Source organism: Colletes latitarsis, chromosome 4 (genome assembly GCF_051014445.1).
Source record: "Colletes latitarsis isolate SP2378_abdomen chromosome 4, iyColLati1, whole genome shotgun sequence".
NCBI classification, from domain to species: Eukaryota; Metazoa; Arthropoda; class Insecta; order Hymenoptera; family Colletidae; genus Colletes; species Colletes latitarsis.
This window is the reverse complement of record NC_135137.1, coordinates 30,950,826-31,964,808: the sequence shown is the minus strand read 5'-3', so window position 1 is coordinate 31,964,808 and position 1,013,983 is coordinate 30,950,826. Positions and strand designations below refer to the sequence as shown.

Genomic DNA, 1,013,983 nt, shown 5'->3' with positions numbered 1-1,013,983 from the left:
AGAATTTTTTTCTCGAAAGTGCGTAGGATTTCGAGGGTATATGTAATAACAAAAAATGATTGCAATCGACCCCCACAACTGAAAATAATTTTTCCAGAATGATTAGAAACTTTTCAATTTTGCCGAAAAATTTAGGCACCTAACCCCTGGCGATTTTTCTTAAAAATTCGTTTTTAATTTTTAATAAATACAACAAAATAGAAAACAAATTCGATTTGTTAGGCTTCCCAAATCAGTATCTTCCCTTGACCGAGCGCACGATACGAAGGTGCAGCGTGGGCGGCGCGCACGCTACGGCATTCCGAAGTGGGGCACGAAATCGCGTAATATGGGAATGCGTGGAGGCTTGATTTTAAGTGGAGAGAACAAATATCCCTCCTTATGCGCCAGGCTAGACCTCAATTAGCATGGAATCCCGACGGTGGGCGCCGAATAAATTCGAGGTTAGAACCCGGAGATCTGCCAGAAATTCGCCGATCGGACACTGGGAAAAAGAATCCTTCGTAGATATGGATGTGGAAAGGAGATTCCACGAGAGACGCGCCGATCGCGATCCATGGATCAAACTTGAATAGCTCAATTGAAACGATAGACACTACGAATCTCAATTTATGAGAAATTCGTTGTTCTTTCACTTTCTTTACTATCGTCAGATTGTCATAATGTCTAAATTATTACAATTTTATTATCACTGCCATTGTTTAACACGTTCATGCCGGCAATTAGAGTTTCCCGCCATCAGGCAGCTACAATAAATTTTCCATATTCTAATTTTCAAATATATACCAATTTTTTTCTTAGACTTTAACATAAAGTTAAACTTCAAGTAGGAATTTAACGAGTTACAAATATGTCCTCACTATTCAATGTTCAATATGACTGTACAAATCTTTTCTTCCACATTATGCAATTTGCAAATTATAATAATGTTTGAAGGTTAATTCCACCCATACCTTCGAGTGAATTTCTACACAAAAAAATTGCGTAATGCATATACCTACATATGCAGGGTGTTCGGCCACCCCTGGGAAAAATTGTAATGCGAGATTCTAGAGGCCAAAATAAGACGAAAATCAAGAATACCAATTTGTTGATGGTGGCTTCGTTAAGAAGTTATTAACGTTTAAAGTTCCGCCAATACTGAACTTTTTTCTCGAAAGTGGGTAAGATTTCGGGAGTATGTCTATTCACCAAAAATGATTATAATTGACCCCCGCAACCGAAAATAATTTCTCCAGAACGATTTGAAACTTTTCAATTTCGCCGAAAAATTTAGGCACCTACCCCCTGTCGATTTTTCTTAAATATTAGTTTTTCATTTTTGATAATTCTATTTGACGCTCTACAGAAAAGTTGTTTCATACTTTTTTGTAGGTACCCATGAGCTCTAATTCAGAAAAAAGTTTCATTGAAATATATTCACAATTGTAGGAGTTATGGCTGTTTGAAAATTGGACCATTTTTATGGGGTTTTTCTCATTTTGCGGGGTCAAGGAACAACCTTTCGAATATTTTTATAATTTCTACATATTCTACACTAAAATACGCGGCGTTTGGCTTTTTGAACATTAAAATCGTCCAATCCATTCAGAAGTTATAGTGTTTTAAAGATTTGCATGAAATTTACGGGAAGCATTTTTGGCCTGAAATTATATTTTCGGTAAGGAATTTTTTTCTCAAAAATGGTTAGGATTTCGAGGGTATGTCTATTGACCAAAAATTATTATAATTAGTCCCTGCATTCAAAAATAAATTTTTTAGAACGATTTGAAATTTTTTAATTTTGTCGAAAAATTTTACACATTCTCGAATTTTTTCCTCGAAACTGGATAGGATTTCTGAGGTATATCTATTTATCAAAAATTATTATAATCGACCCTTGCAATCGGAAATAATTTTTGCAGAACGATTTGAAATTTTTTAATTTAATTGTTAATAACTTTTTAACGAAGCCTCCATCAACAAATTGGTACTCTTGATTTTCGTCTTATTTTGGCCTCTAGAATCCCCCATTAAAATTTTTCCCAGATGTGGCCGAACACCCTGTATATCCCGCGTATCCCCAAAAGAATCTTTGAATTTCATCCCCTGTAAATAATAATAAGGTTAATAAATTTTAATTTCTAGTTTGCAGAAAAATCTGCAAGAAGAATGAAAGGGGTCCACGGAGTACGAGCGATCGAAACAAGCGTTCGAATCGCGATCGAGCGGCAAACAACGGCATTACGGCGGCTCGTGACTACTTAAGAAAGGAAATCGTCCCCCGTTCGTCGAACACGATTCACCGCGATTCTATCGCGAAGGGATTCCCCCGTTGCTGAGACGAGAAGAATGCTCTCGTCATTACGCGGCTACGTGACGATCAAAAGGAGGCCTGCGGTATTTACAACGAACGGGCACGATCGCGGCCGCCCCGATCGATCGTTCCGCTCTGTCGCAGGGACCCCAACAGCGCCGAGCAATTCTCGTTCTTCAAACAACGCCAATATGTTGGTTCGTGGGTCACTGCTTTGGCACGAAACTCGTACACACATGGTTGCGGCGGTGAGGGAAGAAACGGAGGGAAAACGGAATGGGCGCGGGACGTCGAGGGGCGAGGGGTTGGCCGTCGTCTGCCGGGTATAGGGTGAAATTTAGTGCGGAATATAAGGGACCCTCCCGAGCTTGGCCTAAGGCGGGGTTTACAGCCCTCCTTGTGAATCTGGCCGTGTGCGCATACATTTTCAAAACTCACTTCGATCCACCAGGTTGGAAGGGATCGCATTGTCGGAGACAATTCTCTATCTTTTCCCTTTCCAGCCCCTCCCCTCCCCGTCTGCCCTCGTCGTTTCGTAGCTGCTTCTTCCTTTTCACACAGGGCCACGCGTCCGACCGACGGATACGCGAACGAGCCATGCTTTCTCGAGAGAACTTGCCCCCTTTTCCGTTGGACCGTCCGCGAAGAAAGGGATGCACCAACTCCTCCCAATTTTCTGCCCTTTGCGACTCGGCGACCCGGCCCAATTAAACTTTTACCGCGCACTTAACGCCCTGCTCACCGTCTATACGCTCCTGCTTGCCCGCCGTGGTGTTAACAAGTTGAAAAATTCAAGTTGAAACTATCGGTTACTGTAGGAGGAAATACAACTGTTCGTCGATCGTGTAAAACGTGTATTTAATTTTTGAAAGCATAGAAACGTTACTTAACGATCGAGAAAATATTTAAAGAGATTGTACAGAGGGTTTGTGGCTTAATAGTTGCGTGAGCGTTTCTAGAAAACTCAAAAACTACGTTAATATTGCTTGTATATGACATATTTTTGTCCTAGTATTCTACGTTTGATTGTGGAATATTTATTTGTATCAGAGAAATTAAAACGATAGATAAAGAAATATATAATGCAATGGAAATAAATGTGTATTCACTCTCTTATAGAAAATTACGGTAAATTTTCCAAAAATCAGTCGAAGAAATTTTGTATAAATTTTATTAAAAATTACGAACGCGTCATTTTGACTGTTTTGATAGTTTTAGTTTTAAATAAAACTTCGATATTTTCCAGAATGGTTTGCGTATATGCATACACAAATATTCAAATAGTGAAATATTATTTGAATGAAAAAGTAAATTTTCCGTACGAATTTCCTCTACATTTGCAAATACGTCTGAATCAACATGTACTGCAGATATTTTTATAAAGGATATCATTTTTATAGCTGGATATTTATTATTTCATTTCATAACACGAATTGAGTATTTTTAATGACATTTAACCACACATATATTTTAAACATGTATATTATATGGAGAAATATATCCTCTTCCTCTCGTATTACGTTTAATTTCTCCTTGTTTTTCTTCCCCATTGCTCTCTTACTGCATTCGAAGCCTTACGAACGGCATTTAACCGCGATATCTAAATATTAATGCATATAAAGTCATATATCGCTTTTCATTTTGTCGGCATTATATTAATTGCTTGAATTCGCGCGCATATTTAACTTGTAGAATCGAATAGTCCATTAGTTATGAAAAAAAAAAAAATTAAGTGATTACTTTTGTACAATAAACGGCGGTATAACTAACGAACGATTTTCAACGCTACGCGGAACCGCGAAACTGTTAAATAAAAAAAAAAAAAAGAAATTGAAGCCAACGCCACCAAATGTTATTTAACACGCTAATTGCTTGGTCGCGTTATTTTATAGAGGAATCGTGGAAAATATAGATTCAGTAGTTAACGTATTGAATTTTCGTCGGCATCGAGTGAATAAATGAAAATTCATGAGCAATCGTCGCCGCGGGGCATATATTTTTGATTACTGCCAGCAAGCCGAACTTCAGTTTAAAATTACAGTCTTAAATCTTTATGCGATTGTTGAAACGTTGTATTATGCGAGCAACGATTGTTTCACTTTTTTTGTATATTTATGCGTGTTTATTGTTAAATCAATATGCAACACAAAACAAACGATGAGGTTTTAATGCACGAGCTTGCCAAAAATTATAGGAGAGATTGATTATAATGTCACGTAATTTTTCAAAATAAAGTGACGAGAATTCTTCCATTTTTGAGGGGTCTGAATTATTACATTATAATTTCAATAACGTCAAATACGTTTTCAACGATTCGATCACATTTATATAGCTCGCTCTAGAAATAATAAATAAAATAGTACAAAAAAATTTTCTCTGACAATGCTTCGTTATCGAAAGAATAGAATTTCACTTCGTCTGTTCATTACTCGCTGTTTCTACTTACACCGCTGACCAACTCGAATTCTATGACACGCGATTTTTGTTTAAAACTGAGCTCTGTAATCGCAACTTGACGAACGTAATCAGGTTAAATTTGCCCAATTCTGAAGAACAGCAAAGAAACGAGAGACTCCGTGCGCAATTTGGTAAATCGTTGGACTTAGAACTAAAGCAGATGCAAGCGGACCACGTCGCGACGTGCGTGCAAGATTCCGGTATCGACGCGTCTCCAGCGGTACTCGACGTGACGTCGTTCCGGCCAGGTCGCACGAAAGGAAAAGTTACGAGCCGAAAGAAAAATTACGGTAGGTACGTAGCACACCCAGCGCGATCACGCGCGCACGTGGACGTATACGCACGAGTTAAATTCTCTTGACTTCTCCTCCTCGCTGCCTCCGTCGCGTCCTCTTTCTTCTAGTCGATCTTCAGCTTCCTTTTCCACCTTCCCCGAAAGCATATTTCACCCTCCTCTTCCCGTCCGTGGAACGCGTGTTACCTGTGCGTTCTGTGGGCTGTTCTCTCTCTTTCTCTCGCTACGTGTTTGTACGCGAGGATATAGATATATATATTTTAGCGACGCTCGACCGCCCCGCGGGCGGTACCCGAAAGTTTGCCGATTTAAGGATCAGGGGGAACATAAATTGAAAGTAATGGCTCGGTGTGTACGTGTCAGGTCGGATGTCGACGTGCATCGTGGCCGGTTGACCGGCCGCCTCTCGCAGCGGCGGTTCTGACCCGACGGTGCAAACGTTGTCCTATCACGAAAGCCAGGGCCTTTTTCTTCGTCAGAAGAGGAGCCGCGGTATGTCGTTCGACCAGAACACCGTGTACACACGATTACAGAAATTCGTGCCAAGTTAGGGGATTAAAGGCAGTAGCGTAGCTAAGGGGGGCGGAAGGAGCCGTACGCCCCCAGCGACGCTTTTGCTCTGCTACGATAAATGAAAGCTATTTGGTTTCAGTGGAAATGTTTTCTTCGTTAAACGGATTGGTTCGAAAGATAGCTGATAAATGTGCCTTCTTTAGTAATAGTACTTAATAGAAGTAGCAGTGTTAGCAAACGTTGTTGAAACTGATGTCCGTCGACTTGACAGATTTTCAAACGAAGTCTCACCTGCAATTAATTTATTCTGCACTTTCGGCTTTTCACATAGTGTGATAAAAGTGTCGTACAGTTCGTAAAAATGAGCTCTTGTTCTTAAAAACTGCAAGCATGCCTCAGAAATATACCTGTGTACATACGACTAAGGCAGTATGCACGTTCAGCATTGCCTGTATTTCTGAATAGTACTTACCACTGGTCACCATTGACCGGCACTGATCAGCAGTGATCAACAATGATCAACAGTGGTCTATAGTGATCTACAGTGGTTAGTAGTTAGTCAACCATGGTCAACAGTGGCTTACAGTGGTTAGTAGTGGTCAACCATGCCCAACAGTGGCCAACAATGGCCAATGGTGGTCTGTAGTGGTCAACCATGGTCAACAGTGGTCTGCAGTGGTCGAAATCAACAACGATACTGACATATTTCACCATTAGCAGCTGTATTTAAAATCCTTTGTAGGATAATAGGTGAGACATTAAGGAGTTGCCAGTTAATTTGACTCTTTGATTTACAGAAAGACAATTTTGGTTGATTCTACCTCTTGGCTATTCCTGGATTTTCACTGGATCATTGACACCTTCATGTCAACCCCGTTGGTGATCATTATTGACCACTAAATTGAACCATTGAATCAACCGTCAATTACGAAGTCAAAGATGAAAGTAATACAATTTTGTGCATGATTTTCTTCAACATTTTGTTCCACTTTGAAGGAGGGTATTTTATGTTACAAGACATGCATGGAAAATGAATTCTTTTCGCTTCTTACACTACGAAACATTGTTTAAATCGTATAAGAATGATTGACTTGATAATAAATTTGAATAATTACAACGCATTGGTCAACCGTGTATTTCACCATGATAGCTCGTAAATCACTATTAAATACAAATGTTACACGACTCGAACAAGCAAATAAAAAATATGGCGGCTGTGACAATTGAATTAACTATATTTTGATATCAATTCGATGATGCTCAGGCGTAGTATTGTTAAATGAACCTCCAGCTTCTGAGACCGATAAGTGGACAGAGACAGGGAACAGATAGCATCGAAGTAGGCATGTTTCCCTGATTGGTACGAATTTTTGCAATCGTGTGTACTATTTAATCCGACTGCGCGTGCTGCGATTGCCACGCACAGCAGCTTGTAAAACAACATCGTACTTCGGCATCGAACGAGACTACGAACAAGGACGACGCGCGGAGGGGAGGGAAACGATGCAAAAGACGAAAAAGGAGACCATCCCCGTGCACGGTGACTAGAAAGGGATAAAGAAAGAAGAGAGCAGCGTCCGTAGCCGTGGGCGCGATAAGGTGTCTCGAGCCCCGGGTGATGGCCAACCACCTACTGGGAGTTAAGAACTCTAAATTACGCGTGGACATGGGTTTATGTCTTCATCGGTTACAACCAACGACCGGTCTCCGAGGAACTGACGTTCCGGTTATTCCCGGAGCTTTATTATTATATATTTCTCGCTTTTACCCCCTCGTCGCCCTCGAATAAATTGTCGGGGCGCGTAAAAAAATAGGCTGCTCATAGTTACCCGTCGGACACGAGCGGAACGGGTCGGGGCTGAAACGTTCAACGAGGAATAAACCGTTGCCTCTTCTGTACGCGGCTTTTTATCCCGTTGCTAATTAACAGGCATCGCGCGGCACGGGTTAATTAATTACTTTCGAGTTCAACCTGGCATGCGTGGTGTTCCCTGTTTTTGCTTTCGTTCCGCGCGATGCGTAATCGATGAATCACGTTCGATGAAAATCGTGACGAACCTTTCGTTTCTTTTTTTTTTTAAACCTCTCGAGTCGGCGATTGGAGGATGTGAATCATGTAAAACGTATGCTTAATTAATAGGAGTGATTAATGATATTTACTGAATTGATTATAATTATTTGTAACGTACTGCGTCCTCCGGAATTAAAAATTTATTCCTCGACCGACTATAAATATTATAAAATATTATTATACGAAGTATAATTAGGGAGAGTTGCTTTAATTGGATCGTTACCCACGATCAGTATTGTAATTTGTAATTTAAGACAAATTCGCTTTGTTTTATCGACGGTAAATGCTGATAAAACTGGTAAATATGCAGATGATAAAGTACTGGATTCGTTTTGATAATCAATATTCGCAGTTGTCAAAAATTCATTTATTCATCTGAATGATACTGTTATGGGTTTAAGGAAATATTAAGGGAAGCATTGTTAAAGTACCCAGCCATTTATGACCTACTTTAAAAATTACATCTTTGGACTATCAACTATCATTTTTCTAGGTTTAGTATACAATGTTTTGAGTAGAATATATTTAAAAAACAATGAGTGAATCATTGCGACTATAAATGATATCTTAGTAATAAAAGATATTTTATTATATAGTAAAAACAATAGTTTGACAGCAGACGTAGTTTCTTGGTAACATTTTCAATAATACGAGGACTCTTCTTTTAGCAACGAATGTTATCGAGTGTTGTGAAGCTTAAACGACGACGTTGCAGAAAGTGAAACAATACAGGAGCATCGGTGGCAGGTCGACGAAAACTACCCAACTTTCTTACGGGGAAACGCCTTTAACATAACGTAATATCCTAACGCGGTTCAGTCATTTCCTGGTGGCCATATAGCCGTCCCTAAAGCGACTCCCTGGGGAGAATTTTGTCAAAGGATCTTTATTCTACGTGGACGTATAATACACTATTGCGCCTCGAGCAAAAGGGAAACGTGATACGGTGAGTGTCACACCGCAAAAATTTCGATTACGCACGAACGCGTTGAGGAAGATCGTCACCAGGCCACTTTTCCCGACATTATTTGTGACACCAAGGCCTGCAACGATAAATTCAAGGGGGCTGCGTTTGCCACGCGGCATCTCCCATTTTCTCGATCTTCATCGACGTCGTGATCTTCGAAAGAAATTTCACGAAGCTCACAAATATTCCAAAAGTCCATCTCAATTTAGCAGCCATTTCAAGATCGATTTCACTTTCATTTTAACTGCACTTTTCCACAAGAGATTTGATATTTTAAAAGTTCCAACTATGCCAGTGACAAGATGACGTACAATAAAAAGAAAATAACTAAAGTGGACAAGCGGGCCGCAAAGTCTAATGGATCGGGCCTCGCGTGGCCCGCAGCCCGCGTGTTTGACACGCTTGATCTAAAGTCTCCACACATAAGAGGCGGTTACCACATAATAGGCCCCTCTAAAGCCAGATTTGACAAAATAACTCACCGAGAAGCTGGTCCGACACGAAACGCAATAATTGTTGCTCTGAAGTGCCATCGAAAGTTCTGTAATTTACTTTCCCAAACATTCAGAAATGCTTTGATTTAATTCCATCGTTAAACAAATAAATGTGGTACCGTTTGAACCATACACGACTTGAAATCTTTTTTGGTATTTTCAAACACCGTTCTGATAATTGTAAACTATTATATTTAAATCTCTATAAATTCTTGTACTTACATATGTTGTAATCTTTCACTGAAAACACTTTTCGTTAGAGAAGTAGAAAGTTCTGTTGCTCGATTACTCTCGCGAATTTCGGCTTAATATTTTAGCAGTACATTTTCGAATCCCCCTTAATCAAACCCAGTTTTTCGAGGTTTTCAATTTTATGGATGAGACAACGCCACTCCGACGAACGCCATCGCGTATATGTGATTAGTTGATCGCGCATGCGAGACCGAGCGCAGTTGAATTCCAGTTTTAAATATTGAAAACGTCAGGGCTTTGAAGCGCCCGGCGAGCTGACTGCCGCGGACAGAAGCCTCACATTTTGTTTGACGTTCAGCCGTATTTTCAGAAATTTCAACATCGTACATCGCACCGAAAATCCATTCCGTGCGCGCGATCGATGGGAATCACAGCCAGAAACACAGAATCGGGCGACACCGTATCGCCAGAGCGCGCAATGACTTCAAAACGATCCTATGCCATTTTAGTAACAGCTCCCGTAAAAAGTCCGATGTCTGTGTCACCGTTGTATCGATAATACGTCCGCTGCAGTCGTCGCGAGGCAACAATACGTGTAAAAGCCGTACGAAACGATCGCGTATTTTACCGAATCGCAAACTCGATGTTAACGTTTGCATTATTCATAAAATAGGTATTCTATCGACCCTTAAAAAACTCTCTTGCAAACTACAGTGGCCGGCTAAAGAAAGCTTAAAATGTTAAAAATTTGTTATAAATATGTATGTTATAGGGGATAATAAAAATAGGAAAATTTTTTGGTACGTTATTTACTAAGTTTCCTAATATTTTTAGTGGAATATTCGCGATTCGAAGGTTGTGGCTCGTTTGCATTATTCATAAAATAGGTATTCTATCGACCCTTAAAATACTCTCTTGCAAACTACAATGGCAGGCTAAAGGAAGCTTAAAAGGTTAAAAATTTGTTATAAATATGTATATTATAGGGAATAATAAAAATAGGAAAATTTTTTAGTACGTTATTTACTAAGTTTCCTAATATTTTTAGTGGAACATTCGCGATTCGAAGGTGTGGCTCGCGTACTTGAGCTTCCATGCACGATCCTTTCTGGTCTCCTTTTCTAATAATCACAAGAAAAACAATGGGCTCAATCACGCTGCGGAACAATGACGAAATACAACAATTGCGTGTAGGACCCCCCATGAAGATACGCGCCCAGCTGGTAATTGGACGTTGGCTTGCAGGGAGCCCTACGTGCCAAGTGCTCAAACCCCTTCGCCGCTAGATACTTGCATTGTTTATGCCTCTCGTTCGTTCTACGTGCATCTTGTATAGTTATACCGGGGGTACTGGCGCGATACGCAGTTAAGAACAAGCGATTCCGGCAGCGCTTACTCATTCTCGTTATGGAAAACAATCCCAAGCTACTCGCGACACGAGCTGTCTCGGTAAATCGAGATTAGGTCGTTTCTGAGAGTTCGAAATTTTCGGAATACGCTTGGAACAGCTGTGTTTACACAAAAGTATCAAACAAGGTTATAGAAGCTGAGAGACTTAAATTATTTTGAAGCAAATAAAGCTCTTAGGTTTTTACTCAAAAATATCATAGCACAACGTCGAATAACTCAGGTTACATATAGCGAAAGCATTTATTTATATATTGAAAGTGTACACCAAATTTTGAACATATTTTTTAAAGATTCTTTGAGAAAAGGTCGTCGTTTCAAACTTAAATTTCATATTTGTGTAACCATAGCTTCAAACATCGGATATCCGATAACTTTCGTATCTCTTCTCACTCCTTATTCGATTTTCGCCTAAAACCATGAATTTAGTTTTCTATACAGCCCGAGGCTGCGCGCGGAATAATGCCGATACAGCGCCCATAGTCAATTGCAATTGAAATGAACGGTTTGGCTCGCCACATGTGCCATCATTCGGGATCACGTCAATTTTCGTCGTGATTCGAACCGAATCACAAACTCTTCCGCGACCCCTAAAATTTGGCCATACTTCGTAAACGCGAGGCCTCCTTTAAGTTAGTGTGCGAGAACTCATTGAATTCGAGCATTGGCGGAAGAACGAAGAAACGAACGTCTATCGTTAATAAGAAATAGAAATATTCCGATTAATAATAGGCTTGAATTGACGTTGGCAAATCAAACGCTATTTCTAAAAAAATAAATTCCAAAACTATTAAACGTTACAATATAAAAACATTCTTCTGTCGAGAATCGATTCGAATTGTCTTTGAGAACGATTTTTCTATCTAAAAGGGGAGTAAATTAAATATTCGTATTTGATATTCCGCGGAAAATAAAATTCTAAACGTATAGAATATTCTCGTAGGAAAGAAATAATTTTACGTTCGATGTTGGATTTATTCGTTCGTCTTGAAAAGGTACGATATTAATAAAATTTAATTTCTCGTAAGATATGTGTATACTGCGACGAAAAAGATATTTCTCGTAACGATAGTTTACTAACAGGCGCGAACAAAAATTTAAATATCTGAATCGCGATAAAATGAATCGTAATGACGCCATTAAAGGCGATTGCAATAAATAATTTAATCTTTTAGTCGCAATATGGAGGACGCGTTGAAAGGAAGGCGTACCTCGCTGTGTCGCGCATCGATTATCGAGTTCTTCGAAACTTTTAATTTCGTGTCCCGCTTCGCGAAGGCGGGACTCGATTTATAAATTCTGTCCTGCAAATTGCACGCTATAAGGTTCAATTCTCGCAATTAGAGTATAAAAACATTATTCCACGTCGTTTGAATCGCGAAACGCTTCTTTGAAAGCTTGGATAACCAGCGGTATCTTTCTCGGGCGGTCCGTGGCCTTTTTATTTCTTCGCGAGAGCTCGGGAAGAACGTAAGGGGCTTGAAAAGAAGTTTTAAACTGCGGGAGCGTAAGGAAAAATGCTTTTCTTTTAATTTCAGATAAATACGCCCGGGAAGAGCGGAGCCGAGTGCCGTCTTTTGTACCCAGTGGGGTGGATCTGTAAAACTTTCACGGTAATTGACGACCCTTTTTTCTGGATTAATTCAACGAAAATTTGTGGACGGATCGCGGCCACGGGGAGAAAACTGATAACGTTATCGGCGTCGCGTTTCAATTCTTTTACATCGTCGAGCATTTCCGTACTTCGTCGCCTTTGTGTTTGTTTAACACTAAACCTACCGACGCTTCGTGTATATAAATTTAAATTCATAAATTCAATTTATAAATTTATTTATAATACAGTTTTATCGCGCATAACAATCGCATAATCGATAAAAATTGCTGAAACTTCTTTGGGTATATTGCGTCAAAGTAAATGTGAAAATAAACATAGAAGACGGCATAAATAATAATAACAATTTTATTCGTAACATCATAACAGTACTCCAATGATTATTTACAAAAAAATGCTGGCTAGTAATTATATAAACATCCTGTCTACAAATTTAAATTCTTTTTCAATTAAATAAACAATTAATGATCCAGTTTCATCGCACACCAGTCGTATGATCAATAGGAAGTGCTGAAACTACTTTGGATATGTAGCGTCAAAGTAAATATGAAAATAAACATAGAAGAGAGCAAAAATTATAGTAGCAGGTATAGTCATTGGATAGAGGATGAAAAGCCCTTTAAAATGAGCGTTTGTACGAGTCGATAGCTCAATTAGTTCCGGAGATATAGCAATTTTAGTTTCAAGTCGATGCGGTGGCTGGTTGCGGAGATATAAGGGTTCGAAGAGTTTATTGACGTCTCGTTGTTACGCTCGCGCGAGTTCATTCATCTCGCGCGTGAAAATAGTAAACAGTGCGTAGTAAATTCTTGGAAATACTACGACTTCCTAGTCACGACTGTCTCGACTCACGTGCGACAAGGAGGTACGACGCGACGCGTCAGACGGAGACACAGATAGTCAAATTAAGAAAAATACCCTTTTACATAAATTACGATATCTCGAAAACGGAAAGCCGGATCGTCAAAAACCAAAAACCATTTTAAAGAGGAAGCTTTGCCGCCGCTAACAATGGTTCAATAATGGAGAAAACACTAGTAGTTTCGGAACTGCATGTAATTAAAGTTTTACTATTTTTAATGCGCGTTAGTAGGCTATTATACGCAAGCCGGACAGTGAGACAGTCGAATTAAGAAAAATTACCTTTTACATAAATTGCGATATCTCGAAAACGGATAGTCGGATCGTCAAAAACCAAAAACCATTTCAAAGAGGAAGCTTTGCCGCCGCTAACAACGCCTTAATAATTAATAAAACACTAATAGTTTCGGAACTGCACGCGTCTAAAGTTTTAGTATTTTTAATACGCTTTAATAGGCTTTCGTAAGGCGGAGAGTGGAATTTAAAAAATTACGCCTTTATATAAATTACGATATCTCCGAAATGGAAAGTCGGATCGACAAAAACGAAAAGCCATTTTAAAGGGGAAGGTTTACCGCTTCCAACAATAACTCAATAATGAAGAAAGCATTAATAGCTTTGGAACTGTACGCGTCTAAAGTTTGACTATTTTTAATACGCATTATTAGACTGTGGAAACTGATTCTGTCCTTTGACTGCTATACATTTCTTGATATCAAAAAGTATATTAAGATTCTATGTCAGAACATCACGATTTCTCTGAAGAATTCAGAAAACAATGGGTCGGGCGAGCCAAACTTCAAAGATATTCAATATTTTGAGATCTTTCGCAATAATAGCTAGAATGACGTTAGTGGCAATCGTAGTTTTTGAAACGTGAAATTACGTTAACGGCTGCGAACGCGTTGACAAGAGGAAGCACACGGAGAGAGCGAGGCACGGTAGACAAAACGTCGTCGGAAATGTTTCGAAAATTTCGAGCTCGGTAGGAACGTCTCAGAGCAAAAAAGCAAGCCGAAGCACTCAGAGCGCAACTTTTCCATCGGCAGTACGCCCGGGGGGCGTAAAATCGTGAGGTCTGGCTCTCCCTTTAGTATCCGCGTACTCACGGCCCGAGGTCTGAGATTCCGGCCATCTGTCGAAAATCCTGATTTTACATTTTCCTTCTCCTCGTTGTAAGTAAATCGCAAATCACTCCGCCGCGCGGGAGTGCTTTCTTTCGTGATTCCGGAAGCGATAACCCGACGACGCGTAAAAGTCAGGAAGTTGTCGGGACTCGTTAAATTAAATCTGTAACGCTTCGATCGCTCGTATACTTTAATAACCTGTCGGTTTTTTTCGTCTATTTCCTAGCCGTGAAATCCAATTGAGAACACCTTTGCTCTAACAACGGATACGTCGGTTTAAAAAGAGATTCAGGTCAATCATCAATAAAGTGTTTCTTCCCAATTGTTTGTATATTTGATGGAAATCTTTAAATGGTATTCTCAAGTTTCCTAGCAGCAATGATGAGAGTATTTGTGAATCTTGGTGTCTGGAATTTAAACAAAAATCGTGAACAGCAACAGAAACTGACTTGGCGTCTGAAGCGAATGGTGCCCACGAAACGTCTGAAACACTATAGCCTCCGAACTTCGGTAATCATACAGTCCGCTGCACCGCAAAGCAGATCTACGCACCGTAATCTCCTCCTCATGGAAAACCATTATTTGATAATTTGAAACACCGAATTAAAAGCTTATCAAAGCAGACCTTGCGACGCGCTCGAGGCCAGCCAGCGTCCGTCGTTAAAACATTGAAAGGATCTTCTAAACTCGTGTATCATGAAACGTGCCTCTTCGAAACTACTTTTTAAGGGCTCAATTATAGAAAGCTTTCGATTTTTTTAGCTGGATATCAAGTAGGAATTAAGAACTTTTCAAAAGAACAATTGACGTACCTTTTCTATCGAGTATTTCAATATTATTAATCGATAATACGTTTAATTACTGATCAAATATCGAGTGTGTCGTTAACGTTGACAACTCTACTAATTGGCGATAAAATTAATTCGATATACGCCGCGTTTGCAGAAAGTAAACAAATTTTAATCTCGAATTCCAGTAACGCTTTAAGATACGTCAATCTTTTTCTTACATCTAGTGTAAATATTCTCTGCGTTGGCGTGCAATAATTTGACAATACTTGTGTCAGAAACAGAAAATATTATCAGCTCGATACGTTAACTATGATTCGCTGATGCACTAAAGGCAGCGTTCCGTAAGTTACGTCGAAAATGTCGACTTTGAAAACCGGCTGATGTCAATGCAGTACGTGAAATAAATCTGTTCTTCTTAAACAAATGTAGATGAAAAGCGGCGAGGATTTCCGGAAGATGTCAAGATCGCCGCAACCACAATCACTCAGAATGTCTTCCTCGGTTACAGCGTTCATACGTCCCATGAGAAACCCCTTTTTCTCTCACCACCGTGGGTAGATTATTGGTATGACGATAGAACGTAATTGATTAATACTCGGGCTTTCGAACGCACGTATAGAATAGCGGAAACCATGAAAGACAACTTATATACATACTCTTTGTTTGCACGCCTTAACAAATTTTCTTGATGCTTATCGCTCTCTGAATTTTATTTAATATTCTAAATTCTCTTCCTAAACTTAATACCTTAACGGTATACCGAAATCCAGCGAGAATAACAAATGATTCCTTAATGAGTTCTAAACTGTTTTATTTATTTTTCATTTAAACGATTTCATTTGCTGTAATCAAGGGAAAATGTATAAATTCAAGTACGACAAAACATTATATATTTATAATAGTCATTGAATGAAAAATAAATAAAAGTTTAAAGTTTAGATTTTTAAAATCGATTCATATTAGTAATGTTTCCCTTTCAATTGTATTTCATCGAGTATTTTAAAATTATAGTTCGTTCTTTTCATGACAGAATGGACGATAGATTATTTGGACTGTAAGTTCTGACACGTATTTATTTGTGTCTTTCCTTGGAATTACTATATTATTAAAATCTATATTTATCGCTGTGTACTTCACAGAGTTGGCCTCCTATGAATAAATAAACCAAATACTATTATCAGATCACTACTAGACCGTTGAATTCCCAGTTTTTACCTAAAAATCCATAATATAGTGATCATCGAATGGCTCGTGCATTCGATCATCACAACTATACATATAAACATCAATGAATTCTTGTCCTAAACTAATGCAACATATTCGCGTACAGCGTACCATTACGCGTGAAATATCTCTTCATCGGTTATTCCTGCGCATAGACGGTTAATATCAGCGCAACATTTAACGAGAAACGAACATTAAATACGTCAAAATATCATGACTCCAGCTGGCACGGAGTTCGGATGGTTTAGCTAGCTTTGATCTTTGTACGTAACGGTGCTCAAAGTCTGTTACAACAGTGAATAATACCCTCCAACTCCTGTCGCTGAACAACAAAGCGACCTGTTTCGTTTGGTATACGTTTCCTCTCTGGTTTCTCTTTCCCATTCTGGCGTCCTGCGAGTTTCTATCGTCCCTTTACGTTCTTCCGGAAAAAGGTGAAAAACGAGTTAATGTCTAGCGGCAGGAGCTAAAGCGTTCTCGTGCTTTATGTCATTTACCGCGAAAGAGAGGAGGGGGGCCACGAAGTGGATAATGGCGACACGATCGCTTAACGCGTTTGAAGGGCTTATCCGAATGTTTCACTTTGAATTTAGGAATCAAAGATCATTAAAGTAACTAAAACCGATCGAACTTTCAACCCCCCAAACACTATTCCAGTTACTTTTTCGTTCCTTCTTCTTTTCGTTAGACTCGAACGTGTCTGCACTTTAATCCCATGAATTTTTTACCTCTTAATAGGTTGTCCTAGAAAATTTTAAATATTATTAAAATTCGAGCATTACAAAGAAGTGAGAAAAGAATAAAACGAAAACAATAATCTGAAATTGTTCACTTCACAATTGAAAAAGTTTTATTCGCCACTCGAAATTTGCATCAAGATAAAAGTTTTGCCCACTGTTTCGACGCGTTGAAGTCTGAACATAAAAGGTTTTTAGCGTTAGATTTCGCGTCCATCTTGCACGAAAACGTTCGCAGGATAGCCAGTAAGGACGAAAGGCGGTGAAAATCGCGATGGTTCGCAAAACACTTCAACGAAATTCTAGAACGGCCGCCATAGGTCCACCCTCGCTTCTAACCACACATAAACGGTAAGGATAACCTAGCATTTTATACGCAAGATCTATAGAGCCTAGGCAATAACGTTTAGCGATAATTCTAGGGTGCCCCGGCCGCGAGCCCTCGGGCCTTACGGATGACTTATGCTCGCTGAAGTTATTTGAACTCCTCGGTGCATCGGGTGGCACCGTGAATCGTCCTCGACGTCTTTGTCGATGTGCTGTGTAAATGTTAGCACACAAGACGTATGCGAACTTCGTCCTGTTGTCTCGGGGTAGAACGGGAGATCTCACCAGGCGAAATTGAATGCGAAACAGCGCGACTCCAACGCGAAAGGGAAACGCTTAACTTATTATTCTTCGCTGTGTCGTCGACTAGTCGACCCAGAGACGCTGTCAGTCTTCTTCTCCGTCTTTGTCTTACCAATTCGATCATTATTTATCATCCGTTAAAGCTTAATCCTATCCGTAATGTCATCCGATACTTCAGTTTCTTGAACAAAATTTTAATCAAGTACTTTAAGCGACTCGAAATTAAACCGTAAGACTTCGATCGATAGAAAACAAAAACATAGTAACTATTCGTTTGACAGGGCTCTATCGCGATCGCGAATGACTGACTGACGAGCATGGAAATCTTGCCTGTTCCTAAAAAAATACGTAAGGTTGTAAATTTACGTGGTTGAAAAATTCAGGCATTCAGAAATTACTGGCAAGTCTGAAATATGAATAGCTGCAGCCGTTGGAATTATGACGCCGTAACAACCCCCTTCGACCGTAGTTTATTCGTCAGCCGTTAGTCGCAGTACAGCTTTCTAATCGCTGTACTCTTATTTCCTATTGGTTGTAACTCGATTTTTTTCTCCACGGAACGTGCTCTCGATCTCTGTCAATTTCGAACTTGAGCAAAGTGTGAATACATGCCTGTGATCGCGAGTAAGTGCTCAGCGAGCTGCTAGGGGACATCGGTTTCGCAATAAAGATAATTGTAGTTTAATCCGTGTACCGTCGAGAGAGACGTATGCAACGCGAACGAGGAAAGACAATCTCTGGCGTGCAGGGGACTCGATCGAACCGAGTCTACGGGCAGCGAGAAAAATAGAAGGAAGGAGAGGGAAACAACGAACCAAAATCGTAGCAGGGTAGAAACAAAGAGGCACGAAGAATGACGATGATAATAGAAATAACTGAGAAACGGAAGGAAAAGTTTCGAGCGGTACAGAGTTTGTTTGCAAAAGAGCGAGACGTGAGAAACGAGAAGAGAGGAGAGAGAAGAGAGAAGAGCGTGGGCAGGGAAAGAGAGAATCCGTTGGGAACCCCAGCCTCCTGGCGTAATTCTGCTGGATGACAAGACGGGGGTTAGAGGACAGGTGCTACTGACGCCTTTGATCTCTTCCGCATTACACGCTGCGGAGTATCGCGTACAAAAAAGGGAATTATCAAAATATCCTGGCTGGTTGCGTCCGCTCCTGCGAAAGAACGGCGATCGATACCCGCTTAGGGTCATATCATCCCGTGACGTTCTCTTTGTTGTCTTTCTGTTCATCGTTTCGAATCGTTTCTCGGTATTCTTTTTAAATATTCCACCTGTGTTACCGGTCTACCCGCTGACGCGCCATGGACAACGCAACCGCCATGGGACTAGCAGATTTGATCGTTTGCAGCTTTGCTTTCAAAAACTGTACGTTTCGTACTTTTGCGTGTTTCCATGGGCGAACTATTAACACGAAAATACAGTGTCACCAGAAACACAAGACATACATCAATAATATTTTCATTCATTATATTCATCACTATTTTATTTTTATTGAGAGAGTTCTTTAGTCTGGAGCGCTAAAAATTGACGTATCTTTATGAATTTTTTTCTTTTAGAAATTATAAATAGAAATAAAGAATTAAGAAATAATTCAAACTCGGATAATAAATTTTGTTAGTCGCTGAAGATGGCTCAAGCCCCTATTGTAGACTATACTAAAATATAATACAAATACCATGTTTAGAGACACAATTAACATACAACAGAATGACTCCACCTTCCAGTACCTCCGGATGGCGCCATTTTCTAAGCGTCGCGAGTAATCGAAGGCATCGAGAACAAGAAAAGAGGAATGGAAGAGTTTACAACCCCTAGAGCGTAATCGGTACTATTTATTGAATATCGTTTATCATCGATGAGATGTATTTCTCAACATCGCGTACGAGTCCCAAAGGTGGCGCATCCGTGGGATCAAACGGCCGAAAATACCGGCTATTAAGCGTAACGTTGCGGCTATCAATACGCAAACGTGCCAATTATGACGGAATACGAAACACGGTAACCGCTGTAAGAAACGAATTATCGATACTTAAAGGAAAGGGTTCGAGGCGATGGACCGCCGCAGGTCCAAAACGTCTACCGATGATAATCAGCACATGTCGTTCCCGCGGCTGCTTGGACAAAAACCAAGAGAGAGTCCCAATGGACTCCAAAAGCTGTTGACGACAAATCGAGGGTTAAAATACTATCGGTAAATAGTGACTGGGAACGAGGGGGACGGACGCGTATCAGATGGCAAGGGGGGATTATAACCCTAATTTGGGCTATCCGCGTGACACTCTAAATGAAGTAGCCTCGACGCTCCCATGGCTGGCAATAATCAATCCCTGGTTTCGGAGACGCGTACGCGCGACGCGACGCCCGGTTATTGGATTGACATTGAATTCCTTTGATTGCCCGATCGCGATTTTGAAATCCTTGAGTCTAGACGATACGGTCATCGATACCGATTTTGAGACAAATATCTCGAAAAAGAACGGAGCCACTTAATTATAAAAGGAGATCTTTACTAAATATAGAAAATGTTGATAATATTATAAATAGCAGCACCCTTAGTTTAACCTTAGAACTAGTGAGAATTATAGTGTATTTATTTGTATCAAAGAAATTAAAACGATAAAACGAAATGTTTAGTCATTATCTTATATTGCGGTACATTTTCAAAACTCCAATCGAGTAAATATTTTACAATTTTTATTAGAAATTACGAATGTGTCATTCGTTTTAGTGTTAATGCACAACAACGTTCGAATCGAGTTACTTTTTTAAAAAAATTACCTTAAAAGTGTCAGTATACCTTTACTAATTCGACTAGCGAATGTGTACTTTAATAATTTCGTTTCATCTACCCTAATTGCACCCTGGTTTAAGCAAAAAAATTGGCACAGTTCTAAATTGTAAATAATAATAGTAACAATTATTTTCCTATTTTATAACGCACTGGTATTTATATAATATATATTGCTATTTTATCGAGAACCACGTCACGATCGAAGCGTATGGTCAAAACGTCGAACACAGTAACGATTTGGAATTAAATTCTTTAATAAACCACCCAATCTCAATGGCTCCGGCAATATTAAATTTAGCCCGATCGATAAGCGCGAAAATAATTGCAATGATTTATTGGCCACGCTTAGATTATCTCGGGTGATCATAATGCTTCCGGAGTTTCGTTTTATCGCGATTCGTTTTCGAACGTTCGATTGTCTACTTTAGATAACGATTATTACGTAAAAATACGCGTACATCTACTCGACGTCGAGCAAATTTCTTTTCTGGCACGTTCTCGTTACATCTCGATAATTCACGTTGTTTGCCTTAATCCGTGGTAATAACACGTCGCTGATTAGATAAAATCACCGTGACTGTGATCGCGGCGAGGCTGCGGTTAGAGTTATTTCCAACCTCGTCCGAAAGTCCTCCATAAATCACGTCTCGTAGACGTCCGCAATTCTTCTGCAATCTTGTAAAGCGTTTTCAGAGGAACCACCAGGGCCGCCTAGTTGCAACCCTTCCCCCGAGCTGGTGCATTCCTCCAAGATGATCCCTTAACCCTCCACTATGGATGAAAAACGTGGCTTCTATTAGACCCGTCGAATTTAGTCTGTAACCAGCCTCCTACAACTACGTTATATATAATATTTGCAATATCTGTCTAAATTCTTCGTTTATTAATCGTACCATACATCTAAGTTTGCTCTGCACACGATTAGCAGATAAGAAGTTCCGAAGGCGAATAATATTCTATTTGCTTGCCAACAGATATAATTTTATTGATCGACAAATATCAGGGATCTAAGGTAGATTCAAGGGTGTCGTTGCAAAGAGGAGGCTTTGGTCTTGTTTCAGTTGTGTCAAATTGGATAATTTTATTCTTCGTTCGAAAGTAATTGCGTAAACATTACGAGTAAGTATAAAGAATGATATAAAAGAATAATCTTTTCGTTTATCCTGAATCTACCTTGATCAAAACTTCTGGAAGCCAGAAATTATTGCTTATCCCTCGCTAAGTGGCGTATCGTGCCTACGTGTAATCCGGTGAAAAAAAGAAACGTACGATTTCTCGCTTTCTCCACACCGTTCGTGGATCCTTCTTCTTTTCGTTAGACTCGAACGTGATCCTTCCGTGACCAAAAGCCGACGACAGACACGGTTGATCGTGGGAGAGAAAAATGGACGATGCGTCGGCGTCTGCGTATTTTCTTTTTTTTTTTTGTTTTCTGGTGTACCTACTCGCTGCATACCGCATAGCCCAGAAAGATAATTATAGTTTCTCGATCGACGTAAAAATTTCCGAGATTTCTGTGCCGGAGCTAGCCGCTTTCTGCGCCGCACAAAAGTATCGTTATGGGGGCCACGAGTGTGGGTGAGAAGGCTGCCCCCGCGGGGAGGAGGGAACGGAGGGGATGCTGGGGGCCAAAGTGAAGGGTTCGCCGAAGAAAGATTAGCGGACTGCCCGAGACTTTCGTGTTTCTCGGATCCACGAACCCGTAGATCATGATAATTGTGAGAACAATTCATCAGGTAAATTTCACGCTAACAATAAGCGGTCGCCCGATTCGTCGGCGCGTACCGACGATCTACCGGGCAGTCCATTAATCACGATCTCCGATTGTCGGCCCCTGGATCCGTCGGGGCCGGTCGACGTGTGCGAACTGTAACCCTTTAATCGACGAGATCGGTCCTGGTGCGCGTCGTTGCGTAATAAGATTTCGTATTTCGACCTACGCGAACCGTTTTACGTACCCTTTTCACGTCGAAGCCTCGATGTATGACACTGATTGCTCGTTGGGGAGGACACAGGGGACTGCGTCGAAGAATGCATCGACGAGACGAGAATTGCGTGTGCCCCCAAAATTGTGGCGAAATTGCGCGAGCCATGCTGAAAGAATCGATCGAAGGTATAGACACTTCAAGTGGAAAATTCCATAGAAGGCAGTGTTGAATGTTTATTTGGAAGACAGAGTTACTTGTTGAGATTGTTGCACGCTGAGACGATTGAACTTTGAACTAAATATTCTTTTTTATATTTTTGACATCGATCTACGATATTTTATTTAATCGTATAGTGCTTTTACTTTCTCGTTACTTCACGAATGTTTGTCGCTCTGGCCTTGTTGTGCAATCGATAGAAGCTGATTTCTAATCAAACGTCTTATCTAATAATTTCGCGTCGATGTAGTTTGTTATCTTCTACAGATTGGCGTTGGATAAAAATTTAGAAGAACAGTAAACTATCAAAGGAATGTATCTCGTTAATTTACAGGCAAAGAGTGTATTTTGATCCTTAAAAAAGCTTTCACATGATTTCCTCTAAGGACACGATTTACACCCAGAAGCCTCAACCAAGCAGCTTCCTTTTTGCTTGCTCAGCCATTGCATACTTCTTTTAATTATAAGAAGCCAAAGATTCGTCTACCATTTATTAAATTCAACGATTTCGATCTTCTACGAATCATACCATTGAACTCTATGATTAAAGTTGAATATCGTTTTTAGAAATTCGAAAACACTTGTTCAGGAACGACCAACAAATATCCCCGATAATTTGTAATTCACGATCTGGCAGCAAAAGTATAAACGTAAATGAATTGGCGGTTGTTAGCCGAATGGCCTGTAAGCAAACTAATATCCTCCAAAGTGATCTTTGTATTCTTGTAACGCGAGAGGCTGTTCGCGCGTTGACGTCTTCTTTGCGTTCAAGTGCTCAATTTGCCGGCACTTTCTACGGGTGGCCGTGGTTGAAATCACTTACCAGCCATAAACGGAGAACAACCGGACGGTAATACGTGTTTGCACTAATAATAGGTCCTTCGTAAACACAGGGTAGCTTCTACGCTAGTAATTATTATCGTATTCCACGTAACTATACTCGCGTACGCCGTTACCCGTGCGCTCGTCGATGAAGTTGCATCATACCGATCTGAAAATCTGAACAACGATACTAATCGCAGACTTTTTCTAACTTCCACTATCTCGTTCGGATTTTCCAGTCGACGTTTCAGAGATAAATCGAGTAAACGCGATTTAAAAAACTGCATTTCGAGCACTTCCGATAACTTCGTTCGACACTAATTGGAACGGTTTCTGCCGTCTCGAGCGTTAGAATGTAAATGAATTTTTAATTCTAACTTCTGTCGATTATTGACTTTTTAAGTATTTATTGCAAATATCGCAAGAAATATAGAACATGTATATTAATTGTCAATGACTAGTGAAGTATGATTTATTAGCGATAAATCTGACGACATATTTATCAATTGTATCTCGAGAAACAGGTAACAAAAAGAATATTTAATTCTCTCGTTATCACGGAAAGCCAACATTAAACGGCTTCGAAGGTACGTAATATCAATATTTATTTCCGCGTATGCTTCCAGATAAAAATATTTACAGTAATCAATACCCAAGTGCGAGTAACAAACGAAACCCGAAATTCGCAATGAAAACATAATGAAGTTAACGACCCTATTCGCCAAAGAGTACATTGTTGAATGCATCGGAACGTACAAAATGGATTCGTCCCTCCAGGATATCCCTTCGTATTTCGAATATTATTCACGACAAAGAGCCAACAGTCTCGACAGGCGCAAAAAAAAGGGACTTTCGAACTCCCACGGAAAAAAGCGAGCGCCTCGTCGCTGGAAGAACAATATCTAAGAACGACGGCAATTTCTCGCGCTGTTTTCTCACTGCGAGAACGTCGTTTCGCGCAGGTATCGTGGGAGAAACACGTGCGAAAACGCGCGTCGATCCGACCCGTTCTAAATGTAACCCTTAAAAGTCCGAAAGCACCGGGCAGAAAAATGTATAATTACGAGGCATAAAAATAACCATCGCCCACTCGAAGAGCACTTCGTTTTGTGCCCCGTGTGTAACGACGTTCCCCGAGTTTCGGGTTCGTCGCACCCACGACTCAAAGCGGATTCCCATCGATCTCTCGACGGAACCGACCAGGACCCGGACCAAGGCGATGTTCGGCAATTTTTCGAGAGTGATTACCAGCAGCCAAGCTCGCCTGACCCGTCTCGCACTGTAAAATTGTTCCTTGTAAGTATAAGGCAAGAAAAAGAACGGTTTCGACCGGTGGACAACGAAGAAGAAGTCGAAGAAACTCCCGCGTTCGGTTTCTTTTCGCGGAATTTCAACGCGAGTCGGGGGTGGAGGAGGAATCGACCGCTTTCGAGCCGGCAATCTTCGAGTTCTTCTGCGTGGACGCTCGCGGGCGTCCTTTGCACCTTTTTTACCCGATAAACGGGAATACATTTTCCAATGGGTGGTAATTCCGTTCCGCGAAACACGGAAACGCTCGCGTGTTTCCGTTCGAACGATTACGCAGGGAACTCGAGCTCGAACGTTGATATTGTTACTCTGCTCGACATTTTTATGAAGCTCTATGAAAATGTGGGTGACGCTTGGACGACAATTTTGTGGCAATTTGAAATAATATAATTTTGTTTGCGAATTATGGAAATGACAGTGAAGGAAAGTCTTTAAAGCTTAATGGAACATTTAAATATGTGAAACGTAAGAGATTCATAAAGCTCTACAAATAATTGAATGACACTTGTAAGACAATTCTGTGGCAATTTGAAATAATATAATTCTATTTACAAATTATGGAAATGACAGTGAAGGAAACTCTTTATAACTTGATAGAACATTTGGATACATGTCACATAAGGAAATGCTTGTTTGGTAGAATAAGCTCGACATTTTTATGAAGCTCTATGAATGACTGGGTGGCATTTCTAAAACAATTTTATGGCAATTGCAAATAATATAATTCTGTTTACGAATTATGGAAAGCAGTTAACTCTTTCAAGATTGGTGGTCACGTGAGAAAATAGTTGCTTAGTAGAATTAACTGTGATGAAAACACTGGATGATACTTCAGAATAATCTATATCACGCCACAAAGTCCTAGTAGCTTATGGCATTACGAAAAAAAAAATGGCGATAACAATAATACGTCTTTACTGCAATAAAATAAAAGATAAGTATGCCCATTCGAATTATACAAGATATTAATTAGTTGCAGGAAAGATATGCATTATAGAATTTTATTTCTAGATTTTCATTTTCACTAAAATGATATATTTATGATAGAACATCAATTTTACTCTTTACTCAGTATCATTGTAAGTGTAATTTCTGAACTTCTCAGAGCTCTGCAAACTATGTTTATCAGACTTGATAAAATACATTTGTTAAACTGTAACAATGTTTTGTTTTCGTGCTTTTCATAACATAACTTTAAAACATTGTACTCTGAAAAGCGTGTCAAATGTAGCTTATTGTGTCCTAGAAAATCCAGCAATCGAGGCGTTTAGAGCAAAAAGGTCTTGTATCTCATTTTACTCTAACGCATTACTAATTATTTTTATTTTTCTTGTGTTCACTCTTATGGAAAATGTTTAAAACACGTTTTTCGCTAGACGTGCCTTTGTTGGGTTCACCCTTACTCCCTCAAACACCTCGAATTATGTTTGCCCAGAAAAATAAATATTTTCTAGCTGAATATACGAAGCGAGTAGATCTAAAATTCTCTAAAATGCACTCTAATTGCGGCTACACGAAGACCGGAAACGCATCGATGGAACGGTAATAGAGAGCCCCGAAAATCGTTCGGATCACCATCTGTCATAGCGGATTGTTAACTCGGTTATAGCGCACGCATATCAAATCGTCCACGACGTACCTTAGCACGAAATAGGCAGCGCAGTAATGCGATTTGGATATATGGAGAGTCCTGTGGGATATTACCAGCACAGAGCTTTCTCCCCTGTGATACGACAAATGATATGCATATGTAAATACGGTGACCGAGCATTACGAATCGGCCTAATGCCGGGAAATCTGATTTGCAAACCGTTCTACGAATACTCTCTTGCCTACAGTAGTCTATATAATCGTAATAATACTTTTTTCGAAGTCCTCTATAACTATTTCCTGTTTCAATTATTTTGGAACACGGATTTTTTACGATAAACAACAATTATATGTAATAACATATTTACTTGTTTTGATTTTATTGCACGAGACTTTAAATGAACGTTAAATATAAGCATATTTTATTATTGAACATTTCAGAAATTTATAATCTGCGTTCTTTTCAGTTTGATCTCCAAGAATATACAACCCAGTCAACATTTTATCTGAACGTGACTGTTTAAAGTATACTGCAATTTTAGGGGAAAATTCTGTATATTGACAGCGTTTATAAATCAAAGATAATGTGTATGGAAATCGACATAGTCTTTGCTATGCTGCCTATAGAAGAGTATTAAGGAAGATGGACCATTTTTTGAAACTAGAAGGATGAATACAGTTTAGATTGATCCAGCGACGAACAACAACGAAAGAGAAGTTCAAGGGAGTTTAGTTTTATCTCACGGTGTTTGATTCTATCGGTGGTGCTCGGATGATCCCGTTAACAGGATCAAGACTCGTGGCAGACGAAGGGTTCTTGTTATTCGCAATCGCCTTCTCCTCTGATCCTTAGGGACACGAAATCCCCCTGGATGCTCTGAGAATTACCAGGAACCGGCTGGATATATTCATTTGCAGAATACACAATGAACGAAATTACTTGCCACCGCTATACTTATTAGTCCTTTCTCGATGTGGCTGACTGTTGACGTTAGATATTACGTCTCCTTCGAAGCCTCCACTCTCTGGATTTTGTTCTCGCGCACAAAGTCGTCTTCGCGATACCGTGCATTGTGTTTCATCGAATGTCAACTGATTGCAAATAATTCTCACGCGAATTGGCTGTTTCTATATTTGGATTAACGAAATATTAAAGTATGATTAAACTTGGTACTCCACTTATCTCGAATTTTTGCATATCATGCCTATCTACAGACATTGTTTCTTGATACAATGTATCATTCGACAGATAATCAGTTACAGATTGCGAAAATCGTGGATAATCCTTGGCTCCTTGTGCAAAGAGTAGAGGATTATAGTTGTCTTTGCGGGGGTTTAAGGCTTGGATATTTATGTTTCTTATACTATAATTTGCAAACGATTTTTACAACAGCTTTGATAACTATCAAACATACTGATGCAATTGAAGAGTGTATAAATGATAAAGATTCTTTACACGTTAAGTAAATAGTTACATATTTATTGTATATGAGAGTAGTGTCCAAAAATATGTCTGATATAATTGAGTGGAGTAATAAATGAAATATTAATACCACTATCATTCAATTGTATTTATATTTAAAAATTCGTATATTAACTCTAATCATAAACGAAATTTCTGATAATTTTATCTTGAGTTATCTTTGAATCAGTGACACAGCATATAGGAAAGTCAAATATTATTTGTACACAAAATAGAAACTACTATCAATGTCACGTTTTAATAAGAAATACTTCGATTAAATATGTCCTTTATACTATAATCGAATATCACTTACGATCTTGATTAAACAATTGATAAATGATTTGTATGATTAACTAAAATTTGATCAACCGATGTCTGCTATCAATTAAAACTATACCAAACGTATCTATTTCACATTTAACTATTAATTATACAACACCCATACTTATCGATGACACCATTCTATAATAATTGTTTATTCAAATATGATAATACTTACAATGACGGTTAGCTTTCCATAATTCTGAAAATGCATATGACATGCACTATATATATTTTATTTTATATGATTTAAAATTCACGAATCAAGAAGATCGATAATTTGAGCCACCAACAAAAAAATTAATGGGTTTATGTGCGTTAAAATATTATAGTGAATGAAAACAATTGAAACCATGAGATTTAAAACAATACAAGTCCACAATTTAACACTATATAAATTATTTGTACAATTTTTTTCAGCTGATTCATACTTCTATCTTATACATATACAGGGTGTCCCATGGCAATCAATGCAGATTCAAAGCAACGCTTATCTCGCCCCGTGCTGGCATCTACCTGGTAAATGTAGAATTATTCGATGTATGCTTTCTCATTAAAACAAGTTGGAAATTATAATAAACTAAAATAGAAACTATGTATACAAAAAGACACTTTAGACAAAGCTTAAACTCCGTTTCGTGTTTCCTTTATTTTTGATAATGTAGAGTTTTGAAACAACTTGTTTCCAAACTGAGAAGCTGCATATGATAATTCAGTTTCCTAACTATACTTTCCCATTAGATATAAATTAATAATTTTAAGGGGAGATACTTATAAAATGTTTTAACATACGATATAGATTAAAAAATTGTAACAAATATATAAAATCTGCAATCATTTTGAGACTGATTGCTTCCTTAATCCGCAAAAAATCTGATACAGGCGATATAGATTTTAGGCCTTGTCTTTACCAATCAAAGCTACTGGATTTTTAAGTATCATGATCGTTGTTATTTGCAGCTTTGTTTATCCTCGGTGTCGATAAAAATCGAATATTTCGTACATTCTTATCGATACAAAAATTATTCGCGGCGCTTATATAAATGGGTACACCTCGCTGAAAGTTACAGTATTGGGATTTCAGGTACCATGTACGCTCTCAACATTCTTCTTGTACTTTGTCTGGCAGTCACGGCGTATGGTGAGTAAAATCAAATACAGAAGAACACGTTTAAATGACAAATTTATCATTCTACATAATTTGAATGTGATCAAACACTCATGTGTAGAAATAATTAAAGCCACAAGAGTTAAAAGGAAGACTTAATTATCTTAACAATACCCTGACCTGCTCAAACTGACCCTGACTATTGTTTGCTAACACTGTTTTTTAGTCTTGAGCACGAAACGCTCAAAATAACTGAATAAAATAAGGGGAGAAACAATATGCAATCCAGGCAATAGTAGTTAGATAAAAGATAAGATTATATAGAAAAGACTAGTAATTAACTTTGTTAATTTAGGGTTCCCTGAATCCCAAATCGTCGGTGGCAAGGATGCAAATGCTGGACAATTCCCGTACCAAGTTTCTCTTAGAAAAAATGGAAATCATTTCTGTGGTGGATCCATACTCAATAATCGCTACATCCTCACAGCAGCTCATTGCGTCAAAGGGTATGTTATTTAATTATGCTATTCAATCCATCGATTAAATTACCATATTGAAATAGCAAAACTCGTATTTTTACATATTAGATTGTACTCTTAACATTTGATCGACGTCAGTTGCACGAGACAACATTTTTTCTCAGGTGTTACAAGTAATTTTTTAAATTTATACCATTTAATTTTGCTTCGATTTGTTCATACATGCAATGCTCACAAATCAGAACAGGTTTGTTTTACTGAAACCTCGCGAATATAAAACTGTGTTGATTTTAATACATGACATAATACAAAGTATATTTCGTGAATGACATTCAATTGTCCAAAGAGTTTCAAAGATTACAGTCAAATTGAAATATTGTATCACAAATTCAAAACTGTGTTGATTTTAATACATGACATAATACAAAGTATATTGCGTGAATGGCATTCAATTGTCCAAAGAGTTTCAAAGATTACAGTCAAATTGAAATATTGTATCACAAATTCAAAACTGTGTTGATTTTAATACATGACATAATACAAAGTATATTGCGTGAATGGCATTCAATTGTCCAAATAGTTTCAAAGATTTCAATCAAGTTGAAATATTGTATCACGAATTCAAACTCAACTACTAGATTTTTATTTTCATTCCGTTTTCATCTTAACGACACATCTGCATCTTGCACGATTATGTATACTAATCGTTACAATTTTGTTTTCACAGACAATCGCCTAGCAGTATCACCGTCCACGCCGGTACAAACCGTTTGAGCGAAGCTGGAACTGTTTATAGAGCGGAAAAAATTTCGGCCCATAAACAATTCAGCACCCTGTTGCTGATTAACGACGTGGCTGTGATTCGCGTCGATAGAGCAATTTCTTTCACTGCAAACGTTAAACCGATTACATTGGCCACGAGGGATGCAGCTGACGGAGCACCCTGTGTTTTATCAGGATGGGGAACGCTCAGAGTCAGTAACATATTTTTAATACTTTAACTTAATAGCTACATTATAACCAGTGAAAAATAAACTCCTGTGTATATTATAATTTAAATGCATTATAAACAAAGAAGTTACCAATGAAACATTTATTTAATGGAATGCACATTACAAGTAAAATCACAAAAATAGTCGAGTGTAAAGTATGACCTACCAAACAGTGTATTTCTAAAGAATTTCATCAACAGAAAAAGTGTGTGATATAAGTTTAACTTTTACCTGTTTATTCAAATCAAATATGTGTTTAATATTAAATACTGTTCTTGTTTTCAGGCTGGAGGAAATCTGCCCAACAATCTGCAATACATTAACCTGCGTGTTGAGGGTCAGGCAAAGTGCAGACAAACCCACTGGAATCTGCGTAATTCTCATATCTGCACATTCACCAAATACGGAGAAGGAGCATGCAACGTAAGTTTAATTGTGTCCTTTTTTCTCAAATTCATTTATCAGAAAAATAGTGAATATTTGGAACCCTCGCAGAATTTGGGAAAAAGTATATTCTGAATATCTCAGTATATAAAATATTAAATGTCTCTTCATTATGTTACAGGGTGACTCTGGTGGCCCCCTTGTTGCAAATGGTGTACAAATCGGTATCGTATCCTTTGGACGACCATGCGGTATTGGAAGCCCTGACGTATACACGAGAGTAACGTCATTCTTGTCCTGGATCAGGCAACAGCAAACTCTTCTTCAAGATGATGACATGGAAGTGCCTGAGATTGCTGTAGAGCCCATTGATGTCTAACTTGTTTGATTATACTAATGGTTTCCGTTGGACTATAATAAATATCCGCATTTGTCTGGAGTAAAACATGTTTTATATACTAACCATGTTTCCTTATATTGATAAATGTACAAATATTTATTTTCATCGATAACTGAAGAAAAGTTTAACGATGGGATTCAATGAAATACGCATCGCAGTATGTGATAGCGTCTGCCGGAAGAATGGAGAAATATCGTTGCATTCTTTTCCTCTGTCCACATAAGAAATTAATTTAAAGAATTAAACCACGCGTGAAAAAACTATTTTATCCAACAATGAGGATCCAGATTCATTTGGTGATATTTCAATGAAAGTATAAAAAATTTTTTAAATTTTGGAAAGAGTTCCCCGGAGACTCGTTTATTAACATAAGATTAGCGTGTATTCTTTTGTTAAATACAATGTATTAAAATAACTTCAAATGAAAACGTCTCTCTAGTTGAAAGACAATTGAAAAATTCTAAAGGTTTGGGTTACTGTAAAAATTTATTTATTTTACAATAAATAACGAAAATAGTAAGATGTGCAAGATAAAAAAGAGCACCTTGTATGCTATGGCTAATTAGAAAACCTATATAATTAATGGATTGGATCTTGATACCGCTTGATTGCTTTCTTAGGGGCCATCTAAAAAATGGGATTTATCTCGAACCACCAACGACACTTGAAGATATAAACTGCTTCAAATTGTACTGTTAATAGTTAAAATAATAAAAAACTTTATTTATCTTATCAAACTACAATTATTCTACTCTACGTCTCATTTGACACTATGCATCTTTTATTTCAAACATTTGTCGTGTAATAAAGAATTTAGGTGACTCACTCTATATATTTGCAATAAATATCGTTAAAAATGTATCATTTGAGAAGTAATTAAGCACAAGATGAACAATTAACAAGGTCAATTGTTCGCAATACATCAGTTAAAATCATGAGCATCAAATCATATGCACGGATTTCGTTTTGTGAAAGAAAGAAAGCAATTAAAATCCTAAACTCCAGATTTTTCAACCGAAAAATTCATCCGTTAAGCTCTATAGACAACTATATGATATACTGTGTTCGCTCTGAATAGAATTCACTGTTTTCATTCCCCAGTAATTTGGAAAAGGTACATGCTTCTGAATGTTGTTTTATTATTTGTGTTGACAAATTGTCAAAAAGGAAAATTACGCTGTACGAGAAATATTTGTTAAAAATGTACTCTACTTGTATTTCGTTAAGATTTATAAAACCAAATAAAATTCATAGTTAACATTTACTTCTATCTCTATTTATTTTAGATTTATTTAACTTAACAGTTTTCCAACCCCCAATTTGTAAGAGTAATTTCACTCCTAAATTATCATCGAAGTCTAACATCAAATTCTTCGTAAATCAATTGTTATCATCTTCATAATTACGGTCACATGACTTGCTGAATCAAAATCTAAAAAACACACATTTAATTTTTGATCTTCAGATACACGTTTAAAGAAAGACAATTCTTTTTATTCAGTTGTTTGAATATTATTTAGTTAAACTAGAACTACGGATATGAAGACTTTATTTTCTAAATTGAATCGTGTTCATTTGTTACAAGGAAACAATACAAACCCATCACTACTAATATCTTCGAATAAAAATCATTTGGTTACTCGAAATTTGTGTCGAACATTTCTATATAGTCTGATATTTTGAATAATTTGAATCAAGTAAAATTATATAAGTGTACAAATTGTTTCTGTTACATAAATATGTAAATAGGAATTTTTTGAAGTTACTCTTAGCACACGTTCCGATCGAATTCTTATGAGCTACTGAAAGAAATCCCTGATAAACGATGGACATTATGTTTCTGTGAAAAATCATTTCCGAGATACTATAAACTGCGTCTTTGATTTCAAATTGATTATTGATACGCATGACGCATAAAGCGATTACATATCTCAGACGAATCAATTTTAAGACCACTTCTTAAAACCGTAATAACGTCTCGAGCCGTCAATCAAGACCTCTAATCTTGATTTTATCGAAATCTCTAGTCTTATAATATTAGCACTGTTGTAACTACTGACTGGTATCCTATTCGATACATTTTTTACTTTGTTACACGCGTACAAGATATTACAAGAATCTTTAACCCTCACTTTAATTAAGTATTGAACAACAGATTCGAAAATGTCGATTCGCGGCTCGCTTTGTTCTTCAGAAAGTTTCTCCAGGATGTGTTGTGAACGAATAAGACATCTTTAACAAAGTAAAAAGCAAATATCGTAATTTTCTTCCGAACGACTACAAAAGATACACTAGATAGTTTTGAGGTAAGTATTTTAGAAACCAATGACGTATAACGTACAAAGAACTGAAGTATTATCTTTATATGAAAACAAAAACTAAGTCATATATCTTTTTTCTAACAAAGGAATGTTGCAACAAAAGCATCAAATTCTCGAACGGTGGACTCGGGGTCCATTTTGACCCGAATCTAAGTTTCATTATATCGCATTTCTACGTAAGGTTTTACATTGAATTTTTTCATTAATATATTTCTGAATTCTTTGTTTATTACCACCATTTACTTTTACAAGTACTATTGTTGTCTAGTAAGAATTGAAACTACCGTTTGGCGAGATTTAATCAAAAGGAAATCTAATACGCGGCAATATGGATTTCACCTTGTGGCTGTCGAAGTAACCGTATTTTTAAATATTGTTATTGTGGTCATTTGTAGCTGTATTTAATCTCATCGGAGGTAAACATTTAATATTTCTTTTATCGTTATCGATGCAACATCTGTCTGCGGATGGTATATAAATTGATGTATGCAGTTGTCAATTGCAGTATTGGGATATTCACAATCATGTACGCTCTCAACATTCTTCTCGTACTTTGTCTCGCAGTCACGGCGTACGGTAAGTATAAAAAAAAAATACAGAGATAATGTTTCGAATTTCCTTACGAAAGAATTTACCATTGTGAAAACTTTGAAATTCTTTTATGATTAAACGCACTCTGATTTATCAATTTAAGTTCGCTTGGCTTGATGTGTAATGCTGAAAAGAAATGAGTAAAAGTAAATCTGCAGTTTGAGCTGTAGTATTTAGATAAAAGATAAGATTATATAGGACAACACTAAGAATAGTGTGATTTTTCTAATTTAGGGCTCCCTGGAACTCAGATCGTCGGTGGCAAAGATGCACCAGTTGGAGGGTTTCCGTACCAAGTTTCTCTCAGACAAAATAATAACCATTTCTGTGGTGGATCCATATTGAATAGTCGCTACATCCTCACTGCAGCTCATTGCGTCGTAGGGTATGTTTCACTAATTGTCCTGTTCAGAAGACAATAATGTTCTATCTAACAATAAAATTTTCGTTAGATATCTATCACAGTTTAATATTGGTTTCAATGTAACGTATATTGTAATAATTAAACTCAATGATCTATAAAATTGCAAAGGTTAAATTCAAGTTTCTATCCTAGTAAATACCACCAATTGAAAGTTAATTTTTACATTTTTGGACAATTACTGGCAAAAGTGTACGAGTAACAAATAATAATCTTCACATTATTTTGTTTCTTTTGTTATATACAGTTCCATTAATATTATGAACATCTACTTACAGGCAATCGCCTAATAAGGTAACCGTCCACGCCGGCACAAACCGTTTGAGCGAAGCTGGAACTGTTTATAAAGCGCAAAAAATTTTGTCCCATTCGGGATTCAACTCGATGTTATTGATTAACGACGTGGCTGTAATTCTTGTCGATAGAGCAATTTCTTTCAATGAAAAAGTTAAACCAATTCAACTGGCCTCGAAGGATGTGCCTGAGGGATCATCCTGCATTTTATCAGGATGGGGAAGGCTTCAGGTGCAGTAATAGATTTTAACCTACTTAATTTAATAAAATGTAATATATATCTAATATATATCCTGTCTGACCAACAGAAAAGAAAACAATTATGACAATATTAACGATGAGAGAAATGTGGTACCCATTTAACTTTCGCCTATTTATTTAGATCAAGTATATATTTAATATGATTCTATACAAGCAATTTTATTCAAAACTGATTATATTTTCAGGCTGGAGGAAATTTGCCCAATAATTTGCAATACATAGACTTGCGCGTTGAGGCTCAAACAAAATGCAAGCAGAATCACTGGAATCTCCGTGAATCTCACATCTGCACATTCACCAAATACGGAGAAGGAGCATGCAACGTAAGTTTAATTGTTTTTATTTCGCGAATTCATTTATCAGAAAAAATAGTGAATATTTGGAACCCTCGCAGAATTTGAGAAAAAATATATTCTGAATATCTCAATATATAAAATATTAAATGTCCTTTTGTTATGTTACAGGGTGACTCTGGTAGCCCCCTTGTTGCAAATGGTGTGCAAATCGGTATCGTATCCTTTGGACGACCATGCGGTATTGGAAGCCCTGATGTATACACGAGAGTAACATCATTCTTGTCCTGGATCAAGCAACAGCAATCTTTGACTCTGGACTTACACGAGGAACAGACTAATGATGATACAGTCTAACTTGTCTGATTGTACTTCTTAAATGCTATTGGTCTTTAAAAAATACCAAATTCTAGTGAAAACTTGTTATCGTCGATGATATTCTTACATTTAGTAAATAAGTCAACTTTGCCACTGACAAATGTTGAAATTGGCTTGAGTAAAATATATTAGTGATACTGTATACAGAAATATTTGTCTGAAATAAAACTTATATTTTTATATTAGTAATGAACATATTAATTGTATTCCTATAATCATTAAAATATATACAGGACATCTGTTCTGCCATCCCTGGGAAAAATTTTAATGGGAAATTCTGGAGGCCAAAATAAAATGAAAATCAAGAATGTCAATTTGTTAATTGGGGCTTCGTTAAAAAGTTATTAAAAAATTAACTTAAAAAGTTTCAAATCATTCACAAAAAAATTATTTTCGGTTGCGGGGGTCAATTACAATCATTTTTGGTGAATAGACATACCCTCGAAATCCTACGCACTTTCGAGCAAAGAATTCGAGTAGTTGGACAAGTTTGTCGACCAATTGATAAAAATCTATCGAAAATAAAAAAAAGGGTCTTGTTCAGTTAAGACAATGCTCGATCATATGTAAGATTTATAACTCAAATGATATTTAGGGGTCTTAAATTTTAGCACTGTTTAAATAAATCACTTTTTGTAAAAATAATAATTTATTTAAAATAGAAACGCACGAACTTTCACTTCAACTGATTTTCTCTACGATACTTACAAAAGACTCCAGAAACAGTTACAGTTTAAAGACGTTTGGAAGCCGATAGCATATGACGTTAACAAGAAATCAAAATATTTTTCATACACAGAAACAAAAACTATGACAAACGTATTTATTTTATCGCAGAAAAATTAATTAAACCTATCAATTACGCTTTAATCGTACACATATATATCTTAATTAAACTGTTGGTAGAAGATATTCTACAAGAGCCTATAATTGAAAGATAATATTGATTGAAATTCTCACAAAATATTTCTATTGAAGAACTTCAATAAACGCGATGAATTATACTTCTTATCAGAGTTATTACTTCCTGATTTTAAAAAAATCTTATACTTGATCGTCTAGATCCCATCTTGTCTTTACAATCAAAACTCTGGAATTTTTAAGTTTCATAAACCTCATACCCTATAATTGTACTGATTCGTATCATTGAAAAAATGTATTTTCTTTATCTTTATCTCTAGAATATACGCTTTTGGGGGTATATAAATTGATCCGCGTTGTTGCTGGATCTAGCATTGCGAATCTTGTCAACATGCACGCGATAAGCCTAGCTATAACTCTCTGCCTTGCGGTTTCCGCTTACGGTAAGTGAAAACAATTAATTGGAAAATTTTTAAAAGCTTCAACGTTCTATTAGATTTAAAAATTTCTTATTGCAATAAAATCCATTTAAACACCTATACATATAATACATCTCCCATTAAAATTTTTCCCAGAGGTGGCCGAACACCCTGTATATAATATAAAATTCCACGATCTAGCATACAAACATTTTAAATTTTGTTATAAATTGTAGTTTCTATTTTATTTGATGTCGAACTGTTTTGCACATACGTACACATGCCTTACGTGCTCTTATTTTTCGACTATCTACTCACAAAGCTCATTAACAGCCCTGTAAAGTGCTAAGGTTCGTCACTATATTAGTTCCAGTTTATATGCCTATAAAATTTAAGCTAATGGTCAGCGTGAATTACATAAAATGTGCACAAAAATGTAGTGTTTGGATAGAAATACGGAGCACTAATTAAAAATGCCTGTATCGAAATGCAGAACTATAGTGTGATTCTGTGAATTTAGGATTCCCTGGAAGCCAGATCGTCGGAGGCTTCGATGCACCTGACGGCAAGTTCCCCTACCAAGTTTCTCTTCGATACAACGGAAACCACTTCTGCGGCGGATCTATCATCAGCCCTCGATACATCCTTACTGCAGCTCACTGCGTCAAGGGGTAAGTATCACGAAACTTACTAATCAACGACAATAACGATTAATCTATCAATATCATATTATATCGAAACAGCGAAGATTATATTTTTACGTATTAAATTGTACTTTTCAAATCGAATCAACATCAACAACAAGAACAGAAGACTGATTAGTCTTTTTTAGAATAGATTTGTCTAACAAGTCTTTTGTTCGTGTTTGTTCTTTTTCGATTGTTAATTGTAATTACCATTTGCATTGTGAACGTCCGTCTGTTTACAGAGTACCCGACATCCGTAAAGCTACTGTCCACGCCGGAACAAACCTTTTGAGCGAACGAGGAGATGCTTATGCAGTGGAGAGTGGTGTGGCCCATCCCAACTACAACTCGCGTACGATTGCCAATGACGTTGCCATAATTCGTGTCGACAGAGCTATTTCCTTTAACGCGAAGGTTAGAGCAATCCCACTGGCTTCGAGCAACGTTGCTGAAGGATCGTCGTGCGTTCTGTCTGGATGGGGAACGCAAAGGGTCAGTTATAGATTCTAAATTACAACCTTGATAAATTCTTGATTGCATCGCAACCGGAAGTGAATTTTCTAATCGCGACCTGAACAATATTTTAGAGATAAAGAAAACGAAAATCGAGTCTTGACTGCCCGTTAGAATAACACAAAATAAAGATAATTACTTTTATCGCAAATATAATTGTGTATACGCTAATATTATCAAAGAATCTAACGCGATAATAATTTTACTTCTATCTATTCATACAAAATGGAAATGAATTTAATAAGGTGCACGAGACAGCTTATTCAATGTGGATTTTGTTTTCAGGCTGGCGGAAATGTACCCAACAAACTGCAGTACGCTGATTTACGCGTCGAGCCTCAGAAAAGCTGCAAACGAACATGGAGCAATGTACAAGGCACTCAGATCTGCACGTTCACCAAAGTAGGACAGGGAGCATGCAACGTAAGTTTCAGAGATTATTTTTAAGACACTACGTTCTAATAAATAAGAGTTTAGGTTCCTGAAACATTTTTCATTCATAACAGTGAAAGTTATTCGCTTGAAATTCTAGGTGGAAATTATTAATAAATTATTAAAGATCCTTTGAACGTTCCATGTGGAATTTATAAACAATTACTGTTTCCTTCTATCACAGGGTGACTCTGGTGGCCCCCTTGTTGCAAACGGTAAACAAATTGGTATCGTATCCTTCGGACGACCATGCGGTGTCGGAAGTCCTGACGTCTACACACGAGTATCGTCCTACTTGTCCTGGATCAATGGACAACAGTCTTTCATTCAAGATGATGACGAGCCACAATCTGAAGAAATTGATATGGAATACGTTGAGCCAGAGCTTGACTATATGTTTGGACAATAACCTGAATCTATCCTCTACTAATTTGTTTCGCATAATCTTGCCAATGTTTCTTTAATAAATTATATATTTTCTTCGCAAATTATCATCTTCTTTTCGTTTCCTTATAATTCAACAAATATTGAAATCGACGTAAACGAAACGCATTATCGGTGCTTTCGTTTATATAATCATTTTTTATAAACATCGATATAACATCTATAATGTATCCACAATTGTTTCCACGACTTCTATGATTAGTTTTGTTGTAAATTTTATAAGATTTCACGCGTCTGTTTTCAACAACGGTTGGAACAAGAATATAAAAATATTCAAATAATGATAATTTAATATTTCACAAACAAGACACTGGAATTTGCCTAAGTTACCGACTTCGGTGATTGGATGGATCGTGATTTTGAAAGTCAACGTTTTTGAGCACAGAGTGTGCTGCAAAACCATTAATACCTAATGATAACTCGCATTAAAACTCCGATTTATCGGATACTTCATCGATACTACCAGTATTAGCAAATATTCTAAGGCTGTACCTAGATGTTTCAACGCCCGGGGCCTTTATAACATGCACCTTTTGCTTCCCTTAAAAATAGAGGTATACCGTGACCTTAAGACTAGCTTAGACTAAACTAGAATCTAAACACCTTAAAACTAGAGATTCCATAGCTAACATCTTCTGCTAAAAACTTGAAAACCTTATATTTAAATTTGAGACTTCTAATTAAGAAATTCTAATTTGGGATCTCCAGGGCTTATCCTACTGCTAATAGTCTAACCGTTTTATCCACTAACACATACTATGCTGAACTTCTAGAAACATTTCTCTATATTGGATATATTATTCAACTCAGGAGTGGAAACATGTATTATCTGATTAGTTTAGATTCTTAGATTACTCTTGTAGCTTCTTTGGTTTGTTTGATAAGAACGTATAAACGTTTAAAAATATGTTTCAAATAAATCTAAGAGAAAATTAAATGTTACGTGAAGAGAAAAAGAATTATCAATAGTAGTCGAATACTTTTAATATTTTTAGGAAAAAACTGATTACTGTAACCGAGTGATAAGCGTCAATTTTATCATTCCGTCCATTTTAATCGTGCCAATCAATGAATTCAAGATATACAGTGTAAATAGATTAGCAAAATATGGCAGTCTTTCTGTCTCTATGACCATGAATGCGTTAGCTGTTCTTTTAGTCCTTGGCTCGGTTATCGTTGCCAATAGTAAGTTCTTTATTTATTATTTCTGCTCTTTATTTATTAATTCTGCTCTTTTACTCTTTCAGGCAAGCTGGATCCACGTATCGTTGGCGGTCAAGTTGCTACGCGGGGTAAATATCCTTACCAAGTATCAATAAGACAATCGTTTAGACACATATGTGGAGGATCCATTATTAACGAATACTTTATCCTCACCGCTGCTCACTGCATTTATTAGTAAGTTTTGTTTAACCAGCGTATTATACGTATATAAGGAAAATTTAAGATTATAGAGACCATAAAAAACCAAGAAGAAATTCTCACACCCTGCCTGTAATCGACCTAACAACTTTCCAAAACGTAAACAGTACTTATATTGTAAAGTACAGTAAACAGTACTTTACAATAACTGTTAATCATTTTATTAACGTTACGATCAAATTTTACAGTACAATTGCCGATCAAATCAAAGTCGTCGTTGGAAGTAATTATTTAAACGAATTTGGAGTATATTATCAAGCTGCAGAATTATTTTACCCTCTTACCTACAACAACGATTTAATTATTGACGATATCGGATTAATACGCGTAAATAGATACATTGAATTCAACGAACTAGTTCAACCTATCCTTCTCGCGCCTGTATATGATATTAATCCAGGCGAAACTGCCGTTGTCACTGGTTGGGGAAGATTGTCTGTAAGTAACATTATTAGTTATTTATCGTAATAAATGTCTCTTTGTTGTACCAAGATTACATAAGAAACGTAGGATCGAGTTAAGAAAGGCGAAAATGGAGAAAAAGAATAAAATTTCTTTTTCTAGACTGATGGTGTAATACCTAACTCGTTACAAGAGATTTACTTGACTGTAATATCACAAGACAAATGCAAGGGTATGTACTGGATATTGACAAAAAATAATATCTGTACGTTGACCAAGATGAACGAGGGTGTTTGCAATGTACGTATTGCGCTTCATATTTTAAGCAACCAAATTTATCTGTTAATAACAACGTTTTCTCCAGACTTGCTTAATTAAAGAAACAAATATATTTACGCGACGAAGGTGTTACGCTACATGAAAACGTTGCACGTGTAATTTTTTTCGTCGTTTATCATTTTATTTGCGGTGGATACAAAATGAGCAATTATAAGTCATTCCTAAAATAAAGTAAAACTCACTGATACTGGTCAGCAAATACTATCGCACGAATTTTATCTTAGATAACGAAATTATACCACTACGATTATTTTTGCACTGGCGGAACATTTACTAGAATTTCCTAATAAATTTTGGCTGATTAATTCGAATTATTTAATTAGCTTTATTTATTACAGGGTGACTCCGGTGGTCCTATGGTCGTGAGTGGCTCACAAGTCGGAATCGTTTCGTACGGTTTTCCATGTGCAATGGGATGGCCTGACGTGTACACCAGAGTATATCCTTACATAGATTGGATAAATAACATATCACGAAACTATACTACAGGGAATGCAGTCAACGTACGCTCAAACAAGTGGTCCACACTGTTACTCGCAATATCAACACTCCTGGGATACTTACATTTAACCTTATAAATATTTTCGTATAATCTCAAATTCAGGTCCAAACAACGTATGTTGACGAACAACATCACAAAAATTTTAACTAGCATTAACAATGACACATATGATACGATAAATCAATTTTTAACCTAACGTACGTACATTTGACCTATACAAATTTTCGTATAATCTGAAATTGTAGTTCAAACAACGTATGATGACGAACAACATCACAAAAAATTTAATTAACATATATATGATAGGATAAATCAATTTTTATCGTAACGTACTTACATTTGGTCTTATAAAAATTTTCGTATAATCTTAAATTCAGGTCCAAATAGTGTATGTTGACGAACAATATCACAAAAATTTTAAGTAGCATTGACAATGATACGTTAAATCAATTTTTATCCTGACATACATACATTTGACCTTATAAAAATCACTTTTCGTTTAATCTTAGATTCAGATACAGACAACGTATGTTAACGAACAACATTACAACAATGTTAAGTACCATTGACAATGATGCATCTGATACGATAAATGTTTAAAACGTTGTGAGAAGAATTGTGCACTATTAAAAAACGAGATGTTGGCGCACTACCCACAAGCTAAACGACGCAAGGGGGAAAGAGAATCATCCGTACGCTCCAATGTTTAGGTTCTTGGTTTGTTTAGGGACTTTATCGTGATCAACTTACCCCATAATAACCAGAAACCTAAAAAGTAGAGGAGATGATGATTCCCTTTGCCTCTCGCGCCGTTCAGTTCGTAGGTAGTTTGCCATCATCTCGTATCTCAATAGTACACGCGATATCTAATAAAGATAGTAATGAAGATTCGAACCGGAAGTGAACGAACGATAGAGTAATTTAAAAAAAATATAATAATTAGACATCAACAAATAAACCGAATCTCTTTCGTTTCGATATAAAAGTAAATTGGAATTCAACTTGAGCCAAGGAAGTGCACTTAAAAAATTGTTTAAATAGAAAAGAATAATGGTGGGCTAGGGGAAGATTTAGGAAGTTTGACAGAAGACAATAAAAGAGAATGAAGTGTTTGTGGGAATGTGGTAAGAAGTCGCAAGTAAAGTGGGTGTACTATTTACTTGAAAAACGAAATAAAGTCAAAATAAACTTTATTCAATATAAAAACCTAACTGGGACGAAAAGATGAGTGTATTTATAAAATCTTACAAGTATGACTCGTCGTACGGTGTATGGCTTTCAGTTAAGTAATACGTGCCATAACGATCGACTGTATAATGTCGACTGTAATCTATGTAAATGAAATTTCAATAACGATAAATCGATGATGTGATGAACGCAGTTACCAAAAACATTTTGTATGCGAAAAACGTTCGTTTCTCATTGAGCGTAATTTAATTTTGTTGAATAATTTAAATTATTTTTAAACCGGTTGATGAACCGTTTGTTTGAAATTGCCACATTTTGGGAAATTCGTCGGCACTGGCGGCAGATCGCTTTGTTCTCCGACGTGTATAATTAGTTCCATACCGGCCATTTGATGGTAAACGAAGTGACAGTGGTAGAACCAATATCCTGCAAACGGAAAATAGTGATTAATCGTACGTAAAAGTAACGAATAGACAACTAATGTAAATAACACTATTTCGTGAAAGTCGTGAATTAACATTGACAATGACGATAATTGCAATAAAATAATATTATCGCGTCTATTATTAGTGTCTACGTTGACTCAAACTCAATAAGTCTGTTGGCGATTAGTGTACATATAAATATCGTCGTAGAAAATGTAATGTAACATTTGTAAAATGTATGATGTCTTGAAACTGTCGCCTTTGAATAAAATTTTATATTTTATATTAAATATAATTAAATTATAATTACATGAATAAACCTGAATTTTAAAACATATGGTGAATTTTCTCCTTGGACGTTTCAAGATAACTTACATGTGAAAAATTAAAGATATCCCGTGAATCTAAAATACACTATTAGTACTTATACAAAATTTTCAAATAAACAATACACAATTAGTAATTAGATTAAACCGAACTAATTCGAAACAAAAATGGATTAGAAAACATATTACGTACCCGGATTTGTCGCGTGGAACCTGAGTATGACGTATCCGTTATTTGGTACTGCAATGGTATCTTTGGCAGGTGGATCGATCAAATTCCTTTGTATCTGATTATTTGCATCAAGTCTCTTCACGTAATCCACAGTCAATAAATTGGCACCATTGGTACCGTTAATAATGGGACCAAGAGGCTGACCCATTGCAACAACATTGAACGCATATCCGTGCAAATGGAAGGGATGCTCCAAATTTGACACATTAACTGTAATCATAACACAATACGAGATTTTACTATTTCATCGCAAATGAAACGTACGTTCGAGAAGTTTCAGAAAGTTCGATTCCAAATGCAAATTTAACCGTTTCGTGAAACAAATTGAATTTTGAATTGAAAAAAAGAAGAGGGAGAGCATATCTATTTATTTGGAATTGATAATAAAAAATTCTTTCCTCCTAAATCTTATTCGAAACGTTCTGCTTGTTTTATAGTTGAACGACGCAGAGTATTACTTACAACTGTCGACCATGACGATTTCTACGACGGAGTTCAATGGGACACGTAGCATATGCGTGCACGCGCACGTATTATTTCTTCTGCACCTGGATGGCAAATTATGAGAATCACAGAATTGATCAGGTGGCAGGTCCTGCATTTGTGAAATCGGCGGAGAAGGCGCTGGCATATAAGATATTCCATCTACCAATGCAGCACTAGGCACATAAGGTACAGGTACTGTTTAACAAGTCAGAATAAAAAAGTATTAATCGACAGTTTCGTTTTGTGACTGGGGAAACAATTTAGAAAAGTTGTCCAACAAAATTCACCTTGGAAATTATTGTACGTATTAGGCCTGAATATGTCTTGCGGCGAATATCTAAGTAATCCTATTGGTAAATAAAATTGTAGATCCGGTTTTCTTTTGATAGCCCCATGGACTGGTTTGGCATTTTGCAAGGCGTTGATGCAAAGTTGAGTGGGATTCAAAAGATTGCAACTGCTCTGTACTGCATTCAAAGTCTATCGACAAAAGAAATTCCCTCGTATTAAAAATAAAACGATAGTCTTCGAAGAAATACATTTTTCAGTATTTAAATCAATAATGTGTAATAAATGAGCTGCGGATCTTTATGCAAATTCATATTTTTTAATTGAATTAATGAAATGGGAACTTTGCAGAGAGTTGTCTCAACTCCTAAATATAATAATTCGTATCTTGAAAGTATTTCTTATATTTTTGCATATTAATCTGTAGTTTTTTGAAAATTAAAATTTCCCATAAATGCATAAACATCTACAATCTAGTAATAAATTACTTACGACTCCGGTGAAAATTCTATTGTAAGATGGCGGTGCTGAGAGTGGTTTCACAGAAATACCAGTGTATTTCAATATAGCTAGCGATTGAATACTCGAATTTGTGCAATCGCCTAACGCACGAAGTTGTATCCAATAAGAACCGGGGGGTAGATTGCTGTGTAACACAAAATCGTATCGTTCTCCTGCAAAAAAATAAAATGCACATTCTGAAAAGGAACTTACTTCTTCGAAAACTACATTTACACGGTGATCCGCCACTTCTGAAAAAATTTTAATGGAAGATTCTAGAGGCCAAAATAAGACGAAAATCAAGAGTACCAATTTGTTGATTGAGGCCTCATTAAAAAGTTATAGACACATTTCCGGCCACCCAGTATATTTTTGGTAAAGAATTTTTTTCTTGAAAGTACGTAGGATTTCGGGTATATGTCCATTCACCAAAAGTAATTGTAATTGTCCTCCTCAGCCGAAAATAATTTTTCCAGAATGATTTGAAACTTTTTGAAATTTCAGGGGAATCGGAATGTCAGGGTCAGACATTGTAGTTTCGGTAAAGAATTTTTTTCTCGAAAGTGCGTAGGATTTCGAGGGTATATGTATTAACCAAAAATGATTGTAATTGAGCCCCGCAACCGAAAATAATTTTTTTAGAACGATTTGAAATTTTTTAATTTTGTCGAAAAATTTCACACCTTCTCGAATTTTTTTCTAGAAATTATTTTGTCTTCTAGAATCTCCTATTAAAATAATGTGAACTAAATTCTCCCATTTAACACCCTGCATGTGAAATCAAAAGAAATTTTTGATAAGAACTAAGAAAACTCAAAAGGTTGCAATGTTAAGTTCATAAAATAACCCATATGGGAATAGAATTAATACGATTTAATGAATAACGTTGTTCAAACTATTTATTCGAGATATACCTGGCAACGAAATGATGGAATTCACTACTTTGGGTTTGAAAGACTCGCCATCTGTCGCGATGGCAGTAAGAGTATGTCCTTCGATAGAAAATTCACCTGGGCAGGTACTACAGAAAGAGTTAACTAAACGGAACCGATAACGTTTACCAGGATCCACCGTGATAACAGACACATTATTGGATGTCATGCTGCCGTTAGCGTACTGCAAAATAAATTATAATCGAAATTAATTGGAATTAATATCGTATTTAGTAACTGTTTACAGAATAATGTAAATAATCAGATTCTAAAACATTGGAAGACAATCTTATTTGTACGAAAAAAAATCAATTCAAGAAACACACAAATTAGACTAATCGCCTGGTTAAAAGAAAAATATATTTACCTGAGATTGCCCCTTTCCATTGATTATTACCGCATCAGGAAGCTGACGAGTAGCGCCAGTATTACGACCAGGTGATCGCTCCGTTGCTTCTTCGTTCATCCAATCGTTAATAACAATCACGTGATTTGCTAAATCGAAATCGTAAAGCCACGAGTTGGGGTCATATTCTTCCGGTTGCCGGAATATTAACGATCCGAAAACACCGTCCATCTTGTGCAACCCCGTATGTGCGTGCCAGAAATGAGTACCAGGATTATTTGCATAATAATTATACCTGCGAGAAACATTACTCTTTACTTCAACGTTCTATCTGAATATTAATATTTCCACGAAAGTTACTTATATTTATTCCTTGCAAGTATGAACATTCTACTACGAATAAACTAGTAATTAGTGGATTTACAACACAAATTCATTAGGTCCATCAATCACTAATTTATTTGTAGTAAAATGTTCATATTCGTAAGGAGAACCGATCAAAATTTTCGTAATGTCTAATAAAAATAGTCTTTTTTCTAATTTTCTATAAGAGACTGAATAAACATTTATTCCCATTGGGTTATATATCTATCACTTTAATTTCTTTGGTACAAATAAATACACTATGATCGTCGATAGTTCTACTGTTGAAGTATTATAATGTATCAGAATCTCTGAGGAACGTTTGTTGTTTCCACTGTTCGCTTAATATTCCTAATTTATTTTACGAATAATACGATAAAGCACATTAATTATCTGGAGTATAATATTCGTTACCTGAATGTAGTTCCAGGTTGGATTGGACACTGGCTCACGGAAGGCACACCGTCGTTGTATTGAGTGCCCCGTTGAAAAACTCCGTGCCAATGGATCGTTATTGCAGCAGATTGTATATTATTCGAAACATCGATTACGATTTGATCTCTGAGGCACGCTTGTATGCTTGGCCCTGGGATCATTCTGTTCACGGACAAACCCATTCGCTCCACTCCATTAGCGATTATACACTGACAATCGGCACACATTGTATTGGTAAAGTTTGGATTACAGTATTGGCAAGCTCTGAAAAAGATTGAGTCATCCTTCTTAATTATCGCGCGTACGTTGAAATAATAAACTAAATAAAACTGAATCTTTTTGCTTCTTTACTCTGAATAGTCATTGAGACGCTTGCATTCGTCATAAAGAATAACTTCGTAAACGACAGATGAGACTTTAAAAAATTAAAGGTTACGTTTCTTCGATGAAAATTTATTAAAACTAGAATTTATCGAGAATACTTACTCGCCACTGACAGGATAACGTTCGATCACGAAATGGTAATAACAAGTTTTTGGGGGGTCTCCTTTGCGACATGTGCGAGCGCATTCAAGAGCATCCGATAGAGATCGATCCTTGAGAATCTCATAATTTAAACAATTTGTCTTGTTAATTCTTGGAATACCGCTGATTCCGGGTACATAGCCAGCTACTATATTTAATCCCAATATCACTTCAACATCTTCTGTAAGAAATTAAATACTAGACAATTCAAATTTATTATAATTTACTATATTCATTTTACTGTTTACGACTTATAAGAAAAACACTAAATTATTTTTATTAATTTTAACTTGTATTTTTCGACAAGAAAACTTGAAACGTTTTCTAAACTAGATAAGAAGCAATTAAAAATAAATTGTTCATACCAGAAAGGATAAGCGTAGAACAGAGAACAATCGACAGTATGAAACCCATCATGATAATACAACTAAGAATCCACGTCATATCTAAAAATTTCTTCTTATATATTAAAGGCAAATAATAATAATTATTTGAATAGCTTCGACGCACGCGCGATACTCTAACCTAATAGAATGTCTTTCTTTTAATCATAATATATGGCATTACAAGTAAACAGATATATCTCATTTAGAATTAATATTATTCATGTCAGAAACATAAAACAAATGGAACTCAATGAAATAAATGGACACATTGCAGTTACATTAATACTAGAAAATAAAGGAAAACAGTTCTTATTGACACGGTACAACGACCACATTCGTTAAATAAAATTAACCTTCGAATATTCTTTTTGTCTACTAAATGTAACATTTGTTCATTTAACTGCATTAAAAATTACATATTAACGCAGAAAATGCTATTACTGCTAGTGCGAGGATTAGAATGAAAAGCATTAATTTTATTTGAATAATATAAATGTTTATTTGAAATATTTCGTTTGTATACAAAGTGCAAAACAAATAAGGGAAACGGTGTTTGAAAATATTTTTTTCGAATTTGCCAAATTGTGAAAGCAGTCTAGTCGTTAATTTAAAAAAGAAAAGTAATATTTGAATATTTTGCGATACCGTCGAGTCATTTGGATAACGCGAGTTTCGCAATCAATGCAATGTAAGTAAAGAAGCGCCTCTCTCATTAGCGTAGCAGTATCATCGTGCTTAATAAAAGTGTCATCACTTGCGCCAGACTGAAATTTATGTTCTATTTTTCTTGTCAACTTTTCCTTCTACAAATGTACACTAACACTCATTAAAGTTAACGGGAGGCCAGGGGAAAATGAATTAAACGGTGGCACGTGTCCCGTAACCTCGCAATACACATTTATGTAAAACAAACAACCCACTGTTCTACTAAGAACCATAATTGGGCATTATTTAACTTCGCCTAAATCTTGATCTAGATAATTATCCAGGTAAAATTGTTTCATTCTGCGCTAAATCGATCACTTTCATCCTGATGTGGATTTTATTAAAATTAAAATATATTGTCCATATAATAACAGTAGAGTTTAAATCATCATTTTGTAATTTTCAAAATTATTTCAAAAATACAGACCCACATGGATAGCAGATTCAAATGATTATTTTTTTAAGAAGATTCTACTGTATTCTATTGTAAAACCGAGTACTTTTAGGTCTCTTTTGATCATTTTTTAGGTATTCGTAACACGAATTTATTAATATTTCTAAAATCTATAGAAATTTTGTTTGTATCCCTTTAAAAAGAGCACTAATAATCTGTGAAAGCTGTTACCCACGGGAATCTGTAGTTTAATCTGTCTGTTTAATAATAAAACGATGACAAACTCCACTATTGTCACGTGGACCATAACATCTTTTAATTTGTACAAAATCCACAACATCGGAATAAAATAATTTTAGCTCTTAACTATCTAGATGCATATTTATACGAAGCTATACTAAAATCTATAGAAATTTTGTTTGTATCCCTTTAAAAAGAGCACTAATAATCTGTGAAAGCTGCTACCCACGGGAATCTGTAGTTTAATCTGTCTGTTTAATAATAAAACGATGACAAACTCCACTATTGTCACGTGGACCATAACATCTTTTAATTTGTACAAAATCCACAACATCGGAATAAAATAATTTTAGCTCTTAACTATCTAGATGCATATTTATACGAAGCTATACTAAAATCTATAGAAATTTTGTTTGTATCCCTTTAAAAAGAGCACTGATAATCTGTGAAAGCTGTTACCCACGGGAATCTGTAGTTTAATCTGTCTGTTTAATAATAAAACGATGACAAACTCCACTATTGTCACGTGGACCATAACATCTTTTAATTTGTACAAAATCCACAACATCGGAATAAAATAATTTTAGCTCTTAACTATCTAGATGCATATTTATACGAAGCTATACTAAAATCTATAGAAATTTTGTTTGTATCCCTTTAAAAAGAGCACTAATAATCTGTGAAAGCTGCTACCCACGGGAATCTGTAGTTTAATCTGTCTGTTTAATAATAAAACGATGACAAACTCCACTATTGTCACGTGGACCATAACATCTTTTAATTTGTACAAAATCCACAACATCGGAATAAAATAATTTTAGCTCTTAACTATCTAGATGCATATTTATACGAAGCTATACTAAAATCTATAGAAATTTTGTTTGTATCCCTTTAAAAAGAGCACTGATAATCTGTGAAAGCTGTTACCCACGGGAATCTGTAGTTTAATCTGTCTGTTTAATAATAAAACGATGACAAACTCCACTATTGTCACGTGGACCATAACATCTTTTAATTTGTACAAAATCCACAACATCGGAATAAAATAATTTTAGCTCTTAACTATCTAGATGCATATTTATACGAAGCTATTAAATAATTCCCAACTATGGCTCTTGCAAGTTGTGGTGAACACCTATATCCATCGCGAGGTCACGAAACACGCGCCGCCATTTTACATCTATCGCGTGACCTCGCGACATCTTCAAAGATCGCCACTGTATAGATGTTTATTGCGATACTTTTTAATACAAAATAATACAAAATGATAAAGGACTTATTTATTTCTCATCTCAAGGACTACAACACAACGGCGTAACTAGAATCAATGCAACTCGTAGCGATATTTAAGTCCCTCTAGATACACAATACACACAAAGCGTTTTTAAACAAAAAAACAGTATAGAAAAATTTTATATACTGTGTTAATTTCTTAAGGAAAAAATTTAACTACAATTTTCACAAAGTGGTCTTGGTTTTTATCAATGAACCAATCTCACGAATTGATCTAAAATGGGGATCTATAATTTATCGGGTTTACGCTTCCTCGCTTTGGATGACGAAATATTTTTAATCCTTTGCATTCCACCGCGAAATACATAATATAATGCAATAAGCAACTAATTACCTTGTTTGTAACGACATTATCCGCAACAGACTCAGTACAAGGATAATTTGTTAAGCTCAGACACGAAGATGTGAACTTTGAGGATGCCTAGTAGTGCATCGCCTTTAAATTCTACAATGTGCTGAAAGAACTAGTGAAAGAAAATGTTTTAAAAAACTCACGTAAATTTAGCCCAAGAGTTAAATCTTGATGATCTACCTAATAGCGTTTGAAATTGTCTATTTGAAATGGAGACGACAGCAAAAGTTCAATAAGCAGTTCCTCATCGCAAGATTTACTCCAACTAGATACCAAAGTTTTACCTCATCCGTCATATGGTCTCCACTCCACCCCCACCTATTTTTTTTTTTCCTTTGTCTCTTCTTTGAAAAAAATTATACTTCCAACAACAGAAGTACACTGAATCCGCTCTTCAGGAGTTTATTGATTCTCGAAATCAAGACATTCGCACGCGTGAAACAAATAAACACGTGCGTATTCAACCGAGTTAGGTTCTTTCATGGACGGTTCAAACCCATCAGAAATTATCAGAATGACCAAACATTTTCATGGATGATTCTCAGAACCAAATGTTTTTATGAAATTAGTAGGACTTTTCAAATAATTCACGAAAGTGTTTTGATAGTAAAAAACTTATAACTAATTTATACATAAAAAAATTATATAATATTACATCAATCTTTTATGATATCTTTGAAAATAATGTAAGCAAAGCTGGGAGCATTTCTAAACAGACAGAACAATTTTTTACACTTTTTCTAGCTGTTTCATAGTATTGAATCTCCCTACCTTTGTTTATATGTAGAAATGTGTTGATACATTTATGATAATATCCAGTCTGTATTTGATTCAGAAATATTGTCGAGATCATTTAAACTTATAATAAATGGTCCTTTTGAACTTATACAGAGTGCCTCGGTAATCGTGGTACAAGAAAAAAAAGAGCGATTCTAAATGAAAAAATTAATCGAAAATATAAAACAAACTTTTTTCACCTGATAATTGAATTTGAAAATTTTTCAGATGCACGTGAGATTGAATACGATTTGTCTGACACGTTTGTCCATTACTCACTGTTTCTACTTATACTGATATCGAGATCGTATTCTATTACACGTGGTAACCATGCGTTTTCAAAGTCAATTTTCTCGAAAACAATACCTTGAGAAATCTAGAGCCATTGTGCCACAATTCTGTCGCTTGATATTTTTATTACCAGTCTATCAGACTTAATCTAATCTAAAAGTCTTCCGCATTGAATTTCCTGCCATTTTACTGTAACAGTTTATTATAAATATTTGTCATCGGAAAAAATATTAAAGTTACGCGCATTATTAACTTCTTAAACGTAACAATGAAACTCTTGTTCTTTTATTAAACACACATATATCAAGATACAAAGTTAAAGTTATTTTTCCAACCCACGGTTATCTGATTTGCGAGATGTGCTCTTGTAAATGTTAAATATTTTAAAAATTATCTCTCTTTTCCTCTTTCTCTACAGGGGGTGTAAAAAAAAAAAGAAGATTCGAAATTTCCAGAGTAGATAAGACTCGCCAAATGGAGAAATAAATTTTTAATAAACACGAAATTCCGATTTAAATATTAAGTCAAGTAACTCGCGCGCTTTGACCGAAATAGAAAATTATATTATAATTCCGGGAATATTAATTTTTCAACTCATTTTCTTCCACGTAATAAGTACTATCTGTTCTGAAAATCCTGAACCCTCCTTTTTACCACCCTTATAGGCCTGCTAACCATTGATTTCCATTATTCATTTATGACTTAATAAGCGGAACCCGGAAATATCGAATTGTACCTTCATAAAAGACATAGGTGGTAATACAATGGAAAAAATGATGCGCTATAATTAATAAACTACAGCGAAGGTGGTACTATTTTCACAATGAAATTTAAAGGTGTAAGAGGGTAAATATAATATCACATAAATTGGTTTTTTTTTTTTTTATTTATTTATTGAATGGTAGAATACGAACATATTTGAGATTTTTCTTGTATTATTTGCTCCGCGTGATACACTTTTGAACAAATGAGATAATCTCGAATTATTTTAAATAAAGTATAATAATTAATTAGAAGAAGTAATGTTATTGATAATACTTGATACCAATCAGTAGTACGTAGTAAAATGAACAACTGAACGCCCACGAGAAGTAGCTGTAAGCCCAGTAACGAACAAAGCAGCATGGTGGGATTACTGAATAAAGCCTGGAAAAAATATAGAAAAAAATATATGCATACTAAAGTGCAATCATATAATTCATAATAAAATAAGTTAATATTGTTTGATTATACATAAAATCTGTAGTGATTTGAATTTCCTGGTTCTGCCACTGTACATAAACCTTCCGAACGGTAAATTTCCTTATTGTGTCTCACTATCGAGCCATGAGGCCACAAAACTGAATCATTCCATGTTTGAGCATAGGTATGATTATTGCGATTTTCAATCTTAACCCAACGGCCTAGATGTAATGCTGCTCTATGTAAGACATCACAGTACCTAAATAAGTAGGGTATTCATCAGATGTCTGGAAATGAATTTTTGAATACAACATTCACATTTCAAAACAACAAAATAATAATATAATTTAATAAATATAACAGATATACGTGAACTAGTACATATATCATGTACCTAACTGGATAAGCCTGAGAAAAGTGTGCACTTATCCTTCCAAGCCAAAACATAATGACATGTTGTACAACCCATGAAACATTAAAATGTAAATGTTGTGGCACAAATATAATCGGTGCGATACCACATACATAAGCACTACTAGAAGATGCAAATAAAGCTCGTTTCAGACGACGATTGAAGTCGGATCTCAAGGTAGAAACTTCCGCTCTGATTGCCGATGCATTTAATGAGCAATTATGTAGTGGCTTATCTATACAAAAAGTAAATAACACAACTTAAAGACATGATAATAAATATTGCTACTAAAAATATAACTTGCATACCCAAAAGAAATTTTGTTTTCTTTACATCTTTATTACATAAAGGTACTGTTGATATATCGAAGAAAGGTGCTGCACTCACACCAAACATTACAAAATACACGGATAAACTTCTGAAACAAAGTACATAGAATTAACAACATTGCTACGATTACTTCACATACATTGCATTAAAATCTGATAATAAACTGATAATAAATCTGATAAAAAATATACAAACGGATAGCATAAATAGAAAATCTTCATAGAATTATGTCTTTCAGCCATATGGTAGAGACACCAGCACAATACACTCATCACAACAATTAACAGAATTATCCTGAAAAATAGTAAATGATAGATTTAAAATTACATGTACATAGTTTACAATACACAAACCTCATAATTTACAAATATATAGACCTCATAATTTTTTGAGCGGCAGACAACCAACGTACTGGAGATGAAATATCAATTAACCGACATAGTAAAGAATAAATAAATTGCCGTGCAACCATAGTTACAATGAATACAAGCAAGTATGGATCTACTAAGTAAAAATTCTGAAAGTAGAAAGATTATAATACAAAATACAATCATATAATATTTATTAGCTAAATATAAATTAATTCGAACAACATACCATACTATAATTGTTATAAGAATGAGGTAACCACCACACAGTTCTATATAAATTAAGCATTTGAAGAGAAGCTGCAATAATCGATGCAACCAAAGATAAAGCTTCAAATGTTAGATGACCATCTATAGGTACAACTGGTATAGGTACATGTTTTGGTACCAACGTTTTTGGTTCACAGAATTCCTCTGACTTTTTATCATCCACAGCTACTCTTTCTCCGCTATTGCTTCTTGTAGCAACATTTGTTGTTGCAGAAAAGCTAGTCTGTGACTTTGTCTGACCATTACGACTGGCAGCATTACGTCGTCCACCAGGCATAGTGTATAAGCTTACATTTCAGTTATTCCTCTCCAAATAATTAAGTTTTACTATTGCTCTTATATATTCTTAATTCAGTAAATTACTTTTTCAAATGAACAACAAACGAGTTTAACGAAAATACGATATTAACGAATTTCCACCAAAGCTTTGACTTTTATTAAACTTCTAATACTTAAAAATCGTAATAATTGGAAGAAAATAATTGTCTCTTTAAAGTGCATATACTTTAAAATGCTTGCATTTAACACCACTTTCAAGCATTTATAAAATGCATAAAGAATTCTAATATAAAAAAATTATGTCAAAATTGACATAACCAATTCTTTCCTGTTGTACGAAAACATTAAATTTATTGTCAACAAGTACATTGCTTCATATACCAATTAAATACATAGATAGATCTGCCTATGAAAATTTAAAATTGAGTACTCACGCAAATACCAACACTTTTCGAATTGCACCAATAGAGGGCTACAAATAACAATCTGTTGTTTTTAAGAGTTATGGATTCAATTATGATTTATTTATGTATAAAGTAATTTAAATATTTATTGTTTTCATGCAATAGTATATATCAATTTTAACATTTTCGGATACTTCAGAAAAACATGAGCTTAAAAGACAGTATAGAAGTTAAAATTATAGACAAAGGTTGTGAAACCTCAAATGCAGGGGAAAATAAGTTGCGGAATATACTTCAGTACAGCCTATTCTAGTATTAGCCATACTGAACCTACATTTAGCAACAGTGAACAAATTCTTAAATATATAAATCTCTATACGTTTACAAAAAAATCCGGTTCCAATGTAAACATAACACACATGTGGATCAGGAGACGTATAAATAGGGAGTATGCTGACCAAAATATGAATTGGGGGACTGTAAGCGCGTTAATGCTAATGCGTTTTAATTAAAATGATCATTGAAAATATCCAACCCATTGTCTTCATTTGTCGTAAATAAATGACATTTACTTATCATCGTATAACAGTTTAACAAGATGATGAATTATTAAAGGGAACATATAGAAGAAAAACGTGCAAAAGGGACATGAAACAAATAATATGTATTTTTTAATGTTTTTCGCTTATAATCTGATTTTGCAATATATTTTATTAAAATTATTAATGCAAAAATATGGTTTGTTGGAACAATCCTCACAGAATGTTGTTAACTATTTTGGCATAGCTCTTGCAAACCCAATCCCCCAAAAAAATTTTGGCGATAGCAAAATGTGCAATGTGGAATATCCCAAACATATTTTTTTTAAAAAACACACATTACCGCAAAATCTCATGAAAAATTTGTTCTATCGTAACATATGTTTCTTAATATAGTATAACTTTATTTTAAAAAATTTTGTCATGTGATTATAAATAACGAGGATATTTAGGCGATCTCATTTAAATACCCCAACTTGTATAGTAAATCTTAGTCCAGAAAACCGGAATATCCAAAAATTCGTGTGACCTCCGATCCCAATCCAGATAAATGTTCCGATACTGTATACCTTTGCAATACCTTCTGTACATTACACACGTACATACTAATCGAATCATTTTTGACTCGCTATAATATCATAAATGAATTGTTTATAGTAATACTTTTATAAAATGTGGAATGTTAACGTTATTAATTAGAAAATTTTGGTCTTGTCCAAAAAATTTCATCAAAATAGTTTTTTTTTTATATTAATAATTTTTAGAATATAAATTATGTTTTAAACATGTACAATTGTACGACATATTCTCTTGTAGAACTGTGCCAAATAGTAATAAACATTTGATTCTAGAATGGGAATCAACCATTGTTAGTCTTCATAGATGGCATTGTTGACTATATAAAAAATTTATGTCGTTTACGGAACAAAGAGATCGAATGTCCTGATACACAGAAGCAACCCTCCCGTTACCTAATGTATCCGATAATATTTTAAGAAATGTAAATAATCATTAATACACACATAAGCATAATGAATAATCGTAGTGAAGTGATAATGTGTGTCTGTCATGTTGTTTATTTCAACATTTGATTAAATTATGAAGAATTGCAAATTAGTTGCATAGTGATTGGTAGCTCTAGAATATATTAATAAAAATGTAGGTGTTTTTGCATAGACTTTGTCTATCCAGTATTTTAATTCTCGAACAAATGTTTCATAATTTCAACCGTTTATGTTTCCTAATAAAAATTGTCCTTTTTCTTTGAAATGCAATTTTGACAATTTTACTTCCGTAAATGAATCAATTATAACTTAATTAGTCCTGTTATAATTAATATAGAATTGTATAAAAATTATTGACTAATTGCTATTGTTTCCTTAATGTATATTTGTAGATGTTTAGTCCTATACAGATAAAACATGAATGTATGGGAGTAGAAGATGTTAACTGTGGTAATAGAATTAATACTTCTGATAATACTAAGTATCCAATATTCATTAATGAAGATGTTGACTATAAATATAATCAATTACCACAATTTTGGGGTCATACACAGTTATCAAATGAGATACGACCAAAGAATGAAGTTCACAATCAACAGTGTTTATTCCAAATGGAAGTGGGTTTTATAATTTAAATAAATATAATTTATATGCAATTTTACTTAAAAATTTTTAATATTTTATTAGTTATTTCTGATACTTTATTAATCAAATTATCATAGCACAATGTTTGTTAAAAAGCTAATTACATGTATAAATATTTTAGGAAAATGGTTCTTTAGCATACATGAAAGGTTGTATACAAAATGGTATGTTATTCCAAGTTAATCAGGAGGGAGGTACAGATCACAGCCAACTAAATCAACAATGTCATATAAACACTACCCAAAAAACTGAACAGTCACAACTTTCTCAAGACATACAGCAATCAAAACTTGTAAATCAAATACTGACAGCTTCAGAGCCAACATCTTCAATAAAGTCAAACCGTCCTGGAAGACCACCTAAAAGTTCTTCCAAAACAAATGTAGGGAAAAAATTTAAATGCCAATGTGAGATATGCTTCAAAGAATTTGGACATAAAAGTAATTTATTTATACATATGAGGACTCATAATGGAGAACGGCCTTACAAATGTAATCAATGCGAAAAGTGTTTTACGCATAGTGGAAATTTAGCTATTCATATGAGAACACATTCAGGTGAACGACCTTATGGGTGCCAAATATGTGGAAAAATGTTTAGTCACAGTGGAAATTTATCAACACATTTGCGGACTCATTCAGGCATAAAACCTTATAAATGTAGTATATGTGGTAAGGAATTCAGGCACAGTGGAAATTTATCGATACATAAAAGGATACATTCCGGAATTAAACCGTTTCAATGTAAAGTTTGTGGAAAAGATTTTTATCATAGTGGAAATTTAACAACTCACATGAAAAAACATAATGTAAATATTAACACTAGTGTTAATCTATGTGAAAATAATGAAAGGCATGCAATGTGTGCTGCAGTGAATCTTAATGATACTGCATCTTTAAATTCATTTAATAATTTACCATTGAGTCCAACTAATGATATGAAAGTGATGCCTAATACAAACAATATTGTTCCTATAAAAAATGAAAGAAATAATGAAGGATTAACAAGTGCAGTTGGAATATTGACATCAACATAAATGTATATATATAATTTAATATTTCAATAGTGATTCTGCTTATAAAATTTACTTCAAATTTCATCAACAATCAAATAAAGGACTATAAATGTATAAACATATATTTTTGGAATTATGTATAAGTTTTACATTGGATAACAATAAAATCTTCATACATGATATGTATGCAAAACACAGTCTGTAATATGTGCAATTTCATGTAAATTAAACTATTGTAAATTTATTGTTATACTACAAGGTAACATTATTGATAAATAGAAATAATTTTCTATTTAAAATTCTTGCTCTGCTTACTATTTGTAATGCTCATCTTAATAAAGTGTTTTACTAATATTTTTTATTTTGTTGTAAGTAATTTAACGTGATAAATAAATAAATTTCATGTATAAAATATTTTAAGACAAGTTTTTTTAATGTATAATATTGTTAAAGGTTTGTTTCTAAGATACTTTCAAAATATAAATTAATTTATATAAATAAAATTTGATGATGTGATACATGTGAATAAATCAATTTGAAAACTATTAAATATTACTGCAAGTATAGGAAACTATCTATTTGAATTTAATATCTAATAATCAATAAGATTTCTAAAATTTGAAGCAGTAATTTTAAGTAATTTTAAGTTTCTTTTTAAACAAAGTTTTAGCTTAATTAAAATTATTTTTTTGATATAATAATTATTAATATTATATATATAATTCATAAAATACTTCGATATGATCACATGTATACATGATTAAAGTAATTTTCCATTAAACATGAGTGTAAATAGAGGACAAATTAAAAGTATATTTAAAGATTTATCAAAATATTCGTGTAATTTTGTTATATTTTCGAATGTTGATGCATTATAAATGCATCTTACCAAATATTTACTATTAACATTATTTACTCCTGAACTGTGGATAAAATAAACTATGATAAAACACTGATTTAGTAAAATATTTATTTACCATAAAATATATAACAATTACATTATATATATATATATTTTTTTTTTTAAGTTACACTAATATTCTTTGCCTTAATTTCACACTTATTTAATAAATATTCTATTTACTACAAAGAATTGCTTGATATAACTTTAAAAGTTATTTTAGACTTTGTATTATAATCAGTTACTCAGAACAAATGAAAGGAGCTTTGCTTACTTTAAGTAAGCAATAACCTTTATTAATTTTAGTAGTAAATATCTCTTAAAGGAAGCAATTGCGAGCATGCTTCCAAAGGAAAAATTTGTGTTACAGTCTTAAATTCATGTGTAAAGTTTTTCGGTTCAACCCTGAAACACTTTATATAATATGTGTATCTCAATTTTTCAAATTTGATTAATGATTACTTTCTATATGCCATATATACTCGTGTATATAAATATTTATACTTAATGAATTTCCAGATACATTACATATATTTGTTTTATATATTATCTATATGGAATGTAAATAATAATAATAATAATGTTTGTTTATAATACTTTATAGTGATATAAAAATAAATAAATATCAATGTTCGATTTTGCCTAAAACCTGTTTATTAAAATTTAATGATATAAAACATTGTTTATCTATAATTTTTAAAATTGAAGCAAAGATCTCTAAAATTTTTTGGTAACAATTCGAAATACTTTCAAGCTTCTTTTCTAACAATACGGAAATACATATAGTTTGCTTAAATCTAATATTAATTCGTTTATATTATATATTTTTTATAAAACATGATAATATATACTCACATTTGTTAAAAAAATCATTGGTTTAGACTAGGATAAATGTAAATTCATAATCATGAAAATCTGTGTAAATTGTCATTGTTGAGTATTAATATTGATTAGATATATCTGGGTTATGCAAATCAAATTTAATATGGATTTGTAGTAATATATGCAATAATTTATATATATGAATATTATGGAAATAACCTCTGAAACTTTAAGGTGCTACTGTCTTGTACTTCAGCTTATAGTATCTTGATTCTAATAAACAATTTTCAATTTTGGATGTAAAGAAAAATTAGCACTTAATCGACCATATATTTTGAGCAAAAATTTATATGTAAAATTTGAAATGCTTATGATGTGCAATTAATGTACGTATATTAAATTACCGTATGACGCTTAAAGGCACGGTCATGTTTCGCGGCAGACGATAAGTTATACTTTCGGCTATATTTTCAGGTAATTCATACCAAATGTATTTTCCAATAGTAGGTACATCTTCTACAGGCAGCTTGAATGATATTAATAATGTTACACAAAGTCCATCTCCTCCTTCACCCCCACTGAATTCTATAGACAATATGCCATGTGGTCTATGCTGTGGAACTCCACTACCAAATAGTTCCTAAAATAAGTAATATTACACACAATTATATCGTAATAACATCGAAAATTTTTGTAATAATATAACTTTGTATACAAAATAATAACTCACCTCCATAAAGTTATGTAGGGTAGAGAGAAGACTACGATTTGGATTAATTTCACAAATTGGCAAATGAAATGGTGTTGTATCTGATATCACAACATGTAATTGATTCCTGTCAATAAAGTATACCATAAAATTTCTGATATACATTAATTGTGTGAGTATTTTGTATAAAATTGTTAACACAAAGATAAATTGTTAGCACTTTTTATTATGAAATTTTGAACATAACATTTAGAGAACTATGCATATTACATGATCAAATTTTAGATAGAATGCTAACAAGCACATAGTTTAAAAAGTATATTATAAGTTATATTAATGTAGCACAAAATATTATTGCAGTATAAAATAACGTAATATAAAAATATAAATAAAAATTAATATTTAAAAAAAGATTTGTAAATGTTAGTACTAAAAGTTTTGAAGAAAAGGAAAATATATAAGTAAATAAAACCTTTGTTATAAATGTATATGTACAAGTGCATATGTGTGCATGTGTACCTAGTATACTCCTAGTAACCTAAGCCTTCATCCATAATCACAGTCATGATTAGATTGTCATTGTTCTGTTATGAAAACTACCACCAGTGACCTGATGCTGAAAGCGCAAGTACTAAAGGAAAATCAAGCATAGGCAGCAATACATTTATAAAAATAAACTTAAAATTTGAATATAATATAAAATTTTAATAAGAATTACTTGAAATATATTCAACTTACGTTGCTCTTTTCTTTGAAGTAATTGTAAGCCGCAACATAAGTTTGCACAATGATTTATTAACTGGAATTAAATGTGGATGGTGCAAAATATCCTTGTTTGTAACATAATATTTACCTCTTTCTATTAAAGAAATAATATCATTCGATCTAAGTGTAAGATCATTTACATTATGCACCCAGCATGCTTGCAATGATTCTTCATTTGCTTCTTCTAATGTTTTTAATTTACCACCAGTTATTTTGCCCGTAAAAACAAATCGAAACCATGAACCAGTTGCACATTCAACTACTATCAATGTTTCCGGTGCCAATATAAGACCTGTTTCCTCTAAAACTTCTCTTTTAACAGCATCTATTAAATTTTCATTGGGTTCTACTCTACCAGCTGGTAAATACCACTTTCCATTACAAGAAGCTTTTGCTTCTTGCATCATTAATACTTTGTCCTGATCATTTATGACAACAGCAGCAACAATATATGTTACAGTTTTTTTACAAATTGGTACATAATTAGATAATGGTTGGACTCCTTTTGTACCTATAATATATGTATACATTTTTTTACAAACCAACGATAATAAAATTTTATTATAAAAAAAACGAAATAGGAAGAATGAACATAACTGTATTATAACAAATGTATGAATAATTAATAACTACATACAGTATGATTTCTAACATATTTTTTAAATTTACTTGCAGTTTTGACAATACTGTACAATATAGACTTTTATTAAAGTTTAAATATTTCAAAATATATACAAAAGAATAATTTTTCTTAATCAAGAATATGAATACATATAGAAAATACATATATTTTTACCTAGTATGTCATTCGATGCAGCGTGGCTAGCTTCGTGCGTGTCATCAATTTCTAAAGGATTTCCAGCTAATAATAATTCAATTTGTTTTTCAATAGTTAACGACATGTTGCTGCAAATATACTACTAATTTCGATATCTACACACAACAAATACGTAAATTCTATGTTACATATAATGTATCATTCCCACTAATTTAACAGCAGATAAGGTTATAAACAATGTAAAAGTGACAATGATCACACATGATAAAATTAGACGTTGCATCTAGGTGCGGTTGTAACCACCGGGAGCCAGGAGCGAAGTTACTGTGACGTCATAGGAATAAGCAAATACAAGAACGCCATCAGCCAAAAAATTATTCAAAGTTCAAACGCCGTTTATGCTCAAAGTAAATGCTAGTAGATGCACTACTATAATTATTTTAAATAAGTTAACTGTAGCTAAGTCCTTTGGTGTTATTGCACGTAGCGTTTTCTTTAAACTCCTTTTCTTTTCTCTGCTGCCAGAAAACGTAGTGTTTTTCAGAGCAGTAACTATTACTGCAAACTAAAAATTATATTATAAATTGTCGCTGCATTCTATATGAAAATATTAACAGCGGACTCGTAAGATTTTGATGATTATCAATAAAAATAAATTTAAACGAGACCGTATTCGGATTAATTTTAATTATGCGTAGCTAACCAGATTTCTGTTTGCACGAATGCTAGCCGCTTCAACTAAAAAAACATAAATAGTATTAAGGATGATTTAGAAATAAAATCTGTATAGTTATCCGAGCATTATTTATGTGTTAATTAAGTTAAATAATGCTTTCGAACACCATCTGCATATTTTATATGAACGACACTCTTCGATGTGTCGTTATAGGAAAGGGACTATTATTATACTACGAGTTAAATAAACTGTTTAATTTGGAATAAAATATTTTTATATTATAAAAAGATACGAATTTTGAGTTTAATCAATATCGTTACAATAAAAATAAACTACATTTTCAGTTTATACAGAAAAGCTATTTTTGAGAAGGGACATATAAATGAAATATGGGAAAAAAATATGTTTCTTACATTTCATGTATTATTATAAACACACACCTTACACTCGAATACTTTTTTGTAAAGCGATTTAATATTTATAAATAAAATTTGAAATAACAATTTTATTTCTTTATTCTTTACGTTTCATCCTATGCTATTAAAATTCTATTTGTGCGTATGAATCTATACAAAGTACGGTAATAAGTTACGAAATTAAGTCGTTAACATATTCTACATAGAATATAAAGTATGCAGTACACCATATCCAAAAGAAGTATATCAGAAAATTAATATTTATACATTAAATGTATATTTTGTTTACCAATTAATACATTCATCATACTCACACATAAATAAAAAGTTTGTAGATAGCTACACACAACAGTAACATTGCATACTTATAAGAATGGAAAATTATATAAACCAATGTTTATATTATTCGACCTAAGTATGTTTAACTTACTACAATCTTAAATAATATAATTTATGAGCAGAGGCAAGCGATATACATTCTTTTATTACTAAATTGTGATATGTTAAATACTTCTTAGGCATGTATCAATTTGCACTTTTCATATTTAATTATTTTAATTTTTAGTATCCAAATTGAAGTAACGAACAAGAATGCAGTAAATGAATACTATCACACTAAAACTTTTTTGCATAACAAGTCCACTGCTACAATGATCTCCTAATTATACATTTATATGATATACATATCATATGTACATATTTCAATGTGAATGTAGGATAGTATTCTAATTATTTACTGTACATATATCTCAAGCAAGCCTAGTCACAAATACAGTAACATACTATCAGCCTTGTAAAGTGATGTGTTGTAAAATAATAACAATTCAATACAAAAGACATACATTAAGGATAACATAATATCAGTAGTTACATTGAGTAATATCGGCACACTCAATATGATTGAATGTATAAAATTACATATGAACAATGTAAAACATTCAAATACTTTTAAGAGGTACATATAATGACTATGGTATGGTGTCCAATAATGGAAATGAGCAAATTAATACCTAATCATAATAGGCATACGTCAGAGTATTAGTATAATAAAACAAAAGGAACAAATTTATCAAATGTTTCAAAAAAAATATTTGTTAATGTTTTTCCTTATAACAGGAAAATATGTTATGATCATCATAGTCTATTACGGTAAATAACATACATTTTGTTAAACATGTAGTTGAAAATTTTGAGAATGTAAATTTGTGTAAACAAATGTTTAAAATTTTATTTGTTTATCACAACTGCGAGCTTTTCGTATATTTTAAAACTAACGGACGTTCCTTAAGTACTTGAAATATTTCCTTAACAATTGTAAAATTATTAATTATTACAAATAATATTAAACATAACCAAATTTAAAAATTGTACAAAATTTTAATTACAAAATAACTTCAGCTTCAAATACGTAAAATAAAATAGAAAAAACCTTAATAAGATGTCATGGAAGAAACTTTCAATCTTTGTACTGTATCTAAAAATACAGATGTCACATGTCTAATGTGCAGGATTTATAAATGCATAATTATATTCACAAACAGAACATTATATAAATACATTACAGGAATGTACATTTTCCCCTATTTAGAATATTTCGCTTTGACATTTTTCCCCTACATTTGTAAAAATTCTTTTCATAATGGAATTAAATAAATAAAAAAAATATTTTGTGACAAATGTCTACAAATATTAAACGCATAATAAGTATTGTGTTAATGTTTATAGTTTCAATGCACTTTTAGAACACTATTGTTTCGACTATAATTTTATGTATTTGCTTAATGTTTATAACAGTGTTGTAGCTTTGTCCGTTTTTAATTAAAACAAAAGTATTCTATTCAAGAATAATGAAATATCCTTCAATTATTATACATCTACTAAAAACTAACATATTAGTTTTGATTTCTTTTAGGCAAAATTTATATAAAATATCAAAAACTTATTTTGATTCTCTATGAATGATATGCAAAATAATGAAATAAATAAATATATATGCGTTTATGATATGAAAAATTGAACGTTTTATCTGAAATTACAAATGTAAAAATTATATTGTCTTTTATTCTCCAATTATTTATAGCAACAAAAAAGCTATAAATAATTTCATTAATGTGAACATTTTTATGATAGCGCATAGAAAACTATTTTGCTATTTGCAAAATTACTATTCATCTGAAAATATACTCTAAAAAAATTTTGTCATTGTTGTATGCAATATATACTATATGCTTTAATGTATTTGCTTGCTATAATTATATTCAATTCACAATACTTACAAATTTATTATTGTGGAGTTCTTTTAATTATATACAGTAAAAAACTACTCGTTTTTAATGAGTTTTACATTCATTAAAACTATAAATACCTAATCGCAAATTATCTTGAAAATTTATAATTATTTTAAAGCGTTACTAGACCGATGTTTCAGAATTTAATCTTAATAGGAATTTATTAGATTTCGGATGTGCAAGTTGTTCTGTAAGATGGAAATGTGGTAAATGGTATGCTGTACATAAAAGGGCTACTTCACCTTGTCTTAATTGAAATTCGCAACCGTTAGCAAGAGATCGTGAAGGTAATTCTCCCTCACAGACTAAGGCCCAATGATGCGAATGTTTTTGTCTCTCCTTTTCATTTGAAAGAACAGGGCTAGTTACAAAAAAGGGTTCCAAAAATGCACGTGGCGCTGCGTCTTGTGCCAAACACCGTGCTAGTCGATTTAAAATGGATTCAACAGAATGACGCGGTTGTTGTCGTGTCACTCTCAGATACTTTTGTAGTGCTCTTGCCATAGATGGAAATACTGCTTGTGCAGCTTCCATAGGATCCATGGGACCAGGATTTGGAGTTGATTCCACTTCTGAATGTAAACGTTTAATGTGTGCAAATGCTTCTTCGGCAGCAGTGATTAATCTCGCTCTGCGCTTTCTTACTCTACGTTCGTAATCATGTTCTTCATAAAAACGTTCATTATGGCTAGAATCCCTACGACGAGTTTGCGTAGTTATAACTGCTCTATCACCGCTACCTCCTCGTGATTGAACGCCACTTGTTACTCCTCCATCAACTTCGTAAAATTTGAAGCTCGATTGTTTTCTACCAGACTTTGATACAGGCAGTCTTTCCAAGTATGGATTATAGATAGGAAATTCTGTATAATACCTCTCTAAAACCCATACTGCTGCCCGTTGTATCGACAATTGTCCAATTGCGTAAGATCGCGATTCACCATCCGGTGATCTTACAACCTTAAATATTAACATGTCATTATTATAATAATTAGGGAAAATATAAAATACAATACAAAACTTAAATATACATACTTTCAGATAAAACACAGGTTGTTGATGACGAATTTCAATGAGTAATATAGCAATATAGTGTATGAACAATAGAGTATCTGCAAGAGTACCAGCATAATTTACTAAATTTTTGTACTCTGTTATTTCACCATTAGCAGCAGTCTTAGCACTCTCAGTGACCTAAAATTTATGATAATGTTCCATATATATCGAGATTAATGAACAGTGTCAGAATACTTAATAAAATCATATACCTGAACGACATAAAATAGCCAATAAGTACTAATGCACAATGTAGTAAGAAGTAACACTCCAGTTCTGAATAAAAATATACGAGGCATAGTAGCATTTCGTGAACGTAAAAACACAGCCCAACTCCCAATACCTAGTAGCACCAGTTTAAAGGCTAAACCTAGCAATTGGCCTTTACATTCTGCATTACATGACAACAACTGTAGTTTTTGTTGCATTGTTAAAACTGTTGTAGAGTCAGGAAAAAATCCTAATTTAGGCAGTATGACCATAGCTATAGGGCTAAGAAAGGCGCTTAGTCCGATTATCATTGCTATAACAGGACCCACAAACCGATTACAGGAACTAAATGATCCATCATTTTCATTTGGCCAATGGCTCACATCTTCAGTTGACTCCGATCTATCGGAAGTATTTCCAGTAACAGCTGTGGTATTTTCACCCCAATTTTCATCCTGAGGCAAGATCTGTACTTCAATAACTTCTTGACCCAAATTATCAACACTATCGCCTCTTACATTAACAGTTGTTTGAAAGGGAGCCATTTCGCTAGTATCCAAATTATGCCTCTCTTTCCTCTGACTACGACTGGTCCTTTTAAAAAGATATTCATATTAAGAGGACAAAAAATTCATCCACGAATATTACAATTGTACAAATGACACTGTATTGAACGTGCTTTAAGTAATGCAATTTTAAATAGATTAAAATACCGGGTACTACGATGCGAATGTTGTCTGTGATGAGATTTCGAACTATGAGTCCGATGGTGTTTTTGAGAAGTCCTGCTATGATGGCTATGGCTATGCTCGCTAGCCCCCGATTTTACGCTCTCCGTCTCCATTCCCCGGCAAAGGCTACCGCCTTCCTACTACCCCATAAGAACATACCCTCTTCCACTCGTAACCGAACGCCAGCCACATATACGTAGTACTATATCACAATTGTAAAATTGAAACTGTCGAATTATAAAATAGTACGCTATGGATAGAGAATCTTAAGAGCATTCTCTGTGCATACAATTTTTTGCACCTCCGACATCTTAAAATACGCAGTGAGTTTCTTGAAAAATCGAATTTGTACCATCCACAAAATAAATATTATGACAAGGTTGTCTTTTTTAATGCAATTTTCTATTAACGTATTAAAAAACAGACGCCGACACGCCTAACGTTTATTATTCCCCACCCCCTCTGTCTTGTAACCACATTCCAGAATAATTGTTAGGGAAAGACAGTAACATACGCATGATTTCCTAGGGATGTTTACGTCACAACAGAAATGTTGATATTTTTGTAAAAATGTTAATATACTCGGTATAAAAGGAGTAAATAAATTTAATCATCATACACTTCTTTTTAATTATAAATTACTATATAGAAATTATTTAACAACTCGATGTAGCATTGAAAACAGATCAAAGTTTTGGCGCCGGATTAACCGGATACAATACATTCAATGCTGATAGCACAGCCAACTCTAGTAAATACGAGCTATGTTGCAAGAGTCCGATTTTGCACCAGATAGACAGAGACACACAAATGCTGTATACTCTTTCTATTAAATACAAAATCAGACTCTTACAGTTTTACTGTTTTTCGTTCAGCATGGCTAGTACTGGAGTCGGCTGTGCTGATAATTATTAGTAGTTATCTTTAAAACATACCTTTAAGATTTTTATTGTTATTTTAGCGAAGCCGACGCAATAATTGACTAAAATATTTAAACGATTGGTCGTTTATTCTTTGAGGTGAGTTTATATCCCTTACATAAGTACACTTTAACAAAAAATAGTGTATTATAGATTACCAATCACAAAAGCAATGCTTTATGCTGCATTTATGCCAATAATTAATAAACGTATGACAGATGTAAAGTGATAAGCAACCGGCAACACAGATAGGTAAACAATACAACATGTAAACAATAATAGTGGTGATAAACAATGCAATATTTTGAATTATTCGATGTGTGGTTATAAATTTGTTCATTTTATAACTTTTATAAAAAAAACTTATTTAAGCATTTTCAATGTTTCTTGTTTAATTTACTATAATTTTTATATTTTTGACAATAATTAAAAAAATATAGAAAAATAATCATTGAAAATTATTACAATGTAATAATATGACAATGGTTTTTAGTCAGGAGGAAAATTATATTTTAATCGTTTATGAAATTAATCTTTTGTTTGCCTAACTTTGATTTTTTCAAATGTTTCGTTTCTTATATGCCAATTTTTAAATATTTGCATTATGTGTGAATTGTATATGTTTGTTTAGATACCATAAATATGGCTTTGCGCACATATGGTGATAAACCTATAAGTTTTCAAGTAGAAGAAAATGGAGAGTACTATTGTATTGGATCTGAAGTGGGCAATTATTTACGCCTATTTCGAGGATCATTATACAAACGTTATCCTGGAATGTTTAGGAGATCCATTACAAATGATGAGCGTAAAAAGCTAGTAGAACTTGGATTAAGCCAACATGTACTTGCATCTAGTGTATCACTTTTAAGAGCTAGTGAAGTAGAAGATATTATTGAAGGCAATGATGATAAATATAAAGCTGTATCAGTACATTCAACAGAACCTCCAGCCCCCAGAGAAGGAAAATCAAAAAAATCAATGCCTTGGGTGCCTAGTTTACCAAATAGTTCACACCTAGATGCTGTGCCTCAAGCCACACCTATTAATCGTAATAGAGTACATAATAAGAAAGTCAGAACATTTCCCTTGTGGTAAGTGTTACATTCTACAGATTGTTAAATTAATATTTATATTTTTTATATTTTATATTTTAATGTTTTATATTTTATATGAAAAATGATATTCAAATATGATTTTTGACTCAATAAAAACTTGCATTGTACATATGAAAGATATGTGTAATTAAGTCTTTATCTTAGATAATAATAAATGTAAAATTAATGTAGTCTTATGTTGCATTGTATGTAATTGTATATGTGAATACAAAACATTTGCCTAGTTTCGACGATACAGATCCATCAGCAAATTTAGAAAATGCAGCTCAACAGGAGATGTTGGTTCCAATTCGTTTAGATATGGAGATTGAGGGACAAAAGTTGAGAGATACTTTTACATGGAATAAAAATGGTATGTTTACTTATGCAATGTAATTTATATATTAAAAAATAACTATAGTAGTGTGTTACGTACATCAATAAAATAATTTTACTTACAGAAAGCCTTATAACACCAGAACAATTTGCTGAAGTTTTATGTGATGATTTAGATTTAAATCCATTAACCTTTGTGCCAGCTATTGCACAAGCTATAAGACAACAAATAGAAGCCTTCCCACAAGAAACCATTCTAGAAGATCAATGCGATCAGAGAGTTATTATTAAGTTAAATATACATGTGGGTAATACATCTTTAGTAGATCAAGTAGAATGGGATATGTCTGAGAAAGAAAATAATCCTGAAAAATTTGCAATGAAACTGTGTGCTGAGTTGGGACTTGGTGGAGAATTTGTTACTGCAATTGCTTATAGGTAAGTGTGAATAATTTACATTTATATATTTTTATATAGATTACTTGTAAGTGATTTAATATAAATCAAAATGGTTTTTAGTGTTCGCGGACAACTATCATGGCATCAAAGAACATATGCATTTTCTGAAGCCCCTTTGCCTACAGTGGAAGTACCCTTTAGGCCACCCTCAGAAGCTGATCAATGGGCACCGTTTTTAGAAACATTAACAGATGCAGAGATGGAGAAGAAAATACGCGACCAAGATCGAAATACGCGGTAATGATTACTATATTACACAATTGTATACAAAAAGTGAACAGTTAATTGCAATGTTTGTGTTTTATTTCAGGCGTATGAGACGTTTAGCAAATACTACTCCAGGATGGTAAAACATGTAAATTGCAATGATAAATTAAAATGGTAACAATAACAGAATATGGCATCCTATACGTCAGGGGTGAGGAACTGGCGGCCCGCGAGCCAGTATTAGCCCTTACTCCTACTTTATAGAAAAGCAAACCCCTCTACAATTGTTTGACTCCTATCATACCATTACGCTCTTCAAATTTTAAAAGAAAGTAAATGCAACAAGTGGTAGCTAACATGCTGATAGTGAGAGATCTGACTAACTCAGAATGAAATTCATGCGGTCCACGGCGAATAAAAAATTCGTCAGCCCTGCTATATGTAATTGAATAGAATTGCTCAGGGAACGTTCACTTTGTCCATTTTTTAATTTTCTTAAACCATAAATGTAACAACACTTTTATGCTAAATTTTAGACAGGAAATAAAATGCATTCAGATATGCAAGTATTTGCATATTTACCAGAAGTACGATACAACAAATTAATGTAAAAATATATCTATGATCTATAGTCTGCCATTCAAACATTTGTTATCTCATTATAGACAATCTCTGTTTTCATGTTCTTGATTACACATGGCTGTATTCATTATTACTGTTACATAATACAAAAAATAAAAACGTTCCTGATAGTATGCCATACTTCAACTGTTCATGAAATGTAAGTCATATCATAATTATTATAAAGAAATATTTACAATGGCGAAGAGAAATTAAAAATATTCTACCAATTTTGAACTGTTAAATTAAAAACAAATTGACCTAGAAAGTTCTGATCAATTTTTATAAATTTTAATACAATATTTACTATGTGAGTAAATAGATTATATATAAATTTTAATTTTACATCCACTTTATTTTTACCTAATCATTGAACCTTAATTAGTTCTACCATAAAATATAATATTAAATAATATTTCACAGATTAATAATCGTATATTAAACAAAATTATACGATTTAAAGTTTTATTTCTTGAATAAAAATGTTTATTATACACTTAAATCTGATTCGTGTTAATTGCTTTAAAATTCATAGTATTTTATATATGTAAGTTGAATAAAATGAATAATAAAAATAAGGATCATAAGTAACATTAGTAAGTAGAAAAGACGTTTTATTTAAAGTATTTAACAGAGAAGATTGTTATAATTAAGTAAAAAGAAGTAATATAAAACAATTATACATGTATATATATATATGTATATGAGGCACACAATCATTAAAGAAGTAGAATTTTGTGATAAGTATATAAAATTCATAAAACAGACGAACCATTGATTATATCATCTAAAAAGATGTCAGAGACCTCATTTACCCCACCCGTTATCAGCCCTTTGATTCTTTCAATTCTTTGATATTAAACATAATTTGCGAGATAACGAATAAAGCGCGAGTAAAAGAAGTTCTTTAAGGAAGGGGAACATTGCTACGCGCATCGAAACGTACAATTATTAATCGACTCAGTCCAGGTTTGACGTTTAACGGGATAAGGCTACGGACAAACGGAAACGAATCTGGAAAATGGATTTCAGTTGGTTAATCTATAAATCGTTACAAGAGCCAAGAACAATTTCATTGTTCCATAATCCTTTTCCCAGTAGACCTTGGTTGACGGACACTGGAGCTGCAGCAGCGGTTACTGGCGGTGGCTTAAAGGGAATTATAGCTGGTAGGCTTTTTTTTTTATATATACATATGATATTTCTTGAACAGTCTTCTGCCTCTTAATGATGTGTGCCCAGTGCCCTTTGCCACTTGTCGAAATAGACCAATAAAATGTAAACATGTTAAGTGAGAGTGTGAGAAACATGCGAACGAATAGAGGCAAAGGAGAGAAAGAGAAAGATAAACTTTGAGCCAGCGCATTCAAACGCGTGATAGTTTCAAAGGTTGAAAAATATTTAACCTTGACAATATGTAGTAAAACTATTTTTAATTTCATGGCACGTGTATCGTCATTCATGAGTGAAATGGTTTTACATATTTTTCGTTTAAATACATAGAAAAATGTTAGTTTTCCATGAAACTTATTTACTTGCAATTATTTAAAACATTTTTTACTATCAATAGAGTAAAATATTAACCACATTATGAATTTACTTCTTAGGAGGTATAACTGGTGGTATAGAAATATGTATTACATATCCAACTGAATATGTAAAAACACAATTACAACTTGATGGGAAATCTGGTGCTAGCAAACAATATACTGGAGTATGGAATTGTTTGACAAAAACTGTAAAAAATCGTGGATTTTTTGGCCTATACAAAGGCCTTTCAGTATTAGTTTATGGTTCAATACCTAAATCAGCAGTACGTTTTGGTTCTTTTGAAACAATAAAAGGAGTATTGGTAGATGAAAATGGCAAACTTAATACTAGAACTAGCTTATTAGCAGGAATGTGTGCCGGTGTATCTGAAGCTATTCTTGCAGTTACTCCTATGGAGGCCATTAAAGTAAAATTCATTAATGACCAACGTTCTGCTAATCCAAAATATAGAGGATTCTTACATGGAGTAAGAATGATTATTAAGGAATATGGTAAATAACTTTTTGTTTAATATCTTTAATAATAATTTTATTAAAACTTCAATACAATAATATCAAAGAAAACTAAAAAAATTTAGTCATTTTCTTTTAGTCTAAATACAAATGTAATGAACTTGTCTTGAATTGTATGCATAACCAACCTAATCATCTTTGTAAAGAGGTCAAGTTATATTGCTTAGTTCTCAGGTTACACACGTGACCATATAGTACATTAGTGCCTACAATATCTAGTCATATTATGTTGTATATTTGTGACTGTATTTAACCAAATATTTAAAACAGAGTACCTGGATAATCCATTTTGCTTTTAAAGATAGAAAAATATGTTTGGAATGGAAGTTATTTGATTTCATAGGGGATATACTGTGGTGACATCTTTTCTATTGCAAATATAAGCATCAGATATTTCAAGTAATTTTTTTTCTTTAATGAAACTATATATTTTATTTATCTTCTAATAAAAGCTTGTAAAATAAATATAATCACTTCAAAGATATAAATACTTAAACTATTAAATTTGTTTCCTGAACAGAATATTGATATGTAGGTCATTGTATTTATCTAACGAACCTTTGTTAGAAGGTAAATAAAAAACTATGTTGTTCTATTAAAAAAGAAAAGTGATCTTCAAATATTCCACTTCTAAAAGACTACCACCATTCTATATCCGCCAAAATATCAAAGAACTTCTATCTGAAACATTCTTTTCTATTTTTAAAAATAAACAAGTTATCAAGGTGGCTTGTAAACTTAAACACAAATATTGTTTACACATACAATTTTCTTTATTTAGGATTTAGAGGTATATATCAAGGATTAACGCCTACAATTTTAAAACAAGGATCAAATCAAGCAATTAGGTTTTGTGTTATGAACACATTACAAAACTGGTATAGAGGTGGAGACAAAGATGTAGCTATACCAAAATTATTTGTTGGTGCATTTGGTGCATGTGCTGGTGCATTATCAGTTTTTGGAAACACTCCTATTGATGTAGTAAAAACTAGAATGCAGGTATGAATTTCAGAACTTTCATAAAATTATAATTTTTTTACAAGTATGGATTATTAATTTGAATATGTTTTTAGGGTTTAGAGGCCTCGAAATACAAAAATAGTATAGACTGCGTGGTTCAGATATGGAAGAATGAAGGCCCAAGCGCATTTTATAAAGGAACTGTTCCAAGACTAAGTAGAGTATGTTTAGACGTTGCCATCACATTTATGATCTATGATTCCTTTATGGAACTTTTCAATCGAATCTGGCCTTGAAAATGGTTAAATTTGTATAATCATATATTCCATAACAATAGTGCAAATGTAGCTTTCATAATTAAATACATTTTGTAATTGTAAAATATATTTATAGCAATATTTTTTTAGAAATGTTTTTACTTCAAATGCGATTCATAAGTATGTTATTATGATACATAATTTAATCAACGAAAATTAAAGTAAAACATAAGTTTTTTCAAAGACTACCGTTTTTGGTAGTAATTAATCACAACACTGAAAGCTACAGTTGCATTATGTGCAAATTCTGTTATATATACACACACATACATACATATATATGTATACATATGTATACATCTTTTTTTATTTAATGTACAATTTATTTGTTAGAGGGAAATTCTAAAGTGTATTTAATTTATAGTGATTTCAATTCTATCTGAGGATATTGCTTTTTTCAATGGTGTTCCATCAGTTCTCTAATGTAGTTTAAAATATTATTAAATACTTAACATTCCTATACATGTACATGATATGCATAAGTTTTGTATATCATTTATTTCAAGAAATAATGGTGTACAGTTTAGTACAAAATAAAATGTTTATTGACCTGTTCGAAGGGAAATAGATTGATATTTTTATGAACTTTTTTTCAATGATTATCATATACATATTAACAAAGTTCAAATGAAATAAATATAGGTAGTGAAATCGGAGGTTTAAAAACTTATTGGTTATTAAAAACTTATTGACAGTCATCCAGGCATGTCCATCGGCAGAGTCCTTCACGCGACTCGTTCCCTTTCCATATACCGTTGTTATGTTACCATATGTTCCTATTTTTACTGAAATTTCACTTATAATGCAAAAGACGATACGCTAATGTTCATATTGAACGTGTATCATATAACGCGATATCAGTCGGCCTGTGGTATCATGTTAATGGAACAGAGCGTGAAGGAAGGCGCCTAAGGTCTAAACTTTCGTTTGGACATGCCTGATCTACATAATAAAAATGCCATTAACTAAAACAGTTTACAGATACATATACACTGCTTTAAATATGATAATCTTCACTCAAATATTATAATTTATTCCAAAATTAATCGAACGTTAACATTTTATTGTAGCGGCTGTGACATTCAAATAGATTTATAAAAGTTCCTTCAAAATAGAAACCTCATAATCACATAACAAATGTAGAATGTCTATTTTATTACTTCAATTAAAGAAAACTATTCCTGCCCATAACATTTTATATTATTTACATATTATTTCTTTTTACAGTAATGTTTTTAAGCATTTTATATATAAAGAGAATAGTATTTCTAGAAACATAATAATTTTTTAATACTACAATTGAAACACTGTACATGGAAAGCAATTTATATTTTTGTACATATCTGTGAATAAAATAAGTGATTTTGTTATCTTTTATGAATGTAAATAATTGTGACATATGGAACAATAAAGTATATTTTTAATGTATATGAAGGATATGATTACTAGTTCTAATTTTTTAAGTTAATTTATTATGTTACATAATATAGATTGACTCAAGTATTATAGTAAGTAAAGATCTATTGAAAATTATATAGGTATACAAGTATTGAATTATTATAAAAAAATAATGTATTTTACTTTGTAAAACACTGTGCATGAAACAATTATAATTAAAGTAAAAAATAATTCAAAAAATTGAACTAAGAAACAAAAAATCAACAAAATTCTGGATGTCTGATTTGCAAACAGTCTCATTTCTGTGCATGCATATTTTTACACAGAACATAAACTTACCATGTGTGTAGGTACATATATGAAACCCAATATGAGAAGGGTACAGAAGTAGACAGTGCCGGCCCCACTCTGGGCCTTAAGGGGGGACCCGGGGTCACATTCCAAGATGGCTGTACCTGAGGAATGCAGTGGGTGCCCCCCTACGACGCTTTCCTCCCTCCCTTTTTATTAATCGAACCAATTCACTTATCCTAGCAAATACTCCGATTACTAGGACGAAGTAGTTAATGTCAACGTCTATCCGGTGAGTGTCGTAAAAATTTGAAAGTAGCACTTTGCGGAGAATAAATGTGAGTGAGAAAAAAGAAGGTATTGCGGGAAGTCCTAGAAAGGACCTATACTCTAAAATGCGTGGCCTTATCTAATGGTGCTTCCTCGCCGCAGATAATGCTCATGCAGGAGGATGCTACCTGCTCGTCTTAAGCAATGTCTCATAGGGATATCTCTGAGGTAACAACACGATCCTTTACAGTATATGTCTCGACGAGTACTATCCATTTTGTGTTTTATAATAAAAATTATTTGATTTTATAGACTTTTGTACATTTTATTTTGTCATTTGTTATGAAACTTGACTTAATATTTTCAAGCTTAATAATAAATTGTGTTTTTATAATTATACTTAATATATATTGCAATGTGTATTATGTTCATTTTTAATTTTTAGTTAATTAAAATAGTAAATGACAAAGATCTTATATTTTTAATTTAGATCATGTGTATCATTTGATGTAATTTAATTATTTTACAATAAATAATATTATAAATCTGACTAACAGTATAATAAATGAAATTATAAATGATAATTTAAAGTAGTACTTTGTTATAAATGTTTAAGGTGGAACCCGAAGGTACGTCGGCCTTGGCTGCTGGATCAAGATCTCTATTCTTAGAAACAGTACGCCGTAGCAATGCAGCATGCCAAAATGGTGATTATGCGCTTGCAGCAAGCTTGTACACAGAAGCTCTTGCTTTGGACCCACTCAGCCATGTGCTGTATTCAAATAGGTCAGCTGCTCGGCTCAAAATGGGTTTATTCGCAGTTGCTCTTCAAGATGCTGTTAGAGCTACTGAACTCAGTCCTCAATGGCCAAAGGTAGAATTATGCATTTTGTTTATTATTCTTTAAATAATTAATAAAACTTTTTTTGATAGGCATATTATCGTCAAGGAGTAGCATTACAATGTTTAGGGAGACATGGGGAGGCCCTTGTGGCCTTCAGTACAGGTCTAGCACATGATCCTTCTAATTGTCAATTATTATCTGGTTTGGTAGAAGCATCTTTAAAATCTCCACTGCGTTCAACATTAGAACCAACATTTCAACAATTACGTGCAATGAAACTTGATGAATCTCCTTTTGTTGTTATTTCTGTTGTTGGTCAAGAACTTCTTGGAGCAGGGCAGTATAAAGCAGCAGCTGGTGTATTAGAAGCTGCACTTAATATTGGTTCTTGTAGTTTAAAATTAAGGGGTTCTGTATTTTCTGCTTTATCTAGTGCATATTGGGCATTAAATTCTTTGGACAAAGCTATCAATTATATGCAACAGGATTTAGGTAAGTATTAGTTTGAAAATGAATAAAGTAATAAACTTTTTTTTAATTAGTCTTTTTAAATTTTGAGTAAAAATATTTTTAGGTGTGGCACGATCTTTAGGAGATACACAGGGTGAATGTCGAGCTCATGGAAATCTGGGCTCTGCATATTTTAGCAAAGGCAGTTTTAAGGAAGCTTTAACAGCACACAGGTATCAATTGGTTTTAGCTATGAAGTGCAAAGACACTCAGGCTGCAGCTTCTGCTTTAACTAGCCTGGGTCACGTTTATACAGCTATTGGTGATTTACCAAATGCACTTGCTTCCCATAAGCAATGCGTACAGTTAGTAAAACAAATGGGAGATCGACTTCAGGAAGCACGAGAAATAGGTAACGTGGGAGCAGTTTATTTAGCAATGGGAGAATTTGAAAGTGCTGTTGATTGTCATACCCAGCACTTGAGAATAGCAAGACGATTAGGGGATCGTGTAGAGGAAGCAAGAGCTTTTAGTAACTTGGGATCATCTCATCACTATCGAAGAAATTTCGGTCAAGCAATGGCTTATCACGAAAATGTTCTAAGAATAGCTCAAGAACTCGGCGATAGAGCAATAGAAATGAGAGCTTATGCTGGATTGGGTCATGCTGCAAGATGTGCAGGTGAAAAACTTTTCGGAACGAAAAATAATGAGGAAACCAATGAAGAAATGAATTTTATTATAAAATTTCTTTCAAATATATCCTTATTTAGGCGATCTTGCACAAGCCAAGCTGTGGCACCAGAGACAACTTGACGTTGCATTAGCTACAAAAGATAAAGTAGCAGAAGGACGAGCATGCAGCAACTTAGGAATAGTTTATCAATTACTTGGTGAACATGAAGCTGCACTTAAGTTGCATCAAGCTCACTTAGGAATTGCTAGATCGTTAGGAGATAAAGCTGGTATGGGCAGAGCATATGGAAACATCGGAAATGCTTATAATGCATTAGGATATTACGAACAAGCTATTAAATATCATAAACAAGAATTAACAATAAGTAAAGAGGTAAATTATTTAAAGTATTTAATAACAAGCAATGTTAGTGCTATATTTAAACTACATAAAGATATTTTATCTATACTGTAAAATCAATTTTTCAATATAGGTCAATGATCGTAGTTCAGAAGCTAGTACTCATGGGAATTTAGCAGTAGCATATCAAGCTGTACAGGGACATGAAGCAGCATTAAGGCATTATAGAGCTCATTTAGCTATAGCACGCGAATTAAAAGATACAGCTGGGGAAGCATGTGCTTTACTTAATCTCGCCAATTGTTTATCATCACGTGGCAGATTTGAAGAAGCAGTTCCATATTATGAAAATTACCTTATGTTATCCCAGGAGTTACACGATGTAGAAGGAGAAGCAAAAGCGTGTCATTTCTTAGGGTATGCTCATTATTGTTTAGGTAATCATCGTGAAGCTGTCAGATATTACGATCAAGATTTGGCATTAGCTAAGGACTTACAGGATAAGTCCGGAATGGGAAGAGCTTATTGTAATTTGGGATTAGCACATTTAGCTCTTGAAAATTTAGACACAGCATTAGAATGCCAAAAATATTACTTGGGTAAGAAATTATTATATTTGTATCTTAATTGCAACAAAAAAATTTGGAAATATATATTATTTTTATATATCTAGCTATTGCGCATATGACTAAGCATTTAGCTGGAAAATTTCGAGCTTTGGGGAATATTGGTGATTGTCTCTTACGTCTTGGCGAAGCTGAGGAAGCAATAAAAATGCATCAACGACAATTAAATTTAGCGCGCCAGGCAGGTGATCGGAGTTTAGAAGCTGCTGCTTACGGAGCTTTGGGTATCGCGCATCGGACAATAAAAAATCTTGATAAGGCACTAGGATTTCATACTCAAGAATTAACTTTAAGGCAAGAAGCTGGAGATTTGCGTGGCGAGTGTAGAGCTCACGGAAACTTAGGTGCAGTACATATGGCATTGGGTCAATACACTCATGCAGTAAAATGTTATCAGGAGCAACTTGAGAGAGCGAAAGAATTAGCGGATTCAGGAGTCGAAGCACAAGCTCTAGGTAAAATTTACTTATAGTCTACAAAAATTTTAATTTACAATTACAGTTTTAACGACTTTTCCTTCTAAACAGGAAATTTAGGGATAGCTAGACTTAATATGGCACATTATGAAGATGCAATTGGATATTTTGAACAACAGTTGGCAACTTTAGAGCCATTAACTACAGGAACAGCTTTATTAGACAAAGCTAGAGCGCTTGGAAATCTAGGTGACTGTTACGAAGCCTTAGGAGATCCAGAGGAAGCTATTAAATGTCATGAACAGCAATTAGCAGCTGCTACAAAATTGAAAAGTATAAGAGAACAAGAAAGGGCATATCGAGGATTGGGCAGAGCTCGAGAAGCAACTGGAAATTTACAAGAAGCTCTGGTTTGCTTTGAAAAGAGGTTAGTGGCTGCACACGAAGTCGATAGCCCCGAGTCAAGAGGCGCAGCATATGGAGATTTAGGTAAACTTCATATACAAACTCTAAATACATTACTTTTTGCGCATGTTATGAATTTGCTGACATTAATTTTACAGGCAGGGTACATGCTGCATTAGGTAATCACGAACAAGCTGTTAGCTGTTTATCGCATCAACTTGCTCTTGCCAGAGGACTTGGAGATAAAGCTGCTGAAGCAGAAGCAGCCAGTGGATTAGGAGCTGTTCACTTATTAATGGATGATCCAAATTCTGCATTGCGCCACCATCAATTGGAACTTTCAATTGCTGAAGCCTTAGATGCAGCTGGTTTACAAGCTAGAGCTTGCGCAAATTTGGGTGTAACCCAAGAAGCATTAGGACAATTTGAAGAAGCTATAAGATTACAAGAACAATCGCTGAGCCTCGCAGCGGCAGCTGGAGATCAACCAGCGAGAGCAGCTGCATTTTCTAGTTTAGGACGACTTCATCATTTATGTGGTGATTTATCACGAGCCTTGAGTTACTTGCAATCTGGGTTATCATTGTCTGAAGGATTAGGAAGAAGAGAAGAAGCAGCTAGATTGAGACACAGACTTGGTCTTGTTCATTGGGAAGCTGGTGAAGCAGTAATTGCCGTAGAACATTTAGAAAAGGCGGCTAATTTATTAGAATCATTAGACGGAACCTCTTCGGTTCTTACTTGTGGGCAACCAAATAAGTCTGAATTGCTATCAGAAACGTATAGAATGTTACAAAAAGTGTTGATCAGTCTAAACAGAGCTGAAGAAGCTCTAAATTGGGCAGAAAGATCAAGACGGTGTAAAAGTAACTGTTTGGATGATGCTGCGCATTATTCAGAAATCATTGACAGGCAACGCGGTGTTATTTTATATTATAGGTAAGTTAAAATTATCAACAGACAGTATGTACAATGAACTTCAATTCTATAAAACTGTTAATAAATATGAAATACTATTTTAGTGAAGTTGGATGTGAATTACACTCTTGGTGTTTAGCTCCGGGTCGGGGACTGTTACGATTTCATTCTACTACTTTGGATGATGGTATGGGATTAGAAAAACGAGTTTTGCAAGCACGAGAAGCTCTTTTGGATGAAACAAATGAACTTGTTGAAGAAACGAAAATACCATCAAGAGGACATCATCTTAATGCTAGTTCTTATAGTTTGAGTAGCTTATTTAGCGTGGGCTCGGTTAGTTCACGAGCAGGAAGTGCACGATGGGGTCGGGGAACGAAAGGACCTACATGGCAACCACCGTTGCCGATCCAAGTACTTTACGATCTACTTTTAGCCCCGTTCGAAGATCTTTTACCGCCTGCAAGGAAGGAATTAATCATGGTAGTGGAAAAGTCGCTGTATTTGGCACCACTTCCAGCTTTACAATCAAATCCTGGAGAAGATTATTTATGCGAAAGATTTTCTTTATTAGTTGTACCATCTCTTGCAGCTTTAAGAAAACGATCAAAAACTCCTATGCCAGAAGGTGGTGCAACAGTAGCTGCATTAGTTGCAGGAAATCCTGTACTTCCTGAAGAAATTAAAGAAGAATATGGCTGGTCCGAAAGTGTCGCTTCTACTGAAACGGAATCTGAGATTGTTGCTGAACTACTAGAAGCTCGTGCATTAACTGGTAAATATAAATTTACTAGCGAACATTAATAAGATATTTAATAATAAAATGTTTTTTATATCTTTATTAATAGGAGCGGAAGCAACTAGGTCAGCTGTTTTAAGATCTCTACCTGACGCAGAATGTGTGCACTTGACAGTACCAGTGTTTTGGAATTCTAGCAGTTTAGTATTAACTGCTGATCAATGCGAAGAGCCCTCTGAAAGACCAGAGTATTTACTAAGTTATTCAGACATCTCAAAATTAAGGATAGCTGCTCGTTTAGTCGTAATATCGTGTGGTCACTGTTGGAGTAGTACAGAAAATACAACTGCTACATCAGATGGTGTGCAAAATTTAGCTAAGGCTTTATTAAACGCGGGAGCACAATGTGTACTTATAGGAATGTGGGCAGTTCCGCCTACAGCTGGCAGTATTTTATTACGAGCATTTTATAGTGCTATGTTGCAAGGAGCTAGAGCATCAAGAGCATTGGCAGAAGCCATGCAAACAGTCCAGCATACGAGACACTTCGCACATCCTGCAAATTGGGCTGGTTGGCTGCTTGTTGGAGGAGATGCAAGATTATCAAACAAGGTAAGCTATCCAAATTCAACGCAATAGAGATATTTATGTACACGTAATAATTCACTAATTATTTATTTAGGTCGCTTTAATGGGACAAGCGCTTGCCGAATTACTACGCGGTGGTCCTGAACAAAGTCGTGACGCTCTACGCGTAACGCTTCATTTAGTAGAAAAATCATTACAACGAATACACCGTGGGCAAAAAAATGCTATGTATACAACTCAGCGTAGTATTGAAAATAAAGTTGGAGCAGCTACGGGTTGGCGAGAACTATTAATGTCGGTAGGCTTTAGATTTGAACCAGCCGGAAACGGAATACCATCTTCTGTATTTTTCCCACAAAGTGATCCCGAAGAAAGATTAACAAGATGTAGTGCAAGTTTACAAGCATTGCTAGGATTGGGATCATCATCACTACATGCGCTTGCTCGATTGTTACAAGTAATAAACAGCACTTGACTCATTGCAGTATGAGAATGTATATATTATGTATTAGGTTGAAGATAATCCCTCTACATTTTATAGGCACCAGAAGCTGCAGAAGATGTCATTTCTGCAATGAGAAGAGCTAGTTGTGCAACAGAAGGTCAAGAAGTTACATTACCAGTACAGGTATGGAGAGCATCAGGATCTCATGAATTGTTTGCAAGTTTAGGTTTTGACCTTATGGAAGTTGGTCAATCAGAAGTTATATTAAGAACTGGAAAACAAGCATCACGAAGAGCTGTTCAATTTGCTTTACAAGCTCTTCTTGCTTTATTCGGTAAATAAATTATGCAAACTGATTATGCAAACAAAAGTACCGGTAAGATATACTAATATATGAATATGTTATTAGACACGCAAGAAGCACCTAAAAGTTTGAGTTTAGACTCTAGTAGCTCGATGGAAAGCTTAGCTTCTGTTGCTCATACTGAAAAGAATGTCATAGAACGGCCTCGACTGGGAGGTGCATTTGCAAACTATGTTCGTCATCGAGGTGAACCAGATGGAAAAACTATGGAACCACCAAATATTCCAATCCCTACATCACGACAACCATGTCAAAATGGAGGAGGTACATACAAAATCTATCTAAGTTTACTTAAATATTAGGCATAAAATTAAAAATGTATATTTGTGTTTTATAGGTGAATCAGACGTTGCCTTTACTCCTAGCCCTCCTGTAGCACTTAACTTAAATCACCAAACACATATTAGAAATCTTTATCCTGATCAAAGCATAAGACCTGGATCTAGTTCAAGTAGTTCGGTAACAGATTGGGATAACGGTCATGCAACAGTTTTAAGACGACAACCACTGCCACCTTTACCAGCAACTATCCTAGAAAGATTAAGCGTCAGAACAGAAATTGGATCTAATTCTCCGAGGAAACCTCGACATCCTACAGCAACTGAGGATATTTGTTCTCAATCAGACTCGACGCAGCCTGCAGAAACACATAATCAAAATTTAAGAAATGTAGCCACATCTCTCACAAGTCTCACGCGCGAATTAACACCTACAATATCAGAGGTATATCATGAGCGAAATTTAGGATTAGGATTAGCGCCATCTTTATCAAAGCTACTGGAAGAAGTAGGCTCTGTTCCCGAAAACGAAGAAACTCAATCAACACGAGTAAATCATAATCAAACTCAAAATTGGATACAAAGTGAATCTGAATTATGTCGAAGAGATGAGGCTGATGGTAGATCTATTGCTGAATCACAATGCAGTGCTACTAGCTCTAACAAGATACATCGAAAAGCACCTCCTCCACCAGTATAGATTATTTATATAATATTTATAAGCATTAAATAATATTTTAAATGTGGATAATAGTACTGGGTACCAAAGAATGGAAGATATTTTATTGGAAACAAATTTTCAATGTTTTGTGATTAGACGGGGAACAATTAATTCATGATAATTGCTTACTTCATAGCAGTATGATTCTACTTGATATTATTTCTAGATCTATACTAGATCTATTTTACAACATGATATCAGTAAATGCCATTTCTACTTACACTGACGATTAATAAAATTTAATATAAAAGATATACTGTTTACAATAACACCCAATGCTATACCTATATTTGTTAATGCAAAAATGTATTATATTATTATTAAGATGAATGTGTAAGATAATATTGCATTGAAATTTATTAAATGAAAACATTGCTATGTGTAAAACATTACTACTTAATTAAAGGTATGCATTGCAGACTGAAGATGAATTTAAGATTGTAATATGTATTTCACTAACTTGTACTTATTCTATTTTTCATAAATATATTGTCACATTTTTTATGTGTTGTTTTTTTTTTACAAAAGCTACATAGTTATATTTCTAATTATAATATTTGAAGTATATATTGATAATTCTGTACTTAATACATAATAACTTTTCTAATGTAAATGAAATTTCTGGATTAAAATACTGGGCTTAAAAAATTAAAATATTGATTTAAAACTTAAATAAGAAGAAGTACCTTTATTCAGTAAATTATTAAAACAATTTTAAATGTCCAGTTACTTGATCAATTAGTGATGCTGGACCTGGACCAACTGCACATACTGTTCTGCTTCCTGGTGCTACCTGTGTATGTCCAGCATCTTGTATCATATTTGCTAAAAGTCCTACAGCTCTGGCTTGCTTTGCCACCTCTTTTAAAGCATCTTCACTATCCACCTAGGCATTTATTCAGTCATAATTATATTATTTAAAGCAAATAATTATCATACAAATCTTAGTTCATTTCATTAAATGTATAAAAGTGTACATACTTTAACAGTAATCTTGGCTTGACCACATTCTTCCCAAGCTTGTAAAATTTTAGGATTTTTAATAGCTGCCTTATATGCTGCAACAGCAGCATGAGCACATTGTGCTGCAACTTTTCCTTTCCCCATTTTTAAATCAGTTCTAATGACTAAAATAAGCTTGTAATTATCACATTCATCTGTATATACCTATTTTATAACAAAAAACAAAATTATTTATTATCTTAATTCCACATATTGTAAAATAATGACATTGTAGACATTAAAATATGTCTTACTATACTGTTTGAAGATTCATTAGAGTCCTCAAAAGTTTCTAATTTTCTCCTATTTGTTATTGTCATTATTCTATATAAACAATATCCCATTATTGTTGCAACAGTAAATACTACTTTTGCATCTGCAGCACTTTCAAGAAATATTTCAGTGATACTCATGTTATCAAAACTCATTAGGATACTATAATATTTGAAAACTTTTGTTTACGTTTATAAATCTTTTAATAGTTTTTAACACATTTAATAACTAAAAAATGAATTATGGTGGTCTACTGTAACAGTAGTACCTAAAAATATTATTTTCTTTTGATTTGAATAAACTCCGAGTTATTCCACGTGACACAACCAATAAGGTTAGGTATATACTGTTTAAAACAGGTTACACACGCTGTAACATCCTATATTTGTTCATGGATTTGCATGAGATTCATAGGATGAGATCATGAGTCTAATAAGTATACTGTTTCTTGATACATCCAAATTTTACAATATTTCAAACGAACTGCGTACTTAATCATAAAATAGATAATATTGAATAGTATCGTGATTACAAACTTGTCATTTGCCAAAACAGCAAATTATTGTACCAAAAGAAATGTTCTATTATTAAAGGACTTCGGCACTTTGAAGAAAGAAAGAAGGCGAATCCGAGCCTTTCCTTCTTGATCTTGAACAGTTAAAGTCCGTCCTCGCATCAATAGCATATAATTTCAAAACTCGGCTTCGCAGGCATTTTTACGTTTTGACTTATAATTTGAAAATTTGTCGGCAAAATTACAAAATTTCAAATCGTTCTAAAAAAATTATTTTTGGTTGCAGGGGTCAATTACAATAATTTTTGGTGAATACACATACTCCCGAAATCCTACGCACTTTCGAGAAAAAAATTCTTTACGAAATCGATAGGTGGACAAATTTTAAAATTTTTAAATAAAAAGAATTTTAACTCTGAAATTCGTGATGAAGTTTATGTCTAATCGATTTAGAATTAAGAATTCCTCGGCGGATGCGATATCTTCCTTTGATGTTCTTACGATTAATCTATATAAAAAATGAAATAAAAAATAATAGTTATATTGAAACATATAAAAGGAAATGCATCAAACACCATGCACTAGGTGAGAATCTGTAAGATAGATAAAAGGAAATACCTAACGAAATATACAAAGTAAAAATACTATTTAATCGCAAATACAAATAAAAGATATAAATAAAAATCATGACACATGAAAGAAAACGATATTTCATTATTATTTTCATGCAATGTTACAAATATCAACACAATTGAACTGATTAGAGAAATAATGCTGAAATATTGATACATATACTAATAATATGAACGAATGGACAAAACGAAAGACCTAAAGAAATGTACAAAATAAGAATATTAATTAATCTCAGAAATAACAAAATCCAACGAAGTATTACATACTATACATATACATAAATGTGCCTATAATCGAAACGTAAAAATGCCTGGACAGTCTCCCGTTTACGTTCTTTATCGAATTCCCGAAGTTGCATGAAGTGCCGACCTGGCGTAACATGTGGCTCGTGCGGTAGGATATGCTGTTTTCCCCATCACTTCGTTAAACGTTAAGGAAATTCATCGTTACTAGTGTTGCCGTCGAATCTGGTCACACTGTATGGCAACACACTAGAATGATTCCTCTAGAGATCCTCTAGGAAGGGATTCAGCATTACGTTCAACTATTTCATTGGCCCCCGACATTTTGATCTAAACCGAAAGCAAGACGAAACAAGAAGCGTTTGTGTGTTGGCCTACCCAATGCAAAATCGGACTCTCGTAGTTTTACTGGCTCTTTTCAGAGGTGCCAGAAGTGCACCGAAGGTGCTCTCTCACACTATGCCAGATCACGCGTACGTGAGCTCGTAGAGTTTCGGAAAGTCGACAAAGGCAAACTGACACATGCCCTCTTTCTCGATCCTCTGAAGCTGTCCGAAGTAATTTCGGACCGCCCCGTGGGAGTTGAGAGAGAAAGGCTAACATTTGCCTTCTCGCTTTTGAACAACTGAAATCCGAACTCACGTCAACGGCATACGATTTGGAATCTCGACTGCCCAGGCATTTTTACTTTGCGACTTATGTAGGTTACCATAAGCAAAGTTTCCCCCCCCCCCCCATCATATTTTAACTATTGAAAAAAAAGAAACTTTTGTTATTATTCCTATGTATGATCGTACATATGTATATTATTAATACGATTTTTCAAAATCAAAATACTTTAAGTACTTTTGAATTCTCCTACAGGCCTCTGCTGATCATTACTGACCACTGCTGACCTTCGTTGACAACTACTGACATGATATTGTATATGATTAAAGCTTTATATAATGTAAATCTATGGCAATAAATGATATAATTTCAAAGAATTCCATTTCTAACCACTGCTGACTTTCGTTAACAACTACTGACATGATATATATGTATTAAAGCTTTGTATAATGTAAATTTATGGCAATAAATAATATAATTTCAAAGAATTCTATGTGTTCTCATCATTTTTACCTTTCTTTTCCTCTCTCTATTATTCCCTTAGCTATAAGATACATGCCACTTCTTCGCAAGACCGCCAGCATTTTGGAAATGTTCTGGGCACTTTGGAAATCCGGATGGCAAAACGCCCAAGTTTGTCGTGGAATAGTTCGTTACCATCAACGTTAGATGGCGCTTATTTTTCGACCTCAAACCCTCTGGTGCTAAAACGCCCAAGTTTGTCGTGGAATAATTCGTTACCATCAACGCTAGATGGCGCTTATTTGTCGACCTCAGGCCCTCTGGTGCTAAAACGCCCAAGCTTGTCGAGAAGTCCATCTAGCGTTGATGGTAACGAACTATTCCACGACAAAATTGGGCGTTTTAGCACCAGAGGGTTTGAGGTCGAAAAATGAGCGCCATCTATCGTTGAAAATAACGAACTATTCCACGCCAAACTTGGGTGTGTTGGGAATGAGAGCATGTGTCAGTTTGCCTTTGTCGACTTTCCGAAACTTCACGAGCTCACGTACGCGTAATCTGGCATAGTGAGTAGTGCACCGGGTGCTGAATCTGGCATCTCTGGCTCTTTCTCCCACTATAGCTCGTACTAGAGACTAGCACTAGAGCCGCTTCAGTCGTTTGTGAGGTACGCATCAGCATCAAGAAGAACGTATGAATCCATCGTGAGTGTTTATAGCCCATGGTTAGAAGGGCGTTTTGCGTAAGGACCTGTCAATGTACTGTCAACTAACGATTTTTTTACATTTCTTGATCGTTTAAAACAGTTGAGGTACATAAAAAATAAGTATTATTAAATAACATGTTTAAAAAATCATTCGATTTGTTTTGTAATTTCGTGGTAGGAATTTGTAAAAAATTTGCATATAATGATATTTTTCACTATGTATTATTATAATATTATATTTCAAACGTTGTAATGCTTTTGAATTCTAAAGTCATAAAGGATATTCTTATTTGCAATTCAATTGAAGTATATTTTGTTAACATTTTACATTCTGGTTAGAGTTAGTAGAATGACACTATATACTTTGAACATTGATCCAATCGTGGTTTACTATATTGAAACCTTATTTAATTTTGCCACCCTACTGCACCCACAATGTATAGTTGTTTCTTTTTCAGAATACATATTTGATACTTGCATTATCATTTCTCAAAGTATTTCAAAAATTTAAGATGACAGATTCCAAGTATTTTACCACTACAAAAAAAGGAGAAATATTTGAACTTAAATCAGAATTAAATAATGACAAGAAAGAAAAGAAGAAAGAAGCTGTGAAGAAGGTGAGCCAATGTATTAATAAATTCTTTTAATTACTTATTACTTTATGTAATATAAATTTAAAAATCAATTGTGTAATATATCAAATTGACATTGATTTTAATCTCTTTTCACTGATTGTATTCATATTTTGTAAAGAATTAGTAAATAGTTCTATGCAGCTAAAATGTAATTTTAAAAGATAATGTAGTTTTTTTTAAGATAATTGTATAAATTCTTCATTTATATTGTACATTTCATTTTCTTTATTTCTTGAAATTTAAACTTCGATTTGCAATATCATTCTTATACATAAGAATTTATTATTTCATAAATATCAAGTCAACAAATCTGTTTCATGCTGCATAAAAAAAAGGATGATTAAAGGAATATAATAAAATTTCTTCAAATTGGGAAATCATAATGATATTAATGTTTATTTATTATATGTATACTTCTCTATTGAGTCCCACAAAACATTATTTAATTAAAGTCAATGTAAATTATGTTCATGTTTTTATACTTTTTTAAAGTAATACAAATATTACTATTTTCACTTTTGCAATTATATTTTATTAAGTAGTTGTTTAAATGTAGTCAATTATGTTTAGGTGATTGCTTCCATGACTGTGGGTAAAGATGTATCAGCCCTCTTCCCAGATGTGGTCAATTGTATGCAGACAGACAATTTGGAACTCAAAAAGCTGGTGTATTTGTATCTGATGAATTATGCCAAAAGTCAACCAGACATGGCCATCATGGCTGTCAACACATTTGTCAAGGTAATGTAGCCTAGAAGCTCAATACATATTTATCATGTTTTATTAATGCACTTTTACCCTTTATATATTTTAATGACACTTGGATGATGTTGAGAGTCTCTGTCTGCAAAGAGGCAAGCTGGAAAAAGTTTTATGTAGAAGTTTTTTAAGTTACATATATTATTGTCAAATAAATTGAACATTAATTTTACAGCCTGCCTCACATCATGTACAGACCGTGCTTTGCAAATTACATCAGTTTGCACAGAGCTGTCTGCGTTATGGGACGGAATGTATCTTTTGTTCTCTCTTAATGAATTGCTTATTTTTCAAAGGGCACGAGACTGGAATTTGGCTAAATAAAATATAATTCGTATTATCCTATATTTTAAATTAGATCGTAATACTATTGTTAATAATTTCCATCAATCTGTCATGATTCTATTGTTTCATTGTCACCAAATTCCAGTATCTTTTTTTCAGTTCAGTTTAGCATCAAAAACAGGAATGGAATTATGACAGTTGTAACATTTAGTACAATAATTAAGAAAATTGTCCAAAGAACTGAATAATATATGTGTTAGTTCTTTAATATTAATGCACTAGTATAATTTGTGCTATTTCTCAAAACAGAGCATGGAACTTTTTCAAATCATAAAAATAGTATATACAATTAAATAGCTTGTAGAAACTTGTATAATAAAAGCACAGCTATATTTGTAATAAAAATATAATTGGTCTTTTAAAAATTGTATTTGAAACAGCCTCAGTGGTAGAAACAAAAATTTGTTCCTTAGTCATAATGTCTAATGTGTAAACAGCATGAATAAAACAGTTCCTTAAATGTTCATTTTATATGTATGACTGCATTATAAATTGCTACTTGTACGCAGTGCATATTTATATTATCTGCACGCAAAGTGTTTTATTCTTTTCAGAACTTTAGTGTTAATTAATAAGTGTAATCAATGTTCAAATTAATATTTCATAATGCGATTATTATAAACATGTGGATGTACATTTTGTTAATGTTTGAATAGATATCATGTAACATAATCTTATGTGCATGACACCAATTAATGTGGAAGTTATAATTTAATTTTAATTTGTAAATTATTATAAAAAAAAAAGAACTATAAATAGAGAAATTATGAAGAATATCTCGTGCTCTTTAAAAAATGATCAGTTCTGCATCACATTACATTAAATGGTTGATAAGTATAATATTTAACAATTAATCAAAATGGTGACGGTGACCAATTTGACCTTTTTCGTTCTGACACGCAAAAGGAGCTAGCGACATCTCCGATGACAAAGGTACCATACCACTTTCTACTTCGTTAAAATTCATGGGTTGAGATAGATAGCCACTGCTGTGACTAGACTTGAATCCCTGGCTTGCCCGATTTTTGCGCAGGATTGCGAGGACCCAAATCCGCTGATTCGAGCATTAGCAGTTCGCACAATGGGTTGTATACGCGTGGACAAGATTACTGAGTACCTCTGTGAGCCACTGCGGAAATGCCTGAAGGATGAAGACCCATATGTTCGTAAGACTGCAGCTGTTTGCGTGGCCAAGCTTTATGATATTAATGCAGCTTTAGTAGAGGATCAAGGATTTTTGGATCAGTTGAAAGATCTTTTATCAGACAGTAATCCTATGGTAAATGTTTCAAATTTACGTATCATATAAATATTGAAATACATACTTACCTTTACACATAATTTATACGTTTAGGTTGTTGCAAACGCGGTAGCTGCTCTATCTGAAATTAATGAAGGAAGTCCAAGTGGGCAACCTTTGGTTGAAATGAATGCACAAACCATTAACAAATTATTAACAGCCCTCAATGAATGTACAGAATGGGGTCAAGTTTTCATTTTGGATTCACTTGCAAATTATTCACCTAAAGACGATCGCGAAGCACAAAGTGTATGTGAACGAATTACTCCACGTTTAGCTCATGCTAACGCCGCAGTTGTCTTGTCTGCTGTTAAGGTAGCATATCAAATAAAAGTTAATGTTTGCAATTAAAAATATTGTATAATTATTTTAATTTGTTAAAATAATTTTCTTCATTTATAGGTATTAATGAAATTAATGGAAATGTTACAATCAGAATCTGACTTTGTTGGCACTTTAACAAAAAAATTAGCTCCACCTCTTGTAACTTTACTTAGTTCTGAGCCTGAAGTTCAATATGTAGCATTAAGAAATATAAATCTTATTGTTCAGAAACGCCCAGATATTTTAAAACATGAAATGAAAGTTTTCTTTGTCAAATATAATGATCCAATATACGTGAAACTTGAAAAGCTAGACATTATGATTCGTTTAGCATCTCAAGCTAACATAGCTCAGGTTTTATCTGAATTGAAAGAATATGCTACAGAAGTTGATGTAGACTTCGTACGAAAAGCAGTCAGAGCTATTGGTCGTTGTGCCATCAAAGTTGAACCTTCTGCTGAACGGTGCGTTTCAACACTCTTGGATCTGATACAAACAAAGGTCAATTACGTTGTTCAAGAAGCTATTGTAGTTATAAAAGACATTTTCCGAAAATATCCAAACAAATATGAAAGTATTATCTCAACTCTTTGTGAAAATTTGGATACGCTTGACGAACCTGAAGCACGTGCTTCCATGATATGGATTATTGGTGAATACGCTGAACGTATTGATAATGCAGATGAACTCCTTGAAAGTTTCTTAGAGGGATTTCACGATGAAAATACCCAAGTACAGTTGCAATTACTTACGGCAATTGTTAAACTATTTCTTAAAAGACCTACAGATACCCAAGAATTGGTTCAGCAAGTTCTTAGTTTAGCAACACAAGATTCTGATAATCCTGATTTAAGAGATCGAGGTTTCATCTACTGGCGATTACTTAGCACTGATCCAGCAGCTGCCAAAGAGGTTGTACTTGCTGAGAAACCTCTTATTTCAGAAGAAACGGATTTGTTAGAACCAACATTATTAGATGAATTAATATGTCATATTTCAAGTTTGGCATCTGTATATCACAAACCACCGACTGCCTTCGTTGAAGGTAGAGCAGCGGGGGCCAGAAAATCATTGCCTGCTAGAAGTAATTCAAATGAAGATTCAGGACAACATACAACAACACAACTTCATGCTCAAGTCATTCCTGCTCAAGATTCTCTAATAGGTGATCTTCTTAGTATGGATATTGGTAAGTATTTATTGTGATTTGAAGCGTGCAAACTTACCTTTCTTAAAAAAAGACATCAATTTTTATTGAAACTTTTTTTTCTATCCCTAATCGTGTTCGAGTTAGCACTTTGGAAGATGCATAAACTTGTTACTATAACTAAACAAAAATACGTATCTACTATTTTACAAACCTGCAAAGTTTCGTTGAAATCGGAACCGGACCGTTCGCGACATTTCCTTATGAGTACTTCGCGTTAAGATACATGGTTATGTTTCGCTGCTCGTGTGTAAACTTGACGTGAAACATGACCGTGTCTTTTATTATATTTATTCTTATAGGCGGTCCAAGTATGGTTACTCCAGCTTCAGCTCCTCAAGCAGGATTAGGATTAGACCTGTTAGGTGGTGGTTTGGATGGAATTTTGGGTGGCACTGATACTGGAACTAGTGCACCTGTAGTGTCTCAAAGCACTACTGGTCTTCTTGGTGACATATTTGGTTTTAATCAAGGACCTTCTTCTTATATACCACCTAAAGTTAATTGGTTACCTGCCGAAAAGGGTAAAGGACTTGATATATGGGGAACTTTCTCGCGGAAGTAAGTAATATGATTGAAATGTATTAAATATTGAACAAATATGAATTTGAATATAATTGAAATTAATTATTTGATGTAATTTTATCATAGGAATGGACAAATTAGCATGGATATGACATTTACAAATAAAGCCATGCAACCTATGGGAGGTTTTGCAATACAATTAAATATAAATAGTTTTGGTCTAACACCAGCTGCTCCATTACAAGTACCAAGTCCTTTGAATCCTGGTGCTAGTGTAGATACCAATGTAATCTTATCTACAGCTGGTGCAGTACAACGCATGGAACCCTTGAATAATCTTCAAGTTGCAATAAAAAATAATATCGATGTATTCTATTTTGCTTGTATTGTTCCCATGAGTACCTTTTTTTTAGAGGATGGACAATTAGAGAAAAGAGTATTTCTTAGTACATGGAAAGATATACCTGCTCAAAATGAGGTATTTGTTAGTTTTTTTTCTTACGTAACTGAATTTATTATAAAATAATACAAGTATTAATAAATATATGTTATTGTTGCAGGTACAATATACTCTGAAAGGAGTAATGTTGACTGTCGATCAAGTTGTCCAGAAAATGCAACAAAATAATGTATTTACAATTGCAAAAAGAAATGTAGAAGGACAAGACATGTTGTATCAATCCCTTAAATTAACAAACCATGTTTGGGTATTAAACGAGTTGAAAATTCGACCAGGAAATCCTGATGTCACTGTAAGTTCAACTTTAGATCCATATGATTATTGGTAATAAAATGTGTATTTAATTAATGACCAATGTATTTTGATTACAGTTATCTTTGAAGTCTCGATCTGTGGAAGTTGCTGCAGGCATATTTCAATCATACAATGCAATTTTGCATTCTTAAATAGCGAATTAAGTCATTTGACATTAAATTTATGCAAATATCATATTTCACAACCATAGTCCAACAATTTGTTTAATACAAATCACTTATATATATAATTTATCCAATTGAAAACGATTAAAAATGTTTGTTTATATTTTATTGTAAACTTAAACAAATTTAATACACTGTTAAATTTATCATAAAGTAATCGTATGTAAGTCAAAATAAAGATAAATTATGTTAATGATTTGTTTGTATATTCATTGCAATTGTAACATATATAAACAAACAGGTATATAAGAGTTAAGTGTGTATTTTAATTTATGTCAATTCCCAAAGAGTTAAAAAAGTTTTTTAAGGATTGCAATAAAAGTGAAAATAGGACAGAATAAACAAAGGAAGTTAAATATATAGTAATTATGTTTATTTCTTGTATATAAAGAGAAATGTATACATTATGTTGTCTTAACGATTGTTGCACTAGCATTGGACCTTTTTCCTAAAAGAGCAACCTTCTGTTAATCGAGCTTTACCACCTGTGGATGTACAAAGTATTGTGCGACAGCCATCACATTCAACTGATCTTTGTGCATGTGAAAAGATAGTTTTGATAGCATAACATCCAGGACACTTAACATCCATGAAATAGCTGTTTGGTTTCTGTACAAGTCTCTTTAACTTGTGCTTCCTTTTTTCTTCAGCTGGACTTGGATGGAGAAAATCTTTTGCAAGAGGCATTCTATTAAAAAAAAAAAAAAAGAAAATACTTTATATACATGTAATACATTACTGTTGGTACAACACATTGGTTTATTATGAATTGCATAGAATAGATTATTATGATCAGAAAGATTTACTTATAATTTTAATATAATACAGATTATTGTGAAATTTCTTTACAATATTAACATAATTTCTGTTATTTGAAAAAGTTTGTCATATAAATATTAGTCTTTTCAAGTTTGAACATTGCACAACATAATGAAATTAAATACATAGTAGATTCTTTATCACATTAAATTACAAACATTATTTCATCAATTTTGAGAATGATTAATGACAGTTAAAAATGAAAATAAGACTTAAAACTTAATTAATACATAGTATTATATTAAATTATATACAATTAAATTATATTGAGTTTAAACTTACTTCTTGCAAAGTTTAGCAGAAGTAGACTCACCATGTAATTAATTGATAATGATTGACACAGTACAACATTTTATACTGTTCTAAAATGCATATACCATACGACACAAAATATTTGGGTTACTTTTACTGCATAATGTGTAATATTGTATATGTTTATCAAGCAAAAAGGTTGAAATAAGTAATGTCACAATAATTTATTTATTATTTCATATTGTGAAAATCTTTTAAGGTGTAATACTAATGTGTGACTTGAAGCCATATGAACATGCATCGATATACAAGATTTTAGTAGAAATAAATAATTTTTTCCATTATGTATATATAGCTTATATCGTAATATTTAATTTGATGTATTTACTTACGTGATTATGCTTGTATTTCGCTTTAAATTCAATAATCACAGTTTTAACCACGTGCTCGTGTAACAACGTTATGAACTAAAAGGAGAGGTTCCGACAAATTGTATACCCAGTATACCGATAAAATCCCTAATAGTAACTCATTGTTGCCAACTAATTAAATTTATATTACTCTTATGTATGTATAAAAAAGTGAACAAATATTTATTTTATTTTGATAAGCGTTTCAACTTGAAAGGTTTAATCTTATATTTTATTCGTTAATATTCCGTTATACGCATAACTCTATATACTATTCGAAAGTTGAAATTGTTTAATTTTTAATATAAAATTCAATTTATGTACGACTCTTTTAATAATCTTAAGTCTTGTTTGTTTCTTAAATTTTAATTTAATATAAAAATAGTATTATGTTAATATAGATTAACTTGATAATTTTCTAAATTTAAGAAAGAATCAATACATTTCAATGAATATGATAACATAACTTCTACTGTTTCAAATTCTATTATATTCACGAGTAAGAATTATTCAATTCTCACGATATAGAGAATACATTTTCAAATACCTTCGAATATATTAATTATTTAACTATACAAATTAAAATATATTTATTTAAAAAATTTTTATATTTGATTAAATTAATATACTCTACAGTTTGTAACTTTCAGAAATATTTTCTTTAATGCTCACAAATTAGGCGCTGCAATCAAAAACAGACATCAAAAGTTTTGATTCAAAACGAAAGCGTATCTAATATACATATGGTTTCGGTCTCTAAACTTTATAAGCCATTTTGTGCATTGTTCAAGCAGCTGTGCAAAAATATTACTTATCATTTCGTTTCGAGATGTCAAAACTTGGTTGATTGCCATTATTAAACATATGCGTCTCTGACGCGAGTGTGTGATCATCATACGACGACATAATTCTGAATTATTATCATATACGTAATCGTGAAAGTCACCTACAGATTCTGCGAAACAAAGAACTTTTCAATATCTTTTATTAACCTTGGGCTGGTCGTCATAACAGTAAGTATCGTCTTCCGAAGAAGTTAAAAATAGTTTGGTTTAGTGAAAAGTTTGTCATACTTATGAAATAGTTTTTCAAACAGAAATGTTGTTCGCTCTATATAACATATAAAGTTTCGTAATGTTACATTTAGTTTTTATCTCCTACGAAATTCTCGAACATGCTTCCTGTTTCTCGAAACGTCATTTTAATACTCTATTATAAATGTTCGCGATAATACGCAGTTACTAACATTTTCTAATTGTAGTAGAAAAGTAGTATAATGTTGTGTACATACATTCTTTTCTATAAATCCTTGGTAACCTATCACTTTCAGATTATGACTGAGTAAAAATGAGAACATTATGTGTGAAATAGAAGCCATTGAATAAAACCACAATTTATATGAACTAAAGTGTTTCGTGTAATAAAATTCTACCAACGGATTTTGTATATCTTACAATAATATGTTGGATCAAATAACAATGTAAAAAGTATAGTGAGATGCATTTGCCTTCCATTGGTATATTATATTGAGAACTGTGTTGATCCTGTGTTTTACTGTGGTTAGTATAGCAATATTTATCAAGTATTTACGGTTTTCAAATATAATTTACATAATCGTATATGTATTATTAAATACTGTTAATATTTAAATACAAAGATGTAAATAAATGTAAAAGGATATAAAAAATGTTATATTAATTGATATTGTAGAAATTTTTTAATTTAAAAGTAATCATAATAATGTAGCTTTATAAATTATTGTATTGTATGAATTTTGTAAAAATAATTATTGAATGTTTTTAAGATAAAAATTATAACATATTTAAAAATTATGCTAAACTTTAACTTATAATATTTATTATTTCAGTACACATTGTTTTGACAATTAAATCTCATCACAATGGGTAACGAAAATGTACAAAGTGAACCACAACAAAGCATTGAAGATACAGAGTCACCATCAACTTTACCCACATTCTCAAAGTTTAGTCAATCATGTGTGAATACATGGATGGAAAAAATGAGTAAAAGACTATTATCCTGTATTCATTTTAAGCAACACTGGCGAATTTGGGTTCCAGATTTATATAGTCCAGACTTATTTGGCAATTGCCTAGATTGGAATTTTGAGGAAGAAAAAGCACAAAAAATACTTTATAATACATTAGAGGAGTTTATTTGTAATGGAGATCCGCAAGTTGTATTAAAACAGCTAAGTCAAATGGATAATACAGCATGTAGCAAAGTATTCAAGATGGGCGATCCTACATATAGCTGCAGAGAGTGTAGTGCAGATTCGACATGTGTCTTGTGCGTGGATTGTTTTAAGCAATCAACTCATCGTAACCATAAGTATAAAATGGGCACTTCTACTGGTGGAGGATTTTGTGATTGCGGAGACACAGAAGCTTGGAAAAGTGAACCATTCTGTAACATACATTTAGCTGGAACTCAAGCTAAAGAATCTCGCGGAAATAAATTGCCTGGAGATATAGCAGAAAGAGCAGTAGTAACTTTTGAAGCAGTACTAAGGTATTGCTATGAAATGTTAACTTTAGAACACTCATCTAGTTTACCTGCTGATTTAAAAAGAGACACTGAAGGTGATCCTATGACACAACATATCTATTGTACAGTCCTTTATAATGACGAAGCTCATACATTTGAACAAGTAATTACGACGCTCGTACGTATTATGAAATGCTCGCAAAGAGATGCAGTTGAATTTGTAACAAATGTTGATACAGAAGGTAGAGCTGTTTTGAAGTGTTCTATGTTTGAACATTGTAAAGATTTGAAGTTGGATATTGAACAGTTTAGTCCGAGGTACAGCAGTCAAGCATTGAAGGTCCATGTAGTGCATGCTCATGTAATTGCTCATCAGATATTTGCTATGAAACTTTTAAATTGGTTACAACAATTTATAAGTCTCTGTGAAGGTTTTAGAGTACTTTTCAGTAATGTTGCGCTCAATACAAAATTTCCAGACTTTTCCATTGTAGAAGGTATACTTATGAGAGATTCACAGTTATGGAAATCTGCTAGAACAGCATGGCACAGATTATTCATGTCTGGAATGCTTAAAGAATATGAAAGCAAAAAAGCTTTAGCAATTGCTTTTACTTACAATTACGGTTCTGTTATGAAAGATTTCATAAGGGATGATCATGATCATTCGTTTTCTATTGTTTCACTTTCGGTGCAATTATTTACAGCTCCAACATTGGCGCATTATCTTATTGCACATCATGATGTGTTGTTTATCTTGCTAAACACATTTATTTCTGAAAGTTCACGAAGATGCAATGCTGCGGGAAAATTAGAATTTGAAAGAGATAACCCTCATACTACTTTTAGAAGAGCTCAATACATAATTCAAGACCTACGATATTTACTTAGTGCCAAACCAGAAGTTTGGACTGATAATCTGAGAAAAGGGTTCTTACAAGGATTTTCACTTTTACTCACATTATTTTGTAGTATGCAATGCATGGATGCTGTACTAAGACAAGTTGGTCAACATATGGAATATGAAGCTGAATGGGAAACAGCGTTCAATTTACAGGCTAAATTATCTACAGTTACTAACCGTGCACTAGAATGGTGTGGTTCAGATCGAACTGTTTTAATAAAAGCCTTTAGATTGGTCTTAAAACGTTTATATGAACAGTCAGGACATGAGAATGGCCGATATCAAGTGAGAGAATTAACAAATCATGGTGCAACATGTATTCAATATGACGTTTCAGTCGAACCAGTATCTATACACCTTCCTCTCTCCAGATTGTTAGCTGGTCTGTTTTTGTATCTTGAAAAACACAATCTGCATTTTCAATCTCCAGAATTTATCAATCAAAAAAACCCAACGCCAGAACAAATAATAGAACCTGTATTAGCAGCTCAAGTAATGATTTCACAAGTACATGCTGGTATGTGGAAAAGAAATGGATATTCTTTGCTGAGTCAGTTGTATTTTTATCATAATGTTAAGTGCCGTTCAGAAATGTTAGACAGAGATATTATATTACTTCAAGTTGGAGCATCATTAATAGAAAGCAATGAATTTTTAATTCACGTTTTGAATAAATTTAACCTTTTGCACTGGGCGACCCCAGATTTTGAAACCAATGTTTTCAAAAATCTTCAAGAAGAGAGTAGTAAACAAACCATTAACTTGGTCGAAGAATTTCTTGGATTACTGATAACAATAATTGGGGAAAGATATGTACCTGGAGTTGGACAAGTAAATGAGGATGACTATTTGAAGAAAGAAATAATCCAACAATTGTGTATTAAACCACTTTCTCATTCAGAGCTTAATAAAACATTACCAGATGATGGAAATATGAGAAACGGTATGGAAAGGGTAATTGATGATGTTGCAGATTTCAAAAAACCTTCACTAGCATTAGGAGGAAAAGGAGTGTATCAATTGAAACCTCATTTGTATTCAGAATATAATGTCTTCTTTTACCATTATACAAAAGAAGAACTAAGCAAATCTGAAGAAGTACAACGGAAACGAAGACAAGCTTTGGGAGAACTAGAATGTTGTCCACCTCCTAAACTTCCTATATTGACGGAAGTATTTAGTTTGGTAACTAATTTGCTACAGTGTGATGTTATGTTACATATTATGCAAACTGTGTTAAAAAGAGCAGTTGATACTTCAGCTCGCAGTTTCTCAGAGCTACAAGTGCATAAGATTTTACACTTAATTGGATATGCTCTTCAAGAACAAGAATCAGGCTACTATCCTTTCCTTGCTTTTCCTGCAAGAGCTGCAAAATGGAAAATTTATAAATTGTTAGAATTATTATCTAGCAGTCCACGTATAGGAGCTCATAAAGATTTATTAACTTGGGTTTTAACAAAGTATAGAGAAGTTGCTGGTAATACTGTAATGGAAATTAGTAACTCACCTGCTGCGATTCGTACAGAACCTACAAATGATACCGAAAACAGTAAAAGTGATAAAGAATGGAGAACAAAGATGGCAGCGAAAAAACGTGCTAAAATAATGGCACAAATGGCCGCTATGCAGAAACATTTTATGAAAAAGAATGCTGAGTTGTTTGAACAAGCTGCTTTAGATGCGAACAAATCCAATGATCGGGGTTCTACTATGGATTTGAGTGAATGTTTTCAGAAAACACTTGTCGCTGTTGGTCCTAGACAAACGACAAGAATGTCCGAGGAGAAAGCTTACACTTGTATTTTATGTCAGGAAAATCAAACTGTAACAGCGACTGGTCCAGCAATGGTATTAGCTGCGTTTGTTCAACAATCCACAGTACTATGTCAACATAGAGCTGACACTAATGAACCTGAACCATTGTATCTTTCTGCAAAATTGGGTGCGTCGCCACATACAAGTACTTGTGGTCATGTGATGCATGTAAATTGTTGGAAAGAGTATTTCGATAACGTTCTTGCTAAAGAGAATAGGAGACCATTCCGTTTACGACAACCAGCAAGTTTTGATGTGGAGAAACATGAATATCTCTGTCCACTTTGTGAGTGTCTTAGTAATACTGTTTTACCTCTCCTACCAGCCTTAGGAACATTGCAACCAACTCTTAAAAATCAACCTGAACTCGATTTTAGTACATGGTTGGAGGCTTTGAGAGTCACAGAATCTAAATTAGAAGGATTATATAATCATGATCTCAAATGCAGGTATTGCGTAAATGCTAAATCTCAAGATACTCATACCATGGAAGAAGAAAATCCTTTAGACCATGGATCACATGGCCCAATAAAAATTATTCATCATGAACTTGGAAATTTGGCAGGAGAAGCTTTTAAGGCAATTTATGATGAACCTGGTCCAATCATTTCTGAAAATTTAATATCTATGATACATGTTTTCGCACAGGCGACATATACAAACGGATGTGGCGCAGAACCTCATGATGGCGACTCTAGGGTACCATTATTAGCATGGAAATCAACAGCATATACTGTTCATGCTATAGAATTTCTACTACGTGACATGGATAAACCTTTATTAGGCGCTTTATCATCTAGACAAAGAGATAGCTTAGAAAGTCTTGCTAGAATTTCAGCTATTTTGGAGGCCACATGCGCGACTGACGCTACTGCAGATTTGACATGGGCAGATAGAGATGTTATTGGAAATCATGCACTTTCCCTTTTAACAATGTTATTAAAAAATCCACCCGATGGAGCAAGTATTTTAGAGTGGGATCCATTCGGAGTGCTTGTTCCTTTAATTAATTCGCTCCCATGTCTCTTTAGCACAAAATTTTATACAATATCATCGATCATAACAGGTGGAATAAGTGAATTTTATGCTTTGCAATTTATATTTTTGTCTCTTATAGTAAAAATATTATTAACATCAGATTTCAATGAAGGCATGGACATAGAAGGTCAAGAAACAACTGAAGATACATCTTCAGAATCCATTTTAACATTGATTCAAGCTCTAGACATTAATATTGGTACTCAAACAGTTGCTGAATTATGGAGACGAGTCAAGGAAGCTTGCTTGCCTTTTCTTAGATGTTGTGCTCTCTATTTTCATTATGTATCTGATGTTCCAGCTCCAGAGGAACTAACTAAAATAAATGGAGCTACATATGAAAATATCTGTGGATATTTGGGACTACCTACAACATGTGATGAATTAGTCAAACCAAATTTAGATATAATTATGAGATTGATAAATATTTGGAAAAATCATCCCACTGTGCAACTGCATTTGTCTGGTGCTAGTACAGTCACAATAATAAGGGAACCTTTGAAAGTTAATAAATTGGTCGAGCTTCCAGAAGATTATAGTGAATTGATAAATATGATATCATCTTTCACATGTCCCAATAGTGAGCGAGAAGATTCTAAAAATCCGACAATGTGTCTGGTTTGTGGAGAAATGTTATGTTCTCAAAGTTATTGTTGCCGAACTGAAATAAATAAGATGGCAGTTGGTGCGTGTACATATCACGCGAGTAAGTGTGGCACCGGAGTAGGAATGTTCTTACGCGTACGGGAATGTGAAATTCTTTTCTTAAGAAGTCCAAATCGAGGATCGTCTGTTTGTCCCCCTTATCTTGACGAATATGGAGAAACGGATCAAGGTTTACGAAGAGGAAATCCACTACAATTGTGGCATGATAAATATAGACAACTGAATCAAATGTGGCTGGGGCATGGACTACACGAATCCATATCAAGAGCTATTGAATCTTCAAGTAGTCTTATGTCAACACGATGGCAGCATCTATAACCATCTTAGGATTTCTTATGCAAAACTAGCCTGGACATTTAGTTAAAAGTACTAAATCTATAATTAGCATGAGCGATCATAGCAGCTAATATTATGACTGTTAATTAATTGTTTGATCATTGCAAGAAACTGATGAAATTATTTATTTTGAGAATACAGTGCAGATGGCTTTGTATATTTAAAACGATTGGATGTTATTCCCGTTGCGATGTCGTTTTAGATTATTTCAGAGTTTACGGAATTTTCTATTATTATTGTGTAAATTAAATATAAATTTCTTTATAATTATTGACAAAATGTTGTATGAACTTTGTTGCTTGTAGAAATTAGTTTTTAATGTCATTCAACTGATTGTCACATTGTTTAAGAAATTTAAAAATCACACAAATAATTCAAGTTATATAAACAAAAAACTTTTCTGGTCTCAAATATTTCAAAATGCTCCCGTTAATAAATATGACATTTTTTGTCATTTTATATAAATATTATAGACTACATTCAACTGTTACAATTTTAGAAGATATAAATTTGTAAGTTTCAAATTTAGATACATTTACAATAGCTAAACATTTGTTTTGGTTTTAGAACTCCGTAAACAGTAATATCTTATAGTATGTGAATGAAAGATGAAAAACATAAATATTTAAATAATTCATTTTTAAAAGTTAAAATAAATAATGTGACATAATGTTTGTTTAATCATTGCTAGTCTTTTAGTTCAATGTACTCAATACAAGATAGATATATTGAGGGATACGTTCTTTTTCTTAATATAAACATTTTTATATCAATTAGATTAGTTTTCTGCTTCTAATACAGCATTGTATTAACTTGTATGCTGTACAGTTATTTAACGTAGGATTATTTACGTATAGATTTACAGCATTAGAAAGATAAAATGTAAATAATAATATATCTTGATTAATTTAAGAAGTTTAAAATCCTTACCTAACAGTACAGACACAAATATTTTCAACCTGGTTTATGTGTGATACATTTTGATAAATAATAACATTGATTATTTATAAAGGAATACTTATATGTAAAATATTTAAAAAGAATGATTTCTGAGGAGATTACTAATTAATAATATAATGCAATGGAGTTGTCAAATTTACGCGTTTAATATCTTTTAATTATCTCTAGTATCATGTAATAAAATACTGTGTAGTTCATTTTGTCCCATCGCTATCCTTTTTTTTTCATTAATTATTTATTGTGACTTAAGTATTTTAAATGTAAAGTGTGGTTAAAAAATGTAGACATTTTATTTGTAAAAAGAGTTATTAAATTTATTACATCATATCATTTAAGTAGTTTTAACATGTACTTTTTTTGTGACTACTACATTAATTTTTTCAAAATCAATTTATGATGTGATGATAAAGATTGTAATTTTGATATGTATATATACTGATTAATTGTAAAAAAGGGAAGAGATTTATTTTGAAAATAATTAAGTACCATTCTTAATAGTAAATTGATAAATGAAAAAAGTTAATTTTATTGATAAAGATATAACTTATAATAATTACAATTCATAATTTTATTTAAATTTTTAGATACTGTCATAGACTGTATGTATTACGCATTTGGCACGTATACCAAGCATAGTAATTACTAATTAGATTGGTTATCTTTTCAAGTCTTCAAGTTCGATTCGAATTTATAATTTCGGATACCCAATACTCCTGTTCGTCGTGTTAAGCAATGGGTGGCGCTGTACTGTAAGGATTACTCGAATTTTTGAATTTATCAAAACAAAGCGTTCAAGTTCTCAAGGTTTCAATTATTTCAAGAATAAAATAAATTGTTTAGTTAATTTTCATAGAATGGACGCAAATAGTACTAGTCATATTGACAGAGAAACAGTAAAACCATGGAAGTCTGATTTTGCTATTGATAGAAAGAGTCCGCAGCATTCATATGTTATACACTTTGATTCACATAGGTCAATTTGATTTTAAAAATAGTGCAACGTGTAATGAAAATTAAATGTTGCTATTCATAGGAAGATACAAAGCGTCAGCATCGTTAAACACAGTGTTAAGTTGTGCCATAGTTGGAAAGCACCCAGTCGTTCTCTGTAAAATCACTAGATATATACATGTATCTAGTGATTTAGGTCACTGTATTACACAGTGTCATCTATATACGTTGTTGGAAATCACCCATCGATTTCACTATGAACGCGTTCTAAAGTTTGATCGAAGTAACATCTATAATAATATGTATGTTTTCAGATTTAGGATACTCTCAGTGACCCAAGCAGAAGACAAAAAAAGTAAAATTAAATGCGAATTATAGCGCGTTCGTCTCTTCGTTTGTATATCCGTGGCGCGTTTTGGTTCATATGCGGTTCAACGAACACTCAATGTGGCGCTTGAGTTTGGAAGGTTATGGATTAAAGCTTTGGGGTGTGGCATCATATTGTGGTTTATAAAATAAATAGAATATCGCGCGTCTGTGATGACGAGCAAACTTGTTTCCTAAGCGTGACGAGTGTGAAGAATCTTTTTCTAACGGTGCGTGTGGTGTCTTTGAAATTTCAACCACCTACTGATAATCTCTCTTCAAAGGAAACGCAATTTTTTAAATGCATTTATGACGATACTACGTTTTTGACGCTTTACTCCGGAATTTGTGTAGTGTTTAAATGAAAGAACAAGGGTTGCAAAATGTTTTTAATGTTCTGCGATTAATTTGCATATTAATGCGTGTTTATGTGAAACGTTGACACAAGGTAGTTGATCGTTGCTTGGTAGGATACGGTCCATGAAATCACGTGTATTAAAGTCTACGTGGGATGTTGGGCGCTATCACCCCCACGCAGTCCCACGAGTACACAGAAATGTTCCGGTTAGCCGACTACTTTGTTGTGGTCGGCTACGACCACGAAAAAGAGAGTGAGTAATGAAGATTCTTACACAGTTACATTTTAAGTACACATCAATGTTCTCAATACACATTATTAATAAACTTTTAAATTATGGCAGAAATTGATTATTGTTCGAATTTTGCAATTATCATATCAATAATTGTTGTTATTGTATTGCTAGTCATGTCTTTCTGTTTAGTATTCCTTTCTTAAAAAGTAATCAAGTATTAGAAAATTAAAATACTCTTATTATATAGGAATATTTCATCTGTGTATACTATTAAGATATTATATGTTACATAATTTTATTTATTATTTTTATTATAGGGGGGGGTATAAGTAATGGAATCATTTTACAAAGGTTTCCGGAGAAGGATTGGCCTGATACACCTTTCATTGAAGGAATAGAATGGGTAAGACCCTTTTTTGTTAAATTTATATTTCTTGTATGTAATTTTATGTTTTATAGTTTTGTCAGCCTCAAGGATGGGCTTTATCTACAGAGAGACAAGAACCGCGATTTTTTGTATCCATATTGACAGACATTGATGCAAATCGTCATTACTGTGCTTGTATGTGTTTCAATGAAACGGTATCAATCATGCCAAGTAAGCCTGTAGACGAAGAAGAAGATCCAGTAGATGGTGATAGTCGTTCTTTGGTTAGAACAATACCAACAATTGCACATCATAGCATCATGTATGCACCCAAATGTCTGGTGCTGGTTTCCAGACTTGATTACATCGAAACTTTTAGAGTATGTAAAATTTTGTCCACATAAAAAGTATTGTCATATTTCTATATAGAATAACAATATTTTTATACTGTTAATTTAGAATTGCCTCGGTATTATATACACTGTGTATGTAGAAAATTTTGGTATACCATTAGAAACTCTGGTAGGAAACATATTAGGTTGTATACAAGTACCACCTGCTGGTGGGCCTCAAGTACGATTTAGCATTGGTGCAGGTGATCGTCAAGCACTTCAACCTCCAATTAGTCCATCTCTTCCGATAACCCACAGTAGTGTAAATCTTTTATTTCAACAATTAGGTAAGAATGAAACAATTATCATTGCAAATATATTTTTTTTATTAGTTTTTCATTGATAAAAAATGTTATTTATATTTTACAGGTATTCGTAATGTTTTAGTATTATTCTGTGCTGTTATGACAGAACATAAAATACTTTTCCATTCTGCAAGTTATTCACGACTGACTGAAGGATGTCGTTCTCTTACTGCACTAATGTATCCATTTAGATACACGCATGTCTACATTCCTCTTCTACCAGCAGCTTTAGTTGAAATACTCAGCACACCTACTCCATTCATTATGGGTGTGCACAGTTCATTAAAACATGAAGTTGCAGAACTTGTAAGATGTATTTAATGTGCAATATTATCTCTTATATTATGATTATTTTTTTATAATCTTTACATCTTTTTATAGATGGATGTAATAGTTGCTGATTTAGATGGAGGTTCTATTATGGTTCCGGATGGAGTTTCACTCCCACTATTGCCAGAACCACTTCTTTCACAGACACAGGATGCATTATCTTTGGTACTGCAACCAGAATTATCCTGTGCAGATTATGCGTTTCCACCACTTGCAACAAGAGCTCCTCATTCCCCTATGTTAGATAAGGAATTAAGAGCAGTTTTTATGAGAAGTTTTGCTCAGTTATTGCAAGGCTATAGAAGCTGTCTGACATTGATAAGAATTCATCCAAAACCTGTTATAACATTTCATAAGGTTTGTACTCATTCCTTATTTTATATATTTAACGATATATAAAAACAAGAACTAATACAAATTTTACTTTTTATTTCTAGGCAGCTTTTTTAGGTGAACGAGGCTTAACTGATTGTGATTTTACAACTAGAGTTTTGGATTGCATGTTTTTTACTTCCTTCATTGTGGAAAGAGGACCACCATGGAGGCCTTGCGATGTATGGGATGAATTATATAGCAATTTGAGTGACCAATTGAAACAAGAAGCACAAGACCACAGTAAGTAATAGTATAATAATATACAATTAACAATATTGATGTATGTATAAAATACATATCGTTATGTATATAGGCTTTAACTAAATATATAATAGATTTTTTAAATATTTGGTATTATTAGGACTTATCTTAAAGCATATTCAAGAATTAGCACAACAATTATACACAAATGAAAATCCAAATCCTCAACCATACGTACAAAAAATTTTGAAACCACCCGAGGGAGCATTTGCTAGGATACATCAACCACTTTTACCGCGCATTAATCCAGAACAAGTTCAAGCAATTATAGATGAAGGTCTTGCTAAAAATAATGTCAAAGTTAGGTTCGTGTTATGGATAGATTTACATGAAGTTTTATACATGTATAGTACTAGTGTATGGAATTTCATATTAATTTCGAGTTTTGTATACAGATTATCATCATTAAGACCGTCACAACCTCGTATTGTACCTATGGGTCCACATATTTCATTTGTTCATGACACTAGACACTTGGTTAGCAATTCTGCACGTAGACTTGAAGTTCTACGTAACTGTATAAATTGTATATTTGAAAATAAAATATCGGATGCTCGTAAAACCTTCCCAGCCGTACTGAGAGCTTTGAAGAGTAAAGCTGCTCGTTTAGCACTTTGCATGGAATTATCACAGCACGTTGTTGGAAATAAAGCCATGTTAGAACATCAACAATTTGATCTTGTAGTTCGATTAATGAATTGTGCGTTACAAGATGATTCGTCCATGGATGAACACGGAGTTGCTGCTGCACTTCTTCCTCTTGCAACAGCATTTTGTAGAAAACTTTGCACAGGAGTGATTCAGTTCGCTTATACGTGTATCCAAGAACATCCTGTATGGCAGAATCAACAATTTTGGGAAGATGCTTTTTATTTGGATGTTCAAAAAGATATTAAACGATTATATCTTCCTGGAGAGAATTCTCCGCCTCGACTTATGAACGATGGAATTTTAAGTCCCATTAGCCCACGTGATGGCAAAGAATTTTCTTTTCGTGATCGATACTCAATTTATCAAATTCAAGAACCATCAGCTCTTGAAATAGCCGCTGAACAAATGCGAATTTGGCCAACAATTGATCCAGAAAAACAAAAAGAACTTACTGCAAGTGAAGAAAGTACTATGTATAGTCAAGCGATTCATTATGCAAATAGAATGGTTTATTTATTGGTTCCATTAGATATAGGAGCAAAGACTCATCGTCAAGATAATATATATGACGATGAAAGAGCAAGTAATAGTATTACAAATAGTGTAGCAAGTGATAGTGGTGATGCAGAGTCGGGATTTGAAGAAACTGATCCCGGAGAAACCGGTAGCGCTGTTATTCGAATGGTTTCACGATTTGTAGATCGTGTTTGTACGGAAGGAGGCGTAAGTACTGAACATGTGAGATGCCTACATCAAATGGTTCCTGGTGTTGTTCATATGCACATTGAAACTCTTGAAGCTGTACATAGAGAAAGCAAGAGATTACCTCCAATACAGAAACCTAAAATATTAACACCTAACATGTTACCTGGTGAAGAAATTATCATGGATGGTTTACGTGTTTATCTTTTACCAGATGGAAGAGAAGAAAGTCCTGCAGGATTGCCAAAGATACCACCACTCTTGCCAGCAGAAGGAGCAATATTCCTTACTAATTATAGAATTGTATTTAAAGGAATACCTTGTGATCCATTTGCTTGCGAACAATTAGTAGTTCGAGCATTTCCTGTAACATCTTTGACTAAAGAAAAACGAGTTGCTGTACAGCATTTAGCACACTTAGATCAGTGTCTACAAGAAGGCCTTCAGTTACGTTCTTGTACCTTCCAATTAATAAAATTAGCTTTTGATGAAGAAGTTACACCCGAAAATATTGAAACTTTACGAAAATTAGTTCACAAAGCACGATATCCACCACATATCTTCCATCATTTCGCTTTTAATGGTCAAGTATTAGTCACTCAAACTGCACATCACAAAGGAAAAGAAAAAAATGCTACTCTTAAGTAAGCCTCTTTTTATTTAAACATGCTTCTGATTATTAGTTGCTGCAATAAAACTACTACCCTTTTTCAGAGGATTTGCTAAAAAGACGCTTTTAAAAACTGCTCGTAAGGCCGGGTTTAAACCGAAACAGTCGTCTAAAAGACAAAAATATGTCTTGCCAAATATGAATATTATTACTAACAATAAATACATGATATCACCTGGTCGAATGAGTTTGCCAGTAACAGATAATAATGATTTAAGCCACGACGATGATCTTAGTGGTAAGTTAAAAATGAACATTATATTAGAAAGTACGCATATTCTTAATGTTTAACACTTTATATGTATTGGAAAGATAATTTTTATATTCCAAAATCTATTTGCGCATATTATTGTTGCAGTAGATGATTTTGAAATTCCTGGTATTGTAACTCAACCACCAACTGATGCAAAAACTTTGGAACGACTATCCGAACGTAGTTATGTCAGAGATTGGTACCGCTTGGGATTATATTCCAATGGTCCACACAGCAATCGTAGGAATGAACTATTTCGACTATCTTCAGTAAATTGTGCATATATGATTTGTAGGAGTTATCCTGCACTTCTCATAGTTCCCTCGTCGGTGTCTGATGAAAGTATCCGAAGATTTTGTCGACTTTATAGGCATAACAGACTACCCGTAGTTACTTGGAGGCATCCAAGAACAAAAGCACTTCTCATTAGAGGAGCAGGTTATCATGGGAAAGGTGTGATGGGAATGTTAAAAGCTCATCCAACATCTGCTGGTAATTTAAAAGGTATAAATTATAATACTGTTGTGTAATTTTATATCTTTTTATGTAATACTTGGCTACGATTTTTTTTTATTATTATTATTCTTAATAGCAACATCTTCAGAAACAACATCATCTCTAGAACAGGAAAAATATATTATGGCTCTTGTATCTGCGACTCCATTATCTGCATTGAGACAAGGTTCTGCATGGGGAATGTCTGACAGCTCTCTCAGTATTGATTCTTTATTACTAGCTACTGAAGATCGTAATGCTACGCCTGAGCAATCGCGACGAAATCCATTTAACAAAGCGATTGGAACATTAAGGTATATATTCTTTTTGTATTTTGTATTTAAAATACTATACAATATATGAAAGAAAGAAATTAGTGTATTATACATTTCTTATAGTTCATCGGGTGGCAAGGGTCCTAAAAATTTTGGACGTTGGGGTTCATTGAAAGATAAAAGACAAAATTCTCAAGCCTCTTTAACTTCTGTTCACCAACGTGGAACTGTGAGACATTCTGCAGATTCAGATAGTGGCACAGAATGTGTTCATACTTTCCAACGTGCTGCATTATACATTCTTGGTGAAAAAGCGCACATGAAAGTAAGTTTATTTGCTTTGAAATTATTTTACATGTATACAACATAATTTAATTGTAATTTATCTGTTATACATCCAAGGGCGTTAAAGCAGAATCGGCACCAAAAACAGACTTCATTCCAGTGGAATACTATGATGTAAGACATACTAAAGCTGCATTTAAAAAACTTATGCGAGCCTGTATTCCTAGTTCTCCAAACATAGAGCCAGATCAAAGTTTTTACAAGTATGTACAACTTATTCAAAGAAATGTAATTATATTAGATATGAAACTTGTTAACAAATAATATTCATAATTTTAGATTAATTGAAAGTTCAGAATGGTTACAGCAACTTCAAAATTTAATGCAATTATCTGGAGCCGTTATAGATTTAATGGATGTGCAAGGTTCATCAGTAGCTGTTTGTTTAGAAGAGGGTTGGGACACTACTGCAACAGTTTGTTCTGTTGCACAAGTATGTCTTGATCCACACTATAGAACCATTGATGGTTTCCGAACCTTAATTGAGAAAGAATGGCTCGGATTTGGCCATAGGTTTGGACATAGAAGCAATCTTGCCGCGAATTCTCAAACTACAAACTTTACTCCTACTTTCCTGCAATTTCTCGACATAGTGCATCAAATTCAAAACCAATTTCCATTAGCGTTTGAATTTAATGAATATTACTTAAAATTCTTGGCATACCATTCAGTTTCTTGTCGATTTCGTACATTTTTGTTAGATTGTGAATTCGATAGAATGGAGTGTGGTATTACTGCCGTTGAAGACAAAAGAGGATCATTGACAAGTCATCACAAAGGTGTAGATACAGGTAGTGATGATGAAACAATTTATCCCGGAGGTAGATTAGCTGGGACAAATACAGGATGTAACCTCGGTCAGAGTATTTTTGATTATATTGAAAAACAACATGCAAGGTGCCCCTTGTTTTATAATTTCATGTATACTCCTAATACGGAATATACGGTGTTAAGACCTGTTTCACACTTGCCGAGTCTTGATATTTGGCAGTATTATTTAGAAGAAGAATTGGCTCATGGGCCTGCATATGATTTAGAAATATTGCAACAGGATTCACAACAAGAAGAAGAAGCAGAAGCTGCCGATGCTGTGGTTAAAAGTAACCGTAAAGTGGTTACACAAGGGTAAGATTAAATTTATTTACCTTATTTTGTCATCTTATAAACATCACCATGTATTTTAGGTATGACGGTGTAAGCACAATGATTCCTGATCAATTTTCTCACCTTTTAGAAGAAATTCATAAACTAGAAACCGAATTGGGTCATTTACCACAAAAATGGAAAGTTCTTTGGGACAAGCTTGAACTGCCAAATACAGATTCACTTGCTGTTAGTAATGAATATGAAATGGTTAAAGTAATAATTTATATTTGAAGTAAAACATTATTTATTTTTTATAGAGACATGCATCATTTAGTACCGCATTGGTCAGATATCATGGCCGATTGATTCACAAACGCTCTACATTAGAATTACTTTTAAGAGGTAAACTCGCTGGTGGAAATGCATCTGGGAATGATGGGTCTGTTTACGCACATCCTCACAGGTAATTCACACAGTACGAAATCACACGTTTCGTTGATAAGGGCAATAAAATCCATATTGCGTATTCAGAAATTAAATTCTTGTAGATTTGAGAGATTAGATTCAGCCACACCAACTCACTGTGATGCTTGTTCTGGTGTATTATGGGGTCCTGTAAAAGCTGGTTTGCGATGTGTTGATTGTGGTCATGTGTGCCACGATAAGTGCGCTGATGCAGTGCCAAAAAATTGCACAAAATACAAAGCGATGTCTGACAATTTACAAACACACACACTCACACGAAGCGGTGGTGATAATGGAAGCGTAAACTCAAGTATAAATGTTACATTACTTTATCATTCAATATCAGTTTTCTTAAACTACAATTATTTATATTATATTTACAGGTGTTGCTACAATACAAACATCTTCACAACAATATTACGAGCAATTCTCTAGTAATGTTGCAGAAAATAGAACACATGAAGGTTATCTCTATAAGCGAGGTGCTTTGCTAAAAGGTTGGAAACAGAGGTGGTTCGTATTAGATTCTATAAAGCATCAGTTGAGGTATTATGATGCAATGGAGGATTCTCATTGTAAAGGATACATAGGCACGTAAAACATATGAAGGACAGATAGTGTAATGTAGATCTATAAACATAAAATTTATTTTATTTAAATTTACAGATCTAGCTGAAGTAGTGTCTGTAACTCCAGCTACACCAATGCCAGGTCCACCAAAGAAAACAGACGATAAATCATTCTTTGATGTAATTATAAAATGATTGATGTATTGTTTACTATTTTATTTTTGAAAAGCATAATTCATATTACATAGATATTTACATTTGCAGCTTCGTACAAACAGACGTACATATAATTTTTGTGCTGGCGATGCAGCAATTGCGCAAGAGTGGATCGAAAAAGTTCAAGCGTGCTTACAATAGCTTGATTATACCTCTAATTTAAAATGTGCAAGTGACTGATATATTAAAACAGATTTTAATTTTGTTACATACTATTGTATAGTCTAATAGTGCGTATTATAGACTGCAATAATTTTGCTTTAAATATGTTAAAACCGACGGTTGTTGGACTGAGAACAGTATCATAAATTGAATGTGATGTACTCATATCCTTGACATAGCATTATTACATAAATGTATATTGTAATTATATAATTATGTTAAATCTCAATTATTTCAGCTGGAAGATGAAAGATTGCTACATACTCAACTAAACGTTAAATTTTTTTTATTTTGTTTATTATGTTTTTTAATACGAATACAAATCGAGCGTTAAATGTTTTAAAATATTGAATGGACTACCTATTCTACGAGTTATTGTCGTCTTAGTATAATTACAGTTGTAATCGGATAAGTCGCAATCGCGCTTGTTGCAAACATAAAGCGTAAACAAAAACAAAAAGGCATGTTTTTTTGTCAAATTTTCATGTAATATTTGTTCGGTAATTCTGCTACGCTTATCAGTAAAACTGAAATTAAACGAAATTTTGTGTATATTGTTAATTATTAGTTAACTACTTTTATATATGTAGCATTTAATACTTTTTTGAAGTATGTTATTTATTTCTTAAATTTGTTACGTACGTATATTATGTATAGATTTATTGATGAACAAAATTTTTTAATTTTAAATTAATTATGAATGCGTAACAATTGTTTTAGACAAATGTGATACCATAATTTATTTGATATTTTAATATCATTACAAAAACTAAGTGATACTCAAAAATAAAATATGAAGTTTTTTAATAATGATCATCAACACATTCAACGAGATCATGACGTACCGTTGAGGCACTAGATGATATTTCGTAATCAACAGTGGGTTATTGTTTTTTATTTTTATTTACCTGTGTGTCGATCGAACTTTTTTACGATTTCTCTTAAATAAAAATGTGATGTTCTATTTTACAGTATCAAAATAGTTCGTACAATAATTTAAAAAAATATATTAATGAAAAAAATTGCTGGAATTGCTAATGAATGGTACCTGTTCAAGGGGTCATTTTACCTTGTAGTTAAGAAAAAAAGGATATTAAAAAGCAATTAATTGAAGACTTTGTACATATACATATTGTATATTTAACTATATAGCAACATTCGACTAGATTAAGAACATCTTTGGTTTTTGTGTTATTTTATTAACCAATTCTAAGTACCCGCTTTGCGACTTGTTAATTTGTTGATTATATATCATTAGGTTAGACAGAAAGAAGAAATAAGAAAAGTAATTTTTTTTCTTTGTCTTACTTCCGGTTTAGATCAAAATGTTGAGAGCCAATGGAAAACTTGAACGCGGTATTCGATCCTTTCCTAGATGAACCATGAACTCCAGACTCCAGACTCCAGACCCCAGTTCTCAAAGATGGTAGCTCATGGTAACTTCTCATCGTTACAGAGAATAGATTTCAGTCTTTTAAACATAAGAGTAATTTGCTTATGTTTTTAAATACATGTTATGCTATATCATTACTTGTCTATACAAACATAATCATTTTTCATGATTTCTATTAATTCATAATTTTTTTAGAAATATTTTAAAATATAATACATATATGTAACTTGTTTTTTAAATACTTCTGTTACAGAAGTTACATCAACTATTTTGTATTACAATTATTATTAAAAATATTCAAAAATAAAGCATAACAAATACATCCTTTGCATATACTATATATTACCAGAGTTATTAAATCACACGATATTATCTTTCCTAATATACGGAATTGAATAGGAGATAATATTTTCTGTGTAGTTAATTTTGGAATACAAATACTAACTTTGAAAAATAATTATACGTGTGTAAAAAATTACTAGAAAATTTGTAGAATTTATTATAAGAATTTTGTATAAAGAAAATATAATCAATTTAGCAAAGAAAAACCTGAAACTTCTGGAAAATACTACATATTTTGTGCTTTTAACATACGTAAGAATACGCGCAGTCGCAGAAGAAGACAGGGTTATCACTCAGCAGCAGTGTTACTAAAGAGCAGACCGTTGCCCAGAAGAAACAGCCCCTCTACTTACGTGCCAATGCACAGCCATGTGTATGTGAACTCCAGTGCTTCGGACAGCTTCGGGAATTCGAGAAAGAAGGCGAATGTGAGCCTTTCTTTCTCTCTCTTTCGAAACAGCTGAAATCCGATTTGCGTCAACCTGCATACGATTTCAAATTTCGACTAGTATTACCAGATGACAGTCCGGTGCACCGTGCAGTGCTGTAAGGAAACTGTCCCTCCACTTACGTACGACCTGGTAAAAAAAACCAGTGGTCAATGAACTACTGAAATCGGCAAAGTTAGCAAATGTAAAAAGACTTTCTTCCCTTAGATGATATACAGAATCGTCATTATTAATAATTTTATTTGACATTTAAAGAAACTATTTTAAATTTACTCCCATTAATTATGTAACACCGATTACCAGGTCTCACCACGAGGAGGTTGCTGCAAGTGGAGACTCGAAAGGAAATAGTGGAATCTAAATTCACTGGTCCAAACTCGAAATCATATGCTGGTTGACGCAAAGTGAATTTCAGTTGTTTAGCGAGCGAGAAGGAAAGGTTCACATATGCCTTCTTTCTCGAATCCCCGAAACTATGCGAAACGCCGGAGCTCACGTACACGTAGCTGTGCATTGGTGTTCGTAAGTGGAGGGGCAGTTTCCTCTGGGCACCGATTTGCTGTTTGGTAACACTGTCACTCAACCACTAAGAGGAGAATGGGTCTCAGTGTTGCGTAGTAGGAAGAAAGGTTGTTTCATTGGAGGCAGGGTTTGTTTTTTAATCTTATGAAAGGAAACGGTACGATGACAAATGACATCGGTTCACGTTGGTACGTGCACTATGCGGGCACGTCTGTGGAAAATGTCAGGACTAAGTGTACGAGCTGTGATAATGAGTTGTGATCCTAGTAGTTGCCCTCGTTTGATAAAAGAGTCCTTGTTGGGCACTTGTCCTTTTCCTGGTCGTTTACGTTGGTATTCGATAACACTGGTCACACGACACGGTCAATCGTGGAATGGCAGCAGCCTTAAAAAAGAATCATTCACGCAGAAGGTTGGCCGCCCTAACGTTTCTTTCGAACATCTCTCTTGATGGCAGCCACCGCGATACCAAGTTAGCTGTTCTCTCGCGAAACGGTGCTGCTCATGCTCGTACCCTCAGCGACAGTCAAACTCATCAGGCTGATGTTCGTCAAACTGATCTGGACGTTTCCAGTGAGGAAGTTCTTGATGACTGCACCGAAGAGCATTTAATACATCCATCTGCGAAGCAGACATCTTCTCCACAATTGGTGCCAAAGAGTGCAGAACATAATTCATTTAGTTCAAATTCTGATGGGTTGTTGACTCCTGCAAAGGCAGCAGTGGCTGCTTTTCTCGAACAAGAAAGAAATTATCCACAACTCTCTACTGGATTTCATAGTTCATTCAGAGAACGGTAAACAGACGTTTGAAATCCTTTAAATATCAGAGTGATACATGTTCTGCTTTGCAAAGTTGTTATTATAGACTTGAAGCTATAATTTCATTATTTATCTGTTTAAAGAAATTGCATCATCAATTGTTTACATAGAAAAGATTTATTTTAATTGCTCTGTTGTCTTTGACAAATTGGAAAGTGGAACAAGTATAATTTATAATTACTCATAAACATAATATGAATTTTATAATGTACTTGCACTTTAAAAATTACATTGTTAATTCTATTACTCATTTTTGCCATTGAGTTGAATAAACTATTTTATCTGAACAAAATATTTAATTGGTATGGTATCTTATCCATAGTCCCAGTAAAAAGTAATTGTAAGTTTTAAACATTGTTTATGTATATTTAGATAATAATATTAATAAAAGTTCATTTATTATAATATTAGTATTGATGAACTGACACTCAATACTTGTTTAAACAAATTAATGATGTATTAAAACTATATAGTAATAACATATTTTAACAACTTTTGATTCAGTACAAAATTATGATCACATTTACATTCATATGCTAAAGTAATACAATAATTTAAATGAGATGCAAATAATTTATTTAACAAATGCATTGTAAAATAAAAAATCATCGCTTATATAATATTCTTATAATTATTTGTATGTACATTTTATAAAATATTGAAAATGTTAAATATAAGTATACATCTCATTATACTAATTCAATTAGAGAGAAGTAGTAATGGTATTGTATAATGCATTAAGTATATTATGTATTGGATGAGGCAACTTTGATATTATAGCACATCATAATAGTAAACAACAAATATTCCCAATGATTATTACTTCTAATAACAGATTGTAAATATTAAAGAATATAATTTGTAATAATTATTAATTTTATTCTTGAAAGATATATTTTTTATTTTATTTTGATTAATCTTTTTAATCTTGTATTTTATTGTTTAACACAGTAAGCATTTATATGACATTATGTTGATATGAACATATGGAATAAAAATTAATTTTCTATAAATGTTATAGATAAATATATATAATTAATCAAATAAGTGTCATATATGTAATATTCTTAGTTACAAATGAATTATAAAATTAGTTTATATATACATATGTGTGTTTGTGTGTGTATGTGTTTTGTTTTTTAGTACTGGCACTACTGGCAGTGAATATTCTTTACCTGAAAGACGAGTGGGCTCTTTACAATATAAAAAGCGTATAACTCATCAAACGTCTACGCTTTCAGAGGATATAAAACATCAGTATAACAGTTCCAATGAAAGCATTGGTTCATTACGTTCTAAACCACAATCCATTAAATCAAAAACAAAGACATCAAACAATGTGCAATCTGGTTGTACAAACAGTGGCATAATATCTGAAGTTACAAGAGAGTTGCGTTTAATGCAATATCCTGTAAATGGCCACAAATTTGGAGACGATAGACTAGTTTTGGTTTCCAACAAGCATGTGCCATTCCTAGTATTTTCTGCTCTTCCATATAATAAAGGACAAAGGTCTAGTTGGTAAGATGAAACATACTTTATGCATTGTATTATGAAACTTTTTCGAATATGTTTATGAATGACTCTTGTTGGCTTTTTCCATTTACAGGTCTGAATTACGTAAGGATACCGGGCGGCGAAAAAACATTGCTTCACAGCGACCACTGTCTGCAATAAATGATAATATTGATCCTTTTGGTTTGCTGGGTATTGAGCGTGCTAAGGACGGCCAGGTAAGTTACTTAAAAAAATGTGATCTAAATTTATGCTTTTCAGATTCATAAATAATCTTAGGGATTTTTTTTAGGAAATATCTTACGGGCAATTGCTTGTTCCATCTAGGCAATTTCAGAAGGACAAAAAATTACATTTTAGCGATAACGAGGCAATAGAACTTACACATGTTATACCTAACAAGCATCCTATGGTTTCAAGGTATTCATTATGAAAATTAATATTTCGCTTTTATTGTTGAATATTTCAATTCAGTCTGTAACTTACAAGAGTGTTGTAAAACTAATTTATTATTTAAAATTCTCATATGTTTCAGTATTATACATTTTTACTTTTAACATCTTCATTCATGTTTCATGTATTTCATTAAAGTATCTTCGCAGAAACTACATTTCACCATTTGTTTGTTTTATAACAAGATATTTCAACCATGTTTTTGCAGGACAAAAACTATTACATGGAATGTGGATCACTCTAAATGGTAAAAACTGTAACAGTATTGTATTACAAATAAAATTCAAATAGATATGTATAGTTCAAATATAAATTATATTACAATTAAATTTGTGATAGTAAATTTATAATAATATAGTTAGGTATAAATGCTTTTTCTATATACATTATAAAGTGGGTGTAGTATAAAGTATGTGTATAAAGTTTTTATTTTTATAGATTTAGTATAAATAATTATGTTTACTTAAAAAATAAATTTTTGTATGAGTAATTAGTAATCATTTTTGTTATAATTGTTTTTAGTACAATTTTCTAGTGGGCCTTCATTACTTATCTAAAAATAATATTACTCTTGGAGGGAGCATATAATTTTTGTATAAATATAAACTATTTATTTTTGCAATAATATATAAATAAAGTATTCAAATATTATCGCTCGCATAACATGCATTGTCACTTACATTTTCATTTGTACACATTCATGTATATTTACTCATAACTTATGTAACAAAATAGTTTACTAATCACTATTAGGTATTTAGTTATTAATGTTAAAAGAGATTAAAAATTATAAGTTGTAAATATGTTTATTGCATGCAATTTTTCATTAATGATGCTATTTACTTTGACTCAGTGCACAGAATTTGTTGCAGGTGTTTGTCTTATGATACAGCTACGCATCGTGCTCAACATGTAACGCCTGAATCTCCACCGTTATCTTTTAGTGCTGATTCAAAAGGTATATTTATGTATTATACGAATCATTTGTATTTAATTTAAGTCAACTAAAAAAAATAAATTGGAGACATAATGATAATGTTAGTAAATGAGATGTAAATATACTGTTTTTTATGCTATAGTTTATGATTGGGATGAACAATCACTGCAATATAATCCCAATTTACTGGATGATCCAGAACTCATAGCTGGAAAGCATAGAACATTACTCACTTTTACATCATATATGGTACATATTTTTATACATTTGTGATATTATAGTAATAATGGTGTACTTGATAATCAAACACTTTATATTTTTTATAGGCATCAGTTATTGATTATGTACGGCCATCTGATTTGAAAAAGGAACTGAATGATAAATTTAAAGAAAAGTTCCCGCATATCCAACTCACTTTGAGTAAATTAAGAAGGTTAGTATTAAAACACAATAAATTTTATGAGTGTGCAATTGTTCCTACTGTGAAATTGAATGATATAGCAACAATATTATATTTAGTTTAAAACGAGAGATGCGAAAAATAGCAAAAACGGAATATGGTATTGATCTCCTAACTGTAGCAATGGCTTATGTATATTTTGAAAAACTCATTCTTCGTAATGTTGTCACGAAACAAACACGAAAACTATGCGCTGGTGCATGTTTACTACTTGCAGCGAAACTAAATGATGTTAAGGGTGATGTTCTTAAATCATTAATAGAGGTATTTATTATATACATATATATAAACATAAATAAAAATTATATAACAATTTATATTGCTTTATTATGCATATAAATTTCATATATGGAATGGTTTTTGATTAAATACTTTTTAAACAATTTCCAGAGAATTGAAAATATATTTCGTTTAAATCGCAAGGATTTGATTACATCTGAATTTGCTGTTTTGGTGGCCTTAGAGTTTGGTTTACATCTTCCGACATGGGAAATATTTCCGCATTATCAAAGATTGATATACGAGTCTTGATCTTCTTTTATATCATTTCTTTTACGTAGATCGAGAACATTTTCAACATAAAATCGAAATTTTTTAAACAATTACGAAAAGTACAATGTGCAGAAATTTTGTATACAAAAGCATATAAAAATATAAAGAACAAAATAAGAATTTAAAAATAAATAAGGAATAATATATCAATAACGGTTAATGATATTTTGATAAATAAGAGTTATATGGATAAATTCGAATACTTTTTCTTACATAATTATTCAGAAGTAATCGGCTTTGTTATTATTAATCATTGTAATTGATGAATACTTGAATCATTCATATTTAATTTGGTTTTCTATACAATTTATAATTGATACATACACGCATGATCAGGCATCTTCATAATAAATAGTAGTGTTAGGAGAATGATGAGTTGACGATATTTGAGCATAAGAGGCTGTAATAATTATAACCTGCAGTATGTACTTTTCGCGTTTGAAAAAGTTGAATATGTTTAAATGTGTTCTCTTTTAAGTACTTACTAAATTGTTTATTTTTTTCTCTTTTTTTTAATAGTATGGGATTATTATGAATAGTACTTAATATAATTAATAATTTTTTTTTAGAAGTATAGTAACTTATACAAAAATATGGCGTTAATTACTTATATAAAGTGAATTAGGTAGTTTCAAAAAGTTAAATAGAAAATATGATGAATACAGATGTTATAGTCAGCATGGGTTCTCCAAATTTTAAGAAAATGAATGTATATATTTTATGATATTATTGATCTACTTACAAATTCTTTGATATCTGATGTCAATTCCTTTTATTTTAAGATATTTTGATTTTTAAAGACTATATTTAGTATATAATATACATTTAATGGTGATAGAATCATTATTTATTGAAGAACGGTACATAGCTTTCATTGCATAGGTATCAGGCAGCTGATTAAACAGATATTGAGAAAAAGATTAAATAAATTATTTTCAAACGTTATTCATGTTGGAAACGTTGAAATTCTATAGTATATAATAATTTATAAAATTAAGTTACATTATAATTATTATTATTTTATTCTTATAATTGTTTACATAAATAAATTTATAAATTGTTTAAATGGAAAATTTCATATTATATTTTAGCTATTTTTTAAATTTCATTTCTGTAGTTAAGAATAGGAAAAACGGAAGAAACGGTAATGTAATACTTGTACATTTATTCGAAATTTTTTGAAACTAAGGTTATATGAATATTATAGGTAAAACAATTTTTTCTATTAAATGAAAGTACATTTATTTTTTTGTCCTGTTTTCCTTGCAACCAGTCAGTGTAAAAGTGTACTTCGTTCTTATTTGTCGATTTTTTCTAAATGTTGGAATTAAACACTGGCACAGGAAATAATTTATGTGTTAATCTGTTCAGTATAAAACAATAACAGTGAATCGTTGCCTGATACGTATATCTGAAGTTTGACGGTGATCCTTATCTGTATAGACAGTAAAAACAGCAGGTAAAGTGTAAAAGTTGTCACTTTTCTGAACTATTTACATTGTACAATTTTTCTTACAGCACTTGAAATATATGATTGTATCTATGTAGTGTTAAATGGACTGACGTATTAAGAAATATATACATTAATGAATGAAATAACATACGATATTGAAACAAAAATACGATAATTAAAAATGATTGTGACATTATTTCTTACTGAAACAGATTGGTATGATTCTAGTGTAAAATATTTAAAAGTTGTATAATATATCTTAATATTATTAAGTATTGTTGGAAACCCAAAGTAAAACACCAGCGTGGTGCTATAGTGTACATTTTTATTTCTTGACATTTACCATAATCGTATTTACTTGATAGATAATATAAAAGAATTTGCAAAAGAATGTTTTAAGTTGTTGAATAGTTATTTTTATATTGTTTTTTTTCTCCCAGTTTTCGTTTATGTTACTTGACTACATAAGAAAGAAATTTAAGTTTTCGATATATTAAATATTGTTCACCAAAAAGAATTTTATTATAGTAATATCCGTAAAATTTTACTTGGAATTTTAAGTTCTAAAATGTTTATTATTTTTAATTGTCATAGAAAAGTACTTACGTGTTTTGTAAAGTACATGTACAGAAATAGATAGCAGTGTTTATAATGTTTGTATGTTATGTTTTTCTTCGAAGTTCTATATTAATATGTTATATCTTCAAATTAATTCTACTAGAGATACATATTTGTTTCATTACTGTGTATATACATGATAATAAGAGTAGTAATGTGAAATTAAAAGTATCAAAATTTCTACTTTAATATTTTAGAAGTCTTATAAATTGAAATATTTATATTAAGTTACATTAATGTCATTTTTGTTGTTATATACTTATTGTGATATAAAAAAATAACGGCGAAGAAAAATATCTTAAAATTTATTTTTTTCTTCTATATTTGAAATATCTAAGAACTTTATCATAAGAGATTTTAATTGTAAAATTAAACATTTCAAATCTTGCTTTGTATACCACAAGAAATTATAGATTTTTGCATACATTATTTATGAATTAAACTAATAGAGAATATACTTCGCCTAAATTGTCAGTATATCTATCTCTCTTCTTTTTTTTTAACTGGATGAAATGAGTTAACTTTTTACATTACTTTATGTAAATATCTTATTAATGTTTTCTGCTCAAGTAAGTTTATTTATCTAAAATGGGTTTATTTTTACTGCACTATTATTGAATTATTACGTTACGTTGTATATTTAACAAAAATGCTGTATATGATTGTGTTCTTGTTACAGTACTGCGACTAAGTTTGAGTTATTGTTACGCGATAAATGCTATATTCTTAACATTACACTAGCGATTTGCGTTTGTGATTCAGGTTTTTTTTTATTATTTTCTATAGATTTTCCTAAATCAATTTTCCGTATAACATTCAGTTATATAGTAAGGTATTATTGGCAAGGACATAGATCTGCAATTTTGTCAATCAATCTGTAAATTTGAGAAATCCATAATATTATTCATAACTAATGTCACTGATCTTATTCATCTTTCATATTAAACATAAATCTATTTTCTTGCTTTTAATACAATAAGATAGTAAATGTGATTTATATTGCGAACCAATATGTCTTGTAATTTTAGTAATTAGAATGTGTGTGTATATAAATACACCATGTATGTACAAGTATTTTACAGTCATGGTAGACTAACTCTACATTTTTTAAATATTATATTATACATTATAGTTTTCTGAGACTTGTTAGTAGTTTCCAACTGGAACTTCCAATTTGGTGCCATAATAAATTCAGTATATATAGTTCATATTTCTTTTTTTGAGATAATGATACAGTTATAATTTTGTTTATACTTATTTTTGGTTTTAAGTTTTGTTTAAAGTATATTCCTATCTTGCTTTAAAGAACTATAGTTGATGTAGAGAATGTAATTGGTGTTGTATACATATATTTCTTAGCATTAGAAATAAGTATTTAACGTTATCGAAAGCGTTTTTCGCATATGAAAAGATTTCAAAATATTAGTATCGTGTTTGGTTTAACAATAAAGCTGTGTATGATAAAATAGGGTGTCCAGGGTAATCCGACGTAGAATCGTGAAAGGTTGAATGGCTGATTTCACTACCCAATACTTTGAGTTTGTTTTTTCATAAATTATTTAAGATAGATGTAGTTTGATATAATTGCGAACCGTGAACTTATACACATCAAATGTGTACTTATGTGTATGTACCTATATACGCTATATGTCTACATGTGTATATGTATACGTATATCCAAATTTTCTTTTTATACGGTAGATACGTTGCAAAGAACACCGTGAAAAAAAAACTGTGTAAAATAGATATATTGTCTATGATAAAAGAGGGTTGTTTCACACATTGGATAAAAAGTAAAAAGAAATGTCGTATTTATTAATGGAATGGTTTTAATGAATCATGCTAAAATAGATTATATGAAAAGTAAAATGTATGAGTTGTTAACGTATGTATGCGTTTAACTGTGTTAAATAATATAAAATTCACATTTTTAATCAGTCCTAAATTGACTGTGTAGTCGATGTAACACACACTGACTTTCAAAGAAACATGGAAACTAGTAATTTGGTAAAACTATCAATAAAAATCGGTTTATTGATACATTACCAACATTTTTTAAGGTATTGAAAATATGAAAATAAATATTGTAGAATAAAACTATTCTGAACATGAAAATATCGACGGAAAAAATATTTACGCGTTCATTTGCCTATTGCTTAAGATTTAATTATTGTCATTATCAATGTTCTAATCAATGTTCTAAGTAAAAGTATTTAATATATGCATAAATAAACGATTGTTGATGATCATAGTAAGGCAAAAGATTCACGTAGAATTAGCTTTCTTTCTGAATCGTATTAAATCGAAACCGTGTAAAAAGAGAATTGAGTGTATATATCTGTACAGACAGCTTTAAGACTGAAAACTTAAGTATACCGGTTTTCAGTTTTCTCCTTCGATTATACTTATTGATGTTAACACTTAACATTAGCTGATACAATTAGAAGTCAGAATGGAAATAGAAAAAGAGGACGTACTTTGATACGATATATTTATAGCAAAGATTTGATAGAAGACGAATTAAGATTCGACGAACGGGTCGATGATTAAAATATCTGCTCATGAAAGATTTATAAGTAGCTACGTAAAGTAGACTTCAACGTTATGTGATACCATTTTTATTCGTATAACACTATAAGCTATTCATACTAAACATTTAAACTGTGTGGTATAGTGACTATTTTCGACGTGCTTTGTAAGATTACGAAACTCTGTTATGATTTACAGAAATCGACGAATCTTAATCGTCCGCAATTAAAAATGGTTCTTGTGTTAATTTTATATTGTGATTATCCTTGTTTTTCGTGAACTCGTTTAATGGTTACTTGGTGTAAATCGTTAAAACTGTAATGTTTTAATTATTGATGCATGTTGATTGCCACGACATCGATATATGGTTGACAGAGGTTAAGTTACTAAGAAGCTAACTTAATTCTCAATTATAATGGCGAAGAAAAAACCTAGATAGGACTTATAAATTTCGGAATTGCATTTCTATCGTGAAGCTCGAGTTAGACGAGTGCCTTTTATGTTGCGAAAATATATGTATACATAATGCAATCGTTTAACCGCGTAAAAAACGCTCATCTAATTCCGGCTGAAAGCGTGAAATATAGGAACTGAGAGTATAACAGAGCGTTGATACTCAAACCGTTAAGAAATTCAAGTATTTATTGAGAATATACAATCTACATGTTCGTTGTACGAAGAATAGAAAAATGAAGTTAATCGCAAGGTATCCGATATTCTTTCGAGTTATGTACCTATATAAAATTTCGAACAAATATTCGATGCACCACTGAAAGAGTTTATAGAAATAACAATTATAATTATATGCACCTACGTATAGTAGTTTGTCAATTACGAAAGAGTTCGTCGCGTTACAGCGTGTTACAAACAGCGATCGATACTGCGTGGTATGGATCGTTTTCATATCGAATGTTTCGTTTCGTTATTTTAATCTGTATGATAAAATAAAGAGAGAATGTATTAATAAAAATAAAGTACGAAAGAAAACCTTTGAAATTTGTGTTAAAAATCAGATTTCAATTCCAAGCAGGACTTGAAAACTGTTGTAATATAGATTTAGGTTCCTCGTAACAATTTCCATCAAAACTTTTATTTAACGGTTCGAAATAATTATTTTCGATTGTCGATTATACTTCTTGATATTAAATACTGAGTTATTGTAGACAAAAAAATTACATTCTGGTATAAATATCGAATTTCTATTTTCTAGCAATTTTAATAAATAATATCATTTGTTTCATTGCAAAGCCATGTCTGCCACTAACAAAAATATACGTGTATATTAAGTTCACGATTGTATTCATTGATTTCAAAATTATCTCAATCTTTTAAACAAGTGTTTCCGTCAATATAAAATGTAAAAGCATTTTAAAATTTAATTTTAATTTTAATTTCAATTTTTGTGTACTTATCTTATGTGTATATGAAATTATTCCCTACTTCCTATGGCGTGTCAAAAACATTTGTTTCCATGGCTGCTAGGATTGAGGTCGTCCTAGTCATACTAGACTAGTGGTTATTAACTACTTTGTCGCGGATTATTACCGTTCTGCGAAGACAGTTGCAGACTATGTCGCGAATATTTGGTAATAGCACAGACGAAGTATGCAAGTAGACCTTTCGCCTAATGGACTTTCGTGGCCCAATCTGACTGCCATACCGACCTGAAAATTCGGTGGTGATTTTAGCGTCCTCTTATCGTGGATGGCGGTCAATTGACAAACTATTCACTGAATTAGTATTGATGGGCTGACAACTGTAATGTGTGCATAAATACATGTGAGTTGACTATGGAAGAGATTAAAATACATTTCTGAATCTGTTGGTAACGTTGCGAATGACACGAAAATGGTAATGGGGTTTCGAGACCCCATAAAAATGGGCCGAAAAAGACATTGGGTGAAAGACCTACTCGCATACCTCGTCTCTGACAATACTCTAGAATCTTTGATGAATCAATGAGAATCCAAACTAACCTAGCGAAGAAGCTCTATATTTATGATGACCTATGCAAAGCGGATCGCAGCCAATTTGCTAATATTATTTAGTTTTTAATTAATAATTGCATTACCCAGCTAAGAGTGATACGATTATTAATTAAACGTTAAATAATATTACCCAGGTCTCACCACGAGGAGGTTGCTGCGAGTGGAGACCCGAAGGGAGATAGATGGAATCCAAGTTCCATCGATCTCCCTTTTACATCCTTAGAAACTAGATTAGTCATGCCAAGTAATTATTTTGTTTAAAAAGGGATGAAGCTAAATTGTTGGAGGCGCGACGCGACGCGATGCTGAACCGTGCAGCAAATCTTCGGATCGAATCAACACTACCCTTGGTAGATTGATTTCTATTTCTAGAAATCGATCTATCATTGGCAGGCGACTAGATCTTTCGGACAAACTGGACGGCCGATCACATGTTTCGTTCGACGAAACAGTGGTGACCGAAGCGAGAAACGAGATAACGAGTCGGGAGAAGCTACTTGTTAAATAATTACTTGGCAATATTGGGAGACGCATACAATAGGTACTTAAAATTAACGTCGAAGCTCAAGTCTAGTCAAGTTGAAGCTAAAATTCGGACGATAGAAGGAAACAAAGTTCCTTGATTTAGTTGTACCAAGCAATTATGTGGTTAAAAAGAGGGATGAAGCTAAATCGTGGGATACGCGACGCGACGCGACACGACGCGATGCTGAACCGTGCAGCGGATCCGAGGATCGAACCTACTGCCCTTGCTAACTCGATCTCAACAAGAAAACAGATAACTGCAACCCCGAGTCGAGGTCTCCATTTCTCCAACGCAACCCGCCGGGAGCCCGAAGGACCCGACTTAGGCTGTCTGACAAAGAGAGAGTACCTGAAACAGGGTCGACTTCCGCTGGAAGGTATGCGTTTCCGCAGAATACGGAAACTCCACACCTTCCAGCGAAGTGCCGTTTTCCCTCAATCAAGCTTACCAAGGGCAGGCGATTAGATCTTTCGGACCAGATACACGGCCGATCACATGTTTCAATCGATGAAACAGTGGTGACCGAAGCTAGGAACGAGGGAACGAGAAAACGAGAAGTTACTTATTGAATAATTGCTTGGTAGGACGCGGAAATATGTACAATAAAGAAATCTTCGACGTTAATTTTAATGATCGCGACGAAGCTTAAATCTAACCGACTTAGAATTAAATGCCCCTCGGCGGATGTGGCGTACACCCTCGATGTCCCTGCGAATAATCTGAAACTAAAATTGATACACATATTAGTGACATACGAAAGGAAATTTAATAACCACCATGCAAACTAGACGAAGCGATGGAATAATTTGTCGTGCTGATGTACCTAAAAGTGAGAATCTGTAAGATTCTCGATGCTAGACCTACCTAAGGAAATGTACAAAATTTACACATGTTACGAACAAAGTATTCTATCTATACTTGCGTAACGAAAGTATAAAGTCGAAGTAAAATAGCGAATGATTACGAAAATTGTCCGAAGAACCGTACAAACTTCAAAGACGAACAGAAACAAAGATTGAAAATCCAACGCAGTATTGAAAATCCAACGATGAAATCAAAGAATGAAAATACCCAAGAATCAAACAAAATATCTTAGCGAAATAGAATAACAATAAAAATCTTATTCTAATTAGTGACATCGAAATTCATGAAATAATATACAAAGAAAATACATAAAATAATATGGAAACAAAAATGGTACATGATCCAACACAATTATGTCAATTCAAAAAATGAGTCAGAAGTAGAAATAGAGGAGGAAAACATAATAACCAGATAAAACCGGACAGTAATACAACACCGAATTATGACCAAACAAATAAATTAAACCGGTCAATTTTGTGATAATAATACAAACAAGTAAAGTGAACTTACTACTTGTTGAGCATTAGTTACCATTACCGAGGAAGCAGCACCAGAGGTCCAGCTGTAACATAAGAAACGATTCGTAATTTAGCAAAAGCGTTAGACAGTTCCATAACGTTGAATTGGTATCAAACGACAAAATAGAAGTGGGGAGAGCAATTTTAAATAGTTCTTACCAGTGGTCATCACGGTCCGGCACTGGTCAGTAGTGGTCAGTAGTGGTCAGTAGTCGGATCTGCACTGGTCAGCACTGGTCAGTAGTGGTCAGTTCTGGTCAGTTCTGATCAGTTCTGGTCAGTCCTGGTCACTCCTGGTCACTCCTGGTCCCTCCAGTGGTCAGCGCTCCACGAATGGCCTAACTTAGGCCCGCGAGACCCGATCCCCCTGGATGCTCCAGGGGTACTGAAGAATTTGTCCAGCGGTAGTCTTCGAGTGGGGAAGTCGAAGAGTGGGGAGACAGTGTCAACGTGAAGAGTTAAGAACCGCTTGGTCTAGAAAACAACATTATTTCGATTGTTCCCACCTCTTGACCATTTCTGGATCTTCACTGGACCGCTGACCTTAATGTCAACCTCACTGTTGTTGACCACTAGTGACCATAAGTTAGTCATTGTTGATCATCGACCCATTAAAACCATTACGAAGATTAAAGCCTTCTTACGAGGATCCCCTTACAATTTGATGCATGATCTTTTTAACATTTTGTTCCACTTTGGAAGAGTGTATCTTATGTTATAAGACACTCGTGGTACAGCGATAGCGTTCATCCCACTAACGATAGGTCTATTCTTTACCTCGGATTTCAGCTGTTTCGAAAGCAAGAAAGAAAGACTCACATTCGCCTTCTTTCTTGACTTCCCGAAGCTGTCCATGCGTAAATACATGTGAGTTGCGGTGTACGTATCAATAAGATACATCCTTAGGTATTTTAATAATCTTGAAATTTTTAAATAATCTTAATCGATTAATTTTTTCCAATGAAATTAATCGATTAATGTCCAATTATGAACCGTACAGCTTTCATTCCGTTAAAAAGTAATAAAATTTCTGTAATTTAATTTTCTGTCTCACTTCCTCTTGTGTTCACTCCTAAATCTGTTGGTAACGTTGCGAGTGACATGGAGATGGTAATGGGGTTCTAGAGCCCCAGAGAAACGGGCCGAAAAAATACATTAGGTGAAAGGTCTACTCGTATACCTTGTCCGTGCTTTCACCACAGACGACATATACGAGTGGACTTTTCACCTTATGGACTTTCGTGGCCCAATCTGACTGCCATGCCGACCTGAAAATTTGAAGGTGATTTTAGCGTTCTCTTCTCATGGATGGCGGTCAGTTGAAAAACTATTCACTGAATTAGTATTGATAGGCAAACAGCTGTAGTGTTTGCGTAAATACATGTGAGTTGACTATGGAAGGGATTAAAATTCATTTTTGAATCTGTTGGTAACGTTGCGAATGACACGAAAATGGTAATGGGGTTTCGAGACCCCATAAAAATGGGCCGAAAAAATACATTGGGTGAAAGCACAGACGAGGTATACGAGTAGACCAATCACCTTATGGACTTTCGCGGCCGAATCTGACTGCCATACCGACCTGAAAATTCGGAGGTGATTTTAGCGGCCTCTTCTCATGGATGGCGGTCAGTTGAGAAACTATTCACTGAATTAGTATTGATGGACAGAAAGCTGTAGCGTGTGCGTAAATACATGTGAGTTGGCAGTGCAGTATTATCAGACGGCAAGCCTGTGGCCAAAGGAAACTGCCCCTCCACTTACAGACACAATGCACAGCCACCTTTTATATGAGTTCTGGCGTTTCGTATAGCTTCGGGGATTCGAGAAAGGCGGCGAATGTGAGTCTACCCTTCTTGCTCTGAACACAACTGAAATTCGACCTAGCATCACTGGCATGCGATATCGAATCTCGACTGCCCAGGCATTTTTTACTTTCCGACCTATGTATGCGCATATAAGCAAAATACCATAATGTAAAAAACATTTCAAAATTTCAAAATTTCAAAATTTTTTTTTACGGAAATACACGTTTCAAGACTCCCTAATCATATTTTAACTATGAAAAAAAAGACATTTTTTTACTATGCTTATGGACGTGCGTTCATATATTTATACTATTTATGCAATTGAATCTAAACAACCGAATGAATTTCAATGTAATTTTAAATTTTTAAATCTGAAAAAATTTGGAAATACTTTCCTATTTGTCCTCTTTGTTTAGCAATTTAAAAAAACGCTGATTCGTTAAAATCAATCATATTAAAATAAAAGACTGGAAAATTTTTCTTCTTTCAATGAAGGAAACTCTTTTACTTAATCTTTTTCGAAGGCGAAGGTGAAAAAGTCGATTTCGCCACGGCAACAATGGTTGGACGGCGACGCATGGACGTTCCCCCGAAATAGGAGATCGGTTTTTGTTTTCCAGAAACGCGAGCGAGGCGATCGAAAACGCGAAACGCGTTAGTTGGATAACGGAGAGAGTTGTAAGGTTCTGTATGAAATAAAAAGACACGACCCCTAGCAACAGCATGCGTGTTTTGTTTGCCCCACGTAGTCACCCAAAGGCTAAAGCTTGAAATTAAAATCAAAATAAAAATTAAATATACAATATAAAATTTTTCTATATTGCAGAAGATAGGGATAAATTGTAGTTAACTGTTTTATGTACAATTTATTTCAAACACTTGAAAAATCATCTTCAGTCTTCTCCATTCATCATCAAGCCTTTCTTCTTTGAATGTAGATTAACTTGTTTTATTTCCAATTAATTTATATTTACAGGCATGTTTCTATAAATTTCAAATCCATTAATCAATTTGAATTTGTGATATTATGTCAGCCAGTTTCAAAAAAATGGTTTCAAGAAAAACGCATTTAAAATTTCTGATATGATTATTAACCGCTGGGTACTCTTCCCTTTAAATGACTATGACTTTGTTACTTCTACGAATTTTAATGAGTCTACGTTTATAATAATTGCTAAATAAAGAGGACGAGTTGCAAGCCAAAGATCAATTGCAGGGTTTTTAAAAAAGACAGATTGGCATTTTTCTTCTCATTGTTTGCAGCGTGTTTGCGAGGGATGTGTCCGATATATACATATGGATATAATCAATTCATTTTCCTTCAATAATTCTCCATTGCAAAAATTCTACAGTATTCTTACATTTTTTTATATTTTAAAATTTTCCCATATGATTAAAAAGTAGGTATACGGCGAAAGCTATACAACTTTATATGTATACAGGGTGTTCGGCCACCCCTGTGAAAAATTTTAATGGTGGATTCTAGAGGCCAAAATAAGACGAAAATCAAGAATATCAATTTATTGATGAAGGCTTCGTTAAACAGTTATTAACATTTAAAGTTCCGACAGTACTGAATTGTTTTCTCAAAAATGCGCAAGATTTCGGGGGTATGTGTATTCACTAAAAATGATTGCAATTGACCCCCGGAACCGACAATAATTTTTTCAGAACGATTTGAAATTTTTTTTTTTCGTCGAAAAATTTAGGCACCTACCCCCTATCGATTTTTCTTAAAAATTCCTTTTTCATTTTTAGTATTTTTGTTTGACGCCCTACAGAAAAGTTGTCTAATACTTTTTTGTAGGTATCCATGAGCTCTATTTCAGAAAAAAGTTTCATTGAAATATATTCACAATTGTAGGAGTTATGGCTGTTTGAAAATTGGACCATTTTTATGGGGTTTTTCTCATTTTGCGGGGTCAAGAACCAACTTTTCGAATATTTTTGCGATTTGTACATATTCTCCATCAAAATACCCGTAGTTTGCTTTTTTAAACATTAAAATCGTCCAATCCGTTCAGAAGTTATGACGTTTTAAAGATTCGCATGAAAATTCGGGCAGACATTTCTAGTCAGAAATTAGATTTTCGTTAAGGAATTTTTTTCTCGAAACTGAGTAGGATTTCGGGGGTATGTCTGTTGACCAAAAATGCTTGCAATTGACCCCTGCAACTAAAAATAATTTTTCCAAGACAATTCAAAAGTCTTTCTTTCGCCGAAAAATTTCAGCACCTATCCGATTTTTTTTCTCGAAAGTGGATAGGATATCGAAGACATGTGTATTCACCAAAAATGATTGTAATTGACCCCCACAGCCGAAAATAATTTTTCCAGAACGATTTGAAATTTTTGAATTTAATTGTTAATAACTTTTTAACGAAGCCTCCATTAACAAATTGGTATTCTTGATTTTCGTCTTATTTTGGCCTCTAGAAACCTCTATTAAAATTTTTCCCAGGAGTGGCCAAACACCCTGTATATAGTGCATGATCGCTTCGCATGGAAAGTCAATAAATCTTCAAAAAGCGTTCAGGTCCGATTTCGAGAAATGTAAGGTCTGTCAGTCACGATGGCTTTTGCCGTTTACTGACGATTCGAACGTGTGGCGATTGGCAATGCTAGGCCTGCTTTCGAGAAATGTAAGCGACGTCAACGATGCAAGAGCGAGAAGGAAAGTGAGTATCAGTCTGTTCTTCTCGTCTCTTCCGAAACTTTACTAGCTCACGTATACGCAATTGGGCATAGTGTGCAAAAGTGGAATGAGGAGTTCCTGGGGCCCCCGATACGCGGTTTGATAATACTGATTTCGAGTCGCAAATACGTTTTTGCCGAGTTATTTTTTAAATAAATGATGTATTACAATTTAAAATAAAAAATAGAAGATTTGCGGTGTACGTATCAATGAGATATATTCTTAGATATTTTAATAATCTTGAAATTTTTAAATAACCTTAATCGATTGATTATTCCAATGAAATTAATCGATTAATGCCCAATTATGGTCCGAACAGCTTTCATTTCGTTAAAAAATAATACAATTTCTGAAATTTTATTTTCTGTCTCACTTCCTCTTTTGTTCATTTCGAAATCTGTTGGTAACGTTGCGAGTGACACGGAAATGGTAATGGGGCTCTAGAGCCCCAGAGAATCGGGCCGAAAAAATACATTAGGTGATAGGTCTACTCGTATACCTCGTCGGTGGTGAAAGGTTTACTCGTATACCTCGTCTGTGATGGAAGTTCCCACTTTGCTCGTGTATCGATAACTATAAAATATAATAGAATATGAAGATATCTACATTATTATCAACCAATAATGTTGTGATCTTCAATAACGACCGCTTTATTTCGATTACTGTTATTATTTAAATTAGTTCGTAACTAATTGGCTATAGTGGTTTAAAATATAATTACAAATGTATAATGTTCGTAGAAAATTAATTATTTTCAAATTAAACTGCAAAACTATTTAATCTAAATACTGTGCCCTTTATGCTTTTTTTGACTCGTCTGCATTTATCAAAACGATTGTAGGTTTTCGATTCTCAGCTACCAAAAATATGAGGAACATATTACGTACACATTACAATAATACATATGTATCATTCACTTTTTTAATTCAATTATAACAAAGTTTAAAGTAATATAATATTTTCATGAACGGAACATCGTTAATAGAGTCTCGAACGTAATAGATACATTGTTCAAATTGAGGGAAGCTTCGTTAATTTAATCAACTTTGAAGAACGTCTCAATTAGATGAAATAATATAGATAATTAAAGTTGGGCTCGTTGTTATAAATGCATCACGCGGAGGAATGCGTTTCTTGTTTCACAATTTTATCGTTTACTAAAGACTCACACGCATAACGTATCGATGTACTAGGTCAGAGTTTTTCAATTTCGATATGCATGCTGAATCAAGCACTTTTTATTGCGAGTTTTATCGGATTTTTCTCTCGATTTAACGCGCACCGTGGCACAAGCTGGCCGAAAACCAAGAGGAAACGGAAATATCGTAGTCTTTGTTTCGAACGCAGGTGCTCGTATATACATTTTGTATATCGTATATATATTTTGAAGCTTTGAAACGCTTAATAGGAATGTCAATCAAGAAAAGTTTAGTAGAATGGTTTTGGCAAGTCACGTGAACGAAACACGTGCATCGTAATATCGACCAAAGTTTTAAAAAAGTTTCGTCGGAAGAAACTTTCGAAGCATCGTTTATGTCTGCTTATATTATTTCATGAATTTTAATTTTAAATGTAATTTCGCTTTTCGCCACTTTCTAGTCTTCTGAAAATAAATACGAACAAACCGGGCACGCGTATTCATTTCTAAGTTTTGTAATAATATCTTCATAACTCTGCATTGATCAACAAATTTAAGTAATTGTCAGATAGAAATATGTAATAAATAACGAAGTGAAATACTGATAGTGTTATCTAACGAGATTGTTTCGGAAAAATTCAACGAAAAATCAAACTAGAACTCTAAGCAGTGTTTGAATAGTAATTTGATCAAATATCGAACAAACAATCTTTGAACAGGAGAACATCCCCTGTCGATTGAAAAATTCTAGTTTTGTTTAGTTGCAATTCATGCTTTTATTACCTGTCGGAGCAGAATATGCTTGTCCAAATACATGTAAGATTTCTTTCGTTAATAATTTTCTATCTGAGATTTGAATGTGTTTGTGCAATACGAGATAGTTAAGTAAGTAAACCGATGTTATTTAATTCTCGTTTCAGTTTGAGGATTGTTTAGTATCTTTTTCGAAATTGTTCACATTATCTATCGCGATGTACAAAATTTCAAGAAGAAGAAAATTTCGACGCGAAAAATTCATTAATCCTTAACGCCTGGGGAAAAATCAGACGAGTATCTTATTTTATTCCGAGAACATGATGGCAGAAGAAAACGATAACAAAGATACATGGTAACAAATAAACATGTTACAAACACGAAAACCCATCACGAGCTTTTCTGATGGATCGCCATGAAAGATTGATGTATTTTATGTAGGAAAGGTTCGCTAAAATACACGAAAGATAACTCACAAAATTTAAGTAAAAGTTTCTACAAAGTGAAAGATATTCATTCTTTTATATACAAAATTATTTTATTTCAGGATCTTTCTTTGATCTTTAGCTAGGCTATATGGTAATTTTCTAGGTGTTCGTTGCGAGTATTAAAAACTGATAATTATTATTTCACTTTCAAAAGTATCCAAAACGTTTTAAGTAAAACAAGTAAAATATTTTATTATATTAGAAAGTCTTGTTACATCCATATTTTTCATCCTATGTTACATGTGCTTTACATGTATCAAGTAATTTGATTGCATTACAAGGGTATAGCAATATTAACGATTGTTAATAATTGTGTAAGTAAACCATCTGTTCCTTTAATTCACTTTGTGGTTATAAAATAAATATATACAACGAAATATTGAGCAAGCAATTTTTAATGTAACAAAGTAATTTATCTATTTCGTCTTAGGGTACTTAGTGTGTTCTAGACAGTGCAATAATGATTATATCTTTAATTGACCAACGAAGAATTGATTATTTTATTGTAATTATTTACCAAAAAATTATATTTTGTTGGGATATGTTTTTTATATTTCAAATAATCACAAGCAAAATGTCATGTAATTTTCTTCAATATTCTATGAATTGTATTTCAAAATTTCTGCCTCATAGGCAACAGATTAGCTCTTTTTAGTAATCTCAATTAATCGATCCAAGTTTTTGTTTAATTTATATAAACGTGGCTATCAGTTGAACTAAAATAATATAAGATGAAGTGTAATAAAATGGCGATTTTCTAAAAATAAAATTCTAGATCGACCGATTTTCTAGATCCATTAAACTGCAATAACATATGTAGACAACTGTATTTTATATTATAATATTTTAATGAATTAAATTTCCAATGATATAACATCTTTATAAAATTGACAGCTGTCGTAGTTTCCTATCAAATTCGATTTGTTTTCGTTTGAAGCAAGATTTTTTTTTTATATACAGTGGCAAGTTTATCGAGATGATTTTTATTGTTCGATCGGTGGATTTGACGATCGCAGTGATAAAGTGTAAGCTTTCGTCGCGTCGTTCTTTGACGGATCGTCTAGCACGATTGGCGATCGAGTCGATCAGATGAAGAGCGAAAAAGGCCGCCAAGGCTAAGTTTAAGGGGTGGTTGAGGAAAGATAGAAAGGGAGGGTGTTTGAAACGAACGTCTGTCTCCGGGGGGGTTACAGGTGGTTGCTCCTGGAAGAAAGAGACGAGAGAAAGGAACACGTCGAAGGAGGCGAATGAATGAAACAGGGAGACGAAAAATAAAAAGAGCCACACATGAACCATGCGCAATTTGATTATCGGTCGAACTTTACCGCGCATATGTGAGTTGAATAATAAAGTATGAAGCGAATGTGTGAACCAAATGAAATCTTCCCTTCGTCGTATATACCGAAAGCACCTTAATTTTATCGCTCATGGCTACACAATTGAATTTACGCGTCTAAAGAAAAATTACCTACAAACACAGATAAACCCATGGTTTAACAATTGAGACAGAAAAAAAATTTATAATGGCAATAAATCATTTTTCGTACGAATGTTAGATTAAGCAAATGTTCAGTTGAAAGAAAGTTGTGCCAAAATTATATCAACTAAGTTGTGTAATAAAATGGATAAACACACAAACTCGAGCAAAACTGATCCATTCGGGAAATATCGAAAGTAATATAATTTTATTATCGTTATTAATCAGTGTATCGCGTGTATTGAGTAAAACGAAAAATTTTTGTTCGAAAATACAACAAATAGAAAGTATAGAATACACGATATAGACATGAAGTGGACTGCTTTTTCTACGGATAGAAAATTTATCGAGCGATTTAGCTTCTTTTAAAAAGGAAAACTGAAATAAGTCGACGATTCTTTGGCACTTTAAAGAAATTTTTATTTCAAAAATTTATCAAACGTTAAATATTAAACAGAAGATAAAAGGAAAATGATATACACTGTGTTTTTTCGGAGGATTAAAGGATTGAGTGGGCACACTTTTTGTAGGTTAAAAAAAACAAGATTTTTTTCATAAACTTCTTCTGCACTGTCAAGCATTAAAAACGTATTTTTCAAAGGAAATTCTGAAATTTCACCAGTGATGCAGCCAGTTCGATGTATCGATATACAAATAAAAAATAAAATCGACATGACTACCCACGTATTTTCGACTACATTCAAGAAATAAAAGAATCATAATATTCATTTCTACTTTTTACAGTTAAAAATTTTTCCAGGAATTTTTGTTTACACAGTGTGTCAAAAAAATCGTTTGATATTTATAGAATAGATAGTAGATACTATATCGAGCAAATAAACCTTATAGGTCGAAAGTTCAATCGTTTCTGAAATATAAATCATTTTGTATGTTAACATGATTCGCTTGCTGGCTTTTACAGAAGGTGTTCCACATGTCCTACTTCCATTTCTATACATGCTTGGCATCTTCTTCTTACAAAGTCGTGAACTATCTCGAAAATTTCACGACCCTGTCGAATTATTTGACGGGCATGCTGGATTCAGTCACATAATTCTTTTAAGTAATTTACCCCCACAAAAAAAGTTTAAAGGATTAAAATTAGGGGGACGAAGGAGCTGTATGTATGTGGGAATTAAATAAAAATATTCAAAATAAACACTGTGTTAACATATCAAAATGTTCATACCTCAGAAACGGTTCAACTACCGACATTATGTTTTCTATGGTTTTTTTTTATTTAGGTAGTATATAGTTTTTTTTAACTCCCAGAAAGTCGAATTGAAATTATCTTAATCTTAATTCTGTTAAAAGTAAAATAACAAATTATCGTTCTAAAATATAATAAACGTAAAGTATTACATAGAATGCACAATATAAGAAGAATTGATAACGTAAAATTCAGATTTTTCATCGAAAGTCAAACTGAAACAACACATTGTTTGAATCCCTTAAAAGTTAATTAACGCACTATTGTTCGAAAATGTAACAAACGTAAATAAAATAAAAAAGAGACAAAGGAACGGTATTTTTTTTCAAGAGTTGTAAAATGAAAGTTAAAAAGAGTTAGAAACGTAAAAAGAGTCGTAAATCGAAGCTATTCGTAAAACGCAAAACATATGTAAACCACCCCCAGTCTGACCCATCGAATATTAAATAACAAACTATGGCTTTAAAATATGATAAACATAATGTAAGCAGAGTTGGTTTAATAAAAAGCATTCGAGTAAGAAATTGTTTGGATAAAAAATTGTTCAGATAAAAGTTTATCTATAAATTTATTCAAATACAACTTTATTTATAGTTCTGTTTGCCAAAGTGAGAATGTGTTAAAATTACACATTTCGGTTATATTGCATGTAATGAATGAAGAAGGTTTGGAGATAGTTTCTAGTTTAGTCATATATGTATATTATTGGGAAGTCGACAATTACGGAAATTGTAAATTGTAAATCGAAACTACTAGAATTTAAAAACAGAATTAGTGGTTTAAGCAAGAACTATCCTCAAAAGAATGTAAAATTAACGAATGCTCAATTAGGTCGAACAATGCATTAAGGAGAACAAAAATTGAAAATAAAAATAGATACTTCTCAAATCCATATTTTACAAGAATTACAAATTTAACTAAATCCAAGAATTATTTACCTTTTATATTACGTTTACTGTTATGTTGTTATGTGTTCTTTTATACAGTAAACATACATCTCTCAAAATTATTTTATTTTCTGATGCAATTTTAATTTTCTTAGACCGATTATTGCAACTTTCTCTATTAATTCGGATAATTGACGTTCTACAGTGCTTAAGTTGTATTTACTCCCGCTACTATAACGATACGGACCGACTAACTGCGTATATCTAAACAAACTAATGATATGGAGAGACATACAGATGTAGTCCAAAAGTAAACACACAGTGCCTATATTGGGTTAGTATATTTCCATAGAGACAAATACGAAAACACGTTAATACTACTAAGTTAGCGAAAATAAATAATTATTCGTATTATTATTTCAATAATTAATGAAAATCCTCCAACCAGGTTAATAACAATCTGCCATTGAAAGCCTTTTTACACGATTCAAAAAAGAGAATGATAGAAAATTGGGTTAGTGAATAGAAATTCATCCTCCTCACGACTGTCTACGATAAAAGATAATTTTTTCAAAAAATAGCATAACCCACTCCTTCCACAAGACATGACCAAGTCGTGATCTCATGGATTATACTGGGTCACACAAAGCTTATCCACCGATATCTCATATGCCATTAAGAGTGGAATATATCATCATACATTAAAAAAAATAAAAACAGAACATACTAATACAACATAAAAGTCCCTTTAGAAGATACCCTGAAAGGCAGCGTAGCAATTTAGAACCCATTGCAATACCTAAAACGGAATAGACTGTACAACAAACTGTAAACCTGAATCTGAATCGCTAATAAAGGTGGTTGAAAAATTATTCGAATAAGTCATCATTATTTATCAGAGAAGATACAAGATGTTAGTCTCTCTTAGAGTCGCCAAATTTATATGGACATCGGAGATCTTTTTATATTTATATTTCTAAATATGTAAATTCCAGTCTAAATTCACCGAGTCGATTCAGAAAAAAACTCGTTAGCCTTATTATAAATCATGCTATTTATAATTCTTATTGATTTATTTTTCTCTACTGTATTATACGTATACTCAAGTGGGGTTATCCGCACAATACATTATCGTTATCATTTATTCGAATAAACAGAAACTAAATCAGTCATCAGTCATGGAACACATAAATATGTATTTATCCCGCGAATGAAATATCCCGCTAGATATTTATTCAAAACGATTCGAATAACACCGTTCCCCGGAGTATGATAAACAGAAAACACGGCGGAAATGTCGAGTCCAGGGTGGTTTCTCGAAGAATCGTAACGTTAAAAGTCGATCGAGTTTTTCGCAAAACGCGAAACCGAAACCGAAACCGAAACCTGCCTGATTGTTTTGAAAATTAATTAACGAACGGTTCGGGGGGAACACGACGGGAAAAAGTGTGCCTCCCCTCTCGGTCGGCGTTGAAATGAAGATTCCACGAACGCGTGCCCCGGCCGCGAGCAAAATTAAAACCGCCAGCCCCGACCAGCAACCGAATCCAACCGTGGCTGGACGAGATCCCGAAATGCCAGAGCTTAACCGCGCGCGCCACCCCGTAGATAAGAGCAGCGTTCGATGGTGGGGGTAGAGAACGCTCGGAGGGGCGAGCTTTTGCAAGCTCGTGGCGCCACTTAGGGGTGAAGTCCCCCGTTGCGGGAGGGATGTGCAAGCAAGCCTCGATTCTAGGCTTCAGTCAGTCGTGCGAGGAGCGAGACTCGCGAGGGTCGAAGGATCGTCGCGACCCGGTGTTGGTCATCCTTCATCCCGGCGGACGGTTCTCTCGGGACAGGCTCCACCTGTTTATATATCAATCCGTCGCGAAAACGAAGCGGAAGAAAATGTTGTCAGCGCTGCTCACGAAGGGGAACGCAGGATCGAACGACGACGGACTGTGCACGAGATAATCGGCGTGAAAGGGGTGAAAACGCGTGCCGGTACCCTGGCCCAGTGATTTCGCCGTGATTACCAGCTTAATTGATCAGCTGCGGTATGGTATTATCCCTGTACTTAACCGCGTTACTCGGATACGCTTGGACGATCACTGTGCGACCACAACGACAGGTCCTTTTACCTCCGTTCTCTATCTAGTTCAGTTTCCTGCCCCTTCTTCCATCGATGGCCTCTTTTTCTGTGTCTTTTTACGTCATTTCGTCTCTTTCTCCGGCGGTTAGCCCTCTTTCTCTCTACATCGGGTTTCTTCCCTCCTTCTCCTGGCCTTCCCCCCGTTCTTCCGGCCTCTCGGCTGATTAACCGTGAAATGGGGTGATTACAGACGCGACGCGACACGCGCACGTACGTAAATGCGCATACATTGTAACAGCCACGGATGGAAAAGGGAGTGCAACGTGACCTCGTGGTGAATATTCTTCTATTCGTGCGCGAGTCGGTCGGTAAGAGCGCCCGACGAGGGTTGCCAGGCTGGGTTTTATCAGAGAACTGGAGGATGCCTTCGGATGCATCTTCGCGGCTCTCTGGATCCGCGACTTTTTTCCCCCGTTCACAATCGGGAACTTCGGGGTCACATGGACGCGCGTACGCGTTCATTGTGTATTTGCAGACTTCCAAGGGTGACTCTCTGACTCGTGAAATTTTCATGAAATCTTTAACGTTTACTTTGAGCGATAAGCGAAGCACTCTGCAGAGGAAGCAGAGATTTCTGGTTGAATTTTTTAAACGATCCACGCGCGGAAAGCGTTTCCCTGCATATCTTTTTCCGCGAAAGTATCGAGGTTAAACGTATTTGCGATATCTTGGAAAATCTAAACGTCGCTCGGGACGGTCCCGGCGCTTTGTAAATTGTTCTCTGCGTCGTGATAATTAAAACTGACCGTTTCCCGGAAGCACAAAGACCGTTATGAGTTGCAATAATTCCTAAGAGTGAAGTTCGAAGTAAAACATTAATAGAACTAACGTACATATCGATTTTAGATGGAAAATGACAATGGGATGATAGTTTTTGTAGAAATTTCACGTACTCTTAAACGATCGGTACTTTTACATCAAAAATTATTATAGCAAGATGGTACATTGTTGCTTCTAAAAATAACAACGAATAGACTATTTTTTCCGTAAAACAAATCTAACAATTCGGAACTAGTGAAACGACAAATGGAAATATTCCACTCGCTTATTTGCCTTAGAACTAAACGAAAAAATTTTCAGTGAGGGAATTCGGGGTAATATGGCCACTGTGGGGGAGGAGGGGTATGGGTACTATTGTTCAAATGCTTTGAATATTACGAATAGAGAATTTCTTTGTCCCCGTTTTTGTTCTTTATAACTGTTAACAATTCTATAATAGCGAATAATCGCCACATTGTATATTTTGTTATATTTTTTTATTAGAATTTATTAATTTAGCTATTCCTAAGTTGGAATTAATTATTTTTGCTCGGATAATTCTTGCACACAATGAATATAGTATTTTCAAAATAATGAATTCCATTATCAACACCAATAATTCATATCGAAAATACATGAGTACATATTGTATTTCTGTGTTGATCACTTGACGTTATTACTTTTTTTTATCAATGAACGCGTAACGGCTGCACGAAGGTTAAATTCGTTTTTCATATATTTACGTATACATTAATCGATCCAACTCGTCGCTGCCAATAAGAAAGTGTTAAACTAATTACGCCAAAAGCCATCGCTTTGAAAAATATTTTTATTTCAATTATATGAAGTGGTCCAACAGAAATAACTCCGCAAGTAATAACTTTAGCGAAGTTTTTGTTCGTGTCTTTTTTGTACGTTTGTAAACATTCGAGAACAATACTTAAGAAGATTATATACATTCGCTGAACGATAGTCTTCTGTTTATTATTATTCTGCAAATTATTAAAACCTTCAAATAAAAATAATTAATCTTGGAATTTCGAGAAGTAGAAACGGTGAGAACGAATTGAATAATGTACCGTGTGGCATTCTTTGAACCGTACTAAATCAGTTTTCGTTAAAATTATTATTTAATGCGTGGTGTATAGAGTGATCCTGGTGTTGATAGACGTTCATTTTAGTGACATTTTTGTGGTATGTGTGGTGCATATGGTATTTTGCGGTATGCATGGCATGTGTTATATTTTTGCAATGCGTGTAATTTTTGGTTAGCGAGTGTAATTTGTGTTATGCCACGCGGAGCATGTACATAGTCTTTTTATAATGTGGGTGACAACTGAGTTAGACGTGTTACAGTATTTGGGCTCCATAGTGTCTGGGTTGAATACGATGATCCTCTTTATATTTGTTTCAATTGTGATAGTAAAATATGTATAGCAAGCAAATGTATGGATAGAGAGTAAAGAAATAATTTCGGTATAGTTTATTTCATATTATGTTTCCGAGGAAATACAATTAGATCCATACTGCCCATATTCTCCACGCAGATGTCCATATTACCTCAATACATGCGTGGAAAATGTGACCACACGTACAACCTACTTTTTCAAATTAGCAGTATGTGAGTGCGGATAGAAATGTTTGAAAACATGGAACTTTTATTCGTAACAGTTGTTTTAGTACTCCTATTAATTTATTTCTGTTTAAAATAAATCTGACTATGTCCACACGTAGAACAGAATTAATTCGAAAAGAAGCGATAAGTGACAAACTGTTATTAAACATACTATTAAATATTTCGAATCTCGTAACAAATATTAATCGAAGCTCATTCTAAGAGACAATTTTACCGACAGGTAGAATATTCGATAAATAATATTGTTTTTGAACGACACAATGCTTCGATTCGTGTTACTCTGCCTAAAGTATTAAACCATCGACGCTAATTAATACATACGTGCAGTTTACGCGACGCTAAACATATACGTAAAAAGAGATTAACGTTTGAAACATTTAACAACGGTACAACGAGGGTGAACGACAAAATAATAAATATTTCTCAGAAGTTAATATCAAACCGATGTTTATTTGTCGTATGATTAAAACGTAGTTCGTTAATTCCGCGTTACTTTCGCGTGTAAAGTGATTAGAGGGAAGTTTGTCGCGACGGATGATCGCGTCTCGATCTTTTCCCTTCGCCGCGTTTCTGATCCAAACCTTTTCCAGATTACTTCCATCTCGTAGTACCATTTCCATCTTGGCACCGTTCAAAATCTCCTCTATCTCGATCAATGAACTTGGAAACCGAGAGCCGAAAAGTAAGCACACGTCTCGCGGAATAGCGGAGTTTACGGCCCAGCGAGAAGATAGGATCGATACTTAAGAGTAAAAAAAAAGGAGTCTACACGTAAAATTTCTGACCTTAAAGCGACCGTGCCGCGCGACGTATGATATTATACGTTCCCTTCTCTAATTGCGATGCGGCGTGAGATATAACCGTACTTAATTTTTCAAATTAATTGCCTTCGTCTACCCCGCAAAGCACAGCTACCGTGCCTCCTACTTAACATACTACCGTCCTCTTCGCGAATTTGACGTTACTTAAAGAAGCGCAATTGGGGTCTGGATAACGTTATATCCGTAATAATTAATACTGCAATCCACGGAAGCTTCTAAAATATTTAAGCATACGGTACACGCGAGTTCCGTTTATTATCAAAGTGAAAATACATGGCATAAAAGTTTGCAAATATTCTTGTCAGCTCTGTTTAAACTTTTCTTACCACCTGAAAAATTCACCTACTTTTAGAGAAATCATTTTAGTGATTATTCTATTATTTAAAATATCTTTTTGATCAGATTAAGCAATAAGTTTGTTCATGTTTCTTTTAAAGAACGTAAAAATTTTTGTTCTAGAATCTTTTACGATATGTCAGGTCGTTTATTTATCCTGTCACTGTAAAACTTTTCCTTTCTATTTTTACGATGTTCGAGCACGTTTATTCTTAGGTTCTCTGTGATTTCAAATGATTTTTCGTATAAACAACGTGGTAAAACCGGTTCCTTTAAGCGATATAATAAGATTATATCATCGCTAAAGATTAATGTTCTTCAAATTAGATCTAGACTTACCTCGATCGTACAAGCGTTATATTTTTCTCAAAGACGTCACTGAATATTTTTCCCGACATGCTATTTTAAAATACACAGACGAGGAAATGAAGAATTAAAGAAACTGTATTCCTACAATATTCCTTCACCCTTAAAATTAGAAAGACGCGGAAATAAAGTTCGATCGATCTCTTCGGGAACGATCTTCCATGTCATTGAGAAAACTAATACGAGCAGTGTTTCTCGTCGGTTTAATTTCTCGCGTACGGAGTTCACCAACGAATCGTTACGGTTCGAAGTTTTTGATTTCCCGTGAAAAATATTTCGCAGCCGAACGGCGCGCATAACGCGAGTTACACGGAATGTAATAACGTTCTTTGAATTAAGGTTCGATTTAAATGCAAAACAACAGCCGCGTGCGGATCTGGTATTTCTCGTGCGCTGATTAAATTTCAAACTCGATCGGGTGTGGCATAAAGCCGATTCGTGATTTGAAAACCACTTTTTGTTTCGCCTGTCTGCCTCGTGTACACTCGTCGGGGTAGATCGACGAACGTTTGAGCTCAAGGGTCGTTTGAACTCGATATCTCGTCAGCATGAGTACATCGCTGTCGAGCCGCGACCTAAATGATTTTAAAAGAAGAAAATCCGTCTCATCCCGAGAGAACGCCGCGTGACGTCTCGCCCGGCTCGTTCGCGTGCAGCAACGATTCACAAAAGATGAGAGATGCGAGGCCATTCGTCGTGACGCTCGGAAAATTACGAAATATTTACGAAAAATCCTGGCCTTGATCCCGCGCGAAGACAATTGCTTTTCACGATTTTCTTTCGCTCGATTCTCCTCGCGAATTTCTCCGTGTACACGAAATTTCTCCATAAAGTGTTTATAAAACTGAAATATAATTATTTAGTATACAAACGATTTGATTGATATACAGGGTGTTTGGCCATCCCTGTGAAAAATTTTAATGGGACATTCTAGAGGCCAAAATAAGACGAAAATCAAGGATACTAATTTGTTGATTGAGGCTTCGTTAAAAAGTTATAGAAACATTTCCGGCCACACAGTATATTTTCAGTAAAGAATTTTTTTCTCGACAATACGTAGGATTTCGAGGGTGTGTCTATTAACCAAAAATAATTGTAATTGACCCCTGCAACCGAAAATATTTTTTTTAGAACGGTTTGAAATTTGTTTTTTTCGACGAAAAGTGTCAGTAGAATGTTCCTGGTCAAACATTATATTTTCGGTAATGGATTTTTTTCTCGAAAGTGCGTAGGATTTCGGGGATGTGTCTATTAACCAAAAATGATTGTAATTGATTTGAAATTTTTTAATAACTTTTTAACGAAGCCTCAATCAACAAATTTGACATTCTTGATTTTCGTCTTGTTTTGGCCTCTAGAATCTCCCATTAAAATTTTTCCCAGGGATGGCCGAACACCCTGTATAATAATATATGATCGATTACGAAATTCCGAATAAAGGGTGCAAAAATGAAATTAGTAAGATTTCATTTATTGCGATAGTTGCGTTCGTTTGTTCAAATTTAATTAAACTTAAATAGATCCACTTGCCCGTGCAACGACCCGAAACGGTGAATTCTATTTCGGGGGAAGAAATTGGATTTTAAGAATAAAGGTCTGTATTACGACTTAAACGTCTCAGCACGTTTATTCGATCACTCCTGAAACCATAATTCAAGCGAAAGCAGTTAGTATGTCCGTTTTGCCCCACTTTCCCCTCCACTAATGTCTAGACTGCGGATGTTCGTGCAAATGGAGATTTTTATGGAATGCAGATAGACAGGTGAAACATGGTTTGAAATTTTGTACGTCATTAGAGGCGTTTAAAAATGTATTTTTTATTTTGCATAATGCATACGTTTTACATATTTCGTTTAAACGTCACGTTTATTTTGTAAAATTCGTTCAAAGTTCACAGGAAGTATTTCATTATGAGGTCACAAGCACCATTTGCAAACATTGTTAGTCACATTTTAAAAAATTTAGTAACCATTGATCTGACCTTTCACTAATTCGACAGGATAATTTATGGCGTGTGTTCCACTTAAAGGTGCTCTTATTCTATCGTGTAATGTAGCACGTTTCTTTCAAGCGAACAAATTAATATTAATAGATCAATTTCAATAATTGACAAACAATTCTCCACAATTGTACATTCTTCATAATAACAATGGTGTAACTTATTTGGATACATTTAGCATTCGTGAGATATAATTAATACGATGCTTCGGGGAAGCTTTTCTTAACGAGTGATTGAAATATAAAAATTTTCTATGAAACAGTATCGCTTTGATGATCTTTATTGTGCATGTACTTCGTAAACCATACGTTGGAACAATCGTCGCGACGTAAATGATTATTGCAATCGGTCCCAGAATTAATATGACGAAGCACCGTCAAATAGAATTGTAAATTGTGCGTAACGAAGGTTAACATTTAAACCGAACGTCAGGGGAGGAAAAAAATATTCGTTATGTCCGTTGCGCGACGCGATGGAACGCTTGTTGGTGTTTGTTCAGCTTGATTCGAAATCAGTCAAAACGAATTACCATCGAAACGTGTTAGGTATCTAAATACGGGAAATTATTGTGCAATGGAATTTACTGTTTCGAGCAGCGAGCATTTTCATCGAGTATTTCACGTTCGTCGTGGAAAATTTAGCGGGAGATAGACTCTTTTCCAAAATAAAGATCGAAAGAAGATGGACGTCGAGGAGCAAAATAATGGTGAATATCGAGTGGGGAGGGGGGGGGGGGGGGGGTAAGAAAATGCAGAATTATGGTTCTGACGAAAATGTGTCTGTTCGCTGTGACGGACGTCGTGCTCTAGCGCAAAGCAGCGCAAACGATATTATCCGTACACTCTTTGTTGAACCAGCTGCGCCCATTTCGTATATATGTATATACACATCTTTGTATATATGAGTACAGCTGGTACAAGGTTGCATACCTAAAACGTGCTGCGCGTCATAAGCTCCCCAGCCTACTGCACCGCGTTTTAACTGCGCACACCCTGCACATCGGAATATACGTGGACATCGGGGTTAAGTAGCGTGCTGGAAGAATTTTTCATGCCAAACTTTCTTGCCACTTAGCAATCCAGATCTATTCGCGGGTTTACACACGGTCGATGAAGTAGACCGAAGTTACGTTAGGGTCACTGCTATGTCGACTCGTCAATATATTGCACTTTGTAACCGATATTCCACTAGTACGTCAGCGTAACAACTGCCCGATGCAGTTTTCCCTTACGGTAACTTCGCGAAAATGTTTTGTAATCACTAGACTGCGGATGTTTATGCATTTATGGGGAATTTTAACTCTCAAAAAACTACGGAATGCACTTAATAAACAAGAATATAAGAAACATTTAAAGCAAGGTACGAATTATTATATTTGGAGGTTGAGACAACCCCACTACAAAGGGCTTAATCTAAACAAGCACTCTTTTTAGTAACTAACAATTGCACAACTTTTTCTTCCGTCTTTTCAATAATCTTAAGTTAATATTATAAATTTTCTTGATACAACTATCTCTTAATTTAAAATTATTTTAGATTAGAAAACGAGATCGAGAACGTTTATTGTACAGAGGCCAACGAATCGATTAAAATATTGTTAAATTTATGCACATGTTAGAAACGGGGTTTGATATTAATTTTTTCTAATGTTTTTCTTTCCATGTTTGAGGTAATCTGAAAAATTGGTCGAGGAATTTAGGATTAAGTAATGGCTGCAAAAATAGGGGAAAACCGTTTAGGTAGCATGTAGGTATATGCAAGTGAACTCTGTCGAAGTAATTTGCAATTTTCCGTTCTAGTCACGCAAGTGATTTATGTACTTCCGTGTATCAGAAAAATTTTCTACAAAGGCAAGTAAGTCTGTTGTACGTCAAACTTTTTTATTCCCGTAGCTATCGATAACCTTCATCGACGTGCAACATTTGTCGCATGTTATACAGTCAGGGTTAGGGTTTCCAGACCTATGGTAACATTTATGTTAACTACTTATTCCTATAACTACTATTCTATTTATCGTTTTTAAATCACTGCTGTTGTAAATATCGTCTATGCAGTTGCATTTCGCCAGTTTATTTCAATAGAAAAAACAGAAAACTTTGGTAACCCAAATCTAAATAACTTAATTTATGATTTGTTACGATTACTATTTTAATTTAGAACTATTTAACTGAGAATTATTCTTAGTCTATTTTGGTTAACAATCGCGATCTCAAACATAAAAGTCCAACATGTATCATTATTGATACGAGGGTGCATAAGTTATGAATAACAAATTAGGAAGCGCTTTGTCGAACCATCGATCTTCTGTCCAAACAGGCCAAAACGTAACAGCGAACTTTAGACTGGTATTTTTCATCGTGGTCCTCGACAAAGATAATCTTTAGTCCAATACCATAAAGCTGTCTTATAATAGTCGTTTCATCGTATCCGAACGAATTAAACGATATTCTGCCATTTTGTAATTGAAGTTCCATGAGTTTAATGTAAAATAGAACTCTGAAAGTAGAATCATGGTGATCAAATTCGACGTCGCTCGAACCTTAAGAGACTCGTAATTAGTTTGAAACGTTGGAAGCCGTGAAAGCGAAGGCCACTGTAATATTAAAGTTCTCCCTTTATAATCTAATTAAATATAAACTACGGGACGCGAATTCGAATTCTGTCTCGAAGAACTTTCATTTTTTGGATTCTCCCAAAGAGGAGAAAGCAATCCAACGAGCGATTCTTATTGATTCGGACCGGATTTCGCTCTTTAAAGGCGAGGCTTTCGAATGCAAAAGTTCAGAACTTTAAAATAAAGAGGGAAGAACCCTCGGCGTCGATATATTCACGGGGTGACGAAAAATTCTAATAACGCAGGCGCAAATTCGCGTTAATACCTGCGCTCCGTTATAGATGAACAAGTAAATAAAGCCATCGATAGTTCCCGGGATATATACGGAGAATTTAATTTCTGCTAAATAAATTTAACCGTAGCGAACTGCGTATTTTTTGTTTTTCTTTCTTTCTGGAGGAGTAACGTGGTAGGCGGGGTGGAGAGAGGAGGGGGGACAACTGGAACTACTGTTAATCAATATAATCCATGGCAGTGGTTGCACGTGTAGAAAAATTCATGCATATTTACACGCCACTATTTACACGGGTACTATTTACACGGTGATCGTATTTTCCACACGAACATCAAAGATGCATTTTAACAACGACACATTCTACGGTGTCGACTATTAATAACGCAGTTGCACACATTTTATTTCATCCTGTTCTCTGACGCTTCGAACAGGGGGGGAAAAAAAGAAGGAAAAATCGATTTCAAAGCAGAATACAGAAGAACTTCCAATGCATCAAAGTAACATCTATCGTGAAAACAGAAACTGCAAATAACAAGGGTCGCGAAAAAGCATTCTGTGTCCCTGCGTACCCAGCATTTCCATACGAACGATACAAACTAAACGCTATACAAGCGCTCGTCCGGCAAAAATTGAAAATCGTGCTTGCGCGTTATTTTTATTTTCGGTTGGCGGTGTTCTCTGTACACGTGTCTCATTGTTTAGTTACATACACTTGTAATACAGATATACATTGTTCACTGTCCCTGTCTATCGATCAAAACGATGCACAATGAATTAAGAAACGAATAGTGAAAACTTAGTAATTTATATTGTCGATCGGAATACATTAACAAATTTTCAAGACCATCTTGACTTTCTTAATAAACTGACCGTAAAAAAGAATGTAAGAAACTGTGACAATTATACATATTGTGGTGTAAAGGGAAGGATATCGAAAATAATTTCTTCAAACAGACGTTCACGATAGATTCGAGATATTCGCTTTAAACGCCCACTGCACGTTAGTATATCGCTTGATATCGGGGGAGTTTATAAGGTCGTATATTTTTCATATGAATATTCACGTTTGAGGTCGCTTAAAAAAAATACTATGTTCCATTTAAAAAGTTCAAGGTGATTTTACAATTTTAATCAAATTAATTCCAACTGTTTGATGTAGATCATTGTACGAAACGTGTATTGCATGAAGTATATTTTTGTCACAGTTAAACTAAGTTCTCTGATCATTTAGGTTGACGCTCGTATGATACTGAAAGGTAAATTTTAACACACACAAATGAGACATTGTAAAATAGTTCTCGTGTATTGATTATTTGAAAACTAATACTATTGCTTTAGAATCTCGATTGACATATATTGATAATAAGATTAAATCAAATTTAAAAAATATTGGTAATTATTATGTGACTTCAGAGGCATCCTAGGTAATGATTACAACTAGTATTTTATGTTATGCCACATTATAACATTAAATAAATTAGCTAAACTAATCGTAAATAGTTTTATTGGAATTTTCAATATGGGAAACTAGTCTTTTTACGATATTTCTTTAAATATTGAAATTCGCGTATATTTAACTGTTTAATTTCGTTTCTTTATCAAGGGAAAACTTGTTCTAGGTATAAAAGTAAAAGATAAGCTCGTCCGGAAGAAAAAATTGTAAATTACCGACTTTCTCGTAAAAAGTTACGCGCACCCGCCCATTGGAAGGTTAAAATTAAAAATAACAAGAAAGAAATATTATCATGAGCTACAAACTCAACACGTTATTCCCACCCAAAGAGTAAAATATAAATATGCAGATCTAACCTAGAGATTCCTAGATCACTAACTAGAAAACAATTTTTCAACTCAATTTTCAACAGATGGATTTTGCGTATCACAATTTTCCAGGCGAATCGATTCCAGTAGTTTCGATTCAAACTCGATTCGGACATCAATTTCTTTCGCAAGTAATCGAACGTCGAAAATTCAATTTTTCAGGACGCTTTTGGTCTTTTATTTTGCATGAAAGAATGTAATTTCGTTTAATCGATAAAAAGAAATAAGATAATCCCTGGATTACGGGCTCATTGTATTAATTTCCAGAAACTCGATCAGTGTATCGCGTAAACTGAATCAGCTTATCGGTGAAAACGAGGGAAGTTGAAGCAATCGAAACAAGTTATCGTATCGGGCTATGATTTTTAATTCACCGAGAGCTATTTCCGCGTGCACGCACCGCTCGCGTTCGATGATACAGTGCACACATCATAGTCGTGTATGCATCTCATATGCACACGGAACATACGTGATACATACACGCCGCGTTAATGGCCGTCGATGCCATTCGTTTACGAAGGTAGAATGAGGAAACGTCCGATATCGTTGCCGGCCACGAGATCCAGCGTATCTTAATGCCAGATACGTGGCCTCAATCAGCGCTAGTCCAGAAACGTCTACATTCAATTCTCTTTTTGCACAGTTTCGATTTAACACGACCCGGGAAAAGAGAACCGACTCCATTCTTTTTTTTTGCTTTAACACGATTCCGAAATTAGATTATTTCGAAAATGACCATTTCACATCAGCGAAGCACACGGAGATCTAGAAACGATGGAGGGTACTAAATATTAATTAATTACGAACTCATCGATACACTTTTCGACACTTTACAGTATTTTTTTGGAAAAAGTAGAGAAATGATATGTTAAAGATTAATTTAGTTTCTTATACCAAGTACCTTTATTTTTTGATTTCAATATTAAATTCGGGGTTAAGTTGTAAAATGATTTAACACTTCTACGCTGTTTGATATGATGCAGTTTTTGTATGTACATTTTTGCTGAAAATAAAATAAAATATAAAATTACCAATAGACTCAAATAGTATTCAAAACACAGTATTCAGTTATACTTGTTATTTCTCCATTGGACTTTCCACATTTGCTATTTGTCATCGTTTAATGAACGAATACAATAAAAACACGTACGAAAAAGTTCCTTTGCAACGTAAAATTTATTTATCTTTACTTCGACATTTTTAACTAAACTTGGAGAAGTATTTTCCGGTCCAGCTAATTATAACCTCTGCTGATGAATCTCGGTCCCAAATTCGTTTATGATGCTTAAGTAAATCCGTAAACGTTAAATCGTATTCACGAATGAAAATTTCAATAATAGCAAGCCTATTGTTTCACACAATATGCTCTACTTTGCAATGCATCGTTGTGTCAAAAGACAGTCTCTCTAGTGACGTCTCCTGTTAGAGTCTGTATGCGCCTACTCATCTTTTGTTTACCAGAGAACAGTTGCTCGTTATTTACAAGCAATTGCGCTTGCAAAATGGAAATATGTACATTTACAGAGGTGGGCATATTTTCTCGACGCACGAAGAACGATTAGAAGCTTATTATTAATTTAATTATTCGCGATATATTGTTGTAATTTTGAAGTATGTCGTTGCTTTGAGAAAAATGCAAAAAGAGTTTCCTTCTATGCTTCTTAATATAGCATTGGGAGTCGTGTGTTTCCTTGGAAGACTGAATACAGAGATTCATTTATGACTTGATTTATTCATGACGTTTATTCCACCGAAGAATTAAATTTTTATTCGTTCGTCGTGAGATATGGTCATTCTATAATTCAAATCCTAAGTTTCATCCTACGAGTAACGAATAAAAGTTGTTCACTTTTTATTCATTATTCAAAATTTGTATCCGGACAAAAATTTTTCCCATCTTTGCTTGAATATAAATCAGCTACGCGTTTGGTTCACGAATACTTTAAAACGTGACGTTTATAGTATTTAGTACAGTTAAATGCATATACGTAAACATATACAGGGTGTTCGGGCACCCCTGGGAAAAATTTTAATGGGAGATTCTAGAGGTCAAAATAAAACGAAAATCAAGAATACTAATTTATTGATGGAGGCTTCGTTAAAAAGTTATTCACGTTTAAAGTTCCGCCCGTACTGAATTTTTTTCTAGAGAGTGAGTAGGATTTCGGGGGTAGGTCTATTCATCAAAAATTATTGTAATTGACCCCCGCAATCGAAAATAATTTTTCCAGAACAATTTGAAATTTTTTAATTTTGTCGAAAAATTTCACACATTCTCGAATTTTTTTCTCGAAAGTGGATAGGATTTCGAGGATATGTCTAATGACAAAAAATGATTGTAATTGATTGCTGCAACCAAATATTATTTTTTTAGGACGATTTGAAATTTTTTTTTTCCGTCGAAAAATTTAGGCACCTACGCCCTGTCGATTTTTCTTGAAAATTCGTTTTTGATTTTTAGTAATTTTGTTTGATGCCCTATAGAAAAGTTGTCTAATACTTTTTTGTAGGTACCCATGAATTCTACTTCAGAAAAAAGTTTCATTGAAATATATCCACTATTGTAGCAATTATGGCTGTTTGAAAATTGGACCATTTTTATGGGGTTTTCCTCATTTTTCGGGGTCAAGGATCAACTTTTCGAATATTTTTTGAATTTCTACATATTCTCTAGCAAAATACGCGTCGTTTGCTTTTTTAAACATTAAAATCCGTCAATCCGTTCAGAAGTTATGACGTTTTAAAGATACGCACGAAAATTCAGGCAGACATTTCTGGTCAGAAATTATATTTTCGCTAAACAATTTTTTTCTCGAAACTGAGTAGGATTTCGAAGGTGTGTCTATTAACCAAAAATGATTGTAATTGACCCCCGCAACCGAAAATAGTTTTTTTAGAACGGTTTGAAATTTGTTTTTTTCGACGAAAAGTGTCAGTAGAACGTTCCTGGTCAGACATTATATTTTCGGTAATGAATTTTTTTCTCGAAAGTGCATAGGATTTCGGGGATATGTGTAATGACCAAAAATGATTGTAATTAATCCTCGTAACCGAAAATAATTTTTCCAGAACGATTTGAAATTTTCGAATTTAATTGTTAATATCTTTTTAACGTAGTCTCCATCAACAAATTGGTGTTCTTGATTTTCGTCTTATTTTGGCGTCTAGAATCCTCCATTAAAATTTTTCCCAGGGGTGGCCGAACACCTTATATATTTGGCTTTTAATAGAAATGTTTTCTGTGCGATTTATTAGAATCTTTTCCTCCTAAATAGTTCCTTTTTACTTTTTGTACGGTTTTCGAAAGTTACGGAGCAAATTCTTTATTTTTCCATAAGTAGTACGTTTTTTTTTAATACAGTGTTGTCTTTGATAGAATGTATTTACCGTATAAAAAGAGAATTGAGTGCACCGTCGATGTAAAACCACGTCTCGGGGACTATAAGTGATATCGAGCCAGCTTTACCTTTGCGATAAACTTGGCCCAGTAATATAGTAACTCGCGTGCCGTTTCTCTTTTCATAGAGTCGCCAACCGTTGACGGCTTGGAAAATCAAGGCTGTTTAAACAGGCGCGTTTGAACCGCGAGTGTTCCAATCCCATTCGTGATATTTACCTTTCAGATCACGGATATCATTTCACAGATTTGACATTTATTTTCAATCTTGTTGCAACGTTACATTTAATGCAATTCATCTCGTCGAAGTTTTGTTTGGAGTATCCGATTATCTGTGAATTTTAATTTATAAAACCATTAAATACAACAGTGAAAGTACGTTTTAAAACGATAAAGAAACGAATTACAACAATTCTTTGTACATTTTTGTATTTTAAAATTATTCACACGATGTTATGAAAAATATTTCGAGCGTTTTTGAGCGATCAACAATTTTTGCAAGCCACTACAATTATTATAAGTGATGAGATGAGTTGCGGGATGAGAAATGAATGATAAACGAAAAAGTGGACGTTTTTTGAATGTATATAGAATTCAAATTCTTCTTGGTCGGTTTTGACTGTCGTATATTTGTGGAGAGTCGTTAACAATTGAAAACGTACCAAATAATTGAATAAATCAAAGTCGAAGAAACTCGAACGTTTCATGTATCTGCAACATAGTGGAGTACGAATTCGCGATCGTAGAGAAAATCGGTGAAGATCCAGGCAAGTTTTATTGCACTCTACTTTGTTTCCCGGGTGTCATAAGGGAAGAACGCGAACAACCAGCTTGCACGAAACTGCCGAGGGCACCGCTTTCGTGAACTTTCGTGAACTTAACAGTATGCGGAGCATTGTTCATCCTGTTTCATAACCCCACCGGGTATTAACCCATTAACATCCCCGGCCTACATTAACTTCGGTTGCCAAGTATAATTGGCATTATATATTCTAGTCTGTTTCATCCGGCCGCTGCATTGGGCAAGCAGAAATTTAGTACGCCAATTAACGACCAATTAGCACGCTGATAATCTTACTCTGACGGCAAAATGGGGGAAACTCGTTACGGTTCATCAAACGTACCTCATTCAATGGATATCGACTGATCAAGTAGTGCACTCTCGAAGTTCCATGGTATTACATATAATCACCGATGAAAACCATTATTTAACATTATTTTCGAGATAAAACACCCTTGAAAACGAGTTTTGTTTCGAAGCGATACCGTAGTTAATTCCAGTGAAAACAATTATTTACGAGAAAATGCTGGCTAGTAATTACGTAAATATCCTGTATAAAAATTTAAATTCATTTTCTATTAAATAAACAATTTACAATTCAGTTGTATCGTACACCAGTAATCAATAGGAATTTGTGAAACTTCTTTGGGCGTATAGAGTCAAAGCAGATTTCAAAGTAAACAAAGAAGGCAGTATAAATAGTAATAGTTGATATATTCATCAGATAGAGAATGAAGAGCCCTTTAAAATGCATTAACGATTTTTCTTTCAAGTCGATCGCGTGGTTAGTTCCGAAGATATAAGTGTTCGAAGCGTTTATTTACGTTTCATTGTTGACATCGGTGTGAGGTCATTGACCGTGCGTGTAAATAGTAAACAGTGCGTAGTAAATTCTTAGAAATACTACGACTTCCTGATCACGACTTTCACTCCTCACGTGTGAGAGAGAGGTCCTTCCAAGGCATTAAACAGAGACGGAGTTAGTCAAAATTAAAACATTACACTTTATAATAAGAGTAGAAGAGAATATTGAAAAATTCATTGTACACGTACAAAAAGAAAAGTCGTGAAGTTAAATGGCACTACAATAACATTGTATGTTAAAAACTCTAAACGATATTTTAAAAAACGGTCCTTTGACCGGTCATGGTAGGTTTAGTGTTAAAAGCGATTTTACACCTGTAAACTCTTCGTGTAAGAATAAATATATCGAAACATTCAAACATACGCAAACTTTTTAATGTACTTAATACGTTGAAAGTTTCATGTATTCTTAGATTTCACAATAATTTACAGAGTGCAATTTTCTCTTATATCTTAAGAAACAATTCTAAATTCGCAGCCGATTTGCTCGGTGTTACCACGAGGAGGTTGCTGCAAGCGGAGACCCCCGAAGAGAGATAGGGGGAAGGAATCCCAAGTTCCTTCGTTCTCCCTTTTAGAATAGAACTTAGTGAACTAAGGATATAGAAGGTATCCAAGTTCCTTCGATCTCGTTTCGCTCTACACGCATTATACTTACAATAGAAATTACTAAACTAAGGAGAGAGGAGGAATTTAAATTCCTTCGATCTCCTCGTTTATTCCTGTTACGCAATTGTTTCGTCAAAGAAAACGGGGATGATCGGTCACGTTACTCTTAGTAACTCAGCATCCCACTGGGAACCAATGGACCCGACTTAGAACGTCTAAACAAAGCGAGGGATCCCGAGTCAGAGAGAATTGCTGTGCACATCGACGGAAAACCCATCTGATTCATTGAATCGTACCATCAGAGGAACGCGATTGACCGTTAGGACCTGCTACACGGCTACTTGCTTGTTTCAAGCAAGCAGCGGTGATCGGAGTAAAGAACGAGAAAACGAGTATAAAAGAGGAAGCTCGGGGGAATGTAAATTCTTTCTACCTCTTTAGTTTGGTCATTTCTATAGTAAGCATAATGCGTGTAAGGCGAAATGAGATCGAACTTATTCCTTCTATCCTTGTTAGTTCATTAAGTTCTGTTGTAAAAGGGAGATCGAAGGAACTTTGATTCCTTCTATCTCTCTTTGGGTCTCCGGTCGCAGCAACCTCCTCGCGGTGAGACCTGGTAATCGGTGTTACCCGCGACCGAAAAATCCTGCGTCGCGGATAACACCGAGCTAATGGCTGCGAAATTAGAATCATTTCTTAAGATATGAGAGTAAACTGTTATGAGAACTTTGAATGTATTAAGTACGTCAAAAACTGCGTATATTTGAATGTTTCAATTTTATTCTTACAAGGAGTTAAAGTTAAAGTTTTATTATAAATATAGGCAATGTTGAACGTAGACCCATTATTAATCGTGTATGCGTAAGTATACTTCTGAGGCATGTTTACATTTTTCAAGAATAAAAGCTTATTTTGAGATACATTATTTTTATTATTCTTCGAAATTTTAGAGTCACGTAATTGAAACATTGAGTATGAAATGTTTTATTAAGAACCGTTTCTTTGTTTCAAAGATAGATCATCAGTTTTTGTGATTCAATTTTATCCATTATGAACACTTGCCTTTGAGTGAAAAGTGTGTGGTATAATCGGCGCTACCATAATCGAACCGTATTTTATCGACAGATCATTAACAGGCAACAAATGTTGTATTTACCACGTTTGTTAGAAAATGTACTTTATCAAACCCGGTTAACGATATGGTAATACACGATGACTGTCCTGAATATTATGCACAACAAGCACGGAAATTTCATACTCGATGGATTGGACGTGGAGACACAATTTCATAGCTACCTCGTTCTCCGGACTTGACGACGCTTGATTACTTTCTTTGAGAGCATCTGAAAAACAAAGTTTATCACGAGCTACCAACGACAGTTGGAAACATGAAAGACTGTCGTTAGGGCATGTAATTCTGTCACACCAGAAATTCTGCGTGTTATTCGAGTATTTGCGTTGGCAGTAATGAATAATATTTTCAGCATTACTTACGTAAAAAGTCATTTAAAAGGAACTGCTGTATTCACTGATCGTTGAACCCATATACCTTGACAATTTTTCACTCAACATTCCATAGTTTTTAAAATTGCGCGATCACATGGCACATATCTTGGGAAAACCGCATTGATACTATACTATTATACATATTTTTGTTTCAAATATTTTCTTATACAGGGTGTTCGGCCAACCCTGGGAAAAATTTTAATGGGAGATTCTAGAGGCCAAAATAAGACGAAAATCAAGAATATCAATTTGTTGATTGAGGCTTCGTTAAAAAGTTATTAAAAAATTAAATTCAAAAATTTCAAATCATTCACGGAAAAATTATTTTTAGTTGCGGGGGTCAATTACAATCATTTTTGGTGAATAGACATACCCCCGAAATCCTACGCATTTTCGAGAAAAAATTCATTACCGAAAATTTCATGTCTGACCATTTGTTTAGATGTTCTACTGAAATTTCATGCGTATCTTTAAAACATCATAACTTCTGAATGGATTGAAGGATTTTAAAGTTTCAAAATGCAAACTACATGTATCTTAATGGAGAATTTGTAGAAATTCTAAGAATATTGGAAAAGTTGTTCCTTAACACCGTAAAATGAGAAAAACCCCATAAAAGTGGTCCAATTTTCAAACGACCATAATTCCTACAATAGTCAATGGATCCCATTGAAATTTAGTCGAGAAGTAGAGCTCATGGATACCTACAAAAAGTATTGGACAACATTTCTGTACAGCATCAAACAAAGTTATTAAAAATGAAAAACGAATTTTTAAGAAAAATCGAAAAAGATAAATTTTTCGGCGAAAAAGAAAAATTTCAAATCGTTAAAAAAAATTATTTCTGGTTGCAGGGGTCAATTACAATCATTTTTAGTGAATAGACATATCCTCGAAATCCTAACCAGTTTCGAGAAAAAAATTCGGGTAGGTGCTGAAATTTTTCGACAAAATTAACATATTTCAAATCGTTCTGGAAAAATTATTTTTGGTTGTGGGAGTCAATTACAATTATTTTTGGTCAATACACATGCCCGAACACCCTGTATATTTGAAAATAAAATTAAGTTTGTAAACGTTTGATTTTTTTTCACTTGTATAAAGAAAACAGTTGAGTTTTTCACTATATCGGAAGCTTTATATGGAATTTCGTTCCATAGAGGATAAGTCTTCATATAAATGTATAACTCCGAGCGGAGTCTTCGACAAATTGAATCGAAATTTTTCCAAATCAACATTGCCGCCGGCGAAACTAATCTTATATTCAAATCATGGCCACGGGGCGGGAATTCTTCGAACTCGATTCCAGAGATCAAATCAAATGGTAAACGTGAAAGCCTTCGGTAATGTACGCACTCGCGAATAAGAAGTATGCGTATGAATTTTTGAAACATTGCAACGCGTTATCGCCGACGGTACCCATAAAATAACGTAGTCGTGGAAAGATGAAAAATTGTTTTTCACTCTTTGCAGAAATACGTCGCTTGTATTGTTGGCCGAACAGAAGACTGTTTCGCGGTATTCGAGCGATGGATCGAAGCATGGCTCGAGCAAGAGCAAGAAATGCTTGAACTAGATTCAGAAACATTAGTCGTAAATCCATTATGTTAACAATTACATTAAAATGCAATTTTCTTTTAATTAGAATACGAATGTATCATTACATCAATCAAATTCAATATAAATTACCAACAAATAATATTTAGAAGTACCGTAACGTCAAGTTGGAAATCTTAAACGCCCCAAATTGACGCGTTGCGTAGACCTAGTGTTTTAATGGAAACTTTTCTCGGCTTTGGATTTCTTATTTTTAAACACAGAGGGTCAATGCAAAATGTCAGACTTGAAACCGGAACGCAACCCACGCTCTTTCCTACGTTGAAGCGAAAGTTATATATCACTATATTGCTCAGAGCATCAGCTGCGACGACTACGGTAATGATTCTTAAAATGAACACCAAACGTGATTCGTAAATTGAACATTTCTATCCCTCCCAACTAGGGGGAGGGAAAACTTTTTTATCACACAATTTTTTGTGATCTTTGATACGAGAGAATGATATTTGAAAATAATTCAGTGCGATGTTTTTCATATGTTCTAATATTTCATGAATGATTTCGTTATACTTCAGCCTGAGATACTTTTTTTGGCGTTATTTTAATCGGTAAATATCTTCTTATGTATTTGCTGGTGTCGAATTTCACCTTCGCTGTACGAAAAGTGGACACGTCAACCCCGAAGCGATGTTCATTTTAAGAATCATTACTGTACCTATGACCGCGACCACGAGAAATGTAATGACGTTATCGCCGTGCTGCCGCCAATCTCAAAGTCTGTCTATGATTGTGATTCGCATCCTTCGATTCGAATTCTACCCGCGAGCGCAGTTTCGCATGCAAAGCAAAACACAACAAATCGCGTTTGATGTTGATACTAGATACCCTATACATATATCCGACTTGCATACGTCACCAAGCGATTTCGCGTCGCGCGTCATTTTATGCGACCCGAGCCATTTCTGCGAAGTGCTTGAAGGACGACGAATTGTTCAGAATGAAACGTAGAGGCTGAATAAGTTGCTTCTATAAATACAAAAATTTATATTTTACAGTCTTTCATTTTAATCGGATATTCTTAATACTCGATCGTAGGACGTGGCCAAAAGCAATAGATCTTTAATAGTATCCAATGACGTTTATTGATTTTAATACGTAAACAGAATAGATACTCCAAAGATAACTCTCTTCAGGAATATCAATGAAAATTAAGGTTATAGATCTATCTTCTTACGATCTCATTTTTTTTCTAAATACAAAGATGTTTTGAACACTTTGTTTTAAATGGAGTTGCACATTTTTTTACGAAATATATCAAGTTTTAAGAACGTAAAGAAATTATATAGGAGCAAAACGTTGAAAGACCTTCTCGTTTCACGAAACGTTACGAAATGTAATTTCACAGAATATTAGGGAAACTTGATCTCATGTTATCTCCACGAATAAATTTCCAATTAAATGTTTAATCCTAATTTAAGCATTTAGCCCCGAAAGTTACAGCTCCCAAGCGTAATGTTTATTAAAATTCAACGAAGATTAATCGTAGTAGCGCAACGAAAGGGAAAATTGTGTATCATGGCTAGCCATCCGAGCAATTTTATGCATCCAGTGCGTTGAAAAAGACTTGTAGTACTGCACCGTATACGTTCCATTATTCTTTGTTTCTCGGCGTACACGTTAGAGCCAATCGAATCAACCATTGTTTATCCGTAATTGCGTCAGTCACGGTGGAGTTGTTTTTTAACACTCCTTTATCCGTTTCATTTGCCATTCTTGGCAATCCATTTGTTCCGCGCAACGATGCGTTACCTCGGGAAATTATTATACGTATATTGTACCTGCAACTGTGATTCCGTGAACGTTAGGTACAATAACGTTATCTCTGCGCTGCAGCCAATCTGGAAGCCCCTGCAGTGACACGAGTACTTTCGGTGCTCGATGCAGGTGCATTGTTCCCAGGTAGTTTTGTCTAACGGACTAAACGTAAACTGTTCGCAGTTACTCTATTTTGCGCTTCTAATTCGTGGAAGAGATAGTATTATATACCTGGATGTCACATAACGAGGATTTTGTCATCTTACATTCTTTAAATAAAGGCACAATGCACACCCGCGAGTCAAGATATATGTATATAGAGCTACAGAGACTATAACTTCATTCCTATCGAAGATAAAACAAAATTGTCAAGGAAAATTTTGCATCGTTTAACATGGTCTACCACCGTGTAGTTGTAAAGAGCAATTACATTTATTTTTTAAATGGAACTCGGTGACATTTTTCTCAATAGTTTAGAAGATATTTCATTTTATTCATAGTATTACGACGCTTCTTGAGTGTTTCTTTGACTTTCAAAATTTACTTTCAACTACATATTCTTTCCACATTACAAAATTATTAATTTTAATTGACTGAAAATATGGGAAATCAAAATTCAAAAAATTAATTTCTTTTAGTTTTACATTCTTGAATATTGTAAGATATACTAGGCATCTTTGGTCTACCCCAATGAAAAAAAGGACTCTTGAATATGAATTGAATTTTAAAGATTTAGTCTATTTTCAACTTCCAAAATAAGTGGCAGAAAATAAATATTGTATTCATATATCAAGAAAAGAAATTAATTTATAATAGACCTATTTTCTCAAGAAAATATTGTTTTAGATAGAATATGTACACGCATAAATATGATGTGAATTTGTTATAGATATGTTTTATATAATTTCTAAATGTATTCTGTCAAGGTGTGTTGAATTCAATCTTGAGATTGACCTTAAAAAGGGTATTTTAGATAGCGATGGTGAATGAAGTAGCGAGTAATTGGTATGTTTGTATTCGTTACAACGACACGATGAAGCAATGCATATCGAAGAAGACAGAAAGTATCTGACTTTTTCGTAAGAGTATACTTCTTCTTGTGATTCTTAGAAATCAATTTGCTGCAGAACGAACGAATCATGCTCGAATTCGCGAAAGCGCACGAAGCGCGCAGTTGCAGTATTGAGAATCCCAGTTAATGATGTTCCTGGCTCTAAGACGCTTTACAAAGTGCGAGAGTCTTCATGGCACTCGTCTATTTGCTTTGCACAGTAACACAGTTCTCCAACAATTTATAGTCTCTCCTTTACTATATAAAAAGCACTTAAAATATACTATTTTATGTAGAAGTAGGACTGGCATAATTTCCCTGAAAATGAACAAATAACAAAGACATTCATGTCACGAGTTTCCAAATAAACGACGTCATTTATTAAATTAAATTTGATTAAATAAAAAGGATTACTACCTTACAAAATTATAGTTGTTTAATGCGACGTTACGGAAGAAGTAAACTACCTTTAAACAAAAATAATCTCGTATATGCTATAAAATAATCTTTCAGCATGCATTGAATAACACACTGAAAAATTAGTAACATACCAAAGTGAACTTTAGACAAATATAGTTATAAAAATCAGTAAAGTTATTGAACAGATTAGTTTGTAATATATCGAAACACATATATAGTTTATATAAATACAAATTTTATTTATTTAGTGCAAAAGATATTCGGATAGTCAACAAGTTAGATCAATTTTATACATATATTTTTAACAGTATTATTATATACAGCTTTATAACTTTGTGTAAATATTTTGGTATATTAGATACAATTTCTTTAATATTTCTGTATTATACTTTCCATTCATCTAATAATTGCTCTTTTAATTCTGCTATTGTTCTGATAGGTATTTTTTAAATAATACTGAGCTGTTCATCACAAAGTCTATAATAAAGACATCTTTGCTTGGACAATGAATAAATAACAGCTTGGAGGACCTAAAATATTTACAAGGACACAGTAAAAAAATTCAAATAGCACATCTAAAAATCAACGAATACTTCCAGAAAAGTTCATGATTGTATTTCTTAAATTTCTCATTTTTAAGAACGTCAGTGAATCAGTCTACCTCCTGGCAGAATTGGGCAAATTTTATTTTCGAATAATAATGCTAGATTCTCCTAAGACTCAACCGAACACTCGTCGATTTAAAATTTGTATTCGTTATTCGTAAATAAAATTTTCCCAGAATTTCTCCTTAAATTTGTACTCCTATTGGATATAATTTATCGCAGCAATCCAACGATCCGTCGATAAGACCACGGAGCAATTTAATAATGCATTCTAACGCGGCGAAAGCACGTACTCGATGGCTCGATTAGGTTTATCGCTGACCAATCGACGCAAGGTGCACCGCATAACTTCGCCAACTACGATGGAACGTTAATTACCAAGACAGCGTTTAATTTACCCAACGGGAGCGACGCCGGGACTGCATTATAGAATCGGTTCGCGGGGCATCGTGACGATAACAATTGCGATAATAATAGAAACGGTTATTACGTTATGTATTTAACGCCGTCAGACTCGCACCTATCTTCGCCTCGTTCCTCTTTCCTGTGTCCATTTTCGTCTACCCACACCCTTTAAAGTACAACCGCAATCGTGGTTGCATTGTCGACGCCTAGCTTTGCGTGACGCGATACAGGCAATTTCGAAAGATTTCGATTGACGACCGAGGCTTCGCGCGATCGAGCTTCTCGTGATTACCATCAAGCCACGTTCGTTGTCCAATTTCACCTGTCGCTTGATACTGAGAGTACACTAAACGTGTGCTCATATATATACATATACGTATACATACGTACGTACGCTGGTAAATGCATATGCACATACGTACGCGTACATACGCGTACACGTACATGCGCTCGACGTGTCCTTTTCGGGATTTCTCATACGATACGAACGCGTACATACATATGCCCGGAGTACGTAAGCGCCGTATTACTCCGTTGTCCCCTGATAAACCCTCAGAAACTGCTTTTCAAGGGAAAACGTCTGTGCGCCGGGGGATCAGTCGTGTGGGTCGAACACGCGTCGGAAGAATACGGGTCAGTAAATAAATATCATCACGTACCGACGCTGTCCTCGAGGATTTATTACGTCCCGTTATTATTGAATTAATTGTTCTTGTTACTTTTTCCTATTAACCAGCACAGTGTGCTATTACCGGTCATTGACCAGGAAACCACAATTTGGCAAGGGCTTTAAACCACCGATCGCCGACAGCGCCAGGAATTTACAAACGATTAACTACCCGATCAATTAAATACTAAATTATTACCTCCTCCGCTATTAATTTTTCCTTGCTGCACGTTACACCGAATAACACTTTATCGAACAATATAAATAAGTTTTTCACGAACAAAAAGTTTTTTCTTAAATTGCGTGTTTTATAAACAGTATTAGTAAGCTTCTATGATATTTTTTATTAACTAAAATTTGAGAGAGTTTTTAACTAGATTTAATAGAAATAAATTCTTCGCAATATTTTAAAGGAAACAATATTATCACAATATTAATTAAAATATTTATGGTGTATTAATGTGGTGCAAGCAATGAATAAGATTTCATTTATTTATTAGAGAATATAGGCAAAATCTTTACTCAATCATTTGTGTAAAAATTAATTCTTTCTACGATTTATTTGAAACATTTTTTAAAATGCTTATAAATAATTGAGACGAGAATGAGATACTTAAATGTGAAGTCTCTGAAATCTGTTCATTGCACAAGTATATTAAAGAAAAAGAAATTTCTTTAGTCAAAATATCAGAAATCTTGAACCGTGTTTTTCCATAAAAAGAATGTTTTCACAGTTTTTTCGTTCATAAATTTTTCGTGAATATTTTTTGATTCCCAGTATATTCCAAGAAAAGTTAACAAAAATTACAGTGCACTCTCAACTGTTTAACTTGAAAATCATGTGATATTCGATGAAATTTTAACAACAATAAAAAAATAACTTTCTGAATGGCCTTTACACAGGGTTACCAGGTATCTATTGGATTAAGTATTGACCATGTTTAATGCTGCCCACCTTCGATGAACAAACATAGATCAACGCGTGTCAATGTATTTGTTGAATAAACAGACAATATTGTAATATGCTCATTTCCAATAAACACATATCTAGAGGAGGTTACTCGAAACCAAATCACTATATACTATTATAATTATGGCACGTAACCGCAATCGTGGTCAATACAAGGAATTAACGCGGAATAGTACGGAATATAAAAAGGAAGTCGTACAATGCGAGAGTCAATATTTTCTATTAAAATTGTTACTTTCTGAAATAATATTGTACAGAGAAAAACCTTGAACCGGTATATTTTGTTTGCAGAACGATTGTTTTTCCATTTGAGCTATGTAGGTCATTGATAATATTTTTGAACAACTGCAGCTCGTTCAAGCTAATAAACGTGATCGCCTCGAGCCATGCACAAAAATCAACTTAAGGGGATAAAATGAGTATTTGTGTTGCTTCGTTAATTGCCAAATCGACAGGTATAACAGGGAAATTATGAATATTAAACAAACATAATCCATACCCTCATAATTAATCGGTTACGTTAATCTCTTTAATACACGAATGTATAAAATTTGTTTGAGTTGAAAATCGTGCCACGACTGAACATATACCTATGAAAAGTACAACTATTTTGAATGTTTTTTAACTTAAATGTAGGAAATTAATTATAATTAAATTTACACGTATAGATGTCAAAAGAATAAAAATAAAGAAATTACACTAGTGAAACTTAAAGCATATTATAACAAAGCCTTCAACGCCTTAATAATGTACACCATTCTATATAGTTTGGTAGGATTTTGTAGCATTCTGAACACTAAAAGCACGCAAATTTAAAAATTGAATGTCGTCACTGAAATAAAAAAGTAATTCTCATAAAAAAGCACTTTTCTTCAACTTTGACCCACTTTCTCACGATCTAAAAAAGAAAATTTAATGAAACGTTTTATGATGAATCCTCAAAAGTAACTGATCGTACTGAATGAAGAAAATTGAAAAATAATACCTAAGTTTGGAGAAAAGAAATGTAAAATGATCGTCCTCTTAAAATGTTTGACTTACTTTTGAGTGTATTCTACTAATTCCAGCAATGAACAAACATAGATGTAAACGCAGATTTGCAAATGCATCCATTAAACTGAATTATATTCGCCTCGAGAACCTGGCAAAATCGATGAAAGGTCGGATACATAAAATAACAAGTGTCGTTTAACAACGATAACATTTTATGGTTTCGCGATATGTACTTGAAAGTCAGTTTTCCATTGCGGTGGAAAATATCTTCCTACGCTGTGGATGCTTTTGATCGGTTTTATCATATTTATCAGATGGAACAATCTCTACAAAACTATTTTTTTTCATTAATTATGCGTTTATGGGAGGAACCATACCTGTTCAATGAAAAACACTAGTATTTAATAGGATTTTACTAGCCAATTTAATAATAATGTTTTTGTCTTTAAGACGTGTGTCTAACTTTTTTATTTTTATTTAAAATACTATGCTCTTTCGACCACGACGAAACATAATAAAGGCAACTTAATAATTAGAGCGTGTGCACAAAAAGTAATCTCATTCTTATTTATTAACAACTAGAAATATTATTAAATTCTATCTGTAACAATATTTTTCCGTTTTTAGATATTAATTTACCTATTTTCTAGAAAAGATTTTTAAAAAAATCGAGAACATTAACATTAAATATGATTGTAAGAAACTATTAAATACTCCTAGTGTTAGAAGAAAAATTTTTAAATATCATTATTTTTGGAGATGAATTAGCCTAACGAGTTTTATTTTTAAATTATTTTAATCCTTTAATCCAAAACATAGATTACCTGGCATTCCTACCAAATGTACCTTTACGTTCAACGCATAAATTATTCGTGTCGGCGGAATAGAAGCCATTATATTATTCTAATCGCTACATTTATTAAACAATTAACATCAACTTTCTTCTAGTCGTTAAACTACAATTAATCTCTGAGAAATAGCCACTTCATTTAGTCGAGCTTGTAGGGAAAAAGTTCAGCGCGCACAAGAACTCCCGCCGAGCGAAATGCTGTGCTGAAAGCCGCGAGCATAATTAATGCGTACGCGGAAAACAGCGAGAATAAAGAGAATATCAGCAAGAACTAACTTTAAATTTTTATCCGCAGAAATTTTCTAGCCACGCGGAAAAAAAAGAGCGATAACGGTATTTCTTTCCCGAACATCGAGAAAGGATTATTCGCTATGTGTTAACTCTCCATTGCGCGAACTTTATTTTATCTTCCGTAACAGAAATTGTTGCTCGATTATTTACGCGTCCGTGTATCAATTAATGGATCAACCGAGCAACGAGAAATTGACTGGAAGGAACAAATCGTTCGTTGATATATTTTAACAACTCAATTTCATACACATGAAAATAGATATTTACCCAAACATGAGTATATTTAGAAGATATAATAATAAAAATTAATACACTCACACATTGAATTGCTGGAGTATACACTATTCTTTTGTTTTTGTCTGAACACTAGGAAAAAACTAAGAGGCCAACTCACATTCAACAAGTAATTAAACTTGCAGAGGTTTTACAATGTGCAAGGTCCTGTGCAAGGTTGCAATACAGGCTTGAATTAAATAAAAATCACGTATCGTTTTCTGGTAAATATCGGTGAAATTACGAAGCTGCCAGTTGAAATTTTTCGCTAGATTGTTGTTTTTCTTCTCTCCTTTTGTTTACCTATTGTTATTCCGTTTCATTAGAATTTAATAAAAGGTCGATTATATCGTGTTCCTATCCAGCGATTTAATTAAATCGACATCGGTGGAACAATTATCAGATAATTACAAGCGAGTTTTCAATAAATTCAGTTAAGTTTAATTTAACGTACCTTCGCCGTGTCCTTCTTTCCTTTTTCGCTTACCGCTCGCCCTCCGACTTTGAACAAAGATTTTCAGAGTCGCTTTGTTTCCATTATCGATCTCGTAAGTTTTCGTAGATAATCGCATTAACCGTGAACTTTATAATCAACAACAAATTCGTTTCAAAGCAATTCTGATTTTAAATACAAAATCACGTGCATCGTTTGTAAGTCCAAATTTGAATGTTTCGAAGTTTAACATCGAGTGTCATTCCAAGGTCCTTAAATACGAGGGAACAATAGTCGAGTCGAAATAGAACGAAAATTGTGTCTAGAACTATATGGATACCAAAGTTGAGGTACTTGTTGCTACTTTTAAGCTGATAAAAGGACAAATAATTCTGCTGCTGACATAGTATATGTGTATATGATCTATGACAGCGGTTCTCAATCTTTTCCCCCCACTTTAAAAGTAGTGTATATTTGTACATATGAAAATATATTTGACTAGAAAATACTCCATGTAAAATACAAAAATGTTACCTGTTTCCTTTTCTTTCCACTATCCATTCTAAATCTTTTTCCTTCTTACTATAAACTTTAGAGTACAAGTAAAAAAATAAAGATAAATAAGTGAGATTGAAATTTATTTCATTTAATTTATTAAAAATAGAAGTTATAACAAAAATTAAATTGCAAAGTATAAAAAGAAGATTGAATCTCCATTTAAGAAACCAACATTTACATATTTTTTGCGTGCTTATTAAATACATAATTTTTAAATTTGATATAACATTTGGCCCAATTTTAGTACCACCTACCCGTATCATACGTTGAGAACCGCTGATCTAAGATAATGTTCAAGTTAATGAAGCTCCTAAACGACACGCAGCTTCTGAATAGGGAATCAGGTGACTGCAGATAGAAAATTTGTCTTTGAATACTGCAATCAATAGACACGTACACTCGTCGTGGAAAGTACGTTAAGGAGCCTTTCTACTTTGTGAGATTTAAAAAATCGAATTTTTTTTATGTTTTCTTTTAGTATGTAGTCTCGAAAGTATATGTACCAAATATTAAATTGAAATTCGGAAAACTAACGAAGTTATAGCTTGCTGAAATATACCACGCGCAGGTATAACAACTGGGCATGAAACTTTAAAGGTGTTTTTCTCGAAACTACATTTTTCGGCACTGCGTAGACGATAACATGGAAACTATTCAAGATATCAACACCAAATTGATCTAGAGTATCTTTAGAACTGGTTTCTCTGTAGCATGAACTAGGATAATTGCAATATATGCAATACTTTTTCTTTTATTAACAAACAAGCAACCGAATATATGAAAATATTCAGTATTTTTTCGTAAAATAACTACCATTATGCCATTGTTCATTTTTTTTTAAATATCTTAGTTCATAATATAACCAAACTTATCTATATTAAGAATATCTTTGGTTTTTGAATTTCGAATAACTTGTTCACAAAGCATTACCTACGCAGTCGGACGCTGTACGTAAAAACTGTTGTTCGTTGAACAACAAAAACAACGTAATAAATAGATATTATACGTTGCAAAAATTCGTAAATATAGTTGAATATATAATAAATATATCCACAAAACCCGGCATTAATCGCTCTTTAATAGTTTGCAAAAAAAATCATAAAGAAACATGTATTTTTCTTGTCTACAAAGTAGAATGGCCCCTTAACCTCTTCCCGTACTTTAACGAGTCTGACTCGTGACGAAGATTTTTGCCCAAACACGAATGTCATGAGCCAGACTCGCGAACAGGAAATCGTCCGAAACGTAAACATCGTGAGCTCCCGGACAGCAAATCACGATCGTCATTGAGTTTTAGTTCTTATCGGTATGCCACAAGAGTCAGTCACGATTCTTATAATCTCTGTTACAAAGCAGTTTAGCATCAGTCTAGTCTGTTTACCGCGCGTTGACGCCTATCGTTTGGGCCTGGATTTTGTCCAGCTAAATGGCACGGTAAGGAGTTAATATAGCATAAAACTGCTTTTATTGTCTTTTAATTCATTATGCATTATATTCAAATTTTCGTACAATATATTTATTAATTAAGAATTTCCAATATTAGTTTGCATCTAAATTGGAACTAAATAATTAATATAAGATAAAATATTTAAATTCTTTCGATATGTAAAAATCACAGGAAACAATACTATATTTATAGGTCATGTAGATTAATATTAAAAGAGTCGCTAAAAGTAGTTCAACGGAAAACAACTCTTACAAGATTTCTTCAAGATCGCGTACCCCGGTGCATTCAACCGGGACATTCACTTAGAAACAAGGAAGCTTGGTTTTCAAATGAGAAACACAGCCAGTGGATTCGCTAAGTGGCGAAATCGTTCGTTAATTAAATTTTCCTCGAGTCGGTAGCCTCGCAGCTTTAACGCGCGCTCTGCCTTCCGCAACTATTTTAACTTTACGCGCATTTTAGCACCACGCTCAAACGCTCTCGCGTCGATAAAAAGCATACTATTAATCCTTTGCTGAAATCACAGCCCTTAAGTAGTGATAATTCGATTCGAAATCTTGAAATGTCTCTGTAAAATACGTATAAAATTCGTGGTAGCAACCGAATAAATTATACTGCAAGTGGTATGGAACAAACGAAAGCCGACAAAGAAGCAATTGTGGTTCCGTATTTCTACAATGCGCGTTTTCATTCGAATCTACGTTATGAAGTTTCGTCGAATTAAATTGTACAAGAGAAGCAACGAACGGCGCAAGGAAGTCTTAGCGAAGCTTGAATTGCTTTCGAAGAGGTACTTCAATTTCGTTCAGACTTCTCCGTGTAAACATTTGTTTTTGCATTACTGTGCTGCTATTTGTCGCATAGTTTATGGTGCCCTGCTCGGTACGAAATTGTTTCCAAGAAATGAGAATCGAATAAACCTAATACAGGATTCAAAGAGGATTCTGCAAATGAAACGGGATTTTACGCAATTGCTTCAATCTTAGTAGATTTTATACTCGTTTTGTTATTACGATACTGAAGAAAGATTATGCAACGTCAGATTGTTTTGTCGCAGTAAGCAAAAAAAAAAAAAAATTAAATAGGAATACAGTCCAGATTGGTTTCACCGAAACATGATTACAAATATCAACGTTAAAGAATAATTCATGAATGGAAACCACGCAATTGATATTGTAATAATAAAATTTGGTATGGTATTTTAAGGACACTTTATATATCCAGGCTGTTCGGTCTAAGCAAATGCTCGCAGATAACGATATTAAAATGTTCTGAAAGGTCATGGGTCTTGAAGGTGAAAGGAAAGTTTCTCAAGGAGCTTCAATATCGCAGAACATTTCCATAAATCTCATCGATGTGTAAGTGTCAATTAATTTCGCCAAGGTAACCGTAATAAGGTGTTACTTAAGTGAAAGGACCATTCGTCCGTGAAAGAAAAATAACGACAGTATTAATACTTCGCCATCGGAAAGTCCAACAGTGAAACGCGACTCGATCGACTTCGCATTGCGAATCGAAGTACAATTAGTTCGGAATTTATTCGCCATTCACAAAAGGTGCTCGGAGTTCTCGTTGTATGTACACTGGCCGTGACGGTCTTTTCATCGTACTCGTTAGAAACTCTAACAACAGTAATAATTAACCGTTTAATTTAATACGGACGGGGAAAAGGTCAGGAATATTTCTAGGAGACCTTCGCGAGTTGAAACGATCGTAGTCCCCTTTGATTGTTTCTCGAATATCAACTTCGCGTTTGGAGAAGCTAGAAAATTGCATTGTCTCGAAAACGTTCGAGCAACAAAAGCGGAAAAGAACAGTCGCGACGATGCGTCTGCTTTTCAATCAACAGGAAACCGGTTGTCCACGGTATTTGGTAAAACTGATAGAGCATTTACGCGGATAGATTTGTTGCGCGGAACGTCGGAAGAAACTCACGCCGGAGTTTCGAAGCGCACATTGAAATTGGACTTATATTCAGGTTCCTCGGAAAGTTTCGAAGCTTAATCGACTCAGCATAACCGACTTATTTCGAACAAACGCGCAATGATCTCGTTCCGCCCTTAGATGAAATTACTTTCGAGCGTCTGCAAAGAAAACGTGTATCCTGAGACATCTGGTTAGCAGACTTGAACCCACTTTGCAGAGGATAGGTTTACGAACTGAGGATTCCGCTGGGGTACCGGAGGTCAATATTTTGACACCCTATTGTTTTTTTTATCGGAGCGATAACAGACACTCGATCGAAGAGAAATTTTGTGCAAACGAAACAGTAGTGACGTTTCAATCTAGTAATTTTAACAGAATACTTTACATAATATGCGAGTTGTTCGGTCACCGCTGGGGAAAATTGTAGTGGGAGATTCTAGAGGCCAAAATGAGACGAAAATTAAGAATATCAATTTGTTGATTGAGGCTTTGTTAAAAAGTTATTAATGTCTCAAGTTTCGCCTGTAGAACAGCTGTTAGTGGTTCTCACTTACAAAACTATAAGATTGTTGATACGTCAGTAAATAGAGTTTTTCATGCTGAATGGGAACCACTACTACAGGCGGAACTTTAAAGGTTAATAACTTTTTAACGAAGCCCCAATCAACGAATTGGTATTATCGATTTTCGTCTTATTTTGGCCTCCAAAATCTCTCATTAAAATTTTATATTTCGATAATTGGACTATATCTACATATGAAGTGATTAACATGAGGAATACAATCGCAAATCTTTGGCCACACATTACATTTTCAGTAAAGAATTTTTTTCTTAAAAATGCGTAGGATTTCAGGGGTATGTGTATTCACCAAAAATATTTGTAATTGATCCCTGCAACTAAAAATAATTTTTGTAGAACGATTTGAAATTTTTTTTTTGTCGAAAAATTTTGACACCTACCCCCTGTCAATTTTTCTTAAAAATTCGTTTTTGGTTTTTAATAAATTTGTTTGACATTGCACGGAAAAGTTGTTTAGTACTTTTTATAGTTAACTATGAGCTCTACTTCTAGACTAAATTTCAATGAAATCCATTGACAATTGTAGGAGTTATTGACGTTTGAAAGTTAGACCAGTTTTATGGGGTTTTTCTTAGTTTACGGGGGTAAGAAACAACTTTTCGAAGAGTCTTAGAATGTCTACATATTCTTAACAAAAATACGCGTTGTTTGTATTTTGAAACATTAAAATCCTTCAATCCGTTCAAAAGTTATGACGTTATAAACATACGCATGAAATTTCAGTAGAACATCTAAACAAATGGTCAGACATAAAATTTTCGGTAAAGAATTTTTTTCTCGAAACTGCGTAAGAATTCGAGGGTATATCTATTGACCAAAAATGATTGTAATTGGCCCCTGCAACTAAAACTAATTTTTCTAGAACGATTTTCAAAAATTTTTTTTCGCCGAAAAATTTTAAAAGTATCTATTTATTGACTTTGAATTATATTTCGTAAATAAATATTTCAACCAAGTGTTAATCATTTTTAAGAAAATATGCATTGTATTCTTTCTTTCGAAGAAAGGGAACAAAATTCATTTTGATAAATTCCAACAGACTCGACTTCACAAGTAACTTTCTTATTTTATTCAGGATAGTGGTGTCTAAATAAGTCGTTCCAAATATAGTGACGGAATACAATTTGAGCCCCTTCGTTCCATCCCCTATCCATCTTAATATTCTTCGTCGCCCTTTGTTGGTCGTCGGTGGCGTAACGAATACACACGAGAGTAGAGATTATGCATGTTACTTTGCCGGAGGAGTTTCGTACGATTAATATAGATGTTTTGGTGATGTCGACAATGCGATCAAACATCGTGTCTTTCGCGCGATAACCCAGTTTTTAGAACGACGCACACACGGACGTTTGTCGCATCGCTAGCAGACCACATCTTACGAAATTAGTTTTGTTCCGTTCAATTTTCGCCGAGTTTCACGCTCGCAAAGCAAGATAACAGTGGCATAAAAATAAAGGACACGGAGTCCAGGGACCGTGAAGCTTTCGCCGGCAGGCCAGGAGTTTTTCTAAATTTAATCAGCTCAAAGCCACCTGAAATACCTCTCATGAAAGATTCAATGACTTCTTTGAGAACTGTGTCAAGAACCAATGTCGTTCGCGGCGAGGAAAATATTTTTTCACCGCGACGGAAGCTAAGCTGGCCGGTTACCAGAGACGGCGGTTGTCTTATGCCAACGTGGCAAATAATTTATTTGCGAAATTCAGAAACTTCCCGCAGCATTGCTCTTTATTGCCAACGATGAACCATGTTTACACTAAGAACAAAAGAAAATAAATTATATTTATCGACAGTTTGAGTGACTTATAACAAGTTTTCCATCTCTGGGATTAGAATCGTGACAAAACAGTTATGAAAGTGGCGACAGAAGCCTTAGGATTAAAACAAATTAAATTAATTCACGTTCGTGGAAATGGTTTCATTTAGTTCAATTTTTTTTTCAAATATTCCGGGTCATAGTCTTCTTACGATAACAATATAAAACATCTGTTTACGATACAACGAAAATTAATTTTTATTTACTTTGTATACAAATATTTGTTGCCATGAAAATGGCAAAATTACATACATTATTAATTCCTTATTTATGTATCAAGCATATATATTTACAATAATCAAATAAAAGAAAAATTTGTTTTTAGTAGTTAAAACTTGATTAGGGATTTTGAAACGTGTTATTTGGTCTTTGTCAAAAGTTTTAATTTCCCTCATATAATAATGCAGACTTCAAAACTGTTTTGTCATTCTGCTGAAAAATCGCTATGAACATGAATAAAAGTTATTAATATTGATATCAAAGGGTTGATATCACCACTTTGTAAATGTATTTCCTTTTTGAGTGGTGCAATAAGGACATAATTATTATTACCATTTTTATTACCAGTTGAATAATACACTCATCGTCCGTTAATCGTACGATCGATGGTAAACCAGCAATGTGCGGATAAAAGTCCACCGGATTCGTGCGGTCCGTAGTAATTTATTATACATATTTCAAAACGGTAAAATTAATTTTCGCGAAACGAATATCGTACGTACAGTCGCAAACACGATCAGTGTCGGCGGTGGATCGTTTCGTTAAATAATACTCGACTAAGAATCGCGATGAGATTGAAAAGCTAAAGAAGTTGGAAAGTTGACGGCCGCGGGAACTCTTAAGATTTAATTAACGCAAAATTCATTACAGTAAAACTCTCGTTCGGGTTATCATTATCAATGCCGCGTCGATCGTTACGATTTACATCTGAGAATCAGAAAAATTGCAATTCCGATTACCGCGATTAATAAATAATTTTTGATAATAATAATGACGGGGGATATCGTGACCACTCTTCGAATATTCTGTTTAATCGCTGACAGACAATTTGTTTCATTGGACGTCAAAAGACCTAATCCAATGGAATGATGAATCGCGAGGACAATGTGACAGTACGAGCGACAACCATGAATCGAAACAATCAAATGATAATGAATGCCAAGCAAATTATTGCGCGCATTCTCGTTTATCATTAAAGTTTGTTCTTTCTATTTTTCCTGAATTTATTCAATTGTTATTTAAATTATTCATTTTTTAACTGGATACCTTAATTTTTATTATTACTCTCTGTTTGATTTATCCTCTTGCATTGCACCACGAAAATGTTTGCTCACTCGATAGGCTCTTTGTTTCAGTTTACACTGAAGAGTATAAATAACGCGTGTTTCTCGTTGTTGCTCGATATAACAAAATCAATACCCAAGTATCGATCACACATATTTCGAATAATTACAAGAGCAAAGAAACTCAATTTTGTAATATGATTTTTAGACCAAACTTGAAATATTCATGTATGTAACATGAAAATGCTTTTAAAGAAATCGATTTGTCGAACGAGAGAATCATTCGTGCATTGTTACGAGCGATGACGTATTCCTTCGCGAACTCGTAAATAATTTTTGATCGAACTTTTGCGAAAATTCGTTCAGAATTAGCATTGTTCGCGGAGGAGAAATAAAACTGGCTAGCACAGCGGGAGAAATTGAAAAAGCAATTGGAAAACCCAGAAAAGTGTAAATCGTGAATGTAACATTTTGCCGTATCTTTGCGGATGCGTTCAGAGCCATTCATCTTGCCTACGAATGGCATGGAACTGAAACAGCAATCCAGATTACTGCAGCTAATAAATTCCCTGCTAGCTGCTACACGCTGCAGAATTCCGCCGCTAGAATTCGACCGATGAAAATACAAAGAAAGAAAAACAGCAACGGTACACTTATTGTAATACCACCGATACGCTATCGGAAAGTTTCTAGTTTTCGCAACCTTATCGCCGTAACATTACACTCGAGAAGCAATTCTGTGCATAATTTCGAATTTAAAACAGCCAGGTACTTCTGAGAAGTTAATTTGCCGTTTGCGGAATGTTTACACTATGCTTTTTGCCAGAAAACGATACTCAACGATAATACTTTCACAGTTTCGGAAAGAATAATTTGGGCGCTTTTTGTTTGATCATGATATATAGTTCATGAAATAATTGATTATTTATGGAGTAAATAATTTGTAGTTAGAAAAGCAATACTTTTCTTAAATTCTTCTAACGAGAAACTGAATAATATCTAATTGCATGGAAAACATTTTCGATGATAAAATAACAGAAAATTGCTTTGTAATGTTAATTAAATGTCTCGACAATACCTAAGTATGAAAATAACTTGTAATATTGGCATCGAAGCAAACATTAACTCTTAGCAAATATTGCAATTTGCTTCATCGAGATTGGAAAATATTCTAGAAGTTTGGAATATCGTCATAAATTGCAAGTAAGTCTTCGAGTAACGTTTTATAAGTTTCGAATTTACAAAAATTGCCTCGAAGCAAGAAAAAGTAAGGGTTGTTCGTCGTATAAGCAGAATTTAGTAACTTTATTTTTATCTGCCATTTAGAAATGTAAAATAAAACCTAACGTTTAACGTGTATAGAAATGATTAATAATAAAGAAGAACGAAACACATGAAACATACAAATTAATTGATCGACAAAGCAAAGTAAAAATTTTTTTGAAAGTTAACAATTTTTTCGCCTACATCAGAAATTCGACTAATGAAAAATATTCAACGCCCACCTCAACGTGGTACCATAAACTTTTGAAAACTCGGTACGAATCGAATGGAAAATAGAACTAAATCAAACCCAGTAGAATAATAAAAAAGAAAAACGGTATGTACATTGTTAAGACACCCACGCTGCTACGTTCGTATATCAAATACTTCACAGACATAACACAGATTTATCGGCGCACAAAGATCCAATTACAATAGAAATTCCATTATTCGAATCTTTGTTACCCGATTGTTAATTCAAGCATTCTATTGTTCGAAGTTACCTTCTATTACACCTTCTCTTATTAAAATTTATCCACAGTGGTAAAAATCATTTATTAGGAGAATTCAGTAGGAATAATAATAACATCCAAGTAATATACTAGTAATTAATACATTCAAAAATAAAAATGATATGCTTTCAGGGTCAAATATCATGAATAATACTTACCGTGTACTTAAAATGTTTAAACGTTGACACCTTTAAGTTGTATTCTTTGTTTGAAAAATTTGTTGCACACATTACGTTTATTATTTTAAATAACAAACATTTTTCTGTTGCTAATTCTTTTGATAAAAATGTTTAAGATAACTGTCATTTTTAATTTCTGGATAAATATAAATATTGGTATTAATAGTAGTAATATATCTTGTAACCAAATATAATAAATATTAATAGTACGTTCACTAAATATTATAGACAATATAAAAACTCACAGAAACTCTTGCGTGGAAAAGTACATATTTTTTAATAAAGGAAAAAATTTCCTGATTAAAAGTTTTGTTTTCTGTTTGAGGGCTTTAAATATAAAAGTAAAATGTACGAGTAGTAAATTAAAGCTGAATCGTTTAATGCACTGATTTTCCATATTATCCCAAAGTTGCTGATATATTAAATAATATATTTTTTCGTTAGCTGATAATACAACATATAAAATATTATAAAACACTATATGAAGTAATATTAACAATTTCCAAAGGAATTGCGTTTCAGTCGATGTACCGGTCAGTATAAGAGCGGAAATTCGTACTTTAAAAATTGCATTACGTGCTTGTTACCTATACAGACTTGCGTCTCTGAAAAATGTTTTCTGTTCTGCGTACACGACCAATTTGCCGCATATTTTTAAACGAAACGTACATACACACGACCAGGCGGAAAACGAAGAGGAAATTGCTATGCGGGGGCGGACCTTGCACGCCCTGTAAACACTTTGGAAATTCACCGCGTTGTTTCAGATCAAAACTGACTTTCTTTGAGGAGTAAAAGCTCGGATAATTCAACGATCCTGTAATGCACGTGTACGTAACAAGGTACACATCATGCTTGTTCTCGTATTCCCTTTTTCCCCCCGCGTGAATATTTCATTCGTTCGAAACGGAAGGGAAGAAAAAAATATATCGACGAGACACGGTACACGCGAAGCGCAAACAACCGCGAATTTGCGAGTTAAACGCTTCTTTCTGCTGTGTAAAACGAACGAGTGATACTATTCACCGCGGAAAATAGGAAGAAGGGGCTAATGAAGATTATATGATCGATTAAATAAATCGCGTCTCGTAAAAATAGTCGAATTTATTTATTAGAAATTAAAGCAGTATTTCAAAGATGAAATTTTATGAAAAATAGTAAACCCCTTCTCGTTTGGTAGCTCCCTCTTCTTCCTTTGACAAATTTTACAAAACTTCTTTGATCTATTAGTAAAATGTAGTTCAATGCTGTTCTTTAAAATATTGACATTCTCAAATTGTTTACAACAGTTCTTGTCTCCATTTATTCAGTGATTTAGGGAAGGTTTTTTACTAATAGAATTAATGAAATGGGAGCTTCGTAGAGGGTTGTCTCAACCCCTAAATATAATAACTCGTATCTTACTTTAAGTAGTATATTTTTGCATATTAAGTGCATTTTGTAGTTTTTTAAGAATCAAAATTTTGAAGCGTGTACCCCGTACTTTGAGCTTTGACACATCTGTCGGGGAACTTTGTAGAGGGTTGTCTGAACCCCGAAATATAATAATTCGTATCTTATTTTAAGTATTTCTTATATTTTTGCACATTAAGTGTATTCTGTAGTTTTTTAAGAATCAAAATTTTGAAGCGTGGACCCTAACTTCGAGTTTTGACACATCTGTTCGTTTCGAATTTCTATAAATCGTTAACATTATGTTTAAAATTCCAGAAATTCCCTGAACTGACAAAATTTATCCTCGTCGATTCGAGAGTGTCGAACGACGCCCAATAAAACGTTGCGTCTGGACGTTAAATTTTCCTTAATTTAATCTCTTTGCGTACGTTTGCGACCGCCCGACACGAATGTCCAGGATGCTACATAAATCCTGAGGGTAACCGACGAGAACGGCACGAAACTATAGTGGACGGCCATCGTCTGGCGAAAGACCGCCACCTTTTCACGAACCCAATTTTCATTTAACGACCATCACTTCGGCGGAATCTCTCGGCCCCGGTTTCCTCTGTTCCCGGTCCTTTCCCGACTGGGGCGAAACGAGGCGGAAATCAATGGCGGAGGCAAACCTCCGAAGTACCGAATTCGATTTTGCGAGACGGTCGTCGTCCAGCAAGCCCCGGTTATCCGTGTCGATAGAAATACACGCGTAGGCCTGTCGTGCGTGCACCTACATGCGTCCATTTTGCGATATCGGTGCAAGTTGTCGGACGAGCGTAAGTGAACGTGCACGACCAGAACTAGCGGGTAAGGTAATCAAATTTGCGAGAGAGTGATGGGCTTGGCGCTCCATCAGCGTTTACAACATTTCTGTCTCCTTCCTTCACTCCTTTCTCTATTACTATTTTCTATCTCACTCTCTCTCTCTCTCTACATATATATATGTTCCTCCCCCACATCGAAACACCTACTTCCGCGTGTGCACACACAGCAAGGACGTCAGTAGCGGCCACCTTCGCACTCCCGACACATTTTACACTACACCCACTCCTGCTGCCCATTTAATTACCCTGAAAGCCGAACGCTACGCCGACCACCGTCTGTCGTCGGCTGCATCCGGAGAGGCCGGTCTCGTACTCGTCGAACGTTAATAATGCACTTGGATGCATCGTCGTCTTCGACGATGCCGGAGATACGTGGCCGTTGAGCGTCTTTCGGCTGGTAATTTTGTTTCCTGCTTCTTTGACGAGAAGCAACGGTAAAGGGACATTTGACCCCTCTGAGGCGTCTCTTTTACGGAAGCGGTCAAAACGACCCATTCTTAATTGGTATATAAAAATTGCAAACAATTTGCTTGATGGATTTTTGAAAATTTACCGTAGCTTTGTATAAGGGAACGAACGAACATTTGTTTCCATTGCATTAAACATTTCTTAATTTCTAATAAAAATTATAAAAAATTTACTTGACTGAATTTTTGAAGATTTACCGTAGTTTTGTATAAGGGAATGAATGAACATTTATTTTCATTGCATTATACATTTGTTCGAGTATCTATCGATTTAATTTTATTGATAGAAATAAATATATCATAATTGTCGGTAGTTCTACTGTTAAACTCGCTGCATCGATTCTCATGCAAGAATAATACCGATAATAATAATGGCATCGACTTTATTATAGACGAAGGGGTAACAATGTGAGATACTTCTTTTCAACCTAGAGGATTCCAGAATATCTTTAAATACAAGTTTCGAACAAAAAACTACAAAATGCACTTAATATGCAAAAATATAATAGGTAAAGTAAGATACGAATTATTATATTTTGGGAGTTGAGATAACCCTCTACAAAGCTCCCATTTCATTAATTCTATTAATAAAAATATGAATTTGCATAAAGATTAATAATCTATTTATAAATATAGAAAACTTTTTAGTTTTTTTAAATTGTTTCAAAATAGTATGTAGCAGTATTACCTTTTAAAAGAATAAGTTTTAACCACAATTGTTATGGGCTCATAATTGACGAGACAAGCATAGAACCCACACTTCATTGTTAGTTGTCAGTCAATTTCAAATCTCTAATTATGCACATTGATTTTTCCATGTTCGTAATTGTACGTAAATAAAATTATCCAAAAAATAACACCTAAAGGAAACAGATAAATATACGTGCCATTTTGAGATTGTGTTTCTAAAAATTATATTTAATAATTGAAGAATAAATTGATTCGAAACTAATTTTATATACAGATTGAAGTACCTAAAAGAGACCACCTGAATAATTTGCTTGCTTGTAATTATAGAAAAGAAAGTGTCAGGCAAAAATTGTTCGATTTGAAGGGGCACATAAAGGGGTACCAATATTTTTTTTATAGGTACAGGTATAGACAGGTATGGCCCTGTACATCGATGCATTTTCTCACTCTGTATAAATGCATAAAGTACTCGATATATTGACCGTACTACTGCAATTTAACGTTTTGCGTTAATACACTTTCTTTTTCAATTATCCAATCAAGCGCGCAAACGCAACTGTACGAGTAACTGGACAGGCATCCAATCATTGCGCAATGAGGGTTGGTTTCATGCTCCAATAAATTGATACAATAATTTTGATATTACCTACGCTATATGCTTTAAAATTAAAAAATAAAATTTGCTTCAATTCTACTTTCCTTAGCGAGTTTAAAAAATCTTTATTTCTTAACAAAGTAGAAAATGAAGTTTGAGTACGTGGTAAAGAAAGAAATGTGCTAGGATTATTGTTCAGTTTTTTAAATACTATAAATATCATACGAATCTTAATACTAATTGAAATTTATTTCACTGAAACATTTATTTTATAAGGAAATTTAAGATAAAAATGTTTTCATTCCCTAGTTTATATTTTTACAGTAGAGACATATTCTAGGAGTAGTTTAGTGACTCCATAGGTTCATTATTGATTATTAGAGACACAAATGTAAATAGTATATTTATTCAATGTATTAAGTTATTAAATAGACTCTAGTGAAAATAGAACAAATCGCTAATAATTATTCGAAGCTAGTATGAACATACAAACTAAACTAGATACGAGTATAAACATATGTGCATATCTGATAAATAATATAATAATATTTAATGAAAGGAAACATCCAAAGAACAAGATACTGTAATAATAGTAATTTTAGGAACTGTAGAATGTACAATTGGAACGATCTGACAAAATTTCTAACGGGAAAGACGTTAAGAAAAGGTGAAAACAGCTGCTGATTATGGAAACAAACTCTTCGCGTTAAAGTGGAACGACAAACGTGACATTTTTATGCTCAGTGGCATTCACGATGCTATGATAAAGACTGTAAAAAGTAAACATGACGCTTTGAATAGAAAAGCCACATACATGTACTGGTTACAACGAAACAATGGGTGGATTTCTCGGATGAATATACGGGGTGACTCAATAATGGTGACACTACATTTATATTACGCACAATGCAGAATAAAAAACCGTTTAATTGTTATAAGTTTCCAACCTTTTGTTCCTGGAGCACAGATATTTGAACTCAATTTTTATCTGGATGCAGAAAATATTAGAACGAATAGAAATCGTGTCAACAAGTTTGTTTCATTTTAATATATAAAGATAATACAATTAGAAGTCAATCAGAAGTATTGATTATTATGAAAAAGGGTGACAACTTGTAACATCTATATCTCAGAAACAAAAAGTTCATGGACCAGTATTCGTTAGAACATTTTTCTTAATTTTAAAGAATAACTTATAATATCACTTGTTGAAAGATACAAAAATATTTTAGTATTTATACATAATTTATAAAACATAAATATTCATCGTGGTATTTAGTTTCGAATGAAAATTATCGACAGATCAATAAATACATTGTGCAACAAACTAACAATTGAAATTTTAATTGGCAAAGATATTTTGGTTAAACTTTGAGCTCGACCGATCACTTGTTATAGTGTACAATCAAAGTACAAAAGCACCTAAACGATTCAGTGTGCTCGCTTAATTGACACGGTTAAATAAGGATTTAACGAGGGAGAATTTAACCGAGCATCTTCGTCGCTTTGCTTCGTGCCATAAAATTATCTGGGAAAGGGAAATTTGTTTGACACAATGAATTTATTAAATAACCGCTCGATACGATGAAAACTGGAGCAATAATTTTTAAAATGAAAACTCGATTCTCCTCGTTGACTGAAAATCCTCTGGAAAGGCGTTTCACAGTTCTTGTTTTGCACCGAACGAAATCAACTAAACCCCTTTTGGGTCATTCGTATTCGAAGTTTATCCAATTTTTTAATACTTCGTACAAATTAACCTAGATTTTCCGAGCAATAAAACAGTCGGAAACGAAACGTTTAAAATATTTGCAATTAGTCGAGCCAGTATTTTGCTTAGACACGAAAACCTATACTTCTCTTTGTCGTGTCAAATATGTAAATGATTAACTCCTGTGAAGTTTAAGCACGCGAAAATTCTATATTCACGCGCAACTTCAAATAATTAATATTCAGTTGGTTCATTAATTTGTTCAGGTATATGTGTGCAGTGCGCGTATCTATTTAGGTCAAGCAATTTTACACCCTGATAACGCGATTAAATTTATAACCTGTCGCAGTTTATGCAATTTTACTTATATACGTAACAGGGAATCTCGGTTCAAGATTCCCTTTGATGTTACCAAAAGTAAGATGCTCCCTTTCAGTCAATTCGATGAATGTCGACGCTCGAATTTCTCGCGTTTATTTTGAGCTATCACTTCAATAGGAATTGCTCGTAAACTGTTCGCAGATTTTCTCTCGCTGCTCGATTTAAATTCTGTATCAACGAAAACGTGCAAATTCTAGACACATTCGTGAAAGAGTCTCAATTAAACATCGCATCGCTTCGTACGTTTCAACAGTCAGTTAATATCGTTTAATGGACGATTTTCGCGTCTCCGATATTCTCTTTTTTCGTCGCGGAATATTGACTGAGATAACAGAGAAAATTCCTACGATTACTACATAACCGATTCGTGTAATTAATTTTTTTCGTCTGTTAGCTCGCAATTATTCGTGAAATAAATTTAAAGTTTCGTTTTCATGCGTACCTCATTCCGAAAGTAAATACGAGTATTTCCTTCTGCAAACTTACTTAATTTAAACGACGTTTATTTAAAAATGTTATTAATGTCAGTTACGATCCTTTAAAAACGCGAAACAGAAATCTTGGATGAAGTTGAAATTGCAACGCAATTTTGTGTTGTATTATGGTTGGCGAAAAAGTGTAGTACGCAACGGGAAAATAATTGAGAGAGAAATACAAACCCATCAAAATAGGAGGTGTCTCTTTTTTTTGCAATACATCATATTGATTTATCGAGCCACAGGCTCTCTAGTTACAATGTGCAAAGTCAGAAACCAGATGGAAAACAAAATGTATCTGCCTGTTAAAAGCTGCATTTGACTTCACACGTTTAAACGCAATTCAAACGCAACCGGCAAGTGATTCAAATTAATTACGAATCATTGATCGTCCTCGTAATTTATGTCAACAACAGTTAACAGTATTGATTCGGCTAACAATGCAACACTGTTATTTACGTCGATGGTGTTTGTATATCACTTTCGATTAGTTCTAAATACTCAAAGACAAAATGGTTAATATATTCCGTCTCAATATTTTCAATTTTACCAGTTTTCCTGTATTTTATTCAACAACGTTATCAACTTCGAGATTTTGTTTTTCACAAATTTGAATTTGAAAATTAATGTATTTAACCTCTTTCCAAACATTGAACTGCTTTAATATTTCATTTGCAATACAAGTTGTACAATTAAATAGTAAAAGGATATTAAGTTTAAATATTTCAAAAAAGGAGTAACATTGCAAATGAGCAACATTTTCTCAATATTAAAAGCAAGTACTGTAAAATTCCGATTATCCGGCATACTCGGGACTGGAGCAATGCCGGATAATTGGACTATACCTACATATGAAGTGATAAAAACGAGGAAATGAACCATCTTTATGGGGGTTTTCTCACTTTACGGGGTTAAGCAACAACTTTTCAAAAATTCTTAGAGTCTTTACGTATTCTTCGCCAAAATACGCGTTGTTCGCCTTTTGAAACAATAAAATCCTCCAATCCGTTCAGAAGTTATGACGTTATAAACATACGCATGAAATTTCAGTGAAACATATCAATGGTATGGTCAGACATTATATTTTTGGTAATAAATTTTTTTCTCGAAACTGCGTAGAAATTCGAGGGTATGTCTATTGACCAAAAATAATTGTGCTTGACTCCTGCAACTAAAAATAATTTTTCCAGAACGATTTTCAAAAATTTTTTTTCGCTGAAAAATTTCAGTATTCTCAAATTTTTTTCTCGAAAGTACGTAGGATTTCGGGGGTATGCCTATTCACTAAAAATGATTGTAATTGACCCCTGCAACCTAAAATAATTTTTCCAGAATGATTTGCAATTTTTTAATTTTGTCGAATTTCAACACCTACCCCCTGTCGATTTTTCTTAAAAATTCCTTTTTTTGATTTTTAATAAACATAACCATGGATGATGTAGTAATACAATTTATTAATACAAAATAAAATATATAAAATTCCTGCGCTTTATTCGTCAACTGTTTAGTATCGACGTCACTGCTGAATGCATGCGGCTGTGACTCTTTGTTTGTATAAAATATAATCCGTAACATTTACCGAACAATAGTCAGGGTAAATATGCCAGTAATTTGGACATTCCGGATAACCGGGTGCATCATAATTGAAACTCTACTGTATAAATAACTTTTCAAAATTTAATTTAGTTACCCAACTTTAGTACCGTAAGTAAGTTTTAAAACAACTGTATTTGGAGTAACTAAAGTTTGAGTAACAAAACTTGCATGAGAACAAGGAGGATGTGCGATGATATATGAATCACTTTTTCACTACCTCAATCTTTTTCAGAGATATTAAGGTTATCTTCGATTTTTTAAACGGAAATTCAATAATCATGAATTTCCTAACTTAGAATATCTTGAAGTGTATTCACCATTAAAGTATTATTCATTAGTGTCTTAATAAATGGAATTTCTGAACTCTGAAAAGAATTTCTTAATAAATGGTTAATTTAGTCCACATGTATTCGAATGAATTTTTTACTCAGAATTCGATGAAATAAATATTTGGGTATTCCATTTAAAAAATCGAAGATGGCCTTAATATCTCTGTAAAAGCGCAAGCTAGTGAAAAAACGATACTCGCATCATACGTCTCGCTTGATACAATTTTATATACAACAGTCAATTCAAAAACAATTTAAAGTATCGTATATAGGTTTACCCTGTGTATTAAAAAAAAAATTCTTTACCAAAGCTGCGAAAGACTAATACAGAATTCCCATTGTACGATAAAATAAGAAAACCTTATACGTTTTGTCTAGCTAATGTAATATGATGAACTAATTTTTGTAAAACACACCGTAAACACAGCGCAACTTATTAATTTCAACTAACCAACTTAATGTCTCGTTAGTTTTGATAAGACGCGGCGCACGAACGCGAATTGAATAACCCAGTTTCGAGACTCCATTCTTTTCAGACCTCATTTACCTTTTTGCTAAAATTATATGAATTCTGCTAACAATTATCCTCGCGTTCGCGTAATTATTTGAAATTTTTATAATTTCAATAATAGAGGACTTAAACTCTTTAGTGACTGAAAAACAAGCGTGAAAACATAATATTCTGTCCTCGGATATTTTCACCGTCGTATTATTTCACGTGACGAATTCGTTTTTCGTTGTTATAACTATAAATTAAACGAGTTAGGAGCGTTTTGTCCGGCGTCGGTAATTAAGGATCAATCGACTTCCGCGATGAAAGTTTCCCTTCGACTAAAGAATTATTTCCGAACAGAAGGCGGTACAAAAGCTTTCGTTTCACCGCAGAGAATACAAATAGGATTCTGAAGTGTTTCTTCGGCCACCGTTCTCATACATGAGCCGTTTCTTCTCCGAGAGTGGTGCGAAAAGGCACTACACGACACGTCGAACCACAAAACGCGGCCGCTGGCCAATTTCAACCACAGCCACGAACTAGCACGATGCTATGGTCCAAGGGTTTCCAAGTGCCTCGAATACACACACATACACCTACGTAAAAGCGTTTCTTCTTGGAAGAGTGGACGTTTGCGTTTGCTGTACAAATTCGTTCTCACATCGAAACGGTTTGCGCGAAGAAAAGCTCGAAATACCGACGAAGCTACATACTTCCGACATCGATTTTCTCTTTTTCGCTCGTCAGAGATATTCTCCTTACACTTTTCTCGACGATCTCAGTGACAAGTGTAAATCAGTAAAACGATTCCAGCGCCAATGGCTGAATATCGAATGTAAATTTCTAGAATTTACTTATAAGTTCGTGAGATTCAGAGTCGTTAAATATTTAAGATTTCATAATAGATATTTAAATGCAGTGCACTCTCAATTACTTTACTTTTGAGATCAGACAAATTCTTATCTAAGTAGAAATTAATAATATTTTATAATCTATTATTCGAATTTTTGTTCAACTCTGTCCGAGTCATATTCATGCTTTCCCTGAGTATTCAACAAATGTTCATCAGATTTGTTATCTAAATTCTAGGAATTAGAAAGGAATTATATTCCAGATTAAGTTAGATAATCGAGGAACCACGGTGTTAAACAAAATTTTCCCTCAAATATTTCTGACAAACAAATCGGAATATATATTATGATTTATGAAAATTACGAAACGTAAAATGCAGGAGAACTTTCGAACTCAAAAGTTAAACAAGTTAAAGTAATACTAGAATAAAGGAACGTATCAAACTATGTAATTATTATTACTGTCTTTATATTGTTACTAACTTGTATTCATACTGTTTTCACATTGAGGTTATGCATTTGAACAATGTTGACATTTTCAAATTAAAAGTTTATGAGACGGAATAACCTAAATTAAATCAATCTGTAATAGCATACTTTAAGAGCACAATACATTTGAATATGCTTGTTTACTCTGCCATCGACTGTGAAACGAAGAAAAAGAGGTCACGAGAAAATTAAAGTTGATATTATTCAAGTCAATATTAGATCTTTAAAATCATACGATAATTAAGTAAATTTTAATATCAGTAAAATAATATTTTTGTAATTATCTTGTAAGTGGGTCATTAGTATTTAATGAATTAAATATCCTTTTACGTGTAACCTTGATCCACCAATTACTTTCGTGACTACTAAATCTGTTCCATCAAAGGTTTGATACTTCTTGGTAGATTGTTTTGGATAGAATTCTATTATTCTCACTATTGCGGCTCAATATATTAGTCACATTATATCCTGGACATTAGCCACTGTCAAACGCAAGTACATCGCATGTAAATCTGCTGGAAGTGGAACTTTCCAACCACGGAACTAAACCTTCTCGTTCTCTTCATGAAATTTTAAACAGTCCCATCGTGAAGTTCGTGATGCACGCCACGATATATTTGCAATACAAACTGATTTATGAAAGCGACAACCTCGGTTTATCCGGAAAATTAATTCTTCTTTCGTGCCAGAAAAGTTTTGCACAAACGTCCAAAATTTATCTAACAAATTAATAACATGCACAAGTTTCTTTGTGTAACGTAAAGTAACTTTGTGAATAGAAACTTTAACGGACGCGAGTATAGTTACTCTTAATTAAATAATGCCAAGCACAGGAAAAACAGTGTATAAACATTTCTTGTTTTGTCTAAAGAATATTTACAATATTTATAATTTTTATCTTTTATTATATCAAGGCAATGTACTTTGAATAAAGTATAAGTATAAAAACTCTTTGAACAACATTGTGTCTATAATACAAAATATTAAATACAAATAAATACACGAGAAAGGTAACGTAGTTTCAGGCAAACAAACAGCAAAAAGGAACACGTAATTTGGTAATAAAATTTTATAGGTTAGTATATTATTTTTCTAACATTATTTATAATTGCTTCAATGGAAGTTTCCATTCGATGAGCATGGAAAACATTAAGCGAACGATAATAGCCTGACAGCCGATACCGAACTAAACTTTTACAGTTAATCGACTGTTATCTTTTATTCTGGACATTGAAATTTCAAAGAATTACCGTACCCTTGTTCGAAGTTTTTAATCTAAAGGAGAGTTAGAAAAGGAACAAAATCGTGCGGAGCTTTTAGTTAAATTGCACGTTTAAGTCGAACCAGCATACCGTTTAATTTCGCCACAAATTCGTAACTTTTTAAAAACGCGACGAGAGGTCGTCTTCTAAAACTGCGCGATAAAAGGAAATATATTAGCTTCCGACAATGACTCTTCTCGGTCGTACCGAAGATAAAGGAAATTAAACGTCTTTACAACGCGTAGGATCTCGTTCAATGTCATCAGTGGCACGGAGTTCCTTTCAACAGGGTGCTATAGTAAATTCAATCCCCGAGGAGCATGTTTATACGTGGAAGTAAAGTTTCACGGAACCATCATATGTGCTTAGCTTCGCGTAGCTCGATCTTAACTGTATCTACAAATCAACCGGATGTACAAAGTGCAGAATAATTTATGATACGACCGAAGATTGCGTGATTTCTTGCAGAGAAAGAGGTCAAAATCGTGGAATAAACTTTGTCCGAGCGAGACTTAGTTTCTGAGTTATATACGATCGAATGCCAAAGTTTTCTCATTTGGCGAATCGAAAAAATAATTTTCTTTTAATGGCATTCAGGAGTTTTCAAAGATTTCGGAAGACAGCTTTGAAAAAGAAAAAGAAAGTTTAGTTTTAAATCCCAATGATAATATTTTTAATCATTTAACGCTTTAACTATCGCATATATGGATGACAGGACTTTTCACTATGGAATCAAAACAATTAATTTTTCAATTTAAATGTTAAATGTCAAGTTACGAAAATAAGTACCAAGAGAAATTGCAAGTTATATAGTTTACAATTGTCTAAAATCAAAGTTTTGGTCTCGTAAAACATCTTGCATAGCTGTTAATCAAAATTCGATATTTATTTGATGTTTTTCGAAAAGAAAAATTAAATCTAATACGAAACAATTTATTCCACACTTTCCAACTGTTTCTAAATCGTGGAATTATAACTATTTCGGTTTGTATCGTGAATTACGCTACTTCCCGTACATGTTCTGTAATAAATTACTAACATGCTAGAAAGTAAATCAGAAACTAGACAAGACTTCGTAAAGTTCCCCGAGGGGTAGAGAGGGGGGGACAAAATACTGTAACTTTGGAACAAAGATGCAGTCCCAAGCGGTTCACAGAATGCCGCAAGTAATTAACGAAAACGCTGTAGAAATTGCGATTCATTGCATGTAGAACAACGTTCGGGAGATCCAGCGAGCTATTTGCCTCGCATCTGTTCGATAAACTTTTACCAACTCCGTTTCAGTGATGCATCCACAGTTAGTTCCACCATCTTGCTACTAATCCTCTTTGAGCGTGCAGCGCGCCACAAATCCTTTACCATACACGTATTCTTTTAAACGTATTGTGTCGAAGCGTGATTCGACACGAGTTTGAAACACGGTCGAACTATTCGAATAATCTCCTAATCAAATATTTGACAAACGTTCAACTGCTTCAAATAAAATTCGAATAAAAAAATATTAGTATATTTGATTACACGTATGTATATAGTAATTGCGATTATCTTCTAAGTGGCATGTTAAAATTATTTTTAAATATAAATTGAAAACTAGGGGGTGCTTCGTAACAGAGGTTCAATATAAGAAATATCGAAGATATTTTAATCGAAGTAAGGGGATAAACAGTTTAGTCGTCAATATTTTGTCAAAGTCTAGAAATTGTTGGACCATTTAATTTAAAGGCAACAAAAATATTTCGAAACCTTTCACGCTGATAATTGAGACGTTCATTATGAAAACGATATACGGTGGATGAATTGCATAAAATTATCAAAACACACAGAACGAATCGCGTAACTTTGTCCACCTTGAATAATTACAAAAATGTTTTATATGAACATTGTTTTGATTTTTCAAAATAATCTATCCGATTATAAGACGTTAAAGTGTTAGTAATATTTTGTAATTTTAAAACACGAATGCTTGTAGTAAATTTTGTATTGGTGTGTTCGATCGGAAACTTTTTGCCAGGGGTCGTATAAGCGAAACGTTTCGTTTCTAAAAGGGCAATGGTCAGAAATACGCGCAACCAAAAAAACCACCACGTTGTGGTCGCTTTACGATATGTCCAAACAACTTCCAGCGCCACCACGATCGCCAGACATTAACCCGATAGAAAATCCATGGCACCTGTTAGATTTAGGAATACGGGAAAGGAAAATAAGTAATAAAACTGATTTAAAGTCGAACACGTGATCGAGTAAACGCACAGCATAGAGATAATATTGACTCGAACGATATTTGCTTGATTTTGGATTTCAAATTTTACGCTACATTGATTCGATGCAATATCATTTCATACTGTTTCAACACTTTATTCCTTCCTTTTATTATTACATCGATACAAACGTGTCAATAATTAAGTTCAATAAATCTAACAACATTTTGTGGATATTGTGGGTTTAGTAACATATAAACTCGCACATTGAAAGCGTTATTTTAACGTTTTTATTACAGGAACATCAGTTCTGATTCATGCTTATGGATTTACACCGCTTTCATAATAAACGGCTCATTTGTTACGTCGAAACACAGGGTCTTTGCAAACCTATAGACCTATAGAATCGAAATTGTGTAAACGGCTCTGCGATACGTGAACGAAATGCAACGTCACAATGATGCAAACAGTGGTTCTGCGACACAGACGTTTTACAATTGCGAAAGAGTAATTATCTCGTTGAAATGCAGCGCCGATTTTAATATTGCATCGCGAATGGCCACGTTTCGGAGCGAATGTCGCGTCGAATATTGATTAACCTTAATAAACGGATTCTTTACTTTCTCAATAATGTCCAGATCGTATTCGAAATTTTACGACTAGTATTCAAGACACCCAACATCAATGTTTTCCAAAGTAAGGACTCGTTGCAATCGAAAAAGACCATCTTTTATACAGAAAAATATGGATAACGTAACATGTTGACTACCTCGACAAATTAATTTTTAAAATTAATTTTCAAAATGTGATTTTTATTTTTATCGACAGATGTAAGTATAATAAATAATCAGGATATTTTAGACATACATAAAGTTGATCTAAATTATGTAAGTATTGAAATACTTCTTCTATATCACCGTGAATTTCTTGTGTTTATTTTTCATTGAATCCGCCTTTATTCGAACATGTACGTACATTATGGTAACATAAAATACGACGCGATTCGAGTGAGCACGCTCGTGTTAAGTCGAGTGTACTCTTTCGAAGCTTGAAAAAATAAATCTGAATAGGAGTCGATGAATTTCGATGTGTTTTTGCCAAATTGTTCCAATTTCAAGTCGGAAACATTGTTAGTTTTGAGATGACACTCCCGGTAGCATGAAAAGTGTGATTTTGAAAAATAATTGCCATTAATAATATCCATAATAAACCGCCTTCTTTAAACTTTCGTAACTACAAAATTTCTTAAAATTTTTCACACTATGGAAATACTCAAATATCAATTATTTGATCGCATAAAACATGAAACCTCTCTTAAAGACCTTAATTAATATTATACATTCATCATCGAAATTTACCAACACAGAATGGACTGGGAAAGCGTAATTATTTTATATAACGAATTAACTTATATAAACAGTTAATTTCTGAAGCAATTTACGTGAGACACCACGACTAATTAGCTTTGTCAAATTCGGCGAGTAATCACGTTGCTCGAGATTATGTCATCTCCGGTTTGGAAACTCAGGATTACGTTTCCGTTTGTGCTGTTTTCGTTGCTAAAATTGCCTGTAGTTGTCGACCAACAATCACAACATTCAATGAAACGATCTTCGAAATAAAAAAGTCTTACCTTTTACCTACTTGTTAATATTAAGAGATAATTTGTCGACAAACAATGTGTACAGTTCAAATACTCTATAATTCTGGTAGTGTAATTAAATATTACGTCGTAGACAAGGAATTTGATTTAAAAAAATATTACTCCCACTCGTATTCGTGCATTATAATAGTGATTCGCTTCAATAAATGAAAAAAAAAGAGTTTGTATTTGAATAAATTAAAAAGAAAACTTGCCAACGATCATGACATGTTGGAAACACTGGTTCTCGTCTTGTTTTAATACCGTATATTGCAAACACTCTATTGTGATGTTAATTATTATATGAATAGTATAATATAGCATTATTAGGAGTAAGGAAGGCAAATAAGTAGATTAAGCTTTATACAGGGTGTTCGGCCACCCTGGGAAAAATTTTAATGGAGAATTCTAGAGGCCAAAATAAGACGAAAATCAAGAATACCAATTTGTTGATGAAGGCTTCGTTAAACAGTTATTAACGTTTAAAGTTCCGATCGTACTGAATTTTTTTCTCGAAAATGCGCAAGATTTCGGGGGTATGTCTATTCACCAAAAATGATTGTAATTGACCCCCGCAACCGAAAATAATTTTTTCAGAATTAATTAAAAATTTTTTTTTTCGTCGAAAAATTTAGGCACCTACTCCTTGTCGATTTTTCTTAAAAATTCCTTTTTCATTTTTAGTAATTTTGTTTGACGCCCTACAGAAAAGTTGTCTAATACTTTTTTGTAGGTTCCCATGGGCTCTACTTCAGAAAAAAGTTTCATTTAAATATATTCACAATTGTAGGAGTTATGGCTGTTTGAAAATTGGACCATTTTTATAGGGTTTTTCTCATTTTGCGAGGTCAGGGACCAACTTTTCGAATATTTTTGCGATTTGTACATATTCTCCATCAAAATACGCGTAGTTTGCTTTTTTAAACATTAAAATCGTCCAATCCGTTCAGAAGTTATGATGTTTTAAAGATACGCATGAAATTTCAGTGAAACATATCAACGCTATGGTCAGACATGAAATTTTCGGTAATGAATTTTTTTCTCGAAACTGAGTAGGATTTCGGGGGTATATCTATTCACCAAAAATGCTTGTAATTGACCCCTGTAACTAAATAAAATTTTTTTTAGTACTATTTGAAATTTTTTAATTTCGTCTAAAAATTTCACATCTTCTCGAATTTTTTTCTCGAAGGTGGGTAGGATTTCGGAAGTATGTGTATTCACCAAAAATGATTGTAATTGACCTCCGCGACCGAAAATAATTTTTCCAGAACGATTTAAAATTTATGAATTTAATTGTTAATAACTTTTTAACGAAGCCTCCATCAACAAATTGGTATTCTTGATTTTCGTCTTATTTTGGCCCCTAGAATCCTCTATTAAAATTTTTCCCAGGGGTGGCCGAACACCCTGTATAGTTATATATATTTTGTAGTAACTGTCATTTTTGTAAATAAACAATCTTAAAAGTGAGGTTCTCGTCCAATCATCAAAGTTAAGCAACGTTGGACGCGGTTAAGTATTGTTGGCAATTATTATTGTATTATATTGTTCTTATTGTTTATATTATACCTTTCTATCGGTTTTATAATTGGGCATTACTTTTCTATTAACATTAAAGAAAAGAAACGAAAAAAAACTACTCCCTGTAAAAATAAATGGAAAAGATTCATGAAAAACAAATTTCTTTCCATTTATAGCGAATCACCATTACGGTATATGAATACAAGTAGGAGTAACTGTATATGAATATATTTCTTATCCTAACGATATAGTTAGCTAGGTGTGAATAACTATATTGTTAATAACAATGATGGTATTGACATTGAACGATCGATATTTAATATTATATCTTTCGATATAGTCATCCAACACTTGCAATGTAAAAAACAAGTAACAGAAATATCACCACAATAACAAAATAAAAAGATACAATATAACAAAATTATCAAGGTGATCTTTGGTATACTTTCAGATGTAACTAAATTACTTGGAGCGTGGAAAACATTAAATTAGAATTTTTCTGAAAATGATGATCCACCGATGAAATCTATACACTGTAATTTGCATTTACTAGCAATCTTAAAGCGGCTTCCGCATCTTAGCTGTCTTCTCATTAGTCTCCCGTAGCTAATTAAATTCATGGGTATCGCTTGGAATCGTCTCTCAAAAATAACGCGTACCAGGCGAACCACGTCATACGTAAATCCAGGCTTCGAAAGTCCTTAACGGAGAGTTAATTTTAGAACAATTTAGTATCGAAGCCAAATAGACCGAACGTATTCTTTAGGAGTTCGGCTCGAAATGCGGCAATAACTATAGGATCGTATCGAGCGACTCGGCACGGACCAAATAAATTTATTTCAAAGATTCCTGCGGCAAATGACGAGCCAACGGCCGATCATGCTGTACCGCTACGATATACCGGTGTGACCTGCCATCGTGTGTAGGCATATAGCCCGAAGCATGCCAGCTATTGGCATCTGAGTGGGAGACAAAGAGCTTTGGTTCTATCCGGGTATTGGACTATTGGATTCTCTTCTCCTCTCCCTTCCACGTGCTCTATCCTCGTCTACTAGTGCCTACTGTCCTGCCATTACTTTCGTCTTCCATCCCCCTTCTTCACACCCCGTTTTTCTCTTACCATCGGCAACGTCATGGATGCGAAACTTATTAAACCAACCGTACCACCTGTCCGTCCGTGTCGGTGGGAATTTCAAAAGCAAGAAAACTGAGGTAATGGCGACGCGTACAGGTGCCTCTGTAGAAACGCCATTGCGCGATATCCCCGGTTGCGATCGGTGAAAAACGAGGTACCATTCGATGGTGTAATGAATACTCTTGTCTGACTAGAGATTGATCGAAGTTACTTGTATCTTTTGGCTCGCGGAGGGACAGGTTCGTTTTATTTTGGACGCGTGATGTATTTTCGAGGGAAACACCAGCCATTTTTCTTTTTGTCAACGTTTACGGGGAATTGATTTTATTTATATTTATCGTTTATTTAGCGCTTGCTGACGTCGTCGGCACGGCAGGTACGTTCGCGAGTCGCGAACTTTTATGATCGATAACTGAAAAAAATCTCTGGTCAGTTCCACCGGACCGATACGACCGAAACATTAATCCGACTTTTGTCGATGAACGCCCGTGTAATTATTTTTCTAGAAGTTAACTGCTTTCTGTTCGTTGTAATTATTGTTTTGCTAAATTTTTGTTCACTTCTTAAAAATGTATTAAATTTTTTGAAATGATATTGGCAATATTTAATAAAAAAAGAAACATTTGAAATTGTAATAATATATATTTGTGTTTGAAGTTAGATATGAATGTTTCAAAATATCACCAAATTATCAATATAATAACAAAAATTTTATTTCTATTTAAAAAACACAGTGCGTCTAATGTCATGTCCGTCAGTTTCTCTTTTTTTTTAAATGTATGAAATTTTGCATTTTTATTTTCTTATTTTCTATACTTGTGCAGAAAATTGTTAAAATTGAAAAATGTCCATAGTTTCAACAACAAAATAATTGCGATTTCATGTGGAGTAGTTTATTATAAACTAAACAAATCTTATTACTGTGATAAAACTAAATTTTGCCATTTGCAAGTTTAAACTAACAGTTATTTAATACATGTCAATGTAATTAATTGAAAATTTATGTAAGCCGTCATTAGTTCATTACTTTCTAAAGGAAAGTTGTTTTCCATTTACTAATTTGGTAAAAGTCAACATTAGATAAAATAATTCAGTTGAGATTGAGAGTCCACTTAAGGGTTAAAGACACATTTATAATTAATAATTTCTTCTCGAAAGGAATTTAATTAATACACGCATGAAATTACTTCCCTTACTGTTACTTTATGAAGCTGCAATTAATGCAATATACAATAGAACCTGAGAACCAGGCCGTAACATGACACCTGCAAAAATGAAAATTGAAGGAAAAAGAATTATAACGTATTATCTGCGCTCCATCTATTGACGTTGTCTGACGTATGGTTGGCTCGTACCACTTCCCACTCAGCACATCCTGCTTCTATACCATTGAATTCCGCATTATACATGGTGGATAAGTAGTACATACGTTTATATACGTATCCTATAATCTGCTAGCACTACGAATTTCATGTTAGTCTGTTTTCGACAACGTTAATTACGTCGATGGGGTGTACTTCCGGTAAGCGGTAACTCAATAAACGTAGGCACAAATTAGAATGTTGATGCGAATAAGAGCAATTTACCAACAAGGGAATAATGACGTGTCGCGCAAGCTTCATATCGGCTGTCCAATAAACTTAATTTATGAAGTTTACTGCGCATTAATAGAATTTGAAAGTGATATACCATATAAAGGTATATATTCACCTATCAGACCTCATTAGTGTAAAACTTCTCCGCGCGTATGCGTTCGTGTAAACAGCAGCAATAGGGGAATAAATTTATACAAAGCTATTGCAATAACTAAATCGAGTAAAAGTAGAAAATCTATCTAAATGTTTTCCAACAAACAGTGAAACAAAATATTGATTTCGTTCCTTTAAAACACTGCTAATATACTATAAATTACTGTTAACTGTCGCAAATAATATTACATATTTGTAAGCCTACTATTTATTTTATCGTTTATTTTAGACGAGTTATTATTACCATCGCTACTACCATACACTATATGTCAACTCTCGCAATTAACATAATAGCTTCATTTATTAAATGAAATAAAATTACAAAAATCAGTGTAAATATAAACGTGGTTTATAGACGCAACATCTATTTCTTCGACAAGTATTAAAAATACCATCGTATTTTGAATCGATGTGCTTAAAAATAAAATTACGCGACGCTTCCTAGACTAGTAACCCGTTGAAATAATGAAAATCTATGACAACGGAAGTCTTTTAAAATCGATCAAAGTCACCGCGGTAAAAATTGCACGATGGCGTGCATCCTTTTTTACGTCTGTGGCGGTGTCTTGCGAGCCTGGATCGCATTCTTCCCGTTTGTGGACGCTGTACGAAGTCTCGCGAATCCGTTTCGCGCGCTAGGATAACGCGTAATTTGAAAAGTCAAATCATACGAGCGTTAATGGACGAACGGTGTCGCCAGAATATCCGATCGTTTACAGTATCGATTGTCTTTGTCCATTCTTTTCTCTCCTCCCTTTTCCCTCTTTTTTCTCCGTGCAGCCGAACGGAAGCAGTAAGTAACGTGCACCAATGAGAGACGGAAATAATGGGCAGAAGGCAGCTGTTGGCCACGACCCAGTTCACCTATTTTCCCTGGGATCTTTCCCCTACCATTTCTTTCGTTCATTCTCCGTCGTTCCCTCCTTTATTTTCTTTTCTTCGTTCCCCCTGCCTCCTTTTTTCTGACGTGACCGTCGAGAAGAAAAGATAACGGGTAAGAATGTAAGGACGTCCGGGGCTTCTTCTTTCAGTACAGCCGGATCTTAAGAAAAATAAACTTGAAACTAGATTAGTCGATTTTCGATTTCTGCGCAATCGTTTCTGCGACAGGTAAAGTAATTGCGGAAAAATAAAGACACGATGTATAAAGCTGTCGAGCGGCCGGAGGAATTCGATACGGTCGACCGTCGTATTATTCTGGGAAAAATATTGTCGCCGCGCTGATTAAAGGGGTGGACTGCTAATTTCAATTGCGATCAGTTTTTTCAAGTAAAAATCAAAGTCACTGAAACTCTGAAATTTCTATCTTTAGCCATTATCAAAGTATACGCATCATTTAGAATTTTTTGTCGTGTTTCAAATTAAGAAATAACACATTGTTTCGAAAAAATGATGTTTTATTTGAAACTCTATAAAATATATGTTAATTAATGTTTATTATGATATCTGTACTATTTTTTTAGTACCACAACTGGTACATATTGATAATAGGATTAAATTAAAAATTTCATACAACGGAACTAGACCATCTATATAAATTTTCAAAAGCATACAAAGAGAAGAGATTACGAATATAAATGGCATTTCTTTCAGGTTTTAGTTATGCACTTGGTAAGTGTGGCACAGGAAGGCTCTTTATTTGCTCATTAAAAGAAATATTAGTCTCTGATGTTGGATTATTCTTACCGAATAATGAATGTTCAGACTGCTCAAGTTTTTTGATCCCGTAATACATCTACTGAACGTAACGTAAAAAATTGTACAGTACAGTCATATTTAAATAGAAAGCAGGTATGTTCTTTTTACATTATATGACAATTTACTCGTGAAACGAACATCCAATAAACTGACTATGAGCCATGATTTTCCGATTAAGGGAGAGAACGCAACGAAAAGTCTTCCTCTTTTTGTCGAGAAATTTTCTTGCAAAGGAAACTTTTAGCTAGTCGCTAACGCGATAAAGATGTGAAAGGAGCAGGTAAGCGTAGCCGTGACGAAAATAGAGTTACCATGCATTGTCTGGTCTAACGTGCTTCGCCAAATATCTCGATAAATGTGCTGCTTCAACTTATGATCTCAGATCTGTGATAATAGCGTTGCATTGTGAGACACGGAAGCGGGCAAGGATATAACGTAAATGAAAACACTGAAATGTGGCCGAAGTAAATTCTGACACCGTTTCACTTTTCATTCGCTGGTAATAAACGTCTTCGTGAAAATAATAACAGCAATACATCTTTATTGCACCAGGATACAATTAAAAATAAATTATACTTTACGGTAAAAACGCGGCGTGCAGCTATGTTGTGATATTAATCTTCTTGGTTAATTTGAAGCTATACAAATTTATGAGTTTAAATTTGTTCTGGAGAAAGTCATTGTTTACGAAAAAATGCTAGCTAGTAATTACGTAGACGTCCTAAATTCATTTTGAATTAAATAAACAATTTATAATCCAGTTTTATCGCACACCAGTTGCATGATTACGTGGAATTGCTGAAAGTTCTTTGGGTGCATAGAGTCAAATCAAATTTCAAAATAAACATAAAAGGCAGCATAAATAATAATAGTTGGTATATTCATTGGATAGAGGATGAAGAGCCCTTTAAATTGAAATTGTTTCAAGTGGATAGCATAATTAGTTCCGGACATATAAGGGTTCAAAGCGTTTGTTTACTTTTCACTGTTGACATCAGCGCGGGGTCATTGACCGCACGTGCTCGTAATTTAAATTACGATATAACCAAAACGGAAAGTCGGATTGACATAAACCAAAAACCACTTTAAAGAAAAAGCTTTATTATTTCTAATGATGGTTCAATAATGGAGAAGACATTAATAGTTTCGGAACTGCACGAGTTTAAAGTTTAATTATTTTTAATACGCGTTGTTAGGCTGTTCTACACAAAGACAGTGAAAACAGAAGATTCTCTCCTTTCAAAAAAATTATTGAATCTTTGAAAAATACCTTTGATATAAAGCAAATATTCCTCTAGATATGACTAAAAAACAACAATAATTTTATACTTTGCGAAAAAGGAAATAAAAACAATGTCTGTTACACGCAATACTCAATAATAAAGAGCTTTCTATAAGACTACATTCAAAATCAGAAATAATTGCACATTATAATCGTACTAAAGGTACCGCAATACAAGTAGGACTAATTGAAACATACATTTGCTATCATCGAACGAATCGTAATGACATTGTTTTATGATATGCTCTGTGTATCTGCTCTCCATCCATATATTATATGGACGGAAATAAATCTCGGTTGGAATAATGCAAAATTATACAAACGTCGATTATTCCTAAATGAATTAGGACAAGGTTTATTCATATCATACATGTGTAGCAGGATCTTTTTAAAGGAATCATATATGAAATTAATTCTACCTAATTTAGATTTTCAATTATTTTAGATTTTATAAATTTAATATTTATAAGAGTACCAAAAAAACAGCGTTGTTTTGAAAGATAAATACAGTTTGCTGTACATATAAAATACGTTCTTCATTGTTTGTAAAAAATATCTAAATGAAAGTTTCTATACATAAATTATAAGTCAGCCATAATATTCATAATTTCCAGCACGAAGTAAAATTAATAAAACCATAATATAACAAAATTGTTTCATGAGCTTAGTATGCAAATTTGATGTAGTTACTTGAATTATATTTATAGTAAATCCCTTATTATACGTGAAGATTTATTTAAGTATTATAATAATATTTCGATTCGAGTTGATGTAATTCGAACACGTTCCACATAGCGATTATATGAAGTGCGAGGGTTAACCCTGAATTAAAATAAACATACTAGGATATAAATATGAAATAATATTAAACTAACCGCATTGCGTCAGACATAGATTAAACTAGGGGGACAGGATTCTGATATTACTAATCGACTGGTGGCAGTGCTGCACATGAGGCCAATCGAGTTAGAATGTTCCAAAGAAGTTCTGTAAACTTGTATTTATTAGTCCATGGGGGGGAAAACAACTTTACAATGTTTCTTCGAAGATAAATCGAGTTCGTGCAAATTTAAAGCCCTTCCGAGTGGTGAGCAGAATTTATGATGTAACATCCCTTTGGACGAGCTTAAATAAAATATGTAATTTCACTGTCGGATAAGCTGTTTCAGCTGTATTTCGAAGGAGAAATTTAATACGTTAAATTCGCCGAGTCGTTGCCTCGATCAAACTGTATTCCGGGACATCTTGTACTCGTGGGAATCGGAATCCTCACTGCGATAGGAGTCTGGCAAACTTTTAGGTAGACAGTAATGCGATAAAGATGCGAGAGAAATGTAGATAAGCACTCATGGGACGAAAAGGCTGGCTGGCATATAGATAAAATTGAATCGGGATACAGATAGAATATGTCTCCAAGGGAATATAGATTATTAATGTAAATCTCGCGATCTGTTTACTGTTGTACGATACATATCTTTGGGAATTTGTGGTTCAAACTGAATGTATCAGGTAATTTTATAGCAGTAAATTGTATTCGAAGAAAGTATACTATCGTAACAAATATTAAGAGAGTATTCCCACTTGAAAACGTCAATCTTAGGCGACTTTTAAAATAAAGAATCATTATGTAATTATAGATCAAAGGTTTAAAAATGTCTCGCACGTGTTTAGCTATTTCTCAAAATAACGCAACGTAATCTTTATCGTTGCATTTATCTGAAATAGATAAAATGTATACATAGACAAAATTCTCATTATAGATAGAAGAATACACTTCGATCTCTACTTGTTTGTTTTAAATTAGAGTTTGAATCAATTTATATTTCACATTGAATAAATAAAAGCTTATCTGAATAACTGTTTAATAGGAAAAAAGGTTGCAAATAAATAGGGAATTTTTATTCATAAAAGCCTATCTCTGGCTTGCAGATGTAATTATCTGGATAACAAATTTTAATCGAAACGAATAAAAAAAAATCTCCAATCATGAAGCGACGTTCATAATATTTTGTTAAAATATGGTGGTCTTTTAGGGTATTTTCTGGAACCATAAATTCTTTGAAATAGCAATATTTTACCTTGATTCATCGTATAGGTATTATTTATAATCTAACCTAGTAGTTTATGTAGCTGCTATTTTTTTTTTTAGTTTATATTTTCTACCGTCGTATATTACTTTTTCCAGACCTGTCGAAAAGGTACTGCTCGCGATGTACTCGAGTTCTTTCAAGTTTTATTCCAGTTTTGAGTACCATAACCTTTCAACGAATCGAGAGCTTCTCGCTCATTTTGTCTCGCAAGGAGCAAGGAGGATTTTGAATTCCGGCGATTCGTCGCTAATAATTACCGTCACGAAGAAAAATAAATTCCAATATCTGGCAGCAATTGGATCACACCGATTCTCTTCGACTCGTTCCACGAGGATGCATTGTAATCCGGAAAATAATAGTGTACCTCTTTCTCATAAAAGAATTTCTCGTTAGGATCTCCTTGAGAATTGACAAATTGAAATTCTGCGCACGTACAGTTCCAATCGGACGCGAATAAATGCGATCACAGGCAAGCACTTTCATTCCTTATGAATTTACATAAAAATTACCAGGACATATTGCAAACGTTAGGCACAAATTAAATCAATTTTAACAAATTATTTTTCTAATATATCCATTTCTGTCTTGTCTGGTCTGTGTTAATTTTACACTATTTCGAGAATTGTTATTACTTCGATCACTCGTCTTTATTTCAAATCCTAACAGTTTCAATTCATCTTTTTTAATTTCAACGATCGTGGACTTTCCAATATGTTTCATGACTAAACTAGAAACTTCCACAATTTATATTTTCTAATTCCAGTGTCATTTTGTTTTTTTCATTATTGATAACGATTTTGAAGATATCAATTTAAAAAGATTTCAGAGACTTCAATTAATCAATGCTCTAACATAAAGGCTTGTAAAATTATTTTCTCCTCCCTCAAAGAATGTAAATTACAAATTTCAGTACTTCGTTGTAATTTATTATTTTTTCTCACCATTGTAAATTACATAAACCTTCATATTATGATTTCAAATGCTTAATAAAGAAAAAATTATTATTCGTGTCTAATATTTACGAGACAAATATAGATACCGGAGTATAAAGAAATTAGAGCCTTTATGTTCCATTTATTCTATCGTATATCGAAAAATAAATTTTCGTTCTCCGATAACAACTAAAATTTGATGTTCCTCTTTTTGCTGGGGGCCGTTCGTTCGCAATTAAATTTTCTGTGGGCTCGTATCGCGTCGAATCTCGCACGATAAACGAACGGAGGGGGACGTTCGAGACGACAGATCGTGATTTTCGATGTTCCCGCAATTCTGCCTGCGATAGTGAAACAATTCGGTTTCGAACCTGTAATTGCTCGCGAAAGGTTTACTCGCGTGGCCGTCTGCCAGCTTCTCCGAGGGTTATTGTCACAAAGAGAGAGAGAAGAGTAGCGTGTAGTAAATATGCCGATTCAGCGAGGCGTTCCCGCTCGATGCATTCTCGACTTACGCCCATTATCGTACGTCATTGCCACGAAAATGTCTTGTGCTCTCTGTTCCGCCCATTTCGCACACACGAATCAATAAGTTGATTACCGGGTAAGTAGGTTGAGCGCGTTGCAATTTTACTCGCGGACTTACTCGCGATTAGGCTTACAGGAAATTAAACTTTGCTTTAACGATGCACTTATCTGCATGTACGTTCGCGTTAGGTCTAACGATCGTGCACGAGGACTCCGTCTCGAGAGGTACCGAAATTTTTTAACGTATTTCTTAACTCGTTGCTTGGCAAAATAATTTTCTATCGTTTCGAAACCTCTTTCATTTTGAGATTCTGTACTTAAACTAATACGTACGACCAATAAAGGTGAAATGAAAGTGTTGAGAATGATTCGCTTATCATAGATTGAGGAAATAAATATTTATAAGATGATTGGTAAAGTAATTTCATGTTTAGAAATATTGGAAAATGTATTATTTCGAAATACGAAAGAAAAGGAATTTTTCCACTTCTAGAGTGTAGCCACGTGTCCAAATATAGAAGTTATTTTTAAAAAGTCAGAGGTTAATCTTGATTGATTAGGATATTACAATAAAGGGATTAATCGTAGAACGTTGTAGGCTAAAGTTTCTTTTTCTCTTTAAAATTTGAATACAATGAATACATATTTTCCTAATTTCCATAAATATTCTGTATTTTTGTCTATTTTATCAATCACAGGACAGAGGAGAAAGAAAATTTACATAAGTCTGAAGTTTACGTAAACGTTGGACTTACGTAAATCGTACGACTGCATAAATTTCATTTTTGAGGGAAATTATTCGTTCCGTGAATCACGATATACCTTCGTAGCGGTACGCGAACTTGTCAGGTTTATTTAGAAAGTTCTAAAGTTTTGCAAGCCCCCGTAATAGAGAACGAATTCTTGACGACAATTATTGGACACGTGCGCGTTTAAATAACATGTAACAGTGTGTATCTTTGTCTTTTTAAATAAAGTGGAAGCGATCGAAGGGAATGAATAGAATAAATTGTATCGAGTGGGCAGACAGGCCGAATGTCGATTCTTTTCCCCTCTGGCTCATTTTCTCTATAAATCCCGTGGATGGTACAAGGGGAATATAATGGAGCTTCGAGTGGTCGCTTTTGTGCGAGCTTATTGTCTTATTGGCTCGCTTCGAAATCCATTTAGGAGGGCAAACGGCGTTAGACAATGGGTCGCATTCAACAAGTAATGAAGCTCGCCGATTGGCAGTCTATTCTCGGTTACTGCTCGAAACTACTCGAACTAGCGGATCCTGATTCCGTATGCTTAGAAGTCGGATTTTCCGTGGGTGGCTGAGACGGATCAATCTGTCTAGACGGGCGTGTGCGTCTCAATCATGGTGTTGTTACCAGCGACCGGTTCACAGGGTATCTAGTCAAAGATTTAATCCCGCCGCGAACATTTACTCTCAATCTCCGCTATCCACGATATTCTTGGAAAGATCAACCTCTTCTTTTCATAGGACAATGATGGATCGACCTGCTACCTCGTACATAAACTGTTACATTTACTGTGTGAGACGAAAAGATTTCTACTCTACATTTTATTTGTTTTATGTTATTCGACCCTAGAGTTCCTTGGCCAAAATTACGAAAGTAAAATATTTTGGAAGATTAATTAAAACGATCGCTTTTATCTTCGATCTTTTTAAAATCATTTGTACAACATTTAGTTTCTACGTTAAAATAAAAGGAAATAATATCCTATATTAAAGAATTATTTTATTTATTTTAGCTTATGGAATGAATATATCTGAAATATAAACAATATTGAACATCGTATAACCTGATACCATTCGTTCATTTTAATCTTTTAGAAAATCGACATTTATGTCATCGGTGCTAAAAATGGTTGGAAACAGAGTTTAAACAACGAATTAATAGTATTATATTATCCTACAAAATTTATAGATATTATCAAATGCAACCTGTTTTCTTAATATTAAAAATAGAAGAATATCAAGTGTCCGATTACTGATCTATCTCAACTAGGAATAAGATTGGTTAAAATAGTATTGAAACAAATAAAAGGCAGTTGAAAAGGAAATGACATAATAACTAAGATTGACCATCAATGTAATTGTCCTCATTGCTTATAACGTGTTCCTTTCAACTCATCAATTTCTCAATATCTCTTTTAGACAAATCCTTTATTTTTTATGGAACGAATTCAATCAATATTTCTTAATTTCTTCTCGGGTGAAATAGTTTTTCAAACTTCTGAATAAGTAACAATCCAATAAAGACACGTTGGAATAATAAAGAGAGTGAATTATTCATTTTCGTCAAAATTCATCAATTTTTCCTAGCTCCGTTATTTTGATGCAAATAGGCACGTTTCATGTTAACTAAATAAAGTCGATTTTTCCAATTTTGACTACTAATCGTTTCAGTTGACGTCAATAAACTTTTATACGGTAGACCGAACAAAAATATGCTGTATCAAAAAGTAAACTACAAATCGAACTTTCCGTATTTCTGTTTCAATCAATTACACGATAAACAATACGCATATCACCAAACGATAGAACGATGAAAAACAAAAGCGAAAAATAATATGATTCGAGCACGCTTTTTAATATTTTTTTTAGTTGGCAAAGTAGCAGTCGAAAATGGGGGAAAAAACATTTGCCATTCCTCGAAGGGGACACAGTCACATTCCTGTGAAACAGGTGACGGGCCAAAAAAAGATTGTCAGACATTTCGTATGGAAAGTTCCCTTGTTAGTAGCGATTTTTTTCCGCGCTGTGTGGCAAAGGAAATGTCTCGACGGGCAGCGCAACGAAACAGCGAAAAGCGTTCTCTAATTAATCTCGCTGTGACGTGACTCTTTTATTTTTTTATTCCCCATTATTAAACAAAACGATACGAATATGGGAACGAATCGGGCGCCGTGTAGCTGGTCTCAATGGCCGCGTGTCTTTCCGCTCGTCCCGCAATGTAAAAAGAAAAAAACGAAAATAATCCGGGTATATAGAAAATGCAACGACAGTTTCAGTAATAACCGTTGAATCCCACCGGTGGCGGCTTACGAGAAAAAAATATCGAGATCGCTCGCTGCACTCGCATGCACTCTGCCTTTTTATCGGCTTTTCTTCGAAAGCGAGGTGTACTTTTCGAACATTCTCAAATTCGTGAAAACCGTGGTGCAACGACACAGAAACCGCCACGACGTTTCCGTGCGACCGTATGTATAGTTCGACGCACGACAAAAGAAGACGCAAAGCGAAGGGAAGTCGATCGAAAGTGGAATAACAAAGAAATTCTCCGTAAAAACTTTCGCGGGGAACTGCACCAGTGGTTTCCTTCCGCTGGACGAAACAATCAACGTAAACCATTCTACCTGCGTAACTCCGCGACGGGCGAATGTCTATTTTCTCCGGTGATCCAGGATGCGTCTCAAAACGGAACTTCCGCTAGGACAAATCTCGCTTTGGTAACAAAATTCTTCCGAAGAAAGCAACTCGAGATAGGAATTAAAATACTTGTATTATTTTTTTTAAGTAAAATCTTCCCCCAAGGGCAGTGTTCATTTGCAATTGAATAATATTGTTCTCGTAAATTAAATTTAATTCTGCGTTTATATAATTTGAAAGTTTATCAACTTTATGTGAAGATTCATTAACGTGTTGGTGGGAATTTATCAAAATAAAAGAAAAAGGACATATTGTTATACGTGATGGAATAAAAAAATACTTTTTGTAATATTTTATTTTTATTCATTAATATTAGTGCTTCTTACTAATAACTTTTCAAAATTTGTGCACTTATCTACAAGCTCCAAGAATATATTTTTATTGTTTAAAAAAATATTAATTTAAAGGGGCTTGAAAATAACATAGTTTTGTGGCATCCTTGATTTTTGAAGTTCTGTAACTTTTTTCAAATAAAAATGTCTTTTCTACTATTTCCATGGCTTCCAAAAACAGTAATTAATTTATACAAAATTTATAATATAATGTTTTGAATATTTGTTATGCCACAACTATAATATTACGATTACCCAATGCAATATTAATGAAAATAGTGAATGTCACGTTATATTATGATTAACCTTTAAAATCCGGGAAATTGTTCTACCTCGCCTCCTACGTACAAGCGCTATTACAGAAATAACTATACGATGAACTTGTAGGTTATTCCACGTCAAATAAACAGGCAATATTAAATTGTAAGGTAGCGTACAAAGAAACGAGACATCTTCGTTATTCGAGAATAATTACGGGGTATAATACATAGATCCTTTGCACCGAGTCATTCCTATAGAATAATTTTGAAAATTTTTTCCCCTTGTAATGAATTTACTAGAACATCAAAATTTTTTTTAGAACCTCATTTCCATGGCTGTTGGCTCATATATGTTCTTATTAAATTAATTCACCTTTGATCGTTGCACAACACGTGGGAGGCGTCCATACATGTGCAGATAATAACAATACCAGCAACATCGACAGATGACTTATTTTTCATCACGTCTCGTTATACATATAAACTTCGGACTGCTTTTGTTAGCACTGTATTATACTTTCACATTTACGTGTCACCTCCGACCTTCCAACAACACGAATTTAATTAATTAAAACAGAATCTCTGGTTCTTTCTCTTCATACTTTATCCAACCACCATTAAATATTTCATCTTCTATGCAATGTTAATAAGGTGCTCTTCGATATCTGCAATAATTATTCGAGACAAACATTGAAAATGCTAAAGTTTGATACAACGAATTTTTAAAAAATTATTAATTCTTCATGAACATATAATACATCTTAATTTTCTGTGTCAAGTAGTGCGAACGATTAATTTAATATGCTTTCAAAGCTGCGTGAAATAATGTAAAAGAAAAATAATCTTTTTCTAATCATTTATATATGAAGAGACTCGATTTGCAGGTACTAATTGAAAGTTCTCGTCATTCCTAGTATCATTATGATTGGTTTGTGCCATTTGAGTTTGTAAATGTGATTTATGCTGCAGTACCTTTGAAGCATTTCACTTTGAAGTGAATTCTGATGGTTTGATAAGCACGAATGCCAATAGTTACTGAATACTAAAGGATACATTTATTGATATAGTAATTAATGGTAAGCTTGTGATCAATCTTCGATAAACTAGTATTGTTTATTATGCATATATGTCTTGACACATTGTTAATATGGATAATAGAAACATGAAACCAATAAGCTTAACTCTTCCAAAATTTCTCTTTGATATATTACCTTAATGTAATATGTGATAATATGGTAATATTCGAATGGTCTATAAATTCTGTTATTAGTTACAGTAGGTATTATATTCGTACAAACATTTAACTGGTCCCTAATATTTTACATTACTTTTAATTAATTACTTCTGTGTTGTACGAAGAAAAGTTTACGAAAAAAAACAAATATAGAAAAGTCAGGAATTAAAATGATTCTAGTGCGAAAAGCAGGACTTTCAATCAACAAAACATGAAAATATAGAAAATAGAAAGCGATTAAATATGAATAAATATAAAAGAAATACAAATAAGAAAAATATATAAAATCTTCAACCTTTATTTGTTGTCACGTTTATATTTGAATTTTCTATCGAAAGAAAAACAAGAAACTTATAGGCCACTACAGCCGAAATTTAGGATTTTTCAAAAGCTGTAGTTGAGCCTTTTGGCTCGTGACACGTTCATAGGTGTAAATTTTGTTCCGTTGTTGTGGACGCGTCGTTTATCGAGCAATGCTTTGATGTTGTAAAAGTTTTCCTGGAGGATTTTCGTCGAATGGAAAATTGATACAAGCGTTTCCTCATGTTCGCTCGAAAGCTTCGATAAGAACGTGTTAAAGACAGGTTTTGTGCGACGGCAACGTTCGCTATCGATCGTTGAACATCCTCCTTTCGTGGAAACTAGCCGCTTCAGAGGCCGGAACTGAGTTTGATTAACCCGGAAATCAATACATGCATCGAACATTCGTTACCACTTTCCGTTGATGCGCCCTTGAAGCTCGTTCCACAAATGAAGCCACCACCATGGGAGGTCAGGGTCGCATTATCCTTGACTTGGTTCCTGACGTACATATCTTGATTATTAACGCTTGATCAACGAGAAGATCCAATTACCCGTTCGGATGCCATTATTGTCCGATGATAAATTAATCAATTCTTCTGTTCCTATGAATTCATAATTGCAGATACGCGATAAACACAAACGAAACAATATTCATTTACGAACGAACAAAGCGAAAAATGAATTGATTGTACGTGGAATGTCTCGATCTTTCAGATAAAATTTTGTAAGCGACAACGAGCAATTACAAATATATTACAAAATAAATTACAAATATGGATGACATTAGTTATTAACTAATAACACAGAGTTAAATCATTGACTCGTATCGCCAGAAACGTCATTGTTCGACAGATTGTACAGACTAAAATGAAAAAAGTATAGTCATGTTAAAATTTACGTTCAGCTGGAGCTTTGTTCAAATTGAACCTGAATCTCGTTCCTTTCCCAATTTATCTTTCGTTGTGCAAATTAATGGTGTTAATGTCAAATGTTTATGCAACTGATATATTTTACTCGTAAAAGATTCTTTTTATTCTAAAAGCCTATTTCAAAAGTTAACATTGAATATAAATATTTTTAAGTTTAATCATTTTCATGGTATTTACGACGAAGAACAGATTTTCATTCCACTACAATAGTTGTTTGCAGATATTATAAGCGTCTTTATTCCGTAACATTTGACTTTAGAAATTTTATACGGACCCCGTGCTTTAACAATCGAAGCGATTATAAGAATACGGGTACGTGACAGTATTTATCCCAAGCTTTTGTTAATCGCAAGCTACAAGGTTGAAACGCAGTTTAAAATGTTTCGATGCGAGCTTATTCCTCTCGAAAGAAAATCTTCGTCCCTGTAGAAAGCTATTTGCATGAAGCACCGCTTGTCGTACAAATAAATATGTCCTCTGTAAATAATTTGGTGTGCAGAGAAATACAAAAATATCGTAATATTTTTATTTACGAGCGGTTAGCTTTTGTTTCGTATTATTAGCGTTTATGGCTCATTGATACAATTAGTATTTGTGGATTATAAATAAAAATATGTCCAAGACTGGCTGAAACTTCAAAACAAAAAATTCTTTCCTGTTGGTTAAAAAAAGTAATAAAGCAACAGATCAAGTGTATAATTGTAGACATTCATTAATCGATAATATTAAAATTACAATAATTCGTTTCTTCGTTATTGAATGAGCTATACGTACTAATATTATGTATACAGAGTGTTCGGCCACCCCTGGGAAAAATTTTAATGGGGGATTCTAGAGGCCAAAATGAGACGAAAATCAAGAATACTAATTTGTTGATGAAGGCTTCGTTAAACAGTTATTAACGTTTAATGTTCCGACCGTACTAAATTTTTTTCTCGAAAATGCGCAAGATTTCGGGGATATGTCTATTCACCAAAAATGATTGTAATTGACCCCCGCAATCGAAAATAATTTTTTCAGAATTAACTAAAAATTTTTTTTTTCGTCGAAAAATTTAGGCACCTACTTCTTGTCGATTTTTCTTAAAAATTCCTTTCTCATTTTTAGTAATTTTGTTTGATGCTCTACAGAAAAGTTGTCTAATACTTTTTTGTAGGTACCTATGAGCTCTACTTCAGAAAAAAGTTTCATTGAAATATATTTACAATTGTAGGAGTTATGGCTGTTTGAAAATTGGACCATTTTTATGGGATTTTTCTCATTTTGCGAGGTCAAGGACCAACATTTCGAATATTTTTGCGATTTGTACATATTCTCCACCAAAATACGCGTAGTTTGCTTTTTTAAACATTAAAATCGTCCAATCCGTTCAGAAGTTATGATGTTTTAAAGATACGCATGAAATTTCAGTGAAACATATCAACGCTATGGTCAGACATGAAATTTTCGGTAATGAATTTTTTTCTCGAATCTGAATAGGATTTCGGGGGTATGTCTGTTGACCAAAAATGCTTGCAATTGACCCTGGCAACTAAAAATAATTTTTCCAAGACGATTCGAAAGTCTTTTTTTTCACCCAAAACTTTCAGCACTTAATCGAATTTTTTTCTCGAAAGTGGATAGGATTTCGGAAGTATGTGTATTCACCAAAAATGATTGTAATTGATCCCCGCAACCGAAAATAATTTTTCCAGAACGATTTGAAATTTTTGAATTTAATTGTTAATAACTTTTTGCGAAGCCTCCATCAACATATTGGTATTCTTGATTTTCGTCTTATTTTGACCTCTAGAATCCTCTATTAAAATTTTTCCCCCGGGTGGCCGGACACCCTGTATATTATATAGGAGAAAGTTGAAATTCTTAATGCTTTGGACTAAGAAATTTTGTTTCCTCCATATTTAGAACAATCTTTTCAAGTCAGAACGCCTAATTTTATAAACCCAAAGAAAATCATTTAATATTCCATCTAGGAAAATCGATTATCCAGTGATGAAAAATGCCTTTAAAATTTAATTTTTCGGAAAACATAGCATTTTCATGTCGTTGAACAAGAACGATAATTTCGTGCGATGCAACCCAATGATATCCCTCAACGCTGTTTTCGCATTAATCGAACAGAAGTCTTTCGTTCGCGAATTTATTACTCGGCTTGACGTCGTAATTCTGAGCTTCGAACAATGCAATACGATGATACGAATATTCATCGTAACATTGATGTTAGATTAAGCACGTGTATGTACATAGTAGCGTCACTAATTACCAAGTTACAGCGAATCCCTGAACACCGAAGTGGACCAATATAATTGCTTCATGACAAAGGTATATCGAATCTTGGCGGCCCACCGGCAGGATATTAACTCGCAGCCACGTTCCATAAACTTGCCACTATTGGCAAATATATAGAACAGCGCGATTCATTATGCCAAAACGAAGACCCCCATGCATGGATGACCCGTGATAAATCTTGTTGGAAGGGAACGTGTAATGTCTCTCCTCGGATTTATTTGCTTCGAGTCTCGCGTCTTTGTGTCCCTTTCGTATATTCGATCGCGTTGGGCCGACGAGGCCCTTTAAAATAATTTCTATTCAATCGTGCAGAATCCACTCATCGAACAGGATTTAATTTTTTCTTCTCGTTAGATATTCGAACGTACAATGACAAGGTACCTAGCCAGTTTCGTTCCCCGAAAGAAGTCTCTACATTATTTATGAAGTTGTGGATGAAATTCCCTGGAGCCGTCGGCTCACTTTCTCGGCCTCTCAGCCGCTATCACCTTATCCACGTCTCCGCCTTTATCCCCGTAAACACCATTTGCGATCCTCTTTACTCTTGCATGATATTGTTTCTTGCATAGCATGGTCCAGTCGTCCAAGAATGTCACTATCGTAACGATTCGGGCCTCTGTGGGGTATAGGACTTTAAACACTAAGATGTACTTGACATTTTTAATATAGTACAAACAAGTAAGCATTACTACGTCATAGACCCTTAAATATTAGACCATAAAAACTTACTAAAGATGTACATTCGTAGTTAATGAAAAATAGGAAATCAAATTTAGTTGATATAAAATACATCACAAGAAAACAAATTTCTCTTATAAATAATTTCAAGGTACGCAGTTGACCTGTATTATAATGTATAATGTATTTGCTTGTCAGTTCTTCCGCCAATTAAACGATTGAAAAGATATTGACCATATTTTCTAGTCTAAAGCAGTTCGAAGGAAAAAATAAATAAACATAACCATTTTTTCACCCATTAAACGCCATCATAAATTTCCACGTTTATACTAGAAAGGGTGAATAATTTAAAAAAAAATTATCTGAAACCCGTCAGTATTAAATAATAAGACCAACGTTGTATACCCTTACTCATTAAATAATCCAGCATCGCGCATGTTTTATCTTCATTAGCCAGTAATAGTCCCTTTAACAGCTCGCGCTGTAATACACTGCGAGCATATTGGTCCATGGGGGAAAAAAAGAAAAAAATCAGACCGCGGACAAGAACACGTGCCGATACAATCCAATTTCTCCCCGACGTCTGAGAAACAGAGCTTGTTGTTGTTAGTTCGCAACGTCGCGACCGGCATTCCTCGAGTTCTTTTCTTCCACCCCAGCGTATCGACAGCCCCGAGACTCCCACTCATTTTTCCGCGATCTTGACGAAAAGGATTCCTACCGCGTAGCTAATGAAAATTCCGATACGAATTTTCGCGCGAGCCCAAAACCAATTTCGAATGCATCGTTCGTTCGGTGGGTTCGATCAATTTCTATTCTATTAAAATCTCGACGACGACGATCCGGATCGCTGTTGTTCCTAGCGACGCTGCGGCCGGGAAACCAGTCCGTTCTTTTGCGCCAGTTACGGGAGCTGCGGTTGATGCTCTTGAGAAATCTCTTTTACCCTCTTCTTCCTACGCGTGCACACGCGCGCGCGAAGCTTGCACACCTTCCAGGCGCACACCGGTTCACAAACACGCAGAATAGAAGATGAAGCAACGGTAAGGAAAGAGAGAAGGTCTACGCGTCTCGCTTCCTCTGGCCGTCTGTTTCTTCGTATCAGTCTAGTCCTTTTCTTCTTTGTATTTCTCTCGCACAATTTCCTTCCTCTTTCCCGGGGCCAACGGGCTCTACCTTCGCTTGGAGGGGAAGGAAAAGGACGGACGAAGGAAACTCGCGGGTGGGCGGGTCGAGAATGCAGCAGGCTTGGCATTCCACGCATCTCCTAAGCCATATTAAATCCACCTAACGGGTGACCTGTTACCAACCGCAACGCGCCACCGAGACTTCGACCACCCACGAAACGTGTTTTTCAACTTACTTGTGGCGTACCCTTTCGATCGATTAGTATTCTCAATTTTATATCTATCGTGAGATAATCAAGCTTCAGATTTGGGCTCTTAAATATAAGAGATCAGACATCAACTACAATAATAACTTTTAATTTATGTTGTTTTATTTTATATAAATATTCTCCTATGCATACTGATTTTTAAAAAGCTCTATCAGAACACATATAAAAACTTATATCAAACAAAGTTGACCTCTATATCTCCGCTATATCTCCACTTACAAGAATACCATTTATTCCATTTTATTACATTTACTCTTATTGTTCAAAATAATTAAAATATTTAAGTGGACCGTTTCAAATACTACAATATTCTAAAGTAACTCCGTGTTGCTGCATTTGGTCGAAAACCTTTCGCCAGGGATTGATCAACATGAATTTACTATATGACGACACTTCCCACACTCACCGCCAGAGGGCTACGGTCAACCTTTTTCTCTCACAAGTACTCGATCGACCATTGAGTGTCCCACAAAATGCTCCCCTCTCCTTTATTTCTCACTTCTCCTGCTACTTCATTTACTTCTTCCTTCAAAAGCCATATTTCGATCATCCGTTCTTGGGCGACGCCTTGCAAAAGCAGTCAACGTTTCGATCAACGAAACGCGATCGCTCTTCGCGCACTTTCCGGTGTTTGTGTAGCTCGTAAAACAGGCTTCCCGTTGAAGATCGTGCGCGTAAATTACTTGGCGTTTGAAATCGAACCTCGAGTCCTCGGCTCTCACGATTCAAAAGAGTTTTTATACATTTCGTAAGTCGAATTTCGAGCCCGATAACGCGCACGGGTGTCAGATGTTCGCGCACTTTCATCCGCCTTTCAGACGATACTCCCCTGCAACGCCCGTAATTCAAACAAAAACGGCCCCCGGAACTGCGTTCGTAACATTTATGTCTTCCGCGAGTTCGTGGATAGTTTGTTCGAGTTAATCCGTCGAGAAATACTTTCGAGAGAAATAACAAGTAGAGAGTGAAGGGGGGAAGAGGTAAAAGGATAGCGATTTATCTCGAGAGACCTATTAAAGCGAATCGCTCGATTGAGAGAAGTTTCCGAGAGATGAGTCTCAAGATCAGGATCACCGATAGAGACTGTCAGGACGCACATTATTTCTCGTTCGCCTTGTAGATTGCTGTGGGAATTCATAGCTATTTCCAGTGGAGAGTGACGTATAGTGTCAGCCGCACAAACTACGTGACCCAGACTGCCGAGTGAGACGGCTATCGCGTAAATGGGGAGAAAAAAGATGGGCGTCGATTTGTCGTAGGAATTTCGAAAAGTTTTTAAGACAGTTGCTATGATTTGATTTTATGAAAAATAACGCTGATGGAAGGAATATGTAAAAGACATGACGAGATCACGAGGGTAAACCGTGTTGATCTATTTTTGGGGCCATGTTCGACTCGAAATCGATTTTGCACGTATCGACAGGAATATTTAACTGTTTATACAATAGATTACAATTTACAATAGAGTTAGGAAACAATAACAGGATTTGCTATTTAGATGTACAGCTAATTGGATGCAACTACCAAATAATCACTGATTATATATATGATTCAAATTATCGGTTGAACAATGTTTTGTTGCTCAATACAAAATTTTGCTAATTAATGATTACCCAAACTACATAATAGAACTATATTTCAAAATTAAAGTTTCACTTATGATTAACCAATAACAATAAAAGTAAGATATTTGTAGTAGCTTCATATACATATAATTGTTTTCTAATAAACTTACAAATTTAGTTTTATATTTTCGTTCTATTATTTTGATATATATACGTGTCAATAATCTTCATTATCAACTATACTAGTTGTATATAAATGTAAGAATATACATTTTGTATACATAATTACAATTATTTATACTTACTAATAATAATTATTTCAATACGTAAAATATTAATTTAATCTTAACAATATTCATAAACAAAGATCTAAACGTAAAATCTTTAATCTGCATTATTGAATTATGAGCTCTGGAAAGTATAAATAAATGCAATTTGAACAACCAATCTCTTTCCAAATTTTCTGTAAATAAATACAATGTATTCGTGTACATGATAAAATCAACATACTGGACAAAAAAGAGCAGAATGCAGCATTCAGTTAAAACAAACATATAGACTGAAATAACGACAATACTTTAATAATTTTACATCAAAGAGTAACCATTTTAAATATTACTCTATTTTTTATTGTATGCTGAGGAACTGAAATTGGGTTTTGAAACGTTCTCAACAGTATTTCGCGTTTTATACATGAATGTATTTTAGATATGTTTCGTTTTTATACTCATGGGGTTATCAAAAAGTTTCCTGTACTGGCTCTATAAAATGTGACATCCTAACCTGAGATTTTAGTGGTCAAACATTTACCTCAAAGTAGTCCCCTTGGGAGTTGGCGGAATGGTCCCAGCGATTCCGCCACCATTGGAACGTTTCCTGAAAGTCCTTTTCTTCGTACTGCTCGATGCAACCATTGTCTCTTCCTGGATCTCTTCAACTGTGACAGAGCTCCGCTTTTTAAGCTTCGTCTTCAATCTAGGAAAGATAAAAAGAGTCACACATGATCAAATCCAGAGAATAGGGAGTGTCATCCTTCCTAGATTGAAAACGAAGTTCAAAGGATGGACGTTTGACACAGTTGAGAGGATTCGAAAAAAAACGAAGATTATGCTAAACATCACGAAGAACGATGATTTTCGGACGATGTTCCAAAAGTGACAGAATCGCTGGGTCCGTTGTGTCTATTCCCAAAAAGATTATTTTGAAAGGGTTGGTGACGAACAAACAAAGTTATGTACAACTATTTTGTTTTCTCTTCTAAACGCTCACCGTTTCTAGCAATTACACAAAACCAACTTCCAATTAACTGAATTTTAACACACAAATTAATCACCCTAAAAACCAGCATAAGCGAAGTAGCAAGTAATCTGTTACAAATTCATTTATTTTACGTATGCATAATAAAATCGTCTAATAATAACAAGGACACGGTAGCAAAAATTTACTATTTACAAATAAAACTACCTATCTAATAAAACAAAGGCAAAAAGAAATCAAAAAATAGACAACACTGGCAATACGAATAAAAGACTTCCGAAAACAGCACCGAAATTGTATTTATGATTTTAAAACCATGAATAAATACAAAAAACAACGATATCGACAACATGTAACGTAGTTTGCAAATGTTTTAACTCGCCAGTTTAACATAGAGAATATAACAAAATACGGTGCTTGGATTCAAAACAATAATAATGATATTTCATTTTAATAATCTATCGTTCTTTCGTATAGAGATACACAGTCATTGAAATTTCGTGGACGGGGATGAATAGTCTAGTTCGAAGACAATGCGAGAATAATGAAGCGCAGAGTTATTTGTAATTGAAATTAGCTGTCGAGCTATAATTGCGACGGTAATGTCAACGCTTCCTCCTGAATGGTTTAGGCATAATAGCGTATAAGCATTGATAGAGAATGTTGGTTGTACATATACGCCATCAAGATCGAAGTGTATGTATTCGCATGCGGAGAACATGCTAATTCCTGGTCTCACCACCCCTTCTGCCTATCTGTCTGACTGAACACTCGTTCGAACTTTCGGACGAGGAACGCGTAATTCCTCTAATCCGTTAATAACATTAAATTCGACACGTCGTTTCGTTCCTCTGAAAATCAATAGGGAGCAAAGAATGGATAACGAACACGTGGATCAGCTTTGTACATCGCGGTCGTTGCATCGCCAGGTATGGTTGGCGGAACAAATATAGCGATAGACTTAAGGTGTCTGGCTAGTTTGAAACCTTACAAATTCAGCGATGTTTGTAACTTTGTTTCCCTGAGAAATCTATCGAATATATTTATTCGTGTTTTGTTAAACTGTATAGGAAATTTTTAGATATATTAATTTTTTTCTTGAAGTAGTAAATGATTGCACATATGCTTAGGTATGTCACTTGGCAAGAGAACTCATTCTGGCTAAATAAAGAATCAAACAAATTTGAGTATGAACGTCTTTTTGAGATGATTGAATTTGAAAATTTGTCGGATACGTAATTGAAAACAATTTGGCCGGCGCGTCTGACCATTAATCTATTTTTCTACTTGCACTAAAGACTTCAATCGTACTCTATTGCACGCATGCTCCATAAATCTTTAACAGCAATTATCTCGAAAACAAAAATATTTTGAATACTACGTATCGTGCTTCTAAGTTTGATAATTACAATTCATTTGGAATCTTATCGATCGTTATTATTAGAAATTGAGGAGATTTCTGAAATTCCGATTCTGATGTGCTCGCCTTGATCCGATTCTGGGCCACGATTAAATCCTAGCTCTAACCAACTCATGCTATCTCCGTCTATGCATTCTCTGTTGTGTACAGACCGACAATTTTCGGCAAGTGGATAATATTCTAGCCTAGATTTAACTTACATCTTAAAAAAATAGTATTTAATTCTTATAGTGACGGTTATAGATTAAAGTTATTCAGAATGTTGACCAGGATAACATATTTCAAGATTGTTTAAATCGATGAGGTGTACTCCTAATATAGTTCCATATCCAAAATAAATTACGAATGAATTGATTTTTTTAAAATGATAAGTGTCTGTCGGTTACAGCATCGTAGTTATAGCTCGCTGACCATAACGTATACTCGTTTCGAGATGCTCAGACTCTCCTAAAGTTCTAGGGTCCAATAAAGAATCGTTGGTACACTGCAGTTAAGGTTGATAGCATCTCGACACCCTGCAGTTTTTGCACACGAGACGCAGAAGTTTGGAAACCCCGTCTCGTTCACCCTCGAATACACGATACGTATCGTCGAGGTTTTTTTAGAGACCCGCGTTCCACTTAATTTGGGGTCGATTAACGCGCTCCTACTCCAAATGCAAAAATCCCTGTAATTACGAGTATTGATTCTTCCTTCAGGCGTAACCTTGCACCTCTCTGTCCGCAAATACGATCAGCTGGTCGTCCCGATGCCGATTATCCGGACGGATTTCGGCTTAGGTCGCGGGCCTGGGTGTCGTTAATCGGAGTTCGGCGTCGAAATTTAGGGCTTCGAGCGGGCGCTACCGCTGGTGCCCTGGATTTTGGGAAACCCTAAAAGCCCGCGCGCGCCCGTCTGGCTCGCGGAGATACAGCAAACAAGAGAAAGAGACAGAGAGCAGCGATAAACGGTCGAGAGAGAAAGGGAAAGAGAGGTAGAATGGGGGGGAGGGGGTTAGAATTTCGATGTTTGGCAGCAAACGTTAGAAACTCGAGGGGCGAGCTTCTGGAGCGCAATGCGCCATCTGGCAGCTACCCAGAATTTCCACCCCTCTTCGACTCCTACTATCTCTCTTCCCCCTCCCCTAACACCGATGTACCCCACCTTTGCTATTCTCCCTCTTCGTTTCTCGTTCCTTCTCGCTCTGGCAACGGTACACGTGGAAAGGGTAGAAGATGGAAGAGGAAAGACAAAGAAAACCCAAGAGGGTGTTCGGGGGGTATTCTCTTTTAGACAAAGAGAAGAGAATGAAACAGGTACGCGCGTACACACGTACACGTTTCTTCCCTTTCTCCGTCCAGTCTCTGCTTCATTTTCTACGTTTTTTTCCACGTCGAGATAGCAGCACTCCTATATCCCTTTTGTTCTCCCTTTCGTCTTGTTGCTTCCTTCCGCTTCCTTATGCCGTGCACCGACATTCTTAGCCACCCCTACCGGAGACCGAGAACGACAGCGCTCCATCCTTGTCCCAGGTCTCCTTCTTCCGAGCCCTCGGATGCTTTAGTATGTTTTGTTTGCGTTCTAATCGACCCCCGGGCTATGCTCCTCGCGAGCATTTTGGCCAGCTCCGTCATCAACCCCCGTTTCATTCTGGTTCGTGGTTCTGGCCGTACCCCAATACGCGCAATCAACTCGAATATACGTAGGAGCGGACCTAAACCGCGCGATTTTCCTCATTTTCAGCTCATCGCCATCCCGTTTCTTCGGTCTCTTCCCGCTTGTATCGCATTGTTCTCGCGCATGGTATTTTGTTGACTACACGGACGGTGTGAAACAGAGATTCGATTATCGCCACGGGGGTCACCGACCCTCCCAAACGAACGAAAAACCCAGAACAGTATTGAGAACTTTTATGAACCCTCTTCCTGGTCTCCTACATCTCCCTCCCTTATGTACAGTGCTTAGGTTCTCTCTTACGCACAACTTACTTTACAATATTGTTTGCGACGTGAATGCTCGTAATTCTTCTTCTCGAGTTTCATGAAGCTCGCCGAGTCTCGCGAACGCCCTCCAACGACAAAAAGAATTTCCAAGCGTGGATATAACTTTGTGTCGCGAAACCACCCCTTGGAACCGTCTTCCTCAAACGGCTTATATTGAAGCATTAAAAGTGGCGCTTAAACTTAGCACAATGCGAACAATATTCTCTAAGACGAACGGCGAAACGAAGGTTAATGCATTCGGGAGGGAGCTGAAATGCATCTAACGAGTAAACAATAGGTTAATTTATCCAAGAAGACGATCTTTTGCATAATTGAATCTTCTGAAACTGAATTTAACGTGGTATAAATTTTAAGCGAAAAATAATTTTATTAGACTCTTCAGAGCGTATACAATAGTTATAAATATTTAAACACTTCTGTGTTTCAATCATAGTTTTATATCAATATTTTCCAGAAGTTTCTTCGTTTTGTTTAATATTATTCTTGCACGATTTCTTTTCACTGATTAAATTTATTTTATTTCTATGAACGATAAAAGACGAGTCAAACGTCTTAAAACACGAAAAATAAGAGTAATAATAAACATAAAAGGCCTTATAATGCATATATTATTTCGAAATATAACAATCCTTATAGTCTTTATTTTTCATTCTTATTTTTATGTGTCAATTTTTAAAAGAACGAAAAAACTTATGAACTATTCTAGAAATATATTAATGATAGAAATTTAAAAAAACGCCAATGTCCAATGTAATCACGCATAAATTTGAAGGTTTTGGGAGGTTTAAACGAATTAGCGTTGGAAAATGCACCGAAAGGATTGCATTCGTACAGGAAGTTCTGTCGTTTTATAATTTGAAATCTCCGCTGTTTTTTCCCGATTTTATTGTCGTCGTTTTATCAGGAGCAATACGTTTGGTTATTATTGCTCCATAGTGATCGAAACAGTTAAGAACTAAATTCAATTATCGCGGCGGCGACTTGATGGTGCGAACGAGAGATCCGATGGTGCAGTGGCATGCAGTTTTACGAATGCGGCCGAAAGTGCAACGAACCTGCCGCACTCCTGCAGCCGCGTATACCGACCAACGGGACCGACGACCCGATCGATCGAGACCACTCGATTACCGGTGCAGACGAACTTCTTCTGGGTATGCTAATCATTATTTAGAAGGGTTTCTCTATTAAAAAATGTCGCTGCGCGTGGGACAAAATCACACGTTGGAAGATAGAAAAAAAACAGTAGGGAAAAGCATTTAGACGTGTTTAAATACTGCAGCAAACATAATCAAACTTGGATGGACAGATTATGACTGAAACGAGCAGAAAGCAAGAGTAATTTTAATTTACGAGTATTCCCATACCATTTGACATTTTCCCAGCGTAATACGCGGATATAGCGAACATTGAAAAATATAGGAAATATTGTGAAATTTGAAAAAAAAATATAAACCTTTAGATTCACGAATGAAAAGATTAACTGAAATCGTGTTCTTTTAGTAAAAAATTGTAATTATTGGTTTTGTGTGTGTAATTATATCACCATTGTTTTTCAATATTAACGAATGAGAACTTACGACGAGATAACATATTATTACACAGATAAAAGCCATTTTTTTACCAATTTTAATGAAGGTATTATAAATCTGTCCAAGGAGCATTGCATTTATATTTTTTGAAAACTGCTTGTATTTTTGATTCCGTTAAATAAACCAATAGTCTAGGTTTTCTGTTATATAATAATTATTACGTTTCCTGTGGTAAAGTATTCTTGAACGTCGAGTTTATAGGGTACGAGGTTATTTTTGCTGTATATTTTAGAGTACATTACATTTAATATTATCTATGTTAGTTTTAAATTGCAAACAATTAAATTATGTTTAATATTAAGTACATTATTATTCATACGTGCATATTAGTACAAATAATATATAGATATATAAATATATTATTTTTCCTCTAATAATATTTTATTATTTTAATTATTTTATCGTGTTATTGAAAATTAAACAATATCAAAGAATTATCTCATCACCGATACAATGAAAAAATTTTATCGAGTCTCTGTTGTTTGTTATAACCAAATTCCAGTACATATTCTTATGAAAAACAATAGAGACAAAGTATCTAAATGATTTTTCAACTTTGTTTTTAAAAATTCTCGATTACGAGGTTTCCTATCAACTGAACTTTTCCGAAATGAAAGTTCACGTGCATTTCTCATGAAAGTAAATACACAGAGGTTTCTACGGAAGTACATGGATCCAGATATAAGTAAGGTTGCAGACATTGCAGTCCAAGGAAGCTTAAAGGTAGCCTTATTTCTATACAACACGATACTTCAATCTTTCTTCCTTAATATAGCAGAAAGGGTAGTCTTCGCAAGCAAAGTAATAATATGAATTCCACATTTCTACCCTAGGTTTTTGATTCCCATCAAAGCATTGAATTTATCAATCATATAAATGCATGCAAGAATTTAAAACAATGAAATGATCAAGTTTTTCACTTGTAGTTCATAACAGAAGTGAAAATGGCATTCAATTTTCTTGGTTATATGAACAAACCTTTACTGATAACAGTAATAACAATTTTCTCGGTTTCTCGGGCGAAAAAAGTTTTGCGAGAAAGACGAAAGAATTCTTTTGTACAGTAATAAGATTGCCCGTGGGAAGTTGTCAAAGATTACAATAAAATGGTCGGTAGAAGTTAAAGTTTTGCAAAGACAATTCCAGTCTCTGTAAGATATCTGTATAAGTATCGTTGTTAGAGAACTGTTGTAACGGATGGTAACGACGCAATAAAGGGAACGTTTCTAGACTCTGAAAAAGAACATACTTTAAGCGTGGGAGTGTCAAGTACAATGAATGTAGCGATAAATTTGGAAAGACACAAGAATATCGTCACAGGAAGCTTTAGCTTTTTAGCTTTTTTCTACTTTCAAGTTGATCGCGAATTTTTCTTCTACTTTTAGAAAAATCATTCGTTACGTTAATCCGTTGCAACGTGAGAATAATTTCAGTCAGAACGTGTGGAAGAAGGAAACTAATAATTCGAGGGACGTCTAAATTAACAATTGTTCGTACGAATTCGTATATGGAATAATTTATGTTTTAAAAATTCAGTGAATTACAGACTAACATCTTTCTTTTATCCCGTGTTCCAACCTTGAAATGCTGAGAGATTGAAACAGTACTTGAAAAAATGTTTCCCAAAAAGATTCCTCCGAGTTTCTAAATGTTTATCGAGGTTTTTCCGTTTCTTTCAATGCGTTCTACCGGCCGCGAAAATTTTTGCTCGTATATTTATATTTGTTTTCACGAACGTCAGTCTCAGACTACAATAGCAACAACTTCAATGCCGAGTAATTCACGGTGTATGGGATTTTAAATTAAAACTTTCCGTCAATGCGGGTTAACATGCGAGGCGCCGCGCGTGGCAATCTCGATCGGCGGTCGGAGAAGGTTAAATCGCGTACAAGCATCGAAGAAATGTTTGAACGGTATCATAACGAGTTATCGCAGAGTTTTCGAGCATGCTTCTAGTGGCTTTTCCGAACGAGAGACGCAATTATACAGCGACAGAATAGAATAACGTCTGCGGAACCGCTACGCGAGAAATTAAAAATTTAAATGTTCGCATAGCCGACCGACATACAGCTCACTGCGCAAATCTGCCTTTGTCGGTTACACGGTGTTCCAGGTGGTAGAAAATTCTGCGTTACGTTTCGCGATATCGCGTTTTACATAACGTCTCCCAAGCACTACGCTATCGCTGAATAATTCAGTGATTCGATACTCTAATTGCAGTGCATATTATTTTAATTGTATGTAGGAGGGGGAACGTAGAGAAATTTAGAACTATTAATATACCAACCCATAAGGACCACTGTTCTATTTAGGGGGCATTTAAAAGAATAGTAAAATTTATTTTAATTACGTGCGATTTCATTCTATTTCAATTTGACTTCGACCTGACTAATTTCATAAAATTTCACGCCATTTCGAGTGATTTAAAGGAAAATTTGTGATTTCCAAAAGTGAATAATCCCTTCATTTCAACCCTTATTCATCCCCATGAGGGAACATTTTCGTTTATTTTATTTGTAAATAATTGTGGAACTATAACACGAGGTATACATTATATGACATTATCAATTTATGTTATACGTTTATGAAATAAAATAATATATCTTGCAACAATCGTGTGACACTTTGACCTACGTTTGTTGACCCTAAATGTTTATATGAGAAATCGATAGTTTTGTGTAATATTTTCTGGGTATCTTCTAACCCAAACCTAACCCCGTTCTAATGAATTATTACATCCCAAGAGAGAACCGATATTTAATATATCCTTTCATGAATGTAACACCTGGCGTAGAAGGGAGAAACAGTGAAAATACACAGTAAATATTTAATCTATGCGGTCGTCCCTCGCGGATACTTTCTACTGCACTTTACACAACTTCCTACATAAACAGAACCACCTGACGATACATTCCGTCGTTTCTCTTTCGCGTTTTGCCATCAGGTTTCTCGGATTTTATATTTTCTCGACGCAACATTTTCTAAATCGTTGGACAATAAAATTCCTTCGAGACCAGTGACTCCAAAATTTATTTTCACGTTTCGTGATAATAAACGTTCGTAAAAGATACTCCCATATTTTGATATCTTTCGACTATGAAAAATAAAAGTTTATAACTATCGAACGAACAGAATAAAATTTTAACGAAACACTGCAATTGCTACAGTTAAACTCCATAAAACACTTTCGAGATATATTTTTTATTTTTATTAAAGGTAAAGGTTCACTTCTACACATTTTAATCTAATTATTTTTTAATAGAAATCCTGAAAAAGAATATGTCAAATGTTAAATATGTGCTTTGTATGTATTACTCTACCAATGCGAACTTTATTTGTTATCTAAACGAGAACTAGATTGGGAATGAAACTTTATTTTAGTAAGTTCTTACGTAGCTCTTGCAATATCAGTTCTAAAAATAAGTTTATACTATCTTCTAGTCTTATTCGAATGTAACGTTAAAGTATTTCTGACTTCTTTTCCTTTCTTTGCGTTGTTATATTTTCGTTTTCCATAATTTAATTAATTTTAGAGACGTCGAAAGTCATAGGTAGCTTAAAATATCAACTAAAATTGACAACTTCCTAGGCTTATTCAGTTACCAAGTAATTATTATTTGCTTTGTAAAAATATACATATCAATATTTTACGACTATGACCGTCTCGCTAGCGTGTGTAACATCAAGTCTTATTATTCACGACCATAATTCGTTGCAAGGCAGTTGGTATAGGCTTTGATAAACACCTTGATACAGGTACTCATGAATACAGATAACAAAAACATTTGTTTAACTACATTTTAAGAATTTTTAGTCAAAAATATATAACACGCGACAAAATTTTATATTTAAACAACAGTGGAGGAAATTTATATGGATATAATCCGACCGAATAATTTTATTATACGTGTCAATATCACACACAAAATATATATATGTATATTTGATAATAAAACAAGCAAAAAGCAGAATTTGGATTTTAACGTCCTATAGAAACAGTATGAAATAATTGTACCCTCAAAGAAAGTTGTTAGAATAATTTTTTAAAAATTATCTCGTTCGTTGGGCACGTTTTATCGACGGGTGGTCTGAAAATGTAAAAATCGGCGATACCTCTGGCACGACTTTACACTATTCGCGAAATAAAATGATTCGAAGCGTACAGACTACCAACAACGGGCGAGTTTCACACGTGAATTATTCATGACGTGTGAAGAATTCCGATCTCGTAACTTTCTGAATTAACGATAGACGAACTCGTGTTAAATTTTGTACAACAAGTAATGCGCCCTATTGCCAGAAATAACGATTATTCAATTCTACGAATGCTGATCTGAAAATTCATCGTGGCGTCGCCAACAAAATGTCATGGTCAAGTAACTGGGCAATTTGAAAATTAAAAATAGCTTGGATCCATAACTTGGCTGCGATATCAGATATTCGTAGAGTAAGAAAAACATCGTAGAAACTGAAGAAATACATATATTCTCTACTATTTTAATTTTAATAAAATACATAATAGAAAAATATACGTGAAGAACGAAATTTACTAATTATTCTGGAACAAGAAACGTGTATCAAGAAATAGCTTACCTGGTAAAATACATACAGTAATATAAAATAAAATTAAAAGGAAAAATTAACATATTAATATCAGTGGAAAATAATATGTAAAATTAGATGAGTGTTAGAAATATAATTTAAAGTTTAAATCTGATGTTACGTTAAATAAATTGTTATCATTTATTTATCGTAACTCGTTCAATACTTAATATTGTTTATCTTCTTTTTCGAGTCGTATCGACGGGCTTACTTCGTAATTTCACGATCGAATAGAAATTCGCAACGACAGAAGGAATTGACGAATTTCTTTTGTTCCTAATCAACTGCTCTTGATATGTATATACCTAACATCGGTTACCTTGACATACTGGCACAAATGTAAGAGCAGGCACACCGCTCTGGGCTGACCCAGTTTTGATATCCTCTACTTACTGGTCCTTATTTCGTCGTTCCGCGTATGTACGTTGCCCTTCCACCCTTGATTCTCAAAAAACACAATGCATTCTCACGCATTTGTAACAATGGGCATTCAAGGTTGTCTATACCACGATGATTCTTCTTGAATAATAATGACAAAGGTTCGTAAGATTCTTAAAATTAAAATAAAAGGTTTACATCGAGTTACACTGCGTGAGCAATTTAACGAACCAAAGTGAAACATTTGATTAAAAAACATTTATTCGCGGATAAAGAAAGGAAATATTGCTATTCTGTTTCTTTAATCCTTGTTTCGCTTTAAGGCGTATCCAGAACGCTTGCTGTGCCGCGATTTCAGAGGCTATAAAGTAATGAAAACCTGAAGGAACTTCAAAACGTAAACAGAGAATACCACATAGGCATTGCTTCTGTATTATAGAACTCGACAACCTCTAACACCTGAAAATATTCTATTTCTCGCTTATATTCCATAGTTGGATTCGTCGATTTAAATTATATAAAGTGTATTAACCTTTATAAATTCAATTACTTAATCTTTGTCCACTACTTTATATTTTTGTCAGAAGTTTTTCTTTTATTTAATTTAGGTCGTTTATTTTAGGATACGGTTACATCGATCCTATTTCGATATATTTGCAATCGTTGCAATAGTTTCTTCTGGACAGTGGCACCTTAATTTGTTTATTTTGTAATTTTATGTAGCTCACAGCAATGAATATACATTTATATTTCTGACTCTTAAAAATCGACAAGGGGTAGCTGTCTAAATTTTTCGGCGAAATTGAAAAGTTTCAGATCACTCTGGAAAAATTATTTTCGAGTGCAGGGGTCAATTACAATCATTTTTGGTGAATAGACATACCCCCGAAATCCTACGCATTTTCGAGAAAAAAATTCATTACCGAAAATTTCATGTCTGACCATTTCTTTAGACGTTCTACTGAAAATTCATACGTACCTTTAAAACGTCATAACTTCTGAACGGATTGAACGATTTTAATGTTTAAAAAAGCAAACTACGCGTATTTTGGTGGAGAATATGTACAAATCGCAAAAATATTCGAAAAGTTGGTCCTTGACCCCGCAAAATGAGAAAAACCCCATAAAAATGGTCCAATTTTCAAACAGCCATAACTCCTACAATTGTGAATATATTTCAATGAAATTTTTTTCTAAAGTAGAATTCATGGGCACCTACAGAAAAGTATTAGACAACTTTTCTATAGGGCGTCAAACAAAATTACTAAAAATCAATAACGAATTCTTAAGAAAAATTGACAGGGGTTAGGTGTCTAAATTTTTCAGAAAAAAAAAAAATTTTAAATCGTTCTAAAAAAATTATTTCTATCTAGGGGGGTTAATTACAATCATTTTTGGTGAATACACATACCCCCGAAATCCTACGTACTTTCGAGAAAAAAATTCTTTACCGAAAATATACTCTGTGGCCAAACACCCTGTATATTTAAGTATACTTACCATTTAATAACATTCCTGAAGAAGACTCTGTGGATCGAAATAATTGGTAAATTATTGGAGAATTCTCGAGCAAAAGAGTGTTATTATAAAATTAAATTCAATAAATTGTTGGAAATAAGGATGCTTTTCACTGTTTAAATAAGAGAGAAAATGACCTTTTATCGAAAATAAAAACCCTCTGTCAGACTTCCTTTAGCTAACCATTTCTCTAAAACGTAGAACAATAAATACATCATAGTCTCAGACCGTAATAAATTTATGTCAACCCTTCCAAACGATTCTACAAAATCTCGCGATCATGTAATTATCTTGGGACGCGAGCGTCTTTATTCAGGGCCCGGTTCTTAATATCTGTTGCTTCTGACAGGACCGTGACAGGCGTAGCATTTGATGGGCTGAAAGTGGATCGATATATCTTTGAAAGCTCAATTGAATGTTCCTAAAGTAACTTCGTGACCCGTTTTTTCTCCCTTCGCTTCGTCAAGAGAGCGAAAAAGAGACTAGCCCCTGAATGAATATACTCGAGAATCAGGGAATCTCTTTCTCTTTCTCTGCAGCCGCGGGCTAAAATCTTACACACCACTAATTGCTACCATTGTCTCTGATGGAAAAAAGCGAAGCACCGCCACCAACCTGCAACCACTCTCTTCTTCCGCGCTAAATCTTATCCTACTCGTCCGTCTCCTCTCTCTGCCAAAAATCTCGGTTACTTGCTCGACGATGTACCGTGTAGGCAACCATTCGCCAACCAATCCTAAACGTGATTCGAAACACTACTTTTTCCCATTAAATCAGTTTCACTTCATATTCTTTACAGTTCGATTCCATTTTGAAATTAAAAGTTTCAAAATTGGTCCGATAAAACAATTTTGAAATAATAATTTAGTATATTGACTTATATTATAATCATTGATGTAGAATGATGACTGAATTTTTTAGGCCATTCTACATTATTGCGTTTGACGAAATTATTTTCATTTTTCAAATTTATCAATAAACTATATATCCTTTACATTAGATATAATTCTCCTGTACTGCTTATACAGGGTGTTCGGCCACCCCTGGGAAAAATTTTAATGGGGGATTCTAGAGGCTAAAATAAGACGAAAATCAAGAATATCAATTTGTTGATGAAGGCTTCGTTAAACAGTTATTAACGTTTAAAGTTCCGACCGTAGTGAATTTTTTTCTTGAAAATGCACAAGATTTCGGGGGTATGTCTATTCACCAAAAATGATTGTAATTGACCCCCGCAACCGAAAATAATTTTTCCAAAACGATTTGAAATTTTTTTTTTTCGTCAAAAAATTTAGGCACCTCATGGTAATACATATCCTAAAAAAGCTGTTGCTATTGAAAGTAATAAAATTACAATTCCAATAAATCATACATTAATTGATTTAAATGAATGATAATAAATATTTCGTCCAATCCCCTGTCGATTTTTCTTAAAAATTCCTTTTTCATTTTTAGTAATTTTGTTTGACGCCCTACAGAAAAGTTGTCTAATATTTTTTTGTAGGTACCCATGGGCTCGACTTCAGAAAAAAATTTCATTGAAATATATTCACAATTGTAGGAGTTATGGCTGTTTGAAAATTGGACCATTTTTATAGGGTTTTTCTCATTTTGCGAGGTCAGGGACCAACTTTTCGAATATTTTTGCGATTTGTACATATTCTCCATCAAAATACGCGTAGTTTGCTTTTTTAAACATTAAAATCGTCCAATCCGTTCAGAAGTTATGACGTTTTAAAGATTCGCATGAAAATTCGGGCAAACATTTCTGGCCAGAAATTATATTTTCGGTAAGGAATTTTTTTCTCGAAACTGAGTAGGATTTCAGGGGTATTTCTGTTGACCAAAAATGCTTGCAATTAACCCCTGTAACTAAAAATAATTTTTCCAAGACGATTCGAAAATCTTTTTTTTCACCCAAAACTTTCACCACTTACTCGATATTTTTTCTCGAAAATGGATAGGATTTCGGAGGTATGTCTATTCACCAAAAATGATTTTAATTGACCCCCGCAACCGAAAATAATTTTTCCAGAACGATTCGAAATTTTTTAATTTAATTGTTGATAACTTTTTAACGAAGCCTCCATCAATAAATTGGTATTCTTGATTTTCGTTTGATTTTGTCCTCTAGAACCTCCCATTATAATTTTTCCCAGGGGTGGCCGAACACCCTGTACAGTTTGTTCCAACAGTCAGGTATCATTTGATACCATTATTAAATAGTGTAAAGTAATAAGGAACGTAATGAGGCCTTCATTATTTTTTATGTAGAATTTGATAGAATAATAGCAACGTTAGCATAATTTGCTTTTACTATTTATCAATCAGATTATTCCTTCTTATCGGAAATCTAAAAAATATTTCAAGCATATTAAGTGAGTTTAACATAAAGTTTTTAAAATAACAGTGAAAGATAAGTACACTTAATTAATGTCACTACTTTTATTATTTAAAAACTGTCTGCAAACGAAAAATATATTTTCGTATTAATTTCAGCTTAGATTCGCATTTCTCTTGATTTTTGCAATAGCTCTTATACGCGCACGTTTTTCCAAAAAAGGTAGCACGTTCCAAAACATCAATTTAAAGCCCATGCTCGATGATCCTTTGCATCCTGCAGCTGACATCGCTCGACGATTGTTCGCAGACTCGTTTTCCACAAAATTAAACCGCGACGCACGTCTGCGTTCCATCTTTTAAATGGAATAATAATACTCGAAATGGTTTGCATGAATGAAACGTCTCTGTACTATCTGCAAGAACAATGAGGAACGCTGAAGAAACTTTTTCCTTTCGCTATTACCACTCATTCTTCCGTGCTTCTTTTTCAACATAATACGACTGTTGTTCCCTTCCCTTTCGTTTCTCGTTCCTTTTAACTAAGACTTCATGGACGGATCTTTTATTTAACCGTGTATTCTCATTTTAACGTCATCCAATATGCACTTCTACAATTCTCTCTTTTTGATATCCTTCATATTTCTTTCTTATTGCTACTTTATTAAGAATTTATACAATCTTTCCTTTCGCGTAATTTTTTAATTAACGCTCCCGTTATTCGCAAGATGTCGAACAGAATAATATATCATCGTTTAACTCCTATAAAATTAATTCGATATTGACAAGTTAAATCCTCGATACCGCATTTACAATCTACTTAACATAACTTAGAGACTATACTCTGACATAAAATTTACTCGAACAATTTTTTACTTTACATTCTATTAACAGAGCATAAATACACTTTATTGCAGATAAATCGGGAATATTATACTGCAATATAGGATTCCAGAGTCGATGAATCGACAAATCAAGAACATAATTGCCTTAAATAATAGAAATTCGGCGTCTAAACATCTTTAAGCTATAGAGGAACACTGAAGGGTTGAAAAGATCCTAAAAACCTTTTTCGAGGAATTGTATTTATAATTACCGTTTGTGCGGGTGTCTGTGCGCGGTTTGCGAGCTAAATCATATATACGTGTATGTATCTGTTCCACTTCAAAAGCGGATCGCTTCTTCGAAGGGAAAACCATCCGGATTGCTGCCTGTTCGTTGAATGCCCGTCGAAGCATCTGAGCAAAGTTCACCGACTCCGCTGGCTTGGCCTATTTTTTCAGACACACGCTGGGGTGCACTTTCTTCCATCCGCCCCCCACCTGCCACCCTTTTTTTTTGAAAGGAGCTGAGTGCATGACTATGCTAAGCCACATGTACTTTGTGTCAAAACGTCTGAGATAAGAGGGGAGCATTACCACGCGTCGCAGCAACTGGACGACTGTGCTCACCTTTTTCGGACATAAGTATACAATTTTTTATATATGCGACAACGAGGAAGTAATTCATCGATCGACGCCCACCCCTAAAATACTTCAAATCGTTTCGAAACCACGAAAACCTTGAGTAAATATACAAAGCGTTTCGTAACTATACGTAATGTGCAGAGATAAGATCTTGGCTACCATGTCCGATTTGTTATAGTATTTTCTACTGTAGAAAGTTGAATCTATAAAAAGGAAATTATACTGTAACGGGTCACTGGAACATTTTCTCATCTTTGGTATAATTCTGACCACCTCTACGTGTTACCCTCAGTATGAGAAGAAATAATATTTATTATATTGTTTTGAGAGCTTATGGTGTGCTCTAAATTAATATTGAGAAAGTTCTGCAACAACATTGCCAGCTTTTTAACTTACAATGTATTTTTCTCAAAGGTTTCATTCACATTTGTGATAATAATGATGTCGGAAGTAATGCAATATATACTATTGTAAAATGACTGATACCTCCTAAAACAAAAGTAATGTTAACTAATACAATGATTACACAATAATTATAAAACAGCTATGAAAACATTATATGATTAATTATTAACACATCCACGGTAAAAATATTGCATCAAATATTACACCTTTTCAATGAACGAGATATTTTCACAAATCCTTAACAATACATAGAACATTCTGTTTGGGAATTGAAACTTAAGTAACTCCATCCGTTTGCATTCTTCGCTGATTAAGCTTTGCAAAGTCTTCGGAGCAGAAACAGGGGTGACTGGACAGGACAAGTTTTAAGGGATTGTGTCTCTGCTGATTTACGTTTGGATGTGTCACGAGTTACGGAGAAAGTTGTATGAAATACTTGTTTCGAAGGAAAATAGTCTAAAAATCTAGCGTTGCGATTAACTACGAATAAGTTTATCGAAACATTTTTACGTGAGATAGTGCATGTCGAAAAGTGATCGAATTGCTAGTCCCTAAATATTCCTAGTGAATCGCGTTCGAAGCACGTATTCTGGTTCGTGGTAGACTACCTATGCGGCGTTAAGGGCAGTCGTCTGAGGGTTATCCAGTCTTCTTTAGTCTACGAACTATGTACTTATTCATCCATGCATATGCATGCCTCTACATAACGCATATATTCGTAACGCGGTATATTCAGCCAAACACGTGCACGTATACGCACATCGAGACTCGTTGAAGACGCGGATACACGCGTGTGCGCGATGCAGCCAGGTTGAAAGACGAGATTATGGACCCTTCGCGACGTAACCAAAGACGAAACCGCCGCGAATGGAAGCTCGAATTTTGCCACGGAGTTTCTTACGAATCTTGAATATCCTTTCATCTCCCGGGGCGGCAATGGCGTCAATCGTCAAAAAACTTTTCGGGAAGATTTTATCGCTCGTGGCACTGCCCCCTTAACTTCTATCGACATTTCTGGCCACCGACCACTTCCGACAAATTTTACGAAGCATTTAACGCTACGTCGTCGAAAAAGTTCTCGCGATAATGGCGTTGATAACTCGAGAACACTTCGCGAAGATGAAACTATAAAAGCCATCGATCTATTATTTCGAAGAGAAAAAGAATAGAGTGAAATTAAGGGTGAATATACACGAAGGCTAACCATAATATTTGATTCAGTATATCGGTGATATCGTTAAGATGCCAATAAGGAGAATTTAACTTAAATATTCAATATGAGATCCGCTTAAAGTGTCGTACGAGCGAAGGGAACGAAAAAAGGAACTCTGCCATGTTAAAAATATCCGACAGTAAGCCTCGCGGCCATATTGCTTCGTCTTGACATTATGAAATATTTCTTCGCTATTTTGTTGATTTTATTGGAAAATTGAAGTAAATAGAGTATAAGTTATTGTTTAATAAAGCATCAAGTTTTTTTATTTATCTTTTTTTGCAATGACTAGATAAAAAGACAGTTCATTCTTTTCTGGATTAATGTTATCAGCAATATCGAACGCTGGGTCACGTGAACCTAAATGGGACATCGATTACTCGATGATTATACTTTTCTAAATAGCATCTCATTCTCCATTTATTTTTTAAACAGCCTTATTATTATTACTGGAAAATGCCTGTCGATACTCGATTTACAAGTTACTATATTTTAAAAATTTCTTGATTGCAATTGTAAATGATGAGTTTAATAAATTCAGATTTTAATTGTTTAAAAATGAACGCAGAGAAAGAGAAGATCGAACGCAAGAGGAAACGAGAAAGTAATAGTTACGAATGCTTGTGTTGCGCCGTCTGCGATGAAAAATGGCAAGACGCTATGATACAGTGTGTTCGATGCGACACGTGGTATCACGAACTGTACTGCGGCAATGTTACCCCACATACAGTTACTTACATTTGCCCTAAATGTCAAACTTCGGTAAAAAAAAAACTAGTACAAAGTTTGAAAGTTTCTGTATTCGTTGTTCACATATATTGCTATGTATAAATATTCTTAACGTTATACGATTTATTCTAGAATCTATACTGGACACACTTTATGTACCAGTTGTGAAATATTTCGTTTTACTTGTATTTATTATCAAATGCTTTTCATCAGCAATCACGTGCAATTATCCATTTACATTATACGTTTTGTATAATGGTATTTAAATTTTGCAGTTTTTTAAATCGATCGATATTATTGATACATTATTTTTCTCTTCTCCAGACAAATTAGAATTATACTATATTGTATATACAGATTTTATATTATATTACTTAGTAGTTACTACTTTTGGGGTAGTTGGTAAATCGTAATTTACAGTTTAAATTCCATTTCTTTTATTATATCGAGTAAAAGTTACGAAAAAAATCATGGATATTCTACCTGAAGGTGTACACGTTTCTGAATTTTTTCACAATTTTTGAAAAGGTATATAACAATCAAAAAAGTTAAAGGTTTCTGACCCCAACCTAATTTCGCGTTTTCACTAACTTGTCGATTACTGTTACGTTCACCCTAACAAAGTGTGTTACCCTACCGGGGTGTGCAACAAACTATTTCGTTTCTGTCCAGGATGGGTGTAAAATTATACCCTCGAAGACGTGTATCGATGTGCATACGTACGTAGGTTGAGACCTGAACCTACTCGTCATATCGAATGTACGCACACTATGGGCACCCGTAAGGATCGTTAATCCACGGGTAATCTTGGTTCTGTAACTGTAATCGGATCATGCTTTCCATGGATTTACTTCGTGTGTTTCAGGCTCGGCGGTTTCATCGGATTTGTGGTTGGGCCTGGATTTGGTATTAAGAAGGATGGGTTGGACACTCACCGGTCTTGGAGTGGCGTTAATCATCGTCGTCATTGCTGGCGCCGCCCTGGCGCTGTGCAGAAGGTGATTGCACCACGATTTTAACCATTCCGTACGTCAGTGTACTGAACAACCACTGAACACTATCGTATTCCTCGATAACACTATAAAGTCATCGTATGTCTTCCCGTTTATTCGAAACGTGTTTAAAAATGCGATCTACATACGATATTTTTATTTTCAGCAATTGTTAATAAAATTTTTCAACGTTTCAATGCCTGTAACGCTTTGAAATTTCGATAGTTTTAACGAGTAATATAACTTAAAGCATTTGCGAGTAGACAAAATTGAGAGATACGTATTTTATTCGTTGGCAGAGGCTCGAGTTTTTGGTTAAAACAGTTATCCTTATTTTCGATGAAAACTTGTCGCGATTAGTAACAAACGCGCTAAACAAAATTCGTTCTTCTCGTTTCTGTTAAAAAAATTACAAATATACACTGTCAAGAGTTGTGAGCAATCTTCGATGTTTATTTTTTCACACATATACCTACTTATTTCATTTAAGATTTACTCTTTCATAACAAAAGATCACTACTTACGCATACTATAAGATAGTAATTACACTCTTTAGAAAAACCCGAAAAATGTAATACTTCTTTCTATTTGAGGAAACACGAAATATCTCTCTTCTAGAGATCAATTATCTAGCTGTTTCAATTTCGACACTCTTCTGTAAACTCGTAAACAATCTATATCAATTAATTTGTATTTCTTTCAAGAGATTCCTAATAATTCGTAGCGATAAAATATTTTAATCCAAACAGTAATTATATTTTTCAATGATACATTTATATACGTACTTTTAAACAACTATTTATTTATTTTTACGATCGAAGGTTGCTTCAAACTGTTAAGACTACGTATAATCGAAGAGCCGAAAGAAAATTTTATTATAAACGAAATCATATTTCTGTTGTTCTTACTACCATCTGTTTATTATCATTGGCTTAGACTTGCTATACGATTAATTTATCACACAAATGTTTGATATTCGAGTAAAAGTTTCCTGGCATGAAAGAAGAAATAATTTTCTGGATGAACTGATAGTATCGATCTCATAAATCTGACACTACACCTTTGTCGAGTTAAAGCTCGTATCAGTGTAACGATGACACTGTACCAAGAGAATTGATAAGAACGAAGATGTCGTGACACGCAATTGCACAAATATCTAAATCGTGGGAAGTCGATAGTGACAATTCCTAAGCGAGGTCGACGACCCAGAAATCGTTAAACCCTATCGCGTTGACCTCGAGAGTTTGGAACACCGATTATGGCGGTTCAATATGAACGCGAACTCTGAGTTGCTCGCGAGGAACGCTGCCATTTTTTTGCCTTTTAAACTCAAGTCTTTTCCGTAAAAATAGAATCTTTCTTTTTTTTATTTTTACCTAGTGTTCTGGGGAAATAAAATTAACAGAAATCGTTCGTGCGAAGAATTATCGCTAAAATCAGTTTACGTCAAGTTATCGCGATGACAAAGTATAGCAATGGAGAGTATACTGGTATGTTGCTTGCATTAGGAACTCGCGATGGTAATATCTACATTACAAGTACCTAACTAACTATCTACTAATCTATCTTGATAGTTAGAACACCGTCAATTTTTCCAAGAGGAGGTAGAGATTTTTCAAATATTTAATATTTATGTTGGAACTGTCGTGAAGGTAGAAAGTTCCTGGAAGGGTTTCACAAATATTGAAAAAGAAAATCCCAAGATAAAACATCCGTACAATCAAATATACCGATTTGGTATCAAGAGGAGATCTTTAGTATCTGATCTTCTATCATTCGAAAAAGTTGAGAAAGCCGGATGTTCTGTGTCCTTTACTTCCTTTAATACGGTAGAGTCAGGGCGTAGAAAAAATGTTCGTGATCCTCGGATCAGGAGATTATAGACTCTCAGCCTCGATACTTTAAGCGCTGCTACGCAGAACTACAATCGCTGTCATGGCGGTAAAATACTTTGGCTTCTGGGATTACAAAATATCATAGCCCCTAATTTCTGCTCGGAGCATCGTAACAAAGTAAATGCTGAAAATTCTTTTTGTCTATAAAAGAAAATTATTCGAAAATTTAAGAAATTAAAAATCGAATATATATAGTATTCGTGTGTTCATGATTCGCAGCATAGAACTATACAGTGTGTTCGGCCACTTCTGAAAAAAATAATAATGAAAAATGAAGAATATCAATTTATTGATTGAGGCTTCGTTAAAAATTCATTAAAAAATTTCAAATCATTTACGGAAAAATTATTTTCGATTGCAGGGGTCAATTACAATCATTTTTGGTGAATAGACATACCGTCGAAATCCTACGCATTTTCGAGAAAAAAATTTATTACCGAAAACTTCATGTCTGACCATTTCTTTAGACGTTCTACTGAAATTTCATACATATCTTTAAAACGTCATAACTTTTGAACGGATTGAAGGATTTTAATGTTTCAAAAGACAAATTACACGTATTTTCACGAAGAATATGTAAAAATTCTTAGAATAATGGAAAAGTTGTTCCTTAACTCCATAAAGTTAGAAAACCCCCATAAAAGTAATCTAATTTTCAAACGGCCATAACTCCTACAATAGTCAATGAATCTCATTGAAATTTAGTCTGGAAATAGAGCTCATGTGTACAAATAGTGGTAACAAATTTTCAAAATCGAAAACGAGACCTTGTACAAAAAATTCTATTCTGTATTTTCAGTTTCCTTTTGTACGATGACTCGCTTCCTTTTCAGTTATACTAAGAATACTGCTGCAGCCTGTATTTAAACAATTTTTGAATATTGTGTAGAAAAATTGAAATCATTGTTAAATATTATTACAATCGTAACAGTACAATTTTCGATAAAGCAGTGCAGTGGATTTTTATTTTAAGATCATTTAATTTTCGATCCCCTTCTTGTTTATAATTAAAATAAGTGATCATAATAATTTGTTCACCCACTGTATTTTAACTCAAATTGAAAATTTATTACGATTAATCGGTTTTAAAATCACAAGGACCACGAACTGACAAACAAACCATTGACTTTGCGGTCACTCTGAACATATTATAAAAGTATTTACACGATGCTCATGATTCGTATGGCTGCAAAATTAAACACGACGATTGGTACAAAACGCCTCTGGTCGTGGGCGTTTAGTCGAGCTTCTGTATCCCGGTATTTTCTCGCATTACATAACAGTATACTCCTGAAGACTGGTAAACGCTACACATGCAACAGGTTAAAGGGTCATTCAGCCACCAATTGTATCAAAGACGTCTTATCTACCCTTTTCTGTACGCGAGTTTATTCTTCTTCGAGTAAAGCGAGACGCGAGACATTTCTCCGAGCAATTCCGACCCACGCGGAGAAATATTAAAATATACCTGGAAGCGATAGTCGTTGTCAGATTCGTTAAACCTTCGCGGAAACGACGCTTGGATCTAAAAAACCGTAACAATCGTAATACCGAGTCGATATTCCCGATATCACAACGCCGAGCTTGACCTTTCAAAGAGAAACACGAACCACCGTAACATCGACAGAATGTGAAATTGCAAACTGAAATCTGCCTCAAGTTTTTATTTATGATATTCATGCAGCGTCGGAATTAATGTTGTATTATCGTCGACCGGAGTTACTGCAACCGGTTTCTTACGTCTTCTATAAATAACATTTTTCTAAATATTATAATAAAAATTAAACGTATCTGGAAACCTCTTTGCCTATTGTATCTTTTTAATAGTAAGTGTTCTAGTAAAGAGTGAAGAAGAAAATACAATTATATTGTCACAATATAATATCCTCTTTAAGACTATTTTAAGTTAGAAAATGATTCAGAAGTAGATGGTGTTACTAAAGTCTTGAAGAATAACAATATTTCACACACATTTTGAATTAATCAATTAAAGAAATTACTTTCTACTAACCTAATAAAAATCAGCTTTAAATAAGTCATTGTTATTTATATCTGAAATATTTCACTCGCGTTCACAATGACGACATAAAAGTCCCATAAGTTTTCATCAAAGGTGAGACTACCACTTCATCTTCTTCAGCCAATAGTGTTTTCTTTATCGCGTGTTCAATATAGAGCACTTTGGTTTTTCCTTTACAAAACTCAAACAAAACAAGCTCCTCCTTTTATTTCATCCCTCAGTCTATCATCATCCTCCGCCATCTTTCTTTTTTGTAGCTCGTCCAAGGCTGCTATGTCATTACATTAAAATGGAGTTCAACTTACTCTCAGAATTAAATGAGTTGTTTCTAATACGTCTGTTCTGCTTCTTTGTGGTTTGTTCACAGTATTTCTCTTTATGTTTATTTTTTAAATTTTATTTCTATCACCAGTACTGAAGTACTAAGCAATAAAAACAATTTTCCACAAAAAGCTATAATAAAATAAAATGTGTTCTTAAAGTTTGAGAAAATTGTTAAATTTGATGCTTATTAAAATTGATATACTTTTATAAGTAATCACGATTTACGATATTGTCGCCGTTTCATTTTGCCATAGTTCAGCATTTTTTTTTTTAACGACTATTCGATTTACGACGACGGTTAACCGGAGGTCCACGCAGGGCACTACGTAGAACGTCGAATCGACGTTGCATTAAAGGGTATATAACGTGAATTAGAATTTATAACCGGTCTTTATCGAGCGTTTCCACGTAATACAGGGCTATAAAATAAATATCGCTCGACGATGGGACACAAAAGTTGAGGCAGAAAGCGTTACGTGCCTCCTTCTCGCGGGATCTGTTAAAATGACTGTTAGTCGGGAATGGAGCGAAATTTTATTTTACCTTTAATACAGCGCTTACTAAAATTGATTTTCCCTGTGACCTCTTTGACGAGCGCACGTCTCTATTCACTTAATAATAGCATACTCCCGCGTGCTTGCGAGTACGCTATTAGTCTCCCATTGGTCGAGCGATCCATGTGACCAAACACTTTTCCGCCGTCGTGTTGGGATATAGAAAAAGAAAAAAGGAAAACGAAAATAATTTCCGATCGTTGACGATTTTTATCGTGCCAAAAATTTTACGTAACGGCAATCCTACTCGTATTAAATATCAATATTTTCAGTGTTCGAGCAGAGTGACCCAGTAATCTAATTCCCAGGCTGTTGTCCCGAAAGTTTCTCTATGAAAACATGATTATCGACCGCAGCATCTAACATAACAGCTTGCAGCATCTGAAAGCCTGCGAGCGTTTAACGGAAAAGCGTAACGTAATAATACTTTGTATGCAATGTCGCCTCAGGTATTGCATTGGTTGGCAATGGAGCACTAGAAACGTTTGGAACGTCTGCGAGGAGTGGCGACAGAGGCTGTCCTGGTTGTGGGCACCGCGAGAAGAGAAGGTATACATAATCTTGCAAAAAAAAAAAAAACACGCGTAATCGCATTGCAATCGTTTTGTTGCGTCTGTTTGCAGGTTGGTTTGGTGAAAGCACAATATCCAACGGCGCAAACGATCCCTGGATTGTATCGACAACCTGGAAACGCGTCCCAATTGCTCCATAGCGACAGCGATCTCAGACTCAACGAGCAAGGCGCTTTTACCAGGTAAAACGAACTCTAACGATACAGGGTGTATGATACAATTGAGTCGAATACTTAGTGGAATGTACTCGAAGCAAACTCGTAAAGAGAATTGTATAGCTCGGTTTGAGGGTAATCCTTGTCATCCTTCCATAGTCTTACGTGTTTTAAATGGTATTGGACGACACTCGTTAGCTAGACTATGGACCTAGGTGATAGTCTAATCGCCTGATCTCATCACTGCCACTTACTTATTCACCCTTGAGCCTCGAGGTTCTTATTAAACTTGTTGAGCTGTACCCCCGAAGGATACAAAACGCCAAATGTGTTTTTCACCGCCTTTGGTGTGTCAAGGATGAGATGGAACCAACACGATTACTGAGAATGCATGGTTAATCAATTATAGTTGGAATTCATAAAGTGGTAATAATCTTGACAGCATCTGAAATCAATAATTTGTAAGAAAGAATATTTTATGGCGTGCAAAAGATTTCTGTACAAAGTGGTTGAAAGTGTTTCGACGGAATGTCGTCATTAATTACGAAACGATTGAAGTGTTATATATTAACTTTGTATCGATAAAGGGCAGCGTCAAAGTATTGTCCCGATATTGGCAATTTTATGTCTAGCGCCGACGCCTGATGGCGCGATAATAAAATTTTTCACTGCGAGCACTCAGAATAATTGTATGAAACCATTAACAGCTCTACTCGAATGGTGCTTATTATTATTAAATAACCGTAACGTTGTTACGAGCGATATGTTATAATGATCGCTTACACATTAAAATCGAATTTGCGCGTGAAATATTTTTCGCTCGAGCGTTTCTATATATGGAACTCGGGGAATCGTAATTAATGCTCGCCGAATTAAGACCGAATTTATGATTCAAGCGAAACTATATTATCAGTGAAACATGTATAATCACTATATATTTCAAACATTAAATGCCACTTGTTACAGAATAATCAAGGAAAATTACATCCAGAAACACGAATAAAATTGTTACGAAGATAAAATGCTATTTAATCTTTCCGAGTGGAACAAAATATTTAATATATTTCGTATAACGTTTTTGATTGAAGTCTCAATCCTCTTGAATGCAAATAAATACAAAATAAATACTATAAAGTAAGTGGATGTGAAACGAAACAATGAACAACGAAAAATAAAAATAAATTGTAGAATATTTAAAAGTGTTACAATTTGATACATAATCCAAACTATACACATTAATAGTGAAAACCCCAATTCCATAATTATTTATTCAGTATTGGAATCGATTTTTTAGTTAAATCACACTTAATAACTCTATTTATTTTATTACATTTATTTCTTTGTTTTCGAAATATTAACAAAGAATAACATTAATGGAAAAATATAGTAAAACATTTTAAGCATCTATCGCAAAGAAAAATTAACTTCTATACCTTTTAAGGGGGTATTTTAGTGCGAAGTGCATTTTTGTAGGCTTTCTTGAAGAATTTTCTGTGCAAAAACTATAATATCTTTTGCAGTCAAATTTACAAGGTATATTTCTACATATTTCAGTGATATTTTTAAATTTTTTGAGCGACAAAAAGGTAAAATTGATGACACTGCATACTCTCAAACATAATCACTTTTGAAGAAGGTCGTCTCACGGTGTCCATAACTCCGGCCATTCTGTTTGTTTGAAATAAGAAAATCTGAAAGATTCTTAATTAGTATGAGTTTGGTTATAGCTGGTACTAGAACAAGAGAAAAAAGTCGATAATTAAAAAAATGGCAATACTTTGAAATTTGATTATCTTTAAACAGCCATAACTTCGTTAATTTTAGGAGTTTAGGCATAAGGTTCTACAGATATATTTTTCAAATTATATTCTTTAAAACAATGCAAAAAAAAAAGAAATTGTTTTTCCAATGGTTCGCACTAAAACGCCCTTTCAAATAACTAAATTATTCCTGAAAATTACAAAGAATAATACGTGGTTAAAGGAATTCAATTGGAAACGTCATACGAATTATATAAACATTTCTTCGCTTTGCAAAGACTAAATAATCTACAAGAAAGATTTATCAGTAATTTTGTTACAAATAAAGTTAATAGACAATATATTCGAAGCAACGATCTTATGATTACCGAGAAGAGGAAAAGCCAAGAGCGATAAAATCCTTCTACAGCGCAAATCCTTGAATATTTGCAGATTCGAGCCAGTGGACAGAGATCTACATCCGCCTCTGGGCGCTACCGGAAGTACGATCCCTCCACAACCGTTGAGGCCAGCGCCTCAACCGAATCCAATACCTCAACCAAATCCAGCGCCTCCGCCAAAATCAACGGCTCGTCCAAGGCCTCCGCCCCTTCAGACCACGAACACCGTAAACTACCTGAGAATGCAGGAGACTGGTCCAGGTCCATTAACTCCGCCGCCGTCGTTACAAGGGTCGATTCCCTCGAGGTCGACCGGGCCCTCGTTTTTTCATTTCCAAGCGAAACCAAAGAACTACGGGCTGTACAAAACATCGAACGACCACGTTTCACCGTTTGGATTCGAGGACGATACCACGAAATCCGTGACAGAGAGCATTCAGATGACTCCGTACGGCGCGCAGAATCACGTGGACTCGAGGCTGAGATACGACCTCGAGGAGGAGCGAAGGAAAGACGCCAGGTGCAATCCTTACAGACAATTCGATGCCAACATAGAGTCGACTAGGATCAGATACGGAGTGGACGGTGCTCCTATAGCTACCTTGGACGGTAAAGGGGACGAGGAGAGTAACACGAGTTACGGTAGCTACGACATCGTGCAAAGGAGTCACATGATACGTCAGCATGTTAGGAATGATTCGAGAGTCACGCAGAGCAGTTTCGGAATGACGAATTCTTCGAACGCCGCCAGCCAGACCATCATGGAATCGATATACGGGCCCGAGACGCTATCCAAGATGCTCCAGAGCACTCAGAGTCTCGGCAACGACCTCGATCACAAGAGCAACGAGTTGCAGAGCATCGAGATGACGCCCTTCAGGAGTTCCAACGTCCTTCAGGACGACATCGGCTCGTCCTACTTGTTTCGCGAGTCACAGGGCTTGCAGAAGGTCTCCCAATACATTCAGAGTCTGCCCGATCTTCCTATTTACGACTCGATGAATGAGCTCGCGCGACAGCAAGATCAAGAGCACGTGTTGTACGACGACACGATTCCAGAGTCGATCGATGGGCTGAAATTCAACAACGAATCGGCCTCCAGCCCGGTACCGCCGCCACCCGCGCCGCCCGATCCGCCGAAAGACGTGCCAAAAAAGAACGGTCCGACCACCGGAGAGAAAATATTTAACGCGTTCAGATTGGTCACATCTCAAAGTTACATCGACGCGTCGAAATTTTACAAGTAGGTTACTTCGATTCTCCGTAACGACGGAACACGGTGAAAATGATTTAACGGTTGTCTGTTGCTTATGATAATCGTAGCTCAGTCCTCTCCGCGCCGGAGCAAGTCCAATGTTTCACGTTTCCGTCGAGATCACCGTCGCTGGTGGAGGACAGCATCAGCAATCAGTTGCAGGACGAAGTCCAGGATATTTATGCGGAACATGACGCAGACGTAATAGGTCCCGACGGTTCCAGGCGTAGCTTGGATCTATACAGTCCCGAGCTTAATTTGGAGGCACACCGAACAGCTCAAGAAGTACGGACACATACGTTTAATTTAAATGATCGCTAGGGTATTGTTCGAACGCGTTACCTTATCGTGCTACGTCGTTTCAACAGGTGTACAATAGTTTACAAAATCCCCCCTCTTCGCCGTTGCTGCTTAAGGATCACGATCAAGAGATATGCAGCTACGAGTCCGATCCTAGTTTCACGAGAACCTCAGAGGTACGGGGACTCTATGATTAAATAGATTACGCGCGTTAATTACGATCTAACGAGAACCGTTTCCAGGATATTCTGAATAGTATCGAGCAGAGAAGGAAAAGTATGGAAAGGCAGAACGGTATTCTCAGCGAACTCAATGAGTTGGATGAAGCTGACTCGTTAAGTTTCCAGTATGCATCGATTCTGTTGATCTTGTCCGTTAAGAAAAACACTAATACATTAATCGATCAACTCGTTTTACAGAAAACAAAATAGCCAAGAATTTTACACCGCGCAGGAAGAGCTGTTGTTGCGAAAATCGTCTCAGGTGCGGTGCTATTCTTTATTCCGTCTTTGTAGCCGCAATAACGGTAACGAATCCGTAGATTACGTTGTAAGAAATAATCGTTGAACGCAATGGTGATTTTTAGAACTGGGAGGACGCTTTCAAGGTGAATTACACATTGAACGATCTCAATGAAATCAGTCGCGGTAGTCGTCGTGGGCCCCAGGGTCCGGAACCAGAGCCTCCACCGGACGAATCGGACATGAAAAGGGCCATAAGCTGCGAGAGCGTGTGCTCGGAAACTAGCGTAGTTCTTAACGACCTCGAAGAGAGACCTATCGCCGGATACGTCTGTGTCACGGTTGAGTACGATAGATTGAGTGGCCGAGGACTCGACAACGAGGGCGATCTCGTGGTCAGTGTCCGCGAAGCCAAGGATCTCGTGACGCCAGACGGTCAACCTGCAAGAGACACTTTCGCCAGGTTTGATACCCTTATCTAATCGAAACGGAATCTTGAACGTAAATGAATGAGGAACTATTACTCTTTTAGGGTATGTCTGTTACCCGACAGACAATCCTCCTTGAAAACTAGGTCTTACAGAGGAACTTCGTCGCCCTGTTATCAGGAGAAATTCTTGTTCGGCCTTCACGGTGGTCCCACGGGTAGAACGCTTCTTATCGAAGTAGGTCTTGACGAAACCGTCTAATAAAATAAATCCAATTCTCGATGATCGATTGTAACAATGTGTACATCGAATCCCAAAGGTTTTCTCCGATGAGACCAGTATAGGTGGCGACGAGACTCTTATTGGAGAATCTACGTTACCGCTCGAACCTCCGCCAAGGGGTACTGGCACAACAACAACCTGGTTGCAACTCGCGGGATCGTATATGCCGTCGCCACGATTAGGGGAGTTGATGTTCTCTCTGAGCTACTCGCCAACAGCGGAAAGGCTCACTTTAGTCGTTGTAAAAGCTAAGAATTTACGCGGAGCTAGTAGCGTGCCCGGGGACTTTTTTGTTAAGGTACGTCCTTGAAATATCAACATGCAAATTTGCACGTTGCTTCGTAAAAGAGAAAAAGAAAGGCTGGTCATTTGTTACCGGTCTTGATAAGAATAGATATACATGAAGTATCAGTAGGTTTAGTATTAATTGTACCATTTTCGACAATTTTTTAAATTGTAATTTAATTTATTTTGTAATTTCTTCACCAACAGATGTTTCATACTTATGTCATTTTCATAAATAAAATGCAGTGACTTTATTTGCGATCGACCATTTAAAAACACAAAAGACACGTGTAAAAATAAATTGAAAAATGTTTAAAATAAGTTGAAATTAAAAACAGTTCCTAAATCGAACCAGTTCAAATTGAACACCCGAGTACGGGCTAATTTTGCAAACTCGACCACTACAGAATTTTCGCCACGTACCACGTAATCTCATTATTTAATCCATATATATTTTCATTAACATGTTATAAAATTATCATATTATGTTATAAATGTATAAAATAGTAAAATATATTACCTTCTGGGTAGTAAATGTGCTAACTGCTCGTGGTCTTAATACGACATCAAACGCCTCAAAATTAAATTTTACTGTGTTGCACATCCGAACATGAAAATCAACCAAATATCATAATATCGTAATAACGTTGAAAATGCATACGATAAACGACATTGTATTAATTTCACTTAATTATTGACGCTATCTAATTTAAAAAAACGATACAAATAAGACAACCTTATTCTGTCGTAGACTGTTGTAAATATATTAAATGCTTATTATGTTACAAAGGTGTACTTACTTCAGCAAGGAGAAAAAGTGCATAAGAAGAGGACATCTATAAAGAAAGGAGAGAATAATCCGATTTTCAACGAGTTCATTATTTTCAATGTGCCCACTCACATTCTGGAGGTTCGAATTATTTTTCTCTGTCGCTTGAACGTTACACGATCTACGTAAAACGAAACATTATATCACGAATCATGTTTCAATATGCTTTCCTGTTTTCAGAGTATACAACTGAGATTGAAAGTAGCAGAAATTAATAGCGAACAAGGCATGAAACCGATCTCCGTCGGATACATCGTCGTCGGACCCACGTCGACCGGGAGAGCACTCCACCATTGGAAGCAAATGTTAGCTGCTTTCAGGCATCCTGTCGCCATGTGGCATCCGCTCAGGAAGTGAAGCAAACACGAAGGATGCAACACACGATCGAAAATCTGTAACGATTCCAAGTACACTCTGCGACGAAACTATAAGGCACCTAGTAAAATTATGGAATATTCTGTTTCAGGGATCTTTTCTACTCGTCCATAATGGTGTTACTCGTTTCCAGTAAGAAAACTCTTCATTTCTAGTAATGAAATCTAAAAATCTTAGAAAAAAGTTTCAAATTTACAAGAAACAAAGATACTATCATGGTCTCCTGATATTAGGGCTACATAAACCTATTAGAAAATGTTATCGTTCAAAGTTCACGCTGAGAGTAAAAAACTTGTGTCGAAAAAAAATGGAAATTCTTGAACCAGAGAACTATTAAAAATTTATACAAATCATCATCAAAAAGCATGACTGAAATCATTAGATATTGCTGCGCATCATTGATAAAACAAATTTAATTTTCTCGCTAATTACTTTCGCATCATTTTTCCAAGAATATATTTTCATCTTACGAAATTCTAAATCAGAAAATCTTTTTTATCTCGAAGTTCCTAACGTTGGTACGATTGAAATATACGTGTTTGTAATCTTATTTTTAGAAATCTTAGTTTTATCGATCGGCTTTTAAGGAAAAGCTTTGAATAATTTATGATATGTAAAATCATAAGTGTCGTATAATTTCGTCGTAGAGATGGAGAACGGTAATGTCTGATCTTACGATCCATTTCCGTGATACAATGAAAGAAAGCATAAAGCTATAGTCGTTGCGTTCGATAACTATTATGAAAGAAACAATCGTATTTGTTTCGTTAAAACACATTGCAAACTCATAAATTACAGGGTGCTGACACGTTTAAGGCCTCAAGCGAACTCGAAAGATTTTTCTATTAACGTTACAATTACCCTCGTGGCTATTCCTCCATGACTTCGACATTAAACCGTTCTCCTCTATACTGTAACAGAGGAAGTACTTGAACGCGCGGTACATAAATATCGCACGTTGAAGGTAGAACAAGATAATCCAACAGTCTACGATCCGCCGTTTCCGACTAGGTGGTATAAATTTCAATGTCGATCTCGTATCCTGTTGTACACGTACTAAATGGAAATGCATGATATGTTGTGTCACCTAATGTAAGATTCAAAACGACGGCTCCGTGATCGAACTTGGTACATTTGCTTTAACAAATTACGAGAACCGATTACAACTTCGCGTTCGGTGCAATGGGAATATGGAAATAACAAGCTAAACGAGCGGATGATAAACGCGCGTGAAACACGGAGCACGTATCAATCATTTCAGACTGATGTATCGATATCAAAAATCATCGTCAGGCACAAATCGTTATAGGCTCTAAATGGATCTGCATTGTCGTTCGCATCGTGCGTCCCTCCACGGGGAAGGTTCGAACGAACTTTGCGACGACTATAAGATTCCCTGTACGAGGCTCAAATATGTATATTAATATTTTATATACGGTCGACAAACGTCAAGGCCAAGAAAGATAGTATTCTGTCCCCCATTCGTTTCGTTCGTTGTTGGCGAATCAGATGACTTGAGCGCGAAACAAAAAGAAGAAACAAAAAATGATAAATCGAAGAGAATCAAGCGCACCGATATAAATTAGCAAGATCGAACGACGATTTCGTTTAGGCTTGTTCTCGTTCGCCGGAAACGTGCACGAATTTTGAAACGCAAATCTTAATCGAACCTTCCTTGCGTGTATAGAAATTTCATTGAAGCATTTTATGTGTATCGCGTTAATCTAACAATAAGCTAAACCGCATAAGACGTATCAATTAAGTGGTTATTCCTTTTACAAAGAGATGAACTTATTTAACGATTCAACCATCATTGTTTCGCGATTAATCGTCAAGTATCTCGCGATTCGCTTGTCTTACGATTTTCGTTCTCCGATCGCTGGCGTATAAAATTGAATCTCGCTCGTTGTTTCGCGAACTATGAGCCCCACGTCGCGGAAGAAGAAAGGAGAAAACTAAAAAACGTTTCGACGATTCGTCGCTATTAATGGACACGTTGCGATGTCGAAGAATTTATGAACGATAGTAGCTCTGATTCAGGGTTTTATCGAAATGTAAACGTTGTTGTTCCCAATGGACTGTTAATGTTTGTACAGAGTTTATTAACGACGTACTCGACGCGCAGAGCATTCTCTTCGAAACGTGGAAGATCGATCCTCGATCCTCGATTGCGTTCTTCTCTCTCCTAACGGCTGACGATCATTCTTTCGCTTTCAAAACGTTTCTTCTTCTTCCTCGTCGCCACGACTTTTGCCCTCCCTTTTTCTATCGTTTCGTCCCCCTTTTCAAAACCGACTTCGTTGGTTTCTTCTTCCTCCTCCTTCCCCCCATTCTGACAGTACTTGACGCTCGGCCGAATTATACAATCTTTAAACAATGCAGGATCGATGCAAAACGACTGTCGATTGTTTGTATTGAGAGGTAGAATTTAACACTGAAATTCATGCGTCGACTTGATCCTAAAATTTGCTCCGTCACGATTCCATTGGACGTTCGAGGCTACGATGCTGTTACTGGGAATAATAATATTATTGGCAATTAAATATACGACGGAACTACTTTAGAATTATATGGAAAATTTAAAGGAAAATCAAGAACAACGAACGATAATAATTATTCGCTCGATAAGATGCTGACAAAATTTTGCAAGAATGCGAATCCTTAGTTTCTGTGTCATCTGTGTTCTTTTTGAACACAAAACAGTAGGAAATCGTAATATTGATAAGTTCGTAGCCCCGTCAGAAAGCGAAAAATCTCGTGTTATTTACGACCAACGGGATCGTCAGGTGCAAATCGAACGAATTAGATAGCCTTTCGGACCTCATAGCCTATTCTATACCTGTAAATTTTGTACCTCTTCGTACACGATAAAACTTAACAAATTAATCCTTCGTATACACGCAGACATGTACACGAACGCGCACACACTTGCATTCACACACGTACACGTGTATATATGCATACATATACATCTATACATTATAGATACGATTATGAGAAAATTTTACACTCTATACTATACATTTTTTGTCATAAATGCCGACTATTTCAATCCATACTTATGAACTTATTCAGGTTTTTTCTATCGCCAACTTACTATGGGACTAATATCGCTGAATTCTCATTAACTCCATAAATATATTTGTAAATTATCGATCGTGGACGATATGTATCTCTGCATCGTTTCGTACAAAGTGATCCGTGAGAACGATCGTGATTAATCGTTTTTCGTACGATGGATCAGAACCGCGAACGATTTTGTAAATTACGATAGTGTCAACGTCGATCTTTCATCGAGGAAAATGGTGTGTAAATGCTAATGTAACTTTATCCTTGTTACGACGAACACGAGTTTGTTCGTAACAAGAGGTAGATTTTATAGATTGACCGACGATCGTTTTTCGAATGTTAAAACTTAAGAAGAAGGAATCCACCGACGACCCAAATAGATCCAATTGGTAGAAATCTTTCTTTCTGTTATCGACAGGGGTAAAAAGAAATCAACAGACCGCTCAATACTGCTGAAACTTCATCCCCACCCACGCCGTTTGACTATTCTACCACAGTATGTCTCGTGCCTTCGCGCGAAATGTTCCCTATTTTGCAAACAAGGAGACTGAAACAGCGTAAAATGTTGATGTTTAGGTCGGAAAAAGTGGTATCCAGCATCCACTTGTTTTTGTTGTGATTACACTGTGATCATTTAGCCAGGAATCTGCAGTTTTAAATGGGTTACGAATAAAATTGAGTGATTTTTATTTCCGAATAACGAATAAAAATGTTAGATTCGTTCGTAAACTAGCTTTTAACCACGACTTCCCTTGTCTGAACGTCGATTTAAAAGCACACGTTAACGGATTGTAATTTATGAATGAATTTACAAACGAAACTAAAATTTGTATTTCTAATTAGGTAATAAAATTAGCTTGACTCTAGTTGTGAACCACCGACGACAAGAAAACAAATTCCAACATTTAGAACGCTCAATCGGTTGAATCTTTTCCCCCTGTAGTATATTGTCGTCGATCAACGCTTATTTAAGTACAATAAGTCCTCGACTCACGTTATTAATTCATTTCAAAGTTTTTCGCGTGAGTCGTGTCGTCTAGAATTTATTTATTTGAATAATAGATGATGAATAAAAATTTTGTATAGCAGTTAATTTGCATAATTCAAATTGTAATTCACGTTGGAAAAATAACGAATCAAAAGTTGTTCATCTTTTATTCGTTATTAAAAGTCTTGTGTCTAGATGAGTTCTTGCCTATCCTTGATAAATATGATGTATTGCAGGGAGAAAGAAAAATCAATTCAAGATAAAGAATATCGTATACAGTGTCGAGTAATTTTTATTCGTAAGGACCATCAATCAATTGGCAATCTTCGATTTTTATTAAACTCGTATTCTTGTTTATTTTTAAATATTTGTGTTCGAGGAGTGAAAATTGCCCTTGAAATACTTGTTTAATTAAATTGTTTGAAAACTAACGGAGATACTGAATATTAATCAATGAATAAATTTGATATATTTCATAAATGACCAGATTATCAAATGGGTGATGTTCCCTGTTGCAATGTCTGACCCAATACGACTAGCAACTCCTGTCAGAGTAGATCTTTCTTTCCCCCTACAATATGTTTGGTACGCAATTTTTGTTACAAACATTAAAGTTAAATAAATCCATACGTACTTCTTTATGAAAAGAAAAATTGCAGAAAAGGAAATTTACAAGGGTATAAATGTAAATTGCTATTTTTCGTGCGCCTAAGCTCAAGCGACGAAACGCGATTGATCAAGGCATTTTCGCGTTCCACTTTGTACTCACGAAACCGTACGTAGTACGTATGTATAATCTGTATACATGTAAGTCGAATTATCATTTAACACTGTTGTACATCAGCACAAAACTAATCTTTTATTCTTAATACCTACGTGGTCCGCACGCGTGCACACATTCGCGCACACGCACGTCTATATGTCGCGTATGTGTGCGTGTGCGTACGTTTGTGCCTGTGTACGAACATGTTACGATACATACTAAGTTTAACTGTTAAACTGGAATATATTACATATGGCGCAGAACGAAGACAGGGAGAGAACAATATTGATGACGTTCAATAGCTTGCTTCTCGTTTACCAGAATTTAGTTTTGTCAAAGGCTAGCTATATATAGGGGAGAGAAAGGAGCGAGAAGGAGAGAATGAGAGAATGTGTGTGGGGGAGTGTGCGCGTGTATGTATGTGTACGTGCGCGCGTTTGTGTGCGAGCAAGAAAGAGAAAATGGGTCAGAGAGACAGGATCGAAATGGCAGACAGAATGAGAGAGATGGATAGCGCGAATGATAGTAAGAAAGAGAATAAAGGAGAACAAAAAAAAAGGGGAAAAAGAATGATGATGACAATAATAATGCTAAGCGATTCGTACCACAAACAACAGATATGATAACTCCTGATAGTACCTAATAATACGCGGGTGTTTGTTCTCAATTCGTACGCTTTATCGATCACATTGCTTAATTATGATATTTACTGGTTAATTGCTACAAGTAATACTCTAAAATGGCATTGTACATTCTACGTTAATACATAATTGCACGTGTCTGCAAAACTAAAGGCTTAGGAGAATGTCGAGGATCTCATGGACAAAAAAATTCGGTGGATGAAGATATTTCTTTTAAATCGAATATCATTCTACAACTTGTTACATAAAGTAAATATGTAAATAATTTAGATTTTTTATCGCCAAGTTGCAGATGAAAAATAGAAGCATTTATTGAATTGCTGCGAGGAATAACGATTAATTTCAAAATCGTATAATTGTGTTTGTGATTTAGAATAACAAGCAGTAGAGCGTTAGGCTAGTGTAAAAACAGTTATTGTTCCAAAAAGTGGAGAACATAAAGGTTTATTATAAGCAAAATTTTCCGAGAGAAAGCCTTGAGCTTCTATCTACCAATTTTATTTTATGAGACCTCCTTAAACATTAATCGTAATTTCCAAAGATTATCTATAAATTAATTAAAACGAATTATAGTGTAGGTTTTTATTTATTTTATTGTACTGTTATAACTTTTTGCTGTAACATAATAGTCGTAGCTATAATAATTTATTAGTTATTAATTACAAAATTCGATTCGTAGAATTATTACACCTTATAATTTGTAATTGCGTCGAACATTGTGGGACGAATCGCAGCGCGTAGCCATTGCATGAGTGTACGATTCATACAAAAGTACTATAAAGTTTAAATTGTTTTATATTTTTGTTACGCCTCTCTGTGATATAATAAGGGCACATTCACCTCACCCTGTATATGCATTAATCTTTGTATCTTATTGATTAAGGTGAAACTTTTTGAAGAACAATCCTTGCCAAGCCCTTTCTAATTACATTTCGAATTATGCTCGTGCGTACCATCAAGTAGTAAGAGGAATCAAATCGAGGAGATTCAAACGATCGCAAAGTACTCACAAGTTGCAAACACTACTGTATGTACTTAGCGGACTTAAGGGAATTGTTAAAGCGATTATAGATTACAATACCATACAGACTGAATCGTTTAAAACAACTATGTTGAAATATTAGTAAGAGTTTATCTAACAGCTAACAAACACCTTAAAATATAAAATATTCCAAACTTAACTAATAATTTTATTGTAACAAAAAAAAATGATAAAAAAATTATTGAAAACGTTAAACGAATTTATATATCGAATGTAATATATAGATACGAGAAAATTGATTTTTCGACGATATTCTAAAAACTTTGCAATTTTATTTTCGTTTGGTAATAAAACAATAAAATTTGTAGCATTTGCCAGAAAAAGGAAGACGAAATGCTGTTTCTAATAGCAGTTTTAATTGATTCAGTCTAATAACTTTTTTCTAAAAAAACTGTAAGAGTGAATTATCTATATACCATTAAATAGTTCGATTCACCGTGTGTGTACTTTTATTCCTCAGTTTTATGATCTCGATGTTACATGTCTATTTAAAAGTATAGATTTATTGAATGGAAGAACTATGTGGGAAGTTTGTCTAGATTTAAATATTGATTTTAGCAATAGTAACATATCCCTTAAGATAAGGTACGTTCGAGCTTATGCTTGTGAAAGGTATAAGGTGTATCGTTACACATTACATTGTATTGTACTAATTATAAACTAAACCAAAAAAAACAACCTTATATTAATACTGTGAAAAAAAAAATATATTACAAATGAGGACGTTATTCACTATACAAACGTGTAATAAATACACAGAGAATCACGTACTATTAACTATACATTATCATTGTTACTCATGGTTGCGGTTCTATTTACACAATTCGTTTACTGAATAAATTCGAAACAAATATATTTGAAGTAAGAACCAATGTATTCCACTTCGTAATTGAAATACCCCTAAACCCTACGATTGGAAAATGTTTAAAAAATCAATCGGTGGATATTATTTAAATTCAAATACCTGCATAACTAACATGCAATGATACTTTTTATATTTTTAAAAACATGCTAATAACAAAAATTCCATAGTATTAACACGATTTTATAAAAATATTTATTTGATTCACTTTTAAGCCAAATTTTCGTGTTTCATAATTGCGATATAATACAAATTACAGTTAAAGAAATAAAAAAAAATACAATAAGTGACTTATGTATTACATACATTTACTTACAAAATTGAGCATACACCTAAGTTCGCAATGATGATTGGCGAGAAAATAAACAAAAACGGACATTTTTAGAAATAAAAACACATTACATATATTTTTTGGATATTTTAACAGTTAATTATTTAATATCCAAATAAAGTACATATTATACTTTTACTTTTGATAATGTCTATGTTTATTTATTTTCCCGCCAATCATTATTGCCAACATGGGCGTATGCTCAATTTTGTGAGTACATAACTGTATATCGTACCGCAAAATGGTACTTCGAGCTCTTTTGGTTAGTTCGTACTGTTAAAAAACGGAATTTAAGCAAAGGTAAAACGTATTATGCATAAATATTGAAGCAGGGATAAATTGTACAGAAATTGAAGGACGTCTCATAGTTAAGACACGTTAGAATTGATGGTAGACTCACTCAAAATTTGCGAAAATTATTTTGCAAGTGTTGCTACAAGAACCATACCAGTTTTTGCCATAACCTTCAAGAACGATGAATAGATTCGAATACATTGGATCTCGACTTTTTCCAAATGAATCTTATATAAGACGCGATATTGGCGTACATTTATATGATGGCGACAATAAGGTATAGGTAATTAATTATACTATTTAAAGAGAACATAAAATAACCTCTAACTTGTTGACAGACAAACTTTGAAGGTGGTGAATTAATTCTTACAAGCCATAGAATCCTTTGGGGAAGACCTGGTGATATATCTCGTGGTAATACATGTCTTTCATTATCCCTTCATCATGTTATCTTTTTTGAAGAAGAAGCTTCTGGTCCATTTTCCTTTGGACGTAGCAAAAAAGTTATTATGCATCTCTCTGAAGCTATATCTGGTACTTTTTGGATATACAAAGCAAATATTTAAAAATGGAAATAGCAAGATTCATCATTTTTATGCAATATTTTATCCTTGCAGATAAAATGCCTGGTCCGTTAGATAATAGCATATACAACTATGTCAAATTATCATTTAAAGAAGGTTTAGATCCAAATTTTATCATACACTTATCTGATACTATTATGAGACGGACTTGGGAATTAACACCTATTATGTCTGTAAATCAGTTTGATTCTAATGTGCAAATTAGCAGTGGCAATGTTAAACCACCTCCACGAATAAAAACAAGAACTGGTATTATAGGCATAGAAAGAAGTCTCCAGGAACAACAGAAAGCAACAGATGAAAGTATATCAAAGGCATTTCAAGATCTCAAAAAGCTTATGGAAATGGCCAAAGACATGGTTTCCATTTCAAAAACCATCTCAGCAAAAATACGGGTGACTCTTAACAGTTAGTTTGTAAAATTGACATTCATAATCAAAGACCATTGCAGGAGAGGCAAGGAAACATCTCGGAGGATGAAACAGTCACATTTAAGTCTTACTTACTGAGCCTCGGCATTGACGACCCTGTAACACGAGATGCATACAAGACTAGTAATGAATATTTCAAGCAATTGGCAAAGCAACTTGCAGATATTTTAGATGAACCTATTAAAGTTAATATACTTAATAATTAATAGCCAATTAAAATTATATACGATTCTTAGCAAACTTCATTTTGTAGGATGTTGGGGGAATGATGACGTTAACGGATGTTTATTGTCGTGTAAATAGAGCTAGAGGTATGGAACTTCTGTCACCGGAAGACTTGTTGAACGCAAGTAGGCAATTAGCGCCTTTAAATTTACCTATAGTATTGAGAATTTTTGACAGTGGGGTTATGGTTCTCCAAATTCGATCTCATGATGATACTGCCATTGTTGATCTTATAGCTGAACTGGTAAGCATTTTAATCTAAAAATTTTCGTGTAGAATTTTCTTTATTCTCTGTATTACAGATAAATGAAAAAGGATCTCTAACGGCAGAAGAACTTGCACAATCAGAAGGTATATCTGTTCTACTAGCACGTGAAAGATTACTAGTTACAGAAAAGAATGGAAAAGCGTGTAGGGATGATACAATTGAAGCCTTAAGATTCTACCCCAATTTATTTTTGGAACGAGATGATTAACGCCAATATTCTGACTGCCATTTAAGTATAAAAACGTACTAAATCTTAAACAGGCATAGTTTGCCTGTAATATAAAACTCGTTACTAAAACTTTGTATATTTTTTGTGCCTTTACATATTACACGCATAAAACGAATCAAAGTTAAACATTAAATACCTAAGAAAATGGAGACAGCACATAGATTCGAAGATAAAAGGTGTATTATTTTTATTTTGAAATTAATATCTATTCTAATCATTGATATTTGTAATAAAATATGAAAGGAAAAACAAATACCTTTATGCATCATACATGCAAATAAAAATTGCTTTTCACTGATAGCTAAATTAAGGTAAGATTACCAAATTGTAATTGTTAAATATTCTATATAAATATCTGTATATGAATAAATAATTATATAATATGTAAGCATTTGTAAATAAATATTTTACACGTTATATATGCTAATGTTTCATTTGTATAATAAATATTGAAGTTTATTTCACCACCAATGTGTTCAGCAAACGACTAAAAAGATCTTACTGTATCCCGACGCACTAGAAATGTAGTAACTTATACTTATTGATTGTAGAGGTTGGCAATAACGTGCATCACAATAAAGTGATAATGCCGGAGTGAATTGTACAAGTTATTAAAAATGCTATTAGTTTAAAAATATTGTAGCTCATTTAACCAAAAAGTAAAGTAGAGTTACAGTGAATATAAAAATATAGTTCTAAATTATAACTAGAATGGAGATGATATCTTTTACAGTGAAATCTTAAGTGCTTGAAGAAGCATCGCCCGTACGGCCATATGCAAAGTAGCGGTATTTAGAGTTAGTCGGTTCTTCAAATCGATTATATTCATTCTCTTTTAGTCACAAACGATATTATTTTTGAATAATATCGAATAATAATTATATAGTACTAATTTTGTTCGTTCCAAATCTAAGAAGATAAAACTTTTTCGCTCTCGCATACAAAATGGCTTTACCTCCAAACTACAAGCAAGTAGCAATTGCTACATCAAACATTGTTGCATCTAATCGTACGCATTGCCTATTTTCATTGCTTCTGATTTTACTTAAAAGATATTTTTAAACAATAATAATTGTATTTCAGAACGTCTCAGAGCTTCTGGTGGTAGTAGTAATAGTTCAACTAATAGCGTAAGTAGATTCTTAATGAAAAAAAGTATGTTTATTTTTAAATTACAAAATTAATTCTTATAATAATCTATAGAAAGATGCACAAAGTCCATTTATACAAACACCGCATAGTCATCCTGGGTTTACACCACAAAAAGTGGGGAAAAATACAAATGTATGTATTTTATCTTTCAAGCTATAAATATATTTTATTAGTATTAAATCATCGATATTAAAGTTGGAATAATAATTAAATGAATCTCTAAATTTTTATATCAATCTATTAGGCTGATTCTCGTATGCCTAAACCACCCAAACCACCAGAAAAACCACTTATGCCTTATATGAGATATAGTAGAAAAGTATGGGATCAAGTAAAAGCTCAAAACCCAGAATTAAAGCTATGGGAAATAGGAAAAATTATTGGTCAAATGTGGAGAGATTTACCAGAAGAAGACAAGACAGAATTTATTGAAGAGTACGAGGCAGAAAAGGTATATAACATACCCATATTATTTTTATATAATATTATACAAATACATAAATACTAATTCTGTTCATATATCAAACAGATTGAATATGAAAAAAGTTTAAAAACTTATCATAATTCTCCCGCATACCTAGCTTACATTGCAGCTAAAAATAGAGGAAAATCTGGTAAGTATTATACATTGATAAAGTAGACATACATATATGAATATATGCATTTATATTATGAATTCAACGATGCTTAATTTTTGTTAATACAGCATTGTGTGCAGCACAACAAAGTAGTGACGATCGAGAGAGTCATGAACGTTCATCAAGCAGTACTAAAGGACAAGCAGCTCAAGATAGAAGGATAGATATTTTACCTGCAGAAGATGATGATGGTATGCACATAGAATTTGAGTAAATAGTAATAAATAATATATGAATTTTTTATTTTACAGATCAAGACGATGGGTATTCTGTAAAACATGTGGCGTATTCTCGATATACTCGAAATCATCGTCTTATTAATGAAATCTTTAGTGATACTGTAGTTCCTGATGTTCGGTCTGTTGTTACTACACAAAGAATGCAAGTATTACGTCGCCAAGTACAGTCTTTAACAATGCATCAGGTAATGCAACATGTTAGAATAAATATTAGTTTTAATTAAACAGTGTAATGCGATTGATTGTTGTTATGTGACGTTTTTAAATGTTTACAGAAAAAACTTGAAGCTGAACTCCAACAAATAGAAGAAAAATTTGAAGCGAAAAAACGTAAATTTATTGAAACAAGCGAAATATTTCAAGAAGAATTGAAAAAAGTAAATTTTTATTTTTTTTACTAAACTGAATGTTGAACTATATAAAAAAGAAATTCTTTTAGCACTGTAAACCTGCAGTAGATGAAGAGACATTTAATAAAATGGTGGAACGACAATATGAAGCGCTTAGACGAGATAGATTAAAAGGAACGGAAGAAAGTCGTTCGGACGGACCTGCATCAAGCGAATCAACACCAAATTCTACACCTACTCCAACTCCTGCTTCTGTTAATGACGAAACTCCATCGGATGTAGGTATTGTTTATATCATTTTAATTGTAACAATTATTCGTTACCATTTTTTATAGGTTCCTGATAATGACGTGGTAGACAAGAAACAAAATGGATCTGAGAAACCTAATATTGAAATAAAGAAAGAAACTTCTTCTCCACCATACACTGAAAATAAACCTGAACCTCCATCGGTTCAAGGAAATTCTAATCAACATACATCCAATTCTGGAATTTATTGCGGGACTGTTAGTCCGATACAGCAGCAGCAGCAACAGCAACAGCAGCAGCAGCAGCAGCAACAACAACAGCAGCAGCAGCAACAACAACAACAACAACAACAACAACAACCACCTCCGCCGCCACCACAACAACCACAACCACAACAGCAGTCACCGCCAACTCAACATCAACCGCCGACATCTCAATCACATCAACAGCATCCGCAACAGCCAACTCAACAATCCCCTTCTTTACAACCACCGCAACCTATCACTACAACAGCAGCTGCTGCTGTGAATATAAATACGAGCGCAACTGTAAATGCACCAACTATGCCTCCTGTTACTTCGCCAGCTCCTCCTATACAACATACTCATCAGCAAGGAATGTTAGCTAATCATTCAATGCCATCTCATCAAGGAACACAAGGAACTCAGGGAACTCAGGTGCTTCCATCTCAAGGACCAGTTTCTAATCCACATACTCCCCAGATGATTCCACCAAATCAAGGCTATAGTCAACAATATCAACCAGGGCCAACTCAACAAGCTCAAAATGTTCCATTAGCTCCAAGACCTCCGCATCCATCTTATACTTATTCTCAGCAGCAACCATATCATCAACCGTATCCTCAATATGCACATCCTTATTACCATCAACCATATTCACAGTATTCGCCGCATACCATGGGCCGTCCTCATGCTCACGGCCCGCACAGTCCACACAGTCCTCATTATCATCCACAATCTCCTCATGCCATTGGAGAAAATAATTCTACTAATAACAGTGTACCTGGTTCAAACACTGTTTCTGTACCAACATCTGATGCTAATAATCCATCTTATTCTCCGACATCAGGACATTGCGAAAACGAACGTTCTGTTTCTTCGGAAAATCAAGAAGGACAAGTAGATATAAAATCAGGATCTGGTTAATTATTTTTTATAATTACATCTATTTATAGTACTCCTTTGATTTTATGTAAACTGTAAAACTACATTTGAATAATATGGATGCATTTAAACAGTTATAATAAAATTGATACATTCATTCAGTTTGTACAATAAAAATGCATTATTAATATTTTATTTTGAGTAACAATACTATGACTGGAACCATCATTTCACAACATGACATGTAGTTTTAAATGTCAGAGAATGCATTTGTACAACAAACAAGATATTCGTACATGATTAAATCTTCATCAATGTACATCAGTCTTTTACTTCACAGGTTTCATTTGCCAAAGTCCATCGTTTAAGTAATGACAATTTTCTATGCCCACTCCTTTATTCACTTTGGCTCTATAAATTAGATTATTATAATTCACTTAGCACTATTTGATACTTTATATGTATTTAATTTCATATTACTTACATATCTTCTGTAGACAATGTTGTAGTACCAACTGCTAAAGCATGTTGCTTACCCTCTGCCATAACAGCCTATATTGTAAGTTATGAATACTATAGTTTCAAATGTTTAAATTGATGAATATATGCAACTCAAATTATTTTAACAAAGGATACAACAACTGTTCCCTTTTGTACAGGTGTCATTTTTGCACCTTTTGAAGTTAAACCTGGACACATAATGTTTGCTCCGCTAAGAACAAACCGGATAGCACCTTTATCAACTTGTTGCATTGGTAAAAAAAATGGATCTGAAATTTTTAAATTTATCAACACGTAATGTATAACATATTTTCTATCAAAGTTTTATAATAAAACGCGTCACTTACATTTATGTAACAATCTTAAGGTAGGCATCCAAGGTCCTTCACGTTGACGGAAAAATAAAAGATCTCCGGCAGCGTTTACTATGATTTCTATGTGATCGTGACTGGCACGTAAAATTAAATACAAAATAAATTCATTTATTGACGAATTTTAAATACGTTCATTTTAAAAAGTCTCACCACTTTACAATTCGAAAAGAATCCTTTTTCGGGATTATAGCATCCACGTGACTTTCCAAATGAGGATAAAGTTCTAGGAGCTTTGAACGAATTCCTTTTTGTACCGATGATTTCAATTGTTGTACACCAGACACACTGTCCTTCTCGTCGAATCTAATCAAATATTAAATAATGAAACTTAAATTTATTATAAAATAAAGGTTATGTTCATGTATAGACATATTGACGCACGTACTTTTTAAACATTTTCTTCTATTTTTATAAATCACTGCTACAAGATAAAAAACTATTGACATATAAACGATACATTCAATTAGGCAATTCTTAATGTAGATGATCTGTAAAAAGTTTGATGCCAGCCGGTGTACACTTCATATAGTTATAATGCTATAGTTTCGTATAATATGTATATATACATGTGTAGAATAGTAGTCACACACATTCATGCTGTTTCTTAACATCAAAGTACCAATGCAATTGGGTGTACACATACGCACACATATATTTTAAATGAACAACGAATAATGACAAATTCCATTAAATAAAAAATTTCAATATTAATAATTTTATATTTTCAAAATAGTGAAAGATATTGTAACTTTGTAATTTATTTGCCATACGATTTAGAATATATAGTTAGAGAAATTCAAAAATAAGGAATTAAAAGTATAATAATATAGAATACTATGTAGACATTAATGTATGCATGCGTACGTATCCATGTATCAATGTAGGTTCAAGGGTTAGGTTAGGTACTGTGGTCCGCTGACTTGAAGTCCCGCGGGACTGCACAGCAGGGTGCCAGAAGTGCACCGAAGGTGCTCTTTCACATTATGTCAGATCACGCGTACGTGAGCTCATAGAGTTTCAGAAGGTCGACAAAGGCAAACTGACGCAAGCCCTCTTTCTCGATTCTTCGAAGCTGCCCGAAGTAATTTCAGACCGCCCCGTAGGAGTCGAGAGAGAAAGACTAACATTTGCCTTCTCGCTTTTGAACAACTGAAATCCGAACTCACGTCAATGGCATATGATTTGGAATCTCGACTGCCCAGACATTTTTACTTAGCGACCTATGTAGATTAACATAAGCAAAGTACTGCCCCCCCTCCATCACATTTTAACTATTGAAAAAAAAGAAATTTTTTTTTATTATTCCTATGTATGAGCGTACATATGTATATTATTAATACGATTTTTTAAAATCAAAATACTTTAAGTACTTTTGAATTTTCCTACAGGCCTCTGCTGACTATTGCTGACCACTGTTAGTATTTCTGACAACGTATAATGATTACTACTGACTTCTGCCAGCCTCCGTTGGCCTCTGCTGGTCTCTGCTGGCTCCTGCTGGCCAATGTTGACCTTCGTTGACACTACTGACAAAATATATATGTATTAAAGCTTTGTATAATGTAAATCTATGGCAATAAATGATATGATTTAAAGAATTCTATGTGTTCTCATCATTTTTACCTTTCTTTCCCATTCCCTATTATTCCCTTAGCTATAAGATAAATGCCACCTCTTCGCAAGGCCGCCAGCATTTTGGAAATATTCCGGACACTTTGGAAATCCGGATGACAAACCGCCCAAGTTTGCGTGGAATAGTTCGTCATTTTCAACGATAGATGGCGCTTATTTTCAACCTCAAACCCCCTGGTGCTAAAACGCCCAAGTTTGTCGTGGAATAGTTTGCTATTTTCAACGATAGATGGCGCTTATTTTTCAACCTCAAACCCCCTGGTGCTAAAACGCCCAAGTTTGTCGTGGAATAGTTCGTAATTTTCAGCCATAGATGGCACTTGTTAGCGATCTCAAATCCTGTGGTACTAAACGACCAAGTTTCTTATAGAATAGTTCGTCTCGTCCACGCTAGATGGATTTCTCAACAAGCTTGGGCGTTTTAGCACCAGGGGGTTTGAGGTCGGGAAATAAGCGCCATCTATCGTTGAAGGTAACAAACTATTCCACGACAAACTTGGGCGTTTTAGCACCAGGGGGTTTGAGGTCGAAAAATAAACGCCATCTATCGTTGAAAATAACGAACTATTCCACGCAAAGGCGGGCGGTTCTCTCGACTCCTACGAGGCGAGCATGTGTCAGTTTGCAACAGGATTGGGGATGTAAACTCGCTGTAGCTTTTTTTCGCGGAAGAATGATACATACATTAGTTATACACAGTAACGTGAAGTTGTGCCAGAAGAAAATTTAGGAATGAAAACACCGAGCTATATAAATTAAAATTGTCATTCTCTATGTGCAAGATGAAAGTGAACGTTTGTCTATATTTTAATCCGACGATGAACCTTCTTCAGTGTCTGTTCAGTAAACGATTATATGCGATAGTGTGATTCATTTCTGGATTGTATGTTTTGAATGTAATGTTTCCAAAGAAAAAATATGGCGAAGATTCTCACTAAATTTAGAATACCCAGATATGATTATTCAGCTTCCCTCTTGGTGTGTTTATATTACTTTATTCATATTTATGTAATATTTCCTTTATGATATTATATTCCACAATAGTCTAGTACTCTATAAAATTTTCAATATGTTTTTATTATTTCAATAAGAACAATGTAGATTTAATTTTTTCAAATTATGTTTAAGTTTAAAGCATAGAAAAAACTTTGTTTTTCTGATAATGATATTGACAATTAATACAGGTCATAGGAACGACAGATTTATGTGAGAAAGTTTCCGAAGCATTACATCAATGTGCAAAAGGAAAAAACTGGAAGATTACGGTGCATAAATGTGAATCTATTAGTGAAATTACAAGGTTTAAAATCAATCTTAGCATAGATTATATTATACTTGTCAATGATTGGACAACGCAGTCCTTATCTGAAGTAAGCATATAATTCAGTTTGAATAATTATAACTGCAACAATTAATTATTTATATAAAATTAAATTAATATTTAAGGTGGAGACAAACATATGTCTAATAGATGAACATTACATACATTTTGGTGCTATATGTTTGATAAACTGCCAGGGGATTTCAAAAACAGTGGGATTGAACTCCCATAAATCATCAAAAATTTGTGACAAATATAATATTCGATTTTTATCTACTAACATTTCTGTAAGTTTATACAATGCTTTTTCCAATAGTAGTTTATAATTATTATATTATTTGAACTTTTAATATATATACATATAATTAATAGCAGAATAGGTGTGGTATTCAAGTAAAGAACTGCGATTGAATCAAAATTTAAATTAGAAACCTTTACACGGATGTCACGCATCTGAATTGCTGTTAATTATACTATATAATTATTCCTTCTACGTGTAATTACCCCTTTTTATTTACTCAGTTACTTTAACTTTAATATTCTTTTTAGAAGCCGCAAAATTGTATTCAATTAGGTAACAGAATATTGAACTTAGTAGAAGCTGTATTAGGTATAACAAGTGGAATTCCTATTGTTGGGTTTCCACTGTAATGTTTTTAAAACATTTAAATGTTATACATTCCATATGGAAATGAAAGTCAAACGTGTGTCTGCAGTCGAAAGGATAGCAAAAATAACATAACCAAGACTGAATGTATTATTGACAATAAGTTGACAGCCGGTACTGAATGCAGCAGTACATCTAAATACAATGCTTATTGGAAAAGATTGATGTAAATGTAAAATATAAAAATAAAATGCTCTGTAAATACCTGTTACAGACAATGGCAGGTTTATCTGGTGTTTTAAATGTTATTAATCTTACAACTATAACTTGGATTATGTACTATATCAAATGTAGTCATGCATCGAGTGAATAAATATTTATTAATTTTTATAAAAACTGAATGAAATATACATATAAATATCATTACAATATAAAAGGCCTTTAAAATTTCGTTGCTTATAAAATATCGAAGTCTCGCTATTCCGTGCTTATATTCATGCCATACAATATACATATCGTTGCTAGACTTGCAACAGCATAGATGATTTTAATTTTTGCCACATCAGGGGAAAATCACCAATGCCGGAAACTTATGACTTTCACAACTCCCGGCACTGGTGATTTTCTCCTCACACGGCAATAATAATGCTCTGCCGGTTGTATGTTTCTACATCGGACATCGGTGCTTAAAAGCGCAGATAATGTTTAAGTTGCGTGACATTTAGAAATAGTAAAAGGAATAATTGATGTATAATGTAATATGAAAAGTGTTTACATAGAATATCAAAATAAAGTCCCGGAAAATGGATGCTTTAAGTATACTAATTGCAATAGGTCTCATTCATTGTTCGTTGTTCTTCTTTGATACAATTTTCAAGGTATAATTCGTTAAAAACAGATGTGGTTTTAGACATAAATTTACAATCATAAATGTTATCTGAAATAAAAATTTAATTGTCTTAAAAAGAAAAAATATAATTTAAGAAAATACATTTATATTTCAGACATGTTCGCATTATCCGTATCTTTATTTTTTAAAAAATACTGGTTTAGAAGTTCAAGTATTAAGAATAAAATGGTTTACAACAGCATTTAATCGCAAAATAATAAAATGGGGAATGGATCGTTCCAAATTTTGGACCGTTTGGTTCAATGCTGGTGTTATTGTTTGCATTATTCTTCTGCCTATCGCAACAATTGCAGTTTTAAAAATGACATTCAATATATGGACTAACGGATCATTCATTGATAACAGTAATTCTGAACCTTTGTTAGAACCTATGGTAAATTTGTTTCAGTATAATTTTTAAGTGCTTATTTTTATAGAATGATAATTAAATTTGTATAGAAATTTATTTATTACAAGTATATGTTAAAATATTTTAATAGTATAAATATCTATGTGACTAAGCAGCCTTAAAAATTATAAATTGCATGTTCAGTATATATTTAATGTTAATGATTCAATAAATTTTCAATGGATTTAATAATGATATGCGGTTTTACATTTTACAGTTACCTGGAATAGATGTGCCCTTTAATGAAATTGGGTATTATGTAATTACATTAGCAATTTGTAGTATTACGCACGAGGTGGGACATGCATTGGCTGCGGCAAGAGAAGATGTCCAGTTATTTGGTTTAGGAATACTGATTGCTTTCACAATACCTATAGCTTATGTACACATAAGCAGCGAACAACTTGGTTCATTACCATTAAAAAATCAATTACGAGTGACTTGTGCAGGAATTTGGCACAATATAGTACTTGCAACATTGGCTGCAACTGTTCTTATGCTTTCTACATGGTTATGGGCACCCTTTTATTCGCTTGGTAATGGTATTTACGTGAAAACTATTTTGCCAGTAAGTGAAAGATGCATTAATTTTTTCTATGTTCTATCATTGTAGTTTTTAAATTTATATCAATAACAAAATTGACTTCAAATGTTGACATTTGTATTACAAAAATTTATATTTATAGAATTCGCCTATATTAGGTTCAGGAGGCCTTCTTGAACAGGATATAATATATGAAATAAATGACTGTCCTATAAAACATAGCGAGGATTGGTATGATTGCATCTTAAATACAGTAAATCAGCCTGCTCTTGGATATTGCGTTAAACAATCATTTATTCAGGTAACATAATTTTGTTTCTTTTAATCAGTATCATTAATTTTTTTAGAAAAAATTAAAATAAAATTATTGTTTTTATTTCCGACATTTACATATCAGTGTCTATTTGCAATATTTATATATGAATTTAGGAATATGACGAGTCAGTTCCAGCCAGGCAAAAGACTAATGGCGTTATAAACTGTTGTACTTTGGATAGCGAAATTAGCGGTAGTTTGTGCTTCGAATATATTGAGGGACCACAAGCTGCACCTCTTCATTTACCTCCACACTCTTGCCTTCCAGCTAGGATTATGATTAATCAATCACAAAACTTTTGTTATGCAAGTCATGAATGTTTATTTCACGATACTCATTGCTTGAAGCCTTCTCTTGATAATGTCACTAAGGTATTTAAAGCACAATAATATATTTACTTATTTTTCAGATAAAAGTTAATAATATTTAGACTATTTTAAAAATTTACTTTTATTATAGATTGTTCAAATAAAAAGAAGGGAAGGGAAGGATGTTCTATTTTTTGGACATCCGGCAGACATTTATCGAACGGTCGATGTATCTGATTGGATACCGAAATATTCATTTTTAAACCCTAAATTACCAGAATCTATGGTGCTTTTTTGCAAATACATTACGATATTTTCTGCAGGATCAGCAGTTATGAATATTGTTCCCTGTTTCTTTTTAGACGGGCAATACATTATAAATATACTTGTACTTTATTTATTAAATTTTACACCACACAATAAAAATATCAGACAAACCATCATATTAACGATAACAAGTATAGGTACATTACTTCTTACCATGAACTTATTTTATTTACTTATGAATAAATTATTATAAGTAATAAGAAATTGTTGTTAATATTCAAGATTTATATTCATAGTACAAAGTACATTGTAATGAACTATGTTCATGTATATCCTTAATGCCACTTAGTATCACTTATTCAGATATCTTAATAAACCTTGCAGTCTCGTTCGTAAAATTATTTACATCTTTGGAACAACACGTTGGACCACAGGAAGATTATATCATACAACATATTTTTGTATTTCCCGAAGATAAGTTGTAGTAGACATAATATGATGTATAAAGTCTGTTCATTTTCCAAATACAATATAAAAATAAATCTAATGCTAGCTTCTGGTATGATAAAAAAGCAAGTAATCTTTATACTCCTACTTTCAACATAGTGTCATAATTATAGTTACTTTATGATAAGATTTAACTGTTATAGGTAAGCAAATGAAAATTGTATACCTATATTAAACGTACAATGTATTTTACTTGTATTACTGTCTATTGTGAAATTTTTATGTGGCTAGTATTTCCTTATCTGTGATGTAATATAGGTACATTTGCTTGGACAAAATAGTGATGTTATCGCCTTGTTGTTGCATCAGCATCCAATGCTGCAACAATACAAAAATTATAAATCGTTTTTAAAAATTAAACATTGCTTTTGACCAATTGATTCAAATGTTGTGAATAATTTTATAAAATAGCAGTATACTTACTTTTTCCATCGCATGCAACAATTTTAACTTTATCTACTACAGCAACTTCTTGGACTTCTCGAAACTCCACATCATTTAGCATAAATGTCCATACATTGTCACAAAATCTATATGTGTTTAATTTACCAGCCTAAAAAGTTAATATAAAAGATAATCACAATACTGATAAAACTTAAATAATCATTAAACACATATATTTAGAGACATGTACCTTAAATGAAAGTCTTGATTTAACTCTGGTTGCAAGCGCTTGATTTATTGCCTTATCAAATTGTAATAGTACTTTAATTGCTAATTGTGGCGTAATTTGTCCATACTATAACATTGTATTATTATATAATTTAAGATTAAACTTATACATTGTGCATTTAATTTGTGGTTAAACTATTGCTTAAATTTGTGTCACGATTAACATATTTTTTATTTCGTACATTTCGATGTCATTGAAGAAAATCAACTATGTACAAATGTTTTGATGTATTTACAGTTACAAGTATGCACGATAATAATGGTAACTATTAATACAGTTAATGTTTATCATATATAGAAAAAATTAAATAAATTTTAAAGCAGCATTATTATATTAAGTAAATAATAACTGTATTTAGTATTCATCGAAGGTTCTAACCTCGGTAATGGATAAGTTTATATAAGCATACCTGGATCAGTTCATCAAGACTTTCTTGTAACGTATTACCTAATGTCGTGTTTCGATATAATTGATAAGACATTGTCCTTAAAGTACAATAGGCGAAATATTAAAATAAATCAATGTTGGTTAATGCAAAAGTAAACTTCATGCGTAACGAAAATGGTCAATGATATTTGTTGATTAACTGATGACTAGGCGGAGGTGCTGCAACACCTGGTCATAGAAATGAACCAAGATAGCAAAAAGTGACATTGAAAGCAGCGGTAAATTTAAATATAAGTTTAATTTTATTGTGTCACTCTAAATATACAATTTATCCATGCTAACACTACATTAGAAATTTATCTATACAGAATACATAACATATTTAGCATTATAATAGAGAATGAATATGATATAAGATATTAAATTTCAGTTTTACTTTAGTTTTTATTTATTAATTACATTTTGTTTTCGTATTTTCAGAATTATCACTGCAATTTGACTGCCCAATTTCCGGAACGACTGTACAGTGTGCTAACAACAGCAGTTTAATGAGTACATATTTGAAATGGCACTGCGCGTTAATTGGAACTACAAACAATATATTTTGCAAGTCAAGCAGAATTATTTACATGAGAAGGTAATAAAGCTCATCCTCTTTCGTATAAAGTTAGAATGCTTTTTGGTACTTGTAATTGATTCGCTAATTTATATAACCAAAACGTATATATGTATGGCAACATATATTTTGAGCAGCTCTTTTTTAGCGATCGTTGCACAGTGACTTCGAAAAGAAAAAAATAACATTCCTAATAAAAGAAACGAAGCAAGTGTTTTGCGTAGGTAGCAAATCTATACAAGGAAGAGTGCTAGTCCTCCAGTCGCATATGTAACACGTATACCTTGTGAATGTTTGATAACGCTATCTGCGGATGGTCAATGCGGCAGGTAACTGTAACACCAACGTGGCCTGCCACCCCTTATCCCGCGAACTTTCCAAACAGACACGTGGTGCAACACTGCGAGACGTCCATTACCGCTCCCCACCACTTTCTGCGCAGACAAATCAAAATTTAGAGTGCAATTTCAAAACTTCAGTGAAACAGAGGTTATAACGGACGCGGTTAGCGCAGTAGTGATATATCAATTAATATAACGCATCTATTTTTATACGAAAACGCGACAGAAAAGTAATCGTACGCCTCGAGGTTAGTCGGCGTTAGATACGAAGAATATGTACAAATACTTTTATTGAAATTTCGAGACTACCAAAACTTCGATTGTACGATCGCGAGTGCAACGTTGTGTGTTTACTGAATCAGTACGTTCAACGTGGCGTCCACAGGTGATTATTGAACAATCCAAGTTGAAAAAAAGTTCGTCGACTCGTACATGGTATCGTTGGTAAAGTTAATTTGTGGTGGGGATTCACGTTTGAAACATAAAGAGTAGTGGCTATAAAGGTGCTTGAACGATATACATTGATTCGCGAGCTAACGTGCTTTTCATGTGTGATTTTAGGCGCCATATGAAGTGACTGCGTTATGAATTTGCGACTAGAAAGCCAGAATAGATATTTTCATCACAGATGAGGCCTCGATTTGGTGAGTGTTTTATCCCTTACATTTTAATACGTAATTAAATTTTTACTTTTTGTAAGCATTTTATCATTCACTCGGTGAGTCAAATTAAATACTTATAGAAATTTAAAATTTTTATAAGATAAAATAAATATTTATTTATACCTAACCTATTTGAATGTAAGAAACATTTAACATATCTTTTACAAGTATTCTTTTTACGTGATGCATGTATCTTTTTATGTACTATTCGAGTGTTTTTTCTTCTTCCATAGAAATCTTCCATTTTACAATTTATTTATTTACTGTTATTTTTCAATTAAATTCTGTTAATTTTATTAATATTTTAAATTGTTTGCTTCCTTAAAGTACTCAATAATCAAATTATTAACAGCTTACAGAAAGTAGCCTTTCTAGTTTATTCGTATTACACGATTTTCTATTGTTGAAAACATGGCTGCCGCCAGACTACTAGCGCCATGATACGATTTTCAATTTAGACACCTCTTTTAATAAAAATTATACGAATTAAAAATAAATAAAACAAAGTTTTTAACAAACAAAAAATTTTATATTTTAACGTGTATATGTAGATGTATTTTGGTGGTATGTTTGTTAACGTGATTAAACTTTATATTTTTAATTTTATTATACGTAATCTTATTCATATCGATTTAAAAGTTTTTCTGTAAAATTGACTTCAGTATCTTGTTATTTCTGGATTAAAAATTCTTTTCAAATCGTTGTTAATCGTGATTGTGGGTTTTCGATTTCTAATGTCTAATTCATACCAAATGTGTTTTTGGCAATTAGGTTGGGTGATTTGGGAGATTATTAATCACTTTTGGACATTTGTATAGTAAGCACATTTTGGTTATATGAGACGTATGCTCTGGATTATTGTTGTAATAACATTCTAGGCAGTCTAAAATTTCCAATTTTTCAGTACTGCTTTTTAAATCTGTTTTCCACATATTTAAATACCCATATCTGTTTACGTTATCTTTGGTAAACTCTAAATTACTCACTCTGGTAGCAGATAAACAATTACCAATCCACCTTCAATTTTAATGATAGGGTTTAAATTTTTTATTTAAAATTCTTCGTTTGGTCGACATCAAACTGTAATTTTTTTAAACGACAAACTTTTGTCGACAAAAATAATTTGTTTCCAAAAATTAAAATCATTATGTAAACGTTTTCTGGTAAAGTATACTCTTTGTGATCCACCATTGATTTATGGAACGAATCATTTTGTCAATTTTCTGACAGAAAAATACCATCGAAACTGATTATTTATTTTGCTGATATATCATGGTCTGAAAAAACACTTTCAAAAAAGTGTTTCCCATATTTATCTCGATCACAGTACTTCCCTTCTTTCTAGTTAGAAAAATACAAACTACTGTCGTTCGACGAAAGCGAAGTTTAAACGGTGCAAAGCATCACGCGAAACACTTTGGATCGATAGCAATTACGCAAATACTCGTCGTCAGTTAATTGCAAGTTTCGCAGCGTGGAATACCTGTAACGTGCATTATTCGCAAAAGATTAAGTTGTGTGATGTGTAAATTATTGCAATCTACGCAACAGTAATATTGTTATGTACGAGATGTTGCAATTATGGAGTCGGATTAATGCCAACATATTCCAAACAGACATTAATATTGAATAAGTAGTGCTGATAATGAAATAAGAGATTGCAAATACAGTTTCGTTCCAAATTAGACTCCATAATTATATTAAATATAATCTTTTTTTAATTCGATTCACTTAACATTGAGTAGCAGTAAACGATGATCGTCGATTTTTTATTTTACTATGATTTAGACTCTTTGAGATAGACTTTCGAAAAGTCTAAGTTTAATTAACTAAGAATATTTTTGTCAAGAAAATAATTGTTATATTCGATTCACTTAACATTGAACAGCAGTAAATTATTGCAATCTACGTAACAGTAATATTGTTATATACAAGATGTTGCAATTATGGAGTCGGATTAATGCCAACCGTTGCCTTAAGCATCCAACAAGACATTAATATTGAATAAGTAATGCTGATTATGAAATAAGAGATTACAAATTCAGTTTCGTTCCAAATTAGACTCCATAATTATATTAAATATAATTTTTTTTTAATTCGATTCACTTAACATTTAATTGTTTGATTGTGGATTTGTGGATGATCGTCAATTTTTCATTTTACTATGATTTAGACTTTCGAAAAGTTTAAGTTTAATTATCTGAAAACATTTTCAACAAGAAAATAATTATCCTTCATTATTTTGATTATAACGTTTAGAGTCTTTGGATGCTTATTGTCCTTGCAGTCGTAGATTTCAGACTGACCCGAACGTTGATTGTATATTCACCATTTCCTTGGCTCCACTTCATAGTATTTATACTTCCTTTCCAGTCGCGTTACTCCTTTTCTCATGTTGTTATGCGATTTTTAGTAAGACAATCAGAAACTCCACCAGCGTGCAGCAATTGTTTAGTGCTCGCTTCCTCCCCTTAACGATTGGTTGAGTTTTTAAGAATTGATAAATTATGAGCGTAATGGCTGGACTGGTTCCAGATCGCAAGCTAGCAATTGAGTTCTTTTAAACCCGTTTTTGATTACTTATTTCCCGTACGAGTGGCCACGTTCAGCGCCGTTTAATCATCTCTTTTACATTCTTGTCGGATCGCGGTATATCTTTTAATCGTACCAGATGTTTTATCGTATTTCTTTCTCTCTCTCGTGCATATTTATACACACGATACTGGCACTAATTTTCAAGCCCCGATGTTTATATAATTTTCAAAAGCTTATCTACATCCGTGGAATAATTTCTTGAGCGAACGAACTTTGTTCAAACTTCAAAGTCGAAACGCACGTTCAGACGTAGATTCAGATTTCAGATTTCAAAAACTTTTTATTTTAATTTCGCGTATAGCGTTTCGATGAAATAACGAGTAACGTATTTTTTGTGAAATAATAAGACAAAAATATTCAAATTCTTCTTTCTCCTTTTTTTACATTTTAATTTGAAAGATATTTTCCCTCCTACAACCAATATTGTTTTTAATATTATTCTCTTCGAGACACTTAAAATATAATTAGCCTTGTTTTTTGTATTAACAAAGGGAAACAAATTTTTTTCTATTTTCTATTTTTTTATCGTATCATTTTATAAAGAAACAAGCAAAAAAATTTACTAATAATATTAAATTTTGCCCGTGGTTTCGCTCGCGTGAATGTCGGTCCATTAAAATTAAGTGTACTTACTCTTCGTTAAAGAGTGAATAAATTTTTGTGTGCACAGTGTTAATTGAATGATAGAAACATTTATAATTTACAGTAATACTTTCTGTTACTTCACAGTACAAACAAATTAATTTTGGCAACATATTTTCTAAATTACAAATGTATCATTACATATTTATTTCTTTATTTAGACGAGTAGTAATCCTCTCATTACTAATATTATAATAATCTATACTAATAACCATATACATATCGTTATAGTTATCTACATTGAAAATTAAAAATAGTAATGTTGGTAACCTATTCTTTAAATTACCATTACATATTTATTTTTTTATTTAGACGAGTAGTAATCCTCTCATTACCAATATTATAATAATCTGGAATAATAACCATATCATTATAGTAATCTATATTGAAAATTGAAAATAGTAATGTTAAGAAAAATAACCACGAATAAAATAAATAACGGAATAATTGCATAGCTAAACAATGTCAGGAAGAAATTAACAAAATTAGAAAGATTATTAGTTATACGATCTATTTAATAGGTCGTTTTTATATAATGTTCCTCTCATATCGACGCAAAGTTATCGGTGAGACTCAATTTAATCGGAAAAATGAACGATTGCGTTCAATTTCCTCGTCGCCGTTCGATCGCCGGCATAATATCAAAAGTTTTGTTTTAATAAGTCAGAGCAACTTCACCCCCCGCGCTAATTCAAGCAAGCAGGTGGGACGTATAAGAGGAAGTCTTCTTACTATCCGCCAAGTTTAGATGCCCAAGTAATTACGAGTGAAAACTTCAGCGCGCATGCAAAACTTTTCTCGGTAAACCGACAGAGGTACAAAAGTCTTACGAGACGGAAATGAATAGGCCAGTTTTCATGAATTTAGCTCGCGAAAATTACACCGGCTTCTTTATGAGTTGTACGCGTTCCTTCGGATTTATTATCCAGCCGTTTGAAATACGTGGCGTTCGAATAGACAGTACGAGAAGCGAGAAACCTTCGTCCCTTTGGATATTGGTGGATATTTTCGATTCAATCGAAGGTGCGAAATCCGTCGAGGGCCTTGCAATTCTCTTTAAATGTTACGATCAAAGGTGTTAAAGGAGCACTCGAATCGTTAACGATATTTTATTAATAGCGGGTTATTTAAATGTGTCTTGCGAGCACTTGTACCACTGAGGAATACATTCGCTTCGCGTCGATTAAGTTTCTTAGCGATTCAAATCGACCACCGTCGATGTTCGGATAAGGAACGCACACATTTCAGCTGGTGCTTCAGTGAACGCACACAGACCCCTGCGATACGAACGAGTTTTCACGGGATTGAAGCGAAGCAAAGGTCAATTAAGCCAATGCGAACCGTAACGAGCGCCACAATGGACTAGAGAAGCGAAGAAACAGAACCGAGGAGATTGAAGCGTACGGTACCAGGGATTCAGAGGCACGAGAAACGAAATGCTCGCGAGTTTTTCCGCGATATCGGGGATAGAAGAAACCGATCAATTTTACGCCATTTTTAAATTCGTAGCCGATCGCCGGTGTCCATAATTTTACAATTTTATATTTTATATCAATCACGAGCACATTCGTAATGTTTTCCATGCTTGTTTTGGCTACATACGTATGTGTAGAAATGAAGAAGAGGATGCAAACGATGAATCTATTCGAAAATATAAAAGTTTGGGATAAAATACACACATATGGCAGCGTGGAAATAACATTTATTACAAAAATAAGTGCAAGGAAGTAACAGAATTTAAAAGAAGAGGGTGCACACAAATCTAGTTGAAAATGTAAGTTTGTGATAAAATATAGTATATACAAAGTGTTTAGCTACCCCTGTGTCTAATACTTTTTTGTAAGTATCCATGAGCTCTACTTCCAGATTAAATTTCAATCAGATTTATTGACTATTGTAGGAGTTATGGCCGTTTGAAAATTAGACCATTTTTATGGGGGTTTTCTAATTTTACGGGGTTAAGGAACAACTTTTCCACTATTTTTAGAATTTTTACATATTCTTGACCAAAATACGCGACGTTTGCATTTTGAAACATTAAAATCCTCCAATTCACTCAGAAGTTATGATGTTTTAAAGATACGTATGAAATTTCAGTAGAACAGCTAAACGATGGTCAGACATGAAATTTTCGCTAATGAATTTTTTTCTCGAAAATGCGTAGGATTTCGGGGGTATGTGTATTCATAAAAAATGATTGTAATTGACCCCCGCAACCAAAAATAATTTTTTCAGAATGATTTGAAATTTTTGAATTTAATTTTGTAATAAATTTTTAACGAAGCCTCAATCAACAAATTGATATTCTTGATTTTCGTCTCATTTTGGCCTCTAGAATCTCCCATTAAAATTTTTCCCAGGGGTGGTCGAACACCTTGTATATGGCAGTATAGAAATAACATTTATTATAAAAATAAGTGCAAGGAAGTAACCGTCCCACTAGCCAACTTCTCTTGAACGCGTAGTACTAGTCGTTGATACGAAAGTGTCGTAGTATTTTGTAAGTAGAATTCGTACAAACATTTTTACGACCAGTTATTAAATTAGACACTTTCTCGTTAAACAAAGCGTACAATCTATGTTCCCTGAGCAATCGTTGCCCATCTTCGCTTAGAATAAAACCGTAGTCTATTTATTACAATCTCTCTGTATACGAATAACACCAACAACTTTCGAATCATCGATTTTGGCAGCTCCGTTCGATCCAGGGGCCCTAGGCAGATGACTTTTTTGCCCGCAGGATAACGCGCCACTGGCTGGGGTAGCTAAAGTTCCCGCTTTGAAGTAACGGTACGGGAAGGGTGGGAAAGGGAAACGCGGAGCGAGGACGAGGTTTCACGGAATCGCGAAGAAAGAGAGAAAGAGAGGGGGATAAGGTCGCGAAGTACACAATGGAAAATGCGTATAGTCGGATTCGAGGTCCGGTTTGTTGGAGGACATTGAACGAAGCGGGTTCCTTCGCGCCAGAACGGGACAGCGTCATCGATCGGATTCCTCTGTGTGGGAGTGCAATGAAAAGCATCTTTAAGAGTAGCATAGCGACGTCTCGCAGAGAGGGGTTGAGGTTGGTTCGGGGCGAAGGTGGGTTGTAGGAAACGCACGGATCGACGGAGGGTGGAATGGGGACGGGGAATCCACGAGACTATTCATATAGCTTGCTATCCAGAAACTTTGCAAGAACAATTTATTACGGATATACGTACCATTTAGAGACGCCGAAGTTATTATGACAGAGAACTTTATCTGCGATAAAGGGAGCGGGAGGCTTCGTTATTCAATCGATGGAAGTGGAGAGTGCTGGGTATAATAGGGGAGCCGCAGCGTCTTTCCAGAAAGATTTTTATTCTCCTACGACACGACCGTGCAGGGTCTCTCGAATATAGATTTAGGATACTCGGTCACGGTAGTCGCGAACCTTTTGAAAAATTGTACACGTTATGCTTGATTCCTCGTAATGTCTTCGTAGATATTGTAGTAACCGAGAGATCTCTTTGGTTGCACGAACGTTTGGTATACTATAAAGCGCGAGTTATGTGTTTTTCTGAGTCTCGTTTTTTCGTCGATAAAACACCGAACACGGTTGGGGTTTTCGGGGCTAGGCAGACTTGGGAAACTCCTCTTTTCCTTTCGGTCACGCGTCACTTACCAAGCATCGTAGGGGTCCGCCATGAAATACTCGAGCTCTTTGTAAGTCATAGTTTAGTAGATTTTATTCGCGTCGTTTAATAACGAAAACGATTATCGTTTTATCCTTATTCTGTGGACAATTTTTTGGAGCCGCTCGTCCGATAGTAATTTGCACGGCTTAAACGCGTCGCTCGCGAATAATTTCTTCGCAAGTATCACGTCGACAAGCATAAAGATACTGAATTTGAATGATATTCCTTTAGAAATAACTCATGACATTGTCAGCGAATTTATCAAAGGGAGGAAATATGTACTTTCTTTTAAGAGCATGAAAAATGAGAGCATTTTTCTGTTTCTTTTGTGTACCGGAGAGAGAAATAGGTTCTTATTTCACGTTTCTTACGAACGAAGCTACGACGCAGTTTACCTCTTAACAACGCGATTACATTCTTTAACGCGCCTCGAGCGTAATAAATTAATTATCGAACGAAAATTTTACGGAATTAACGAGCACGATTTCTAGCCATTCTTCTCATTTATGAATGAAAAGAAGAAGAATGTTACAAATTAAGGGGGCAGTTTGGTAATTTTAGATAAATGAAACTATTATTGTTTTGGATTTTTTCAAATTATGTAATTTCGAAAATGTATTTTAAAAACGTTTGGTTTGAAAAAAAGGAAAAGTAGTTCAGATAATTCGTGTTTGTACAATTTAGTGTGATTTTTTGTTTGGTTTGGTTGGTTCAAGTTTGAATTATTGTGTATACACAATAATATTTGAACGTGTTATTAAATTATAAAATACATCAAATGTTATTGATAGATAAATTTACACACCCTACAGTTACCCAAACTTGGTATATGTATAATTCAAAGTCGCATCTCGATAAGGTTAGGGTTAAATAATATACGATATGGTCATAGGCGTTTAAAGTATATTGTATTTAAACGTTTTCAAGCAGGTTTATTGGTTTTCAGCAAGGAAATTATAATTCAAAAATCTCCAATGGTAGAACTGTACAAAAAGTTCACGGAATTAATTAAAAGTTGTGTTATGAATAGTGTAAAAGCGTTATTGTTAACTGTAATGTCAGTACGACGGCCATAAGACAACTTTTAATTAATTAAGAAAACTTTTTGTACAGTTGTTCCTGCCACTGCGGCACATATTTGTTTATAATTCAGACTTTTAAATCGTAATTTCCTTTCTAAAGGGGGCAAATAAACTTCGAAACCATTTAAATACAACGCCTTTGACACGACTGTACGTCATATTATTTAAACTATACATGCACGAAATATTTCCAAGACTTCATACATCAGGAAAATGTAAATAAGTAATGATCAATTTTTTATTTAAAAATTACTATTTTATTTTAGTTGTCTTCTTAATTTTATTATTTGTTTCTTTTCGTTAACCAACCATATGTGGAACAATTTTGAAAATCGCAACGATATTAATATATTAATAATTTTATTCATTTTCATCGATTTATTCCAAAGTAATTTTTTATTTAAAATATTTTTATTTAGGAAGAACAAATTACACAAATTTTAGAAATTGATGAAAAATAAATTATTAATACAAATTCCATATTATTTAAGTGATACAGATAATTATATTATAGCAAATCCAATAATTATACCAGAACATATAAATAAAATAATGAATGGAAAAATAAAATGAAAAGAATAAAATCGATTTAATGAAACTATGCACACAATGGAGGCAAAGTCTCATCGTGTTTCGAATTAAGAAGACTAGTAAGAAGAAATTGTTTCCGGAAAAATAGTACACATTTCATTCAGGAATTTTCTGATCCAGTTATTCTATCGGGGATAATTACAAAAACCGCTGAATTTTCGGCTCAAAATGGCGGATTGTCCTCTTAAGTTTGAAGAGAATCAATGAAAACGGCAAGAGATATCCAAAGAAGAGAAATGATCGTATAGGAAATGACAATATCCACTTGTTACGTCGTGGAACGTAAACCTCGATGGTTTGTTCTCGTGATGCGAGGATAAGGAGGAGCGAGAAGAGGGTGAACGCGAGATGGGATGGAAAGAGAGAGAAATCACGAGGAGCGGAAAATGGGAATATCCGTATGTCGAAAGAGATAAGTGAAACGACGATTGAGCTTAGCGGGAAAGAGAAAAAGGCACGACGGTAAGCGTTGCCGTTGCCAGGGCAATGAATCGCAGATTGACGCAGGCGTCACGACGTCCGGCCACGCGCATACCCGTTCTCTGCTGTCTTCCACCCACGTCGAAGCGTGCCGCTGCTTAAGGCATGCACTACAATAGACGTTTTCTCGTTCGACGCAGTTGGTTGAGCTTACGAGGTTTGCCGCATTATGATTTCCACGTAAAAGTCTTTTGCCGCGGAAGGTGTCAGTGTTCCTCGCAATCTTCCGAGCAGTTAACTATACGTAAAAGCACCCAATATCATCTAACAAACTATCCAAATGCTATGAAAATTTCTAGTAAATATATTTTCCTCGTTCACGAATGTTTCTTATTTTTTCTAGTGTCGAACCACGTTAACCCCTTAACGTCTAATTACAAGTATATTTTGAAACGTATACTATCTCATTTTGTTTTACTTTGTAGATTTGTTTTTCATGGGGTTAAAGACTGTTGTGTAACACAGAAATTAATTTATAATTTCCAAAAATCTTCTCCGCCGTATTTAAAACGTTAAAATATAAATGTACGAAAAGAAATTTGATTCTCTTTTATGAAAATTTTCGTTTAACATTTGTGGTGCTTTTCCCTCGCAGTACGAAATTAACTCAAAACTCATTTAAGGATTTGACGTCGAACTCTTTCGCATCGTGCAAGGCCGCGGATCGAGTTTCGTTTTTCCGACTTGGAATAGTCAGTATATTTACTATCCAATGTACGTAATATGATTCTGTTATATAGAGCGTATCGTATTCCAGCAAACCGTGTTAACGTCAATAACGAGCACTCTCTGTTAATCCAGGCTTGAGCGCATTTAATTCGTAACATGTGCGCAAAATTCACGCTCATCAAACACCTTACCGCTGAACTTGTGTCTGATAAATCACTGTCATAGCTCCGCTAGCATCTGATTTGACGCGTCTCGACCTACTGCCTGAAAGTAAAATCTATATTTCACGCTTTACGAGTGCCAGACGCGCAGCAGCGTCACGGACGAGGCAAAGTTACATCGACCGTGGTGTCCTTGCGATGTTTCCTGAGGGTTCTCGATTTAAGAAATTACGATAAGGTCCCTGAAACATCGCGGCGGAAGTACAAAGAAAAATTAGACCGGATTGCCTGTGAAATCTCGAATCGATGCTCGACACGGCCGTTTCGTCAGTTCCCGAACTTTGGCCCATTTATGCTTCGATTGGAGCGGGGTTGGCTAAATTTTATTCTTAATAAAGAATAATGAATAATGAATAATATCTCTGGAACCATTCACGAAAATGGAAAGACGATTTTATTGAACGAAAATTTATTCCTTATTCGTTAATAAATCTGTAGCGTTCTTGGAACCGGATTTATTGAATCAGATTGGGCTATCGTTTTATTTCTTTTTTGAAATGTAAATAAATGTGATTGATAAGCGCTGTTGTTGACAAACGGTGTTCATTTATGGATAGTTCATTACAATTTTGCAACAATTTGCACTCGATAATCGGGACAATTTCAATAACTTGTTAATTAATATTTTAGCAGATTAAATATTCAAATTGTTAAAATCGATGTTGTTGCTTTTAATAATTGTTAGTCTCTAGTAAAATAAACTTCGATTGAAGCTATCAATTACTATAAAATCGTTAAAATACCTTTTATGAAGAATTCCAAATTTATTATTAATCATAAAGAACGTTTATTCGAATAAACATTTATTGAAATAAGTTTATTCTATAAATTAAATCCCTGTTTGTTATTCATGTTTAATATTTAGCTTATCTTTTACTTTGACGAATTTATTTAAATAAAATTTTGTTTCAATAAGAATTTATTTAAATAATAGCCAGATTTTTGCCAAAGTAAACGTTGCATAGTAAACTAGATTTTATTCGTAGCACAACTAAAATAATCGACTGATTTCAATGAAAATTGCTCGTAGAAATGTTCAGTAAGTACTTTTTTTAATATTTCTATCTAATACCTACCTGTAAAAACTGCATGATAGGGTTTTTCCTTCGTTCTTAGATAAGATAATGTGTTGAATGTAATTTAAGAAAGCCAAAGTGTCCAATTAACGCAGGTGCAGTCTTGCCTCTTTACTTTCATTCACGTTTTAAACTTTCTTTTAATATGTAATCTTCTTTACTGCAGTTTAGTTTAAAAATAGATCTGACTTTTAAACGTGCGGACCTTTTCTTTTTGTATCTTACATTAATACTTATTTTAAGAAGAAAATTGAAAGTTTCGTTTCTCTTTATTTTTCTTTTATACTTTTCTATATTACTTAATAAAATATTTATTTTTGTACAATTACTACAGTTTTAATTGTTGGTTTTTAAGATCTTGAGTGTCTGATACTAAAAAGTATAAACACCGTGGAAAGAATAAATGTTTTTGTTGGATTGTCTTTACTATCAGCTAAACTTAATTTTTTTATTTATATTCGATATCTATATACCGTCATACTAATATATTAATCAATATATTTATTTCACTTATGGTAATCTGTTCCTATAATTATAGGTTTTATAATTATATTATTCCACACGTTGTTTTCCCTTGTTCGTAATTTGCATTAAAAAACTTCGTACACGTTTTTCTCGGATTCGTATTTTTCAAATTTGTTATGCAATATAACTCAAAAACTAATGGATCGATCAACTTTGCACAAAGCCCATTCAACGCTTTATAAATTTTGTTCAGACAATACAGAATCAATTTTTGCATTGAAAAAAAATTCATTTTTTCAAACAGAAGGAATTGTTCGATACTTTATATTTTTTTTAATACGTGTAATTTCAGGGTAAATTATTTAGTTATGAACAAACATTCTATTTTTCGCTTTTGCGACAAACACGACTACACACTACTCAATAAACAGTAAACAAAATTTGAAAAATATTTTCTTTGTATTTTAAGAATTTTATTTTATATTCTAGAAAAGTATATTTGGATATGATCGATGGTCTTTTCAATAAAAATATAAAACTTTCACATAAGTTATATATTTATGAATTTTTTAGAGGAAATTTATACCATCAGTTAGAATGATTTTTGTATTATGTAGAAAGTATTCGTCAATTTTTATAAATGTCTATATTTATTTCTAATGGAAAAAATGGGGGTATTTTAATCATGCGACTTTCATTTGAGATATTCATGCCATGTCAAGTTTTTTTTAGTTACATTTTTCTTAGTGGGCAATATTTCAAGAATTTGAGATAATACTGCTAACCACTTTTATGTGTTCATCTCTGAATAAATTTGACCAAATAAAAACGCGGATATTTATATTATAAACAGTCTGTTAAAATTTGAAGTCGACGGGTCGTATTCTTCAGGAAACATTCACTGTGTTAGGTTAAAAAAAGCATGGTTTCGAAAAAAATGCGTTTAAAGTCTCACTGTTAGTCACTTACCAACAGGATATGCTCCGCGAAACCAGTTATCGCTTCGTGAATTCCAGTTCGAATCGAGTAAAATTTTAGGAAAACATTTTCAAAACTCCAATCTTTCAGAACGAGTATGAAACTTTTTCAAAGCTTAACACGTTGACCGCCGCGTCACTCACGTATTGCTACTCACTTATTATTAAAGATTTATGAATTAAAAAAATACTATGACTTTTAGGTCAAGTAGCTTCCAATCGTCACGGATTTGGCGAGCAATCAACGTGTCAAGTAAAAGAAAAACAGACGTAAACGGTTTAGGTATTACAGAGAAACGACTTGTTTAACATTTTCGAACGCGCAGCCCTCACTGAAATCAGTCGATTAACGTCACGCTACGAATGAATTCCTGGTTCACTGTTCGTCGTAGCGTCAGCGAATGCTCGCGCGATAGCGATTTAGCCTTTAACGCGCATTCCCCGGACGGGGAAAGAGCTCGCGAGCTGGCGGGCAAGTTGGTAAGCGAAAGGGAATAAAGATGGAAAATATCGGAGCGCGCGGGTTATAGCGTATGTCGTCGTCGGCGGGAGCGTCGACGTTGTCCGTAGCTCTGGTGGGAGGGAGGGTTGGAAAAGTTGGGCGAAACTTGAAGGAGAAGGAAACGTAGGATACGCGAAGGAAAGAGAGCCACCGGTGGTGGCCAACGGTTAGAGGAGGGGGGAGAATTGGAATGAAAGGAGGGATAGATTTGGTGGCGGAGAAACCGTCGCGGATGTGTAGGGAATCTCGTTGGCAGTGTTGGTAAACGTAGAAAAGACGAAGGTAACGGCGCGACGGATGACGGTGTGGTGGTGGTGGGACGATGGTGTTGGGGTACCGGTACCATCGGTGGTGGTGGTGGTGGCAGCGTGTCCCGACGCCGGGAAAGTTTCGTTGAGAAGAGCGCGGAGTGTGAGAACGCGGCGCGAGCGAGATGGGTCGAACGCAGAAAGAGAACAGAACGGTCTGCGGAAGGGGTAGCAAAGGGGATAGAGAATGAGAGTGAGTTTGGAGCGAGTCCGGAGGACGGCAACGCGGTGCGGGCAAGGTTTTCGTCTCCAGTTCCCGCTAAGCGGCCGACAGAATTGGAACGAGCTGGCTGCGTTACGCCGTTACGGTTGCACACGCGAGGTAACGTGTTTGTCCAGGTAGCGTGCGCGGTGTGTGACGACGGTGGTTGTTTGCAGCGCGAAAGAATGAACACACGAGGCACGCGCTACCGACAGAACGACCGGCCCGTTGGCGGCGTGTGTGACCGACCGAGCGCGCGGCCGGTAATAACGACCGTAATAGACGCAGTAGTGGGGGATTATTCTTGCACGAGTACGCGTGCTACCGCGGTACTCGAGTTCACGCGTGGCACTACGGTCCGCGGAGGACCGCAAGCGTGCGAGGTCGACGAGCGCAGACTGCTGTCTTTCTCTCCCACGTTTTCTCCTTCCCGATTCCTGCCCTCCTACGTCCACCACCTCCTACGTCTTCTCTGCCTTCTCTTTCTCCTGCTTTTCCTTCGTCGACTCGTACCCTCGCTAGGTTCGTCGTCTCTCTCTTTCTCGTATTCTCTACCCCTAGTGAGATATTGATTTCCCTTAGCTGACTCCCACGAGGCCAGGCGGCAGGCAACCAGGTACGGCTACCTCCGCAAGTAGACAGCTTCCGACGATGAGAAGGAAATCATCGCACGCGTCCTAGTATGCACTTTCCAAGTTTCAGCTACCCGAGGTTACCCGAGTTCCCGAAAACGCTACCGTGCGTCGATCGGTTGCCCGCAATCCCTCTGTACCCCGGATACTCGAGCGATGCCGCGCTTTTCTCTATCCTCTCGCCACGTGTTACTCACGTTCGCGTAACTTCCACGTACGGAAAGTTTTTCCGAGTACTTGTGCCGCGGAGCGTACGTGCAGCCACGGGCCTAATGGCAAAGTTGCGCGTACAATCGCAAGTAGGATTTTTTAGCGACTGCATCTTGACCCGCGGCGAGGCGTCCAACTTGCGAGCGCAACAATCGGGTAACTTTCGCATCGAAGACACGCGTTAGGAAATATTCTATCCGTTTACTAGTTCCGATGCTCCTCTGTACGATCGAACTCGATCTAAAAACTATCGACAATTATCATTCTATTCGTTTTGTTGCGTGTTCGAGCCGGCAATCTCGACATCGATTCTTCTTTGTTGCGCGTCCAACTTCTTCCGTAAGTAAATAGTTTTCTTCCGGCGTTGGCCACCGTTCGGGAATTCGTAGGTGTTCCAAGAAAGTTTTCCGAAGTAATCCGCCATCTTGGTTCCTGCGCATTGCTGGCCGGCGGATTCGCGAGTGACTTGAAACTTTTTTATTTACCGCGTTCATGCTTACACACAGAGACAAAGAAGGTCGGGAGAGGGGAACTGTTTCCCCTACTCAAACTCTGGATGGGGTGTACGTATCTGTCAACCCCCACCCGGCTCGTGCCGCCTGCCGCTTTCCAGTAAAGTTTTCCCGAGATCCTGGAGACTGCGAGCGTTGCGGGTTGAGGAGGGAGGGCGGTCCGCACGAGGGAGGGGAAAAGCGAGACCGCTTTCTGGTAGCGTGCGCTCACCGGGATCCCTTTTCAGCGAATTCTAACCTAGTAACGAGTTTGCTCTGTCGGTAACGCCGGACGCGTGCCAGCGATAAACGTGTCGCGTGTTACGGTGACAGTGGGATGAGCAAAGTGATAGAGGAACCGCCGCGACACGATGGCCACGCGATAACTCATTGACGATTTCTTTTTTTTTTCTCTCTTTTCAACCACGACCACGCGTACCATTTAAACAACGCGTGCAACGGGACAGGGGAAACGAGCGCGCGACGAGGACGATCAAATTTACGCAACGATGACGTTTCAAACTAGTTGTTTACGTCGGTGCTCGTGATTCCGTTTTATCCGCGGTGTGCGACGCCAGCCGACACGATGTACGAGAAGTGTTTTAGACTGGACAGGATTACTGGATGATCGTGACAAACATATATTACAACATATAAATCAAGTACGTATGTATATTTGAACCAAAGGTGGTGGTTTGAAAAATGTTTCTTCTCTCTTAAAAAAAACATTACCCGATCGACGAATTATTAACGAAACCATTTCAAACTGATCGCCGGTAGAAGCGAAACGCGGTTTTTCTAGTCGTTGGTTAAACGATTTAACGATCGTTTATCGGCTCGTCCCCGTGATCTATAACTGGAGATTGGATTCGAAACGGTAGTTAGGAACAGCGATGTTATTCTTCAATCTGCGTCATTCGACGCGAGTGTCCCAGCGATGCTCGTGTTTTTCCACGTCTCTGGGGACGGAATAGGTCAGCTGATCATTTACCAGACACTATATAACGTTGCTTGTTGTGAGAGTATCAACGCTTTTGATTATCGGGATTCCGAGCGCGCAGACTCAATGTGAGATTAATCCTCTGTGAGCTCACCCCTTCTACTATGAACTTACCAATACACGCCTGGTCGGACGTTCGAAAGTTTCATGAGCGTCGAAAAGTTTTGCGCTCCTGTAGTTGCGGGGATTTGATCGAGAACTGAGAAACTTCGTGCTTGCACGCGGAGCAATTGTTTCTTGGCTGTTGTATCGTACGTGAATGTAAGATGCGAGGTATGCGCGTTTGTATTTGTACGGGGGGAGGGGGACTTTCGTGTTTCGTTGGTCGTGGTGTTTCTTAACGCGTGAAAACGAAATAACGTTGTATCTATCGTAAACGTTTGCGCCATGATTTTAGTCAGGAACGATGATGGGATTCGACGTCAATGCGGTATAATTAATTTTGCAACTTATATTGAATTATATTTGGAATTGTAGATTCGGCGCGGATTAATATTATGATGCTTTGATAATAATGCTGAATCGTCGATGCGCGTACAATATTCGGTTTGCATTTTCCATTCGGTTACTATCTTGTTGCGGTTTATAATTCGCCCGTTTTAATTTCTATATAGATCGATTAACGTATACCTGGATTAATCTTCTGTCGAGCCAGCGCTAGGGTGCAACGGGCGCCGGGTTGTTGTACCAACAATTTCGACAAAAAAAATCGAGACCAAGCACGAAATCTCTGCCGTATGAAACTTGACGTCGTGTTCTCGGAACTACGTGAAATATCGTACCGGCCCGGGTAATTGTTAAAATCTATGTCATACCGGAAGAATACAAAGCATTCCTCGTACACGAGACCCAAAGTGATTTTGGAGAGAAAAACTGGCGCAAATTACGCTCAGCAGTTTTTCTGAAAAAAGCGCCCATATACCAGCTGCCGCGCATAAAACGCCGTGTTTTTGAATTGAACGTAATTGGAGAAGCCATACCCGCGTATTCGCTGTCCTTTCTTTTTATACTATAAATCCACGCAAAACATTCGGTAGAAAAAAAAATAAATATCATCTCAAACGTTTGACGCTAAGGTTCCTCGTGGCCCACGGCCGCGATGAAAGGAGACTTTCGGATAAGAAGTTCTTTCAATCTTTTCGCGCGCTTTATGCGCATTAAAGAATAATTTATTAACATCGTGACACTTTCGCGTCCGACCTGACGCGCGATTATACGAACACCCGTATTATTTTCACGAGGGCACGGATCGCGTCGCACAATGGGCGACAGAATTTTCTCCAACATTAATACGTTGTATGATAATCCTGTCCCCGTTTAGTAGCACCTGGAGTGCAAGTCCGATGCATGAAAAAGTAGAGAGGCACTAATTAAGCAGCTATCATTACGGTTCCGCGGTGTAATTCCGCGTTGTTGGCATTGTGCTTCGAATTCCGCCAAGTGGCTGTTGGCCGGGGGCTTTTGGAATCCCCCGAAGCGTGGCCCAAGGCCTTTCAACTCAAATTCCACGCGCGTGCGTCTCATCGTCGAGGTTGACGTCGTCGTCAACGACGTCGTCGTAATCCTGGACGCGTCCTGTTGTTTTCCCGCTGCGCCTCGCAAGAACGCAGCTAGAAGTTAATCCGGTGTTTCGTGGCTGTTGCTTCTTCACCCTGTATGCGCGAGTATTGCTCAAGGAGCAGCCGTTGCTTTTGTATTCTTCTTTTTTTCTTTTCTTTTTACACGCGGTGCACACACCCTTTATCCGATATTCGAAAAGGGTAAACGTGCCATGCGCTCGCGACTGATAATAGACCGTGTCGCAGAAAAGGTACTCATTAAGTGAGTCTAAATCTGCTAAGGCACATCTATCATCGCCTCTCGAGAAACTGGCTGAATAGCACTCCTATCGCGCGCGAACAATGCTCTTCCTAAATCTTTTTTTTTCGCACGGGACGCGTGAAGTTTGCTCTTAACGTGAATAATCGTGTAACATGTTTTACATGTTCACGGAGAAATTTCAGGGAACAAAATACGAGCTTCTTTCAATGGCTTTTCGCGGCGACACACTGTGGTTTGGAACGTTTTATTTAACGATAATTATTTCTTAATTTTGTATAGCCCTGGAATCGTGGAATATTTTGACAACGTGGCAATTATATTTTTGTATTTATAATTAATATTGCACTCCATTGTTTTGTGTAACTGTATGTGATAATAATAGAGGGGTTAGGAATATATTATGTTTCTTTTTAGTGTCACAGTGTAGTTTCATTGTATGAATATTTATTTTTTATTCGATGTTTCGACCTTCAGGATAACAATATTAAAAACTAGGTAACGAATATACAAATAGTGTAAATTGAGTATGGATAGGTATAAAATGATTTGGTTTCTATAAATTATAAATTTAATAATTATTATAGGTTGTGACATAAATCGTATCAAAACATCACTATACAGGGTGTTCGGCCACCCCTGGGAAGAATTTTAATGAGGGATTCTAGAGGCCAAAATAAGACGAAAATCGAGAATACCAATTTGTTGATGGAGGCTTCATTAAAAAATTATTAACAATTAAATTCAAAAATTCCAAATCGTTCTAAAAAAATTATTTTTTATTGCAGGGACCAATTATAATCATTTTTGGTCAATAGACATACCCTCGAAATCCTAACCATTTTCGAGAAAAAAATTCCTTACCGAAATTCTAATTTCTGGCCAGAAATGTCTGCCCGAATTTTCATGCGAATCTTTAAAACGTCATAACTTCTGAACGGATTGGACGATGTTAATGTTCAAAAAGCCAAACGTCGCGTATTTTGGTGTAGAATATGTAGAAATTATAAAAATATTCGAAAAGTTGGTCCTTGACCTCGCAAAATGAGAAAAACCCCATAAAAATGGTCCAATTTTCAAATGACTATAACTCCTACAATTGAGAATATATTTCAATGAAACTTTTTTCTGAAGTAGAGCCCATGGGTACCTACAAAAAAGTATTACACAACTTTTCTGTAGAGCGACAAACAAAATTACTAAAAATGAAAAAGGAATTTTTAAGAAAAATCGACAGGGGGTAGGTGCCTAAATTTTTTGGCGAAATTGAAAAGTTTCAAATCGTTCTGGAAAAATTATTTTCGGTTGCGGGGGTCAATTATAATCAATTTTGGTGAATAGACATACTCCCGAAATCTTACCCACTTTCGAGAAAAAAATTCCTTATCGAAAATGTAATGTCTGACCATACATTAACATGTTTCCCTGAAATTTTTCGACGAAAAAAAAAATTTTAAAACGTTCTGAAAAAATTATTTTTGGTTGCAGGGGTCAATTACAATCATGTTTGGTCATTAGGCATACCCTCGAAATTCTACCTATTTTCGAGGAAAAAATTCGAGAATGTGTGAAATTTTTCGACAAAATTAAAAATTTTCAAATCGTTCTAGAAAAATTATTTTTGGTTTCGGGGGTCAATTACAATTATTTTTGGTGAATAGACATACCCCCGAAATCTTGCGCATTTTCGAGAAAAAAATTCATTACGGGCGGAACTTTAAACGTTAATAACTTTTTAACGATGCCTCCATCAACAATTTGATATTCTTTCATTAAAATTTTTCTCAGGGGTGGCCGAACACCCTGTATATCAATATGAAGTAACAGATTTTCTGTCGAATATTATATGATTGTAACATAATTATATAACAAAGTCACTATTTTTTATTTTTTAATAGTATATTTTGAAAAATGTGGACATCTTTTCTTTCTATATTAATACATTTATCATCAAAGTTTAACTACTGTAGGAATATATCCTTCTTCTATCATTTTAATATTTCATTTATCCCTTTTAGTAAATACTTCCATTTCAAAATCTTTCTTGAAAAATATTTCATAAATATATTTTTCTTCTTCTTTTTCTCTTGTTTTTGATTAATTTATTTAAAGTCGCATCAGCTTAAAAACCATTAGTGACCTCTGAGAGTTACGTTTCTAATATTGAACATAAATCTTTTATAAATTTAATAGACAAGTAATCCCAATAATATTTGGATTTTACATTTTTTACATCGATTGTTATTATTGACTAATGTGCTAATGTTTCCTTCGAACTATAATTCTTGATAATACAATTTTTCTTGTTCAAAGATACTTTTAGTATTAGTATTTTATTACAATTTTTACAATGGTCTTTTGTTATTAGGTGAAGACGAATCAATCTAGTACGTCTTATTCTTAATTGAGTAATTAAGATTTGTTCCCTTCAGAATAACAATTTTTGTTAGTTTCCAATCATTATTTTTAATAAAAAGTCTAATAAATATCGTGTATGGTATTTATCTATACGATAATTTCGCAAAAATTTAATTTGTTAAAGAACTCTCTTTAAATAATTATTTTTGTGTAATTTGAATCTCAAAATTAAAGTAAAATTGATAAATATAACTTAATTTTAAGCGAAATACAATGAATATAGTATAATTTGTTTCTTGTTTATTTTGTGAATAGAAATTCTCATTTTGGGGGGATGCTTTTCAGAAATGTTGAAAACCATTGGTTTAACGTTTTCGATTAACTGCTTATGGTCATATTCAAATCTATCGAAATAGGATAATCTGAATTTAAGAAAAAAAATTATAAAAATTACGCAATGTATAACTATTGAACATTAAGTTTTAGAGGAACACGTGGGCCCCATCGAGTTGGATTTAATAGCAACATATTGTGAATTTCACAATTTACGTTACAGATACACACTGTCCGTTGTTTAAACAGAATAGAATAATGTAAATAATACCTTGTATCTGTATGTAGTAATCAATACGTATTATTATTGTTATTACTATTATTTGGGATATCCATTATTTCATTATTTCGTTGATATCTCATTAACTTCATTGATTTAATACTTGCATTTATTGCTTAGTTTAATCTCTCTATTAACCGTCTCTAATTTTATGCTGTGGTTACATGTTTTTATGTTATCTTAAATGGACAAAAATTAAATAATTGAGAATAGTCTAATAAACGTTGCATAATATCTTACAATTTTATTTATTAACTTAAATTACCCTATTTTGATACCACGAATGCGTGGTCGGAAACATTAAACAAAAATAATAAGTGGCGTGTTACGACTACATCCAGTGTTACTTATTTTAGTATAATAACATTTATTGTTTTACTGTTTTCTCTTTTTTTTTTTTTAAATTAAAAGGATTGCATTATATTCAGCAGAGACTACTCTGAACACAATATCTGTCTGGTGTTAGATACTCTTTCTTTCTCTTCTGAATAGACTACAACATACGGTTTGTAATGTTGTAATTTCCTTGCCTCCGCTGTTTACCCTTTGTTATTTAGCAACAAGCAAAGCGCACCTTAAATTTCTGTATACATATTTCTACAACAAACATCGCATGCAACATACCACGCAGCACTTGAAACGCGATTCATTATTATTTCCTTTTTAAACGTTTAATACAAATTAAGTTTACAAATTAAAAAATAAATTAAAGCATCGAAGCAATCGATGCATCTATCGCGTTTCGTACACTTTTTAAACGTATCGCGTAAAATTGTATCTCCGATGAAAATGCTGAAATTTATTAATATCACAATCGAACACTATTTTTGTCAAGTATTCGAATCACAACGAAAACTCGAAACAACGTCGAAATTGAATTGCGCCTAAACAAAATTCGCATTTAAAATAAACGTTACCTACGTAGTTATAAAAATGTAAATCTCTTAGGGAGAACGAAGTGGAAGTTTCTCAAACGTAATTTTATACCATTTGTAACTTCGTAGCGAATAACTTTACCGTAACTTCGATACTAAATAAAAATTGGATAAGAAATTGCTGACCTGTGTCAAACTTTATACATAGAATGTATTTGAACCCTTGAGTTCCTCCAAACTCTTCTATCGGGGGGCACGGTTGCCAAAGACTCGGCGAATGAATAATAGTGATGAAAGTTGAAATCATATCGTTCACTCGATGTATTCTCAAGTGAAACTAACCGCAAGTTTTAGCCGACTTTTAAACTTCTCTCGGTCGTGCAAATTTTATTCTTACCGTGTAACGCGTTCTCCTGTAAGTTGTAATCCCTGTATCATTTACTTTGCATGAGAATAACTCGAACGATGCGTACAAGATGATAGTAGAAAAATACTCACGTTCGTTCGTTCGATTTTTAGCATGTTTTCGCGAACGTGGCGATGAGAAACGTAGGTGTGCACTCAGTCATTAAAAGCTTTGTTTACCGGAAGGTCTGACATTTTAGAATGAGCGATGGATACGATATTTCAAGCAGCGGCATCCGTTCGATGGTTTTCGTGCTGACTCCTGGGGAAAAGGCACGAAATCGTTGAGAAGTTGCGGATGCTGGGACAGATGAATGGGAAGTAACAGATAGCCAATCGTGCGAGTATAATAGACACGCAAAAGTGGACAAAAATATTTGCACTCTGCCGATCGATTCTTTTCTAATCGAATAGGAAGAAATATCGTAACTTGCGATTTATTGTAATCGGGAGCATATTAATTTTGGTTTTTATTTCAAAGACAAACGATGTCCAGCTTTTATTTACATATTAATTCGTACGTTTCAATTTAATTGAACTTAAAAATGACTGGATAATCCATTTTGGGTAATGATTTAACAAGCCAAAATAAAATGAAAATCAAGAGTGATGAAGTTTTGCTATAGAGAGAAACATTTTTTAAGTGTTTACAAATTACTATCTATAGACTTTGGCAATAAATATCATTTTAATTAGCAAAATTCTCTTATGTGTATTGTAATTTCCTAAACTAAATTGCATTTATTGAACTGTGAATAACTTAAGGTATGCAAAGAGTATTCTTTATACTCAAAGGAATAAATTTAAGTTCGAGTAGATTAAAAGAAAGGATCACCTAAAGTAACAAGTATTAATTCGATTTAGTTAATAAAATAATATGAATGGGTGGATCTCGTGCAGTTATTTAAGGATTGAAAAATTTCTGTGTGTGTTTTTACCTTTAGAATGTCGTTTTTGAACAAACAGAGGGAAGTTTGTAACAACTGATACTAATGCAATTAATGTATTGGCTGCAGTTACTGCAAATATAGAGGTCAGTCGTCAAATAGCCAGAGATTGCGGAATCAGTCGCAATTCAGTCCATCGAATATTACAATTAAGTCAATTACTATCTATAGAAAATATCGTTACATCAACAAGAGACAGGAAACGATTTTCAACAAACACCAAATGAATCAAGACGATACCTTTTAATCTGTGATTTTGTTTCCCAACTAGATAACATTTACCAACACTGATCGTGTTAATTGCATAATCGATATTGTGTGTAAATATTTGTTATAGCATCATCGATAATTATCGAATCATATTATTCCAAAGGTTTGTTAACGACTACAACTTATTAAAATTTGATTAGAAATGTTTTAGATAGATTGGCTTTTGTACCATGTATATGTACAAAAATAGCAAATAAATATTAACAAAATGAAATATAAAAATTAAAATAAGAAAGCTTTCGTATAAATTCAAATTATTTTTCAATTTTTGATTGCGTACGACAGCAAATCAATGCAATATACTTTAATTTAATTTAAATATTTTGCTCATTTTTTGACCCTTATATTAATCCAAATATGTATGATTTTGTTTTTCATCATCGTCACTGCCATTGTAATTTCACAATGGTTCATTGTGCAGCAAATCGATCATTCTTTTGGCTTGGTGTCAGAGATTATAATGAAATTGGAATACGATGTAGTAAATGTAAAATTGGGAAGGGGGTTATCATTTCCTTCGCTTCGGATTTATTAAAAAAATACAGGATATTGAATTTTGTGATGTTTGCTTATTTGAGTGGAAATCTGCTGTAAAAATAAATGTTCGGCTTCGAAATTATTAACCGTATTGAATTACAATTCTTCTGCAATTTTCAAGTTGAATTTACCGTTTGTAGAAATCTGAAAAGTATGCATTAATTCCTTGGAACGTCTTTCGTAAAATAAGATTATTTACAGGGCGGATGTTTTTATAATTGGCATCATAATTACTATGATAAATACTGTGCGTTTTAGGTCATCGCTTTCGCGCTGTATTATTTGAATAAAGTCTATAAACAAAATCAACAGTTCGTTTTCTGTCGTTCATACATTTGAAAGAGTTTTACTGGCCACCTTACATTAATTTAAGCAACGGGAATATTCGACATTTTAGCGCGAATAGATTCTGTTTTCATTATAAATTTTTAGAAAGTATAAAATTACAGTAACGAGTTCTTTAGTTTGATAGTTTTCAAGTGATTAGAAACCAAATCATTCTACTGTACTGAAGGGAATTCATTCATTCTACTGTACTGGTTTATATTAATAAATAAACAAGCAGTACTCATTAGAGAAGACAAAGTCATTAGTAGAAAATTTGTACCGTAATGATAAAATAAGCAGAGTAACATCTGGGAAAGAAGATGTTATCTTAGTATATGAAGGCTACATTCAGAGTACATATTCAGCAATGATTGGTCTCGAGTGACGTGAAAGAGATTTATATATGTTTCGAAGAAGCATATCCAATAGATAAAATCGACTTTAACGTATTTACCAATTCGCATGAATGAGCACAATGTAATAAAGGCAAAGGAAAATAATATCGGTGATGTTTACCGAGGAAAAAGTTTATTTTAATCAAATGATGCAGTCTGTCTATTTTGCAACACTAAATTTTCTGAAGACACTAAGGGTAGGTTGTGGATTCAATGATTGTTCTGTGAATTCAATTACAATTATGCAGGTCCAGAAATATATATAAGGGATCATTGTAAAATTGCATAAACTATAATTGTATTGACATATTTTAGACTTGTATGTTATTAAAACTTTTTTATAAACCCTTTAACGTAGTTTCAGAACTCATTTCTTACAAAAAGTAATGCTGCTTGATATTATCACTCCATTTTCTAGATTGTAGAATTTAGAAAAATGCGAAAGGTTCTTAGGTTTTGTAAGGTTTACAATATTTACACTCACGTAGCTTATTACACAAGAATTTTCTAAATTTCTACAATTCTCGTTTATCCATCAAAAGTATTTTAATTTTTACCATTCTGAGAGTTTCTGGGTTAAGAAATAAAAAGGGTATATTACATTCCTACCGCTTTTACGCATTTAAAAGAAGGGAGAAATTCATAGATTTCGCAAGGTCCACAATATTTATACTCGCGTACCTTATTTCACACGAATTCTCTAAATTTCTAAAATGCTCGAAATTTATGCATCAAGATTTTTTAATTTTGGCCATTCTGAGAGCCTGTAGGTTAAGAAATAAAAAGGGTATCTCACATTCCGACCACTTAAACGCATTTAAAAAAAGGGAAAAATTCATAGATTTCGCAAGGTCCACAATATTTACACTCATGTAGCTTATTTCACACAAAACTCTAAATTTATTCATGAAAATTTTTTAATTTTGACTATTCTGAGAGTCTGTAGGTTAAGAAATAAAAAGGGTATCTTGTATTCTTACCACATTTACGGATTTAGAAAAAGGGAGAAATTCATAGATTTTGCAAAGTCCACAATATTTACACTCATGTATCTTATTCCACACGAAATTCTCTTCATAAAAATGTTTAAATTTTGACTATTCTTCTCTAGGTTAAGAAATAAAAAGGGTATCTCACGTTCCTACCACTTTGTAGAAGCAATCGTTGTAACCGTAATCAGATTACATTTTTCGTAACACTGTAGCAATCAACTTCGGGCCCGTAGAAGTTTAGATCCGCCACTGGTAGTTGCTGGTAGCTGCCGTTCGCTGTAGAATTTCTTCCTGGTGGTCGATCCAATTGTTTTCGCGCACAAATCTCCGCTATCATCGTCCACCCTTCCGGTTTTATCCGCCTCGGTCATCTTCGTTTTTCTCGATCTCCGAAATCGAAGTATCGGCATCAGCGCGGCCCCCCGACATCGCCAGCTAGGAAGTTTACGTCGTAAACTTCGGGTCTTAAGGGTGGAATTATAGTTGAGTAGAGCTTGCGCTAAGCCACGCAGTTGTTACCACGGTGAGCGCTTTAAAAGTTGGTTCTTGGGTGTTCGTGTTCGTTGGGGGTGGTCGGGGGAGGGGGTGGAGTGGCGACGAAGAAGCCAGAAGAAGCGGGAACGCGCGATTGGGTGGGAAGGGACGCGGGGACGTGGTTAAGTTGCCAGGAAACTTTGGTAAAACTGAAAAGTTAATTTCGTCGTGTTAAATTACTCGAGCGCTCGGGCATTAAACTTGCAAAAGTTGGCCGGATGACTGAAATACGTATCCGCCGCCCTCCCTTATCCTCCTTCGTACCGCGTTAAGATTTCTTCTTCTTCTTTTGTTGCCGCTACCGAGTCATCTAACGCGTGATATCGCCGCAATGATTTAATTACCTTCCTCCGCGTGCATTTCACTGTTAGAAAAGTAACAGGAATTCGATAACACCGTTTGTATTTACAAATCTGCGTTATTGAGCCACGAATAACCGCATGGAACAATAATTAGGCTATTACCATGAATTATTGCGGTTTATTTGACGTTGAGGAAATATTCGGGGTGCGGCAGCAACGGTGATACGAACGCAAAGGAGATGATTCCCCATGTAAAAGCAAATCTAAAATTTGTAATAATATTTTTTTTCATAAGATCTTTTTGGAGAAAATCAGCTACCATATTTGTTCTTTTTTTATATCTGCGAATATTCGATTTAAAAAGATGAAACCCACCTTCAAAGATTTAACATGTCTCGCATCATACTTTCAAATTTGAAATTCGAAAACATCCAGTAGTTGAATATTGTTTGTTAATTTGTTATTACACGTACGTACAATTCAAGTAAAATACTTTAATGTTGCAAAATATACTCACAGAATGCTGTAATAAAATTTTATACTAGCATATCTCGAAAACTAGAAGAAAGGGGAATCCTCCATTGCGTAAAAATTATTATTTAGCGAATTTTTGTTAATTATTCCCAATTAAATTTTCTACGAAAACCCTATGGATTCACCCCTTTGAATCGAATATTCGCAGATATAAAAAAACACGTTATTAGTTTTTTGAATAATATATGAAATCATACCTGTTTGGTGTTTCTTGTCAATTCTCCTTGTGTTAGTGTTTGAAACATTGCCCATTGATCTTAAGATCTTCTAACTCTAAACTTGTTTCAAATTACCGCAAATGAAAAGGTATAGCCACCAGGAGTATAGTGATACGTTGTTTGCATTAGAAGGTTGTGACGTTAATGTTCCTGCTGCAATTATGCGAGGGGATTATGAGCAACTTTTAAGAATAAGTAATTTATAGAAAATTTATGTTATTTGAACTATATTGAACTATCCTAATAACTTAAAACAAATTAATAATTAAAAAGTCTTGAAATATTCAAATTTCATAACGCAAAATCCTATAAAATTAAATGCTTTTTACATGCATGAAAATTCGTTAAAAAACATAATACTCTCATGTTGTTTCACTTGTTTCAAGGGAAAATAATTAAATCACCTTGTGTCACTGTACGCAAAAATTGCAAAATTTGTTGCCCGCATATTGTAGCACTTGTCAAGCTTTGAACAATTTTTACCATTTGGCGACTTCCTATTCAAAAAAAAAATTTTAACCCTCGTTGAATGAAACTGATTTAAATCAACCAAAAGCTTTAAGTTACTATTGAAGCGATGCAATCAATTTTTTCATGCAGCGTGTATTGTATGGATCACAATTAATCTCGATTCGTGTAGTGCAAAATTATATCAATTTTTCGATTATTTTCAAATACAATTTGTTCAACATAGAAGCAAAGTAGGCAAAATTGTAATACAACAGAATCTTCTTTATATAAGCATAATATCTATACTTTATGTAATTATTCTATTTTCGTAATAGGCCACTTATTATTAATGATGGTCAGATTGATTGAAATATAATATTTTTTCAATTCGAATCGATCTCACTTCGATAGTTCCAATGTAATAATTATTGAAAGTGCACGTGCGGTTAAGAAAATGTAAGAAATCAATAAATATGTTTGCTCGAATGGGAAGTCTTGTTCAAATGAAATTGAAGTATACTTTTTATCAGTATCGTTTCATCAGAATACGCGAAACAGCCATAAAACGAAATTCAAATTAACAGTACACGGATAATCGATTCACTGATATTACGTTTACGAAGAATGAGCGGGGGATCACATTTAGTCCTCGCTAGAGATGCAAGTAAATTCAAATCGAATCACTAGCGCAGCAGCCAATATTGTGAAATATCCCCCATTCGTGTAATTTGAAAGCAATTATAGAGCTTTCCAGTTACTACCTGCAGCATCATTTGTTTCCTATGACCCAAATTTTTTTATTGCCTCCGGCGGGAAGTAATGGAAGGTCAGAAACATTGTTAAAATATTTACCTTTGTTTGACGTTGTAAATTTTACAGGTATCTTGTTAAAGCGCATCGGCCAAAAAAGGAAGCAACGAATATCAATTTTCAAATATTATTCAATGGGTGTTACATGTTATAAACTCATTGTGAAGGGTAAAGGAAAAGTAGAATAAATTTTAGTTGGAAGCTGTCCAATCATATAATTAGGCAACGGTGGCTTAATTACGATGGTATTACAGTTGCGTTATGCTAAAAAAGTAGCTCGAAATGAAATTTTAATGTCATATTAATTTTGTACCTGAAATACGCGCAACTTAAATGTGTTCGTTGAAATTACTAATTTTTTATTCGATCCTGGAATTTTAAATTAAACAAAGTTCCAAGAAAGGTAGAGGTAACATTTTATGTATATATTTGGCTAGCAACACACATTGGAAGGAAATGCAGTAGAAGCTAAAAAGTATTTCATTTGCGATATTTTATATTGTGCAAGTAGTAGGGACGTATGTATTGCTATATTTGGTTAGCTGTGACATTTACTTACAACTCGCGTAATAAAAGGATTTTAGTTTAATATCGTAATCTATACGAAGACAGTTAATTTTTCTTCTTACTCTAATAGATATTTATATCGTGAAACGTACTCCAATTTTGCTACGCGAGATTATCAATTACTTATTTAAAGCACGTACTATTTTGCACACTTTTTTTCTACAAGAAAGTACTAGCATTTTCGTATAAAAGAAGCTCAGAGTATTCTAGTTTCGAAATATCTCTATTGAAATTACAAAAATCAATACCCATTTCATCTGTTCCGCGCACAAAGCGTATAAATGTACATTTCGGCGCGTATGTTTGTACGCGGCATACCAGTTTTTAAGTAATTGAATTAAAATGTGTACAGGAATAAAATTTATACCAGTTTTGAAAGTAATCGTTGTAATAGGATTTAGTTGCGGTGATTTCATGTTCAATCTTGTTTATTTCCGCGCTGCTTGGAAATAGCTACCACTTTCTAAGTGTAAAATTGATGGCTGTATACCCGCGAAAGAAAATTAGATTTTCAGCGGGGTTTATTTTCTTGACGTTTATTTCTGGCGAGTTGACACTTTGTACTACTTATACGTCTGACTAAACGTATCTGCACCTACTGCAGTAGAACGTATCGAATCGACCGCTACGAAGACGAAGACAAGCAGACTGCGCGAGAGATATTGGTCGATATTAAATATAGTTTATAAACAAAGATAGGGTAATTCGAAGCTCTAAAATAAAGTACAAATATTGTACCGTTACGGGTATAAATTACTTAAGGATTTGGACACATTAGAGTACATTTGGTACTTAAATTAAAACGTACAGGAAAGTATACTATGTTCGCAATTAAATTTTTAAATAAAACGCCTAATTTTTGTGTTAAGAGAAGGTGTATAAAATCGAGTCTGAACACTCGGTTCATTCTTCATAAATGTCTTCATAAAAATCCACCATGCTTGGATATTCATATTGAATCGAAAGTAAACATTCACTAGTCGAGTATAGGAGACGAGGTTTAGGTCATAATTCATTTGGTCCAGCTTTTTTAATTCGCTACTGGTGCCATGTATGTAGTTTAATAAGTCCAATATCTTAGTCCATTCTTTTAAAAATGTTTTAATAATATTCAGAAATTCTTTAAATTATATACTTCGTGTGGTATTTAGTAGAAGTATTAATTGCAAGAATGGAGAACATTTCTGGCAAATGATTATAACAGATTCTATGTCACTGTGAAAGGGCACTGTTTATGTTTCAAATAATTTATAGAATAACAAGTAATCTTTCTCAAAAAGTATGTCTTCCAATTCTTTAAGTATCCTCTAATCGTGAGATTGTTCCTTGAATCCAGTTTCTCGACATTGTTATTTTCTATGTCCTCGAATCCAAGTTAATTAAATAAAATAGTTTCAAATTATTACAGTCAGAGCCAAAATATCTCGCGGACCACGCATTGATTGAGTTTTTCTTTGCATTTACCCGATCGTCTTACCTGACGTTGTTTCCTAATTGGCGGTGTTTGAACTCGCGTTAATCGAGACCTCTTCCTCTAGTTTTTCTATTCGAATTCGGTCGGTAAGGTCACGGTCATAATGTTCACCGACATCGTGCACGTAAGTGCACTTGGTCGAGCGTGTGTGGACGATTTGGCGCGTGCGTAAACACGCAAGAGAACAAACTTTCGCGGAGGCCACAGGGGGTGAGTTACCCCACCGTCTCCCCCGGTGGCCGACAAGCGCGCTGAGCGATCCGCCACCAGCACGAGCAGCCGACTTTAAACACACATAAATGCACACCATCACGTCCTGAGCCATTGAAGAGCATTACTTTTTGCTCATGCTGAAGCATTCGTAGCGAGAAGCACTATGTCCTTTCGTTTGAGTCTTTGTACCCTGGAAATCGTTCACGATAGTGACAGAAGTGAATCGTTTACAAAAGCGCTTGAATGATATCGTTGTGTCAGTCCAATATGTAACAATTCAGAAAAAAACCAGGTTCGAGGGAAAACGCGATTAAAGTTTTTGCTTAACAATCATTGGATAATTTACTTCTTTATTATTCGTAGCGAGTGGCAATTAATTTTTTATATTCAGTAACGTTTTCATATTCTTTTAAAATAGAAATATTTATGGTGCATGCTCGCGTATCGAATAATCAATAAATAATTTACAATTTAGCTACGCAAGTATAGCTTAATTTTCTTGATGGCAATTATGTTGGTCCCATGTTTGGACCATTTTCGGTAATAATGATCTGAATAATCGTGGAATGAGTAGAACTAATTACGACGAATGTAATAAATATCAGAAAAACAAAACGGTACTTAGAAAAATTCTATACCGCGATTTGGACGTATTCTAAAATTTTTATTAAACCTATATTTGTGTCCGTACTATTTAATTGTAATTTCCTTTAGATCCACTATGTAAAAGTGTTATACAGGGTGTTCGGCCACCCCTGGGAAAAATTTTAATGCTAGATTCTAGAGGCCAAAATTTTGATGGTGGCTTCGTTAAGAAGTTATTAACGTTTAAAGTTCCGCCACTACTGAATTTTTTTTTCGGAAGTGCGTAGGATTTCGGGGGTATGAGTATTCACCAAAAATGATTATAATTGATCTCCACACTTAAAAATTTTTTTAGAACGATATGAAATTTTTTTTTTTCACCGAAAAATTTAGGCACCTACCCCCTTGTCGATTTTGCTTAAGAATTCCTTTTTCATTTTTAGTAATTTTGTTTGACACCCTACAGAAAAGTTGTCTAATACTTTTTTGTAGGTACCCATGAGCTCTACTTCAGAAAAAAGTTTCATTGAAATATGTTCACTATTGTAGGAGTTATGGCTCTTTGAATATTGGACCACTTTTATGGGATTTTTCTCATTTTGCGGGATCAAGGATCAACTTTTCGAATATTTTTGCAATTTGTACATATTCTCCATCAAAATACGCGTAGTTTGCTTTTTTAAACATTAAAATCGTCCAATCCGTTCAGAAGTTATGACGTTTTACAGATTCGCATGAAATTTACGGGAAGCATTTTTGGCCTGAAATTATATTTTCGGTAAGGAATTTTTTTCTCGAAAACGGTTAGGATTTCGAGGATATGCCTATTGGCCAAAAATGATTATAATTGGTCCCTGCAATCAAAAATAATTTTTTTAGAACGATTTGAAATTTTTTAATTTTGTCGAAAAAATTCACACCTTTTCGAATTTTTTTCTCGAAACTGGGTAGGATTTCGGGGATATGTGTATTCATCAAAAATGATTATAATCGACCCCCGCAACCGAAAATAATTTTTACAGAACGATGTGAAATTTTTGAATTTAATTGTTAATAACTTTTTAACGAAGCATCCATCAACAAATTGGTATTCTTGATTTTCGTCTTATTTTGGCCTCTAGAATCCCCCATTAAAATTTTTCCCAGGGGTGGCCGAACACCCTGTATATGGATTTTGTACATTTGTCAGTTCTTGCATTTTTAATGAAAAAAACCAAACGATAGTAGTGTGTGTAAATAATAGAAAAAATTCAGCGTCTAGGACAATATTGATTGAAAATTCAGTAAAAATAAAAATGTTTTGAGTTCTTACATTATTGTATTCCTACTATTTATTAAATTGTGACACTAATCAAATGGAATTGAAAAGGATTATTTATTTTATATTTGAGTTTACAAAAGTTAAATATTATATTATAATTAAAACCAGTTAATCCTTTGCAAGCTAAATAATAGCTTGTTTACAAATGGTTTTCGTTTATTTTAATACTTTGATGTTTCAAATAGCATACGAAAATTTAATATATGTAATAGAAACCCAATACGATTATTTATTTAGTTATTCAACGCAAATTTAACTGTGTCTATTACTAAAACAGTAATTTTAACTTTAGCTATAACTGACTAACGATGATGCTTTATTAGGCTTACAGTTACACAGAAAGTGCATTGTGATTGACTCGACGGTTTTTGAAAAAATAGTTTTCATTTTGCAGAGCAGCTTCTAAATTCATTCGTACGTATTAGGGAACCAGGAAATTTAGAAAATTTTGAAACACTCCATGCGAGTGATTCATCAGCAACGCAGAATCATTTTTCGTTGGTGCCATAATATAGTTTCACTTGAAACAAACGCAGATTTTTCATTTTCGCAGAATAGCCAAAATACTGTGAGAAACATCGAAAAACAGTTGAAATAAAAGTGGCATATTGTTTTAAACCTGGGAAACTACATACAAATTATTAAAAAAACCACGATTTTCAAGTTACCCCTTATTATAAACATTTACATCCAACTTTCTGTGCTTCGCGAATTTATGCAACAACCGTCCCTCTTTGTACGTTGAATATTTGTTTAGGCAGAGTACGGATGGATTTTTCGATAATTACTGCTGTGCAATTTTCTAGCTTTAAAAAAAGATGCAACTTTTGTTTAAACTTTCTCCGATCAACTTCGCTGTTCCGCAGCTAATCCGCGTAAAAGAAAAATCTGCATTTTTTTCGAGGGGTGATTTCATCCCCTCAAACGATATTACGGCACCAACGAAAAGCGGTTTTGAGTTACGGACGAACTACGCTGTGTGCACGCGGTTTTAACATTTTTTAAATTTTCAAGTTCCCTGGTTAATTATAGATTTTCAAGTATACAGAGTGTTCGGCCACCCTTAGGAAAGATATTAATGAGAGATTCTAGAGGCCAAAATAAGACGAGAATCAGGAATATCAATTTCTTGACTGAGGCTCCATTAAATAGTTATTAAAAAATTAAATTAAAAAAATTCAAATCATTCTGGGAAAATTATTTTCTGTTGCGGGGCTCAATTACAATCATTTTTGGTCAATAGACATACCACCGAAATCCTACGCAGTTTCGAGATAAAAATTCGAGTAGGTGTGAAATTTTTAGACGAAATTAAACAATTTCAAATCATATTAAAAAAATTATATTTAGTTGCAGGAGTCAATTACAAGCATTTTTGGTGAATAGACATACCCCCGAATTCCTAACCATTTTCGAGAAAAAAATTCTTTACTGAAAATACAATGTCTGACCATACATTGATATGTTTCCCTGAAATATCATGCGTATCTTTAAAACATCATAACTTCTGAACGGATTGGATGATTTTAAGGTTCAAAAAGCCAAACATCGCGTATTTTAGTGTAGAATATGTAGAAATTATAAAAATATTCGAAAGGTTGTTCTTTGACCCCGTAATATTAGAAAAACCCCATAAAAATGGTTCAATTTTCAAACAGCCATAATTCCTACAGTAGTGAATATATTTCAATGAAACTTTTTTCTGAAGTAGAGCTTATGGGTACCTATAAAAAAGTATTAGACAACTTTTCCGTAGGGCGTCAAACAAAATTATTAAAAATGAAAAATGAAAATTTAAGAAAAATCGATAGGGGTAGGTGCTGAAATTTTTCGGCGAAAAAAAAAAATTTCATATCGTTCTAAAAAAATTATTTTTAGGTGTGACGATCAATTATAATCATTTTTGGTGAGTACACATTACCCCGAAATCCTACGCACTTCCAAGAAAAAAATTCTTTACTGAAAATATACTGTGTGGCCAAAAATATTCCCCCCGAAATTTCATGCGTATGTTTAAAAAATCACAACTTCTGGACGAATTGAAGGATTTGAATGATTCAAAATTCAAACAATGCGTATTAATGGAGCTTTAAAACCTCAGAAAAATGTGCCCAAAAAATATACATTGGATGTAAGGTCGATTCTTACTTTAACGTTTATAACTTGTTAACGAAGCCTCAATCAACAAATTAGTATTCTTGATTTTCGTCTTATTTTGGCCTCCAGAATCCCCCATTAAAATTTTTCCCAGGTATGGCGGAACACTCTGTAAACATTACCGTGTAATATATTTACTGTGAAAAATTATAATTCACATCGAACCTCTCTACACTCAGAGACGGACAAAATTTTTGTTTTTACCTCGAAACTTCGAACAACGAACGAAATATTTTACGAAGAATAAATAAAAATTTAACAATTCGCTTGATTGGTTATCTATAATTCGAGTGAAATGTTTTCCGTGTTTATTTATGGTTCCAAGCGCGCGAGAAGTGCGCTTCGAATAATGCGAAGTGTATTTTAGGACGACGATCTGTTTGATTAATTATTTATCGAACGTCGAGTAGATAAATATACGTGGATGGAGCGCGATCGTGGGTTCAAAACGTTAGCAGAGAGATGGTGGTGTAGACTAGGTTTATATCGTGGTCACCGTCGCGGCGCGCGTCATCTCCCATCTCTTTCTGCTCCCGTTCGTTCCTCTTTGTCTCGGAAAAGTTTCCGGTGATGAGCTTTGTTGGCCGTTTCCCCTGCAGGACGGAAAAGTTAAATGCGAAAGTTTTATCCGATATCCAGTTCCACGACGCTGCTGGAAAAAGGGATCTGCCCGCGCTGTTACACCGAAATTCGGATACTCCTGATAATTATAATGTTTACAATTTATATTCCGCCCCTCCCCCGGCCCCCAAGGGGATCGAATATTACGATTACATCGCTCACAGAATAGTTCTTCGTTTTATTTCTTACCTCGACTCGAAGTGAATTTACTAAATAGATTCTCAGAAGAAAATATTTCAGTCGCGCTGCGACCGTAAATGATAAAATAGAGACCCGTAATTGATCAAATTTACAGCGATCCTAATGAAACCATTTACACCGTATTTACTATTCAGAGTTTGCGGTCCGCCATATATTTCGTTATGCAACAATCAGTATCGTGATTACGTTATTAGTGACTGTTGCACTATTCATAAATGCAATAAATGATTACCAGATCATATTACATTAAAGAGTGGTTTGGGAAATACAGTCGGACGGAGAGCAATTTTACCGTGTAAATGTCAGTCGAAAATATAGAATAACGTTTTTCCGCATGGGGCGGTTCGTTTTCGGGAAAATCGATTTTGAGAATCTGTCTGTTTCACTGAAAGATTTCAATTTAAGTAGTATGTTCGTGCGTCCATGATTACTGTATTGTGCTGTAACAATTGCTTCATTAATTCTGATTGTTTATATTTCAACCTTTCATTCCCACTGTAGCTGTATGGCTATGTACATATTTAGAATTATTACATACAGTACTGCCGTCATCTAGATTTTCAAATCAGTGGAAATAAGTTTGGAATAAAGGGTTGATGCGTGAGATAACATAAACGATAAATCAATGGTTGGAATATAAAATCGAGGTATGCTAAGAGTTAGTCGAAATATTTATTATTTTTACACGAGCTTATTATCATCGTTTGTTGGAACCTCATAATTTCAATTTAGGTTATAAAAGGTTAATAAAAAAGTTATTATTCTTAGTAAAGAATAAGGAATACACAGTGAATCCTAATATTTATTTACAAATAAAGAATAATGATTTTATTGAAATATTATTCCTTATTCGCTAATAAAAATATTTTTCAAACCACATTTATCGAAATAATACTTCACTTTTTGTTCGAACCAGGACGGTAATACCAATTGTTTTTTAAATACAACAGATTAAATATTATTAAATGCTATTTTATCCAATAACAATTTAAAAATCAGAATGAAAGGAAATCTGTTGAAAATTTAAAAAAAAATATTCGTTCGAACATTTTCAAGTCATGCATTTTATAAGTTTATAAGAAATGCATGAAAATGTATACGTCTGTAACGAAAAGATAAAAATGTAAAAATTCCCGCAAAATATTTGCCCGATTGAAAATTCGTTTTTTTATACAAAAATATCGACATTCTTCTGAACGAAAGTTATTGGAATAAGTTTTTATTCGAATTCATTTTTATTGAGAATGAACTCTGTTATTTATGCATGCCGCCCAATTTCTTCTTTATCTTGAGAAGCGTCGTGGAATGAAATTTTATGCCAATAAGTCTAGAAATGTCTATTCCAACAAGAATTTATTCCAATGATGTTCGACTTTGGTTGCAGTATGTTACTATGTGTATTTTCCTTCTTTCTCCTCTGTTCCGTAACGGTGCAATAAAGACGTTAAATAAATAAATAAATATAGACAACGACTGTTTATTTTGTTCTCTGTTTAGCATGGCATCGAAGAAGACGAGGCAAAACCATTCTATACAGCATTTGCTCGAACTGCCAAGCAACAGAGAGACAAAATTGCCACTATATTCTGCGAAGGAGCCGATCCAAACGCCACTCGTTCCAACCCCTCGACAGGTTCCGATAACCGTTCTACATCCCTCACCAAAAAAGGTAAGTGATGCACGAATGAGTTACTAAAAATCTCAACTTATTGTTCAATTTACAAAAATATGCAATTATTTTTCTTACTTTCTCTTCTTCTCTTCTACGATCCTTTAAATGACGACGAGATGCTATAGTGCTCTGTTAAAAATTCATTTATTATCACGTTTCGCGATGGATCGCAATGTAGTTCGTTCTAAAACTCAAGAAGACTTAACATGGCGATCTTTATGAAGCTGTGAAGCTTCAAAACATTCAACTAAAAATACTTTTCTAAATCAAATCTTAGTATTCACGTTTGGAATATTGTAAATGTGTACATTCATCGATTAATAATACTAAAACGTTCATAAAAATGCGTGTTTATGTATTTTAAATAGATTCGTGTTTGAAATCAATATTATACGCAGTGGAAGATTTTCTCTTCTTCTCTTCTACTTACGATCCATTAAATCATGACGAGATTCTGTAGTGCTCTGTTAAAAATTCATTTATTATCACGTTTCGCGATGGATCGCAATGTAGATCGTTTGAAAACTCAAGAAGACCTAGACTCTTTTCCGATAATCTTTAGACGCTGAGAGTGTGCTTAACATGGCGATCTTTATGAAGCTGTAAAGCTTCAAAACATTCAACTAAAAATACTTTTCTAAATCAAATCTTAGTATTCACCTTTGGAATATTGTAAATGTGTACATTCATCGATTAATAATACTAAAACGTTCATAAAAATGCGTGTTTATGTATTTTAAATAGATTCGTGTTTGAAATCATTATTATACGCAGTGGAAGCAATAAAGTGAAATATACAGAGCGTTCTGCTATTAATGCATCAAATGTTAAAGGTTCATTCTACATCCTAAAATGCTTTACGCAAAATTTAATTCACTTTTGATTTTAATTCACAATTTATTTAAAATATTTGTTTGCGATCTTTACAAATAACGAACGTGTGCCAGAAAATCCAAATAATTACAAGAGGCAACGCTCACAAATAAAATTCGTAATTTTTTTTGCTTACAATTACAATACTTTTCGTATCAGTCGGAAAATATAATAATTACAGACGCAATTTCGTCGTTCTTGATTTTTATCTTTGATTAAATATCGAAATAAGATTTCTTAAAATTTCTTACTCTAGTAGCTGGGATATCTTATACGGTGAAAGCGTCTAAATTGGACGATGGCGGGTTATTACTGACAATTATTCGAAAATATTTCGAAAATGTTGTGCTATGACTGTTTTACCTTTGGGCGAAACGTTAGATTATAATAACTCGTAATTTCCGCGTAAAATGGATGAAATGAGCAGCGAGCAAACGACCTTTTAAACGTAAAAAAAATGGGATTGGCGTGAAACGTAAAGTGGAACCATTGTAACCGCATAAATTGCTGACGTTTTACTTTACCCCGGTGGTTTTTTTATCGATCATTCGGCACGTGGAACATTGTTATTACTCGTATAAATGTCGACGTAAGCTGGAATTCACGCGCGTCGGCGGCGTAGATAATTTTTAACTTTATTTCCACCATTTCTGTCGTGCTGTAATTAGAAGTGTTCTTACTTAAACATTCGTTTCACAGCAATATGTACAAGCTTGTCATTTAAAAATATTTGACAGCGATAATATCGTTGTACCGTGCAAGTTATTAAATTCGTTGAAACGCTTTCGTTTCTTCATAAATGTACTCGCAATTTAAAACGAGATAATAATAATATCTCATCGTACATCATTTCACGAAGCTACATATTTCAACAGCACTGTTCATTCACGCATAACGAAACGTGATTTGTTTTACACAACTTTAAACACGCGCGGGGATATCTATTTTGGCTGATTGAAAAACTTTTTCTTGTTGCTGTATGGCTGCTCTTTTGTTTCCTTTTCGTTCCATTTTATCCGACAGAGAGTCATGAAGAGGGATCCACGTAACTCAGTGGGGGAAGCTTCGGCTTCTCTGTAAAATAACGATTTTTAAAGTTTCTCGAGGAGTTTCAAACCTGTTCCCACCGAGATTCGCCGACGAAGTTTGCAAAGTTTGAGCCGCGTAATTGGAGAGGGAAGGAATTTCCTCTAACTATGTAAAATGGTTAGTACGTTTAATGTTTAAAATTGACAGTGTCCTGGCTTGATTGGTTATAAAATAATTGTAATATGTCACAAAAGTTTTGTCTATTAGTCGAGTTTATTCCCTATAGGAGAATAATAATGTCTATACAGATAGGCATATCACAGAAACATTTAAGTATTTTATACAATCACGTTTTTTGTATTATATGAATGTTTTTCTTTTGATAGTGTTCGTTGAAATGTATGTTTTTGATGGTTATTGTTCTCTGTATACCTTATGAGATATGTAAAATTGGACCATTCGTGTTACCAATCAATAGTAAATTCCCCCGCGTCTGTATCATCTGTTGATAATAAAATATATTTTTGTAAAGAGTGTATTATAAGTATTTCAGTTATTTGCAATTTTTAAATACGCGATAGCAATAGTCAGCAATAATTTTGTTAAATGAAATGCTACGAAAATATTTATTGATGCATTACCGACGGTGGTATTGTTACATCCTTACCAACAATGGTTTAACTAGAGATTCTTCGAAAGTTACCGATCGGTTCAAGGTCAACTTCATCGGTAAGGTAGATTACCGACGGAAGGGAATCTCCATTATCGACGAATACGGAGATACGTAAACCACAGACGAGATGTAGGAGAGACGACTGGATATTTGATGAGAGTTTCTGCCTTACAACTCAGGGGGCTCCAGAGTACCCTTACCATTTTCGTGTCACATTCCACGTTATCGATTCAGAATTGGATAACATTCTAGCGCTTTTTACAATAATAAGTCAATCTTAGCCTGTCAAAATAAATGGAATTCGAAACTTCGTATATATTACCAAGATGCTAGAGTACATGGAACTAATACAGAATGTTTTCATAGTTACAGTAGTTTACTAAAATTTTCCAATTTATACTCGTACGTTATTCTGTAATATTTTATATTTTAATGTAGAAATGTTCAAATATCTTTCAGGTTCGGAATTTACTTTGTTCTCGAATTTAATTGAAATGTAGTGTTTTTTGGATGGTTATATGGAATGTGGTTCTTGGTGTTACCGTCTTGAAGCATAGAATGCGCTGCAAAGCCACTGATTTTTCACGAGGTCGGTACTTCAGTTCGTGAGATAGAAACTTTCGTTGAATGTTCGGTAAATTATTCAGAATATCGACTAAATTGCGAATTACAAGATTTTAAATTCTTAACATTACAGTATTTTTATACAATAGAAACATAAATTAATGCAATTCGATATTTTTCTTTACTTCAATCCATGTAAAGTTTCCAGTTAATTTATATTTTCAATAATTCCTATCTATAATTCACGTGAATTTTAATTTGTTTCAATTTTAGAGTGTGAATAGATTATAAAATGAGTTGCATATTATTTAAATTGTAATAATTTTCTTTTTACTATGATCGTAATTTAAGCCTCCCAATTTTCGAACGAAACAATCTAACAAAATGAAGGAACGTGTCCTTCTATTCTCAGTTGGAAAAATAATTATTTTTATATGAATATTCAAACAGTTTCGTTGATAGTGAAACACAGGTGGACAATACGTTTATTTAAATTTTGATCTTTCGTTAGGGTGAATGCACGTGCTTTACGGGAAAATAATTTGCTATTGAAATCCTGTGAATGGAACTACGGTCGGAGGCGTCTTAAGCATACGCAAGGTGGTGGGCGGAACTGAATTTATGATAATTGCATAAATCAGAGCTTTCCTCCACAATAATCATAATCTATTGGGATAGTTGTGCGAAGTTAGCTATTTAGCCAACGGCGCGCATAACGGAAGGAGGCCAAGGGGTTCCATGAGACCGTGAATAAGATAAAGTCGATGTTGTAAGGTCGAATCTGAGAAGAAAAATATTTTTCGCTTCCGATTTGAAGACAGTTGCTCTATAAATTTATAAAACACAACAAGAAATTAATTTTTCATGATTTTAAATTCCTTTCATTCATTCTACTTCATTAAATGTGTATTAAATTTTGCAACTAATAATGTTCATTATACTAATATTTTAAATTAACAGCATTTATTTGTCATGTAAGAAAACGCAAGAGAAGTTTCTTATCACAAATATCCGATGAGAATTGTACTGTCAGAGCGATATGTTTTACATCTAACGAACAACTTTCCTTCATATTAATTTTAAAATTTGCTGATAATCGTAGAAAAGAAGGAAGCGTACAGTTTTGAAAATCAATAAAGAATGTGCGCCACCACGAGAGTGAAGAAAACGACCAGAGATGGTACCACTAGTACCAGATGCTGCTCGTAGATTAATTCTACTGATTGCAAATATTTTATTGGACAAATTCAATTATGAAACGTTAAGAAGATTTGCATTAAACGAGATCACGTTACTTTTAAAATTTATATTTTCTGGATAGATACACATTGATAGATACAGCACATATAGTTTTGTGGAAAATAGATTTAAATATTTAATGATGCCTTTACATATTTTATATAATATTAAGGTATTCAATTAATGATATAAGTTAGATTTTCTAAATTTTTCTTAATAATTCGATAATATATACTTAGAATATGGTCGTGGTAATGCTTAGTCAAGTATAAAAGTGGCTATAATATACCGAATAATTATTAAAGTTATTTTGTATCTTTGTACTGAATAATTTTTTACAACATAAAGTAAAATAATACTTGAAAATATTCTGAATTTAAACAATATTATATTGATTAAAATTATAATTAAGTAGCAATTATTTTATTTCAATGTGCTGCAAGTTTGATAAAAGAAAATTCACGAAGAGTAATGCAATCTAGTAATACAATGCGATAATAATAAACTTAACCATTTTTATAATTTTATAAATGAAAGGTAGTATAATTTGCAAATTATAAGAGCATTGAATTAATAATATATTACTATAAATCTAATTTCCCTTTGCAATAGACATTGAAAATCTTTTATAATATTCCCCATTTAACAGAGATGTAAATGTAATACTATAGACATATTACATGGATGAACATCCTAAATTTATGCGGACGGAAGTTTGCTATATGAATATTGTATATCCTTTGGCACGGACGCACAACATTCGCGCAGACAGAATATTGAATCTGGAGATATGCATTAAACAAAAATATTCGTTATACTAAATTTATACTTTATATGCTCGTTTGTTCGAGGTAATCTTACAAACTATTGGACTGATGTGAAAAACTCGTTGACTGTTTAAAAGCTTACTTCTGAGTATCATAGACTGTACATTATTATATTGCAACAATAAACCCATGTGCAAAAGAAATGGAAGAATGAGAAAAATAATTGCATTTGTATTGTAACATTTTACTCGAAAAATCAAGTAAAACATATTATTTTTAATATATACTTTACCAAATGTGTATTTTTAAAATCCGTTTGTACAGGTGTATTATTTATTGAAAAATGTGTAATTTTATGTTTATTTTACACTTTTTTCCTAAGCTCAATAGGTTTTTCCTGATTTTAGGTTTGTATTCTTTTAACATAGAAACAGGCCTACAAAGTTATTCAAAATCAGTTATTGTCACTTTGGATAGTTCCTTTGGTAAATGTATTTGTTTCAATTTATGGGAAATGGACTGAAATGGTAGTGATAAAATTTAGAATGTACCTTTAGAGGAAACTAACTTAAAATATTAGCTATATAATACTACAAAATTCTTGTTGGGAGAAGGGTAGTTGGGGAACGCTAAGTATAAAATAATTAATCGAAAATTAAATTTAACAACTTTTTTGTTACAAACAAATTTTCAAATATATATTCACGTAAAATATTTAAAGAATCTCTCGGTAAAAGCGACTTCAATGCAAAGTTGGACAATAGTACAACATTTAAAAAACAGTTAAAAACGTAAGTTTAATAAAAACTTTAAATCATTGACATTTTCCTATACATAGCTTGAGTCAACATTATTCTAACTGTATTTTCTTATTTATACGAATCACCTTTTTCGTAAAAGTGCTAAAATACAAAGTGGCATTTTTAAGCGTTCAAGAACTTGTTTTATTTAAGTAAAATAACTCTATTACAGAGCACCGTCGCGAGACCTTAAGGGTTGTATTATTTTATGCTTTCATAAAACCGTTCCACGTTTCGAAGCCCACCTAAACTGGCCTTCATCTTCAACGATCATCGTAAATATTAAAACGCTATTCCCATGTTTCCCTATTTTCCGCCGGACTGTGGGAAACGCAACGGGTGACTGACATTTCGAAATCGCTGGCGATTTCTTTATTAACGTCGCTGAATGCGAACCTCCGAGCGATTCGTTGCTCGCTGCTGGAATATTAATGTTAAAATCTGAGGAGGCTGAACCGACGGGACCGTTACAGTTACGATTACGATTATGAGCAGTCATCCTTCTTAAAGGAGAACCCTTATAGCCCGGGGATAATACTCCGTTTTTAACGGGAGAAACGTACAGTGGCGATTAAACGAGAAATCAAAGGAATTTAGTTTTCCAATTTGAAGAAGAACTTTTAATTATCATTTGTTAAGGTACATAGCTCTATATCTGAATAGCTTGATACAGGTGTTTATGTTGTCATACTTAAAACATATATTATTACAAATATAGGACAAGCAAAGTTCATTTAACATAACCGTTTTTCGTAGGAACAAACTATTACACCTCTGAGTTTTATTTACAATGAGTATCACCGTGTAATAAAATTACGTGATTCATAAGTAAATAGTGGATGGTAGCTTCATTTTCATATTCATTTAATTACATTTTATTTTTCTTATATAATTTATTTGCTAACATATGAATATAAATGTACCGAAGAGGACCATAATTATGAGTCGAACACATTTATATTAAATAAAATATGCTTGTTCAGACTGCGTTTGTTAAAATATTTCCTTTCAATAGAGACAATTTTTTATTTTTTATTTATTTAACTGAATGCCAATTTATAATAATCTTCTGCGTGGTTTCGGAATGATTGTTTCATCAAATCGAAAAATTGCAATTAAAAACAGATTTTTCATAACTTTTCCATTACTTTTCGAATAAATTAGTAATTTCCAATTTTTTAGAATGTGTAGAATCGTCTTCTATAATTCGCCTATTTTTAACACTAACCTTTGTACAGAAAGTAAGAATTTGTTTCTTATCTCTGGCCTTTCGAAATATTTGTCGAGTCAAAGGGACCTACTTTTGATTTATTTCGGTTTCATGAACCCTTGTGAAACCGAGGCAAACAAAAGTCGATAGATTTTGAAAGAAATCGAAAGAACGTTCTGTTTACATCGAAGTTTTTGTTTTACAATTCTCCGTACACGGAAGGAATTTCGTTCCCCCAAGATATGATATTAGCGACCACTTCCTCTAGAGGAAAGCTGAAAAGACGAAGCGCAGTACCCTTTAACTTTGTCGAGCTGTCATAGTGATCGGGGTTGGAACGAACCCTCCAATTCTCTCAGTGGGAGTAGCCACGCGGTTGAGTGAATTTTTATGAATGAATGCGCGAGGATACCTAGATCCCTGGCTTTGGAATGCGCACCCTGTTTTCACCCCTGTACCTATATTTACGTCAGTGACTCTCAATTTGAAGTTCTCGTAACGGTTACCTCATAAAACTGATAGGGAGCGATCGTTAAAACCGTAACCCTTTGTACCAAGTAACTCTAAAATTCATTTTATCTCCCCTATCATTTTTACCCATTATTTTACGCGTGATATTTAATTAAACATTTTTCCCATCGGGTTAGAGCATAGTGCAATAGTGCAATTTATTTTCTTTCACTCGTATATACTTTGAATTTTTACATGTTAATGTAAATTAAAGAAAGTTTGCAAAATTTGCAATATTTATTACGTACACTTCGAATTTTCGCCTAGAGTTCATAGAGTATTAATGTTTCGTACATAATTCACCTTCCTTTAGAGTTATTGAAAATTAAAGAACGTTGGTACCATTTTATTCCTCTTCGAATTCACAAATTAATGGCACACATTTCTAATTTTCGTATATTAATATTTCACACGTATTTCATCTTCTCTACATTTCATCCCCTCGATTTGAATTTCACGCATTAATTGTATAGGCTTGAGAAAATGTTTGAAACATTACGTCCCCTGAATTCGTGCACATTTTGTTCGAGTATACAACAGTATTATCCGAAAGGTGAAACACACGTAGGCTACCCATAGGCTATCCCGGGGTAAGTCGAAATAATGCCACGTGTCGTGGACGTATCATCGTTGCGGGTCGTCGCGGCAGAAAGCTCCTTTCTCCGGGTCTGAACATTTTTGCGTGGGATGTAAAATCATAATTGTGCACCAACATCGTCGCACTCTTTGCCTACAAAGGGACTCTTTTACAGAAGGGTCTGTAGGCTGAAAGTGTTAGCGTCAGTACAAAAGAAGGCTTAACCCTCCGTAACCAGAGGGGAGTTTATAAAAATCGTGTCAATTAGGCCTCGAGAAAGAAAGGCAGGTCGGGTAAGGTGTTCCATGGACGAGGGTTTTTAAAGCTCGTATTATAAAGAGATCGTCGACAAGCAATTTGCCTTTTCGAGCGCCTCTTAATAATGCACCTTTCCGCTGTCGCGCGAGAGATCCTGTATTAAACTCTTTCGTTGGAAGAAAATCTCCGGACCGGAAACACCTTCTATCGAGTGGTTATTAATTTCCAGCGTCATAAATGCATTAAATTCGTTCGACACGGTTCTCTTTGTCTCGGGATCGACGGTGAAAAAGAAGTTAAGGGGCCCCCGTTTCGCTGGAATTTCCGTGTTCTTGCGTCGAGATTGCGATGTTTAGGGCAAGGAGAAGGGTCGATCGAACCTAGGCGCAGCCCGTGGCGAGGATTAGCCCATGGGGTATTGTAATGTCGTAAATACATTCGCTTTTTACCCCTCGAGCTTCCAAGTTGCATCCCTTGGTTCTGTCGTCTGTCGGTCGGTAACTCTGCCCGCCATTGTCGCCGACACCGGATTCAATAGCCGAGAGTAAAATAATCGCCATTACAGTGTACCTGCGGGGCTCGTGACGATCGAACATCCTTAACCTTGCGCGCAAATTAGGAAATGAAAAATACAATTTTTAAAGAATTATTAAATACCACTGAAACCATCATGAGTTTCAGGAATAAAAAATGTATTATTATAGAATATGCCTGTTATATTCGTTTATTATAAAACATTTATTTATTGTGTTAGGTTTGAATTAGGTCTGAGTTAGCGACATTTACTTTCCATTTCATCAGAAAACATGGCGGACCAACTCTGTATCTAATTTACTTTTTCCACGCGTTGAAATCACAAAGATCAATTACGTATTGATCACTTCAATTTCATGTCTTTATCTTTCACACTTTCTGAATCGAAAACTAATGTATAATTGTAAGTTTCTGGACTGAAATCATCGTAAGTTTGAGATTATAGAACATATCTGTTATACCCATTTATTATAAAACATTTATTTCCTGGGTCTGATTAAAATACATGTTCAACCCTCGAATCACGTTTGTCTTGTAACACAGATTGCTCGATCGAATAAATTAATTAGAAGCATCGTTTTTTCTCACTATTGATATTTGTAAAATAAGTCGTTTGTTTAAAGTGGAATATACAATTGTAAGGATAAATTCGTGAATGAACTTTTAAGGGGGTCCTTGTTTAGTCTTCAAATTCTGGATGTCTTTGGTTATTTTTGCTTACCTAAATGGATCTTCGAATAATACAATTCAATAAACAATAAAAGTTTCAGCCTTCAAAGTGGCTCCAGAAATATTATCGTAAAGAAATATTTTCTTCGTGGGGTACCAAAAATGGTGGTTCCGGAGCATCCTCGTCTCAAATTAGCACCTAGGAGGACCCGTCTGAGATTATAGACCACTTATCGATCTCGGAGGACCTCCGTTTCCCTCACGTTCATCGGCTTAGCAGCCATCTTTATTATCAAACGCGATCACGGGTTATAATTCCGTCGGTTCGCTCCCGGGGACCGGTGTAGTTTTTCGACAGGATGGGGAAAAGATTAGGGAAAGCATTCCGGGCGAGGCACTTTAGCCAATGTCGTCGTTTCGATACTTACACCCCCCACCTCCCCCTCTGTGTTCCTATTCGTAACGGTAGCACCCTCCGGTTTTCTATCTGGTTTGGTGCGGAAGGAGACCCCCATTCCGCGGAACGATATCTCGGAGCGAAATCCCGGTCGGTCTCGCGCTTATAGTAGTCGAAATGGAAAGGGTTGCACGCGAAGGGCTCCGGAAGGACTGCGGGGTTATAATGAAATATAGCCTCGTTCCGCTTCGTATAAGACTGCATTAAGATTATACGTTGGCGCGCTCCTTGGCGACCGAAGAAGGTCGAAATAAACCGTAGGTGGGTGGTTGGGAGGGAGGAAGGGTGGTATAGGGCCGTAGCTGGTGGCTACGAACTAAAGGGGTAAGGGATTCCTCCTACGGTGTTTTAATCAAGCCGGATTTGCTGCGGCAAGCCGTGGTTCCAACTTTCATTTTAGCCAACCCCGACCTCACAAGCCGCGCACGAACGTTTTCGTCTGGCCTCTCTTTCTCTGCTCTTCCCGCGAAACTTTTCTGCCTCTCCGTCCCTTTCTCACTTTCTTTTTGCCCCCCCCCCTACCCGATACGCGTCCGTTACCAACCTCGGTCTTTCGTCAGGGAATATTCCCGTACATGTGTTTGCCCTTGCATTAAAACGCTGTCTTTGTTTTGCCGTGGGACGCGTGATCTCGGCCCGGTTGCTCTCCTTAAGAAACTCCGCTCGAAACGGGTCTCGTCGCGATTAAGTTATTAACTCTATCAGAAACGGAGCGACGAGAAAGATGTACTTTTCATACGCTGTAACGCTCAAGCTATTACGAAAGGATAATAAAGTCCTGATCGAGACGGGGAATTAATATGGAAGCTACAACGTCGCGTGAACTTGTTTGTGTTTTGTGGAAAAAAGGACTAGATGTTACTTTTTAGGTAGTCTTTTACCTCGAGTACCATTTTCCATAAATCGATACACAATTTTTAACGTGCTTGTTGAAATATCGCAGAGTCTCTCTGGATCCCTGTTCTTTGGATAATTTATCTCAGGTTGATTTGTGTTTTGAAAATAAAAATATACATTTTCCCAGTATACCTAACACAGACCATAAAATTTTTGAATAAAATTGTGTATTTGCTTTTGATATTTTGGAGGGTTGAACAGAGAGTGATGGTTTATTTCTAATTTGTTGAATCAATGGAGATCTGTTAAAAAAAGTGACTTTAAAATTGGCCTTGGCTTGAAAAATATAATTTTTTCGAGCTTCTAATATGATTGTGTTACTGGAAAGTGTGGTGTCTATAGAGTTCTACTTCCTAATTGTATAGTTCTCTCTTCGTAGTCTTCAGATGCATAGCTGTTTCGAGTTTGCTTAGAGGAATGCTTTGTCGATCTCTTCTCTCCACTCCATCTCTCTCTTCTCGTGTTGGTTGTTCAATAGCTTCGTTTATCTAAGCAATCAATCCAATTACACGAACATACCCGTCAGATTAGTAGCTACGATACACAGTCGTGGATCACGCATTCTTGAACGACTGACTATGAAATTCAGTAACACTTCCATTAAATTACGATGATATACCAATTATTTTTTCAATTTTAATGTCGACATAGTACCGACATTCTACTATTTTTGTTTAATTAACAATACATTGGGTGATCGCAGTCGTGTGTTTTTAAATGTTAAGTTAAATAGATATGGTTTGTTCACCCTTATCGATGGATTAAACTTTTTACCAGTGCTTGGAATTTTCTTTTCATCGATTTCGTTATTGATAGACATTTCCACTGTCTGGGGATCGAAGTATCTAAGATTTCAGTTAGCGTTTCCAATATAAATTGCAAGATCTTCGAGAGACAGAGCGCGTTCTTTACTCTTCGTTTGGTACAAGAAAACCATTAAGCCTCGAGGATGTGCGGAGGCTTTATATTTCAGTGCCCTCGTTTATCGCCCCAGTGTTTGGCTTCTCATAACAGACGAAGTAAATGATATTTTCTATCGAAGGACTAATAAAATTCGGTTAGCAACATTTTCCAGAATGTTTATTTCATTTCCATGTAGATAACTTAATTTGGAGAGAGAGATAATTCAGAGTAGAAAAAAATTTGTAATACTAGCAGAAATTAATTTGCTCTAATTGCATAAAAATTTCAATATTTTATGATTCATATTCCTTTAATACCAATGTTTACATTTAAATCAAAATGAAAATTCATTTATGCAATTATCAAATATTTTAAAAACTTAACATTATATCTACAATTTTAACTGCTTTATTTATTACCCTATTAATTTTATTGTATATTAACTTTTACATATTTCTTCTTACCGTATCATAGTAAATTGTTATTAAATACTTTCTTAATTTTAGAAGTATTTTTGCAATCTAATATTGACGAGTATTTTATGTTTTCAAAATTATATGCAATTTTTACTATTCATACAGAACGATTGAAACACTTCGATCGAGTAAATGATATACGAAACAATTATTTCGCGGGCGCAGCTGATGAAATGAAAACGTAATTGTCGACGGAAATAATTTGTCAGGTACAAAGGCGACAAAATTGCCGATGTACGATACAAATTTTACAATTAACACCGACTGCACGTTGCAACGCTCTTGTTTCGTTTCGCGAGAAGAACAGTCATTAATATCGTTCGTTGATATTAATTTCTGTCAAACTCGATAATTATCCGACAGGCGGTACGACCTTTTAATTAATTATTATGCGCTTCCACTCGAGCGTTAACAACTCATTTTCCACGTTTTAAAAAACAACTCGACGCCTTTCGTTGTTAATTTTCCAAGCTGTTCGTGCCTGGCGCGACTTAGACGGATGAAAAGTTGTATAATATTTATACTCGTTGAAATTTACGCTTTACACACGATATTGTTTTATTCGTAAAATATCGTCACTTTGTGTTCTTTATACTGGGTTTTATATTTATTAACAAATTGGTATATTATTCTGTTGTTGACAAATAGATTATAATATCCGTCCTAATTTGAATGTATGAACACACTTGCAAAATGCAATTTCACTTTCTTTTTAGGTGGAATTATCTATTATTATTTTCATTTATCAATTCTTTACATTATTCGTCGTAATAAATTAAATTAATTAATGGAATGAAATAAGGTAATCGAAAATTCAATACTTTAGGAAATTTAAACGAGTACTCGAACGTTTTCAGAAACATTTATAAAGTGTTTGGCGAAGTGCCCATTAATGTTAAGATGTGTCAGACATAGATATACATTTTTTTGTTCGACGAAGAATTTGATCATTCTCAAATATGCATTATCGTAATTTTTTATAGTCGTGGAATGTATACATTTTACTCTTTGCTCATAAGCAATTGATTACAATTCTCTATTACTCATTGAGATTACGGTAAAATTAGTTGAATGACAAAACATTCCAAGCTTTCCACGAATATATTGTTTAAAAGTCAATGAATTAGTTAAATCTACAATTAAAAAGCTTCTGGTAGCCAGTAATATCTAACAAAGGAGATTTTATAGTAAATAAAGTGAATCATTTTCAGAAAACTAGATCTCGTGGCAGGATTTACTATTATGGAACTAGAAAAATTAATTCTCAAGTTGAGGGAAATAAATTTGGGTAGGATTTGCGAATTTTAGCAAGGTAACAAAAACAAGTACCGAAACAAATTTTAATTTAGTCTAAAATCAAAGTTTTAGTTTTGCGGAAAATTGTAAAACCTTGACCTGGCAATGAACACGCTAATGAACTATAACATGAGAACCGTCGGGCCTGATAGTATAGTTGAGAGTCTCGAATCAAATCTAAGGGATCGAAACGGCCTACACGTAAGGACTAATCTCTTCGATCGCATTGTTCTCATCGACAAAGATATTCGTAGGTGGAATTCGTTTCATCTTGGCTCGAGGTTGCGGAAGGGAAGGTAGGAAGGCAGGAAGGAATGAACATAGAGCAAACAATATGGCGTCAGCCACGAGAAACCCAAACCGTTGCGGACCGGTCAGTATGCAATATGCTAAGGTTCTGCTTTTCCCCTCCCTTCTTCCACCCCCTGTCTACTACCGCCCCAAAATTCTCTTTCTGTCTCTGTTCCTCCCTCCTTCTCTATTCCTCCTTCTGGTCCTCTATAACCTCCGAATCCTTGGGTTTGGGAATTTAATTACAGTATAGTGCCTACATTGTAGCCCCAGCCGGCCCGGAAATAAACTCCCCATTGTCGCGGCACAAAGCTTCTATTTGTCACGAGACCTGGGCGTTCGACACCCTTGCGACGCACCACTTCTCCTCCCCGCGCGTTACTTGCCCTCTGTGCCTTTCGATATCGACTTTTCCGACAGCGCCCACGACTTACGTCGTTCTACGCGACGGAACACGGACTTAGTTAATAAGCGGAACGACGGGATACAGCCAGTGGTTTTTACGCGGCTTGATCGATGGTCAAATACCGTTGGAAGCATTCGCGTCTACGTCCTCGGTAACGAAAATCGCGAGGGGTTCGGAAGATTCGAGTCGATTAAAACGTAAGTCGCTGGATTCGAAACCTTCCCTTGCTTGGAGAACGTGTTTGCATCCAAACGATAGTTTAATCGGGTCTGGGGAGTTATATTATTCTTACTTCGATACTTGAAGAAATTGATCTATAAAAATATATTCCAAATTTTATTAATCTTAATACTTTTAATATTTTATTAATCTTGAAATTTTTTAATTATGACATTGTTGAAATGTTTTCTTTCAAATTGTTATATTTTATAGGATTATTATTTCAGTTTATTATTTGTTAGAATTAATGCTTTATTTGAAAAACTTATTAAATTAATAGATAATATTAAGGGTCGTTGTCCTCGACTAAATGGATAGAATGATTTGATATTTGTAAAGACAAACTTGCTTGCTTGTATGGTTTCTAAGTTATTTTAATTACTGTGACTTGGCAACTAAATTTGTGAGTGAGTGTTCGTAATTATTTTTTTTTTAGTTTTTCGATAGACGTTTATGGATTTGGATTTGTATTTTTTTCAAAACAATTCGTTTCTGAGTATGTTATGAATATTGATCTATCTTTTCAGTTTCACTTTTTTTTAGTATGTCAGACATATAATACATGTATAATGATTCAAAGATATAATTACTTAACATTTGCAATTGTATTCAAAGCACGAATAAATTTTTAAAATTTTTTACACCATTTACATTCTTCATTTTGTGACCTATAACATGAGATTATTTAATATTAGAATCACCTGATTACCTGATATGAAAATGATGGTACAATGTATCGTGATTTGCACACCAAAAAGGACCAAAGTTAAGGGTCGTAACGTTTATGTTATATAAACTGTCTGTGATTTTGTGAAAAACAGTAAAAATAAGGCGGGATCAACCATTTATATTGCTATTGAGACTTCGTTAAGGTTTCTTAAAAACTTTTACCACCCTGGTTGATTTTTCGAGGTGAACAGTTACTCGAGGATTTTTGTTTTATTCAAGGGATGCGTCTTTATTGGAAAAGGTGGTCCGTAGTTTGCTCGGCGCCGTTTCATTCGCCGTCATACATTATGAAGAAGATTATCCGAGTAACCAAAGCCTAACAATCTCCCTATTCCGCTTCTTCGCGAACTTCGATGTAATAAGTAACAACGCCATTTAATTATAAATGCTCGCACCCGAGGAACGAACTTATCTAGCCCCCACTTTCCATTTAATCCTAACCATGGGATGGGTTACAGAGAATCGTATGTTAAAATTTAAACTGTTTCCACGCTGAAAGGGTGGCTGTCTTCGATTAAAGCGTCTTCGGGCATCATTGAGTTAATTAAACGATCCATTAGTATTTAAAGAATTTAGAAACCGTGGCCCTTAATAAGACTAGAGATAGAGTTGGCTAGAAACTTTCAAGTACAGTCGTCTAGTCGGAAATCAGTATCAAAGACGAATGTTATTCTTTGTATTTTAATAATTTCTATTAATAATATTAGTATCAATATCAATGAACGCGTGACAATTAACCGAAAACACGGATTAAAGTTTTTGTCGAGTATGATTCGTCAACTTACTTTATGAAAAATTATTTTCAGTTGCAGGGGTCAATTACAATCATTTTTGGTCAACAGACATAATCCCGAAATCCTACCCAGTTTCGAGAAAAAAATTCTTTACTGAAAATATAATGTCTGACCATACATTGATATGTTTCCCTGAAATTTCATGCGTATCTTTAAAACATCATAACTTCTGAACGGATTGGACGATTTTAATGTTCAAAAAGCCAAACGCCGCGTATTTTAGTGTAGAATATGTAGAAATTATAAAAATATTCGAAAGGTTGTTCTTTGACCCCGTAATATTAGAAAAACCCCATAAAAATGGTTCAATTTTCAAACAGCCATAATTCCTACAGTAGTGAATATATTTCAATGAAACTTTTTTCTGAAGTAGAGTTTATGGGTACCTATAAAAAAGTATTAGGCAACTTTTCCGTAGGGCGTCAAACAAAATTATTAAAGATGAAAAATGAATTTCTAAGAAAAATCGACAGAGGGTAGATGTCTAAATTTTTCAGCGAAAAAAAAAAATTTCAAATCATACTAAAAAAATTATTTTTAGCAAAGGAGATTAATTACAATAATTTTCGGTGGATAGACATACCCCCGAAATCCTACTTAGTTTCGAGTAAAAAATTCGAATAGGCGGACAAATTTTTCGGCAAAATTAAAAAATTTAAAATCGTCCTGAAAAAATTATTTGCAGTTGCAGGGGCCAAATACAATCATTTTTGGTGAATAGACATACTCCCGAATTCCTACGCATTTTCGAGAAAAAAATTCGTGTATACGGACAAATTTTATTAATAATTTTCAACAATAACTTTGTCATTAACTTTCTAACGAAGCCTCGATCAACAAATTGGTATTCTTGATTTTCGTTTTATTTTGGCCTCTAGAATCTCTCATTAAAAATTTTCCCAGGGGTGGCTGAACACCCTATATAGTGGTGTATAGTTTTCTTTATTATCGAAGCAGTTCGACGATGACACGAACAACGATAAAATCGTCGGGCATGCCGTAGAACCGTGTCACTTTTAGGGTGAACCACCCCTCGCTAGGAGCGGCGTGGTGAATCGAGGGATGTTACATTGAACATTAACGATCGCAACGTTCTTCGATGGTTATTATTGCCCCGTGGCACGCGTCTTCTCGCGTGGTGCCAGCAAACCATCGCTCGGTTTCACGGCCACGAAATAGTTTTGCTTCCCGGAGTGGCAATCAAGCGTTGCATGAATTTGCAGGCTAACTGTCCTCCAGAGAGGATGTTCTTTCTCTTTACGACGGGTCGCGACTACGATCACGTTGTAGATTTTTACAAGGTGCAATCGTCGCTCCCAAGACGCGTTGATAGTAGTCGCGAGACACGGGCTCGATTAGGAACAGTTCCGCCGTCCGTTCCAGGACCGAAATTGCTGTCATTGTCGGCTCATAAATATAACTACGAGGATAGTAGCGCTTCTCCGTTCGCCAAACCTCTTCTGCATCGGACCGTAAAGCCCCATAATTATTCACTCGTCGTTAAATCGGCCGCCTACGCGGCAGTTATGGCTTCCCGTCGGCTAAGTGTACCGTGTATACTGACTACGTGTTACTAGGATGCTTGCATATGCGATGGCGGATTAGTGTTTCTCGGTGAACGGTTTCGGTTTCGCTGGTTACGTTACGGGATCCTCGACTCGTTCTACCCCCACGGTTATCAGGTATCTTTCTTTGATGAGAAATCTAATAAATATTTAGACTTACGAGGAACTCCGATTTTCAGTGATTTACTTTATAGGTAAAACTATATATGCCATGGGGGAACCATTTTCCTTAAAATTTTTCTTGCATCTTTTCATTCGGTGAACAACGATTAAATATACAGCACTTTTTAATTTGGGGATCAAATGTAACCTAACGCAGACTATTTTCACATAAAATTGCAACTATCGAGACACTTCAAATATTTATAAGAATTGTTTATATATTGTCGAGACAATTAAAAGTAAGACAACGTCGTACGATACACTGGAAAATACCAAATTTTTTATTCGCATGTTTTTATGAAGCGCTACTAAAAAATCAAGTTAAAAAAAGTGGTGTTTCGAAACGAAGTTAACCCTGTTTATACTAATCCTTTATACAGTGCACCTAACAATCGACATATAGTTAATTTTTCATTTTCGAACACGTAGTTCCCAAACTTAAACGAAAATTTCTCACCATACATGATAATAATTTTTTCTTTTTACACGAATTCAAATAAAAAATAAAACTAAAATACAGTACCTGAAATTATATTTTCTCGTGCTCAACGATTCGCTGTAAATGGCAATAATATAAATTAGAAAAATTGAACGAGGGGTGGATAGTACGTGGAATTACGAGTCTCAGCGACACTATATAAAATTATTGAGACAGTTAATGACGCGAAATGATCGATTGAAAAGTTTATACGTGAAATTACGAGGCTCGGGCGATACCATATGGAATCATCGGGACAGAAAGGGTTAATCGACGACGCGTAATCGTAGCCCTCTCGATTATCGGCACGCATGCACCTGCGTTCGTTCGCAGAGCGCGTTGTCGGGAACGCGACGTCGAAAGGAGGGAACGAAAGCGAGTCTGAGAGATGCAGATAAGAGTGCCGGAAGGGTGGAAGAGAGACGGTGGAAAAAAAAAGAAACGAGCGTGCAAAAGTTTCCGATGAAATCGCGAGTACCCTCGAAACTTGTAGCTTGAAACGGTCGGGAGGGGGGGGGGGGGGCTCGCGGATGCACGAGATTCGACGGCGAGCGGAAACGGTTTCATTTTACGTGGATGGCGACGGCGGTGGCTCTCTTTCGGCGATAGAGGGAGGAGGGGAGGTGGGTAGGGGCGTTGGGGAGGGCCTTAATTGCCCGCGAGTTAATTAAACTGTAATTCAATCGCGCGGATTCGCCGATGTTTTATCGTGGCGCGACGCGCCGTTAAGTTTGTACTTTGCGATGCGCTCGTTACGGAAAGTATATCGGGCAGGCGTGTTTTGCGTGTACGTGCAAGAATTATGGGGATTTACCCTCGCCGAAATCGAGCGAACGTTTCGCGGAACACACACAGGAGGGAGGGTTTTAGGACGCGTCTGTCTATATAAGATGTAACGCGATAGAAATTTTAGGTCCAATCGTTGGATTAAATATTTCAGCCCGTCTCGCGAACTAAATTATAGCTGCGTCCGGTTAACTGAACTCTACCCGAGCTTCTATTATTCGAACTACTGCGCGTTATTTCAGTTATCGGATAAATAATATTTTTGTAAACGATTTTCAAACTAAAGTTCGTGTACAATTTTATTTTAGAATACACTTTTTGTTGTTAATTAGGGTATAGATTAAAAATTTTATTCGACTTGTAAGTTGTACTATTTTTTCAAAGAATACCATAAATAGATCGATAAATTGCTTGTTGGGACCAGATGTTGGCACGAGGTCTGAATAATTGCTTTACAAATTTTTCAACCCTCACAAGACGTCGACAATTGTATTTTTTGATTATATTGATACATTTTTTGAAGAGTTAGGAAGTGAAGTAGTTACAGACGATATAAATACACGACGATGCTATGAAAAGAAAAGGAAGAAAAATCGTACAAATGCAGTGTATGTATGTAGAAGCCAATAATAAACATAATACCAGATAGTTGTAAAGGATTCGAATACGTAAATATATTACAGTATTTCTATTGTCAAGTAACACGGTAGCTAAAAAGATTAGATATCCAACGGAACGAGTCTAGTAAGATATTCGTTGTGGGTCATAATGGACCCAGACGTCAGGGATTTAAAATCTGACTTTATTTTCGATTAGATTGGACGAGAAGTCCGGTGCCCTGGCAGGTTACCGTTTCCGTTGGCGCAGAAATTTATGGCAAATTACGCTAGTCGATTTCTTAGATCAATGATGAGGTAAGGGCAGCGAGGGTTGCTTATTGTAATTATCCCTTCGGAGTACGTGGAACCTACCCCTGGCCAACCTTCCATCGCACACGCTCCCGGGCTCGATTGTTCTTGCTTGCATAGCCCCATGCGCCACGTCTATGAAATTAAGCGTACCACCCTTCTTGCCGAAATACGGCTGTTCTGTCAAGACTTCGCTCCTGCCCTCCCCGTTCCTCGCTGCTTCGCGCATCTTCCGTTCGCCCTTAATTTCTCGAAGATAATTGCCGCCTCATCTTCGTAAGCGTCGCTGGATCGTGTCGCTTATGGTGGCGATTGATGACGATCCGACGCGGCAGGGAAATGCAAAAGGAAATTACATTCTTTCCGAAGTACCGCGTCATCCACCGTACATTTGCGCGTTATCAACCACTTTCTGAAATTATCAGTACCGTGTAATCGCAAGGATAATTAACGTTTAAACGTGATCGGTGAAAACGTGTTAATAGTTAAATATGTTTTATGTAAGTTTGGTTTGCAGAGTCTGTTAAAATTATTCTAGCGACACAGTTTGCATACCAGGACGATGGAATATAAAATCTAAATATATTTTACGTAAACAAATCAAAACACTTTTTAGAAATTTCTCACCTTAGTTGAGAATATTTTTAATTTTTAATATCTATAATAGTTAAGTTCTGACATGGACATACTTGTATAAAAATTCACAAAATAACTTAGAATTTAAAATCTATCTTTCAATTCTGGTTTTGCAAACTTTCTATTTAAAAATTCATATATCATCAATGTTTCGATTATCGTATTAAATATTGTCTATATAATTCATTTCTTTAATTACGGTAGCGTCAGGGTGTCGGAATATTTTTAATTTCACGTAGACGCATAATTAGCGACTCATCATCGCGATCATAGCAAATAATCGTCCGTCGTCCGTCTTTCGCTGGTGATGTAAAACAGAATTGCATTCCTTCGAAAGTCCCGTCTCATCCTTAGCAATTACTGTCCCGGGGGGCGTAAGAATCGCTCGTCGTTTCTAATTTTCACCCGGGGAATCAGTTTTCCATCGAGCAAGACGAACGATCAAAAAATGTAACCGCGCCCGGAAATCGCGACGCTTCAGAATCGAAAAGTTATCTGTTCTTTGGTTTCACCGGGCAATCTCGAAGACCCTGTACTTCTTCTTTTCTTTTCTTTTCACGACGAAAATCGCGCGTCAAATTCGTGGCACGTAGCGGGTCATGCACTTCGTCGGAATGTTTGACTTTACGGCGGATACATATTTCAATCGTAACCGAAGAAGCAAGTGGGGCGAGGGACGGTTGTTTGCCGGTGACCAGAATTTAATATTCATCCAATCAGGGGGTAAACCCACCGTGCCCGAGGGTGTCGCCTCTAGCTCCGACTCCCTTTTCCCTCTGACCTCCAAATACTCCCACTGCATATTTGTTCTTCTGCAAGACCCAATAAAAAAATCGTTCACCGTGTTCCGGAAGAACCGACATTGTTCACAGAGAATCGCGAAGACCCCTTCCGTCGAATGGAATTTTTTAGAACGTTGTACGATTCTCTATGGTCGAACGTGCGGATTATTCAATTCTGCCGCTTTGTTTGCAAAACCCTTGCGTTCAGAGACTCCTATTTGTTCGTTTCATTCGCTTTCGACGTATCGAGAATGCTTCGATTATCAGACTCTGTCTTCAATCTTTCCGTTTACTCTTACCACTATTTAATTTCAGGCCTGCTTTGTTTTATCCCATTTTCTGTCAAATTTATTAATCACAGCATCCTTTGTCCTTTCATATTTTTAATCATCGTCTTCAAAAAAGGGTTTTATAACAAAACAATCGTGAATAGTGTTGAAGACTTATACTATCGTTTCAACCCTTAACCGCATCTCTTTTGTACGATTACAAAACTGCACACAAATAATTATTGAGGTATTCCTGTGTTTTGAGGTGATCTTTTCTGATAATTACTTGTGCACAATTTTGTAGATATTAAAAAAAGATACAACTTTCTATATTCCACGAGGAAGAAAAAAATCTTAATTTTTTTAGAGCAATGACTTCATATTTTCAAATCTTATTATTAGGGTATCTTTTCATATTTTTATTAATAGAATTAATGAAATCAGAGATTTACAGAGGGTTGTCTCAATCCCCAAATATAACTAACTCTTACTTCAAGTATTTTTTATATTTTTGCATGTTAAGTGCACATAACATTCGCAGTCTACTTATTATGGGCACCAAAGGAAAATATTCTTTTGATTCTCTTCGTATTGCGTATTCTTTTTCTTACATCTTGTTCTACTCGTGTCTGGTTAAATCTCATTACATATTAAATATCAGTTTCGTTCTAAATTGTAGCGATGGAAATTCATTTTTATCTTTAGAAAAGAATGTCTTGATACAGTTTATGATACAGTTATTTGAAAATATTTGGATAGTGTCTCTATTGCATTTAGTGGAAAAAGGATGGCCCTAGATTAGGGTTCTTTCTCCTTCACGCTTTACACAGATCAGCAACGGTCTCGTGTACTCCTTGCTGGATCCGATAGCCACTGTAACTATAGTTGTCTGCAGAAATTTGTCTGAATCTATGTAATCTCGGTATAAATTCCCTGGGGAAGTCCATCGTGGAGTCTCCCTCACAAAAGGAATTCGTAGTCACCAGATACAATGTAAATCAACTACAGAAGTAAATTTCATTTTGCAAAATTCGAAGATTTCGTGTTCGATGATCCGTTACTGGCGCGGGGTGGATCGTAGAAAAGTATCATAAGGTGAAAGGGGCCAATTAGCGCATATTTTGCATATCAACTTAGGTGGTTCCTTGCAGCGGCGATTTCCGGTTCAGATGGAAAAAGAAACTATGCCGAGTTCACGTCGATAGAATTCGGGGCTGGCCGGCATAGAGGGTAATTTAATTTGCATTATGCTCGCAGCGGGGGTGTACCCTTGTTTCGTAAGCATTGCGGGGCAAACTCAGTAACAAACCCGCGGATTCGTTCGATCAAACTTAATTAGCGCCGAATTCCAGACATAATTAAATTCGACCGCCGTGCAATTTCGCGGAGGTAGGCGACCTGTTAGACGGAAACGAAGGGTAAGGGATGTAAAAACGAAAGGAGGGAAGAAGAGAACGGGCCTCGAACCCGAAAGAGAGGAAAAATTTTGCCCCGTCACATTTTCCCGTCGAATATTGTTCGTCCAGTGCCCTCCAGTGCCATAAATCCGCGCTCACGTCGTATTATTACAGTGTTTAGCTGATTTATATAAAATCTTTTTCCTCGTTATGCGTTTCCGTGTGTCTTGGCGGGTGTTTCGATGTTCAGAATTTTGCTTCGACCTCGTGATTGGTCATATTAACGTTGAAAGACAGATCGAATTGCTGGAAACGTTTATACCTTCGAGATTGGCAACGTTAATGATAATGATTATTGTATGGATAACTCCGTTTGAGTATACGTATAATATGGCGTAGAAAAATAAAATAATAATTACAAATAGTATGGTTTATGATAAGGTTAACGAATTTTTTCTGAATTGGCTCGGTAGTCCACAGTTTAGAGGTCCAATCGAAGTTTAAAACAATCGTCGAGATCGTTTATGGAACGAAAGAATTTGGAGTCGTCGACAAATAGTAGGAACTTGGAAAAGGGTGAATAAAAATGTACCCAAGTGAGATTCCTGAGGTACATCACAAGAAATAGAGTGAGATAATGTCCCATTAATTCGAACTGCGGATGTTTATGCATAAAATGTACTTAATATGCAAAAATATACGAAATACTTAAAGAAACTACGAATTGTTATATTTAGGGGTTGAGAGAACCCTCTACGAAGCTCCCATTTCATTAATTCTATTAATAAAAATATGAATTTGCATAAAGATCCATAGTCTAATGATAATAATGGATTACGAAGACCTAATTTAAACAGTTTGTGAATTAGAATGGAGTGAGGTACCGTGTTAAATGTAGTTTTCTTAAATTAGTGTAAATTGAGTTGGCCATTTTAAAGTGTTCGAGATGAACTGGGAGCAAATTGCAAGATTAGCGTTGATTATTTAGGCATAGAACCGTGTTCGATGGCTTTGGTAATGTAAAAGTTGAAAAAATAAATCGAATAGTAAGAATCGAGTAATTTGTTCGCGCGTACAGCTGCTGGACGCTTTGTTTAGAAGGGTTCGCGTCTCACAGAAAGCAGTTGCTGCTCAAAGATTTCATGCGTGTCCTGCGAGAAGAGGATGATAAACGCAGCCAATAATGCCGCAGGATTCCAGCAGAGCAGCAGATGAGAGAGAGAAAGAGGAGAGATAGATAGAGAGAGGGAATTCCTGAAATGCTTTCGGAGTTTAGAAGGTAGCTCCCACGTTCTTAGCTGTACCCTTTCTCTCCTCGAGGCGGTACACCGGTCCATTCAGAATATCCTCTCATTAATTATAAGAAAACATTGTCCCACGTCCGTACCGAGTATTCATACGCCGTAGACGGTTTTGCTCGAAAATTTCTTGATAATTGATCGCGTGTAACCGGAGTTATTTAAGAAACGTTTCTCGTGTTCGCGTGGCCTCGACTTCCGAATACTTTGCAACATTCCTGCGTTTGGCTACTGTGCCACGAAATGCAGTAGAATATTTGTTGCAAGAGCCCAGCCTCGGGAGGGGGAATAATTTGTGCGTTGGACAAGCAACGTCTCGAGAACTCTTTAACGCTGCGTCCGTGTCCTTCAAAGATCTGTCAGCGTGATCCTAATAACAAGCAGCATTAATCACTGGCACGCCAGGTTGCAATTACCATGATGGCGCTGGTTTGGCTTAAGGCACCGTTCAAGTCGAAGCGGGGGCCTCTCTCGTGTCTAAAGTCAGAGGGGATGCGTTACCCTTTCCTAATCCTTGAATCTGCTCTTTGGCACAGGAGATCAGTCTCGGCGATTTTTAATTTGCATTATATAAACGAATGGACTGTTTATTTTTTTAGATTTTTTCAAGTTGTGTGAGACTTATTTTCCCTTACGTTTGATCTATTCATTGATGGATTACTATTTAGTAATAAATAGACATTTATGGGAAATTTTAACTCTCAACAAGTTACAGAATGCACTCAACATGCAAAAATATAAGAAATACTTAAAATAAAATACTAATTATATTTAGGGGTTGAGACAACTCTAAAAAGCTCCCATTTCATTAATTCTATTAATAAAAATATGAATTTGTATAAAGATTCGCAGTCTAGTAAAAAATATTAGTAACTTCATCCTTCAATTTAGGTAGTTCGTAATTCTTAATGGGAGGAATATTCTTCAGAGGTGACGAGGCAGAGGTTATCGCAATATTATAGACATAGGAATTTTTTACTCAGAAATTAATTTCGTATAGAGTGTTTAAACGTTCCACTGGCCAGTTGGCGAATGGATTAATGTAATGCTCGCTTACTGTCCGTGAAGTTCGTCGAAACGAAAGAAATCACAGCGGAGAAAACATGTTTCGGGTACATAGCCCGCGAAAGTCAAATAACGGAAGTAGACAACGGGCAAAAAGCCGAGGAAAACAGACGTCCCGACCGTACGAAGAGTCTGGACCGCGTAAAAGGGAGTTTGGGATCGAGGAGGACGTACCAGTCAGCACCCTTTGACCGGACCAACCCTCCTCGAAAACAGATTCTAACATGGTCGCGTCATAACCTCCTCCTCTTTCTCGCAATTTCTCCGCGTCCTTCCGTCGACTTCCAGTGTCGCTCTCGAGCGTGATCAATGAACGGCGCAGATGCTGTTTCGGACTGTTGCAGAGTATTGTGCACCTAATCGCCCACCCTGTCACTTTGACCACATCCCGGGGACTAACGCAGGGATCCCTCGAGACGACGGCCCATAAATCGAAAGTTCGAGGCTTCCCCGAAGGGTATCGTGTACCCCATCCTCCCTTATCGACGTATACCTGCGTTAACATAAGATCGAGCTGCGATTCGCCTCCGGCTACTCTTCGTCGGTTGCGGGATTACCACCTGGATCGCTCGAAATCACGCTCTCTAAGATATATCGTTACCGTGATTTATATTTACTCTCAGCGCCAAACGCGTGGAGCAGCGTTAACAATTTCTTTAAATTAACACGTTGATTGCCAGACAAAATCCTTGAAATTGTTCACGACAACGACACTTTGTCTTCAGACAGTTGGAAACTAGCGTATTTACGATTTGTCAACTGATTTTCACAGGCTCGTTAAAATTCAAGAGTTCTATCTAGATTTATTTTCGCTAACATCTAATCTTGAAGATTCAAGACACGTTCTGTGGCTAAAACTTCGAGCAAAATGACCATAATTGGCTTCCTTGAATTTATGTTTTCAATGATAATCTGATGTAACCTTACCTCATTGGAATTCACCATCTTCTATGCAAATTACCAAGTCCAAACTTATACATTAATCTACTTGGAAATAAATAATATACCTCTAAGTATGATATCGCTTTAACACGTAGATAAAAATTATTCAATTTTGATTTTAAACAATTGTAAACTACATATAATCTGAAATCTGTACTCATTTTTGTAACCTTTCTAAAATTCGCAAATTAATTTCTAGCTCCATAGTGGAAAATCTTGTCGTCCATGTATGTGTGAAAGTGTTAAACAAAACGTAATGAGGGGTTGCTAATGGGGGTCCAGTCGATGATGAATACCCCTATCTTGCTCGATCAATGTATAAGTGGATGGAGAAGCATGATGGAGATTTCTCTTTGCGTGGCGGATTATTGTTGAAAATTAGGGCGGTTTGTTAGATTTTCCTGTTGGTGCCTATCGGGGCTTCGAGAGGGGCCAGGTGACGGGATGCTAGCCAAGAAGGGAGGCGTACGCTCGCCGTCGTAGGATCCACCTCTTGTCAAGTTTAAACCCGCTACGTGACTAAGTTGCAAGCGGCCTGCTAAGATGTCCTGCTAATTTATATGTTCGCGTTAACTTGCGTTCGTCCCCCCTTGTACTTCCACCTGCATCCCACGTCCCCTACGTCTCGCTGAGAAAGCAGAAGGGGTGCAAGGAGGAAGCTTCTGGCGAGAGAGGCCACGGGTCGCATAAGTAATCGCCGCTATCGTGCTCGACAGATGCGTTAAAGATCCGTTGTCCCTTGCGGTGGAGGAACGATTTCTCGAGGACAGTGTTTCCTTACTATAAATTAGAAGTCTCCGTTAACTGTCAAACAAGGACCACATAGTACCATTAAATCGAATAAAAAATGGAAATTGTACTGTGTTTGGCCCTCGAATTACTGTTTCGTTTGTCGTAAGGTGATAAGATAATAGTGGAAAACCCTATCTCTTGTAATTAAGATGTTCGTCAGGTATACACATGGGGGTGTTGAATTTGTGACGGAACCTGTTTATTATAGTTTGTCTGGATACCATAATACTTGAAGATTACTTCTACTGGCATTTTAACTCCACTTTTGAAATTGAACTTCTACTTTTCAAACAAATTCACTCCAAAATCCATTCGTTAGTAGCTGTAGATGATACATTTCGGCCCTTTCCTCTGATCCTGTCCGAATTTCTTGTCTTTTTACATCTTTTTAAATAATCCTTGACACAGTTGTATGAATAAATCAAACTCTTGCTGCATCTATGCAAGAGGTAATGTTTTTTGATCAGTGACCAATTGATAGAATATGGTGTTTCCAGTATCGTTTCACTATTAGGAAGCCTAGCGTCATATATGTGCCTTTGTTCAGTATTTTGTACACATAAAATGTCACTTTTTAATTGATTATGGCAAGAAACGAATATTTCGAACAAGATGGGGTCACTTGGAACATCTATAAAACCACAGATGTAGTGGCCTTTGGTATCTTGTTCGAAACAATGTTGTTAGTTTCTTATTCGAACGATTATAGAAGCCACTAATTTGGATAATTACGATACCAAAGGAAGGGTTGCTCGTCCCGAGAAAGCAATCGAATCGCTGACATCTCAGTGCAGATGTTCGCCTTTGGCGAGGTCTTCCCCGAAGTAAGGCGGCACCCTTTTCTTTACCGACAGGAGTAGATATCGTCAAAGGAATCACGCTTACTTACCTGAGAAGGTCAGGTTTAAGGAGCCGGATACTGGTCCTTAGGGTGAACTTTCTGGCCGTGCTTCAAGGAGGCCAAACCGCAAAAGCCTCGAGATTTAAGCTCTATGTATCCTGATGAATCGTTTGGTGTCTGAGTCCTCTTTGAAGAGTTCGCTAGGCGACTATCGTTCATTAGACTTAATCGGACAGTTCCTTCGTCTCGTTTTATTCAGTTTCCCCCTTCTTTGCGCAGAACTTGCGAAAACCAACGTCTAATTACGCTTTCTCTCCTTGTAACATCTGCACTTTGGTTCAGAGCATTCAGTGATTTATAGACTATATTTATCGAGAAAGAAATACTTTTGAGAAAATTTTATTAGGTACTTTATTATTGCAGAACATTCCATTTTGATCAAACCATGCATACGTTGACAAAATTTTCGAGTAAAAGCTTATACATTTATTCTTGTCAATGTTTTCGTAGAATTATTGTCTAATTTAAATTTGCAAGGAAGTCTTTTATATTTTCATAACGAGATCTGACTAGAGTCATGAGTCATGATGGTTTTTACAATTGTTCGATTCTCCTAACGTATATACTTTGTTCATCAAAATTAAAAAAAACATTTCACTGTATATTCAAAACATTGGTATACAACCAGTATTATAATTAATATATTTATAAAAATATCGTTTAAATACTGATTATTTTCAATTGAAGTAGCATCAAAGCGATTTGTTGGGAAGTATTATGAAGTGTTTGTTAATTTTTCGAAGAAAGGGAATGTGTTTGCATGAAACTGTAACAAAGGAATACGCGCAGAGTATCGATTTAGAGGATGCGTGGCAGTGGTACCCCAATTAGGAACCCCTATGACCCACACGTACCGAATGTGTCAGCAACCCACATGACGAAGATGCATTCGCGCGTGAATATTTGCCTAAGTGATTGCTCGCCTTGAGACGACGACCATCCGATCCGTCTACGAAACTGCCCTGTCCTTCCCCTCTGTCTTTCCTCGCGAAGATATCCTTCTCGCGCGAAACGCAGAAGGAACTTTGTACTTGGAGTTCTTCCGAGCGTCGGACGCCTTTGGGAAACTTAACACAGGCCCTTTGGAAGAGTGGGCACCCAAGAAAGGGACATTCTTCACGTTGTACCTGTGCTTCTTTCGTCTCGTTTGCTCCTCGACAGACGACGTTTCCCTGCATTCCCCAGGGACTTTCAGCTTTTTGCTTTTGTCGCGGCATCTACGAGAATTTTGGCGCAGTTTATCAAATCGTTGTGAAATCTTTTCGATGGACACTCAGTGCTGGGACTCTTCGATCGATAAATCGAGAATATCTGAAACACAAATATTACTTGTTTGTAAGACAGTACTATTTGTGTGACACGTTACCACTAGACTGGATGTTTATGCATTTATGGGAAACTTTAATGTAGAATACTGAATCAACGAACTTAATATATAAAAATATAAAAAGTATTTAAAGTAAGATATGAATTATTATTAATATTAGGGGTTGATACAGCCTTCTACAACGCTCCCATTTCATTAATTTTATAAATAAAAATATGAGTGTGCATAAAGATCCACAGACTAGTTATTACTGTAGGCAGATCGTAAGTTTCTATTTATTTTGTCGATTCACAGGGAAATTGTATTAAATTACTTTATAAAATTATTATGTAGTAATGTTTATCGAGTATTTTGAAATAAAAATGAAAGGAAACGAGAAACAGATAAATTCTTGTTTATTTTTTATTCTTTCTTTGATACTTTTATTCAGGTAAGAATTTCGTTTATATCTTGTCTGCTATTTCAGTATTTTTTATGTGGGAAGAGAAATTTTCTGGACGATCTCACGTTTTTAATTCGAGTGGAATTGTACCGAGTAATAAAAGTCAGCCTTGGGTTAAAGAGAATGTGGTTTCGTGAGTAAGTAGAACGTGGTCAGTGTCGAATAATTTTTGGTCAGTCGAAAGGCCTTACAAAGGTTAACTAAATTGTATAAATCAATACAACTTTTTTCAAAAATTGATCTTTTTTTCTCTACAACATTATAAGTGTTACTTGTTATTACTACAAGTAAGTGTTTCGATACATTCTTAACAAAAAAATATACGATCAGTTATTTGTATTTATACATTATAATGGTAATTCGCTGTAAATGAAAAGAAACTTGTTTCTGATGAATCCTTTCCATTTATTTTTATCAAATCTTATTTATTAACACTGTGTTATTCCTATTTACAAAGTAGTTTCTTTTTTTTTAATATTAACTGGCACATTCAATTACCATAATTCCAATTTTGCCATAAGGCCATAACTTTAACACACTGTATAATTTCTTGAGAGATTGCTTAATGTATTCCTTAAATACTAGTTTCTTATCTAGAGATATTCCGAGATATTTTACAAAATTTTAATATCATTTTTGCTGAACAAATTTTAATATCATTTACTTTTTCGAGAAAACTACGATTTCATTTTATCTGCTTTGAGGTCTATTTTCCAAGTGTTAAAATATTTTTCCAGTATATTTATTGGAAGGAAATGAAAGAATGTCGTCTGCAAGAAGGGCTATATTATCTTAGGAAATTGTGGAATATCATTTAGGAAGTTGGTAAATAAAATAGGTTAAAATAAAATTAGACTTAACATTGTTTATCACTACTTTGAACTACCCTTTAGATATAAGTTAATAAGTTTTATTCGGCATCACTGTTGCCAAGTTTCGTTTTTAATTTATTCAAACACAAAACCTTAGATATATTCCATGTATGAAAAACTGGACTTACCAATCGTAAAAATTGGTTCAATTCATAAGAAATAATTTTTTTTCATTCAGTAAAATGAATCTGTATATGCATCGTCAAGCAATGAACGACTTACGGTATGTTCACTATAAAAATCTGGGAATCAAACGTAATATTTCATAAAAATTGCAAATGAGAATAAAAGAGACCCAGAGTTCGAATGAAATAGATATCAAACCGATCAGAAAGTAGTGTTAGAAAAACCTTGTATGTTCACTACAAAAATCTGGGAATTAAACGTAATATTTCATAAAAATTGCAAATGAGAATAAAAGAGACCCAGATTTCAAATGAAATAGATATCAAACCGATCAGAAAGTAATGCTAATTATTTCGTCAAAACAGATAGAAGCTTCTAAATTACACTTTTAACTGTACTTTAAGCGAGGGAACTTCTGCCAAACCAGCCATAGTAATAATCGATAAGCTTCGATCGGAATAATTCTTATCAGTTATCTTGTCGTTCTTCCACGTCGGGTAATTTTCCGTCTCCCGGTGCTCCTGGAAATCCAGCTGTTGGGCCAGTGGCTCCGACAGGATTTGGCGATTGGTAGACCCTTATCAAAACATAGTCCGAACTGTGTCGGGTCCTGACTCTCCTAAGGTTGATTTTCCGATCGTTTCTCTCTTTCATCCCGTAACTCTCTGTTCGTTACGTTCTCGCGTTCCGTCTTTCTCGTCGGCATAAATCATGAGAGCTGCAGGGTGGCTCACCCCTATGTACCAAATAAAGGGGGGGTAGAGGGAAACAGGGGTGGATCCCGTATCCAGATCGCGGGCTTCTTGGTCCAGGCATGGTCCGAGGGGCGCCTTCCTCGACGAAGGCAAGATCAGTACATTACAGATAAAGCGAACGACTCGCTCGTCCGGGAGTTTTTTAAGCCATAAATTTCATGGCTAAGAGGGAGCAAGTTAAGAAAGAAAGAAGAGGGAGACAGGAGTGTTTGCCGAACTGGTTCCTTCCTTCCTAACTCAATTGCCGCGACACGGTTGATCTATGGTGGCCGGGGAAACGCCGAAATCACGGACCTGCGTCCTCGTGCCCCGGATTTCTGCCAATCGGAAAAGTCCTTCGTCTTGTCCCGTGTTCCCATCGATTCGGCATATCTCATACGTGGAACCGTATTCGGCAGGAAATTATATTTTTGGAACCTCGGAGATTGGAAGGATCTGTGCTTCTCGCGCGAAGGATCCAGCTTGTCAAACGTTGTTAGTCATACCTGTTTCGAGACCAGCTGAGAAGCCATTAACTGATTCAATTTTAATATTAGGCTTGCTAGATTTCAAACTTAACGTTACGGAGCTCGTAAATATTATTTGTTAGCAATTTATGATGAATTTAATTGAAAAACTTCATATTTATAATGCAGCTAAAAATTTTGAGTTATTCCCCAGCTAATAAATCTTGGATATTATAATTTTTCTACGAATTATACATTTTTGTTTCTGCTAGATAAAATTTTAAATGTTGTCATATTTGCAAGCTTAAAAATGTATGTAATATCATAGAACATATTAGTATACTCTGTTATTTATGATGAATTTAATTCAAAACTGCATTTTAAACTGTTTACATCGAATATTAATACATTCTGTTTCATATTTATAATGCAGTTAAAAATGTTGAGTTATTCCCCAACTAATAAATCTTGGATATTATAATTTTTCTACGAATTATACACTGTTGTTTTTGCTGGATAAAATTTTAAATGTTGCCATACTTGCAAGCTTAAAAATGTATGTAATATCATAGAACATACCAGTATACTCTGTTGAAATTATTTAAGATTTGATACAACTATCTGTGAGTGATATTTTCTTTTCTTTGGTGTTCAAAAATCTTCTTTTTTTTCCTTTGAGTTTAATGTCGCGTCGATTGGAAGGTCATTAGCGACAGGTTCTACGTGGTTATTTTTTGTCATTCTGTTAAATTTTATTGTATAAATGGGTTTCTCTCAGATAGTTCAAAGTGTTCTTAATGTGGTCCTCTGAGGTCAGCAATGTTTCTGGATGGAATTCATATTTTCTTTTTTGAACAACAAATCTTTGGCATTCATACAGTAGATGGTGTGTTGATATTAGCTGGTTACAAAGGTTGTTCGGTTGTTCTGATCAAAAAGAAACTTTTATTATTCATTTTAAATATTTATATTAACGTGACTGGTGATGCTGTTATCTTTTGTTGCGTCACGGTGACTGGGGGGGAACGAGTTTCACGTAAAATCAAACGGAAGCAAGAGGTAGAAAGAAGTACGATACTCTCTAACGAAACGATCTAATGAATGGGAATCCTCTTTATGGTTTACAAGAAGTTTGACCCTTCTGGAACGTAGAAAGGAGGAGACAGAGCTACCGTCTAGTTCGACACCGGTATTCTCGGGCCCTCTTCGCCCGGAGGGTGACTTCCCTTCCTTTTTTAAGCCATAAATTGTTCACGGCGGAACCTCCACGCTAAGGTGCTTCGAGACAAAAGAAAAACCTTCCTGGGACGACGTAATGTATTTAACTGAAGTACCGCGCGCAGATTACGACAGGAAATATTGTCCTGGACGGAGGCAGGTATTCTTTGATAATACCATTTACGTCGCCTTTCTAAAATCCTGCTCAAACAACGCCATTTGTAAAGGTCAGAAGTAAAATACGCGCGAACGCTTCTGTCTGGTATAATCAAACGCGCAAGAGAGAGCTGAGAGCTTTGTCGTTGAATCGGTTTGCTAAAATTAAAAGAATGGAATTATATTTGCTTATTTAGTATATAGACCAAATGGTTCTTCTGTTAATAATTATTATAATCACTTATGCAAATTACGTTGTTCCCTCAAATTCATTATTTTCTATTTGTTGGATAAAGTAATCAAATTATTCTTTGCTTGTATAATTTGTTGGAGTGGTAGTTGAAAATATTGGATCAGGTTGAAACAATTATGTTTCAGGTTATTTGATTGTTTGTAAATTTTTTAAAAAGGAAGTATTTAAATGTGTATATTTCAGATTTAAGTTATAGAGAAATCTTAAATATAAGTAATTTAAACATAGATTCTACAAATTCGTAATAATCAACATAATCTCGTAAAACTTTATTAATGTAATTCACTATTGTCGATTTATGAAGAGACGTGATACATTTATTTTCTTCCAGGATCAATTGCATTATTTGATTAAAATGAAATGTTAAAATATGCAGTATGAACCCTTTATAATATTCAGTTGTAATATTCATATTCCCGTTTTTGAATTTTAAATGCAACCGTGTTTTCCATTTCCGTATTCAAACTAAGTAGATATAACAGAGAGACATAAGATAGTTTGATAGTTAATTACCTTCCGGCGTTACTCGAGATCATCAATAAATTGGAAGATGTACGAGTGTTCCATCGTATTAGCTTAATATTTTCCTCGAGATGTTACGCAGTTATGCTGGTGCCTCCTGCATCACCTCGAGATGTTTGTGTCAACTTTTCTCTTGTTGAAAGTTCCTCGAAGTGGAACAAAACGGAATGATTAAAGTTCTGGAACTTTGTCATAGCGTGCAGAATGCTTCAAAATATGCGAGTAGGGTTCATATTTCGCATTTTTATTATCCTTTCGAAAATTTTTGGGGAATGTAATCAGAGTCGTGAAACCACTCAAAAAATGTACATCACTAGTAAATATCATAAGTGGAATATAGACTGTTTATATTTTTAGTTTTATTACATTATTTAGTATATTATTTTAATTATATATGTTTTATTTATAACAAGTAATGAGAAACCAACTAGCTGTACGAAGCATGTTACATTACATTACAGAATGATATACAGGGTGTTCGGCCAACCCTGGGAAAAATTTTAATGGGGGATTCTAGAGGCCAAAATAAGACGAAAATCAAGAATACCAATTTGTTAATGAAGGCTTTGTTAAACAGTTATTAACGTTTAAAGTTCCGACCGTACAGAATATCTTTCTCAAAAATGCGCAAGATTTTGGGGGTATGTCTATTGACCAAAAATGATTGTAATTGTCCCTACAACTGAAAATAATTTTTTTAGAACGATTTAAAAAATTTTTTTTCTTTGAAAAATTTAGGCACCTACCCCCTGTCGATTTTTCTTAAAAATTCGTGTTTCATTTTTAATAAATTTGTTTGACGCCCTACAGAAAAGTGGTCTAATATTTTTTTGTAGGTACCCATGAGCTCTACTTCAGAAGAAAGTTTCATTGAAATATATCCACTATTGCAGAAGTTATGACCGTTTGAAAATTGGACCATTTTTACGGGGTTTTTCTCATTTTGCGGGGTCAAGGACCAACTTTTCGAATATTTTTGTGATTTGTACATATTCTCCATCAAAACACGCGTAGTTTGCTTTTTTAAACATTAAAATCGTCCAATCCGTTCAGAAGTTATGATGTTTTAAAGATACGCATGAAATTTCAGTGAAACATATCAACACTATAGTCAGACCATGAAATTTTCGGTAATGAATTTTTTTCTCGAAACTGAGTAGGATTTCGGGGGTATGTCTGTTGACCAAAAATGCTTGCAATTGGCCCCTGCAACTAAAAATAATTTTTGCAAGACGATTCGAAAGTCTTTTTTTTCACCCAAAACTTTCAGCACTTACTCGAATTTTTTTCTCGAAAATGGATAGGATTTCGGAAGTATGTGTATTCACCAAAAATGATTGTAATTGACCCCCGCAACCGAAAATAATTTTTCCAGAACGAGTTGAAATTTTTGAATTTAATTGTTAATAACTTTTTAACGAAGCCTCCATCAACAAATTGGTATTCTTGATTTTCGTCTTATTTTGGCCTCTAGAATCCTCTATTAAAATTTTTCCCAGGTGTGGCCGAACACCCTGTATAATCAATAAGTGATCCAGCAGGTGGCGATGGATTACCTGCTCTATTTTATGGACACAAGTGAGATTTACGATTATGTTTTGTCTTGTTACTCTTAACAATAATTCTTAGTTCTGTATGAATATTGCCCACTTTAAGTAGTTTGAAAAAATTTTGAACTTCTAAAAATCAGCTTGCGTTTATAAATTCTAGCGTGTCCAGTAGAACGTAAATTATTGGAATATAAATCGAGATGAATATCAACAGTCCACGCGTGAAAGAAGACGAATTCAAATTTTCACTTTTCTCAAAGCGTATTTGAAAAAGAACGTGTTTTCCTTAAAAACACTGATTCTGTGAGCCTTCGATCATAAACTCTAGGTAAATTGCCTGTGATGTAATATACACCTGGATTCCTGTTTCCTTCTCCAACGTGCTCGAAGTTTCTCTTTTATTATAGTTATTATAAAATTGTTGGCTCGACGATGTGCCGGTTACAACAGGAACACGAGAGTTGGCCAGTTCGCGAATATCTAGAGCATGCGAAATTCCGCGGACGCGAGGCGCGCTAATCTGAGGGCTTCGCGGTACAAAAACTCGATCGATTTTCCGTGAGGCGAAATCTAACGGCGAATACAATATTCCGAGAGTTCTTCGGAATTTCGTTTTCGTCCCGACGGAATTCGAGAGGTCAGAATCCGGGGAACGTCGACAACTTTTTTCACGGATCGCCCGTTGACACGGTACCTACGTTTCGGTGCTTTATCATAGCACGCCCGATATTCCAGCGATGGAATCCAGCGTCGCCCGTAGGGGCGTGAAAAGTTAAAATCGCATCAGAGAGCCATTATTGTATCGTCGATGTCGCCCGCCGCCCCACAAAAGTTAAACAATTTCTCGAGCCTTACGCGGCTGCCATCGCGCCCGATTCTGCTTTCCTTTCTTCCCTTCTTTGGTATCGTAAGCACGCGTGTCGCCCTGGATATTTTTGACCGGAACAAACGACGATTTGTCATTTACCACGTCGAAGAAAATTAACCCCTTGTTGTACAATGACGACTCTGACTCGTTGTTAGTTCTTGATGTCAAGTTTCACAATCATAAGGCTATTCAATCGTCATCAGGTCTTATACAAGGGTGTTCGGCCACCCCTGGGGAAAATTTTAATGGGAGATTCTAAAGGCCAAAATAGAGGTTTCATTAAAAAGTTATTAAAAAATTAAATTGAAAAAATTTCAAATCATTCACGGAAAAATTATTTTCGGTTGCAAGGCTCAATTGCAATCATTTTTTGTCATTACACATACCCACGAAATCCTACGCGCTTTCGAGAAAAAAATTCTTCACCGAAACTACAATGTCTGACGCAGACATTCCAATTCCTCTGAAATTTCAAAAAGTTTCAAATCATTCTGGAAAAATTATTTTCGGTTTCGGGGGTCAATTACAATCATTTTTGGCCAATAAACATACTCCCGAAAAATAAGTACTTAAACAAATTTTAGGTTGTGTAGCTTACAATGGTGTAAAATCAAAATTTTAATCTTCCAGAATATTATATAGTTTTCATCTGGCAGTGAACGTGTTAAGGGGGTCTTCTATTGCAAACCGCTAAAAAATTTGTTTTTTTCGTTGCATTTTCTTAAAGGATATAGTTTTAGAAATATATGTGCAAAAGCATGTCATCAAATTCCTAAAATTAACAAAGGTCTGATCCTTCTATTTAATATGTGAAACTGGCCAGTAGTCAGACTCAGAGGTTATACAAATTTTCTATAATTAATATGTTCCACTGGGAAGCCTTGATCTGCTGCTCAAAATTAATAGTTTGGAACGTAGCTTTGCGAGATTTTAGCGGAAGTTGGACTGCCACCGATCGAGAAAGGCGCAGGGCGCGGAAGGTGTGTACGAAAAGGGCGGGAAGGATTAAAATGGGCCGCGTGTATAATCTACTTTGCATTTCCACGAACCCTTTCTAAGCGCGGCGACTAATACGGTAATGCATCGGAATCCCCTCAACGAGCGCAGTAGTTTCCGGTAGTCGTAAAGCCGGTTTAAGTAATTCCCGATAGAGGGAAGCTTTCTCCGTGTAGCTTCTGCCTGGAAATCTCTCAGAATGCTCGTCTTCGATTGAGATACTGCACATGTGCGAATTTACAAGATTCATTGGCGATAGTTACTGGAAGAAACCGATTATTTCAGAGTCGAACGAAACATTTTGTTCATCAAACGTTCATTAATTCATTTGGCATCTTAATTTTTATCTTCTATTGTACTCTTTTATAATTTTTATGAAACTTCAGACGAACGTTCGTTTCACAGAAAAATTAAAAACATTTTCGTTCGAGCACTTTTATATACCTGTGGAAAGTATCTCAAATATTTTTAAATATCTTTTGTCATTCAAGAAATATATCTGGTTTTGATGTGGAAAAAATTTTATTCTATTCATTTGATTCACTTTTCACATTGTCGTTTGCTATCATGATATAACAGACACAGACATAAATTTGAAGTTTCAGAATCTATGTATATTTTTATTTTCCTGTATATTAACAGCAAATAAAACGAACGAAATTCTCCCCCTTTTTCCACTATGGAACTAAAACAATTCATTCTGAAATTGAAATGTTAAATAAATTTGTACAGGACGAAATTTAGCGACGAAAATAAGTACCGAAGGCAAATTTTACGTTATGAAGTTTACGATTGCCTAAAATCGAAGTTTTGGTCTCGCAAAAGATTGAACGGTTTTGGAATGGCAGTCAACGTGTTAACAGAGTCATGATTGTCTTGACAGTTTTAAAAAATTTTGTCATTTCTATTCTAATCCTCCAGGATGGTTGAAAACATTTTTCAACCATCGAGTCTACGCATCAGAATATACTTCGTCAATTTTTATATGTAAAAGTGAATATTACGAGTTATAAATATTTAAATATTCGTCTATGTTTCATCGTTTTCCGTTTGTTTTCTATAGATCAAAAAATTTTACTCGGTCGGCAAGTCAGTTACAATTTCCGAAACGCGGAGTTCTACGATAAATATTCCAACGTTAAGGAATTCAGATTTTCGTTCGCGACACGGCTCTGTTAAAAAGCATCGGGCGCCGTGAAGACTAACGCGAATACGGGCCCGTGTATCCATTTTAAATGTAAAACATCTACGTGCCGGTAGCGCGGCGAAAACTTTCTCGAATGCCAGCATCTGCTCGTTTTTTGCCCGTTACAATATGCATACTGCACCGGGACACGTATAATCGCACGTGCTACATTCTCACATTAAAAAACTTCCAGTGGCTCTCGTCACGTTCGTTACGTCTGTCGGCGGCGCGCTTCAATTCAACGAATTCTCGCACCTCCTTCTTCATTTCAACCCCCTCGAGGCTCGCGTTACGTATCGCCGTTCCACGATCGTTGGAAACCTCCGAAAACCACCCAGAAGTAGTCACCAAGTTAAAGAAAAGAGGACCAATTTCTTTCCATATATTAACAATTTTTTGTTCAAAATTTTAATGAAATCTAGCCTGAAAATGTAGGTAAAGGTAACATTAGAATGCAATAATTGAGAGGCAACTTACTATAAACGTAACAGTAATATCTACCACCTTTTTAAATTAGTTTAAATTCATAATTATTTAATACATGTCAATGTAATTTTTTGAAAATTTTTGTAACCCTCCATTGGTTTACTATTTTTTAAATGCTTTAAAGGAAAGTTGATTTCCATTTACCAATTTGGTAAAAGTCAACATTAGGTAAAATAATTTAGTTAAGATTGAAAGTCCACTTAAGGGTTAATTTTCTGATTAGTGTAATTGGGGGTTAATTGTCAATAAATATGTGCTATTTTGAGTGCTCATATTCAATAATAACAGAGAAATTGAGTAGGTAAAATTTATGTGTTTTTTCCAATTAATTCATTAAACGAAAACTTACATTTGTGTTTATTAGCCTCCAATTGGATTGAAAAATTTCTATGTGCACAGAAGTAAGATAGAAACAACGATATTAACATTTTTGACAGCGTTTGTTGTTTTTCGACTACTCTCGATACATATTATAAATATCAGTCTATTTCGCAGAAATTTAACTCGTATTTTTTCTCGCCGCTTTCATTCCTCTCTGGTTGATCCGCCGCGGGCGCAGGCATCTTCGATGCCTTCAGATTTCGATTGGACTCGTCGCACGTCGTTCGTGGAAATCGTAAAAGTTTCACGGGAGACGATGAATTATTCCTGTCGAGGAGACGCAAAATTGCAGGAAACTTTCCTGCGCCCGAGGTGAGTCGCCGACTGTGTTCGCGTGTGTACACGTTTGATCGAAGCGGACGTGCATGCGTGTGTATGACACGCGCGACCGTCGAGGTCGTCGAAGACGAAGGAGTACGAAGGGCCAGATCGAGGAATGAATGCGGGAAAGCATGGGATCGCGAAAGGGCGGGGCGCAAGTTTCGAAGAATGAGAAGAAGAGTTGAAGAGAAGGGAGGATTTTTGAGAACGAATTTATGGTGAATTAACACTAAACCTACCGATACCCATTCCTATACGAATGGTAGGATCCCGTATGATCAATAGGAATTGGTGTAACTTCTTTGGGTATATGGCGTCAAAGTAAATGTGGAAATAAACGTAAAAGACAGTATAAATAATAATAGTGAATATATTCGTCGGATAGAGGATGAAATGCCCTTTAAAACGAGTGTTCATTTAAGTCGATCGCGTGACTAGTTCCGGAGATACGAGGGTTCGAAGCGTTTGTTTACTTTTCGCGAGGTCATTGACCGCGCGTGGAAATATGTAGTAAACAGTCTCGATTACACTTTCTTTTACACGACGATATCTCCACAACGGAAAGTCGGATCGACGAAAACCAAAAATCATTTTAAAGAGGAGGCCTTGTCGCTTCTAACAATGGCTCAGTTATGGAGAAAACACTAGTAGCTTCGGAATTGCATATGTGTAAAGTTTAACTGTTTTTAATACGTGATGTTAGACTGTTCTAAGACATTGGATATTGAAGATTCTCTCCTTTCATTTCTGCTATATATTTTCCTATTTACATTGGAAGCTAACTAGAAAGAAAAACCGATGAAAATTCAACGTGTAAACGTACGATCATGATCTAAGCAGAAGTAGAAGTAGCAAATAATGTACAGACTTATCAGTCGAATAAATTGTCTGAAATTAGCGTGTATTGAAAACAACATAGATGTATTCACAAACATTTTTGTACAGAAATTGGCTTGAATAGAATATTTTCTCGTTTATCGTAATTTTGAGTTTGCCAGCATTTATCATATGCAATTCTAATTTCCTTTCAAACTGTTGCGAACGTAATCGCGAATATCAACAATCTTCAACTTACAGTAAACCGTGAGTCTTTAAATTTGCAGAACACTTAAGTACTTGAATTAGTCTACACTTATTCTAGACATGTTGTAAAAGCACTGAATCTTTAACGTTGGCGTTATAGGTGTTTGCAAAGTTTGCCGAAACTTAAACTTTAAGCCCTTTTAAGGACAAGCAATTAACTGCTCTAGGAAGCTTCCCAGCTCCCTATTTAATAAGTTGTATTTTTCACAATTATTTCTACCGGGATTATGGAAGTTGAAACTACGCCAAAAGCAGAGAACGTTCTTTTCTGTTCTTCTATAAAGAACATTTGATTGATCTTAATCTCAACTAACAGCCACGATTACAAAAACATTCAGTTGCATATAAAAAATATTACCTATAGAAAAATTATTTACTCTTCACGAACAAATAATACTCTTCTTCGATGTTCTTCCTATCGATAGAAACAAATGATATATTTATGAGAAGTCTGAAATAATATACAGAGATCGTTCAAATTTTTCTAATCATTTTCAATATTATTGCAGAAATTGTTTCACTTGATTTTTCTCTTTTGCCGTTTCTACTAATTGAGATTGACAATAAAACGCATAGAAAAATTACGAGGAACGTATTTCCAACAATTATGGACTGGTATCGATAAAACATGTATTGGGGTTTCTTAGGGGCCTCGACTCGGTATGCTAAGGGTTATAAACCTGGACTGTGAAAGTGTTAAGGCGGGACACCCGGTATATCCACGAGGAAGCCACCTGCCCCGGCACTGGCACATAACGCTTCGGTTTCGCTTGGTTTGGCCGTTCGGCGTCGACATCAAGTTCAATATCACTTAGCTTTACTACGGCAATTATCATTTTACGATCGGCTCTGTATTCTTAGGGCTTTATTACCGAGGCTCGCTGCCCGCCGCGAGGCGTTAACAACCCTAAGAGCTATAATAACGACCCGAAAGAAATACCCCTTTCTATCGCTGGGCGCGAAACGATAAATGCAGTTTTCCACTTCGCGCGGACTGCACGCCTTCTGTTCCCTTCGTCGCCATAGTCGGAGCTTTACGCGCCCCGAATTTATGTATTCGACTGTAAAATTAATGCCCTGGAGTTGATCGCTTTAACGCGTCACCGCATATTCCTTCAATTTTCTTACTAAAGAATTTGTATTACTTCGATCCACCTTCTCGTCCATGGCTTTTCGTTTTCTAAGATGAAAATTTGACGTTCAGGTACGGTGAATTGCTTCAAATTTATTTTTAAATTAACTTAAACAAAATTTAAAACATTTTGAATAGTCTTTAAATACTTACTTTTCTTCCATGAGAATAATAAACACTGATGTAACTGGATAGATGGAATTTATTGCAAACAATATTTAACAGTTTCTAGTGTGATTCAATATAATAGAATTGTCAAAAAATGTTATTTGTCAAACGTAATCAATAATTATAATGTCCCTATTTTTAGTTAGATAAGTTGAAAGAAACATTTATCATGCATATCTTGAACAATGTGAGATTAAGTTAACATTTCGTAGTAAAATTCCCACTCTTGTCTGGCGAATAGTTTACAAGATCAAATGTATATCGACAAAAGTTTCATTCCCATGACTTTTAATTAATTTTCACTTTGTTAGAGGACGATTTTTTCGTTTGATTAATTTCGAAATAAATTACCATTTTCAGAATGTTCGAAACGTTGCACGAAAATTCGAAATGTAAGTCTGATTTTCACGATAATTGCTTGAAAATTAAATACGCAAATGAATGTGAAGGCAAGACGGATATTTATGACAGAGCTCGAGGGCAGGACAAATGAATTCCTAGCACATTCTTTTTCGACATGTTCGGGATTCGATGTGTAATGGAAAATTTAGGGATGCCATGAACGATAAATTTGCGGCTGTCCACTCGAATATTTTCCGTGTTTTAGGTGCCCGGGGAATCGGGGGCTATCTTGACCGTCGAGTTCCCGAAGGAGGCGTCCCATTGCCCTTGCATATTCACAAATCATTCGCAGATAGGGCAGCGAATCCCTTTTCCCGTTGGGATACCATCTCCCTGTTTTCTTTTCCCTTTCTTCCATTCTCGATCTTATTCAAAATACCCCTAAAGCTCGTCCGTTTGCTCTTTGCTATTTCGATCTTCTTGTCACATTCGCTCATTTTTTTCTACCCTCCGTGACACCCTTCAACCTATTTTTAAAAATCACTAAAATACATACTTCTATTAAATTACAAGCACATATGAAGTCTTTACGTTCAATACATTATTCTTTGTATGGCAAGTAAATACAATCACAAACGTGTTTCAATTTTTATAAAGTAGCCTTTAAATTTTTGTATTTCTTACGTTCGTTTCGAAGTTATTATTATTTCAAGTTTCTTTTCGTTCCATGCACTTTTCATGTATTTTATTTTTAATAATTGTTTCGTTACATTTTCTATGACACAATTGTACTTTTACAATTCTTTGAGATCTATCGAGTGTTGGTTGAAATTGTAGGTGCCGGAACTACACAAAATTTGATCACTTTCTACGACCTGTTTCTGTATACCAGTTAATGAAATGCAATTAACGTAAGATTAACATATTTTCAATACCAAGTGTCATTATACAGGGTGTTCGGCCACCCCTGGGAAAAATTTTAATAGAGAATTCTAGAGGCCAAAATAAGACGAAAATCAAGAATACCAATTTGTTGATGGAGGCTTCGTTAAAAAGTTATTAACAATTAAATTCAAAAATTGCAAATCGTTCTGGAAAACTTATTTTCAGTTGCGGGGGTCAATTACAATCATTTTTGGTGAATACACATACTTCCGAAATCCTACCCACTTTCGAGAAAAAAATTCGAGTAAGTGCTGAAAGTTTTAGGTGGAAAAAAGACTTTCGAATCGTCTTGGAAAAATTATTTTTAGTTGCAAGGGTCAATTGCAAGCATTTTTGGTCAAAAGACATACACCCGAAATCCTACTCAGTTTCGAGAAAAAAATTCATTACTGAAAATTTCATGTCTGGCCATAGCGTTGATATGTTTCACTGAAATTTCATGCGTATCTTTAAAACATGATAACTTCTGAACGGATTGGACGATTTTAATGTTTAAAAAAGCAAACTACGCGTATTTTGATGGAGAATATGTACAAATTGCAAAAATATTCGAGAAGTTGGTCCTTGACCCCGCAAAATGAGAAAAACCTCATAAAAATGGTCCAATTTTCAAACGGTCATAACTCCTGCAATAGTGGATATATTTCAATGAAACTTTTTTCTGAAGTAGAGCTCATGGGTGCCTACAAAAAAGTATTAGACCACTTTTCTGTAGGGCGTCAAACAAATTTATTAAAAATGAAACACGAATTTGTAAGAAAAATCGACAGGGGGTAGGTGCCTAAATTTTTCAACGAAAAAAAAATTTTTTAAATCGTTCTAAAAATATTATTTTCAGTTGTAGGGACAATTACAATCATTTTTGGTGAGTAGACATACCCTCGAAATCTTGCATATTTTCGAGAAAAAAATTCTGTACGGTCGGAACTTTAAACATTAATAACTGTTTAACAAAGCCTTCATCAACAAATTGGTATTCTTGATATTCGTCTTATTTTGGGCTCTAGAATCCCCCATTAAAATTTTTCCCAGGTGTGGCCGAACACCCTGTATATAAAGAGATAAACTATTTAAAGGAATCCTCATTTTTCGAGTTGACGATGTCATAGGTGAATTTTCGAACTTATCCAGCATTTCGACGTCGTGTGTCAGAAAGTTTGCGTTGCCTAGAATAGAACGAATTGGAAATTCGATGTTGCTAAGTCCGGTGAATATGCAGGGTTTGACAGAACTTCCCATTCCACATTCATTAGCCTGGTCTCGTTTCACGAGTCACCGATGCGATATAGCACCTGGCATTGTAATGCACCGAGATTTCTTTATTTCGTTCCGTCATGAATTTCGAACATTTCTCTATCAATTTTTAAACTTGCAATAAATAAAACACATTAGTACCTTGCAATCATGGATGTTTCGACTGTTTCGAAGTAAAAGCACTTTGACAGAATTTAAATAGGCGGTTGTTCAAATAAAAGTGCCTTATTATGGGACGCTTCTTACACACGTAGTACTATACAGAAACCAATAATAAAATAACAAAAATGCAATAACATATAGAATCACCTACGTTGAAATGATGAAAACTTTCTCGTACCCTTAATATTGTTCCCAAAAATACACGCGTGTTTCAAAGGTTGACGCGTTTAAAAATAATTGAAGTTCGATTGGTACAATGGGTACCAACGTGAAGGATACTTTCGACGACATATCTTGTTTCTCAGAACGGAACGGATTCGCATGTTCCGCGGCCCATTCTAAAGGCAACGTTAATGGTATCCAATTGTCGATGGAATCTTCGATGGCCAGTGTCTGAACTTCGATTGTGCGGGCTGACGTTGGCTGTCATACAAACTGGAGCTAACTGTTAGCATGTAGGTACGTCGGGAACAGTCGATACGTTACACGGTGTGACACTGTGGACGCTGGTGTGAAGTATGAACCCGCGAGAAACGACGGTCCGTTCCCATGTGGCAGGCCAGTAATAGGAGTTTGCGAGGCCTGTCAAAGTTTTCAAAGAGATACGAGTCAAATTTCTCCAGGCAAATGTGATAAACATGGAATATATTAAGCGCACGATATACGTTACAAAATGGCAGCTGCAATCTATACGTTTTCCAAATACTGAATTTGCCAGTAAAAGTATTCTTCTAGCAAAAGAATGTTCTATCATCATTAACAAACGAGTCCTACAATTTTTCACGAAGCGTAATTTATAGTCATGCCCACGGAAAAAATAGTTCGAAGATCTAATGTAAGAGTACTCGAGAATAATTCTGTAGCTAGGAGATTATACATTGAATTCAAATGTCTAACAGTTTCGATATTCTCATAGAATTCACTGTGGATTTAATATTAATAGCACTCGTGTGTTAATTCATTCTCTTTTCTGTAACTTGACAAAAGGTTCCTTATATCGATAGATAACATTCCTGTATGCTTAGGCCAAAATAAGACGAAAATCAAGAATATCAATTTCTTGACTAAGGCTTCGTTAAAAAGTTATTAAAAAATTAAATTAAAAAATTTCAAAATCATTCTGAAAAAATTATTTTCGGTTGCAGGGGTCAATTACAATCATTTTTGATGAATACACATACCCCTGAAATCCTACCCAGTTTCGAGGAAAAAATTCGTTACCGAAAATATAATGTCTGATCATGAATGAATGATTCCCCTGAATTTTCACGTGTTTCAAATCGTTTTGAAAAAATTATTTTCGGTTGCAGGGATCAATTACAATCATTTTTGGTCAATAGACATATTCCCGAAATCCTACCCACTTTTGAGAAAAAAATTCATTACGGGCGAGACTTTAAATGTTAATAATCTTTTAACGAAGCCTCCATCAAGAAATTGATATTCTTGATTTTCGTCCTCAGTACAATTTTTCCTAGGGGTGGTCGAACATCATAGAATTCACTATGGATTTATGTATTATCAATAGCACTGGTGTGCCATTAAATCTTTGTTTTTTATTTTACCGCAGATTATTCTGTGACTTGACAAAAGATGTCTTACACCGATAGGTGACATTCCTGTATTCTTATAATATATGTATAACATTTAAAAAAATTCTGAAGAGCGCACAAAACGTTCTTTGAAAAACGAGAATACCGAATTGGAGCTTGTTTCGTCGAGGAGCTGGAGTAAAAATTTGTTAAAAAATATCGAGGTTCGATCTAATTTCTTGTTACGTTCGTCGAGGAAAGTAATCTCGCGAGTTTTCTTGAGAAAATAGGTAACGAGCGAAAGTAGGAGGGTAGGAGAATGGTTGCTCGTCGTATTATTGTGACTCGTTCAGAAATCGGGGCGGTAGCTATCGTGCTTCATACGGAAAAAGCCGGTTCCTTTGAAAGAAATCGCGAGCCGTGGCAGTACGGTTATTTTCGACTGTTCGTCGCGTATTCCGGAGTTTGTCTTTGACGAATCTACGGAAACAGGGCAAAAAAGAGCGCCGGGCAAGACAACTTGCCACTTAAAACGTTTGCAAAGGCAGAGGAGACAGAGGAGTCTCGTCGATAGCGCTACGGTCCCCTCGTTTATTCGCAGTGGAAAAGTCGACGGGCATTCTCTCGTCGTCTCGTGCCTTTGTTTCGGCGTTTCTTAATGCACCGCAGGCCGCAGGACGAGTCAAAGGATAGCAAAGGCGTCCCCTGTCGTCCCGTTCGGTTTCCTTTCCCCCCCCCCCCCTGGTACGCAGAAAAACCGATGGGGGGAGATTACGTTCGTTCCATTATTTCTCGCGTAATGCAATATCGGGCTAATCGAGTTCGACCAGTTCGCAGGTGAATTATCCACCGTAGGACCACTCCCAAATTGTCCCTTCGTTAAGGACACTTTGGAATTGCAGAAAGCTACGTTATATGCGACGGTAATTAGACTGCTGAGTGGATGAGAGGCGTCGATTAATAGCCCGAAACTTGTTATTTAGGGGAACTTTGTCGCGTTGCTGCGTGTGGGAGTCTTGGTCGATCGAACTCGGTAAAAGTTACGCGTTATTGAATCTAACGCTCGCCATCCGAGAACGATATTGTTTTTATATTGTAAATTGATATTTTCGAAAGTTTTGGAACAGTTCACGTCAGGTAGAGAAATTTAGAGGATATTTCGTTTAATGATTTATAAGATAAAGAAAGTTTATGGATGCACACACTGATATCTTCGAAAATTGATCGACAGGTGCAACAATATTTACACGTTTCTTTCATCGATATATGAGTCTTCTTAATTACAGCCTGTATTAATTTTAATATGTTTACGGTTAATTTTCTTGTAGTTTTTGTTGCGATATTTTTCCATTATTGCTGAACTGCAATACTATTTTTGTTTATTACTATGTTATCATATTTTAGACCATAAATTAATTTTATTCGTTTTAACATGAGAAGTCATCTTCTGTCTGCTTGTGCAATATTTTCGGATGCACTGTGTATATTGCTAATTTTTTAGTACTGTTTTATCGTTATTTAACTTATAATTTATTGGATATTGCAAGTAATTTTTGCTTCAATGATGTATTCAATTTACAATTAATTTTATAAAGAGTCCATTTGTTTCATTTCGTTCCAAGTACTTTCGTATTTATCACCCTTTCTGTTTTCTCAGATTCGAGTTTTTCTACCATCTTTTATCGAAGAAGTGTGAAACGATACCAGGTCGAAACTCTCGATTTTTATTTATATTTGTGATTAAATCTTTTAAAATTATTTTTTTCCTTACAACTTCAACAAAAATGAATTTCCATAATCCAGTTTGCATTAAGTATTGTTACGTACAATAATCTGACTGTGGAGATAAACAAAACGCGATGGAAGACAACTTTGGACATAATTTAGTTATTCACGATCAGAACAAGATTAACTCTAGAGTATAAACGGGTTATCGAGGATGGTCAAGAGTTTCTATTCGTGATTTAACTCTGTCCAGGACCATAGAGTTTCAGTTTATTCGTGATCCTATTCATTTAATACCCCGGTCATCGATATCAATTTTCGTGCTAGTAGTGAAATACGTACTGCGTTTGCAAATTGGGAAATGAAATTTCCTTGATATTATACTTTCTCAAGAATTTGTGTCCATTCGTGACAAATATACCTTGTTTCGATCACCTGTGATGATTTAAATGGTTTCTCAAATTGATGCTTAATACAAGGCATTTATTTCAATTCATCTATCTTTATTTGAGGTACTTCACAAAAATTAAAACGTAGAAAGGTACGTGTAAATACTTGAGAGAAATAAAAAAACATTAAATTCAAATAAAAGGAACATTTGTTAATTGATCTCGTGTTTAAATGGACGATATGTGATAAATGTAAATAGGTTAGATAATCTTGTCTATAATGATTTACATATTAACTGGAACAAAGATTAATAAATTAAATAAAACAATAGATTTTGATGGAATCCACATAACAGAAGAACGCAAAATAAATCGTTAAAAATAGCGTAAAAGGACATATTGTCAATTTGAAGAGATTTTTACACCGAATGTACCAGTGCTATGCGAGAAACTATTAATAAATATCGCTTCACGATGCTGCGCGTAATCATAAATCAAAAGCGCCTCAATGAAATCTTTCCACCTTTCGAGTTTCCAAATGGCGGGGGAAAAGGATTCCAGCAACATCGGCAAAAATACAGACAAAACTGATGCCGGCTCGTATCAAACGTCCTCGAAGTTTTCTTTTCGTTCGACGATTCTGCTTTACTCAGCTAATTTTGCCTTCCCTTTACCACTTCCTCCCCCTCTTCTTCGCTCTCGCACGTCTCGTCACGGCACGTAATTAAAATTGCAAATCCGAGTTAACCAGTATACTTGCTCGTCTCGCTCCACTCAAAGGGCCTTTCGCAAACCGGGCATTTGCGATACAAACAAATTTGTTTATTTTTATTTGGCTTTCACGGCCCCTCCCGGCCTCACCCCCGGGGGGGAAAGGAGATTGTCGGCCTGCGACGTCACGGCGCGAGGAAGAGGAAAGCTGGACTACCGCGGCTCGTGAAACGAAGACAGCGTCGAGAAGGAAAGAAGAAAGGCAAAGAGAAAGCTTGGAAAAAGTTGCTCTTGCCCGCCACGAGGCGGTTCATTAGGTATTGTAATCCGTGCTGGTTCCGCCGCTAATGAAGATAATGGCATTAAAGTATTTGACAGGTACCAAACGTAGTGTTCAAAGCCGATCGTTAATTCGATCATGGCAATATCGCCGGGAGAGCAAAAAGGCTCGACGGGGACAGGGCAGCTCGTAAATTCGCTGCCCGTCGAGTAATGATCCAGACTTTCTTAAAGATTTGCGTTTGAAAGAGGATGCTGTTCGTTGAAACGCGGATTTCGTTCAGGTTGTACCAGTCGATAGGTTAATCAGGAAATTTTTATTGAAAGCATCTTCTCTTGCGCAAGTTTCAGAAAAATTGGATAACTGAAACTTGATCTTTGATCTCTGTATCCGACGATATTCTTTCGAGAAAAGATTCATTGCTTAATAAACAGTATGCGATCAATAGATCCTTTTCCTCGTAAAATAAAATAAAAATAGTTATGTACAGAAACAAGAATTGGAATAGAGAATCGTGTGATACTTACATGAATTTATAGAGCCACGAATAATAATACTCAAAGATGAGAAAATGTCTAAATTCTTTGAAATTAAAAGGAAAATTCTCTAGGAAAATATAAACGATTTTACACGATTTCACATTTATCGTATCCGACGATATTCTTTCGAGAAAAAATTCATTGGTTAATAAATAAATCCTTTTCCTCGTAAAATAAAATAAAAATAGTTATGTACAGAAACAAGAATTGGAATAGAGAATCGTGTGATTACTTACATGAATTTATACAGCCACGAATAATAATACTCAAAGATGAGAAAATGTCTGAATTCTTTGATATTGAAAAGAAAAGTCTCGAAGAAAATATAAACGATTTTACACACGAAAAACGAAGTGTAAAAGTTATAAAATGATATCAAAAAATGATTTTGAAATATACTTTCCAAGGATTGTTTTTATTTATTAATTGCTTTTGAAGGGATGTTATATATTAGAGAGTGAAAATTTAAATGAAAATGAACTCGTTTAAAATTAGAGTGAGGATGAAAGGGTTTAGGTGAAAAAACATGAATGATTAGTAACGGAGTCACTCTGTTTTCCACTATGTAAACGTAATCCTCCATGGACAGTGGATGGCGTTCCGGAGTTGGTCTAGTTAAACGACAAAGCATTAATGGAAACCTGTATATTACTAGGGTAGTTTCCCTAGGCAGCAGACGGAAGCAGTACTGTGTGTCTTAGAAAGTAAACAAGTTGCTGGTCGACCAGTAAATATAATGTTATTAAAACATACACGTTTGGTAACTGGTGCCATTACTTCTATGTCGTTTACTTTACGACGAACAAATAATCTTTTCTTTCATGGAATATTCGATGGCTCTTGCAACGTGGAATTAAGTAATGTAATAGTATTAATTTATCTCGTTTTAAATAGTATTTTAACATGTTCACTGCGATATATTACGAATTTTATCAAAAGTAACAGTACGTATTAAATTCACGACAATACGTCGCTAATAATTAAATTTTATATGAATATAATTCCTTCAATGAAATAAAACAGAATAGAAAAGTAATTTAATTTAAAGTAATAAGAAATTTAACCCATCAAATTGACGTTAAATTCCATACTTAAAGTTACAGAGCTCGTAAACATTATTTGTTAGTAATTGATGTTAAATTTCATTGGTGCAATGATATAAATCTATACCCTAATTTTAAAAAACCGTATTATAATCTAATCGTCTATAGCTTTCAATACAAATATGTACAATTAATGGCCGTAAATCTAGTGTTAAAAGATCGAGAAATCGTGGATTACAGTATGCTGAAGAAAATTGTTAATTTTTTGAATAGTGTTATCAGCTCGTGTCTCGATCTTTCTAGTTTTAATGTCGAGTAAACGTCTCGATGCATTTGATTATTATTCCTCAGCCAAAGTAGGTGTTCAAATCCAGAATGCAAAGATCTGAAAAAAGAATTATTATTGGATCCTGTCTCAGTCTTTCTTTTTTATTTAGTACCATAGAATATACTGACAAAGTTTGAACATTGAAACCTGGAACGTTCTGTGGACGCGAGATCTCACTTCACGAGGAATTAAAAGGGTAAAAAAATCGTGGATTATAGTTTACCAAAACAAAAAGTTCAAATCTCTTAAACAGTGTCATCAACGCCTGTCTCGATCTTTCTAGTTTTAAAGTTGAGTGAACGTCTCGATGCACCTAATTATTACTCCTCAACCAAAGTAGGCGTTCAACTCCAGAATGCAAAGATCTAAAGAAAGAATTATTTAGTTTACCAAAAAAGAAGTTTAAATTTCTTGGACAGTGTTATGAGCTCCTCTCTCGATCTTTCTAGTTTTAACGTCGAGTGAACGTCTCGATGCACCTAATTATTACTCCTCAGCCAAAGTACTATCCAGTGATGACTTGATGGCAAGGCACGCTGATTGGCCGTAGCGTAATAGCGACGCCTGCTCTCACACGCATTGTCATTATTGGCTGAGGCGCTCACAACTACAATTTCATCGCGTGACAAAGAACGTGAACGAAACGTATAGGGACAAAGTAGGATAGGACAAGACTGAGAGGCATTGGCGTAACCGTATGTGGTTATAGAGACCCTACTACTATGCAGCGTGACGTCAGAGCGAGCCTCTCCAGTGGGAATAAGGCGGCGCGAAGACCTTCTCCCCTTGCCCCGTTTAGTTTGTAGGTGCCTAGCCAACAAGTCATAACTGGATAGTAGGTGTTCAAATCCTGAGAAATGAATAATTCTGAATTATTGGTTCCTGTCTCGGTGTTTCGGTTTTGCACAGCTCGGTGGTCCCGCGATCTGCAGCATCTGCAGCACGTCAGGCAACCAGTAGAAGGTAGCCCTCGGCAGGTTTTAACGTTCTTGATGCGGTCGAAGGGCAACAACGTCGCGTGGAACGGAAAGGATAGGCTACCGGTCGAAGGGTAAAGTGTAACAGAGAGCGGCCGAGAGATGGCCAAGGTGGTTTCCCGTAGGTGGTGTAGCCCGAGGGTCGTCGGAAGGGGCCACGTGGGAGGCGGGGGAGGGCGAGGGCGAAATGAAGCATTCCTTTACGAGGGCTCTTACTGCTCGTAAAGTCGACTTTATGATGATAATTACAGGAGAGCGTAGTAAATCTGGTTGGCCGAGGGCCTTTCAAGCTGGCCGAAGGCTGGCCTGTACTTTGCCCAACGCGTCCTTCCCGAACACGCACATACACCGCGTACGAGTCTAGGAACGTAAACGTGCGTTCCTCAACTCTCGTTACGTTGCCCGTAATGTAAGTAACGCAAGCTAGCTGAGAAATGAAAGATCCCGCGTTAACCAGACTCGCTTCGGGCTGGCCAGTTCCGATATCGACGCTGCGATCGAGTCAAGATTTTATCGGGATCGCGATCTCCAGCAATCTTATCGCGTAGATCGGCTTGGACGAGGCTAGGAACTTTGAAGATTTTTGTTTATTCAGGAAAAGCGCTCTGGACTGCTCTGGCCTCGCGATTTTGGAAATTAATTGTGTCCTAAGTGATGGAATTTCACGAAAAACTTCTCGTTTTACAGCTCCCTCTTCTTTGATCTTTTAGTAAAATATAGTTCAGTGCTGTTGTTTAAAATATTGACATTTTCAAATTGTTTACAACAGTTCTTGTCTCCAGTTATTCAGATCTTTTCGCAAACTCACATTTTTGTTAATAGAATTAACGAAATGGGAGTTTTAGAGGGTTGTCTCAATCCCTAAATATAATATTTTTGCATATTAAGTGCAATGTGTAGTTTTTTGAGAATTAAAATTTCCCATAAATGCATAAATATCCGCAGTCTACTTACGATGATTATCATTTGCGAAATAATTGCAGAGATGAGGGGGGGGGGGGACTAAAATGGAGTACGAATTTTTATGTAAACCTGAGAATTCTGTCCCTTGAAGGAACATTAATGTAAATGTGATATCCAAAAGTAAAATGGTAAATTGTTCAATGGAGAATGAAACGAGAAGGTACAGCCAAAAATAAAAAATTAATAGTGGTTCACGTGTATCACAAATTCAAAAAGAAAAATATATACAGGTTAAAAATACACACAAGGGAAAATAGCCTGTATTTTGAATATATTTTGATGATGTCAGAAATTTCTAACTAAACTGTTTATTTCAAAACACGTATAAAATAAGTAACGATCGAATTCTAGCATATTCGTAAAAGGAACTGGATTTTTCAATTGAGCAAACTACGACGCGAGAACAATCGTTGATAATTCCCGGAGAAATCACGAATGCAAGATTTATTATTAAGTTTCGAATTCGCTAAGGAGATTCTAGTACCCGAGACACTGTTTCTCGTTTCACGAGTATCGTTGCAATTGCTTTCGAGGAGGACGCGAAAGATTTATAGAGAGGCCGTTCGAGGAAGAGAAGAGAAGCGATAGATTCGAAGTCTGCGATAGCACGATGACGCCTCCGCTTTCTCGGGAAACTCTTGCATGTATCCAGGAGCAGTTATCGGCGGGTGCAATCAAGCAAATCATGAAGTTGTTTGGAGAATCCGGTCGTGGGGGTTCGACAGGGTCGCACGAGGACGCCCTTAAGTGCCCTAAGGAGACTCCTTTTCGTTCCAACCCCACTGATCTAACGCCCTTACGTTCACGAGCTGGTGTACGAGCAGCGAACGAGGGTCACTCGTCGTGGATAAAGTCGTTCGGACATAAGTATCGGCATCCCTGAAGCTGTACTTAGCTTCTGAATACGATGTATCCGATCGGATCGAAGCGAGCACGATTTATCTCTCGCCCATTTTGTTGCCTGTCTCGAGTCGCGATTTATTTCTTCGGCTTTAGCGTTTTCGTTGATTCATGGATCGGTCCATCATCGACTCGCATTACTGGAACATCGATTAGACGCGTCAGAAAAGGGATTAACCCCTTAACGCTTATATTTTTCGGGTTAACTAAGAATGATCAGTTTCCTTTATTGGATTTGTTTCTAAGAATGTGATTTTTGTTACTTGCAATGTTGTATCCAATGTATAATTTGAAAGGAAACAAATATTATCATCCCTTAAACCATTATATTAAACAAATATCGTTTTTCAAAGCAGTTAGACTCGGGCATGAACGTTAAGGGGTTAAATCGAAGGAAGTAGAGTTTGAAAATTTGTCACTTTTTCTTTATTTCAATTTCCTCGAAACAAAATATTTTTCATCGAATGAAGGCAGCAATTGAAATTGTAACGTAGTTATAGTGTGGTAAGGTTAATAATTTTTTTTATTCGAGTCGGTTATCGCCATCCTCGATGCAATTGAATTTTCCCTGCGATTGATCCTCGAGAGACAGTTTAGGTCCGAAGACGCGCGATGAACGTATCGTTGAAAGAGGATCTCGACGGAACGTAAACTTATTTAGAGGGTAGTAAATAGTGTTTACTCGACGTTTAATGTGCCCGCGACTTCGTAGTCGCCTTAACGATCCTCGTGACCGGCCCCAAATTACACGGCGTTACATCGAATGCCATCGTGCGGGACATTAAAGAGCCACGCGCGTGTTTCCGCACTCGTTATGCCGTCTGTCTGCAATTTTACGCAATCGTATGAATCACACCCGCTGAATCTACATTATAATGCTCCATCAAACGCAGTTGGAGGACGAATTTTCCCGGGACATTTAACATCCACGCGAAATTGTCAGCTTTCGCGCGACGATTCCGTGAAATTATTACGGTCCCATTGTTTCGACTGAAAACTAAATATTATCGTATCCCCAGTCTGTTTAAGATTACTATTACGTTATCGTGCACAAACTAATGCCATAATAATACAAATCTTTTCTATCCGTTTTCTGTGAAATTAACTCACAAGAATATTTGTACGAACTTAATTTATAATTCACATTCCAATGAAGAAAATTAAGAAAACTTCAAAATTCATAACATCCTTTCAAATTGCTGTAACTTTCTTAAAACATAATTTTAACTCAGTTTTTTCCCCTGGAACCTTACAAATTACAAATATATGCACGGAATAATATTTTAAACGAATTGGAATAGATATCACCGCAAAGAAAATGTTTTTACTTGTTAATATCGTATTTGGAACATTTCGCACCATTTTAATCAGAGTGTAAGAAACTTTATTGATGGATCGTGCTTTTTTCGCGAGATCGCAGGATCACGTTGACCCGAAAAAATATTCGTTCGCGATCAGACGAGGGATTTTTGATTCGGGCTACGGGTTATGCATCAGCACGGACGTTTTACGTTTTCGAGCGCCATTCTTCGTTTCCAGCGAGTTCCCTTTCCCACTTCGTTTCCATATCGAATTACATACGAGAAAAAGTTTCGGGTCTGGCTTCGAGGGGGCGAGGTACAAGTTTGATGTGGATATGGATATGGAGTCGAATATCTCCGCCTATCTCGTTTCCTCGTCCTCTTCGCTTCGTCTTCAAGACGAGCGTCCCTCTGACTTTCTCAATGCTCTTTTAGGTGACAGAACCGTCTCTGATTTGTCCAGGGCTTTAATCTCAAGATTGTCCGTCGTTCAAAGCAATATGCTGAAAAGCCTGTTCGCGTGCCACCGAATATCCATTACACGCGTTTCGCTTCAACGTATTAAGAAAAGAATAACCAGCATCGCGATAATGAATATTTTTCATTTCGATCCTTGGAATTCGTACAATTTCGAAACTTTTCTTCCGTATTTTTACACAGTTTAAATTTAGGAAACTTACATTCACCTCGCTAATTATAGAATTTATCTTCATTGGCAGTTAAAAGTTACACGAATATTTCAAACGTGTCTCGAAAATATAGGTTTAATCTTTTATTATTTATCGTCTAAATTATCTGACACTTTTATTTCCCAATACATTTAATAACTTGTACATAATATGTGTTTAAATTCTTTAAATTCATTTCAGATTAATTATTTCAAATCATTTAAATTCTTCCTCTCGTGAAAGTACTTTAACACAAGCACCGATTGTCATCGTATTTTTCGTACTGCACCATCTACGATACTTTGCAAGCATTTATATTTGAACAAGTTAGTAAAAAATTGAATTTGATCGCGAACTACTTAAATTACACGCGACAAAATTTCCGTATTATTTTGTAAAGCACTTCCTAAACGTTTACGGACACATTTTCTGCACATATATAGAGTGTTCGGCCACACCTGGGGAAAATTGTAATGTGAGATTCTACAGGTCAAAATAGAACGAAAATCAAGAATACCAATTTGTTGATGGAGGCTTCGTTAAAAGGTTATTAACGTTTAAAGTTTCGCCCGTACTGAATTTTTTTCTCGAAAGTGGGTAGGATTTCGGGAGTATGTCTATTGACCAAAAATGATTGTAATTGATCCCTGCAACCGAAAATAATTTTTTCAAAACGATTTGAAACACGTAAAATTTCAGGGGAATCATTCATTTATGATCAGACATTATATTTTCAGTAAGGAATTTTTTTCTCGAAAGTGTGTAGAATTTCAGGGGTATGTGTAATGGCCAAAAATGATTATAATTGGCCCCTGCAACTGAAAGTAATTTTTTTAGAACGATTTGAAAAAGTTTTTTTTCGCCGAAAAATTTCAGCATCTACCCGATTTTTTTTCTCGAAAGTGGATAGGATTTCGGAGGTATGTGTATCCACGAAAAATGATTGTAATTGACCCCCGCAACTGAAAATAATTTTTAATTGTTAATAACTTTTTAACGAAACCTCCATCAACAAATTGGTATTTTTGATTTTTGTCCTATTTTGGCCTCTAGAATCTCCCATTAAAATTTTTCTCAGGGATGGCCGAACACCCTGCATAAACTTTAAAACGATCAGTGGTTTTTAAAGGAACGGTGAAGCATTTCGTTCGTTCGCGTACGCAGTAGTTATACTGAAATCCGTGTATTGAGCAAAACGAGCCGGGTAAACGAGGTTGGATAACTTCAGCCGGAGTAAACAGTATGCGTGCCAAGTGTCCGAGCTACTGGCCGAGAGTTAATTTGTCAATATTGCTAATCATGCGCACCATAATCAAATAAATCGACCAAGTTCTGCAACGGTCCGTGCAAAATCAATTTACCTTCTCCTGGCCTTCTGGTCGCTCGAATTTACGCAAGGAGTTGGCCACCCTAAATACGTTGCCAATGGTACCATTCATCCGCAAAAGCAATATAAACTATGTAGCTGTTAGAACGACTGGACACAGGGTGTAAATAATTCTTCGTCATTCGCGGTTCAAACTAATCAAAATGGAACACTTGTACGACTTCTAATAAATGGATTCAAGCTGCAAATGTTTCATATAAACGTAGAATACTTTCGAGGGAGCTTCGTAGATATTTTGGTTGTCAAAGTCATTACTGTTCTTTAAATTAAAATTTTCAAGAATAATTGGAGTTGGGCGATATCGTACAGGATTCTCTAGAAAAATATTTGAAACGCTTCCATTTAGAAAATAACTGTACACTATGTAATTTAACATAAGGTTTTTTTTTTGAAATAAAAGGAAATCTTGTCATACAAATTATTCCTAGAAATTGAAGAATAATTTCTGTTTTAAACTTACTTTATCGAGTACAAAAGAATGCTTATGAAATAATTATATGCAAAAATGTTACGTAACAAAACCGTAAGTAAATTAAGAAATAAGTGAAAATAATATGAATATTGATAAGACACATTAACTTAACTCATATTTAATAACAAAGGGAAATGCTCCAAAATGTTCAAACTGTAACTAAATCTCACTATGAAACACTACATTTGAATGCAATGATTTTCATCATAGTAGAAGAAAACACAAAATTAAAACTGACATTTTCCAAAGGACATTAAAATAAAAATATGTAAGATGGTTGTTCACGACCTTAGCTGTTAATGAGGGCTTAAATACGATACAATAAAATGAAATAAAATAAAAAATATACGCTGCATCGATTCCAGAGTCGATCGATACGCAGTTCGAAGCAACGTATAGCGAGATTCGAATTATGTCGATACGAGAAATGGATGAGGCGACTGTCAGTGAGTAGCAAAAGGAGGATGAGGCAAAGAGGGGGAGGCAGCAGGCTAGTATTTGTAATTCCGATTAGTCGGCGCTCGGAGTACTCGCCAAAGAGAAGACAGGAAACTTACTTCGCGGAAACTTACGTGCACCGTGCGGCACTTTTGGCTTGCACGTTTCGACAATCTGGGGAGGGGTGAGACAGGGGATGGCCAGCGAGACGAGTACATCCGACGCTGCTTCTGCTGGCTTCTCTATATACGTGACGTCAAGATATACGATTCCTTCTGTCTCCTATTCGACCCCGTCGCCCTTACTTCTTCGACCCTATCTCTCTTTCTGTCTCCCTCATGAATAGCATTGCGATAAATTCGATTAAAATTTCCGCGGTCTGGTCCTCAGTGGCTTCCATCCGCCCGCTAGAAAAGGAAAAGACGAGAAGTCGCGGACTCCGGTAAACAGTCGTCACGGCCATCGAGTAATTCATAACATCGCCCGAATAATAGAATTAACAATTACGGTAGTCGTTGAAAGCGCTACTGAAAAGAAAAGCATTTTTAATTCGATATTAGAATCGTATTTAAATATTATTTGCTCCTTTCTCCCCTTCCAATTGTTATAAGAAAACAATATTATTAACTGTCTATAAGAAAAAATTATTTAGCAGAAATATCAGTAGATTTATGTTGTTCCATATTATTTGGTAAAAATTTTTTAACTGATTTGAATGCTTTGGGAGTCTTCCTCACTCTATAATTAGATTCCCTATTCAAAATACATTTTTTGGTATTTTCACGTATCTCAGTTGTTTTTTTAATATTCCGAATTATACTGCCATCAATTTCGAAGTTTCGTGACACCAAAACGACACATTCAATATCGGTAAAATTAACGAATATAGATTGTCCTCTCCACATATTTTAAATTCTCAAATTATCAATAACAAATAAATTTTTAAATTCTTGGCTGGTGAAGACTATGAAAGCGTCTGATAATTTTGATTTTGCTTAATTCAGAATATCCATTCGATAATTCGTGAAGTGTTCAAGGAGACTCTGTCCATTTTTGTGCCACGAATCGCGAGACATCCTCAGTATTTCAGCTCTCGAAAGCTCGACGTTTTAAACATTACTTGTTACGCGGTTCCCTCGAAGCAAGGTCCATCACGGGAACTAACGGGACCCGTTAAAACGGGACTCGGTAAATGAACACGTTCCCAGGTCCCGGTAATTTTTCTTCCGCGTAACAAGACTAACAACACGCCCTCTCAAGATCTTTCACGGGTCGTCCGCTTAATCGTATCTCGGGCGAAGCGTGCGCGGCCTTTTTTGGTCGCTCCGTTCTTAATTACTGCCGGGTCCTCGTTCGGGTCGAGCTCGATGAGGAAGCATGTTCGAGCGACCTGTCGGCTCATAACTCATCTTCAGAGGCAATAGAAAAAACCTGAGCTTTCGCGGGCGAAGGGAAACGAAGGAGAGAACGAGAAGGAGAGGTAGCTGCCTTCGGAAGAGCGGCTGCTCTCGCTCCTATGGCACATACTTGAGAAAGTTTCGGACCCGCGGGCAGGATAACGGACCTAGCAGGGAGCGCGAAACAGTTTGAAGTGCTTGCTAAATGTTGCGGAAAATAATGACTGATGGTCGTTGCACCCCCCACGCGCCCGCGGTTTTCTCTCCACCGCCATCGCGAGCCATCGTTACCAGAACCATCTACACCTACTTCTTCCATTCCGAATGCCACATTATGCTCCCTGCTGATCGTACGAAGAATTATTTTTTATACATACATAGTCCTTAGATGGATACATTGATAATTAGATGGTACATTGGATTCTGTTAATACGTGGCACACCTTTCGAAGCTGTATCGGCAGTTTCAGTATCCAAATTTTCGATTCGATATTGCACTCTTTCATTTTTTAATAAATTAAACAGCATTAGACGTAGCTGGAAGTCGGTGGATGAAAATATTTTAAATATTCGTAATTCGTAGTTCGTGACTTTCGAAGTGAAAATCATTTTTGTTTTCTTTAGGCTGAGATGAGATAAATAAATAAATTTCGAGCCAGTATACTTGGAAAAATAAGTGACATTATTGATCGTAATGTAGAAAATGTGATGTAATATTAGAGTATTTTTTAGGTACTTATTCAATATGAAACCATGTTATAATGTAACTGTAAATGGTGGTAATAATGAGAAGAATTATTTTTTATATGTACATAGACCTTAGATGAATGTATTCATAATAGGAAGTATCTTATTATAATTATTCTTATAATGAATGAGGATCTATCGGATACTATGTTAGAATTTTACGTATTTTGGTGTTAATTTAATAAAAGAATTGTGGAATTGTTTTTCAAAAAATGTAGAAATATAATATTTACTATTCTATAGTAATGAGATTATTGTTCAATTATCGAGTTGCATTTCTTCTTACACGTTTCTTTTGTAAAGGTGAGGAAACACATTAAATGGTGCACACACCTGCTACCCAAGCTAAAAGTAATCAAGAAGGAAGGAATAAAATGGAACTGTGTTTTACGATTTTTCGTTGATGTAATGTTATATCCGTTACAACTTTGACTGTAATGACTTAGACATTTTGTTTTCTCGCAAAAACTGTGGTTAAAGCTTAAATAATGAAAGCGTTAAGCTTTATAGTGTACCACGTGTTAACTATACTTGATCGTATAATTCTCTGTGTAGTTTTTGGAATATATATCTACTTATCTTTCAACTCTAGAATACCACACTTCTCTTTTTCTCTCTTAATATTATTAATATAATTTCCCTTTAAAGAAACAGATTTTTATAGGTATGCACTATTTATTATCAGTCAATACAATTTTGATTGATGGGCAATAAATAATACTTAATATTAAAAAAAGTGTTAACGCGTATGGAATTGTTAATTTTTAGGAAATGAGATAATGAAATTCATGATATGTGATTTAAACGCCACTAAACACAGTTAAGTATCACTTTTAGTGAAACTGAACAATATCGATTGATATTCATTATGTATTGAGATTCCTTGCATAAATTTATAACAGACAATACCAAATAAAGAACGTTGAAAAATTGAAAATAAAGTAATATGCATGTAATTAATAAAAATATATTAATCACACACTAATATACAGAAGGTCTCAGATTTTAGAAACTCACTATACTTAATTTATGACATACAATAAAGTTGAAATATTTTTCATTTGGTCATTGATCATTTTCATGGTGATCCCTGACACTCAATTATTATAGTTTATCAAAGTTATAAATACAGGAAATTCCATACAATTATTTTATGGATCCTGATAGAGCAAATAAAATTTCTTCTATTAATATTGAAATTTTATTCAACTAGTTCTGTGTTCGTCCATTGTACACCATTTATACTTTATCAAGAATTTTTTATTTCATTGTAAAACTGTCAGTACACATTTTCATAATATGATTTTCACAAATTAGTTACTCACTTTATATCCACGTGTTTGATTTGTAATTATATTATAATTACATAATAAAATAGTCGTCGAATATCATCGACATATTCACAAATATTACACCAAAAAATAGAAGTCGTATTCGCAAACAAGAGATTTCTAAGTAATAGAACCAAATAAATAGACGCAATTCAAGTGATACCACCAAAGAAAAAGTCAGGCGGAATTCAAGTGATAGAACCAAATACATAGTCAGACATTGTCCAAGTGGTACAACCAAATGTTTGGTCAGACGATCACAAGTAGTATATGCAAACGTTGTCGGACACGGTCTACGCTGTGGAAACAAAGCTAATACAATTCAATTTCCAAGTTTAAACAAAGTAAAGACCTTTCAGATTTAAATTTATATAATAATAGCCTATATCAAAACAATACTTTTATATTATAGTTTTTTTATGGTTCTGTCTTTGAAAGTTAAAAATTTTCGATCTAGTACATTATTTAAAGTAGAATAAACGTTCGGTTTTCATCTTTTGTTTAACTATTAACTAATAACTTATTAACGATCATACTTTGATTTGTTCTAATCAGGATAATATTTAACCAGACAATTCCTGCTACGCCATTACATCCATTAGTTTATAAAATTGTACTATCGCCTATCTATTACTTTTTCATTTGGTTGTATATGTATTTTCAAATAACAAACATTGTAACTTGCAATTGTATTTAGTTTTCTTACTTCTCTATTTCTCAAACAAGGCGATTTATGTTTCACGTTCCCATCGATGAAATTTAAGTCTAAAACACAAAAGCATAGAAATGTTAACCGATAATATTACTATACAGGGTGGGACATTTGAAACAGGTCACCAGAAAAACTCGTTTATTTTAAACAATAGAAGAAAAACTTTCAGACAAAACTTGCTTGTTTTCAAGAGGCACATAATTTAACAATAACTTTTTAACGGAAACGTAGAGGACACATGAAGGTCAAATCTCTTGTTTTAAACGGAATGGTATATTTTTTATTCCAGAAAATTACTGTTCACAAAGTGTACACTCAAATTCGACGTGTAACCTAGATCCACAACTAAAACTGAGGGTAGGGAGGTCGAATTTTAGAAATCCTCGGGTTCGAGAAAAATACAATCGTAACCGCGACGCGCGTCTCGTCGACTTTAGGATATCCGAAGTCTTTACGAGCGACGCGGAAGTAGAACCGTGGGACCGACGAATCGCACTGTTTGTCTGTCGTACGTCAAAATGCATTCGAAGACGCGAATTCGACTTCTCCTCTTCCGGCAGTCTTAAGTTCCCGGGAGTCTCGGACGGGGATGGTCCTGGTTTACGAGTTCCAGTTTTCGTGGACATCCTCTACGCTTTCACGGGTTCCGTGTCCGTGCACAACGCGCGCACAGACGAAAGTAGTCTACCAGAACGTTTCTCGAGTAGGTAACTACTTGTTGTTTACGGGGAAGTAACTTTCCTGCGAGCGAATCGGCTCGCGCGAGAACTTTCCAGGATGTATGCTCACGGAAGTTAATGCTCTGGTAACCGGAGCTGTCTCGTAAACCGATCTGGATGGCATTCTTCTTCTTCGACATCAGTACCTTCGATACTCCTTTTGCCGAGAAATATCAAATAAACGATTATTAAGATTCGTCAAGCATTAAGAGAACAATAGCAATTAGAATCAGTAAGCAGCTAGGTAGAAACAGATTAAGATTTTCAAAGAAAACGTAGCATCTTCGGGATTAAACTTAAAATAACAAGTTTTAATATGTATAGGTTATTGCAATGTTTCGATGAGAGAATTGCTACTAGTTTAAATAAATAAATGTACGAATAAACGGCAAGATACAAGATAATAATTTAATATTTTAACTGGTATCAAGAAGATATATTATTCAAATCTAGTCTTCAGATATATACATATCAACATTAATTAATGTTATGAGGGAAAGGATATACAAAGCAGTAGACACGTTCGCAACTCGAAACATTGACTTTTATTTTTGTGATCTGTTTATTGGATGTTTCTGTTTGTAGACCCAAATAAAGTGTGTCTTAAATGTAGGTAAAAATACTTTATTGTATCGTTGGATTTTCGTTTGAATTATGCTAAAATCTCCATAAATGCTACGCGTTCGCGTCTATCCTTTGACTAGCGAGGATAGCCAGGCGCAGCGGAGTACAACTTAGCATTTAATGAACAGGATTTTCGTAAATTTATAAACTCCAATTGAAAATTATCGGGCAACTTTAAACGTCCTCCAGATGTATGCCCGCTGCATTAACAACTACTTGAGAGTTTTTAACTTATACGGCGAATTAAGTGCGCCTCGAATTACACGCGAAAGCTTTAGTACACTGGATTCTGTTGATTCGTGACACACCTATCGAAGCTGTATCGGCAGTTCCAGTATCAAAATTCTCAATTCAATATTACACTCCTTCATTTTTTTAATAAATTAAGCAGCATCAGGCGTAGCTGCAAGTCGGTAGATGAAAATATTCTAAATATTCGTAATTCGTAGTTCGTAAGCTTCGAAGTGAAAATCATTTTTGTTTTCATTAGCCTGAGATGAGATAAATAAATAAATTTTGAGTTAGTATACTTGGAAAAATAAGTGACATTATTGATCGTAGTGTAGAAAATGTGATGAAATATTAGAGTATTTTTCAGGCACTTATTCAATATGAAACCATGTTATAATGTAACTGTAAATGGTGGTAATAATGAGAAGAATTATTTTTTTATATATACATAATCCTTAGATGGATACATTCATAATAGTAAATATCTGTTAGTGTAAACTTTTTTTATAATTTTATTTTTATCACATGTCCATGTTAATTTAATCTATGCTCCTGTCTTCTGGTATTCTAATGTTGTTTACATATTATCAATTTTTGAATCGAATGTAGCTATATTATTTGTCTGGCTGAATAAGTCACGTTAAATTTGATTTTACAGAGTAGAAATGATCGAAATAAATAAATGATCAATATGTATATACAGGGTATTTGGCCACCCTTGGGAAAAATTTTAATGGGGGATTCTAGAGGCCAAAATAAGACGAATATCAAGAATACCAATTTGTTAATGAAGGCTTCGTTAAACAGTTATTAACGTTTAAAGTTCCGACCGTACTGAATTATATATATGTCTAATCACCAAAAATGATTGTAATTGTCCCCCACAACTGAAAATAATTTTTTTAGAACGATTTAAAAAATTTTTTTTTCGTCGAAAAATTTAAGCACCTACCCCCTGTCGATTTTTTTTAAAAATACCTTTTTCATTTTTAATAATTTTGTTTGACGCCCTACAGAAAAGTTGTCTAATACTTTTTTGTAGGTACCCATGAGCTCTACTGCAAAAAAAAGTTTCATTGAAATATATTCACAATTGTAGGAGTTATGGCTGTTTGAAAATTGGACCATTTTTATGGGGTTTTCCTCATTTTGCGGAGTCAAGGACCAACCTTTCGAATATTTTTGCGATTTGTACATATTCTCCACCAAAATACGCGTAGTTTGCTTTTTTAAACATTAAAATCGTCCAATCCGTTCAGAAGTTATGACGTTTTAAAGATACGCATGAAATTTCAGTGAAACATATCAACGCTGTGGTCAGACATGAAATTTTCGGTAATGAATTTTTTTCTCGAAACTGAGTAGGATTTCGGGGGTATGTCTGTTGACCAAAAATGATTGTAATTGACCCCCGTAATCGAAAATAATTTTTCCAGGACGATTTGAAATTTTTGAATTTAATTGTTAATAACTTTTTAACGAAGCCTCCGTCAACAAATTGGTATTCTTGATTTTCGTTTTATTTTGGGCTCTAGAATCCTCTATTAAAATCTTTCCCAGGGGTGGCCGAACACCCTGTATATAATTTGAGTTTACTTTATAGGAATAATCAAAATAAATTACTGTTCAAACATAACATATATTATCATTCTTAGTAGTTATACTGTTATATTTTTAGTATATATTTATATATTTATATTTTGATTATTCCTGCATTGTAAAATCAAGTTATATGTTATATGTATATTTTATTGTATTACTATCATCTAGGATGAGCTACATAAGTTGATCAGCTTAATTTATTGATACTGGTGGTACGTTCAAAATGTTTTTTATTTAATATAGCATGGCTTAGGGAGAGCTTTGAAATGAGTATGTATTAAATTTTCTCTAATTGTTTATTTTTTTCAAAATTTTCATAACTTATAGTTTTTTTATCAAGAAACCTATTTTTGTCACACTTATATTATACCACATTTTTTCTATTTAATCAGAGAAGAAGCTTTGAACAGAATTCTTAGTTGCAAGAATCTCACATGTTACCAACAATAAAGAAAAAAAACAATCAGCAAAAAATTGAGTATCAAAACTTTCCCAAAACCACGTTACATTGGACAAGCAACATTTTTAACAGATCGTTAGTAACAGAAAAAATTAATTTGACCCGTATCACGCCCGAAGATTAATTTCCTAAACCAAACGTCAATTTCGAAACACCCAATATTCTCTGCTTCGCCCATGACGCTAAGGCGGGAATTCCTGGCGCCTTGCAGCGGCCTCCGAGGCGGGACGTGTAACTTTTTTCCCCACCGTGAATCGCGTCGAAACATCGTCCCCGATCGAAGGAATATGAAGCCCGGCGTTGTCCTTATTTATGAAGTCCGTAAGCGCACAGACGGGGTGGCGTCAGAATTAAAAGTGGAAATTCAATATCGTAGTCAGACCGGTCCCCGTCTTTCGATATTCCCGGCAAAGTGAAAGCGGTAATGTATTCGGGACGGTCGTGTCATCGAGAAAAGTCACCTGGAACGAGATTTCATGAGGGCCGTATCAGCATCCACGGGAGGGGGGAGGAGGACGACGAGCAGCTGGCAGCTTCTGAAATCGTTCTACGTACGTGTGTACATAGGTGGCGAGAATTAGAACGACAGGAGGTAACGGTTTGACGGAGATGGTGGGGGGTAGCTGGGGGGGTTAGGTGGCGAGCTTTCAGGGGTAGAGGTGGGAAAGACACGGTGGTGGGGTGGGGTGGTATCGAGGTCAGCGCGTTTTTCGCCTGCGCGACGATTTGCGCGCTACGGCCCTGCACAAGGTGGGTCGAGAGGACGGTGGGCGTCGGCGTCCTCAGTGCGCCGGCCGGGTTTCATACCACGAACCCACGATTGGGCTTCCACCGTGGTACCAGGAACGCCCAGGATCCGCCAAAACCCACGGGACGGTGTGTACGTGGGCGGCAGATACGCCTCTCCGGTGCCCTCTTCTACCTCTTCTTCCGTTTACTCTTTTCCTTCCGTTCCTTTTTTCCCCGTTGCCAGGGGCCGGGGGTTGATGCCCGTTCCGCCGCGTACGTACGTGTTTGGATGTTTCGTTCGTACCTTTTCCCCTTTCGAGCCAGCTACGGTACCGCGCGCACCGAGTTTCCAGCTGACGTGACGCGGGCACGTGTTTTCATATTTTATGGAACGGACCTTTTGCACTTTATCGCGAAACGCACGAGATACTACGCGACGGAGACACGCGAATACCTCGAAGACCTTCCGGTTGTCTCTGTGACGAGGCAGGGTAGTTAGAACGTTGGATCTCGTACGGTCCAATTAACTAATTTTAACCACATATAGTATTTTATTATATTACAAAGGTTGCAGGTAACCTTTAGTAAAGCAATTTGAGTAAAATGTGGTTAAATTCAAGGGGAAAGATCTAGTTTTAAAACTCAGCCAATTCGAGTATCTAATTTTCTCCCTGGAACGCTCTTGGAGAGCTAAATGTGTAAGTGGAAGCTGAAGATGTTCTGGTTACAAATTTAGGGCAGTTTTACGTTGCCTGGAACCTCGATGCTTTCGTCTTATATGCAGGCTGTGTAGAAATATAATCTCTTGTTTTGAAAAATTTCATATAAAAATGATTTTTTTCCTTAAGCCCTTAAGAGACACTTATTTCAGGCCAATAAATATATTTATCTATGTAGTACCACCCAGTGGGATTTTATCTTCTTACAATTTTTGTCATTGAGACAACATTTTCACTGAACAATCTGTTTTTAACAGTTATTAAATAAAATTAGTCTCATCAAGATAGTCAGTATGGATACAAATAGCAGTATTTTCGTTTTCACCTTTCTAAACAGTCAATAAACAGTTCTAGAAAGCTCATTTGTGAAACTAAATACAGTTTTTACTATTGGTTTTATTACCATAGTTTTACTAGTACCCTCTGTATAACACAGTTTTGTGATTTTCACATTGAGTCACACTGATAGAATGTCAACCACATAATTCCACAAGACCACAAAAATTAACCAAGAATTGTCAAAAATTTGTACTTTGTGTGATCTAACTATTGATTCATCTCATATAATTTTGCAATAACAACGTTCAAATAATTCTTTCGCACCTATTCGAGATAACGTAAGCGATTCGATGTGAAACTTTGTTTGAAAATGATTAATCTCGAAGTGAAACGAAAATTTAGGCTACAGAGAGAAGTCAGATCGAGTTTTTTTTATACGTGAGTCGCGATGAATCTTGAATTTCACTTCGAAGTTTGACCCCGTGCAGTCACAAATGATGCGCCGTGTAACCAATATTCAAGTTTTACGATCCACGGTGGATCCGTACGATTCGTAGCTGATCAGCGGCCAACTTGGTGAACGAAACCACGGGAGTTAGGGGGGCAACGATGTTGAGGGCAGCGTCGTAAAAACCGGTCGATCTGTTTGCCAATCACTTACGGCAGCTCGTCTACATGCGGTCGTTCAACTCTGATCCCCTCATGTCAGACGCTGAAGCGTAAGAGCAGATTTAGTCCTCGCGTGTATTTAGCTCTGCAAACCATAAAACCGAATGGTTCAAACTTTGTCCCGATGAAAGGAGTGTTTCGCTGGCTCCACTGTGTACCGAAATATCTACGAGATTCCGGTTTTGGCGACTCTTCCTCGATTAGACGAGAAATAACTCTGCATACAATGCTCCTGAGAAGACACCCTCTTTCATAATTACACTATAGTGGATCCGTGCTATCGAGTTTTCCATTTTTCATAACACTAGGCGTGATATTTCCTCGCGAACCGATGGTTCTCCCCCTTAATAGGAATCATTAATAACTAGGAGAACCTTGTCAGCTATGTTTCACACAGCGACAAAGCTTGTCCTCCGTTTCTTCCGTCGTTCTCCAATTACGCATGTAGTCGATAGTTGGCTCAGCCATCGAGAAATCGTTGGATTTCACGTTCTTATTGAAATTCCTTGTTGCTGACTGAGTATATCAAATTTTGTGAGGAATTATAATTTTTATTCTATATTTTATTGTATGCCAAAAGCAATCCTCATTCTTCCTATGCATCTTTGATATGGTTAGTTTGGAACTGAACAGGATGTAGCTACATTTTCTACTAGAAGATTCAATATTTTTGAGTAAAAAAATTGTTCAAATGGGTAGCCACTAGGCTATGAATTGAAAGCTATTTATCTATCGATATGAGAAAAATTATATGAGAAATTATAATTTTCAAGGGCTGTTGCAACCTGCCAGGGAAGGACACGAGATCAATCCCATCATTGTATATCAAAACGAATCCTCATGTTCCACTCTTCCAATGCAAAATTGATTGAGTCAGGTACCCTAGGCACCGAACAGGGCGTAGCTATATTTTCTACTCGAATTTTCAAAATTTTTAAGTGAAAGTATGAATCGTGAGATTGTTCAAATGGGTAGCCATGAGTTGTTACTTATCCATCGACACTCGGGATAAAAGATTTCTGGTGGATGGATTAATAGGCGTACGTAGGTCATCGATGGATCGAAGAAGACGCGGAGATGGGGGGTGGTGGCAAGGTGGGAGCAGTAAAAGGTCGTCTCTCGACGGACGCAAAAGCCGTTAATGCCGAGAGAGCCGAGGTGGGTTCTCCCTTCGGTAAACCGAGTTACGCGACTCGGGGAACCCTTTGCTTCTTTCCGGATCTAATTAGGGGCCCTTTGGAGCGGTGTAATGCGCCTTTAATCCAGTCGAGGCATCGCCCATAGGCGCCCCCCACCTCTGGAGCCTCTTCGCGGCCCTCGGTTCCTTCGGTCGGCAGCCAGCATCCTGGAATCGACGACCGAACTGGTCCCGGTGACGATCCTTAGGGCGGAACCAGCAACGACTAATGATTCCCAACGGTGCGCGATATACTGGATTAATCGTCGTCAGGCTTGATAGTTTAGATAGCCTGATCACCGGGGCGAGAGTACTCGAGTAGCTAAATGCCCGGGACAAATTATTCAGCCGGAGGGAAACAAAGTTGTCGAATCGGATCAGCGTACTGGATGCTGTGCGACCTGACGAGGGTGTCGCGTACAACGGATCAGGACGTACCCATAGTCGCGAGTAGGCGAACGTCTTGAGTGCAACGGACGCACTGCTATTCGTTTATGCGCGTACGAATTAATAATAATTGTTGAACCGTCGCCTGTACTGTCGGTTTCGTGCTAATTGCGTCATCTATTGATGAATGAATAATAACACTAGGTACTAGGTGTCGTGTATGACCTATATAATTGTCGTTGGTTCGACCTTGCTTCCTACTTCGGTAGTCAAAAAGTCCAGACGTGTGTTTTGAAAGTTGAGAAAATCGTACTATGCTAATGATTCTTAAAATGAACATCGTGATTCGTAAATTGAACACTTCTATTTGTATCAAATTGGTGTATCCTCCTTAGAGTCCAGTGAAGACAATGTGAGATCGTCAGATCTGACCAACTGGCATTTAACACTAGAACTATTGAAGTGGTCAAAATAATCCATTCTTAATTTCTAATAAAAATTGTAAAAAGTACACTCCACTGGATTTTTGTAAAACCGTGGTTTTCTATAGAAGAATGAATAAACATTATACATTTATTCAAGTATCTATCATTTTAATTTCTTTGTTACAAATAAATACATTATAATTGTCGATAGTTGTAGTGTTAAAGACTACAGTGTAGTAACTCTAGAAAAATGTCCTTAAAAGTATACTATTTACCAAGTTAAATTATGTGATAATTTAACAATATATCAGTATATGATGAGCATGTATCATCAGGTGCATTAAATTCTAACTAAATTAAAATAAACGATTGTAATAAAATTGTCTCGATGTTATGTAATTTATAAATGTTTACCAATACATACTTATGGATTTTCCCGGAAAGAAATACTGTTTTGATCCATCTAAGAAGGATTGTAGGTGATTCTGTTCTGATATTAGTCGGAGAGAACGTGATAACTCTGAAGTGATGTTCATTTTAAGAATCATTAATGCAAATGCACTGAAATAAGGGTTGAAGAATCAGCTACTCCTGTTCAGACTGTTTCCATCTATTTTTATTATACAATTATTTAAAATATAATTAGTATTTTAATAATATTACTCCACAGTCTACAAGATACCATAAACGACATTTTCGATCTACTGTTATACCTTTTGACTCGTGAAACAACACAGTTATTGAACATGTGGTCGAACGTGCACCGACAACAGGTAAACAATTCTAGGAATTGGTCTCTTTCTAATTAACGACAGCATTTCGCGTACGGTTTATCCTCGAAGAAGCGGCGGTCTTCTTCCCCCAGAAAATTCGAAGGCCAAATCGCGTTAGCGGAAACCTCAGGTATTTACGATCGTAGTCGACGCCGAACGATAAACACAGTTGATCTACGACCGTGGCGAGGAGAGGACGCCTTTTGCTCCGTACAATCGAGACACGCAAATACAACGTCTTCGTAAGAAAATTTTATTTTTATATACGAAACTGCTCAAAATCGGACATTTGGTATAATTTTTATTTTTTAATATTAAGAAAACTGATGTCGTTTAATAGCTGTGTTGTCACGCGAGTCAAAAAGTACATGAAGCATTGAAAATGTTTATAGCACCTTCTAAATACCTTCACTGTGGAATAATATTATTAAAATACTAATTATATTTTGAGTTTGCGTTTGATGATATCTGTAAATTTCGTAGGATGATACAATGTTATTAATTTCGTGCTTGAACTTTGTTTCGAAGTATTTTGATTCATCACACATGTAATAGGTATTAATAATTTTTGTTATCGTGGTTGTAGTAGAAGTCAGAAATTTGAGTATGTTTGTATCCACATAACAGCTGAATTAGAGATTTCATTGTCAGTGATCAATTCATGTTTGATTTAAACTAGTAGGAAGACATTATTAGAAACTAATGTTGTTAAGACAGCAACGAAAGAATCAACAAATAGTCAGCGATCCCGAGATGAGAGTTTCATTCACTTTCGTTCAATAAGGAAAATTTAGTTTTGAGAAACAGTTTCATCCTACTTTTCTAATGGTTTCATAAATACCTAGGAAAAATAATAAGCATACAATGTATATAATATATTTCACAACTTTATTTAGATCGAAGGATCCTTTCATAAAAGAGGCAGAAAGAAATTGGTTGCAGAAAGGTAATCAGACCAAGACCTAAAAAATGTCCTGCCACCGAAAAGGTATGATCTTTTGGTTCACTATTTGGTTGTTATCCTTGGAGAATGAGGTTCCTAGAAACTTGTAGTTGTCCTTCATCTTTTCTGAGTACTCCAGAAAACTCGGTCATCTACTGACAAGGTCCACTTTCTTATTTTAAAAGCCTTTTTCTCCTTTCTTCCCTCCCCTCTCTTTTCTTTCTAATTTTTCTATGCATTTTCTTGTTGATACTTGTTTGACCTCTGTGACGAACTCCATTTTCAATAGCATTTTCAAATTACACTTTCGTAATCATTATCAAGCAAAAAAAAGAGCAATTTTATTCGCTTTAACGAAGTTGATTCATTATAATCTTTTGCATGGAATAGTACAAAGGGTATTTAAGCAACAGGTTCCCTAAATCGTAACTCTAATAAAAAGGGAATGCAAATAATATGGTTAAGACGAGGAATTTTACTAATGAATGTTCTATCAATAAGTAAACGGAGTGAAAGTATCTAATATACATGTATAATAGTATAAATTAAATAGTACAGGATCCATACAATTTCAATAAGTTTTAACTAGTCTTGAGACAATATTTGAATCAATATTTTGCAGATTTGGTTGATATAAAACATCGATATGGAATTGAATAATTTAAATTTAAATTTTAATCTAATATAAAGAGAGTATAGCTGTATTATGTGATGTTGTAGAAGAAACTGTAGAATTATCTTTGAATTCATTGTCAAGTTTTATCACGTTTAAATTTTGGTTTGTTTATGCCGTTGTTCGATCACTTTTCTCACGTTTTGAAGCTGAATGGCGTCGAAAATCATAGTTTACGTATTCCCCGCCAATTTCATATCGTTCTTCCAATTTTAATGGCTCGAACGGCTCATTTTATTGACTTATTTGTTTGCGCGATTTCGAAACGGGTTGTTTTCGCCGAACATAGCGCAGCCACTAGTCGCTCGCACGGAGACGCTACATTACTTACTAGTTCTTGAAAAGACATTCTTATGATTTCAACATCCCCCACAATCGCTCATAGATCGGTGCAATAGCAGAAATCGAGCGTGCCATAAAGTTGGGTCATCTTCTCAAGAACAAATACTCGAAAGTTACAGCCAGTTCGAAAGTCAAGTCCAACTACAAAATTAAATCGCGAAAAGCGAACAAAATTATTCGCGTAGTTGCAATCATTTAACGTAGTCGCTGCAATCATTTTTAACGCCTCAACGATTTTATTTCAACCGTCTTTGGAAGCTATATACAAAATTAATCCAAGGGAACAATGGGATATAAAATAAAGTCGAACTTAAATATGTTTATATGTAAATTAAAAATTACTTATATAGTTGTTTAGATTAATTCTTTACATTGGTGCTGAAGAGGACCAAAATGAAACAGTCGAATCTTTAAACATGATTGGGAATGATAATAACTTACCTACGTCGAACAATAATTCTAATTTTTATTATATTCTCTTTTTAGGAAATAAATACAAGGAAATGTGAGATTCATATTATTTAGTAGAATTATTAATGACTAGGTTTTCTATACGATTTTTTGATAGAAAGGAAGTTTATTTTTTCGATAACGAGATCAAGTAAAATATCTTATTTGGGTACATACTTTTTAATCACCAACATTCCAGCTTACATTAAAGATATTTTTAATTATTAGGCGACTGAACCCGATTAGAAAGTATTTCGTGTTAATCCCTCTCACCACGAAACAAGTAAAATTCCTTTTCATTTTATCGTTCTTGGTTTTCATCGATGCTCGTAACGTCTAATTGTTGATTACAATTACGCGATCGTCCCAGTTGATTATTCTAAAATCTGGCGTGTGTGTAAGATGCGAAGGTCGTTTGGTTTCTGCAGCCAGGCAGGAAATAGGAAAGAGGCCTGGACTACCCCCTCGAGACATATAACAGGCTTAAAGGGGGAGTAACTCCGCATTTAACCCTCTCGTACGGTGAAGGAATGCGCACTACACGAGTTAAAAGACGACCGAGCTTGAGTGCCTTACCGTGTTGATGCCGTGGGGGATGCGGTCACCCCCTCGGACCTTTCGTTCGACGACAATTAGCCCTCTACCGTGGAAATACTGCCTCCCTTCGTTTCTGAAAACACCTACGGTAATAATCGGTGTTTCGATTTTCGCTAAAGTTACACGGCTCTGCGCGTCGGGAGAAATGTTAAATTTGTCGTGCAACGATTATTCGATAATCGAAGGTAACGTGACAGGAATTGCAAAGACTATATTTCGTAAAAAGAGGTCAGCGATAAATTCCCCTTCTCAATGGTTTCGTGTAATTTTCTTTTCTATTTGAATGCAGGCTTTCTCAAAAAGAAATTAAATAATAAATAAATTGAACATGGCGAAACATATGTAAATATATTCTTTTTTCGCAGGAGTAATTCGTAGATAAAATAAATGATTAATTTCAGAAAATATCCTTCCATATTCATATATTTCTAGTAGCTTTTATCTTACTGTTGATTTTAAATATTTTACACACAAGCGATTGGTTTACTTATCTATGGGAATGTTATTTAAATGGAATTTCTTGATTACCCTGGACCCCTATAATAAATATTATAAGCGGCAATATCATCTCGACGCGTCGACTTAATTTTATCGTCGTGAAAGCACACTTTTCTCCATTATCGGATCAATTTATTCGAGTTCGAAAAAATACACAAGCGCCGTTTTTTTACCCCGTTTCTGAAATACACGCTGCCCGTACGGCGAATAAAAAAAGATACATGAAACTGGGGGAAGAACGCAATGGTCACCGTGGTGTGCGTAAATCATAACACGTAAAATATTTATAGCACAGGAGGGGTCGGTACAATGGAACAAGTACAGCCGTACGAAACATACGGCGCTGGTGCTCCGGTATTTTATCTTGAACTCTTTCGAAAATACTATTTTATGGACGTCCGTGAAGGAATACGCTGCCCCTTATTGAGCAATGACCAAAACTAAAGTCCTGGAGGACGCGAATGATGGATAATATTTTATGCGCGGTGCCGTTCAACTTTTCTATAACATCTGTCCGCGAACAAAGTTAGAATACGTAGCCACGGTATGAAAATATGAACGAATAAAAGAAAGAACGGTACACTAAAACGGGAACATATTTTATAACCGGAGCAATAATTTTGATCGCGAAACTTTGACATGTTAGATTTTCTTGAAAGTATAAATATAAAGTATAATTAAACATTCTTATAATTCAGTCGTGAATAAATTGTTGTACTTTATGATTATTAAATTAAATATATTTTACCTCAGATTTTATTAATGCAAAATTACGGGGGCTGTTAAAGCATATATTTCTAGAAAGAAAGGAAGTGTTATTCTCCTGGATTGATATTTACTAACCATACTTTTCAGATATACTGTTCAAAAGTTCATTACCGTTTCCAAGATTTAAATAATTTTACTCAGTAAAGAATACACGGACAGATTATAAGAAATGCACTGTCTGAGTTTGTTTCAATTAAAGTAAATAAATATTATGATATGTATAATCTAAATATATCATTTTATTATCTGCTCTTAAAAAACTAGTGTTTCTTCGAGAAACACTAGTTTAATACATCTTCGAATGCTTATTATAAACATAGTTACATATTCAATAACAAAAAAATGATCGAAAATGGGGCCGTTAACATTTCTCCAACGATTCGAACAGGGGTAGCTTTACTCCGAAGCAAACGTCTCCCACCCTCTCGATTCGAAGATCGTTTACGTACCCGAAAAGTAAATTAGCGACTGCATAAATTCGTTTCCGGGCAAGTTAGCATTCGAAATCGCACGGGGGTGGAAAGCGTGGAGCGCGAGGGCAGGGAACTCGAGCGATCGAGGGGGTACGGTCGAACGGGGGGCCCCGCGTGGCATTGGGACTGGCGAACGAAGACGAGGGAAGAAAATATTCAGAATTTAGCACGGTTATTTCACGGTCGCGGACGGCACACGGACGAAAGTGTTTCGAACAAAGTTTTAACCGTGTCTAATGGCGAAACTTGGCAAACTCGGCTGGAGTTCGACTGTCAGTAACCTCCCGGTCGGGTTCTCGCGGCGGAGGGGGCTGGAAAGTGTCGTAAAAAATATTTTAACGGGGGTAAAGCTCGAGAAAGTTCCTCCGTCCGGCTGACCGACTATCCATCTTTTGTATTTATTCGCCGCGATCCATTCTTTTTCCGCGAGGGTTCGCACCTTCGCCGCCCTTGACCTATGCATCCGCCTGTGCCTGACCTTGCCACCGATCGACCTTGAACATTGCCCGGCGAAGACCCCCCGCGCCGGCTCGATACCAAAGTTTCGAGACTTCCGTGCCGCGGAAATGAAGAGTCTCGTTGTACTCCGCCGAAGACTCCCGGCGAAGTTTGCATACTCGGTCGAATCGCAGGTGTGATTGCATCGTTACGAAGTTTATCCGCTAAACTTGCCAGACACGAAAGAAGAACGCTCCCGATTCGATTTGTTCAAGTGGCCCGCGAAAATATTGCATGTCACGAGGCAGCAATTCGTCAACTGACAATTAGAACTTCCTGTCAATAATGTACAATTTGAAATCTGTGTGTTTGTGATTTTCGTGTAATTCCTTCTGGTTTCGTTCGATCGAAATGAAATTTTGTTTGGTTACTGTTAATGGTCCAATGGAAAGTATAAGTTGGGTGGTTTGTAAACTGTAAAGTACGAGGCTTTAACGCTAAAACTGTCGACAATTATAGTCTATTTATTTATACCAAAGAAATTGGAACGTTTATTCGTTCTTTCATAGAAAATTCCGGTTTCAAAAATTCAGTCGAGTAAATTTTTTACAAGTTCTATTAAAAATTATAAATGGATCATTTTGCATGCTTTGGTAATTTTAGTGTTAAACGTGTTTATCGAATAACATCTGTACACCCTATGAGTTATCAAGCTCTGGTATAATACAACAAATTTTGTTCGACTTTTTAACCGAATGATTTCTTTAATGTGTTCGATGTCAGACCAAACCCCTCAAATTGTCCACGAAAACGAAACTAGCATACCCACAATTTATTACAGAATTTATTTTTACAAGGCCGTTAATATTCGAGAGTTCTCTAGATATATTTACCTATTTATATACCTAACCAGATTTATTTCATTTAACATGTAACACTGAAAATTAATTTCTTTAGCTCCTTACTGAAAAATCAGGTCACCCATATGAGGTTGTTTCGATATTCTGTCATAAACAATTGATAGCTCCATTATTAAGTAACATTTTACGTCAACTTCTTCGAAGATGTTCATAGAGAGAGATCAAGCAAATAAAATTATAAATACATTCTAAAAATCGAAAGCTGTTCGAAACTGTTAACTGTGGTTAAAGGGGTATTGTTGTTTAGACTGTCATTTTTCGTCCTTTTTTGTGATTTTTTTTAACTGGTAGATAAGCAGTTCCGTAGTATAGAATAGTATACGTAGTAAGTACGTATAGTATTCTTTTCACCAAAAAATATTAAAAATTGAGAGGGCTTCTCCATTGGCTTCTACCTAATCAGTGTAAACAATGGCAGGTATTTTACGAAAAGGTACTGAATATTTTCATATATTCGGGTGCATTTTATTAATAGAAGAAAGAGTACTGCATGTATCGCAGTTAACGTAGTTCACGTTATAGAGAGACCAGTTCCATAGATACTGTATTTTGATATTGATATCTTGAATAGTTTTCATGTTATTGTCTACGTAGTGTCGAAAAATGTAGTTTCGAGAAAAACAGCTTCAAAGTTTTACGTCTATAGCTTCGTTAGTTTCCCCAATTTCAATATAACATTTGATAGATGTATTTTCGAGATTACATACTAAAAGAAAACGCAAAAAAAATACCATTTTTTTAAATCCCAAAAGGTAGAAAGGCCCTTTAAGGGCCAGTAGAATTTCAAAATGAGAGTCAGCAGGTTTACGGAATCAGTCGTACGAAACGTTGGCGGGATCGCGTTGTTGGAGGTTCTGGAGCAGAAAGAGAGTGCGACGACAGGAACGTCGTGGTCGTGGAAAGGTTTGCATGCACCTTCGGTGGTTCCTCGCAGGGCTCGAGCATATCCCCGGGAGATGGAGGTACAACGGTACCGTTGAACTTGTTGTTTAGCCTGGTTCCGCGTCGTTGCCGGAGAGAGAGGAAAGACGAGAGGCGAATAAGGAGAGAACGTGCATGTAACCGAAAAAGGGAGCAAGATAGAGAGGGAGAGAGAACAGAGAGAACGCAATGGTAGCGGTAGCGGCGGTAGCAGGAACGGTTAGTGCCCGGCCAAGTAAGTTTCGCGTTATAGTCAATGGAATAAAATGGTTCTGTCGGGGTGGTGGGAGCCAAGTTGTGCTCATGGTGCCCGGGACCACCGTTGCCCCAGGCGTTTCGAGCTAGTCTGCGGAGCTCCTAGGAACAACGGGGATATGAAGAGAAGTGGCGAGAGGGTGGACCGCGTCCTAGAAACACAAGCGGCACCAGGAGAACCGACGTCCCAAGGCCTTGCTTTCCGTTACGAATGAGTTGGCAATTAACTCGCTTCTGTCCGCTTCGTTCCCCGTCTTCCTGCCTCTCTTTCTGCTCTAGCAGCTTATCCCCTGGAATTTACTCCAAACACGAGAATCCTTCGACTCCCGCGAAAGGACCTCCGCGAGTGACCATTTTTGACGTTTGTCGAAAAAGAAAACATTTCTACGCTTGGACGTACTGAGGACTCAGGGAGTTGTTGTTATTTAATATTTATCCGGATTATTACGACTGTTGCAGACCTTATGCAACTTTAAATCAGTAATTTGTTTATTTATCGACGAGCAAATAGACCCTTTGCGCCGCAAACTGAAGTCTGAAGAGTTTGTTTAACATTTCAAAAGAAAAACAAGTACATTTGTTGTCAAATTCCTCGCACTATACTGATATAAAATAAAATAGATGAATCTGTGGCGACATTTCATGCACTCGCCAGCAGAGGGCTACGCTTAACCTGTTCCTCTCTCACAAGTACTCGATCGACCACATACTCTTATACACTTTCCTTTCCTTTTCCACCACAGTTCCAAAATGAAAAACCAAGTGTGTCAAAAATCTCCTGAATTGTCAAATTTTGTTTGTTTTCTATTAAATTACACATCGTACCGTAGCTCGATTCAAGTTTCATTTACGATAACATAAACTGAATTTAGGAAATGTATGAGTTAAATATACATTATCGATATTTATACGTTTTTGTAAAAAAAAGAATATTCTTCTATTTTTAGAAGTTGTTCATATTAATGACTCTCGTAGTGCAAAAGGTTAAATCGAAACAATCAATATAATATCGATCCAATAAGAGAACAGAGAATGTATAGATGAACATCGATAAGTGGATGAGCTGTTAAAGAATCGAATGATCCATAGAGATCTCGTAAAGAACGCCGAAGAGTGTTGAAAAAGATCGATAGGTCTATCAACCGTATTGGTATTGGTCGATAATCATATTGTTCTTTATTCTTCGGTTTGTAAATTAAGTATGTTTAGGATGTTTAGCCGTTGAATGTATCGTTGATGTGTCGTAGGCGAAAATGACGCGTTTACCCGCATTTATTTGAACAAGTGTTTACTTGAACTCTCCGTTCGAGTTGATAAACTGGGGTTCGAAATGAGAATCGTACTTTGAGTTTAGCGCACTCGGCATACAGGACACTTTAGTCGAAGCAATAGTTAACGCTTGTTTGGGATTACTGTTTAGGGTGTTCTAATTTAATCGATACACCTGAATATCGTTTAAATTATTCCAGGGGAAATGTTTCCGGACGAAGATGAAAGGATTTCAACGAATTATGATAGATATTTTCGCACTCTATATTATAATAAAGTATTGTTTAACTTGCAATGATTTTACATATATTTGACAATGTATATTTGTTATTAAATATCTTCGAAGTTGTTGTTTTTAAAATAATACTTCATACAATTCCTTTTTACGAAAACATGGTTTTTCTGTCTTTCCTCAAATATAAACAATTGAAAAAACATGGTTCCGTAAAAAGAAATTGCATACGTACTAAGAATGCTTGCAATTAACCCCCGCGATCAAAAATAATTGTTCCATTTTTTCAAAAACTACCTGTCGATTTCTTTTTTAAATTCACGACGAAAGGCCCTGTCGATCTCTCATGCCTGAACAATACCGAGACACAGTTTCACGAACTCCGGACTCTCGCGTGCCGGTTTAAAAGCACGTCAAAATCGGTGTTGCCCGCACAGAGAATCGGACTATCTAGCAGCTAGCAAATTTATTGAAATTCATCCATACAGTTGTAATCCTCCAGCGACGCGTGACGTTTCACGGAATCCCGTTAAGCTTCTAAAAACACGAGACAGACAGCGTTCCCCGATCCGTAACTATTACAATCGCCGGTGGTACCGAAATCGACGTTGAAGCATGCCTCGCGATCGCGAACAATTTCCCTGGAAACCGTCACAGAAACGTGCGGTGCCCACTCCACGTGTCTTTCGCTGCGGAAACACGAGGCGGTACACGTACAATGTCTGGCAATGAAGTGTATACAGAACGAACGATATATTCGTAGACCTAGGTATATCTCGAGCATATCGGTCACGTACGTGTTGTATCTCAGGCAGGGTGCAAGGTCCCCATGCTGGCCATACATCAGTGACGAGCGGACAGGATACCGTACGTTTCCCGCGCCCTTCCTCTTTCCATCGGTCGGCTTCCTTTTACTCTCGAGGCGCCAGGCAGCCAGCCTGTCCGTACCATTGCTGGCCTGCCCGTAGCTAGCACCGCGGCTCGGACCGGGGGAGGGTTTCGGGTAGAACGAGAGAGGGGGGTAGCTGGGAAGTGTCGCTAACTATTTTACGTAACTTCGCCGACAGTTTGGCCCGCGTTGACCACGTACGTTCGGCTCTACGATCCCACGGGAGTGGTCGTGAGGGGGTCGAAAGGGGGTAGAAGGGAGCAAGAGAGAGATACGAAGCGCGAGAGAGAGCGTAGACGCGGTCACCGATGGTCGACAGAAGGGTAGTTTCAGTACCGTGTCCCAAGATATGCATACGTGACGGACACGCGGACTGAAAACGTGACCCGAGGAGGCAGAGCTCTCGAAATATCCTCTTCTCCTTACATTCGGGGACATCTTGCTTCCAGAAAATTCCCGACGCTGCTGTGGGGGCGAAGAAACGCCTCGATTTAAATTGTAAAATTTATTGCTCTCGCGCACCGATGAGGGGGCGAAGTCGGGGGGTTTCTGCTTCCCGGTGGATTGATATTTGGTGGATATGGATTGCGGGGTTGATAGTTCGGGAGAAAGGGAGTTTGGTATTGTTCATCGTCGGATGGGGAATTTGTAGGAATATGACTAAGTATTTATGCGATGGAGGAGGATATGGTTACGGAGATTAGTATCTTTATGTCGGGAGTAATAGTTTCTTGGTCTTTCTGCCTCGACTGCAAGGATCGTTTATTAATAAACGTTTATTTCTGAAAATACTTTGGCAGCTTGCTGTTATAGGAAGAACTCCATTAGTAAAACAACTCTTGTAGGTCCTGTCTTAGACACCAGAACATTAAATGGTAAATCGAGGAGTTATAGGAATCAGTCGAGTACTTGTGAGAGAGGAAGATTGAGCGTATCCCTCTGCTGGCGACTACGAGAAGCGTTGCCACAGTACATTACAGGATATTCCACGTCAAGTCGAATATTCGAATGTTGTAATTTGTATGAAATTGGAGGTTGAATCATTTTTCTATTTTGGTAATTATAAACAAAATTTACTTTTAGAGTTTTTCCCCTCTTCATTAGAACAGAACAAGTGTATATTTTTAATATTTTCGATGTTAGAAATCTATTTATGAAAAGCCACAAATTTTTGAGGGAGTCAGGAATTTTTTAAATAATTACAGAAATAGAAAAATGATAATTTAAACCATCTTAAACTAACGTGGGCAACGTGTTCCGAAATGATCAAATTTTTGATTATGAATTTTTACAGCTCATTACAGTGTCAATTTTAAACCATCTTTTACGATAATATTTCATAATAGTATTCTGAGCAATTGTATGTAGATATGAAATACTATCTTAAGATAGCATCTTAACAATCTTTAAGAATAATTTGATTATAACGATGGAACAATCGTCTCAAATTTAATATAAGGAAATATTAATAATAATCAGAATTGCATTTTAGTGCAGACTTTGCACTAGTTTACTAGCACATGAATCAGTGTGATAATTCGTAACAGTATTTCGTATTTAAAAAAACAATTCAACGAGCAAGGATTTTTACACGAGATCAGTAGCACATCGATGTGACAGCGTCAGGTCGGAAGTGCGACGACCGTTTGATAACCCGCAGGATATCCGGTTCTTGAAGAGATACGAGGCTCGTCCTAATTACCGCCCGTCCTTCAGAGAAATCGTGAGGAAACTTTTGAAGTACCGGCAAGAGGCCGTTAAAAAGTGATACGAAGGAAACGAGAAATGATAGCAGATTCGTTGAATTTTTCATTAATGTAAAATAACGTGGAAGAATATGAACGTGGTCATTTAGGAATATTTTTATTAGACATTAAATTCTAATTCTTAAATTAGACATTTAGACTTATTTGATCACACAGATATTTTTTTTCTGATATTTCATTGTCGTTTCTGAATTATCCCAAAAATAAGTCTTTAACATTTGGTAATTGATGCTTCTTCGATTAATGCAACTTTCAAGTTATAAAATATATGGTACGTTAATTCTGTTTTCGATTTTTTAACAAATTCTTATACGTGTGTCTGAAATATCAGCAATATCGATAGACGATATTAGTGAATCACAGATAATGCTTTTCGGGGAACAATCGAAGACTGTCGTGAGAAACAACGATTTCGGGAAGTATGCTGAAGTAATCTGAGGCTAATAAAAATCGTTGTGCCGACGTATAGCAGCCATAACGAAACGTTAATGACCATCGATTACGTCCTTGTAATTACCGCGATAAATCGAGAGCCGACCGGTACAATGCATTCCTCTCGACGTCGTTACGATTTTCCTATCATCCCCTTCATGGTGTTTCCCGTGGGACGAGGAACTCGTGTCCGAAAACTCGAACGTCTGTTTCAGAACGTGACTACCACAATTTTGATGTGATTGTTATACCTTAGAAAATTATTTCTTTTCGTATCAAAAAGTATACTGCATTAGTTTTCAGCCTAGATTAATTAAAAAAAATAATATCTCGCCAGCATCAATGCTGAAAAATGCAAGTAGAAATAACGACACATGGTCAGACTCAATACGTTTTGTTATACCTTAGAAAATAATTTATTTTCGTATCAGAAAGTATACTGCATTAGTTTTCAGCGTAGATTAATTAAAAAAAATAATATCTTGCCAGCATCGATGCTGACAAATGCAAGTAGAAATAACGACATATGGTCAGACTCAATACGTTAACTACCAGATCAAGTCCCTGAAAGCGTCCACGAAACTGAAACTTTGTTTTTAGACAATTGGAAGCTAGCATGCTTATATTTTGTCATTAAATTTATTTTTACAGTTTTGTTAAAATTCAAGAGCCTTTTCTATCTAATCTTGAGAATTCATTCTTTTAGCCCCTCAGTGAGAAGTCAACATATTAATCGTGTATGTATCTGTATATAAATTTTCAACATCTACACTTCGAATTGTGCATAATTGTTTATAGCAGATGTAGTTGAAGTTGACGATGCTATGAAAGACGAATCATAATTTTCTGACTTCAACTGACTATAACTTCTAAGTGAATGCATGAAACGTAACAATTCCACTTTTTTAACATCCTCCTTTCTGGTCGTTTACAATTTCGATGAAGAATTTTTTTCTCAAAAGTGCATACGATTTCGAGAGTACACGTTTGTATAAAAAATGCTTAATTTTGATAATCCCAGAAACGTATGAATTAAATAAACAGCCCCGTTTCAAACTGCTAAGAGAGACAAGGAACTCTCGAGATCGGTCTTTTAATTTCAGGCGATTCTTTCGCCCAATCGGTCCCCCCGAACACTTTCGAAGCGACGCCGTTTAAAGACGCTCGGAAGATTACCGTGCCATTCCGTTCGAATTTCTGGTTAATAGAAGCGTACTCTCGTTCGCTGAACTCGCGATGGAATGGGCGAGAACGCCGAGAGAAAAGAAGAACGCAGAGGCGTCCGTTTCCCATCGGTAGACAAAGGTGTCAGTTCTTTGGAGAGAATATCTCGGAAGCTGAAGCGTCAATCCTTTCGATCGGACAGCCAGGAACGAAGGAGCGGAGGGGGGCCTTTGTTTTTGTCTCTGCTCCTCGTTTCTGTCCTCTTACATCCCTGTTTTCATCCCTCGGCTCGTGCCCGGCTCCGTCGATCTCTTCGTCCCTTGCACGCTCTCCTCGTCTCTCTCGTTCCCGCCGAAAGGGGAACGACGAAGACCCGAGAGAGCCAGCGAGAAATCAATTATGAAACTTTTCAAATTTGTCAGTAATATTGAGATTTCTTTTATGCTCGGGAAGCTCATAATTGAAGTCTATCGGAGAACGAGGAGCACTTCGTATGCCGGGTGCAAGAGGGATGATCTTTTTGTTTTTCGCTCGACCATTGTTTCCTATTGCCGGAGCCATCAGGATTTCTCGTTCTCTCTTCCCGTCCGCGTTCCCTCCCCGACTCCTCGTTGCACACACTCGTTTTGTAACGACGGAATAAACGCGGGGGCGGCGATCCAAAGCCCCGCGCCCGGTAAACAGCTTCCGTTCAATTTCGCGCACTTACAGCCACGCGGATGACGGACGTAAAAGCGAGAATTGGAGGAGAACCGTCGTCTTTAAAAGCAGCCGCTACGGTAAAATCTTATCGGTTTCTTGCTGGCCCTCGCGAGGGTGGCGAATGAGCTCGCGGAAGGGTAGTTTTAGGGATTCCGTTTCACGAACACGAAATATGCGGTCCTTCTTTGTACTCTCTTTCTTCGAATAAGTATTGTAACTGAGAAATTATACAGGGTCTTCGGCCAACCCTAGGAAAAATTTTAATGGGAGATTCTAGAGGCCAAAACAATACGAAAATCAAGAATTCGTTAAAAATTTATTAAAAATTAAATGAAAAAATTATTTTCGGTTGCGGGGGTCAATTACAATCATTTTTGGTCATTTCACATACCCCTGAATTCCTACGCACTTTCGAGAAAAAAATTCCTTACCGAAAATCTAATGTCTGATCATGAATGTATGATTCCCCTGGAATTTCACGTGTTTCAAATCGTTTTGAAAAAATTATTTTCGGTTGCAGAGATCAATTACAATCATTTTTGGTCAATAGACATACTCCCGAAATCCTACCCACTTTGGAGAAAAAAATTCAGTACGGGCGAAACTTTAAACGTTAATAACTTTTTCACGAAGCCTCAATCAACAAATTGGTATTCTTAATTTTCGTCTTATCTTGGCCTCTAGAATCTCTCATTAAAATTTTTCCCAGGGATGGCCGAACATCCTGTATAAAATTTTTAATAGTAAAAATTTGACCAAAACGAGGATATATAATAATAATTCGAAGTACACTGACGTAACAAATATATTACCAGGGTATTTCCATTATTTATTAGGATGCAAACTATTTAGCAAGCTTTCGAGTATCTGGTTGTAGCATTGTTAGAAATTAACAAACTTCACCTCTCCTCATAATATCGAGACTGTTACGAGGTTTTGATAGTATATGGGGAATTTGATAAAGCCAGATTCGATTAAATATGAAGTAGGAAATTCGATGGGAAAGAATTTTGCTAATCCAATAACTTTTGCGATGTTATATTGTTTTTCTAATAAACATTCGAAACCATACATGCAGATTTATGTATTTTGCAATGATGAGAAAAAATAGCGTGGTGCAACGAAGTTTTTAAATTTGTAATTTACATTTTTCGAGGCAGGAGAAAACAATTTTACAACACTTTATATTGAGTTTTTATAGTATTAAAATATTTGAGCAACTTCCCTCCCCCTCTAATAAATACGGCACGATTTATCCAAATTATTTTAAATAGTTTGTTTCTAAGGATAGGAATAGAATATATTTAGGTATTTAATAATAATCGACTATTCGTTTGCATACTAGAAATATTATATCTACGTTGTTAATCGTGCACTTTCGAGTGCCTCTTCAAAATTAACTCGTCGAACGTATTAAAATTTTAATTAAAAATCCGACACTTTTTTAATAACATCGTGGTTACTTATTTTTATTGCAAGAGATTTTTAATGGCAACAAAAATTGCATATTCTAAAAAAAATATTTATAGAGTGAAATGTAGTCGCGATGTATGCGGGTGGAAATAATTTGGACTCGAAGCAACGAAAAATGATAAAAAAGGAAGTGGGAGAACTGCCGAGTAAAATACTGTAATTTTTTAAATTATTAGCTTTGCTATGAGTAGAATGTTAATAATACTAATTATAATGTAATTTTTTGCTTCAAACGGAAATTAAGATAGTTTGTATTATATGTGGAAGGACAAAAGCAGAATTCCTCCCCTTGCAACGAAACACACTTAATTGCCCAGTCGTTCGCATCAATGGCTCCGAGTAACCATATTCCAAGAGATATTAGTTACTCGACGACGTGACGTTGCAATTTTCATTAAATCTAAATTAGAAAACAATTTCTATTGGTCATTCACCATAAAATAGAGCTATGAAATTTAATTTATCCAAGTCACTAAAATGCCTAAGCGTTATGTGTTCTATAGAATTTGATTAAAATTAATTTTCTTACCAAATTCAAGTTCTATGAAAGCTACGATATTTTTAGACGTAACATAAACTATTTATTTTCACAATGTTGAGATGAGTTTCTTAGTCGTGTGAAAATCCTTGCATATTTCGAAAAACAAATACGCAGATTATGTCTATTAAATATGGAAGTAGAATTACCTAAAAATTAATATTTCAAGATTATAAAATTGGTAGAAAATGGGAATGTAATTACGATTTCTTTCCATTGAAATTTTCTATTCTTTATATTTCTGTTCTTTTAAATGGTAATTCAATTTCTACCTTAGATTTAATCGTACACGATCTAAGCGTCAGATTTGATTACAGTGTTTGTGTTCGAAACCATAAAAGATCAGTTTCATCCCTTACGAGGATGCTTAATTGCCTGGTTGTTCGTATCTGTGGCTTGCAACGTTATATTACAGGTGAATTTGATATCCCATCCTTCGAGGTACGGTAATTTGCGTTAAAATAAAACGTCCATTGGTGAAACGGTAGAGAAATGTGAACGTTTCTGTTCGCTTTAAGATCTTCTTTCTCCTTCGCCTATCTAAAACTAATCCGCCTAATCTTCCTCCACCTAAAACTATTATCACATCACAATCTGTTATACTTAATTCTTTAAATCTTCAGATTACTCTAAAATGAAAAACATATTTTTCCTACTTATTCAAAAAGAATTTCATCAACGAAAGTAGAGGAAAATCTGTCTTCGATAATTGACGATATCTTTAACGGTGAAAATTTAAAATAATTAATTTCATCGTAAGTCATACACTCGCGTGAACTTTCTAACTTAAAGTTTTATTAATTCTCCATGCGATTGTGAATTGAATTTGTTGTAAACAGTGTAGTTATTCAAATTAGGAAACGATATTATTTTCTTTGCTTCTTTCGATTAAAATACATTTAAATTTCCTAATTTTCGAAAAAAAGACTGGATCCACTTTCTCCGTACGAAAGAAGTTCGAAAGTTTCTAGAAACACAGTTTCGAGCGCCATTGCTACGCTTTCTTCAGAAACACTCGAAGTTTACAAACGAAAGTGTCTCTTGTATGTACGTAGTAACTTCGGAAAACATTTACTTTAAAAATGCTGTAACTTACGCTTGTTTTCGACAATCTTTTCCAAGGTTAAGATATTTACCACAGCTGTTCTATTGCAATGACAAAAAGCATCTGAGTTTCCAAGACTACTAATGCTTCGTAAAATGTTATTAAAACTGATTGGTACATTGTTAGTGATGACATTATCTGTGATAACTTAATATAATATTATTTATTATAAACTCAAAATAAAGTAACTTCTCGTACATATACATCAAATAATTCTTTTTTCTTAAATAGATAAAACACGATCAGGGGGTATTAAAACATGCTGGAATAAAGTGTTCACGAAATATTGTTCGATTTGACACGGTACTCTTTCTTATAGGAAATTCTTGACTTTCGACCTACTTTGGTACCAAAAATAAATTTCGTGATCGTTCACGCCAGTAAACGAGGAGTTTGTACGTCTGAAAAATGAAGCAAAATTTCTGGAGCACATTTTCTCCTCTTCTCCGAGAATCGACGACTTTCATTGGGTTCGTTAGATTCTACTCGATCTTGGTCGCGACGTTTCAATTATCACGACCCCGGGGATAATCACGTCGCATGAAAAATATCATTAACGCGCCGCGAAAAACGATAAAAAGAAAGGTTTTTCGAGTATGTGCGCGCACTCGTTGGATCGCTTTTATGTTCTCGAAACTTTTGTTTGCGACGCACGCTTCACGCTCCCATAGACATGTCCTCCGTCGTTGTCTACCTGTTCGTTCCGAAAGTTGTTTTGAATGATACTCCGCGTTTCCCAAGCATTCAGTGTGTCGAGGCGATGGAATATTTCAAGGGAGATGGCCCGCCAACGGCGCCGGGTAAAAAGGTAACCGGGGCCGCGACGGAGGGCAGCACGCGCGGTTGGATTATTCAAGGAAACAATAATAAAAGTTGCATTAATTAAGAGGGTAGTCGCGTAACGGGGATTGCTCGTTAGACAGGAACTTGCCGGTTCACTGGATCGTTGCCACGCGTTAATCTGGTATTTTTCTATCGACTGTTACGAAGTCGCCGGTTCAGTGGACCAGGTTAAATGAACAACTGAAGTTTCCGCGCGCCCCGGAAATGGAGTTCTTGCACCGTTCGCCCGACGATTGCGCCATGCTGAGTTTCATTTTCTCGTTTTCACGTTTACGGTACCGTATCCAGCCACTCTGCCAATCCGAGCCTTTTCCCCCAAACGCAGTTCTCGATAAAGAAAAAACGTAATTTGATTTTGCGTACGGTATTAGGAAGTCTGAGAATCTCAAAGTAAGTTGTTCTCTCTGTGTCCCGAGTAGGTTTATCGAATTGTTTGTATAACGAAATTAACAGTTTTCGTAATCTAAATTTTGTGCACTGTTGTGGTTTGAAGATGGGACTAAAAATAAATTTCAAATTCTGTTTAAAATTTTTGAAATATTGAAGAATATGCGTGAGGATGAAATGTTGGCGAGGACAACTATTTTTAAGTGGTGTTCTTGTTTCTATGTTGAAAGAAAGGGGTTGTGCAGATTAATTCAGTTCATTTCACACAGAAGTTAGAGTTAATATATAATACGTTTTACAAAGAAGTGAAACATTGTATTTTCTATTGCAACTATACTTGATGAAAGAAATATACAAAACCATAAATTAGAAGACGTTAGATTTATGAATAAATAATACACCTTACAAAGAGTATGTTTTTTTCTTTTATTTCAAGCAATATTAATCTCTCCTGAGATTATTTTGCATCGTATGCACGAAAAGTTATCAAGAAATTGCAGTTTTGAACAAAAAATTTGCAGTCTTTTAGGAACGAGAGATTACAAATCTTTACCGTGTATTTACAAAGTATAACGTTGTCTGACAATGGAAGTTCATTTACTGACGAGGGTGGTTCTCCGTCTTTCATATTCCCATTGACATTTAGGGTCCACGGTTTAGGGTTTGGATTCGATGGAAATCCTTTGGTTAATCCTTTTTTGGTGATTGTGTTTCGAGTGTTTTTAATTGCCGTGGTTTTATTTCTTTGAGGTCTGCAAATATTGGGAGAGGTTTTGTTTCCATTTTCATTAGCAATAAAATTTGATTCTGCTCGGAAGTTATCCTTCTTGCAAGGAGTATTTAGTCTTAACGATTAAATTTTCTTCCATTCGGCTCGTTGCCTCGTTACGTAAGACTTTGAGAAACATTTCGAGCTGGTACACGGTATTATTGCGTTACGTTTTAAGGAAAACTCGATAGAAACGCATTACTTGAAGAGTGGCAGCCCCACCGTGACGCTCCTTTACCCTAACCAGAGTCACTTTGGAGAATCGAGGCCTCCTTTATACATATTTCGGGCCCTCGTAGGTAGCTCGTTGTCATTATACCTTCGAAACAATATTATCCTATTCCTCAGCCCTTCGTGCGCCCGTCATGGCCCGCCTCGATTATCTCATTAATTTTCATTACGCATCATGCGCATCGTGGCGCATCCGCGCTGATTACGCCTGCGGCACGTTTACATGTCTCCTTGCCGGCATGTGCTCAGCCATGATTATATTTGGTAATTAAGAACCACCTGGTGAAAAGCGACCGATATTATTTGCATTCGTTCAAGTAATTGATCGATTGGTCCTCGAAGTTGCGACGTGCACGTTTGACGATGACTGAACGACAGTGCTTGAGGCGAAATGGTAACTGGACAGACGTGTGCAACACGGAAATACGATAGAGTTAGTTTTAAAAATTATATATTTTTTAAACTTTTAGGATAGCACGTATAAATTTTTATTTCAAAGAACTAAATTGTATTTGTAATTTTCAACGTAATAATTATAAATGTAATTCAGATTTTTGGAATAAAAATATTTACACGTTGCCATAAAATTTCAATAAATACAATTTTATCTCAGTGGAAAAAGTAATTTAATTTAAACGTACAGAAAATTATGTTAAACGTTCTGAGCGCTGGAAGTCCTGATGTATTTTATTCATATATTAGACATATGTGTGTGGGATCAGGTAGATGGTAAAGTTAGGTAACAAATTTGAAATTTATATGAAAAGTAAACTGCACGTATCGTGTACTAAATCAAATATTGCACTTGACTTGTAACTATTTAAATACAGTTATAAAAAGAATATAGTTTTGTTAACTTTGTTTAATAATAAATTCATTATTAACACATTAGTAATGTCGTTCGTATTTTTCGAACGAAAGTTTCTCAAATATACGAATTATGAAAATCGTGATATGCAAATGCATTGAATTTAATATTAGCTGTTCCTGCAATATATGCTTTCTACTCGCTTAAAGTGAATAGGACTCCTTCTATTACAAGAAATTATTTTAATTATTAAGTATCAACTGATTGACATTTAAATTAATTGAATTGAGTGGCATTACTAGTGTGTTAGTAATGAATTTAAATTTGAATGAAAAATATTTGAATATTGTAGTGAAGGTTATAAGATTAGACAATAAAACGACGCATATACTTTTTTGCTTATATTTTAACATTGCACGAATCGTTGCATACATGGTACTGCTCTTTAACTGTTATACTCAAACAAAAAATGATTGTAAAGTAACATTCTTTCGCAATACCATTGCAGAGACTTTTAAAAACGTTGGCTCGATAAGAACAATCACTGAGATAATGAAGGGGGGAAAGAAAGACGTCGACGAATGGTTAGATATCTTTAATTGCTAGAGCTAAATAATTCACTGTCAATCTTTCCACCCTTTTCTCCGCAGATTGCAAAGTGATGGAAACAGCCGCGCGTGGCGTCATGCCGCCTTTTAATTATTCTACACCGAACGGCAAATAATATAATTCATTTCACTGTTTGGGCGACTTTGGGGCTTGCCTTTGCTACGGAAATTTTTTTCTAAAATTCTTACGCCGTATAAGAAAACATAGACTAAAGTATCTTTTGTTTCTCGAAGGGGTTGAAACGTTGATTAAACCAACTTCGAGTATAAACAACATTGGTAGTACAGTTGCTTCTAATAATAAAAAATTATATTAAAAGACAAACGATCTGACGATGATGTCGAGCAAGGAGAAAATTGAAAATTTGCGACAATAATACTTTGTGTTGCAAAGATGTTCTACGAATATAAAATTGAGTAAAAAATTGGGAAATTCCATCGAAATATGTAAGATTTATTAACGAATTGATATTGTAAATATTCTTTGAATGACCTTTCAATAACCTTTGCAAGAATTAATAATTAACCGAGGGGTCAATTTGACCTTCATAAAATTGAAAATAGATAGAATATATATACAGGGTGTTCGGCCACCCCTGGGGGAAATTTTAATGGGAGATTCTAGAGGCCAAAATAAGACGAAAATCAAGAATACTAATTTGTATTGATTTTTTTTTCTAGAAAATGGATAGCATTTCGAGGGCAGGTCTATTCACCAAAAACTATTGTAATTGAGTCCCCCCCAACCGAAAATAATTTTTCCAGAACGATTTGAAATTTTTGAATTTAATTCTTAATAACTTTTTAACGAAGCCTCCATCAACAAATCGGTATTCTTGATTTTCGTCTTATTTTGGCCTCTAGAATCCCCCATTAAAATTTTTCCCAGGGATGGCTGAACACCCTGTATATATGCTTTTCTTAGACACATGCTTGTTAATGTTAACGTTAACGTTATATTAACTTGTTATGAAATTGGCAATGGTAAATTAATCAGTTCAGTTATCGTAATCCGCCGAATATGACACTTTGGAAGAAACGTGAAGGTTATTTTAATTGTATTCTATTACTCAACGTTTAAGCATTTTCATTTTAATTTATATTTAAGATTAGTAGCTTCGGAACTGCATGTGCGTAAAGTGGAATTATTTCTAATACGCGTTTTTTTAATTTTTTGAAAATTGATTCGTTAATAACGTTACATCTTCTAACACATTCACCAGTCAATCGTCGATCTATTTTTTCGTATCACATTTTGAATTGCTTCGCACCTTTCTAATGTATTTATCCTTAAATCCTTGTGTATTCCTTCTTCCCCATTTCTGAACTTCGTTTTTCATATTTTCGAGGAAATTTGGTTACTCCCATAAACATTTAATGACCAAGCTTGTAACGTTTATCTCCTCGATGCAGTTCCAAAAATTGGTGGGAATAGCTTCATGAACAATATCGAGGGGGAAAAGTAGCAAACGTTAACGAGGGACTACTATATTCGTAATTCATATCGATTTATTTTTTCATTGTACTTACACTCTAATAGCGTTATCTGTACAATAAATTATTATTATTGCAAAAAAAACATTTAAATTACGCTGTAAATCTTTGGTGGGGCATTGGTTGGGAAACAACCCTCGCGGTCTGACGTGGTATTAACGTTCGGAAAGTTCGTAACAAAAGCGTACCCGACGTCGGCAACCACAACCGCGACACCATGGGAGGGACTTAGTCGAAGACCATCGCTAGTTCATTCTGCGGGATAGCGAGGAGAAATCGAGAAGGGAGGCAACGGGGTACGCGGTATCCAAAAAGGAAAGAGGATACCTGTATCGTACCCTCCGCGGCCTAACCCATAGAAATTCGTACCGCAATTACGTGCTGTGGCCGCGTTCGCGCGGATCCTGGCTAATCCTGTGAATGCGACAACCGAACCGTGACAGGACGACTCCGGCTGTTCAGCCAGGACGACAATGGACGAATCGCGCACCGGGACAAAGATCTCGGGCGCCAATTAATGTCCAACGACGATTGTGTCCTTTCGCCGGCTAACGGCAATGATCTCTGTTCGTCGTTAAGTGCACCCAGTAACTCGGTGTAACGAACACTCTGTCTAATGCTAATTAAAAAGGTAATTATCGTGGAAAGAGATTCGGTTTCCACGGACTGGTCACGAAAATTGTCTCATTTGGCTACGTAGAGATACGTAGACGTTACACAAAGCGACATAGAAGTTGGTATTCTAATATTTTTCGAGCGAAAATAGGTCATACGAGATCGTAGACCCTGGAGATTTTAATTTTCCGTGAATTTAAGTTACTTGTTTTTTCGAATTTGAGCATCTTATGGAGTGTGTTCGGCCACACCTGGGAAAAATTTTAATGGGAGATTCTAGAGGATTCAAATCATCCTACAAAAATTATTCTTGGTTGTGGGGGTCTATTATAATCACTTTTGGTGGATAGACATACCCTCGAAATCCTATCCACTTTCGAGAAAAAAATTCAGTAAGTGGACAAATTTTTCGGCGAAATTAAAAAATTTCAAATCGTCCTGGGAAAATTATTTTTGATTGCATGGGTCAATTACAATTATTTTTGGTCAATAGACATACCCTCGGAATCCTAACCATTTTCGAGAAAAAAATTCCTCACCGAAAATGTAATTTCAGGCCCGAAGTGTCACTCCAAAATTTCGTGCGTATCTTTAAAACGTCATAACTTGTGAACGGATTGACGGATTTTAATGTTTAAAAAGGCAATTAACGCGTATTTTAGTGAAGAATATGTAGAGATTCTAACAATAATGAAAAAGTTGTTCCTTGACCCCGTAAAGTGAGAAAAACCACATAAAAATGGTCCAATTTTCAAACGGCCATAACTCCTGCAATAGTGAATATATTTCAATGAAACTTTTCTCTGAAGTAGAGCTCATGGGTACCTACAAAAAAATGTATTAAACAACTTTTCTGTCGGCCGTTGAACAAAATTTTTAAACATGAAAAACGAGTTTTTAGTACAAATCGACAGGGGGTAGGTGCTTAAATTTTTCGACAAAAATAAAAAATTTCAAATGGTTCTAAAAAAATTATTTTTGGTTGCAGGGCTCAGTTACTATCATTTTTTGTCATTACACATACCTACAAAATCCTACGCAATTTCGAGAAAAATATTCTTTACCGAAACTACAATGTCTGACGCTGACATTCCGATTCCCCTGAAATTTCAAAAAGTTTCAAATCATTCTGGAAAAATTATTTTCTGTTGCGAGGGTCAATTACAATCATTTTCGGTGAATAAACCTACCCCTGAAATCCTGCGTATTTTCGAGAAAAAAATTCAGTACGGGGCGGAACTTTAAACGTTAATAACTTTTTAACGAAGCGTCCGTCAATAAATTCGTATTCTTGATTTTAGTCCTATTTTGGTCTTTAAAATCTCCTATTACAATTTTTCCCAGGGGTGGCCGAACACCCTGTATATGACTTCTAGAATTGACAAGGAATAAAATTCATTATTTAAAATGAAACATGCCAGAGTGACAATCTTTGCTTGCTCAGACGTTAAATAGAAAATTTCGAAGGGAGCTACTTCCATTGATAGGAAACGATAGAACGAATGGTACCGCGAGGGAAGAAATCGATCGTTGACGTTGGAAGAAAACAGCGTCGTTCAAAGTCCTATAGAGATTCCAGAACGATTCACCGCAAAATCTGAAAGCCGTCTTCCTTCGTAGGGAAGGGACAAGGTGTTTGCCTCGCCCCCAAGGTGGAAGTCTCTCGCGGCTTTCTCACGGATTTACATCACGTTCTGCTGTTGTAATATTACGACCATTCATAGCTGGAGCACTTGGTTGCGGTATAGTGGCTGTCGACTGGCGTAGGAGCAGCATGAGTAGCGGCGACAATGGGCTGGCTGGTTCAGCGCGTAAGGTGAATTTGAGCGGTGGGACTAGACATCTAATTAACAGCCGACCGACAATGGAAGAACCATTCGTCGTGTCGCGTGAATCCTATCTGTCGTTGGTCCTTGTGTGCGTCTAACTTCCGTACGTATACGCGTGCAAACGTATTACCGTTGCAGGGTCGGCAACGAAAGAACCAAGATCAATGGGAGACCTTTCAGAGATCTGCTATTGTGTTACTCGTCGATTCTCCTTGTTTCTTCCCAATGGAATTACATTTTTCTTAGCCTACGTTCCTTGGAATCTTTGTCTTCATCGATTCTTTGGGGAATCTTGACCCTTCCACTTCGGGATACCTGGTGAATATTTGAGTGACGAGGGTATTTTTACCATACAGGTGATTTTTAACTCTGTATTGCATGCATTCTGTCATATTTAAAGAGAAGGGGTTGGTTATTGGTTTTTTATACGAACGTCTTTCTTGTATCTTCCCAATGGAATTACATTTTTCTCAGCCTACGTTCCTTGGAATCTTTGTCTTCATCGATTCTTTGGGGAATCTTGACCCTTCCACTTTGGGATACCTGGTGAATATTTGAGTGACGAGCGTATTTTTACCATACAGGTGCTTTTTAACTCTGTATTGCATGCATTTTGTCATATTTAAAGAGAAGGGGTTGGTTATTGGTTTTTTATACGAACGTCCTTCTTGTATCTTTCCAATGGAATTACATTTTTCTCAGCCTACGTTCCTTGAAATCTTTGTCTTCATCGATTCTTTGGGGAATCTTGACCCTTCCACTTTGGGATACCTGGAGTCCCTTCGTGAATATTTGAACGACGTATTTTTACCGTACAGGTATTTTCTAACTCTGTATTGCATGCATTTTGTTATATTTAAAAAGAAGAGTTTAGTTATTAAATTTTTGAAGAGCTGTTAGATGTCCCATAAGAAAATATTACGAACAAGTTCTGTAGCACTTCTTGAGCAAACTTTACAATGATTATGAAAATTGTTCATTTTTAAAACTTTAGTTGTTAGTATCTTGGTTTTGATCATTAATTAATCAACATTGTATGGCTAAGAATTTTTTAATTTCCTTTTCTCGGAAGAAGGAGCATGCAGGGTTGGGTGATTTAAAAATTTATTTAATTTCAAATTTGTCTTCTTATAAAATAATAATAATTTACTTAGTCAATTTGTTTCAATTTTTATAGCTGTATATTTAAAAATTGTATTTGTAAGATTAATTATTACAGTATTGTTTTTCGAATATAAATTATATTCAGTAATATGTTTTATTGTATATTTATTGTATGTTTTATTTTTTATCTGAATTCTTGGTATTTACTTCATATTCGTATTCGTATGAATGATGAATTAATATATGTATATGTTGACAATATTTTTTATTATTATCATTGTTATATATTGTATTTGCTTACATGTATCTCAAAATGTAAGTTTATTTTCACGAATCGATTGTTTTCCGCTGTATTGCAATATAAAATATAACTAAAAAATTGAAGGTTATCGATGATCAATTAAAATCTTAAAAGATTCTTGGTCTTTTATTTAAAGTGTAATAGAATCACTTGAAAGTTTCCAAAATTATTTTCTACTTGTCGAAACATAAAAATTGCCAATCCTTTAATGCAATTGCAATAGTTGACGATGAGTAGCACACCAAAATGTAACGAAGTCAAATCACATAGTTGTGTAACAATTTGTCGTTACGTATCCATTTTGAATATCTTTTAAAAAACAATGTAGCTCTGCGAAAATTGCAAGGAACTTGTTAACTAACTATCATGGTATTCTTTACCAACGATGGAATTTGTCTTCGTTCAAAAGCAGCCAAACACGTTCACGCTGGTATTTCGATATAATTATGAAACTTTAATGGATTTTCACACGATTTGCCCGTGACACCTGACCGGAACAAATTCCCTAATTTGCCATTACGTTGTGCGACAACTAATTTCCAACCAATTCAACTAGTCTAAGTATTACTATGGTTATTGCTGATTGTGACCCTTTAAAAAAAAAACACACACGATATATTGAAACACAGTGCAGACAGAAGGATAATACTTAACTAATCTCACGTTTGACAGTCTACTGTAGAACATCGTATACATGACAGAGAAAATTTTCATTCACTGCCCGTAAAAAGAAACCTAAAAAAAGAATGAATCACAGTGTAATTGAAGTTTTTACTGGGCAAAGAAATTTTCGTTAAAATCCTAAAGAAAAAATACAATAAATATTGAGAAATCTTTTGAAAAAATAAATCCACCACTTTGTGATATAATTACTTTTGTAGAACACATTATTACACTGGATGTAGAATAACAGAAGAAAACGCTGTATCAACTTGTACAGAGATTTAAATGAATTTAATCAAAAAGAAAATTCAATCATTAAACATTCTTACAATAATAAACGACGACAAATATTTGTTACATTTATATAGAATTTGTGTAGAAAATTTCAAGTACGTCAATTATTGTAAAAAAAAAAGAAAAAATTTTACTAGTAACAGTAATGATAATAAATGGTCTGTATTGTATACAAGTAAATATCAATAATATAGAAGAAGCACAGTAAAAAGAAAAGTAAGTGTAAAGGTAAAGATTCAACTGTTATAAAATCCAATTAAATCTCCTTGTTCTCCTACGACCCAAAAGGAAAGAAATAATTCAAATCAATGGACACTTTCTGAAATGTACGCGTTCGCTAATGACCCGTTCGCGTGAACGTGATCGAACAAGTAAAAAAATAAATAAACGAATAAATAACGTTGGTCGGTGCGTCGAGCGTTTTTGACGAGGTGCAAGCAAAGTTGTAATCCGACACTTCGATGGTTCTGGCAGTGCGGGTCCGCCGTCTAATCGCCCACACGCGCTATTACATATCCAAAGTTGTAACTAGTTTGTCGTCTGTATGCAAGCGTTGAGTATTATGCGCGAGCATGTGACCGTGCGTGCGTGTTTACGTGTGGTCGTACGCGTGGAAGAGGGAAGGCCAGGAACAATCCCTGTCGACGACGTGCCAGACGGTAAACAGCTAAGCAGTCGCAACGAGCTTTGTGTGTACGTCTACGAGAGGTATTAAAAGTTCACCGCGAAAACGTCGATGTTGAGTGAAAATCAAGAGACCAGCGATCTTTCGATACGCCACACGCCCTGAAGCGGATATTTCGAAATTTAGCAAAATTCCCGCATTAGTTCGTAACACGTAATGGCAAATTAGGGAATTTCCAGCGGCAGCCGCGAGGTAAACATTTCTGCAACTTGCAACGGGAAGAAAAGGAGTTGGTAATTCCAAAGTTCAATCGGTTTCTTTTATTTTTACCGTTTGATTTCATTTTTTTCGATGCGTCGTTTCACGATGACTTTCAAACGAACCTAGGTCAGGTTGAATTAATTCATTGATAATTAATAATAAAGGAAGAAGGTTCAAAATATCCAAGCTGTAACGTAAATTTCAGTATGAAACATATTAGTCATCCCTCGTTACCGTTCGCTAGATGCATTATTTAAGAAATTGTCGACTTTACTTTTTGTTTCACGATTCTTTGGTGACTTTCAAATAAAACTATTAAGAGTGCACGCTAAATTAACTCTTTGATACCTGACAGCAAAGGAGACAGGTTCAAAGTGTCCGAACTATAACGTAAATTTCAGTATGAAACATATTACAGTCATTCCTCGTTAATCTCCGCTATCTCGGGGTCTACGATGCGAATATTATCGAGAGAGGTGTACCATTTAAGAAATCATCGACTCTTATCTCTGATAGGCTCGATCTCATTGTAGAATAAATAGCAAATTACAAGAAGAAGACATACAAAACTAGTTATTCACGACTATCGTCTGGTCTCATTTTTTTGTTATTTATTTCTATCTCGTTTCCCTGGATTCTTTAAAATCGCAGCGTTTAAGGACACGGTTTTCAGCGATCGACGCGATCGGCGTAAAAAAATTTGACACCGACGGGGCGAAACGCAATTTAAACACGTCGATCTTCTAATCTCTCCGTAAAAGGGATTGCCAGAAAACGGTTCGCCGACAATTAGAATCACTAAGCAGAACCGTGACGAGAACAGACAGCCAGAAGCTCGAAAAGGAGGGGGGTGGTTTGGACGGAGGAAAAAAGTTTAATTATAAACACCGAGGTAGAACGAGGAGGCCCCCGACGTTCAGGAAAAAGACGAGAACGATGACGACGCCGGGGCTACGACGACGACGACGACGACGACGTCGGCCAAATGGTCACGGCTTAACGCCGGGGAAAACTCTTTCAGCCAAACGAAGGGAATCCGTCCAGAGATTATCCCTTGGCTTCAAAAAGTTGTTAATTACTTGGATTTCCTCCTCCGTTCTCCCGCGTTAACTCCCTTTCCGCCGTGCGTTCTTGTAGGCAGAGCCGGGCTATTGCTGCTTCTATATCGGTACATTTTTTAATCCCTTCGTCTTCGACGTGTTTCGCCGGCTCGACACAATTGCAATTAGCCGCGGATCGTTAATCGGTTGTTAGGACAGAGATTTCCCTCGTAATTCGACGATCGGCCGCCCCACCGGTTTTTATGCTCGACGCGGGATTAAATCGAGGATCCCTCTGTTTTGCCATTTTCATTTTATCCGCCATCGAACCGCGCGAACTAGTCGATGAACGTTCGATCAGTGGGGAGAAGATTTCCTATTGCATCCGACGTGCGCGTTGCATGCGTTTACAGCGGGGGACAAAATCGTAGGATGGCGAAACGAGTCCCATACGTGATTCGTAAATTAAATGTTCCTATCCCTTACTTATATTGAGTACTCTTCATGAAGTAAATACTCCAAATCTTACGTTCACATAATTTGCAAAAAGTTAGAGAAAAAATGCAAGTAGGATATCTCTTGTTTCTATTAAATTTTTCCAGAACGATTTGAAATTTTTTAATTGTGTCGAAATATTTGTCCACTTACTCGAATTTTTTTTCTCGAAAATACGTAGATTTTTGGGGGTGTGTCTATTCACCAAAAATGATTATAATTGACTCCTGGAACGGAAAATAATTTTTCCAGAATGATTTGAAACTTTTCAATTTCGCCAAAAAATTTCAGCTATCCCCTGTCGATTTTTCTTAAAAATTCGTTTTTCATTTTTAATAATTTTGTTTGACGCTGTGCGGAAATGTTGTCTAATACTTTTCTGTACGTACTCATGAGTTCTACTTCAGAAAAAAGTTTCATTGAAATATATTCACAATTGTAGGAGTTATGGCTGTTTGAAAATTGGACCATTTTTATGGGGTTTTTCTCATTTTGCGGGGTCAAGAACCAACTTTTCGAATATTTTTGCGATTTGTACATATTCTCCACCAAAATACGCGTAGTTTGCTTTTTTAAACATTAAAATCGTCCAATCCGTTCAGAAGTTATGATGTTTTAAAGATACGCATGAAATTTTAGGGAAGCATATCAACGCTATGGTCAGACATGAAATTTTCGGTAATGAATTTTTTTCTCGAAACTGAGTAGGATTTCGGGGGTATGTCTGTTGACCAAAAATGCTTGCAATTGACCCCTGCAACTAAAAATAATTTTTTTCAGAATGATTTGAAATTTTGTAATTTAATTTTTTCATAACTTTTTAACAAAGCCTTCCAGCCTAAAATTTTTCCCAGGAGTGGTCGAACACCCTGTATATCACAGAATTAACTGGCAACTGGACTATTCACTATGGAACTGAAACTATTAATTCTCAAATTGAAACGATAAAACAAGTACTAAGGCAAATGTTAAGTTACGTAGCTAACAATTGTTTAACCTCAATTTTCGTTTAGTAAAAAATTCTACGATCTTACACGTTCAGTGACTAAAATAACGAGTAAAATTACAAGAAGAAAGGTATCATTTCGAGCAGAAATTTTTAGACATATTTTTCCAATTGCCTGTAAACTGAGTTTCGTAAATATTGTACGGTTTTGGCCCGATAGTGAACGCGTTCAGTAAATTTAGTTTGAAAAATATAACAACCACGTTTAAGTGTACAGAGTTCTAACTGCATTACGGGCGTCGAATCGGTGCGTTCCGTTCATTTTAAGCACCGCCAATAAGGTAGGAACACTTTAGGTAAAGTCAGGAAGTGGAGAAGGCGATCACTTTGTGGTCATTCGGGTCTCTGAGACTTGACCATTAGCTGTCGCGAATCCTTTGCCATCGTAGATGGTGGGAAGGTTCTGAGAAGTTCAAGTCCGGTCCCGCTACAAATGTCGTTAACGACGACCACACTAGCTAGTAATTTTCCAGCAGTTTGTCGAACAACAACAACAAGAACAAACCGCGCCAAGGCGGCCTTGGCGTTCGCCGGAGTGCAGGCAATATCGCTGTTGGACACACGTCACTTCCACCCTGTATAAACTTCCGAAACCGCCGATCCTTCTTTTAATTAGGAGAACGTTGCTTGACCGTATCAAAATAATATTTCTTATTTTCGTTGACACGTTATACGGTAATAACTAAAGATATTAATAGAGGAATCATAAATGGAAGATTAAATAGACTGGATTTCAAGTGGCTACTTCAAATCACTGGTAAAATATATATCACACATAACACTTTTGATTTCAGTAACAATAGGTTGCAGTTTAAAATTAATTCCTTAGACTTGTTGATCATTATGGGATTTTAGTAATTAAATAGTATTTAATATCAGATACTTTAGAATCAAAGAGGACTACAAGTTTAATTTTTCTTTTTCCTTATATTTAAAGAACAGAATACTATATTTGATCATTTTTCCATTTTAAATTTTCTAATTTATTATAGAGAAATATTTGTATTTATATGGAAGAAATCCGTAAAATTGTGTTGTAATAAATATATTATTCTTATTAATTTGTGGAGTTGAATCTTCCATAAAGAGAATTGTCTAAAAAAAAATATAGTTTAACACTAAATACTTTAAATAATTAGAAAAACGTAATATGAGACCGTAGAAAACATTAAAATATAAGTATAAGCATACACAATTTATTTAGTACACATTATTATAGACTTACCATATGAAAAATTTGATCTTTCGTAGAGACCTCCTGTCTAGCTTAACACTGTCACCCAGGATCTACCATTATGATACTAGAAAAATGAATTCTCAAGTTAAGACGTTGTGAAAAATAAATTTGGATAGAGTTTCTGAATTTTAACAAAGTTACAAAAATAAGTACTGAAACAAATTTTAAAATCAAAATTTTACTTCTGCAGAATATTAAAGGTTTTGATGTGGCAGTGAACGTGTTAATTTTTAGTCCAATTCGAATAAAGTCCTGCACGAAATAACGACGATAGTAAGGGAAACAGAATAGTGTTTTTATCGAGAAAGTTACAGGGTAGTTTCTGGCGTCGTCGTTAACCCGTTTGCGGGAAGAAAATATTTTTTCGTCCGTCAGACATTAATACAGATAAATGCGGGGATTATATGTGTAAATACGCGAACAAGTCGGAAGGAAAATAATGTACGGGAATCTTATGGTGATCCCGACACTCGGAGTTGTTAGAGGGGCGACGACACCCCCGGCGTGGAAATATGAAATTCGTTAGAGGGCGAGGGTCTGACAGCTCTGGTCAATATTATCCGCAAATATGACTACGAGCTGTTCCTTTGTGACCGTCGCGTGACGTGTCGCCATGACACTTTTACCCTCCGCCAGGTTGTCACATCCCGTGGAAGATCGCAGGAAACTGAGACGCTAAGACGATTAACGTGGACGCGTACGGAATGTTAACCTAACGTAATACCACGAAATAGGAAACCTGTTCCCTAATAGTTTCCACGCAACTTTTAACAATACTCATCGACGTTTAATCATTCTGTCAATCGCGTGTTCGTGTTTAATATTCTTCCTACGTGTTATATTTTCCATAGCAATAAAAACACAAAGCTATTATTTTTATCGAAAACACGAACGTTATCGTTATTTTAACCAGATATAATTTCAAATATTCGAATGGATTTGGAAATTTTAAATTCCATTAGCAAACGTATTGAGATATTTACAGCCACGATGCTTCAAAAATTGACTTGTTATATTACGTGACCGTCGAGTGTACACTTTACTGAAATGTTTGCAACTGAAAGGTTCCCGAGGGAATCGGTCTGGAACGTTGCAGAGTCTTTAGATATGTATCTGGTATACCACTCGGACGGTTAGGGAAATCTAAAGTTCCCAATTCCACTGATAATTTCTCTCTGGTGCTCTCTCTGTCCACGACGTGACGTTTAAACCCATGTATTAAATTTTATTACAATAATAGTCGCCCTCTTTACTGTTATAGTATTTATAATTATGATTCTACGGTATATGACATTCGAGGGTCCCAAAATTGATCAATTGATCAGGTTCGAAACTATCTTTAAATTCCACGGATTTATTTCATTAATCAGTAAATGGAAATAATGAATATATGAGACAATTGGATAAGTATAATTTACATATAAGTAAACTTTATTATTTCCATTTATAGATTAATGAAATAACTCCTCGAAATTTGAAGGTAGTTTCGAACCTCATAAATGAGATAATTGGATAAGTATGATTTACATATAAGTAAACTTTATTATTTCCATTTATAGATTAATGAAATAACTCCTCGAAATTTGAAGGTAGTTTCAAACCTCATCAATGAGATAATTGGATAAGTATAATTTACATACAGGGTATTGGGCCACCCCTGGGAAAAATTTTAATGAGTGATTCTAGAGGCCAAAATAAGACGAAAATCAAGAATACCAATTTGTTGATCGAGGCTTCTTTAAAAAGTTATTAATGTTTAAAGTTCCGTTTGTAGAACGGCAATCTGCGAACAGCTGCGTGTATGCGATAGTGGTTCTACAGACGGAACTTTAAACGTTAATAACTTTTTAACGAAGCCTCGATCAACAAATTGGTATTCTTGATTTTCGCCTTATTTTGGCCCCCAGAATCGCCCATTAAAATTTTTCCCAGGGGTGGCCGAACACCTTGTATAAGTAAACTTATTTATATCAAACCTAAATAATTCATCAACGAAACAAAAAAAAAATGTATATATCGCGTTAATAAGTAAATTGATTATTCTAATCGTATAAAAATACTCTCGATTGTAAAAATAACAAAGTCGTGTACGTTCTATTAAATTCGATTCGCATTCCCAGTATTCGAAACGCGTAAAATCGCCTTGATTTTCCGAATACTTTTCCACGAGATTCAAAACTGCCTTGTCCCGTGCATCAAGAGGTCCGAAACGCGTGTGGTTCCCGAAGAAACGTACTCTCGACGGGCACGTAGGGTCGTAAAGTCGTACGTAAAACCGTGAACGCGTATTTTTTCGTCGTGAAATCGCGACACGGAGACGTTCATAAATTTTTGGTGGCAGACGAACACACGCACTCGCGAAAATGAAATGCACTTTCCGGAGACGGATGATGGGCGAACGATGCCCAGCAAAAGGAAGCAAAGCAGGGGAAAGAGGCGCCGGAAACTCGTCGATTCTCTGGGACGAAAGCAAGCGTCGTACGTCGTATTGTGGATCGTAAAATTCTTGACAGTAACGTGTGAATCGCGTTAGAATAGCTGGGGACGCTTCTCTGGGTATCACTTTGCCAAAGTAGAGCGATGTTTGTCTCTTCTGCGGATTGCAAATTCATTTTATTAAATTTACAAAAGCCGACGTTCGGTTTCTTTCGTAGCTATTATTTTATTTTTATTTTCTTGAAAATTTTTCACATGAAAACTGATTACGATATACAAAAAAATTTTTGAATAATATTATAGAAAAAAATATTCGGTTTCATTTTTACTGTAAAAATATGTTTCTCATTATGCGTCTTTAAAAATCAATTTTTCCATTTCGACTCGAACTATAAAATTAAGTATCTTATTTTTATAATGATGTGAAATTAACGACAGAGTAAATATTTTATTTCTAAAATTATAAGATTATGAAGATAATAAAAATTTGTGCAAATATTCGACTGGAAGTACAAAATTGGGTGCCCTATTTTTATAATTACGTAAAATTGATCACACAGTAAATATTTCATTTCAAAGATTATAAAGTACAAATGTATTTGGTGAAACGAATTATCAAAATAATAAAAATCTGTGCAAATACTCTCTACACTACAATTTCGTAAAACGAAAGTAACATTACTTACCAAAAAATTATTTTGTACTCAGGAAATGGATTTCGTTCGTAGTTTAAAACAGAAGGGATATACAGATACTGACGTTAAGAAGTTCGTTGATTGGGAGAAACATGCTTCAAGTTCAAACGGGGGTTTCCATTTTTTCGGGGAGGGAAATTCTCTCATTCCCGTCCACGTTTGCTTTCATCCTCGAGCTTGCGAGAATCCAGAGACGTGAGAATCGAGAGAGAATTGTTCGGCGCATTTCGAGGACCTCGTCGTGAGGTTTCCGCGTCTCGCGTCCGGGCATTCTTATTCTTTCGAAATAACCTTAAATTCTGTTTGGCAGTCCTTTTTACACAAAGAACCGATATGTAGATCGAGCGTAGGGGTCTCCTCCGTATGAAAGGCTAATATCGTGCCGCTACGTGTTCGGGGTACGTAACGCGTTTCTGGGGGGAAAGGGGGGGAGGTGAATCGAAGGAAGACAGCGCTAGAAATTGCGGCCCGTGCACGCGGAAAGACGAAAAAGGGGAGAACGTTCGAGCTATAAAACCATTGCTTTACGGATCATAGGAGGACGACTGCATTAAAATGACTTTCCTCTGCGTTTCGACGAGCATGTTGCCAACGACACCCGTGGCCCCCTCCGTGGATAATAAACGCCCAGGCAGTTTGTTTATGAAGTTCGACGAGAGATTTTTACGAGCCGCGACATCCACCGCGCGAACGACCTTAGCTAGGCGTTTTTTTGAATATCGCGAAAAGAGTTTCGGTCACGTATCGCCGTTTCTACTCGAAAGCTATTACTTTGTTCAGTTTTTGATCGAGGAAGTTCGCGAAAGTTAATAGGAGAAGTTGAGGGGAAGAGAAGCTCTGAGAATTTTCGAACTTCACCGGTGGAAATGGAGATTTCTCTTGAAACAATTATTTAAAATTTTAGACAAAGTTCTCGTTGATAACGTTTGTTCTTTATTGGGAGCATTGTTGAATAAAATGGCGTTATCGTGGACAAATTAAGGAATCTTCTTTATTTAACGCAGATAAATATTTTTGTGAGAGATATTCGGTCGAATGGAGATGGGAAAACAAACTCAGTCGACGTTTGGTTCACACAAATCTACGTTGATTTACAGTTTTACTCTAAATTATCTCTAAATATTCTACCGAGTAGATTCCACGGTTCGCAGTCTACGCAAATCGTGTTCAGTTTTCGCCAACTACGTCCTTTTCGAGATCAAGCGAAACAGTATGCATTCGTAATGGTACAAGTTAAGCTGTTCGCGACTGGGGATGCTGAAATCCTTATCAATACAAGAATAGGAAATCATATTCATCTATGGAAACCAGGACTGGACGATATTTTCAAAGGTTGTGTTCGAAAAGTCTTCGAACAGTTCTAGAATATAATGTTTTAGGATTCTTGAAGCTTGCAAAACCTAGAGTTTCTATTAATATGATCCTTCATCCTAATGAAAAGAAATTGGTGCCAAAAACGTACACACTGGATATATAAAATCGCAGAACATGACATATATCTAACAATATATCATCTTTTACTCCACATGATAAAATTTACAATATTTAATGAATCATCTACAAAAGCTATATCATTAATAGATAAATTAAATGTAAGACTAAGGTGAGAATTCTGATAAGTGATGTCACAATTATCAAAGACATCGAAATATCCAAACACATATCCAACAACATATGATCTTTTACTTCACATGATAAAATTTACAATATCTAATGAATCATCTACAAAAGCTATATGATTAATATATGAACTAAATATAGGACTGGGGTGAGAATTCTGAAAAATGATGTTACAATTATGAAAGACATTGAAAATCCAAACACGAGGCTTGTGAATTTCTGGATCAGAAACGTTATAACGAATTTTAAATGGACAATGACGTTGGGAACGTTCGATCGCGCGATCGGAAACGCTTTAAACGAACAAACGGGACGTTCGACTCGAAAATAGAAGCTGACGCGGAGGTGCAGTTCTGGTGAAAATTCGCTCGGGTCACGAATAAGTTGGAAGTAGGCTCTGTTCGGCTGGCCACGACGAGGTTTCTCGACGTTGCCGTCGCCGACGTTCCATTTCCTCATCGTGGGTGGTACGTAGAGGCGACTTGTACTGCTTTCGGATGGGATAGGCGGGGTAGTAGTAACGTCTGGAGCGGACAGATCCCATTCCGGCTTGCAGATCTGCCACCCGCAACCCAGCCGTCCCTGATCCTGACCGCGGATCTGGCGCAAAAGTTTGCCTTGCTCTCGCTTCGTTCGCCGTACCTTCCAGGTGAAACGAGAGACCTCGCCACGAAGAGAATTTGAATACGAGGCTGCTGGCCATATTGGCACTTGCTGCTACCCGTCGAATCCTCGTGGACGATGACCAACCTCGAGATTCCCCCCTCTCGAATTTCTGTCAAATTTTACGCGTCAGACTAGCAACAATCTTATCTGTAATTCGAAAAGTGCTTAATAAATAGGGGTCGATTATGTAGGGTGATTTTAAAATAATTGTACAATCTACGAAAGGGGTGAATGAAGGGGTTTAATTACGTTTGTGTTTAGAATCATTAGTAATTTCAGTTGAAATTTTATCAAATTTTATTTCAAACGAAAATAAGAGATGATTGTTTGGATTGTTTCAGTCTTCTGATTCCTGGAATTTTATTTGAGATAATCGAAATAATTTTGATTAACACTTTCGTTGCTTAAGGTATACTTCAACGAATGAATAGTAGGATGAAAATGAATTTGAGTTCTGTGAAGTTTCTGGAACTTAAACTTATCGAAATTTAGCAAACATGTTAATGATAATGATAATTTATTATACATACATTTAATAGTATTACATACTAATACTTAATTAGTATTATATACTAACAGTGGTATTTAAGAGGATCTTCTAGTGTGAAACGCGTTTTTTTAGGCTTTCTTGGGGAATTTTTTGTGAATAAACTATGAGACCGTTTGCAATCAAATTTACAAGGTTTATTATACATATTTCAGTGATATTTTAAAATTTTTTTAGACAAAAAAAGTTATACATAATCGCTTTAAAAAAAAGTCCTCTTATACTGTCTCTAAATCCACCCACTTTATTTGTTTGAAATGAAAAAAATGTGAAAGATTCTTAAGTAGCATGAGTTTAGTTATAGATGATACCAGAACAAAATAAAAGAATCGATAATTAAAAAAATGGCAACACTTTGAAGTTAGATTAACAATTTTTTCTTTAACTTGGAGGACCTCAAAAAATCGAAATAATAAAAACATTGTCAAGTAGATTTTGTTGTATCATGGACACCGTTTTGTAAAATACATTTTCGAGGAAGACACTTTTAAAGTTTTATATCCCTATAATAGGAATACGTAACTTCGTTCATTTTAAGAGTTCAGGCATAAAGTTATGCAGATATATTTTCCAAACTATGTTCTTTAAGAAAATCCAAAAAAAAACAATTTTTTTCAAAGGTTCACGCTAGAAGACCCTCTTAAATGCAATAAAACGAAGGACTTTATGTCGCATATTTTCCATCGTTTGTTCATGTTTGATTACGTTAGTTGCCCATACGACTGACGTGAAAGACTCCCTTTTACTAGCACGAGAATAAACACGCTGTACAAATACACGACAATGTCAGTCTATCTGTTTTTTTTTTTATATCACTTCAACCGCTTCAATCCAGCTTTATCAACGAGCTTCGATGCCGCAACGCTAGGAACAATTCGTTTTATTAACCGATTGACACGGCCAATCAAAGCCACGTCGCAGTTCGAAAGCGTTCCGTGCGCGAAACACGGATAAAAATCATCGATTCGCGGCCTGGCGAATTAAAGCGAGAATACACCGCGTAAAAGGGGGGCGAAAACGTTCTACGGGTGAATTTTTTCCGAGAGCGACTTTCGCGAGCAACGACTGCTCTATAATGTTATTAATTAAAAAGTTCGCGACAGACAAATGGGACGCGCGAGCGACGATCGTGTCGCGTTCCACCATTTTTTTAGCCTCTTTTCTGGGAACGCAGTTAGGTAATTGATACCGGCTAACCGGACACCCTCGTTCTCAACTGTTCTCCACACTAACGTGATCCGAAATCACGTATATACATTAAATATCCGAGTAATTCGTTATGCTTCAAAACTTCTGCCCGCCTCGCTCCGTCCTGCGGACAGCTGGAATTTATCCTAACAAATGTATCCTCGCCCGTTTTGCCCCCCTTCGGTTGCTCGGTAATGCACGATAAACATTTCTCGACTGGCTTCGAGGCGGGAGGAGCACGCCATGAAAAATATTTATGCGAAACGCTAGATCGGTCTTCCCGCGAGCAAGCAACCCTTCGTTCCATCGCCTCTTTTGACGTTGATTCCAGGACCAGGGACACCGATCGTCGATAAAATATTTTTTCAAACTGTATTCCCTCTACCCTACGATGCAGAAAACAGCGTACAATAATTTTAATCTCACCGTGACTCGTGCAATTTTCATTTGTCTCTTCGTTTTCATATATTCTTCTTAAAGTAATTTATTTTTCACCCCTTGACGTACAATGACGAGTCTAACTCGTTACATGTTCTTGACGTCAAGTTTCATTTTTTACATTCATGAGGTAATCGTAAAACGAATCTATTCTTGTTTGTGACCATTCCTTGTAGGAACAAATTCAAACAAAATTGAATAGTATATGTTTGAAAAATTATTTGGTATTAAATCGTACGTCAAGGGGTTAATAGAGTAAGATTATTACAACTCAGGCAATTTTTAAAGGTTTTTTTTCTTATTTCGTTTAGTAATTATATGTCGTTTCATTTGTTTCAAACTATATTCTTAAACGATTTTCTCGTTGCAAAGTCTATATGTTTTTCTTAGATATATTTTTAGTAGAGTAAGCTTATTACAACTCAGGCAATTTTTAAGATGTTTTCTTATTTTGTTTCTTAATTATACGTCGTTTAATTTGTTTCAAACTATATTCTCACTCCCCTACGATACAGAAAACAGCGTGCAATAATTTTAATTTTACCCTGACTCGTGCAATTTTTATTTGTCTCTTCGTATCTATGTATATGTTCTCCTTAGAGTAATTTATTTTTAATAGGATAAGATTATTACAACTCACGCAATTTTTAAAAGCTTTTTTTTATTTCGTCCATTAATTATATGTCGTATCACGTGTTTACATTGTATACTGTATTATTTACTTTTTGTGATAGATAAGAATGCTTCAATGCAATCAAGATTTATAAAATGTATCCAGTCTTCAGTTAAAAATTGGTTCTTTGTTCTGCTCTGATAACAAACTCTTTTCACTTCCAAAAATCTTAAACGAAACGTAGGTATATGAACTATATAAAAAGCTGTTTCCAAGATTCGTGAATCATTGAGTTCATTCTTGTAAAAAATGTTTAAAATACCTTTCTTTCTAAATGTGTCTTGTCAAGTTTACTTATTACTCCTTGAAACTAGTATTACAATTTCAAAGTTTACTTATAAACTCTATAAAATGTTCCTTTCGTCGAACGTCAATTTTGATTAAATATCGATGAAAATATCAGTTGTTTTTTCCTGTTTATAATTTTCATTGGCTAGTTAAGCTTCTAGTTAACGTTCCAGAAATGAAAGATGTATTTGTTATAGTTATTCTGGTCGTGTGCGTTTTTCATTCAAGTTTCGCTAACGTTCATCGATTCGAAGGTAGTCCTTTGGTCGGTGAACCGTGTCTGCTGTACGATGCGTGCTGCGGCATGCGTGACGCATGTGGATCATACGCATCGACGATTTTAGTGCGTTATAAATTGGCGTGTCGGTCTTCCTGGCGCCTCTCTCTTCGTCGTCGACGACGATGTCTACGTCGACGTCGTCGTTGCTCGCGATCGATGAGCATTTCATGGTGCTTAGTCGGCGTTTAGGCCCGCATCCCAAGACCCCCATATAGCACGCGATCTTCGTGCATTTGCTTAATAACGTAAACACCCGATTTCTATCATCAGCAAGACTCCATTTCGTTGTTTGCCCTTCTCGAGCTCTTGGTCGAGAGAAAATACTATTCCTAAGAAAGTATATTGTTTCCATGAAAATATACCTATCTAATCTAATCTACCTAGAGACCTCACATTTTCTCTTAGCAAAGACTGAAATTAAAATTTCATATTTCGTCAGACCTCGCTACGTAAAATTCTACTTTTTTTTAACGCAAATTCTAACGAATCTTTCCATCGATGATTGAAAAATTAAAAACAACAAATAATATCAGTTTGTTGGATAGTTTGGAAGTAGACAAGGTGCAAGATGACGTAGAGTTTATTTTGGAAAACGGAATATTTTTGTAATAAGCATCGATTATTACTGTCGCGTCGATTCTCATTCTTCGCGCAAAGGATCGTCTCGTTGCGTCGAACTCGCGAGATGTCACATATCCGGAATACCAAATCGATCCCCGAATAGCCAACGGAGTTCTGGCTAGGTAGGTTAAGTCAAAGTTTTAATCACTATCGACTTCGGGACATCTCACATCCCGCGGGACTTACGAACCTGCCGGAACGGGATCGAGGAAATGGACTGCTGCTAAAGTCGGGAGTGTTGGTTGAATGGTTAAGGCGTATATTTTTATTATTAATCCGACGATTTTCTAAGATTTATCATTCAGCGTACCATTATCAAAACTGCGTAACGTACAAATCACATATCGATTGTTAAAGTCAGAGAACTAATTCTTTTTTCTACATTTAATACCGTACGTTTTCGTTATATTTCAATTTCTTTGATTTACAATTTCGATCGGTACTGGTGCTTATATTATATACTTGGGAATTTATCGTACCGATGTTGCGTTAAAATTATACCGAAATATAAGTTTTATAGTTTACGTGTACGTACAGATAAATTGTATTTAATTTTTATTTCATTTACTTCTTTCACTTTATTATCATATTACGTCGTCCCATGAGTTCGCAACTTATCCTTTTTAAGGTCATTTTTCAATATAGATATTTTAAATGCATGTTTTATCAATTCGTCTGTATTAATATCAATATTTTTAATAGTTTGTGACACATTGGTGCAGATGCGTTTTAGTGCCTCTCATTTGAGGGCAGATTTCATCCCTTCAACATGAACGATAGAAAAAAAATAAAAGTGTGCCAGATTTCATCCAAATTAGTAATTGATACTTTGACATGTTTCATTTTAAATAATGAATTTTATTCTTTGTCAATTCTAGAAAGTTATACACAGAGTGTTCGCCCACCCATGGGAAAAATTGTAATAGGAGATTTTAGAGGCCAAAATAGGACGAAAATCAAGAATACGAATTTATTGACGGACGCTTCGTTAAAAAGTTATTAACGTTTAAAGTTCCGCCCGTACTGAATTTTTTTCTCGAAAGTGTGTAGGATTTCGGGGGTATGTCTATTCACCGAAAATGATTGCAATTGACCCCCGCAACAGAAAATAATTTTTCCAGCACGATTTGAAACTTTTCAATTTCGCCGAAAAATTTAGGCACCTACCCCCTGTCGATTTTTTAAAAACATTCGTTTTTCATGTTTAATAATTTTGTTTAACGCCCGACAGAAAAGTTTTCTAATACTTTTTTGTAGGTACACATGAGTACTACTTCAGAAAAAAGTTTTATTAAAATATATTCATTATTGCAGGAGTTATGGCTGTTTGAAAATTGGACCATTTTTATGTGGTTTTTTCACTTTACGGGGTCAAGGAACAACTTTTTCATTATTGTTAGAATCTCTACATATTCTTCACTAAAATACGCGTTATTTGCCTTTTTAAACATTAAAATCCGTCAATCCGTTCAGAAGTTATGACGTTTTAAAGATACGCATGAAATTTTGGAGTGACATTTTTGGTAAGGAATTTTTTTCTCGAAAATGGTTAGAATTTCGAGGGTATGTCTATTGACCAAAAATGATTGTAATTGATCCCTGCAATGAAAAATAATTTTTTTAGAGCGATTTGAAATTCTTTAATTTTGTCGAAAAATTTCACACCTTCTCGAATTTTTTTCTGGAAAATGGTTAGGATTTCCAGGGTATATCTATTCACAAAAAATGATTATAATTGACCCCTGCAACCAAAAATAATGTTTTCAGAATGATTTGAAATTTTTTAATTCAATTTTTTAATAACTTTTTAACGAAGCCGATATTCTTGATTTTCGTCTTATTTTGGCCTCTAGAATCTCCCATTAAAATTTTTCCCAGGGTTGACCGAACACCTTGTATAATCTATAAAACTAAAATGCATAACAGTTATGGTACTTTGATTAAATCGAATTCGTATCTATATTTTCTACTTGTCCACTTAATTTTCTCCGCAACCATATATTAAAGAAATATTAGTTCAAACTTGGGAAGGGCCACAGGGACCCCAATAATCCACGTAAGGGTTAAAAATGCATTCGTGATCCCTTCTCAAAATATAACATGATCCACAAGAAGAGGGTGCATAGTTCTCATAGAAAATCTTCGATCTACGTCCGCGTTGGAACGCGTGCACCTTGTGCCCGAGGACTCCCGATGAAGCTCAACGAGGTAAACGTTCCTCGCACGCGTCCATCCCGATCGTTCCCGGCTCTCCGCGAAATGAAAACGTAGAACGGGGGAAGGGTGAGTGGCCCGGCCCGTGGACTGCGAGACGAAGTTTCGGCCGGAAATGCCGTAGCGCGCGGGTTGAACGCACCGCACGTTGCCGCGGGAAAAGGAGACGGAGAAACGCGGCAGAAGGGTAACGGGAAGGCGGAGAAAGAGAAATCGTATGGAGGCAGCGGAAAGTAGAAGCACCAGTAGCCGGGGGGTGGGTGGAGGGGGAGGCAAAGTTGCCTGGGACCGCTGCAGGGGAAATGCAGTTACGATGGTTGGCCGCTGGCTGGCCACCGGCCATTCCTGATCCCGGGTAGCAATTAAACATTTCGCTAATGTGCTTTTCCATTCAGAAAATTGGATATTTCAGGCGCCTACCCGATATACCCGTCCACCTCGGAGTCGATACGCGAGATTAATTGAATTTGCCCGCTCCCGTGCACCGTACCAAACTGCATCCTCTCTTTCTCTCTCCCTCTTACCCTTCGCTGGTCGCGTTCCCTCGACTGCGGATTTATTAATCGGTCACTTTCCGCGGGACGAGGATCTCGCCACGCGCGACAGGTGAGTTTGTTAAACGAGAACGAACACGTTTGGGAACATTGTAGCCCGGAACCCGCTCCTGTCGTGTTTGTGCTAATTGACCCAGTTTAACTTTGCTGCTTTCATTTTTTAATCGAGTCTATATACCGGCGTGGGGTTTGTCGGAGTCCCGTCATGTTTGCCGCTGATGGGACCACGGGGCGCGCAGGGATGGAAAGAATCGGATTGCTGGGTCGCGATTTTAATCTGGTTCTGTGTGTCTGCCCGGACGATTGACTTGGTTGGCTGTGCAGGACCATCGAAAAAATTTTTTCTGGACTGTTGGGTTAAATATCCCTGGCCTGTGATTCGTGGTGACAATTGCGTTACGACTCTTGTTGCTGACGCTCGTAATATATACGGATTACTTTCACCGCTTGGGGCGGTTTGATTAATTTAGTTGTTGATATCTTTGTAACGAAACAATGATATTTTATATTAATGAGCAATGTGCAGTTACAAAAGGGAGGTATAATAGTATTATAAACAGTGTGCAATACTGCCAAACGATAGCTTCTATTATTTACTAATTTTTTTTCAAATACCACTTGACTGGGGTGTTTTCCTAAACAGTCACCTCATCCTAATACTGACCGTGATCAACGTTGCTTCACTTTGGTGATCGGATGAGACCCTCTAGAGGCCAAAATAAGACAAAAATCAAGAATATCAATTTTTCGATTTAGGCTTCGTTAAAAAGTTATTAAAAAATTGAATTAAAAAAACTCAAATCATTCTGAGAAAATTATTTTTGATGGCAGGGGTCAATTACAATCATTTTTTGTGAATAGACATACCCTGGAAATCCTAACCATTTTCGAGAAAAAAATTCATTACTAAAAATATAATGTCTGACCATAACTGTCTGTTACCCTGAAAATTGAAAAATTTCAAATCATTCTGAAAAAATTATTTTCGATTGCAGGGGTCAAGTAGAATCGTTTTGGTGGATAGACATACCCCCGAAATCCTGCGCATTTTCGAGAAAGAAATTCAGTACGGGCGGAACTTTAAACGTTAATAACTTTTTAACAAAGCCTCCATCAACAAATTGGTATTCTCGATTTTCGTCTTATTTTGGCCTTTAGAAATATAAAATAAGTAATTTACGCTGCAAATTGACCAAATGGTGAAAGCTTAAAATAAAAACTGCAAAATTTTGTCGTTTCTTTCGCAACTTTTTAATAAAAAAAAAATATGATAAACTAACTATAACAATTTCATTTTGGTAGGGACGAGAACTATTGTGTGGAACAACGTGTAAAAATTTCAATGTAATCGAACGTATAGACTCCGTCCTCAATATTTCACCAATATTTCTGCAACCCCTAAACTCTCAGAATACGTTCAAAAAATCTGTTTCCCTATTTCTATCAATACCCCATGCACACGCAGTTTTGAAAGATCTAAAGTATTGAGTTTCAAATTCTAGTAACTTCTGGGACGAAATCGTGGAATGGTGTCCGGGTATTAGCCCTCGTAGGAACGTACTAGAGCGGTCGTCCAATCGGTGTACACACCCTCCGTGGAAAATGTCTATCTCCCACCTTTTGGGTTTGGCCGCGTTCCATCGTTTCCGTTCTCCAAACCTCGGGGACGTCTTTCGAGCGGGCGTCCCTTTCGCCGCGGCACGGCACGTTGGCGCGTGGAACGAGTTTAATTCGACCGTCCTAAGAAACTGGCTGCGGTTGCATTCCTCGGACAAGTTCCTGATTGTGTGTCCGGCTACGTCGGCGGAGTTTCCGCGTTCGTGGCAGTGGATGGTGGCCATTCCTACAGCGGGCTGACCACCAGTATTTATGTCCAGGACACAGCCGGGGTATCCCGAGTGTTCCGGGTAGTTTCTCGGAGCTGCGTCCCGCTGGCCCGCTAATGGTTATGGTAATTACCGGCCCTAATTGCAAGCAATGGAATTACGAAATATCAAAGTTCACCGCGACAGCGCTCGCATCCACTCTGCCAGCTCCTTCCGCAGCGGTGGACCGTTACACGATCGGGAACCGTACCTATTCATTTCCTCTATACTCTTTGAAGATTCATGAAGCCATTCTGACACGTGCCTCTTAAATTATTTTTTCGGTCCATTAGGCGTTTCGATCGAATTTCTGAATGTTAGTGAGAACACCCTTGATACAGTTTTACACGAGAATGTACGTTTAAATACTATGGAATCACTAAGTATACAGGGTGTTTGGCCACCCTCGGGAGAAATTTTAATGGGAGATTCTAGCGACTAAAATAAGACGAAAATCGAGAATACCAATTTATTGATTGAGGCTTCGTTAAAAAGTTATTAACGTTTAAAATTCCGCCTGTACTGAATCTTTTTTTCGAAAATGCGCAGGATTTCGAGGGTATGTCTATTCACCAAAAATGATTGCAATTGACCCCCGTAACCGAAAATAATTTTTTTAGAATTAATTAAAAATTTTTTTTTTCGTCGAAAAATTTAGGCACCTACCCCCTGTCGATTTTTCTTAAAAATTCGTTTTTCATGTTTAGTAATTTTGTTTGACGCCCTACAGAAAAGTTGTCTAATACTGTTTTGTACGTACTCATGAGCTCTACTTCAGAAAAAAGTTTCATTGAAATATATTCACAATTGTAGGAGTTATGGCTGTTTGAAAATTGGATCATTTTTATGTGGTTTTTCTCATTTTGCGGTGTTAAGGACTAACTTTTCGAATATTTTTGCGATTTGTACGTATTCTCCATCAAAATACGCGTAGTGTGCTTTTTGAAACATTAAAATCCTTCAATCCGTTCAGAAGTTATGATGTTTTAAACATACGCATGAAATTTCAGGGAAACATATCAATAGTATGGTCAGACATTATATTTTCAGTAAAGAATTTTTTTCTCGAAAATGGTTAGGATTTCGAGGGTATGTGTAATGACAAAAAATGATAGTAACTGAGCCCTGCAATCAAAAATAATTTTTTTAGAACTATTTGGAATTTTTTATTTTTGTCGAAAAATTTAGGCACCTACCGCTGTCGATTTTTCTTAAAAATTTGTTTTTGATTTTTAATAATTTTACTTGACGCTCTACGGAAAAGTTGTGTAATACTTTTTTGTAGGTACCCATGAACTCTACTTCTTCCCAAAATTTCATTGAAATATAAGCATTATTATAGGAGTTGCAGCCGTTTGAAAATTGAATCATTTTTATGGGGGTTTTCTCACTTTGCGGGGTTAAGGAATAACTTTCTCAATATTGTTAGAATTTCTACATATTCTCCACTAAAATACGCGTTATTTGCTTTTTTAAACATTAAAATCCTTCAATCCGTTCAGAAGTTATGACGTTTTAAAGATACACATGAAATTTTGGAGTGACATTTTTGGTAAGGAATTTTTTTCTCGAAAATGGTTAGGATTTCGAGGGTATGTCTATTGACCAAAATTGATTGTAATTGATCCCTGCAATGAAAAATAATTTTTTTAGAACGATTTGAAATTCTTTAATTTTGTCGAAAAATTTCACACCTTCTCGAATTTTTTTCTGGAAAATGGTTAGGATTTCCAGGGTATATCTATTCACAAAAAATGATTGGAATTGATTCCTGCAACCGAAAATAATTATTTCAGAAATAAGGATTTGAAAAATGCGTACATATGCAATTTGAATTTGTTGACTGGTGAAAGCTAGTGTGTGTGTGTGTTCGTATGTGGAGGTGTTTCTAGAGACGATAAGTACGTTGTGAGAATAGTAAGCGTAGCAAATTGTGCGAGCATCCAGAGAGTTTAGAGCGAGTTCCTGGAGTATTACGGGAAGTATTCTAACGAAAAGTACAAAGAGGGAGATAATACTACTTGCTAGTCCTCTCTTACGGTACCACATAAAATATTGTGAATTTCAAAACCATTATTTATGAAGCGATAACTACAGCAAAACGTAACTTCATGCATAACAATATATATGGTGTTCCACCATTATTTTAAAAGCAATTGTCTTGCAACGCACTGCTCGTCGGTGTAAAAGAACTCATAAATATCACAACCCTGCACAGTATTAATTACAAATATATTATTTTCTCAACAACGAAGTCTCAGCAACGAACAATCACTCACTGCGTATCTAAAACTTTTGTATTAATTAATTTACAAAAAATCAAAATTAAAATTGTTCTTTAAGTGAAAAGCTTTCGAACGAGATCTAATTTCTCTTGTTCTTCGTACGTTACAAAATTATACTTATCCTCCCAAACGTATAAGCAGATGAAAAATGCATGTACAGATAGATAGCAACAAAGAAAAAGTTAAAAATAATTCTCTTACCTATATTTATAATCCCTTATAACATTTTCATTACTAATAACTATTCTGAAAATTCTTTATGCAAATTCATATTTTTATTAATAGAATTAGTAAGAGCTTTGTATCTCACTTTAACTATATTTTTACATATTAAGTGCATTCTGTAGCTTTTTTAGAATTAAAATTTCGAGTCTGCTAATAACCACGAATGCTTCACAGATTTTTCATCGAGAGATTTCTAATACCAGTATCTTAGACTTAGTGAAATAGGAGCTTTATATCTCATTTTAACTATTCCTTATGTTTTTACACATTAACTGCATTTTGTAGCTTTTCGAGAATTAAAATTTCCAGTCTACTAATAACTACGAATGCTTCGCAGATTTTCATCCGATAGCAGTGTCGAAATTTCCAATTTATAAATCATCTTTTCAGTACACTGTTCCATGCTAAATGGCGAACGTTTCAATAGCTGCAGGGATATTTGATCGTACAAAGAAGCATTTCGTTTCTGTTCGAATAGGCGAGTGTTCGGATAACGGATAATTCGAATAACGAGAGGATGGACGTTATATCGTATTCGTGGGGGCAAATCGCGGGAATAGTTGTCAGAAACGTTGGCGCGAGTCTTCGTATTTAATTCGACGTGAAAGGCGATCGTTCACCCATCCTCCGTTAGGCTCCTTTTATTATTTCCGTGCGCGCGGTTGATTTCGAGCTGCCAGGTTATTTCGTGGGAGTTCGTTTCCGTTCTTTCTTCAGCCGGCGTGCAAACTGACCGATGCAAAGGCAAAAGTTGAACCGACGGAGGCGCCTTGATGTGGTTATCGCGCCGAGGGTAGCCTGGCTCTTTACCTCCCCGGACGCCGGGGCTAAATTGGCAAATATTAAAATTCTTTCGATGCGGAAGGAGCGTGTACAATGGTTCGTAAAATGTAGGAACTCTCGGCGCTCTCTCGCCCCTACTACGTGGAGTGGTTGCCCACATTTTAAACCTCCGTTGAGTTTTTCATGAATGCCAGCCTCTCCTCGTGCTCGATTTGAAAAGCTCCTCTGATTACTTTATTGTTCTCCATGCTTGCTTGCCCTCATTCGCATGACGAGATCGCTTCCAGGGTATTTCGTCCAAAGAGAACAAGTAAAAACGTAATCGGCAAATCCAACCCCCGACGTCGATCGACATTATTTCGTGTATCGGTAATTAATTGGTCCCTCGGACGCTCTGGCGCCCGAATGCTACGTAACAATTTTATTCAGACCGGTATTATCCAGTTTTGTGTGTGCATTTATTTAAAATAATTTTAGTGAATCTTTCAGAGCACGTTAATTATGAAAATTCAGACAATTCGACGTTTCGAATTTATTTCTAGGCTTTTCCGAGGAATTCTGTCAAGCTTAATTTATAAGGTTTAAGTATACTTAATAGCAATTGTTCGATTTTCGGTACATATAAAATTTAGGCAATTTAAATATTAACTGTGTATATTTAGTATTAATATTGACCTCAAAATTAATTTACGTTTTACGTTTCATCGTATTCATAGTATCCATCGATGTTTTGGTTGTTTCATAGAAACAATAACGATATTCATATTTTTATTTCATTCTCTTCATTCATATAAAATTTAGGCAGTTTAAATATTAACTGTGTATATTTTCCTTTGGTGTTAATATTGACCTAAAATTAATTTGCACGTTTTATCGTATTTATAGTATTCATCCATGTCTTGGTTGCTTCATAGAAACAATAACGATATTCATATTTTTATTTTGTTTTCTTCATTCATATAAATTTTAGGCAGTTTAAATATTAACTGTGTATATTTCTCTTTGATGTTAAGATTGACCTAAAATTAATCTACGTTTGACGATTCTATTCAAAACAAATATCCAGATGTACGTGTCCAAGAAAAACAAAATAATTATCGATATTTTGGTTGAAGAAACAATAACGATAATCATATGTTTTTTCTTCGTAATCTCATTATATTTGCCACAAAACCAACTGACAATCATTAAAAGGCTGAAATAAGGTACGACTACATCTAGGTACAGGCACGAAGGGGTAAAATATGTGTCCACTTCTCATCATACTGATTTCTGTACATGTTTTACTCTACTCGCAAGAAACTTTGTACAGACAATAAATGGAACGTGATAAAAATGATAATTACAAAACATACCAATACGCGTAACACAAGGGGAAGATTTACCGAGGATACGGAATCGCGCGCAAGCAGGGAGGGAGGAAAGCATTTTTACTCGCGGTATGACTTGATGATTCACCCGTAGGCGGCCGTTTCCGTACGTTTCATATCCGGTGGAATTACTTGGCGCCGTATCAAGGTAGACAATATCCTACGGCGGCGTTCTGCACTCAATACGTGGAGGAATGTTTTTCATAAATAGATTAATTCATCTGAATTTTTTAAAGCGACTTCTCGCTGAAAATGAAAAAAGTTTCCTCGTCGGACGGTGTAATTAAAACGCCTTATACGAGGCAAGGAGACCTTACAGACAGCTTTGTTAATCGAGCTAGAGGTGCTCCCGCGTCATTCGCTCGCCTAATAAAAATTAACGGCGAGCAGGTGCAGGCCCGTACGAGGGGTGAGCCGTCTCGCTTCAAGGCGGCCAAAGGGTTGCTCCCACGACGAGAGGGCGGGCGCCAAGAAAAATTATAAAAATAATCTGGCCGAGGAGGGGGCAGTCAATTGGGGTGGAAAACTTGCGTAACAAGCAGTCCCGAGGAAATTGCGGGAAAAACCGTTTGCCACGAACGGATGAAAGTGGCGGAGGGGCGGCCAGTAGGGGGATGCTGGAAACCCCTTCTCGCCGCTCACGTTGGGTAGCAAAAGAAAAATAAACGAGTCGGCTCGTCGGCGGCCTCAATCGTTGGAATAATAATATTAATGTTACGCGAAATAGCCCGAACCGCCGGGAAAGTTGTTGAATATCCGAAGACTGTTGCTTTTATCGAAGTCCATTCGCGTGGCTCGTTCCTCGAACTCTTTCGCGTGGAAAAAGTATCTCCTAATTTTACTGTTACTTAATATATTCTAGTTGTTGAAATCTGATCTTGACAACTGCGTTTAATTCAATATATTCAGTGTAACGTTATTATAAATCTCAAGATTCGTGGTACAATTGTGGGAGGGATGATTCTTCGTGCAAAAGTGTATTCTGGACAAGATCTGTTGCTTTTATATGAACTCCTAATTATATTGTTACTTAATATATTCTAGTTGTTGAAATCTAATCTTGACACCTGCGTTTGATTCAATATAATATTTGGTATAACGTTATTATAAATCTCAACATTCGTGGTACAATTGAGGGAGGGATGATTCTTCGTGCAAAAGTGAGTCGAAAATATAGAATGATATATTTTTGTACAACTCTCTCATACGATAGAGTAACATAATACGCAGAAAAGTTGTCATACTTCAGCTCGTTAATATTGTACTCAAATGAAAACAAATTATATTAGGATCTTTCCCTGGACACAGAATTTAAATGTCGCATAATCTGCGTACGAACGTTGATTTTTACACGTCTCTGATGCCCGTAAAATTGGCGGCGGGGAGAAAAGTACGGGCAAACCCCACTCCACTCTCGCGCTCCCTTTTCAAATCCTTCGAGACCGTTTACGCCGGGCTCGTATCGATTTTATCTCCAATTTTTCGCTATAAAGTTATTCCATGGGAGACTTAATTTTCGGACGTGCATGCAGGTTTCCAAAATGATCCGACAAGTAGCTATTTACGTGCACCATCGCGCTTCCCGAGAGGGTGTCGGAAGTAAGAACCGCCAGGGTGGAGTTAAGGGGCGGGGGTTGGCCTCCCCAATCCGTACAGGCGAGTTTAAACGGTCCTTGCTTAATACGACACAGGAGGCTAATCTTAAAAAATCCTGAACGAGATAAGCCCTTCCCGAGGCAACCCCGCCTTTCCACCCCTGATCTTAGAAGCAGTTACGAGCCACTGTGAACGGAGCAGATTGAGCAGCCGCTCTTCTTTTCATTAGCTGATAACTGGATTCCGGGATATGCTTGGCCTACGAACGGCAAGTTAACCTTCCGTGTAAGTACCGCTGCTAGTATCACCGAAGGGTCTGTTATATATACTACTCGAATTAACATATCTTGATAAATCGGTGGGGATGCTGCCGTCATTTTTTTTTTTTTTACCTGAACCTAGCCCTCGTAGGACGATAAACGACACGTTGGAACGTTTTGGTAATCCGAGGATCGCGCAATCTCTTATTTAATATGGGTCACGGGATCCATAAGTATGTGCATACCTTGTTTAACTCTAATCGTACCACGATGTGACTCTCAATCACTTGTGAGAATCATGGAAATATTTAAAATGTTATTGTTTTTGTTTGTAGTTTAACACTAAGACCGTTTTTAAAATTTCGTTTAGAATTTCTAACACACAATATTATTTTAGCGCCATTTAACTTCACGACTTTTCTTATAATATACGTACAATGAATTTTACAATATACACTTCTAATCTTATTGTTTATTTTCTGAGAAAAATATGTAGTCTGTCTTGCTTACCACGACCGGTTGAGCGATTTATGTTTTTTTGTAAAAAACTGGACATTTGGTACCAAATTCTGGTTAGCTTCCGATGTAAATAGGAAATATATGTATAGTAAAGATGAAAGGAGAGAATTTACAGTTCCCACTGTCTTAGAACAGTCTAATAATGCGTATTAAAAATAGTTAAATTTAGACGCATTTAGTTTCGAAACTATTAGTGTTTTATTAATTATTGAGGCATTATTAGAAGCAGCAAACCCTCCCCTTTAAAATGGTTTTTGGTTTTTGTTGATCCGACTTTCCGTTTTCGAGATATCGTAATTTATGTAAAAGATAATTTTTAAAATTCCGCTCTCGGCCTTAGAAAAGGCTATTACCGCGCATTAAAAATACTAAAAACTTCAGACGCGTGTAGTTCCAAAACTACTAGTGTTTTATTAATAATTGAACCACTGTTAGAAGCGGCAAAGCCTCCCCTTTAAAATGGCTTTTGGTTTTTCTCGATCCGACTTTCCGTTTCGGAGATATCATCGTGTAAAGATACTCGTAATTTTTAAAATTTCGCTACGTTTGACTCTCCGCCTTATGAAAGCCTATTAACGCGTATTAAAAATACTAAAAACTTTAGACGCGTGCAGTTCCGAAACTACTAGTGTTTTATTAATTATTGAGGCATTGTTAGAAGCGGCAAACCCTCCCCTTTAAAATGGCTTTTGGTTTTTGTCGATCCGACTTTCCGTTTCGGAGATATCGTAATTTATGTAAATGGTAATTTTTTTAATTCGACTATCTCTGTCTTCGTCTAGCGGAGTCGGACCTCCTTGTCGCACGTGCGTGGTGCTGACCTAGCCCACGTACGTGACTCTCGTGACCTAGTGGCGGCGTAGTATTTCCAAGAATTTACTACGCGCTACTATCTACGCGCGCGAGATGAATGAACTCGCGCGAGCGCAACAACGAAACGTAAACAAACCCTATCTCCGAAACTAGCCACCGCATCAACTTGAAATTAAAATCGCTATATCTCCGGAACTAATGAAGCTATCGACTCGTACAAACGCTCATTTTAAAGGGCTTTTCATCTTTTATCTAATGATCATATCACTTACTATAATTTTTGCAGTCTTCCATGTTTATTTTGACATTTACTTTGACTCTACATACCTAAAGAAGTTTCAGCAATTCCTATTGACTATACACTTGGTCTAAGATAGAACTGGATTATAAATTGTGTATTTAATTGAAAAAGAATTTAAATGCAGGATGTTTGCGTAATTACTAGGCAGCACTTTTTCTTAAATAGTTCTTTTCTCTAGAACTAACTACGGTATCGACTTGGAACAAAATTCGTTTTCAAGGGTGTTTTATCTTCTTTCCGATGAATATTAAAAAATTTTTTTACATAAAAAAAAGAACATCTTACGAATAAATATCAAAACACAAGTTTCTATATATATATAATGTAAAAATCAAAGTAATAAAGCTCGGCGAAGTGGTGCACTTAATTCCGAATAATTACCCCGAATTACTTTACTAACAAAATATTTTGAAAATGACATAGATACGTGCATGAAAATTGGAATCAGAAAGTCTGGCGTCAGAGTTTGAGTGGTTCATAATTAATTATCGACTGTACTACAGTTTCCGGTGTGAGATCCCTCACATGGAGTACGACACAATCCCTTATCGGAGAAGCCACTTAGCTCTTGCAGAGTTTCATTTACAGCGTCCAGCCAGCACCGATTTTTCTCTCGGTTTCGTCCCTCCCCCGTCCTGGCATCGCTCCATAACGCCGTCCTCTCGGTCGAACGAGGTGTCTGGTGGCCGACCGTGTCGCAATATCAGCCGTTGGCTCCCGTCATCTGCGAGAAGTGCTCAAAGAGATATCCGCGAAACAAGTTTCCCCGCAATTTTCCCTCTTATTCCTTCGGGAAGGCCCCGGAAGAATCTCTTCTTCTCCCGCTTTTCCGGGCCATTCCTCCCCCGTGCTTCTTCCGCCTCTCGTCTTCTCTCTCTCGAGCCGAAAAAGACAGAGCACGACGAACGAGTCGAGGCTGGGAGAGAGATCGAAAGTTTGGGTGAAAGAAGACGCACTGGGATCCGAGAGATGACCGTGTGCCAGGCCGGTGGCTATAATTTCATTAGCCGCTACGAGACAAATGAGCGAGCATTGCGAGACGCGCCGGTTGGTCGAGAGATTTGCTCTCCGCTACCGGGACTGCCCGTTTTCGAAATAACGTAACGACGGATCGCGATAATAACGCTGGCGGCCCGGGAGAGAGACGCGTTGCTTGAAAATTAATTTCATCCAACCCTGGAAAAATTTCGCACGCGCGTTGACAATCCATATTAAATCCTATATGCGTTCGAAAATAATATCCAACCACGGTATTTAATTTTTTTTTTTAGAGGAATAAACATTGTACTATCACCTTCAAGTAAGGAGAAATGGGATAAGTATGAGTTGGAACGAAGTTTGGTTTTTGTATAAAACTTTAGCCTGGAAAGAATTGCAAAGTATCTCCATTAATTTTTAACCCTGCTCATTAGTGATTGTATCGGGGAATTTATACGAAATCGAATATATTCCACCGCGTTATTTAATTTCTTTTTTATAGGAATAAATATAGTAAGGAAGTAAGGAAAAAATGGGATAAGTACAGATCGATGGGTTGGGATGAGAATTTTAATTAGAAAAATTCGAAAAGCGAAGTTTGGTTTTTGTAGAGAACTTCAGCCTGGAGAGAATTGCAAAGTATCTCCATTAATTTTTAACCCTGCTCATTATTGATTATATCGGGGAAATAATTGGCCTCCTTTTTGATATAGTTAAATATTCCGTAGAGCCGATGGGGAGTGAAAATATTTCGTAGTTTCCTATATGAAAAATTTTAAGCATTTAATCTCCTTGTCTCAATTTCAAAATTTTGTTTGGAACAATGTTGCATATCGTGTGCGTGAACGTACATACGTCAATAGTGGCGTAAAGTAAATATAAGTCAAGGTTTGCGTAGCGATTGCATCGACACGTAAGTGCCACTTCCGAAAGGGTTAACGCGAGTTGTGCGTTTCGTGTCGTTTTTACATTACGTCGATACAGTTATGGTTCCCCCATCTCAATTAATTCACTACAACGTTGATTCTTCTCCGGCGCCCTCGTACCGTGTTTCTTTATTGCTTCCCGTCTCTCTTTCGCTTCAACTATTTGCTCTGGTAATTACCGGCACACGAAACACATCGCAAGAAAAACATTAATATCAACGACGCGGCTGCCGACAGAGTAAATAGAGTATCTTAATGGCGCGCCAACTTTCGAGCGGACTCGAGACGTAGAAGGAAAATGAGGAAGTATGTCTATCTGCTAACTTCTCGCGCTCGCTGTTTGCATTTTGCTTTGGCCCTATTTAGGCTTCTCCAACCATTAATGTTTTATTCTTGTTCGCGGTTAATACTTTTCCTCCATCACCTTTTCCAATCTCAAATCGAACACATTATTACTACATCTTTTCTTTTAATTTACGAACCAGAAAAAATTTATTTAATTTTATTTATTGCTAACAGATTTACTTAATGCCTTAACGTTCATGCCCGAGTCTGACTGCTTTGAAAAATGATATTTGTTTAACCTAACAATTTAAGGGATGGCAATATTTGTTTTCCTTCAAATTAACAAAAATCGCATTTTTAGATAGCTTAGAAACAAGTCCAATAAAGAAAATTGATCATTCTTGGACAAACCGAAAAATACAGGGTGTTCGGCCACCCCTGGGGAAAATTTTAATGGGGGATTCTATAGGCCAAAATAAGACGAAAATCAAGAATACCAATTTGTTGATGAAGATTTCGTTAAAAAGTTATTAATGTTTAAAGTTCCGCCCGTACTGAATTTTTTTCTCGAAAATGCGCAAGATTTCGGGGGTATGTCTATTCACCACAAATGATTGTAATTGACCCCCGCAACCGAAAATAATTTTTCCAAAAGGATTTGAAATTTTTTTTTTCGTCGAAAAATTTAGGCACCTACCTCCTGTCGATTTTTCTTAAAAATACCTTTTTCATTTTTAATAATTTTTTTTGACGCCCTACAGAAAAGTTGACTAATACTTTTTTGTAGGTACCCATGAGCTCTACTTCAGAAAAAAGTTTCATTGAAATATATTCACAATTGTAGGAGTTATGGCTGTTTGAAAATTGGACCATTTTTATGGGGTTTTTCTCATTTTGCGGGGTCAAGGACCAACTTTTCGAATATTTTTGCGATTTCTACATATTCTATACTAAAATACGCGTAGTTTAGTTTTTTAAACATTAAAATTGTCCAATCCGTTCAGAAGTTATGATGTTTTAAAGATTCGCATGAAAATTCGGGCAGACATTTCTGGGCAGAAATATATTTTCGGTAAGGAATTTTTTTCTCAAAACTGAGTAGGATTTCGGGGGTATGCCTGTTGACCAAAAATGCTTGCAATTGATCCCTGCAACTAAAAATAATTTTTCCAAAACGATTTGAAATTTTTTTTTTCACTCAAAACTTTCAGCACTTACTCGAATTTTTTTCGAACTGGCCTCTAGAATTCTCTATTCAAATTTTTCCCAGGGGTGGCCGAACACCCTGTATAAGCGTTAAGGGGTTAAGTTGTATGTTCTTAGTTTCTTGTGCACATCCTACACTTTGTTTTGTTTTTCTTTCATCCTTATTATTCAATATCTCAACCTATGTATCCACCAGTATACTATTCACGTCATTGTCTTAGTCTACGCATTTATTAAAAACTCCCCAATGGAATTGATCGTAAACTTAGTGTTGTAATAACCAAAAAGAAAAATTTATATATATCTCCATATTAGATACACGATTATACTGGTAATAAGAAACAATTGAAAACTATGGTGTTTCTTCCCCCGAATCTTCCAGCAGTTCTTCTGAATTTTGTAATTTATTCTTCAATTCTTGTAATTATTTTTTTATAGTTGCGTTGAACAGTTTATTGCGTCTGAAAAAGATATGTAGTACTTGATATGGAGTATCAGTAATTTATTAGTAAGATACGCAGCTGTAATCTCCTCATAAAGTAGATAGAAAGAGTCAACACGGTGACCTGTTGCGCTGTTCGCTGACATCATCTTCAATAATTGTCAGAATAAGCAACAATTATTTCCTTCGTATTTTTATTTAAAAATCAGTATCGAATCTAATCGACAAAAGGATAAAATCAAGTCTACGGATATTGCCTGTCCATTGGAAAATTACAACTCGTACGATTGCTCGCAATTAGTTGATCGTGCAATTGCGCGTTCGATCCCGAGGCGGGCGCTTCGACAACAGGAGGAAGTCGCGTTAAAGCCGTGCAGACGTCCTCGAACTAAGCTTCAGCCCTCATCTAGAATTTTGCTCTTTGACCAGGCTGTTAATTCTTTTTCCACCCCCCATCTGGGCGGCCGTCGCTCGCACACTGTCATCCACTCGTACGCACCCCGAGCTCCTGCGAGAAGTGATTCATATTTTTTTTTTTCTTTTTTTTTGGCATATTGCGACCGAGGCTGAGTGCTCGGCCCTCACCAAGTAAGGTTGGGGCTTTGTCCAATTAAGCGTCCGAGCTTTTCGACCGTCGGCGCGCGCGGCTTCGCATATTTCTGTCTGGAGAGGCGGACGAGCCCGGCAGAGGGTCTCGCCACGTCGCGGAAAAGAGGAAAAACTCTCCTTCTGGGTGATTGTTGCGGCGTGCATCCCCCTCCTTCTCCGTCTTTACTCGCGCGGCACTGGCTGGCTGGCGCCATCACCTTCGATTCGAGTGTTTCGCCGGCAACTTATCAGCAATTAGCCCAATAATTTCCTTCCTGCCTCGTCGTTTGACGGCCCGTCACAATCTCGACGGCCCTCTCGCCTTGGGTCCTTAAAAATCTCTCGATTGTCTCTCCTTCCTCGCGATCGAGGTACACACCGCGACAAAATCATGCCTCAAGATCTTTTCGTATTCGTTCGCAAGCTTTCGTCTCTAGTAGATTCACCCCTTGAAGTACGATTTAATCTCAAATAATTCGTCAAACGTATGCTATTTAATTTTGTTTGAATTTGCTCGTACAAGGAATGGCCGCGAAAAAGAATAGATTTGTTTTACGATTTTTATATCTCGTAAATGTAAAAATGTGTTGAGTTTAATATATGAGACTTGATGACGAGTGAGTAGCCTCATGATTGTGAAACTTTACATTAAAAAATTATAACGAGTCGGACTCATTATTGTACGGCAAGGGGTTAATCATTTATTTCGCTCATAAAGACTATTGATAGTAAAACTGTCAAAGGGGGTGATTTTCTTTGCGAGGAAATCAGACGAATAGAACGAATCAAGTTTTTCGTACGAAGCTTCGTTTTCAATATATTGTTTATGTTCTACAGATATAAACGACTACTGCAATTCTTTATATTACTACATTCTTTACTAAAAAACCATGTAAAAATATATAATAGTTATAGACTCTATAGTCATAGTTTAGTTATAGACCACGTGAGATCGATACGTATAGGTTTATGTCGATCGAGTACATCGTGGGAGATTGTATAAATAATTCTACCAAATTGTATGCAATGTTTAATAATTTCTTTTTTTTTAATGGAAGATAACTACAATATTTAATCACATTTGTTCTATTATTTAGTATTTTTTTATGAATATAAAACCATTTAATAATTATTTGACTATGTAAATAAATTGCATATTTAATCTAATCCAAATTTTATGTGTTGGGAAAAACTGTATCTAAATTCGTGTACTATAGAAAATTTATTCAAAATTAAATATTCTCAGCCATAATATGTAATTAGAAATAAATTTTTCCTGTTTATTTAGTAATTTCTTTACGAATATGAAACCATTTATCATCCAATTTCTATATATCTGGAAAAACTGTATTTACATTCATTTAAAATAGAAAAATTAACATTTTCTTATATTACATGTTACAAAATTTTACATTGATATTTCAAGTGATTGTTTGTGTATAATGGTGTACCGACATATTTCAACCGAGTATCCAAGTAGTGAACCAATGATTTTCTGACAAATGAGTAGGCCTATTGCTTTACTCTATTTATTGGAAAGAAAAAGTAAAAAATACGGAATAACACTTTCATCAAACACGTATAGACACATTCTGGAATGGACAGAAGCTAATTGAAATTAATACCAATTTGCACAGATTAGAGCCAAACTGGGGCTTGTTGACCCAGAATGACAACCAAGGATTAAAGAAGGGATAATTTGTTTTTGAGAAACAGTCTTGGAGGTTGTAATATCAGATGGTTACTGAAATTCGTTTCGCTGTTACATGCTTGATACATATGTTCAACGTTGAATGAGGAACGTTCGAACTTTGCTCGAGAGAGTAGCTTTCGGGCGTGTTTTATACATCGTTCGTAATGTTGCACTTAACAGAGAAGTTTGCGTAGCAATCTGTCTTAGAAACGCTATGAAAGTAGATGCACGCGTGTAAAACTGTCTGCAAAGGGTACGAGCTTTCAAAAGAAATTTCTTGCATATTCCAATGAAAAGCAATTCGATTACTAATTCGTCGATCACTCTGATGCCTCGTAAATATCATTCCGTATTTAAGATTTAAATTACACAGAATTTCTCGTGATTTTACAATATTCACTCTTTATATTTACTCGTTTCTCGAGGGTGGGGCGGTTGAAAGTCCAGGCTCCCCCTGTCCGGTTCCGGTCGATCGAACGTCTCAAATATGAACGTTCCTTAACAATCGACTTTTAATCCTCTTCCGTGCGACTGCAGGCGTAGAGGACAAAGGAATTGTCGGAATAAGCGAGGTAGTCTTTATTTCATCGAACCATGCTGAGGAAAGCTTCTGACGCTGTCGTCTGTGGAGTATTAAAACTCTTGGAAAGTTTTGCGACGCGAGCCAGATGGCGTCATTATCGGCTTCTTTGTCTCGCTCTGTCCTTTCGTACCAGCCTCCGCGGCTTTTCTGGTTCTTCCACTTTTCCGTTCCCTTCGTCCTGTTATCGTTTCGTTGCCTGGACCCAGGCCGTGGGACTGTCTGTAGCGTTAGCGGTTGGATAGGTAATGTGACGCGTGTCTTCCTGGCACTCGAGCCCAGTCTCACCTCCGCGAGTCAGGCTCTGAACTTGGCTTGAGTGCCAAGTTGGCTCGGGTATTAAGCGTATTAGGTACAAGTGGTTTCTGACTAGAAAGGGCATCGGTCATTAGCATGGATAGATTCGAAGGTTATTAGCCATTACTGCCATTAGGCGGCCCTTGTCTCCACGGAGTTACTCCTTGTTGTTGCGTTCTTCGTGCTCTCGACGTCAACCTTCATCAGAACCGACAAGCTTTTACTATCATTTACTATTATTTCTCGTAATCCATTAGAAAGTTTTTATTATCGAAATTCATGTTACTTCACGTTGAGTGAATAAAATTACGTTGGCCCTAATCGATACCTAAATTTAATCAATGCGACGAATATTATCGAAAACGCAAACGTGCGCCTGGTGGTGTTGACGTTTGGATGTAGCCTTTGAAGTCGAGTCAGTTGTGAAGAATGTTAAAAGAATTCCTGCAATGGACTCATCCGTTTTTGATGAGTATTCTTGCTTGTTAATAAAGTGTGTGTTCCAGTTATTAGTTGATCGTTTATTTAGTTAAAAGTTTCGAACAAAATGAAAAGTGTGATAAGACAAAAGCTTGGTTGCCTAAGAGGGCCTTATAGAAGTAGCCTAAGAGCAATGGCTGAAAATAAATTATACGTTTTATTGTTCCTAATAGCCGATTTTGTGCCACTGTATTAATTAGACACTTTTTTTAATATTTCATGGGAAAGAGGAGAAGCTAATAAAATGTGTTCTCCAAATGTACGTCTCCTGGTAAAATCAGGAAACGCTAACTTCTGCATGAAATTTTTAACGTCTATAAGCATGACATATTAAACGGGGCGAACTCTCAGCTTCTGCTAAATTAACCAAACTTTCTCATGAATTAAAAACAGCGTCCCAGATCTAACCCAAATCTTTTGCAAGCAGCTCACGTCTACGTTCCACCCTGGATGCTTAGTTGGATTTTATACTGAGATTGCTAGTTGGACTTTAAACGATACATTAGCATTTGAAATTTGAATGTTGGTTCGTTCTATCGACAAAATAATTTATTCTTTGAATAGAAAAGAATATTATTTTCCTATTTTGTATGTTTAATGCGTATGAATACTTGTCTCCCTAGAAGAAATTCCCCTTTAAATATATTTATATTATTTTAATATCATTCAGCTTCATTTCTCAATGAAGATAACGAATATATAAATCTGAACAAGATGAATAATATTAAAGTAATATAAATATATTTAAAGGGGAATTTCTTCTAGGAAGACGAGTATTAAGTTAACTATTACAATTTTATTTAATAACGAATTTTTGTTTTTGATGGCTAGTGTCTTTATTACTGAAACTGTTAAGTATTTCTTTTATCATAACATATATTAAGTTACGTTAGCCTTAAACAAACCTGACCAGATTAAATCCAGACAGAAATTGAAATAATAATAATTTTAATATATTTGAATAGTAACCGTAATAATTCGAGAAATCGTGCAATTCTAGTACGTAGTACGAAGCACGATACTTGGCTGATTTCGTTGCCTATCTCAGGATCAATCGTTACCAAAAACTATTCTTTCGTCCCTGGCGTTTCCTTTTTCTTCGATTAAAAGCCAACTTCCTGTCGCGTTCGGTTCACCGTGCGCGAGAAACTCGATCCATTTCCGCGAAACGATGTTTGCCGGATGGAAAACTTTGCTATCAAAGACCGTGCCACCGACGTCTCCACTCATCGCCGGTGTATACGGCTGCGGATGTCTCCTATATGAACGTATCTAGACGATCTTCGGTATAAGAGACGAGGAAGATGAGGACCGACGGATGTTTGATACGTTGCGGTGTTGCTTCATATTGAATTCTCGGGTCTTCTCCTTCTCTCTATTCCCCGCTATCCTTCCATCGTGCCTCTCTTTTCCGTACGGGAAGACGGGAAGGTGAGGTATCGCCATTCGTACTACCAAACCCTGAATCAACCGCAAGAGAGATATTCCCACGGGACTAATCACACACAAGTTCTCCCTTGTCATCCGGTGAAATTGATTTGGGCACTTTAAACCGCCGCAGAGAGTCCTATCGATTCGGATGTTACTATTTATTCCAGCTCGTATAAGTATTATCGTCCATTCCGTGGACGTGGAACTTCACAAATTTGTTAATTCTCCATTATTGAGCGTGAAAAGATCGAGAGAGGAGGGCATGTTAAGTCCATTGGTCAGAAATGATTAAAAATCTATTCATCCTGGCAAATTTTTAACCATATATGGTGATTAATATACAGGATGTTCGGTCACTCATGGGAAAAATTTTAATGGGAGATTCTGGAGGCCAAAATAAGACAAAAATCAAGAATACCAATTTGTTGATTGAGGCTTCGTTAAAAAGTTATTAACGTTTAAAGTTCGACGATCTGCGAACAGCTGCGTGCATGCGATAGTGGTTCTACAGGCGGGACTTTAAACGTTAATAACTTTTTAACGGAGCCTCGATCAACAAATTGATATTCTTGATTTTTGACTTATTTTATCCTCTAGAATCTCCCATTAAAATTTTTCCCAGAGGTGGCTGAACACCCTGTATAATATATAATTTCACGAAATTGCTACCTTTACGACTTTTAAAGACTCTGAAAAATAAACTATTAACGATATCCACTGAATTCTGGCACAAACGATAGACAAGCATTATTATATATTTCTACAAAATTTGCACACATTATAACTGGATCGATTATAAATATTATTGTTTGCTATTAGACGTTGACAATTCGTACGGTTTCAGAGTATTCTGAAGTTACCTGGAAAAAAGTATCAACGAAAATAACTTTAGATTTTTATAATTCACAAAAGAACTTAAAAATTATTCGAAGAACACGTTATTTGAGCCAATCATGCGATTCTCTATCGCCTCTCTATTAAATATATTAGGGTACCTAGCTAGTTACAAGTTCACGAGTTACACACTGTGCCTTTTATTTGTCGCTCTACTCCAAGCAACTGTTTCAAACTCGCTTTTAGAGTGGTAACTCGTGGGGAGAGCAGCAGTTCCAACATGTGAAAGACAATCTCAGTTTAATCGCGATTTCGTGTCGCGATAGTAGAAAGCTTTAAACGGTTACTTTGAAACGTATTTTGTTAAGAAATTAATTCTTTCAATAACACAATTTTTATACGAAGTCCTTTTTCTTATAGCTTCAACAAAACGTCAGAGTTTACTCTGAAAAAGATTTCGATATTATTCCTGAGCTATCAATAATTTTTAAATAACTTTACAAAGTTGATCATGAACTTTGGTTCATCAGAATCGTAGTTTTCGTCCATGTATTTATAATCACCCTTGGAACAGAAAATTAAAAATAATAAGTTAGTACAATCTATCACATGGTAGTACAGTAATATTATTTTGTTACTCGTTGTAATTAGTATTGATGCTAAGTAACAAAACAAGAATTTAAACTAAAAATACATCATTTTCAACTCTTTTTCTTTAATTTAATCTCGTAATATTCGTCTCTGTTAATTTCAAGACCACTTTACGTGAATTTTTCAGTGTCTCGTTCCTAATAATTTTAATCGTGATGCACACTTGGCTTCCACGACGATACTTTTTCATGCTCCAGCGAGTAAACAAGTAAGTTCCGATGAAATACCGAGTCGCGACGAAGGTTGGTACAGCGTCCCACAGGGATTCGTCATCCTCCGTGGAGTTTGTCCATCGAGCGTAGACCGTAGGTATATTCCCGCCAAATGCTTGGTTATTTGTGTGACAAACGAGAGATGTCAGGGTTACGCCACCCCCGTCAAAACGCTCTCGACCCCCCCTCCTTTCCCTGTCCCCTCTATCCCACTCCACGTGTTCCACGTAGTTCGCGTTTAATCCATTGATTAATTCACTTCGTTCCCGCGTCCTTTATGATTAGTCGGCCCTTTACTGCCACTTTCTCTCCTGTACACACGAGCCGGAACTAATGCGGTCAGCCTATCCCTCCCCCCGCCCTCTCCTTAATACCGTCCTGCTGCCGTCGAGCAATTTTTCTGATGCCCGGCGTCCGGACAGGCTTCCACCGAAAACGAGCACGTTAGACGGCCTGGCGATTACGGATGTTGGAGATGAAACGAGATTGGCGGAACGATATTTACGAGGGTAATATCGTACAGTCCGTCACACAAGAGCGTACCATCGACGTCTAAGAAATGCACGCGAGTCGGAGGAAATTGTTATGCCCTCCAAGCACGTGATGCAGTGGTTGACAAACTTTTTGGGTATAACCCTACCAGAAAGAAATCGAAATATTTCCCTTAATAATTATGAAAACAATTCACAAACGTGAATTTTTAAACATTGCAAGACTTGCCCATTTATTTCAGACAAAAATAGGGAGAAATAAGAATTTCTGTCTGAGGAAAAATATTTAAATCCCCTTAGTGATCATGAGAACAATTCTTGAATATGTCTTTAGACATTAAAAGGTAGCGTTCTTCATTAAATCTACCATTTACAATATCTCAGACAGAAATAGGGAAAAATAAAGAAAATTTCTGTCTGAGAAAAAAATCTAAATGCTTTCCTTAGTAATCATGAAAACACTTTTTGAATATGTCTTTAAATATTAAAAGGTTGTATACAGGGTGTTCAGCCACTCCTGGGAAACATTTTAATGGGAGATTCTAGAAGCCAAAATAAGACGAAAATCAAGAATATTAATTTCTTGACAGAGGCTACATTAAAAAGTTATTAAAAAATTAAATTGAAAAATTTCAAATCATTCTGAAAAAATTATTTTCGATTGCGGGGGTCAATTACAATCATTTTTTGTCATTACACATATCCACGAAATCCTAGGTACTTTCGAGAAAAAAATTCGAGTAAGTGCTGAAAGTTTTGGGTAAAAAAAAAGACTTTCGAATCGTCTTGGAAAAATTATTTTTAGTTGCAAGGGTCAATTGCAAGCATTTTTGGTCAAGAGACATACCCCCGAAATCCTACTCAGTTTCGAGAAAAAAATTCATTACCGAAAATTTCATGTCTGACCATAGCGTAGATATGTTTCACTGAAATTTCATGCGTATCTTTAAAACATCATAACTTCTGAACGGATTGGACGATTTTCATGTTTAAAAAAGCAAACTACGCGTATTTTGGTGGAGAATATGTACAAATCGCAAAAATATTCGAAAAGTTGGTCCTTGACCCCGCAAAATGAGAAAAACCCCATAAAAATGGTCCAATTTTCAAACAGCCATAACTCTTACAATTGTGAATATATTTCAATGAAACTTTTTTCTGAAGTAGAGCTCATGGGTACCTACAGAAAAGTATTACACAACTTTTCTGTAGGGCGTCAAACAAAATTACTAAAAATGAAAAAGGAATTTTTAAGAAAAATTGACAGGGGGTAGGTGCTTAAATTTTTCGACGAAAAAAAAAATTTTTAATTAATTCTAAAAAAATTATTTTCGGTTGCGGGGGTCAATTGCAATCATTTTTGGTGAATAGACATAACCCCGAAATTTTGCGCATTTTCGAGAAAAAAATTCAGTACGGGCGGAACTTTAAACGTTAATAACTTTTTAACGAAGTCTCCATCAACAAATTGGTATTCTTGATTTTATATATCTGTGATAAATGGAAAGACCCAGCAATATTTAAAAATGATCCACGTTCCAGAATTGTTTTCATAATTACTAAGTTAATTTAGATTTTTTCCTAACGATATAAAATGACTGTATTTTTCATTTCGAGTACACTCCACGTGGTTTCTATCAGTTACGTATTTACATATGTGTTTCAAATCTGTAAATATTGTTTGCTTAACAGAGACTCCGACGAATCTATTACGATTATTAACGAACTTCTACCGCGACTAAATTCACTCGTGCATCTACGAAGGTTCCTAAACAGATGCACGAGTTCATATTCCATTATGTTTTTAACAGTGGGAATAATAATGACGTCGTTTCGCATAGGTACCGCTAAAATTACAACTACGTAGGATTTTAGAGCGCGTAGCAAAGTTTCAACGAGGAATTAATCTCTACGATTTGTAACTCGATTGGCTTCCAACCATGATTCTGCATAGAGGCCGCGTGAGTAATTTAAAGCTGCAAACATGGTAATATGATGAGCCACGTACGGCAGAGCGACTATAAATGTCATTACCTCGTCGTCAACGTGGAATGTTTCAGTCTTTACTACTCGTTTAACATTGCTGCGCGTTTCCTAGGGAATAAAAATATTTTATTCGACAGATTATCCTGTGTCTGACCAGTCGACTCGACCGGGATATATTTTGTAAGCAGATAAATTTTAAAGCGGAGACGAAAAAAATAGAATGGATGGAATTGAGTGTCATTAAACCCACGGATCCGTCATATTCGGACGACTCGTAAAATCCTTTCATGCAGTTTCTCCAAATTCACTGGCAATTTTCTTAACGGCGCCATTATGGACGCACTTTCCTCGAGTTTACGAGCAGTTATCCCGAAGCGTCAGAATTATGTGTGTTTCTCGTCTGTTTGAATGGCGCGTCCTTCAAATAATTTATTTCGATGAAAATGTGAAAACTATAATGTTTAAGGGAGGGGAAAATAAAACGTCAGAACTTGTGTTCCGGAATAATAAATGTTAACAAAAAATACGCCAAGGTTTTTGTTAACATTTTCAATTACAGAGCAGGATTAAAATTTTTACATTTAAACATTTATTCGAATCAGCTTGTTGGAGGTACTTTGGCGTTCGATTTGATTTTTTATGATAGTAGGCATCCTTTGTATTTACACGACAGAGAAAATGTTAGAATATAGACGTTTCGTTGTTACATTTTTTGATCGACGTTGACTAAACTACGCGACTTGGGGAAATTTATGCCACTGACATTGAATCCGACGATAGTTTGGAGACTTACCAGTGACCTGGCAGTAGTTTACTTTGAATGCACTCGGCAGAACACTGAACTATGAGTTTGAATGCAAGTTCACGAGCAGAAGTTTCGAAGGCACGTTTTCCCTAACTCGAATATTTTGCGTACATAGTTGCGGGAGCGTCGGCTCGCGATTAAACGGTTCGCAGCGCGCGACCTTAGTTGAAACTTCTTTTTCAGTTGTTGACAAACACGGTGTCCTTTTTTTAGGAACAAGTAGGTCCTTGTCGTTGAGCGCTAACTTGCTTAACGGGGCCAAAGAAATGGGGGTCAAACTTTTGTAGATTTTTAGAGGGGTGAATTCGATGTAAACGTGACGGGGGTGATCGTCCCTCAAGAATTATGGAATCAAACAAAAAAATTTATTTGCATTTTTAAAGCAATTTTCTTTTATGCGTGTCTCTGCTTCTTTGTTTCATTTCCAATATTTTGTAAAAGTCATTTTTTTATGTGCCGAAATTTGGAGTCAAGTGCGAAGCTTGTTTAAAAATATTTAATAATTGTACTCTAAATGTACATTCTTAGTATTTTAACTTCATAAAGAATATTTACAATCGAAGTTTTCTAATTTTAGGAATTAAACTTCTTTGGGTGCATAGAGTCCAAATAGATTTGAAAATAAACGTAGAAGGCAGCATAAATTACAGCAGTTTGTATAGTCATCGGATAAAAGATGAAATGCCTTTTAAAACGAGCGTTCAAACGAGTCGATAGCGTAATTAGTTCCGGAGATATGAGGATTTTAGTTTCAAGTCGATCTGATGGCTAGTTCGAGAGACTGAAGCGTTTGTTTACGTCACGAGATCAATGAACTTTCCTGCTACGGTCTTCTCAAGGTCGTTGACCGCACGTGCTCGTAGTATATAGTACACGCTACGTCACTCGGTCACTCGCGTGCGAGAGAAAGAGGTCCGACGCGTTAGACGGAGACAGAGATAGTGGAAATTAAAAAAACACCCTTTTACATAAATTACGATATTTCGAAAATGGAAAGTCGAATCGATAAAAACCAAAAATCATTTTAAAGGGGAGGCCTTACCGCTTCTAACAGTAATTTAATTATTAATAAAACGCTGGTAGTTTCGGAACTGCACGTGTCTAAAATTTCAGTACTTTTAATACGCGTTGTTAGTCCGTTGTAAGACAGTGGAAACTGAAAATTCTCTTCTTTTGTCTTTGCTATAAATTTCCTATATATTTACATTGGAAGCTAACCAAAATTTGATACCAAATTGTGTCCAGTTGTTGTCTGTCGTGGTAGGCAAAACAGACTATATATTTTTTTCAAAAAAACAATCAATAAGAATAGGAGTGAATATTGAACAATTCATTGTATGTATACTATCGTATAAGAAAAGTCGTAAAGTTAAATGACTCTAACATTGTATATTAAAAATTCCAAACGAAATTTAAAAAATGGTCAGATGATCAGTCGTTGTGGGTAAAACAAACTACATATTTTTTTCAAAAAAACAATCAATAAGAATAGGAGTGAATATTGAAAAATTCATTGCACGTGTACTATTGTATAAGAAAAGTCGTAAAATTAAATGACTAACATTGTATATTAAAAATTGTAAACAAAATTTAAAAAATGGTCGTTTGACCGGTCGTGGTAGGTTTATTGTTGAGTTTCGTTGTACATTTGACAAATGTCGCCACTTGACCATTTTATGATTGATTTAAATATAACTTACTGGTCGAAGTGCTTCCATTTGATATTTGAAACGGTTACAACGTTTCCTTCTCTTCGAGCTGCCCTCGTTCCGGATTGTCCAGCACGACTCCCGCCTCTGTGTTCTGTTTTCGTGACCGTTGCTGGCAGAACACGCGGATGCATTCAGAAGACGGACATCCCCAGGGACGTTTCGTGTGATGCGAATACGTATCGGTTGTTTACCCGGCGTGCTATTTTCGAGGCGATACGTCAATCCGATATTCGGGAAACTTTCGTACCCACGTCGCTGGAAAGTCGTGGCCCGTGTTTGCCGCGAAGGAAAAGACGGCTTCTGATCTGTGCAGTAGCTCTCTCCTCTCGCGGAATCGATCCCGGTTGAAGGCGAACGGGAATCGCGAACCATAAATCTCGATGCCTCGTGGAACTATTCGCTGCGTTTTTATTTTTCGGTTGTTGTCGGATACTTCGTGGAATCCCTCTTTTTGGCGAAAAAACTAAGAACTCCGCGCAGAAATAATGAATATTTTATACGGAATGCTTTCAAGTTGCGCGATCAAGCTGCACTCGATATTTTCTGCGAGCAGAAATAAGGAAAATATGTCGCGTAAACGTGGATTCATGAGTTTCGAATTCTTGAGTTGATACGAATCGATACTTTTTTTAAAACTGTATAATTTGGAAAGGTAGCGTAAGGTTAAATTTGGAAGCAATACTCTGTTAAGAGAAACAAGAAAATAATATTATTTACGTTCCTCCCAGTTCGTGTGTATTTTTATAATTATATTAGTAAATAAATAAATAACATTAATAGATTTGAATATATATGACATTTTTTGCCATTTTAATGGCTGCAGTATATTACTAAAGTTTGGCTGTTTATTTTGGAAATAGAGACTGGCAGTGTTTTTCAAAGTAGAAAATTCAAATGAAAACGATTTGTAGGAACATATTTTCCCTGCATCGTATTAAATATCCCACTTGTCTCATTTAACACTAGAACTACCGACACTTATGGTGTGTTTATTTGTATCAATGAAATTGAAACGATAGATGCTTGAAGATAATGCAATGAAAATAAATGTTTATTCATTCTCTCATAGAAAACCACGGTAAATTTGCAAAAATTTAGCCGAGTAAATTTTTTACAATTTTTATTAGAAATTACGAATGGGTCATTTTGACCACTTTGGTAGTTCCAGTGTTAATAATTATCCCTTTTTTTGAACTTTTGCAAGCATTTTGTTAACTCAGAGACTGCTTTTTAAAATTAATTTTAATTTTGGACGATAAAAAATAGACATATTACAAATGTTCGTCTCTGTATCTCCAGTATGGAAATTTGTTTCTGTTTAGTAGAGACGTCTTCCAAAATGTTGAACTAGTTTAAAATGGGAACTAGTTTAAAACGAACGTTAAGAAAACATTTATTACTATCTGCTCCTGCATGAAATGAAAATGAAATGCTCCTCCAACGAAGTTTGCTGCTGAATCGTAAGCAACAAGTTCCCAGACCCATGTCAAATCTTCTGGAGAAAAAGGGAGGCCAGTGGACGATGAAACGGACATTAACGTGGCTTTTAACGAATCCCGAGAAATCCCGTGTCGGACCACAGGGAGGCGGGTCGTTAAGGCGTCGTCCACGTACGTAATTCCTCGAGCTTGCAAGCTGACCGTACGAGAAGCCCGCTGATGATCCCTGCGCATGAATAAGCCGTTACGTCGAGTTGTCCTTTCTTGATAAATTGTCTACCATACGCGCGATAGTGTTAGTGAAAAGACGAAGCTGGAGAATCTAGAAAACAGAGGAATGAAATCCTGAATAATGTCGATGGACCAACGAAGGAATTCTATAAATGAAAGAATTTTTTTATTGAGTTATCTTCAGATATAATGTTACTTCAATTCGTAATACGTCACTGTTAAAGCTGTTAATTTACATTCCCTTTGGATCATTAAATGCTCCATTCTAGGGGCTCCGTAGTTTAGAGAACACTGGTTCAGATCGAGGAGCAGATCATTTGGGACTTTTATTTTCAAATTTAAAATAAAAAAATTATGTGATACATGGAAAGAGTAGGAAAAGAATTCTTTTTAGAGATCAAGAAAAAAACGGCTTCTTGTTGATATCTGTGAACAGATCAGCTTTTCAGAAGATTCTATTGTTTTTATTGCCTCCTTTTTATCGAGTTATCTTCAGATATAATGTTACTTCAATTCATCCCTTTTGGATCGTTAAATGCTCCATTCTGGGGGCTCCGTAGTTTAGAAAACACTGGTTTAGATCGAGGAGCAAAACATTTGACACTTCAGTTTTCAAATCTATAATAAAGAAATTATGTGATACATGGAAAGAGTAGAGAATTGTGTTGATACGAGAGAAAATGCGGGAACGTGCGTTATGCAGCTATTGCTGGCTTAGCTTCAGCGTAAACCACGAGCACACACTCGCAAATATTCTTCCGTCCCTCTCCGCTTCCAGTCCTCTCTTCTTCTTACGATGATCCATGCGATAGCGCTGTGAGCTGGCTTTAATCGTTCCTCGTAAACGCTTGACGAGTTTATAATTTCGAAGTTCCACTCGCGCGGCCGTCTGAATATTCCGCGGAAATTTCGCTGCTCGTAGCCGGTATCACGGACGGCAATCCATCGGTTAGGCGCTTAGAAAACTGTGATCAGAGATTAAGCTCGACGGAAAGGTGAATTTTATCGAGGGCGAAGGGCTCTGCTCGAAGTGGAACAATTCTATCAACCGGGGAAGAGAAGTTGCGATATTGTTGAATTTCACTATTAATTTAAATCTATAGTACCGATCACCAGAGATGGGCAAAATTCTTACGTGGATCGAAATTTCGAATAGCGACTAAAAATATAATTTCAATTGCAAAATGAAATATTCTACAATGAGTCAATAAGAATTTAATTTCTCGATCGAATAAACATAAATTTACTGCACGTTGGTCTTATTTATTATGTAATTTTTAAATAAAATTTTGTCCATCTGTGATCACCACATAACTGTATAACGTTTACAAGGAAATACAATAATAGAATCTGAGAAATAATTATCGTAACTTCATATTTATTGTAAAAATACAAAAGAAGGTCTTGTAATCGTTAATATGGAGGGTTTAAAATATAGTGTTAATGATACTTTCTTTTATATGTAATTACATATATATTTGGTCGAAAACGTTTATCTACGGAATATAATTTAAAGCCAATTAATACAGGATTGAATAAAAAAAGAAGATATTGACGTGAAACGAATATCACACACAGTAACTCAAGATTACGTGTATCAGAAGATATCGTGGGACGAATAGAGACAGTGTGGAATATATTTAGTAGTTTTCCCAAAAAATTAACGGTTTAAAGTTCCGAAAAATATTTTTTTCTCCCATATAGCCAGACTGTATTTTTGGATTATGAAAGAATGCTGTTCGATCGCAAAGAGGGTTAGTACAGTGAAAAAGTAGCCTTTCCGTTGTCATTCGATTTGACGGACAAGCATTTATACTTTGTAGTTGAGCTTCCGTTTCGTGAGCTTTCTCATTCACTTAGCCTGCTTGTCGACGCGTCCGTTACCGCTCATTGCCTACAGTCTGTGACTGAAACTTTTTTAAGTTTCGTTTCGTGTCTTTTTTCCCCAAGGTTCCTCCGACGTCTGACACGAACGTCCTATATCCAGTTTAAGTTCAGCATTCAACTTACGCGTTCATCTCGTTTAACCAACGATTCCAATGAATTAAACGAGTACCAGTAAACTGCCATCGGTACAGAAAAATAATTACTTAAAACAACTCTTCGTGGATTGAAATGAAATTGGCTAGTTAATCAGAGACGTAAATCTACACAGAATAATTTCAAGTGTGCCAATTCTTAGTTTATCATTTAACATTTGTTAGTTTCATAAGACTTTCCTAATTTCATTTTAAAATATTTAATGAATAGTTGCAAGTTATACTAGAGAGATATACAAGAGCTACCATTCTTTCTTAATTTTTAATTATTTCAAATAATATTCAGACATTGAGTTTGTGTCTATTTAGGCATATATTTATTTAAATAATTACGGTAATTAAAAATGTCTTTACGATCGTTTGCATTTCTTAAATGCGAAAAGATACAATTTTCAGCGATTAATAAAATCATGTAGTTAATCAGAGACATAAATCTACACAGAATAATTTCGAGTGTGCTAATTCTTAGTTTATCATTTAACATTCGTTCATAAGATTTTCCTAATTTCATTTAAAAATATTTGATGAATAGTTGCAAGTTATGTTTCTCCTTAATTTTATGAGATGTACAATACCTACCATCCTTTTTTATTTAAATTTCTAATTATTTCAAATAACATTCAGTCATTGAGTTTGTTTGTATTTAGGCATATTTTTACTTAAATAATTACGATTCTCGATCGCGAAAAGACACAATTTTCAGCGATTAATAAAATCATGTAGAATGTTGGATTACCAGTCGCGAGTTATCAGCATCGCTGCTGGCTTCTGCTTCTCTCGGACCCTTACAAATTGCTTAACCAATAAATTGTGTATAAAACAACCATGCCGGTCGTTCCGCGCGATAACGCCGTATCTTTGCGGTTCTTATCGACGACGATCGGTCGATTTATTATTACGTGAGCTAGGTTTGGATGTGATACGGCCAAAAAGCTTGATCGTGGCGCGCGCGTGTTCATTCTTCCCGTTCTAAGCAACTGTGTCACGTATCGCGTCGAGTGTGCATTCAAGCTAATCCCAAGAGGAACTGGATCGTTCGAAAAATTATTGTTCGCGTTTCCACCGGTTAGTTTATTTTCCAAATTACTTGGGATCCAGCAACACGTACTTACGGAGAACTAAATAAATTAACGGGGAAGGTCATTGACGATGAATAAAAAGCAACAAATATTCGATAAAATATCTTGACACATTACTACATTAAAAGCAACTTTCGTTTATATGTTTCTCTTATTTCGTTGAATTGTTGAATCTGCTTTAGTTTTAAATTCTCTGCAGATTATGACGGACTGTTTCGCCCTGTTGTATGTTCGAACTTATCTTCATTTTGTTGCATAAGTTTGTAGTTTCTGTTGGGATTGTGTTTGATTCATTCTAAATAATTCTAAACAACTCATTATTATTTCAACACATTTATTTCTATTTTAACAATAAACGGTACCATTGGTAACCTACCAACTACAACCAGTAAAAATAACTACACAGTTTCCTGTTTAATGAATATGATATGATTAGAGAGTACCATATTTTCTAAGAATTTAACTAATTCTAAAGTGTTTGTTCGATGCAATTTACATACAAATTCTTTATCAAATTACTGTCAAAATATTGGCAAAAATCATGTTCTTTCTTATTATAGAATTTACTGCAGAAAAATATAGCCCAAATACTTTCAATCAGCACTGTATTTATTATCTCGATTAGAGTATTTCGTTAAACACAAAAATACTATTTTCTAATTACATTTTCTTCAATATACCGGAGATATTCTACGACAAAACAAAGACTGCACTTCTTTCATGCATTAACACTCCCATCACTCTTACATGCAAAGACCTTTTATTCCAAACCTGAGCTTAAAGAAAACAATATTCAGCAAAAATAAGTAATAAGATTTTCTTTCATGCAGTCTCAAAAAATTCACGGTCCCATAATCAACGTACAAAAATATTTCTCTCTGAAATTGTTTCGCGTTGCTCGACTGTTTGCACGCAACGTTTCGACATTTTTCGAGGCTCGAGTACGATCGAGACCGATGTCTCCTTCTGGCGAGCAATTCCGTCTTTTCCCTTCCCCCGTCGTGGCATTTAACTGCAATTCGGATTATCGTTCCGAGCGTGGTCGACGAAATTAAATCGTTTCGGTTCGCGCAACTCCGGGCGAAACACCGATTTCCGAAATCCTCGACTTAGCGGGCTGGAAAAATAAGCACGGGAAGATTCCGCTCGTGTTCGAGGACAATTTATATCCGCGGGCCGGATGATGCATTGCGCCGGTTTATCGTTGTTCGGGAAATACTTCGTGCGGGGTGGTCGAGTGCGTGGGAGTAATACGACTCGTCGCGGTCGTGGAGGCCGAATGGGTTGAAACGGATGCGAGGAAAAGAGACCGCCGGGTACGACAAAGGTCCGCTAATGCTCCGATACGTATGTTCTTCGTGTTCTTCGTTTCGTGGCTGGTATGCAGCACGGCAACCCGGGAGAAGGTGCCCCGAACGAAGGGGGTTGGAGGCACCACGTCGAATAGAAGAGGGAAGGGAGCTCTGATTTACCGAGGCAATCGCTCTTTATTTCTCTCCAGGCGGCCCTCCCGTCCACCCCTCTTCGATAGATATCGCCTTGTAATAGCCTTCCGTTACCTGAATACATCCGCTCGGTGAAATTTATTAGACGAAATCGCTGGTATCTTCTCGCGGCACGAGCCGCGCCTTCCTTGACGCTTGACGTTGTTTCGTTCGAATCGAAACTTTTCAAAACACGAATATCAACCCTTCATGGTCCAGGAATATTTCGAGTTCACACACCTCTGGGTCCAGAGTTATTTTTCGTACGAACATTGTGGATCGAATATTGCTATGTCAAGGGTGGGAGATATTTATTTTGTGGTGAAAATTCGTTGAGGTATTTTTAGAGTAACTGAAAAGTGAATTTTGTAATAATAGACGTTCGACTTAGTTAGTAAAATCATAAAAATTTGTTCCATTTTATATTTGTTGTAGTGCAGATAATGTAACGAAGGAACAGATAAACTTTTCAGAAGAATCTATGAATGAAAGAATTTTTATTATTGCCTACTTTTTATTGAGTTATCTTCAGATATAATGTTACTTCGATTTGAATTATGCCAAGTGTAGAGTAAAAGATATTTATTTTGTGGTGAAAATTCGTTGATATATTTTCAGAGTAATAGGAGAGTGAATTTTGTAATAATAAACATTTGACTTAATAGGTAAAAGTGTTTCTGTAAGAACATCATAGAAATCTTACAAATTTGTGTATTCGATTTTATATTAGTTGTAGTACGGGGAATGTTATGACAAATGCACTGTTTTTTATTATTTTGAAACTATGGTGGACGAGGAAAGAAAAGTGTATATGCAAGAATATGTGGTCGATCGAGTACTTGTGAGAAAGGTAAAAATTAATCGTAGCCCTCTATTGGCGAATATGTGAAATGTCGTCCCATAAGTTCATGCAGTTCGATATTTTGAAATCGACAAAATTCATACAAATTTATATATTCCATTTTATATTAGTGCGTGGAATTTTACGACAGGCGTAATTGTTTTTATTTTGGAATGATACATGTAAACAAACTCTTCAGATTTTTCAAAATTACTAATAGACTGATTGAGGCAAGTGAAAAATTTATGTAAAAACAGAACATATTTATTTCTCTAAGGTAGATTGATCAGAGATTAAACAATGATGATTTTTTTCATCAATAATATTAGAAATATTACCCACAGTAGTAGTACCTGAAACTGTTCGCGAAATCATGTCTGATGATTGCGCGATAATTCTCCTGACACTTGATATATAGAAGTACTACTCAAGGATTAGATTACACAAGCACTATTCGATACACGTTATTCATTATTTTTAAATACTTCAATATACTTTACCATTCGATCTCTTTTTATTTCTCAAAATGTAAATTTCAGTTGGCATTAACTGTCGTGTGAATTATATCATTTCTCGATATGCATAGAACAAAAGATCACAAAATTTAAATTTTCTTATTATTTATCGATATACGTGCATTGAAAAATAATCTGAGTTAAACTGAAAACGTTGTATGGATCGTTTAAATAATTATATAACATCAGAATATTTTATCCTGAAAGTGAATAATAAATGCAAGTTGTGGAATACTCCAGCCAATTAATTTATTAATAGAACTGGTGTTTTGTTGCTTTCTAAGTATCGTAAATTTGTTGGTAATAAGAGATTATTGATTTAAATTCCAATAAATTCATCTTGTATGGAATTCGTTTATTCGGTTTATTACCTATTGTAATTCTTATAGCAAGGGGTGTAATAGATGTAATTCGGATGTGTTTCAATGCACCGTGTATAATTGCATATAACGTCAATACGTGTCCAGGTATCGAGCCGTGTGGCTTGACACTTTCGCCACCCTCCGGCTTTTAAGCGTTCCTGCGTACCGGGCATGCGACAATTAACTTTTATCGATCGATTAATCGCCCGAGCAAAATCGGGTCCCGTTGCATTTCCAATTAAAATCAGCTCAAAATAATTTCGTGCTTTGGCCACGCGCGATTAACGTCCGGTTGTTGTCCTTAATAGCCTTAATTCTGGATTATTGAATTTCACAGTTTCAAACGACATACCTTTCAATGAACTTTAGAATCATAATAGTTTTCGCTTTACACGACGTGTTCCACTTTCTGCAAAGAAATTCAGAACAAAGTCAATACTTTTATAAATCTATAATACTTGTTGGTCTCTTTGAACTTATTTAAGCGACTTCACATTCGAATGTTCTTAGTTCGTATTTAAGCTCGTTCAGTAAGGTAAATTACACTTTCACGAAACGAGAGGTTTAGTTTAATTTAATTTAAATCGATAGTGAATTGCCAGTGTATTTTTAAAAAATAAAACATAATTTCTAGTGTGGTCGTATTTTTACGAATATTTCTACGCGTCGTTTTTATTCTGGAGAATCGTGAACCTAAGTTGTTGGGATTTGTTCGACCAATGACGTCTGTAGACGATAGACGATACTTATGATTTATGCTAGAAACATTTAAGGAAATATAATTCTTTAAAATTGCAAAGGAGCCGTGTATCTAGCTTCGCTTCGTCGTCGTCCGAGGGCAGCACGCTGTTGAAATTCTGAGACACCCCATTAAAGACACCCCTTGTTTAAACTCCCAGGATTTCTAACCACATTTAGTGCAATTTTCTCGTCGTAACTCTCTTTCCCTTCTTCGAAACGAGTAAGGTACGAAGAATGGACTTATCTTTCTGTTTGTTACCTTAAATTTCAACCTTATTGTTCTCTTTAGTACTTCATATTAAACGTATGAGCTTTACTTTCCTTAACTTAATTCAGAAGTTATTTAAGAAATAAATACAACAAACTTTCCAAGTATTTTAATTCGGAAAATTTTTACAGGCAGTATTAGAAATGGCTTATTAAAGGTACAATATTATATTCTATTATTATAATTTCGTCAAAAAGATTTGCGAAAGATTTTACTTTCATTTGTTAGCGAGACAAGCATACGTGTCTAATCCATAATCGATACATCTTGACTTTCTTCTATCATTAAATCTTCTCGATCGTTTAGGACGATGTATGCCAGACTCGGTTAGTATTGCCATTGTCCCGTAGATCGTTATCTAGACACGATTTCCTAAGTACGAGTTACCACACTCTATCTGGAATCTCAATTAATGCCACCGCTTTTATCCCAAGATCATCCTGTTGTTATCGACTAGCCACCGCAGCATTCGTCCCCAAATCTCTTCAAATTTATCGCTCACTCTATCGTTTGACTTCTTGATTCAACGGAGATAATTTTTCCCAATAACAAAATCGTCTTTTTTCGACAAATGTATTTTTTCTGTGTTGTACGTAGCATCATAAATTAATTTGAAATTCTCTGGTACAATTTATATACAAACTGTTCGGCCACCCCTGGGAAAGATTTTAATACAAGATTTTAAAGACCAAAATAAGACGAAAATCAAGAATACCAATTTGTTGATGGACGCTTCGTTAAAAAGTTATTAACAATTAAATTCAAAAATTTCAAATCGTTCTGGAAAAATTATTTTCGGTTGCGGGGGTCGATTACAATCATTTTTGGTGAATACACATACTTCCGAAATCCTAACCACATTCGAGAAAAAAATTCGAGTAAGTGCTGAAAATTTTGGGTGAAAAAAAAGACTTTCGAATCGTCTTGGAAAAATTATTTTTAGTTGCAGGGGTCAATTACAAGCATTTTTGGTCAACAGACATACCCCCGAAATCCTACTCAGTTTCGAGAAAAAAATTCATTACCGAAAATTTCATGTCTGACCATAGCGTCGATATGTTTCACTGAAATTTCATGCGTATCTTTAAAACATCATAACTTCTGAACGGATTGGACGATTTTAATGTTTAAAAAAGCAAACTACGCGTATTTTGGTGGAGAATACGTACAAATCGCAAAAATATTCGAAAAGTTGGTCCTTGACCTCGCAAAATGAGAAAAACCCCATAAAAATGGTCCAATTTTCAAACAGCCATAACTCCTACAATTGTGCATATATTTCAATGAAACTTTTTTCTGAAGTAGAGCTCATGGGTACCTACAAAAAAGTATTAGACAACTTTTCTGTAGGGCGTCAAAAAAAATTATTAAAAATGAAAAACGAATTTTTAAGAAAAATCAAACAGGGGGTAGGTGCCTAAATTTTTCGACGAAAAAAAAAATTTCAAATCCTTTTGGAAAAATTATTTTCGGTTGCGGGGGTCAATTATAATCATTTTTGGTGAATAGACATACCCCCGAAATCCTACCTACTTTCTAGAAAAAAATTCGAGGTGTGAAATTTTTCGACGGGGAAAAAAAATTTCAAATCGTTTTGGAAAAATTATTTTCGGTTGCGGGGGTCAATTACAATCATTTTTGGTGAATAGACATACCCTCGAAATCTTGCGCATTTTTGAGAAAAAAATTCAGTACGGTCGGAACTTTAAACGTTAATAACTGTTTAACAAAGCCTTCATCAACCAATTAGTATTCTTGATTTTCGTCTTATTTTGGCCTCTAGAACCCCGCATTAAAATTTTTTCCGAGGTGTGGCCGAACTCCCTGTATAATCGTACTAAAAAGACCATCAAAGAATTGGGGAACAAAATTATCAAAACTGATGTAATGTCTAGACGATAGGGTTGTCTTTAAATAAAATATAAAAATACTATAAATTAATTTGAAATTCTCTGGTGCAAAGTTCCTAGTACAAATTTTGCACATACTCGTATTAAAAACACCATCAAAGAATTGGGGAATAAAATTCTCAAGAAGTAATGTCCAGACCATAGTGTTGTTTTTAAAGAAAATGTAAAAATACGAAGTAAACAATGAAACATTTAACATAGATAATTCTCATTTTGCAATTGATCTGTTCGTTTTCATATCACGACTGTCTATCAGAGGCTTCAACCCAATCAGAAGATCATTTATAATTCCCAGAAATTTTCAAATTCCAACCACATTCATTACGATTCCTAAAAATTCTGAATCTCCTTCTTTAATATCCTGTATAATTGAGAAGATTTTGACGCGTTCCTGAAATCGTTCGTTTCACCCTTCAAGAGACTATTACTCAAATGTAATTCTCATTTTGCAATTGATCTGTTCGATTCCATATCACGACTGTCTATCAGAAGCTTCAACCCAATCAGAAAATCATTTATAATTCCCAGAAATTTTCAAATTCCAACCACATTCATTACGATTTCTAAAAATTCTGAATCTTGTTTAATATCCTGTATAATTGAGAAGATTTTGACGCGTTCCTGAAATCGTTCGTTTCACCCCTCAAGGGACTATTCTTCTCGAGCAATGGCTGCAGCTTCATTCTATTCCGCGATCGAACGTCGAGTCGTTTCCAATTTCTGTCCGCGTTTCTATAGAGCCGCGCGATCGAACAATGTCCGACGATCTTGCATTACACTTGCACCAGGTATTTCCGAAAGGACCTCCGAACGAAGCCCCGCAGATTCCATTGGCCAAACAATGGACCGTCGCTAGTTGAAACAGGAGACCATCTAACGGGTCGAACACGGGTCCGGTTTTCTGAATGGAACTAATAACTGAATAACCGACAAAAATCGCTGCCGGCTGTTCGGCTTCATTTCGGCGCGCGTTTACAATGAGCACCAGCCACCACCCACGAACCGCTTCGTCGGATTTCACCCTACTGCTTTTCCGCCCTCGCGCTCGAATTCGACATATTGCATTCGTTAGACCTCTAGTTAACCGACGCTCGCGAAATTCGTCGATGTTGAGGTGGTCAAGACTGCGTATTTCCTCGTCCACTGAAATTCTGCGCGAGAGGGGGTGGGAAAAAATACGCGCGCCGCGTTCTGCGAATCGTGCAAATATTTCATTGACTTAATTCTGTATCGAAACGTTGAACGGGTTTAATTTGCTTCGATGGATCTACATACGTTTTGGCTAATTTTAATTAAACAGCTTTTCTTTACGATGATAGAGATTATTTCGACGTTACTATTTCGAACATGTCCCTGAAGGATCATTCATTCAGGAAATGTACTAGTTTCTTATTGTCTTCGATAGGATATTTCATATTATATGTATCTGAATAATTTTTTATTCTATATTTGATAGACTCAAAGTGTCTTTTGTATTTTGATGAAAAAGGAAAATAGCAAAAAATTAATTATTGCTGTGTATGCTACTCTTTATAGCTAGCAATTTTCGTTCGAAACATTTTTTTATACAGCATGTAGTTTACCAGAGAAATTAAGGTGAAAGAGTTAAATGAGTTACCCTGTATAATATTTTTGAGGATGCATTATTTGAAATACGTATAAACTTAAACCGATATTGATGCAGAGCTCGAATATGAGCTTGTATCTTACGATATTTAAAATAATTTAAGACTGTAATAATACGAGGATGGAAAGAAAGTTTTTCTAGAAATTTGAATACTTTGGTTGACATACCTTTTTAATGTAATATTTATTTATATTTTTTGTATTATGTGCCCCTATAATTGAAACTACGTGTTTTTATTTAGTTGCAATTGTTACACACCTTATTAGCTTCAGACTAAATTGATATGATCTGGATTCGTTCAGGCGAATATAAAGTATACGTACACTATAAATTACTGGACATTTTGTTCGTTTTTTGAACTGTAAATTAACACTAGAACTATCGACACTTATGGTGTATTTATTTGTATCAGAGTTTAAGACGATAGATGCTTGAAGAAATGTATAATGCAATGGAAATAACTATTTATTCATTCTCTTCTAAAAAACTACGGTCAATTTTCAAACATACAGTGGAGTGAATTATTCACAATTTTTATTAGAAATTACGAATGGGTAATTTTGACCACTTTGGTAGTTCTAGTGTTAATTCTCCTATACAGGAGTGTATATTTCATCTAAACGTTAAATAATAATAAGAATAGGGGTTTGAGAGCTCCACTCTATTGTTATTATTCAGAACACACGCTCAAATCTTTGATTTCATATTTCTAATATTGCACTCGATTTCTTCTTTTCAATAATCGGCTTTTCCATGTAATAGATTCGTTTGCTATGGACATTTCCAATCGACATACTAAAAAAATTAACGACACAACGAAACCATCGGAGAATCCCATATTCGCAGTCACGGATCCTTTTTAATCCCCGACAATTCCCGATTCGAATCAGCCACGACGAACCGAGGTACATGCTCACATCCCAAAACAGCCTCGACTGTGGTTGAATCTATGAGGTTGAACTTAAACCTAACCTTGCATACACAGGTCTGTGTGCGGAAACTTCGGTCGGGAAACTTGCCGGAAACCTTGGAAACTTCGATCCACGGGGGTAGCCGTAATTAAGACGTCCCGAAGAAAATCCCGTGAACCCCGACTCACGGCGATCGCGCGTTCGGCGAACGTGTTTTACGTGCGATCCGAGCTTGTTTTCTTAGTCGACCAACGGTCGTTCGTGGAAATTTGCCATAACAATGGTGGAAAAATCGATTTTTCCATTAGATTTTCTGAAAGTACCCTTGAAAATATGCCCTGTGAATTTTACAGCGATATTTGAAAAATTGTCCAATACTTTGAAGAAAATAGGGTCTTGAAAGTTTAAGAATCAATATTTCTGAAGTTTGATATGGTTTGATGTGGTTTGAGTGTATCGTCTGATAGATTCTAACGCATTGAATCGAACAATTTGAAATTTTGTATATTTTGAAAACTTCTAGATCGTGTTTGTCGTGTTGGTCGGTGGAAGAAATTTGCGATAACAACGGTGGAAAAATCGATTTTTCCATTAGATTTTCTGAAAGTACACTTGAAAATATGCCCTGTGAATTTCATAGCGATATTTGAAAAATTGCCGAAGCTACGTTACTTTGAAGAAAATGGGGCCTTGAAACTTAAGATATTTCTGAAGTTTGATATGGTTTGATGTGGTTTGAGTGTATTGTCTGATAGATTCTAACGCATTGAATCCAATTTGAAATTTCGTATATTTTGCGAAACTTCTAGATTGTGTTTGTGTGATTAGACAGTTGTGTTTGTCCATGTTTGAGGAACGTATATAACTTATTAATAATATCAACTAGAGCATGTAACAAGCGTGTCTTATGCCTGCATACTGTTTCGTACGAAGGTCCAAATCCTCGTCGATTTGTTAACGATCGACTCACATGTTTGAAGGAGTTGTTCGTAAATTGTATATTTTTAAAAAATCTATTTTTCTCCACACGAGGGAATCTTAGTTATCTAGTAATTTAGTTGCACCGATAAGTTTTAAGATGGTTGGTTTTCGGGTGTTGTAGTTTTTCGACGAACCGTGTCGGTCCACGCGTGTTTGTGCATACGTTTGGCGATCGATGCTCGGCGACGAGCGTTAATCTTCGGTCAAGAGCGGAGCAAACACATCGCCGGGATAATGGGAGATGGCAGATCGGCGTGCGTGCGTGCCGGCATCGTAACGTATCGTCGACCTTTCGCGGAAATTTATATTCTCGTTGGCTGATAAGGCACACTTGCTATCTGGCCTGTGGCGTCGACGTCGCGGCTGAACTGGACGAGGGTGGAACAGAAACACGACCCCCTACCCTTCCGCGAAATGTTTACTCTACGGTATCGTGGATTCTGCTGAGTTTCCAGAAAGGGGAATCATTTTCTACTAATCTGTTCCTCGTACTCTTGGCCTTTCTCTCTCGATTATGGGATCGGTTTATCGGCGTGGCGAGGAGTTATGGCCGAAATGTCTGTACTTTCGAGGAAAACCTAAAAATACAACAAATCGAACGAAACCAAGGTCGTATTGATGTTTGATCTGATTTTCGTATTAAATAAATATCGAAAAATTAGTAAATATATTCCATGAGCCTGTCAGATACAAATACAAATTTAATTGTATTCTGAAATTTTAATTCTCAGAAACCTACAAAATGCACTTAATATGCAAAAATGCAAGAAATACTTAAAGTAAGGAATTATTATATTTAGGGGTTGGGACAAGCCTCTGCAAAGCTCCCATTTCATTAACTCTATTAATACAAATATCAATTTCCATAGAGATTTACAGTCTAATAATATACTATTATAAACAGAAAACGTTAAATTATATTAGATGTATAAAGAGATAGTGTTCTTCGATTCTTTGAGTCAAGTTTGATAAAAATCAGGGATTATCGATGTTCCTTACAAGTAACATATATCTCGACAATTATTCACCAGTTCAATTTCCCAGCATCTTGCAATATTGTTGTATTTTGAGCAGTTAGGAATTGTTCAAATTAATCAGGGGTCTGCTATCTTAATCTCACGGACCATCTACGAGGAGACCTTTAATGGATACTACAGGCATCGATCCATTCAAGATGACCGCGGGAGGATTCCGCGGGTTCGTTTCAGGGTTTATCAATATCGCGAGGGGTTAATTGATCAAGTCCCTTTCGTCGTAGCCATATCTCTGACGAAGGGCTGACGTCACCTAGTCCATGATACACGGGCCTGGCGATCCTGATTAGCATTAACGATTCATAGACCCGGGACTAACTAGGGTCGTCCTACGACCTCTTGCCATCTTCTCCGCTTCCTTCTCGTCTTCCTACGTGTCTACCTACCACAAGTTATCACGCCTGTCATCAAGGAGGTTATCTTTCGCGTTCGACGATCGCTGGATTTGCATAATATTCGACGACCGTGAAGTATTCATCGCCTGAAACGAAATCGATTTGAAATTTGTTCAAATAACGCAGAGAGAAAACATCTATTTCCATTATTCTTCTCGTTCGGGTCAACAGAAAAGATATTTTATTGGAGGGGTGGAGAAAATTCTGGATGGAAATCGGATTCACTTGTCAAGATTTTCAAAAAGTGTCGTTTCACTCAGGGTCTTTACTTTTAGTAAAATAAAAACAAAAATGTTATTTGCAATTGAAAGTCAGAATCATATCGATGTATTTTCCATTGACACATGTCGCATTCGTGGCAGTTCCAAGCTTTGGAGCTCAATTTTCTCGGAGACTTAGTTTCCGTTTAAAAGTTTATTTTCCATGAAAAATCACAAACTCGACAGAAATTTAACTGCACGTGTAAGGCTCAATTGAACGACGTGCAAAGTTATTTTACAAGTATCGTACCGTCGACAAATGGGTTTCTACGAGCTTCTCAGGGGCGGAGACAAAATAATATGGATGGAAATCAGATACACTTTCCAAAAGTTTCGAAAAGTGTCGTTTCACTCTTGGTCACGGTTTTTACATTTGGAAAATAAAAACAAAAATGTTATTTGCAATTATAAGTCAAAATCTGCATTATACACATATTCTCTATTGACACGTATCACCTTCGTAGTAATTCCAAGCTTTGCAATCGTATCATATGAATCATATCGAAGTATTCTCTATTGACACATGACACCTTCGTAGCAGTTCCCAGCTGTGGAGCTCAATTTCCTCAGGAACTATGTCTCCGAGAAAAACGTTTATCACCGACTCAACAGAAATTTAACTCCACGTGTAAGGCTCGATTGAACGGCGTGCAAAGTTATTTTACAAGTGTCGTACCGTCGACAAATAAGATTCTACGGAGCTTTTCAGGGTCGAAGACAAAACGTATTGTTCATTTCCGATTACAATATCAATCGATAGAGCACAGGGACGGTTGAGGGAATCGAGGACGAGCAATTTCGCGCGTCCAGCGGTAGGTGTACGTCAACGTTGACGGGCACCATCTTTCAATGGCGCAACGAGCGTCCACCGCGTCCTGCGGTTATTACGAAAGGGCAGAACTCGGGGTCTTTCGATGTCCTGCAACGGTCCCGTCCCGATCTCTGGGGAGGTCCTTCGAATTTTCCAGTCGACGGAGGGAAGCTTGTCGGCCAAGTTGCATATTACCATTTCTCGATTCGATGTGCGAGGAACGGCACCGTTGCGTAGGCACACGCACACGCTTGGCCATCAGGACTGTACATCGGCGTTAGTCCCTCTGGCATTAGACAAGGGTATCGGGGATGCTCGGGGGTGCTGCTCGTTGTGATTGGTGTGGGTCGGACTGACCATTTGAATACACGGCACTGTAATCACGACTCCGACGGACCTCTTTCCACCTCGCTTTCTCACACTCCCTTTTGCCTGACACTCTCTTTGCCTATCGCATAGTCATCGCGCCTTCTCACCCCCGCGTCACGCGCCTCACTGTCCGGGGAATACCTCCAGATTGCTACCGCCGTCCGACGTCCTCTCCATTCGTTTCCATCGTCGCCTCGTCGGACCTTCTCGACGATATCGCGAGGATATCCCGGTTCGGAGGCTCGCTAGGTGGATCCGTCTAACCGCGCGGAACCGTCCTCGATGACCGACAGTTTCCTGCGGCTTTTCGCCGCGAGACATCGAGCCGCTCGACGACTCTGGTCGCCATTGGTCGCTGTTTTATTAGTACGAGACTGTGGACCACCTGTTTCCACTTTGAGTCGCGCTACGCTATGGAAATCAAAGAATTCTAACTCTAATCCTTTCTTGTCTTGATTGCCTTGAAGTATAAGTTGATTGCAAGGACGTTCGTTTTCTTTCGGGGCTTTTCCATTCTGGTTTGAGTCTGCTTTTTATTAAGAGGGGATTCTTGTGTAACAGCGTTAAAATTTAAAGTTTTTTTTTTATCTTTCGTCGTAAATAATTAAAAGTTCTATTGTGGTAGACTTTTGGGGATGTGAAGGTAGAGCCTTAAACTGTACTAGAATATTTTTTTTATCCATTTTTTATTGTCGTCTATTAAATAGGAATTTAATACACTTCTCTTTTTGAGGAACTTTTATCAATACATTATAAATATATGTATTGAAACTTAATATAAAAATATTTCGTTGTTTCTCCTCAAAAATTAAAAAAAACCTTTAAAAAAATTGCGTTCTAGAATACCCCTTTAATTGTTTGAATACCATAAACGCATATACAGGTTCGACCACCCCTGGGAAAAATTTTAATGGGAGATTCTAGAGGCCAAAATAAGACAAAAATCAAGGATACCAATTTGTTGATTGAAGCTTCGTTAAAAAGTTATAGAAACATTCCCGGCCATACAGTATATTTTCGGTAAAGAATTTTTTTTCTCCAAAGTGCGTAGGATTTCGTGGGTATGTGTAATGACAAAAAATGATTGTAATTAACCCCCCTAGTTAAAAATAATTTTTTTAGAACGATTTGAAAAATTTTTTTTCGTCGAAAAATTTAAGCAGCTGGCCCCTGTTGATTTTTGTTTAAAATTTGTTTTTCATTTTTAATAACTTTGTTTGACGCCCTACGGAAATTGTTGTCTAATACTTTCTGTAGGTATCCAGGAGCTCTACCTCCAGACTAAATTTCAATGGGATCCATTGACAATTGTAGGAATTATGGCCGTTTGAAAATTGGATCATTTTTATGGAGTTTTTCTCACTTTATGGGGTTAAGGGGCAACTTTTCGAATATTTTTGCAATTTGTACGTATTCTCCACCAAAATACGCGTAGTTTGTTTTTTTAAACATTAAAATCGTCCAATCCGTTTAGAAGTTATGATGTTTTAAACATACGCATGTAATTTCAGGGAAACATATCAATGGTATGGTCAGTCATGAAATTTTTGGTAATGAATTTTTTTCTCGAAAATGCGTAGGATTTCGAGGGTATGTCTATTCACCAAAAATGATTGTAATTGACCCCCGCAACCGAAAATAATTTTTCCGTGAATGATTTGAAACTTTTCAATTTAATTTTTTAATAACTGTTCAACGAAGTCTCCCATTAAAATTTTTCCCAGAGGCGGCCGAACACCCTGTATACGTTCTACGACAGCTATCCGCGTGAACTATAGATGCATATATGCATTTGTCAATTTTTCCCATCTCTCAATATTCTCAAAATTGTATTATTCAGGTCAAAGTATGTTTTAAATTTTGACGTATCCAATAAAATAATTCTTAGCTTTGGTTTGCATAATCAAATCAATACAGTTCACACTAACGTACGGTATTCCATCCCCAGCACTTCACTCAAGAATATTTAGCACTCAAAGGGTTAAAGGACACACTAGATCTCTCACGTTAACGAAAAACAAGGCTGACCTCGTAGACCCAAGACGAACGCGACCTTAAATCCTCAACTACGAGCGTTCCAAGAAAGTCGCGTACTCCGTATCACGGCGACAGTTATTCCAAGTATCGGCGGTACTTAATAGGGCGCAAAGAACATCTTCCCTTCCGTTGGACGTAGCAAGAAACGGACGTTCGCGGAATACCCCTCGTCCGTCCCAGAAAGGAAATTATCCAGGAGACGTCTCGTTGGATTTCTCTCGTTACCGCGTCATTCCGGATGTGAAAATGCTCGCGTAACCGGTTCCGAATTTGCATGTTCGTCGCTCGAAGGCAGCCTGACAGGGGAGGCGGGGTGGGTGGCGAAGATACTGCGAGAGCCACCAACATTGGCCATCGCCAAAAACCGTCTCGCATCCATTTTAATGGATTTCACGTGCGACAGACGAAGACACCGCGCCCGAAGAGGAGCCAGGCCGAGCGCGGAAAGACGGACCGAAACGGACGAGGACAGACGTAGCGTGGGCGTGGGTGTGCACGCGTTTGGGTGTGTAGGTACGTATGGACGCGAACGAGAGAAGGAGGGACGGATAACGGAGGCGTAAGAGGGATAGACAGGTAGTTGCGAAGCAAAGTCGTGCACCGGGGATCTCTGTAGAACGTGGTTGAACGTGAAAACGTTGCACTTCCACATTCGCGAGCACGTCATGTAGCCGGGCTACTTTGCCTAAACATTTGCTCGGTGCTTCACCTGCTAGGAGCCTAACCCTTCGCTATTTCATTAAATTAGGAGGAGGCTGGCTGGTTGGTCGGTTGGCTGGGCTGGCAGGCTGCCTCAGACCTGGAGGCCTTCCTCTCTCTCTCATTCTTTCTCCTTTGCTGGATACCTCTGTCTCTCTCTGGTTCCGCGAAACCGCTGGAAACTTTCGCTTTTACCGTCATTTTATAATTCATGGCGTCGTCCTGTCGCTCGAATGTAACGCGGGTCGCTTTTCGTAACGTCGCTCCGCCTGAGTAAAGAGGGTCGGCCTCTCTTGCTGTTGCTATTGCTCCCGTTGCCAATGTTGCGCTTTCGTGGCAAACGGAAAGGTAAATCATGCATTTTATTATCGGAGAGCGAGGGATCCCCGAGAACGGTGGCTCGTTAGAGAAACCTAAACCGTCAAGCGCTGCGCAGGGAAACGAGACGCGTTGCCAGTGGGGGGGTAAAAAAAAAAAAAAATACTGTATCGCGTCGGGCTGACACATATTCGTCTGAAACCCGCGTTGCATATTTTTAGTACCTTCGATCTGTCGATAATGCTACCCGCGCTGGATCTACCGCGTCGAGATGAAAGAACAAAGGGAACCGTTTGATACGTTCTGGGTAAATCGGGTTGATGGCACGTTACATGCCAACTTACCGCGTGGCTAATTAAACTTGGCCATTAAACGACCGCCGCCAATAATATTGCGGAGGGAATTGTTTCCAGCTAGGCTCTGCGAAGGAAACTCTTTTCAAAATGTATTTCTCTAATAGCTTCACGCTTTGGGAAACACCGATTATTTGTCTGTTTTTCATCTTTTCGTAGCATGATATTTTTAGAAATTCAAAGTTTTGTATTAAAATTTATAAAAATAGAAGATACAAGTTTATGTGCAAATATGCTTTATAGAAAAGATGTAAGCGTTCAAAGATTTGTGACGTCGCTTCCAATGCTCGCCACTAGAGGGGTTGCGCTCTCACAAGCACCACAGATTTACGAGCAAAATTCGTCTTACGAGTCGTACAGAATAAGTATTACAAATTCTTAATAATATTATTGTTTTCAGTACTTTTGACGTCTAATAGACATTTCGTCGTACAATACACGCAAAATAGTTGGTGTATAAATATACGATAAAAACGAAAGATAATCATTAGGAAGGTATGCATTTACTATTATTTTCAATACAGATAGAATATTTGAAAAAGTTCGACGATCGTCATTTGGACAAATGAAAGTCTGAATTCTTCAGAGGAGGGAATTTTCGAACATTTTTTATAACCACTACAATAAATCATAAATATCTTTTCAATAAAGTATTAATGGACACAGTTTATATGGACTACTTTTATCTATTTGATCTCAGTAAATTGCCATTTGTGACTCGTTGCATGCTACTTTGCTACAGCAGACTTTAATTTTATCTTATTTAAAATTTATCCTTGTTTTCTTTCGAAAATTAAACTAGAGAAGCACCTGTTTGGGAAGTTTCGTACATAGACGACATTTCTTACGGCTGAAAAGTTAAAAATAGATACTAGGACTTGTAAAACATTTTAGCGAAACTAATGGCGGTTTAATGTAGCTCTTGTGGCATCGAGTTATAAACGAAAAAATTCGAACTTTTAGAAAATAAATATCTACTGGCTTTATGAATCCACTGTTACGACAGGACGTTGGAAGTTCTGACAGTTTTGATCAATGAGACGAGATAGAGTAAGGTAGGTTCGAGAACTATATGCAACGAGCTGTCACATCCTATGCTTTGATTCGACATACGTTTGTTTGAATTTTTAGTAGTTTATTTTGCTATTCTTGTCCATCGATGACGCTAATTTTGTTTTACTTTAGAAAATTCATTCCTAGAAACATTTCGTATTCTTAACAAGGAATTCATGTACAGTTGGGTGGTTAAATTATTAGTTGCACGTATTAAAAATATTCCAAAGAAGCTTCACAGATTTGAAACGCTTATTTTAACATGGATGGTAATATATTGGTGGAATAAAAAATTAGAAGTAAACGAATGGATCCAATTTGGATTACAGATTTGTTCCGAAGGCCATTAGGAAATTTTCACATTTATCGCGTTCGATGACTGCTGAGCAGGATTCAACGCAACATTAGAAAGAACATACATCGCTGCACGCTGAATATCTTAACCGGTATAAGTCTGAAGTTCTACCCCATTACGTCTAAGCATGCTGTCCCTACCCCATCTTTGCATCACTATAATACTCTCTGGCCCTGCCTGCTTCATGCAACGTTCGTCTTCTCTCTCTTCTTCGCCATAAAGCGTCCCCTTGGCCTTCCCCTTGATTATTTTCCATAGGCGTGGAGTCTAATTAAAATGCCTCTTTCGGCCAGTCGTTCCCATACATATGCATTCTCATACAATTAATCGACACCTCATCATTTACAAAACTATCAGGAATAATATATTTTACCGATGCTTCTGTTGGACTAAACATCGTTCGCTAATAAGATGATCTAGCAAGTCCCGAAAATTTTAACGAAAACTAAAAAGTCTTTGCGCGCAAAGAATATTCGTTGTAATTAAAATATAATTTTCAAATGAGAGATAAATTCTTACATTATTTATCTGGTTTCTTTGATTTGTTTGTAATTTTTAAATATCTTGCGTCTAAAAGAAAATGTTTCTGAGATGAACGCGGTTCGTAGTTTCTTAATAAGGAGTGTTACGCCAATGTCGAAGGGTTGAGATCGACCGTTGGTGGGTGTCTCCTCTCTTTATCTCCTTGCACAGATTTTAATATAAATTATAATCTAATGTCGTTTCTTAATACCTTTCCAGCCCTCGTCCAACGTCGTTCTTTCTACCCCAAAACGGCAGGGTCATTATTAGGGATTTCTCATTACGCGATCAATCATTCCGGGGATCGCGAACCTAATTTCTTGCGTCAATTAATATCGCGTTGGTGAGCATCGACAGAAGACCGTCGACGGTATTCCTTTTTTCACCCTTCGATTTCGTCGTTCGTTATTCTCGTCATATTCGAGGCTGGTCCTAACATTATGCGACAATTATTCTCATCGACGTTCGCCTCATTGCTTCAATATCAATTTCTCAACGTCGCGATCTCTACTAAATCGCCACTGGCACCAAAACTTACGATCTTCACGGTTACAACTGTCTTTCGTGAGTCATCAGATATTTTTCACAATAGCAATTCTTTAATTTAGAAAACACTTTCTGTCAAGTTCACCGTTTCATCTATATTTACTTTTCGCTACAAACAACTTTTGGTCATTTCTATATAAATATCATACGTTCGTGTACTGTGTAAATCTCTGTTTATCTCATGCTCCTGAATTCAAGCATGTAGTCTGTACGATGTATATGAAAGTCAAAGGATATACGAAATTCTTACAAAAATCAATAACAATTTTTAACATCGCGTCGATGGTTCTTGCAAAGGTTTATTTCGACCCTAAAATCGATCGGGACCACCGTCTGCAATCCATAAGACAATAAAAATTGCAGAGTGGAGATACCAGAGGTTGATTTCGCGAAGTTTCTTCGACGCCTCGAGGTGATACGGAGGACGGGAGCAAAGATAGAGAACAAACCGATGGATTTATGTCTCGGACTAGGAGGCATCATCGTTCTTCCCCTCGATGGATAGATATACGGAGGCCAGATATACGCTCTGTACTCTCATCTCTCTCGATTTCTTCCCTCCCTGGTGTTTACCCCGGTACGCAACGCCCTGGCTTCCTGTATTTACGTGCAAATACGCGTATACGGATATGTCTACACGTGTCTTTCGTGTTTGCCTTCTTATATCTGGCCATATCTCGTCTTGTCTGTCGGCTAACCTCGAGAACTTGCCCTGAAACGCCTCCCCGAAATCGTATCAGCGGCCACAATTCGGTATTATATGTTCTTCAGTCTGTATTTAACGAGAAATATTACTTAAACATTTTTGGTATCTGATATTCGTATTCGGGGAGCGAAAGCTACTCTAAAAGTTGTGGATCACAAATTTATTTATTAATATATAAAAAATTTCACCATGTCATGATACGTCGTTGAAGACCAAGATGTTTTTGTACTTATTAGTTTTTAACACCTTTAACTAGACATTTATATTCTACAATTTCTTACATTCTGATGTTACAGTCAGGTCAATTGCACGATTTGCAAATAATAATTGCTTTAATTAATTTGTTATATACGAAAGCACTCAACATTTGTATACATTTTCTACGATTAAAGTCACGTGTTTCCTTTCTGAAAGCGATCGATCCAGCCAGTAAAAATATTAGACTCTCGTGCTCGTTATTTTATTATTTTAAATAGATATTTCATCCACGATTCTGGGGGTAGCTGTCACCCCTCGAACACGAATATCGAATGGATGGAAAAAGTACAGGTCCAATATTTGTCAATGCTCTCTTTGTGTGCCAAGTTTCATCCAAATTGAAGATCATCGATGCTCCTCATAAGTCTAACGACTATTTCAACGATTAAAAATCATTCGAATATAGAAAACGTTAAACGTTTATCGTCATTTTCGGTGTTCACGGATCGTTGATAGAGTGTTATTAGAATATTTTTTCCTTGCTCGGCTAATTGCATCCCGCTTCGGTTGCCTCGACGTTATTGGACCACAAAAGGTCGATTTCACCGAGCTACATAAATTCGATTGCAACGCTTAATTTGTAATATTAATTTGCAGAATTTTCGAACATAGTGACATCGTCGTTAACGTGGATAAATGCTCGAGGAAATCATTTGCTTTCGATCTGTATAACGCATCGACGAAGTCGTATCGTTTGTTCGATTAAATTAATTGCTCGGTGGATTGAAATATACAACGTGGTCGCGTAGGAAGTATTCGTGCGTCAAATCTGACTCGGTTTCGGTCCTCCAGTTTCCGAACTACCGGCACGGGGTAACTTACTCGAGCAACTGAACGATATTTCTCAAACTTCCAGAAGCAATCATTTATAAACTCGCGCAACAAAAAGATTTTGAGGTGCACGCAACCGGCTGCCTCTAGATTTCCATTTGTTATTCGAGAAAGTGTACGTTCCCCTGTTTTGCTCGCTCACAGTCGACTCATTGAACTTTCGCTAAGTTATTCTTCAAACACAATGAGCAACTTAGTGACCTAAGTGATCTCAGAAGTTTGCAACTCGGCCCGCAGTAAATATCTGCGCAGTTAAATTCTTAACTTCGATAGCTGAGTTAGGGGCTGTCCGCGATGCTCTCCGCTGTTTTCAAACAATCCCCGTATATTTTTCCGTGCTCGATAGCTGCTGACGATAATTCTTACCACACGTCGCGTTTGTCGTGTGAAAATAACAGCAATGCTTTATCTCGTAACAGGTGACGTTTCCTTTTAATTCGATATAACGTTCGAGAGGATATGAAACAGTGCAACCAATAAATTTTGGTTCTCTTCTTTATATTCCTAAAGTTATTCTATGTTTTTATTCCACAATTTTTTTTACGTTCTTTCATTTCAATTTGTCAGACATGGAATTTTACAATTCGAATTATTATAATATTATACATTCTGAAATAATTCTGAATGCAATGTTCTCTATTTTCTATAAGAAATTTGAAGAACTGGATAATGTATTTAATTTCAATTTTTATTACCTTCAAGTGTCATCAGTTTAAAATACAGATTGAACGAAATATAATAGAAATTATCAAACATCAGTTTAATTTTAGAAAAATTCCTCAGAAGAATTTGTAGTGGAATTTTTTAATTCGAATTATTATTGTATTATAAATTCCGAAATAATTCTGAATATAATATTTCTCTATTTTCTACGAGCAATTTGAAGAACTAAGTAATATATTTAATTTAAATTTGTATTACCTTTAAGTGTCATCATTTTAAAATACAGAAAGTTGAACGAAATGTAATAAAATTTGTTATAACATCGGTGGGACGACATTGATAAAACTTGACGCATCGCAGCAGAAATCGTGCAAAAATTTTTGGAATCGGGTGTCATAAGATTCTCGATGACGTCGTCGATTCAAGAAGTCAACGAGGTGTCTCGTAACAAGGAAGAGGGAGACGTTCAGGGGAGGGGGCAACCAAACTTTGGACTTTGAACTTTGCCGCTCGAGTGACCTGACGACCGTTTTATTTCACTCTCGGCCATTAACATACTTTTCCCTTGCATTTTTCCTACTTTCGGCCAGCATTTGCATAATTGTACGCCCATTGCCGTCGGTTTTCCATGTTTCTCGGTGAAAAGGTCAACGGACATCGATAAATTTTTCCAACGAAAAGTGAACGTCCGAGGGATGAAAATTTTCTACGAAAAAATTACTATCCATCGATGCACGAAACACCTTTATTACAGACTAATTTGCCATTCTAAGCAAACAGGAGATGGAAGTTACATTCTCGTTACATAGTTATAATTAATTATTCAGAAGTAAAAAAATTCTTTCCAAAGTAAGATTAAAATTTTCTTTATTCAACATCGCTATTTGTAATATCGAAAAGGACTCAAACGGCACATCGAAATGTTTTAATTAATTATAGAACTTGTGCAAGACTGAGTAAATCGATTTCTTCTTAATGTAAATGTTTGCTTTCATTGAAACGAGTTCGAGGAATCTCTCCAGGAAAAGCGTTAATATAGTGGAGGTTCGTGTGACCGAAACGTACGAGTTGCCAAGAGTTAACACATCGTTGACCGATGATGAGTTAACTCGTCATTGCACTTGCATAACAGCCGGTGAAATGACAGTTTCTGTGTAAAATTTCTAGTCAACAATGCGTTAAAAGAGTCAGCCCATACAAAGAATGATAAATAAAAAACCAGCACACTCCATAACAGCACAAAGTGTCCGAAGAACGTCTTCCAGCCACGATGCACTCTCAGCCAAAGAAATTAAAACAAACTAAAAACCCGTTCTTCGAGCTTGTAGCAGCGACGAAGCAATCGCGCGAGAGCAAAGTGTCCCCGAAACTATGGTTAACGATCCGCCAAAAATCTAATCGGCCGCCGTGAAATCTCATTTTCGTCGAACACGTTGCCCCGGCTCGCAGTTCCGTGGAAATCTTTTCCCTATGGCATCGTCCAACGGGTAATTTCGCGAGCGGAGACGTTTATTGCTCGTGATAGCCGAGGACGCGGCGACAATAAGAAGAAAGAAAAAAAAAAAAAAAAGAAGAAACGCGAGGGAGGGAGAAAGACGGGAGGTGGACCGGGGGCGGCCAGGGGCAAAAGGAGAAAAACGCTGTCGGCGAGCAGGAAAGCTCTTTCGACCCAGCGGCAGAGAGGAGAGGAGAGAGCTTTTTCGTCGGGCGCGTGCACGTATGACCACGACCACCTACGACGACGACGTCGACAACGACAACAACGGTAAAAAGTTGCAGGAAAGTAAGCCTATCGTGGGAGGCGTGGATCGTGGAGCTTTGCCCGCGCGCGGCTCCCTCCCCCTCTGCCCCCGGGAAGTTTGAGCTTTCGGGAGTGGGGGGAGGGGTGAACCGAGACCGCGCGTGCGCGGTTGGAGTGAAAGGGTCCGCGGATGCGACGGAGGAGACAAAGAGGGAGAGGGAGGGAAAAGCTCGAGAATTTCGTGGCTGGGATGGCCGCGCGAGGAGGAACGCCGAGAATCGCCGGGGCAGGACTCCAGCACTCCTCCTCGAAGATCGGGGACGCGAGGACTCCGCTCCTGCGCCCGAACGTCTCCTCAGAGGAACGCACGGATTTCAACTTGGACGGATCCGCGAACCTTTGCGTTCATTTTTTTTATAACTATGGGAATTATCGTGGCGCGGTGGATGGCCAGATCGACGGATCTCGGTGGAACGATAGATTTTACGATTGATCGGGCGCGATTGTTCTGGGAACTTCAAAGCGCGGCGTTAATTAATGGTAATTAACGTTCTTCGATCGTTCAACCGACCGTGATATCAGCGAACTTCGTCGGCTCGATGACGCAAAACGTTCGCGGGCGATATAACGCCCGGTACGCCAGCTGCAACAGCCAGTTCTTCGCGTCATTAACATTTCACTCGAAAGCTATTCGGTTACGAAACTTCCCGACGCCGCCCTTTCTTTTTCGTTGCCCGGCCCGTTAACGAGTCCCGCGAGTTGGAAAGTATCGACGCAAGAGTGCAATGTAGGACCAGATGCCACCGTATTTCCGATTGCTAACGAGATACTAGGAGCTCGCGAAACTTGGCTAGCAATTGTTTCGAAACGCGGGAGCAAATATAATCGTCGCATTATTTAGTCACGGTATCGAGACATTGGAATGAAAATGTTACGAAATTGCCGTTTCGTTCAGGCTCTTGCTTCTTTGAAAATGTCTTCTTTGTTTGCAAAGAATTTGTTTTCTTTCTTAAATTCGTTTAAATAAACGTTTCGATATTATCAATTATAGAACAACAATTCAAGAATATTTGGTCCATGATGGGTTAATGAGCAATAAATAATTCTTCAACCGTGAAGAAGAGTTTCTTCTTCTTAAATTCGTTGAAATAAAATAAATAATAAATAATTTTTCAACCATGAAGAAGAGTTTCTTCTTCTTTCTTAAATTCGTTGAAATAAACGTTTCGATATCATCAATTATAGAACAATAATTCAGGAATATTTGGTCCACAATGGGTTAACGAATAATAAATAATTCTTCAACCGTGAAGAAGAGTTTCTTCTTCTTTCTTAAATTCGTTGAAATAAAATGAACAATAAATAATTCTTCAACCGTGAAGAAGAATTTGTTTTCTTTCTTAAATTCGTTGAAATAAACGTTTCGATATTATCAATTATAGAACAATAATTCAGGAATATTTTGTCCACGATGGATCGTTGAATAATGATTTGTAATTCTACAAATATTTCGTTCTCAATAAATTAAAAATTAAAAATGTAAAGCACCGAGAAAAGTTAGCTTCGCAGTTGCAACGTAAAACGAAATGGTTGCAAAACCTTACTTAAACTCGTGCATTTGATAACTTCGTTTTCAACCGTAAAGAAGAGTTTCCTTCTTATTTCTGAAATTGTTTGGAATATAATTCTACCAGCAGATCAAATTAATTTTTGTAACTTTTCCATTTCATGTTCCAATCCCAGGACTGAGCTATAGGATTACTACATCTTCATCTTTTTAATTCGTAATTTACAAAGAGTGACATTTTCTGGAGACAATTATGTATTATTGAATTACAGTCCATCATTACTAAAAATTTGTTTAGAATCACTCATTAAATAATTCCATAGAAATCTTATATTTCAAGAAATTCAAGAATTTCTTTAAAGAGATTCATATTACCACATACATACCTAACATCCATTTGTCGTAGGTTCGTTGCACACTTGAATTAAACAATATTACAAAGTAATAATTGCACCGAAGTAATAAATACATTTTTCACAAGTGTTCGTTGCATGAAATTAGACACATCGTTAGTCCACGCGTACACGTCTACACTGAAACCAAAATATTGAATTAATAATGAAACTTTTGCCAATCATACGTATCGAAGTCATGAACAATGGTTCCGATTCTCAGTATAGGCGTTATTTCACAAGTTTCCATCGTAATACGCAAGAAAGTATTCTGGTAGGAGGAATCATGTAGCTACCACTTATGCCATTACTGACCTCCTTCGTATTCATTTACAATTCTCAAAGAAAAGATTGTATGGAATTGACAGTAAATGTCAATGAATCGCAAACGCAGGAGGAAATGAATATTGACTGTGTAGATGTTATACAAAATTCATCGACGTCATCGTAACGCGTACAACATCGAATAACTTATGAAAATTGTTAAGTATAGGGTTTAAGAAATTTACGTTGAACGCGAGTAATACCAAACTCGGAAACGTATCGATTTATTTTCAGCTGCACGCTTACTTTATGCTCGATGTACTTTCGACGAAACTCGCAGCGGCAATTATATGAAGGTTAATTAACGGAAATGTAAGGAACACGGCTGCTGATGGTGTGTAAATACTAATCGTAAGGCTCTTAATGATGAAGCAGAGCGAAGGAGGAATTTAAACGTCTGTAATACCCGGCCTTGCACGCGTTGAATATAGAAGATTCTTAACCATTGCGCTAAAACCGTCGCGATACGTGTTAAGAATATTCTCGGATATCGACACTCCCCTAATTAGAATTTTACACACTGTCGCGGGATAGGAAGCAATTTTAACCATTTTATTTCGTGACTAATTGATTCGAGTGTCGTACCCTCACTTTGATCAAATATCATCTTTAATATACAAAAAAACATGCGTAAGTTGTAATAATTGCACGTTGGCCACTCGTTTAAAGTTTCTAGAGTACTCTGGTATTGATTTAGATTTTTCTCTATTGACTTGGAAGATGAAAATAGTTCGTTCTATCTACTCTTGAAACTTCAGAAACGGTTTAGTTCGCTTCGTCTAACTACTGCTTGCTATTCCACTTGTTGTCAATCTAACCGACTACATTCTGCAATCCAAACCGACAGAATTCTACCATAATTCTACGCTGGGTATAGAGTCCCTGTTACATCCAAAGCGATAGTGTTACGTATCAGTACGTTCCTATGTACGCAAGACGTTAATCCCTATTGTCGTGGACATCGGTGCATACGTTGTGAGTAATTGATGAGCAACATGCTATCGTAGCAAATCAAAGCTCTTTACACCGTGTTGTACGTCGTTAGGTTGCAATACTGGAACCTTCCTTAACACATTTTCATACAATATTTATAATAATCGGTGATACTTATTTCAGAATTGATCTGTTGCAAATGAAAGTTATTCGTAGAATATGTGAACAAGTAGAACGTAGCAAACAAATTAAAATTATGACTTTCAATATGAAAAACTGTTGTGCGTCGTTAGGTTACAATACTAGGTGAATATGTACAATATTCGATGATGTTTACTTCAAAATGGATCCGATTGAAGATAGAATTAATTAGAATATGTGAGACATATCAAAGAAATTAAAATGATGACTTTTAATGTGAAAAATCAATTGCAAAATTTTACGATTGATCTTGTTTCCTCAATGATCGTTCAAACCCTATTTTTCGATGGTTCATTTACGTAACGGAGTTTGTTGCTTCCTTCCTCGCATAATTTTCCGTCCGTTCATTTCCTGGTAATAGATTTCGCGTTTGCGCCTTCCTTGCGGTTTTACGTTTCCTTGCGTAAATTTTCGCGTGAATTTTCAATTCTACCTCCTACCAGCGCTCCTTCCCAAACAGCAGTTCCTTACCGTGGAACTTTCGGAGGAAGCTGAAAGAAGCAGAAGTTGCCAACGGTTGGCGAAAGGAAGGAGGGAGAGAGAGGAGCTGGAAGGAGTACTTCATTGGTGGAACTTAATCCACTTAATAGATTCTAAATGGAGTAACTCTGATCTGCCAGGACATGACCGTTTCTTAAGCGTCGGAATAAAAACTTCTTGTTCTGTCCAGAGGAGAGGTAACGGCCACTATTTCTCGGGAACGTCGCGCTTTAAACGGAGACATTAACGAATCAATTCGATTTTGGTTGACTGCTGAATAAATGAACTGCGCGTGAACCTTCGTTGAAGCCAAGTACAACGAAAGCGTGAGAGGGCTATAATGTACCACTGAAATATACATATTCAAATAATTGGCAGAAACGAAACTGACAGAGGGTTGATTAAAAATAAACGAATGGAAACTCGATGTTGATGTGAATAAGGTTCAAGACGTATACTTTGAACTTTGAATGTTCACCAACGTCAACAAACCTCGTTTTTCTTGCATAGTTTTAAATTTTGCCCACTGTTAGGACATTCTAAAGGCAGTTTGGAACACGTTATTGGAGAATACTTTTTAGGAATGATTAAAGGAATTAAATTAGGAATTAAAGTTGTAGAAGTTACCCCTTGTTACTGAATTTCGTCGTTTACGTAGAAATAAGTAGAGACTAATCTCGAACGAGTTTTCTTATTTATTTGATGTTTCAAACATAATATCATGTGATTTATAAAATGAAATAAAAGAAATCACGATTATTTTGCTTTTCGTTTAGTAACTCTGGATCTCGATTTTACAATCGTTGCTTCCATATTAAATCAAGGACATAATGGACACTGTCGAATAAATTGTAATATTTTATTCGTGTAGGAAAAATAGGGAAATTTAGGGTTATATTATAGGAAATATTACTTAATACGAAAAATAAGTTTCTTTCGAATAGTCATTCTATGCATTATTTATGACCTGTTGTCCATTAAAAAGCGTCGAACTCTGCTTACACTGATTCTGACAAAGACCATATTTAATCTAAAATTTTACAATTACCTGTATCTGTTGATTATTTAAAATGTTAATTTATTTTGTCAAAATTTTACAAGCGATAATACTTGAGTATGTAAAATCCACATTTGTAGTTCCTTAAATGTCTTTTGTACTAAAGGGTTTATTCCTGTTAATAAATTAATAATAATAATAAAATGTACGCTGAACTGATAAGTTTTCTAAATCGATGGGTTATTTGCCCGTAAATAAATAAGTAAATTACCGATTTTCTATTCGAATCACGTTTGACGAACCCCGGCGGCTAATGAATGGAGAAAATTGAAGGACACAAGAATAACGATCGCGAAGGTCCGCCCACGAATCGACGCGCCGTGTAAAATATGAAATTCTAACCGTTCGAGGCCGGACATCCTCGGTCGTTGCAAACGTGTTGCAAGCCTCGAGATACCCGATGGTATTCGCGATTCGCTAACGGTCGCATGCAAACTACACGGTGCCCGTCGATCCGACGTCCATCGTCGCCGATAAATATTCAGCCGTAAGGGTGGAAGAACGCGTTCCCGGAGATCCGGCGAAAAGTGAGTTTATTCTCGATCGAGGCGCGCGGACAATTTCGAGGGATCCGTCGGAGATACCGTGCTGCTCGCTTGCTTTTGACCGTCTCTCGAGCAGCGGCTGAGGGCCGGGTGTATTGGTGCAGCTTCAAGGGGTGGTGGCCAAAGGGAGAGACGCATCGGTCTCCGTAGCTAATTTATGACTTCGGAGGTGAATTTTGCGCAGGAAACACATCAAAGTTCAGTAACGGTCAATGCAACCCGTACACACATACACAAAGAGAGACAGGGAGAATGAGAGAGAGAGAGAGGGAGAGAGAGGACCAAAGGTGAAGGGTGCAGAGAGGCGAGGAGGAAGCGGGAGAAAGAGAGAGAAGCTTCACGGACGGTAAAGCAACCACGGGCCGGGCTCTAACTACGTTAAAAGTTTTAATATTAGTTTAGTCGACGGCCACGGTAGATTGAGACGTAATTCCAGGTAATACCACGGTTCTACGAGCTACTTCCAGCTAATACCGAACGAAACGCGTTCTACAAAGGACCCTCCAGCCCCCGCGCTCCTTAATCTGCATTAAACTCGACGTTCGGTAGCCCGCCTACCGTCGAAGGACGAGCTGCTGTCCGCGATCATAAGGCATGTTCGGTTTCCACGTACCGTCTCGCTTTTGCTCTCTTTCGTTCGTTGACTGGTCAACGGAAGACTCCGCGAGACTCGCGATCGCGAGGTCCTCTTCGTTGGATCGCTCTTGTGCTTTCCTCGCGTTGCAACGTCGGAATCACCGTGAAAAGTTAAAACGTAAACTGATCGGGTCGGATCGTTGCTAAACTAACGACACTTTTAGTGTGGCATCAAAAGTTTCTGTATTTATAATCGTTCTACTCAAATATTGTGATCTTGAATACGAAGATTGAATCTTGCGCGTTCATTGTACAAGTTCAGTATGTCATTCAGCTTATGAGATATCGCGTTAAAGTTTTTGTGAAAAGAATTTTTATTCTTGACTAGAGAATTAAAGTGTACGAAGTATCTAAAGAGTGACTAAAATTTCGATAGAAATCTTTTATGTATCGATTAAATTGGTTTAGTACTTGGTATTGTAACCGTTTGAATTGATTATCTACATATTAGGTTTCATTCAATAGAAAGAGACTTCGTTAAATCAATTTTATTGTGACCTTTTTTACTATCCATTCGTGATAGTTCATTCCTTATTTGCTGTATTGAGAAACACACATCATTAATCAATCAATTACAAGAAATGAGAGAGATCCAATGTGCAGACAAGTTCTTTCGATATATTTTCGTACAATCAGTGAACCTGCACCACAAAACAAATACGCTTTCTACATTATTACGATAAATTTGTAGTAATTAGTCTATATTTTCTCGCTTTCGGGTGGATACAATTGGAAGTTTGTGTTTAATAGAATTTATACTTTTATTTATATTCCATCATTATTATTCACCAGTCGTATAATTATTTCCAGATACCAAATAGAATTTGGGTTATCATGCGTAAGTAGAAATGGACAGTTTTGGTCAGACAATCGTTTGGACGTACAATGCGGAAGATGTAAACATTGTTTTCATTTGCATTTTGTTTAAAATGAATATCCAAACTGACCAATGGACAAATTAGTCTTTACTTTTAATGAATTGCATGAATTTTAATCATCAATCAAGGTGTCAACCTTCTGCATCAAAGATAGAATTTTCTGTAAAAGATCAGAATGTTCTGCAGCTTCACTAATAATTGCATCGATGCTCCCAAACGTTTTTTTTCTACTTTTTAATAATTTACGACACTCTCATGCAAGAAAACTTATTAACTCAATCTCGACACACGCTAACATTGTGAAAGCTAGTGAAACGAATTCTACCACCGGAGTACTCTAACTTTCACATTTCACTGTGGATGTTGGAATTTGCCTTAATCAGTCGATACGAACGAACGTGCTTTATAGCGAATCTGTATTTTTCGAAAGTTATTACACGCAACCGTGGTAATATTATATTTTCACTGAAATTGAGATATCTCGTAAGAATCGCCGGGTTGTTTACTGTCTTTCTACAAATATTAATAAAGTATCGACTAACAAGTTAAACATTCCAGCGAGCTCTGTTAAGAAACTGCCGAGAAACTTCTATCGTTTAAAAGTCCTTTGTACTTGCATTCGTCGTTTCCCTCTCCGAACGCGGAATAACTTTACTAATATAATACGTAGACTACAGAATGCTTGAAATCAGTAGTTTTGCGAGCTCTGAGTTTGTCCGTCGAGCAACATTCAGACCGTGCATCAAGGAGTTTGAAAGTGGTACCCGGGCTCTTTACTTCATCCGCATCGTAAGAATTACCGTAGTCTAAAAAATGTTTCTTCCGACGAACAGCGAAGTTCACGATTTTTTCCCTCTATCTTCGATATCTTATTACTCGACACATTACTATATTACAAGTTTCTTACGGTTTCGTTTGCATGCATACTACTATGCATGTTGGAATTTTCCTATCCTCGTGAATTATTTAATGTCAATCATCGCAAGTTCAAATTTATTTTTCCAATTTAAAAAATATTTTTCAATCGATGATTTAGCAACTCCAAATTTTTTTATATAGTTTGTTCGAGGCATATACAGAATGTGTGACGTAACTTTATCAGTTGATATATTAACCCTCTATGGGGCCGTGTAAGTTTCAAGTCACATGCTAATATATCGATATTTTACCAAATAATTTTAGTTTTTTCACAAAATGACGTATACATCTTAATTATATAATGCCTGTGAGAAAATCAATAACAATATTGGTGACCTGAAATACCAAAATATCTTGCAAGTTTATGTTCAAGACAAAAATTCGACCTATAGAGGGTTATGTTTCTACATAATCTACATTTCTTTGACACTGCAACACATATTCCTAGCTTTTACGTTTCTTTGAGCAAATATACGGTTCCACATCGCATCAAACGTAACGCACATTAACTTGAGACTATAAGTACGTCAGTCTATTTAATAAACAGTGTCTAAAGCTTATTATTCTTATAATAACAAAGTAATGCACTGTATAGAAATAGTGCGTTACTTTTTAATATAATAATAAGCTATAGACAGTGTTTATGAATCAGACTGACGTACATATAATCCCAGCAGGGGCCACGTTACATTGACTATTTCGAATTTTAGACATTTGACTTTGGATTCATCGTTAGCATTCTGGAAAAAACCTTCAGAAATAAAATTTTACAATGTCGGTCAAGTACATAATATTGTAGCACAAAGTGTTAAGCGTGAACAAGCATACGAAACGAGATATTCTATTTCAGAGGGCGAATCTATGCATTCAAAATAAGTAAGAACAGTCGTATGAACCGTACGTCCTGTGACGACACTTCCCGTACTCGCCACCAGAGGGCTACGTTCTTACCTCTCTCGCAAGTACTCGACCAACGTCTCCCCTCTCCTTTCTTTTCTTTTCTTCTGCAATCTCGCTCGTTTCTTCCACCGAAGTCCTCATCTTAGTTTTCGAATTAATCCGCCATTCGGGCGATCAAATTGCGGGTTCTCGGTTCGATAGAAGGTAAAGCTGGAAGGAAAGCACGCGATGGACGGGTTCCTCGGGACTTTCCGTCACGCGTTGGACACATTCCCCGGACGCTGGAGAAGAAAGCTCGCCGCGAGAACGGCGTAGAGAAGCCAGAGGAGCAGAAAAAATGCACCTGCGACGGGTAATAATTTGCGCCGTCCAGGCAGCCTGGGGGGTGGGTCGCGGGGCGGTAGGGCGTAGGAGAAGGGACCGGGGGTTGGGTGGTCGGTAGGGTGGCTGGAAAAGGAAATAACTCGGAGGTGGACCACGCGTTTTGCTTGGAAGCTCGTCTCCGTACCAGCAAAATCGTACTACGCCCTATCTTTCTCCTTCTCCGCCTTCGTCCGCCTCTCTGCTCCTCTCTTTCCGACCGTGTCCCCTTGCTCCCTTCCTCGAAGGCGAGTCGATGCGTGCGTACGAACACAAGCGAGAAAAGTTTTACTCTCACCACCACCAGTTCGCGGTAGCGCGCATCCAGCCTCCTCTCGCTTCTCTCCTTCGTCGTTTCCCTCCCTTTCCTCCCCGTCTGTGTGTTGCCCCGGCCCTCTCTGTTTCTCTCCTCTCCTCTAATCTAACTCCTCACGAGCGTGCACAACGAACGCGTCCCGACGGTGTAGCGACGCGGCGGGTCCTCTCTCCTCACCAATACCAGCTCGAAATCCTCTTCTGGCTCCTTCCACTTCCACCTCCGTCTCTTCGTTCTCCACCTCCTCTTCCTACCGGCGTCCTCCTACCGAACGCTGTGTACGACCTCTCGGGGTTGCTCGTGGAAAATCGGCGCCCGTCGTCGACGTCGCGGCGCGGACGGTTTGGACGGATCTCGTTTGGGCTGGCTAACGTCGATCACGGGTACACCGGCTCCTCTTTTTGAATATCGTAAACGCGCGTTCTTGTCATCTGAACCCGAAACGAGGGACCGAGCCTTCCACCAGTGACCGCGTTTCCACAGTGGCGGGACACGCGCGGATTTTCCGCCGCCCTCGCGGCGACCTGCGATCCCTCGTCGTCGTCGACTGTCACTCCTTCGAGCTCAAGAAGTAAGTACAATCTTTGTTTATTCGTACAGACCCTCGACTTGATTCTTCCAGTGTTAGTTGTATTTTATTTATTTCGGTTCTCACTAACTGAAAATTCCTCGAACTTTGTGTTCTCGATCTAACGAGCCGATGATTCCAAAATTACTAGCTTCATCCGTGACGAAATTACTGTGTGTCGTGTACAGAGCCGAGGAGAATATTGTGATCAGTTTTCGACGGTTTTACTATCGTGAAAATTGAAAATTGAATTTATAGACTGCAAATTTGCACCGACATTTTTCGTCCAAGTTTTTGAACACAGTGGTGAGATTTATTCGGTGCATCTGTTAGGCATTTTCGTATTACTCTAGGAAAGGTGGTGATATATTTCGTACAGGTCAAACGATTAAGTCTTCTCGCGAATTAAAGAATGACAGGTTCGTAGAAAGCTCGTTTCAATAAGCTAGTGAGCCCAATTTCTCACGATGATATTGTGTACATGTGTCACTGGTATCTTCAGCACCAATAAACCTTCGCAACGCATTGTTATTTCCGCGGCGCGAACCAACACTGCTACGGCGCGACATTATAATGAACTGGAAATTGTAGTGACAATATAAATTTATTGTGATGATTAGACATATTTGTTCTTTCTACTTCCACAAGTGCAACTATCGTTGCATTGCAGTGTTTGATAGTTGCTGGATAGTTTGTCAATCTTCTTATATTTACATACTCAGTGTACTCCTTTTTGTGAAGAGTGATTGACACGTGGATAGTATAATACTCTATTGCAAAAAATTGATTCTACTATATGAAATAGAAATCTTCCAAAATAATTGCAAATATATACGCTAGCTTTACCAAGTACCAGATCTTTGACACTTGACACGTTCAGAGTTTTCCAGTTGAAACAGTATCGCGTTTTCCATCGCCTCCAGTCCGTCCCCGAAATTTGAAGTTGTTCTTGTGTTCGAGCGACGCGTCATTATAATGACTTGGAAACTTTAACCCATTAGTTCTCATTCATGTTGTAACGCAACATTAATTATTTATTCTATCACAGTAGTTTGACCAATTTTTTCATGGAAACTTTCAATGGTATTTATTTCAAAGGTGTCAAGTTTTTAAAGTATACTGTTGCAAGTGATACGTTTGCAAAATTTAACTTGAAACTTTTCGAGTAGTTCGCATCGTTTATAATATATTTTTGTGACCAACTGATACGAGGTTTCTGAATATTTTTCAATATTAACCTTATTGTTTTTGAAGATTATTAATAACAAGTTGAGTGAATTATTAATTAAGGCGAAAGTGGTAGGATATATAATAACACAGCTAACAGAATTCACAGAAAAGGTGCAAAAAATAGTCAAACTGTATACATGTCCCCGAAATGTATTGTTCATCTGTACTCAAACTTTTCGAAAAATTTTCATAATACGTAATAGTGATATTTCAAGTTTTAATTAAATATTATTTTTTCGAAGCAAAACCAAAGCCAAACTTGCTGAATATTATGGCTAGTTTATACCTCGATTAGAATAATTCGAAAGTGCTTTTTGATGTGATCGAATGAACACGAATGAAGCTTCGTCAGAAATGATTAAAAAAAATAAATGGCATAATGATACGCGATAGATGGTTAAAAATGCATAAAATTTTGGTGGCCATGGACATTTCAATTGACGTAATATTGTGCACAAATACTTGCAAATGAAAAAGTTGCCTGTAAAATGGGTGCTGTGTTTGGTCACAAACGTGAACGAGAAAAGGCTTCCAAGTGCAGGTTAAAACTATTTTAATGAAATTCAAATGAATTTTTACATTATTTTCTAACAGTAAATGAGACGTTGATCCATCATTGTCAATTGGATACGACACAACAGCCAGAATAGTGGGTTAAAGACAATGAACCTTTCAAAGAAATGAAAGATACTTCGATTAGAAGGAAAGGTTATAGCCACTGTCTTCTGGGATAATATAAATAACGAAATAGCGAACAAGTATTCTTTTTGATCAGAACGCACCATTAATCTTCAATAGTACAGGCAAAATTGTCGGAATTATGCCATGAAATCATTTTCTACCCTTCATATTTTCAAAATTAGGAGATTTATTTCCAAATGTGAAAAAATTTCTTGCATTGAAGAAATTTGGATCGAATTAAGAACAGAGCTGGATAGATCATACTAAATGGATGGAATAAAAAAGTTTAAGAATAGCTAGACCAAGTATATTGATCTTAAGGGGACTATGTAGAATAATACAAATTTTGTTAGTTTTGCACCGACTTATCGAACAACCCTAGCCTGTCATTGATATCTCCAGCACCAATGAACTAACACTGCTTTGGTGCAAGGTCATAATGAACTGGAAACTTTAACGAGATGATGAATTTATTGTCGTGTCTGTTGTCTGTACTCTTACATATCTAAGTTTCATTCAATTGATTCTAGAGTGATTGAGTTGGACAATTGTCAATTCTTTTCTATCTACATACTCAGTAATATATTCATCACTATTGCATTACAATACCTAAATATATCATTTATAACATTATTCCCCCTCTTATGGAAAGTCAATTCTTGAACAATTCTTGAAAACAGTAGAACTTCGATTATTGCACGAATAACGAGTCTTCCTAGCAACAAGTAAAGTTGTGGACACTAGCGGAGATGAGTTGTGAGGAGCTACTACTTCCTGAGTGTATTATCCTGTTTCTTGTTAGATTCCCGCAATAATCGAGGTTCTACTGTAATTCCAACATGCGCATCGCATTCTACCGCGATCTCCATCGAAGGTTGCACACCCTACAAGATCGCTCTTCCAGTTGCGAGAAAGTTGCGACCTCCGCGCCATCTCCTGGCCCGAAATTCGAAGTAGTTCCCGGCGTTGCAGCGTCAGAATGTTCCGGGTGTTGCCAAAGTTCGCGGGAGTAGGCCTCGACCGGGGCAATGATTGCACTTGGAATTTGATTTTTGTCAAAGTTCCCAAGGTGAACCGTCGTCGGCAAGTGCGCGCATCTGCAAGAGTATACGTACACGTAATGGGGGGGAGGGAAGGGGGGACGAGAGAGGATCAGAAGTGGCGGGAGAGTAGCGCTTTGGCTTGGGAACTTTGTTCTTGTTCTTGCGAAGAACTTTGGCTCACCTTCCCCTCTCTCGGTCTGTTGTCCCGGCGCTCGCGGGGGCTCGTGCCATTGAACAAACTAGTCCGCTCCAACGATAGTTACTTCTTTCTTGTTACGCGGCTACCAAGTTTCGCACCAACGCGCCGCTTAGGAAGGTTGCGCCGGTGAACTTGGTGGCTCCGCTCTCCTTCGTTCACTCTCTCTCCGTTTCGGCCACGAAGGATCACCGGGGCTCGGGGTTAACGACAGCTGGCGCGTTTCGTCCTGGTTTCCAAAGACAGAGCCGATCAAGGCCAAGTACAAGGGGACTTCTTTGGCGCCGTTTAGAGTTTCGTGCCTCGTCCCAAGTTGATTCGGCTCGAACTTAGCCGCGGAGTTGCTAGCTGGGTGTTCCCCGCGAGCTTCCGCCTAACCTACTGCTCCTATACACTTTGCTCGCAGAATTTGGAATCTCGAAATTTTTTTTCTTGAAATATTCTTACGGTTTTCAGTTACTATTTTGTGTTTTTTTAAGGAAAAATTATAGCTTTTAAATTTGTATGAATTGGTTTGTGTAGGTTGGTACAATCACCTGTTTCGTGGAGGATTTAATTCGATTATGTTTGGTTCTACACAGTTGGGATATTTTTCTATAATTGACGTTTTCGTTTTCGATTCTCATGAAAATTGTACATGAATGCTGAGTTAATTTATTGAGAATAATCTGTTAATAATATGAACGATATTTTAATTCAAGCATTGGGTCTTCTTTCGAGATTCAAAAAGGGTGGGTTAAAACGTTAAAAAAGAACATTTTTTAGATGTAATACAGATTGGAAACATATTCAAAGAGAATCCAACCAATTTGTCTAGCAATGTTGTATATAGTGTTATAGTTTTCTTTGAGAGAATTGTGTTTCTGAAGAGGATTCAAATTCAGTTTTAATCAATGCTCGAACGTCAAACCAGCATTTAAATATTGAATATTTCAGTCACAAATCTAAACAAATGATCTCTTTGGACGTCAAAAACTGTTGTGGTAGATGTGTCAATCGTATTTACTTAAGTATTCAAACATTGTCAATGTAACTTCATATATTTTCGATATTTCCATATTTTTCTAGCTAATTTAACTACGTAGAAACCAGGCTTTGCAAAGCATCAAGCTATATAAGGTCCTTGCCATTACTCGAAACACCTGTAAGTTATGACTGTAGCTATTACAGCTTTCAGTTTTCATCTAACTCCTTAACGTACGATTCAATTCCAAATAATTTTTCAAACATATACTATTTAATTTTCTTTAAATTTGTTCGCACAAGGAATGGCCACGAAAACGAATATCTCGTCACTGTTGAAATGTGTTGATTTTAGTATTTAAGGCTCGATGACGAGTAGCCTCGTAATTGTGAAACTTGTCACGAGTCAGACTCGTCGTTGTACGAGTAAGGGGTTAAAAATACATTATAATTTCCCTTATTTCTCACATAAAGATACGATGTTTCGCGAAATACTAAAGATCTTCAGTGCGTGTACGCTCGAACGTCGACGTAACAAAGAAAAAAATCGATCTAGAGGGGACAGTGTGCTTTCCTCCCGATGTTTTCGTGTTACAGGGCACGTTTGTACAGAAATCTCGCCTCCCACGAGGTCGTATCGCGGCCAATGTCTCCTTAAACGATTCAGGAGCCGAACCCTCGAGGCGCAACTTCGAGGAACACGTTCCGCAAAGTTTTTCGCGTCGAACCAGGCTGTCGCGATGGTCGGGGCGGCTACAATGACCTCGGTCGATCGGATGATTAATTGCTCCCCAGCTTCTTAAGAATACTTCTATCACCTTCAGCCGCGAGGAACGAGAGAGAGACAAAGGGGGAGAGACCGTGCTCGGGACGACAAGGGGGGCGAGAGGGGGAGGGGGAGGGGGAGAGCACGCGAGGAGAGAAACAGAGAGAGCGGAGTTTGGTAGGGGAATTGTTACCCGAAGTTTAAACTTGGTTGTCGACTGCCGTTAACAAGGTTTGCCATGGGGCTGGTTCAGTAGTGTCTAGGTCTCGGGGTGTGCCACATCTCGCGCCCATGTTCATCCCGGCGTCTTGACTTCGTCATCGACGGTAGCTCGTCGCCGTCGCCGTCTCAGTTTTCCGGTTTAATCGGCGCGACCGTCTCGGTGCACGAAACAACTTCGACGTTCAGCGTCGCCGACGGTGCGCGTTCGGTGGTGAATCAGTTTTAAACGCGACGTTACGCGTCCGACTGCGGCGCGATTAGCCTCAACGTGGCCACGTACCGACGAAACTGTTTAAATAAATAAATAAATTTGGTGAGTTTTTCGGTGAAACGTCAGTGACTTCCAGTCGACGCGTACCGCTGTGCACGAGATAACGTAAGTTATAATTTGATTCAGCCTGGAACGGTGGTTAACGTTTCTCTGTCTCGACTGTAAATGTAATTGATTTAAATTGTTCCAATGGTGATTTTGGTACACGATTTTTCGAATTAATGGGCTATTTGACGATATTTTATTTTGGCTTTCAATTTTATTTTCTATATTTATTTGTTACTTTGTGATACGTTTAGATTTGGGGAAGCTAAAATCAGCTTTATTGTATCCCTATTTGTGGTGTATTTGAAAGCATCAAATTTAAAGGTTTTATTTATTTAATACATATAAAATAAGCGTAACTAGAAGAAAAAGTAAAGTTTGCAAACAGACGAGACGCAGCTGAGTTTAAACCTAATTTTAGAATATGATATACGAAATTTGCATATGAGTAAAACACAAATATAAACAATGATGATAAATATTAATTTTTTATTCAGTGTCAAGTTTTTGCAAGAACATAAATAAATGTCATAGTAAGGATACTCGTTATAAGTATTTAAATTTGGAAGTACATAGTGAACAAAACTATTTATTACAATACAAATTTATACAGTATGTAAATTTTATTTACACAGCACGAAGAAATAGCCAAGTTTGTAGCATATAAATTATTATCACTCGTTATGAGTATTCGAATTTAGAAACACATGGTGAACAAAACTATTTATTACAGTATAAATTTATACAGTATGTAAATGTTATTTAACATGAATTTAACATTCACATTAGTGAATTTAATAGAACATGGACGTACAATGTATGTTCTGACATCGACATTGCCTCTGCGCTATTAATTTAAGATTGATTTCATCATTGTGTATTAAAAGTGCCTCTATAGTCCCTCGAGCATAAGAACTCTATTTCTCAACTGTGATATTCAATATTTGAGACCTTTCAGACACATACCTTATCTATTTTAATATTTATTTATTTATAAGACACGAAAATCAGTCACGAAGTGCACAAGAAATATAATAAAAATAGAGGAAATGAATTAGCGAAAATTAATACCAAACAATTTTCTAAGTCGGGATATTAAATCAGTGATTTTTGGACCAGTTTAGGAAACGTTTTAGCCGATTTTCTTGACGGTTGAGACCGTCGGATGGCTTCGTGTCGGGTGGCGCTCTCTTTGGTGGAATAAGGGTCGTCCGAAGATTACAGAGCGTGCGGGGCTTGAATTTAGGAGGAAGAATCGTAGCGAAGCAACCACCATCAGGGGTGAAAACTCGCCCCCTTGTGCGTTCGTTGATTATATCGATTCGAGGCCTACCTAACGGAATTACGTTGAGAGTGGCCCTAACCTCGCGCAACCTTAAAGCTACAGGCTAAGGGCCATCGTCCGATATTTTCGAACGGGGCCTAAAGCCGAAGCGCCCAAAACGCGTGCATCTAGTATTGCTCGTAAGGGTTGTGCTGGACGTTTCCTTCGACGGGACGATTTTGCAAAAGTTTACCTATCTTGCTTTGCGATTGAAAGACGTATTCAATTATAGAAAAACAGTAGCGGGAAGAGCAATGGCGACGCAGTGTTGATTAATCGTTTCAGTCAAGTGTTTCATTCACTAGGATCGTTTTTAACGCGACAGTTTCACGAATACCTTGGTTCTTATCGATCTTGCGATTCATTTTTCTTAGTTTCTTCGCCGACTATCGCAAAGACGAGTCGAAGCATTCTATTTAAGGGTAGCGTGGCGACGAGCAACGTCGAGCGATTCGTCACTGCGGAAGTAATTCACGGGCGACGGTAATTCGCGCCGCGATGGCTTTTTATCGCCGTGATAAATACACGGCTGGAATGATAAAGCGCGCGCCGGTTAAAAGCTACGGATTAAACAATGAGGAAACGAGTATTCCGTCGCGAGACCCGTGCGAATTGCATGCATCGGCTTTATTTTCGACGGAGAGATGTTATCGGCGGGAGCTGTTCGGTCAATTATGCAAATTTCTGATTGTTACGGTGCGGTTGTGAAGCCGATGGTCACACGTTTTATTAGCATTTCAACGCGATTCCGCTTGCAATTTTACCGTCGACTGGTCGTTTGTATTTCGTCTTGTTTCGGACAGTTTCGAAAGTTGACGATGCGTTTTATTATCTTTATATTTAAGGGAGTATTGCTGTCTAGGCTGTCATTTCTTCGGCCTTTATTTGTGATTTTTTTTTTTAACGACAGGTAGGTTGTTTTGTAGTGACATTTTGCAGATATATTTATTTGTCTTATAGGTATGTATAGTATTTTTTTCAACAAGAAATATTAAAAATTGCGACAGTTATAGCTTCTTGTTTAAAAAAACGCATTTAAACTGGCTTACATGATATTTCAAGATCTAGAAAACCGATTGACTTCAAATTTGGAGAGAATATTCAGCAGACACGCCTTTATAGCTGGAACTAGAGATTTAAAAAAATATCGAGTTTTACTATTTTTTTTGATACGCTAAAGACAAAAGAACGATTGACAAATAGAAATTCGAAACTTGAAGCGTCGCCATTTCTTTATTTATCAGGATTTTGACTTCTCCCTAGTTCCTGCAATAACTACAACCTTCCTTATGAAGATACTTTAACCCCCTCTGTTTCAAATTATCTGGAATCCTGGAAGCCATTGGAGCACCTTTTCCAAAGGAGCCATTAAATAAGAAGTTATAATTCCCATGATTTTTAATATTTTTCCATGAAAAAAATATTGTACATGCTTATAAGATGAATAAATATGTCTGCAAAGTCTCAGTATAAAACAGCCTATCTATCATTAAAAAACAAATCACAAAAAGGGCCGTGAAGCTAGTAGAATCTTTCCCTTGTTCGTGTAAATGCAATAATGTTAGTTAAATTATTTTTGGGATTATTAGAAATTTATTGAAATATTCGAGGCTTTGTCAAGCTGAAAAATATCTTTCTATACTTTTCTACATTTGAAGGAAACGTAACATGTAATCAAAATAATGTTTCTTCTTTCAATCGCAGTCAAAGAAGAATTATTATTAATAATTGTAGCAATTAGAAGTAGCGAAATAAAGTTGTCATTCTTGAAACTTTTTCTTGTCGTAACTATAAATAGAAGTTCAGTCGCATTTGACATAACAAAAATTTGCAACAGGAAAATTGTAAACACAGTTATTATACATTCAGTTTACTTGGGGATTAGTATTGTTGATTAAAATAGTAACTTCATGGAGAATACACCTTAAAATAACGCCGTTATCAATAATAATATTTATCTGCGTTTAACAATAATACAATAAACTATTTTGCTTTCTAACTACATTCCAATACTGTTCCATCAAACTTTAAGACAAAATTAAAGCAAAACTATCATAATAAACGGAACTATTGTTAAACTGTATTGTTCGTTAAACGCTCTGAGCTTTCCTTTGTGCTATCTCATCATAGGAATTTGGTTCGGCTACCTAAATAATTAGAGAAGAAACAATAACTGTATTTATTGAAGGTAGAATGAACACGAACAATTAAATCAGTTCGAGAATGAGGTTGACTGATATTTCTATTTGCAATAATTGTTCTCGTTTTTCAATTATAGCAAGCACTAATCGTTGTTAATTACGTTCAAAAGTAAAAGAACAATTAAATAAGAATGGTTATTTGCGTATTATTCGATGCTTTTTATAATAGATCAAAAAAGAGTTTCTTTTATTGATAATAATTCCAACAATAAGTATTGACATTTGTGATCAAATTGTTTTATTTCTCCATGAAACACAACCTAATGCAAAATTTAAATTGTCTTTGTATAATTCTCAAAAAGGCAGATTGTTGAACATTTTTTCCTTGACTGCGATTAGATTTCAGAAACTATATTCAATTTCAATTTTGACACTCGAAAATATACGTAGAAATTAACTTTGTTATTTAATTCTTTATAGAGCTTGAAGAACTTTTTTTCTCTTCGTTTTAATAAACTATCATAAACAAAATTCTTTCAATACGTTATTTTTCGAACCAAAAATATGGTTAGAACAGCAAGTTTATCAGCTTCAAACGTTCTCAATATATTAGAGTTTATATACAAGAGTGACAATTTTTTAAAAGTGTAACCACCTTTGGGAGTTCAACAACAGTGGCTAGAGATTATATCAACCCTAACGGAATTGCTTTAACACGCAATCGTCCAATCGGATATTTCTCATAATTATTTTCCAAAAATTTCGTCGAAATCTCGCAACCTGAGTATAGCATGATCCCTGAAAAATTTCTTTTCCTCCCATTTCAATAAACTGGAAAACCAAATAAACCAAATATTTTTGGACTCCAAACCTTCTAAATATATTAGTGTCTATATACAAGACACAATTTTCTAAAAGTGGAACTACCTTTGAGAGTTCAGTGACAGTCGCAGAGATCATATCAACCCTTCTATCAACTCTAACGGAATCGCGTTGTTACGCAGCCGTGTACTGCGCACAATTGTGTTGTAAAAATGTTTCCTCAGAAATCTGGCGTCCTGAACGTGGTCCCGTCCATTCTCCTACGAGCGATCATCGAGGAAAATCGAGCGAGACCGGTTATTCTGGTTCGCCAGTGGAATCGTCGGGCGCTCGCACGATAGCGTGATCCAATTTGTCGAAGAATGCGCTATCGCGAGTAACTGCGAGACGGCGCGGCGTAAGAAGAGGCGAAAGGGGTAGATGGGCTCGCAAGGACGCGGGGTTTGAGTGGGCGTAGGAGGTCGGAGGGAAACGATAGACGACGGCGAGGGACGGGAAGCCGAAGGGGCAGGCAATTAATACGACGCGGAGGCATGCACGTCGGCAGGCAACGGCGAAGGTTCGCTTCATTAGGGCCCGAAGGTAGGGCGGAAGGGTTGATTTTTACCCCGAAAACCCTCCCACTGCCGCCTCATTGGTTTCCAATTATCGAAATGCCGTCGCCTTGAGGCATCCTCGCCGCGCACCCTGTCCGTCTCCTGTCCCGGACACCTTTTGCCCAGGCGTTCGTCGCAAATGCGCCCGTAATTTATAGTCGAAACGCGCGAATCGTTTATTCCGCTCGAGATACGATAACTCCGGCTCGTTTCGGGGGGTTGTCCACCTTGGAGGATTCTATCGCTAGCTAGGATATGTCTGTTGGACGAGTCGAGGACGATTCGCGCTCTTGGCGAACCTGCCATCGAGCAGACACTGGCATTTTATTCAAATAATAATTTACAGACGAAAACCAACGTGTAACAATTTATTTGTTTCGATAGTCAAGTTTTTACTCGAAGTATTATTTGATAAATGGGGGTTTCCCGCCTCTACGGTCAGGCTACTGTCACTTTAGTCCAAGTCGACCAGAGACAGGCAATGTTTTATTAGAATAGTAGTTAATGGATTGAAACGAACGTATGAGAATTTATTTGTTTGGGTAGATCAATTTGTATTCATAGTTTGTGGAATATTTAATTGTATAGCGAAAATTCTGAGTTTTGTTTGACAAGTGGAGAATGAACAGGTTTTTGCTCATCTCTGCAGTGAAGCTACTGTTAATTTAGTCCAAGTCGATCAGAAACAAGCAACGTTATATTAGAATAATAATTCATAAACAAAAACCAACATGTAACGATTTACTTGTTTCGATAGTCAAATTTTTATTCGTAGTTTTGTCTGATAAATGGGGAATGAACAGGTTTTTGTCCGCCTCTACGGTCAGGCTACTGTCACTTTAGTCCAAGTCGACCAGAGACAGGTAACGTTTTATTAGAATAATAGTTAATGGATAGAAAGCAACGCGTAACAATTTATTTATGCCATTCATTTGTTTGGATAGTTAAATTTCGATTCGATTATCATGTAATTTTAATTTTTCATTTAACCAAGTGAAGTATAAACAGTCGTTCATCTCTTACTCGTTTGAAATTTTTAAGTGGTCTACTGTCAATTCTAAAGACTGATGTACTTTAAACAAATTTTTATATAATCCATTGATATTATCATTATATACCTACAAGCTTCTTTATTTCCAAAAATTTTAAAGTCGAAAAACTTGCTGTTATTAACCTTCTTAATGAGAAGGAAGAATGCTTAGGAAATAAACGTGTTCAAAAAAAGTATTCTGTTTGGGTTAATTTTAGTTTATCGAAAAGAGGAGACCAAGGGAATTTTTGATTTACGAAAATTATTACATAATAAAGTTATTTCTACTAATATATTTGAATGCTGAGAGTTAAATTAAACGGTTTGCTATCAAAAATGTTATCTCGATTATTTTCTTAAGTTAGGAAGAAATACAATGTTTGTCATACACGATAATTATACAAGATCAGTTGTTACGTCTCATCTATTGGTTTATACATACTTTTCTTCTACACAGACCAAAAATAAATAATCATTCATACTTTTTGTGTCAAAGAGAGAAATAGAAATTAGTTTGCATTCCATCTTGGCTCCCACTAGTGATCGATGTAGCAATTCCAGCATCCCTGTCTCAAGTTGCAAGTTAATATTTCAATTCTGGTGCATGCATGAAACGATCGTTGTTCGATTACTTGTTGGAAACAACAACTGGTCTTGATTTCTAGCCATCTAGTGTTTGATTTTGATAGATTTGACAATAGGTAGATAGATCGACGATAGATTGTCGCTCGGTGTTGAATCGTCACAATTGTAGAGAGTAATTGAATCACGAAGTCGTATGTGGAACATCGACGTGGACACATCGCGCTGCGTACACTCGAACAAACTTAATTTGTTGATACATTGTGTCCACTGAAATGGTATTTCAATCATCAGTCATATCTCGATATAAGATATCCTCCAACACAGCAAAATTGAGTTCACCAATAGACGGGAGAAGTCTTCGTACACGTATGTGAGCTACATTGTATCTATTCATGGTCTTACTTTATTATATTTTGATCAATTCTGTTTGAATTTGTGGAGTCTAACTAGAAAAGTTGAATTACATACGCATATGTTACGATTTATCGTAGAAAAATCGTATCAGAAAATAATATACTTCCTCGTGAAAATAGTGTATTCTTACGGTGCCAAGAATGTGTGAGAATTAGGGTAAATTTTGATGCAACATAACATGGCGTAAAAATTTTAATTGTCTAGAATACCAGAAGCCCATAGTTTCAGCACGCGAAGCACTTTGAAAGTTCGTTGGAAAACTGTATTAAAATTACATTGAAATCGCGTAGACAATTTTTCTAGCCAATCAGCGAACAATTATCGACGTTGAACTGGCACACGTTACATCTTTCAAACAGTCGTATTAACACTAGAACTACCGAAGTGGTCAAAATTACCTTTTCGTAATTTCTAATAAAAATTATAAAAAGTATATTCCACTAGATTTGCACTTTTTATTTCCATTGCATTATACATTTCCTCGAGAATCTATCGTTACAATTTCTAGGACACAAGTAAAGACATCATAATTGCCAGTGATTTCAGTGTTAAACAATTGCACTATCTATTCGTAAAATGACCCATTCGTGATTTTTAACAAAAATTATTACAAATTTACTTGACTGGATTTTTGCAAAACCGAGTTTTTCTAGACGAGGATGAACAAACCTTTGTTTTCATTTCATTATACATTCCCTCGAGAATCTATCGTTACAATTTCTATGGTACAAGTAAGTACATCATAATTGCCAGTATTTCTAGTGTGAAACAATTGCACCATCAGCTACGAAGTACGTCGATGAAAAGTAATTTGTACTCTCCTGTAAATGCACTTGGAACACAGATCACAGTTTCCATAATCCCACATACAATTCACCCTCGATCGAGCCTGATATCCGATATAAAACAAATAGTTGCCCCGATCTGCGTGTAATTGGTTTGGAATCCTCTGAAAACCGTCTCGTTTCCGAAAAGCCCGACCATTGGCCCGAGTCCGTGGTTTTTCCCAAGACAGAGTCGTTCGATTGGCAGCTCGGGAACAGTTCCGCCGCCCATTATCGATCTCGATAGAAATAAATAATCATAACGGGTAACACGGAGGTCGTAGAGGGTGTACGGGGGTGGGATCGAGACAAGTAGGATTCCGGAAAGCAGTTTAGCGAAGCGTTGCAATACACCGCGTTGCAACGGGCCAGGGATTCGAGGAACGTCTATCGAGCATGCAGGCGGGCGGCGGGTAGTCTTTCAGAATTTTGAAAATGCAACGGGCGAAGGGTGTTCCTCGACGTCGGAGATCCTGGGAATAAAGCCTGGGGATCCAAGTCAGCGATGGTTCTCCGTAGCCAGTAGAAATCCTGGAATCCCCACGAGCGGCTTCCGCACCTGTTTTCCGGTGCATCGAAAAAGAGGCGGGCGTTCTTACGCGTGCCGGCGGACAGAGCGAGGTGGCGCGAACGGGAAGAAGAAGAAGAGAAGGTAGCGGCTAGAAGGTAGCGTAGAAGAGAAGGAGGTTGAGGTGGCGGCTGCAGAGTAGGTGGATGAGGTGGATGACGAGGAGCAGCCAGCGGGAGGAGGAGGAGGACGATGAGGACGAAGAGAAGCAAGAGGAGAAGGAGGAGGAGAGGGATGGCCGGGGTAACCAGGCGGGGGTGGTCCAATCAGAGGCGAGTGCGGGTGGGGCAGAATACCTACGCCCTCTCACTCGCGTTACCTCCTGCGACTCTCCTCATCCCCGTTTCTCCGCGAGGTTGGAATCACCGCCACCTCCAGCCACCACTATCCACCTTCTTCCTCCTACTCCACCTTCGCCTCCTCCTCTCGCACGAGCCTGGCCTCTCCTCCGTCCCCGAGGCCCCCGCGGCTCCTGGCGGCTACCCAAGACAAGTGGCCGCGAGAGATTCTCACGGCATGAGCGGGGATCGTTACGTACGACCGACGGCGAGGATATCCACGGCCGAGGATTTCCACGACGATTTCCGCGCGAGTACGCGTCCGAAACCATTCACCACGACGCGACACGCAATGCTGCCGAGCGCGGACACGAGACGTTGCGTACGTCCGGATGCCAGGATCCGCCAGGTGTGATTTAACCGAGCCAGAGGGGCGAGGGTTGCTACTGCCCGATCACGCGGTCTCAAAGTAAGTAGGCGAAACGTTACTTTCCATACCTTTCCATGGGTGTGATTCCTCTGGTGATCGTTCCGAGTCTCGAATCGTCGGTATCGCCCATAGAGGTTCTGAGTGATTCTGTCGTTGGTCAAGCGCGACGAGAAATAAACCCGACGTACGACGAATCGTGAAAGGGGAAACTAGTGTCGGTCGTGCACGGTCGGGTAAACACCTGTGCGCGAGATAGAAACCCGTGCAATCGGGAAACGGGGACCCGGTACGAGAAAAGATAAAGACAACAACAGTGGGGTGTGCTCGAATTGCTCGACCAAAACGCGGATGATTCGATCCTTTCTGAACCATTTCACACGATTTGCCTCCGTGAAATATCGCCGGCCGTCTCGCGGTGAACTGGCACCATACGTGCACGCGTGTGCCTCGAACCTCGGGTCGTTCGCGTTCCCCCGAATCGTGCTGTTTGGCTGAACATCGTCGGACGCTTCTACTGCTTCTGCTCGGCTGTGCAGAGGGAACCGTGTATCATCGCGTTGCAACCGAATATTTTCGTATCTAGCCGCTGTTCCTACGCTCCTTGGCCTTTGCCTGGAAATACAGTGCTGTGAATCGTTGTAGTTTCGAGGGATTTTTACAGAGTATTTTCGCGAGATAACATTTTGTGAGACGGTCGAGAGTCTGAAGTCTTCCGTAGAAATTGATCTGTAGAAGCGTTGGTGATCGCGTGTTTGATTCGTGACGATCGTAAGCTACTCCAATGTGAATTGAGTGAACTCAACTTGTGACATAATATTATTTAATCTGTTTTCATTTCGAGGAGAAAATGCGATTTGTTGGGAAAGTGATCTCTATGGAAGGCTTTAGATTTCTTCAATTTTAACAAAATTAAAAGCAATAGTTGATAGGGAAATTATGGTTATTCAAAAACATCAAAATTTTTACTCCAGAAGCACTATAGCGTCTTTTAAAAATTTTAATAATTATGAGTTCCGAAATTGGAATTTCAAAACAAATTACATGTTTCTTCATCTTTTTTAAAAATCAAACGCAAATTGATATTCCGGGTAGGTAAAGGAAAACAGAATTTTTTTCGTGGGACTTTATTTAATAAAAGTTACATTGACACATCATCTACGCTCAAATTAAAACTAAATCAAACATTGTGATTTGAAATATTCTAATATGTGATAACAATAAGAATAAATGAATTCCAAAAACACATACAAATAGGAATTTCATCAAACCTAAATGGAACGATTGAACCACGTGTTTCAAAAATGTTAACATGAATAAAACATATTTATTCTGCTGTCTTTTTTCACTAGTGTAATCAAATTTATGGGAAACGAAATAAAAATAAAATGAAGGAGTATGTCGACCATTAGATATTTTTCGACTGTACTCGTTCTTATCATTATCACTTACTGGAATATTTGACTACTTCAAATCAGTGTGTTTGTTACACATCATGTTAATGCAACATTTATTAAATAAATCTATTGAGGAAGCGTTGTTCTACTTTGCTCTACTTATTAGAACGATTAATTTATTTAGGTTCGATTATTAAATAATTCTCATACAAAAAAAGTACGTATTACTTGTGGTATAATTGTTAAAATTGAATAATCTCTAGTTTATCTATTAAATTATTAGGTGGCCAGAAGCTTCAGACATTCACCATTTTTTTTCTTTCTTGCTTGCAACATTTTGCGATTTATGCAGGAGACTGTAATTATCAATCGAATGTCTTGTTGCGTAAATCTACCACGTTTTGCGTTTTGTGGTTTGTTTTTTCTCTTCGAAGCAAGGAACTGTTAAACAAATAGAAAAATTAAACATATATTATATCGAGGAGGGTACATAATCGCTATAATACAGCACATTCAACGCTGATATTCGTTTTAACTTCAACTATAATGACCACATATTCTGAACATTTATTTACTGCAAAAATGGTTTCATGATTTTGTCAAATACGAGATAACGATTTGTGTATTTACTGTAGCGTGTCGCGACAGTTAGAAAGCATAATTACTACATTCAATCCGCCCTTTTAAACAGAACTTTAAGAAGTTCAAGAAAACTTTATGTTCACCAATAAGAGAAAAATTTCTAGTAGTTTACCCATCTTCACTAGAATGTTTCTTCTCTAAATTATTGACCAGAAGTTAGTACTAATTAAATCATATTCATTTCTTTTCAAGTATGAAAAACTCAACTTAGATATTTTCATTGAAAACTCGTTCACCTATTTCTCATAAAAAATATTAAGAATTCCTTGAACTTACACTTCTAGCTTTTTATTAAATACAGTATATGATTCTAACTGCACATAAATAAACTATTAAAACACATAATAACTATATATAAACTATTACTTGGATCAACTGAACTGTGAATATGAATTATAAAATAATCGCTGTCATAGGTACATTTGTGACGTTTGTGATTCACCAAGAATACAGTATATAGTTTTAAGTGAACATAAATAAACTATTTGACTTGGTTCAACTGAACTGTGGATATGAACTATAAAATAATCGCTGTCATAGGTACATTTGTGACGTTTGTGATTCACAAAAATTGAACCAATAGAGATATCTAGCATGTAATAGTGAATGTGTTGAAAATTTGCTACTAACATGTATGTAGATATTCTAGAAGTTTGCATCCCAAAGTTCAGGGCAACGCCTTTTCTCGAAGATGAGACGTTCGTTCGACGTTAGTTAGACGTCACGTAGGACGACAAAATGGATAGGACGTGGAAATAGGGCGATGAGATTATCTCGACCAATAAAGCGAATGGTTCGGAATGACTGCAATTATTTCGTGGCGCGTGTTGTCGGTGCCGATTGGACGAAACCGTTTCGCGATGAAGGGAGATAAAGACCTCTGGATACACGCGCACCTACCCGTGGTCCATCGTGTACTGGCGTAAACGAGTTAATCTTCGATGGGCCAGAAATTGGTACGAAAAGGAAGGATCTACATCGAACTCGTTAAAAAATAACGAACGGTACGCTGTCGTTCTTGAAAGTACTTAATCGCTCGTACGAAGACTCGACAACTGAGCACGGATTTAATCATTATCCTCAAGGCATCGAAAACAAACGTAATCTCACTACTCTCGTAACAGCAAATGTTTGTAATAAAAATATATACGTTCAAAGACGCGACTGCGGTTCTTTTAGTAACTGGAAATAAATGTTTTGTAAATAATTTCGAATTAGTTCGCGTGTCACGAGCGTGACTTACGTAAATATTTATCGCCAGAAAGAATTTATAATTTAAAAGACGTTTGACGCAGAGCAGTGGAATCGAAATGAAGTCTCGCGACAAATGGAAATTACAAATTTACCGGTGAAAGGCGATCGATTCTCTAAAATAAGGCGATCGTCGAATATTCTATTCTTGTAGCATTCTGAAATAGATGCATCGATTAAATTCTTAAGCGTCGGTGCGGCTAATTGCGAATACAACCAGAATAATGCTATGGAAAACGTTTTAAATTTGTTGGGGAAATTCGAAGAAAATTGGATCGATTGGAAATTAAGAAATCGAGTATTACATATCATCACATATTACCTTATATAATATTCTGATATTTGAATACAGTTTTTATCGCGTGTATAAAAATTAAAGCAAAATATTGCTCGTAGTCATAAAATTAGTAACTGTTCGATCCTAAATACATTCATTCAACGTGCTGTGTAAGATTGATATAATTCAGAAAAAATAATAAAGGTAAATACAAGTTAAAAACTAATATTGATCGAGTGTGTACAAATGGACAGTTATCTTATTAGCGACAAACGAGGTCAATATCTTTGACAAAGTGATACGGAGTAAATTATTTTAATTTAAGCGTGTCAAAGAATAAAATTTGAATATGAGAGACATTTCTAATCAACCGTACTCGTATTTGTTTTTTCGAGCCCTGCGAACACTTTATCGAGAAATCAGTGATACGGTTATTTAATTATGTTTTCGTTGTCGAGCATTGAAACGCTATGCACGTGAGCCCCCCCGAGAAAATGTGTCACTATAGTTATGTGGAGCTCGACGGGAGGAGACGCTTTATCGTGCCGCCTCGCGCGTATACATTTATATTTAAGAGGGAGGACGAAAGTTTGCTGACAACATGGCCGACACGTCTCTTAGTTTTTCTACTCGTCAGTCTGTGCTTTCATCGTCCGGCAAGGACGACCTTTATTCTACTCTCGCTTCCACGGTGCCGAGAACCGCCCACTGGCTGTCTATCTTGCGAAGCAATTTTCAAGGATAAAAGAGACGAAAGTGGCCGGCTCAGCCATTACGGGGACGCTCGTGAATTCGTTTCGATAAAATAGATACACACAGGCTTCTAGAAATTTCACTTGCACCGTTTTCTCATTTACGACAGACACGAATAATATACCTCTACGATTTCCCATCGATCGACGAGGCAATATTCTCAAATTCGGTGGTTTCTCAATTTCCAGAACTTCGTTTCGTTAGATTACAATTCGATTCTTCAGGGTGAAAACAACCCTTAATGATAGATAAGTGTTTCTCTATTTCATTGCATCTTTTTGAAATTATTGAAGATGGACTTCAATGATTTTCTTTATACAGGGTGTTCGGCCATCCCTGGGAAAAATTTTAATGCGGGATTCTAGAGGCCAAAATAAGACGAAAATCAAGAATACCAATTTGTTGATGAAGGCTTTGTTAAACAGTTATTAACGTTTAAAGTTCCAACCGTACTAAATTTTTTTCTCGAAAATGCGCAAGATTTTGGGGGTATGTCCATTCACCAAAAATGATTGTAATTGATCCCCGCAACCGAAAATAATTTTTCCAAAACGATTTAAAATTTTTTTTTTCCGTCGAAAAATTTCACACCTCGAATTTTTTTCTAGAAAGTGGGTAGGATTTTGGGGGTATGTCTATTCACCAAAAATGATTGCAATTGACACCCGCAACCGAAAATAATTTTTGTAGAATTAATTAAAAATTTTTTTTTTCGTCGAAAAATTTAGGCACCTACCTCCTGTCGATTTTTCTAAAAAATACCTTTTTCATTTTTAGTAATTTTGTTTGACGCCCTACAGAAAAGTTATCTAATACTTTTTTGTAGGTACCCATGAGCTCTACTTCAGAAAAAAGTTTCATTGAAATATATGCACAATTGTAGGAGTTATGGCTGTTTGAAAATTGAACCATTTTTATGGGGTTTTTCTCATTTTGCGGTGTCAAGAACCAACTTTTCGAATATTTTTGCGATTTGTACGTATTCTCCACCAAAATACGCGTAGTTTGCTTTTTTAAACATTAAAATCGTCCAATCCGTTCAGAAGTTATGATGTTTAAAAGATATGCATGAAATTTCAGTGAAACATATCAACGCTATGGTCAGACATGAAATTTTCGGTAATGAATTTTTTTCTCGAAACTGAGTAGGATTTCGGGGGTATGTCTGTTGACCAAAAATGCTTGCATTTGACCCCTGCAACTAAAAATAATTTTTCCAAGTCGATTCGAAAGTCTTTTTTTTTACCCAAAACTTTCTGCACTTACTCGAATTTTTTTCTCGAAAGTGGGTAGGATTTTGGGGGTATGTCTATTCACCAAAAATGATTGTAATTAACCCCCGCAACCGAAAATAATTTTTCCAGAACGATCTGAAATTTTTGAATTTAATTGGTAATAACTTTTTAACGAAGCCTCCATCAACAAATTGGTATTCTTGATTTTCGTCTTATTTTGACCTCTAGAATCCCCTATTAAAATTTTTCCCAGGGGTGGCCGAACACTAACAAAAACCAAAGGGTGGATAATTCTTTTTTCACAATAATTCGAACATCGATAACTTTCACTCAAAATATTTTTCACCAGTGAAATACTAGCATACGTCAGTAATTCCGTTGAAAATATAAATAAGATCCCCTATTAAAATACGTACGAATATTGAAACTCGATCGTCTGGAGAATTAAGCCTGGAACAAATTTCTTTTCTTCTCGACCACCCTGTGTATTTCGAGGTCTCGCGGAGCGGATACGTTAAAAAATAAATGTGTCGCCCGAGGCTAACGACTATCACGATACGGCGAAGCGGTAAATCCGTGCACGTAGAAAGAAGAAACTGTCAGGCAGGAACGAGTTAACAAGTCTGCGATCGACATGGCCGCGTCAAGCACGTCGAGCAATTTAAGCAGGCAGTCACGCGAAAGCACGACCACGGAACACGCGAGCACGTCGTCGAGGGATTTCCACGATCGTTGGATCGCGTATTTGGTTAATCGTCGAACCACCGAAAATCGCTAGGCCACGGAAAAGCGGGACAGGCACGTCGATGTTGATAAAACGAAACGAGAGATACAGAGAAGTCAGGGCTCGATGACGAATAGCAACGATGGGGAAAACACGTTCGACGGGAACGAATCAATGAATCGAAGGAGAAAGTGATACCGCGTCGCGGTTCATCAATGAGAGAATGCCGTTGCAGAAACGTTAATATTCTTCGCCCGCTCATTGATCGACTCCCTCATTGTTCCCATTGTCGGGCGTCCATGTTGTCGTAATTAATATGAACCCATTATACGCGGAGTCCAATGCGAGCGTTAATGTTTAATTGCTGAAACGAACGAATGTTGATGAAAACTTCGGTTGGAAAGAGATGTATTATAAAATTAAGATTGTTCAGGGCAGATACTCCTTTCTTCTTGCTTTATTTTATTGCTTTCGTTCATCGTGGAAGAAGAAAGAGTTGTCTTCTGCGAGCACTTTGTAAGGACAATCACAATTGCTATTCTTATTTCATGAAAAAGTGAACTAGCAACATATGTCATAAAATTAAAATTGTTCAGGAAACATACTCCTTTTTTCTTGATAGGTGAGGTCAATTATATTATTGCTTTCATTTATCGAGGAAGAGGAATGTTATGTTCTCTGAGCATTTATAATGACAATTTCTATATTTATTATTTATTGTCATACATAATTGGAGGTAACAAAAATTAATGTAACCAATGTTTCGTGATAGGGGAAATAGCAGAAATTAATAGATCTCACAGTTATTGTCATTTGAAAAGTACCTTCAAGTATAAAAAGATTGATAGTATGATAAAAGATAGAGTCCACTGTACATGAATAAGATTTCATTAATTATTTACAAACTATGTGATAATTAAGTTGACCCGGGTTATAACGTAGAATAATGTTCATCCAACAGCTGGGTCTGTCTATTGGCGTTGTTATAAAAGAGGTTTCATTAAAAACTTTTTGTATCTTGCTGCAAGTAAACGCACAATTATATAATAATGAAGGAAGAACAGCGTGTCGTAGTATAGGTTGATTATTTTTCTTTCCTCTTGGGGTTTTCTTTCTTGCATCGTAGCTTATACAAACGCTAGCAGTTGGTATTAATAATTAAACAGAATTATATTCATATAATAAAAATTGTTTCTAAAAATGCGGTTTTTGTTAATTACAATGTTGTATCTAACATATAATTCGAAGGAAAATAAATATTATCATCCCTTAAACCGTTAGATTAAACAAATATCGTTTCTCAAAGCAATTAAACTCGGACATGAACGTTAAGGGGTTAAGGGGTATTGGCAACCTTGTTCTAGGAGATCAATTAGTAGCTTACGTTTACGTGGTTCCTTATAAAATAAATTTTAAAGCTCAGAAAAATTACATAATGCAATTAATATGCAAAGATATAAGAAATACATAAAGCAAAATACGAATTATTATATTTAGGGGTTCAGACCTCTACGAAGTTCTCATTTGATTAATTCTACTAACAAAAATATGAACTCGCTGTTTACTAATAATAATAACTCAAACCGAAATATCAAATAATTCGAAAAATTTACTTACCGATACTAAAGCTTTAATATCTTGCAAGAAAAGTATCTGCCGTTAAGATGTATCAGCAACCTTTCTCCAAGAGGTCAATTAGTAGTTTACGTCTCCGTACTCCTTCATACAATATATTTTAAAGCTAAAAATTGATTTCTCTCGACCACGAACGCGTTTCACCGTCGAGAAGCTATAATCTGTTCGCACTTGCGCCCACATTCCGTGGGTGCATCGGCCGCGTTGCAATCTACCTCGGTTGTTTCCAATTCTATTCTCTACGGTGCGGCTGGCGGCTGGCGAGGAAACGCCACGGGGGCGAAAAAGCGGGAAGAACGAGCGGGTAAGAGAACCGAGCCAGCGGAAACTTTTCCCGTGCAAAGTACCACGCGGACTGGCTCGAGGTTATGAAATTCTGATGGCTCATAAAATGTAAGAAAATTTACAGACTTCGTCCCCCTCTTACCCCCCACCCCCTATCTCTCTCTTTCTATCTTTCTCTGGTACTTCCTGCCGGTCCTCCGGCCTTCCAGCGTTGTACTTCGTTTCTCCTTCGTTTCGTCCTGCCGCCGGTGGCTTTGCGAGCCGAACGGAAGAACGGCCGGAGGGAGCGAAAGGGGACGACGGCGGTGCTGGCGGCGTAAAGTTTAAAACTCGTGGCAATCGATTAGGAACCTTGGAAAAGAAGACTCTCTGGTCTGTTGCTCGCTCGCTTCGCCAGCTTCGTCGATTTCTCTGTTCAGCCACGGACCCCGTTCCGACCCCCTCGAGGCTCATCATCGACTGTTAAATACGTCGTCCTCGAGAAGAACGGATCGCTGGTCGCCGTTCCCCGCGATTATCTCGCTAGTTCGAGGACCGTGGATTTGTGGATTTCAATTTGTCGAGGGGGTCTTCTAGTTTTGACCGCTCGAAAAGGTTGATCCATTGTTTTCGTTGCGTTTTATCGGAGTTCTGGGCACTGAAAATATGGTTCTAGATCGTCAGTGTTCACTCGTAAAACGTTCATTTGCAGTATATTTTTAAGATTCTCTCTCCAAAAGGTTCACATACTACTTCTTCTGCTTCTTACATTTGTATTGTTAAATTTTGTGCCGTAGATTTCAGTTGCTCACGAATTTCGAGCCCCTTATATGGTCCTTGGACGTTAGAGCCGTATTTGGTCTTTGCTGGTTGAATTCTCTACATTCGTACAAAATATGGTTTGTTGTTAGTGGCGTGTTTCCACAGGAACTGCAGTTTGGTGGATCTCTTTTATCAAGGATGTAGTCGTGTGTTATTTTTGTATGGGTCACATACTACTGTTTTAAATTATGAAATAATTATTGAAATTATTAAATATATTGAATATATTGAATTATTGAATTATTGAATTATTGAAATTCAAAAAGATGTAAATGTTATAGGAATCGAAATGTAATCGTGTGAAATGTAAAATACGTGTTGAAAAATTCTACATGAACGCAAATTAATTTACTTTCGATACACTTATTTGGACATGGAGGAAGTTGTGGTCAATTACCAAATTTCAATGGAGAAAATTGTTATAATGTATATAACTGCTTGCGGGAATGGAACCGTCGTGCGTCGAGGTCTCCAACTTCACGCCATTTCCCCCAAAACTAGTGTCTCTGAACATTTAATGACTAATAAAAAGGTATCGATAGTTTAATCTTCCGTTTAAATTTATTCTTACTTTTGTTTCTTCAAACTTTATAGGAACTAGTTTTATAGCAATATAAAATTTTCGCCATTTACATTAAATCTACATATTATACAATAATCAAAGTTACACGATATTCAAAGAGAATGGAAAATAATAATTTCTATCCGTATGTGGCAATAAAGCAACATTATTGTTACTTATAAATTTACAATGAAATGTAATAGTCTGTAATACACATATTTATAAAATTCATTCCATAACAGATATCAGAATTTCATATATCACTTGTACAAACAATGAATAAATTCTTTGATTCAGATGATCTGTTTTAATCTCACCTTTGTGAAAAATTAGTAATGTACAATTTTGGTAGATACTCCTGAAGTACATAATACCAAGGGTCATTAGTGACCCAGGTTCGACTGACCAAGAATTGATAGGTTTTATGCGGTCGATAGGAACAATGTAATTTTTCAGACTTATTTTCAATCGTTAGGTACGTTTTCCTCGGGGGAAAAATGACCTCTGATAGCTGCGGGACATCGATTCGTGGATTTTAACTGTCCGCCCGATCGACGCGAGCCAAACGAGAGTCTGGTTACGGGCAATGAATTTTTGTGCGCGAATGGCAGTGTTAGTCAGGCTGCGTCTTCCGAAAGGTCATTCTTTTGGTGTAATCGACTTCTGACGTTGCCAAGATTCCGTTATTATCGGTCAAATTGCAGCTGCTTGATAGAAGCCGAATGCACGGAGGTTTTCGAAACGTTATTAACTTGCCAGATATTGGCAACCATTCAGCCCGGTGTTCCTTGATTGGTAGAGGATTATCAGTTCTCAGATAAATGGCGATTCGATTGATTTTTCATAATCATGAACTGCACCGAATTGAAATTTAATTCTTTTGGCGAGGAATTCAAGAAATGTTCCTTCGAAAATTGTGTAGAATATAATATTTTACTTTGTCAGGCGATGTATCGACGTTAGATAAAAAGAAAAAGGTAGTCAAATATAGAATAAAATTTCGTTTCTTGAAAATAAATTTCACATAGCCGATGAAAAATAATGAAACTCTTTTGAGTGTGGACATTTATTTCGACTACACATTTTCATCGTAAAAAAATATAAACGAGGATTCTCTTCAGACATTCTCGTTACAAATCACATCGTATATAATAGAAACTAGCAAACATTTATTATAAAACGTAACTGTCTACAAAATCTACATATCTGATTGACAAGCTCTACATCTACGCAGGCGGGAATGAATAATGATAAAATCGATTTGTTGGTAAAGTTTGTTTCTCAGCTCTCATTAAATTGAACCACTTTACTCAAAATAGTTGTCAAATGATTCACATATTCAATGTTGCTGTAAAGTGAAATTGACGTATACATTTATAGTGCAGGAAATAAGCAAAATTGTAGAAATTAAGTGGTAATGAACCATGCATGGTCAGACACAATGAGCAATATTTTAAAAGCTACATCTATTAACATCGTCTCACACATGTATTATCTTAGAAACCATTTCATGTAAGAAAATACTCGAATTACTAAAAATTATAGAACATACATAAATTCATTAACTTTTTTATTTATTGTTTATAATGCAACACTGCGATTCAACTCTTTTTCCTCTGTAGTTTCAAAGAAATTTTTATATTACATAGTTTATTAAGAATATTATGACAGTACTATTAATATAATACAATGCCAACAAACTTTTTATCACAGTTCATATTTGTAAAATTTCTTTAAGTTAGATGCGATCAGTCATTGTGTCGATCAAATGTAAAATTTTTACAACTTTAAACCATATATTAAGCAAACAAAAATAAAAGGGATATTTCTTAAAATGATATTTTTATTTTAATTTTTTTCTAACGAAATTAATGCAATATCGTATATTTACTATAAAATTAATTATATGCCAGCAAAGTTAGCGACAGTCTTTCGAACGTTTTCTAACTTAATTATCGAAACAAATACGTAGTGAAACGTTCAACGTTTCAGTCTTCGTTCGCGATGCTTCGAGCAGTTACGTCTTCATTTGGACAAGGATTAATATTTTTAGGGGCAAACAGTTTGACACTATCGGCCAAGAATATCTCCGGTCCCCCCAAGCTTGTCTGCCGTATCCTCCATCAACGTTTTCTTGCGCGGGGAAGATGCGGGAAAGGGTTAATTAACAGCAACGAAATGAATAAGACATGATCACGGGAAATTACGCGAGGAACTGCTCAAAAGGCGATGCCCGAACTATTTTCGTCTATTATCGAAACTTCTCGATTCACCGATTCCCCCCCTTTCAAGAAGTCCAGACGTTTTGTGAGGCTCTGCCAGCAGACGAGACGACGGTCGAGAATATTAGATGCCTGAAAGGAGGCAACAATTTTAATCACCACCCCTGACAATTAACTAATTCCGCGCAGCCAACGATCTCCCCCATTCAAATACGATCCTTCCGTCAGAATTTTCGAAATTCACACAGCAAGATACGATTTTTAAAACGCTTCGACGACTATTTACGTGAAACCATGTCCGTGAAGCAATCTCCGCGTTTCTAATAATAACGAGACCGGCGCAACGCAGTCCTGGCGGCTTTCGAAGTACACGTAGAGCGTATCTATTTTAACGCCGAGCACTTTCAAACATCGATTTCTCCGTACAACTTTCTTTTCCAGGCTATTATCTTCTCCGTTTCCACCATACTGACCCCTCCACCTTTCAATTCTAATCGCGTCTAGACAAACGGTTGAATATTTTTTCCGTCGCAATTTCATCGGATCCCCCCCGTCGTCGTCGAAACCGTATTTACTCGAGGATAATTCGTTCCGGCCAGACGCGGGAACACGGGGAATAGTTTCGCTGTCGCCTTTATCGCGTAATGACGCCCAGCGTCTGAGTGAAAATTGTATAGGACGCAAAATTCGCCGGCTGGTTTGTAGCGGGGAATCTTTAGGCGGCGATGCTCGCCCGACGCTCGCCAATCTCGCGCGTATAATTATGTATAAAGGCGACGACGACGATGACGACGTCGATGGGGCCGGGAGTTAGCGACGGTGATGGCGGCGGTGGTGGCTCGCCGCTCAAAATACGTCTAAATATTAATGAGCCGTCCCTGCCTACGGCGCACCACCTTCGTTTGGGCATTCACGTTTTCCTCAGACGCTGGCTGTGTGTGGGTGGTCGGCTAGTGTGTCGAAAAGTGTGTTTGTGCAAAATTAACGCGCAGAGAAGACGATCGAGATCGTTGTCTGGGCGAAACGAGTAGATCGACGAGAACGCCTCGCGGGCAGTGTTCGAGCGAATATGGAACGTCGTGGACGTCGCGATTCTCGATTATTATTCGCGATAAAAATTGCATCGCATCGGAATAGAAGCTATAGGTGTATTAATACAGCGGGAGACAGTGGTCGAAGTTGAGAAAGTTTACAGGAAAGTGTTCGCGATCGTTGTTTCTCTGTAAACGGGGTAATTTCATTGACTGACTCTAGCGCATTTCCGTACGCGGAAACGTTAGATATCTCCGTACGTATTTCCAATTTAAGACCGGCAGAAAGTAGCAGTGATCAATAACTAAATGGATATAGGTGCCTGGTGCGACTGTTTCTATTGTCGATAATGAGAAGCGTCGGTCTACGGTATAGTTTTTTTTCATGCGCGATTCCAGGAGGACGTAGTATCGTCCAGTGCGTGGACAGACCAATTGCAACCATGGATCCGCGAACGGGTCGCAAATTTTAATGATTAATGTTTTACGCGCGTAAAATACGTTATTTATACGATGCAGTACAAAGAATTATACAATTCTGTACAGAAAACATCGATAACCTTGGAAACTCTAAGAAAAATGACTTTGGATAAAAATATTTCTTGCAACATAATGATTTCTTGGAATCATTAATATAGCATGCAAGATATAGAGGCCAAAATAAGACGAAAATCAAAGATACTAATTTGTTGATTGAGGCTTCGTTAAAAAGTTATAGAAACATTTCCGGCCACGCAGTATATTTTCGGCAAAGAATTTTTTTCTCGAAAATGCGTAGGATTTCGGAGGTATGTGTATTCACCAAAAATGATTGTAATTGACCCTCGCAACCGAAAATAATTTTTCCAGAACGATTCGAAATTTTTTTCTTTCAGCGAAAAATTTCAGCACTTATCCGAATTTTTTTCTCGAAAGTGGGTAGGATTTCGAGGGTATGTGTATTCACCAAAAATGATTGTAATTGACCCCCGCAACCGAAAATAATTTTTTCAGAATTAATAAAAAATTTTTTTTTTCGTCGAAAAAAGGCACCTACCCCCTTGTCGATTTTTCTTAAAAATTCCTTTTTCATTTTTAGTAATTTTGTTTGACGCCCTACAGAAAAGTTGTCTAATACTTTTTTGTAGGTACCCATGAGCTCTACTTCAGAAAAAAGTTTCATTGAAATTTATTCACTATTGTAGGAGTCATGGTCGTTTGAAAATTGGACCATTTGTACGGGGTTTTTCTCATTTTGTGGGATCAAGGACCAACTTTTCGAATATTTTTGCGATTTGTACGTATTCTCCACTAAAATACGCGTAGTTTGCTTTTTTAAACATTAAAATCGTCCAATCCGTTCAGGAGTTATGACATTTTAAAGATTCGCATGGAATTTTAGGGAAGCATTTCTGGCCAGAAATTATATTTTCGGTGAGGAATTTTTTTCTCGAAACTGAGTAGGAATTCGATGATATATGTATTGATCAAAAATCATTGTAATTGACCCCTGTAACCAAAAATAATTTTTTTAGAACGATTTGAAATTTTTTAATTTTGTAAAAAAATTTGTCCACCTTCCTGAATTTTTTCCTCGAAAGTGCGTAGGATTTCAGGGGTGTGTTTATTCACCAAAAATGATTGTAATTGATCCCCGCGACCGAAAGTAATTTTTCTGTAAATGATTTGAAATTTTTTAATTTAATTTTTTAATAACTTTTTAGCGAAGCCTCAATGAACAAATTAATATTCTTAATTTTCGTCTTAAGAAACGATCCCTCGTTTCTAACAGGAACGTTTTGGTAAATTTGAATGATCCTTAAAAAAATTTCATATCGCATAGAATAATATCACATTGTAAATAATAATCTGTACAAAATATTTTATTCGTTTTAATATAATTTAGTGTAAGCTAACAATTTATCTACAGTAGAAAATTAATCTCCCGATACGTAATTCTTCATATTGCAACGGATATCGATATTTTAAATTCGATACGGTCAGTCGTTAATACATAGTGATACTTGAGAATTTCTCAGTCTCGAAATGTTAAATACATTCAAAGGCTGAAATTTTTACATATTTTGACATCTTCGTGAACAAAATTGAACTTTTCATTTTGGAAATCGTGTAAATCTTTTGTTATAATATTATTATTAAAAAAGAATCTTTCCTCTGTCCATTTCGGTGCAAATAATTTTACCTAATTCCTTTCTTTAATAGTTTTCTCTTTCTCCGATTTCTTAGCTGCGTCTAGCGTCGAATGGCTGAGTAAAGAGACTCTCGGAGCAGAGAAAGGGAGAAAATGGGGGTGGTTAAGGGGTTGACAGGAAGGAGTTACCTGATAGTTAGTACAAAGACTGTCATGTAAGATGCGCCGTCAAGTACCAGTCACTTCGTCCCTTTCTCACTCTTTCGCTCTTCATTTTGTTCTCCTCTATTTTCTCGGGGCTCCTTCTGTTCTGTTCTTCCTGGCTGGTAAATCCTTCGGGACGGTTAATTGTGAGCGACAGTCGCAACGAGTAACGGGAGAGGGATCAACGTCGCTTTCGGAAACTTCTCAAAAGCTCTGTCGACGTTCCACGCGTTATTAAAGAATTTGGCAATAAGGATCGTCGCCAAACATTTCGAACGATGGGGGTTAAAGAAACTTTATTGGTACATCTATAGACAGATTTATTCAATCTTGACGCAAGCAGAACAGAAATAAATTCAAATTCAATTTGCACGTTTCAATTCGAGTTCTCTTCTATATAAGAAAATGAAAATAAGAAAAGGAATATAATTTAAGAAATAACATTAAAATTAACATCTATAGGTAGACATATTTAATCTTGAACAAGCAGAAGAGAAATAAAGTTAAATTCAAATTCAATTTGCACGTTTCAATTCGAGTTCTCTTCTATATAAGAAAATGAAAATAAAAAAAGGAATATAATTTAAGAAATAACATTAAAATTAACACACGCGTATACTGTCTATTCTAAATAAAGTATAACAAGCACAGCGATCGTTATTAAATATTTTGCAGATATTTTTTAAGATCCAACTGACAGATTTCCAAAGATGTAATATATACGTATATATTGAAAGTTATTACTTTTTAAATTAGCAACACGACGTCGAGTAGCTTCCTATCCTTCAATGATATTATCTCTTTAAATAACTAGTTATTCGACACCCGATAACTACGTGACAGTAAGTTGTCATCATATGTTCACCTAGTGTGCTGTACGTACATGGCCATATTCAATCCTTAACCCAGTTATAAATTCTACGGAAGTAAATGGGCGTCGTATTTGCCTTTTATTTCTACATAGTAATCATTTTATCAATTGTTTAAGCTTCGTACAAGTCAGTTATACAACTGACACATCGATTCTGCAATTAAACAAAGACTGAAATAAATGAAAACTGACATTTCTCCAATACATTAAGTATCCATATGCTTGCTAGAATAAATAACAAATAACTAAAGATTAATTATCGTTTTATCAATTGGTAAAGTTCCATGTAAGTTTCCAGGTATATAACTGACACATCGATTCTGCAATTAAATGGAAACTGATATTTCTCCAATATATTAGATACTTAAATTAAATAACTTATAATTAAATAACGACTACATGTTTTCAATAACAGCATAATTACCATATTTCTGAAAATATTTTTTCCACTATCTCTGTTTCTAAAAGAATTATTACGTACTCGTCTCTGTTATTGAAATTCTAGTTTCCGTGGTAGAGCAAGCGACGCGTTTCTTTGTGCTATAGAAAGTAAAATGGTCTGATTGCTTCACCGGCGACCTAATGCATTAAACAAGCCCAGGGTAAACATAAGCAGACCGTCGAGTAGCAGGTGTTTTCTTCCGTACACGTCCGTGGAAAGAAACCTATTCGGCCTCGTTTCGTCGCGGAAGATCGACAACCATCCGCGCAGTTTCCCGCTATTTCCGGAATAGAGCGTCTACGGAGACTCGAAAGGGTCTCGTTGGCGAAGCCCTGCATCTGGTCCCTGGGCGAAGCGGGACGCAACCAGCCCGCCGAGTTTACTTTCCGTCTTCGCGGAACCTTCGGCGACTGTATTTACCAGCTCTCGTAGGTACTTAATTTTGCTTTCGGAATTAATTCCCGACGAGGAGGACTCGGTGGGCGGGCGTAGGTGTTACCCGGAGGTAAGAGTTGCCGCGTCGGTAGCAGGGACGATGGTGTTGGTGGCACATTGAAATACCGGGCGATATACCGGGCGAGGCGAAGTCGGAGGAAACTTCCGTCGAGTATTTTCACGGGACTGTCTCTCACAATTAGAATACTCCGGAGAGAGTCGGCCTCGTAGTCGTAGACGCGGAGTAACGTGCAGATAGGTGCCTATTATAGGGGGGAGCCGTCGTCGATTTTCTGAAAATAGAGAGGGAGAAAGGGGGAGGACCAGAGAGGGACGGAACGATGATTTATCGTGCCTTGGGAACGAGCATTTCGGGGGAAATATCGTTCGCTCGAGGATGTTGGATTTAACGCGAAAACGGAGAACCCGCGGACAAATTTCAACGATTCGTCGGGGACAAAATTATTTCAAATCGCTAACGTGCCACGAGATGTTTCAGTACCACAAAATCAACCCTCGAGCGATGGATACGGGGTCCATTTTGACCCAAGTTTAAATTTCGTTATCTCGTATCCCAATAAAAAAATTCTTCCCAAATTTTTCTGCATTATTAAATCGAAACCATAATGATACATGTTTAGCTGTTTCGACAGTTCAAATTGAAATTATTATTTTCTTTCATAAAACGAACAAACTCCTGTTGCTGATTTTCAGAATTGACATTCTGAGTGACAAATAAAAACAACCCTTTACAAAGCTCCCATTTCATTAATTCTATTATTAAAAATTTGCAGAAAAATCCACGGTCTACTGATCACGTATGTATGTACGAACACATTTTGCAACGTTCACCAATATATTTAACGGCTGTTCCAAATCGTCCGTAACGTCAACGCGACGGTGTAACACCTATGTTATTCAAAAAGTGTTACCCAATTTCTGGGCGATCGCCTTTCCCGTCAGCGTAGCAGCCGTTGAGAGGGAAATGCAGCTCAGTTGCGATGGAATCGCGTGACGTGTAATTCGATGGTTCGGACGGACGGGTCTAGGAATAGTTGTTGGTTATCCGAGTGGTAAGCCCGGCTGGGTGTGTGTCTTTAGAAAAGCATTAGTGTCCGGAATTAATTGATCGCGGAAGGGAAGTGGATACCTACGCGAGCTTACATGTTCCTCTTTGGCTGTCTCTGTTCAGTTCACGGCGTTCTGGTTCTCTCCGTTTCGCTCCCTCGGCGGTTGGCTGGGCTGTGGGGGTGCAGGGTAATATCGGTACTAGCCTGTACCAGTCGATGAGCCACTCGCCGCCCACCCCTCTTCATGGCTCTTCTTGCATTGCCTCCTACACACGGCTAGGTACCTCGTTCCTCGTGACTTTTGCCCGCGTTTTTAATACCGGAGTACCTCTCGACACGTATCAACCCCGTTTTTCAGCAGCCACGGTGCTTCCGCCTGCGTTCATTTGATTCGTTGGAGGACCGTTTTCTTTTTGTCAATTTTTTTCTTTTTTCGCTTCCTTTTTTCGGACCATGCATTTCTTCGTTCCCGCGGACGCGTTTGTGGCTCGCATAAAATTCGACCGTCGTCAAAGTTTATTAATACGCCGCGCTTGTAGTCTGCGCCGTTTTTCTTCGACTCGGCGCGCACACATGTTTCAACATACGATGAACTGCGTTTCGTCTTAAAATTGCAGAGCTCGCAGAGAACGTTTCTAATTATTATATAAATTTGAAATATTCAGAAATTGCAAATTTTTGTTCATCGATGCCCGTTTTAGCAAATAATTCAATATACTAACAAAGTTCTATTTTATTCGTGTTAAACGTTTTCGAATATGTAAAATTGAGAAGAATTTTACGTAGTAAAATCAGGTACAGGGGACGCGAAGAATAAATAATTTTATTGACCGTAATTATTCTTAACCATTTTAGAGATTTTACTGTTCAGAAAGGATACTAAATAAAATTCTAAATATTTCTTTTCGATTAAGCATGATTAAAAAGAAAATATACATCAATGTTTAATTTTGCTATTAACCATTTTAGAGATTTTACTGATCAGGAAGGATACTAAATAAAATTCCAAAAATTTCTTTTCGATTAAGCATGATTAAAAAAAAAAACATACATCAATGTTTAATTTTGCTATCGTGGCCGAATATTTTTTAACGCGAGAAACCAAAGGTCGTTTCGTTGAAAATTCATTGAAATATCAGAATCACGAAAAAAAATTAAAATTCTACGATAAACATAAACCAAAGAAATAGTTCATTAATTTGAGATGGTATGAATCAACAAACTAGGAAGTAGATTGACGTCTGAATGTTTAAGTAGCTGTATCTTCTTTTTGGCGAAGTCTGTTCCCCATTGTCTTCTTTTCTGGTGGGGCGTCGTCGTTGGGAATCTCGACGCCAGAGGCAAAGAGACGCGTAATGGTTAGAAACGTTTGTTTGAGGAGGCCGAGGGCCGACGGTTATTAAGCTCAGGCCACAGACCACATCAGAGCCAACCCAGAAAGGGCCCTTGGCATATTCACCTAACCTGTAACCCTTTCTCTACCGACGCGGCTCGTCCGCGTATCTATCATAATTTACGATCCTTCGCGAGCGTTCTGGTCTCTGATGATCAATCCTTCACGGATTTCATTCGACCGTACGCTTGACGCAAAGTTTTAATACGGAATGCATATTTCATTGTCCGCGGCTGCCCACTCGATGCAGTTTCCCGGGCGGTTCAGGTTATTAGCACGCATTTCCGTGTCCGCGTCATTTTGGCTGCATAGACAATTGGATTAAGAACTTGCAATTAACTTGACTGTGAGTAATCGCGATTCTATAATTTGAAATTACTTTCGGTCGATGCGGAGCATTCTGAGCAATTTGATCTGTTTAAGTGCGACAAGCAAATTCTGGGTAAATTGGATACTAAGATTGAAAAAAAAACATGAAAAAATTGATAATCAAACTTCGAAGCGTTGCCATTTTTTTCTTTTATTTTGCTACCAACTATAATCAAACTCAGACTAAATAAGAATCATTTACGTTTTTTCATTTCAAACAAACAGAATGACCAGAATCGTGGACACCGTAAGACGACGTTTTTTCAAAAGCGACTACGAGAGTATTCAATGTCATGAATTTTAACTTTTTCTCGTCCAATAAAATTTTAAAATGTCACCGTAACATCTATAAACGAACCTTGTAAATTTGACTGAGAAAAATGTAACAGTCTATTCGCAAAAAATTCTCCCACGAAAGTCTGAAAGAATCCGTGTTTTTATCCGTCGAATCCCGTTGATAATTTAATGTAATCGACGGAGAGGTTCACCCTCGAAATCCCAGCCGGAGGTTTCGATTTTCCAGCCGAGTATGCACACGACACGGCCAGGTCCGCGATACCAAAACATGCCCATCCAGCCACTTAGACGCAATCACGAAACCAATTGGAATCGGTAAATATCTGGCTGGTGCAAAGGGAAGGCTGCCCTGTGAGAGTTGGAGCGAGGTGGCCTCGGGTGTAAGCGGTTAGTCGGATCGAGTAGTCGACCTGATATCCGCCAGATATGTCCTTGAAGCATGCGAGGCGTGTAACGCGCCCAGGTTGGATAAAGGACGCCGGATACACCGCGCGCAGCCAGCTCGCACGCTTTTGCGTTAAACGCCCCCACGCGCTCCGCGTAATGGATATGCACCGGTTGATGTCTCTCTTTCTCTCTGTCTGGCGTGTTCTGGCGTTTAAACCTCGTTGCCGCGTCCCTGTTGCACCCCGCGAATGGCGTGCAGCCGCTCGATTTCGCCTCGTGCCCGTTCCTCTATCCACGGAAATCTGCCTTTAGGCGCGTTGCAGAACCAGCGCGTCCTGAGATCCGACGTGATAAGTGGTTAAACGGCAGTAAGTAAATGTTGTAACGTGCCCCCCCCTCCCGCCGCTTCAAAGACACCTCGTTACGCGCCGCGAGATGATAATGCATCGCGGAATACGCCGCGGATCGGCGGGGTATTATGAAATTAGGATTTCGGATGGAATTTTGCTGAGAAACCCCGCACTGTTGCTGGACATTAAGGAAATTAGGGCAAAGTGGGACGGAAAACGTTCTGGAAGAACAGAAACCATAAAAAAAAATCACCCAGAAAATGGAAAAATTGCTATTTACGATGTGGATAATAATTTTAGTTTGCTTTTGTATTTTTTTAATCCTCTTATGTTCTTGCAATTCATTTTCTAAAATGTACACGAGAGTTAATACTTACTAAACATAGCTTACCATGCATTTACCACTTAAAGAATAGTCGGAACAAATGCAGAAATAAATGTTAAAAAATGTTGAAAAATATAATAACACATACAGATGTTTAAAAACCAGTCATTTGTGATTATGGATAATGAAATGATTTTTATAGTATTGCTCGGGGGTTAATATTTACTAAAAATAGCTTCCCATATATTTGTCACTCAAAGTATAATCGGAACAAATGCAGAAATAAATCTAAAAAAATGTTGAAAAATATAATAACACACATACGTTTAAAAAACAGCTATTCGTGATTATGGATAATAAAACGAATTTGGAGGAGACAGTTGTAACCATTTGATAGCTATATGAATTGCTATTTTTGTAACATTGTGCGGATAATATTTTAATTTCCTTAAGTGCTAGCGAATAGTGTCGCTGAAAGTTTCATGAGACGAGCGAAAATGTTATTCTTATTCCGTGACCCACAAATGCAGGTAGTTTTCGTCTTTGTTTATTTTCAGCCCCTCTATTCCATTACTGTAACCTTCTAATAGACACAAATATTTTCCGAGTCGGTTTTCCTACGACCTCAGTCAACGTCGTGGCCGCAATCAGTCGATATCGTGTTCGTGTTTATTTCACTGCTCGACGGACAGTGACGTGAACTTTCGTGTCTCGATGTGTCTTGCGACGAGTGTGTCACCTCGAACGTGTCGCGTTCCAACAGTGTGTGCTTTATACTTGGATATATATAAGTTGATTTAAAATTACGGAGAAGATAATTTTCTTCGTGGAAGTTCTCTACATTTTTTGGTAATGAATTTTACATATTTCGTACTCGTTTCTTCTTTAATAATTTAGATCAATATATTCAGCATGTAGGGGATGTGAACAAGAAAGAAAATTTAAGTGTTGGAAGATGTAGATTTTGCAGTTTAGTGGTTTGTTATGAATTGTTTATTTCGTCGTTAAAACAAGGATCGATCGAGGATATTCGACAAAATACTATATTCGGCGGTATTTATTTGGAATGTAATGCATTTAACAGATCTGGATTATATCTTGTCACAAATAAAACGTACTATAATACATACAACCAGCAAATTATGTTCTATTTTCCGTTTTACCTTTTTATTAGCTTGACAAGATGTAGTCTCTGTCTATAAGTATGACGTAACATTTTCTGAAACACTCCAATACCGTGAAATACACAACAATTTCTGCATTCTTTCGTGCAGTGTTACTCGTCTGCTGCATATCGTGTGCACGCCACAGTCAAAGGGGTCAAGGGTTGAAAGTTTCAATCCAAAGAAGAAGAAGTTTTTTCCTATATGCACAGTGACTTCTACCATTCTATTACCTTGTTAATTCTCTATAAAACTCAATTTCTATAATGATCTCCGAATTTTCTTGAACGCCTGATACAACAAAATGAAATAAGAATTTTTTTCCTATACATATACACAGTGACTTCTACCATTCTATTACCTTGTTAATTCTCTACAAGACTCAATTTCCATAACGATCTCTGAATTTTCTTGAACGCCAGATATAACAAAATTATAAATAGTTAATTTTAAACCTGACCCAATAGAGACGTTGAGTAAGTAAGGGAGTAAACGAATAAAATATAGAATAGTTAACTTAAAATTCAAGAACAATTATGTAGGTACGTTTCAAAGTTTGTTCTCGATGGAATTGTATTTACATGGTGCTCTGGCCAGTGACAACGTCCGATTGTAAATCACATCGTCGGATGGAGCTATGCGTTACCCCTCTCTCTAGCTGAGCGAACGAACTCCGGGACGAGAACGATATTGTTAACAAGTCGCTTCCCTTTAAATTATGCCCGCCGGCTAATAACAGGGAGACACATGACATTCGTGCATGGCAATAATTAATTTTCGCAATTATGCCCGCCTTCGTTCCTTCCTCCTCCACGTTACACACTCCTCCCCTGTCGCCCGCGTTTCAATCCTTCAGCAGCCACTCCTACTCGCCAGCGAACACAGACTTAAGTTCCCGAAAGATAAATCCAATTAATTTATCGATATTTTGGACATCGCTGATAATTAGACTGTGAACGTTTATGCATGTATGGGAAATTTTAATTTTCAAAAAGCTACAGAATACACATTATTATATTTAGGGGTTGAGACGATCCTTTACGAAGTTCCCGTAATTCTATTAATAAAAACATGAATTTCCATAAAGATTTGTAGTCTAATAATTAGATCCTGGAGAGGAATTTTTTAAATATCCATCGATCTCTCGTTACTTCGAGGTTCTTTTGAGGAAAAATATTTTAAATAAAATTTCCAGCCAGTGGGGATATTTGAAATTTCATTTGAAACATGAACAGAAGCATACGAAAAATTGTACAGGTTAAATTTAATCATGTAGAATGTTTTGTTTGTTTTTGGCGATAGCGAAAAATGTTTTTCGAAGTAGGAGGAATATTATAGTGGACGTGAAATGAATAATGAATGTATTTTCGGAGGTAGAGGAGTGAAAAAGTATTAATAAATGGCCAATTTCCAAAATTAGCTTTTAGTAATAGATTTAAGTGAATCGTATCTGTATAATTTCTAATTCACCATGAAATGATTGTCTGTTTGCAGGTAAATTCCACGACCTCTCGATAGAGCCGCATTATAGTCGCTAATTGCACGAGCCCCGACTTTCTGCTGGCCGGTAAGTTGACGAATTTAGTTGAAACCATTCGTGGACGCTATTTGAACAGTTGTTTCAGCTTCTCGAACAATTACTATACTTTGAACAGCTTATGCATCGAGTGCTCACGACGACGTATCGCGATCGCGAAGAAAAATTAATAAATTCCATTCCGAAACAAAGTTTCCAAATAAAAATATACATTTATAGTTTCCTCGAGTTTAGCTTATTATTACGAACGTTTAACTATTCAATTTTAGGTCTTGTTAAATATAATTAGTAGACCTGAAACGATAATTTAATTTACAATACGTGGAATTGAATTAAAATAAACAAACTCTCACTGGAATAGTTAATAGTACACAAACGAAAGAAAAAGATCATAAATAAATGATAGCAAATGTTAGATAAAAGAAGTGTTGTGTTTACAATTGTTACGAATTCCAATGTAGAACTATAGCACCACAAATGAACTATAGCATAATTTTATTACATATACATATTTCATCCATATGAACTATATTTTTAACATATTCCAATGAAATTCGTAATAATTATGGACCCAATAATTCTTTTATTTATTTAACAATTTGGCATTTATTATTATAACCTCTTATGAAAGAGGTTTTGTTTTGTTTCATGCAAATATTTTTACATTACTTTACTTTACTTCAACAATTATTCCAGTAAAATCTCTTCTTGCCACGACGAATTCAATTTTATATATTTTAGATTAAAACACTGTTTCTGTTAATGATTAAATTTTATAATAGTAAACTATTCTTATGGAAGCTATATGTTTATACTTTTTATTTGGTTCTTGAATATGACAAGCATATTTCTTGCGTCGTCGTGACATGGCGTCGAGGCAGTTCGAAAAGGTTGCATAGTGATCCAGAATTTATTTGTAACACACTAAAAACAATTAACTGACTTCAATGAGAACCGAGTATGAATTGTCTAATTGTTCGTTCTTTCCTTTAATTATATTTCTTAAATAAAAATATACTTATTTCTACCGATAGCTTCATTTTTGTGTGAACAACTCGTAAAGTCGCAAGTTTTTCTTTCATAAATTAAGAAGTTTATTTTCATTTTTAGCAAAGAGGAAAATTATATTTTGTCTAATTATCGAATTTAGAAGTACGATCGAGTTTCTCAAGTAATTACAAAATATATACATATTTCCTTATATTAACACTAAACCTACCGGCACTTCATGTATACCCATTCCTACCATGATCGGTCAAATGACCAGTCTTTCTGTCTCTCTTTTACGAGGCAACGTACTTATAATTAGTGTATTATATGTACAGAAACTTGTGTTTTGATGTTTATTCGTAAGATATCCTTCTCATTTATATTAAAAAAATTTTTAATTTTCATCGAATAGAAGATAAAATACCCTTGAAAACGAATTTCGTTTCAAGTCGATACCGTAGTTAGTTCTAGAGAAAACACTTATTTAAGAAAAAGTACTGGCTAGTAATTACGCAAACATCTTGTATTTCAATTTAAATTAATTTTCAATTAAATAAACAATTTATAATCTAGTTTTATCGTACACTAGTCATACGATCAGTAGGAATTGCTGAAACTTCTTTGGGTATGTAGCGTCAAAGTAAATGTGAAAATAAACATAGAGAACAGCAAAAATTATAGTAGCTAGTATTGTCATTAGATAGAGGATGAAATGCCCTTTAAAACGAGCGTTTGTGAGAGTCGATAGCTTTATTAGTTCCGGAGATATAGCGATTTCAGTTTCAAGTCGATGCGGTGGCTAGTTCCGGAGATAGAAGCGTCCGAAGCATTTGTTTGTTTCATTGAGTTGAATGAACACGCGCGCGTGAAAATAGTAAACAGTGCGTAGTAAATTCTTAGAAATACTATGACTTCCTAGTCACGTGACTGTCTCGACTCACGCGCGACAAGGAGGTCCAGCGCGACGCGTCAGACGGAGACAGAGATAGTCAAATTAAGAAAAATACCCCTTCACATAAATTACGATATCTCGAAAACGAAAAGTCGGATCGCCGAAAACCAAAAACCATCTTAAAGGAGAGGCCTTGCCGCTGCTAACAGTGGCTTAATAATAGATAAAACACTAGTAGTTTCGGAACTGCACGTAATTAAAGTTTTAGTATTTTTAATGCGCGCTAATAGCCTTTTCTAAGGCGGAGAGCGGAATTTAAAAAATTACCTTTTACATAAATTACGATATCTCGAAAACGGAAAGTCGGATCGACAAAAACCAAAAACCATTTTAAAGGAGAAGCTTTGCCGCTGCCAACAGTGACTCAATTATTAAAAAAACACTAGTAGTTTCGGAACTGCACGCGTCTAAAGTTTAACTATTTTTAATATGCGTTGATAGACTGTTCTAGGACAGTGGAAACTAAAAATTCTCTCCTTTCGTCTTTGCTATACATAGAGTTTCTATTTACATTGGAAATTAACCAGAATTTGGTACCAAATTTTGTCCAGTTTTTTACAAAAAACCATAAATCATTCAACCGGTCAGATGAACGGTCGTGGTAGACAAGACAGACTGCATATTTTTCTCAGAAAACACAATAAGAATGGAAGTGGATATTGTAAAATTCATTGTACGTATGCTATAAGAAAAGTCGTAAAGTTAAATGCTAAAATAATATTGTGTGTTGGAAATTCTCAACGAAATTTTAAAAACAGTCATTTGACCGGTCGCGGTAGGTTTAGTGTTAAATAAATAGGTTAACACCTTTTTCATTGATGTTCGCGAGAACTTTAAAGACGATATTACGTTGTTCCATACTGTAAAATGATTAAAGTTCCATTTTTATTAATTCTCCGGAATACACCCATAATTACATTATTACTGGTCCGTTAAAAATGTTTCTTGTCTATCATAAAATGATTTATAAAGAGCTTCGAGATGAGTATACAAAATTTTTGCTAATTGTTCTTTCCTAAAATTTTCTAGCTGACTTATAGTTTCTTTTTATAAAGAAACCTATTTGTTCTTTTACACTTATCATTCAATGGATTCGACAAGCAGCATAATACCACATTTCTTTTTATTTAAATAAAAAAGAAAACCTTAGGAAGGATTCTTAGTTGCAAGAATTTCACATGTTACGAACAAGAAATAGACAAAAATGTAAAGCTCTCCTTAAACCATGTTATGCTAGACAAAAACATTTTGAAGGGACCACTGGTAACAGAAAAAACTCAACTGGACAAGTTACGTGGTTCACCCCATTTTAATATTATTTTTTTCATATACGCGTGAAACTAGTACCACTGAAATCGGTCGATTATCGTTGCCTCGTCACGAATGAATTCTGGCCCACTGTACAGCGGTCGCGAGATGGCGAGGGGGTGGTCAGGTGGTGGGTGAGGGGGAGAGAGGTCGATGGTGGGAGTAAATTAGTAATTAGAAATCTGATACAGGTAAGGTAAGTCGGTGTTGTTTCGGCATTGCGTGGCTGTGCGCGTCGCGTGGACTTCTGCGACAGGCACGGCCTCGCGTGACCCGACGCCTCCGTTAGGGCGGCTCGGGGGTAGCCTTGGGCAAAGAGCAAGGAGAGAGAGAAGGATGGTGGGTGGTCGGGAGAGAGACGGTGAAACCGCCCTGGAAAACGTAAGGGATGACAATTATGCCCTACAGGTAATTGCCAGGTTGCAGCTAAACGGGGCAGCGGCGGCCCGAGTTGCCCCTACGAGCGAGCGCACCCTGCAACGCGAGCTTTCATCAGAAAATCATGGCTTTTAAAACGCGTCACGCTCCCCGCGGCCCTCTAATTTATCGCGATTTTCGCTATTCGCCGGCCAGATACGACCGCGACCGGGATCTTGCGAGATGAATGGGTTTCTATGCTCGCGACACTTGCGTGTATTTTTGTTTTTCATTTTCTTGGCCCCCCTTTCGATCTACTTTGCTTTTCTCCTTGTGTAGTTAATTATTTAAGTCTCTATTAAATTGTGACATCGACAGACTTGGGCAGATTTCACTTACGAGCAGCAAAACAGAAAATTATAATTTTTGTTTTGTTAAGGTTTTGTTGGAAACCTTAGTCTAGAATTTTAGGTATGATGTGACGTCTAATTTCAGTCTTTGTTGCATAGTGTCCTCGACAATATAAAATTATAACATTAAAATTCGTTTGCGTGTCAACTTTCGTTTCGTTTGTAAATTTATTCGTAAATTGGAATCTAGTATTTTATGTACGATGTGACGTCTAATTTCAGTCTTTGCTGGATAGTGTCCTCGACAGACTTGGGCGAAATTCATTTACAAGCAACAAAATATAAAATTATAAAATTGAAATTCGTTTATATATCAACTTTTGTTTCATTTGTAAATTCGTAAATTGGAATCTAGTATTTTGATGTGACGTCTAATAACCTTACAGAATACCATAAAAATCGTTTAGATTGAGAATTATTAAGTTTATAAGCACATAAATAACCAAAAAATAATTTTCTTTTTGTAGGATAGAGTAAAACTTATGCAATGGAAAGTTAAGCTCTTTAGATTTGTCGTTTGTTACAATGTTTGTATAATGTGGGAATATTTCTTAGCACGAAGCAATTTATTTTTTGAAACAGTAAGTTACTATGATTTATCGTTGTTTGATTAATTTCCCTGAGAGTTTATGACATACATACGCCAAAAAAGTCATAAATGTGTTATAACGTACTGGATTATAAAGGAGACTATTGCAGCCAAGAGCATTTACACTAATATTTTAAAATAATATATTCGAAATAAATTGGAGGTGAAAGCTATAAGGTCGAATAAATATGATGAAAGCGGCGTCAATTTTCAATTGCAGTGTTTATGCCTCTCGAGTGTCGACTTGGTCGTTTTTCATTGAGTGTTCACGGAACGAAGTTCCTCTATCATTTTCTAACGACGAATTTTCATCCATTAAAGTTATATGTAATCGATAAAATTGTTGCTTGAGTAGCTATAGGCTGGCAGAATGAAAAGTTCTATCCAAGGGAGCGTTTTCCAACCTTTTTTTTGCTTTTATGCCCCATCTAAGACAAATATTTTACTTTGAATGAAGCTACTTAAATAACTTTGTTAAATACTTGGTCAAAATTTTTTACGCGAATAAAAATCACCCTTAACTGGCCGTTCCTCCCAGAAAATTATTATTAATCGAACAATTATATTATGATGTTTCAAATTATTTTAGAAGTAATCTTAAATGATATAATTTACAAATACGAAAGTAAAGTTATAATCATAAACATTTAAGAAAAAAGGTGATAGCAAAGTAAAAAAGGGTAAAATAGAGTAATAATAGAAGTAGATTATATGAGAAATAACGAAACATGATACTCATCTAATTTTCATTGTTTATTAATAACGAGCAGAGCAAAATCCATGAAAAGGGTAAATTAGAAACTGGAATCATAACAAAACGAAAATACTGACAACAATCGTTAATGCACCGTGGTATCTTAAAAACAAAGATATACGCAACGATTTAAATATCCCAACGGTTATGGAAGGGATAAATTATAGTACACCCTAATCAATTTGCTATAAAAAACGCGCGAAAAATTGACATAAAGAAGATTAAAAATAAAGCATCCGTCAGACTTCGTAACTGAATAATAAAATACAACTATCTTATGATAACACCTCAATGGAGGCTGTCACCCACGTGCTATAAAACACACGTTAAAAGAATTTGTGCATTATAAACATCCTAAAGATTAAAACTTTACAAATTCTAAAATTTCCAGAATCATATGACTCGTAAAATATTATTTTAGAATTGTCCTAACCAATGTGGCGTACAATGCATCGATGCTGAAAACCAGATTAGGGGTTTTTAAATCCTGCTCGTTCGCAAAAACCATTATTTAGCGTCTCGATTACAGCGTAGGCTTCCAGGTCGGAAAGTAAAAATTAAAGCATGGGACCGCGAAGGGGTGGGAATTCGGTTTTACAAGGATGAGGGGGCGTTGGTCGCACGCGCGACGGTTTCGACCCTTCGGCGACAATCGTCCACGAAATTAGCCACAAATGTGTGTTATTTCGCCAGGCAGGTCGACGCGTGGTGACGTATACGGCCGGGCATCTATTATGAAAGCAGTCCCGGCAAAGGCTGCCGCCGTCCGACGCTGGTTCCGCACGCGCCTTTTCCCACGTGCTCGTGAGCCACGTACACCTCTCGGGGCATAGCCGGGTTGGTGCTTAGAACCGCTTAGGAAACTAGAATGAGAAGGGAGGAGGTAACCGTTTCTATACCGCTGTCACATTTGTCACGTTGCTGGCTCGCGACCTGTGCATCGCGAGAGGGCCACGTGGCGCGTAAAACGCCCCGCGATCAGTGTGTTCCGAACCTTGGCACGCTTTATTTACGTCGAACGTACGTGTCTGAACGTTTGTTTGCTCGGTAAACTCGTCAAACGGTAAACTTGTCATTCGTGCTTTGGGTATCATGTGCGAATTTTTGCTCGAGAACCGTCTTTCGGGAAATTTTTCGTCGAACGTGTGTTGTTTTTCGATAATAATTTTGTTCTGTGCGATCTGAACGGAGTACGAACGTAACGATACGGACCGGGACTGCTGATTTTCGCTGGTGAGTCTTGAAATTTTACACTGGTATTTGCTCTTGAAAAGATTAACATCTGACCATGTAATATAAAAACGTATCGAGTCGATGTCTTGAGTGGTTTGTGTGAAAATAGCTTGCATCACGTGGTATATGGAAGGATTAGTCATGACACGTAAGTCTGCGTTATTTGGCAAAAGGGAAAAGAAGACAGTTGGAAAGGCTATACAGAGTACATTTAAATTGATGGTTCAAACTTATAAACGTTTTACTTCCCTCGTAGTACGTGTTCGAACGTTTGTACGACGAGAAACGAAAAGTTCGCACCTGGGATAATTCGGTCGTGTGACTTCAGCCAGGTAGTTTGAAAAATGTGTGCGAACTTTTGTTTCAGAACTGTTTCCCCGCGATTTTTTGCGATACCTGTTATAGTTAGTAGCAGTTTTACGTAGCACTTTGAACGAATCGTTGTCATATAGTATTTCTATTCAATGGTTTGGATAGAGGCCATTAGATAATATTTCCGTTTAATGATTCGAAGGGTGTACGAACATGACCAAGAACTAATTTTTTTATTATTGTTTTGCGATCAGTTTTTATTACAAGAATGTGAAGGAAAATAATACGAACGATTGTATTATTTGGAAACTAGCCGATTAATTCCGCGAACTTTACGATCTACCTTTGCAATTCGTATTTCGTTAGAATCTACATTATTTGATCTACTAACTATAATCTTTCCGGGGTTTGACTTCAAATCGTATACCAAGTTTAAGTAATTATAAACTCTAAATGAATTTATATACTAATAAAACTTAACATATTTTATAACTTAATGATACATAGAATACAATTAGTATATAAACGTATTTACAAACCCTAAAGTTAGTCAAACTCAGTATGTAACTTAAAGTCACATCCCTGTAGGATTAGAGTTACCTTGTACTGCATGAAATTGCTGTTCTAAAAGTCAAAAAGTAAACGCTGTATTTAGGGAAAATGAAATTTAACTGAATCAAAATAAATATTATTGGCATCTCTCAATACATTCCGTCTATAAAAATTCCAGTTTTCCTTAGCTTAATCGGTAATAAGAAGAGGAACAGTATAGTCAAAATGTCTATCTTGTGCTCAAATTGATGATCCAAACGATGTAAAACTTTTGTTGAACATACATCCAGGAGATAACAGTTTCCAAGTTATAAGGCAAATTTTATATCATCGCTAAAAGTGCCTCCCATTTATTTTAGTGCGTAATTTCAATTCTTTCCTAAACATATTACCTCGTTTAAATTCCTACATATTCGAGAATGGTTGTTTTTATCTTATTCTTTGACAAGGAAAACTCGCAAAGCAATCGTTAACAAAGAGGGCACTTGAGGAAACTGCCTTATGTTCATGCCTTGTAATTTGTAAACCAGTGAATCGTAGATCAATCGTTACAAACATTCCTTTGCTTTCTTTCACAAGAGCACGTAAATTTTACATTTCTTCCTAGATTTCAACCGCATGCCTTTCTCGGTAATAGAATAAATGATTTATCGAAATTTCTAGTAACGCACTATTTTTCTTTCTTTATCCCGTGGTTATTTATTATTGATAATTCGCATTTGTTGTTTCATTAACAGGATTGCGTGGAACAGTAATTTCCCCCCATGTCTCATTAATATTTTATTTATCTGAAAAGCAAGTGATTTTAAAGTTTCGAAATCATTTTGAGATCGTGTAATATTTTCTCCTTTCCAAAACTGAGGTATTATTAATCGATGGACGTGAATGTTACTTGGATTTATATTCGCATAAAATCTTAATCTTAAATGAAAACTGATAGTTTACTATAGTTATGGAAACTTTGTATATAATCACAAAGCTTTAATATTTATATAACATTTGGACGTTTTTTGTAAACTTTTTTACTCTATACTATTACACAACACTTCGTACGAACACATCACTTGAAAATATTTTTTTCGAAATTGGTCTGGCTAATTCAACGTTTTAAATAATGTTTTGAAAATTTCTGTTATCGTACGTGTCTTCAAAATACGAACAAATTAATCGATTCAATAGTTCACTGGTGATGGTTGTCGAAATCGTGAGTAGAAAAATTTATATTCGTCCCGACTGAATTGAAACCGGTGGATGTAGCTGGTGGCCATAAATTTGAAAGGAAAATATAATTGTACGGGCTTTTATGCGCCTCGAAATGTTTCTTGTCGTGGCTCTGGTCTGCAGTCTCGTTTCGTGCACGCGCTGCCCAAAGTTGCACGAGTGGAACTGAAAAATGAGGAGGGGAAAAAAGAGTGGTTGAATGGTTCGTGTGATGTCGTGTCGTTCGAGTGGCGGTCGCATGCCAGCCAGAGAATTACCGTCGAGCAGCTAGAGTTACCAGTAGGAGAACACGTATAGTTGCTGACGTTCGCATGACGGATGTCGATTCAATAGCTCGATTTCACTCAGCTCGAAGTTTCGATGCCCCTCCGACGTCTGGGAGAAATTTCACACCAATCGATTGCGATTAACCTTTCCACAAGAATATAGGATCATAATCGACGTTGTTTCTTCTATAGCAGACCAGTAATGATCCGACCAGTCCTATAGTACACGTGCCAGTATCAATATCAATTTACAAGCACTATATCGGAAGCTTGAACTGGTATTAAAACAAGTTATTAAAAAGAACGTTGAATAGTGTTTGCATCGGGTTAATAAATACTATAGTATCACAGTCAGTGTTTAAAAACAACAATAGACTGAGCACGCTAGAAAAATATTCACGATTGTGATTTTCGAAAATAGTTTCTGTATATTTTTGAATCGTTTGCTAGTGTAGAATTACATATTCGAAACGTCTATTCACGTTTGTAGCTTTCGATTCTGTTCCAAAATGATATTCTAAATAACTGGAGAGACCTTATAAATAAACAAAGAATTTTCAGATTCCTTGAAAATATAAAGCTTTGAATAATAAATACATCATAGTACACTAAACCATGTATACGAGTCGAGCCCTGTATGTTCGAATTTATTTTTGTTAGAATAAATTGTAGAAATGTATCCTGGATTGATACGTAAAAACTTCAAACATTAGAAGCAACTTAATGAATATGGTAATTATATATAAGCAATTTGCGTCAACGTTGGTTCTCGTTGAAAGTAGTACACAGGCTAATTACTAGGACATTATATCGACGACATGTCGTCGAGACAACGTTCGGATGGAAGACACGTATTCCTTTACGTGAACGTTCCCCATTATCAGCGAAATGGGGTTGCGATGATCTTGCAAAATCGCGAGCTTGCACAGCCATTATAAACTCATTAATCATATAAATACGACGAGACATGTAGAATCGTAGGATGGTACACGCAGACCGGTCAGATCGAATGAATTATCGATAAGACAAACTATCGGCTTGGTCCCTTTCGTGTTTTCTTTGGCCCCGAGCATCGATGCAGTTGGTACCTATTAATTATGCAATCCATACCGTACGCATTATCGTTTTCAGTTATTTCTCCCTGTTCGATCATTTCGTCTTTATTTTGCTCGAATAGGGTTGCATTTACCTCGAAGGAATCGAATCGAATAATTCACAGTGGAAAAAATTGTATTCTTTGAGAGAAATTTGGTTTTTATTTCTCTTGTACTTAATATAGCTTATAAAACGGAAGTTCTGACGATGAATATATTTTCATTGTACCACATTTATATGGAAAGTGACAGAGTTCTGACAGACGTTTCTTTTAGTCGAACGTGGTATTAAACCACTTTGTGCAATTTAAATGATCAACACTGTGTTTCGTGTATTTGACAATTCAATGGCTTGTGTAACTCTTATGTTTAAGTGTAGACTGTATTTTTGTCACAGTCTTCACTCTGTGCAGCGTAAGAATTTAAATAATTTCGAGACATTTCCTCATTATCAGACATAATAATCACTGTGAAAATATAATACACTTCCAAGATGATAAAGCAAGTGATCACTGTGTTTCCATGGATATTTTCTAGGTGATTCAGATTGGCTGCAAAGAGTTAAAGAAAGAACAAGCTTTGTCTATGTCATAGTCAATTTTTGATGTAAAATTTTCTGAAAACTAAACGGAATAAAATAAAATTATTTTTTCACTTTGAACCATCTCTCTCATCGGTTGTACCATTAACTATGGAACTGTATAAAATGATATAGTACGAAGGCACCAGTGACTCGTCCAATGGCTACGCGAATCTCGATCATGACAATAATTCACTGTTGATACTGTCGAAGTCGAGCAACAACATTACCGGATAAAATAAGCCATTAAGTCAGCGAGGCTGCCGCGAAGTCTCTTTTCTTCGATGTTATACGAAGACGTTCACGAAGACGCCTTCCTCCACGACCGATCGTGGAAGACAGAGGGCTGGCAGGGGAGGAATCGAGGGTCGAAGCCAGGATTACCCATCCGACCGAAAGGAGATTCCACTAAGCTTTCAGATTTTACCCTCTTAGCCGACCAAGGATTATAAAACGCAAATACGTCCCTTGATTAGTGAGGATAAAGTAAACATCGGCTTGCCGTCGCGGCTGTTGCTGGCGCGAAATACGCTGTCGTTCGTGAGAATGACTCCATTCTCGGAGGGAATCGTTCTTCGTTTCAAACAGAGGGTAAAAACGGAGCTGCCGACAGACACGTTACGTCAGATCGAGCAGGAAAGGATCAAAAACGTGGAAATCAGTGGAAAATCTGTAAATTTTTAACCGGTATTCGATCGAAATATTCATTTTCACCGGTTGTACAATCAATAGGAATTGTTAAAACGTTTTCGAGTATATAACGTCAAAGTAAATTTCAAAATAAACATAGAAGAAAGCGTAAATTATAATAGTTGATGTATTAGTCGGATAGAGGATGAAATGCCCTTTAAAACGAGTGTTCATTAAAGTCGATAGGGTAATTAGTTCCGAAGATATGACGATTTTTGTTTCAAATCGATCGCGTGGTTAATTTCGGAGATATGGTTTGTTTACCTTTCATTGTTTACGTCGCGGAGGTCAATGAACTTTCAATACGGCCTTGGCAAGGTCGTTGACCGCACGTGCTCGTAGTATATACTAAACACTACGTCACTCGGTCACGGCTCACGTGCAAGAGAAAAAGGCCCGATGCGTAAGACGGAGACAAAGATAGTAAAATTAAAAAATACCTCTTTACATAAATTACGATATCTCGAAAACGAAAAGTCGTATCGACATAAACCAAAAACCGTGTTAATTAGTTCATTCTGAAGTTTAGTGAGGTTACCATGATAAGTACCAAAGACAAATTTTAAGTAATGCAGTTTACAATTGTCTAAAATCAAAATTTTAGTGTCGTAAACTCGATAAGTGACTAATGCATCTTTATGCTGATCGACTAAATCTCCATTAACTACTTAACTACGGTCAGGATCGAGACCATGGCGTTAAGTATCGAAGGTTTCAAGCACCAGGTGACACATTTCGACAGCAGATTGACGTTGCCACCTGACGAATCGACTGCTCGAAAGTGGAAAGATACGGGGTGGAAAACGAAACATGACAGACGGGCCGCGGACTGGGTCCGAAATTCGATATAATTTCGAGGGTAATTTCGAGATAGCCACTTTACGGGGATAAACTGTGGGAAGATAGAACTTTAGAGCTTAGGGAAGCCTCAAGCATCCTACGGAAGTCTGGCTCTAATTAAGCGCCTCCTACCCCTGCCGCGGTTCCTTCACTCATCATCTTTCATCTCACTTCACCTTGCCTCTCCGTCAACCTTGCCTCCGCTCCTGAGAATCCTCGCGTAGGTCTGAGGTGAAAGTAAGCATCCATCCTGCGTGTTATCATATTCCTGATTGTTATGTCTTCGCTGACGATACCTCGCCGCTATTCTGGCCTCCTCACTCTTTCTCTCTCTTGAATTACACGCTTCAATAATTCCCATCGCGTCTCTCTTTCCATTGCTCCTCTGTTTTTCTCCGATTTCGTCTCCGTCTCTGTCCCTCGCAGCGCGCAGAGCATCCCGTGCCGTTCTCTGTCTTGTTTCTTCATGGCTGCCTGAAAATACGAGAGAGCACGAGCTCCTAATTAAATTCCACTCTTTCCTATCGTGCTGTGTTGTTTTTTTTTTTTTTTTTTAAGGTTTCCTCAACCGCACCTTAATTGCGCTGGAATCGAGATGGTTGCTGCCCTCGCCAGCCACTCGCTACCGATCCTCCCGGCTCTTCTTCCTTGCGCCTCCTTCAGCCCGCTCTCTTAATTGGCGCATAATTATGTAAACAATTCCGACGTCGTTCCGCCCGGCCCCACATTTTCGCTTAATCGCGACTCTATACTTACCGGTGTCATCAGCCGTGACAAATCGCGAAACTATTCCCGCTGAGGCTCGCGCGGGGGTTAGAGGGGACACGTGAAGTCGGGAAGAAATTAGCAAGAAGCGTAATTAGCATGTATTTGTGCAACTGCGCGAGGTATGAATCAACCCTAACCACCCTTGGACCTTTTAATCGTTGACGACGTTGTCCCGGAAAGTAGTTCAGGAGTTAACGATCAGAGGCCTCGATGTATTTGGAACACGACATTTTGTTCGTTTTTCCAAACTGAAATTACTGCTATTTTTTAATTTTTCTTAACACATTATATCACATATTTCACCTTTCGTAGTAGAGATGTATTTTGAACTGTTGAATGTTTTATGCCAAAAATCATAAATATTAAACAGTAATCATTACATTATTCACAAGGACTCCCTTTATGTACAAATGTGGTATTGAGTTATTTTCTTTGAAAGAATATTTTCTATTAATATTTTTTAAAGGCTCATAATATCGAAAAGTTCCATGTTTATATCTGATCATGTTATCGAAAGTCACTCCTTGAAAAGATTTTCTGTTTCTCCTATCGAAATTTAAATTTGAAAATTTTTTTACTCCAATCTAATATGTTCTCTAAGAAGAAAGAGATATTAGTTATGGAACAAATTACGAGTTGTACTGTACCAGACGTTTTATCAGGCTTTGTAAGGTCTGTGATTAACCCTTTCGATCAGGTGGCGACTATAGTCGTCATTTGTAAATCATTTGTAGCGGTCGATTGACCCAGGTGCTGTGGCAAACGTAATGGCCGATTGACGCCACGGTCACTTGGATCGATGCACGATCCAACCATCCCTTACCAGAAGAATTAACAAAGTCATTACTTAACTCTATTTCCATTCTACTTACTCCTGGTGCCACGTTCCTCATAATTCGAAATTAATCATTCTTCCTTCCAACAATACAAGCATAAAAAAACATAAATAAATCACACGATGGCAATCTTGATCCTGTTTTTCCTTCACATAAATCAGTTTGTTTATTCGCAAGAATTTTAGAGTAAATCATTTACATATTTCTATTCTGTTTGAATAGTGTGTAACTTTGACTCGTACATAGTAATCTGTAGCATATTTCCTATTAAAGATAGATTTAACAAACATAATAATTACCTAATTATATACAGGGTGTTCGGCCAACCCTGGGAAAAATTTTAATAGAGGATTCTAGAGGCCAAAATAAGACGAATATCAAGAATACCAATTTGTTGATGGAGGCTTCGTTAAAAAGTTATTAACAATTAAATTCAGAAATTTCAATTCGTTCTGAAAAAATTATTTTTAGTTGCAGGGGTCAATTATAAGCAATTTGGTGAATAGATATATCCCTGAAATCCTACCCACTTTCGAGAAAAAAATTCGAGTAAGTGTTGAAAGTTTTGGGTGAAAAAAAAGACTTTCGAATCGTCTTGGAAAAATTATTTTTAGTTGCAGGGGTCAATTGCAAGCATTTTTGGTCAACAGACATACCCCCGAAATCCTACTCAGTTTCGAGAAAAAAATTCATTACCGAAAATTTCATGCCTGACCATAGCGTTGATATGCTTCCCTAAAATTTCATGCGTATCTTTAAAACATCATAACTTCTGAACGGATTGGACGATTTTAATGTTTAAAAAAGCAAACTACGCGTATTTTGGTGGAGAATATGTACAAATCGCAAAAATATTCGAAAAGTTGGTTCTTGACCCCGCAAAATGAGAAAAACCCCATAAAAATGGTCCAATTTTCAAACAGCCATAACTCCTACAATTGTGAATATATTTCAATGAAACTTTTTTCTGAAGTAGAGCTCATGAGTACGTACAAAAAAGTATTAGACAACTTTTCTGTAGGGCGTCAAACAAATTTATTAAAAATGAAAAACGAATTTTTTAAGAAAAATCGACAGGGCGTAGGTGCCTAAATTTTTCGACGAAAAAAAAAAATTTCAAATCGTTCTAAAAAAATTATTTCTAGGTTCTGGGGTCAAATACAACCATTTTTGGTGTATAGACATACCCCCGAAACTCTACCCACTTTCTAGAAAAAAATTCAGTGCAGTCGGAACTTTAAACGTTAATAACTCTTTAACAAAGCCTTCATCAACAAATTGGTATTCTTGATTTTCATCTTATTTTGGCCTCTAGAATGCCACATTAAAATTTTTCCCAGGGGTGGCCGAACACCCTGTATCTAGATAGGAGTTGTGTATAAAGATAAATACTATGTATTTTTTCCTTCTTGTAGACACTAATCATAGAATTATAAAATGGAGATAATTACATTTAAAACAATGTCTCCCCCTTTTAAGTAAAACGAAATGACTCCTGTGGTCTGAACCGATAGAGCTATGTTTGTGTTCACAAAAAAGGTAAAAGGTTTATGAACTCGATGCTTTTGCAATTTACACGTATTCTGTTTCGAGTTGGTCGAGCGTACGATGGAACCTTGTTTCAGTATTACATTGGTTGAAAAGTGTTTTGTGATTATTTGAACGCTGGTGGAAAAGCTGCGCGCTCGCTGTTACCTACTTTGCGCCGCAACACTGTGCTTGCGGCAACATTATCTAAAATTCAAGCTGTAATTACTTTGCTGGGCGGCGCTCCGCTTGATTTATAGTCATCGCGCGATGCAGCTGCGTGGGTGTAAGTAATTAAAAATGTACCATCGCGTGGTACGATAGCCCCCTTGCCCCTCTTCTCCGGGAAAGACGGTTCAGGACTGGGCTGCGAGAGTGTGGGAACCAGGGGTTGCTTCTTTTCTCAAACCCCAGATACTATTTCGTGATTCCGAAACGATCGGTGGGCGAAGATTTAAGCATTACGCACAATCGTTTTTAGCTTTTCGTCGTTGTTCCCGTACGGTCGTGTATTCCCTTCTAAATATTATTCTTAACATTTGGTTACTCGGGGTAACATATTTTTTATAGATGTAATATTTCATCGTGGCATTCGAAAGAAGGGTTTCTGTTTTTTATAAATAACAGTTCAATTTTGTCCTCCATTTTTTATGTAGTCCTCGCGCGAAGTAATTATGCATTTGATCGATGAAAAGGTAATTTTAGTTCCATTTGAAATGTATGTTTTATCAATTTTAAAATGTAATCTTAACATATGGTGACTAATAATTTTTTCTTAATGTATTAAACAATTCGTAAACTTAAAGTAATAATAGTTTGTATTTTAAATGATAATATAAACCACGTACATTAGAATGATAAGTTCTGTGAAATGGAATGTTAGCCAAAATGTAGTGGAATGCATGCATGTTTGATATATTTTTAAAGTTTGTTTAAAAAGGAGATATATACGAAGAAGTTTTATTGCATATTTTAAATTCAGGTTTGAGCTATGGAGCACTTCCTTTCCTTTCTTACTGTAAAAATCTACCTCTATTGCTTGCAGAATCATACGACAAAGTTTTGAAATGAAAACTACTTGGGAACAATAGAAGAAAGACAATGGTCGATGAATATATTTAAACTTTTCTACGTTTCGACATTTTGTTATAGTAAGTAACTAGATACATGGGTAATTTAAATTCTTATATTTGGATATATTCGAATTTTGGTTTACTCTTCTTTTTTGTTATACTTTTTATATCAAGAGATTATAAACATAATAATAATAGGATTATTTGTTTCGTTATTTTTAAATCATTTATCGAAGTAATGCATTAAAACTAAAAAAATATATGTTGTGATTGTTTGCATCTTCATTGTTCCTTCGTTTGTTTTTAGAACCAATTATTGACAAAACAGAAGTTTAAATATTTTTGTGACACTATTTGAAACGAAATTGTAACTCTATGACTAGAAGTATAATTCAGTCCAGATTTTATAATGCATTTTTTGGTCGTCCAACAATTCAACAACGATGACGACTTTAAACTTAGATGAATGAATCACTTTGCATCTAGATAGGAGTGAGCATTGTTTCGTTAAACAATAAAATTGTTTTCAAAACGATAAGAAAATACTATAGATGCTCCTAATTTTGAAAAGTGACTTGCAAACAAAATAAATAAAAAGAAAACCTTACTCTGACATAAGTAGATATATATAGATACTCGAATCATCTTCAGAACTATAAAATTGCAACTTAAACAATATAATTACGTGAAGCAGATAAACATAGTAAGACCTTTAATTACGAGTTTCAAGAAATTATATTCTTGTCTAAATTTTTATTTCTAAATATAACTCAAATAAAGAGTAGAGACGTTGATAAAAATCAGCTCGTAAGAGATCGAAGCCTTCTTTTAAACAATTTAATAAATCAACGGTTTTGAAATATTTACTAATGTCTGAAGTATGGTTAACAAACAAAATAAATAAAACTAGAACTTTACCCTGGCACAAGCACTGTAAAAGATTACGATTTAAACAACAATATAATTATACGAATCAAATAAACATACTTTGATTATGAGTTCCCACAAATTATATTCTAAATTGTAATCTTTTTATTTCCAAATATGACTCACGTAAAAAGTAAAGATGTTGATAAAAATCTGCTCGTAAGAGATCGTGGCCTGCCATAAAATAATTTAATAAATCGACGATTTTGAAGTACGCAATAATTTCTGGGGAAACAGTGATATACGAGTGACGAAGATTATTCGATCAGTAATTATAAAGGAGGATTCGGACGGTCCGTGTTTGCGGAAACGTTCCTCGGGCATTCGTTACACAGTCGACAGCGATTAACTGTCCGACCAGTGGGACGACGATCAATTCGGTTCACGAATAACGTCGGCCATGGCGGTTAGTTGGCACAGTCTCCAGGTTAATTGGCCATTCATGGTTAATTTGGTCTGGCGCGAACCCGTAAGGCGATGGAAACGACCCCTCGACCCTCTGGAGACCGACTCCGTCGATTTCGTATTCGTCTCGTGACAGAGGGGTCGGAGGTCTCAGCGTCGATACCGATTTCGGCTCGCTTCCTCTGCCGGACACCATTCACGAGTAATCCCGCGGATGGCCCCCGGGTCGGCGAGCCGTTTTCTTCTTGTGGGCAACGCCTAAACGCGCCCCACTCAACCCTCCGCGGGAACGTTTGCTCGATACTTGCAGCGCGTATTAATTAGCCCGCTGCTAACGAGTGTGCGGGTAAATGGTTCGTGACCGTGGAACGGCGGACTTGCGAATTGTAACAGTTGTTACGGCGATAGTGGCTGCGAACGAGGCGAAGGGGTGGCATGTAGATTAGAGAAAAACGCGCGCGATTCACGAGGGAAACGAGGGTGGAAAAGAGTTTCGACCTACCCCCGGAAACTTCGCCGCCTCGCTCCGACCGTGGAATTTATTTTCGCAATAACGATAATCTTGGTGATTTTAATTAATTATCGGGCCCTTTCGACTGCGCTTTTAAGAGCTTCGGTACTACAGGGATTCCATTCAGGGTTGAGAATGGTTAAGTATCGGTTCATGGATGTATAAATATCTAGGCTCCTCATAATATTTGTGAAAGAATCTAAACTTCGTGCAAGCGAGATTTCGAGGAAAATTTAGTGTTTATTATATGAAAGGTACGATTTATTCCACGGTTCTTTAATTCTTATTCAGAACCATGGATCCAAATTGTAGTCTATAGCTTTTTTGAAAATTTAAACGTCCGGATACTCCGTTGAAATTAGCACGCAAACACACAGGGCACCTGTAGAACTCCTTTCAACGATGATCCTCGATACGTCGTTTCCCCTCGAAACTTGGACTTGAATTCATAATAATCCCAGTCCTACGCGTCGAAGACATAGTATTCGAGAACACCTAGGGGAGATTACTAATGTGGGCTAACTACGGGCACAGGGTCGGCGTTAAGGCACCGTCTCAAGCTGATCCCGAGGAGATGCAGCAACTCCTAGTCGTTATTGCATTCTCGAACGAGGGAGACCCTAGGCTAGGAGGGGCAGAAGTCTCTAAGAAGAGGGGCGGAGAAGAGTTGTTAGACGACGGAATACGTGGTGCTCGCGTTACCTATAACCTATTCCGGACGCGTCAGTCCGCGAACGAAGTTCGCCCCGTCGGTTGCTTATCCACTTTCGTACGTGTTCTCTAAACGCGAGATACCGCGGCTAGACCCGTGGCAGATCTGCCAAGTTATTACTTGGTCGGCAAATCCGCGATTCTGCGGACGCCACGTTCACCCATTCTGCCTACGCTTCTTCGGATCTTCCTCGTTGCGGCTCCCGGTTTCACCATCACGGCCCCGCGAACCTGGAGAAACTTCGTTACTTTGCATAGTAAATGCTTCCGCGAATTCAGTGTATCGACTGTGTCTACGTGACTCCGGACAGATTTCAACTATGGGCGAGTTTGGCCGTCACGCAGTCTCCTACGCGAAGAATCCTTTGACAAGCGTGTTCTCGATTACTGAAATTGCTCGCGCGGTTGTATCGCTCCGGAGACCGCGAATAACGAATGACATTGCTTTGGGATTCGTCGCTGGACTCGCTGAGACATCGTAGCGAAGTGACAATGAACGTTCGAATTTGATTGCAGTAATGATTCTTAAGTTTTGGACCTGGATGATATCGTTACGTATAAACCGTCGTTTTCCTTACTTTCCGGCGTTAAGGAACAAGTTTTTGATTATTCTTAGAATTTCTACATATTTTTAACTAAAATACACGTTGATTGCTTTTCGAAACATTAAAATCCTTCACTCCGTTCAAAAGTTATGATATTTCAAACCTACGCATGAAATTTAAGTGAAATTGGTGATTCCTGGTCAGACCTGAAATTTTCGATAATGAATTTTTTTCTCGAAAGTGCGTAGGATTTCGATGATATATCTATTGACCAAAAATGCTTGTAATTGACCCCCGCAACCGAAAATAATTTTTCCAGAACGATTTGAAATTTTTTCATTTTGTCGAAAAATTTCACACCTACTCAAATTATTTTCTCGAAAGTGAGTAGGAATTCGGAGGTATGTGTATTGACCAAAAATGATTGTAATTGACCTCCACAGCTAAAAATAATTTTTTCAAAACGATTTGAAATCTTTTAATATAATTTTTTAACAACTTTTTAACGAATCCTTTAACGAAATTGATATTCTTAATTTTCGCCTTATCGTGGCCTCAGAATCTCCCACTAAAATTTTTCCCAAGGGTGGCCGAACACGCCGTATAAGGTATAAATGAGAACAATTACCTACGGGCCTACCCCAACGAAACGTCGCAAAGGGTTAATCTTGATCGAATGAAATATTACGCAAAGACGTTACAGGGTGTCCAGTTTATCGATCCTTTGGACCAATCAGAATGTTAGCCTGTCGCTGTATCGGTGCTCGAAGCAACCGCGACGGTATCCCTGTGTGAGACGTTGCATGCGCCTACAGGGGACCGAAACTAGGATGAGACGAGGGAGCCAGGTCGCCGCAATTCACACATTGAATGCCTTCCGAGGTTCCTTCGCCTCCATCCACTTCTAGACCCTCGTCCACGGTTTCCTCGACGGCTGTGTTATCTGCTATCAGGAACGGGAGAAGGACGAAAGATGGTAACGGGACGGTTAACGAAGGGAGAAAGAGAGAGACGTCGACCACTTTGGTAATCTTCGAGTTTACAAGACGCAAACAGCTTAGGTGGTAACGCACCGATAAGATCTGAGCCTCTCCTTTCCCGATATACCGCTGATAGCCGTCGTTAGGTCGCGGTTAGGGCTCCGGCGAACCCTCGTGGACGTGGGTCCTTTGCCCTACTCGTCGTATCGTTTCTCTATCTAAGATCTGGTGCACCTTGGACGACGATAAGGATTTCGTACGCTCGATATCGCTTGCACGGTAGATCATATTGCTATGGTTGAAGTTCAGCGGAGACTCGAGGCTAGCGACTTAATACCGAGAGGTGTGTAACGTATAGCTCCCTCTGGTCGCGGAGGAGGTTTCAATTCCAGGGTTGGCATCCCTTATCCTTACTAGCCACAACCGGCTAGAGGCGTAATCTAAATTAATGTTCGCCTATCCCCTCGAACCCCCCCTCTACCCCTGCGTTTCGTATAAACCTGCGAATTAAAGCACGGCCGACTTAGCGTCGTAACGGCCGCTGATAGAAATTTCCGATTTCAAAGGCGGATCCGCAACGACTACGTTCCTTTCCGCGAGGTATGAAATTCATGGCGGCCTGGCTCTCCGCCGTCGGAGCGTGAATTTTATACTTTTAACTCGCCGGTGTTGCGCGATGCGTGGTTAATTATTTTGGGAAACGATCGATCGCTCGATGTTTATTTTTAAGCGTACAAGGGAAACAGGAAGAGGAAGGGACAAGGAAGAGATACGTTAGGGTTGTTAGACAATTTTTTTTTTTGAAGGGGGTCGACAGGAAGGGTGGCAGGCTCGTTTTCCTGTAGCACACGGCAAGGGGATGCATTCAGTGGCGGGTCACTCGGGGAAAAGAGGCCATTTCACAGGTCTTTGCGTCTCGATTTACCTTCGATGGCTCGTTCAAACCTGAACTACTTTGTGCCAGTTCGCGATATCTCAAAAATAGCCGCGTAGGGTACGGGAATTTTCGACTTCTGTCTCCGTCGAATCGCGCTCGGATATTTAATTGCCTCTTGTTTTCACTGTGAGCACACGTATGTGATACAAAACTGTGCGTGAGTATCGCGTGGGAGAACTTTGGGTCTTGAAATTTGAAACAACCAAATAGAGATGTTGTTTTGAATAAATCAGATTTCTATTCTATTATCACATGAGATTTTCTGATATGTGTAAGGCTAGTTTGATATGAAAAGGTAATATATTGCTGCATTTGCCTCGTTCAGTATCATTTGACTATTGGTAATGTTTCTTTGATTTTTCCAGATAGTTAAAATTCGGTGATCGATATTTTGACTTATTTTTTCCGATCTTCTTCGAGAATTATAACTTTTTAATGATATTTACTTTCTACAGATCGTTGAAGATGTAACTTTCAAATTTATTATTGAATAGTTATATATAGGATTTGATTTATTTGAGGTTAACAATTACGAATCTAATTTGCTTAGAGCATTCAGCAAAAAAATTAAATGTATTGAATGTGTTAACAAATAACATAACTTTTTTATTATTTTTCTGAGCTGTGAATTATCATCATTCTTACACAATTTCTTAAAATAATAAATTATTTATTATTGTGTGAACTAAGAATGAAATATTGTTATATTTTTTTACTATTGTAGAATTGAGGAAATAATAAACTATGAATTAAATAAATTTAAAATGTTTAAAAATTTGTATTCTCGACTATTTTAGTACGATTTCAAATGATGAGTCTTTTTGACGTTTGATGTAAATTATAAAACGAAACTAACACTTATTTATTCACGACTTTATGAAGGAATTGGAACAATATAAAATTTCTTTTTTATAAGTGTATCAGAAACTTTGTTAATAATTTTTTCATTAATATCATTTCAATTTTTCACCAATACCTTCCACAAATCCTCCTCTGATTGTTTATTTTCAGAATTTGCTTCCTCGTACAAGTTTACATATTGCACATTTATTTTGATTTATATTAATACGAATAAGGTCGCTTCAAAAAACTTTATCCACACTTTAATTTCCATTTTTGAACACAAACGAGGCAAATGCCGCCTAACGTACAAATAGTGCACTCGTCTCGGTATTAAAACTGCACGTGTCCAAACTTCGTATCACAAATTCGAGTGTTATTCGTTCCTCCGTGCGGATGCAGCGAGTATAGGGAAGCACGGGACTTACTCGCAACAGGAATTAAAGCATCGTAGCCCTCCAGAAAACAGTCTCCAATTCCAATCTCGCGAGCATCGTCGGCCCCTTTACCCCAAGCCTGAAGTTTGAAGCCTTCGGGGAAAGGTGTTCCCCGAGCACCTCTCCGGTGTAGGAGAATTCGCGGCAGGCAACCATTCTTTTTCCCATTACCAGATGCAAATACGGGGCTAATTTTAATTTTACGTGTATTAAAATCCAGAATTCCTCGGTTGCCCAGCTGACGGGGGCAGAAGGAGGCCGCCGCCGCCGCCTTCGGGATAAGAAAGGTGGATCGCGTCGTGGTGGCGGCCAGGGGGGAGGAATGGAAAACGGCGGGGGTAAGGGTAGAACGCTCCGTTGGGATTAGTCGGAAAGCGATTTCATCCCCGTGGGTGGATGCAGCCAGGAAAACGTACCCCCAGCCCTCCCAGTTCGTCTTCCGTTGCCGCGCGCGTTACCTTGGCTTGCCTCGCGAGGAAAGCCGGGCGAAAACCAAAGCCCGAAATTAGAATACAAACCCATCAGCGGCGGCGTTCGTGGTCTTAGGACCCCATGTGCTCGCGGTACGAGAGGGAGAGACGGATAGAACGGGACACGGAGATTCTGAAGGAAGCTCTGCTTTCGAACAGAGAGTCTAATTTACATACGCTCCATAAGAGAGACACCCGGGGGGAGGGGAGGGGGAGGGGGGCAGAGCGCGTAGAAGCCGCGTCGTTCTGCTGGAAAATACTGTAATTGGTTGCGTTGCTACCGAGAGATGAATTCTGAGATTCGCGACGGATTTCACGGAAACCGGTTCTATCTAGGTGGATCTTCGCGCGAGACTTGCACGGAAAATTCGCGCTTCGGGGTGGCGAGCAATTAAGACGCTAGAGTTTTTCGTTGATCGAGCGATTAGAGGGATTAGAGATTGTTTCGAGGAAAGAGGTACAGAGTCAGAGCGTTGTGATTTAGCATTTCTCCAAAAGAATTTATTTTGGTAGTGTCACAACTTTATGTATTTTTTTAGAAAGTAAATCGTGCATTTGGGGTGGAGTAGGTCTTCAACTTGATAGAGGATAGAAAGAAACTAAATTGGAATGGATGGAATGTTAGTTATTATTTTTTCATGGCTTTATGATTTTCAGAATGCATTTTTTAAAAAATAGAGTCATATATTTTTCTTCTTTTGTCTGTTTGTGCTCGTTATACATTCGATAAATTTAAAAATACAAGGGGATTCGTAAATGCACGTTAACACATTCACTGCTAGATCAGAACCGTAGAATATTCTGCAAGACCAAAATTTTAATTTTAAATCATTGTAAACTACATGACTTGAAATTTGTCCACTTATTTTTATAACCTTGTTAAAATTCATAAATCTTATCCAAATTTATTCCCCTTGACGTCTCAACTTAAGAATTAATTGCTTTAGTTCCAATGTGAAAGGTCTTGTCACTCATCTAGGCCTCCGTAATATTTTTGTGTCTATTAAATTATTCAAGAAGTCGCTCTGTTTATATCGGAATTTTCGATCCCATTGTTCGTAATGATTTGAAAGCACGGTTTTCCACAAACTGGTCCTCGCGAAGGGAACGAATCGATTTCCTTCCACGTCGCTGAGGTTCTCCGTAGACGAACAAATTCTCCGTCGACGAATAGACGTTTATTGCAATTACTGCAGCGGCCGTGTTTGCACCCAGTGGTCAGGCCAGGTGGGAGGACAGAGAAGCCCAATCCTCGGCGACTGTCCGTCGGGGGTTGGGCCGAAAGTTTCCAGAAGCCTGAAAGCCCCGACGACCAACGGAAACTTTGTCCAGCACTCTGGATGGTTGCTTGGTTGGCTAGAAACTCAGGCGAAGCCCAGTCAGCTACCCTACCGGCCATCGTCGACGTCCTCGTCGTCGTTGCGGAGCTCCGACGATGACCGCGTCGTTCACGTGGACGCGTCTCGCCTTGTCCTCGCCTTTCGACCATGTAGACGATAATTACCGCAGCAACCGCTTTTGTCCTGCTTCTGCCGCGCTAAGGTTTCCTCCTGTTCCCGTGGACCCCTTTGTCGGACGTTAAACGGACCTTCTGGAACGTTACCTTGTACCTATTACTGTTACCGCGGGGCTGAAGGTCCAAGAAAACCATATTCGACCACCTTATACCCACGCTAAACCTTCTCAACGTCTTACGATACGAGATTCCCAATACCACTTTTCTAAATTATGCTTCACTAAGCATTAGGAGAATGTATAATTATTAATTATTTATAGACAATACATAAATCAAATATATAAAAGGGATATCATTATTGAGTATATAACTTAGTTCCTACTGAATTTTGTCGATATAATTTTATTTTTTATTGTTGATCGTCTTAGGCTTTTTAGTTTTAAATTCATTAATCATCAGAAGTCAAGGAAATTCCAAAAAGTGCCGATTCATTCGTTTAAGTATACTTATAGATAGACAGATGTTTATGCATTTATGGGAAATTTTTATTCTCAAAGAACTACAGAATGCACTTAATATACAAAAATATATTATTTAGGGGTTGCGATAACCCTCTACAAAGTTCCCATTTCATTAATTCTACTAATAAAAATATAAATCTGCATAAAGTTCCGCAATAATTAAATTCTTTTAAACATATTTAAAATTCCTGTTCTTCTGTTGCACAAAATACCTACTGTTGACATATTTCTTTCGAATTTTTTAAAATTCCCATCAGAAGATTGAACCGTGTTTTTTTTCAGAAAACTTTCCGCTTAAATGACATATTCATTACAAAAATTCTTCGAGATTGAAAATCCCGAACGTTCCGATTCGCTTCTTTCACCCTCGTTGAAATTATCCGTACTTACGAGGTTCGTCCTTGCACATTTTAAACAATGTTTTTGCATACGGAAACAGGGAGTGGAGGGGTGTCATCCTTTTCAGAAATGAATTCTCTCCCTCGGCGAACCGAACCTGGCGGGGCGCGAGATAATAGTCGTTTGTCTGGTAAATATTGCTCGCTGCGTATGGGACTGTGTCCTATAAATAAAATAGCGACTCTTAAAAAATAGGGGAGTATTATTAACTCGCATTAGAGCGCGGTTCCTCGCCGCCTCTTTTCTTCCGCTCGCAGTTGTGTTCGCCGGAGGAGAGTTGGGGTCGCGTCGAAGACGCAGCTGATGCCGTGGCACCGCAGGCTCGTAAAATAATCTTCAGCGCGGTGAAACGGATTAAGAAAGTGGAAAGACGCGCCTCGCGGGCGAAAAAAGGCCACTTGCATCGGAAAGGGGAGGACGATTACCGCGGAGGAGAGCTTTTTTCCATAAGCCCGCGGTATAACCGTACGGCGCGGAAGTTCCGACACATAAGTTCCTCGCTTTACCGATCTTCGTGAGAGCTTCCAACGTCAATGAAATCATACGTAAAACACGGTGAAAAATATCGCTATTCAAATTTTCAGTGCAACTTTACTCGTATATTTTTAGTGAAACCTGTTATGGGGACAGTTAGATCGAAATTCAGGTTTTCTTTCAATTAGAACGTATATTTATTGTCCATACTGAATTTTTTTCTCGAAAATACACAGGATTTTGGAAATATGTCTATTCACCAAGAATGATTGTAATTAATCCCCGCAACCGAAAATAATTTTTTCAGAATGATTTAAAATTTTTTAATTTAATTTTTTAATAACTTTTTAACGAAGCCTCAGTCAAGAAATTGATGTTCTTGTTTTTCGTTTTATTTTGGCCTCAAGAATCTCCTATTAAAATTTTTCCCTGGGATGGTCGAACATCCTGTATAAAAACTAGATGTTGAGGGCACTAAAAAGATGTGAAAAGAATGATGATCTCTGGTGAATATGTTAAACATGTACTTTGACTTCTGAACCATTTTAGAATCTGTAGAATAAACAAACGTTGAACATTTCTCTCTATTTCACTCGTTCTCAATGTTCTTCGTTTTTTGCAATAACAGACGTAACAATCGACAATTGAAATAGTGCCTCCCTCGATAACGTTCGTTCGCCAATTCAGGGAACCTTAACGAGGAATCACTCTATACATGCAGAACTTGCCAACGAATTGTTAATTTCAGTAGCTCAAATTGAAATACCACCGAAATCTCAAACTGAATTTTCGAATGGTATACACGATTTTCTTCCCAATACATCATTTTTAAACAAGCTTATGTTACAACAACAGTTCCAAAGAAACTTGACAAGTTCCAAGAATATTTGAAACACGACGTTTGACTGTATTATAATATCTATCCATCGTGACTCGTGCAAGGTAATTACCAGACGACTTTTAGCTCGAACCGCGTTTCTCACCTAACCCTAACGAAGGAAGAGCATGGACGCACAAAGGGGATAACAATAACTTTTTTAATCATGAATACGTCGGTGAATAGCCCTTTCGGTGGCCGCTGAAATATCTCGATGAAGGATTTCAAAAGCCGTAACGCCGGGATGATATGATCTTTTAATGGCCGCTTTGTGGCTGGATCCATTGCCGAGATCTAAGAAGACTCTGGGCGGTTGGTTGGCACAGGCCCCGGTCTCCTTGTCGTCTTTCTCGTGTAAGCACCAGGAACGTGATTCCTTTCCTTCTCCTCGTTGTCCTCGTCCCTCCGTCGCGTTCTGGCCCTGTCTTGCTCTCGTTAACCGAGCGAAAGGACCGACAGGTCGACCGACCGGCGGCTGTGTCGGTGCTTAATTTTCCCCTCGTAATTACGCGGGCAGAGCGCGCAAGACGAAGACCAAGTATTGTACCAAGGAGGGTGCGGACCGCTGGGAATAGCTCGTATATCCGTTGGTAGCTACCCGCCCAGCCAATGTATAGAACTCCTGTCGAAGCTCTTCGCAGCCTCGGAATAAGATGCAAGAAAGTTTGACGATGATCGCGCGGTATATCCTCGAATCCCATAAACTTAGAAATTCGATCCAAAGCCCGCAGGACGATCGTCACTGGATACCTCTCGATTTCGTTCGAACCTATCCACGGTAATATTTTTTCCATCCGATACGTTACTTGGAAAGTCTAGGTTTAAGTTTGAAAATAGTTGATAAAATTCATCATTCAAAACAATACCGGTAATTTTTGTTTTGTGAAATGTATTCAAACAATCAAAATATTACAAAGGTGTAAGGGGAAGTATAATATATTTTTTAGGGTGAATTTCATTATACAGACGAATTGGTAAAGAATGCATTTTTGTTATTATCCATGTTGAAGTAGTGAAATCCGTCTTCAATTTAGAGGTAATGATACGTGTTCAAACTATCAAAATATTGCAAAGGTGTACGGGGAAGTATTATATATTTTTTAGAGTGATTTTCACTATACAGACGAATTGGTAAAGAATGCATTTATTTATACATTGAAAAATGAGCTTAATATTGGAATTGCAGGGCTATGGGTTGTATGATCGAATTAAATAACAATATTTAAACTAAACTGTGCAGTTCACCTGCAGAAGGCACGAGTGAAGAGCAATTCGCCCTACTGACGAACTCTTATCTTTGCATAATAAACACCATGGTTCGCAGATCCCATGGCCAAAACAGGAAAGAAATTTTAGACGTATGCAGTCGTCACTGGGGATGATTTTGAAGAAATTGAAATGAAATTTTGGAGTTTGGAAGGTCCAGTGATTATGACTAATTATCAAGTTGATCAACTCGATGCTTTGTAATTGGAATCGGTTGTGAGGGTACTGGGCCGAAACAAGGGAACCCTATATTTCAGCGCGTGCTAGGCAGGACGTAAATCGGTAAGATCGAGAGGCTAAGGGTGTTCCCGATAGCCGCGTCTATTTATGTGGGGCGACAATCTTGGTCGCGGTAGCTACAGGGGAAACTGGCAGACTGGGCTTCGACTGGGCTCGACCGGGCGGGCGCATGAATTGGCTATTAGTAGTTCGAAACAGTATGCTCTAATGGCGACCTGTTGGCCTTTGCTCGCGTCGTTGTGCCAACCCACCCACTCTTGCTCGTCCTTCATTAGCGCGAGTCCTTGCGTTTTAACCATTCCCTACCATCAACAGCGCGGCGCGGCTTAGATGGGTAGACGGCGAGACGGCTAAAAGCTGTCTTTACGCTGACGAAATGGACGTAGCGTTATTATGAGTATAGTCGTCGAACTGTGCCATGGAAAATGACTTCCCCCCCTGATAGCCTTGATGGTCCATTGTCCTAATAACGCTGTCGAAGTCAGACACTCGCGGGACTAACGGTCCCGAGTTCCAAAAACTTTTACGCGACATAGACTTTGAAACTAAGCTTATTCGTTTTTTATCTGCTATCTAAATTTACGTAATTATTATTATTACGGTTCCTCGTGGTAGTGCAGACACACGAAGGTCATTAACGTTTCTTTAAATGGAATCATATATTTTTTATTGCACCTAGATATTCTTTACCTAGATATTCTTACCTATTTATGTTAGAAAGTCATTAGTTTAGAAGATATTTTAATTTTAATTTTGTTAGGAAATCACGAGACATTTTTATTTTGTTTATTGAGAAGGTTCGATGTGATAATTTATAAAATGATATTTTCTGAATCGATGGGTTAATGATTCACTCACATTCTGTAATGTATCTGGTGTTATTGTGTTTTTCAAGTTGAACTATTTTCAAATATTTAAACAAAGCTAGCATTAAGTAAGAGGACAATTATTATTATCTAATTTTGGTAGGAAATGGTGAGACTCATTCGTCAATATTATGAATTGAATACAAATTACACGACACTTTCCTGCATCGATAATTGTCCTCTTACTTAATGCTAGCTTTGTTTACTTTGTTTAAATATTTGAAAATAGTTCAACTTGAAAAATACAATAACACCAGATACATCACACAATGTGAGTGAATCCATCGATTCAGAAAATATCTTTTTATAAATGATTATCACATTGAACCTTCTCGATAAATAAAATAAAAAAGCGTCGTGATTTCCTAACAAAATTAAAATATCTCCTAAACTAATGATTTGTTAATATAAATAAGTTAACTCTTTTTCGTAAAGAATATCAAGGTGCATTAACGGATGCAATAAAAAAATTTATTATTCCATTTAAAAAACCATTAAAGACCTTCGTACATCCCCTACATTTCCTCTTCAATTTGATCCGAAACTTTTTTCCCTACGCGTAATAATAATGACGTAAATCTAAATAGCAATATGGGGTGACCCACCCTGAATAATCTAACGGAATACAAGAATAATAATTTCCATTTTCCCATGTTCTAATTCCTTTAAATCTCATAGTTGATTATGCAAGGATCTCAGTTTTATTTGCACGTAGTAAATGAATCTTGCGGCCAAGTAGGACACGGCGTTTAACAAGGTTTATTTGCCGGGCTGAAATTGTCCGGAAATCCTCCGAAATGCAATTCACGAGTATTTCCAGCATCGATTATTCCCTGGAACCCGCGTAAGAAATGTTTCCTGAAACTACTCGGGCTGTTTTCCCGCGGCAAAGTAATTGTTAAGCAAAGCGGAAGGCTCCTTTGAAAAGAAGACCGGCAACTTTTTGACGCTACGGGAAGTCGAGCAAGAACGTGGCCGATATCTTCAAAGGGGTGCTCCGCGTCGCGGGACTTTTGTTTCGCAGCCTCCGTCGGCGTTACAAAGGGCCGAGAACCGTTCCTTTTTTCCTCTGGCGATGATTCTTCGGTAGGAAAACAACGAAAACGCCACGGGAGTAAAAATCTGTTCGCATTTAGTGCCGAGAAAAATCGAAGTTGGTAGGTCGTTTCGTCGAATACTCGATTCGGAGCAAAGTCACTAAAGATTTTACAACTTTTATTACGATCTGGAAGTTCGATGCATCCATGGTAGAGACGTCAGGGAATTTCCGATTGCCGTTTTATCAAATCCTTGCCCCTCTGTACGCGGACTCTCTATTTCCTACTTCACAGCGATTGATCTTGGAGGAATTCCTATTTCCTGTCGCGATGTTTTCGTGAATCCCGTCTCCGCTTCTATCCCGAGGATTTTACCAGAATGAAAGCGTTTCATTGCTCTATCCCTCTCGTCGGGAATAGGTCCGCTCGCCCGATAGAATCCAAAATCCTAGCATTTCTGCCACCCCATGGGGTCCTGGCACTCCTTAAATCGAAGCGATGTCTAGGAGGTCTCGCAGCAGCGCCACCCTACACCGCCGCCAACCATCTCCATCGTCCGGACGGAGCCTTTACAATACGTCCTGAGCAGCCAGCTACCCTTTCTCTTAACGTCCAAAGTTTTCAAAGTACGACGTTCAATGGGGGTCGTCGTATATATGGCTACTACCCTGCGCCTCGTCCTTGCTTCGTGCTCCTTTTTCTTCGTCCTGCGTCCTCCGACGTCCCAAGGCTGACGCGCTTTGTGAAAAGCACCGAGATAGCGCCGAGTAGCGGCCCGTGAACCGAGACCAGAAAGAGACCAAAATAACTTTGCTGGATTGTTACCGCCAAAGACGGATTATTTTACCCATACGCGGTACATGCGTTACTATTTTCTATTCTGATATGGGGAACCCACTTTTAAGACCATCGTTAATTACAATTATCTCGTGTATTTAAACCTTCGTTGTTGGTGAAATTCTTTTCAATTTTCTTCAAATTTTCCTATGTGTTTAGACATTTTCTATTGTGATCTGGGAATCCATTTTCAGGACCATCGTTAAGTAGAATTCTCTTGTGTATCTAAATCTTCGTTGTTGGTAAAATTCTTTTCAATTTTCTTCAAATTTTCCTATGTGCTTAGAATTTTACTGAAAAAAAAGGATCGAAGTTTAAATAAATGTTACATTCAATACACGTTTCCATAAAAATAGATTCCTCTTCCAGTTAACACTTTGACTTTCACGTGATTCATATATGAGTGACAGGATTTATGGAACTAGAAAATTGAATTCTCAAGTTGAGACGTTGAGGGGAAAATAAATATGTAAATTTTAGCAAAGTTACAAAAATAAGTACTGAAACAAATTTTATATTATATACTTTACAATGATCTAAGATGAACATTTTGGTCTCCCAGAATATTCTAAAATTGTGACGTGGCAGTGAACGGGTTAAATATTCTAAATTTCAAACTTCCAAGCGACGATCTTGGCGTCGCGACGCCAGGCCGACAGTCACTCGGTGGCACCTAAGCGTCCTAAATTTCTTTCTTAGCCAACCGTGAAGCGACCCCAGGAGGATCCTGGTTGGTTCTGCGACATAATCGTCTTGCACGGTTGCTTTTCAATCTCGTCTGAGACATCGGCAACGGGGAACAGAGAGTCCAGCGGTCGAGAAGGACCTAGAGCGATACGGTTGCAGAGAGATACGGGTGGGACGGTTCTTCCCTTCCTCGTTGGGTGGTTGGTCGTCCTTTGTTGACGGTCTCCGCCGTTCCACGGAAACAGTCGCCAGGAAGCGAGCTAGCGCAACGACGAGGACGCCCACCACCGTGACGTCATACACCACTGACTACATCTCGTTATGTTACGTTCCTCGACGAGACGTCGGATGCAGGAAGCCTACCGTTTCTCCCTGTGCCTCTCTTCCCCGGTGTCGTCATCTCCATCCTTCCTTCTGTCGCGTGTCTTTGTCACCCCCTCGCCTGACCCTCTTCCTCGCGGGGCTGTTCTCTAGCCGTTCAACCCGTTAGCTCTTGGGTGGCCCGCATGGCGGACTCGGAAAGCCGCAAGCCTTTCGGGAAGACAGATACCAAGGATCGATACTGCTTAAAGGCGAGTGGAAAAGTCGGCATGTAGCTGGCTACCGGAGTAGATTTGGTCCCTTCTTCAGCAGGCATGTCAAATTCGTTCTTGCACTGAAGTCGATTTGCATTTTAACAAAAATATTGACGTTGGAAAACCTAGTCGAAATAGTCAACTTGGAGCTGGAGAGAGACTTTCGACTTCACTTTTGTTTGAGGGCCAATTCACATTGATTTGATCAATGGCCAAAATACAAACGTTAATATGATTATTCTGCCCAAGAGAATAGATCGAAAATATAAAATAGAGTCTTTGGTTTCGAGATGATGTACACTGAAAACTCATGGAGCACGCTTGCGATTGTGAAAAAGTAGTTGTTTTGGTGTTTAGCATTGATATTGGCACGGTATTATCTGTTTCAACTGGTTTTATTTAGTTCACAATTCGTTTGATCAAAGAATAGATAGTGCTATTTCATGGTCAGTGTTTAACAATACCAGTCTAAGTAGAAACATCAAGCATTAGTCAGACACGTCAGCCAAGTCGAACCCAAGCATGTGCTCAATAAATACTAAAAAAAACTATTCTCGATAACATACAGTCGTATAAAAGAATTGTATTTCGCATTATTATTAAGAATACCAACGTAAGTAGAAATATCAGGCAATAGTCAGACACGTCAGCCAAGTCGAAGTATATGCTCGATAAATTCTCAAAATAAAATTTCTCATCCACATACAGTCGTATAAAAGAATTGTATTTTGCATTATTAATTGTCTCTCTCTTTCTCTCTCTCGTAGTATGACTGTTTTGCCACTTGTTACCAAATACCTTGTACAGAGCGATCGGTGGAAAATGAGCCATGAATCGAGATTCTATATAAAACGTCCTCCTAATTTGTACAAAGAAACCAACATAACTGTCTATAAGCTGACCTTTAACTTTCCATTGTTACAATATCGAATGGATTTTACTAGCGTTGTCAGGTGGTTGGAAATCGAAAGAGTGCCGTGTTTATCGAGGCATTCGTGCCCCGTATTTTTTCTCCGAAGCTCGGTAGGCATCAAATCCCGTTAGTATACGACAATAGAATAGTGTAACGAGCGGAAACGTTGATTTCGATTAGGGTCCTGGTGGCGGTGAATCCTGGCGTGGGGTAAACGTAAGTAAGCAGGCATCCAAACACGCGTCTAAGGGACTCTGAGTAGCAGTCTGAGAGAAACCGAGAGCTGGTTCTTCGTTGTGTCGGCGGCGCTGTGAATTTATGGGGCCGTAACAGCGACAAGTGGTTCACAAGTCGCCGGTGGCATCACCGTTTGGCGCCCACCCCGAAAAGGGCTTTCTCGTTTCGCTCTCACCTCCCTTGCCCGGAACGAAATAAATTGGGTTTACTGTGTAAGAGGCGCCGTTGCTTCTCCTGTGCTCCAACGAGTCGCAGCCGCCGCTGCCGGTGTACGGATTTACCGGTAACGCGGCTGATTTTACGCCCCCTGCACGTTACCGTGTCACCAGGAAGATAATTATGCAGACGCCGCCAGCTACTTGGTTAAATTTTATGCCCGAATATGCGCGTTCGCTCCTGATCCGCGTCGAGTCCTCTTGTTTCCCGTTATTTCGCCTAGTTGCATAAACGAGACACGATATTATTCGTATCACCTGTTTAACACTAAACCTACCGACACTTCGCGTATACCCATTTATAGCCGCCACTTACAATTTTATCTATCTCGTAACAAAAATATTCTCGTAACATCAATTCGGACTCGTCTCTGCCGTACAGTTTCTTCTCCCATTTTTGCTTCGTACGCGTGACACTCGTAATGGTCGTTTCCAACGAGGATTTCGTTAAAAATCTTGAACGATATTTGTTAGTATTTTCGGGACGAAGTGTCGGAAAAGAGGGATTCACGCAATAACACCCGCTGATTCGATTCGAGGCCGTGTGGTGTGAAAGCGACGGCCAAAACGCCTCTCTTTCTCTCTTCGTTCGCTCTCCCTCTCCTTCCCGTTCTCTCGAGCACTTTGTAGGTCGTGCCTCCACCCCGGGCACCCCTTTCGAGAGCGACGGTTTAAAGCGTATTAATTAACCCTTTATTAGACCCGAGTGAAAACCACCGCTTTCGCGCTGGCGCGAGATGAGCCCGATTCAGGAGGCCACCGCCGCGTCTGGATTCGCCCTGGGTATCGTTCAGTATTTATGAAAAGCTTCCAGGATATTTTCAACCGTCCCTTCTATTCTTTCCCGCCGCCCCGTTCGGCGACAAACCCCAAGTCAGCGTTTTCTTCCGATGGAATTTCCTGTGGACATATTTCGTTCACGACCAAAGTACGTTCGACGAAGTAGCGTCGTCAGAAAATAATATTCAAGACGTTACCCTTTGCGATGTTGATAAATTAATAAACTCATTAAATTCACTCGAAATTGTTTACTCTCTGGGTGACAAGCATTCGATGAACGCTTGTTAACAATTTAAACAATTTGACATGTTCATAGAAGTCGCATGAGTAAGACAGATTAGAATATATTCTTTTTCTTATACGATAGTAAGCTTCGAACTCGTTTCAAACAAACTCTAAACATATACTATGCAATTATATAAAACACATCTACGAATATATATATTTCACAAAATGATTAATATTAAAATTTCACATCCAGACATGTCACTCCCAGGCTCGATAGGGTACATTACAAATGACACGCGATTTCCAGCAAACGATTGAACGGATCTTCTTAAAAAGCAGAACGACTTCCAGTTCTGATTCGCTGACCAACTGTCCCATGTTCGAGCAGAAAGCTATTCCAGTCGTAATTCAATCGGGGGTCGCGTTGCTCTCCTCGACTTACGATCGCGCCTCGATCTAGGAGGACGGGTTGCTCGCAAAGAAGGAGAAAAGACGTAGAGTACGGGAGGATCCGAGAGGGAAAGAGAGCCGTTTGTCTGTCGAATGGTCCACATATATCGCTCGTAACGCTGCTCGGTCTCTTCCAAGGGGCGAGTGTGCTCAATTTGCCACGTCGAGGGTCGCAGGAGCCGGTGTACCTACCAGAACGTAAAGGCGGGGGTGGCGGGAGAAGACTCGTGGAGGGTGTACGGGTCCCTCGGAGGAACGTAGGACGAGGCCAGAGATGTAGGGCCTCGGGTGGCACGATGTACGACGGGATCGAGATGAGATTGTCCCGCTAGAGTCTGCTCTTCTCTTTTTCGCGTCGTTGCTCCGTCTCGTTCTGTCCCCTGTTTTTCTCCCGCGATCGCGAAACTACCCTTTGCCCTTAACAGTCCTTCTTCGATAAACTCTTTACAGGTTACGGGACTTCGATACCTCGCTATTTTCGGGTTATATGGCCCCATCGACCGTCTCCGAGGGAATATTTGAATACAGCGTAATAGGTGCTTCTCGGATGGTACGGTAATAGCCCAATAAGTTGGGGCATTAGTATCGTGACATTGTTGTTACGAGGAATCCTCAAGGCACGATAACATGGCAATGATTTCTGTATACTTTACGGTGCTTTGATACACCATTTTGTCGGTTCTTCGTGTAATAGGATTAATACTCGATTCTTTTTGACTGTTGAATTTTTATTTCTAAACAATTTGATGTACAACGCACTGATTTTATAGCAATGTTCTGCAAATAATTTAGAGCCACTATGAGAACAAAGAATGTAACAATTTTAAATTGTGTATAGAAGGAGACACTTGTAGAATCGATGAATACTTGATTCTTTCTGACTGTTGAATTCTTTTTTCTAAACAATTTAAACCACGATGCGCGAATTTTATAGGAGCATAATGTTCTGGAAGAAATATAGAACCATTATAGAAGCGAAGAGTATTAACATTTTAAATTGTGTATAATAAGAGAAGCTCTCAAAGTTTACTTTTTAATTTTTGAAACTTTAATTTTGTGCAACTGTGATCATTTCCCCCTCAGTGTTCTCAATTATTCCTATGAGTTTTTAGATGTAGATTCATTAGTTAGTAATTCATTTAGTTCGGAATATTGATAAATTATTTCAATTTCGATATGCCACGTGTATCTTTTACGAACAAAATGATAATCTGATGCCAATCGACAGGCAAAAATCAGTTGCAATGGTCATCGCGTTAATTTTTGTTGGCAAATAAGGATCGAACGAAACAGGTTGAGAATTATGGTAGCCATTCCCGACGTACAGTAGCCGTCCCCGGGTCGATTCGAAGACGCAACGTGCACTTGATAGCCTTATCCCAGGGCGAAGGATCCAGCTGGAAGGGGCACAGGATGATTTTCGAGCGTAAACTCCGGTAGCACGGCGGAAAGAGAGGGTGAGGGGGACAGAAAGAGGTGGCGTTGTATGCCGAAGGGTTAGTTTAGACACACGTGAAGACGTAGAGAAGACGAGACAATGCGGATATTGGACCAGGGAAATATCGAGACAAAGTAGAGTAGCTGTTGATAGCGACAGGGAGGAGACAACGGAGACGTCGAGCGAGAGGTAACGCGAGTAGACAAACTTTTGGACCCCGACAAAATCCTCGTTGGTTATCAGAACCTGTCGCAACGGTAGACGCAAGGCTTCTACTTAGACGCCTGCTCATTGCAGGATGGATAAAATGAGGGTATCGGTTCCGGTTTGAAGCTGTAATCGTGGCAACTGAAAATCGAGCGAACTGTCGAACTTCGGTGCTTGCAGGAATATTCTATTTACATTGTATCGTACAAGGTGATGGCAATTTTGGAGTACACAGAAGTCACGGATAATAGGTATGAAATGTTCAGGTTGATGAGATCTCCACTCGGATAGAGGTAATTTATTTTAATCGTGAAAATTTTATAGAAACTGTGATTAGAAAGCATCCGGTTGATCCCAAACGTTAAAAGTAAAAGAGATCCGATTACACCTATTATCAGCTATAAAGATTGAAGTTCGACTTCTAAAATATTCACTATTAAATCCTGAAACTAATTCAGATTCACCTTCAATTAAATCAAAGGAGTTGAGAAACATTTAACATATTTTTAATGTAAAACAAATTTATGCAATGAAAATCCTTCAATTAAAATCATTAACAATAAACTAATTTCATATGAAATTGATCGTGCAATAGATCGAATTGAACCTGATACTGAATAATTTGAATTTGAAGATCAATCTCTAATAATAATAGGAAATACTCCCAATTTCATAACTCTTAATATAAATATAATTGAATATTTATCAGAGTATGAATTAAAATAAAAAATATCGAGATGGTGTTTCGTGGCGTTGGGAAGCTTTTTTAGGTAGAACTTCTAGCTCGACAACAAGTTATCCGCGGACTTCTCGTTCGGAAAGCTGGTGTCATCGAGGCGGACGGGTAATAACAGACACAGGATTGGGCTCAATCGTGTGAGACCCGGGGGATTCTTGGGATTCGTGGATCGACTTTCCGGACCCGCGACACGAGAAAAATGAAGGGGAAACTAGCTTCCCGCGACTCACGGAGGTACGTATTCGTCGAACGTTTTGCGACGGGTTAGCCCGGGTTCTCTCCGGCTGCAGAAGCAAAAGTAGGACCTGTTTAATGGGGCTCGAGCCATTCTGGAAATTTGATCGGCGAGAACAGCCAGCCAGCCGTTTCGCCCATCTCCCTCCTTCCACTACCCCACGGTTCTTTTTCTCGTTCTTGTTCGCTTTCTTTTCCACCCTCGCCCGTCGCCTCTGTCTCCTCCTCTCGCTGTCTCGGATTCCATCCTTCTAGGATTCCAATTGCAAGCCCAACTTTGATTTGATTCCGCTCGCTGTCGTTCTTTTTCCGCGTACCTTTCTTGGATGCAACAAATTTTGCAGCGCACGGGAAGCATTATGATCGAGAAACGTACGATTCTTCGATTCAATATTTGAGTTTTATTAGAAAATTTCGGTTATAATTGTTCGTCTGACTCAGAGTGGTATCTCTTGGAAACCTTGCAATCACTCATTTTACGATTATATTCTATACCGTAATGATCCTTAAAACGGGCCTCGGAGCTTCGTTAATTGAACGTTTCTATCCCTCTGAATTTGTGGGATCCCTCTTCGAGCCCAGTAAAATGTGAAATACAATATAAAAACATCCGCTGGTGTCAAATTTCACTTCTATTGTACGAGAAATGAACTAACCCTGGAACAATGTTCATTTTAAGAATCATTACTCTATTTTAGTGTCAAACTAAAACTTAATCCTTTTAGTCAACATGAAACGAAGAAGAGTTCTACGATCTTTTAAATCTCTGATGCCTTAGTTTCTCAGCTGTTGGGTTTAGAAATTCTATAATTCTTTATTGGATTTTCGAGCTTCTTGAATTTCTTCCTAACTTTGGATGCTTGGATTTTTGAGTCGTCAGGTCTCCATACATTTGCTATCGTATAATTTCCATCCCTCTCTGGCGGTATTTGCGCGTACCGAAAGTAAGAGGACACGATGCTGGGTCGTAAAGAATGTAAAAAAGAGCCAGATCAGCGATAAGTAGTGGTACGACGTTGGTAGTTTGTAGAATTTACTGTCCCTTTGACCGGCCATCGGGGAGATGTAACGCTTTGTGTTTGCATGCAAAGTACCACCAGTCGACTGACCATGGACGTCGGTACCATTGTGAAAACGTACGAACGCATACGTACACGACGTTCCTGCGTGCTCCTTTTTGCCCGCAGACCGATACGAACTTAGGCAGGAAGTGACATGCTTGCGAAATGGGGTGAAAATTCTGTAGCGGGAAAAAGGCGGGAGGAACGTTTTATATGTGTATATATAGGTGGGCTCCCGGCACGGAACACCATTGTCGTGGAGACATGTACAGAAATATCTCCAGACGGTGACGTTTTCTTACTACAAAACGGTCGTTCCAGTTCCAACAATTTGAATAAATTGTTTCTAGCGCATTGCAATTGCAATTGTTCGGATCATTCTGATATTTGCAAATGGATCTACCAACGGCAGCGTTTCCAATTTTTTCCCCTCCCAGTCTAATGTAGGAGTATAAATTTCTTTTTTAAAGCTGATATTTTTATTTATTTTTTTAACATTTGACACACTAAAACATCACGATAGAATTGTGTAATCTAATGTAACGAAATTTTATGAGAACATCTATACTAAAGAAACCATAAAGGGAATCTTGGTAACTTTAACTCGATTTATATTTATTCTAGAATCAGGAAAAGATTTTCGAGTTAGAGTAAGTTGAGATAAAGTATATATTCTTTCTTATTAAAGATTTTATATTATGGTGCCACTTTGTTTAGTGTGCCTAAAGAAGGGCAGAAAATGAATAAAACGCAGAAAGAATAAATAAATGTATTACCTACCACTAGAAAAGTGTTACTACAAAATGTTTGCTCAATATGAACATAATGATATTTGTTTAAGCACATGTAAAATACGTTGAAACGCTTACATTTAAAGCTGTAACACACAAGATATAAGTTAATATTGACAGTCTGAAAATGAAGCAAATCTATGTATTTAACGTTTTTGATTTTTTAATTTGTTGCATACAGATTTTATAATTTTACATTTTTTGTAGACTATATATTTCTCTGTGTTATATAATTCTGTGAGTGATCCAAATACCGAGAATTGACATCTTGAACGTATCGATGAAAAACAGAAGGGAACATCGATGAAATAAGAAATAAAAATAAAAGTAAAAAATGTATATTGGAAGAGCCGGTCTTCAGACATGGGGTCATGGGTACCTTCACCTTGTTTGCACGCCCATTCTCTGCATGGCCCTTCTTGACCGTCCTGTCCAGGGTGGGGCCGGCCAAAAGAGGACCCTCCGTGGCCATTACTTGGATGGCAAACACACTTGGACCGTTGGTTTGTCCTTCCATCCCGGCCGCATATAGCGGCCCGACCCCTGTGTATCGGCACGAGATTTCTATTTAAATGAGAATCCATTAGAATCTCAAGGCGGACTCGCACAACGATGCCCCGAAAACTTTCCTCCTACCGGATACTAATCAGCGTTTCCTGTCGCGTGGAGCGTGCAATAGGAAGACCCGAACATCTTAACAAATCTAAAGATCTGGGTACGCGTATTTGGTAAAACAAATGCAACCATCTTGTGAACAGTCCAAGATACAAGACGTTACCCTACGATGTTAATAAATAACTCATTAAATTCACTCGAAATTGTTTACTTCCTAGATGACAAGCATTCGATGTGTGCTTGTTAATAATAAGAAGTTCGTGGGTTGTAGTATTTGATAATTGAATCTTATAATAACAGAAACAATTGGACATGTTCATAGAAGTCGTATAAGTGAGACAGATTAGAGAGGAAGAAATGCTATTACTAAAGCGTAGATGTCCTGTACTCGGCTGTGAGATTCATATTTGCTAAAACAAAATGCAATCATCTCGTGAACAGTGTACAGTGCCAAAATGGCGAGCCATCCATTGTAAGATGACAAGTTAGGATCATCCTGAAAAGAGTTTTCTTGGAAAACCTATATTTAAAGACTCGAGGATCCTAAGATGAGCACTCGCTGGGAGCAGAAAGTTTATAGAATTCTTTTTATTTCATATTTTTAAGAAAATCATTTTGTCAAACGTCTGATATTTTATCTATGTTTCGCGTTACTCTTGCTAAGCGAAGTATCGACCATCGTTTTGCAAAATCTCATATTCATGACGTTGGAGATCATTTCATCCTATAGCTTAGTAATGGTTAGCGACGTCTCAGCCACGAGTAAATAGAATGCGTGCAGCCGTCGAGTGTAATTTTGGCAAAGTCTGATTGTAATCCAATGCGACTCCCGCGCGGTAGGCCTTGTTTTCTCCGCAGAATAGCCAATATTTTCGTACGAACGGGAGGATTTCGGCAAGCGCTACACGAGTTCCTCCCGCCGTTCGTAATGTATTCATAACCGTACGTGCGGTCGAGACCCTGTTTCCATCGAAATCTCTGTGCCTGGCACGCGCCTTAATCGTCGTTAATGATAATACAAGTGTCCCGGGCCTCGCGCAGAATTTCCACTAACGTGCATTCAAAGCGTCGTCGTCGTGCCCCTCCCCCCCTTTGGATAAACCAACATGCGTGGATGGGGGCGCAGTCTTGAGTGGCTAACGGCGGAAGACGAGCGTGTACCAGCGCTCGTCCGCGTCGCGAGGGGCTTGGACCTATTTATGTACGTGTATTGGGAACCGTCATTAAGAGAGAAAGCGTACACGAGCGAGGGAGAGCGGAAAGGAAGACGCAGAAATGACAAAGCCGCTCGTTAGGCCCTCCGAGGGTCCTCACAAGCAGCGCCAAGGGTGAGAACGTGCTTAGGTCTCGATCCGTCCCTTCGACCTACGCTTTTCTCTCCACCCTGTGTCTCTCGTTCTCTGACCTCCTTCCTCATTGCGTGCTCTCGAACACCCTTTTCGCGATGGTCACTTGCGGATCTCGAGGAACGAGCGGACTTTGAACGTCCACGAACCACGCGACTCGCGCCGAGACTTTCGATAACAGGTTGGTTCGACGATCCGCGTGATTCGTGATCGTTGTACCGAGATTTTGTCCACTGATATCGGTTATCGTTGAATATTTTCATCTGTCTTATTAGTTATGTTCTTATAGAACGTATTTTGAAATATTGTGGTAGAGTTTGACTGTCTTTGGAGATAGCAGGGGGAAAGAAATGTCTGCTAGTGACTCGTGTCGCCAAGCAATGTACATATAGGAATAGATCGAGTACTTGCGAGAGAGACACGAGCGTAGCCCTCTGGTGGCAAGCGTCGAAAGTCTCGCCACAAAGGACAGAAATATAATACGTATGTACTCTCTGAATTCAACTTAAATAACGTAAGTTATGAATATTCATTGTTCAAATCGTACTTCTAATTCCTGGTTTACAAATGAGAATAAAATAAAAAGTATAATTGCTTGAGAAGGAAAGTATCGAAAAAATTAATTAAATAATATATGATTCGATAACGTAACGATAGGAAATCTCGTCCTAAGTCGTCATGCAGGGTGAATAGCGAATGAACGTGCTATGTCATTTGTTATTGCTACTGTTACCTGCTGAGGCATCGTTAGAGCTGAAAGCCGCGAAGTCGTAGGAAGTGAGTTACCACGCCATTGGCAATTACGCGATGACAACATCCGTCTAATGGTGCTTCGCTCGTAAACACTCTATCGTATTCCCGCTTCTCCTCCTCTTTCACTGGCGTCTTCGCGTCTTTGCTCATAAGGGCATCATATTCTGCAGCGTGGAGGGTTATTCTCCTCCGTGGCGCGATATAGTGTTTTACAAATTGTGGCGCGTTTGGGCGACGAGGATTCCGGGGATAAAATACCTGTACTCGAATCTTGGCAAAAACGTAGAATTATTGTCTGCTTTGAATATCCATGGAAGACAGTCTCAGGAGTATTGAGCTTTATTTAAATTTTCGAATTTAATTTTGGTAGAATTAGAATTGATCATTATTCGACTTGCTCCTTCGAATAGCTATCAATATAGAAACGTTTTCTCTATTTTTCACGAACGCAATAAGTAATAAACTTGCACACTTGCGCGTTCCAACCGACACAACTCGATACGAGGAACGTCGGTCACGCGGGAATATTGATAAGATAAATAAATCACTCCGAAAACAGAAGGGCAGCCTTCGTGCACGGTGTTTTCATAAACACGGTGTGTCACGTTGTCGAAACAGCTTGCAGTTTGGCAAAACCCATTCCCGCGTTTCCCTCGTTATTAATCCCAGCGTCCAGGAGCGATTCCACCACCCGCTGGGTACCTTCAGCGTTTCTGAAACCGCCAGAAGGGGGCGGGGGCGGATGGCGACAGGTCGGAGACGGTTTCGGAGAAGTCGTTGCCGGTACACGTCGCGGGAGTTGGCAATCAGTCAGGCTGACAGTTTTGCCCGCGTAGGTGACCCGAGTGTCGGGGGTGCGTTCCATCACTTTCTGTCCGTGATGTATGCATGAGGTCGCGACCGGTAGCAATCGCGGTACACACGTCCCCCCAAGTAGCCAACTCCTACGCCTCTCCCGCCTTACCATTTCCCTATGAATATATGAATCGAACCAACGGAGTTATATGGACGGTGGGTACTCGTGGGGGTCTGCGGTCATACGTTACCGTCGCGAGACGCTCGTGTCCTGGTTTCATCCCCTGGCACTAATATTACCGCGAATGTATCACGCTCCAGCATCCTAGACGCGTACACTTTGTCTCACGGCCGGGAGAAATAATTCAGCGCCCCGTATATTACCCGAATTATCCTTATTTCTCCGAGCTGATGGTTTGTTAGAAATCGATAGACGTTTGTCTTAGTATTGGTTTGCCATGGTAATTGCAGATTTTTTAAATAAAATTAAAGATAATTTTTTCATGGAACGAAGTAACTTTAGTTAGTGAAGCTAAATTTTTTTCGTTATTTCGGAATACTCTGTATAAAGATTATTTGAGCTGTCTACCCTTGTCTGCGTCGTTCGTCATATGTATTGTCAAATTCATTTCCAATCGTCAAGAACAGTCTGAAAGATTCAACGTCTACATTTGCAAGCCATTTATTTATTTTTATAAGAATTATTATCAATGAATTTAATTTGGGTTGTATAAATACGCCAAATTTTGATTTCAAATTTTTTAATAACTTACTAACGAAGCCTCAGTCAAGAAATTGATATTCTTTGTTTTCGTCTTATTTTGGCCTCTCGAATCCCCCATTAAAATTTTTCCCAGGGGTGGCCGAACACCCTGTATAAAGAAATCATTATACGTAACGATGATAGTAGTATTCCAAAGGCAGCACGAATCGAACGCTATATTACTTTGATTAAGATACTTTCGTCGCATTATCATGAATTATTATTCGAGGGATGCGCTCGTGTCCCGTAATTATGCCACGGGGTCTCTCATATTTCCGATTTTCCTAAAACCACGTTCGGCGCACTTACTTTGGTCTTAGAGCTCGATCCTATCTAGTGTCCCTTCGGGCTCAGCAAAGGGCCCAAGTCCAAAACCCAAAGGCTTAACGAGTTGCGCGTACTTCGTGCAAGGCAAGTCAGCTCACGACGTTACAGGGTGGTAATGGAGTTAATTGCCGGCAGCGGGCGAAACCGGGGGCTTACAACTTGAGATACCCCGTGCACCTGATACCAACAAATTGCTTGGTTCTTACATTACAACGTGATCCAGTACGGTCTTCCCTTCTGCATCCGAAGTCACAGGCCAGCGTCTTTAGCGCTAGAACTACCGAAGTGGTCAAAGTGACTCGTTTGTAATTTCTAATAAAAATTGTAAAAAATTTAGTCGACTGGATTATCGAAAATTTACCGTAGTTTTCTATGAGAGAATTAATTTATTTATTTCCATTGCACTATACGTTTCTTCAAGTATCTATCGTTTTTATTTCGTTGATACAAATAAGTACACAATAATTGTTGGTAGTTCTAGCGTTAATACCCCAAACTGATCCGTGCCATCATTGATACGCTGGATATAAAAAATTATAATCTCTGTCGCTCTTTATAAATCAACGTGGACACGTATCTCTTCGCGTAACATTATTTCAAATTAAAATATATTCAACGTTTCGATCACATGCAGTTTAATATTTTTCGCAAATCAGTATACAGTTGTCGCGTTGATGATATCGACAAAATTATTTTTAATAAACATTTCAGTTACAAAATACATTATTATTGGTAGAAACATTCGCTGTGGATGATAGCGAATTAATTGAATACGAAAATAGTTTGAACGATCCTTTGTTAAAGTTGGAAAATAAAAATGATAGTACAAACGTAAAATATATAACTAAATGTGAACAAACATATGATTTACTATTCACGGCGAAATATCTTGATAATTTCGAAATTTATGTTCGTCGAACTAGAGAGGGTTAATCGGTTTCTTGGGACCCCCAGGGTGGATCTTGAGCGTTCAAAATCCGTCGCCTCCGCTGTAGCTTTCGTTGTCAGCGTCGGCGTTTCTGGGAAAGTTGCGGTGCGCGTTATCCGCGTAACTCAACGTTGAGGAGAGAACGGCTCGCGAAATAGGATAATACCTCTGCAGGACCTTCCAACCTTCCGCGTAGTCGAGGGACGACGACTAGCACAACACAGAAAAGACATTAGCCAGCGTCGTGAAAGGCGGCCGTGTGGGGACAACGGGGGTTGTTGCGTCTGCAGGCTTTGGGGATGATGGGTTGATGGTGGAAACGCGAGAGCCATTGCCCGCTGGAGCTGGGCTTCAGCTGAGTAAAATTATGACTGCATTACATGCATAGGTTTATGTATCGCGTCTCCGTTGGCGCTCATGATTTCGTCACTTCGTGCGAGTTTTGATGCATCCCATATTTTACGCCTGACCATTACCGTTTCGCCGTTAATAATTTTGTCACTGACGAGAATTTTTGAATAAAATGGTCGAACGATACTTTGGAATTTACTTGAAATAGTTTAGACGTGTTCAATTAATATAATTTCAGGTTTGAATTTTTATGAAGAGTTTTAGGTCGCGAATTACGAATATGTATTCAAATTTTTTTAATCAGAAGCGACAGATTCAATACGATGGACTAAAGTTGTGGAGACATTTAGGACGAAGTATATTGCAACTTCTGGATAGAGACTTTCGCAATAATCATATTGAAAACATATTGGATTTGTCGTTTTTATAACTGCTTAATAAACCTCAGAATACGAAGTGTGGAATAATATTAAGGAAATTCTTTTACTTCACCTTCAAAGATCAGATCGCCATTATAGCTGCCCGATTTACGTTACGTATGCACACAATATTTTCATATCGAAATTGAAAAAGTGTCAACTCTGTAAAGGAGAGAATATTTTTAATTCTTGAATTACTGTTCCATCAACATCTTGATTTCAAAATTTCATTTTAGGTTTAAAAAAAAGTTTCTTATTTCAATGCATAATTTATACACTCGCGAATGTATTAACACTCAAACTGAACAATAAGTGGCTGAACCCGTTAGGATACATTACGAAGGGCGAAGAAAAAATAATTTCATAAAATGAAAAATTTGCTATATAAAGTTTCCAATTAGCGTCGTATCGCGCTATACAGGGTGTTCGGCCACCCATGCGAAAAATTTTAATGCGGGATTCTAGAAGCCAAAATAAGACGAAAATCAAGAACACTAATTTGTTGATGGAGGCTTCGTTAAAAAGTTATTAACAATTAAATTCAAAAATTTCAAATCGTTCTGGAAAAATTATTTTTGGTTGCGGCGGTCAATTACAATCATTTTTGGTGAATACAAATACTTCCGAAATCCTACCCATTTTCGAGAAAAAAATTCGAGTAAGTGTTGAAAGTTTTGGGTGAAAAAAAAAACTTTCGAATCGTCTGGGAAAAATTATTTTTAGTTGCAGGGGTCAGTTGCAAGCATTTTTGGTCAAGAGACATACCCCCGAAATCCTACGTACTTTCAAGAAAAAAAATTCAGTACGGGCAGAACTTTAAACGTTAATAATTTTTTAACGAAGCCTCCATCAACAAATTGGTATTCTTGATTTTCGTTTTATTTTGGCCTCTAGAATCCCTCATTAAAATTTTTCCCAGGGATGGCCAAACACCCTGTATAATTACACGTGTAACTTTTTAGACTTGTTCGATTACTGCAAATAAGCGACAAATTCGCACACGATGAATATTACATCGACAGGACGAGTAATTTGCACTTTCGACGAAAATTTTGCGAATTATATCGTTCGTGTAGCCAACGGGTCCGATAATTAATGGAATCGGTTTCTGTCGTTCAATTAAAAACCAATTTTGTAGGGTCCACTTAATTGGTCGGTTTCTATCGTCCCGCTAGATATTGCTTTACCACCTATACACCCTTTTGTCTCGTCGCATCGTCTTATCAGGAACGCCTAGAATTAATCGTGTATCAGGCTCAAGGTTCACGTACGGGCACAGGTTTAATCGAAGGGAGAAGATTAATTAAATTATATGCTGCTCGTAAAGTTAATTCCTTCCTTTAAATTGCAAATTTCCCAGCTAGTGATTAATTAATCATCCAATGTACAACGTTGCGAGTTAGTTACCGTAGCAAGAAGACGTTAATAGTTTAATAAATTCATTTTGGGAACAAATTCCAGTACTTTGCCAAACACTTAATATTGTTTAAAATTTGTTATCTTCGAAGAATGTTCGAACAGTCAGTTCCACCCTCAACTTATTTTGCAGTTCATGAGATACCTGTTTACAGATAATCTGGTAATATTTATGAGCTTGGCAAGGGTATCATTTACCAACAATCTTTATTTCTTTTTGTAATGTTATTTTACTTTTATTCTTATATGGTATAGAACTGATTTTCTTGTATTTGTACACAGAAATTTTTTTTAGTAGATAAAATATAATCTATTAATATTCGTAATTTTTCAAAACTTTTCTCGATTACTCTATCCTGATAAGTTGGAAAGCAAAACCGCAAAACTAGTGCAGTATCTTTTAAAATGAATACTTCAGCTGACGCCAATGTACTTTCGACTGAAATATTCATGTTTCAAACTGGTAAAATAACTGAAATATCGTGGCAACCAATTAACGATTCACTATGTACAAAACATATTCGACGTTTATTTAAATAGGACGGCAAATAGCGATGACACAACTCTGTAGGAAGGGTGAAAAGAACGTTTAATCGACTATCAATTAACGGGGTTCGTCCAGTGGGTACGAGTAAATTCGAGCTTTTCGAATCAAGGGCCTTTGGTTTTCGAACGAAATAATAGTTGAGATCTGATCTTGACGGCGAATGAAAGGACGAGAGCTTTACGTAGCGCGGTCGAATCTGTTGGGAATCGTAATCGGTACGAGTGGTGGCCTCTGACCGCTGGAAAATCCAGCCGTTCTCATTAGCATTTAATGCCGGGCGAAACTTTCGGCTATAATGGCTCGTATGTGCAGCCTGACGAATGCTCGAATTAGAGGCGAGAGGGCTGCCAAGAGTTCTGTTGGTGGTAAGAGCGGGGGTGGTTTTCGAGGAGGCAGATTGGAGGTGAACCCAAAGAGACGAAGGCCGAAGGACGTGTTCCTGCTTGAAAATGCTCTCCGGCCCTCAAGCTGATTAAATTCTTCCGACCGTGATTACCGAATCCACTGCGCTACAAATACGTAAATTGCTCTGTAAGATTCTTAAATCGTCGCGCGATATGTTTCGTGATTTCATTCGATAGAAAGTCGACGCGTCTCGACTGAGATTCAGAATTCTGTTCGAGCCAAAAACTATATCTATGTGTGTATAATTTTTATATATTTTAAATATCATAACGCGAAAGTAACCATTGAATTTCGGAATTAATATTTAAAATTAAATAGTCTGATTATGTGGTATGGTAACATAAGTACAAGATTGATAGGTTCGTGATATGCAAAACAATTAATCCATTGAGAACAGTTTTCTTGAGTTCTATATTATTGCAATCGATTTAAATTATAGCTCAGTGGTTTACTCAATATCCACGTTGAGTATAAAGGCTTGATTATCGATTTTTATGAATCACGTGGGAAGGAAAGTTTGGGAATCAGTCAACTCGAATTTGCAATTATGAGGGGAGCCAAGTAGATGTTTATTTAACGTTTCGAAACTTTCGTACTGCTGCTGACATGGTAATAGTGCCCCCAATGAAATTCAACTTTGAACGTATTAATGGATAGACCCTCCAAATAAAATTTTTTCCACTGTTATTAACCCACTACTCCTACTATTAGGGTAGTTACAAAGCAAAATGTAATTTACAATGTAAGCTTCGTTTCTTTTACTATATCGAATAACAAATTACTAAAAAAATCACGAACGTTCTACTCGAAGGCATATACGCGTTTCTGAATTTTTCCCAGAATTGCTGCGAAACGGAATTTTAAACAATTAAAAAAGTTTAAAAACACCGACTTTATACTGCAATCATAAATCGACAAAGGTGTACATTTTTACAGTTTTCGAGTCTCGTTATAGTCATTAACGCGTAATTTTTTCAAATTTTTCGAAGCGCTGGAACGTAGTTGAAACAATTAAAATCCTTATTCGGTATATTCGTGTAATCAGCGAGCGACGCTCGATCGTATCGCGTCGCGTTAAAAACATTGTTAAATCCCGGAAACAAAGGGTTCGTAAAAAAAAAAAAAAAAGAGGCGCGCGGGAAAGAAAAGAGAGTTATTCTCGTAAATGAACGCGGACGAAGCGAGCGGTTATCAGAGCGCGCGGATTCGAGCGGCGCAACTTTTCCTGCCGGAATAGAGTTTCATCCTGTCGGGTGGTATTTCGTTATTATCCGTTAAAGTTAATATCCGCTTGGCGTGTATGTAAAAACTTGGGGAAGTTAATATACTTTTAATTTTTATTTTTGCACGTACGCGCCGACGGAGACCGGCGCTCGTCGGCGCAGCGGCGGCGGCGGCCGCGGGAGAACTTTAAATTCTCATGCCGCCTCGCTTAATCCGCGGCTTAAAGAGCTTAACCCCACGAATATCTCGTCAGAGCTCCCCCTGACGGCGGTCCGTGGTGCCAGAGAGCAGGTTTATTAGCGCACGGATTTCGGAATTCTTTTCATCCCCGGCTGGGACACGAAGCCTCCCACGCCGTTTACATAAGCGAGTTCTCCGGATTGCCTTTTTGATATGTAGATAAGGGGTGGTGCTGCTTTTACGCCGTTTACGCCCCACCGCGGACTAAAGAGAAGAACAGGGCCCCGCTGTCCCGCGATAGTCGACGTCGCTGTCGAGCATCTTCGTCTTTCAACCATTCGAGACTCTCCTAACCATTTTATTTTATTTCCTTGTTTCGAACGACGAGCAACCTTTTACTTCGCTCGTGTATACACACCCGGACTCTGTTATTTTATTTTAAGTTCTCGTCTTGAACGTTGAAGAACTTTTTTTTCATTTGTGCATATACGTCTATACAGGGTATTCGAACAAAGAACTATAATAGAAGGTGGACAAATTTTTCGACAAAATTAACAAATTTCAAATCGTTCTGGAAAAATTATTTTTGGTTGCGGTTGTCAATTACGATCATTTTTGGTCAATAGACATATCCCCGAAATCCTACATACTTTTGAGAAAAAAATTCATTACCAAAATCTAATGTGCGGCCAAAGATCTGTGATTATATTCCTCGCTTTTATCACTTCATATGTAGATATAGTCCAATTATCCGGCATATAAAATTTTATTGGGCTATTTTAGAGGCCAAAATAAGACGAAAATCAAGAGTACCAATTTGTTGATCGAGGCTTCGTTAAAAAGTTATTAACGTTTAAAGTTCCGCCTGTAGAATGGCAATCTGCGAACAGATGCGTATGCGCAATATTGGTTCTCACTCACCAGATAACTTTTTAACGAAGCCTCTACCAACAAATTGGTATTCTTTATCTTCGTCTTATTTTGGCCTTTAGAATCTCCCATTAAAATTTTTCCCAGATGTGACTGAACACCCTGTATGTGTCTATATGTCTATAGAGAATTTGTGTATTACGGAGAAGTTTCTAAATTGAATTTCCAATAAATTATACTAGGCTATCTCTTTTGAACATTGCTACGATTAAATTTAAAAAAATAATACACTGTGTTATACAACAAAGATAAGACAAAAATTCATTAGCCATTAGATTTAAAAAATCCATGCAATCAAGATCTGTATCGCAATATTTCTAAATGTAAACTAGATATGAAGCATGAAATTTTTCTATACGAACAGAATCGATCTAAATAATTTCTCAGAAATGTTCCAGTGGATCACTGTACATTGTTTATAAGCGAAGGAACACTTTTCACGTAGTAGGAACTTGTGAACGTTTTAATATTCTAAAATGTAATAGGACACTTGCGTCTATGTGTACATACGTAGATGCCTGCAATAAAGCTAAGAATACTTACATGACGTGATATTACCTCGATTTTCCTCGAGAAAATCACGTGTCAGACGTTATAATCGTCGCAGTTCTGGCGCCGCACGTAAATGCTTCCGAAACGTACGGCCAAACAAGGCCGAGCAATTATGAACAACGAGCATGACCGGGATAAACAAATTACACGCCAACCGTTTCTCGGTGGTGATTAGGCATAAATCTTGTTAACGAGAATAGAGTTAAATTTCGTCCCGAAGACAACTTTATCTGATAATTAATGATTCTGTCCTGTGCAATCTTTTCTTTTTATTTGCAATGTTCATATTTGTGACCATCATTTTTGTTATTTGAGGTGTAGAAAATTTACTGGTACAAATAAAATATTCTTAACCGAGTAACGATTGAACAAAATAACGAAAAATTCAAGTTTCAACAGAAGCATGTTATTATTTAAATAGTTTAAAAAATTCGAATAATTGTTTCGCTGACAAAAATCAACATTTGTTGTTTCATTATTCGCTGTAATATTTGTAGCTTTACTAAATCGTTTCTGACTATAACTTCGAACGTTTTCTGTAAATATTTTATTCACCAAGGTTTGAAATGATAGTAAATAATATTTTTAAAAATCTAGAAAGCTTGCAAAGACTGATATAACGATGAATGTTAGTTTAAATCGTGTTGCTTCTAAATATTGATACTAATGCTTCGTTAGTGGTACAACGATTTCTCACAATAAAGAAAAATTGCAGGTTTGCCAAGGTGTGCTATTTTACTAAAGTCGGATAAAAGGATAAATGATCGGTTCGCCCACGGTTTAGATTTCTATTGGTGTTATGTTCTCGTGGGACTGAAACGCCAAATCAGCCAGTATATAAGAAAGAAAACAGGGTGCAAACGAAAGAGGGACCAGGGTTCTGCCTTCGTCTTCGACGTTTCGCCATTATTAGACTGCTTCGTTCTGCACGAAGGCGTTCATTTACTTCTATTATTTGAACTAAACAGATTTCGTTCGTACTTAGGTTCTCTTCAGACGATAACCACACACACGCTTCTCTCCGACACGACTCGTACTGTCATTAAGGTCTCCCTGGATCTTCCATTATCTTCGTTTTACTATCCCATAGATTGTCGTTTAATAAAATGATACCTTTGCTTCTATCGAATAACGTTTTTTATCGTTCACAGCGCGTTGAATTCTGCGACCAATGTTGAGTTTGCATTTTATCATATTTTAATTTTATCTATCACAAAAACAAATGATCATTTATATTAAGAACGAAAATGTCTTCGTACAAGAAGATGGCTCAAAAGTGAGCGATTGTTATTGAAATTTTTAATGGATTCAAGAAGAAAATCTTCGTACAAGAGGATAGCCTAAAAATTTGGCGAATGATTATTATTTCCGAGCATATATGCCCATTTTCCATGAATATTATTTACTTAAACAAACGAACAGAGAGACCCATGAAATAACAGATAGAAATACAGATACCAGTCCCTGTCCACGAGTCAAAAATCGAAACCGTCGTCATTTGGAAGACGTCGTTTTCTTCGGGATCGAGAAAGAGGGCGGAGAAAAAATACACGCGCGATTTAATTACCGTGGAAAAGAAAGGCTGTGATTAATGCCCGTAACCTGACCATCGTTATTGCGTAGCGAGCAGCAGGCTTATCGAGTAAATCGCGAACGAGCGGGCAGGAACATCACGTGCAAAATACGCAAGAGGCTTAGTCGGGGCTTACGATTACTCGCGATTCGAATGGCAACGAGACCGACGAGAGAGGAAGAACGCGCGGAAAAGAGACACGGAAGCTGGTTGGGAGAGGGATGGTCCAGAGCTACGGATTGGCGTAGAAAGGAAAGGGGGAATCGAAAAGTACTTTAATATACGGCAATCCCCTTGGCTTGGAACTCGCAAACTCGGACCGACTAGCTCTCATTGCTGCCTTCCCTCTCTTTCTCCGCGTGTATTTCTCTCGTAGGTCGTCGCACGGCTTCCGATGAAATTTCACATCTTCCGCGCGGCCCGCCTTTGATGCTTACTGCCGCTCTAATTGCAGAAACGCGCAGAAATCGGCTTCCATTTGCCCGCAAAAACTATTTCGGCCGACGTTACAGCCCCGCGTACCGACGAATACTCGACCGGAGCCGGCAGCATAATACGAACACCATCGCGTCTTTCAAACGAACGAACACTGTTCGTTTCACGGCGAAATCCGATTTTCGTTTATTTTTTTTAGCGAGGAACGTCCCACCCTTACCGATATTAACGTAATATTGGCGATAATTACCGTGTCTGACAAGATTAATGGGACCTGGAATAATTGAGTAAATTGATACAGCGATGATTCGTAAAATGAATGACTGTGATTCGTAAGTTGAACGTTTCTATCCCTCCCAAATGGGGAGATCTGCTGTCGAATCTCATCTCGACTGGATGAAAGATGAACGTATCAAACCCGGAGCGATGATCATCTTAAGAATCATTACTGTATGTGGAAGTTACTTTTCACAAAGATCGATTAAGAAGAACTTCATTGGATGATTTACTACCAAATCCAGGACAATAGTTTTTGTTCTTATCAATGAAGACAATACACCTCTTTGCACAAATCAGTAGGATTTCTAAAAGGCAAATAAATTGAATATTTTTCTTGAGTTTCTTAAATAATAAATTTCTTGTTTAAGAAGACTCAACTTACACGTTCCTAAACTACAAAATGTTTCAATTCTAATAATACATAACAAGAAGAAGAAGACCAAATGTTGATACGAATTTTAAATTTCAAAGAATCTTCGAAGAGACTACCTTTTGTAAAAATTTATTTCTTGGAACCAATAGAAATGCCAATAACAATCATTTGCCATATTTCTAGACCATCTTCTTGTATGAACATTTTCTTCTTAATACTATTGTAAAATTTCATGATAAATGAAGTTGTTTTTATTTTAAATTCCAAGAAGAAACACACCTTTATTAAACATAAAAATATGAAAATATCAATGAGTTACAGTCTCAAAACACCGAATAATAGTTGTTAGAATGCATTCATTCGAAGCATCGAGCGGAAAGTGTTATTTCATACGTATTTAATTAAATGGGATCCACGGAGGAAAATAGAAATTTCGAAAAACCTAAAAAGCGCGGCACACTGATCCGTGAAGGGAACATTCATCGTAGAGGGGTTCCTTTTGGTGCCATTAGTCATTAGCGATTCTAAAAGCACCCGGGGTAGAATATTACAGCAGTAGCCGCGGCGGCTTTTACCATACTTTAGCTTTATGCGAGCCTCATTCATCAAAACCCAGCGAGCCCAATGGCTCCGTGGGTACATGGGTTGGCAATGGGTCGTATATTGCAGCAAGCTATTTATGATTTGCGATCTTACGGCATTAGACGTTTCGGAAACTGTCGACAATCTTCTTTATGGCATACTTACGAGTCCCGCAATTTTGTCGTACTCTTTGGGAGCTCTAAAAAACTGTGGTTCAGAACCTTATAAATACCGTAATGCCCTCGCGGTAATAATTAAAACCCGAACGTTGAACCATAATATACGAAACGCCGGTTCCTTATGTTGCGAATGTCTTCCGATATTTCGTTGAGCTAGCAAAGGAAATTCATTTTCCAAGTTTTCAACTGTTTTCAAAATTGCATCTGCAATATTTTTTATTTCTACTTTTTTGTATCGATCGTAAAATCCTTTAATTGTTCGATGTATTTTTATTTATCTCAATGCTCAATGATCTTTCAAACATCTTTTTAACAATTCTGGCCTATTCGCATAAAAATACGTCTAAGTATGAAATTTCAATGAAATAAAATAAACATAATTCTGAAAATACATTTTACAATCTTGGTATTATTACGCAAACCTAAAGATACCGAAAATTTGAAGGGAAAGCAAAATTTAAAAAATTCCTGCGCTCGCAGATTTATTTACACGTTTAGATTTTGCTATTGCTTCCTCTTCGTCGACATTTCCGGATCATCCCATCCAAGAATAAAGCGTGGCGCTCTGGGGAAGCCGTACGTTCCCACATTGAGAGTCTCCTATACGTTCTCTCCGCTCGTGCTGGATCATTTCTCGTTGTCAAGTTCCATCGCGACGCGTCCTCGTCGATCCAGGCCCGCGACCGAGAGCCGAAGAAAAGGTGAGAAGCTGTCGAGCCTGTCACGCGTCCAATGGACCATACAGTCGGCCCATTATCGGCTAGGGAGCACCGGAGAGAAATAATAAAAATGCCATTAGTGTCTCGACGTCCCACGACGCTCGAACGATGTGAACGTTCACCCCAGATTTCGGGCGATATATCTCATCCCCTTCGACCACTTTAACGTCTTTGTCACGGACTCTCCCACTTGACGAGGTTAATCCTTCTTTCTGGCCTCCAGCCTTCCTCCGGCACCAGTTTCCTCCTCGGTCCAGCGGCTGGGGCCTGGACGACCTTAAAATCCGTTCACGAGCTGGAACGAAAATAATTGCATCGTGATTCTTCCGCTTTTTCCTTCGACTCTCCGGTGCCCACCCTTTCGCCGCTGTCTTTCTTCTCGCCCTCGACGGCGGTGCGCGTCGACTTCCTCCTTGTCTTTCTTTCCTCGAGCCACGACCGAGAGGGCATAAATCCTTCGGGATCGTCGCCGAAAATAAGATAAAATCTCGCTGCGGCGTGGGTTCGTCGAGCGGAGGAAGGAAAAAAGGCAAATTCCCGAATAAACACATCCGCGCCTCTTTATGGTGGCACTTTGCGGATCCACCACCCCTGACTCGGTGGCCTGTGTACCGTGCGCATTATTAACTCAACCACCGGAAAATGTCAACGCGCTTCGGGCTCCTTATCTCCTTGCTTTTCTTTATTTTAATACCGAGCGGGATTCCCGGCTGCATCGTTGTTTTTCTCCCTCCGGGAACGGCCCGCCCGCGACTTTTATCTCGACCACCCTTGCGGCGTGGCCTCCGAGGAAGAATTCCTTGGGCCGTTTCCACGGGATAGGAAGATTGGACGGTCTCCGAATATCGCTAGGGTGCTTTAATTTCTTCTATTCTTGCAATCAGGATATCTCTCGCTGGTTAAAAAGTTTTGCTTCGTCGTAATGAACAAGCAACGGTTTTTGAAACAAAAATTCTTATACGATTGTTATGCAAGTGATCCGTCCTTGTTAGGTCGCGAAAACAATTTTCTGGAAAAATATTTTATATAATGGTTACGTTTTGTCTCGCAGAGACAGAATGTGATTAAATGTACTTTATATATTATATTAACCCCTTGACGTACTATTTAATTTTTAAATAATTTGTCATACCTATAGTATTTAATTTTGTTTAAATTTGTTCGTACAAAAAAGAATAAATTTGTTTTATGTGTTGATTTTAATATATAAGACTTGATGACGAGTGAGTAGCCTCATGATTGTGAAACTTGATATCAGAAACTTATAACGAGTCAAAATCGTCATTGAAAAGTTACAAGTTTGCTATCGTTTCAATAAATTAAATTACTTCTAAATAGTTAATGTTAACGTCTCGTTTGGATTTGTAATCGGAGTTTTATCAGCGTGGGTGGTTCCCGATAGAATGCACTCCATTCCTTAGAACGTTTTCGCGTTCTCGGGAACTCCGGAGGCGAAAGAACGACCGGGGATCGGATTTCCAAACGTTTTAATCGGCGTTTTTCTTTTTTCTCCCCTCCTCGATCCCTCAATTCTTCCCCCTCCCCCTGCGAGAAGAGTCCTATTCCAGAAAGGAGTTATCGCCGAAGAAAGCTACAGGCACCAGAGGCGGTGTGCTCCTGAAAAGGGGCTGGAGACGCCCGGCGGGGTTAAAACGACCCCCACAGTCGAGGCTGAAGTCTGAAAGATAAGGTACCCCTCTTCTCTCTCTCCTGGTCTCCTAGATTATGGAATGGCACTTTAATTACACTAATGGGAGAACCAAATGTTAATTACAATTCGAAGTCCAAAAGAGAGGCGACTCACGGTCCCGAAAGACAGAGAAAGATAGGCGTTTGAGGGGTGGGAACGAAAGATAGGTCCAGGGTAGGGGAAGGGACGAGATGAGATTTGCCTGCGTAAGAGGGTTTCCGTGATTAGTATTATTTAATTAAAAATGCCCAGTCTCATTATGGTCACCTCTCATAAAGACCGGTCTTAGCTGCGCGGGAAGTCGCTTGTAAATTGGATTATTGCGGAGGAGAGGCAGAAAAAGTGTCGCGGCGAATATCCGTTGGAATATGTTGCGAATTTTCTGCTGGGATCATAGGAATTAAATTAGAACCATGCTAAATTCCAGCGTAAGTTTCACTGTTTTCTCGAATTCGTATGTATTGTAAAATGGATGAGGTATAGAGTCCATGCTTTGTCTTGGAATCGGCATACATAGTTAGCCTGCAAACTGCAAGGGACTCACGATTTAATATTGTATCAATTTTTATGTAAACATGCATCTTTTGCTTAATAATGGAAAATGATATTTGATGATATATATTAAGTTTGAAAAATAGAAAGAAACGATGTGTGAAATATTCGTAATGTACATATATTCTAAAAGACAATTTTCCATAGTATGTAGTATTATACACCCGTCCTGCGATATTGTTGTACAACCACTAACGAATCTACATATAATTTTAAACGAATATAACTTTGAATGATTGTCGCGACGCAGGATGATGATCTATCAGTTGCTCAACGGATCGTTTGCGCTCGCTAATTCTTCGTACAAATTAATGTGCGAAGAGTTGCAATGTCTAGACCAAACATCCTGTCATTAAATTAATTTTCAATTAAATAAACAATTTATGGTCTACTTTTATCGTACACCAGTTGTACGATCAGTAGGAATTACTGGAACTTCTTTAGGTATGTAGAGTCAAAGTAAATGTTTAAATAAACATAGAAGACAACATAAATAATACTAGTTGATATGGTCATCGGATAGGGGATGAAATGACCTTTAAAACGAGCGTTTGTACGAGTCGATAGCTTTATTAGTTCCGGAGATATAGCGATTTTAGTTTCACGTCGATCGGATGGCTAGTTTCGGAGATACGGTTTGTTTACGTTTCGTTGTTGCGCTCGCGCAAGTTCATTCATCTCGCGCGCGTAGATAGTAGCGCGTAGTAAATTCTTGGAAATACTACGCCCGAAACTAGGTCACGAGAGTCACGTCTCACGTGCGACAAGGAGGTACGACGCGACGCGTCAGACGGAGACAGAGATAGTCAAATTAAGAAAAATACCCTTTTACAAAACTTACGATATCTCGAAAACGGAAAGTTGGATCGACAAAAACAAAAAGCCATTTCAAAGAGGAGGCTTTGCCGCTGCTAACGGTGACTCGATCATGGAGAAAGTACTAATAATTTCGAAACTGCAGTTAATTAAAGTTTTTAGTAATTTAATGCGCGTCAATAGTCTGCCGTAACACGGAAAGCGCCATAAGAGAATTTCTTAAAAATTACCTATTTACATAAATTACGATATCTCAAGAACGGGATGTCGGATCGACAAAAACCAAAAACCATTTCAAAGGGGAGGCTTTGCCGCTTCCAACAGTGGCTGAATTATTAATAAAACCCTAGTACTTTCGGAATTGCACGCGTCTAAAGTTTTAATATTTTTAATGCGCGTTAATAGCCATTTCTAACACGGGGAAGCGAGAGACAGCGGAATTTAAAAAATTACCTTTTACATAAATTACGATATCTCGAAAACGGAAAGTCGGATCGACAAAAACCAAAAGCCATTTCAAAGGGGAGGTTTTGCCGCTTCCAACAGTGGCTAAATTATTAATAAAACCCTAGTAGTTTCGGAACTGCACGTGTCTAAAGTTTTAGTATTTTTAATGCGCATTGATAGACTGTTCTAAAACAGTGGAAACTGTAGATTCTCTCCTTTCGTCATTGCTATACATATATTCTCTACAAAATTTAGTACCAAATTTTGTCTAGTTTTTTACAGAAAAATATAAATCATTCAACCGGTCAGATGACCGGTCGTGGTAGGCAAGACAGACTACATATTTTTCTCAGAAAATAAACAGTGAGATTAGAAGTGAATATTGTAAAATTCATTGCACGTATACTATAAGAAAAGTCGCGAAGTTAAGTGGCGCTGAAATAATATTGCGTGTTAAAAATTCTAAACGAAATTTGCAAAACGGTCATTTGACCGGTTGCGGTAGTTTTGGTATTAAACATTTCGAGAAATATTGGTCGGCCAAAATAGCAGGTTACTGAGGTGATTTGCACGTGATGTGCAACTGTCGAGGAGGTCTAGTTTTATGAGGACCGTTCTGATCGCGAAAATTCTTAATTGCCGAGCCTAAAAATGCGACTGTGTTGAGATAGTTAGAGACCATAAGAGATGGTGCAGCGACGAGAAGGGAGAGCTCCCTGTTAGCGTAAGCGTAATATAATGGATAGATCTATCCCACGAGCCGTAGTATAGCCAAAGCCAGGTCTAGACATCGGAACTCTAAGCGGGAAGATAGCGACTATGCGAACGACTACGACGACGACGACGACGGGCTATCGACGCCTGGGTGGAGGCAAGCCAGGCAGCCGGGTTTCAATTTAAAGTTGGACGAGCGTGTCGGGATTTCAATGTACAAAATGCGTATGCTAAACTTTTCGCACCCCTCGTAGCCACCACCTCGCCCACCCTCGGTACGCCTTCGTCGTCCGAGTTCCGACACCGGGGGCCCTTGCCGCGCGAACCGACGCCGGACAACGTCCCGACGTTTCGGCCGGGAAAAATCAGCAAGTCTGATGCGCCGCCAAGTAGAAAGGGTGCGCAAGTAGAACGTTGTGCTCGTCAGGGTAAGCCTGCTCGCGGGACAAATGTCCCGTGAGCACTTTGAAGTCGCTGCTCCCAAAGGACAAATTACTTTTTTGAAACTGCCGCGCGCGTCGACGGCGGCCTTAGCATCCCTACTCACCCTTAGGACCACGTAATGATTGCAGCCGCGATCGAAGGTGATGCATATCAATGGGTAGGCTCGAAATGAACGCTCCGCGTGTGAAGAGAACTTTCTAATGGGCTTCCCCGGCGGACGTTAAGCTCTTCTCGTCTTTTTCTCGCGGCCGTGCGTTCGAATTTGCATCTTGCGTTGTCCCGGGCTGCTCTCCGCCCCCGTTCGCGTGTCTCCAGAGAGTATTGACGAGATACACGACGATGTATTGTGTGAACTGCCGTGGACGCAGAGGAGAATGTCGGTCCGGAGGGTGGGAGCAACCAGAGAATTAAAATTCACCTGGCACACATTCCTTTTATTCTTATTTCGCTGCGTACACGATTTCGAATTCATTGTTTACTTAAATTATCTTTACTCTGTCTTTTACTATGTTTTTCGAAAATAATTTTCTATTAGTGTAATTTGAGAATATGGTATTTTTGGTACATTTTTGGGCGTGATTATACTTGGAATTAGTAAGCAAGAAATAATATTAAACAGAGGGATTTATATATGTAATTTAATTTAGAATAAGTGAAAGTAATTTGTAACAAAACCCCAGCAGGCCCTATCTTAGACATCATAACACTCAATGGTCAGTCGTGGAATATGTATAAAAATAGGTGGTCGATCGAGTACTTGCGAGAAAGATAAAAGTTGAGCATAGCCCTCTATTGGCGAATGCGGGAAGTGTCCCTACAAATTCTTCCCGACTATTCCCAATACTAAAAAGAATTACTCATAGTAACAATAGAACGAATTTCTTAAACTTTAATATGATGTGCAAATCTCTCAATCGACGACCTTCGTTCGAGTCCAGATGATTGAAAATAATTTATTTTCTATTCTCAACGCAAAAAAAATAATTATTTACAATTTCTTAAATTTGAAGCGTGCAAACCCCTTGATTCGAGTCCGGGGAACGTGAAATAATTTATTATCGCCGACGGGGAGGACGTTGAGCGCGTTCGTGGATTCGATTCGCCGGGCTTCGACGCGAATTTAAGTTTCGACAATGCTCGGAGACAGCGAGGCACGCGGAGAGACGTCGCGAGAACGGCGAAGGAAAAAGTGGAACGAAGATGTTCCGGCGTCCAGGCGATCTGCGGATGGGTGAGAAGTTTCGCCCCAGGAGTTGGATTACCGCGTGGCTTCGGTCGGATTTGAAAATCGTGGGGTCCCCGGGACTCGACGGGTGGCTGGCGGTAGAAGCCGGAGCGTGATTGATTTTGCATACGACACGGATTGGACAGGTTTGAGAAATTGGACTGGCTTTCTGGCTGGTTTGGCCTCTCTGCCCTCCTTGGCTGCTCCCTTCGGCCTCGATTTCCTCCGTCGTCGTCCCCCCCCCCTCCCCCCGCCGTCGGTTCTTTCTATATCGCGAGTGCTATATGCCTGGACGTTATATCGACGCGTGTCTGCATACGCGTACATGCACGACAGCGTATATACTTATCCAACGTATCCGAGAGTATCTAACCGTGAGACGAAGAAGGGTTCCCTCTCGTATCTCTCGCTGGGTAACGTCGAAGGGGATTGGCCTCGAACGAGCGATTTGTGCGATCTTCGAGGACGTATTTATGAGCGTTCCAGACCCGCTTCTTCCACTTTCATATTGCGTTCACCGTTTTGGACGGTCGGCCGCGTGAGTTATAGCGTGCAAAGTGCACGGGTGACGCCACGCCAGGCGTAATCGGTTCTTGACAACGGTATCTTCTCTTTCGAGGATTGTTTCGATTGGAATCGTCGGTTCGAATTAGAGGGTTTGTCTATTGAGGCGATTGGGTAGTTTGAATATATTTCTATACGTTGTATATAGTGGTAACTAGCAAAGTCTGTGGCCCTAGTTTACATTATGCTTTATTTTGATCTGCCAGAACAGGAATGATTGGACATTTTCGGTTGATCACTAATGTCACTTATTAGTACACGAGACACAAATATGTAAAATGTCAAGTAGGTAGATCGTAGGTAGATCGTGTCACATTTTTAAGAAAAAAAGTCAATCATATTATATGTAGAAATTTGCCTCTCCTTATTAGGAGGCACGTTGCACTTTATCGTAAGGTGAATCGTAAGATGATATGAAAGGATAATTGATTGTATGAAAAGTCTTATTAAATAGTATTATATTAAGCATATATTAATTTGACAAATTCTTAATTGTAAGAGGAACAGATATTATAGCATTTCGATCCCGAAATAAGACTTTTATAATCTTTCCTTCGATCCATCTTAGATCAGTTGGAAGCTTTCAATTAAATTTGAATAATAGATATCTAGTAACTTAAATGCGACTAAAGGTTTGAACAGTCTCCACGAAGATCGCGATCTAGAATTCTGGGATCTCCATTAACGTATTACAAGCACAGAAAAAAATGTCCAATTTATCTCGCGTTTTTCTTAACCGAACGATAACAAGTAATTATAGCAATATACGATATATTAGGTAGGTAAATACGTGTTTTCAGACGCAAAGAATAACGTAAGTAGAGACTGTCGAGCCATTCAGGGTTGCTCGTCTGGCGTTATCTGCCGACGTCGGAGTGGATAACAGGTCGAACGATTTATTCTAAACCTTTATCCGGGGGTCCCTGGAAATTTATGAAAGAAGACGCCCGTTTAACCGACTCGCTCAGTCATCCCTCACGATGGTGGTGAAGCCACCCTTCCCAGGGCTGTTTTCTTCGCCCGTTGCGTCTTCGTTCCTCTCGGAAACCGCGCTTCTCCTCTCGTCGCTCTTCCCCAGCTCGAGCCTCTACCCTGTGCTCACATGTCAGCCCTTTATTTTATACCAAGACGAGGCGGTCCGAGCCTGGTCCTAATATTAAAGGGGATGGTTCACCCTTAGCGCGTGATCGGGATACCGAAATTCTCCGATCGGACGGGTCGGGAGTTCCTTATTGGAGGACAAAACGAGAGTCGAGTGGCAGGGTTTCGAGAGGGAAAAGTCCCCGAGAGGCGCCCCGTTTCGCAATCTTTAACGTTTCGTGATACGTGGATCGCGTTTCTCTGCGTAGAAAACGTTTAAAGATCGACCCTGTTTATTGGTATTTTCCTACTGTACAGAGTAAACGGTTCAACTTTTCGAATATTTTTGCAATTTCTACATATTCTTCATCTAAAAACGCGTCGTTTGCGTTTTTGGAAATTAAAATCGTCCAATCCGTTCAGGAGTTATGACGTTTTAAAGATATGCGTGAAATTTCAGGGAAACATTTCTGGCCTAACATTAGATTTTCGGTAAGGAATTTTTTTCTCGAAAATGCGTAGGATTTCGGGGGTATGTGTAATGACCAAAAATGATTGTAATCGACTCTTGCAACCGAAAATAATTTTTTTAGAATGATTTGAATTGTTAATAACTTTTTAACGAAGCCTCCATCAACAAATTGGTATTCTTGATTTTCGTTTTATTTTGGCCTCTAGAATCCCCCATTAAAATTTTTCCCTGGGGGGCCGAACACCCTGTAAATATTTCATTTTACTTTCTTTTATTATTACCAATTTTTACACCATTCCTTCCATCAGTGCCTAGCAATAACACGAAATTATTTATTCACATTAGTCAACACAAAAGTCTGAACACTTGATGAATAGAAAATGAATTTTATACATTCTCATTTGAATTAGTCGCAATATAACTTAGTCTTCTTTTTGTGTTTTCAGTTATACCTCAGCAAATCGCGGCAGAGCGGCCTTTCGACCGATTTGCGGCAGAATCTTACGCGAACAGTCAGTCCAACTGTGCGTCAACAAGGTAAGTCTTTACTCGTCGATTTCTCTCCCGGCGTGTTAGCAACGACCATTTCCCCTCTCGAATATCTTCAGCATCGTCGGCTGCGAAACGCCTCTGAATTTCTGGCCGCGTTCGAAAAGATTCCTTATCCCAGGCCGACTCGTTTCCTCGCTGTTTTCTCATTTTTCTCGATTCGGTGGAAACTTTCGGCACGAACGCATGAAACACCGTCGTTTAATGTCGTAAGGACGGAATCTCGCCTCGTACGTGCATCGAGCAATCGAAGCAATGCTGAAACGCAAACAACGCTTCGAAACTTTCGACAATTTCGCGCGCACACGGTTGGAATAAATATTCGATCCACGCGTGGTAGCGTATTAACGCTCGTGGTTTATTTCTGCTTTGCATACTGAGTATTTGACTAAATTATTGCTCTATTCTTAAAGCTTGCTCGTTCGGAGAAAAATGATTCACTTGATAATCGAAACGCTATATTGAAAAATGTAAGTCGTACATATTTTCGGAAAAGAAGGAACATCTGGAATTTCAAAATTTTTAACGAAACAAATCACACTATTTTTCGAATAGATTTATTAACCCCTTACCGTACAATGACCGTACCTTACCTTAACTTAATTAACTTAACGACGATGTCATTAAGCTTTATATATTAAAATCAACATATTTTAACATTCACGAGATACTCGTAAATCAAATCTATTCCTTTTCGTGGCCATTCCTTGTACTCACAAATTTAAATAAAATTAAATAGTATAAGTTTGAAAAATTATTTGGAATTAAATCGTACGTTAAGGGATTAATTTCTTAACTGTACCGAAGGGTTAGACTTAACCAAAGAACCTGTGAGTCATATATCGCGTACCAGTGGGACATAAATTTGTGATATATTTTACTTTTTCGCCGCTGGAGGAACGAACAGAAATCGTAGAAGGAGCCATCCATCGGTCGAGCATTTTCTCCGGTTTCGATCGATCGGGGGGTCACAATTTTCGCGAACAGAATTGCTGGATCGTCGGCGACGTCGACTAGCCATTCGTGGGGAAAGCGACGAGGAGGCCATCGTGCATAACCCCGCGTCGGTCTCGCATAAATATTCTAATAACTTCGGAAACTAATATGATTGCAACCAGCAGGAATAATGTCCTGCTCGGAGCGGGCACGGCGGTTGTATGCGTGGAATACGAAATACGTGCGGCGTCCACGACGCTCCTCGAGTGACCGTTGATCGCCACGAGGGTGAAAACGATGACAGTGGTTACTTTAATCGAGGCTTTCCCTCCCGTTGATCCGCGGAAAATAGTTATGGTCAAGCACGACGGGGCAAAGACCAGGACAGGTATTACCGCGAAACGATTACCATTACGCTCCGGGCTTATGAATTATCACCGTGGACGTCGATGGCGCGTCCAGACGAAGCCTGTGCATCAACAGGGGTAGTTTCTAAAGATAGCGTATTCACATTCTTTTTTAAATATCGTTCATACAAGTTTCAAAATTTTTACACGTATCTGTGCACACGTAATGGAATAAACGATTTTAAGCGTGAGGGGTTGTTTGCTGTTGAGTTGTATACAGGGTGTTCCGCATTTTTCCATACACATTTCAGCAGTATGTTCTAGAAGTAAAACTAAGACTGAAATGTTATGTAACACAAAATCCATAAATGCTTCGTTAAGAAGTTATAACAAAAATATAAACTGTAAAACTCGGTTGAGATTCAGGACATTAGAATAAGAAAAAAAGTGTATAATAAAATAAAATCAATCTTTTGCAAGCATTCGATATCGTGAGTTTCTTTGCAATTTACTCAACATAAACTTAAACAATAGTTCAAAATTTTATGATAAAAGAATATATACAGAATACCCTCTATAAGTGTGATTGTAATCACTGGACCGATCTATGCCACTGTGTTAGGGGGAGATAGACATAAAATTATAGAAAACAATTTTGTTTGATTTTTTCTATAGTATTATTCTATAGTATGATTTTATTCCAATAGTGGAACTAATTGATGTTTTACCGTAAATTTGGATCGCGCTGTATATGAAAGATGTGGAGCTACTTCAAGCTGTTCCTGTGGAATTTTCTGAGAAATACAGTGCACTCTAATTTCTTAACAAAAATAATCTAAATATTGTAGAATTTAACGAAAAGAGTTGTATTTGGAACAAACGTACAAATGATATAATTATATAAACGAATTTAAAACACACCTAGCACACAATCTTTTTACACAAATTAATATCATATAAGAACCACGTCTGTCTTTCACAACCACACCACATGAATTAACATTCAACAAAACGTGACACAAATATTCAATACAATCTCCTACAATATATTGTTTAAATTTGGGTTTTTGAGTAAGTAAATAATTAAAAATATAAGAAATCGTGCAAGAGAATGTTTACAATCGAGATATATTTACATACTAGCTATAATGTTTTTAAATAGAATTTTCATTAGCCTTTTTTAAAATATATTTAACTATGTAATACTTTTAACGAATCTTAAAGAAAATTGAATTTTACATAAAAGAGCCATAAAAAAAAACGAAACAATAGTCCTGTTTTCCTACTTAAAATCAAAAATTAATATCTCGGATATTTCTTGACTTTCGTCTCATTTCAGCATTTACATAAATACCTTGTACACTTGCAGCCTACAACCCCCGAAACTTTGAAACGTAAATTACGTGATTCTATGCTTGAAACTCGAAGAAAACGTAAAAGCGAATGCACTTTTCGAAAGTTGTACGCCAGACTATTCGTGGAACGCGCACCCCCTTTCGCGCCCTCGGTGCAAACTATGGTGGACGGCCGTACAGCGAATTAACGAAACGCAAGACTCGTTCGAGGGTAGCCTGGGCTTATCGATCCCACGCGCGGGCGGTTTCGAGACGCTCGACGAAAATTCATTCCACCGTATCGAGTTCGAAAATTAATTTCAATCCGTACTTGAGCGCTTGGGCTCTGCCCCTCTTTCCCCTTCCCCGACTACCTGGTCAAACAGCCGCGTGTACAAGCGCGCGGGTTGGAAAAGCGAGCAACGCTCGAGTACTGGAAACAAAAGGCCGACGTTTCAATTAGGTCTCTTATTAGTTAGCGATAATAGGGCCAGCGGCGGTCGAACGGTAAGGCCGGGGCTTTCCCGGTGCTTAACCGTTGGCTGCGTTAGGTCCGCCAGGGTTGTTTGCGTGGATCCAGCTCTTACGATATTAAGGGCTGACTAGGCATTCACCGGTAACGCCATCGAACGAGTTCTCACCCCATGGACCGCCTCTTGACGATGTTTAGAGCCACCCTCTAACCTCTTGCACCCTTCGACCCGATCCTGACCGTAGACCGGGACAGGAAGGGCTCCTCGGGATCCTTGCACCTCCTTGCTGGACCTATCCGGTCGTCGGGTCGATTGATTTTCTCGCGTTGCAGCGTCGCGGTGGATAGCACGAGCCCGTGATAACGGAGTTTGTGCGACACGGCGAGGGAAACGGAAGAGGGTTAGCAGAGCGAAACGCTCGAACTAGGAGGAATTTGTCGCGAGAAACCGGTCGCAGCAGTCGCCTGCGGCGAGCCGCAACGATCCTCCGTCGTTCTAGCCATTGTACGCCACCGCACGGTACAGGGGAACCGTTGCCGCCGCTATCGTCAGGACCCTTCGAAACTAACTTGGGTCGGCCGAAACTGTGCCCGCTTTCCTCGCCGCGAAACGGTTGACGCGGTTAACAAGGAGGCACGCGATGCACATCCGCTATCGATTCGGAAGCCAAAATATAGAATCGCGCTTGGACCACCCCCGATACTCTAACGATTCCCTCCACGATCGTCGATCGGATCCGGGCTGGCTCCTACAACGTGCAGGGGAGACCGGGGTCAATAGTAACGCTTTGACTTTGGGAAACAGTAACTCGAAAAGTGTTGCACTTGGAATAAAAATTGTTGCATGAAAATGTTACCTAATTATCTGAAAGTATTTTCATTCCAATTATCAAGGATAGTCCGAGAGGTTCAACATTTATTTATTTTTATAATAATTATTATCAATGAATTTAATTTGGGTTGTATAAATATGCCAAACTGAAGCGGGATCGCAACTTGTAGTATTTGCTGTAAAAGAACTTATAAAACTTATACTGAAACATGAAGTTACTCAAAATTGTATCTACAACATACTTCAAGGCCACTGAAATCGATACTGAGGGCTCTATTACTAATAATTATTTGACATAGTGAGAGAGAACCTAGGAAAGTTACCAAATAATTTTACTACAGTCTGATACAAATATAGTATCATGCACATAATTTTATTCACGCTTACTAAGCGTAGTTTTATAGTAAATTTGTGTTTCTAGTTTCGGAAAGCTCGCGTCTCAACACGTAGAAACCATAACTACTGCCCAATACTATATATTCCCCCTTTCCAAACAAGATGTCTGGACAAAGTTATAATACTTTGACTCTATAATCATCCACGCCCTTATATAATTCATCTTACGCAGTGTTCATTCACATTCTAGATTCGATAATTTTTGTTTTTTATTATTTAGCTTCGTGAAACTCTCGTAAGAGTTATACAGGGTGTTCGGCCTAGCCTGGCAAAAATTTTAACGAGCGAACCTAGAGACCAAAATAAGATGAAAATCAAGAATACCAATTTGTTGATGGAGGCTTCGTTAAAAAGTTATTAAGAAAATTATTAATAAAATTTGTCCAATTACACGAATTTTTTTCTCACAAGTGCATAGGATTTTGGACGTATGTCTATTTACCAAAAATGATTGTAATTGATCCCCACAACCGAAAATAATTTTTTCAGAACGATCTGAAACTTTTTAATTTTGTCGAAAAATTTCACACATTCTCGAATTTTTTTCTAGGAAATGAGTAAGATTTCGGGGATATGACTCTTCACCAAAAATGATTGTAATTGACCCCTGCAGGCAAAAATAATTTTTTTAGAACGATTTGAAATTTTTTTTTTTCGTCGAAAAATTTAGGCACCTACACCCTGTCGATTTTTCTTAAAAATTCCTTTTTCATTTTTAATAATTTTGTTTGACGCCCTACAGAAAAGTTGTCTAATACTTTTTTGTAGATACCCATGAGCACTACTTCAGAAAAAAGTTTCATTGAAATATATTCACAATTGTAGGAGTTATGACTGTTTGAAAATTGGACCATTTTTATGGGGGTTTTCTCATTTTGCGGGGTCAAGGGCCAACTTTTCGAATATTTTTGCAATTTGTACATATTCTCCACTAAAATACGCGTAGTCTGTGTTTTTGAAAATTAAAATCGTCCAATCCGTTCAGAAGTTATGACGTTTTAAAGATTCGCATGAAAATTCGGGCAGACATTTCTGGCCAGAAATTATATTTTCGGTAAGGAATTTTTTTCTCGAAACTGAGTAGGATTTCGGGGGTATGTCTATTGACCAAAAATGCTTGCAATTGACCCCTGCAACTAAAAATAATTTTTCCAAGACGATTCGAAAGTCTTTTTTTTTACCCAAAACTTTCAGCCCCTACTCAAATTTTGTTCTCAAAACTGCATAGGATTTCGGGGTTATATCTTTGGACCAAAAATGCTTGTAATTGACCCCTGCAACTGAAAATATTTTTTTCCGGAACGATTTGAAATTTTTTAATTTCGTCGAAAAAACTTCCGGACAGTATGGAACTTTAAACGTTAATAAGTTTTTAAGGAAGCCTCAATCAAAACATTGGCGTCTCGTCTTATTTTGGCCCCTAGAATCTCCCATTAAAATTTTTCCCAGGGATGGCCGAACACCCTGTATAATACATAAATATAACAGTTTACAAAAGTGATTACAAACGGTGTGAATAACTGAAATTTTGAAGTTACATTTTTTAAGAAAACAATATACACGAGTACACGCTACAATATTAGGTTTTGCAAGAAGGGATTCCATGTCCAGAGGGAGATACAGATTATCTTTTTTAAGCCTTTCTATGATAATGATAATCAAATAGCCAAACTCCCCCCGCCAGTTTCTGTCGTTCCCGTTTAAATAGGAACGTTAGAAATTATTTATCGCGCAGAAGAACGTTCAATCGCAACTGTTAGTCGGATATTCTATAACAAGGTACAAAGTTATCATCTCGCAGCCGGTTCTTTCCATCCGCAGGGACCCGAATCGGTTTTAGTGTAAATGTGGAGTGGCGGGTTCAGGGTGTCGGAGGACGAGGGTGTAGGGTAGGAAAGCGCGAGGGGATGAGTGGTAGCGACATCTTGTATTGTCAGATCCCAACGCGACAAATTCATAATTGCGTTAATGCGGGTACGGCGAGGGTTCTTGCCGCAACCACCGCAAGGCGCGCTATGGCGTCTTGCGGCTGTAAGAGAGATAGGGGCCAAGACGGAGAGAACGGAAGAGCACGAAAGATAAAACGGTCCAGGAAGAGAGGGACGGACTATAGAGAGAGGGGGGAGGGAAAGAGAAGTCCCTCCTGGCACGGGCTCGTTAATCTTCCAAGGATTACGCCAGAAGGAAGTATCGCCATTGTGCAAGGTGCTCCTCTTCCAGCCGATAATTATTAATTAAATTGGCCTAACGGACCGCTTCGCGATTTATCGATTTATCGGCGAATCTTCGGAGCGTGCTCGACGTATCCGCGGTCCGGTCGAAAAAGAATCGGTTTGTCTCGCGCGGGGATGTTTTAATTGGTTTATCGATCTTAATATCGTTCCCTTTCGAACGTATTTATCGAAGTGAATCGAGGGGGTTAAGATTGCTTACGTCTCGGTGCAAGCTAAGAGCACGAATGTCTATTTTTTGTTATTAAAGTTTTTTTTGTTTTTCTTCTTTTTAAATTGTTATTACGGAATAAATTTCTTTGGAGATAAGTAGTATTGAAAATTCATCAATTCGCTTTTCCTAAATAGTGATATTGAGTTAAGTGTCCTTATTGTTTATAAATGGTAGTACGGTATTATCAATTGATTGTAATTAGTTAAGTGGCGATGAGTTGAACGAAGGAACTAATAATATCATAGGTACTGCGATCAGTGTTTGAGAATATAATCTTGAGTAGAAAGAGCAAGTAATGGTCAGACATGTTATTCAAATCATGTTCAATGGCACGCTCAATTTTTCCAGAAACCAAGCACGATACGAGGCAATTTCATTTTATGTTTTGGATACAATTTTTTATACAGAATAATCACATTATTATTTAAACATTCTTTACAATCATTGTCTCCTGAAGAGGATCTTCATGTCGAAACTTAGAATTTCAAAATAAACTGCATCCATACATCCTTGATCCAGTTATTTATCTCGAAATAAATAAAACAGAAAATACCGGCTTGAAACTTTTAAACTAGATAAGCAAAAAATTAATACTTTCAAAGTAAAAGGAAACGAGAGTCAATCCCATTTACTTTTTGATGATTCTCTAATCTAGACCTACCCCATTAAACCCCAATCTGAAACAATAAAATCTGTTACAAAACAAATCTAGTGCCAAGTTACGGATATGCTAAAACAGTGCTGCTAGATTTTAAGGAACATAGTAATTTCGTTTCGATGGAACGTGGCCGCGGAACGGAAGAGCGCGCGTTACGAAGCATCCAGGCGTGGCATCGACACGTTTTAATTAATCGCGGGCGATTAAACGATCATCAAATCGAACAGGAAGGGTCATCAAATCCGCACGAACGGGCACGAGAACGAAAAGAGAGGAAGGGTTGCGCGTACGAGCGACTCGCAAACGGGCCGAGGGTAAAAAGGATAGAATTGCAAACGCGAGAGAACGGCGAGGAGCGAACGAGCCGAAATAAAACAGTGATATCGAGGCATTTCACGCACGAGCGGGAACGTTTAGCAGATTCAACGTGCGTGCCGGCACACGGCTGCTACCCTGCCCACGGTAAAACCGTTCTCTCCTTCCCATTCTTCTCTCTCTCCTCTCTAACGGTTCGCTGTTTGCTCTTTCTCTCTTCCTCTATCACCTACACCCTCGCCGAGAGCTCACTGAAAAATACTGTTCTCGCTGACACCTGTAGCTTCGACGTTCTACATATGTGCGTACGTACGCCGGCCGTGTGCCCATCGTGGAAACGAGGGGGCAAAAAAAATTATCGCCTACCAAGATTTCCATAAGACGCTGAAACGGCCCGTCCGGGGAAGATGATTTCGTTATAGTTTCCTCTGATATAATACCTTTTATTGGAAGTACACATTTTATTATGCTGGAGGGTTGAAAGAAACTGCAGAAAGAATTTCCTAAATTATTCATTTTTCCATTATTTTGAGCGGACAAGAATTAAATTCTACACAAGGGGGTACGATGAAATCACGTAAAATTGCCTCGTTAATTCTCAATTTCAATAAAATTGTGATCTACAAGTTTCAAAGGAGAAACTAGACTAGCTAAAATCCGTGATGTTTCAGGAAAGTCTAGAATTTAAAAGAACGTTGATTTATATTGTCCCTACTTGTTTCTCGAAAATGAAAGAAAAAGAATCTGCAGCGCGTAAAAAACTCGAACCATATTGTTCCCCTCATAAGACACTTCATATTAGAAGTTGGAACAATGGCGAATTGCGTGGATTAGGAGTGGCACGTCAGCCCGCAGAGATTTTTCATCGTGCTGGAGCGAGGAAAAGGGCTCTGGGCCGAATCGCGACGGCGAAAGGGGAACAGATATTCCACAAGTGGTGGACTTTACGGGACTTAAGATTAATCCTCATAATTACCTCGATTCCGTTCTTCTCTGTCGAGGGCCCCTCCTCGTGTTTCGTTTTTATACGGCAGCTTGCATCCAGTGCCGTCTGTGGTGTACCTTTCGCGAGGAGGGGCCGGATGGGGGATGAATGGCGACCTCGGGACGGCTCGGTTGCTCGGCCATAAAGATATTTATCAGGTGACAACCCTGGTCATCCTTTACGATCCTTCCCTTCTTGAGGTTTTCCACGGATGTCTGGGAAACGGATTCACCCTTCGGGGCAGTCGCGTGCCGCCATTCCCGACGATACGACCCTCGTGCATTCTTTTCTCTTCGTCGAGATTCCTTGTACCTTTCCCTCAAAGGGAAAAGTGGACGAAGGAATGTTAAGTTGCCTTCGAATTCGATTCCATAATCTCTGTTCATTGATTTCGTTCAGAGGTAACTGGATTTACTGCACCTTCGAATTTCCTGACTCCATTTTTATGCTATTGTCCGTAAGAATAAGACGACATTCTCGACAAAATATTCAGAATTCACATTGTCAAAATATCTCATAATATCTAATCTAAATATATCTAATCTCATAATCTAAATTGATAGCTACTGTTGTGAATATTACTTCCATTGACAATTGTTTTTTATATCATTTAACTTCAATATAATAAACACTGTGCGATACCAGGTTAAAAGGTATCTACTTCATAGAATAAATGACTATACGTTGTATCTATTGGTCATTTATTATTCGAATTAAACTTTTTTTATTTCTGGTTGAGGCATACAGCTGGATGCTGGAAAAACGATTCCTTTGTTGAAAAGAATATGGTCAGTATCGATAATGTTTGCTCAATTAGAGGTTCTTGAAAGTTGAGTAGAACGTCTGACCATATACGATTCATAACTACTTTCTGTTGTTAGGTAGGTACCAGCCTGGCTATTTGGCCTACGATTCCCATTTAGAGGTGTCTGAAACTTATAGAAAAGTCATATTTCGAAAATTTTTATATTGCAATTAGTTCACGACTGATTTATAATTTGACGACTGATAATGATTTTTTCCGATTCTAGTAATAAGTTTTTCCCGAATCTGCTATTTAATTGAACTTACCGAAGTACATCTAGCAGATCCTGCCTTAGACACGACGCTATTAATCGTTTGAATAGTCTATTCAAACTAATTGCACACTAAGAAGCTATTGAGTAATTAGACACTGCTCAAATGATTAATAGCGTCACGTCTATGGCAGGATCGGTTACGTAAGTCTTATAGACGAGTTCAATTAGCAGATCCAAGATGAAACGTAATGATACTGCTCTTGGTCCTAAAAATTTCACTTATTGCATAAAGAGAGAAATTTTCTTTTCACGGTTTCGGGTACCGCTAAATGAGTATGAGAACCCCTGGAATATAGGTAATAAGAACCTCTTTTAATTGGTATCCAAAGAAGTGGCATCTCAACATAGCGATAAAATTAATTTTCCAAAATTACTACTTACTAAATATATTTAATTACTCATCTAGACGGAAAGAAAACAAAGGTATACCTGAGATTTTTTTATAAGTAAAATTGCAAATTCTTTAAATTTAAACAAGTCCAGTAAATTCTGTGCTATTGACTAAATTTGAAGGTTTTAAACCCTTGTACTATTAACCCCTTGTCATACAATTACGAGTCTGACGCAAGTTCTTGATGTCAAGTTTCACAATTATGAGGCCACCCACTGGTCATCAAGCCTTATATTCGTAATATTCGTAAAACACATCAATGTTTTTCGTGCCCATTTCTTGCATGAACAAATTTAAACAAAATTAACCTCTTGCACTACGCTGAAATTCGAAAGAAACCGTGCCTAACCCATACGCCCGACTGATCGTAACGAGCCCTAATATCGGAACTTGAAACACGATATGTCGATCGACGGAATATCGATACTTACGAGTTCGACTCGTGATATTCATGTCTGGCTTTGACTCGTGAAAATACTGCAAGGGGTTAAGTAGCATACGTTTGAAAAATTATTTGGAATTAAATCGCAAGTAAAGGGGTTAATATTTAAAAGGAATAAAGAACGCGTCCCAAGCTGTTCGACAATAACAATGTTTGGAAGTCCAAACAAGTCCTCGTTGCCTGTTTGGGGCGTCCGTTTCTGAAAAGTTGTCGGGGCTGTCGGAGGGTTAAGACGGCGCACGGTTGGAAGACGCGTACCGCGGAGAGCCGAAATCTCGCAACGAAAGAGGGTCTAGATGCGTCGGGACGTCAACCGGAGAAATATAGGGGTTGGTTCTCGCGGATGACCGACAACGCGCACCGTGGGCGTGAAATCGGACGCCGGCCAGGACGTCCGCTCGACTCGGCAGCCGGCGGACAATAAGAATCGATATCTTAATTAACGAACGCCGGTGGGTCCGATGTGCAAGCGAACTCCTGCCCGCGGAGAACGAAGGGAAAAGGGTGGAGGAACGACGGCGTGGCTCTGGGAAGGCAGAGGGTGCAAGAGGGAACGACGAACACAGGGAAATCCGGAGACTGGGTGTATTCGATGGGGTAGGAACGCGGACGCCTGACCGGAAGCGAGAGTCTGCAAAGCCCTACGGACCTCGGCTCGTCGTCCCACCGGAAGCGCCATTCACGCGGCCCTCTCGCTTTCGTCCGCCTTCCCGTCGCGGTCGCCGTCCTCCTGCCCGGCAACGCTGATACGTTCCTGAATAAACAATACTTTCCGCCCCCTTTTCGCAAAAAAAAAAAAAAAGTTCGCCCGGAACGCGTTGAAAAAAATCATCGCGCCCGGCAGCCACCGTCGCCAGATCGCCGACTCTCGCGGCTCGATTTCTGTCCAAAGTCACAATGGACGCGCGTTTAACTTGCCCGTTAATCGTGTCGGTTTACCGATAGCGAAAGTGTCGACGCCATTCTTGGGAATAATCGCGTTGGTTACCCCTCGTAGAGGCGGATCTCGTTGGCGGGAAAACGCAGCGCTGGTGAACGGACGTCGATACGCGACGCGCAACCCTCGCGAAAGTTGCAATTTTACAAAAATTCGTAAACGTGAAACGGGTTTTCAATTTTATTTTTCAGTTAGTGATTGCGATGTTTAAAAACGCTATTTCGTTAATCGCTTGAAAGTAAACTCTCCTGAAAATATTTTATACGTATTATACTTTGTGTTTGCAACGACATGTGCGTTGCAATATTCTTCGGGATTGAGAGGCTCACGTGAACGCCTGGGCCAATTAATATCAGCGCGAAAGAAACGACCAAGGCCGAGCAAATTAACGAATTGGAGGGTACGGTTTCCGGGACGCTTTTACCGCGACTGACTAATCCGATAAAGTGGCAGGCTCGCACGAACCTCTTTCTTCTCGCTGACACTCCGTTTGATGGGATATGACACTAAGTATTCTATATTGACTAATAAACTTCGGTCTTCTATTCCCGTGCTAACGAAGATTTGCTTCTTATATGCCAGTCGTTTGCACTTTCCTCGAGTCCTCCTTTTGTTTGGTATTATTGTGGTATACAGTGAGTCAACAACTATTGTCATCCGAAATAATTGCTTGTAAATTGAATCTAGGCAAAACTGCTACACGAGTTATGATCTTATCTGATATATCAAGGTGGCTTTGAATTTTTTTAGAAACATTAAACATATTTTTTAGTATTCTGCTGTAATAGATTAACAGGTAAATTTAGTGATCTTTATCAAAGTACTTCAATAGATTAGAATAGACAATAAGTTCAAGGATATCGTTATTATAGATAACAAAAGTAATTCCTGCTTTGAGGATGAAAATTACTTGGAGTTCGTTTAAAACATTCAAACCCATATAGATGTTTTGGAAAATGCAAGACGCAAAGAAGGTAAATTGTGTACAACGAATTCCTTCTGCTCATCGCTCAATATACGTGAATATTTTAGGCAATCTCGAGCATTCGAGGGAGCTATCTTCGTGAGTAATTAGATTGATTGGCATCCCACAAATGGACCTTTCTATTTCCCTGGCAATTAAGATATTTCTTGTGGTTTCATTTTCCTCCGATACCTTATTTTCAGCCTATCAATGTGAAACAAAAAGATTCTATAAATACGTCAGGTGGCTTCCATATATAATACATTTTCTTTACGCAGTGTCATGAAATGTTTTAAATTTATCGAATACTTCGGTTCGACATCCAGAGATAATAACAAATAGAATCAATTTAATTCCATAGATTGGTCAAAGTCACCAACTCGATGTTGGTGCGTGTATGGTATAAATTGTTGTGTACACTGTACACAAATTTAGACTAGTTTTCCGACGTTCGTTCCCAGATAGTCAGGTTTCGGATGAAGTAGTCAGCCTAGCGAAGGCCGCAATGGTGGACACCTCAATCAGGACTCGCTTTGGAACCCAATTTCACGAGAGAGAGTATTTACTCGTATTTCGGGTGGCGGTAGGTTTGACCTCTCGTTAATCACCAAAGGACCCGAAGCACGAAGGCGAGTCAGACAAGCTGTGTAGTTGACCGCAACGACTGACCGTTGCCCTGTGGACAGGCCCTTAAGGGCACCGAGCTACGAAATACCAGAACCAGATGGCTTCGAAATCTGAGGTGCGTCTTGCAATCGGGGATCGCGGTGTTCGTCATCTTTGCGGTTTTAATGAACCCCGTGCCGTGATTACCGAGTTATACGAAGTTTACGATTTATAATTGACAGCAGAGTTTCTGGATGTATTACGTCTCTTGACAAGTTGCCGTGGTTACTATTTATTTTACGTCTTCACGTTGCACGTCATTAAAGTAATGCAAAATATTAAGTATTATAAAACTTATAGAGAAGTTACTTATATTTATAACCGAGAACGAAATGACACATAGAATAGAATAGAAAAAAAATGATTTGACTACAAGTTCAATCGAAACTTTCTATCTACGAAATACAGCTGTGATTTATATTTTTCACTTTTTCATATTTTTCGACAACTCTTGTCGTTGTTTCAGGCCTTTTAATTTTTTCCTGTCAGTGAATGGTATTCTGACGAGGCAATATTTGAAGATCAATATTTTTTGGACTAACGAAATAAGTTTTGTAATTATAGAAATTTAAACTGACAGCATTGCATTAAGAAATATAATTTCTGTTTGATCAGGACTTCCAATAAAAAATATCTTCTTTCCTTTGGATCAATTGTTTTCTTTTCTAAATAATGTTACGTGGCTCGAATACGTAAATATCTGAAGTTGTAGCATTCGATTCTGATGTCACGCGATTCGAAGCATCGCCTCGAGCAAACGTCGTTGGTTTGTACACGGTGTCTAATCGCTGTATTAGCTGGCTTTGTGGTTAAGCTATGCTATTGCTGAATTAGGGGCAATTCGCTTCGAAGCACACCCTTCTATGTTTATGTTCTCTATATGAATTCGGCGGAATACGTTCGATCGATCCGTTTAATAATGGATTGAAAAATATTCGCGATCGCTAGACGCGATTAATAATCGTTGAAAATTATACATTCCTTTGAATGTCCTTATAGTTAATTATACAGGCTGATTCTGCAATCGTGATACAATCAGCCAAGAGACGATTTCTTCAAAAGAAGATAAAATTTCTTTGAAACTTAAAATTACGAAAGTTTCGTTATTTTTATAATTATTTCATTAACTTTTTCTGTCATTTCGCTAGGGGTAAAAAAAATCGCCAAAATTCACTTGCACTTTGTTAGTCAGCTTGATCTCATCGTCTCTATTATTATTTAAATTTTGTAATAATCTAGATACAAAATAAAATTCTCAGAGACGACGGTATTTAGTTCCATTTCCAGTAAACTTCCAGTCGAGCTGTTAGATGAACGCAAATTCGTGGCACACACGCTTCTCTCTATGCGGAGCTAAGAATGCTCGCCACACGTGGCCCCATAGTCTCTTGGAGCATATCGTTTGTTGGTTTCGCGGTCTACCATAACGCTGCCTGCTCCGTAACCTCTTCGCTTCTCTTGGGAAAACGCGGTTCCGACAACATCGCTTGGCAAAGGGCTCCTCCTCGTGTTCCTTTCCGCATCCAGTGCGAACGAAATCTAATCACGCTTGCCAGTCTCTCGTTCGCCGATAAACAGTTCCGCCTAAGTTGGGAACTATGCAAAGTATTCGAAGCATCGACGACAAAATCTTCCTTCGTATCCTTTCGGTCTCTTGTCCCTTTGCGAACCTACATGCGTTGGTGTGTCACACGATCCATGTTTGGTGTTTATTAAAATTTATTAATTGGTCATCCACTGAGACAGACTCAGGTAGACGTTTCTATAATCCATATATGTATTCCTTTCATACATTCTAAATTAAAAAATATATTTCATGGTTCAAACGTGAAATTTTAGATTAAAATATTTACTATTGGAAGATTGCAGGAAGTTATTAATATAGTATATTTTTATTTGAAGAAAACATGGTATAAACAGCTATTCTTCTGTTTGTAAAATATTGTTTGTCGAAAATTTCAATAGATTAAAAATGAATTTTTTATTTCACGCTTTGATCGCTTCATAAATAATAAATATCCAAAAAATCTGGTCGACATTAAAAACTTCTTTACTGAATACAACATAAAAGAAAATATTTTAATAATTCTATTGAATATGTATAATGATTAGAAAGAGTCGTATTCAAGTATACTAAACCTAATATGAAACTCGTATGATTCAAACCATATGAAACAAATTAAAAAGTAGACATGAATTCATACTCAATTCTATTGAAGTAATAAATTGTTTTAATTGACTTACGTGTTATCAGTTTAAATTAAAACACTATTCCCCCACAGATAATATATTTTAAAGAAGAACTTGAGGATTGCCACGTGATTATCGCGAGTATCAAGCACGTGTCGTTGCAAGTGAAGTAGACTCTTGTTGTAAACTCGAGCAAATAAGAGTACGTATTTCTTTCTTTTAAGTCGTTCACTGACTCGTTCATAATAGCACTTCCCTTTAATTACTCTCCCAAATCCTTTCCACATTTACACCTCTCTCGTCCTCTTTTTCCCTCTTGTACAATCCTTCTCGTCCTCCCTCTTCTACTGTGATTTCTTTTTGCACTCTAAACAGTATTATTCCTTCGCTCTTTGTGCGAATTTTGGCATTTCATTTGTTTCGTTCGTAAAGCAATCCTGTTTGTTAAATCACTTAATCCTACACGATAAATCTTCTCAATTGCTAACAAAATGCATTCGAGATCCGCTCCACGATTTTGTTGAAACTTTGTAGAATTATAGAGCTTTCAAAAATACAGCGTACGTATTTTTTTAAGCAACAATATCTTTATAATTTTGACAGAAAATAAAACAAAACTACGAATTAATTTCGAAACATAAGTGCGTACAGAATATTTTGGTAGCTTTAACAAATGTTTCTAAACAAATTTTAATTCACTGATCCTTTTGCCCATTAGCCTACTATGTACTATATTATATATTAGCTGTATAGTATCTTCCTATCTTTGTGTGTGTATTTGTATTCTCATGTAGGATAATAGGCGTAATAAAATTGTATTACTCCTTTATTTTTAATATTTTTGATAAGCTAATGCAGCGAAATATTTTCCTATAAAATACACAATTGGTCGCAAATATTCTTATTTCAAACGTAATCAATCTTACGTAACCTTTCAATTTCTTAATTAATATTTATTTCAGAAATACAATACAAAATTCACACAAAAGACTTCCTCGAGTACCTGATAGTTGTTCCCATCAAAAGATTAAAATATTCGAAGCAAAGGTTCATCCCCTAAACTAGAATCACTGTAACTGAAACAGAAAAACGTATCGCCTATTTTTGTCCGCTTCACAAATCCACAAAGTTCCATGAAAATCAGTAGTAGGCACATCGAGGATGTTCTTTGTAGATTCTCAACAGAGACCGTTACAGATTCCTTAAACTTTCGCGACCAATTTGCCCTTTCATTCGTTGGCGCTTGCACCCTAACCTGGCGCCAGATTCGTCCGCGCAATTGTGCGACATTACAGTGTCTAATTGCCTTTTTCGCGGGCGTCTCTTAATTACTTCTCGACTACATTAAAGACGGATGAAAAATGTCACTACTCCGTCATCCCTTTACCGTCGCTTTTGAATTCGTTCGAGGGTATTCTCGGAAGTGATTCGACCGCAAAGATCCAACAGCCGCGGCGAGGCGGCGGAGGGAAACGGACAAAGAAAGAGTCGACCGGGAAGAGAGAAACAAGCACGTTGCGGGGGATAAACAGAGGTGACGTAATTACCGAGATTAATGCGGCCTTGAGCTTTCGGTGGCAACCGAAGCTCCCAGGGTGCTTGCTTTTATCTCGCGAACCATCATCCGGTCTCGCTTCGCCGTACGCCGTGCTCCTCGCCTTCTTCCACCTCCGGAAAGTAATTTGAGGACGAGAGGGAACGGTTTTAAATTTTACTTATCCGTGGGAGTTGGATTTACTTGCGACGCTCTCGCGCCCCCGGGGCCGTACAACCCCCTTTTTCCGAGCAATCTCGGCGTATGGTTCGATCCATGTAACGCATCGATGCTCCAACTCCTCGCAGAAAATGGCAACGTAAAGACTCCTTCGAATCTCAAGCAGCTAATAAACGCGTGACGCAGGGTTGAAAATTTTCTGTTCGACGTATTTAATTTCAGTCTTCGAAGTGTTTTGTTTATTGTTTAGAGAATTAATCTTAAATTTCTTTGTTTCTGACGGTGGAATAAAAATGTTTCGTTTCTGTGGAGAATAAAGAAACCTAGGTCGCTCGATTGAGACTCGAAAATTATACAGGATGTTCGGCCAACCCTGGGAAAAATTTTAATGGGGGATTCTAGAGGCTAAAATAAGACGAAAATCAAGAATATCAATTTGTTGGTGAAGGCTTCGTTAAACAGTTATTAACGTTTAAACTTCTGACCGTACTGAATTTTTTTCTCGAAAATGCGCAAGATTTCGGGGGTATGTCTATTCACCAAAAATTATTGCAATTGACCCCCGCAACCGACAATAATTTTTCCAAAAGGATTTGAAATTTTTTTTTTCCATTGAAAAATTTCACACCTTCTCGAATTTTTTTCTAGAAAGTGGGTAGGATTCCGAGGGTATGTTTATACACCAAAAATGATTGCAATTGACCCCCGCAACCGAAAATAATTTTTCGAGAACGATTTGAAATTTTTTTTTTCGTCGAAAAATTTAGGCACCTACCCCCTGTCGATTTTTCTTAAAACTTCCTTTTTCATTTTTAGTAATTTTGTTTGAGGCCCTACAGAAAAGTTGTTTAATACTTTTTTGTAGGTACCCATGAGCTCTACTTCAGGAAAAAGTTTCATTGAAATATATTCACAATTGTAGGAGTTATGGCTGTTTAAAAATTGGACCACTTTTATGGGGTTTTTCTCATTTTGCGGGATCAAGGACCAATTTTTCGAATATTTTTGCAATTTATACATATTATCCACCAAAATACGCGTAGATTGCTTTTTTAAACATTAAAATCGTCCAATCCGTTCAGAAGTTATGACGTTTTAAAGATTCGCATGAAAATTCGGGCAGACATTTCTGGCCAGAAATTATATTTTCGGTAAGGAATTTTTTTCTCGAAAATGCGTAGGATTTCGGGTGTATGTCTGTTGACCAAAAATGCTTGCAATTGACCTCTGCAACTAAAAATAATTTTTCCAAGACGATTCGAAATTCTTTTTTTTCACCCAAAACTTTCAGCCCCTACTCGAATTTTGTTCTCGAAACTGCATAGGATTTCGGGTGTATGTCTGTTGACCAAAAATGCTTGCAATTGACCTCTGCAACTAAAAATAATTTTTCCAAGACGATTCGAAATTCTTTTTTTTCACCCAAAACTTTCAGCCCCTACTCGAATTTTGTTCTCGAAACTGCATAGGATTTCGGGGGTATATCTTTTGACCAAAAATGCTTGCAATTGACCTCTGCAACTAAAAATAATTTTTCCAGAACGATTTGAAATTTTTGAATTTAATTGTTAATAACTTTTTAACAAAGCCTCCATCAACAAATTGGTATTCTTAATTTTCGTCTTATTTTAGCCTCTAGAATTCCTCATTAAAATTTTTCCCAGGGGTGGCCGAACACCCTGTATACAATAAGTAATCTTAATTTTTGTTATCCACGCGCTGTATTGAAATCTATCTTGTTGTTAGAAAGAAGTATCAATAACCGAATACAAAAATATTTTCTTCGGAAAAGTTTGTTGCTCGTCATAATACTTGTCTCTACGAGATAAATTGTTTTTTATTACAGTTTTCTTTTAAATGATCGAGAGTAAACGTTGATATATTCCTCTGAGGCTGTACAAAATATTTGTATAATTCTTTAAAAATAAATACCACTGACTGAAACGTAAACGTAAATTTTGTGATCACGTTCCAAATCTTCTGATACGAATAACTTCGAGATACACGAATAGCGAAGGTAGATTCCGAGTTCGCGAACTCCCTTTGAGACCCTTAATCTCGTGATCGCCAAACTTTGAATGTACGATTTGTCAATTACTATTGAGAATCATCTAGACCCGAGTGCACTCGCTAAAATTATAATCCACGCTAATTATTCTTCCATACCCCAAACTCTCGTCCCAGCTATACAGAGACGTAAAGTTGAATATCCGAAATAAGTCAACACCGTGTCTGTTTCCCAACTGGCTTCGAATGTAATAGCTCTCTCGAATTTCCTTCCCGGGGACGTTAATAACTAAAATCAAGGAAAAGTCTTCGCAGCGTAAAAGCATGTACCGAGCGCGAAACTCTTTGCAGATCTTGAAAGACGAGTCCCCGGAGTCCCTGATAATTTCTACGGAAACTATTGCGAGAAGTCCTCTTGCAGGCACTCAAAGGGATGCCGCGGCACTTGGTAGGAATTTTCTCGGCTCGTCGCGAGATTTCTCGCAGACGAGACCCCGTACCTCCTGACACCGGGACCCTCTTCTTCTTGGGCGGCTCTCTCGAACAATTCACCGACAAGAGAGAGAGAGAGAGATAGAAGTCGCGAACTCTCCTCTTTTCACCCCCGTGAACACCCGGAGTCCTTCGTTCTACACTCGGCTGTGGAAGAGAGCCACTATTCACGCCGCTTCTGGAACCCCTTTCTTTCCCTCCCTTTTGCCCGCAGTATGCCGTTGCCTGCACGAGACAATGATATCGCGGGAAGAGAGTGGAGCGTCTCGCTTTACAACCCCCGGCGGGGTTGCCTTTACCGGGGCGAAATTAATATCATAAATAATATCGTAAAAAAAAAAGAATACAGCCGCCAACGTCACGGCGACGTTACCGCAAAACGTTTCTCTCGCGGCTTGATAAAGAACGGCGGGGAGGCGAGGGACGGGGTAAATAAGAACGACCTCCCTCCGGAGCCGACGCAAGATGTCGGATTAAAGAAAACGAGTCACCGGAGGCTATACGCAATTGCATTCCATTTGTCTGATTTTATCAACTGGCTCGGTCTCCTTGTAATTCGAGGGAGAAAAATTAGTTCGAAACTAGCGTCGATTAGAAATGGATTTTGCACAGGTTGTTTGTTTGGAAACTTTAAATTTAAATATCTGGAAGGCAGCATATTTTTGGGGAAAATGTTGGATACAGAATTCACTTGGATTTGAGGGAAAAAACACTGTTTTATTTATTTCTTTATTCGTTGTACGTTCTCGAGATTATTTTAAGGGTAACCGCGTTTTTTAAAATGGAATATCTTTTTATTTACAGATTCTTCTTCTTCGCAAAAACAGAACAAACTTTTGTACGAAACATTCTTTTATCGAATTTTATTTTGCAAGGATGTTTGATAAAATATGAAATTTGTTTATTTATGAGACTTCTTTTTTTTATTTTGAGTGGATGATGACGAGTCTATAATAATTACATATTTTTACGTGGCTTCTTAGTAAAGAGTGTAGTAATATAAAGAATTGCAGTAGTCGTTTATATCTTCGAAACATAAATAAAATATTGAAAACGAAGCTTGGTACGAAAAATTTGACTCCTTCTTTTCATTTGATTTCTTCGCGAAGAAAACCACCCCCTTCGGCAACTTTACTACCAATACTCTGTACGAGTGATATAAATGATTAAACCCTTACAGTACAATCTGAGTCTGACTCATCAATTTTTCTCCCTTGATGTTAAGTTTCACAATTATGAAGCTACTCATTATCAAGTCTTATATTATAATCAACAGATCTTTATATTCACGAGATATTTGTAAAACAAATCTATTCTTTTCCATGGCCATTCCTTGCACAAACAAATTTAAACAGAACTAAATAGTACACCTTTGAAAAATTATTTGGAATTAAGTCCTACGTCATGGGGTTAATGGAGTCGAGATAAAATTGAGACTAAAGATAGAGTTCTGGCGTTGAAAGGTACAGAGTTTGACGCAAAACGTATCGCGTTCTTCGCCTAATTTCGGATCTTCGGCTCGTTATTGGGCATTGTTTCAAGTCTAGCGTGTTAAAGGCGAAGAACGACGACGATATCCCCGGCTCGGTATCCGCATTCATACTCCGCGGCCGACAAAAGGCGCGTCCCTGTGTTACGGGAGGATTCGGGAACAACGACGCGCCGAATACACGGCAGTCGGGCGTATATACCCGGTTGCCTCGTGTGACGTTCATTGCTCTCCCTTCGGCTGCTCATGTGACTCGATGTTTCTCGCCGAACGGCAATATAATCACCCTGATGGCACAAAGCGGCTACCCGCTTCCCTACGGCAACCGGCGGCAGCCTTGCCGCACCTTCCGCGCCATCAAATGCTGATGATACAGACGATATGACGTATGTATGCGCAACAGCGCTAATTCGCGCCATTGTCGTATTTCTCGGTGAAACTAGGCGAAGCCACAGGTAGCTGAAATTCGGTCTGACTCGGCGTCGCGGACGAGAACGCTGTGTATCACGGGACAAAATAGAAAACGAGGGGGAAGCGGGAACCGGTGACAAGGCATTACCCTGATTGGTTGGTTAGGAATGCGGCGAAACTTGCGTCGCGGCCTCTGCAAACGCTCTCCCGCGTTTAATCGTACTGCGTGGATCGCGGATTGTACACTTTGCCCCGAGTTACGAGCGAACGGTGTTACACAACGCGTTCGCTGCCAGACCGGAACTGTCAAATTTTCCTCGAGACCCGAAACGTTGATTTTAGACGATCGTAAACTGCACAAATTAAAATTTCTCTTAGTAATTGTTTTCGTAGCTGAAATTCATTTCCCTCGACGTCTAGACTTGGGAATTAATTGTTTTAGTTCCAAAGTGAAAAGTCTTGTCGCCCGTGTATGCATGATGCGACAGGTAAAGTGCTAAGAGGTGGCTTTTAACTGAGAACCAAGTACTGGTAATTTTCAAGATGGAATTTTTCAAATATATATTGTTACAACACTTTTTACGCCGAGTCGAATTATGTAGATATTAATTTACATTTTTTTGTATAACAATAAATTATCAGATTGAAAAATCCATATGTAATTTTCTTAGATATCGTATACACAAACCACCATAAAAATTTCAGCTTGAAAACTTCATTTTTATCCGAGTTATTTCAATTCTAACATTAATCTAACGTTACTAGTGATTTTTCTGGAAACAATTCTAATTAGAAAATTCAATTTTATAAATGAAATAAAATAAAGATTTTGAATATTGTTACTATTTCTAACTCAAGATTCCAAAATCTGTATCCACTAGATAATAGAATATAAACATAGTCTTTTTGTTAAGAAACAAGAATGATTAATTTGAGTCGTTAATGGCAATAAATTTAGACAAGATCCATAAACGAAGCATTTACAAAAATTAGTACTATTACAAATTTTAGATTATATACTTTGTATCGTAGAAAATGTCACGTGTATCATTGGCGTAGCAATCAACGTGTTAAAGAAAGTTTCTTGTTTTTCGTGTCTTGGCTATGATTTACGTAGTCGTCGTATAGTTTCTTAACCGGAAATACGTAATCGTTGTTCGGCCACGATTACTTCCGCATCCTCCTTCCTACCGTTAATGAAATTTTCGTTTTTCCTTTCCGACTCGCTCGGGACATTTAATTCCGTCTGAGCGCCGCTGGATTTGGGTAAATGGGTCAGAAACTGTCGTCGTACGTTTCCGAGCCATCTAACTTGTTCGCAGACGAAATTGATCTCAGTCACCGAGCAATCACTAAGACAGAACAGTCACAGGAATCTTTTCTAACCACGATTTAATACCAGATTTCCTTGTTTGTCGTCTCTTAAATGGTATGTTATTTAGAAAATAATTTGGACGAATTGTCAGAAAAATCATTGACTCGAACTACTTAAAAATTGTTTATTTTGGTATAAGCGTCTCCCTGAAATTTTAATACCTTATTTTTGGGAATTTATTTCTGAGTAACAGAAGTACTTTTTACGACTAAAAGTTTTCAGTATTAGGTACTATATACAAATTTTACTTTAAATTTTTCTCTAAAAACAAATATAGCAAAAGAGTGTACAGCTGGAGGCTTTGAAACGAATATTTAATTTTTCTGTCATTCAGCGTAGGATATTTTGATTTAGTTTACGGATAATAAAATGTGATAATTTCAGCTGTTGAACATCCAACACTATTACATTCTATTTACATAAAAACATTTGTAACTATTGGATTCTACTCTCTGGATGCATTCGCGAGAGTTTTATTCCCTGCGTGCAGAGTGGAGGGGCGTTAAACGAAATAAGACTCGAAGACGTCTGACTGGGACACGACCGTTTTATTTTTAACAGTCCGATTCCGAATGCCTTCCTGTGACTTTAGTGGCGTCATAAACCGGGAGTACATAAGCGAAGTCAGTCAATAACCAACGGAACGGGGAAGCTTCCGCGAGCGAGATTTTAACGTGACTCTCGTTTTCATGGCGAACGGAGTTATGGCTTATTAAAGGGAAAAAGTGTCGACGCTCCCCATCCAAACGATTGTCGTGTAATGAGTTTCGACTGGGAAGTTATATTTACCTTGTCCCGAACTGGCATAGGAGTATATTTGACCGTTTCGTGTCATCGAAGGAATCCGCAAAATTAAACTTTAATACGTGACATTTAAATGAAAGAGACAGAGAGAATATTCCTGGATGTTATTTAAATTAAGCGATCGAAATTTTGCAAGAATGTTATTCCGCTGCTAGTCGAGAATTCAGATTTCTGGAAACATATCATTACTATCGTAAAAACGCAATTCATGGACGAGAAAACATTGTGATTATACATCTCCTCGCAGTAGGTACTGTGTGTATTAGTAGAAGTATACTGACATTCTTAGAACTCGTTTAAACTGTTAGTAAGAAGTCAAATTTCATCAAATCAAAGAATCATGAAAGACAGTCATCGATGAATATCCTCTTCCATAAAATAGAATAATTTCCCCAAATAATTGGTCACGTTTTATCGTTTCGAAGGTGCTCGATTATTCGTGTGTTTCATATTTTATCGAACAGCTAAGCCTGTTTAACATCTGTCGTTTCGTCTCTGACCCAATCTGGACCAAACGACGGTCGAAGTAGCGCCAATAATTGTTTCGATTTCCGGATCGGGCATCGAGAACGTCCCAGGACTCGCGAGGCGTTCCGGGGGGGGATTCGCGTGGATAGGTCGGTAGGTTGGACGGTACATCCGGTTAGGATTGCCAGAGATAACTGGGCCGGCAGCAGAACGGGATGAATAATGAAGTGAGTCGCGCCTTGCCCGGAAGGTGAAATTCACCCAAGCCTGGCTAGACCCTGAGATTAGCCCTGAGTTATGGCGTTAAGATCACATCTAATTGTATCAGTTTGGTCCACCCAAACCAGCCTCTATCTGCCTATCCATCTGTAGCAGCGAGCGCGGCCGGCGCGCTGTTATAACCTGCTTACTCGGCCCTCCTTCCGCGTCTCTTCCGCGCCATTGACCAGGACCTTAAACGCCGGTCGACCGTCGATTTGCTTAATCTTGCGCTTTGCCAGGACTTTCCAGACCCACGGTCCCGCGTAGTTACGACTCCACTTAGCGCTGGTTACAACTATTCGTGGTTACGCTTGGTTACCTATCGGGAAGCCACCCTTTCGAGTTTCTCCGGTGTACTTGAACCGTTGGGCTTTATTCGGGAACCGATCGGGATATAGGTGCGTCCTGACACGTAAGACCCGCTTTAGCGGTCGAGAAGAACGAGAAAAGTACACGCAGAGCGTTCGAAAGCTTTAAATCTAGATATCTCAAAAACATTTTATTTACTCTTTATTTGTTAAGTACTTTCAAAATCATTTGCGAAGGATAACCTTGTTTTTTAAAATAGATATCTATACTTTTACTTATTACAAGGATATTCAATGAAATCGAAAACTTGTTTACTCGAGGAACTTTTTTAATTTTTTTTTATGACCGAATGTTAATAAATCGACAATTACACTTTAGCATGTGGCTTTTTTAATACGTAACATCTCGAAAATATAAGCAGAATTTTGAAACGATAGATTAACATTCATAATACGAAAAAGATAGTACTTCTATCTTCGTAACATGTTTTCATTTTGTTCTAACTAATAATATAATTTGCTGTGAAATTTACTTATCATCTGTAATTGTTATTGATTTATCATTTTTACTTGTTTGCTTGTAAAGCATCCACATTCGTCAGTAATTAGACAAAATGTGTTATCCAAGTTAGCACTGCGAAGTACTTCGTAGACAATTAAAACAAAAAGAAACTAAAACAGGATTGAAATGACAGTAATTTGTGTAAATCAAAACCAGAGCATATCGAATAGCCACGATCAATATTCCTGTGGGTAAATTGCTAAAATAAAAATAATCGTTAGACTGTTGGGAGATTAGTAGATTGATCTTATATCATTTTCTCGCGTAATCGAGTGCATGAATTATTGGAAGAAGTTCCATTAGATGTTATACGTCTCGCGTGATTTATGTATGGCGGGTCGATGCATGATTTAGTACCTGGTCTGTTCGAATTAGCTGAATTTTCATTTCTAAGACCATTTGGAAACATTGATTATTCAATGCCTACACCAGTGTTGAAATACTTCGATAACATAGACTGCCAACGAATTAGACAGACGTCTGAAATTGTTGAAAAATTGAGAAACTCTACGACATACGTCTGTATCTTGCATTTGAAGCGTAGATTGTTATTTCGAGAACTTCTTGAAAAGGTAAACAACCATGTTTCGTTGCCATTAATTTGTCATCAGAAATGTAACTTTCCCTTAAAAAAGCAAATTCAGCATTTACCAGCTTTAAATGGATAGTATTTTTTCGTCTTTTCTAAAACTCCTTCAAATTAAAGAATAACCACCTAAAAAGTTATTTAATATGCGTGGTTTGTGTTGGGTAACAACAGATTGAATTGATAAAATATATGAAACAGTGTTTATTAACGTTATATTAATGTGTCAGTATTCTTGAAGACGTTTCAGATTTCTGACAGTTCTTCGATGTACGTAATTCCACCGTTATTTTATATTTTTCAAATTACTTTTTCAATGTCATCCTGTACTTGGGATTATTAAGAAGCAATGAACACTACTGATGTTAATTTTTGTGATTAAATACTGATCGTTGCCTTCGTTTATCTTTTGTTCCGGAGCTGAAGCGCTTGTAAATGGAATGAAAAATAGATAGAAGGATCAAGCGAGTACATGAGTCTATAATGGTTTCCTTCAGGCTCATCTGTGTCCTGAAACGTTGCTATATACGCCTGTCTATCTTGTATACAGGCCTATACCTCCTGCAACGAACGCAGCGTGTATCGTGTTTAGGGCGTACTAAACATTATTTTCAACTTAAGGAATCCTTCCTTGTGTGCAATTAGTTAAAGAATATGTTATCAAAAATGTATATCGAAGGAGAGCAATTACTAAAATTTATGAAAGTAATTGAATACTACTGTTCCATACTATTTCTAAATACGTATATTGATCAGAAACACAGATACACTGCTTCTGAATGTTATATTCAGGAGGCAATCTTTTATGCACATAATTAATATGGAAACAGAGCATTAGAAAACTCTTTAAATTGGAAAACATACTAGTAAATAACTATAATAGAAAATTATTTGGCGTCCAAATTAGTCCCGAAAAGCGTGATCAAATCATCACTAAAAATCCACTCTTCGATCCAGAATAATGAAATTTAATTTTCTGCGTTAGAAGTTCAAATTTGTTATGAAACCAACCGAAAACATTGATATAGCAACATAGCTGATAATTTTCAGTGCAGAAATTAAAGCACTAAGCGTTCCAACGATTTCATATTTATTGTCGAATATGGATTGTCATTAACATTTGTAACTTTTTCGAGTCTCCCAGCGGTCGACCCCGGGCAAGGAATATTACTAAGTTTGGGTACGAAGGAGCATGGAGTAGGAAGGACTAGGGAGGACTAGAACGCGTGGGAGAGAAGCATTAGAGACCCGGGATGATCACTGAGCGCGCGGCATTAATCAAGACGCATGATTATAGGCCCCAAAGCGCTGCCGAACACCAGCTACCGTTTCTATCCAAGGAGAATCTGCCAATGCGACCTTCTCGTCCGTTCATTGTCGTTTTGTCGAGTCGAGATTACAAGGTTCTGGTTTTTGGCGTGAAGGCTTCTTCCTGCCGCGTTAAAGTCGCCAAAAGCGTTTCATGGTTCCGTCAACACGCTTTAGCCATCGCGTTTGCTATCTCGCGACTGGAGAGAAAAATTTATCCAATTTTGATTTAATATAAATCGATTTGTTTTTATTCGCAAGAAAAGGGAAACCTTTAGGCAGCAGAGACGGGCAAAAACCTTATCTAGATAAAAATTTCACAAATAAAAATACATTAATCGACTCTAATGTAAAATTTCTTCGGTGACTTATTGAAATTTGATAGACTAGTTTTCATATAACACATTATTATTTTACATTTCATATTTTTACTTATCCAAACACATACTTCGTTATTTCTCCTCTGTAATTTAGGTGATGTCTTTTCTGTATACAGGGTGTTCGGCTATCTCTAGGAGAAAATTTAATGGGAGATTCTAGTGGCCAGAATAATACGAAAATCAAGAATATCAATTTGTTGATTGAGGCTTCGTTAAAAAGTTATTAAAAAATCAAATTAAAAAATTTCAAATCATTCTGGAAAAATTATTTTCGGTTGCGGGGGTCAATTACAATAATTTTTGGTCAATAGACACACCCCGAAATCTTAATCAGTTTCGAGAAAAAAATTCATTACTGAAAATATGATGTCTGACCAGGAATGTTCTACTTCGAAAAAAAAAATTTCAAATCGTTCAAAAAAAATTATTTTTGGCTTCAGAGGTTAATTACAATCATTTTTTGTCAATACACAGACCCCCGAAATCCTACGTACTTTCGAGAAAAAAAATTCTTTACCAAGTATATAACGTGTGGCCTCAAATGTTTCTATAACTTTTTAACGAAGCCTCAATCTATAAATTACTATCCTTGATTTTCGTCTTATTTTGGCGTCTAAAATCTCCTATTAAAATTTTTCCCAGGGGTGGCCGAACACCCTGTATGTCCATCGTCATTAATGCGAAAAATAATAAAAGAATACGTTTTCTTGGGGGGTCTTCAAATAGGAATCGATGTAATATATTTGTTTCTCGTAAAAAATTTAACTCACCACTCGCTCGTGGAGAGTTACTTGGACTTGAATAATTAATCGTCGAATCGATTGCGCGTAAGGCGATGCATTCGCGTACGACGATCGATTATGACGTGTCACAAGTACGAGCGATATATCACAAAGGGAGATAGTTATCAGGCTGACAGTGGATACATTAGGCAACGTGTAATTCTGTTAACTGGTCGTTGTATCGGCGTTCGATCGTTAAATAGAGTCGGCGTAATTATACGCGTCGATATCAAATCATTGCTGTTTGATTCGTCAACGTTGCAACATCAAATGATTACAATTCGACGCTCAAATATGCTGTGCCCGTAAGCGGAAATTTATTACTAGGCGCTCAATTCAACGATCTGTTAAGTATTCTAAGAGAATCCTATCCTAACATGTAGCTTAGTATTTTAATATTCTTTTAGCAACTCGTAAATTTTATTATATCTAAAATACTTTGATCGCTAGAGCTTAAATTACGATGTTTTCCAAGAATTATTTTTCATCTTCATTCGTATCTCGAGAAAAAACTAGGTAAATCAATTATTAAATTTATGCGAATAGTTCTTGAAGAAATAGTGTTATAAAACACAGTCAGTATTTAGATTATAGTAGGAACTATAAGTGTATTTTCACGAATGATAATATACGAATGCATGTTAATATTTTGTAAATTCACAGAATGACGCAAGGAAAACATGTAATTTCCTCGTAGACTGTACATATCGTTTCTGAATTATAAAAAAATAAATGAGATCGTTGTAACGCTGATTTGAATTCAAAGAATTTAATTCGTTACTCTCGAGCATCAAAACGATAATAATTAACGTGTTTTCAATTTGGATTTGAGGGAATTAAAATTGACCTACGCTTAATATTTCCCTGAAAAACGAGCTCTGACATTTAGAAGATTCTAAAATTTCGACTCGCTTCTAATCGAGGAATCGTACTAAACTTATACAACACCCTTTCATGCGTGTTGCGAGTTTCTCGGTATTGTAACATGCAACGCAGATTGGTCGCCTCAATTTTGTGGAAACGTTCTCCAGCCGCGGTCATTGTCACGCGCCGGCTGCACGGGGACGCTGGCGTCGCGATACCACCACCTAAAGAAAATGGAGACGGATGATTTCCTTTTTCTTGAGGCTTAATGGGTCGCGTGACAGTCGTCGAGCGGGTCTGAAAAGGTTTCCCTGGTAAACGCGCCGCGCTTACCGTGATTACGGTGCTTAAGGGTCGCGCACACGTGTCGCGTGTGTGCGTAACGTACATATTCGCGACAGCCGCGTTGCTTCTGAGCATAATTTAACGCGATACGTTGGGGGTTGTGCTAACTTGCTTAGCGCAACCTCAAATAGAACCGTAGGTCGGGAAATTTGCTCCGGTGCAGAGACCGAATCGACGAGGGCATCGCTTGCCTTGCGGAGTCGCGAGAATCCTAATTGCCGGAACGATCATTCCGAGGGAAATGACGTACATAATTAACGAAAGCCGCTTGATTTATTAAATCAAGCCGCGTGCGTTTCAGCCACGCATCGATTTAGTAGCAAAGTGTGTCTGTAAACTGATCATTTCGTGAGGGAATCAGAGCCAATTCCGTGTACACAGAAATCTTCGAACTGCGAGAAGTAATCCAGGAAACTATTATCAAACCTTGATTGAGAGTTTAATTTATGACACTCGATGGAATAAGCGTAGTATGGCTTCGTATCTTTTAGAAATTATCGCGAGCTTTTAATCTAATCTAATTCTAATTTTAAAATGAACTGTGTTTGCCACAGATCAGTCGAGTACATGCGAGAAAGATACAGATCGAGCGTAGCCACCTGCCGGCGAGCGCGGGAAGTTCCGGCCACAGAACCGAAAGTTTCGCTAAAATTTCTTTCGCTGTTGCAACGAGCAAAGATCGTAAAGCAAGTTACGGTGCACGAAACTTTAGTATTTCTGCCAACAATGGCACTCGAACGCGTTATAATGGCATTTCGATGATTAAAGAAATTTCAGTCGCGAAGAAACAATTGTTGTAGCACTACTTTTAATTCCACAGTCGAAAGGGAACGTTAAACATCGTCGTTAGCAACGCAGACAATGAATTTCACGGCACGTGCCTGTTGTATCTAGCGTTTATACTCGGAGCTCCTGATTGCTTCGCACAAAGAAGTTCGTGAATAGTTCTCGGAACACTGTAGGCAGCGTACAAAGGAGGAATTCGATCTTTGGCGAGGAGAGAAGAAACAAGGGACAGCGGAGAGGGTGGGAAAGGGAGAGAGAGAAGCAACAAGGTTCGTTAATTTTACGAGCGCCGAATTCGCAATTCGACCGATCGGATACTAGGATGATCCTGACTCAAATATACTACTGAAAGGCCAAACAGCGTAAGTCGATTTGATAGAGCACGGATAAAGCTGTGTATGGCTCTGAAGTTTTAGGTAATTTCCCAACAGGAACGCATAGTACTTGTCTATACATTTTTCCATTACGAAACGTTAGAAGAAGAATCATTTTAATGGACAAGGTTGACAGAATATTTAAGTTTATTTATTAATTTTATTACTTTCAATAATTCTGATTAAAGAGTATGACATGAAACATAATTTGGAAGCTATTGTTCATGATAGCAATCAAAGATAGATCTTCAAAGTGTTGATGATTTTCAGAATAATCTACTGTAATTTTTTCATATTATTAATGTTCTTTTTTTGTAAATGGAATCATATATTTTTTAATATGTACATCTTTCGATAACTAGTCATTTCCTATGGGAAACTATTAAGCCATTTATGGTGAAAAATTAATTTAGAAGGGGGAAAGAACTCTTAAACCGACTCCTCATTAACCAAAAAAATCTATTATTGCTCTAAACAATTTGAAAACCTTAAATTTTCTACAGAATTTTTGATTAGTCCACCTTCTGAACTTTTCTAAACTCGTCATTGAATACAGTCAGAGGTTGGTTCTCAATCTAACTTTAAACGAAGTAGCGTTGGAAAAGATATTTCTATAAAGAAGTAATACTTCACCTAAATATTTAGTACAAAGTATGAAGCAAAGGTCATCGTTTCTACCGATAAAAGCACGGTTTCTAAACAGGGAATGTCCCGTGACAATGTACCGCGCAATCAGTCACTGGAACGAAACATTTATCGAGCCATTGCCCGATAAACCGTCGAACGTTTGCCAGAATAAACTCGCGATTGATCTTTAATGCGAGGGAAAAAGACTGAAAACCCGCGAGGTTAAAGAACATTCATCACACCCTCCGGAATCTGTCGGGGACGTCTTCTATCTCGGAGCCCATTGAAAGTTCTTTCGCTCTGGAATAGGTATCTAAAGAGTATACGAAGTCATACGGGCGGTCGGGGCGAGGGTGGCGGGCGTACGTGTGTTTGCTTTTATTTAAATTGTAAGTTAGATGCCATCGAGTACGAGGCCGTGCCAGAGGAGGCTTTTAGCGAATGGAAAGAAATGTTTGAACTAAATGGTTCGAACCTATATGGAAATGAGGTCTGCGGCTGGCAGCCGAGCGTGTGACTGATCTGGAGAAGAGTTTCTTCCTCTTCGGCGAACTTCTTCTGCCCGTCGAAAATAGAGTTTGCATATATGCAAAAACGATTTCCACCGAAGAAATTGTGCACTGCGTCTTCGAGACGCGAGATTACCGACGATGTCTAAGTCTTCTCTATATTCAGATATGGACATTTAGCTCATTAATATTCTCATATACAGAGTGCAACTGAAAGGTGGAGCCAAACTTTGTGTAAACGTGTCTTTGTTACAATTCTTTCTTCATAATTTGTATACATTTTATGATTTTCTGTGCTTCGGAAGACCTTTTGTTCCTTTGAAACCGGCGCTCGCCGGCAGAGGGCTACGCTCGACTCGTATTTCTCTCACAAGTGCTCCTAGTGTCTCACACTTTCAATATTCGTACACTAGCATCCTCAAACATTAACTTCTTAGGCATGGCTGTTTCTCTGTACGACAGAGTTCAACGCGAATTACGCGTAAACGTTGAAACGAAGTTTTCTGATGATTGTATATTCTGTCTGTATATTGTTAACACTGTTATAAAACGTTGTGAAGGCAAAAAGAGTGTGAAACAACCCATATGAAAATGATCATTTAATTCAAACGGTGAGCAAGTGAGCCACTATAATGGCGTATCGTGCCTAAAAAGTTAATTTACCTATGCCCATCTCGAAGTCGTTAATAGTTCACACAGCCACCCCCATATCATATTCTTTTCGGCGTTAACGTGCATACAAAGCAGGCAGACAATTCAAACGCAAACGAATTTCGTCGACGGAGAAAACCTTGGAGTCGGGTGGTTCGTTTCGAATTCAATTTGATTAATCGGCAGACACTCGCCGCGATTCATCCGGGGCTGCATTTAAGCTTGCAGTGAAATCAGCCGGCAACATCAATGGCTCCGTACCCCCAGACGTTCACCCCCTCTACCCCCTGCGTCGTCTCCCTGGCGAACCACTCGCCAGAAAGTTGCACGCTAATGCGAATCCGCACATAGGGATTGCACTGTTTCGTCGGCGTCTGGGAGGACCCGTGGTACGAGGGTCGAGGAGGTGCACGGGAACGGGGGTGGGTACCGCATTTGCATACTCGTCAGCTGTGCTTCCTTCAACTTTTCCTGCGACACACCCTCCTGTGGAACTCTGCGGAAACTCGGTGCGGGTATGCACTCGCGTTAGATAGCTCTCTTGGATCGGCGTGGAGAGGCGGGTTCAGGGGTGGCGGAGGGTTGGTAGGTGCCGAGGACAGCAGTCGTGTATTTCTAGTCTCGATTCATAATTGCAAATTTCCTTCACCTTATTTATGCAGCCATCGTCCCGCGTGTAGCTCGCCTTACCGCTAATGTGGCTGCCGGTTTGCTTGAATTTCTGGGATCGCGAACGTCAAAGGTTGAAACGTTCGTTCCCGTAGAATATCTTTATTACCAGACGCTCCTTAACCCTTTGCAATAACGGGTCTAACTCGTTACAAGTTCCTGATGTCAAATTTACGCAATCATCAGGCTACTGGTCATCAAGTCTTATATATTAAAATCAACACAAATTTATTCTTTTTCCTGGCCATTCCTTGTACGAATAAATTTAAATAAAATTGAATAGTATATGTTTGAAAAATTACATTAAATCGTACGTCAAGGGGTTAAGCTGGTCTTTCAACTAAACCTTAAAGTACGAAAGGTAACGAATTTTTTTGTTGTTCGAAATCGATGAAACCAGGAGTCAGAGAACGACTGATCAGCAGAGTACAAACAGAGGCATGTGGTCATGAATATTAAGTTACTTGAGAATAATTATAACATTTCCGTTGCTTGTGATTATGTGTAGGATCCATTCTTTAGTTTATTTTTTGCAAGCATCCCTTCCAATATTTCGGAAAACTATGCTATTTTCTCTAGTAATATCCAATGGCATAAACATTGACTTGTGCCTTCCCTTTCGAGATACATTTATGTAAAGTAACTTTCATTATAATATACGAAACATGCCCCCGTTATTAGACTGCGGATATTTATGCATTTATGAAGAATTTAAATTTTTAGAGAACTACAGAGTGTAAAATGTAAAAAATACTTGAACTGAGATACGAATTATTATATTTAGGGGCTGATATAACTCTCTATGAAGCTCCATTTCGTTAATTCTATTAATAAAAATATAAATTTGTATAAAGATCCGCAGTCTTTGAGTACTTATCACAGACGTTCTCGAAGTAGAATCGAGTAGAGATTAGTGGCTCTTGGAGAATCTCTTTTGCGCGCGGGGGAGTCGGCTCACGTGCTCACGCGAGCCATACATTTTCACTTTGGCACACGTGCCGTCACCTTCGTCGCCTCCCAGCAGCCGTCGCCAATGTCGACAAGGGGGACAACGCGAAAAAAGACAGCCTATCCCATTTTTCTCGATACAACGCCGCTTCTTCGCCGCCTGCAGAGAGACGAAATGGAGATACGATGATGCGCTCGGTTATGCATTATGTATATATGCCCAGCTCGGAGAGAAAGAGAGCCGCTAACTGAAAACCGATTTCCAACGTCATGAACTTGCTGCAACGACAGTTTCCATCGCCGACAGATATATCCAATTTGCTCCATTTCCTTTAAAAGGACCTTCGAACACCACTTTCTACCCGAAACACGACATTTTTGGGGGACTAAATTTCTTACCAATTAATGGTGAAACTTGAGAAAATTCTAGTTTGAAAATCAAACAGAGACTTTAAGCGCCGACGGAACTTCCGAATGGAATATTCGAATTACTAATAAATTGTAGAAATTGATTAACGAAGTTCTTTGTAATTGAAATTCGACGAACGAGAACAAATGTCTCTCTAACGCCAATTCGTTTGTTTGGATTCATATTTGGGACGTTTGCGCGAAATCGTGGATTCGGCCCGATCAGTACGCGACTTCGCGAATTTTCTCCGAAGTGGAAACGCGATCTGCGAGCCATGCATAATACACGAGAGTCACGGGGTGCTTTAGAAGAGCACACGCTCGAGGAATGTTAAAATTCTTGGGGCACCGCGTCAACCGACTTCGCTCAAATATCACTTTGCGTTCACGTTGACGTTTGGGGGATTTGCGCGAGCCTGGTGTTTATGTTTTTTTGAAATATTTATCGGGCCTCTTTATAGCCGCGGCAAACACCATCGATTCGACGCGAATCACGAGGGAATACGGCGAAGGGGAACCATAAACTATCGTGAATTATAGAACCCAATACATAGGATAAAACAATTCATCTATTAGGCAGCAACGTACGAAATGTTCAATTTTTAATGGCAACTTTAACTGAACCATTATTTCTTTTGTATATTATTATTCAAAATTGATGCTCGTTAAAATCCGCACAATAAATGCAAACAAATTCTTTGAAGACACTTTCGACGGATGCTTTTTAGTAAACATTTACTCCCCTTACCCAAATAAATAGTCGTCATATTTACTAAAAATGTCCCTTAACACCTGCTAGATCAAAACCGTACAATTTTTCACGGGATCAAATCATGAAAACAAATCTAAACTACACAACGTAAAATTTGACTTAGTACTTATTTTCCTCGACCTCACTAAAATTTACAAATCCTATTCAAATTTATTTCCTTTAACATTTCAGCTTGAGAATTGATTGTTTCAGTTCAATAGCGAAAAGTCCTGCCAAGTGTTAAGGAATTGATTACAAATTTTTATGGAATAAAATAAAACAATATAATGCAGAGTTCGTTAACAGGCCGAGCAAAATATTTTTATCGGGTTGCCAAGACGCCAGTCAATAAAATCATTAAGCCGTTATTACCTCATCAGTGCCATTTAGGACGAAACCCTTGCCTCTGTATCTCTCTTCGTTCGCAGCAGTTAGCGCCCGCAATCATGTTTGTTTTATGGGCCGTTACGCGGCCAGATACTTTAACTAATTGCATAATTGCTTTCGAGCCAGCCAGTGGGCGGCGTCGGCTTCGTGTCGCCGTCGTGACGCTGCGCGTCCACTTTTCGCTCCCTTTTTTCATCCCCTGCTAGCCCCCCCCCCCCTCATTCCGAAAGAAGCGACGTGTCCTCCCGACGAAACTTCGTTGGCCTTTCGGGGCGAAAGAGGAACGCGAGCGTAAACAGGAAGGCAAGATTTAGCCCGGGCTTCCTGACCGCTTAATTGCGCGAGTTTTAATTTGTGAAACGCCGGGAAAAGACCGGTCCTCCGATTCCTGACTTCCATCTGGCCTTTCATTAAGCTTATACTGTATCTCTCCCCGTTCAGACGCAAGGCAATAAGCATTAGGATAAATTAAACTCAATTTACTCCGGCCCGGGAACGCTCGACTTCAGTTTTTCGTCCCTTTTGTCGCGAACACGAGCGATTGTTGCTGTAATACCAAACGATCCCATCGATTGAGTAATAAAAATTCCAATCACCGTGTTTGGAAGTCGTTTTGATAGAGTAATTTGGGGTATTTTGACATTCCAACGACTGCGTTCATTTTACTTATATTTGATATTTATGTTTAAACGCAACGATCTATCAATCGTGTAATAAAAATTCCCGCCACCGTGATTGGAAAGCGTTTTGATATTATAGAATAATGTGGGGTATTTTGACATTCCAACACCTGCGTTTATTTCAGTTATATTTAACACTAAACCTACCGGCACTGCATGTATACCCATTCCTACCATGACCGGTCAAATGACCAATCATTCTTTTTTTCTTTAACGAAGCAACGTACTTCTAATTTTTACATATGTATAGAAAGTTGTGTTTTGATGTTCATTCGTAAGATGTTCTTTTCTTTTATGTGAAAAAATTTTTTGATATTCATCGGATAGAAGATAAAACACCATTGAAAACGAATTTTGTTCTAAGTCGATACCGTAGTTAGTTCTAGAGAAAAGAACTATTTAAGAAAAAGTGCTGGCTAATAATTACGCAAACATCCTGTACTTAAATTCATTTTCAATTAAATAAACAATTTATGGTCCAGTTTTATCGTACACTAGTCGTACGATCAGTAGGAATTGCTGAAACTTCTTTGGGTACATAGCGTCAAAGTAAATTTCAAAAGAAACATAGAAGATAGCATAAATTATAATAGGTGATACATGCATTAGATAGAGGATGAAAAGCCCTTTAAAATGAGCGTTTGTGAGAGTCGATAGCTTCATTAGTTCCGGAGATACAGCGATTTTAATTTCGCGTCGATGCGGTGGCTAGTTTCAGAGATACAGTTTGTTTACGTTTTGTTGCGCGCTCGCGAGTTCATTGATAACGCGCGCGGACAATAGTAAACAGTGCGTAGTAAATTCTTGGAAATACTACGCCGGCACTGGGTCACGAGAGTCACGTACGTGGGCTAGGTCAGCACTAAGCACGTGCGACAAAGAGGTCCGACTCCGTTAGACGAAGACAGAGATAGTCGAATTAAAAAAATTACCATTTACATAAATTACGATATCTCCGAAACGGAAAGTCGGATCGAGAAAAACCAAAAGCCATTTTAAAGGGGAGGCTTTGCCGCATCTAACAATGCCTCAATAATTAATAAAACACTAGTAGTTTCGGAACTGCACGCGTCTAAAGTTTTTAGTATTTTTAATGCGCGTTAATAGCCGTTTCTAAGGCCGAGAGCGGAATTTAAAAAATTACCTTTTACATAAATTACGATATCTCGAAAACGGAAGGTCGGATCGAGAAAAACCAAAAACCATTTTAAAGGGGAGGTTTTGCCGCCACTAATAATGCCTCTATAATTAATAAAACACTAATAGTTTCGAAACTAAACGAGTCTAAAGTTTAACTATTTTTAATACGCGTTGTTAGACTGTTCTAAGACAGTGGGAACTGTAGATTCTCTCCTTTCGTCTTTGCTATACATATATTTCCTATTTACATCGGAAGCTAATCAGAATTTGGTACCAAATGTCCAGTTTTTTACAAAAAAACATAAATGGTTCAACCGGTCAGATGACCGGTCGTGGTAGGCAAGACAAACTACATATTTTTCTCAGAAAATAAACAATAAGATTAGAAGTGAATATTGTAAAATTCATTGTACGTATACTATAAGAAAAGTCGTGAAGTTAAGTGGCGCTAAAATAATATTGTGTGTTGGAAATTCTCAACGAAATTTAAAAAACGATCATTCGACCGGTCGCGGTAGGTTTAGTGTTAATATCGTACTCGATTATTTTGTCTAAAAACTATTGCATGGAGAAGTAGTCGCTGCTTCGTATTTTTCAATAGTATATTTTGGGATGTTGAAATTCTCCACTAGACTAATTATGTCTTGCAAAGATCTTAAATCTCAGTTAAGAGTTAAAACATTACATTTTGGACATCTTTTATGGCCCATTTTAAATCTTGGACTGATTACAATTTAATAGAACCATTTATGTACGAAGAAGCTTAAGGGTTAAAAAAGTAGTGATGTAAATATTGTCTGTATTTACAAGATTGCTTAATGACCACAAAAGATGGAAGCAACGTAATGTTTGAAATAAATATGTACACGATCACGAACGAAGTTATTCTCCCTATAGTAATATTTTAGACCACTACATGAATCAGTGATTGTTCGAATTAAGATGGTAAATTTAAAATGATAGAAGTTGTTAAACTTTGACGCCCATAATATCAATGGAATTGTTTAAGCTGTTCTGGTCTTTCTACAAGAAAAATTTTCTTCAATATACAAGACATGGCAGAGGACCTTTTGTTGCGTCAGGCATTATTACATTGAAGGAGTAGAGAATAATTTTAAATCAATTTCACCGGTAGCATCGAATTTCGTACTTCCGTGAATATCGTTTATGCCTATCGATTCCTCCGTTCTTCTCCATCGAGAGAGGATTGTGCGTCCGCGCGTTTCATCCCTCGAGGCAGAAGGAGCAGGGCTCGCTAGCTTCATCAAATATTTGCTCAATCACCGCAAAGACATTTCACTAACTTGACGACCATGGATCGACCTCTTCCGTAGCCTCATCCTCGGTTACCGTCTTCGGGCTGCGGATCTCCCGTCTTCCCGTAACCCAACACAGTTGGAAGCCGAGACTCCAGAAAGTTAGTAACAATATGAAACTCCTACCCTCCAAGTTAGTAACAATATGAAACGCGTTATATCGCTCCTATATTATATTTGTCATTTACTATTTATCGGAATTAATATTCCAGGTGATTGTAATAGGAAAAATATTAAAATACAGCGTTGACCCTCTTTAGAGTCTTTATTAATATGAAGAACTAGCAATACCAATTGCAATTTTGTGATATGATTTCTAAAAATAAAATATTTCACACAGAAATGTATCAACACCTATATTTTAAATTTTATTCGTATATTTGCCAAATTCAATTTGCGTTATAGTGAATGAAATTTGAATTATATTTAACAGTATGTTCGAATTGTGTATAACAATATATTGTTATATAACACTTTGCATTCCACTGGGCAAACATTTCATTTATTATAATACAAATTGAATTTAGGAAATATACGAATAAAATTTAAAATATAGGTGTTGATACATTTTATTTTTAGAAGTCACATCATAAAATTGCAATTGGTATTAATAAAAACTCTCGGAATGCAAAGGGAGCCAAAAATAATTGGGCGCAAAGAGGATGAACGCTGCGTTTTAATTTTTTTGCTATTACAATCACCTGAAATATTAATTTCGATAAATAGTAAATCGCAAATATAATAAAATTATATATAATCAAATCTTGCAACCCTATCTTGTGTAACAGTAGTAAAAAGATTCTACGTGGAAAAGAACTGAACGTAAGAAAATATTCTCAATTTACGTAACCGTAGTAAAATCTGGGAAAGCGTGCAGCTCCTTTGAAAACCCGGTCCATTAAATTTGGAAATCTCTTCTCCCATTCGAGGCACTGTTTTTCACGTTGGTCGTTAGGTTCATTCATCGAAATTCCGGTAGAAACGTAATGGACTTTCGTCGATCGGCGTCGTCAGGGTGATTTCACGAAGTCGGTAAGTCGGGGCGCGCAAAAAGAAGGGCGAAGACCCCTGAAAAGGGCAAGCGACGTTCTGGCAGCGCCGGCCGCTTAATCAGAGGAAGGTTTTTAGAGCCCCTTAAATCACGTAACGCGAGACGTCACAGAGCGTCAGGAAACGAGAGAGAAGAGAGCGAAAGGTCGACGTCGTGGTCGCGGCGGGTGGGAATTAGCCCGGCTGAATTGATCAAAGCTGTTTAAACGCGGCCTCTTATTAAAGAAATCCATAATCGCTTTGGTGTCTGAAAAGCGGCACCCCCGTAGCGACTGCGAAAAACCACGATTTCCTCTCTCGTCGTCGACGATGCACGACTTTCGACTCCCCGCGCTTTCCATTCGCGTGAGAACAGAATTACGGGAGGACCGTCATTATAAAAACCTTCGCTATTCGGAGATTTTATTTTTCGAACATAAATCTTTGTTTATATTTTTAGAAGTTATTATGCAATATTCTTTCCTCCTTCGATGAAGACTTTTTGATAATAAAAGCAAATATACATCAAAGCTTTTTTAATCCTTTGCACTTTCATTTATCATAACACAAATTGTATTTAGGAAATATACAAATAGAAGCCTACATAAGACAAAAATCAAGAATATCAATTTGATGATTCAGGCGTCGTTAAGAAGTTATTAAAAAATTAAATTAAAAAATTTTAAATCATTCACGAAAAAATTATTTTTGGTCGCGGGGGTCAATTACAATCATTTTTGGTGAATAGATATACTCCCGAAATTCTACGCACTCTCGAGAAAAAAATTCAAGTAGATGCTAAAATTTTTTGGCGAAATTAAAAAATTTCAATTCGTTCTAAAAAAATTATTTTTGGTTGTAGGGGTCAATTACAATAATTTTTAGTTAACAGACATACTCCCGAAATCCTACGCGTTTTCGAGAAAAAAAATTCTTTACCGAAAATATACTGTGTGGCCGGAAATGTTTGTATAACTTTTTAACGAAGCCTCAATCAACAAATTAGTATCCTTGATTTTCGTCTTATTTTGGCCTCTAGAATCTCTTCTAAAAATTTTAGAAGTTATATCACAAAATTGCATTGATATTGCTAATTATATTAATAGAAACTCTCTGAGTGCAAAGGGTTATTTATATTTGTAAAAAGTATATTAACGTTTCAACCACCATCGCCGTGTAGCCATTTTTGAAGCATTCAAAGGAATTACGTACAAAATATAGTCAAATTTTCTGGAACATTTGGCGTAATTTTAAAAGCGTTTAAATTAGGAACAAAAACAAACGAAAACTTTTCTGCCCGTCGATAAATTATCCTACAGGAAATTGTTCAGTTTTATAACGTCGGGAGAGAACGATGAAAACCACATGTATCGTAACAGCGATATAAAATATTTGCATTTTACGCGAACGGTGCATATCGCAAATTCTTGCGTAATTTCAGCAGCAACTTTTAATTCTGACGTTTATCCAATCGCCGGAAAAATTCGTTGGCGTTTTTTGTTTAACTCGATACAATTGTTACGATACCGGGAATTCTATTTGACAATTAGTACGCCATTTCCGCGTGTAATTTCATCCCGAGCGATCATCGGAAATTCGCGCACAAGTTTCACGTTTGTTTTAACCAATTCTCGCTCGCACCCGTTTCCCATTTCATTCAACGTTGAAATAACGGTTGCGCGATTTACAACCGTGGTCATATCGATACAATCATCGGTGGAATTAAAGAAATTTTAAGTTTGTGAATATTTTATTTATTATTTCAAGAATAATTCGGAGATTTCGCGAAGGTTCTCATATGTTGTGGTAAAAAACTCTTTCTGTGCAGATAAAATTACTGGACGAAAGGAAGATCAGTTTTTAGGTTAGGAATAATGTTACTATTCGATTAGTAAACGTTTGACAGGGTTAAGTAATATTTGATTGGTCGTAAGACTTTTGAGGGTCGACTGAAACACGTAATGTACAAGGTAAGAGTTTAGTGTCAATTGTTTTTTAGTTTTTTTTTGGTAAAAATAGTATGACGTTAATTTCTATATTACTCAATAATTTCGTTCAGTTTTCTCTCTTATTTATTCATTTCATTACAAACGAAACGTAATTCCTATTGTATGTAATGGATTTTACTAAAATGCTAGCACGAATAGTTCAAAATGTTCGGTTTAGGAGTATATCAGCCTCGTTTGAAAACGATTAAATTAATGATGAGATTCTATTGATTATTGTTTTTTAGTATATTTTTCATTAATATCATTCCTACCTTTCTGTGATATTGTCCATAAAACCCGGTTAGTTGCTCTCTGGAACTGCAAATTAGCACGTGGCTTTCGGGCCCATAACCTCTTAACGTGGCACGAAGAAATCACGTTGAATCGAAATCTCACAGAACTCACACACGTATCATATAATTGTCGCACAAAACACGCAAAATAACTTATTAAATATTAACATTGGAATAAAGAAAAATATCTGATCATTTCTCACTGCACATTCTACGTTCGAACGGATTTTCGAGACACACACGACTGGACCTCAGGCCCAGTTACTCACTCTCACCCTTGGCGGCGCGCGTGTCTTTTATTTAAAATAAAGCGGCAATTACAAACACGTATTTCACAGTCTTTCGATTTTAAATGCGTTTATCTTCAAAATTTAAAACTATTTATTTTAATTTCAAATGAGAATTATAAAATGTATAGTAAAGTCATAAAATTACTTAATCTACTCAATAAAATTAAGTATCTTATTCTTCAAGATGGACGAGCCAAATGTCCGGTGAATTATGAACAACAGTGTACGTGAAATCTAGATTTCTAAATTATTGCGTGAAACTTTTCAACATACATGAGAATCCAAGATTGAACTTCGATTTTAAATGCGTTTATCTTCAAACTTTAAAAAAATTTATTTTCATTTCAAACGAAAGTTATAAAATGTATAGTAAAGTATTAAAATTACTTAATTTACTTAATAAAATTAAATATCTTAATTTGCATTCTCCAAGATGGTCGAGCAATATTTATTAATGTACGCAAAATCTAGATTTACAAATTATCGCGTGAAACTGTTCAACAAATAGTGAGATAACTCCGCAGTATCAGCTCGGGGAACCCAGGACTGAAAATCATGAATTTCTCAAGCGTCTACGTGTCAGATTCCCTGTTGCACAATTGACTTTCACGTTTGTAGAATCATCCCGGATTTCCCAGCTAAACGCAACAAATCTAGGGACAAAATTAAAAGGAGAAATTTTCACCGAGTATACCCCTACGTGCAAACCAATTCGTTATTTTTTGTCCCCCATCGGCGTTCGCGCGGAAGATGAACCCGCCGAGCGGCCAATCATCTTTACGCCTCCGTCTGAAGATTATCGCACCGTCGAAACGACCGCGGGGACGCGAGCCGTATCCGGGCCTTTCATTAGCAGGAAATACAAAAATACGCGACCGTCGGTTGAAATTGGCCCCCTCCCCCTCGTCCCGAGGAGACGTGGAGTCGTTCCCTGTTTCCTCGCGACGACGCGTTCGTTCGCTCGCGCTAGATTAGCAATTCATGGCCGCGCGGCTGTTACTGTCGCCGCGGCGAGGGCTGGGCTACATTTAGCGCGGTGGCAACACAATGGCAATAATAATAATTAAGAAACATCGTAACGGCAGCGTATTCGGAGAGCGTACAGCCACCGTGGTCCTCGAGTTTACGCGTCTGTTGTCTCTCTTTCGCCGCCCTCTGTCTTCCTCGCCCCGTCCGACACCCGCCGCCTTCCACCCTCGCGCCAGTCACTTTTTCCTCCTCTCACCTAATCTCGAGGCCGACGCTTGTTAAAAACGCCCGTGAATATAAAGAGTTGCATTATTAAAGAAGTTCGCGCGACTATAACAAAAAGTTCCGGCCTGCGTCGGGGGAGGAAAAAGCAACAAGCTCGGCCGAGCTACGTGCTGGGAGGGTGAGCAACGTCGATGGGGGCGGAGCGTGACAAAAAGGCAGCCGTGAAAACGGAGGGGCGGGTGGAACGATTCGATCTGCCCGGATAGAAGGTTTCCTTCGCGTTTGGTCAACTCTGTTTATCAGTTCATTACGTTCCTCTTGATTCGCAGTGGTCGATCTTGAACAACTTAGAAGCTTGATTCACAATTTTCAAAAATATATGACATTACAAATACTTATATTTTCCATATATAAAAGAAATTTTACATTTAGTAGCAGCATAGTAATTTTATACAGCTTATATACTGTATTGAATATCAAGGATGAGTATACAAAATCTGAAGTTCGAAGGATACACGATAAAAGAGTTTGGGGGAAAAATGTTAACGTAAACTGACTTTGGTCGGACACAATTATAAAACAGTAACGAAAGAATTCTTTATAGAAACGTTTAATGAAGTGCTACATTAATATGTTTGTGAGACCTCGTTCAGCTGTTTATCATCAGTTTTGTATAATTCTTTTATTCGTAAGATATTCTTCTCTTTTATGTTAAAAAATGTTGCAATAATCTGAAAACTATCCCACAATCTTGGCAGACTCGAAACTATTATTCAAATAAGAAAAACCACTCTTTTTGATAATACTTTTAATAATAATATTTATTTGAAAATATATGGATGAACATGAGCAACTGTACAGAAAGTCACATGTATACTATACTTATGGCAACAGACCGTGGTTTGGTTAGATTAACATATATAGCTATAGATATGCATATATACATGTATATGTATATGTATACATATGAATGTCCAAAACATCGCTATTCTGCCTTATCGGCATTGACTGACCACAGTCAATCTTGTTTGGCAGAAGATGTCGCATATTCCAACAAAAAATTTTTTAATTTTTATCGGATAGAAGATAAAACGTCATTTGACCGGCCGCGGTAGGTTTAGTGTTAATAGATTTCGCTAATTGCAACTGGCGCGTAGAATTTAATTTCGCTGGTCCCCATTGCGTTCCGAAGATATTTTTCTGGCCAAATATCGCCAGAAGGCGGTGGAAAACAAAAACGTCGCGAGACAAGAAGCAATGGCGCATAATTAGCATAACGACACTAATTAAAATACAAATGAAGAGTCTTAAGGCACTCAGCGCCGGGTGAATCATTATCACCGAGCTGTCGGCTTCCTTAGTCCCGCGAGGACGACTCTCTTCCCCGTTCCTCTTCTCCACATTTTACTGACACTCGCAAACGTAATTATATTTAATCGTAGTCCCGTATCGTTCGCGGTGGGTAGGTGAAATGTCGTCTCGTTGAAAATATCGTGTATCTTCTCCCTTACTCTTCCGGTTAAGAGGTGGGCTCTTGATATTCTTATAACGGTAGTTCTGCAAGTGTATGGCTAGGAAGTTCTTCGACAAAATGTGCAACAACAAATCATCGTTTTCAACGCGCCACAGTTTGTATAAATTTAAAGTTTCGAGCTACCTGGAAACAAAAAGTATCGGCAGCTTAAATAAGATACGTTTTACGCATGATGGGACAACACTGAATACTTTTTGGTGCATCATTTTCGTAAAATATGTTTATAATTTTTTAAACGAAACTTTATAGTTTTCAGAGAATGGAAAACTTTGTTGACTAATTAGACGTGTAATTTTATAACAGTAGCATGGGAGCATCGAACTCTTCAGTTTTGTTGTATCATCTACTTTCGTGTATCTCATCATATTTTCTAAAATTTATATAGCCAACAATAGTGTAAACGAACGTAATTTATTTCATAATAAACGTTTTAGTTTATGGCTCTCTTCAATATAAATATTTCGAATCACAACATAAGAAACTAATATTTTTTCTGTTCTAAAAATTTCAGTTCAGACCATAGAATATAATACGTAAAAAAGGAATTGCTAGAATTTCTATGAATTTAAAATAAATTATGGAACACAAAATAAATAATTAGACATCAGAGTTAACTTTAATATAATATATGTTATTTTCTTAACGAGCAATACTCTATATACCGAGATATACTTTCCGAGAACTCTTTTAACAGTTTCTTTGTCTTGTAGGACGATGAAAAAGGGTAATAAAAAAGTGATTCATTTTTTTAGAGGCTAGTTAATAAAAATACAGATTGATGTCGCTCGTTTGTGGTTTAGGGGCTAGACTCTATTCTTTTAAATCAGTCCTTTCAGCGAATCAAGCTGAGTCACAATCCATGCATGGCTGACCGGTTAGTCGTTCTTTACGACAAGCTGAGGAAAGGAGCTAGCAGGGATGCAGGCCGAATACCGTAAGGTATCCTATTTGGCCACGTAATCCAGGCACGGGAATCCACACCGTGGAGCCACCGAACCCATAAATATGATTGGAGCATCGGTTGGCTCTGGTGGCATCGCCCCATGGAATCTAACCCCTCGGGCTATTCACGTAGGATTACTCTACGTTGTCTCTTACGATCTTCTGTTCCCTTTACGGTGATCTTATTGGATTCAATCGAAGCCGCCGTTAACCCTTCATCTTATATTTTTCCTGCAAATCCAGGTTAAATCGAAGATTTTACTATCGGCAGCCTGCCTGTTACGATTATGACTTTATTCTTCCTAGTGATTCTTCCAAGTAGCATCGACCCTGTCAGCATTATTGCACTGGTGATTACCTCAAATGGCTTGGAAATTATAGTTTCATTGTTCTGAAATTAAAGTAATTGATTTCATAACGTAACAAAGTCTCGATCAAGCGCATACACATTTGGTACTACTTGGAATATTTCTTTAGTTAATTTTCTGACACTTTTCCTTTTCGATGATTTATTTTTTTCCTTTGTACCTCCAGTTTCTCTATCTATTGTAAACTTTTAACTAAACCGTTTAATTATCATCTTACTATACTCCCATACTCGTTTTAACCTTTCCAATTTAATTAATCCTAAAGTCAATAATTTTGTAATGTATAGTATGTATTTGTAAATTATACTATGTTCATTTAATAGAATCTCGTGCTTGAAATTCAGATCCGGAAAAGTTGAAGCCTAAGTTGTCCAAGGTGTTTTCATTCGAGTTAAAACAAATTTAATTTGTGTCTCGTGTGCAAAATCAATTTTTGCCATATACTCCATATCAAACACGCTCGAAAAGTATAAAATTTTTAGACGATCGTCAGATTTGTCAGAAATTTCTGTATTACTAAAAAAATTGCTTACACTTTCTAACAAAACTTAAACATTGCCAGAATCAAATAGCTGCTATAGTTACCCAGGCCACGTGTTTGACTTTGGCGCTGGTTTTACGAACGCTCGAAACTTCGACGAAGCTAAAAACAAGTGCGTTGAATTCCGAACTACAAGTTCGCAAGTTCTGAACTTCTGAGTTGCAAAGTTCAAGGCTTAGGGGTCTATAATAGTTCAAAGTTCCAAACAATTTGGAGTTCAGAGTGCTCCTGACTCATCCAGCTGAGTTAATGTCACGTTTACCGTGGATTTTTACTTTTACCTTCAAACTGGAGGTCTCTGAATACTTTCCCTTGCACAACCAAAATTAAGAAAATAGCCGCTTTAAAAACATTATATTTTGCCAGCACGGTTGTGCAATACATTAATTCGTTCCTTAAGAATAAAGATTACTAATTTTTTAATTTATAATACAATACAAAGCACCCATATATTTGCATGTAATGCAAGATTCTTGGTTGAATGGATCCTGAATATATTTTATTATTTTTATAATACTTCCAACCTTAGTTTGCATTATAAATTTTTTATTTCAATATACAAATAATGAAGAAATGATTAGGTCTAGGTTAGGTTTGGGTTTGGGTTAAGAAGGGTTATAGGTTCTGTAATCTACGCTTTATACTACTATCCATCCGCTCGTATCACTCTCATCCTTCCATACAATCTATGACCATATTACCACACTTACTTCTACTTCAAATGATGTATTCTAGGTTTCGAAAAGGTAAACAATCACTTTTTCCAAAGATGTGACACCCTCTTTGTACAGTTAGCCCAATCGTATCGTAAACCAGCCCTAGTTTTGGATCTTGAGGCGAAGTTTCGAGACACCTGTTCGTCGAGGCAGAGCGGAGAAGACGGCCACAATGTTGCGTTTCGTCGTTGACCCAGCGCATAACGCGTGGCGTTGTTAAAATCCCATAAACAGCAGACGGAAACGACTGCTGGCTGGAGGAAGGACAGGTCCCGGTGGTTTTAGGCTTGCCGCGCACGTAGCGTTAATCCTGGGCGGTTGTGTATCGCGTTTCGTCTTTCTCACCCCCGAACCGGCGGCGCTCTTGAAAAGGAGAACGAGACGCTGGCAGGGTGGCGACAACGAGAGGGAGGATTCTCACTCGACTCCACTCGACTCGACTCTCTCCTCTCTTTCGGTTGACACTTAATTTCCGTTATTCGTACGCAATCCTCAGTACACCGGCTTTATGTCACCTACCCCGTCCCACCGCACGGGTGCTCACCCCTTCCACTGCTCTTCTTCCATGCAACCCCTCGGCGCTGTCTCCTTCATTCTCTTAACCAATCCCCCGTGCACGGGATCCTTGCGCTACCCGTTCTTAGCTCGATGGCGTTTCGGTCCTGAGAGACAGACCCGCTTTTCAAACGCTTCTTTCACGGAGAACTTCCACCGAGACGGGGGGGAGTTTCACTGCGATATAAAATCGAGGAATTCCGACGGTGGAATCACGGTTTTCATCGTGACTCTCGCTATTGTCGATTGTGCTCCTTGGAATAGTTTCGAAGCGCGTATTTTCATACTTTTCCACTGCGAGATTCCTGTCGAAAGAAGTTCCAGCGTTCCCTCGTTTACCAGGAACAATAAAATGTTGCGTCAGTTTTATTCTTTTTAATTGGTACATCCTGTGTATTGCAAACTTTATGTAGAAACGAAATTAACTTTTCGATTCTCGACGTAACGCGGAGACTTCGAGACAGAGTTTTTCGAATAATTGCTCTTTGATTCGTTGGAAACGAAATTTTACGTGAAGAAATTAAATAATTTGCTGTGTCAACGGCGTCGACAAACTTGCTTTTCGGGGTTGTAAACTCGATTGGAGAGAGAGAGAGCATCTGGAATCTGAATATGTGATCAGGATGCTATAAAAAAGGACACTTAACTTACATTCGTGTCAATTGCAAACAAATTATTAATGGACAGAAAATTCGTGGCTTCTTTGATTCCAAATTTCTTGAAAAAGAATTGACTTGCTGAGACAGATAAAAATCAGGTGCATGGAAAAAAATACGGAATTTGGAGTTACGAGCAGCCGACAACGCGCGATTGTATTCGGAACGGTGGAGACACTGTTGAAGATAAAAATCACCCTTCATCGTGGACCATCGCGAACGACCAGCGGGGGCTCGAGTCCGGAGGCGTCGTCGCAATCGTTGCGGTTGTGAGGATTACATTGTCATAAAGTTTCGAGAAATTTACATGAGGAATGCCCGCTATAAAACATTGATGCGACGGATTTGAATGCGTCAGACCGGGGTCGAGACGTTTGATTGAACTTCCATTCGGAATCTTTCTCTTCTTTCGCCGTATTCGAGCATCGATTGCTTTCGGTTGCGAACGTTTAGTCAATTCTGGTACCTTGCGCACACGAAAGCTAACTTATGTTTGCTTTAAACTCGTTTCTATTAGTGGCCGAGCGTAATTAACTCTTTGAAGACCTATATCGTGAAACTAAAACATCACTATCCGAACCAAGGTGAATAACTTGCTTCGGAAATTAAGTTTCGTTTGATGGATTTCGTATCATAGTCTTTCTAATAATATCTCGTGTCTATTTTCCTATTCTTTTTTTTTGTTGGATGAAGAATATAAGATATTTAGTTCTTCTTTTAATCCATAAATTAGGTTGCATCTGATATTGATACCTTTCAAAATATCTTTTTTAATATTTACCTCAGATTGTGTGTTGAAAGCCAGTTAGTTCATTTAAAAATTCACTATAATTTTAAATTAGAAATATAATAAGGTATGAGTAGTGTTTTTAGGGTGGAAGTGCAGGTGGATACCCTCCCTACAGAAAAAATTCTGACTTAAAATGAGCGTTGAAACAAGTACGTTTTTATAAAAAATATGCAAAATATATGCCATATGCAAAATATGCAAAATAAAAAATATATTTTCAAATACTTATAGCGATGAAACAAACTTCTATTTACGTTTCACTCTTTTATCTATTTCCTAGAAACATACGCATTCGCATAAATATCCGCAGTCTACTCATCAGAGAGCAGGGTCTGTTTAAGGATAAGAAACATTTCTTTCTACTTTTCATAGTAGCACAGATTACAATAAACCGTTCTACTACTAACGATTTACTGGTTCACAAGCGGGATTAAAGTTAAAAATTCCATCCATAATTTACATTTCTAATTGGACGCAGGAACTCTGCATGCGAGGGATGATCCCCGCATGGTCGATGGTTCGTTAAATCCACGAGGACCTCAGGAGACAATTATAGACGGGAAGTCGGTAGGCTTCGACTGTTCTACCGTGAGCTGCCATCTTAAACAGCCCGCTGCTTCGCCAGCTGGCAGATTGCCGCGCCGCGTTACGACTGCTGGCAGCGCGTTGCCCGGTATCGGTCCCCTCGCGAACCGCCAAACCTCTCGCGAAATATTAATTAACGTTATTAACGCCCCACCTTTCGAACTCCAGGGGAGGTAGGAACTCTCTTCTGGCCTCCGCAGTCTCCACCTCCTTCAGCCTGCCGTCCCGTTCCCGTCCGCCCGTCGAGGGAGGGAAAAACCCCCATTATCGTAAATCATCGTTTTCCAATAACGCTACCGAGGCTCTTCACGGTACCTCTTTCCCCCTCGGTGCACTCCTCCTTCCTCGCGACCCAGCTTCTTCGTTTTTCCCTCGCTCGGCCATGGATCCGCGGCAAAATATAGATCCTCCGCCGATTTCGTCCCGCCATCGACGACGACCGTGTTAAATACGATAGAAAAGTTTCGCTCGGAACATTTTTTAATCGTTGCTCGCCTCGACGAATTTATTAAATATTCCCGTTAATAAGCGATTCATTATTGATTACTCGGGCATCGATCCGCCGGCTTCTCGATACGCTCGGAAAATTCGTCGGTTCGCCGGATGGCCGCGTTAAATCGACAACTGACGCAAACCGCAGCTAGGCGGTTTCGCGTTAGAACTTTTATATTAACCGATTTTGGCCCTGATTTTATTAGCGCGCCTCATCGAAATCTGACGAACGATGCTCGTGAAAGCATATCAATCTGATACATTTGCATGGATAAAAAAATAAAAATTTGTAGACAGTTTAATGGATCCATTAAACCTTATTCAGGACTTGTATTTTGTATTTCTACTGTCCGAAATCTGATGAACGATACTCTTGAAACCATATCAATTTGATACGTTTACATGAATAAAAAAATTATAGACAGTTTAATGGATCCCATTAAACCTTACCCAGGACTTGTATTTTGTATTTTTACTCTCCACTAAACGTTCGAAAAACATTTGTTCAGGTGGAATTATTTTTCGACGATACGTTCGTGATTTAACTTCCGAGCACAAGACCGCCCAAGAATTCGCACCCTTCGACGCTCGAAAACTTACGGTAATTTTGTCGAGGTGCTCACCCACCCCGCCCAGTCATTATTAAATCATCGCGCAGCGTCGAATGATTTAGCAGCGGTACTTTATTTTCACCTCAGCATCGGAAGCTTCCCGATGAATAAATAAACGCGCTTCACGCACACCGGTCGAGTTTCCGTCCGACGAGTAGAGCTCTCCGGGGCTGGCTGGGCGAATTGAATTCGCGCAGGAGTGCCGGGGGTCGAAGAGCAAGCGGTCAGGTCTCGTGGATCAGATAGCGGCTACGTGGCGAAGGTGTCGATCAGGATTTCCAAGCACGTGGTTCAATGCTAACAGCATCGTAGCCGGTAGCAAAAGCTATCCTACCTCCGAGGATAGATAGCTCGAGCCAGACAGACAACGGGAGTGTGGGTGGATAAGGGTGGAGTATTAGGGCCAACAGCCCCGGTTCCGCAATCACCCCCAGGGTTAATGCCATCAGGAGCAAACAAAGTATAAAGTAGGTACGTAGCTGCTAAGTAGCCGCGGGCCAACCAACCAGAACCGGACAGACACGACGCGTTTGTCGTATATCAAAGCGTTCGCGACGATGGCGTCGCTTGGGAGGAACGGGCTTTCAAGAAAAAGTTGTCGAATTATCGTCAAAACTCAGTTAGATAATATATTATTGATGGTCGAGGGATATCCACTTATTCAGTTCTTTGGGGTACCGAGTCACGTAAAATTCATTATAGGTAAGGCTTTAGTGTTGTATAGTAATGATTCTTAAAATGAATATCGCTCTGGGGTCCACATGTTCATCTTTCGTACAGTAAAGACGAAATTCGACGCAATATATTTATATTTGAAGTATCAAGTTATGTAAAATTCATTATTAATATTGCTTTCGCATTCTACAGCGATGATTCTTAAAATGAATATCGCTCTGGGGTTCACATGTTCATCTTTCGTACAATAAAGACGAAATTCGACACCAGATATTTATATTTGGGGTATCGAGTTACATCGAGTTACATCCAGTAAATTTATAATACAAAATGAAGTCATTATTGCAGAGACACTTCACAAATAAAACTTCGCCGATGTTCTCGTAACTATTATATATTTAAACTAATTGAAGAAGCGATACTTCAAGTGCGCGAACCACACTTTAGACTCAGCGAGGCGCGAGGCGATCATCGTTATGATTTTAAAATATAGATATTCTAATATCGCGTCTGTGCTACTGAGATTGTTTCACTTTGTTTCAGTGAACTTTCGCTGGCATTCATTTTTCCTCGGTTCCAAACTTTCGAATACGAACTTGAACTTTCACCGAAAGTTTCTCGCGGTATAATGACGAACCGAACTCTCAAAAAGTTACGCAGTAACGAGAACTTCTTCGACAGGCTTTCTGTGTAACAGTTTAGCAAACGATTTCTTAGATATCCTGAGAACTATCATACGGTAGTCGCATCAGTTTCACAATACCAAAGGATGTATCTAAAGTACGATACGCAACAATTATTTATTATACGTCTCCGTCACTGATTACAATCGAATATAACGATCTTAATAAATCGCCAGTAACCTCGATATAATTAATATTTCTTTCTCAAAACATGAAGAGAATTTCACAAGTCGAACGTCCAGTTTGGGGAACGCAAATAATTTCCAAACTCGCCGTGTAGTTCATGCAAACATCAACGTCAATTTTCGCGTTAGTGGTTCACCAGCCACCGATTCCAACCGTTAAATCGAGTTTATCCTCGAGTTTCTTCGGCAAACGCGCCGAAAATATCATTTCAGAGTATATTCGTGGCGCGATTGATGGATAATGTACCAACACCGAGAAAATCGACAAAGCGAAATAGGGTTAAGACGTCGAGCGACGAAGGGAAAACAAAGAAGGGCAGGACGAGAGAGAGAAAAGCGAAGAGGCAGGACGATGCCGAGTGAAAATAAACGCAAGAGAAGAAAATCTTATCCGGCTTCCAGTCTCGTGGGCTTGTCCCGTCACTTTTCCTCCATTCTCTCCTTTCCTTCTTCGCGATCTCAGCGGCTCAGCCGTCGTCTCCTTCCATAATTTGATTGTTTTAATTAAATTTCGCCGGGGAATCGCTTTACGCTGGGCACATTGGCCTGGCGGGCACAATGCAAACTGTGACGTGTACGGAATGAATCGGGAATGGAACAGCAAATGGGACGATCGGGAGGGGAAGACGATGGAGCGGACTCCAACCGGGTACTTTAAGAAAATTTCGTGATGAAAATGTATACCCAGTTCTCTGAATCATACTCTCAATCTTCGAATGAAGCCATTATTTCTGGAACGGAGACAAGTATATCGAAATTTAAAGTTGTACATAACGAAGGATCGTACAGGATGATTCGTTCAAGAATAAATAAAAAATGTTATCACTGACTTGCATTTCTCAGACTGTATCGACAGAATTTTCGTTTATCTTTAAAACGAGTAAAATCCTAAAGTATGGAATTTAAGTATTTCTTTGATAGCAGATTCGTGATGCCAAACTATATACGCAAGAAAGGGATAATCACAGTTTATAGACTATTCAGTGGATAGATAACAAGACATTTTGTGCTTCGATAGGTCGCCATATTCGTTCGAACGAAGCAAGAAGTTGAGGAATGTTTTTATAATTGCGAAATTCTTTCGGTCGGGAACAATTTCGGCGCGTCTATCAGAAACATACAAGTTGCAGAATGAAAAAGGGAAGCCAACGCTCGACTCGTGCTCCTCTGGTAATAAGACGAAGGTTAGACATGACCGCGAGGAACGCCATGGCGGCTGGTAACGACGCGCCACACCGCATATTTCTCCAGATATTGGAATTTGTCGCGGTTACTTCGAATTATCTTCCACCCTAGCTATTCCGGGGCGGTCTACCCTTTCTGCTATATGGTCTTTAGTCGATAATCCGCAAGGTCGTAAGCATTAGGATCCGATCTAAAAGGACATTCGGCGCGACAAGAATTCTTGGGCTAATATATTGCAAACCAAACTGAATTTCTGAAATTATTAGGAGCATACAAAACTATTATCGTTCTTTCAATTTTCATGTTTGCTTCGATTTGATAGCGTTTTTCGATTCTTTCTGTCCAATCAGTCGATTTTCCATGTAAGAACATTTTACTTATTTGCAGATTGCTTATAAAAAATATCAACGATGCGTGCGAATCTTTTGGATATGTTTGAAATATTAAGATTCATTTTTACTACATTACAATTTTCGAGTAATATTTTTAATCTAAAAATGCTTTAAACTATTAAAATTTGGATTGACTGAACCATTAAACACCCTATTTTACAATATAATAATGGCAGGTCACGTACTCTGAAAATTACTCTAGGTTCAATACAAATTATTTTATATATTACAATTTTCAAAACAAGATCTGATACAAAATTAAAAGAACGAATTTCAAAGACTATGCTAGTAACTGAATTTTGCACAGGAATTAATTCGTTTCATATTTAACGCCATAACGATTCGTCGAACTTGGAGAAACGAAGACCGATAACGAGTCCAATTAAATCTTGTTGACATCGAAAACACCGAATCGATTTCGCCATTTCCGAGGTTTAATACACCTAATTACATGGCTATTCTCGGTTTTTACCTTGTGATTTCAAACAAAAGCGATGAAGCCGGGAGAAGGTTGTCTTTGCGTGGGTGGCCGGCAACGGGACAGGGGTTGGGATCACTTCTTCCGCTTGGATTGTCATTGAGGGGGACGAAAAATTCAGCTGGGGAAGATTTCATGGCCCTCGTAAGGAAAATTTTCATTTTAAAGTTAATCCACTCCCGCGTCACGTATTTCTTTGCTAATTGCAATTTACCGGCAACGCCTGCGATAATTACAAATTATTCAATACAGGACGCTCGATCTTCGCGTTTAGTAATGGGACTGAAACGTGCTCAGATATCATCGTATAGCATCAAGCACAAAAATTAGGTTTCTCTATTACATCGATCCTCTAATCTGGAATTTAGGTGCGATTTTCAATAAATCGTGTATACACGATGTAAGATATAATATATATTTCAGAGCTGTATACATGTACGAATGTGTATTATACACCACGAAAGTATTGACGTTAGAAAATCATGAACACACGTGTTAAAAGTGTTATAAAAGATAAAAATTGTTGAAGAATCTTTTTAGATTGGTGTATAATAACAGACACTCGTCTTTGATCATTATAGCAACGTGTACTTAATTTTATTTAAGCGATTATTGTCTTCTTCAGAAGAGAATAATATCTATAATATAAATATAAAAGGCTTATAAAGTAGAAAAACAAAATTATTCGAATAAGAATAATAAGAATAATAAAAAGGAGGAGTATGTGTTATTATTTGTATTATCTATTATTATTCTTATTTTTCTAATCAAATTTGTTTTCCAAAATTACAAGATTTTTGTATTTATTTACAACATCTACTACAACGTTCTGTTAAAGAAAGTTACGTTTACTCTGTCGTAACGATCAAAGACGTATGTATTTCTGTTGCATAAGTATTCCTTAGATATTATTAAACATTCAGTTACTCTAACAATCTCCGAATGTTTGATACTTGAATCGATACTACAACAATTGTTTCAAGAAATACATCTTATTGGGATGTGAGAACCAGCGTGATACTCAAGAATGAATCAGTATTAATAAGTCTGTTATAGGATTGATTCCATCACGCTGCACGCTATAAAACATTACGAACTACCGCATAAAATGCATTCGTTCTCGCGATTCTCGCTGGTTTCGAGGGTAAATTTATACGACCATCCCGCGAAAGTAAAATACCCCTCGTTCCAGTCGACTAATCTCTAATTCTGAAAGAATACCGGGCGACCACCCTCCGCGAGACAGAGAGTTCCCGAGTACCAGATACTATAAATCTGTGTCATCCACACCTGGATCGTCCAGCTCGATTCGATCCTGGCCGTTGCCTCCATTTTCCCCGATCGGAATAAGTTCATTCAAGTCGGTCCAGAAGCTCTCGAGGTCCTCCCCCGTTGGGTTTTCCAGTCTCCCTTTCAGAAACTCCGAGGCACTTGACGGGTTGAATGCGCATTTTTAGTAAATTAAAAAGTATCGTGTGACTGCGCCAGAACGGCGGAGGCCTCCCTCTAAAGCGTTCTTAACCCTGGTCGAGCCCCTTAACCCTCTCGCTCGATCCTTCTCGGTCTCTCCTGGCTGGGTTAGCCGATCCTCCCTCGCCAGCTACTCCCCTCCGTCCCGATTTTACGTGTACAAGCCATCCCTCCCCTCGCCAACCCCCAACCCACTTTCTACTCTTCCACTCGCTCGCGACCTCTCGACTCTTCGAGTCCCCTCCGAAATTGCTACCCTTGTTTGCGTTTAATGCTCCGCTATTTTTTCCTGCTTTCGCTGGTGGCCCGCTCCCGCGAGCCTTAAAAAGACGGGCGGCTGTGTGTTACTGTGCTGCTCATTTTCGAGGCCGCTCTGCGAGAAAAGTTAACGAATTTAGCCGCTGCGAGATTGCCGTTGTTGTTGCAGGTAGATTCGTGGAACGAGACGTCGATGAAAGCGATGGAAACGCGTCGAGACACTTCACGGCGCGTTGCTTTAATACTGTTTCAACAGATGACAATAATAATTTACACGAAACGACATTTTTATGAATGTATTAACACGTTCACTGCCAGATCAAAAGTAAAAATTTTGATTCTAGACCATTGTAAGCTACATTACCTAAAATTTGTTTACTTATTTTTGTAACCTTGTTAAAATTCACAAATTCTATCCAAATTTATTTCTCTCGACGTCTTAACTTGAGAATTCATTTTTCTAGTATCATAGTCGTAAATCCTGTCACCCATATATGGGCGACGTGGCAGTCAAAGTGTTAATCGAAGCATTTATGGTGAACAGTATTAATGTGGTTATATTTTTCCCAATATTTATTGCGTTAGCGTGCATAGAATTCTTAATTTCATTTATATACGGTTGATGGTTTTTTATTTGATTATTTAGTTCGAACTTGGTGCACGTAAAGTTTAATTAAATTGACTTGTTAATGGTAGGAATAAAATAGATAGTAATTGGTGTAGTAATATTGGTAGTATACAATTTTGCAAAGATTTTTATTTCATTTAAATATAAAAAAAGCGATAGCACAGGCGTCTTTGAAAAATTGCCCAGGTCGAGACGACGATCCAAAAGGGCTTTTCGCCCCTTGTTGGGAATACTTTGTCGAGACTGCGGTCCGATGGAAGCCAACACCGCCAAACCTACCCCCGTATGCCTACGCGTATTTAATTTGTAAAAGTATTTCGTAATTCGCTTGGCTAAAGGTTGGCCCGCTACTTTCAATGCGGCTCTCGGAGAGACTCGGAAACGAAATCGCGTGGGAAAGACGAAATCACGCATGTAACGGGTGTCTCGGAATAATATTGTATCCAGAAAATGCAATCTCATAAAACAAATTAATTCACCGAAAGCATTGAGTCCTAAAATTTCGAATATAGAAAAAAAAAATAAGTCTTCGATAAATTTAATTCAATCTTCGATAAAGTTATTTGTTCAATAAAAGTTACAATTTAAATCACATATTTAAATTATGTTTCATATTGAAGGAATGAAAACTCATCTGAATAATTGTTGAATAGAGTAAACGTTGCTAATAAATCACTATAGTGAGTTGTACGTTCACCATCTGTTATTCGAATAAAATTCTGTCTATCTCTGCTAAGGAGAACCTAAAAAAGAGGTCGTAATAATACTGCGTTTATTCTAAATTGTTGGAATAGGGGTTAATTTTAGTCATTATAAAAGAATGTTTTAATAAGAGAAAAGGTATGTCACAAAGACATGTTCTGGTTGGATAGTATAACATTCAATTAACAGATATTTGGACAATGAGGCTCCGCAGATTTTTTAAAAATAACAGAATACGTTTCACTAAAACTCCATAATACACAATGTTGCATAATCATATTTTTAGCAATTTATCGTTATCCTCAATCTCGTTAATTAAGTTTCTTCATATACTGTTTCACTTTAAAAATATGACAAAAAATTGTAAGAGAAATTCAAATCTAATCTATTTTCCTTTCAATTAGTACAAAGTAATAATGCAGAAGCCTTGCCAAATTTGACTTCACTTTCATACCTTACTGATATATTGTAAATAGTTATTGTTGAACTTATATACAATTAAACTGAAAATTATTTCACGTTACGTACGATAAATTGATAAATTAATGAACAAAATGGGAGGCAGAATAGAAGGTATATCTCTTAAATGAAAATATAAAATTTCATTGAAATCCATTCAATCGTTCAGGTGCAATCATCTAAACAATCACATACCCGAAAGTATTATACATGCGCGCCTTCGTTAAAATAAAATTTATTTTTCAGTATTCAAAACATGACACGAGGGTTAACTTAGACGCGTGTTAATAATAATTTCTAAAAAATTGTTCTCCGTTGCGACACTTCCTTTCCAGTACTTATAGGCTAGAAAGTGCCACGAGCAACGTATAACAGAGAAAAGGAAACCGAAGAGTTGTCTGTTTATAAAATAAAAATGTCGGTGTTTTCGGGACTCCGGAAGATTCCTCCGCGACTCCCGTTATCGTTTCTCGTGCGAAGGCACGGTTAACTCCTTCCTCCGGAGCAACCTTTGCCGCGTTTAATGCCGAATAATGCGCGGTCGGAGGGAAGGGGGGGTTAAGCGCGTGCTTTGTCGTAATAAAAAAATATCGGACTGTGTGTTGCTCGGTAAAAACCAATAAAGGTTGGCAGGCATGCTTGCTCGTGCAGCAGCCGCCGGTTGCGGTGAAGGTTTCGCCGATCCCCCGGCGTACACGCGCATACCTGCGTGTAGGTGAGCCCTGTACGTGTATCCGAAAACTCGGGGGCGAGTTCTTGCTAAAACAAACCCCCGGGAGAGAAAGAGTGGTCGGGGCCTCCGGCGATGGGCTGCAGAGAAGTGGTAAAGAGAGAATTTGCAAGGGAAAGCCCCGGGATCCAGTCTCGGTGTCAGAGGGTCGCCCTGGTCCGTCAGCCTCCCGTCGGCCCAGAACCGGACCAGCCCACGGATCAACGAGCCTGACATTTTAATACGGGGCGAAAAACGTTTACGCGAGTGAGAAATGTTTTTATTACGGCGACTTTCACGCTGGACGGAGCGATGGACGGTTCTAGGGTCGCGTAGACCGTCCAGGGAAGCCATTAGGAAGGATAACGTTGTAAATTGGAACCTAAATTGGACCATTTGCACTCTTTGTAACATTTCTAGGAATGAATACGAATGGCTGTTATTGCCCTACTACGCCACTAATTCAGTTATTTATTCCTTATTCGGACTGTTGCGCGAAGAAAACAGATGAATTCGGATGCTCCTGATTCAATAGAAGTGACAGCATTTGATGTTTGGCTGAGTTTTATTATGTTTCTGTGTAAAACAATTGAGTTTATGCTTATTTACAAGCATTTTAACGGTATTATTGGCGTAATTCTTCGTACTTTTACTTCGGTAATGGATACGAATGCCTGTGTCGTAGTTCTAGCCGCCAGTAATACAGTACGGTGAAAAGGGAAACTTTTCTTTAAATACGATTTTAGTAGTAATTTATTCGAAAGGAATACAAGATAAGTCATTAGGTTCAAATTGAAAGATCTGTTTTTAATTTTGATCATAATATTATATACGAAATAGTATGTTTTTGTGTATAATTATTAATTCTTAGCATCAGTGCATATATTTTAAAGTTTATATTAGCCTAATCAAGCTAGGCCTTCTTCTATGATAAATCAAAATATAAGACAATTGAGCTATTGAATACAAATAGTAAAAATAAATATTTATTCTTGAGCAAAAAAATAATAACAAGTCTTTATTACTACTTAAAAATACAAGTTACTGTTTACATTTTTCTATTGTATTTGAATACACTTCACATCACAGTGTAACTTTAATCAATGCAAAGTACCTAATATCCACATAAATATAGAAATATTTCTACAGTGCAAAGGGCGAAATTCAATGACGTGCTATTAAATGTATTTAATATTTCACAAGGAATATTCAATTTAGATTCGAATTTGCTCTCCTTTAAAATAACGCTGCTTTCGTCAGTTTCGTCCACCTTCGATTCCACGTTTCTTTAAATATAATTCGTGGCCGTATTTAAGGTCACGCCACGAAATCAGTTTTCGCTATCGAACGCCGACGGGGATGAAATTACCGGCGGAATTTCCTCGGTCAAGAGCCGATAACGGCCATAAAATATTTAGGGAAACATGCACCGCCGCCGTGCTCCATCCTCCAGGATGCTCTTCGTTATTTCTCCACCTCCAGCCTCGTCTCCTCGGCTCCCGTGGCTTGGGTGGCGGGAGAATAACGGGGCAATAGGAAAAGAGGATAAAAAAAACAAGGGAGATCGTCTGCTTTGCGATACGCGTCTGCCACGAATCCCCGAGCGCAGATTAAGTCCGCTTCCCTTAAATATTCATCCCCTTGGAAAACCTGATAAAAATAAGGAAAAGCCCGACTATTCCATCTCGTCTCTTTCCACTTTGAAAATACTCCTCGGAGGCTTTGGCTCGCCGCACGCACACGCGACTCCCCCGCAACACGTGGCTCCCTTTTTATCCTCGAATTTATCCTTTATTAGCGGTCTCCAAATAACAATTTAGCGAAACAGTCGCCAAGACTAACTGTTCACAGATTACATACATATGTTCAGGATGTTTTCTTGTCGCGAATCTCTTCGATACGAGTGTCGATTTCAATCAAAAGCATTCGTACAATCGGGGTAGTATAAAAATTAACACTCTCCAACCAAAAAATGTTGGTTTCTAATTTTTGTCGTATTCTTCTCACTTGAAAATTTTACTTCAGTCATTTGATAGATGACTGCCCCAACTTAAAAATTAAATATCTTCCGAACTCTTGAACGTATGCTCGCAAACCTATAATCGCTGGCTTCAGTGTTTCAAGCTCTATCGCCTGCGCTCAGGGACCAACCCTTATGAGAACGTTCGGTGAACGGGCAACGTCAACGGAACGGTCGCAGTGTTTAACGTCAAACCTTAACCGATCCTAAGCCTCTTAAGTGTCTCTGAGATTCTTAAGCCGGACAAAGAGACGGTTTTTTCCCTTCCGTTGGAGCCACTCGTCGCGGGTCCTCGAGGGAGGCAGGAGATGCCCCTGATAATTGAATCAAACGATTTATTCTCCCGATTAAAAATGATAGAGAGCCTAAGGAGGTTTTCGGTTACAAAGCTGCTTTCCTCCCCTTTCTCTGGCACTCTCTTCTGGTCCCTTTCACTCGTCGCCAGGAGAGGGTAAAAAAAAGTGCGAAGAAGAGCTCTGCAGGTTCTCACTGGCGAGGGCGGTAAACGCTGTAACGCGATCTCGATCCGAACGATCTTGAAACCACTCCTTCTGTCTGGAATTTCGGGGGTGTTTGTACTTGACTCGCGACTCGATCGCAAAATCGCTTGCACAGACGGGAAATTATCGACAACTTTATTGGGATAGTTTTTGAGACTAGATGCCCGAGGGGTGGTTTACTTCTTTAGACGTTTTCCACAATTCAGCGTCACGAATGCACCTGAATATATCAAATACGTATGTTGTATGAAATATTTGAACATTGAAAGGTTTCCCCAAAATATTTTGAAACCGTATCGAAGTAGAAAATTTCTGTAGAAAGATGAAATCCACTTCCTGAATTTTGTTGAATCGAATTCGTGTGAAAGAGGAATCGAGTGTACAATTCATTCAACTTGAATTTTTCTTAAAAAATTCGTGCTATATATGTAGAAGAATCAGAGACGCGGTGCACGTGATGCACACTTCGCGTCAACTTCCTGGTTCCGGAAGGAAGAAGAATCGCGCGTTTGATAAAGGGAATTGGAAAAAGGGCAGCCACATCGACGAGCGAATGGCAGATTGATTTCGTTCGACTCCTCCCATTTTCCATCCCCGCGGCACGACGAAGAGGGATGCGTTCGATCTCATCTCGGGTTATTAATAATATCTAGAGGTTAGTATTTCCGAGCGGAGTGGCGAGGAGGAAAGAGGTGGCGCAGGAAAGGGGGTCGGCGAGAGGAAATGGGAGATCTCTTCATTTCTGTATCACGCGAACGAACGAACCAACCGGCGTTGCAGGGCTAGGGCCACAGATGGAAATACCCGATTTATATGCAAATTCCATATTTGTCGCTGCGAGGAGGTGCCAGTCTCCGTCGTCCTCGTCCTTCGGCGAAAGAACCAGCCGCTTCGAGTCCCTGAAAGAACTAAGATTTTTCTTCCTCGAGCCAGGTGGTTCCAGGCACACGCCATTAATGCACACGTGGTTAAATTATGTAATTAGTCTTCGTTTATTAGAGTTTGGTAAAAATTTCTTACTTTTATTTAACGATTTTAGTCGCCAAACAGAAAATAATGTATCATAGTGAAAATTACGAGTCATATAGAATCGTGGAAGAAATTGTGACGTTGTTGATGGAAGATTTGTTGTAAAAACTATAATTTATTGGCAGTGTGATTAAATAATTGTTGAGGAACGAAAATTTTTCTCGAAAGAACATTTTCATTTAACGTTAAAAAATTGTATTATTCACTTTTATAATTTGACAATCTTCGTTGCAATAGTTGACATTTACATACATGTTTATGCAATTTTAATATTACTAAATTTAAATTCATAGCACGTAAATAATTGGAAAATATTTCATGAAAAATTGAAGAACCTTTAACTCAAAAATTAAAAAACAAAAAATTTCTGAAACCATACTTTCCTGAGTTCTACGTTTCGTGTAATTACCTTTGTCGAACTCTTGAAATTTGCACCTGTAGTTTTACATCTTGTAGAAGACTTCACAGAGCAGTTTTCAAAATATATTCCAGTATTCAAAGGCGGTAAAGTCAATTCAAATATTATGCAACGTTGAACCAAGATATTTTGCATAATATCTGACAGGATGAAACGCGTCCGATGTTTGACGCAATAACAATTAACGAAGACATTAACCTACGAAACGTTTATTGGATCGATCAGTTATCCTCTCTAATCTCTGCAGTATCCACTGGCTTCGTTGGTTACTAACAGCGAATGCCGGTCTATAAAATCTCGTTAACGTCAGAATATGGATTTTCTTTCAAGGGTGCATGAGCCAGCAAATTATCGAGAGTCCTTTCTCCACCCTCGTTGGCTCGCGATATCGTTAATAAACTCACCGTCCCGGACCTTCCCCTATCTAATCACCACGCGTTTTTTCCACAGGTTCCCCCCTCCCCTTTCCTTATTTTTTCTTTTTCACGAGACACCTGCATATTTGATGCTCCTTGTACACGGTCAAACTTCAGCGAGCAAATGCGCGAGGTTCATGTATTATTAATGCTGGCGGTGGAGATTAAAAATCGACGGGATTCTGTTGGTTACTCCGTGATCAACAGTTCACTTCGTGGCTGGGTAATTTTGACTTCAATACCTTGTCATTCGCCGTGAACTTCTCGTAACCGTAATCGTAGGATATTGTATTTCATTTCAGGAACGAGTGCCAATTTGATTATATTATATATAGCTCGTCGTACTTGCAAATGGGGTGTATTTACATATCAGAATTTTACCTTCCTGATTACGATGGAAGAGCTATTTTAAGTTTACAGAAAATTTATACCAGGATGTAGCTTCTAGCGTGAGTTAAATTTAAAAATAATAATAAATAGAGTTTATTCTAATGTATAGAGAATCTCCAAAATAGAATATAAAAATTCTATTATACTACTTTCCTTTCCATTTGGATCGTTACATTACTTATTTATTCTTATTATATGTTTTTTATACAGAAATTTCCCCTATTAAGCATACATTTTCTTCCCGAAAGAATTATCGAGAAATAAAATTCAGTCAACAATATTTCTCAACATTTTATCAGCCTAGCTATTCGTACTGGAGCGACCATTAACATTGCGTCGGTACTTACGAGCACTTCATTTGGAAAACTAATTAAAATATTTTTGAAAATCGTAAAAGGTGGTCTCGCGCACGGGTACAAATAATTCACTGTTCTCGAAACTCCCGGCAACAAACTTTCCCCGGAGATAAAGGAAATACTTTAGATAAATGCGGGTCCGTCTGCGAGGCTGTTGTTGGAACAGCAATTACAGCAACAATCCATGGAGATCCGCGTGTCGTTTCAGTTAGCAAAACGGACAACTGAGACGCTTTTTCCCCGGCGGAAGCGACGCGGGCGTCCTTTGATGTACGAATGCTCGTGAAAATCCGTGGGAAAGAAAATCGTCCGGGAGTTTTTAGGGGGGAGGAAGGGGAAGAATTAAAATTCTTCCGCGCCAACGAACCTGCAGGTGGAAGGGGAGGGAGCGGCTGTGTTCCCTGGAAGAAACCGCGAAAAGAATTTCTCTGAGATAAGCGGTCGCGAGGGTGGGTTCCCGAGGAAGCGGCGGCTTAAGCAGGGTCGGTTGAGAGGGCCAGAGGGTGGGACACCATCGGGACATTCCGGGAAAAATGATTATACGAAGTTGGAAAAACTTTTGGCACGGAAAGAGAGAAAAGGTGGCAACCAAAAGCTGCTGGCGGAACGCTACCTCGCAATGTCATGGCTATGGGGTCATTTATTCCCAGATTTTATTTGAAAAACATAAAATATAAGGCGATTTTATATCACCTATCCGCTGCAGTTTCTGTACGGAAATTTTGAAACAATCGATCGTACTATTTTTGATAAAAGGATAGTTTCAAAGATTCAAGGGGAGAAAGTGTTATTAAAACTCTGATATTTCATTTTGAGTTCGAAAGATTAATTTGATTTTAGAATTATATTGCAATTTTATGGAATTAATTCAACGTTGTATGGATAAACACGTTGACTGTCAGGATGAGATCGTATGATATTCTACAACACCAAAATTTCGATTTTAGGTAATTGTAAACTATACAACCTAAAATTTGTTTCAGCACTTATCTTCGTAACATCTCAACTCAAGAATTAATTATTTTAGTTAAAGTCTTGTCACCCATATACAAGAAACGTAGTCTAAGTATTAACGTAGAAAATTTGTGTAACTTTAAATATATTTGCTAAGAGAAGAACACCTTACCTATAAATGGTATTGAAATAACTAAAGAAGACAGAGTTCGGGATGAAATAGAAATAAAAATAACGCGACTGTACGTCTAATTCCATCCCCTTTTGCGAATCAGAGGCCTGGAAGACGAACCATACGGTATTTTTCACGCGGAATGATCGCGATAACTCGAACCTTCTGACACCCGGCAGACTCGTCACACATTCGCTTCTATTCCCGCGGGATTACCGATATCCGTTAAGCCGCGTTTACATCCGTTCTCGCGAGACGAATGCAAAAGAAGACGGAGACATTCGCGAAGGGTTCCTACGATTGGCTTATTTATATTTGTCTCGATCGCAGTCGCCAGATTTCATCCCCCGTTCCCGGTTCGTTTTTCTCGCGCGTCTCCGCATTCTCTTAACCGAAGACGAAGCCAAGGAAGGGGGTGCACGACGTGATAAATTATCGTGCGTCAGAGCCTCGGCGTGCATTCATTTGTACAGCGTTAGCACTGTCATTGGCACCATTCCTCATTTTCTTCGCAAACGGTTGATACCATCCTCCGCAGACGCCGCGAAATCACGCGAGGACTTTGACTCAGTCGTTCGCGTGACGAGACGGAATACAATTCTTACTGTCTCCGATATTTTCTATATCCGTATGGTTTGTTAACTATACCAGTTTTCTCTGTCTGGAGATATTCTCGATATTTTTTAAATTTACAGCATAATAAATAGAAATATTCAATGGTTCAATGGAGTACTTATTATTTTTTAGTATTCCTAATGGCGATGACGTTATTGAAAATGGTTTGAAAACACGTGACCAGCGTGACAGTCAACGTGTCAACCGTATTTAATGAAATTTCTAAAATCGTAAATAGATTCTCAAGAATTCCTATGGGTTCTGTTTTTATCTACTTTTGATCTACTATAAACAATTTTTTTTTATAATAAAATCATATAAGGTCCTCGAGACGCAAGTCAGCCGTGTAAGCTGCCATTTGGAACGCGGAAAGGGGGCGGGGGGGGGGGGGGGGGGGGGTGGATTCTTTCGCGCATCCGTTTGCCAGTTTCCTTTTTTTCTTTTTTGCTCTTCTGGAATAACCATCCCCGGAGCAGACGAGGGGGGTCTAGAGAAAGGTGGAGTATTTAGAGATCGAGGTATACCGGACAACCCCCTTGGTGCCGGACGGTGGTCTCGTCGGAGATAATAGGGCCTCGGAAAGTTTTCGAGTTTGCAACTTTCTCCGGCACTCCGTGCAATCTCTCCAGCCTTTCCTCCTCGTCTCTGCGCCGTTCGTTGTCGAACGGAGAGAAATCCTTGCGGACTACGTCCCTCTCTTTTTTTCTGTCCGTTTCTCTCCGCGAAGTTCGACGTGCCTCCTCGTCGCTCCCGATGGACCGAGCTCTTTTACATCTGTGTTGCTGCGCCCGTTGCCAGTAAGTATAAGATATACGGTCTCAGATACCGCGAGATTTGTGGTCGCCAGGGCGTACTAGTGTACAGCCGAAGGCAGGCCGCTTTCAGGTGGAGATTGCGTTTTGACGTCTGATAGATTCATGGTTATTGGAATCAGAGTGGTACTATTACATCAGACCCAGTCTCGCCCCGAGCGTACGCGCGTAAATCAAGCCCTCGCGGCGACCGTAGTTCTGTGTTTTCAAAGTGGTTCTCGCATTGTCACACAAGTCGAACAAATTTTCGTCACCATCGACGACGAATCAAAATTTCAGTCCGAAAACTAGCCCTTTTCCCGCTGTCAGTTTCAAACTTCGAATGGATCGTAATTTACGAACGAAACGTAAACTGAAGACGACTTTTTTTACCTTTTTCACTCTTACGATTAGACTGCGAATTTTTATGCACTTATGGGGAATTTTAATTCTGAAAAAATTATAGACTGCTCTTAATATGGAGAAATATAAGGAATACTTAAAGTTAGGGGTCGAGACAACTCCCTACGAAACTCCTATTTCATTAATTTTATTAATACAAATGTGAATTTGCATAAAGATCTGTAGTCTACTTGTGATAGATATGACATGTGAAAATTAATAATCGTTTTCCTTCCCTAGATAAACTTTGTTTAATATTTAAATATATACAACGATGCAATATAATTAGGAGCATAACCACGGGGCTGCGTAATTAGAAGGCTCATTGTATTTCATTAAGACTGTGTATCGGTAACAATGTTCTAACTGGAAAGCATGGATGAAGTTATTAACCTTTGAAATTGACGCTGCAAATTGTTACCCGCTAGAGTCAAAGTAATCGAGAATATAGTACGCCGCGTAATATAACTTGCATACCATTTCCTCTTCGGGGAATTATTCGTCTAACAAATGATTATTTTGTATAATAGTAATTGGATTAATTTCTGTAGTATTGTATTTAATACGATGAAATATAAATACGCTAATTCAGCGCATGAAATAGGGGATCATGTATTCAAATAATGAATCCAATATTATCAAAGTTATTCATACTAAACAAATTAAACGATCATTTCTATTCCTACTATTTATTTTATTTTTCAAAATGGTTGGCACACAAAATCTTCCAGCTTATCTCGAGGAATATATTATTTACGTCATCTCAATCATTTTAGTTTTATTTCAGTACTTGAAATTTACTATTTTTATAAAATGGCGTCAAGCTTCTTGCACTCGATGAAAGTAGGTTAAAATTTTCTTGACGACTATTCTATGCGATTTGATAGCAATACGTAGCTCTAAGCGACGACTTTGGTTTAGAAGCGACAAACGCATTGTCGCAGACAAGCGTATCGATTATCGACTTGGTCGATAGAGAAGCGTAGATGGTGCTCCCCCTAAGAAAGTCAGAAAGGAGCATACGACGAGACGGAACTCCTTAGAAATCCCCGAATTCCTCTATGCAGGGCAGAGAGAATGAGACAGACGAGAGGGATTTAATTTGTCGTGTCGAAAGGCATGGTTGATGCAAACCCTCTGATCTCTGCGATCAATCTCCACTGATCTTCGTTTCGACTCCTTGAATGGCGGTCTTTAAACGCTTAGACGCAGGCACGCATACGTAGAACCAGTGAAAACCGTGAACTACGAATCGAATCTAGTTTCAATGAAATTCTGCCTAGCAATTAAAATACGTTCTTAATTTAGGAACATTCTACCCTTATATATTTCTTATAAATCGTGCTACTAAACGTGTCCGACGTAATTCTATGAGAACAAAAGTTAATACACTGCTCGATATAATTGGAAATTCGTCCTTTAAAATTATACTCTAGAATTATAGTAATAGACATTGTTAATATAGTTCATGAAAGACGATCAAAAAATTATAATTTAATTTATTCTATTACTGTTGGTCCGTTCAAAATGTTTTTTATCTAGTATAATGTAATCTATAGTCTTTTTTATAAAGAGAGTGTTTTTTTACCCTTATTGGTTAATGGATAATAAGACGAATTCGACAAGTAGCATAATAAATACATTTCTTCCTATTAAAACAAAAAAACAACTTAGTACACTTATCTTAAAGTTTTCTCTAAACCATGTCATACTGAATAAGACACATTTTTAACGGATCATTAGTAACAAAAAAAATTACTCACTCTGTACAAGTTGATTGTTATAAGTAGACCTCTATGCAAATTTATTAATAGAACTAGCGAAATCGGAGCTTTGTAAAGGGTTGTTTCAACCCTTAAATATAATAATTACATATTCCTTATATTTTTGCATATTAAGTTCATTCTGTAGTTTTTTGAAAATTAAAATTTCCCATAAATGCACAAACATCCACAGTCTACTTACAAGAATATATAGACCAGAATAATGACGGTTTAATAAAAATCGTAGATATATAATAAACCTGAAACAAATATATATTAATTTAAATACTTGGGTCTTTCGATAAGTCTTCAGAAAAAAAGATAGAAAAACAAATTATTTCATAAGAAATAAAAAAAAGTCACTGGGTGCCAAATCCGGTGAATAGGGTGTATGTTGTGATAATTCGAACTTTAATTCGATGATTTTGGCCATCAAAACTGCACAGGTGTGCACCTGTGCATTGTCTTGATGCTTCGATTGACAATAAAAATAAAACCACGTGGTGGATATAACTGAAACTTTGACAATTCTCTAGTGAGTTATGAAGCTTACTAAAAACAAATCTAAGGATTTATTGAACAACCCTCGTACATTAGAAAGTATACGTTCAAGTCGAAAAAAAACAAAGATATAATCTTATGTAGACGCAGTGAATGTAGCTTAGATTTTACAAATTCCGATAGATTTCTTCGATGTCGGTGTCATTAGTCTCCTCGAATGTCGAGCAACGGCTAACTGCCGGACGCTATCCAATCTCCAGGGTTTATTTCTTGGAAAGTTCTTTCTCGAGAGTCGGTACGTCGGTGGTCGTGCGCCGGTTGACATTGACGAAGTAGACCCATAGACAGTGTGGGAAACGTCGCTAATGTCGTAACCGAGTGTCATCGTGCACCCTCGCGGAGCATCGGAACTCCTGGAGAAGCCGACGCCGGGATACGAGACGAACGACGAAAGGGGACGCCGGGAGATATATCGTCGCTCGGGACAACCACGGTGGAACGGGGAACTCGATGTCTCGAGAACGGGCTGGGTTATCTTTTGCCTGTAGGTGCAACCGGGGGCTCGCCTCTTTCTAGAGAAAAGACGAGCTTCGCAAGAATGACAAGTTTCCTATCCTTAACGACGCCGCCTTGCGCAACTCTCGCGAGTCCCGTGTCGCTCTTCTACGCGTCACGTGAGATAAGCAGCTCGCCTTTGTAATTCGTCGTCAGACAACGGAACGTAATTGTTTGCGACGTTTCTTCCGAGTTTCATCTCTCCTCGACGCGTCTCGCGGAGCACGCCATTAGCCATTACTTATACTTCCGATTGTATATTTCATATTTCTCGTAGAATACGATCCCAAGTCGCGCTAAAAGATAGCACTGTTTTAGAGTGGAGAAGGATTTTTACAGCAATTATATGTTACTGTTTTGCATAATATTAGGTTACGAAAGATTGAAATTTGTAATTTAACCCTCTATAAGACGAATTTTTTTCTTAAATATAAAACTTGCAAGAAATTTACTTTGATATTTCAGGCTGATGGTGCTGCTAATCGTCATCAGAGGCATTATATTAGCACATGATCTGAAAGTTGCATAGACCTATAGAGGGTTAATAGAAAAGAAACAAAATTGTCAGTTCGGTAGATTTCTGAAATTTTAAACTAACATCAAGAATTCATAGAAATTGCATTCTGTCAAAGCTTGAAGTTCGATGTCCACGCTGGCTTACAGAACGAAATTTTTTTGATCACATGAATATTTTTATAATAAAATCGAACCTTATAAAAAACAAAGGCAATAATCTTCAGGCTTAGTGGTGGGTAAACAATTTGAAAATGTCAACGTTTTGTATGGATGATATAATAGCTCCGTCAAAGAAGAGGGAGTTGTCGAACGAAAAGGGGTTTACTGTTTCTCATAAAATTCCCTTACACGTTTAAAATATTGCTTTAAATAGTACTAAAACTCAACATATAAGACGATCTAATAACTTCTACCGACTATATTCATAAAAAGACTTTCCACGCATCTCTCGAATCAATCTTCTCGTTATCGGGAGCAACGAAGACGCGAATCTTGTATATAGTGAACAGAGGCCATACATCATATCGTAATAATCAAACAACGGAACTGGTAAGGATTCAAGGAACACGAGTATACCGTCAGATCCAAGCTCCTGAAGCCCCTCATTCGCGAATCACCTCGAGTAACCAGAGATTGAACGAAACAGAGAAACATATCCCGTTGTACTGGTAAATGTTGACCAAGAGCTCTCGTGTTTGCGCAGAGTAAGGTGTCGGAGGACCTTGCAGAGGCGTCGTTTCCTTCGTAGCGTCCCAAAGGGTGACCTAACGGTTAACTGGGCCGGGGAGTCCCCGAACTATATTCCCTCCAAATACGAAACCAATCGCAACACCTCCGATGGTCGAACGAACGACCCAGCGGCAATAACCGCGGTGGACAGGGGAATTGACGGGGCCAACGGGGAGGAGGGGGGAGGGATAGGAGAGTGGATGATGGTTTCAGAACCGAACGGTCCGAGGATCGAGGGGACGGTCGTTGCGGAGGACGGTCGTCGTGCTGGCCTCACCGGAGCGGCCTTCCTTTTATTGGCCATAAAAGCAATAATGCGATGCCATACGATACGCGTGCCGACACTGAAGTACGACAAAACGATACAAATGCTTGGAATCCGGCTCCCTTTCCTTCCTGGGCTCACCCCCCGAGCCACTCACCCCCCATTGCGGTCCGATTCTTCCGCTGGAAAGTTGGGACGAGTTGTCTTTGATTTCTGGAGGCGTTCGGACGATCCAGTTTTATTCAGAATCACGAAACGAGGATTTTAAGTGAAATTCTGTTGTCCTCAAAGCGTCGTTTTTATCAACGTTTTCTTTTATGTTCTTGTACCTCGAGAGATTAATCGTGACGTAGTATGTTGAAGTGGATAGGAAGTGAAACGAAGTTTCGATAATTTTTTATAGTTGTATTCGGAAGAATCTGTGAGATTTTCATTGTCGATGTACCACATTATTAGGTTGGCCAAGAAGTTTGTATATAATTCTTTATTCAATAGTGGATTTTCTATTCTAACATCTACCCTCATTTTTCGAATTTCATAATTTCTCATTTGTAAAAATCCCTCTGTTTTCTCCAAAAAACTAATCAAGAGCTATTTAATAGCCTCTTGGGAATTGAAGAAATTTTGCAGAATGGGAACGTGCGTTCCTTGATTGCATTCTCTTCATAAATATTGCATACATTTTTATAGATTTGCACCTTTTTGTTTCATTTTTCATCTCATTCGTAAAATTATGAAACAAATTTAATCTTCAAACTTTTTTGTCATTATTTACGGTTAAATATTAGTTATTGATTAACCACATACTTTTAAAATTTGATCTGAAGTTAATGTTTCTGAAAACATTATTGCCAAAATCTGCACGTACTTTTTGGCCAACCCAATATAATAAGACATCTCGTGTTTTTGAATGTAAAGTGTTATCCTTCGACGAAAAGAAGCGGTGCTTACGTTCCCATTATTGGCCTAGGACGGTGACTAGGATCAACAACGATCATATCGAGAGCGAGTGAGACAGAATATTCACCAATTGTGCTAACAACGAGTGAATATTTTGTCTCAGACCCACTATGCCAGTAGTGGAAACGTAAACACTCCTGTGCCTTCTCCTTGTGGAAGGACAGTATTCATGTTCGTATCGTCAACAGGCTCAAAGTCACCGTTAAGTCTAGTCAGTCGTCTAGTAATCGTCGAAGCAATCAAACGTGTACGGTCGGTGGAATATAACAAGTGCGATACAGAACTCTAACGAAGCTTAAAAAGTCCGCCAACAGCATCCTGCAGATCCAAATCATCAAACCTTCAGCAAGAACAGTTCTTTTTAACTATACTGGCACCAAGTGTGATTAAATAGAGGTTCCTATTCCGATTTTGCCGTATTGTTTTTCATAAAAATCTGGGTTTAATTAAAAATAATTGTTATAATTGTTAATATGTATATTTTCGAGTGATTAAATCTGAAAATAATTTCATTTCCTAAACACGAACTTTAAAAAATCTTAAACGCAGAGAGAAATTGGATTTCATTGAAACATGTGAGTACATTTTTATAGTCCTTAGTAGAATGTAAGTGTGTTTTACTAGTTTGGAAGTTGACGAGACACGGCGAGTTTGGTCGAGAGTAATTTTTAAAAAATATTCGTCCGTGAAAGGGACGGAGAAATTAAGTCAGCCGACTGAGACGATAATCGTTCGTTCTCGGGCGACGAGCTGCGAAGCTCATTTCGCGCTGTTTAAAAATCTCATGAAGGCGAAACAAAGGACGAGGCGCGAGTACGCCGTTGCGAGGGCAAACGACGCGTCTCTTTGGCATTAAACGGCTCTCGAAGGAGGCGAAAAGGCCGGGGTAGGAAGAGGAGGAAAACGAGCCAGAGCGTCGTGATGACGTCTCAATTCCCTGGGAGTCAGCTTTTAAAAAAGTCGAGGGAGAGATCCTTATCAAAACCTTTCGTCTCGTCCAGCCTAATTTACTTATGCCTCCCCCCCGTTCGGGCCCTATTTACCACTACAGGATTGCCTGCAACCTCCCCAGACTCTGCTCCATCGTTGCTCATTTCGATCTCGAATACTCGTTTTCATGATACGATTAGATCCATCGATTTATCTCACTCAGAGCGGTGAAATCATCAATTATTTAATATCAATATTTTCTTCTGGCAACTCAGGCCTATCGAAGGGCCATATGTGTATCTTTATTTACAATAACAACGATACTGTTTTTATTATTGTACTCTAAAGAGCACCAAACAGAAGAATAGAAAATATATTTTTATATATTTGTTTGCTTGAAAAATTTGCAAATTTAAGAAATTAACGATTCTTTACATATTTAATTAAATGAATCGAGTGGTCAAAATGACCCATTTGTAATTTCTAATGAAAATTGTCAGAAATCTACTCTACTGGAGTCTTGCAAAATCGTGGTTTTCTATAAGAGAATAAACATTTATTTCCAATTACATTATACATTTCTTCAAGTATCTATCCGTAATTTCTAATTAAAATTGTTACAAATTTACCCGACAGGATTCTTGCAAACCGTTGTTTTCTATAAGAGAATAAATATTTATTTCCTAATTGCATTGTACATTTCTTAAAATATCAATCACTTTAACATCCTTGGAACAAATAAATACACTATAATTACCGATATTTCCAGTGTCAAAGCGTAACGATATTCAAGATGGACGTAGTAGAAACGCCTACTTAATTTTACAAACGGTACTTGTAGCGTGTCAGAAAATTAATTATCCTGAAAATTGAGAACAACAGAAGATACGATAGCAGATTTCACAGTTCCGCGCGAGTTACTTCCTCTCGTCTCGAGCATTACTCGAATCCCCACCGATATACGTCACATTTCGGGGGTCAGCTCGAGCACACCTTAATCTTCTATCGTCTCAAGCTCGCGTCCGTGTCCGGCAGGATATCGAGGCGACGAGCGACACCTTGAGCCGAGATTACAAGCCGTTCGAATCCTCTTTTCTTGCCCCTCGTCGAAACCTCCTACCTTAACCTCGCCTCCGGCAGCCCTTACATGTGTTTTCGCGAGAGGCGGTGTGTCCTTTGCGAAACCTGTTACCTTCTTATACCATTTTCTCCGTCGCCCTTCGCACACCCACACACGGATAACGCGCTCCACAGGGGGGGTTGGCATGCGAGAAAGGGGCAGCCAGTGAATACATTTAAAACGGGAATACGATTACCCGTTCGCCGTGGGGGAGATTTTTGTTGCTCCCGTGGATTTATCGACGGAAATTTGTGCCGTTCGCGGAGGAATCTTCGTAGACTAAGAGAAACGGAAACGTGGCGACGAAGACGTTCGCATAAAAAGCTCGCGTCTTCGTAATACATGGGTACGTCGCGAAGATGGCAATTAATATTCGAGAAAGTTCGAACGTCGAGATGTGGAAGTCACGAGTCGGGTAAAAATTTATATCGCGCGCACCAGCGAGTTTGAGATTTTTTTATTCAAGGATGGAGGCACAGAATATATTATTTAAGGGAAAAGCGCGGGGCTCGTACGCGTATTAACTCTGCACGGTATACTAATTTCGAGAGTTTCGGAGCTCGCGAAAGTTCTTACGAGAGAGATTTTGTTACTGGCAGTATTTTGATGTTTTTGGACAGTGATATGTATTTTGTGAAATGCATTCCGACCACGCTTGGAATAGAATAGAAAGATGAGTAGGTATGAGAAATGGAAGCTTTACTTAAGCATTACAGTCTTAGAATCAACTATTAATTTATTTATACGATCCGACTGTTAGAGTCGAATCATTTTTAGTTTCTGTCAATATTATAATTACATTCAACTATTTTTAACCTCTTCAGGACTAAATTATTTTGTTCCTAATGAAGGAGAATGCAAATTAACATTTACCCACGACGTCCATCAATTTTCTGACGATGCTGACATGTAACATTGGAAAATTTAACTATGAACATTCATTCATAACTCTAGTTTGATTAAATACCAAACGTATATACAGCGTGTGTTAGGCCACCCTTGGAAAAAATTTTAATGGGAAATTCTAAAGGCCAAAATAAGACGAAAAGCAAGAATATCAATTTGTTGAATGAGGCTTCGTTAAAAAGTTAGTAAAAAATTTTAAATCATTCACAGAAAAATTATTTTCGGTTGCGAGGGGCAATTACAATCATTTTTGGTGAATAGACATACCTCCGAAATCCTACGCACTTACGAGGAAAAAATTCTTTACCGAAAATACAATGTCTGATCATGAATGACGATACCCCCGGAAATTCGGCGAAATTGAAAAGATTCAAATCATTCTAAAAAAATTATTTTTAGTTTTGGAGGTCCATTACAATCGTTTTTGGTGAATAGACATACCCTCGAAATCCTAACCACTTTCGAGAAAAAAATTTCTTACCAAAAATATCATTTCTGGCCAGAAATGTTACCTCGAAATTTCGTGCGAATCTTTAAAACGTCATAACTTCTAAACGGATGGAACGATTTTAATGTTTAAAAAAGCAAACTACGCGTATTTTAGTGTAGAATATGTACAAATCGTAAAAATATTGGAAAAGTTGGTCCTTGATACCGCAAAATGAGAAAAACCCCATAAAAATGGTCCAATTTTCAAACGTCCATAACTCCTACAATAGTGAATATATTTCAATGAAACTTTTGTCTGAAGTAGAGCTCATGGGTGCCTACAAAAAAGTATTAAGCAACTTTTCTGTAGAGCGCCAAACAAAATTATTAAAAATCAAAAACGAATTTTTAAGAAAAATCGACAGGGGGCAGGTGCCTAAATTTTTCGGTGAAAAAAAAAATTTCAAATCATTCTGAAAAAATTATTTTCGATTGCGAGGGTCAATTACAATCATTTTTGGTGAATACATATACCCTCGAAATTCTACCCAGTTTCGAGAAAAAAAATTCAGTACGGGCGGAACTTTAAACGTTAATAACTTTTTAACAAAGCCTCCATCGACAAATTGGTATTCTTGATTTTCGTTCTATTTTGGTCTCTAGAATCTACCATTACAATTTTTCGCAGGTGTGGCCCAACACCCCGTATATGAGTCAGTATCCTTGAAAAAGTTAAATGTATTTCTCTATAGTTAACAATAGTTAACAATACTCGTAGCAGAAATAGTATTTATAAGTTCCTTCTGAACTGGTGCATCAACCAGTTATAGAAAAACCAATTACAGTGTGCTCGCGTTAAATGTGCGTTGCTCTCTTATAATATCTTCGATGTTTTGTCTGAAAAGATAAAATGAAAGACGAAGAGACGCTGATTTCTCATTCACATTTATCGTAATGCAGAAACGAATTTCATTTTTCGAAACTCAAGATCGAGGACGTTCTCCTTTCAATTCACATTTATCGTAACGTAGAAACAAATTTCACAGTACGAATCAATTTCACGACAATATCGCTTCTTCCTGTCGACATTTCGTTTCACTGACATTTTATTGTCACTCGAAACTGCTCTCTGCAGTGTCCCTGTAACGTTCGTTTCGGTTCACATTTATCATAACGCAGAAACGAATTCCACGGCGCGAATAAATCTTACAATATCGCTTCGTTTTCCTGTTGACGTTTCGTTTCATTGACATTTTATTGTCATTCGAGAAGTTCTCGATGTACGAGGAACTTCGCAGTAACAGGTCCTCGGCATATTCGTCGGGACGCGTCCGCGACAAATCGCGACGGAAAGGACAATAAAGATCAGGATCGTCTCAACGTATGCCCCGCGATAAAATCGCGTCGGTTATCAGCGTTGGTCGACGATCGTGGAGCGTGCAGCGGGGCGAAAAATTGCACGATTTCGCTGCGTTACGACTGACACACTGTACAATCCCCGACCGAGGAGCGCGATAATGATATTCAACGGGGGGTTGCCGGTTTTACGAGCGATTATCGCCACCGGGAATCCTTCCACGTCGCGAGTATTCCACCGTGGAGAAGGATATCGCTAAAGAAGCTAAGATTTGGCAGCGGCGTCGGACCCGCGGCGAGCATAAAGGGAATCGCGCCATCATCGTAAACCGACTATCCCCCTTTCGTCCCCTTCGTCTCCATCCCTCAAAGGGAGGAAGGTGGGAGAGGGCTCGAACCTCCTCGACGTAAACTATCCGGCAACCGACTCTGATCGCATCCACTTCTCCATCATCCTCTCATCTCCGCTAACGTTGGAGTGCCGTTATAGCGGGGAATCTGTATAGCAGCGGCGCACTCAATGCACCCTCTGCGAATGCCCTCTCGCTATCGCCTCCAAACCTTCTTTCCTCCGGGATTACATTCAACGAATTCTTCCTTAAACTCTTTGCCTCTCGCCTGGATCTCGTATCCTTCCACCAGCAACTTTGACAGGATTGTTCGATGGTCCAGGCATCGTTGGGAATCATTCGATAGAAATTCCTTGGTGTTTTACAGGATAAAATGTGTACAAAGTCAGGTTACTAGTATAATTATTTTCTCGAGGCGACTTACATATCGAAACACAAGTATAATGAATTCGAATCGAGTGTATTTTAATGAAGAATACTGTAGCAAATTTTTCGAAATAAATCTTTAACACGATTTAGTCTAATTTAGTGTTTTAATTCGATTCTGAGTAAAATAAGTTCGTGGAATAGTCCTCAGGGGTATTGAATTTTCTAATATATATTCGTTACTTTAACCCCTAACTTATCGCGAGTTCTTGATGTCAAGTTTTTCAAATCATGAAGCTACTCATTTGTCATCAAATCTTATATATTAAAATCAACACATTTTTACATTTACCAGGTATTTGTAAAATCTATTCTTTTTCGTGGTCATTCCTTGCACAAATTTAAACAAGTTAATTAGTATGTGCTTAAAAAATTATTTGCAATTAAATTGTACGTCAAGGGGTTAAAAATTTCTAAAGCTACCTAAAAAATATATTTATGGTCTCTTTAAAATAATAATAATACTCTGCCTTGGTTTCTCGTTCAATTTATAGTCTATAGCGATCGAATTAGAAAATAATTTTTTTATGGTTGATTCTCACGATAGTTGCTTAGCAGCATCGCAGTCCCATTGTTCGATTACAAATTTTACACGGGAAATATTTCATCCGACGTCTCTGTACCCCTTTTGAGCTCCCCCTCGCGAGGGATCGCTACTTTCCACTCCTGTCGCAGGACCCGAGCACCTTTGTTTCTTTGGATTTTTCACACGCCCTTCTTTCCCTCCATCTTTCCGCCTCCCCGTTCCATCGTCGACCCTCTCGACGCTTCTTCGCCAAGGCGGGACAAGACTAAGAGTTTTCTTCAGTTTCCACACATGTTCCACGGGTATCAGCGGTCCCGGTGGAAGGATTTGCAAGTTAAATGGCATAAACGAACACTCGAAGTAGATACTCTTTGTCTTTCTTTTTTATCCGGGGACTTCGAAATCTTCGGGGCTGGTGCCAAAATTTCAGGTTTCTCGCCCTGAAAAACATTCCCAATAACGATACGTATTTTACTTTGAAATTCCTGGAAAATCGCTCTCAAACAGATTCTATTTATATATAGTAATATGCTATCATGGACACACACTGATTAATCAAGTAATTTTCGTTCGCATTTACACATGTTTACAATTTTTTACAAACTAAAGATATGCTCACATTTCCTGCCACATTCTTTGCAATCATATATTCTAAAGGGTCTCCCTGTTGAATAAATAACTAAATAAATTTTTCCATTTACTCAGGATATATCTACGTGCAAAAGTAAGTCGAAAAACAATGTTGAAACTGTTTGGAGCTGACAGACCATTCACTAAAATTCGACTCAATATGTCCCATTATACAGGGTGTTCGGCCACCTCTGAAATAAAACGAAAATCAAGGATACTAATTTGTTGATTGAGGCTTCGTTAAAAAGTTATAGAAACATTTCCGGCCACACATTATATACTCGGTAAAGAATTTTTTTTCTTGAAAGTACGTAGGATTTCCGGGGTCTGTGTATTCACAAAAAGTGATTGTAATTGTTCCCTGAAACCAAAAATAATTTTTTTACAACGATTTGAAATCTTTTTTTTCGAAGTAGAACATTCCTGGTCAGACATCATATTTTCAGTAATGAATTTTTTTCTCGAAACTGATTAGGATTTCGGGGGTATGTCTGTTGACCAAAAATGATTGTAATTGACTCCTCAATTGAAAATATTTTTTCCAGAACGATTTGCAATTTTTTAATTTAATTTTTTAATAACTTTTTAATGAAACCTCAATCGACAAATTGGTTTTCTTGATTTTCGTCTTATTTTGGCCTTTAGAATCTCCCATTAAAACTTTTCCCAGGTGTGGCTGAACACCTTGTACAATAGAAACACAATTTCATCGTAAATAATTTTATACGAATACTGCAGAAATATACAGAGAGAGTCATTCGTTCAAACTTATTCGTTCAAGCGAGTGCATAACTTACATGTCTTGAAAATTAATTTTCCAGGAAATAATAGTCCGTGCACAAACATGTTATTCTACATTTTCGATTTAGTTTTACTCGTAGAATCGTTTGCTCAAGGCACCTTGAGTATAACGAAGTTTCATCGGAGTCGAGAATTTAAATTTCCGATCGCGATTATATCAGCGGTTTGTGTACCCTTCTACGAGTCAAATACACACCGAGGTACCGGTAATGGCTCCTTCGCGACGCGTGTGCCTACTAATTTATTTCCCTATGAATATCCGAAAAGGCACCCTTTCCTTCCCGCGAAAACCAAGGCTGTTGTCTTCCAGCGCCAGTGGGCGTCGTACGACCTGGACATTAAGACATTGTTCTCGTGATTTACGGTCTGATTTGCATTCACGTGCCAACCGTATATCATGCATACACTATGAACTAAGCTTTCTACCGGTTGGGTTACCCTTCGCTGGAATCTACTTTCGTTCGCGGCGAAGATGCCCGCGAAGACGGTGGCTTTTTAACACGTCGCGATGGTAGAAAGTATTTCACGCGGCTAATTCTTTCGAAAACATCTGTAAAGAAACTTTGCAGGGGTCAAACCGTTCACTCGACTCGTAGCTTGACACAAAACCAATTTTTACAGGCAAATTTAGTATGACACATTATTAACCCCTTGCTGTACAATGACGAGTCTGACTCGTTACAAGTTTTTGATGTCAAGTTTCAAAATCATGAATCCATTCACTCGTCATCAAGACTTATATATTAAAATTAACACATTTTTACATTTACGAGGTATTTGCAAAACAAATTTATTCTTTTTCGTGGCCATTCCTATGTACGAACAAATTTATACAAAATTGTATAGTATACATTCGACAAACTATTTGAAATTAAATCGTATGTCAAGAGGTTAATAAATAGAAAGAAACGTGCCAATATTTTCGCGAGTCAAAGTCAACTTCTCCTGTGAAAGTGCCTTTTTCTGGAAGGCCCAAAGCTCACGACAGTCGCTTTAACACATTGACTACCACGTCACCCACATATGGGTGACACTGTTTTTCGCTAAGGAGCTAAAAAAATTAATTCTCAAGATTAAATGTTAAAGAAAACAAATTTAAAAGTCTGGCAGTTAACCTGTTAAATCGTTAAAAAATCGTTGACTTACAATTCGCGTTTAAAATACCCGTAATTCGATTTAATTAAAATATTTCTAAATTTCCACGAGAACGTCCACGTCCCGAACACTCTCGTAGAAGCCCCACGCAGGCCAGTGTAACTTTCGGAGCAGGGTGGTTAAACGAGTGACACGGATGACTAGAACGAAAAGAAGGCATCAGACACCGGCGAGGAGCAAAGAGAAAAAGAGAGACCCTCGGAAGAATATTAGCGTGGGCTTGTTTCAAGCTCGTCCGGAGACACCGGAACCTAACCTGCTTCCCTCGCGTGTCTCACACAGACCTCTCGTGTACCGAGTCGACGTACACACGCACAGACACTCGCACGGAGGCGCTGGTTAGCTCACGTGCGAACGAGGCATCCTTTGCCAGGAGCTGAACAGCCACTGATGAACTTGAGTCATCGATCATCCAATTAGCCGGGCGATCAATCATCCCGCTGCCATTTGCCCCGAACCTGGCGGGGGCCCTCGAACCGCCGGATGCCTACAAGCACGGTCCAGCATCCTTTCAACATACCCGACGTGTTCGACCCCAACACGCCGAATCCCTAATCAACCCTTTTCAACGCGTGCAGTTTCGGCCGAAACGGTAACCTCCTCTGCTCCTCCGCAGGCCGCTGCCACGCTTTTCCCTCTCGTTTCGACGATTCCGACGATCAATATTCGAAGAAACACTGTTGCCGCGGCAAGCGTTAATTATGTTTTATAGACTGCGGGCTCGATTCGATTAAATAACTCCTCGGCCGTCCTGGACGGACGCGAGAACGATTCCGGGGGTGGTTGAAATCACCACGGAGTATGCCTCTCGAAGTTCAGGTACTCGCGAATGGGGTTTTGTAAACGATGTTGGGATTCAATTCTTTTAGTTGATACGATTATGACGGATATTTTGACAGTTCGAGCGATCGATAAATATGATAGGCTAAATCCAGTAGAAATTCATCATTCTGTATTAATACTTCGTGCTACTAGAGAATCCCTTTTTCAAATTATGGCTCTCAGAATTAGTTTTACATTTATATTTTATTTTATATATAAAAATCTTTAAAATGTCCACCATATGCAAATTATAAAGAATTCTAACAATGAAATGTTTCTTTAGAAAATGAATTCTTGTCCCATTTAAAGAAGATTTTTGCTCTGATCTCCGACCATTCTTGCCAGGGTAGCGATTCTTAATAAAAAATGATGAAAATCGATCGCGGTCGTCGAAGAAGAAACGTCACTGGAGCCAGGGCGTATTAAGGGCTCGTGACACGCGAGACTGAGCACGTCGAAACGGTGTCTAGGCTTTCGTCTGGAACTGATAGTCCTCCTCCACCCTTCGCGGGGACTTCGTTAAGCACGATGTCGGCGCGTTTTCCGCGTAAATCGCGCGATGCGCGTTCGCCGGTTGCCAGGCTGCCGCGGGCGTAGGTGGTTTGATATATAACTCGATGTATCGGATAATAATGCGCGATATGACGCGTGAGTTGTTAATTCGCGCGTCCGCTGCACATGACGCGAGCTTACAGGCTCCGTAGCCAGCCGGGTTGCCTCGACCCCATCGCGGCGTATTCTTCGCTTTCTGATCGTTCCGCGCGAATTCCCGCCGGTGGGGGAGACCCTTACGGATCTCTCGCTGGAACGAAAAAAAAAAGATAACTAAAAAAGGAGAAAAAAATTACCGGCAAATCGACCGCGTCGACGAGCACTTGACCCCCGAGGATATTGCTCTCTTGTTCGGGGGCGATTAAATTCGAAATCCACTTTGTTACTGAGACGGGAAGATGATTTTTTAATGGGACCCTTTGAAGAGGTTCGCTGGCGACAGGTGGCTACTCGTCTTCTTCGAATGAAATATTTTTTTGGTATTAGAAGTTCTCTTACAATTAAATTTGACGCGTGTCAAAATATGTAATTAATATCGTAGATACCTGAAATTAGAGGGTGTGTTTACTCGGAATAAAAACTATATAGTACGCAGAAATTTTGTCAAAATTCTATCCAGTGTCTCGCAGAAGTGATCGTCAATGAGGCTAAAGCAATCCTTTACGTCGGCGCGCCATATTTAATTTATGTTGATGGATCTTTACATTTCAAATTGGCTACTTAAGCTCCATTATTTTAAAGGCGGACGAACCTCCACGGTGCACCGACTCACGCCACCCTACAGGAATTGGTTGGTTCGCCTAACCGCGAGGACGCTGTCTGCGCTCTTCTTCTCGATTTATATCTATTTCCATAATTTCCTCTTAGCTGATAATTCGCAACCGCCAGCGTTGCGTTTCGCCACCCTCTTCGGAGACTGTTGGGCGTCGAAACGCTACAACTGAACGGAACTCGCGCGATCTTTCGCCTTCCACTAATACTCGAACGTTCGTTCTTGTTTGTTCGACGTTTCCAACGCTAGAAAATGAATTACGATTTCAATTTTGTGTGCAAATTTTCTGTCACAGTCTACCTTCGAACATTTCATACGTTATCCACAGTCTAGACCCCTTCTCTCATTACAATCTCATTCTGAAACCTCTTTTTTATTGTTTTCGAATTTACCAAAGGAAATTTATATGCCTATCGCAAAGTTTCAAAATTTTATCCCGCGTCAAAAAAAATTTAGTCTGCGATAGACTAAGACTAGGCTTTAAAAAGATTAATCTACGATTAAATCGTTTCCTCGTCACTTTGTCGTCGCCGAAGCTTCGAATTTCGCTGGGTAGTTCGGGTTTCAAGTACCCCGCGGAGGCTGTCGCTCCACAAAGAGGACTCTTTAATGAGCCGCAGCTCCGTATGTGCCCCGGGTACTTAAGTTCTTACGTTTAGGAAAATATTTCCTAGAGAGAAACGACAACGGTAACAGCACCGACAAACCGTCCTCCGGTGGGTGGCGGCTCGTAGAACCTGGCAGACAGCGCAGAAGGAAGTCCAGGGGTGGCTCGGGACCGCCCGCCAAGCGCTAAGCCGATAGGCCGGGAATCTATGGAGTGGGCGCGGGAACGAAAACCTAAGTGTCGGGCGGAAAACGTCTCTTTAATGCTCTTAACGTCGTCACGCTACTTCTCTGCTCCTCCTTTCCCACCTTCGCTCGACCGCCCACATAGCGCCGCTTCCTGCCGCGCAGGATAAATACCTGTCAACGTTCGAATTACGTCCTGCGCCGGAGTCGCTTGCCTCGCTGCCTCGTCGCCATTCGTAATCTAGCTGAACGGGAATGGAAGGGTTACAGAGCGAGTCCAAGACGTTCCGTAGTCACCTGATCCGTCATCTTGGTATTTAAATTTCTATTAGATGACGTAGATGCAGTTAAATTTTTTAATTTGAACACAGGCTGTTTTAAACTGTTTAACTCTGCCAACGCTTCTTTCTCTCTACGAGACAACTGGTGGAATATTCTGCAATTTTGATTTTAGAATACTGTAAATTATATAATCTAGAATTTGTATCAGGACTTATTTTGTTAACATTGCTAAAATTTGTAAATTTCCCTTAATGTCTCAACTTGAGAATTAATTTTTCTAGTTTCATAGTGAGGAAATCCTGTCATCCAAATATGGGTGGTAGTCAAATTGTTAAAGGCATGTTTCAATTGCCTAACCCTCCATGGCGACTTAATTATAATCAATTTAGCGTAATTCAAGTTAACCTAGTACGAATAAAGACGAATCCTATAGACTGTAAACCTAAGCCGTAATAGACCAAAAAATTGTACAGCTACAGACCAGGTTACGATTTTATTTATATATCGTAATCCATTGGAAAGTTTTTATTATCGAAATTCATGTTACTTCACGTTGAATGAATATAATTATGTCGGCCCTAACCCAGACCTAAATTTAATCAGTTAAAAGTTTCAAACAAAATGAAAAGAGTGACAAGACGAAGACTTGGTCGCCCGAAAGGACCTGATAGAAGTAGCCCAAGAGCAATGGTTGATGAAGTATTCTTATTTATATTGTAGACATTTTTAAATTAATTTTTCTAATTTTCTACAGATCGTAGAATGGAATTGCAAATTATAATTTCCCGTGCCTCCAAATAAAATTAGTAATGCTTTTGGAAGGAGCGAGTATCGAATGAACGTGTCTTGCGAAGGTCGTATCAAGATAGACAAGAGAGGAAAGTGTCCAAGTCCAGCATCGGTCGTTTGGTGCGTTTCCTCCCCAGAACGGAGGGTTTGGTAAACGCGTGCGAAGCCTTCGACGAGCCAGTCCCTCGGTAACGGCGGTCCGTGTCACTGCGTGCCCCTGACAGCCAGCAATTAACAGCCGCGGACTCTCGCCTCTCGTCGACGACGCAATGGTAGCGTCGCGCTAGAACGTCGTACTAGACGCCCCCGTTAAATAATTGTCGCCCCCCGCCGTCCGGTTAAGACACCGAATCGTCCCATACTCTTGTTTACCACCTTTCTGCCCCAACGCTCTCTCCTCCGCTTCCTCTTTTTCCACCCCTGCTAAGCTCCTGCACGCCAGTCAATAACAGACCTCGATTTCGACGGCCCGTTTTCCGATTATTTGAGATTTATTCCTGGCCCCGTGCCTCCGTAGTCTATTCCGGCTTCATTATTTACTCTCGATGGAAGCTCCTACCTATCACTCGATTTAAATGTGACTCGAACTCGACTCGTTTCGCGTCACCGATCTTACGCGTCGAGCGTCAAACGAGCTTTTCTTGGCGTTGCAGTAACTCTTTCGTTAACTCAAATACTCTGCATCCTAGAATTTTTTACAAGAGTAAGTAATAATTGAGGTCTCGTTTATTCGACTCGTTGAACCTAAGTATCGTTTACAATTAACGAATCTGATGAAATACGGAATGCAATTTTCTCGAATGTGACTCGAATTTTAAATAGTTAACGTTCTTTGTATAATATATCAACATTCATTCTATTTTATAAAACTATGAAGATCATCAAACATTTGTACATTATAATTGATTCCACAAGATAGCTTTTAAACTATCTTATAGAAATATCCCACTTTTAAAATCACATTTATTGAAAGTTACGTTTTCGTATTTTTTCAAAATTTCTCATTCAGGCTCCTAGAATGCTATAGTGTTCCATAAAAAAAAACCCCAAATGAAAAATAAACAGGGTTCACAGGTGTTTCCTGTTCCCCCTCCGTTCTCCTGCTTTAATCACTTACGCAGTTAATTCATAATACAATTCATAATTCATAATTCCGCAGGACATTGCAGTATGCAAAGTCGATCGATTCCCGAATTCTGAATTCTGAATTTGCAAGGGAGAGCCTTGGCACCGTGAAAAAGAGCGACGCCCCAGGGACACCATTAATGTAACTGTCGGTACATTAGCTCATTGAATTAAAAAAGCAGCGCCCTCGACTCTGTTCGCTTTCTTTTTTTACCCTTGGAGGGGGGTTGTCCTTATCGATCCATCTCAATTACGGAAGAATCAGGTGGCGTGGCACCGAGTGGCAACCGGCCTACACGAGGTGTCTGTGACAATGGTGTTTAAGATGATTACCACCCCGATTCATCCCCCAGCCCCTGACACTCGCGGAGAAGAGAAGGTACACAGAACGGAGGAAAAAAAAATCGTCGTTAGACAAATGGGATGCTTTATCTGGCATTACGCCTTTTTATTTGAGCGCCGATTACGGCTGTGGGAAGTTTCGTTCCACTTTTGAGGGGTAAACCGTCCCCCCGTTACGCTCCCTTGTCGCAAGATTGAGGTAAAACGATTTGTAGACTCGCGACACGACCGAATCATCGGGGATTTCGGCCTTGCGAGTTTGGCAATTCGACCGGGGAAGGTGAGAATAATACGAAACATCAATTTGTGTATGTAAAGAGCTTCTGCGCGATGAATAAGGTTGACGCAACAACGAGATACAAATTCATAGATAGCTGGGAATCATATTTAACCCTTATAAAAGCAACTGGACTTTTTATATTCCTGTGAAAATATTGCAAAACAGCCCTGGATTTTCCTTTTCGTCACTTTCATGTCAATTTATGTTTTTAAAATAAATATTTGTACAAACAATTTTAAATATTAAAGATTCTTTATACGCTTTTAGAATAGAATGCCCCAGTATCCATATAAGATAGGTTGTTAGATGAACATAAAATTAATGTTGGTTGTTGTTAACATACAAAATAAAAATAACAGGAGGGTAATGTTTAGCACGTTCGAGATTTGACTTTTAATCGATAGAAAAAGAAATTCTTCCCCCAAACTTCACTTTTAGAACTCGTAAACAAAGACAATGTGCGTTTCAGGATGAAACTCCATAGAACATTTTACTTATCGTTAATTTCGTCCCCTAGTTCGTTTCCTGAATGCGTATTCTTGTTTATATAAGCGATTGATTTTACCATGAAATTACACCGCAGTTTCCAGTAACTTTTTCGCTCAAATCGTTTAAAACAGTGTTTGATATGTTATAGGAAGGGAAAAGTAAGAGTTTAGGGAAGGTATGAAAGGGATATTATAGGGTACCCTGGTTGCTCAACAACCGTGAGCACTTTGGTTGTTCACACAAGGGTTAATACACGAGCAACTTATTGATTGTTTAATTATGAAAAATTTAATAGATTCACAGATTGTCTCGCACAAAATTGTTATTACATTTAATTTTCCCCTTTTCATTGCAAACTCGCTCCACTTTTTGGTATCGTATACAGAAATTCCTTCAAGATTCAAACACGAAAATATTGCTTTTCTCAATTGCGTATTATATAATCTCCATGGTCAAAATGAATTCTAAACGCGCGAATCTAATGTCAAAGGTCTTCCTCGCCGCTGCTGGTCGGGAAAATTAATTTTCTTTTCGCGTAATCGCCGTATCAGAGTTTCGCGCCCACGAGTAATGTAATGTAACGCACACACGGGGGTTGCAGCGTTTTGATGACGAGGTGAAAAACGAATAAACGAACGAGAGTGGTTCCCCAGTGCTCGCTCACACGGTCATCCTAACCTCGTTAACCGACAGTACACCGTTTGCACGGTAATCGTACGCAAAGGGAATGGGACGAGGCGAAAGAGACGAGAGTAAAAGAAGGGAGGCACCGGATACGCAACGATAGACGAAGAGCCAGAACGAAAGGGGGAAGGTAGACTCGCCATTCTCCACGTCCAGGGCTCTTATGCGCTGTTTAACTTATCCATTTAAAACTCAAACATGCGAAACAATTAATTAGTAATTAACGCTAGCCGGTCGTAGGACGAAGGAGCAAAAGAGAAGAAGAGTGGAAAGACGATAGGGCGTTCGCCTCTGGGGTGTCTGCACCGCCCCAAGAAGAGGGTACCGGCTGGGCGTAGGAGGTTTCTGCAGAAGCAAGAAACTTTAAAGTTCCGAACTTTAGTTCTGCTGTTAGCTTCTAATTAGCGGACAAACAGTTAACCTCCAGATACAGCCTCGCCGCTCGCCGGTACCCGAGGAGGATATTCTAAGCCCCCTGCACATGAATTCGTTTCTCGATCGTTATCGTCCGCCTCCACCTACTGTGGAGGAAGAAAAGATTGCTAATCATTGACTGGAAAAGTTTGTCCAATCTTCTGTGGTCAAATTTTTCTCGTCAGTCGGTTCACTTTGAAATGCAGACGTATCGTAGACGGGGGACTATAACTGATACGACCCGTATACTTTGAAGTGTTTCTGGAAAAGGTTAATTTCCAAGAATATTCGGATCTTCTTGCAATCCTCCTAAGTACAAAATTTCTTAACACTAGAACTATCAAAGCGGTCTAATAAAATAAAATAGAAAAAAATTTAGAGGACTGAACTTTTGAAAATTTACCGTAGTTTGCATTATACACTTCTTCGCGCATCTACCGTTCTAATTTCTTTGGTACAAATAAATGCACCATAACTATCGGTAGTTCTAGTGTTAATCTCTAACAAAGTGGATTCTCGTATTTTAAAATCAAGACCACAAAAATCAACCATCGTTTATATCATTCTTTCGAATAAGAGACTCCGTCATCAGTGTTAAGAGACGTTTTTCAGAACCTCTATGAACTGCACATCGAATTGCCCGCGAAGAGCGATAATACCGTTAATTTTTTCCTCGTTAAAATGCTACCTGTCGCCAGCGAATTTGCTAGACAGGCTTCTCCGAGTTCAACAGTCTCAAGTTTCCACGAGCAATTACGGCCGCGGGAGATTTTAATTTCAAATTCGTGGCTCGTTCTCGTACGGATAAATTGCTGGTCATTACGCGTGTCCCTTCGTCTCCCCCCCTGGTTCCTTCCCTCCTCTTCTTAGCTCGTCCGGGCGTCCAGATTGCCTGTCACTCCGCTTTCAAATTGCTCAAACACGGTCCGCGTTACCGAGAAGCGTCGGCGGTCGATCCACCGCGCTGCATGCGGGCAACCTTCGCTCGAAACGACAAACGCACTCGCTGTTCGATGGTTTTGCACGCGAAGGGCACCGGTGTGCCGGTTCCACGGCCCGCGCGGGGGGGTGGAACGAGGAAACGTCGAGTTAGGTCATCGATGGTGTGAGGGTTTCAATATGCTTCGACAGTAGTTACGATACCCACCCTGGACCCGCCATAGATCGGAGTGGATGCAGAAGCAGACGTGGGGAAGGGGAAGTGGGAGGAGGGGGAGGGGGCTATCGTGCTGCGGTATCGGTCGCCTTGGTTATTTAGGAAACCATATCAAAGTTTGAGTTGGCTGGTTGCCGGCAGTGCGCAACCCTCCTATCGTGGCCTCCGCTTCTGGACAATGAGATCTCTTCCGGCCTCGTCGAGGTCGCCCTTGACGTTCGTTACCGGACCGAATAACGGCACCTAGAGCCATGAAAATGGTGGCGTATTGAATTTGCGAAGAGGTCGACTGAGAAAAGACGCTGCCCGTGTTAGATCGATCATTCGTTATACGACGGGAAGACCGTTCGTTAACTTTTTCATCCGTAACGATTGTCATTTGGCAGTCTTTCCGGGGAAAATTATGTGTTTCCGCGCGTACTTTTTGGGAGACGGAACTAGAGGAATCAGAGAATTTTTATTTCACACATCTTCGACTACGAACGTTTAAATAGTAAGCATCTTCTGCGGGTGTTCTGACGATATACAGTAGTGATTCGTAAATTGAACGTTTCTGTTCCTCACAACTGGGGACATCACCCTTTGGAGTCAGTGAAGCGTAAGAAACAGCATTTAAAAAGCGATACGAGCTGAAAGATGATACTTTCTTTCCCAGGTTCAGCGATATCGCTGTACATGAACATCTGCTGGTGTCGAATTTCATCTCCGCTGTACGAAAAATGAACGTGTGTACTCTGGAGCGATGGCCATTTTAAGAATCATTGCTATAGCAAATGATCACTTCTGAAATACGTGCAATGATTTTTTTAAATTTTCGAATATTTCACTCAGGAATTAATTGCAATATGCAGCCGCGTGTCAGGCATCAGTCTTCCTGAAAGATTTCAATGCTCTGTCCGAACTAGAATAAATCTCGAAGATTATTGACCTAAAATAAATCGACTAAATGATGACGCAAGTTTTGAACTGACAATAATTAAACGTCAATTTAATATCTAACTTTATTTATTAATTATATTGTTACAGAAGTGTTGTCAAATACCAATTCTAGACAAATTGTAAATATATTTGGGGCTCTAACAGAAAACTGTTTGCAGGGACAGTCGCGGCAATTAGCGGGAAAAATCTCGTAATCCGGACGCGTTACGACAGCGAGTCGGGCAAAGAAACGACAAGGGCGGGCCATTCTACTTCTAGTTCTCCGCTAGAGCCGCGAGTTGCTCGGGAAGGGTCGAGAGATTTAATTAAGGCGGAGCGACGGACAGAAAGACGAGTCGCTACGTCGTGTAAACTCGAGCTCGTCTGTCGTCCCGTTCTTCCTGTCGTAGCCTCGGGAACGAGCCAAGTCGTTCCTCCTTCTTGCCATTCTGGAAGATCTCTCGAAAACTCGTGAGAACGCTGCACACGTCTACGGCGTAGATCTGTTCGGCCGAGCGTGTGCGTCAAAGTTCGTCAGGCCACCCCCGATTTCAGGGAGCAGAAGTTTCGTCCGACAGTCCTGTTTCTCTCTTCGACATTGCACGAACCCCGTGCGGGAACAAAGCCGTTCCCGTCGGGCTGACTTCACCTGCACAGAACGAACGCAACCGTCGTTGCTCGAGAATTTCAGGCTCTGGTCTGTCGAAAAATTGAACAAAATTAATCTAATCACGGGAAGAAAAATCGATTTCTTTCGATAAAACTGTTTTGTGGATGTACATTAATTTTGGGTAGGTAGTAAAATAGTTCTTGAGTCTATACCATTCGCTATATACATTTGTAGGGTTTCTCAAGAGCAAAGGAAGTGGATCAGATTAATCACAGTGTTTGTTCTGATTGTTCTATGTTGTAACAAGGTGTTCCTGTAAACCGTTTAGCTTCTATCTGTGTGTCTATTGTATTAGTTATGTAGAATTAGATTTCATGCTTTTTTACCACAAGGTTTTGATATAAGAAAGTCACAAAATGAAAAATAATTCAACCTTTCCTAAAAAAGTAGGAGCCCAGAAAATAGACAGAAATTGAAACAAAATAATCGTTTGCACCAGAATCCCGAAACAATGCTTAAGCTCGAGTTCGTAATTTAATATTTTGCAAGCTTGCCTTTATTCTTAATTAAACATTGTATGCGGTCGAGCATATTTCTTATTTGGTTCCGAAATGAATTTTCAGTAGTTTCACTTCCGTAATTTTAATTAATTTTTCGATAAGTTGTACCTCCGTTCCGATAATAATTTTCGCCCGAATGGTTGCGCACAAAATTTTCTATGGTGTTCGTGCCAAGACTGTTTCCATGTCATCAAAGTGCATCACGTCATTCGCATCTAGAAATTTCATTACTTGTATTTGCAGCTTCAAACTCAGATTGGGAACATAGAAATTGCTGTAATGATCGTTGATCGTTGGTAACTCTTGACTATTCTATTGTTTTTCATTTTTATGAGAAGAAAATCAGAACACCATTGTCGCTTTTCATTCTTTTCATCCATTAGTATTCTCGTTAAATCAATAAATTGGTCCTCCAAAAATATTTTACACGAAATAAATAGTACAATTTTTAGGAGTTTTTAATTGATGGATTCGACATGCCCCCCTCATATTTTTTATATGAATAACGTACCCTAAAACTGTAGATTGATAATTCTATTTAATATTGTACACATCGAACGTGCCTCTTTGGCCACGATGCAATATAATGAAATTAGCTTAATAATTAGAGAAGGTACATAGAAAGTATTGATACGAACAATCGTTTCAAAGTTCCAAGAGTTAGCAATTTCCATTTATTCATATATGATTACGAGAAAAAGGTTGTTTCTTACGAACTGAGCCATTGTTTCCGAAACTCTATTTTTTCATACGTTGAGATATTTAATATTCCACGTTAAAAACACCAATTTTCGTCCGATCATCGAAGTTAAGTATCATTGGTCCGCGGTCAATACTAAGATAGGTGACCAGTTGGGAACACTGCGTGTTGGTATTACCATTGTATAATATTTATACTACACCTCTCCATCGGTTTTGTAATTGGACTAGCCTGTTAACCCCTTAACGTACGATTTAATTGTAAATAATTTTTAAAATGTATACCATTTAATTTTGTTTAAATTTGTTCGTAGAATGAATGGCCACGAAAAGAATAGACTTACTTTACGAGTACCTTGTGAATGTAAAAATGTGTCGATTTTAATATATAAAACTTGATGACGAGTGAAAATTGACATCAAGAACTTGCGTCAGACTCATCATTATACGTCAAGGGGTTAACAATTTTAAAAGAACCACTCCATAAATAGAAGTAGTACGGTATAATAAATAACATTTGGTAAAATGTGGAAAGAATTCATAAAAAAACAAGTTTCCTTTCATTTATACCGATTCACCATGATAGTGTACGAATACGAGTGGGGGTAACTGTAACATAATACAAGTTAAACATTGTTAACTGCGATTTCTATCGATACGTTCGAAAACCCCCACTATCGTATCAGTATAATTCACGGTGCTGTAGAATATTGCTTCGAAAGACCGCAAGCGAGTGGGACTCAGATTCTCCGTAATCGCGAAATAATTACATCGTCACCTCAAGACGTCAGCGCAGCGAGCAAGGTGTCGCAGCCAACCCTTCTCCGAGGGTGTTCGTATTCGTTATACTTCTAGGAAGGCGTTCCGGTGGCTCGTTCGTCCCGAAGGCTCGGGCTCTCGGAATAGCTCGCAGCATCATCTGTTCCGCGGTCGCGGTTTCAGCGTCAATAATTCGCAAAGGCTGCGGGGCAGCCTCTAACCGACTGATTTCACGCATCTGGCGTTTGGTGGTTTAGTCTGGCCTGGTCCGCGCTGCTCGCACGACGAGAGGAAAGACGAAAGACGGCGGCAAACGGTTACGTGGGATAGCGCGGGACACACTTACGCGAAGCAAGACGATAGAAGGCCAGAGAGAGGGTGAGAGAGAGAGAGGAAATGGGTGAAAGAGAGAGAGAGGAAGGGTACGGGCAGTCCCTGCCTCGCCGGCGTGGTGGTCCCGTGATCAATATTCCTTACCCCCTTTGCCTTGGCTTACCCCTCCGGCGCGGTACGGGTGCCCCTTACCTCGTGGAAACCCTCCTGCTACCCTCGCCCACATCCTCCCACCTCCCTACGGGGAGAACCCGGGAGAAACCCCTGAAACCCCTCTCGCACCCTCGTCTTAATTAGGAGTCTGAATCTGCGGCGGACACGCGTATAAGGGTAGGCTGGTGGAGATCGGAGGGAGGAACGGGGTGGGCGTAGGTGGGTGTAGCGACGGGGCAAAGCCAGACGAGCGTCGTGTCCGAAACATTATTCCCAACTTTGGTACGATCGCCCGGCGTCACGGCCGCTGGACGACCCTTTTTATTATTCTCCGAAAATAAACACATTTGCGCTTCCTTGCCCTCTCGCGAGGCGGATTGCTGTGCAGCCTCGCCTCGAGCACGCCTTGTTCCTCCCTCGTTCTGGCCCCCGAAAGAACTTCGCCTTCCACGTCGAGTAATTAACCGTTGTTCCGAGGAAGTGAGCTTAAATTTGAATTGCGCCGTGTATGCAGATTCCTATATCGGTTAGCAACCGTGCAATCTGTTTTGTTCTACTTTCGATATTGCGCACATTGCATCCGGTTAGATGCCTACCACCTGACTGGATTATTAGGATTATTAATTTATTAGAGAAGAGAATCATCTCTTAGTTAAAAAATGCTCCATTGTCCTGGAGTCTAAACACTGGATTACGATTTTTGATACTTTTAAAAATAAACAAAACCTACAGTAAAAATGTTTTATTCCCTATATATCACTCGAATAAAGTTTTGCCCATGTCTGCCTAATACATTGAAAACTTCGGCTTAGCAAAATAATCCTAATTTCTTCAGCCCCTGTCCCCACATGTTTTTGAAAGATTTTCGGTTCGACACGTCAGAAGTCAGCGGTCTTTCTCTCGTTATCTGCGTGCAAAGTCCTCTCGTTCGTAACGATCTGCGAATAATAATTGCCTCGATCGTCTCGGTTAAATCAAAGGGGAAGCTCTCGATAACGTCAGAATAATTAATTATCGCTGGAGGGTTGCGGAGTTTTAAAGAAATCGCCCGAGTCTTTCGTCCGTGAACATATTTACGTGCATGTTACATACAACTCTGGCACATAGAGGGTAGGTGGCGGTGAGACTGAACCGAGAGGATATTGGGGTTAGGCCATTCATTAGATTACGGGAATTCGGTGGTACCCCGTTTAGGGGATGGCGGAGAAGATTGTGCGAGAGGGAGGGGGTCGTTGGAGATGCGAGACTGGATGCACGATCGAGGACTAATTTCGTGTGCATTAATAACGTTACGAAGTACAAAATAAAAAGATTACCTAATTTTATAGGTGAAAAACACGTAAAGTGAATTCCATTTCGTTATATTACGTTAACTAAACAAATGCAACTCGATAACCAATGTATTTACTCATTTTAAAATTAAATATCCCAATTTCTGATCGACTATCTGTGTTGACATTATATTTGAAACAACACCACTAACGTACCCTTTTTTCTGTTGCAGAGTCGGCCCTCGCAAGGCGGGACTATCCCCGCCAAATCATGAACAAGGTAAGCGAAAAAATTTCACACGCCCGGGTCGCTTAAACACGAATAAACGAATAAATTCGATTAGTTCGTGACATTAAATCCGGTTCAACGCACCTCGAGCAACGTATTTATCTCGTACGTAAGGAGAGTCGCGCGCGGTTGCCAACTCGATCGTCGATTTGCACCTTCCGTCAGCAAATATGGCGAGTCAGTTACTAGGGAAGATCGATCCAACACCTTTAATCGGTTTTCATGCAACATGCCTCGCTCATAGCGTGCTCGTACTTTTGCTCGCCGTTACTTCGGTAGCCTGCGCCAAGCAATCAACAACGCTTTCACGAGTCAAAATCCATTGATAGAGCCATAATTGCTCTACGATCCACATTCTAGGCCACTATTGAAATCTACGAGAACTCGTGGAAAATTTTGAAGTACGCGATCTATACTTCGAATTATAACGTTCTACGTTCAGTAGTACAAAGCGTTTCGCGAAAGAGTCGACTGCGTATCTTAGAAATTTGTAAACATGGTCCATTAACCCTTTGTACTATTTAATTTTATTTAAAATTCTTTTGCTTCAATGCTCACGGAAGAGAACAGATTTCTTTTATAAATGCAAATACGAAAATGTATTAATTTTAATAGGTTTCTATGACGAGTGTAGTGCTTTGTCATTATGAAACTTGACACAAAAAATTTATAACGAGTCTGACAAAGTAATCATGTGTCATAGAATTCAACTTCGACCAGCTAGAATACAGTCTGAAGATAGTTAAATACCGCAAGGGGTCGATACTTAACAAAATGGCGTCTGAGATTCTAACCCACACAGGAATTCATCGCGCGATGCAACGCGAGCATAAGAGGAAGATTAACGAAAAACTTTACGAGTCCATCGTTTCCGAAGTTGGAGGGAGGGAGATAACTAAAATCAGAGGGTAAAGTTTTTAGCGTCGTTGCGCGTTTCGAAGTCGGGTAACACTGTAACCTGAGGGGCTAGGAGATACATGAAGTCGTTCACGCCCGTCTGTAGGCGTTTGTGTGTTGTATTTGTACGCGTTGGTTATGGAGTGTATATGTATAACCCGAGCCTCATTTGTAGGCCCTTTATGCGCCGTCTGCCTTTCCTCATTATGCATTGCACATGAGAAAACTAGCTTGGAATCTCTTTCCTTCTTGATCGCTCCGACGTCGTCTGGCTCTCTTCTGCTACGCCCTCCCGCTCGACGAAGGGGGCTGTTGATCCCTTCAACCCCTCCCTCCGCCCCCTCTAGCCACCTTCGTTCCTCCTGGCGTCGGCGTGCCCCGGCTGCTAGCTCTGCTTCTTTATAAACTTTTAATGACGGCAAAGCCTAATCGAGAGAACGAGCAAGCATACACCCGACCTCGCCTCGCGAAAGCTATCCGAGAAAATCAACGTCGATTCTCGATTTTCGATACTCGAAGGCGGACGTCGCTTCGCAAGACGCTCGCGGAATCCACGGCAACCGTCGCGGCGCTCGTTAATTGTTATCGATTATTTCGTTCGCGTGGAAGTCTCGCCAGAAATATGCTCGCCTCGAATTGTACGATGCATCATAACACACTCCGTGCTCCAATTTTTCGAAACGTTTCTCATCGATGATAATTATTTTCACATTTTTAAATTTTTATTTATCTCGTAATTTATTAGTGCAATGTTCTGAACGTAAGAAAAGGTCGTAGAATTATTCATTCAAAACTTGAAAACAGCTCTAGGAAAATCAAAATTATTAACGATTTAGACACTGATTTAGAAAACGGATATTTTATGTCTATATGTAGTTTCTTCCAATACAATTTACTTATAAAAAAACTATGGAAAGATTTGTGAATTGATCAGATACGTAGATACGAGTTTACCAAATAAAATGATGTTTCTTGGAGTAATTACCCTTCACGTTTTCCGCTCGAAGCGTACAGGAGCAATTAGTTCTAAAACGCGTGGATACACACTGTGACGTTGGCGTGATCGCGACGCGACGGATAAGATACCGTTTTCCGATTCCTGTGCAAAAGTGCACCCGAGCGTTTGCGATTTGCAACAAATCATTCAGCATTTACGCCCGGTTGCCCGCCCAGTTAAATTAAACTTCTACCGAGAACTTCGTTCTCCACCCGCTGCTCCGAAGGCATGCGTATTTCCAATATATAACCAACAGTTTGTACCTGCGAACTGCTTTTCGAAGTTTACCTCGCAAACCTTGCCGTGAAGCTGGTTACTCGTTTGCTGGGCTGCAATGGCCCTTCGTTAAAGGTCGACTAAAATTAACGAAAAATTACTTTGCTCAATTGGGAGACGTTGCTTTCCAAGAAAGTACCTTTCAAAATCGATCGAACACACGAACCTATAATTAAAATTCTTTCAAACGTATTTCTTTCTTTTACTATGGTCGGTAACTTGTATTTCAAAAAAATCTATTCGTTTGCGTCGATGTTCCAGTCATTAGATTCATTCATTCAGGAAAATATATTTTCTTAAGTCTATTTCTAGATATTAAATAGAATATTGTCCTTTCTAGTAATAATTTAATCAAATTTCAAGTGAATAATAAACCAATATTTTTATACCTTCAAGGAGTAAAATAATATGAAGTAAAATTTTATTTTCATTAATTATTTGTTACTGATTATTCAAATCAAAATGCGCTCAGGTTCTGGAAAATTATGTTATGTCAAACTCAGTTAAACGAGCTAACTAGTTGATGGATCGCTGTATAATATCTGTAAACAGTAGAAGTTTTGTGAGGGTGAAATTAAAGGCATGTAGGTATTATCGTGTCGATTAATAGGATTTTATTTCCAGCCATACAATATAACAACAAACTGGATTTCCTATTATCCGTGGGACCCATTGCAGTCCTTTCTTACCCTCGGTAAATGGGGGACAACGGAAACGTTAAAACCTTCGACTCCTAAAGCACCATTAAACTAACCCTTAGTTATTTCTTCCGTACACCTTGGAGCGTACATCCTGCTTCGCCTTTATATACGTAGTTCCTGATCGTTGGTTACGGTTTCTTTGGGTTCCTCGGAGAAAATTTCCCCAACCATGATATATATTTTCTTATTAAACAATAACAACAATTTCAATGTTGAGACAATCCTGGGAACTTTACCCTGATAAATACGGCTCGAACAGTCGTAAAAAAAAATTTTAATTTTATATCGAAAAGCGGTGTCGTTCCTTTTTAAGCAGCCTTTAAAGGAATGCCGGGGGATAAAGTGTTCGGGGCGCTATTTAGTGGCGGCACTCTTTCATAAAAGACCTTAATAAAAATCCCAATCTAAACAAGCTTAATTTACGTCCGCCACATAATTACCTACCCCCGAGGCACGACCCCCCTCGTTCTTTTTCTCCTCCGGCGTTGGCAGGCCACTTCTGGTGCACCGCGAGAGGAAAGAGTCCTCCGGGGTAGAAGGAGGCGCGTGGAGGGCTCTCTGAAAAATCTAAGAGGCTTAAAGCATTAAAAGGGTTATATAACATTCATTAGCAACGGGTCAGCCTTTGTGAAATTTCCCTTGGAAGCGGCTGCACCGGCTGGACGCGTCGCCTTTTCGCCATTTCCTCTCCCCCCACCCTACGCCCTATTCTCTACTCCAATTCCACTTCGGTGTCTGTGTCTCTCTCTGGTTCCCTTGTTCTCGGGGCGTTCAGTCTTTCGTCTCTGGGGGTGCTGGATAGTCACGCGAGCGGAGTATCGTCCGACGAAGGGGGCGGTAGGATAGAAAGCGCCGGAGCAAGGAGCGGGAGGGTCGCGTCTCTGATGAAGATGTCGCACACGCCGGGGACCCCGGTGAGATTACTCGGGTTAGAACCCGTGGACCCTGGTCAGGGCACATGCTAATTGCTTTATTTGACATCAAGAAATAATGTACCGCTGGCTCCACCGGCACCGGCAGCCATCGTGCTGGGACCCCGCGAGGAAACCCGAAACCCCTCGCGCCCTCTTCGGCTCTTTCGCTTGTCCCTTCGTATAAATCTCTGGGACGGGGCCACCTTGGCCCGTGCACTCGTTAAATCTCCTTAAGTTACGAGTGAGAAGCATTATCGAGCTGTTATTGAAAGAGGTATTTCACGGTTTCCCCTTTCCATTTCACGGTTTCGTATACAACGACGACTAAACGTTGATCGAATTTAATAATTGTGACCAGTCTCCTTTGTTTTCATTCCTTCGACTTTTTATTCTTCTACAGTCTGATTTTAATTATTCATCACTACGAATGTTTATGCATTTGGGTAAGGTGTATTTCTTTTGGGTTAGAGGTATTTCACGGTTTCCTCTTTTTTTTTCATGATTTCCTATACAGGGTGCTCGGCCACCCCTGGGAAAATCAAGAATATCAATTTCTTGACTGAGGCTTCGTTAAAAAGTTATTAAAAAATTTCAAATCATTCTGAAAAACTCATTTTTGGTTGCGGGGATCAATTACAGTCATTTTTTGTGAAAACACATACCCCCGAAATCTTAATCACATTCGAGAAAAAAATTCCAGTAGGTGGACAAATTTTTCGGTGAAATTAAAATTTTTCAAATCGTTCTAAAAAAATTATTTTCAGTTGCAGGGGTTAATTACAATCATTTTTTGTCATTACACGTACCCCCGATATCCTACGCATTTTCGAGAAAAAAATTCCTTACCGAAAATCTAATGTGAGGCTAGAAATGTTTGCCCGAATTTTCATGCGAATCTTTAAAACATCATAACTTCCGAACGAATTGGACGATTTTCATGTTTAAAAAAGCAAACTACGCGTATTTTGGTGGAGAATATGTACAAATCGTAAAAATATTGGAAAAGTTGGTCCTTGACCCCGCAAAATGAGAAAAACCCCATAAAAATGGTCCAATTTTCAAACAGCCATAACTCCTACAATTGTGAATATATTTCAATGAAATTTTTTTCTGAAGTAGAGCTCATGGGTACCTACAAAAAAGTATTAAACAATTTTTCTGTCGGGCGTTAAACAAAATTTTTAAACATGAAAAACGAGTTTTTAAGATAAATCGACAGGGGGTAGGTGCCTAAATTTTTTGACAAAAATAAAAAATTTCAAATGGTTCTAAAAAAATTATTTTTGGTTGCAGGGCTCAGTTACTATCATTTTTTATCATTACACATACCCACGAAATCCTACGCATTTTCGAGAAAAAAATTTAGTACGGGCGGAACTTTAAACATTAATAACTTTTTAACGAAGCCTCCATCAACAAATTGGTATTCTTAATTTTCGTCCTATTTTAGCCTCTAGAATCACCCATTACAATTTTTCCCAGAGGTGGCCAAACACCCTGTATAACGATAACTAAACGGAGGGTTGATCGAATTTAATAATTGTGACGAGTCTTCTTTGTTTTCATTTCTTCGACTTTTTAATCTTCTGCAGTCTGATTTTCATTATTCATCACTACGAATGTTTATGCATTTACGGATAATTTTAATTCTCAAACTACAGAATGCACTTAATGTGCAAAAATATAAAATATAAAATAAGACGAATTATTGCATTCAGGGAACAAAGCATTATCTCTACAAGGCTCCCATTTCTATTAATAAGAATACGAATTTGCATAAAGATTCGCAGTTTATTCGTCACTTTGAATCCATCGTGGAATATAATGTTAATATCGAGCAGACTGTTTAGAATAATTATCAGCTTATGTTTTCTTAGCCAAAACGATATTGTTTAACCTCCGGGCGAGGCTAATATTTGAACATGAGTATTGCTTACTTGCACTACCAAGGTTCAAGATCAACATCGACTCGTTAATTAATATCGATGGAAAACAGACTGGGATACTTACAATTAGTACCAGTAAAAGTAAACAATAAAGGTGCTGTGATGCTGTTATAAAAATAATAATTGTGACATCCTATGAAGGAAATGATTTCCCGGAAGGAACATTAGAGAAGGAAGATGTACTATTTCTGACCCGATTTCACTATAAATAAAACGAAAAGTGTTTGCATCTGGGACGCTCGATTCATGATAGGACGTGAGGTGCCTGGTCACCGAAGAAAAGTATCCACTTACCTCGGACCTAATAACCTTTAGTTGGACCAATAACCGTATCTCGAAGTTACATATGGAGGAATTTGTATTCGAAATCGGCCGTATCCAGGGGATGATCGTAGCTTCCAACGCGGGGCACGCGTCTTTCTCGTAAATATGCCTGTTCGGTTGGTCGAGTGCCGTTGCCTTGCAAAAACAGAAGAGAGGGGGCGGAGGACGCCGGGCCGACAGAGCGTTAGGGTCGGTTTCGACGTCGCCAAGGGTGCATTTCATCTTCGAAAGCGTCAGCCACGAGATCGATCGGTCGTACGCTCGATGCCGGATCATCCATCTTTTATCGAATCGAACCTGATGGTCAGGCCGATGCTTTTGCGCGCAACTTTTGCTCCCGAGAACTTTCTCCGTTGCCAGCTGTGCATCTGTATTTAAACAATAGGGGGAAACGTTATCGAAATTCCTCCACACTCCACGTTTTCTCAAAATTTTATCTTTAACGAACATCGAAAAATGCCTGCTACGTGTTGGCAAAACAATAAAAATCAGACTTTCTTAAATCGTACAGTTTCCGAGAAACAAAATATTTTCAATTTTGTATTTATTAATATATTAGGAAAGTAAGTTTCTTTCCAAAATAGAAAATTCATTAAGTGCATTTATTCTCCTTTAAGATTCAGGTTTACTTGTAGTTTTACTTCGAAGCACTCGAGATCTAGTTTTCCCAACCCAGATGCTGATAAATACTCTGTGCCTGTTGACTCTTTCAATGTATCTTTCGAGGAATTTCTTCGAGGTCGGATAAACAATTTTTCGTAATTTCGTAATTTACGCACGATCAACTGATAATTTTTGTAAAACAATTTTTTACCCGTAAATAAATAAACAGAATTATTTGGATTATTATAGTATACACAAAGTTTCAAGTTGCATTTTTGAATTTATATATATTCAGTTTTTTTTATCGATGCTTGTATTACAGTAAAAACCTTAAATTGTATATTTTTCATAGTACTTTTCAACGAGTGAACAAAATACAATGAACATATTCGCTGCGTTTCTCGGGAAAGACTTAACACAGGTAGTGTCGATAAATAATATTGTTGCAGGCATGTTTGTTATCGAAGGTACCGGAACATTCTCGCGTACTTGTATGCTACTTTCGCCGAGGCGGTTCGAGATTGTTTCGAAAGTTCCTGCTCGCGCGTAAATATTTCAAGCTGCGAAAATATAACGAGATTCGAGTGATATATCTTTCACCATGGCGGCTGGTCAGCTGTCCGTTTCCACGTTCAATTTTTATGATTAAACTTTTCGTCTGCCTCGTACGTGTGCGCTGATCGTGTTTCCGTGTTTATCAATATTAATCTGAAACTTGTCAGTTCGACACGTGAAACCACTTACGGGTAGATTTGAAGTTCGGTTTTCGAGCTCGCGCACGTCGAACACATTTTTTCCAATGAATATAGAATTCCTTCGATCGTAATTGACGACGATAAACGCTAAGTAATCGCGGATATATTGTTATGTAGATAATTTGCAATATACGTTGCTTGGCTGCCGGATAAGTGTACTGGGAACTGGTCGATCCATCTCTTGTCGAACAGGGGTCGAACATTGGACGTCAGGAGCTCACTTCTATCCGAACTTCGGCCTTCGAAAGCGTCCATCATGCTTGGACAGATCACGTTCCCCCAGGCAAACATTCGTTAATATTCACCTGTGCTGCGTGATATCACCGGAGAAAGTTCAAACATCGACGGACATGCAAGGGAATTTTGTTAACGATTATCGATGCACGTAGATGCGCCCGTAACTCGGGTCTGACGTCGAGAAAATATGTCATCATTAGTGTGTTGCATCAACGGTTAACTTTTATCCCACGTAACGCGAACGAAATATTACATTTTGATAAGCAAACAATATAATTTTATTGTCATTATTATTTGTTAATGGGAATGAACCCTTTAATACAAAAGATGTAATATGTAAGGAACTACAAATGTGGGTTTCACATAGTTAAACATTATCGCTTATAAAATTTTAACAAAATAAAATAAATCAATTTACAATACGTTGCAAGAATAATTTTAGACTTTCTAATGATTGTTCAATTAAATTTGAGAAATACGTAAGAAATTTAATTTATTTGACTACTATCGGAATTGATTCAACCTTTAATTCATCTTCTTGAATGATTAATTATTATTGGAGAATATTTTAATTAAATATGAACAAGAACTCTTGAAGAGTATATAATTTTCATTGAATAATGTATCATCGGATGATTAAATTTCTGTAAGAACTTAGTATCTGTACGAACTAATAAGTAAATTAATAATTGCAAAACTGTGTTAGATTGTGCAATTTTAATTTTACATTTCGACGCTGTAATATTCATTACGAAAACTAACAAGTTTCGTTTATATTATAAAGGGTAGATTACCCTTTCATAAAGAGGTGATGTTTTACCCTCGTGTTTTAAAATTGAAACAAGTGGGACGATATAAATACGTCACGTGGTTCGAGTATGCAGCGAAATAACATTTTATTTAATTTTTTCTGTTAGAGGCAATACAGTGTATATTTCTCTAAAACTTATCAGAAAACGATAATATTACAGGTAGACTGATTTTCCTGAAAATTTGATCAAAATCTTGAGATGCAAAATATATACAGAGCGTTCGACCACCCCTGGGAAAAATTGTAATGGGAGATTCTAGAGGCCAAAATAGGACAAAAATCAAGAATACCAATTTCTTGATGGTGGTTTCGTTAACAAGTTATTAACGTTTAAAGTTCCGCCAATACTGAATTTTTTTCTCGAAAGTGGGTAGGATTTCGGAAGTATATGTATTCACCAAAAATGATTGTAATTGACCCCTGCAACCGAAAATAATTTTTCCAGGACGATTTGAAATTTTTGAATTTAATTGTTAATAACTTTTTAACGAAGCCTTCATTAACAAATTGGTATTCTTGATTTTCGTCTTATTTAGGACTCTAGAATCCTCTATTAAAATTTTTCCCAGAGGTGGCCGAACACCCTGTATGTAACTCGGATGCGGTGTTTCATTGAAGAAAATGGGTAAATCGTAAGGAAAGAGATAAAATGCTTCGTGCAACGATTTTTCAGAGGAACGATTCGGCAGGTACAGTGACATGGAGCGGGACGGTGGAATAAATAGCGTAAAGAATATTCGCCAGCCAGGTCGTAAAATATACCGTCGATGCGGTTGAGACGATGACCGTGCCGGGTGACACCAGCGCGAACGGAGAAAACCGGGAAACCATGCGAAGAGAAATAGGGGCGGCAAGGGGCTATTTTTGTGGTTAGCAGGGAATAATTTAGGGGCGGATAATACGCGGAGCCCGTGTAATTTAGCCGCGATACCGACGCCGCCGGCGGTGGAGTGCGTGCTGGTTTTCATACACTCTCGACGCGAGAGGCACGAGCGACGTGTAACGGCGAATCGGTGGCTCAGGTGTTTCGTTGGATAATAGGCGACATCATCCCCCACTTCCGATCTTCTCTCCTTCTTCCGTATCATCGTCAAACCCTGATCGATGTAATATTCACGCTCGATACGCGTCCCAGCTTCTGTAACTCGCGACGCTTGATGCCTCTACGCTTTCCCTCGAATCTCATCAGCGTCCCTTTCACGTCTTCTTGAGTAACGTGTACTTGGCTCGCCCCCGGGATAAGGGCGCGCGAGGGAAACTGTTTTTGGCCGGTATTGTTGCTACGGGGTCGCCCCGTTGGAAAATCAAAATTAACGAGCGGCCCGAATTAGACGAATTCGTAATTGATTTTGCGGCGCCCGGTGACTTTAACGCTTTTGTGTTAACCCACGGAAAATTGGAAATTCGTTTAAACGTCGCCGCGAACTTTTGCGGGAAATAGCGTCGGGGCTCGAACGACGTTTTACGTTCAACGGTGGATTTTAATTATGATTTTAAAGAGTTACTTTAATTTAAAAAATTTTCGAAGAAATTCTCAAAGAAATCGTGGAGATGTATGTCTTGATTATGCTGACTGGAACAATATTTTTCGTGTATGTTAATATTTATTGACGCGGAGTGTTGGGCTATCTTTTAAAATAACATATAAGGGTGGATTTGAGGTAGTTTAAATGTAGATAAAGTTTTCAAATAATAAGGAAGTGATTATATATAAAATTTTAACTATTTTAGTTATTTCAGTCGTGGACTCTAAACCTTACAACCATTATTTTAATTCTACCATTATGTATATCATAATATTTAAGTCGTAATACGTTTCTCTTTTTCTTGGAAAAAAGCGTTGTAATTTTTGTAGATTATTCAATGTTAGGGATGATACCCTGAAACCAAAGTTTTTAAACGATCGTATCGAAAACTGGCCATCGTAATTTACGAGAAACTATACTTCCGTCTGTTCTTGCTGCACGGAGTGGATGTTTACGGTCCTAGGTCAGACATAGCTTCGATATAGATATTCAATTATTCACTTCTGACAATCTTAGTTTAACAACTCTGAGCGGAGGCGGAACGAAACTGAAACTCCGAAGTACTTTCGCAAATAATATCCATAGAAATTCGACTCTGTTGGGGGGGGAGAAAAAATATACTTTCGTTCGTACGAAACGTAAGACAGTAAATAGTAAATCTGGAGCTGTTTTTATGTGATTTTTACAACACTGACACATAATCCAGAATATAATAGAAAAACAAAATTAGCATAGATTTTCAATGGGACGAATGTGCATACTTGTTCGTAAGTTAATTCAAGCTAAATTAATTTTTCATAGAACACCGCTCTTAAGGCAAAATGGGGATCAGTGAGGAGGTTAAAAAAATTGTAGTGATGGAATGGTGTATTTTATATTATTTATACACTTATGTTAAAAATTCATAATGTAGTATCAAACTATTTGATTAATAATAGATTTAAAAGATATATTCGAATTTTATGTACTAGAATTTTAATATTAAATACTTCATTATATTAATAGTACATCTTCTCAAGTATAGTAATAGTCCCACACTCAAGTTCATTTTACCATTTTCATTCAAGCACTACAATCTATCCTCAAAACAAAATAAATGAAATAACATTTCCTATACTAGTATCACCTGTCGACAACTTATCTTGATACTTGTTTGATATCACAGCTGATACGAATGGGTACTAAGTATGTTGCAGAAACAACTTCATCAGCCATTGCTCTTGGGCTACTTTTATCAGGTCCTCTCGGACGACCAAGCCTTTTTCTCGTTATTCTTTTCATATTGATTAAAACTTTTAACTAATTAAACAATTAACTGATAACTAGAACGCACGCTTTATTAACAAGAATCGACTACCTTCAAAGGCCACATCCAAACATCAACGCCAACCAGGCGAACGTTTGCGTTTTCGATGATATTCTTCGTATCGATTAAATCTAGGAATCGATCAGGGCCAACATAATTTTATTTATTCAACGTGAAGTAACATGAATTTCGATAATAAAAATCTTCTAATTGATTACAACAAGTATATTATTGAATTTGTGTCATCGCTACGAATACAGCAAAGACAATGGTGGTGTAGGTGGCGTTTTAAACATCGTTACCAGGGTGTCGTTTACACCGGCGGATTCGTGAATTCGTTGCTCGCGGTAAACACTCTCTTTTGTTGGTCGTCGGGAGTTAAGCCGAGGTCTCCCATTAGCGCCGGCCAGAATTACAAAAATAACACTTGTCCCTGCAGCGGAGACCCACTGGTAGCCCGGTGTAGTTAAGTAAAATTAAGCTAAAATTTCCGTCGAGCCGCGATGTATATTCAACCCCTTTTCCGCTGGTTCTCGGCCGGTGGCCAGCCTGGCCAGGGACAACCCCAGCCCCCGTGTTCCTCCTCTTCCACGTCCCGGACACTCGCGCGCCTCACTTTCCTCGTATACGTTACACTTCACGCTGCCCCTTTCTGCCACGTCGGCATTAAATATTTACCTTTCAATGAATATGCAAATATAATTATTTACGCGCAATTTAGACGTTTTTACGCGCCTCGCGCGCCACTCTGACCGTTCCTCGACCGTGGACGATTTCCCGGGCAAAGAAACGACCGTGAAGGACACTCGAGCGCCGCCGAGCGCGTAATTTCTGCTCTTTTCACGATTCCGTTTTCATTAATTGCAATGTTTACCGGGCTACATCGGCAATTAACAGACTGCGAATTTCATGCGTTTACCACGTACCGTGCAAAGCGGACCGACGTTACCTGTTTTTCATTTTCTATAGAAAATTTTGCCGATTTTTTTGCTAGTTATCGCGCGCTGCTTTAATGTTTCGACCTTTTCAGGCCTCGTTAGACGCTTGTAAAATACATTTGTGCTTGCAATTTAACAGAAATGTTAAATTGTAAATTGAAAAAGTGTTATGATGCACGTTATCAATAATGTATAGAATAACTTGGGTTTATTTAGATTTCAATTTTTTTTAGGGAAGCGTTTTAGACGAGGCATTCGTAGTTGAGAATTATTGTATATTATATGGATTTATGTGATACTACAGTAGCTGCATATCAAATTTTGTCGAGTCAATTAAACATAAATTGTTAACGAATTCATCTCTATAAACGTTAAATCTCTCTTTCATGAATCCATCTTTGTCCAAGCATGGTTCTCCGCGGGATCAACCTTTAATGTTAATTATCTAGCTGAGTTTAAAGGGATGGGGCCGAGACGGCATCAAAGAACCGAGTGTTTAGCTGCAATATCTTTCCAGCGGGTGCACATCGGTGACCAGAAAAGGGGGTTCAGGGATCCAAAAGAGGGTGGAAGGGGTCGAGGTGGTGATTCGTGGTTGGCGAAGAAACCGGAGGAGCCACCTCTGGCCCTCTTTAAGAACAGTCTACTATCTTTTGCCCTTTCTCCCTCTTCATCTCGCCAGTTCATCCAAAGTTACTTGGCCCGAGCCGGTAGGCAAAATTAAGGAAGTGTGAACACGCTGCCAAATAATCGATACTGATAAGTTTGCTTCGCGAATCTGGCCGGTGAATATCCTGATTATCCTGTTTATTCATAGACGAATAAACACTTCAGGATGTAATCAGATGTCGAGGAAACGCAGGTACTTATCTTTGGAAACTTTGTGGCCGTTGAAAACAATTTGGACTTGAGCTTCTTTTCGATGGAAATTTATTTGCACTTATGTTTATACAGGGTGTTCGGCCACCCCTGGGAAAAATTGTAATGGAAGATTCTAGAGGTCAAAATAAGATGGAAATCAAGGATACTAATTTGTTGATTGAGGTTTTATTAAAAAGTTATAGAAACATTTCCGGCCACACAGTATATTTTCGGTAAAAAATTTTTTTCTCGAAAGTGGACAGGATTTTGAGGGTATGTGTATTGATCAGAAATGATTGTAATTGACCCTCTCAACTGAAAATAATTTTTCCAGAACGATTTGAAATTTTTTTCTTTCAGCGAAAAATTTCAGCACCTACCCCCTGTCGATTTTTCTTAAACATTCGTTTTCCATTTTTAATAAATTTGTTTGACATGCTACGAAAATTTCGTTTAATACTTTTTTATAGGCACCCACGAGCTCTACTTTCTCCCAAAATTTCATTGAAATATATTCACAATTGTAGGAGTTATGGCTGTTTGAAAATTGGAGCATTTTTATGGGATTTTTCTCATTTTGCGGAGTCAAGGACCAACTTTTTCAATATTTTTACGATTTGTACATATTCTACACTAAAATACGCGTAGTTTGCTTTTTCAAACATTAAAATCGTCCCATTCGTTCAGAAGTTATGACGTTTTAAAGATTCGCACGAAATTTCAGTGAAACATATAAATGATATGGTCAGACATTATATTTTCGGTAAAGAATTTTTTTCTCGAAAACGCGTAGGATTTCGGGGGTATGCCTATTCACAAAAAATGATTGAAATTGACCGATGTAACTAAAAATAATTTTTTTAGAACGATTTCAAATTTTTTCATTTTGTCGAAAAATTGATCCACTTATTGAATTTTTTTCTCGAAACTGGTTAGGAATTCGAGGGTATGTCTATTGACCAAAAATGATCGTAATTGACCCTTGGAATCAAAAGTAATTTTTTTTAAACGATTTTAAATTTTTTAATTTAATTTTTTAATAACTTTTTAAGAGAACATCAATCAAGAAATTGATATTCTTGATTCTCGTCTTATTTGGTCCTCTAGAATCTCCCATTAAAATTTTTCCCAGGGGTGGCTGAACACCCTGTATATTCTAAATAAATGTAGTACAATTTTAATATTTCAGACGTAGAAGAAAAATTGTAAATATTATTATTCGTTGTTTACACATTTCTAGTTTCATTTCAATTATTTTTCTTTGGAATTATGCAGTATATTAAATACGTACCTATGCAGAGATTTTAGTCGTTGATTTAACTGTACCTTGATGTATATTTCCCAAGTACACAAACCGAGTAACCGGAGAATGTTTTCGAAAATGAAAACTGGCAAAGGTATAAGAAACGTGGAACGGTCTCCAAACGTCCTTTCCTTCGATAACATGCTGTAAATTTTTAAGTCGCCCCCGAGCCGTAGCCACGACCAGCGTCATATTTCCGCGGAATAACCCTGATTTAGAGTTCCGTAAGTACCAATAAGTTTTCCACGCAAAATATACCGTGCGCCTTAATGGAACAGTAGTAAGAAACTGGAAGAAAAATACCCTTATTGAAAGAAATCACCGAAGAGACTATCAGGAACGGAAGATATTGCGCGTACCGCTAGGTCGCGGGGTGGTTGGAACGAAACGACCAGAAGAGAGAACCATAAGCAGCCATCCTCGGAGCCCTGTCGTGCTTTAGCCCGATGTCGTAGCCAATATCGCGAGGAAAGGATACAAACGACTCGAAATAGACCTTGAAAATAGATTCAGGACCGATCGCGCAGCCAGGGTGGAATAAGCCATCGATATAAATTGCTCCATCCACTGACGCCGTCGTCGTCGTCGGCGTCTTCGTCGTCCCTATCGCGTATAGCGGGCAGAATGGAAAAAAAAGAAAGCCACTCGCGGAAAGTTTGTTCGTATATAACGTATGCATCGTCAGCCCCGGGGATATTTCGCGCGAAGACGCGTCGGGGGTCCTGGGATAACGCGGACGAGCGGACCGCGAATTTTTCCCACCGCCTACGGCACGAGATTCTCTGGAGAAATGAAATTTTGAAAAGCGTATGTTCGCCCGTCCCGGGTGCTCCACGTACTCCGGGAGATTGCTTATTTATTTTCTGGCCGTGGACTCCGGGCTGGAATTAACGCGAAAGTTAAATTGAGGGTCATCTTGGACCTCGCGTTCGTTTCAAATAACGATTCTCAATCTGGGATGATTATTCGAGCATCCGTTTGGATGCAATTGGTACAACGATTATTAAAAAATTCGTATATTTAATATATTTCCGAACTAATAAGGAGACAAATTCGTTCCGATAATCGAAATTTACCGAAATAAAATAATTTTTAAAGACGTTGTTTACATTGTAAAAATGCACACGGTAGACATTTTGCTCACTGTAATTCAGAATCGGAATTCAACGTGGTGCATCGAAATTTCTCTTTTACAATTTCAGTTTCTAATTAATTACTCTACTCCGGTCCTTGCAGAACGGACGAATTGAAAATAGTCGACCAACAACACGCACTGGACGCTGGTTTAAGCGTACCGAGGGGTTGCGCGGAATACCAACGGGTCCCAGCATTAATACTTCGGTCCCGATGATCCGCGTCGTTAACATCCTCTCGGGCGAAACGGCCGACATCCAACGGCAAACAATTTCGGGCGAGAAGAACGAGAGAGCAACGAAGGGAAAATGTATTCGAGAGTTTCCAATTTGCGGTTGTGGCTGTTAGAACAGAGCGTAGATGAGGGGGTGGTTGGTCGGTACCGAGAGGGTCGCGGTGGAGAAGGAGGTGGCGACGGGTGGTTCGAGGCTCTATTATGGTAATTATATGATAAATACAACAAGGCCTTAGGCGGTGTCTCCTCTCTTGGCTGCCCTCTTTCCACCCTCGCTCGGTCGGGGTTCTCTTTGCAGCCGCGAACGGAGTCCTCTTCTTCCATCGGTGGCAGGAATCTCGCTCTGCTCATGGTTCCGTCTCGTCCTCTTCGAGGCTTGTCGTTTTCCACCACCCCTGCCTCGTCCTTCTGTCTCTCCTTTCGGTTTCCTTTCAGTCGCCTCGGCGTTTCTGCGCGAGCACCGGCGGTTTCGTTTAAAATACGCCTCCTCTCTTGACGGAATGCAATTAATCTTACTCCCTCTCGATCCCGCTTTCTCATAGAGACCCGGTCCTGAAAGGGATGAGCAGCGCGGCTGGAAGAAGTGTTACCGACTTAATGAAGTACGACTTCTGATGCATGCGTGCGCGAGAGAGACCGCGTGACAGGGGGGAACGAACGACGGGGAAAGATATAAATACGGAAAGGCGGAAAGAGAACGACTCGACCGGAAATCCTGACTAAACATCCGCTTTCATTATCGCGCTACGTTTAACCGGGGACGTATTTACGGCTAAAGAGGGAGCGAATTAGATAAGTAGGTTACGCTGTTTGCCCCGAAAGACACGGTCAATTCTTTCAACGTGCCCTTCCGGATTACGTATTTGTGGTTTCGATTTTTTATACGCGAAGGTTTACGTTGACATACCAAAGTCAGTCACCCTATTGCAACTACTGCGATATCGAGCTCATGAGAGTCGACCATTTACTATACGAGTGCAGTGAAACCGAACTAATAAGAAATAAATATGACATAAAACCTGGATCAAAAAGGAATGGAAAACACCTTTAACACTAGGTTTACGAGCACCCGTTGATCATATTTTTATTGTACTTTGCTGCGTTGACAGTTACATTAAAGATATATTATTAGATGAATTAAATTCAACATAAATTGCTAACAAATAATATTTATCTGTTATCGGTTATCTGAACTGTTAGACCCCCACTTGGAATCGTATAAATAGAATTCTACGATTTGCTGAATAATTTTTCAAATTATATAATCGACAACTTCACACATGTGTCTTTCGTTTAAATATCTTCATATCTCCTTTGCTTCTTCTTCATAACGATTCCAATTCTGCAACCCGGTTATCTGAACTGTTTGACCCCCACTTGGAATCGTATAAATTCTACGATTTGATGTTAACTAAGACAAAATGCAATTTTCCAGCATGGTGAACGATATCGAATGGGAATCGTTGGTCAAGATACCTCGTTGTAGTTTTTCGTCAAAGCGAACGGAGCGTTAAACGCGCGTGTAAATGAATATTCCTCGACGGCGCGCGCGCGTGTCGCGAGAAAGACGAATCGTGGGGTAGATACGCGCGGTGGAGTCATTATAAATAGTCATAATTACAAGAGTCGCGCGTGCTTAATTCAATTAGGCTGATTAACGTTGTACGTTGCAACTTCTCCCCGGTTTCGCCCTTCTGCCGGCGTGGGCGAGCTTCAGCAGCCGACGACAGTGGAGCTCTCGGGTCTGGCTGGCTTCGGAGGGGGTGCGCGAGGACGAGGCAGAGCGCGTAAAATATACCCCGTATCCTGGCCAGGATCCCGGGACCACGGCGCCACGGTATTATGCTTATGCATAGACAAGTTATAGCCCGGTTAATATGATTATCTCTTCGACGAGAGGTAAAGCGAGTTAAAGAGAAACGGAGAACGAAAAGGGAACGAGGTGCAGAGCCCCGATGCGCTGCCCGGGATCTGGTAACCCGCGTCGAAGCAACGAGTTAGGACTGTATGCATACATTATGCATGCATTACGGGGTATAAAATTCCCATTCGCGCCGTTCCAGTTTCACCAGATGTGGATACCCCGATTTTTCGCCCGGACGCTACGACATCGCTCACTGAAGGGTAGTCGCGATTAAATTAATTTCGGGTAACATTCTTTACGGCGCTGTAAAGTTCGAAACTTTGGTTCCACGGTTTTGTGGGAAAGCGTTCGGCCGTGGCTCGGCTCGGGTGGGTGCAATTTTTAGGGAGTTCTTTCGTCGAAAGGTTTTACTTCGTACCTGATCCCGAGGTATCGGAAAGTGCTGGATCTCGTCCTGTAGAAAATTAAATTATCGGTAATAAAGTCTGTGGATGTAACGAGGAATATAATTTTAGGAATACAAACATTATATCGACAAAATAATTATTCAATTGTAAAAATATAATTTGTATAACTTACGATTGAGCAATACTTTGTGTAGAATATATTTTATACACTTGTTCGTCAGTTCTAATGCAAATGTGCATCTACATAATCTTCTACTCTTCTATTCATTGTTACTTTATAAATATCTTTCTCTTGTTCTTTGATGTTATACTGGAAGAAATAACGAGGTATTAAAACGATAAAACGAGTGGCCAGCGAGCAAAATAAATGAAGAGTGACTTTCATGACAAGTAATGCTTATTTGATTTTCGAACCTGAAATAACAGTTAGTAGAATATAAACAAATTTGTAATTATTTTAAAGCATATTTAAGAAGGAAAAGTAAAAGACCACTTACATACATAATTAAAAGGAATCTAAGTAGGTGAAAAATTTAATCAAGAATATTACAAAGCAGTTAGTTGTAACAGGGAAGGAAAAAATATATTTTGCGTGTATGTTTAAAATTTATTTCATCATTTAAATCATGGGATATAGAAAACGAACGTATGTGTAAAAGGTATATTTTTTTGAGATGAAACAAATATTGCTCGTTCTTCTGTAGACAATGAAGTGTCTTCTTCTCGGTGAACCACCCTGTAGTGGTAGACTTCATCGACTAGCTCTACCATCGAAACTGCTCCAAATAGTACAGACACGTCAGCTGGCATCAATTCTTTCGATCGTAAAAATTGATCTGAGACTCAGAATGGGAGTGGCAATAAAAAAACGGTATTATTAATAGCCGCGTGATCCGGGACGAAATAGAATGGCGGAGTAGTGGAAGAAGACGAAGGGGGCGTCGACAGAGAGAGCAAGAGTCGTTGGATTTGTCGCGGCGCGGATCGAATCCGAATAAATTAGCCCCGCCGCGGGAACGCGGACGAGATATAAAATTTTGAATATGAATGGACGGTTTTGCATTCGTAATGAGCTCTTATTCCGGAAACAAAGCGCAGCTGACGAGAACATATGTAGATGAAGGCGGTCGCGAGGAGCTAGAGGCTCATAATATAGCGCAACGTTTGAAGATTCGCTTAAGGACGCCTCCGTTTTTATACTCCGATCGTACTCTGTAAATTGATTGTTTTGAATCATTGTATTTTTCACGTCTTAATGTAAAGTCATCTAATAATAATATTATACAGCTAGAATGTTCATCGATTGTTAAATATAATTTCACGTGGATTGTGTAGGCTCTGATCCTCATTTCTGAGAAACTGATTTAAATATAAAAATAGAGCAAAATGTCAGAATAATTAATCAGATTAGCAATTTTATTAGAAAACTGCAGGATGTTAAATAACGTTTAAATTTTTATTTTATTAATTAAATATTTTACTGCAAGCAACTAATTTCGTCGTTCCTTTAAAAGCATATATCTAAATATTTGTTTGATAATGGTTTCTGTTTTCAAAAAAACAAAATATAATTTTTTCTTGAAATACGTACCACCAAATGTAATATTTTTTATAATTATTTGCTAATACAAGCTCGTAATATGTAAATAACTATGCTCGAAAATTTACCTTGAAGAACTTAAATGACTAAAGAATTGAACTTACAAGAAACGTTCGTCTCAGCAATTGCAAAATCTTTTAAAATAGTCAATACATGTATTACGTATTGTACCTTTTTCCCGGTTGATTTTAAAACGAATTATTATGCAGTTATATTATAGACAGGAATATTATTTTTTAAATTCTTCATTGCCTCACGAAGTGTTGCAAAACAGGAGCTACCGCGATAATATTCACGATGAAACGAAGAGGGTGAGAGTACGGAACCTACATCAATGCGGTTCCTTGACTACGTTGCAAAGGACGTTCTGTCAGGGGATAGGAGAGACAGGAAGAGTGAGATCGAAAAGGGAAGATGATAGGCAGGACGGAAAAGGTGAAGGCGGAGAGAGAGAAAAGATCACTCATCTCGTCTATCCCTTCTGTTAAACTCATCACCCACCGGTAATTCCATCGATGCTTTAAGCATGGGAGCAAAGTCTGCTTAAGAGACGGATCCCTGTCTGTGATTTAACACAGCGACGTTTGCTAGAAATGTAATTTTATGCGGTTGGATTCAGCGTCTGAGAATTACTATACGTTCAAAAACGTCTGAGATTAAAAGGCTTCTTAATTAAATTTCTACACTGACAAAAGAAAGAATCAGTGTTGTTAGATGAAACCAAACTTCGTACAATACAGAAAATTCGACCCTGAGAGTGAACACGAAGAATTTTTAGGACACTAAAATCATCTTAGATAATAGGTGAAGTCGAGTAACTTGTTATGAAAATGATTGGGTCATAGAATCTTAATATTTTCGAATTTCATTAGACTTGTTTTTACATTTCAAGCCAGATATACAATATTTGTTTATAGATTGTACATCTCATTTTTGAAAGTTTATTTTCTACAAAAAAATTCTAAAAATTCTATCATGTACTAATTTTATTTAATTTAATTTTTATGTGAAAGTTCATCTCAAATCCCATGTAACGGTATGTTTATTTTTCAATTTGAATACGTTGATTTTCAGAAAATGTATCGATAATCATCAGAATGGTTAGAAAATACCTAGATTAGGTATGCATCTCATTGCGTGTTACAATATATAACCAGATTAAAGATAACATCGATTCCTCTTTGTACAAACGTACCAGGCGACGTTTAATGCCATCGCGTTGAATATTCCGTCGAATGGACCTCGATATTGAATTGGCTCCTGCTTAATTGTAACCTTGCTCGTCGCGAGGGTCCCATTCACTTGTAAACGGCATTTGCATAATTTTTACATTGCCTGTCGTGTAATCGATTTGAATACCGCCGGTGATATCTACTTCCTTCTTTAATCGATTCGAATCCACGTCGCTTCTGTCCCTCTTTACGTCGATTGTTTCAGTTAGAATTGCTAAGTAATCATTCCGACCAGCGAAAATCGATAACAATAATAACTCACAACACGGTAAGAGCACCGCTCTTGGTATCGTCTTGACGGGCATTTGTACTTTTAATTACAGTAGGATTCAGTTATTAGATATCAATGTGAACAACGTAACGAATTCGAAAACAAAACCTCACTGTAATTAAGAAACCTTATAAACGTGAAACATTTCCCTCCACTTTTTGTTTTATTAAAATTAGTGCATAATACAAGTACTTCGTTTTTAAGATTACAGACAGATTCAACGAAACAAAAATTGGACTGACTGTACTACAAAATAATATTTCTTCAGCCTGGACAACGAAGTTCCATGTTTATGAATTACTTCTTCTATAGAAGAAGCGTGGTAGTTTCACGAAATATTATTTTAAACTCTCGACGTTGTCACGTATCACGTTCTCATAATGAGGCTACGTTTGCCTAATTCGCCGTTTTTCTGCGCACTTAATGTTCAAACGTCGAACACACGTTACGTTTGATGTTTGATTAATTCATACATTTAACCGAACGAGCGTTAATTTTTATCAAATGTACGCAGCGACGACTCGTCTCTTTTCGGGAGAAGCCGTAATTTACCTACTTTCTCTGGTTCACGTTCCACGCTCAAAGAGGCAGGGTTGACCGACGCGAAGTCGCGTTTACCAGCGATGACCAGCGCGCACGGCCGAGAAGGCTTAAAAAATTACTCGCCGTGCGATTAAACGAGTTTTCGAAGTTCTTTCAAGCACGAATGTCGAGAACGAGCGAGGGCGAACTGGATAAAGTGGGTGGCCAGTGACGATGGGGCGGTTCGCGAGAGGAGGAGGGGGGGTGGATGAAAATATAGAGGGACGGGAGAGATTGCAGACCAGAGGGATATTTTTTCTGTGAAGCCACCGCGCGACGTCGCCTGTCGTCCGCTAATTTAATAAAATTTTTCCTTTCCTCTTGTGCCCGAAAGAGGAAAAGCCTGGCGAGCCGCGCGGCGACCGGCACGGAAGGCAAGAGGAGGAGAAGAAGTACAGCAAAAAAGTTGTACACCAATTAACGGATTGAAGTTACCATCAGATGCAGGCTGACTTCGAGAGGCCAGCTCGTGGAGTCCTCGAAGGGTTGGACTATCATTAGCGGTCCGCCACTTAAACGGCCGATCTCTTCCGCCGTCGGAACGTTGAAGTTGAAAAAGCTTGGCCAGTCGACCGGTGGCCTACTCGTGCCACTTTTTTCGACGATTGCCTTTCGATGCAACCGACCGTTCCTGTCGCTGACGGCACGCTCAACCCTCCTTTCGTTTCGCTTTGACCGCTTTGACGAATTCGAGCACCCGCGAGCCGATTGAATCGCAATTAGACGTTGATCGATTGTTTAAAGAGATTGATTAACGTCGGAGATCGTTTTCTCGAGCAAAGAATTACGTTATCAGCTACGAACATTTCCCGTACATCTACGATTGGAAGATGTAAAGTAACTTTAAACGAGACCACAATAGTCCTATTTATATTTCGATATGGTAATACTATTTTTAAGAAAATTGTATTGCAACACATTTTCACTTTACCACGTGCTTTAACACGTTGACCGCCACATCGAAACTGTAGAATTTTTTACGAGACCATAACTTCGATTTTAGACAATTGTAAACTGCATAACTTAAAATTTGTATTTGATATTTATTATCGTAACTTCGCTAAACTTTGTCTTATTCAAATTTATTTAACATTTCATTTTCGATTTTAGGATGAATTGTTTTAGTTCTGTAGGGGGAAAGTCTTATCACCTATATATGGGTGACGTGTTAATAATCAATCAAAGTGTTAATAATTATTGTATAAAGTCTTTAAGTAGATTTTGTTAAACATATATAGTAATTGATGGGAATAAAATGACGCGTATCACTTTAAATAATCCATTGATACTTTTTATTTTTATATTTGAAAAATCGGTCATGTCACGTTGAAAACACCGGTCCTTGTCTGATCACCGAAGTTAAGCAACATTGCAATATATGTTACGTTAAGCATTGTCGTATAATTTATACTGTTTATATTATACAACTTTAACGGTTTCCTAATTGGACATTATTTGCCTGTTAATATTAAAAAAAAAGTATCGTGATATCGTAATTAAATTCTCATTCTCAGCGTGAATACGCAAATAAGGATAACGTAAAAATTATCGACGCTAATGAAATAAAATTACCAATAGTTTTAAGCTTGTATTTAGCAATAATTTACGAATTCTAATAATAATTTATAAAGAATTCTTTTAATTGCCAGCGAATATGAGTATATGGTAAATTAACGCATTCGTCGCACGCGACGATAAAATCAGGAACAGATTTGAACAGATGACACGAGCCAATGCAATTTGAAGACGTGCCTACATCCTCAACGAACGCGATGTTCAATCTTACGCGACGACAAGGCGGTTGAGACTGACGACGAAGGATTGCCAAGGAGAAGGTGAAACGTGAATAGAGGGTTGGAAATAGCATCTCAGGGGTTATCTCGGAATCTTAATGCGTAATGGCTAAGACGATCTTGGATTACTAATAAGCATCGATCTTGATGGAAATATTTCCCGGTTCCTTCGTCCTAACGTCTCGTCTTCATAGTTGTTAACCTTCTTTTCATCGCGTATTAAACTACGGTTAGAAAATCTTAGAATATCAATTTTTTAAAGAATTACTTGGTAATAACGCGTCTTATTGCGTCGATGGCGTGAAACAATGTATCATCATAAAGTAAAATATGTTATACCATTCTTAGAAACTCTGTCGACCAGGACTGGGTTGCTTGTAGAATTTTTCTGTACTCGAATATTCGAATAATATAATTTAAATAATTTATTGGTTGCACATTTTGAATACACGAGTCTAAATATTCTTAATTTTTAAATCATGCGATCTATAAATTAAATTTTTTTAGTTAATTATTCCTTTTTAAATTTCAGTTTCGTTTCATATTTGAATACTCGAATATTTGTATATTGATATTCACATTTTCAAATTTCTTTCGTAGTATTCTGATAATTAAAATATTCGAATAGCAAATTATTCGAATAGTCCCAGTCTTGTCTATAGTATGTATACTTCTATTTTAATAACTATACATTCTGCTATTTTTTTTAAATCGAATCTACAACCAATCATTTTAACTTATTCTACTTATTCATCGAGTCTTCAATAGCTTTCAAGATAACGTTGGGATTCGAAACTTTGGTGGGTAGTTTCAACCCTTAAACTCGAGTTACCACAACTAAAAGAAATTCGTATCCCTTATGTTCGACCACTCCTGCAAACTTCACAAAGTTTTATCAAAATGGAGAGAAAGCACCTCGTGAATTTTCTTGTAACAATCAACAGCTTAACTCGGCGACTTCAAATTACTGAAAAAGTATTTGCTGTACGAAAACATGTTTCTAACAATTTTAAATGTTGAGCCACATTGATGAAGATTCTAGCTATTCTTCTTCTTGCCATGGCTCAATTTTTAAGTTATCAATTAAAACAATTATTTTGTATTAATTTAAGTATGAAATGATTTTAAAGAGAATATAATTGTGAGTAAGATTTTTGTAGATGGTTCCTATATAGTATATTCATATTGTAGTGTCTCACGTCCAAAATAAACATAAAGAAAAATATTTAAAAGACACAACATGGAAAGAAACATATACAATATTAAAAGAAAATTTGTCAAATAATAGAGTGGACAAATAGTCAAAAGAAGTGATAAAAATCAAAAAAGTATATCATCTGAACTGTTACTCTATATTTCTCAATTAACCAGTTAGCTGTGTTTCACGACTATATCCGTCATGGAGAAATGGCAGCATCTTGTGTCGTGACTACATTCGTCGAGCGTAAAATTTAGTTACCATTTGCTATTTAAATTGTAATTCTAGCAAAAACTAAAATATATTCGTAAATTTCAATACGTTTCGAATCTTTGGAGGTCGAAACGAAGTAAAACAAAGAAGTGCTCTGGAAAGAAGCACGCCACCGCGACGTTCGAAGGTCCGCGTTTCCCAGATTTTCGGTTACGCCATACCCGGTCGTAAATATGCTCACATCGTTCAAACGGGCACGCGATGGCGCGTGATTCATCAAGCTGGAAGAGTGTCTCGGCGAACAAATACGTCGGCGGGACGTATTAAGCGTACCTGTGGATATGTCGAGATAACGTTGGGTCGATTCATCCACCGGTCGAATCTGCCATGGGGGGTGTACAGAGAACGCCCAGTCGACGAAGGGAACGGGGGTGGGTAAACAGAGAAGGTAAGAGAGAAAGCTCGTCGCCGCGAGCCATGCAATGCCGACTGTGAAACAAATGGAATGATCGCGACGGGGGTGGAAATAAAGCGTTCTCGTCCGTCCTCCGGTTGTGGCTCGGCCACGAGGACCGACGAAGGGATGGGACAGGGGACAGGGAATAAAACAAAACCGCCCTCGATCTCCGGATTGACGAGCGCTCGACCGGTAAAAACGACAGAGCACTTTTCCACCACTTTCGATACGCTGGTTTCGACCAGGAATGCTCCTCCAAGTGTAACGGGATCTGTTGCTGCTATCGAGGGGCTGATAATCACGATACTGTTTGTGAAATAAATCGTAGGTTGGCCTTGGAGGAATAGTGGATCAAAGATAGGGTATTTCAGAAATACATATATGCAAATAAGGAGCTTAATTTACACGCTAAAAGAAGCAAAATAATAGTCTGTCCCTCTTCGACATTCTATACATCGTTTTAATTAATTTGTTTTATGTTAGATACATGTTTTGAGTTTGATGAAGAGCAAACAATATTATTGAAAATGATTGTGATACCTTTTATCTAGTCTCAATGGAAGAAAATACTATATTAAAATAAATAGTTTCTTGAGAAATTGTATCGTGTATAAAAAATATCCTTCAATTGCTCTTTAATTCCATTGAAAGGTGTTCTTCTTAAAGAATTTTATTTCATATTTTGCGATATTATTCGATGGAGAAATTATGAAAGACTCAGTACGCAAATATACTGTGTAATATTCAATGTCACTTTTCAAAACCTGTGAATGTTACATTTAATGAACTAGAACAAATATATAAGAATATAAGCAGATATTCCACAGCGTTACAAATCGTGATTCTCTAATACAATTATTTAAAAATTGGAATACGTATGTATCTAATTACTGATATTCCTCTATTTGCTATCTCCATGTTACGTCCTCTTTTTCAAAAGCAAAAATATAGAGTTAAAATCTTTTCCATACAATGACCTCACGAACCCCATAAACAATTCGTTAAATCAGTACATTTTCAAAACCGTAACATTTTTTACAACACCAAAACTTCGATTTTAGACAATTGTAAACTTCATAACTTAAAATTTGTCTTAGTACATATTTTCGTAATTAAAATTCATGAATATTATTCAAATTTATTTCCCTTAACATTTCAACTTGAGAATCGTTTTAGTTCCACAGTGAAAGGTCCTGCCACTCATATATGGGTGTTTACAATACCAAAACTTCGATTTTAGACAATTGTAAACTTCACAACTTAAAATTTGTTTTAGTACTTATTTTCGTAATTAAAAGTCATGAATATTATTCAAATTTATTTCCCTTAACATTTCAACTTGAGAATCGTTTTAGTTCCATAGTGAAAAGTCCTGCCACATATGGGTGACGTGGCAGTCAAAGTGTTAATCGTGGGGGTGGGGGGCAATTACCCCTGTTGTCAAAGAGTCATACGTATCCGTCGACGCGCGATTCTTCCGAGCGACTTCACACACTGCGGACACGGCGCGTTGGCACTCGTTATTCCGGGCCGTTTCTTCGGTCATCACGGTTGGAAATATCATCCACGTTCAGGAAGCTGGTGAGGGGGGGAGGGTTGGGCGCGTCGGATGGGCCGTGTGTGCGTAGACAGGTGCGTGCAGGACCCTCAACAGGTGGTCACTCGTAACCGTGAGGGTTGCGGCACAGCCTAGTGGCTACCCATCCGTCAAGGGCTTTGTGTGCCCTTGTGCGCGGCACCGCCGGTGGTCGGTGCGGCCGGTGTGCCCATCGTCCTTGAAAAAAACCGGCCCTTTTTTCCTTTCCACCCTAGCCACCGACGAAACGACCTCGCCTCCACCCCCATCGTCCACGGTAAGCCACGCTCGAACCTCGTGGCTGTCGCCTCTCGTCGAGTTTCCACGGTCGAAACAATGCTTTCGTTAATTAAGATTTCTTTCTGCGAGCGGTTGCCCGTCCCTCTTCGTTTCGCCCCCTCCTTCGCTTTTTCCCCCCTCGAGTTTCCACGAGCTCGTCGCCCGCTTTACGCGAGGATCCGATTTTCCATGAGTTACTTAACGGGACAACGAAACGCGTCGCGCGTTCGTTAGAGGTAAATTGAACGATTGTAGTGCGCGAGACAACGGTTGATACTTTAACTTCGTACAGAAAATTTATGAACTATGTCGGGATTTTTAATTATCGTCGGATAGAAGATAAAACGAATTCTGTTTTAAGTTTATACCAGAGAAAACCATTATTTACGAAAAAATTCTGGTTATTAATTACGTGAACACATTGTATATGAATTTAAATTCATTTTCAATTAAATAAATAATTTATAATCCTGTTTTATCCCACATCAATCATATGATCAATAGGAAGTGCTGAAACTACTTTGGGTACGTAGCGTCAAAGTAAATTTCAAAAGAAACATAGAAGATAGCAAAAATTATAGTAGGTGATATGATCATTAGGTAGAGGATGAAATGCCCTTTAAAATGAGCGTTTGTGCGAGTCGATAGCTCAATTAGTTCCGGAGATATGACGATTTCAGTTTCAAGTCGATGCGGTGGCTAGTTCCGGAGATACGAGGATTCGAAGCGTTTGTTTACGTTCATTGATGCGGGGGAAATGAGCGCGCGCGCGTAAATAGTAGTAAACAGTGCGTAGTAAATTCTTAGAAATACTACGAGTTCCTGGTCACGTGACTGTCTAGACTCACGCGCGACAAGGAGGTACGACGCGACGCGTCAGACGGAGACAGAGATAGTCAAATTAAGAAAAATACCGTTTTACATAACTTACGATATCTCGAAAACGGAAAGTCGGATCGACAAAAACCAAAAACCATCTTAAAGAGGAGGTCTTGCCGCCGCTAACAGTGGCTCAATAATGGAGAAAGTGCTAATAATTTCGAAACGGCAGGTAATTAAAGTTTTACTATTTTTAATGCGTGTTAATAGCCTTTTCTAAGGCGGAGAGCGGAATTTTAAAAAATACCTCTTCACATAAATCACGATATCTCGAAAACGGAAAGTCGGATCGATAAAAACCAAAAACCATCTTAAAAGGGAGGCCTTACCGCCGCTAACAGTGGTTCAGTTATTAAAAAACACTAGTAGTTTCGGAACTGCACGCGTCCAAAGTTTTACTATTTTTAATGCGTGTTAATAGCCTTTTCTAAGGCGGAGAGCGGAATTTAAAAAAATACCTCTTCACATAAATTACGATATCTCGAAAACGGAAAGTCGGATCGACAAAAACCGAAAACCATTTTAAAGGGGAAGCCTTGCCGCTTCTAATGATGGCTCAGTTATGGAGAAAACAGTAGTAATTTCGGAACTGCAAGCGTGTAAAGTTTGATTATCTTTAATACTCGTTTTAGACTGTTTTAAACGGGTAAAAAGATAGTGATGATGAATATTGAAAAATTCATTGTACGTATATTAGTATAAGAAAAGTCGTGAAGTTAAGTCGCTCCAAAATAACATTGCATGTTAGAAATTCTAAAGGAAATTTTGAAAACGATAATTTGACGGATTGTGGTAGGTTTAGTGTTAGCAGGATACTGATGTAATTATAATGTAAAAGTTGATGATAGATGAATATGGTAGTTAGTACATAGTTATTTATTAGTGTAATTATTACACACAAGTATACATTCATGTTTTGTTTGATGAGGGCTTAATAATATAGCTAACACATCATCAAGAATTAACTATCACTTTCATGCACCGTCGTTTTTCTATAAGATAATAGTCTTTGTTCTTAATGTTAGTTGACAATTTGAGTCTCTCTTTTGATAAAATAAGTTATCGTAATTTATAGAGTTATGATATCGATGTATTTGAAAGACATTTGTCAAAGCATATATGTCCTATATCAAACTGGGCTTCAATGTTGAGTCCTCAATTGAAAGATTCGACTTATTTTCATTTAAAATATTATATTATTTGAACTACGTGGTAATGTTCAGAATTTGAGATATTCCTTCTCAAATTTTACCCAATCGTGAGTACAGTGAATATAGTCTTGAAAGATCCATTTCTTTCAATTTCTAATCGAATCATTCAAGGTATTTTCCAACCGCGATGCCCACAATGTTTCGAATAATACGATGTACGCTCGACACCATTCTTTACGCCTTTCGCAAGACCCCGTAAAAAATTCTGGAATCGTGGTTCCCCCGTTCCATCGGTGTCTTTGGTGTCCCCGTACCGCAGAAGCCGTACATTTTGAAAACTTGATTCCTGGGCGTTCCAGCGAAGAAAATCGCGGCACCAACGCCGTCGGATTCGCAGGCGGCTGAGAAGGTGGCTGAATAAGAATCCTTGGGGGGGGAGGGGGGAGGGCAGAGATCCGGATTTAAGGCGTCGTCCGTGAAAGCCCTCTAGAGGCGCCGGAGACTTGGTCGGGGGTAGTTTAAGAGAAAGAGAAAATGGCTGGGGATGGAAAAGCAGGCAGGAGAACGACGACGACGACGAGGAGGAGGACGGGCGTGTTGGAGTGTAAGTGCTAAGATCTTGGAGTGCATTAACATGCCCCGGAGGCAAGCTGAGTACAACCCTTCTTACATCCAGATCTCGAACCGAGACCACCGTGGCCCGGGGTGACGCCAGGGGTGGGAACGAAGAAAGAAGAACCGGATACCGTGGAGATTCTCACTTAATTGTATTAAAAATGCTTTATCTCTGGTCGCCTAACTCGTCCCTCGGAATTCAGTTTGCCGAGATTTTTTCCCCGTTGACGAAGGTCGATTTAATGCCGACATTGTGAAGTTTTTCAGGCTGTAATTCATCGCAAATGTGTCGTAATAGTGAAACTTACAGTCGAGGAACCAAAGTTCCGTGTAATTGCTGTCAACGTTATATCAGCATTCGTGATTAGAAGATTCGACATTTTAGCTTCGATTTTATTTACTTGAAATTGTCTTCTTAAATTTTCGTAATGGAGTTTCAGTTGTCTTCGATTGTATAGGTAGATACGATGCTCGAGTAGAAAAACTGGAAGCTTCTCGTTCGATACTGGTGCTTTTCATAATGCTTTGTTTCTTAAAAAAATAAGACAAGTGATAGATATAGAATAAATGAAATAACACTCGTGGTATATTGTTTTCAGTAAAACTCTATGTTGTCGATAGTAAAAGCACTATTCAAATTTCTGCACGCCTTATCTAAATTATTAGAAAATTTCTCATACGATAAAATAAAATTTCACTCTTTCCAAACTTAGAAAGTTACTGTCTCTATAACGAAACATAGTTCGTCAGACGATCGTTGGATGCGATAATTAGGTTCCCAATCGATCACATTATGCAGGGAAGGGTTAATGGCGTGCATCGTCGCAGAATTTCTCGCGTGTGACCTTTCGTTCGTTCTTCCCGCGATATTTAAACGCTATATTTTTACCCGACTACGCTGCAAAATATCTTTTCCATGCAGGTAGCCAGAACGTCGCGCATAATTATTTAAATGTGAACTCGAAGCGGCGCAAGATTGTACGAAGGGAGGCAGGGATTCTTCGCGACGATGCCTGTACCACCACGTTCTTGCGGTGGTATACGTCTTACATTATTTAGAAGGAGCCGAGGACGAAGATGCCGGGTACTGGCGCATGCTAATCACTCGACCCAGATTGAATAATGAATTAGTATTCTTTTCCTTCTTCCTCGCCGCCCCTACGGTTTCAGTTGGTGGTCCTCGGCGGACCCGCCGCTACGTGACAGGTTTTTTATTATCCGATAGAAAGACTTTCTTCCTTGTCCGTCGAAGCTGGCCGAGCTCGTTAGCTATGTATATACGCGACACACCTAATTCCCTATTAGCGTTCTGATATTCAAATTGGAAGGCAGCTTACAAACTGAACGCAGGGAAATCTTTCTCAGATTGAATATCTTTCAAATTCTATCATTAATTCGTCCTTACGGATTGGATTGCGTTTTACGTGCAATCCTATTACATTTGAAAAGGACAAATCTTCGGTGGAATAGAAATTAATATTTAAATGATGAGATAAGCGTTTTTGATCCATAAAGTGGAGCAAACAGTATCCATCAAACGATAACACAAATTATAAATGTTTCTGAGGCATATATTACATATGCGGAAGTTGAATCAGGGAAAAGCATAGAAGACAATATTATGGAATATTGTAGAAATATGTAATTAGCCATTAATTAAGTACGATGATACACGTTCATGAATCGACAAACTAAGTAACGTCAATATGACCACCTGAATTGAAGTTACGATTTCCAGTATTTCAATAAACTCAAAATACGATTTTAAAGAAGTGAAGCAGTGTATATTATGCGTGATCAAACTGAGAAATTAAGGAACCAGTCGAATTTGTACGATTTCTACATAGTTTATTTAGGAATAGATTACACAATAGGAAAATAGAAAGTAATAAAATATACACATACAGTGGCTGCAATCGACAAAGTATAAATTTTATATGTCCAATTTGTATTGGTAATGTTAACAGTACCATAACAATCATTCATTTAATCTATATTAATATATTAAATTTTACTTTCATTTTCTCTTTCATACCTTTTCATACCAAAAGCTTTCATCAGTTCATATAGGTTTACTTCTCCATTTTGTGTGGATATATTTTTTCAAATTAACTATATTTTATAGTAATATAAATAATTTTTTCTTTCTTTATATATTTTGTATTTCCACCCTTGAAGAGAACTAAAAATATAATTTTTGATAAATATACATTTGCAATCATCTGGAATTAAAATATTTAAATGTACAAGCAAACATTCCTTCGCCTTTGTTCGTACATTTAACATTTTAAGTGCACAGAATATCGAAAAATTACATCAAGTTTAGTTAGAAGAAGATCCAGAAAGGTAGGACGAAAATAGAAACTGGAAACAATGACGTAACAAGAGTTTATCTCGATTTTATTCAAAGAGTGGATAAATCCTCTTTATAATTACGGCGTTAACATGAAAATATTATGTCGTTCATAGTCACGCAATAACTATTAAGATGAGGGCATCGGATAGAAGAGAGGAACGTTAGCATAATGTTTTTGAATACAGACCGTACGTAACGTGTGTGCACGTGTCTATACGTACACAGGGCACATATACATCCCATGGCACAGTACAGCTCCTCAGTACTTTGTGTGCAAATTGCGCCCAGGACGAGGACGCAGGAGAGACTCTCAGTCCTGGCTCCGAGGATGAAACAAGTCCCTGACGCAACCTCCTTGTACGAGAGCCGAATGAAAATTTAAACCCAAAGAGTTCCCATCGCAGCCATAGTTCCCTTCCTGCGAAAAGCCTGATTAAGTCTTTTCTCGTTGTTAATATTGATAACCAGTCCAAAGTCGTTACAAAATCACCTGCGAAAAGTCAACTTGACGCATAATTTATCCGACGTGAGTGTATCTCTACCAAGCTTCGGTAGGATGGAGGATATGAAATTTCGTTGCGGTACTAATTTATTACTTATCAGAAACTGTTTCACAGTCGTATTTCGTAGTTCGACGTTATGAATTTCGGCTGTTTTCAGTTGTAAATAAACGATAAGTTCGCTCGCAGAAAACATTTAATAAAACTATTTTATAATAATTAAAATATTTTAATAAAACATTATATATGATTCCTGCCTTTTCTAATTAACGGATTAACGTTACTTGTATCTAATCGTTATTTCAAGATCATTCGTGTTGAAGTGTCTGCAATTATTACACACGTCACGTGCCAACTTCATAAGTTTTCTATAGGATTAAGGTCTGGGTTAGGTGCTTCGTTTAGGTTTCCAAAGCTGAGCTTACAGTAGGGCTGTTTGGTACGTGCTGTTTTTATTCAAATTTCGGATTTTAGAAGTTACTTTAATGTGAACTGTGAACTGTGCAGTAGCTCCTTTAATCAAGTCTTTTTCCAGTGGTACCTCGAAGCTAATCACTCGTGTCCTCGATCTCAAGGTTAACTACCCTCATACGCGACTAAGTAAGCATGAATTCGTCTTTGGCGGGGACTGACCCACCAAGGAAAACAAGCATCGATTTACCAATCTAATCACCACACATACTAGGCTGTTACACATTTAATATTCTCCTGAAAATAAGAATCTTAGATTTTCAAGACTCTATTTGCTAAATAAGTCGACTCCACGAACGCTGTGAGAGTCAATAATTCGATTATAGATTTGTAAAGTTACAATTAGTTACAGTTTTCAGTGAAACGTGTAACGTGAAAAATCATAATTTTCTTGTAAGGTTAGGTAAAAGAAACAGCACATGTTTACTCTTACAAGTATCTGTTTATTTAGCTTACAATTAGATGAATACGAGCAAAGGTGTTAACAACATTACTTTAAATAAAATACATTTTCGAACATTTTAAATCGTGCATGGCGGGCGACGGTCCGCAGGGGCCTCACGCGGCTCCAATGGCGCAACCATAATCGAATCCACGATAGACCAAACGACTACACTGCATAGTTTTAATTTTAATCGACGCAATTTTCACTGCCGTTCCCCGAACGTTGCTTTTATTGCGAGGACGCCATTTATTCCCGCGACAACTGTACTCGTTTACTTGGGCAAATCGCCCGACGTTAGTTAATCCCCAGCGGCGCTTAAAATATGAAAAGCGTTGTAAGATACAGCGTAAGAAGGGTTAAAAGAAAGCGTGAACGGCGGTTTAGCTGGCGGTCTTGAAGGATCTCAAGGGGAGAGTCGAATAGGAGATTACGGCGCAACCTTCCACGAGACCTTGAATTAGGTTGGAACGTTCTCCCCGTCTTTGTCCTCCGCTCGCCACGGCAACTTTAACACCGATTCCAAGAGTAACAGAGAAAGGATTCTTATTATTGTTCTTAAGGGATTAGGGCCTCTGGTTTTGCGGCAAGCTGTACTCTCCATCCTTTAATAACAGAGACCCACCCTACCTCGGATGCCATAGTTGTGTTCACCACCTTTGCTCGTTGCGTTTATCTATGTTCGAGGCTGTGCGCGATCTCAACCACTCGGGGCATGCTCGCGACTAGAATTTGGCCGAATTCCTCGACAGACTGCCGATCAGCGCTCGAACGGTGACATAGGAGAGTCGATTAGGTTCTAAAACGTTCGTTTTCTGCAGAAACTAACGAGTTAAGAGTAACAAAATTACATCAATGGAAGTAAAAACAATTTTATCGTAGAACACAAACATGGTGCTAGTATTCTATTTATATTGTAATAATTATACTACCTATGTACTATTATAAACATTTCTCTTTTATACTTGAATTTTTTAGAAACTAACAAAGATAAACAAAATTAGGGAAAGGGAATTTAAATCTTCAGCTAAAGTTACCTTTTATACATCATAAAATTCTCGTGATTTGAACTCCTACACCTATGCTTTAGCCCTAAGTATTCTCCATATTCTTTAATTGTGTATCCCAAATTTAATATAGTGAGATTAAGCCTGACATTTTCGTAGCTTATGTGCAAATATCGATGTCTTAATCTAATTTTCTTACCACTCTTTTCCAAACATTGCAATATTAATTTACGCGCTGTTTCTAAGAATTGCGACTCGTTCACGAGTACGTTCCCCGCGTCTTGCCACCCTCTTTCGTTAATGAGGGAACCTGGCAGAAATGCGGTTAGAAACGTTTCTGTCCCCCTTCCTCTCGACTCGCGTCGGCCTTACGCTGGAAAACAAGACATTTATAAACACCCACCACGAGATTAGATTTGTTAAGATAATGGGCTGCCCGGTTTAGCGAGGCGCCCGTACTGCGCTCGCAACTATCGCCCTGAAGAGGCTGCAACCGCCGTCTCCTTAATCCTAAATATGACCTCGTGTAGGCAGTTAGGCCGTTCGTGTACCCTCGCGCGAGGACTACGCGTCCTCCAGATCCTTCTTTATGAATTCGTTGGGGTAAGACGCGGGTTATCGTTTATGCTCCCGTCAGGTCTTGTAAATCTTGGTTACAGTGCTCCTGGTATGCGAACTCGTGGAACCTTTAAGAGAGTAGTTTGTACAAATTTTCTAATTTTCAAGACGGATATTAAAATTTAACAGATATTTAAAGAAACGTTCTATTTTTTAAATTAGGAGCTTGAAAATATTTAAAATCAAAGCTAATGTTCATCGTGTATTTAATGCGTTGACTTTCCAAGCCAAATCGAATTGTCCACGAAAACGAAACTTTGTCTTTAGACAGTAGAAGATTTAGTTTTACTACTTCGTTAAAATTCTAGTTCTATCTAGATTTATTTTCTTTAACATCCAATCTTAAGAATTAATTTTGTTAGCTTTCTGGCGCTACGTCGCAGCGGTGTGGAAACTTGTGAGAATCGTAGGATGTTAGAAAAGGGAAGAAGAATTACTGATGCTACTCATCAGTAAGGGTTTCTAGCGGCTCTGTTTTAGACGACTGAGATATTAGGAAGTCGGTCAACGAATGTATAGCAATCGAGGGATCAGTCGAGCGCTTGTGAGAGCGCGAGCCCTCTGGTGGCGAGCATGGGAGGCGACGTCACAGCTTCTTAATAAAAATTCATGTCACCCATATACGTGGCAGTTAATGTGTTAAATCATTACTGTATCGGCTTTGAATGCAATTGACACCTGTCGCGGAAGATGGAAGTAAAAGATTTCGAGAGAAATAGAAGCGTCGCGATGCGGGGTTCCGCGAGGAAACGATGATCCACGGACGATCGGGATTTATCTTTACGACGCCGTCGCCAACCGTATCCAGTGACGCGTTATTTCGGCACCGGTGAAAAAAACATAATAAAATTTAACGGTCCGTCAGGCCGTGGCATCGGTCGTCCCTGGAAGGCCAATAAATATCGAGAACAGGGCGGCTACAAATCTCAAGATAAACACGAGCTCGTATTTTTCTACCCCCTTGGCTTTCTCGGTCTCGCTCCTCCAGCTCGCGTCAGTGGAGGGGGAAAGGGCTCGCCCTTTTTACATTCCTCGTATGAATTATTAGGTGGCCGGACCTAAGGGGTGGACACCGCGGTATTTAATTTTCACTGGCCATTAAAACAGGACGAATTTTTCCCTAATCGTATCCCTGACGATGAAAGTGCGGTTTGCAGTTTGTCACTGACCCTTCGTTTTGTTATCGATATATTATCCTGCCACATTACGCTCTTCCTTAGTTTAATTCGAAATCCAATCCCGTAGGCGAGAGGATAATTAACGACCTTTTATTTTCAGTTACGACTGACCGTCTCGGATACGTAAACTCATAATTCGCGTTTCGCGGATCGACTGAAGTAGCGATTTATTTAGAAAGGGAGGCTCGTTCAAAAATTTTGGAACACCAATATTCACGCATATGTTACTCGTAACTTATTCCTGTAATTATCCAAATATTTTTTTAAATTTTGAGTCCTACAATTTTATTATATTAATTGAAAATTATGTAATTAGTGGTAGGACAAATTGTGCCACGAGATATTATTAGGAGTTTGAGTTGGAAAGTGGGAGAGAATGTACGACGTACGGGGTCTTCGTCGATCATTTAACAGGAACATTCCGCCAAATATAATTTATCGTAACTAACTGTGGTAGGAAATTTTCTGAACGAAGGCACAGGTAGATTGGTATAGGTGATGCCAATTAAGAGAGACGACGGTGGTGAGCACTGAACTAGAACTAAGGGCTGGCGGATGCCGATGATATATGTGGTGGAAAATACTGGAGGCAATCTGTCACGCCATCGACGTCTCGCAGGAGCCATCTCTTCTGCTTTCTCTGGCTACCTCTTCTTTCGCACTTTTCTATACGAACGAATCGCGAAAGAATTACTACGTGAATCTATTAAAAAATATAAGACAACCGAAAAACAAGTCATTTAGTTTTTTCAGTGAATTCGTAGAATAGTGTCTTTAATGTACAGTTTAAACTATTCAAGGAAACTAATGCGTTTTCTATTTATCTTAAATCAGAGAACATTGAAGTAGTCACCAAAATTGTGTATAAATATTTATAATTACATATCTGAATGATAAAATGCGACTTTATCACAAATTTAACACGTGTCGTGGGTCAATATCAATGTGAATTTTAATTTATTGTAAGCAACATAATACATTTTTAAAGAGGCTAAAATTTCTGATTGAGGGTGCTAAGAAATATAGGAAAATGAGAAAATAAAAGGAAATTTTGTTTTACCAAAAATTTTGATACTTTAATAGGACTAGTAAAAACAGGGTACAAGATTCATAAATCAATTTTTTATTATTAGACTGAAAATTTTATTCAGAATACATGTGCTTATGGAAAATTAAATGTCAATAATATTATGTTTTGTACACATATTTCATATGTTTTCTCGCATCAATGTATAACATCTATAGTTTGCATGTTAAGGTTAGATTTGTTTGATGAATACCTAGTCAATGTAAAAATGTGTTGATTTTAATATGCAAGACTTGACGATGAGTGTGTAGCCTCATAATTGTGAAACTTGGCATAAAGAACTTGTAACAAGTCAGACTCGTTATTGTACAACAAGGGGTTAATAAAAGTTACAGATTTAGATTCAGAATTCTTCAAGTTCTAGAGGTTACCACCATTCTGTAATTGTCCAACGGAAAAATTCGAGTCTCTTGATGAGACCTCAGAGTTCACCGGGACGCCGAACAAACAATTTCTTTCGAGCATATACGACCCTCGGTGTATTCTCGAAAACATCGAGCCCAGACCGGTTGCCATAGGGTCTTCCAAACACGAGAAAAAAATAACTGAAAAATGCCAGAAGCAACCGACAAATCTGGCCTCTGCAAGTAGTCGTACGACGATGCAGAGGACAGGTCCGTTTGGTAAAGAGAATCTGGTCTCTTCAGCCTTTACAAAAGGTAGGATGTTTAGCCCCGTCCTTCTTTAGTATCCGGAAGTCGAGGCAGTTCCTCTTACTCCCGTTCCTCTTTTCCTTCTTCCCTCTCACACGCGCCCTTTCCGGGTATACGGCTGATTAAACGCGCAACTACGTAACGTAACGCAAATATACTGGCTGCCAGGCCTCCCCCAACCCTCCGTAGTTCCCGTCGGCCATCCCTTGAACTGCCGTTGAAGAGAGGATGGACTCGTTTCGCTCTCGATTCCACCTTTCGGCTCTCTTTGAATTCCAACCCCGGTCACTTGACGGAAATATTTATCGAGGGTCTTTGCCGAGGCCCCCTCGTTGCCCTACTCCTTCGGGCTAGACAGGACGACGACAGGGAGAAGCAGTCGGTCGTAGCTCGTCCTGCTACCTTTCAACGACGCGCCTCTATCGGTACATGTCCCACCTCTCTCTCTCTCTTTCTCTCTTCTTCCCCCTATTGGATCTACCCCCCGTTCTCGCTCGCGAGTTCTTTGATCCATTTCATGGAGTTTGTTCGGCTCGGATTATTTGCTCTCTTAATTACATTTCGATCCTGTCTTGCCCTCTTCCCGTCTCTTTCTCTCCTACGGCGCCGGGGATTTCGTCGACCAAACGGAACGATCATCAGCTTCGACCGACTGTTGTGCGAATTTATTATGTCGATGCTCGTTTCGAACCGATTCTTTCCTCGCGACTCGAAGCTGTAGATTATAGTGGAAAGGATAGGGAAAAGATTTTTTAAAAAATTGAATTTGAAATAAGAAACAAAGAATATTTTTAACGATTGAAAAGGGTACATGAAAGAATAAAATGCAAAACTGATTCAGGAATGATCGAATACTCTTTAACATATACAATTGCTCCCACTGGTATTTGTATACTATAATGGTGATTCACTATAACTGAAAAAAGCAGGAAGAAAGTTCTTGAAATTGGTATAAATCCATTTTTTCATACATTAAGATTCTTAAGGGTTTAAATTAAAAATAAATTTTATCATCTGGTTTCCATGTAATCTATTCGTAAGCAGGTTTTCTCACAAACTAGTTCCCTGCAAAGACTGGGAACAAATACTTTTGTAATACATTGAATACATTGAATACATTTGTAGTATATTGAAAAATGAAGGTAAAACTAAAACTAAATAATTAGGAATTTCTGTAAAATATTGAATATATTCAAGATTTAGACTAATGTAATTATATTATTGTATTTTGTTAGCAAATGTAGTGTTTAATAAATGTTACTTAAAATGGAAATGGTTCTCGTGTAACAGGATGGGTGACCGCTTGAAAATATCATATATTGTTGGTATTATTATTATTATATACTGTTTATATTATACCTAACTATCGATTTTGTAATTGTGTTGATATTAATCCGTTGATATTAAAAAGAAATACCACTTCGTATAAATAAAGTAACATAAAGCTGTAATAAACAACATTTGGTAAAAATAAATGGACAAAATTTGGAGAATAACTGTATATGTAATGGTCGAAAACAAAATTCTATGTTAGTTAACATTAAGTACTTGAAATTTAATTCTTGAAATTTTCAAGTCCTTTTCTAATATTGACGATTCGACAAAGAATTAAATTAAATTGAATTAATTTAATTTATCGAATCGTTCGATGGAAAATTTCAAGGGGTACGGAATATATGCTGAATATATGTTTCCCTGAAAGAAGGACGGTTTTCGACAAACCTGAATGCGCATTGCCTTTAATTAAGGAAAAAAATGTAATGTAAACCGAAAACTAGTCGTGGTTATGGGGACTCCCCATGGCTTTCCAGCCGCAGGGGTCGCTCGTCCCTACGACCATAGAGGGTGGAACAAAGGAAGTTATCGTCGCAGAATTTTTATAGCGAGGAGAGAAAGAAATGTAAATCAGGTTTTGGTTCGTCTTTGCGTTAAGATGAAGAGAACACGGGGGAAGGAACTTGAGACTGTCGCCGGCTTACCCGTGGATCGGAAGTGTTGTCGTATAAAACTGAATTAACTGTGCTCCTTTTTCCTTTTTCGCGTACGCGGTTACTTCTTATTTATTATAAACATAGTCTTGATACTTTCGTTTCCCTCGTCCCCGCTTGCATCACATTTAATGTTTCTATTTGCATGTTTAGATCGAAATCTTACATACGATATGAAAATATTTATAATACACGTCGTGCATTTTTCTATTTTATTTGTGTAACGTTATACGAAGATTGTATAAAATCTGTATAATATTGTATTGTTACTTAATAATATTTCAAAAGATTTTACTAAGGAATTTCTGAATTTTATAATCATATGAAAAATCTTCAAGTGTTAGTATTAATTTTCTCTTAAGGGAACTTAAAATCAGGTTGAATAAATAATATAATTACCAGAAATTATAAGATTTAAGTAGATAAACATTTATTAACTACGATATCGTTCAAAGTTAGCTTCTATAAAAGATATTAATAATTACGACAACCGTGTTTAATAAAAATAACGAACGTTACTAAAGATATCAACGGAAGAAGTTTCAGAAAATGCTATTGCGTCGATAAAGAAAATAAATTAGCCTGAGAGTCTGCTGCGTTACAACCTTATTACAAAATTTAACGAACACTATTAAGACTTTCATAAACTTCACGAATTCCTTTAAAGGAAGAATTTATAAACGTAGTTAATAAAAATAGGATTCCAAAGATTCGACTATTTTCAAGGAATAGTTAAAATCACACACTTCTATTACATACATTAAAATTGTAATAACATTCTACATATGTATTGTATATGGATCACTGCTTATAAATTAGAAATCGAAAACTCGTACATTAATCTGTGTACACTTTTAAACGTCTGTCATCCTCTTATCATACATATAAATGTATTGGAATGCAAAATTTCGGTGATAAATTATTAAGTGCCAATAGCATACTTAGATCGTCTTCGAGGTGTCGTTAAGAGGTTCGGAAGCGATTAAAAATATCCAGGGACGATAAATCTACCATTTTACGCCGCGTCCGATCGCCAGCGCGAACTAACGATATTATTCGAACGTTTTCGCGATATTTTCCACGACCACCCCCGCAGAGTCGCGCCGCGAGCGTCGCTAAAGACAGAATCGAGCCGTAACCGCGCAACGATCCGCAACTTTATACGTTCCTGATAATCTCTCAGAGAGCCCCGGAACGGTTACTCGCGGTAGTTGTCGAGATTTATGAAATGGCAATAAAATTTATATGACTCGGTGGCTCGTTAGGGGTGCGGCTCGCTCGTTCAGATTGATGTCGGTGCGAGTCTGGTCCACTTGCCCGGGGGCTGTGTTTGTTTCTCTCCGCGATTGTCGTAGAACGGTCTACTGCCATTATTAATCCCTTGGAAATCGCGGGAGAGCTTCAGTCATCGTTCACCGGAGAAAAATATGGCTGTAATATTTCTTTGAACGCGGGTGGCTCAATTTCGACTGAATTTCTGTTTCTCGCGACGATCCGATTATGCCCGGAGTGTCTCGATCGAGAGGCCGGAGAATGGTTATGGTTATGGATCATACTGTTCAGTGGAGTCGGGTAACTTTTATTCGCGAGAAATATTGCTCTTGTTCAAATACTTATTTTCTTCGTTTAAGATGGCATCGAAGCGATGCGTCGGAAAGTATTGCAAAATATCTAACTAATCATAAAATATGATTTCAACATTCGTTAAACGTGAGAATAGTGATTATGAAAATATGAATGAATTGATGTGAACAAAATAAATGTCAAAACTATAAACATAAATTTATGAAATAATCAGTACATTTCTGTATCGCATTAACGAATAGAAATTTGCTAAAATTAAAGTTGAAGAATGAAATAATACTTATTGAATGTTAGTAAGAATATCGTTAAAATAATAGTTATAAAAAGGAGTGTTATATTAATGCTTCAAAATATTAATTCCACTAAAATTGGTAGTTTGTCGTGATATATGAATGGCACCCTCGAATATGAATTCTTGGTTTCTACTAAAAGAATTATTTCCTTCGCGTTTCAAGCGAAGAGTTGAAGATAAGAGAAAAAGGGTGCTTTCGATGAGTCACTTATACGGTAAATCACGCGTACGCTCTGTCGAGCATGATGCCTCGAGGACATATCTGCTCTACCTGTTGCTCAATTCCCCATCGACGACAGCGAGGATCGTGCAAAGAATTTGAAAGGTGCACGAACGAATGTTCCTTCTGTATTTTTCAATCCGATCGTGTGCATAATCCCTTAAACTGAATCGCGCCGAAGTTCGACGACTGAATCGAACGTTTCACGTCATGCCATTAGTTATTCGAAACTCAATTTAGCAACAGGGTTAAGGAGTACTTTTAATATGGCCATTCGTAAGATCTTGCAATATAAACCTTAAAATTTAGTGAACTGAATTAATTGTTAAGCGCGTAGTAGCAAAAATACAAAATTTAGAAGCATTTAATCATGTGTTTGAATAGTTTAATCTTTTCAAATATTTTTTTCTTAACGTACTTAGCGGAATTAATAATTATAATTGTTTTGGATAAAGAATATTACACAGAACTTATGAAAACGAAGCACAAAGTTTTCTGTTTGAAGAAAGACATACTTAAGCAAAATTTCAGATGTTTAGAAATATTGTAATATATTTCTGCAAGCAGCGATATTTATAACTTATTATTTTCCTCCTGTTTTAGGTGAACGATCGTGTTAGATCGCCAGGAACATCACGATGCCTAACCACTACTATGTCGCTTTCAATTTCACCTTCGAGTCCTGAGGAACCTGTTACGCTGTAAGTACAATGCAATTTTAAATTCATCCCATAGTTTTTTGCGAAGAAACCTATTTATTTTTTTACATTTATCATACGATGAATTTGGCAGGCAGCGTAATAAATACATTTTATTCTATTTAAACAAAAAGAGAAGGTTGAGAAAAATTCTTAGTTGCAAGAATTTCACAAATAGAAAAAAACAATTAGCAAAAAATTTAGTACACTCATCTCAAAGCTCTAAACCGTGCTATACTAGATAAAAAAACATTTTTAACGGTTCATTAGCACCAGAAAAAATTAAGTTGATCTACGTGGTTCACCCTGCACACCCCCAAACATACTCTACAGGTGACAAAATTGCTCACAATAGAAAAATAAATATAAATATCAATTGAACTGTAAAATATAAATAGAAGGTGTATAGCAAATAGGATGAAAAGAATATTCAAAAAACAAGTGATTTTACAAATGAATTCAATCAATAATGTCACTCTGCACACCCTCAAATATATTCTACAGGTGACAAAATTGCTCACAATATACAAATAAATATAAATATCAATTGAACTGTAAAATATAAATAGAAGGTGTATAGCAAATAGGATGAAAAGGATATTCAAAAAACAAGGGTGATTTTACAAATTAATTCAATGAATAATGTCACTCTATACACCCTCAAATATATTATACAGGTGAGAGAATTGCTCACAATAGGAAATTAAATATAAATATCAATCAAACTGTAAAATATAAGTAGATGTATAGCAAATAAAATGAAAACGAACAGGGGAGATTTTATAAACTAACTCAACGAATAAGGGGTAGTATGTTTGGCATGTCTGCTGCATCGTAGTGAACAATCTGAACACTGGTCCCCGAAGAATATTCTAATCGCTCGAATATTTCGTTGCCGCGACAATTTACCAAAGCCCGAAAGATCATAGCGCGGCTCGCAATCTGCGTCGCCCTTTCTATAGCCGTCGAAAAAGCCACTCAGACAAATTAGTCCCTGCCGTTTCTCCCGCGCGAAAGAACGTTTCCACGTAGTTGTAGACCGCCGGTATCCCAGTGCCTCTCTTGTTCTTGTACCCGTGGCTCGGTGTCGCGGGCCACCGCTTTGGATGGCATCGGTGCCGCGGGACGCCGAGGGCGGCGATATTTATGCCAGTTTTTTATTGCGCTTTAGCCCGAGAGCAGAATGGAAACAATATGTCACCGGCGGTAAGGGGTGCACGAAGTTCTTGTAGGTGGCCCCGGTCTGGTGTGGCACCTAACGTTAATACTAACGCCTCCGTCGTGACTGCGCCCTACGCTCGACGTCATGATTTTAAATGAACAACCCCCGGTTTCACCCCGTCACGCGACACCGAGGGCTAAAGCGGATCGAGCGTGTGCCGCGTGATCCAGTTTCCAAGACGCGGCTGAAAATCGGTCTCGATACATTAACGCGGGGGGCTGATCGTAATTTACAACCCCCATTCGTAAGTAACCTGTTCGGGGCCTCGGGACGACGGTGGAAAGTGAAAAGATGGGTAAATTTTTATTGTAGGATCTGGGCAATTCGGTGTACATGGAGATTTGAATCGTGATAATCGTAATAATCGTTTTATTGAACCTTGATTGAGAGTTTAATAATTTGTAACGCTCGATGGGAATGAGTAAAGAATGGCTCCGCAAAAGTAGATCCAATAATCCTTTAGAAATTATTGCAAGCTTTTAATAGAACAGATTTATTTCTAATCGTAACCATTATTTGATGTGCCATTTTTTCTTATATCTCTATGCAGTCTTTGTTTTAAAATGAATTGTGGAGGCCTGTTATTGTAGAAAGAAATGAACCAGATGTTCAATCGAGTACTTGTGGGAGAGATACAGGTTGAACGTGGCCCTCTACTGGCGAGTGCGGGAACTGTCGTCACATATTAACTTCGTGTTGATTAATCTACAACCCCTGGCAAAAAGTCTTCGACCAAACGCAGCAATACGAAATTACTTTAAAATATTGTAGCATTTGAAACGTAAAATGCTATCATATATAGTGTACGAACTCTGTCCACTTAAATATCTCGATCATTTCGAACAATGCGGAGAAAATGTTAGTTACAGAAGTTGTAGGGTTTAAGAAATTACATGAAACGATATAAATGGTATTCTTGAGGTATAAAGCTCAACTTTATTTTTTTAAATGAAATGATCGCGATTTGTATACCTGTGCCTAGAGTTTGCCAAATTTTATTTAAGAATAACAATACAAATTTTGGATTCGTTCGTAAACTAGCTCCAGGCCACGATTCCACTTGCCTAAATGGTGATTTGAAAAATCCATTACCAAATTCCCATTTACAAACGAAGTTACAAACAAAATTAATTTGCAAACGGATCTAAAATTTGTATTTATCATTTGTGAATAAAATTTGCTCACCTCTGCCTGCACCAGATCTACTAAAACTGCCTTCCACGGAATTTTATACTTATAATTTTCTAACTTGTAAGAAGAGGTCGTATCGAACGATCGAGTTACTACGTCAGAATTAAAATCTGGTTTGTTCTAACCAATCAGACCGTTCCAACAACCCATAGATTATTTCTACAACCTCCTTTGCTCGACTTTAATGGTACAGAAACTCAAGATAGCGTGTAACCCAGTTGAAAATTCTGATTTATAGATTGCTCCCGCCTCTCTATAAGCTATATTCGATAAGTATTCGTTCGAATAGAGGACGTATGAATTAGCCCCGAACGGTTTTCGAGTAACATCGACGAAAATGTTGGCTCGCGAAGTTTAAATCTCCGCGAGCGACCGATCGCCGACTGTTATGCCTACGAAAGTACGACTGAAAAAAAGGAGAGCCTGGGGTCTCAAGAGTCATCGGATAAGTGCATATCGATTTCTCCCGATTGCCGAGGGTTGGACGGTGGTAAGATCGAGGCGAATGGGAAAAAAGAAGGCGGTAAAAAGGGCAAAGGCTATAAGTAACGGACCGTCTGGTGGAAAGCGCTCGAGGGCGAACAGTGATTTAGAGAAATTAAAACTTTAATTCATGTTCGAGTTCGCGGGGGGTGTGTCCTCCCCCTTTCCTCCAACCCCCTGGCACCACTTTCGGTCTGTGGCATTCTGAGCCCCCCTGTTGATCGGCCAGAATTCACTCCGTCCGTAAATTGGTCCGTGCTACGACAACGTTGTCGCTCATTTTGACGTTGATTCTGTTCTTTTGTTTTCTAATTTACCGTTTACGGAATCTTTTGTTCGTTACGTTTAGCGTACTATGAAAATTTTAACAAGAGAGTTTTGTTTTCTTTAAACAATCAGGTTCGTAAGATCAAATTTTATATTTATTTACGGGTTCTTGCAATCCTTGATATTGAAAAGTAAATTCATTAATAAACAATAATAATATAGAGGAATTAGAACGTCGTAATGGTTTATAATGTAAAAAATATTTGGTTTAATATTGTGGTTATAATAATTGAAATACTTGTAGATAGTTTCAGATAATTTATTTCAAAATGGAAGGGATTAGATATATAACAATTTCACATCCATATCTGATGAAAAGAACGGTATGACATTATAGTTGGAGAATTATAGTAATTATAGAATGGAAGTACCAGATGGACTATATACTAAATTTAGATAATAATTAGGTGGTTTTCCCCGTTCCTAATAGCCCAGAGGAAATGCATGAATATACAAATTTGTACCAGAATAATCGATGACACATTATCCTTTTATATGATCATTGGTAATGACACGTAACGTCTAATTATGAGAACATACAAACGTGAATAATTTTGGCACACATTGTCCACTCTACAGCTGTCAGTTGAAGTTTATATACTGTTCAAACTAATTATAGAATATCATGATAATTGAGGGGAATAAATTAAAAAGAGGAATAAATGAAACGCTGTATATTTAAAACGATATTATTTTCTCTTAATGTTTGATTCGAGTATTAACTAAATGTGAAACCAGGAATACTTTAAATATTTGTTAACACTAGTAATTCTTTTAGATTGAAAATTTGATATCCTACAGAGAATTTCCAGATCTTCACAAATCTTATTCTTTCAAAAGTCGTTAATCTTATCTTTTAACTGGATTATCGTCCCAAATAAAATCCAGGATTCAGCAGATCCAACAATTGATAGCAGAGGGTAAGAAAGCACCAAATATCCCAAATCCGATCGAGCGTGACCACATACTGGACACAATTATTGTTGTCTTGATTTAAGGGCAGCATAGATTTTAAAGGATGGCTGCAAGATAGTTCTTTGTGGCCTCTGTTTACGTAGGGGATGACCAAAAATTTCAGCATCCTCCTATAAAGCAGCATCCTATACATTCAAAGCTACTGGACGGACATCTATTCTCAAAATGACCCCACGAAAGTTCAGAATTTCCTTTATACTCAGATTTGTACGGATTACTCGACGCGTTAACAGAATCTAAATGTTGAAAGCATATGCAATATTTATTCGTTGCATACTAACAGCTTGAACGTGAAAAGTAGATTGAAATATCACTATTTTTATTCTTCGAAACGAGGAAAATGAAATACACAATTTCCCTTATCTTATACGATTATTAAGAAAATTATTTATCGTGTAATTTCGTGGAAGATATTGACAAATTTTCTGTGTTGTTTAAACCGTTAGCTTCGTTACTAATGCACGATATAAATTCAAAATAAAAATAAACAAGGCTTCAAGAACTTTCTAAAATTGGTATTCAACAATCGTATCAGATGCACGAAATCTTCATTTCCAAAACGTTGAAGTAACAAAAACGTGTCTCACGGATAAGACAAAGGCGAAACGGTAAATCTGAATTTCGAGAATATGCTCTTGTAACTTTTACGGGCCACCATATGTGATATAGAATATGAGAGAAAGACTCGCCCTTTGCTGTTCTCGCCCTTGGTTGCCCGTTGTCCCTTTTACCGAACTCTTCTTTAGGTTTCTTCCTCTCGCGTTCTCCCTCTCTGTCTGCATTTTCCTTCCCCGTTTTCGGGACGACCTCCGTCTCCAATAAATTCCCATCACCATCCTCAGGTACGCCTTCGCTGAGTAAATCATACCATAAGTGAATCCGAATTGAATTCAATGAGTAAATATGGCGGTCGAACAATGAAAGGCAACCACGGATCCATCCGTTACCGCGAGAACGAGATTTCGTTCGACGAAGATTATTTCAACGTGTTACAGCCTTTAAAAACCTTTTATTCGAAAATTCGATTACGCGAATTAATGAATAAATACGACAGAGACTCTTGATTGAAATAAAAATCTTAAATACTCTAAAATATTCTTTACGTTGTTTACAATTACTGGAAATAGAATGAGCTGAATTAAAAGCGGCATGATTCCGGAGCTTGGTTATTCATTTTTAATTGTTCCTTATACAGGGTGTCCGGCCAACCCTGGTAAAAATTTTAATAGAGGATTCTAGAGGCCAAAATAAGATGAAAATTAAGTGTATCAATTTGTTGATAGAGGTTTCGTTAAAAAGTTATTAATAATTAAATTCGAAAATTTCAAATGGTCCTGGAAAAATTATTTTCGGCTGTGGGGGTCAATTGCAATCATTTTTGGTCATTAGACATACCTCCGAAATCCTACCCCTTTTCGAGAAAAAAATTCGAGTAGGTATGAAACTTTTCGACAAAATTAAAAAGTTTCAAATCGTTCTTAAAATATTATTTCTAGTTACGGGGGTCCATTATAATCGTTTTTGGTCAATAGACATACCCTCGAAATCCTAACCACTTTCGAGAAAAAAATTCCTTACCGAAAATATTATTTCTGGCCAGAAGTGTTACCCCGAAATTTCGTGCGGATCTTTAAAACGTCATAACTTCTGAACGGATGGGACGATTTTAATGTTTAAAAAAGCAAACTACGCGCATTTTAGTGTAGAATATGTACAAATCGTAAAAATATTGGAAAAGTTGGTCCTTGACTCCGCAAAATGAGAAAAACCCCATAAAAATGGTACAATTTTCAAATAGCCATAATTCCTACAATAGTGAATATATTTCAATGAAACTTTTTTCTGAAGTAGAGCTCATAGGTACCTACAAAAAAGTATTAGACAACTTTTCTGTAGAGCGTCAAACAAAATTATTAAAAATCAAAAACGAATTTGTAAGAAAAATCGACAGGGGGTAGGTGTCTAAATTTTTCGGCGAAAAAAAAAAATTTCAAATCGTTCTGGAAAAGTTATTTTCGGTTGCGGGGGTCAATTACAATAATTTTTGGTAAATACATATACCCTCGAAATCCTACCCAGTTTCGAGAAAAAAATTCAGTACGAGCGAAACTTTAAACGTTAATAACTTTTTAACGAAGCCGCCATCAACAAATTAGTATTCTTGATTTTCGTTTTATTTTGACCTCTAGAATCTCCCATTAAAATTTTTCTCTATAATCGTGTATCATAAAAAGACGGTACAAATTCGGAGAGATAAAAATTTAATTAGAAAATTGGATTAAGAAGAAAATTCGATTACTTGAGTTAATAAATAAATACGACAGGGTCTCGTGGTTCAAATAAAAATCTTAAATAGTCTAAAATATTCTTTACGTTGTTTATTACGTTATGTATGTTTTCTTTCATAATGTGTATCATAAAAAAATGGTACAAATTCTAGGAGACAAAAATTTAATTAGAAAATTGTGTTAAAAAGAATTCGTTCTCTGCAATAATTCATCGGGAAAATAAGAAAGTCACGACCGAAATATCGCGTCGCTAATTTAAAAGCAATTCTCTGTCTTCTCTGGTACACTTTCACCCCACGTCTGGCCATCTTTTATGGCACATCATCGAGGGGCAATAGATGTAAATCGTCTGGCATACAATGCTGCGTCCATATACGCGCGCGTAGACTCTAGTCAAGAAGCAACGGGGATGGAAATGCATAAATACATGAACCACGGCGAAACTACTAACGAAAGAGGGACGGGGACCAGCTTGGCCCGCATATGCCTCGAGCGAGCTGTACCTCCTAGAGGCGTAATAACGCGTGGATACCAGTTCTCTTCTCGCGAAAATGCGACCTTTCGGGAATGTCGTGCTTCCCCCTCGAAAAAATACTGCGATTTCGGTCTGAGCCTCGAGAACCCGCGACACGGATGAGGAATGAGAGAGCATTTTATTCCTTTCGGATTCTCGCCACCGTTTATGGTAAACATGGCAGGAAAGGAATCGTTAAAACGGCGTCGTTCGTTTATTTCACGTATCTTTCACGCGTGTCGGTGTTTTATAGTTTTTATCACACGCCAGGTACAAATATAATATAGATGCAAATTTTATAGAATCGAGTGGACTAATTGGGGAAAATAAAAAATTGTTCATTTATGTCTTGAAATTTTGAAGATCGAATAATTTAATTTTTCGGTTACATGAAGTTCATGGTTACGATTTATTTTTTCTCAGTTATATCATATTTAAGGGAGAAATAGTATAGATAGAGCTTAACACACGGAAGTAACTCTGAAACAACCCTAATATTCTCTCGAAAGCTGTGGAATAAATTACATATTACGTATAAATTACATAATGTATTGACTATATTTAAGGATTCTCACTTCCACACAGAGACTTTCGTAACTCTTACCTAATCAATCCGACGCATGCACACATACCTCGAAACCTTATTCTTAAGTTAAACGTTCAAAAGTTTCTGGGTAGTAATTACAGAGCACAGCGAAACTAGGTTTCACGTCATTTCATACTGTTACTTGTGAGAACTCTGTTTTAGTAGTAAGATTCTTCTTAGAACTTCCGTGACGGACGAACCTCAGCTGTGATTACTATTTTATCACGCTACCAAAGGCCAGGTTCATACACATAGATGTACGTTGAAATCATTGCTGCACCCCTCTACTGATTAATATTGGATACTGTAATTTTCTTTCATCTTATTTCCTCGAAAACTTCACTATATTTTGTACTTTCTAACTCAAACTGGAAGATGAAGAGTGAATTAAAACGTTCGAAATTAAACAAAATTATTGGTATCATTCAGTCAAATAACCTTTGTACCTTTATTCGGTACAAGTACAGGCAAAGAAAAAAAGAAGACACATGTTAGATTATCTGACAGAGATTTGCAAAGGATCGAAACATAAAATTTCAACTACTCGAAAATAGAACGTCATTAATGATAGACACGTCCTTAAAATTTATTTATTTTGATTTGTTTCGATATTGAAGACTGAACTTTCGAGGCACGGGGTAATTGAAGGGGTAGTTAACGAATATTTTGTCCCGGATCATAGACGGTACTTTAGCCGCAACAATTTTCACGGCGATGTAATTAACCTTGCAAGTATGTGAAATATCTCAAGAAACACGCTGACCACATTAATCTTGACGATCCGTTCGGGCATACTTTAACCAACGTCGACGGCTACGCTCAGCTGCTTCGCGTAAATAACCCAAAACATGTGTAGAGCGTACTAATACCAACGAGCTTGCGGCTTTTGCGTCGACTAAGAAATTTGTTGGAAGTTTATTACGCTACAAAGAGCTCTGCGAGAGTTAACAAGTGATGATTCAAAATACGCTGAAATTGTGAAATCTTAAAGAATTATACCCTTTTTTAAGCACAAAGAAATCTATTTTCTTTTCTCTTTATATATTCCAAAAGCTTGGATTAAAAATCTTAAAAATTGCTCCAGATTTTTAAGTTAGAACGTTGAATATTTAGGGATCTTATTTTAGATTGTGGAAGTAGACAAATTCTTACTGAAAATAGAAAATTGCACTTCGCTACCGTTTCGTTATAAATCATTTAAATTCTTTTATTCTAGTACGAACAATATCCACTATACAGTTAAATTCGATTTGTTTATTTCGGATGTCCAAAAACGATGTAGCCACTATCGAGGAACAATTTTTCAGTGCAAGATTTAACTCGCTACATTATTAATAATAATTAAAGAAACCTTCCAAAAATAACTATGTACAAATTTAACTTTGTACCTACTTTTGTAAAATATCTCAATGTTGACCTAAATACTTTAGAAACTTAAATTCTTACATTACGTATTATTGAGCAAAAAAATCACGAGAAGAAAAAGAAACGATTAAAAAACGATTGATACGAGTCGCTTAACTGCGAGACGAGGGCGGGGGATGAGTCTGCAGGAATTAGAGAGACGAGATTCGCATTCCTGCATTACTGTCACGCGAGTAATTACACAGCACCGAAAACGACGCGCGGCAGGCCCAGCGAAGAGAGACGAAGACGAACGACGAGATACTTCACGGAGAGAAGGAAAATAGAGGAGAAAACGCTGGAAGGGTTTAGCCAGGGCTGTGAGTTACTATTGCCTCGCGCCATCGTTGCTGCCTCGACGTCTCCGACTCGGCGTTGCGCGATTTGCAGCCAACAGGAGAAACCAGAGCTAATAAAAGCCCACAATTACCTCCGGTTCGAGCCATTTGTCTTGACGGGCGTCTCATGCCCGATATAATTCACCCTGGCAACAACACATTGTTGCCTAATGAGGTGTAAAACATTCCCAGATATCTGGCTGCCTTGGCTACGGGGCGGTCCCCGTTTCCAGGACGCTGATCCGCGATACGATCGCTGCTCCTCTATCCATAATATTCTTATATTAGTCGTTTGGCCTTTACCCTCGGACAGGCCTTCGGACTCTCGCGTCGAATCATCGTTTAGCTGTCGCACAAATTATTCTGTCCGTCGTCGAACAGTGTTTCATTAGATCCCAAGAATACAAGGGAGCATCTCGTCGAGCAATCGTCCGGTAAATTAGGATGATCGATTTTACCTCGAATCGTACAAAGTTTCTTTATTACTTTTTCTTGATATAAAAGAGAAGGTAGACCTTCGACAGTGGGTGAGAATAATATAAAATATTTTAGATCGATCTTCTTAGGTTAAGTTCAAAGAATATTGAATAACACGTGGTGACACTTTTTGCGCTCGCCAGCAGAGGGCTACGCTCTCTCACAAGTACTCGATGGACCATTAAATGTCCCCTCTCCTTTACAAAATATAAGAATCTCCCTCACAAATATAAGTGTTGAATTAAGGTAATGAAACTGAATGATTTAAACACGCAAAATAAACTTATTTATTAAACGAGATTGTACAATAAACGATACATACTACATAGCACAGAAAAAATTCTAACAATAAGAATCAATAAGAACAGTATTTTTAAATGTCAACTTTACTATCTGTTTAGTAATTAATTCTTTCTCACCTAAACTAAGTAGCAGTTGTTCGCTACTATAATTGGCTAAGATTCTAGCACCATGGATACATTTCGTTGACCATGTATGTAATTTGATGTCACGTATAAATAATAGTACATCAAGTTGCATGGAGGAAAAATAGCAAACAGAAGTGTGTACAGCAGAAGTACACCCAGAGCAAGATGCAATGAAATTAGGCATTTCGATATGGTCGTGCGAGCAATTTAGAATCAATAAAGGATAGTGTAAAGGACGAGTAACGTTGTATCCCGTGCCATGATCGCATCCCAGGTCCTTCCTCGGCTGTAGAGTACACACGAAGCGTGCTCTGTCAATTCGATTTAGCCAAGGGATGTGCTACGTGCCCCTAGCTGGTTCCTCCCACCCCCCGACGACCGCCTTTTGTCTTTATTTCTTCGGGCCGGCAGTGATTTGCTGCGATAAAGCCGCATCGACAGGCGACGCACGTGTATCGCGTGTCGAAGGACACGCTCCCGCTTCCAGCCGGGGCCCATTCGAGAACGTTGCCGAAGAAAAGGCGAAGAAGGTTATGATATATTTGTAATCATGTTACCCGATACGTGCCCTTCCGTTACAACTGCTCCTGGTAACAAACTGCCGTGGACCTTTTTCACTTTATGGCCGTGTGCACGCACGTATAACACTTCGCCGCACGGAATGAGAGAGTTGGCGAACTCTGCGTTACGTTTATTTATGGGTGGAAAAGAGAGCCGGGCCCGTAAACGAGATTTGTACGCGACGCACGGTCTGGGGAACCTTGGAAAATTGTTCGTGTCATCGGCCACGATCGTATCAATTATTACGAATACTCGAATAATTGAAATTTCGTGATTTATCTAATTCATTCAACACTAGATTTAGGGAACAATTTAACGAGTGTCTATCCTTGAAGTTGCAGAACCGGCAATTATTACTTATTAGCAATATATTCTGTCAAATATTCTTCCTCGTTAAAATTAAAATTTCTATATAATCGTCGACTATATAGAATTCTATATAAAGAGTCTCGATACAAATGTGTGCAATCAGTGTCCATAAATCTAGTGTTAAGGGATGTTGACCAGAAACATGGTCAATGTTATCCCATGGTTACGGGTGAATGAAACGGAATGAAATTGAACGTACCTGTTTCCAAAATTCTAATTATTGAGTTTCGAACTCGTTCGGTATAAATTGTAAATCTACCAGAGACTTAGGTCCAGTTATCAAACATCGTGAGAACTAGCCATTTCGAAAGCATCATTTTCGAGGTACCCGTGTTTCGAGGAATACGGGTTCCAGCAACCGTCATGGAACGAATTTACCGTAAAAAAGGAACCATTGTCGAGAACTGTAGTTACGCCCTCCCCGAAATGACCGATTCATTTATTCATGAGATGCGCTCCGTGAAAAAGTTTTGTGACACCGGAAACAGTCGAGGGCATCGTTCGAATTCATCGACACACACGGCTACACGTAATTCCGGCCCGAGGAATCTCGGTAGAAGGGGCTTTTGAGTTTTAAGGGCCGTCATCAGTGCAAGCCCATGAGGCTCGAGAAATTGCATCGTAATCCAAGAACACCGCGAAGCGGACTGGTTTTCGGAGAGGCAATTCCAACAAGCCGTAACAATCTGGCGGCGGCGTCGACGGAGGCATATTATTATGGTCGTAGCTCGGACAGTTTATTCCGGGTTCGTTTCGGGATTTACTGCCCCGCGCGTTTTACAGTAAGAACTACGGCCTGACGTTTGTTTTCGCCGCGTTTCGACACAATGAAATTGTCGATTAAGTTATTAATCTGCCCGAAAAATATGGACTCGATACACATATTTTTTGCAGCGATATCTTATACCAACAAGAATGGAGACTGAGAAATTATAATCACCGAGCTTCGTATGACAGTAGTCTGCAACAATCTCCGGTAATTTATTCTGTTTTCTTTTTATCGAACGTGGTATCAATCAAATAGCCATTACTATTCGCTGAAAATTAAATATACAAATTTAATAAATAAATAATCAACAAGGTACACCATGATTCAATATGTCCGACTTCAAGTAACGTTTAACCTTTAAGTAATAGTATTATAATTGTTGAATACTGGTTTCCTAGTACCAAGTGCCGTACCGTGTTTCCTCTAAGACGAAGTTTCTAAGGGCGCATAAATAAGAACATGGACAATATCGCTGCGAGCATAAGAAGGATACATGTGCTGGTACTTGTCACTATGACATTATCGATCCAATGGCTCGGTCCGACGACGGTTGGTCCGAGTATAGTCCCTTCTTACCACCCCCTTCCCCCTTTGCCCTTCTATGTACATACCCGACTTTGCAACCCCCTCCGTGCAACCCTTTAGGGTCGCGTTCCTCACAGATATCAGTGTGAAACTTGCAGAGACGTCCTTTCCAATTTCTCTTGCGCGCTGTTCAGGAAACGTTGAGACATATGCAAATCTTGTTAACGTTTCTACGTTTATTTCTCGTATACGTAATATCGAGTTCCTTCGTTCTTTTTCCGTACAAATATTTATATAGAGAAAACATAGACTTCTTTATAATACAGTTTTGCACTTAATCTTTTATCTATGCGAATATTTCAACGCAAGAAATATAATTATTAAGTAATTATACAAGTTACTTCTTACTTTTCAATAGTATGATGGTATTCTAACGCAGTGTCACGTAAATTTCTGGCAAACCTTAAAGGGGATGATTATTTCGCATATCTAATAAAATGTAAACATAGGAGATACCAATCATGGAATATGGAGCTGACATTCGGTAATAGTAATTTAGTTATAGTTCGTCCTATAGTTCATAATGACATGTAACAATAATAATATAAAGTTTTATGGATAATAGTAATATTAAAGCAGTATTTAATTCAATTTGAAAGTACCCAAGATAACCTAATAATCTGACCTAATCAGTGACCCTAGTAAAATATAATAATCTTTTATTTCTACTTTGTACTCTAATAAATAAATAAAGATAGCGAGCAAACGTCACATTTTTTAAGTCTCATCACAAGCAATCACCATTGTAATTTTTCAGTTATTTATGCTATCAGCGTAAAAAAAAAGATGAAATACAGTGATCGTTGATTAAATTAATAATATTACATTATCGAACGAAAGTTTTGCCAAACAAACTATTACTCGAACACCTACCCTACTCGAATGAACACATATCGAACCAATTAACACCACACACACTGTTCTGCCTATCGAAGAAAAGAATACTAGGCTCGTAAATTGTTAAAAGGATGTACCGCCACGTCCGAGCGTCTGACGGCGGCGTCGGCGTCGACGTAACTGCGAAAATTTGCGCCCGCCTGCCCCAGCCTCACTATAAATCAGTTGAAATTTGTTATGCGCGGCACGCAGATGGTTTTGTTATATGAAAATATGTGCCGCGTAGGGATGGTATAAGTATCCCTCGGTAAAACACATCCCTTATACCCCACACCCACGACCCTGGTCGTCTCGCCCCGCTCCTTACCCCAGACAAGCCCGAGGCGTCATGCTGTTCTGCGCTCTCTTTAATTACACCCCGAAAACCGGGACGCGTGACGTATTGCCGTATGCCGAAAGGGACAAAAAAGGCAACCTCTACTTTGGACCAGGACCGCTGATCCACGGCTGGTCCGTTAATCGAACCGGAGAAACCTCTGCTGCACCTTGCCACGAGAAATACATACGTCTGTTAACACTTTGACTGCCATGGCGGTCACTGAACCAACCCTAACATTATACACGTTTCTCAAACTGGAGGGTCCCTAAACCTATCGACAATAGTTCGTCAGCTTCCTGAAGGGAAATACTGTAGTATACAGGGTGTTCGGCCACCCCTGGGAAAAATTTTAATAGGGGATTCTAGAGGCCAAGATAAGACGAAAATCAAGAATACCAATATGTTGATGGAGGCTGCGTTAAAAAGTTATTAACGTTTAAAGTTCCGCCCGTACTGAATTTTTTTCTCGAAAATGCGCAAAATTTCGAAGGTATGTTTATTCAACAAAAATGATTGTAATTGACCCTCGCAACAGAAAATAATTTTTCCAGAACGATTTGAAATTTTTGAATTTAATTGTTAATAACTTTTTAACGAAGCCTCGATCAACAAATTGGTATTCTTGATTTTCGTCTTATTTTGGCCTCTAGAATCCCTCATTAAAATTTTTCCCAGGGTTAGCCGAACACCCTGTATAACACGAATGATTATTGAAAAATATCGATAATATTGGAACGTCTATAATTCGATATATTGATAAGAAACTTTTAAGGCAGAAGAAATTGAAATTGTTAATCAAAGGTAGAAGCATAAAGAATCGAAATAGAACGTAGGGTCTAAATTAAACTCTATATGAATTTCAAGTTCAATTATAGAATTGTAGTTTCGCTTCTTGTGGTGAGTCAAGTTTGATATTTTCACAAATTTTTTAAAAATGAAAGAACCAAACCAAGAAAATGCAAATAAGTGCTAAATATATTTATTATTTGTTGGGACACGTCAATATAAAAGCAGTAACACCTGTCCATCTTCTCCAAAAACATCATGAAACACACTTAATACTTTAAACTACATCGATTTCTCAATATTTAAAACTAATTGTACTCTTTCTATCGTGACAAATATCGTTTGTCATAGAAACCAGCGCGAATGTACGCAGATGCGAGTAAAAGCGTCGAAAATATTTACCTCGAGTCGGACAATTTCTGACAGACGCACTCCTTTTCGTCTTCCCTGGCCTCCTCGCAAAGTATCGGGCAGGAGTCATTGGAATCGCGTTAGCTGCCGTAGGAACACTTAAAACTTGAAAAAATAAGGGACCATATTTCCTACTTAGAGCGGCTTAGAACAGGGAAACTCGATGGAACAGGACAACGACGTAAGGTGTTTCTCGCTGAAAAACAGGGTCCAGCGATGGAAGAGCCACTTAAAGCGTCGGTCCCGGCAGCGTTAAATATTTGATCGGAATTCGATTGGTTTAAGACGTCAGTCTCCGAGCGGGTCGAGAAAGCAAGAGGAAAAGAAACGGTCGGAGAGCGAAGTGGTTGACGTAAGGGCGGATAGTTAGTAAAGGGACGAGGTATTCCCCGGAGCCGGGAGTCGAAGCGATGTCCGACGGGGGCAGCTGTCCCAGTCGCAGCCGTCCGTCCTCCGCTCGCACTAATGCCACGACACGAGTACGCTTTAAAATCTTCCCTCGGCCCCTGCCATGAAAGCGGCTCGACGGAGAATAGAGGCAGCATCGCAGAATCCCCTTGGAAATAAAGCCAATTCGTTAGGTTTCTCGGACAGGAATCATGTTCAGTAGAATGCCACCGTCGATGGTCAGACAATGGCTCCACTACTCTCGGTTCGTTAAATAAGAGTCCTCGGCATTCTGATTCCCGATTTCAGCCATCGGAATTTTCTGGCGATTATAATTAACGCTCCAGAATTCCGTAATCGACTCCAATGATCGCTCAGGTTCGAGGGGTCCGTCTAATTTGGAATTTTGATAATTCGGATTTTTAAGTAACATTTATTTACTCGTTGTCGAGATCGAAGAATTTCTTTAGAAATTAACATTAATTTTGCTCATAAGGTAAATATTATTTTAATCGAGGACAGATATAAAACATATTCGTGTCTTGGAAGGAGTGATAAAATTAGTATGCAGTATGGAAGAATTGAAAAATTGAAATTGTCGTGAAACGTTGCTTTTTATCGCTAGGATTTCGTGACTTCGAACTCTGGCGGTACGTTTGAAATTGTTCTGCACCCTTGGTGTGCTTTCATTCAGCCTAAGAAAGCCAAGGGTAACAGGAAGAGTCTGAGCCACAAAACTCACGCGAATCCACGTGGTGCCAAGTGGGGTGCATTAGCCAAGTTCCCCATTATCCACGCGTGAGAGACCCCTAAATTATCCGGCATTCGCCTAGCGTCGACTTCTCCCACCCCTTGAACGTCGGCGAGAAAAAGATGTACGAGTTCCTTTCGCGAGAACACCCTTGTAGGGTATTCGGTCGAAATAGGAGCGAGGAAAATGACTCTGATTCGTTTAGAACAATTTCCAGAAACTGTACATTATAAATACTTGGTATTAATTAGCAATATTAAAGTTAATTTTGCCCTATTGCATCTCCTGCCAATCTACGTTGATTATAAATTCATGTTATAAGAGAGACCATTTAATAATTGCTTTTCGAACAAAATTTTCGTTTTTTAGCAGTCTAAGTAAACCTGTCATTATTTTACTCCTCGCCAGTGATAACTATAAACAGATTTCGATCGTAGCAGAAATCGTTTGTTGCATGGGCAGTTGATGTTCATCAGCTGATATCAATGTCAATATTTCACGGAGTGCAGTTATTTCGGTAGAAATCCGAAGACAGAGACTTAACCTCCAATACGACCGCTAAGAGTGCCGTGATCCGGCGGTGGTTTATCTAATTGGAATTGTCGAGGGCTCGGAAGAAGGACGCCAGGGACATCCAGAAGCAACGAGGAAAGATGATAACAGAGGGAGAGAGAGGGATCTAGGCGAGATAACGGGGGAAGAGAGCGCGAAGGGGGGTACCTAAAGAACCATCGGTAAGGCGGGGGGTGTGTAAGTTTGGGCTATCTCTAAGAGCACAGTCCCAAGGAGGCTGCTTTAGACTCTAGTGACGTGACGTCGCCTAATACTCTAATCCCTTCAGAGGAGGCACCATCGTCCGCAATGCAGCCTCGTGTTCCTGGGTAACCAACTCCTCCGCTACGAACGGCACTTGCTAATTAATTGACGAGTACGGATTTTGAGGTGTCGAGATCTTCATGTCTGTTGAGAGGGTGGACTGTTATCTGTCGGCGCAGGCTGAATAGCAAGTACATCGGGTCGGATCAAAATACTCGGTAATATTCGCGTTCCGTATTTCTACAAAAAATCTATCGATATTACGTAAACAAAATCTCCATGCTTCGTCGACGTCTCTTCTTCTTTCCTGATTGCGACGAAATAAAATTCTAAAGCAGCGAACGCTGGTGCAGTCGGAGACTTTAACCGTGTACGCGACACATTCGGTACGAAAACGAAACTAATCTTTTCGCGATACTGTCGACGAACGCAGGCACTCGGGCCAAGAGAAGGGCTGCTTTCTAATTATTCCCCACAGGCCATAAGGGATGACACGTAATTGGAGGGTGGACGAGGAAGCATTGATCCCTAACTGGAAGGGATTCCAAGCTGTTCCTTGCTCCGACGCTGTCCGTTCCTCTCTTTCTCTCGTTCTCGAACTCTCGACTACCCCGGGCTGGACCGACGAGCATTGGCCAGTGAAGAAAAGTGATAATGTCTTAAGCCGTCGGTGCGATTTAACTTCCGATTTTAGTTCGGGGGCACATTCTCTTCCCGGCAGTCCTTTCTAGGAGTTCGTTGCTCTAAACTCCGAGCTCCCGCGGTCTGAGGAGGGTTTAGGGTTTAAGGAAAGCCCTCTCACTCCCGAGATCCTTGGAAGCTCCGCTAAGCGCTGACGCTGATCCTGTTCTTCTTCTTCTTCCTGTACCACCTCTTGGAACCTGGGTTTATCTAATTCGAGTTGTAGGTTCTCGCTATCGCTCTAAACCGTACGAACAAACCGTGGAGAGGGAGGGATGACGATTGAAAATATGGTTACAATCGCTTCCAGAAAGGAGCCAAAGTTACGTTACATATCAAATGGATAATGCGTCGTTCAAAGATAATTGAAATTTAAGTGTCGTAACGTCAAACATTCGAGTGTGCATTAATTTCTCGTATACCTCAAGAATTTGCGTAGTTTCGAGACCTTTCGTGCATAGCGAAGGCAACGGAAACATGAAACTGTTGGAACGAGTTTATTTATATTTCCAAGTACGAAATGCGATGTACTGTATAAAATTAACGGATAACCATCGTGAAAATGTGGCACTCTAGGTGGTGCAAATATGATGTTATCTTGAACGAACATTTTCTAGATGATCGTTCGAGATAGTCGCCGTGCTATAAGAAATTAAAGTGTTCTGTATAAAAATTACATATTATAGGATAGAGAAAACCTAGCAAGACAACGTATTTCTACCGACGTGTTTTTTAGTTTAATAGGACATTCGAGAGCCTCGGCGTTCTCGCTGAACGTTACATTCGCGTAATGAAAAGAAAAGAGAGCAACGATCGTTGGGGGTTTCCGTTATTAAATCTAATTTAATTTGCTCGTTGCACGAAGCTCCGGGCGGAATTTGAAAAGGAGAGGAGAGAAAAAAGGTCTCTGGCCGGGAATCAGTGTTGTCGGGACTCTTAAGGCAGCAAGGAGAACCAGGTAGCACAGGTACACGTAGGTCGAGGCGAAACGGGGCGGTGGAAGTTAAGATGTGGGCGAATATAAGCGACCGGAGGTGTACGGCGCACGTATCCCAACACACTGGACGGCTCGGTGTGCATCCAGGGGTCGTGTTCCATTCTCTGCTATCGCAGGGGGTGGTGAGGCGAGTAAGGGGACGTGCTGAGAGGCCGGGAATCGCGTTCCAGCTAAGCTGAAAGGGGTGGACAGTGCGCAGAACCCGCCCCCACTTTTCGCGGCGAAGCAGAAGCTGCCGGTTGCCCGCGCAAGCCTTCATCCCCTCCGCGGGCTCCGGAAGATCGCCACCCCCGAACGAACTTAAACATAGCACAGTAGCTCGCGAGCACCCCGTCTGGAAGGGCTCACCGCGCACTTGTGCTACGCAAAGGCCCCGTACGTACGTATACACGGTGGCTACGGCGAACACGCGTGACTGGTGCGTAAATACGCACGCGCGTGCGTGGTTTCCGAGAAATTTTTGTCGGGTCCGTTCCAGGAGAGAGTCTCACGACACGGTGTGGTTCGATCGGAGGAAACGCTGGCAGTTGTTCATCTGGAGATTGGAACGTCGCGACTGGATGGAACGGGTCCCAAGATCCGGGGCGATGGCCCTCGACGGCCGCCGACAGCTTTCAGGTGAAATTTCTCGAGAGACGATCCTTTAGGCTTTCGATAGAGCACGGGTTAAGTAAATCGAGAAGACGGGTGTGAACAAAAAAAAAAAAAAAAACAGTCTGTTGGAATCGCGGCGACCTTGAGCCGACGACCTTGCACTCATAAATCAAAAAAAACTCACACTGCATCCATGCATCCGACGAGAGAGCAGATTTCCTGATCCTCTGGAATTTTTGTGTTCCAGGGTGGAACTGACCAGCGTGCCGGGTGGCCAGAATGCGATGGCTCATCTCAAAAAACGGAAGCTGGAAGCAGAGTCCGTCAACCCGAATCCTAAGCAACCGCAGCAGCTACAGCAACAGCAGCCGTTTCAGCAACAGCTACCGTTGATCAACAAGAAGGGCGCACAACCGGTCATTACGCAAGAAATGGAGACAGCTGATGCTGCTGCCAAGCGAAGGAGGAAAAGCGTACGGGACGACGAGACGCGAAAGTCGCTGGACGCCAACGATCTCGGCAAGACCATACCGTTGCCGCAAAAGAAACGAGCATTCGCCGCTGGCAACTGCGGCAGCCCCGCGAGAAAGTCCAGCAAGCATTCGGAAGAGCCCGAGGACGACGAGACTCTTATCAGGGAGACCGAGGCCGCTCTGAAAAGTTTGTCCGGGAGCTGGCCAGGCCCCAGAGGATCCCTTTATCAGAGAGGCAACTCCGACGAGGACAAGTACGAATCGAATTTCGAGAATCTTTTCGAGGAGAAGAAGGAAAACCCGAAACTCTCGCCGTCGTCGGTGTCGAACTCGTCGACCACCAGCAACGAGGCTGGTTGCTCGTTGAAGGATGTGATAACGTTCCGCGGACAACAAGACAGAAGTAAATCACAGCAACAGCTGAGACTGGAAGCGACCAAGCAGCAACAACACCCCGCGAAAGTTAAAAAGGACCTGGACCATTTTCTGAAAGCGGAACACGAGAGTATCGGCGTTCAGAGTCAAGTGAACAACGTGAACCCCAACGAGCCAGGTAAAATCAGACCGGTGCCAGTGAGATCGTTGTCGAGCAAGGAGAGAAATGACAGAAACATGGTCGGCGCGCACGTGGACCCTCAAGGTCGACAGACAGACAAGTATTCCAGATACGATCCGCCGGACTTCAACGAACTGGTAGACGACTCGTCGAACGAGCTCGAGATCGACATGTCGGACCCGACCACGGACAAAGACGACGTCGACAGGGAGAAAATGAACGACAGGGACAGGGATCGCGGGTGCAGGAACGGACAGTCGCCGCAGAACGCTGCCAGACACCAGCAACAGCAGCAACATCAGCTTTACGCGAACTACCATAGACAGTACAGTGAAAACAGTATGAAGGCTCTGGCGACCGCCACGACGTCTTCGGGTTCCTCGCCGCCGTCGAATTCTCCGTTCTCCGCGACGTCGGCGTTCAGACCGCCCAACACGGACCACGCGAAGGCGACTGGTCGAGGCACGCCGTCAGTGGCCGTGCCATCCGCGGCGATTCCACCTATCGGACCGTATCCAGCGTCCGCCACGTTCGTTGGTTACCCGACACCTGGTCCAGGACCCACGATGCCCACCCCTCAACCTGTTACCGGGATCGCGCCCACGCCGGAGGACAAACATTCCTCCACGGTCTCGCTGCTTCAGCTGAAATCGTCGAAAGAGGATACCCACCACGTGACCAGGCACGAGGTCACGTCGAATCCGGTGACCAGCAGTAAAAGCCCGACCGGTGGTCTGCCAGCGGTCACGAGTCCCGACTCGTCGAAACAGTACACGATCCTACAGCCGGCCGGGGTTGGCTCGCGTGCCGCCAGTGCCCTCCAGGACATAGCCAGGGAGGGGGTGGTCAGTGTGACGGCCGTGAGCAGTTGTAGCACCGCGAACGGTGGCTCGACCACCGGGAACAACGGTAACGGTAACGGTGGCAGCTGTAACAGCAACGTAACGAGCAAAACGACGAACAGCAACAGTGGTGGTAACGCGAGCAACAACGGTAATCCGACCGGTAACGGAAACGGTAACAATGTGGCTAGCATCACCATTACCGCCGTCTCGACCAGCACGACCACGTCCAGTCCCGCGACCGGCGGCGACGTGTCATCCGGAAGTGGAACAGGTCAGCAAGAGAATGTCATGAAAATGCCAGAGAGGTCGGGGACCTTCGACGGGAGCAGGCCAGGAATGTCCATGTCTCCGTCCAGTCTCAACAGAGGTGAGAATTCCAATGTCTTATCGTGCGAGTCATGACGGTTCTGGAATTTAAACTATCGCGAAGGGATCCTTGCCCTTCGAGAGGATTCGAAAGGGAACACGAGAGAGACCCTAGACGATTTTTAACTCGCGTGTCCCGTCGAGACTTGAACGACGGCGAGCACGGTGCTTCGTGTCGCGTCGTTCGAATTCGAGGCCCCGATGGTTCCGACAAGGATGCAAATACACGTTGGCGCTTAAGAAATTTGTGAAATCATTGATAAGACTGACGTTCGTGGTGGTAGGGTTACTGTCCGTGTGTTATCCCCTGCGAAAGGGGGACAAAAGGCATTTTCGACTCTCCCGCGTGCTCTTCTGTGTATGTATCTCTCTCTTGCGCGAGCTCTCTCTTACTTTCTCTATGAAGTTAGGGCAGTTAGGGTAGCGCGGAAAATCAATAATTACGAAGCGAGGGGCGATGACTCAAATGGTGAAATCAAGGTCTCTCAAAGTAAAGTTATTCTCCATATCCTCCGCTACAGCCACTTTGTCTTCGTCTTTGACGCGGCTCCGAAACTATTCGCTCGATCGTGGAACGTCGCGATGATTGTAAAGACTCGTGACACGGGGAAACTTGCAACTATCGGAAGCGTTCGAGCACGTGCACTTCATGGCTTTGTGTCGCGAGGGCTGTGAACGATTTCTAGGCCATTATTTGGTAACCTTTCCTCTTTCTTCTATAATAAAACTGTCATCCTTGACTAGTACCTGAAATGCAAATATAACTACACATTTCGTCGAGGTGACTAATTTTGATAGTTGGTGATTGTCTAGTCCGTCATTTTTATTACATTTAATTACAACTTAGAAGTAACTTTTCATACGAAGAAGAATAAAAATCCTGAAGGAACCTTTATTTATTTAATATCTTGTATAAACACGAGGATAGGACACTCTGAAGTTCTTATGTGGATCCTTGATTTGCACATGAAATGCAAATATAACAGTAATTACATGTTTCTTGAGGTAACTAATTTTTATATTACCCAGTTGATCATTTTTAATATATTTAATTACAATTCAACTATAACTGCAACTATAACTTCTTATACGAAGGATAATAGTAAACCATAATTTATTTCGGATAATATCTTGTATAAACACGAGAATAGGACACTCTGTAGATCTTATACAGATTCTTGACGATCATTTCTAATATATTTAATTGCAACTTAACTATAACTAGAGATAACTTTTTATACGAAGGATAATAAGAATCCTGAAGGGACATTTCATTATGTGTAATCACGTGCAGAGTATGGGATCGATTATTTTGGTTAATATCTCGTATAAACAGGAGGATGGGACACCCTGAGGATCTGGGGATGACTCCTGTAATAAGAGATCAGAAAAAATCCTTATACGCCGGGAGGCAAGGTATTGCGCGGCGTGACAGGTGGGAGTTCGAGTGCATTCCGGGGTCTTAGGGCAGCGATGACACGATGTGCCTAGGCGGGGAAATTTGGGGTTGATACCACGTCATACGTATAAGCCGCAGCTGTCAGCAGCTAGAAACGTGACTAGCATCCCAGCCACACCACGCTACCTTATTACCACCGTGCGGCTCTGCTGCCTGTCCTCATTATCCCCTTAGCGTTTTCTCTGGTTGAACCTGCGGAGATGAACATTCCTGAAGCGAATTGGCGCGGGTAGGTGCAGAGAGAGAATTTCGAACGGTCCTCCCCGATAATCTTCGAACAGGGAGTAGCATTTAACGCTGGATTTACGGTCATTGATTGTCGCGTATTTTTATCTGAACCTGTCGTGTTAACAGTTTCGTTAAAACGCGATTTGTTTCCATTAGGATGTACATTTATATCGAGTTAATCAAATTTAATGTAAATTGCTAACAAACGATATTATAAGTTCTATAAGTGAATGTATGGAATCTGAAACCTGTTAAATTGACGTATTACCGTAAGTCTAGTGTTGAAAGTATTTTGTGAAGTGTATTCAGAGAGTTTGAATTCGTCGACGTTTAACTGGGAATGTTAGTATCGATATAACCAGTTTATTATCTGAGGAAATTAATTTAAAAAAAATTAATCTATTTACAATTCTTTTAAGGACACGTTGATTTAAAATCATTAATTTTGAAAATCAGTAATAATGCAAGTTTGTCTGTTATTTTCGTCATTTTATTTCTTGGTTTGTTTACATGGAATAGTATTGAAATTATATAAATATTGTTCATTCAAAGGCAACCTTAACAAAACTTTCTAAATCATGAGGCACAAATTCTACGAACAATTCTACGTTTATTGATTTTTGTGCAGCATGTATATTTGATCGTTCCAAGTTGTTTACATATATATCATTCATGTGATGATAAAATAGATCAAATAACAGCTTTTGAAGTTATAATAATGTGTAACATATGCTGCTCAACATGTTTGATAATTCTACATGAAAAAGTCAATCGAAATTATAGGATAACATTGTTCCATACGATACTTTATTTTCGAGAAAATTGTTTTGCTGACTTGGCTATTGTGTCTACCCATTACTCTCTATTTCTACTTGTTTCGGTGTTTCTAATATCGATTATGATACGATACTGTTTATTTTCTTTTAAACTTGTTGTTTTCCAAGTGGAAACAAATAGTATTGCACCAACATTTAGAAACACCCAACGTAAGTAGAAATAACATGAAATTACGCGACAGAAGTGATACTCCATCGGGCCCAATAAATTTCCAATAACAATTATGTCGAAAACAATTATTCCATACTTTTAATTCCTATTAAAATCTTTTACCACCGATTATAAGATATTCTTACTAACCTGAACGAACATAAACTAATTTAAATTTAATAATTCGACTTGTACATAGAAACGAATAGCTGTGTATTCTCGAATGCCACAGAGTGGTCGTCGTTTCCTAAAAAGTTCCAAGGAACAAAGCCGTTGTGTAGCCACCGGATGAAATAACTTTATTCTATATTTTTAATTCCTATTAAAACATTGCATCTTTCACCACCGATTGTAGGATATTCTTACTAACCTGAATGAACATAAACTAAATTTAATAATTCGACTTGTACATAGAAACGACTAGCTGTGTATTCTCGAATGCCACAGAGTGGTCGTCGTTTCCTAAAAAGTTCCAAGGAACAAAGCCATTCTGTGGCCACCGTTGAGATTTATTTTCCAGCAATTTCACCGTGAAACTGTCAATCTCGGCTAGCGCTTGATCGTTAAAAGATCTCCAGCGTCCGATAGGCAGAGTTAATCCACCATCGCGGAAATCTCGCCGAATAAACGCAGCCCCGTGATAAGTGGGCACGATTAATCGCATACTTACAAGCGTGACGGCGGTACAGGCGTGCCGGACCCTGGTCTCGAGGTATAGTTTTAATCGTCGGCTCGTTCGCCTCGGCCGTTCGCGCCGCTCGCTCCTCGATCCTTTCGATTTAGCGGGCGGTTCGCGTGAGCCGCGTGCCCCTTTTTCATATTTCTTTCTGCTTCTTCCGTATGGGTTTTTTCTCTTCTGTTCGACGCGTGCGCGCGGGCACAGCGCCGCGTAAGAGCGTGTTGACACGCCATAAAACCGCTATCGGGAAATCCGTCGGCCGCAAACACCACCCTTTCCGCGTTGAAACCGCGCGGCAGGCAGGGTTGGCCTGGCTAATAAAAAAATAAACTGCCCTGTAACTCAATTTTACGCTGCCTTTGCGACCGCACGCATAAAAAGGACCTTTACTCGCGCGCAGGGGCTCTACCCTCGTGTTAAGGGCGCGCGTCGCCGCGTGTAAATACGTACCTTGCGATTGTTCTCCGGACCCGCTTACTCGGTTTTTTTTTTTTTTTTTTTTTTTTTTTTTAGATTCCTACGTCTTCTGCGTCGCGCGTCTGAGAGCTGCTTAAGGCGAAGGGTTGTCTCGACCGACCGTAGGGACTTTTTCGGTGACCGTACAATGACATATTCGAGACAGTTTATGGTGATATCGCGCTACAATCTTGGAATTGGTGATTCTATTAGATCATCCTATAAATTTTGTAGTTTCTTATAATAGTTTATATAAATGTTTCATATTCTGTTGAGGCGTGTATGTATTTTGAGAAGTATTCTCTTATCAATCTGAAATGAGATCAGTATTTTCTATTTAACGATGTCGACGAAATTCATTTTTGGCTATCGTTGCTCTGTGAATTCGAAGAAGGCAATATAGTCTAAGATACGGTTAAAAATATTTATGTGTATGGGGGACGTGTTTTAAGTGTAAGAAAGTGTCAACAGTGGTTCTCCAAATTTCGGAACGAGGTTAAGAATTCCGGTCGAATAATAACACTTGATATTGAGCAGATTTCTCCGATTCTTTCTTATATACTTCTTTTCCCCATAATTCTTGTCAATTATAGTATTTGAAAATGTTAAATTTTCCAGTCACTACTCAAAGAAATTTCAAAATTCTTGAATAAAAATAAAACCCCGTTAAAGTAGAGAGTACAAGATGTACGGAGACTTTCTTGAATGAATGTAAATAAGATTAGTTATAAACCTGCATGGTTGAAGATGTTTCTACTTGCATTTTTCTTCGACGTGTAAAAGAAGGTATCGAAGGTCGACAGTATCGGAAGATTAAAATAAGTACGTTGCTATTTATTGACTCCGTTATATGAATGTTTAAATTTGTTCATCGATTGATCACGAATATACAATGGAATTTCTATCGTCAGTGACGGTGCCATTTAACCATAGTTTGCTCCCACAATTTCGATACGACAGAGTGTCCATTATACGTTTCAATAGAAAGTATAAATACTTGCTATAATTATACAAACGTTTTGCAGGAAACTGTGCAGTTAGTTAGAAAGAATGGTATATAGGAACATTAAATTAATCTTATCGACGAGTGCTCTGGTAAATTTAGGACGAAACGTCATATTTTATTGCTCTCATAACCAACGAATATATTTCATACTTTCAGTAATGTAACTTTAAATTTACTTTTTCGACGATGACTAGAAACATACACTAGAGGCCAAAATAAGACGAAAATCAAAAATATCACTTTTTGATCGAGGCTTCGTTAAAAAGTTATTAAAAAATTAAATTAGAAAAATTTCAAATCATTCTGAAAAAATTATTTTTAGTTGCGAGGGTCGATTACAATCAGTTTTGGTCAATGGCCATACCCCCGAAATCCTACGCATTTTCGAGAAAAAAATTCATAACCGAACATATAATGCCTGACCATACCATTGATATGTTTCACTGAAATTTCATAGATATCTTTAAAACACCGTAACTTCTGAACGGATTGGAGGATTTTAATGTTTCAAAAGGCAAACAACGCGTATTTTTATGAAGAATATGTAGAAATTCTAAAAATATTGGAAAAGTTCATCCTTCACCCCGTAAAGTAAGGAAGACCCCATAAAAGTGGTCAAATTTTCAAACGACCATAACTCCTACAATAGTGAATATATTTCATTGAAATTTTGGGAGGAAGTAGAGTTCATAGGTGCCTACAAAAAAGTATTAAACAATTTTTCCGTAGAGCGTCAGACAAATTTATTAAAAATTAAAAACAAATTTTTAAGAAAAATCGACAAGGGGTAGGTGCCTAAATTTTTCTGCGAAAAAAAAAATCTCGAATCGTTCTGGAAAAATTATTTTCGTTTGCGGGGGTCAATTATAATCATTTTTGGTCAACAGACATACCCCCGAAATTCAAACCATTTTCGAGAAAAAAATTCCTTACCGAAAATATACTATCTGGCCGGAAATGTTTTCCCTGTGTATGTTTAAAAAATCGTAACTTCTGGACGGATTGAAGGATTTTAATGATTCAAAATGCAAACAATGCGTATTAATGGAGCTCTAGAGCCATTTTACAGGCGAAACCTTAAACGTTAATAACTTTTTAACGAAGCCTCGATCACCAATTACTATCTTTGATTATCGTGTTATTTTGGCCTCTAGAATCTCCCATTAAAATTTTTCTCAGCAGTGGCCAAGCATCCTATAATTATCAACACGTCAATGGGTTACAAAAGAACGATTCAATCAAAGAGCTAACATTAGAATTTTCCAACAGGGTGTTCTTACAATTCAGTAACGAATATTTGGACGAAGAGATTTTTGCTGTACGCAAACAAGATCATCCGGGATAAGAAGGCGAGAGGAAAGAGAAAAAAGAACACGGCACGCGTCGCTCGCGCACCGGGTCGAATGAATAAAACAATCCTGGTGTTTATGTACACCTCTGGCCCTCCCGTGGTGACCCTCACGTGAAATGGCAACAAAATAACACAATTACACACTCGGCCACGGCCTCACCCTCGGTGGCCGGTACTCATCCTCGTTCTCGCCCCCTCGGATCCGCTTTTTCCTCTTTTCCCTGTGACCCTCTCTCGCCATCGCAAACCCGCCACGGGTTCCCATAGGGAAAAAGGACGGGGATAGAGAGCTCGCACAGGCGGAGGAGAAAAAGGAGAAAAGGAGAGAGGTCCGACCGACTCGTTACAAGTCTATTCAGAGATCCGGAAAGAACAGCGCGTGCCGGTATTCATTTTGTTGACCGGAACCATTATCTGCCCCTTCGCTCTTTTTTTCTCTCTTGTCCTGGAGCTTAGGCGCCGGCCACCCGTTTTAAAACCTTACGGCTAATTTATTAATCCTGCCGGCGGCCGGCCGCTCTCGCTTGCCCTCACTTACCCGGCTTTGCCATTTTTCTCTTTCTCCTGTATTTTCTTTTTCTTCTCTTTTTTTACCTTGCCGCTAATTAAAAAGCACCCGGTATCCCGGGCGTCGTTTCTTCGCGGAACTCGCGGCCGTTACTTGTTTCTTCATTAACACCGCCGCTGTCGAAATCGCGATTCGTTTATCAGAATATTCTATAGACGAACAGTGAAATAACCTTTCACGAAAATTTTTATTAGCTAATCTTACAGGTGTAGTTATAGATTTCCAATACAGTTAATGTTTTATCCAACCAACTAGACATGTTATCTGAATTTTCACTCTTCGATCGATTTTTCGTTCGTAGGGAAACGTGGAATTTTAAATATTTAATGGGAATTTAAAAATCTCTGCTTGTTTTTAAAACTTTTTGGAATTCCTTTCACGATCTGTTCGTTAACACTAGAACTACCGACACTTATGGTGTATTTATTTGTACTAAAGAAATTAAAATAATAGGTGCTTGAAGAAATGTATAATGCAATGGAAATAAATGTTTATTCATTGACTTTTAGAAAAATTTTTCCTAGAAATTGCAAATGAGTCATTTTGACCATTTTGGTAGTTGTAGTGTTAACTCTTCTCTTCCTTTGAATTCTTCTAAATCCACCATTGGTATCTCAGTATATAAATACGACGTTATACACAAGGAATTCATAAAGGTTGAAACCAAACTTACAGTAAATATTATTGAGGTCAAATAGATGGAAGAAGTTCGTATAAATGTCTCAAGATTCTTTATTGAAAAGATATAAGAAGTGTTCTATAATTCCTCCCTCTGTAAGAATGCTTTCATTCCTCGAATTAATGATTATCGATCTCTTTCGCATATTCCATCTGTATAAAAAATGATAGTAAATGCATTTTGAATATATTTCTTATCCCAGTGAATTATAAATATCTTTTTCATAAAGCATTTTTGGGCATAATGGGAGCCTTTCTCATCTATTTGACCTGGGTAACGCGCAGTTTAATTTTGAAAAAATCTTCATTCGAGAGATGAGATCGTGTCTTCGTGTTTCTTCGGTTCGACGAATAAAGTATGTCGCTAATGACGTCACGTATCGTAATCCAATTTAGGGAAGGTGGACCAGCCTTAAGAGGAGGCGAGTATCTAAGCAGGGATCGGCTCGGGTCCCTCTCTCTCTCTGATCTGGTTCTCTTTCTGGAACGCGAAATGACGGCCTGATGAAGTTTCTCGGCATCATGGCGGCCGTTTCGGGGTCGGGCGTAGTTGGCTAGGAGGGATCAGGGCCAGAGGAGGATTAGTACACGACAAAGTTTATAAAAGTGCGCTCACTCCATGGGAACCCCCAACCCCCGCAACTAACCTAAAGCTGGCCTCCCCTTCGAGCTCCTTCGACGTCCCTTTTTCGAACCCCTCTGACACACGTGACGAACGTACCTATGCGCTGTCCGAACGAAGCTTTCCGTGTTAAGAAACGTCGAATTGGCCTCGCCCGAGGATGAAATGAGTTAATGCGCAAGATAAAGGTCGTGATCCTGCTAAACTCATCTGAACGGGATTACAGATTCCACGAAAGCGTTGACTCGTAGCGCCGGGTACAGATTTTCTGCCGGCGAAACATTACTTAAAGAGTTGCTTCGAGTATCCAAATAGCGAATCTTGCAGTTATTATATCTTTCTACGTAAATTCTTAAACGTCACATCGCTTTATCGGCTATCAAGACATAAATACACTGTATAAATTGTAAATAAATTGGCGACGAAAATGAGTGAGGAATTTATCATACAAGACAAGGAAGAGGTATTCATAGTAGTTTTAGAATCTTCCTTTTAAACAACCATCTTGGAAAAATGAAAAGTCCATTAAACACATGATAGCTTCCTAATATATCAATACTGTCTAATTTTTTTTTTTAATATGTTTTAGAATCAGCATAATATTCTTAACATAAAAACAAAACAACAATATATTGACTAAAGAAGCCAGTCATGGGCTGAAACAATTATAGAGATTGTAGTTTATTATATAAAAGTATAAATAGCCATGAAATGCAGTTTATATAGAAAATATATCTGTGAGACCTTTCGATTAATGAATGACTCAAACGTCACATTTCAGTTTCTTACTCACCGGATAGAGCTTCTGAATTTCGTATATATATATATAATAAAATTTCTATCAAAGATTACTATATTCTAGCGAAATTACAGTGTGCAGGAAGTGTTAACTGCCAGCAGCGAAAACTGCAGTAGGAAAGACCCCATTACGTTTATCGTACCAGCCAACTATAAAAATTATAGTCTTTACTGGACCCGCGACAGTGTCGCGCGGTTTAATCTTCATCGTTGCAAAGAAGAATTGCTCGCAGAAAACTTGTTAAAATCAACACCGCGGCTAGGAAACGGAGGGTCCGGGTAGATCTTCTCATCCGAAGCGATTGGTACTTCTGGGGCTACGTACAGCGTGTTGGAAACCTGTAATTGTCTGGTCACGCGAGGTCACTCTGAGAACACGAACACGATCGTACGTGACGTGCACCATACCAGCCATTAAGTTACAACCAGCGCACGACAGATGGTGCAGGTTGCTTGAGCATGTCCCCGATGCAATTTCGTGACAGTTGCAAGAACGGTCAGAGTGGAAGTGGAGAAGCATTGGGAAAAAAAAAAAATTTTACGAACTTTCGTCGCACGAGAACTTCGGGACAACGTTCCACGTAACGTACCCCCCTCCCCCTGTATATTGTACGTCTGTTGCCGCCATTAGTACCTATCTTCGAAAAATCTTGAAGTTCAATACGAATTAAATTCCCTTTTTCGTGACCTTACCATGTCTATATTTGAGAGAGATCTGAAACAAATTGTGATATTGGTAATTTTTCGATGTTCTTTTCGTGCAAAAGTGTGATTTAATTAACTATTTTATATGAATTTCTCATTCTTCGTAACGTGTAATATTAATATAGTTTTTAAGCTGTGGATATTATTGTCTAATACTTTTTCGAAAAGGTCTGTATCGAAAGACTGATGTTTTTAATAAAAAAGATTCGAATGATCCGAATTTCGGTGGTCTCGTTTCGCTGCAATGATAGCGAAGACAAGTTTCTTGTTTTACGGAGAAGTTTAGGCCAAACATGCCCGTAGTGTTAATCCCTGGGGCTTAGTTACGGGACAGAGAAATCCTGGTGGTTATTCGCAAATGCGTAACTCGTGCAACAAGATCCAAGATGGTCACACACTGATATTTCGGTCCTCTTTACTGGCACGTCAATTTTCATTAGTTTCTACACTGCTAAAAATGGAAATCTAAAGAAAATGAATATTTTACATACAATGCAATTATAATAAAAATTATTAAATTCTTCATTCCATATTGTGCTAAATGTATCTAAAACTGAATTTAAAGGAGAACTTCCATCTAATACAATCTACAGCACAAGCTTCCTGGACAAATTAACGTAAGACCAGTAACAGAAATCGATCGATTAATTAACCATACTTGTGCTTGAATATTCTTATAATTTATTTAAAAAATTATTTTTTCTCGTTTACAATGATAATATGAATTTGGGTTAAACTATGCAGGGAATATTGTACGTTAATGTATAAAGATTTCGTGAATTTCTGTTCCAATTTTTTTGTTTTATTTTACATTTGGTTCTGATTAATAGAATGTGACTGTAAGCAAAATATTCGAAAAATTCATCACATAAAAAATATGTTATAGGGAATAGTATAAAATCAAACAAATCTTGATAAACTAATTTCGAGTAATACTTGGTGCACGAAACTCAATGAAAAAGCACTTATCGAGTTGCTTAAAAATATATCGCGCAGAACGGGAAACCGGCTGACTAGTTCTGGTGCATATTTCTTTAAAGCGCCCCGAGAAATAGTGACCAAACTTTCCTTAAATCATACTTTTGGGATAAAGCAATAAACGACTAGTTTATTTGCTTGTAGGTTCAACGATCCGAGCAAGGAATATAAAGTATACATGAATATTGGCAAACCAGAAATACAGCGCATTCTCTGACGGTGTAGCGAGTGAAACTACACCACGATGTCGGACATAGCAGTTGTCATCCATTCGATAGGTAATTTTCATTCAATTCTACACGCACCACTGCGGTTGCTGTGAAAGGATGTCGAACGACGGGCTTTTTATTGTTCCTCGCATTTTTCCATTCGCGGGATCTCACTGTATTTATTAAGAATTCCATTTCTAACGATCGCGCTTTGTCTCGGACAGCCTTGCCTTACACTTTATCCGAACGAGTGACAACCGTAACACTTATAAACGAACGTTTATCGTGACGTTTAATATTTAAAAGAAATTGTAAACCACAGGGAAAACAAAAATTGGTAATTAATTTTAGATTCTTGGTGATACCATTGTTTCAACCAAAATCAGAATTTAGGTGAGGATGTAGAAATAATAGGTTCTATTCGTTTCTTAGATCAATTAATACTGTACCCGATAGTAATTTTTATAGGAAAATACAGTGCACCTGATTATTTAATATAATATATAGAACGTATAATTTTCTGTTTTTTGATAGCAACACTTGACAATTAAAAAATGTGACTACGTGTAGTACAAAATAGTTGAAAATATTTCTACGGGTACGAAACATATTAATGTTAATAATGTAACAGTCAGAATAGTACATAATGATGGCAAATTTCAGAGAAATATACTGTGGTTCCATTCCATAAAAATGAACCTGTGTAAATTAAAATTTAAAGAAAAGTAAAAAGTTTATTCGTTCGCGTGAGTGTCGTTTAAAAAAAGGACCACGAAATATTTCGTGTTTTGCAGAAATAATTCGTAAATCTGCAAAAGACCTGCACAGAGTTCGAAAATTAATTTCGAAACGATCGGAAACGATATTATTAAAGGAAGCGTAGTTTCATTTTGCATTTATTTATTCCACATATTCTCGACGATAAAGCTTTTCTTACGTTAAAATGTTTTCAGTCTTGGAAGCAACTAACGATACGTAATGGATCTCTATCAATATTTCACGATACGATGGACAAATTATTATAATATCGGTATCGAGGGGAAGCCTTCATTTTCCATGTACATAAAGACTGTGTCCTGTCACCAGTATGCCGCCTCGAATATCGATTCGCGAACGTTTATTCGACCGCCAGAGCGAAAGTGAATATTCCGAGCCTCGGCTCGTGTGCCTCTGTATTACAAAAACGAACCGCGGTAACAATATTTTCTCTCGTATCGGACCACTGTCACGCTTCGTTCGTCGTTTCAACCGAGATTCCGACACGCCACGTACACGCAATTTATTTCACAATCAAACCAGCTTGTCGCAGTCATTAAATTCCGCAGTGAAACGATGGACCGCGGAAAGGACGAGTTACAGTTTACTCGATATTACAATTACGGCGGCGCATAATCGATATTAATTAGAGAGCACAATGCGATCGATTTAAACTCGTCGCGTGAATCGAAACTGGCACGGTTTATCGTCGACGTCTCGTATCGACTAGCGACAATTACGTCCAAACAATCGCTCGATATTTTTAGTTTAAATCGAACGACTAGCTATCGATGTGTTCACTGCTCGCTATGAGAGACACTTGCGCATGTTAACGATCTGAAACTGTGAACTATGTTACCGTGTGTGGAAAAAGAATTTCCGTTCGTATTCATTCGACGATGAAAAATTTTAATCGTAGCAGAAGTTTCTTTGTCAAGTATGTATTTGTAAAATAGTATTTGTATTGAAACGTTCTTCTGCGAGACCAGAAACTAATTCTGATGTGCACCATTTAGCTTGAAATATGATATGCGTTTAATACGTAAAAATGTAAAATAATTTATGTCTTCAAAGGTATCGTATATTAGTATAAATGGTCATCGTCGAGGATCTAATATCTGATTAGGTGATCCTTGCTTTGCCTTTCTACCAACGGTTACCGCTATACTGCAAGAAGTAACAGAGTTGTAAAACAACTAAAGTATGCGCTCGTTTAGTATTTCAATGCCCGAGGTATTGTCTGCAAGGGAAATTGTCTGCGCCTGTTTAACTGATCTCAGTTCGTAAACTTTTCATTTGCAGAAGTCTGAAATTATTTCCATCAAGGTCGGAATAAAGATACTTCCTCTATCTTTAGATTAACTTTCAACTTACTTATTGCATGCCACCAACAGTCTCCCTTTCTGCACTATATTAAATAATCGAGACATTCTTTGCACAAATTCCTGATAAATTATATTCATTTGAATTAAGGAATTGTATCATCAATTTTCTATACTTCCAATTAGTCTTTCGCAATTATCATGTTACGTATAATTACGTAATATTAACGTAAAATTTCTCTACAGTGAACATTTGTCCATTGCAAACAATAATTACGATGTTTCTATGATACAATGAAACAAACAAAATAGTTAATTTAATAAAGTATAAAAAATCCTATATAAACAGTCGCTACATAATTGTGAAATATTTAAAACAGCGAAAATTTATAAAGGTTATATAACAATCACCACAACTCGTAAAATATTTAATATTTTAATAAGAGTGATACAAAACAATTTATAGTAAGATTTAAAATATTACTGAATATTATTTTAAGAGCCTTTGATTGCGTATTACACAATTGCCATACTCTTTGAATTTATCAAAATTATATCATGGTCGATTCTAAGCTGCATAAGGGCTATCGAGCTAAATTTATTTAGTATGTTAGTAGTGCAATGATAACTTACGAATCGTAACGAAACCTACTCCGTAATATCGATGGGATTTCTCTCTTTGCTCGTTCGTACGATATCAATTTTGATAGTGAGAAGAGAGGAGGACGGTGACCATACAGAGTCTGACCATTTGTCGTGCTTTGATTTGTTACAGAGGGCAACAAGTGCCCGACCCCAGGCTGCACGGGGCAGGGTCACGTGACCGGACTCTACTCTCACCACCGCAGGTAAGCAATTATCGGTAATTAACCTGTGCTCTGCACTTTGCCCTGGTCGATTAGACACCTACGCGCTGCGAGGGAAACACCGAGCGGAACCGTGTGTGAATAGAACTGACACCAGCAAACCGATTCGACGTATCGGCTCATGACTAAGTCGCACAGTTGTGGATATGGCCACTTTAACAACAAATGCGTGCATAGAAGAGCCTCTAGAATCTCGCGTAACGATAAACGAAACCTTTACTATGGAGCACTATTAGCAATATTAATGTATTAAGGTGTCAATCGAACTCGTTCGTAACAAATATCGTAATAATAAACTAACGTTTCGATTCTTGATTTTAATCCTCTTTAGTATACAAAATATAATTCCCTATACGTAATAATATGTAAGTAATTAAATTACAATATGTAATATATAATTTTACAATATACAATATATAATTTTGAATAAGAATAAGTATAGTTGGAATTTAAAAATTTTAAATGCCCAGTGATGAAGTGTAAGCTTTGTCAAAATAATGAACCTAATTGGACTAAATTCTTCTTGCTTAAAACTGGGAGGAACAAAATTACATAAATAAAATGAGAAATACGTACTTGAGAGCATTATTGAAATTATATACATTTATAATTAACGTATACATTTTCCTTTTAAACTTGATTGTATTTTGTTTTAAAATTTCATTGAATAATTCTTATTTGTGATCATTATTACCTTAAGTTCGTGGATTAATGTTTGTTCTTCGGTCTGTAATTTATGCATTTGATAAATAATCAAATCATTAAAGCAGAGGAATAATTCCAACACTCCTCATAAGTGACCTAACTGCATAAATAACATCAAACTTTCTTTTGGATGCAAATACACGTAATGCAGTGGTAGATATTATTTCCAGCACAGTATTCAATTATGCTGACTTCGTAGTCATATATCTACCGTTGTTAACAGTACTGTATAATTAATTGAATGTTATATACCCGCGTCTCGAATATCCAACTAATTTTAGATAGTTCAAATTATACATAATATGGTTTTCAAAGCTAAACACAGGCTCCTTAATAATACGTGCAATATTAAAATAATCGTGGTGTAAATACGAAAATGAACTGTGGAGAATTTACATAAAAAAAAATTTGAGCGCCTCATTTTGTAAAAGTAAATTATATGGAATGACTAAAAATTAATATCCCATATTTCTCAAAGTGTTTATTTTGCTCATATTTTATTTTATCATTTTGTATTTATTATATTATTTTCAAACGTATACTATTCATGAGTCTAATATACAAAAAATGAAATTAATAAAAAGTCTGACAATTGGTATCGTTATTCCGAAGAGGGCCTATAATAAAGGATCGAAACGTCAATAGATTATTTTATATCCGCAAAACTAGAAAAATCGTATTTTCCTACCATCTAGATTCAAACTACAGATAATTTTAAAAATTATAGGCTGAAAGTATCGAACGCGTCCGACTTGTAATTAATCCCCTTTTATAACAGCCAGGCGTCAGAGTTCAAGCAACTCGAAATCTAATTAATTGGCATGAAAATACCGTGCAAGTAGATTTTATCATCTTTCATTACTGTGATTTCAGTCTCTCCGGTTGTCCAAGGAAGGATAAACTAACGCCAGAAAGTAAGTAATCGCCAACGAGCAATATTATTATTACTTCTTATCGTAGCTACATAGATGCATCTTCTTTTTGCGAGATTGCCTTTTTCACGCGACGGTGAAGGAAGTGGTGAGCGAGCGTGAACGGATGTATGCACTTGTTTACTCATGGTAGCGCGTTTCTGTTGATCGGCAACGATCACCTAGCGATCGATGTATCTCGATCCGGAGAAATTCACAGCTTGACGTCGTTCTCGTTTTCGCGCGCGATACATTAATTTTCGAAGGAACGTACGAACTTACACGCTTCCGGTCGAACACACAGCCACGCGACACTACCGAGCTGAAAATAAAAACAAGATTCTTCACGACGTGCTTCTAACGAATCGACGGAAAGAAGAGCCAGCCCGTTTCTATGTGTGTTATGTGTCTGTCTGTTACATTCTTTGTGCTTTTCGTTTTGCGGGGTAGAGAGCTTTATTTATTGCGTTCACTTCCGTTTTAATTTCTCGTTCTGTTTGTAGTTCATTATTGTAGAGAATTATCTCACCACACTTGAACTTGGTTATGTTGGCCTACGTACCTACGAACATCTGGAGAACTCGAGACACGGGCGGTGTGCGACCACCCGTTATATATACGAATATATGTATATAAATATGCGTATGCGCGCACGCCTGAATCGAAACGGAGGATTTGTGCGATTGAGTATAATTGAACGTCGATCACACACTTCTGTGACACGGTTCCCGGAGAAACGGCGCTCGTCGAACGCTTTAGAACACACACGATGAATCACCTCGTACATACATCCAAACGAAGAAAGATTGTTGATAACGATACACCTTCGAAGCCGTAGATAACTCAAACGCAACTCCTCACAGTTCTCAGCAATTATTCCTCGTTTTTCGTTTTCATCATAATCAAACGTTAATCCTCATTACACGAAACTGGACCATGCATCGAATATAAAATCATTCGCATATACACCGAGGGCTCGGTTAAGAGTAATAGTAATTTTAAGAAAATTATTTATTTTAAATGTACACGTTTCTTTTTTTTTCAATTCCCCCATAGAATTTTAATTTTTTTTTATAATTGAAATCAAAGGAATTTTCATCGATGTCCCCCTGAATATAAATTTTTCAAAGCGTAAAATCACGGTGTACATTGGTCTCTCATAATGCGAGAACACGTGGAGCGAAGAACTTGCACTTTGTATACGATGTCTGTTCACGAGAGACCAGCTGTCCCGACACAGAACACACGGCTAACCCAATCACAGTACACGAACTGCAAGTTGTTGTCTTATAATTTTTCACTGGATTGATTATGTCTTTACTTGAGTTTCTCTCTACCCGCTCGGTATACTTGATTGTTCTGTTATACACATTGATTTGTATTTCATCCCATGACGTTGTTGTACCCCGTCCGAAATTTCTCTGTTTTTTCCTCCTTTATGTTTCTGTTTCATTCTTTCCTCTCTATATACACAACATCTCTCTCGCTCGGTGTTCTTCGTTGGAACGGAACGTGTCAAGGAAGAGTCGATAATTATACTCAATAATTATACTCAATGCATAACAAACAAGCTGAGAAGCTAATGGTTGCAATGATCACGGACGTAACGATTCTTTATGTAATAATTTGTGCAACTATCGTTGATGATATTGAATCGACGATGATTGTAAAATGTGGATTGTTATACCATCTGTCGTACGACACTGCTGTGTTGAATGTAGGAATGGGCACAATTGAATTATTTTATAGACGAAACATGTTACAATACATATGCTGAGGCAAATTTTATTAGCGAATAATGCAATAGAAATTTTAAATTCAGTCGTCTGAATGCCAATTCGAAAAATCTAATGGAATCTCCTTTACAAACGAATCTAAAATTTTTATTTGTTATTCGCAAATAAAATTTACCAAACTCATAACATATATATTCAGAACTGAGGGCATATTACACTCGCATTTTGTATTCATTGAAGCTATTGAATATTAATTTCCAGAAGGTAGATCTGGGTCAGAGGTGACCCATACTGTACTCCAAAGAAAATTTTAAATATCGAGTAGAAGATAAGCAAGAGTTACTCGTTGAATATAAATAAAAATTTTAATTATGGAACGCATATTTCATAACGAAGAGATACAAATTTAAATAAGTAAAATATATTTTCCTCCCGTCATCAAAACCAAAGAAGAATTTTAATAGGAGATTTTAGAAGCCAAAATAAAATTAATATCAAGAACATCAATTTGTTGATTGAGGCTTCGTTAAAAAGTTATCAAAAAGTTAAATTAAAAAATTTCAAATCATGCTCGGAAAAATTATTTTCGGTTGGGGGGGGGGGGAGTCAATTACAATCATTTTTGGTCAATAGACATACCCTCGAAATCCTAACCACTTTCGAGAAAAAAATTCCTTACCAAAAATATCATTTCTGGCTAGAAATGTTACCCCGAAATTTCGTGCGAATTTTTAAAACGTCATAACTTCTGAACGGATGGGACGATTTTAATGTTTAAAAAAGTAAACTACGCGCATTTTAGTGTAGAATATGTACAAATTGTAAAAATATTGGAAAAGTTGGTCCTTGACTCCGCAAAATGAGAAAAACCCTATAAAAATGGTCCAATTTTCAAACAGCCATAACTCCTATAATAGTGAATATATTTCCATGAAACTTTTTTCTGAAGTAGAGCTTAGGGGTACCAATAAAAAAGTATTAGACAACTTTTCTATAGGGTGTCAAACAAAATTACTAAAAATCAGAAATGAATTTTTAAGAAAAATCGACAGGGGGTAGTAGGTGCCTACATTTTTCGGCGAAAAAAAATTTTTTCAAATCGATTAAAAAAAATTATTTTTGGTTGCAGGAGTCGATTATAATAATTTTTTGTCATTACACATACCCCCGAAATCCTACGCACTTTCGAGAAAAAAATTCCTTACTGAAAATATAATGTCTGACCATACCATTGATATGTTTCACTGAAATTTCATGTATATCTTTAAAACGTCATAACTTCTGAACGGATTGAACGATTTTAATATTTAAAAAAGCAAACAACGCGTATTTTAATGAAGAATATGTAGAAATTCTAAAAATATTGGAAAAGTTGATCCTTAACCTCGTAAAGTAAGGAAAACCCCATAAAAGTGGTCGAATTTTCAAACGACCATAACTCCTACAATCGTCAATATATTTCATTGAAATTTTGGGAGAAAGTAGAGCTCATGGATATATCCAAAAAAGTATTAGACAACTTTTCTGTACAACGTCAAACAAAATTACTAAAAATAAAAAACGAATTTTTAAGAAAAATCGACAGGTAGATGCCTAAATTTTTCGACGAAATTGGAAAGTTTCAAAGCATTCTGGAAAAATTATTTTCGATTGCAGGGTTCAATTATAATCATTTTTGGTGAATACACAGACCCCCAAAATCCTATGTACTTTCGAGAAAAAAAATTCTTTACCGAAAATATACTGTGTTGCTGAAAATGTTTGTATAACTTTTTAACGAAGCCTTAATCAACAAATTAGTATTCTTGATTTTCGTCTTATTTTGGCCTCTAGAATCTCCCATTAAAATTTTTCCCAGTATTAGCCGAACACCCCGTATTTCTGTCACAGGAAATAAAACCAGAATTAAAAATGCGTAACTTCGGTGCAGAAATATTTACTAAATTGTGCACAATTGGTAATAAAATATTTTTTTGCCCGTTCTTGCGTACGACGATGGATGCAATTCGACTTGCCACAAAATCCTCGCGTCCATGACCGTTATCGTCACGATCCTCGCGGTCGGGTGTGCGTGAATGCGTGGGGGTGTGGTTCGACGAGTGCTGTTGCGTGGAAGCCGCGTGTAAAACTGTCTCGAGTAGCGTTCTGTAACCACGCCACGTGTCTCTGGGTTCTCGCAGTTCTGGCGATGCATGAGACTATTTTGAAATGCCCGACGCCTGGTTGCAACGGCCGTGGCCATGTCAGCTCGAACCGGAACACGCACAGGAGCCTGTCCGGATGTCCCATTGCCGCGGCCAATAAGCAGGCCGCACGCGAGGCACGACACAAGGCTCAAGGTAAGGCGGCACAGCAGCCCTACGACGTGCCCGGAATTTCCCAGGCACGAAAATTCACGCGTGGAGAGTCCACCCCCCGTGAAATCAGATCGGGGGCTTAAGCTTTCCAGCAGGCCGGGGAAAGTAATCCGCCGCGGGACGTGGATCGTTTCGTGGCAGTTCTCGCGTTCACGCGAGCCCCGATATATACTCCTGCCCCTTTTTTTTTTGCCTTTGGCTTTGACGGTGCCCATGAGTAATGCGGTTTATCGAGCAATCGGGTTCCAGCATCGCGCGAAATTAATTCGTCCGACTTTCTTTAGTTTCCAACACGCTGCCTGCGAGCCAAAGCGAGACGAGTTTTATTAGGTCAGTGCATTCGTAAGATTATGGTCGTAATTCAGCTAGCTATATTATATGTAAAGGTTTACGGAGAGAAAGAATTATTAGGGTTAAATAGTTTGAGGATAAAGTGGAGGACCTGGGGTCGAATCTTGTTCTACAAAATTTTATTGTATCTTCGGCACCATAAGATAAATCTTTGGTGGATATAATGCGTGTCTCTCATTTTTGACCGTTCTATTAACCTTTAAAGTTTTACAAAAATCAAAATTATTAGTATTATCAGTATTAAAAACATAATGACTGCAAAAATTAGTTGCTTATAACTAAAAAATGTGAAGTTTCTTTTTACCAAAACAATAATTTCGTAAGAAATAGTGTTAATAAAATTCTTTAGTTAAAAATAAAGTTTAAAAATGAACGACCAAGCTCTGTGTTCAACCAACCAAGCTCATCTGTGTTCGTTGTAAGTCCTAACATAACAGATCTAAATACAGTTATAAATATAATTCAAGCAATCATTGACGTTTATGAAACCACAATAAGCATTAGAAAAAACCAGAGAACATTTAGAAAGTTCGACAAACGTAATTTCAACCTTTCGAACAAGGCTTAAATTAAAAGACCAGCTGATTTCCGCGCAAGAGATTTCAATGCCTGGAATGCGCCAGATGCACATAACCCATTCGAATTCACAATAACGATTAAGATCTTAAGTTCAAAATTACGCAATGAAAATTTAATATAACGGAAGTAATTTTCTTTGAAACGTAAAGATTTAAAATCCATAATTATAAAAAAACGACATTACTCATAGGCATCTCAATTAGAACGTAACAAACTGGAGCGATGATACGCTCGAACAAATTATTATATAAAATCAGAAATCGAAACTTATGTATTTTACTGTTTCCGTTCTATAATTATACCCATATCGAATCTTATTTTTGGTTTTCATGATGGACGGCTGCGTAAGCGTGCTCATTCGATTACTATATATAATCTTGCTTTTATAAGTTTTAGGTATATCATAACATTTAATAATTCACGCTTTGTATGATTCAATGAGCGCCCTACTACATCCTCAATGCCTTTTTACTTGTAGAAGCATGCTTTTTGCGCATGATTTCCGTAGACATTAGCGTACTTACTAATCGAACGACAAGCGTAACAAAGTACAACCGTCGATCCGATCGCTCCATGGTTCGAGCAGCGATGTAAACGAGCGATAAATTTTGTGTTCTCGCGACAGTGTCCGGAATCCCGCCAGAGTACATAAGTACGAACCTGTTGCCGCCGTCGATGGATAGCAAGAGCTACTCCCAGTACGGTTCTACGGCGCAGGACACAAAGCCAGTGCTAAATAGCCTGACCTACGACTATTACACGACAACGAAAAGCGCGGGGATCAACGTAAAACCTCCCAAAACTCCGGAGGAGAGCCCTTCGTCCCGTAGCACTAAAGTAGTCCCTAAAACCGAGAACATGACACCGAGTAGCAGTTGCTGCAACACGTTGCCGACCAGAGGTCAGAATACGTCCGATTTGTTGGTGCCCAAGACGGAGGAGACCGCTTCCTGTCGCGTGAATTCACCGCCACCACCGCCACCGCCAACCGTACGATCCACCTACGACTCCTACATGAATCAAGACTCGAACTCCTCGTCGATGTCGTCGCTGGACGCAATGGGATCCAGAGGATCCATCGGCGCGACGATACATCATCCGAGCCAGCACCCGACCCACCACGTTCTGCCCATGCAGCCCACGGTCGCTTATCCGATGCCCATGGTCGAGGACACCAGGATGAGCCATCAGATGTCCCAGAGATCGCCTTACGAGCCGTCAGCCATGATGGCGGCGGCTGCAGCGGCCGCTGCGGCGGCCACCACCAGCGAGGATCTCTATCATCACAGAACGGCCGAGCACGCGAGGGCCTACATGCACCCTGGTGCGAGTAATATCGCGCGACCGGTCGTCTCCTACTCCAACGAGATCGCGAATGCGAGGGGCTACGAGAATGCCGTGGCCAGCGCCGCCAACCATCGACCGTACGATCCTGGCACCACGTCCGCCTACGACAGATACGACACGCAAAGCTGCGCGCCTATCCAGTCCCAACAGCAGCAGCAGCAGCAGCAACAACAGCAGCAGCAACAGCAACAGCAGCTGCACTCGAGGACGAACATGTACTATCTGGGACAGACTGGGATGACACCGGAGGAACAGGAACGAGTGTACCATCAAGAGGCTGCAGCCGCGGCTCAGCAGCATCAGATGGCAATGGCCGCCGCCACGGCAGCCGGAATGATGAAAACCGAAGATGGTAAGAATTTTTTAACCGTTTCCTCGCGGGGGACGTTGAAGTACTCGTACCGCCGCTGATGTCAAAATTGGAGTAATTCGTAGCGATGGAAATGTTCACTGTTGCAGTCAAGTGCGTCACGGTGGCGCAGGTGCAGCAGATGCAGAAACCAGGGGGCCCGCCGACTTCGCCCGGGGGGTCGGTGATGGACCTGTCCACTTCCAGCGTCACGTCTACGAGTCCTCAGGTGAAGCTCTATTTCTTGGTATCTTTGATCATGAGCGTCAAAGCAGCGATCAATGAAGTCCTTTAAGAAATGATGGTATTCCTTACAGGCGCCCCCGTACGGTTCTAACAGTCTGAGTCCCCAATATGGCGGCGGTCAGACCGTAGGCGGCAGTCCACAAGCGGCTGCGAGTCCTCACTTGACGGCTAGTCCTCAGGTCCCGAGTCCACAGGGGCAGACCCTAGATCTCAGCGTGAACAGGCTTCACAGGTAATACGATAGCCACATGTTTTGTGTTGATTTTAAAGAAAATTGTTCAACTGTTTGGAGAAATTATTTAGACTAGGGTACCTTGAATAGAATTTTATTTTCGTATCGATCATTTAAAGATTTTTTTTAATTTTGAAAGTAAGAAAATGATTTCTTTTTTAAATTTATTCTATGTGATAGTTTCTGAAAATTACTCCATTGTTCCAGAAATTATTTGAACGAAGGCCACGTTGAATACAATATTAATTTTTTAGAGGCTATATTCAGCTCAATTTCGAGTTATAATATACTATCTATTTTTTAAATATTTTCTAAAAAAAACGGAACAAATTTTATTGTATATTTTCGACTACCACAATGGTTACAGTGCCCTGTATGTGAACAAGAACCTATGTCGAAGTACACTCATTATACTAGGAATTATAAATATTATGTGAAAAGGAGGGCAAGGTATTAAATCGTCCCATTACTTTCGTTTGATTACAGTGGAGCACCTAGTCCCCAATATCCAACCGGTCACGGAGAAGCCGTGGCGGTTCCGGTTGGACCAGGATTCCCTGCGCCGAGACCAATCGAGGAACAAACCGAGCCCGTGGATTTCTCAACGGCGAACGAGCCGGTCAATTTCAGCGGGGGTCCCGGAATCAGGCCTGTGCCTGGATTTCCACCACCCGGTGTGCACGTCGCGGCGTACAGTCGGGAAAGCACCCCCGACAGTGGAGGTTCCCACTACATGGACGCCTACCGTGATCCCACTGGTGAGCTATCACTGTTTATCGCTTAACTTACCAGACTGCGCTTCATCCATCTCCCAGAAATGCTTTATGACCCGCGACTCTCCTATCCTAAGCTTCCTATCGCGAACATTCATCTTTCGAAGGTCCATCGTTGACATAGTTATCGTTTAAACCGCATCGATGCTGTTTCACAAAGCATATTGATCGTCTCGACAATAGTCGAATGAAGGAAATTTGAACGAAGGTGATTTTGTAGTTGAAATCACTTCCCTGCGAGGGCAAAAGGTGTTAAGTAATAGTAAGGGGACTAAAAATCGTGTTATGTATCAGGTTTATCAGGTTTCGTAGATAGAGAGTCTAAAAACATTTGACCCCTATTCAGCCAGTAGTAGAATCATCACTTTCCTGATAAACTAGAATTTCTTGTCTGCTGTACGTTTGTGCATTAATGTACACTTTAGTTTCTTCTCAAAGTAATTTCTATTTTTCTGAAAATACCAAGAGTTTCTAAGGAATTTCCTATAGCTTGAAGAAAGAAACGTCTGTTAGAAACTTCAGGTACTGAAGTCATTAGGGATTTTATTAAATCTTGCACAGAGTATGCAGGATCATTTTGACCCAGTTGTAGCTGCATCGTGTTCTTTGTTCAAGGATGGGCGAGAGTTTACTTGAACAAGGCGCAAGACATAGAATACTTTAGAAGATACAAGATAAATTTGCTAGAGAATTCAATTTGCTTAAAGAATATTAAATACTGTAATATTTCAACGCGTGCAAAATTATCTTTTATATTTATAGGGAAAAATGTGTAAATAGGAACTTTGATCTGATACATTTCATATATAGAAATGCTACTTTTTAAAAATAGATGCAAGTGGGTTAATGTTGTATACCCATTTCTTGAAATAACAACTCGAGCTAATCTTGACGAATTATTTAAAATGTTTTCTGCATACGATTCATTTTTAATCGATAGCAGACATAGATGGACCGTGGATTTCCATTCTCTTTTTCATTAAACTAGGAAACAAAACATAGCGATAATATATTCATTTTCCCGTTGCATTTTAAACAGTTTACGTTATATTTGTAGCTGTGCAATGTGACTATTCCGCACGTCAGTGCACGCCATAGTGATCGAAGCGTAACATGGTATTAAACGAAATTGCTACGTAATAGCACTGTCAATATAACGACATTATAATGAAAGCGAGCTCATATTTGAATTGACAACCATCTATTAATAAAATTAATACACTCCACTTTATGTTCTTTATATTATTCATATTTCTTCCACATTTATGAACAATATTTTGTTATTTAAACATGATTTATACAAGGTCGCAAAAGTTTGTATTACTAAAAATTATTTATTGTTTAATTTATAACTATACAATAATATTGTATAATTTATTATTTATAAAAATTATTTTAAGTCAGTACATTATAGAAATACGTTCTAAATTTGTCACGATTTCTCTAATTGTTAGCTGGTAGTAAAAAATCACAAGTTTCATTTATTTCTGCTAGAGTATCCACCCCCGTTCAGTAAAGATGCAATAATAAATAGGTTATCCTGTTTCTCAATATATTTAATAACTGAAGATAGGAAATAGAGCGTGCACGACAATTTCCAGACCTATTAGCGGGTAAACAATTTGAAAAGTTTTAAGGAACAGCGTTGAGCTTTAATGAAAAATCAAAAGAGTTTTGTAGCGACGATAGAATGGCTGTGCTGAAGTAAGAGGAGGGAGCTGTCAACCCAGAAAAGATTTACTAATTTTCATAAAATTTCATATGTTTAAAATGATACTTTAAATTATAGTCCAATCATTACACAGGCTCCAAATGGTATGATTCGTATGGTAGATGCGAATCATTGAACGAACACCAACATATTGTTAATCAATCTACTCATTACTCATAGACAAATTATAAGTTTTTATGGAAAAATAAAAAAAGAAATTATAGTACAAAACTCGACACGAGCACATGGAACGACCTAATATCTCATCAGATGTTGAGTATCAAATCAATTGCATTTTTTTCTTCATTAAATACTTACAGTTCCCTCCCCCTCCAAATAGAGACGCCAAACTGAATTATACCAACGAATTTAAAATATTACTTTAAGTTATAGTGTACTCAAGTCATTACACAGGCTCCATTGGACAAACACCGACATATCATTAATCACCTATTGCTCATAGGCAAATTATAAATTTTTATAGGAAAATAACAAAAAAATTATAGTACGAAACTCGATACGAACACACAGAACGACCTATAATATCTCATCAAACGTTGAGTATCCCGATCAATTGCATTCTTTATCTTCGTTAAATACCTACGAAGTCTCGATAAAAACTTAACGCGTCGTGCAGTTCCCTTCCAAACAGAGACGCCAAAGTGAATTATACCAACGAGCGTCGTAGGAGGGGATGACGACAGCGTGTGTCCTTGACGTTCTAAATTTCTGGCAGCTGTGCTCGAGGTACACGCGAAGCGTGAGCATGTCGCTGCATCGACGGCGTGTAACGGTGAACGATATGGGGGATGCAGGGCGGAGATCCAACGTACAAGGGATACGAAAAAGAACAAAGAGCTCGACGCCCTAGGGGGTAGGCAGGGAGAGGAGTGGAACGAGCGCGCGATACGCGGTTACAACCGTCGAATAAAAATTCGTCAGAACAGTACATGACTGCCATAATAGGCACCTATGGCCCGACTCTCATTTTCCTCCGGTCTCTCTGTGCCTTGGCATTCCAAACCTACAGCCCATTCTCTTCGTCCCTGTCGGCACCTCTCCCTGTCCATCTCTTTCCCTCTTCGCCCTCGTCCTCTTTTCCCTGCTCTCATTCTGTGGATGTGCACGGGCACCCTTCCTACCGGACCGACGTTCTCTCTCCCCCCTCCCCCTCGCCACCCACGCCCCCTCCCTGTGGCGGTACACGACCATTGTTAATTATCAATATTTCGCGTACACGTAGCCGGCAAAAGTCCGGCGCGGCCAATATTGTGCGGACTCCGACGCTGGGGAGTAGTTATTGAAATTGAAACATTCGAGCACACAGCGGCTGATGTTCGTTCGGCGTCGTCGTGTTCGCGCGCGACGTCGCGCGACCCTTCGTCCGTCGGCTATTTGCACTGCAGACGAAATGAATTCTTGCGGGTAAATAAATGCGTAGATTTTACAACGGTTAATCAAGCGACGCGTCGGCCTACCTACCGCGCCATTGCGACGAGCCTCTGTCCGACTTCTTGTTTTTCGGCGCATCTTTGTTTACTTCGTTATTGTGCCCCGTACGCGAGCAGACGCCATTTTCATCAAATCGACAGGGGCCGGTCGTACGCGCGTCCGTGTTCGTATCGTTTCTGTTCGAGTTTTTGTCGCTTTATTATACGTTGCCGCTCGTGTCCTCTATTTGAAAAAAAATAGAGGTATATTTGTGCGAGGAAGTTGGGATTCTAATTTAAAAAAAGATAAATATAGAAGTCCACTTGAAACTATTTTAAATTTATATCCAACGTCGTGCGCTTAATTTTTGATTATTTTTGTTTCTAAATTTTAATTTGTCTTTGTCCAGAATTTTTAAATATTGTTTATATCGATGGATACTCCTGTGACTTTACATGCATTAATCTACATATTTTGTAATATCATTTTGTATCAATTAATGTTTTATTTCTTCAGCGTCTTTTCATCTCTATTTTAAAAATTGTACAGTAATTAAGTCGTTCGAGATATTATCAATTATCTCGTAATTATCTACTTTCTTGGTATACTGTAAGATATATAACCATATATATTGCAGTATAATGTGATTTTCATAAAGACTAGAAGAATACAAGTTATCATGCCTCAGATAATCGAACATTATTTCACAAAGATAATAAATAACAAGATATTTCCTAGCTGACACTCGCGCGAAATGTGGTGGCATATTTTCTAAAATTACACAAAGGTTTACCGTATTCTTAGTTGTTTATAGTAAAATTTCATAACGCAAACGTCCGCTGCAAATAAGTAGTGAAGAAAGTGTAATCATAGAATCCGTCAAAAGTTCAGACAGGGTTTCGATGTCTAATTTAACGATCCTTTCGTTTCTATGACAATACTGAAATAGCTACGCCATGGATATGGATAACTAATTGTTTTCGTAGAGTATTTGTGTACGGAATTAAGTTATAAATGAATTTCGTTCCTAGGATATGGACCAATGAGCCCGCATCCAGGCTACGGAATGACAGGCGTTCAGCCGGAATATCCTGGAAACACTTACACCCCTTACCCCACCGCTGGTTACAATTGCGGTGGAACTTATCCCGGAGGCCCTGTGACTTCCGGTTACCAAATCCCAGCAGGATACACGCCGACACCTTGCTACAGTATGCCGCCCCCGCAGCACACGGTCGGGCCTCTCGATAAACCCACGGGTAAAGACGATAGGTAAGAAACTCGACTATTTTTTTAAAATAATACCGCGATTATTGAGAAAATCCCGGTTCATCGGGAACTCGACGTTCTGAACCGTGTATAGAAAACAGGAGGATGCTATTTCATACTTAAATCTAACCCTTACTTCCACAAAATTGATATATTACTTGCTTGTAACTTAATTGGTTAAAGATACGTCAGGAACAAACATAAGTAATGTCGTTTTGTCACTTGAATTATATTTTTAATACATTTTGAGTTTCGTAGCTTATTTTTTATATGACTTTAACTTTAGTATTCGTAAGTTTCACGTTAAGTGTAAGATCGAGTGGTTTTGAGATTTATTTTTACGAAAACTATTGGCTATGCATTTTTTTAAATTTGTAGAACGTGTTTCTACTTTTAGAAAACATCGAGACCTGTTAAACTCAACGAAGTTTTGAAATTAATTTTTATTAGTGTATTTAATCTCTACTTTCTAAATTTTTTAAATTGTTTATCGATCATGTAGCTGATCTCTTCAGACACAGCTTCTATTTTCATACGACGTATCCCCTATTTATGAGTCACATAATATTAGTAAGCAGATCTAGTGTCCTTAAATGGTCAGTTAATTTTGATCCTACTTACTCTAGGTAAAGTCCTAAATAATCACATAAAAAACCTTAAATGCACTTATTAATCCAACTTAAAACTTCTTTGAAAACTTACAAACATTTATTTCTCAAGTTACTCTAATTATCGTAACTTGGAAATAACCATTCATGGAAGACACGAGATCGATTTAAATTCTCAATTATTTTAACCCCTTAACGCTCATATTTTTCGGATTAACCAAGAATGATCACTTTTCTTTATTGGATTTGTTTCTAAAAATGCGGTGTTTGTTACTTACAATGTTGTATCCAACGTATAATTTGAAAGAAAACAAGCATTATCATCCCTTAAACCATTAGATTAAACAAATATAGTTTTTTAAGGTAGGCATGAACGTTAAGGGGTTAAGTGAAACGATTTGTTCCTGAAGAGGTTGGCCATCTCAAGCAAAACATACGCTATCGACATCAGTAATTATCGAAAGAAATCTAAACAATTTCTAGAAAAACGACATTACTTCCTTTACGTTTCGTTAAAGTGTATGTAGAGTATAAGTAAAAAGTGAATCGAACCACGATGAAACGCAACGGGCGTTCTGGTTGGTCCGTGGCGTTTTAACGAGCTGGACAAACGTCCACGGATACGATCGTGCATGCGAGGATCGCAGATTTGGTACTTGCCTTGCGGAAAGGATCGCGCGAATCTCTCTCGCGATAGGTTCGCGGCTGAAAAGGCACGGAGGCAACGACGGCTAACGTCAGCGTAGAGGGAGGCGCAGGTCGCGCATACCTACCTCCATTTTGTTAATTAAAGTAATTACTCTTCGTACCGAAAGTGCCAACCTTATTCTAATTGACGTAAAGCTCGGGCGGTATGGTGGAGAAGGCGCGGTTCGGCGCATAAGGAGAGGAGGTGGAACGAGGGTGTGGGAGGCGGTGAGCTGCCAAGGGTGGATAAGGTCGAAAGGGGAGGTGGGGTATAATCAGTTGCCACCGCACTGGATTATGGGGCGAGACCCGCGTCGTCCCATCGAGGTTAGACCCTTGAAATGCACCTCGGATACCTCGGGCAACACTGGTTTCGTTTCTTTTCTAATCTCCGACCAGCCTGGAATTTAACGTCCTTTGTTGCGCCGGTGTTCCTGGAAGTCTCGTAGAAAACAGATTTAATTAATGCAGAGTGCGCGAAAGTGTCGTTCCCAGGCTTTAAATTTACACGGTACCTACTCGTCAAAATGTACAACATTGTGCAGAGAGCCCTCGAGTCTCACGGATTCGTAGATACGCCATTGTGGTTCCTACGTATGCTCTTGTATACGTTTTAGGTGTGTTTACGTATTCGTGTACAAAATAGAATTTCTTCGATTTGTCGTCTCATGGAAGAGACCTCGTGGGTTTGTTTAATTTTTATTTATTTTAAACGAAGATTACACTGAATATATTGTAGAAAGAAAGAAGGATCTGTCCTAGTGGAAACTAGTACCGAGTCAGACGTCTTAGAGAACCTAATTATCGCGTAAATTCGTTCTAAAATGACGAGCATGACTCATAAGAAAGGGGGAAGGCGCTTACCACTACTCTAGATAGGCGTAGAAGAAAATGTCTAGATAATTTAAACATTTTGTTCCATTGATACATTGAACGTAAAAGTTTAACGTGCTGTTATAGTATATTTTTCTCGTATCGCTAACACTTATAATGGGCGCAGATAATTCCTTCCTTTTAGGAAGGGGTGCATCTAGAAAATAGTATTATCACATTTTCAATCTTAGACTAATGTTTCTCTGCTTTCTACAATCTATAATTATAACCTACACTTCTTTCTTCCTACAATAATAATACATTTTCTTTCAACTTGTTGACCAGGGGCACCCTGTAACTTCGTCATGTATAGTTATCTATAAGCCTTCAGACATATTGTATATTCTTTATTATTTCATCTGTACATATTTCAGTTTTCAAACATATCATGTCATTTGAATTAATACATACTACGTAATGTTTGCATTTATCTATCTAATCTGAAACGATCAAAAATTACTAATATTTTACATCCCGTAATCGATACTCGTAAGAAATAATTTCAATAGGGAAGATCCATACAATGCTATTTATGGATTAATAAGAAGTTTCATTTTTATCATCAGTCCTTATAACCTCCGTTCATCCTTCGATCAAATTCTTTTCTCGAAGATCCGTACCCTTGAAATCGCAAAGAGCTGTCGAAATAATTAAATAGAAAAATCTTTGTCGCGACAAACGTTTCGACAGTGTTCACCGACAAACTCTGCTGAAACGTAGTGGACGAAGGACGAGGGATCCAACAGCGTGACTTATCGTTCGTTCGAAGGCAGAGGAAAGTGGTTAGACGGAGGTTGGAAAAATACGAAGGCAGAGCATTCGTGGGGAGGTGGGGGGTAGGGTGTATACCGGTGAATTGCACTCAAGTCCGCATCCGTCGGCTCGGTTGGCCGGCAATATCGTGGCCACTCAAGGGTCATCGAGGTTTTCGAGGCTTCTCATAGCCCGCGGTAGTTCGTTCATCTACGAGACTACGAGGAGACGAGAAAAAAGCAGAAGCAAACTGCTCTCGGACTCTGATCCGCGTATATTCCTTCCTCCTCCTCCTGCGCCCACTTTCCGCTCTTTCTCCACAGGGCGAACTTTTCAGATTTTTTCTCTCTCTCGTGTGTCGCTATCACGCCCGCTATCATACACGGGCTCCCTCCCTCTCGCCGCGAGAAGGAAAAGTTGCAAAGCGCAATAAAACTTTCCGTCGTTATCCCGCTCTCTAACGATGAAACGCGCCGATTGCGTTGCGGCCTCATTCGTACGCTGGATGCTCGATGGGTGACGTGCTTTCGAGACCTGAAAAGATCTATTTCAAGATGGAATACGAACGCCCTTTGGAATTTTCACAACGCCTTCGAAATTTACGAAGAACGCCATTTTCCTTTCAATAATTTTGTCTTTAGATGAGACGTAAATATAAGTGTAAATGTGTAACAAAAAAGGGGGAATAAAATAACTAGATCGCGAAAGATTTCACTAGTAAATTTCAGTTCATATAATAATATGCTTCGAGTGTTTGTTGTCACAGAATACTTCTCTATTCTTCTAATGTTACCACAATATGATATATCGTAAATAAGTTTAATTTATTCGTGTTTCGAAGAATATTTTAAATTGAAAAATAAATATGTAACCTTCGAATGATCGATCTTATCGACTCCAAGTTAATTAGCCTTGGGTGACGAACAATTTCCATACGTGCACCAGGGGTCTCTAGAATTTACACAGATTGCTATTATTTTAAATATATCAGAAATAGAAAAATAAAATCAATAAGACTCAGAGTAGACTACACAAGAGTAATACGTAATCATCTTATGGGAAGGTTGGATTCACCTAATTGTGGAACATGGGGAACCTAAGCCATGATTAAACATATGTACTCACTGATTGAATACAGGTGGTACAAGGAACGTAGGTCTACTCCCAAAGGGTTACTGAATTCCTTCAAAATATTAATCTACCGAATAAGCTCGAGATCTAGCACCATTAGCCATCAATGACAGATGAAACTATAAACATATATAACGAGAAGCCAATTAATATGAAACATAAAGTGCATGGAAATAAATGCTAGGTTAAGTATTTACAGAATATAATCCGAGAAAGTAATTACTCAAAATAATTGCATGAGATTGAAACTCGATCAGATCAAAATTTAACTGTTCGATCGAATAAATGTCACGAATAAAGTGCTGTACGTTTATTGATCATTTTGACAAAATTAGAATGTCCTGAATTTTACAATTCGATACTTTCATGCAAGTTTCAAAACGGTTTAACATTCGACAGAAATACTCTGTTTCGTACAAATAATAATAAGTTTGCTAGGAAGAGCAATATTATCGTGCATCATTTTAAATCTGTTACTTGAACTCATCACCTTGCCTTCAACGTGACGCTATTAATCTTTTTAACAGTTTCCAATTACTCGACAGGTTTATTAGAACATAGTTTGAACAGATTGTGTCCAATGATTAATAGTATCACGCTTGAAGCGGGATCTCTTACATAAGCCTTACCAATAATATCACCATTCCTACAAAAGCTATTAATATTACCAAATCAAGAATCGATTACGGAGGCATACAAATCTCTTACGAATCTTTTTTCTATAAAAACATCATAAACAATATTATTAATAGTAATTTTGGAAAGAAACGTATTCTTAACAAGGTTTAAAATCATCCTCAACAAATTTTAAAAATTTCAACGCGAAGACAAGACTAAACCTTTGTTGTCATAACGTTAAGAATACACCTTTGCTCTTAATTAGTTTTAAGTGATTTTATCTATTGTATTTTAACCTAATCCACGATAGGGGTAGAAGTACCTTTTTTAATAGATCTTTTTGGATCTCAAAAGTAACTGAATGGTTGCTTGAATTAACGAAATTAATCGTACGAATTGTTTATCGTCATCCACTGTACGATGTCTGGCAGCGATCGTGCGGTAGTCGAGCATGAAACGGTTAGAAGCAGGCATAAGAGAGACGAGCAATCGCGTTGAGAGTGTTTTATTGTTGATGTTGTTCGGTGCAGTATGAATATGAGGCGGCACTCGTTGAATTTTGCACCTCGGCCCGCTCCTCGTGGTCGCGATGGCAAGGAGCTGATACAGTGCCCCACGTCGTCCTGTGATGGCATGGGTCATGTCTCGGGGAACTACGCTACCCACAGAAGGCAAGGCAGCATTGGCATTGACACTGACATTAACATTGACGACGACATACGATTATGTATATTTATATATTGGTATAGCGATGCAGCACGCACTCACGCACGCTGGACACACAAGAACACACGCAAACACGTACATACCAGAGACCTTAGTATCCTATTATCACGGCCCAAAGCAGATTTTCTTACTAGCAAGACTATTCGACGATAGAATAGAATATTTTATATGGATAGAAAAAATATACTTACCAGACTCGCAAATATATAATTTTGAAATGCTACTAAAAATATGTAAGGCAATCGTATAATTTTTATGTATTTTTAAATGAATTTGTTGTTAGTTATATGGTGAAAATTTAGTGTTTTATTTAAGTAGTTTAAAGTATTTTTAATCAAACATAAAGAACTTCCCTTCGTTGGAGAATATATTTGATAGCGATTTGCGAATGTGTAAACCTTTCATTACATGTTTATTTAGTTTTCACTCAATTTGTAATGCGTTTTTCACTGATGTTTAAGTGACTTCTTTGGGCGAAACCAGTTTTCAATTACATTTTTGATCCTTTTAAACCTGGAATCTTAACGCAATTTCTAGGTTGGGATTTATTATCTTGTAGCTTCTCTAGTAACACATTTGGACAAATTATAGATGTACAATGTAAAATATATTGGGAAAGACGATTGCATAGTTCCATAAATATATATGTATAGATAACTTTCTTAATTTTAGTTAAATTGCGTTTTTAAAACTCTTTTGACAACGCATTCAAGTCTGTGTTATTTTACCATCAATCGAATAGTCATGCTAGTTAACATTCTGGCGATGGGCGTTAGGTTAATGAAGACCCATTCCTTCTAGGGGCTATAGACATAACGATTGATCATTAGACATAATATATTTTATGACCAACGTATCAATCTAATGTTCCTTTAATATATTTGCAATAAATGATCTGTAATATTTGTATACTTTTAAATATCATCACTGTCATTAGGGTAGTTGTAAAATAATAATGATATTAATCTATCGAATATTTCGACATGGCAATCAATGTGTTAATGATCTCATTACAAGTCAATTAGCATTAAAATTATCGATTCTTTCTTTTCAAGTCGATATTAAAAGTTCTCTATACAATTTCAATTTTAAAACAAATGCATTAAATCGTAATTGTTTCGTTTCGTGACCACGTTTATTATTTTTTAATAAATAAAAACAGTTGGATGCTGTTATTACACTTTGGAGTATTGTAACGTCGAATGATCGTATGATTAATTGTAATGTCTGTAGCCCTTGTTAGGTGTATTCCATCTCAGAATCTGACCAAATATTTGCATTGTAGTTTGAGCAACAGCACTCACTTCCATCCCACGCTCTTGACAGAATACATTCTGTTGACAGATTATCACAGCAAGAATTAGGAATCAGTGTTGCAGAATTTGAAAATCGGAATTTAATTGAACAGAGTAGGCCAAGAGTTACAAAGTATAAAACTATTTTCATAAAAATATAATAGAAAATGTGTTGGATATTTAAAACGTATTTGTAATAACTGGGCAATATATTTTCTTCATTTTCTATAATGATTAATAAGATTAATAAGAGGAAACTTATTTTAATTTCTATAAATTATTTTCATTTTTAAACTCAATAATTGATTCTTTTTCGTATAGAATTTTGAAACAATAAAGATATATTATTATTTGCTACGACGTTTAGAAAAAGATCATTCTAAAAGAAAAAATATTCACTATAAATGTTATTACCTCGTTATAACAAAATCAGTATTATTCGAATCAAGTAATTTATTACACAAGTTTAGCGATCAATTTTCATGTCCAATAGATAACGTATGATCGATAGGATGATGATGATTTCAAATTTCTCTTTGAAAGTTATCCGAGAAATTGATTCCCTAAAACACACAACATACAACATAACAAAACACCGTACACGTCCGAGTAATGTCACGAAATTGCGAGACATAGATGGGTTTTTGCATCGATGCATATTGGTGGTCCGTGGCGTAGTGGCTTCTTAAGTGTTATGTGACACTGATCGTTTGTCTAGAATACCCGTTCACCTCCATTTCCTAGCTAACCAAGTCTTGTACAACCTACTCGATATTGTTGCATATCTATATTTTAATTATACGTGTGAATACCCATTTGACATGATTAGCTAATTACGTTAAGCGTACGATGTAACGTTTAAGTTTGATTATTTCTTTCTTTATCTATCACGGTCTGTCTATATTTTCGTCACTTTTTCCATTTGTGTACTATTTTACATACCGTATCCCTTTTATTGCGTTACCGTACGATATATTATTCCAAAGTGTGTAGATGAGTTTCGTGTTGAATGAAGTATTTGCTCCCCGTTTCGACCCGACCCCTACGAAAAGGGATGGCAAAATCATTGAGACTAAGATCGCGGCGAAGAGCAGTTGTCGCGTCTACGACGCTTCCACCAGTCTGTCTTTAATCGTATAACGTTGATGTTCGTTTTCATATACGCAAATATATATATACATGTATATATATACGATCACCGAACCCGCCCGTTTAAGAAACGCTTCGCCAGCCTCGAGTGGGCAGCTTCGTAGCGAACTGTTGTCAATGACCATGTCAGAGCAGAGCCAGATGTGAAAACGACGAAAGTAAAACGCGTGATCGTTTGACTAGAGAACGGAGATAAAACGACAATTGGCAATTGACGAGTTTCACTGGGGTCAGGTGTGAGTGTGCTCCCTGCTCTCCCCTTCAGTGTTCCTAGAGTAAGGCTGACCTTGTATTGACATGAACCTGAAAACGCGATCGATCGTATACGAGCGACACCTCATGAGTGATCCAACTGGAACACGGCGTTGCCATTTGCATGCTTAACACACATAATTATACATCGTTGATTGCCCGTTTCGACTGTGCGACCATCCACCAAGTATCCGTGAAATCGATATCGTTCACGTTTTCGAGAGAGAACGAGCGTACTTATAAGCTTACCTTGTCAATTGTCTTCGTTCGAACTGGACGCAAGGCAAGTCGTCCAAGAATCCAGCCGCGCAAGATGGCTGCCTCTTTAAAGTGACTTTAACGCGCACGCAGCCTCGATAGACGATCTCGGTGAGCTGAATCGTCCCGTCGTGTCGAGAAACGAAAAGATGCCGCAATAATGAGAAATTGTTTATTTCACGAGGCTTCGATCGCCCATCGAGATCTTCTTTCATACATGGAACGTAAGTACTCGAGACTTCTTGGCAACGTCGCGTATATTGCATGCGATGTGTTGCTGAAGCCATCGTTGGATGTTTTTGAGGTGTGCGTTCGTGGTTCCAAACCATGGGGATTGTCGCGCCGCCGAGTGATTTTAATCGCTCGAATTTCACGATTCGTCGTGAAATTTCGTCTACGAGGCGGTGACGCGTAATCGTCATGGCACGTTTCGAGCAAGTTTGAACAACGGAAGCATTTGTTCTATTTGCAGCCTTTCCGGTTGCCCGCGGGCCGATCGTTCCCAGATCCAGGCGCACTCCCAGGAGCTGAAGTGCCCTACGCCAGGGTGCGACGGTTCCGGCCACGTCACCGGGAACTACTCGTCCCACAGAAGTTTGTCCGGCTGTCCGCGGGCCAACAAACCGAAGAGCAAGCCGCGAGATGGGCAGGACTCCGAGCCATTAAGGTCTGTCGCTGTTGACGTTGCTATAATTCGCGGTAGAATCCTCTCAAACTTATCTTCGATCTCTTGTTAGAACGATCTTTAAACCCCGCCGTTCGAGACAGTTCCTCGCGAAATCGTTGAAAACAATTACAACACGAGACTTATCTGAAATCGGTGCAATTGACTCCCGGCGGATCTTATCGCCGGCAGAGATAGAGTAGAATTACTCGAGGGAGGATTCCAGTCTCTTGCAAACTCTGCAACTTGTTGTATTGCACGTAATCGCGATCTCAATTTGCGCTTTCACCGCGTTCGCACGTTGCACGCAGCTACGCGGTTATCTTCCTGACCACATTGCACGTACCAAGATCCACCAGGAGACCGAAAAGGGAAGATCCCGACCCTTTTGGAACCGTATCCCTTAACCCCATCCATTTCCTAAATGCAAAGACGAAGACGCTGACTAATAACTAGCGGTTTCCGCTCATTTCATGCTCACTCTGTGTGGATGGATTGTATGGTGTTGGTAATGGCGGTGTTGGATTTTCGGACGACAGATGTCCAATCCCGGGTTGCGACGGCTCTGGCCATGCCACTGGCAAATTCTTGTCGCACCGCAGGTAAGACTTTCGTCGATTTATCGTCGGAACTAACTAAAAATTGTTTTCCCGCTTTTTTTAGGACACTACACTGTTGGTATAGCAATATTATTACCACGTTGACTGTCCCTATGAACTGTTCATACTGAATACGAATAGACAACGATGATAATTCATTGCAATAAGTCTTACAACTATAGAATATTTTTTGGGTGCTATTAACATTGCACATATTTTTATCGAAATCCATCATGTTCACAATTTCATTAAAATGCGGGTTTTCTTTTAGTTGAAATGTAGTTGCAATTCAATGAAGTTCAATATAAAATTTTAACAAGTAATATTTATCCTGTAACTTTAAATATGTGTGTAATTATATTTTTTTCAAATTTGGATTATTGGCTATGTATTCTGATCCATACGAAAGTCAGTGAGACACTTACCGTGTTAATACTTATTACTGTTCATACTGAATACGAATAGACAACAATGAGATTTTATTGCAATAAATGTTACAACTATAGAATATTTCTTGGGTGCTATTAACATTGCACATATTTTTATCGAAATCCATCATGTTCACGATTTCATTAAAATGCGGGGCTTCTTTTAGTTAAAATATAGTTGCAATTCAATGAAGTTAAATATAAAATCTTAACAAATAATATTTATCCTGTAACTTTAAATATGAGTGTAATTATATTTTTTCAAATTAGCGAGACACTCAACGTGTTAATATATTTTTCGAGGCCTTTAGGTGTAGGCCATATTCTTTTGATAGTGTTCAGATATTTTGCTAATATTGTAATTAACTGTAGTAGGAGTTCGGAAAACTGCAGACGCCGTATATCAGTTGATTAAGTTGATGTAATAACGAAATCAAAACTGTTATTGAGTATAATAGTTCTTTTTATTCAATATATATGCATACATTATAGAAAAGTTTAGCAAAACATTGCAGTGCATTTTATACAGATCTGGACTTCATATCTTTTCATACGACATTTAAATAAATATGTCAATAAAAAAATGATTTTCAGAATTCTTCTCTAAATAGGATACTAATACTTAGCTGCTACTTTAATAACATCTGTATCAACTTATAATTTATTTACTTTGATTAATCAAAGTCTAATTTACAATATTTACTATCGATGATAAATCTAGATGCCATACCGATGACACGAATATTCTTTTAAAATAACACGATTTAAACGCAGAAGCCTCGAACAGTTATAGTTATTCCTGAAAAATAGATCCTATTCAAGACTCGTTGTAGTTTACATCCTCCCATGAACTTGGAAGTTACAAGAATAGCAGTAATCTATTAATTACATAACTGGACTCCGATTTCAACCTTGACCCGTTATTCGTAGTTGCTGTAAACTAATGCTGTTTAATAGTAAATTTCCTTATGCTGCTTTAACCCTCTCTGCATCTATTATTACGACTGTACATAGCGTACATATATAACGCAGCATCAACTATAGTCGATGTGCATTGACTTCTCAAGGCCATTTAGGGCTAACATTGCAATTTTGTCGTATACTTCACTTTATTATTTACTTTAAATCTAACAGATATAGACATCTGTAAGAAGCGAATGACAAAGTGAATAGATTTGATTGGCAATAAAAGAACAAATGGAAGTTACATTGCGAGGGTACATTCATACAGCTTCGAACGAGCCTTGCAATTATGCTGTATGGTAGAAAACAGTTTTTAACGTCACTTGCAATCGAGAAAACAATGTTGAACTACCAAATAAGTTAACGCCGACTATGGTTTATGTATGCAATAGCTAAAGAGGAAGTGAATAGCTGAAGAATGAAGAACAACGCGTATTAAAAATATTAAAACTTTAAACGCGTGCAGTTTCGAAACTACTAGTATTTTATTAATTATTAAGGCATTGTTAGAAGCTCCAAGGCCTCCCCTTTAAAATGGCTTTTGGTTTTTGTCGATCCGACTTTCCGTTTTCGAGATATCGTAATTTATGTAAAAGGTAATTTTTAAAATTCCGCTCTCCGCCTTAGAAAAGGCTATTAACGCGCATTAAAAATACTAAAACTTTAAACGCTTGCAGTTTCGAAACTACTAGTGTTTTATTAATGATTAAGGCATTGTTAGAAGCGGCAAGGCCTCCCCTTTAAAATGGCTTTTGGTTTTTGTCGATCCGACTTTCCGTTTTCGAGATATCGTAATTTATGTAAAAGGTAATTTTTTAAATTCCGCTCTCCGCCTTAGAAAAGCCTATTAACGCGCACTAAAAATAGTAAAACTTTAATTACGTGCAGTTTCGAAATTATTAGCATTTTCTCTACTATTAAGCCATTGTTAGCGGCGGCAAAGCTTCCTCTTTGAAATGGTTTTTGGTTTTTGTCGATCCGACTTTCCGTTTTCGAGATATCGCAAGTTATGTAAAAGAGTATTTTTCTTAATTTGACTATCTCTGTCTCCGTCTGACGCGTCGCGTCGTACCTCCTTGTCGCACGTGAGACGTGACTCTCGTAACCTAGTTTCGGGCGTAGTATTTCCAAGAATTTACTACGCACTGTTTACTATTGTCGCGCGCGCGTTATCAATGAACTCGCGAGCGCACAACAAAACTTAAACAAACCCTATCTCCGAAACTAGCCATCCGATCGACGCGAAATTAAAATCGCTATATCTCCGGAACTAATAAAGCTATCGACTCTCACAAACGCTCATTTTAAAGGGCATTTCATCCCCTATCCGTTGACGATACCACCTACTATAATTTATGCTGTCTTCTATGTTTATTTTCACATCTACATTGACACTACATACCCAAAGATGTTTCAACAATTCCTATCGATTATACAACTAATGTGCGATATAAATGGATTACAAATTGTTTATTTAACTGAAAATTAATTTAAATACGTAACAAATAATTTCTTTTTAAATCTCCAAACTAGGCAGGCCTCGCGATCCTTAGACTTAACATTGCGGCTAGAAAGGTTGAAATATTCGTCATCGGGGCCGATGAAATGATATAACTTCAACGTTGGTGACTTTTGTTGCAGCGCATCTGGCTGCCCCATTGCCAACAGGAACAAAATGCGTGTACTGGAGTCGGGTGGTACGGTGGAGCAGCACAAAGCAGCGGTGGCGGCGGCGACGGCGATGAAGTTCGAGGGTGTCAATTGTCCTACGCCAGGCTGCGACGGAATCGGCCACATAAACGGCTCTTTCTCGACTCACAGGTCCCTATCCGGTTGCCCCATAGCCGGGCACGCGGTGAAGAAGCCCAAGTTCGAGGACATGTCTAGCATGTACAGCAAAGGAATCGCCGGTGAGGATCAAGCTGCCTCTGATGTCATTGATGTCCTCGATTATCGATACCCACCACTGTTAATCGAAGAATAAGAGAAAAACTGCGGGCCGGCTCTGCGTGAGGCGAGTCGATGAAATCGAAACCGTAAAATTCAATGTCCATGCAAATTGGAGACTCCATTCACGCTGGGCTACGGACCTGATGTTGCGACATGTGATTGCCTACCGAAATGAGGTAGAAGAGAAGTTCTAGAGTAGGCATGATCATCTAAGTTTGCCTTTTATTCTTTTTCTATGCTTCCATGTCGTACTCGTCCAGGCGAATTCTCTCTTGATAACGGCTTGAATATTTATCGAAACGACGAGGAATAATCGAGATCTACGAGCTATCTGAATCGCGTGAAACGCAAGTTGGACGAGTCGACGCAAAAACCGTGACAAAATTATTGAACCTTTATTTGTAAAACTTGTGCATATATAACCTTGTACTTGATCCCGTGCTATGCCATACTCTACTCTTCACGCAATGATGTGCTGTCATACCAACAAGAGTAACCTCGTCCTTCTTCCTCTCCCACATCTCTCTGCCCGTATATATATTCAGTTATTTCATTTGTCGTATTTACTTGAGTGTTACGTTTCAATTCTCGTTCCCCCTTTTTCTGTGAAACATTGCTATCCAGGTGTTTTCGAGGTCGCTTCGCTTAAAATAGCACTGAGACACGCGAAGCGTTCTTTTGAACCAGCAACGGGAATGAGAAACACCTGAACTCTGGAAACCCTCGACTTCCAACTGTGTCACATTTTTTTTACCCCGCCCCTCCCACATTCCCCCTTCCGATAACGAATCTGGCCCCCGCGATAATCCTGCTCCCACAATTATTATGTGCAAGAAACGAAATGTAAAGCCAAAACAAAGAAAGAAAAGCAACCGTATGTCATAATAATGAAAAATAATATATTCTGATTTATTCTGGGATCACGATCAGCTCCTTTCCTGTCATTGAGCTTTGAGGAGAACATTTACTTTTGAAGGTAAGGGACTGACGTACTCGCAATTTGTTTTCTATGTGTTTTCGGTGTTACATACAAAATCCACACACCAGTAATTTTACTTTTACGAGATGACGACCGAGTGTTGGCAGCATCGGGGAGCTTCTATGCCCGGCGACAGCTCGAAACGATACGTTTCACGATATACTCGGCACGCGAGGACAATGTCTATCGAATAAGAAAAAAAAAAAAAAAAAGCAAAGAGAAATGTAAAGGCCAGCACTCGGTGTCTCCCATTTTTTTCTTCTATCTGGTATGATGGCACCTCACGCTACCTTAAACACCCTTAACTGACATTGTTCCCGAATCATTTTGTTCCTGCGGCACTCCTGTCAGGTTCGTGCGTCTGTCGATGAGCTAGCGAAGTCACTCGTGCCGCCGAATGTAACCAGTCTTGTCATTACGCCTACGGCTAGAATAACTTGTCCATCACTTCAGCACGAACCACTCGCAGAAGAAACCGTAACCGATCCCGCATTTCAGACAAAATCCTAACGCAGCGACTTGGGACAGTTTCCGTTGCCCGGCCAAAGCGACTCGCGTCGCGTTAATTAACGTTAATAACGATCCGTTTCATATTCGATGAACGATTCTCATTACCGGGCCGACCCAAATCGCTGAAACCATTCCTGGCGCTACTTACATGCTCGCCACATTCTCACATTTTATTGTATATATTTATATATATGAATCCCGCACACCTGTTAAGAAAACGTATTAGTACATTACTCTCTGTAACATCGAGTCGCTTCCGTACGAGTGGACGGGGCTCTTAACGAGCTGCGGTTCGTGATTGGGTTGAGGACATTCTTGGCTTTCTGGCAGTTTCCCGCGTGCACGCTTGCGCCCTCGATAATTGCTGTTTCGTGGAACGTTTACCGATCCATCTATCGAACGCGGTCGTAACGATGTTTCGAGGGCAGGCGTTCGCGCGAGGAGGCTGTCAGAAATCGAGAAATATTATGTACCCGACAGAGGACGAACAGGCTGTTTAAAGTAGACCCTGTATGTCGTATATTCAGGAGTGGACACCAGTGGTCCGGCTCACGGGGGTGCGGTGGGTACGGTTCAGGGTAACACGAGTGGTAGCGGTACCGCCACTGGTCAGGGCGAGGATCTCTACACACTGGAGGCCGAGATTACGGAACTCCAGAGAGAGAACGCTCGGGTCGAATCGCAGGTGCTGCGCTTGCGCTCCGATATCACCGCCATGGAGAATCAGTTGAAGCAAGGTGAAAAGGTCAGTAGACGGTTACTCGGTCGGTAATCGATTATTACCGTACGAAGATAGAGGAGGCCTGGAAATTCCCGATTATTAATAACGTAGAGCTTGGTCGAATTTGGGCTGAGATTTGTCAGAGCTACGCCGGCGATATCGCGTTAAATGTTTCATTTTTACACTATCGAGAGATTCGATTAAGTATTAACTCTGAAAGTTTGAGCCCGGATCAGCTGGAATCACAAAACCCTGAAACCTGTAGTTAATGTGGAGTGCCATTCCTATTAGTTGTTGGTAACAGTAACGTGGAATTTTTCCAAATTTAGGCTGAAATTGTTGGATGTAAGCTAACCGTGTCATTTTAAATGTTTAATTTTATCGATGTTAGAAGTTACGGTGGTTGAGTTTTGTATTTCTGATAGTTTCAGCCCAGATTAACGTGGACTGTTATCAGCAAATCTCAATACCTGTAGTTAATGTGGAGTGCCGTTGCTACTAGTTGTTGGTAATAATCACAATTTTACCAAATTTGGGCTGAGACTGTCGGACATATACTGACTGTGTTATTTTAAATGCTTAATCTAGTTAATATCAGAACGTACAGTTAAATTTCAGTGTCTGAAAGTCTCAGCCAAGATTAATGTAATCTTTAATCATTAAATCCCAAATCCTGTAGTTAATATTAAACGTAGAATGTTGATCTTACTATTTGTTGGTAACAATAACGATCACATTTGGGCTCGGACTGTCAGACATAAATCAACCAATATCATTTTAAACATGTGATTTTCGTATCTTGGTAGTATCAGAAGTGCTGATACGCTAATGTCTGAAAATCTCAGTCCAGATCAACGTGAACCGTCACCATCAAATCCCAGAACCTGTAGTTAATATAGAATGTTGTTGTTACTGGATGTTAGTAACATGGAAACTTACTGAATCTAAGTTAAGACTGTCAAATGAAACTTGCCAATTCCTAAAAGTCTCAAGTCGAGTTGAGTGTTATTCGAATAAATTGTTATGCCTGATAATGATTCATTGGAATAAAATTTTATTCGAATAATCTTGCTAAGACAAAAAATAAGCTGGATGATATTCTCATGATTCATCTTCGATTAAAATTTATTGGAATAAAAATTCATTTCAACAAGATTATCCTAGAATTCAGACATTCAAACAAGAAAATATATTTAAAATATAATAAATATTAAACGAAGAAAAATTGCATTTATGTACACATTTTTGTACGGTGGAGAAACATTTTGGGGGCCTATGATAATTCTAAAATTTCACTTTTTCATTCAGTTGAATCAAAATCACTATTATTAGTAGTAGGTTTGCATATTATTAAGTTTAAAATGAGATTGCAAGAAAATTAGATACTAGTATCTGAATAATCGACAGAAAAATTAACAAACAAAAGAGAAGTTTCACTAGCTTTGTGGTGGATCCGTACCCCTAAAGGATCAATAAGAAAAATTGCATTTATATACGAGGGAGAAACATTTTGGGGGCTTATGATAATATTAAAATTCCACTTTTCCATTCAATTGACTGTATCACTATCATCAATAGTAAGTTTGCATATTACTAAGTTTAAAATAAAATTGCAAGAAAATTAGATATATTCTAGTATCTGAACAAAAATTAACAAACGAAAGAGAAGTTTCACTAGCTTCGTGGTGGACCCCTACCCCTAAACGATCAACGCTTGCAGTTAACGTAGAATTCTTCTTACCAACTATTGGTAAAAGTGATCGTTTAGCCCCTATTTTGTTAAAACTCTAAAGTGTATTTATAATAAAAGGGTTCCCTTTGCCACAGGAAACAACGACGATCGCCCAGCGGAACAACAACCTGACCGAGTACTACCAGTCGCTGCGCGATAACATGATAACGTTGCTGGAGCACGTACGAATACCGAACGCCCCGGGCGGACCGCAGGAGAAAATGGGCCACGAAAACTTCGACAGTTACCTAACGAAGCTACAGACCTTGTGCACCGCCGATGGCTACTGCACGGACGAGGCCAACAGGCCGATATACGAGACGGTAAAGACCGCGCTTCAGGACTTCACGGTCCTACCGACACCCATCTGAGACCATCCTTAAAGCTCGATGATCGATTACAACGCGACACGGACACGTTTAACGCAGTGACCAAGGCGTTGTGAACGTTAAAGAAAATAATAAACACGGTTCGCGTGGTTGCAATTGGACACATTGTGCGTCGAAAAAACGAACGGGAATCGTGCGTCGTTAAATGTTGGAGGGGGAACTTTTTAATCGTAGGAAGAGACCCAAAGGACGTACCAAAGACAATGTTTTTACAAATTATCGGGTGATCTGGTTGCGTGCCAGGCCGACGATGGTGCTTTCAGCCACCGATGAACGTCGTCGACTGTATAGACTGTTAGTAAATGTTACAACGGTATCTAAAAAGCATGCCCCACAAAAGCATTAGGGGCGATCTCGCGGACTGACGTTGCTCATAGCGATATCTTTTTTTGTACATAATGAACTTGTACCACGTAAGTATTAAGGCCCGGTAGCGAAGACCGCGCAGTCATCGTGTAAATAGGAGGAGAAAGCATTTATATTATTGGAGGTACGTAAACGCGATCAATCTCACTAACGAGGCGTGTAAAAACGGAATGGCCAGGCGATAATCGGATGATCCAGCTTAGATGTATATCGGAAAAAAAAAAAACGTATCGCTCTTACCAGTGTATAACTGTTACTACCCGTTAAGCAATCAACGTTTAAATTTAATGGAGACGAGGGAACCGCTGAATACGCTGCTTCTGCTGAACCGACGGCTACTTAATTATGAATTACTATTGCGTAATCATTACCGCTAGATACTATTATTACTACTATTGTCACTGTTACAACCACCGAGATCGTTTCTAGGATTAATCCAACTCATTATTATTGCTACCACTAACTCTTATTACTGTCTGATATAGGAATATAGCGACGAGTATACCGACGCATTTATATTATCAACGAGAACTACGAACGGTGCAACACATTTGTCCATAGGGGGTTGTACATAATCGCAAGAGAGACACGAATGTCGCGCGAACGATCGACGAGGGTGCTCGTCGACGTCTCCGTGTATTTTGCGAGACGCGGTCGGGATCGTTCGCGCGACGTTACGACTTTTTGGGATATACATGTCGAATCGTGGAACACGGTGTATTTATCGATGTCGCACGAAACGCGAGGACGCGATCGTTCTCGTCGCGAGTTAATTAATCAAGGACGAAGGATATACTCGTTCGTGTGTGCAATAGGTTCTGTTCGTATTTCCGTTCTGGGAGAAATTTATCATTGAACGCAGCGGGTGATAAAACGCGCGCAACGGCTGCATCCGCGCGAAGTTGTTATTGGTTTTTTCGTTGTCGCATTTAGGAATCCCCGTACACGAATAAGTTTCCGTCTTTATAATGAATTGTAAGATACGCGAGGGACTCAGTGTAAATACATTTAACGCGTTGCAAAGCGACTGTCTTAGACACGTGTATCCTCTGCCTCTTTGACGCTCGAACAAATGGCGGACGCGTCGGACGGGGACAGGTTTGTATCGGCGAACACGAGCGCGTTCGGTTCGTTTCTGGTATCGACAAGTATACGAAACAAAAAAAAAAGAAAAAGAAAAAAGAAATGAGAAGAGAAATTGAAAACGATAATCGGTAGTAATTTCTTGCACGAGCAACGATAGGACTGCGAGACGATTCAACGGGGCAGAGATATCGGCTAGCAGTGCTTATTATTTTGCAGACTGAACGAATTTCGTCGCTGTTAGTAGAGACGCGAAGGTGTATATAAACGAGAGAGCGAGAGAGAGAGAGAGAAAGAGAACACGCGAGAGGTACGGGAGAATCAATTATTTGTCTGTACGAGAGCAGACGCGACGAAAGGTACCGCAAAAAAAAAAAAAAAAAACGAGGGATATACTTTAACCAAACACCGTGTAGTGAGGGTAATAATAAATTAAAGTATAGCGATAGTCGGCCGGCGATTACGATTAATCTCGACGTTATCATTATTCTTGTCATTGTCATTATCATTACGATTATAATTGCCATTGTCACTGTGATTAGATCTGTTCTTTTGCTCAACATAAATCGACACTGGCGGCGAACGGAAACGGTGAGGAACGTGCTCACGGTAAACGGTCGTTTCCGATCCTCTCGAGGTTACCATTCTGGATGATATTATTCCTATTATTGCCATTATTACCACTATTGTCGTTACGTTCTCGTCATTATTGCGATTATTATTGTTGCCGTTGATAAAGTTGTACGAACGTATAAGTTCAATGACATGCTTTAAGTAAGTATAAATGTTACTCCGATTGAATAAAGGGTATTTATCGACGAAGCCTGAACTCTTTCATTGATCGATGCGTGCACGGAAGTAGTTGTCACGGAAACAAACCGCAAATTTTGCAAAATTCACCGTGACGCTGACATGATAGATTTTCTTTGACATGTTGACTGCCAGACCAAAACCGTTAAAAAGCATTTTGTTAGGAGACCAAAACTTTGATCCTAGACAATTGTACACTATAGAACTTAAAATTTGTCTTAGTACGTACTTTCATAATCACATAAAATTTATTTCCTTTAACATTTTAACTTGAGAACTAATTGTTTTGTTTCCATAATGAAACCTAATTGTCACCCATATGCGGGGTGTTCGGCCAACCCTGGGAAAAATTTTAATGGGAGATTCTAGAGGCCAAAATAAGACGAAAATCAAGAATATCAATTTGTTGATTGAGACTTCGTTAAAAAGTTATTAAAAAATTAATTTCAAAAATTACAAATCATTCACGGAAAAATTATTTTCGGTTGCGAGAGTCAATTACAACCATTTTTGGTCGATAGATATATCCCCAAAATCCTACTCACTTTCGAGAAAAAAATTCCGGTAGATGCCTAAATATATCGGCGAAACAAAATGTTTTCAAATCGTTCTGAAAAAATTATTTTTAGTTGCAGAGGTCGATTATAATTATTTTTGGTCAATAGCCATACCCCCGAAATCCTACGCATTTTCGAGAAAAAAATTCTTAACCGAAAATATAATGTCTGACCATACCATTGATATGTTTCACTGAAATTTCATACATATCTTTAAAATACCATAACTTCTGAACGGATTGGACGATTTTAATGTTTAAAAAAGCAAACTACGCGTATTTTGGTGGGGAATATGTAGAAATTCTAAAAATATTGGAAAAGTTGATCCTTAACCCTGTAAAATGCGAAAACCCCATAAAAGTGGTCCAATTTTCAAACGACCATAACTCTTACGATAGTGAATATATTTCATTGAAATTTTGGGAGGAAGTAGAGCTCATAGATACCTACAAAAAAGTATTAAACAACTTTTCTGTACAACGTCAAACAAAATTACTAAAAATGAAAAACGAATTTTTAAGAAAAATCGACAGTGGGTAGGTGCTTAAATTTTTTGGCGAAAAAAAAAATTTCAAATCGTTCTGGAAAAATTATTTTCGGTTGTGAGGGTCCATTGCAATCATTTTTGGTGAATACACATAGCCCTGAAATCCTACGTAGTTTCGAGAAAAAAATTCTTTACCGAAAATATACTGTGTTGCTGAAAATGTTTCTATAACTTCTTAACGAAGCCTTAATCAACAAATTAGTATCCTTGATTTTCGTCTTATTTTGGCCTCTAGAACCTCCCATTAAAATTTTTCTCAGTATATAAGATTCCTTCGTCCACAGTTGTACATTTTTTAAATAGTGTCACCAAAGGCCAGGTATAATGAAAAACTTTAGCGATTGTCGATTATTTTAAATGTAAAACCGGGTTGGCAAGATGGCGACGCGTGCCAGTCGTGGATCCTAACCTTGCTCCTCTGTTCCGGGCAAGCGCAGAAGATCTTCCCTCTCCATTAATTATTTTTTCTCCACAGACACCCTTGGCAGTATGGTAAAGTTCAAAGATCCCTTTCTCGGAATAACGTTTTTAAATATTAACACAATATAAAATTTAGAATACGATGAATAAATATATGATATGAATACAAAAGGGTTCAAGAATATTTAAAAAATATTAAAATATTATTTTAATGGTAGTCTTCGCTTCATTTTTTATATAAAAACACATTTGGGACTCAGAATCACTGTTCTATTTTATAATGTGTCGAATGGGATATCTAATAGAACAAAATCTTTGTAAATTGAAGTTGTACAAAATTTTCGCATAGCGTTTTCTTTTGCAGACATCTACTAACCCTCAAAGATCAGCAGATACAACGTATCACATATGTTGTTTCGGATTCGCCGTTATTAAGACAATAACGGACGCGACGCGCGAGACGATTAGACCAGTAAACTGCCGTCTCGATGGTTACCGGTGTTTACCGTGCGACAAATTTTTTGCTCCCGGTTTCGAATCGAACCGAGCCGAAACGCTTCGATACTGAGCTCAGTTGTCGTATCGCCGCTGACCGGATCACTCGAAATAAACTGTGATTTCTATTCCGCTAGTGATATCGGTCCAATACTTTTGTACCTCATTTTTCCTCCTCATACGCCAGTGGTCCACGGCCCTGACTCCGAAACCATCATCCACCCGCGTGCAGAGAGATGTCGACTCGGACATCGTTCCATCGAATCTCGCACATATGTACGTATTATTTCGTTATAAATTTTCTTCCTTTCTATAAGTTTTGAAAAGTAGAATAAAACGTCATCGAATATTTAGTTTAATTAATAGAACTTCTCTGAAAGTTCTGAGCTGATACATACGAAACGTGTTTACAATGAAACCCCAAAAGCGCGTAATTCGTTTTGCAATTGTTACTCTAATTTAAAGTTATTTCCACCTGATTTTTAACACTTTTCTTAACGTCTCTATGATCCTTTTACAATTTTTTTACAATTAAATCCATGTAATATTTCGTATTTCTTAGCACCTGCTACGTACTAAGCCTTATTACGCGATAAGATTTGCCCCAATGTAAATTTGCAATCGAAATTCGTATTTCAAAGTTGAATCGTCAAAAATAAGGCACTGAAATCAAATATCGCCTACTGATTGGTTTGTATTACGCAGGATACAAAGGTTTCAAGTTTCGAGGAAACAACATCTCGCATGCATCGACTCTCGCGCATGGAAGTGGGACAAGAAAATGAGTATTGATTTAAAAGTTGTCTATCATTATATTTCTATTTCCATTATAAAAAAAGAGTCTTGTTTTACAAAGCAACGTCGCGTTCGACAAGTGACGTATCATAATACCCAGCATCATCGTTATATATATCACAATAAAATGGACGTGCGAATGACTTTCGCATGCGTAACGTATACGTGTAAAATGACAATCATGGAAATCATATGGCAAGCAAAAAATGGTTTCTCTATTAAGCCGCACGATTGTCTAAGCGACGAAACTCGGAACGCGTGTACGGTTCCGAACATTAGGACGCCTATTTCTCATCCGTTTTGCATTTTTTACAAGATCCTTGAGTTCTTCGCTAACATTCTTCTTCCGAAGATCGTACGAGACGCGTTCAAGCATCGCGCGCGTGTACATATCGTACGAATAGACTTGGAACGTCACGTGTCGCTTGTCTCTTTATCGATAACTCGTGTTCGCTATTTTAAACTCGTTCCAAATTAGCCAGACGAAATCGATAACCGTGCTCGTAACCCCACGCCGGTTTTGCGTCAAGTCCACCCAAAGTTTCGACGGTTTCGTGACCTTTTCTCCCAGCCGCGTGTATCTCGTACACGCGTTTAGGCGCTCTCCACGAAAGGCACAACGTACCTCGTCGACTTTCGTCCTCTTCGTTCCCCGCAAAGCTCGATCGTTCGTTGTCTGCTTCTTAGACGAATCCACTGCTGAATAGAACGACTAACATTTTGTATCCTCTACCATCGATTCTACCTTTCTTCGTGTGTTGTTCGTATAATATATTCGGTGACAAAATAAGTGTCCTGTCTGGATGACCACTCGTTTAATTCTTTGAACACAAACAGTTTAGTCTACATAGTCGAGGTCCAGAGATACGACGACGGAACGTTCGTCGCGATCTTTCTTCGAGTGCGCTCGCGTCATACGCCATTGCTGAGTCCCGTTGAAAACGAAAGACGGAGTCCTCGCACTCTCATCACGCGGTTATACTTGCGTGGCACTATGTTATGTAGCAAAACGCTGGACCCCCAGCACACCGCAAACATCTTTCGTTGCGATCGTGATTATTGATGCCGAAGATCTCACCTGAAATTTAAAAAATTTTTCATTCATTAATATGCTGGATTGAAAATAATAGGAAAGTTAGTTTGGTAAATTCGAAACCTTTTACAAGCAACCCCTCTAAGAGATAATAAATTTCGAGATTCATAGACAAAAAATTAAATTCTTTGTGTTTCAGTCTTGTCAAAATGAATCTATATAATACGAGACGTTCAAGTTATTTATAATATTCTGCATATTCCTTTTCAGTGTTTTAACAGTTTGAATTTAGAAGACTTATCATTAGTTCTACTAATCTTCTCCACGCTAACTTTGAATGTTACTAAACTTTATATCAATATTGTAATATTTGTACAGAACGCATATGGTACGGATATATTTTTTCGTCCTCGTAGAATCAAATGTATAATAAAACTCGTCACGATAACAGTTTGTTCGATTTATTCAGTAACTCAATGTATACATTTATGACCCCGATCCCGTCATAAATTTTGCACGAAAACGATCGAGACCATCTGCCTCGTGTCGCTGATCTGTTTTTCGAGTTACTTAATTGCGTCGAAATCCTAAATGTCTCTTGCGATTTGTTGCTTCCAAGTAAACTAAATTGATAAAAATATGGCGCTTTATAGCCAAAAACTCAGTGAAATAAATATCGTTTAGACTAAATTTCTTTGATACGTAAATATACAAAATCCAGCTATCGAATAGTTTGGACAAATTGTTAATGTGATACGGTTCTGTTGCATAATTGTCGATTCTACCTACTGTCGCGAAATTTAAATAGCGCGCCTCGAAAGTGGGAGATCTAAACTTGAACTGCTCGTATCTCGATAAGGAAACCTCGAACTACAAAATGGTAAGTGATTTTTATTGATATCAATAAGATTTTTATTGGTATTACAAATTCACATATTTTGGAACGTTCTATAATACTTTGTGAGTCTTAGAAAAATTATACAGTTTTCAAGAAAATTAGAGAAATATTAAATTTAAGAAATGTTAAATTTTGTAATATTTTATTTCAGGACTACCCTATCTAATATTCTGGATTGCCCAATAATTGAGTATGTTAAACGCTTCCAGTACATTCTGACGTATTTTTAGAATTACAGTAATCTTTCCCCCCCTCCCCCCCCCCCCCCCAGAGCCATACAGAAATAAATGTCGAGCTTTCTAACAGATCCAATGATACAGTCGATTATGCTTTCCTGGAAGTAGTATCGGTTTCAAGAAAAAAAGAACACACGACGTCTATTTCCGGATGGATAAAAATGGCTCCATAAGCGATTGGGTGCCGTATCCGTGCTATGGCATGACGTCACCCTGTTTCATAGCACGTTAAGTGACGTCATGACACAGAAATCCACGTCACAGTTCCACCTACGTGCACGGAATCGCGCGACCCCGTTTCGCGCGTCTCTGCTTTCACGTCTCTTCGGGTCAAACGTTTCTCACGAATGATTTACAAACAAACACCACGAATCCCACACCGTCCTCGTTACTTAAACGGGAATCGTTCATTCATCGTGTAGACGAGTAAAAAAATTTCATTGAACGTGGAATACGCTCGATTGGAAATGAATTTTACCTCGCGTACGGTGGCGGTGGCGACGGCGTCGGGTCCCTAGAAACAATTTCCACGGTTCTGGGGACCATGTTGTGCACAGTTGGTAGCGACAACGCGCTGCTGTTGCTCAGCCTAATCAGGTGACTAGGATTCAGTTTGATGGCATCGTCGTAACTAGGTGGCGCGTCCGTTACAGCCTCGTAGTCAGGCGGCTTCTGTCTAGATCCACTAGATGGTTCCTCGATGGAGATCACATGGATCGGATCGTCTATCTGCGATCAAGAAAGTTACCGTGTGAGTCACCCTCGGGGTACCGTGTATCGTCGTGAACTTTCCGCGACTCCTACGCAATCCGGTTCGAACGAAAGCAACGATCGACGGAAACGAGTCGCGTGAAATTTCCATATTCGAGCTACGCGGAATCGAAGCTTCTCTCATCCCGTCCCCGAAAAAGAAAGAAACGTCCCTTCAAAGGCGAGTAGACTTTTATTACGCGACTTTATGACGGCATTATGCCCGACCGTAAGGATATTAACCCCGAAATGGTACTCATCTATATATATCGCGGGTCGTCTATAGATATCTACCTATAGCTGGTAGATATATATGCAACCCGCCTCGACACTCTTTGCGAAGTTTATAACTGGTCGTATCTAAGCCGCGAAAGGGCGCAAAGTGACGTACGGGACACGGAGGATGAAAATAGCCACGGTTATGCGAGACTAGAAGTAGCTTCGGGGAAAATTGCATAATCGGTTTCGGGCTGAATCTCCAGGTGAATGACTAAAGCCCAACGTCTGTTATCCGCACCGAAATCGAACGTTTTCATCCGCGACGCGCTCAGCTACTGTTTTGCTTCTCGTTGGTTTCGTTCCTAGGCCAGGATTTCACGTGTTCGATGTATTATCGTAATACTGATTCAATGTAAGCACGATTCAGTGAATAACGGAACGTATGCAGAGTAATTCTAATAACTAGGCTATAATTCAATCACCAGTGAAGATAAATAAATAAACGAGGAAGTAATTTTCGTGTGATTCAACCACTAAGTTCGTGAAATATTTGACCACAAAAGACAGCGACTTCTTTGTGAATTTGTTTTCGTTTTATGCAACATTTTTATCACCAGTATTATTACCATGATTATTGATCAAACTTGATGGATTGGTTTTAAGATTGGTTTAAGCGTTCGTGGCTCGTAAAGCAAGGGTTTTCGGACCCACGTTTATCTTATTTTGTTTCTGGGAAAAGTAGAATCATTCTATTTCCGTATGGTCCTTTATAAGAACAAACGAGGGCAACTGTAGAAAATGTTTGGAAATCCGTTTATTTGTTTAACAACGTTTCGACTCTCTTCCTGGTGCCCTCTTCAGTCATACAATCTCTGGAAAGGCGGTTTTCGAGGTTATTCGTCGGGTTGTAGGAATAGACTATAGCGTTATAAACGTAAAGAGTTCAAAGAAGAATAAAAAACTCAAAAAGAACAGAAATATAAAGACAACTCGGAATTCTTTTCTTCATAAATCTGGTGACGAATGAACTTTAAACTTCATACTTTTCCAGAGATTTTATAGCTACAATAAACTTCAGAAAAGAGTTAGACTCCTTTAGTGAGTCGAGAACGAGTTTAGCGAGTTGAGAGAGAGTTTTCGTGGGTATTTGTGGGGTTTTGTGAGTTGTGTGTCGTGAGAATTACCGTGAGTTAGATTTAAGTTGTTTTTGTCATTTAATAAACGTTGTTGTTTTAAATAAGCCTTCAAGCTATTGATTCGTACCTCGATTCTCATCTACGAGGAATTTATTACAAATAATTCCTACAGAATATGTTAAAAAATAAATAAATTTCCAAACGTTTCTTACACTTTTTGTTATCTGACAAGTATGATCTTCGTTAATAATATGTTCGAAGTTTGAAAAACAACTTCCTTGTATTTTCATTCGTATTTGCAAACGTTTGGTAAAATTATCAGAACCATACTTCCTCGACGGGGTATTTTAATATACAATTATATAAGAATATAAGATCACTGAGTTAATAGTAACTCAAAATAGAGCCAGAACAAAAGGTACAGGAAATTATATAAAGTAAAAGGATATAAGAAAAAGTAATGTGCAGTACAAAATGCAAATGTTGCTTCTGTTACTAACTGTTTACGGTTCTGCACTGATGCCATAATTATAATAGATACAAACGCGTATATACATTGTTAGTTTCACGCTATGTTCTCAGGATCAGGATTAATTTGAACCGTTATAACACGATGATTCAATAACCAGAAGAATTACAACGCAAGAAAAGAAAAGTGCGACTCTTGAAAGAATTCCTAACATTTCCAATAATAAAGAAAAGTAAGATAATTTTGTCGAAGTAAAGTCTAGCAATACGTGAAACAACGAACGTAAAGCCAATTACTCTATTACTATAATCTCAAAATAGTCTTTGGCTGCATAGCCAATTACCGGTATCTAATATTATTCATACGACAGTTGTTGACCTCCTGTAAATTATATTTACAATTTTAGCAAAGAAATATATACGAGCCTTAAGTTTTCCTTTTCAAAAAATCCAACTCGTGTCATCTCATTTATATTGTCAAAAAACACAGTAACTGCCAAGATATTCGTTGTACTCGAAGCTAGAAAGTACCCGAAAGAGTATGTTCATAATTTCCTACTGCATTCATGTCGTTTAAAACGTTGCCAATCTGTTTACCTCTGCCTTACGTGATACGCAATTAATTTTTTTCGTTGCCACAAATTGCTCAAGAGATTTTTAAATAAAAACCGTGCATACGGCTGTATCAAGGTAAACCGCTACAGAACCATTGGCATTAGCACGTCGCGTCGTAAACTGTTTTCTCACACTTGCACGCATATCAATTGTAACTGTAGCGTACATCGAAGGATGGTCGCCGATATATATAGATACGAGCTTCCGGGTGAATATCCTTATGGCAGTTAATCGCTGTAACTACCACCGACCTCTTTTATGCATCGAGCCGCAGACAGACCTATGCATTTCTATTGTTTCCTCTCCCGCAACGAAAAGAGAAACGGCCGCTATTTTAAGTCGCGTTACGCCTACGCGCTACTCTGCAAGAGAGGGGGGAGGGAGAAAAAAAGGGTCGAGAACGAGTCTTTTCGTGGGAACAACGCGCGATCAAGATCCACGGGGACAATGAAAACGTACGCAGAATGGCGGTGAAACGACGAAAGCGGGACGCGATAGAATCGCGGCGAGATGACCGACTCGCGACAAAAAAAATCTTCCACGGACGACGGTCGCGAATCCGATCGACCGCTGGAAATTCCGTGACGTTCGCGTAAAAGAATATGCAACGATCGTATCTGCGTGATGCAACTTCTGCTTTCGACGGAACGACGCGCCACGTGTTCGACGATTTAGACGATCGATGATTTCCCCCTCGGGCCACACGTGAAACGTAAATCCCGACGATCGTTGGATCCGTCCGCCGCGAGTTTACGCCGATTAATCGTGGATTTACGAAACACCACATGGCACGCGCGAATGTTCGCGATACCAGAGGCTAGCGAGTGAATTACGCGCGAAGGTAAGGCGTTGAGAACTATACTTGGTTAAGGACTGGAACTGTCAGTCTTTGGATTTAAGGAACTTTCGAAGAGAAGTTGATCACACGTTCTGAACATGTTAGAGATACAGTTGCTCGTACTCGTACATTATAACGATTCACTATAAGTGAAAGAAAGGGTTGTTTTTTACGAATCGAGTGTTTGAAACTGGTATAAATCCATTGTTTTGTAAATCGAGTTTTTAAGAGTTCGTATTTGAATAAATTAAAAAGAAAACTTGTCGAAGGCCGTGTCCGATTACTGAAGTTAAGCAACGTTGGCTGCGGTCAGTACTAGGATGGGTGACCGCTTGGGAAAACCGAGTATTATTGACATTGTTATTATTATATACTCTTTATATAATATTTCTCTGTCGGTTTTGTAATTGACCATTGCTTAATATTAAAATAGAAAGCAAAGCTACTTAGTAAATAGAAATAACACAGTGCATTGAAAAACATTTAGTAAAAATAAATGGAAAAAGTTTATTTCCAACAAACACCATCATAGTGTATGAATACGAGGAGGAATAACTGTATACTATGAATATCAAATTTTGTCACTTTCTTTCGTCGAAGTAGATCGTAGAAGCGGAAGCAGATGAGTTCGAGGTCGCGGGTTCTAATTTTGTTCACTGTATAATTTAACAAAAGTGGGTCTATGGAGTTTCCGCTGTACCCAAGAAGTAGCATTATATTGTGTCATGGCCAACATTTGGAGAAATGTAACATTTCCTGTCACCTTAATCTCTATTCGAGGTTAGGTTAATAGACTAATTATTTATTAGTATTATATGTATTTTCTCGAGCTTAGGTTTAAAATATTTTAATTGCACTTTGCTTCTTGATAAATAATTTACGTACATATACATATGTGCGTTAGAGAGACGTTAAATACAAATACATTTTTTTCTTCCTCCAAGAGATTCATTTATAATTGCACCAACTTGGTATACTGCAAAGTCAACCAAGTTGTTTTCCCGGAAGAAGTAAATGGTAAAAAAAGTGTCTGTGTGTCCGTGATGTGTGTAGAATGATTATGGTATACAATACCATTGCAATCGTAAAACGGACCAACTAAAAAAGAAAACAATATTGTTATCCTGGTTAATGGAATTCGAACCCATGATTACGAGCATAAGAGCTCATGGTTCTACCAGTAGCTGTAGAAATTATTAACAACGCACAGCAAAGCACTGTTCACGAAAGAAAACCGTTTCGAGTATTTTTACACAAAGATAGTATAGAAAGGAACTTCAGGTGAAAGTATAAAATCGAAAGATGAAGAAAAAATACCATATTTATTCGTTATAAGAATTTCAAAATTTAGAAGTAATCTGACAATCGTATTTTGAAACCACCAAATTCGTGATTTTAGAAATCACGAAAAAAGAAATTTAAAACTGAATCGTTTGATGAGTTCAAAATATAATTTTCAAATTGTTTCTTAACTTCGAAATTGAAAACTTAAGAACTCATGTTGTGTCTTTGTCTATATATATATACCCTCAAAGAGGGTCATCGATTAATTAAACAAAACGTTGAACTATCATCTTATGCTAAGGAAATTATGTGTACATACAGTAGAAACTCCATTAACCCTATTAATAAAATGACAAGTTGATTGCAAGAAACTTAAAGAAAAAAATGAAAGTTAACTATTTTACTCTATTCTCGGTTTCTGTACTAAATTGGTTTGATTAAAGCGATTATAATCTTTCAGCAACCATCGAAAATAACATAAATGGAAAACTAATATAAGGAAATATATTTTTTCAATGGCATGAGTACTTAAAAAATTCTTCGTGAAGACGATTTTGATTTTACTAACCACAGCTTTCCAAATACCATACATTCTTACTGATTTTATGATACTATCAAATTCTATTTCTGCTTTAGATCTACGATGAGACGATCAAAATTAGATTTATCTGTTAATAGTAAAGTGTTTCGAGAATAGAACGTTCGAATATTAAACTATGTATACAGAAGAAAATTGGAGAAATGAAAATTTAAATAAAGAATTTTTCACCAAGTTAAGCGATAAAACTATGATTGTATTTATGAACAAAAATGAGATGAAAGTGTAATATAAACATAGATCTAAACTAGCTTCATTCAAAAGTTGTAATATTCATTTACAATTAATTCTTTATTTCAAAATGTTGGCTTAGACATGGAAAACATATTTAAATTTTGAGGAAATATAAACACAAAAAATGTAATACAATAGCATATAAGCAGGTGCTTTGAAAAACTAGTGAATTCTTTTTAGGGAACACAATTAATTGGAGTTCAAAGTTAATATCTGCCAAGAGTAATTTATAAAGAGGCTTCAAACCATGAAATTAAAAATTGACAATACGTAAATGAATGGACGTAGCTGCATCAATATTATTCTACACACAAGGGTTGAAATTACCTTTCCAAGTGTCGCAATGAGAAGTACACCACAAATTTTATTGCACGAAAAATTATAGTTTCTTGAATTTTTTATTTGAAAATGACGAGAGATATATAATCGAGAACTTTAAATGAATAGACACGACTGTACGTCAGCGAGTTATAAAAAAGTATTTCAACAGAAGGAGAGATATTCTACAAAGCCACGTTATAGTAAAGCATTCAAGTAACAGAGACGTTCGAATAATGACGGTTCTACTGTATTATTCGTATCCCGTATCACGTTTATAAACAACCGATAATTACGGCTAGGCTGTACACCGCTATAGTATACACTAGTACCTCGCGACGTATGAGAGGGGGTTGACCCGGATCGATCTAAAAACGCTATAATCTTTGGTGGCTTCGATCAAGACCAGCGTTTCGAAACCCTTAAACCGCGACGTACGTACGCTTCATTACATCGAGAAAAAAAAGTAAGGACTCCGACGAAGCGACGTGGAACATTGTATCGATCGTAGAATCGCTTTTGCAACCATTAGGGAAACCGCGATAATTATATCGTATCACGAGCTCGTTAATCTTACAATAGAGTTTCGAGGGAAACTATGCGAACAAATTGCTTTACCATTGTACGGAATGGGAAACAATCGACAAATACAGAAATAGACGCGGTAATAGCCCATGGAATAATTTAAGTCTATTAAAATTCATGAGAATATTTAAAACTCGGAATTCGAGTACGCTATTAATGTTTTGCATAATGGTAGAATACGCTGGAAATACCTGAAAAATAATTACAATATATCGAAACGTAAATACCGAATATTGCAAAATTGTACCACTTAAGGTATTTTATTTTATAACCTGGCATTTAACAATTATTACAAGAATAAATTAATTCGTTGTGAACCTTTTTCTAACAGAGTTTGAGAAATCGATTCTCAAAACTACCCTTTACCGGTTTTCAAATCGTGCTTTCATTGAAAACAGTGTATTTAAAATACACAATTGAGGAAAAGAATTATTTCTCTAATATATATTTCATCAACAATGAGAATGGTGCTCGTTTTATGTACTAAACCATGTTCTACGTATCACTGCCTGCAAAATGCTAAACCAGTTTTCTTTACTAACACTTGCACGGCTATCGCTAACATATTTCCGCGAAAATCAGTCGCTGGGTCTTCCTAGACCCATCCTCTATGTAATTAAACTTTTAGCCTGCAATAATATCGAATACTCGTTTCATTCGACACAAGATGAATTATAATCTTACACCAGAAAAATTATAAAAAATAGACAAAGTGAACGAACGACTGTCGTGCAAGCGTTAATAAAAACAATGATGCCTCGTGAAATATCTCATGAAATTATGTAATGTTTTTAATATATGTAATACGAAGGTTGGAATTTCCTTATACACCCTCTTTTCTCAATCTAACCCTCTTTCTAGCTTGGATGGTTCCCCAGCATCTACCCGCTCCATTCTTCTTAAAACACTTCGCGTTTTCTTCCACAACTATATGAAACTGGCAAACAAGCTTGAAAATGTATTCCAGTAAAACATCCTCAAATCTTTAAATTGAGATTTAAAAAATTACCAGACGATTGGGAAGAGGTAAACAATAACGAAGAATATATAATACGTTAAATGTGGTTAGATATTTTTGGGAAAATAAATATTTCGCGTATTGGACGTTCTAATAACAATCAAACGGAAGATATTTAGACAACCCTGCTCCATATATTCCCGCCTGCTCGGTCGCAAGGAAAATGTATTCCAGTAGAACATCGTCAAAGTCTAAAAAATTGCCAGACGTTTGGGAAGAGGTAAACGATAATGAAGAATATAGAATACGTTAAATGTGATTAGACGTTCTAGTAACAATGGAAGGGAAGAGATTTAGACAACCCTGATCCATATGTTCCCGCCTGGTCAGTGGTAAGGAGTTCTTTTCTTTTATTGAATTAAACTTGCACCAAGATTTTTCTTCAATGGCATCGTGACACTAATCCCGACGCACCGGTGTGCTTGATGGTTTCGACGAAACGTTTATCATTGTCGCTGGTTAAGAAAATGAAGTCTTACCTGTGCTGTGATCGGATGATTTGTGTGTTGTGTGTGCATGGTTGCCCTACTTGGCGGTGCGTGCAGCCAACAGCACATTGCGGCACATATGAGAAGAGCCCCCGCGATTATGCAAGCAACACCGACATATCGTACCGGTTCGACGTAGTTCTCGGCGAGGCCTAACCAGTTTATCAGAGCTCCAACGCAAAGGAGAACCATCCCGTACCTGTACGGACGCTGCGAACGCCTCGACTCCTCCAAGGACATTGCTGAAATCGCAAACAGAGATTGTCAATTTTACAACTCGTGGTCTCAGTCGTCGTTCTTTGGCCACGGATACCTTCGAATTCTCTCGGAAATAATAAAACCCGAAGGACAAGTTCTGCGGGGAAATTAATGTTTCCTTATTTGGTTTCGTAACGTCAAGACCGTGTGTTTCCTGGTCCGGCAAGGTGTGGATAAAATATGGGAGGAGAATAAGCGAGATATTTTATTTGAATTCCGTGTAAATGTTTGGGGTTCGAAAGTAAACAGAATATTTATTTGATCATGTTGCGGGCAATCAGGGAAATTAAATTTGAAATTTAAATTCGATCGTACGCTTCGAATCGAGTTCGAATCATCCGCTTAACAAAGTGAAAAAATATATATATATACTGCAAAAAAATATGATTGGGGTTCGTAACATCGAGATTGTGTTTCTTAGTCCAGCAAGGTGTATATAAAATATAGGAAGAAAATAAAGGAGATATTTTATTTGAATATCGTGTAAATGCTTGGAGTTCGAAAAGTAAACAGAATATTTATTTGATCTTGTTGCGGGCAATCGAGGAAATTAAATTTGAAATTTAAATTCGATCTTCTACCTAAGGAAGTGGAAATATATATACAAAATTTTAATAAAGGATTCTAGAGGCCAAAATAAGACGAAAATCAAAAATACCAATTTGTTGATGGAGGCTTCGTTAAAAAGTAATTAACAATTAAATTCAAAAATTTCAAATTGTTCTGGAAAAATTATTTTTGGTTGCGAGGGTCAATTACAATCATTTTTGGTAAATAGACATACCCCCGAAATCTTGCGCATTTTCGAGAAAAAAATTCAGTACGGTCGGAACTTTAAACGTTAATAACTGTTTAACAAAGCCTTCATCAACAAATTGGTATTCTTGATTTTCGTCTTATTTTGGCCTCTAAAATCTCCCATTAAAATTTTTCCCAGGAGTGACCGAACACCCTGTATATACACTACAAAAAAGGCATGAATGTATAAAATGAAAAATTGAAGATGCATTTAAATTTAAACTACCTACTTTGGGCGATGTTAACGTATTCTTTTTGTTATTTTTAGAGTAGTTGATAGAAACGTTGGAATTGAATTTAAATTTTGAGTTTAATTTACTCGATTTCCCTGTGACAAGACTGAATAAAGAATTCGGAAGTCTGTTTACTGCCTTGGCGTAACTATTTCTTTATAGTTTTTAAAGATTGATTACGTCTAAAGAGGTCATTGTACATCTACGATCGAAACATGGTATTAATAAATAATTAGCTATGTAGCCCGATAGAAACCAGCAATACATAACTGCTTTACTAAGAAAACAGTAAAAAATAAAATGTATTTCCATTGAAAATATCGAAGTAAATCAGATTTTTAGAAAAAATGCAAGGAGCGAAAGAATATTTTTACTATAGAGAATATGAATAAATAAACATTTCTTGGTATTGAAGTTTAATGAATACATCAATATATTTTTGTTATATTACTTTAAATAAACCACTTGTCTCATTTAGCACGTTGCCTTTCACGTTATCTATATATGGGTGACAAATCGGTTCGCTAGGAGCTGACAAAATTTATTCCAAAGATGAGATGTTGAGAAGACAAGTCTAGATAAGGCTTATAAATTTTAAACGAGATTATAAAAATAGATACTACGTCAAAATTTAAATCAAGTAGCTTCCAATTGTCTGGCATACCTCTTAATAAATATTACCATTGCTAATTTTTAATTGAAAATAATTATGCAATTGGTCACTTGAATTCTCATAATTATACGTATAGTATAGTAAATATAACTTATTTCTTGTTTAAAAAGTTTAAAATAATATTCCATATTCGATGAATCAAACTCATTAAAAATAACTGAAATGTAAATTAATTGAAGTAAATATAGAATATTTTGCTTAATGTCAGACACAGAAATCCTGTTTCTTCTTAGAAGACCATTTACCTTAAAACCATTAAATTACAGATAATATTTCGTCGGAATATATTAAAAATAAATGCAATAATATGTAGTTAAAGTTGAAATCGCTGAAATAATCTATTACATTGGCACTAAATAAACAAGCTACGTATACTCTGATAGTATCGATGGCAATACCTCAGACATACGCAGAATCTATTTTTAGGTAATATTCCACTTTCGTGTCTCGATTACGTTGATGTACGTGTACAGAGAGCGACGTCTATTTATGGAATTGGCCAGTTTTAGAAAATAGAGCTATATATAAGCACGATAAGGATATTGCCACGTACATTATTTCCAGCTATACGGTATTGATTCGCGCGATACGCGATGACATGTATTGTAGTAGAAACGTTAAACTTCGCCTCGGATTACGCAGAGTGTGCGATATGTGTTTCGAGCCGGTTTGTAACTTCCTAGGGACATCCGTAGAACCTCCAATTCCACTTTTTTTAACCCACCAGCATAATGTCAGTTAACTTTATTTCTATAAAGTTCCTTAATGTAGCTTTTCGTGGCAAAAGTTTTACTTTATTCACTTTAGTTCGTGAATAGTTCAAAGTTCAAGAATATTTCTTTGCGAGAGAAAAATCGAAATTTTCGTTTGATTTTGAAATTAACGAAGGGATATAACGTAATAAAATTACGCAACGGTATATATCCTATCTATTAAACAGAAATTCTAAGTTAAATTATAAAACGAAATTATATTTCACGTAGAACGAATTAAAATTAAAATTGCTTGATCAACTAAAATTCTGTGCAACAGTTTGCTTCGATATAAATCAGTGTGCTGGGTTTTTGTTCGTCATCTATTATTTGAATAAAATTTTGTCCGTTTCTAGTTTGGAGCCGCGGAATTGCATTAGTGTTCATGCTCGCGGGAGTCGAAATGTAATTCGTTGAATATGAACGATAGTGGAATTATTTACGCGCCGATACCTAACAAGTTAAAGGGACGGGAACTTATTTTTCGAAGTGGGTCAGTCGAACGAAGCAATTTACCGTTGTGTGCCACCAAAAGTGACGCAGCAAGCGTATCGGGAATTAGATGGTGTGTAAATAATAGTTTCCAAGGAAAAAAATAACCAACCGTGCACGCACTTACATACAATCGCCACGAGGACGCTTATTATTCGCTGTAGCATCGAAATATCAATGACCCATTTTCACACTGTTTTATACTTGGAGTGACATCCTTCAACCTAAACGTAATGTCAATCCATCGCTGTGTTTCTTCTGCAACTTTTTCCACCGAAGGTTATCGTTCGAGGAAAACCAGGAATCTTCGATGTCACTTATCACTTTTTAATTATTATGCGATCATTATATATTTTATACAATTGCTACGTACTCGATATCAAGCACCCCACATTACTAAGAAATTTAGAAAGGTTAATTTTCTCTAAGATTGCCAGTAGTAAATAATTTAGTAAATAATTTCATGGAAATAAAAATAAAATTAAGTAAATTCGCTATAAATATTGTACTAACAAATGCTGGCACATTACCTATGTGCGATATAAAAACCAAATGACTAATGCTCTCGGTATATTACATAATTGTCTATGTTATATCGTGTAAAAGTAAACAAGGAAAATATTCATATGACGCAATTTGTCAAACGTTCGTATTACAGTAATAAAATTAACGCAGTCTGTACTCGTTTAAAACAGTGCTCGTAAATGTCAAAATATGAAAGTCAAATAAGTCGATACGAGTTTTTAAAATTTATTCGATTTTCTTGTTTGGACAATTTAAGACCAATTAGTTTTAAACGAATGTGGAATACATTATAAGTGAGAACTAATAAACATATTTTATCCATGGCCAAAACAAGAACAAAAATATACGTCATTCGGTTCTTGCAAATGAACATACGCGATATAACTAATTTATATTAATTTTGTGTTAATTTGTCAATAGGTACAACTTTAAACATACTAATAGAAAACGCGTATCAAGTAGTTGTGATCATTGATGCTGGTGAATTTCTATTTTAAAGTTTCCAGATAGTTAATAATGCTGTAAAAGCAACCTTGACACTTTTAGTGTGTGTCGACGAAAAAATTCTGAAATTAATTGGAGGGAATATTTAAACGGACGTGGTCGTCTGGCAGATTTGTGAAAGTTCAATGACGTCGGTTCCAACGACGAGGCGTTCGCGTGTACGCAAAAATATAAATCGATCGCCCATCGTTTGTTTTGAGCGTCGAAGAAATACGCTCGTGTGGAGTAAAAGTCTATAAATATTCTTGCGCTGTGCGAAAAGTAGGGTACGCGAGAATGAACATACCGCAAAGGTAGGCCATCTCGACATTAGCAATAGCACGATCGATATCTGTCATTTCTCTGTCATGCTACACGCTATTTCAGAAAGAAGAACCGATCAAATATTAACGTGCTCATTTTGCTGATATTCTCGCACCCTGGAAGTAATATGAACGAGAACAATGCCCGCTGATAAGAATCAGGCACACCGTTCTTCCAAGAATCGTGAAAACTGCACGTGTAGCCGGAAATAGCATAAGAATAGGTTACGGTACTGCTGATAACATATAACTTGATTAATAGATAGAGACAACGTTTCAACCTTATACTGGATCCTCTTTAGAGTTCTTAGGAAAGTTATACAATATATTGCAATTTGTTGCAAAGCATCTAAATATTAGTAAATTATAAAAAATATAGGAATCTTAAAATACTTACTAAACATATAGCTGACATATATGGATTTGAATTAATTTGTTGATTCTATGTTAAAAGTATAATACAGAGTTGAGTCAGGATGGTAAAACGAAGTACTCCAAAATTTCGTATTATACGACGAATCATGGCAATCCCAATCTATAAAATCGTAATGTTTGAACGTCAAAAATATATCAGAAAGGAAAAATTGAACATGCAAAACGTTTGCGCCTTGAACGTTGCTCTATTCGATATAAAAATTGAATCCTACGAGAATCAACGTAGAGGGAATTTTGAAAACCAGTGAGAAATTGAACACGTTTACCCTGACAAATTTAAAAAGTCGAGTCTTGAAATAAATTTACGTATCTTAATTAGATGTCTCAGAAATTTTATCGTAAAATGAATGTAAAATCACGAATGAATATGTCAAATTGCAATTCATTCTTGTAGAATACGTACAGTATATTTTAACAACGAATACCAGATTATTAAGCCATGTTCGTTTTCTTATAAATAAAATATATAATTGTTTTCATCCCCCTACTAATATGACGCTCGAGCATTGATAATTCGTGGCTCGACATGCGTCACATATTCTGAACGAGTAAAATATAGATGCGTCTATCTACGGTACACAGAGTTATGGCTTTATACTCAGAATTACACCTGATAACGGGACAGGAATCATAAAGATAATATTTTAAACTTATCAGTCAGTCGTCGCAAATAAGTTTGCTTACACTCACGCGGAAAGTCTATAAAGGGTCTTCTCTTAAGCGTCCACTAAATATAACGGGTGAAACTGCCTCTACCTAATCATTCCACGAACTTTTACATAATGTTCGTTTCACGCGTTGCAAAAATAATTTTGCTCAGGCGATTGGAGACATTTAACGATAAAAGAGTTTAACGATGGTAGAAAGTTGATTTGCTGGGAAAGTACTAAAATCAATTCATCTAGGGAATCAACTTTTTCCTATACACAGTTTTTGTATCGTTCAGAGCTACTCATTGTCCTAGATTCTAAGAGAACCCATTACATTACACATAAATATAAAAGTAGTACGGTTATATTCTTCGTTCTACGTGTTGTGTGTACCTTGAAATGTAGAAGAAAAGAATGTTAGCAACGGAGATTCGAGTGGAAAATATTTATAACTAAACATAACGAAATGTATATGAATCGGAGATTTTCAAACTACTGTTTTCGATCATCTATAAAAAGATTATATACAACCTATTACGTTGCCAATCGCGAAAATCGAACGGACACCGACGAAATTCAGATAAAAAATTCAAATTCATGTAATCTGGTCGAATGGGAGTGGTCGATTGGGATTACACAAAGTCCAGCATACTCTGGCTTCCCTTATGTAATTATGATAATTTAAACAATTACCATATTTAAGAGGAAGGTTAAACAAGAGAGGCGCTGAAAATTATCATTTTTCTCGTTTCGATAGCCCATTAGCAATCACTTCCTGATTTCGATCGACATCGAACGTTGTCGTTAATTATTGTACGTAACAATTTACAATCGTGTTTGCGATTACACGACATTATGCACAATTTTTCAGAATATCAGGAGATCGATGCCAACGTTAATGGCTCAGCATTTTTCAGCCCGTAGGGTTGTTTGGCCGACATTATAAAGAACGATGTTGCCAGTTCCGTTTATTCTTATCTGGAGATGTGCATTGTTCGAAGATTGTTCGCGTTTCTTCCTTAAAATCACACGCACAGTGCTCACAATGTCGGCAAGAACAATGAGCGAGTCATATACAACGCCACACAAAAGCTTGGAACATCGATCTTTAAATAAAGATGTTTCTTTTTTACGTAAAAATAAATTTTATTACGAATTTTGCTCTCGCATATTGAAAGAACATTGCATAAAATCAAATTCTATTTATGATTTTCATAAAACAGTTTTTAAAATTTCTGCGAATAACGAATATATATAAAAAGTAACGATCGACTTAAATCATTCAGAAATTTAGACACAATCGTGTTATAAAAAAACAATTTCGATAAATATTCTTTTGATTTCGTCAGTCTCGATTCTTTGCTTCTTATTTAAACTGAAGTTATCGAACAAAATATTCCAATCTAATTTTAGTGTAGCTCAATATGTAATTCGCATAGTATATATAAAGTGTCTTACATTTTAAGAAGATTCAATATCAGCAGAATATGAAATCGTTATATTTGGGCTGCAGGTATATTCAAAGAATCAATACAAATATCAATTGTTTATTTCTCCAGACAGTGGTGCACTCAACTTTTGAGCGACGATGTACTCGTGAATCTTTTCATCAGTAGAATCGTGCATGTGGTAGTCAGACATGTCCCCTGTCAAGCTTTATCTCTGTGCCTCTTGCACGTTCCGTGAACGAGCTGCTATTTTCGTTGCAATGTAAACTTCGCGGTGATCCTCCGATGAAAACAAACAGCAATTGATTAACCTTCCCGATGTTTTTCGCGGAAAAAGATAAGAACTCTAGATTGAACAGAGGACTGATTAAGCATTGTGTACGATGCGTTCTTTGCTGGACGAAATGCGCAACGGCAACAGTAGCTCCGCGGTTTTCTTCCATTCGTGTCCTCTTTCGACACCATCGTGCTTTTACGTTAAAATATCTCGCCGATCGTGCATACTTTAAAGCGATCTAAAGCACCGACTTAGCAAGGGATGTATCGCCCGGTGTCTTATCATTAATTTCGATCGGTTCTATATCTATCTTCAGTGACGTAAAACGTACGTCTACAGACGTACGAGATTGATTGATATTTTAACTTCTATGGAAACTTTCGTACATATTCGCAATCGAGTGAATAATTACGACAATTTGCATAGTCATTGAGTTTCAGATGAATTACCTCCTTTTTATCGACAACCAACTGCCGCAGTTACAAGTCAAATTATAGGGCATTCGTAGCTTTCTCTATTTAATTAATTATTTTAGTAAGAAGCAGCAGTGTATCTAATAATATTAGTCCAATGGGATTAGTTATTCAAAAGTAAAAAGTATAAAATATTTTTCTACATTTATCGAAATTAAATACCGGGTACTTCATTTGGGAGACACATAGTATAACATAGTAATAACAAATCTCAATTTCGGAGGTCTTGAAACTGTTAAAGTACGTTTATATTTAGTGTAACGCGCAAAAAAATGATTGCATCATTTCATTGGTTAAAAAACGCTGATATTACGAAGAAAGTGGGAGAAAATTGTAATTTACAATGCAGATATTTGCTTATCTGGAGCGATCAGTCACGTAAAATATTTAAATCGCGCTTGTGTGTGACTCTTTACGTCATTTTACCGTACGTCCAGAAATGGAACCATTTCGTAATACATATATCAATCACATCGATACGCATCTACCGTACAGGAATTGCAATATCTCGTCCCGATATCACTGTCCTTGATTACTTTTAATTATCGTTTAACCTCAAACTCCCCACTGGCAGAACATGTGTTAATTTACACAACTATATCCCCCGACGCGATACAAATATCAATATTGCAACAACACGTAGAAGCCCATAGCGTTGCCGCGTACGCAATTTGCCTTTGCAGTCACAAAATCAATTACGAAGTACTTGAATTACGTCAACGAAAAGTTTTAATGCTCGCACGGTTATCGTTGAAATAATTACGCGGGAGAAAGTCAGTTTGGCTATGAATTAAGAATTATTCTTTTCATCCGTTCATTTATCCGAATTATTGAAAACTACAATCATAAATTCTCAACTTCGTTGTTATTTTTTCGAATTATAATACGTGATGGAATTAAGTAAATTAAACTCTGATACCGCTGAATTCTTTTGAGTAGCACCATGTCGAATTGATTTTAGTTGTATTTTTCGATTTGAAACGAGTGGAGCACAACAGGTGATTCTCATGCATGCATAGTTCTGAATTAATGATCCTTTTTTTGATTCAGTTGTTTGAATGATAACGAATCAATAGCACAGAGATGGAATTCCCGCGATAACTGATAAATCCTTGAGTAATTGCGCAACGTATTAGCACCCGTGATAAATTGCAATACACGAAGCGTATTTATTACAGGAACATCAATGTATAACCGAGTTGAGAGTAGTTTAGATCGCTGCTCGCGAACGTAACCGACGCTTGAGTGCTCTTGCAAAGTTTGTATTCAAATTCTCGCTGCTCGATCGTAATAAAACGTATTCATCGAGAAACTCAATTGCATTATTTGATAACCACAAATTTCTTTGTGAGCAAAGTAAGCTGTAAAATTCGATATATACAATAATAATTGTAATAACAATAGCAATAATAGTTCTTTATTGCATCAAGATTGTGTAAAAAATTGATACGGTGGAAGTAGAAATAAGTATAGGTTATGGAGTGATAAACTTAAGGAAAAAGTAAAAAATAAATATATATATTACCATATTTATTATATACATAGAATACATATATTAGCATTTACCTTTCAATTACATTGCATAAACAGGAATCTGATTACCAAAGCTATTTAGTTCCATGAGGTCAGTTACACGAAACAGTTCTTTTTAAAATAAATTAACGTTCCAAAACATATAAAGTACTTTCTTTCACAAGTAATTATCGAGCCTCTTTTACAAGCAATCAAATAAAAAAATAAATAAATTTGATCGATTCATTTCTCTGACACACAAGGTAAGCAAGAATCAAAGAAACGCTTAATTTATAGCATTATTTTCGCAATCGACTGGTGCGAATCTATAATAAGATGTAAATCAAAGTCGAAAAGATCGGACACGTTTTGCATGTTAAATATCCGAGACGCATTCTAACTATAGGAACTACGGCTTGCTCTTCGTCGATATATTCTATTTTGTTTTCGAACGAAGATCGATTCGATCGAGGCAGCGTTATTTGCAATTAAATACACGCGCGAACGATTTTCGAATATCTCATTGCATTCCTTCAAAGAATTCGTAGTTCTCACAATTTAAGTTGCAACATTTTTTGATCGCAACAACACACACGTGCCACACGGGAAACGTGATTGCCAACGTGAGAAACGTGAGCGACGTGCAACTGTCTGCGAGCCGAATTAGTACCTGTTGCTATCGACGTTTCTCTTATCGACGTCTGACTTTAGATATTTATTTTCTAGTGACGTGTATATTTATCACACGTCGATACGGGAAATATAAGAAAATGTCACTTAACTGCATTTACATACCAGATTTACCACCAACTCTGCAACAGTGGTGCCCAATATTTTTTTTTTATCGAGTCGAATGAAATAAATTAATATTCTCGTTGGCCAAATAAAATTAAATAATTATTTCTCGCGGATCAAAGTACAAAAAGAGATTAGAAAACAATTGATTGTTTACCTCTACCGTGGGAATTTATTTGTGTTTCAACAGCATATTCTGTCAGTTTAAAAATGAATCCAAAGTATTGCAGTCTCGAAATATGATTTATAAAGTACATCTTTGTACTCGAAGTATATATATTTTTAATTTGCTTTCGATTTCATTTTAATAGCGTAAAGCGTTGTAAGTGAAACTAGTATCTATAATGTACACTTGAAGTATTTTTAGATTCGATAATACCGCTCGTAAGAATCAAATTGAGCTTGAAAATTTATTTATGTGCATAAATTGTAACTAATTATATGTAATGAATTTACGTTTCACTAGAATAATCCGTGGTTTATTCCTCCAATAATTACGCTGTACTCTTAAATGCAAATTTTGTATCTTCGCTTCCGTATCGTTTATTCGTTTCGACGACTTCCGGAAAGCCTAATGGAAACTGCGTCCTTGAAATGATTGTTCTTCAATTCAACAAATAACACGAATAATATTGAAGTAATTACACAGATAATTCTATGAAATAGAACGAACAAAATGAATTTTTCAATATATCAAATTATTTTCATACATCAACTAAATTCATTTAATTAGCATGATAATACAGACAAATATTTTATCCTGCAACTTTTCAATAATTTCAGAATGGAAAAGTTAAAGAAGACTCATTTATACAAATCGATTCTTCTTATAAATCTTATAATTCTGTATGTAAAGGGGTTCGATGAGAATACATACGTGAAAGTAAGTACTTCACCAGTAATTTAAAAACGAAAAAACACGCATATGGTTGCGTTTGAAAGTCAGAAAAGAAAGATGCAGCAAAAATGCAACTACATAACTTCCACGTTTTTGCATAGAATAATGAAACAATCCACTTGTGCAAGAAAATGATATAATTCCTTTTAAAAAAGATTGCTATTACACTTTATTCACAACTACATTTATAAAAATATATATATTCAGAAATGTTATTTACAGAACAAGAACAAGCAAAATTTGAACACCTGTTTTTAAAATTTTAACATTTCTACAGAACTTCTAAAAAATAGTTTTCCTAATTTTTGAATTATCAATGATGAATTGCTGTAAATTGCAACTTTTGATAATTACTAATTAGATATGATCAGTTTTGATGACAGAATAATTGTTTAAAGACAACACTTTGTCCTCGTAGAAAATTTTTCGGATATCGATCCGTCAGTGTGTTAAATACGGCCAACAATTTCCAGTTCATTCAGAAAACAGTCACAGTACGCCCCACGTCCCAGGACCACTGGCTAAACATTAATATTCTCGAAGGCAGCCAAAACACTGTTGCCCAAAATGAATGGTACGTACGTCACTCGCGAATCAGAGAATGACAATTGATTTGTTTGTCTCCTACGTGCTGCTTCGAATGACTATTCGGTTCTCGAATTAACATTAGATTTATGGAACTCGCCAATTTGTCGGATTTCAGATTTCATATTCAAAGGTGAAGAAATCATGAATATTACCTTTCTAGCAATTTAAGTTTGCGTTAAAAATATTTTCACAATTTTCATAAAATGTAGTCTGTATTTTAATTCTAAATACACTCTAAACTTAATAACACAATATATAATATCTCATTTTTTCTCAGAACTTCTGCAAAAACACAAAATGCGATTCAAGAACACCTTGCACCAAACACGTTCCTTTCACAGAATTATTCCTGATAACTGTACAAATATCCGAATTGAGGGAACAATGTCCAAAAATAATCTTCCTTCGATCGTTAATGGAATGATAAAATTCTGTCGACCCCTGTGTATGGAAATCACGTGTCCCCTTCGTGTTACGTTTCGCGAGACAAAGACGCGGAGAACGTGTACCGCTCGTGGCCGGTCTATTCCATTTAGGCAAAAGCCTCAGTCGAAAGAATATTAATAATTAATAATATACACAAAATGATTGACATTTATCAACGATCTCAAACCATGACTTTATCTTCAAACTCATTTTTGTTTAAACCTTTAAAAAGAAAAAATAGAAAATAAATTATAACTATATTACCAATTGACAGCCAACTACGAGATATCTCCCAGTGTTTTTCCTCAATAAAAATTACTGTAAATGCCATTTAAATACTAAATCTGTAAATTATTATATTTTGGAAAATTTCACGTTTTCTTTAAAAACTTGTCTCCCAGGGCAAGACGCTCTAACTTTGCAGTCAATGGGTTAATCATATAATACTTTATCAATGTATAAAATTTTCTGTATAATTATAAATACAATCTCAGTTTAAACGAATGCATACGTCCCATTCAGCTGTCGTTTAAATGCTACAATAAAAAAAAAAATGCATTCTAACGTTCCAATATCAACGTGACGAGTTTCAGTAGAAGTATACAATCAACGTCCGTAAATCTAATGGCAAGCGTTCGCTTTCGTGACGAAGCGCACGAAGCGCTAATATTTCATGCAGACGCGAAGGAATGTCGAGGATCGGACACGTGCGCGCACGACCGCCTGTTCTCGAGTGGAAAAAGAGGAAAAAAGCGATTTTCTTGGTTCGCCTGGTAGCGAGCAGCGAGGTTTCTCGACCGGGAAAATCGATCCTCGGCGCACTTTCTTGCGTCTCGCGTGTTATCGCTAACGGTCGTCTAGACTCTCGCGCGGTGTTTAGAGCTTCTCTATATTTAATACGCGCGATCCTCCGTCATAAATTATGCATACGACGTCGGTTTCCCTGACCGGAGCCTTTTCAACGTGCAGCCTGACGCCGATCGTTGCATCAACGTCGTTGCAACAGTTACACGGTTGCTGGTCGCTGGTCGCTTGCTGGTTACGCCGGCTTAACCTTAACCCGATTTCGCACCTCGACGCGAGCACCGATAAATAAACGATCAACTTTATGCTCGCTTAGCTGCACGCTAACGGGGCATTAAGTATTACGAGGCACGTGATCTTTCCTCTTCCGACAAGCCTCGTTCGTTGTACGGGCGCCAGAGGATTCTTAATATCCGATTGTCCGAGCGAAACAGTTGTTCAACGAGTCGAAGAAAGCATTCGAACTAATTGACCCAAAGCACGATCAAACTTGTATAGAGATTTCGACGAATTTGATTCGCTTCGACGTGGATTTAAAATAATCGTAAATGGAAATCAGTCTACGAACGAATCTCAAATTTATATTCATTATTCGCCGAGTGATTACAGCGTTCTTATGATTGAAGACAAGAAACAGTTTGTGGTCACTTTTAAAATTACTAATAATAAGTAAGTATGTATGAAATGAAAGATACATATAAGGTAGTAGCAATTTGTCTTATAGAAAAGAGAAGGTAATTTCAAAGCTGTGGATATTCAATTCCACGATTGCTTTCGTTATAAAACTATTTCAATCGCATTTATTCTATCTAGAAACTTGTTCTAAAGTAGCGTTATCGTTCGATGGCGTTATAGTTATCTATTATAATATCTAAGGAAAAGTTTTCTTACGAAGAATGTTTATTACGGTCGACGTCGGTCTAGTTTCTGTTTTATTTCTTTAATCAAGATATAAAATCTCTAATTATTAGTGGTTAATACTTTCTTCAAACAAAATTACCTCTACCATTTTATTTTCTTCCTATTTGTAGAATTTACTATAATTTACTATAAAGTGATACACAGAATAAATCAGAATTTAAAAATTACAACATATACATATATGAAGCACACCCTAGTAAATAAAAAGTACATCAATGTATATATATTAATTTAAAAATCTAAAACTGAAAGAATGTCACAGAGTCAATCATAATTAAATCTTCTTCTCGAGTTATAGTCACTTTTGTATTGGCATAAATCATGATTACAAGCTGAGTTTGTGTAACTGGTTTCGTATACAGTGTTCGATAACTCCTTGTTCTTCTTAAAGATGGATTAGCAAGTCAATCTTACGTCAATTTCATGAATAGTCAGTTGAATAAATTATTGGGAGATATTCCATCAGATATTGTATGTCGTACGTAATCCGTGCATAATATTGCATCGTTACATTTCAGTCGAGTAATCAAGCAGTTCTTGAATATTTTTTTAACAAATGGATAGATCTTGCAGAATTTCACTGGATTTTTATTTTTGTGGGTAGTTACGAACATTTGTTTATTAATTGCCCCATTGCTGTTGTTGAAATACTTGAACAAGATATGTGGAGTATTAAAAAAACTGAGAAACTCGATGACACGAAGTCTTTATGCTTGTATTTAGGCCGAAGGTAAGGTCGTTTCGAGCACTTCCTGCCAAGGTAAGCAACTAATGTTCCCGTGAGTACAAAAATGGCTGCAACTCGGGAAGACGGTCAAATGGGGCTTAAGTTTATATGAACTTTTTTCAGTCTTTATGTGTTCCCAATCCAGCAGTGAAGTGGGTCGATTGCGGTCGATTTCGACTGTGACTCACTTGACTTCCTGGTTAAAATGATTCTTGATCTTCTAGGACAGTGGTCTCGAAACTGTTCTCCAAGCTAAGTTCTATTAATAAAAAGAATTACTGAAGTTATCTGTGTCTTTTTATATTACAAATTTTTTTTCCACTCTTCTCTTGGAATTTAACTAATAGTTAACTAACACAACGGTCATAGTAGATGATCATTTTCAGATTAATATGAATACGAATTATAGTTTTAACAAATTGAATCTGGGGATTTATTTTTGAATTTTACAAAACTAATTCGAAAACTTGTTTTTGTAGTCACTAACTAACTGAAACGTTACAAAGAAAACAAAATTAACTAGTAATTTTTTAACTAGTAGTTTTTGTAGTCACTAACTGCTCCACGTGTATCTTTATGTTAGATGTTCGCTTCTACACTTGAAACGTTACAAAGAAAACAAAATTAACTAGTAATTTTTTAACTAGTAGTTTTTGTAGTCACTAACTGCTCCACGTGTATCTTTATGTTAGATGTTCGCTTCTACACTTGAAACGTTACAAAGAAAACAAAACTAACTAGTAATTATGTGCTATATCAATTACAATTTAATAGGTATTTATTCAATGGTAGTGAATTTAAAAATAGTAAAAATGTTATTCTGCCACGACTGTCGATCATAACATGGCCTGCCTCTGAAACTAATAGCTCCAAGAGAATTATTTTTCATTAGCCAACGTTCCCTACAATTTGTAGATGCTATCTTGTAATGATGCTTAACGAGGCACAAATAATCCTGCGTGTGTGGATATTCGATAAATGGGATACCCGCCTATCGTACATTTTTTTTTAAAAGAGATACGTAGATGCTGTTAAGTGACTAGATAGATAGAATATTGTTGTTGATGCGAAGTGTCAACTCAACTACATCAGATAACAGTACATTACAGTACATTAGACATAGAGTGCTCGTACGTGAATTACTTTCGTTGGATGTTAGTTTTAATGTACGTACCTCCTACGTTTACTTAAACTTGAGTGAGCAGTTAGATAAATGAATAGTAATTAGAACGATGATGGTATAATTTTCTTTGAGAAGAAAAAGATGTAAATGACAGACTGACTGTCTCGAAGTCTAAAATAATGTGTCTTTATTATAGCTAAAAATTGTTCTGTGCGTTAACTATTTTAGTATACAGAAGCCGATATATCGTGTCTGCAGATTTCGCTAAAAATACCTTGAGCCAATATTTCAGCTTCTCATATGTTAATTCTATTTAACCCAGACCATTTTTTAAAAGCTTTAAACTTTACAAAATAATTTTCTTTTATATAAGAGACAATATATTTTACAATAAAATACAAAACGAATATGAAATTATATGTATTTAGTTTTGGGAAAAATGTAATAATTTTAATAAGTACAAAAGATTTTTATACTTTATGCTTTAGTTTATCAAAATTAAAATATTTAATTTTTTATATAAAATATTATTTTAATAGAAACGTATAGCATCTATTATTTCAAACAGTATTTAAAATATTTTTCCATGATAATCCAACTCTGAAGCTCGCGGTGGTGTTATGACTATTGCGTACAGTCATTTAAGTTACCGCAAAGTGTGTGCGAAATGGTTCCCGCGTTTATTGACAAACGACCACAAAAATCGTTGATTTGCGGCTTCTCTCGTTTTCTTGCAACGCTATTCTTTGGAGCAGTTTCCTTGATTCAATTTGTTACAAAAAACGAAATTTGAGTACATTACTAGGGCCTGAGTCGAAACTATCCTTCAGAAAATCGAAACAGATTTTTTAATTCAAAAAGAGACGAAGACGCGATATTCTTTGCTAACAAAGTTCTTCTAACATTATTCTTCAATTTCGAAGGCTTTGTTCGTATGGAATTTATGCTTGAAGGAAAAAACAATCGATGCTTCCGCTTACTGCGACACATTAAAGCGTTTACGTATAGCTATAAAAAATAAACGACCTGGGAAATTGAGTATGGCTTTTCGCGTATGACTGCTAGTCACACAGGAACTTTTCTAAAAATTGTTCACATTCCATAAATTAGTGAAGACTATGTGTGAAAAACTTAGTTTTGATCACAATATAGTTATTTAATTTGTACTGTTTTACGCTACATAGCTCTTTTCTCGAACTACACGTATGCAGAATCGTATAAATGTTTCGATTTCTATTAATAAAAATCTACATATCTTTCTATAGTTTCTACATATTTATGTAGTATTTAATTGAACCAGAAAATAATTAAAAATATACCACACAGGAACTTGTATTAACATTGTAAAAGATACATATTCCAGTCAGAAATATTCAATATTAACACGCCCCACTTTGTCATTTTTACTTAACGATGCAATGCATATGTTTTTCATCTAAATGATCAATAAAATAGAAATGCATGATCACTCGTAACATACGTATTGGTTCTGTTCGTGTTCGCGTGTAATTAACAGGTGCAGCACGCGTTGCAATATAATTAGTTATCATTAACGTAAAGGAAAATTAATGACCAAGAGATTTAAATCACCAAAACGTATGCGAGCGTGTGCATAATTAGATGTATTTACTGTAAAATATCGTTTCTATAAAACAATAGCAAGCAAGAATAAAGGTAATCACGAAGAATTTCATTTTACTTAAAATTATTGCATTATAGCGATTAAAAGCAATGAAATCTAGAAGAAAAGAGTCTCAATATTAGTGTCAAATTTCATAAAAACTTTAAGTCAAACGCCTTTAAAATTTGCATACAATCGTTTCAGGTGTCATATTTTTGAAACAAATTTTAATTTTCTTTCGTCCCAAAGACGGTGCGACCTCTCGAGTATTATTATCAGCGTAAAAATGAGAAACGTAAGACCTTGCGTGGTTCGTTTCCTTGGTGCAAATGTATTTAAAAGAAGATCAACATCGGAGTAAGTCACGCGTGCGACAGTGGCATGTTGTTGCATTTATTGCGCCAGGGGTCACGAGTACCTCCAGCACGTGACGCGTTTCCTGGAGCCGCCAAAGTACCTTGAAACCGAGGGGGAGGGGGTGAAAAAAAAAAAATGAAACGAAGGAAAATTCTGTAACGATCGCGAACGATCGATGAAGTTGGAAAAAGAGGTAACGCTCCGCTGAATCACGCCCGGTGACGACGTCGATCGTGATACCCTTGCTTAGCGTCGTCGTGTAACACGTTGTCGCATAACTGGGCAAAGAGGCTCGCGATACGCCGATCATTAGCGTCGACAAATGATTTACGGACTCGCGGATCGCGTTACGTGCACGGGAGTTCAACAACGGGGGAACGAGATGGATAAAGAAGTTGAAAAAAAAAGGTTTCAATACACAGACGATGAACGTGTTTGCGTCATTGATACCGCTGGAGTTATCGCGGTCTCCTAGACTCAACATAAACGTCAACTATATCGTTGAGTCTCTACCAAACTTTGCGATCGCGTCGATCCACTTCTTTCTCAATGATTCAGAGTCGAAGGTGAATCACAAAGGCGATCGCGTCAGAGAACTCTGAACGCATCGAATATTTGCACGAAATGAGTACAGAGTGTATTTTATTTATTTAACGTCTTTATTGCACAGCGCGACTGCATTGTATATGTAAAGTAAACACTAGTACGATAACGTAATTCATGAGTATCATTCATGAATATCATAACTAGACTGTGGATCTTTATGGAAATTCATATTTTTATTAATAGAATTAATGAAATGGAAGCTTTGTAGAGGGAAATTTAAATTTCCCATTAATGCATAAATATCAGTCTAATCATAACGCTCAGAGGTTTGTGTATATTTAGATTAAGTATAAATATGAAAGTTATTTTTTTATTCGTTTCCCAGAAAATCGACTTTAAGAATTTATTGTGCACGCGTGCAATAGAGTACGATTTAGAGTTTAACGTAAGTAGAAACAGTTGGCAGTAGACAGACATATTGGAGCAACTCGTATTAATACACATTATTATAGGAATCTTTAGTATTTTTGTGCGTTAAAAATGATATCTCACTCCTCCATTGACGGACCCAATTTTTCGCCTTGAAACGAAGGACTACTTTTTTTTAAATTTAGAATGGAATTAACGTGGACTTCTCTTTTAATCACAAGAGTAATACAGAAACAATTTCATTTTTATCAATATGTTGGCCAGAGATGAAATGCACTTTAAAATGAATTTGTATGGTATTTTTATGTTAACGAAAATATAAGAAACGTTATCATTTTAATGTATAACATAAAGTTAATTTTATACCAACGAAAGAAATATAAAGGTTTACAACTTATGATTAAAGGTTATAATTGATATACTATTGAATATGTATTACTGGTATTATAATTAGTATTATTACGAAAAATAAATACGGGTAACTTTCTAGACATGTTTGAATTAATTATATTTAAATTCTTTATCAGACAAAATTTTACTATTCTTTTAATTTATTACTTCTAGAACGTTGTATATTATTATTATGCATTTACGCACGGGAAAACCCCTTCAAAATTATATCTTCAAAAGAGCCTTTATCTCTAGCCGAAACGTCAATATAGATAAAGCCATTTATACTTTTACAACCAAAAAAGAAGGCCACGTAAATCCTATTTTAAATTTGTTAAACGTCATTGTTGTCGGATTAAATTTACAGAAGAGTGATGCAACTTGCACGAAAGTTACTAAAACACGTATTTCTCGTTAGTCTACCTTTCTATTCGGTTGCTACCTTTCATAGCTCGAACATCCTCATTTTCTTGGGACTTGATACATTCTATTCGTTCAAATACAAGTTCCATCGTGCTTTCTGGAAATGCTCTCACGTGAACAACTTTTGATATCTCACCAATGCTATCAGGGGCTTTCGAATGTAGATATTTCGTTAATTCTGTATTACATAGTGTAATTCAGTATCAGCGATTCAAGGTGTTCCATCGTCTGGACAGGTTTGGATTATTTGGCAGTTTTATCAGAGATAGTATTGATAATATTTATACTTGTATTTATGGTATAATATTACCTAGTCATGATTATCATTAAGCAATATTTATTTTATGTCATGTATCCGTGACTGCTAACATGAAACTTTTAATTGGTCAATCGATCAGTTGAAATACATGTTCTCTACCTGCAAGTGGCATTAAAATCTTAGTTTGCGTTTCATTGCGTTGTCTGCGATGCTTGAATAGTACATCATTTGCATTCTTTGTAAATATTTTCACGAAATATTGACCAAAAAATCTATTTTAAATTTTGACGATTCAAAATTTTAATATTCTCGAATCGAAATTGTTTAAATCTACTACAATTTATTATCCAGGCTGACAGTTTGATGTGTCTTTCAAACCATGTGCCAGTATTTGAACATGTATTTTTCTTTTGCTTCTTCAAAATATACTTTCTTACGCAAGAATGACATCTTAAAGATTCGCGATGAGAATAGCCGCGGGTGTGAATATTTGAGTATAAAATACAGAATATGAAATCGCGTGTATGAGATCATGAGTATAAAAATCGTCGAGTATAAGTCCCAAGCGTCCGTTCAATTTTAGTTTCTATTATGAATACAGTCTCTATGTTCCCTATCCTTAGTATTCCAGTGAATCGATCCGTCGTGCCTCGTCTACGTAAAGAAAGAAGAACAATGGTTTCTTCGAGTGCTCGCTTTTGTCAATGTTTTCTTTCTCTTTCGATTGTATTATTCTTGTTAGTCTACGATCTATCCTTCAGAATTTTACTCTGCCCCAGTTCGTGTCGAAATAGGATATTTATTGGTCGATTGATCAGAGAACTGATGACTCAGTTCATTCGAACGTGCATTTGAAATGGAAAGTTGAATGTCAACTGTGGAAGTAAGAGTCTCGGAGGATTGAATTTGTTTCAATCAAACTTGCTAATAAATAAATTCGTCGATTTATCGTTTCGTTACTTTTTCTATTCGGCACGAAATTTCTTCTAGGAACAAACAACAATTTACACGAAAACAATAATAACATTTATCTTTATCTCTCTATCATAGATCATTGCCTTCGTGTTCGATCGAATTAAAAATAAAACACGAAATAGTTGTGAATATTGGAAAACAAAATCTTATCTTGAAATGGAAAATTTTATAAATGCCACTTGAGATTGCTTATTCAGTCGATGTTAGCATTTTGTTCACTTATTTCTTTTGGACAGTCTCCTGGTCGAACACAAATATTTGCTTAAGAAATATTTTTCGAAGAGAATGAAACCCCAGAAAAAGGTGAAAATGTTAAAAAGTAAAAGTAAACTTTCAGGTTTCTCGACTAAATTACTGATTAAAACTTTTCTTTATTTTATCTTCCGGTTAGCTTCTACGAAAACATTTGACACATACAATATTTTTAAATTGAATTTTTGTTAAGCATTTTCACATGAATCGTATTTGCATTAGTGACAAGTGATTATTTATTTTATCGTCTGTCTACGGTCAAAGGTAAACATTTCAAATGTACGTATTATTAATTTATTACGAGAATATGAATAATATAATTGCTAGTTAAACGGAAACATTGAAGTCAACGTCTTCTATAGTTCTAGATATGGCAAAGTTGGTGTTTGTTTAATCATTGCTTGCGACTTTTATCAATATACCTGAAGCGTTTAGAGTACATATTATGCTAATAGCCGTGTATCATCAGACAATATGCGCATATGTGCGACCTTCGTTCTCCAGATATCAAATTTGAACATTAAACGATTGTAAACGAACATTGTTTGCTCAAAAGAAAGGATTTATCAAAGTTCAATCATGAGGTATTGAACCTAGCACGTCATTAATATCGTTCCACCGTCTCCTTATTGCTTATTTCATCTATGAAAATTGCATACGTATAAATAAATACGTGAAAAATTCATTGCAATATAAATATATATGTTCGTGATTAATGTATAAAGATTTATACTAATAATAATTTTTTCGACGAAGTCTGAGTCAAAATAACATAATTAAGTCATGAATAAAGTCTTTCATATTTTCTAGTTATAAATAACCTTGTAATTTATACGAAGTTGTTTAATCTTTACTCAAACAATGAGTATGCATGGCAGGAATCAAGAATGAAATTGTGCGACGAGAATAATTTAGATAAGAAATACAAAATTGAGTTATTGCTTGGTGCAAATAAATGTTCGTAAAATGAAGTTGATAAATTAACTATTTTATTTCGGACCTCGGTAGAAAATATGTGAAAAATTCAACATATAATTTGATCGAGCATAAAAGTAAATATATAAAAATATCAACGTGTTTACATAAATGTGATAAAAGAATTACAAACCATTAAGTATATCAAGGCAATACAATTACGTAATAAAGTATAGGAAGTTATCGGTCACTTAATTACTAATTTTATCTTATACAGAGTGTTCGGCCACCCCTGGGAAAAATTTTAATGGGGGATTCTAGAGGCCAAAATAAGACGAAAATCAAGAATACCAATTTGTTGATGAAGGCTTCGTTAAACAGTTATTAACGTTCAAAGCTCCGACCATACTGAATTTTTTTTTCGAAAATGCGCAAGATTTCGGGGGTATGTTTATTGACCAAAAATGATTGTAATTGACCCCCACAACCGAAAATAATTTTTTTAGAATTAATTAAAAATTTTTTTTTTCGTCGAAAAATTTAGGCACCTACCCCCGTCGATTTTTCTTAAAAATTCCTTTTTCATTTTCAGTAATTTTGTTTGACGTCCTACAGAAAAGTTGTCTAATACTTTTTTGTAGGTACCCATAAGCTCTACTTCAAAAAAAAGTTTCATTGAAATATATTCACAATTGTAGGAGTTATGGCTGTTTGAAAATTGGATCATTTTTATGGCGTTTTTCTCATTTTACGGGGTCAAGAATTAACTTTTCGGATATTTTTACGATTTGTACATATTCTCCGCCAAAATACGCGTAGTTTGCTTTTTTAAACATTAAAATCGTCCAATCCGTTCAGAAGTTATGACGTTTTGAAGATTCGCATGAAAATTCGGGCAGACATTTCTGGCCAGAAATTATATTTTCGGTAAGGAATTTTTTTCTCGAAACTGAGTAGGATTTCGGGGGTATGTCTGTTGACCAAAAATGCTTGCAATTGACCTCTGCAACTAAAAATAATTTTTCCAAAACGATTCGAAAGTCTTTTTTTCACCCAAAACTTTCAGCACATACTCGAATTTTTTTCTCGAAAGTGGATAGAATTTCGGAAGTATGTGTATTCACCAAAAATGATTGTAATTGACCCCCGCAACCAAAAATAATTTTTCCAGAACGATTTGAAATTTTTCAATTTAATTGTTAATAACTTTTTAACGAAGCCTCCATCAACAAATTGGTATTCTTGATTTTCGTCTTATCTTGGCCTCTAGAATCCTCTATTAAAATTTTTCCCAGGGGTGGCCGAACACCCTGTATAATCCAGACAAAAGATTTGCTCACGCGTAGAACAGCAGGTAGACGATTAAAAAAATTGTAACGTACTCTATAGCGTATATTTAAAAGTGGGAGAGGGCTAATTAAAAAGCTGTTTAAACGAAAGTCGCATAAGAAGATTTGCATTCTTGACGTGACGTTAATGATGATGTTCAGATAAATTTGCATGGGTATCAAATAAAATTAGATCGCAAACGAGGAAAAAATTGGCGAAAGCAGTAGATGAACGTGTTTTCTAATAAGTGAATTTCTTTATAAGTGAATTTTTTTCGAACGGTCGTTTCAAAGCGTCTAGTTAAAAGTGTGTTTTGCGTACAGGCTGCGTGTTATATATAGCAATCCTCATGCAACTGTGCAAGAATTGTGAAATAGTGAATGGCCATTCGCGATTGTGCGTTTCTCGCGAATAAAGCCCACCAGCCGGTACGAAATATCTCGTTTCCATTTGTCTAGATCTTAAGAAACATGTTATTCGATCGTGGATTTGATTCTCTTTGAAGAATCTTTCTTAAGTAAATATTTATATTGCGCCAGGTGACTGGCCCAATGAAACGTTAACAAAATGCTAACGTCGACCGAATAAACAAATCTCCGTGGAAATCAAGTGCTGTCTGCGAAATCTTCCACTAGAAGATAAGATATTCCTAGCACAAAAAGGCACCAATTTAAATTTCTGATCCACTAAATTGTCTCGCGCATAGGCGCGTATGAATATTCCTCCGTTATTAAGTCGCGGTTAAATAATAACGACAACGTTAGATCGTTAACGCTACGCTGTTGTTAAAGACCTTGCGCATTCTAATCGACTGCAAGAAAAACATGATTTACAACTTGCCATCCCACGCTCGACGACGACACAGGCTGTCAACTTAATTAAATTATGATACAGAGTCTTATTTCATTTAGCAATTTGACCGGTTCGTGCCTCGAAGCGTGCTGTTCCTATAATTAGCTGCTAATAACGAGAGCAAACTTGCTATGCTTGTTCAACTGATCAATGATAAATGTAAAATAATACAGAATAATTCTACCGTGAGAGGCAATTTTCCAAATTACGAGCCATGGAAAAAGTATTCTCGAATTACTCTTTTTTGTTGCAAAGGTTATTTCCATTGCTTCGAAGAATTATAATAATTCGCTTGGTACGCGAATTTTTTTTGTATCGACTAATTATGAAAATAATCGACACTGATAAATTGTTAGTCTATCACATTTTCCGTGGTTTTCTGTTACGAAGGGACAATAATTCTTGTTCCACATGTTTGAAATCTAGTTCTGACAAACAGGAACAAGTAAATACGTCGCGTGACTTTTGCGTTTGAGTTTGCAAACAAGGCGGATTTCTAAATCTATTTCTCGCACACAGTCGAACGTTGATAAGCGTTCAAATATCAATGACAATCCGAATTTCAGAAATTAACTGTTCGACGCTGGGAAGTTGGTCTCTGGGAAGTAGTTGCGAATCGTATTGTGTCAGACGTTGTAGTGGCTTTGAAAACTCGTGTCTGACCAGCAAGAATTAGTCAATACTGTTTACATTCCCCTTGCAATGCATCATGTTTCTTATTCCCAGTTGTAGCAATGTGATCTAATATGTTATTTATTTTTTCAATGATTAACCTTATTCAGGAAAAGCTCTCAGTAAGAAAGAATATCTTCGGCAGCTTTGTTTTTACACTAAAAATAAACATCATTTAACTATAATACGAACACACCAGATGAAAATTTAAACTGTCTAGTTCAATTTTTCAAAGACTAAAATAGAAATGTTATGATTATGGGAACGTATTGTTCAGAACAAACTACATCAGTCTTGTAAGATAATTCATGAAACTGCATTTTGCGGTTTGAAATACTGCAACAAGAGTTTGCACAGTTGAGAATAGAAAGATTTATAAAATATTCTGAGACATTATTTAATACATTTAGGAGTGAATAGCTGTTCTCAAAGTTGTGGGTGAAATACATATTTGATAAAATTTCTTGAAAATTGCAGGAGATGGAGAAGTCCATTGTATAGTATCAAGATGGATAATTGCATGATTTCTCGATCAATTACCGCAGGAGAAAGTACAAGACTTAGCTGGAATTTTTAATTAAACTTTGTCCACATTTAAGATCTGTTTCTATTTCTCTCTATTTGGCTTTCGAACAGTATTCAAACAAATTGTAAATGATATAACCTATCATATGAACGATCAATATATAATTTTATAAGTTTAAATAGTTATTTCTGTCATAAATTTAAGGGTAGTTTTTACTCCTTGAATTACTCGAAAAAAATGTCTAATATTCGTCAACATTCTATCTGCGTTAAAAGCTGCATAAACAGCGTAATAACAAATAATAAAATAATTCCTAAAAAATAGTCGGTGTTAGATAAATTTCAGAACCCTGACGTACATTTTCACAACTGTAGTCGAAGGATAAAAAGTTCTCGTCACTTATCGATAATTTACTTCCAAGTACGATGAGAAATAAAAATCTTGACGTGTACAAAAATACGATGACGCGTATTTCTGATGAATGAGTCTCAGGATGATTTTTTAAATTTGAACAGTAGTCGGGTAAATCGCGGTGAATGCGTCACGTTCGCGGGGTATTCCTGATCTTCAACACGCGATCGAGAGACTTGAGGATGATCCACGTGCGTACGTTGCAACGGAGTAGCAGATTACGTTGGCTAATTATGCTACGTGTTTCACGGCGCGCAAGAACGTCGGTATTTATGCACGCCACTTAACCGGAATGGAAGAAAAAAAAAAACGGTAAAGCGGTTCGAGAATGGAAAAAGATCGACGAGGATCGTGATTACCGGTTTGCAAATAGAATCCTGTTGCAACCAATCCCGTTTCCTAATGCGACTGGTACCGACACACGCCTCCGAAGGCGGGGACGCCTTCAAAGTCATACATTAGAATATCCTTGTGGTTTTTTTTTACCGTATCTTAATCGGCACGCGGAAACACGCAGGATCGACGATCATCAAGAATATAATCGAGGCGTTTACAAGAAATCATTTTAATTCGTAGGACGTCAAATGCATAGGATACCCCGGTATTCGTAATATAGCAGAAGATGATTCATACAGAAATAAATAAGAAAAATAACATAACATTTTGTGGTATAATTTTCAGTTATTAAGAACTCGACTATAGCTCTGTATGCAATCCTTTGTAGAATATAACTTCATTAATATCTGTAATACCTAGTTTAATGAAATTAAACGTAGAAAATATCATCGGTAAGTGGAACGCTCTACTTATTATTTATAAATGTTAATTAAGTAGATCCACATTGTGTGTCGCATTAAGTAGAATTAATATAGTGACAGGTTTTCAATGTTGTGCTCGATAACGAAAGATTTCTCGATTCTTTTTATATTTTCAAATAAAAATCATCCACTTCTCGATCGTATTAGGATTACTGGGGTTACCCAGTATTATTGCGGTGACCGTTAACGTCGAGTTATTATTTCATAACATCGCTGACATTCTATTACACCATTTTCGAGAGTACGTCCTCGTTCACCGCAACAATTTATATCGACGTCGTTCTTGATATATATGTTTACAATCTTGAATATGGATCGTCGAACTGACAGTTGCCGGGTATGTCCTGTTCCAATTCTTCGTAAATCCGTGACGATAATCAGTCGTTCGGTTCTGAGAATTTATCGCCTAGGAAGCGATTTTTAGAGCGTATAAACAAGTCTGCTGATTTAGAAAGCGTTTTTAATGGCGGTCGATAAAGCGTTTAAAATTATTGTACAGGAGATATTTGTCGTCTCCCGTTTCGCTTCGAAAGTAAACATTGAATTTAATGATCTGTGTCTTTGAGTAAAGAAGCGAACATTTGTTGATCCGCACCGTTGTTTAATATCGAAACGATGCTATCGCTTGTCTACAAATAAGTATTGAAGGCAAAACAACTAGATAAGTAATCGCCAGAAGCGATGTATTCAGCAAAATGAACACATTTGATACATTTACTTTGTTTCTTCGGGGAAGAACAGTTTATTAATTGGACGTATTTTTCTGAGGAATATTTTCGACAAGCAATATTTCTATTTGACCATACCTGTTTCGATGAAACAAGTACAGAAGGATCACTATTGATTGAACTAATTATGGAATGTAAGAAAACAATATTATGTCTTATTATGTCCTATACATTTTTGTTTAATTCATAACACATCCACCGCTTTGCAATTTATTATATTCATGTCTTGTGTTCTGTTTCCATATTTGGCCCTACAGAATTTTTATTTGATTATTATTACGCGTGAGTGTGGTGAGTTTCATTCTAAATTGTTAAGTTCAGATTTAATTTTGATCTTTGTTAAAGATTGTTTCGATAAGAGAAGGGATAGTTTGCGAGTATATATTGTATTATAACTGACAGTTAAAATCGATTGTACGATAATTTTAAAATTACTACACGTGAACGAAACATAGGCAAGATAGTTAAATTAAATAGAATATTTGAATTAACTACAAAAATGCAAGTAAAACTGGGTCGAAGGCCCGGTCATAGTAAACATCGTCCACGAGGAAACTTTGTTCTAGATATTGTAACGGTTTACTGGAAAAATTTTACGGAATAACGCGTCTTTAGTGTAAGTTTATGAAAGTATAATGTAATAGACACAAGGAAAAAGCAAACTTCAATGAAAGAGAGCGATTTGGTAAACTTTTGTTTGAAAGACGATAAAAGTCAACAAGTAACTGCACGAATGGCGAATAAAAGTCATTCTATAGCATAAAATATTATAAAAACATTTCAAGAAAATTGCTTTTATAATAGAACGAAAATAAGCATGATAAATGTGGAATAAGAATCCTAAGATAAATGCACTAAAATTTTCTTTGCAAACACGAAGGTACTTAAACAAGAGTTCGGTCTAAAAATATGAGTTGTTTTAAGAAAAAGTAGTTTACATTTTGAGGCTCAGAGACTCAAAAGAAATCGTACGTTAGCTATACAAATAAGAAATTAATTATTTTTCGTGGAATATGTCCGAAGAATAATTTTTCTTCCTGGAAAAACCTTATCTACACGAGAGTAAATTTACGTATGGAGAAAAGTAAATGAAAAAAAAGCTTTGATGGATCGTTCATGATCGTTTGGAGCCGCATGTTTGCAGCTGGAGCTGGGAATTTGCATTTTATTGAAAGAAATATCGACGTGTAACAGACTTTGGATATATGTATTGAGAAATGTACTGAAATTTCATCGGATCAACGGTTCCAAACATATCTCTAGTACTGTTCGAGAATAGTTGTATAAAAAGTAATTCCCCAAATGTATAGAAAGTCTAAATATCGAAATTGTTTACGAATTTTTATTTCCATAGTACATCGTGTAAAATGATTTACTGTCAGAACCTTGTAACGTCAGTCGCATCGTCATTTCGGCGAATTAAGAAATCATACTCTGGTAATTTTACACGAACATTGTATAATATTCCTACATATATCATAATTCTAAAATCAGCATACAATTTTGACTACGAGCCACTTTGCTGAAACTTCAAACTCTTGAGGCTGCCAGGGGTGAATTCGAAAGGGCGAAAGCTCGAAGGTTCCTTTCATATAAAATTAAAACGAGTTGTAATTGTTCCTCGTGTGATTTTTCGTACATCAGGGCGACAGAAACGAAAGAAACGTTCACGATGCCTACCTGGACTGAACGTGGCGAACGAGCAGCTGCGGAGCCGACGATTGCTTGCTTGTCACACACAAATCTTAACTCACTGAATCTCTGAATTTCGTTTGACGAGCTCTCGCTCCTCTTCTGCGCATCTGGAGATTATTGTTTAGTTTTTTGGCGATACTAGCGCGATAACCAACCCCCGCTTAACACACCAAGAGAGCGCAGCTCCCATACGGAGGACTCGGCGCGGACTGACACGGTTCCCGGTTCTGCACACTGTCTAACCCACGCTGCCAGTTTTACTGCTCGAGTCAAGTACGAGTACAGCGCGTCCCATGAATGGGAGCGCAGACGTACGGATAGCTCGTTCTTCCCGCCACTGGCGACCGGGTGCCCGTTTCTTGGACGCAACGATAAAGCTGGTCCCGTCTCTTCGGCAACTTCGGGAACAAAGTTGGTGCTAGAGACGTCGGGGACGCCTACGTTGCGCGTAATTATACAACAGGCGTATTACCGTAATGGAAAAATGATGAAAAATAAAATCCATGAAGGATAACGCGGTGGAATAGCAGAGTGCTGGCCAAGATGTGTGACGGGGCACGCTGGCGTGTCGTGGCTAAATTGTGGGTGTGTCGCTGGAGAAAAAATTTGCAATAAATCGACGGAAAAACTTGGGAAAAAAGTTTCCACGACTCGGAGGCTACCTGCTTATTTCAATGAAACGTTTCCATTAATGATGCCCAGAACAAACGTAAAGCCACGAGTCTGGTTAAAACGTATGTAGATCAGAAATTGCACGCAGCTGTTCCAAGCATGTTTACAACCATGGATATTCTGTATTGTGTATTATAGCCTAGCTAATAATTTTTTAAAATGTTTACATATACGAATATATATAAAAAATATAAAGTTTGGGAAGCAGTGGAATGGAATGTATTGCAGGAAGACAGAATTAACTGTTGAGGCTTAAGGAGAATGAGACGCTAGTCAGTAGAATGTGGACAGCGTCGAATAATTTTACCGTAGGAAGGCTGACTGCAACGTCTGACCCAATACTACTTGTACGGAAAGTCTTTTCGTCTCGATGAAACGCTAGTGGTTTCCAAACTTTCTTGAGACTCGTAAAAAAAGACACTTTTTGTGCTTAAGACTATATTTAATATATTTTCTCCTCCACTTTGAAGGTATTGAAATTTATAATGATAGTTATGAGCTTAATTAACTGAAAAATGTAGATTTTCAGGGAATCTGAACCTCATCTTACAAATTAGCAATAAAATTCAAGTATAGAAAATTTATAAACAGCTTTTCTGAAAATCTTGTTAATTTTTGTAATTTTATCGTATTAAAACTGGAGACTTAAGCTGTTCTCGCGTACATCGATAGTACATCTCCGTAGCGTGAAATTAATTCGATACACCTGTTCACAGGTATTGACGTTCGTGCTGCTTCTACCAAGATGTATAATTGTTCTATATTATCCGGTTTTGTAGCTTTACATACTTTTCCACGTCGATCCATAACATTTCGATAAGGTTAAGGTCAGTGGATTGAGCCATCCACTTCATTTCATTAATATTATGATCACTTGAAAGTGTCTTGACGTCGCGTTTAGTGATCTTAAGATCGTTGTCTGCTGAATCACAGGTCGGTAAACTCTTTCTGAAACGAGCTGAATAATACAAATATTGAGTTTTCCAGGTCAATAACTGATATTGTGATAATTTGTACACTCCTTACTAATGTTAAAAATAAGTGAACATTAAAAATTGTGTTTTTGTATTAACAGACTTTCTGAGACACTACTAAAAAGTATAGAATTTAATCGTTACAAGTGTCTGAGCGAACTCTACTTTGTGGTATTTGTTGAGAGGTTTCATTGTTACATTTTTTATTGAAAAACTTTCTTCGCCCATACGATGTCTGACACTTTGCTGCCAAGTTCGGGCCGATTGAATTAAGATATATCAATGAGAGTGACTTTCGATCGCTGTTATTCTTATATCCAATTTAAGTTATTCTGAGACGGAGGTGTTTCAAATTTATTTAATCGAACAGTTCCGAAGTTTATTTTTATTAATCATGAACTGATAATATTTCAGCATGAATTTCAGCTAAAGTCATAAATTTATCATCTTCGGACGCGTGATCGGTTTCTCGAGATCTTATTTTCTGTGGAAAGATGACTTTAAATGTTTGCCCAGTATGCGTGCACTGACTATGTCTCGACCTAACAAATATCGCTGTAAGTCAGTGTCTCTGCCTGTCTTTATGTACGCTCCAGTGTCACGAATTGCCTTATATCAGTCCTACTATCTTACTTTTCTCGTTATGAACCGTCGTATCTATCTGGTTAGATTGATCACGGTGAAATAATAGCTTGGCCACCACGCTCTCCTGACCTATCTCCGCTCGGTATTAAATTAATTGTCTATTCCGAACAAATTACACGTGTCGAGCAATTACGGAAAAAATTAGTTTACCGTTTGATAAATTAAAGCAGCAGAACACGCTAGAAAGTGTTCATAGAATTGTATTTAGAAGAGTGTAATTGTGTGTTCGATAGAATGAGCATCATTTTCCACAGTTTCTGTAATTTATCTATTTAGATTTTACTATGAAATGGTAATTAGATTTAGAAAAAGTAGCACATTGCTTTTATGAAACACTAAATAATATTAATTTAATTTACTTAATATAATACTGGTCACTTGTATAGCCTCGTTTATTTTTTATTAATTTATAAGTGAATTCGATTTAATTTGAACATTATTTTTCAAATGCTTCGACTTGGACAGTAGATATCTTTTGTGCTATGTTTCTACGTCTGTAATAACTTTTGATAACGCTATGTTTAAAGGTACGAATCTGTTACTTTCACTGCTCCCAAGATGGAATTACACACTTTAAAAATAGCGAAACCACTAAACAGGCTTTTTATTACCTGCAGTAAGAATTAATCATTCGCACCTTAACTATAATTCTTGGCGCGAAGAACTCTACAGAGAGTCACTGTTCGTAAAAAATTTGGTTTAATATGAGCCTTAATATTTTATATCGGAGATACGTAATCTCATCTTGTATTTCTGTTTTTAGTCATTATATCACAGTCTCTCGGTGAGATCGTTATAAGCCTTAAACAATACATACAAAATACAAGAATATTATCTACTATTCGACCATATTAATAGCATATTTAACTTAAACTATAAAAGCTTTCATTTGTAGGAAATAACATATTTTTACCAGAAGGTACTTAAATTAATACTACCGTTGAAAGATAAATGTTGTTACAAGTGTATGCTTGACAATATCGCTGAAGTACCTTATCGTGCGATTATTTATCAGTTTGAAAATAACTGTGCATTACATCATTTTTAACATCATTTTACATCATTGATCGATGTCACGGTAGGTGTCGGTTTAAGCATGGTCAGTAATTTAATAACAACACGTTAATTATTTACTTCTACAAATACTTAGTTAAGAACATTAATAGAATATGATCTAAAATGAATAATAAAGATGGTTCTTTAAGATTTCATGATTCTGAAAATCACGAGTATATCGTAAATTTAATGTATTAAAGTTTAAAGTAGGAAAAATTGTAGTTTTATACAAAATACTAAACTATTTCCCCTTCTATGACGCAGCCAACGGTGATCCAATTCGCCTTTTCCGCTGCTGTATTTTTGTTACGCTTTGTTATTGATCGTTCTAACTGTATAGTCGAAAGTAATTCGTTTCTTTCCATTTCTCAAACGATAAACCTGTTGGAAAGTCGAGCAGTTTTCTTGCAGCGGTACCAATCTTGAGAAACTTGAATAGTTGAACAAAGTGATGAAATATTTACTGATTTAAATATCGATAAAAACGTATAACTCGCATGTTTCGCTAGTAAGGAACTTATAATATTCCTCACAAGCATTTTCGATGTACGTCTGATTACGATCGTCTGAATTCACGTAATTTCCAGTCGACTACATTAAATACTTATTATATTCGCATACACGATAAATATTGAAACAATTTTTATCAAATCCCGCAATGGAAGTCGTAAACAGTTAGCAAAATAAAAATTTTCCACAATTTCTTCTCGAAGCGAACCAAATATGGCAACTTCGTTCTGAAAGATGTTTTTAATTTTTTCCATTGTCGCCTGAATGTCACTCGAAATTTTTTACGTGCACTTTTTTACATCCTCGCCACTAAAAATGTCACGTATGCCCGTCAAGTGTGATTCATCAAAATTTTATTGGCAAGACGTATTAGCAAACGCTTATCTCGCGAATGGCAGTGTTGCTCGAAACACTGCCAAGAAGACAATTGCAAACAGCTGAAGATAAAGCCAGAAATAAAGTAACATCACTATTTACGTTAATCCGTTGAGTTTTTCGTGCTCGTGCAGCATTGAAAGATGCACGACAGACTCAAGAACAGAGACATTAATTTCAATTTATCGTCTATTAACGCTTCCCAGTTGACCTGCGCTGGCCTCCGATTAGAACAGAGATACTGAAAGTTTCTCGCGCGATTCGCCTGATAAAAAAAGTTAACAATGACAAACACGCCGCAATATTTTCTCGACGTTTTAAAACTATTTTATTCGAAGATGACAATCGTGTAAACGGAATAATATTTTCTTAAACACATTAACCAACATTATAGGATTCAAAATTCAAACGTGCTGATAACTCTGGGCGTCCTATAATACTAATACTGATTAAACATAATTAAAATATTACAATCTTTTCATTTACAACAAAAACAATCGAAACTTTTGCATGCAACAATTTGACGAGATATTATATTATTATGACTAGACTGCGGATTTTTATGCAAATTCATATTTTTATTAATAGAATTAATGAAATGGAAGCTTCGTAGAGGGTCGTCTCAACCTCTAAATATAATAATTCGTATATTACTTTAAGTATTTCTTATATTCTTGCATATTAAGTATATCCTGTAGTTTTCTCAGAATTAAAATTTCCCATGAATGCATAAACATCAGTCTAATCATAACGCTCAGAGGTTTGTATGTATTTAGTATGGCCGATTGAGTATAAATATGAACGTTACTTTTTTATTAGTTTCCCAGAAAATCGACTTTAAGAATTTACTGTGCACGCTTGCAATAGAGTACGATTTAGAGTTTAACGTAAGTAGAAACAGTTGGTAGTAGGCAGACACCTGTTTAATAGTTACATCGTATCGGAATGTCAATTGCAGATGCAAACATTATTAGCTCTAAAATGTTTTAAAAATGAATTTGTGTATTACATAAAATTCTTGCAACGTTATTATTGATTTTATGGTACGTATTTGGGTTGTTACCTAAATTCAGTAGGTTTTAGCGTCGCCTCGTAATAAGATGAACAAAGACTTATGGCTCGCCTGCCAAGAAAGGTTGCCCATGTCTGCTCTAAACGATAAGTGGTTTGGAAACGCTTTCGTACAACCAGTTGCTCGCTCCGAGGCTCGACCCGCATCGTCTGCACGTCTCAGCCTCATTTGGAACAACGGTACAATTAACGTTCTCCAGACGAGACGACTCTTTCATGTCGCGGTCTATTTATAAAATCTCGGAGTATATCGCCACGTTTGTACTCGCTATCGTCCACGAAAACGACGTGTCACCAAACGCTACGATCCAAAACATTTTGTAAATCATTGACGTTACAAAACTTTATTTGACAACTTGGCAGCGATACTTCCTCCTGGAACTGCTCGACGCGACAGCTTTTGAAATATCGAGTTCTTTCGTTGTAACAGCGACTGGCTCTCGTTAAAATTTTCGGCACGAAACGGAGAAACAGTTCAATGCACTAAACGGGTAACTTCACTGTTTCGCTTCGTAACAAAATTGCAATTTAAATTGGATTCACGATTGAGAGTCAAGATATTATACAAGGTGTTCGGCCACCTCTCGGAAAAATTTTAATGGGAGATTCTAGAGGCCAAAATAGAGGTTTCATTAAAAAGTTATTAAAAAATTAAATTGAATAAATTTCAAATCATTCACGGAAAAATTATTTTCGGTTGCAAGGCTCAATTACAATCACTTTTTGTCATTACACATACCCACGAAATCCTACGTACTTTCGAGAAAAAAATTCTTTACCGAAACTACAATGTCTGACGCTGACATTCCAATTCCCCTGGAATTTCAAAAAGTTTCAAATGATTCTGGAAAAATTATTTTCGGTTGCGGGGGTAAATTACAATCATTTTTATTGAATACGAATACCCTCGAAATCCTACGTACTTTCGAGAAAAAAATTCTTTTTTTATAACTTTTTAACGAAGCTTCAATCAACGAATTAGTATCCTTGATTTTCGTCTTATTTTGGCCTCGAGAATCTCCCATTAAAATTGTTCCCAGGGATGACCGAACACCGTGTATATACTGTATCCTTCAAGTACAGATTGATAAATGTTACCAGCATTTATGGCCATATTTTGAGCAAGTGTTCCGTAGGAAGACACGTAACTACTATTCTGCAGTCGGACGAAGTTATTATTCTGTGTAAAGCTGAAGTGTAAATATGTATGAAGTTTGTGTTTGATTTTATCTCGTGTTGCAACATAGCAAATGATAGTCGTTTATCCTTTATTAAATAAATGGTATTTTCCGTGTACAAATTACTGTCATATGCCATGCATTGCAAACTATTTTCTCAGATATCAACGAAGATATCGGTTCGTGATTCTTTCTTAATTTTTCTCTTCATCGAACCGATGACGATGTACGCTGCGAAAATTAATAGAAACATGTATCGTAATTCTGTTTAGAAAACAGAATGTGAGCTACGTTATCAACGAGATTTTAAGTACGAGTAAAACGTCCACTTTAATATCATGTTTCATCTGATGCTACTGTCTGTAACACTAACAGTGTGCGGAGTGCTTCAGTTTCCAGTGTCATGTGTCTTAACTTGAGCCTGGATATGATTCATCCCGAAAACATTATTGCATTGTTACTATGCCTAATTAATCTCCGGTGTGTATTTTTTTCTTCCTGGGCTCGATGGCCGGTTCCTTTGGCAGCCACTCCTCTATCTAATCTGACTGATTGTGAGTAAAGCTTTCACCTCCGCATCGTTATCAATAAACTTGATATTTACGATATATTAACTTTCGCTACAATATCCGGTTCTATAGAAATCGATTCCGTTTTCGAGCAATTATTATTATTAAAAAATTCGAATACTTTCGTTATGAGAGAGTGGCATTTATTAATGAATAGAAAGGACTCGGATAATAATGTAAGTTCTGCACTTGGTTTTAATGGCAAAATAAGCTCTAACTATTCGTCTTTCATATACTCTGGTATTGTAGATTGTTCGATATAAAAATAAATTCATTAGTACATAACATGGAAAATTGGTATCTTGATTTATAATTTCTTATTTTGACACGATTTCAATTCCTTAATGTTTGTAACTTTAATTTTCAAATCACTTGTTCGCGAAATCTTGTGATTTTGTTTAATATCATGTTTTACGAGATTTTAAAGTCATCGAATTCGTAGTCGAAATTGTTTCTTCATAAATGACATCATTGCGTTAATACAAATAAATATTTATTAGTTACTATACGTACGGGGTTAGTTACGTAAAGCGTAAATGGCTCCAAATCATATGTGAGACCAATAAATATTACGTAAAGTGGTACTAGGGAGCGTAATCTTTTGCTCTTGAAAGTGTCAAGAAGATTTCAAGGTTACTGATCACACAACTAATCGAGAGTCACATTTGAAGAAAAAGCAATTCCGTTCATTTTTAATATTTTTAGCGAATTGAAAGTCCCTCAAGTGACAATAAGCGACATCACAAAATTGTATGCACTTAAATCAAATTTTTTAAATATATTACAATTATTTGAACAAAGTAGACTTGGAGAAAATGTTACGCTACAACTTTTTCATTTACGTAGAACTCGAAACAATTTTTCTGTTTAGACACTCGGTTGCTAATCGAAATCGTAACTTGTTCTGACGTGCATGCAATTCAAAAGTGATTTAACCATTTTTTCTCTTAGAGTTATAGCTGGATCTATAGAATAAGTATAGATCTAGAGATGATACAGCGATCTCTATAGAATACGAACATAAGTACGCAGAGTACTGTTACACATTGCGTGAGAAATCTGTGCAGGATATCCTAGACTCGAAATCGACGAAATATGCTAAAAAGTAATTCAATGTAAATTTAGCGGCAGAACACTGACGGAGGTAAATCAATGTATGTAAATCAGTGCACCAGGTAATTTAAGTTGATTGGTGCGTTGTTACTGTTATTACGCGAAGAATCGCTGTTTCCGTTCGGAATAACAGTAAAATAGAAGAAGAACTTGGGGACATGGCAAAACAGGAGGCTGTGTTTCTCAGATCTGTGTCACGTTCATTTATAGAAATAACATAATTAGTTGATGAATCTTCGATAAATATTACAACTAAGAGAAATTGAAATATTTACCTCTTTGATACTGAATATTCTTATTTGAGTATTAAGTTATTTGCTGTTTTCAAATATGCAACTCGTTTTCTTTTTCTATTTCCCATTTTTTATATTATTACACTTTCTTCTTTTTCCTCTTGCATACAAAAACATTCATTCATCTTATGTTCAAATTAAATTATAATTTAAGAATCAAGTTGTGGAACAGACTTATTTTTTGAACCTTATCCCTCTATCTCAATTAAAAATAAAATCTAAGAAATTAATTGACTTATTTCTAAAGTAATATATCATCATCCAAAAGTGAACTAGTACATTTTAGATTACAAATGGAAGGTTTATGTAAAGAATAAATATGATATCTTAGTCGAAGCATGACATGTTACACAATGGAAGTATTATTATATTTTAATAGTTCTTAACTGCAACGTCTTTCGAAGTCCGCTATGTTGCATTAGTGCCAAACGATTTGAAATGCTTTACAACAGATGCCAGTAATTCTCATAGAAAATAAACAGAAATAAATTGTAGACAAGTGATATGTATTATTTTCAGAAACTAATTATTTTATAGTATAAAATAATACTTAAATCCATGTAAATTACAATATACAATCAGCCTAAAGTGGTTAAATTGGATACTCTAAAACTTTCATTTTTGTTGTATCGTTAAATATATAATGATACATTTAATATATGAAAATTGAAACAGTTAGAACTTTAATAATGAAAAAAAAGCTATTTCGAATAGTTTTAAAGAGGACTGATAATCATGGAAATAATGGCTTTGGGGTTCATCAACTAACCTGGAAAACCTGCTTGAAAGACGTCACGTAATGCGACTTAGATAAGGTAACGTCCCAATGTTTTATCTGTGATACTTGAAATGAGATAAGGAATATTCTTCTCTCCGCGAAATATTCTGCGCAACCGGCGTTTTGAAGAAAACCCTTTCAAGTAGGAAGCAAACTTATCGTGAGACGAAATCATTAATTAAATTTATGTACAAGAAAATCCGATCTGCGATAGCTTTGTTAATTTCACGTTAATTTCAAATTTTTTTTTAGATTAATCGAAACGAGTCTCATGATCTTCTTCGTTATTTCTGCTCTTGCTCGAAACAAAAATAAAGCCACAAGTTACAAAATACTAACGAAAAGCACAATTTCCAATCTCGCTGGTGCCTGTATTATTTATTTGTTGGAGTGTAAACAATAACGCAAGAAACTAAGACGTCGGTTCCATATTTCTACCTGATGCAACGAAGGATCGTTGTGTGCAATCCGACAGACGGAACAACAACGAACGCGTACAGGTTGTAATTGTTTCGACAAGATTCCATTATCTAGAAAAAGTGCGTAACGAAACTGCGTCTCAGTCGTTTTCAGTAAAATCGTTCTGTAAAGTTAACGTCGTCGCAGACAGAGAGAAAATCGATGCTAATAGCAAGATTGACACTTTTAAATGCTCTCAGCTGCATCTGCGTATAGACAGAATACCGTCACAGTCATTTTCAGTCGATGAAATCATTGCAGATATTCTAGAAATTACGTCGCGATAGAAGTACCAGCAATTAAATATCCATCGTTACGATATACGAATCGCTCTAGATCCCTAAAACTTAGAAAAAACTGACGTGAAAAATGGTATTAATTTCTTGTTGTTCTTTCTCAAATGATCGTGAAGTGTGCGTTTTCTCGACAGCATACTTGGTCGAATACAAATACGTTTAAAATCGACATGTAATTTTCCATTTATCAAACCGTGTAATCCATGACGAAGAAAAACGCACAATTCTAGGCAAAACCTTTAATTTTTTACATTATACAACAACGTTTATTCGTCAATTACTCGCTCATAAATCATTGAACTTTCTGAAATATCAAAGACTGTGGTTAGATGAAAATATACTCGCTGCGGAAAGTGTGATGACAAGCCTGAAAAACGTATTTTCCTTAGCTAAATATTGGAACATAGCAAAGAAGAGATTAATGACTGACATAGGCATATTAATGAGTAACATATGTATCGTATATTGTAGAAAAATTAAAAAATTATTGGAGATAAGTGAACAAAATTTAAAAGTAATAAAAGTAATTATATAAACACTAATATGTATCTAATATGTGTTTGGTGTCCTCAATTTTATATTACATCCTTAACTCTGTTTAACATGCAATCAGTAAGTATCAACGTGCTTGTAAATAACATTTCTTTAACGTATTATATTATTGAGCTCATTTCAAATAATTGTCAGGTATGTTTCTGTCTAAATGATACATCAAGATAGATTTAAATTAATATTCCAATATGGTCACGATAACAATTGAATATTATTTGTATTGAAAAATTCTTTTATAATTTTGCAACGATGTATGGAGCATTATTTCGATGCAATATTTTTAGCAATTCTCTGTAGGTTTTTTTATAAAATATTTATATACGCTTCTCCCGACAATGTACCTTCAACGAAGTGTGAATTGCCTGTATCCGATAACGAGAAATAACCACAAACTAATATTTACGTTTCCACTGCCATGCTTAATGTTTAAAATAATCATGGTGGATTTAAAAAATCAGCGTGTTATCTTCACACGTGTTTATTTACATGGTATTTAGCAACCGCCAAACGTTTTTGTGCATTAACTGTGCTAATATGTGGCAGTCTTCTGACTACCAAACCATAAAATCGTACTTCCTTTGTTCGCATACAGATACAAGCTTCCTGAAGAAGAAGTTACGATCTTGATTTTAATTACTTCGTGGTAATGGAACGATTCCTTAACATCTCTTTAAATATGTGGGATATAATCCTTGTGATATCTGCGCGTAGAAATGTTAAAATCAGATGCAATTTTTCTCTGCGCATTTCCTCTTGCCTACCTTTATATAAGTTCATGGTATGTTGGCATTATAACAAATTAATCACTATTACAATTAGTTTGTAATCTTAGACAAACATTTATTGACACTTCTTCTGGTTTATATTCACAATTTTACCTGATTCGACTACTATTATAATGTTCGTACAGCATTGCTATTAAAAATTTTTAAATAAGAAATAAGAAATTTTCTTAAAAAATACATTCGACCTTTACTTTCATTGCAAAATGGCAAAAATATGGCGGCCAAGGGCGGCAAAAATTAAAATCCATCTTTGGGTACGCGTAGACGGGTCTAAAAGGACCCAACGACGGTCGGTGACTAAATTGATAATGACTAAACGTTTGATTAAAAAACATTCGTTTATATTTGTTAGGCTGTTTAAGTCGATGATAACTGCGGCTGGGCAGAAGAGAAAAGAAACGGAGAGTTTGAGGCTAGTCAAGGGATCCCGTTTCTCGGCCGTTCTTCCTTTCTCTTCGTCTCTCTACCGTTCTCGAAGGTCATCCGGTTTTAAATGCGGAACTTCTGGTCCGTATAGGCGTCATTTTAAACATCAAGAGACCGCGATACTTCCTGTAATTTACTGCTAGCCACGCGCGCCATGTGCGATCGTCCGTTCGGAGTCCGCATGATGTTCCAGAACAGTTGGTCGCTACGTGCAACCAATGGTAGTTTATTTGTCGATTTCCCGTGCTTTTCGACCTTCGATAAACACAGTGATTTCCCTTCTGTCTCACAGTTCGCTCACACGTTGATCTTCGGCGTAACGAACCCTCTTGACATGGAAACATATCTCCACAGATTGCTTTTCTCTTCGCGTATCGCCGTTCAAATTGAAAAATTCTCGAGTACTCGAGAAACGAACGCGCAGAGAACTGATTAATCGCCGTCTGAATCGCATAGTCTTCGATAAAAGTTTCCTTTCACGGACTCCGAGCATTAATAAAAAGTGACAAGCCAGCGAGTAATTGGCGTTGTAATTCGTGCAGCAACGACTATCGCGTGTATCTTTATTAATGCAAGCCCGTGCGCGGTCAACATGATTAATCGACAATCGATAACTGATTATCACTGATTATTACTGGATCATCAGGGCCGCGCTGTCAGGTTGATCGTCCCTGACCATTGAAATTGTGTTAATCGCCGGGTGTCTGTAAAACGACACTCGAGGCGCCACGCGATTTGTTGAAACAATTTGAACGCTGTTATTGGCGCCGTGAGCTGGTCTTATCTGGATTCTCTAGATGAAGTTACACACAACGGACACCTTCTATTGAAGTGACGCTCTTCGTGCAAATACGACTTACGAGATTCAACGAAATAGTTATACGTCGTCATTGCGCGACACGACGCATCGAGACGTAAAACATTATTGTGTTCGAGCGTGGTCGTTATAGAAACGAACAAAGTTTCTCTGTTCCCGAGGGATATATGCAACACGACGGGACAAACGACAAATTACTTTTAATATCTCTGTCTTCGGATACGATCGAATTTAATTGCCCGTAAAAGAAATTTCAACGCTGTTCGAGATATACGACACATAATTTATCGAACGGTCCGTCGTGGTTTACACACGTGCATGATATTTTCATACGACCTACAAGTGTAAAGTAACGGAAACCCAATTGCTATAACTCCGCATAAGTAAATCGAGAAATCGAAGCTTAGCACTCAGGTCTACTGAAAAATTCAGCCTTCTTGTTCTACTTAAAGCAATAATGACGCCGCGATATGGGCAAAATGTGTCTCGACAGAAGACAATGAAGGTCGTGAGATGTTTTTAGAACGAGCAAGATTTAAAAATCGGTAATGAGAAAAGAAAGTTAAAGCAATTAAAAGCATGCAATACTCTCAAAAGGAAAAGAGAAAAATGTGCAGTTGATGTAGGTCAGCGTATCAAACTTAACTTTATGCAGATTCGAGCGATTCGTTTTATATATGAGAGCCAATTACATGTAGGCCACTGATACGTGCTAACGTCAAGTTTAACCTGCAGTGTTTGCTTATTTCTACGTAGTTCCAGTAATTAACTAATAATCTAGTGATAGTAATTCTGTGTAATCGATATCTCGAGCTAAAATTAAAATTAAGCATAAAGAATGTATATTGGTCTATCGAGCCAATGCTATTTGGATATGTCTTGCCTATTTTCGTATGTATTATGTACTCTTGGATTCTTCGAAGTGTCTTTAAATTACTCATGTAACATGGCATTTGGACTCGTGCATTAAGAGAAGATTTTGAATTCATTAAAAATAAAGAAAAAAGTCGACCCAAATGACTGTGGTTTGACAACTGATATGACCCAGTTTAAGAATTTTGTAGCCTCCCGAGTAAGACACATTTAATGAAATATCTTGCATATTCAACGTGTTACATTTTTCATGCCAGTAAATTTTGATCGTATAAGAACCATAAAACAATCTTTTCTATCATGTCGAACGAGTGTCGGCATTGCATATCATGTACCAACTTTTACTTTCGATTAATGGCACGTGTCTAATGGAATTACCATGCAGAGATGGAATTTCCTTAGATACGTACGAAATAGTAAGTATTACGTGATCGGAACTATAATTATGACAGCACGAATGTCTTGATTAAAGACACTTAGATATTCTAGACTCAATAATACGACGCTACTGACATCGAAAAAGAAATATTAATGATACACGAAATTTTTGTACCATTTACATAGTCCGTCTCATCATACGTGACATTTAATACGCATTGCTGCGAAGTGCTTGTCTAATTATGTAGATTACGGTGAAGCACAGGTCAAATTGTATTAAATTATGACGTCGTATAACACAATTGCTCGAAGCATCTCACGATCTCCTTTTTGCAAACTTGGGTACGTACGCTTCTGAAGAATTCATTGTTTCTTATTTCACTTTTCGTAAACAAAAAACCATATTACACTATAGAACATACAAACAAAATTATTTTCCAGCGATACGAAATATATTTTTCGTAAACTTAATGTTTCTTTTCCATTTCGCTTGTGTTTGTTTGCATAATATTTTTTTTGTTTACGAAAACATACCGGAGCAAGTGCAATATACGTATGCAGAATAAGTAGGTGCAAAATAATTCGTAGACAATAATGTATGCTTGAGTGCATCACCACGAGCAGTTTATCTTATCGTACTCTGAGTAATTTACGCTGACTTGTCACGTGTGACCTTCTGTGTCAGTGTATTCTTTATCATGTATTGAGAATGAACAAAATATGCTATGCAAATTTTATAGTACTACAAATTGTTATATTCCAGGTCAGTAGATTATAAATATTCATACAAAAGAATAATAAAGAAAGTTTTAGCGACGCCTTGGTCCGTTCGAACCCACTCTCGCGAAAAATAAGAAGACAAATAACCTCAACAAGCCAAAAAATAAAACGGTGTTTTCTATCTATTGGGAATAATTATAATTATAAAGTGAAATGTAATATTTATATTTACAAATCGTATATATTGCATGTATATGAATATATGGTATGGATTCGAAAATTCAAACGTTATGTGCGCGTCGTGCCGAAAGAATCGATTTTTTCAATAATCGAATTAGAATCGAACATCTCCAGTAATCGCCCAACCGTCCATCTTTTAACCCCCTAACGTTCATGCCCGAGTTTAACAGAGAGACTCTTGAAGGAGAGCAGTCAGTTTACCTTTGTCGACTTTCCGAAACATTACAAGCTCACGTACATACGCGTGATCTGTCATCTCTGGTATAAACCAGAGATGCTAGACGAAGCGCCGAGTGCACCGTGGACACGTCTCATGGGAGTTAAGAGAGGCAGGCTCACACTTGCCTTCTCGCTCTTGAACAACTGAAATCCGACCTCACGTCAACGGCATACGATTCGGAATCTCGACTGCCCAGGTATTTTTACTTGCCTTTTCTAGAGTTCATTACTGAACTATACAAATTACTCCCGGTTTCTATTTGCCTATGATGACCTCTGATGACCAGTGCTGACAAAAGTACAGAACTTCCGATAACTTTTAACACCATACAGCGACTGTTACTGACTGCACCTGATTACTGCTTGCCTCTGCTGGATTCTGCTGACCATCGCTTATATTTCTGACAACCTATAACGATTACTACTGACTTCTGCTAACCTCTGTTGGTCTTTGCTGATCTCTGTCATCGTATGCTTGTCTCTGCTGAACTTTCCTGGCCTCTGCCGAACGCTACTGACCACTGCAGGTATTCCTGATAATGTATAACGATTAATACTTACTACTGCATGCCCCTACAAGTCTCTGCTTGCCTTTGCAGGTTTCTGCTTGCCTGTGCATGCCTTTGCTGGCCTCTGCTGAACACTGCTGACCACCCCTGATGCTTCTGACATCGTATAACAATTACTACATGCTACTGTTCGCCCCTGCAGATCTCTGCTTGCCACTGCATGCCTCTGTCGTCTCTACTGACCGCTGCTGACCACCTCTGACGCTTCTGACAACATATAACCCTTACTACTTGCTACTATTCGCCCCTGGTGATCTCTGCTTGCCACTGCTGGCCTCTGTCGTCTCTGCTGACCGCTGCTGACCACCTCTGACGCTTCTGACAACATATAACGCTTAGTACTTGCTACTATTCGCCCCTGGTGATCTCTGCTTGCCACTGCTGGCCTCTGCTGACCACCGCTTATATTTCTGGCAACGTACAACGCATACTACGACTCCTACCTTCCTCTGTTAACCTCTGACAGCGTCCCCTGGCCTAAGCTGGCCTCTGCTGACCGCTGCTGGCCTCTGCTGACCGCTGCTGGCCTCTGCTGACCGCTGCTGACCACTGCTGACCACCGTTTATATTTCTGGCAACGTACAACGATTACTACTGGCTACTGCCACCCTCTGCTGACCTCTACCAACATCTCCCGACGTCAGCTGACCATCGCTGACCATCGCTGACCATCGCTGACCACTACTGACCGTTGCTGACAAATTGTGACACGATGTAATATAATATAATATGTTTATATGTATCACAGTGTTGTACAATGTAAATCTATGGCAATAAATGATATAATTTCAAAGAATTCTATGTGTTCTCATCATTTTTACCCTTCTTTTCCTATCGGAATCATTCCCTTAGTTATAAGACACTCCGAATCTTTTAAAATTTTCTAAGTTCCCCGGAAAGATTTCAAATTTCCCGCGATTTCAAATTACGTAATATTACGTAACATTACATAATTTTTGCCGAAAAATTCCGGCCGGAGAAATTTTGAAGAGCTATTACGTAATATTACGTAATTTTTGCCGAAAAATTCCGGCCGCGAAAAATTTTAAAGAGCTATTACGTAATGTTACGTAATATTACGTAATTTTTGCCGAAAAATTCAGGCCGGAATTTTAGCCGCTGCCTGAAACTTCTTGGAAATTTCAGGGATTCCGAGAAGTTTCAGGGACGCCGGTAAGTTTCAGGGATCCCAGAATTTTCAGGAATTCTTAGAAATGACGTCATTTCCAGGAATTCGCAGAAATTCCTGGCGGCGGGAAAGTTGGAGAGGGAAAGAAGGGTAAAAAATGATGAGAACACAGAATTCTTTGAAATTATATCATTTATTGCCATAGATTTACATTATACAAAACTTTAATACATATAAACATATTATATTATATTACATCATGTCACAAGTTATCAGCAACGGTCAGCAGTGGTCAGCGATGGTCAGCTGACGTCGGGAGATGTTGGCAGAGGCCAGCTTAGGTCGGGAGATGCTGGCAGAGGTCAGCAGAGGCTGGCAGTTGCCAGTAGTAATCGTTGTACGTTGCCAGAAATATAAGCGGTGGTCAGCAGTGGTCAGCAGCGGTCAGCAGAGGCCAACGGAGGCCAGCAGAGGCATGCAGAGGCAAGTAGAGTCCAGCAGGAGCAACCAATAACACGTAGTAATCGTTATACGTTGTCGGAAGCATCAGGGGTGGTCAGCTGTGGTCAGCAGAGGCTAGCAGTGGCAATCAGTGGCAAGCAGAGTCCAGCGGGGGCAGGCAGTAGCAAGTTGTAATCGTTATACGTTGTCAGAAGTAACAGGAGTGGTCAGTAGCGGTCAGCAGAGTCCAGCGGAGGCAGGCAGAAGTCAGTAGTAATCGTTATACGTTGTCAAAAATATAAACGGTGGTCAGCAGAGGCCAGCAGAGGCTGGGAGAGGCTAACAGTAGCCAGTCGTAATCGTTATACGTTGTCAGAAATTCCAGGAGTGGTCAGCAGCGGTCAGCGGAGGCCAGTGGAGACCTGTTAACGGGAGGTCGGATATTAGTTGTTCAAGAGCGAAAAGGGAAGTGTGAGCCTTTCTCTCTCGACTCCCATGAGACGGTCCGAACTTACTTTGGGCAGCTTCGATGAATCGAGAAAGAGGGCATTTTGTCTTTGTCAACCCTCCGAGGTCTTTCAAATTTTAACTACTTTGAAAAACGATATTTGTTTAATCTAACAGTTTAAGGGATGATAATATTTGTTTTCCTTCAAATTATGCGTTAGATACAACATTGTAATTAACAAAAACCGCATTTTTAGAAACAAATCCAAAAAAGAAAACTGATCATTCTTGGGTAACCCGAAAAATATGAGCGTTAAGGTATTAAGGAGTTTTAATTGATCCTGGAATTCTATATTTCTGTAATGACATCCAAACGTTATGTGCGCGTCGTGCCGAAAGAATCGATTTTTTCAACAATCGAATTGGAATCGAACATCTCTAGTAATCGCCCAACCGTCCACCGTTTAAGGAGTGTTAATTAGTCCTAGGATTCTATATTTCTGTAATGTGTTCCATAAAATCCAAACGTTATGTGCGCGTCGCGCCGAAAGAATCGATTTTTCCAATAATCGAATTGGAATCGAACGTCTCTAGTAATCGCCCAACCGTCCACCGTTTAAGGAGTGTTAATTAGTCCTAGGAGTCTATATTTCTGTAATGTGTTGCAGTATTCATAATCTCTAAAAGGTAATTACTACAATAGCTCTATTAGATATTTAATAATGATGAGATCAAAATATTGCATACGAATTCAAACAAATATTTCACCTCTATCTAACCTCGAAACCTATCGAACTTTTCGAAAATATTTTCGTTAACTTTATGGAATTTTTATAAGAATATTTTAATCTTGAACGATGTATTACAAAATTGTTGGGTGCTAAATAATTCCTACAACATTTTGTAAAGAAAATTTTATTTATTAAAATGTTTTAATCCTTTGCACTTCTTGTATATCTATATGGGTATAAGAGAGGTCAATAATAAAATAAAAACTAAATTGTACAGTATAAGGTAGTACAAATGTAATTAATGTTGTAAACCATACACAGTGTACATAATATGTGAAATAAGAATATACATTTACCTGAATCCTATACCCACTGCTTCAGAACCATTGTTTACTTACTAAAATCATGTACATGTACTGTGTAATGGAAAACAGTCTTCTAGAGTGTGAATTAAATTTCACGCTGAACCTTACATACAAGGTACTGTACATATATACATAGATCCCTGTGTAAAGTGCCAATAAAGTACAAATTTCAATAATGGTATTTAATACCTCTTCATGCTTCTAGAGCAACAGCTTCTGGCACTTTCTTTTTTGTACGTTCTGTAAACATAAATAATAATCAATTAAATGTATATTCTGTAAAAGAAAATTAATATAACACAGTCATATAGATATTTTACCTTTTTCCTTGCTTGGTAATTCTTCTGGCACCTCTGGTAATGTTATGCCCTCTGGTACTTCTGGTGCTTTTTCTTTAACTTCAGCTTCTAAAAGAGCATCAAGTTCTGCTTCAACTTCACCCTCATCCTCTTGCGTAAGAGCTCCCAATAGTACTTCATCTATTTCTCTCTGTTTTTCTATGCTTTCATTGGTTTCATCCATAATTTTCTCAATTTCATCAATTGATAGCAAATCATGTAACTTTTTCAATGCAGTATTGCCTACTTTTAATCCATCCACAACCTTTAATTCTACTTGTGCAAATTCCAAGTCATGCACCATGCGTTCAAGGTTTTCAAGATGTCCATCTGTCTTTGATAATAGTTGTTCTTGGAACTTCTTTTTCCGTAACAAAAGTAAAGCTCGACTGAAACACATTTACAATATTTTTTTAATATATACATGCATTGAGACGAAAATACGGACACAGAAAAATGTAACACTCACTCTTTTTGCCCATTTTGTATAAGTTTCTTTGCAAGTAATCGTTCTTTTTCAAGCGATTGCTCGATTTTTCGTTGATACTGTTTAATCTTATCCCTGGTTTGTTTCAATTGCTATAACAAAATTGTATTAACGATCTATTAAAGGATATCATAATGAGACTATAGAGGTTAGGAAATTGTGAAAAACGTACCAGTACAGCTTTGTCTTGCTCGGTTACGCGACTCGGTGGTTTTTTCTTGGAAAAGAAAATACCCATTTCGTTCTGACTGTCGAACTACGTTATCGATCAAATTGGCATGTGATATTTAAATGAGAATTCATGTCACACTTGACAGGTGTACTTAAAGTACTGACAACGGAATGCATCGTGGGCAGCGCCATGTTTTATGATCGACCTATCGATATCTCGTTTTCATTCAAAGCGCCAAGTATGAACGCGATAGATGCAAAGATGCCAGATTGAGCACCGGGTGCACTACTCACACTATGTCAGATCATGCGTACGTGAGCTCGTAGAGTTTCGAAAAGTCGACAAAGGCTCACATTTGCCTTCTCGCTCTTGAACAACTGAAATTCGACCTCCCGTCAACGGCATACGATTTGGAATCTCAAGTGGAGATTATCGATCTTCTAAGCTTTAGACACTGTGCGCCTACATAGGTCGGATTGAGAAAATTATGGATCAAACCAATGAAAGCATAGAAAAACAGAGAGAAATAGACGAAGTACTATTGGGAGCTCTTACGCAAGATGCGGTCTGAAATTACTTCTGGTAGCTTTGAAGAATCGAAAAAGAGGGCATGTGTCAGTTTGTCTTTGTCGACTTTTCGAAACTCTACGAACTCACGTACGCGTGATCTGGCATAGTGTGAGAAAATGGAATGAGGTGTTCCCAGTGCACCCGGCGCTCCGTCTGGCATCTCTGGATAGATGTAGAGAAAGAAAACCGTTAATAGTAATAATAATAATGCAATTATAAAGTATTACTTAAACTTCATGTTTATCTGTCATATTATTATGTCAAAATTTGTCTTTAAACGAAGAATATTCGTTAGTAATTCTATGAAAGTATTTTAATCTTTGCCACTTTTATTCGAGAAATAAATATGGTTCATTAGATTATAATTCACAATTTTTAGACGTTAATTACCATGTCAGAAACAAAATAATTGTCGTTTCATTCTCAAAGCAATATTCATAAAATTGTTTCGTTTGGATATTATACGTTACGGAGAAAAACAATAACGTTTTATTAGCGATAGAGGAAATAAGGGAAGAGAAAAACAACAAAGACATTAGATTGAATTGAACAATGTCCATTATATTATATATTTTATTCCCACATACACACGGCACGTTGTGAACCTTTTCTTAAATATTAATAATATTATCATAATAATAATAATCATCATCATCCTCGTTATCATCGCAATGATAATAATTTTAATAATAATAAGTAAACGATAATAAACATAATAATGTGAATTCATGAGATATATTTATATTTATGTATATATATTTATAATAAATCATATAGTAATAATCGTCGTATTGTAATATATATTTATATGTACAGAGGGATACAATATTGTTATTCTTTATTAGTTTAATATTTATAATCGCAATATTATATTTACTTTTGTCTGTATACATACACAATGAATTTAAATTATCGGCCCTTTCTTACGCCACACCCGCGGCGGATAAATTCTCTCATTTTCTATCTTTTGTTTCTATTTTTTGCTTCACTTTTTTTTACTTTTTAATCTCCTTCCCTATTTAATGCAAGGACCGTAATTTGTCTTTCAACGTCGCGAACGCTCAAATATTCGCGGAAGAAATGATCCGCGGTTTTCATTTCCGTTTTTTATCATCTTTTTTTCCTTTTTATTTCTTCCATCGAGAAAGGCGTCGTCGAGTTAATTCGAACGGTCTCGAATACGCAATCGACTATACATTTCTCTGAACACGATCTCAATATAATCCGTGATCGTTTTGCTTTATCTTACAAAACATCCATTATAGCCTGGCCGCTTTTGAATAGAGAGTCGCGCGTTTCTCGCTCATTCTGGATGCCTGGAAATTTTCGCCTTGAATCACGACTAATTCAAACAATTTATTGGTTACGCGAAAGGCAAACGTTAACTCGTTTCTCTATTTATTATTTTGTCGTTTACTTTTTTCTTCTTCTATGCCTCTCCTTTTTTTTTTTTTTATTTCACGTTTCGTCACGTGTGCGACCGACGAACACAGAAACACGCGGCTCTTTCGTCAGCAGCGGGCCTTTCATAAATATTCTGTACAACGTTATAATTATTATAAATCATCATTATATCTTATATAGAGCCTTACCGTTATGTCATTATTATCGGTAGTGTAAAATTGAAACTTTTACGTACTTATGTAGATTAGATTACCGTCCGCCGGCGGTCGCCCGTCGGCGGTCGTTTTTTTATAATTATTTATTTACCATTTTTTTCTTTATCTGCTCTTTTTAAATCGATACATAATCGTATAATTTTTAGTATGCCGTACTATACGTATTGTAATCGTTTACGATTAGTAAGAATATGTAAAATCGGTATTTCGTTTTAGTTGTTGTCTTTGCTCGTTTAATTCAATAAATCTCATTAAGCATCCACATAATTGTTTAATATACATGGAATTAAAAATGACTTATTTATTGCTTATTATATTGCAAGTTTCCTCATCGCAAGCTGTACCATGCCGCCGAGCTTCCGTTTCATTCTTTCATGCTATTCCGCCTTTGCTCGTGTCATCGCGAGGCGTTCGTAAAAAATATTTTAAAAAGTTTCTCGTTCCGTGCCGCGTGTTACAACAGAATCGCGACTATGGTTTCTTTTTCCTAGCGCGACGATCGCGGACGACGAGAATTCTCAGGCTCCCGGAATTCATAACATGCCGTGTACACGGAACATTCGGTGTTCTTTGTTTCCACGAACGAAAAGATATCACAAAAGTAAGGACAACGACGAATTGGGAGAAGCGAGTGCTCGAAATTCGTAAATATTTTGTTTCTCACACATACACACAATGATCACGATGCGGTTCCCCATAAAAATTTCGAATCGATTAAAATTGCTTCTCAGACTTCTTGTTCTTCTCTCTTTAATTTCGTATTACAAGTTCCGTAGAGAACTTCTTTTTTTTTTTTATTTCCCCACCGTTACCTTACAGAAGAGGCGAATGAATATTGTGCTCGTGTTGTAATCGGTATGTTCGTGTGTACGTTTACGTGACTGTTTGTTTCGTGGTCGCGACGAAAATAAAAAAGGCGAAACGGGAATAAATGGCACAATTTACGATGCAACAACGTCGTCGCTAATTATTCTGTACGACGATAGGAAAGAAAACACCGGTGAACAATCTACGATTACGGAACGGGTGGTGTTGTAGCGTTCAACTACGAAACAGAAATTTGTAGATCTCGACGATCGGTACTGATATGTGAAGTAGAAAATAAACGAAACAACACGAACGAAACGTTTCGTTTTTTTGTTCTCTGATCACGACTGCTACGGTTATCTCGAAGACACGCGATTCTCTTATATATCGATTCGTATCTCCGACCTGGTGAACGAACAAAACGACACGTTTCCAATGCGTGTAACAAACTCGGTTTGACCGATTCAAACACAGTCACGATGGGGAAGAGTACCCTAGGAAGAAACGTTTGCATCGTGGTTACTATCGCGTTTTCCTTTACGGGTTGCACGAACGGGTACCGAACATTTACCGCAAAACTGGAGCGATGACAATAGCGTAAACGAAGAAAGTCACGATAGCGATGAGTGTAGACGTCGTGCGACTGAATAGCGTGCAACCGAGAGTCGCATATTGCGGGGTAAAAAGGAGGAACGTTTTGCACGTTAACAAAGAATTACGATGAAAGAATATTAAACGTTTATCGACAATTATGAAAACGGTACGATCGGTAGTCGGTTCGATCGAGGCCGTGGCAAAGTGAGAAATAATGATCAGAACGTTCTTCGATGCTTGTTTCCACGGTTCCTTGTCAACGGAGGAAAATAATTATGGAAATTTTAACGCTTTTGACTAGTTGGTTGAAGTATCAACGCGTAAATCGGAGACATCGATGCTTCGCGTGAAACGAATGGTTCGCTGTATAACCATCGTTTTCAGCGAATCGAGCACAGGACAATCGCGCGAACGTTCCGCGAGCGCCGAGAAAAGAAACTAATATTTTCGATAATAGCGAGTATTGAATTAAACTCGTACGCGGTCGCCGTACGACGGTTAGCAAAACTTCATCGAAGCTCGTGGCTGTTGTCCTTGTTGCACGCAGGAAGAATATTAACAGATTACATGTAACTGCGCATCCGAACGTGTGCACGTGTAATTACATGATTATATACTTATCGTAATATTTATGCTTTGCGTGTGCATATATAATATATTATATACATACATATCGTATGGGGTTACGTTCACATTGCATTCGGCCCGCGACACGAACAAATCGCCCCCGGTTCGTCGTTTTTCTTTTTTTTTTTCATTTTCTTATTTCTTCTCTTTTTCTTTTATCAATTAATTAACACTGGTAACTAGCGGTGAGCGCGCAGAGTCGACTCTATCGGTACTTCGTTGAACAGATTTCTCTACACAGATAGCTTTATTCCTTTATTAGTCTGTTTGGTACGCGGAAGTTTACAGAAATGCTTTATCGTTGATATCGCCGACGAGCCATGGGCGATTCCGTCCGGGCCGCGTACTCGGTAAAAACTTGAAAAAACGAAGTCACCGCGAATACAACGGGCAATCGTATTCGTAACACAGCGATTATTGCGTTTTGACAGATAGCAAACGATAGCGGACGTATTCTGGTAATACTATCCAATAATAACATTAGTCGTAATGATGATCAATAGCAATAATAATTCTTACAATACATAAGTCAACAGAAAAGAAAAACAAAAATAATAATATCAATAATAATAATAATAAACGCATGAGCTTCGTAAGCCCACATGTTCCCTTGACGCGCGAGTAAAAGTAACTCCTCTGTAGGATCCTTTACCCTATATCTTGGCTGCGACGTTTCACCAAACGACACCAAAGGTCACGATCCCGGGTCGATCGATTATATTACAACTGACTTGAAACTCCATCGACCGTGCATCGTGCATTCGTTGGATCGCTCTCCCCCCCGTTCGCCATTTTGCAACGAGACTAAGGGAGGCTGAACGAATACCAGAGACCAAATGGTACCGGGCAAATTTCGGCCGAATATTAATTATTTTTGGCGAGGAAAGTTGCCCGAACGCGGTGTCGGGTCGCAGCAAGATTTCGGTGATGTTTTCTCGTACGCATGAAAACGATGTTTCGAAAATTGTCTATCTATCTACGGACTTTTGCGAATTCCTTTCATACACCCTGTCTCATGCAGACACACGCACACACTCTCTCTCCCTCTCTCTCTCTCTTTCTTACTCGACTCATTCACATCGCGCGTAGAGCGACGGGGGGTTTGTTTTCGAACATTGTGACATCGCGCGCGCGTTCACGTTCGCACGACAAACGCACATATATACTTCCTGTCGCGTCAGCTTCTGTCAGTTGAGGAAACCAAAACGAAATCGCGCGTATTCGCGTCGCACAGCAAAAAGTACGCTAAACTAGCCGTTCTAGGAAACATATCAGCAGTCAAGAAATAGAGGGTGCGCAGAAAGTGATCGAAGGATCGATATCGACGAATCCGTGAAACGAAGTGAAATTATTCAGTTTTTTTTTTGTTTGCCCCTTGCTTCCCCTGTCTTTCTTTGCTTTTTTGGTTTTTTGTCTTTTTTTTTTTAGTTCGTGCAGAAATTTCGGCGTGTACGTTTTGTTTTGTTCGGATGAGTTCGATCGTGTTTTGCATGCACGTGCCGGTGTGTGCGCGCGTAAATTTGCCTCGAGCGGTATTTGTTCTCGTTATGTCGTAGGGAAACGCGTGGTTGAGAAGTGTGATGAAACAGTTTTATCCTAATTCCGAGGGAAACGACCCTGTAAAATTTGTCGAAACACGTTTTACGGGGTTCGAGAGACTGACGTTTTTATCATCCAAGTTCAGTCGTTTATTGTTCCGTTCGAATGTTAATTACTTTACAGACGCACGAACAACCGTGAAACAATATCGTTTTATAATTTGTAACGAGTAACGTATAATTCATGCAATAGAGCTTATGGGTTGGAAGATGGTAGAATTAAAAATTGCGCTTAAATCGTTCGGGCCACTCTGTTCGTCTCTGTTCCGAAAGAGGAACTGTTTATCTTTATTATTAATGGAGAAGGTGAAAGATTATTTTAAAATGTTGATCGTACACGCACGAGCAACTATTGCTCTTTGGCCAAGCCCGAACTGTATGAATTCAATTATGAACGCATACCGTGCCGCTATTGAACCGTTCCATTTTTAAACAATTTTGCGCGTACGATCCCTTAAATGCATTATGGATTATGTTGTTTTCATTTACTGAGGCTTTTTCGTTCGATTATTACTCGATATTGCTTTATCCTCTACGAAATATCGTACGATCGAACGACATCACGATACTTCGACTCGGTTTTTACGAAATGATCGAAATCATTCACGACTACAACTATCATCAACGAGAATCGAAACGAACGACGTAACTGAATTTTTCTCAACTGTACAAGTAACGGGATAAATCAAAAACCAATTGATACTCGTGTTGCATTACCCATTCCTTTAGAAACCGTGTTCGCCACGATGACGATAATCGTAATGGTAACAAGAACAAGAAAAATGTTAATTACAACCGCTACTCGCACTCAAGCGACGATTAGACTAAGTTACCATAAACTGGCTGCTATTTCACTGCATTTTTTCGTTTTTCTTTTTTTTTTGTATACATGCACGTATACGTATCTAAATACGTGTGACTGCCTGTGTGTCGCCTGTGTACCAAAACTCGTTTCTACTTGTAAATCTGTTTAGTCGTGTGATTCTGATTTCCATTTCACCGTTCAACCACGGAACGACAATAATCGATTTAATTAATTAATTAATTAACATCTTCCTCGCACTCTCTTTACAATGTGACCTCCATTCCCGCCTTTTCTCGCTGTGTATATATATATTTCTTTCTTCGATTATCGTAAATATTACTTATCACTTATACGCGTGTATATTTATATTTATATAAATACGTGTGTCTGTGTCTGTGTGTTCATATACGTGTATATGAGTTCGTGTGAGCGTGTAATTTGCGCGACGAGTGATCGAGCTCGATCGATCAGCGAGCGACGTGTTTTTCTAATTTTTACTTTCTTTGCCCTAATTCTGCCGCGTTCGATTCGTTTCTTCGCGAAAAATTCCCCCGATAAAAAGAAAAAGCATCGCAAAGAGACTGGACTGCATCGCACAACGAGCTCGCCTCGGTCGCATTTCTTTCCCCTCGTTTCGTGTCTCCTTTCCGCGTCTAACTTTCGACCCCTGTTCTCGTTCTCGCCCAATCTCGGTTTGCACCCTCGCTCTGTTTTTCTCTCACGATCGTTGGTGATCGGAAAATTTTCAGTACAATAGTATAATTAGCTTTTAAAACATCAATAACTATATATATATACAAATGCATAAAACAATGGCTCAATATATCTGTTCATCTCTGTAATCATCATATTTTTGTTTTGTTTTTTTGTTTGTCGCCTTAATCGTTTATTATATAGACATAATATACTTCTTGCCTTTCTTAATCGTTCATTATGTATATTTATATTTATATATATATTTATATTTATATATATTTATATATATACTAGATGTAGATATAGACGTAATATTTCAATATTAATGTATTTCATATTTATAAATATAAACGCGTGGACTGTACTCACATATATTTTGTTTGCTCTTGCTTTCTTTTCCCTACCACTTTTCCCTCCCCTGGCTTCTCTTTTCTTTCTTACCCCCGCCATCGCAATTAACACGCATGTATATCGATCGCATTCTCTTTGCCTGTTTGTTCTAATTAATAATTGATCGTAGATCTCTTTCGAATATGTATATATTTATATATAATAATTCTCTTTCAAAAGATGCTCGTTGAAAGTCGTCTTGGGTTCCCGTTGAAAGCTGTTTCGCTTTGTCGTCAAGAAAAGCAACAACCGACTGCCAAAACATCGTGTGAAACAAGTAAGTGAAATAAATAACATTAAAACGTTTCGTTTAAAAGCGATAACGAACATCACAGTCGTATGTTATGCACGAAGCAAATTCAACCAATATTCTGAAATATTACGAGACCTTGCAAACAGTTGTTTTAATAGTTTAATTAGTCAGGAATCCACGAGGAACCCAAAAATCCTTTCGAGCACGCCTTTCACCCTAACTGCGAAAAGTTACAACTTGTACATTTAATTATGACTTCTCTTTTCTTTTTGCTTATATGCGTGTGTGTTCCTTGCGTTTCTTATTTTGCCATTTTGCTCAGATCTCAGCAACCCTCGAATCTACGTACGACGAATCCCATTAAAAATTTTCACGTTCCTCGAACCGTAGTGTCAAGTTCCCGTATATATATGTTTTCCTTTATTCTTTTGCGAAGTCCATCTCTTTCCGTCTATTTAAACAATTAGTATGATTCCGCGATTCGCGAAGCGCCCGACACGGTTGTTCAACGCTCGCTTAACTTAATTGCCTCCCGAACGTAACGACAAAGAAAGAAAGTAACGCAAGACGTTTGCAAAACTACGACGCTTTTCTCGGTTCTGTTCCTTCGCGATGAAGTCCATTCCGCGTTACCTATGCAATACAGCCGAAATTCGGGAAACGAATGGCAAAATCGCAACGTAAAACATCTTGAACCCTGTATCGTCAACCAAACGCTCGCTACTTCGTTTCGCTACTCTTCCGCGCAGGTTACGATCTATCGATGTTATTCCTATCTTTCTCGTCTCGTTCCTTTTCCATCCACCATTTTCTCCGAATACCACGTTTGGTCCGAAACATATACTCTTTTTTTTCCCCCCCTCAAATGCAGCAATCGTGTTAATTCCTGGGTTGCGTAACGAAGCAGCTACCATTTTGTTTCGCTTGCAAGAAATCGGCATCGTTTCGTTCCAACGTTCTTTTTTCCCTCTGCGTTTAAAAAGGGGGGCGGTAAACGTCCGCTTTCTCGAGAACGAGCGGGATCACCCGTCGCGCGCGTACGCGTCACCAACTTAAGAATAGTAGTTACCCGCGATATAAGTTTAGTCGTGTACATTATTTATTCTCATCTCATTTCTTTTTTTCGTTTTTCGTTTAATTAATTATTTGCCATTTTTATCATTTGTGGTCATGACGAAGTATTGCTAACGTTCGCGACAATTGACTCGTTCGTTTAATTTTATTTTGTATTATATGTTATTTTTGTTTTTTTTTTATCATTTTTTTTTTCTCTCCTCACAGTTTTCGATTTTCTCATCGCGCGCACGCACACCCGCGCACAGAAAAACAAAATGGCCGCCGTTCGACGTGACACGCGTCCCAATTTTAAAGTCGCCGCTTTTTTCTTTTTCTTTATTTTTTTTTTTTCATTTTTTTGTTAGTTTACCCTGTTGTTGAATACAATAATAACCGCACTATAATTGTCGCACGTGTATCCGTCGTCTCTCGTAATTATAATTAATCGCTCGTCGACTCTCACTTCGCAAGAATTCAATAATCGTGATAATAATAGCGTTCGTAAGAAACAGCATTGGGATCAGCGATACCAACAGAATTACGCGAATTAGTCCGCAGAACGAGTTATGCACGTCAACGGTTCTCCCTGCGCCGGAAGTAGGGAGGTTCCGAGCGCGTTCCGGCGCACTTCGAGCCTCGGAGGAATCGCGCGTTGCCACGGAACAACGCGAACGGCAATAATAGCGAATGGACCGAAAGGAAGAAAAAAAAAAGGGACATTGTTTCGCGCGACACCTCCTTGCTTCCCGAACGATATTACGCCTCGCGGCACAATTAACCTAATCCAATCGCGAATATATTCGAATGGAGCGTCCGTTTTATTTCTTCTTTTTTTTTTCTATTCCTCGTTCCTTGCCCATTCAATCAGCGAATACTCGAAGCGCGAAAGAACGCAAGATTTGGTGTCCAGTCGTTCCTCGATTAAGGCTACGTACATTATTATTCTCATACTCTCACGTTTGCGTCTTTCCTTGCTAGCCCGCTTATACTTTACATCAATGGCATTTTAGATGACCGGTGTCCGTAAATCCTAATGTTTAAACAACTCTCTCGCTCATACGTACCCGTCACTTTCTCTCTCTCTTTCTCTCGTACCTCTCACACATCCGAGGAACAGACGCACAGTCTCGCTCTTCGTCGGAGCATCGTCCATTTCGCGGTCTCCCTCCTGTCGTCTCTGCTCCTCGTACAACGCGCCTGTGGCGCGTTATATTGGCGATTCGCGATCTCGCCATTAACTAACGTTCTGTACATTGCGGACGAACGGTATAATAACTGCATACATGCGTGTGTGTATATATATATATATATTTTTTTTTTTTTATCCCTTTAATGCAATCTTGTGTCGCGTAACATTATGGAGTTGTGTATGAGTTCTTTCGGGTGTGACGTGTGATCGTGGAATTCGCTTGTACAGGCGAATGTACGGTGTTCGGTGTTCGGTATGCGCCTCTGTGTGCATACAATTGTACGTGTCCGTGTGTGTGTGTAAGTGTGCATGATCGTGTAGGCGTCTTATGTACGTTTACAGTGAATGTGTGTGAAAGACGTGTCGATGAACGTTGCTTATGTTTTCCATTGGCTCCTCTATAGGGTCATGCATATACGCCATTATGGTAAATCAATGATACAATAATTCGCGTACGGGTAATATGTATGTATGTACCGAGGTTAATGCAAGTAAATCGATTGGACAGCTATACAACAGCCGATTGAATTCAACGGTCATCGTTTCGGCATTGAATGAGGCCAGATTTTCGACGATACAAACGCTCGGGACCCAGCGTTCTCGTTCGGCCGCCATCTTGCGACCTCGCGAGTCTAACGACTCCCATTTTTTTTTTTTTTCGAACAGCGTTTCTTCCGTCTATGCTCGTCGATGCGCGTGTCAACTCAAAAGTCGAACATTCTCACTCTCACGCGTTCTATACTTTCTCTCTCTCTCACTCTCTCCCTTTCTCTCTCTCTTTCTCTCCCTCTCTCGCTCTCTCTCTCTCTTTCTGTTTGTCTAACTACATAGCCTTGCGAAACCCCGAATCGGTCGATCTTGGTTCTCAGCCCTCGCGTTTGCCTTTCTCGTCCCCTCGCAACGACGAAAATGTGATCCTAACGCGCGTCATCGGCGTCGTCCGTGTGACGCGCGTGTCTATGCATGTATGTAACTTTTTTTTTCTCTTCCCCCTCTCCACGCTCTCTTTCCGTGCTTTTTATTCTTTCCGTCATTTTTTTTCTCCCTCGTTGCACACCCGGGAAAAGAGAAGAGTGGTTCGACGACGCCGGGACGAGAGAAGTACCATTCCGGCATTCAGTCGGCAAAGAGCACGTCGAGAAGTGGCGGACACGCGCGAGCGCAAGAAACAAAGAAAAAGGGCGAAGCCACTCCGGGCTGCCTAGGCGCCCTCGTCATCTCCACCTAATCCCTCCAATCCCCCCCTGCGCCCCTCGCCCCCTTTTTCCGGCCTTTCCTCTTCCTTCCGCGCCGTCGTTTCGCCCTCTCGGCCGTCCTCGAAAAATTCTTTCTACCCTTTCTCTCTCTCCGCGTCTGAACGTCCTAAACCACGAAAGCCCGGAAGGAAACGCTCTTCCCGGGTGCGAACGTGTGTACGCGTATAATAATTATATATTTTTTTTTTTTATTTATATTTATATTCATATTTATATTTATATTTATATATATGTATATTGCGCGCGAGCTTGCGCGCCGCGGCTTCCTCTTTTTTTGTTTTGTTAATCATTGTAATCGCCATAATGTTATACATAATAACCAGTAATTATAATAATATTCGTATGTACGTTGGTATTTCCTCCCTCCTGTCTTCCTCTCGTCTTCCCTTAAATACTAAGGATCATACGTTATCGTCTAATATTTATCAATTATTTATATATATATATATATTTTTATATATATATTTATATATTTATATATATAGTATTTATATACTCTAGACTTAGTCGCTTAATTGTTTAGTAATTAATAATATTAATTTAATTCATTATTATTATTATATTATTCTTTATTAATGTCGGAGAACGGGCATCAAATACGCAGTTTCGGCCACAGTTTAGCTGTACGCAGCTCTTTTTCGCCCTTTGTGTTTCTTTTGCTTTTTTCATTTTTTCGCCGTTTTTTTTCCCCCCCCTGATTTCTCTTCTATATCGCTTTTCCCGCATACGCTCTGGACACGGATCGGGACGTACAATTTTCCTTTTTTTGTCTTCCTTTTTTTCTCTCTCGCGTTTTTCTTCTCGCCTTCGTCCTGTTTCCTTTCTTCCTAATGCGGTTTTCGGTTTTCTGGCGTTTCGCCGTCCGTTTCGAAGATCGCGTAATTTTCTTTCGATCGACTTCAGTTTGGTGGAATCGACCGATGCTATATATTCGCTAGTACGAAGCCTCCTCGCAGTTGGAAACCTTTTACGCTCTTCTACGTACATATTATAAACCTAAATCGCGATTCTTCCGGTTGTTGTTCGTGGTAGTACGCATCCTCCTCCGTCCAGAGATCGTTCATTGTGATAAGTTCTTCCAAGGCATTTACATCGCTCACTGTACCGTCAGTCGACCGTGCTGCGCTCTGCCCTCTCGTCCATCCTGACGAAAAGAAAATCGTGCATTTTGTTAGTAATAATTCACATACGCGCGGGAGCAATACGCTACGCAACTCGTCGAAAGTAAGCCATGATCTTGTGAATCAGCGCAAGCGGATCGTGTTATTGTTGGAGTGCTTGAAAGTGAACGGACAAGTTGGAAAGAAAGATTCCTTCGTGATAACATTTTCGATTAAATTTAACTTTACTATCGAACTTCATCATCCAAGTACCAGTTTAATGACCAGTATCACGAAAGCATCTCGCTCCCAGCACAGTAGTTAAATAAACAATAGTTATTCCACATAGCGTATTAGATTGAAACTTACAATTAATCGTTAGGAAAAAAATGATTTGGATATGGTGTTTATTGTTATATTAATTTATGGTGAACGTGTTTGCAGTTTGCTACAAAAGAATGAAGGTTTTCCATTACCGTACTCATAAGATTATGCGCTAAATTCGGAAAAACAACAGAAGACATTATAATCTTTCGATCGGTGTCGACTGAAATAGCTTTTGATGAATATAGAAGATGATGTGCTTACAATTACGAACTATCTATAAACTATTTATACTACATATACTTTGCAACAGTTCAAATTCCATATCGTACGGGGGTCCTACGACGAGCGGTTGATTTATCGAACAGAGAAGCTCTTTGGCATTAAATATCACGTGACATGAAATATTCGACGTAATGGCAAAAAGATTTTACAAGGAATCGCGAGGAAACGTAACTACGTACCTGTTATTAGGTCTTAACAAGGCTCAATGGTAGCCATTAGTGAACGCCGCTGGTATTAGAGGACCCTAAAACAAGAATGACAGATGTTTCGTTAAAGTTCTCGTGCAATTGCACATTAAATAAGGTTCTACGGTTATTCGTGAGCTTCAAATAACTTTTGTGTACTACGTGCAATTGCGATACTCAATCCTAAAAGTTTGCATCGTTGAATGTTAAAATTCGTTGGAAGTATTAAAAAGGAGATATAAAATGAAGAGAAAAAATGAAAAGAAAAGTTTTAATATTGGCAAACTGAGAAGCTCAGCGTTCGGAGCTGTTTTGCAATCTAAGCTGCAGCAACATAAGTTACAAACTCTAATAAAAAAACTTGCACCATACTCTCGGACCTCTCAACTTTTTTTTTTTTATCTTATCCCAATACCTTTCCGATGTATGTTTAGTGGGTGGGAAAAAATGTCACACACAAGTTTAATAATCCGATGCTGTTAGTACGGTTAGCTCTTGAAAACTTTGAACACTTGGAAAAAGTAGTTTGATCTGTCGGGGCACTCACAATCAACGGATAGCGTAATTAAAGTTCTTTTCTGACGTGGAAGTTAAACAAATTGTTAAATGAATAGCAACCGAGAGAAATTTATTGCGATCAGTGTGCAACGATCGTTTTCATTCCTCCTTAGGAATTATATTTCCCTTTTATTACTTTGCATATTTGGTAACAATAGGATACTTCTCCGGGAAACAGTGTTATCGAGCACAAATACAAATAAATATCGATTCGATCGTGTAAGCTGGCGATACGATTTAATTGTTGAAATTTTCGTTCTTGTAAAAAATATTGTAATTCGCTGTGATCAGATTTGGAAATGAAGAAACTCTACTTGATACCTTAAGTAAACGAAACTGTATAATTTTAAGAAATTCTAACAGAAAATTTGTACCTCAAGCGTGATAAAATAAGCCTGATTATATTTTTCCAATGATGAAATTGTTAGATTAAGAATTTAGTAATTATGTTTTAAGTGTTTTATTATTAGGAAAGAATCGAGTGAAGTTTCCAGTCTTTACATTCTAAATGCTTCGTTGCAAAAATTGCAGATGTATATAACAAATATGAAAGCGAAAATATTCTTATTAAGCGAGGGATCTGCGTGCTAAGTGGTATAAGTTCGCCATCGAACAACCGTAAGACTTCGGGAGTTTTGGAAACTATATATGATCTTCACTAATTCCTTCTCCCAAATTAATTTAATTGCGTGTAATGGACTGATACATTTGCACCTCAATTCTCTCCTTGAGTTAACTCATGACAGACTCGTACCACTTGACTGTTTAGACCCTTCACGATTATAGTTGGAACAATATTAATTGACTTCTGAAGGCCATTGACGAGGAAGGGTTTCGAAATGTTCCCTTTGATATTGGCGTGCTCTAGTACGATAGTCATATGCAAGTCTTTGTTTCACCATGTAAAGCATTAAAAGTAGGCATTAAACAATTTTATAATATTTATAAGTATATACAGTAATGTATCGTACGATGTACAGTAATTTTCGGTTAAGTGAAACGATTTTTTCCCGGATAACTGAAACGAAATTACGATAAAAAATGAAATCACGTTCATATTTCTTATTGGCAAGATAAACAGGTCGAATTAAGTTTCATCTATTGATGAAAATAGTAATTTTTATATTTGTCACTATCTTTTTCATAGAGTATTTTCAATGGGGTGGTGAAATTTTTATGAGGAAAATAAGTCTAAACACGATCTACTTCGAACTGGTTTCAGTAATACGTAGTTGAAAGTTTTTTAATAAATCACGAGGCTGTTTTTGTACTCAATTTCTATGAAGGAACTTCATCAATATTTTGGTAATACTCTCATAAAGATATAGAACAAAATATGGCTTTAAATATTCAATATTATTTTATCTTTCTCACAAGGAACTTCTGGAAAGTGTCCTTCAAATTCGATGGAATTTTGCAAGTTTTTAGAGCAGTCAAAAATAAGGAATATGAGATTGTTAATTATTTCACTTATATGAAGGTTACTGCAATACGTTCCCATGTTCTATTATTTTAAGTAGTCTCTGAAATTGTCGAGTTTCTGTCCTTAATCCCTACAGGTAATAACAAAAACTTGTATGTGACCACGCTGTTAAAACACATTAGAATCGGATGAGTATAGTCATGCCCCAATTATTTTCCACGTTCATTGTGGGTGATATTTTTTAAATTTAAGATTGATATGGTCAGTATTGATAATGACGAGTTCCTTCTTTTTCTCAAGAATTCTCAAATAATAAATACCCTATCCTTTCTCTGACAAGGAAATTCTCATTGTTCAGATATATTACCCATAGTCAATAGTCATTAAATATTGTATATTTATTTTATTCAGACTAACACGTGAAGTTACATTCTCGACACGTTTTACGAGACCCTTATTTACGATAAATACTTTTTTCTTTACTAATTATTTTACTGCATAAACTTTGTATTATTCTATTCTATCTATACATAAAGCTTGCAACGTGGTTAAACTATATTTTAGTCTCTTGTTCTATGAAACAGATGAATCATTTTGTATACTTCTATCCAAACAAAAAAATTAGTCTCAGAAGTAGGTAAATCTATGTTCTCCACAATGAACGTGTTAAAGTATAATATCTATGAAAGATTCCAAGAATAAGAGCTTCCACTCTTTCATCCCCATCGTTACTTTCAACCCTGTCGCAATCTGATCCATCGTCAGAGGCGAGAAGAGTTGGAAGAATGTCCCCCAATCGATTCTTTCGCTCTCCGAGTCTCAGTCTTCTCGTTTGGCGTGACTCCATGGGGGGAAAGCGAGGCCTTGAGTAGTCAATGAATTCCGTTCAGACTGTGCTCGACAACACTGTTGGCGCGCGGGCCTGATTGGGCCAAAGGGGGGATCGTAGAGTGGACTTACGGGACTGTAGTTGAGCGGGGCACGGGACACAGCGATCGCAGGAAACGCGGTCGTAGGGGGCTGCGGACTAGCTGCGGCCTGGACGTAGCTGGCAACTGCTGAGTCCGCGGCTGCGGCTGCTGCTGCGGCTGCGGCGCTTGAACTATACATGTCGATGGGGCCCGGCGAGTTGGCCGCAGGAAAAGATCGACCCTGTGGCCCGCCGTGGCCGCCGGCCGCGTGAGGCGACGCCGGCGGAAATCCGGCCTGCGCTGCGGCCGCCTGGTAGTTGTTCATCACTGCAACGAACGCGCCTTAATTTTTATACCATTCCACGTGACGCGACAGCCTGCATCGGCCAAATTGTGTCAGCCGTGCCGACGTTCCCGTTTCACTCGCGCGGACGCGTCACGACTAACGCTGGGTGTCCACAGTTCTGCTCTTCCGAGACTGGTCATCGAGGATTAGAGAGTCTTTCCGCACGAGCAAACGGGAGTCTTCCATATTGGACAATCGACTCGACACTCGCATGCTCGACTTACAAATGTTCGTGCGAAAGAACCGATACTATCAATTGCGTGTTCGCTCGAACAGTGCTCTTCGGCGTAGGAGCCCCTCGTGCGGCTGCTTCCGACTTCTACTGTGTGATAGAACTTGATTAAGTGCTTAAGTCCCTGCTCTATTTTAGCTTAGAGACGCGGGACGTATTCTAGCAACCTATAGGTTGGGGACTATGGGAGATATTAACTCATCTTTTCGCGGATGGACTATGCAGAGATCGTAAGACGTCGACGAATGAAATTATCTTTACCACCTCCGGTAACATGGATTGTCATTAGCTAAGTCGATCTCATTCATGAGTAGAGTAAAATTCTGATTATCCGGGATACTCGAGACTGGGGCAATGCCGGAAAATCAAATATGTCGGATAAGTGGACTATACCTACATATGGAATGATAGGAACGAAGAATATAATCGCAGGAAAGGTATACGAAAAGTATACGCATGAAATTTTGGGGAAACATTTCTGGTCACACAGTATATTTTCGGTAAAGAATTTTTTTCTCGAAGGTGAATAGGATTTCGGGGATGTATGTATTCACCAAAAATGATTGAAATTGACCCCCGTAACCGAAAATAATTTTTTCAGAACGATTCGAAATTTTTTTTTCACTGAAAAATTTAGGCACCTACCCCCTGTCGATTTTTCTTAAAAATTCGTTTTTTATTTTTAATAAATTTCTTTGACGCTGTACGGAAATCTTGTCTAATACTTTTTTGTAGGTACCCATGAGTACTATTTCAGAAAAAAATATCATTAAAATATATTCACTATTGTAGGAATTATGGTCGTTTGAAAATTGGACCACTTTTATGGGGTTTTCCTTACTTTACGGGGTTAAGGATCAAGTTTTCGAATATTTTTAGAACTTCTACATATGCTTCACTAAAATACGCGTTGTTTGCCTTTTGAAACATTAAAATCCTCCAATCCGTTCAGAAGTTATGGTGTTTTAAAGATATGCAAGAAATTTCAGTGATACATGTCAACAGTATGGTCAGGCATGATATTTTCGGTAAAGAATTTTTTTCTCGAAACTGAGTAGGATTTCGGGGGTATGTCTATTGACCAAAAATGATTGTAATTGACCTCTGCAACTAAAAATAATTTTTTCAGAACGATTGAAATTTTTTTTTCCGAAAATATACCGGTTATTCGGATATTCCGGATATATATCGTGAAGATTTACCAGTAGTCTGTGAGCACTTGGCAATTTATGATCTCTGCACAGTACATTGTCATAGAGGTTAACCATGGCAACCACCTTGAAATTTTCGGGAAATAGTAGGACTAGACCTGCTTCTATAACGTGTGTTACTAAACACGTGTCGTGTGTGATGCCTGGGGTTCCTTGACGTCAGAGTCTCTGGTCTGTTGTGGTCGACATCATTGCGTCGCGGTTTTTCCTTGCCAACGAAACCCCAGAGAACTTATGAGTTCTAGCTTGGAGAGCACTGTATTAGATAGTCTTATGCTCAATAGAAACAGTCCAGAAAAAGCTCTCAAGTGGACACCCAGTATAATCGTAGATCGAAAACCCGTTTTACGGATTTTTTGGGGCTATCGACGGATTCGTACCGCGAGAACGTTCTTCTGCTTTTTGAAGCTGATCGACCGAGGAAAATTAATCGCGACACGAACCGCAATCAGATCCGGCTGACTTGATTTCTCAGCGAAGAACAATTGAACGCGTTTCGATGACTGATTCGTGGGCGCTTTTAGAGTGTAACAATACACTCAGTGTTTAAGTATCGTAATTTTGCTGTTTTCTTTTTACTGATCATGATATTGTCTAAAATCGTACAGGTGTATGGCGAACGAATTGAAACATGACAATTTTCCATAGCAATAGAAATCAAAACAATCTTTACCACTTTACAATCTGCGGTGCAATTTTTGCACGCGTAGAAAATAAAAATTTAGGGATGTTTAAATTAATCCTCAAACGAGATCGTAACTTTTTATTTTCGTCACTTGATGCTTCAAATTCTGAATTCTATTTAATGAGTGACTTATAAAATATGTATCTTTTATTTGTATCCGAGAAGATACATCGTTAAACAGACCATATTTCTTTAAGTTCCTACAAACTATAGTCGTGTGTATACGTTTAAATAAGAAAAATCTCACAATTCCATTCGAGATAATTTTAGTCAATTTTGACAAATCTTCTACTTCTATGATTTTAAACACATCTCAGATTACATAATGGTAAAATATTTTGTAGTTTTTATTGTTACACTCAATTTGGATGTTTCGATTCGTCTCGGTATGACACAACCTGTACAATTATTCTAATTAAAGACAAAAATATTCATTGTTTCGAACCAACGATTGGGCACAGCGAACATTTATCAAATTGCAACGCGAAACGGCCGATTGTCATTTAATTTCCGTCTTACACAATTAATTGTCATACATTTCACATACACGTACGAAGACTCACTAACAGCATGCTACAAAGGCAAACGTGTCGATCTGGATGTTTACAATCATTCGCGTAACTGTTTGGATTTCTCCGCTGGTGTGCCTCTACGATTTCCAAACAACGATATTAACTAATACACCTCTACGTTATTACTCATATTTTGTTCTAATAGAAAACTTATGGTATCTAATTTACTTTAATCACAAAACACGCTTTACAATGTCAACAACAAACTCATCACGCAGTCAGCATCACTGTACTACCATTTCTGTACATGTGTATATCCCGCAGCACAATGAACAATCTCGATGTAATATGATTTCACGCGACACTTTATGCTATATCGCTTACACATAAAAGAAATACGTGTTCAACGATCGTCTACGTTTCCTTTTCTTCGTAAAAAAAAAAAGATTCACACCGATGAACGAAGATGAGTTACACTGCGTACACAACGATACATACACAAAGAGTGGTACAATAAAGTCTCCAACGGAGACAAATTATCGTGACACACGTAAACATGGAAGAAGCAGATAAAAGGAGATACTGAATAAGCGGATTACAAGACAGCTTTGCGCGTAATGGAGCAACAGAAACCGCCAGCACAGATACGGGCGTTGCATGCGTCGCCAGAGCAAGCAACGCAATTCCACGAGCCAATAACGCGCCGGCTAACGCAGAAACAACGTCGAGCACGTGCTTTTTAGTTCGAGTCACCCGTTTAATGTCCTGTTTTTCGCTCGTGAGAGGAATCGTTTACATCTGACTCGCGCTATCGTGCCGCATCCCGCGATATTTGTGTTAGTTCGGTTATAACAAAGGAAACATGCTGCAAAAACGAATGGAAAAAGGAATGAATTTTGCGCGCGCATTCCAAAGAACTCGGGAACACCGTCGGGACGTTTGTCGAATAAACTTTTAACTGGATCGTTGTTCGAATAATTTTAAAGAGATTATTCGAGCGAAATTTTGTTCATCCGTGGACGGAACGAGGCGACCATCGACGAATAACAGAACCCCGTGAAACGCAAAGGGAATCGGAGACGACGACACTAACGCAACGATTTTATAGAATATTTAAACCTTTGTAAGGCCAGAGTTTTTTTAATTTTGTAAATGTCATACCAAAAATTCTGAGGCTCTTAAAATAATGTTTTAAACCCCTGGGTACTGATTGTTCGTGAAAATACAAATCTGAAGCAATTAGGAGATACTTGGTAGTCTAAATTTTAATGATGTAATGTATCAGGTCATTTCGTAAGCTTTTAACACTAAACCTACCGCGATCGGTTAAATGACCATTTTTTAAATTTAATTCAGAATTTCTAACACAAAATATTATTTTACCGCCATTTAACTTTACGACTTTTCTTACAATATACGTACAATGAATTTTACAATATTCATATATACTCTTATTGTTTGTTTACTGGAAAAAATATGTAGTCTGTCTTGCCTACCACGACCGGTCATCTGACCGGTTGAATGATTTATATTTGAACTTGATAATAATTTGGTATCAAATTCTGATTAGCTTCCGATGTAAATAGGAAATATATGTATAACAAAGATGAAAGGAGAGAATTTTAAGTTTCCACTGTCTTAGAACAGCCTAGCAACGTGTATTAAAAATAGTTAAACTTCAGACGCCTACAGTTCCGAAACTATTATTATTTTATGCATTATTAAATCATCGTTGGAAGCGACAGACCTTCCTCTTTAAAGTGGCTTTTGGTTTTTGACGATTGGACTTTCCGTTTTCGAGATATCGCAATTTATGTAAAAGGTAATTCTTTTTAATCCGATTCTCTCACTGTCCGTCGGGTGTACAATAGCCTATTCACGCGTATTCAAAATACTAAAACTTCAGATACGTGCAGTTTCGAAAGTACTAGTGTTTTATTAATAATTGAGGCATTGTTAGCGGCGGCAAAGCTTCCTCTTTGAAATGGTTTTTGGTTTCTGTCGATCCGACTTTCCGTTTTCGAGATATCGTAAGTTATGTAAAAGGGTATTTTTCTTAATTTGACTATCTCTGTCTCCGTCTGACGCGTCACACCGGACCTCTCTTTCTCGTACGTGACTCGTGACCGAGTGGCCGAGTGACCTAGTTACTACGAGTCACGTGCCGGTCAACGACCTTGACAAGGCCGTAGTAAACAAACGCTTCGGACCCTTATATCTCCGAAACTAGCCACCGCATCGACTTGAAATTAAAATCGCTATATCTCCGGAACTAATAAAGCTATCGACTCTCACAAACGCTCATTTTAAAGGGCATTTCATCCTTTATCTAATGAATGTATCGCCTATTATAATTTATGCTATCTTCTATGTTTATTTTGAAATTTACTTTGACGCTACATATCCAAAGAAGTTTCAGCAATTCCTACTGATCGTACGACTAGTGTACGATAAAACTGGATCATAAATTGTTTATTTAATTGAAAATTAATTTAAATTTAAATACAAGATGTTTGCGTATTTACTAGCCAGTACTTTTCCTTAAATAATTGTTTTCTCTAGAACTAACTACGGTATCAACTTGGAACAAAATTCATTTTCATAAGCGTTCTATCTTCTATCCGATGAAAATTATAAAATTTTTTGACATAAAAGAGAAGGATATCTTACGAATGAACATTAAAACACAACTTTCTAGACATACAATGTAAAAATGTTAAGTACACTGCCTCGTAAAATAGAAAAAGAAAGATTGCTAGTTTGACCGGTCATGGTAGGAATGGGTATACATGAAGTGCCGGTAGGTTTAGTGTTAAATGAGCTTGGACAAGATAAATACTTTTTAGCTGAAAATGGGCGTAACAAAAATTCAATAAACATGTATTTTGCAGACGATCTCTGTGATTTCAATGAATTTTTAGTATGTTAGTTTTGAAATTAAACAGATTAGAAAATAAGAGAAATATAATACGTAACATAAAATTTATTTTAAAATCGATTACTAATTATGCACTAACATTTACGATACACATCTTCCTATGAAACAATTTGTTTAAGAAAACAAACGTAGAGACTTGTAAAATGACCTGATGGACAACGAGATGTTGGAATCTCCCGAAATAATAACAGTGAAAGGAACTCGATGGATCTCGAAAATTCGGATTATTTATCAGAAATACACGTCCTTCTTTCTATTAGCGTAGTTGTGGAACTTAATTACCATACAAGGTATATAATGAAGGCTTTAGACGTCATGATTAATCCACGATGCGTCACACATCTAGTTGCAACGATGGTCGTTAAATAGCGTCGTATTGCCATTCAAAATGGCTGACTTCAACGACTTTGTACCTCAACTCCAGTCACTTTACGATTACAAACTGTCCTATTTACGATAGCTGTTTTGCAGGAAGAGAGAGTCTCATTAACCTTCTCACTGAGGAAAGCAAGAATCGAACATTGTATTTCACCAGTTTACTAGAATCTACTGTATAAATTTATGAACGAATTATTACGGTACAAAGATGGCTTCTCACCTATCCAGCAATGGGGCCGCGTCTTCGAACCACTATATTTGCCTGGCAAAGGTTGATTATAACGTCCGACTCGATGGAACTTGCACGGATGGTTTTATTTTCTTCGAATAGAAATTATTACACGACAAATCGTTACGTCCGCAGTGTAATGCCGCGAGGGCGTACGACGAAGGCGAAATAAAGTTGGGGGAAAAATACGAAGATGACGAGAAAGAAGTCGCGGGAGGACGAAAGATTGCGCGACGATGGGGGTGAGGAACGCGGAGGAATTCGAAACTTGCTCGAAGAAAAGACGGAGGACGGAGTATGACAAACCGAAAGCGCTCGATGTACAATCTAAAACCCCATTCAGCTTTTAAACTCTTGACAATGGCGGCCGGTTACAAAGTTTTCTGCCGGTGGCCGGGTTCGTCGATGGAGAGGGAGCCGGGGCGCGATTCAAAAGTTTGATTTATTTGAGAGGAGATTGTGGACGGCAGGGGTGGCGCTGACGCGGCGGGAGGGACGGGGGGATGAACGGGGCGAGCGGATCAGGCCAGATTCTGCGACGGGGGAAAAACCGAATAAAAAATAAAAGGGTTGCCGTGGAATCGCCGTATTTCGCTGCCGGCATCTCGCCGTCCTACATGTGTGACACTTTTCAGAATTCTGTGCTGCTTTTCTTCCATGCTGTCTGGATTGCAACGTCCCTCCGTCCCTCCTCTCCCTGCCACAGTGATTCTTAACCTTTTTAAGCTCGTGGCACGGTTTAGAAGAAGTTTCTAATATCTTTCGAATCGCTGCACGATTTAGAAAAGAAAATCCAATACAGATCGTTGTCGAGAGTAATCGTAGAAAAATAATAACTAGATTCCACGCTAGGTTTGGTCAAATAATTTAATGTTTCAACCCCATTTTTGCTATTAAATCGTTCTAGAACCTTTTTCGTAGTGAAGTGTTTACATGAATATGATGTATTTCAAAGAAAAAATAAGTCGAAAGCTTTTTTAATGATGACTAAAGTGTCTAGTCTATCTAATTAAATATTGAATTTACTTGTGGAATTAATTGTGGCAACTTAACAAATTTTAAGAAATTGAATGTCAGCATACAGGTTAAGAATCACTGGCCTAGCTGTACGCGAGTCAAGAAGGAAGTCTTTTCATGACGCGTCGAAGCGAGGGGTGCTCGAAGTAGCAGCCATTTTCCAGAAATTAGCGCCAGATTCTTGAGAAAGAATTCGAGAAGGAATCGCGGCGATCTCTTTCACTTATTTAGAAGCATTCTTCTCGTAAATTTCGTCCGCGCAATCTACCCTCCGCGAGATCTCAAACAGTCGTTCCTCGCAGGAAATTGTTGATCGTCTTTCGAGTTCTGCGATAACTCAGGGGAAATGTGATACGAGAAACTATTGTTCGGGGAGCACGGTTTTAGCAGAAATTTGTTATCGGGTGTGCTACGGACGTTTCATTTATAAATGTGGAAACGAAAAATATTATAATATTAAATATAACGAAGTTACTGTTTCGGAGATAGCTGCAGATGTTGAAGAACGTTTAAGTAAGAGAATATATTCTTTATCTATAATAGAAGTTCACAAAAGAATTTGTGCGATAAAAAGAAAATTGTAGTTTTTATAGACTAGTCCAAATTTAATATCACCGTTTCGTATGGGGCGAGGTAGTTGTGTGGAGAAAATCGAATATTGCTATAAATATTAAACATGTTCTACGGTTAAATTCGGAGGCGGATGACAAATGGCGCGGAGGGTTGTATATCGGGCCGTGGCATCGAACTGCATCATTTATCGGCGACAAAATGGGCACCTGATCCTATTTAAATATATTAGAAAAATGTTACGAGAGTCATATCGGTGTTGCACATTGAATGTGTTGAACTATTCGTCCCTATATAATTTTCTTTAACTCTTTTATTAGTTGAACTATATTAACTTCAAAAGGACTTCGTCGTATACCTATTCACGCGTTCGATGATTAGAAATCTCGTTCAGACTGTTGAAAAGTTTTCGACACAAAGCGCTACCAAGATGCAGATCGTTCGAAAGAAATCGAAGAGACAGTCGCGTCCTCCGTCGGTTCGCGAATCGAAGAAGTCGCTGTTCCGCGAATTAAGAAACGATTCGAGCACAACGATCGCGTACAGCCAGGCGTAACCTTTGGCAAGTTCCGCGAAGGGCGGCGAGCCTTAGCGCGCGTTCACGGTTCGAGGTACGAAGAAGCCGCATTAGGGTTGCAATTTGCCATTACGGCATAATGCAAAGCTTGTTTCGGTTAAAGCTCGAGAATCGAATCACGAAAGGGGATTGAATTACACGAGTTCCAGTCCCGTTGCAGCGCCCCGTAATACCGGATCCCGTTGGTATATCGTAACGTCTCGATCTAGCAATCACGAAGGGCCTCGTAAGAAGCCCCGTGGAAGCTATCGTCGTATTCTCTCTGTTATTGCTTTCGTTCTCTATCGCGTGACTCGATAAATGAAAAGCGATCAAGAATCGGAAACCGTGCGTCGTTCCCAGCTAGAACCTATACACACACATATATATATATATATATATATCGGCCGTGCATTCTGATGTACAGAAAAACCCCACCCCCGAGGGGAGCCCTTCTTTAATGCGAGACAAATTAAGAAAGCGGTAGCCGATCGAAGCCGAAAAGAATGGAAAACTTTAGACGTACCAGAAAGAGCTTGCGTGAGCAAGGGCGTGTTGTTGTTGGGGGTGAGCTGTCCGTTGGTAAGATCCACTGAAACATAAAACTCTGATCACAACTGCTCCGCGCTTGATGCACAACGCGTACGCGCGTTTCGCCGCGTCTGTCTCGTCCGCCACTCAAGCCGGTGGCTAATTAAACGAGAGAACAAATATTGCGACGTCAAAGCGATGGGGGGGGGGGCCGAAAGGAAGTCGGAGACGTGATTGTTCCATGTGTGTTGCTTCGTCGCTGATCCTCCCCTGCAACCGTGCCGACGATCGAGCACGGTTTTCCTTCTGCGTCGCGACGCTTTCGCGATCCCCCGGATTAAACCTTCTCCTCCGACCGTTCTTTCGTTCCTTCGTTTCCATTTTGCCTGCGCCTTTTGTTTCTCTACCGTGGGTTCGCTCGGGAATCCGGTCGGAAGCACACTCGCGTACGACGTTATTACGCCGGTCTGGGTAATATGCTCGCGTGAGAAACGGCCCGGGGACAATAGAAACGACTTTCTCGATGCGCTTACTTGCAAGGCAACATCCCTCGGCGCAAGTTCGACCGGTCATTCGGGTTCTGCACAGTGACGGAACCGTGGAATATTGAAGCCAGTCGTTATAGTTTCAGGGGAATACGGTTAATAATTTTTACGAGCAACGTTTCAATTTTTGCCACTCTGCTTATTTACGATGAGAAGATAATAAAGAGTTTTCGAGAGAAAGAATGGGCAATTATAATGCAAATGTATATAGAATGCCCCATAATACGTGAGAAGTATTTTAAGAATTGATACGAAACTTGAAATCAATGCAGACGGTTTCTGGAAACATATGTCTGCATCGTATTCAGAAACATTTTTGTTGTACCTGTAACTTGCATTTTCTATAATTTATATACTGAGTGTTCGACCAGCCCTGGGAAAAATTTTAATGGGAGATTCAGGAGGTCAAAATAAGACGAAAATCAAGGATACTTATTTGTTGATTGAGGCTCCGTTAAAAAGTTATAGAAACATTTCCGGTCATACAGTATATTTTCGATAAGAATTTTTTTCTTAAAATTGGATAGGATTTCGGGGGTATGTCTATTCACCAAAAATGATTGTAATTAACCTCTGCAACTGGAAATAATTTTTTCAGAACGATTCGAAATTTTTTTTTTCGTCGAAAAATTTAGGCACCTATCTACTGTCGATTTTTCTTAAAAATTCGTTTTTCATTTTTAGTAATTTTGTTTGACGTTGTACGGAAAAGTTGTCTAATACTTTTTTGTAGGTACCCATGAGCTCTACTTCAGAAAAAAGTTTCAATGAAATATATTCACTAACGTAGGAGTTATGGTCGTTTGAAAATTGGACCACTTTTATGGGGTTTTCCTTATTTTACAGGGTTAAGGATTAACTTTTCCAATATTTTTAGAATTTCTACATATACTTCACTAAAATACGCATTGTTTGCCGTTTGAAACGTTAAAATCCTCCAATCCGTTCAGAAGTTACGGTATTTTAAAGATATGTATGAAATTTCAGTGAAACATATCAACAGTATGGTCAGACATTATATTTTCGGTTAAGAATTTTTTTCTCGAAAATGCGTAGGATTTCGGGGGTATGGTTACTGACCAAAAATGATTGTAATCGATCCCCACAACTAAAAATAATTTTTTCAGAACGATTTGAAAACATTTTTTTTCGCCGATATATTTAGGCATCTACCGGAATATTTTTCTCGAAAGTGAGTAGGATTTTGGGGATATGTCTATCGACCAAAAATGGTTGTAGTTGATTCCCGCAACCGAAAATAATTTTTCCGTGAATGGTTTGAAATTTTTTAAATTAATTTTTTAATAACGTTTTAACGAAGCCTCGATCAACAAATTGAAATTCTTGTTTTTCGCCTTATTTTGGCCTCTAGAATCTCCCATTAAAATTTTTACGCATAACAAAATTTCACTGTCTATATAATCTATTTATTAAGTACGATACTTTTCAAAAATAGTACCAAGAATGATCGAGTGCCTTTTACACAAGATAATGCATCCACCAATGCAATTTAGCCCACAGACATCACAGAGTTAGCGTATCGCGCCAAATTTCTCCCAGAGCTTTTCTTCCGTGAACCTGACATTATCTCAGCAGACGAACAGGACGCTAAAATTTTAACGTTAAATATCTCGTAAACGATTGATCGTACTATTCTGAAACTATAATCTCTGGTTTCGGTAATTCAAGCACCGTTGCTGTGTGCCAGTCAGACTCGTAGCGACGGATGTTTTCTCGTTAGAATATTTCCCGTGTGCTGCAATATTAACAGGAGGATTCCTCGAAGTCGCATCGGCAAGATCGAATATCGCGTTCGCACGGACGCGACGAGTGCTCATAAAATATTTGTCGTGTAATAATAGAACCTATGAGCTATTGATTGGGCGAAACGGGTTACGATAGTGTGCTCCCCCGAGTAGAGCTCGACTCGTCGAATAGCGTTTCGTCGTTGTTATTTCCGCGAACGCGGGCTTCAAAGGGGCGGGAGGCGAAGGGCAGAAATGTATGAATCGCGATAAATGATGCGGAACGGGGAACGATCGAGGGTGATAATTGGCGAAACGGACGGTAAAACCATAAACCGGAATTTTCGCGTACGCACGGAAGCTGAAGCAGTGGGCGATCGATGTTCGAAAGACGAGTGAAAAAAATGAAAGAGACAGACAAAGAAGGAGAGGATACAAAAAAAGAGAAGCACAAAAAAAATAGTCAGAGTTGCTAAGATAATTGGAAAAACAGAGACGTAGATGAGAGTGGGGAAAGAAGGCGTAATGCGTATTTCCAGTCCAAAGTGAATGTCGACTTCATACATTTCTTCCGGATTGCAGTCCGTTGGACGTGTTGCATCGGTGTCTCCGTATACGCGCGGCTCGCATTCTCACTTCCGGTTCCGTGGTAGTACACTGCCGGCACTCCTGACATTAATAAAGAACAAGAAGAGAGCTGAGAATGTGGGATAAAACAAAAAAGGGGACGATGGGGGGAGGGGCGAAAAAATAAATTAAAATCTTTTTAACTGAATTTCCTCGATAACTTGTACTGGGTGTTTTGGAATTGTAAGCACATGCTTAATTGGCTGCTGTATTTCTATAGATTATTTTATTTGGATTCGATACTTCGATGGCATCAATACTTTATTGTATTAATATATTAAATACTGATTTCTTCCAAGGTTTTATATTTATAAAATAAATGTAGCCAGTTAGGTTAGTGCTAACAATTAAAATACCACATATACCGGGGATTCGTGTTATCATTCTCTAGAATTTGCCTCGCGAAAGAACGACGTAAAGAGGAAGTAAGAGAAACGTTTTACTATTTTTGTATTAACGATCTAATTTTTTAAATCAAAGTTATTGAATTTTTACGTCGAGCAATAATTTTCAAACTCACGCCCAATAATCGATAATATCAGAAAGTACGTGCAATTCGATTAAAACGAAAATTGCGACAACATTTGCGAGTCGAAACTTATTACAATCATTGAAGATTTATTTGAATAAATGTATTTCGTTTGTCGAAAAGAAAAATTCTAGATGACGATAACGTGATCGCCCTGTATATTAAAAATGGGGGGCGATGAGTTCATCTTTCGCTGGTTCAGGAAACAGCCAACGATGTGTTTCTTGAATCGTGGAAATCTAGTTTGATGGAAAAAATATAATACAAATGTAAACAGTAACATTTCGATGCGGCTAAACGTGATTTTTCCGCGAGAGAAAATTGGACAATGCAATCTCTGTTATTACACTGCCGGTCAGAAGTATGAGACCATAAAGAATCCTGGAAGCAGAGAATCTCGTTCTACGATGATTTAGTAAGCCAGACAATAAAAATTTTTTTAGTTTTTTAATTGCTCTACGTGCGTTCGTTCCGAAGCAAGCAAATACTGACGTGTCGTAAAAGAAGTTACGGGAATATTTTTTTTTAATGAAAAAAGCGGTTTTATGTCTTTCATTTGGATGTTTCGAGTTAAACGTTCACATCTGAAACTCCTGTTTATACGAACGTGAATTCTACGTAAAACGCAACAATGGATTTTTCTAAACAATAGGACATTGAGGACATGTTTTTGATAAAAAATTGTTAAATGCAGGTGATCCCATAATTTTGATCGACATTGTGTAATAAATAATCTTGTAGAACACAGAAGTGATTACCAAACGTATAATTTGTTTAGCTTGTCAAGAACTAAAAACCACGGTTTTTCTTTCGCGAAATTAGGGAGTAAAATAATAAGTTATTAGTACTAGAGCTTGTGGATATAATGAAAGAGACAAATTTCCCAATCTCGATCAAGCGTCTATTCTAATGATGTTTCGATCTACCAGTTCGGAATCATCTTTAGAATTATAAAAACTAAATCGACAAATAATAAATGTAACTGTAAATGTGTCAATAAGTAGTTTATATGAAATAATATAGCGTAGTATGAAGTAGTTGATAAAATAACGTCGTAAACCCTAAGAGTATTGCAAAGAAATAGAATCTATTAATTTGTATTCTACTGTTTCTCGTTATGCATCATAGCAGTAACATTCACGGAAATCATTTTAACTCTAGTCGACTGAAACATTGATCGAACAGACGCTCGATGAAGGCAGTGAGATTCGTCTTTTTCAAATCGCGTATCTACCGAACGGGCCAGGAATCGATATTTATGATCAGATTTATTCCGGGCACCGCGAAATACGTTGCGAGAATGACGGTAATCTTCGTACGTTAATTACTTACAGGGACATTAATTACTCCCGGTCGTGTCCGATAACATGGAATTTATTCCGACGCGCGCAAAGAAAAATTTCATCGCGTACGCGGGTATCCGCGGGAACAAAACTCGAGGATCTTTTAAGCCGGTTGAATAAATACCAGCGTGTTTTGTGCTGTCAATGAATACGGACGGTCTGACGTCACGTTCCGCAATTTTTCCTCGGCGGTTCGCTTTTCGCGGGGCAAATACGCCGCCGCGCGCATTACGCAAGCGGAGCGTTTAGCGTTGGAATCGGGGTAAGAACAAAAAAAAAAAAAAAAAATGAAAAAAAGAAAAGAAAGAAAGAGAAAAAAAGAAAAAAAATATCGCACAAGGGATCTCGGGTAAATGGTTTAAAGTCGGTCTGGACGCGCAAAGGCGGTCCGTCGAAACATTAGCGCGGAACATCGACGGAGAAAGAGCGGCGCGGGAAACAGTGAGAATGGACAGGACACGGTGAAAAGACGGGGAATGAAAACGGGGATACACGCCAGTGAATTATAGCCATTGTTGGAGTCGTACAAAGCGACGGCGAGGCGTGTACAAGGGTCGATTCGAAATCTGCGTGGACTTGCGGGAATCGAGAGTGATGAATCGGCAGCGATACCAAATAAAGAGGGCGAAATTAAATCGATGAAAGCGCGGAGCGATTCAAAATCTGGGTCGAAGGTTACGGGGTAGGACGTAAGTACTGGCAAAAACAGAGAAAATGTCCGCTTAACGTACGCCTGAGAATCAACTTCCGGCGGTGCAATACGCGTCTTTTTGTTTCAACATCGCTCGCTGCCCACACAGCTTTTCGAGGCTATTCAGTCTTTTCTCTTATTTTCCCCCGGGGGAATTTAAATACGAATTTTTTATGCGTGTGCATTTTAGGGTGACCGAGAATTTTCTAGAGAAATTTTGCTGTGTCGTTTTGTGAGTAAAAATTGGAAGGAAATGCTATATAGCAATGACAGCCAAACTTTGACTCTTCTAAACCCTTGTTATGTCTCGTGTGAATTTGTACAATTTATTAAATTTACATACGTTTATTGATTGCACGCTATAAACATACGTAGTGGGCAGTGAGCATGTTAATAGCGTACGTAAAATATAATAACAAAAGAAGAGATACTATCGTTATCTGTCAAAGTCTTTCCGCTTTTGCAATTGTTTTAACGCAAGATGACAAGAGGTGAAAGACGCAACTAATTATAATTTTCAAACGAAAAATCCCATATTCTTCCGATAGAATCGATTTGTCGTTAATCGAACATTTCCTTTTCTACTGTCGAGAGTACTGCTTGCCCCTAGATTTCTCGAGCCCTCCTTTGGATCAACTTGCACAAGAAGTTCGTTTCGCGGAAATAAGCGCTGGAAACGTTGGATGTAAGTAGGAAGGAATCGATGAGAGGTAGCTGAAAGTTTCTACGAAACATAAAATATTACGAAACGTCGCTAAAGCCAATTCCAGGTTAATTGGGTTAGTGGCTCCGTATACAGAGTTCGCAGCAGATGGTTAGAGAGTCTATAGGAGCTAGAGGAAACATCGAATCCGAAAGAAAAGCTTCGAGTCAACGAGTCTCGTGGGAATCGAGGGAGATTGCAGGACGATTCAACGAATCGCGAAAACGAAAGAGTTGAATTTCTTTTTTCCTCTTGTTCTCGAAACGATGTGGAATTTTGAGGAATTTTCAATCGCGCTTCGAATCGAACGCGACAGTGTCCAATCTCGGCGTTAACGCGAAAGGGAAGAATCAAGTTCGGACACCGTGAAAACAGAGTATTTCTCAGGGTGGAATCTCGTTTCAGGAACTGGTAACTGGCCGGACTGATAACACGATAGCGAGAGGGGAGGTGAACGGACCATAAATCGCGGATCGACGTGATTTGTATGGGGGTATCACGCCGCTTAATGGTGTGGCTTCTCTCTATCGGGGCTCCAACCGGAAGTTTCGGGTTCGTTGCAGCTACAGAGGAATATTCGCCGCATGCCTCTATCGCGTAACGATTTACGTGACTTCGTATCTTTTTTACCCCCTGTACGCTCGGACTATGAATGGAAATTGCGTCACTGAATTAACCGGACTCTAAAAACGACGCGGGAGTCACGAAATAATAAGAAATCATCGGAAAACGTTTTGCCAGCACTTTTGTCCTCGATAAAGCCACCGCGGTTGTACGCGATGCACGACAATTTCGTCTGCGATCCGATTAACCGATAGGCGACCGGGAGAAGTTTAAACGCGCGGAATACATGATTTACTGCCGTTTGTAAATTCGAGACCGACCGTTAACCGAATCGAAAACGATTCGTTTTACGAGAATTTGATATTTCGTATTCGAAATTTCGAGGCTTCTATCTTTTATCGAGATAAGAAGACATTGGCTATTTGTGTAATTGTTCAATCCCGTATTCTATGTTTGTCTGAATCCAAAGATATGCACGAGGTATAATTATCTATTCATATATCATCGCCATATTATCTAGAGTAAATCAGTGTTTCTCGAACTATATCTACCAATGAATGATCTCAGTGGATAAAATTGAATTATTAATTACTTCATGTATGTCAAAACTGTTCTTGAATAAAAGGTATTTATGTTTAAATAATTTAAACTTTTTATGCATTGTCTATTAAAGGAATTTTTCTGATTTTTCTAATATTCTTTAATGGTGAATTAATTTTTTTTACGTAATAATATATCCTTGTACAACAAAGTTTAGTATTGTTGATTATTTTTAATAAGAAAAAATTACAGCTTTGAAACTTTCAAGCTTTCCTCAGTTTCATTTTTTATTGACGACAGAAAATGCTTTGTAGGATGTTTGTGGTAAGAATAAATTACTGTTTTACGCTTGTTTCTTTTCTTTTGAGTACTCGTGGACCCCCAGGTGCTCGTAGAACGTAGCTTGAGAAACAGTGGCTCAGATAATATGTGCAACTAATTTAATGACGACACAAAGAGCTTATTCAAGTATCATTTTATATGCAGATAGACGGAAATTACTCATTAGAAGATACAGTTAAATGGAAATTATAGTTGTTTGCTTACTGTATCATCTGATGCAGTGTGTTTCATAAAATATGAGCATAATTTAAAATTTCAATGTGTTAAATTCGTTACATCTATATTTTATAAACTGTATAAGCGCGAAGAGGTCGATTTCAAACTTATAATCGGCAGTGTATTTTGTAATAATAATATATTGAAGAGTGAGCCTAGGTCAGAGCCATAAAAATTGAATTATATTTTAAATTTTTTCTTAAGAAAACTGGCTATATCATTGTTAAACTGTAAATTTATTTACATATTTCCAAGTTATCTTGGAGTCATATAGAAGTTACAAAGAAAACTATGTTTAATTTTATAATTATTCTTCTGATCACCCAAAATATTTTTACTGTGCATAAATGTAGTCGTGTGAATTCAAATAAGTAAAAGTCTCAAAATCAATTTTGATTATCTCCAACCTAGGCAAATTCCTTGAGGGTGTTTTCTCGTGTCTCTGGATAAAAAATGGCAACTGTTTGAGATTTTTTTCTAGCAAAAGTATACAGGGTGTTCGGCCACCCCTGGGAAAAATTTTAATAAAGGATTCTAGAGGCCCAAATAAGACGAAAATCAAGAATACCAATTTGTTGATCGGAGGCTTCGTTAAAAAGTTATTAACAATTAAATTCAAAAATTTCAAATCGTTCTGGAAAAATTATTTTCGGTTGCGGGGGTCAATTACAATCATTTTTGGTGAATACACATACTTCCGAAATCCTATCCACTTTCGACAAAAAATTCGAGTAAGTGCTGAAAGTTTTGGGTGAAAAAGAGACTTTCGAATCGTCTTGGAAAAATTATTTTTAGTTGCAGGGGTCAATTGCAAGCATTTTTGGTCAACAGACATACCCCCGAAATCCTACTCAGTTTTGAGAAAAAACAGAAATGTCTGCCCGAATTTTCACGCGAATCTTTAAAACGTCATAACTTCTGAACGGATTGGACGATTTTAATGTTTAAAAAAGCAAACTACGCGTATTTTGGCGGAGAATACGTACAAATTGCAAAAATATTCGAAAAGTTAGTCCTTGACCCCGCAAAATGTGAAAAACCCCATAAAAATGGTCCAATTATCAAACAGCCATAACTCCTACAATTATGAATATATTTCAATGAAACTTTTTTCTGAAGTAGAGCTCATGAGTACCTACAAAAAAGTATTAGACAACTTTTCTGTAGGGCGTCAAACAAAATTACTAAAAATGAAAAAGGAATTTTTAAGAAAAATCGACAGGGGGTAGGTGCCTAAATTTTTCGACGAAAAAAAAAATTTTCAAATCGTTCTAAAAAAATTATTTTCAGTTGCAGGGGTCAATTATAATCATTTTTGGTCAATAGACATACCCCCAAAATTCTGCGCATTCTCGAGAAAAAAATTCAGTACGAGTGGAACTTTAAACGTTAATAACTTTTTAACGAAGCCTCCATCAACAAATTAGTATTCTTGATTTTTGTCCTATTTTGGCCTCTAGAATCTCCCATTACAATTTTTCCCAGGGGTGGCCGAACGCTCTGTATAGTATATTAAACAGAATCTTTTTTCTACATATTAATATGCTTTTGTAAATATTACGCGAATTTTTCATGCAACTTAATTTAATATTAAACCAGTTGTAATAACAGTAACACAATTGCACTTCATCAAATAATGTAATTTTCATATGAGTTAGAAAAAACTGAATTATAGAAGAAATTTTTCGACATATTGGAATAATCCTACTTTAAATATTCTATATTCATCATTACCAAAGTTTTAAAAGGATCCCTTAGTTTCCGAGATATCGTATTCATTATAATAAAAATTGCCAATTCTCATATGTTAGTTTTTAAATTTTGCCTTACTATTTCAAAAGCGTTTGAAACCTCAAACTTGAAGAAAAGATATTTGCACAATTTCGGTCTTAGATGCAAGCATATATCTATATTATCGTAGTACTACTACAAAATCTGTATAATTTTTATTTTCTTTTTCCCTATATATCACTTTTTTTTATACTAAAGGGTTACTAAATGAACAATAATAGTAAATAGCAAACTTACGTGTCTCGAAACCCGGAGTCAATAGTTCAAGGGATGTATACTCGTATCTAAGACTGTTCAGCGTGCTTCAATAAAAAAAGAGTGGCAGAAATATCAATCTTTTTCAGCCCGAGACACGAGGAAAACCCTTAATGCGAACATTCGGCTAGTGGAAACTCGTTGGTCGTTGCAGCTTCGAGACCGTGTCGTAACAGAGGCGCGGACATAAAGAACGAAATCGGAACGCTGTCAGGCGGAATGACGAATGAACCGGAAAACCTTGCCCGTATACGTTTATCGGACGTTTCGTAGAAAAAAAGGGGCCACGCAGCAGGGAGGGCGGAAATAGGTGGCGAGTTTCTGGATTTCACGACCATGGGGCGTCAATAGGGCAACTGGTTTCCGTGTCCGCGACGAAAAACGCGAGCCTGAAAGCGCAGGTGCCCGTAATATACGGTCCTCGAAGCCTGGCGGAGATTCTTAGAGGCATGGTTCGATCGTTTTCATCGAAACGACGGACGCATAAAGATCTAGGCCAAGAGTTCATCTATTTCGAGTGTATCTCCAGCTGACGTATATACGATTGAGAGTCCGGATAAGGGGGTTGCGCTGCGAAATCCACTCGCGGGATATGAAATATCGGCGAGCAAGAAAACTGTGACATCCCGACAGGAGAGTGATTTCAAACGGGCGGCGTTCGCGTGGCCAACGTTTTGTCGTATCGCGTCGGGCGGGCAATTAATTCCTCGATCCGTGTAATACTGACTCGAGTAAATCAAAAACCGGACGCGGGAGATAAATCGAAATACATTCCGATGCCCCGGGCGATGTTTTTATGGAATTAGTATGTTCCGGTTGAGAAATTAACGGAAAGGAGATAGCGGGATCGATTTAATAAATTGACGCCGTGATTCGGAGACGCAAAAATTGAAACCGTCGTCCGGACAGTGATCGAAATATCAATCTCCGCGATTCAAGTCTTCCGGGGTATCGTTTCGCGAGCGGCCCGCGACAACAGTTTCTAAGTAATGAGAAACGTCGATTACGCGCTCGGGGTAAAAAATAAAATTACTCGTCGATCGGTGCCACGCGATTAATACGTGCAGCCAATAAAATACACGCGCGCCTCAAACAACGTATTTCCGTGTACATATTCCTCGAGTGCATAATATTTGCACGATCATAGAACTGTTTTCTTGAAAGGGAATTGGATATTGGAAGATATATTTTCGAATACCGTTATAAATACGTCCTCCTGAAATGTTAGTTACAAATACAGGATAAATAAAGAAGTGTTTCAACGACTGTGATATGTATACTGTATTAATATACTGTAATTCACTGATTATTATACGTTTATTTAATATCTTAATTGGACACCGTAGATTTGATTTACATCTAACGAAGCTAAATTGTCCTGAATGTATTAAATTACTTATGTTCAAGACAAAATAAATTCCTAACATATTTATAAAGCATAGATATGTATATATATTTAGAGTTTTAATAGTTACTTTAAGAAACAAAAAATATAATCTTACGATATTTTTTGATTACCATTAAAGATGTGGATAAATCCTTGTGCATAATCAATTTAATATATTTAGGAATATTTAGTTTCACCATATCCGATAAGTCAAATCTTTGGTGATCAATACGTTTGCATAATCAAGAAGACAGATAATTATAATCTGTTTTATCATCGTAATCGATATCAAATAAACGTGGAATATTCTGCACTACTTCAAATTACCAATACAGTATAAAATCGAGGTCCTTGTCAAAAAATAAGTAAAAAATGTAGAATAAAGTTTTTTTGAAGGAGGTTTCGTTCTCGAGATAATTGATTTTGAAGATATATGGAGCACGTGCGCGTTTGATTAACAAACTCGTTCGTCCTGGAATATTATTTTATACACTTACGAACTGTTCCCAGTATTTCATCTTGCAGAATAAATTTCTTCAAGCAAACTATATCGTACGTATAAATGAAAAATATTCGCAACGAGAATCGAATTTTGTTACGACAGTCGCGCGCCCCATAGATTTTCGAAATTAATTATCTCGAAAAGGAAGCCTCGTACGAAAAAATTTCACTATACATTTTCGATCTCTTTTCGATCAAGGGATCGCTCTGCTTGTGTACAACGACACAGGATAACGCGAATATCGTTGGTATTACAAGCAGAGGAAAATTAAGGTTCGTAAAGACTTGCAATCGATCGATGAAATTTTCGCGGTGACTCGTAATCGTTTAGCAGAGACGATCCTCGAAAGTAAAGCGTTTAAAACGCGATCGTGGCGTTCGATCGCGTCGGGATCGTATCACTGCGGTTTTCGCGACGATGGTACAGCGTTCAACGATCGCGACTCGATGGTTCGTGAAAGTGAAAAAGCAGCTTTGTTTCCCGAAAGTATTTCAAGCACACGGCTCGGACAGAAGCAACACACTGGACAAATCACGTGTTGAATCAACAGTGACGTCGTCGGTTAAAGTTGATTATCAGCGGGGCTTGTTAGTTGGCACGCCCTCGTGCAGCGACGAGAACGCAAAGCGTCAACAAAGGAAACACTTTAACATGGTTAATCTGCACATCCTAAACTACACACACGTAATTCAACGATAAAATATCGAATATAATAATCGTAAACCTTCAACGTATGTATAGGCATTAATATAGTGAAAGTATATCGATTGTAAACGTCGAGATCTCTAATACTACGTACGCGACAAAAAAGTGTGGTCTCACTCGGCTATACTAATTAGCGTTCTAACACTAGTGTCAAGTAAATTCCAACGGTGTTTAAACAGTAACAGCGGTCGAAGTAACAGGTATTAGTAACTAGTATATCAAAAAATTACTATTCGTAGATACAGCGGGTGGTCAGTACAATGAAAAGGATAAATATATGTATATATACGTATTAAAGAGATATTGGACAGTTAAATCTGCGGATATACACACGACACACAAAAGAAAGGTTTCACTCTCATACTATCTACGCACTAATCTACTGTTCTATCAAATTGATCTATGAACTATGGATCGACGACTTCGAGGCTGCGGTTTGGTCAGCCACAGCCTCCAGGTTCGCCTTGTTCGTACTACTGTTTCTATAACCATTTAATCAAACTGAGACGACACTTAATAAATTGTCTTCCAATGGATAAAGATACTCTTTACGGTCGGTCGACGTGTTCTATTTCAGATCGAAACTCTGACTAGAGCCTAAACAACGCTAAGGTTGCCAACTGATCCGCGTTTCGTGCTCGTTTGAATTTTGATCGTTCATAGAAATCGATACGTTCGAATTGGATTCACGTTACAACGTTGACAACCTTAAACGGTAACTATAGTAATTACTGTAAACGTTAAATTACAAAAGTCAATTTGACAAACGACTCTCTTTAACTACCAACTGCTTCTAACCAGAGACTATTTGTATCCGTTCAGCTCGATTTGTCTAATTTGTCTACGTTATTGTACCACCACGGGAGGATTTCATTTTTGACGATTCAACGAACAATCGACGCGGCAGGCATTAGGGCAATTATAACAGGTTACTGGTTCGCTCGGATCCCAACTGTCGACATCGAGGTAGCTCATAGCCGGCGAAACGTACCGATCGATCATCAACGATCGCCCCGTCGTGGTTACACTAGGTCTGATTACTATGAATAATGTATAATAATAAAAAACCACTTTATATACGACGACGTTTCTAAGAGACAGTAGGTTTAGGTAGATGGTAGATTACTCGCCCCTAGGTGACTGCATCTTCGAGGTAGTCTTCGTCATCGTTCTCGGCAACAGTCCTGTCCCAGACGTCTCCCCTCCTCTTTTGCGATTACTCGACTCAAATTAATTCGTGTCTATCGCGGTACAAAGTGCGACCCATAGCCGGTGCTAAGACGACGATACAGGACTAAAACGATCGAATAATCGCGGCTCGAGACGAAACAAAGCGTGTACAGGCGCATCGAGGCCTCAAGCGCGCGAAAACGAACAGACGACAGCGGTAAATTGAAAAAAAAGAAGAAGAGAAACGAAATGAAATCGTGGATTTTCTCGATTGCTGGCACTCTTGTCTGGCTATGGGTCCCGCGGCCAAGGAGAAACTTTATTTTCAAAACGTGAACGGACTGCAGTTTTCACTAGAACTACAGACATCGAACCTGAATGCATGCACTTCCCCGATGGAAATTGTCGAACAATGATCGCGTACGAGAGTCGGGACCAGGCCATAATTCAGGACAGGCCATACCTTCTCATTCACCGATGGAAATCCTTTCCGTGTTTGCGGTCGGTCCGGAAAGGATTTGGAGCTTTTCTCTCCCATGCTACATACGTATTGTACACACAAATTTCTCGTTTATACGTCGTTTCCAAAAAACAGGTCTAAAGACGTTAGGCTAAGTTCTAGTGAAAACTAATGTAGCGGTTAGGCTTCTTTACTCATACGAATAATAAAACTGGAAATCTTGGAAGTATCTATTTACTATGAGCTAGGCAGTCATCCAACACCAGTACGAGATACGGGATTTAAATATATAGTATATATATAGTATCTGTGTATGTATATATATATACGTATATGTATACATATTAGTTAAAAAAAACTCTCGTTACCATTACTTTTCAGCTATTCTAGGTGCTATGGAGAAGAGTACGACACGTAAAAAGTAGAATATAGGAAGAATACAGTTTAATGGAGACTCTTACGCTACATTTGTTATTTGAAAAACAGTTATTTAGTACACCCGATATAGTAACATGGTTAATATTCTAATCTCTGTAATGGTTCTTTCAGAAAACGTCAAGCATCGCACGTGCGTCCACGTTCAACAGGGACAATGTGCAACAACCATAGAAGGAATACATAGTACGCGAATGTGGACAATCGGGAAATGAAAGTCGAAGACAGTTCATCTTTCTCTGACTGGGAAATATCGAAGAAGTCAACAAACAAGGTCGTAATTGTATCCAATTAAAAGGATAGATAACAATCACGTACTCTAAAGTTTTTTTAGAAATTAGAAGCGGCCGAATAGAATCTTATTCGAAGAATAGATGACGAATAGATTTGATGAACAAGTATATTTTGGTATATGAATATATTTTTATTGAAACAACTTGTTCGGTTGAACAATCATTGAGATAATTTTAACAGGGATTCAATAGATATAGGTTTGGAGCAGAAGTTTGGAATGGATATTTCACCAGCGATTATTTAGCTGAAAAATTATTCAAGCGATTGTTCAATCTATTATACAGTAATAACGATAAAAATATACTCGTGAATCACTGTTCCTCATTTTCATTCTGTGCCCCACTAATCAAGTAAGATTTCCATGATCAACGAGTAAATTATGACGATTAAAATTACATTCGAATAAATAATGTAAATAAACGCACAGGGTAATTTTAAAAATTGGAACGATGCTTGGAAACTTGTTCTTTTTCAATCGAGGATATATAAAATTAATAAAGGGAAAAATTAAATTCCACAGTGGAGATTACCTCCTTGTGATATTACGTTTTACATATTTTCCTTATTCTGTAGATGAAAATATTGAGCTATCACCAGTGAAAACATAATATTTTGTTATGTTTCAGTGTCACTTTTCAATGCAAAGATGATTCGAAATTTTTATATTAAAATTATATCCATTATACTAGATAGGTTTAAGATAAACTTGTGCTCGATCAATGCAAATTCAAAATTAATATTAAGGAATATAGCCACAAAATACTACTTTCTGAAAGATGATTCCTTAATACTTTTGTGTGCAGAATGTCGTCTATAGAATCGATCTCTGTAAAAATATGTTCTTCAGAAAAAAAGTTGCATCAGAAAAGGGTAGTCTAGAAACTTTCTCCAAATTTTTTGCGTCCACGGTTGGAAAAGAGCTGCAACACGTCCCAGTTCCTAGAATCACCCTGTACATCCGAACAACGTCCAAGTTTCTCGCGGGGATCCGCGGAGAAGAAAGTCAGCCTCGGCCAGAAAGTTTCGGGAATCTTGTATCAATCCGAGTAAACAGAAGTCGCTTCGAGAAACAGAAATGCATTACGAGGAACGGAAACGGGGGTTGGCAGACGAACGGGATCGAGTGAGGGGGAGGCGCGGGGAAAGATTGAAAAGAGTCGACGAAAAGTAATTCAAAGTTTTGACGCACGGGTGAAATCGTTCGGCCGCCCCTAAATCGCTTCTTCGATACTTGCCTGTCGAGAAACGCTCCACGCTCGTTTGAAATACTAATTATATCGGTGATCAAGGATCAACGCCGTGAGATACCTTTCCCCACCCCACCCCCGTCGCGCGAACGGGTGTTACAGAGCAGCGTGGATTACGCGGGAGAACTTTGTTTTCGATTAACCAGGAAATCTGGTTTATCGAACGATCCCCATCGGGTTCCGTCGCTGTTTATTTTTATTTTCCTCTCGTTGATCCCCGTTTCTCCGGCCCGTTCGGCCAACTAGCATCGCGGAAATTGTTGAAATTCCTGAATCGCCGATGATTAACTGCGTCGATGTTTTTATTCGCGTATCGGGCCCCCCCTCTCTCGTAACAGATTCAAAATTCTATTATATTTTTTTTCCCCCTACCTTTAATCGCCGACACGGTCGCGATGGAAGCGGCGCGTGTTATTGTTTGAATAAATCCGCTCGACGGTGAAAAACAGCCGGTCAACGATCTTTTCAGCGAATTAAATTCCGCCCGACCGAGCGTAAAATATGTGTTTTTCCAGCGGCGAAAAACACGGGATCGAATCGAAAGATTATTTTCGGTTTACGTCAGAGGTGGGGAACCTTTTGGCATTGGAAGGCCGCGATGCTGCCAAGATTACGATCAGATACTTACCTACTTAGAAATTCGTGCCTTTTTATCAACCCCGTGAATGATGGAATAATTTATGTTCTTTTTTACGGGGTTTGACCCGCGTACCGAGCGAGAAAAAAAGAGCTGACGCGCCAATGGTGGAACGATGGGGTAAGTAAGGACAATTTTTTAGAACGATTTTTAAATTTTAAAGGTGGATACAGAGGACTCCGAGAACTCCAACTTACCTTTTTTCCAAAAGTACGGGATAATTAAAAAATCGAACGTATAGGTTGATCGTTGTTAAAATTGATATTAGTTAGAATACTTGTCAATCAGCTAATAATATTGTAAATTTTGTTGAAAGTTGGATGAGGTTCCCTGATAGCTCTGTATCCTGTCTAGAGTCAATTGTTTTCATTTTTATTATACGTTTCTTTCCGCGTTCTGTCCAGAAATCAAACGAGAAACGAGAACATTATAGATTGATGAGAGCGATTTACATTTTCTAAACGAAGATGTGTCATTAATACTTTTGATGATTTTATGTTTGTTGATTGAATATAACGCATTTTAGTATCAATCTATTCAAGCATGTATTTGGAACTTAATATTTTTGACTTTTTTAAAATATTAATTTGTCATTTGACAACCTGTATAAGACACTTTTGTCTTGATAAAAATACGATAGAATATATTCTGGGAAATATTTTTTTCTTCTTATAGACAGAAGTAATTTTAATGCAATGATGTTTGAAGAACTAATGATATATACAGGGTGTTCGACCACCCCTGGGAAAAATTTTAATAGAGGATTCTAGAGGCCAAAATAAGACGAAAATCAAGAATACCAATTAGTTGATGGAGGCTTCGTTAAAAAGTTATTAACAATTAAATTGAAAAATTTCAAATCGTTCTGGAAAAATTATTTTCGGTTGCGGGGGTCAATTACAATCATTTTTGGTGAATACACATACTTCCGAAATCCTATCCACTTTCGAGAAAAAAATTCGAGTAAGTGCTGAAAGTTTTGGGTGAAAAAAAGACTTTCGAATCGTCTTGGAAAAATTATTTTTAGTTGCAGGGGTCAATTGCAAGCATTTTTGGTCAACAGACATACCCCCGAAATCCTATTCAGTTTCGAGAAAAAAATTCATTTCCGAAAATTTCATGTCTGACCATAGCGTTGATATGTTTCACTGAAATTTCCTGCGTATCTTTAAAACATCATAACTTCTGAACGGATTGGACGATTTTAATGTTTAAAAAAGCAAACTACGCGTATTTTGGCGGAGAATATGTACAAATCGCAAAAATATCCGAAAAGTTAATTCTTGACCCCGTAAAATGAGAAAAACGCCATAAAAATGATCCAATTTTCAAACAGCCATAACTCCTACAATTGTGAATATCTTTCAATGAAACTTTTTTCTAAAGTAGAGCTCATAGGTACCTACAAAAAAGTATTAGACAACTTTTCTGTAGGGCGTCAAACAAAGTTACTAAAAATCAAAAACGAATTTTTAAGAAAAGTCGACAGGGGGTAGTGTCTAGATTTTTTGGCGAAAAAAAAAATTTTCAAGTCGTTCTAAAAAAAATATTTTTGGCTGCAGGGGTCAGTTACAATCATTTTTGGAGAGTAAACATACCCCCGAAATCCTGCGCATTCTCGAGAAAAAAATTCAGTACGGTCGGAACTTTAAACGTTAATAACTGTTTAATGAAGCCTTCATCAACAAATTGGTATTCTTGATTTTCGTCTTATTTTGGCCTCTAGAATCCCTCATTAAAATTTTTTCCAGGGGTGACCGAACACCCTGTATAATACCAGATGAAACAGATTTTATAATTATAATTATTATACAGACACTTTCAGACACATTACTATTTAAAACGTAAGCATTACTTGTCAATTTTATTTATATTACGGAATATCAAATAATGTATTTTGAAGACGGTTTTCAGAAAGGGTTGAAAACGTTAAGCTTGAAATGCATGATTTAGTAGATTGAAACCAAAATGCGTTAGAAGATACATGATTGACGATGCGAGAGCCAATTTATAATAAAAAGTAATGACAAAACACTATTGGTCCATGTGTTATACGCGAAAAGGATCTAGCTCCTAAAAATGGCGCAGGTTCCCCAACCCTGGTCTACGTCGACTCGTTTCAATCGAATAGGTTCGATATTAATATTCCTGGCAACACTTTACGCGACGGGAATATACGAGAATTAATCCAGTCGCATTAAAAATCTGGAACAAGTTTCCTTTCTGAGTCGTCTTCTTCGGATTCTCTCCCTTTCGCGACGATGAAACGACCTGGTGTCCGTGTCTTTCAGTTAGACTCGCAAAGAACTGAAGATCTCGCAAGAGATGCGCGTTCTCTCCACTCGTTTGTAATTAATTTCAGCCGCGTTTGCGTTCAGCGATCTACGTCAAAGACGGATGGAATCTTATTCGATTAATGGACGACGAAAGAAACTAACGGACAGAGTTTCACGCAAATAAAAATTTGAACAGTCGATCAATCGTTTATGCCGAATATTTATTCGCAGAACACTTGTCTGTCGAATGGCATGTTTAATTATTTAGAAAACGAAGATACGTTTTCGATATAATTTTATCACAAGAATAACATACAAATGTTCAGATTCTACGAGTTAATAAATCGATAAAATATTTATGTCTTTTGAATATTGTTGTTTTAAATATTCAACATGCTTCGACACAGTAAAAGTGATTTACTTGCTATTCCGAAAATACAAATTAAACTAGAAAATTTGTCTTTCTCCCAAACCTTAATATATCCAGCACGACGTTCGACCAGAGATTTGTTTTATCGTTTAAATACACTCGCCAATTAATTGGGCTATGAAATTGTTTGAATTCTGAATTAATATGATGGTAGTTAATGCAAGCACGATTGATTTCAATATAGAATTATATAGAATCAGTAAACAAAGGAAACAATAGCTAATCGAGCCCGTCATTATGTATTTAAATTCTTCTAATTTACAATTCTGGATTCTACATAATACATGACAACAATTTGAATTACTGTTTAATTTAGAAATTCTTAAAATAGCTGTTCGATTAAACAAATTGATGTCCAAACAAAACTATGCGACGTTTATATTTGGTCCATTATTCGAATAAAATTTTGTCTGCAACTAGTTTCAGAGTAATCAGTCCTAAGATGAATACAACGCGAATAACGACCGATCAAAACGACATATAAAATCACGTTCAAATAACAATGTGGATAAAAATTTGCTGGAATAACGCTCAATTTTTCAGGCGATGCAAATCTCGTATTTCCTTTTTTTTCCATGAATATTCGTTTCAGTCTCGTCACGCGATCGGATATTCACGTGACGACGTATATCGTCGATCTCGCTGACGAAATGGTTACAGGCGAAACAACGAACAAACGGATGCACAACTAACATACGGCGTTCTTTCTCCTAAGCATTCCATAATTTGTAATATGTATATATGTATATATATATATATAAAACAGTATATATATCAAAATTCCTACCAATTCAATATAAACACTATCGATAACAATGCTCGAACTATGGGTACCTAAAATAACTAATTGTCAACAAAGATTCGTATCCAATTAATTAAGAACAAGTAACGTGGAACAAGTAACATGTAAGGGTTGGTGGGTTTTATGGTTATGATGTATGCGTGTGTGTTTCTGTCGAGTGCACCGATATTATCGGAAGGTCGTAAACGTTGCTTCGAATTTATGGTCAAACTGTAAACGATTTCGACAGATTCCTACGCAGAGATTACAATTCGATCCTTAACGTCTGGTGAATGGTTAGAATCGAGTTCATAAAATTTTCTCGAATTTCAATAAAAATTATTATACGTTGCTGCTCGAAAGTTCGAAGCACCAGGAAAGAAAAATGTAAAATATAAAACAAAAACTATTCAGTTTAATTGGTTTAGTAAATGTGTTTCTTCTGGTAATTAATTTCTCTGATGCTGTTCTATAAATCTCCGTTATTAAATAACGTTTCAGGTACAAATTTTTATTTTTTTAAGGAGTTCATAAGGAGTTAATCGAGGAAATTTTACTGGATCTGTAAAATATATGGGGACATCCAAGCTCTACAGACTCATTTATCAAGTGTTTAATTTCATCAGTTATTTAGTTTTTATAATCATTGTACTAATATAAAGATATATCTAAATTATTTGTGCCTTTCTACATTCAAAATTTTCTTTTGTATTTCCACTTTGAAAACACTGCTATAGACAATTAAGAAATAATTTCATCTTCAAATTATTTTCAACTCCTGAAGAGATTGAAATTGATAATTTGATACAAACTGGTACTTGAGTTGTAATAAAAACAACCTTTAAGTTATAAGTTATTACATGCTGCCTCAAAGTTATAATAACGTATTGAGAATTAAATACCAATATACTTATAATTATAATTTCAGATTATACTTGAGTAATACATAACTACTATTCATACTTTTTACAAAATGTACGAAAACTGGTTTATTTATTTTAAAGATCGAAGAATTTTCCAAACTTTCGAGCAACAGTCTTATTTACCAGATTTGACGAGATTTAAATTAAATACACGCGAATTAATTGTTGAACAAAAGTATCCCCGACGGCGTTCGTATTCCGCGACGTTGTTTTCATACAAATAAAGCATAATATCGTTATGATGTCGACTAGCTAATTATCTACATATTTCGACCATCGACCGACTCCCATTGTACTTTAATAATTAGCATATCGACCGGACGATAATGCCGCTCTCGAGCGAGCTTCTGATGCTTTTATTTCGAAGCATCAGAACATTTCGAAACACTCGAAAGACTGTCGCCTAACCGAACGCGAGTTAGGCGATAACGACAAGCTAAAGAAATATTTACGGATATCTCGGTGGTGGTGCGTGGGCGTGTGTGTCGTGTTTGTGTTTGTATACGTGGAATTTGGGTACGTGCTACGTACTACGGATTACGGTTACCGTCAACACGAGCGAGAACACGAGAACTTGGTGGAACAACCTGGCACTTTGGGGTTGAAGCTTACCGGTGCAACCCCCGCTGGGGCTCACGGACACTCGGCCCACCCTTGGCCCCAGTGCGCGGTACACGACCGCTCCTACCCAACAACAGACATCACCGATCTTATATTATGCACACTTTTCCCCGGTACATCGCGATTATGGAAGTTTAACATGTATTAAAGGTTACGGTTACGTTTTCGCTAATTGTACGCCCGCGAGAGGTACCGTTCTGCTACTGGATTAAGCATCGCGAAACAGACGCATTACGTATTTACGTAACAACGCAATTTCATGGACCGTTTTATAAACGAAAAATTACAGAAGCTTGTAAATTTTTTAGAGAATTAATATTCCTTTTTTTTTCATTCGAATAGAATCGCGAAAATTATTTTCTTTTATTCGACGAGGTTCGTATTTGGGTACTCCAGCTTTCGAATCGACAACGAGTCAGTTGTGTTAAACAGCACGAAACGTTAATACGCGAATTCTAATTACAGAGATGCGAGTAACGGGATGTTTGATATTGTTTCATCGACGACGGGAGCCCGCTTAATCCAGCATCGCAAGTTTCGAGTACGTCCTAGAAAATTCAAGTAAAAGTTGTTCTGCCTTCAACTTTCCTCGTTGCGTACCCGTACCGCCAGAACTGCACTCGTCCACGTGTATACAATAGCATGATCCGTACTTGTTTTTTTTGTTCCCTAATGTCGGAATATAATGAAATTTCATCGGAAGAGTGCAGTGTGATGGGAAGCAACGAACGTCGGAAAAATATAAAAATTTAATCGGGAAACACGATCAGATATATCGGGGGTGGCTCTAGAAGGAAGCGTACCGACCGCGTTAGGTAACACCTAGCTCATAGTAAGTCGAACTGAAAAGCATTGTCCCACGCTGAGAAGAAAAATATTCGTTTCCTTTATATCTTTAATATTATTCGAATTTCCAAATGTCATAGAAATTAAATATTATTCAAATCCGTTATTTTCCCTCAGCATCAGACACCATGGATGTTCTTTCCCCTTTCAATGTCATCCGTTTGCGTGGTAGTTTTTATTTATTACAGACATTCATTATTTATAATCCTTAATTATTATAATAATAGAGCATCAGCGAATCAATACATTGTGTCGTTAATATGTACGCACGTGTAAATAAACTTGTTTCTCTCATTTTGCTCCAGAGTGATCTCTGATGGACATTAGGTGTTACGTTTTGTTTCTTTTTTTTTATTTTTTTTTCTCTTATTACCGAGTACCCATGAAACGTTTACAAAACTCTCGTGACTGCGGATGTCCTCTTATTAATTTGTTTCTCGTCTTATCGTTGGTGTTTTTTAATAAATTGCCCGAACCCTGGTTAGGTGGTGTCTCGGAATATCCTTACAAACATCCTTCCCAAGGCGCATCGTCGTTAGAGCATAGGGTTTTCAAAGAAGAAGCGTCATTTTAAAAAATTTACATCAAGAAAGATATATGTATGTATGTATATGTATAATATATAATTCTCACCGGTCAATGAGCCGAATAGTTATCGGTTAAGCATGGGTAAGAAAACTTGAAGTGACTTCCTGAGAATAACTTGCGTAAATACCCATTCGCCAACTCGCGGTGCAACAATGAGAAACGGAGGTTTGGAAACGAATCGTTCGAGCGATAAGAAACGTAGTGTCGAATAATAATAACGTTCGTCGATGGTAAGATTCGTTAAACAGCATTAAAATATATCATTCGATAAAATTAACGACGTTAAATATTTTCATGATCGACGATTATCGATTGATCGAGTAAATAAGTATAAAATCTCTCTTCTCCACGCGACGGATCGATCTTTGTCTCATCGAAATCTCCGAACGTGAACGATTCGGTGCAACGGAAAGACCACGAGCACACCCCATAACCGATACGCGGAACGCGTTTCCTCAATTATCGCGCGTTTTTTTCCCCCCCATAAATATTTCAACATCATGGACGGTATAATGTTTCGAACGTTTCCCCAATTTTCCAAGCTCGGTGACGAGAACGACGCGTGTCTTCAAGTATTCTTACGGATGCCTCTTTTCAAGCGTTCGCGCGTTACGCGCTTTTACTCACTCGTCGACGCAAATAATTCGGTGAGCGCAAAAGGCGGTCGATCGATCGGATTCCGGATCGGGCAACGTATTATAGAAACCCACGCGCGATCACAGCGATATAACAACAATCTTACGAATAGCAACAATCGGACCATAGCTCGATAACGTTAACCGCGTCGTTCTGATCGAGGTACCGCGACAAACGCACGTTATTCCTTCTCCGCTTTAATTCGTCACTTTTTTTTGGCAGCAGCAAACGATAATCGCCAAGGATCGACCGAGATAATCAATAATGGAAGCAACGGAGGGCCGAGAATTCTCGCACAGTGATCGCGACGAACAATTTTCTGTTTTATTCTTCTTTTAGGAGGACGGTGACGTTTAACGCGAGCGAACTATAGCCACGCATAAAAGTATCAATAATATTGTTTTAAGCATCGTGTCGTTAACATATGTATAAGCTCAGGACAGATGTGTCTTCTCTTTGGCATCAGCTTATTACACCATCGACTCAATGTCTCTCTCTCTCACTCTCTCTCTCTTTCTCTCTCTCTCTCTCTCTCTCTTAATTACTCACAAAATCCTCGACGTACTTCGTTTCGTTTATTTATTTATTCGTTATTTACGCTCCGGCTCGTCGAGCAATTATCATAATTCGTGGGAACGAGCGTCGAACCTGATTCGATTTCCTCGTGAATCTTCGCGCAAGAGGACGGGCAAAACTCTCTGTCCAAGTTTCACTTCTCCATTCCGTGCGCGTAATTTGTATCGTGTTATCGTGTATACACCACCGACACTGTTTCGTGGGTCGCGATCCCCCGTCAGGATCGCTGAATTTTCTGTCTTTCATTTTCTATTATTAGTTTATTTTGTTTTTCTTTTTGTTCGTTTCACGACGACTCGAGAACACAACAGAATCGAAATCGGATCACAGCTTTTCGCGAACGCGTGCTACGTTACAACGGGACGTGGATCGGAGGGTGAAAGAGGCGGAGAATAAAACATTAAGGGAAGGACGATCGAGAAAGCAAGGCTGAGAAAGGACTCGCCGCGCGGTGAAACGTATCGGATACCCTTCGCGTAATTAATCTTCGTCCTTGAATCTTATCGCAATTAATTATCATCGTTAACCCTTCTCGCTGTAACGCGACGTGCGCGATCGCGTACGAGCTGCAGGAGACGGCGTCGACGTAAATGTCGCGTTAATGCGATATTAATCGTTCTATTAACCCCTTAACGCTCTTACGTTATACGATATTGGGTCTTTCCTCTAATCCAACCTAAGTGTAGCCAACAAAAATACTATCAGAAACTAAAATCGTTGATATTTTTAAAAGATCGTTAATCATCGATCTGAGAAAAAAATGAAGGCGAACGTTAAACGGTTAAGAGCCACGATCGGATTGCGATTGTTTTCGAAATCATTTGCTCGGAGGTTGTTTGCAACAACGCGGTAAGCTTGACAATGGAAAACCGCGGAAATATTAAACTGCTTTGCCCGTGGAACTAATTAAAATGCCGCCTTAATTACTAGCGTGCATGTTTTATAATAATTGGCCTCGCGGATGAAATACTCTTTCCGCGTCGTATCGAATACTTTGTGAAACGCGTGCGCGAACGGAACAAACGATATCGAAAAAATTAAGGCGTTCGTCGAAAATCCAACGTCAACAATTTAGGTTGCAACGGAAACCAATCTGCTGGGAACGCGATCGCTCTTAAATCGATGTTGATCGCGACAACAGCGGCCGCGAGTTTCTGGGGGAAGGGGGGTGGATGTGTTTTTTTCGCTGTCCTTGCTTTTACGTTCCAATTTTCAATGTTCGACAGGAAGGTGGCGGAGGGCGGAGATCGAAGACATTGAACAGGCAGTGAAAGGTAATCGGGATAACGATACAAAAAGCAGAAAAATTTTTCTTCGTTGAATCTGTTTCTGGGCAGTTTGCTTCGGTGCGGTAATCTCTTCTACGAGGATCGGTACTCTCTTTCTTACGTTTTTACTCTCGCCTAACTTAGCGGATGCCTTACTCTACGTTTAGCAATATGTAACTTGCTCTGGATAAGAGACTGCGGTATCGCAACGTCAGCATCCTGCCAATTCTACTTCGCTCGGGATCACATTTCGTACGATACTTTCTACATCTACACGGGTGACGTAATCGAGGATTTTCTTAAAACGTTCAAATTGAATTTACTGTTCAAATAAATGCACCGCAAAACCCTGAACGTGGTTCGTTAAGCTTCACAGAAATCTAAACTCGTCTCGTCGAGTTCATCTCTAAAATGTTTCGCAACCGATACTTTCGATCCAATCAATTAAACAAAGATTTACTTGAGTTGCACGCATCAAAGAGTTATGCAATAAATCGTGGGTCCGCTTTGAAACACCTAACCGCTCTAGGTGACGACTGCCATTACGGGAAATTCGATTAGCCTAATGACAGTCCATTAAGCCGCGTTCACGTCGACCATCGGGCACCGGCAGGATGCTTCAGCTTGAACACCCGGAAACGCCTATATCGTTATATCTATATGACCTACTCTAAGTGTTTTCGATTAAAGTGTTTAGCTTAGAGATTACATAGAACGTGACTACATCTCAACCACTACGAAGATCAAACGTCTACTAGAGAGAAACACGTTAAAACTCTTTTCAGGCTGACGGGATCGTGGCGGAGGGCAAGAGGGATCGTCGGGAATGGATCTCGAATCCGGGTAAAGGGGAAAAGAGACAGAGAGAAAGAAAGGAACATGGGGGGGGGGGATGATAATTGTAAACGTTTATTGCGACTCAGGCGCGATCACCTTCGGAAAATGGCTCTTGGATCGTACTCTCCTCGCACGAGTGTCTACCCCGAACTTAGCGATCATTGGCGTTGTCTTCGAAACAGACTTGTCTTTTTTTTTTGTCCGCTTCGTTTTTTACCTTCCCTCCCCTACACATACGCATGCACGATAACGAAGGGGCAAGAATGATCTTGACGGCTTTCATTTTCGTTCGTGTTAATCGTTGCTTTTTACTTCCACCGGGGGGGTTGGCTATTGGTTTGGCTGGCTGGCGACGCTGACGCGCGTCGACGTTCAGCATTCCGAAACACGATATCAAGACCCGATCTTTTGAATCTATAGTACCGCTATAATGGACACGTTTACGAACGAGAACGTTTCCGGAAGCAACGGGCGACGACGCGCAGCCTCGCCATTGGGCATCCTAGATTCGGACGTGCGTTCATCTCTGTTTACACTTTTCTGTTTCCTCGTTATGGTTTCCTCTCGAAGTGACAGTATAGGAGTACACATTATCTACCTAATTCTACTGGTTAGAGAGAAGAAGAAGTTGATGAAATGGAGGGGCAGAAAAAAGAGAGAACGTCGGAGCCTCCGGGAGCTGGACAAATTCTCGACGATCGTCTCGCGTGCATCGATTTCTCTCTTTTCTCTTTTCTATTTTTATTTTTTTTTTTTTTGAGAGGGGGTGGTTCGGTGTTTACGTGTTTTTACCCGTTTCTTTCCTCGCAGGGGCTTTCCTTCGTTCCTCTCTGTTCGAACGTGAAACTTTTTTTGCGGAAAGCAGCGCTGCACTTTCGCAACTACTCTTTTTCCCTTGAAATCGCAGCTATACTCGTGTGCGCGGTGAACGCGTGTGCTCGCGCACGTTTCGTGTTTGCGTGTGTGATCGTGTAGTTATATAGATTGGTGTACATGTGTGTACGGCGTGTACTGGAGTGTGTTGGTGTGCGCGTGTCGTTTATCTTTCGATATCTTGTGTCTTTAACAGTACCTAATGGAATGGGGGTAGAGGCAGACGACGCTTTGCTTGACGAAGGACCACAGAGTTTGCCAGCCATGCGTCTGTGAACATTTTCGTAACTTCCGGTCAAGAGATTCACGTGAGAAGAGGGTAGTTTATTTTTTTTCATTTCGGTCGGTTATTTCTGAATCGAGTTTCAGCGGATACCAGAGCAATTAGGGGACTCGGTTCGGATTCGTTGTCGCCCAGCGTTGGGTAAGGGCAGCGATGATTTTCGCTCGACTCGATCGGGAAGACTGTTTCGCGAACAATCTTCTGGTAAAATTGTGCTTGTTCAGGAAGCTTATTAGCCAACGCTTTCCCAACGCTGTTCTGGTAGAAAAATCCGTGACGTATCGACGCATGGAACCGTTCGGTTCGCGAACGTATCGTTTCTGGGCATGGTTCATCGTGCACGAGCAATAAGTTCGATTAGTTTAATAACTGTAAGCTATTTACGTTGTTTAAATACTACGAATCGATACTCGGTAACCCGAGGCTTTCAAAAAAAAAAAAAAAAAAAAAAAACGTTAAATCGGTACTTCATGTATCGATCCGTCACACTTCCATCGATCGAGAATGTACGTTTCTTGCAAATGATACTGATGGAAATGAAAAAGCTTCACGGGCCAGGACAATACGATCATTTCGACCGATTGGCGAGCGTGTTCGGAAACATGGCCGCGGCCAATCGCGGACGAACAAAAGCCGGGCTTGTCAGTCAAATTGTTCTTCGTAATTAGAAGCGCCGCAATATCGCGTTGTTTGCGACAACAACGATTGTTCGACATTCGAAACACCGTACGATATACAAATGAAATACGAAAAAATAAAATGGAGACAGAGTATCAACGGTTCTCGTAAAAAATTAGAAAGGCTGATCCAATAAATAACGCCGCGTATTGCAGTAGTGACACTTAAAAGTATTGACCAATGGCGGTCGATCGTCATCGTAGAAATGAATAATATTCGATCGATAATTTATATACGATCTGTATCTCAACAAATATGAACAACATTAATTTACATAGCTCCCTTTGTATTATATATATATCCCCTCGTATTTATATATATATATATATATTTATATTTATATTTTTATTTATATTCATATGTATATAATTCTTTCTCTTATTTATATTAATCATGTGTATATATATATATTCTTTATTTATATATATAATTATGTATATTTTCACGCGTGTATGCTTGAGTGTGTGCGTGGAAAATACGTGGCCGCGCATAATCGAGGTATCAGTTACTATATATGTACACTGTACATATGTTTTAAATGTAAGTACAAACTTAAAAAGTATCTCATCCTTAATTTTCACCCCTCCACGCCCTCCAACTATACATCAAGAGGTTTCTTCTTATATAAAATTTAAACTGAATACAAATTAATTTTTTAATTCATGCCTTGTCTCACGATTTTGTATTTGCTATGAATTATAAATGTTTACTGTAAACCAATCATAAGAAAAAAGGAAATTTTAATTTAGAAAAACGTTGTACGATCAACTTCCAATTATCGCTTGTAGCAAAGCATAACACGCACACACACAGGCATCTGCACGCGTTTATTGGTAACCGTATAAACGTGCGTATGTACACGGTGATCCAAAAGCGGCTCGGTCCACTATTCAGTAGGTCAGAGTTCATTCGTAACGTGACAAAAATGATTGATTTTAGCGAGGTTTATAGCTCGTAACACATTCAATAAGTAATATCTTTCGTAAATTCTATAACAAGCCCACTTAGAATGATCCTTACAACAGTTAATGTATGAAAAATCAATGTTAATTGGCTTTATACGATACGTAATTTTCTTCGTTTTGTTTATCTGTCACAGTGATAAATTAATAAGTACAAATATTCTTCACTTACGGTCTATTACAACAATTAGTGGTATCATCCCTATTTTTTCTCAATTTGCAACGCAATATTTCATCAAACCATCGATCAAAAATTTAGCGATCAATTAAAAGACCAAAAAAGGTTTTTGATTTTCTCAAATTGGAACAGGAATATTACAGAAATTTTTTACTTCGTTGAATATTTTCCTGCGCGTAGTCCTCGCTGAAATCATTTATTTTCGACCAGTCACGAACGAATCCTGGCCTACCGTGCAACTCTGCGAACGAGAGACGTTCTCGAGATCGCCTTCCGACCACCTTCGTGTATACATGCTAATTCGAACGTATTTCTACCGAACACGTACGAATACAGAGATTCTGTTCGTCCCGAGAACGAGACGCGACCCTCGCGTGCACGCGTTTTCGCGCGTTCAACGCCCACGCTGAGAAATCCTTTGGAACGTCACGCGTCACGTGTAAACTTCGAATGCTTGGGATTCTTAGCTAGAAGTCAAGGTTTCTCGTAAGTTGCGACGCGTGGCTTTGCCTCCTCCCGCCACGGGCGAAATTATGTACAACAGTTTCGGTGTGTATGGTACAGTGGAGGGAGTGCAGCCATTGAAAAGCATACAACGGTACAAAGTATAACGTCGCGGGAGAAGAGTTCGTTATTCGCAGTTGGGGTGATTTCTAAATCGAAACGAACGACTGCGAGAGATCAGGTAGGGGTAAACAGCGACGGACGAAGCGTTAAACGAGTGTACAATTAAATAAGGAAAACGAAATTAATATAGAATTTTACTGACGCTTAGGTCGGTTCTAGATCGACATCTATTTCGAACTAACATTTTTAGACAAAGAAATTCCCTTCAGAATTTTGTTATACGTCGATGATTTTATTTCTATGAAATTGTTATACGATTTTAGTATTCTGGAAACATAGTTGCATAAGTAAAACTCGATATTTAGAGTTGTATTATTATTCATGTATCGTATACGTTTTCGGATCGTTGCATCAGGAGAAATAAATATCTTCTCTTGCCGTGTAAGGAATAAAGAGATGCTATTATAACTTGCGGGACCACTTTCAAAGAAGAATCTCTTGTTATTTAACTCAATTATCGATTGTAATAATAAGTTCAATAACAAGGACTGATAAAATTCGTTTTTAAAAGTGTTTCGTGGCTATATAACGACAGAAATTCCATTCTCTACGTACGACGAAAATTAATTTATTTTTCCTGTATGATTCCGCGACGATCGCCAAAAGTAACTTTTGTCCAGCTGGATTGGCGATCCGTCGCGCTTCCTTCGAGTTGTCTCGCGACGAAGGAAGGACCGCAGGCGCGAACGGGAGAAAGAGAAGAAAAAGAGGTTACGATTGTTATGAAGAGACCGCGTCGCATGGGTAGCTCGAGGGTTAATACGAACGCCGGAGGGGTTTGGAGCGCCACAATAACACCCGAGCCCGCCCCTCGAACACCCCGTACCCTCCTTGCGCGCCAACCATGGTAACGGTAACCGACGATTTATTGCGTGGCGCAACGAGCGCGCACGGTAACACGTTACGGTAATGACTGTGAAATACGACGGTGCACCTCTCCTGCCCGTACAAACCCCCGGGTTCCAACCCCTTTACTCGCCCCCCTCCTCGATGCCCCACCACGCCTGCACGGCCAGGCTCCCCAATGAAAGGACGGGCGTTTCGATTCAACGTGTGCGCGTACGCGTATACCAGTCGTACATCGGATTGATGTACGTGTGGAAATATCGTCGGGTTGAAAGAGTATTTTCAGAGAATCCCCATCGATCGTGCTCGGGAACTAGTCTATCGCGGCTGGCTAGGCCGATGGTGAAGCGTCCTGATGGATGATGAATAATGATATGCAGACGGAACTGTCGATCGGAAGGCAACCGGCCAAAGATGCCACCGAACGAGCTCTGATAATGGAGGAGCATCCGAGAATACACGGATACCCGGATAACTGTAATTACTAACATCATCCCCGTGAGAATTCGTAATTGAAATGATCTTCGCAACCGGCGGACTTGGAAATCGTGCTTGGGGGAAAAAGGCGAATTCATACGAGTATATTCTTGCACAATTTATGAAATTTGGCAGTTGCCCTTATTTGAGAAAATTTGATTCGTATGATACTTGGTTTGAAGAATTTATCTGGTAAGAGTAATATATCCATTCGATGCTGTTTTGTGAGAGATTAGAAATAAGCTTTTTTTATTTATAATAAATGACCTTTATGGTGTAAGAATATGAGTGGGAGTAACTGTATATTTCTAACCCTATATTCAATTCAACGAAAATTGGCAGGAAATATAAACAGCTGCACACGAGCGATGCATGATCAAACCAGGGACGAAACGTAATGTCTGGGCCCCTAAATAATTGAAAAGAAACTAATTTTGTAAACAAATAGTACTTATTCTCAATATTGATATAATATTATTATATAATAATGTAAATGAGGAGACAAATGAATACAAATTAACCCTTTGACGTACGATTTAATTTCCAATAATTTTTCAAATACTATTTAATTTTGTTTAAGTTTGTTGGTACGATGAATGGTCACGAAAAAGAATAGATTTCACGAATAAAAATGTGTCGATTTGAATATATAAAACTTGATATGAAGAACTTGTAACGACTCAAGACTCATCATTGTATAGCAAGGGGTTAAGTTATAGAAAACTATATTTCTGCATTTAATTTATCTATTCATTACTATGTACAATTGGCGTTGACTCTATGCTTGAACTGCCAGAATTTAATCCTGCCAATTCTCGTTGAACCTAGTATGCGATTTGTCGAGTTGATTTCACCTAGACAAAAGTTTTGAAAGATTGAAGGCCTCTCTTCAGTTACTCGATTCGTTGCAACAGTATGCAAATATAATTTTTTCGAATAAAAATTGTCAATTAGTTCAAACTATATTCAATCGACGAAACAATACACGAGAGAATGAATTTTCGCGAAAGTACGGAACTAGCATGGACTAGTTGGCTCCTCAAACGATAGCAAAAATTTTATTCGGTCGCAAAAACGAGGATTCGTCGCGGTATTAATCAAATTCACAGCAGTATTCGTGAAATTGGTTCTCTTCAAGTCTGGAGCCGTATTCAATATGCAGCGACGGAAAGAGAAAGAAGTCAATCATAAATCAAAACGAAAATGTTTACAGAATATATTGCGCGATTTGAATGCGTCACACGGCCAAAGAATAACTTTTAACCGAATTTATCAGACTATCGATTTACGGAAATAATAAAAAAACTTATCCTGAGATACGCTTGCACAGAGTTTCGTTATTAAACCCGCTGTATCGCGTTTATTTAGCAAATCGCGACAGCCATTAATTTAATGCCCGTCGAAAGCAGAAATTTCAATTAGCTCAAAGATTATAAGTATTAGGTTAATATGTGTTTAAAATTGAAACCGATTTAATCCGATTTTAATCAACACTCGACCTTCTCTCGGAGTTGCACGATGAAACGAATAATCTCCAATTGTAATAACTAATATATTTTACAAAAAAAGAAACATTTAGTTCGCCGATTTATTATTGACGATACGGTACAGACGCGACGAGAGAGGTGTGAAAAAGAAAAACATTCGTTCGGAATAGAGCAACAAATATATTGACAAGTTTGCATGGTCCAAAATGATAAATAAAATAACGGGTAAGCTCGCGATCGACGTACAATTTCGCCGCGGACGCCGCTTTACTACGTACCCGCGTCGCATCCTTTCAGACTCTTTCACGCCTGGGGACCATCAAAGAAACTGTCCAACGTCGTCAGGTCTCGTACAAAGGAAAGGAAGAGAGAGAAGAATGAAACACATCGTTCAGAACGCTAGACAGCGAGATTCTACGGAAAAAGAAAGCAACCGAGAAGAGGGATGTTCCAGCTGATTTCGGTCCTGTGACCTGCGAGATCTTGCTGAAGTTCGTCACAGATGCAACAAGAGTACCAAAAAGAGAATGAGAGAGAGAGAAAAAAAATAGGAAACTCGTTATCACGACCACGTTCGAAGAAGACGTCGTTAGGCCAGTTCGTCGAAGTTGACTCTACGAGAAGCACGATGCAACCGCGTGTCGCGTTATTAGAAGAGTAGTCGAAAGTGGAAGGAAGAAGTAGGAGGAACAAGTACTTCACTCGATCGTTTCACGAGTTTCTGCCTCTTGCTTTGTCGCCCAATATACGACGACATTTCCATCGACACGAAGAAAATAGGACTACGTTATCGGCTGGAACATCCCATCTCCATTTCCTTTCCTACCACGCAACCTGCAGCCCCCGAAATTCCGTCTCGATTCTCGATTCACGCTCTTTTCCTGGCACCACGACACACGTACACACGCTCTCACACACATCGCGCTCTTTTACATCGTTCTCGTTTCCCGTTTCGATTTTCGTTTCGGGGTCTTTTCGTATTTCTAGGGCTCATTGTTCGGGAATGATTCTGTACTCTGTGGAGAAGCTGTGTAGCGCCGCGTCCCCGGCCGATAGGTGCGGTAGTCCCAAGGCACCTGAAAGTACCACCAACCCCCTAAGTCCCTAGATCTCACACGATACTAGCTATTTTATTTCTTCAAGCAAATACTCTCTTTCTCTCTTCCGCCCATACAGTCTCTCTTTCTTTCCAGTCTTTCGAGGTTTCTGTTGGTTAGACAACGCACTCGTTCCTCCAGTCAGCACGATTCGTCAGGGTTATCACACACGGAGTTGGCGCGTCGTAGCGGAAAAACTGCGAGCTCGGTGCCCCATGTGCCTACTCGCGAGAAATTTTCAATAATCGTACAAACTTGGGCTTGAGAATCGTTATAAACGCGAGAGAAATATAGTCGTTTTGTGTAGCTGTCTTTTTGAACACATTTAAGGGTGACGTCGACGAGGAATAAAGGTGGTTGCTAAATTCGTGGTGACTTAAGTCTTTACGTTAGATTAATGCGAATAGTGAGAAGGTTCGATAATATAATTTATTATGTACTAATTGAACCTCGATTCTACGACCTACGGATTGTGACTTCAGCGACATGGAATTCTGATAATTTAGTCTACAAATTCAACCTTATATTGCAACATAATATTTACAAATCGTTATTTACTTTGTTAGTGCAAACTGAAAAAGTTTATAACGGTATATCGATCAGATTCAATATAACGCGACAATTCGAGAAGAATGTTCTATAGTTACTCGTCTAAAATAGTAGGTACAGTTGGAACTTCCACTCCTTTTTATTTCAATGTTATTTAACCATAATGAAAAATATACAAGCTAGTGTTGACAAAAGCATCATATACAGTAGAGAAAGCAAGGCGAAAGGGTGAGGTTCAACGAATTACTGTTTTGTGACTTAACCCTAAGCTTCTTATATACATGTAGAGTATCTCCATTATCTGAACTAATGAAAAGACACGAAATGTGATCATGAACATTTTCAGTTTATGATTGCTAGATCTCACAAGTCTCTTTAATATGCATACATAAAATTTCAATTACGTCGTTATTTAAATAAGTGCTTAAGCTCATCATTATCTACATCCCATTGACTCTATTTTTAACACTAAACCTACCGACACTTCATGTATACCCATTCCTATCATGACCGGTCAAATGACCTTTCTTTTTCTCTTTTACGAGGCAACATGTACGATATTTTTCTCTCTTATGTCGCATATTTATTCTTAAAGCATTGAATTCTAAGAACCTGTACAAAAATATTCAATACTTTTACTCTAAACGTGCAATAGTGCTTTAATAGTATTAGTAAATTAGTAATTTTCATCGGATAGAAGATAAAACGCTCTTCAAAACAAATTTTCTTTCAAGTTGATACCGTAGTTAATTCTAGAGAAAACAATTATTTACGAAAAAATGGCGTAATAATTATGCTAACACCCTGTATACAAATTTAAATTCATTTTCAATTAAAAAAACAATAGTCCAGTTTTATCCCACATCAATCGTATGATGAATAGGAAGTGCTGAAACTACTTTGGGTATATAGTGTCAAAGTAAATTTCAAAATAAACATAGAAGATGGCATAAATTATAATAGTTGATATGGTTATCGGATAGGGGATGAAATGCCCTTTAAAATGAGCGTTTGTGAGAGTCGATAGCTTTATTAGTTCCGGAGATATAGCGATTTTAATTTCAAGTCGATGCGGTGGCTAGTTTCGGAGATATAAGGGTCCGAAGCATTTGTTTACTACGGCCTTGTCAAGGTCATTGACCGGCACGTGACTCGTAGTAACTAGGTCACTCGGCCACTCGGTCACGAGACACGTACGAGAAAGAGAGGTCCGGCGCCACGCGTCAGACGGAGACAGAGATAATCGAATTAGAAAAATTATCCCTTTACATAAATAACGATATCTCGAAAACGGAAAGTCCGATCGTCGAAAACCAAAAGCCACTTTAAAGAGGAAGGTTTGCTGCTTCCAACGATGCCTCAATTATTAATAAAACACTAGTACTTTCGAAACTGCACGTATCTGAAGTTTTAGTATTTTTAATACGCGTGAATAGGCTATTGTACACGCGACGGACAGTGAGAGAGTCGGATTAAAAAGAATTACCTTTTACATAAATTACGATATCTCGAAAACGGAAAGTCGGATCGACATAAACCAAAGGCCATTTTAAAGGGGAAGGTTTACCGCTAATAACATTAGCTCAATTAAAAAGAAAACACTAGTAGCTTCGAAACTGTATGCATCTAAAGTTTAACTATTTTCAATACACGTTGCCAGGCTATTCTAAAACAAATAGGAAGATAGAAGAATTTTAAAAATGATGTTCTTGCTTAGACGATGATATGTTAAGATGAATATTGACAAATTTATTGTACATTAACTAATATAAGAAAAGTCGTGAAGTTAAATGTCGCTAAAATGACATTATACGTTAGAAATTCTAAACGCAATTTTAAAAACAATCATTTGGCCGAGCGTGGTAGGTTTAGTGTTAATACAATTAATACTTGAATGATTTCTATTAAAATCATGCACGATACCAGTAATTGTGTCTCTCCTTTTATTCTTCAATGCATAAACTGTCATTGCATCGCACCGATGTTATCAATATTTCTAAATTAATTTTTACCATTATGGAAAAATATTTCAATCAGAAAAGGTATACTCTAAAAGAATGTACTCTGTTCAGATAACGGAGGGTCGTATAACGATTATTTTCTCTATGGCTACATTGAATTTAATTTCACGTTGTTTCTGAAAAAATCAACAAAATCTCAAAGACAATACAAGGACGACGTCAAGTTAGTCAGCAAGGGGTCAAGCATGAAACTATAGAAATTTAAGGGAGGTGTTCGAATCTTTACGAAATTGAAATCGTACTCCAAGACATCTCGCTAAATCGCACTTAAATTTTCCCTGTTGATAATGTTACTACCTATACACGACACTACGCGAATCGATTCCAGAAACAAACGTCGGGCATACGAGCGAGCAAGACGATACGTTTTCTGGTTCCAGCACGGTCTAAAGAGAATTCCTGTCGAATGTAAATCCGAACAACTCCTGCGAAAGTATCCTCGACCGTTCGAGGAGATTCGTTCGCGCGCAACGGGCCAACCCTCTTTCGTATTCGGGACGGAGGGTGGCCTAACCAACGAATGTTTTTCGGACATTGGTGTTATACGGACGACTTTCAAGGCGGGTTTGGGTTTTTCGTTTAACGGTGATCGATCATCGTGGGCTGATATCCACTTTTCCATCTACCGCCATGCCTCGTGAACCATACGCAACAAGAGAGAAGCAAAAGAGACGAGGAGGCGCGATTGCTGTCCTCCCCTCCCGGGGTAAAGATTATTCAAATGCGTTAAATAGCGGGCGGCGAAGGGAAATTGGAGGAAGCATCGACATCGGTGTCTCTGGGGGGCTGGAAGCAAGGATACGGTTACGTTTACAGGAACAGGAACACCACAGGAAAGGAAGACACCGGGATTCGTTCTGGGGGGATGGAGGCCAACGTCCGAAAAACATTATGCATTATTTATGAATTCTCTTTCCGCCCGTCTATCGCGAATCGTTCCATGTGCTCGCGAGAGAAGAGAAGATGTCGGAGGCCCGGTCGAATTCGACGTCGACGAGGGAAACGGATCGTCCGCACGCGACGTCCACGTCCTTTCTCTCGCCGCTAATTTACGTCCGGGCGACGTGCACGGGACACCTGTCGCAGTTTGTCCGCTACCGTTGGGCGTTATGTGTTTACCGCCTTGCTATCTTCGTGCCATGCTTAACACAGAGGAGCAGCGTCGGTGCTAGCTTAGGGGTAGGAGGTACACAAGTGCAGGGGACCAACAAGTTCAAACTTTTTCCCTCGGAACATCTACTCAAGGTGCACGCGCGCAAAGAAGGAAGTGGAACAGAGAAAGAGAGAAGAGAGAGAGACAGTTCGCGAAGAGAGACGAGCAAGGCAGACAAATGGCCAGAGATGGACGAAAGAGAAGGGAACAAATGGGCTGTAGTAAGACGTGTAAGAGCAACGGCTGAACAGCAGAGGGCAAGGGTAAAGTTACGGGATCGAAAAGAAGCTTCTTTGAGACTAGTGTTACGCCTACGAAAGCCCAGACGCGATTAGTACCACCTGTTTATCTTTTATTTAACGACGCGGATTAATGAACGTGAAACCGAAATAAACGAAATTAAAGATGAGTGATCGAATTCAAGAGTTATTGGGATTCATTTGAGACGCGTCCCGCGAGTTGATCGAAGCGAATTTCCGATCCGATACACGGGCAACGGTCGTATCTCCATTTTGGTTTTCTTCGTCCGTCATGGACCGCGGATTTTCATTTCGAGTTCGAATTCCACGCGAAGGGTGCTTGACCCCGAAAAGTTTGCCCGCAACTACCTCCAATCAACCGCTTCGATTTAGATCAGCCGATACCGAGCCACGGATGCGTTCATTTTCGAAACGTTTCCTATTAATTGCTCTAGCGTATATGTGTTGCATATACGTATATCTATGCGTGCAGGGTCAACCGCGGCGCAGTTCCCTCGCCTATCGTTCGCAATCGATACACGCTCCCGTTACCCCTACCTGATATTAACAATGACATTTTACCCCGTTCCGCGAACGCGCAATTAATCCTAAATTACGATCGATTTAATAGACTGCCGGATTTAAATATATCTTTGGGAAAGCTCGCGCGGCCGCCGCTTTAAACGGTTCCCGTTCTTGCGCGAAATCAGCTGCGCCCCCGTTCCGTTGCCGACCCGATCTCTTCGCGCGAATTCCAAACGGGGCCATAATACGTCCGCGTAATTCCAACCCGCAACGATCGCAAATTCAATCGCTAACCGAGTTTCCGTATCGGGGGTTTTCTTTAATTAATTTAATTTTCGTTCGCTTGCCGGCGCGCGAAGTTCTTTCGTCGGGGGTTAACTTGCTCGATCGGATTCGATGCCCCGGCATAGTGCTTTCCAAACTTCCTTTCGCGCCCGAGATGTACAAAGCGTTTCGTCGTACGTGCTACCTACTTTAGTCGTGGACAGGGAACATGGAAATAATAAAAAAAAAACTTCGTACAAACGTTTTGTTTGATCTTGTTCTCGAGTTACTAATAGTAACTAGTAATTTTTTCATCTAGATTTGCTCTAAAATTCATATGGGTTATCCCACGTATTACTAACTCTATCTGGTCGATACCAGAATTATATTTTTATGTTGAGTGTATCATAGTTAAAACAAAAATAGAATTTTGACTTTCTGCATTCACCATTTTGCCAATTTTGAATATAAATTGTTTACTTTGGCAAGGACTGACAAGGATTGATCAAGAATCTTTTCAATTTTTTTGGTTTCGAACCACTTTGAGAACTCCAATTATCTACGCCAGCGAGATGCGACTTTTAAATATGTATTTATTTCGAACGAGACAACAGTGAAAAACAATTACATAAAACTGTATAAAAAATATGACTGTACGCCTAAAATGTAGTTAAATAAACTATAAGAAAGAATCACAATGTTGAATTTGCTTTAAGAAAATTCATGTAAATTTGCTAAATTTTGCAACTTCCACAAAGGGATGATCCCTTAATGGGAGATTAATGAGTCAATTTTTTGAGTACTCGTTTGAATGAATTATTGAAAGAAGTTGTATTAAAAGTATTATGAATTTTTATTTTATATACCAATTGAAAATAATCGTTTACTCAGCACCTATTGCTAGTGTTAAAATACTTTATCGATTCTTGTTAATTTAGCTGTAGGATTATATTCGAATTAAACGTGGCCCTTCAAGCATTTTCTATATACTTAAGCAGCTCTATATACATTATTGCAGCATAAAGTAACTCGAAAGTAAGATCAAATATAGCGCATGTTTAAACATTTTTTCCATTGCTTCTATGTCCCCTGTCCACCATTAAAGAAGGATATTTCCAAGTTAAACGATCAAATTGTAACAGTGTGTAGTATGAATAATTATTAATTTTGTTTATAGAACAACAATTGCAGTTTGATCGTTTAACTTAGGACTAATCTATATACGAAACATTTTTGTTACCTTTATGATAATTCATTTAAAACGAAGTTTCATTCACTTCGATTGACTGATTATTTTATTCACTGAATATATAAAGAATTATTTAAAAGAAGCATCTGGACAAATTGAATATTTATAAAATTCCAAATAAATAAATAAATGACAGTCGCTTCACTTTAATTAAACAATTTCGAAAACTAAAGTTAACATGTTTGTATGTGCCCATTTATTAAATGGGATAAGTGTTTTTAAATTCTAATGAAATTTTTCAAATATAGAAACGTATTCAAAGTACCCCCTTCTTAGTTTGTTGAACAGCCCTAATTTGGAAAACATTGCTTTAACGACTTGCGAGGAAAGACTTTAATTGAAACTGGTTAATCGATTAGCGAGAACAATTTCGTAGCGTTTTACGTCGCAGAGCCTCGATGCTTTCGAAGAAAATTCTATGACAGCAGAGTGTTTTGTTATTGATAGTTGAAGGCACGCAATCCGCTATTGAATGCAGAGTTAAGAAATACAGAGTCGGTTTAACGACCTAACTTTTCCCATACATCAACCACTCATTATCTTGTCCTAGTTTGGTAAATTGAGTTTTTCAACGTTTTTACGTCGGCAGGCTGTGCGTATATAGAAACCTCGCAAAAGCATTGAAAATCGTATTACGGCTATAATTCACAGCGTAAACGCGAGTATTCAAAACGATATATTACCTAAAAATTGTATGCCAATTAAATAATTGTATTACTACCATTCTTTTTAAATTATCAAACTTGATTATGACGATTGAAATTGTAAACTCCTGAAGCTGCTGGCAAATTTTAACTTTTCCGACAAATTTAATTATATTATCCTATATTCCTGATTCACTTCGCAATTTAATATGGATATTTAAATTTATATATTTCAATTTGAGATACTTCCGTAGAAGAATACTATAAAGTCCACTGTAAAAGGACAGTTTAGACATTTATTAGGGTCAATCGAATTCTTCTATAATAAGTGACACACATTCAGATATTGTCATTAATTTTATGATACAATTTTTCCTGGACGGACAAGAATAAAGATGCTAGATGTATGAGTCGTCCTGCTATTTTGTCTTCGCAGTAAATGTTTGTAATGCATCGATTACGCGACGAACATATTTGAAGCGCGACTTAATAAGGGCATTGCACAGTATTCGTTCCTTTTGTGCAAATACGATAAAATTAATTCAATTTTGTATTAAGACATGGCTCGAACAACGAGGTTGTACGATTCCCTTCAGGTTCAACCCGATGGTAGGGAAACTGTATTAATACAGAATCAAGATCGTATCGCGTTTAATCCATCAAACTAAATAATATACATTTCCCTTATCAAGTTCATCTTGCATATTTACACGAACGAAAATAAGAAAAAGGAACACCAGATAACGCGGCTTTACACAATACGCGATTTACCGTAAGTCGCCAAACACAAGGCCTCGCGGTTCTGCGGACGCCATTTAATCGTAAAAAAAGCTATGCAATCCCGAAAACCGATTATCGCTGTCAAATAAAAACGATACAATTCTTCGGAGATATCGCGAACCCGTCGAATTTACGATACCACCGCCATCGATAAAGGAATCCCATTCGAGCGATAATTTGCTCGCGAATTCGTAAACGTCGACGGACACGCGGGGCCGGAATCGATCGTTCCTCGATCGTTCCTCGATCGTCTCGCCGATCAGATACGGAACGGGGCAGTTCCCTAAGAGTCGAAAACCTCCTTACCCGCTATCTTAAATCTTAACTCGACAAGATTGTACCGATACGATAATTTATAGCGATTTTGTACAATGTTCACCGCTCCTTCGTATCGAGCGTCTCGGTGTTGGCGGTTCGTCGATCGAAACTTCCACGGCGGAAGTCGTTGATCGTCGGATCACGGAGCAAGCTTGGCCCAATAATGTACACTGTCCCCCCCTTTTGGAGGACGTAAGGCGCACCGGGGACCGTGTTCCCGAGGAACGAGTCGTCGTTGGCCAAAAAAATAGATTCCCAGCCACGTCGACGCGCTCCGCTCGCCCCGATGCAAAAGATTTATCTAGACGCGACTCGACGCGGGGGGGCGACGGGCGGAGCGCGGAAAAAATGGTACGCGTTCGATCTCGCGTCTCGTCGCGCGGAGGGTGGTTTCGAAGGGGCACGAACCCTGGGATAATCGGGCGCTAGTTTGCCGGGTAATACGCGTCTCGGAAAGTTCCTGGCCGCGCGGAGCCCTTGTTCGCGCCGAGTTTCGGCCGGGGGAGCCCGGTTCTCGAGACAAAGGCTCCGCGAGGTGCAACGTAGATCCTCGACGCGAACCCTCTCCTTCGAACCAGCCTGGCTTCGGCTGATATCAGCCGAGGCTCGACCAGTTCGCCCGACACCCACGCGTACACGGTCGATTCGGATCGATCGACGACATCGGTAGACGTCAGCGACAGCGAGAGAGCACAGTTAGCGGTGTAGCAATGGGTTAGAGTGTGCGCATAGCTCGAGTCGAATTGTTATTAATTATAACAAGTTAGTTCACAGAGGCATGGCGTTGTAGAGGTCCAAATTGGGATGGTAAAAGAGCGGTGTCGGTGTAGGCGGATTATGATGGGGGGCAGGCTGCGCCTGTATGAGGTTCAAATTCAGGTTCAAGGGCGCGATGTGGGCCGCATTATGGTGGTTAAGGTGGTTAAGGCTAAGGTGGTTACCTGTCGGGTAGGGCAGTCCGAAACTAGGGTACCCAGAATAGCCACGGCCTGCCGCGTATGCCGCGTACGCCGCTGGGAAACCTGCGAACAGACCAAAACAAACTGTTAAATTCTGTTTCTTCATTTTTGTTCGGGCTAGCTCCGACGTTTCTAGGGCTAGAATATACATTGCTAATTTTTATTAACCACTTCCCGTGTCATTTAGCTCGAAATCCAACGCGCGGTAAATATACTAGACTGATGCTAACACTGCTTTGTAACAGAGATTATAAGAATCGTGACCAACTCTCCTGGCGTACTGATAGGAACTAACACTCAATCACGATCGTCATTTACAGTCCGTGAGCCTGGCTCGTGATATTTATGTTTGGGCCAAAATCATGACGAGTCAGGCTCGTTAAAGTACGGGAAGGGATTAATATCGCCACGTATCGATGGCAACTTTGTTTATGTACAGAATGTCTTGTAATTCGTGGCGAGGCAAGGGGGTATTTCAAAAATAAGTCAAAAGTGAGAAATAAAATTGTTACATATGAGTTTGCAATCTCACGTGTCCCTTTCTATCTTGACGTGCTTTTATAAGACGATGAAAGTCACAGAGTTGCAATGTGTGAAATATTGAATATATAACCGCTTGATAATTTTATGAATATAAATAATTGCAGTTATATAATGTTCTGTGCAGAGATGGAAAGTTGATTAGCTGGTCTGACTCTGTTTATAGTACAGTGCGTTCACGAGATGTTGGCTAGCGAAAGCAATGGGGGTGTGATTGGTGGTACGACGAAAGTGGGTGGAGCTAGCAAAGTATTCCCCTGACCCCTGTGCCCCGCTAGCCAACTTCTCGCGAACGTGCAATGCAATCTTTTTTCTAGTCGCCCAGGAAATAGTCTATACCATAACAGATCAGACAAGTCAACTTCTCATCCGTACGTAGTATGTACTTCATCGAAGTCATCGTGATGCAAATGCTATTAAATATATAATTCTATAATTTTTCTCCTTCATTCGTATATGTAACATTTTTTTGTACAATCACAAGAACATTTTTAATCATTAAATAGACGTTATTATTACAAGGCAAATTGCTTCCTTTTGTTAGTGTTAATCAAGTGCATTTGAGTATAGACAACTGTATTTTTATATTCTCTATTTACATGACTCTTACTGACACACGATGTTTATGCAATTATAAGCGGTACCCGTAATTACTAATTCAAAAAACGAAACCTCGTATAGAAAAATTTCATTTTGACATTTTAACTTATTTTTGTATAAAAAAAAATCGTCCTTTTCCCAATACCATGAATTACACGATACTATGTAATCCTTTTACAGTTTCAATAATTTTTGAAGCTGTGAACAAAGAATAAGTATTTTATCTATTACATTCTACAGATTCGACCGTATTCGAGATCTACAATTGTCGTATAAAGAAATATAAATAGTTCCTTTAAAAATTCATTCAAACAAAGTTTGATCACTTTGTAATTTCAGTGCAAAATTAAAAATTTTCAAACGTACAATAAAGCAATATATAATAGAATTAAAAAAAAAACTAGAAACATACTTTTGTATAAAATTTTATATATTAAATATTGTTCGATTTCACGCCGTAATATTAATTAGAATATTTTCAATTAAGTGCACGATAAAATTATCATCCCCGTGATTTGCATAGTCAATAATCCGTGCACGTTTGCTTTTAATATTTTAATTTAATTTCGTCGCAAATCGTGCTTTCAATGCAATTTACGTATTCCTCTCGCGCAATGTCAAAGAGCGCGTGACAATTTAGGTATTGGACAAATAATTGCGTTACCGAATGAATGTATCTTCGAATTGACGAATATTTGCACGGTTAACAAATAAAACGACTAGACAGCCCGGTGGCGTGTTAATAATGCACGAGCCCGGTGACTCGAACTAACAACGTAAGTAACAAACACGATATTTCCGGATCCTTTGTGATTGATCGGCTCGTGAATATTGCAACGATGGTCTTACGTCGAACGTGTTACGAAACGGTAGGCATGTCACTGGACATCGGAGTCGTTTTGGTGTACATGTTCGTGCATATTTTATACTCACCATCAGGTAATGCTCCCAGGGACCACATAAAATCTATAAGGAAAAACAGATCACATTAATGCCGAGTTCAGATTGATCAAAACAGTTAAAATTTTGTCTTTTTTTTTATCCGTATCATTCTTTTCCCTCCATTTACTTTTTATATCGGTTAGTGCAATGATCTTTTAAGTCTCAATAAAAATTTCTGCAACTAAGCACGAAGAAAAATATCGGGTGGATTGGAAATAGACAGAAGGACATCGTCGATAGAAAGCAACGACGATAATAAAAGAATAGAGAAACGTATCGAACGTTCCTTTTTTTTTTCAATTTTTCACATGTTTGATGAAAGTTTCGTGCGCAATATTTTTCTTCGTGCAGGCCAAGGTATGCGTAGACAATTAAGATATGTACATGGAGACAAGTTAAATATGAAGCAAAGCGTTGCAGAAATTCGTCGGAATAGACGGTTCGTGTGTAACGGATGACTAGGTTCAAACAATGAGAGAAGGGTAAATAAAAAGTGAAAACAAAGATCGAAACAAGAAATCAGGATTAAAAGCCTTCTAGGTTAGATAGAGAGAAAGGAAAAACATAGTAAGAAGAAATAGTGTGGAGAACAGTAGAATAGAAAGATAGAAATTAAGGCATCCATGAAATTTCATAATTTTATACTAATTGAAAAGACCACACAACTAAGTTTCTGACTATTTATAGATGTATATCGCATCGACTATGTAGCGCATCGACTAAATTCTGTGACAAGGTACTAGTAACTACGCGCGGCCGAGGTGTTTCCAATCTACGACAAAATAAACCCTCCTATGATCTATGGTTATTGTAGCCTTCAAGGTATTGGTTAATCATTTACCGTTAAGTAATAATTGCTAGGCTGACTATGTAGCTTATTAGATATCGACTAAGGGCCGGTAATGTGTCCTGCGATCGCGAGGAAGACATTTAAATATTCATTTGCGAAATCAAACGAATCAACAAAAATTTTTTTATCGGGTACTCTCGATGTTTATGATAATCGTACTTCGTTCGTCGAGGCACGCGACACATTATCGACACCACTACCACATTTAAATCGACGATACAATATTGAAAAAAAACACCGACCACAATTACTACACTACTGATTCACTATTCTAGTGTCCATATCGACGCTGCTCTCACAATATACGCAGATGGAAAAAGTATAAGAGCATTTATTCTAGCCATTAAAATACACTGATACATATTAATAGTATTAGTGATTCCGTACCTAATGTCTTTCTACCGGGCTGGTTTTGATTACGTCAAGCACGCAACAACTTTTATCATTCGTGTGACATCGTTTTCGTTTTCAGTTCGTTTTTTTTTTTTTTCTACTTTGCTCTCTTTCCAAAATCCGTCCGAACGACAATGAAAAACTTCGCATGTGCTTCAAACATTATCTTGTGTTTATTTAAATATCATTAATTTTACTGTCATACTGGCAGATATCGATTCCGTGTATAATACGTAAATAGATTCTCATGTTAGATATTTATATATATGTATATATATAATTTATGTGTATATATATATATATTTATTCATTTATATAAATATTTGCAGTGTGTATATTGCGACGTGTAGGTATATACGTATAGTCGACATTATAGCTAATTCGTGTATGTATGCATATAATAATAATAATAATAATAATAATAATATACGTGTACTTTCTCAGATGCAACAAATCGATTTCACGTAAAGCAGACGTTTACGTACGACATTAACATTAATAGTCTCTTACAGTTTCGAGGAGCGTATAAAGCTCGTTCCACTCGAGTTTACGATCGAGTTGCCGGTCGATTAACATTTACGTCACATCGATAGCTTTGGCAACGTGGAATCCCATTGAGTTACTCTATCGGAATTTTACGGCTATTTCTTTGATCCTTCCTCGCTGGATGTTTCCGAAGAGAGAGAAAGAGAATGTTGCGAAAAAACGTTTGCCAAGAAACGCAAATACTTCATTTTTTTTTTATGCTTTTTCATTTTTTTTTTTTTTTTTGTATCGTTCCGGTTCGTGTGCTTGCGCTGCGACCGCCAATTCTGCGACGTAGGCGCACATTTCGTCCGTGTATATATTTTTGTTCTTTTTCTATGCTGTCGTTGTCGTTGTTGTTGTTGTTGTTGTCTATGCGCAACGCTACGTTCCCCGTACAACCAAAATCCGGCCCAACAAAGCATTACAAAGGTGAACAGAAAGGTAACCGCATGTTAAGATCTGGTCTACTTACGAAACTGACACTGTTGAGCCTCTCGGGCAAAGTACGTACTTTCTAGGACACACGTCTCACGCATTATTATTAAGGTAAATGATGCTATATAGCTTAGAAGAGTTAAATACTATATAACGAGTAATAGGTAGTTGGGGGGGGGGGGGGGGTATTTACCGAGGGGTATTGGGTATAAGGTATAGACGGGTATACGCACGACATATATTTAGTATATACCCTATAGAGAGGTATAATATTACGTGTAACGTAATATAAACATACTATGTAACGTAGCTTGTTAAGTAATAGGTACATTGTAATAGGTCTCTTTGAAGCCGCTGATAGGATGCATTCTTCGTGGAAAAAGCTACGTTTCTCTTTCTTTTTTCTCTGGCTGTTTTTCGCGACTCGAAATATGTTTTCTCGCGGGGAATCGATGATTATTTTGTACACATTCTCGAACGAGAGTCGAATTTGGCGACGATCGGAAGACGAGAGGCTCGAGATCCTCCACGAAGAAACACCTAAAGTATATATCTAAACTAACGGTATCATAGTGACTTCCCAAAAAGCTATAGTTAACTAGTAGTCTCAATGATAGGAACGTATACATAGTATAGTAATTCGTCAAAAATTATTCGCTCTAACTAATTCGAACCTAGATCACCTAAAAAATGTCATTAAATAAACTAAGGTCTGTACCAACATAAACTTTTACCTAATTACCTAGATATGTATAAGATAGAGATATAGATATGCTTCGGTATGTATATCTGGTAAGGTCTATTACAAAAACTAGAAGGTTTTAATGCGCCTCTCACAAAATATATCGATATCAATATCAAATACTATATGACGTTTACCAAATACATAGATACAAAACAATATATAATATGTATATAGTCTGCCGTTATCTAAAAATGGATTCAGCTTTTTTTTCTTCTTTCGTCTTTCTTTTTTTCTGTTTTCTTTTTTAATCCCTTTCTCCGTTTCGGTATATCCATATAATTATGTACGTTAATTATATGCGTGTGTATGTATATGTATATAGATTCGCGTGCGGATTTATATACATATAGATAGATCCGACCTCGCGCGTCCCTCTCCATTTCTTTTCACGTGTACACGGTATTGGAGCGGGTTTCTTTATTTTTCTCGACATTATGAAATTTCATGAAATTCATTGCGAAAAATACTCTGAAAGGCGCGACGAATGAGAAATGCTTATCGCCGACCATTTGCCGCGCGCACCCGACGCGCTATCCGCCTTCACCATTCACGTATTCGCGTTGTTATTTATGCCTGGCGACAAATCGTCGCGCACAAATCAGAAATTCACCTCCTTCACGGAACAATACACGGCGTGCCGCTACCTGGGAATAAATATATATCCTTTTCCTTTCGTCTTCTCTCTTTTCCCATCGACGAGATTCTCGCAATCTGCGATCTCGACAACGGACGCCCCCGCACTCACGAAATCGAGCGAACGACCCTCGCTTTCGCGGAAAATAGAATGTCGACGACGATCGAAGCCTCGAGACCCACTTCCTCGACGACACCGTCTTCGATTCCTTCCCGATTACCGTTCGAATTCGACGCCTCGACTCCTCGAACGGCAAGTTTTCTACCTTAAAGCTTCTCGTTCAAGTTTCTACGAGCTTGTCTAGAATCTACGTGTAAATTGACGTGTTGTCGCGACCGCGAGTCGTTCGAGGCAGGAATTTGTATCTTCTTCGTTCTCTCGAAAGGTATCTAGACACCCGACATCTTGCTACCGACACTTTCTTCCCTCCTATTTCCATACTACGTCCCCTTCTCTCCTCAGAAATATTCCGGTACACTTCTAAGCAACTTCAAAAATGTCCATTTCTGCCTTGCAGCAGACAAATAGCCTGAATGTTGAAATATGTAACAGAGAATGAACAAATCGTTTGATAAATATTAAGTGTTAAGCTAATTACACCTTGGAGTTGCCTTTATCCACCGAGAAAATGATTTTTCAAAGGGAGAATATTGAAACATCTACAATAAATTAACGTCGATACTGTTAATTCGAGAAATTTTCTTTGGTGACGTTTCAAAAGAACTGTATGGACTGTCGACCTATTCCGAATTGAACGTCATCGGTGTAATTATTGGCAATTATTCTGAATTCGATTTCATTGGTAATCGGAGGTTCCAATTAACGAGAGAACGAAATTAAATGCGTTTACCGGAGAGAAGGGCCATTCGATATATATCGATAACCTGCTTATTACTCACCGAAACGAACTCGTTTGCGTATCTTTTCGAAAATTTGAACACTTCTTCTTATTGTCCTACTGTTTGCCTTGCTAATCGACTACGAAAACACTACCAGTCTTTTGCGATGCGTTTGTTTCGTTGCTATAATATCTACTCTTTGGCTACGAGACAAATGAGGCCCCATAGGTGACTAACCGAATTCTGTCGAACAGACCTATGATCCACTATGCGGTTTCATACTTTTTTTCATCTTTTTTTTTCTCTCACTACGATCACAGTATTACCGAACTGAGCTTCTCGAGCAGTCTCGCGAGAATTTCCTCGTTCCCCACACTCAAATCTACGGAATAAAAGGAATGGTTCCGTCTAGTCTATACGTTATTGCACTTTTCGATATGTCTTTGATCTGCTTCTACGCCTGGTGGGAAATCAACAGCAATGGAATATTAATACTAATACTTTCTGGAAAACGAAGGCGACAACAAGTCCTACTTCAGGAATGTATTGATGTACCGTGGAAAGGCACACGGTATCCCGTTTAAAAAAATTGCGTATCGTTAAGTAAAGACATGACAACGTAAAAGCAATTATTTTGCTTAGAAACGATATTAATAAAAACGGGATACCATTCAGGTTCAAGTTCGTGAGAATTCAACAAAATTTCAGCCCACCATTCGCATTGATTTGTCAAACTTTCGTCTAACGAAGACACTACTAACTACGCTACTGGATTTGTACCGTTCTTTGGCACGAATTTCCCATATAGTTGGTACCAAAAATAAAAAATCTACGCTCCTATTCCCGTGTGTTCTACGTTCCACCTACACCAACGTCCAAACCGATAAATCTACGCAACAAAGGACAGCAAAAGTACAGTTACTCGCTTTGATATTTCACAATCGCGGTACTTCTATGTTCGTTGAATTATTTTTCCTAGTTTTGTAGGATAATTTTTTTAGAAAAACTGACACGTTCGAATTAGTTCGAGGGAAATTAATTGAAATTAACGCTGCATCGATGAAACCAAGGGACTACAATCTGCCATTGTTATATATTAAAATTAAAAAACAACACCATTGAAATTGTTCGCTTGGACAAACGATAACGTTCAACAAATTAATTTTAAATTCAGGTCGCTGGAAGAATATAACAAGCATTGTCAACTATTACGGGAGAGACGCGAACTTCCTAAAATAATTCGTGAAACATGAAATTTTTATTCATATATATATCAACAAAGAAGTAGCGTCCATTTGCAGCATATATTTAGTAAATATCATGATATCGATGAATTGTACACAATCGGTTATTTATTTAATTGGACGGTAATGGATACGGTAGAATATCAATTAACCCAAACCCATCGTACTGTAATGAAAAAATATTTGTTTTTTGCTTTCCAATGAACAGCCTCAATTTGAACGTTCCTAAGAGTAAATAACATCGACAGAAAGTAAATTTCAGTTATTGATTATGATGAATAGTTTTTGCAAAGGGTTATCATTAATTCTTGCTTGAGAACTTGCAATATGTATTATGTATAATTCAGTTAACGGTTATATGATTAATTTTAAAAAGTCTCATTTCTCATAAATTGGTATGCAAAGTGAATAATAATTGGACTGTTCTGAAATTTAAAAATGACACTAAAATAAATTTAAAATTGCTTCTTTTGCTCACTTTAAATTAGTATTTATAGACAATTAATTGACGATCTAACGGGCAACGAATATTTTAAATAGGAGCAATTATATCTTTCGTCAGAAAATAAACGAAAAAGAGTGACTGAATTTCAATAAAACCATTAACCATTAAAAGTGTCAGCTTTCTTAAAAAATTGACCTTCAGAAAGGGAAGAGCCTTTACATTTTTACAATAAAATCTCTTAAAAAGAAAAACAGCGAAACAAGGACTATCAAACAATTCCTACTTCGAAATATCAAATCCAAAATATCACTACAAAAGGTATTTGAAGCGAGTATCTGTACTGCAAGTGTCTATAAAGAACACCTCCGAGCGATACGACGCGTGAGAAATAAACGTAATACAGCTATCAGACCAACAGCGAAATAACCTTTTCAAAAAATTCTACAAATCTGGATTTAACTCAGGGACACTTTTCTCTCAGTTCTCCGGTGTAAATAGGCAGCCGATACGCGAAATTGGTGCCCCTGTCACGCGTCCATACTACTGGGGCCGCGAGAGGGGCGTGAGTATCGTCGGTCATAGACCGATTGTAGGAATCGGATGGTAAACGGCACCCATGTCGAGACCCTGCACGCCTAACAGATCGCTCATGGAGTAAGTGAGAGTGGCGGCCCGTGAGGCAGCTGCGGCTGCGACCGGATGAGGCCTGTATGAGGCCGCGGCCGCGGCCGCAGCCGCTGCTGCGAGCGCCCTCTTGACGTCGTAGACGGCCGCGGTGGTGGCCGCAGCTGCAGCCGCAGGCGCGGTTGCGCCAGCGGCGTATTGGTAGGTAGCGGCCGCGTTTGGTGCGGCGGTAGCGACTATCGGGGCGAGCAAGTGGTGGTGGGGAGTTCCAGCGGAGGCTGCTGCAGCTGCATGTGCAGCCGCGGCAGCGGCCGTCGGGAGGGGATACGGCGCGTAACGATAGGTGGTGGGGGTGGGTGTCGCGACCATCACCAACTCACCGTATGTGCCTCTGTTGGCCGCTCGCGTCTTCGCCAGGTTCGCCGGGAGCATCACTTCCTTCGGCTGTGCTTTCTTGCACTCGACCTTGAAATTTAAACGGATCGTCAGTAGTGACCTTCAGCATACCCGGTATAGAGTCGAACAAATTCTGACAGTCGATACTGGACGAGCTTCCCACAGTAGCTAACTTTGGATCTGAAACGACACTGATACTCGTCGTTCGATGTAGCGAGAACGCTAGAATACTCGATCAATATCAACTGTCAGAACTGAAGCTGTGTGAGCCTCGAATGTCTCGTTGGGCAAATTTCATACACGAACAATGAACATGAAAGTCAGAGTCACTCGTAAACTAGCTTCTTTCGATTTAAAAGAACCTTTGAGATCGTAAGCACAATAAACAGATCACCTGATTTTTGGTTTTCTGTTTTCCTGCAGAGTTCGACAATATTTGAACGAACTCTCAGTTATCTGTGATTAAAATGTGCCCAACTCTGACTCAATATTGTCCACTTTTGAAGCCCCACATAGAAATTTATCTTCCTCTAATGTTCTTTTTGCGTATGATTCGTGTAAGTACTCTGTGTCTGCAAGAAGATGACTAATCAGATGGCACAAGGGTCAGGCGAAGCAAGTACTTCCCTGACCCCACCTTTGACGTTTCCGTAGTCCCCCACCTATAGGTTCTCCCTAACACATACCACTGATCATTTCGATCAATAGCGACAATGCGTATTATGGAAGGTGAAATTATTAGACTCTGAGCTAGAATAGGTACTTAGACATCAATGGAACCCGCATTCCAGTACATAGTCAACATCTGGCGGATGCACAGTATACTGTGCAGCATTAATTCAGGTGATTTACAATGTTAACGTCCTTACCGATTTTACAAACCTTGAAGTATACACACTAAAGAAGATAGATTTACGAATATTCTACTGACAAAACTAATGATCTCCCACTGTTAGTTATCAAGCCATAAGTGTTGAAAGTCTACATCATAGAATAGAATCGCGTCTTCTAATACACGTTTTAACTTTCCATTGATAAATAGATCTCATTCTACTAATTGGAAGTCTTGCTAGGAATAAAAGAGAATCTAGACATGCTGAACTAAAAGGTTGATACATGAAAAATTGATTGGTTTTATTATAAATTTCTCCTTATGGACGTCGCAGTCCTTCAATCCAAATGCCAACTTTTCAGTTGAGGCTCCGAGACTCTTGACTATTGGTTGAGACTACGCAGTAACCTACCCTCTTCAGCATACTTAAAGGCCATTGTAGTCGATGACATCGTTAACGTGGTAAATAATTACCTTAATTAGTCCTGTTTTACGAGAATACCGCACGACAAATGTATCTCCTGCTTCTAATTATCGATATGCCGATTGGTCTTACCGCGGTATGCACAACGTAGAAGAGTGTAATCACTATACTGTCAATCGTGCGATAGGACGACTTGATCGTTTCGAAACACTTAATTTCAACGCGATCAACCTACATACGCAACGTGTGTATTTAACGTGTCGCACGAATCGCTATGCAATATCAATGTTCTGTCCATGGTATCAGGATATTTTAATTAAAATACGTGTTATGAATCCAAGGAATAAATTATTAACTAATAATAACTATGAAATCTGCATCAGCGACAGAACATTAATATTTCATAGTGAATCACGCGAGTTGTCGCATATAGGTTACACGTATCGAATTCATTTCCAAAACGTAATGGTACGCATTTAATAATTAATAATTTATTCCTTCGATTTATAACATACTATAAAATTTAAATGTTGTGCAATTTATTTGCATTTCATAGAGATTCGCGTGACTTGTGTAATTTACGTTTAGATTAGATTTTTTGAAACGTATGTTTTGTTGTATCGTCTAATCTAAGCTTTAACCCTCTAAAGTTTTAGTCGTTCAGAGACTATTCTTCTTCATCCAGATGTACTGTCTCTGAATGTACATTAGAAGAACATTCATTTTTACCTTCTGGAAAGGATTCTAGTTGTCGCGCTGTTAAATCACTGAATAGGATTTATAATACATAGACTATAATGGATCTGACCTTTCCAAAAATTTTAAAATCGATTTATATTAATCGTTCAAACTTGGAGCATGGGACGATTTGGTTCAGACATTATTGTGTAGCCCATTTATTCTTTGGGATTAGTATTTATAGTAATAGAGGACACAATGGGAGATATCAGTGAGTTTGTCGTGGACAACGTTGATTTTATAGATTTCAACATGTGACCGTTTAGGCGTCTATATCACTAATATTCGGTTATACAAGAATAGATATTAACGTCAAATGGCAATCAATTGGTCCAAACAGATTTTCTAGAACGAAACTATAATCGAATTAAATTCAATTGCCCATTCAAAGCTACTTAAACTTGCTCCTCTTAAAAGGCCAGTTTCATCCATCTATAGTAATAATATAAAGCGATACAGAGACATTAACAAATAACAATACTATGTCATACTAGTTTCACACTAGCAGTAAATATTTAGTAAATATTCTATTTATATTTTTATGAAAATCTAGAAACAAAGGATCGAAAGAATTAAAATATCATTTGGTTTTTCAATGGTTATTGAAGTATCTACTATTAACAAATACCGCCAATATTAGTAATTTATCGCGTTAACCTCGTTGAGAATCTAGTATGTCAACACGAATTACGAGCTTTGTCAGAATATTCGGTAACGCGTAATTTAAATTCTCTTCTCGACGTGCAATCGATTAATCGTAATGCACGTGTATCGAGCGTGACTGTTCTATCCGTATACCCGAATACTAACCAGTTAATCTGTTAATCAGTTATTAGTCGATTTTCCGGGTACTTGGCTTCTAAGACTTCGATTCGTGAAACTGAAAACGGGGACGGGACGACGTGCATAGGAACCGTAGTACTGGACCATCTCTGTACAAGGTCAATCGTTTTAACAAGAAATGTCTAACATAGAAAGAAATGCAATAGATATAGAAGTCCCATGACCAACATCTCCGCTACAAATCTATTTGTATCTGTGTTTCGGTACGCGTAATGAAGGGCGATCCGATGATAATTAATCGGAGTAATCGTTTAATGCAATCTAGTCATTCTCAGCAGAAGGCTGTTTCATCCAGTAAGTGGCTAATGCCTTAGAGGGGTTTTCGAAGATTATTGACAGAATCGGGAGCGTCTAGGCGATGGATTTATGGGTAACGAGAAGTGGCATCCGGTAAATCCTTGATCGACGTCAGCGGAATTTTGGTGGGAGTAGACGACAAACAGAACTGTCTATTACCGTAGGACCTGCGCGATCTCCACTATGACGGGCTTTCCAGAACCCGCTTTTCGTCTTCCGTGTATGATCTACTCGCCTGTGGACGCGCGTACGTGTGTTCACGTGCGTGCGTGTCAAATGCAAATAACCACGGCAGCCCTTCTCAATTATACGGAAAATTAATTCCACTCGACGCCGTATCCGCAGACGGATAGCGGAAGGCAAATACCGTTTGATACCACCTCTGCGGGCACGTAGTGGGGAGAGAGAGTGCTCTCTTCATTCGACAAACAGGCTTTGTTGCCCGGTTGGCGACTCACCATTTTGTTGTTGATTTCGTGGAAATGAATCTCGCAGACTTTGTCCACCACGTCCTCGCTTTGAAACGTGACGAAGCCAAAGCCTGAAACAGAAAGAACAAGTGTCGTGTATTAATCCGTCATCGGTTACGCTTGGATTGATTTATTACAAAATCAAAACATTCGATGGGGATGTAAATGAAACAACGCGATCTACTTCGAACCAGAAAGCTCTTACTAAGTTACTAGAATCTGGTAACAGGTTAATTTATGTACAAGCTCTTGTGAATCTTTCACAGTGTTTAATTTTATCTACTACTTATCCCGCTAGAAACTGTGCCTCTAAAAATTAGGATATTAATGAAAAACTTTTGGCCACACATCATATTTTCAGTAATGAATTTTTTTCTCGAAAGTGCGTAGAATTGCGAGGGTATGTCTATTGACCAAAAATGATTGCAATTGACCTCCGCAACGGAGAATAATTTTTTTAGAACGATTTGAAATTTTTTAATTTCGTCGAAAATTTCAACACCTACTCGAATTTTTTTCTCGAAAGTACGTGGGATTTCGGGGGTATGTCTATTCACCAAAAATGGTTGTAATTGACTCCTGCAACTGAAAATAATTTTTTTTAGAATGATCAGAAACTTTTTGAAATTTCAGTGGAACATATCAATGGTATGGTCAGGCATATTATTTTCGATAAAGAATTTTTTTCTCGAAAGTGCGTAGGATTTCGAGGGTATGTGTATTGACCAAAAATGATTACAATTGACTCCTGCAACTGAAAATAATTTTTTTAAAACGATTTGATAATTTTTAATTTTGCCGAAAAATGTCACACCTACTCGAATTTTTTTCTCGAAAGTGCGTAGGATTTCGGGATTAGGTCTATTCGCCAAAATTGATTGTAATTGACCCCTGCAACTGAAAATAATTTTTCCAGAATGATTTGAAATTTTTTAATTTAATTTCTTAATAATTTCTTAACGAAGCCTCAATCAATACATTGATATTCTTGATTTTCGTCTAGAATCTTCCATTGAACTTTTTCCCAGGAGTGTCCGAACACCCTGTATAGATACTCATTCTTTACTATGACCGGTCAAATGACCAGTCATTCTTTTTCACTTTTACGAGACAACGTACACCTAATGTTTGTATCATACGTATAGAATGTTGTGTTTTGAAGTTTATTCATAAGATATCTTTCTCTTTTATGTCGCATACCTTTTCTTAAAGCGTGTATTTTAAAAAATCAGTACAAAAATATTGAATAATTCTAGTCTAAATGTGCATATTTAGTACTATAACTTCATAGAGAAAATTTACAAACTGCATCGAAATTTTTTAACTTCCTTGGTAGGTTTAACGTCACACATGGTCGTTTCTATAAATGTCAATATTCTTTTCATAATAATTTTCATATTTTGAATTAATAAAATGTATAATACCAGGTAATAATACCAGCGCGTAAGAAACCTTCTTCTTTCTTCAATAAATGCGCAAAGCTGAAGAAAAGCTACAATCGACCGCGTCCAAGAGAAAAATGTCTTTTTAACGTTTCTAAGCCAGTCGGGCCACACCGTAATTAAATTCCGTAGCTCGCACGAATTTGTTTGTTTCCCTGTTATACAGGGCTTCTCTGCGTTAATAAATTCCTACGGCGAAACATCGTTGCGTAAACTATTCTTTAATAAGCAAGATCCTCATTTAACGCTAGCAGAAGTTACCGGATTCAAATGAATCTTAAACCGACGCTTTAAATACGTTGCCGAGTTCCGACGAACGCCCTTTATTCGCCGTAATTCTCCGAGCTTAAAAACGTCCAAGTTAACGTAACTTCCATGCGTTCTCCCGCGGAGATAACTATCCCGCCGGATCTTCCATTAATTCAGCAGAGTCGGACGAGTTCTGCTTCCTTCCCGGTCACCCTCCTTCGTGCCTTGGCCCCCCCTCCCTCCGTTCCACTCGAGCGCGGTCTAAGCATTTCTGCTCGAAATTTATTTCGCCCGAAGACGAACAAGAGAAAGAGGAACGACGAGCCGGCGAAGAGTCATAACTTAATCAAGCATCAAGGGTTATTAAAAACTTTGCATTGGTCTCCAGGTGATTTTAATCTCGCCCCCTGCCTCCCTCCCCGCCGTCCTTCGTCAACCCTCGTCCCGCTGCGCTGTCTCCAGCGCGGTGTAGTAATTCAGGCTCAAGTTATCCGACCGGGCGCGAGTTATACGAATCCAGTGCGCGATGTCGCTTAAGATAACCAGGAGTTAGTGCTTCCGTGCTGAAGCAGTCTGAGAGCGAAACTACGCCGGGTGACTCGTAATTAAACACAGCCGATGGATACCGGAGTCGAATGCGAGTCGACAGCTCTCGCGATTCTTCGAGAATTCATCCCTTTCCCCCCTCTGCCCTTCCGTGCTCTTAAATTTTACACCGGAAATGGAACGAGTGCGCCGGATTAAATTGCATTAGAAGAGCCGTGGGCATCCTCCCCGTCGACGCGGACGTTTTCGACCAGTTTGTTCGCATAATTAGCGTCGATCGATCTCGATTTCCATTTTCTGTTTATTTATGACGCCCGAATCGAACGTTAACCCTTTTCCCTGCGACTCCGTGCAACTTTGAATCAATGGTCGAATATACGATTGTCTTGTGCAGTTCTTGGTGCTGTTAAAAAATTGAAAAAAAGGTGGGAATTACTATAAGCCTTCTTTCAGTCGAGAGATTGAAAATAATAAATGAATATATACATATTCCCCTTTTAGTATTCTGTAAAATATTCATTTCAATCTCAAATTTTTTCGTTCAAAAATCAGGTTTATTCCATCTCTACAGTAAAAATATCATTATATCTTCTCTTGTGCATAAGTTTTTGTCCGCATAACTAAATAAATAAGGCCTACAAAGTCTTTTGAGCAACTTAACAACCCAGGAATCATACGCTCGTACGAATTTGTACTCTGGTAGATAATATTCCAAAAACCCAAGGTCGATTAAGTTCCAGGTCGTCTATTCCGTGCACCCTCAAGAATTTGCCCGTCCGCGTTTCGTCACTAATATTCCGCAGTCGTCAGCCAAATAACAGAACGCTGTCGTAAAGGGACAACGACGGTAGTAAAACAGTAAAGTAAAATGCGTTCGGATTCAATTATCTAGACTTGTTTCTTCGTTTCGTCTCCCTTATTCAATTCTTTGGCCGCGGAGTTCCTCTTATTTCCGCGTCGCCTTCTTCCCTACGCCGGCATCTTCCTCCTCCTGGAACTTACACTATCTACTCGTCCCTGGACCCTTTAGCTTCTCCGCCTCCATGAAAAGCACGAGTGATTAAGTTATAAACTTGGCAAGACGTCCGTTTGAGTAAGGGAGGGGCTTACTTCATTTATGTAATTTATAGTACTCTGCCAGTCAGCTAACTCCGCGAAGCCCGAGCACTCTCTCCGCACGAAGACCGTGCCCTGACACCGGTGACACTTAACTACTTCCTGTTGGAAGTCCACCCGAGCGTGCACACGGCCTGGACACAAGGACCAGGCCGATGGTATTCGACGATACCGATATTATTCGCCTTTTAAAGCTACGCTCCTAATATCCTGCAGCTTACAGTAAAGTCTTCCACCTTCAGTAGGTATTAAAAAGTTATGACAGAACGTTCGCGCCGAGCCACGTCCTTCAGTCACTTTTCGCAGAAAATAAAGTCGATGTCGACGCGCGGCGTCTGCCCTGGGATACGATGTATGCGAAATATCGCATGAATATATAATAGGACCGGCACCCGTGTAAAATAGTGCTTTCGGCTGCGCGCGGAAATGAAATTACATTGTTACGTAAATTTCGCTCGCGCTAAAGACCTCGATGGCGTTCGTCCCGCGAAAGTAGGTTCCCCGTATCGACCATTAAAGGCTTCACGATTTTCTACTCTCGTGCCAACCAACGTCTTTGAAAACAACCTCTTTATAGACTGATATCGTTCAGTTCATTTATTTATTAACGATAATGTTAATCTTTATGTATAATTTGCTGTGTAATATCGAGTCAGATTCGAGGCTCGAGATTATAGTTCAAGTTTGGTGTAGTTTGGTGTTGATGTATGCTGTTTGATAAGTAATTAAATAAATACAGTTAACATCACTTTATTTTATCTTGTTATAGATGTACTAGTTTGATATTTATTCACCCCTTGTATAATATCGAGTCAGATTTGAAGTCCTTGTTTCAGTCCAAGTTTGATGTAGTTTGCTGTTTAATATTTCTACAATTTGTATAAACTGTGCGACCTATGCATAATAATAGACATCTAGCTGTTTGATAAGTAATTAAATAAATACAGTTAACATCATTTTATTTTATCTTGTTATAGATGTACTAGTTTGATGTTTATTCACTTCTTGTATAATATTGAGTCAAATTTGAGATCCTTGTTACAGCCCAAGTCTGCTGTACTTCGCCGTTTGACATTTCTATAATTTGCATAAACTGTACAGCTTATGCATAATAAAAGGTATCTACCTGTTTGATAAGTAATCAAATAAAAACATTAAACATCATTATATTTTATCTTGTTGAAGGTGCACCGGTATAAAATATTATCCTAGTTCGGCACGGGGGTCAAACATTTGCTTTTATCTTGGATAAAATAGGATTATGTGGCGAATTTGTGTGCCGTTGGAACGATATACGTTTTCGGAGCCTCGACGACGGAATAACTCAGGGATCCGTGGTGGTAAGGTCAGCGCGGTCAGCGATCTACGAGAAGTCCTATAAATTTTAAAAGAAAAAGTGCCTCCCAAGTTCGAATTTTCATAAGGGGATTTATTTCCGCGGTCTGGTCGTTGGGGGTCTCGGAAGCACCGTTTTCGTACGAAGGAGGTAACTGCTAGCCAACCAGCCCCATGGGCGCTGGAAAGGGACGAGGAGCAGGGAAAAGTGCGTTCTCAGCTGTCCGACCCCTCGTTGAACGCCAGATGCGCTCATTTCAATAAAAAACACACCCCGAAATATCCTCTACCTCCTTCCTGCGCTCCTCTTATCCTCTTACCTACCGAGAGTTCCTTAAATGATCCATAAACGGTCCGGCCCGGTGTGAAATTACTGCGGAGCCGTGCCAGTTATCTGACTATTCCCCGCTACCTTTCCGCTCCCCGACCGGAGAATTATTGCCAGCTTTATCGGGCAGGATAGCAAATCGAATAAAAACATTTTCCGAGCTGCGTTGTCGTTCGAGGATTTCAGTTCCGCAGGAAGTAACCACATTTTCTCGCGTTAGACGCCAGGAGGTAGGGGACGCTATAACGGGGCGCGGAAAAGTTCCCTGATTACGTACCGAAAAGTGGGCGATTCTTCGTGCAAAAGTAAATCGAAAATGTGGAGGAGAATTTTTTCGTACGAGATTACATCCTCCAGAGAATCGGTCTTGATAATCGCCCCTCTAGAATTTTTGGAGGTAATTTTACTGGTAATCGACATCTGACGCCACGTAAATTAGTCATTCCCATCATTGACATTATAAGAGGGTATTTTATCAGCAAAGAGACGGATTTATATCAGTACGAAAATTCTGATACAAGCAAACAAGTAAATATTAATTATTTGGATATTAATGGCAAAGGCGCAACAACCGCCTTTTCCATCGAACCCAATTGCCCAATTCCTTATGTAGAATCCTTAAATCCTCCTTAAATCGATCCATAAAATAGGGAGAAACAAATTGAATGAAACGTGGAACTCGACAAGCCAAAATAAGACGAAAATCAAGAATATCAATTTCTTGACTGAGGCTTCGTTAAAAAATTATTAAAAAATTTCAAATTGTTCTAAAAAAAATATTTTCGGTTGCAGGGGTCAATTATAATCACTTTTGGTCATTACACATACCTCCGAAATCCTATGCATTTTCGAGAAAAAAATTCCTTACCGAAAATCTAATTTGAGGCCAAAAATGGTTCCTCGAAATTTCATGTAAATCTTTAAAACGTCATAACTCCTGAACGGATTGGACGATTTTAATGTTCAAAAAAGCAAACTACGCGTATTTTGGCGGAGAATATATACAAATCGTAAAAATATCCGAAAAGTTGGTCCTTGACCCCACAAAATGAGAAAAACCCCATAAAAATGGTCCAATTTCCAAACAGCCATAACTTCTACAATAGTGAATATATTTCAATGAAACTTTTTTCTGAAGTAGAGCTCATGGGTACCTACAAAAAAGTATTAGACAACTTTTCTGTAGAGCGTCAAACAAAATTACTAAAAATCAAAAACGAATTTTTAAGAAGAATCGACAGGGGGTAGGTGCCTAAATTTTTCGACGAAAAAAAAAATTTTCAAGTCCTTCTAAAAAAAACATTTTTGGCTGCAGGGGTCAATTGCAATTATTTTTCGTGAATAAACATACCCCTGAAATCCTACCCACTTTCTAGAAAAAAATTCGAGAAGGTGTGAAATTTTTCGACAAAATTAAAAAATTTCAAATTGTTCTAAAAAAAATATTTTCGGTTGCAGGGGTCAATTATAATCATTTTTGGTCAATAGACATACTCCCGAAATCCTGCGCATTCTCGAGAAAAAAATTCAGTACGAGTGGAACTTTAAACGTTAATAACTTTTTAACGAAGCCTTCATCAACAAATTGGTATTCTTGATTTTTGTCCTATTTTGGCCTCTAGAATCTCACATTATAATTTTTCCCAGGGGCTGCCGAACACCCTGTATAATACAGGACTTCTTCCAACAGGTACCAATTCGAAACCTCAAAAGGAAAGATAGGATAATTCTATCAAGACTCAGAACCGGACACTCAAGGATTACTCACGAATATTTACTACAAAAATCAGACCCACTGATCTGCATACTTTCGTGACCAACTAATATCAACACACCATCTACTGTATGAATGTCAAAGATTTGCTGATCAAAGGAGAAAATATGGCCAGAAACATCGTTGACCTCAGAGGATCACATCAGGAACACTTTGAACTATCTAAGATAAACTCATTTATGCAATAAAATTTAACAGAATGGCCAAAAAAATAACCCTATAGAGCCTGTCGCTAGTGACCTTGCAGTCGATGCGACATTAAACCCAAAGGAAAAAGAAAAAGAAAAAATTGATACTCATAGAGTGTCCTTCTATCTTGCTATTACGTTTTTATTTGACGTATAAAGCCGTTAAATAAATAAGTACTTCCCTTCGAGGAGATTCTATTCTAAAATTCGTTTCGTTGCACGGTAGAAAGAAGCAACAATAAGTCTCGTGACAGTCGATTCGTGCGAGCCTTTCTTAAGTACACAGCGTACGAGCAGCGCCGGTAGCAGGACTTAAAAGCTCCTTTCCGACGTTACGGTCAGAAAGCTGTTGGCCGTCGCTGGAATCAGGGAAATAACGCGGAACGACGTTTCGAAATTCGCGACGGAGTTGGACAAGTATTAGCGACTTTCATTGTAGGGTTAAATTCTCTTGACGAGAGGAAAAATGGAACTTGATGGCTCCGAGCGGCAGGCGTTGACGGAAGAGAGCAATTCTTCTCTGTTCCGCGACCATCGCTGTTCTCCACATTTCGCCTTTTCCTCTCGTTCTCGTCGCTGCTCCTTCTCGTCCTCCTCCCCCTCCCGCCACCCCCGTTCTTCCGTTCCCCCCGACACTCGAGCATAATGCGACCCCGCCATTGTACCAGTGGCCATGTTAACGTTTAAAAGCCACGCTGCCGCTAAGCGCGTTTCAGAATTTTACCGTCTATTGAGAATGGTAAAAGGTTTCTTTCAAAAGGCTGCCAGAACGATTTGAAACTTGTAAATGGATATGGCTTAAACCTTCGTCGTTTCTGTCTTTCACGTCCAACCAGGGTTCTCTGTTTCGCTGTCTCTGGCGCTCGCCCGCGCGCCTTTAGCGTCCCTTCCGTCAGGTGGCCGGTGTCTCTGAACGTTTGTTTGTCCCCGTTAATGCGACCGCGACGCCAAGAACCCGAGAGTTATCGTCGCATTTATGAACTCCGCGAGTCACAGAGGTACCACGGATGCAAAACGATCGCCGACTTTGATGTCGGCCGAGCCAGCAACAGGCTAAGAGGATCCGTCGTTAAATTTCTAATTGTATGTACGTCGAATCGGATTTAATGCGGCGCGACGATCGCGATTTTTTTTTTTTTAGAACACTCGTAACGATACTATTTTATTACGATGGCTTTTAACGAGAGAAAACCGTCCACGTTTATATGGCCGACTCGCTGGGGGCGAATGTCTTGTCGCACGAATGGCGGAGCGCTGTTACATTGATTTCAGTGGTAGGTTGTTTCTTCATAAATATTTGTAAAACAGAGTGATTATTCTGTTAACACATTTTAAAAAAATTCTGAGTACCATTTTAATTCTATTATTTTAATTTCGACTGAGAGTTTAATTTGAACTTAATTTCTTTTAACAGTATTATAGATGAGTCGGAAACTGAGAACGAAGAATGAATTTATCTGCTATAATCGATTCGTTGGCTTTAAAAGGACACTTTGTCAGCTGAAGTATGTTATAAAATAAAATTTAACGAAGTTGATACGCGAATACTACAAACCCTAGTATTCAGTAATAAAAACAGTAGAGTGAATTGAAGCGTTAAAAGAGTTTCATCGTAAAATTGATAAAAAAAAAAAAACCATTTGGGTAGAAACGACTCCTCGAGTAAAATCGAGCATAACGATGGCGAACACTCTGACCGAGAACTATTACTCCTAATAATTACATCGTTCTGAGGAACTGTTTAACGACGAAGGATGGAAAATATTTGCTTTGTAATTTTTCGAAATCGTTATTCCCTTCCGAACGACTCGAACGGTTGGAGATTTAACGACCGAGACGTAATCTACGTTTTATACGACGAGTAGAATGTCCAAGAAATAGAATAGCGATTGTAAAAATGAGAATTTATTGATAAATTTCTGCTTCCTCGAGCTTCGATGCAATAATTACGAAAAATTGTCGATTTATGGTTTTTAATGTTTCTTCGTCTTTTCACGCATAGAAAAAAGTGTATTGCTCTTCCTCCTACTCTAACAACGATTTTTATAATATTATTTGCGTTTTATGCATTGAAATTTAAATTGACAGATCGATATTCGGTCACGGTCAGAAGCAACTACGGATAGATGCAAATGTTTGAACATATCAAAATTTTAATTGACAGACTCATATTCAGTCACGATACATGTAACCTATACGTGACAGGTCGCATGATTCACTATGAAATGACGACGTTGTCAATAGAGTCTTCGTGGGATTGACGTAAAACGAGGCACCATGCGGTGGCGGAACTTCCAGTAAAGACAAATTAAAGTGCTCGATTGGTTCGCTATTGGTTCATATAAATTTTATTCTAATTTGTGTGGAAGTAATATAACCGAAAAATACTTTTAAAAACACTTTATCACAATTTCAATATACATTTGTTATTAGTAAAAATTCCAAAAGATGTTTTAAATAAATCTTTGAAAGAACTAAATTCTACTTTGAAAAGTTAAACTTTTCCTCCGTCTCTAGCAAAGATAAAATTAAATAGAGTCTCGATTATAATTACATCACGATAATAGCCTTTGCTTTTCGTCTAAATAATTATTGCATCCAAAACCATTTCTGCAATTTGTAATAAAGCTCGAAAAATTTGGAACCTTGATATGTTTTGAGTTTTGACGTTTTGCAAGAATAGATTGAGAATTCCTGATTTATGAAAAAATTGTTTCGTCTAAATAATTATTGCATCTATAACCATTTCTGCAATTTGTATTAAAGCTCGAAAAATTTGGAACCTTGATATGTTTTGAGTTTTGACATTTTGCAAGAACAGATTGAGAATTCCTAGTTTAACGATGTTGGAATTCGAAACAGTTGGGAGGAGGCACTATTCACGTTATACAGATTGTCCCTGCGCGTAATGTCGTTATTATTATAGATTGATGATCGTACTAGGTTATTGATTAAGCAGTTTAGTGCGTGCAACCCAATTACCGATCGGAGTGCATACCAATAAATCAAGACCACGATCTACGGGTGTAGAACCAATTTGTACGCCACCCTCTACATCCCTCCCCTTCCTCCATCTTGCTCTAGACCTAATCACTTCTCGGTAGAGCGAAGATGACCAAAGTTTCTGCAACAGTGCTCACGGCGGCGCGATACCATCGTTTCCGACCGTGTTTTCTTGAACTCGGACGCAATAACAAGCGGTGTAAACTGCAATCCTATACGGGAACTGATGGTTATCGGTAGAAAGTTTGTTCATAGATATTCAGTCGTTAATTGCCTCTTTCGGAGTCCACTGGTTGAAACTGGTTCGTGGCTGTGGCGTTGCCGATTCGAAAGAAACAAGAAACCAGAATTACATGTCGGAGAATCGTATTGCGATCTCGCGACGTCGAAGGTACAAGAAAACGGTGAAACTTAAACTTTATGTTTAGCAGTCTGGCTGCGTTGAATGAATTATTTAATATCTAAAATTCCTATACATTACAAATTTAGAAATTTAGGAATTATTTAATTCTCACGAACTATTACTTTTTCCAACTCTATGAATAGGGAGAATCGTTTCATGTATTCATTATTTCAGCAATGTCTATTGTTCTTCCACTTATCTTTATTTACAATTTTAACCCCCTGACGTACGATTTAATTCCATATAATTTTTCAAATGTACACTATTTAATTTTGTTTAAATTTGTTCGCAAGATGAATGACTGCAAAAAAGAACAGATTTGATTGTAATTGCCCCCACAACCGAAAATAATTTTTCCAGAACGATTCGAAATTTTTTTTTTCGTCGAAAAATTTAGGCACCTACCCCCTGTCGATTCTTCTTAAAAATTCGTTTTTGATTTTTAGTAATTTTGTTTGACGCCCTACAGAAAAGTTGTCTAATACTTTTTTGTAGGTACCCATGAGCTCTACTTCAGAAAAAAGTTTCATTGAAATATATTCACTATTGTAGAAGTTATGGCTGTTTGAAAATTGGACCATTTTTATGGGGTTTTTCTCATTTTGTGAGGTCAAGAATCAACTTTTCGGATATTTTTGCGATTTGTACGTATTCTCCACTAAAATACGCGTAGTTTGCTTTTTTAAACATTAAAATCGTCCAATCCGTTCAGAAGTTATGGTGTTTTAAAGATATGCATGAAATTTCAGTGAAAGATATCAATGGTATGGTCAGACATTATATTTTCGGTAAAGAATTTTTTTCTCGAAAGTGCGTAGGATTTCGGGGATATGTGTATTGACAAAAAACGATTGTAGTTGACCCCTGCAGCCAAAAATATTTTTTCCAGAACGATTTGAAATCTTTTTTTTTCGCCGAAAAATTTTCCGTGCTGTATAGAATTTTCAACGTTAACTTGTTAACGAAGCCTCAATCAACAAATTGGTATTCTTGACTTTCATCTTATTTTAGCCTCTAGAATCTCCCATTCAAATTTTTCCCAGAAAAAAAGGTGGCTGAACATCTTGTATAACGATAGAACATGCATCAAAGAAACATTCGAATCTATTAAAAAATATTTAGAATTAGACTACCGTGTCTTATAATAATTCAACAGTGAACCACGTATAAAGATTCTCTGCTATTAATATTCTGAGGTATCGCGATACTGGTTTATTCGTTTATCTCATTTTAAAAATAGAATCAATAACGTTCGTCGTTAATCAAAAATCGTGTTTTCGCGTTTAATATTTGAAAATCGTCGGTTCGTTCGCGCCGCGCGATTTAAACGAATGAACAACGATACGATTTTGCGGTAGGCCAGATAGGAGAGATTCGCGGGACCCGATCTCCGATTCTTCGATTAGTTGCCGATAGAATTTCGCAATGCTAGAATTTCCAGGTGCTCGTTAGCGCGCCAATCGCAAATTCGCGATCGCAAATTTCCGGTGCACTTGCTCACTCTGACTCTCGGTGGGCCGGGATTCGCGCCGGATTACCGGGGCGGACGTATTCGGAGTTCCTGACCGAACTTTCGGCGTGATGATGCGGGGGAAAGCCGACGTTAATTTTACATTGGACACGTTAGAGTGCATAATTGTTATCGCTCGAGCGGCACCATGTATTTTCCAGTTGCATTATCGGGGAAACGGTTGTTTCAGAAAATACGACGCCCGGCGGCAAGATACTTCGATAATACGTAGCCTGTCTTATCCCCTTTTCCGTGTAAAACGCGCGGATTAAGCGTTCCAACGGAATTAATTTTAAATCAAAACAAAAATTAACAGTCGCGAGTACGTACTTTCCAACGCCCGTCGCTTTAATGCCATTTTAATTGAAGATAATAACTACTCGTACGAAACAATGTTTTCATAAATATATTAATTAAAACATTCATAACGTACATTGTTATTGTTCTAATTAGAAACTGCGGAGAGAATGTTTATTCAATCTGCGTACGTATAATTCAATTTGCTCTAAGATTAATTTAAAAGACTTATAATATTCTATCATTGGAAATATAACGTGCAATTATTTAATTCAGATCCCTCGATTGAATATTTTCTATTTTCATGTTGCATATTCTACAAAATTTCGATTGTTTACATTGAGGAACATGGTGTTTATTTATCTGTGAAATTACTGGAAAACGAATCAAATATAAAATAAAGGAATTCGAGCCTAATATGCATTGTCATTGACAATAAAATACCAGTAGAGAAATTGCATAAACTTAGTAAACGTGAATTTCTGAATAACTAATAAAAAAGTACACTTTTTTAAATTATGTATTAATAAATTCTGCTAGTTTTTAATACTAAAATCTCAAACATATGGACGATAGATGCAAACTCTTATTACAACTAACTTTCTACTTCTAATAACCATATTTAAAAATTCTACGATTGCACTATATCTGCATACAATTTATTATCACGAACATTCTTCGAACTGGAAAATGCTGAAGGAGATGCCACGTTATCACGCCTCAACTGTCTTAACTAATACTCCTGCTTATGAACTGAAAGCAAGTTGTAATTAGCTCTACGTAGTAATTTAATTAGACCATATCTCCATCTACGCTGCGCGACTTCACTCGATTCAAGTTTCTCACCAATTAGTTTACAAATTAACGGACGTCAAACTACCAAGTATTATTTTATAATTCTATCGAGTGTGTGCCTGTGTTCTTATTCGAATAAGATTCACGCGCAAAAACAAACTCGAAACGAAACAGAATTCTATTAATTGTTTCGAATTCAGCAACGTTTTGTTAGTATTTTCCAGATAGATAAATTTATCTAACGAAAGAGAATATACAGACAAGCGATTTCTCTAACAGGATTTAATATCTGTTACATTTAAAAGAAAATATTTCCTGCTTGCATAGTAAAGTGATTTATTTTGTTTAGCGTTAATTATGCAAAAATTAATATATATTATTTAAAGAAACAATGATCACGATTATTATGCTTTCACTAAATTCTATATGCTCGTGATTTCATCGCGTTAGAATAGTCTAAAGCGTGGTCGTCGCTAAAAGTAAGTAGAATAGCGCGGAAATGGCCAGACGTCAGCAGTACGACTCTTCCGTTCGTCGTCAGGCGACGATGTTTTTTTAAGAAGTTTTGAAAAAGGTCAGCCTGTAACGATTATTGCTGACCAACTTCGAGCTTATCCGGAGAGGTAGTGGCCAATAAAGGTCAGAAGCACGTTGCCAGTGACCCAAGTTGGGATGTTCTCGTTTACGGGCTCCTCGAACGTATAGCTTTATCCATAATCGATTAAAACATTACCGCGCTGCTCCTCTGGTGGAGTTTTAGTCACTTTAACTTTCCGCGCAGTATTATATTTCGAGGCATTTCGATGTTCGGCGATCGGTACAATCTTCCGTTCCCGTGTTTATGATATCTCCATAACGAACTGAAATCATCAATCTCTGCTGTTAATCCGAATGCAGTTTCCAATAATGTCATTACCGTAATTATTACGTAATTATTTGCACACCGTGATTGCAGCGTTGCCAGATTGACAGGTAAATGCAGTTCGAAACGCGTGAAATAATTTCAGGAGGCTTTATAGTTAATAAAGCAATACTGTGCATATAATAGTATGTATTCTAAGATAGAATATCCCTTTTATTTAATTTTAGTTTCGAAAGAATGAAACGAGTATCAGAATTTTTTATTTTAATACTTACAACTTGGATACGACTTCGTTAATACTATTTTGAACTGTAACTATTAAAGAATGTAAAAAACCACATGTATCCTTTTCTAAATTGCCTTTTTATCGAAAAAGCTGCTCTTTCATTTATCAATGATCTGACATATGTATTCTAGTCATCGAATGAACGAAGTTTTCCAATTTTGTACTCTTTCGATTCTTCAAAATATTTTCGATTTCTTTGTAGAATAAATTGTAAAATAAATGGAATTTTAATGGAAGTACAATTATTAGCAAAATCGAAAATAGTGGATCGACCAGCGATGTCGCTTGCACAGCAATCTGTTTTTAGAAGACGTGGTATGACTTTCTAGATGCAGAGAAGCACGTCGGATAATTTGAGAAATATGATTTGTTAACTGGTTATTCATGGACCGGATAACATTACTCGCTAATTGGTCAGTTTTGCAACGCTAGGCGTATGCTAGTGACTGCTCTTTGGATCTCGGGGATACCTTGGCGAGTAAACACCTATCCCTTCCTGTCCAAAAATAGAATGACTGTATTCAGAGTTTATAGTGTGAGTAATAAAACCACAAAGCGTTTGAGATCAGCGAAAACATGCTTGAAGTTGAAAAATTAGGTGTGCACTCGAGTCTTAAATTCTATATTAGCTGGAGACCGAGAACTTTCATTTTATTTATTGATATTTGCGATCTCATAGTTCCCTCGATGTCGAACAGACTAAAATTAAAGTATAATTGTTTGCAAAAGGCAAAACTGTCAATTTGATCAATTTTTATCTTATTTTCACTTGTAAAGTATAATAACACAATTTGATCGTTCAATTTAGAGATAATTAGTACATCATTAGTTGTTTGATAGTTTCTTTGATATTAAGTAGTTATTTTAAAATTTCCGAGACACTTCGAGCTTTCAATGTACATCTTTGCAATTGGTCATTTTGAAAACAGAACAATTAACAATTAAACATACAAAATCAATGTAAAACAATAGTCACAGAAATATAGTGCTTCTCAATGCAGTTCCCATTACTCCGTCTACCCAGTAATTGATTTATTCCACTTAAAATAGTGAACCTTTATACGTATAAAAAAGCAACTAAATGAATTATGATTCAGCTAGATCTACGCAATGCAGTTATTTTCACGATCACGCTTGTCACTCACTGAACTCTAGCAATTTTCGTTAAGCCGTTTGCTTCGAGACGAAGAGATCGCAGGCTTCTGCAAGGCCAATAAGGGAAAGACGTCAACTAAAATGTTCGCGTTTGAAAAGTGATCTCGTCATCGATGCGCGACGACCATTATCTGCCCGCTAGAAACGCTACTTCATCCGATGCGGTCTCAGTTGGGTTAAGTAACGGATATCAACTTGTTGATTTACAGCGGCAACCACGGAACTGTGGTTCCGAGGCGATCGAACTCCCTTTGGTGAGCCATCGTTTCCTAATGGTCGTTCTGAAACTTCCGTGCACCGATGTGTCGCTATTTCGCGTCGACCTGTACCGAATGAACTTTGTACGCGAATCCCTCGTACGACTTTCCACGTTAAAATCAAATTTCCATAGCCAAAACATATAATTACGGAGTTTTTTAAACGAACCCGATCACGATGACGAAGTTGGGCGTTCAGGACGTCGTTTATGCTCATTGAAAATGTGCTCGAACAGGTTAATAGCAGATTGTATTTCGTCTCCCTTGATGCACAATTTACACTGAGTAATGGCGGCGTAAGCGTCCATGGATATTAACCCTTCATTACTCCGATTAAAAATTGTTATATGATTGCTCCGGTGGAGTCTGCCATATCCCACCATCCCATAAGATAGGATATTTGTATATAAATTTTAGAAATAATCGATACTTTGAAATCTCTTGTTGTATTTTAAAAAATCATGGTGACACTTTAATAATGTGGACGATTATTTTAATATGATTATTATAACATGATATAAATGCTTTGATATGACTCTAAAATTAAAAAAAGTAAAAATATGTATACAGACATAGGATAAAAAGGAATTATTCGTTTTCTAGAAAAATTAATTCGCACTTGCATCGATTGGAAACTTTCTTCGTGATACAATATAAATAATCTGTAAATACGAATAGCATTCCAACGATAACGTTGAACATACCTGTATCAATTTGAACAATTATACTTCGATGGAAATAAGTCACGTCGGTGGTCCACAGGGGTTTCACCTCGCTATATATTTACTTTACAATATGTACAATACAATGCCTCGGAAGACACTAACAGTGCATTGACACAAGCGTAGTGAGTTACTTGAAAGGTATACAAGAGCCCGTGTATCAGGTACCATGCATTTACCAGTTATGAAGCAATATTTGTCGACTGGGGTCTGTCAGATCCCACCGGAGTACTCTAAGGTTAAGTGTTTGAGTTGAATTGTGCATTGTTTGGTTTGTGAAATTTTCGAATGTCGCAATTGGGGCCAAGTACGTTATCCAATCTGTAATAGTTTCTGATTCAATTAATCTCTAATCCGCAATAACGTAAAAATCTAAACACCGTGCAACGAAAGAACTAATTTAATTGCTAGTAACGCTCTATGTATTTCTTTTAATAGAAAGTCACTTTGTAAGTTCAAAAGGAAATTGCAATCAGTGCAAACTGAACCATTTTCACTAATAACATAATTGCAAAAGTGTTCGTGGCATATATTAGTTCAGGATAAGGGAAAGAAAAAAGAAATAGATACTTTCGGTAAAAGGGAATCTCTAAACCAATTTACACATTGTGGATTTTTGTTGAAATTAAAATTAATTTTCCGCGAAGTTGAACAGTAAAATTATCACACGTACGAATATATTATTACTTTGGAAAGAAGCATCAGCGTAGATTAAATTAATTACAGTAGGCGTTTGTTACACAAATTGCATCGACGCTTTTTCCACGTTATTTTATAGCCGCAACGCACTGTTGCTGGCGTGCAGAATCGCGATAAATTTATTATTTGAATTCCTCGACCATGTTTTTAGAGAGTCTGTTCCACCGTTCGTTGTTTTCGTCGACTTTGCAGTCGATCGATCGTCGGTTCCCTTAGCTAAGCGGAAAAACATAGCGGTCAGATTTACGTCGACGGGCGATACTCTGTTTGCATTTCGTTTACGCGTTCTCTGTTATTCGTATCCTTGAAATGCGCCGATGAAAATTGTCTATGAATATTTAACCGTTATAGCGTTACGCGTGTTTTCAATTTGCTCAGCGATCGGTTCGATCCGATCAATAACGTTTGATTCAGCCCCGTTTCCATCGATCGTCGCGAACGCCGCGAAATTACCTACTTTACAAGTTAATTGCAAACAAAGGTAACGATAATCGGATTCCGCGACAGTGTTATGCTAAAATCGTTGACTCGTTATGAGAGGCGTCGGCGTTCAGTTATCGCGAAGCACCACGGCAAAGTTTTCCGAACGAAACGCTCGAAAACTTTTCGATTCCCCTCGGTTCGAAGGAATTCTTTGGCACGCTTAAACTAGGACTCGTTGGATTATCAATGCTAATAAAGGCGTTAATGGGAGTTTTATGCGGCAGGAAGGATGCAAAAGGAAAGACGAGATGGGAAAGAAGTTTCGCCGTAGTTTAGCCCAGTTTCAAGTGATGTCGTTCCATTATTTTATATACAACGAGCCGTCGAACTTCTAGTTTCATCGTGGCTTTCGTGCCCGATAATAGTCGATAATGGAGTGGGCCGATTAATTATTTTCGACCCCATTTGCTAAGTAAACGAGAAAAGAAATTTACTTCGAATCGTCGGCATTAAATACGATCAATTCTTCCGAACGTTTCCACCGGAACAAAGAGCAGTTACGTTTATTAATCATCGTTGTTTGATATTTCGCGAACAGATCGCGAGTCGGGCTTGCAAAAAGTTCCTCTCGGTAATTAATTTTCCCATACAGTCACGTACCATGTTATCGAAAGCGATCTAATTTCACTCAGGCTGATGTCATGGATTATTCATTCTCGATTCGTTACGATACTTGGTACTAATTGTCGCAAAGATTTATTTTCATTCCTCCAGCGATCCGGGTTAGGCTCGAATTATTATCAAATAAACGGTTATCCAATCTCGAACTTGCGAGACTTCGGTTCGAAGATGTCAAAACTGCTAAAATACTCGGTCCTAGATTTAATTCCATAACGAATACGCTATTTTAAGTATCTCGTTGGTTGGAGTTACGCGAAGAACCGGCGACGGAAGGAAGATTCTATCGTTCGCGTTCTCCGGGGGTAGCTCGTTGACAAAAAGATCTTTGTTTCCTGGCGAGCACGATGTTCACGCAACGGGGACGGAAAACAGCGAGAACGCGTAAGGGATTTAATTAATCACAGTTAATTAGATGTAAGCTCCTTGGCCTGACTCGGCTCCTTTTTGCCGTACAGTTGACAGACTTCATCAGAGATACGCGGAACTGCAAACTGCACTTTACCACGTTTTGCAATTCGCTTAGCGTGCAGCTCTGCGTCGGCATCAGCCTGGCTCTGTCCTGCGCTTCCACCATCTTCTCTCGCGGAGTTTCTCCTCTCCCGAAACCCATCCCCCCGTTCTCCTGTTCCCCTCTCTCTTTCTCGCGTGCAAAGGAGATTAAACGAACGAACCAAATTGAGGTACTTAAGTCGTCGGAAAGGGGTAGAGCGAAAGCGGGAGACGGAGCGAGATGGACGAAGATTAGGCGAAACTGTGCTTTTAAGTCGAGCTGCTTTATGAATGCATTCATCTGACGCCGAAACTTCAATGTTTCATCGTTAACGATCAAACGAGCCAAGAGAAAGAACTTAGGAATTGCTAAATCGCGCAACGGGGTAGTTCTCGCTTCGCTAAACAAGCTTCGGAACGGAAACTTTTTGGGGCGTGCAGTGATTCTGGGAACTGCTTTTCAATTTCAAAATTGAAAATAATCGACGGTCGAAAAAAATTGCGTTGTTGAACGAGTTTTCTGTCGAATTTATCTCCCCGATGAACGCTTCGCTTCACGGACCGCGGTTGCGATTTTATCTTTCCCCCTCGAAGGGGACCGTATGATTGTTTCTAAATTAATTACTTCGATTACTTTGTGGATGAAAGTTTTTAGATGAGAATTTTAAAACACGTCATATTCATTTTGATCGAAGGATTAGTATATTTTGAAGGCAATTTTTCAATCGTATCAATGAAATAACATTCATCGAAATGAAGAAAGATCGTATTCATAATTATCTAAAGGTTTTTCTTTATATAACACTTTTTCCTTGAATGAAATTTCATACGGCAAACAGTAATAACGGAGCAAAGAACTAATTATTCTTTGAGGAAACGTGAAACGTGAAACGTTTCTTTATTCCTTTTTTAATAGTTTTGCGTTTGTATAATGCACGCAATGGAAAGAATGATTGCTTTGAAAAAGAATGCACTTTGCTGGTGCGTTAATGCATATACGGAAAATTATGGTAAAAGGAGGCAGGTTTTATTGAACCATGTATCTTTACTTAGAAAGTAGCTATGAATTATTTCCATTCCTAAAGGTACATTGTGTATCAGAAACAATTAATTCTATACGATTCTCAATAGATTTTTGAAATTTTAATTAAATAATTATATATATTCTTTTTCATTCGAAAAGCAGAGTTTTGTTTCTAGCTGAGAAACGTGAAGTAGTTTTACAAAATTAAATAGAAAATATCGATTCAAATTGTAGTTTAACTTAATAAGACTATATTTATGTATGTTTGTATAATATTGTGGCTTAATATGAATCTCAGTATACGTAAATATATTCCAGTATTTTACATGTACAACCTGCAACTCATTTAATATTTGAATTATCGTATAACAAAACAATATCATTAACATCTGTGCCATATTTCGTAAGAATAGTACATTTCAAGCCTCCTTTATTACATATATAATAACGTTTATTCAAAAGCGAGTAAATTAAAGATAACTCGAACGAAACTTGTTTCGACGAAATCCTAGGAATAAAAATAAATAGTGGAGAAATTTGTCCGGTAAATATCACCGCATATTTTATGTAATTTTATTTCTGGCACTCCGTGTTAGTAGCTATCGAGCTAGCAACGAGAATTGTCTGTGCCGAAATTATCAGTGGATTAATTTTGAATTTAATTTTAAGAGTAGGTCAAGGAAAATCACCGAGCAAGCGCGAAATTAACCGTATTCCGCTTTTGTACTCCTATAAATATACCATCGTGAAAATTGCTTAACTTTTAAACAAAAGTCGTTAAACTAGAGTATAATCTGTTGAAGAGTATGAAAAGTATGGATCGAATGGGACTTCTGGAAGACGACGGGCGTTCAAAGGATCACGGTACGTAATTACCAAAGAAACAGCAACTAAAACTAATTTAAAATAATTGTAACGAGAAAAGAAACATAAAATATTTCAAAATAAAATAAATTCACGAATCGTTGAATCGAGTGTATCGAAGGGAAACAGGAAACAATTTATTTACTTTTCAATTTTAGATTAGAAATTACAAACATTGTAAAACCCAGAGACGATTTTGAATTTACACGCAAAATCGTCGTTCTAGTTGTGTAATACGATACATAATAAATATACAATGTATAACATTAATCAGGAAGGTGAAAAGAACGACGAGGCTGAATTTATCGCTTGGCTTCCGATTTATTTTGTGAGTGTCTCCGTTCAAGACAGAACGATCAAATCGTAGGATCGACTCACCGTTTTTGAGATATCGTAATTTATATGAAGGGGTAATTTCTCAATTTTCACTACGTCTCGTTCTCCGTCATAAAAATGACTATTAACGCGTATTAAAAATACAAAACCTTTAGACGCGTGCAGTTCCGAAGTTATTAGTATTTTGTCCATTATTTAGTCACTGTTGAGCGCGGCAAAGCCTCTTTTTTAAAATGGTTTTTGGTTTTTGACAATCGGACTTTCCGTTTTCGAGATATCGTAATTTATGTAAAAGGTAATTTTTTTAATCCGACTTTCTCACTGTCCGTCGCGTATTAAAAATACTAAAACTTTAGACGCGTGCAGTTTCGAAACTACTAGTGTTTTATTAATAATTGAACCACTGTTGGCAGCGGCAAAGCTTCCCCTTTAAAGTGGTTTTTGGTTTTTGTCGATCCGACTTTCCGTTTTCGAGATATCGTAATTTATGTAAATGGTAATTTTTTTAATTCGACTATCTCTGTCTTCGTCCAACGGAGTCGGACCTCCTTGTCGCACGTGCGTGGTGCTGATCTACCTCGCGTACGTGACTATCGTGACCTAGTTCCGGCGTAGTATTTCCAAGAATTTACTACGCGCTATTATCTACGCGCGCGAGATGAATGAACTCGCGCGAGCGCAACAACGAAACGTAAACAAACCCTATCTCCGGAACTAGCCATCCGATCGACTTGAAACTAAAATCCTCATATCTCCGGAACTAATTACGCTACCGACTCGTTTGAGCGCTCGTTTTAAAGGGCATTTTATCCTCTATCCAATGAATATAAAAACTGTTAGAATTAATGCTGTCTTTTTTGTTTATTTTTATATTTACTTTGACACTATGCACCCAAAGAAGTTTCAGCAACTCCTATTGATCATACAACTGACGAGCGATAAAACTGGAGTATAAACTGTTTATTTAATTCAAAATGAATTTAAATAAACTTTAAAGCACAACTTTCTATACACATAATGCAAAAATTAGAAGTACGTTGCCTCGTAAAAAAGAAAACTAAAGGTCATTTGATCAGTTATCGTAGCAATGGGTATACACGAAGTGTCGATGGTTTTAGCGTTAAATCCAGACGTGTCTTTTCGCGGACGCGAGGCGCCCCCCGACCACGGAATCGACGAACGAATTCGATCGCGCTTAATTGCACCAACAATCCCATCAGGCAGCCCATCTTTCCTTAACTCACTTTTCTGCCCGGCAGGTTGCTCGATGAGCCGTTCAACGTGGAACGATTAATTATAACTTTCGACCAGCCGTCAGCTCGCGACTAAGTCTAAGCTCGCGCGACGGGCAGAGAGTTCGCCGCGTCCGCGCCCAGTCAGATTGCGCCTCGGTTAACGAAAACTTTCCACCCGGTCGGCCCTTTGTCTTCCCTGCGATTTTACATCCCATTGTGCGGTCAAAATCGCGCCACCTGCTCGAGATAAATCTCCATCTTTCCTGTTGCCCATCCCAGCGCCCATCGTCGTCGGCTTCCGTTCCGTCTCCGGTTTTTCCGTTCCAACCAGCCGTCGACCTTTCCAACGGGTCCTCCATCTACCTGATACCTCTTCTCCCGTTGAAAATCCTGCCTGTCGAGGCAGAGATGAGCGGCAGCCACGGCCATTACCGTCGAGAACGGCGCCATAAGATATAATTGAACGGAATCCCTCTCTATTAGGAATGGCCATCGTCTCCTGGTACCAGCAGACCCTTCGCGATGCTTTTTGGCCCACGTTTCGCCGATCGAGGGCGAACACTGACATCCAGCCTCGTGTTTCTCTTCCAAAAATCGAGCTGCTTCGCCTTTTTCAAAGATTTCTTGCAAATCATGCGACCTTCCCAAACTGGGGGCGTATTCTAACGAAGCTTCAGCTTTGGACTCGTACGAATGAGCTCCCAAGTTCCTTATTTTTTGATACTTTAATTTACCATTCAAAAGAATAAAAAGAAATTTTATTTTCTAAACGAACAGTATTTCTAGTCAAATTGGTAATTTTTATTTCAAGGACTAGTATCAAGTCGTTCCATAGACAATATTTCAAACGTTAATAAATCTCTTCTTATTCCACGACCCCACCCCTTTTTTCTATAAAACTTTAATTTTACATTAAAATATTGTTCGACGCTGTTGGCATTTTCAAATTATTTTCCCTCCACATAAAGCCTGCAAATTGTTGCATGAAATTCATTTCTCATCTCCTGTTATTAAGTGGCTTAGGAAAACTTCAATTTTCAGAAAGAAATGAAATAAAGTTTAGATTGCAACGAAGTTTGTTTTTCCTATTAATTTACAACCTTAATCCTCGTCAATTCGAGGCTAGTTAGGCTACTACTAAAATTAATTAAAATAAACATAAAAATACTAATCCCCAAGAAAACTCAAACAGATCTAAATGTTTAAATCAACAAAAATTGTTTCAGAGACAACGAATATATATGTCAAGATCCAAAGTATCTGTTTTCCATTTTAATAAATTGTATATAATAGAATTAAAAGGGAATTTCTTATTATTTCTCAGAATAATTCTTTTATGTAATATTTACCTTTCACAGAACATTTCAGGAAACAAAAGTTGGAGTAGATAATTAGTTTCAGACCTCGATAAGTCTAGATCCGCCACTGACCGTGTCCCGTATTTATCAGAGGGGTACGGAACGGAAGTCGAGACCAGCATTTCGTATGTAAGCTATACCGCGTACCGTTTCTACCCACGAAATTGTAGCGATTTATTATCGGTCCGCCCCCTCCCGAAAAGTGGCCTCTTCGTCGACGCGCGGCGAACAGAACCGCGTGCGCACGTCGAAACGCAACTAAGAGCTTGATGGATATCCACGATTATTTTTTTCTTCCTGTTCGTCTTCTCTTCTTTTTTCTTTTTACTTTTCCTTACCGTTTCCATCGCGCCAGCCCCTTTTATTATCGCGGCGGATCGTTATGACGCAAAACGCCGCGTCTCGTGATTCACGGACGAAAGATAGCGGTGGCGGAGAGTGGCTCTCGAAAAGCGCGTTGGAAGCACGGGTAAATACAGAAAGCCGCGGGTAATTCGACCACCTCTCGAAAAATTCGCGTTAAAAAAGCTGGGCAACGTTGTTGCGGAACTTCTCCTGTGTTGGTTTACAGCGTACCGAATTTTTTCGGCTTTAATAGTTAAAACTTCTGGTCAAACAGTAGCTGGATACATTTCTGTTGGTTCATTGTCGACGAAAAACTCGTACCATCGATGTAACTTTATATTTTCGAATAAGATATAACAATACTTACGTCGTAATCCTTTTTTTCTTAAAAATTTAATGACATTGATGTATCAAATTAATTCCATAATTTTCGGATAAGCTACTAATCGAGTTTGGTGAAAATTGACAATCATTAAATAAGTAAACAACGCTCACGATATTCGAGCTTTTAAAAATCTCAAGCGTTCTCTTCATCGCGTTACACTGCGTAACGGAGAGTCAATTTAATTTTGAAATCACGTAACCGGAAAGAGTCCGCTAACGGGATTAAACGGGTTAAATGTAAGCCGCCGTAAGCGGCGCGTGTCCCGAAAATGCTAACGAAATTGTAAATGGAATTATATGCAGTTGATCCACCGAGCAGCCTGTATTTTTCAATTCATTCGTTATCAGGATTCATCGACAACGAAGAGGCGAAGATATCGATGCGTTAAAAAGATTTTCTCGTGTCTCGATCAAAATTAATTGTCATTTCTGTGCGTATCCTGAAATTGTAACGCTTTCAAAAGACAATTTTAAACTATGATATAAATTAAAAATCACTGAAAGATTACTATTCCTCAAATCAATGATGGAGGCTTCGTTAAGAAGTTATTAACGTTTAAAGTTCCGCCTATACTGAATTTTTTTTCTCGAAAATGTGAAGGATTTTGAGGGTATGTCTATTCACCAAAAATGATTGTAATTGACCCCCGCAACCAAAAATAATTTTTTCAGAATGATTAGAAATTTTTTGAAATTTCAGTGGAACATGTCAATGGTATGGTCATACATATTATTTTCGGTAATGAATTTTTTCCTCGTAAGTGCGTAGGATTTCGTGGGTATGTCTATTCACCAAAAATGATTGTAATTGGCCCCCGCAACTAAAAATATTTTTTTCAGAACGATTTGAAAAAATTTTTTTTCACCGAAATATTTAGGCACCTACTCGAATTTTTTTCTCGAAAGTTCGTAGGATTTCGGAGGAATGTGTAATGACCAAAAATGATTGTAATTGACCCCCGCAACTAAACATAATTTTTTCAGAATGATTTGAAATTTTTTAATTTCTTTTTGTTAATAACTTTTTAACGAAGCCTCAATCAAGAAATTGATATTATCGATTTTCGTCTCATTTTGGCCTCTAAAACCATTCAATGACCCGACGTTTAAGACAGCAATCCATCACAAATCAGTTATGCATTTCGTCAGAAATAAATACACCCTTCGCTTTGTCTGATTTTCTTCTTTATATAACACCACAAAGAACATAATAAAGATAGCATTTAATAAATTAAAAGAATTGTCGTATAGACAAATCCCCGGGCTCGATGGTATCATTTCTATACATTTGAGAAATAAATTTTATGAAATGATACGATCTTAGTGAAAAATGTCGAAATGCAACGCTGCTTTCAAGCTTGTCGCTCTGTCGTAAACCCTTAAACGCGGAAAGACGCTCGACGGATGGAACTACGCCAAACAGGGCAAGGGTGGAGAGGTGGGTCGAACGAATTTTCAGAAATATCTTCTCGCTCGGTGTGCCTCTTCCCATTGTAGCGCGTTGATTATGAGCAATAATGAGACATCCCACTCCCTTAATCAAGCCAGCGGCGGGGGATGTTGGGACGCGGCGTCTTCGAGTCGTCGAATCTCGAGCGCGATTCTCGATTTGGAGGTTCGCCGAAATAATGAGTCTCGCAATCAGCGCCCGGGGAAATGTTTACGCTGCAATTACTACCGCCGGGGTAGCAGAGTCGACTGCGAATTTGGTAGCGATGGCTGCGAGAGGGTCCGCCCGTACATATGTACCGAGGTTTTGGTATGTGTAGCTCGGCGCGCAGCACCACCAGGGCGTCCGAAGTTGGGACAAATTGAACGACGCGAAATATAGGAAAACTCCTTTCCGAGTTTTAACCGTTTCGCATCTTCGTGCCACGGGTAAAAGGATTTTAAACCGTGACAACGCCGTAACGAACGACAGGAGAAACGGGACCGCCTTTACTATTCTTGAATTTTTAATGACACCCGGAATTCCTCGGTTGTTAATTTCGGAGTACCGGGCAGCCACAAAAATCGAGAGCTTTATGGGCGTGCTACGAGCGCGAATAAATTAGAAGACGACTCGAGAATGTACAGGGTGTCCTGTCACTGGTTCCTTCTGAATGTGAATCCAAAATATATGTAGATTTCGAAAATTCTTGATTCTTTGAATTTAGTGAAACGCAAGAAAGGGAAATATATGATTTTGATTATTATAAAATAAACGTTTTCAGGCCTTCGTTAAGAAATTAGAATGGAGTGAAAAATGTAAGCATACATGGAATTAAAAATAAGTATACGCGAGTTGCATTTATAGACACAGCTGTAAATCTAAATATAAAATGTGTAACAATTTATAGGAGTAAATAAATATCGTTTCGGAAAACTGCTTTCGATGCATTTTAACAATAGAGGCGCCTGTTTGCTTTCGTTACGCGTATTCTGGTTAAAAAAACAAACACCGAACTCCTAGATTCTTGAACAACAAGTTTGAAAACAAGCGGAGTAACAATAAATTCCACTCACGCGCGTTCAATAAATCAGAAATTTCTCGCGAGAATTAAAAACCGTGCAGCTTCGTTCGCATTTTCCGATTCATAAATCGCGTGATCCTCGATAAAACAACGCGTCCCGCCAGTTTCCCGATAGTTCCCGCTTTCCAGAACGGTCGATTCGTTTTCTTATGAGAAAATCGACGGCGCGGTGCCCGTCGAACTTTTCCGCCATCGCGAGGCGGGATGGGATCTCCATAAAAGAGCTGAATGGGGACGAAAATCAGCGGAGTATCTTTCCGTCAGATTTGTAAGATCGTAAACCCCCGACCACCGTGACCCTTTATCGCGCGGACCTTTTCCTTACCCGTTTCTTCCACCAGTTTTTCCGGCCCCGACGACGTTCTCTCCTCGCTTTCCTATCGGTACGATAGCAAAGTTTTATTATGAAACAATAAAATATGTGAGAATCCGACCTTCTTTGGGTCTGTGCACCGGCAAGTTTTGATTTACAGTCCAAGTTTTATCGTATCGAGTCGGAGAAAGAGTGGCCGTAGTCTCGCCAGGTAATATCGCGTCTTGCATTTTACCTTAAAAAGTTCAAGCGTTTCCCGAGTTGCCCCCGGTATCGTCGCGAAATGGAATACTAGCCGGATGGAGGGCTGGAACCACGGTAAAATGGAACGCGAAAAATCTCATCTTTAATTATTTAAAGCACAGATTACTGCTTTGTTGGAAAGGGAATGAAGTTTTTAACTTATTATCAACTATATCTTACGATCATTAAACGAATATGTTTTGGGATTGATAAATTGGGGTACACTTGTGATAACAATGTGATTAACAAAATGTGCAAAAACTGTAACAAAGTATATGTATGTTGACCAGTTTAAGAAAAAGACCCCAAACCATAGAGAGATTATCGTTTTGAATACTCCTACATATCAGATTATATTTGTTAAATATATTAAATTGAATCAGTTTTTGATGATATGAAAATTAAAATGAGAACTAACTGTGCAAGTATAATTGGCATATAACTTAAAAATGTAAAAGAACTAGCAACAAAATGTTTAAACGCTCATGGTGGAACGTTTAAATATCCGCTGGAATGATATAATTTTCTAACATAAAATATGAAATATCTCTAATATCTAATTTTTAAGTTTTACGTTTCGAATAGTCGTACTTTAAACTTTTAAATGTACAATGTTTCGAAGAATGGATTTCACTAAAAATGAGTCGACGATTTAAAAAACACGTGCAAACAAGAATTATAGTTCCAATTGCAAGATTCAACTTTTACGTGTTTGTATCTTAAAAATAAGCTACAGCTCGTCGAAGTTTCTGCAATTACCCTTGCGTTTACTAATCGAATGCAAGAAATATGATAAACGATTAAAGCCACGTACGAATTTGATCCAATTGACTTTTTGAAAAAAATTGAAGCATTAAATAAGCTCTAACACTACTGGAACAAATAGTCGATACTATAAATACGTAAAAAAAAAAGTTCAAATTGACTCGTGTCTCTCTGAAAAGTGATAAAGACAGTTGGGAGACATTCGTAAAAGCGTTGCACGGATTGTTGATCAAAAAAGGTAATTTTGTTGTCTCCAGAGCACGTCAAACCAACGTCCGCGCGTTTCTACGTCTCGACACTCGATTCTCCTTTGAAAAAAAAAACAAGGAAGAGATTACAAGTTCGGGTCAAGTATCGAGAACGGAGCGACGCGACGTCTCGTCGTGATTGATCGTCTTACACGAGTTCATTGGATTTATCAGCAAAAGTTATCCACCGGTATGCGTATTTTCTTGCAACATCACGAGATTGCCCTCGGTGCTTTTCCACGTCCCTCTTTCCTGCCCCTCCGTTCCATCGAGCTGCCCTTTATCGTCCGAGCATTACCGGGAGTCTCGCGCAGTGAAAAACTTCCTGGTTTTCACGAAGCGAATCGCGAATCGAACGTAGTGCCATATAACTCGATTACAGGCTGAAGGAGGGACTACAGGAAAGAAGAAAAAGGGACAAGGGATGGAAAAGGAGTTGGAAAGTGAAAAGGGAGGGGGATTGGGAGAGAGCCGAACACTGGGTTCAATTATCGGTCGGCGGTAGCGAGGATTTTCTTTTTCCCTTTTTCTTCCCTGCATTCGATCGTCTCTAGTCTTTCAGCGGAAAAGCAAGGGGGATCCGAGAGTTGCTCACTCGAAGCGCGCGTTGCGCTGTTTTGCCAATCAGAGATAGTGAGCAGCGACGCCGGGCGTCGTGAAAGGGTGCAATTGTCTTCGAGTCTGATATCTGACGGTTACTGAAATGCACAACGCTACTGGGATTCTCGATATCGCTGCTTTTTTTAGTTTTAAACGAGTTAATACATTGCGAGATCTCCCATATTTAAATATTTTACGATTCAACGATACGCTTGCTATTTTACAGCATTCTCGATGATAGCAAGTTAGTCAGAGATCTAAAAATATTGGAATTCGTTAAACGAAAGCGATTAAAATAATTACTATTTATTAATTCGTTATTCAAATATTAATTCGTAATTCAAATATTAAAGTTTGATTGAATTTTCGTGTATTTATATGAAATTATATAGATTAATGGTTTTCAAACTTTATTTTACCGAAGAAAGATATGTAGAGAGAAACTTGTAAATTTGAATTAAATTATTCTTGAAACCACTACACTTTATTTTAAACGCAATGATAGTAATGATTTTTATACATGTATTGGGATTCGCTCGCCGTAAGCGTTTTAAGAAAAGAGGGTTGTAAGATTGAAGAGCTTGTTACGAGTGATTAACATGGCAGTTAACGCGTTAACGAGAAAACTCGAGCAACATTTTCTCCATAAAAAAATAAGTAAAGCTGCGTTTAAACACTTTTATTGACTGAAGTAATAAAGTGGTACAAGAATAAGAAAACGAGATATATTTTAAAGTCGCGTGTTTTAATATTTAAAAAGTGAAATAAGAAAACGTCGCCTTATTTTGGACCAACTATGCCATCGTGTGTTTATTCCTGCAATTTTACATTGCTGAAAAATCATAAATATCTCGAAATACAAAGCATAGAAATGACAGAGTTCTCAGTGAATCTATTAAGTTGTCAATTACCAGTTTTGTATTTAAATGACATTTAGAAAAGTATCATTTCACCGATATCAAAATTTATTTCAATATCATGCATATTTTATGGAGTCACTCTGAACTTTTCGTAATCTTTTCTATAATATATCACGAGTAAAGGGCACATTAATTTGCTTCATTTTTCTAGTCTGGAATATTCTTAGATTTCGATTAATAAAACTAATTCAATCGTTCTTACGATCGTGACTAAAAAAGTCTTTGTAAAATCTTACACTATAATCTTGTTTATTCTCTTTTGCTATACGCTGTAGAAGTGTCTAAATAATGTTAGATATTTCCAAGTGCTAATATCCCATTTATAAAACACGTGATTTTTAAAAAATACTGTCTCTCACGAAAAAGCAATTTTTCTCGCTCGATAGAATATTTTTAAATACATAATATATAAGAAACAATAACCTTAATAATAATAGATATTCCCAGGTACTAATATCCCATTTATAAAACGCGATGTTATTTTAAAAAATATTGTCTCTTACGAAAAAGTAATTTTTCCCGCTCGATAGAATATTTCCAAATACCCAACATATACAAAGCAATAATTTGGAGCCAAATTTGTCTGACGAGCGATTTTCGTCCATCGCGAAGACATTTCCGGTGGTACATGAGCACGAGAAAAAAACCGTCGATAATGATCGGACGTTAAGGAGCAACAAACGAAAAAAAGTAAGTATTACGTGCGTGGGAGCGATGAGGAAACGGTTTGTGGGGCGGAGGCTAAGTCCGTGGGGGATTTTGAACGTAATAGAGGCGGATACTCTAGCAGCACGCATTATTCTCGTTACGTGGCTGAGGCTGAGGTTTATGGCGTGGATGGTTATAGTCCGTGATAGCGGTTTATGCCCCACATTGCTGCTTTCCAGAGCCTTCCGAAGTCGACTGATGCCGCGAGTTAACCCTCCCCTCGGAGCCACCCTAGCCCCTGACCCGCTGGTTGTCTCCCTCCGTCTTCCTGTTTCCTTTTTGTCGTGTCTGCCCTGCTCGTCGTCATTTTTCTCGTGTTATCGTCGTGGCTGCTGTAAGTCATACGGATATCCTTCCCCCGCGTGGCACAATAAAACGAAGGGCCGTTACCCGCAGACCCCGTTACGCCGCACAATGTGTCCATCGATGTAATCGGCTCTGCGCCGATATCTCTATCTTTCTCTCTCTTCTCCCGCCCCATTTTTTTCTCCCCCTTTTCTGTTTTTGTCGTTCCATCGGGGGGGGGGGGGGGGGATCATCGAAACGTTATCTTTACGATTGCGGGGCACGCGCGGTATCGGCGCGCGGTAACACGGGTACGCGGCATTAAACCGTGAAAATATCGCCGTCGTTATTATTCGCGATCGTTGGCGTAACTGAGCTAATACCGGTTCATAATTCACGTAATTTGCGTTATCAATTGGCGCGAATACACGGTCCGTGGCAAAGCCCGCGGAACGCGTTCATCATTTTTCCGGCCCGCGGTAATTTCTGTTGGCCCGATAAAACGACCGTACATATTAAAGAATTATAGGTAGTATCGAATAAAAGCGTGCGCCTAAGCACCATCGATTATTAATTACTCGGTCGCTGTAACTACGCCGCCGTTGCTAGATTACGGCGCCCAACCCCCTGTGTAAATCAACGACGCCGATGCGCCCTCCCCCCGTACGCTGTTTTTCGTCCCATCGAAAACGATTAAAACCCGAACCCGGGGCGGGCTGGGATTATGATTGGTGCTCGCAATAAACCGTTGGAATAATTCCCGCGCTTACCAGGATTTCGCGTATTCGAAGATACCCGCGTAACGGAAGATACACCCCTTGCGCAAACCGATTTGTCGATACGACGCGAAACCGCCTGTTGTTCTCTTCGAGTCACTTTGTATCCCCCCTCCGTGCTCCTCTTTCCATTCTCGTACCTCGTCTCTTTCTCCGTCCGTCTCTCTTGTAAGCATCTTCCTACCAGCATCGTTGTAACAACCCGTAGGGCGGCATTACATTAGGCCATAGTGGCCGCAGTAATCTCAGCTATGTGTATCCATTTAGCCCCGGGCATATAGTACGGCCTATCCAGTGTAATCCGAGCTTAATTGCCCGCCGAATCAATGCCATCCCCCGTCTACTCACCCCCTCCTTTCCTCTGCCATTCTCCTTCCTGGCTTCGTACTTATTACGCATTGTACGTCGGCACTGCGGTTTGCGATTAACTCTTTGCTAAAATTTCCGTTTCGAAAATCAGGGTAAAATATCTGACAATCACCACGAGAAAACAAATGTTTGGACAGATACTAACAACTGTGCTTTGATGGACGTTTTAATCTCGAATTTAGGAAAACAAAGGATTCTTTTTTAAGTGTTTTAAAATGTAATCTTTTAAGAAAACTGATGAAATATTAAAGAAGTGTAACGTTTAGTGTTAAACTTGTCCCAATGATAAGTTATCGATCCTTAACCCCCTGCACAAGTATGACATTATATGTTTAATATAGTCACCATCCTACATTTTATTATTATACATATATTTACATTAGTATTTCACTCTAGACACCCTTGTTACAAAACTTATAGTTTCTGCTTAAATGTGTGTGTATATAAAATAAATAAAAGGTTGGCAGCCTGCTCAAATATAAATACGAGTGCAAAGGGTTAACACTATGATCAGCCATACGTGGGGTGACAGGACTTTTCACTATGCAATTAAAAGATTTAATTCTCAAGCTGAAATATTAACCCTCTACTCGTTATTAATACTATATGCCACGTTTCACAACTAATATATTAAAATCAACACATTATTACATTCGCAAAATATTCAAGTCTGTTCTTTTTTAAGAACATTGTATTTACGAACAAATTTAAATAAAATAAAATAGTATACGTTTGAAAAATTACTCGTAATTAAATTGTACGTTAAAGGAAATAAATATAAATAGTATTCATAAATTTGGACGAGGTTACAAAAATAAATACTAAGTCAAATTTTAAGTTATGCAGTCCACAATTGCTTAAAATCAAAGTTCTAGTCTCGTAAAAAGCTCGTACGGTTTTGTTCTCGTAGTCAACATGTTAAAGGACAATGTCTTTTATTCCTATCAAGTTTATTTGTTGTTTACTCTATCGTGATAACCAGTTTATTGTATAAATTTTGTTCTGAAATTGAAGGAACGACCTGTATACATTATTAGCAGTGAACCTAAGTTTGTGAGAATTATCGATAGTGTAGTTTGTAATGAATTGCCAAATGAATTTTAAGGATGTGTTCTTCGTAATTTGCAATAATTATTTTTCAAAGATTTTACGAGAAGTTTGTTGTAAATTTAAAACAAAAAAATTCAGACTTATTCCTTTAGTTCTATTAAATTATATCACAAAGATCATCGTATATTTTGTTAATTTAATACTAATAAGAGCGATGCAAAATCAAAATAATTCTTTTTCAAAGATTTTACAAGTTTATTGTAAATTTAAAACAAAAAAATTCAGACTTATTCCTTTAGTTCTATTAAACTATACCACAAAGATCATCGTACACGTTGTTTATTTAATACTAATAAGAGCGATGCAAAATCGTTTCGATCGCGTCTACATTATAAATTAACACAATACGGTTTAGAGAATATATTACTTTACCGCGCACAATTTCCAACCAATGTCTGTAGCCCTGATGTCAACTAAATCAAAGTTGCCTCTGGCCGTTCCAACAATTATTGCACACAATGAAACGCCACGATTAATTGACAAAACCACAATAACTGGAAACTACACAATAACCCTCCCCCGGCAGCATCGAAGCCATGAAAATGCGTCGCTTTCACGAGCAAAAATTACGTCGATGCCAACAGTTGTTTCGGCGCATCCATAGAAAAAAGGATTTTTTCCGCCCCCCGAACGAATTACACATTTGGTTAACGTTTATCGCACGATCGTTCGAATTACACCGCGTGCAGGCTTCTTTCTCCGATACTTGTTGCCTGCTAAAACGCGTACAACGTCGGCGAGTGGAAACAACACCTGTTGCAGTAATTAATACCAAGTTTTATCAAGACACGGTAACATTTTTACGAAGCACCGCTTATAGAATTGCGCCTCGCCCCATGGATATTCACGCTGTTGGCAGGGGGGAAACGAGTACTGATTAAAAACGTGGCTTAAGGTGACGTTAAGGGTGGTCGTTAACGTCTCCGCTGATGAACACGGTAGGGAGATGGGACGAAGATGGTAACAACCCCTTTGGGTGATACGATCCTTTAAGCACGATAATACCCACCGATGAGCTTCCACCCCCGTACCCAAAGTAAATTATCAAATACTCGACGGATAAGTCACATCCGTGCAATTGGATGCACTAAATACCGAATACGATTTATCGCGTTTTATCGAACGATACTACGTCCGAAGAAATATTTAGGATTCTAACGACTTTAAACCAAAAGTTCAACACCCAACTTTATCATTATTCACTAGTGAAATGTTTGTTCGGTTTCTAATAACAATTATCCGTGAGAGAAGCTTTTCCCCAACCGTTCTTTAATCGTTATCGATGACAAATATTTTTTCAAATTACCGGTAAAGTAAAGCGAATCACAAGTAAAATTCTTTTATTCTCGAAGAATTCATAAATTATATAATTAAAATATTTCTATATTATAGAAACACTTAATAAAGGAAGAAAGTTTCAGGGGTAGAAAGGCAACGTCTAATCAAGCTTGGACTTTTTTCTCGCGCGATACAAAGCCTAACGTCGTCAAACTGTTTACCTGCAAAACCGCACAAAGGAAGTGTGGTCGTTCGGTGAATATAGATAATAAATTCCATACGTGGCCAAGAAGAGAAAGAACCAAGTGAAACTTTCAAGACTTGACCTTAGATGCGGTCAGGTTTTTCGCGACGAGTTCACAGTCCAGGAACGTTACAGGCTGACTGACATTTTATCGCTCGTAAAACGAACGAAATGAATAAAATGTGCCAGTAAAGACAGAGCGTGTGTAGCGGCGGTCGTATACGTTCCTCTTCTTTCATCGTTTCCGGTTTGTCACCCTGCGGTGAACATCGGTCGCCGAGGAATCCGCAGAATTCTTAAACGTCCATAAACGATAGATAAAGCATTGTTAAAACAACACGCGTTCTCCGTTGATCAAAATTCTGCGGTTTCGCGTGCATTCCCCGCAAATTACATCCGCAGAGACGAATATTGTTATATATGGTTTGTTTGTCGGTGGCAGAATCGGTTGTTAATTTTGATGTTGATGTTTTTAAACGCAAATACCGCAGATGCATCGCACGGTGACGCTATCTCACCATTTTGTTATTTGTTGGTAGTTATATTTCACGCTTCGGTTTTCGAGCATTCATATTCGATTGACAATGCAGTTGCTTGTTAATTATATTAGCAGAAACGCGCGTAAACAAAATTAATTGAAAATTACGACTTCGATCGTGCATCAAGGGATCGTTAAATAGTCTACAATAGTAAACAAAATTCCATCGACGTAGAAAATAAATTATTATAATCACCGCGATGGGTAAACCAAGATAAACAGTGACTTTAAAATAACCGTGATATTCTTACTACGTTCATTTTAACGTTTCGATCATCTTGTTCGAATATAACATTTATGATATTGTATGACAAAGGTGTTATTTATAGTGGCACTCAAATATTTTTTTAAACTGTCTCTGATTAATTGTATTTTGTTACTTATGTATATAATGCATTGATTTTATTTCTTTCTGTTAACTTCTTCACCTTAATCGATGCAATTAATTACTCAAGGAATTGAAAAGGAAATAGTTTGCAAAAATCAGTTATACTAACATAATTTGTAATTAAGAATTATCGAAGTGCAAAAGCTAGTTATATCTTGAAAACGAGGCTAAATAGTGTACATGTTTTGAACTCTTATTTGAACACTTTGCCATGCTTTCTGTGTCCCTAATCCACCATTTTCATTCCGTGAAGGAAGAACGTTATACTATGTAGAAATATCACTCATCATTATTTTCATTTTATGGTCCACGTAAGATCTTTGAGACGTAAGTCTTTAATCTCAGAAATGTGTTTGATTTAACTTTGTGGAAATCACTTCGTGGAGCAAGGTGGAGTCCCACCAGTTGTATGAACGATTGTAGAGTGAATTAAAGTTAAGTAAAGAGGAAGAAAATGTTCGGGAGTAGATTGTTTCATTAAAGTCACGATCACTTAGAATTTGCGAAAAAAATTCAAGTACGGTAGAACTTTCATTATACGAATTTTCATTTCCCGAATGGTCAATTATTTTAGAGCTATTCGATCTTTTTATTATCGGAATCAGTTAAAAACAGATCAAAATTAAAAACATTTGTTTCGTATTTCTAGGGTATTAAAATACAAGTTTATGGTGCTTAAAGTTTCCTTGTAAACTAAATGCAATAGTTTCTCTTTTCTATGAGAAGTACAATGCTGAGTTTACTACAAGACTATAATGCTTGAAACACAAGCACTACCAAAAGTAGTATTGAGAAATTGTTCGTATATATTATCTTTTCATTTCTGTTGTTACTATTTCTCTTATTTTATCTTAAATATAAAACGATCTATGTCAGAAGAGTAAGCAATTTATTATGCAAAAATTTGATAATAGAGTTTTTACTACATAATCACTATTTTAAGAATGTGGTCTGAAGATTTAGTTCTGTAGGGATTCCCAGTTAATACTATTACAGAATTCAGATACATTATAGTGAACTTTTCAGCTCAATATCTCAAAAATGTCGTCACAGATTTTTTTAGAGACATAGATTACGTCTACGAGTTTCGATTGTTAAACATTTATTAAAACATTCAGCTATTAATTTTTAAAAATTACAAGATATTTACAAGAGGAGTTTCAGATGTGATTCTTGCCGATTTTAATAAAATTTAGTAGGTTGATAATAAGTGTAATCATAAACGTAGATAGTCAGCCAATTTTAAGAAAAGCGTGTATAATGTTTCGAAGAAATTACAAATATATATTTATTTCTACCTCGAGAAGAATTGATGCACGATATACATTGTGCAAAATAATTACAAATTTGACACGCAATATTAAAAAAAAAGTTTGCAAGCCTACAAGCAAATTGCTACGTCACGGTGACTGTTGAATTTACACGTTTCTCAAAATTGGTCGACCACCCCCGACACTAATTACAATTACGTTTATTACAGATCTGTCGTCAAATTTCTTTAAAATCGGTCAGTGACATATTTAAGGCCACCGTAAAACCCAGCGAGAAATAATTGCGGGAACGCTGTTAACTTGCTCCTCAAAACTGCTTTAGAATCTGCATATTACAGTGATTACTTCTCCGACGTGCAAGACTCGCGAACGCAACCTGTGTCTTCAGCCAAACTCTTCCGACGATTCCCCGATATCGAACCCCGTAAAAGTCTCCGAGGAATTTTCCAAAAGCACGCAACTTAAACTCACAACCACGAGGGTCCGTCATTACGGTATATTAAACGCGGGAACCCGGGTCACGAAATCCTTAAGGACCTCATTGTTCGAATAATAATTCGGAGCAGGTTCTATCCACAAAGTGTTACCGTTTCCTCTCGATGCAGCCTGCATAAAATATACGTAATACGTGGGGAGAGGGGAGGGGGGCAAAGTTTTGCCTCAGAGGCGAAGGCGTATTAGTATCGATTGATTTACCGAAGCCCATACGGTAGCCCGGCACTTCGGGGATGCTTTCAATTAACCCTCCGCGCAGCCAGTGACGAACGAACCAGAATTCCACCCGTTTCTTGCCTCTCCTTGACAAATGGCTCTCCACCAATCAACCCCTCTTGAGGGGAAGGGGTTCGGGTTCGAGACGCGAACCACGCAATATCGTTCGCGTAACTCCTGCGGCGTATCCGTTCCTGTTCACCGGCGCAGACGCGGACGTTCTCGGGGTTTTTCGCGTTTTAAAATCGCGTCGCTGGTATTTCAACGGCGACCGCCCGCCCCGTCCTCCCCCACCGACCCCTCGGCGAATTGGTATTCGCGCCTGTGCCTCGGAGAGTATTCGCTAATTAGCGACATTCATTCGTCACCGCTGACAAACGGAGTGATTACGTCGTCTGCTGGAATCAGCGCGATTGGGCACGACCAACCTGTCCGTTCCTCTCCGCGCCCGCGGAAAAATTGGTCGGCTACTGCGCTGTTAACCCTTCTAATTAATTTCCTCGTTTTTGCTCCTCGAATTTTGAACCAACCCGCCAGCGCGACAGAGAAATTTCCCAACGGCGACGATTCCGCGCCGAAACCGACGAAAAAGGGAACCCTGGAACGCGGTATTATTACCTTTGACGTCTACCGTTTTTTTAAACGTAGGACTGATTGCGAGAGAAGACGAATACGTTTAGTTGGAACAATTGTTTACTGGAATTCCGGGGCCATTTCGACGCCTCGACATCGGTCTACGGTTTATTGAGAAGCTTTAAATTAGAATCGATTCCTTGAGCTTGAATTCTTAAAATGATTTTTAATATATATATAAATAATATAAAAGAAAAACTGATAGATACAGAGTGTTCGGCCAACCCTGAGAAAAATTTTAATGGGAGATTCTAGAGGCCAAAATAAGACGAAAATCAAGGATACTAACTTGTTGATTGATTCGTTAAAAAGTTATTAACGTTTAAAGTTTCACCCGTACTGAATTTTTTTCTTGAAAATGCGCAGGATTTCGGGGGTATGTCTGTTGACCAAAAATGATTGTAACTGATCCCTGCAGCCAAAAATATTTTTTTTAGAACGATTTGAAAATTATTTTTTTCGTTGAAAAATTTAGGCACCTACCCCCTGTCGATTCTTCTTAAAAATTCGTTTTTGATTTTTAGTAATTTTGTTTGACGCCCTACAGAAAAGTTGTCTAATACTTTTTCGTAGGTAGCCATGAGCTCTACTTCAGAAAAAAGTTTCATTGAAATATATTCACAATTGTAGGAGTTATGGCTGTTTGAAAATTGGACCATTTTTATGGGGGTTTTCTCATTTTGCGGGGTCAAGGATCAACTTTTCGAATATTTTTGCGATTTGTACGTATTCTCCACCAAAATACGCGTAGTTTGCTTTTTTAAACATTAAAATCGTCCAATCCGTTCAGAAGTTATGTTGTTTTAAAGATACGCATGAAATTTCAGTGAAACATATCTACGCTATGGTCAGACATGAAATTTTCGGTAAGGAATTTTTTTCTCGAAACTGAGTAGGATTTCGGGGGTATGTCTGTTGACCAAAAATGCTTGCAATTGACCCCTGCAATTAAAAATAATTTTTCCAAGACGATTCGAAAGTCTTTTTTTTCACCCAAAACTTTCAGCACTTACTCGAATTTTTTTCTCGAAAGTGAATAGGATTTCGGAAGTATGTGTATTCACCAAAAATGATTGTAATTGACCCCTGCAACCGAAAACAATTTTTCCAGAACGATTTGAAATTTTTCAATTTAATTGTTAATAACTTTTTAACGAAGCCTTCATCAATTTTGTCGGGGAATTTGAGGAAGCATCTGGTTTTATAATTATATATAGGTTTCTTTAGTCCAATGACTTCAATACAATATAAAGAATTAAGTGAAGAGTACTGATACGGATGAGGATGATGATATTGATAATGATTTTTATCATTATTATATTTTTTTTACTATAGTAGAATTGAAGAAATAATAAACTATGAATTACAAAAATTTTTAACATTTTAGAATTTATATTTTCAACTGTTTTAGTACGATTTCGAATGATGTATCTTTGTGACTTTTCTATAAGTTTGTGTTTTAAAAATATGCTCTCCAGTTAAAGGTTAAATATAGCAAAGAAAGAGAAATACACCTTTAAAAAGTGTCTTGTGATTATTCGGAAGAGAACGAGGAAAACAATGTTAATCCTTATTTCAAAGTGATTGATTTTCCACATAAGAAACTACTTAATAGTGAGGCAGAAATAATTAATCAGAGTAACAATGTCTTAGAGTCAATTGTTGATAAATGACTGTTTTTTAGACAATTATTGATAACAGTAAGTTAAAAAGAATGAAAAGAAAAAAAAAATTATTAATTTTTACTGGAATAAACTAATTAACTTATAGTTTTTGAATATATCACACGTTAAAGAGGCTCTATATCTCTTCTTCCGCTCTTCTAATCTGTGCTTATGTCACTAAAGTGCAAATACTCTTCGCTTTTTCTCGCCAATTTTCTACGTCATCTATTTTCTCCTCCGTCCTCCGCTATCTCTTCTACATTACACATTTATGGTTCCTTTTTTTCGCTGACAGGAAATTTACAGGCCCCGATAGGAGCTCGGATTTTCCTCGAGCCATCGAATACAGTATTTCGTACAGAAAATTACCGAACGAGTTCAGTCAAGAGGTAGAACAACAATGAGAACTCATTCAACAAAGAAACAGAAAAAGCGACGAAAGATTTTGTCGCTTCATGCTTCCCATCTGATGGATTTCATTGATTCCCTACACGACCACGTAAACGTGGAGCTATAAATCATCGCGTTGCAAAAAATGTTACCCCGTTCCTTAAACTTTTGCTGGAAAATGTGTATTTGAAAAAAACTGGAGCAACTTCGGTAACTTGTCAACAAAAAATAAAGCACGCCACGCTCCACGGCATACTTGTTCGGGTCACGAGTTTCCAATCTGAAAACTTGACACGTCTCAAGCAGTATTTTCGCCCGACAGACGACTGCAAAGTACGTACACATTATATGCAGACAAATTTGAAAAATGGGTCGTGACTTTTCATTGAAGGCCAACGGATCCTTTTTCTTTTCGCGTGACAGGCACGGTAAACTGTAAATAGTTATTCGAGTAAGCTTGGAAGCTAGAATAAACGTTCAACTATGTACTTGTTAAAATAATTCAATAAAATCAAATTTGTTGCTCCATTTCGTAATGTATTTTATGTATCTTTTTTTTTAATAATTATGGTTTCTGGACTATTATAAATATCGTAGAGCATGTTTCAACTATGTACTTGTTAAAATAATTCAGTAAAATCAAATTTCTTGCTCTATTTCGTAATGTAATTTATGTATCTTTTTTTTAATAATTATAGTTTCTGGAATATTATAAAGATCGTAGAGCATGTTTCAGAAGCAAAATTATCAGCGTGGGGCACGTACAACAATAATCAAAAATCATGTTGACTTACTGTTGGGTTGAAGCTACTTTTTGTACGAAAGAATATTATAGACTAAATATTTTTATGTCGAGTGTAAAATGAGAAATACTTATTTTTCAGTGAAAATTCATGAATGTATTTCCAGATTAATAAGATAACGAATTTGTAATAATAAATATAGCGGAATTGGGCCGTTAAAAACCATTTCTCTACATTATACCCGTAAATACGGTGTAGAATAGAAGATAATTATTTTTCAGTGAATATTCATCGATGTATTTTCAGATTAATAAGATAATGAGTTTGTAATGATAAATATAGCGGAATTGGGCCGTTAAGAACCATTTCTCAATATATCTTAGGAGAAAAACGTTAAACGCGACTAACGAAATTGGAAGAGAGATGTTCTATTAAAGAATCCAGGGAACGAGCTAACAAGAGCGAGAAACGGTAAAGAAGGCCGCAGAGAATCGCGCGTCGTTAAATATTTCGCCGGAACGTCACCGAGAAGGGAGAAACGAGGAAAAATCCAGGAAAAAAGCTGGCAGCTGTTATTAAATTCCGCGCGGACGGAGATCGCTCCCCGGGGTTCCGTGGGCTCAGACAAATCGCGCGTACGCGTGAATAAATTAAAAACTCGCCCTAGGACGAGCGTGTCGGAGGGTCGACGACGCTGATCACCGCCGGGCCCAAAAGCAAAGCAGTCGACGTCCGATATTAACCGATATCAACCGCGCGGAAATATTTGCCGTGAGGATTACACGGGTTAGCTGTTGCATCGTCGCGCGACCGTCTTCAGAGCCTGGAATTATTCATGGCTTCGAAGGAAACAGTCCCCGAGCAGCGGGGTCGACACGTGACTGAAATGCTCAGCCAAATTGAAATTCGGTCGTGCCACCTTCGGGACGACCGTGTTGCAAATCTGGAGCACGCACACACGCTCGATCGGGGCTATCCTGTTTCTGTTCCCTGTGCATCCAGCCGCGACGCATCGTGACGCTCGAAACGTCAACGATTAAACGTCGACAGCCCCGTTGGTCGCGCCTTCTGGCCCCGTTCTACGATGCGAGAAACGTTTACAATATTTAACCCTTTACGGCCCTAACGGGACACTTACGTCCTAGAAATGGGTTCCAGACCACCTGTAAATCAAGGTGCATGTCGCAGATGCATTATTTTGCGCTGTTTCCGTCTGGCTATCTGTCTACTGCTGTTTTTGATCGATATTCGTGAGAATAAGTAACGTTGAGCAATGCTGGGTAGTTTTTGTTGAGACAGTATACAAGGGAAAAATTTGAATAGGAGATTCTTCGGGCCGAAATAAAACGAAAATCAAGAATAGCAATTTGTTGGTTGAGGCTTCGTTAAAAAGTTATTAACATTTAAAGTTAAAAATTTTAAAATTTCAAATCATTCTGAAAAAATTATTTTTAGTTGCAAGGGTCAATTACAATAATTTTTGGTAAGTAGACATACCCCCGAAATCCTACGCACTTTCGAGAAAAAAATTCGTGAAGGTGGACAAATTTTATTAATAATTTTGTTAATAATTTCTTAACGAAGTCTTAATCAACAAATTGGTATTCTTTATTTTCGTCTTATTTTGGCCTCTAGAATCTTTCATTAAAATTTTTCCCAGCGGTGGCCAAACACCCTGTATATGTGATAGAAACTTAAATTTTATATGTATTATTTCACGACTATCACGATTTTTTATTATAGCTTTTTAATTTCTAGTATAAAGTGACTGGTTTTTGTTCGAATATGTTTTAAACTATTATGTTTCTATTTATTTTATTGAGCACTGAAATATATTATTATACGTACAATGAATTTTCCAATATTCATCTGGATATATCGTCGTCTAAAGAAACTATCTTTCTATCCGACTTAGAACAGTTTAACGAGTATTAAAATTAGTCAAACTTTACACACAAGCAGTTCCAAAACTACTAGTGTTTTCTCCACAATTAAATCACTGTTAGAAGTGGCAAAGCGACCGAAACGCGTGACCCCAATTTCGGAAAAAGCGCCTTTTAATCCATATGCATTTTCGATGATCTGAGCGAGATATCATTTTGTTCGGCGGCAAATTTAGAGTGTCTCGTAATAGACGGTCGAGCGTGATTTTGTACGGAAAAACAGATTGAAAATGCGAAATGAAATTTTTGCGTACGGACCTTCGTTTTCGAGAAAATCGAGTTCGAATATAGTACGGCGCGCGATTCCGTCTCGACTGCGTCGGTTTTCACCGCTTTGTGTTCTAAATATTTCGACGATTGTTTCGGTCGGTTAGAAAATCTATTTTTTTTTTTATTCTCTTTACTGGTAAAATAGTATTTTACGTTCGTGAACAATTAGTTTGTTACATTGCGTAGTATTACAATAGAAAAACGCAGTAGCACGTGCCCCGTAAGTATGCTGAATCAATTTTCTGGGAAACGACGACTCGTATGAAAAAGTTTTATACAACATTTTTTAATTGCTTTTTTATGATGAACCATTTCTTCCATTTACAATCTCTTTCAGATAAAGATTCTGATTGTTAAGGTAAAGATACGTTGAATTGGAGAACACTAGATTCTACATCCAACTCGTTGATTACTAGTTATCCTATTATTCGACCGCGTTGAAGCAATTAGAAATGCTTAAGAGTATCGAATAATGTAGGAAAACGTTGGATATTTTAACGTTAGACTACACGTTGGAATGAAATTATTAAATTGGCGAGTAATGCAGGATTATTCCTTCTAGCGGCGGAAAATGTCAAGAGAACGTTTCAACGGTCGACGAGTGGCAAGCTGTCAGGAAATTAACATTTTTTCCATGGCTAGAAGCTGCGGAAGTTAGCAGCTCAAAGGACCGGAAAAGCCGTCGTTGATGCCACTTGTCGCCGACGCCGGTGTCGCCGACGTCGGTTCTGACGTCGATGATGCTCATTTTGCTGGTGCGACGTTGTTAAACCTACACAACAATCGCTCGTTTCACTTAGCTTCGTGCTTTTATTCGATGCTTTTTGCATTAAACATTTTCATCTTCCGTCAGCCGAAAAATCCTCGGTTTGACACAATTTCCTTCTTTCGAAACCCTCGCATCCATTTTTAATAATTTCAGTCTCGACGCTTAACGCCGTCCATTTCATCTTCCTGCGTCTGTAGTTCGTTACTAACGAAATATGTAATCCCGCTACGAATGCTATAATTTGAGAATTACGCTAAATTATAAATCGAAGACGTGGAATAAGATTGTTTAATAACGAGACTCGTTCTCGAGAAAATCGATTTTAAAGATAGGAGGATAGAAAAGCACTGTTCCTAAAAATTACAGGTATATAATTTTTATAAATCGCGTTCCAAATTTTCAAAATCACGTTTCTCGAAAACGGAGATTCGCAGGAGAAAGATTTATGTGTTGTCGAATTGTGTTTAAACGTAGAATAGTATTTAGGTTGGTTACACTACTCGTTCCAGACCTAACCCGTATATTTTGCAACTATCTTTCCATCTCAAGGGGTTAACACTGACTTCGTCTGCAATTAATTTGATTTAACGCTCCGTTACGTCGCATCGTTTCGCAAGAGCACGACAGCGGCGTGCACGCTGCCTTATTAACGATATGAAAGTTAAACCGCGTTAACTGCTCGAAAAAGTTCGGGGAAACTAGCAACGCGAATACGTTCGTTCGACGTGTGCGAGTTAAATACTTGGCATAATCGCATTGTTCGCCTCTCTTATAATTAAGCGCGTTCAAAGTGATAATGCAATTCCGATAAACCGGCGCGTCTCTGTTTTCTATTGGATCTTTTGACTAATTGCAAAATCAAACCGGCGCAATTCAATGCACCCGTTACGCGCACAATAGCGAACGATTACGTAAATCTTTCTTTATTCGAAATCTATGAAACGTTAATTCAAAATTTTGAAGTACTGCGCGTTATATTGTGCCATGCTGTCACTCTACTAAAATTAAATCTTCGGGTCTTGGTTCGAACAAGTCTTTGTTTTTATAGACAAGATTTTGATCCTCTATTGTGAGAAATAAAAGTATAATATCGTATTAAAAAATTCATTTTGTTTATATCACTCGGGGGAGGGGAGAATATTATGCAATTATATAATTTTTTGGTCTGAGTTCATAAATTTGTAAATAGGTTAATTTAATAGTTCACTTTTATAATTTCTTTGAATTATACAGGGTGTTCGGCCACCCCGGGCACTGAATTTTTTTCTCGAAAATGCGCAACATTTCGGGGGTATGTCTATTCACCAAAAATGATTATAACTGATCCCCGCAACCGAAAATAATTTTTACAAAACGATTTCAAATTTTTTTTTTCCGTCGAAAAATTTCACACCTTCTTGAATTTTTTTCTCGAAAGTGGGTAGGATTTCGAGGGTATGTCTAATGATAAAAAATGATTGTAATTGACCCCCGCAACCGAAAATAATTATTCCAGAAAGATTTGAAATTTCTTTTTTCGCCGAAAAATTTCAGGGAAACATGTCAATGTATGGTCAGACATTTTCGGTAAGGAATTTTTTTCTCGAAAGTGCATTGAATTTCGAAGGTATGTGTATTCACCAAAAATGATTATAATTGACTCCCGCAACCGAAAATAATTTTTCCCGAATGATTTGAAATTTTTAAATTTAATCGTTAATAACTTTTTAACGAAGCCTCCATCAACAAATTGGTATTCTTGATTTTCGTCTTATTTTGGCCTCTAGAATCCCCCATTAAAATTTTTCCCAGGGGTGGCCGAACACCCAGTATATTGGAGATGCTGAGGAGTGAAACAGAAGGAATACACAGTAGTATAGAGGGAACTTGAAAAATAAGTAATCAACTTGTTTAGATTTTTCCAAAGTAAATTAAAATGCGTATGCGTGAAGAGTCGAACAACGAGTGGAATCTAATGTAAACCAAGTTCGTTTCTCGGCCCAAGGAGCTAATATCGATTAATAAAAATATATTTATAATATACTGGAGATTCGTAAGAAGCGTATAGTAAAAAGGAAGATTCTTTCGCGGTTAAAATTCGAAATAAAAAATTTTGCGAACTAACGCTGTCTAATATCTCCCGCGTCTGGTGGCAAGGTTCTAAGTCCAATGATCTCGACTTATCTTCAGATTTATTCATTCCCACGGAACTCATTCGTCGTGCAAACCGTTCCCCTGTGTAATACCTGTGTGACAGGGAGCCGCGAAACTCGTGGGAATTTTCAGAAAAAAGTGGAAAACTCCGTGGAACTAGCTCCGTGAGAAGCCTGAGACCATTCCAGATGACATAAACCGGAGAGATGTTCGGGCTGGAGATCGGACAGTATTTCGCCTTGTTCACAGAACCGTTTCCGCCTTGGGTGGAAGGACGAGAGAAGGAAGGAGGTGGGAGCACGTTCGATCGTGTTTCCTAACCGTGGCACCTCCAGATCCCGGGATTATGCGGAGCTGACACGAGACGTTACTATACGGTTCGCCCAGCGATATACGTTGGAACCGACTCGAAGGACACTTCAGCGAATGGTACACGGCACTAAATCCTACAGGATCCGGGCACGACTCCCAAAAACCTTCGAATCCCTACTCAGGACCGCAGAAAGGTCCACCGGCGACTGTGCGAAACCGTTGTTTAAGTGGCTTAGAATAAGTACTGCAGAATATCCAGGTCGCTTTCAGCTAATTACTTGCACGGCTCGCCTGTAGCTGACCTTTAATCGGGACCGTTTCGAAATTCTGTTCACCCCGAACGAACAAAGCACCAACCCATCCGATCGCCTCTGCGCGATTTTCATTTTTCGATCAACTGGTGAGAAAAATAAGCATGTACCTAACTCACGATTTAGTTTCAAATAATTTGTCAAATCCATACTATTTAATTTTGTTTAAATTTGTTCGTACAAGAAATGGCTCGTGAATGTAAAAATGTATAGATTTTAATTTATAAGGCTTCATGACGAGTCAGTGGCTTCATAATTCTGGAACTTGCGACGAGTCACAAGACGACTCACAGAAACAATCAAATATTACTTAAATTCTATAGTATTATTATATAACGAGATTAACGATATACTTTTAATTTGGAAACTAATACCGATTATTTTATATCCCACCATTAAATATTAATGACACCATATAAGCAATCGAAGGGTGTATTGAGCCGTGTTTAGGGCAACGGTTGGCATCGATCCAATCGTACATGTAACCTGTTTCATATAGCAGAACCGAACAGATTGTGCCTCTACATGTACGTTCCAGCGGAAATGCGCGAATTTTCTTCGAAATTATGCGATCGAATCTTTTAATGCTCGCGAGTTTAAATATCAATGAAACGAATACTTTCCCAAACGTTTGAAAATAGTATCGACGAAACAAGTCGAAAGTTTCGATGATTAGTGTCGAAATTACTCGCCTCGCTATGCACGAAAGCGCAAGAGTTTTCTTCATAATTGGTAAAAAGTTTCTTCCACAATTGGAAAGAAGGAGCAAGTTTAAACGTTCCTCGCTCGTTAATGCCGGTCTAATTTGTTACGAGATTCTGCTCAGCGAAATCAATAAATTGCCAATAAACAGAGAACTCAATTTACCGCTTCGGGCAGTTTAACTTTCTTACTTTTCATCCAACGTTCGAGAATACAGGTAAGAATAAAACGGGCAAAGTTTTAGGTAAACGATCGCTGTAAATTAATCGGACATGGTGACTCGATAGTAGCTAAATTTGACTTCACCGTTCCCCTCTAAAAATACTTGAAATATTTCTCGAACCCCTTAATTTTATTCGTTGATGTGTAAGCATAAAAGTTTAGTCGGAGTTTGCTTCGCGAAAATAAAAAATTATATATAAATGCGGTACATACGAGTGGGCGTTTGTTTTTAATGCATTCTACGTACGCCACGTGGTAGAACATTTTCGAAAAGTATTTACAATTTAGAGAAGCTATTCTCTTGTTGCACCGAAGGGCTGCCAGAGTTTTGCAAACTTTTCTACCGTAACAGACGACGTTAAAGTGTTCGCAGAATTTCACGGGGCATTAAGCGAATCATTCAACAGCTGGCACTGGCGTTGGGTAATTTATATCCAAGTGTACCGACGTTCCAAGATGAAGTCGGCTGCAGGAATATGGAAATTAATGAATCCCAATTAACGCAACAATATGGAAATCAATTTCGAAGATCGAAGATATTTTACCGTCGTTCGTTGAATTTCCTAACAAGTTAACGTATCGATGTCGCGTCGAATGCCTCGCATTAGCAACAATTTATATTATAAAAGACGAGCGACCTATTCTTCACGATGACAGCTGCCGCGGTTAATTAAATATCTACAAATGCTTCGCAGTATAAAGCGCACGTAAATAATTAAAGCTAATTAGAGCAGAAATCGAACCGATCGTATTTGCAAATTTCGAAAAGCTATTTCGTTCGAATGCCACGTATGCGCACGATTAAAAAAATTCTATCGAAATTTCGTATTAACGAGACGTTCCATTGAATAGTTTCTCCACCAAATATATCAGAATTAGAGATTCCGATACGAGGAATGTGGCAATTAACCCTTAACACGTTCGATGCCAAATGAAAACTGTACAATATTCTGCAAGATAAAAATTTTGATTTTACACAATCCTAAGCTACATAACTTAAAATTTGTTTCAGTACTTATTTACAGTATTTACAGTACTTATTTTCTAGTATCATAATGGTACATCCTGTCAGCCATATATGCTTCAACTATAGAAAATAAAGGAATCTGCTGCGAAAATTAAAAGCAAATATAATTATATATGTTTTGAGAAATTAAAAATGAAGTTTATGCATGAAAATACACATCAAATGATTTCTATTCTCATACGAGTAAACCAGTTTTATAATTGTCATTTTTTTTTTCATTGATTCGATATTCTGTCGACTTATAGGTGAGTGCTACCCACAAATTGTGGTCCCTTAGGGGTCGAGATTGTGAAATTCTTCTCCGTACTCTGGTTGTTTATGGAACGAGGCTATATCGTCGTCGACCGCGAAAATTTAAAATTGAATAAGTTGAAACGCGTGGGTCAGGAAGTCACGCGGCATCTGCCAGAGATATTTAGTCGAGTAACACAATAGGTCGACACAGATTCAGCTATTCAGTGTCCCGGGAGTCCATCAAACGAAATGACGTCTGTATCGTTTGAGAGAGGGTCGGTAATCGGTCTCGGTATCACGGGCCAATCCAACGTCATTTAATATGTTTGTCGTGCAGGGGGAGCGAACGCGCCACTTTCAGTTATGGTTTGTATGCGAATTACAGTCGAGGGATAATGCCAGTAGTCAGCTGTTATGCCAACCCTCGCGTTATTGTGCGGAGCACGGGCGGCTGCAGGTTCCACGATAGGACGAACAGTGCCCCAGAGCTCAATGAAAGCATCTCTCTTGATAAGCGGATCCATAATAAAGATTCATTACGATTCTTCCATCTCCACTCACTCACCACCCAGCGAAATTCGTCCCGTACGTTTCTTGGTAGCCGACAACGACTTACAATGCTTGGAAAATATTACAGTCAAAAGGCAACGTTCTCTTGTGGACACAAAAATAAAAAGTAAATAACTGTTTGTCCGTTACTCGTTCAACAAATGTTTCACACTGAACAAATCAAAATTTAACCATTCGATCGAATTGAAATTGTTATATGCTGGTTTGGTATTCCAATTAAATATTGTCCAACTCTGATTCATATGCAGACTGACTGATATGTTCAGTCATTTAAAAGATGTAAAATTAGAAATAACGTTTGAAGCTTTTTTACTTCCCTACCTATCGTAATTGAAAAATTACTAAAAAATACGTCTTTAAATCACCTTGATTTAAAGTATATTCGACGTTCGAAATGCCATACGTTTCACTATTTCCTTTTGAATGATACCATGTCTAAAATGAATACGTTTCCAAGGAACATACAAACCGGAGATAATTGTTGGAAACAATGAGTTCCTTTCGAGCACTCTAAAAAGATTCAATTTGATGAAAAATATATAATAGTCAGGGGGACACAAAACCTACGAACGGATGAAAGAAGCAAGACTGATAGAATTATACGTAGCTCTCTATTGTCATCGACGTCACAGTCTTTCATCCGAATATTTCTATTGGCGCGCAAAGAGACGTCGCAACTTTTATTTCGCTTTCGAGCCCGACGTCACCGTGACAGGAAATTCGAGCATTTATTCCCAAATACACGGTTTCTTGGGGCGCGACGGCGTCGGAAGCGCGGTGGCAACAAGAGAATCTTCCGGAAAGCCGGTATAAATAAAGACAGCTCGCCCAGAGTCAGCCGCGATCGTCGATGGAATGGCGAACGGAGCAAGAGAAGGTAAGAAAACTGAACTGTGGAATCGCTGCGAGTATCGAGGCGCCTACGTAATGTCGTCTTTCCGACCGTGAGCGAAGACATCCGTTAACAAACGGGGCCGTTGCAGCGAAAATCGTGATTAGGTGAACAATCAACTCCTACAGTCAAACCTTAACTTGAAAACTCTTAAGCAAAAGTCGGTAAAAATCTAACTGTATCAACAGGATTACCTGGACAAAACGATAAATTTTAATTTTTATAATCTCTTTTCCTCAAGCTCCCAAATATGGAAATCATTGAATATCTGTAGAAAGAATGAATCATTAAAAAGCAAAAAGCAATTTATACACTATATTTATCTACCAGTGGTGAATATTTTATGAGCGATTCCACCCAAGATAAGCCAAAAATCCAACGAGATAATAAAAAATACAGGTCGTTTTACTTTTGAAGCGATTGTAATGAGCAACGCGCATAATCATCGACGCGTGTAAAGTGTCACGTTTCGCAGGAAGCAGGGGGTGAGATGAAATTTTGCGAACGACAATAAATTCTCGACGAACTCGACACCCGACCGCACCCCGACTGTTTTTGAAAATTGGAAGAGTCCTAAAAACGTCCCTGGTGGCGCGCTATCGTGCGCGGCTCGCATGAACGCGCAATGCCAAGGGTCGCGGCGAACTCGACGAGCGAAATCGTCCGTAGGAACCGGGGAACCGTCGACCCTTCGCGCGAGGGGGAAAAAATCCCGTTGTTAAGGGACCGTAATCCAAAATTTCCGCTGTACGTTCAAACTAAGCTCGCCGCTGGCGACCGGCCACTTTCCGCCAAGGGAAAAAGTCCGTTTTCCACTGAGCCGCTTACGACAACGACAAAGACGACCTCCTCTCTGGCTGGTTCCCTTTTTGGACGCGAATGGTCTTATCTAAGGCCGAGATAAAGAGGGTAGCTACTATCGGCTGAGAGGGATGTATCAGGTTTTGCTGGTGCAGTTCAGCCTTGCCACTAACCCGTACAATAGAGACAGTAGCAATTTCTTGCTGTGACCGTTATCGAGTGTTCTGGGGGACTACTGGCTCGGCTGCTAGCGAAATGCTATTCTCGGACACCGAATTCTGGCTTCCCAACATGGCTGGGGACCATTTGTCGAATTGTTATGTGTCGGAATAGTCGAACGGTATAATGTTTCGGATATATACTGTTACTCCCAACTTGTATTCGTAAGCTATAACGATGGTTCGCTATAAATGTATTATGCATTGTATCTGTAAAGTTTACTATGACGTCTTCGATCGCATTGTTTTCGATTCTTGTCCGTGATAAGAGAAATTGATGAAATAATGTCTCAGAGAAAAGGAATTTTCAACTATGTCGATGTTCTCTTTTATATGTTATAATATTATTGAACTATTACACATTAAATAGTTCGTAAATCGATTATTGTAGACAAAACATTTTCAAAAATGACACATCGATTTTTATTCAATCAAATTTTGTATTTTAAATGACTTTGTACGAAGGCATTTTGCGTAAAAATGTTGATTTAAAAACTATATAACGTAATAAAGTTCCGTGGTTTACCCTATATACGAGCTATTCTACTATTAAATATATACTTCAAATATGCAATACAATTTTTTAACTCTATACTTCGATTGACTATCGTGTCTGGCCATTGCTCGTTATTTCTACTTGAGTTCATATTTATAAACGATGACAATTATGTATTTTCTGTTTCAATTTATGCAAATCGATTATCAATAAGATTAAAATAATATAAATAATACCACACCCCTATCCGCGCCTACAAACTTCAGCCCAAGTAGAAATAAGTAGAAACAATCGATAATAGCCAGACGTATAAACCATGTCGCAATGATTTCCACGAGTATTGCACGAATTATCAAAATTATTTTTTTCCAGAAATGATGTTTGTGAAAAAATGTTATTTCGCGTATTCGATTTATTTTTACATGTAGAATCACTCATTTCTTTGTCGGTTTTGCTACGAGCCTCTAAATACTCTGTATGAGTTTATTTTCTTTCATATTTTTCCTCGAATTTACTCTTAGTGATATCAAAACAATTTAAAATGATTTTTAAACAGTTAATCTTGTTGATTAATTTTGGTTAATTTCTGTTCTACATGTAAATCTACGTTTTAGAAGACGTTGCATTAAAATTTGTAGATAGTAATTTAATTTCAAAATTTGTTCAAAATATTCTACAGTAAACGATGTCGTGTTAATAATTCAAAATGTTTGCACGTTTACATATTATTACTAAACGTATACTGAGTTTAAATAACTCTAATTAACGTTGCTTGATTACTTTTTTTAAATTACTGACCCGACACACCACAATTGTTAAAACCATACGAGTATAACATTTCAAAATAATTTAGACCTCGTTCTGATTCTATCATCCACTCGCTAAATAATGTAATGCTCGAATATGACAAATATATTTAAATATTCATGCTCAAGTAATAATATTCATGTACTAGAATATTTGTACTTCGTTCGTAGCATTCGAGCCCCTTATGAAATGCTGGAATATTAAATTGGCTGAATAGTTCCATCCCCAGTTTCGAGTGAAATCGCGGTCTGACGACGAAGGTAGATTTGCTTACTTTTGGAATTACGTTGGTTTATGTTACGTTTGCTCTGGGAGTTCAAGTCCTCGTAGAATAATTTTATAAATAAAGATTGGAACTGTTATTTTAAGAAACTCTTATCCAACAGGAAAAGTTAATATTTTACTGTTCGCGTGAAATAATTTCATCGGAGCTAAAATGTTTTTCAAATGTTATACGAAGCAAATTATAACAGAAAGTACATAGAGGAACGCATGATGAAGCTGTGAAAGAATACTGATTGTCAGTTACTCTAGAAAATTTCTCAACAAATTTATATTTGATATTACTGTTTTGTCTATGCTAATTCTAATTTTACTTTGACCTTCTCGTACGCATCAGTTTCTTTTTAAAATATAATTTTAATTGGTTTTATATATTAAAAAATCTTACAGTAGATATTGTAATGAAAATATAAATTGTTAGACAGTGATGTCTGAAAAGATACTGTGAGCCTGAAGGGATTAACATTCGAACTACACTGAATAATATTTCGTTAATACAAATCTACCTATAAGAAGCACTGATGTAATTAACTTACGGTACCATCGGGAACAATGATCAAATAGCCACAATGTTTACCTGAAACAAACAAAGCAAATGCCTCGTAAGTAAGCAGCACAATGATATTGTAATACAGGTAAAGCAAATAATTTGATTCGCGCGATGTTTAAGCCACACAGAATGGACAGATTAGAACAAACGCAATTTCTTGGAGGAATTACGTAATTCTGGTTAATATTGTAGATACAGGACCGAGAATTCCCGTGAATAGAGGCATTTATACCGATCCAACGGTTTCGCAGTTTTGTAAGGATAGATTGTAATCCGATAAGACCAAACGGGATACGTGGTGCACTTAGTATGATTAAACTCGACGTGTAACTATGGATATGTGCTATCTCCACGGTCATTCTCGATCCGACTCCAACACTGTTCCTTTTCCAAGGAGATTTCGCTAGCGATTCGGTCGACTGTTATCGCGATTAGATGCTAAAACGGTCAACCGGCGAAACGAAACGTTCTCGGAGGAAAATACTTCTCGAGCATCAATCGTTTGTTCCATTTCTCTCGTCTCAGAGTCTATCTTTGATTCGTTCAATTTGAAAAATATGGGTCAAGGGAACGGAGAGATTCCGTAACTGGTCGAACTTTTATCATGCAGATGGGTTTCCTTTCATTCGTAAACGTCAACTCCCATGAGAGTCGAGCAATTGATTATTTGTCAAAGAAAAGTATCATTTATGAATAAAGCTTCTCATATATAAATGCATTACAGTCGTAATATTTATTATTCCCGATTAATATTTCCAGACCAGCCTCTTGTGGTCATGTTCATGAAAACAATTTTTTCTTAATATTAACTGGGCAATGCCCAAATTAATAATACGAGGTATTTTCCTAAACCTAGTTTCAGTTCACAAGTTTTCTTTTTTATTTACGCGAATGCAAATACTTGAATATTTCAGTGTACGAAAAAATGAATTCACACTAGTTTCAAAAGCAGGTTTCTGACCAGCCTTTTGTGGTCATCCTCTTTATGAAAACAGTATTTTTTTTTTAACATCATCCTCTTTATGAAAACAGTATTCTTTTTTTTTTAACATGATCCTCTTTATGGAAACAGTATTCTTTTTTTTACCATGATCATCCTCTTTAAGAAAACAGTATTTTTTTTTATTATTAACTGGGCAAATAATGCTTAAATGATACGAAGGTATTTTCCCAAACTCAGTTTCAGTCCACAAGTTTTCTTTTTAATTTATTCAAATGCAAAACCTTAAATATTTCAGTGTACAAAAAAATGAATTCACACTAGTTTCAAAGTCAGGTTTCTCGCCAATTGCAGCAAATTAACAAGCAAATTAGTAACTGTGCACGTTACAATCGAATATTATCTGCTCGTTGCAAGTAGCTAGCTGTGCGTCGATCGATTTATCGGATTTCAGAACAATTTGCGGCAATACACCGACGAGACAACGGTTTCCGGATTTTTCATAAAATCAGCAAGATGGCGGCCGGAAAGAAGGGAACGCCGGGGATAGGCGACCGTAGCGGAGAGGATCTCCGGGCGCGGCGGGTCTCTTGACATAATTAATGACTGACTCGGTACTAATGACGTGAATTACATACTTCAGAAGGGTAGCCGATCGATGGAACGAACTTCTCCACGGTCTGAAGTTTCGCGCGACGGCGGCAAGAAAGGGCGAGAAAGAAGGAAGCGAGGCGAATGACGTCATCGGTCGACGTATGCGCGTTACTTAAATTAGATTTCGCGACCGCGTCGCCGTCACGCGGGGGAGGACGTTATAAACATGTCAAGCGCCGCGGCGACACGTTTCAGAAACAAAAGGAACGAAGTTACTCGCGCAATCGAACACACCTCGCGTAGAAAGCAATCAAATTAAGCCCGCCACTCGATACCCGTAGCCGTGAGCGAATTTATGCCCCCGGTGATGGCGCGTAACTTCGCGTTTGATACGCGGTTACGTCTCCGTCCACGCCGCGGGCCCACCCTCTTTCGCGTCCCGCGGATAAACGAAGAAGGCCACGCGAGCCCCAGCAATCACGGGAGAATTTCAAAACACCCGGCTAGACACGAGGGGAGACAGTCCGGTCAGGTTTATCGTAATTTCCGAATCGATCTCGATAATCGAATGATCGGTGGAACGGGACACGACCGCCCCTGCCGGGGACCCAGTAATTTCTCCCGATCGGAATTCGATGAAAAATTAATGGCCGACCAATCATCGTCGCCTCGTGAATCTTACGGTGTACGTTTTCCCAACGGACCCTCCTCGTACGACTCGCGTTACGCGAGTCACGGTTTCACTGGGAAATGAAGACGGATAAGCCTGGTCGATTACCCGTTCGCTACAGGATCGCCGATAATGCAATCCGCCCCGATATCCTTCGTCGCCAGTCGATCATCTTTCGTCGATCGCTCTGATTTCCTCCCTGGATACAATCTGGTTTTATTCCCTGGGATAATCACAGTTTTGATTGGGGATCAATCAATTTGGAATTAAAGGAGATTGGTGATTGATAAATTCCACAGAAACTGTCAGACACTACGGACATTACAGAACATAGTTAATATCATTTCCCTTGTAATTAAATTAGTTTATTTATAAATACTCGCTCGAGAACAATTACGGTGCATCAAAGTCGTTGTTTTGATTTCCAAATAGTACATTCGAGACAAATACAAGGTGTTCGGCTACCTGTGGGAAAAATTTTAATGGGAGATTCTAGAGGCCAAAATAAGACGAAAATCAAGAATATTAATTTGTTGATTGTGGCTTCGTTTAAAAGTTATTAACGTTTGAAGTTCCGCCTGTAGAACGGTAATCTGCGAACAGCTGTGTACGCGTGATAGTGGTTCTCACTCACAAAACTGTAAGGCTGTCGATACGTCGGTGAGTAGAGTTTCTCATGCTGAGTGAGAACCACTATCGTTTGCAGATTGCCGTTCTACAGGCGGAACTTTAAACGTTAATAACTTTTAAACGAAGCTTCAATTAACAAATTGGTATTCTTGATTTTCGTCTTATTTTGGTCTCTAAAATCTCCCATTAAAATTTTTCCCAGGGGTATTACATGTTTTCAATTCCTTTCAAGAGAAAGTACAGTTTACTTTGAAAGAAGAATGTCATGAGGTTTCTTTTAAACTTTCCTCAATGTTCGATAGAAGAATTGACGAATGTCGTGTGATTTGATCCAGTAAAATTATATTTATGCATATTTATATTGCTAGTGAAACGACCTAACTGCATCCTTTTCTTACTGCAACCACTCGATACGCGAAACGGTAATCTCCGCTATAATTTCGTAATCCTTTCACACAGTAATTTTTTCCAAGGAAAACGGTGCACCGCACGAAATTATAACGAAGGACGATGGACTTAGCTCCATTAATCTCATCTTAATACTCATTTTCATTAAAAAGTTGTAAAGCAACATCCACAGCTATGTCGAGAGCGTTTTTGCTAAAATTATGTTAACAGGAATATCCCCCATTCATCGAGAAAACGCTCTTCCAGAAAATGCACGTGAAAAATGCAACGAAGTTCAACGACGTAGATGAACGAGGTAATTCGATTTTTAATTAATTTTAAAGTATTATGTATAAACCGAAGGCGAGAGGAAACAATGAAAGGATGCGCGTGATGATGATGAATGAAGACAACTATTGTGTCTAGAAAGTTTCGAATAGTCGATTCTTCTCTCTTAATTTTGTTTCGAAACTGGATATCGAGGTCAAGCTTTTTCCAACGAAAAATTCAAATTTATGTTTCAGCTTCTATGAAGTTACGTCTTACTTCCGGAACTAATAAGAGATACATTACGAACGAGAAAGTTTCTCTTCGAAAATATGTACTTTTACAATTTTCCAACAGAAATTACCGCAAACTCTTTCCATCTCGAATTGAATGCACGTGGATAATAAAAAAAAAGGAACGTTAAACAAACGAATACCGATTCTCTGTAAACTACACATCGAACAAAATGTCCCAAACATTCTTTGAGCATACCGTCAAATACAAGAACGGAAAACGATATTACTATTTACGAACAGGACAATCGAATTTGAATTTTCACCTGTAACGCATAAAAACGTTTTTAAAGTTTTTCGTTAAATTTTAGCACCGGGTAAACGAAGCACGAGCCGTCCCGTGTGTACACAGACCTGTTACGAATACTAAATTAACTATTGAGTGGACAGCTGACCATTATACCGCCGTGCAAAAACTCGACCTTAACTTCGTCAGCTTTAAAATAGTTAACGAGGTTACGTTATGAAACAAGATCGTTCGCAGAAGAGAGAATCGACGTGTCATACCGTCCATTCGAGGGTTGCGGCCTGGAAAACGTAGCCGACGGGTGTCAATTAGCGCTCACCAGGGCCTCTGATTGACTACTAAAAAAAAAAAGAAGAGATAATGTGCGTGATCCCATTTCGTTCGCGAGCACAAACCGCCAAAGGTGCTTTCGGAATAAGTTACAACAATGCTGATTACGTTTCACGCCGTCGCGCCTTTGTCCTTCGATTATTTGCATCGCTTGTCGGAATTGCCTGTGCCTCGATTCAATTAATTGACAAGTAAATTCAATCGGGGTACATGCATCGCGAGTGATATTAATTCTCCATAAACGTACATACGGGAAGTTAGAATATCTGGGTTAGGTAGTAAAACAGCCATGCTCGCTGAAACAATAAATATATGAAACAGCGTTTCAAAAACTTTCACAGCCACGGAATTATAACATAAAATGCATCGTTAATGTTCAAACAGAATTTGAAATCAAAATGTATCAATTATAAATTCAGATAAAAACTACACGAATTTTAAAGACAAAGATAAATTCACTCGTAACAAATTTCCTCCTTTCAATTGTTAAATATAATTTTTTAGGGCGCACAGTTTGCGACACGTTGATTGAAATAATCTGCAAACGATGTTATTTTCGGTCCGGTTCGATTTACATTCGAGTATCGCCCAGTACCTGGTCGCGATGTAATTTGTTATTAATTCTGTACAGTCGCTTCGATCCAAATCCAATGACAAAACACTCCAATTAAGAAACACCGATACAATGGAAGACGGAAAGTATCGTTCGATCGGTCGTAAAATCTGCGAGAAACGGGACTTCTATTCGTGGCAACGCTCATTAACGACGTTCTCGTTAATTAGCACCGTCGATATGACGAGGTTTGTCATTACGCTCATTGTGTTTTGACGAACCGCGTATCTCTTATCTGCCAATGGATACGGAAGTTCATCGGGGACCATCGAATCACATAATTAGCCCCCCGATAGAGATCGAGAAAGGTGTCGACCGAATTACCCACGGCCACTTGTGTCGCTATCGCATTGTTTGACCTCATCAGAATTTTTTTTCGCGCGCGTCCCGAAGAGAGATCCTCTTCAGATGATTATAGCCATAACTCAGTCGAACGGAATCTCTCGTCTCCCTGGCGCACTCGAACAGTTGAATTTGACAGAGGATAGAATAAGTAAGTCACAATAGAATTCGATTCGAGCGACCGACCGGCGAGGCTGCCTGTTTCCATAGAATTTTCAAAAGCTACTCGAAGAAGTTCTCGCTTTGAAACACGGGGCGTTCGATGGAGCTTTGTTAGGAAAAATAACGAACGCTTTGCTTGCTTTTCAGACATACATTCTCTCCTGTTTGTTTTTGAAGGATGCGATAGTAATACATTGTTATTTTCCAGGTTTTCCTTTTGCGAACAGATCGAACGCTCGCGTTTATACTGAAAGCAAGTACGTTCGTTTCGAAATGACTTTCAGTATTTTAACGTCGCCCCTCGGAATTCGTTTATTCAAGCAATACGTTTTCGGAAATACTAAATAGACGAGTACAAATTTTTTAATTGCCTGGAGAATTATATCGAAGACGTTTGTATGGATTCGCTAATAGAATTTGGTTAATCCAGAGAATATCGTGTTAAAAATATTCTCAAACTGAAAACTATTTAACATATAATTTAGGAACGATAGGTGATCTGAGGAATACTTTTATTTAAACAATATGTTTTTTAAAACACTTTAAATAGACGAATACAAATTTTTTAATTGCCTGGAGAATTGCATCGAAGACGTTTGTATGGATTTGTTAATAGAATTTGGTTAATCCAGAGAATATCGTATTAGAAATATTCTCAAACTGAAAATTATTTAACGTCTAATTTAGGAACGATAGGTGACCTGCACGAATTTTTATAAACGTATAAAATTTGAAAAACACGAATGTTACGTATAACAAAATTATTATTATTCATTTGTTTGAAATAGGACGATTTTATCAACGTGTGCACCTGATTTTCGACGCGAATATCGACGTTTCATTGCGACGAAAAATCGTGAATTTTCAAGATCCTTTCGTATTCATTCGTTCAATAGAGAGAAACTCCGGGTTACGATTCGAGTTTGATGACCGACATTTTTGGAAGTAATACAAAAGTAGCGGAATGGTACTTTAAAATACTGTAACGGCGAAAACTGAAACGAAGCTCCACGTATTAATGTAACGGCAGCGAAATGAAGGTGAACTGATATTTTTGCATTTTCAGCGATTAATTTCGAAAATACGATCCACCGTGCACGTATAAATACTGATAAATATTTCGGGATTCATTAAACATTAATTCAAGATTAAATTGTCCTGCAGCGAGCATTCTCGTTGCAGACATATTAATTACACAATGCCCTTTCCGTGTAGCACTGATTTAAATCTATCGATTTTAGTGTTAATCTCGGAACTGGAGCATTCGTGGATTCTGTGTCACACGTACATTTACATTTGTACATTCTCCGGTACCTTAATTGCAAATATTCAATTACCATTTGCTACGCGTTACATCGACGCTGTTTGCCGTATGAAGTTTGAGAGACTGTTGTTAGAAATACCTTAATCTACTCCTTCGTGTATCAAATACAGAAGTCTGTTAAAATATTTTTTTATCTTTCGTACGAAACATTGCTGAGAAATAGACATTAAATATTTGAGAATAAAAAGATACTTTTGGCAATTTTAATACACATCCGTTTGAACAAACGAAGTCGTTATGTTATATTTATTCCAAAGTCTCGAGTATTAAAAATGAAATATAACTATGGGTATATCCACACTTTTGGGTAATACTATCGTGGATAAGTGAATTTATTTTATGCAATAGATTTTCTGTTAGATCGTAGGAAGCTAACCCGCATGAAGTTCACATCCTGCTACGAAGCAGAAGCGGTTTATTATTATACATTATATTGCGGCTCGATGTACGTAACATGTGCGCTTAATCTCTCAGTATATCAGCAATAATGGGGCCCGAAACTGAAAGGGATACGGCGCTCTGTAAATCTCTCTTGAAATCCCATATAAACGACCAAGATGCTATCCCGACCTATCCTCCAGCAAATGTTCGCTTAACCCACTGGTTGATCATTTAATAAATTTGCCTGGCCGTTTGACATCGTGAAACATTATTTCCACGTTATTGCGTCAATTACTGTTCACTGAACTGTTTTCACAATTTCAAATTAATTTCACAATTGACAAATTAATTGCGTGGTATCGCGATGGTACAGATACTTAAAATGAAAGGTTTAAATCGAAATAAAGCGCGGAACTAGAATTATTTGACGTTATCCACATATTACGTATATATGCACGTGCAGACGGAATTACGATTTTAATCTAACGCTCACATAGAATCTAATAACAGATTCATTTTGACACTTCGAATCTAAATTCGAAATAGGAGAAATTGTCTTCGTAACTTATGAATCGAGCGATGGTTTAATTATAATTGTCACTATTTATAAATTGTCTGGTTAGAATCGAGGGTCACAATAATTAAGTATAAATTGAGTGACACTTTATTATAATAATAGCTATAACGGGCTGTTGCTTGAACACTGATTCTATTTACAGAGTTTGTCTATTTTTTGTTCGTTTGATTCAATCGTTAACGTTAGCTTTTGTAAAATTTTGTCAGTATATAAACGTAATAGTGAATTTTATCATTTCAAATTATTTAACGAACGTTTTCAAAAAAAGTCAAAAATGAAAATATACCGTATTCCTGTACAATATTTAATAACGAAATCTGAAAAAGGAATTTCAAAGCTATTTTTTTTATCCATGCGAGAAATGATACGTTTCAATCATTTATCAATGGGTGTCACTATGGTATACGTTTTTATGCTTTCAATGCATATATGACTGCCATTCGGCGCATTGTATACCGTTGTTATGGTTGTCAAATGAAAGTCCAATTGAAAATGAAAGAAAGTAGTATTTAGTGAAATGGACTTTATACTATGATATCTAAACAATTTTAAATTTAAAAAATATTTTGTTTGCTAGAAATCCATTATTAATTAAACAATACACTATCAGGAATCATCATTTCATGATATAAATACAAAATTAAGAGATTAATGGATATCTCCAAAATCAATCTTTTATAGTATGTAATTAAATTTAAAATCTGAAATTTCTGATTTGTCCAAAACAATAGTTGAATTACAGTAACTACAGTGTTAGACTATTTTTACGTCCTTTTCTCTTGTACTAAGTTTCTGTGAAGTTTTTCCAATAAATACAGACAAAGTTACAGTCTCTGGAATTGATTTAATAAATAATGTGCGATACGTCATGTCTGTCAGCTTCAACTACTGATACGATTCAATTCAATTCATACGGTACTTTGACAGCAGTTTTCCAGATCGAAACTGGAACAAAGTTGTTTTAAAAATAAAAATTTAAAAATATTTGACATTCATTGCCCAAAAGAAACGAAAACCATTTTCGTGACTTTAAGAAGAGGTCAGCTGCGATACACTTTTATAAAACGCGCTCAGCGAAACAAATTATTTATACTACGCCATCATTACGGAACACATAAAGCTTATTTAACTGGCAATCGAGGGCAGATTTATTAATATCTTCCGAGATAGAAACTTTGGTAGGTTGAAATCAATTACTGGCTCTCGGATAAAGTAACTCGTAACTGGACTTAACGATCGAGCTCGATTTAGTTCTGGTCTCTTTCGAATATTCTTCTCAAGTTATTACTAAACAAAGTTCCAGCTACTTATTTATTTATTATAAATGAGACGACGCTTTTAAATACATCGGAACACAAGGGTAGAGTACCGATGCTCCCATAAGAAAAAACAAGTTTAAAGAAAATAAATGAAAAATGAAAATGGAACGAGCAAAACTTAGATTGTAGTAGAAATGTGCTACAAATCACTTTGTTTATATATATATACGTACGAAATGATGTACCTATTTTCGTGTTATAAACGTGAACAAAAATAGATAATGCAACAAATATCATTACTAAATACCTTGTAAACAAATAAAAATTAGTTTCTTCCTTCTATTTACCAAAGTATGTATCATTTTGAGTTTAAGATATATCTCTAACTATAGTTGTTATGTGACGTGAGTTTTCCAGATATGAATGCACCATACGAGTTTTGCTTTTAATTGACAGCACAACTCAAATCTAGAATTAATACTTTCAGAATTTGGTCTGAATACGTAGAAATAGATTATTTACGGTACCGTGAGCTATTTTTTATTTGAATTCATTTTTATAATAAAGACGATGGTACATACTTCAAAAATTTCAATTCTACACTATGACTTCCAAAAAACCGTACAATTTTTTACGAGACACAAAATTTGACTTTAGACAATTGAATTAAAATTTGTCTCAGTAATTATTTTCGTAACTAAAATTCACGAATTCTATTCCAATTTATTTCCTTTGATATTTCAACTTGAGAATTGTTTTAGTTCCACAGTGAAAAGTTCTCTCACTCATGTATGGATAATGTGGCAATCGAAGTGTCAACGCATATACCTTCTTTACAAAAAGTTACAGATTTTGCTTTTCTCTTTATAGTGGACTCTTTGAAGTTTGTACAGGGAGTCGACGTCACCAGGGACGTGACAAGTTATTAAAACGGCCCGGAACGATTCTTCACCGTATCCGATATAACGAAGACAAGAAACGATGAACGCACCCCTGGGCCGCGGGAGGGGGCGGTGAGAGGCAAAGTTTCAGGCTCACGCAACGCTTCAGGTGGTCTAATGTCTTATCGATGGTAAATGTAACTCGGATAAGCATCCGAACTTTCCTGTATTAATCGCCAGGTGGCACGTGATGGATGCGATAGCGCTCCAGAAGGTTCGGATACTCCGACGGTGTGCCGTCGGAGGCCCCTAATTACAATACCGATGGCCTACGTCTAACGTTATACCTATATTCAGGCGAGCGTGTTATTAATCGCCAATTACTCAACCCGGATCTAATCTAATCCGACGTTCGAAACTCGAAAGTCATTGGCGAAAGCTCGGGCGCCCGGTGATAGGATAACGGGCTGCTCGCGCGATAACTTTGGATTTCCATTAAGGGGCCGCCATGTCGGGATCGGAGTCGCGCTCGATTCTTCGGAATACAGTTGAGAAACCTCGCCAGAGACGATTAGAAGAGAGAGAGAGAGAGAGCAGAGTGCAGAGACAACAAACTTTCCAGCTTCCCCGGGAGTCCCGGTGCCCGTGAAATTTTCTCGCTGATCTCGACAATGATCGCGGAGAAGGCTGCGGGGGGAATGTTCTCTGTGGGCCTTAATGAGAGCCCGCCAGATTACTACAGCTGGTTCTAGGAAGTTCGCGTTTCGAACGAGAAGTTCGGCCTCGTCTTGTATGTATCGTCCGGAACATGACTTATACGAGGATGAATTTACGCAACAGCCCCGAGCAGATCAGGCACAAGTTCCTCGGGTATGTAAAATCAAGTTCAGTCGGTTTGTCAGAGAGTTTGGCTGATTGAAAAACGAGAGTAATTTTAGACGCCGTTGATATCTCCAGGGAGATCCACACAGGTTTACGTCTCCCCTAATACACGCCAGGGTACGTTGCTTCGAATATCTTGTAATTCTCTACATTCGATATTATTTTTAAAGAACTCGTTTGCTGTATCAACGGTATTTTATAAGGATACGTGACAAGCTCGGAAAGTATTCACAGAATAATAGAAACAGAAAAGAAGATATACGATGAAGATAAAGAATTTAAAAAAAATAATAGATGTGAAAAAAATGTAAAATCATAACCAGTAGTATTTACATTGTGGAATAATTTTTATTTATAGAAAGAAAACGAAGAAATTGTTTTCCCTCATTCAGAATTAAAGCCTCTTATTTCAGAGTTTCAAAAGTACTAACTTGTCCCAATGGTACTTTAAAAGGGTACATGACAAGCTTGGAAAGTATTCACAGAATAATAGAAACAGAAAAGAAGATATACGATGAAGATAAAGAATTTAAAAAGAAATAATAGATGTGAAAAAAATGTAAAATCGTAACCAGTAATATTTACATTGTGCAATAATTTTTATTTATAGAAAGAAAACGAAGAAATTGTTTTCCCTCATTCAGAATTAAAGTCTCTTATTTCAGAGTTTCAAAAGTACTAACTTTTCTAAATTTATTGACATTGACTATGGACATTGACGTATCAGAATACTAATTAAGTTCAGAACTTTAGTCGATAGATCTAAACTGGTTACACTTTGAAAAAGTGAACGGGGGTATAGCTATACGAAGACTCATGGCAGTCCAAGCATTCCTATTTCTGATTGGTACTACATAAGCTATAAGTTAGATAATGGCATACAAAATAGGATACTTGTTGGAATTAATGATGAGTCAGTAAGTATTTATAAGACGATGTAAGTAGAAAACCGGGCTCGACGACGAAAGACATAAGCTCTAAAGCGTCAACGTTCAGTAAGTTCCATCCTAAGTTCCCGAAGAATGCGTAACGAGCTATTCTTTTTAAACTTTCTATGAAAGTGTCTTCAGAGTTTGCATAGAGATTGCGTAATAAATTCGCCATTTAATAGAATAACGTCTCTTTTATTCTAATTCTCCACTATTCAAACAGCACTGTTTGAACATTCTATTATCCAAATGTAGCTTTTCCACGTAGACTATTCATCGTTCTATTCAAATATGCTTATATAACGGTCAGAATTAAGTCTTATCATCGCAATTTATGCAGCATACGTTCGTATCTAATAATGTCAATGAAGCTAAATTATGTAGGGCTAACGAAATAATTTATAATAATTAATCTAATAAGAATTTATTCCGGGATTTAAAATATTTTTACATTAAAACAAAATATCGTTTCTAAGTCCGTCAATATTGGTGGTATTTTAAACCTCGTCATTCATGTATTTAAAGTATTATGACGTCTGTTCAGATTTAGTAACGTTATCCAAATCCTTTCAAGTTCACGCTTGTAGGTCATATAAATAATTTGGAGTAATAAGAAATATAATTTCAGGCTATTAAATAACTTCTACCATGAGAATAACTGAGGAAATTGCTATTTTATATTATCGTTTCTGGTGGAACTTTTTCTATGAGTCGGTCGTACGTTATCTTATCTCATAATATCCAGAAATAGAAACTGGCGATAAATTTATTTCATGTAATATTTAAACCGGACAAGCATCGTCTCAAATTCGATATTTGAAGGAACGTTCAACGTTCAAAGACAGCACGCGTCCAATTAATTCTATCTCCCGCATTATGCCGGAAATTAAAACCGCCGTCCGCGATACGTTTCAGTGCTTTAAACGAAATCATAAATGTTAAAATTTTTACATTCTGCGGAAGCTTCGTAAAATTTCCCGCTGGAACGTGAATGTTTTTCTCCGGGCGGGCGCGCGACAGGAAAATTTATGCGTGTCCATTTATGACGTGCAAACTCGTTACGTTTTATCCCGACTTATTCAACGAGGTAGCAAAAACAAAGGCGACCAAGACAACGCTTCAGAATCGCCGCTGTAATTCCTGGGACAAGTTTCGAGTTTCTAAAGAAAGAATCTCTTGATTGTTCCGCGAAGTATTGTCCCGAAACTCGTTTCGCAGCGTCGCCGCGGATGAAAAACGGTCCCCAGGTAATGAGGGCCGAAGTTTCCGGGAATAAAATAAACTGCCGTAAGTCTGAAAACGGCTGATCGTCGAGAGGCATTAACGTAACTACGCGAAATTGTTATCGAGTTTTAATTGAGATTTCGTAACGACGCATCCGCGCGACCCCTTGACTTTTGATCGACGCGAGACCAACCCCCCCATCGAACGCGACAATTAAACCTCGAATTACCGTTCTCGCGATTCCAATTGCCCAAATTAAACTGTCCGCGCTTAAACGTAATTGTGTCGATCTCAGCACCGTGCGGAACAAAGTCCAGCAAGTAGTTTCGCTGAACAAAAGTTACAGGAACACTCTCCACAGCTACGGAAAAGAATATTTCAACTAACGCTACTAGTTGAATATCAATTTTAACGGGTAACGGTTAATGGTGTTTTTATTTATTATTATAAATTCACTATCTTGTTACTGGATTGCGGATCTTTATGGAAATTCATATTTTTATTGATAAAATTAATGGAACGGGAGCTTTGTGGAGAGTTGTCTCCAACTCAACATATAATAATTTGTATTTTTAAGTATTTGCTATATCGTGTAAGATAAACATAAGATAAACATAAGACAGATATACAATTTATATTGATTATTAGGTAAAATGTTTGAAGCTGAAACCGTGCGAAGAAAAGACTATTTTATGAAAGAAGGAGACGGTTGGTCGTATCGCAAAACGAATAAGGGATAGAAGTGTTCAATTCACGAATCACATTTGGGGCTCATTTTAAGGATCATTACTGTATTGAGAAATTGAGAAACGACATAGTATCACGATATAAAAATTGATGCATAAAAGGACGATAAAATTTTGTGTACCAGGCTTGCTATGATCGTCCATAAATAATTTTGAAATATGGCAGGGAAACACAAAGATTAGATGAAATGTAATGATCTTGATAAAAGACGACAATTGTTTGATAAATTGAAAACAAACGATATAAAAATTGATACATAAAAGGACGAATAAATTTTGCGTACCACGCTTACTTCGACCCATAAATAATTTTGAAATATGCTAAGGAAACACAAGGGTTGGATGAAATGTACGGCCTTGAGAAACGAGGATAGGGAAACGCTGTGTTTTAAGAGGCTTACCGCGGAGTCGCGTCGACGCCACCATAAAGGGGGTGATCGTCGGAAAGGCACGCGATAATTGATAGCTAAATGGCATCCTATTCCGGAACGAGTAACGCCGTCGCTACGTAGTCTGTTCTGTGATCGTGCACCGTCAATCAGGCGATTCAGTCATGTGGACAAATACATCTCCCCCTCTTAATCGATTCACGCTCTGGAAGACGAGGCGAATTTAGCAACGCAGGCGTCGGGGCCAGTAGCAACGGATAGGTGAGAGAAACACCGGCAGAACTGGTTGGCAGTGACTAGCCCTTAGCACCCCACGAGTAGCAGGCAGCTGGTGCTCCGTCGCTGATTGGTAGTAGCAATTAACGTCCGGTCCTGATCTAACGGCCCCTCCGTTGCGCACCAACACGGAAACTGGTCGGGCTACATAGATCATTGTTGCAGGAGATGCCATGGTTAGAGGAACTCCGTCAGTCCGTGATGCACGAGGAAGCTGCGGTTTCAATAGATGCCTGAACGTTGTAGCGGATTAGCATACTGGCGTCGACCACAGAGGAAACTGGGTTAGGTTTTAGGAAGGATCGCTCTATGTATCCCGATGAGGTTAGCCCGGGAAGGAGGGATAAAGGAGAGAGATGAGAAAGGACCGGTCGGTACGCGAAGTGCCTTGTCAGTGGATAACGAAGCCTTTTGCCGAAACTTCCCTCCAGGCGTCCTCCTTCGTTCATTCTCTTGGTTACTCTAAATTGGGGCTCCAGAATACGCTGATGCGGATCCCACCGACATGTCCGGCGTCCTCGCGATCAAGCCCTTTCGCGGTGACCTTGGCTAATACTGCACCCTTGAACGTACAGCCCGTCAACGTGATCCAGGTATTATCCTTCCGTCCTAACTAGAAAGGTTTGCGAGGAAAGTTTTGCGCGGAACTGACGTCCATGAAACATTTATAGACAAATGGAAGGCCGAACTGATAGACGAACAATGTACGTAATAATATAGACCGTATAACGTAACGCTATATCCGTTACCCATTCACTCCATGTTTTCGTTAATACTGTAATAAATTCATGTTGCAACAATGAACTTATTAGATACCCGAAAGCTCGGATATTACCTTGTTACTGTCCGTTGGAAAGCATAATTATAGTTTGGACAAAGAGTGCACTTTTTGCTTTCTTTGGGTATTTTAGAAATGTTATACAACTTAATAATTTTTCTTTATACGTATAACTCCCGTTCAGCTTTAGTTTCTGAGATATTTATAAAATTCTCCTTAAATTCAATCCTTAACCCAATTCATAAAATCTAGTACTGCTTTGATACTATTTCGACTATCAAGTATTGCAAACCACTGGTATATTTCTAGAACAAGAGAGAAGCGGTTGTCTGTGAATCTCGGGCACACACTGCCGTGCATACCAACAGAATTTTTCAAATATCTAACTAGAGCCCAGTGGGGGTTACATGTATGAGAAAAACTTATTTAAAATTCATAAAAATTGGTGAGATACCCCCTATTTCGAATAATTACCGTAAAAACTATTCCGAATTCATCGACGATTTCTTTGAAGTTGCAGCTGAGCACTCGGTCGTTAGGGCCACCTTCTTATTAAAAAAAAAAAGCTCTAAGAAAACGTAGAAAGAAAAAAAATCAATGTTTTTTTCCAAAACTTCAAACTAGACGAATCCTTTGGAAAACCGGTGTTCCACGACAAAAAAAAAATGTCGAGGGCCTTTTTTAACAATTTATTCTACGAACAACGGACGCTCGAAGTCGACGTTAACGCCGGTACAAAATCCGCAATCGCAAAAAGCTCCGTCACAATTAACGTCGAACGAAATCGCTAGGAACTTCAAATACGGGTCGTGAAACGCTGAAAGACTCCGACGCTTTACCCAGCTACGCTCTAATACCGTTTGAAATTCATTCCCGGCAGTTCCGAAGTTAGGAAATCACCATTTTCTTTTTTCCTTTTTTTTTCGACTCGGTTCACGGTAGTTTTAACCCGGTTCGTACTAACGAGCAAACACGGCTTGGCGTTCGTTCGTATGCAATCGTCTGACCCACTGACATGTCCTGGATGAACGTGTTGGCGCTGGGAGGCTCACGCGAGAAGCTGGGAGGGGCGCTTCAATAATGACGACAGTACCTACGAAGGCGAGCTTAACCAGCAGCCAGATATCGAACGAGTTAACGATACGTTAACGATTCCTGACCCGGGCTGCTGTCATCTGTTCGCATGAGGGTAACAGAAGCCGGGAACAAAGATAACGCGCGCTGCGGCTGATAGCACCGAACGGGGATTAGAGGTCGTCTGACGTGCTGATAAGGAATGCATTGACATTTTGCAGTAACCCGGTAACCGTGCTCGGCTTTACAAGGAAACCCTGCGTTTGCCTCGAATAATCGAGTACCAGCGTGTTGTTGCTTGGTAAATCTCGCGCTTAACGTTGCACTCGGTTCGTTTAAAATAATTGCACCGAGACGCCGGCAATGGACAGCTTTTGAAAAAGAGTGCAAAAATTACTATTACGCGGGGAAATTTAAATGGTGAAAGGGACGCGCGATGAAAGGAAAATAATTATAAGTGAACTGAATATATAAGTTAAACGTAACTTTAGCGATTTATGAGTGTTCCTTTGTTATTACTAATATGTTTGTTCTAAACCTTGTCTATACCTCGAGAAATTACACAGAACTGCCTTTGCTCGTCTGAATTCGGTCAAAATACAAATTTTAAACGATTTAACGCTTACAATTATTTCATTTTGGGAGTATCGATCTCTCGTATAATAAAATTTTTAGTGATTACTTTACGATAAAATATACTTGTTGGCACTTGTGACTTTAGTATTTTTTTAAATCGAGATACCCAAGTATTTTTATTACCTTGTATTCTTAGAAACGAAGAGTTCTTTTTATCAAACTACTGCTTGATTTCTTAGCCCGTTCCTCAAGTTTATATACAACTGAAACTAGAAGTACCAACTATTGTAACTAAGTTTCTTTTATGCGTTAATTGCTGAAACAATTTTAGGACTTCGGGAAAACTTAGACGATGTTTTTATACGCGTTCTTATGCGATTTCAACTATGCAGAGAGATAAAAGAGAAGCCATTATCTAGTTCAGTGGAACTACTCCAACAAGAAACGGAGGAAATGTGGTATGGTTCAAGAAAAAATTTCTTAAAGGTGCTTCTACCTCAGTTACAAGAAATATTAAATCAGTTCATTCGTGAAATATTGAAAAAATATGAAATATATAAGGAAGAATTATTATTATCCCAGTATTATTCCAATGTTTCAAATAACAATTTTAGAAATACAGGTAGAATGCAAAATCAAAATGAATTTTTATATTTTAAACGTTGTGTGTTCC

At 37.1% G+C, this 1,013,983-nt stretch overlaps 28 protein-coding genes and 1 long non-coding RNA gene across 64 annotated transcripts in view; 17 read left to right on the top strand and 12 right to left on the bottom strand.

The window, feature by feature from the left end:
- Positions 1-29,201: 29,201 nt before the first annotated feature.
- On the top strand, positions 29,202-39,437 carry LOC143341355 (transmembrane protease serine 9-like). Its single transcript, XM_076764242.1, has 10 exons — positions 29,202-29,260; positions 29,583-29,733; positions 30,434-30,680; positions 30,984-31,121; positions 31,264-31,440; positions 37,219-37,345; positions 37,842-37,992; positions 38,250-38,499; positions 38,806-38,943; positions 39,137-39,437. Exons 1-10 carry the CDS (start codon positions 29,209-29,211, stop codon positions 39,359-39,361), a joined length of 1,656 nt encoding a protein of 551 aa, XP_076620357.1. The 5' UTR covers positions 29,202-29,208; the 3' UTR covers positions 39,362-39,437.
- On the top strand, positions 34,089-36,181 carry LOC143341021 (chymotrypsin-2-like). The gene is made up of 5 exons (XM_076763526.1): positions 34,089-34,379; positions 34,629-34,779; positions 35,094-35,340; positions 35,556-35,693; positions 35,835-36,181. The coding sequence occupies exons 1-5, from the start codon at positions 34,271-34,273 to the stop codon at positions 36,018-36,020; spliced, it is 831 nt and encodes a 276-aa protein (XP_076619641.1). The 5' UTR covers positions 34,089-34,270; the 3' UTR covers positions 36,021-36,181.
- A 1,092-nt stretch (positions 39,438-40,529) lies between the features above and the next one.
- Positions 40,530-42,148, top strand: LOC143341354 (chymotrypsin-2-like). The gene is made up of 5 exons (XM_076764241.1): positions 40,530-40,581; positions 40,644-40,794; positions 41,007-41,256; positions 41,383-41,520; positions 41,898-42,148. The coding sequence occupies exons 1-5, from the start codon at positions 40,530-40,532 to the stop codon at positions 42,135-42,137; spliced, it is 831 nt and encodes a 276-aa protein (XP_076620356.1). The 3' UTR covers positions 42,138-42,148.
- Positions 42,149-43,236: 1,088 nt separating this feature from the next.
- On the bottom strand, positions 43,237-48,554 carry LOC143340829 (uncharacterized). 2 transcript variants are annotated; one of them, XM_076763167.1, is made up of 10 exons: positions 48,474-48,554; positions 48,070-48,289; positions 47,563-47,847; positions 46,807-47,080; positions 46,422-46,623; positions 45,499-45,680; positions 45,006-45,198; positions 44,695-44,913; positions 44,194-44,442; positions 43,237-43,675 (listed from the first exon to the last, which is right to left on the bottom strand). In XM_076763167.1, the coding sequence occupies exons 1-10, from the start codon at positions 48,550-48,552 to the stop codon at positions 43,524-43,526; spliced, it is 2,055 nt and encodes a 684-aa protein (XP_076619282.1). In that variant the 5' UTR covers positions 48,553-48,554; the 3' UTR covers positions 43,237-43,523. The 2 variants fall into 2 exon arrangements, with proteins under 2 accessions (XP_076619282.1, XP_076619283.1); XM_076763168.1 differs by having other exon boundaries at positions 48,070-48,286.
- A 4,871-nt stretch (positions 48,555-53,425) lies between these two features.
- Positions 53,426-56,032, bottom strand: LOC143340856 (transmembrane protein 39A). Of its 2 annotated transcripts, none has more exons than XM_076763219.1 (7): positions 55,068-56,032; positions 54,848-54,987; positions 54,666-54,764; positions 54,449-54,555; positions 54,123-54,375; positions 53,780-53,987; positions 53,426-53,692 (listed from the first exon to the last, which is right to left on the bottom strand). In XM_076763219.1, exons 1-7 carry the CDS (start codon positions 55,383-55,385, stop codon positions 53,438-53,440), a joined length of 1,380 nt encoding a protein of 459 aa, XP_076619334.1. In that variant the 5' UTR covers positions 55,386-56,032; the 3' UTR covers positions 53,426-53,437. The 2 variants fall into 2 exon arrangements, with proteins under 2 accessions (XP_076619334.1, XP_076619333.1); XM_076763218.1 differs by having other exon boundaries at positions 54,449-54,558; positions 55,068-56,031.
- Positions 56,033-57,220: 1,188 nt separating this feature from the next.
- On the top strand, positions 57,221-59,329 carry LOC143340868 (uncharacterized). Of its 3 annotated transcripts, none has more exons than XM_076763238.1 (3): positions 57,221-57,306; positions 57,727-57,951; positions 58,101-59,329. In XM_076763238.1, the coding sequence occupies exons 2-3, from the start codon at positions 57,727-57,729 to the stop codon at positions 59,013-59,015; spliced, it is 1,140 nt and encodes a 379-aa protein (XP_076619353.1). In that variant the 5' UTR covers positions 57,221-57,306; the 3' UTR covers positions 59,016-59,329. The 3 variants fall into 3 exon arrangements, with proteins under 3 accessions (XP_076619353.1, XP_076619354.1, XP_076619352.1); XM_076763239.1 differs by having other exon boundaries at positions 57,231-57,488; positions 57,735-57,951; XM_076763237.1 differs by having other exon boundaries at positions 57,232-57,488.
- Positions 59,330-60,064: 735 nt separating this feature from the next.
- On the bottom strand, positions 60,065-63,311 carry LOC143340843 (8-oxo-dGDP phosphatase NUDT18). The gene is made up of 4 exons (XM_076763195.1): positions 62,988-63,311; positions 62,165-62,702; positions 61,448-61,553; positions 60,065-61,357 (listed from the first exon to the last, which is right to left on the bottom strand). The coding sequence occupies exons 1-4, from the start codon at positions 63,091-63,093 to the stop codon at positions 61,118-61,120; spliced, it is 990 nt and encodes a 329-aa protein (XP_076619310.1). The 5' UTR covers positions 63,094-63,311; the 3' UTR covers positions 60,065-61,117.
- A 597-nt stretch (positions 63,312-63,908) lies between these two features.
- On the bottom strand, positions 63,909-68,793 carry Vang (Strabismus domain-containing protein Vang). 2 transcript variants are annotated; one of them, XM_076763320.1, is made up of 5 exons: positions 68,636-68,793; positions 68,329-68,548; positions 67,618-68,209; positions 67,385-67,543; positions 63,909-67,309 (listed from the first exon to the last, which is right to left on the bottom strand). In XM_076763320.1, exons 2-5 carry the CDS (start codon positions 68,457-68,459, stop codon positions 66,473-66,475), a joined length of 1,719 nt encoding a protein of 572 aa, XP_076619435.1. In that variant the 5' UTR covers positions 68,460-68,548; positions 68,636-68,793; the 3' UTR covers positions 63,909-66,472. The 2 variants fall into 2 exon arrangements, with proteins under 2 accessions (XP_076619435.1, XP_076619434.1); XM_076763319.1 differs by having other exon boundaries at positions 68,329-68,793.
- On the top strand, positions 66,811-72,290 carry Snr1 (SWI/SNF related, matrix associated, actin dependent regulator of chromatin, subfamily b, member 1). 4 transcript variants are annotated; one of them, XM_076763324.1, is made up of 7 exons: positions 69,206-69,365; positions 69,420-69,518; positions 69,898-70,360; positions 70,609-70,736; positions 70,825-71,137; positions 71,219-71,395; positions 71,469-72,290. In XM_076763324.1, the coding sequence occupies exons 3-7, from the start codon at positions 69,909-69,911 to the stop codon at positions 71,506-71,508; spliced, it is 1,110 nt and encodes a 369-aa protein (XP_076619439.1). In that variant the 5' UTR covers positions 69,206-69,365; positions 69,420-69,518; positions 69,898-69,908; the 3' UTR covers positions 71,509-72,290. The 4 variants fall into 4 exon arrangements, with proteins under 4 accessions (XP_076619436.1, XP_076619439.1, XP_076619437.1 ...); XM_076763321.1 differs by lacking the exons at positions 69,206-69,365; positions 69,420-69,518 and adding an exon at positions 66,811-66,927; XM_076763322.1 differs by lacking the exon at positions 69,420-69,518.
- A 608-nt stretch (positions 72,291-72,898) lies between these two features.
- Positions 72,899-76,757, top strand: Sea (mitochondrial citrate transporter scheggia). The gene is made up of 4 exons (XM_076763325.1): positions 72,899-73,155; positions 73,594-74,028; positions 74,831-75,051; positions 75,126-76,757. Exons 1-4 carry the CDS (start codon positions 73,008-73,010, stop codon positions 75,306-75,308), a joined length of 987 nt encoding a protein of 328 aa, XP_076619440.1. The 5' UTR covers positions 72,899-73,007; the 3' UTR covers positions 75,309-76,757.
- Positions 76,758-77,279: 522 nt separating this feature from the next.
- On the top strand, positions 77,280-85,607 carry LOC143341478 (uncharacterized). 2 transcript variants are annotated; one of them, XM_076764528.1, is made up of 16 exons: positions 77,280-77,310; positions 77,451-77,516; positions 77,905-78,162; positions 78,222-78,624; positions 78,707-79,264; positions 79,356-79,651; positions 79,752-80,217; positions 80,292-80,699; positions 80,772-81,149; positions 81,224-82,004; positions 82,088-82,758; positions 82,832-83,334; positions 83,405-83,767; positions 83,852-84,089; positions 84,165-84,383; positions 84,457-85,607. In XM_076764528.1, the coding sequence occupies exons 2-16, from the start codon at positions 77,493-77,495 to the stop codon at positions 85,095-85,097; spliced, it is 6,207 nt and encodes a 2,068-aa protein (XP_076620643.1). In that variant the 5' UTR covers positions 77,280-77,310; positions 77,451-77,492; the 3' UTR covers positions 85,098-85,607. The 2 variants fall into 2 exon arrangements, with proteins under 2 accessions (XP_076620643.1, XP_076620644.1); XM_076764529.1 differs by lacking the exons at positions 77,280-77,310; positions 77,451-77,516; positions 77,905-78,162; positions 78,222-78,624 and having other exon boundaries at positions 78,743-78,815; positions 78,899-79,264.
- A 171-nt stretch (positions 85,608-85,778) lies between these two features.
- LOC143341480 (peptidyl-tRNA hydrolase 2, mitochondrial) lies at positions 85,779-88,455 on the bottom strand. Of its 3 annotated transcripts, none has more exons than XM_076764537.1 (4): positions 86,962-88,455; positions 86,375-86,504; positions 86,100-86,285; positions 85,779-86,004 (listed from the first exon to the last, which is right to left on the bottom strand). In XM_076764537.1, exons 2-4 carry the CDS (start codon positions 86,462-86,464, stop codon positions 85,822-85,824), a joined length of 459 nt encoding a protein of 152 aa, XP_076620652.1. In that variant the 5' UTR covers positions 86,465-86,504; positions 86,962-88,455; the 3' UTR covers positions 85,779-85,821. The 3 variants fall into 3 exon arrangements, with proteins under 3 accessions (XP_076620652.1, XP_076620651.1, XP_076620650.1); XM_076764536.1 differs by lacking the exon at positions 86,962-88,455 and adding an exon at positions 86,662-86,943; XM_076764535.1 differs by lacking the exon at positions 86,962-88,455 and having other exon boundaries at positions 86,375-86,943.
- Positions 88,456-89,368: 913 nt separating this feature from the next.
- Ap-1-2beta (adaptor protein complex 1/2, beta subunit) lies at positions 89,369-95,847 on the top strand. Of its 4 annotated transcripts, none has more exons than XM_076764532.1 (11): positions 89,369-89,520; positions 90,018-90,179; positions 90,768-90,938; positions 92,208-92,234; positions 92,335-92,580; positions 92,656-92,916; positions 93,004-94,114; positions 94,435-94,693; positions 94,784-95,135; positions 95,218-95,409; positions 95,489-95,847. In XM_076764532.1, exons 2-11 carry the CDS (start codon positions 90,072-90,074, stop codon positions 95,561-95,563), a joined length of 2,802 nt encoding a protein of 933 aa, XP_076620647.1. In that variant the 5' UTR covers positions 89,369-89,520; positions 90,018-90,071; the 3' UTR covers positions 95,564-95,847. The 4 variants fall into 4 exon arrangements, with proteins under 4 accessions (XP_076620647.1, XP_076620646.1, XP_076620645.1 ...); XM_076764531.1 differs by having other exon boundaries at positions 89,370-89,557; XM_076764530.1 differs by having other exon boundaries at positions 89,371-89,664.
- Positions 95,848-95,947: 100 nt separating this feature from the next.
- On the bottom strand, positions 95,948-97,198 carry Rps27 (ribosomal protein S27). The gene is made up of 2 exons (XM_076764538.1): positions 97,060-97,198; positions 95,948-96,284 (listed from the first exon to the last, which is right to left on the bottom strand). The coding sequence occupies exon 2, from the start codon at positions 96,281-96,283 to the stop codon at positions 96,026-96,028; it is 258 nt and encodes an 85-aa protein (XP_076620653.1). The 5' UTR covers position 96,284; positions 97,060-97,198; the 3' UTR covers positions 95,948-96,025.
- A 615-nt stretch (positions 97,199-97,813) lies between these two features.
- Positions 97,814-105,504, top strand: Ubr1 (Ubr1 ubiquitin ligase). Its single transcript, XM_076763368.1, has 3 exons — positions 97,814-98,090; positions 98,408-98,636; positions 98,945-105,504. Exon 3 carries the CDS (start codon positions 98,978-98,980, stop codon positions 104,327-104,329), a length of 5,352 nt encoding a protein of 1,783 aa, XP_076619483.1. The 5' UTR covers positions 97,814-98,090; positions 98,408-98,636; positions 98,945-98,977; the 3' UTR covers positions 104,330-105,504.
- Positions 105,505-106,573: 1,069 nt separating this feature from the next.
- On the top strand, positions 106,574-115,688 carry Sbf (SET domain binding factor). Of its 2 annotated transcripts, none has more exons than XM_076763522.1 (21): positions 106,574-107,235; positions 107,535-107,620; positions 107,677-107,964; positions 108,044-108,263; positions 108,346-108,587; positions 108,663-108,968; positions 109,049-109,226; positions 109,348-109,552; positions 109,643-111,244; positions 111,315-111,508; positions 111,632-112,027; positions 112,116-112,332; positions 112,417-112,618; positions 112,696-112,841; positions 112,918-113,763; positions 113,823-113,970; positions 114,042-114,187; positions 114,273-114,499; positions 114,573-114,779; positions 114,856-114,938; positions 115,023-115,688. In XM_076763522.1, exons 1-21 carry the CDS (start codon positions 107,136-107,138, stop codon positions 115,113-115,115), a joined length of 6,132 nt encoding a protein of 2,043 aa, XP_076619637.1. In that variant the 5' UTR covers positions 106,574-107,135; the 3' UTR covers positions 115,116-115,688. The 2 variants fall into 2 exon arrangements, with proteins under 2 accessions (XP_076619637.1, XP_076619636.1); XM_076763521.1 differs by having other exon boundaries at positions 111,629-112,027.
- Positions 115,689-117,783: 2,095 nt separating this feature from the next.
- LOC143340967 (CDK5 and ABL1 enzyme substrate 2) lies at positions 117,784-126,596 on the top strand. Of its 4 annotated transcripts, none has more exons than XM_076763435.1 (10): positions 117,784-118,638; positions 119,807-120,184; positions 120,273-120,396; positions 120,471-120,598; positions 120,840-120,878; positions 121,504-121,589; positions 121,759-121,817; positions 121,895-122,001; positions 122,088-122,292; positions 122,419-126,596. In XM_076763435.1, exons 1-10 carry the CDS (start codon positions 118,217-118,219, stop codon positions 122,557-122,559), a joined length of 1,689 nt encoding a protein of 562 aa, XP_076619550.1. In that variant the 5' UTR covers positions 117,784-118,216; the 3' UTR covers positions 122,560-126,596. The 4 variants fall into 4 exon arrangements, with proteins under 4 accessions (XP_076619550.1, XP_076619548.1, XP_076619551.1 ...); XM_076763433.1 differs by having other exon boundaries at positions 121,711-121,817; XM_076763436.1 differs by lacking the exon at positions 120,840-120,878.
- Positions 126,597-143,293: 16,697 nt separating this feature from the next.
- On the top strand, positions 143,294-259,226 carry LOC143340791 (uncharacterized). Of its 3 annotated transcripts, XM_076763095.1 has the most exons (15): positions 143,294-143,568; positions 239,866-239,998; positions 245,235-245,334; positions 245,409-245,539; positions 247,705-248,895; positions 248,976-249,192; positions 249,276-249,383; positions 249,450-249,553; positions 249,627-249,690; positions 249,794-250,131; positions 250,201-250,333; positions 250,416-250,676; positions 251,454-251,573; positions 251,673-251,886; positions 251,959-259,226. In XM_076763095.1, the coding sequence occupies exons 2-14, from the start codon at positions 239,919-239,921 to the stop codon at positions 251,847-251,849; spliced, it is 3,024 nt and encodes a 1,007-aa protein (XP_076619210.1). In that variant the 5' UTR covers positions 143,294-143,568; positions 239,866-239,918; the 3' UTR covers positions 251,850-251,886; positions 251,959-259,226. The 3 variants fall into 3 exon arrangements, with proteins under 3 accessions (XP_076619210.1, XP_076619208.1, XP_076619209.1); XM_076763093.1 differs by having other exon boundaries at positions 251,673-259,226; XM_076763094.1 differs by lacking the exon at positions 143,294-143,568 and adding an exon at positions 162,836-163,000 and having other exon boundaries at positions 251,673-259,226.
- A 558-nt stretch (positions 259,227-259,784) lies between these two features.
- On the top strand, positions 259,785-262,058 carry Vps36 (vacuolar protein sorting 36). The gene is made up of 6 exons (XM_076763209.1): positions 259,785-260,134; positions 260,196-260,391; positions 260,475-260,836; positions 260,893-261,057; positions 261,126-261,341; positions 261,400-262,058. The coding sequence occupies exons 1-6, from the start codon at positions 260,039-260,041 to the stop codon at positions 261,571-261,573; spliced, it is 1,209 nt and encodes a 402-aa protein (XP_076619324.1). The 5' UTR covers positions 259,785-260,038; the 3' UTR covers positions 261,574-262,058.
- A 100-nt stretch (positions 262,059-262,158) lies between these two features.
- LOC143341118 (uncharacterized) lies at positions 262,159-265,976 on the top strand. Its single transcript, XM_076763743.1, has 10 exons — positions 262,159-262,603; positions 262,678-262,724; positions 262,798-262,878; positions 262,991-263,197; positions 263,276-263,360; positions 263,453-263,575; positions 263,636-263,808; positions 263,899-264,000; positions 264,063-264,251; positions 264,309-265,976. The coding sequence occupies exons 1-10, from the start codon at positions 262,540-262,542 to the stop codon at positions 265,386-265,388; spliced, it is 2,151 nt and encodes a 716-aa protein (XP_076619858.1). The 5' UTR covers positions 262,159-262,539; the 3' UTR covers positions 265,389-265,976.
- Mcts1 (malignant T-cell-amplified sequence 1 homolog) lies at positions 265,616-266,781 on the bottom strand. 2 transcript variants are annotated; one of them, XM_076763745.1, is made up of 6 exons: positions 266,607-266,781; positions 266,375-266,524; positions 266,195-266,295; positions 265,983-266,116; positions 265,831-265,898; positions 265,616-265,757 (listed from the first exon to the last, which is right to left on the bottom strand). In XM_076763745.1, the coding sequence occupies exons 1-6, from the start codon at positions 266,615-266,617 to the stop codon at positions 265,676-265,678; spliced, it is 546 nt and encodes a 181-aa protein (XP_076619860.1). In that variant the 5' UTR covers positions 266,618-266,781; the 3' UTR covers positions 265,616-265,675. The 2 variants fall into 2 exon arrangements, with proteins under 2 accessions (XP_076619860.1, XP_076619859.1); XM_076763744.1 differs by having other exon boundaries at positions 266,372-266,524; positions 266,607-266,778.
- A 313-nt stretch (positions 266,782-267,094) lies between these two features.
- LOC143341218 (uncharacterized) lies at positions 267,095-267,971 on the bottom strand. 2 transcript variants are annotated; one of them, XR_013079570.1, is made up of 3 exons: positions 267,845-267,971; positions 267,592-267,747; positions 267,095-267,492 (listed from the first exon to the last, which is right to left on the bottom strand). It is a non-coding gene; the product is annotated as an uncharacterized LOC143341218 (long non-coding RNA). The 2 variants fall into 2 exon arrangements; XR_013079571.1 differs by having other exon boundaries at positions 267,592-267,744.
- A 474-nt stretch (positions 267,972-268,445) lies between these two features.
- Positions 268,446-270,068, top strand: LOC143341099 (uncharacterized). The gene is made up of 4 exons (XM_076763721.1): positions 268,446-268,831; positions 269,038-269,223; positions 269,300-269,461; positions 269,724-270,068. The coding sequence occupies exons 1-4, from the start codon at positions 268,772-268,774 to the stop codon at positions 269,823-269,825; spliced, it is 510 nt and encodes a 169-aa protein (XP_076619836.1). The 5' UTR covers positions 268,446-268,771; the 3' UTR covers positions 269,826-270,068.
- A 362-nt stretch (positions 270,069-270,430) lies between these two features.
- On the top strand, positions 270,431-272,778 carry S2p (membrane-bound transcription factor site-2 protease). The gene is made up of 6 exons (XM_076763719.1): positions 270,431-270,659; positions 270,786-271,064; positions 271,297-271,647; positions 271,766-271,924; positions 272,053-272,310; positions 272,399-272,778. The coding sequence occupies exons 1-6, from the start codon at positions 270,585-270,587 to the stop codon at positions 272,765-272,767; spliced, it is 1,491 nt and encodes a 496-aa protein (XP_076619834.1). The 5' UTR covers positions 270,431-270,584; the 3' UTR covers positions 272,768-272,778.
- On the bottom strand, positions 272,618-274,298 carry Tfiia-s (general transcription factor IIA subunit 2). Its single transcript, XM_076763722.1, has 4 exons — positions 274,104-274,298; positions 273,656-273,760; positions 273,445-273,574; positions 272,618-273,339 (listed from the first exon to the last, which is right to left on the bottom strand). Exons 1-4 carry the CDS (start codon positions 274,173-274,175, stop codon positions 273,308-273,310), a joined length of 339 nt encoding a protein of 112 aa, XP_076619837.1. The 5' UTR covers positions 274,176-274,298; the 3' UTR covers positions 272,618-273,307.
- Positions 274,299-290,601: 16,303 nt separating this feature from the next.
- LOC143340790 (uncharacterized) lies at positions 290,602-800,179 on the top strand. 7 transcript variants are annotated; one of them, XM_076763092.1, is made up of 19 exons: positions 290,602-291,164; positions 312,524-312,695; positions 593,220-593,310; positions 688,538-688,584; positions 731,474-731,571; positions 750,972-752,965; positions 766,542-766,614; positions 768,211-768,251; positions 772,165-772,323; positions 773,897-774,970; positions 775,054-775,196; positions 775,285-775,445; positions 775,932-776,203; positions 780,392-780,632; positions 789,452-789,646; positions 790,183-790,245; positions 793,275-793,543; positions 794,514-794,559; positions 795,600-795,739. In XM_076763092.1, exons 2-18 carry the CDS (start codon positions 312,525-312,527, stop codon positions 794,555-794,557), a joined length of 5,136 nt encoding a protein of 1,711 aa, XP_076619207.1. In that variant the 5' UTR covers positions 290,602-291,164; position 312,524; the 3' UTR covers positions 794,558-794,559; positions 795,600-795,739. The 7 variants fall into 7 exon arrangements, with proteins under 7 accessions (XP_076619207.1, XP_076619201.1, XP_076619200.1 ...); XM_076763086.1 differs by lacking the exon at positions 794,514-794,559 and adding an exon at positions 797,621-800,179 and having other exon boundaries at positions 290,604-291,164; positions 775,078-775,196; positions 795,600-795,817; XM_076763085.1 differs by lacking the exon at positions 794,514-794,559 and adding an exon at positions 797,621-800,179 and having other exon boundaries at positions 290,604-291,164; positions 795,600-795,817.
- A 2,811-nt stretch (positions 800,180-802,990) lies between these two features.
- LOC143340819 (uncharacterized) lies at positions 802,991-842,739 on the bottom strand. Its single transcript, XM_076763152.1, has 4 exons — positions 842,503-842,739; positions 813,697-813,947; positions 805,633-805,883; positions 802,991-804,065 (listed from the first exon to the last, which is right to left on the bottom strand). The coding sequence occupies exons 2-4, from the start codon at positions 813,943-813,945 to the stop codon at positions 804,062-804,064; spliced, it is 504 nt and encodes a 167-aa protein (XP_076619267.1). The 5' UTR covers positions 813,946-813,947; positions 842,503-842,739; the 3' UTR covers positions 802,991-804,061.
- An 18,363-nt stretch (positions 842,740-861,102) lies between these two features.
- Positions 861,103-862,376, bottom strand: Vps20 (vacuolar protein sorting 20). The gene is made up of 4 exons (XM_076763265.1): positions 862,196-862,376; positions 862,006-862,115; positions 861,519-861,925; positions 861,103-861,438 (listed from the first exon to the last, which is right to left on the bottom strand). The coding sequence occupies exons 1-4, from the start codon at positions 862,259-862,261 to the stop codon at positions 861,392-861,394; spliced, it is 630 nt and encodes a 209-aa protein (XP_076619380.1). The 5' UTR covers positions 862,262-862,376; the 3' UTR covers positions 861,103-861,391.
- Positions 862,377-863,305: 929 nt separating this feature from the next.
- The window catches only part of Rbp6 (RNA-binding protein 6), a 1,141,481-nt gene continuing 990,803 nt past the window's right edge, over positions 863,306-1,013,983 (bottom strand). For 2 of the 8 annotated variants that reach the window (XM_076763805.1, XM_076763811.1), the window contains 9 exons: positions 943,173-943,255; positions 939,565-939,649; positions 932,439-932,471; positions 930,348-930,428; positions 890,501-890,605; positions 887,642-887,707; positions 878,491-878,768; positions 875,544-875,608; positions 874,662-874,799 (listed from right to left, as the gene is read on the bottom strand). In XM_076763805.1, coding sequence (XP_076619920.1) covers positions 875,567-875,608; positions 878,491-878,768; positions 887,642-887,707; positions 890,501-890,605; positions 930,348-930,428; positions 932,439-932,471; positions 939,565-939,649; positions 943,173-943,255 — 773 coding nt within the window. In that variant the 3' untranslated portion in view covers positions 874,662-874,799; positions 875,544-875,566. Of the gene's footprint in view, positions 874,800-875,543; positions 875,609-878,490; positions 878,769-887,641; positions 887,708-890,500; positions 890,606-909,396; positions 909,469-930,347; positions 930,429-932,438; positions 932,472-939,564; positions 939,650-943,172; positions 943,256-1,013,983 lie in introns of all 8 variants that reach the window. The other 6 variants (XM_076763806.1, XR_013079560.1, XM_076763807.1 and 3 more) reach the window with 6 other exon arrangements.

What these genes read in the sequence shown, in the direction of transcription:
- LOC143341355 (XM_076764242.1), top strand. Translation starts at nt 29,209, where the DNA reads ATGTACGCTCTCAACATTCTTCTTGTACTTTGTCTGGCAGTCACGGCG. An exon ending in TGGAAGTGCCTGAGATTGCT is followed by an intron (nt 31,441 to 37,218) that starts GTAGAGCCCATT and finishes TTATCTTTATCT; the next exon opens with CTAGAATATACGCTTTTGGG. An exon ending in CTGGATGGGGAACGCAAAGG is followed by an intron (nt 38,500 to 38,805) that starts GTCAGTTATAGA and finishes TTTTGTTTTCAG; the next exon opens with GCTGGCGGAAATGTACCCAA.
- LOC143341021 (XM_076763526.1), top strand. Translation starts at nt 34,271, where the DNA reads ATGGTATATAAATTGATGTATGCAGTTGTCAATTGCAGTATTGGGATA. An exon ending in CAGGATGGGGAAGGCTTCAG is followed by an intron (nt 35,341 to 35,555) that starts GTGCAGTAATAG and finishes TTATATTTTCAG; the next exon opens with GCTGGAGGAAATTTGCCCAA. An exon ending in ACGGAGAAGGAGCATGCAAC is followed by an intron (nt 35,694 to 35,834) that starts GTAAGTTTAATT and finishes GTTATGTTACAG; the next exon opens with GGTGACTCTGGTAGCCCCCT.
- LOC143341354 (XM_076764241.1), top strand. Translation starts at nt 40,530, where the DNA reads ATGAATGCGTTAGCTGTTCTTTTAGTCCTTGGCTCGGTTATCGTTGCC. An exon ending in GCTGCTCACTGCATTTATTA is followed by an intron (nt 40,795 to 41,006) that starts GTAAGTTTTGTT and finishes CAAATTTTACAG; the next exon opens with TACAATTGCCGATCAAATCA. An exon ending in CTGGTTGGGGAAGATTGTCT is followed by an intron (nt 41,257 to 41,382) that starts GTAAGTAACATT and finishes TTCTTTTTCTAG; the next exon opens with ACTGATGGTGTAATACCTAA.
- LOC143340829 (XM_076763167.1), bottom strand. Translation starts at nt 48,552, where the DNA reads ATGACGTGGATTCTTAGTTGTATTATCATGATGGGTTTCATACTGTCG. An exon ending in CAACCTGGAACTACATTCAG is followed by an intron (nt 47,081 to 47,562) that starts GTAACGAATATT and finishes TGTTTCTCGCAG; the next exon opens with GTATAATTATTATGCAAATA. An exon ending in TACGTACAATAATTTCCAAG is followed by an intron (nt 44,914 to 45,005) that starts GTGAATTTTGTT and finishes CTTGTTAAACAG; the next exon opens with TACCTGTACCTTATGTGCCT.
- LOC143340856 (XM_076763218.1), bottom strand. Translation starts at nt 55,385, where the DNA reads ATGCCTGGTGGACGACGTAATGCTGCCAGTCGTAATGGTCAGACAAAG. An exon ending in GCCGCTCAAAAAATTATGAG is followed by an intron (nt 54,765 to 54,847) that starts GTCTATATATTT and finishes ACTATTTTTCAG; the next exon opens with GATAATTCTGTTAATTGTTG. An exon ending in TCTCAGGCTTATCCAGTTAG is followed by an intron (nt 53,988 to 54,122) that starts GTACATGATATA and finishes CTACTTATTTAG; the next exon opens with GTACTGTGATGTCTTACATA.
- LOC143340868 (XM_076763238.1), top strand. Translation starts at nt 57,727, where the DNA reads ATGTTTAGTCCTATACAGATAAAACATGAATGTATGGGAGTAGAAGAT. An exon ending in AGTGTTTATTCCAAATGGAA is followed by an intron (nt 57,952 to 58,100) that starts GTGGGTTTTATA and finishes TAAATATTTTAG; the next exon opens with GAAAATGGTTCTTTAGCATA.
- LOC143340843 (XM_076763195.1), bottom strand. Translation starts at nt 63,093, where the DNA reads ATGTCGTTAACTATTGAAAAACAAATTGAATTATTATTAGCTGGAAAT. An exon ending in TGCATCGAATGACATACTAG is followed by an intron (nt 62,703 to 62,987) that starts GTAAAAATATAT and finishes CATATATTATAG; the next exon opens with GTACAAAAGGAGTCCAACCA. An exon ending in CCCTACATAACTTTATGGAG is followed by an intron (nt 61,358 to 61,447) that starts GTGAGTTATTAT and finishes TACTTATTTTAG; the next exon opens with GAACTATTTGGTAGTGGAGT.
- Snr1 (XM_076763321.1), top strand. Translation starts at nt 66,891, where the DNA reads ATGGGACCAGGATTTGGAGTTGATTCCACTTCTGAAT. An exon ending in GTCAGAACATTTCCCTTGTG is followed by an intron (nt 70,361 to 70,608) that starts GTAAGTGTTACA and finishes ACATTTGCCTAG; the next exon opens with TTTCGACGATACAGATCCAT. An exon ending in TTTTACATGGAATAAAAATG is followed by an intron (nt 70,737 to 70,824) that starts GTATGTTTACTT and finishes TTTTACTTACAG; the next exon opens with AAAGCCTTATAACACCAGAA.
- Vang (XM_076763319.1), bottom strand. Translation starts at nt 68,459, where the DNA reads ATGGAGACGGAGAGCGTAAAATCGGGGGCTAGCGAGCATAGCCATAGC. An exon ending in GGCTATTTTATGTCGTTCAG is followed by an intron (nt 67,544 to 67,617) that starts GTATATGATTTT and finishes CATAAATTTTAG; the next exon opens with GTCACTGAGAGTGCTAAGAC. An exon ending in AACCTGTGTTTTATCTGAAA is followed by an intron (nt 67,310 to 67,384) that starts GTATGTATATTT and finishes TTAATATTTAAG; the next exon opens with GTTGTAAGATCACCGGATGG.
- Sea (XM_076763325.1), top strand. Translation starts at nt 73,008, where the DNA reads ATGGATTTCAGTTGGTTAATCTATAAATCGTTACAAGAGCCAAGAACA. An exon ending in CTTAAAGGGAATTATAGCTG is followed by an intron (nt 73,156 to 73,593) that starts GTAGGCTTTTTT and finishes TTTACTTCTTAG; the next exon opens with GAGGTATAACTGGTGGTATA. An exon ending in AATGATTATTAAGGAATATG is followed by an intron (nt 74,029 to 74,830) that starts GTAAATAACTTT and finishes TTCTTTATTTAG; the next exon opens with GATTTAGAGGTATATATCAA.
- LOC143341478 (XM_076764528.1), top strand. Translation starts at nt 77,493, where the DNA reads ATGTCTCATAGGGATATCTCTGAG. An exon ending in AGCTCTTCTTGCTTTATTCG is followed by an intron (nt 84,090 to 84,164) that starts GTAAATAAATTA and finishes ATATGTTATTAG; the next exon opens with ACACGCAAGAAGCACCTAAA. An exon ending in ACCATGTCAAAATGGAGGAG is followed by an intron (nt 84,384 to 84,456) that starts GTACATACAAAA and finishes TGTGTTTTATAG; the next exon opens with GTGAATCAGACGTTGCCTTT.
- LOC143341480 (XM_076764535.1), bottom strand. Translation starts at nt 86,548, where the DNA reads ATGAGTTTTGATAACATGAGTATCACTGAAATATTTCTTGAAAGTGCT. An exon ending in ATGAATCTTCAAACAGTATA is followed by an intron (nt 86,286 to 86,374) that starts GTAAGACATATT and finishes GTTATAAAATAG; the next exon opens with GTATATACAGATGAATGTGA. An exon ending in AAGCCAAGATTACTGTTAAA is followed by an intron (nt 86,005 to 86,099) that starts GTATGTACACTT and finishes ATAAATGCCTAG; the next exon opens with GTGGATAGTGAAGATGCTTT.
- Ap-1-2beta (XM_076764532.1), top strand. Translation starts at nt 90,072, where the DNA reads ATGACAGATTCCAAGTATTTTACCACTACAAAAAAAGGAGAAATATTT. An exon ending in CTGTCAACACATTTGTCAAG is followed by an intron (nt 90,939 to 92,207) that starts GTAATGTAGCCT and finishes GACACGCAAAAG; the next exon opens with GAGCTAGCGACATCTCCGAT. An exon ending in TGGGGAACTTTCTCGCGGAA is followed by an intron (nt 94,694 to 94,783) that starts GTAAGTAATATG and finishes ATTTTATCATAG; the next exon opens with GAATGGACAAATTAGCATGG.
- Rps27 (XM_076764538.1), bottom strand. Translation starts at nt 96,283, where the DNA reads ATGCCTCTTGCAAAAGATTTTCTCCATCCAAGTCCAGCTGAAGAAAAA.
- Ubr1 (XM_076763368.1), top strand. Translation starts at nt 98,978, where the DNA reads ATGGGTAACGAAAATGTACAAAGTGAACCACAACAAAGCATTGAAGAT.
- Sbf (XM_076763521.1), top strand. Translation starts at nt 107,136, where the DNA reads ATGTTGGGCGCTATCACCCCCACGCAGTCCCACGAGTACACAGAAATG. An exon ending in TCATTGAAGGAATAGAATGG is followed by an intron (nt 107,621 to 107,676) that starts GTAAGACCCTTT and finishes TATGTTTTATAG; the next exon opens with TTTTGTCAGCCTCAAGGATG. An exon ending in ACGATAAATCATTCTTTGAT is followed by an intron (nt 114,939 to 115,022) that starts GTAATTATAAAA and finishes TTACATTTGCAG; the next exon opens with CTTCGTACAAACAGACGTAC.
- LOC143340967 (XM_076763433.1), top strand. Translation starts at nt 118,217, where the DNA reads ATGGCAGCAGCCTTAAAAAAGAATCATTCACGCAGAAGGTTGGCCGCC. An exon ending in TTTTAGTGCTGATTCAAAAG is followed by an intron (nt 121,590 to 121,710) that starts GTATATTTATGT and finishes TTTATGCTATAG; the next exon opens with TTTATGATTGGGATGAACAA. An exon ending in TCACTTTTACATCATATATG is followed by an intron (nt 121,818 to 121,894) that starts GTACATATTTTT and finishes TATTTTTTATAG; the next exon opens with GCATCAGTTATTGATTATGT.
- LOC143340791 (XM_076763095.1), top strand. Translation starts at nt 239,919, where the DNA reads ATGGGTTGGACACTCACCGGTCTTGGAGTGGCGTTAATCATCGTCGTC. An exon ending in CACACCGAACAGCTCAAGAA is followed by an intron (nt 249,193 to 249,275) that starts GTACGGACACAT and finishes TCGTTTCAACAG; the next exon opens with GTGTACAATAGTTTACAAAA. An exon ending in TGTTGCGAAAATCGTCTCAG is followed by an intron (nt 249,691 to 249,793) that starts GTGCGGTGCTAT and finishes GGTGATTTTTAG; the next exon opens with AACTGGGAGGACGCTTTCAA.
- Vps36 (XM_076763209.1), top strand. Translation starts at nt 260,039, where the DNA reads ATGAATAGATTCGAATACATTGGATCTCGACTTTTTCCAAATGAATCT. An exon ending in TTTTAGATGAACCTATTAAA is followed by an intron (nt 261,058 to 261,125) that starts GTTAATATACTT and finishes TTCATTTTGTAG; the next exon opens with GATGTTGGGGGAATGATGAC. An exon ending in TTGATCTTATAGCTGAACTG is followed by an intron (nt 261,342 to 261,399) that starts GTAAGCATTTTA and finishes TCTGTATTACAG; the next exon opens with ATAAATGAAAAAGGATCTCT.
- LOC143341118 (XM_076763743.1), top strand. Translation starts at nt 262,540, where the DNA reads ATGGCTTTACCTCCAAACTACAAGCAAGTAGCAATTGCTACATCAAAC. An exon ending in GTAATAGTTCAACTAATAGC is followed by an intron (nt 262,725 to 262,797) that starts GTAAGTAGATTC and finishes AATAATCTATAG; the next exon opens with AAAGATGCACAAAGTCCATT. An exon ending in AAGTGGGGAAAAATACAAAT is followed by an intron (nt 262,879 to 262,990) that starts GTATGTATTTTA and finishes TCAATCTATTAG; the next exon opens with GCTGATTCTCGTATGCCTAA.
- Mcts1 (XM_076763744.1), bottom strand. An exon ending in CTTAAGATTGTTACATAAAT is followed by an intron (nt 266,117 to 266,194) that starts GTAAGTGACGCG and finishes TAAAAATTTCAG; the next exon opens with ATCCATTTTTTTTACCAATG. An exon ending in TACAAAAGGGAACAGTTGTT is followed by an intron (nt 265,899 to 265,982) that starts GTATCCTTTGTT and finishes CTTACAATATAG; the next exon opens with GCTGTTATGGCAGAGGGTAA.
- LOC143341099 (XM_076763721.1), top strand. Translation starts at nt 268,772, where the DNA reads ATGGCGAAGATTCTCACTAAATTTAGAATACCCAGATATGATTATTCA. An exon ending in ATTATTCAGCTTCCCTCTTG is followed by an intron (nt 268,832 to 269,037) that starts GTGTGTTTATAT and finishes CAATTAATACAG; the next exon opens with GTCATAGGAACGACAGATTT. An exon ending in CAACGCAGTCCTTATCTGAA is followed by an intron (nt 269,224 to 269,299) that starts GTAAGCATATAA and finishes TTAATATTTAAG; the next exon opens with GTGGAGACAAACATATGTCT.
- S2p (XM_076763719.1), top strand. Translation starts at nt 270,585, where the DNA reads ATGGATGCTTTAAGTATACTAATTGCAATAGGTCTCATTCATTGTTCG. An exon ending in TCTTTGATACAATTTTCAAG is followed by an intron (nt 270,660 to 270,785) that starts GTATAATTCGTT and finishes TTTATATTTCAG; the next exon opens with ACATGTTCGCATTATCCGTA. An exon ending in CTCTTGATAATGTCACTAAG is followed by an intron (nt 272,311 to 272,398) that starts GTATTTAAAGCA and finishes CTTTTATTATAG; the next exon opens with ATTGTTCAAATAAAAAGAAG.
- Tfiia-s (XM_076763722.1), bottom strand. Translation starts at nt 274,175, where the DNA reads ATGTCTTATCAATTATATCGAAACACGACATTAGGTAATACGTTACAA. An exon ending in GTCTTGATGAACTGATCCAG is followed by an intron (nt 273,761 to 274,103) that starts GTATGCTTATAT and finishes ACAATGTTATAG; the next exon opens with TATGGACAAATTACGCCACA. An exon ending in AATCAAGACTTTCATTTAAG is followed by an intron (nt 273,575 to 273,655) that starts GTACATGTCTCT and finishes TTAACTTTTTAG; the next exon opens with GCTGGTAAATTAAACACATA.
- LOC143340790 (XM_076763085.1), top strand. Translation starts at nt 312,525, where the DNA reads ATGGCATCGAAGAAGACGAGGCAAAACCATTCTATACAGCATTTGCTC. An exon ending in AAATTCTTGTCGCACCGCAG is followed by an intron (nt 790,246 to 793,274) that starts GTAAGACTTTCG and finishes CTTTTGTTGCAG; the next exon opens with CGCATCTGGCTGCCCCATTG. An exon ending in GTACAGCAAAGGAATCGCCG is followed by an intron (nt 793,544 to 795,599) that starts GTGAGGATCAAG and finishes TCGTATATTCAG; the next exon opens with GAGTGGACACCAGTGGTCCG.
- LOC143340819 (XM_076763152.1), bottom strand. Translation starts at nt 813,945, where the DNA reads ATGTCCTTGGAGGAGTCGAGGCGTTCGCAGCGTCCGTACAGGTACGGG. An exon ending in ATCATCCGATCACAGCACAG is followed by an intron (nt 805,884 to 813,696) that starts GTAAGACTTCAT and finishes TCTTGATCGCAG; the next exon opens with ATAGACGATCCGATCCATGT.
- Vps20 (XM_076763265.1), bottom strand. Translation starts at nt 862,261, where the DNA reads ATGGGTATTTTCTTTTCCAAGAAAAAACCACCGAGTCGCGTAACCGAG. An exon ending in AGCAAGACAAAGCTGTACTG is followed by an intron (nt 862,116 to 862,195) that starts GTACGTTTTTCA and finishes ATTTTGTTATAG; the next exon opens with CAATTGAAACAAACCAGGGA. An exon ending in ATTACCAAGCAAGGAAAAAG is followed by an intron (nt 861,439 to 861,518) that starts GTAAAATATCTA and finishes TTATGTTTACAG; the next exon opens with AACGTACAAAAAAGAAAGTG.